General features: G+C 52.3%; 47 protein-coding genes, 6 long non-coding RNA genes, 18 other non-coding genes and 2 pseudogenes across 194 annotated transcripts; 44 read left to right on the top strand and 29 right to left on the bottom strand.

Moving 5' to 3' along the window:
* Positions 1–4,835: 4,835 nt before the first annotated feature.
* LOC122234622 lies at positions 4,836–7,153 on the bottom strand. 2 transcript variants are annotated; one of them, XR_006212463.1, is made up of 2 exons: positions 7,094–7,153; positions 4,836–5,769 (listed from the first exon to the last, which is right to left on the bottom strand). It is a non-coding gene; the product is annotated as an uncharacterized LOC122234622 (long non-coding RNA). The 2 variants fall into 2 exon arrangements; XR_006212462.1 differs by lacking the exon at positions 7,094–7,153 and adding an exon at positions 6,197–6,479.
* An 86-nt stretch (positions 7,154–7,239) lies between these two features.
* Positions 7,240–31,173, top strand: LOC102961291 (brain-specific serine protease 4-like). 4 transcript variants are annotated; one of them, XM_042971409.1, is made up of 9 exons: positions 7,240–7,385; positions 9,168–9,269; positions 10,301–10,502; positions 26,921–27,165; positions 27,710–27,736; positions 28,076–28,247; positions 28,487–28,764; positions 29,907–30,064; positions 30,723–31,173. In XM_042971409.1, the coding sequence occupies exons 4-9, from the start codon at positions 27,084–27,086 to the stop codon at positions 30,951–30,953; spliced, it is 948 nt and encodes a 315-aa protein (XP_042827343.1). In that variant the 5' UTR covers positions 7,240–7,385; positions 9,168–9,269; positions 10,301–10,502; positions 26,921–27,083; the 3' UTR covers positions 30,954–31,173. The 4 variants fall into 4 exon arrangements, with proteins under 4 accessions (XP_042827343.1, XP_042827342.1, XP_042827344.1 ...); XM_042971408.1 differs by lacking the exon at positions 9,168–9,269; XM_042971407.1 differs by lacking the exon at positions 7,240–7,385 and having other exon boundaries at positions 8,772–9,269.
* A 14,431-nt stretch (positions 31,174–45,604) lies between these two features.
* ZG16B (zymogen granule protein 16B) lies at positions 45,605–47,550 on the bottom strand. Its single transcript, XM_042971951.1, has 4 exons — positions 47,181–47,550; positions 47,021–47,100; positions 46,697–46,802; positions 45,605–46,060 (listed from the first exon to the last, which is right to left on the bottom strand). Exons 2-4 carry the CDS (start codon positions 47,070–47,072, stop codon positions 45,709–45,711), a joined length of 510 nt encoding a protein of 169 aa, XP_042827885.1. The 5' UTR covers positions 47,073–47,100; positions 47,181–47,550; the 3' UTR covers positions 45,605–45,708.
* An 8,818-nt stretch (positions 47,551–56,368) lies between these two features.
* LOC107181234 (testisin-like) lies at positions 56,369–60,551 on the bottom strand. 6 transcript variants are annotated; one of them, XM_042972260.1, is made up of 7 exons: positions 60,449–60,530; positions 60,304–60,333; positions 60,190–60,216; positions 59,812–59,980; positions 59,018–59,301; positions 56,964–57,118; positions 56,369–56,696 (listed from the first exon to the last, which is right to left on the bottom strand). In XM_042972260.1, the coding sequence occupies exons 1-7, from the start codon at positions 60,513–60,515 to the stop codon at positions 56,463–56,465; spliced, it is 966 nt and encodes a 321-aa protein (XP_042828194.1). In that variant the 5' UTR covers positions 60,516–60,530; the 3' UTR covers positions 56,369–56,462. The 6 variants fall into 6 exon arrangements, with proteins under 6 accessions (XP_042828194.1, XP_042828193.1, XP_042828192.1 ...); XM_042972259.1 differs by lacking the exon at positions 60,304–60,333 and having other exon boundaries at positions 60,190–60,303; positions 60,449–60,551; XM_042972258.1 differs by having other exon boundaries at positions 60,190–60,333.
* A 3,560-nt stretch (positions 60,552–64,111) lies between these two features.
* On the bottom strand, positions 64,112–68,855 carry LOC102961850 (serine protease 27). Its single transcript, XM_015545031.2, has 5 exons — positions 68,735–68,855; positions 68,129–68,291; positions 67,290–67,567; positions 65,550–65,716; positions 64,112–64,381 (listed from the first exon to the last, which is right to left on the bottom strand). Exons 1-5 carry the CDS (start codon positions 68,853–68,855, stop codon positions 64,112–64,114), a joined length of 999 nt encoding a protein of 332 aa, XP_015400517.1.
* Positions 68,856–72,675: 3,820 nt separating this feature from the next.
* Positions 72,676–82,820, top strand: LOC102962134 (serine protease 41). Of its 10 annotated transcripts, XM_042972185.1 has the most exons (7): positions 72,701–72,782; positions 72,898–72,927; positions 73,015–73,041; positions 73,271–73,439; positions 74,334–74,617; positions 81,917–82,071; positions 82,418–82,820. In XM_042972185.1, the coding sequence occupies exons 1-7, from the start codon at positions 72,716–72,718 to the stop codon at positions 82,724–82,726; spliced, it is 1,041 nt and encodes a 346-aa protein (XP_042828119.1). In that variant the 5' UTR covers positions 72,701–72,715; the 3' UTR covers positions 82,727–82,820. The 10 variants fall into 10 exon arrangements, with proteins under 10 accessions (XP_042828117.1, XP_042828125.1, XP_042828123.1 ...); XM_042972183.1 differs by lacking the exon at positions 72,898–72,927 and having other exon boundaries at positions 72,676–72,782; positions 72,928–73,041; XM_042972188.1 differs by lacking the exon at positions 72,898–72,927.
* A 1,606-nt stretch (positions 82,821–84,426) lies between these two features.
* On the top strand, positions 84,427–88,777 carry LOC122234628 (serine protease 33-like). 4 transcript variants are annotated; one of them, XM_042971816.1, is made up of 8 exons: positions 84,427–84,462; positions 86,232–86,343; positions 86,728–86,754; positions 86,900–87,062; positions 87,174–87,445; positions 87,647–87,816; positions 87,971–88,030; positions 88,379–88,777. In XM_042971816.1, the coding sequence occupies exons 2-8, from the start codon at positions 86,295–86,297 to the stop codon at positions 88,502–88,504; spliced, it is 867 nt and encodes a 288-aa protein (XP_042827750.1). In that variant the 5' UTR covers positions 84,427–84,462; positions 86,232–86,294; the 3' UTR covers positions 88,505–88,777. The 4 variants fall into 4 exon arrangements, with proteins under 4 accessions (XP_042827750.1, XP_042827752.1, XP_042827753.1 ...); XM_042971818.1 differs by lacking the exon at positions 84,427–84,462 and having other exon boundaries at positions 86,113–86,343; positions 87,971–88,133; positions 88,379–88,436; XM_042971819.1 differs by lacking the exons at positions 84,427–84,462; positions 87,971–88,030 and having other exon boundaries at positions 86,113–86,343.
* Positions 88,778–93,762: 4,985 nt separating this feature from the next.
* Positions 93,763–97,921, top strand: ELOB (elongin B). The gene is made up of 4 exons (XM_042972481.1): positions 93,763–93,820; positions 93,969–94,103; positions 95,115–95,220; positions 97,774–97,921. Exons 1-4 carry the CDS (start codon positions 93,818–93,820, stop codon positions 97,884–97,886), a joined length of 357 nt encoding a protein of 118 aa, XP_042828415.1. The 5' UTR covers positions 93,763–93,817; the 3' UTR covers positions 97,887–97,921.
* Positions 97,922–98,449: 528 nt separating this feature from the next.
* Positions 98,450–113,166, bottom strand: SRRM2 (serine/arginine repetitive matrix 2). Of its 7 annotated transcripts, none has more exons than XM_042972474.1 (14): positions 112,895–113,166; positions 111,908–112,015; positions 111,563–111,727; positions 111,313–111,390; positions 110,818–110,880; positions 110,688–110,720; positions 110,451–110,501; positions 110,170–110,262; positions 109,321–109,516; positions 101,535–108,220; positions 100,513–100,800; positions 99,318–99,431; positions 99,088–99,198; positions 98,450–99,003 (listed from the first exon to the last, which is right to left on the bottom strand). In XM_042972474.1, exons 1-14 carry the CDS (start codon positions 113,134–113,136, stop codon positions 98,994–98,996), a joined length of 8,238 nt encoding a protein of 2,745 aa, XP_042828408.1. In that variant the 5' UTR covers positions 113,137–113,166; the 3' UTR covers positions 98,450–98,993. The 7 variants fall into 7 exon arrangements, with proteins under 7 accessions (XP_042828408.1, XP_042828409.1, XP_042828410.1 ...); XM_042972475.1 differs by having other exon boundaries at positions 99,088–99,195; XM_042972476.1 differs by having other exon boundaries at positions 110,818–110,877.
* A 3,615-nt stretch (positions 113,167–116,781) lies between these two features.
* On the top strand, positions 116,782–132,262 carry LOC122234764. Of its 14 annotated transcripts, none has more exons than XR_006212710.1 (9): positions 117,031–117,371; positions 117,986–118,137; positions 119,144–119,247; positions 122,767–122,911; positions 123,403–123,540; positions 129,493–129,618; positions 129,690–130,717; positions 131,171–131,879; positions 131,973–132,262. It is a non-coding gene; the product is annotated as an uncharacterized LOC122234764 (long non-coding RNA). The 14 variants fall into 14 exon arrangements; XR_006212713.1 differs by having other exon boundaries at positions 117,034–117,371; positions 129,690–129,950; positions 130,035–130,717; positions 131,171–132,262; XR_006212714.1 differs by having other exon boundaries at positions 117,034–117,371; positions 131,171–131,362; positions 132,001–132,262.
* Positions 132,263–143,442: 11,180 nt separating this feature from the next.
* On the top strand, positions 143,443–152,672 carry FLYWCH2 (FLYWCH family member 2). 3 transcript variants are annotated; one of them, XM_042972170.1, is made up of 4 exons: positions 143,443–144,002; positions 149,350–149,787; positions 151,444–151,577; positions 152,225–152,672. In XM_042972170.1, exons 2-3 carry the CDS (start codon positions 149,457–149,459, stop codon positions 151,545–151,547), a joined length of 435 nt encoding a protein of 144 aa, XP_042828104.1. In that variant the 5' UTR covers positions 143,443–144,002; positions 149,350–149,456; the 3' UTR covers positions 151,548–151,577; positions 152,225–152,672. The 3 variants fall into 3 exon arrangements, with proteins under 3 accessions (XP_042828104.1, XP_042828103.1, XP_007098752.1); XM_042972169.1 differs by having other exon boundaries at positions 151,444–152,672; XM_007098690.3 differs by lacking the exon at positions 143,443–144,002 and adding an exon at positions 147,968–148,631 and having other exon boundaries at positions 151,444–152,672.
* A 5,885-nt stretch (positions 152,673–158,557) lies between these two features.
* On the top strand, positions 158,558–184,514 carry FLYWCH1 (FLYWCH-type zinc finger 1). Of its 7 annotated transcripts, none has more exons than XM_042971699.1 (11): positions 158,564–158,795; positions 160,506–160,622; positions 167,447–167,598; positions 171,185–171,625; positions 171,896–172,357; positions 173,434–173,859; positions 173,991–174,254; positions 178,041–178,304; positions 179,290–179,562; positions 180,990–181,054; positions 183,470–184,514. In XM_042971699.1, the coding sequence occupies exons 3-11, from the start codon at positions 167,538–167,540 to the stop codon at positions 183,497–183,499; spliced, it is 2,286 nt and encodes a 761-aa protein (XP_042827633.1). In that variant the 5' UTR covers positions 158,564–158,795; positions 160,506–160,622; positions 167,447–167,537; the 3' UTR covers positions 183,500–184,514. The 7 variants fall into 7 exon arrangements, with proteins under 7 accessions (XP_042827629.1, XP_042827633.1, XP_042827632.1 ...); XM_042971698.1 differs by having other exon boundaries at positions 179,290–179,587; XM_042971697.1 differs by lacking the exon at positions 183,470–184,514 and having other exon boundaries at positions 179,290–179,587; positions 180,990–182,040.
* A 6,542-nt stretch (positions 184,515–191,056) lies between these two features.
* Positions 191,057–195,259, top strand: KREMEN2 (kringle containing transmembrane protein 2). Of its 4 annotated transcripts, none has more exons than XM_042971786.1 (9): positions 191,057–191,280; positions 191,521–191,695; positions 192,711–192,802; positions 192,903–193,027; positions 193,341–193,377; positions 193,740–194,072; positions 194,139–194,261; positions 194,338–194,416; positions 194,666–195,259. In XM_042971786.1, exons 1-9 carry the CDS (start codon positions 191,184–191,186, stop codon positions 194,874–194,876), a joined length of 1,272 nt encoding a protein of 423 aa, XP_042827720.1. In that variant the 5' UTR covers positions 191,057–191,183; the 3' UTR covers positions 194,877–195,259. The 4 variants fall into 4 exon arrangements, with proteins under 4 accessions (XP_042827720.1, XP_042827719.1, XP_042827723.1 ...); XM_042971785.1 differs by having other exon boundaries at positions 193,224–193,377; XM_042971789.1 differs by lacking the exon at positions 194,338–194,416 and having other exon boundaries at positions 194,666–194,874.
* Positions 195,260–196,495: 1,236 nt separating this feature from the next.
* On the top strand, positions 196,496–199,741 carry PAQR4 (progestin and adipoQ receptor family member 4). Of its 2 annotated transcripts, none has more exons than XM_042971877.1 (3): positions 196,496–196,726; positions 198,091–198,312; positions 198,468–199,741. In XM_042971877.1, exons 1-3 carry the CDS (start codon positions 196,561–196,563, stop codon positions 198,899–198,901), a joined length of 822 nt encoding a protein of 273 aa, XP_042827811.1. In that variant the 5' UTR covers positions 196,496–196,560; the 3' UTR covers positions 198,902–199,741. The 2 variants fall into 2 exon arrangements, with proteins under 2 accessions (XP_042827811.1, XP_042827812.1); XM_042971878.1 differs by having other exon boundaries at positions 196,657–196,726; positions 198,017–198,312.
* A 6-nt stretch (positions 199,742–199,747) lies between these two features.
* Positions 199,748–208,523, bottom strand: PKMYT1 (protein kinase, membrane associated tyrosine/threonine 1). 6 transcript variants are annotated; one of them, XM_042971876.1, is made up of 10 exons: positions 208,358–208,523; positions 207,913–208,060; positions 203,590–204,094; positions 202,298–202,791; positions 201,532–201,638; positions 201,245–201,417; positions 201,002–201,159; positions 200,677–200,792; positions 200,091–200,177; positions 199,748–199,995 (listed from the first exon to the last, which is right to left on the bottom strand). In XM_042971876.1, the coding sequence occupies exons 3-10, from the start codon at positions 203,938–203,940 to the stop codon at positions 199,979–199,981; spliced, it is 1,503 nt and encodes a 500-aa protein (XP_042827810.1). In that variant the 5' UTR covers positions 203,941–204,094; positions 207,913–208,060; positions 208,358–208,523; the 3' UTR covers positions 199,748–199,978. The 6 variants fall into 6 exon arrangements, with proteins under 6 accessions (XP_042827810.1, XP_042827805.1, XP_042827808.1 ...); XM_042971871.1 differs by lacking the exons at positions 207,913–208,060; positions 208,358–208,523 and adding an exon at positions 207,229–207,341; XM_042971872.1 differs by lacking the exons at positions 207,913–208,060; positions 208,358–208,523 and adding an exon at positions 207,229–207,339 and having other exon boundaries at positions 199,904–199,995; positions 200,079–200,177.
* Positions 208,524–208,740: 217 nt separating this feature from the next.
* On the top strand, positions 208,741–224,807 carry LOC102964125 (elastin-like). Of its 3 annotated transcripts, XM_042972228.1 has the most exons (39): positions 208,741–208,866; positions 210,504–210,680; positions 211,516–211,642; positions 213,958–213,990; positions 214,793–214,822; positions 214,944–214,973; positions 215,635–215,670; positions 216,000–216,032; positions 216,117–216,211; positions 216,528–216,560; positions 216,667–216,720; positions 217,150–217,170; positions 217,261–217,293; positions 217,378–217,419; positions 217,737–217,796; positions 218,510–218,539; positions 218,614–218,646; positions 218,734–218,769; positions 218,973–219,002; positions 219,085–219,117; positions 219,728–219,763; positions 220,116–220,145; positions 220,238–220,270; positions 221,059–221,094; positions 221,260–221,292; positions 221,377–221,412; positions 221,496–221,528; positions 221,640–221,675; positions 221,996–222,127; positions 222,401–222,445; positions 222,774–222,815; positions 222,931–222,963; positions 223,392–223,451; positions 223,531–223,560; positions 223,638–223,697; positions 223,831–223,944; positions 224,211–224,255; positions 224,355–224,408; positions 224,649–224,807. In XM_042972228.1, the coding sequence occupies exons 1-39, from the start codon at positions 208,761–208,763 to the stop codon at positions 224,672–224,674; spliced, it is 1,986 nt and encodes a 661-aa protein (XP_042828162.1). In that variant the 5' UTR covers positions 208,741–208,760; the 3' UTR covers positions 224,675–224,807. The 3 variants fall into 3 exon arrangements, with proteins under 3 accessions (XP_042828162.1, XP_042828163.1, XP_042828164.1); XM_042972229.1 differs by lacking the exon at positions 221,996–222,127 and having other exon boundaries at positions 217,261–217,419; XM_042972230.1 differs by lacking the exons at positions 221,640–221,675; positions 221,996–222,127 and having other exon boundaries at positions 217,261–217,419.
* Positions 224,808–235,260: 10,453 nt separating this feature from the next.
* On the top strand, positions 235,261–236,799 carry CLDN9 (claudin 9). The gene is made up of 2 exons (XM_042972168.1): positions 235,261–236,217; positions 236,510–236,799. Exons 1-2 carry the CDS (start codon positions 235,599–235,601, stop codon positions 236,629–236,631), a joined length of 741 nt encoding a protein of 246 aa, XP_042828102.1. The 5' UTR covers positions 235,261–235,598; the 3' UTR covers positions 236,632–236,799.
* A 256-nt stretch (positions 236,800–237,055) lies between these two features.
* On the bottom strand, positions 237,056–240,371 carry CLDN6 (claudin 6). Of its 4 annotated transcripts, none has more exons than XM_042970890.1 (3): positions 239,404–239,685; positions 238,173–238,327; positions 237,056–238,079 (listed from the first exon to the last, which is right to left on the bottom strand). In XM_042970890.1, the coding sequence occupies exons 2-3, from the start codon at positions 238,302–238,304 to the stop codon at positions 237,639–237,641; spliced, it is 573 nt and encodes a 190-aa protein (XP_042826824.1). In that variant the 5' UTR covers positions 238,305–238,327; positions 239,404–239,685; the 3' UTR covers positions 237,056–237,638. The 4 variants fall into 4 exon arrangements, with proteins under 4 accessions (XP_042826824.1, XP_042826825.1, XP_042826823.1 ...); XM_042970891.1 differs by having other exon boundaries at positions 238,212–238,327; XM_042970889.1 differs by lacking the exon at positions 239,404–239,685 and adding an exon at positions 240,300–240,371 and having other exon boundaries at positions 237,056–238,327.
* Positions 240,372–240,731: 360 nt separating this feature from the next.
* On the top strand, positions 240,732–242,865 carry TNFRSF12A (TNF receptor superfamily member 12A). The gene is made up of 4 exons (XM_042970893.1): positions 240,732–240,898; positions 241,675–241,779; positions 242,024–242,158; positions 242,244–242,865. Exons 1-4 carry the CDS (start codon positions 240,805–240,807, stop codon positions 242,297–242,299), a joined length of 390 nt encoding a protein of 129 aa, XP_042826827.1. The 5' UTR covers positions 240,732–240,804; the 3' UTR covers positions 242,300–242,865.
* A 270-nt stretch (positions 242,866–243,135) lies between these two features.
* HCFC1R1 (host cell factor C1 regulator 1) lies at positions 243,136–244,810 on the bottom strand. 3 transcript variants are annotated; one of them, XM_007098692.3, is made up of 4 exons: positions 244,340–244,809; positions 243,983–244,039; positions 243,744–243,869; positions 243,136–243,513 (listed from the first exon to the last, which is right to left on the bottom strand). In XM_007098692.3, exons 1-4 carry the CDS (start codon positions 244,432–244,434, stop codon positions 243,378–243,380), a joined length of 414 nt encoding a protein of 137 aa, XP_007098754.2. In that variant the 5' UTR covers positions 244,435–244,809; the 3' UTR covers positions 243,136–243,377. The 3 variants fall into 3 exon arrangements, with proteins under 3 accessions (XP_007098754.2, XP_007098753.2, XP_007098755.2); XM_007098691.3 differs by lacking the exon at positions 243,983–244,039 and having other exon boundaries at positions 243,744–243,932; positions 244,340–244,810; XM_007098693.3 differs by lacking the exon at positions 243,983–244,039.
* On the top strand, positions 244,796–247,838 carry THOC6 (THO complex 6). Of its 2 annotated transcripts, none has more exons than XM_042970877.1 (13): positions 244,796–244,876; positions 245,677–245,792; positions 245,898–245,962; positions 246,055–246,158; positions 246,239–246,276; positions 246,360–246,408; positions 246,532–246,603; positions 246,695–246,797; positions 246,892–246,941; positions 247,040–247,102; positions 247,203–247,313; positions 247,400–247,534; positions 247,640–247,838. In XM_042970877.1, the coding sequence occupies exons 1-13, from the start codon at positions 244,838–244,840 to the stop codon at positions 247,718–247,720; spliced, it is 1,026 nt and encodes a 341-aa protein (XP_042826811.1). In that variant the 5' UTR covers positions 244,796–244,837; the 3' UTR covers positions 247,721–247,838. The 2 variants fall into 2 exon arrangements, with proteins under 2 accessions (XP_042826811.1, XP_042826812.1); XM_042970878.1 differs by lacking the exon at positions 244,796–244,876 and adding an exon at positions 244,908–245,006.
* A 58-nt stretch (positions 247,839–247,896) lies between these two features.
* On the bottom strand, positions 247,897–255,278 carry BICDL2 (BICD family like cargo adaptor 2). Its single transcript, XM_042970876.1, has 10 exons — positions 255,204–255,278; positions 253,560–253,855; positions 251,107–251,322; positions 250,880–250,996; positions 250,657–250,803; positions 249,606–249,797; positions 249,353–249,502; positions 248,764–248,894; positions 248,416–248,536; positions 247,897–248,329 (listed from the first exon to the last, which is right to left on the bottom strand). Exons 2-10 carry the CDS (start codon positions 253,839–253,841, stop codon positions 248,168–248,170), a joined length of 1,518 nt encoding a protein of 505 aa, XP_042826810.1. The 5' UTR covers positions 253,842–253,855; positions 255,204–255,278; the 3' UTR covers positions 247,897–248,167.
* Positions 255,279–260,007: 4,729 nt separating this feature from the next.
* On the bottom strand, positions 260,008–261,021 carry LOC122234503. The gene is made up of 3 exons (XR_006212266.1): positions 260,938–261,021; positions 260,346–260,650; positions 260,008–260,105 (listed from the first exon to the last, which is right to left on the bottom strand). It is a non-coding gene; the product is annotated as an uncharacterized LOC122234503 (long non-coding RNA).
* Positions 261,022–269,100: 8,079 nt separating this feature from the next.
* MMP25 (matrix metallopeptidase 25) lies at positions 269,101–279,474 on the top strand. The gene is made up of 10 exons (XM_042970875.1): positions 269,101–269,351; positions 269,754–269,886; positions 271,344–271,488; positions 271,567–271,859; positions 277,060–277,236; positions 277,329–277,413; positions 277,564–277,646; positions 278,462–278,614; positions 278,703–278,960; positions 279,109–279,474. The coding sequence occupies exons 1-10, from the start codon at positions 269,262–269,264 to the stop codon at positions 279,378–279,380; spliced, it is 1,689 nt and encodes a 562-aa protein (XP_042826809.1). The 5' UTR covers positions 269,101–269,261; the 3' UTR covers positions 279,381–279,474.
* Positions 279,475–279,525: 51 nt separating this feature from the next.
* Positions 279,526–286,785, top strand: IL32 (interleukin 32). 8 transcript variants are annotated; one of them, XM_042970880.1, is made up of 9 exons: positions 279,526–280,845; positions 281,746–283,427; positions 283,837–283,879; positions 284,761–285,009; positions 285,180–285,218; positions 285,365–285,421; positions 285,822–285,851; positions 286,018–286,080; positions 286,312–286,785. In XM_042970880.1, the coding sequence occupies exons 2-9, from the start codon at positions 283,342–283,344 to the stop codon at positions 286,627–286,629; spliced, it is 885 nt and encodes a 294-aa protein (XP_042826814.1). In that variant the 5' UTR covers positions 279,526–280,845; positions 281,746–283,341; the 3' UTR covers positions 286,630–286,785. The 8 variants fall into 8 exon arrangements, with proteins under 8 accessions (XP_042826814.1, XP_042826815.1, XP_042826819.1 ...); XM_042970881.1 differs by lacking the exon at positions 281,746–283,427; XM_042970879.1 differs by lacking the exon at positions 279,526–280,845 and having other exon boundaries at positions 281,576–283,427.
* A 3,635-nt stretch (positions 286,786–290,420) lies between these two features.
* On the bottom strand, positions 290,421–294,415 carry ZSCAN10 (zinc finger and SCAN domain containing 10). The gene is made up of 5 exons (XM_015545023.2): positions 294,185–294,415; positions 293,696–293,963; positions 293,410–293,474; positions 293,177–293,234; positions 290,421–291,982 (listed from the first exon to the last, which is right to left on the bottom strand). Exons 1-5 carry the CDS (start codon positions 294,413–294,415, stop codon positions 290,421–290,423), a joined length of 2,184 nt encoding a protein of 727 aa, XP_015400509.2.
* TRNAR-UCG lies at positions 292,587–292,671 on the top strand. Its single transcript has one exon. It is a non-coding gene; the product is annotated as a tRNA-Arg (tRNA).
* A 7,841-nt stretch (positions 294,416–302,256) lies between the features above and the next one.
* Positions 302,257–302,766, bottom strand: LOC107181236 (cytochrome c oxidase subunit 6B1-like; the record flags this gene model as incomplete). The annotated part of the gene is made up of 1 exon (XM_015545024.2): positions 302,257–302,766. A coding segment is annotated over one exon (510 nt), but the record flags the coding sequence as incomplete, so codon positions are not given.
* Positions 302,767–309,269: 6,503 nt separating this feature from the next.
* On the top strand, positions 309,270–320,046 carry ZNF205 (zinc finger protein 205). 9 transcript variants are annotated; one of them, XM_042972101.1, is made up of 10 exons: positions 309,270–309,936; positions 312,274–312,328; positions 313,276–313,413; positions 314,289–314,600; positions 315,659–315,767; positions 316,023–316,236; positions 316,534–316,625; positions 316,995–317,115; positions 318,632–318,727; positions 318,980–320,046. In XM_042972101.1, exons 5-10 carry the CDS (start codon positions 315,735–315,737, stop codon positions 320,044–320,046), a joined length of 1,623 nt encoding a protein of 540 aa, XP_042828035.1. In that variant the 5' UTR covers positions 309,270–309,936; positions 312,274–312,328; positions 313,276–313,413; positions 314,289–314,600; positions 315,659–315,734. The 9 variants fall into 9 exon arrangements, with proteins under 9 accessions (XP_042828035.1, XP_042828036.1, XP_042828037.1 ...); XM_042972102.1 differs by lacking the exon at positions 314,289–314,600; XM_042972103.1 differs by lacking the exon at positions 315,659–315,767.
* Positions 320,047–327,813: 7,767 nt separating this feature from the next.
* On the top strand, positions 327,814–333,864 carry ZNF213 (zinc finger protein 213). Of its 2 annotated transcripts, none has more exons than XM_042972151.1 (6): positions 327,814–328,102; positions 329,219–329,725; positions 330,452–330,575; positions 330,771–330,841; positions 331,056–331,179; positions 332,192–333,864. In XM_042972151.1, the coding sequence occupies exons 2-6, from the start codon at positions 329,327–329,329 to the stop codon at positions 332,920–332,922; spliced, it is 1,449 nt and encodes a 482-aa protein (XP_042828085.1). In that variant the 5' UTR covers positions 327,814–328,102; positions 329,219–329,326; the 3' UTR covers positions 332,923–333,864. The 2 variants fall into 2 exon arrangements, with proteins under 2 accessions (XP_042828085.1, XP_042828084.1); XM_042972150.1 differs by having other exon boundaries at positions 327,814–328,340.
* A 1,653-nt stretch (positions 333,865–335,517) lies between these two features.
* On the top strand, positions 335,518–341,318 carry LOC102967249 (putative caspase-16). Its single transcript, XM_042971594.1, has 8 exons — positions 335,518–335,671; positions 335,783–335,871; positions 336,409–336,650; positions 336,787–337,714; positions 338,040–338,156; positions 338,589–338,660; positions 339,148–339,251; positions 339,883–341,318. The coding sequence occupies exons 4-8, from the start codon at positions 337,453–337,455 to the stop codon at positions 339,994–339,996; spliced, it is 669 nt and encodes a 222-aa protein (XP_042827528.1). The 5' UTR covers positions 335,518–335,671; positions 335,783–335,871; positions 336,409–336,650; positions 336,787–337,452; the 3' UTR covers positions 339,997–341,318.
* TRNAR-CCG lies at positions 340,784–340,856 on the top strand. The gene has a single exon. It is a non-coding gene; the product is annotated as a tRNA-Arg (tRNA).
* Positions 341,319–342,347: 1,029 nt separating the features above from the next.
* TRNAR-CCU lies at positions 342,348–342,420 on the top strand. Its single transcript has one exon. It is a non-coding gene; the product is annotated as a tRNA-Arg (tRNA).
* A 7,410-nt stretch (positions 342,421–349,830) lies between these two features.
* TRNAK-CUU lies at positions 349,831–349,903 on the bottom strand. The gene has a single exon. It is a non-coding gene; the product is annotated as a tRNA-Lys (tRNA).
* Positions 349,904–350,911: 1,008 nt separating this feature from the next.
* On the top strand, positions 350,912–350,983 carry TRNAP-UGG. Its single transcript has one exon. It is a non-coding gene; the product is annotated as a tRNA-Pro (tRNA).
* A 2,747-nt stretch (positions 350,984–353,730) lies between these two features.
* Positions 353,731–353,803, bottom strand: TRNAK-CUU. Its single transcript has one exon. It is a non-coding gene; the product is annotated as a tRNA-Lys (tRNA).
* A 3,023-nt stretch (positions 353,804–356,826) lies between these two features.
* On the bottom strand, positions 356,827–356,898 carry TRNAP-AGG. The gene has a single exon. It is a non-coding gene; the product is annotated as a tRNA-Pro (tRNA).
* A 195-nt stretch (positions 356,899–357,093) lies between these two features.
* Positions 357,094–357,166, top strand: TRNAK-CUU. Its single transcript has one exon. It is a non-coding gene; the product is annotated as a tRNA-Lys (tRNA).
* Positions 357,167–359,890: 2,724 nt separating this feature from the next.
* TRNAP-UGG lies at positions 359,891–359,962 on the bottom strand. Its single transcript has one exon. It is a non-coding gene; the product is annotated as a tRNA-Pro (tRNA).
* A 1,322-nt stretch (positions 359,963–361,284) lies between these two features.
* On the top strand, positions 361,285–361,357 carry TRNAK-CUU. The gene has a single exon. It is a non-coding gene; the product is annotated as a tRNA-Lys (tRNA).
* A 3,394-nt stretch (positions 361,358–364,751) lies between these two features.
* Positions 364,752–364,823, top strand: TRNAP-CGG. The gene has a single exon. It is a non-coding gene; the product is annotated as a tRNA-Pro (tRNA).
* Positions 364,824–368,865: 4,042 nt separating this feature from the next.
* TRNAR-CCU lies at positions 368,866–368,938 on the bottom strand. The gene has a single exon. It is a non-coding gene; the product is annotated as a tRNA-Arg (tRNA).
* A 1,161-nt stretch (positions 368,939–370,099) lies between these two features.
* On the top strand, positions 370,100–370,172 carry TRNAK-CUU. The gene has a single exon. It is a non-coding gene; the product is annotated as a tRNA-Lys (tRNA).
* A 2,467-nt stretch (positions 370,173–372,639) lies between these two features.
* On the top strand, positions 372,640–372,711 carry TRNAP-UGG. The gene has a single exon. It is a non-coding gene; the product is annotated as a tRNA-Pro (tRNA).
* LOC102951019 (olfactory receptor 1F1) lies at positions 372,641–390,439 on the top strand. The gene is made up of 2 exons (XM_042971438.1): positions 372,641–372,970; positions 389,494–390,439. Exon 2 carries the CDS (start codon positions 389,498–389,500, stop codon positions 390,437–390,439), a length of 942 nt encoding a protein of 313 aa, XP_042827372.1. The 5' UTR covers positions 372,641–372,970; positions 389,494–389,497.
* On the top strand, positions 373,871–373,942 carry TRNAP-AGG. The gene has a single exon. It is a non-coding gene; the product is annotated as a tRNA-Pro (tRNA).
* Positions 377,742–377,814, top strand: TRNAK-CUU. Its single transcript has one exon. It is a non-coding gene; the product is annotated as a tRNA-Lys (tRNA).
* On the top strand, positions 378,260–378,331 carry TRNAP-AGG. The gene has a single exon. It is a non-coding gene; the product is annotated as a tRNA-Pro (tRNA).
* Positions 380,614–380,686, top strand: TRNAR-CCU. The gene has a single exon. It is a non-coding gene; the product is annotated as a tRNA-Arg (tRNA).
* LOC122234781 lies at positions 386,067–386,165 on the top strand (annotated as a pseudogene).
* A 5,466-nt stretch (positions 390,440–395,905) lies between the features above and the next one.
* LOC107178956 (olfactory receptor 1F1-like) lies at positions 395,906–397,389 on the top strand. Its single transcript, XM_015535714.2, has one exon. The coding sequence runs from the start codon at positions 396,029–396,031 to the stop codon at positions 396,962–396,964; it is 936 nt and encodes a 311-aa protein (XP_015391200.2). The 5' UTR covers positions 395,906–396,028; the 3' UTR covers positions 396,965–397,389.
* A 4,585-nt stretch (positions 397,390–401,974) lies between these two features.
* Positions 401,975–409,705, top strand: LOC102951605 (olfactory receptor 1F1-like). Its single transcript, XM_042972244.1, has 3 exons — positions 401,975–402,051; positions 403,294–403,944; positions 407,692–409,705. The coding sequence occupies exon 3, from the start codon at positions 407,696–407,698 to the stop codon at positions 408,650–408,652; it is 957 nt and encodes a 318-aa protein (XP_042828178.1). The 5' UTR covers positions 401,975–402,051; positions 403,294–403,944; positions 407,692–407,695; the 3' UTR covers positions 408,653–409,705.
* Positions 409,706–413,963: 4,258 nt separating this feature from the next.
* ZNF200 (zinc finger protein 200) lies at positions 413,964–430,155 on the bottom strand. The gene is made up of 5 exons (XM_007073330.3): positions 429,992–430,155; positions 428,933–429,263; positions 428,238–428,329; positions 427,784–427,904; positions 413,964–416,231 (listed from the first exon to the last, which is right to left on the bottom strand). Exons 2-5 carry the CDS (start codon positions 429,177–429,179, stop codon positions 415,480–415,482), a joined length of 1,212 nt encoding a protein of 403 aa, XP_007073392.2. The 5' UTR covers positions 429,180–429,263; positions 429,992–430,155; the 3' UTR covers positions 413,964–415,479.
* A 108-nt stretch (positions 430,156–430,263) lies between these two features.
* ZNF263 (zinc finger protein 263) lies at positions 430,264–480,229 on the top strand. 4 transcript variants are annotated; one of them, XM_042972240.1, is made up of 12 exons: positions 430,264–430,659; positions 443,138–443,294; positions 448,323–448,419; positions 452,586–452,717; positions 452,992–453,049; positions 460,978–462,351; positions 472,896–473,677; positions 474,573–474,753; positions 475,215–475,288; positions 475,566–475,692; positions 477,560–477,676; positions 478,162–480,229. In XM_042972240.1, the coding sequence occupies exons 7-12, from the start codon at positions 473,291–473,293 to the stop codon at positions 479,328–479,330; spliced, it is 2,055 nt and encodes a 684-aa protein (XP_042828174.1). In that variant the 5' UTR covers positions 430,264–430,659; positions 443,138–443,294; positions 448,323–448,419; positions 452,586–452,717; positions 452,992–453,049; positions 460,978–462,351; positions 472,896–473,290; the 3' UTR covers positions 479,331–480,229. The 4 variants fall into 4 exon arrangements, with proteins under 4 accessions (XP_042828174.1, XP_042828175.1, XP_042828176.1 ...); XM_042972241.1 differs by lacking the exon at positions 452,586–452,717; XM_042972242.1 differs by lacking the exon at positions 430,264–430,659 and having other exon boundaries at positions 442,848–443,294.
* On the bottom strand, positions 434,402–448,137 carry MEFV (MEFV innate immuity regulator, pyrin). Its single transcript, XM_007073333.3, has 10 exons — positions 447,846–448,137; positions 444,390–445,226; positions 442,462–442,841; positions 441,940–442,035; positions 438,601–438,831; positions 438,211–438,233; positions 436,182–436,297; positions 435,970–436,002; positions 435,587–435,619; positions 434,402–435,421 (listed from the first exon to the last, which is right to left on the bottom strand). Exons 1-10 carry the CDS (start codon positions 448,120–448,122, stop codon positions 434,868–434,870), a joined length of 2,580 nt encoding a protein of 859 aa, XP_007073395.2. The 5' UTR covers positions 448,123–448,137; the 3' UTR covers positions 434,402–434,867.
* Positions 468,329–472,951, bottom strand: LOC122234726. Of its 2 annotated transcripts, none has more exons than XR_006212645.1 (3): positions 472,725–472,951; positions 468,985–469,102; positions 468,329–468,797 (listed from the first exon to the last, which is right to left on the bottom strand). It is a non-coding gene; the product is annotated as an uncharacterized LOC122234726 (long non-coding RNA). The 2 variants fall into 2 exon arrangements; XR_006212646.1 differs by having other exon boundaries at positions 472,736–472,951.
* A 2,833-nt stretch (positions 480,230–483,062) lies between the features above and the next one.
* Positions 483,063–488,571, top strand: LOC122234625. Of its 3 annotated transcripts, XR_006212468.1 has the most exons (5): positions 483,063–483,179; positions 483,389–483,540; positions 487,016–487,126; positions 487,215–487,709; positions 488,104–488,571. It is a non-coding gene; the product is annotated as an uncharacterized LOC122234625 (long non-coding RNA). The 3 variants fall into 3 exon arrangements; XR_006212467.1 differs by lacking the exon at positions 483,063–483,179 and having other exon boundaries at positions 483,195–483,540; positions 487,215–487,534; XR_006212466.1 differs by lacking the exon at positions 483,063–483,179 and having other exon boundaries at positions 483,195–483,540.
* Positions 488,572–490,461: 1,890 nt separating this feature from the next.
* Positions 490,462–546,826, top strand: ZNF75A (zinc finger protein 75a). Of its 11 annotated transcripts, XM_042972358.1 has the most exons (14): positions 490,463–490,577; positions 491,446–491,694; positions 492,168–492,686; positions 493,851–494,016; positions 494,630–494,721; positions 494,997–495,123; positions 496,190–496,281; positions 496,653–496,779; positions 532,864–532,955; positions 533,240–533,366; positions 534,800–534,891; positions 535,182–535,308; positions 537,221–537,331; positions 537,506–538,508. In XM_042972358.1, the coding sequence occupies exons 3-14, from the start codon at positions 492,279–492,281 to the stop codon at positions 538,099–538,101; spliced, it is 2,157 nt and encodes a 718-aa protein (XP_042828292.1). In that variant the 5' UTR covers positions 490,463–490,577; positions 491,446–491,694; positions 492,168–492,278; the 3' UTR covers positions 538,102–538,508. The 11 variants fall into 11 exon arrangements, with proteins under 11 accessions (XP_042828297.1, XP_042828299.1, XP_042828296.1 ...); XM_042972363.1 differs by lacking the exon at positions 491,446–491,694 and having other exon boundaries at positions 490,462–490,577; positions 537,456–537,540; XM_042972357.1 differs by lacking the exon at positions 491,446–491,694.
* On the top strand, positions 520,938–524,923 carry LOC122234750. Its single transcript, XR_006212684.1, has 3 exons — positions 520,938–522,734; positions 523,080–523,286; positions 524,482–524,923. It is a non-coding gene; the product is annotated as an uncharacterized LOC122234750 (long non-coding RNA).
* Positions 546,827–548,439: 1,613 nt separating the features above from the next.
* On the top strand, positions 548,440–569,542 carry LOC102955266 (olfactory receptor 2C1). 2 transcript variants are annotated; one of them, XM_042972373.1, is made up of 3 exons: positions 548,440–548,522; positions 552,179–552,296; positions 568,350–569,542. In XM_042972373.1, exon 3 carries the CDS (start codon positions 568,399–568,401, stop codon positions 569,335–569,337), a length of 939 nt encoding a protein of 312 aa, XP_042828307.1. In that variant the 5' UTR covers positions 548,440–548,522; positions 552,179–552,296; positions 568,350–568,398; the 3' UTR covers positions 569,338–569,542. The 2 variants fall into 2 exon arrangements, with proteins under 2 accessions (XP_042828307.1, XP_042828306.1); XM_042972372.1 differs by having other exon boundaries at positions 567,864–569,542.
* Positions 560,800–561,174, bottom strand: LOC102954968 (annotated as a pseudogene).
* A 7,566-nt stretch (positions 569,543–577,108) lies between the features above and the next one.
* Positions 577,109–588,216, bottom strand: ZSCAN32 (zinc finger and SCAN domain containing 32). Its single transcript, XM_042971200.1, is given in 9 exon segments — positions 577,109–577,304; positions 577,739–577,764; positions 579,004–579,116; positions 579,868–579,959; positions 579,961–580,504; positions 580,507–580,713; positions 584,975–585,098; positions 585,391–585,485; positions 587,918–588,216. Coding segments are annotated over 9 exon segments (1,635 nt in total). The 5' UTR covers positions 588,156–588,216.
* Positions 588,217–592,764: 4,548 nt separating this feature from the next.
* ZNF174 (zinc finger protein 174) lies at positions 592,765–599,562 on the top strand. 3 transcript variants are annotated; one of them, XM_042972371.1, is made up of 4 exons: positions 592,765–592,813; positions 593,167–593,895; positions 594,892–595,114; positions 598,367–599,562. In XM_042972371.1, the coding sequence occupies exons 2-4, from the start codon at positions 593,488–593,490 to the stop codon at positions 598,966–598,968; spliced, it is 1,233 nt and encodes a 410-aa protein (XP_042828305.1). In that variant the 5' UTR covers positions 592,765–592,813; positions 593,167–593,487; the 3' UTR covers positions 598,969–599,562. The 3 variants fall into 3 exon arrangements, with proteins under 3 accessions (XP_042828305.1, XP_007073405.2, XP_007073406.2); XM_007073343.3 differs by lacking the exon at positions 592,765–592,813 and having other exon boundaries at positions 592,826–593,895; XM_007073344.3 differs by lacking the exons at positions 592,765–592,813; positions 598,367–599,562 and adding an exon at positions 595,372–595,815 and having other exon boundaries at positions 592,826–593,895.
* Positions 599,563–613,172: 13,610 nt separating this feature from the next.
* ZNF597 (zinc finger protein 597) lies at positions 613,173–621,669 on the bottom strand. Of its 2 annotated transcripts, XM_042971478.1 has the most exons (4): positions 621,509–621,669; positions 621,225–621,321; positions 620,340–620,466; positions 613,173–618,269 (listed from the first exon to the last, which is right to left on the bottom strand). In XM_042971478.1, exons 1-4 carry the CDS (start codon positions 621,667–621,669, stop codon positions 617,188–617,190), a joined length of 1,467 nt encoding a protein of 488 aa, XP_042827412.1. In that variant the 3' UTR covers positions 613,173–617,187. The 2 variants fall into 2 exon arrangements, with proteins under 2 accessions (XP_042827412.1, XP_042827411.1); XM_042971477.1 differs by lacking the exon at positions 621,225–621,321 and having other exon boundaries at positions 621,509–621,552.
* Positions 621,670–624,264: 2,595 nt separating this feature from the next.
* Positions 624,265–635,060, bottom strand: LOC122234547 (translation initiation factor IF-2-like). The gene is made up of 3 exons (XM_042971199.1): positions 634,860–635,060; positions 628,670–629,126; positions 624,265–624,606 (listed from the first exon to the last, which is right to left on the bottom strand). The coding sequence occupies exons 1-3, from the start codon at positions 635,058–635,060 to the stop codon at positions 624,578–624,580; spliced, it is 687 nt and encodes a 228-aa protein (XP_042827133.1). The 3' UTR covers positions 624,265–624,577.
* On the top strand, positions 628,919–654,898 carry NAA60 (N-alpha-acetyltransferase 60, NatF catalytic subunit). 2 transcript variants are annotated; one of them, XM_042970791.1, is made up of 8 exons: positions 628,919–629,004; positions 646,507–646,622; positions 648,545–648,674; positions 650,019–650,115; positions 651,149–651,383; positions 652,450–652,799; positions 653,549–653,651; positions 653,739–654,898. In XM_042970791.1, the coding sequence occupies exons 2-6, from the start codon at positions 646,513–646,515 to the stop codon at positions 652,604–652,606; spliced, it is 729 nt and encodes a 242-aa protein (XP_042826725.1). In that variant the 5' UTR covers positions 628,919–629,004; positions 646,507–646,512; the 3' UTR covers positions 652,607–652,799; positions 653,549–653,651; positions 653,739–654,898. The 2 variants fall into 2 exon arrangements, with proteins under 2 accessions (XP_042826725.1, XP_042826724.1); XM_042970790.1 differs by having other exon boundaries at positions 653,549–654,898.
* Positions 654,899–655,000: 102 nt separating this feature from the next.
* Positions 655,001–672,467, bottom strand: CE3H16orf90 (chromosome E3 C16orf90 homolog). 4 transcript variants are annotated; one of them, XM_042970794.1, is made up of 4 exons: positions 672,245–672,467; positions 665,572–665,827; positions 658,836–659,186; positions 657,924–658,431 (listed from the first exon to the last, which is right to left on the bottom strand). In XM_042970794.1, exons 2-4 carry the CDS (start codon positions 665,594–665,596, stop codon positions 658,274–658,276), a joined length of 534 nt encoding a protein of 177 aa, XP_042826728.1. In that variant the 5' UTR covers positions 665,597–665,827; positions 672,245–672,467; the 3' UTR covers positions 657,924–658,273. The 4 variants fall into 4 exon arrangements, with proteins under 4 accessions (XP_042826730.1, XP_042826728.1, XP_042826727.1 ...); XM_042970796.1 differs by lacking the exons at positions 657,924–658,431; positions 665,572–665,827; positions 672,245–672,467 and adding exons at positions 655,001–655,207; positions 659,670–659,792; XM_042970793.1 differs by lacking the exons at positions 665,572–665,827; positions 672,245–672,467 and adding an exon at positions 659,670–659,792.
* Positions 663,490–698,825, top strand: CLUAP1 (clusterin associated protein 1). 6 transcript variants are annotated; one of them, XM_042970789.1, is made up of 13 exons: positions 663,985–664,088; positions 666,688–666,799; positions 668,111–668,195; positions 669,041–669,220; positions 671,752–671,847; positions 674,551–674,634; positions 679,058–679,191; positions 683,549–683,690; positions 685,640–685,712; positions 691,201–691,308; positions 694,200–694,255; positions 694,501–694,557; positions 697,807–698,825. In XM_042970789.1, exons 1-13 carry the CDS (start codon positions 664,067–664,069, stop codon positions 697,951–697,953), a joined length of 1,296 nt encoding a protein of 431 aa, XP_042826723.1. In that variant the 5' UTR covers positions 663,985–664,066; the 3' UTR covers positions 697,954–698,825. The 6 variants fall into 6 exon arrangements, with proteins under 6 accessions (XP_042826720.1, XP_042826723.1, XP_042826718.1 ...); XM_042970785.1 differs by lacking the exon at positions 694,501–694,557 and adding an exon at positions 664,478–664,671 and having other exon boundaries at positions 664,002–664,088; XM_042970786.1 differs by lacking the exons at positions 663,985–664,088; positions 694,501–694,557 and adding an exon at positions 663,490–663,761.
* A 6,593-nt stretch (positions 698,826–705,418) lies between these two features.
* NLRC3 (NLR family CARD domain containing 3) lies at positions 705,419–731,356 on the bottom strand. Of its 2 annotated transcripts, XM_042971676.1 has the most exons (20): positions 730,929–731,356; positions 722,598–722,690; positions 722,151–722,212; positions 721,699–721,900; positions 719,868–721,602; positions 718,789–718,875; positions 715,996–716,079; positions 715,460–715,543; positions 713,988–714,071; positions 712,712–712,795; positions 712,207–712,290; positions 711,465–711,548; positions 710,838–710,921; positions 710,267–710,350; positions 709,703–709,786; positions 707,558–707,641; positions 707,060–707,143; positions 706,296–706,379; positions 705,833–705,916; positions 705,419–705,509 (listed from the first exon to the last, which is right to left on the bottom strand). In XM_042971676.1, the coding sequence occupies exons 4-20, from the start codon at positions 721,874–721,876 to the stop codon at positions 705,419–705,421; spliced, it is 3,183 nt and encodes a 1,060-aa protein (XP_042827610.1). In that variant the 5' UTR covers positions 721,877–721,900; positions 722,151–722,212; positions 722,598–722,690; positions 730,929–731,356. The 2 variants fall into 2 exon arrangements, with proteins under 2 accessions (XP_042827610.1, XP_042827611.1); XM_042971677.1 differs by lacking the exons at positions 722,151–722,212; positions 722,598–722,690; positions 730,929–731,356 and having other exon boundaries at positions 721,699–722,121.
* Positions 731,357–734,238: 2,882 nt separating this feature from the next.
* On the bottom strand, positions 734,239–755,911 carry SLX4 (SLX4 structure-specific endonuclease subunit). 8 transcript variants are annotated; one of them, XM_042971422.1, is made up of 16 exons: positions 754,834–755,140; positions 754,029–754,111; positions 753,208–753,911; positions 751,339–751,563; positions 749,000–749,189; positions 747,903–748,115; positions 745,744–745,952; positions 745,333–745,649; positions 744,553–744,793; positions 744,010–744,098; positions 742,977–743,123; positions 741,990–742,159; positions 738,861–741,055; positions 736,613–736,712; positions 735,745–736,065; positions 734,239–735,265 (listed from the first exon to the last, which is right to left on the bottom strand). In XM_042971422.1, exons 3-16 carry the CDS (start codon positions 753,548–753,550, stop codon positions 734,797–734,799), a joined length of 5,229 nt encoding a protein of 1,742 aa, XP_042827356.1. In that variant the 5' UTR covers positions 753,551–753,911; positions 754,029–754,111; positions 754,834–755,140; the 3' UTR covers positions 734,239–734,796. The 8 variants fall into 8 exon arrangements, with proteins under 8 accessions (XP_042827356.1, XP_042827355.1, XP_042827362.1 ...); XM_042971421.1 differs by lacking the exons at positions 754,029–754,111; positions 754,834–755,140 and adding an exon at positions 755,831–755,911; XM_042971428.1 differs by lacking the exons at positions 754,029–754,111; positions 754,834–755,140 and adding an exon at positions 755,831–755,911 and having other exon boundaries at positions 736,658–736,712.
* A 41,753-nt stretch (positions 755,912–797,664) lies between these two features.
* DNASE1 (deoxyribonuclease 1) lies at positions 797,665–809,616 on the top strand. Of its 2 annotated transcripts, none has more exons than XM_015535768.2 (11): positions 797,665–797,755; positions 797,990–798,139; positions 806,798–806,876; positions 807,303–807,450; positions 807,759–807,847; positions 807,989–808,072; positions 808,270–808,385; positions 808,506–808,618; positions 808,693–808,847; positions 809,098–809,194; positions 809,306–809,616. In XM_015535768.2, the coding sequence occupies exons 3-11, from the start codon at positions 806,863–806,865 to the stop codon at positions 809,357–809,359; spliced, it is 870 nt and encodes a 289-aa protein (XP_015391254.1). In that variant the 5' UTR covers positions 797,665–797,755; positions 797,990–798,139; positions 806,798–806,862; the 3' UTR covers positions 809,360–809,616. The 2 variants fall into 2 exon arrangements, with proteins under 2 accessions (XP_015391254.1, XP_015391260.1); XM_015535774.2 differs by having other exon boundaries at positions 806,795–806,876.
* On the bottom strand, positions 809,565–854,976 carry TRAP1 (TNF receptor associated protein 1). 2 transcript variants are annotated; one of them, XM_042971355.1, is made up of 18 exons: positions 854,852–854,976; positions 834,816–834,980; positions 833,885–833,967; positions 832,766–832,906; positions 830,062–830,133; positions 828,228–828,388; positions 826,859–826,968; positions 826,239–826,312; positions 825,337–825,492; positions 824,007–824,127; positions 822,344–822,413; positions 819,760–819,907; positions 816,211–816,396; positions 815,690–815,828; positions 814,732–814,817; positions 812,685–812,830; positions 809,957–810,029; positions 809,565–809,823 (listed from the first exon to the last, which is right to left on the bottom strand). In XM_042971355.1, exons 1-18 carry the CDS (start codon positions 854,925–854,927, stop codon positions 809,722–809,724), a joined length of 2,109 nt encoding a protein of 702 aa, XP_042827289.1. In that variant the 5' UTR covers positions 854,928–854,976; the 3' UTR covers positions 809,565–809,721. The 2 variants fall into 2 exon arrangements, with proteins under 2 accessions (XP_042827289.1, XP_042827291.1); XM_042971357.1 differs by lacking the exon at positions 854,852–854,976 and adding an exon at positions 850,400–850,507.
* An 8,875-nt stretch (positions 854,977–863,851) lies between these two features.
* On the bottom strand, positions 863,852–989,204 carry LOC102968704 (CREB binding protein). 4 transcript variants are annotated; one of them, XM_042971431.1, is made up of 31 exons: positions 988,917–989,203; positions 965,232–965,944; positions 932,011–932,187; positions 916,001–916,241; positions 914,563–914,676; positions 906,969–907,211; positions 905,579–905,681; positions 905,224–905,370; positions 904,470–904,587; positions 903,612–903,783; positions 903,238–903,282; positions 901,007–901,131; positions 900,262–900,450; positions 898,238–898,654; positions 896,464–896,643; positions 895,308–895,497; positions 891,477–891,595; positions 890,149–890,388; positions 889,605–889,693; positions 884,053–884,133; positions 882,479–882,535; positions 879,206–879,283; positions 878,889–878,956; positions 874,955–875,105; positions 874,337–874,483; positions 873,525–873,638; positions 872,356–872,521; positions 871,674–871,841; positions 868,454–868,615; positions 867,938–868,219; positions 863,852–866,221 (listed from the first exon to the last, which is right to left on the bottom strand). In XM_042971431.1, the coding sequence occupies exons 1-31, from the start codon at positions 988,999–989,001 to the stop codon at positions 864,062–864,064; spliced, it is 7,341 nt and encodes a 2,446-aa protein (XP_042827365.1). In that variant the 5' UTR covers positions 989,002–989,203; the 3' UTR covers positions 863,852–864,061. The 4 variants fall into 4 exon arrangements, with proteins under 4 accessions (XP_042827365.1, XP_042827366.1, XP_042827367.1 ...); XM_042971432.1 differs by lacking the exon at positions 988,917–989,203 and adding an exon at positions 970,391–971,366; XM_042971433.1 differs by lacking the exon at positions 932,011–932,187 and having other exon boundaries at positions 988,917–989,204.
* Positions 989,205–1,013,447: the final 24,243 nt, after the last annotated feature.

Here is a 1,013,447-nt window from a genome sequence, read left to right as displayed (position 1 = left end):
TTTCCCCGCCTGCGCAGCGGGCACGTGCGTGGACTGGGAGCGAGCGGGGGCCGGGCTCGCCGGCTGGGGGCGCGCTGGGTGTGCGGCACCCCGGCGCCCCCGCGCCCCTGGCTCCCGCACCCCGGTCCCCGGCCCCGCCCGCCGGGCGCTGCCGGTTGGCGCGGGCCTGCCCCCTGGTGGCCGCGGGCTGCGGCGCGGGGCCCCGCCGCGAGTTCTCCGCTTCAGTACCCCCGCCGCCCTTGGGGGGCCGGGGGGGTGGGGGGGGGCGTCACCCCCAATTCGTTCATTCGTTGCGCAAGTATTTTCTGAGCGCACGCGGTGCCCGACACCGTTCCAGCTGTGGGGGACATCGAGGCAAACGACACACACTCAGCTCGGTGCGGAGGAGACGACGAGGCATAATGTAAAGGCAAAAATGCCTAATCGTAAGCGGTGGAAAGTGTTTCCAAACGGAGACCGATTTGACTAATAGGCTTTACTGAGAAAGGTCCGGGCTCGTTCGTCAGGTAAATGCAAATCAAAGCCACGGCCGACTTGGCGGGTGGTGGAGGAATGCTGTTGGTCAGGGCTGTGCGGAAGTGGGCCGCGGGTGGGCGCAGCTCGTTCGTGAGTCGGGGTGTCGGTCTGCGGTTTCGGCTTTTCAAAATAGTTATTCCCTTCGACTCGATGACTTCACTGCCGGCAGGCTATTCCAAGAAGAACAGCCTCAGTGTCTCAACAGAAAAAGCGGTCAAGTCGTGAGATCGGCTCAGGATCTCACGGTGCGGGGGTTCGAGCCCCGCGTCGGGCCCTGGGCTGACAGCTCGGAGCCTGGAGCCTGCTTCGGATTCCGTGGCTCCCTCTCCGTCTGCCCCTCCCCCCCTCACACTCTGTTTCTGTCTTTCAAAAATAAATAAACGTTAAAAAACTGTAATAAAAAATAATAAAAGGGCAGGCATAGAGATTTGTAGAAAGTATAATAATGATGAAAACATTTGAAGTTTTGGGGCGCCTGTGTGGCTCAGTGAGTTAAGTGACGGACTCTTGATTTTGGCTCAGGTCACGCTCTCACTGGTTTGTGAGTCCCAGCCCCAAGTCGGGCTCTGCACACTGACCACAGTGCTTGGCGTTCTCTCCCTGCCCCTCCGCCACTCGCGCTCTCTGTCTCTCTCACGATAAAGAAACTAAAAAAAAAAAAAAAAAAAAGGGAAAAAAATTTAAGTTTTGAGACAATAGCAACAACATCCAAAAGAAAAGGTGGCAGGAAGTTCAGCAGTGACTGGCTGGGAGCATATCTGTGGTCGTGTGGATTTCTTTCCAAAACAGGACACGGGAAGCCAGCTTAGATCCATGGGACACAGAGGATGTTGGTTCATGGGACCTTTGGTCCTGGTTGGTGGGACCCAGTTCATGGGAACTTTCTGCGATGCTCTGGGAGCCAGGCTGAGTGCCGACGCCCTCTCTTGTCACCCCTAGGATGCTCTGCTTCGCTCTAGAGGGCCCACTCCGCCCTCCAGTCCCCAGGCTGGTCACAGGGCCGCCATGTGGCCACAGGACAGAGTTTGTTAACAGAAAGGAACGAGAGAGAAAGATGCGGGTCGGTAAGAAGCAGAGGCCACCACACTGTCAGTAAGCGTGAGGGTCAAAAAAAGACATTTTCAGACCCAGGATGTCTCAGAAAATTCAGCCCCCATGCACTGTTCTTGGGCAGCCCCTGGAGGAAAGATGTTCTCTGACTGTAGAAGGAACGCACCAGGAAGTAAGGACACGCGGGCCGTGGACACAGACCTGAAACGCAGAAGAGCAGTGAGGGGAGACGTCACAGTGACAGCTGTGCCCCAAGTCCTGACACAAGCGACAGGAATGCCGACGTCGTCGCTTTACCGCCTCGCGGGCTTCTCAGTCTGCCGAAACTACGGAAGGACGTGGCCCAGCAAAACAAGATGGAAACTGAGGAAGAGGAAGACGGGGGACCCAGGACAGGGAGCACAAACCAGGAGAAAGGCAAACAGAATTCCGAGGATGACAGCTGAAAGGGATGTCCCAGAGAGGAGGACCACGGGCGTCTCAGGGAGGGACGCAGCGGAAAAGGAGAAGAGGAAACTGACCTAGTCCCTCGTGGGGTTAACCTCGTGGGGAGTTGGGGGGGTGCGGGTAGGCACAAAAGAAGTGAACACCACCAACGAAAGCAACCATTCACTTCAGGGGGGAAAGTTAAGAAAGGAAGCAAACGCTGTAAGCACACGGCAAGGCGTGCCTCTACCTCCGAAGCCTCATCCGGTGACGACATCAGCCAAACTTGAACTCCAGGATCTTGTCAACCAAATCGGATTCAAGTTGCTGTCGAGGCTGCACGGGCATGGTTGCTCTCGACCTGAGGAACTAGGGACTAGAGTTCACCCTGCCCACCCAACACACACGGCGACAGGAAGGGACAGGACACCTGTCATCAGTCACCCCACATAGCAGTCGCTGGTCTGTAGCAGTTCTGAAATCCAGCCGGGCACCTGCTACTCCTGTCTCAGACTCTGGGAGCAGGGAGCGTGGCTTGTCTAGCATCCCTGGAAGCGGTTCGTCATGACTCTCAGCCCCACCCTCCAAGCTCTGGGCTCCGGTCTCTGAATCACTCGTCCTTTTCCATCGGAAATGTCCACGTCTGTAGATGAATGGTTTTCTCTGCCAACCTGTTTCTTGTCTGTGGCAAGTTGGGAAGCCAAAGAACATTCAAGCTTCTACCGTGTGCCCACTTCTCCTGAGGAACAGTGGAGGCCAGAAGACAATGGAACATCCTCACAGGGGAGCGTCATCACGATGACGGTGGCGGTGATGGCGGTGATGCCTGTCAAGCCGTAATTCCACTGAACCCGTATCCGATGAAACTATTCTCCAAGAATGGGAGGAAAGACACAATTTCGGCGGAATACCAACTAAGAGAACGTGTTGCCAATAGGCTTGCCTACAAGAGAGGCTAAAGGAGGGCTTCAGGCTAAGGATAAATGACCCCCGATGAAATCACACATCTTCAGAAGGTGGTGAGGAACCATGGAAATGGAAATTATGTTGGTAAATATAAAATGCTGCGGGTTTTTTCCTCTTAATTTCTTTACAGTGCAGGAGCATTTATTTTATTTTATTTTTTTTAATTTTTTTTTAATGTTTATTTATTTTGAGACAGAGAGAGACAGAGCATGAACGGGGGAGGGGCAGAGAGAGAGGGAGACACAGAATCGGAAGCAGGCTCCAGGCTCCGAGCCGTCAGCCCAGAGCCCGACGCGGGGCTCGAACTCACGGACCGCGAGATCGTGACCTGAGCTGAAGTCGGACGCTTAACCGACTGAGCCACCCAGGCGCCCCTAAAGTGCAGGAGCATTTAAAGCCAAAATTATAAATATCTTTTTAATGTTTATTTGGGGGGGGAGGGAGAGAAAGAGAGAGAGAGGGGCAGAGAGAGGGGGGGAGAAAGAGAGAATCCCAAGCAGGCACCTCTCTGTCAGCATAGAGCCTGACACAGGGCTTGAACTCATGAACCGTGAAATCATGACTGGACCCCAAATCAAGAGTTGGACGCTCAACGGACTGAGCTCCCCAGGTACTCCCCAAAACTATTAGTAAAGTAATTAATTTTAAAAAGGGGCACCTGGGGGGCTCAGTTAACCCAAACTCCCAGTAACCGATACCTCGTTAGGAGCCTTAAGTGTTAAATTCTTAGAAGATACCCAACACTCTGGATTTCACTGGTTTGTACGAGAATGTTCACCCTGGCTAAAAATTATGTGAAACTTGGGTACCTGGAATTTCTCTCTGACTCTGACCCAAACGGGAGCTAAAACAGCCCATTCATTCTGAGAAGCCACTTGATAGAAGTTGACGGATCTGATCCTTGACATCTGTTCTCCTGGTTAGGCCTCGGCTGATTACAAAATTGAATGCAAAATACGTTCCGCTGTTTCTCACAACACTTGTGATTGTTTTCAGACCCTTCTGACCTCTGCACTGTTTGATATCAGGTGATTAAATATTGCCACAGAACCTTTATTCTGAACAGGCATCCAGCAGGTCACACAGGGTCATCGTAAGTCTCATGGGCAAAGGTGGTCTTTTCAGAGGTTGGTTTTTTTTAGGCGGGGGTGAGAAATTGTAATGAGGGAAACCGTGCACACCTGGGTGAACCGAGAAGGTGCTGACAGGTGACAGGGCGAGGGCAGGGATCACATGGCTCGACAAATAAAAATTGTATGTATCTAAGGTGTACAATGTGATTTCATATGCGTATATATTGTGAAATGATTATGAAAATCAAGCTAATTAACACATCCATCACCTCCCTTGGTTACCGTTTTGGGGTGTAATCTCTTAGCAAATTTCAAGCATAACAATACAGTATTATTAACTATACTTACCGTGCTGTGCATTAGATCCCTAGAACTTATTCATTTACAACCGGAGGTTTGTACCCTTTGGCCGATGTTTCCCCATTTGCCCCAGCCCCCAGCCCGGTAACCACCACTCTGCTCCTCTGAATGTGACCTTTCCAGATTTCACAGATAAGTGAGATCACACAGTCTTTCTGTGTTCCTGACACATTCTGTATATATTTGTGTATATTCTAACAGATACACACAAATGTAGCTTATTCTAATGTCACTTCAAATCGGTGGGGAATGAAAAGATTATTCAGTAGACATCACTGAAAGAAGTTAGCTAATATATTTGTACAGACATATCTCTGTACTATCATTCATAAAAATGTTTTTAAAACCCTAAACGATAAGCATATTGGAAGAAAATATAGAATGTGTTTACAACCTTGGAATACGGAAACAATGCAAATATCGTAAAGATTAAAAACATAAATGTAAAAGCTATTCAAGGGCAGTTTTATTGTTTTGAATTTGTCCTATAGTTTGCTTACAAAGAAGAATCTCGGGGGAACGATTCTGAGTCATACATTCAGCTAGATAATAACCCTGGGTAAGAGAGAGAGAGAAAGAGAGCCTATGTGTGTTTGAAGAGAGTTTCGGGCATGAGAGCAGCGGGGACCAGGTGTGGAGTCAGGAGCCGTCAGCCATACAGTGGAATCAGTCTTCCTTTCTGGCTGCATCCCGGGAGGAAGGTGGAGATACAGATGAAAAGCTGAGCGTCACGCGGACGCGGAGCTCGTGACCGGAGAATCATACAGAACACGCCCTGACCCCACCGCTGACCGTTCCTGTTCAGCCTTCCGAGCGACCTCCCTCGGCCGCCTCCTTAGCTTTCTGTTCTAGCCCGGTCTCCCGGGCCCTCTACCAACGCGGGCCTTTGCCTGGGCGGTTTGTCAGCCCGGGAGCCCCACCCTCTTCCTTCTTTTGACAACTTCCCTCTGCCTACGAGCCCCACTAGTCCTGGCTGGGTTACAGCTGCCTCGCCCCCTCCAGAAAGAATGACTCACCCTTTGGCCCTTGGACCTGCCCTTTTCAATGCACTTATCACACTCACAGTAATTGTCTGTTTACTATCTCTCGCCCCATTAGATTGAACTCCCTGGGGCCATGCGTTGTGGCTCACACGCATCTGCTACCCCATCCCTCTTCAGGTCGGACACCGTGGGTGCTGAACAAAGTCCTGAGTGAACAGGCTGGTCTCCTGGTTTCTGTTCATTCCTGTCCTCAAGTTGTCCTCCGTACGGGCCTGATTTTCATCTGAAAGCAAAATTTGGATTATGTCACCCCAATTCAAAATCCTTTCCTGGCTGACGTTCACCACGGAGGCTCGATTGTTGGCATTCAAGGCCTTGCACGCGGACCGCGGAGGCTGTTAGGACAATTAGAGAAAGGGGAGAGTCACAGTCAGGGTCAGGATTAGGCCAGCTGACCTTAAGGAAACGGAGAGCCCCGTGTAGCACATAATTTCCCACCTCCCTTCTCCAAACATGCATTCAGCACCATAGTCGGGACCTGCATGAGGCCTGAATAAGGACTTTGGCACTCTTTATTAAGTGGTTATGCCCCTGTGCTGGTCCAAAAAAGACCTGGGCCTTGTTTACTTGTCTGTCCATCCTGGCCATTGTCTGACTCAAGCGGTGTGCTGGTGAATGTTTAACCACCAGCTCTGGGGGAGTCAGCTGGGGGTGCAGTGAAAATTAATAAAAGGAAACCTCCTTTAAATGGAGCCGGGAGGCCAGCAGGGGGCAGTCTCAGCCCGGTCACGGGTGAATAGCGGACCCAAAAGGGAGACTCACACCTCGCAGGTGGATGCTAATTTACTCCCCTACCACGAAGGTTCTCTCCTCCCCTGGCAACAGCCCAGCCAATGAGAGCATGTCACAGCCCGGCCTTGGAGGGTCTGTCACAGCCTAGCCAATGAGAAGATTCCATAGTTAGAATGCTCCAAGGGCCTTTTAGTTTACAACAGCCCTCCCCACCTCCCCCTTTCTTCCTTTGTTCCCTGACTCGCCTGTGCCTTAACCTTCCGGGGCTGAGGTCGTTGAATGTGGAGTTGGGAGTAAATGTACCAAGCACATCGCCCCGACATGACAGACACAGAAATCTCAAGTATATGGATAATAGTAAAAAGTAACAAAATTATTAGTAAGGGATACATTTTTATTTGCTACCTTTGTTTTTAATGCGATCTATTTCGGGGCGCCTGAGCGACTCAGTGGGTTAAGCGCCTGCCTTCAGCTCAGGTCATGATCTCAGTTTGTGGGTTCGAGCCCCGCGTCGGGCTCTGCGCTGACAGCTCAGAGCCTGGAGCCTGCCTCGGATTCTGTGTCTCCCTCTCTCTCTCTGCCCCACTCCCGCTTGCGCTGTCTCAGAAATAAATGAACCTTAAAACTTTTTTTTTTTAATGTGATCTATTTAACGGTAAGTTTACAGAATTCAGTTTTTAAGAATGACTTTTGAAGATCGTGAACATCTGACGATCAGCTTGCAAAATTCTGAAAATGCAACCAGGGGCTCCAGCGACTCCGGACAAGCCGGTGCCAGCACACCATCGCCCCCCCCCCCCCCCCAATTTTTGATGGTTCGCATTCGGCCTCTTGCGCGGAGCATCTAAGAGCCGGGAGACTCCGGGCCGAGCGGAGGCACGGGGCTCGCCGGGGCGGCAGGCGCACCGCCGGGCTCCGCTCCCTCACCACGGCCGCGGGGCGGACGCCTCGGCTCCGAGCCCGGGGGGCGCTTTCCCTTCCGCTCAGCGCGGGTCCGGGTCCAGCCGCGCACCCGGCAGCCCCTGCGGCCGGAAGTCGGCCGGCTGCCTTCCCGGCTGCCCCCGCGCGGCGGCCGCACTTCCGCCGGCTGGGCGTCCCGCGCGCGCCTGGTTGGTTTGAAGGGAAGCGTTTATTAGTCACCGCACGGGGCTGCTTGTCTTTTCCCGGGTTCCGAGTCCGGCCGGATCAGTGCGGAGGGACGAGGGGCAGGAGCTTCCTCGTGAGTCACCCTGAGGCAGCAGCGCCCGGGAGATCGGGCGTCCGTACGGGGGCGGACCAGGGCCAAGCCCGGCCGGCGGGGAAGCTGGAGGCCTGGGGGCGGCAGCTTCTGCTCCCGGGGCGCAGGCCTGTGTGCGTGGCCTTGGGCAAGACATTTCGCCCTTCTGGTGCAGCACACTCTGCCGCACACGCTGCCCTTGCCCCCCCTGGCCCCGAACCCTTGCTCAGGGGCCCGCAGTGCCCCCCGCTCCGGCGACGTTTAGGGCAGCGCTGCCCGCCAGCCTGACCGGACGCGGCCCTCCCGAGTCAAACGCTGGCTCCCTGAAAATACCGTCGAAACAGCCTGTAGCTAAGACAAAACTGAGTCCGATGCTTCCTTCTCTTGTTCGGGGAGAGCACTGTCTGAAAGGGTAGTTAGTCGAGAGGAGGTGGAGGGGCAGAGTTGGGGTGTTGAGGTTTGGGGCCAGGCTGAAGGGGGGCTTTTTGATGCAAGATTTTTTAATTAGGGTTGGGTAAGGATCGGGTCACATAGCTCAGGATTTGTGGTCCCGGTGACGTGAGGATTTCATGGGCCTTGGAGCTTCAGCTGTGGCTTAATGCTACCTGTCGAAAGTTGGGGCGGTTTTCAGTTGATTTTTGTGAGGCCGGAGAGTAAGGTTATTGACACCTTTTGTTTTCCTGGGCAGGTGTTTCCTGACATCATACAATAATACAGTCAGGTTGTTTTGCCTCAGCCAGTATGAGTCACAGCCTTCTGTTGTTTGCACCCACAGAAACCCTGTATGTGGTTTGGTTGTGTGTAAAATGGGGATCATATGGCAGGGGGATGGGGAGGAGCTGGGCACGCCCTGAGAAAACCAGGGTCTCAGCCTCCGGTAGCCCAGCAGGGCTTATAAAAACGTCTGAGTCCTGAAAAACTCCTTATCTCAAATAGGAAAAGGGAGCTCCAAATTGAAACGAATAGGTGGTTATTTATATATATATCAATAAACAATAGACTAGATTTATTATTAATACCTTATTACTGTCCACCAGCCAACTGCTACTCAAAGCACATAGTTAGGGGTGGTTGCATTTACCCTGTAGAGAGATGTGCACGTTCATATGATTTGTGCCGTGTGGTCAGGGGTTCAAAGCTAAGAATGCTCCGGGCTTGGGGCGCCTGGGTGGCGCAGTCGGCTAAGCGTCCGACTTCAGCCAGGTCACGATCTCGCGGTTCGTGAGTTCGAGCCCCGCGTCAGGCTCTGGGCTGATGGCTCAGAGCCTGGAGCCTGTTTCCGATTCTGTGTCTCCCTCTCTCTGTGCCCCTCCCCCGTTCATGCTCTGTCTCTCTCTGTGCCAAAAATAAATAAAAAACGTTGAAAAAAAATTAAAAAAAAAAAAGAATGCTCCGGGCTTCTCAAGGTGTTAAAACATCCCCGGGGCATTTGGCTCCTGGTCTTGGTAAGTCCCTGCTCCGGTCTGTGAGCTGATTTCCTCATCTGTACGGTGGGGAAGACTGTGCTTTGGGCAGAATAAGGAGGAAGTGAGGCCATATGTTAGCCAGCAGTTGTCGGAACTGAAGTCCACAGGATTCTAGAGCAGTGTTCGCCCTCACCGGCATGGGCTGCCCTGCACTTTGTGGGTCTAGAACAGACTGAGGGCCCATAGTAAGCAAGCTGGGAAGGAATGGGAGTGTTAACCAGTTTGGAAGAAAGCAGGAGAATGGAGGTGATATTAACCATTCTCCCAGCTCAACCTGGTTCCATCCATTTCCTGCACTGCTCCCCACCCCACCCACCAGGACAGGTGCAGGGACGACATTAAACATGTTTAACAACCAGTTTGAAACCATGAAAACAGGCTTGCGGGAGAGGCTGGGAGCCCCCCACCCCCATCTCAACAGGTATTAATGTTTTTAATTGCTAGAGTTTGTGGGGGCGGGGGGGCTATGGGAGCAGGGTATTTAGGGAAGTCCCTGTTTAAACCTGTAGTTGACATTCAGTTCGGGCCCTATCAGGGCCTCCCGCCTAAAAATGTGCCTGCGTAGGGAAGTGGGGGTCCCAGGTGTGGGGCAGGCGGAGGTGGGGGCCTGGGTAGGGGGCAGATCCTGATCAGGTGAGCCTTCTGTGGTCACCAGAGCAGTGGGGTCTCCTGGTGAGAGCTGGGCTCTACCAGGGAAGCTTCGGCTTCCTGGGGCTCCTGGGCGTTTGAGGGGCGCCCTCGCTGAACTTTGCTAGGTTTGCATGTCACCCATCTTAGACTTGGGGAACTCTTTCCCCTTTCCTGTTCCTAGCTGACACATTTCCTGTCCTCTCTCCACACCGGTGCTCCGTCTTTCACAACACCTTGCTGGTGAACTCAGCTTTGACACCCGTCCTTAGCAGCTGGAGGATTAGTTCTGCCCTTAAGGGCAAGAAAGACTGGGCCTTCCAACCCTGCCGATTCGAGGGAAAATATTTGTGTTCTATTTCTTCATGATAAAGAACAGAAAAAAAAAATCACTACACAGCTCTAGAAAAGTCTTTAGAAAAGAGAGGAGTTCAACAGTGCATGTCAGATAAGTTTATAAGCTAGTGATTTTCCTACTAAGAATGTAACTTGAGTGAGAAGGAAAGCTGGTGAGAGCAGATAAAAAAGGGCCAGCCAGATGTCCAAGGCCAGATACTCCCCTTGCTTGCTTTTGGCTTCTGTAATCTTGCTTGCCCCCACATCAGCCAGCAGCCAGGAACCGGAAGACTGATTGTACTAGTCCCACCCAACCCGGAAACACTTAGTTGTATAAAGGGTCAGTAAAACCCGAGCTGGGTGCTCAGCTTTGGGAGGTGACTCCGCTGGAACGGCACCCGTGCGAAATAGTCTTTTTTAATTCCTTGAGTGTGTGTCGCTTGTCCTTTGCTGGACTATTTGCTGTAATATTTTTGGTGCGTTGGCCAGGAAGCCGACAGCCGTGCTGGCCCCTTGAGTCACCACTGTGGGAGGCCACGGAGAGCCCACTCATCGCGGGCCCTGTGACAAAGGAAGGTACGCCACCACCTTGACCGCGACCCTCACCAGGCCCGACAGTAGTCGGCCGCCGCTGTTTTCAGACGGACTCTAGGGAGTCAGAAAATTCTGCCAGGACGGGACATCGGATCGGGTGAGTGTCCCCGGGGACCCAGCACCGAGTTCAGGCCCGCCCTAGGACAGGGAAGTCCCAGGTGGAAGTCTGTAGTCTGTCTGAATGTGTGTGTGAGTGCTACACGGTCTCGGCCACGGAGCCTGAGTGGGTCCTACCCTGTGATTCCTTGACAGCCTCATACGGCTCAAGGCAGAATCAGGTCCGCCGAGGCCTGATCTGAGTCGGGTTTATACTGACCTGCCAACGTTAAGAGGCGTCTGAGTACCTGCGAGGAGAGCGGCCAGGTGGACGAAGCGACCTCTTCCCTCGTGTTTGTCCTGCGACACCGCACATTGGGAGGGACCCATCTGGGATACCAGGATGGGGGGGGGGGTCCTCAAAACCAACTGTTTTGGAATGTGTGATAAGAATTTTAAAAAGGGATTTTCAGGTGACTGTGGGGTCAAATTGACCCCCGGGAAATTACGAACCCTCTCTGAATTAGAATGGCCTGCATTTGGTGTAGGCTGGCCCCCTGAGGGCACCCTAGATGTCCCCCCAGTCTGAGCTGTTTATAAAGTAGTTTCTTGAGACCCCAGCCACCTGGATCAATTCCCATACATCCATCAGTGGCTGGAAATAGCCCAAGTCAAGCCTCCTTGGGTTCAGTAAAGGACAGCGTAGGGTCTTAGTGGCACGGGCTGAGAAGACCTCACGACAGAAAAAAACGCCCCCGTCCTTGAAGAAAATTTAGACATCCTTCCTTTTCTGCCACCATAGGCCCCCAGAGTCCCATCAGTCGAGGGAGGGGAACCTCGCCTGGCTGACAGTCCACTCCCTTCGGTCTCACCCCCGCCAGCAGTCAGTCCGCCCCCACCGGGGACACCTGAACCAGTAGGAGGGTGCCGTAGGTCCACGGCTCAAGGTCTAAGGCCCCAGTGGCAATGTAGATGCCATTGCAGGAGACGGGTCTACAGGGAATAGGCCCCGATGGGACCCTTTCTACTACCAATGGTTCTCCACTACTGACCTCCTCACCGGGAGACACCACACTCGCCCAACTCTGAGAGGCCGCAGGCGATGATCTTCTAGAGTCCATATTCCAGTCTCAGCGCCCTGCCTGGGTCAACTGTAAGCAGCTTCTGCGTCCCCTTTTCAACCAGAAGAGCACCAGCGAATTGTCACCAAAGCCAGAAGATGGCTCCCGACTCAAGCACCAGATGGACAACTAGACGTTGAGGCCTAGGCACGGGAGGCTGTGCCCGAAGAGGAACACAGAAGTGGGAAGGGCCAGACTAGAAAGATACCGACTAGCCTTCCTCCAAGGGGTAAAAGCAGGGGCCAAACAGCCTACCAACATGGCAAAAGTATCTGAGGTGTGTCAAAAGCCAGAAGAGGGTCCGGCTGACTTCTGTGAAAATTATGTGAAGCCTTCAGAGTTTATACTCCATCGACCCAGAAGCCCTCAAAAACCAGCACATGGTCACTCCTGCCTTTGTGGATAGCCCCATAGTGACATTAGACAGAAGCTCCAAAAATTGGAAGGATTTGGTGGAAAGAACACCACCGAACTATTGGAAATCGCCAACAAGGTTTTTGTAAATTGGGGCCAAGCTGCCAGAAAGGAGGCGGACAGCAGAGTGAAACAAAAGGCAGCTCTCCTGGCCGCGGCCTTGGGGCGACCACCCTCTGTGGAAGGGCACGGAAACCACAAGGGGCTCAAGAACAAAAAAGAAGGGCGCCACTGGGATGGGGTCAACGTGTCTACTGCAAGGAATGTGGACCCTGGAAAAATGAATGGCCTAGCCGCCAAAAAGGGAAACCAAAAGCTTCTACTCCACCGAGATGCTACCAACCAGAACCACCCGAGGCCGACCTGATCGGTATCCAGCTGGGCCCCCATGAGCCCATGGTCAAAATGAAGGTGGGGGGCCAGACAGTAGACTTCATGGTCGACACAGGGGCCGAACACTCTGCGGGGACACACAGGGTGGCACCTCTGTCGGGTCGAGAAGTCACCATCGTAGGAGCCACTGGGATGCAAACCTGAAGGCCATTTTACCGTCCCTGACAGTGACCTGGGAGGTCACCAAGCAGTTCACGAATTCCTGTATCTACCTGACTGCCCACTGTCACTGTTAGGTAGAGACCTCCTAGCCAAGATGGGCGCACAAATAGCTTTCACCTTGGATGCACGGACACAACAGCACCTAAATGAAAAGGCCCAACCCATGGTTTTTGTCCCTGATGATTCCACGGGAAGAGGAATGGAGATTATATACTTCCCCTCCCGGTGAGCCAAATGTGGCCCCCGAGCTAGAAGCTGAATTCCCTTCAGTTTGGGCAGAAGGAACCCCCCTCTCATCTGCAAAAAACCACCCTCCCCAATATTAATTGACCTAAAGCCTGGGGCCCAGCCTGTCAAAATATGCCCATACGTGATCTCATGGGAGGCACGCCTGGGGATCCAGACACTCTTGGACAGGCTACTCAAATGGGGACTGGTGAAACGATGCCAGTCCCCGTGGAATACGCCCCTGCTGCCCGTGAAAAAGCCTGGGACAGATGATCACCGCCCTGTGCAGGACCTAAGAGCCGTAAATGGAGCAGTCGTCAGGCTGCATTCAGCATTGCCCAACCCATATGCTCTGCTAGGACTCATACCCTCTGAGGCAGGGTGTTTCACGTGTCTAGATTTAAAGGACACCTTCTTCTGTCTCCAGCTAGCACCTAATAGCCAACCCCTATTTGCCTTTGGATGGGAAAACCCTACCACAGGAGCAAACGAACAATTCACTTGGACTAGACTGCTGCGGGGATTAAAAAACCCACCAGCCTTATTCAGTGGGGCACTGGCATCTGACTTAGCCAGGTTTCTGGGACGGGACCTAGGATGTGTCCTCCTCCAGTACGTGGACAATCTCCTGCCAGCCAGTCCCAGGCGGACCCAGTGCTGAGAGGGAACCAGGGCCCCACTCAGGCCGCTAGCAGAGGTGGGATACCGGGTGTCAAAGAAAAAGGCACAGATTTGCCCATAGGAAGTTAAATATTTGGGCTTCAGAATTACTCAAGGCAAATGGATGCTGCGAGCCGAAAGGAAACAGGCAGTCTGTGCCATTCTGGTTCCCACTCCTCGCTAGCAGGTCCAAGAGTTCCTGGGAGCAGTAAGATTCTGTCGGATATGGATCCCAGGGTTCTCGGAGTTGGCCGGACCTCTCTATGAGGCACCAAAGGGGGAAGAAAGGGCACCCCTTTTCTGGGGCCCTCATCAAGAAAAGGCATTTCAAAACCATAAAAACAAAACTCGCAGAGGCCCCGGCCCTGGGACTTCCAGATGTATCACGAGATTTCAGTCTGTTCGTACGTGAAAGCAGTGGGGTGGCCCTGGGCGTTCTCACCCAGAAATTTGGAGCTTGACCAAGACCAGTGGCATATCTCTCAAAGCAGATTAACTCAGCTGTGGGAGGACGGCCACCCTGTCTGAGGGCCCTGGCAGCCACCGTACTTGTGATCAAGGAAGCAGGCACACTCATGTTGGGGCAAGACCTAAGCTCTGAGGTTCCCCGTGCTGTTATTACCATGATAGATGCCGGAGGGCAAAACTGGCTAACACGTGCTCGGATGACAGTATCAGGGACTGCTCTGTGGTCCCACGAATCAGATCGGAAGCCGTAGAAACTAAACCCTGCCACTTTCTTGCCTGCAGCGGCAGGGCCCCCAGAGCATGATTGTCTAGGGTCCTTGATGGAGTCTTTTCCAGCCGACCTGACCTATCAGAGCCTTACAAAATCCTAATCTCACCCTGTACACCGACGGCAGCAGCTTCATGGACGCCGGTTACGCAGGAGTCTCTGATTTCGAGGTCACAGAAGCAGAGGCCCTTCCACAAGGACGACCAGCTCAAAGAGCAGAACCGTGGGCCCTAATGAGAGCACTAGAACGCAGGAAGGACAGACAGGCCAACAGACACGCTGACTTGTGCCATGCCCTTGCCACTCTACCTGCACGTGGGGCCCTACACAAGGAGAATGGACTTTTGACCACAGGAGGAAAAGAAAGAAAAAATTGGGAAGAAATCCTAAAACTACTGAGGGCAGTCTGGGAACCGAGGGAGGTAGCAGTCATCCACTGCAGGGGACACCAAAGGGGAAAGGACTCCGTGTCGGAAGGTAACTGACGGGCAGACGCCACAGCTAAACAAGCAGCGGGAGAATGAACGGCACCCTCGAAAATCACGCTGGCCCCGGAGCTGCCGGCTTCCCCAAGGTACACGATCCAAGAGACAGAATGGGCACAGCGGGAAACAGGAGGCCAGACGTAAGGGTGGTGGGTACTTGCGGACCAAAGAGTCTGTGTACGGAGCCGCTAGCCCGCCAGGTGGTTCCCCAGCAGCCTGAGCTCCCCCACCTGGGAAGAACCGTCTTTGAAACCTTATCGGGCTGTTACTATGTAATCGCTCGGCTCCCGTCCTTCTGTGCCTCGGTCTCTCAACGCTGCCTCCTCTGTGCTCAAAATAACACCAGACGGAGCCCCACTGGACCCGTGGGAATCCATTGCTGCGGTCAGGCACCCTTCAAAGATTTGGAGGTAGGCTTTACCGAAATGAGAACCGGCGGAGGATACGAATTTCTTCTATTCATCTGCACGTTTCTGGGCTGGGCGGAGGCCTACCCCACACGCACCGAAAAGGCAAGAGTAGTCACCAAGGCCTTGCTAAGGGATACCATCCCCAGACGTGGAATGCCGTGAACCATGGGCTCAGACAGCGGCCCGGCTTTTGTGGCCGAGGTGATGCCTAACGTATCCCTGGGCATCCGATAGAACTTACACGCAGCCTACCAGCCCGAGTTCAGAGAAAGCGGAACGTATGGAACCGGACCCTTAAATCAGCCATGGCGAAACTGCGTCAGGAAACTAATTTGCCAGACATACGACCTCTATCTAGCTCTTCTCCAAATACGCTGTACACCCCGGGCAAAAAATCGGATCCTCCCCATTCGATATCCTCTCTGGAAGATCCCCTCCACTAGTCAAATTCAAGGGGACCTGACAGAACTCGGGAAACAAGAATTAGGGAAAACTATTTGGGATACATACATGGTGACGGACAGGACACCTATTTCCCGTGGAATAGCTGTACATCCCGCAGACCTGGGGATCCGGTTTGGAGTAAAGATAAGAAAAGGAAACCACTCAAACCTACCTGGAAGGAACCCTATTTCGTTGTGCTAACCACGCCCGCGGCCCTCAAGGTCACAGGACTAACCGCCTGGATCCACCAGTCTCGAGTAAAGGCGGCCCGCCCGTCGCCTGACAACCACTTGGAATGGAAAGGAACTTCGGGAGCCAGAACAGTCCTCTACAGACCACCCTTAAGAGCACAGCGCCGATAAGCGGCCTGCAGCCAACCCCTGAGGGCTCTGGGTAAGCAGAAGCTTGAGGAAATCACCAAGCGACTTCAGTGACCTACAGCACGTCGTTCTCGAATTTACCTGTCATCCCCTGCCAGTTTCTTTTGCCATACGTGTCGCCATGCTCTCTGCTTAGGGCTGACCCAAGTTACTCCACAGACGGGCGCCTCGGTCACTGACTCCCGTTAGCCTCCCTCTGCTCACTAGTGTCAGGATGGCTCGTTCTCCTTAGGTGTGCACGATCTGAGTTGCGATTGATGTCCTCTGCACGTTGTTCTCTGCCTTTAGAACCGTCTCCCAGCCCAGGAAGGGCTGGCCCTGTCTCCCGTCCCCGTGGCGCATATCCCTGTTCCTAACCTGCTCAGAAAGCGTCTGCTCGCTCCCGCCATGCAGATGTGCGACCTGTCACTCCCCGCCTGTCCCCCAAGGCCCGAAGAGCCACTCTGTGCTCCCCACCACCGGACCCCATCTGTCGTTATGAGGGCCAAACTTCTGTAACAGACGCACGGGGTTGCACTGCCTGCTACCCCGCTCGGCCTCCTACAGAGGCCACTCCTCCCCCTGTGCCCTTCCCGACTCCTGCCCCAACGCTCCGGTCCACAGAGGTCAGACGACACTACCACGTGTCCCTGTGCCACCGTGTACCCCCACGTGCCGGACAGATGTTATACCAGGAGGGTCACTCCCTGTACCAGAAGCGGGAAAACTTACTGGACGGGAAGAATGAAAATGAAACGTTACTGGGGGCTGCCCGATCCGACCTGCCCTGATGTTCCCCGTGCCTGTCGGGTCGTCCTCCGCGGGGACGTGAATCAGGTAGACCGCTTGCCTTAGGTCCCCGTCTGGACCAGAGGTTAAACGCAGCTCATCGCCTCCTCGGTGCTACCAATCCTGCCGGCTCTGCTTGTCCGCGGGACCCACCCGTTAGGCAGCTAGTCCGATAACACAGGCCCCTGTAAATGTTACCCTGCTACCAAAAGACCCGGAGCCCTGCACGGGAGACCTGTACCAACTGGAGTCGAACTGCCCCCAGTGGCTCCCAGTTGCCTGACAGACAAGAGGGGAACAGAGCCATTTGGCATTCTGACCATCGGCCAGTGCAACCAAAGTCTTGACAGTCAGGAGCTCAGTCATCTTCCTACGAGCCAAGCCTGGTGTCGACCCCTCCCAGGGCTTCTCTTTATCTGTGGGACGGACGCCTCCCTATGTCTGCCGGCTGACTGGACGGGCACTGTACCCTGGCCTTCCTCCTCGTAAGATAAACGTTGTTCCCAACATCGGTCTCTTAGAGTACCCGTGGCAGCATATACTCGCTCAAAAAGAGCCACTCAAGTCATCCCCCTGCTGATTGCCTTAGGGATGCGGCAGGGGTGGGCACCGGAGTAGGAGGAACCGTGTCCTCACCCACTTACTGCCATGAATTGTCCAGGGACCCGACAGACGGCACAGAACGGGTTATCGAACCTCTGGCGGTGTCAAAAGCCCAAGTAGACTCCCTAGCAGCGGTAGTCTTACGGAACAGAAGAGGGCTGGGCCTCCCACTGCTGAAAGGGGAGGGCCGTGTCTCTTCCTGAACAAAGACTGCTGCTTCTGTGCCAGCCAGTCAGGGACAGTCGGAGGTATGGTCCACAGGTTAAGGGAGCGAATCGCCAAACGAGGCAGGAACGGTTCCTCCTGGAACGGTCGGAGGAACATGTAGAATTGGGCATCCTGGCTCCTCCCTTAGCTGGTCCTCTCCTGGTGCTTGTCACAGCCCTCCTGTTTGGTCCTTGTGTTCTGACTACGCTAACCAGGTTTGTTTCCTCCCGCCTGGAAGCTGTAACACTCCAGATGATGCTCCAGATGGAGCGTTCTAGTGTCGCTACTCCCCTTTGGATGGCGAAGAACCCTGGCGGTCACTTTCCTCCCCTCGACATCCGTGTCCAGCAGGAAGAAGCCAGAACGGCCTTTGCCCCTCCCCCCGTGGCAGCAAAGGGCCCCCTGGCCCCCCACAAACGGATTTTCTCTAAGTCTGCTACAGCAGCTTGAGAATCAAGAGCGGGGAATGAGAAGGAAAATGGGTGAGAGCAGATAAAAAAGGGCCAGCCAGGTGTCCGAGGCCGGATTCTCCCCCTGTATGCTTGTGGCTTCTGTAATCTTGCCCCTTATGGCAGCCAGCAGCCAGGAACCAGAAGCTTGACTGTCCTAGTCCCGCCCAACCCGGAAGCACATACGTTTAAAGGGTCAGTAAAACCCGAGTCCGGGTGCTCAGCCTTTGGAGGTGACTCCGCTGGGCCAGCACCAGTGCGAAATAAACAGTCCTTTCTGTCCCCGAGTGTGTATCGCTGGTCTCTTCCTGGGCGCCGAGTTCTTGCTGCAACGTGAGGAACAGATGAGAGATGTTTCTTAAGGATTTGTGAACAAGGTGGTTGACGGAAGCATCATACGCAACAGTAAAAAGAATGAATATCCGGTATCAGAGGACAGGCCTTGGGTCACTTACACAATGGACTGTTATATCGTATTAGTAATCATATTATGGATGAATAGTTTACGGACACGGGCGATACCAAAATGTGTTACATTTAATAAGCGGATTGGGGCACCTGGGTGGCTCAGTCGGTTGAGCATCCGACTCTTCATTTTGGCTCAGATCGTGATCCCAGGGTCGGGAGATCGAGCCCCACATCGGGCTCTGTGCTCAGTGTGGAGCCTGCTTGAGATTCTCTCTCTCTCCCCCCTCCCCCTCCCCCTCCCCCTCCCCTCTCCCCTCTCCCCTCTCCCCTCTCCCCCTCTCCCCTCTCCCCTCTCCCCTCTCCCCTCTCCCCTCTCCCTTCTCCCTTCTCCCTTCTCCCTTCTCCCTTCTCCCTTCTCCCTTCTCCCCTCTCCCCTCTCCCCTCTCCCTTCTCCCCTCTCCCTTCTCCCCTCTCCCTTCTCCCCTCTCCCTTCTCCCCTCTCCCTTCTCCCCTCTCTCTCCCTTCTCCCCTCTCCCTTCTCCCCTCTCCCTTCTCCCCTCTCCCTTCTCCCCTCTCCCTTCTCCTCCCCTCTCCCTTCTCCCCTCTCCCTTCTCCCCTCTCCCTTCTCCCCTCTCCCTTCTCCCCTCTCCCTTCTCCCCTCTCCCCTCTCCTGCCCCTACCCAGCTTGTGCTCACTGGTTTGAGCGCTCTCTCTCTAGATAAAAAAGGTAAAAAGCAGATTAAAATAATGTAGTAGTATGATAGAAATAATACAGAAAGGGAAAAACAGAATTTGTAGCCTGCTTCATTAAGTACAAATTTGTAAACTGTTTGATTTCATTAATTCATTCAACAAAATACACTGACGATGTAACAGTAACAGGTTAAAAATGTAATTTACAGCGCACCTGACTGGCCTGATGGAGGGTGCAACTCTTGATCTCAGGGTTGTGGGTTTGAGACCCACATTGGGTCTCTTTGTTTATTCATTTATGTATTTTGGTTTCAGGAGTAGAATTCAGTGATTCATCCCAACGGGTGCCCTCCATAATCCCCATCACCTGTTCAGCCCATCCCCTACCCACCTCCCTCCTTCAACCCTCAGTGTGTTCTCTCTTTAAGAGTCTCTAGTGGTTTGTTTCCCTCTCTTTTTTCTTGTTCTTTCCCCCAGCCACGTGTTCATCTGTTTTGTTTGTTAAATTTCACATACGAGTGAAATTATACGGTATTTGTCTTTCTCTGACTTACTTGCTTAGCGTAATACACTGTAGTCCCATCCACGTCATTGGGAATGGCAGGGTTTCATTTTTTTTTTTTTTTTTGTCAAAATAGTATTTATATGTAAATGTTTATTTTGAGAGAGAGGTAGAGGGAGTGCGAGGGCCTGAACAGGGAAGGGCAGAGAGAGAGGGAGAGAGAGAATCCCACACCGTCAGCACAGAGCTGCACGCAGGGCTTGGTCCCACGACCCTCGGATCGTGAGCTGAGCTGAAGTCAAGAGTTGGATGCTCAACCACCTGAGCCACCCAGGTGCCTCAAGGTGTCATTCTTGGGATGGCTGAGTAATATTCCATCGTGTATATATTACATCTTTATCCGTTTATCAGTCGATGGACACTTGGGCTCTTCTCATAGCTCAGCTGCTGTCGAACAGCCTCGCTCTCCATTGGCAAATTTAAAACGAGAGCGGGAATGAGGGCGCGGGAAGAGAGAAGTAGGGTCATTCAAGTGGTTGTCTAGCTCCCCCAGAGCTTTAGACAAGGGGAGCGGCCCGGCCCCTTGTCTAGCTGTTAACTAGTGGCTTTGTGTTGCGGCTGCTGGCGGTATGTTAGTTCCAGACGGATGTCTTTGAAATGGACGCTTCTGCGACCCAAAGCTTCGTGTCAGGGACTCGTGTTGCAAATACACATGCTGGCCTCTGCCCCCAGTGCCTGACCCTGGGCTCCTTAATCCCTTGGAATTTCCTGGGTGGCCGGAGTGTCTTCTAGTTTGAGGAGGCGGCTCTTGGTGGGCTCCGGATAGCTCCCGGGCGAAGGCTGGTCACTAGAAAGACCAAACCGCGATTAGAAGCTTGCAACCTCCAGCGCCATCCTCCAGGGGGCGCAGAGGGGCTGGAGATGGAGTTGAGCACCAGTCACGCCCACGTGATGGGTCTCCGTGAACATCCCTAAGGTGTGGGGATCCGAGGCCTTCCAGGTTGGCGAACACATCCACGTGCCGGGAGAGTGGCGCGCCCCCACGCCACGACACGGTGGCTCCCGCGTTCGGAATCCTTCCTGGCTTTGCCCCGTGCCCCCCTCATCTGGCTGTTCCCTGGATCCTTTCTTACATAATAAACTGGTAAACATAAGTGTTCCCTTGAGTTCTCTGAGCGATCCTAGCAAATTCTTGAACCCGAGGAGGGGATCCCGGAGTCCCGGCTTTGTAGCCAGGTCGGGCAGAAGTGTGGGTGATGAGGACCCACCGCCTGGGATTGGCATCTCTGAAGTGGGGGGATCTCATGGGGCCGAGCCCTGGCCCTGTGGGGTCTGTGCTAACTCCAGTTGGCGTCTGCATTGAGTGAATTTGGAGGACACCCAGCTGGTGTCCACAGAAAAGGAGAATTGCTTGATGAACAAAATCCTACATAGCCGGGACCTGACAGCACTTGGCGTCTACAGACAGCTGGTTTTTCCTCTCCAGTCGGATGTGGGTGAGAGGCACGGGGCGAGTCAGGGACGGTCCTAGCCATGCGGCTGGAGCGCCCAGGGGGACGGTGCCGTTCTCTAAGATGGGGACCCCGGGGTCGGGGTTCCAGGGAATCTCAAGGTCCCTTACTTGTCCTCAGCACCCAGACTTGGGCTGTGGCAGGCTGCCTCGTGTCTCACCAGGCGCGCTGGGCCTCCCTTCACCCCAACCCCCAACCCGGATGGGTGTCCCCATCCCAGCCACCGACCTAGGCCCTAGAGCTGTGTGTCCTCCTGGCTGGAGAAACCACACTGACTTACCCAGAAGCCATCAGTCAGCCGTAACCAGCAGCCACGCACTGCCCCCGGGGGGTGAGGGGGAGGCGGAACGTAGTCGGAGGTGGCTCTCCACCCCGCGGGGGAGGCCGGGGCTGGTTTTCCGTGCTTCCTCTCCGCAGGCATGACGTGGCTACGCGGGTCACCTGGGGGGCTAGTCACGGCTTGGTAGGAAACCCCCAGAGGAAGGGCTAGGAGCACCTGTTAGTCCCAGCTCTGTTACTGGCTCTTGTGCGGCATTCACTTCCTTTCCATGAGTCCTTGGCCATGACTTCTGACCTCGAGACTGAGGTCCTGCCCTCTCTTCTTGGGCCATGAGTCACTCCTACATCACCACGAGTACTGGAAGCTGCCCAGCCTGGCGATGGGCACCCAGCGAGTCAGCTCAGCCAGCTTGCCCGTTGCCCTCTGTCCTCCTTCCCAGCAGGCTCCTCTGGGCCCGGCCCTCCCCAGCCCAGAGCTCCCCTCTGCTTCCTGGTGGCGGAGAAGTGCCCAGCCCTTCTCGGCTGGTCTCGGTGTCGTGGTCAGAACAGGTTCCAGTGGGTCCCAGGTGGGAGGGGGAGGGATGCCGGAGTGCTGGGGAGTCCGGCTTTATTATGAGCTGGTCAGGTGGTGGATGACGCTCAGGGACATGCGGGGCAGAACTTCATAGTGGGGCGTCTGGGGTGGGGGGGGAGGAAGGCCTGTTTTGTGGCCTTTGCCGAGTTTGGTGGTATGTCCATTGTCCCGTCGTGCACGGCTGGTCTCAGGACCCTGCTGTGATGTCAGCTCTTGGAAACTTCCCACCAGCTTCACCATCAGCTCCTGCTAGCCAGTCGGAGCCCTTGTTAACACATCCCCGTGGTAAACGTGCAATTGTTTTTTTTAAATGGGCTCCGTGTTCAACGTGAGACTTGAACTCGGGGCCCTGAGATCAAGGGTCGCACGCTCTCCAGACTGAGCCAGCCAGGCGCCCCAAACATGCTATTTTAAAGGTAAACAGACAAAGCAGAGGGGGCTCCAAGTTTACCCGTGACCAACTCTTAGCCACTAGGCAAAGTTCTTGTGCGGGGAGAAGGGGGGCAGTAGAGGGGTTTTCCACCAACCAGAGAAGCCGTGTGTAGCCTGGGAAGCTGGGAGTGGAGGTGAGGGGTTCTGGCCCCCAGGGTGGGCCGTCCAGTGACGTTTCTGCAGGAGGACTGGCCACCTTCCTCCCCGGAGATTCCCACCCCGGGCCGACGGGTTATTTTTCCATGAGAACCGTAGGAGTCAATAGGGGAAAACGGGATCAGCTCTAAGAAATCCAGCGGACGGCCAGCTTTTCTGAAGGAGGGAAAGGCTGTGGATAAATCCGGACTGAGGAGGCTGTGAGGAAGATGCGGGGCCCGGGGTGTGGGAGCTGGGCTCAGGTGAGGTGGGGCTCCGAGTGGGACCTGGGACCTGGGACTGAGACGGGGTTGGAGCCACTTTGGACCCAAGTCTCCAAGAGGCAGGGAGCCCTGTGTGAGAGCTAGCAGAGTTCGGGAGTGTGATTAGACCAGGGAAGGGCATCCCCAGTGATGAAGCCGCGGTCAGTGAGCAGTGTCCTCGAGTGTCCCCAGGGCCTCGTTAGTGCCCGGAAGACCTCGCCCGCAGACCAGCACAGCCTGACGCTGCTCACGGGGCCCCGGGCCCCTCGCGACCACCAGCCCTTCAACCCGAGCAGCCCTTGCTCCCTCGGTCGGTGGTGGCAGGCAGGGTGGGGCCGACCAGTGCTCCTCCCAGATGGATAAACTGAGGCCGGGCTTGGAGGAAGGAGCCCGTGTTCGGCCGGCTCCTTGGGGCGCTCCGCTGGCTCGCGTGAGGGCGGCCAGCACAGCCAGCCCGCGACCGGGGAGACCGGGGCACCGGCGGTGTCGCAGGATGGGCTCGGGTGGGCGGAGCCACACGCAGCTGGGGGGGCCACTCCGACCCGGGGGGCCCACGGGTGCCGCCACTTCCGGCGTTCGCGAAAGAGGACATTCAGATTTTCTCCCCCGTTCTTTCACGTGGAGAACATGCCCGATTTGCCGTGGTGACCATCCCGAAGCGCCCGCGTGGGTCCGAGGCGTTGACCACCTGCTTCAGCTGCACAACTTTCCAGCTTCCCCGAGGACTCTGCCCCCGCCCCCGCCCCCACTTCCTGTCTCTGGGCTTGCACTTGAGGGACCTCGTGGAAGTGGAACCCTGCAGTATCCATCCCTTTGCGCCTGGCCCTTCACCGAGCGTGACGTCCGCCAGCTCAGCCGCGCCATAGCCGGTGTGGTAGCAGGTGTGCGGCAGTCCGTCCTTTCTGTGGCTGAGTGACGTGTCTCACTGGGTGGAGGGACCACGGCATGCTTATCCCTTCGCCCACTGATGGACATTTGGCTGTTTCCTCTCTGGGGCTCCCGTGCCTAGTGCTGCCGTGAACGTGCGTGCCGGTCCTGCTTGGGCGGGCACCGGGGGGCAGGCCAGGTGCCACCCAGCACCCGCCGTGAGAGCTGTCAGCCCCCTCCCCACACCCCCCGGGGCTCCTGGTGGTCCGGCGGCCTCTGCCCCTGTGCCCATGAGCTGGTTGATCCCTGGCCCCGGAACGGCCTCCCCGCTTCTCCTGTCCCCGTTTCGTCCCCTGCACAGGGAGGCCCACTGGGTGGGGTCGGGCCCCCTCGGTCCCCGTGCCTGTCCTCTGCCCCAGCTCGGATCTGCTGTCCCACCCGGCAGACCCTTTGCTCGCACCTTCCCCGGGGCCGGAATGACCTCTGACTACACCTGGAAGACTCAGCTGGAGAGATCGCCATCCTCCCTGCCCCCGTCCCCCTCCCGGTTTGGTTTCCCTGTGACTCTATCATCCGTCAGACTAAACGACTGATGGATGGTGTTTCTCCCTCTCCTCCAGCGTCCCCAGCGTGCGGGCAGGGGCGGTCTTCGGTCTGCTCGCCGCTGTGTCTCCAGCACGCCCGGGCGTGAAATGGCGTTGGTGTGCCACTTCTTCGGGCTGAGCCCCGCCAGCCCCAGCTGCCACTCCTGCGATGCGTCCGCAGCCCTCTCCGTCCTGCACAGCTCGCTGCAAATCATCGGTGGCCCTGCGATGGCGTGACAGGCGCCGGGTGGCAGGGTGGGTGGCAGGGTGGGCACCTGGGGCCCAGGCGAGGACATGCCCAGCCGGCACTGCCGGTGTGGCTGCAGCATCCAGTAGGCGCTCCGTAAATGTCTCCAGTGGATGTCAAGTCACGCCGGGGCCCCCACTCTCTGGGAACTGGGGAGCCGGTCTCTGGGGCCCTTGCTGAGCCCTGGTGCCCGACAGCCTTCACTGCCTTCTCAGGTCTTCCTGTGGCTCCTACCGGGTCCTTCTCCTGGAGGCCCTCTACCTGGCCACCCTTTTGGGGGGCCAGTGACATCTCAGGACACGTGTCTGTCCCTCGGGTGACCTCGGCAGCGGCCCAGTTCTCAGGAAACGTCGTAATAGGACACTGGGGAGGCTGCATTCTGGGACAGCTGGTCCCTGGCACAGTCCTCCCGACACCTCGCCACGCTTGTTTATTCATTCGGCAAACACCCACTGAGACCCGGAGTGCACCGGGCCGTCCTAGATCCCCAGGGTGTGCTGGGCCACCTGACACTGCCCCTCCCCTCGGGGCGGGGGGTCACAGCTCCCAGCACCCAGCCTCTCGTGGCCCTCCAGGGGCCCTGCCCGCCTCCGTGCTTCCCCACACCCCCCCTCCCCCGTGCTGAGACTCCTTCACCATCATCACTTGCTCACCTGCCTCCCACCCCCGGGGAGATGCCTGCTGCCCGAGGGTAGGACCTGTGTCTTACCCGTGGTGCCCCAGTGCCCGGCATGGGATCTGACATACAGCCGTGGCCCAGTAAATGCTTGTCGAGTGAGCCGGGGAGGCCCACCGCCTTAGTTTCGGGAAGGCAGCGGGTTGGGGGAGCCTGGGGCTAGCCGTGGAGTAGAGACGGCCCAGGGTGGTGAGCAGGCGGCGGGGTGGGGGGGCACCCACAGAGCCTGCCCTTCACCTTTGCTGCTTGGCATGGGTGGTCTCCGGCAGCTCCCTGCCTCCGGTCCTGGGACAGAATAATGCATCAACTGGGGGCTGTTCGGGGCTCCTGCACCCCCATCCTTGGCTTGTATTGGGGCGGGATGGGACAGGGGGCTCGCCCTGATGAGAGGGGGCGTCTGGCTGTAGTTTAGCCCCGAGTTGCCTCCTGCCCTTCCAGCCGAAGCCGGAAGGGGGCAGTAAAACACACCAGCGAGCCCTTGTGGCTCCGGGGAGGTGGTCGGCTGCAGGCTCCTGCCACCTCTCAAAGCCCCAGGGTCTGAGCGGGGACAGCACAGGGGTCACCCCTACCCCCAGGCTGTGGGGGAGGAGCATGTTGGCCAAGGCGGGGCTCTCCAGAAAGGCTGAGGCGGTCTGCCCAGCGGGGTGCGCCGAGCGTCCGCCTGGAGGGCCCCCAGCTCCTGCCAGCACCCTGTCCTGCGCCCCAGCCCGGCTTCCTCTCTTCTCTGAGCCCCCCTGCCCGCCCCTGCCCGCCTCTGCACGCCTCTCCACTGCTCCCACTTGCCCCCCGGGTCTCCGCTTTCTGGGCGGTCTTCACCTGCAGCCCCGCCAGGGTCAGGTGCCTCCCCGGACCCTTGAGGCCCCAGCCCACCCCACTCCGCTCCTAGGACCCTGGGTGAAAACCATCCATCCCCTGGATCAAGATCCCTCGGGATCTACCGGGTCCGGTCCAGTCTCCCGCCTCCAGATTGGGGTTCAAATCCGGCTCTACCTGTCACCACGAGCCTGCTCGCCCCCAGCCTCAGTTTCCTCAGCTTCAGAGCGGGGACAGTGAGGGAATTTGAGGAGGAGGGTGTGGCGATGCGGGGCTCCTGGTACACTCTCCTCCCGCTGTGTCTCCCACCCCTTCCCAGCGCGAGGTTTGTCGATCGTGTGAATGAGAGGACGAATACGCAGTGGGTCTAGGACTGGAATCCGTCTGCCCTCCTTCTGGGGTGGGGGACCCCGGGGTAGCACCCACCCGGGCTCCCTGCTCCTGCATAGCCCAGCTGCCCTCTGACCCTTAGGCGTGCAGGGGCCGGGCCGGGCTGTGGGAGACGGTACCCCCAGCCCTTCCCAGGCAGCCACGTCAGTCGGCCACCTGGGCACCTGCCTGGGTTTCCCCGAAGTCCAGGTGAGGGGTGAGTTGTTGGGCACCCGAGTGACAGGACCCACATGACAGGTGGCCACTGGGGGCCTGATTCATGGCTTTCTGGGAAGTGGGTTAACGGAATCCCAGGGCCCAGGGCCTGGTCAGGCCTCCTGGCTGAGTCACAGTGGCCCCTGGAGGGAGGAGCCGTTACTGAGCCTCTGGGCAGCCCCGTGTTCCCAAGGCCCCGGGACCTCCCCACGACCCCACACCCTAAGTCTTCCCTTCCCCACACAAACTGGGGACCATCCCAGTCAGTGTCAAGGCCACTGGCCTGCACCACTGGGCCTGGGTCCTGCTCCTCCAGAGGCCAGATTCTGGGCCCACAGCTGGAGCCCAGGTCCTGGGCCCCCAAACCAGTCCACTGCTGGTGGGGGGTGGTAGGGATCTCAGCCAGAGCCCCCACCTGGGCCCCCTTAACGGCCCATTTCCTCCCCACAGTCCCGCCCCACCTGTGACCTACAGCCTGGGGTGGCCAGACCGAGCCACTCACTCACTCGGGGGACTGGTCCAACGGCATTCCACCTCCCGGGATAAAACCTGGGGCGACCTGTGGGGAGCTCTGCACACAGCTCTCCCAGCCGCGCCTGCGCCCCCACCGGCCATGGTGGTTTCCAGAATTCCCCCGGCCCTGGGTGGAGGCTGTCTCAGGATCCTAACCCCCCTTCTGCTTCTGGCTTCTGCAGGTGAGTCCTGAGGCCCTTCTGCGCCTCCCTCCTCTGTCCCCCAGGGCCACCCCCTCCCCTCCCCCTACTCAGCACTGGCCCTCCGGGCCCTGCCGGGACCCAGTCTCCCCCCTCCCCCTCGTGCTCGCCTGCTCTCAGCCACGTCCGGTGGCTGCCAGCAGAGGACTGCAAGGAGGCTGCAGTCCACCGCCTCCTCTTCCCTCCCGGCTCTTGGGACCATGAGTGTCGTTACAGGCCTCAGGCTCGGGGGTTGAGAGGGTCTCGGGCCGGGGCAGGTGTGCGCTCCCCCGCTCTCACCCCCCCCCCCCCCCCCCCCCCCCCCCCCCCCCCCCCCCCCCCGTGAGAGGAGCCAGGCAGGTGGGATGGAGTCCTGGCTCAGGTTGCCCGACAGGAAGCTGGTGGGAGGTTAGGGCCCCGGCTTAGGGCCGAGCCTGAGGCTTCCGTCAGCCCTGCCCAGGCTCCGGGAAATGCCCCGCCCTGGAGAGACACCCCGGGCACCGGGGCTCCTCTCTGCTGGCCTGACCCTTCCTTCTCTTGCCCTCAGCCTCCCTCCGTGCCGCCAGGATACCTGGTGAGTTGGGGGGGCCCTGGGGGAGGGCTTGAGGGGAGGGGCTGCGTCTGGGTCTGTCTGTGGGGTAAGCAGATCAGAAGGGGGCGGTGGGGCCAGAGGGGAGTCAAGCGGGAGAGGAAGGCAGGCAGCAAAGAAGGCCCAGGAGGCAGAGCAGAGACTCTTACTCGGAGGGGAGGGGCCCAGGCAGCGGGGGGAGCACCAGCAGATGAGGGGAGACGGGTGGCCAGCTCGTGGGGAGGGAGAGGAAGAGAAGGGCCGGGGAACGAATGGCGTGGGGCGTGGGCAGGGTAGGATCGTTGTGCCCCTTGGATGACAGAAAATGTGACCCTCGTCCGCCAGCACCCCCAGCTTGTGGGAAGCCCCAGCGGCTGAACCGGATCGTGGGCGGCGAGGACAGCACTGATGCCGAGTGGCCTTGGGTCGTGAGCATCCAGAAGAACGGAACCCACCACTGTGCAGGCTCCCTGCTCACCAGCCGCTGGGTGGTCACTGCTGCCCACTGCTTCAAGGGGTGTGCACGACCGGTCCCCTCCACTTGATGCCCCAGGCTTCCTGCCCCGGACCTGGGCTCCCCACTCGGCACCAGCCCCCGGGTCTTTGTCCGGCCTTGGGGCCTCTCATAGAGGAGAGCGAGCCTGCTTCTGTTTCGGGGCCTTCAAACGCATGTGGTCCCCCAGACACTCCCTGCCTGACCCTTCCCCACCACCCCTGGTTCCTGGCTGACCCCACCCCCTTTCCTGTTTCCCCCAGCAACCTGAACAAGCCGTCCCAATTCTCTGTGCTGCTGGGGGCCTGGCAGCTGGAGAACCCTGGCTCCAGGTCCCAGCAGGTGGGTATCGCCTGGGTGCAGTCCCACCCCGTGTATTCCTGGAAAGAGGGCTCCCGTGCAGACATCGCCCTGGTGCGTCTGGAGCACACCATCCACTTCTCTGAGCGAATCCTGCCCATCTGCCTGCCTGACTCCTCCGTCCGTCTCCCTCCGAACACCCGCTGCTGGATTGCAGGCTGGGGGAGTATCCGTGATGGAGGTGCGGCTTTTCCCCTGCCACGTGGCCAGGGGGTGGATGGGGACAGAGGGTGGCAGACGCTCAGAGACACAGGTACAGTGGGCAGCAAAGGTTGGAGCCAGAGGCATAGCAGAAGGGAAAAGACAGACTCTTCTTGTGACGACAGAGACGGAAGAAAAAGTGAGCCGCGATCCAGAGGTGTGAAGTCCCAGAAACCTAGGTGGACAATTTTAGGTCCTTTCTAGTTAAAGAGTATCTTGGCTGTGTTCTAAGGGAACAACAGCCAGATCAACGAGGCTATTAAGTGATCTAGGAAAGGCTGGAAGGAGGCCTGTGTGGGGCTTGGCTGAGTACATGAATGTAAAACAGCCCTGAGATTCCAAAGTGGGAACAGGCACCCCCTGGTGGCAGCATGCCATAATTGCAGGCAAAATTCCCAGAAGGAAGTAGGCTCCAGAATTGGACAATACAATTGTCAGACCAAGTCTGGAGGTGTGGAAAACATCATCTAGAGACACAAGGCAGATAAAGTAAGAGGCAGAGAAGCAGAAAAAGGTAGGTGGGTAGATAGATAATGGGGGTGATAGAATAGAAAGATAATGAGTAAGCAAAAAGTGTCAGAAAAATGGGATTTTAACCAGATTCCAAAAGAAATCAAGGGAAATGACACCAAGTGTCTGGCGATCCCACTGAGTCTGAGGTTGCAGACAGCCTCCCCATCGTCATCCTGCAGGGCTCTTTTGAGAACTGGAGTTATGAGCTGGGGAGGGTCTACAGACCAACCTTAGGGCCTGCGGTCCCCCTAGAGTGTGGGGGATTCCTCGAGTTCCAGTAACGTTCAACATTAGGGGATCGTTTACTGCACACTTCCTCTGTGGCAGTCCACTTCCTCTGCTGGAGACAGTAGTGCTTGGGGCAGGACAAGCCGGGACCAGCAGTTCTAACCGTCTTGTGGGCATCAGGGGACGTCTCACACGGCTCATTCACGTTCGGACCCAGTAGGTCCAGAGGTGCGCAGTCTCGAAATTTGGGTTTTCCGCAGGCATTTGGGAGTCTGACTGACGGAGTTGATCCATTAACCTTTGAGACTTGCCTCTGAGGGAGAACGGAGGGGCAGCAAAGAGAGGGCTTTCCAAGCCTGACCCTGTCCTCCCTGCCCCCAGTGCCCCTGCCCCACCCCCAGACCCTGCAGAAACTGGAGGTTCCCATCATAGACTCGGAAGTCTGCAGCCGCCTCTACTGGCGGGGCGCTGGGCAGGGAGCCATCACCGAGGACATGCTGTGCGCTGGCTATCTGGAGGGGCGGCGGGACGCCTGTCTGGTGAGCACCTGAGTTTTCCCACTTTTGTCCCGCTGAGCTCCACCGCTGCCCCCCCCCCCCATCAGCTGAGACCTGTAAGTGCCCCTAGACACCTGCACAACCTGGCCTCTGCTTGGCTCAGTCATCCGTCTGTTCGGCCACGCGGCCACGCACCAAATGTGTACTGAGCGTCTTGGGCGGGCCAGACCCCACTCTCCGGGAGCCTGCCTCCTCCTCAGGGGGTTCCCATGCCCTGGTCCCCACCAGCTCCGTCACCACGGTGGAGGGCTGCAGGCTGGTAGCATGGTAGCACCCGGGCTTGGACGTTGGAGGGTCCCGGTTGCAATTCCTAGTCTGCCGCCCACGGATGCCAGTCTGGGCAAGCCGGGGCTTCCCTCTGAGCCTCGGTTTCCTCATCTGTAAGGCAAGCAACGGTACTCCCTGGCTTGGGGGCTGTGAGGGACAAGGTCTGGCACAAAGTGCTTCTCACCAGAAGCGAGCCCGAAGGCCTGTCCAGCTTAGCCCTCCCGGCCCTGGTGAGTCGCAGTACCATGGGGGGTGTGTGTGTGCCCCCTTGACCCTCACCCCAGGGAGCCGTCCGTCCCCCCCACTGTGTAGGGTCCTGGGCTCTGCCCAGCCCTGACCCGCGTGGGTCCCTAACTTTCCCCCCTCTCCGCAGGGTGACTCGGGGGGCCCCCTGATGTGCCAGGTCGAGGGCACCTGGCTGCTGGCGGGCATCATCAGCTGGGGCGAGGGCTGTGCCGAGCGCAACCGGCCCGGCGTCTACATCAGCCTGGCCGCCCACCGCTCCTGGGTGATGAGGATCGTGCAAGGGGCGCAGCTCCGCGGGCGCTCACAGGGGAGGGGGCCCGCAGGGGAAGGCGCGCCCTCCCCGAGGGGCCCGCGTTAGGGACCTGGGGAGACGCGGCGGCCACGCCGTTGTAAGTAAGCCATCTGCCTCCGGGGGGCGCCCGCGGGCCGGCACCGAGCGGCCTCGCAGCCCGCCCCGCCCGCGCGAGCGCCTCTGTGTGTATATATATATACATGTTAATAATTTTTACAGTTATTTGTACCCCGCCCTCATATCTTATTTATTCCTCTAATTTCAATAAATTATTTATTCCCCCGTTGCTGTTTTTCTAGGTATGACATTGGGAAGCAGGGTACGCTTGGGGTTAAAATGGGGGCAGGTCGGGATGAGTTTGGTCGCCTGGCCAGGGACCCAGGCGTCCTGTCCACCTGCGTTTCAGTGTTCTGACCCCTGGCCTTTGTACTTCCTTTCTGTGCCCCCCTCCCACCAGGAAGAAAGGAGGCGGGAGGCCAGTGGACCGGGAGACCGGCTCCGCCAGTGGAAAGGGGGAGTGCTGGCCGGGGTGGGGGGCGGTCCAGGCCCCCAACCTGCCGGTTGTGTTTCCAAAACTGGGCTAGCTGGGAGAAGCCCGCCCCTATGAGAGCGGGGTGTCCCCTCCCTCCCCTCAGAACCAGGCCTCCCGGATTTGGGGCCTCTACGCCCCCAGGAGCTGGCTCCGGAGTGACTCAATGCCCATCTGTGAGTCCTCCAACCAAGAAGGGAGCCAAACGATGAGACAGCAGGTCCCCAGGCCCTGCTACACCTCGGGCTTGAGTCACCTGGCCTGTGCCTACAGCAGGTGGGACCAAGTCCCAGGCTACAAAGGGATCTGCCCACTTCCCCGCTGGCAAACACCCCCTTCCTCCAGGACTGCCCTCCACCCCCCTTCTGCAGCCCAGGCCCTAGCCTCCTGGACCAGCCCCCCATCCCACCCCCAGCCCCACATCTGGAGCCTGACCCAGCCCACCTGGGATTCCCTGCAGTGAGTGAGATACGCGGACCCGGGCTCTGTGGTTGACCTGAGACTGTGAACTTCACATAGTTCACACAGAGAGATTCATTCTAGGGCGCCTGGGTGGCTCAGTCCGTCAAGCGTCGGAATTCGGCTCAGGTCATGATCTCACGGTTGATGAGTTCCGGCCCCGCATCAGGCTCTCTGCTGTCAGCACAGAGCCCCCTTCCTATCCTCTGCCCCTCCCCCGCCTCAAAAATAAACGTTAGAAGAAAAGAAGATTAATTCTAGAGCGAAGAGGTCCAGTCCTGCTATAGGAGAGATGATCGCACTCTGCTTTCACCGTGTCTCCAACGGGAAACGCGACGTGAGTCCTCGAGAAGGCAGCGGCGGGCAGCGCAGGGTTTTGGCTTGCCTGCTGTTTGTTTGGTACCCTCGCACCCTTTGCTGGGAGGACATCTGCTCCTGTAGTTTGGTCGCTCTTCTGTCATGACCAGATCGCAGCGGATGCTGGGGGATTGGTTTGATTAAAAACCAAACACTGAACGGGCCTCCTGCCCCCCTGGGAACCAGCCTTTTCCTTCTGCCGGTTCCCACATCACAGGAAGTGAGCGGGGACTCAGGTGAGCGCTGAATCCACATCCCGGCCCTCCGCCCATGTCGCCCTGTGCCTGCCCCTCCCCCTGCCCTCAGCTCTCGCCTTCTGCCCCCTCCCCACCCCCTCCCCCTCCCCCTCCCCCAATCCGCCCTCTGTTCCTCGCCCCCAGGTTCTGCCCCTGCTCCTTCCCCCATTCCTTCCCCTCCCTCCTCTGCCCCTTCCTGCCAATGGCTCTCTGCCCCCCAGTTTCTCCCCTGCCTGTGCATCTTTCACCCCGCCCTCTGCCCCCGTTCAGTGGTCAGAGGGTCCCCCTCACGTGTCATCCGATGGAAGCCCCACGGAGGAGATGCCTAGAAACACCTGCCGGGGTGGAGGAGCGGCCTCACAGGTGGCAGGACCCTAATCAGGATGGGGGGTCCCGGAGCTGCAAACGTAGTCAGCCCCGCGCCGGCACGGTCCACACCAGGATGGCAGCGAAGGCCCTCGGCCCAGAAACACACCCCAAATCTGCGCCACTCTGGGTGGGGGAGAACCCACTGCTTTGTCTCCACCGGCACCGCCTGCCTCTGGGGGCCACAGACCGAGACCCTTGCAGCTGTCCCCTGAAGGGGACGTCCCAGGGGCCGGTGGCAAGGGGCCGGCACACCCACGTGCCCAGTGGACAGGTGTCTCCACCAGCTTTACCTCCCTCGTGGAACAGACCTTTGCAGAGCTCCCTTACCTCCCCAAGGGCAGGGGCGGGGCTGTCTGGCCACTGTGACAAGGTGACAAATGTCATTCTAGCGGGAACGTCTTCCCTGCAGGCTGTGAGGTCCCGGCGCGGTCTGTTCCTCCACATGCTCTATCCTCAGACCTTTAACCCTTGAGGAGACGTCCACCCCCACCCCCACCCCCCCGGGACCTCACAGCTCTGCCCTGGCGTCCAGAACAAGCTGGCCAACACCCACCCCGCGACTTGCTGCCATGGCCAACGCCCCTCCCTGGTGACCCCCACCTTAGAGACCGGAAGAGTCAGGCACCTGCTCCCACAAGGTCACAAGAGCACGTGGGACTGAGTGTTGGCCCGGGAGAGGGAAGCAGATGTCCGATGTTTTCTTGGGGAGACTTGTCTTTTTCCCTATAAAAGGGACATACTCAGCTGGCATCCTTTTCCCCTCTTCTTTCTTCTTCTAGTCTTGGATGTGCATGTGATGCTTAAGAGCCAGCAGCCACTTCAGCACCACAAGGCTAAAAGCTGCTGTTATTTTTATAAAAAACGTAGGTGTGCATTCTATGTCTTCTCCTCCCTCCCATTTTTTTATTCATTTTTATTGTATTTTACAATTGTATTATTGCATCTTATTAACGTGTGGGTTCCGGTCTTTCTAAGGTTCCCAGACCCAATTCCAGCGTGGGAGGAGGGGTCCCCACACCGAACACTAGACGATCCCCGGATACCAGAGTGCCCCGGATTCTCCGTCCTGACACCGTCCACCCAGGGACAGCGACAGGGGCCACGGGTTGGGGGTTCAGCCCCACACGATCACCCCGCCCCCCAGTGCTCCCGACCACAGGCCACAGAGAGGAGGGTCCTCCTCCACGGGCTCTTCCAGTTGGTTAGGGCGGCTCCCAGAAGTCAGGGAAACGTGCACGTTTACCGCCTTTTGGATGGATACGACCATGTGCACACGCAGGGTGGAGGGGCCGCCTGAGAGCCACCGGGAGAGCAGCCAACCCCCCGTCATCTCCGACTCCCAGCAGCCAGAACTGAGACGACAGGAGTGTTCGTCACCCTGTCCGTGGGGCTTGTGACGGCAGCATCGGTGGGAGGCCACCGGAGGCTCTAAGACGCGCTGCCCTGAGCGGTTTGACCCGCATTTCTTCCCCACCTGCTCGCCGTGCTCGGGACGGTCTTGGGCGACGCCTGTCGTGATGTAATTATTGTTAAATAGAAAATCGCAGGCCCCACATGGCGTCACTTAGGTCAAGTCTGCCACCTGGAGTCTGAGCCCTGACCTGGGTGCACTTTCCAGCCTGTCCCGGAAACGAAACAAGGCCTGGTCGGCGCCAGTGAGGGCCTCTGCGCCCGGGCCTCGCCGCCCACCTCAGACCCCTGCCCTGCCCCTACCTAAGGGAAAGCGGCCTTGCCCGCCGCCATCTTTTCTTTTCTTTTGCCGTTAACTCCTTGCCCGCCCTCTCCTTCTTGGAAAAAAACCTCCATTTTGTGCCGCTCGGAGCTCCCCGCTGCCCGATCCTTGAATCGCTTAATAAAGCCCATCCGATCTTCAAATTTACTCGGTTGGATTTCGTTCCTTAACGTTATCGATACTCTCACAAGCGTCCCAAGAGTTGGGTGAGTGATGTAGCCCGCCCAACAGTGACTCCGTTAACCCAAGGGCCCCGGCCCCTCGAAGCCGCCTGATTTCTAATCTCTAGCTGCTCAGCCCGCGGTCGCCATGGACACTAACTGGCCATTTCGGACTGGATCTCCCAGCTCTGGCCAGCAGCACGCCGCCACCTGCCCTGCTCCCTGCCGACAACACAGGGACAGCCCACAGGAGCTGGCCGTGTCTCAGAAGCTGGCTCAGATTTGGGGCATGTGCGAACCCTCTGTGTCACAGTAAACTCCCTCGACCTTTTCGAGGCAAAGGGGACCTGCTTTCAGTCCACTTAGCCCACCGTGTCCCCCGGGCGCCTCCCCTCCTTAGAGGTGGCTGGAACATTCTATGGACAAAGGCCGAGAGGCCCGTCCAGGTTCAATGCCAAGAGCTCAGGGCTGACTGCAGCCGTCAGCCCTGGGCAGAGGGAGCGGACGGTGAGGGGCAGACCCCTCAATCCCGCGGCATCTGTCCTTTAGGGGACAGACCAGCCCCGGGCAGCCTCTAGTTAACGCCTCGGGCAAGCTGACAGCAGCCTGCCGTCCAGAAGGCTTCCCGCCTCAGTCACGCACACCCGGGATGCTCTGGAATGTCCCCTTGCCCTGTGGAGTGGCCCTCAGAGCCCCGCTGTCCCTCCCCGCCCCCACCCGTCTGCCTTCCCGGGGAAGGGGCTGCTGAGCCCTTCAGAGTCTGGCTCTCCTGGGGACTTCCTGTCTCACTAATCACCTCCCTGTGTTCTTGTGCTCAATTCTCCAGCTCCTCAGTCTCCACGAGAACCCTTCCAGAAGGCAGTGAGGAGGAGACACAAAGGATTCAAAGTAAACAAAATCCCTCAATTACCTCCTGCATTTGTGCTTAACATTTGACAATAGCCACGATTCCCCCGTGAGCCAACCACCTGGGAGCCTCAACTCCACCCACCAGGCCCGAGGTCTCACCTCCCCCCCCATGACCACCCCCCGGGGGTGCGGCGCGTGCGCACGTGTCCCTCACGTCCACCCGTGTCTGTGCGTGTGCACGCCTGCGTGTGTGCTCTGCTCTTCGGAGCCCATTCGACTCCTGCGTCCCCGCCCCTTAGAGGGAAGGAGCCTGAGCCAACAGCCAAGCGCGCAGGAAGGTTCTCCCAGCCGAACTTGACTGCAAGCACAGACACAGGCCCCTTTGTCTTCTCTTTCTCTGGCCCCCAGAGGCGGTGTGTGGAGAGCTGTAGAAGCCTGACCTTTCTGATTATACAACCCTACCCCTGCCCCCCACCGACTGCAGCAGACAAAGGAGGTTCTCATGTGCCTGGTGGGGGTGGGGGGGTCCTGGTGCCTGGGGGAGGGGGGGTCCTGGTGGCTGGGGTGGGGGTGGAGGGTCCTGGTGCCTGGGGGAGGGGGGGTCCTGGTGCCTGGGGGGACCAGGTGGGGGGGCACTGGTGCCTGGGGGGGGGGTGGGTCCCGGTGCCTGGGGGGGTAGGCAAGGAGGGGCACTCCATACCTCCTGAACACCTAGCCGCCCTGCCCATCCCGAGGCACAGCTGAATGTCTTTCCAGGGCACCTGCCAGCCACGCCTGGTCAGCCCGTGTACCTGGTGGGCCTCTGGCAGGCCCCGGGACTAGTGACGCCTCCCAGGGGAGAGTCAGGGCCAGGAGCTGCACAGCTCAGTGTCGTATAAGGAGGAACAATTCGGGGCCAACACACGTCTGTCCAGGGCTGAGCCGGTACACCGATGAGGAAGTGGTTACAATTTACTCAGATGTTCCTGAAGGCTGACAGCTGGACTTCTGCCCAAAGGCCCGAGTGCTTGGCGACGATGAGAAGCGGGCACCGAGCACAGGATAAACGGTCCCTTCTTCCACCTGGACCCCGGGCTCCGGTCCCGCGCGGCCTTCGTCTCTGGACTCGTCGGAGTCCCTGGGAAGGGACTCCCGGGGACAAGCGTCTCTCCCAGCCCGCAGGAGAACCCCGTGCCGCGTGGTGCTGAGGCGCCGGGCACTTGGGGCGCGGGGACACCCGGAAAATGGGAGAGCGACACCACCAGCAGGTGTGCGCGAGGGTGTGGAAAGGCGTCTGCCCTGCCCCTCCCCCCACGCTCTGCGTCCTCAGCTCAAGCAGGATCCTCTGCAAACACCTGCTTCTGTGTCCCCAAAGGCACCTTCTGCAGCTGGGTGTCCGCTTTATGAAGCGTAAACCCTTTTATACCCCTAAATGCATTTTATTTTTATTTTGTAAGGTTCATGATTTTTTTAGAAATCTCTACACCCGATGTGGGTCTCAAACCCATGACTCCAAGATTAAGAGTCACACGCTCCTTTGGTTGAGCCGGCCAGGCGCCCCTGCCTAAACGCATTTTAAAATGCTGCAAATAGAGGGGTGCTTGGGTGGCTCGTTCAGTGGAGCGTCCGACTTTGGCTCGGGTCATGATCTCGTGGTCTGTGTGTTCGAGCCCCGCGTCGGGCTGTGTGCCGACAGCTCAGAGCCTGGAACCTGCTTCGGATTCTGTGTCCCCCTCTGTCTCTGCCCCTCCCCGACTTGCACTCTATCTTCCTCTCTCCCTCTGAAAACTCAACGTTAAAAAATGTTTTAATTTCCTACAAACAAAATCCTCTATATGGACTCATTTGCGTCTGGCTTCTTCCATCCGGTGTTAGGATTTTGAGGTTCATCCGTGTTACTTGAACTTGACTAGTTTGTCCCTCTTTCATTGCCGAGCGGTATTTCATTTTATTTACACTTGGTGCTGTCTCTCCAGGTCCGAGCCGACGAACATTTTGGGGGCGGTGTCAGCGCTGCTGTGGACAAGTTGGACAATCGTGCACGAATCTTAGTGTACGTAGAAGTTTCCAGTCCCCTCGGTCACCATCTAGCGGCGGCATGGAGGACGCACGCGGGAGGCATGCATCCGAGTTCATGAGGGACAAGACGGCTTTCCCGAGTGGCCGCGCCGGCCTGCATTCCCGCCCGCAGCGCAGGAGCTCGTGTCGTGGTGTGTCAGGTGAGGAGGGGGTCCGGTGACTCGCGGACACCTCATTCCCGGGGCTCCAGCGACCCTGCCTGGGCTCACCCGCAGGCGCACAGAGACCACAGACGAGTGCAAACCGGTGTGAGGCTGGTCCCTGGTTCCGTAGGCGCTGGATTTCTCCGAGGCCTTCATTTTCTCGTTGGAGGTTTCGAATGTCCCTGCTGCTGTGACATAAAGGTCCTCGGACAAAGAGACAGAGACGAGAAACATATCAGGGGCGCCTGGGGGCTCAGTCGGTTAAGCGTCCTACTCTTGATGTCGGCTCAGGTCATGAGCTCAGGGTTTGTGGTTTCAAGCCCTGCGTGGTCCCACTCTGCCCTGGCAGTGTGGAGCCTACTTGGGATTCTCTCTCTGTCGCTCTCTGCCCCTCCTCCGCTCATGCTCGCTCGCTCTCTCACCCCCTCAAAATAAATAAATAACCTTAAAAAAGTTTTTTTTAACGTCGATTCATTTCCGAGAGCCGGAGCCGGAGCGGGGGAGGGGCAGAGAGAGAGGGAGACACAGAATCCCCAGCAGGTTCTAGGCCCTGAGCGGTCAGCACAGAGCCTGATGCGGGGCTCGAACTCACAAATTCTGAGATCAAGGCCTGAGGCAAGTCGGACACTCAACCCAACGAGCCACCCAGGCTCCACACTGAGCCTGCCTGGGGATTGTCTCTCTCTCCCCCTCTCTCTGCCCCCTCCCCCACTTGTGCACATGCGCGTGCTCTCTCTCTCTCTCTCTCTCTCGAACTTAGATATTCTTAAAAAGAAAAAATGATACAAAATAAACCGGCTTCAGTCGTAAATTTTATGTGTATTTCACCACAGTAAAAATACCTGCCAACCTCATACAGCATGTGAACTGATCGTGGACGACATCGCAGAACGCCTCCTCCGCTGGAAAGCCCCAGAGACCCGGGGGGCTGGGGGCAGAGAGCGGGAGCGCAGAGAAAATGCCCCTTGCCCAAAGGCGTGGCGGGGTCCGGGCACAGGCCTCCAGGGAGATGGACCCCACTCTCGACCCCCATCCGACTCCCGTGGGGTGAGAGGGAGACCCGAGGGCTACAGGGCACACCCAAGCAACTTGTCCGTGGTCCTCAACCTTGGCCTTCTGCAGTTTGGGGCCAGAGAGGTCTTTGTTCCTTGTGTGGATGGGAGGGCCGTGCTGCATTGTAGGATATTTAGCGAGTTCCCTGGCCTCCATCCCCTCGATGTCCGAAACGCTCACCCACTCGTGACAACCCCATGTCTCCCCACTCGCCAAAGGTCGCCTGGGGGCACCGCCAACCCCACTCGGGAACCACTGCTCTAAACCAAGGGGGTTGGTCCTACCCTGGAAAACCTGTGACCCCGTCAACAGCGCTGACAGAGAAATCCCTCCGGCCAGCTGGTTGTCTGGGGTGGGTCTCCGCAGGCTTTTGATGGACACGAGGCCCTGGAAACGCCGAGCGAGGCCCCTCGCTGAGGACTCTGACCTCCGGCCGGTGGGGACAGGCCGGCTGGGGGGTTTCTGGCTTCCTCGTTTGTGGACGCAGGCTCCGGGCTCTGTCTAGGCCGGGGCTTATGTTGGCCGACACGGACTCGCTCCACTGCGGGTAAGGCCCGCGCTATCCCTTCCCCTCCCTGGGTCCCGGCTTGCTCATCTGTAAAATGGGGCAGCCACCGCTTACTCTCAGCAGGACCAAAGGATGAAGGAAGTCGGGCCTCCTGCTCCCGCCCACCCCGCCCTGCAGTCCCTGCACTCAGCCAGACCTGCTCCTGGCCCTCCCTCCCTCCTTCCAGGAAGCCGGAAGGGCAGCCAAACCCACAGAGGAGTTCGCAGCCTCTGGCTCGGCTCGGCCCTGTGGAACCAACAGCCCTTTGTCTCCTCCTGGGGACCTTTCCAGAGAGGACTTAGCCCTCTGTCGGCCCCAAGGCCACCTCCGCCCCCTCCCCTGGCGTCACAACAGCCCTACGGGGAGTCTCTCGGGGCCTCTCCAGGCTGCCCCTCACCCCTGCAACCTCCCTCAGCGGGGGAGCGCCGGGGCCCTGCGGTGGGGAGGGGGCGTGGAGGGGACTTGTCGGATGGGGCTGGTTGGCTGTGCACGGGGCGCAGGCTGGGAGAACTGGGTCAGGGAAGGGGCAGAGGCTGGCTGGGGGAGATGGGAGCCAGGGCCGGGTATCCCTCCTCTGGCGTCTCCTCGGTGGGGGGAGAGGGGGAGGGGGGGGGTGGCGGCAAAGGGCAGAAGCGGCCGCGAGGGGCTGCTCAGGACTTGTCCCGGGATTGAGTTCGGCCTTGGCCACTAACTACCTGAGTGACCTCGCGCAAAACAGGTCCAAGCCTGTGTCTTCAGCTGTAAAATAAGAATAAAGCAGAGATTCGATGTCATGAGGCCTGCCCTCCGGGAAGGCTCCAACAGCAGGTGTTCGTAGGAGACCTCGGATGGGGCAGCGGGAGCGGAACTGTTTTGTTTTTTCTTTTTTAAGTAAGCTTCATGCCCAACGCGGGGCTTGAACTCACAACCGTGAAATCCAGACCTGAGCTGAGGTGGGTGGGTGGGTGGGCATCTCTCGCCACCCCTCGTTGGCTCTCCCCACGGCCCGCGGGCCTGGGCTGCGGGGCGCACCTGTCTGGGGGCTGCGGCCAGGAACTCGAAACCTGAGTGGCCTGTGCTCTTCCCAGGAGGCCCCGCTGTGGAGTCACTTTTAGAGACTGTACCGCAAGCCCTGGGGAAGACAGTGGGGTCATTGCTGACAGGTCGTCGAGGCTCTGAGCTGAAGGCTCAAGGCCACAGGACTACGGGAACAGAGCCCCACGGTCCCCCCGGGAGCCACTTAGGGAACAGACCCAGGGCAGTCGCCTCCAAGGCCCGAGACTGCACACCTTCCCTGCACGCGCTCCGGTAAACGCCGGATGCGCGTTCGGTCCGTGTCTGGAGGCTCCTTGTCTTTTCCTTCCGCGCTTCAACATTCTCTGGTGTTCCCCCGCCCCGGCGAACGCGAAATAAAGGCTACGAGCAGGTTGCTGCTGCCGCCGTTTCGCCGGCGGAGGCAGCCCTGCACGTCCGTCCGCTCGGCCTAAGTGTCTGAGAACTCTGTCTGCGGGGTGTGTCTACACCCCACGCGGAGAGTTGCCGGCTTCTTGCGAGAGCCCGTCCAGAGGCGGAGGCTTCGGGACCCCTTGCGGTGGACGCATATGGGCAGCGTCTGGGTCTGAGGGGGCGAGCTGGGGGCCCAGACCGGGCCGAGCGGGTACAGGAGGCGCTGGGGGCTGGCGGGACCCGGCTCGGCCTTGGGAGGCAGGGCCGGAGGGGAAGGGGGGCACGAATGACCCGCCTGGAGGCTGACCCGGAGCGGGGAAGAGAGGGGCCCCCAGGAAATGGAGTCTCTTCCAAGCGCTGCATCCCTTGGGTGCCCAGCGTACGAGAAAAGGCAGGGCCCCTCGATGAAAACTTCTAAGGGGCGCCTGGTGGCTCACTCGGTCGAGGGTCTGACTTGATTTCGGCTCGGGTCATGCTCCCAGGGTGGTGTGGGATCGAGCCCCGCGTTGGGCTCTGTGCTAAGCATGGAGACTGCTTGGGATTCTCCCTCTCTCCCTCTGCCTCTGCCCCTCACCCCTGCTCATGCTCTGTCTAAAAAAAAAAAAAAAATGTGTTAACAATTTCAGGATCCGCCCGTCAGAGCTCCCCGCCAGGCAGAGGCCCTTCTGTGTGGCCCTACAGGTGGCAAGCCCGTGACACGGTTCTGGTGCTGTCTTCTCGTGGAGTCCCTGAAGCCTGGAGGGAAAGGCTCCCCTCAGGCGCCCTTACCCAACCTCCAGGACCCCTCCCGCCTGACCTCTCCTCCCCAGAGCCTCCCTGAAACCACGCTGTCGTTCCCAGACTTCTCGAAGCTCCTCTCCGGTCCTGCCTGCAGCACCCGAAGCGTCTCGGGTTAGGGTTGCCACATCCAGCAAAAGACACCCAGTTACATTTTTTTATCTTTTTCTTTAATGTTTATTTATTTTTGAGAGAGAGGGAGAGGGCGAGCAGGGAAGGGGCAGAGAGAGAGGGAGACAGAGGGTCTGAAGCAGGCTCTCCTCTGATAGCACAGAGCCCGATGTGGGGCTCGAACTCACAAACGTTGAGATCGTGAGCTGAGCTGAAGTCAGATGCTTAGCCGACTGAGCCACCCAGGCGCCCCTAAACTTTTAAATGTATATTTTTGAGAGAGACTGTGAGTGGGGGAAGGGCGGGGGTGGGGGGGACACAGGATCCAAAGCAGGCTCTGCACTGACAGCAGAGAGCCTGACATGGGGCTCGAACTTAAGAACCGTGAGATCATGACCTGAGCCAAAGTTGGATGCTCAAACTGAGCCACCAGGTGGCCCCACCCAGTTAAATTTGAATTTGAGATGAACAATGAAAAAAATTTTTAGTATAAGTATACCCCGTGCAGTGTTTGGGATATACTTATACTTAAAAAAACAAAACAATATTTAGGACATAGTTATACGTTTATTTAAAAAAAATTTTTTTTTAATCTTTATTTTTGAGAGAGACAGAGAGAGCATGAGCAGGGGAGGGGGAGAAAGAGGGAGACACAGAATTGGAATCAGGCTCCAGGCTCCAAGCTGTTAGCATAGAGCCCCACATGGGGCTCAAACTCACAAACTGTGAGATCGTGACCTGAGTCAAAGTTGGACGCTTAACCGACTGAGCCGCCCAGGCGCCCCTGGGACATACTTATACTTTTAAAAACTCAATGTTTGATATATACTTTGGTAAAAAGTTATTTGTTGTTTATCTGAAATTCAGATTTAACTGAGTGGCCTGCATTTTATCTGGGAGCCCGCCCTGAGATGTGTCCTGGGATTCGAGAGCAGGAGTCAGCTGAGGTAAGGAACAGTCTAGAGCTTGGCCGGACGACCATCGGGCCATCCCTCTCGCCTCTTTTCTGCTGGTCACCGGTCTCCCTCTCCCACCCGAGAGGTTCAGACCCTCCGGGGACACGGCCGCCACATGCTCCCAGTCCTACTCATGATGACACCAGCCGCCTGCAGAGCCCGACTGGCCCATCTCTGGCCCTGAGAACGAGTGGCCCAGCTGGGGCCAGGGCGCACCTCTGGTCCATTGGGATAGGTGAGGGGGGACAGGTCAGAGGGTCCCAGTGGGGCTGCCTCGGCCTCAGTCCAGGTAGACTGGAGGAGGGGGCCCAGAGAGGGGTAGTAGTGAGCTGGGCAGACCTTGGAGAAGCTGCGGCCCCAGGAGGAGCTTCCCTCAACACTTAAAGGGTCTTTTTCCGCCAGGAGAGCAGAAGGTCATGGCCTAGAACATGCTGGGCCCTAAGTGGGCCTGCTGGGACCCACGGGAAGAGACTCAGAGGCGGCTGTGGGTCTCAGCCCCACATGAGCGGCCCCTGGGGCCCGAGCCTCTGGACACTGAAGGGGAGGGTATATCCCAAAGAGGCCTCTGCATCTTTTCGGAGGGAGCAGGCCTGAGCTGGGGTCTGAGGACAGGTGAACAGAGCACCTGTCCCGGGGACGGAAGTGCACGTGGGCAATCAGGCGAAGCCCCAGCAGCTGGAGGTTTGTTACACGGGGAAAGAACCGGCCCCTCCCGAGGGATGAAGCCGACTGCCCGTCCAACGCGGAAAGTGGGTAGACGGCGGGAAGGACTTCCTAGGCGAGGGCCCTTTGGAGCCGGGAGGGAGGGGTGCGCGGAGGCCGGGTGTGGGGAGAGGGCCAGGGAGCCAGCCTCCCTCCGGCCTCCAGCCGAGGCAGCCCGTGGTAAGGAGGAGCCGTCGAGGCCGCACGGGGTGGAGCCACCTGCCAGCCCACGCGGGGTCTGCTGCCTCGCGGAACCCGCCTCGAGTGGGGACCGGTCCAGGGGTCCCCCACCTTGAGCAGGCAGCCGACAACCCCGCCCAGGGGGAGACCCGCTCAGGGAGGCCGCCTGCTGGGTTCTGAGAGGGGCCTGGGTCCCCTGCGGCGGAGACCCGGTGACCCCAATGCTGGTGGCAAAAGGCGAGGCAGGAGCAACCTGGAGTGCACGTTAAATAAAGGTTCTCACACACACACACACACACACACACATACACACGAACCCGCTTAGGCCTTGTCACTAAGGGGAGGGGGCCTGGGGCGCGCGCAGCTCCCACGCCCCAGCTCTGGCCCCTCTGCGGTGTCTGTGCGAGGACCGGAGGACCGCACCGTGGTGACCCCGAGGTCCTGAGAACAGGTGCGGCATCGCCACAGCGCGGGTGTGCCGGCTGCCCAGGGCACGCGCGGTGTTCGCCACGAGAACCACGCAGGACTTCTGGCCAACTGCTCACGAATAAGGACCATCTGGGCCACGGACCGGGCTTTGCAATCAGTGGGCACACCTGCCCCTGAGCCGGGCCCTGCCCCCCCCCCCCCCGCCCCCTCCTGCTCCCTCGCTTCCCGAATCTAGTCACAAGGCGGTGACCGCCGTGGACCTGGGCGCTGCGTCTTCGAGCCAACACGGTCCCGTTTCTGACCGTCCTGGTTGCCATACCGGGAGCCCTGGGAGGTAAGGCGCCCCCTTGAAGCAGCCAGCCCCAAGAAAGGCCTCCGAGAAAGGGGTCAAGAGTCTCCTGCTGAAAACCGATTTCCCTTTTAGAAATCCACCGGCGAGCAATTAACTATGCAACGGGACCGCCCCTGGGCGGCATGGGGCAGGGGCCGGGGTGGGAAGGGAAGGCCCCCCGCCCCCACCGTGGCTTTTCCACGCAGCCGGAAGAGTGTCCTGCAGAGTCACCCCCGATGCTCGTCAAAATGTGTGCGTACCGTCAATGTGAGGGGGTCGGTCAATACCCGTGCTCTCACTGCCGACAGATTAAATGGCAAGACTGGAAACAGCCACAATTTTCAAGCGGTGAGGGGTGTCAGTTTCAAGATATCTGGACAACGGCGATCGATATAGCAAGGTCACGGGGAACACTGTCTTCAGCTGTCTCTGGCCCTGGCCCTTGCCCGTGCTGGTCCCTCAGCCTGGACCGCCTGCTCCCCTTGTCTCTACAGGGCCGGGCCTCACTCAGCCTCTGGGCTCAGATGTTGTCTCCTTCGGGAAGGCTTCCCGGAACCAGCACACCCCCATCGCTCAGCCTCTAGGCAGGTGCCTATGCACGAGGTTCTGCATGTGTCCCCACAAGCGCAGATGCCACAACCACTGCCACCACCTGTTTCTGCCTCTGTCCCCCCACAGGGGACCCTTCAGCTGGAGACACCGAGTCTCTCCTCTTTTTAAAAAAAAAAAAATGTTTATTTATTTTTGAGTGAGAGAGAGAGAGAGTAAGTGGGGGAGGGGAAGAGAGGGAGACACAGAATCTGAAGCAGCTCCGGGCTCTGAGCTATCAGCACAGAGCCCGATGAGGGACTTGAACTCACGAACCGTGAGATCATGACCTGAGCTGAAGTCTGTCGCTCAACTGACTAAGCCACCCAGGCGCCCCTCTCCTTCTCTTACCCCTGAGTGGCCGGGGGAGCCCAGCATGGATGAGGCCTTGGCCAATGTGTGCCGAATGAGTGAATGACTGACTTCCCTGAGGCCATCGGAGGCCAGCTGGATGGCCCTCGGGTAGGGACAGGGTGGGGGGCGTCCTTGGAGCCCAGACTCCTCCGAGACTGAGGATCTTTGAAGTCCAAGGGCTGCACAGGTAGGGCCTTCGTTCTCGGCAGAATCACCAGGGCCTGGGATGTCAGAACCACCTCTGTCCTCACCTCGCACCCCCGGCCCGGAGGCCTCATCCCCCCACCAGCTCGGAAAGGTTTGGTCACACCCCGGGACCCAAGGACCACACCTGGAGGCACCATTCTTGCAGAAGCTTTATTTATTCGTGGATTGAAATTTGGGGTCCAGACTCAGCTACCTCAGTGCCGTCAGCCCAGCACGAGCCACATTGACCCAGGTTGACCCAAGCCCCATCCCTGGGACCCAGGAACACTCATTTATATGATGAGGTACTGTTGTTTTGCTGGATCGTGTCCCAGAACTCTAGAGGATAATCCCACGCAAAGCAGAGGCCCGTGATGCCTAAAAGCTTGCACTGGCCACAGATTCCTGTGAGCACTTTCTCGAACTGGTCGGGGTAGGCGACAAAGTAGTTGCCATCGTCCTTCCCGAATGTGGCATGGCGCCCTATATCTGTGTATAGGTTCAGGGACCGGAAATACATTTTGTAGGAGCCAGTTATCCCTACGATGCGCTCTCCCGGGTAGAGGATGAATTCCTGTGGAGTTCCGGATGACGGACAACCAGACACGGTGGTCCAGGAGGGTCCATATCGCACCTGGATGCTGGGAGACAGGGAAGCGTTGGAGGGCCAGACCTAGGCTGAATCAGCACTCCCCAGGTGCTCTATCGCCTGGCAAGGACAGCAGCCCTGTCCCTATGGGTGCGTGTCCCCACGCACGTGGATTTGGGCTCCTGACACAGAGGTCCCGGTCTCAGACCCCTGCCCTGATGCTTTCGGGCTCTGTGATCTTGGGCTCATCACCCGGCCTCTCTGGGCCTGTGTCCTCACCTGCAAAGTGGGAGTGGTTCGGGGGGTGGGGGGGGGGAAGTCCCTGAGACCGTTGGTAAGGGGAGCTTGGAACACAGTGCCACTCGGGCGGTGCCCCCTGTTGTCACTGCTCACAGTGGGGAGCTGTCCCCGGGCCCAGCTTGCACCTTCTGAGCCCCAGATACTGAGCAGACCAGGTCACAGGTCAGAGAAGCAGGTGACTCCCTCACTCCCCTGGGAGAGTGAGTCCCTGACCCCCCACGCCTCCTCCCCCCTGCCCTGCCCACACTCTGTCCCCTACGGTGCTGGCCGCCCTCCCCAGGACTGTACGTGCAGACCCAGCGAAGGCACAAGGGGAAGAGGTGCTAAGCCCTCTCCCCAGGGTCCCGAGGCCGTGGTGATAGGGCTCCGTGGCCCTGCTCCTACTCACCTCTTCAGTATGCCCAAGGGACCTACGGCCACCCGGATTCCGGTGATTTCATATTCATGGTCTCTGGGTGTGCTGAAGTATTGGCCTCCTCCCCTCCCGTACATCTCTAGATGGATGAAGGGACGGGGTCAGGGAGAGGAAAAACCCAGACGCGAATATGTGGCTTATCCCTGCCCTGGACCGGGTGCCGCGGTGCAGGGATACGGCAGGGTCCTGAGACTAGAGTCAGTCTGCGGTCAGGGCCGGGCCCAGACCCGGGGCCTCCCGGAGCGCGCGGGCGAGGGTGGCCGCTGGGACCAGAGGGCGCACACCCGCCAGACTTACGCGTTGCCCAGCAGGTGCTCCACAGGAGGGCGAGTGTCAGCCTCAGCAGCATGGCTTCTGGAAGGCGAGTCCCAAGGCTCCTGGAGAGAAGAGAAGGACTCGGAGAGGGGCCCCGTCCGGCCCGGCCAGGCCCCGTCGTGGGGCGCAAACACAGCCTTACCTGGCGGGGAGAGTCCTGTGGCCCAGTCCCGGTCCTGCGGAGTCTTGCTCCTGGACACTCCGCCTGGCCCTATATACCCTCCCCGTCCCTGTGGGCCCCCGTCCAGAAGGAAGGAACAAGGGCCACCAGGGGGGAAGAAGGAGCTGGGCGGTGGGGGCTCTTCCTGGGGGAATCCCAGAGCCATTCTGCAGGAGCCTTCCGGACACGCTGTGTTTATTGTCTCGGCCCCGCGGCCTACACAAACAAGACGGGGCAGTGACAGGTTTTGTCTGTCGCTTCTGGGTCTCTCTCCCCAGCACGTAGACTAGAGCTGCACTTCAGACGTGGGGCGCTTTGCTGAGAGCCCTCCCCAGCTGGGCCAGAAAGGTGTCCACCCCATGGGGGAGCTGCCATCTGGAAGCCCACAGAAGCTCCCTGGGGCCCGGGGGTCCCTGCGTGGTGCACAACCCGGCTCAGGACCTTATCCAGGCCCGCGTGGAGCCTGCGGTCCCCTGGGCTTCCCCGAGCTCAGGCTGAGCTCCCTGTGACCCTCGGAGAGCTGGGCTGTGTGCCTGGTGCCAGGTGGGAGAGACCGCAGGGGCTGGCCCTCCACGGCCTGTCACCTGGCAAACAGCGCCGGTGTTGGCTTTGTGCAGGGAACGTGTGTGGCTGGGACGGGCTGGCCTCAAGGGGCCTCGGGCGGACCGGACGGCAGAGGTGACGGACTCAGGCACGGATCGGGGAGAGGGCGGTTCTCTAGGCCAGTGCCCCCGACGGCCGCTGGGGTCAGGCCGGGGTCAGGCTTAGCCGGGAAGTGACGGTACTTGTCCGGGGCTGGGGTTCTGAGGCCCCTGCTGCTGCCACCGGTCCAGGCTCCCTGTGACGGGTTGGAGCTGAGGCTGTCAGGGCCTCCACCCTTCGAGAAAAACCACCGGGTCGCGGTCATCAACTCGGGAGGGGGCACTGGAGCCACACGGCGTCCAAATCTCGGCTTCCCTGCTTCCCGGCATCCCGTCCGGGGACCTCCCGTCACCTGAGTGCCGCGATTGTGCCATCTGATGTCTGTGCAGGGGCCCAAAGACTCACGTGTACCGCCAGGCGTACGGGGTGGTTCTTGGCCGCCTCCTTTGAAATTGCAGAATATCAGGAAAAACACGCTGGTGCCTTTGGTGACGAATCACAGACGGGACGGTGTCGTCAGCGGTGGAATTCTCCACGGGCACGAAGAAGGAATGGGGCCGTTCCCGCGGCACTGCTCCTCGGCCCCAGGAACCAGGGTCAGTAGAAAGCAGGGTGTTGGGGAAGGCCCCAGTAGGTCACAAGAAAAGGGGTGCGAAGAATGGCCTCGCGTGTGCGCTGACCCGCTCTGGAAGGGCCGCTCACCTCACTGGGATCGCTGGGATGGCGGTGCTGGAGGGTGGGGGCGGGGCCCCATCTACCCGGCACCTCCCGCAAGTACAGCAGGTGTCTGGGCCAGGGGTTCGGGAACTGAGGCCCGCAGGCCCCATCCAGCACCCCCGCCCCGCCTGTTTTAGCGCGACCCATGAGCCAGAGCGCTTTCTACATTTTTAAATACTTAGAAAAGCATTGAAACGAAGAGTAGCATGCGAAAATTCTACGGCATTCCAGTGCCGTTGCCCGCAGATAACGTTAGGAGCACACAGCCAAGGCCATTCATTTGTGTATCGTCTGGGGCTGCTGTCACCCCACAGCAGCAGAGCCGAGCAGTTGCGACAGAGACTTTGTGACCCGGAAAACCTAACACGTGCTATCTCGGGCCCTTCACCCACCAAGTCAGCCGATCCCGGGTGGGTCCCCGTTGCCCGCCCTGGAGCAGAGGCAGCCTCGTCCACAGCCATTCACAACCCGCCTTCAGAGCCCCTCTCTGCTCTGGCCTTGGCCCTTCCTTGCGGCCCTGCACCCGTCTCCCTCGGGAGGCCCCTTGGGGCTCAGGCCCCTGCTGACTCAGGTTGGGAGGTAAGGGCTCCCCGACCCGTCCTCCCAATGCTCTCGCCGCTCCCAGGGGCAGTCAGGCCCACAGACGGGGCAGGCGTGGGGCGGAGGCCACGGGCAGCGAGCCCGTCCACAGGCCCCCAGAACCTGCCGGGGGGGCGGCCGGGGGCACAATAGGCCCGGGCGTCCGGCAGGCACAGCTCTGGAGGAAAGGCCTGGCGGCCACACAAAGGGGACTCTGTTCCAATCCTGCCACAGCCGCTGGGCGCTGTTGAAGGTTTTGCTGCCAGTTCACGTGCCAGGCTGGCTGGGCTTCGCTCCCAGAGGAGGCTCCGCGTGGACCGGAACTCCGGGAAGCACCACCTGGGGTGGGGGCTGGGAGAAGAGCCGGCCGCTGCCCAGACAACGGGGGTGACAGCACGGGCCCGAAAGCGCACGCGAGGTGCGTGTTCAGAGTGCGTGAACGTGCGCTCGCATACGGATGCGTCCTCCCCACGCACCGGGGTTTGCACACGGCCCGCACACACACACACACACACACACACACTCGTGCACACGTCTTTCAGAAGGTCAGCCCTGCCCCCTCAGCTACCTGCCCAGCGTGGCCCTGGGGAGACTGAACACACGCCCTCTGTCCCTGGGGGTGGAGGCATTTGCAAGGCAGTGACCTCAGCCTGCCAGGAGCGGGACACGGGGACTTCTTTCAGCAGGGGTGGGAGTGGGAGGTTGAGTCAGATCTCCCGGCCCTCTGGTGCGGGGCTGGGGGGCGCCGCTCTGTGCCCACAGCCTGAGGCACAGAGGACGAGAAGGCCCCAATGCCCGCTGATGCCACGCTCCGAGCTGAGCATTTTTTTCCACTCTGCCTGGAGAAGCTGAGCGGTTTTGGTGGAACGCCGGGACACCCGAGCGCACGTTTGTCTCATCTTTTATGGGATTAAAATCGCACTAGTGCGAGTGCAGAGAAAAAGACGGACCATCCCCAAGCGTCAACTCCAGGGGGGCAGGACATCCAGGTTCCGATCCCCCGAGGCCGTCCTGGCACACGTGTGCGTGACCCGGCGTATCGGTCGGCTGCGGCTGCTGTGACAAACAGCACGTCACCTCCCTCGGGCCTCGCCTCCAAGGGCCATCGCGCTGAGGGTGAAGGCTTCCGCACATGAATGGGGACACGCACACGCAGTCCACAGCCCTGGTCGGCCTCTACCTGGGGCTACCTGGGGCTGGCACCCCTCCCCCACTGCTCTCCTGACCTCCTTCCCGGGGCCCTTCCCGCTGATGGCACCGCTGACCTTGTGGGCTCGGCACGCTGCCGGCCCCGGGACGTCGCTGCTGCCCGAGCTTCCGACCCGCCCACGTTCTGAGCCTGCTCTCTGCTGCCTGTGTGCTACCACTCCGAGCCTCCGTCTCTTGCTCTGTGGACGGGCCCCTAACGGATGCCCCTGCATGAGGTCGTGAGGCAGAAGAGGACAGTGTGCAGGTCTCAGCAATCTGTGTTCCTGAGGACTGGGTCAGATGGCGCCCCCTGTCCCTTTCGGTATCAGGTGCCGGGGCCACATCAAACTGCTTTTTGAATCACGCGCTCGTCTCCTTCCCAAGGATGGTCAAGCCCTCCCTGTGTGGGCTGCCGAGGGCAGGAGCCCCGGGGGGCGTCTCTGGGCTGGGGGGCCACCTCCCGATAGCGAGCGGACGCCATCGACACCGCACCCACGGGAGGGCCGGGAGCTTCCCAAGACCATGGCTCTCCACCAAGGGCAGGGGGTCCGAGTGGACCCAGGCAAGCTAGAGTCTTCCAAGTATAAAGTCAGCAGACATTCTCCCCAACATTTTACTTCGCAAATATTGGAGCCTGTTACAAAGTTGAAAGAGTTTCACAGCCGACACCGGACGTACTCACACTCGGCCAATTACCATGTTATTGTTTTTGCACCGTCGTGTCAAAGTTACAAAAGTGAACAGCCTTTGGACTAACGAGGACGTGAGGAACAAAATTGGGAGGGACAACACCGGCTTCCCGAGTGTCCTAACAAATGACCACGTCTGGTGGCTCAAGACAACAGAAACGGATCCTGTCCCGGCGCCGGAGGCCGGGGTCCGGCATCCAGGCTTCTGCTGGCCGCCGCGCGCAGCCCGAAGTCTCTGCAGAACGTTCCCTGCTTCTCCCAGTTGGTGGCGGGCGCCTCTTGGCTCCTAGCTGCCCCCCCGGAGCTCATCTCTCCCCCCGCCCCACGGGTGCCGTTCCCCCGTGTGTGACTTCTCTTTTTCTCTCTCCTGGAAGGACAGCTCTTAAACTGCTTTCTACCCAAGATAATCCCAAGATCTCTACCTTGATCACGTCTGCAAAGAAAGGCCCCATTCCCGATACGGTCACATCAGTTGTCCTGAGCGGACATATCCTTTTGGGGGGCCACAATCTAACCCGTTACAGGGCATCAACCGGTCAGCCTGAGGCCTACCTGGGAGCCTCTCCTGAACCCCAGACCCACTGCCCCCCCGCGTGCAAGCGGCCAGAACCCCACCCCCAGGCCCCCTGAGACCCTGGCCCCCATCCACCCAACCCCACCTGCCTCTCTCCGGTGAGAGGCCCCTGCCATAGAGCTGGGGCGCAACCCTCTCAGAGAATTATTCTCTTTGTAAACATCTTGCCGTTCTCTGGAGTCTGGAGGTGTCTGGGGGGAGCAGGCACATGTGTGTGTCCAGGTCCCCGCCCGGCCCCACTCTACCTATGCTTCCTCCTGCCTGCCCTTGAACCTGCCTTTCCAAACAGACTTCTGGAACAGTGTTCAATCAGAAAAACGGCTATTTCCAGAGGATGGGGTTTAGGACCTTTTTCGATTTCTCCCCTGTCCTTTGTATGGTTTTGATTTCTTTGGGAAAGACTGGACCACTCCTACAAAAACAAAATGATAACATTTTTAAAAACTGGGATTTTTTTTTTTTAACCTATAAGCTTACCAAGGCCATAGAAGTGGAAGCCCTCAGTGTCAAAAACACTGTAGGAAATAGGCCCCTCTTACTGTGTTGGGAGTCTTTCTCGTGGTTTAGAAACCTTTGAAAACAGGAAGCCCGTGTGACCAAAGCACCCATGGAAAAGTTAGCCTAAGAAACGATTAGGAGGGTGCACCGAGATTTATAAAGATTTACATGGAGGTGCTGTTTTATTTTTTTTTAACCTCACGTATTTATTTCAGAGAGAGAGATAGCGGGGAAGGGGCAGAGAGAGGGAGAGAAAATCCCAGGCAGGCTCTGCCCGGACACGGCTGATGCAGGGCTCGAACTCAGCAACCATGAGGTCACGGCCGGAGCCGCAACCAAGAGTCGGACGCTCAACGGACTGAGCCACTCAAGCGCCCCAGAGCTCTTTTCACAAACAAGTCTGGTTCCGTAATCACAGAGCCACTTGGCCCGTGATGGTAAACGGCCGTCCCGGCAGCGGCGTTTGTCAGGCGGGAACCAGCAGCCGCGGGCAGCGTGTGACACATCTTCAATCTCCCGACCGACCGCGGCTCCTGCACAGGAAACCAGCCTGCTCTGTGGGCAGATGCCCTGCGTGCGAGGCTTTGCACCTGGCCTTCGGACGGGGCAGGGACAGACTTCCTGGGGACGGAGAGGAGGGGTCCGACACAGAGGCTGCTCAGGCTGGACACGGAATGGGGCGCACGGCAACGGGAGGCAGGGGGCCGGGGTCCTCCTCCCACGGAAACAAGTGTGTGCAAACTGTGTTTCAGGCACCTGAGGTCCCCTGCATTTCCGTGGGCCTGCTCGGTGAGCAAACATCCAATGAGGAAGCAGCACTCCCTCCCCTGCAGGGAGCGCCAGGCGGTGTGGACGGGGCAGCCGCAGCTCGCCAGGTGCCCCCTTGTGGCGGAGAGGGCACACGGCGGAGACAGGAGCTGAAAGACCAGAAGCCACCTGATCCGGGGATCCTACAGGAGGGGGCGGAGGGCGGGACTGCCCGGACCCAGCTGGGCCCAGAGACACGGGGCAGCTTCTCACACGTCTCTGGTGAATCTCCCCAGTCGAGGGTTCCACGGGAACCCTCAGTTCACTTCGGGAACACTGCCCACTGCATATCCTCGTGCAGGTTTCTTTCTTTCTTTAATGTTTATTTATTTACTTGGGGGGGGGGGGCGGCATCCAAGGGGGAGGAGCAGAAAGGGAGAGAGAATCCCAAGCAGGCTCCATGCTGTCAGTGCGGAGCTGGACCCGGGGTTCGAACCCACGCACCATGAGATCATGACCTGAGCCAAAATCAAGAGTCAGACGCTTCACCGGGTGAGCCTGTCAGGAGCCCCGCTCTGGCTGCAGGGAGTATGGCCGGAGTTGCAAAATATGAGTCCGCAAACAAAAATGCAGTTAGGCGAAGGTCCTCATACTCGAGCGGGAATGAGGCCCGGACTCCAGAACGAAGCTTCTTTTTATTAGGATAATTGCTAAAAACTGCGTGCGTCAAGTCAGCTCCGCTAGCGTGTGAATCAATCTAATGGTTTAGCTTTTCAAGGTTGGGTTCCGAGCTCACCGGTTTCTATAACACTAGGAAGGGTCAGGTGTGAAGGAGGGTCCGGCCCTGGACAACGTTAACGGCTCTAGGCGCTCCTTACCGGCCGCAGGGCGTTCAGCTGTGTAGACATGTCCTAAGGCCTTGCGCCTTCTCCAGCCCTTCCCTTCGGAAGTCTTTTCCTTTGATGCTTCTCTCCTGCCTCTCCCACACCCTCTTACAGATTTCTGATGCATTTGACCCCCACCAGAGTCCTAGAAAGGTCCTACGACAAGCGAAGTTCACTCTCCCAGAAGTCTGCGGGCACGAGATCGCTTTACAAGCAACGTCTATTAACAGCCTTTGGAAACAAGAGTCCGTGGAAAACGCGTGAGAAGCCACAGCTGCGGGGCACGTGGCGCGGAGGAGGCCCGTGGCCAGGGTCTCACGCCGGGGCCTCTCGGGCTGGGAGCTGGCGTCCTCGGGCCACCGGGTGCTGATGGGGAGGAGGCTGGTGGTGACAGGTGACGACGATGACAGCCGATGCCTGGCGTTGTCCTCACTGCTTCACTCACTAGCCCGGTTCGCTCCCCCGGCGGTGCCGTCCTCACCCCCGCCGCCGGGCACAGAGTGGCCGCGAGACAAACGCCGCCTCCGGCCGCCGCGCGGCTACGAGCTGGAGCACACACCGGCTGATTTGGGACCTTGGGTTTGCTGCCCTCACCCCTGGCGCTCCTGATTGTCCTTCGTCGCTTTCCAGGACGAAGACACGTGACTTCCACGCCCCATTTCCACTGCCTTCCACCTCTTAAGTCTTTCTCGCGTCCCTTCTGTCGCACAATCTCCTCACGTGGCCTCACTGCACTCTCTCTCCTGACCCCTTCCGGTTTAAGGACCTTGTGATGACACCGGTCCCACCTGGGCCATCCGGGATGACCTCCCCATGTCCCATCCTTGGCTCATCTGCAGTGTCTTTCACCACGAAAGTGACGTCCTCAGTTTCCAGAGACGGGGATGCAGACGAGCAGGGGCTCTGTGCTCTTGGCCACGACAGGTACGTTCCTCGGGGAGGAAGGCGGGCGACCACCGGGGAGCCTTCCTGTCCGAGAAGGACGTCGTGCTGCCCCTCCTCACTTGTTCGCTGGGTCTAGAGTTCAAAAACCTAAATAACTCTTCCTCAGATCTCGGAGACCCCGCGGCACCTCCTGCGAGCGCCGCGCTCCAGAATCCCGGCACCGTCGCACGGTCGCAAGCGGCGGCCCTGACGTTTGTCCTTAAAAAGCGGCGCAGGAACAGCGGTTCGGTTGGAAGCAGGTGGCCTGAGTCTGCATCTGTGGAGTCTCTTCCGTAAGCCTGAGGAAACGTCACTTGTCCACACACCATCTCAGGAGATTGAGGGCACTGGACTCTGTGGAGTGAACCGGGGACCCTGAGCTGCCCCGTGGTGACCCCGGGGCCCAGCGCGGACGGTCCCCCAGGGCTCACTCCCACCCCGGCCCGGACCCGTCCAGCATCACCTGCACCGCAGGACGGGGAGGCGGGCGGCCATGGCCAGACCTCCCGGAGCCTGTCACTGATTCCCGGAGGGGTCACGGAGTGTCTCCACCACGAAGGCGCGTGGCTGCACCGTCGTTGCTGGGCCACCACGGGCTTTAGGACCGCCCACCGAAGGACCGCAAAGCTCCTAGCGACACACTGAGAGGTGGCACGAAGGACCGTAAGGGGCGTGACGAGCAGGGTGACAGAGCGGAAGGGGCGACGTCGCAAGGGAGGTCCGGAGGAAGAGCAGGCGGCCACCAGGCAAAGGAGGGAACATTCTAGACAAAGGGAACAGCATCTGCAAGGATCCCAAGGCAGACAAGAGCTGGTCTCACGGGTGCCACTTAACAGTGTGAGTGGAGGGGTGAGGGGTGGCGGGAGACGGCCAGGTCCCTGCAGGGGTGGGGGGCCCAGCCTGGCCACGGGCCCAGGAGCAGCGGGGAGCCACAGTGAGTTTCCAGCGTCTGCTTGCCTTGCCGCCTGTGGACTCGAACCCCTCCCGCTGCGATGGAGGGAGGGAGGGAGGGAGGAAAAAGAAACAGGGAGACCCATCAGAGGCCGTGGTGGCCCCGAGTGAGTCGACAGGGAGGGGAGGGGGGCCTCTCCGCCTGGTGGGAAGACTTCGGTCTGGTGCGCCCACTCTCCCTATTGGGGGAACCAGGGCCCCCTTCCAGCCTTCCTCCCGGGATGTCGGGTGAGCAAGGGGGTTTGCTTTGAGGGGAGGCCGAGCCGTGTCCCTGCGGCTTCTCCGCTCCAGCAGGACTCTGCCTCCGCTGCCCTCGGCGGGAACCCCCTCGTTTGGGCAAACGTCATCGGGCTGCTTCCCTCCCTGCCTCGGTTTCCCTGCTCCTCACTGGGGCCTCCCGGCGTCACCTCCCAAGTAAACCTCCCACACCCCAGTCCTGGTCCCGGGTCGGCCTTTCGGGGACAGAGGTAGGGCCGGGAGCGTCTGGCGTCTGGGTGGAGGGTCGCACCGGCATGAGCACCGGGGGGCTCGGGATGCTCCCCCCGCTGCACCCCGCTCCGGTCTTCCTGGCCCCCAGCGACCCGGGGGTGACTAACGTCCTCCCGTAAACTATCTTTCCGATTGAACCAACCAGAGAGGGCTCCGTGGTTCGTCACCCAAACCCGAGTGGCGCAGACAGCTGGAGCGAGATTTAGGAGTGAAGGACTGGATCCCGGGGGGACCGTGAGGGTGTCCGGGGAGCCACCCGGGGCCACAGAATGCTCTGCGAGGCATCGGTTCCAACACGCTAAGGAGTTTATTAGAAAAGGGACGAGGTGGGGGACGGGGCCTGGCTCAGCAGATGGCCCCAGCTCTCAGGACTCCGCTGGGCTCAGGCCGGCTGCGGGAGCCCGGCCCAGAGCACGGCGAGGGGCAGGAGCAGCCGAGAGGGGACTGGCCTGGGGGCGCCGCGGGCCATCAGCGTCCGGATCCAGTTGAAGTGCCTACTGACGTTGGTGTAGACCCCGGGCCGGTTGGGTCTACCGCAGCCCGATCCCCAGCTCACGATGCCAACCTGAATCCACACACCTCTCTTTTCGCAGGCCAAGGGGCCACCGGAGTCACCCTGGGGAGCGGCGCGGGTGAGCCAGGCTTGGCGGGGAGTGGGGGGGGAGGGCTCCCGAGGGCCAGTGGAGACGGGAGGGACAGCAGGAGGGGCTGGGAGCCGGGCAGACCGGGTGCACATCCTCCCCCCCACCCCGGAAGTCAACAAGCCTCAGTTTCTGCCTCTGCGAAGTGGGGCACTGGTCTCTACCCTCTGGGGTTGACACACGGACCAAATGAGGCGCGGGCCGCCCTCGGGCTTGGGGCTGGGGTGGAGAGGGACACTCACGAAGCAGGAATCCTTGCCTCCTTGGGAATCGCCGGCGCACACCACGTCCCCCCAGATGTCGTAGCGGACCAGGGGCTGTGTGTACAGGTAGTTACACATGGTGGTGTTGATGATGCCGACCTGTACTTCCTGGAGGAGGTAGGGGGCTGGCAGCACTGCCCAGGGGTCGAGGGGACAAAGAAAGACGGCACCCTGAGCCTCTCTTCTGCCATCTGCTTGGGACAGATGGCACAGGCCACGGGGGAGGGGGGAGGGACGAGGGTCCCTGGGGCCAGCAGCACCCGGCACGTCGTGGGGGACGGACCCGCTGCCGCAGCTCATCGCCGAGGCCCGGCTTCCCTGCGGGCGCGTGCGGATGGCAAGCGGCCCCCGAGCCGGTGGGGAGGGGCCGACACAGGCGAGCAGGGTTACGGTCACTGTGCTCAGCTGCCCGTCAGGCCTTTCTTGGGGCCCCCGTGGCCCTCCTAGGGCGCAGCCTGATGGGGACCCACCCTCAGGGAAGGAAAGACTCGGCGGGGAGGGCTGCCCCTCCCACCCCCAGCAAAGCGCCGGGGAAGCGTCAGAGCCCGTCGTGAACCCAAATCTGTCCGATTCCTCAGCGTGGGCCCGAGCCACCGGCTGATCCGTCCGAGGACCTCACGAGGATACCACGGTTAACGTGTAGGTGGAGCCTCCGGTCCACCAGGCACTCTGCTGAGCCCTCAGGTAGGAACCTCTTTAAATTTCAGAACCACCCTCTGTGCTGGGAACCGTTTCGCCTTGTTCTGCAGATGAGGAGGCCCAGGCACAGGGGGAGGAGGTGCCTGGCCTGGGGTCTCCCAGCCTGAAGGAGGGAGAGCTAAGCCTCCCAGCAGGCAAGGGGGGTGGCGGCCAGAGTCCCCTCCTACCTTCTAGAAGGAGGCGGGAGCCTGGGGCCGGCCCTGACTACCCGTCAGCCTCGGGCCAGGGAGTCTGGTGGCCGAGCCCCTTGGTTCACACCCACTCAGCCCTTTGGGGCAGGAGAGATCTGCAGGGGGAGCAGAGGGGGCAGGGGGACACTCTCTCCAGTCCCTTGTAGGGAAGGGACAGGACCCCAACTCTAAAGGAAGGCAGGACTGGCGCGGGTTTCTCTCTCCGCCCTGCCGATCCCCGACGTGTGACCTCGAGGACACGTTGTTCTCTCGGCCAGTGAGCCCCGGCTTCTCCACTGACTCCTTCTGGGACCTTACGGCCACTTCTGTCCGTCTCTCCCTTTCCTCATCGATAAAGCAGGTATAAAAATGGCCCCGCCTCGTTCGCAGGTAAGGTCCAGAAGAGAGACCTCACCCTGCTCGGTCCTCAGGGTCCAGAGCCCAGAACAGTGCCGGCACGCGGCGCGCCCTCGAGGAGCCTTCTCTGCCATCGCTGCTGAGGGAGGGGTGCTGCCGGAAGGGGCCAGGCCAGGGACGAGCATAGGGGGCCGCCCAGGCATAGGAGCCAGGCCCTGTGTGTGGCGCTCAGGACCCAGGGCACCCCGGGGCAGAGGTGCACGGGTGACGCTTCATGCTGGCCCAAGGACCGCCCCCCACAGATTTAGTGGGGAGTCAGAGAAAGGAGACGCTTTGACGTTGAAAAGACGGACAACGGGCTCAGGACTCCAGGCAAGGAGACAGGGTGGCAAGGCAGGTAGGTGCAGAAGGTACGGAAGAGCCAAAGCGGGGAGGCGGGATGGCTGGGGGCTGGGTGGGCACCCGTGCTGAGCGGAAAGAACGCACACATAACCACTGAGGCCTTTCTAACGCGACCTCCGCCACCCCCGACGCCCTTGCAGGCTGGGTGCGGAGTGCGGGCCTGGGCCCAGCTGGCCTCCCTCTCACTGTGGCTTCGGGCTCACAGTCTCTGGAAGGCAGAGGGAACGGGGTGTGGGGACAGGAGGTCCTGCCCTGGCGGGGGGGGGGGGGGCAGGCACTGCTGGGCAGCCCCCAGGAGGGACCCAGCTGCACAGAGACCCAGGTGGGGGCTGCTGAAGCCGCTGTGGACAGAACAGAGGAGCCCGCAGCCCCCCTGCCCCACCCCCCCCCCGCCCCCAGCCTCACCTTGATCTTCTCCGATGTTCCCCCAGCCCGTCACCCAGCAGTCAGTCTGGTTCTGGAACTCAGAGGAAGAGGCCGCAACACAGACGGGGTGGATGTACTTATTGTAGGTGACGGAGGAGGACAGCTTCAGCAGGGCGATGTCAGAGGATGACGCCCCCAGATACATGGGGTTCAAAATGATCTCCTCCACCTGGTATCGGTTGTGGTAGGCCTCCAGGTTCCAGACGGACGGTGAGGCAGACAGCTCGCCAAACTGCACGGACCACTCAAAGGGATCAGTGTGCCTGGCAGGGGAGGAGCGGGCGGTCAGGGGTCTTTACAGGAGGGAGGGGCCCTGAGCCCACCTGAGGTCTTAGGGCCTGGGGGCAGCAGCCTGCCTCCGCCTGAGGTGTGGTCACCTCAGCCAGGGGGCCGCCTCCCACAGCCGCCCTAAAAAGGAATGAATCGATGCTCGGGACCAGACACTTCCCGTCACCACTGTTGCCGCAGGCCAGGCTCTGTGCCCAGAGCTCACCCACCCCGGTCCGCCCCGTGGTGCACCTGCACCGGGGGAGGTGGGATGAGGAGGGGGCGGCTGGTGCTGCCATTCGGGGAGAAGACAGAAAAGAACACGACACAAAAGGGCACGGGAATGCTGTAAAGAACGTTCTGGAAAAGACGGAACAGGGTTTTCTCACGTGGCTGCAGCGGGGCCCGGGGCTCGGGAGCATAAGAGAGCTGAATCCGCACGCGTCGGGCCCGGACGACGCGGCCCCCCAACCCCGGGTCGCAGGGCCGCCCGCCCCCCGACTCACTTTTCAAAGCAGTGCGCGGCCGACAGCACCCAGCGGCGGTTGAGCAGGCTGGCGCCGCAGTGGTGGGCGCCCCACAAGCGCAGACTGCCCTGCCACGGCCAGCGCCCCAGCTCCGAGTCCTTGCCGCCCACCACGCGCGTCGTCGAAACGGTTCGGCGGCCGCAGGGCCCTGGGACGGACGCACGGGCACGCGGCTGAGCCGCACGACCCCGGCCGCCCCACCGGCCCGCGCGAGCCAACGCGAGGGGCCCCTGGGAAAACGCGCGCGTCGGGGCCGCGCCGCCCAGGGACCGGGGGACCTCGCGCCCCTCCCCACGTGGCGCGCGGGCGCCGCCCCTCCCACCCCGCCCCCCCCCCTCCCCGGGGCCCGGCAGTTACACGTGAGCAACGACGAGTTCTCGAAACCTGGGCGGGGAGAGGACAAGATGAGGCGCCCCTTGCGCTCCGGCTCAGGTGCCCTGCGCGGGGAGGCGCGCGTCCCGGGCGCCTTACCTGGAAACGGCCGGTCCAGATCCTGAACGCCTGGGGGGCCCGGAGGGGGGATGGCGGGCGGCCAGGTGCGCTCCCCGCGGTCTCCACGCGCCCCGGCCGTCCCCCACCACCCCTGGGGCGGCCCGCAGCCCCCGCCTCAGCTCACCCTGTCCCCGGAGCCCCGCTCGCACCAACAGCTGCGCCAGCAGCAGCGCCCGGACGCGCGCGCCCATGGCCGCCTCTGCCGCCTCGCGGCGCCCCCTCTGCTTCCGCCCGCTCGGGGCGCCCCCGGGGGGGGGGGGGACAGGGAACGCCCGCGACGCTCCCCCCACCCCCCCGCCCCCAGCGGGACCGGTCCGGGTCCGAGGGCTTCGAGCTGGGTACCCCAACCACACCGTGCCCCCAAACGGTTCTTGTCTGCAGCCCTGGGATCCCGGCTGCCCTGCCCGTTGCCCCCTTTCCTCCACCCAGCGCTTCTTCGGGGAAGGGCCAAGGCCCGGTCCCCACCAGGACCCCCGTGAGAGCAAGTCCTCACCGAGCGCCCGCTGGGGGCCTGGCGGTATTGGGCAGAGCCAGGAAGAGAAGATTCGTGTTTTCCCTTCTTGGAGAAGACTCGGGGAAGTGATAGTCTCGGGTCTCTTCCCCACCTGAGCCCACAGGCAGGCTAGTCCCTGCCAAGCCTGGCTGCCCCCTGGTGGCAGGCTCCCGCCCCCCCCCCCCCTTCCTCTCCTCCTCCTCCCCACCTCCTTCTCTCCCCCCTTCCCCACCTCCTCCAATTTAAATCTTGGAAGTTGAAACCCCTTTCACAAACTTTCTTTCCTGCCCAGGTCCTTGGGGGAACAAAATGGCCCAAATGAGAGAGACACCCCTAGGCTATCTATCTCCCAGTGTCCCTATGACCAGTGACTCTCCTAAGCGAGGTTCTGGGAGGCTGTGCCTTCCTGGTGCCCCCGTCTGTGTCCTAAGCACTATCAGGGGTGTGGTGGGATTCACAAAATGATGAGTTTCCCAGCACTGGCTTCTGGGGTCCCTCCAGTCAGGGGAGCCAGCCTGGACTAGGTGTCCCCCCTGTGGGAGCCCCGCTCCGGGGCCTGACCCCACAACACGCTCAGCTGGGCCTGGGTGGTGAGCGCCCAAGGGATCAGGAGCAGGTGGCACAGGAGGGAGGGTTCCCCGCGGTGTCCTGGATCCAGGGCACCCTGAGAGAGACGCTGGTGACACCCGGGGTGCTGGGTGACACGAAACTTCCTCCAGAGGGTGAAGCTGGCCTGTCGGCACGCCTCCTTGACTTCATACACTGGGGTGTCTCCCGCAAGTCAGCTGCAGAGTGGGGCCTGCGGGCATGGGCTCCAGCAGATGGGCTCAGGGACAGAACGGGACCGGGTCCCTGGCACGGGGGCGGAGTTCCCTAAACGGTTCCCCTCTGTGGCCCTTGGCACCACAGCACTTGTAACTGGCCAATCTCCTGGGAGCTCCCTGCGGTTGGGGCCAAGTGTGCCACATGGCCCGAGTCACAGGGCCGGCGACTGCCTTCTGGCGCCTTACAGGGACCCCAGGCAGTCCCTTGTCCACTGCACCCCGAGGGAAGGCTGCGGCCCCAGGTCTTGCCAGAACCATCCCGGCTCTCCCAGTGCGCGACAGCCCCACCCCTTGCCGGTCCCCTCCCCTAGCGAACCCCGGGCTGGCTCCAGCCTGGGGTCGCCTCTCCCCGCAGACTCCTGTCCCAGGTCCCAGAGAGGTGCACGACAGGCTCCCTCACGGCCGGGCTCGGTGCTAACGTCACCCCTCAGCGAAGCTTTCTCTGCTGGCTTCCCGTCTACAGCGAGCTTGCTGCCTCCTCCCCCTTGGAGGGCTGTTTCACTACAAGCCGCGCTTCCTTCCCAGCCCTTTGAAGCGTCCACGGCCATCTGGTTTGTCGCGTGTGCATCTGCCCATTGGCTGCCTCCCGGGCCCATGAGGGGCAGGCTTGGTGTCTGTGGAACCTAAGGGGTGATGGAGCAGTAAAGGGAGGGGTGGAAGGAGACAAGGTAGACGGAGAAGAGGGGATGCAGGTTGGCGGAGCCTCTCCCAGGGTGGAGGGGGTCCCTGTTGTCGCCGTCCTGGAGGGACCTCCGGGTCTCCTGGCCCAGGAGGAGTGCTGTGGTGGGGGGGGGGGGAGCGCCAGGGGGAGGCCAGTGGCCCGGGAGTGGCCCCTCCACGCTCCGTGGGGGATGTCTGCCCTTTGGGATACAGAGGCAGGGTGTGCAAAGCCCAGGGGGGGTCCTGGAGGTCCCTGTCGTCCTCTCCTTCTCCCTATCCTTGCTGCCTCGCCTCCCCCCCACTCCCCCAGGCGCCGGCCCCAGAAGCAGCCTGGAGAAGGCGGGCGGCGGCAGCCAGAGTCCACGTCTGTGGTCACACGTGCAGGAGGGGCTCGCACTCGCCCCTGGCGGGCCACCCGGCACGCTGTTCCAGCTGGCACGCGGCCGTGGGTGCGTGGCGCGCACGGCGATGACCTCGGGGGTGAGCCCGTGGCTCTGGCGTGGATGCCGGATGCTACTGGGGTTCCAGCTCGGGCTCCGTTCCCCCAGGGCCGGCTGCCAGGCGGGAGGCCCACTCTTCTGCCTGGGGCTCGGGGCTCGGGGCCGTCCTTGGCCACAGCTCCCGCATCCCACCCAGCTGTGGCCATCCCGGCTGGGCCCCGGGGCTGGGGCCGGGAGTACCTCCCTGGCTCTCTGGCCATCGGGAGACAACCCTGACGGAGACATACAGGCCCTGTGCGTCCAGAGAAGGCTCCAGAGGGGGCTGCGGGGTTCGGAGGAGCGCGGCAGCAAGGACAGGGGATGCTGCGGAGGAAGCCCTGGAGGGGCGGGGTGGGGGGGCCAGAGGGGGAAGGGTTCTCAGCATGCTGCCTGTGGGGAGGGAGCCCCTGCCGGAGGTGACCCCTCGGCTGCCCGTGGGCCGGGGTGGGGACGCCCGGGACGGAGGCGGAGGGTCCCGCTGAAAGGGGGCCCAGCCTGCGCTCGTCTCCTCCCATCCCCTGCCCTGGTTGTAAACTGCGGGGGCGTCCGGTCACTCGCACCCCGGCCTCAGGTCCCAGCCCTGTGTCGCCTCCTCCAGCTGCCGGCTCACACGCGGCCCCTGGAGAGACAGGCTGGGGAAGGAGGGCGAGAGCCGGGCGGAGAGCTCAGCCTGGCTCTGATGTTCATACTTGGGGTGACGTGGATGCACCCCCAGCCCTGCCATGACCCCACTGAGCCTGGGGACGGGGCTGCGAGAGCGAGCGGGCTTGGGCAAGCCCTGGAGCTTGAAGTCCTCGGTTTCCCTGTCTGAGAAAAGTGGGGACATTAGTAACGCGGACCTCTGAGGGCTGCCGTGAGCTTGTGGTGACACCCTGGGGGTAAAGCTCCCACAAACAGGAAGTGCATTAAAAGACATCCTTCTGGGGCCTTGAGGCACGGGGCGGGTCACCCATCCTTCTGCCGGCTTGTCTTTATTGCCTCTCACATCGACAGGCCTGCAAAGCCACCAACCCAGCACGGGGAGGGGGGGGGGCGCTGCGAACCCCAGTTCCGAGAGCCCCAGAGACCCACCACAGGAGCCCCCGGGCGTGGGTGCACCCTGGGACTCAGATGTGACTGGTGGGTGAGGAGTGGGGAGACCGGGCTCTGTCCCCAGGGGCTCACAGGCTGGCAGGGCGGGCAAGGGAAGCTCGAAGCCCATGGGGGATGCTCGAAAGGTGGGGCCGGGCCACGGGCCACGGGGTCTGAAGTCGGGGAGATGTGGGTATGGGGTGGCTTCCTGAGGGACAGAGGCCAGAGAGGGTCCCTGAGGACAGAGGGTGGGCGGCCGGTCAGGCGAGGCCCAGGGAGACGAGCGTGTCCCCCAGCAGATACAGAACCAGCAACATGCCAGGGAAGAAGATCCCGGCAGGGATCGGAGAGAAGTTTCTGGCGTCCGGTGCTGAGCCCTGGATGGTGTTGACAATCCACGCGGTGTAGATGCTGACGTTGATGTACACCCCCGGCCTTTTCGGGAGGGCGCAGTCATGTCCCCAGCTCACTATGCCTGCCTGGGTCCAGACTCCACCAATGTCGCAGACCAGAGGCCCTCCGGAGTCACCCTAGAGAGGAGGAGGAGTCCAGAAGGGTAGGGCCAGAGGGGCTGGGCTGCTCACGGGAGGAAGTTCCCAGGGGCCTCGCCAGGCCCACCAACCTCCCTTCCACACTGCCGGCTAGGTCTAGTGCAGGGAGGGTCGGTGGGCTGGGTGTTTCTGGAAGGCGGCAGAGGTCTGGGAATTAGGGGTGAAACCCCTGGCGGATGGAACACCGTATTCTCTAAAGAAAACTGCATTTCAGAGAAGGGGCTCTGAGGAGCACTTCTGTGTCGCTAACAAAGTTGCTTGGTTTTTGACGAAAAAGTCTGTGATAATACTAAGGGGGCACGTGAGATAAAGTGTGTTTTGCTTATAAAAGCAGACAAGGAGGGGGCGCCCGGGTGGCTCAGTCGGTGAAGCGTCCGACTTTGGCTCAGGTCACGATCTGGCAGTTTGTGAGTTCCAGCCCCGCGTGGGGCTCTGTGCTGACAGCTCAGAGCCCGGATTCTGTGTCCCCCTCTCTCTCTGCCCTCCCCGACTTGTGCTCGTGCTCTCTCTCTCTCTCAAAATAAATAAACAGTAAAAAAAAAATTTTTTTTTAATAAAAAAAAAGCAGACAAGGAAAGACCAAAGCAACCCAGACCAGAAGCGATGTTGCCCCTGAGGACAAGTTGCTCAAAGGCCCCGAGTGTTATTTTTTTTGGAGAGAAAAAAGACATTTCTGGCCCAAAAAGAAAAAGCTTTAGGGAGAGAAAATACGGTCACGATTTGTTTAAGTGTGTTTGCAAGTATTTCACGTTCTGATAATATCGGTGGGATATTTAAAGCAAGACCGGGTCCAGGAACTTTTTTTTTTCCTTTTCAAATTGCCCTCGGTATGTATGTATTTGAGAGAGAGAGAACGAGCACGAGCAGGGGAGGAGTGGGGGGCGGGGGGGGAGGGAGAGAGAGAGAGAGGGAGAGGTAGAATCCCAAGCAGGTTCCATGATGTCAGCGCAGAGCCCGATGCGGGGCTCGATCCCACGACTGGGATCATGACCTGAGCCGAAATCAAGAGTCGGACACTCAATCCACTGAGCCCCCGGGGCGCCCGACCCTGGTATTTCAAACGACGTTGCCCTCCTCCGCCCTGGGAGTCCTCGGGGGTGATGGGGAGTGGGAGACCCCGGCCCCCGCAGGGGGGTGGCTTGCTCACCCCGCAGGCGTCCTTCTGGCCACTCTCGAAGCCGGCACAGAGCATGTCCTGGAGGATGACGGGCCCCGGGCTGACGGTGCCGGAATTCTCCAGATAGTAGTGGTTACAGGTCTGGGTGTCAATGAGGGGCAGGTACAGCTCCTGCAGGGTGAAGGGTGGAGGGAGCGCTGCGGGGCGGGGGGGGGGGGGAGCAGAGCAGAGCTCAGAAGGGAGGTGACCGCCTCCTGGCTCTCAGCCGCTGCTTGTCATTTCTGCCTGTCACTCTTCTGCTTCTCGAGGAGCGGGGACCTGCGTTTGTGTCCGGGAAAGCCTGGCAGGAAGAGCCGCTGTCCCCCTCCCTCTGGCAGCGCATGTCAGGGGTGGGGAGCCCTCCCCGGCGGCGTTGGCCTCCCTCCCCGGGCCCGGGCGGCGGGGTAAGCTGGACGCACCGTGGGGTGCGGGGCAAGAGCCGAGACCCTGGCCAGAGAGTGTGGTCAAGTCGCTTCCACCAAATGACCCTTCTCTTCTTGGCCCCCCAACGCTCAGGTCAAAAGCGGGTTGAGTGTGGCCTCTGAAAAATTCATGTCTGGGGCGCCTGGGTGGCTCAGCAGGTCGAGCGCCCGACTCGACCTCGGGTCAGGTCGCGATCTCGTGGGGACGGTGCGGAGCCTGCTTGGGATGCTCTCTCTCCCTCTCTCTCTCTCTCTCTCTCTGCCTCTCCCCCACTTAGGCACGCTCTTCTGCTCTGTCTCTCGATACATAAATAAACTTAAAATTCGTGTCCGCACAGCACCTCAGAAGGTGACCTTCTGTGGAAATAAGGGCTTTGCAGATCGATCAGTTGAGATGAAGTCATGCGGGATCAAGGTGAGACAGAAAAGGGGAGCACACAGAGCAGAGGCCGTGGGAAGGTGGAGGCGGGTCCCCGGGGGATGTGGCCATGAGCCAAGGAACTCCAAGCATGTCCCGGAACCACCAGAAGCTGGAAGGAGCCGGAAGGCTCCTTCCCTGGAGCCTTCAGAGGAAGCCCGGCCCTGCCAGCATCTTGACGTCAGACCGTGGCCTCCTGAACTGTGAGAGAACAACATTTCTGTTGTTTTAACCCCCCCCCCCCCCCCGGTTTGTGGTAGTCTGTTATGGCGGCCAAGGACAAGGTGACATTTCAGCATGGCGCTGACGGTGGTGATGGCTGCTGGCCCACCACGTATCGAGAATTCACTCTTGCCAGGCCCTGCCGGGAGCTCCCGAAATGCATCACTCCGTGTAACCCTCACGTTAACCCCGCGAGGTTAGCCCTGGAAGCTCTACTTGTCCAAGGGGGGGAAGCCACAGCCCAGCGGGGCTGGTGGAGGTCACCCAGCCAGGACTGAGGCCAGGAGAGCAGGCCCTGGGTCCCATGCCACCAGGGCAGGGGTCGTGTGTAAATTCTGCAGACATATAAGGGACATCGGCACTGGGCAGTCAGAATGTTCCGGGCCCCAGCCCGGGCCAGCATTCCAGAGCTCTGCCGGGGCCTGGCGTTAGTCCTTTGGTTACGGGGTGCTGGGAGGGCAGACCGGGGAGCCTGACGGAGGGTCTGGGGCGGCAGGCTGCTCATTCATGGCAGCATTTCAGTGGCTCCCCTCTGCCGTGTGCAGGCTCCACGTTCGTCCTGTATGAGTGTGGTGGCGGGTGCGGCCAGCCCTGGGGAGGGGGGAGGCCCTAGGCCCCGTCAGCATTGGTCCCCACCCAACACCTGCCACACGCTCAGGGTGTCCTTACGTAGATTTGTGGCGACGTTCCCCCAGCCGGTGACCCAACACCAGGTGCCGTGACCCAGAGAGTCTCCGGGTTTGGGGAGGCAGACTGGAAGGATGAGGTCAGTGAAGGTGACAGGTGCGGCCAGCCGCACCAGGGCGACGTCGGCTCTGTTGTTCTCCTCCCAGTACTCGGGGTGCTTGATGAACTGGGCCACCGCGCGGAGCTCCTGGGGCTCCCCGGCCTGGGGGTAGGAGGAGATGGAACCCAGCAGCACGAAGTAGGCGGACAGGGGCTGCTTCCTGGAGATGGGAGAGTCGGGGTGGGGGGGTGAGCGCTGTGCCAGGGTCCCATGGGCGGGGACCGGGGACGATCTTGAGTTGAGGGTCCTGATGCTACAGATAGACGGCTTTGCGAGCTGTGCGCATGCCAGAAATGAGAAGTGCCCCGCCCAATCCTGGGACCACCCCTGCCGGACACCCACGCCCCCCTCTGGCGACTGTACCCCAGGCCCAGGAGGTGGTCACCTGCCCAAATGCTGCCCAGCTAGTGAGCGGTGCACTTGAGGCCTTGGCCTCTCAAGGGATGTTTCCGTGTGGGGGCCTTTGGTTTCTGGGAAGCGAATCATTTCTCGGCGGGTGGACGATGGGAGGGCCGGACGGTCTGTCTCCTCCCTCCCTCCCCCCCCACCCCCCCGCCAGTGCCCAGCCTTGAGGACAGGGACCATCCTGGGTGGATAAGTGACGACCCTCCTCCGCCTGTCTCCAGATGGGCAGAAGGCTGTGGTTCACACGGAGAAGGGAGGGGGAAGGGCAGGTCCCGGCCACCCCGGCACACGCCTGTGCCCCCCCAAAGATACTCACTGATCGAAGCAGTGGGCTGCAGTCAGCACCCAGGCCTCGGTGATCAGGGAGCCCCCGCACACGTGCTGTCCGTGCTCCCTCAGGCTGACCTGCCACGGCCACTGGCCCGGCTGGGCATTCTGCCCCGACACGATGCGGCCTGACACGTGCGGGCGTCCGCACACTGCGGGGTGAGTCCATGGGCCACTTATGCGTGGTCCCCTCTGGGCTCCCCTGGCCCTGCAGACCCGCCCTCATGTATCCCTGCTGCTCAGGGGTTGGCACCCGGTCCCTTCTCCTCAGGCCACACGAGGTGCAGTTCTTTGTGACGTAGGACCCCGTGCTCCAGGGGAGGACTCGGGGCGGTGCCCCGCAGCTGAGCTGGGGGAAGCAGGAGCTGGGGCCCTAAAGGGCTTGGCCACGCTCGGCTCCTGGGACAGCCCGAACGCGGCTCAGTGCGGGCGGACGCTGAGGTCTGGGGTGGCTGAATGAGGGTCCCCTCCCCCTCCCCCTCCCCGCGTCTGGGCTCCTTGGAGGACCTGCCCCGCACAGGCTAGAAGGCGCGGGGCGGGGATCACACATCGGCTGCACCTGCCCCTCCTCTCGGCACCCCGATATTCGTCCTACCTGAATCCAGGCCTGTCACGCTGGCGTTCACCAGGGAGAAGTTGGGTGGGAGAGCAGGGGGGCTCCCCTGCAGAGCCACGGAGAGGAGGGAGAGCAGGCTGGCGGCGAGGGCCGGCGACATGGTATGTCCCAGCCACCACTTCCGCGGCTGGCTCTTGGGGTCAGAGTCCTCAGACACTCGGGGAGAGAAGATGGCCGCAGCCAAGCCCAGGTTCTGGGCTTGTCCTGGGGTGTGGCTGACTCCTCCACGCCTTGCCCTTGGGGCTCGGCTCCGCACTGCTCCTGGGCACAGGGTCCTTGGCCTCCGCCACGTCTTCGGCCAGACGCTCGGGACCTTCCCTCCCCCGCCCTGGCCGCACTGGCCTCGTGGCACCAACCACGCCACCACTTACGGGGCTGGCACCGCTTCCCGTGTTCTGGCCTGTGTCCCCCGTGTCACATCCCTCCCTATTGATTCGCCAGGCGCTTTTATCCCCCTATGCAGCAGAGGAAGGGGAACTCCCGTGGTGTAATGACTCACCGGAGGCCGTACAGGTGACAAAACCACATACCTCGGTGCTCTGTGCTAGGGCCTCTGGTGCCCTGAAAAGGGGAGGGGCGGGAGAGGAACCGCAGACCCGAGGTCACACCCCAGTCTGCTGCAGAGTGAGAGGGGCCCGTGATCCACGGGGGTAGAGCAGCGAGGAGGTGCCCCTGTTATCTCTCCCTGACCGCAAACAGCAAGCGCCTGGATGGCCGCTGCGCTCCCCTCGCCTCACCTCTGTAAAGCCCCGTGGGTGGCCGTGGCCGAGAAAGCAGAGCTGACCAGCCTAGGGCGCCGGGCGGGGAGGGATGCAGGACACTTGCCCTGGTGGCTAAGTTTTCTCCTTCTCTCCACAAGCAGCCGTCCTTTCTGAGGCCCCCGCGCCACCTGGCCTACGGGCACCTCCCTCTCCAGAGGGCTCATTCCCCCTGGGGGGCCATGGTGGGGCTCTGAGCAGCCCCAAACACCTGATTTAGGTCAAAATCATGTTCAGTGAACGCTTTGGCGTTACTGCCTTTTCCACCTACCTGATCTCTTGATTTCTGAGGGGAGAAATGTGAATTTCCTAGCATCTGGAGTATTAAGCACTTAAAAATTTTTTTTTTTTTTTTTTTTTTTTTTTTTTTTTTTTTTTTTTGCTTGATGTATTTCAAAGCTCTGTTATTGGGGGCATAAGGGCTCATGCCTCACGTCTTTTCAGTGGCTTGTGACGTGTCAATGTTTTCATTCCTTTTCCCCCCAAAGTTTATTTATGGGTTTATCAACCCCATGAACAGCGAGTGAGATCATGACCTGAGCGGAAACCAAGAGTTGGACGTTTAACCAGCTGAGCCACCCGGGTGCCCCCCGCCACCCCGTATTTCATTCTTAAATCTTGGGTTCATTTTCATCTCGTGGGCAATTTTGTCACCAATTTTGTCACAATAAATATATATATATTTTTATATTAAAAAATTGGAATTTACTTGCTAGAATACTCGTACAATAGGAAAGCACATGTTAACAGTATTATCGATTTTTGTGGTTGCAAAAGAAGCTTAATATGACTCCCCGATGCCTTACGAGGATCAAGGCACATCCTGCCTGCTTGAGATTGTTTTTTTTCTTTAGTTTGGCCCCAGAAATTCTGCTTGAGAACTCCTAGATTATCAGAAGTATGTAAGAGCCAGAGTAAAGCTGATTTAAGGACGTTACAAGGGGACTTATCATCATCACAGTGAGTGTTGCTTAAAACCCACACCCACTCAATAACCCTTTTTGTGTTCACAGGTCACCGGTCAACTGCTGAGTGTGAGACTGAGGAGGTAAAACACGCACAGCCTTGTGCTGGGGTTGGAATGTTTGTGTCCCCTCCCCCTCCCCCCAAGTTCATCTATCGGAATCCGTATGTTGAAGCCCCAGGTGATGTGTTTAGAGGTGGGACCTTTGCAAAGCAATTAGGTCCGAAGGGTGGAGCCCTCAGGAGGGGGATCATTGCCCTTATAAAAGAGACGCAGAGAACTCTTTCAACCCTTCTGCCCTGTGGCCACGTGAGGACACAGGGCAATGGCAGCAGCTATGAACCAGGAAGGAAGGGGGCCCTTACCAGACACCTTGACCTCAAACTTCCAGCCCAGGAACTGTGAGAAATAAATATTCGTTGTTTATGAGCCACCCACCCACTTTATGGTATTTTGTCAGCCAGCAAAGCGTTTGACTCAGAAATGATGTCACGTCCCTCCTCTTCTACGTGTCTGCCGAGCTCGTGGTGGGAACTCGGTCTCCCCGTGGACTTACATAAGCTAGGCCAGTTCACACTCCCGGACAGACGCCTGGGACATCTGGTGCCAACATCAGGACACCTGTCTGTCTGCCAGTCTGCTGCCGGGGAGTCTAGAACTTGGCCTTCTCTTTGTCGTTTCTCAACCCTTGATTTCATTTTACTTAACACACTTCTTGGTTTGTATTCATTTTTTTATGTTTTATTTATTTTTGAGAGAGACAGAGAGAGAGAGAGAGAGAGAGAGTGCGCGCGAGCAGGGGAGAGGCAGAGAGAGAAGGAGACCCGGAATCCGAAGCAGGCTCCAGGCTCCGAGCTGTCAGCACAGAGCCCGACGCGGGGCTCGAACTCATGAACCGTGAGCTGAAGTCCGACGCTCAACCGACTGAGCCACCCAGGCGCCCCTTTTCCTGCCTAACTCTTGTTTAGTGTTTGTAAACACTCTCGCAAGAGCTTTCGAAGCCTACCAGTTGGCATCCTCTAAGCTGTCCACTGCTCTGTGTGTTTCTTCTCCCCGTTTTCCTCGAAGCCGGTCCCTGTATTCAAACAGATCGTTCTGGCGCATGTGTGGATTTTCCTCCGATGTTGCTTTATCCCTAGTGGCCGTGCAGTGACAGCAGGTTAAGTGAACAGGCCTAGGATGAACCGACCCTCGACCAAGTCCTAGGAAATCACCTCTGAGCCTTCGCAAAGTCTGGCTTGAAAAGAGTGTCTTTGTAGACCGGGAGCCCTGGGCCACTCCAGATACTTGATGCTAATAGCACAGTTGATGGGACCGCCTCGGGCCACACTGCGTCACTTGGACCACAGGAGGTGCTTTAGTCAGGACTAGGGTTAGCCACGTGGGCTGTCCACCCTGCCTCTGTCACGGAACCCCAAGGATAAAAACTCCAGACCCCCAGGCTCACATGAGCTTCCCCGGCCACCACCCCTTCACGTCCGTTGTCACGCGTCATTGCCGGGAGAATTAAGCTCTGCCCGTCTGACTCCACTGCTAAGGGGAAGCTGGAAGCTTCCACCTGGTCTCTCCTAGACTCTGTCCTCCACGCCTTGTACCACTGCAGTGAACCATCACCACGGGGATGACAGCTTCTCTAGGTCCTGTGAGTCCTTGTAGCGGATCAGTACTCTGAGGCCGGTCCTGGGGGCCCCAGTTCAGTTGTTCACTCACATCTATAACTGAAGAGACAACTTGATGACTTTGGTGCCCTGCACCAGTGCCCAAGGACGAGGCAGACTGTCTGTGGGCTCTGTGGGGCTGGGTGGGGCCAGCTGGGAGCAGCAGGGAGGCTGGGAGCCCTCCAGGTGGCCCACATCAGGCCATTTCACTCGGGCTCCTGGAAAGGACCGTGGCTTTTAGCAGCAGCCCAATAGCGCCAGGCCCCCAGCGGGCGCTCGGTGAGGACTTGCTCCCACGGGGGTCCTGGTGGGGACCGGCCTTGGCCCTTCCCCGAAGAAGCGCTGGGTGGAGGAAGGGGGGCAACGAGCCGGGCAGCCGGGATCCCAGGGCTGCAGACAAGAACCGTTTGGGGGCACGGTGTGGTTGGGGTACCCAGCTCGAAGCCCTCGGACCCGGACCGGTCCCGCTGGAGGCGGGGGGGGGTGGGGGGAGCGTCGCGGGCGTTCCCTGTCCCCCCCCCCCGGGGGCGCCCCGAGCGGGCGGAAGCAGAGGGGGCGCCGCGAGGCGGCAGAGGCGGCCATGGGCGCGCGCGTCCGGGCGCTGCTGCTGGCGCAGCTGTTGGTGCGAGCGGGGCTCCGGGGACAGGGTGAGCTGAGGCGGGGGCTGCGGGCCGCCCCAGGGGTGGTGGGGGACGGCCGGGGCGCGTGCAGACCGCGGGGAGCGCACCTGGCCGCCCGCCATCCCCCCTCCGGGCCCCCCAGGCGTTCAGGATCTGGACCGGCCGTTTCCAGGTAAGGCGCCCGGGACGCGCGCCTCCCCGCGCAGGGCACCTGAGCCGGAGCGCAAGGGGCGCCTCATCTTGTCCTCTCCCCGCCCAGGTTTCGAGAACTCGTCGTTGCTCACGTGTAACTGCCGGGCCCCGGGGAGGGGGGGGGGAGGGGGGGGGGGGGGGGGGGGGGGGTGGGAGGGGCGGCGCCCGCGCGCCACGTGGGGAGGGGCGCGAGGTCCCCCGGTCCCTGGGCGGCGCGGCCCCGACGCGCGCGTTTTCCCAGGGGCCCCTCGCGTTGGCTCGCGCGGGCCGGTGGGGCGGCCGGGGTCGTGCGGCTCAGCCGCGTGCCCGTGCGTCCGTCCCAGGGCCCTGCGGCCGCCGAACCGTTTCGACGACGCGCGTGGTGGGCGGCAAGGACTCGGAGCTGGGGCGCTGGCCGTGGCAGGGCAGTCTGCGCTTGTGGGGCGCCCACCACTGCGGCGCCAGCCTGCTCAACCGCCGCTGGGTGCTGTCGGCCGCGCACTGCTTTGAAAAGTGAGTCGGGGGGCGGGCGGCCCTGCGACCCGGGGTTGGGGGGCCGCGTCGTCCGGGCCCGACGCGTGCGGATTCAGCTCTCTTATGCTCCCGAGCCCCGGGCCCCGCTGCAGCCACGTGAGAAAACCCTGTTCCGTCTTTTCCAGAACGTTCTTTACAGCATTCCCGTGCCCTTTTGTGTCGTGTTCTTTTCTGTCTTCTCCCCGAATGGCAGCACCAGCCGCCCCCTCCTCATCCCACCTCCCCCGGTGCAGGTGCACCACGGGGCGGACCGGGGTGGGTGAGCTCTGGGCACAGAGCCTGGCCTGCCAGGACCGTGGGCTCGGGGAAGCTATTTTGACCGCACCTGCCTAGTCCTGTGCATCTGTTCTTTTTTTTTTTTTTAAGTTTTAGAGAGAGCGAGAGCGCGCGGAAGCACACTGGGGGGAGGAACAGAGAGAGGGAGAGAGAGAATCCCAAGCAGGCTCCAAGTTGAGTCTGCCCAATGCGGGCCTCAAACCCACAAACCTTGAGATCGTGACCTGAGCCGGAATCAAGAGCTGGACACTCAGGCTGAGCCACCAGGGTGCCCTGTTCATTCTTTTTTAGGATTGCTGTGGGAGGTGACAGGCCGGTTGAGTGACCAGCCAGATCCGACCTCAGGGAAAGGCCCTTCCTGCCCATCCCCGCATCCCCCGGTCCCCGGGTTCTGGGATTTGGGCCCATCTCCTCTGGGCTGCCATCATTTCTACACTGGGCGCAGTGGCCCGTGAGAGGAAGTGCTAACCGCGTCCCGGATGAGCCCTGGCAGCACCCCTGCGGCCCCGCCTCGGGGAATGTCTCCCCTCCCCCATGTGTGCTCAGGGGGCCCTCCCTCCTCTGAGGACCCTTGACTGCTCTCTCCTCCCTCGCCAGACACAAAGATCCCTCGAAGTGGACGGCTCAGTTTGGTGAACTGTCCTCCAGGCCAACTTCCTGGAAATTGTGGACCTTCTACCATCGGTACAGGGTGAAGGATATCGTTGTGTATCCCCAGTTGAGTGGGACGTCACTCAAGGACATCGCCCTGCTGAAGCTGTCCTCCTCCGTCACCTACAATAAGTACATCCAGCCCATCTGTGTTGTGGCCTCTTCCTCTGAGTTCCAGAACAAGGCTGACTGCTGGGTGACGGGCTGGGGGCACATCGAAGAAGGTCAAGGTGAGGCTGGGGGCAGGGGGGGGTGGGGCAGGGGGGCTGCGGGCTCCTCTGTCTGTTCTGTCCTCAGCGGCTTCAGCAGCCCCCACCTGGGTCTCTGTGCAGCTGGGTCCCTCCTGGGGGCTGCCGAGCAGTGCCTGCCCCCGCCCACCCCGTGCCAGGGCAGGACCTCCTGTCCCTACACCCCGTTCCCTCTGCCTTCCAGAGACTGTGAGCCCGACGCCACAGTGAGAGGGAGGCCAGCTGGGCTCAGGCCCGCAGGGGTGTGGAAGTTTCTGGGGTGGGCTCCTCAGAAAGGCCTTGGGTATGTGGGGTTCTTTAAATTGAGATTTAACTCACAAAACCGAAAATTCACCGTTTTCAAGCATGCAGTTCAGTGGTGTTGAGTGTAATCACGGCTGTGCAACCATCATCATCGTCTAGCTCCAGAACATTTTTATCATCTCAGACTGAAACCTCGTACTTCCTGGCCTTTACTCCCAATACCCCGTTTTCCCCTGGCAATCACCCATCTGCTTTCTGTCTCGGGATTTCCGGACTGTGGACAGTTCATAGAAATAGAGTCCCACAACGTGTGGTTTTCTGTCCCTGACTCCTTCACTCAGCATATTCAAGGTTCATGTATGGTCTAGCACATACTTACTTGTACCCCATTCTTTGAGGTTTAGTTCACGTAATGTTAAATTAATCATTTTATTCCTTTTTTAAAAAAGTTTTTACAGTTTTATTTATTTTGAGCGAGAGCGAGCGAGTGAGAGCATGAGCGGGGGAGAGACAGAGAGAGGGAGAGAGACCCCCAAGAAGGCTCCACACCGTCAGTGCCGAGCCGAATGTGGGGCTCGAACCCATGACCTCGACGAGATCGTGACCCGAGCCAAAAATCAGGAGTTGGACACTTAACTGACTGAGCTGCCTAGGCGCCCCTAAATTAATCATTTTATTATTTTTTTAAATTAATCATTTTCAAGTATACAATCCCGTGAGATTTAATTTAGTATGTTCACGGTGTATAACCATGAACTCCATCAAGTTCCAAAACATTTTCATCCCTCCCAGAGGAAATCCGACAGTCACTGACCAGTCACTCCCCCTTACCCTCTCCTTCCGGCCCTTTGGCAGCCACTAACAAGCCTTTTGTGTTGATGGATATACCTATTCTGGATTTTTCATGTAAATGGATTCATACGTTATGTGACCTTCTGTGTTTGGCCTTTTTCATGTAGCGTGGTGCTTTAGAGATTCATGGGTGTTCTAGTATGTATCAGAGTTTTCTTTCTTTTTATGGATGAATAATAGTTCATCCTATGGATAGACCACAATGTATTCATCCATTCTTTCATTGATGGACTTTTGTGTTGTTTCTGCCTTTTGGATACTGTGAATAGAGCTGTTATGAACATTCATATTCAAATTTTTATTTGAACACCTCTTTTCAGTTCTTTTGTGTGTATATCTAGGAGTACAATTGCAGAATCACGTGGTAATTCTATGTTTAAGTTTTTTCAAATTTATTTATTTTCAGAGAGAAAGAGAGAGCAATCGGAAGGGGCAGAGAGGGAGAGAGAGAATCCTAAGCAGGCTCTGCACTGTTCGCACAGAGCCCGATGCGGGGCTCAATCTCATGAACCGTGAGGTCATGACCTGAGCCAAAATCAAAAGTCGCACACTTAACTGACTCAGCCCCTCAGGCGCCCCTGCCCGTTTTTAATTTGAGTTGTCTTTGTTGAGTTGTAATAGTTCTTTATGTATTCTAGATACTAAACCGTTCTCAGATACACGATTTGCAAATATCTTCTCCCATTGTGTAGCTCTCTTTGCTGCACTTTCTTGCTAGTATCTTTTGATGCACAAAATTTGCAAAATTTTGATCAACCCCAAATTATTTTTCTTTCGTTGCTTGTGCTTTTGATGTCAGGTCTAAGAAACCACTGTCAGATTCAAGATCATGAAGATTTACTTGCATGTTCTTGCAGAGTTTTATAGTTTTAGCTCTTATATTTATGTGTCTGATCCATTTCGAGTTGATTTTTGTACATGGTGTGAGGTAGGGGTCCAACTTCATTATTTTGCCTTTAGATTTCCAGTTGCTCCAGCACCGTTTGTCACAGAGACTCCTCTCCCCAATTGAATTGTCCCAGCATCCTTACTGATTGACTGTAGATGTGTGGGCTTATTTCTAGACTCTGAATGGTACTCCATTGGTGTGTATGTTCATCCTTGTGCCAGGACCGCATTGTTTGATACCTGTAACTTTATAATATATTGAAATCAGGAAGCGTGAGTCTTCTAACTTTATTCTACTTGTTCAGTAGTGTTTTAGTTATTTGGGCCTGTTGATACTCCATATAAATTTTAGGGCCATTTAGTCAATTTCTGCTAAAAAGAGCATTGGGGTTTGGAAAGGGATTGCATTGAATTTGTAGGTTGCTTTGGGGAAGCATTGCCACCTTCATTATATTATATTTCCAATCCATAAATAAGGGATATATTTCCATGTATTCAGGCCTTCCGTTTCTTTCAGCAGTGTTTTGTAGTTTTTGTTAATAAGTCTTTGATCGCCTCAATTAAATTTATTCCTAACTATTTTCTTATTTTTGATGCTTTGTAAATGAAACTTCTTTTTTTTTTAATGTTTATTTATTTTTAAGAGCGAGAGAGAGCACAAGCAGAGGGTGGGGAGAGAGAGAGGGGGAGACACAGAATCTGAAGCAGGTTCTGGGCTCTGAGCTGTCAGCATAGAGACCGACATGGGACTCGGACCCACGAACTGTGAGATCGTGACCTGAGCCAAAGGCCAAAGTCAGACGCTCAACCAGTGGAGCCACCCAAGTGCCCCAGTAGAATAACAGACTTTTGTGGTTTGATCTTGGGTCCTGCAATTTTGCTGACTTCATTTATTAACCCTAGCCTTCTTTAAACGTATTCATTATGATTTCATACACACACACACACACATATATATGTACTTATGTATATATGGATGATCATGTCATGTATGCATAGAGATAGTTTTACGTCTTCTTTTCCAATTTGGATGTGTTTTATTTTTCTTGCCTAATTGCCCTGGTGGGAACTTCCAGAAAAATGTTAAATAAAATGGCAAAAACTGGCATCATCATCTTGTCCCTAAATCTCGGGGAAAGCTTCCCGCCTGTCACCGTTCAGTGTGATGTCCGCTGTGGGTTTTTCACATCTAGCGTTTATCATGTTGAAAGAGTGCCTTCTATTCCTACCTAGCTTATTGAATGTTTCTCTAATGAAGGAATTTGGATTTTGCCAACTGCCTTACCTGCATCCGCTAAGATGAGCCTGTGGGTTTTTTTCCTTCATTCTATTAATGTCTGTAGTACATTATATTGATTGGTTTTTGTATGTTGAACCGCGCTTGCATTCATGGGATAAATCTCACTTGCTCGTGGTATACAGTTCTGTTGCTATGCTGCTAGGTTCTGTTTGCCAGCATTTTGTTGAGAATGTTTGCATATATGTATTTTTTGTATATATACCTTTTGCATATATATATATACATGTATTATTATTACTATTATTGCATTAAGGATATTGGTCTGTTGTTTCTTTTTCTTGTGATGTCCTTGTCCGGGATTTGGTGCCCCCATAATGCCGGTCCCAGGGAATGAGTTAGGAAGTATTCCTTCTTCTCCGATTTTTTGGAAGAGTTTAAGAAGGATTGGTGTTCATGTCTGCAGAGGTTTGGTAGAATTCACCATTGAAGCCATATGGCCTAAGGCTTTTCTTCATTGTGAGGTCCCTGACTACAGATTTCATCTCTTATTGGTGTGTTCAGACTTTCTGTTTCTTCTTGAGTGAGTTTTGGTAGTTTGTGTTATCTAAGATTTTGTCCATTTCATCCGTGTGATCTAATTTGGGGGATAGCTGTTTCCCTTACAGTCCTCATTATTGCTGTAAAGTCTGTAGTTAGGTCCCCACTTTCATGATCAGTTTTGTTGATGTTTCAAAGAACCCAGTTTTGGTTTAACTGTTGATTTTCTCTATTTTTCTATTCCCTACCTTGATTTTCTCTATTCTCTATTATTTCCCTCTTTCCTTCTACTTTTTTTTAAAATTTTTTTTAACGTTTTATTTATTTTTGAGACATGGAGAGATAGAGCATGAACAGGGGAGGGTCAGAGAAAGAGGGAGACACAGAATCTGAAACAGGCTCCAGGCTCCGAGCTGTCAGCACAGAGCCTGATGCGGGGCTTGAACTCACGGACTGTGAGATCATGACCTGAGCCGAAGTCAGCTGCTTAACCGACTGAGCCACCCAGGCACCCCTCCTTCTACTTTTGAACTCAGCTTGCTTCTAGTCCCTTAAGCCATAAATCAGGGTATTGGTTTGAGATTTTTCTCCTGTATTACTGTGGACATTTCCAGCAATACGTTTATTTCCTTCTGAGAACTGCCTGCACTGAATCCCGCAAGTTTTGCTGTGTCATGTGTTCATTTTCATTCATCTCAAAGTGTTTTTGAATTTTCCTTGTGATTTTTTTCTTTGATCCATTGGTAAAGAATATGTTGTTGAATTTCCACATACTTACAAATTTTTCAGTCTGTCTTCTTTTACTGGTTTCTAACCTCCGTCCACTGTGGTTGGAGAAAATGTTTTGTATGATTTCAGTCTTTTCTAGTTTATTGCAACTTACTGTGTGGCCTGACATATAGTCTATCCTGGAGAGTGTTCATGTGTACCTGAGACGGGTGTGGATTCTACTGTTGGGGCAGGTGGTTCTGTATACTTCTGTTAGGTCTAGTTAATTTATAGTGTTACTCAGGTCTTCTGTTTTCTTGTTGATCTTTCTGATTCTATTCATGATTTTTTTTTAATGTTTATTTTAGGGAGACAGAAGGCAAGCAGGGGAGGAGCAGAGAGAGAGGGAGACACAGAATCCAAAGTGGACTCCAGGCTCCAAGCTGTCAACACGGAGCCTAGTGTGGGGCTCGAACTCATGAAACCGTGAGATCATGACCTGAGCCGAAGTCGAACATTCAACCGACTGAGCCACCCAAGTGCCCTTGATACTATTCATTATTAAAAGTTGGGTATTGAGGGGCACCTGGGTGGCTCAGTCGGTTGAGCGTCCGACTTCGGCTCAGGTCATGACCTCACAGCTTGTGAGTTCGAGCCCCGCATCGGCCTCTGTGCTGACAGCTCGGAGCCTGGAGGCTGCTTCGGATTCTGTGTCTCCCTCTCTCTGCCCCTCCCCTGCTTGCTCTCTGTCTGTCTGTCTGCCTCTCTCTCTCTCTCAAAAGTAAATAATAAAACATTTAAAAAAATAATAAAATCTTTTTTTAAATTGTGTTTAGAGAAAAAGAGTGCGAGCAGGGAAAGAGGCAGAAGGAGAGAGAGGGAGAATCTTAAGCAGGCTCCACGTTCAGTGTGGAGCCCAAAGTGGGGCTTGATCCCACGATCATGGGATTGTGACCTGAGCCGAAATGAAATCTGACGCTCAACCACACAACCGACTGAACCACCCAGGGGACCCTGGATTCGCTATTTTTAATTCATGCTGCTAATTTCTGCCTTTTAATTGCAATTTAATCCATTTAACTCATTTCCATTAAAATTAACTACTGATAAGTAAGGATTTACTTCTACCATTATTCTATTTCTTCTCTATGTCTTGTCACATCTTTCAATATCTCTATCTGTACCTTATATCTTTTTTATTTCCTCTTTTTGTGTTTCATTGATTTTTATTAGTGGTCTGTGTTGATTACCTTCCCATTTCGCGTTCTGTGTATTTTCTTAGTGGTTGCCCTGGGGATTACAATTAACAACTTAAATTTATTGTTTAAAAATTTTTTTTAAACTTGATTTTTTTTTTAACTTGAGAGAGTGAATGCGAAAGTCGGGGAGAGGGGCAGAGGGGGAGAGAGAAAGAGAGAGAGAGAGAGAATATGTTAAGCAGGCTTCACGTTCAACACAGAGCCTGACGTGGGGCTCGATCCCACGACCCTGGGACCATGACCTGAGCCAAAATCAACAAACGCTTCACCAGCTGAGCCAGCCAGATGCCCCAACAAGTTTATAGCAATCTATGTCGGATTAATAGCAACTTAGCTTCAGTAGTACACAAAAATTCCGTTCCTTACGCAGCTCTTTCCTCAGAGATTTATAGTTGTTGTATGCACGTGTCTTAAATTATAAAGGAAGGGAAAGAAGTGATAAACCAAAGCCATAATAGGCCTGGCTCTCCTATTTACCCCTGTGGTCACCTTTACCAGCGCCCTCTCTTTCTTCTTATGAACGGACACTGGCCAGGGTCCTGAAGACCTCCCTTGCTCCCTTTTCTGTTTCTACTAAGGCAGGTCGCCGCCTCATTTTCTGAAGGATAGCCTGATACAGGATTCTGATACAGATACAGAATATTCTCAGTCGCCTGTTTGATTCTTTCGGCCCTTTGAATGTGTCATCCCGCAACCCACCCCCCCCCGCCTCCAGGGTATCTGAGAAGAATGTGGCTGTTAATCTTGGTGGGGATCTTTGATGTGACACGCATGCGGCTTCTCTCTTGCTGTTTACCGGAGTCTCCCCTTCGATACTTTGCTGAAAATGTATCTCCGGGTAGATCTCTTTGTGTTTATCCTGCTCGGGGGAATTGCTCGGCGTCCTCAAGACAGGGATTCATACCTTTTTTCAAATCTGGGGCATTTTCGGGGCGCCTGGGTGGCTCAGTCGGTGAAGCGTCCGACTTCGGCTCAGGTCACGATCTCGCGGCCCGTGGGGTCAGGCCCCGCGTGGGGCTCTGCACTGACAGCTCAGAGCCTGGAGCCTGCTTCGGATTCTGTGTGTGTGTGTGTGTGTGTGTGTGTGTCTGTCTCCCTCTGCGCCTCCCCTGCTTGCGCTCTCTCTCTCTCTGTCTCTGTCTCTGTCTCTAAAATAAATAAACATGAAGAAAAAATCTGGAGGGTTTTCAGCCTGGATGCTGCAGGTGAAGTATGTTAATCCTACACCGTGTCGGTGTCAGCCCCGCCCCCTGAGCCTGCTGTGGCCGAGGGACCTCCCCCGTGGCCCAGCTAGGGGCTGTCATCTTCCTTCTCCAGATGGGGCCACTGAGTTTCAGGGAGAAGCGGTGACCGCCCGCCCATCCCTTGGGTCCTTCTGTGACATCGTTCATTGCCCATAATGTGAACGGTGCTGGGCTGGGGGCAGAGGCGTCATCGAGAGCGATGTCCCGGACCCTGTGGAGCCCACCCCCCCTCCACCCTCCCCCTGCCCCAGATGGCAGGGGAGGGACCGAAGCTGTCCTCTTCCTCTCTCTCACCCTCAATCCCTGGCAGTTCTGCCGCCTCCTTACTGTCTCCAGGAAGCACAGGTGTCCATCATAAACAACTCCAGATGCGACTTCCTGTTCCGACGTCCCGGTGTCCTCAGTTATGACCCGGATGACATGATCTGTGCTGGCTCTGAGAATGGCCAACGTGACGCCTGCAAAGTGAGTACGCCTGCCCCCACCAGGGCCTTGCTGGACCCGGGCACCACCCCTCCCCACCTTGGGCCTGGGAGCAACCCCCTGGTGCCCACCAACCCACCCGAGTCTATTCGTGAGAAAACAACCACGGGCCTTATTTCTCCAGCTTGTACAACAAGCGTTAATTGTTTGGCCTTCGTTGTACCACCTTTGATTCTCACCTGACCCCTGGGGGGGGAGGGAAAGGGGCAGTTTGAGACCGATGCCCACTCTGCAGATGCAGAAGCTGAGGCTCGTTCCCTTCCGGGGTGGGGAGTAGGACGTGCACCCGGTCTGCTCGGCTCCACAGCCCCTCCTGCTGTCGCCACAGCTGTCCCTGCCTCTCCGCCAGCCCCTCACCTGCCCCCTGCCCCGCCAAGCCTGGCTCACCCGCGCCGCTCCCCAGGGTGACTCGGGTGGCCCCTTGGCCTGCGAAAAGAGAGGTGTGTGGATTCAGGTTGGCATCGTGAGCTGGGGATCGGGCTGCGGTAGACCCAACTGGCCCGGGGTCTACACCAACGTCAGTGCGTATTTCGACTGGATCCAGACGCTGATGGCCCGCGGCGCCCCCAGGCCAGTCCCCTCTCGGCTGCTCCTGCCCCTCGCCGTGCTCTGGGCCGGGCTCCCGCAGCCGGCCTGAGCCCAGCGGAGTCCTGAGAGCTGGGGCCATCTGCTGAGCCAGGCCCCGTCCCCCACCTCGTCCCTTTTCTAATAAACTCCTTAGCGTGTTGGAACCGATGCCTCGCAGAGCATTCTGTGGCCCCGGGTGGCTCCCCGGACACCCTCACGGTCCCCCCGGGATCCAGTCCTTCACTCCTAAATCTCGCTCCAGCTGTCTGCGCCACTCGGGTTTGGGTGACGAACCACGGAGCCCTCTCTGGTTGGTTCAATCAGAAAGATAGTTTATGGGAGGACGTTAGTCACCCCCGGGTCGCTGGGGGCCAGGAAGACCGGAGCGGGGTGCAGCGGGGGGAGCATCCCGAGCCCCCCGGTGCTCATGCCGGTGCGACCCTCCACCCAGACGCCAGACGCTCCCGGCCCTACCTCTGTCCCCGAAAGGCCGACCCGGGACCAGGACTGGGGTGTGGGAGGTTTACTTGGGAGGTGACGCCGGGAGGCCCCAGTGAGGAACAGGGAAACCGAGGCAGGGAGGGAAGCAGCCAGATGATGTTTGCCCAAATGAGGGGGTTCCCACCAAGGGCAGCGGAGGCAGAGTCCTGCTGGAGCGGAGAAGCCGCAGGGGCACGGCTCAGCATCGCCCCCTGGAGGACAAGGACACCGGGCGCGGGCTTCTCTCCAAGCTGGAGCACCCCTGGTGAGGCCGGGTGGAGGGGAGCAGCCTCGGCCTGGCCCAGGCCCGAGGCCAGCAGGGCAGCCTCCGGGGCACCTTGGAACTGCTGAGGCACATTCCTCCCCTCGGCTCCCCACCCCCTGCCCCCAGCTGTGGAGAGACAAGTAGAGGAGTGGGGGGGGGGGTGGCCCTCACCGCCTCTGCCCCACCTCCGACGGCCTCGAGGTTTATAGGGCGACACGTTCAGGCTTCATGCGCTGTGGCGGCCCTTGAGGCTGGAACTCCCCTTCTCCCTCTTCACAGTGAGGAAACTGAGGCCCCGGGAGGTGGCGGGACCGAGTCACCCCCCTCACCAGGGTTTTTGTCCGCCTCTCACTGCACACGGACCTGCCAGGCCCCACACGGAGGGGCCGGCAGATCCCTGGGTGGCGAGTCCCCAGCCGTCTCCCGGGCATGCCGTGGGGTCTCCTAAAGCATCCGTCCATTTCCGCTTCCACAACCCACCCTCCGAGGAGCTGGAACCTGAGGGCGCCTCCTGTCCCCTGCTCCGAGGCCCTCCAAGCTGGCCCCAAGAGGATCACCCATCACCCTTGGTGTCCCACCTGTCGCTGGAGGATGGCGCTATTCAGTGCCCCGCACCGGCTGCCGTGTAACACCGCTCCGCGGGACCCCCTGGCAGGGCCAGGACAGCCCCTCCAGCAGCAGGTAGACTCGCTTCCGCTTCCGGGGCCCGGGGCCTGCGTGAGCGGCTGTGTAGGACCACTGGCCCCCGCCTGAGCCGTGTCGCCCACAGGGTCGCGTTTGGAGCCACCTCCCCAGAGGCTCGGAAGGATCCCCGCAGTTGCCACAGCACGCCCCCTCCCCATGCCCGGCTCACCCCTACACCTCTGCCTCTCCCCAGGCTGATAAGGACAACCTCTGGTTGTTACATCAACGTGACGTGGGGACTCTGGCTGCGGCCACCCCAAAGGGCTTGGGATCTGCTGTGACATCAGCACGCACGCAAACCGGATCCTGAAGAGCCGGCCGCCGGCTGGTCTCCCCGGGGCCGCCCCCCGCCCCCCACCTCCTCCTCCTGCCGCCAGGTACAGAGGGTAGGGCTGGACATTTGTCACATGAGAGTCCTGTGCTGCAGGCGGTGGGCTGGGCACTGCCACCGTGACGTGCCCGCGCAGGGCGACAGGCTGTGAAACGTATCTTCTCTTCTCCCTTGATGGACTGTGCTCTTGGGCCATCAGGAGCTGTTTATAGAGTTGTGGTTTTTGGTTTCCATCCTTGGCATTTAGAGACCTTGTAAGCAACGGAATCCCCTAGAATTAGCATGAGTGCAGGAAAGTCATGTCAGAGGCAGAAAAGGCAGTCGGGGGAAGGGCAGGGACTCCCGGACTAGGAGCTCCAACACCGCAGGGCACTCTTTCTCAGTGTGGAAGGTTCCAGGCGCTCAGGCCAGCTGAGAGTCCTCGCCTGTGACCATGGCCATGGCTGCCCCACCCTCAGGCCTCCAATGGGTCCTCTCTCTTTCCAGGGTAAAAGTCCCAGGGAGAGATTCTGGTTGGGTCCGGGTCACGTGTCACCGGGACAGTGGCCCCAGATTGGGTCGTTCGTCCTCTCCTGAGACTGGGGGCAGGTCTGTGCCAGAGAAGGTAGCGTGGACTCAGCTGTGAGTCAGGTCCCCTCCCCGGGCAAGCACATGACATTTCCCCAGGGGCCATTTTTGCCATGGGACTGAAGGGTGAGGGCTGAAGGGGACGTGCGCCCAGCAGAGGTCTGTGCCTCAGTTTCTCAGTCTGACACAAGGGTTGGGTTTGGGGGCCCTTTCCAGGGGTCCTACTGGCTATTCAACCAGTTTTGGCCCCTCCCTGAACGAGCCGGCTTCTCAGAATATTGTCGTCTATGCCCTCCGCCCCGCGCCCCTAGTTTCCAACAGGCAGGGGCCCAGGTCCCCTGCGGGACAGGCTTCCAGCCTTTCGGCCACAGCTCCCCCATCAAGTTTGGCGACCGTCCCCAGACATGGCTGTGTGTCCCCGGGGTTCGCTCTCCCAGCAGCCTCACTGTCCTGGCCACACCAAATCCAAGAGTGGACTGTGTCCCAAGGTCAAGTCGGCTTCTGCTTCTGGTCAAGCAAGGAGTGCTGGCCAGCCCCGAGGCAGCCATTTCCCACTTTGAGTGCAGGGCAGGGTCTGGCTGGGGCTCCGCGTGGGCCGCTCCCGGATTTCTGGACAGAACAGTCGAGTCAGCTGCTCCCGTGACCGGCCCTGTAAGGAGCTGGGAGCTGGGATCAGGTTCACGGATGAGCGGGCAAGGATTCTCCAGAGCTTCCTGGCCTGACCGCAGCTCTCCGCCCCTGGCTTTGCCCGGCCCTCAGCAAGCTGTCGGCACCGCGGCCCAAGCCGGGCGTCCTTTGACAAACCCAGGTGTCCCTTTCCTGCCACCTCACAAGCGCTGCTCAAAGCATCTTTGTTCGAGGCGGGACTGGTGAAGCCGCAGCCCCGCCCTGGCCTCCTTAATCACCCCCTGGCCAGGCCCACACACCCCCAGTCCCTTTAAGCCCCCAGGTCCTGCCCCTGCCCAGTCAGCAGGGAGGGCACCGGCCATGCAGGTAAGAGCAGGGTTCAGGAGCAGCTGGCAGGCCATGGAAATAGGTCGGGGGGGCAGGGGCCAGGCTCCAGGGCTCCTGTGGAGGCCGGGGGTGCCCAAAGCTTGCAGGGGTTGGAGGACAGGCATGATCCCTGGGGTGCGGGGACAGGGAGGTGCATAGGACCTGTGCCCCTGGGATCCGTCCAGGGCCAACCAGGGGCTGAGGGAACACAGAGGGCCTCTGGGGCCTGGGGCTAGGACCCTCCTCTCCTTGCAGGCACCGCCCGGAGTCCAGACCCTGAGCGGTGTCACCCTTCCCTGGCCCAGCTCTGAAGACAGAATGAGGGGGGCCTCCCGCCTCCAGCTTTTGCCGCTGCTGTTGCTGCTAGGTGGGCGTGGGGCAGGGGCTGGGGGCTGTTCCCAGTGTCCCGTGTTACCCCTCCCCGGCCTGGTTCCCCTAGAGCACTTTGGGGTTCCTCATCTCGGCTTCAAAGGTCCAGGTTCTCTCCGTCACTGACCTTGGGCTCTCCGAGCTCACATGTGCCCATCTGCGTAAGGGGTACAAGTCCCCCCCCACCTCACAGTGCTCTGCGGAGGGTTAAGTCGGGTAACCCGTTGATTGCACAAAAGCCTGGCACCAGGTCGGTGCCACAAATGTGTTTCACCCTCCTTCCTAGTCTCTGACCTCCCTCCCTCTCCCTCTCCCTCTCCCTCTCCCCCTGTTATCTGACACCAAATTCATAATCCGGTCCCTTCCCTCCTTCCTCCCTCAGGAGCTCCTGGGACACCGGACTCTGCAGGTAAGGAAGCCTCCGAGCCCCTGGCGCCACCCCCTCCCTGACCTTGGCCCTGCGCCTCTCCGATCGATCGCACGATCCCACGCGCCTGCCAGCCCCCCCCCCCCCCGTCTTCCGCCCACCCTCGCACCCTCCTTGTCCCCTGCAGCCTGCGGGCAGCCCCAGGTGTCCAGTCGGATCGTGGGGGGCCGGGACGCCCGGGACGGACAGTGGCCGTGGCAGGCGAGCGTCCAGCACCGCGGGGCGCACGTGTGCGGGGGCTCGCTCATCGCCCCGCAGTGGGTGCTGACGGCGGCGCACTGCTTCCCGAGGTCAGCGGGGTGCGGGGGCGCCGCCAGGCCGGCTCCGGGGGATGCGGCGGCCCGGGGTGCCGCGGGGACCGGGGAGGGGCCGCCGTCCGCAGCGCCGCCCCTGTCCCGCAGGCGGGTGCTGCCGTCGGAGTACCGCGTGCGCCTCGGGGCGCTGCGCCTGGGTCCCGCCTCGCCCCGCGCGCTCTCGGCGCCCGTGCGCAGGGTGCTGCTCCCCCCGGACTACTCGGAGGGTGGCGGCCGCGGGGACCTGGCGCTGCTGCAGCTGAGCCTCCCGGTGCCCCTGAGCGCCCGCATCCAGCCCGTCTGTCTGCCCGAGCCCGGGGCCCGCCCACCGCTCCGAGCGCCCTGCTGGGTCACTGGCTGGGGCAGCCTCCGGCCCGGAGGTGAGGCAGCGGGGGTTGGGGGAGGGACAGGGGATCCTCCTCCACCTCCCTCTGACCGGGAGCCCCCCACTCTCCCAATCCGGGACCCAGCGAGACCTCCAGGGACCCAGACCTCCTCCCGGTCAGACAGGCGGGTCCCACCACTCCTGCTTCCTGCCTCGCCCTCTCCCGGCTCCTATAGTCCCCCTTCCTCCCCCCCAGTGCCACTCCCAGAGTGGCGACCTCTGCAGGGAGTAAGGGTGCCGCTGCTGGACGCGCGCACCTGTGACCGCCTCTATCACGTGGGCACCAGCGTGCCCAGAGCGGAGCACATAGTGCTGCCCGGGAACCTGTGTGCCGGCTACGTCGAGGGCCACAAAGATGCCTGCCAGGTGCGGGAAGCTGCCTGGAGCCCCTGGAACCCGGCTCCCGTCCCAGCTCCCTAGAACCCAAGACCCAGGGGCTGCACCTCCTGGCCCCCAACCCCCAGAAATGCCATCCCAGATCTTCAAAGGGCTGAGATCTAAGCCCGACTTTCTCCTGCAGGGTGACTCTGGGGGACCCCTGACCTGTGTGACGTCTGGGCGCTGGGTCCTGGTGGGTGTGGTGAGCTGGGGCAAGGGCTGTGCCCTGCCCAACCGTCCAGGTGTCTACACCAATGTGGCCACTTACAGCCCCTGGATTCGGGCTCGCCTCAGCCTCTAATGCAGTGAGCTGGAGCCAGAGGCTGGGGTCCCTCTGAGGACCTGCACGTTCCCTCCCACCTTGCCCCTTCCCACTTAAGGCTCAAAAGCCTTAGAAAGCTGCGGGGCCATCCGTCTCTCCATCCCCTGCCTCCTCCTTGGAGCTCACGAAACCCTAGCCGCCAGCCCTCCTCCTGGAGCCTCCCCTGCGTCCCTGGGTCTCACACTCCTCCTTCCCCGTCCTGCTCACTTTTACCCTTCTCTGCTCCAGCCAGGGGCCTGGGCACCCAGAGGCGGGCAAGCCAGCTGGTGCCCGGTCTGGCCCGTGTGCCTGCCTTTTTCTGGAGGAAGTCAGGGAAATTCGAAGTGTGAGAGGGATTCAGCCCCAGAGAGATGATTCTCCATTGCTGGCTTTGAACATGGAGGAGCTGCGGGCGAGGAGCCACGGGAGAGCGGCCTCCGGGAGCGGAGGGCAGCCCCCGGCGGCGGACAGCCAGCAGGGGGCACCTCCGTGCCCCGACTGCAAGGAAGGGAAGCTGGCCGACAACCTGAATGAGCCTGGGACCCAGTTCTCCCCACAGCCTCCAGAGGAGCGCCCCCCCCGCCCCGCCCACCCCGCATCAGCGTGCCCACCAGACCAAGCCCTTGAACCCAGCGGAGCCCACCCAGACCTCTGGCCTGCAGAGTTATGACTTAATAAATTTGTGTTGGTTCAGGCCGCCATGTTGCTGGTGTTTTACTACGCGGCAACAGAAAACGTACAGATCGTGCCCTGTTGCACTGGGGTCTGGGTGGGCGCGCCATGTGCTCTGAAAGGCTCAGGGGCCTCGGCACCTGGCATCATGCCCTCTGGGCCGGGAGCCCCCAGGCAGGCCTGGCCAGAACTCCTGCTGTGCCTGATTGGTTCCGTTGTTATAACCATACTTCCGGGGAGGGTCTGGGGCTGTGTCCTCCCCGTGGCAGGGGCCCACAGACCCAGGACCCCCCCCCCCTGCATCTGGCCCTTTGCAGCTCCCTGCCCACCCTTGTGTGCCTGGGACCTGGGTCCAGTCCCCTCCCTGCCATCTCCTCATTCCCAGGCCAAAGACCATCCATCCCAATAGATACAGCTCAGTTTCTAGAACTGCAGAAGGAACAAGAAATGGAACAAACCCTGGAAACCCCAGAGCCTAATCTTTGGAGCTACGAGGGCCAGTGGAGGAATGGGATGGGGGAGGCCATCATCAAAGGTGCAGCCTGGCGGGGCAGGCCTGAGCCATGCGGGGCAGGCCATCCATCTGGGGTAGAGCTTCACCGCCCTTGGGGGGTGGTTATCGGGGAGCAGGGCGTCCAGAATGGGGCTTGTCTGTGGACATGTCAGCAAGGGGACCCTGGTGACCGCTGCTGGGTGATGCCGGCCATCCTCGGTGGCTCCCTCAGTCTGGAGCCGGCTAAGGGGCCTTCCCCAGGACGCCTCCGAAGACACTGAGGTGGGAACAAGCCAGGGGCCGGGAGCCAGTCTGCTTCAGCCTGGGACTCGCTGTGACTCGAGTAAAGGGTCCGCATTCAGAGAGCCCTGTGTTTCTGAAGCACGAACTGGGGGCTAAACATGGGAGTCCGGAAGCCAGAGAAACAGGATCTGGGCATGGAAGGGAAGGTCAGGGAATGAGAAGAGGTCAGCTACTCCTCATCAAGCCCTTACGAGATGCCATGCAGAGAGCTTTGCTGCACCGTCTCATGGGATCCTCACCTGACACCCATTTGCCAGATGAGAAAGCTAAGGCCCAAAGGCACGTGGCTGCTAGATGGCAGACTGGGATTCCAACCCAGGTGGTCTGATCACGGAGGCAGCTGGAACGGCAGGGGCGGGGTCACAATTGCCTCTCCACGTGCTGCACCCTAGCACGGGCTCCGGCCCCTTCCGGCCCCTTCCGGCCGCACCAGCTCCATGAGGCGGGGCAGGCGGCAGGTCTTGGCCCAGCCGACTCAGGGGCACCGGGCCCTGTGCTGGAGCATCCCATCTGTCTGCAAGGTCAGTGGGGGCGTGGGGGTAACCTGGCCCTGCATCAGCCACAGCTGCCTGACCTACCAGGTGACAGGCTGGGAGGCTGTGCAGCCCGGAGGGGAGCACCCGGGGCGGCAAGGGTGGTCCTGGGAGGTCTCAAGCATGGGGGACGCTGCGCTCCTGTCTAAGGCAGGCGCTTCCTGGCTGTCCACCGACTCTAGTTGGGGATGCTGCCAAGCAGACGGCCCAGCCTCCCCCAAGAGTTCTGACTTGGACTCGGTTTCCCCTCTGTCCTCTGAATTGCTACCACCCACCATGTCGGGGCTGCCGGGAGGGCTAAGCGGACGGCTGAGGCCCCCGCCCTTCTGCCCACTGAGCCTACATGCTGTGCTTTGCACGAGCGCGCTCTCGCTCGCTCTCGGGACACCCGGGAGGTGACCTCGTTTTCAAGTTCACGCGTGGGGAGACAGGCCCAGAGAGGTTAAGCAGCGTGAGGCCCGTAGCCCGTAAGCGGTGAAGCTAGGTTGCAGCTGGGCAACTGACTCAGGCCCCACACCCAGTTGTGCGTCTTCTCTTGTGGCCACGACAGTAGTCGTGAAACACTCTACAAATGGGAGGCACGCTTCGTAACTACCGGTGATGACAATTACTAATCAACGTTTAACACAAAAAGGAGGGGAAGGCCCACTAGGTCGAGACCCCGCCAGCTTAGTCTGGAGGCCAGAGAAGGGTCCCTGTCATGAGCGTTGTTGGGTGGTTAAGGTGAGGGGGCAGAAAGGGCCCAGACAGCCTTCCTGTGCAGAAAACCAAGAGCAGTGGGCCGGCCAGCTCACCCACCATCTTGAGGTTCTGGTGCCGTCCGTCATGGCCCCAGTGAGGCCGCAGAGGGGGGGCTGGAGGTCAGCCCCCACTCCCCCTCAAGCCCCTCCTGAGCCCACTCCCACGGCAGGAGACATCCTTGCAAGGCCTACAGTCCACCCCCTACAACCGACCCACCAGGTCTGCAGCACCGTGGGGTTCACAGAGACACCCAGAGGGGTAGGACTCATGGCGGGCAAGGCCCCTGCCCTACTCGCCACCTCCCCTAGGCCGGGTGACCTCTGACAGCAGAGACCACCGGAACCAGACACCAGTCATTACCCAAACCCTTGCACTGTGCCGTGTGCGTTGGCTCATTAATGCTCCCCAATGCCTTATGGAATCCAGCTGTGTGTCCGTCCCCTTCGAGGATGGGACAACGGGTGGAGGCTCAGCGCCGTGCCAGAGATCACAGTTAACGAGCTGATATTTGACCCAGGTGGTCTGCCCGAGGGTGGGTGGAGACAGGCGTGAGTCTCGGAGGGATGGAGTGTGGGCCCACTCAGGGGGACTCCCGGTAGGCATCCTGAGCTGTGACACCAGCAGGGGTAAAGCCAACAAGGCAGGTGTGTATGTGGCAACAGGGCCCAGAGTCAGGACAATATGCCCAGGTGCAGCCGAGTCACAATATCCTAGGTGGAGAGGAGGCCCCTCCTTTCCCCGCACCCTGGGCTCTTTTTTTTTTTTAAACATTTATTTATTTTTGAGAGAGAGAGAGAGAGACAAAGAATCCCAAGCAGGCTCCAGACTCAGAGCTGTCAGCACGGAGCCCAACGTGAGGCTCGAACCCACAAACCACAAGATCATGACCTGAGCCAAAGTTGGACGCTTACCGCCTGAGCCACCCAGGCGCCCCTTTGGACTCCATCTTTAACTGGCACATTCTGGGAGGTCTGCTGGATGCCTCTGAGAGCGTGACTGGCCTCCCATGGTCCGTCCACATCCCTTCCCTGCCCCATGCTCTCCCTCTTCAGCAGTACAGGATCTAAAGCCTCCAAATCTCTGTGCACAAAGATGCCGAGGTTAAGATGGAAATCTCTGACCTGAGCCGAGGACCCGCCACGTCAGTTACTTGTCCACAGCCTCCTGACTCGGGTGATGAAGTCAAGGTCAGCCAGGGGCTGGGGAGCTAGCAGGGAGCAGGGGCTGCCTAGGCTCAGAGAGGGAAGAGTCACAGGAGGGGAAAGGACCTGAGGCGGCCCCAGAGAGCCAGGGGCTAGAACTCAAAAATGACAATAATTACGTTCACAGTGTTAGAAACCTCTGTTGAGTACCAATTCTTGATGAAAATGTACACACTTGACAAACAGCCAGTCCTCGCATCTTAAAGAAGAGGACATTAGACTTTCGCGAGTTTTATCACCCAAAGCTGCAGTCAGCGCCGAGAGCAAGGATTTGAATCCCTCGTGGCCTGAGGCCAGAGCCTGCGTGTGAAAAATTAGTAAACGGAAACCTCGTTCAGTCGGGAGGCCAGCAGAGGGAGTTCTCAGCATCGCAGCCCAAGCTGGGACCGCAGGTGGGTGCTCTTCACCAACCCGACGGGGAAGGTTTCCTCCTCCCTTGGCAACGGCTCCGCCAATGAGAGGCTCTCAGCCCAGCCAATGAAAAGCCAGTATACTTAGACCTCCCACTGTATGCCAATGAACTCTGCTTAGACAGCCCTGTTGCTCCTTGATGACAGTCTCCTTGGTCTCCGCGCTTGCCTATAGCCTTGCTGAAGCTTGCTTGTTGTGGATTGTAACTGGCTGGTATCCCCGGATAAGCCCAGTTTTGCTGGTGAAATAACTCATTTTTTCCTAAGGTTAACAGTTGTCAGTCACCAGCTTGATTCAGGGCCAAGGCAGCAGCACCTTCAGATTCTGCCCCCTCTCGAGAATTCTCGAATTGCAGCCCCGCAACTGCACAGCTGTTTGGCATCCGAGGCCTTCCACCTGCTCACGGGGCGCCCTGAGCCTGACACGTCCTCAGGGACCCAGCTGAGGCGCTCTCCCTCCAAGGGGCTGGTTACGCAAGAGAAAAAAGCCTCATTTTTTCTCGCTCTAGTGTAAATGCAATCTGGGGCAAGGCAGGACAGTGTCCCAACACCCGGGGAAGTAAGGTGTAGGCGGCGGTAGGGCAGCCCCGTAGAAGGGCAGCCGGCCAGGGAAATCGAGCCTACAGGCCCTCCCAGAGCCCAAGTGGACCTAGGTCCCTGGGTCGGGGGGTCTCCTCTTTCCTCCGTCCCTCGGGCGAACCATCTAGCACCGTGCCTTGCTTTTCCCCGGAAGTTCGCCGGGCCCCTCCCTAACCCAGGGAGCAGCTTCCTGGGGTCCTTCCAGGCCACAAAAGCCCGGCCCAGGCTGGGCGGGGAAAATGGGGACAGCCCACCCATGGAGGTAGCCGGAAGGTCCAGAATTATCACCCCCTCAGGATGGACGGCAGGGGGCGCTCGCCCTCACACGGCAGCCCAGGTCGCGCTGAGACGCAAAAGTCCTGCCGCCCCGATGACCAGGATGCACAACATTCACTGACTATTCCTGGGATGGGGGGATACGCTACGCTCGCCAAGTCATTCCCCAACGTCCCCCAAAGAGGGCTGAGCCTGCGCCCAGACTGCTCCCTGACTGCGACAGGAGCGCCTCGGCCTTGCCACTCCCAAGATGGCGCCACTACCTGCCGCTTCAGGTCTCTGCCCCACTCTCCACGCCACGGCGCCGAGATGGCGGCCGGACGCGCGGTCTGACCGAGCCGCCGGCGCATCACTTAAAATGGCGGCCGCTGGGCGGGGCGGCCGGGCGCGAGGCACGCTGGGGCGGGCGCGCGGGTTGCCGGGAACGGGGCGGAGCGCGGCCGCGCCGGCGCGTCGAGGGGGGACAGGCAGCCGCCGCGATGGTGAGCGGGCGCGGGGGGAGGGGCGCCGGGCCGGGGCCGCCGGGGGCGCTGGGGGCGCCGGGCCGGGGGCGGCGGGGGCGGCGGGCCGCATGGGGCGGGGGGTGGGGAGGACTGGGCTCTGCGTTCACGCCGGCCCTCCGCCCCCCAGGACGTGTTCCTCATGATCAGGCGCCACAAGACCACCATCTTCACGGACGCCAAGGAGTCGAGCACCGTGTTCGAGCTGAAGCGCATCGTCGAGGGCATCCTCAAGCGGCCGCCCGACGAGCAGCGGCTGTACAAGGTGCGGCCGCGGGCGGGCTTTGGGCGGGGGCCGGGCTGGCGCGGCGCGGCGGCCGCGTCGTTGTTGTCAACAGTGGCCGGAACTCCCCCGCGTGGAGGCGCGGCGGCCTCGGGGGCGCAGGGCGGCCTCGGGGGCGCGCGGGCTCCTGACAGCCCTGCTGTGCGTCCAGGAAACTGAGGCTGGGGAGGCGGCCACTGAGCCCAAGGTCGGATTTGAACTCCGTTGCCCTTAATCCTCCGCAGGCCCATCAGAATCGCACCCCTGCACCTCCTCTCCTTATTACAGACAGTTGGAGGGTGTCACGATGAGTAAAGTCCTCGCCCAACCGCTGTATTACTTCCCAGCTTTCTGCGGATGCTCTAACAGCCCCTCCTCCCCACCTCCCTTAGAAACCAACTGCAGAATTGTTCAGCTCCGGTGGCTTGGGGTTCTCGTTGGGGGAATGCGTTGTATTGGCCCCCGATTCGGGTGTCCCGCGGCATGGGGTCCCCCCACCTAAGTGCGCTGATGCGATTCTGGCTGGAAAGGAGGAAGCTGGCCTTTCACTCCAGACTTTTCTCCCTGCTGCCTGTGCTTCTTCACATACTGTGTTCCGTGCTTTCTGTGTGTCTTTCGCTCAGTGAAACCTCCTGGCTGCCCTACAAGGTGGGAATTTCAGTAATTCCCACCTTACAGCTAAACTTCACATCAAAAAGATGAAACGCTTTGTCCCAGGTGGCAGAGCTGGGATTCAAATCAAGCCTGCCTGTGGACAGACTGCGTCACTGACTCTTGAAATCAGATTTTCCTGCAGTTTGGGGTGAAAAAAAAAAAAAAGATTCCAGAGCCCTAATCCTGGGAGGTTCGGATTTGGAAAGTCTTGGGCGTAGCCCTGGAAACTGTGTTTGACACACTTGGGTGGTCCTGGCCCATATTTGGGTCTGTGTTCCCTGAATCCTGACATCCAGGGAAGTCTCCGGGACTTGCCCGTCCTGGGGCCTCTTGTAACACCTTGCCCACCTCTCTCCCCAGGATGACCAACTTCTGGATGATGGCAAGACACTGGGAGAGTGCGGCTTCACCAGTCAGACGGCACGGCCGCAGGCCCCAGCCACCGTGGGGCTGGCCTTCCGGGCAGGTGAGTGGGGCTGTCAGGCAGGGTGGAACAGACGAAGGGGTCGCCGGGGAGCCTGCTCTTGGCTCCTCCCCGCCTCCAGGGCATTGTGTTCCCCAGTCCACAAAGTGTAGGTGGTATCTTGTGATTGTGTGTTTCTCCACAAAGGAAAAAAAAAAGAAAACGAGACGCTTGTAGAAATTGAAATCTACTTCACGGGGGATTCTAATGTCTCTCCCTAGTCATGTTTACAGAGGTCTTAGTGAGTACTGGGTCGTCTGCTCTGCATTTTATCTCCGTTCCATTTAAAACACTCCTGAGCCTGCGAGGTAAGCACTGCTATCCTCACTTTGGAGATGTGGACACTGGGGCTTGCCGGCTGTCACGACTCAGATGCCGACTGCCACGACCTTTGTAGGACATCACTTAGACCCCCAGCATCTCTGTGCATGCCACACTTGTGCCCATTTTCAGGTTGAGTAACTGAGCCCAGGGAGGTTAGGTCGCTTGCTGGGACTGCCCGATCCAGAGTTCGTGTCTAGCCCCTGCCTGCCCCAGAGTGTGCTGTGTGATCGACCACATGCCCCCCTGCCTGCTGTTTAGAAATCTGAGGGAGTGGCTCACTCCCCTCCAGTATACCTCCTTGCCCCAAGAGAGGTTTGAATTTTATTCTTGGTCTCTGGAAACATGAACGAAAGTTCTACGTGGTATGTTTTCATGACTGTGTACCTGGGGCTGTGTGGATGGCTGGGTAAACTTTGTTGATAAGTATTTTTCTGGCTTCTTGTGAGAAAACTAGCAAGGGCTACAGAGGGAGTCCAGCGGTGTGCCACTTGCCAGTTTCGTAAGGATCCCTGTGCCAGGCCTCAGCAGCCATGTCCTTGGGTGGCTGCTTCACGCGCCCCGCCCTCCCGACTGGAGCTCCCGTCTCCATAGAGGGGTGCGACACATAGGCCAGTCTCACAGGCAGCCTGAGCCCCCATGCACCACAGGCCTTGGCCTGTGAGTGCTTAGCAGATGGAAGGCTTAGGGGCTTTTCTGTGGGTTCCCTCTGACCCTCACAGCGATGCTGAGGCAGGTACAGGGCTGGTCCAGACCTCTCCCATTCTGCTTCTGAAGCCAAGGCTGGACTGCGTTCTGGAAGTAGCAGCCCTGCTTTTACTGAACAAAGGCATTTTTGTGTAGGCTTGCAGACACCCTTGGAAGATGTCGATAGACCAATTTTTGGATGGAAAAATCACAACAGAGAGAGTGTCCCCCCGGCCCCGACTCTGGTTTATGGCATTGAATGTGGGGGTGCCTAGACCCTGGGTGGCACCCCCTCCTCAGGCAGGGGATCGTTGTCTTGACAGAGTAAACAGTATTGACTGAAGCGGCTGTTCTTTGCTTCTCCCACGGACTACTTTTGTTGCGGAAGTACACTTGTGGGTGCGTAATTGTGTCCTCGTTTAGTTCTTGTGATGACGATTCTATCCAACTGGCTACTCAGTGAGGGAAAGGAGTGTTGAATAGCATCATCCAGACCATTTCCAAAAAATGGGAGAGGTGACGAAAGCAAGAATGGTCACTGCAGACTTAACGGCTTGGGGGAGTTCGTTGCTATGCTGGGCCGGGTGTCTTCAGCGCTGCTGACGTTTGGGGCTGGAGAATTCGGAATGGTGCTGTGCACTCCAAGGTGTTGAGCATCTCTGGCCCCTACTAGAGATGGTCAGATACCCACTCTCCCAAGGTGTCCGTTGCTAGGCTTGGCCGGCTTTCCCCAGGGGCCTAACAGGTTAAGAACCCTGAGTCAGGTGGAGAGAATAGCGTCCCTGTTAGAAGAAAGTGCAGGAGAGAAGTTACAAAACGGGACTTGCTTGCTCTGCGCTGAGGTGACAGCAGAAACAAGACGGGAGCCCTTATGCAGCCGCTGTTCTCTAGTTGGGGGAAAGCATCTGGTCATGGTCAAAGGGAACAGGACTGTTTGTGGCTGGTGGTAGGTGAATGCTCCGGAAGCAATGCACAGGCATTGGGCTGCGGGGACTGTTTTTATAGAAGGGCTGGGGAAGGTTTCTCTGAGGTGACGTTGGGGTTGATCTGGATGGCAGGCTAGGGGCCAGCAAATGTGAAGCTCCTAAAACAGGAAGGAAGAGCTTGATACGGGAACACAAGAGACAGACAAACGTGACGACTTGAGATTTTATTCAGAGTATGACGGGATGCCGTTGGAAGGTTTGAGGCAGGGAAAGAACGGGTTGGCTTAAGCTTAAAAATCAGTGCTTGGTGTAGAGGAGGTGTGAATGGAACAGTGAGTTGGGGCTGATTGAGGGGAGACAAGTAGGTGGACACAGGCCAGCCCACAGGCTCACCCTTAGGGGCACAGGGTGAGGAGGACCCCAGGGATGGCTGGGCTAGATAGGAGGGGGTCAGGTTGCTGGTAGGGGTGGGAGGCATCCCAGTAGGATCGCAGAGTCCAGGCAGTTAGGCCGGCCAGGACGAGGGAGACTCACTTCGCAGAGGTGGGAATTGGTTCGGAGGTCGCCCAGAAGCCGGGTGGCTGCTCCCTCCAGCTCTCCCCACCACTCCCCTGTCCACCAGATGACGCTTTCGAGGCCCTGCGGATCGAGCCCTTCTCCAGTCCGCCCGAGCTGCCCGATGTGATGAAGCCACAGGACTCAGGAAGCAGCGCCAATGAACAAGCGGTGCAGTGAGAGGGCTCCTGGCCCGCCCCGGTGCCCGCCTTTCCCCCCCCCCCCCAATAAAAGAGATTTGGGCGTCTGCCTGTTTGCTGCCTTTTTCTGCACACCCTCTCCTGACTCAGGCATCACCTTCCCTGGGACGGGGTCTGCTCCCCTGCAAGGCTCCTCCTCAGCCCCCTGTACTTGCGAGGCTGGCCGTGGCTGTGGGACTGACCCCCAAGCTCCTTGGGTCCCTGCTGTCACACCCACTCGAGCCTGCCCCTCCGGCTGTGGGCAGAGAACCGGGAGGAACCCAGAGCCCCAGGCCAGCCTTCTGCTCAGCCTGGGGACAGAGGTTCCTTCTATGACTTCCAGCAAGCAGGCTCGTTCAGGCTCTGGCGCAGCCTCTGGGCTGAGGGGCAGAGGCCAAAATGTCAGCCAGAGCCAGTGTGGTTCCACGGGGAACCCACCGCCTACAGCCAGCCATCTTACCTGAGTCCTCTAAGGCTTGGGGGGGGGCGGGGGGGGAGGCATTCAAAGTGGAAAGACTGCTCACTCTCCACCCTCCACCCCTAATAAATAATCTACAGACCCAATTCCTGCATTTCTCATTTTTATTTGACAGAAAAAGTTGCTCTTGCTGTACAGATTTTAAAAAACCAAAATGCCTTTAAGAAACGTGAAGAAAAGTTGGGGGAGGGGCCACAACCTCACTTGGGGGACAGTAGGGGCCAACTAATTTCAACTCCTGCCCCTTCCTTCCAGGAACACCTCACACAAGTTCCCAAGTTCCAACTCCCCCCAGAACTTAGGGTTACAGGGGGGCACTGACGCCTCCCAGCCCTTTCTAACTCAAGACCAGGGTGTCCCCAACTGTATCCTCCCCTCCCACAACTCCCATTCTCATTCCCACCCACCCCAAAACTCCCAAAACGTGAACCAGGAAAAACTCACAGAGATTAACATTTCACAGGAACAAAGAAAAAGGGGGGGGCGGGAAGGAGGAAGAGTCCTCCCCCAGGAGTCTGCCAGGGTTCGGGGGTGGGGGGGCAGACAAGGACCCCTCCCCACGGCTGGGTAAAGGGGGCACTCCCTGCAGCTCCAGAACTTGGGGTGTGGTGGGATTCCCCCCACAGAGATTCAAGGAGACCTGAAACAGAGGAGACAGAGATCAGTGCCTAGGCCCCAGCCAGCCCCAGAGGTCCCCAGGCACAAGAGCTTGACAAGGACGCACCTGGACGAGCGGTGCCGCACGGGGCGGGGGCTGGGTGTCTCCCTCCTGCGCTTGTGGCCAGGGGAGCGGCTGTCCCCACGCTGGCCTCTGCGGGAACCCCGCTCGCTGCTACTGCAACAACAAGAGGACAGTCAGCCCGTGTGCAAGGCAACACCAACCTCTGGCAACTTCGAGCCCCAAAGCTGCTCAGAGTGGCGGTGACCAGGCTGGCCACTGACGGCAGGCCTTACCTCTGCTGGTCCCGTGGCGAGGGCTGAGGCGAAGGGCGGCGGCGCTCCGCAGGCGAGTAGCTGAGGGACCGAGAATCTCGGAGGGAATCTATTGGCTTCCGGGGACTACGGGACCTAGGGAGCAGAGGAAGTTGCCATGGCACCACGCTCTTCCAAACCCACCAGCCGGCACTCAGGACCACCCCCCCAGGTCCTGACCACCAGACCTCATACCACACAGGGCCAGCCTCAGACCCACCTTTGTCTGCTCACTCACCCATCCGCCCGCACACCATCCACCGAGTGCCCCACTGGGCAGGGCACGGGGTGCAGCGGGGGATGCAAAGAGAAAGACAGTCCCTGCCCTTGGAGGGGCTCAGTCTGGTGAAGGGAGGCCAAGGGAGGCCCGCTCGGCCCCGTGTATGGGAAGCAGCCCCACAAGGACCGATATACGTGGGTCTGGGGACCCGGGGGGGAAGGGACACAGGGCGGGGAAAGGGGGGGAGGGTAGTCTTCTCGAAGGTGCTGTTTGAGCGGAGTCTTGCAGAACGAGGAGTTCACCAGGCGGACAAGGGAATTCCAGGCAGAAGGAACAGCATGTCCAAAGGCATGGGGTTCTCCTTAGACTGCAAGGCGCTGGGTATGGCTGGAGCACAGGGCATGTGTGGGGGCGGGCAGGAGAGGAGAACACAGGGCAGGCAAGGCCAGTTGGTGAAGAGCCTCACACGCCATTCCCGCAGAGGTGGGGCTTTATCCTGCAGGCCACAGGGCGTCCCGGAAGGATTTGTGGAGTGGAGGGAAGTAACCAGATGTGCGTTTTAGAAAGATCCCTCTGGCTACGTGTGGAAGAGAATGGCGTGGAGGCAGGGAGACAGGGAAGAGGCTGTGGACAGAGTCGGGAGAAGATGACGGTGGCCAGACCAGAGCCCTGGCGGGAGCAACGGGGAGATTTAAAATCTAGAATCCCTGGGACGTGGGAGCAGGAAACAGGCTGCATGTCAGGGGAAGGGAGAGGAAGGAACCTAGGACTCCACAATTCTGACTGGAGCACCCACACTCGGACCCTTTGCCGGAACAGGGCACAGCACAGGTGGTAGGGAGAGAGCCCAACTCCTCCCACGCAACCAGACACCACAGTCCACCAGAGACTCCCGGCAGGGATCTCACGCCCAGGGTCACACCCCGCCCCTTCCGGCTCCGGCAAGGCCGCACTCACCTCCGCTCGCCGGGGGGTGGCTTCTTGGGGCTTGCAGGTTTGGGCAAGGCCTGAGGGCCAGGCTTAGCGGGGGAGGGGGACGAAGAAGTAGAGGAGGAAGAGGAGGAGGAGGAGGAGGAGGAGGAGGAGGAGGAAGAGGAGGAGGAGGAAGAGGAGGAGGAGGAGGAAGAGGAGGAGGAGGAGCTGGAACTGGAGCTACTGGAGCGCCTCTTCCGCTTGGCCGGGGTCGGCTCCGGAGGACGTCCCTCTCGAACAGCCTCCTTGGGGGCCGGGGTGGGGCTGGGGACCCTGTGGGAGAAGCAGAGCGTCAGGAGGAGACACGCCGCCCCAGCCCCGACCCTACCTTCCTTGGCCTGGAGGAACGGCAGTGGGGGAGGGGTGCCGGAGAAAGGCCCCAGGAGCCCTCGGAGCGGAGAGCCGGCGAGCACATTCTCTGGAGAGCAGTGGCCCGAGACGCCCCGACCTCTGCTAACACGAGCAACAGGCCGGGCCCGCAGCACAAGGGATCAAGGCTAAACCTCAAGAATGTCCCTGACGGAGGAGGACTAAGGCCCCTGGGCTCAGGTGTGGAAGCCGAGCTGGGCGGTCTCCTTCCCGGGAGAGCCGCGGCTTGGGGAGGCCCCTGCGAGCGGGTTGGCCGGGGGAGGGGCCGTCCTGCCTGGAGGCAGGGAGAAGGATGGGATGACCTCTGAAGATCCTTCCAGCCCAGGGAGTTCCTCTTGAGGTCTAACTGCCATCCCTCCTGCTGTAAAATTAAGTCCATTTCCTCTAGTTCTGTCCTCTGTAGAGACGGAAAACTTATCATTATCCTCTAGAGAATGAACCTTAGGAGACTTTTACCTGTCCCGTTCCTCCCCCCGGTGCCCCCACCCCAGCATTCTCTTCGACCCCAGCTTAGGGGTCAAGGTCCCATACCTCTTTCAAAGAGCCAAGAGCCTCTGGACAGAACTTCTCCCTCCCCACGCCCACCCCCCCCCCCAAACCGGCCCCATCCAACGGTTCTGCAAGTCAAGCCCCCTCACCTCTTCAGCGCTACCTCAGGTTGAGCAGGAAGGCTAGAGCCCTCCGAGTCGCTAGAACTGGAACCGGAGGAAGAGGAGGAGGAAGAGGACGATGACGAGGATGAAGAGGAGGAGCTGGATGAGGAGGAGGAGGAGGAACTCCGCCGCTCCTTTGCCGGCTGCAGGGTGGCCAATGCAGAAGGCTGCTGGGCCCCCGTGGAGGCCGGTGTTTCCCCACCCTCAGGGTGGGACACCCCAGGGACAGGACCAGAGAGCATGCCGTTGTGGTCACCAGCAGAGGACGTGGTCTTTGCCACCGTCCCAGAGGAGAGGGACTGAGACCCTGCTACAGGGGTGGTCTGGGCAAGCAAAGCTCGGGACTGGTCAGAAAAAGCAGATGGCACAGGGGACCTAGGTCGATCCTGAGCTGGAGGAAGAACACACTGGGAGGAAGCCTGGACCATTCTAGAAGGAGAGGGAGCCCGCTCAGAGGTCATTCTAGACTGGCTGAGGGCAGACGGTGGGGTTCTGGAGCCTGGGCCTCCTGGTGGGGTTCTGGATCTGGCTCGGTCAAGAAGTGGTGGTGAGGTTCTACCACTAACACGTTCGTAAGCAGTGAGGGGCACCCGGGGACTGGTAAGGTTTGCACCAGACAAGGCTGGAGCCATCCTAGCACTGGTGAGGCTTGCAGGTGCCATGGCTGGAGGGGTTCTGGAGCTGGCAATATTCACAGGAGCTGTAGCATGTGCAGATCTAGGACCCACCAGGTTTGCAGGGGCTGCAGCCTGGGCTGTTCTGGAGCTGGAGGGATAGTTTGCAGCGGTCGGGGGAGTGCCAGAGCCGGTGAGACTCAGAGCTGCCAAGGCAGCCGGGGTTCTGGCTCCTGCTAGATTCACAGCCGGGGCTGTAGGGGTGCGAGGGTCAGCGAGGTTCACAGCAGAAGGTGCCACTGCTGTTCTGGGGCTGGCCAAGTTCATGGCTGCTGCCGCAGCTGGCGTTCTGGAGTCAGCCAGGTTCACTGCTGTTGGTATGGCAGGTGTCCTGGCACCGGCCAGATTCATCGCTGCTGCAGAAGCTGCAGGAATCCTGCTGGCAAGACTGGCAGCTGGAGCCGTTCTGAGACTCATGAGAGGCACTGGAGCTGGGACCTGGGACATTCTTGCAGCAAGGCCAGCGGCAGACATGGATGGAGGCGGCCGAGCAGTGCCAAGACTGATGGCTGTCAGGGCAAGTGCGATTCTAGACTGTGCGTGATTTTCTGGCACAGATGTTCTCGGGTGATCAGGAATTCGGGGACCTGGACCATCCATCATGGAGCCACCAGCTTGCTGCAGGACAGACATAGGTGTTCTAGAGCTGCCAAGGGGTTCCAGCATTCCAGGTGATCGACAGCGGTCCAGAGGAGTTGGTGACATGCTAGGACGACTGAAACAGCTCATTCTGGAGCTATTGAGCGCTACTGGAGGGGTCCGAGAACCAGAATGATTTCTCGTTGCCGGAGGAGTAGCAGAACGTGAACGATCAGAACTACTTCCGGATGCAGAACGTCTTCGGATGGCGGGAGGAGATCTCGTTAAGGACCGTTTGCCCCGAGTTGTTCGTGGAGTACGGGATCTGGAACGGCGACGGATGGCAAGGGGAGAGCGACTTCGAGAACGCTTGCGTGGCAACAGTGGGGTCCGAGATCTAGAGCGACGCCGAATAGCAGGAGGTGTTCGGGACCGAGATCGGCGGCGTGTCACCGGAGAGGTTCGAGAGCGGGACCTCCTTCGAGTTACTGGAGATGTGCGAGATCGAGATCTCCTACGGGTGACTGGAGACGTTCTGGATCTCGATCTTCTGCGAGCGATAGGGGAAGTTCTGCTTCGAGATCGCCTCCTGGTCACTGGTGGAGTCCTAGATCTGGACCTTCTTCGAGTCACCGGTGGGGTTCTGGAACGGGAGCGCCGGCGTGTTGGGGTTCTGGATCTTGAACGACGGCGGGTTACTGGTGGGGTTCTAGACCTGGATCGCCTTCGACTCACTGGCGATGCTCTGGATCGAGATCTTCGTCGAGTCACTGATGTCCTGGACCTTGATCGTCTCCGACTGACTGGTGAAGTTCGAGACCTGGACCTACGGCGGCTGACCAAAGGTGTTCTGGACCTGGACCGCCGGTGAGTGGCTGGAGAGGCCCGAGACCGTGAGCGTTTCCACGGAGCTGGTGATGTACGAGAGCGGGACCGCTTCCGACTGGCTGGGGGTGTCCGAGAACGGCCTCTTCGGCGTCGGGAAGAAGTTCGGGAACTCTCCTGCCGGGCAGGTGACCTTGAGTGGTAACCAGAGCCTCCCCTCCGCCGCCGAGTGACCCGAGACCTCGACCGGCTCCGCTGTCTTCTCCGCGAAGTTGACTGAGAAGATCCAGACCTATCTCGACGTCGAGTTGTTCTGGTTTTCTCTCTCCTTGAGCGGGAACGGGATCTCTGAAGCCCACGAGGCTTTGGTGAAGGAGAACGGCCTCTCCTTGAAGTTGTCTTAGCACGTGGGGATGAAGCGGAGCGCCGCCGGCGTGAGGATCTTGACTTTTCAGCTGGCTCTGGGGAAGACACTGAAGGACTTCTTCGACGTCTCGGGGGGGTTCTAGAACGGGTCTCTGGTGAGGACGATGCAGAGCGGCTTCTACGAGACAGCCTGGCCTTCCTAGTCAGCTCAGGAGACGATCTAGAGCTGCGACGGCGAGGTGGAGTGCGGGACTTGGTCTTGGGCTCTGGTGATGACCTAGAGCTTCTTCTAGCAGTTCTGGATTTGGGTGGGTGTTCTGGAGAGGACTCTGAACTGCTGCTTCCATCAGGAGAAGGGCCTCTGCCTTTGCTCGATGAACCTGACCTGCTTCGTCTGGGAAGAGCTCGAAGGGCAGGAGCCTTGGGTTCAGGAGAAGAATCAGAACCGCTCTGTGCCCTGGGTGCCACTCTCAGCTTCTCTTTAACTTCAGGGGATGAGCCAGACCGACTACGGCGAGGAGAAGGTCGGGCTTTGCTATCAACCTCTGGAGACGACCCAGACCGACTCCTTTCTCTAACTGGTACTCGTGTCTTAGCTTTGGAATCTGGAGAAGAGTCTGATTCACTTCTTTCTTGAGGGGATGCACCGGGCTTCCCATCAAGTTCTTGAGAAGACCCAGATCGACTTCTCTGTCCAAGAGGAGTCCTAGCCATGGTCTTCTGTTCAACTGATGACTCTGACCCACTTCGTTCTCTCTGGGGGGTAAGACACTTGTTGTTGAGCTCTGGAGATGATGGAGAACGACTCCTTGGCCTAGGAGTCTGGGGCAAAGCTTTTGGTTCTGGAGAAGAATCACATTCACTTCTCCCCCTAGACGGTGTTCTAGGTAGATCTTTCATTCCAGGAGAGGACCCAGATAAACTGTGCCTCGAGGGAGTCCCAGACCCATCTCTAAGTCCTGGAGAAGACCCAGACCTGCTTCTCCTTGAGGGGGTTCTGGGTAAACCGTCTTTCAGTTCAGGAGATGCAGAGCTACTTCTTTCCCTCGATGGTGTTCTGGGTACAGCATCAAGCACTGGCGAAGAAACACTCTGATTTGAAGACATTCCTGCTTTTTCCACTGCATCTGGTGATAACTCAGAACTGCTGCGTCTGGAGGACCTGGTGGATTGTTCTTTCACGTCTACAAATGGATCTGTCTCCAGCTGATTAGGAAAAGATCCATTCAAATCTTCTTTAACCTCAGGAGAAAACCCAGCATTCATTTCTGCAACAGGGCCTGAGTTTCTAAATTCTAAAGGTGATCCAAAGCTATTCTCCCTCGGGGAGGAATTAGACAGCTCTTTATGCTCTGGAGAAAAATGTGGCCCACTCCAAGTTGAGGCCACTGCAGGGACTTCTGCTTCCAAAGAAGTCTGTGACTGGCTTTGGTCAAGAGTCAAAGACACAGGTCTTTCTTCTATTTCAGGTGAGGATTCAAAATTACCTCCAGCCATTTCTTTAAGTTCTGGAGACAAATGAGAGAGGACCTGGTTTGAGGATTCTTCAGATTTCTCGACGTCCATTAATTCCTCATCTTGGCTTGGCTTAGCTGACGTACTTTGGTCTTTTGTATCTGGGGATGACCCAACACCACCTCTTTCCCTTGATGGGGTTTTAGGTGTCTCTCTGAGTACTGGTGAGGACTCAGATTTATCCTGCACTGGGAAAGGACTAGATTTGTCTCTTGGTCCAGGAGATGACACAGTAATATCTTCCTGAAGGAGTAAGCCTGTTTTCTCTTTTGACTCAGAAGGCTCCAATCTACTCTGCCCCAAAAGAGATTTAGAGTCCATGGCAGGATATGGGAAAGAGTCAGACTGAGACTTGCTCTGCTCAGGAGACATTCCAGATTTTAGCCTAGGACTTGACAATTCACTTCTGTCTGGTCTTGGTGGAGATCTGGGTGTCAGCTCAGTGACTGGAGATGAAGACCTGGACCGGCCACCCTTAAGAGGTGTGTGAGATTTGCTCTGCAGAGACGGAGACTCAGAGTGACTCCGTTTCATGTCTGGACTTGAAGTATCAGATCTAGGGTCTGGTGAAGTCTGTGATTGTCCTTTCTGTTGCAGAGAAGAGGAGACAAAATACATTTCTCCTGGTGGTGTGGTAGACTTTACTCCTGGACAGAGAGAGAAGGATCCAGAACTTTGTGCTGGTAAGTCTTTAGACTTCTCTTGGGAACATGGGGACTTAGCTCCACAAAGACTGTGCCCTGATGGAGTTTGGGGCTTAACTTTAGGGCATGGTGAAGTAGACCCTGAGTGACTTTGTCTTGGTGGTGTTCCAGGTTTCACTTTGGTATCTGGTGAAGAGGACCTAGAACGGCTGTGTCTCTGCAACAATCTAGATTCCATCTTGGAGCAAGGAGACTCTGATCTGCTTTGCCTTGGCGGTGTTTTAGAGGTTACCCTACTAGGACTTGGAGAAGAGGAGCCAGAATGACTTTGGACTGGCGACATTACTGCCTTCACTTTGGGTTGTGGAGAGGACGATCCAGAGCGGCTCCCTCTTGGAGGGGTGCTAGATTTCACTCTAGGAGGAGAGGACCCAGAGCAGCTATGTCTTGAAGGGGTCATAGATTTCACCTCTGGGTCAGGTGATGATTCTGAACGGCTCTGTATTTGTGGTGTCGCAGATTGTTCATTTGCCTGGGGACTTGTTACAGACCCTTGCCTTGGTGGTGTTCCAGACTTCACTTTAGGTTGAGGAGATGAACTGGAACAACTCTGTCTTGAAGGTGTTTTAGATTTCTGGTTAGAAGGAGGAGAAGAACCAGAACGACTTCGCCTTGGTGGTGTTCTAGATTTAGCTTTCGGCTGGGATGACCCAGAGCGACTGCGCCTTGGTGGTGTCCGAGACTTTTGTTTGGGACACGGAGAGGATCCCGAAAGGCTTCGCCTCAAAGACAAGCGAGATTTTGCTTTGGACCGCGGTGAAGAGAGAGACCTGCTCCGTCTTGAAGAAACTCGAGATTTTTTCATTTCCGGGCTTGAGTTGGACCTGCTCCTCCTCTGTGATGCTCTGGATTTGTTCTTCCGCTCTGATGATGAACCAGACCTGCCTCTTCTTTGTGGTGTTCTAGAATGAGATCTTCCTCGTCTAACTAGACTTCTACTACGAGATCTTCGTCTTGCTGGTGTCCTAGACCGAGATCGTCCTCGTCTTACGGGTGTCCTAGACCGAGATCGTCCTCGTCTTGCCGGTGTCCTAGACCGAGACCTCCCTCTCCTGGCTGGTGTTCTAGAGCGTGACCGACGTCTGGCTGGAGTTCTAGAGCGTGACCTGCCACTTCTCCTGGCTGGTGATCTGCTACGAGACCTCCGTCGTACTGGCGATCGGGTCCTAGATCTGCGCCTAGCAGGTGTCCTAGAGCGAGACCTGCCTCTCCGGGCTGGTGTTCTAGAGCGGGACCTACGCCTGGCAGGTGTTCTGGATCGTGATCTCCGCCTGGCAGGCGTTCTAGAGCGAGATCTAGCCCGGCGGGCTGGCGTTCTAGAACGAGATCTGCCCCTAGCGGCTGGGGATCTAGAATGAGACCTGCCTCGCCTTGCTGATCTAGACCTGCCTCTTCTCTGGGTATTTCTGCTTCTAGACCAGCCTGGTCGCTGAGGAGACCTAGAGCGACCACGTCGCTGGGGGCTTCTGGACCGTCCCCACCTCTGTGCAGACCGGGACCTACGCCACTGAGGGGACCGGGACCTAGAATGACCTCTTTTGGTAGGGGTTCGAGACCGAGATCGCCCCCTCTTAGTGGTGGTAGGGCTACGGGACCTCCCCACTCTTCGAGAAGGGGTATGAGAATGTGACTTATCCCGCTTTGCTCGGCCATGTGAGCGACTCTTGGATGCGGGAGAAGAAGAAATCTCTCGGCGGGACCCAGGAGCTGGTGCAGGTTTAGGACTTTCAGGGGAAGAGCTGGCATGTCGAGAAACTTTGGTAGGTTGAGGGGATGGTGGGCAGCTCTCTGAAGACGACTGGGGAGGTTTCTCAGGAGACTTAGGTGGTGAACGGCCCCGGGTTGGGGAAGCCTCAGATGGGGGGTTCACTGGCTCCTGACTTAAGGTGGTTGTTGCAAGGGGTTGTGGGGAGCCGCCATGTTGCTCAGCAAGGAGCGGAGTGGGAGCAGGTGGTTCTGGGCCTGCGCTGCTCCTTTCCGGAGAGGGGCTAGGTCGAATTGCAGATTTCTAAGAGTGGAAAAGAAAGCACGGATAGGAACATAAGCACCAAAACTTCCCATCAACCTAAACACCAAAACTTCCTATTACCCATAAGAGCCTAACATCCTTGCCAATGAAATTTTTCCTCTACACACCCCATTACAACACCAACTGGTCCTTTACCTCACCACAGGTAGTCATTAACAAAAGATCACATAAAAAGACAATTGGGACAACATGAACAGGCTATCTTATCACTTTAAGTCTCATAACCTAAAAAAAACCACAACACAAACAACACACTGCGTTTTACAATAACCCTAACACAATACCACGGCAACAGAAAAAAAGTGCATACTTTTACTAAACGGAAAAACAAAGCAGTTTCCCCAAGCGTGAGGCATCTGACTTCACCCTTGAAAAACACTAAGATTATGGTGCAAAGACAAAGATTTGAGAATATGGTTTATGTAAACAGAACTACAGATAAGTACAGAAAAAGAAAACGAAACCAAGTTTGAAAAGCTTTAAATATAAGACAAGTAAATGAAATTAAAACAGAAATTAAGTTTTTGAGGTAATCCAACTTGTACTTTAGAAAAATAACTCTGGAGGACACAGAAAACGGGACTAAAAAGCTAAGCATTTAACGAAGAGCAATTACACTGTAATAGCTAAAGCAATAAAACATCACGATTAGGGCTTCGATCAGAATAGCAACCATACAATGACAAGTACTGAAAAGACCATTCCGGAGTAGTGTTTTCAAATTGCAGGCAGCAATCCAGTGGGTTGACAACTTTTAGTTAGCTACAACCAGCATTTAACAAAAATAAACTCTACAGACAAATCTCAAAATGCTAAAAATGATTTAAAAATACTTTTCTCAAAGTGAATGTAAAAGCACAAACAGCATAGTGACGTAAAACCTACAAATAACCGGCGAAGTTTGAAAATGTTAACTCTATAGAATTTGCACATGCAGAAAAGACCTTAATAAATTGAAAACTGCGTTACGAAAAGAACTGAATTCACTTCTTTAAACCAGTTTACTTCCCTCCTTCACTTCAAACACCCATCCTAACCCTCCAACCCAAAAACATGCATTAACTCAAGACGTAACCTACCTCCTTGTCTTTGTCTTTGTCCTCATGAGGACTGCTAGGCTGCTTTGTAGAGGGCTCTGGGCTGCTTGGCTGCCCTGTGTTGGTGGTACCTTGTTCCTTAGAAGGTGCATCTCCCTCCCCTCGACGCCCTGAAACAGGGGAAGGACTTCGCCCAGTCAAGGTAATTGTATGGGTCTTTGCTGCCGCACTTCGAGACCTGAGGAAGGTAATTGAGGGCAGGGGAGAGGAAAGAAATCAGCTCAGGGGAGAAGAGGGAACCCCCTCCCAGCTCCCATCCACCTTTCCTGACTATACAAACCCTCTTCCAAGAAGCCTTCTCTTACACACAAGACTCAAGTCACTCATGGAAATTCAAGTCCACTTCACTTTGGTCCTTTTCTTCCCAACAGTCCCCAAAAGTGTTCTCCCTCTACCCCTTTATCCACCTCCCCCATCCTCCCCAAACCCTCCACCCTGCCCATTCCCTACCCACTTCATTCACAACTCACCTCTGAGCCCACCTCCTTCAGGAAGCCTTCCCCGATTAAGGAAGCCAGGGTAAGGATTCCTTCCTCCCCCAGACACCACGAACAAACCACCACCCCCCCTATTCTGGCAGTCCATATACATCAGAACAAAACAAAAAATAACAAAATAAACAAAAACAAAAACAAAAACAAAAAAAAAAAGAGAAGGGGAAATGTATATGTCTGTCCATCCTGTTGCTTTAGCCTGTCAGCTCCTAGAGGGCAGGGACCGTGTCTTCCGAATGGTCTGTGCAGCGCCTAGCACACCGTGGGCGCTCAATAAATATTAAATTGATTAACCCACAAGTCCCTCTCCCTCCCTTCCTCCTGGACCACCCCTTACCGACTGCGGGAAGTATCGGAAGAGGAAGCAGAGTCAGCAGACGTTGAACGGTGGGCCCGGCGGCTCTTGGGGGCTGGTGTTGTACTACGAGACCTGAAGGAAGGCCACCACCACAGCTCAGGGTGCTATTACGCTTACACTGGATTTTCCTCGTCGGTCCCTCAACCTTCCACCATCAGTCAAGGACACAACTGATTCTCCCCTTTACCCCGCCAGGTAGACTTCACCTAACCTACTGCCTAATAAGCAAATTACCCTCCAATTCACACAAACTCACTCACCGCTTCCGCTTCTTGTCCTTAGATTTACGTTTGCTCTTTGGAGTGGGAGACCTGACAATGGAAATTCAAAATAATCATCTTAAAAAAAAATCCAAAATCAAACAAAAAAATGACAGAACTATTGACAGAAGATCAAGGAACTGAGCTTTACTCTAAGAAACCCCTACAGAACAGGCAAGGCCAGACGGGCTCACCGTTCCATGTCACTATGTCCCCAATGTCCCAAGGAGCTCTTACCTATGCTTCCGTTTTTTGGATTCAGATTCTGACCTGTTGGAGGGGAGGGGGGGAAAACAACGCATAAACCAATACCTATGCCTGGACTCCTCAAACCTCTCCAGTCACTTCATGTACTCCCACCTCGTACCTGTGCTTCTTCTTCTTAGAACTCTTCTTCCTCTCTCGTCGAGGAGAGCTGCTCTCTGACCTGCTAAAGATGGGTTCAGAAACAAAGTCATTCTACTGGGTTCCTTCTCTGACCCCCCCACTTACAATCCACCCCCAAAAAAGGCTTCTAAATCAACAAACACGAACATCACCAATGTCTCAGACCTAAGCCCAGGACTTATTACTCTCCAGGAAGCAGAAATACCTCTTCCATAAAGCAACAAACCTCAAAACGAAAAGCCCAGTAATTCAAGACGTGGCCTAGTTAGTTCTTAGTTGGCAAAGCTGCAGAATCAAACCTTCCCCAATGAATAAACTTAATACATTCCTTCCCGTGACTGAAATCTGAATGGTAACTCCCTCTTCCCTGATGTATCTCACAACTCTCTCCTGCTTCCCAAAAGAATTCTCTATTTCCGGGTGGGGGCACAAGACCGGTCCTCTGCTTATTAAAGTGACATCCCAACTAACTTACCGTCCTCTATCTTTCTTCTTTTTCTTCTTCTTTTGCTTTGGGGTTGGTGAGCGAGAACTGCTGGACTCCCGGACAAGGCTGGAGGAAGATGAAAAGAAGCAGGGTGAGTGCTAAGATGAATTTTCTCAGACATTTCAACTTCAAAACAACAAAATCTCAACAGTTTGGGAAGGAACAGTCCCCCTCATCCCTAAATAGAGCAGAGCGCTTAGAAGAAAAGAAGCGGACATGCTTTCTTGACCTTGAGTACCTGTAAGGTTTGGGAGGCTCTGGAGCTGGTTGTTTAGCTTCTCGAGCACGTCGCTGAGGATCAAAAGAGCTGCCATCTACATAGGAATCACTGATACCAAAGGCTGCACGGAGTCGCTCATTCTTTTTCTCATTCAGTTCTGCCAACTGGTGAGTCTCAGTTACCCTGGGGGGAAAAAGGCAATGGTCAGAAGGGAAGAGAAAAGATCAGGGTTGCTCACACCACCGGAGGCAGCCAAATGAGACTGGGAAGAAGTTGGGAGAAAGAACAGGGAGGAAGTTGAAGAAGAGAGAACAGCAGAAGCAGTGCAGTCCAGAGGAAATAAGAGACAGTGAAAACACTCACGCTGGCCTCTGCCCTGGGGTCTCTTCCTTTCCCCCAGGGTTCACATCCTTCTCCAGCAACATGAGTCGAAAGGTAGCCACTTTTTCCTGAATTTGCTGTTCCTCGTACCTGAAGAACAAATCCCTTCAAGGTTAAAGCCTGACTAGGCACTTAACCCAGTCCCAAGTTAAAGTTTCCTTATTCCCAGGAGGATCCCTTCCCTTTCCATGCACACATAAAACTTTTCACTCACTGTCACCCAAAGGGCCCTTCTCTTAAATCTTTCTGATCTTTCACTGTTCTTTCTTCCCTCCATTTACTATAGCCTCTAGAACAGTGGATTTTAAACAGGCTAAACTCCAGGGGCTAAAAGAGGAAAGCTAAGCAGGCAAAGTTCCAGGTGCTCCTCCTCGACTTCAACAACAGGTATTTCCTGAGATTCCAAAGTAAAGTGCATTGTATAAAAAGGGTGCCACTGCTGAAGTTTGAAAACCACTGCTCTAAAAGGTTTTCTCAATGTACTCCTTTTCCAAAATTTCACTTCCCTACCCAACCCGTGATCCCCTCTTATCCAGATTAGTATTTCAATTCCTGTTTTCTTGCCTTCACTACCTTCCAAGGCCTCAATCCTTAAATCCATTTACCTTCCTCTTCTCTACCAATGACAACACCTGTCAGCTTCTACTCCGGCTCTTTTCTTGTCTGGTACCTGCTTTCCCACCTCTCCCCTTAAAGCACCTTTTTGTTTTTCAATGGCTTCCCTCTTTCCCCAAGTGTCTTCATCCTAATAATTCAAATTCCCTCAGGCTCTCTCTTGGTACAGACTTTCCTCATCTCCCACCTTGAGCTGTCCCTTAACTCCTCTCAATCTGCTAGCTCCTTTACCTCCTCCCCTCCTGCAACTCCTCTCCAGGCCTCTTCAACGAGCCCTCAACTCCCTACATCCCACCTAATTCCCCCAGCTCTGCACTCACTCAGCGCTTGGCTCTCCCCCAGCCCTCCCCTCACCCCTGCTCTTCCATCATCTCCTCCAGCTCGAGGCATCGCAGCTCCACGCGCCGCTTGCGCTCGTGGTCCAGGATGTCAGGATTAGGCCGCTTCACCAGGGCAGCCTCCAGGCGCCGCAGTTCCTCCTCTCCCTTGTAGTCAGGCCGCTCACCCCGGCGGCCTCGCACCAGGGACAGGTTGCGCTGGACGTAGCCGTTGGTGCCGCTGCCCCGGGGCGTCGGCAGCCCGATCCCGTTGTACATGGCCCCGTGCCCGGGGGGGCACCACCGCTCCTGGGGGGGAGCGGGGAAACACGGGTCAGGGCCCTGACCCCAAACTAACCACTTGCCACCACCCAAATCCCTGTTCTTCACCCCTATTTCAACAGGAAGCTCCACACTAAACTCCTTTATCTGCAAAATCCTCCTGGTCTTCTAACAAAACCCCTTCCTTCCCTTCCCCTTCCCATACTTTCTTTCCACTCAATCCTACCCCAGCTCTTACAGCCTTTTCCCTCAAAGGCCAAGAGCCACTTCCATTTCTGTTTGCACCTACATGTTCTTGTTCCACCCTGAGAAAACAAGAAACCTATTTCTCTCGAATTTTTCCACACTCTTTATTCTCATTTGGCTCCCACAAGCACCAACGTCTCCACCTACTACTAATCTACTTTCCGACATCTGGCAACTGACTGACTGAGGCCCCCAAACAGGGCACGACCACCACTACCACAAATCTGCGGTACCTACGGGCCCACAGTCCAAATCCAAAGATTCTTTTCAGAACTGACCTAAGAATTTCAGACTACCACGTCACAAACGCAAAACAGACTAAACAACCCCTACATATCTTAACACGTGGACTGGTTGGTTTCTGACATAAACCAAGAGTCCCATGTAGCCTCACACTCAAGAATAAAAGCCAGCATGCATATCAGAAACACAAGAACCTTGGCTACATAATCTTCTTGTACTTTACCTCCCCGAGGAGAGGCCGTTTCCCTGATTTCAAATATTTATAAGCTATCGACTACCTTGCCTGATATCTTGCTCCTTTAATTTCCTTCCCAATAGGATTTCTCACGTATTCGGCAGCTCACCCCAGTCTCATTAGCTCCCCTTAAACATCACCTGTTTGCAGCTCAATGCTCTGATCAAACCTCTGCTCCAACTGTTCCCACTGCCCTCTTCTACGTTCCTTGCCCTAAACTTACCCAGAACCCCCCCCCCCCGTAGCCCTTCACTAAGGCGAAACTGTCAACTTTCCCTACCAATTCCCTGTTATCTCGCTTCCTAGTGTTTCTCTTCCAGACCTGCCTTCTCTCCCATGTTCTCTTTGTGCCTCCTACACCAAGGTTCTATCCTCTCAGCCTGTCCCAACCCCAGCATGGCTCTGAAAAGCCCTCAACCCCCTCGATTTTTCTGGTTAGATTTCTTAGCTACACGTTTCTTATTCTTTTCTCCTACTACATATACGTTATTTCTTCCTCCATCTCGTCCGCGACAGCTTCACAGAGCACAAATATGTGAGGGAAAACTACCCCCCTCAAAAACCCCAAGGAACAAGCGAAGAGATTAGTGAAAAATAAGCAAAGGTAGATAAACACGGATACAAAGAAAGCCTACGTTTTTAAAATTCCAGAAGAAACAGCCTATGAGTACCTGAAGGATATAGTAAAACAAAATTTTAAGTATGGGGAGATTGAGAATGGAAGAAAAACTGCCCAATTCCAGAACTGCTTGTACCTCTATCCCCCAACTCTAAAGGCTGGGCCCCTGCCCAACCCCAGGAGCAGACTCCAGAGGACTGAAAAATCAGAAAACCACACTAAGGTACAGGAGTGACAAATGAAGCTCAATCTAGGAAAAGCAAGTAGAAATGCACAAAAAAATGAAAATTTTCGCTACAGCACAAGAAATGAGTTTCTTTACCTTCCAACACTCACTTTCATTTTCTCAAATACCAATCCTCCCCACTCTAAACCTAGGTCCTTCTTTGCCTCTCTAAACCCCACCCTAGTTTCTGCCTTCCTCGCAGAATGCTTCCAGCGTGCAATTAATTCTTCAGCTTAACCATTCACCCACACTTCCATACCACCTCACACAAAAGTCCTCCCACTCCCTTAAGAGGGCAAACCAGCAGCTGCTAAAGAAAGGACATTAAGTCACAACTAATTGGAGAACTTTAAAAAACAAGTCCTCACCCTCCCCCTCCCCCAAAGCAGCCCACCGCACCCGAGGCAGTGCTCAGAACACTAAAAGGAAAAGGCGAAGGGGGAACATCAACACACACAGAAGTCACCCGAAACAGCTAACTTTGTAAAACAAACATTCTCAACTAGGGTCCACAGACTGTGAGAACACAAAAGTTGTCCAAGATAAAAAATCACAAAGCAAAAATCGACTGCAAGACAGAAAAATTTTTCCTTTTACTGGGAAACTTATCACGACGCCAGACAAAGAGAGACAAGACAATCCTCAATTCAAGACGGGAAACACTCAAGAAACGAAACGCACCAGGAGAGAGGCGGTGGGCGTGCAGGGAAACGGACACGAGCCAGCCCAGCAAGCTCAGTGATGAGCGGATTCGGGGGGCTGGGCCAGCGCTACCGAACCCAGAAAAATTTTACGTCCTGGCTCAAGACAAGACCGCAACTCACACACTTAAGAGAAAAGACAACGAAACGCTCGTCTGGAATTCTGGGGCCAGACGACATCTTAGCCCCGCGAGTGGCCACGAAGGCTCAGGAGAGACGGGGGCCAGATAAAGCCCGAAGCGGAGCCCGGCGTTTCCTTCCCCAGGCAGCGCCCCACCGGCCCCGCTAAGCTTGAACTTTCGAGAAGACAATGAAGGAGTGGGGGGCCGGGGGGGGGGGCGGAGGGGGGGGCACCTACACTCCCTCGCATACCTGGGCCGAGCACATCACCTTTACGTTAAAACAAAACAAGCCAAGCCGCAGAGCTTGCGTCTCCCTACCGCTTCAAGGCCGCCAGCAACGGGCGCGAACTACCCACGTCTCCAGGGCACCCGGTTCCAGGCCTCCCCTGCGCCGGCTGGGCGGCCAAGGCCTATTTTCGGCCTTGAGGTGTGGGGGAGGGGGCTGCGCGGCGCCCGGGAGTCTGGGAGGCTCCGCGCCGGCCCGCAGGCCCCCGGGAGGGACGGAGAAGCCGAAGGCCCGAGAGGCTCGGGGGGAGGGACCCGGGAACGCGCCACGGCCACGGCCGCCGCCTCCCCGCCGAGAAAATGTCGAAAGGGGTAGCTGCGGGAGGCCCTCCGCGGCCGCACGCGTGGGGGTGGCGAGAAGCCGAGGCGCGCGCTCCCCCCTCCTCGTCGCGAGCGCGCGCGAGCCCGCGAGCCCTCGGCGGCGCGGGCCGTTGCCATGGGGGAGGGGAAGGCAGGGAAAAGCCCGCGCGCGACGGGAACCGAAGGGAAGGGGGAGGGGAGGCGGGCGAGCGAGGGCGTCCGCGTGAGCTAGGGGCGGCGAGCGCGCGTGCGCGCGGCGGCCTGGACCGTTCTCCGCGCGCTTTGGCCTCGCGCCGGGGCCGCCGCCCCTCCCCCACCCGGCTCGCGCGCTCCCTCACCCTCTCACCCGCCGCCGCCGCCGCCGCCGCCTCCGCCCGCCGCCTCCGAGGGGGAGAGGTGCTGCCGCTGCTCACGCTCCCGAGTCCCTCGGGGCCAGGAGCTGCCGCCTCGCCTCGCCGGTCCGCCTGGCTCAGCCGACACAGACGCCTCGTCGCTTCCTCAGGGGCCGCAGCGGGCTCCGACTGCGCCACTCGCACCCCACCTGGGCCGCGCTGCACGTCAGCACGACCGACGAAGCGCGTCAGCACGCACCCGCGCGCGTCGCGGGGCCCGCCGGGAACCGTAGTACGTCCCGCGGCGCTTTGCGCAGGCGCCGAGGCCACTTCGGGAAGTGTAGTTTCTTAAGGCCCAAGGGAGGTTCAACGCAGCCGCCAAGGGAACTACGAATCCCTTCGGCCAGTGCGAGGAAGGGCGGGTGAGAGGCCCAGAGGGGGCCACGTATTCGGAGTATTTCCGCCGGGGGGGGAGGCGGGGCATGGGGGCCTAGCGCCACATCGAGGGACGCTGGCGCGCTCGTCGCCCTCCCACTTTCTAACCAGAGCATTCTGGGAGTTGCAGTTCGTGCGTGCCGCGGAACCCGTATGTGGCTTCGGCCCGAGGCACGGCCGCCATTTTGTCTCCCCATGTTTGGAGTTGATGGTCCGAGCCCAGCGACTTAACTGCTTCCCTGTGGCCACGGGCCTCGCGCGGCGAGCCCGCGGCAGCGTCGCACCCGGCCTGCCGCACCGGGGAGAAGCCCCCGCAGACCCTAGGCGGCGGGTACACTCCTAACTTCAGAGCCCGGCGTCAGGCCCAGGGCCTGAGGCAAAAGCCACGGCAGCTGGCCGAGGGGGTTGGCAGCTTCCACCGCCGCAGATAGTGCTGAACGGGGCCGGCCGGCTGCCTTGGGGGATACTTTTCGTACTAGTTCCTCCGGGTAAGGCGGCCGGGCACCGATGCCGTTTTCTACAGAACCTGGGACACGTTAAACGTGGCAGGGCAACAACGTTACAAACACCCTCAGATTCCTCACCCCTCTGCAGAGTGCCTCCTGGTACCTTTTTAAAGTCCGCGTTTGCAACCTGAGGAGGAGTCCCGCTCTCCCAGCACAGCTGAAAGCCGCTGAGCCTCTCAGACCGCCACCTGCTAGTCGCCCTTGGCCGCGCCCCTACCTCGGTTGGGGGGGGGGGGGGGCGTCTCGCACCCTCACGAGGTCCCGTAATCAACTGCCGCCCCTTTGACTTTGGGGCTTTGTATTTGATTTTACCAAATACCCGTCTCAGGAGCTGGACCAGGAAAGCCCCGGGTTTCGGGTGGGAGCGGTGGCCCCGGGTGGGAGCGGTGGCCCCGGGCGCTGTTCTAAACCCGCTGCCTGGAACCCGGCACCTATGGGTAATGCTCCCGTGAGCGGAAGCACCTCTGAGCAGCCTAGGGAACAGTCTTTCTGGGCCCGAGCTGGTGTTTCTGAAGTTGAGGGTGTAGGGTGGTGGTATCTTAAAACCCACCGCTTCCCCTGAGACTCGTTCCTACCACAATTATCCTTCCCTGTAGTTACCTGCTGTTTGGGGCCAAGTTCTGCGTTTGACGCTCATGACAACCCCATGGGTGAGGGTTCTTCTCCTTTTCCTGTGGGAAGAACGGTGAATTCCCTGACATCCACAGTACAGATTTCAAAATCGGGAAGATAAGATTGACACGCTACGGTAATTTACAGACCTTATTGCAACGTTGTCCATTGTTCCAACAAATCCTTGATAGCAACAGGAAATTCAAAACCATGTATCCATTGCATTCAGTTGTCGTGTCTTTTTTAGACGAATCTGGAACAGTTCCTAATTCTTCGTTTGTAACTCATGACATTGTCACTTTTGGAGAGTACAGGCCATTTATTTTGTAGAACGTGCCGCAAGTTGGGTCTGTCTGATGCTTCATCGTGTTTAGATTCAGGTTCCGCACTTTGGGTGGGAAAAACATGGAAATGAATGCTGTGTCCTCAGTACCCAATATGAAGAGGGACATTCTTCCCAAGAGTTCCACTACTGCCAACGCTGACTTTGATTCATGTGTTGAAGAAGTGGTCAGTGTGGTTTCTCTGCTGTAAAATTTCTAGTTTTCCCCTGGTAGTTTTCAAAACGGAAAAAGAAGAAGTATCTGGTGGAAATAGAGAAAAATGTGTCCACAAACCAAGATAAGGGTTGTAGGTGTACTTAGACTCCGTGTGGCATCATTACTTCTGGGCCTTCTTGGAAAACAAAGCTGGGAAATGGATAAGATGTGCACACCCCAGAGTTTACAACGTCTCTAATTCCAGCCTAATGCTGCAGGGTTTTTCTCTCCTCTCCTCCTCCTCCCCCGACCTCCCCCCCCACCCCCCCCACCCCCCCCACCGGTGTCTGTAACTGTATTCTCCAGCCCTGAGAACTTGGCTCCCGATTCACCCATCGATTGATTGATTTGTTCAATTTCCTAGAATTCCAAAAAGTAGCTTCAGATTTGTTCATCTATGTCTGGAGCGGTGGGGAGCCTACCGATTAGAGTTAAATATTTGTTTGGAGTTCTTTTTGTCTTTAGCTTGGGGGCATATGCTCTGAATTCTATATTCAAAAGTTGCTTATGTTATTGTTTTTCTCCTCACCCTTGAGTGTGTTTGTGTTATTCATTTGAAATAATGCTTTTGATTCATTTGTTTCTGTGTGTATTACATTTTAGGACTTTTCCTCCCTTGAAGATTCCTCTTCCTTGAAGGTTTGGTCTATTTTCTTTTTTTCGAGTACTCGAAGCGATAACTTGATTCCAAAAGGCAGTACCAAAAGGTACGTTCAGGGAAATGGCTTCTCTCTCATTCCCTCCCCACCCCGTGCAGTCAATCTCAGTCCTCTTAGGTTTTTCTTTCCTAGGTTACTCTTTGCTCAGGTGAGGAGGCAAATGTGTATTTTCTTAATTCCCCTTCTTTCCTACGCAAAGTTGCACGCTCTAGATACTTTTTCACGCTTCCTGTTGTTCACTTAGCAATACGGCCTGGAAATCAGTCCACGTCAATTTACGGAGATGGGTGGATGGACTTCGATTCAATCACTCATTTATGTATGAGCATCTAAATTGTTTCTAATATTTTATCGTTACACACCCAGCTGCCATGAGTAACCAAGTCAGAGGTATTTTGGTATTGTTGAGGGTGTACCTACAAGAGAAATTTCTAGAAGCCGGATTGCTAAGGCGAAACGTAAAGGCATGGAGTTTTGTTGGTAATGACAGATTCCTCCCACAAGCAAAATATGAGAAGGCCTGCTTTCCCACAGCCTCGCCAACAGAGTGGGTTGCTGTATTTCCCAATTTCTGCTAACCTGGTAAGTGAGAGGTGGAATTCAGTGTAGTGGCAAAACATACACACCCTGAAATGTACCGTTTTAACTATTCACAGGCCGTTCAGCAGCGTGAAGTATATTCACAGTGTTTTGCCACCATCACCACCGTCCCTTTCCAGACCCTTTTCATCACCCGAACTGTCCCCGTGAACGATAACTCCTTCTTCCTCCTTCTCCCAGCCCAGTAACCTTTACTCTGTTTTCTGTGTCTATAAATTTGCCTCTTCCAGGTCCCCTATGCGTGGAATCACACACTCTCTCTCCTTTTATGCCTGGCTTATTGCACTGAACGTAATGTTTTCGAGGTTTCTGTGTGTAGTAGCATGTGTCAGAGCTTCCTTCTCTGTCACGGTCGAATGTATTCCGTTGAATGTACATCCCACCTTTTGTTTGTCCGTTCGTTCACTGGTGGACGTTTGAGTTTCCACGTTTGGGCTGTTGTGAACGATGCTGCTGTGAATGTTGGCGTACAGCTTTCTGTGTACACGTCTGTTTTTATTTCTCAGGTGTGCACCCAGGATTAGAATTGCCGGGTCATCTGTAATTCCATGTTTAAGCTATTTGAGGAAGCGCCACACTGTGTTCCCCTGGGGCCACACCATTTTGCGTCCCCACCAGCGGTGCGCGAGCGTTCGTTTCTCCACGGCCTCGCCAGCACTTGTCTGTCCCTGTGACTTCAGCGATGCTAGCGGGTGTGAAGTGCAATCTCGTATCTTTTTTTTAAATTTAAGTTTATTCACTTATTTTGAGACACAGAGAGAGAGGCAAGTGGAGAGGGAAATAGAGACAATCCCAAGCAGGCTCCTCAGTGTCAGCAAAGAGCCCAACATGGGGCTCGAACCCACATACCGTGAGATCATGACCTGAGCTGAAAGCAAGAGTCAGATGGCCAACCGACTGAGCCACCCAGGCGCCCCTCGTCGTATCTTTGATTAGCCTTTCTCTGATGACATTGAGCCTCTTGTCACGTGTTTTTTGTTCATTTGAGGATCTTCCTTGGAGGATTGTCTATTTGGGTCCTTCGTCCATTCTTTTATTGGGTTGGTTTTCTTGTTCCTGATTTACAAGAGTTCTCTATATATTATTGGTATCGATTACTTATCAGATATCTGATTTGTGACTATATCCTCCCATTCTATGGGTTGTTTTTCGTGTTTTGATAGTGTCCTTTCCATGCATTAAGTTTTTAAAGTTTTTTTAACGTTTTATTTTTGAGAGACATAGCACGAGCGGGGGAGAGGTAGAGAGAGAGGGGGACACAGAATTCTAAGCAGGCTCCAGGCTCTGAGCTGTCAGCACAGAGTTCGACCAGGGGCTCGAACCCATGGACCGTGATATCGTGACCTGAGCCGTAGTCGGATGCTCAACCAACTGAGCCACCCAGGTGCCCCTGAAGGTTTTTAATCTTAATGAAATCCAGCTTATGCCAGTGTGGCTTTAGTTGGCATGTCACTCATCGTGAGTGAGCTTGAACATTGCAGTCTTCCTTTATGGAAATTTACAACGTGGCTAAACTAGCAGGACGCACAAAGCCATACATTCTGAAATGTGCGTGTTAGGTTTATGGTCCACCCTTTGCAAAGTGGCACAGTTAGGCATATGTGACAATTAGAAAACTGGACCGTAGCAGGAAGGCACAAACTCCTGTTCCACCGGTTCTTTAGTTTTAGGACTCCTTCAGAGAGGAGTCGCTCTTGGTCATGCTGGGAGGCAATTCCCGGCTCATGGAGGTTTTCTGATGGCTCTTCCTCCCGAAACTGCTTCTCTTGTCATTCCCATCTGGGTAAGTAGCACCTTCATCCAAGCCAGAAAGCCAGCAGCCCAGAGTCTTACTGACTTGGCTTGCACAGCTTTCCCAGCATGCTGCCCTCTGTCCTTCCCACCGCTGATGCCCACAGGCGGGCCTGGACTCCAGCAATGCCTCCTCTTTAGGCTCCCGGCCTCCAGGCTTCCCCTCCAGCTTTCAGGGGTCCTCCAGAGGGATTTTGAAATTTTCCTTTGAAATTTTGTGTCCCACGGTATAGTGGGTTGACTAGTGTCCCCCGCCCCAAACTTCATGTCCATTCAAAACCTCAGAATGTAACCTTATTTAGAATAAGGGACTTTGCAGATGTAGCTAAGGGTCTCCAGACAAAATTATCATGCATTTAGGGTAGACCCGAAATCCAGTGACCGGTGTCATCCTAAGTAGAAGAGACAGACGCTGGGAGAAGGCCATGAGAAGATGATGGCAGAGATTGGGGGGGTGGTCACAAGCTAAGGAGTGCTAGCAGCCGCCAAAAGCTGGGAAAGGCAGAGAAGCCGCCTCTGGAGGAGCAAAGCCCCGCAACACCTTGATTTAGGACTTGTGGCTTCTAGACTGGGCAAGAATGGATCCATGCTGCCGTAGGCCTCCCAGTGTGTGGCAGTGTGTTATGGCGGCTTCAGGACACTGATACATACCTGTCAGCCACTGTCACTGGAGGACACATGAGAAAACACAGATAAACAGAGAAATGAGCACAGGCAGTTCCATCCTCCAGAGACGGATACTGTTTAACACTTCAGCGTCTAGCTTGTTAGAGTAATAGTCCTTAAATGCAACCTTCTAAAATGCTTAAGGGGCACCTGGGGGCTCAGTCAGTTGAGTGTCCAACCCTCAGTTTCAGCTCAGGTCATGATCTCACGATTCAAGAGATCGAGCCCCACGTCGGGCTCTGCACAGACAGCACCTAACCTGATTGGGAGTCTCTCTTTCCCCCTCTCTCTGCCCTTCCCCTCCCTGTGCACTTTTTTCTCTCTCTCTCTCAAAATAAGTAAGTAAACATGGGGAAAAAATAAAATAAATAAAATGCTTAAAACTTTCCCAATGCTTTCAGGATAAAACCTGAAACTGCTTGCTAGAGCCTCCCAGACCAACCTTTTTTGTAGCTGCTTTTCCATCCACTCTAAGAATCAGCTTGCACCCTGCCTCTGCTTGTTCTCCAGGTGGACGGGCCTGGCCTGTGCCTTCAGCCTCCTGTTTCGTGGCCTTGTCGCAGCGCCATGGATGCACCCTTTCCTCTGGAGCTGAGGCCGCTGGGCCAGCGGAGCCTGAGAGGCAGAAACAATGTTCGTGGCCGCTGGGACAGGGGTGAGTGGGGCCACTCGCGTTTCCACCCCTTGAGTCCTGGACCTGGGGCCCTGGAGCTCCTGTTCCAGCCGTGCAAGACACAAACAAATAGGCACCTACCAATCAGAAGTGGCCAAGGGGGGATGTCTGGAAAAGAATCACACCCTGTCCTCCAGAGGGACACCAGACCCCAGCAGAAGACTGGCTCCCGGGGCTGATACAGTGCCCCCAACCACTTGGGAGGGTCTCCGGTGTCTCCTTTTGAGCTGGAGGCCTCAGCTGCAGCCCAGCTCGTCCCACAGGCCCGCAAGCACCTTCCTGGCCAGGCCTTGTAGCTTCCAGGCCCCAGGTGGGCTGTGTGGCCTGGCCAGCACTAGCAGCCTCAGCACAGGACGGGCAGGCCAGGCTCTCGGCAAGCAGAGTGTTTGCCTGAGCAGCCTCTCAGCGGCACGGGGGCCCCAAAGATGCCTCAGATCCAAGCCCCTGGACTGTGACTCTGTTCCTGTGCCCAGGACCGGGAGAAGTAAGACACTAGAAAGGAACCTGGTGAGGAAAAGCCACAGGGACCGTCCTGGTCTACAGCGTTTGGGAGCATTGCCTCCTTGGCCGCACACCACACAGCAGCCTTCGTACAGCACGTCCTGGCCCGGGTCAGTATGTTCCCCCACCCCCCACTCCTTCTTGGGGTGGATGCTCTCTATGATTCAGAAATTTCTACAGCTTTAAAAGCAGTAATTTTATTTTCTTAGGATTGTTTTATGAAAATTCGGATGAATTATGACTACCAGGCTTGGCATCTTTTTATTTAAAAACACTGGGGAAAACAAGAAAACCACTGAAAAGTAAAAGATCAACCAATGAAATCCCATCACTTAAAAATTACAAAATTAGGGGTGCCTGGGTGGCTTAGTCACTCACGCGTCCGACTCTTGATCTCTGCTCAGGTCGTGATCTCACAGATCATGAGCTCAAGCCCCACATCAGGCTCCATGCGATCAGCACAGAGCCTGCTTGGGATTCCCTCTCTCTCTGCCCCTTCCCCACTTGTTCTCTCTCTCTCTCTCAAAAGTAAATAAACTTATAAAAAATTATAAAATTAGGGGTGGCTCAGTCAGTTAAGTGTCCAACACTTGGTGTCACCTCAGGTCATGAGTTCAAGCCCCACGTTGGGCTCCACCCTAGGCCCGAACCCTACTTAAAAAAGAATTATAAAATTAGAGGGGTGCCTGGCTAGCTCAGTTAGTAGAGCATGTGACTCTTGATCTCAGGGTTGTGTGGGTAGAGATTACTTAAAAATAAAAGAAACCTTACAAAAGAGGCATGTATGTGTGTGTATATATGTGTATATCTGTCTAGTTAACTATAGTTTGTATATGTATATTATATAGTACTATATATATATCATATGTAGAACTATATATATCACATATATATATGTAGAACTATACATATAACTATAATATATAGAACTGTACATAGAACTATATATATAAATATGGATGATATGTAATATATATATACTATATAGCATATATATAGTATATTATATATATATAGTCATAGACTCTAAGTCTAAAGTTCTCTTTTGGCCAGCAAAAGAGCGGACACAGGATTCAAACGAGAGATGGCTAATGTCTGGGAAAAAGACAAGAGCCCCGAATAAAGGTCCTTGCCCCATATTTATTCAGATCAGAAGGCTTGCAAACGTGATGGGTGTGTACAGACAATGGGTGTGTTGACACATGGGTGTGAACGGTAACCTGTGGACATGAGCGAAAAGGGGGTTTTTAAAGATATACGGTGTTTGGGGTTTGGGTCAATATAAAACAAAATCCGGGCACCGGTCAGATGGGTAGATGGTTGTTAACAGCAGGCAGAAGGCTCTGTGCCTGTTTATCTTTGCCAGCCTAGGGGAGGTGACAGACAGGGGGAATAACCTCAGGGTTAATAAGGCACCTTTTCTTTGGTTAACCATCTCCACTCTGGGCTGCTTTGCCTGCAGCGCAGTGATCCAAAGTCCGATTCACCATTTACCTAACCTGGCCCTATTCTCCTATAAAAGCAGCTTTCTGTTATAGTAGTCAATTTGGGGTGCTTTCACCCTGAATATCTAATCTTGTTATTCCTGTGTATTGGGCACCTTTGTGCCATTTCTATTTCAGGCCTTTGCCTCTCTCTATTTTGGGGGCTCTGCACCCCCTCTCTATTTTGGGGTGCATTGCATCTCCCTAATCCTGGCACCTTTGTGCTTCCCTATTCTCGGAGTATCTTTGCACCCCGCTTGGAGTGCTAATCTGGTTTACCCAAACTCAGGTGTGAGCATTTTATGACTTTGTATTTCTTTATGCCTTGTTAACCCATTGGTTTAAGCCCGGGGGATTCCTAAGCTTATCTCCACAACGTAAGTATATAGATAGATATGGTTACAGATACTGATACGGATATGGATATAGTAAGAAAATGTAAAGTGGTCTCCCCCCACCTGGCATCACCTTAGCCCTGCACGGCAGAGCCCCAGAGCCACACGGGGAGCTGCTTGCTGGAGGGTCGCCTACAGGCTGAAGGTCCAGCAGAGACATTCTTACAAATACAGTGTTGGTGCAATTTCGTCATACAAAAAGATGGGGAAAACCTAAATGCTTCTGAAGTGTAGGCCCTGAACGTTGTATTTGGTTTGGTAATGCAGGTGCCTGACTTAAGCTTTGATTGGCCAAGCATCTGTTTCAAAGAGGTGTTTGCTGGAAAAAAAAAAAAAAAAAAAAAAAAAAAAAATATATATATATATATACATATATATATATATACGTATATATATCTGGCTTTCTCAAACACATTGCCAGCCACACTAAAGAGCCAGGCCACCTCCCCCAGCTGGGGCTCCTTTGTCTTACAGTGTTTGGTCGATTTCAGTAACTGACCACTTGGGCCCTTGTCCACCCCCACAGCTTTAAATTCCTACTCTTGGGGCGCCTGGGTGGCGCAGTCGGTTGAGCGTCCGACTTCGGCCGGGTCACGATCTCGCGGTCCGTGAGTTCGAGCCCCGTGTCAGGCTCTGGGCTGATGGCTCGGAGCCTGGAGCCTGTTTCCGATTCTGTGTCTCCCTCTCTCTCTGCCCCTCCCCCGTTCATGCTCTGTCTCTCTCTGTCCCAAAAAAAAAAAAAAAAAAAAAAAAAGTTGAAAAAAAAATTCCTACTCTTACTTTTTTTTTTTAAGTTTATTTATTTGAGAAAGAAAGAGTGTAAAAAAAAAAGAGAGAGAGAAAGAAAAAGCGTGATCAGGGGAGAGGCAGAGAGAGAGGGAGAGAGGAGAATCCCAGGCAGGCTCTGAGCTGTCAGCACAGAGCCTGATGCAGGGTTCGAACTCACGAACTGTGAGACCATGGCCTGAGCCAAACAGAGATGCTCAACCAACTGAGCCCCCCAGACGTCCCTCCTGCTCTTATGTTTTAAATTTAGCAATAAAGAGTGAGCTCATGAAACCCTAGGCCCCCACCCTGGACCCCAACCAGAGCAGAACCCTAGGCCTGTGAGCCTGCCCTCCCACGCTCGGGCTCTCTGTCCCTGCTTCCCAGAGACCTCACTGGCTGGCCCCAGGTATGTTGTATAATTTTCTGGTCCTGACGTAATAAACCTTTATTATTATTTTTTTTTCATAGTTTCCTGATGGTTATTGCCAAAGGGTGTCTTGCAGTCATAGTAAGAGCCACAGGGCTGGGCCAGTCGGGACACCGGTGACCGAGAGGCTCCAACCACACACAGGGCGGCCAGCGTCGCCGGCAGGGTTGCGTGACTGCCCTTGCGGTTAGCTGAGGGGAGCGCGGCTTGCTCACTCACCCCTACCTGACTCGGGAACACCGCCTGGGGAAGCAGCACTGCTCACGGGCAGCCTCGCACGCTGCTCTGTGCTTCTACGTGTCGCCTCTGTTGTGTGTTGCCTGCGGTATCTGACCCAAGAGGTCACAGCCGCCATAATTATCCGCGGGCCTCCCTGGAGCGGTGTGATCGAGGCCATGCGGTCTAATCATCTCGTTAGACCACTAATTATAAAGGCCTTAGTTGGCTATGAATGTGTGTGAGGGTTCTGCACCTCTCAAGGCCAAGGAGAATGGAGGCGGGCAGATTGGATCGCCAGGCTGGCGTCCCTGCCCGCGGAGAGGCTCTGGGCTGAAGGCCCAAGGAAAAGATGCCCGTGGGCGAGCGGGACAGGAGACATATTCCAGTGACCATTGAGTCAGCGGGTCGTGCCCTAACCGTGTGTCCTCACCCAGAGGAGTCAAATAGCCTTGTAACCAGAAACCTGTGGTGCCACAAGAGGGAAAATACAACGAAGGCCACGGTCTCTCTGTCACTGCTTCACTCACTGCTGTCACTGTTCATCCCCTGATGTGGGTCCTATTCCTGGTATGATACCACTACAAAAATTAATGGACAGATGTGAATGCTCTGAACCTCTGGTGCCAGCACATCCTAATATACCAGCTCCTCGATAGGTGCAAACCCCGCAGAAGCTTCCAGACATCGTTCAGTGCCGTGCATGCCAGCATGCCAAGCCTTGGTGTAGCAGCCCAGAGGCCTGGGGCTTTTCCCAAAGAGCCTGCACATAGCATGCCAGTGGAGGCAGACCCCGATCCCGGGGAGGTCTCTTGGGACGCCCTGGAAAGGAGAGTGGCCTACAAGGAGGTCTCACGGTGACACCATCCAAAATGTTGTGGCTTCCCTGCCACCAAGGGGAACACTGACAGGGTTATCAAGGCCTCTCAGGAGGAGACAGAGGGAAAGGGAAGGCAAAGGCCCCTGGAGCCACGGAGACTCCTACCTGGGCCTCCGCCTCTTCACCAGGATATTTATTGCCAGGCACCGTGCCCGTGCCGAGATCTCTGCCAAGGCCCACAAGCAACAGCAAACATCGAGATGAGGCCCGTCTCCTGTGCAAATTTGGCATGGTCCGATGGGTTTATAGTTTCTATGCCGTGGCGACCAAATGATCCCCTCTTTATTGCCAACCCGCAAGAGGCCCCATTTTTTTAATGCACTAGTTTTAATGTTCACTAGTAGTATTGACTAGTACTATTTTATTTTTAATTTTTATTTTAGAGAGAGAGTGCACAAGCAGGGGAGAGGGGCAGAGAGAGAGAGAGAGAGAGAGAGAGAGAGAGAGAGAGAGACCATCTTAAGCAGACTCCATGCTCAGCGCGGAGCCAGACACGGGGCTCGATCCCACACCCCTGGGATCGTGACCTGAGCCAAACTCGAGAGTCAGATGCTCAACCGACTGAGCCCCCCGGGTGCCCCTCAGGAGACCCCATTGGACCCTGAGTCCAAAGAATTACTCTTCACAGGGCACTCCCCGTAATTATGGGTTGATGCCTCTGCAGTTTAATTGGAAAAAATTGCATTATGAGGAAATGTTATGTTTTTAGGAATTAAGAAATATCATACATTTGACAACCCCTAACCCTAACCCAACTGCTGTGTAGCAGTTCACAATTGCTTCTTAGTTTTCACTAGAAAATAAGTTTTGTAAAGATTAATCGTTCTAATTAATATATATAATTTAAACTACTAGAAATAATAAGTAAAAAGAAAGTAATTTTGTCCCATTTTTAATAATCTCTACACCCAACATGGGGCTCGAACTTATGACCCCGAGACCGAGAGTCTCATGCTCCACTGACCAAGCCAGCCTGGCTTCCCCAAAGTAATTTTGTCCTGAAGTGAAGCTGATTATTTCAAAATGAAAAAGGGGAAAACCAGAATCACTGTTATAAGCGCTGTAAAAATAGGTTTGGAGGGGGCAGGGGCATCTGGGTGACTGAGATGATAAAGCGTCAGACTTGGGCTCAGGTCATGATCTCACAATTTATGGGTTCAAGCCCGGCATCGGACGCTGCGCTGACAGCTCAGAGCCCAGAGCCTGCTTTGCATTCTGTGTCTCCCTCTCTGCCCCTTCCCTGCTCATGCACGCTCTCTCTCTTTTTCTCAAAAATAAACATTCAAAAATTCTTTTAATTTTAACTAGTCTTACTTGATACGTTATATTACATGGGAAGCATTTTCAAATAAGAGATAATGCTGTAACTTCTTTCTTAACATCCTTGTGTGGATATACGTTATTAATATAAGTGTTCCAGAAATTATCTGAAGCTGCAAAAAATCTGATATGTAATATTATCAGTCATTATTCCAGTTATCACCTTAAAATGTTGTGTGTCCCAAAAATAACCAGATTTCCTTGTCAGCTGCGTTGTAATAAACTTCCATCAGCTCTCTAACCATGTCCATCTTCAAGTCTTTTGTCACTTACAGACAGTTACTGCTGTACTCTCATGCTTTTGGAAAACTGTTTCGTCTGCATAGACATTCATAGCAAGGACTGACAGGTGCTTTAGAATACAGGTTTCTGAGAACTCTCAGATTGCATCACTCAACTGCGAAAGAATTTACCGAACTCGAAAGCAAAACTAGATTTGTAAAACCTGCTGACAAAAGAGCAAGATCAACAAGGATTAATTTCAGGGGACTGACGGACCCGATGAGGATCCTTACACGTTTCTATGACTTTTGTTTGAAACGTTGCTGGTTCTTTACTCTCTTGTTCTCCAGATTCAAGGAAATTTTGTCTTAAACCAGCTATGACTCACGGCAGTCTGTGAAGTCTACCTTTGTAAACAAAGATAAAGGAACTACGTTTTCTCCCTACCTCATCCCTCCAGACTTTGGAAACTCCCAGTAAGTATGCTTATATTTTCATAGCAACGCATTTGTGGAAGTCCAATAAGAATCTGTTCTCCTTGCAACAGGACACTATTGGAAACACTGGTCATATTACCAAGGCTTTGGCTAGAATATCATATCTGAGAACGACGCGCATAGACTGAGATATGACCAGACAGCGCTAAGGAACAAAGAGTGACTGTGTGGAACCAACCCTTGGAAAAATCAGCCTGATAACCTTGCTGGGGTTCCCAACAGCCTTATCATGTGAGTCAGGAAGATTGCCTCCTGACAGGCCCAGGAACCTCACGAAGAGGGACTGCCCCCCAAATTTATGGGTATTCTAGGTAAGATCGGACAGGGAGGTGTCGGCTTGGCTTCTTAGCCTGGAGAGGCCTTTCAGAGTTCCATCTGAGATTCCTTATGAAAAGTTCCAGGAAAGCAGACTTGAAAGAGCCTGGATGGTCAGTCCCTATTCTTGCTGCACTCACGCAAACAAGAGAGCCGAGTTTATCGCAACTAGACTGAATTTGCAAACAAAATAGTCTTGCTACGGTTGTCCTTGCCACAGATCGGGGCGATTACAGAGAGAACAGGTCTGCTTCAGTGACACATCTTCACAGGTATATTCTGGCACCGCGGATTATCTTTGGTGTTTGTCTTCACCTAGGCTAGATCCTGAATTCTAGTTTCTTCCAGTAGTCGGCCACAACTCCAAACTTCCAGCATTTCTCCCGCCCTCTGACCTGGGATCCTTGAGACCTAAAACCGCCCATCCCACAACCGGGCAGGCCCAAGTGGGGCGACTCGATCCAAACTTCGGAGGGACCACCACAGCAGCTCGCGGGGGGACGGTCTTCGTGCCTGTTGCCGGTGGGCCCCTCAGGACGGTCACCAGAGACGTTCACGCCACAGACCAGGCACGTCTGCCAGGTTGCCGCTGCCCGCCCTCCCCTCACCTGAGGACATTTTGAGCCCTAGATGTGCACTAGTTATCCCCTCCACGTGGCGGCACTCAGGAACGGAACGGAACAGGAACGGAGCTCAGGAACGGCATTGTCGGCCCCAGTCTTTAACCTCTGTTGCGTCATGTGACGCCGTCACAAGACGTAGGGTGAGTATAGGCCAATGAGGTATTCTGAGAGAGAGGGGCCAGTTTCATACGGGCCTTGTTATGCTTTGAACTACTATCGTTCTATCGTGTGTACTGCAGATATTATAATGTTTTTTTATTTTAAGACCCTTGCTTATTTTTTAATATGCAATTTATTGTCAAATTATGTTATTACTGTCATTATAATTGTTTTATTCTATTACGGTTGTTTTATTATTAGTTATTGTTAATTTCTTACCGTGCCCGACTTATGAATTTTATCGGAAGCATCTATGCATGGGAAAAGCATGGTATACGTAGGGTTTGCTATTGTCTCCAGTTTCAGGCATCTACGGGGGGGTCTTGGAATGTACCCCCCTGGCTGGGGGGCGGGGGCTGGAGGCCGACCTTGGGAGTCCGCCTGCATCAGCACCTCCTGAAATGAGACACGACTCTGACCTGACCTGTCTGCAGGACGAGGACCGGTTGGATGAGATATGGAGCAACCTGCCGGCTCCGGACATGTTCAAACCCACTGACGCCAGGTACAGGCCACTTGCAGGCCACCAGCTTGAGCGAGGGAAGCCTGAGTGAGGAAGGAGGGCCCACAGTGACCCCCTGACTGAAGACAGACCGGCGCATTAGGCGATCCACCTCGAAATATCCGTAAGCCCTAGCTGACCAGTGGATTACTTACACCCAGATCCGGCTGCCAAAAGAGGAAAAGTCCGCACGTTCCTGTCCCTCCTCACCTTCCCCCTTTCCTGCAGCCCCCCCCCTCCCCCCGGCTGACGGCAGCGTCTCTGCAGCCTTCCCCACTGCTCCCCTGCAGTGCATGCAGGAAACTTCTATGTCCTTTTTTCCACCTCAGGTGAATTCTTTGACGGCCTCTTCTGCAGGCCCCCACTGGATCGGGTTGCCCCCGACACTAGATGGCCCAAGATGTTAAAATATTTCGTGGCGTTACCCAAATCCTTGAACAGATTCCCTGAGCTGGCCCCTGAGATGACCGACCTATTTTCCTAGCTGGACCCTTCAAGTCTGGGACGACGGCTACAAACTAGATTCCAGACTCTCCTCCCACCTCAATATTTATAGGATTTGTTACCGTAATCCTGTTGAGAAGTGTACTTTCTGGATGACAGTGTGCCCTGTCCCTGCTTGTGGCATATTAGCTCCCCAGGTAGTTCACATCCTCTGACAGAGGCATCACAGGGTGGGGGCGGCGTAAGCCCCCCCCCCCTCGGCGGTTTCCTTTCTCTTTTTTCTGACGCAGGTGCCCATCTTGAACTTTGATCGTCAAGGCGTCCGTTTCAAAGAAGGCTATCTCACATGAACACATTGCCAGCCACCCTGGGAAAAGGGCCAGGCCACCTTCCCACTCTGCTGTTTCAGAGAGTTCGGTGGACTTCTATAGCTGACCATTTGGGCCACTTTTTTTTTCTCTCTCTCTTCTGAAGCTTTAGATTCCTGTTCTTATGTTTTAAATTCAGCAATAAAGAATGAGCCTGCAAAACCCTGGGCCCGCATCCCTGATCCCAATAAAAGCAGAACCCCAGGCCTGTCCGTGAGTGGGCTCTTGTGCACTCTCTCTCTCCCTCTCTCTCCTCTCTCTTCCTCTCTCCCCACCCCCAACCCCAGCTACCTCACTGTGTGGCTCCAGGGTTGCTGTAGAACCTCCAGGTCTTGTAAATAACAAATGATGGTCGTGGCAAAAGGGCATTTCAGTCCCTGCCCTCCCAGGCACAGTGTCACCTCCTCCAGGAAGTCTCCCAGGACCAAAGGCTCCAGCTGCAAGCTCCCAAGGAAAGGGTCTTTGGCCAAAAACATTGGCTGCAGAGATTATAATGAGTACGGGGTGGGGGCTGCAGACTGTGGGGCAGGACTGGACACCGGCTGGACCTGAGGCTGTATTTACACAGTGAGCTCAGAACTGCCTTCAGCGCCACCCCTGCTCTCCCAGCTGCCCCGGGGCTAGCTCTCTGGCTCTCTCCCTCACCCTCGGATGGAATCCTTACTCGTCTCACAAACTAGGAACCTTTAAACTGCTTTTATTTCAGAGCAGGTGGAGAAATGAAACGAAACCGGGACCACGATGACCTCAGAAAAGTGTCACATGGGTTCAGCAAAACCATAGCTTTTCCAATAAGCCGCAGGAGGGAGGAGGGAGGAGGGAGGAAGGACCACTCGGGAGTGGGTCTGCTTCCAGGTCTGGTGCAGCCAGAGCCTGCGGGAGCCTGTGGGGTGAGGGCTGGACTTCCCTTCCAGGATGAGGGCACAGGGACTGGCAGGGACCCGGCTCCATTGAGATGTGGGGTCCCACAGCGCGTCTGTGGTCAGGACAGGACAGCCAGCTCAGCCAAGGGAGGCCGAGGTGGGATAGGGAAATGTTTCGCATGCAGACATCAGACCTTCCTTCTGGAGGGTCGACAGGGAACAAAAGGTGAGGACCAGGGGCATCTGGGGCGTCCAGGAATGCGTGCCTTTGAATTGGCTGGGGGTGGGGGGAGTTGGGCAGGGAATGGCAGCGGGTTGAGCTGCTCCTTTCTGCACCCAGCAGTCCTGGAGTGGCCCGGCCCCCCCCACCCCCCTTCAGCCTGCCCTCTGTGGGTCCTGTTGGGCGCCCCAAGGTGAGGGAGGGGTGTCAGAGTGATGAGAAACCAGATGAAACTGGTGAACAGGGAAGAGGGGTCAGGGGGCCACTGGTGGGTGTCCTCAGATGACCCAGGGACAGAGAAGAGGGGGCCATGGGCCAGGCCTCTGGCTGCACAGTGTGGGGTACAGAAGGCGGGGGGGCCAGGCTGGCAGCCACTGGAGGTTTTCGGAGGACAGTTTCCCCAGATTGGTCAGGGGGACAGGAAGCTGACCCCAGGAGAATGGTCTCCATCCCTGGGCAGGACGGCCACAGGGGGAGGCCAGGCCGGAAGGTGGCCCTCCACTCAGCTCCTGCCTGCTGCCGAGGCCCCGGCCCCAGCGGAGCAAAGATGTGGGCTGGATGGAGAGGAGCCTGTGGTGGTTCCTGGTGTATTTGGGCCCTGGGGGGCGGTGAGAGGCCCGCGGCTGGGGAGCCTAGGAGGCGGTGGGTCCCCCGCAAAGAGTCCTGTGGGGGGTGTGAACATCCCCAGGCCTGCAGAGGTAACTTGTAAGCCAGAGGCCAGGTGGGTCGTGGGACCTCCACAGACACCCCCCCACACACAGGGACCGGTCCGCGGCAGCCCGGTGGGCTCCTGGACAGTCAGCACCCTGGTCTCTTGTCCGGGTTACCCCTTCGGGGTGTAAGGTTGACCCATGGCCCTCGTGGGTCCCGGGGGTCTGGGAGAGTCGAGTGTGTAGGAAGAAAGATGACGTGGGGTGTCCCCACAGGGCTGAGCTCTGGTACCTTTGGGATAAGGTGATAGGAGAAGTGCCCCAAATGGTCGCCAGCGTGAGACCCAAGAGTTGCCCCTCACGCTCAGCCAGGCCTGGCCACATCCAGCCACCCGCTAGGGGACAGGAACCAGGACCCCGGTCATTTCCCCTGTTCACTCGGTGCACCCACGATGGCCAAAGGCTCCAGGAGCCTATGGGGAGGGCACTGCTTCCCCCTGGTCTGGGACCGAGGACACCTGGGAGGGGCATTGGCGGTCACAGACCAGGTGTTCTCAGGTGACCCGAGGGTCCCCTTGGCTTCTAACCCCTGCCGGGGGTCGCCTGGCCGGAGCCGTGCTGGGGGAGTCGGAGGGACCCTGTCCCTGGAGCCCCGAACCCCTCTGCAGCATGCCCAGCTTGCCCTCTGAGGACCTCCACTGTCCACCTGTTTCCTGCCATCCGCCTTAGGGATGGACGGTGCCGTCCCCATGGCCTGTGGGAGTCAGGGCTGAGAGGGCCCGAGTCACCACCGTGAGGCCACCAGCTGGTCCCTGCAGAGGGTGGCAGCCTCTGCCTTGGAGCCCACTCTTCCCGAAGAGCTCTGTGCGACAGGCTACCTCAAGCGTCCCTGACTTTTCTCTGGTTCCCGTCTGCGTCACCCTAGGACTCTGAGCCCCGCGGTCCCTCCCCGTCTCCATCCTGTAGGCTCGGCCTGGGCTCCCTGTGCCCCAGCCGCAGGGCCTGCGGTGCGTTTCCTGCCGTGGGTGCCGTCGTTTCACAGCTCACCACCGTCCCCTGGCACAGGGCAGGGCAGGCCTGGGATCAGTGCCCGGGGGGCCCCACGGGCCAGCTGGCGTAGGCTGGGGAGTACATGACCTGGCGGACTGGGGTAGCTTGGGGGAGGCACAGGTTAGGTCAGGAGAAGATGGGGCCGTCGTTGGCCTGAGGCTCGGCGGCCCCTCCCAACCGGCCACCCCACCCTCTCCCCGTGGGGGTCTGGGCCCTGCCTGACCCCCTTGCCTTGCAGACGAAACAAACAAGAGCCGTGAAAGGTGTTGACAGGAATGCTCTCTAAGCCACCCCCACCCCCAGCAGAAGGGGAGGGTCCCCTTCCTCAGGGCAGGAATGCTGTGAGGCAGCATGCTAGACATGTTTTTACGTCTTGGGTCTGAACAAAGTCAACTTTGGGGCGACACAAAAGCCACCGAACACACATTTATTGAGTGCTTACTAAGCGCCTAACCCCTTCCCACAGCTGGGCTCTGAGTCCCAGGAGACCCGCTGCTTCAGGGGACAATCTCCGACACCGGGGCCTCAGGTCACCCGCACACTTCCGTTCCACTTGGCCGCAGATCAGGGGATCCCACGGCCCCCCGCTTGGGTTCGTTAATTTGCCAGAAGGGCTCACAGAACCCAGGCAAACGGTTTACTTGCTAGATCTCCGGTTTATGGTCAAGGCTGTACCACAGGAAGACCGGCCGGGGAGACGCACAGGGAAAGGTGGGGGGGGGGGAGGAGCGAGACACCCCCCCCCCACTTCTGGGTGTGCCACGCTCGGCACAGCTCCCTGTGCGCACCTGCCCGAATCCTGTGGTCCAGGGACCGTCCCTGCACCACAGGGATGCATCCTTATCTCAGTCCCCAGCCCTTCCCACCTCCCCAGAGGAGGGCTGCGAGTTCCAAGTTGCTAATGAAGCCTTGGCCTTTCTATCTGGTGACCGGCCTTCATCCTGAAGCTCTCCAGGAGCCCACCCAGCGTCACCACGTTAGAACAAAAGACATGGGGCGCCCGGGTGGCTCAGTCGGTTAAGCGTCGGACTCCGGCTCAGGTCATGATCTCGAGGTTCGTGAGTCTGAGCGCCTCGGCGGCCTCTGTGCTGACAGCTCGGAGCCTGGAGCCGGCTTTGGATTCTGTGTCTCCCTCTCTCTCTGCCCCTCCCCTGCTCACGCTCTGTCTCTGTCTCAAAAATAAATACACATTAAAAAAAATAATAATAATAAAAGACACTTCTGCCACCCAGGAAATTCCAGGGGATTTGAGTCCTGTGTCAGGATCCAAGGTCAAAGACCAAATATTAGAGCGAGCACCCCTATCACTCAGGAAATCACAGAGGTTTGGGGAGCTCTGCCTTAGGAACCATGGGCAGAGACCAGATATGTATTTTTTACTGTGTCACAGGGTCTCACAGCCCCGGAACCCCTCAGCCTGGTGACTAAGTGAGGTCCTTGAGCGTCCCCCTTCCTGCTGCCCTTGACCTGAAAGGGACCCTCAGCATGGACAAGGCACCAAACCCGGTAACCTCGTTTCTAGCCTTCACCGCCTCCATCATTTTCAGTTTCTAAGCCCCCATCCCCACTTCACACACACCCACACACACACACACACACACACACACAGCACTACTAGCTTCGGGATGAAACCCAGCCCTCCAGACGCAGACCTGGCTGATCCAAGGACACCCTTGCTGAGCCCCCTGCACCTGCCAGGCGGGGTGACGTCCAGCCCTCGGTCTGTGGAGCCTGCCACTGCCCTGTCTCCTCTGCCGCGTCCGTGTATCTGATGGAGACTGGCAGGTGGACAGAGGCAGCGGAAAGCTTCACAGGGAAAGAGGCCGCTGGCTGGAGGCTGTGGACCCAGAGAAGCTGGGAGTGACTGACCGGAAGCGGTGCCCTGTGTGTCTGGACCGGACAGAGCGGGGTTTCCCTGTGGTCCTGAGTTAGACGCAGGAGCAGGAGATAGAGACGCTTCGGTCGCCGGCTGGGTCCTGACCATCCAGGCGGACAGCTGCACGTGGGTGCTTGGGCTTCCCAAGGGGACAGTGGCTGCAGGACAGTGGCCAGAGCCATCATGTGGGCCGGCCACTCTCCCTTCTGACTTTCCTCCTCTCCAAAGTGACATGCCCACCCCTGCCACCCGGTGCCCAGGACATGCCCAAGCACGTGGCAGGGACCCGCAGGGATGGGGGAGGTACACAAGGAATGAAAATGCCATACAGAGGGCCGCTAAGTCACCTCTGGGCTCTGGCCCCAGCAGCCGGCTGCATGGTTTTCTAGAACCTTGATTACGCCCCGCCCCAGAACAATCACCTATAAGCCTGAGAAAGAGAAGAACGGCACTCAAAGTCCAGGGCAAAAATATGCAAACTGCCTCAGGTCAGGCCAGGGGCAGCCGAGGAAAGGGCTATGAGGTGGAGTGGACAACGGTCCCTGCGGGCAGGGTGGGAGCGGGAGGAGGGACAGAAGGTGGAGGCAGGGGCCAGGCTGGGGGCAAGAGCAGACCTGGGTGTGTCCGGGGAGACAGATGTGGGCATCCAGCTGTGCCTGGGGGGGGGGGGGCAGGTCTCCTCTTTCCAGTGCTGTTTTGTGAAGATGCTCCTCTGGGGACCCGAGGAAGCAGAGGGGCGTGTGCTGGCTTTGGCCTGGGTCACCTCCCTCTCAGGCCCGCTCTCTCTCATCGCCCCCCTGCCCACCCTCCTGCCCCCCAGGGACCCTGCTGCCTGCCTCCCCAGTGCCCCTCTGCACCACTCCCCAGAGACGAATCCGTAATAAATTATCAGCCATGACTGCTATGAGGGTGCTGGGCACCCCAAGGGCCACACGGGAGTCTCCACCTGCAGCCATGGGACCAAAGGGCATGCGCTGGGCTCCCCCGGAGCACTAGTTCCAATCCCAGTTCCGCGACTTACCATGTGACCTCGGGCAAGTTACTTAACCTCTCTGGGCCTGTCTGTACAATAGGAATCAGAACACAGCTCCCTCAAGGGCTGGCAGAAAGGTGAAATGAGTTACCAGAGGGGCTCCTGGGTGGCTCCATCCATTAAGCGTCCGACTCTTGATTTCAACTCAGGTCATGATCTCACTGTTCGTGAGATTGAGCCCAGCTTGGGGCACTGTGCTGTCAGTGCAGAGCTTGCTTGGGATTCTCTATCTGTCTGCCCCTCCCCTACTCGCTCTCTGTCTCTTTCTCTCTCTCTCAAAAATAACTAAACATTAAAAAAAAAAAAAAAGATGAAATAAGGGGCACCTGGGTGGCTCAGTCCATTAAGTAACCCACTGTTTTTTTTTTTTTTCTGCTCAGGTCTGATCTCACAGTTTGTGGGTTCAAGCCCCACATCAGCCTCGGTGCTGGGACATGAGATCTCTCTCTCCCTCTCTCTGTGACCCTCTGCCGCTCTCTCTCTATCTTTTTCTCTCAAAATAAATAAACATTAAATAGAAAACGAAAAGAGGTACTAGATCTTAACATAAAATAAGAAATCAGCAGAAACCAAGCAGTGCCTGGCGCCTTCCCTGTCTCCCCTCATGACTTGGTCCACCCACCCCATCACCTGATCCGCCCACCCCATCCCCACCGAGCTACAATGGCATCGTCTCCTTCCGTCCCACAACATAGGCTCCAGAAGGGCAGAGATCTGTGTCTGTTTGGTTCCCTCTTCTTTCCTCGGTGCCCGGCCCAAGCAGGCGCTCCATAAATACAGTGAATGAGTAAATCAATGAATGAAGGAGGTTGGAGTAGTTACCTATTGCTACATAACAAATTACCACGAAATTAGAGGCGTAGCACAAGATAAATTTATTATCTTGCAATTCCGTGGCCCAGGTGGGCAGGAGGCATGGGGAACGGTTTTGTGTTCGGGTGGGAGGTTTGGGAAATAGGCTGCAGTGATGGCTGAACAGCATCGTGAACGTGAGCAGTGCCCCTGAAACATACACTGAAATACTGCTGAAATGCTCCAAAGGATTCTCCTTAATTTTGTGTGTGTAGGTCTCAGCAGTTTAACAGACAGATGAAATCATCATCTGGTAAACGTTTCACATAGAAGAGAAATTTACAAAGCAAACTGTAAAGTAAAAGCCATCTTTCTCTCCTGCTGGCCCCAATTATATTTCTCATTTCCGGTGGCTTGGACCTTGTTCCTCCAACGTTTACAGACTATGGACAATCCAATGTGGGCGTATTAGTCCCCTGGAGTCGCTGTCACGAAGGATCACAAACTGTGCGACTTAACAACATTTTATTCTCTCACAGTTCTCCAATTCAAAGTCCCTCCGCAGGCTCTAGGGGAGGTTCCCATCTGGCCTGGCCGCTTCCACACGCTGGAGGCTCCTGGCACGCGTTGGCTGGCGGGTGCATCAGGCCAGTCTCTGCCTGCATTGTCGCACAGCCCCACTGTGTGTCTGTGCCCCCATCTCCCTTTCTGGCCCCCCCAAGGCCCTGTGCTGTTGGTGCAGAGCCCACATCGGGGCTCGAACTCACAAACCACGAGATCACGACCCGAGCCGAAATCAAGAGTCAGACGCTTAAGCGACTGAATCGCCCAGGCGCGCCCTCAGCCCAGTTTTCCCTAATGTTACAGACTAACATAGTCAATATAATTAGCCATTGGAATGAACATTGATATAATCCCTTTAACTAAACTTCCAAACTCCCAGCTCTCAAACTTACTAGAACGTCACCAGATTTCCCACTGATGTCCTTCTCTGGTCCAGGATCTAGTGCATGTTACCAAGGTATTTATTTGTGCTGTCTCCTCAGCCTCCGCTAACCAGTGACAACCAACTAGACTATGTTCACAAGCATTGTCATTTCTTTTTTTTTTTTCTATTGTCGTTGAGAGAGAAAAACAGTGTGCGCAGCAAGGGACAGAGAGGGGCAGAGAGAGGGGGGCAGAGAGAGAGGGGCAGAAAGAGAGAGAGAGACACAGAATCAGAAGCAGGCTTCAGGATCTGAGTGGTCACCACAGAGCCCAATGCTGGGTTTGAACCTGTGAACCGTGAAATCATGACCTAACCCAAAGTCGGATGCTTAGCTCACTGAGCCACCCACGTGCTCCTCAAGCGTTGTAATTTAAGTCATCTGTGTATTAAATCTTACGACCCAGGGGAGCCTGGGGGGCTCAGTCGGTTAAGCATCCGACTTCAGCTCAGGTCATGATCTCATGGTTTGTGAGTTCGAGCCCCGCGTCGGGCTCTGTGCTGACAGCTCAGAGCCTGGAGCCTGCTTCGGATTCTGTGTCTTCCTCTCTCTCTGTCCTCTCCCGCTCACTCTCTCTCTCTCTCTCAAAATAAATAAGACAACATTAAAAAAATATATATGAACCAGGAAATTGAATGATGTGTGGCCTCGTCTGCCAGCTTGTACATCAACAATAGCTTGGCTTGAATTCCAAGCTACTACTAAAAAAAAAAAAAAAAAAAAAGGATCCAAGCTATATTTAAGCCAAGACTGAAACTGAATACTTTGGGAATGAGAACCAGCTCGTGGGAATACGTGTGCCTGAGCTCAAGGCACATTTGTAATTTGATTTTCTACAGCCGCTGGGGTGCACATACCTTCCTGCCTATGTAAAGACAGTGACTTTTTCAGCACTTGTAACATCCGATCGAAAATTGTACATACAGTGGGGCCAGTACCCCTGAGTTCAATGAGTTCAAAGAGGATCATACAAAATATACCAGTGACCTGTTTAAACTGATTTTAGTGTGAAATAGGTAATGAAAATATGCACAAAATGCATGTCTAAAGTCAAGGAACAAAAAATATTCAGGGACACCTGAGTGGCTCAGTCAGTTAAGCTCAGGTCATGATCTCACAGTTGGTGGGTTCGAGCCCTGCATCAGGCTCTGTGCTGACAGCTCAGAGCCTGAAGCCTGCTTCCGATTCTGTGTCTCTTCACTCTCTGCCTCCCCGCCCCCTCACACTCTGTCTCTCTCAAAAATAAACATTAAAAAAAATTTTTTTTAAATATTCCCTATGTTAGACTTTTCATCTTCACGGCTTGTAACTGGGAGTTTGTACCTCTTAATCTCCTTTATTTCATCCATTTCCCCACCCACCTCCCCAGTACAAACCATGTTTGAGGCAGCAATTTTATTTTACTTTATTTTTTTTTTTTACTGTTTATTTTTGAGACAGAGAGAGAGAGAGAGAGAGAGAGAGAGTGTGTGTGAGCGGGGGAGGGGAGAGAGAGAGGGAGAGGGAGACACATAATCAGAAACCTGTTGCAGGCTCTGAGCTGTCAGCACACAATCAGATGCCGGGCTCCAACTCACTAAATGTGACATCATGACCTGAGCGGAAGTTGCAGGCTTAACCCACTGAACCCCCCAGGCGCCTGTAGAGGGAGTAATTTTAATAAAGCTGCCACTTTCTTGATTGTTCATTTCTTCTTTTAGTTTCCTTTTTATTTGAGAGAGGGAGGGGAGAGGGGTAGAGCGTGGGAGAGAGAGAGACAGAGACAGAGACAGAGACAGAGACAGAGAGAGAATGTTAAGCAGGCTCCACACTCAGCAGGAGCCAGACTCAGGCTCCATCCCGCCAGGACCCTGGGCTCATGACCTCAGCAGAAATCAACAGTTGGATGCTTAACCGACTGAACCACGCACAGGCTTTCATTTCATGTTAAATTGACATTTAAATCGCATGCCATAAAATGCACCACTTTTTAATTTGGGGATGTTTATTCTTGAGAGAGAGAGAGAGAGAGGGAGTGCGTGCAAGCAGGGACGGGCGGAGCCAGAGGGGGGACAGAGGATTCAAAATGGGCTCCATGCTGCCAGCAGAGGGCCCCACGCCTGGCTGGAACTCACCAACCCAGAGATCATGACCTGAGCTGACGTCGGAAGCTTAACCAACTGAACCACCAGGGGCCCCCAAATGCACCATTTTAGAGTGGACAATTCTGTGCGCTTTGGTATATTTACAACCATCACTACTTTACAAATGTAGTATATTTACAACCATTTGCAACCATCACCACTCCTTAATTCCAGAACATTTGCATCACACCAGAAAGATACTCCACACCCATTAAAAGTCCACATCTCCTTTCAAGCCTCCCCTAACCCCTCCTGGCACCCACTAATCTCCTTTCTGTCTGGATGGGTTTGCCTATTGTGGACATTTCCTGCGAACGGAACCATACAATGTTTGTCCTTTTGTGTCTGGCAGCTTCTGGGGCCGAATGATGCGGCATCGTGGGCATAGAGGACACTGGCCTATCCGCTCATCCCCTGACGAAGACTTGCGTCACTTCACATTCGTTTCACTGTTATAAATAATTCAAAAAGCCTTGTGGCTAAACCCGTGTCACCTCAGGGTAGGCCAAGGAGTGACAGTGCGATGAAACAACGACAACTAACTCAGACGCCTAAAGAGAAAGCGGGGTAGGATGAAGACCAAACGAAACAGGCCCCGCGCCCTCGCGCACGCGACTCTGTGACCCGGGGCTGAGGCGGCCGGCGGCCGGGAGGGGGCGCGCGCGGCTCGGCGGCTCGGGGCCCGGCGCCTCCCCCGCGTGGGGGGGACACAGCACCCGCTCTCACCCGCCTTCTGCAGGGGTGGGCGCCGGCGATCCCGCGGGGAGGGTTCCCCTGGAGGCACCTGCAGCGCCCCCCATCCCGTTGCATTTCCCCATGACAAGCACCGCCCGGAACCGCCCACGCAACTCCTTGTTCGTACCCCCCGCTTCTCGGCAGGTCCCCCAGACACCCGAGCGCGGGTCTCTGTGGATTCGGGTCCCGGAGACGTCCGGGGTGGAGAACAGGGAGGGGAGCGCGCGGAGAGGGGCAGGGAGGCGGACGACGGGCGGGCCCCACGCGACCTGCACCTGCACCTGCCGGGAGCCGGGAGTGGGGGGAGGGGACCACTTCCAGCAGCAGCTTTAGAGCAACGGGAGGGAGGCGCAGGGGAGCGGGTGTCAGCGCCGCGTGGGGTTTTCTAGAGAGGAGCAGCGTCTTCCCTCTGCAAAGGCTGAGGCCGCGCGGCCGGAAGACGGGGGCTGCGGCCCGGCGAAGGAGAGCGGGCGGACGGAGGGGTCTCCGCGGGGCTGGGGAGGGTCGCGGTGAGCCGAGGGCCCGGGGCGCCGTGCGGGAGTGGAGGCGGGGGCGTCCCCGCGCTGGGCCAGGTGAGGGGACTGGGGCCGCTCCGGCCGTCACTCGCCAAGTGTCTTGGAAAGCAGCGCCCCGGCCCGCAGCTCCCCGCTGTGATCCGGGACCCCACCGCACAGGGTGCTCGGAGAAGGACAAGCGTCCAGGGGCTGTGGGCTGGGTCGGGCGGCTGGACCCAAAGGTAAGGGGGAGACCAGTGGGCGAAGCAGTGACGGAGGGGCGAGGGAGGAGGGGCGAGGGAGGAGGGGCGGGAGAGGCAGGGAGGAGAGGCTGGTGGGCGAGGGAGGAGGAGTCGGTGAGCGAGGGAGGGGCGGGTGCGGGGGGGAGGGATTGAGGGGCGAGGGAGGAGGGGCCGGCGGGCGAGGTAAGGGCGGGTGCGGGAGGGGGCGACGGAGGGACGGAGGGGCGAGGGAGGAGGGGTCCGTGGGTCCGGGAGAGCGGCCCGTGCAGGAGGGAGGGGTCAAGGGGAGAGGGAGGAGGGGCCGGTGGGCGGGGGAGGAGGGGCCGGCGGTGAGGATGCTGCCTCGTCGAGGAAGCAGGGTTGAGCTGAGCCAGCGGTTTCAGTGAGCGTAGAGAACAGCCTCGGGTCGCTCAGGCAAGTGTCAGGCGCGAACGAGGCCTTTAAACGAAAGCTCTGGTTTCTTCCGCCGCTAGCGGGCTTCAGACCCCGGGGGATGTCCTGGGGTCTCAGCTAAACCCACACTCTGGTGCTGGGAGAGCCCCGCCCAGAGCTTGATTCTAGGCCTTAGGACCGCCGGCGCTCCGCCCCCGGGCGCTGTCGCCCAATCCCGGGCTGGCCCCGTCCCCTTCGCGAATCGTAGCCCCGCCCCTCCCCGCGCCGATTGGTCAGGCCTCCAGTTCGGCTCCGCGAGGCAAAGACCCGGAGCAGTGAAATTCGCCCAAGGATTGCCCCCGCCCGGCCCTGCTGCGCATGCTCGCTCCGTGACCCCAGCTTGAGGTGACGGTCCGAACCGAGGCGGGGGCCCCAAGCAGGAGGCTGCAGGACCTGCCGCGGCTCCTTCGTCGGAGAGGGAGGTCTCCGCTGCCGCCGCCGCCCGACCGGTGCCCGGTGAGGACGGGCCCCAGTGGGCTGGGGAGGGTCCCGGGTCCCACGCGTGGCCGGGCCCCTCCCGGGGGTCCCCAGGGCTGCTGCTGCTGGGAGCGGGGATCCCCTGGTTCTGCGTCCCGGTGCTCAGGCCGCCTCCTGTCCTTCACCCCAGACTCGCCTCTTTTTTCCTGGTCCTCCTTCCCCCCCAACCCACCCGACCCCGGAATGAGCCCTGACACCCCAAGTCAAGGATCCTCACGTTGGTCTGCTTTTCCTTGACCACACCCAGTACTGCCCACCCCCCGCCCCCGCAGCCATCCTCAGTCTTGTCCCACTCTATTGGAGTTGGAGTTGTGACATATTGAGGGGGGGTAGACACCCCGCGGGGCTCAGAGAGGGGGTAGTTGTAATAATGGGAGGGGAGGGGAGGAGGGGCTATTTGGGTGCAGCAGAGACAGGTCTGACGACAAATTACAGTGTGTATGTAAGGAGAAGTAAAAGTAAGATTCCGAGCCATGGCGATTAGGGGGAGGAGGCGTCATTGCCTGAAATTGCCACCATGGGGAAGCCCTTCCCTGTGTATCCACGGTAGCAGTCCTCGGTCTTTTTGGATCGCTGCTGCCTTGGAAATCTCCCTGTCAGGATGTGTACTTGCACACCCATGTGGGCCCTTCATGCTACCAGCACCTAATCGCAGTCCCCCATGAGCCCCAGGGTGCAAGCGGTCAGCATCACCCGGACTTTTGAAAACAGCTTAGCCTTGCCTACCTGCTCTTTAGAACCTCTGCTAAATTTGCCACTATTCCCAGAGCACAGGTGAAAGCAGCCCGGAGCGGGAAGGGATTTGTCCGAGGTTGATGGTATTTTTCTCCCACACGCGTGGAGGTAATTCTATTGAGCCCTGGTTGAACCCCCATCAGTTGCTGGGCAGTGTTCGAATGGTGCCTTTCAGAACCTCGGGAACAAGGGATTGGACCTTGTATTGGTTACCTATTGCTTTCGTAACAAATTACAACAGATCTAGTGGCTTTAAACAACACAGCTTTGTAACAGTCTTACTGTTCGGAGGTCAGAAGTCTGACATGGGTTCTGGGTCTCCTCCGTGCAGACCAATGTCATGACAGCGGGTTAGGATGAGCGAGTGACTGGAGGCCAATGACAATATCAAACCACCAGATTTCAGACTTAGACGGAGGGTGTAAAGTGAGTGAACTATTAAGTCCTTTGCTCTTTTTTAACTCATTTCTGCTTCACTTTTAAAAATGCTGTTGCTTCAGTGAACTTTCATGGAGTGAAATTTAACTTTCAAAAAATATATGTTAGGCTTAAAATAGCTGCCGCTCTAGTCTTCCCTCCACATCGAGAAAAGAAATTGCTAGAAGGTTAAGGATGACTCCAGAAAAGAGGCCGATCCAGCTGGCAGGACATGACCACCCCTGTTCACGGAGACACTGAACACCAGTTCAACCTATGAACTAGAAATTACAGACTTCTGAAGTGAAAGGCCCGTGGCACCTTTGTGGTCCATGTCTCTCCAAGTATGAAAGACAAATGGGGTACTGGTAAAAAGTGTAGATTCTCGGGCCCCCCTCCAGCCCCCTTGAGTGGGGGTTGGGATCCAGGACTGTGGGTTTGTCACAAGAACCCCAGGCGCTTCTTAGGTATAGTGAAGCTGGGGCACTGCTGGTTGTAGACTTAATTTCCCTTTTTCCTAACAGATAACATTTTTAGGAGATCGTTCATATACGATGCAGTTCACTCGCTCATAGTGTACAATTCAGTGGCTTTTAGTGTATTCAGAAAGTTGTTTAACCATGGCCACAGTCCATTTTAGAACATTTCCATCGCCCCAGAGACCATCCCCACCAGCAAACAACGCCTCCTCATTCTCTCACCGTCCTCCTTCCCACCCCTAGCCCACCACACATCTGTGTCCGTGGATGGATTTTTCTACTCTATAGATTTTCTAGTCGCGAGGTCATTTTATTTTATTTTATTTTTTAATTTAAATTCATTTAAAATTTTTTACTTAGGCTCCCCACATGGAGCCCAATGCAGGGCTTGAACTCATGACCTTGAGATCAAGACCTGAGCTGGGGGGCACCTGGGTGGCTCAGTCGGTTGAGCGACCGACTTTGACTCAGGTCATGATCTCACAGTTTGTGACGTTGAGCCCCGCACTGGGCTCTCTGCTGGCAGTGTGGAACCTGCTTCAGATTCTCTGTTTCCCTCTCTCGCTGCCCCTACCCTGCTCACAGCCTGTCTCTCTAAAAAATAAATAAACATTGGGGCGCCTGGGTGGCTCGGTCGGTTGAGCGTCCGACTTCGGCTCAGGTCATGATCTCGCGGTCCGTGGGTTCGTGCCCCGCATCCGGCTCTGTGCTGACAGCTCAGAGCCTGGAGCCTGTTTCAGTTTCTGTGTCTCCCTCTTTCTCTGACCCTCCCCTGTTCATGCTCTCTCTCTGTCTCAGAAATAAATAAATGTTAAAAATAAATAAATAAATAAATAAATAAATAAATAAATAAATAAAACAGAAGACCTGCGCTGAGATCAAGAGTCAGATGCTTGGGGCGCCCGGATGGCTCAGTCTGTTAAGCATCCCACTGTTTTTTTTTTTTTTTTTTTTTTACATTTTTTAAAATTCATTTTTGATAGAGACAGAGCACAAGTGGGGTAGGGGCAGGTAGCTGTCAGCACAGAGCCCGACACGGGGCTCGAACCCACGTACCGCGAGATCATGACCTGAGCCGAAGTCGGCCGCTTAACCGACTGAGCCACCCAGGCACCCCCGTAACACGTTTTGTAAATTGACAAATAATATCCATTGTATGCAGATGCCATGTTTTATTTCTCCATTCATCTGTTGATGGGTGTTTGTTTCCACTTCTTGATGCGTATGAATAACACTGCTGCCTCGGGCACGTACTTCCTTCTCGTGGAGTTGCCAGGTCACGTGGGAACTCTGTGCTTAACCTTTGGAGGAGGTGCCAGAATGCCCACCTGGCTCTGCTGGTGGCCTCCCCGCCAATGGTGGAAGGGGCTCCCGGTTTCTCCCCCTGCTCACCCACACGTGTCATGGCCTGCTTTGTGTGTGTGCCTTCTATTTTTTCCATCCTAGTGGTGGAAAGGAGTATCCCGTGGTGGATTCGTTCCGTGTTTCCCTCCTGACCAGTGACGCCGAGCCTCTCACAGGCTTACTCGCCATTTGCCTCTCTTCTTTGGAGAAAGGCTTATTCAGAGCCTGTGCCCATCTTTAAATTGGGTTATTTGCCTTTTTGCTACTGAGTTGTAAGAGTTCTTTGTAAATTCTGGATACAGTTCCTTCAGCAGAGATGTGATTTGCAACAATTCTTTCCCCCTCTCTGGGTGGTCGTCCAACTTCCTTGATGGCGTCCTGTAAGGCACGAAAGTTTTACATTTTGATGAAGTCCATTTTATCTGTTTGTTGTATTTTTTTTTAAGTTTATTTGTTTATTTTGAGAGAGAGAGAGAGAGCAAGGGAGGGACAGAGAGAGGGAGAGAGAGGATCCCATGCAGACAGCACAGAGCCTGACGCGGGGCTCAATCCCATGAACTGTGAGATCATGACCTGAGAAATCAAGAAATCAAGAAGTCAGATGCTCAACGTACTGAGCCACCCAGGTGCCCCTTCTATCCTTTTTTTTTTTTTTTTTAAGAGTATTTTAGGGTTAATTTTTGTATATGCTGTGAGGAAGGGGTCCACCCCTGTGGGGTTTCACCCGCACACCAGGGAGAGCCGGCGAACCACAGAGGTGGGCTGGCTCCAGAGGGACGCGCCCTGAAACCAATCAGTGTATGGGGACAGGAGCTCCTGTGGCGGGGCTTCCCCCGCGACCTTTCTCTGCCAGAGCTGCCCTCCCAGGGGAGGCGTTGGTGGTGTCCTTTCTGAAGCCGGTCCCCACGTTCCTCCAGGACTGCCGTGTCACCCTGTGGGACAGCACGGGCAGGGCAGGGGCAAGACTGCACTGGAGGAGCGGAGGCTGGCACGTCCCAGGGCTGAACCGGGGGCAGGAGGGAGAAGCAGACACTGATCCCAGGGGTGCCTGTGGTCAGGTGACCCGTTACCAGGCAGATTGCCCTGAGGGACCGGGATGGAACTTGTAGGGAGCAAGGCACCCCAACCCCTCTTTGGCATCACACCTCTGACTCCTCTCATGGATGGGGTCTTGGGACACTTTGGAATACTGGCCCTGGCGCCGTCGGGTCATATGTATTGGGAGGGGTCCCAGGAAACAGAACTGCAACCCTGGTGGGATAAACAGGGCGGGCCAGGGGCGTGGGCAGGGAGCTGTCTGTGATCCTTGCCATCGCCTGGGTCCTGAGATGGGGAGGTGAGATGTCTGCTAAGGATGCGGTCTTCTTTCTGTGCTAACACTGTAAACGGAGAAAGACCCCGCCATCTGCCCACGCGGTCGCCCCATCAGACAAGACGGCCACTGCACCTGAGCTGATGCCCCGGGGCCCTGTTTCCAGGCCAGCCCTGCCCTGCCGTCGGCCCCTGTGATACGTCTTTTCTGCTTCTCCAGCCGGAGTCTGGGGAGCCCTCAGTGACTGTGGATTCCGCAGACGCCTCTGCAGCCCTGTCCCCCCCACAACTGAGGCAGCACCACCACCGGCTCAGGCGCAAGGTCGCTGCCCTCCTGGGGCCCTGGCATCTCCTGAGTGCCGGGTGGTCCAGGGCCTCCCGCCCGGGATGGGGGACGGATTCCTGGGACACAGTGTCAGGATGAGGGCCACCGGGCATTCTGAGAGGGTCTGTGACCCGAGCCCATGTCCCAAGTGCTGGCCTCCGATGCTTGGTGCTCAGGAAGGCCGGGATGTTACCCTGACTGAGGCACACCAGGTACTGTGTGGGGACGGGCTCCGGATCCGCCTCGACCAGACTCCCGGCTCTGCACGTCATGGCCGTGTTGGCCGTCCTGGAATGCCTCAGTGTCCTCATCTGTAAATCGGGTCAATAAGAATGATCGACTTTCATAACACGGGGCCAAGTGAAATGGGGACACCCGTGAAACCACATCACAGCCTGCTCAGCACCCACGGGCCTCTGTTCGTACGAGCTCACGGTACTCTGTGCCTCAGGGGTCCCGACAGGCCCCGAGAGCCCTGCATTTGGCACATTTTTCAGATGGGAAAGTGGAGTTTGGGTAGGCGAGGTGACAGACCCAAGGCTGCCCAAGAGAGGAAGAGGCCCAGGTTCTCCAGCTCCGTGCGGGCCCCTCCCCAGCTCTTCAGCCCCGGGGGTCCCGAGGCAGCGCCGTCTGCCTCGACCTCCACCCCAGATCCATTTTCCTGAGCCCCCGGCCCAGGGGTGCCTCCACTGATGGATTTTGCCTCCTTCCTTAGGACGGAGCCCCTGGACTGCCAGGTTCCCTACCCGGGAGGAGGAGGAAGAGGAGAAATCCGTCTGCTGGGGCCTGAGCGTGGCCTGGGGGACCGACCATCGTCCCAGGATGCCCCTTCCCGAGCCCAGCGAGCAGGAGGGTGAGAGTGTGAAGGCTGGCCAGGAGCCGTCCCCGGAGTCCCCTGAGCCAGGGACCGATGTCGTCCCCGCGGCCCCCAGGAAGCCCAGGAAGTTCTCCAAACTGGTCCTGCTGACAGCCTCTAAGGACAGTGCCAAGGTGGCAGGGGCCAAGCGCAAAGGAGTCCACTGCATCATGTCCCTGGGGGTGCCGGGCCCCGCCACCCTCGCTAAAGCCCTCCTCAAGATCCATCCTGAGGCTCAGAGGGCCATTGAGGCGCCCCCCCAGGAGCCTGAGCAGAAACGCAGCAAGCTGGACACAGGTGAGGCCCTGGTCCCGAGCTCAGAGTGAGCAAGACCTCCCCGGGGCCGGAAGTCCCCTGACCACCTGGGAGCCTAGGGGACAGCTGGGCATGGCTGGCTCTGGAGAGCGTGCACGTTTCTGTGCATCTGTGTGTGTCCTGTCCATGTCTCTGTGTGAATCTTGCATGTATGTGGACGTCCATGCACGTTGTGCTTGTGTAAGGTTCTGCGTATGTGTGGATTTGCCTGGGAGGGTAAATTTGTGTGTCCCTCCGGGTATGTTTGTGTGCGTCCTTGTGTGTCTGTGTCGTGGGCCTATTTCTGTCCATATCTGCTCTTAGGTGTTTGTGTCTGGGGGGCTGGGGGCACACGTTTCTGTGCCAGAGTCTATTTGAGGCCCCGGGCAGAACCCCCACCGCCCACCCAGCTTAGTACAGGTGACCCTGGAACGTGGGTGCCTTCTCTGAGCGTGGAATCCTGAGAGACGCTCAAGGGAAGGGTTGCCCAGTGGCTGGGGAAGAGATGAGCCGGGGCCAACTGGAGGGTGGTCTGCTGTGTCCGGAGAAGACGGGGATGAGCCACAGTGGCTGGCCTCCACTTGCTGTCTATGAACAGGTGCCACCCCCTGCCCCGGAGCACACCCAGGTCTTTGGCCTGTCAGCCAGTCCTGGGAAGGGGAGGAGGCTCCTGGTTAGCTGGGCAGTGCAGGGAACCACACTCACTGATGGAAATTTAGGAATGAGTGGCCCGAATGCATAGGGGAGGGACCCCACTGCTTCCCCTGGAGCTGAGATGCCAGTGCACCTGTGACAGGGACATCCCCTGCAACAGGCCTGGAGTTTCAGGGGACCCAAGGGACACCTCAGCTCGCATCGCCTGCTGGACGGAAGCTGAACTCAGGAGTTAGGGGACCCCACCCCCCGGGGCTTGGAGGCCCCTCTGTGGCGTGTCCAGCTCACCCTTGCGTGTTTCCACCAGCCAGTCCTGCCCCAAGGGCCCCCCCATGTCTATCTGCTCTCCAGGGGGTGGAGAGTGCCATCCCCATGACCTGTGAAGAGGCAGGGCTTAGGGAGCTAAATCTTGAGGCCACAAGCTGGTCACTGCAGAGGATGAGCAGGGAGAATCTGGCTCAGAGCCTGTCACTGAGCTGGGTGGTCCCTTACACCCATATGAGACCCCTGCCCACTCCTCAGATCTGCCTGGGCTCTGGGACCATGTGGTCCCCAGCCCACACGGCCCCTTGGTGACAGTTAGAACAAAGCCACCCTTCCTCAGATGGAGGGCTGGATAGCAGAGCAAGGGCTATGTCTCAGGCTCCCCTAGGCAGGCACTCTTGGGCAGTGAACAACCCCCTCAACCTGCCACCCTGTGTTTTCTACACCTGGGCCACAGACTTCTCCAGCTCTTAGCCCATCCCAGGCTGGGCGGTGGGGACAGTAGGGGGTTCCTGGAGCTCAGCCCTGATTTGGCCCGAAGTTCCCTGGAAATGACTCTAAGGGCCTTTGTGGCCCTGGGCTGGTGGCCTTGGGGAGCATGTCTCTGGAATCAGCAATGATTTCTGTAAGTCAGCCAGTGGCACCTCCAGAACATCCCCTGGCTGGGCTGAGAGATTCAGGCTCTGGGTTGTCCCCTCCCTTATCCTGTGACACCAGCCTGACTCACTCTATGTCTTCTAGATGGAAAAGAAGCTGGAAGGTTGGCAGGGCAACCTGCCCCCAGCACGGAGGTGGTCGGGGAGGAGTCCACCGCAGACGCCATCGTGCCCGGCACGGTCCTGTAACCCTGACAAGCGTGGGTGCGCCCTTACTGGGTCAGTGAACTTGGCTGTGACCTCTGCCTGGGACCCAGTTGCCAACTGATTTTCATTCTCAAACACCATGTAATTTTTTTCAAATCAAGCATACATTACTTTTGTAAGCAGAAAGAAACCCAAAAAGAATAAAAGAAGCTATAAGCCAGGTCCCATTATGGACAGGTTTAAAAACCTTCCATGATTTCGGGTCCTTTGAGACCCAACTGGGACCCCACCAGCCCTCACCTGGTCTTTCCTCAGGGGCTGCCTGGCCTGGGCAGTCTCCCAGACCCCCTGGCCCCTCAGCCTGGGGAACCACCAATGACTAGGTGGGGTCTTTGAGCGTTCTCCTTCCTGCTGCTCTTGGCCTGAAAGGGAGCAGTGGGACCCCCTGCTCTGAGCCCCAGGGAAGCCCATCCAGCCCCTTCCTGACCATCCCTCCAGGACTTGTTCCCAGAAGGCCTCAGCCTGCTCCTGGACCATCAGGAGGCTAGCCTCTTCCAGGGAGCCACACAGACTGACAGCTTTCCTCCACCCCGCATGGGGGACCTGTGTTCATGGCTACCCACAGTTCTGCTGAGGAAGGGGTGGGCCTGCGGGATGGTGGGGGGGGACCCCGACAGAAGAGTATGACAGCCGCATTGTGTTCCTTCTTGGTGTTTCAGAGCTCAGATTCCCGGGGACCTCAGCCCCTCCCCCGGCACCTTGGGTGCCGCACCCCCTGGAGGAGGAAGTGAAGGAACGCACGGGAACCCCCCTGCAAGCAGAAGTCAGGGTTCCCCGGAGGCCCCCCCGACAGGAAAGGCTTCGGCCTCGCGTTGCTTCCCCACACGTGGTCATTTTTTTGAAAACTGCCATTGGGAAAAGGACACAGAGCATTTCTAAAGAGTTGAGTCTAGAGGCCTTATGTTTTTAAACCTCATTTTCCCAAACGTAACCTGGGTCTGCAGACCCCTCCGAGGAAAAGTGAGTTACTCCGCGAGTCCCCTTGCGCACCTCCATTTCGCTCCCCTCCTTTTACAGCTGGTTGTTTGTAACATTCATGTTCTGGAAGCGTCGTTTTTAAAGTTCCTTTGTCTTGGCTCTGTGTCTAAATAGATCTCCGTTCCTCACCACGGTTTTTCTTTTCTGAGGTTACGCGTCATCCCCTGGGTGTGTGAGGTCACAAGGACACCAGAGGCGTTGGGGTGGGGGGGGGGGGGGAGTAGCACCTGGGAAGCAGGGCGGGCAGGGGGCGTGAGGAGAGGGGGCAGGCAAGGTGTGGCTTAGTCTGCTCCGCCGCTGTACCCACCGGGACGACAGAGAGGACGGACCCGGCCCTGCACCGGGCAGGGTTGCCGGTAGGCGTCCACTCCCTGGGCGCTGGTGTGTCCCCATCAGCCCTCCTGCCACTGCCTTGGACGTCGCGGGCGGGGCCAGGTGCTAAGGGGTCCCCCGTGAGTGGGGCCTGTTGGACTCCTGAGTGCGCCTCCCCCTTGTGGCCCGTCGTGCTGGGTGCCGGTCATCTGTGGGCAGGGTAGTTGGTCCCACGGGTGGGAAGCCACCACCCAGCCCAGCCGGGAGCCCACACACCCGGTCCAGCCCTGTCAAGGTCGTCTTCGAGTATTTACTTTGAAACCTTTCAAATTCGCACAGGAGCAGCATGGGCAACACCAGCTTCACCCTCTCCCTGTCCTGTTCCCGCCCCCTGACCTTCTCCCCTTGCTTCTCCCTCCTGCCACTTTCTTGACCTTTCACTTCTTGAGGACCTTAATGTCCGACCCTGGGATCCAGCAGTGAACGGGTCACACTCTGGGCCTCCCTGAGTTTGACGGGAAACTCAGAACTCCCTGACAATGAGTCCGTGAAAACTGGGGCTGAGGCCGGACCAGGAGTAGGCCCGGTGCCCCTCGGATGTGACGGGGGGCGGGGGGGGGGGGGGATATGACAGGGGCGCGAGCCCACACTGCTCAGGGAGGGAAGCCTGAGGAAGCCCCATGGAGGGAGCCAGCGGGCCAGGACGGAGCAGGGCAAGAAGGCCAGCCAGGTGGGAATGGTGGGCAGTGGCTCAGGATCTGGGGACCCGAAGGCCACAGGGAGGATTCCAGGCTCCTCATCGGGAGCCGGGGGCAGGGGAAGGATTTATGCAGAGGAGGGACACGGCCAGCAGGCCAGCATCGTCGTACAAAGCCCACAGGCACCATGAGGGGAACGGGCTGGAAGTGTCCAAACTGTGCACTGTCCCAGCGCTCTCCACCACCGCCTGGGGGAGAGGAGACACAGGGGAAATGGGGAGTGCCGGCAGGAGGCTGAGACTGGCTCAGTGACAGGCTGTCCCACCTGGGAAGGACAGCGCCACCTACCAGGAGGGGAATCCTTGCGTTGCTGTGAAAAGAGTCGTTCCCTCGAGTGTTAGACCGGGAAATCCTCAGGGGTCACACACCGATACCAACTCTCCGTCTCTGCGCTCCGGACGGGTGGGCATTAATTATAATGAGGATCGAGACTGAAGAATATGACTATACACTTCCTTAAAAAAATAAGTGGGGGGGGGGGCGCCAAGCGGGGAAAAAAAAAGATAATTCATGGTGATTAAATACATACTGATTATGAGGAAATATTACAAATATCTTCAGTAATTCCACCATCGAGAGATATGTCTAATATTTTTTGTATTCAGAAAATTGGGATGATGCAGTTCACATTTTTTCTTGATATATTGCAAACTCTCCCACACCGGCTTACCGGCTGCAGCACGCCACCGCAAGCGACGGGACGTCCTTTATCCCACCGGGCCGGTGCCGCCCAGTCGCGTCCAGCCTGTCGGCAATCCTTAAGTAGCCCCGGGTTTTCCCGGGACGAAGCTCTAAAAGGGAGATTGCTGCTCCCGGGGAGGACCGGCAGCTATCGTCCTCCCCACGGCCTGTTTGGGCCCCCGCTCAGAGGCGTCCGGGCCGACCGACACCGGGGCTGTCACCGAGAAAATGGTAATAGTAATAGCGACAGCAGCAGCGGCACCGTCCGCTTCTCTCCTGTGAGCGCAGCCTCTGCGCGCTCGGGCGGGCGGAGGGCAGGTTCCAGCCCGCCCACACCCGAGGCTGAGGCGGCCGGCGGCCGGGAGGGGGCGCGCGCGGCTCGGCGGCTCGGGGCCCGGCGCCTCCCCCGCGTGGGGGGGACACAGCACCCGCTCTCACCCGCCTTCTGCAGGGGTGGGCGCCGGCGATCCCGCGGGGAGGGTTCCCCTGGGGGCACCTGCAGCGCCCCCATCCCGTTGCATTTCCCCATGACAAGCACCGCCCGGAACCGCCCACGCAACTCCTTGTTCGTACCCCCCGCTTCTCGGCAGGTCCCCCAGACACCCGAGCGCGGGTCTCTGTGGATTCGGGTCCCGGAGACGTCCGGGGTGGAGAACAGGGAGGGGAGCGCGCGGAGAGGGGCAGGGAGGCGGACGACGGGCGGGTCCCACGCGACCTGCACCTGCACCTGCACCTGCCGGGAGCCGGGAGTGGGGGGAGGGGACCACTTCCAGCAGCAGCTTTAGAGCAACGGGAGGGAGGCGCAGGGGAGCGGGTGTCAGCGCCGCGTGGGGTTTTCTAGAGAGGAGCAGCGTCTTCCCTCTGCAAAGGCTGAGGCCGCGCGGCCGGAAGACGGGGGCTGCGGCCCGGCGAAGGAGAGCGGGCGGACGGAGGGGTCCCCGCGGGGCTGGGGAGGGTCGCGGTGAGCCGAGGGCCCGGGGCGCCGTGCGGGAGTGGAGGCGGGGGCGTCCCCGCGCTGGGCCAGGTGAGGGGCCTGGAGCCGTTCCGGGCGTCACTCGCCAAGTGTCTCGGAAAGCAGCGCCCGGCCGTGATCCGGGACCCGACCGCACAGGGTGCTCGGAGAAGGACAAGCGTCCAGGGGCCGTGGGCTGGGTCGGGCGGCTGGACCGAAAGGTAAGGGGGGCACCAGTGGGCGAAGCAGGGACGGAGGGGCGAGGGAGGAGGGGCGGGCGAGGCGGGGAGGAGGGGCTGGTGGGCGAGGAGGAGTCGGTGAGCGAGGGAGGGGCGGGTGCGGGGCGGAGGGATTGAGGGGCGAGGGAGGCCAGAATGAATGCCAAAGGGTGAATGAATTTTTCCGTTTGTCATTTTATGTTGCCATAATTTCACACCGACAGGAAAGCTGCAAGAGTGCAAAAGCATTCCTATATGCTCTTCACCCAGATTTCCCAAAAGTTAGGAATGAAACCAGCCACAGCGGCAGTGTTTATAATAGCGAAATTTAGAAATTCAGTGTCCACCAAGAAAAAAACTAAATTGTGTAGCTAATCATATGTAAAATAAGCCTACGATATAGGCGGTGGTTACACTACAGAGTTAAGTGGAAAGGCAGCGACATGAAAATAATTGCTATGGAGTGTTTTCTCACGGATGCAAAATTTAAAACATTCATTTTCAAAAGATTGGAAGGAGAGATAACAACTGAAAACTCAAGGGACCCAGAACCGCCAAACTCATCCTGAAAAAAGAACAAAGCTGGAGAACTCAGTCTCTGGTTTCAAGACTTACTAGAAAAGAGCAATAATCAAGACAATATGGTACTCGTGTAAGCAGAGCCATAAACCAGTGAAGTAAAATTGAGAGTCCAGAAATAAACCCTCAAATTTATGGTCAACTAATTTTCACCAAGGGTGCCAAAATAATTAAGTGGGGGGAACAATAGTCTTTTTTTCCACAAATGGTACCCGGGCAGGGGAAGGGGGGGGGGTGCTGGGTGGCTCAGTCTGTTGGGCATCCGATTCTTGGTTTCAGCTCAGGTCATGATTTCTGGGGCACGGGTTCGAGCCCTGCATTGCGGGCTCTGCGCTGACAGTGTGGAGCCTGCTTGGGATTCTCTCCCTCTCCCTCTGCCCCACTCCCACTTTCTCTCTCTCTCAAATTAAAAGAAAAAAAGAGCCTTTAATGCTTCAAAGCACATCATCTCTCAACTGTGGGCAGTCAAGTGAGGACAACCTACAAAACAGGACAAAGTTTTTGCAAATCATATATGTGAATGGCACCTGTATACCTAGACTATATAAAGAATTCTTAGGCTCAATAATAAAATGACAACCCAACTTTAAGTTGGCAAAGATCTGATAGACATTTCTCCAAAGAAGCTATGCAAATGACAAGCATGTGAGAAAAGGCTCCACATCGTCCATCATCAGGAACATGCAAATCAAAACCATGAGATACATTTCATTTCTACTTGCATGGCTCTGCTCAGAAAGACAGATCGATAACAAGCATTGCCGAGGATGGACAGAAATTGAAATCCTCGTCCACTGCTGGTGGGAATGTGAAACGGGGCAGCCACTGTGGAAAACGGTCTGGCAGTTCCTCAAATGGTTAAACAAAGAGTTACCACATGACCCAGCCATTCCATTCCTAGGTGGACACCCCAAAGAACTGAAGGCGTATGTCCACACAGAAACTTGTACATAAATGCTCATGGCGGCGGTAGGCATAGGAGCCCAGAAGTGGAAACTACCCAAATGGCCATCAACGGATTAATGGATAAAAACAAAAACAACCCCCCAACACAGATGAATGGATATACAAATTGTAATCTGCGTACGCGGTACAATATTATTTGCCCATGAAAAAAAGCAAAACACTTCCACAAGCTGCAAGGAGGAGGAACTTTGAAAACACTATACTAACTGAAAGAAGCCAGACCAAAAAACACCACATATCGGATGATTCCATTTATATGAATGTCCAAAATAGGCAAACTACAGACAGAAAGCAGATGAATAGTTACCGAGGTGCAGGGGCGGGGAGCGGGGCAGAGAATGGGGGATTTCACAGCGATTGCTACAGGTTTCTTTCTGGAATAAATGTTCTAAAATTGATTGTGGTGATGTGTGCACATCTTTGTGAATATACTAAAAACCACTGGAATTGTACATTTTAAATGGGTGAACTGCATTGTATGAGAATCATATCTCAATAAAGCCATTATCAAAAATGAAACAATAGTAAACCATTTATGTGTTAACTTTTTTTATGAGAAATTACTGTATTTACCAAAACAAAGAAATACAGTGAGAGGAGTGGAATTGTTTTTGCAGTTTTGCAAATCTCTTTAAAGTAAGCCTAAGGTAAGACTAGAGATTCTCACATGTGCTTTGGCAATCAACCTGTTACATCAGTCACGTCGCCTTCTTTGCAATATTCCACAGGGACCTCCAGGAACGCCCAGACTACACTTTGAGAACCATTTCTCTACTGTAAAATTTCTATTTCCCCGTTTGTAATTAATAACTACCTTTGGGGTTATGTAAATACTCTTTCCTGGTTAAACGTTCACTCTCCAGTTTTAGCGGCCATTGAGGATTTTTGCTCAAATCGGGTATTAGTTAGGATGGCTGCCAAATGCTGATTTTCTGCATCATCCCTTCTGCATTTTTTACTTGGCCTTCTACTCTAAGAACGAGCTTTTCCTTCTCCCCATTTACTTATCTACATCAGTATCGACTCGTGGATTCTTATTTTATTCAAAGTCATAATCCGTTATTATCATTATTTACTACTGTGGTTTGAATCTCAAACTGCCCCAGCTTTGGGGTGGGGTCTTGGAGGGTTTCAACGAGGTGCGTAAAAAATGTCCTTCTGCTGACTAGAGAAAGTGACAGGTCTAATACAATATGTAAACAAATGCTCCCGCTTAGCGAGCACGGAGGCAAACCTTGGTGGAGGCCCCGGGGGTCTCAAGAAAGCCCTCCAACTCACTCACGTGTCCGAGAGCCCCCGCGCAGAATCTCTAGTCCAAGCAGCGGGTCCGACCGACGCCCCGCCCCCGGGCGCCGCCGCCCAATCCTAGGGTTGCCCCGCCCCTTTCGCAAAACCTCGCCCTGTATCCCGGCGCCGATTGGTCAGGCCGCCAGCTCGGCGCGGCTCACGGAAGAGCCGGAGAAGCGGAATTTGTCCACGGAATGGGGCCCCCCCGCCAGCGGCCCTGCGGCGCATGCGCGCTGGGAGCCCGTTTGGGCGTTCCAAGAGGTCGGCTCTCCTGCGGGGAGACGCGCGCTCCTGGCCAGCGGGGCGGCGCGCCGGCACGAGGCTCGCTCCCGAGAGGGCAGGTGGGGGCGGGGAGCGGGCGCTCGGGTTGTGGTGGCCGGAGGGGCCTGGGCCGCGAGGTCGACGCCTGTGGTTCCGGCGGTCGAGGCCAAAGGACCCACCGCGGCTTGGTCGCCGGAGAGGGAGGGGTGCGCTGCCGCCGCCGCCCGGCCGGTGCCCGGTGAGCACGGGCCCCAGCGGGCCGGGAGGGTCGCGGGTCCCACGGCGTGGCCGCGCCCCCAGCCAGGCCTCCCCGGGTGTCCCTCGGCTTCTGATACTGGGAGGGGGTGGTCACCCGGCTCTGCGTCCCGGCGCTCAGGCCGCCTCCTTGTCCTTCACCCGAGACTCAGCTCCTTTCTCCAGGCTCCTCCTTTCCCCCAACCCACCCGGCCCGGGGACTGTGCCCTGAAACCCCCAGTCACCCCACGTCCGCCCGCCCCCCCCCCCGGCGGTGTCCGCCCCACCGGTGCTGACCCGTGCTGGCACCCCAGCCCTGTCTCTTCTGTGGTGTTCTGTAGGTCCCCGTGACCTTGCACTTTTTGCTATTAACATCCCAGCTTCCCCTCTGCTTATGTAGATTACCTGTGGTGACTTTCAAACTTTTTTTTGACTCACCCTACAGTAAGAAATCTGTTTTACATGCGAAACTTGTGCTGTAGATGTAGATTACTGAAAGATAAATTTGAAGGGAGAAATTACCCTAACCTCTCCCGATTCATCCGGATCTACTCTACCTTTGTTCTAATTCTATTCTGTTCTTCCCATTCCAAAAGGCTATTGTTAACCCATTACATTGATTTTAGGACCTACTGGTTCTGACCAGTTTTAAACCCTTGCTGTAAGCCATCAGTCTTTGGTTTCCTTCACTTCTTCCCTTTGGGGGATGCTGACTGAGTTCCAATAATCAGATAATCACGAGTAACCTTCAATCCTAAAGAAAGGGTATATTTTTAATATTTTGACATTTCTGCTTCTCGGGGCCAAAATCACTTCAAGGACTTGACTTGAATTATCTAGTTGGATGCCATCAGGCTTATCTTGTTCTTCCAAAAGCTCTGTGGGACTTGGGGAAGAGATAGTGTTTATCTGGACTGTGGGGTGTTTATACGGAGAGGGAGACGATTTTTTACTGGACAGAGAAATAATTAAAGTTCAGCTTTAGGAAGATTAACTGGTTGGTACTTCGTAGGGAGAATGGGACTGGCTGGATGCCGGATGAGAGGGCTGTTAAGGAGTGGGTGGGGATCAAAGCCGGGAGGTGATGTTCAGTGGGAGGGGCGATAGAAGGTGTCATGACCAGGTATACATGACATGTGAGGATACATCAGTTCCGATAGGGAAGGAGTAAAAATAGCTAAGATTCTGGGATGCCTGGCTCAGTCGGTGGAGCGTGTGACTCTTGATCTCCAGGTTGTGAGTTCCAGCCCCACGCTGGCCATAGAGATTACTTAAATAAACAAACGAACAAAAAGCTAAGATTCTGATCTGGTGACTGAAGGACTTGGGCTGAGAGGACCAGGAGCTAGAATCTTTCCAGTGCCCTCTGCCTCTCTAAGGTGGTCTGAAGCAGTGGCTCCCCTAGGCCATTCAGCAATCTTAATCGCTAGGGGCAGGGCCACTGGCACCCTCATCGCCTTCTGGAAAGGACACCTGTATGCACACACAGAGACCATGCATATTTCATAGGAAGGTCTCGAGTCAGTCAATGAACACCTCTAACCCTCCCTAGTGTATGTGGGAGGGGAGCGGCAGTTGGAGTCACCCAGGAGCTTTTTCAAACATCAGGGCCCCTGAGCCTGACAAAGAACTCTTTGTTCTTGTGAGATGACTTTACGGTTTATAGAAGAATTTCACATACAGTATCTGATTTGCCACTTTTCCTGTTTCACAGGGAAAATCAGCCCAGAGAATTGATGGGATTTGCCCCAGGTCTCCCACCCGGCAAGCCAGCCCTAAGGACCCGGGTACTGGCGCATGGGGACGGTGGCTCTCCCTCTCGTGTGTAAAGGTAATTCTGTTGATCCACTGTCAGCTGCCTCGTGAGGGTCAGCCTTTCGGGACCTTACCGCTTAGGGCTTGCCTCAGAGGCACGTCGCAGCCTGTAATACCGTGTGTCTCTTGGGTGCTAGGTTTACACTGACCCCCAGTGCGCAGCAATATCAAAGCAGGCAGCTTGAGTATTGCATTCGAATTGCCCTGTACCTTGCTTCTGGTGGGTGTCGGGGGAGAGGAAATAGGAGAGCGACGAATCCTAAACCATGAAGCTTTCCAACTTTCCATTTACATCTGCCCGATTTAAAAACACTCCAGTCATTCAATAAATCTTCAGTGAGTAAAAATTGAATATGACAACACGAACGCGTTAGGGGCTCAAGTATTTACCTCAAAGCAATAGCCATCCCGAATTAAAAAAATATATTTAAATCCACCCGGAATAAATATACACACGTATAATAAAAGTTTCCTAAAATAATACCCAGTTATACTGCATGCAGTGCAGATTGATATTTCACATGTAATTTTAAAAACTGACCGGAACAAACAAAAATAATAATAAAATAAATAAATAATAATAAGTTAATTGATTAAAAACTGACCGGAACCAGAGGTTAAGGGACCAATGACCTGAGCAATTAGAAAGCAGAGTCTTGGGGATGCCTGGGTGGCTCAGTCAGTTGAGCGTCCGTCTTCAGCTCAGGTCATGATCTCATAGCTTATGGGTTCGAGTCCTGCATCGGGCTGTCTGCTAACAGCTCAAAGCCTGGAGCCTGCTTTGGATTCTGTGTCTCCCTCTGTTTCTGCCCTTCCCCTGCTCACTTTCTCTCTCTTTCTCAAAAATAAATAAACATTAAAAAAAATTTTTAGCAGTCTTAAACCAAAACAAAGGAAATAAAGCTGTTTGACACAGATGTAAAGTGAACACATAAGGAAACTTATACTTAGCTCATTAACCAACAAACCAGAAAGATCTAAAAACCGGTGTGCAAGAGATTCCAAAGAAAATTCTAGAAGACTATAGATACTGAAACAAATGTTCACATGGAGGCAAAACTGGCATCTTCTGCAGTGGGAAGAATAATTTGCATGTCTATACGCATTTGCACGGGGAGAGTTTGTTGCCTATAGACGAGAATAATTTTGCATTGCTCTCGGTTATCTACACTGCAGAGTTGTAAAAATAGTTCAAAGGCTAGAATCCTATAACCTGGAAGGCGTGTTCTAGACAGCCGCATCGTCTTCCACTGAAGCACAAAGCTTCTTTGCAGTCTCATAACCTCGATGAAAGATACTTCTAATCTTAAAATAAGGCCGGTCTCCTTAGATTTGGCCTGATTGTTCGCGCAGGTACAGTGTGTTAATTCACCATAAAGGCCTTCTTGAGTTTGCCTTGTTGGCAACCTTCATAAGGAGTCTCAGATGGGATTTGTAAAAATCTGGTATTTGCTATCTCATGATATAAAAGCTATGCTCAAGAAGCTGTCTCCGTCAGATTTCATTCATACTGCTTGTAAGTTTGAGCAAAGTCCTGTCTGTATTCTTGAGGTCCCCCAAATCCCCTAAGGTATCTGACACTTGTTAAATTGTTGAAGGATCATTTCAGGAAAGATAAAATCATGACTCTCCCACTGCTATAAAATAAACAAATATTAGTGATTTTATTTAATGCATTAATGAAGGAACATGCACAACGTGACGGATTAAATGAGATAATGTATATAAAATGCTTAATAAGGAGCCCGGCACAAAAACAAAATAAAACAACAAAACAAAAAAATCTTCAAATCCTTCTTAGGTTGGCCACCTGTTTCTCAAGGGCATGTGTTCAAGTGTTTCTCAAAAGCAGGAGTCCATGGTCCACCAGTGCTGGAGCCTCATGGGGTACTAGTTAAAAATCCAGATTCTAGAATCGCTTTCCAGACCCTCCGTCAGCATTTTGGATGGAAATCCCAGCATTCGCATTTTAATCAGGTGCCCTGGGGAATTCTTATGAAGACCAGAATTACACATACAAATAATTGTAATAAAACGTGCGTGAAGGGGCACCTGACTGGCTCATTCGGAAAAGCATGCAACTCTTGATCTCAAGGTTGTGAGTTCAAGCCCCACGTTGGGTGTAGAGATTACTTAAGAATAAATACTAAAAAAAAAAAAAATGCATGAAAACTATACTTAGACTTATATCGATGGACTCTTTCTTTTGTATTTCATTTTTTATACATTGATCTTAAGGAGGGTTTCTCGTCCTTGGCTCTGTTGGCATTTTAGACCAGATGCCTTTTATTTTTAATTTTTTTTTTTTTTTTTGCTTTATTTATTTTTGAGAGAGAGACAGAGTGTGAGCAGGCGAGGGGCAGAGAGGGAGGGAGACACAGAATCTGAAGCAGGCTCCAGGCTCCGAGCTGTCAGCACAGAGCCAGATGCAGGACTGGAACCCATGAACCACGAGATCATGACCTGAGCCGAAGTTGGACGCTTAACCCACTGAGTCACCCCGGTGCCCCGTAGACCAGATGCTTCTTTAAGCGGGTGTTGGAGAGGCTACTCTGAGCCCTGGTGGATGTTGAACAGCATCGTTCGCCCCTACCCGCTAGTTGCTAGTAGCGTGCCCTGCCTCCCAGTCGTGACGACCAAAAGTGTCCCTGGACATTGCCAAGCGTTGCCTGGGAATCACATCACCCTGATTGACAGCCACCAATCCTAACCCACTATATTGATCCTTATGGTCAGAATCCTCCACTTGCAAAAGGCTATTTTCACTTATTTTAAGAGGTTCGGCCCTGAGGGCAGACACAGCAGTCTCGAGCGGTGACTCTGTCTTTGTTGGCCTTGCTCTTGGCCACCGGGACCGAAGACGAACGAACCCTTAATTCCTCCTCCGAGATAGGGAAGAGTAGCACACTCTGGAAGAGGAAACCGTGCGTGCAGAGCCCTTCAGGGAGTGCCAGGCACACAGCTGTGTTTGGTAAATATTAAATGGTGAAATCACAGTCCTTTAGACTCTCGGAGGATGTGTCAGTCAGAATGCAGACGGGAGAACAGAAGCCACCGTAAGATTTCAGCTGGGAATTTCCGTGCGGTCCCTGGTGGTGGAGGAGATGAGGGGCCGAACCGGAAACTGAGCAGCCCAGACGCTAGCAGTGGCTGGATGCTGCCGACACAGCAGGCTGAGCGCCCAGGGCCCCCAGGGAGACCCTGCGAAACCGAAGCCGGAGCAGACAGCACCGGTGGAGCCCCGCCCGGCAGGTGGTTTCGGGAACACCCTCCGGTGTCCCGCAGTGCCTCCCACTGGCCAGATCAGCGGGAGGGCACCGTGACAAACCATGAAAGAGCTGGTTTGTAGGGACACATCAGTGCCTCGGACGACTTACTCTGAAGGCCTGACCGCAGCTCTGAGCCTCAGCTTCCTCTGTAACAAGCGCTTCTTACCTCAAGCCTCAGCCGCTCAGGGCAGGGAGAGGCACCCCATTAGCGCGGCACCAGCTGGGCCTGGGTTTGAGTCTCGGCCGAGCCGTGTCGTCCTGGGCCGCTCGCTGAAGGCCCCAGAAGCAGAGCGGGGAAGAGTGATGGTGACCCTCGGCAGGGAGATTGCTGGGTTACTGTACTGAACACGTGGGCCGATGCCAGAGTTCTGTTCCCGGCTCAGGTCCCAGGTCCCAAGTCCCAGGACCAACAACAAGGCTCTGGGCGGAAGGGTGTCTCCCCTGTCTCTTCTACCCTCTGACCCTCATCCTCTCTCATCCTTCCACCTGGAGGTTTCCATCACTTGTTTTCTCTGTCATCTCCCATGTCGTCTATAAGTTGAAACTTGGGTTTTCAAGAATGTTTTAAATTTAGGCTTTTAAAAGATTGCAAAGGGGCACCTGGGTGGCTCAGTCGGCTAAGCGTCCGACTTCGGCTCAGGTCACGATCTCGCGGTCCGTGAGTTCGAGCCCCGCGTCGGGCTCTGTGCTGACGGCTCAGAGCCTGGAGCCTGTTTCAGATTCTGCGTCTCCCTCTCTCTCTGACCCTCCCCCGTTCATGCTCTGTCTCTCTCTGTCTCAAAAGTAAATAAACGTTAAAAAAAAATTAAAAAAAAAAAAGATTGCAAAGATAGTACGATGAATTCCTATGTACCCGTCACCCAGTCTCTCTGATTGTCAGCATCTTACCTGATGCCGCTCTGTTAACCTGACTCTGATTTCTCCAGCTTGTTCCCAGCATCCTTTTCCTGTTCCGGCATCCCGTGATGCATTTAGCCATGATCTCCTCAGTCCCCTCCAGTCTGTGACAGGTCCTCAGCCTGCCCCCGTCCTTGATGACCTCAGCCGTTTTCAAGTGTCCTGTTAAGTTGTTTTGTAGACCGTCCCTCCATGTGGCTTGTCCGATTAAAGCGGGGGTGTGTGTTTGGGGCAGAAATATCACAGAGACGATGTTGTGTCAAGGAGGTCATGGTGTTGATGTGTCTTTTGGACGGTGAAGTTGACCTCGATCGCTTAGGGGGGTGTGTTACCATCATCCAGTTACCATCTTACCCTTTGTAGTTAATAAACATCTTGGAGGGAATGTCTGAGCCTATGTAGGTCCCACAGGGATTTTACTCTCCTTGATTTTTATTCATTTCTCCATTCTGTCGTTTTTGTTAACTCTTTAATTTCTTGTGTGACATGTCACGGGAGAGTTACGGAGTTGAAGAAAAAATTACCAAGCGAGATGTCTCCCGTTTCCCCACGGTACAAAGCATTCATGCACATTGTACACAATTTAGGAAAACGAAAGAAATGTAAGGAGAAAATAAATCACTATACTTACTACTTTTAACATTTTGAGATATCTCTTCCTGGTTATTTAAGGTTTTTTTTTTTTTTTTTTAAGTCATGAATACATAAAGTTAGTCTGTAATTGGTGGCTGGGAGCAGAGCTGGGAAGAGGCAAGAGAGGAGGTGTGGGGGCCAAGAGACAGAGGCCACAGCAGTGTCCCAGTCATACTTTGGCTTGTTTTTTGGAAAAAGCTCAGAAAAGATAGTATTTTCAGAATTTGTTAACCACATCTGCTTTCTCACTAAAGTTTTGTAAATACAAACATTTTTGGAAAGCTTGACTTATTTTTGCTACAGGGAAAAACTCCCAGATACTGCTTTGGAAACATTTGGGTCAGACATTTAATTTTTACCGGTAACTTCGTTTTAAGGAGCAACATCGCCATCTTGTGGCCTTTCGGAGCATTGCCGCTGAGGGTTTAGATTTGTGTTCACGCCTGCTCTGGGCCTACATTACATGGCGATTTCAGCCTTTGCAACGGCTCTATCAGATCTGCAGGTAGGGCTCCGCCCGCCCCCCCCCCCCACTGTAAAGTGGGGTGAAATAGCAAACAACATGTTGAACGCAATTGTATGCCACTGAGAACAAAATGTCTGTTAAGAGCACTAATCCAAGAATGAAGATAACTGTGCATTTGAGGGCAGGATTATGGGTGATTTACTAGTTATGTACTAGTTATGAACTAGTTATGTTCTTAATATTTAAAAAATATTTTTACATAGTTTTACAATCGAATATTAGCAACTTACAAAATATCCCAAATATAATCCATGCTGGGGCACCGGCATGGCTCGGTCGATTGAGCATCCGACTTTGGCTCAGGTCATGGTCTCATGGTTCGAGCCCCACATCGGGTTCACTGCTGTCCATGTGGAGTCTGCTTCAGATCCTCTGTCCCTCTCTGTCTCTCCCCCTCCCCTGCTTGTGCTTCCTCTCTCAAAAATACATAAAAGCATTAAAATACAATATACGTGTGTGTGTGTGAGTGTATGTGTGTGTGTGTGTGTGTGTGTAGTCCATGCCACCCCTCTTCTTTGATGAGGAAACCGAGCCCTGGAGTGAAAAGCCTGCTAATGGTGTAGAAAACTGTTTTGGGGGCACCTGACTGGCTCAGTCAGAAGAACGTGAGACTCGACCTCTGGGTAGTGAGTTTCAGCCCCGCTACTAAAAAGTAGAGATTACTTTTTAAAAAAAAATAAACTATTTTTCATCCAAGTGGTCCTGGAGACCTGAGTCCCTATAAGGATTTTTAAAAATAGTTTTACTGAGCTGTGAATTACATACCATACAATTCCCCTACCCAAACTGTATAATTCACTATTTCCACGGCATTCACAGAGTTGTATGACCGTCACCACAATCAATTTGACATTTTCAGTACCCTGATAAGAAGCTCCACACCCCTAGCATCACTTCCTAATCTCCCCTTCCCTTCCCCCAGTCCTATGCAACCACTTGTCTGCCTTCTGTCTCAGTGGCTTTGCCCGATCTGAACATTTCATATAAATGGAATCCTACACTGTGCTTTCTTTTGTGTCTGGCTTCTCTCCCTGAGCGTGATGTTCTCAAGGTTCATCCACACGGCAACAGGTGTCAGTGCCTCCTTCCTTTTTATTGCTGAATAAATTCTATTGTGTGGATGGACCACATATAGGCCAGGGCAGGTGGTTTGTTGGGAGAACGCGGTTAATGGGCTGACCAAGCCGGCACTGATCCTGCACGATGGCCAAAGAGGAGGAGAGTGGTGTCTGAATGTGTCAGCCTCCCGACAGCCAGGCTGAGAAGGGTCGAGTGTGGGCCGTTCTTACAAAGTTGAACTGTTGACGGAACGAGGGCTTAAGGACACAGGAGACCACAGAATCTCGGTGGTCCCCCATGGGAAGAAGAACCACGGTGGGGGCGGGGTGGCAAGAGGCTTGGCAACTAGACACAGCAGGATGTAAGAAGTGGGGAAAGGGCCCCAGGAGCGTGGGGGGTGTGCCAAGGGAACCGGGTGGGGAATCCGGATAACGTATGTATGCCCTCTTTATCCAGTTAGTGAGGAGTGACAAGAGCTTACGAAGATACCCATCCTCAGTGGATAAACTGAAACAGATATAATCGTAAAATTCTGGATGGTGGAGAAATGACTTTAGTTAGTCTGAAATCTGCCTGTTTGGGAGAACCGCATTCACCAGGGATGTTAGGTAAATGCAGCATCACTACCTGTACTTTGTTACGCGCGTGCGTGTGTGTGTGTGTGTGTGTGTGTGTGTGTGTGTATGTGTTTGGTAAAATATATATAACAAAAATTTACAATTTGAGTCATTCTAAGTGCACAGCTGGGTGCCATTAAACACTTTCACATTGTCTGCCACCAGCACCACCCACCCCCAGAACTTTGCCCCCAGTCTCCCTCTCCCTCCCCCCCAGCCCCTGGCAACCACCACCTGACTCTGTCTTTGGATTTGGCAACAGCAGCTACATCCTAGAAGTGGGATCCTACGGCATTTGTGTTTTTTTGTGATGGTCTTATTTTATGTTATGTACTTTTAATTTTTTTAATCATTTTAAGGTTTATTTATTTTTGAGAGAGAGAGACAGACGCACACACACAGAATCCAAAACAGGCTCCGGGCTCTGAGCTGTCAACACAGAGCCTGATGCAGGGCTCAAACGCACCAACTGGGAGATCATGACCTGAGCCGAAGTCGGCTGCTTAACTGACTGAGCCACCCAGGCGCCCCTGCGTACTTTTTAAATACGTAACTCTCATTGCCGTCCTTTGTACTTAATATTTCTGTTCTTTTCACTGAATTACCAGCCCTGAGGGATTTAAAATCTGTGTAGCATGGCACCTGAACTTCAAAAGCACTTTGTTGTGTATTGCACAACCTTTAATATTCCAACCATCAAAAAGCCAAACCCGCTATGTTCAGTCACTTGCCAAGAATATCAGTTACTGCTGAGTAACAAATGACCCCGATCTCACTGGCTTAAAATAGCAGTTTATTACCGATCGATGTTCCCTCAGCTGGCTGGGCCGTTCCTCTCTTGGCTTCTTCTGGCTCCTTCATGTGGCTAAACACAGCTGCGGGGTTTGCTGGACTGGACCGTGCAAGATGGTTTCCTCTGTGCCTGGCAGTGCTTCCAACCCCCCAGCGTCTGGCCTCTCACACCACTTCCTAGCCTGGCAGTCTCAGGGCCATGTCTTATGAGGGTGAGGACTTCCATACCCCTACCGCAGGCTTCTGCCACACTCAGCAAGTGGCCAATCTGGGCTGGAGCCCGTCCAGATGAGCGACCACCTTGCAGAGGGACCTGCATACTTTATAGGAGGATTTGTGGTCACTATAAACGATGGGTGTTCCAAGGCCCTCTAGTGGTTGAGATTGGTAAGTGTCAGTCCAATCTAAATTCTAGGGCATTGCCAAATTCATGCTTTTCTGCAGGGGATAGTCAACCATAGTGTATGGAACTTTTTCCATATCCTTTGAGGGATCTTGGAAGTCTTTTTTAAATTTCTAAAAAAATGTTTATTTATTTTTGAGAGAGAGTACGAGCAGGGGGAGGGGCAGAGAGAGAAGGAGACAGCAGGATCCTGCTGTCAGCGTAAAGCCTGATGAGCTCGAACGCAGGAACCCTGAGATCATGACCTCAGCCAAAGTCGGAGGCTTAATTGAGTGAGCCACCCAGGCGTCCCTTGGAAGCCTTTTAAGCAGAACTTTTAGTTAAGGGGATCGCACTGGGCGTACCCGTGACTCTAGTAAGCTCCGGGGAATGTAGGGGCTCTTAGTCACGACAACGCCCTCTGGTCCGGAGGAGGCGGGCTTTGGCGCCTGGTGGTCTGACACTGAGGCCGCTGGAGTCCCCTCCTGCCCCGCGCGTGGTGGGGGATCGATGGCTGGTCCTGTAGGAAGGAGTGTGCGTGCTGTGTGGACAGTGGCCACGCCGCTTGGGGGAGGGGGCCCGAGTTGTCTGAGGCCTCCCGTGGAGGGGAAGGCCGCCCCCCACCCCCCGCCCGGCGCCGTGGCTCCTCCAGGTGGAGGTCACGGGCACTGCCAGAGTGTGCCCGCAGGCAGGCGGGGTGCAGGGACCCCGAGCGCGAGCCAGGGGTGGGCTGTCCGCGGAGGGACCGGCGCCGGGGCCAATCCGCGAGGGGGGCGGGGCGGCCCCGGGGGCGGGGCCTCCCGCCATCCCTTTTTCCGGCTCAGAGCACATCTGCATGGAGGCGCTGACCGCGTCTCACTGCTGCTCGTCCCAAGGCCCCTCCGGATCCCTGGCCCACCACGTCGCCGTGTGGGGCGGGATGGGCAGGGCAGGACCACACGGGAGGAGCGGGGGTTGGCTCGTCCGGGAGAAAGACTTGGGAGGGCAGGGCAGCCGGGACTCCCAATCAGGTGTCCCGTTACCTGGAAGATTTCCTTGAGTCTCGAGCCACCCCCCACCCCCCACCCCACCCCCGCCAACCTGGGATGGGCTTCCCTTCTTCCTTGGGATGGACAGCCGGTGTGTGCGGAGAGTTTACGGGGGGGGGGGGGCGGGCAGGGGGTTCGGCACGCTGCTCCCCTCTGCACCTTAAGCCTTGGCTGTGTCTCAGCGGGGACACTGGGGCCCTGCCCTTGGGAAGCTGAATGTGGGCCCCAAACCAGGGAAATTCAGAGCAGGAATGGGGGACCAGAGGGAATTCGAACTGGCAGAACTTGGACATGAGGATGACAGCTCACAGATGGGGAGCTGAAATGTGCAGGAATGCTGCAGTCTTGAATGTGGGTGATTGAGGGGTGGGAGAGACCCGCCACTCACCCACCACCCAGTCCCCCCAGAAAGCAAAAAATTCCACCCTACGCAGGTACCCCAGGGCCCCAGCTCCAGGCTAGCTCTACCCCCATAATACATTTTTTTTTCTGCTTCTCCAGAATCTCCACTATCCGTGGAGCCCTCTGCGACTGTGGATTCCGTAGACGCCTCTGCAGCCCTGTCCCCCCCCCCCCCCCCCCCCCCCAGCTGAGGCAGCACCACCACCGGCTCAGGCGCAAGGTCGCTGCCCTCCTGGGGCCCTGGCATCTCCTGAGTGCCGGGTGGTCCAGGGCCTCCCGCCCGGGATGGGGGACGGATCCAGTTGGGAGTCCAGAGAGCCCTGGCCCCCGTCTCCCTGGGACACAGTGGCGGGATGAGGGCCACCGGGTATTCTGAGAGGGTCTGTGACCCGAGCCCATGTCCCAAGTGCTGGCCTCCGATGCTTGGTGCTCAGGAAGGCCGGGATGTTACCCTGACTGAGGCACACCAGGTACTGTGTGGGGACGGGCTCCGGATCCGCCTCGACCAGACTCCCGGCTCTGCACGTCATGGCCGTGTTGGCCGTCCTGGAATGCCTCAGTGTCCTCATCTGTAAATCGGGTCAATAAGAATGATCGACTTTCATAACACGGGGCCAAGTGAAATGGGGACACCCGTGAAACCACATCACAGCCTGCTCAGCACCCACGGGCCTCTGTTCGTACGAGCTCACGGTACTCTGTGCCTCAGGGGTCCCGACAGGCCCCGAGAGCCCTGCATTTGGCACATTTTTCAGATGGGAAAGTGGAGTTTGGGTAGGCGAGGTGACAGACCCAAGGCTGCCCAAGAGAGGAAGAGGCCCAGGTTCTCCAGCTCCGTGCGGGCCCCTCCCCAGCTCTTCAGCCCCGGGGGTCCCGAGGCAGCGCCGTCTGCCTCGACCTCCACCCCAGATCCATTTTCCTGAGCCCCCGGCCCAGGGGTGCCTCCACTGATGGATTTTGCCTCCTTCCTTAGGACGGAGCCCCTGGACTGCCAGGTTCCCTACCCGGGAGGAGGAGGAAGAGGAGAAATCCGTCTGCTGGGGCCTGAGCGTGGCCTGGGGGACCGACCATCGTCCCAGGATGCCCCTTCCCGAGCCCAGCGAGCAGGAGGGTGAGAGTGTGAAGGCTGGCCAGGAGCCGTCCCCGGAGTCCCCTGAGCCAGGGACCGATGTCGTCCCCGCCGCCCCCACGAAGCCCAAAGAGTTCTCCAAACTGGTCCTGCTGGCAGCCTCCACAGAGAATGTGGACGAGGTGGACTCCCAGCCCAAAGGAGGGCACTGTGTCATGTCCCTGGAGTTGTCTCGCCCTGACACACTAGCCAGGACCCCCCAGATCCTGCCAGTGGAGGAGCAAGCGGGCACAGTCCAGCCAACCCCCCAGGTCCCTGAGCATAAACGCAGCAAGCCAGACACAGGTGAGTTCCAGGCCTGCTGCCCCCGGCCCAGCCACCTTTGTGGCCCTGCATGCTCAGACACAGGCCCTGTGTACCCCCTTTCCGGGGGGCGGCCTTGGGGTCCCATGCCTCCTCTGAGCTAAGCATCCTCGTGTCTCATCGTGACTGTCTCAAGCTGGTGTGACGATCTCAGGGGGCCGTCCCTGTGCATCCCCCATCGCTCCCATCCATGCCCTCGGCCTCGAGCCTTGCTCTGCACCAGCTAACCCAGCCCCCCTCCCCTGCCCTCAGCAGCCCTCACGCCCCTGGAGTTCCTGAGGACCCCTTTCGGGGGCCGCCTCCTGGTGCTCGAGTGCTTCCTGTACAAGCAGGAGAAGGCCGTGGGGGACAAGGTGTACTGGAAGTGCCGCGAGCACTCTGAGCTGGGCTGCCGGGGCCGGGCCATCACCCGGGGCCCGCGGGCCACAGCGATGCGCGGCCACTGCCACCCGCCTGATGAGGAGGGCCTGGAGGCCCGGCGCCGGAGACAGAAGCTGCCCAGCCCAGCCCTGCCTGAAGGCCCGGGGGGTCCGGAGGGCCCCGGAGGCCAAGTGGAAGAGCCACTGGAAGGGGTGGGCCCGTGGCTGTGCCCTGAGGAGCCGGAGCCCGCCCCTGGCTTGGTGCTGAGCAAGCCGGCCACAGAGGAGGATGAGGGCCTACGAGCCCTGTCGCTGCTGAGCTTGCCCCCCAAGAAACGGCCGACGCTGGGGACCGGTGAGTGCCTCACAGCTGGGCTCCCCTCTGGGGCGGGCGGGAACCCCCAGGCCCTTCCCTGTGCCCAGATGGAGGTGTGGGGTCCCTCTTGGTTTTCTAACGTGCTCAAAGTCAAGATGAGTAAAAATTATAAACATGTCCCCCAAATCATTAAGCCCGTGGGATGGAACTAGTGCTCCAGAACCAGGGGTCCCAGGGCCTTCTGGAACTTTCTGCTGCAGCAGGGTCTGGTGTGAGGCCAGAAGCCTGAGTTTTAACAGGCCCAGGTGGTGCTGGTAACCCATGAGTTTAGGGAAGGTCGGCCTAGGGGAGAATGTTGAACTTTGGGCCGGGTTCAAGTCCCAGCCCCCACCTCGTGTAGCTTGGTGACTTCCGAACACGTTCTGAACTTCTGGAGTTTCAGGAGCTTCATCAGGGCTGGGTGACGGCTCAGGTTAGGGGCGATTAGGTGTGCGATGTGTGGGAAGTGCTCGGCACCGGTCCGCGTGTGCTGGTCGGGCCCTGAGGCCTTCTGCGTGGTTTTTACCACCAGTAAGTGGGAGGTGGGCTCCATCCCAAACGCTGGCTCCCTCCTGACCCAGATTCAAGGATGCAAGGAGGTAGGGCAGCTGCTGTGCTGGTACCGGGGGCCGGCAGGGGCCAGGCGGGGCAGGGAAGACGCGTTTCTCACTGTGTGTCTTTTGCCACCATTTGTATTTTATGGCACGTGCATGTGTTATTTGAAAATTAGATAAAGATTTCAAACAAACCCTAAAGAAAGGTATGGCCGTGAGTGACTGAGTGCCTAGGCTAGGAAGTCAAAGCCGGCTCACTCCTTCCCGGGTGCGCGACCTTGGACGTGACGTGTAGACACCGAGAGCCGTGGCCACCGCGCTGACCTCCAGGAGAGGAACTCAGTCTCTTCCCCGGGTCACTGGGTGGGGGGTCAGCGGGAGTACACCCGCGGCCCACGCATGCCCGGCTCAGGGGAAGCTGCGATAAAGGTCAGCATCGAGGAGAAGGCGCTGGCACCCCCCGCCCCGCACCTCCTGGGCCTGCGCTCCTCGGCGCCCTGACTGCCCAGACTCCTCCTCTAGGAGAACCCCGGCCCCTGGAGTTCCTGAGGACTTGCTACGGGGGCCAGTTCCTGGTGCACCAGTGCTTCCTGTACAAGCGAGAGAAGGCCGTGGGCGACAAGGTGTACTGGACGTGCCGGGACCACGCTCTGCACGGCTGCCGCAGCCGGGCCATCACCCAGGGCCAGCGGGTGACCGTGATGCGCGGCCACTGCCACCCGCCGGACGTGGAGGGCCTGGAGGCCCGGCGGCAGCAAGAGAAGGCCATGGAGACGCTGCAGGCCCGGCCGGGCGGGCCCGGGGGCCAAGTGGACGAGCTGCTGTCCCGCAGCGGGCCCGGGCCCCTGACTCTCGGCAGAGCCCGGCCTAGAAAGCGCGCAAAGGTCCTTCCGGCCCAGCCCCCGGCCCTGCAGGGCGCCTCCGCCGGGGACCAGGAGGATGACCTGGGTGAGTCTTTCACACCTGGCCCACAGCTGGGCCCCCTCCAGCCGTGCTTCCTCGGGTCTGGGGAAGTAGGAGGGACCCCAAGACCCTGAACTCCCACCTCCCTCCCCCACCCTCCTCCCGTGTCTCCCCAGGAGGCCCCGAGTTCCTGAGGACCCCTCTGGGGGGCAGCTTCCTGGTGTACGAGTCCTTCCTGTACAGGCGGGAGAAGGCGGCCGGGGAGAAGGTGTACTGGACGTGCCGGGACCAGGCCCGCATGGGCTGCCGCAGCCGCGCCATCACCCAGGGCCGGCGGGTGACTGTGATGCGCGGCCACTGCCACCCTCCTGACCTTGGGGGCCTGGAGGCCCTGAGGCAGCGGGAGAAGCGCCCTGGTGCGGCCCAGCGGGGGAGCCCAGGTAGGACAGACTGCGGCCAGTGGGCCTTGGGGACAGGCAAGGGACCCAGCCAGCCAGTCTTTCCCTCTGACCCCCCCTCCCCCCGCCCCCCGCCGCCGTGTCCCCCAGCGAGCACCCTCCTGTTCTCACTGGGACACTCTGGAAGTAGTTACAGCCAGTTCCTGCCCCTCTGCGGCCTGCTGGGTCCAGCGCCAAAATCTCTGCAGCGCCTGATAAACCCCGGCTCCCCTCCTCTTCCTCCGCCTCCTCCTCCTCCTTTTTTTAAAAAATGTGCAAGATTTACAGAGAAGCTAACCACAAGCTGGCTGCTCGTTTTCACAGTGTGAGTGGCTGACACCGTGCCTGCACTGAGCACGTCCTACAGACCAGGTGGTTTACGGGTAGGAGGTGACATTTCTTCCCTCCTCCTGTGGTTCTCCAGAAACATCATGGTCCCTAAGGGACCCGTGACAAGGGTCAGAGCCCTGCTCTTTTCATCTTTGTCCACCTGGGGTTCTGTCCCTCTGGTCGGAATTCCTCTCGTCCTCTTGCTAAGAAGAGCACTGTGGCCCAGTCTGGTCCACCCAGTGGCTCCCGGTCTGTGTCCCGGGGTCGCCTGCCTGTCCTTCAAGGGCCCCCGGTCCTATGGTTTTCTGAGTCATCAGAGTTGCCTTTAGAGTCTTCCTGGCACCAGGGCACCTGGGTGGCTCAGTCGCTTAAGTGTCGAACTTCGGCTTGAATCATGATCTCAGGGTCTGTAGGTTCGAGCCCCACGTCAGGCTTTGTGCTGACAGCTCAGAACCGGAGCCTGCTTCAGATTCTGTGTCTCCCTCTCTCTCTGCTCCTCTCCCGCTCATGCTCTGTCTGTCTCCCTCTCTCAAAAATAAATAATAAGCATTAAAAAAAATAGAGTCTTCTTGGCCCCAAAGTTCTCTCAAACTAGAAATCTCTGATTTTATTTTGTTTTTAGAAAGTTTTTTTTTTTTTTAACATTTATTTATTATTGAGAGATGGAGAGACACAGAGCATGAGCAGGGGAGGGGCTGAGAGGTGGAGAGACACAGAATCTGAAGCAGGCTCCAGATTCTGAGCTGTCAGCACAGAGCCCGACACGGGGCTTGAACTCACAAACCATGAGATCCTAACCTTAGCTGGAATCCAGGGTCGGACACTTAACGACTAAGCCACCCAGGTGTCCCTGATTTTGTTTCCTTCGGATTCTCCCTTTGTATTCTATTTCCGTGTGACTGGGTACAGGGGGAAGACGTTCCAAGTCACAGGGCAGCCCCCGCCCCGTCCTCACCCCCTACTCCCGCCCCAAATAACCAGCCCCTCATAGAGTGTCTGCTGCCCAATATCTAGTCTGTGCCTCTGCTGCTATCAGCTGGGTTTTTCTGTTTTGTTTGTATTTTTTTTTTTCATTTTTTTAATGCTTATTTATTTCTGAGAGAGAGACAGAGAGAGAGCAGGGGAGGGGCAGAGAGAGGGAGACACGGATTCGGGAGCAGGCTCCAGGCTCCCGGCTGTCAGCACAGAGCCCACCGCGGGGCTCGAACCCACGGACTGTGAGATCATGATCTGAGCCGAAGTCAGATGCTTAACTGAGCCACTCAGGCGCCCCACGCGGTTTTTAAGTCTCTTGGCCTGCTGACCAGGGACGAAAGGAGGGACCCCGCGCGCTGCCCCACCCTCCCAGTGCCTCTGCGGTGGCTTGTCTGCAGTTCAGTAGGAGGTCGGTCACCGGCTGCAGGGTGTCCGGTCCTTCTTCCGAGGCCGTTTTCTCCGCCGTCCGGCAGCCGCTCTACTTGTTGGCCTCGTCTTCTGTGTCCTCACACACGCGGTGGCCAGGCAGCGGGCGGCTCCAGGCTGGGCTCCGGTCCTCCCGGGGACCCCTCCTGCTCTTGCTTGCCCGACCCCCTCGTCTCGCTGCGGAGTCCCTCCTAGTCGCTCCCCGAGCCACAGCGGGAGGGGCCGGGGGCCACGCTCACAGACCGCGCGCTCCTGGTGACGCCTGATGGGGGCTGGTGGAGCTCCTGGTTCAAAGTCACTTTCTGTGGCTGTCTGGCCCCCGTCCTCGAACCCGTCCTATGCATGTGCTGTGTCTTTGCTGACGTTTTGGGGTCGCGTCTCCATCCCTGGGGTATCTGGCTGCACTGAGGGCCTTGGGGGCCGGAAACTCAGTTCCCTCCCTCAGAGTGACTTTGTCTTGCTCTCGTGACTTTCTGCTCCCTGCCCGTTTCCCTCCGTTGTGCCTGTTGGTCAGCTGTCCATCGTCCCGGCCTGACTGCCTGGAACATTCCCTCCATTTTGTCTCCCAGCCTTTCCATCTCATGTCTGCATTTCTGCTGTCGTGCCTGGACATCTCTGCACCCCATCCTCTCGGGACGACAGGCCTGTCTCCTGCCTCTGGCGACGGCCTTGTTTTCCCCGAGCGCCTTTTCTCTGTGTCTGCTTCGGCCTCTTCCTTCTGGGTAAAGCTTCTCTCCAGTGTCTGGTGATCCTTGCCCCGCTGCTCACGTTCAAGGCGAGGCTGCGAGCTCTGTACGTGGTGCTGACGGGGGGCCTGCGGTCAGGCAGCTGCGGCCGTGAGTGGCCACTCTGGCCCGAGAGCCCAGGCCTCGCCTCTGTGGGGCTGCAGGTTAGGTTTGCCGGTGCCCATGGCAGGGGCCGCCCCCTGGGCGGGGTTCTGGGAGCTGGCAGGGACAGCTGGGCGGGAAGTGCCAGCCTGCAGGACAGACTTCCCCCACCTCCGCCCCGGGCCCGGCTCCCTGGGCTCTCTGCTCCCCACACAACTAACCCCTCTTCGGAGGGACTCCGCATCCCCCGCACCTTGAGCTTGGCCCCCGGGCTCTCGGGTCCTCAGTGGCTGGCTTCCCCTCCGGGCTCTGTGACCACTCGCCCGCTCTCCCCACCTCTAACGTTCTGGGTGCATCTCTGCCCTGCCACCCCCGCTGCTCCAGACCTGGAGCAAAAGACTCTGTCTTTGTCACTTCGGTGCACGTTGTCACAGGCCGTGTCATATGCCCATTCCACTGCCCGCCGCGGTCTCCGGAACGCATTCACCCCCCATGGCTTCGGCAGCCACGACAGACTCCCCAGTGTGTCTCCAGCTCCACTGTGGTCCCCACGTGCCCAGAGGAAGTTCTCAGGGTGGAAGGCACAGCCACCCTCGGTCCTCGCCCTCGACACTCCAAGACGGTGCCTCTGAATACGTGGCCTGGGTCAGCTAGTCCTTGCTTTCTCCCACCGCCCCCAGGTCACATCCCCGCCCAGCTCGGGGAGTTGCTGCTGCTTCAGCCCCCGAGCCTCCCCGCTGCACACAGATTCACCCTGACTGCCATTTCACTCCCGAGCCGCTTGTCCACACAGGGCCCGTGCCTGTTCCTCCCACTCCGCGAGGACCGCACTGCCGTGCACCCTACCCCCCCTCGCCTGCCCACGGGAACCGAGGATAAGTAGTGGTTGCAGAGAGTGGCCTCCTTCCTGCAGGCCCCCCCCCCCACCGAGGTGGGGAGACAGTTTCTGCCTTCAGGGCCTTTGCCTCACCCATCTCCTGCCTCCCTTCACGCCCCCCGCCCCCAGACCGGGACTAGGCTGGGTCTGGGGGAGGGGGCTGCCTCCTGGGCTCCAGGGCTGGCTCCTCTCCCTGGCGGATGTGGGTGCTGAGCGGAGGGGCGCTGGCGGGTCTCACTCCAGGAGCCCTGCTGCTCCGGCTTTGAGCACAGGGGCCCCGTCACCTCGCTGCTGGACCCCAGGACCTGGCTCCAGGCTCTCCCTCCCCCCACCACCTCTCTGGTCTCTCCCCAGGAGGCCCCGAGTTCCTGAGGACCCCTCTGGGGGGCAGCTTCCTGGTGTACGAGTCCTTCCTGTACAGGCGGGAGAAGGCGGCCGGGGAGAAGGTGTACTGGACGTGCCGGGACCAGGCCCGCATGGGCTGCCGCAGCCGCGCCATCACCCAGGGCCAGCGGGTGATGGTGATGCGCAGACACTGTCACCCGCCCGACCTGGGGGGCCTGGAGGCCCTGAGGCAGCGGGAGCAGATCCCCAGCCCAGCCCAGAGGGAAGGCTCAGGTGCGGGTGCGAGGGTGTGGGGGGTGAACGGGCTCTGGGCCCCGGTCTCCCTGCTGCCAGCGCCCCCCGCCCACCCCCCTCCCCCCGCCGCAGCGCCAGTGCCAGACTAGAGGTTGTCTGGGATGTTCTGTCCACCGCCCGTGCCTGGCGGGGCCTAGCTGACCACGGTGCGGGCTCCCTAAGGGCCGGCGGGCTGCATCTGGGCTCCTCGCTCATGGCCGGGCTGGTCTGGGGTTGGCTGCTGGCGAGAGAACCCACTCAGGCTGCCGAGGGAGGGGTGAGGCCGGCGCTACCAGCTCCAGGAAGCGCTTAGCTCCATTTGGGGGGAGGTGCGCCTGGACGTGGGACCCTCCGACTCCCCTCCCTGGGTCTCCCGTGTCTGTTTCCTACCTCCTCTTTCACTCCTCACCCTGCCCACCCACCCCCCCAGTTCTCTCTGGCTACCCAAACCCTAACATCGCATGACTTTTCAATCCGGGCTTCAAAAGCCTCTAGAGAGAGTTGATTGGTTGCCAGCTGGCCGAGGGAGGGTGCACAGGGAGCCAGGAGGCTCCTGGTGAGTGGCCCAAACCAGCCGTGGGCCTCACTCCATGTCCCAGCCTAGCCTCCGCCCTGGTGTGTGTGCCAGCAAGTGTGGAGTCCGGGCCGGGTCAGGAGAGGCCTCAGGAAAGCTCTGGGTTTGGGTGGCTGCGGGACCAGCACCAACACCTCCCTCCCCGCCCCCGGGAAGCAGCAAGGCCCTGGGAAGGAGACTGCCAGTCCGAGCTCGAGGGTGTCAAGCCGGGGGCCCTGGGCTAGCAGCCCGAACTTCGGTCCTGGGGCCCCATGGCACAAGCAGGTGTGGAGGCGGAGAGCAGAGTGGGTCGTGCGGCAGGATTGCGGTGGGGCGGGCCGGTGGGACACAGGAAAGAGCCTCTGTCCTTGGCACGCAGGCTCTCTACCCTGCTTCCGAAGTGCCCCGCTCACGCTGTCCCCTTCCTTCCAGGAACGCTGCAGCCTCTGGAGTTCCTGCGGACTTCGCTCGGGGGCCGGTTCCTGGTGTACGAGTCCTTCCTCTACCGGAAGGAGAAGGCGGCCGGGGACAAGGTGTACTGGATGTGCCGGGACCAGGCCCGGCTGGGCTGCCGCAGCCGCGCCATCACCCAGGGCCAGCTGGTGACGGTGATGCGTAGCCACTGCCACCTGCCTGACCTGGCGGGCCTGGAGGCCCTGAGGCAGCGGGAGCGGCGCCCCGGCGCGGCCCAGCAGGAGGACCCAGGTGGAGACAGGGCTGGGGGTCAGAGGTGGGAGTACCAACGAGCCGTGGGCATCTCGTGGCTGCCAGCCCAAGGTTCAGACACCTCAGGGCATTGGCGCCATCTGGACCTTCGCGCCCTGGCCTTTCTACCTTTCCAGAATCTTCTACCTCTCCTGTCCACTGGCTCCTTCTCCTGAACCTGAAAACACCCCCAGATCTGTCCCATCCTCAAGAACAACTCCCCTTCTCATTCATTCTGTCTCCTTTCTTTTATTCTAAGAGGTCTTCACTTGTTACAGGGCAGTGTTTTTTGTGAAAATCTGATGAAAAAATAGAAAGCACTCCAGAAGAATGTACTAATGTCTGTGTGCACGCGCACACACACACACGTGTGCACACACACGTTCATAAGGCTTGCCGATAATTAATTTTATTGAACTGAAAATGGGTCCCCTTCACGTAAACAGAATATAAAACCAGTCTTTAAGAGGCATTTTTGTGTTTTATGTTAATTCACGTAACTAATAAGGGCCACAGGAAGCCTCGGGGGCCCAGCCAGTTAAGCGTCCGGCTCTTGATTTTGGCTCAGGTCATGATCTCAAGTTGGTGGGATTGGGCCCCAAGTCGGGTTTGGGCTCTGCGATGACTGCACGGAGCCTGCTTGGGACCCTCTGTCTTTCTCTCTCTCTCTCTCTCTCTCTCTCTCTCTCTCTCTCCGCCCCTCCCCCACTCGCACTCGCTCTCTCCCTCTCGAAATAAATAAACTTAAAAAAAATGATAAGGGCCACATTTTATCAAATGCAAAAATGATTCCAGGTTGTATAAAACAGCCCAAAGAAATTTGATTTCTGTTCAAAGACAAAACAAAAACAGAAGGAGACTTCTGAGAGAAAGCCGCCAGTTGGCAACAGGAAGTAGAATTCGTGGCGCCGCAGAGGGCACCTCACTTTGTTTTGCACGTTTTTATTTGTTTCTTTATTTTGAGAGAGAGCGCGAGCCCGTGTGGGCAGGGGAGGGGCAGAGAGAGAGAGGGAAGGAGAGGAGCCCACGCAGGCTGCACGCGGTCCGCGCAGGGCCCGATGCAGGGCTCAGAGGCACGAACCCCGAGATCCTGACCGGGGCCGAAACCAAGAGTCGGCCGCTCGACCGCCTGAGCCCCCCCCGGGCGGAGGGCCCCTCGCTTTTGACGCCCGGTTCAGTCCCGATCTGCTCGATGGAGGGGCTGCCCGCTGACCCTCAGGATCCCGACCGGCTCCCTTCACCAGGCGCGGGAGTTTGGGGCGTCAGGAAACCAGAATTCCCCGCGACGGCCCGCATCAGGGTCTCTCCTCCCGGATTCCTTTATCCTCGAGGCCTCGAGGTCATCAACGCAAAGTGCGCGCCTCGGGCTCTCGCCGCCTCAAGGAGAGAAGAATTACTGACCCGTGTTTTCCATTCTCTTCCCTCAGAAAACACGAAACTTCTGCCAGAAGTGCAGCCGCGTGTCCAGAGCGTCCCTCCGGAAACCCAGCAGGTGTGCGGGTAACGGTGTCCGTTGTCTGACGTCGCACCACAGATCGCCCGAAACGTGGTGGCTTCCGGCGACGGAGAGTCACCGTCTCCCACAGCTTCTGTGGGCAGGATTTCCGGAGTGGTTGGGCCGGTGGTTCTGGCCCGGGGTCCCTTGTGAGGTTGGAGAAGGTGTCAGCCGGGGCCGCGGTGACGCGAAGGCCGGCGGGGGCTGGAGAGCCGCTTCCAGAGCGACTCATTCAGTCGGCATGTGGGCTGCTGGCCTCGGCCTCGGCTCCTCCCCGCACGGACCGCTCCTCAGGGCGGCTCCGGTGTCCTCACACCCGACGGCCGTCCCATCTCCCCACGAGCGCCCCGAGGGAGGGAGCCGAGCGAGAAGGCCCGCAGCCCTCCCCCGCGCACGCGGGGCCCGGCCGGACGGACCGCGTCTCGGCCCCGACCCAAGGCCCCGGGATTCTACGAGGACTGGGTTCACACCAGCTGTGTTATCGGTCACAGCGCGACGAAGCCCGAAGTCGGGACACGGAGAAAGTTGGGGACCTCATAAATGTGACAGACAACACGCTCCTGAACAACCGATGACTCGGGGGGAGAAATCCCGAGGACAGTGGAAAATAGCCCGAAATGAACAAAATGGGGCACCGCCGGCCGCGCGGCCGCAGCAGAGCCCTGCTGACGGGGAGCCTGCGGCTGTGAGTTCCTGGATTAAGAAACTGAGATGTCAACTCGTTAACTTAAACTTCCACGCGAAGACCCCGGCGAAACGCGAACGAGGCAGTCCTGCGGCGAGAGGGGGAGACGATAGGCAATGGAAATTCACGACAGAGAGAAAAGTCGGTTCTTTGGAAGGATCGTCAAAACTGATAAACCTGTAGCTCCCTCACCCCCAAAATTGGTTTTTAAGGATAGGGAAGACTCGGGGGCACCCGGCTGGCTCAGAGGAGTGTGGGACTCTTGTTCTCAGGGTCATGAGTTCGAGCCCCGCATTGTGCGTAGATCTTACTTTAAAAAAAAGAAACAACTTTAGGGGCTCAGTTAAATGTCTGGCTTCGGCTCAGGTCACAATCTCGAGGTTCATGGGTTCGAGCCCTCCGTCGTGCTCGACGGCTGTCCTGCTGACAGCTCGGAGCCTGGAGCCTGCCTCGGATTCCGTGTCTCCCTCTCTCTCTGCCCCTCCCCCTCCTCATGCTTTGTCTCTCTGTCTCTCTCAAAAATAAACATTAAAAAATAAAATCTTTAAAAATCAAATAAGGATAGGGAAGATTCAAATTACTAAAATCAAGAATGGGAGGAGAGACACTACTACCTACATCACAGGGAAACACACACGCACACACACACACACACACACAGAAGGATCGTAAGGGAAGCTATGAGGCCAGCCCATCCAGTAACTCAGATGAAGTGAATGCATTTCTAGAGAGGCAAGTGCCAAGTCTGGCTCATGAAGAACTACGAAAATCCGAACAGGCCTGTAACAGGTAAAGAGGCTGAATTCGAAGTTCTAAAACTGCCCGTCAAGGAAAGCGCAGGCCCGGAGGTCACTGGTGGCCTCTACCAAACACTAAACGAAGAATTAGCACCCGTCCTTCACAGACCCTTCCTCAAGGTGGAAAAGGAGGGACGGGACTTTTAGGGAGAGTGGGGGTGCCCTCGAAGTGGCCGTGGTCCTGGGCGCACGGCTGTGGGGACACTGTGCCTGTCGTGCTCCACGCCCAGGGCGGACACGGTGGAGTGAGAACGGCGGCTCAAAACTCGCTGAAAAAAACCAGGAAGGAAGCCACGGTGACTTTCTGACCGACATCACACCCTGTCCCTCTTGCTTCACTCTGTTCCTCCACCGCAGGGAGCCCACGCTCGAGGGGAGGGCGTCGGGCTCCCGCACCCAAACCCTTCACGGTGATACAAGAGAACTTCCTGTTTCTTGACAAAGAGTCTTGCAAAGGCCACATGCAGAGCCCCGGGGACTCTGGAGGCGGGGGTGGGCCTTCTCAGGAGCGTTGGTGGTTCCTCCCGGGACACGCTGGCCTGGCGTAGAAAGCCGAGAATTCCCAAATTGTAGGTTAAAGGAAACGGTACAGGGCACCTGGGTGGCTCAGCCGGTTAAGTGTCTGGGTTCGGCCCAGGTCGTGATCTCACAGTTGGTGAGTTCGAGCCCCACGTCGGGCTCTGCGCTGACAGCTCGGCGCCTGGAGCTGCTTCGGCTTCTGTGTCCCCCTCTCTGCCCCTCCCCCACTCACGCTCTCACTCTGCCTCTCTCAAAAATAAACAGTAACAAATTAAAGGAAACGGCACAATGCGTGTACGTGTACGTGTGTAACAAGGTCTAGTCGGTGGCGATCTCTAGGGAAAAGGAAACTAGGGTCTGCTTCTGCCGTGTTTGGATGTTTGTAACGAACGTGTGTTTCTTTGTAATCAGGAAGGTGAACTGTGCGAAACCGCCCAGTGAGGAGCAGTGTGGCCCATCCCCTCCCGACGGGAGCACGGGACCTCGTGCTGCCAGCGTCACGGATGCTCCGAGCCCACCCAGGACCCTGGCGTTTCCCACCCGGTTAGATTTTGCTTCACAAAGGCTCTCTTCCACTCCTCCACAGCACGGTGGCCTTCTCACTTCTTCAAGGGGCCTCCCAAGAGGAAAACTGACGGTGTCTTCGAGCGGGCACACGGGAGCTGGCGGCCCGCACACATGGGTGACTCGGGGAGAGGCCCCCCCCCCCCCACGGAAGACCTGGAGAAGCATCTTTTCACGGAGACACCTCTCCCCCGCTCCGCCGCCCCGAGCCGCGAACACCCGTCCACTTTCAGAGCACGTGACTTTGCCAAGGCCTTTCCAGTCGGGTGCGGCCCTGCTTGGCCAGGGCGCGTTTGGAGAAGTTCCTGCTGCTTCGGGCTCAGCTGTCCCGCGTAGCTCCGGCCTCCCCGGGTGTTCTCTGGGCAGGGGCCACGTGGGCCTTTGTGCCCCTCGGCCACCTGCCACTGGGCCGCAGCCCCCCCCCCGCCTGGTAACAGCAGCCCCACCGCACTCCCCCTGCACGCGCCGTCGACTTTCTCTCCCTCGCTGTCTTCCCAGGGTCCGTGATCCCCGTGGCGGGCGTCCCTGCCGGCGGTGGGAGCCAGCCCGGATGTCCACGGGAAGGCGGCCCCGGACAGCCACGACCGGGCCCGCGGTGTGTGGGTTGCCCACGTCCGTGTGATGCAGGAGACGCAGACTCGATCTGTCCCCCGGTGCAGGAGAGCCGGCCTGGCAGGTCCGAGAAGCAGGCGGCGGCGGCCGGGAGCCCCCGAGACACCTGCCGGGCCGTCCGGACAGCGAGGTTCCTTGTCTCCACGCTGTGACTGCAGAGCGAGCACGGGGCCACAGACTCCCTCTCTCCCGCCAAGCCGGCCGTGCAGCCTGCTGTCCGGCTACAGGACAGCGACAGCTTGGGACCCCACTGTCCCTCTGCTTACAGATTTCCCGCCAATAAACCCTATTTTCTATCTCACCTGGTGGAACTGGTATGTGCGTCCCCATCCCCTCGGCGACAACAGCTGGCCACCAGGAAGCCGCACACTCTGTGTCTCAGCGCCACCTGGTCGGGAGTGATGGAGTTAGGTTGGCACCCCAGAAGAGACCCCCGCGTAGGTCACCTGGCCCACGTGTCAGCTGGACCCAGAGCGGGGGGGTGGGGTCCTCTGGAGCAGCGGCTGAGGGGTCTGCTCCAAGCCTGCAGGGAAGAGAGGCCTTGATTCCCTGCCGCAGCCTCTCACCGCGGCCCTGCCTCGTTCCCGTAAACTGAGACAAGCTTAAAATGGAAATGGCTTCCCCGAGGACAGAGTGACTTAGACCCCCAATTTAGACCCTGGCTACCTTCCCAGGCGAGTAAGTGGCCTATCAACTGACCCAGCTACCAGCTCCGTGGGGCCCTGGCCTGCCAGCCTGCCAGCGGTCAAGCGGTCCAGGGACGTAACAGTCCACCTCCCAGGCCGGGGGCAGGTGTCCTCCGCGCTTGACGGCCCTCAGCACTGCCCAGGGGCTGTGTTCTGGGCGGGCCTCTTGGCCGTGAAACACGGGGCCCTGAGACAATGAACTGCCCACGGCCAAGGCCAAAGACAGCCCCGCGGGAACAGACACGACACCCCAAACCCAGATCCACCTTTGGGTCACAAATATGCACGCCCACGGGAGGTGGCCACACCTGGCGGGAGGCACCGGGTCGCGTTTGTGCCGCCGTCAGTCCCTGCCCAGCCCCGCCGTGGACGGGGAGCCTCACACAGGCGCCAGGGGCTCCCCGAGAAGTGCTGAGTCGCGGCAGCCACTGCCACCCGCAGTGGCCAGGATCTCCTGGCTCCCCAGCCTCCACCACCGGCCGCGTCTCTGCAGGACGGTGGCTTCCTCAGTCCCCATCCCATGGCCCTCAGCGTGGCAGGGCTCCAGGGTGCAGCGCACGGAGGCGCCGGGAGGGACTTCGCTCCTCTCCGGACGCTCACGCCGACGGGGGCTCGTGGGCACCTCCTCTCTGCACCTGCTCGGACTGCGCGGGTCGGATGGAAGTTCCGTGTCGCTCGGACTGGGGTCTCCCAGAGGCACAGGAATTCTGACACTGCCGTCACTTTGGGCAGCCCCATAGCTGCTCAGAGCCCCAGAGGCCTCCCCCCCATGAGTCCACTCCCTCCGCAGTTCCGGAGCCACAGGGCGTCACCTGCCCTGTCCCGTCACATGGTCCCAGGGCAGAAGGCACAGGGCCAGGCCGGTCCGTGGATGGAGACGGGTCCACAGGGCGGGGCCCCCTCCTGCCCCGCTCCTGCTCGTGTCCCCCAGGAGACCCTATTTTACGACGTGCACACCACACGGAGCGGGCGACGGTGTGCTTCTGTGCCCCTTTGCGTGACAGAGGGCAGCAATCGTGAAATTACGTTTCAATGATGATTTTTTTTTAAGTTCACTAGGAAGAACAAAAGTATCAACAAGGAACACAAATTTGTAAAAGGGGGAGCAGTGGCCGGCCATAGGTGCTCCGGCCCCCCGTTCCTGTCCCCCAGGGCTGTAAGGTGAGCGTCACCGAAATGCTTCTCATGGGTCCACTCCCCTTGGCCCCAGCCCAGCCTCTGGTCCCCATGTCCTTCCTGCAGGACGGTGGCTCCAAGGACTTCCTTGTGCCTAAAAGCCGGGAGATGCTTCTCAGAGCTCACCCTCGGGCACTGACCGCCCCCTCCCGCCCCTCCCCGGGACACCTCCCCTCAGTCCTCTGCCTACCTCCCTGCAGCCGGTCCCAGCCTCCCTGGAGGGTCCCTCTGCCCCCACCCGACCTATAAGCTGGGTGGTTGGTGTTTCTGGCGACCGGACCTCGGCCCTTTTTCTGCCCAGTCGCTTTGAGGGTCCACAATTGGTCCCCCCGCAGCACCAGCTGGCCCTTTTTCTGGGACCTGCGTGTCCCGCTGCCTCCGTGGCCATGGCCCCGGGTAACCCGTGAGCGCCAGGCACAGGCAGCAGAGGGAAGCTGTCGTCATCCTCGTCGGATGGTTCCACCGCACAAGGAGAAACCCAGAGCTGTCCTCGATGTCCCCGTCCCTATGTCCTGCCCGCCAGTGGCACCCTGCCCACGCACCCTGCAATTCACCCCCTCAACGTGTATGACTCAGCGGCTCCTAGTATATTCACCAGTCTAATTCCAGAGTATTCGTCCCCCTGAACGGAAACCCCAGATCCCTTAGCATCATTCACTCTTCTTGTTTCTGTCGCTACGCGCTAAGCCCCATGCGGTTCCTCTCTCTGGCGCTGGGAGGTTCTGAGGAATCCAGGCGACTGGGCCACGCAGGCCGCCATAACAAATACCGAGCAATCAACATTTATTCCTCGAGGTTCTGGAGGCGAGAGGCCGGAGATCAGAGTGTGACCTTGCTGTGTCGTCACACGGGCCGGGGTGGGGACTGACTAGCTAACCCGCCGGCCTCAGAGGGCGCCAGTCCGTCGTGAGGCTACACTCCCCCTCCTCTTACCATCGCCGGTCATTGGGTTTCAGCATGTGAACGTTGGAGGGACGCGTTCACCCCTCAGCCCCAGGTAAGGCGCTCGTAGAGTCCAGACGCCTCTCTAGCTGGTCCTCGCGTTGACGGACAGCCTCGTTCCAAGCCCGCTGAGTCACCGAGAGCCCCGGCCGCCTGCCTGCAGGACCACGGCAGCCTCCGGCGTCGCCTGTCTGCAACCCATCCCCGTGACAGCCGGGGGCTTTCCTAGAATGCAATCCCACCGTGCAACACCTGCCTCAGGTGTTTGCTCCCTGGTGTCCACATCGAGTATGACTGCCTGGTTCAAGGACCAAAAGCCAGAGGTACCAGTGGTGGCGATGGGGGGGGGGGGGCGGGGGGTCCTCTGGAGGCCAACCAACAACAGGGCGGCCCGTGGCCTTAGGCTGCACCCTCAGCACAGCTCTGCAGAGCCCAGAGCCTCCTGGCTGCCGACCCCACTGTCCCCCTGAGGGCTCTGAGGGCACTAGAAGGGCCCCTCCGCTTTGGAAATAAGGCCCTGGCTTGAGCCTTGGGCTCTAGTGTCTCACCTCCGACGCTTTGGAGAAAGGAGTATTTGCCTAGCACATAGCAAGTGCACAGAAAATACTTATTAAAGATGTGACTGAAGGCACCTGGGTGGCTCAGTCGGTTGAGCGTCCGACTTCGGCTCAGGTGACGATCTCACGGCTCGGTTTGCGAGTTTGAGCCCCGCCTCGGGCTCTCTGCTGTCAGCGTGGAGCCATCTTCAGATCCTATGTCCCCCGCCCCGTCCCTCCCCCGCTTGCGCTCTCTCTCCCCAAAATAAAAATAAACATTAACAAAAGAAGAAGAAGAACGAGCACATGCCAAGAGCCAGAAGGTGCTCGCCGTAAATGCTCCCCACCAAAGACTCCGGCTGCCAGAGGGGTGTGGAGGGTAAGCGTGGGGGGCCGGTCGTCAGGCTGGAGTGTGATTTGACGGCAGTGGCCCAGACTCTGGCGGAGGCCGCACGGATGGGAAAGGGACGAGAGATAATCAAGAGACGCCAGAGCCAGAAGTGCACTTGTGCTCTCCCTGCCCCCCCCGGTTCACGGCTCGGATCCAACCCCCAGCACCACAGAACGTGATCCCATGAGCGAACAGGTCACTGCGGAGGTGATCAGTCAAGGTGCGGTCACACTGGCAGGGGCCGGGCACAGACATCTGGACCCAGACCCCCCACACGCGGGGAGAGCGCCGGGCAAAGATGGAGGCCGAGGTGGACGTGATGATTCTAGAAGCCGAGGAACACCGAGGATGACAACTGACATCCAGCATCCAGTCGAGAGGCATCGGACAAACGCCCACTCACGGCTCCCAGAAGGAACGGGCTCTGCTGATGGCTGAGTCCCAGGGTCCCAGCCTGCAGACCTCGAGGCAACACATCTCTGCTGTTAAAGCCCCCAGTCTGTGGGCCTTTGTCCGGACGCCCCAGGAACCGGCTGGGGGCAGGAGGGTGTATCGGTGGAGGGGAGGTTGTGCGGGTCCCTATAACCGGCAAACTTCCGATCTCAGCGGCTACACAGCTGATGTTTGTTTACCTCTCCCGCCTCCTGACGCTTCCGGTTAGTGGGCACCTTCCACAGGGTCGCTCAGGAATCCAGCTCCTTCCACCCTGCCCCAGGCCCCTGGCATCTCCCGTGTCTGGTTGCTGAAGGGAGGAGAGACAGCCCCGGCAGGGGCCTGCGCGTGCGCTTTCCAAACCTGGAGATCTTGTTAAATACAGGTTCTGATGAAGGAGGCCGGGGGTGGAGCCTGAGAATCTGCATTTCTAACGAGCTGCTCCGTGGTGCTAATGCTGCTGGCCCCGGGCCCCCCACTTTGCCTTATGAGAGGCACCACTCCTGCCCACGCCCCATCGGCCTGAACTCACCCCCATAGTCAAATGCAGGGGACACAGGGAAATTCATTTCAGCTGTTTGCTGAAATTCAGTTCAGCTGTTTGCACAGGAGCTGGAGGAACCAGGATCAGTAAACACAGGTGGAGGGCCTGAGTAGGCAGGAGGTGGCCCAGCCCTCCCACAGCAGAAGCGCTGTTGGTTTTGGACGGACTAAGTCCTGACCGAGACTCTGGGAGCCTTCAGCCTCTCTGAGATCCTTGCAAGTGACAGGGTGAAGGTCAAGGTCTTCTTCAGTCTGGGGTTCTGTGAGCCACCCGGGACTGGAGCTGGCAATGAGGACACTGCCCCTCATCTCAGGGCCGGCGGGCCTGGAACCGAGCCCCCCTCATCGTCATCCAGGATCCCCTGTGCGGGAGACAGGGGCCCCCTCAGGAGGCGAGAGTCCCTAGGACAGTAGACTGGACGGACAGCTTGGCCGGCCCTGCCAGGGAAGATCCCACCTCCTACTCTACTCCCCCTACTGTCCCCTCCCTGACCCCACCTAGGCCTTTCCTGGGCGGCCTGTGGCCCTGAAGGTGAGGCTCCCCACGCACCTCCATGGCCCAGGCCGTGGCCCAGGCCTGCAGAGTTGGGAGGACCCCAACAGATCCCAGCAGCACTGCCCCTCTCCCTACCCCGCTTGGAGGAGAAGGGGGCCAGGCCAAAGGGTGGCGACCCTCCGCTCCCTGGTTGGGGGGCGGGGGGGGAGCTTAGATTCTCTGTGCGCAGCTAGCACACGCGGGTGAGACTCCCATCCCGGTGCTCCACGGGGCCTGGAAAGTGGGAGGCGAGCCTTGGCCAGCCTGGCTGCCGAGAGGGCTTCCCTCAGGAGGCGAACCCCGCGAGTCTCAGCAAGCCCACCTCCTTCCAACGTTCACTCCACTCCGTGGGCTGCCCGCCCTAGGATCCCAGAGCCTCATCGTGGGGCGCTAACCGCTAGGTCTCCGCCGGTCGCGTCACCGCCTCCCGCACCTTGGCCTTGCTAGAATCCGCCCTGAGCCACCCTGTCTGCGGGGCGGGGACTGGTCCGTCCCAGCTGAACGGCCTGGTGAGGGCCCGGGGAGAGGTGGGGAGGCTGGGTTGAGGGGCGAGGGAGGTGGGCGGGGCGGGGCCGCTCGGGCCCGGCCACCACCCCCCTCCGCCCCGGCCCCCGCCCCCGCCCTCCCACGCACCTGCGCTGGCCTCCCCCCAAGCCCTGGGGGCAGCCGGCGGGCGGCGCTGGGAGATCAGAGGATTCGCAGGAGTCGGGCCCGGGGAGGGGGCGGGGAATTTCCCCCCACGCCTGCCCGGGCCTGCTCCCCTCCCCCTCCCCCGCCAGGTTGGGGTTGCGGGGGGGCTCCGCTGGGGGAATTCCGCCGCGCTGCGAGGGCTCCGGCGAGCCTGGGCTGGGGGTCCTACGGAAAGAAGGGGGAAGAGAGGAGGGGACAGGCTGGGACCGGGGGGCGCAGCTGCCTTCCTCCCCAGACACCAGCTGCCCCTGCCTGTCCGGGATTGAGCGTCCACCATCCCCGCGGGTGCGGGCGCCGGGAGTGGCGCTTCCTCCGTCCGGCCGGAGCCATTCGGTACTTGGGAGAGGGGCGTGTTTCACCGCCACCGGGGTCCCTCTGTCCACCAGCCTGGCCTTTCCTCCTCCACACACCCCTAGAACCTGCACGGACTTTGAGAGGGGGAGGGGAGAGGAGAAGCGTGCTGGGACACCGAGGGTCCCGGGGCAGTGTGTTGGGGGGGGGGGTGGTTGGCGTGGGAGGCGTCTGGACCTGCTGCCTCCGCTCCAGTCTCGGGCGGGGCTTCCCGGCCTCGGGGGGATGGGGTGGGGAGGGAGGGACCCAAGGGGGAGGGACCCACAGAGGGACGCGAGGGGGCAGGAGCCAGTGCGTTAGAGACCTGAGCGAGGGAGAGCAGGGCGCCGCGGGAGAGGGCGGGTGTGGACGCGAGGGCAAGTCCCCCCCCCCCCAACCGCCGCCCCAGCACTAAGAGGCAGTGACGGAGACCGCCCCTGGCCAGAGAACCCCGGGGACAGCCGGAGGGGACACGGGGGCAAAGAGACGCCTCCTGGGGCAGAAACCCTGGAGGCAGATACTCGCGGGAGAGAGTTCACCGCTCCAGACGGAGAGCGCCGCCCAGAGCGGGGCGCGAACAGGCTGTCAGAGGACAACGCCCCCCAGGTCGCCTGGAAGACCCCGGAGCGACCCCGGGGGTGGCGTGGGCCGTGTGCGGGCCAGGGCAACCTCTCTTGGACTGGGGGCGATGGAGACACGGGCCCCGCAGGGCCTCCTGCTTCTCCTGCTCTTCCTCCCGCCGCTGCCGCCCCGCGGGGCCTCCGCGGGGAGCTTGCACAGCCCAGGTGAGTCCCGCCCCCGCGACTGGACCGTGGTCACCGCTCTCTCCTCTGCCTGCCTGCCTAGGAGCCGGTCCCGAAGCGGAGGAGGGGGCAGAGCAGGTGGCGGGAGGAGCTGAGCCCCGGGGCCCCGCAGGCGCCGGGGGCGCGGACCGGGGAGCCGGGCGGGAGTTAGAGTGGGGGGGGGGGGCGGTGAAAACGCGGGAGAAGGTCGGGACCTCCCCAGCCCCCGCGGTCGCCTCGCAGGCCTGTCCGAGTGCTTCCAGGTGAATGGCGCCGACTACCGCGGCCACCAGAACCGCACGGGTCCGCGCGGGGCCGGCCGCCCGTGCCTCTTCTGGGACCAGACGCAGCAGCACAGCTACAGCAGCGCCAGCGACCCCCAGGGCCGGTGGGGGCTGGGCCCGCACAACTTCTGCCGGTGAGGGGCGGGGCCTGCGCTGGGCCCGGGACTGGGCGCACTATTGCAGGCCTCCGCCCGGGGCCGGGCCTCGGTGTGGGTGGGACGGAGGTCTTGGCTGGGCGGCTGCGAGGGCCACCCCGAGGGTCTGGGAGCAGAGCCTAGGCGAGGGACCGGGCCTAGCCCGTTCTGGGGGCGGGGCTGGCCGCTCAGGACATTTTCGGGACGTTTAGGTGCCCAAACGCTGCAGAGCCTAGGGTCAGGCCTGGGCATTCAAGGAGCCTGTGTAGGCGGAACCCAGTCAGAGGGCGAGCCCCGGGGTGGAGGGTCCAGCCCCTGCGGTACGACTTCTACTCTCGGTGACAGAGGGATTGGGTGGGGGGACGTTCAGAGCCACAACTGCTGTCTGGACCCGCAGGGACCCAGCGGAGCGAGAGGACACCACAAAGCTCGGGGCTCACCACTTTTGCTTTAAAGCCGGGTTGCAAGCCAAGGGAGGTGGCCGAGGCCCAAGGCAGGGTTGGGGACGAACACTGCAGGTGGCTTCAAAGTCCTCATGTATAAGGTCACGTCCTAGCAACATCTGAAGCCCAAAATATGCCCTCAATGCCCCTCCTTTAAAAAAATAGTTTATTAGTTAATTTATTTGTTTGAGAGAGAGAGAGCGAGCAGGGGAAGGGAAGAGCGAGAGGGAGCCAGAATCCTAAGCAGGCTGCACGCTGTCAGCACAGAGCCTCACTTGGGGTTCGGACTCAAAAACTGTAAGATCATGACCTGAGCTGAAACCAAAGATCGGTCCCTTAACCGACTGAGCCACCCCACTCAGGTGACCCTTAAGGACTTCCCACCATCCCCTCCGGAGTCGACAGCCACAAACAGGTGGGACAAACCAGAATCTGTGTGACAGTGACAAAGGAGAGGAACACACAAACCAGATCTAACACACACGATGGCCATTCCGCAGAAAGTCTGTGGGGTGGGGCCTGGGGCTTGCAGCCCTTGGGGTGGATCCAGACGACTTCTCCCCCACCGGCAGGAACCCCGACGGTGACGTGCAGCCGTGGTGCTACGTAGCCGAGACAGAGGAGGGCATCTATTGGCGCTACTGCGACATCCCCACGTGTCACAGTGAGTGGGCCGGGCTGGACAAGGGTAGGAAGGCTGGGCTGCCTGGGTAGAGTTCTCTTTTGGAGGCACCGGACAAAGCCGGACTCTGCTGCCCCCTCAGTGCCCGGGTACCTGGGCTGCTTCGTGGATTCGGGGGCACCCCCGGCCCTCAGCGGCCCCAGCGGGACCTCAACGAAGCTCACGGTCCAGGTGTGCCTTCGCTTCTGCCGCATGAAGGGCTACCAGGTACTGCCCCTCCCCCCTCCGGCTCAGAACAGTGACCCCTGACCTAGACCTCAGGACCCAAATCAACTCCCACTCTGACGTCAAACCCTGACGCTGATTTTGGACTCTCCTGCCCGATTCCCACTTATGACCCTGACCCTAGAACCCACCCCTACCCCAACGCCTGCCTCTTGGGTCACCCAGTCTGTGCCCCCAGCTGGCGGGCGTGGAGGCTGGCTATGCCTGCTTCTGTGGCTCTGAGAGCGACCTGGACCGGGGACGCCCGGCCCCAGCTACCGACTGCGACCAGATTTGCTTCGGCCACCCGGGCCAGCTGTGCGGCGGCGATGGGCGTCTGGGCATCTACGAAGGTGAGGAGTGGGCGGGGAAGGGGGGCCTGGGCGGTGAGGGGAGAGGGTCTGGGTGGGTCCCGGGGTGCCACGCCCCGGTAGAGGGCGGAATCTGGGAGGGGGAAGCCGTACGCTGGGGGCGGGGCCCGAGAAGGGGCGTGGGGTGGAGGGCAGGCTCCGCACCTGGGGGGTCAGGGGCGGGGCGTGGAGTTGGGGGCGGGACGCGAGGAGGGGATTCGCGGTTCGCGGAGGGAGTAGGACCCGGCTCGAGGGGGCGGTGGGGCAGGTCTGGGGTCGCGGCCCAGCGGGGAGGGGCAGGCGGCCCGCCCCGTGAAGGAAGAGCCCGCGGGCCTCGGGGTCCTGACCACCGGCCCCGCCCACAGTGTCCGTGGGCTCCTGCCAGGGGAACTGGACGGCTCCGCAGGGCGTCATCTACTCCCCGGACTTCCCGGACGAGTACGGGCCGGACCGGAACTGCAGCTGGGCGCTGAGCCCGCCGGGCGCCGCGCTGGAGCTCACCTTCCGCCTCTTCGAGCTGGCCGACCCGCGCGACCGGCTGGAGCTGCGGGACGCCGCCTCGGGCAGCCTGCTCCGCGCCTTCGACGGCGCCCGCCCGCCGCCGCCCGGGCCCCTGCGCCTGCGCGCCGCCGCGCTGCTGCTCTCCTTCCGCAGCGACGCGCGCGGCCACGCGCAGGGCTTCGCGCTCACCTACCGCGGTGAGAGCCCGCCTCGTCGCCCTGCGCCCGCTGCCCCGCCACCCTGCCTCACACTTCTCTCCGCAGGGCTGCCGGACGCTGCCGACGACCGCGCGCCCCAGGGCTCGGCCCAGACCCCCGCAGCGTCCCCTGACTGGGCCAACGTGAGCTGCAGCCCCCGGCCTGGGGCTCCGGAGGCCGCGACGGGGGGTGAGGCGGGCACGCGTGGCGGGAGGCAGTTTGGGGAGCAGCCCCTCCCCTGCCTCACGGCACCGTGTGCCCGCAGCCCGGGTCTTCTCGACAGTGACGGCCGTCTCAGTGCTGCTGCTGCTGCTGCTGTCGCTGCTGCGCCTGCTGCGCCGACGGTGCGCCCGCTGGGGCAGGGCCTGAGGGCGGACGCAGCTGGGCGCCTGACGCCTCGGTGCCCGGGGGGAGGGGGGGGCCCTGGTGGGAAGCTGGGGCTTTCAAGGGGAACGCGGCTGGGAGGCAATCCCGGGTTCTTGAGGGACAAGGGCTTGCGTCCACACAGGGAATCGCGCGCGGGATCGCAGGCGGAGCAGGACGCTGGAGGTAAGATTGGTTGGGGGTTCAGCTGACATCTGCTCCCTCTCTAGGAGCTGTCTGCTGGCTCCGGGAAAAGGGCCCCCGGCGTTGGGGCCTTCCCGGGGCCCCGGGAGAAGCTGGGCTGTGTGGTACCGCCGGCCTCGAGGGGTGGCCCTGCCCTGTCCCCCTGGGGACCCTCAGGCTGAGGTTCTAGCCGCGAGTTACCGGCCCCTGAGCGCCTCCAGCCAGAGTTCCCTGCGTTCTCTCATCTCTGCTCTCTGACTCGGGATCCCTAGGGTCCACTGGACCCTCTGCCAGTGGAATGGACATCTCAGACTCCATGCCGCACTCTACGTTGACCTTCCGCCCCTGTAAGGACAGCTCGGTCTCTGATCATCTCCTGGAGGCCAGACATTGGACAAGAAGCCTCTGGTGCTATTACTGAGAACTTGGTCTGAGCCTCGAAGGTCCAGATGGTTGAGGCCAAAGGGCAAGAGGAATCTGGCTCCCCTCCCTCATAAACCTTAATACCGGGGTCTCTGACTTCAGGTTGCTTTTAGAACTTCTTGGGGTGGTTCTGGACTGCTGCCCTAAGTGAAATGTGAGAGGTCAAGAAAAGTAGTCAAAAGGCCAGCCATAGATTCTGAATAAAGGACCTATTTTGGTACAGGGCTCTCTGCAAGTTCTTGCGTGACAAGAAGAGTTATGTTAATGAGCCAAAGTTGGGTGTATCCATACAAAGTAAGGTCGGTCCAAGCCTAGAGTGCTTTGGAGCTGCCGGGAAAGTTTAGGACCGAGGAACGGCGGAGGCGGAAGGATGAGTGGACGGGGTCCTGGAGAAGGGGAGGAGGGGAGGAGGAGGAAGAGGAGGAGGAGGGGGAAGCGGTTGTGGGCGGGGTTAAGCCGGAAAAGGGATGCATTCCTGGACCCGCCTTAGAATGAACTCGGGCAGGGACGGACCTTTCTCCCGTGACCTCCTGCCCTAGCTTCCCCTACGTTTCTGTCTTTTCTGGGTGGAACCGAAGGTGCCTCGCAGTGGGCGATAACAGGGAGAGAGTTTGACCGAGCTCAGGCTACAAGAAGCCCGGCCTGAAGGGCAGGGCATCGCCCGAGGGCGCTGGGCGCGTCAGACACACGTGTGAGGCCTGGCCACTCAGCGTGGCTTGCTGCGCTCTGGCCGAGTCGGGCCGGCGGAGATCACCCCCCTGGCTGGAGTGGGGACGCGCAGGCTCTAGACCTGACTGGTCCGAAGGTCCGGGACCGCCAGCACCTTGGACAGAGCCCGGGTGAGGGGTGGGGCTTGGTGGCGACGAGGGTGAGTGCCCAAGGGTGCGTCGACCTAGGGGGTCGCGCGGAAAGCCCGGGCACGTACGGCAGACTCTAGGCGCCGGGGTCACTCCAGCAGAGCCACTGGGACCCAGAACGTCGGATCCCAAGCCCAAAGCTACCCCATGCAAATGAGGCTGGGAGCGCATATATTATGGTAATCACGCTAAAGTCTGGGCGGGCGTGGGTGGGGCTTCCCCGCCGGCCTCGCCCATTGGCCCTCGCAGCGTCGACGTCACGAGTACCGCGCGCGAAACGCCGGCGGGATGGCGGGGGCGAGCTGCTGGGGCGGAGCCTGGCGTCCCCACCAGCGTCCGGCCGCGCCCGTCCTCCCGGCCGCGAAGGGACGACTGACCGCTGCCGCCTCCGCGAGCTGTCCCTGCGGCGCGCCTTCCCCAGCGGGACCGGTCTCACTGCGCCCGGGCGCCCCGCGCGTCCCCAGCCTCCGCCCCAGCGTGGGGGGCGCCGGGCCCGCGCGTGCGCAGCGCGGGAGGGGCGCGGGCCGGGACCCCCGCCCGGCGCGTGCGCGGACGCAGCGCTGGGCGGCGGGCGGGCACCGGGATGAGTCTCGGCGCGTTGTGGCAGCACTGAGAAAGCCGGGGGCCGAGAGGAGCGCGGGCCGCCCGCGCCGGGCCGGGCCATGGCGTTCCTGGCCGGGCCGCGCCTGCTGGACTGGGCCAGCTCGCCACCGCACCTGCAGTTCAACAAGTTCGTGCTGACGGGCTACCGGCCGGCCAGCAGCGGCTCGGGCTGTCTACGCAGCCTCTTCTACTTGCACAACGAGCTGGGCAACATCTACACGCACGGTGAGCCGCGCCCCGCATCCCACACCCGCGGTAGCCCTGCCCGCGCCGGGCCGGGGCCGGAAGGCCGAGGAGCGCCCCAGTGCTCAGGTCCCGGTCTGCCTGGGCCCTGGCACGGCCAGGAGCCGTGGTGACAAAGCTGCCATTGTCCCAGACGGAACTGTCCTTCCGCTCCCCGGGCGGGGGCCCCCCGGGCAGGCGAAGGAAGCAGCATAAGGGACCAAGTCCGCTTAATCCCTCTGAGCCCCGGGGAGGAGTCTGGTGTCCGACCCCCTTCATAATCCCTGTGTCTGGGGCACCTCCCCCGCCAGCACTGGTCCAGGAGATGGGGTGTGGACTTCGATTAGGAGAGGAAAAGAAACCAGGCCCCAGCCCCTCCCCACGCAATTGCCCTGCCACCCTCGGCCCGGAGCAGCCCAGCCACACGGGGCTCCGCCTGGTGGCGGCTCCTTCCTTCCTCCACCCCCCCCCCCCTCCGCCCCAGGCTCGGGGCCCCTCCTCCGCGGCCCTGCTCTGCTGACACAGCCCTGCCCGTCCTTGGGCTGCCCCGGCCAGGAGAGGGGCCCCGAACAGGCTGGGCCCAACCTGGGTGCCTGCCTTACGGGGGGACTGTGGCCTGGCCAGACCTTGCCGAGTGTGCAGCCACAGCCCCAGTCCGCTGTGCCAGTCTTTGACCCTGTGAGGGCGATGCCAGAGTGCCTAGGGAAGGGTGTAGGAATCACCCTGGTTGGGACTGAGAGAAATGGGAGTGCAGGCAGCGCTGCCTGGGGAGCTGGAACAAGCTCCTCTCAGCCCCTCTCCCCTGCCTGGCTTTGCTTCTTTCCGGAAGACAGAAAGGCCCAAAGCCTCCTCGTTTGGTCACTTACAGAGAAGACACAGGGGTTGAAAGAAGCAAGCTAAGTGGCCCTGGGATCTGGTACCACTGCCCACATGTTCTATTCAGAATTCCGCTTGAGGCCATGCCTCCTGGGTTCTGCCAACACAACAGAGTTTAGGGGATTGGGGCTCCTGCTCTCTGGGGAGGTAATGTGGCCTAGGGGTGAGGGCAGCTTGGAGTTAAGAGTGCCTAGGTTCTGTTCTGCTCCCACCCCTTCCTTGCCGGGGTCACCTGGGGCAGTTACTCGGTTTCTTCACCTGGAAGTGTGGACTGGATAATGGTGTCTACTCCCCCGGCGTCTTGAGAGCTCTGCCAAGTCACTGAAGTCACTGAAGGCGCGGGGCCTGCCTCTGTCAGATAGTGTGCTAACGGCATTGTCAAGATCTGTCTTGCCTCATCCCTTGTGTTATCTCTAGACCGCAGACTCCCTGAGGACAGGACCTGTCCTCTGGCTGAAGCTGTGTGATGGATCATTGTCTCCCTCTCCCAGGGCTGGCCCTCCTAGGCTTCCTGGTACTGCTGCCGATGACCATGCCTTGGGGGCAGCTGGGCAAGGATGGCTGGCTGTGGGGCACACACTGTGTGGCCTGCCTGGCCCCGCCCACAGGCTCTGTGCTCTATCATCTCTTCATGTGCCACCAAGGGGGCAGCCCTGTGTATACTCGGCTCCTTGCCCTGGATATGTGTGGGGTCTGCCTTGTCAACACCCTCGGTGAGCTAAAGGACGGGGCGGGTAGGCTTGAAGGATGGGCGCTGGGGGGGCGGGGGGGTGGGAAGAGGCAGGGGACACTCACGGGAGCCCTGGGTGGAAAGGGCAGGCAGTCCCCCGGACTGACATGCCTTCTCCTGTATCTCTCCTCCGTGCAGGGGCTCTGCCCATCATCCACTGCACCCTGGCCTGTAGGCCCTGGCTGCGCCCAGCCGCCCTGGTGGGCTACACCGTGCTGTCGGGCGTGGCTGGCTGGCGGGCCCTCACCGCTCCCTCCACCGGCGCCCGGCTCCGCGCCTTTGGTTGGCAGGCTGCCGCCCGCCTCCTGGTGTTCGGGGCCCGAGGAGTGGGCCTGGGCTCTGGGGCTCCGGGCTCCCTGCCCTGCTACCTGCGTATGGACGCACTGGCACTGCTCGGGGGGCTGGTGAACGTGGCCCGCCTGCCGGAGCGCTGGGGACCCGGCCGCTTTGATTACTGGGGCAACTCGCACCAGATCATGCACCTGCTCAGCGTGGGCTCCATCCTCCAGCTGCACGCGGGCGTCGTGCCCGACCTGCTCTGGGCCGCCCGGCACGCCTGCCCCCCGGACTGAGCCACCTGGCGCCCACTACGCCGGCCTCTCCACGGTCTTCTAGGACCAAGAGTATCATGCTTCGCTCCTTCTGCTGGTGTGCAAGGGGCTGACTCCCCGGATGCCTCCAGCAAACGGGACTTGCCAGCTGGGAGCCTCATCTGTTTGTCCGTTCTTCCCTGTGGACGAGGACCAGCCTCTTCTACCCACACCTCGGAGCTCAGCTTCCCCTCCTTGCCTTCTTTCAGGGTACTGTGGAGGCTAGAAGGAAACCTTTCCTTCCTGGACCTCAGTTTATCTTCTGTGACCTATGAGGGTATGGCGGACTCTGGAGTCACGTCTTGCTGTGACAGAATTCTACCGGCCCAGAGCTGTCATTCCACCCTGCCCCACACATAAGGTACCTCACGGGTGCCTTGCCCGGCCCTCAGCCCTATTTCCTGACCTGTGTCTGCTCTGCGTGCCAGCCCTCCCAGCAGCCTGAGGCTCACCTTCGCCTTCTCCTTCCTGTCCAGAGACTGTGGAGTGAGGGGTTTGGACCACAAGAGCAGCCCCTTATCCCAGGACCAAGGGGTAGGAGGGGGGCTGCAGCTGCTGCATCCGAGCACAGAGACATGATGACCTGAGTGGGCTGAGGGCCCGCCCTCCACCCTGACTGCCATACTCTGATGGCTCGATCAACACGCCGGGGACGTGCCTGCTCAGGCAGTCTCTGGTCCACACAGCGCATGCTCCTAGCTCCAGTGTGCTGGCCTGGGGCCCTGCATCAGGGCTCAGCCACGGCCCATCCCAGGGTCGCAGATCCCGGGCAGCATCAATAAGTGGGGCAGGAAGAGCCGTTGCCACACAAGCAAGCTTGGGTGCTCCCAAGATTCAAATACCTTTTATTAGACACGGCAGGCAGAAGGAACCCCTGGAGTTGCCAGAGGGACCCCAGCCTCCAGGAGGAATGGGGAGGGGGTGGTGGCTAAAAGGTTAAAAACACCAAGGCTGGCCTGTGGACTCACGCTGGGCCCAGTGAGTCCTCAAACAGGCTGAGGAGGTTCCGAGGTTCAAAGGAGGGGAAGGAGCCCCGAGGGGGCTCAGAGTCAATGTCACTTAGGTCCAGGGCCTCCCTGGGGTGGGGGGAAGAGAGACAAATGACACTCAGGATCTGAAAGCCACCACCTCCCACCCGCTGGACTCTGGGCCTGCTCACCTCAGTGTGTACCTGCTCCGGGGGGCAGGGGAGCCACTGCGGGGGGTGGAGGTGTTCCCGACAGCCCTGGCCAGGACAGCCTCTGGAGAGAGGGAGAGCCTGCACAGGTGGGCCAGACAAGTAAGGTGTCAGGGGTGGGGAGTGCATGGGGAGGGGGCCACAGCAAGGTCAACCCTTGCCCTGTGCAGACCCCAGGCTCCTGACATGGGCAGGGGCCCCAGTCGGGAGCAGTGAGAGCATGGTGCCCTTTGAAAAAAGCACTTTCACAACTTTTAAAGGCCATCTGACCACTCAAAGGCCACCTCTGTTCCTTTTTTTAGAACATGTGGGTTTTGACAGCTGGCTGACAAATGAACTTCTGACAAAGGAAGCCTATCTGGTACCTCCTGTCTGCTATAAAGCGTCCCCATGGCGATGGGTGACATTTCCTTAAAAAGGGGTTAATGGCGTGATTCCTCCTGAGGACTGTGCCCCAAGCGGTTTCTTAATTACAGCCTCTCACTTGGCCGCCAGGTACCTAGGAGCAAGGAATTTCCCGGGGCTCGGGCTCCCCAGGCTCTGGGGACTGTGTTCCCGGAGAGGACGGACAGCACCTCACCTGTGGGCACCGCAGCCCTACCGTGGCGGCGGCCGTGGCCCTCGCGCTGCTCCCTCGTGAGGCAGCGCCCCAGGCGTGAGGTTGCCGGTTCTGCTCTGCGTGGTCCCTGCACTGAGCTTGGAGGAGACCGCCGCATTCAAGCTGGGCCAGGCCGCACCCCCACTGGCCTTGGCTCCCTTCCCAGGGTATGATGGCGGGGGGGTGGGGGGGGCGGGGGGCAGGCTTGGGGGAGGGTTCCTGTTCCCCACGAATCCTCACGGGGCTGCGGCCTGGCCGTGCTGACTGCCCCTTTCCCCCACCCCCGGCGTCCTCAGCTCTCACCCACCCTATGCTGTCGTCATCCCAGTTGCTGGAGAGGCTGCTGTCCAGGAGGAGGCTGCAGGGTGGCGAGCCGGGCGGGGTGGCCGGTGGGCTCTGGGGCTGCAGCCATCTGGCGGGGTGAGCCAGCCCGTGCCAGAGCCAGCACAGCAGGGCAAGCAGGGCCTGAGGGGACAGGGACAAGGGAGGCAGGGCAGGCCCTGGGGCCGGGGAGCGCGGCTGGGCACCCTGTCACGGTCACCCACCTTACCTGCCACAGTGCCCACCCTCGACTGAGGGCCTCGGCGGCCATATACCACAGAACGTTCCAAGGCTGAGGCTGCCTGAGCATGGGCAGGGCCAGCAGGGACTCAGCTGTGGCCCGCAGCTTGGGGTCAGGCTCCAGCATCATGGTGAGGACAGAACGCAGCTCAGAAGACAGGCCTGTGCACAGGGCGGGGCCGTGTCAGGGGTGACGGCTCTGAGCCCAGGGGCCCCAGACGTGAGCCCGGCCTCCCTGGGGCCGCACGTTCCTTCCCGTCCTTGCCCTCCACTTACCGGCAGTGAACTCCGGGGGCAGATAGCCCTGGCGCAGCTGCTGCCAGCCCTCCCCGCCATGGGGCAGCTCCATATTGCATGCCACTTCCAGGATGGTGAGGCCCAGACTGGGAAGGGTGGGGGCGGTGACAGAAGAGGGGCAGGGTTGGCCCTGGGGCCCAGACCCCAGAGCTCCAGGCTGCCCAAGAAGAGGGTGGAGAAGGGCTGCTGTCTTCCACCACGAGCCAGGGAAGTGGGGAGGGAGGGGCTGGGGGTCCCGAAAAGGCCCATATCACAGAGCCCCCTCACCACCTGGTGAGTCAGGTCCTGGCACCCGTCACTGCACAGGCAATGTGGGTGCTGACGTCACCACCATCGTTCTGCCGCCAAGGCTGGATACGGCCGTTAGAGGCAGAGCGGCGGTCACCCGCCCGGACGACGGAACCCACTGCCCGGGCCAGCCCTAGCTTCCCCGCTTGCTAAGTGGACTCTGTGCAAGTCCTTCGGCCCCACTGTGTCCGTCCCCTGTAAGTGGAGCAATTGTCCCTGCTGTGGGGGCGAGGTGAGGAAACGGGGGATCCGTGTAGAGGGGCCAGAGGGTCCGCTGCCCAGAGTCGGTCTCTGCAGAGACGCCTCCAGTGCAGGACGGGCCTCCACCCCCTCCGGGCGGGACGTCCCGGCCCGAGGCTTCCTGACTTGGGGCTAGGGTGGCACTTCCCTCCCCCGGCTGGCTGCACGTCCCCCGCCCTCCAAGCCCGCCGAGGGCCTCCCGCCTCCCGGCCCTCACCTGAACACGTCGGCCGCCGTCCCGTAGGAGCCCCGGAGCAGCTCAGGGGCCATGTAGCGGGGGTCTCCCTCCTGGGCCTCACCGGTTCCAGATGCGCCCAGCTCCACCAGCAGCCCAAAGTCACCCAGCTTGCAGCGGCCCCGGGGCCCCAGGAAGATGTTGGCGGGCTTGACGTCAAGGTGGACCAGGCCTCGGCCGTGCAGGTGAGCCAGGGCAAGCAGGGTGTCCCGCAGGTAGCCCCAGACCTGGGCCTCGGGCAGGCCGGCGCCCCGGGCCTCGCAGTGCTGTTGCAGGCTGGGCCCACACAGCTCCGTCTGCAGGTACAGGATGCCGCCCTCCTCCCAGGCTCGCTCCAGCCGCACACAGCGCGGGTGCTGCCCCGCCCTCTCGTGGCCACCGACCTCGGCCAGCTTGCGGGCCCGGTCCTTAGGGCCCCGGAAGGGCGACATAGAGCGCTTCACTGCATAGAGCCGGCCGTCTTCCTTAGAGCGCACCTGGAAGGGAGGTGGCACCCGCGAGTGGGACAGGAGGCCGGTCTGGCGGCCCCTGTTAGGACTTCACACGTGTGGAAGGCGGAGCACGGCATCCGCCTCGGAGCCCACGTGCGCGGCAGCAGAGCTGGACGGGCCACTCTGAGAGCTCTACGTATCGCCCCAAGAGGGCCTCGGGGCACGAGGCCACGTGGAAAAATCTGGCTACACGAACACGTGGCCAGCACGACCCACTGTGCGGGAGACAAAAAGAGTCTGTCCGTATCTGGTCAACCCTGTGGAGACGTAGAGAAAAAGATCCGGAAGGAAGGACACCCACCCGAGAGGCACAGCGGTTTCCTCCAGGAAGAACCAGCCTAGGGGCCGCGTTATTTGTGCTTCTTAACAACAAAATTGTCTCCAGGTAGTACTTACGTAAGGAAGACTACCGTTGTAGAGGAAATATAAAGGGGAAATATATTTTAAGGAGAAATAAAAAGCTGACATGAAGGGTGTAGCGGGAGCACCTGCTGGCCTGAGAGGTGATGGGGCGTGGGGTGTGCGCCACGCAGAGGAGGCTGCTCTGGGGCGGGAGAAAGAGGCAGCCAGGAGCCACTGTGAGGCGTGCCAGGCCCTGCACAAGGGGGGAGTGTGTACTGAGGGGCGCGGAGGGCCTAAGTAGGGGGAAGGAGAAAGCAGCCAAATCAGCCAAGGAGAAGCAGGCTCTCAGGGGAGGAAAGGGGAGTGGGCTGCCCAGGACACCGTCCCCTCCAGGCGGGGGTGGTGGCAGTAGCAGGCCCGAGGAATTGTCACCCCACTCACCTTGAAGACCTCTCCATAGGAGCCGTGGCCCAAGCGGCCAAGCCTCTGGAAACTCTGTTGGAAGAAGGACTCTGGCCGGCTCGGGTCATACGAGGGGCTCTGAAGGGTCTCAGAGGCTTTGCCTTGGAATGTCACCCTCCGGGGCTGGGGCTGGTGCCAGCCCGGGGTCCGAGGAGGGAAGAGGCGGCTGATGGGGACGCTGCCCTTGGCAGGGGGCCGGGGCGGGAGGCTCCGACTGAGCCCTCCAGGCCTCTTGAGGGAGAAGCCAGGTTCCGCGTGGCGGAAGTAGGCTGGGACTGGAACGGGGGTGCCACTCAGGGGCGGAGGGGTGCCCTCTGTGGGCACAGGCATGGCCAGCACAGGAGGCCCTGAGGTGCACAGGACAGAGCAGTGTGTCCGCTCAAACAGTGCCTGGTCTTGTGGCCCCGAAGAGGCTTCGGAAGAGAGGTGCGTCCACTCTGCACACACGTTCCGCTTTAAACATGGAGGCCACAGGGACGCGCACCTGCAGGGAGAGGCAGAGGACAAGTATACATAGGCCTGCATGCAGACATCTGTACCTTGGAGGCCAGAGAAGCATAAACCACAAACCCCAAGGCCATGTCCTGGAGACTGCGCAGTCCAGCACAGGTTGGCTGAGAAGGGCTCTGGAGCCGGGGACCCCACAAGTATATCCCTGCCCCATCACAGCCAGCTGTTTGGCCTTAGGATACGCACCCTCTTCCAAAATCGTAAGGGGGAAATATTGATGCAGGCCCACCATCCCTTATCTCTAATTCGAACGTGAAAACAAAGATCTGAAATCCCAGTTTCTCTCCTGTCTTCGTTCTCACAGCTGTGGGGCCAGCACTCACTCAGCAGACCACCGCCTCCGGCCACGGAGGGAGGCCCAAGTTCCAGGTGAGTGCAGCGGGGCGAAAGCCCTATCTGGCAGGAGGGCTAGGGACACTGGGGCCCAGCCACTCCGACCCCAGCAGGAGGTCCCCCACCGGGAAAGGCCAGCCGAGAAGGCCAGAGGCTACTGTTCCCACCCTGAGGCAGCAGTGTCACCCAGACAGACACCTGTGTCGCTGCCCTTAGCTCCAGAGCTCTGGCCCAGGGATTCAGTCTACAGACAAGCAGGCAATCGAAGAGAAATTCTGAAGCTCTCCCTAAAAAATACACACACACACACACACACACACACACACACACACGCTATTTGAAACGATGTGTGGGAAGTTCAAGCCTAAAGACATTCTCAAAGACTCTGGAGGTTTTGATGGTAAGCAAATAGGAGGAAGCTTGGTACCTCCATGAGTGCAACAAGTGCCCCACAGCCCGGCTACTTTCCCAGACAGAACTGGGGACAAGAGCCTTACTGGGGTCAAAACAAACCTCAAACACTGAATTCAAAAGCTACCTTGTCAAAGGAGCCCCAAATTAATTAGATCAGTCTGCGGAGCAATCCATGCCCTAGGCACTGAGAAAAACAACAGAACGATCAGCCCACAATGGGTGGAGCCCAACAGCTAAGGACGGGGATGGACAAAGAGAGGCCCGTACAACCACTGTCACTCAAAGGTGACCGTGCACATGCCCAAGGCTGGGCCCTCTGAGGAGCGGCATCCCAGGCTTCACGCTGCAGGGGAAAGACACATCGCGACAATGGCCCAGCCAGTCGCTAAAAAATAAACAAGCAAACGAGTCATAATCCTCCAGGCGGGGAAGAAGCCAGTAAGGCCAGTTGCTATAACATTGTCTAAAATGTCCAGTTTAAAAAAAAAAAAAAATTACAAGATATCCACAGCCATAGGAAAATGTGACCCCCACACAGGAGAAAACCAGACAAAAGAAAGTACCTGAGAGGGACCGGATGTGAAATTTAACAAAGACGTCACAGTACTCACTATAAATATGTTCAAAGGACTAAAGGAAGCCACGCTGAAAAGAGTAAGTGAAGCGTGATGACCACATTTCAGCAAATAAAGAACATTGATACTGAGATAGAAATTATAGAAAGAACCAAAGGGAAGTTGTGGAGTTGAAAGGTGCAAGAACTAAAATGAAAAGATTCATCAGAGGGGTTCAACAGTACATTTGAAATGGCAGAATGATTCGTGAACCTGGAGATAGATCAAGAGAGATTATGCAGTCTGAAGAACAGAGAGGAAAAAGAACGAAGAAAAGGGAACCGAGCCTCGGAGAAACGCAGGACACCACTGGGTGCACCAACGTGTGTACAAGGTGCAGCAGAGGAAAGAAGGGGAGGAGCAAGAAAAATATGCTAAGACATCATAGATGAAAACTGCCCCAATGTGATTCACAAAAAAAACCTCCCCGTCCTAAGAAAAACACATGAACACTGCCAAGGAGCTCAAGGAGCATCAGGGAAGACGAATGGAGAGACCCACACACAGACACACCGTTTTAAAATGCTGAAAACCAAAACCAAGGACGCAGTCTTGAAAGCGGTAAGAGAAAAAGGCCTCATCGCTTACAACCTCCCCTAAGATTAACTGCTGACTTCTCAGCAGAAACAAGGAAGGCCAGGAGGTAGCGGGTAGCCTATTCAAAGTGTTGGGGGAAACATCTGTCAACCAAGAATCCCATATCCAACAAAACTATCTTCCAAAACTAAAGGCAAAATAAAGACATTTCCCAGGTAAAAACAGAAAGAATCCACTGCTAGCAGACCTGCTTTGTAAGAAAAACTAAAGGAAGTTCTCAAGACCAAAAGCACGTGATCCCTGACAGTAATCTGAATCGACACGAAGAAGCAAAGCACTGGTATGTCATACAAAAGACGGTTAAATACATATCTCCTCTCTTAGCCGGTATAAAAAGTAAGTGGACGATAGCATGCAATTGTATACGGGGCACTGAACATATAGACCTAACACACTTACAAATAAGAGCCCAAAAGAGGTGGGTGGGAACAAAATTACATTGGACTGGAAAATGACACCAGATGGTAACTCGAGTCGCAGGGACAAACGAAGAGAACCAGAAGTGACAAATAAGAGGGTCGCTGTAGCCAACATTATGCATATACACTTGCTTTCCATCCACTCTTCCTTCAGCCGCTTAAATTAAAGGTGACCTAAATAGGGTGCCTGGGTGGCTCAGTCGCTTAAGCCTCTGACTCTTGGTGTCAGCTCAGGTCATGATCTTATGGTTTGTGGGTTTGAGCTGAGCCCTGCATTGGACTTGGCACTGACCGTGCAGAGCTTGCTTGGGATTCTCTCTCTCTCCCTCTCTCTGCCCACCCCCATTCGAACATGCTCTCTCTCAAAATAAACTTTTCAAGAAATTTTGAGAAAACCAAAATAAATGCTGTTACATGATAAGTAAAATATAATAATGCTCTGAGCAGTAATTGAAAGAACACACCCAAAGTGTGGTGGTCCTGAGGGTGTGTGTTGGGAGAGAGAGGGCTGTGTGTTGCCATAATGTTATTATAGAAACAAAAACAAGAAAACAAGAGAGGAGGAGTCCAATTTTGAGAGGAAGCCACAGTGTATCAAAAGAAGCAGGGAGTGAATGGGGAACAGACACCTGAGGGAGCAGTCCTCTGGAGTCTGTCGCTGGGGCAGTGAGGGGTAGGGGAGGGACCCCCATCCGACATCCCCTGGGGACCCTTCCTCCGCCAGTATTCACCTCAGGATTCCCATCTCAGGGTTTCTCAAAGTGCAGAACCAGGGTGTCAGAACCCCCTGCTGGTTACAAGTACAGCCTCCAGGCCCAGTCCTAGCATATTTGGAGACACCAGGCATCTGCATTTTTAAAATTTTATTTAAAAACAAAAATTTAATGGAGGGGCACTTGGGTGGCTCAGCCCGTTAAGGGTCTGACTTCAGTTCGGGTCATGACCTCATGGTTCACGAGTTCAAGCCCCCACGTAGGCTCTGTGCTGTCAGCGCAGAGCCGGCTTCAGATCTTCTGTCCCCGAAATAAACATTAAAAAATATGCTTATTATTTGGAGAAAGAGAGACAGAGCAGCACGAACAGGGCAGGAGCAGAGAGGGAGACACACAATCCGAAGCAGCTCCAGGTTCCCAGCTGGCAACACACAGCCTGACAGGTGCCTCGAACCCACGAACTGTGAGATCGTGACCTGAGTTGAGTCAAAGGCACACACTTAACTGACTGAGACACCCAGGCGCCACTCCAGATACCTGGAGCATCTTAAACCAGTTCTCGGGCGACCCCAGTGTCATTTTATTCTAGCACCACCGCCCTGGCCACACAGCTTTGGGGATGATGGGACAGGGGAGGGAGAATCCTGGGTGGCCCTGACCAGGCCAGGCCTGGGTGGCCTCTGGACCTTTCGGGGGCCTCACCCGCTCACTGGGCCGGACACATCGCTGACCACCGTCTGCCGCGCTAGACTGTGAGTTCCTCCGGGACAGGGCCACAGCCGATTCACCTCCGTGGCCGTGGGCGAAGCCTGGCGAACAGCTGAATAGGCCGGCTGCCTCGGGGGAGGGGCTGCAGATGAAAGGTGGGTAGGGCTTTTCCCGGGGAGGGACCCGTATGGGGGGGAGGGCGTAGTCACCGAGGAAGGCCGGGAGGGCGGTGGCAGTCACCAGGAACCGCGGGGGCAGTGGGCGGGGCCGCCGCGGGCAGGGCCCGACCCGGGGGACGGGGCGGGGCCGTCGGTGGGGTTGGGGCTGGGGGCTGGGACCGGGAGCGGGTGAGGCTGACCGCGGCAGGGGCTGTCAGGGGGGCAGGGGCTGCCGGGAGGAAGTGCCGGCCGACGGCCCTCAGGACCCAGTCTGGGCTCACCTTGACGGGTGGGCGGGGCGCGGCCCAGAGAGGTCCCAGATTCCGGATCGGCAGAGGCCGCGGAAGCCCCCGGCGCAGTCAGGCGGTCGGGGGTCTGCAGTCGACGGCTCCCCACGCCCGGCGGGAGGACTCTCGGAGGGGAACGGCCCGTGAACGCGCGCAGAGCCGGCTCGCGCCAAAAATTCCAAACCGGCCTCGAGGCCCCGCCCAGGAACGCCTCTTACCCCGCCCCTCCCCGATGCAGCCCATCAGAGGCTCCCAGGCTCAGAGGCTCCGCCCCCGACGTCCCGGCGTGCGCGTCCCCGCGCCCTCTCCGGCACCTCAGGTCGTGCCGTCTCATTGCGCAGGCGCGACGTCTCGGCGCTAACAAGGGCGGAGGCTGCGTCGCCGTGCAATCTGGCTGATGCGGCGTGGCGCGTGGTGGGAGCTGGGGCGTGGAGTTGTCCCGTTCGGGTCCCGGGCCGGGGACGCAGCTCCAGACCCCAGTCCTGCACCCACGGCCGTCGCTGGTCTGGCTTAGTTTTCTATATTCTAAAAGAGGCGGTCTTTGCAGTTGGCCTCAGAGGCGCCTCAGGAGGGGGTCGCTCCGGACGGGACGGGAAGTGCCTGCGCTCTGCGGGTCCCAGCCGGGTGGGGTGCCCTGGGCTCGCTGGCTCCTTCCTGCGTGTCGTGCACCGCACCGGGAGGCCGGACATCGTCCCCACCCCCCGGGAAGCCCACCAGGCCGGCCTCGGCCACCTCCGAGGCAGCCCGAAGTATTCTTTGGATTTGAGATTTGAGCTCAACTCCACCCTACCTCCGCCCCTCCCTGGCCGAACGACCTTGGGGACCCACGGGGCCTTTCTGAGCTTCGGATCAGCCACCTGCAAAAACTGAGCTGGTGAAGCTTCCCGCACCGAGCTAGAGGTTCACATGGGAGGGATCCCCTTGGAGTTCTTAGCAGGGAGCCCCGGCGGAGCAAGCGCTGGTCCCTAACACTGGCGCGGCTCGCGGGTGCGCCTTCACGGAGGGGACCTTTTATCCGTTTAACAGTGGGGACGGGGGGGGAGTCACACTTCCGGGCCACCCTCTCAAGAACGCTCCCCAGCGCGTCGCATCTCCTTTCCCACCTGGTTTCCTTATTATTACACTTTACTTCTATCTGAAATTCTCTCCTCTAGTTATTGGTTTACTTGTTGACCACCCGTCCCCCAGTTTTCTAACAGGTTAGAGTTCCCAGCCCGTTGTGGTGCCTTCAGCGAACGCTCCAGTGTGTGGCCCAGCAAAGGAGGGCCTGGTCCCCCGGATTAGGTCCTTGGACCTAGAGCGTCTCTAGGGGCCGCATCCCCACCCACCTCCGCCCACCCTCCCCTTGAATTTGCATCTCTGGCAGCCACAGCCCCAGTGACTCAGTCTGGATCCTTGTTAAAGGCCCCAAGCTTGTCCCCAGGAGGCCTGGGGAAGCAGGCAGGCCCCTCTCCAGCTGCCAGCCCCTCCTGCAGGAGTCTGGGTCCCAGGGCCTCTTCCAGCTGCCCAGTCTTGAAAGCCTAATATGCAATGACCTAAAAATAAATATTTCTTTAAATTCGAAAATATACTTCCGATGGATATTTCACTGTGTGGAAGGACTATAATATGAAGTTAAGTACAGATAGTCGCTAAGAGCGTGGGCGGTGAAGTGAGGAAAACGAGGGCTCTACCCTGCTCTGCCACTCAAAAGCTGTGCTATCATAAGCAAGTTGCTTTATGTCTCTGGATGTTTCCCTGCGGAGAGATTAGTTCCTACCTCCTAGGGCAAGAGCACTAAATAAGAAAACGAATGTGAGGGGCACCTGGGTGGCTCAATCAGTTCAGAGTGGATCCTGGCTCAGGTCATGATCTCACGGTTGGTGAGTTTGAGCCCTGTATCTGGCTCCTTGTTGATGGTATGGAGCTTGCTTGGGATTCTGTCTCTCTGCCCCTTCTCTGCTCACTCTCTCTCAAAAATAAACTTAAAAAAAAAAGAAAATGAATGTGAACTGCCTTGAGTTACAAGGCTGAGCAAGCATACAGTAGGAGCTTACTGTTTCATAATAACAGTATATATATATATATATATATATATATATATATATATATATATATATATATAACAGTAATATTTTGCTAACTGTATAGTATTTTACAGGCTTCACAGCAGCTGGCTGGGCCACAAGGAAGTTCCTGGTAGAGAGGGATCGGGCCCCCACACCCGGCCGGGGACCACAAGTTCCCAGACCAAAGAAACTGGCTGGGGCTCCGTTAGAAGGAAGCCCCCCCACCTGCTTCCCAGGCTCTGGATTCCCCGCGTCCCACCCACACACAGGTAAGAGCCGGCTTGAACCCTGCGCCCCCGTGTGTCCCATCGCTGCAACAGCACCGTCACCCAGACTTGCAGGGAAGAGTCACCCCTCACCTAGGAAGCCCCCGCAGGGATGGGGCCACAGAACAGGAATACCGTGACTTAAGAGAAGCAGGGAAATGACGGCCCCAAGTGCAAATGTGGCTACCCTAACGGAGAAGAGATTGTGAGGGGTGCTTCTGGGGAGCTGGCTACGTTCTGTTTCTTCATCTTTGTGCCAGCAGCACTAGCTGAATTTTGTTTAAGTTTATTTATTTATTTCGAGAGAGAGAGCATTAGCAGGGGAAAAGAGAGAATCCCAAGCAGGGTCCACACTGTCACCGCAGACCCCGACGCAGGGGCTCCTTCCCACAAGCCGGGAGATCATGAGCCAAAATCGAGATTCCGACACGCGACCCACTAAGCCACTTAAGCGCCCCAGTAGCTGTTTGTTTTGTGGGTATTTGTTATATCATACATTTCTGTCCTCTGCACGCTTCTGTGTGTTTGCCCGACTTCATGCTGGCATAGGCTTTAATAAACTGGCAGGTGAGTGGAGAGGGAGTTCACAGAGGTCAGCTTTGCACCGGGCAAGTGCCTAGAGGTGCCGGGCAGTGCCCTAGAGGCAGCCAGCACAGGGATCCAGGCTAAAGGGCTGTCAGGTGCACGGCCAAGAGAGTGACCTGAGGGGACTTCAGCACAGGTGCAGGTTCAGAAGGCGCCCGCCCTCCCCTCCAGCTGTCCTCCACAAATTCCTACCCCGGCAGGTGCCGCTTTGAGCAGCTGGCTGCGAGTCTATCGACAGGCTTTACCATTTTAGGCGACACACTTCCTGGACCTCTGCCTTGCACTCTCAACACCCAGCTGTCACCTTGCCCTGGCCCCTGGAAGTCGCTCCTCTGCTTGGAAGCTGGACCACCATGTCCCCTCACACTTAGGAGCGAAGGGTACCCGAGGCCCGGGCTCCATCAGGGGCTCTCTCGGTCCCCAAGTGGTCCTTGTGCTCTCAGGCCAGCCTGGCCCGACCTGAGGGAACTGGATGTGCTGGGGTGGGGGTGGCAGCACTGCAGGGGCCAGGGGATGCCCCACTGGGTTCAGCCCTGGCTCTGAGCAGCCTCCAGCTGGCCCAAGGCCCCAGGCTGCCTGGCATTTTCCACCGGCCCATGCCAGCACCAAGGCAGCCTGGCAGTGGCCATGGGTACCCGCATTCCCTTTGGCAGTAGCCTGTACCTCCTGCACGGCCCCTCCTGGTCTGTGCCTACCTCATCCCGGGCCAAGCTTCCCTGGCACACTATGGGGAGAGCCTTGTGTCTGGGTCTGTGTAGGGGGCCCTTAGCTATATGGGCTCTGAAGCAGACACCCTGGGCCTAGACTGGCATAGGACAGAGAGCGGTGCAGTGTCTGGGGTGACCTGGCCTGCTGCCCGCCCAGCAGTGTGTGGCGTAGCAGAATAGGGGACTGGACCCGAGGAGCCCTGCAGACTCTCCGGCAGCCAGTAAAAGGTCCAGCCCCCAGGACTCTGGGTCACGGCTCTATGCCTCTGTACCGGGCAGGGAGAGTGGGGGCGTGTGGGGTGCTGCGCCGGGGTACTGGGCTGCAGGCACCCAGTGGGAACATAGGGGCCCTATGTGTGTGTGTGTGGGAAAGTGGGTGCCGGGGCATGGCCATGTGCAGGTGGGAGAACAAAGAGGGAGGTGAGGTACAGGCACATCTCAGTGCAGGGGGCGGTGGGGGGTACTCCAAGTGAGGGTGTATCTCGTAAAAGCCCTGCTGTCCACTATGGCTGGAGCTGGCCCCTGTGTGTGTTGCGATCTCAGAAGCCTTACAGCAAGAAGACCCGTGTCGCCCACTCCCCGCGGTAGCCCCTCTCTAGGTCCCCGCCCTGGCTGGCTGTATCCTTAGACAGAGGTGCCAGGAGGTGCGGGCTGGGCAGGGGCCAGACCATCAGACAGGGTGTGGGGCCTTCTGGACTAGGGCCCAGGGGGCCTGAGTCACTGTCGTCCCCAGCCAGCTCAGTGGGGTTCACTCCTGGCACTTCCCGGGGCTGCCTCTCCCGTCTTCCCCTATTTGGGTCCTCACCAAGTCCTCACGCAGGCCTGGGCTCCAGGCTCATCGGCCCACCCCCGAGAAACAGAGCGCTAACTGGCTTCTGGCACCCTTCTTGCGGTCCTGTCCCCATTCCACCTTAAACAGTGCCCTCCCACCCCCGCCAGCACCCCCCCAGGGGTAGAGCCATTGCTGCTGGAGCTGGCCAGGAGAAAGGGGTGAAGCTGAGAGGGCCTCCTACAGCGGGTGGGCCCCCACCAGGCTTTCAAGGAACAGTGAGGATCCCTGGACAGGCTCCCTGGGTGTCACCACCTCCTGTAGAAGGGAGGCCGGGCCCGCTCTTGTACGTGCAGCCTCTGTTGGGAGACCATGGGCCACCTCCTGGTATGGTCCCCGAGCCTCCAGGGCTAGACAAGCTCTTCCTGTGGACACGCGGCCTGTTGTCGTCCCCTGTCTGTTGGCGTTTCCACACGCCTCTGGAACACTCTGGTCTCTGCCCCCCGCCCCCGCCCCGCTCTCTGTGTATCACAGTAACTCATCAGAGTCTCCCCTGCCTGCCCCCCCCCCCCACATTTCTGGGCCTGGCTTTCCCTCCTCTCTCCGGCTCTATATGGGCTGGGCCTGGGGTGCCTGCCTGCCCCTTGCCAGCTGCTGGGAGGGAATCTGAGCCCCCGAGGTCTGGCGCCGGGGCCCCAACCCTGACGGGTGGAGGAGCCCCAGGGGCCAGGTGGGGGCCTGTCCCGGCTGTCAGCACCCATGATGGATGAGGGGTGGGGCGGGGAGAAGTCGAGGGGTTGGAGTCATGCCACAGAGAGAGGTGGGGGCTGGCCCCCTGGGTTCCGCCAGCAGAGCCTCTGCCACACACAGCTGGGGGGCCCGGGCGAGACCCCACCCAGCAGGGGTGTTTAAAGGCCCGAAGGGTGGGTGCCATCCTGTCCCACTCGGCATCATGGGCACCTGGGCCTTCCCCGCGGCCCTTTTCCTGCTCTGCCTGACTTCTGAAAGCCTGCAAGGCGGTGAGGGCAGAAGGCGGGCAGCTGAGGTTGCTGAGGTTGGGTTTGGGGGGCCTAGGTACAGCCCTGGGCCAATGCTGGGGCTCCGGAGAGACGGAGGTCCGGGTGTGAAGCCCGTCCTGGGCAGGGGATGGATGCCTGGGTCCTGCTCCCTCTCCACCTCTGGGGTCCCCACCCGGAGTCAGCACCTCCTTTCTCCCCAGGGCTACCTCCATTGTCTCCAGGCCTAGGGAAAGGTAAGCAGTCCCTCCTGGCACTGGGGTCAAGGAAGAGGGCCTGGTCTCTCCCGCAGGGGTCTGGGAGCCCTCTGGGGGGGAGAGCCCCAGATGTTCCCTACCTAGTTCTAAGATCCAGATGTGGGCCCCAAGAGAGCACAGGGTCCCTCCCTGACTTCATAGCAGACAGTCTCGTCCATGGTCAGCTCAAGTGTGTGGAGCAAAGACACCCCACACCTTTGGAACAGGAATGGGATGGGGCATGAGAACATCCCAGAGGAGGGGTTTGAACTAGGTTTTCAAAGGGGGCAAGCTGTGACAGGGAAGGGGAAGCACATCCAGGCAGTAAGACAGGGCAAAGGCCTGGAGGCAGGGCAGGGGGGAGAAGACAAAGGGGCCCAGGGACGGGGGGAGGGGGGCCAGAGTGTCACAGAAGGGTCTTCACTCCAGGAACCTGTGGGGTCTTAAGGGTGGGAGAAGGGGATCCCTGCTGAGACCAGAGGCACCTGAACTGCAGGAGGGAAAGATTAGGAGGTGGGGCGTCAGGAGGATGAGATTTCCGGGAAGGGAGGCATCCCAGAGACACTCCAGAGTCGGAATGGAGGGTAGAGGCAGACACACCCCTGTGGGAGGCGCAGGGGATCTGCCCCCTCCCTCCATGACCCTGCTGCTGGCTACTCACCTGGCTCTGTCCTTGCCCCTCCTGTGACCAGAGGGGAAACTGAGGCCCAGAGGGGGTTCCGCTCTTGCAGAGTGGGAGGGCAGCATTCAGGTTCAGACCTTTGCCCCCTCCCAAGTTCGCCTCCTTCTCCTCAACCCACAGGCTTAGGGACCCCCAATGGCTACAGATCAGGTAAAGCTGGCTGAGAGGGTGGGCAGGGCGGGAGAAGCTGTGTCCTCTGAACGAGGGTGAGGCACCCCAGCCCTTGGCCCCTCCTGGCCCCCAGGCTCAACTTCTTGTTTCCTCCACTCAGGCTACGGCCCCCCCAGTGGCCTGGGAGCAGGTGAGAGATGGGCAAATGGGATTTGGGGGTTGGGAGAAGCAGCTGCCTCAGAATATGTGGGGACAGTGCTGACCCTCTCCCCGCCCCCCCCCCACATACACATCCCCCACCCACCCCTACCCCCAGGTAGAGAAGCAAACCAGCGATCCCTTGTGGCAGGCGTAGGTCTCTCCTTTTCCTGCTGCACACATTCCCCTCCCCCCTCGGAACCCACCAAGATGGCTCTGGTGTCATCTCACCCGTGGACCTGCCCTGGGCATCCCCAGTCTTTCCTCTCCCTGCTTCTTCCCTGTGCTGCCCCTGCTGAGCCCCACTCTGGGGCGAGCAAGCATGGCTCACTGCATGTCCTCTGGGCCTGCGGGAGCGGAAAGAGGGGAGTGGGCTCCAAGGCCCCCTTTCTGTGCACCAGCAGTCCTGTCCACCCTCTTTGGGATGGACCGACCGGAGCTGAGTTCCCATAGGCCTGCTCAGAATGACCGGCAGGGGGGAGCAGGGGTCCTGGGCGACCTGAGGAAGGGGATCCGGGGTCCCTCACCTGTGCCCTGGGTCTCCCCTGGCTTCAGTGGGGATGTTCAACCTCAGAAGCCAGGTGGGCCCTGCCCAGCCCCAGCTCTGTCTCCCCGCCTTTCTCTCACACTCCTGTCTCCATTTGTCCCTCCAGGATTTGGGAACGGGAATGGCCTGGGAGCCCAGCCAGGTGAGACTGGTGGGCTCTGGGGTTGGTTTTCTCTGTCTCCCTCCTAGACCTTGGAGGGGAGGGTCAGGTTTTTTTAAGGATTGAGGGGGCAGATCGGGAGCCTTCTGACTTGCTGTTTCCGGCTGGGTCTAAGGGCCTCGTACCCCTACGCCGGGTAGACCCCCAAACCTCCCCAGTTCATCCCTCCCTCTCCCGATGGGCCCCCAGCTCAGAATGGCTACAGAACAGGTAGAGGTGGGCCCAGGGTGATGGGGAGCTGGGGCCAGGATTCTAGAGGTGCTCCTGAAATGGGATCCGAGACCCTCACTTGATTCCCATCTCCCTCCCAGGCATTGGAGGGGGTGTGAAACCCCAGAAGCCAGGTGAGCCCCCCACCCTGTCTCCCCATCTCTGCCCCCTATTATTCCCTTATTCCTCCCTGACCCCATCCTGCCCTTTCTCCCCAGGGTTTGGGAACGGAAATGGGCTAGCAGCAGGGCCTTCCCAGGTGCGGTCGCCCAGCCAGGTGTGGTCGCCCAGCCAGGTGCGGTGGCCCAGCCAGGTGCGGTGGCCCAGCCAGGTGCGGTGGGAGAAGAGGGATGGGTCTGACATGGGGCCGATGAGGCTGGGTCAGCATCAGGAGTGTCTTCTCCCCGGCTCCCCCAGGGCAGAACTGGTGACTTACTGGAGGTGGAAGGGGACCATAAGAGTTCCTCATGTCTGGCTGGGGGAGGGGAGAAGGGCACCCTTGCTTCACCCCCACCTCAGCTGGGACCCCAAAAGCCCCCTGCCTCACCCCACAGCTCAGCACAGCTATGGAACCCCAGGAGGAGGCTGGGTCGCTGGGATCCCCTCACCTGCCACATCTTTCTCCCCAGGTTTTGGAGGTGGTGTGAAACCCCAGAAGCCAGGTGAGACACCCCCCGTCCATGCCCACCCTTCTGTCCACCTTGTTCTCTGTCTGGCTCCCTTTGGAGCCCAGTCCCCTCCTTATGCCGTCTGGCTCTGCCTCCCCAGCATATGGAAATGGACTGGTTGCTGGTGCCTTCCCGGGGCTTGGAGCCCAGCCAGGTGAGGACACCCGGAGACGGGGCCCCGGGAGGGAAAGGAGATGCGGGTAGAACTGGAACCAGGGAACCAGAAGGGGAGAAAGTTGTGGGGAGCGGCTCAGCCTCGGTCTCTCCCCAGGCCTGGTAGGGGGATGCAACCTCAGCAACCAGGGGAGGGGAGAGTAGCCCTCTCTGCATGTCCCCAGCTCGGGCACCGTGTCTCCCTCTCAGGAGCTGTTCCCCTCATTGGGCTGCTGCTGCCACTCCTGTGGCAAGAGCCATGGTCTCGGGGAGGGCCTTCCCAAATCCCAGGCCCTTCTCAGGGCATGCTTCCTGCAAAGAACAGTTGAGGGACACAGAGGTCCTGGGTGAGGGCAGCATAGGAGGCGGTGAGCCCACCCTCAGCAGCCACACTGGCCCAGCTCCAGCCCTGCCTTCCCTCTCTCCACAGGCCCTGCGGCTCAGGGACCAGGTAGGGGTGGGGGCCAGGAGGATATGGGGGGGGGGGGGAAGGTTCAAGGGAGCTCCAGGCTTCTTCACCTGGTCCCTGACCCTTTCTCAGGAGTTGGAGGGGGCGTGAAACCACAAAAGCCAGGTGAGCCGCACCCTGTCCCTATGTCCCAATCTCCTTTCGCCGGGTCTCCCGGCCTCCCCTTACTCCCTCTCTCTTTCTCCCTAGGATTTGGCAATGGGAATGGGATGGGAGTTGGAGCGCAGCCAGGTGAGGGCGCCTGGTCCAAGCTGGGGCACGTCAGGGACTAGAGGGGGCAGAAAATTTATTGCTGGCGGGAGATTGCTGGGGTGATGTCCCCATGTGGCTCCAAATAGATCTTGCAGCTCAGAATGGCTTTGGACGAGGGGTGGCGAGGGGGTGGGGTTGAAGCTGGGAGCCTGGCTGGGCTTCTGGGTCCCTCATTGGCTAGTCTCTTCCCCAGGTTTGGTGGGAGTAGAAAAGCACACGAGCCAAGTGAGCCCCACTGCTTGTCTCCCTGTCAGTCGTCCACATCCTTCTTACTCCCTCTTGCTCTGTCTCTCCAGGATTCGGGAACGGGAATGGGCCGGGAGGCGGCGCCTTCCCAGGAGCAGGAGTACAACCAGGTGAGGGCCCGGAGCTCTGGGAGAGCGGGGGTCCCTCAGGTGGCCAGGTGTAGTTATGATTCGGGGGCCTGACCCTAGTTCGGAGGGACGACGAGGGGCCGGGCAGCGCCCCCCAAGTCTTCCCCATGCCCTGGGGGATGTGGGGGAGTAAAGCCACAGAAGCCACATGAGACCCCCAGGCCACCGCCTTCCCCAGCCGGTGTGGCAGACAGCCGGGGTGAGCAGGTGGGGGACAGGCCCCTCCGGAGCCTGGGTCGCTCTGGGGGAGGACAGGAAAGGAGCATGAAGGCAACAGACAGGCCAAGGCGCCCGCCGGGTTTGGCAGGGAGAAGACCGCTGGCTGGGGCCCGCTGAAACACCTGTGGGTGCTTGAGCTGGGGCCTCCAAGAGGGGACCAGAGAGGGTACAGGCTGTGGAAACAGCTCAGCGGCTGAGGCGGCAGGAGCTGGCACTGAGCCTGCGGTTGGTGACAGGAAGCAGTGTCCGAGTCTGCCTTCCTGGCTGGTTGACGCACATGGTGGCAGTGATAACCCAACCAGGTGGCACCCAGGCAGCGGGGGGTGGCGTTCAGGCTCCCCAGGGGGCTGGGCCCCAAGGGCAGGTCAGTGACTCAACGGGGTGGGTATGGTGGTGAATTCAGAGCCACAGGGGCCAGGCTTCAGGGGGAGCCTCAGAAGAGAGGCTATACCCAGAGCCCTCTTGTTTTCCACCAGGCCCTGCAACTCAAAACGGCTATGGACCAGGTAGGGGCGTCCCAGGGCTCTGGGGACACCCAGAGACGGGGACTGGACCCTCACCTGCTCCCTGTCTCCACCAGGCTTTGGAGGGGGTGTGGAGCCCCAGAAGCCGGGTGAGCCTCGCCCCTGCCTGTCTCTCGCCACCTCCCCCAAACCTAAGCTCTCCTCCCCCATTCACACAGCCCCTATCTGCCCCCCAGGATTCGGGAACGGCAACGGGCTGGCAGCCCAGCCAGGTGAGACTGGTGGGGTCTGGGTGCCCGCATCTAGGCGTCCTCTCCCCTCCAGGCCTTGCGGAGGCCGGACTGGTAAATAATTGAGGGAGGGCTGAGAGAAAGCCTCCAGGATTCTAGCTTTCTGGCTTGTCTGTGAAGGGGGCACCTTCACCTGTACCTCAGCTGGCCCCAGATCCCCCCAACTCACCCTTCCTCTCCCACAGGCCCAGCGACCCAGAACGGATATGGAGCAGGTAGGAGCGGGGTGGGGAGGACCGTGGGGAGGCCTTGAGATGGGGGCTCCCCGTCCCTCACCTGCTCCTGTGTCTTCTCCAGGCTTTGGTGGGGGCAGGAAGCCTCAGAAGCCAGGTGATTCCTGCCCTGGTCTTATCTGTATCCATGAACCCCCTGAAGCCAGAGCACCCCCTACTCCCTAAGGATCCTCTCTAGGATCTGGGAATGGCTGGGAGGCAGGGCTTCCCAGGGGACAGGGGCCAGGCTTTATAAGGGGGGGGGGGGGCTGGGTTCCAAGTGCTGGGGAGATGGAGAGGTGAACTGTGGCCTGGGAGGGGCATGAAACCTCAGAGGCCCCTGTGAGGGGAGAGGTGGCCTCCCAGCCCTAGCCAGCTCTGTCCTGCCTCCTCCTGAGCTCCTCCAAGCACGGTCCCTCATCCCCATCCAGCTTTCCTTTCCCCCCACTCCCCCCCCGTCCCCCCACTTATGACAACAGGAACCCATGGAAGGCAGCCAGGTCTGGGTCCTGAGGGTTGGGAGAAAAGCAGGAGCTGGGGGTGCGTGGGGACCAAGAGGAGAGGTGTGGTGGGGTCCACATCAGCCTCTGCCTCCCCGGGCCTAAGTGAGGGGGGGCAGTAAGATCCAGAAGCCAGGTGAGCCTCACCCCTCCCTGTCTCTCTCCACCTCCCCCAAACCCTGAGCTCCCCTGCCCCCATTCACACCCCGTGTCCTTCTGTCCCCCCAGGATTCAGGAACGGCAACGGGCTGGGAGGCCAGCCAGGTGAGACTGGTGAGGTCTGGGGGGTGCAATTCTGGGTGTCCTCTCCCACCTCCCTCCGGGCCTTGCAGGGGCAGGGCTGGTGACCATTTCAGAACAGCTGGGGGGACCTCCACCTTAGCCAGCCCAACCCCCACCCTCCCCTCACCCCTCTAACTCACAAAGACTACAGAGCAGGTGAGGAGAGGAGGGCTTGGGGGGCAGCGCGTCTCTTCACCCAAGCCCCGTTCTGGGGGTCCTGCCAGACTCAGAGGGTGGAGCAGACGATCGCATGGAGGTAGCAGAGGAGGAGGCCCCAGGTTTCTGGCTCGTCCCCTGTCCTCCTTCCATACCTGAGCCTCTCCCGTCCACACAGGCCCCGTGGTTCCCATCAGCTACGGACCAGGTAGGGAAGCGCGCGCTGGGGCCGCCAGGGTTGTGGAGGAGAGGCCCAGAGATGGGGAGTCGGCAGCTCACCTGGTCCCATCTCTTCTTCAGGCGTCGGTGAAGGCGGGAAGCCCCAGAAGCCAGGTAAAGCCTTTCTCGGTCCCGGCCCCGTGATACTGTGACTTGTAAGAAGAAATAAGTATTCGATCTCCAGTTCTGGCACAGAGCTCCTAAAAGCGTAGTAATTTCCTAAAGGCCGCAGGAGGTGTTCTTTTGTTATGTTAACGAGCCGCCTAGGGTTGGGGAGCTGGTTGCCAGGAGATCCCACTCCGTGATTGGGTCCCACCTTCGGTCCCATCCTTTGAGCTCTGGGGAGGAGGCCGGGCTGGGGAATGAGAGGCTCTTCCGGTGTTGGTGACTTAGTCTGCCGGGCCGCGTAACAAAGCCTCCATGAAAACCCAAAAGGCTGGGAGGGGGCGGAAGCCCCTCGGGCGCTCCCGCAGGCCCTGGGCATTTCTTCCCTGCACTGGTCCTGAGTTCTAGCCTTTCTAATAAGCCTGCACTCTGAGAAGTCAAATGTTTTTCTGAGTTCTGTGAGCGGCTCTAGCAAATTAGCCAGACCCAGAGAGCTCGATTTCTAGCCAGTGGGTCAGAGGCACAGGTGACCCCTGGACTGGGGATGGTTCCTGAAGTGGGGGGTGGGCACTGAGCCCTTAATCTGTGGGCTCTGACGCCAGCGTCTGCTGGCATCTGGGCTGAGAGACACCATCAGACACCCAGCTGGTGTTGGGAGAGTTGCCTGGCGCCGGAGGTGGGGGGGATCCCAGAAAGAATTGGGACTGCGGTCAGGCCCCCACCCCTCTCTACCCCCAGAAACTGTCTACTCCCCCCACCGCCCCATTCCCCCTCATGACCCACACCCTGTCTCCCAGTTTACAGGAATGGGCTGGGAGCCGGAGTCTTCCCAGGTGAGGGGGCCCAGCCAGGTGAGGGAGGTAGGGGCAGGCCCTGGAGTGCTGGGGGGTGGGGTGGAGACAGGGGAGGACGGGGCACGGGGTGGGGCCAAGAGTTGGGTCCTGGAGAAGAGAAGGAGCAGGGTGGGGTCCCCTCATCCTGCTTCTGTCTCTTCCCAGGCCTGGGAAGGGGCATGAGCCCTCTGAAGCCAGGTGAGCCCACCCCTACCCCTCTTGGGCCTTGCCCTGAAGTCTGTGCACCCCAGCCCCTGTCCTCAAGCCTGCTTCTCTTCCCAGGATATGCCCCAGGGCCTGGGCTGCAGCTCCCAGCAGGTGAGTGCAGTAGGGGCCTCAAGAGGGGAGACAGAGCTCCTTCTTAGGAACTTGAGGTCTCAAGGCTCCTGTCTCTCCTGCAGCTCTTGGAGGGGGTGTGAAACCTCAGAAGCCAGGCAAGTGAGAGACCCCCCCCCATGTCTATCCTGCACCTCCTCCTGCCTCCTTCCAGAACCCTCCCCCACCCTACCATTACTGCCCCTCACATCCCTGCTTTTTCTCTCCAGGATATGGCAATGGGATTGGGGTGGGGGCCCAGCCAGGTGAGGCTCCTGGGGCGGGGCTGGGGGTTAAGGGATGTGCACCAGGAGGGAGGTGGGAGGGATGTTGCTGGAAGGCAGAGGGTCTGGGTGGGCCAACAGCAGGTGCCATGTTAGATGTGGGTCACCTTGCCCCCTAGCACTGCAGGAACAGGGCTTTTTCTGGCCTAGCCAGTGCCCCGCCCCATCCCCCTCCCCCCACCCAAGCTGTGTCTGTCCTGGAAGCCACTGAGGGCTGGTGGTTTGGCCAGGCTGAGGCCAGGAGAGCAGCCTGGGGTAGGCGCCAACTTGGGCTCACTGCCCTCCCCCCCCCCCCCATCTAGGTCCCTGCAATGGGAGGGTCCCTCCACTGCTGCTCCCCAGGCCTCCCACTTCGGGGGTCCCTTCTGACAAAGGGGGCGGCTGGGGCCCCAAATCTCAGCCCCCTCCCTCAGTGCAGAATGGCAAGTTCCCAGGTCAGTGTGGAGTGGGATCTGGGGGGCAGCAGGGGATACCTGGTCCCAGGAGGGCCTGGGTCTAGCTGGGCTGCCACAAGCCCCTGCCCATTCTCCAGCTGAGCCTGAGGCTATCACAGAGAGCCACCTGAGGGAAAGCCTAAACTGGCCCTGAGACCCCACGGGACCCCCAGTGTGGCAGCCCCGCCCCCAGCCCTTGCACCAAGGGCAGCCTGCAGCACTCCTGACCCTCCCTGCCCTAAGCTCACTCCTGTCACTTGGCTTTCTTCCTAGCACCGACTCCGGCCATCCAGTGGGGAATGAAACCTCAGAAAGCAGGTGCGAGTCTGTCACTCCTCCATCATCCTTGTGCCCCCCCCCGTCCCCCCCCCCCCCCCCCCGTCCCCATGCCACACCAGGGTCACTCCTCCATCATCCTTGTGCCCCAGTCTGCCTCAGCTGTTCAGGCTCCTTAGGGAAAGGAAGTTCCTCCCAGAGTTTACCCTCAGTTTCTCTTGCTGCTTTCTAAGCCCATTTCTTCTGATTCCATTTCCTGTCGATAGGGAGGATCCCTTCCTCCTCTTGAGAACCCATAAGGTCCGTCCTTGACCCCCAGGGCGTTAGGGAAAATCTGGGTACTCTCCGCTGATCTCTGTTCTCCCCACAGGATACCGGCCCCCCAACGGCTATGGAGCAGGAACAGAACTGGGTGAGAAGGCCCTTCCCTTTCCTGCCTCTCCTGTCCCCAGCTAGAGAGGAGTGGAGTCAAGAGACTTTGGCTGACCACCTCCCCCCAGTCTCCATCCCCATTTCCTCTCCCCCAGGCTTTGGTGGTGGCCTCAAGCCTCAGAAAGTCGGTGAGCGCCTGGTCCCCTGGGTGCAGGCTGCCACTGTCCTTATGGCAAGCCCTCCTTGCTCCCGTCTGTTGCCGCATCTGGCTCTTTCCCGATGTAGCCGGCACACGTTTACCGTGCACTGGGCCGTAATTATGGCCAGAACCAGGTGCCACCCTGTCTCCGGTGAGGGCAGAGTGGCAGACTGAGGCACGGTCCTGAGGTGGAAAGGGAAGCTGCCCAGAGGGAGGTCAGGAGAAGCTTCTGGAAGGTGGGACACCAGGGGTGGCACAGGGTTAGCCTACTGAGGGTGGGGAGAATGTGTGAGGCCCTCTCTGGGTTGCTTCCGAGTCAGTCTGTGTGTCTGCTGCCTCCTGTCTGTCCATGAGCTGGTCACCCTGGGCCCCTACCCCCACCACTCACCCAGTCTTTCTCCAACTTCTGTCTTGCAGGGTTTGGCTACGGGAATGGTCTGGGAGCCGGGGTCTTCCCTGAGGCCCACCTGCAGCCAGGTGCCCGGGGGCGCTGGGGTGGGGTGGGGAGCACTAGACGCAGGGGCTACTCCTGTCTCTGACCTTCTCCTTCCTCCAGAGTTCCCTGGGGCCAATGGCTTTAGGAATGGTGAGTCTGGGGGAGAGTGCAGGCGATGGGGAGAGGGGCATCCAGGGGCTGGGAGGAATCACTTGGTTCTCTTGCAGGGTTCGGGGAAGAAGCGCCAGTCTACCCCAAGGCAGCAGCTCCAGGCCCTGAAGGAAATGGTAGGAAATGAGTGTTTTGGGGGTGAGCGCTGGCAAGGGCCATGGGGACCACGCCAAGCGGGCGGGGGCTTTTGAGGCCCTGGATGTCCTGCTCTGGTGGGGACAGGTACCCACAGCAGCTCTCCTTCTGCAGGTCAGGCTGGGACCCTAAGGGGCTCCTCTTGGCCCTCCGTCCAGCCCTGGGTGCTTGCCCTGAAGCCTGGATATGGGGCTGGAGGTGCATATCCAGGGGTCAGGAGCCAGCCAGGTAATGGGCTATGTGGAAAAGCATTGTGGGGTTGTCCCGGTGGCTGTAGGGAGCTGCGCCCTGGGCCCAGGCCCACCCACAGCCCTGGAGAGAGGGAACAGGACAGGAACAGGGTGGGTAGGCAGGAACGGATGGGGTTGGAGGAGAGGCGAGGGGCAAGGGACCCTGAGCATGAACCTGGATGCTAGAACAAGAAGGGGAAGTGACAGACCCCAAGTGAAAGCCACTGGGGACTCAGTGCTCCCACCTTCTGTCCTTCCCCCCAGGCACATATGGACAGCTGAGGCCAGAGCTGGGCCCTGGACCCTTCGGTGAGTGGCAGTATCCCAGGGCCTGGGGTGAAGCCGGGAAGGGCAGGAGGACTTTGAAGTCCTCCGGTGACCTGGTGCCCTGGCTTGTCTGTGCCTTAGGCAGCCCTGAGGTGAAGAGAGGTGGCGGTGGCCTGCTGGGAAATGGCTATGGAGGTGAGAGGCATCACAGTGGCCCTGTCCCCCACTCACCCTGCGCCACCGTTGTGGCCCCTCCAGGCTGCCCTGGGGCTGGCCCTGGGGCTGTCCCAGCCCTTGGGAGGGATGGCAGGCTCTCAGGTCACCTGTAGGTATGTGCTGAGTGACTGATCTTAGACACCAGAGGAGGGAGAGGGCTCCAGTCGCCTGGGAGGTGAGGAGGGGTCCAGACTTCACCGGGGCCCTGCCTCCTCCCAGGCCACTGTTCTCTTGGAAAATGCTGAGCGCCGAGGCCCTTCCATCACCACCCATCCTGAGTGCCTCAGAACCACAGTCCGGTGTGGGTGAGGACGACCAGACCCTGGGGCTTGGCTTCTGGCCTGGGGTCTCCTGCGGGCTGAAAGTATTAATAAAGACCACGTGCTTCCCTGTTTGCCTCTTTGTGCTGTGGTAGGGGGATCGCTGGCTGGGGTGGGGCAGCCCCGGCCGGCACCTCATTCATCCATCCCACGTCCATCCATCCATCCATCACTTTGCCCCGCTTGAGTCGGGGGGAGCCACAATCAAATTAGGGGACGTGTGCATTATTTCTGTGTGAATTTATAGTCTATTTATCAGTTATTCCACTAAAAATCTTTTTCTTTTTGATTTTTTAAAATGTTTTTATTTTTCATTTTTTGAGAGAGAGAAGGATAGAGTGTGGCCAGGGGAGGGGCAGAGAGAGAGGGAGACAGAATCCAAAGCAGGCTCCAGGCCCTGAGCTGTCAGCCCAGAGCCCGACGCGGGGCTCGAACTCACAAATGGTGAGATCATAACCTGAGCGGAAGTCGGACCCTTACCAACTGTGCCCCCCCCCACCCCGGTGCCCCTCGAAATCTTTTTCTTAAGCCTTTCACTTGCTTTCCAATGGTATTGTGCTAATTAACTTTACAATTTGGATGTAAAACTCACTCCCACATTCTTGGATGAATGATGCAATAATTATATTATTATATATCTAAATAAATTAGAATTTGCCAGATCTGACCTCTCCCTGAAGATTTAGCATGCCTTCCAAACCTGATGACCTCAATTCCCTTATACACTTCAGTTACACACATAAGCTCCTTGATCTACAAAATCCAACCACTAAGTTCTTTCTGAGTACTTAAAGGGCTCTTGGAAACGAAGAAATCAGACATTTACCATCTCCGATTCCCGAACGCTTTCAAACATCTTAAAAAGCCAGTTACTGACCCAGTATCAGTATTATACTGGGTTAAACAGGATTGCCTGTTTTTCTTACCCCACGAGTACAGATCTTCTTGCACAGAAATGTGGACACCCAGTAGTCTTTTGCCCGGCTCCAGCATGGAGGTGGCACAAGTGGGGACTGACCCGCTGTTCTGAGCTCCTACTCAGAGGCAGGCCCGTGCCAGAACCATCTCTCTGAGCCTCTGGCTTATGGCCTTTTGCCCTTCCAAGCCCACGCCTCTGGCGACCCTCACAGTAATCCAAATAAGGCTTAAGGTTGATCAGCTTTTAGGAAATTCTGTGAACATCAGAATTGCGGCCTGATTTTTCTTAGCCAACCTCATTTGATTTGCTCTCTTTGGGAGTCCTAGATTTTTCCTTTTTCACAGAACTACTCATTTAAAAAAAAAATATCCAACTAGGTGTCTCAGTGGGTTAAGCGTCCGACTTCAGGTCATAACCCCACAGCTGGTGAGTTCGAGCCCTACGTCGGGCTCCAAGCTGACAGCATAGAGACTGCCTAGGGTTCTCTCTCTCCCCTCTCCCTCTCTCTCTGCCCTTCCCCCGCTCATGCTTTCTCTCTCAAACGCTAAAATAAAATATCCAAATAGTCTCATCTTTCTCTGCCCCAAGGTATACACTAAATCACATCTTTTTACTGATGTTAGGAAAGCACAAGCTAAAGATGGAGCCACTTAGGCCAAGTCCCCAAAGGGGAGCTTAGTACCTTACCTACCTTACTAACTTTCCAACCTTCCTCCGGGAAACGTAGTCTTAACCGGTCAGGGATTTTCTAGTCCGCACTACTGGGGTAATGTCACATGGGCCTCACCATCCCCCCCACCGAAGGAATATGAGGTAATCTACCTAAATTCTCCTCTGCCCCCCTCCTCCCCTTTCCCCTCTAAGAGAAGGTGACCTTGCTGTCACAATCTTTTCTTTAGCTAAACTTTCTTGCCTCACCCTCCTTCCTGTAAAAACCTTCCATTCTGCCCAACTCCTTGCAGCTCCCTTCTACTTGGTGGATGGGATGCTATCCAATCCATGAATCGCTTAAAGCCAGTTAGAGCTTCAAAATGACTCAGTTGATTTTTTGTTAACAGTAACAAAGGATTAGAAGCTAACATCTGGGCACAGGGCCCGCCCAGCACACTGTCCTTGAGTGATATCCTGCCTAACTCACCTAGAAATTTTAAAAAAAAAAATTTTTTTAATGTTTATTTTTTAGAGACAAAGAGAGGGAGAACACAAGTGGGGGAAGGACAGAGAGAGAGGGAGACACAATCCCAAGCAGGCTCCTGGCTCTGAGCCAGCAGCACAGAGCCCGAGGCGGGGCTCAAACCCACCAACCATGAGATCATGACCTGAGCTGAAGTCGGATGCTTACCTGACTGAGCCACCCAGGCACCCCAAAATGTTTTTTTCTATATGATTTGCTTTTATTTTTTCATTTTGAGAGAGTGAGCTCGAGCAACCGAGGGACAGAGGAAGGGAGAGAGGGAAGGGGGGGGAGGGAGAGGGAGAGGGAGGGAGAGAGAGAGAGAGAGAGAGGGGGGAGAGAGAGAGAGAGAGAGAGAGAGAGAGAGAGAGAATCTCAAGCAGGCTCCATGCTCAGTGAAGACCCATGATGCCGAGATCATGACCTGAGCCGAAATGAAGAGTCAGTCACTCAACTGAACCACCCAGGCACCTCTCACCTAGAAATGATCTAATATTTTAATAAAGGTTTCTATATTCCAGTTTTAAAGAGAGTTACCATCCCTTCATTTCTGATTGTCACCCACCCGTCATTCATATCTTAACAATAACGCAAATGCTACATGTCATCAAATTTCGGGTTTTTAAGTTTTTAAGCATATTAAATATATTTATTTTGACAGAGAGAGAGAATCCCAAGCAGGCTACTTTGTTCAGCACAAAGTTCCGCTCAGAACTCCGTCTCATCACTGGGGGATATCATGACCTGAGCCAAAATCAAGAGTGAGCCGCTTAAACAACCGAGTCACTAGGCCACCCCTAAATTTTGGTTTTGAATTCTCTTTTCTTTAAGATAATTGAGATCTGCACTGGTCTTGACCCACGTCCAGGCGCGCCTCGTTCCGGGACTGCTAAGTGCAACCCCGGAACAAGAGGGCCGCCCTATCGCCTCGTTGGCCGCCACGGGAATGCAGCGACTCAGCCGACGCTAAGGCCAGGTGGGGGCGCCAACTGCGCGTGTGCAGCGCCTGGTCTCGGGGCTAGTAGGGGGTGGGGCCAAGGGCACCGCGGGACACCGTGATTGGTTGAGACCGTGGGAGGGCTGAAAGGAGACGCTGACAGGGAGCGCTGCCGCCTCTGATTGGCCGCCACAGCAGCTCGTTCTACCTGGCGGGACGCACGCGAAGGCCGCCAGCGCACTGACCCGTGATTGGCCGGGTCGGCCCCCGCGCGGTGCGTGGCCGCCGTAGGGGAGGGAGGAGGTCGCTGCGCCGCCGCGACGGCCAAGCTGGCGGCGCGGCTCCCCCGCTCCCGCTCGAACCCGCGGCTCGTGCGTGCCCGCGCCCACTCGCGGCTGGGCCGGTCCCGCACGTCGCTGTCGCTGACCCCGCCGCCCGTGCCGTCCCTGCCGCACCCGCCGCTGCCGGGCCTGCCGCCCGGCCTGAGCCCCACGCCGCCGCCGCCGCCGCCCTCGGCGCTCGCCCTGGCGGAGCTGCCGCCTCTGCCCGCGCTTCCGCTGCGGCCCGAGCCGCTGGCACCCTGGGGCCCCGGCGCCCACCTGGCGCTGCCGGAGCTGCCTCCCGAGGCCTGCGTGCCCGCGCCGCCCGCCGCCGCGCTCGCGCTGCAGGACCTGCCGCGCCTACCGGCGCCCGCGCCGCCGCCCGCGCACCTGCCGCTGCCGCCGCTGCCCGAGGCCGCCGTCGCCGCCACGCCCGGGCCTGTAGGCGCGCGCGGCCGCCCGCCCCTGGTCGCCGAGCCGCCCCCGCAACCGCTGCCGCCGCTGCCCGCGAGGCCTTCGCCCTCCAACCTGCTGGCGCCGCCCGCGCCCCGCGCTCCCTGGCTGCTGCCCGCCGTCCCTCCGCCGCTGCCGCCGCCGCCGCCGCCGCCGCGGACGCCGCCGCCGTACCTCTTCCTGTCGCCTCCCTGCTGATGGCCTGGCCCTTGCGAGGCCGTGGACCCCGAGGGGCTGCGGGCGGGTGAGTAGGCCGTCCTGCCTGGACACCGGGGCTGGGCGCCCTCACCGCCTTCGCATCTGGCAGATTGAGAAAGCGCCGGTGAGAGCCTAGACTGGGGAAGCGCCAGGCAGTGTCAGAGGAGAGGCCCAGCTTTGGGGTGGAAGGGGCAAGTCTAAAAATAAATTCGTTTTAAGAATAGGGTCTTTATTCCGTTTTGCCCTACTGCCCTACAGCCAGCCTCTTGCCTGGTTATTTGAGAATGTAACTCATCCCTTGTGCAGATAAGTTGGCTGCTTATCCGGGGCGGTGGGGACAGGGGGCACGCGGCGCTTGGCTTGAGGAAATGAAAACAAGACTTCAAAATGTTCTGACTGGGTATGCGAGGTGTGTCATTTTCCCTTATAAAGTGAAGGGTTCGGATGTCGTCACTAAGGTCCTGTTCCTTTGCATGTGTATGGCTTCTGGGAAACTTGCTGCCTTGCAAGCCTTGAGTCCAACTTTCTTTTCTTGTTTTTAATGTTTATTTATGTTTGAGAGACAGAGCATGAGCAGGGGAGGAGCGGAGAGGGGGAAACAAAGAAGCCGAAGCAGGCTCCAGGCTCTGAGCTGTCAGCCCAGAGCCCGACGCGGGGCTCAAGCTCACCAAACACGGGATCGTGACCTGAGCTGAAGTCTGACGCTTAACCCACTGAGCCCCCCAGGCGCCCTTTGAGTCAGACTTTGGACTGAAAGAGATCCAAGGATTGTGCAGGTCTGGATGCACCAGAATAGCAGCGGTGCTGATGGACAAGTGATACTGGGCCCTGGAGGAGCAGCCTCACATGCAAGGCCTGGGTCATCCCCAGGGACGGGAAGGCTCCCAAGGTGAGTCATGAAAGGAAGCCCCTATTCTGTCCCCGTTTTACTTGCCCTCCCCTCCACCCCCCCCCCCCCGCCAGGTTCTCCCCAGCCTGTACAACTCAGAATAAAGTTCCCTTTGTTACTCAGGTGGCTTGGGCTCAGGTAACAGGCAGATGTCCTATCTCATTGGGCTCTTCTACAGCAACTCGAGCGTGGTATCAGGAAGCCAACTTGACCTTGGGCGACCTCTGAGAGCCTGGAACCCACTAGCAAAAAAGGCAGTATATGAATTGCTTGTGACTGCTTCAGCAAGCCACCACAAATTGGATGGCTTAAAATAAAATGACTTTACCAGAAACCCCAAATCAGGGTATTGCAGGGCTGTGCTGCTTCCTCCCAAGGCTCTAGGGGAGGATCCTTCCTTGCCTCTCCAAGCTCCTGGCGGCCCCTGGCGTTCCTTAGCTTGTGGCCACATCCCTCCAGCCTCAGCCTCCGTCTTCACATGGCCTTACCCTGTGTCTGTGTCTCACATCTTCCTCTTTTTCCTCTTTTGACACCTGTCGTTGGATGTAGGCCCCATCCTGAATACAGAATGGTCTCATCTTGAAGTTTTTAATTTATTTTAATTTAATTACAGCTGCAAAGGCCTTTTCTTTTCTTTCCTTTCCTTTTGTCTTTTTCTTTTTTTCTTTTCTCGTTTATTTATTTAGAGAGAGAGAGAATCCCAAGCAGGCTCCGTGCAGTCAGCACAGAGCATGACACAGGGCTCAGTCTCAGGACTGTGAGATCAGATCATGACCAGAACCAAAATCAAGAGTTGGACACTTAACTGACTAAGCCACCCAGTCCCTTTTTCCAGTTAAGGCCAAATTCAGAGGTTCCAGGGCTTAAGACCTGGACATGGTGTGGGGGCCACCATGCATTCTATACCAGTAGTGTCCTGTTGCTGGGGGCTCTGGCCACCTTCAGAGCCGTCTTCCCAGCTTTCCTTATCACTCTATTTAATCCCTTATCACTCTATTTAAAACCCTATTTCTTGCTTGAACCTTGCTGTCCCTTGGAGTCCTTGGGCAGGAGCCAAAGTCACTGGTACCTTCATGATGACTCCCCTGCCCTTGTCTTGAATTCTGGCCGTGTTCCCATTCCTGCTGGTTTGCTCTCTTCACCCTCTTCACATCCTGGAGCTCTCTTCTCCTCTCCACTGAGAATCAGACCAAATGGGAGGGACAAGACTGAATGTCCACTCTTTGTAAGAACACAGCAGTGAGGTGAGGGGCAACCCCCTCACCTCTAAACTCCAGACGGATAAAGACTGCTATTTGAAGGCTGACGGTTACGACAGAAATAAAGTTAATTGCTACCCAATCCATGGCGTCTGACCAGGTTTACGAGGGAAACCGCCATGATGCTGTGAACAAAATACTCTAGTCCCAAGTCGGTACCTACAGTGGTCCCCAAGGTGTGTGGGGTGCTCGCTGCCTGGGCAAATTCTTGTAGTGACCCTGGGGGCGGGCAAGGCAGGCGTCTCCCTTCGTTTTACAGCCGGGAGGCCCCCCGGAGATCGCTGCAGTTGTGACTTGCCCATCGAGGTCTGCCCTGGCTCCGTTAAGCTGCCCACAGCAGGTGGTGAACAACTGGTGCCTTCTGTGGCGGGGACAGACACGGTGAAGGTGCCGCCCAGGGTGGACGGTGGCTCCCGGTGTAACCAGATCCAGGTGCGGTTCTCTGCGGAGACTTCCCGGCGCAGGGTGCCTGCAGGAGCGGGGAGAGGGAGGGGAGGCAGGGGAGGACCTCGGCAGGGTGTGGGTGGGGTGGTGCATGCGGGTTGCTGTGCTGCGACTGGGAGGCCTGGCTCAGCGCCGCCCCCCCCCCCCCCATACCCACACTGTGCTCTGGGACAGGGTCTGGACGCCTTCAGGCTTGTCCTGTTTCTCACGAGTACATGTGGCCAAGTTCTCATTGCCCCCCCATTCCCCCACCTTGTTTCTGGGTCTGTAAAATGGGGGTAGTAACCCAGCAAGAACGGATATGCGACCTCGGGCTTCATCTGCCCGTTTTTGGTTCAGTGGCCAGCAGATCTGGCCTTTCTCTTAACAAAGTCTGGGGCCTTGGGCACCTCCGAACCAGAGGCTGATGCTGCCCTTGGGCCGTACAGCCCCCGTGCCCACCCCCATGCTCTCCTTGGCCCCATGATGGCCCCCTGACCTTTCGTTCCCGTCTTTGTCTTTGGGCCACACTTTCCTCCAAAAGCCTGGTGGAGGTGAGGATTGAAGGTAGCCCGCCCCCGCCCTTCCCCCCTCTAAGCCGGCCGTGTCTTCCGCCCACCTGAGCGGCCCTGCCCGCTGCCCTCTGGAGAACACAGATAGGGTCCAGTTCTACCACCCACCGAAGCAGCAACTGGGGCAGGCCACACCCCCCCGTGCCTCAGTTTCCCTCCACAGTAGTATATTGGGGCAGTTTTCCCTCCCCCACCTCTTTCCCCGGCGGAGGCAGTGGGGGTGGAGATTCCAGTGGATGTGATGAAGTGCCTTTGAGACGGTAACCGCACAGAGGGAGTCCCCACCTCTCCATATCAATGACATTCCGGCCCCAGCTACAGTCCCCGCTGGGCCCCAACTTTAACCCTTTGGTTCTCGGATCCAACCAAGTCCGGGTGGACCTGGGGACCCAAGACCCGGCCTGAGTGAGGGCTGAGGGTGGAAAGCGCCTTCCGGGGTCTCCCCGGCATCGTCCTTGCTGCCCACCCCTCCTGCGGGCGGTTCCCCTGACCACCTCCGGCGTCCTCTCGGCCCCTCCCTGCTCTCGGACAGATCGTCCCACTTTTAACCTCCCCGAAGGCCTTGAGGGGGAGGTGCGTTGTCTTCTCAAAGGGGGGAAAGAGTAGACTTAGGTGGGAGGAAGCTGAAGCTTCCCCGGGCCCCCCACCACGGGTCTGGTTCCGATTGGTCTGGGGGTGTCTTCAGCCTCTGAGCACTCACCTCTCGTGTGTGTGGGTCTTTGTGCTTGAGTGTTGACGTGTCGAGCCCAAGAAGAATTGGGATCTAAAACAATTAGGGTCGTCAGTGCCACCTCTGGGCACGATGTGTGTGCAGCGCTCCCCCCTCCCCCCCCCCCCCCCCCCCGCACTGGCCCTGTGACGACATCAGGGGTTTAAAGCTGCCTGTGAAACTGGGGGGTCCTTGCGGCCGGGCCCAACTGCAGGCTCTCGGGCAAACCGGGCTGGGTGGGTCCCACTGTGCCGAGGCTGTCTCTGCGCCCAGGGACGGGAAAGACCCCCGGCCAGGCTGCCCAGGACGCAGGCGCTGCGGGAGGGTTGCCGGGCCCCTCCGATACCTAGGCTTGCTGCTGCCTCCTGACACCTGCTGGAACCTGTGTGGCTGGATTCCTTGGGCCCTGAATGCCTGCCTCTATTTGTCCTTCTCAGCCACCCCTCCCCTCCCCTTCTTACCAGTCACCCCTCCCCACCCACCCTGTAAAATCTAGAGCCCCAGGGCTGGATTAGCTGGACAAACCCCACGATTCCCCAGGCCCATCACAGCCTGCAGGGGGCTCTGACCACTTGCCCCCCCCCCCACTGCCCACCATGTCCACCCGGCCACCAAGTCGGCCCCTCACAAGGGAGGAGCACCCCTCCCCCCCGCCCCCAGCCAGCTGAAAAGCTGAACCTGTGGGGAGGCAAGGGTGTGGAGGAAACTCTAGCCACCAGCGTCTACCTTTCAGACCCATTCATCGGCCCACTTATCGGCGCTGGTCTCAGTCTCCATTTTATTAATGTTTATTTATTTTTGACGGAGAGACAGAGCATGAGTGGGGGAGGGGCAGAGAGAGGGGGAGACAGAATCCGAAGCAGGCTCCAGGCTCTGAGCTGTCAGCACAGAGCCCGACCCTGGGCTTGAACCCACAAACCTCAAGATCATGACCTGAGCCGAAGTCAGATGCTTAAGTGACTGAGCCACCCAGGTGCCCCTTTCAGTCTCTGTTTTAGAGGGAGGGGCTCTCAAGCTTTTTTTCGTCACTGAGCCTTTTGCAGATCTGATGAAAGTATAAACTTCTAAAAAATGCTAAAACCCATCCCCAGAAGCAGTGCACCCGCTCGAAGTTAAAATCCTTTGTAAACGAAGTCCCACTGAACAGGTGAAGAGGCACCCAGTGCGTGCCACCCCCAGGTGTATGTGGGGGCCTCGCAGGCCTGCCCCCCCCCCCCCGTTGGCCCTGCTAGATCCGGCCTGGTCCCAGCACCCCCCTCCCGGCCTCCGCGGGCAGTCAACGGGTGCCTCCCCGTGGGGCAGACGGGCCAAGGCCCTCAGGAGGAGGTGTGGAGGCGAGAGGCCCTCCCAGGTGAGGGCCCAGCTCTGCCTTGGAGAGTCCTCCCAGCCCCCCAGGAAACGGTATGAAGGAAGGCTCCCCACCCCTGTTCCTCTTCCCTCAGTTCCTAGCAGCCAGGAAGAGGCTTGAGGGAGTTCATGACCACCCCCCCAAAACGAGGGGCTCATGTTTGTGGGTCCCACGAGGTTTCTCACAGGGGTCTTTGTCCTAAGGAGGTTAAGGACCTTGGCCTTCCATAATCTATCCCTAGTTGGGGGCAGGATTTGAGCTGTAGTCTGACTCCCAGGCTGCCCCCCACGGGAGGAGTCACAGGCACCGAGGAGGTCTTCAGGACGGGTCGTTGTTCCTGGAGACGGTGAGCAGGCTCACCCCTCGCCCTCCTCCGTGGTGTCTCTGACAGAGTGATCACTTGCTCCTCACAGGAAAGAGTGGGGTCCTGGGGCTTCACCCCCATCCTGGGCTCCTGTCTCCACTACTCATCCCCCTTCACCCCACAGACCCCTGCATGCCCCTCCCCAACTTCCACAACAGCGCCTTCATCCTTTGCCACTAGAGACCTTCAGCAGCTCGGCCGAGCCCTCAGTTTCAGTGTGGGGGGCGGGAAGGGCACACCTGAGCTGAGGTTGAAGTGGGGGGGGGTTTCTAGGCCGTTGCCTGGGCGATGCCACCTGAGCTGGGCACCGGCACCTGTTGCCGGGGGAACAGTGCGGGCGGGGCCCCTCCCTTGGGAGCAGCCAGGGCCACAGGGCTGAGACTGGAGACGGATCGGATTCCTGAGAGTCCCCGGCGGGCAGGGGGACAGGGGCGGGGGTGTGCGATACTGGGGGATCTGGGCGTGTTTGCCACGTAGAGTGAAACGGGGTCGCAGGGAGCAAAGACGACAAGAAGGGGTGGCTGGGGGAGGAGTAGGAGGCGGCTCAGGAAGGCCGCCGAGCCTCCGCTTCTCAGTGCAGAGCCTGTTACTTTTATGACCCCCCCCCCCCCCCCCCCCCGCCAATCCTTACTCCCCAGCTGGTCCTCAGTCTCCCCTTTCCTTTGTCCCTGTGTTCCCACCGGCCCGGATGTTCTTTCCTCCCCGGCTCCCGGTCTCCGTCCCGCCTCCCAGGCTCCCCACCCCACCCCCGCCGCCTTCTCCCTGTAGCTCAGGCTTCACCGCTCTCAGCTTTGCTGCCCCTCCCCTGCCTCGGCCTCAAAACCCCGCCTGCGTCTGGGAGCCGGCCCGAGTCCCCAGGTGACACCCACAGCGGGTGTGCTGCTCGGCGTGAACCTGTGCCTGCCGGAGGGACAAGGCTCTCTGCAGCCCGAAGGTGGGTCAGGAGGGTCTGTGCAAGCTGGGTCAGACGGGCGGCAGCTGGGACGCCAGGACGTGAGTGCCTGCAGGGTGGCAGGAGCAGCGTCCACCGGGCATCTGATGGGCAACGGGCCCCTCGAAGGGACACCGCTACTCCGCTGAGCGGGACTGTGAGACTGTGAGATCCACTTGTGCGTGTGGGGGTCAGAGAGGTGCTTTGCAAGAGGCCCACAGATGTGAGGACGGTCCTGGCCGAGGACACAGACTTCCCCACGTTCTGGGCACCGAGACCCCCACCCGGCGGCCCCTGACGTACCCCTGTGAGTCAAGCGGGCCGTCTAGGGTTAAGAAGACCTGAGGGGACAGATGGCGTCAGCCGGCCTTGAACTCCTGGGCATGACCCTGTCCGTGCTGGGCTGGCTGGGCACCCTGGTGTCCTGTGCCCTGCCCCTGTGGAAGGTGACCGCCTTCATCGGCAACAGCATCGTGGTGGCCCAGGTGGTGTGGGAGGGGCTGTGGATGTCCTGCGTGGTGCAGAGCACGGGCCAGATGCAGTGCAAGGTGTATGACTCCCTGCTGGCGCTGCCCCAGGACCTGCAGGCCGCCCGCGCCCTCTGCGTCATCGCCCTCCTGTTGGCTCTGCTCGGGCTGCTGGTGGCCATCACGGGGGCCCAGTGCACCACCTGCGTGGAGGACGAAGGTGCCAAGGCCCGCATCGTGCTCACCGCAGGGGTCCTCCTCCTCCTCTCGGGCATCCTGGTGCTCATCCCGGTCTGCTGGACCGCGCACGCCATCATCCAGGACTTCTACAACCCCCTGGTGGCCGAGGCCCTCAAGCGGGAGCTGGGGGCCTCCCTCTACGTGGGCTGGGCCGCCGCCGCTCTGCTCATGCTGGGCGGGGGGCTCCTCTGCTGCACGTGCCCCCCACCCCAGATCGACCGGCCCCGAGGACCCAGGCTGGGCTACTCCATCCCCTCCCGCTCAGGTGCGTCCGGGCTGGACAAGAGGGACTACGTATGAGGCGGAGAGCGTCCCCGGAAGCCCGCTGCTCAGAGCCCTGACCTGGTGCCGGACGCCCTGTGGCAACCCTTGCCCTCCCCCCCCCCCCCCCCCCCCCCCCGCGCCGCGACGTCAACCCCTTCCCTTGGCGAAACCCGCTTTCCAGAAGCTCCAGTCAGGTCTGGCTCCGGAGGTGTGGCCAGCTGGCCCGGAAGAGTCCAGACCCTTCTGCGGGGGCCGGGGGTGGGGGCCCACACCTTCTTGTTTCCTCCACCCAGGCAGAGCGACGCTGGCCTGCCCCCACCTCCCACCACAATCTGCCTTCTTCTGGTCCAGGACTCCGGCTAGCACTCCTCTTCCTGAGGCCACCCCTGCCCCTAGGAGCCTGCCCCTCACCTGAAGGGCAGCAGCTCCTTGGTTCCAAAATGAGGAGGGGATCCCTGCCCTGGAGCGGGTCCCCGCCAGCTGGCCACCACCTGTACCCAGAAGTTCAGGCCCGGAGGCCCAGCCCCTCACCCCACCCTCTACTCCCCCCTGCCAGTAGGGAATAAACAGCATTTGTACCTTGGATTCTTCTGATCTGTGGTCAGGCGGGGAAGACCGGGTGGCCTTTCCTGGGACTGTCAGTCCAAGGCCCGCCCCAGGACGTGTCCCGTGGGCACCTTCACTCACCACTCGAGGTGTGAGGGTGAGAAAGATGAGCCACTTGCACCCACCTTCTCCCCCTGCCGGGCTGGCTCTCAACAGCCCCCCAGCAACACCCAAGGCAAGCGACAAAATAAGACGAGCTTTATTTAACAAAAACTGGGGGGGGCGGGGGGGGCGTGACAGAAGCGTGCAGGGGCTGAAGGTGAGCCAGAGGGGGGCGGGGGAGGTGGTCTAGGGCACAGCTGGGGCAGGACTCAGGGTAGAGGAGCCAGAGGTCAGAGGTCGGAACACTTGGAGGTGGGTGGTTCTTTGGTAACTTAAACCGCCCGCTCTTCTAAGGGCGGGCCACCTGAGGCTCAGGAGCCCCTGGGGGTTCAGAGGACCCACCACTAAGGAGGGACTCTTGGGGACAGGCTGCAAGCATCTGAACAGCAGGCAGCCTTCACGCTGGCCCGCGGCTGCGGGTTGGCCTCCGAGATGGGGATGTCCGGGGTGGAGAAAGATCCAGAAACTGTGAAGCATCACCTCCTTGGCTCCATCATCCAAAGGTGAGACGCACCAGCAGCAGAGCCCAAGAGAGATGCTGAGTTTCTTGGGTTACCAACTGAATTTTAAAAATGCCACTCCCCCCGCTCCTCCCGCCCCTCCCCCCCAAAAAAGATAAAAAACCACCCAAAGCTGCCTGGATCACCATCTCCACGTCTCCGGCTCAGGAAGTTAGACTCCGCTGTCAAGGGAGTCCCCGCTCCCCTACCGGAATTAGACATAATTCTTAGCGGGGTATTCGGAGGGACCCTGAGAGGTGCCATGTGCGGCAGAGGCGGAGTATCGGGCCATGTAATGGTTTGAGCCCCGGGCCCCCCCCGAGGGGCATGTGCAGCACAGCAGCCCCCCCCCCAGCAATAAAAGACCGGAGGCTGCCCAGCCCAGGTAGAGGGAGGCCCCCAGCTCCCGCTTTTGGGCCTCGGCCACCAAAGGGTTGTAGAAGTCCCGGATGATGGTGTGGGCGGTCCAGCAGACAGGGATGAGGGTCAGGACACCCGAGATGACAAAGATGATCCCAGAGACAAGCACCAGACGGGCCTTGGAGTCCTTGTCCTCCACGCAGGTGGTACACTTGGCTCCCGCGAGGTAGACCAGCAGCCCGAGCAGAGCCAACAGGAGGGCGACGACGCAGAGGGCGCGGGCGGCCTGCAGGTCCTGGGGCAGCGCCAGCAGGGAGTCATACACCTTGCACTGCATCTGGCCCGTGCTCTGCACCACGCAGGACATCCACAGCCCCTCCCACACCACCTGGGCCACCACGATGCTGTTGCCGATGAAGGCGGTCACCTTCCACAGGGGCAGGGCACAGGACACCAGGGCGTTCACCCAGCCGAGCAGCGTCAGGATGATCCCCAGGATTTGCAGGCCAGCGGAAGCCATGGCGAGGTTGAGGCTGAGAGGAGCTACGTTGGGGGACGCGAGGAGACTGCTGTTAAGACAGGCAGGTCGGTCCAGACCCTTTGTTCCCGTGCTAACTCTTCATGCCACATGCCGTGGCCTCCGGGAACACAAACGCTGGGAATCAGTACACCAGGGGCAAAGCACACTCTCTGAGCCTCATTTTCTCGTGGCCGAAACGAACACTTAATGCTTTAGCATCAGTTCCCCCCACCCCCGCCCCCCCACCTCCCGCCGGCTTTGGGATTGCCCTTGACTTACAAGAGCGAAAAAGTAAGCAACCCAGTCCTGGCTGTCTCGAGGGCAAATGAGACACAAAGCCCATACCAATGCTAGTCCATGGCCCCAGCCACTTTTCCTACATTTTATCAGATAGCAATTTCCAGGCGTTTCCTTAGGGCACACAGATGGTCGGTTGGTGCTAGCCATGAGTTGCAGGCTCAAAACCTGTCAGTTTCAACATCACGATTAGAGATCCAAGCTGCCTCCCAACCACCCAGTAGCAGTGTACAAACTCCTCACCCCAGCCCGGTTCCATCCCCCCAGGCAGGTGGTCATGTTTGTGTCTCAGGTGACCCACCTTCCCCGGCCTTGCCTGGCCCTGTTGGCCCAGTCCAGCCTCAGTCAAACCCCAGAGGGGCAGGAGCAGTGAAAACCACAAATACCACCCTCTCACCCAAAAGCGCTTCTTCCCCAGGGCTACCGGCTGCGCCCTGGGCCCGGCTCTTCCGCCCTCCCCTAGGGGTTCCGTGCGCATACCTCCAAGGTGGGGGACATTCTGTTGTGCGTTCTTGCCCCAAATGCCATCCTCTAAGGACTCAACTTCCCTAAAACGACCCGAAACCCTTGGAGTCTGCCCAGTGAACCAGCTCCTCCGCCGCAGCCCTGGCCCCCCCTCGCATCCCACTTGGTGTTGTGGCTGGCTGGGGGAGCAGTTCTGTTCAGGGTCCTGTTCTGGCTCTCCCTTCCCCAAAGTTCCCGCGCACGGTTTGGAGCTGAACTGAGCACCGGCCCCAGCAGTGTGGCCAAAGGACAGACAGACCGTCCACTCCTCATTTGCATCGCCCACGCCCAGCCATACCTGGCCGCGCTCTTCCCAAACCGGCTGTCAGTCCTCCAGGCCTCTGGCCCGGTTAGCGCAGGGGCCACGCCGGCCCAGGCACCCGGCATCTCTCCCCTCCGAGACCCTACCTCTGCCCTCGACCCCTTCTCTTTCCGCACACTGCGGGCTCGGCTTGGTCCGAGGGCGCCCACTCCCGCTCTCGACCCCTAGTTCCCTCCTGAGTCCTGCCCGAGGAAGGGTCGCCAGGTCCCAGCCCGGGAGGCGCTCTGCGGGGAGGGTTTAATGGCGGCGGGAGCAGCAGGGTCGGTTCCGGTAGGTGAGGGGGAGGGGAGCCCCGCCCCAGGGAGCAGAGCAGGTGGGGGAGGGGCGCCCGGGTTTCGGTGCCTTTGTCCCGGGGGAGGGGGAGGGGCGTTTAACCCTCCCGCGGCTGCAGAGGGACCTGATCTCTGCGGCTTCGGTGCAGATCCCCGGCCAGGAGCTGTGCCCCGGTGGCCGCAGCCAGATCAGCCCAGGTTCTCTACACGCACCCCCACCCACGCCGTCTGCACCCCACTCCTCGAGGAGTCTGCCTCTTCCCCTCCAACGCGCGCACGTTCCCCCAGGTTCACCTGCGAAGAAGCCCACTGGGATTCGTAGGAACCGCCGAGTGTGCGGATGGGGGCGGAGGCGGGGGGTCTTAAAGAGGCAGTGACGTCACCGGACCACCGCCCCGGGGAGGGGCAGAGACCCCATTCCGGACCTCCGCGGGCGCGCGAATCCCAGCTTCGTCAGTTGGGGTCGCTCGAGCCGGGGGCCGCTGCGCCCGCATCTGGCCCGGGGTGCGGGGGCCTCAGCTGGCGAACGTCGGGCCCGCAGCGGGTCGGGGCACAGGGCGTGGGGCCAAACGGAGCGTGGCTCTTGGCTCCGCTACTTACTAGCGCTGTGACCTCGGCAACTCGCCTAACCTTCCCACGCTCCAGGTTCCTACTCGGCCAAAAGGAGGCAAGAAGCCCACGTTTTATTGTGTAACTATGTCCTAAGGTAGAAACTAAAGACATATTATTATCATTATTTTGTTGTTGTTATTGTTCTGTTGTTATTATACCCTGGGGACCTTAGGAAAGCCGCAGGTGTCTCTGCGGTGGGCTGTTCCGTGTCCGATTCCGCCAGCACACGTCTCCCGGACTCCAGCTTCCAGAGGGCAGGGCCAGGGCTGCGTCCCTGCGGGGGTCCCAGCCGCTCGCGCCAGGAGGCGGTGTTTGTTGAGCGAATGACTGACCTCAGCGGGCCGGGCGGGGCGGGGCGTCCAGGAGCCGACCGCGCGGGGCGGGCCGAGCCGAGGGGACCGCCCCGGAAGGCGGGGGTGGAGGCGGAGTGGCTGCTGTCCGCCCCGGCCCGCGCGCGGCGGGCACACACGGCCGCGGCCGCCGGACCCGCACCATGGTTTCCGGCCCGCTGCGTCCGCTGCCGCGGCTCCTCGCGCTGGGGCTCGGGCTGGCCCTGCTGGGCGCCGTGGCCGGGGAGCGAGTGCCAGGTACGCCGGGCGCGGGGCCCGGGCTGCGCGGGAGGCCGGGGGGAGCCTCCCGCCGGGGATCGCGGAGCCGGCACTGGGGACCCAGAGAACGGGGCCGATCTGGGCGGTACTAGGCGGACGTGGGGATCCCGGTCAGGTGGTCTCCGGACACCGGGCTTCTGGCCAGGAGAGGTTCATCCCGCTCCGAACTTCATCCTCAGGCCAGGCCTCAGTTTCCCCCCCGTTCAACTGGGGGGGGGGGGGCGGTGAGGTGGGGTGGGGTGCTTCTGTCCTAAAAAGTCCAGACTCAGAAGTGGAGGGAGAAAGAAAGTTTGAGGGCGGGTTGTCTGGTTCGGTGGGAAGGCACGCCCCCAGCCTGTTCAATACGTGTTCTGTCTAGCCCCAGTGACCGAAGAGTCGGGGTGGGGGGGGGGTGGTGGTGCCGAGGGCACGGGGGTCTGTACCCCCTATACCATGTGGGGTACCTCCTTCCATCCGGTGACTTCAGTGCCCAGCTATGTGGGGGGAGGGACCGGGGTTCGGCCCCGTGCCCAGGAGTGAGTCACCCGCCGGCTGCGGGGGGGTTGTGTGGGGGGACCTGACCCCCCCCCACAAGCGTCCCGCGCTATGCCCCCCTTTCCCCCGCGCTGCCGAGTCCCGGTCGGGTCGTGCGGTCACCTGTGAGGAATGCGAGGGGAGGGCGCCGGTGACTCACGTTATTCGAGCCGACAGACCCTGACCTCAGCCCCCAGAATAGCCGTGCCCCGCCCCAGCCTGACCCGCGGCCCCCTCCCCAGGCACCACCCCCTGCTCTCGCGGCAGCTCCTGGAGCGCGGACCTCGACAAGTGCATGGACTGCGCGTCGTGCCCGGCGCGACCGCACAGCGACTTCTGCCTGGGCTGTGAGTGGGGGGCGGGGCCCGGAGGCGAGCGGACCCCAGACTGGGAGAGAGGATTGCCCGGGCGGAGAGGGGTGCAGTGCTTCAGATCTGAGGAATTAATCGGGAAGGGGGGTGGGTGGGAGGTGGGTGGGAAAATGGTGGGTTCAGGGCAGGGGCCAAGGTGGGGTAAAGGCTTGGGGCTCGGACCTAGGGGGCGGGGCTAGTACCGAGAGGGGCGAGGTCTGACTTGGAGTTCCGCCCCCAGGCGCTGCTTCCCCTCCAGCCTCCTTCCCACTACTGTGGCCCATCTTGGGGGGCGCTCTGAGCCTAGCCCTCGTGCTGGGACTGCTTTCTGGCTTCTTGGTCTGGAGACGGTGCCGCAGGAGAGAGAAGTTTACTAGTAAGTGTGCCAGGCCCGCCCGCACACTCCCCATCACTCCTCGACGTCTCCCCTGCCCTTGACCACCCCTCTTCTTATTTTGCAGCCCCCATTGAGGAGACCGGCGGGGAGGGCTGTCCTGGCGTGGCACTGATCCAGTGACAGTGAGAGCCCCTGCCAAGCAGGAGGCCCCACCCACTCATCATTCATCCATCCATCCATCCATCCATGCATCCATTCATTCATTCATTCTGGAGCCGGCCCCTCACCCGACACACAGCCAGAGCCAGACTCTTCCAACCGCAGGGGTGTGGAGGGATGGGGCACTGGTGAATCACCTCCCCGAGGCCTGGGCCCAGGCTTCCGAGGAGGCTTCCAAGGTGTCTGACTGCCCTGGCTCTGGCTCCAGGACAGGAAAGGAGACCCATGCTGGGTCACACCAGACAGCTGACACTGAGGAACCGCAGCATTTGCACAAAGGGTCCCTCCCTCCACCCCCAGGGCCTGAGGGCCAGGCTGACCCGAGGGCCAGACACCACGAGGCCCCACCAACTTAGATGTACTGAAATTCCACCACAGGGTCTCTGCCTGGGGGGTCAGGGACCTGTTGCTAACACTAGGGGGCTGGCCCTCTAGGGGGGCTGGCCCTAAGACACTGTCCCCCCCACCCCCAAAGAGGGGGGGAGTATTTATTTTGGGGAGAGCGTTTGGCGGGGAGGGAGAATTTATTAATAAAAGAATCTATAACTTTAAATGGTTTGGAGAGTGGCACGATCCCCAGCCCGACTTCCCAGAGCCGGAGGGAGGAGTGAGTCAGCCGCGGGGGCGGGGGTGAGGCTCTGACTCACACATTCTCAATGCCTGAGCCCAGCCTGCCAGGACCTGGCCTGGCCCTGACCGTTTTCCAGGGAAGATTTTTGAGAAACCCTAAGCATCCAGCACCCCAGTCTTCCCACCTTCCTTCCCGAAGGCCCCAGGGTTCCAGACTGACGCCTTCAGTTGCTCAGCAATCTTTATTTGGTTCTCCGGAGGGGAATGCCTCCCTTCCCATGCTCCTGTTCCTCCTGCCCCTCCTGGCCCAGGGCTCCGTGGGGTTCAGTGTCCTCCTCTGTTGGGGGTAGGTCCTGTGGCCCAGAAGCCTGGTCCGGAGAATAAGCAGGACAGCTGGTGCCTTAGTGGGGATGCTGGTCTTCTCGGTTTTGGGAAGACGGAAGACAGGCAGGGATCTTCCCACCAGCACTCAGAGCTCCATTATCTCTCCAGCTTGGGTCACAGGGTAGTGGGAGGTGGGGGCGTCCCCTAGCCTCAGCAGCCGGAGTGCCTCGGGGATCAGGTTCCCAGGGTAGCGCCAGAGAAGCAGCTCAGAGCAAGGGCTCCTGGAAAAGCAAATAGCAGCATGGGGCTGAGGCTGGTCTGGAAGAGCCACCTCCCACCGGGTCCAGGTCCCCAGGAGCTCGTGGGCTGCCAGCACCTTCCAAGGAGCCAAGATGGGAAACAACAGAGGTTGGCCAGAAGCTAAAAATAGCAGGATGAGGCAGGGCCTAGAGACTGGCTCCAAAGATCGGGTGTGATCCTCCAGAAGGCCCAGACGGTGGATGGTGCCTACCTTAGTGGGGGCAGAGATGGGAAAGCCATGCGGGGGCTGCAGTAAGGGTGGTCATTGTGTAGGCTGAGTCGAGAGAAGTGGGTGGCCATGTTCTCTTCAGAAAGGAACTGTTTGCGCAGGGGCTCCCTGGGGGGAGACGGGGAGACAGGCAGGCTAGGATATTCACACGAGCAGCAGTCTGATGGGGACCTAAGGCGACAGAGGTCTTGTTGGGAGTCCCTCCCTGTCCCCAAACTCACTGCTCCTCCTCCAGGCGCCGCTTGGTGCTCATGGGCACAGCTCCTTGGAGAGGGGAGCTGGGAAGAAAAGAAAACCAGGTGCACCCCACCCTCTTCGCCCCATCCCCAGGATCTGCTCTCCTGTGCCTGCGGTGTAAGCCAGGAGCCCCCAGCCCACCTCTGTCTCAGCTGACACCTAAGTCACCCCCCTCTCCCAGGCCATCCAGCAGCCTGCTTCAGACCTCTCAGCCCAGTCTCAGCCTATGCCCAAGCCCTGACGACTCGCCCCACCGCTGGTCATCCTGCAGACCAGTCCAGAGCCTCCAGCCAAAGGTCCTGAGCCCCTGGGCCTGGCCCACCCAGTGCCCCTACACACACCTCAAGTCCTGGCCTCGGGGCGTCCCCGACGCGGCCCGTGGGTCGCGCTGGGCCCGACCTGGGGGGCCTCGCTCCAGGGGCTGCTGTAGGATCATTTGGGTTCGGGGTCCTGCGGGCAGAGGGTGGGATCCGGGCGACAGGGCGGAGCCTCAGAGGGCGTGGTCCAGCACGGGGGGCGTGGCTTTAGGCGCGCGCAGCGGCGAGGTTCTACGCAGGCGCGGAGGACGAGCGACGCGCGGCTGGAAGGCGGGTCTGCTCCGCGGGGTGGGGGAGGGGAGCTGGCGTAGCGGAGCTGCGGTGGTCGCCACTTAGTGTTGGCGATCTTCGCGGCGGTCTCTGGGCTCCTGGGGCTCGGGGTAACACGCGGCGGCCGCCCTCGCGCCGGTCCGACGAACCGTGTTGAGGCTGTGCGGCTCCGCGAGGGGGAACCGCTCGCGGGCACGTCCAGACTCGTGAAGCTGCGTCGCGCGGAGAACTCTGGCATTTGTAGTTCTCGCGATGGAGCGAGCTGTGCCACACGCAGTACCTCTGGGTCAGGTGAGGCGGGCGTGATGCGCGGTGCCTTCTGGGGTTTGTAGTCCATGCCCGGCTCGGAAGGGGCAGGCAAGGAGTCGTGCTCTCAGCCCTGTTTTGCGCGGGACTCGGACTCAGACCCGCGGGCGGGAAGGTAACCGGGCAACACTTTAGGCGCCTAACATGAAAGTTCTGGTGGTGGGGGGGGGGGGGGGGGGCGCCTGGGTGGTGTAGTCGGTTAAACATCCCACTTCAGCTCAGGTCATGATCTCACGGTTGGTGAGTTCGAGCCCCTCTTGGGGCTCGGCGCTGATAGCTCAGAGCCTGAAGCCTGCTGCGGATTCTGTGTCTCCCTCTGTGCCCTTCCCCTGCTCTCATTCTGTCTGTCTCTCTCTTTCAAAAATAAACAAACATTTAAAAAAAAAAAAAAAGCCAGAGAGTAGGGATCAGAAGTCTGTATGTTTTTCTGTCTTGGGACAATGGAGCCACTTTGTAAGCGCTTTTAATGAGGCAGCGCTATGCGAAGTTATAGATACGGTAGCTCAGACAGTTGTGACAAAGTGTCCTTGAGCTCCATTTGACAGTTGAGGAACCTTGGAAGCCAAGCTGGGTGCTTGCTCAAGGTACTGGTAGACGTCCCACCTCAGCTGCCCACTTCGTCACCCTGTTGAAGCAACCCCTGGGACCCACTTGGTGGGTTGCCTCAAAGGAGGCCTCAGATCCCTGGGCAGTGGGGGGCCGGACAGGCGGCAGGGGCAGCAGGAAGGAGTTGGAGTCCCCGGCCCAGATGTCCCAGGCAGCCTTCATGCAGCCTCTCTCCACAGATCGAAGTGTTTCAGGCCCTGCAGCGGCTGCACATGACCATTTTCTCCCAGAGTGTCTCACCCTGCGGCAAGTTCCTGGCAGCTGGCAACAATTACGGGCAGATAGCCGTCTTCAGGTACTCACCCCTGCTTCCCCCGCCCAGTAGCTCTAGCGCTCGTTCCCCCCTGAGACTGGTGCCCCTGCTTCTGACTCTCAGGCCCCCCCTCCCCTCTCCCTTCAGTCTGTCTGCCGCTTTGAGCTCCGAGGCCAAAGAGGAAAGTAAGAAGCCCGTGGTGACATTCCAAGGTGGGTGCAGCCATTGAGTGTGGCTTAGGGAACCCCCCGGAATGGAGGAGGGAAACAGGACAGCGTCACTCAAGTTCTGCATTTCCATCTAGCCCATGACGGGCCCGTCTACTGCATGGTCTCCACGGATCGACATCTGCTCAGTGCCGGGGATGGGGAGGTGAAAGCCTGGCTCTGGGCAGAGATCCTCAAGAAGGTAAGGAGCGTGGAGCTGGGGAAAGGCTGGGTTGCCCAGGCCCGGAGAGCCTTTGACATACGGTGTTTCCCTCCATGAAGGGCTGTAAGGAGCTCTGGCGACGTCAGCCCCCGTACAGGTGAGCTAGGGCTACGTGGGCAGAAGGCACTTGGGGGTGAAGGTACTGGCTCACCAGAGCTGACCTCGCTTTCTCTCTTGCAGGACCAGCCTAGAAGTGCCTGAGATCAATGCTTTGCTTCTGGTCCCCAAGGTCTGAGCCCTTTGTGACTGGAGCTCTACCCCACGCTGTTCTTGGCCCAGACTTTAAGCCTTTTCCCTCTCCCTGTCCCGAGTCTACGTTGAACTTGCAATTCCACCCTGCCTTCTTCCGCAGGAGAATTCTCTCATTCTGGCAGGGGGAGACTGTCAGCTGCACACCATGGACCTTGAGACGGGGACCTTCACAGTGAGCGGGGCCCTGGAGCTGGGGTGGTCAGGGCTGGGTGCCAGCAGGGGCAGCCTTCCTGGATCTCCTGACGCTGGCCCTCTTCCTGCAGCGGGCCCTCCGGGGCCACACAGACTATATCCACTGCCTGGCGCTGCGGGAGCGGAGCCCCGAGGTCCTGTCGGGCGGTGAAGATGGAACCGTGCGACTTTGGGGTGAGTGTCAGGTTGGAGGGCAAGGTGGCGGTGAGGGAGGTGGGGGAGGGCAGGGTGTTTCTCAGAGTCCTCCCCCACCCCCCACCCCCCACAGACCTGCGCTCAGCCCAGGAAGTCCAGACCATCGAGGTTTATAAGCACGAGGTGAGGCGCGCCCCATGCCCTGTCCTCCCCTCCGCTTCCTGGGCATCCCACGTGTCTTCATCTCCTTCTCCCTCCTCCTCCCTCCTCCTCCCTCCTAGGAGTGCTCCAGGCCCCACAATGGGCGTTGGATCGGCTGTTTGGCTACTGACTCAGACTGGATGGTGAGCAGGGCAAAGTCCAGAATGGGGTGACAGTTCCGGGCCCTGCCAGCAGAGGGCCTGTGGCTCGCGGCGGCTGGGGACACCTCGCCTTTCTGCTCAGGTCTGCGGAGGAGGCCCAGCACTCACCCTCTGGCACCTCCGATCCTCCACACCCACCACCGTTTTCCCCATGCGGGCGCCACAGAAACACGTCACCTTCTACCAGGACCTGGTGAGGCCCTCTGTCTTGCTTCTGCCACCTGTGCCCGGTTCCCCTCTCCGGTCCTGACCCCCGACTCCCCTCTCCGCCCTCCACAGATTCTGTCCGCGGGCCAGGGCCGCTGTGTCAACCAGTGGCAGCTGAGTGGGGAACTCAAGGCCCAGGTGCCTGGCTCCTCCCCGGGGCTGCTCAGCCTCAGTCTCAACCAGCAGCCAGCAGCACCCGAGTGCAAGGTGGGTCCTGCAGGGGGCTATGCGGGCCCTTGCGGGGGCGGGGGGGGGGGGGGGAGAGGCATGTGTGTGGACAGGCCAGTCACCCCCCCCCCCCCTTGCTTCCAGGTCCTGACAGCCGCAGGTAACAGCTGCCGGGTGGATGTCTTCACCAATCTGGGCTACCGTGCCTTCTCTCTGTCTTTCTGATCTCTGGTAACGCCCCCTGTGTCCCAGGGATCTGGAGTGCTGTGTTTTCTTTTTTTTTTTACCAAATAAAATTTCAGGCTATTCTTGCATGCATTTTCATCCCAAGAATAGAGGCCAAGTCAGTGTAATGATTTTTATATATTACTCTGTTTGATCTTGATACATAAATACCCACCCCCATATCTGCCCTGGAACATGCCAGGCCCAGAGTGTTTAGAAAATATAGACCTGTATAGATACGAGACTCAGCCCTGCCCCACCTGCGCCGCCACCCACCTGGGGCCCCTGGCCCCCAAAGCTGGCCCCTGCTCCCAGTGTGACTTTGCCCAGCCTCCCTGAGTAGGGAGGCTACCAGCCCCGTCTGGAAGACGATCGGGGCCCTGTTGCTACATTGGCCAGAAGAGGAAAGCGAGCCAGCGGGCACGCGCTGCCCCCTGGGCCCGGCCGTCAGGTCCTTCGGAAGAGGCTGCTCAGGAAGCCGCCGGCCGGCCCAGGGCCCAGGCGCAGGGAGAAGCGCGGCGCGGCGCGGCGCGGGCCACATTCGGCGGCGCTCAGCTCTTTCTGGCGTTGCGAGCGCAGCTGCTGGCCGATCACCACCTGCATGTCGTCCTGCGGGTAGGGAGGCCGGGTGGGAGGAGCCCGTCAGCGAGCCGGCCCCGCCCCGGGCCCCGCCCCTCCCATGCCCCGCCCCTCACCTGCCAGGCCTCCAGCTCTTGCGTCAGCGCCACCTTCTGGCGGATAGTGCGAAACAGCTCCCGGGAGAGCGAGTCCCGCTCCAGAGAGACGCGGCTGAGCTCTAGGGACAGTTCCAGGGCCCTGCAGGCAAGAGAGGCAGTGAGCGGACCCGAGGGTACTGGGGCCTCAGCGAGCAGGGGTGGTGGGGCGCTGCTGGACCCGCACTGGGGTGGGGCCGCCAACACCGAAAACAAAGTCGGAGGGCCCCCGGTGGGTGTAGGAATAATTCTATCACGCGTGGGGGTATCGAAGGCCCAGGGTGCCCTGTAGCCCCACTGGGGCTGTGGTGGATGGTGGCAGAGGCTCACTTGTTCACGGCTTCATCTCGATCCGAGAGGGCGCCCCTAAGGGCCTCCTCGGGGTCCTCGTGTGCCCGCAACTCCTTCTGCCTTTGCAGCTCCTCCCGAAGGGATTGCAACTCGGCCCGCTGCAGCGCCATCTGCGGGCAGGGAAAGGTGAAGAGAGACAGGTAGGCCCCTGACCTCCCAGGTCCCGCTCTTCAGCAGCCAGGGGTTCAGGTCTCTGCGCCCTCCCCTGCCTGCTCCCCAAACACTCCGGGCAGCGGTGGGCCGTGCTGGAGATGAATCTTCTGAGCCCCCAGGCTGGTGCGGGATGGGGCGGAGCGGGGCCGGTTGGGTGGTGTAAGCCCGCAGGAAGGATGCTGAGAGAAGCGCTGGGAGGTGGGACTAAGCGGGGGATGCGGTCCAAGAAGTCTTCCTGGAGGGGGTGGCTTACAGGCTGGCTCTTGAAGCCTGAGTGCAAGTTTGTTGGGATGCAGATCAATCCAGGTAGAGGGGGATTCGTGGGTAAAGGCCCAGAGGTGTAGATGGGCAACGGAAAGTGGCCTTGGGAGGGACTCTATATCTAGCACCATGCTCCCTCCGCCCCCCAACACACCTCATCCTGCAAGCGGGCCATTTCGGCCTCCTTCTCCTCTAGTATCTCCCCTGGGCTCAGGGATGCTCGCTTCTTGGGAGGCTCCAAGCTCTCCTCCTGGGGCGAAGACTGGTGGCTGAGCGCCTCTTGGATCTCAGGGCACAGGGTGTCCTGTTTGCCAAAGGAATCGGTCGGGGAGGTGTCAGACCTCCTGGAAAAAGGAGGAGGGGCAGAGTCTGCACGGAGCGTGGGGGCTAGCCGACCGCGCGCTCACCCGGGCGTCTCGGTGTCCGTCTGCCTTCCGGTCCTGGTCGCTGTCGAGGCTATGGGCAAGTTCCGACTGCAGCGAGGCTCCCGACACGTCGGCGTCCTGCAGACGCGACTCCTCCTCCAGCTCGGACACGCGCCTCTGCAGCCTCCGCAGCGCGCTCAGTGCCTCCCCGGCCTCGGAGCGCGCGCGTTCCAGCTGAGCAGGGACAGAAAGAAGGCGGTCACCGAGGCGCGCCCGGAGCCCTCTTCCCGCAGCCGGCCCACAGGGGGCGCCGGTGCGCCACCGAAAGCCAGGCAGCCCCGCGCGTCGGCGCGCTCCAGCTGCTGGATCCGGATCCCACGCCCGGATCGCCGGGCGGCCTTGGGCCGCTCAGTTCCCCTCGGCAGGTACCAATTTCCTCGTCTATAAAGCAGGGCGGGGACGGGCGCCCCGGCTTTAAAGTTTCTCATCACCCTCCCTCCAGCCCCACCTCATCAGGTCACCTCGTAGAGCCCCGCCCCCTCCCCCGACCGGTCTATCTTCTAACTCGTCAGCGCCGTCAACCAACAAAGTTTATTGATCTTTCTCAGCCGCTGCGGTGCTGAGCGCCTCACCCTCAGGGCGGCTCTCTACCGTAACCATCCCATCTTACAGACAAGCAAACTGAGGCTGGGCGTCCCACAGTAGGAAAAAGGGACCTGGGGCTAAGAGCCTACATTTTTGGGCCACAAAGTGTAAACTCCTGAGATTCCCAAATAGCAGGCCACGCTGCCTGTTTTCATTTCCTTTCATCCCTCTCCACTGCCCCAGACCCAGGCCGAGTGAGTCCCCATCATCTCTGGCCTCAGTCCCTGCCCTGGCCTCCCAGCTGCCAGGCTCTCCTGCCTTCTAAAAGCGTACCACCCCTGCTCAATACTCTTCCAAGGCTCCCACTTGCCTAGTCTAACGCCCACGCAGTCACGGCCCAGCTTCTGGAGCTCCGCGGATCCAGCTCTGGGCTCATCTCCCGGGAAGCCCCGGGCGGTGGCCAGTGCCCCAGCAGGATGGACCCACCCACCCCAGCCCCACTGGTCACCTCCAGGCTATGCTCCCGCCTCTCACGCCGCAGTATCAGCAGCTCCTCGTGGGTTGCCTGTAGCCTGCCCTGGCCCTTGTCCACCTCCTCACGCAGGCCTCGGATCTGGGCCTCCAGGTCCTGCCGGCGGCTCTGCAGCATCTGGTTCTGGGGGAAGACCTCAGCGCTGGAGGGGAGGTGCCCGGCCAGCCCCAGGGAGCCCCCAGCCCCAGCTGGCACTCACCTCCCCCTGCAGACTCTCTAGCCGCGTCCTCAGCTCTGCTCCCGCCAGGACCTGAGACTGGCACTGACCCCGAAGGCCATCCAGTTCTCTCTGAAGCTCCTGCTCAGCCTGGGAGGCCTGGGGGCAGAAGGGGGGGGGGGGCTCAGCTGGCCCAGGCCTTAGCCCCAAGCCCAGCGCCCCTCCCCCACCCTCCCCCACCTGGGTCCGTGGGCCGGGGGTCCTCCCACCTGGGCCAGCTGCTGGCTCAGCCGGAGGTTCTGCTCCCCGAGTTCGCGGAGGGCCCGCGCGCGCTCGCGCCCGCTGTCCTGCTGCTCTGAGCGCTGCTCCCCCAGCTGGGCCCGCAGGGCCTCCACGTCCCCCTCCAGCTCCACCGCCCTGGCTTCCCATTCGGCTCCCCGGGCTGCCAGGCCCCGGCGGAGCTCGTGATTCTCCTGCTGCAGCCGCTGTGGGGGCCGGACAGAGAGTCGGGTGAGGCCCGAGTGGACACGGAGCCAGGGGCGCATCGGAGCGGGGCTGAGCTGAGACAGGTATGGAGGCAAGAGGTTGAGGCAGGCAGGGTGACAACCAGAGCCTGGGCGGGGAGGGGAGGTGGAGAGGTTCCCAGGCCAGGCTGGAGGAGCCGAGCCGGGCCGGGCCTGGAGTGCAGTGGGGGTCCCCGGTGCCCACTCACCTCTGGCTGCTGCCCGGGCTTCTGGACCCGAGGCCGCAGGCGCCGTTTCTGGCGCCGGAGTCTGGCAGAATTTAAGCCCCGGCCCATGGCCTCGCGAACCAATGTCCCAGGGGCCGTGGAGGTTCGGCCTCTGCTCGGACTCCGCTCAGCCCCTCTCCTCCAGCTCCCTCTAATTAACCCTGGCCGGCCCCGCCTGGGCCCCGTGCCTCTGTGTGCCCTTCCCCAAACCTGTCCAACCAGCAGGGGGACGCTGTTGGCACACCTGGGTGCCCAGCTTGGGGAGGCAGGCAAACTGGGCGGCCGGCCTCTGGTCCCTACTCTCTATAAACTCTCAAAGCAGGAAGGTGATGCTAACCGTACAGCTGCTACAATTATTAGCAGGTGTCCTGCCTGCCAGGTCCTGTGCGAGCACGTTCCTGGCGCTTCTCATTTAACCAACTAGAGGCAGAATTGTTAATGTGCTGATTTTGTCTTTGAGGAACCTGGGGCTCAGAGAGGTGAAACGCCTTGCCCAAGGACACCCAGCAAATTAGTGAGGCAGGGATTCCAACCCAGGCAGCCAAGCTCTTAGCCAAATGGCACGGGGGCAACATGGCTCTAGGATCGAGTCCCCAGCTTCGGGGTCCGGTTGTCCTGGCTGGTGCCCGGCTCTGCTGCTGCTTTGTGGTCAGACAGGTTCCTTCACCTCCCCAAGTTCCGGTCAAGCAGCCATCCGTCCAATATTTGCTGAGCTCCTCCTGTCGTGGGGTCTGGCTGTCTGCGGGGAGTGAGACCACCCAGTTCCCCACCTCCAGCAGCTGGGGAACCCTGGAGAGGAAGAGTGGGGTAGCCTGGGGGTACAAGTGATGTTTGAACTGAGGCCTAAGGGCCAAGGGGGAAGAGGGCGGCTCCAGGAGCAGCAGGTGCAAAGGCCCCGAGGGAACACGCGCGGGTTACTCAAGAAACCGAAAAGGGGCCCTACGGCAGGAGGGCGGTGCGCCCAGCCAGCTGAGGTCCGGCAGGCCTGCACGTGGGGACTCTCGGGCCCGGGTGAGGACTTTCCGCGTCATCCCAAGGGCGACGGGGAGCTGTCGGGAGATTTGGGGTAAGGACCGAAACGACCCGGTTTGCAACTTGAAGACCCCTCTGGCTGCCCCGGAGTGGAGCATGGAGAATGGGCTCCAGGGGGCAAGAGCGGAAGCTGGGGACGCGTGAGGGGGCGGCCGCGGGTCTGGGGCAGAGCGGATGTTGGCCGCGACCAGCTTGGAGGCTGCAGAGACGTCGGGAGGTGGGCGGATTCAGAATCTAGTTGAGAGGAAAGGCCACCAGGGCGTGCACACGCAGGAGGAGAGGGGTCGTGCGCGGCTCACGCTCTGGTCCTGACACGGGACGCTGGGGTGAAGAGCGCAGGGGTCAAGAGTGCCACTTACGTCGAGATGCCCGTGAGGTGGCCCGGCCCGGGGAAGAGGGGAGGGGCAGAAGCGCCCCCAGGCCTGTCTCGGGGCACCGGTTGGGGCTTTGTGGATGCCGGGGTCAGTGGCGTCCAGGGCGCTCAGTGGGCCCGGTGTGACCCCCCCCCCCCCCCCCCCCCCCCCCCCCGCAAAATGAGAGAGTGGCTGAGGACAGCCTGGGCAGAGGGAGGAACTGTCCTGCCTCACAGCGTTAGGTGAGAATTGACCAAGACGACGTATGGAAGGTGCTTAGCCCAGAGCCAGGCCCGGAGGGGCTGCCCCTGAGCTGCTGGAGGGGTCGTGCCGTCCCGCTGAGAAGCCGGACCCCAGATTCAGAGACGGCCAGTGGCTCGCCCGGGATCACACAGCCAAGCAGAGGTCTGAACCCAGATCTTGACGTGTTCAGAGCCCACGTCCCTCACCACTGGAGAGCCGGGCCAGGAGCACGGGGCTCAGCACTGAACCGCTGTCCCGGAGACAGACCCTTGCCGGGCTTTCCTCCCCCTGCCCGCCTGTCTGCCACCTGCCCACCTGCCTGGAAGCTCCTGCCGTCCACCCCTGCCCCCTGCCGCCGGCTCACTTCCTCACGCTCCGAGTGCTGGGCGCTCAGTGTCTCCAGCTGCCGCTGTAGCTCCTCGTTGCGTTCCAGAAGCATCTTGCCGAGCTCCGCGGCCAGCAGCAAGTCCTTCTCCTTCTGCTGCAGCTGCAAAGCCAGGTCCTCGGGCTCCTCGGGCCCCGGGCCCCCTCCCAGGAATGAGTCCCGCCGCTCCAGCACAAAGGGGAAGAAGCCTTCGTCGCCACTGGGGGAGGCGCCCCCCGAGAGCAGCCCCGACGGGAAGCTTGGCCCTTCCGGGGAGCTCATGGTGCCTTCGGCATCTGTGGGCACAGGTCAGTGGGCACAGGTGGCTCAGTGGGCACAGGTGGCTGCAGGATGCTCTACTCTGCAGCCCGATGGCGCCTGCCCCCTGCTGGTCAAGATCTGGCCTCTCAATCCTGCGGCCGGGGCCTCCCTGGGCCATGAAGGGTTAATGATCTGTGTCTTGGCCACCCAGCTCCGTTACTGTCCCCAGGGTAAACTGAGGCAGGGAGCACAAGGAAGTGAACTGCAGACATCCTCTGCCCCCAGGTGGCCGTGCCCCCGTGCTCCGGGACCGCAGGTCACCCGGAGTTACTGCCCCCCTCTTCCCAGACCTTAGCTGTTCTGTCTCCCGGCCCCTCACCCGCAGGGAACCTCCTCCCAGAAACCAAGTTCTCAGAGACTCAGGACTCAAGGCTGAGTTCAGCCCCTTCCCCTCCCAAGAATACAGGGCCCTTGGGAATTTACGTCTCCTGACCACTTTGCCCCAAGAAATCCAGCCTCCTCCTCTTCTAGAAGCCCCAGGTCCTCAGCAGCTTGGGGCTCAGATGCCCTCCCCAGCCCCCAGCCCTCCCACGAGGTAGCCCAGGCCTCGCTTTCCTATCTTCTCGAGATCCACGGTGTCTCGAGTCCCCATGCCCAGACCCGGTGCCCATTCTAGAGTGTTGGCGCGGCTTCCCAGGGCGCGGGGGTCAGGCCGGGGGCAGGGCAAGGTAACAGGTTGTGCCGGCGGACGGAGGCCCTGCCGCTCCAGGTTTCTGTTTACTTCCCGGCCCGCCCCTGGGGATGGGAGCCTGGTGGCGCTCTCCTAGGGCGGCCCAGGGCCGGCGGTTCAGGGCCTCCACGCGAAGGCACACCAGGCTTGCCTGGCACCCTCCCCACCTCCAGCCCTCTGGGGGCCCCACTCCCTACACACACACACACACACACACACACACACACACGCACACACGCACGCACCCCGCCCCTTCCTCTTCTCTCCTCTCCAGGTGTCCAAGCCCAGCCCTACCGCGGGACCCAGTAGTCGCCGTCGTCCCAGCGCAGCGACGACCGGGGACCGGGAGTCTCCGTGACGAGGCCCCTGTGGGCGCGACCCCGCTCTGGAGACCCGGGAGCGTCCCTCTTCCTCCCGCCTCCGCGCATCGAGCTGCTGTCTAGCACGTCGGCCCGGGCGTGTGGGCCCCCCTCCCCGCCCCCGGCTCCTCGACCCCCCGGCCCGAGGCGGCCACCTTCCCCCCCTTGCCGGCGCCCCCCCCCCCCTTGCCGACCCCAGGACTCGGCACCCGCCACCCCCGGCGCCCGCTCGTCCTGGCCCTGTCCTGCCCGAAACTCGAAGGGCGCCCGCGTCCGGCGCCCCTACGCTCCTACCCGCCGACTCCGGGCTCCCTCCGAGGTCCCCGCGGTCCCCGATCCCCTCTTCCGGAGGCGGCGCCAGGTGCCAGGCCCGCACAGGTGAGGGGGCGGTGCCGCGGGCGGGCCTGGGGCGCCCCCTGGTGGCGGGAATGGCCGGGCGGCGCTGAAGGGGAGTCCGCTCCTTTCCCCTGACAACCGCCCTGTGGGATAGGGAATCGCTAAGAATGACAACAGCAAGGACACATCTGACCTACCGAGCACTCTGCTAAGTAAGCTCTTTTATAGGCACAGCTTGCTTACTTTTATGACACCCTAACGAGGCACGAACTCCCATTAGCCCTCTTTTACAGACGAGGAAACTGAGGCTGAGGGAGGCTGTAGCTCGCTTGGGTTCACACCGGCAGAACTTGAATGTGAACCACAGAAGTGTGACTTCAGGGCGCGTGCTCCTGCCCTGGTTCCCGTGGGGCCGGGAACCTGGGGTCTCCCTTTGGAGGTTGCACAAGACTCGACCCCACGCTCCAGGCCAGGGCCAGAGGCCTCGGTATGGACACCAGGAGGAGTGCGGCCCGGACATGTGGGGGACGCCCCGGCCATGGCCTCGTGTCCGGTCACGAGCCTCCTCAGGTGTCCGGGGCTCCCTGCGCCGCTGTGGCGGAGGCTCCTGGCCTGGGGAGCGGGGACACGCCGGGCGCTGGAAGGGCAGTGGGCTGGGAACTGCTCAACAGCGGGCTTTCTGGGGAAACAGAAAGCCCCAGATGGTTGCACGTGGCACTTTCTGGGGTAGAAGCGCTCCCTCCGTGGCTGATGTCCAGCTACCGACGTGACATTGTTGAATGTGAAGTTGGGCCGAGATGTGCATTATTGGCGTTTATCGGCTGGTCCCAGCTGCGTCGCACGCCCCTCTGGCTGGCGGCCAGGACTCCTGGGTCCTGGGGACGGGATCCTAAAGAAATCAGAGGAAGGTGGCTTCTGGGAAAACGGGGGCAAGGACTCATGGGAGGCGTGGTCTAGAGGCTGGGACTCCCGAGTCCCAGATTTGGCTTCAGGCCAAATCCCAGATTGGCCACATTTTAGCTGTGCGCACCTGTGTCGTTTAGCTGATGGACCTCTGCTGCCCTCGCCTTTCCCATCTGTAAAACGCGGGAGATAAGAGTTCCTAGCTTATAGGGAGGCTTAAATAAGGGTCAAGCGCCAGCACTTCATCCTGCTAGGGGCCCTCTGAGTGGCCGTAGCCGGGCCATAGAAGTGACTCACCACACACGTTCCAGTGTTTTCCTCCTCACGGCCACCCTGACGTCATATCCTTCGCAGACCAGAAGCCAGCTCAGGGAGGCCCAGTGATCTGCCCGTGCAACTTGACATCATCAGACTTTTAAATTTCTGCCAGTCGGGGGGCACCTGGTCACTCTTTGGACGTTTGCAGGAGCCCCCTGCTTCCTCTGGACCCAGGAACTCTGGCCTCCAGCTGTCCTGATGGACCGGAGGGCTGACTTCACGGGCCCCCCGCTGCCCTCCCCCAGCCTCCCTGCTGATTCCAGCAGGAAAATGGATAGCAGGGACAGAGGGGCCCCAGGGACGCCCTAGCCGGGCTGGGATATAACCAGTTAAGGGAGGGAAAGACAACCCAGCCCTCAAACAAGCCAGTTTCCTGGAGCCTCCGGGCTCACTCTCACCCTAGAACTTTCTCCCCACCTTCCCAACAGCAGGTGGGCCCCTACAGTGCCCAATCTTGGCTGCAGGGTCCCCTCGCAGAGCTGTGGGCGGTCCACGCTGGCGTCCAGAGGCCCGAAGAATGCCCCCTGCCATAGAGGTAACCCCGTGGGAACGGCGCGGGTCCAGACCAAGGTGCCTCCAGGCTTTTACGACATATACAAAGTCTGTGAACAGTAAGCGGTATTGTTTGGAGCATTTTAAACCTCTGTATAAAATACTGCACACTCAATACGTTCTTCCACTGCTTGCTTTCTCCGTTTAACCCAATGTTCCCAAGTTTCTTCCCCTCTTAAAAAACAAAAACAAAAAACTCAGCTTCCTCGAAGTAGGTATTTGTTTCCAAAAGCTGCTGTAACAAATTACTGCCAACTGCGTGGTTTAACCAACAAAATTTAGCGTCTCCTAGTTCTGGGGGCCAGAAGTCCCAAATCAAAGTGCGGAAAGGGTTGGTTCCCTGCGGGGGCTCTGAGGCCTAAATCTATTCCGGGCCTGTCTATTTGGAAACTCTGTTTCCAAATAGTGGCACATTCCCAGGGGTCTGGAAATTAGGACCTGGACACCTGTTGTCTGGTGACACAAGCCTCTGCAAGGAATAATGAAACTCCCCCAGGTTAAGTGTTTCATTCGATGAGCCTAAGACATTTTTTTTCTGAATGTTTGTTTTGAGAGAGAGAGTGACAGAGCGTGAGTGGGGAAGGGGCAGAGAGCGAGAGGGAGACAGGGTCCCTAGGGGGCTCCAGGCTGACAGCAGAGAGCCCAACGCGGGCTGAATGAAACTCACAAACCGGGAGATCACGACCTGACCTGCAATCAGATGCTCAACCGACCGAACCACCCAGGCGTCCCTCATTTGATGAGTTTTTAACAAGCATATGTGGTGCTGTAACTTCTGCCACAGTCCTGGGACGGAGCACTGGCTGAATCCCCAAGGCGCCCCAAGCCCTCGTGCAGTCCCTCTCCCACACCCGGCCCCCGGCGGCCACGGACGCCCTTTGTGTCACTATCATCTTGTCTTTTCCAGAATGCTCTCCACGTGGAATCACGTACAGAGCGTGGTCTCTCGCGCCTGGCTTCTCTGACCTCGCACCATGCTTCTGAGACTCATCCGGGCTGTATGCATCCGTAGAATCGACTGACAATTTTCAAACCGAAGCCAAGTTGCAGGGAGAACGCAACGAACGCGCTCCTCGTAGGCTCACAATTGTGAACATTTGCCACGTACGCTTCCTCTCTCTCTTACACAAGGCTTGCCCGGCACACATTTTGCTGAACCACTGGCGACCTCGGTTTGGTCTGCATCTCCTGAGGACGCAGACATTCGCCTCCGTAACACGGACCATTATCACCAGTGACGAACTGAACAGTGATAAAACAGATGAAGGAATCTTGCCCAATATACAGCTCATGTTCGAATAATTCCCAGTAATGCCCCGGTTAGATGATGTTTTCTTTGATCCAGGATGAAATCAAGGATCACATAGGGCATTTAGCTGTCTTTTCTCAGGTGTCCTTTAATCTAAAGTAGCCCGCTTGTTGGGGGCGCCTGGCTAGCCCAGTGAGTACAGCCTGTGACTTTTTTTTTTCCTCCAAAAAATTTAAATTCTAGTTAGTTAACGTATAGTGTATGACAAGTGCCCTCCTTAATCCCCCTCCCCCAGTGAGCCCATCCCCCTGAGCACGCGATTCTTGATCTTGGAATTGTGAGTTTGAGCCCCACGATGACAGTAGAGATTAGTTACAAATAAAAAAAAAAATCTAAAAAAAAAAAAAAACCCCACAGAACTCCAGGCAGCTGTTTTCCAGAATGTTTATGAGATGTATCCCTGATGTTGCGTTTGGATTTAGTTTGTTAACAGCCGTATGGTATTTCATCCAATGTTTATGTCCCGATTTATTTCTCTCCCATCAGTGAAGGACTTCGTCTCTTGGCGCTTTTTCCGTGTTATAAACAACCTGCTAATGCACATCCTTGTACACAGACCTCCGTGGACACGTGGGTGGGGGTCTCCTGAGTACATAGTGGCCGGGGCTGGGGTCATCAGAAGGCTTCTTCGTTCCCACATCTGGCGCCCGGGCCGGATGGCTGGACCCCCGGATCCACCGGGGCCGGACAGCGTTTCTGTCACCCTCTGCCTGTGTTTCAGCCGCCCTGTGCCTGCGGCCTGCGTGGATGTCCTCACAGTATGGCTCTCTCAGACTTCGACACGGCAGCTGGCTTCCCCGACACCAGGTTCCCAGAGGCCTGGGCGGAAGCTGCAAGCCTTCTTAAGACTCAGCCTTGAAGGTTGGTGGAGGACCATTGCGTCTACCGTAGAGTTTTTTTATGTGAAGATTGGATCCCGTGATGAATTTCACCTGGCTCACACCTGGCTGCAACTTGACATCATCAGACTTTTAAATTTCTGCCGGTCGGGGGGGCCCCTGGGGGGCTCAGTCAGTTGGGCGTCCCCCTTCGGCTGGGGTTGTGATCTCGCGGGTTCGTGAGTTCGAGCCCCGCGTCGAGGGGGGGCCTGGAGCCTGCTTCGGATTCTGTGTCTCCTCTCTCTGCTCCTCCCCCACTCGCACTCTGTCTCTCAAAAACGAATAAACGTTACAAAAAATTAAATTTCTGCCAGTCTGATGGCAAAGACGGTGTGAACTATATATACCCCCAGTTGCTGGCACAAAACTCCTAAAACCCTTGTTTTATTTTATTTATTTAAAAATTTTAATGCTTATTTACTTTTGAGAGAGACAGAGAGAGATAGAGACAGAGTGTGAGCAGGGGAGGGGCAGAGAGAGAGAGAGAGACACAGACTCCGAAGCAGGCTCCTGGCTCTGAGCTTTCAGCACAGAGGCCCACACGGGGCTTGAACTCACGGACCGCGAGATCACGACCGGAGCAGAAGTCGGACGCCTAACTGACTGAGCCCCCCAGGCGCCCCCTAAAACTGTTGTAAATAAAGGCGTTAGGGCTTGCGGTTTTCATGACAGCTGGTGTGGGTGAAGTGGGATTTGCCAGAACAGCCCTGAGTCAGAAACGTGGTTTGGGAAGAGCCAGGGAGAACGGGTGGGGGCGAGAAGCCTCTGATTCCGGGGGGGGGGGGGCAGGAGCTCCCTCGAGGTGTGGAGCTGGGCGCCCTCAGTTCCTCGAGGTAACAGTTACCGATGGGAGTTAGAGACTCCGAGAGCGGCTTCACTGGCTGCGGAAGGAAATGCGACCTAGTGCGAAAAAGGCAAAATATTCAATCCCTTGATTATCTGTAACAGTTAAAACGCAGGGGGCGCCGGGGTGGCTCAGTCGGTTGAGTGACTTGAAAAGAGAATGCTGGGTCACACCTTGCTGCTAGACCAGGCTTGGATTTGGATGAGTCCAAGCTTTGGCCACCAGCCTAAAAGCCCCCTCCCCAAGGGAGAAGTTATAAGGCGACCACAGACGGTACCTCTCAGACCTCTGCTCACCGAGGAGGCCGGTCATCAACGTTGGGGACAGACAAAACCAAGAAGCCACTGAAATCCGGGACCACAGGGTGAAGGCGTTGTTTCAGTTTTTAGATCACTATCGTCAGCTTCCTGGGGAGCCTCGCCGACACGGATTGTGCGAGTGACTAATGTGGGGGCTGGGGCTGGGGCCAGGGCGCGGAGGAGCACGTTTGGGTGGAGTCGGGACCCACGGCTCACAGGTGGCCGCACACGATCCCTCAGGAGTAACCCACGGGAGGTTACCCCTGCGGGAAGAGCCGGCCTGGCACACGGGATGGGAGCCCCTGTGAGCAAGGAAAAAGCCCCTGTAGGGTCCAGGTGCCCCAAGAAGGAGGGCCGTCTGTTGCCCCTATAAATGCCAAGCACAGCATCCCAGGTGAAGCAGCCTGTGTGCGTGTGTGTGTGTGTGTGTGTGACCCATGGCACCCGCGCCAAGACGCCTGGACGTTCACCGGCTGATACGCTCGTGCCCCAGGTCACAGTAAATGCTGTGGGTAAAGGACGCCCTTTTGCGTGGGGACCCCCATGTAGCCTCCTGCTGCGAAACCGAGGGCAGTTTGGGAAGTCTTACTGCGTTCGCTGTCCCGGCTTCCTCTCGGTGTTGACCATTCTTCAGTGGCATTAACGGCCAGCCCCAACACCATCCTCCCCAGAACCTTCTCATCTCAAACCGAGCCTCTGTGCCCGTTACACATTGACTCCGCACTTCCTGTGCCTCGGCCCCTGGCATCCACCACCTGCTTTCTGTCTCTGTGGTTTCGACGACACCGAGCGCCTCCCAGAAGTAGAATCTGAGAGCGTTTCTCTGCCATTCGGTCCTTTTCGGGCACACTTTCTGTTGATTTATATCTTTTTTCCTTTGAGTGGGCCATACCTCCCTTTGCCTTGTATGCCTTGTGACTCATTTATTTATTTTTTAGGCAATCTCTATGCCCGGTGCCCAGCATGGGGCTTGGCCTCACGACCCTGAGATCAAGCGTGTCGCGTTCTACCGACTGAGCCAGCCGGCCGGCCTTGGGATCTTTCATGGGACACTAGACATTTGAGTCCAATAATGGCCTAGCTCTGGAAACCAGATTCTCCCTTCCGATTTATTATTGTGTTTGTTGATTGTACTTTTGTTTTTGTGAATGCTGTGGCCGGTCTCTGTGGGTCTCTGTGCGGGAGCAGCTTTTGGGGGGGGGGTAAACTTCCTGTCTCCCCAGGTCTTGTCTGACCCCTTTCTTGGACATGGGCACTGACTTTCTCACTTGCCCTGTGTATATAATTGTTTTGTTGTATTGCGATTTTTGGGGTGTGGGGGTTCTGTTGGTTTGTTTAAACTTTTTTAGAGAGACAGAGCCCACAAGTGGGTAGAGGGGCGGAGGGAGAGGGAGAGAGAGAGACAATCTTAATCAGGCTCCACGCTCAGCATGGAGTCCAATGCAGGGCTCGATCCTACAACCCTGTGATCACGACCTGAGCCAAAGGGTCAGACGCTCAACCAACTGAGCCACCAGGCGCCTCTAGTTTTTTTTTTTTTTTTAATGTTTCTTTATTTTTGAGACTAATTTTTTAAATTAATTAGTTAATTTTTAAAGTTTTACATCCAAGTTACTTAGCATATAGTGCAACGGTGATTTCAGATTCCTTGATGCCCCTTCCCCATTTAGCCCATCCCCCCCTCCCACACCCCCTCCAGCAACCCTCTGTTTGTTCTCCATATTTAAGAGTCTCTTCTGTTTTGTCTCCCTCCCTGTTTTGATATTCTTTTTGTTTCCCTTCCCCTATGTTCATCTGTTTTGTCTCTTAAAGTCCTCATAGGAGTGAAGTCCTATGATATTTGTCTTTCTCTGACTAATTTCACTTCGCATAATACCCTCCAGTTCCGTCCACGTAGTTGCAAATGGCAAGATTTCATTCTTTTTGATCGCCGAGTAATGCTCCATTGTATATATAGACCCCATCTTCTTTATCCATTCATCCATCGATGGACGTTTGGGCTCTTTCCAGACTTTGGCCGTTGTTGATAGTGCTCCTATAAATATTGGGGTGCGTGTGCCCCTTCGAAACAGCACACCTGTATCCCTTGGATGAATTACCTAGTAGTGCAATTGCTGGGTCGAAGGGTAGTTCTATTTTTTTCGAGGAACCTCCATCCTGTTTTCCAGAGCGGCTGCACCAGCTTGCGTTCCCTCCAACAATGCAAAAGAGATCCTCTCTCTCCGCATCCTCGCCAACGTCTCTTGTTGCCTGAGTCGTTCACGTGAGCCATTCTGACAGGTGTGAGGCGCTATCTCATGGTGGTTTTGATTTGTCTTTCCCTGATGATGAGTGATGTCGAGCATTTTTTCATGTGTCGGTTGGCCAGCTGGCTGTCTTCTTTGGAGAAGTGTCTGTTCATGCTTTTTTCCCCCCATCTCTTCACTGGATTATCTGGTTTTTGGGTCTCTCTCTGGTTTGATAGAGACTAATTTTTTTTTTTTAATTTTGAAGTTTATAATACAGGATTGTTGACTATATTCCTGCCCTGGGCTTTAGAACTTCGGGACTTATGTATGTACTACTTACAAATTTGTGGCCTTAAAAAACATCTCCCCCGTTCCTTTGCAGCCCAGCCCCTGGTAACCAACATTCTACTCTATTCTCGGTTTCTATTATATGCAATTGTTTTCTAGTCTTTAGTGTCTGGCTCCTGCAAAAACGGGAAAGTGGAAAATGAAGAGGGGATAGGAGAACCCGCCCTTCGAATCCCCTGGAAGTCACCTCAGCCAGAGAGACGGGGAGATGTGCCACAGTGGGGGGGGGGGGGCGGGGCCAGCAGTGGCCGCCCACTTCTTTGCGCCCCTGTGATGAGATTCCTGATTCTTGGAGGGCAGGGTCATTACCGCCCCCACCTGGTTCGGGCAAGCTGCTGCGAGGCTTGCGACTGTGCTAGGAGCTGAACTTGGTGGTGGTTTACTTTCCAGAACCTCTCCTGCAAGCCCTAAGTCTCCAACAGGATTTTGGAATTCCAAAACAGTTCCTTTGGACGGATTCTATCAGCGTCCTTGTGGGGAGACCATTCCCAGTGCTGCCTACTCCACCGTCTTTCCAGAATCTTACCTGATCCAAGGCCTTTGGCATGAATGATCAGGGCTGGAGAAGACAAGTTCCCCGGACTCCTTGACCTAGGAGCCCCACGCACCGCGGGACCAAAGCCCATCGGTGAAGCCCTGAGTTGGGCCACAGTCAGGCGGAAGGTAGAAATGTAAGCGTGGGCCAGATTGCGGACGCTGGGACATGTGGGCAGGCGTGATGGAAAGAGGCTGTGTCTCCTTTACCTAATGTTTCATGCAAATGGGTATTACGTCACACTGGGAAACGTTCCCCCTGCTTAGTGTTGCGAGACCAAAACCTGTGGATGAAGTCGTGAATGGAGGTTGACGGGAACGTAAGGGTGGACGGAACGAGGGCCAAAGCAGGAGAATGGGCCTGTTGGGAAGGGCGTCGTGGGAGGTGGTTGATCTCTTCTACCAGATCGTATTCTGGGGACGGGGACGGACACTGTGTCTGACTAGGGGATGTTTCCTCTACCTAATAATGCAAAGCAGAAGCCATCGAGGCGTGTGGGAACGCAGAACCAGCGCAGTGTGGAGGGGACGCGGGAGCGCGGGTGGGGACAAATTCTAGGCGCTACGCAAAAGCCTGTGAGCGCCTCCCCCACCCCAGCGACGACCCCTGGGGCTTTGGCCTGGAGAACTTCCATACGAGGGGCGCCTACTACCTTGCTCCCCGACATCAGTCGAAGCCACCCCGGGGAGGGAAGGACTCACAACGATCTGTTACGCCCGTGTTGTCCTGGCGAACGTCCGGAAAACACTCGAATGGGGATGAAGTGCCCAGAAGGGTGCCAGGGTTAGACAAGAGTGGGTTACACAGACCCCCAGCTGCCTGGGAAACGCGAGGGGACAGCTCTGAGCACGGAGCCTCTTTCCCGAGGCTGACTCCCGAAGAGCCTCGGGAGATGCTGGGTGCTGCTGTCTCTTGATCTGTCCCCGTCGACCGCTCTCCACTGGCCAACAAGGGCCGCTTGCTCCGCGGATGGCACTTCCAAAGCGAACGGACGACATCCTGTTTGGAAGGCCGCCGCTCCGATCAAAGAAGGTCCAAACAAATCAGTTCCGTGGGCTGAACTGCGAGCCGTTTCTCCAGCTGTGAAGGAAGCCTTGAACAGTGGTAAAGGCCCTTCTGTTTTGGTTTCTACTGACGCATAGGCAGGAGGGCAGCGGAAGCCCGACCCACGCGGGGGCTCAGTCCTGGGGAAACCCCTGCGGGAGTCGAGGGGCGCATTAAACAAAATGGGACATGCTGGTGCCCGTCAGAAGAGCCGCCTTCCAGGTGGGGAAGGTGACCGCGGTCAACAAGCAGTTACCCCCGTGCGCTGGAAGGGGCCACCTGGGGCCACGAAACGGGCCGAGTCCGCACACCGTCCTCTCGTGGCCTCGAAGGCCCCAAATGCCGGTGGGAGCCGTTCTGTCTGGCAGCAAGAGGCCGAGGGTACGGATGGCCGGGTAGCAGACTCCCGGTGGGAAGGTCCCCTGCATGCCTGCCAGAGTCACACCGATGCTGGGAATCCTGGAGGCTACAGATGGGTCCTGCCGGGAAGGCACCGTGACTCTGGACCGGGCTCTGCTGACCCAGTGCCGGATGCAAACGCTCAGAGGGCTCAGGAGAGAGAAGGGTGCACAGCCAAGCGTCATTTCTGCGGACCAAGGACCGCCGTTTACAGCCCATGATGTCCAACAAGGGGCAGAGAGCTATCCTCCTCCGAGACTAGTCTGATAGAGACTTGGAACGGGCGATGAAAACGTTGGTTGTCTAAAACAGGGGGCCCTAGGGGCACCCGGGCAGCTCAGCCCGTTAACGCGTCCGACTCCGGCTCAGGCCGTGATCTCACAGTTCGGGAGTTCGAGGCCCGCCTCGGGCTCTGCTGTTGGCACAGAGCCCCCTTCGGATCCTCTGTCCCCCTCTCTCTGTCCTCTCTGCCCCTCCCCCGCTTGTGATGTCTCTCTCAAAAATAAATAAACATTAAAGAAATAAAACAAAAGGGGGGGATATAAAGGCTGGAAGGGCCGGCTCACACACACCATGGGTAAAGGAGTGTCCTCTCTGGGTAGATTTCTCTGGTTTTCTCCTGGGCCTGGGGAAGGGGGTGGGGAAGGTGCTAGTGTCCCCACAACATGTCACCTGCTGTTTTGTTTCTCCCTGGTGCAGCCGTCATAAGACCAGGTGCCTAAAACAGCAAGGGCTCCTAAACAAGAAACTGCAATTATGTTTTACATTCGGTGTCAGAATTCCGAGGGGCCTGACGGCAGGATGCGCCTGTACCCCATCTGACGACAGTAAAGGCAGGCGCACTGCCTGTGCTAACACGAGCCCCCCGGTTCTGCACCTGTGTCACCTTGCTCACCCTACGGGGATGGCGGTGGACCCAGGGGAAGCACTTGCCAGGCCAGTACTGCTGCCTGCAGTGTAGACCAGCCTAACGTTCCTTCCAAAGGCAGAAGCGATTGGGTCTAAATGGAGAAAAGGAACACTGGCAGCCACGGGCAAAGTCATGAACACAGGAGTTAGGTCCTAAGGGAAACCTAGGATCACATGAAGGCCTCAAAAGAGCTTCAGAGCAAGATGATGTTGTCTCTTGGCTCGATCCCGCCAGACGCCAAGTGTTTGCTGAGATCACCCCAGCTTTTGCGCCCTGACAAGTGACAAGATCGAATGGAAGGCCTGCAAACCTCAGCGGCCTCAGCATGAGACGTTTTCATGCGATACAATGATCGACCGGGATGATTATTAATGACTTCCTGGGACATTAGTAATGTGCCAGTTCCTGGGCTGTATTATCATTTTGCTGCAAGGGACCCCGTGGCCAGAGACCAGGGGGTGGGGTGTGAAATAATAGAAGAAAATCACATATTTTGGAGGCGGGCCCTGGGTCCTGGCACAGAGCTCCTAAATCCCTTGGAATTTCCTGGGTGATAGGAGTGTCTTTTGTTCCTCATTTAAAAAAAAAAAAATCAATGTTTATTTATTTACTTTTGATAGAGCACAGGTGGGAGAAGGACAGAGAGAGAGAGAGAGAGAGAGAGAGAGAGACCGAATCCAAAGCAGGCTCCAGGCTCTGAGATGTCAGTGCAGAGCCTGATGCGGGGCTCAAAGTCACAAACGGAGAGATCGTGACCTGAGCGGAAGTCAGACAGTTAACCTACTGAGCCACCCACACACCCCAGGAATGCCTTTCATTCTAATAAGGAGACTCTTGGTGAGCCCCCTTGGTAGCTCCTAGACAGGCTAAAAGACCAGCCCATGATTAGAAGCTTGGAAATTTCAACCCCATCCCCCATCATCCAGGAGCGGGAGAGGGACCGGAGACTGAGTTATAAATTGATCGTGCCCGTGTGAAAAGTCTCCATGAAACTCCCCAAAGTATGGGGTTTGGAGCACTTCCGGGTTGGTAACGTCTCCAGGCTGGGAGGGTGGGACCCCCCAGCTCCAGAGAGCCAGAAGCTCCAGCGCTCAGGACCCTCCCACACCTCACCTGATGTATGTATCACTTTATGGCTCTTTATCTGTCTCCTTTGTCATAGCTTTTACTATGTAATAAACTGGTAAGCTTGTTTCTCTGAGTTCTGTGAGCTGTTCTAGCAAATAGTTGAATTGGGGTGGAGAGGGGCTCATGGGAACCTACAATTTGTGGCCAAGGTGGCAGAAATTGTGGGTAACCTGGGGACCTGCTATTTATGGCTGGCAACCGAAGTGGGGTGGGGGGAGTCTAGAGGGACTGAGCCCTTCCCCTGTGGGGTCCGTGATAACTCCAGGGAGTGCCAGAATTGAACTGAGGGGCGTCTGGGTGGCCCAGTCGGTTACGCGTCTGACTCTTAGTATCAGCTCAGGTCATGATCTCAGGCTTCGGTTCAGCTGCTGATTTGCGGCCGGATTTGAGTCGGGCTCTGTGATGACAGTGGGGAGCCTGCTTGGGATTCCCTCTCTCCTTCTCTCTCTGCTCCTCCCCCGCTCACATGTCTTGTCTCTCTCTTTCAAAGTAAATAAATAAACTTTAAAAAATTGAGTTGAAAGGCAGTACACTCAGCTCGTGTGCCAAATAACTGCTTGATGTGGGGAAAGACCCCACACACATCTGGTGTCAGAATTGTTGCTGGGGCGCCTGGGGGGCTCTGTGGGTTGAGCATCCAAATTCAGCTCAGGTCGTAATCTCATGGTTTGTGGGTTCGAGCCCCACATCGGGCTCTGTGCTGACAGCTCAGAGCCTGGAGCCTGCTTCGGGATTCTGTTTCTCCCCCTCTCTCTGCCCCTCCCCCACTCGCACTCTGTCTCTCTTTGTCTCTCGAAAATAAATAAACATTAAAAAGAGAATTGTTGTGAGTGCCGCAGTTTGAGAGTAAAGGAGAATCTCGGGAGGAGGAGTGCAGGGTTTTGTGGGATTTGCCACGGACTGCATGCGTTGTGTGGGTCCCCCCTCCCCAAGGGCTGTGTCCAGTCCTAATCCCCAGGACCTCAGACGGTGACAGTTTTTAGAGGCAGGGACTTTACCCAGGCGATGACGGTAAACGGAGGCCGCCAGGGTGGCCTGTGTCCTCACAGAGGAGATGTGGGCACACAGCGGCAGCGGGGCTGCGCGGACACAGAGGACGCGCCAGGGCCACCCGCAAGCCCAGGAGAGGGACGGAAACGCCAGGAGGAAGCCACCTGGCCGCCACCTGGGTCTCGGCCCTCCAGCCTCCGGAACTGTGTGGACAAATACATGTCCGCTGTCTCCGGCACCCGGTGTGTGGTGTTTGATGAGCGCAGCCGGGATCTCACTGTTGGAGTTTGCGTCTCCAGCTCGCTAATCCTGCTCATTATTTATTTTGTCTAAAACACGTGGGGCCCGGTCGCTGCACGGCTCCAGAGACAGAGCCTTGGTCCTCGCGCGCCCCTTGCCCCTCTCGGGGAGCCCCCTCCCCCCCGCCCATTTCTCCCTGGGCTTCCCCGGGAAGGGCTGAGGCGTGGCCCTGAGGGTCCCCGAGCCTCTGCGGGATCCGCCCCTCCCCCCCGCCCCCTCCCGGGTCCTAGGCGCCCGAGCCTCCGCCCGGGCCCCCGGATCCTAAACGTCTGGCACCTGCGGCGAGGGGGGCGCGGGCCGCGGACGCCGAGACCCCCGCAGACCGCGTGGCGGGGGGACCAGCGCCCCCGGGCGCCCGCGGAGCAGGGGCGCGTCCCAGCCCCCCGCCGCGGGGGGGGCTCCGGCAGGGCGGGAGGGGGAGGGGCGCCGCGGAGCCGCCCCTCCCCCCCCCACCCCCTCGGGCCCGGCCGCGGCGTGCGGAGAAAGGAGAAACGAGCCGTGCCCGGGAGAGTCCCAGCGGAGCCGGCTTCTGGGAAGAGAAACTTGCGGCCGGGGGAGGCACGGGAGGCGCTCGGTACGGGCTCCTCGCCGCCACCCCCCACCCGCGCCGCCCGCGCTCTCGGAAGCGCCCGGAGGAGGGTCTCGGGGTCCGGCTGGTCGCTGCCCGCGGGCCGTCCGAAGACTGGGCTCATCCGGTGCGACAGCCCTGCCCCGCCCGGGGGGAGGGGCCGGGCCGGCCCGGGACCCAGAGGCCGCCGCCGCGCACCCGGAGAGGCTGCGCCGCCGCCCCTCCCGTCCCCTCTCCGGCCTCCCGGGACCCGCAGCGACCCCAACCCCCCCCCCCTCCACCCCCGGGCCCTCCTCTGGACGCCTCCGTGTCCCCCGCGTCGGGCCCCCCTGGGTCCCGGCGCCCCGTCCTCCTGCCCACGGCTCCCACCTCGCGCAGGGCTCCCCGGGCCTCTCCCGGCCCCCGACCCCCTGCCCCGGGTCCCCGGAGCCGCCGCGGTCGGGCCCCCCCGAGCCCCGCGGACATGCTCGGGCTGCTCGCGCTGCTGCTCCCGCTGCTGCCGCCGCCCGCGCGCGCCCAGGAGCCCTCCGCGCAGGACGTGAGCCTGGGAGTGGTGAGCGCGGGGTCTGCGCGCCCCTGGGGAGTGCGGGGGGCGGGGGAGGGGGGGGAGGGCGCCTGGGTCCGGAGGAGGAGGCTGGGGGCTGATTCCAAGTCAGAGCGCCGGGGGATGGGGTCTGGGGACCCAGATTCTCGGACCCATGAGGTTTGGGGCTGGGATTTGAAGATCTATAAAGGGCTCGGGGCGGGGAGGTGGAGACCAGGGCCGATGGATCTAGGCAGAGCCCAGGGCTGGAGCGACCGGACTCTGAGAGGGACAGCAGGCAGTCGCCGGGGCTGGGACCCCCGGGCTCCGGATGCCTGGGTGGCTGGCGAGGGGTGGGGCTCCCAGGATGGAGACGGGAAGGGGGAGTCTCTCGCACTCTTCCCCCTTCACCTGTTCCTTCCTGCCGCCTAGGACTGGCTGACCCGCTACGGCTACCTGCCACCACCCCACCCTGCCCAAGCACAGCTGCAGAGCCCTGCCAAGCTGAGGGATGCTATCAAGGTCATGCAGAGGTTTGCGGGGCTGCCTGAGACAGGCCTCCTGGGTAGGTAGACGCCGCCCCGCCCGCCCCCGCCCTGCCCCTGCACCCAGCGGTTTCTAAACCTCCCCACACACCTGAATCCCAGGAGCTATGAAAACGCTGATCCCCGGGACCAACCCAGGAGGTTCTCAGGCGTTTCTTTTTAGTAAATAGTTACTAAGAGTCTCTAATGGGTAAGGCCGTTTCTGGCTCTACTGGTACAGTGATGGACAAAGCAGAAAAGGTCCCTGCTCTCATCCCTCTAGAGAGAGAGAGACAGGCGGATCAAGACTCGAAATATGCCAGGTCATTTCAGATGGTGATTCGTGTTTTGAAGAGAATAAAATGCTGGTCAGGGAAGATCCCTCTGAAAGGGGTCATGGGTTGAAGGGAGCTCGTATGAGACAAAGAACCCATGGGACACAAATAAGAGGCGTCAGCCATGGGGAGATGGAGAAGAGTCCCAGGCAAGTGCAAAGGTCCTGTGGTAGGCATGGGATGCAAATAAGAGGAGCCAGCCATGGGAAGATGGAGAGAGTCCCAGGCAAGTGCAAAGGCCCTGTGGTAGCCACAAGGTGGTGTGCCTGTAATGAGAGGAGGATTGAAAAGCTAAGCAAGAGCCTGACTGGGGGGTGGGGGGGGGGTGTGATGCTTGAAAGACGTTTGGGTTTGATTACAAGCATGATAAGCAACCACCAGAGGATTTGAAGGAGGGAGACAACTGGACTGAATTTACAGTTGTAAGCTTCCTCTGGTTGCTGATGGAGAATGGAGACCAGGAAGGAGGGAGCTGAATTCAAGGTGCATGTTTTGGAGGTAGAGCTGAGAGGCTCGTCTCTTGGGTAAAATGGGGAAGAAGGGAACCGAGGGCGCGCTGGCCGGCCACAGGAGGAGACAGGACCTCTGTGTGCCCTGTTCCCCGCCGAGTAGTGTTTGCATCTGTACGTGCTCGATTGCCCTTTGTCACCTGACCAGTGGTCAGCTTTGACCTTCACTTGAAGACGAGGGGACAGCTGGGAAGGGAGCCGAGCTAGGACAGGGGATTCCAGGCAGGTCTAACCTGGGAGACCAGAGACCCAGCCCGCCTGGTGAGGACTGGGGACCTATGGTGTCAGGTGTGGCCTAGGGGGCTCCAGCCTCAGACGAGTCCACACGGCACCCCATGGCTCCTTTCCGCCGGGTCCCATCGCCAGGGCTCAGGGAAGCAGGACCCCAGACCCCAGATCCCAGCACCGCGTGGAGGCAGCAGTCCGTCCAGGGCCCGGTGAAGGCTGGGGCGCTGTCCTGAAGAGCTGTGTTGTCCTTTGGGATGAGCTGGCTTCCGGAACTGGGCAGCCTGTGTGCAAATCCAAGCGGCGGGGCCCTCTTGCGCCCGCGGTTCAGCCTCCCTGAGCCTGTTGGTCCGTGGAGAAGCGGCTGGGTCCGTGACTAGAGCCGGTTGTCCTCCTGCTGATCCCCTTGCCCCGCAACCCCTCCCACAGACCCGGTGACCATGGCCACCATGCACAGGCCCCGCTGCTCCCTGCCTGATGTGCTGGGGGCGGCAGAGCTGGTGAGACGTCGTCGCCGGCGCCGGCGCTACGCCCTGAGCGGCAGCGTGTGGAAGAAGCGAACGCTGACGTGGAGGTAGGAGACGGTGTCCTCCCCACCCTGGCCCGCCGCCTGCCGGGCCCAGCCTCCAACGGCTGCCTTCTGTCTCCCCAGGGTGCACTCCTTCCCCCAGAGCTCGGCACTGAGCCAGGAGATGGTGAGGACCCTCATGCACCACGCCTTGGCCACCTGGGGCGTCGAGTCAGGCCTCAAATTCCAGGAGGTGGGCTTTCAGAGCCCGACGGAGCCCGACATCGTCATTGACTTTGCCCGGGCGTACCACCAGGACAGTTACCCCTTCGACGGGCAGGGAGGGACCCTAGCCCACGCCTTCTTCCCCGGGGAACACGCCATCTCTGGGGACACGCACTTCGACGACGAGGAGATCTGGACTTATGGGTCAAAAGGTACGACCTTCCGAGACGTCCCCTCCCCGAGTCTGTCTGTCCCTATGAAATCACACGTATCGACGGACGCTGTGTCCGTTGGGTTTCTCTAGAGCGACAGAACCAGTAAGTAGGATGCTCGTGTGTGGGCGCGCGTGTGTGTAAGTGATTTATTTTAAACAACTGGCTCGTAGGATGGTGGAGGCTGGCGAGCCTAAATCTGTAGGGCAGTCCTGCAGGCTGGAAATTCAAGTGCGAGTTGATGTTGCAGTCCTGAGTCCGATGTCTGCAGGCCAGGCCGGCTCGCCTGAAACCCAGGCAGGATTTCTGTGTTGCGGTCTGGAGGCAGAATTCCCTTCTCCCCCTGGGAAGCCTCAGGTTTGCTCTTAAGGCCTTCAACTGATGAGACCAGGCCCGCCCACCGTGGAACACGATCTACGTTACTTGCAGTCAACTGATCGTAGATGCAGAGCCCATCTACGCGATAACCCAAACAGCCACACCTGGCCTGGTGCTCGGCTAAACAACTGGGCGCCACAGGCTGGCTCAGCGGACACACAGAATCGCCTATCACAGAGGCCTCTCGGGGGTCCAGCTCCAAGCTGGAGCTGAGGACCGAGAGATGTGAAAGCAGCCGTGCGCAGCAGCTGAGTCAGAAGGGTAACCGGCAGTTGCTACACACGGTGATGCGGCTGCGGAAAATCATAGCAGAGGAAGTCCCGGAGAACCACGGCCTCGAGCGGAGGCCCGCCCAGAACCTTTGACGGACGGGGCTTCCTAGAAGTGGTGACTTTGTTCATTCCACACATGTGTACCGCGTGCCGACTAGCCCACCAGGTCCCGCTGTCCCCGAGTGCGTGGGGGTGCGGGGAGGGCGCAGAGGACAACGCGCAAGCCAGTCAGCTGGCTGACACAGGGTAGTCAGGGCTAGTGGCACAGGGGTGAGGGTGGGGGGGGGGGACATCTGGGGCAGGAAGGCAGAAGGATGGTGTGAGGAGGGAGACTGAAGAGGACTGCAGAGGCTGGTATGCCCCATGACCCAGAGGGCCTTGGAAGCAGGGGGAGGGAATGGGAGGGATGGAGGGTTCCACATTCTGGAACTACCACTGGCTGTGCTGGGGGGCGAGGTAAGAGGCAGGGAGGCAGGAAGCTGTGGCAGGGTCCGGGGAAGAGGTGGATGAAGGTGAGGGGGCGGAGGGCTGTTTAGTCGGATGGGCAGGGACTGGGATCCGACTGGATCCTGGCGGCAGAGGGGACGGACGGGAAGGGGTCTTGTTCATGGCCGTGGGAGGTGCCGCAGGAGGAGGAGCCGGCCCTTGGAGGGCAGGGTGACTTCACGTTGGCCTCGGGTTTGCACTGCTTGCGGGCCCTTCCGTGCAGGCGGTGCATTAGCGGTTGAGTGTCTTGCTTTAGAACTTGGACTTCTCTGGCTTAGGTCAGGTTCCCCAGAAGTGGAGCTCGCGTTGAAAAGTCTTGTGCAAGCAGTTTCGCAGGGTATGTTCTCAGGGGAAAGGGAAGCAAGAGAGGGCTGGGGAAGGAGGCTTAGCCAGGACAGTGGTCTCAGCTGAGAGGAGCCCGAGCTCAGGAGCATGAATAGCTCACAGGGTCGGTCCTGCCTGGGGGCTAGGGTTCCAGCTCTTCCAGTCTTAGCAATCCGCCGTCGGCTGCGAGCTTCCCGTGGCCTGGAGGCTGGCCAGAAGGGAGAGCCATCTTCTGGGGAGGGGGGCAGCCAGAGGATGGGCGCACAGGCTCTGTAGGGTTTGGGCGGGGTGCCCACGGCATGCACAGACCTGAGGCCGCGTCACGCAGCATTTAAGCATGCCGGCTTGAAGCGGAACTCGGGTTAGGGCTCCTCTGCTTGCCACGCATGTAAGTTTCTTGACCTCGATGTGCTCAGTTTCCTCGTCTGAGAAATGGGAGTTACAACAGTACCTGCTGGCAGGGTGGGCTTGCGGATTTAATGAGTAATTGACCTACGGCTGTCAGCACAGGGCCGGCCTGAAGTAGCGCTCTGTTCATTGCCAGCTGCTATGAGCGGGGCCTCGTGGCAGATTAGAGTCAGTGGTACTCGGGGGGTGGCTAAGGCTCCAGGAGGAAAGTGTAGAACGTGAGGGTCAAGTATGGAGCTGTGGAGAGCCCCACAGTTAAGGGGAGGGTAGCGGGGGGGAGGGATCAAAGGAAATGGAGAAAGAACGGGCCCACAGGTGACCAAGAACTAGAGCAAAGAAGGAAGTGGTCAGCAGTGGGCAGGGCAGCAGGCCAGTCCAGTAAGTTACATGGGCCTAGGTCTGATCATCTGGGGACAAAGTGACCTCGGTTGCCTGCAGCCTTGGCAGGTGGGGGAGGAGTCCCGACCACAGTGAAGTCAGATATGAGAGGGGTTGAGGAAGTGAACTCTGAGTTTAGACCACTGACCACAGAACTTGCTAGGGAAGGAGAGGGGTGTGGATGGGGGCAGATACAGATACGGAGAGGTACTGAGGTGATTTAGGATGAGGGTCTTGAGCACTTAGTGATGCTGGATGAGCCAACAGAAAGAAAGAGGTGTGGGATGGATGGATACATGGATGGATGGAAGGAAGGATGGATGGATAGACAGATGGATGGACACATGGATGGATGGATGGATGGACAGATGGATGGATGCATGCATGCATGGACGGATGGATGGATGAATGGACAGCCGGACGGATGGATGGATGGATGGATGGATAGATGGATGGGATGGATGGATGGATGGGATGGATGGATGGATGGATGGATGGATGGACGGACGGATGGACAGATGGATGGATGGACAGATGGACGGATGGATGGATGGATGGATGGACAGATGGGTGGGATGGATGGATGGATGGATGGATGGATGGATGGATGAATGGACAGATGGATGGATGCATGCATGCATGGACGGATGGATGGATGAATGGACAGCCGGACGGATGGATGGATGGATGGATGGATAGATGGATGGGATGGATGGATGGATGGATGGATGGACGGATGGACAGATGGATGGATGGACAGATGGATGGATGGATGGACAGATGGATGGGATGGATGGGATGGATGGATGGATGGATGGATGGATGGATGAATGGACAGATGGATGGATGCATGCATGCATGGACGGATGGATGGATGAATGGACAGCCGGACGGATGGATGGATGGATGGATGGATGAATGGATGGATAGATGAACGGATAGATGAATGGATGGATGGATAGATGGATGGGATGGATGGATGGGATGGATGGATGGATGGATGGATGGATAGGTGAATGGATAGATGAATGGATGGATGGATAGATGGATGGGATGGATGGATGGATGGGATGGATGGATGGATGGACGGATGGACAGATGGATGGATGGACAGATGGATGGATGCATGCATGCATGGACGGATGGATGGATGAATGGACAGCCGGACGGATGGATGGATGGATGGATGGAAGGATGGATGAATGGACAGACATACACAGGGATGCAGGGATGGATGGATGGGTTCTTGTCCTACAGGAGGTGAGCGAAGCCGGGGCCTCACATAGGGCAGGGCAGGAGATAGGAGGTGAGCACGGGGGAGATACAGCTGTCTGCCCGGGTGCACAGGAAGTTACAGATTACATCGGCCGGCCTGTGTTGATGAAATAGGAAACACATCTGACCTACTTGTCCTCTTAAGAGTTAGGACTGGAGCTGGGGAGCAGCTTGAGGGGCTGTGGGCTTGGAATTGAGGCTAGTGGGCAGCTCAGAGGAACTGCCTGGTGAGGTCTAGAGCAGGACTGGGAGGAGGTATCGATGACCCTCGGAGAGCGGCCACCGGGAGTCTTGTGGACTGGGGCTGAGGCTGCGGTTGTGCAATTCCCCCAGCTACATGGTGGGGGGGGGGGGTAAAGGGTGCAATGACGGGTGTGGCCAAAGGGGGAGGAGAAGAGGGAAGGAGGAGGAAAGAGATCCACTTGTCATAAACACCCAACTTCCTCCAGTTTCTCAGAAAAGGGACTCAGTGCAGTAAGAAAACCCACAGTCCACACGGAGACCTGTCAGTACGGATGCGTTTGGACCAAGGTCAGGTGAAGTCGCTGCTGAAAGGCACTAATTGGCCATACTGTCATTTAACCTGACCGCCCTGTGCCTCAGTTTCCCACCCGTAAGATGAGGCTGGAAGGAAGAGGTTTACGAGACGTAAATGACGGCCCGTGGCACCCCTCGCTCACCCCTTCACGCTCACATTCTCGTCCAGCAGCCTTGAGGGGCTGAGAGAAATTTGCTTTCCGACTCACCGGGTCACTTCCGCCTTCAACACTGCTGACCCTGGTTAGAGATTTCCACGCGGCACGTCCACATCTGGGCAGCTGCTCGCCTCTCTTGCTGTCTCGCTCCCTCGGCCTCTCGGGGCCGGAGGAGCCGACGGGCAGCCGCTGGGTCGGCGAGGAGCTGGGGTTCGGCCGGCAGCTGGCGGTGGACACAGGCTCCCTCCTGGCGCCCAGGCTGGGTCCCCGAGGACGAGGCTGTGGTCAGAGAGGGTGGGAATGAGGCCGGCCTCCAGGGCCGAGAGAGCCTGCCTGAGGAGCCGTCTGAAGCTGGGGAGGGGGGAGGCTCCCGGAAAGGTGGATGGGGGTGTGGGCGCTAGAGGGGCGTGCGTGGGAGGAGGGAGTGGAGCACCATGAGCGCGGGAGAGGGGCGAACGTCTTGGGAACCCCGGGCCAAGGAGACTGAGCGACATTCCTTGTGGGTGGGGGCATCTGGCCCCAGACGGCATCCCGAAAGAGGGAGGCTCCAAGGCTGGGGCTTCCTCCGGAGACCCGCGTGCACCCCCAGGTTCCCGCTTTCCCCAGAGTGTCTCCGAGTGCACGGGCTTCCTTTCCTGGGGACCAGGACTACGGCAGGAAGGCCACCCCTTCCTCTGTCCGGGCCATCTCCTTCTGCCCCTTCCCTGACCCGTTCTGCGGGTCTCCGGTCCTGTCCCCAAGTGTCCAGAACTGCCAGACCAGGCTACTAGAAAAAAACCTCCCGAGTAAGTGAAAGCACCCAGGAAGGACGGTGACTCGGGGAGGGGTCTGGGTGTGGACCCTGGGGTGGGGCCGTGTCTGGAGGGTCTCCCGCCGTCCAGCTGTCCCTCTGCCCGCAGGCCCCCCTCCGGGGGCTTCCTGGCCGCCTTCTTCTCTGGCGTGGGGGAAGGGTAGAGCTCGAGCCCAGTCTTCCTCCTTCCCCAGATGGTGAGGGGACGGACCTGTTTGCTGTGGCTGTTCATGAGTTTGGCCACGCCTTGGGCCTGGGCCACTCCTCGGCACCCGACTCAATCATGAGGCCCTTTTACCAGGGCCCGGTGGGCGACCCCCACAAGTACCGCCTGTCCCAGGACGACCGGGAAGGCCTACAGCAGCTCTATGGTACAGGGGCTGGGGACCGGGGACGGTGGCTTGCCCTGTGGCCTCATCAGCAGAGTCGGGGGACTCACGCCTCTCCGGCTCTCTCTCCACAGGGAAGGTGCCCCAGATCCCGGACGATAAGCCCACGAGGAAACCCTTGGCTCCTCCTCCCCCACCCCCTACCCCGCCCCCAGACAGGTGAGTGAGGGGGGTGACCTCCCTACCTCGGCGTGGTTCTTGGTGAGGTGGGCTTGGTAAGAGTCCCTACCTCACGGGGCTCTTCTCAAGGGTAAGTGAAGACACTAGGAGCCCCGACCCCTCTCTGCTCACCTCTCCTTTCCATTGTAGCCCCTCTCTCCCCACCCCTGACCGATGTGAAGGCAATTTTGATGCTATCGCTAATATCCGTGGTGAAACCTTTTTCTTCAAAGGTGAGTCATCTTAGATCTCCCCTGACGACATGTAGTTGGCGTCCTACCCCTTTAGGATGACCCACCAGTCCTGTGGGGTTTCCCAGGATTCGGGACTCTCAGTGCTGACAAAAAAAAAAAAAAAAAAAAAAAAAGGAAAGCCCTAGGGGTGCCTGGGTGGCTCAGCCTGTTCCTTTAAGTGTCTGACTCTCGGTTTGGGCTCAGGCCACGATCTCATGGTTGGTGAGTTCAAGCCCCACATGGGGCTCTGTGCCGCTGGTTGGGAGCCTGGAGCCAACCTGCTTAGGATCCTCTCGCTGTCTCCTCTCTTCTTCCCTCCCCAGCTTGCTCTCTCTCTCTCTCTCTCTCTCTGTCTGTCTCTCTGTCTCTCTCTCTCTCTAAAATAAATAAATAAACTTAAAAAAAAAAAAAAGAACTTAAAAAAAAAAAAAAAGGAAAGTCCTAGGAGAGCTGGTCACTCCAGAGCCCCTGCGCCCGTGAAATCCCGATGGACTTCCTCGCCCAGCCGCCAGAGGGAGTCCCAGCACCCACTCTGAGCGAGAAGACTTTTTTTTTTTTTAATAAAGGAGCGCTTTTTTTTTTTTTTTTTTTTAATGTTTATTTATTTTTGAGAGAGCGAGGGATCCAGCAGGGGAGGGGCAGAGAGAGGGGGAGACACAGAATCCGAAGCAGGCGCCTCGGTGAGAGCGTAGAGCCCGCCTCCATCCCGCGAGCCCTGAGATCATGACCTGAGTCCCCCAGGCACCCCCTGGAGGGAGAAGACTCTGGTCATCTCGGGCCCCCGTGGCCACCCCTCCCGCCCCCCCCCCCCCCAGGCCCCTGGTTCTGGCGCGTTCAACCCTCGGGACAGCTGGTGTCGCCCCGGCCCGCCAGGCTCCACCGCTTCTGGGAGGGGCTGCCCGCCGGGGTGAAGGTCATCCAGGCCGCCTACGCCCGGCCCCGGGACCGCGGCATCCTCCTCTTCAGCGGTGAGCGGGCGCCGGGGCGCGGGCGGGGTGGCGCCGGGGGCGGGGTGGGGGGCGCCCCTGCTCACCTGCCGCCCCCCGCGCCCCGCAGGCCCCCAGTTCTGGGTGTTCCAGGAGCGGCAGCTAGAGGGCGCCCCGCGGCCGCTCACGGAGCTGGGGCTGCCGGCCGGAGAGCAGGTGGACGCCGTGTTCTCGTGGCCGCTCAACGGGAAGACCTATCTGATCCGGGGCGGGCGCTACTGGCGGTACGACGAGGCGGCCGCGCGCCCGGACCCCGGCTACCCCCGCGACCTGAGCCTTTGGGAAGGGGCGCCTGACGCCCCCGACGATGTCACCGTCAGCAACGCAGGTGGGAGAGGGCGCGGGGAGGGGCTGGGGGCCCCGGGGACGGGGAGAGGGGCCCTCCTGGGGGTTTCGGGGAGCCCTCAGGAGGGACGCGGCGCGGCGGGAGGGGCAGCCTGGACCGGCCCCTGACGTGTCTCCTCCCTGCCCCGCAGGTGACACCTACTTCTTCAAGGGCGCCCACTACTGGCGCTTTCCCAAGGGCAGCGTCAAGGCGGAGTCCGACTCCCCCCAACCCATGGGCCCCAAGTGGCTGGACTGCCCGGCCCCCAGCGCCGGCCCACGCTCCCCCAGGCCCCCCAAAGCCACCCGGGAGCCCGGAGCCTGCAATTGTCAGTGCGAGATCAACCAGGCCTCAGGGCGGCCGTCGCTGTCCTTCCTGCTGTCCCTTCTACCCCCACTGGTGGGGGGCGTCGCCTTCAGCTGAGGGGGACGGTCCCGGGGCGGGGTTCATGCGGGTGGAGCTTCGCCCTGGGGACGCGGACAAATGGCTAGCCCTTAGACTGGACGGGCCATGTGCTCACCCTCGCCCTCGCCGTTCCAGCACCCCCCCTCTCCCCCTCCCCCCCCAGCCCCACCCCCACCCCCACCTTTGTCCTGGCTGCGCCACGCGCTGCCCCTACAGGAAGCTCTTTTTCCCGGAAGAGCTGGTGCTTCTCAGCAGCCTATGACTATAGCCCTGGCCCCACCTGGCAACAGCGGCTCCTCATAGCGGCTCCCTGGCTGTTTGGGGCTTTAGAGGACTGGACAGATTGGGGCCACTGAACCCCAGCCCCTCTCTCCACCCGCTGCTCCGAATTTCCCAGAAGTGTCCCACTGTCCTGCTTCTGCAACGTCCCAGGCAATGCCACGTGGATGGGGACCCCAGACCCAGCCCTCAAGTTACCCCTGAGCGCGAGTGTCCCATATCCTGGGTGACATCAGTGCCCCGCGTCCTGGGTGACATCAGTGGCCACCCAGACGACCCTCCACAACCGAGGCCCCTGTGGACCTCCTTTCTGGTCACCATCTTGGACCCACAACAGTCCCGGTTCAACAGAACACCCTCCAATCCCTAAAAATCCGCTCAGTCCCTCCACACTGGAGTGTGTACCGCTTCCCGCAGGGAGAACTCTTGGGTTCTCCGCGGCTCAGTGCTGTGAAGACAGTGGACTGAGTTCCCTCTCCACCCAGGGGTCACTGCTTCCTCAGCACCCCTGGGTGATGAGTGGGAGGGCCACCTCATTCACCTCCCACTCCTCCCCGAATTCAGGACCTACATCAGTGCCTCTGGAACTGCACTTCTGGAATCTTCCACATCAGAATCCCCTAGGGAACTTAAAAATGCGGATCCCATGCCCTCACCCTGAATCACTTGGGGGTCGGGGCCAGGAGTCTGCGCTCGAGTAAGCTTGGGGGGGCAGCCCTGATGGGCGAGGGGGCCGGGACGACAGCTGTCATCTCTGTCTTGTGGTTTTTCTGTGTCTCTGAAGTGTTCTCCCTCCCAGGGACCAACCTGAGCACATTCTCTGCAGAATCAGGTCGATGGCCTTGCTCGAGTAGGATCTATCCCCTTTGGGTGGAGCCGCTTAGGGGCCACTTCCTGGGTTGCCGTCCGCCCACAGTGCTGCCTGGGGCTGAGGCTGCGGGCCACTGTCCCAGCGTGCAGGGCCCTCCCTCGGTCAGGACAAGCTGACCAGTCGGAGGGCAACAGCCAGGTGTCTTCAGCCAACCCGTGACCTGAGAATTCCAAGCCACCAGAAAACCCGAAACCCGGGCCTCTGTCAGGATCCTTTCAAAACACATGGAGGAGGAAACTTATATTTTAAAAGCTTATGAGCCCCACACAGGAGGACAATGCAGGTGACCCGAGAGAAAGCCCTTTGTTTCTCCTGAGCACAGATGGCTCCGGGGTGAGTTCGGTGGCAGGAGCTTGACAGACCTGAATTGCTCTGTCTTGTAGAAGAACTTGGGATTCAGAGTTGACGGGCAGTGGGGTGACAGACGGAAAGAGAATGAGTGGGAGGAGGGAACAGAGAGAAACTCAAAAGTCGGCTAGGGGACCTCAGAGGAGGGCCATCCGATGTGAAATCTGGGGCTTCATTTAGTGCTACACGGAGACTTCTTCTCCAGCCTTTAAAAATATATTAAGGGTGCCTGGCTGGCTCCGTCAGAACAGCATGTGACTCTTGATCTCAGGGTTGTGGGTTTGGGTTTGAGCCCCACCTTGGGCACGGAGCCTACTTTGGAACAAAACACTTTGTCTGCGGCACCTGGCTGGTTCCGTTGGTGGAGCCTGAGGGTCTTGATCTCAGGGTTGTGAGTTCCAGCCCCACGATGAGTGTAGATATTACTTAGAAGTAAATCTTAGGGGGAAAAAAAAATATATACACACACACACACTTAAGTATACTACAGAAAAATGCCAGGTCAAATTGATTATTTTTATCGTTAAAATGGTCCCATAATCAACATGTAAAATATTTGTGCTTCAAAGGACACCATTAAAAAATGAAAAGACCACCCACAAAACGGGAGAAAATATTTGCAAAGGACATATCTTTTTATTTATTTATTTTTAATTTTTATTTTTTAAAAATTTTTTAACGTTTATTTTTGAGACAGAGAGAGACAGAGCATGAACAGGGGAGGGGCAGAGAAAGAGGGAGACACAGAATCTGAAACAGGGTCCAGGCTCTGAGCTGCTGCTGGGGATAGAAAAGGGCGCAGTAACTTTGGAAAATCGTCTGGTGGTTCCTCAAAAAGTGGAAAACATAGTCAGTTACCATAGGAGCCAACAATTCCCCTCCTAGGTGTGAACCCAAGAGACCTAAAAACAGACATCCGCACAGAAACTTGTCCACGGGCGTCCACAGCAGCGTGATTCGTAATAGCCAAAAGGTGGAAACAACCCGAGTGTCCATGGACAGACGAGTGGATTGGGGAAGTGGCACGTTCATACAGCGGAGCGTTCTTTAGCCCTCGAAAGGACTGAAGCGCGGGTTCGTGCTACAACCCCGAGGAATTGAAAGCCCCGTGCTAAGTGCAAAAGGTGGCCACATAAGGTCACACGGCGTGACCATCTCTATGTGATTCCATGTATGTGAAACATCCAGACCAGGGAACTCCAGAGACAGATAGTAGATGCGTGGGTGTCTGGGCGGGGCTTTGGGATCGTTGGGGGGGGGGTAGGTGCTGGCTCGCCTTTCTGAGGCGACGAAAATGTTCTGAAATTGGCCTTGACGGGTGCACGTTTCCGTGCGTTGAATTATACGCTTCAGTGGGGGAGTTGCGTGTGAATTGTTTCTCGCCAAAGCTGTATAGAAAATGGTGCAGCCTGCCGTGACGCAAAATGCTTGCAGACGGTGGTCTGCGAGACTGTCACGGGGGGGCCAAGCGTCTCGTGGGGTCAGGGGGCCGTGCTTCCCGAGAAAGAAGCAAGCCCAGGACTGTTACCTGCAGCCGCAACCTTTTCTCTCCCCACCTGGAATTTAAAGATGGCTCAGGGAGGGATCTGGACTCCGAGGTTTGCACAGGGCGTTTCAGACCGTTGATGGGCTCCTAAGGGGCCAGGAGACACCTGCTGGGGTCTAGTCAATGCAAGTGAGACTTGCGCCAAGGAAATATGCTTTACAGTTCTGTCCTTCTGGGGGCCCCTCAGGAGCCCAGGTCCTCGTGTTCGAGTCCTAATCCCCGGGACCTCAGACGGTGACCTTATTTGGAGATAGGATCTTTGCAGAGGGAATCAAGGTAATGAGGTCATTGGATGGGCCCTAATCCGGTGAGACCGGTGTCCCTATAAAAATGGGAAGTTAGCGGACAGACGCGCATGCTAGGAGAATGACATGAGCACGAAGAGGCCATCCGCAGGCCTGGGAGAGAGGCTGAAACAGACCCTTCCCCCACGGCCCTCGAAGCCACCACCCTGACCACCCTGCCGAGGCCTTGATCGGTTTCGCGGCCCCAGGCACCGGGCAGCCCCAGTGTTGAGGTTAGACACGGCTGTGGTGAAGCGGGGGGACTCTGGGCCAGAGTAGGGCGAGCCGAACTGGGGGTGACCCCAGAACGGCACAGGGCTGGCCGGGACATGGTGCCCCTCGGCCCCAGGAGGGCTCGGGATAGTCTGGCCAGCTGCCCCTAGGCCCTCAGCTCCTCCTGAGGGCTTCACCCTGTCCCGTGGCAGACAGGCATCACCTCCAGCCACCCCTGCAGGGGCCCCTGGGGCAGTCTGCTCAGCTCCCCTCCCCTCCCCACCCCTCCCGGTGGGGCCACCTTAGGCATCTTGCCAGCCCTGCTCTGCCCTGGGCCTGGAGGTGCTTAGAACATTCTCTGGACTTTGGAGCTGGGGTATGCTCCGTTTCAAGTGAGCTAGTCAGCATTCCCCGGCACCTTACTTGACCCTCAACAGGATGACTTCATTTTCCAGAGCCTGGGAGTGCTCCGATCTGCTTTCACCAGTCTGGACTTTCCCTCTGTCTTTCCCTGTCTCGGGCCGGTAAGGTTGAGAAAGAGGCTTGTTCCTGGGCTCTGAAGTTCCCCACCTCAGCTCAGAGAGCGGAGGGGGCACAGCCAGAGGGCCCTGCCCACCCCCTCCCAGGCGGTCTCCCTGTCCTTGCTTCTGTCTCCGTGTGCCACACACGTGCGTACACACACACACACACACACACAGCCTCACATCCTGCCTCCAAGCCAGGCTCCACCCTCCCCCAGCCTCTCCCTCCTCCCTCCTCCCTCTTAAATCAGAAGCTCTCTCTGGAGCAGAAGCATAGGCTGGGAGAATCTGTGTGAGGTGACCTGGCAGCCGGGGGAGGAGGCTGCAGCCAAAGCGACGTCCAGTGGGGGGTGGGCTGGCGGGGAGGCCGCTTCCCTGAACCCTCTAGCTCACACCTGTTCCTCCCCGCCAGGCCACAGCCCCCAGAGCCCTGCGCCACCATGTGGTCCTCCAAGGTGAGTGAGAGCAATTGGAGGGGTGGGGGGGCCCCCAGATTCCACTTCCCCGCTGTGTGTCCCCGTCTCCCGCTCGCGCTGGCCGCCAGACCCCCTGATCTCTCCGCGTGCACCTGGCTCTGTCCCATTCTCCTAGGCCAATGGGGGAGTCCACTGGGGAAGCAGGGGGCCAGAGGCATGTGACCCGTGCACTCAACAGGGCCCCAGGCTCATAACCACCCCCGGCTTACTTTGTTGAATGCTCTCTCACTGCCTGAAATTCTGAATAATTATTGACAGCCTCACCGTTTCATTTTGCTGTGAGTCATTCACTTTAGAGAGTGGGTCCCGATTGTGGGGCCAGATTTCTGGTCTGGGGGCAAACAACGGGGAAAGGGTCTGCGTGTGTGTCTGCTAAGGATACTGAGGAATGCTATGTATGAGGGCAAGGGGGTGACTCCAGGAGCTGGACCCGATGCGTTGGTGGCGCAGCTGGGGCATGGAGGGTCTATAGGGCCAGAGGCGCTGATCCCGGGTAGACCCTGTCCCGATACCCTGAAAACCTGGGGGCAGGGAGGTCGTGCTTTCCTGCCAAGTTTACAAATTCCTCCCTGCCTGGGCCTGCCGCCCAGGACCTTGGTGTCTGTTCCTCCCTTTTGGGGTGCCCGGTCACCTCTCCCACCCGCGTTGTGAGGTTGGCCACAGGCTCCGGGGCCCTGCGGGATTTGTCACAGTGGACTCTGGAATGACCCCAGGCTCGGTGGCCACGCCCAGTTTGGGAGCCCGAGTCGGAGAGCAAATTGTTCCCTGCGGCCAGCGCCCCCCGATTGGGGTGGCAGGCTGGTGCCATCAGGGACTCAAGAAGCGTGGAGACGGGTGCCTCACAACAGATATTTGCCCAGAGCCGTGGACGTTCCGCGTGTGGCAGGGACTGCCCCGTGACCAGGGAGCCGGCACCAGGTTTGGTGGAGACCCGTGATGCCGTGTCCGGGCCACCCTGCGCTTCTGTGGGGCAAGCCGAGGGTCCGGGCAGGGGAGGTGGGTCTGCAGAGCCAGCTGTCAAGAGCTGCGTACCTGTCACCGCCTTCGGGAGCGCCGCCCCCGCCAGCCCGTCCCTTGGCCAGCCCGTCAGCCGGGACAGAGAGGGACAGGTATTTGGTAACACAGTGGATCCTGAGCACTCTGGGGCAATGCTCACCCATGCGTGTGCACATGCATGGTGAGGGTGTGTGCGTGTGTGTGTGTGTGTGTGTGTGTGTGTACAGCGAGTGTGGGGGGTGGCAAGGTCCCACGTGTCTGAGTATCACTGTCACCCCCACAGGTGGGCAGAAATCCTATTGAATTTATGAGGCACCAAATGGTAAGAAGCTCTTCCTAGTGTGTGTCTGGGGGAGAGAGGGGGACCTGGGTCCTGCTGTGTGGAGCTGAGAATGTTCTGGGCCACCCAGGGCCCCCTCCGGGGGAACGATGAGGCCTCTCTCACTTCCGCCTCTCCTCTCTGCGCAGCACCAGCTGGTGGACATCTTCTGTGACAGGACCCAACACCAATCCCGAGGAGCACAGGTGGGTCGCCGTGGCCCCCACTCCCATGCACTCTGCAGCTGGGGTCGGGTGGGTGGTTTCACAATGACCACGATGACGGTGAGGGTGATGGAGATGCTACCTCGGGTCTGCTCACTCCTTACACCTGGGCACCTCCTGGCACACTCTCCTCGTTCACACCCGCGTGCAGGTGAGGGCACAGGTGAGAAATGCAGAGGCCCAGGGAGGCTTAGGAAGGTGATCAAGTCACTGCGCATATTGATGACAGAGCGGGGATGCCAGATACCTGGTCCCCAGGCCCCTGGGCTGGACCCAGTGATGGGGGCCTGGGGAGCAGAGAACAGGTGGGGACTTGGGGGAGAAGACTGCGGGCGGGAGAGGCTGGGAGGATTTTAAACCAAGTGATTTCCCCCCCCCCCAGCAACAGAGGCTCAGTCTGGGAGAGGTGGAGGTGAGTCCCCCCCCGCCCCGCCGCCCCCACCAAAGCTCGGTCCCCAGGGCTACAGCCAGGTTATCGTTATTGGGTCTGGGCTCCTGGCTCCCTTGACACTCCCCTGGACGCTTGGAGGCCACAGACAGGAGCCGATCTGGAGCTCCAAACCGTCCCCTCTCCCCAGGATGGCTTCAACGAGATCATGCTGGAAGCCGTGGACCTTCACCATGATCAGAACAACGACGAGGTGAGTGTGAGAGGCCCATCGCAGCCCTGTGAGTGTGAGACGCCCATCGCAGCCCTGCCGGTGGGGAGGCAAGGAGGGGCTGAGCCCCTGGGTGGAGTCTTCTCGAGTGTGGAGAGCCGGGCTTCTGGCTCCCAGACTCTCACACAGGCGGGGAGGCCTCAGCCGGGGCCAGGACCCGGGCCGCGTCTTCCAGGTGGGACCCCGCACCGAACGGCACCCCCGCCCCTGCAGGAATCCAGTCCGTTACTTCCCGAAGTGCGGCAGGAGCTGCGTTCCAGAGTCTTGAGGTCCTCCGTCCTTGACCTGGAAGAGAAGGAGCACCCCGAGGTCCAGAAGACTGAGGAGAGCTTTTGTGACAGAGCCCTGAGGTTGTTCCGAAGGCTACTCTACCAACTGCAGCTGAAGTGGCAGGCCGCGCTGGCGTGGGTGAGGGAGAAGGTGGCCGCCGGCCTTCAGGCCTTCTGCGACGCGGTGGAGGCCGTCTGGAGCGCCTTTAACAGCTTCTGCACCTCAGCGGCTCTGGTGTTCAGGAGCGCCGTCCAGGCCTAGCCCGGCCCTCCCCGGCCGCTTTCCTTGTCCGGGTCCGGCCCGTCGCCCTGGCTGTGGCGTCCTAATAAGAGTTGGCTGCGGGCGCCCCGGGGGGGCTCAGTCGGTTAAGCGTCCGCCTTCGGCTCAGGTCATGATCTCATGGTTCATGGGCATGAGCCCCGAGCCCCGCGTCGGGCTCTGTGCTGACAGCTCGGAGCCTGGAGCCTGCTTCGCAATCTGTGACTCCCCGCCTCTCTCTGTCCCCTCCCCAGCTCCTGCTCTGTCTCTGTCTCTCAAAAAATAAATAAGCGTTAAAAAAAAAAAAAGTTGGTTGAATCAAACTGAGTGCCTGTTTGTTGGACGGGAGGCAGGAGCCCCCGGTGGCTGGGGAGGGGGCAGGACCCCAGGGAGGGGGGGGTCCACCTGACCTCTATAATCTGTACATGGACACGGGTGACAACTGGCCTGTGGAAAGGGCTGGAAGTTTTCTGGCCTGCGCGTTGCCTGACGCTGGGGCAGCAGGGAGCTCAGGCCTGAGGCACATCTGCCCCTTGGCTTGTTCTTCTGACCTGGCTCTTCATCCTTCACCAGGCCATGGAAACTCCTTGGCTTTGAGGTTGGGGCAGAGGCGGGGGAGGGAGGAGTAGGGAGGGGGAGGAGGGTTCACCCCTACCTGGACCAGAGAGAAGGGCAGCCTAGGGCGGGACAGGACTCAGATCTCTGGCTCAGGCCTCCTGGGGGCCTGCAAATGCAGAAACTGGGGAGGGGGTGGGGGGAGGGGAGCCAGGAGCAAGGCCAGGGCAGGGAGGGGGTCGGCCCAGCTCACCATTTTTGAGGCCGCTTCCCTGAAGCTCCCCCCTCCCCCACTGACTTCCTGCTTCCTGCAGCTGCACACAGATTTTTGCATTGGGGTGTCTAGCGGTGAACAGCAGCTGCTGAGATAGAGCTGGGGGGGGGGTGCGGTTTCCGGGGCCCTGACCTGAGGACAGAGCAGGAAAGGGGACAGGTGGGGTGGGGTGAGGGTGGGGTGCGGGGAAAACACGCCAGCAAAGGAAAGGCTCCAGACCAGGGAGGTGTGCCTAGGGGTGAGAGGTATGTGGGGAGGTGACTGGGAGCCCGGAGGCCTCACAGCTGGGGGCATTTCTATCACTCACTCCTGTGGCGTTTTCTTTGTTTTTTCTTTTTTCTTTTTTTAATGTTTATTTAGAGAGAGAGAGAGAGAGAGAGAGAGAGAGCGCGCACGCGCTCGCACGCGCGAGCAGGGGAGGGGAGAGAGAGGGAGACACAGAATGCGCAGCAGGCGCCAGGCTCCGAGCCATCAGCACAGAGCCCGACATTGGACTCAGGGTTCCATCCCACGAACTGGCACAGCATGACCTGAGCCAAAGTCGGTTGCCCAACTGACTGAGCCACCCAGGTGCACCCCCCCCCCCCCCCCGCCATCTGCCAGTTTCTTAAAGACCCTTTTGGATCATACTAATGAACTCTCAATTCTTAGAAAAATCACCTCCCTGGGGAACAGCTGGGAGTCCACCAGGAGTGGGCAAGGGCGAAGCCAGACCCTGATGGTGGCCCTGGTCATCCTGAGGGGCCCTGCTTGCTCATTGCCCCTGCCCTGTGAGGGAGTGGACTTTGGGGAGCCCTGTGCTGGCCCACATCCTGTTTCATTCCCAGGGGATCCCTCTGAGAGCCTTTTACACTGGAAGGCCCATCTCAGGCCTGAGTCCCCAGCTCCAAGGGGCCGTCCCCCGCCAGGGCCTGACCTAGCTCTCGCTTCCCCCTGGACGTCGTGTCCTCTCCTCCCATGGCCAGTCAACATTCAGTTTCTTTTAGACCCCTGACCCGCATTTTCACATGACCCCGTGGTCAGACTGTCTCTTACTTCTCCTTGTGCCTTTGCGCTTGACTCCGGTGAGAAGCTGAGAAAACCTGCCTACCGTGTTGAAGCCGTCAGGGGCTTTCATGACCCCACGGCCCCATCAAGGTCACCGTCATCCCAAACCCAGTTGGTCGCCTTGGTCTTGCCTCTTTCAAGCCAAATCTTTCCAGTGCCGAGGCCAAATCAATGTCATGGCAAAATGAAGTAACTGCCTGATTGACACCCTCCCATCTTCCCATCGTAAATACACTCTGACCTGGGCCTCTGAGGCTGTGTCTGTGTCATCAGATTCCTACAGATCTCCCTCAGGGACAGTATTCTCTGCTCAGGGACTTTGCACCTGCTGTTCCCTCCGATGAGGGTGCCCTCCCTCCGGTTCTTCTGAGGTGGTCTCCCTCTTCTATTTCAGGCCTTGTTCTCCTCAATAGCCCAGCACGTTCCCCGGTACATAGTAGGTGCTCAAGAAATAAAGCCTTCAAATGCCATGGGTTCTCCCAACTTCCTTACTCATTTAGTTGATCAAGAAAGCTTCCTTCTTGAAAATTTCTTCTCGGGAGGTCTTCCAAGGCTCTAATTTGTTCTGGGACATCTGGTGACTCTCTGTATCCCACCTCATCTTCCTCCCAATCCCTCAAAACACGGACCTCCTCTAGATCTGGGGACAGATCTTTCCCAAGTCTCTTGGCCGCTGGCTGACAAGTTCACTGTATGTCCACAAGCATTTGCCAAAGAGCAGTCGTGTGTCAGGCTGGTGGAGGGACAAAGACAACCCGAAAGGTTGTAGGTAACAAGCCACCGACTAGAGCAGGAAGTGTGTGTGCACACGCCCTACAGCTGGGGTGGGCTGTTTTCTTTTTTGCAGTATTACAAGTCACATGATTTTAAAAATCTGTCCACTAGACTGGGAGAAAACGAAATCTGTCCACCGGATTGCCAAGATTGCCTGAGAGGTCGGAGAAGGTAGGCACTCTGCCAAACCACCTTCGGGTTTACAGGATTATGGGTCGTTAGGGGTCCCCAGCCTGCAACCTGTCTTGGCCATCGGGCAGGTTTCGTTTCATCTGCTGGCAGCTTCGATTTGAATCAGTTACCTACATGCCAAAAGCAAGGTTTCCTGGAATGACCCAGAATCTGGGATTTTAAAATTATATTCCATCATTAAAGTAATTATTTTTTTCAGGTTTTTATTTATTTTGAGAGACAGAATTCAGGGGAGGGACAGAGAGAGGAGAATCCCAGGCAGGCTTTGGGCTGTCAGCGCAGAGCGTGACGCAGGGCTGGATTCACCAACCTGTAAATCATGACCTGAGCTGAAGTCCGACGCCCAAATGACTGAGCCGCCCACGCGTCCCACCATTTTAATTAATTTAAACGGCCACATACAGCTAGAGGGTACTGGACTGGACAGCACAGGTTGGGGGCAGACTTCAGAGAAGGAAGAATTCCGGGTGAGATTCCCGGGCCTTCCTCACAGCTGACTGGGACAGACGGCACCCCTCTGTCGCCCCCCCAACCCTGGCCCTTTCGGGGTGTGTGTGTTGCGGGTGGGGCAGGAGGCCCGTCCTTGGGCCTGCTCCCCTCTAGCCTGCTATGGAAGGTGCTGGGGCGGGGAAGGGAAAAAGGCGTCACTGTCACAGTAGGAGGGTAACAGCGTTTTGGTGGACCTCACAAAAAAAATAAAGCAGAGTCACTTTCAGGAAAGCTGTTTTACTTTAGGATTTTGAAATACAACCCTGAAGCCAGGGAGACCTGCCTCCGGGGTAGGGGAAAACTAACACACAGGTCTGGCGGAGCCAGAGGGAGGCCGGGGCGGGGCGGGGCGGGGCGGGGCGGGGCCAGGGACGCCCACCGGGCCTCTGTTGCCCAGGACACGGGGGACGCGGAGGCGCGCGCGCGCGCGTGCGGGGCGGGGCCCGGCGGAACCCGCGCGAGGCTAGTACAGGGTCTCGCGGGCGTGGGTTCGCAGGTGGCGCAGCAGGTGCGAGTTGCGGCTGAAGCTGCGGCCGCACTGCGCGCACGAGAAGGGCCTGGCCCCCGTGTGCACCAGCATGTGGCGCAGCAGATTACAGCTGCGGCTGAAGCTCTTGCCGCACTCCCGGCACTCCTGCGGGGGCTCGGCCGGCCTGGACGCCGCCTCGGTCCCCGCGCCCGCGTGGGTGGCCAGGTGCCGCTGCAGGTGGGCGTTGCGCCGGAAGCTCCGGCCGCAGGTTTGGCAGCCGTAGGGCCGCTCGCCCGTGTGGCTGCGGCGGTGGCGGGCCAGGTTGGAGCTGTTGCGGAAGCGGTAGCCGCAGGTGTCGCAGGCGTGGGGCTTCTCCCCGGTGTGGATGCGCTGGTGGCGCGCCAGGTGGGCGCTCTGGCTGAAGCCCTCGCCGCACTCGCTGCAGCGGCACGGCTTCTCGCCCGTGTGGCTGCGCCGGTGGCGGGCGAGGTCCTGCGTCTGGCTGAAGGTCTTGCCGCACTGGGTGCAGTGGTGGGGCCTCGGGCCGCCGTGCGTCAGGAGGTGGCGGGCGAGCCCCGCCCGCCGCACGAAGCGCTTCCCGCAGTGCGGGCAGCTGTAGGGCTTCTCGCCCGTGTGCACCCGCTGGTGGCACACCAGCTGGGAGCTCTGGCTGAAGCTGCGGCCGCACACCTGGCACGAGAAGGGCCGCTCACCCGTGTGCACGCGCCGGTGGGCCCCCAGGTGCTCGCTGCGCCGGAACGCCTTGCCACAGTCGTTGCACACGTACGGCCTGCGCTCCGGGCCCGAGCGCAGGCTGCCCGAGCACTCCGAGCACTGGTGGCCCTTGTCCTTGGCGTGGATCCGCAGGTGGCGCTTGAGGCTGGAGCGGCGCTGGAAGGTCTGGCCGCAGTGAGAGCACAGGACGACGGCCAGCTCGCGCGCTTCGGGCTTGGCCTCGGGGGCGCGCGGCGACCGCCGGCCCTCGGCGTGCGCCAGCAGGTGCTGCATGAGGCTGGCGCGCCGCTGGAAGCCCTGGCCGCACTCGGCGCACAGGAAGGCGGGCTCGGAGGAGTGCGTCTGAAGGTGCTTGTTCAGGTGGGAGCTCTGGCGGAAGCGGTGGCCGCACAGGTGGCAGGCGTGTGGCCGCTCGTCCGTGTGCGTGCGCATGTGCAGCTTCAGGATGGAACTGCGGCCGAAGCTCTTCCCGCAGCGCTCGCACGGAAAGGACCGGGCGCCCGGGTGACTCCGCAGCTGGTGCGCCTCCAGGCGGGCCAGCTGTCGGAAAGTCACCCCGCAGTCGGTGCAGATGAATTCCATCTCTGCCTCCGACCTGGGAGGCCCGTCGGCCACTTTGACCTCCAGAATGTCACTCCTGCCGGGAGGGGACCCTCCTCCGCCGGTGCCACTCACTTCGGGGCCAGGCCCCAGCACCTGGACATGGGGCTCTTCCGCCGCCGGAGGACCGTCTGCCTGAGGCTCTGTTGAGAGGGCCGCAGGCCAGGCGACCGCCTTGGGCTCCTCTTTGAACTCCTCATCTGGGGTTCTGCTTCCAGGTCCTGAGAAAGAAGCAGGAAAAGGGGGGGGGGCATGTGGGCAGGCCTATTCTTAGAGGCCCCCAGGAATTGCCAGGGCCTCATTGCCTCAAAGCAGAAAGAAACCCAGGGTCCCAAAATCCGGGAGGGGGTGGCAGAAGGTGACGGTAAAAAACATAGAATTTACCGTAGTAACCATTTTAAAGTGCACAGTTCAGGTCCATCAGGTACATTCCCAGTGTTGTACAACTGTCACCACTGTCTATCTAGTGTCAGAACTCTGTCCTTCCCCTGGATGGAAACCCCAAACCCCTTAGCAAGCACTCCCATGACCACCCACTTTAAAAGCTCAAAGTTAACCGGGTTGATGATTACATCAAACACAGTAAGCCTCTAAAATAAGTAAAAGAGGGGCGCCTGGGTGGCTCAGTCAGTTAAGCGACTGACTTCGGCTCAGGGCAAGATCTCACGATTCGTGGGTTTGAGCCCTGGGTCTGGCTCTGTGCTGCCAGCTCAGAGCCAGGAGCCTGCTTCGGAATCCGTGTCTCCCTCTCTTCCTGCCCCTTCCTGCATTCACGCTCTCTCTCTCTCAAAAATAAATAAACATTAAAAAAAAAATTTTAGGGGCGCCTGGGTGGCTCAGTCGGTTGAGCGTCTGACTTCGGCTCAGGTCACGATCTCGCGGTCCGTGGGTTCGAGCCCCGCGTCGGGCTCTGTGCTGACAGCTCAGAGCCTGGAGCCTGTTTCAGATTCTGTGTCTCCCTCTTTCTCTGACCCTCGCCTGTTCATGCTCTCGCTCTCTCTCTCAAAAATAAGTAAATGTTAAAAAAAATTAAAAAAATTTTTTTTTTAATAAAATAAGTAAGTAAGGGGCACCTGGGTGGCTCAGTTGGTTGAGCGTCGGACTTCAGCTCGGGTCATGACGTCATATTTGTGAGTTCCAGCCCCATGTCCGGATCCTCTGTCCCCTTCTCTCTGCCCCTCCCCCGCTCCTGCTTTTTCTCTCTCTCTCAGAAGTAAACGAACATTTTTTAAAAAGTATAAAATAAGTAAATGAATGGAGGAAGGAAGAAAGGAAAGAAGGAAAGAATTCGTGTTAACATAGCCCATTTTTAGCCAAAGAGGCTAAAAAGTCAGGTAGGGTCTGGAGCTTTAGAGACCACTCTGGAAACACAAGGAGAGAGCCTTCAGTGGTCCCCAGCTGGAAGGGCCGCTTACCCAGAGGGTGAACAGGCCACGCCTTCTTTGCTGGGACATCCTCGAAGGTCAGGGACTCCTGTAACAAAAGGATGAGCCAGATCCTTGGTGAGAGAGGAATGGGGCTGTGAGCTGAGGGGGATGGAAAACTCTGAGGGTTTAAATTAAGGAAGACACGGATTTGCCACAACAGCAGGGGCAGCGAGCGTCCGGGGGCCGAGGACAGTCTGGAGGGAGGGGCCGGGCCAGCTCACCAGCACAGCTGCAAGCTCCTGATCTCGGGCGTTTTCCTCCAGCCACAGGACAGGGCCCTGGGGGGCTGGCAGCATGGGGGGGGGGGGGGAGAAAGAGAGAGCTGTTAGGGGGCCGACTTACCCTCCCCCGGCCGTACGGGGGGGGGGGCGCACCCGTGGTCAGGGCCCTGGGAGAGACATCTCGGCGCTCTCCCCTCCCTGTCAAAGAGGGGGGTGCCTTCATCTCACCCCGTCCTCACGTACCAGGCCTCCTGGCTCCCACCTGCCCGGGGCACCAGCTGCTCACCACACTCTTGCAGGGCTTGGAATGTCCTCTTGGGGCCTGGGCTCAGTGGCTGCTTTGAACTTGGGGGATGTCTCCAGGTCCCCAGCTCAGCAGGCTTGGAGGGCCCTGGCTGGGATGCTGGGGGCTCCATGGCTGGCTCCGGGGCCGGGGGTCCTTCTGAGGGCGCTTCCTTTTTGGGGCTGTGGCTGGAGACCTGGGAAGAGCCCCCCTGGTCCTCCGCAGTGACGTCTGCGCGGGGACAATTCTTGCCAGCATTAAAACTAAAATCCTGTGCAAAATGCATCCGTGTCGGGTGGCGAACAGGGCAGAGGGACGATGCGCGTCCTTCTCACTCCCGAGGGAAAGGGGGCCACGGAAAGGTGAGGGTCACAGGACTTAGGAGGTTAAGGAGCAATTGTCAGAGGGAGGAGGACGGAGTGTCGGGTGATTTCCTCGCGGGGCACCCGAGTCCCTGTCTTGCCGCCTGGCCGCCCCCCCCCTCCCCCTTACCAGTGGCCCCGCGGCGCTGGACTCCCTCCGGACACCCTCCAGCAGCAGCACAACCTCCTCGCCGTCCCTGAGCTGCTGGCCCTGGAGCCGGGCCAGCAGGTGCGGGGGCAGCACGCTCAGGAACTGCTCCAGCACCAGCAGCTCCAGGATCTGCTCCTTGGTGTGCAGAGCGGGCCGCAGCCAGCGGCAGCACAGCTCCCGGAGCCGGCTCAGGGACGCCCTTGGCCCCATGTCCTCCTGATACTGGAAGCATCTGAAGAGCTGGTGAGCCACCTCGGGCCGGGGCCTGGCCTCAGTGTGCCTGAGGTCCTCCTGACCGACGGCCTCCTCTTCCTCCAGTTTGACGGCCCCGAGCTGCTCGGGCTCTCGGGCGGCCGGGACGGGTTCTTCGAGCATCCTTCAGCCGGGGTGGGGGGGCAGGGCGGGGCACGGCGCACGGCAGCTGGTCCCACCGTCAGGTCTCTCCCTCTCTGCTCCCACACCTGCGGTGTTAAGAAATGCCTAAAGATGTGGCCCCCGGAGGAATCATTTTTCTCTCGCCGGTCCTAGGCAGCGGCTCGGCCGGCAGGACAGCCCCAAACACGAAAAGGCAGAGAAAACCGATAGTGCCGTGTCTCCACTCCCTCCTGCAGCATTTCGAATTTCACATCACTTCACCCCCAGTGATCAAAAGTGGCATCTCTGAGACAGGACCGCCTGGTTTCCCCGCCTCCTGAGGCCACAGGGAGGACACGGCACCGCCAAAGAGGGGTTCTTGGCAGAAACGTCCCATCGCAACGCGATCCAGCCTTTAGACCCCACTTTGCACTGCAGAAATGAGAATGGGTGGGAGGCCGGGGGGGGGGGTGCAGTGGATGAGAGCGATGGTGTTTAAGGGGACAAACTTGTCACTCATAGTGAATAACCCATAGAGATCTAATGCACAGTATAATGGATATAGACAATACTATTGCGGGGTAATTATGTAATTCGATAAATATAAATATCACTGCATCAGCAGTCGTGTTACAATATACAAACGTATCAAAGTAACACTGACACGCCTTTCACTGACACAATGTCACACGTCAGATTTATTCAATTAAAAGAAAAAAAGAACAAGCGAAATGATCCCTCGAGGAAACAATGGAACGAATTACAAATGCAGAATATTTCTCGCCAACTGGCCCCCGTCCTTCAGCATTATTTTTAAAAGCACCTGTAGGGGGCGCATCGCTCTAGAGGAAACTAACAGCCACATGGCCGAATGAAGGAACCTTGACCGGAGCCCGATGTTTTTAAAGAGGGGAGGGGATGGGTGGAGGGGGAAGCAGGGATGCTCTAAAAGATATTCTGGAGTCAGCTGGGGAAATTGGAAGATGGATGGGACACTAGATTGCAATGGAGCTGACCATTAATTTCTGAGAAAGGATTCCAGTCTTGTGGTTTGTGGGAAATGCCTCTATTTTGGGGACATGTTGAAGGGTTTGGAAGGAAGGGGGCCCGAGGGTTCAGCCATACTTAGGGATAGTAAAGGCAAATGGGGAAAGTAAAAGGACTACCGAATCTGGGAGATGGATGTGTTGATGTCCACTGCGTTGCTCTCTCAAAGTCTCCGGAAGTTTGGCAGTTTTAAAGACAAAAGGTGGGGGCTGGTGCGGAGTGGGGATTCATGCATGGGATTTCTCCTTGACCAGACATCTTGACTCTCACTTGACGGCTCTGGGGGTGGCTCTCAGCAGTCAAGGCCAGGACCACCCGGCTGATCAGGGCAGGGCTGAGCCCCCACTTGGTGTACCAATCTCCTCCCCTCCCAGGTTCCACCAGAGACTGAGGGCAGGATGAGCCAGAGAGGTGAGATGGGCGCGTGGGTCTCCAGATGAGAGACTAAGGCTTGCAGAGATCTGCAGAGAACTTGCAGAGATCGGTGACAGATAGGTCTGCAAGGCCAATCAAAGCTGCCCTGTCCACCTCCGAGACCTCTAGTGGATACACCCTTGGGAGCTGGGTGAGGGGCAGGAGAGGCAATCATTTCTTTCATTCCTTTTTTTTTTTTTTTTTTTTTTAATTCTGGATTCTTCCTTGGTCTACCCTTCTGGAAGGTATCCATCCCCAACTAGCAATAAAAAGTGGCTCTAACTGGCCACCAGGGGGCACTGGGTCCACAGGACTGACCACAGGCCCATCTCTCCTCAGACCAGAGGGCTCTGTAGGGCCACCCACTCTTTCCTTTTGGGGTCACCCAGATCTACGAACAGGGAGATGCCTCAAGTTCAGCCTCACCCCCAGGGGACTCAGTTCGGTCATTCAGCACAACCCTGAAGGCTTACGTCGTTCTGCACAGGCCAGCACCTCGGCTCCAGAGTTTTGAAGCACTTTTCCTCTCTTAATTTGGGCTGCAATTATTTTACGGATACAAAAACCCAAGTTCCAGCATCCGCCTGCCCTCCCTGCTCTCTGGCCTCAGGGCTACCGATGATGAGCTTCTCCCAAACCTGTTCCCCGAGCCCCACGCCAGGGACATCCCAGGCAGAGGGACATCACTCCCCACCACCCAGAGACAGCAGAGAGGTGCCCGCCACCTACAGACTAGCAACTGCTGTTCTCATTACTGCTGGGCAAAACCACAAGTGAGCACAGCTAACAGTCATTCCCGTCACGGGCCCGCCTTGGCAATGCGGCCGGGGGGAAGTCAGCCTCGTCAAGAGCTTTGGACAGTTTGCGGAGGAGCCTCCTTGTTGCAGGGCTGAGGGCGGAAGGAATCTCCTGTTCTGGTGGGGGGAGTGAGGCGTGGTGTGACAGAACAGAGGAAGAGCGGGTTTTATACCTGGCTCGCGCTTCCACCTCAGAGAGGGAGAGCCCGGGGATGCTGAAACAAAGGCCCAGGGTTACATCCTGGCCACCTGCCCCCTGGCAGCCATGGTGGCTCCAGCCTCTCTCCGGCCCCCCTCCCCGTCCCTCCTTCGCTCGACCCCACGGGGCGCCTCTCACCCCCTGACGTCTCTCTTCAGGGACCCCCGACACACCAGCAACCTGCATCTACCCGTCCGTGGTCACGCTGGGCCACGATCACGGCTGAGGGTCTCTCTCCCCTCCGCCTGCGAGTAGGAGCTGCGTCTCGAGCACAACCGTTCGCCTCGTGCTTGAAGCGGCTTCCGTGTGTGTTAGTAGAAGTAACACAACGAGGATGGCCGCCTGGCAGCTGTACTTACTGAGGAAAGCACTCGAAGCTGGTGCAGAAAAAGTCTCTGATAGGTGTGGAAGAGAATGGGCTTTTGTCTCACTCTTTGGGCAGCAGGAGCGAAAGGATAGAACCGATCGCGTGTGACCAGCAGCCTCGTGATAATAGCTGGCAGGTACTGAGTGCTGATCTGGAGGGGCTCTCAACTCAGGCTTGCTTCGCCCACCCCCAGCCCACGGGGTGGGTTATAATTTCTCCCTGTGACAAGCGCAGAGGCCACACTGGGAGCCGACGGGTGCCTTGCTCAAGGTCACAGCAGGGGGAGCCAAGATTTTCTTTAAGGTGAGAACACTGATCTTGACCAGGGTGCAAAAGCTCGGAAACAGAAAAGGACCCAGTTCCCCTCCCTCCCGGTGCGATTGGCCTAGTTTTAGCCAGAATATCACGGCGCGATTCAGAAAAAATAAGGAGATTCCGAGTTCCAGCCCTCAGGCCTAGACACAGGCAGGGGTGCCCGGAAACTTCAGGTGAGGTGGTAAGGCTTGAAAGAGGAGGAATTTAAGGGAATTTGGCTGCAGAGCCTCTCCTTCCCACCCCCCAGTCTCCAGGACAAAAGCTCTGTTCATATGCACATCCGTGGGGGGTGAGAGCTCTTCAGCTACCCTCCAATATTCGACCAGCTTAATCTGGAGCCCAGCGAGGTGGGAGGCAAGGGCTGGACCAGCCCGGGGTGGCAGTGCGGCCGCAGGACCCACCCAGACAACGGGAGAGCCCCGAGCCCGGATCCTTGGCCGGGGACCTTCCCTTTCTCCCTGGACACAGCTGGCAGGAGAGTCACAGGCCACTTTTTGTTGGCCAGGCTCCCCTCCGGGTGGTGAGCTGAGTCCAGGAGGCCGGCCGTCCACCTGGGGGCACATGGAGCCTGCCTGCCTTCCCCTCCCCAGTGGGTACAGCAAGCCCATGTTACAGGAAGTCCCGCCACCCTCCTCGATGGCCCCAGAGCTGGCTGGCACTGGGCTCCCAGCATAGACCACCCACATCCTTCCAAGACTTTTTTCTTTTCCAGTTTCCTAATCCCCCATCCCTTCGCTGAGGCCCAGGTCCCTCTTTTCCCTCCAAGCTGCTAGGAACCCCTTGTGTCTGTCCTGGCAGCCTTTACCCCAGGCTTCCTTGCAACTCACCGCTCGGGGTCCCCACTCCAGAGGGGGTGGTTGCTAAGGGTTCTTTGAGGGCCCCAGGGCCAGAGTCAGCCTCAGCCAGACTGGGAAAGGGCTCCCGGAAAATTGAACAGGAAGTTCCCAGCTCTGGTCCCATCCAGGTAATGAGGGGGCTTCCTAGAGTTAACCCTTAACCTCCCAGTTTGGGAGTGGGGTGGGGAGAGGGAGGGGCCAGAGAAATGAGGATTTAGCGGCTAATCCAGAGTCCAACCTGGGACTGAGTAGGAGAGTCTAACTCCCCCTCCAGGTAAGAACTCACCCCCCCTCATCAGGACTTGTCCTGTTCTTCTTGGGGGCGTCTGTCACCCTGTACTTTCTGAGGGGACCAGAGCTGCCGTTTTATTTTATTAAAAAAATTTTTTAATGTTTATTTATTTTTGAGACAGAGAGAAAGAGAGCACGAGCGGGGGAGGGGCAGAAGTGGTGGGGGGGAGAACAGAGGATCCGAAGAGGGCTCTGCACTGACAGCAGAGAGCTGGACGCTGGGCTGGAACTCACCAACCGTGAGATCATGACCTGAGCCTAACAGACTGAGCCACTCAGGCGTCCCCAGAGCTGCCATTTTAAAATGCCTATTGTGTCGTGGGGCTCTTTGCTGGGCATTTCATTCACGCCACAAATCTTTGCCAAGGGCCAGTTTTGTGCCAGGCACAGTTGCAGGGGCTGGGGTAAGCAGGAGGAACCGGCCCTGACTTCAGAGGGCTTACACACCCGTGTGCCGAGCAGTCCCGGGCTAAGAATAACACAACAGGATCACGTGATGGGGGAAGAAAGGGCGCCATCGACACCAACAAAGATCTTCCCAAGAATCCTGCCGGGTGGCTTTTATCCCAGGTTTCCCAAACTCGAAGCAGGGGCTTCCGGGAAGGGAAGTGACCTCACCACTGGCCTTGAGCCCAACTCGACCTCCAAAGTCAAGACTGCATTTGCTCTAAGGTGTCTTTTTGGGTCGTGCTCTTGGGCGGCCGCAGCCCGGAGGGCGTTTTCCTCGTAGGAACCTGCGGTTCAGAGCCCGCGGGCACTCTCGCGGTGCCCTGTTTTGGGGACCCGGGGACACCTGAGCTCGCTCTGGCTCCTCAGCCAGGTGGTTGTCTTCCTGCACTTAGCACCTGGGATTAATCTTGTTCCTTTATTTTCACTGTCTAGCGTAGGCCTCACTGGACTACAAGCTCCCTCTGGACAAGTGGTGTTTCCCTTATCTGCTCCGCGTCCTCCACACCTGGCCCAGAGCTGGCATGTGTCCAAACAGACGAAATGGCTTAGGAGGCGGCCCGCGAGACCCACAGCACGCAGAGTGTGCAGGCGCCCAGCCCCGGTAGCCCCACCGCAGCCCACCTCCAGAGCAAGGTCGGTAAACCCCACCCCAGGGAGGAGCCTAGAAACTCCACCTCCTGGGCGGGGCCGGGAGCTCCACTGCCGCCCACCTCCTGGGAGAGGTCGGGAAACCCCACCCCAGGGAGGAGCCCAGAAACTCCACCTCCTGGGCGGGGCCGGGAGCTCCACCACCGCCCACCTCCTGGGAGAGGTCGGGAAACCCCACCCCAGGGAGGAGCCTAGAAACTCCACCTCCTGGGCGGGGCCGGGAGCTCCACGACCGCCCACCTCCTGGGAGAGGTCGGGAAACCCCACCCCAGGGAGGAGCCTAGAAACTCCACCTCCTGGGCGGGGCCGGGAGCTCCACCGCCGCCCACCTCCTGGGAGAGGTCGGGAAACCCCACCCCAGGGAGGAGCCTAGAAACTCCACCTCCTGGGCAGGGGCCGCAAAAGCCAACTCCCGGGCGGAGGCGCCTCCCACACCCAGATCTGGACCCCTCCCGGCCGTCCCTGACTTGCCCCTTCCCCCAAGACTGACCTGCTTCCCCGTGGCTGTGGCTTTCGAGGACGTGGCCTTGTCTGAGCCCTGGGTGTGGGGACAACCGGGCCTGTATGGATATGATTGGGAAGAACTGCTAGAACGTGGCCTCCACGGGTAAGGATCGGGGCGCGCAGGGAGGGCCTGGGGAACTGGCTCAGCCGGAAGGCTCGGGTTTCGCTGTTAGCACTGACTTTCAGGCCTCCGACTCAGACATGCTACCTCTCCTGGAAATATGTCAGAGAGGTGGAGACCAGCTCCATTTCTAAACCTGTGGCCGAGCATGCGCTTGGCTAACAATCCTGTTTGTTGCTGGCCCATTGCGGTTGTGCACCATTTCATTAATTAATTAATTAATTAATTCATTCATTCATTCCTGCGGGAAATGTTTGCTTCCCTCCTGTGTGTCTGGTACTGTCCTTGACCCCAGGGACCCAGTGCCGAGTGAGACAGACAAGTGCTGCCCCCATGAGGCTTACAGTCTGGGCAGCCAGGTCACCAAAGCTGGGATTCCTTGGACTCCTCTCATTAAAGTTACTTTGCAGAAAAAAAAGGGCTTATTGAACTTTGAAGTCCCTTACACTCCCCTCTCCCAGCATTACTCAGTAATAGACGAAAATTCTTGTGAAATTGCTTGGGTTTTTATTTATTTCCACTTAGTGAGTGATAAATCTCCAAAGGAGAGATTTTTAATGAAAATCTACCTATTTGGGGTATATTTCAATATCTCCTAAAATTATCTTGAAAATGCACACTTAAACTATTTTAGTTGTTACCTTGGAATTTTTTTAAAGTTCACACCAAATTACATTTTGAAAAAAATATTTATTTTTTGGAGAGGGGAGAGCACAAGTTAGAGAGGGGCAGGGATGGGGGAGGGGTGTCAGAGGATCCCAGGAAAGCTCTTCACTGACAAGCTGACAGCAGCAAGCCTGATGTGGGGCTCAAACTCACGAATGGGGAGATCATGACCTGAGCTGAAGTCAGAGGCTCAACCGACTGAGCATGCCGCTAATAATTATTTTTTAACTACGTTTTTAAATTTTAATTCCAACATAGTTAACACACAGTGTTATAATCAGTTTCAGGTGTACAACTTTTCTTATTAAATGTGAAAAAGACTTCAGGTCTAGTATCCGCCAGGCCAGTAAGAGCGCCTGACTGATGGAACCTTCCTCTCTCATCTTTTAAGAGATTTCAGGGGCGCCTGGGTGTCTCAGTTGGTTGAGCGTCTGACTCTTGCTTTTGGCTCAGGTCATGATCTCATGGTTTGTGGGTTCGAGCCCCATGTCGGGCTCTGCGCTGACCGCACAGAACCTGCTTAGGATCCTATTTCCCGCTCTCTCTCTCTGCCCTTCCCCCACTCGCTTGCTCTCTCTCAAAACTAAATAAATAACCATTAAAAAGAGAGAGAGAGAGAGAGAGAGCTTGCAGGAGAAAGACACGTTTTCCTGTATTTTCTATTTCTGTAGGATTCCTCCAGTGAGAATAATTCAGGGCAAAGGGGAGAAACCCTTCTCCAGCTCTGGGAAAGATGACTGTTAAAACCTCTTCTTACCATGGTCACATCCTCTGCCCTCTTTTCCTTTGCCTTTCTGTTTCTGGACACACCAGCTCGATCCCACTCGCCATGCTGGCCTGGAAAGGAGGCTCTCACCCTCGCCCTTTGTCCGCTTCTCTTCAATCTTTTTCTTTTTTCTTTTTTTTAACTTTTCCAACGAGTATCTATGATTAGTTAAGCCATGCTTCAGGATCCCAGGGTGGGGATCACCATGTACCCAGGTCCCCCCTTCACTGCCCTAGAAGAAGGATGGAATACAGACGAGAGCTGCAGGGAGCCAGTTCAGATCTTCCCGGGAAACGTGCCTTCCGCCCGGCGGTTGTCCCAGGCTGCCACCCAGGATATGGGGCAGAGGGACTTGTACACACGCCGGTACCATTCGCACACGGAGACCTCACCCCCTTTAGCAGTCATCGCCTTCTCACAGCGGTGGAAGTCTAGGTAGTTTTGCCAGGAGTTCCGGGTCTGGTTCTGGTTGGGGAAGTGGCTGTCAAAAGGGGCGGTCTGGTCGTTCTTGATTTTGGTCTTGATGTCTCCTGCCGTGGTGCTGAGTCCTAAAGACACCCCCGAAGCACCTCGCAGCTCAGTGTGACCCTCAGCAAAGACCTCCTCTTCAATCTTAAACGGCTGTCTCCTCGTGGAAACCACCCTTCTTAAAGTGTCCCCTCCCAGCGCGCTCTGTTCCCGTCCCAGCACCTGCCACAGACTGTGATTCACTTGCTGCTTTCCTCTCTGCTTGGCTCTTGTCTGTCCCCGCACGGGACTGTCAGCCAGAGAGCGTGTCTCAGCGGGTCATGGTTCCCAGTTGACCGCTCAGTGGATTTGATCTTCTGTCTTCCTTCCTTTTTTACCTATCCTCTATCTTCTGTTTTCCCTGTTTCTCCCGTTGTCTCCTCTCAGCCTTCTTCACCAGCTTCGCTTTCTTTGCCTGAGCATTAAACATTGGCACTCTGCACGGCTCCGGCCTGGGGGGGCCTCCGGTGACCTTGGGTCTGCTCTGACCCACCCTTGTGTAATCCACTGCCTGTGTGTGTGGGCGGGGGGCGGGCTGGATTTAGTGATTCACTTCTAAGAAACCGAATCCAGCAGGAGGGAGGGGTGTCGCTTCTGAGATTCTGTTGTAAACCGACTGTGGCTTCGTCTTGGGGGCCCTCAGATGCGCGCTGTCTCAATCTCTTGCTTGCTTACCCTGGGGGAGCCACGTCTGAGGAGAGGCGCTTGTGGTGAGGGACCAAGGCCAGTCACCTTGGACCCTCTCCCCGCAGTCAAGCAGACAAGTTGACCACAGCTATTGACCTGGAGCCAGAGGCACCTAAGTATTTATTTTAAGATACCATGTTTGGGGATCATTTGTTACGCAGCAGTAAATAACTAATACACCTCCCTTCTTGGTTTCGTAGCCACTGTGGCCTCAATAACCTTTCCCAATGCCAATATCCTTGTACTTATGTTTTATTTCTCAACTCTTTGGGTGTCTCATAAATGCCCCCAAAGTCTTCATTTTCAAAGCCAAACTCACACGGCCACTTAAACGCAAGCTCCACGACAGTGGTTTTGTTGTCATGCTCTGCTGTGTCCTCACTAAATGTGGATCCAATGAGTCTTTCACATCAGATCTCTGCTTCTGGTATTCTCTGTTTCGGTAAACGTAGTACGGTCCATTCGGTCATGCAAGCCAAGAATTGGGATTTATCCCGGATCCCCTTGAGTTCCCTCATCCTGACATCTCATCAGTCGCCACGTTCCGTGCGTTTTCCAAGTCTGCCTGTTTCTTTACTTCTGCTGCTGTCATCTGAGTCCAAGCCTCCATTGTCACTTGCCTGGACCATAGCAATGGCGTAACTGGTTTCACTTCCTTTACTTTTTTTTTTTTGTTTAACATATATTTATTTTTTACAGAGAGAGACAGAGCATGAGTGGAGGAAGGGGCAGAGAGAGGGAGGGAGACACAGAATCCAAAGCAGGCTCCAGGCTCCGAGCTGTCAACACAGAGCCTGACATGGGGCTCGAACTCACAAACTGGGTCGGGAGCAGGGTCGGTGGCGGGGGGGGGGCAGGGAGATCATGACCTGAGCTGAAGTCAGATGCTTAACTGACTGAGCCACCCAGGCACCCCTCATTTACATTTTTTTTTAGGTTCATTTATTTATTTTGATAGCTGACTCGAGCAGGGGAGGGGCAGAGAGAGAGGGAGAGAGAGCATCCCAAGAAGGCTTTGCACTGTCAGCACAGAGCCCAGTGTGGTCTCGAACCCGGGAACTGCGAGATCATGACCTGAGTGGAAATCAAGAGACAGATGCTCAACCGACTGAGCCACCCAGGTGGCTCAGGGCACCCAGGTGCCCTGATTTTATTTTTTAATTTTTTAATGCTTATTTATATTGAGTCGGGGAGGGGCAGAAAGGGAGGAGGACAGAGGCTCTGAAGCAGGCTGCGTGCTGACAGGAGTGAGCCCAATGTGGGGCTTGAACTCATGAACCATGAGATCACGACCTGAGCCGAAGTTGGATATTCAGCCAACTGAGCCACCCAGGTGCCCCTATTTATAATTTTGTTTTTAAGTAATCTCCACACCCACCCTGGGGCTTGAACTCACAACCTCAAGATCAAGAGCTGCATGTTCCTCTGACTGAGCCAGCCAGGCACCCATTTTCCCATTTTTTGTTTTTTGTTTTTTTTATTTTAAAGAAAAATTTTAGGTGTAACATACAGAAATGTACCCAAACCAAAAATGTAGAGTGTCATGAGTTTGCATCAGATGAAAACAGCCCTCGCATTCCAGCCCTCCTGGCCACTTCCCTCCCCCATAATCATCATCTTGACTTCCCACCACAGCAGGTTTGTCTGGTCTGGTTTTGAACTTCATGTAAATGAAGTCACGCAATAAGAAGTTTTTTCTTTTAAGATTTTATTTGTCAGCAATTTCTACACCCAACACGTGGCTCGAACTCACAACCTTCAGATCAAGAGTCGCATTGACCCTACAACATTGTCTCTACCAACTGAGCCAGCCAGGTGCCCCAAGGAATTCTTCATCTGGCCTTACTCCACAGTGGGAGACTCAATCCATGTTTTTGCTTTTTCCCTGAACGGTATTTCCTGGTGCATTATTTGTTCATCCTACTGTGGCTAGACACTTGGTGGGTTTTGGTTTGGAGTTACATGTAGTAATTCTTACATGTCTCTGGTGACCATAAATGTGAGTTACTGCTGGGTTCTACCCAGGAGTGAATCGCTATGTCACAGCATATGTCGATTTCAGCTTTAGAATATTCTGCCACTTCTAGAGAGCCTGTATGGTTTTCCCTCCCACCATCTATAGATTCGTCTTGTGTATTTCTTGCTCTGGTGCTAGGACCAGCCATTTTTCCAAGGGCCCTGATTCTTAGCATTAGCTGATTTTTTCCCCCTACATTATAAGGCATTCACAAGCAATCCCTATCAAAATAACACCAGCATGCTTCACAGAGCTAGAACAAATAATCCTAAAATTTTATGGAACCAGAGAAGACCCCAAATAGCCAAAGCAATCCTGAAAAGGAAAACCAAAGCTGGAGGCTTCACAATTCCGGACTTCAAACTGTATGACAAAACTGTAATCATCAAGACAGTATAGTAGTGGCACAAACACAGACACACAGATCAGTGGAACAGAATAGAGAACCCAGAAATGGACCCACAAACGTATAGCCAACTCGTCTTTGACAAAGCAGACAGAATATGCAATGGAATAAAGAAAGTCTCTTCAGCAAGTGGTGCTGGGAAAACTGGACAGCGACATGCAGAAGAATGAACCTGGACCACTTCCTTACACCGTACACAAAAATAAACTCAAAATGGATGAAAGACCTAAACATAAGACAGGAAGCCATCAAAATCTTAGAGGAGAAAACAGGCAACAATCTCTTTGACCTCGGCCGCAGCAACTTCTTACTCAACACGTCTCCGGAGGCAAGGGAAACAAAAGCAAAAGTGAACCATTGGGACCTCATCAAGATAAAAAAGCTTCTGCACAGTGAAGGAAACAATCAGCAAAGCTCAAAGGCAACCGACAGAATGGGAGACGATACTTGCCAACGACATATCAGATAAAGGGTTAGTATCCAAAGTCTGTAAAGAAATTATCCAACTCAATACCCCAAAAAACAAATAATCCAGTGAAGAAATGGGCAAAAGACATGAATAGACACTTTTCCAAAGAAGACATCCAGATGGCCAAGAGACACGAAAAAATGCTCAACACCGCTCATCATCTGGGAAATACAAATCAAACCCATAATGAGGTTCCACGTCACACCTGTCAGATGGCTAAAATGAATAACTTAGGCAACAACAGACGTTGGCAAGGATGTGGAGAAAGGGGACCCGTTTTGCACTGCTGGTGGGAATGCAAACTGGTGCAGCCACTCTGAAAAACAGTATGGAGGCTCCTCAAAAAATGAAAAATAGAACTACCCTATGACCCAGCAATTGTACTACTAGGTGTTTATCCAAAGGATACAGGAGTGCTTATTCGCAGGAGTACATGGACCCCAATGTTTATAGCAGCACTATCGACAACAGCCAAAGTATGGAAAGAGCCCAAATGTCCATGGACTGATGAATGGATAAAGAAGATGTGGTGTATACGTCCAAAGGAATATTACTCGGCAGTCAAAAAGAATGAAATCTTGCCATTTGCAACAATATGGATGGAGCTAGAGTGTCTTATGCTAAGCGAAATGAGTCAGAGAAAGACAAATACGTGATTTCACTCATAGGTGGAATTTAAGATACAAAACAGAAGAACATAAGGGAAGGGAAGCACAAATAAGATAAAAACAGAGGGACATAAAGCATAAGAGGCTCTTAAATACAGAGAACAAACTGAGGGTTGCTGGCGGGGTGTTGGGTGGGGTGATGGGCTGGACGGGTGGGGGGCATTGAGGAGGACACGTGTTGGGATAAGAACTGGGTGTTACATGTAAGTGATGAATCACTGAAGTCTGTTCCTGAAATCATTATTACACTATATGTTCACTAAGTTGGATTTGAAATTTAAATAAATAAAGCATTCACAAAAATTGAATTTTTAAAAGGATGAGATAAAGTAAAAACAAATGGAAGCTCTACATTTTATTCGTACAAAGTGAAGTAAAAAGAAAGTAAAAGATTCTGAGCAGGGACCACGTGGCACGCAGAGGAGGGAGTCTGAGGGCTGGGAAGTGAGGGAGGGAGACTGCCATAGGACGAAGGGCTGTAAATACCAGCAGAAAAGGCCATCGAGGGTGGGTGCTTGGGTGCCATTGTCATTTGCTCCTGTGAGGGACCTCCGCTAAGGGTCCTGTGATGCTGAGCTGGGCAGAATGCCTCCTGAGTGCCCCTGTCCCTACCTGCTTCAGTGTCCTAGGGTTGCATGAGTGAATGTAACCTGAAGACCTTGGGGGTGGGGGGACACTTTAGGTATAAGATGACAGAAGGTAGCAGCTGCAGCAGCAAAGGGTGTTTTAGGATGATGACACGCCCTGGCTTCCTAAAAACACACCAATCTCTAATGAAAAAGTAACTTAATTTACTCTAATTTCCACCCCAAAGGGCCAGCTGGAGTAAGTCTTGAGCTATTGATTGAGCCTAGTTTCACGAGAGTGTCCCCTCCCTGCGTGTAGTGTGAGCTGTCTTTAGCTTCTAGGTAGAGAATGTTCTGGAAGTTGGGATGTGGGTGCTTGGGGAATATATCCAGCTTATCCTTTTTCTTTTCTTTTCTTTTTTTTTTTTTTTTTGAGAGACAGAGTGCAAATAGGGGAGGGACACAGAGAGAGGGAGACACAGAATCCTAAGCAGGCTCCAGGCTGTGAGCTGTCCGCACAGAGACCACCGCGGGGCTTGAACCCACAAATGGTGAGATCATGACCTGAGCCAAAGTCAGATGCTTAACCCACTGAGCCACCTAGATGCCCCCACAGCCTAGCTTATTAAGTTTCGTGGTGGTCGGAGGGAGGTTCTGGCCTGGAGTCCACAGCTTGCCAGGCTGAGGCTGAAGGTGCTCGTCTTGACAATCATAAAAAGAAGGTCTTGGTCATGTTGCCCAGTAAGGAGTCTTTTTGCCTTTTCTGGGGTTTGCCCAGGGCAGGAAAAGGCCGTTTCTGCTGCCTCTGATGGGCAGGCTGTTGGGTCAGCCATACAACGGAATATGCCATAGCTACAGTCCAGCACGGCATTGCTTGAGATTTCCAGAACTCAGCACATAGCCCCTCCCTTTAAACCGGCTCTGAGAGACTTGACCAAACTCTAGAATGGCTTCTAGCAGCACACGGCAAGCATGACCCCAGTCCGTGAAAACAGCTGCCTGAGAAAGCTCAGTGCTGCGGGGAGAATTCAGTGCTTGTTCCAGCCAACACCTGATGAGAGGCCCCTGACCTCCCTTTCTTAAGAGCATTTCCTAAAAAGGGCTTCAGACTCGGAGCTACGTGTCTCTTACAACCCAGAAGCATCTGTCCTGGGCCTGAGAGCCTTTCCTTTGGAATGTTCTCGTCAGGAAGGACATGGCCTCTGTCTCCCTTCTTCCAGGGAGGATAGACTCCAGACTTCCATACCTGCCAGCGGACACGCCTGGCCTAGTCACACCCACGCTGGCCTGCTCTTTGTGATCGTTCACTTCTCTGACTCTAGTGAGCCCTGTTCTCCCCCTCCCTCGGTCTCCCTTGGAAACCCCGGTCACCTCTGCACAAGTCGGAGGGAGCTCAGCTCTTTCCCTGCTGTCAGCAGTTACCGAATGAAATCTGCTTCCCCTGCTTTGATGAATGGTTGTTTGGTGCTAATGCGCTGCATGTTTTCTTTGTGTTTTTATATTTAATGAGCTATGTGTCACACAGAGGGAGCGGGTCAGCAGCAAGGGCCTGCGCGCAGACAGCCTCAGTTTCCCCACAGGGGACGCCGTATGTGTCCCGCCCCGCAGTGTGTGTCCACCCTGCGGTCCTCACCCGCGCCGGCTGTCCCCACGCACGGTGCCCAGAGGCGGGCGCCGCCAGAGAGCCGGGAAACCGGAAGTTGGGATGGGGCAGCCGGACGGGAAATGCGGGCACACCGGCCAGGGGCAGGCGGCACCCGGGTGACCCTCCCCCCATCGGCAGGCCTGTCCCTCGGGGGCGCGGACGGGAGCGCGCGGGTAAGGCGACGGGGCGGAGCCCTGGGGAGCCGGATGGGCGGAGCCACCGGGAACCAGCCAATCAAAGGTGTGTCCCGTGGGCGCGTGGGCGGGGCGGCGTCGTTGCCTCGGCGACGGGCTCCCGGCGTCAGTGTTCCGCAGACTGCGGGGCTCCTGGGCCTCCAGCTGGTTGGGACTTGTGCCTGTGAGGCCGCCTCGCGTCCAGGGACGGGGTCACGGGCGTGTCGCCGCCCCTCCGGGGGTGAGAGGGCCGCTGGCCGCGTGAGCGCCCACGCCCTGCTCTTAGTGGCCCTGGAGGTTCTTCGTTATTTTCTTTTTTAAAATATTTTTACTCCTGGGGCCCCACCTATCTGCTTTCCTTTTCTTCTTATACAATGGTTAACATTTGCTGTGTTGTTTACTCGATGATTCCTGTTTTTCTTGGCCTTTCTCACGTTCCTTTATCCCCCCCCCCCTCCCCCATCTTCTCTCCTTCCTAAGGCTTGATCTCGCCATTACCCTGTCTCCAGCCTGGCTTATCAGCCTTAATTAGTACAAGCTTTTTTTTTTTTTTTTTTCCTTTAACGAAACGTTTTTCTTCTTACTTCAGATGATTTCTTTTTCTAGTTTTTATTATTCTGAGTGCTTTTGTAAGACCTGAGTCAGTTCTCAGGCCAATCTCTGAAGGTCGATCACGATTTATTGGCTGAAGGTGACCTCTTCATAAGCTCAGTGAAGCCGCCAGACATTGGAGTTGGCCTTCCTTGAGTGTTCTCCCTGTCTGAAGCTCAGATAAGCACTTCCATCCATGGTAGTTATCCTTGTGACAGGCTTCTGAGGTGAGTACATCTCTAGACTGGTGCCCTGTGAGCTGGACAGCAGGTGTTTTCTGCTGGGGTTGTACAGAGTTCTTAAATTTTTTATTTTAATCATGAACATTTAAAAGTTGGGACATTTTGGGGCGCCTGGGTGGCTCAGTCGGTTAGGCGTCTGACTTCGGCTCAGGTCACGATCTCGCGGTCCGTGAGTTCGAGCCCCGCGTCGGGCTCTGTGCTGACTGCTCAGAGCCTGGAGCCTGTTTCAGATTCTGTGTCTCCCTCTCTCTCTGACCCTCCCCCGTTCATGCTCTGTCTCTCTCTGTCTCAAAAATAAATAAATGTTAAAAAAAATTTTTAAAAAAAGTTGGGACATTTCACACAGAAATCTAATTCTTTTTCGGCTTCTCTTAAAAAGTCTTTAAGCTTTGGCAATACTGAGCCCCCAACTGCCCCCTTTGAATACACATGACTTCTTGAGGCTCTGAGTGCCATCTTACATCCAAGCCACTCGTCATATGCTGTGCTGCCTGCTTGCTGGAGGCGTTTAGAGTGTTGATCTCTGCTTTGCTTACTGACTCACCTTTCCGTGGTGCTTTTCTGAAGTCTTTTAGGGACTTCAATTCCCACACAGCAAATATGACATTTGCTTCCCCCTAGACCTGCTCAGTCCTAGAGCCTAGACTGTGGAAGCGTTTCCTCCCCCGTTCAAGAAGGGGCTAATGTCTGTCATATAGTAGGTGCTCAATAAATATTTTCCGAACCGTTAAATAAATGTTGAGACTTCATTTGGTCCGGTTTAGGTGATCCCGTGCTAGGATCCAAACCGCTCAGCTTCCCCAGAGTCCTTGAAGTGGCCCCTTTTGTCTGGTAGAGAAACATTTGCCCAACAGTCAAGACGTGTCCACATTTTTGGGACTCAGTACACTCTTGGAACTGCCACTGACATGGCCTCAGGAGTGACTTCCCTTACTCCGGATGCTTGTCATGCTCCTTGTTGATGGAGAAACACTCACAGAATGAATAGTTCATCTTTTCCACAGCCCCCTGTCACTTTCCAGTTTATAGCTCGCTGGCTTGAAAATAGTAATTTTTTTAAGTTCATTTATTTTTGAGAGAGCGAGAATGCATGTTTGTGCGAGAAGGGGAGGGTCAGAAAGAGAGGGAGAGGGAATCCCAACCAGGCTCCGCTCTGACAGCAGATAGCCCAGCGCGGGGCTCTATCTCACAAACTAAACTGCGAGATCATGACCTGAGCCGAAGCTGGACGCTTAGCCGACTGGGGCACCCAGGTGCCCCTGGCTTGAAAATACTCCTGACTTTTGCTACAACTGCGTACATCCCTCTTTACCTTGAAGATTAAGATGCCTGGAAATAATGACCAGAGACAAACCCCAGGGGTAACATTTTTTGTTCATCAGAGTGACAGTAGAATAGATCAGAGTCCTAAAACACATTTAACTCCAAAAGCAGGGTTGCAAATTCAAAATGCTGCGGAGGCAAATGTAGTTGAAATGCAGCCACATGAGAGCAGGCCCTGAAGGTGGGAAATATGAGTCCAGGGTTGCCCAATGATCTGCTTGTTTTCAAGAAAATCGATTTTATGAGAACTCTACTCATTTTTAAATGTCAGAAACAAAGTTTTAAGGAAATTAAACCCCTGTGAGCCCACAGCACGCCCATAGGCTGGTACAGGGGCCAGTTGTGCCTGGTACTGGATGAAAGGATGCGTCTCAGAGGACTCTGATGGCCGCAGGCCAAGGGCATGGAAATGTTTCCTGGAATCTGACCCCAGAGCTGGCCCCACTCCTTTCCTCTGACCCATGTGCCCTGCTCAGAGGAGAGATGGGTTCTTCACCCTAGAAAGCGAAGCACAGTCTCTGTCCTCCATTTTGGGAGCCTTAGTTCTCAGGTCCAAATGGAAAACAAAGACTAAGTGGTGGGGTAGGCAGTCCGGGCCCCTGTCGATATAGCTGGGTCAGACCCTTTTACCCCTGCTCTCCCTGGCCTTGAGAGGGAGCTGGGGGAGAGCAGATCTAGAAAAATCAGATTGGTCCCACATCTTTTCAAGCTGTGGGGCATGGGGTGGGGGGTGGTGGAGAGGAGAGTTCCTGGGCCTATTTCCTAAGTTTGCTCTGAGGGAGAGAGAACTCCCTGCCAGTCTTGGGGAGAGCCCAGACGACCTGCTCACCAGCCTGGGCGCCTTACGTGAAATCCAGGACCGTGAGAGACCATAAGACCTTCAGAGGCCCTGTGTGTTGTGAAGGACCATCGTGCCCCTCTGCCAGAAAAGTGCACTCACTCCTGTGAGGACAGCCGCAGTGCCTTCTTTGAAACGTCAAATATCTGGTCCTTCCACAGAATTTGTTTTCCCATCTCCGCATCCTGCTCTACTGGTAGCACAAGAACGTACCAGGTAAAGCGATCGTCAGCTGGCAGTGCAGATCTAGGACTCAGGTCCCTGCCTAGAGCAGGTGCAGCCCAGCTCCGGACCCCAGCCCCGGAACGCTCGAAGCTGGGAACCCTGTAGGGCTGCAGCTGCGTGGGGAACGGGATATGGGAGGGACTTCCTGTTGTCCCTAATCCCAGTCTCCACCCGGCTCCCCGGCCCGGTGTAGGCTGTGGAGTCTCCCTTCCCGGGGGAGGGGGCCCCCAGCGCCCGAGGTGCCCCCTCCGCCTCCACTTCGGTGAGAGGGGTGCTGGGGAGGGCGCCTGGATCCCGAGATCCACACGGGTGGCCAGCTGGCGGGAGGGGACGGGGTCAAAGGTGGAAGGCTTCAGGCTGGTGGGGAGAGAAGGGGGCCCGGACCCAGGTTCGGGAAGGGGAAGGACGTGGGCCATCCAGGCCTGTGAACAGGATGGACTCTTGTCCCCGTCGGGTGGTTACCGCTGCAGGGAGGGCTGCTGAGACCGGGCAGCGCAATTTCTGGATCCCAGGCGGCGGAGTCAGGCTGAGCACAGGCTGTGTGTGCCCTGCGTCTGGGAGACAGTGGGGCCCAGATTCCTCAGCTGAGCCGGCTGTGATGGATGGGGTCACACCCAGCACCTGTTTTGTACGGTCTCTGCAGACCTTTCGGCTCCTGATGACAAGAGATCCAGATGCCGAGTCAGCTCTGGCTTTCCCTAACTGGTTTGCTCTGAGATGCAGAGTTCTGGCTTCAGCGACAAAGGGGATGATACAAAACAGCATTCTGTCAAGTGAGGGACCAAACAACACCAGAGAGAATGAGGTCACCGGAGGGCATCTGGGGAGGCTTTATTTCTGATTGGGACCAAGCGTGGGTCTGGGCTTGCGTGGGGATTTCCAGGGTGCTTTGGAGGTGTCCGGGAGACGATGGCTGACTTACATTTCTGCTCTGGTAGGCTCCTGGCCAGAAGCTGGAGGGGGCTTGGCCAATAAGAAGGAGAAACGACGGGGCTGTGCTTTCTACCTCTGAGATAGAAATGTCTGCAGACGGCAGAGCCGCCCAGGCTACCCAGGACAAGGAGAGAGCCCGAGAGGTATGGACCGGGCGCTGGGCGAGGGATGCATGCCTTGGAAGGGATTGGAGCGGGAGGGGGTTTTCAAGGTAGGGTGTCTACGCCAGTGGAAGACTTAGACTCACTGGGGCGGATGGGGGTGATGGGAGGAGTTGGTGCTATGACCGGAAAGTTCTTGCACTGGGAATTGACAGCCAGAGAGCTGCTCGGCTCTGCCTGCTGAGTTCAGGAGTCTGTCGGCCACAGGCTACGTGAAATAGCGGGGAGCCTGCGTGGGGGCCTACTGGTGAGGTTGTGCCCAGCGCACGTGGGGGAGCCTCAGTTTACCCTCCGCTCCCTCCTGCCTAGCACCCCATCTCCTCTCTCCCTGGGTCTGAGCTCCTTGTCTCCTTCCTGTACCTGATGCCCATGTATGTAATTACACCCTGCGGGAGGACCTGGGCCCCTGAGCTTGGAATCAAAGGAATATGAGTCAGCTGCAGCCAGGTGTGTGACCTTGGGCAAGTCCCCTGGCTTCTGGGAACCAGGTGTGTCGTCTATAAAATGTATACCCTGTGCCTGCCTGCTGCTGCCACCTGTCTCATCCAGATCGTTATTGTCACATATGCAATAACAACACCCACAGCAACCAGAACCTAGATCAGAGAAACAGATCGCCTCAACGAGCAGGTGTAAGGACAAGCACAAATCAAGAGCAGATCTCCCTCAGCTCACCATGGGTTTACATCCTGATAAACCCGCTGGAAGCTGAAAATATTATTAAGTGGAAAATGCATTTAATACATGCTCTACTGAGCATCAGAGCCTAATCTCACCTACCTTAAACGTGCTCAGAACACTCAGAGCAGCCTACCTTGGGTAAAACCACCTAACACAAAGCCGATCTCGTAATTTAGTGCTGAGTATCTCACGTGATGTACCGAACACCGTGCTGAAGGAGGAAGACAGAATGGCCACCAGTTTGTGGTCATTTACGCTCGTGACCACGCGGCTGACCGGAAGCCATGTCTCCTGCCGCCTGGCGTCCTGAGCGAGGACTGTGATACACATCGCTAGCCCAGGGAAAGGGGCAAATTCAGACTTCGAAGTGTGGTTTCTACCCAACGTGTGCCGCTTCTGTACCATCATAAAGTCGAAAGCTCGTTAAGTTGAGCCGTTGAGAGTCAGGGACCATCGGCGTTACGTCTCGCACTTTCGTACAGTAGAAGGTACAAAGACGTGTCAACACTGCGTGCTTTCGCTTCCACGATGCCTTTGTAACACCCAGTGGGCTTCGCACGCCCCTGACATTCTCTCCTGCTGGATTCTGTCAACTCGCACAGTACAGTTATAGTAATTATTTCTGGCACCGCTCTGTGTTTATCCAGAATGTTCTAGAGCAGGCAGCTCTTTCTCACAGGGGATCTGTGCGTGAGGCAGAGTAGCTGACTTTTGGAGGCTGCCCGGCTCGTGTGGCTCCCAGGCCCTCCAACTCCTGACCTGAGGGTCTTCCCTTTGGGGCTCTGACATACACAGACGTGGGGGCGGTGTGGAGAGAGAAGTCTGAGTTCTCAGCAGAAGCCTGGCCAGTCCCTGTGCTGTGGGTGATGATGAGGCCTCACGAGAAGCCTCCCAATGCAAAGGAAGTGACTTTCCCAAAGCTCTTGAGGTTTGTGGGAAGGCGGTGCCCACTCAGGGTTGAACGGCGAGCGAGGGGCTGGTCTGGATCAAGCCCCGGTTGCCTGACCTTCCCACCCGAGGTTGATGTGAAGAAGGGACGAGTTAGGAGGACCCTGGAGAACCCTGGACGAGTTGCGGTGGGTGGTGCTGCAGGGGTGAGCCGGGAGGAGGTCTCCTTCTGTCAGATGAAGGTGGGCACAGGCCTCGGCACAGTTAGAGGTACCCTTGGACTTGTTTCTCCAAACTAAAAAAACTCCAACTTCCGTGACCGAATTGAGTCAGGCTGGAAATGGCCCAGGGCTACATGATACCTCCCTGTCATATTCAGGAAATGGTGGCCCTGGGGCTGACTTGTGAATCAGATACACCTGGAGTTCAAGTGCTGGCTGAGAATTCACAGGCTCTGTAATCTTGGGTCATGGTCGATCTCTGAGCCTGGGTGTGTTCGTTTCCTATGTCTGTGTAACAAACTGGGTGGCATAAAACAACTAGAATTCATTCTAAGGACACTGGTCGTTGGATCTAGGGCCCAGTCTAACTGCAGAATGATTTCATCTCAAGATCCTTTACTGATTACATCAGCAGAGACCTTTTTTTTCCAAATAAGGTCACATTGTGAGGTTCCAAGCAGACGGGAAATTTGGGGGACACCATTCAGCCCACCACACTTGGTGTCCTCTAACATGAAAGAGGAACCGTCCACACTGCTGTGGGAGGTACGAGGCTGGAACGGGGAGGAGACACCTGCTCTGTGGGCACCTGGCCAGCCCGCCCCTGGCCCGGCCTCGAGCCTCCCTTCCTTCCCGTGCTGTCCCGGCCTTGTGGGGGCGAACCAGGCACCCGCGGGGCCCCAGGGCCGGGAGAAGGAAGCAAGGCCAGCAGTGAGTTGCATTCGGGTGTGTTTGGCCACCTGCGTGTCGGCCGCGTCTCCCATTCTCTGCCCAGGTGCTGATGGGGGCTGTCATTCCTAGGTTCCAGGTCATGGGCATCCTCGTCAAGGAATGCTCTCTGAGTCAGAGGAGACAGTGCCTTTGGGAGCTGCTCAGGAGTCTCCCCACATCAAGACGGAGCCGGAAGAGCCACAGCCTGAGGGGGCATCGCAGGGGGCCGGGGCCCGAGGAGAGCAGGGCTGGGTGTCCCTAAGCCAGGGCTCTAAGGACAAAGCTCTTTTCCTGCCCGGAGGAGGTGAGGAAAGGGATGGAGAGGGGCGCGGAGAGGGGCCCCTTCTCGGTGGCAGCTGTGGGGAGAGGTGGCGTCTGGTGCAGAGGCGGGGAGGGCACGAGCTCTCCTGCCACGGAGAGGCCTGCGTGTGTGCGCACCTGCCCCCGACACGCCTCTCCCGCACAGCCTCGGAGCCTCTGACTGCACAGAGGCTACTGACCCTCTTCCTGGGTCAGGTCGGGGTGCAGTTTGAGGCAGCGGGGGCGTGTCCCTGGTAAGCGGGGCGAGGCGGCCGCCCTGAGCACCTCTGTCCTCTCTCAGCCCTCCCCTCCCCCCAGATCCCTGCGCTCTCTCGTGAGGGGAGGACCAGAGACCGGCAGATGGCTGCGGCGCTCCTCACCGCCTGGTCCCAGGTGAGTGTCCCCGTCCAAGTCCAGGGCTGGAGGAACAGCAGAGGGATGTGGAGGAACCACATCGTCCTCTGGATGCGAGTGCCAGCCCGGGGGGTGGGGGCTGCAGGGGAGCGTGCGTGGAGACCCCGAGCTTCGGCTGCGGCGCCCGAAAGGGACGCTTGTTTCTGTCTCCCGGGTTGTACACAGCCGCCTCGTTCTTGCCCCCGCGAAGCCACCCTCGGGCGGCCGTCCTGCTTCACCAGCAGACGCGAGGGCGGGGCTCACTCGGGGCAGCGGGTCGGGAGCCGGGTCGCCTTCCTCTTGGAGCCATGGTGCCCCTCCGGGGGGTCCTGGCGTGTCCTGGAGAGTGGGCGTCTTGTGTTGTTGCAGATGCCGGTGACCTTCGAGGACGTGGCCCTGTACCTCTCCCGGGAGGAGTGGGGGCGGCTGGACCACGCGCAGCAGAACTTCTACAGGGACGTCCTGCAGAAGAGGAACGGGCTGTCCTTGGGTAAGGGCCGGGTCGTGCCCGAGGTGGGGCCCTCCCACCCTTACCTCCTCCTCCCCTTCCAGGGCGCGAAGTCCTTCTCGCCGCTCCTCTGGACCACGCCGTTCCACGGCACCTTCCTGGTGAAGGACATGCGCTCCAGCTGTGCTGACTGACGTGGTAGCCACGAGCCCCCGGGCCAGATGTGGCCGCTCAGCACGAGAAATGTGGCTGGAGCTACTTTTCATTTATTTATTAATTTCACTTTAATCAGCACAAACTTGAATTGAGGTAGCCCCATCTGGCTAGCGGCTCCGGGGGGGCGGGCAGGACTGACCTGGGGGTTCTGCTCCTGGCTCTTCGGAAGTGCTCGCTCCGCTCCAGCTTCCTGCCCCTCCGAGCCCCGTGTGAGAGGTGTCTGCGCGGACACCGGTGTCTGGGCTCCGCATCGGGAGCTGCCGGCCGGGGGGTGGGGCGGGCCACGGTCAGCTCCTCTCTCCAGGCCCCCAGGCCCCTTGCTGTCTCACATCCACCCGAGGGGCCTGTCCTCTTGGAGAGGACATTTTTCTCACGGTAAGTAAAGTCCCAGCACTTTTTTCAGACTCTGGTTTTCTTGGCAGAATTCTACGAGGTCGGATGGAAAACTCAGAGCACCCGTTCATTGACTGTCATTCATTCATTCATCCAGTCTGTCTGTCTGTCGGTACACGTCAGTTGCACGCTGGCTGGTCCAGTGGAGCTGGGGGCTTGGGAATCCCCCCTTGACTCTGATGGTGGGCCTCCGGGTCTGGGCAGCTCAGTCCTTTAATTATCTCAGGCTTGCTCTCCACCCACTGTTAACCATGCCCGGGGCACAGACCGGCAGGTCCAGGCAAGTCCTGGGAGATCACAGGGAACCCGGCACCCATTTGCAGCCCATGGCAAGCCTCACGGATGCCCTACCCACTGGTTGGTCCATCGCATTCCTTCCCCGGTGCAGGGCTGGGGTCGGGGCGTGGAGGCTGGGCTCCTTCGCTCTCTTACTGACTTGACCAGAATCCCCAGGCTCACGCCCCAGGAGACTTGGCCAGTTCGCCTTTGGTCCCTGACTTCTGGGTGGTCACCACAGCCGGCCTCCTCGCCCAGGCCCTCCCACTTGGCTTCCTGTCCCCCACCGCCCCTCCCCCGGGAGCCCTTTCTGCTCACGGTCTGGGAAGGTGCAGGAGCGGGAGACATTGCTGGGCCGCTGCTGGGGGCCTGTGTGCCATAAGGGGGTCATGGGCAGCTGGCCTCACGCACCCCCTCTCCCGTTACTCCTGGCGCTCGTTCAGGGATACTAGATGGGGCCCAGCTCAGCCCTGAGAGGAGCGTGTCTGGCAGTTACCCCAGAACCTGCTTCCTAGAGACGCGTGGACACCTGACCCCAAGTGATGTTTGAACTCGCTTAGTTTTACCCCACGTGTGCAGAGCTGTGTCCTTGGCAGGTGGGGGTGGGGAGGGGGTGTCCCCTGCTGTGCCGCCTGGTGACTGAGCGCAGCATCTCTTGTCTCTTTTTGGCCAGGGTTTCCCTTCAGCAGACCTTTCTGGGCCTCCCAAGGACAGGGCAAGGGTGAGGCCTCGGGCTCCTGCCGGCAGATGGGAGATGAGGAGAAGACAGGTGCGTGCAGGGGTGGCAGGTGGGCGGGGCGGTGGGGTCACTGCTGTCACTCCCAGGCGCCCCTCGTCAGCCTGGACTCTCCGTTTCCCCTGGGGTTCAGGCACACGGCCCTTCCAGGGGAGGGCCTTCAGCTCCCCGTCTTCTCCAGGGGGTGGCTTTTACTTCCAGGATCCCTGCTCTTACCTCCATCTCCAGAGTCTCCCTGGGTCCCTCACCAAAGTCTCTCTCTTGCCGGAAACCCTCTTTCTCCAGGAGCCATTGAGGTGGGGAAGGAGGAGCCGGCCCCATCCCTGGCAGCCCTCCGGGACGCGAAGTCCTTCCGAAGCAGGGTGGGGAGAGCGCAGGGGAACGGCCTGCCGCGCGGGCAGCAGGTGGCCAGCGGCCAGAGCTCAGGGGCAGCCAGAGACGATGCGCAGCCGGGCCCCCCGGACGAGAGGCCGGCGAAACCGGCCCCGCCGGATGCCAGCCTGGCGAAAGCCCCGGAGGGCGGCCTCCCAGAGAAACCCAGAGAGGGGCGGACGGCCACCCCCGAGGGCAGCGAGGAGGGCCTGGCCCCCGACGGGGACGCGGGCAAGAAGACGTACACGTGCGAGCAGTGCGGCAAGGGCTTCAGCTGGCACTCGCACCTGGTGACACACCGGCGCACGCACACGGGCGAGAAGCCCTACGCCTGCACGGACTGCGGCAAGCGCTTCGGCCGCAGCTCGCACCTCATCCAGCACCAGATCATCCACACGGGCGAGAAGCCCTACACCTGCCCGTCCTGCTGGAAGAGCTTCAGCCACCACTCGACGCTCATCCAGCACCAGCGCATCCACACAGGCGAGAAGCCCTACGTGTGCGACCGCTGCGCCAAGCGCTTCACCCGCCGCTCGGACCTGGTCACCCACCAGGGCACGCACACGGGCGCCAAGCCCCACAAGTGCCCCATCTGCGGCAAGTGCTTCACGCAGAGCTCGGCCCTGGTCACCCACCAGCGCACGCACACCGGCGTCAAGCCCTACCCGTGCCCCGAGTGCGGCAAGTGCTTCAGCCAGCGCTCCAACCTCATCGCGCACAACCGCACGCACACGGGCGAGAAGCCCTACCACTGCCTCGACTGCGGCAAGAGCTTCAGCCACAGCTCGCACCTCACCGCCCACCAGCGCACCCACCGCGGCGTCCGGCCCTACTCCTGCCCGCTCTGTGGCAAGAGCTTCAGCCGCCGCTCCAACCTGCACCGGCACGAGAAGATCCACACCGCGGGGCCCAAGGCCCTGGCCGTGCTGATGCTGGGGGCGGCGGGGGCCCTGGCGGCACCCCCGCAGGCTCCCACTTAGGAGGCGGGGGGTGGGGGGGGTGGCCGTGGGGGAGACGCGGGGGCTGCGTGAGAGGGGGTGTGGGCAGGGAGAGGGAGGTGCTGGCATGGGGGCGGGGCATGACCGTGGGGAGGAGCTGGGGCGAGGCGCAGGCACGCTAGCTGCAAATTAAAGGCCTTGGAGTTCCAGCCACCGCCTGTGCTCTGTCTCGTGGGGGCCCCGGTGGTGACGCCGACTCCCGGGGCTCCCGGGTCAGCCACGTTGGCGCCAACGTGGCTGAGGCGTCCCTGAAATCCTGGTTGTGGGGCTTGGGTACTCCCGTCCCCAGCCTTGACCTGGCTTGGGGCCATTCCAAAGCATCAGGACCCTAAGTCTACAAGCAAAGGCTTCTGGGCACAGAAACCTGAAGCCCACCAGCCACTTCTGAGACCGTGGGTCCCCCTGCCAGGGCGGTCTGCTCCTGCTGCCATCACTCTTGTCCCAGGCACATCGACTGCCGAGCCCTGGACCCTCCCCGGGCTCTTCTCTTTGGGAGCTGGAGCAGGGCTGAGCCACCATGGAAACTCCTGTTCCTTGTCTGGTGCTCTGTCTCCTGTCTCAGGCACCGGAAGCCTGTTTTGTGACTGAACATTTTCCATCTGCTTCCACTGGGGCCCAGCCGCAATCCAGTGAGGATTCCTCCCTTAACAGGGACCACTGGCCTTCCTGGTGCCTTCAAAGGCTGCCGCCAGCTCCCTCTGCTACTTTTCACCTCCTTGGCCTCTTCGTACATGTCTTTTATAATTTGCCCTATCTGCCTCTGCCTGGGTCTTCTACTCTTGGCCTTCTGGTTTTTGACCTCTGTAGCTTCTATTTCCCATTCTTTATTTTTTTTTTCCCCCTCTGGGGAGGAATGGGCTCAGCCGCTTATTATCCAAGATTTGCAGCTCGGCTCCCAAGATAACATTCACTTCTGTCATCAACTGACCTTGAGGACATCTGCTTGAGGGAGGCTGTCGAGGCTCCACCTGCTTCCATGGATCAAGCTCTAGGGGAGCTTGGACAGGAGACTGGACTGAGAATAGTAATAGCTGCCAGTTAAGCGGCTGCCTGCCAGGTGTGAGACCAAGTGCCGTGTATATGTCGCTTCTATGCTCCATAACTCTGAGCAGTGGATTCCATCCCAGTTCTGTAGATGAGGAAACTGAGGCTGAGAGAGAAATCCAGTAACTTAACCAACAACCAGTGAGCTGGGAGCTGGGGTTCAGGTCCAGGAATTTTGTTGTGTAAAGAATACTCCTCTTTCCATGCACCCTGACAACTACTGACTGTCTAATGCGTGTTATGAGGTAGGGCTGTCTAAAAAGAGTAAGACAAGACTGTAAACTTGACCTTCAGGGGTGCTGAACCCAGCTGGAGATGGCAAGTGGGGTGGGGGGTGGGTAATCAGCGGCATGCCAGAAAGCTGCTGACTAGCGGAGGCCCGGGCACGATACCAAGGGCTCCGTGGGTCTCAGTCCACTTCTCCCTAGAGACCCATCCAGAGGCCCACCATTCTGGGACAAAGCTGCCGGGAACATTTTAAGAGTGGAACTTGGCAATTTAGATATTTGACAAGAGCAACTAAGACGGCAGAGGTAGCTGAGGTACCTTGGAAGGGCCTAGAATGTCAGGCCGAAGGGTGTTCGTGATTTGGTGGGGGGGAGGCAGCTGGCCAGGCGGGGGCGGGACGCCAGGGAAGGGCCTTCGTGTCTCTGGGTATCCGCTCGGATGTGGCCCGTTTCCTTCTGGCTTCTGCTCACACCTGACCGCCCAGCTGCTCGGTTCGGCTCGGGAGAGCCCCACCTGGGTGCTCACCGTTTACCTGCGCCTGCGCGGTCAAAAGAAGGGCGAGGGCGGAGGCGGGGAATATTCCGTGTGGGCTCCCCACCCGCTTCCTGTGCGGCCCGAAGGCAAGGCCCAGTCCGGTCGAAGGGGCTCAGGGCCCAGCTCGGTCTGGGGTCATTTCTTCCCTTGCTGGGGTGACTCCGCGGGGTAGGGAGGCGGGACGCGTGCGAAGGTCTCGTAAGCGGGACAAGCTCACTGGGCGCCCTCACAGCAAGGAGGATGGGTTCCGGAATGTCCCGCCCCCACCCTTGCCCTTAGCCAATCAGACGTCTGGACGGGGCAAGAGGCGGGCACCGGTGGACCCGGCCAATCACGGCCGTCTCTCTCACCCTTCCGCTCCCCGGGCCACAAGATTGCCCCGTAATGGCCGGAAATCTCCGCTTTGACAATTTCCCTTTTCTTCTCTGCCACGCGTCGGGCTCGGAAGGGTCCAGCGACCGGGTGCTGGATTACTGGCTTCGCCAACCCGCGAGACTTCACAGCCGGCTTGGGCTTACCGAGATGCAAAGCCTCCTGCGGTCTTAGACTGGACGTGGGCAGAGGGCTGAGGGCCTGGGCCAGAGCCACTTCCGGCTTGGCGCCCTCAGTCCTCTCGTCTCGTTGCTGGCTGGAGACTCCGGGACCCCGAACCCAGCAGGCACCTACGACCCCTGCACTGGAGCTCGGTGGCCGCCTGCGCTCCTCCCGCCGGCCGGCGCTCTAGCACCTTCCAAGCCTTGGAGCAGGGCCTGACGGTGCTGCCAGGGAGAGCCGGGCGCGGGGGCGGGACGGCCTGGAAGGAGAGCTCAGGCCTCTTCCGGGGGGAGTCGGGGAGACTGAGGTGGCTAGTGCGAGGGGTGTGGGGGTGGCTCTGGGTGCTGTGTGGAGGGAGGTAAAGGGCGGGGAAACGTTAAATAGGGGCTTTGCTGCATTCACTCATTCATTTTGCAGATACGGAATGAATGCGAGTGTTCCACGTTCTTTGCTAAACGTTGAGGAATAAGCGGTGAAAAGGCCAGAAAAGATCTTTGCCCTCTCGGGTTCCGGTCTAGTGAGGGAGACCGACATGCAGATAAGTGACACAGACATTAATTTCAAGTAGTGACAAATATCAGAAAGGAACGGGTGAAACAATGTTAGGAACGGATTGTCAGAAAGGGCCTCTTCAAGGAGGGAAGTTTTAAACTGAGACTTGGAAAAGACAAGAAGCCATTTTACTAGGATTTGGGGGTAGAACTTCATGCACAGGAAACGGAATGAATAAAGGCCCGGCCACCAGGAAGAGACTGAAATGACACCTCTCTTGGGAGGGAAGGTAGGAGATGACTGCAGGAGGGGAGGCTAGAAGGTGACAGTGCCCAGGACTGTGGTCTGAAGTTTCTCCTTGGCGTGTGGCAGAGGGTGGAGAAAGGAGGTTATGAGGATGGTCCACCCTTCCTCCTCGGGCTGTCCTGTGGCATGTGGTCAGACACGATCCCTTGCCTGGGTTGTAAAGACAGCACTCTGTGGCCTGCACCTCTGTCACCTCCTAGAGCACCTGTTTTTCTCTTCTCAACTAACAAAGTTATGGACTAGTCTTGAAGATTAGTACTACAATCCCCACAGGCCACTGACCAGAACAAGTTTGGCTCAAATCTTAAGGAGAAAATGGAAAAAAGGCCTGGAGGGCCTAAATCCTGCACCCTCTTAAGTACCCCACACTCCTGTGGGCATGCCCAGGTGACAGGTTCCTGGCGATGCTGAACTCCCTGGGACTAAACCACTCTTTACTGAGCACTTCTTGTGTGTTAAAAGTTAGTGCTGGGCTAAGTGGACTTACATATATATTCTCTTATTTATTTAATCCTTTCAGAATCTTAGGAGGTAGTGAATCAGTTAGGATTCAGTTCAACTACAAATAACAGATCCAAAAGAGCAGGATCTTAACCAAGATGTAAGTGTATTTCTCACGATAACGTGCGCAGGTGGGCTGGAGGTAGGCAGCCTCCGTCAGGACAAGTGTGGCGGCCCTAGCCTGCTGAGCCAGCATGGACCCAGGCCCTCATCTCACCATCCCAAAACCAGGAGTCTCATCTCACCGCCAGTAAAGTCTCCTCTCACCATCCCAAAACCAGGAGTAGCATTCAACCGTACATGCTCATGTTTAAATGTTTTTATGTATGTTTTTGAAAGGCAGCACGCAAGTGGGGGTGGGGCAGGGAGGGAGGGAGACAGGATCCCAAGTGGGCTGTGCACTGATAGCAGAGAACCTGATGCCAGGCTCGAAACCACCAGCCGTGAGATCGTGACCTGAACTGGAGGCAGACACTTAGCCGTCTGAGCCACCCAGGCGCCCCAATACATGCTAATTTAAACATTTTTTATCAAATGGGAATACCATGTACAAATTGCAGATGAAAGGAATGATTTCCTAGAGAAATTTTAAAAACTGTCAAAATTGAGGCAGGAAGACATGGAAATTCTGAATAGCCAGTATCCTATAGGGGAAATAATAAAAATAAATATTTTTATTTCTATCTCTTTAACATTTTTTTTGGTGTGTGTTTATTTTTGAGAGAGGTGTTTGTGTGTGCGCACATGCATGTGAGTGGGGGGGCAGAAAGAGAGGGAGACACACAATCTGAAGCAGGCTCTAGGCTCCGAGCTGTCAGCATAGGGCCCGTCGCAGGGCTTCAACTTGAGAGATCAAGACTTTAGCCGAAGTCAGACACTCAGCTGACTGAGCCACCCAGGTGCTCCTTTATCATCTATTTTTAATGAAAAACAAAAACCTCTTAGTAGGCAATAATGGTAGTCAGGGTATACGTTCTGGTTGTAACAGAGGTCCGAAATAATAGTGGCTTAAACGCCATATCTATTTCTTTCTCACATCACTGCTTGGGTATAAATCTAGGGCTAGTTTGGTGCGTTCCACAATCGTCGGGAATCCAGACGCTTTCCATCTTATTGCTTTGATACCTCTGGGGGTTACTTTCATTGGCATGGCCCGTGCCCTTAGGTCCAAATTTCTGCTAGCAGCTGGGGAAAAGAAAATAGGAAGACATGACCCATCCCTTTCGAACAAGATACATGAAAAATCATGTCTTCTCACATCTCCTTGCCTTCAGTTTAAGTACATGGCCATACTCAGCTGCAGGGGAGGCTGGGAAGGTATACTCCTCATTCTGAACGGCCATGTGCCCATTGAAAAATTGTTTAATTTTTTTCTAACGTTCATTTTTGAGACCGCAACAAGAGCGTGAGCGGGGGAAGGACAGAGAGAGAGAGGGAGAGAGGTAGAATCTGAGGCAGGCTCAGCTCAGAGCCTGACACGGGCTTGAACTCAACAAACCGTGAGATCATGACCTGAACCGAAGCCAGAGGCTTAACCGAGCCCTCCAGGTGCCCCCCCAAATTCTTACTATAGAGGGAGAAAACAGATATTGGGGAACAGCTAGTAGCTTTTCTGCTGCAAATGAGAATAGATGCTCCTTAGTATGAGCATGAATATATATCAGAGACAAACAATGGACAGTTATAAATCACAAAACTGTTTATTAACCAAGACAATGATGCCTACTGTCCTCAATTTTTTTTTAATTTTTTAAACGTTTATTTATTTTTGAGACAGAGAGAGACAGAGCATGAACGGGGGAGGGTCAGAGAGAGAGGGAGACACCGAATCCGAAACAGGCTCCAGGCTCCGAGCTGTCAGCACAGAGCCCCACGCGGGGCTCGAACTCATGGATCGCGAGATCGTGACCTGAGCCGAAGCCGGCCGCTCAACCGACTGAGCCACCCAGGCGCCCCTGTCCTCAATTTTTGACACTGTTTCGAGGGTGCTGGACTAAGACTGAGAAAATGATGAGTATAAATTCCGGAAATGAATATAAATTTTCTGGAAAGAGAATGTTGACTTTTTCATTATTTATAGATTATACTTCCTAGCTAGAAAAATAAACTAAAATTAGAAAGAAAAAGAAGTGCTACTGGGTGATTAATTTCAATGTAATCGTATACAAATGACTTGTCATCTGCCAGCAATGCCCGATAATATACACGGTAAATGTGCCAGTTTTTTGTTTCTCAGCCCCCAACACATACATTTTGTCACCCTGTGCGATACTACAGCCTGTAGACCTTTCTACTTCGCTAGTCGACTTGATGCTAGTCCTTGCCAATAGAGGGCGATGGAAGAACACTGTAAATCCCAAATCCACACCTAGAAAAGGGGACTCTCAAGTTTTTTTTCCCCTGGGCAGTTTTCCACGGGGCCAGTAGAGGGAGGGAAGAAAGCAGCAGCAGCAGCAGCCACTTTAGCAGCCTTCACAGAGCAGGCCTGGCATTTGCTCTCCAGCAAATGGTTCAAGCAAATAGTGGAAGGTGGGTGTTTGCATAAACGATCTGCACATACGGAAAAATGGAAAAATTCTAATTGTCCAAGAGGAAGCGATTTAAAATAAAATATGGAACTTGCATGCTATGGAATACTATGCAGTCTGCAAAAGAGATGCATTTTATTTACATAGGGTGACCTGCAAAGATATCCTTGATGGACTTTTGAGTCAACCTACAATATTTACATAGAATGATTCCAGATCTACAGTACAGGTATCCATAGATGTATAAGAACAGGCTAAAATATTAATGATACTCACTTCTGAATGGCCTTATTGGGAATATTTTTTCACCTTCAATTATTTTTGCCCTCAGTTATTCAACAAATATTGTGCCAGACACAAATCCAGGTGCTGGGAGTAGGGCAGTGAAAACTCTGACCTCACGGAGCTTAAACTCGAGTACCGGGAGACAAATATTACACAAGTCTGTCAGGCAGCGATAAAAGAAAAATAAGGCAGGGCAGAAGCATGGCGGGGGTGCTGTTTACATAGGATTAGGGGAAGTCACTTGGAGGGAGTGACATTTGAGCAGATTGAGGGAGCTAGCCCTGTGGATATAAATAACTTTATAATTTTTCATACTTTATTTTCTTTTCTACACTAAGCATGCAACACTTGCATAATCAAAACAAATCAAAGCAAGAGAGCTTTTTATATTTCAGGAAAAGATCCGGAGCCTCAGATCTCCAGGTAGAGAAGTAGAGTGTAGGAGCAGGTACAAATACATGGAAAGAAGAACCCAGCGCTCCCCTCCCCGAGGACCCCGCTGCCCCGCAGACGAAGCTGCCGGTGGGAAAGCGAGGCGGGGCTCCGCGGGGTCAGCGTCTCCGCCTGCCGCGTCCCGCTGCACAACCCAGGCTGAAGCTCGGGAGGGGGAGGGGGTGGGGGGTGGGGGGTGGGGGGAGGGGGTGGGGGGATGGGGGGAGGGCGGGGGGGGGGGGGGGGGGGGAGGGCGGGGGGGGGGGGGGGGAGAGAAACGCCGCAGGAGGCTCCGCGTCCCTCACTGGACTGCATTTCCCAGGAAGCTCCACGCCTCTCTAGGGGCGGTAAAGACTGAGGCGAGGGCGGGACCCAAGGGGCTGGAAATGAGTCTCCCGGGGCCGAGCTCCAGTTCCCGGGTCGCGCGCGGGCCTTCAGCCTTCCGCCCTCGTCTGACTCAAGGAGGGCGGAAGGAAGAGTTCGTCCTCAGGGGATCCCTTCCGGCGGATCAGGAGCTCTACTCGTGGCTGGGCCAGACGCCGGCTCGGCCCACCAGACCGGGCTTGTCTTTCCCTTCTCGCCCTTAACTGGCCTTTTAGATTTTCAGAGAAATCTGAAAGCACGAATCTAGACACAGACCTGAGTATGGGGGCATTGGTGGTGAGGCGCAGGGCGCCACCGCCTCCTGATTGGCCAACTTTGGAAATTCTCCCCGTTCATTGGCTATCTATCGGGGAGAAGGCGGACTCAATTGGGCGAACGGCCTCCTGGGGCGTGTAGTTCGAGGGCTTGTTGCGGCGCATGCGCCTTGTTGTTTCCCGGCGAGCCCCGCGCGAACTTCCGGCGCAGGGATCTGGCGGCGGAACTAGGAACCCTGGGCGGTTGTGGGCGGTGTGTATCCCGGGGGCGGGACCCGCGACGCGGGCCGCCGAACTCCGAGATCGACGTCGGGGCTCCGGGCGGCCGGGGTCGGCGTCCGGAGACGGAGGCCGAAGGGGTCGCGTGCCTCTGGGAAGTGCCGGGGGTGGGGACGCGCCCGTGTCCACTACCCGCCCGCTCCCTCTCAGCTGCGCGCAGGCGAGGCCGCCGGGGTCGGAGCGCAGGGCTCCGACCGGGTCCGCCTTCTCGCCCGCCGCGTCCTGCGAGCGACCCTGGTGAGTCCCTGGCCCTCTCCGAGCGCAGCCTTCTCCATGGTCACTGGAGGATGAGGATGGAGCGCGTACCTTTCAGGGGCGTTGCGAGGAGTGTAAGAACAAAGTAAATAAAGTGCTTAGTGTGTAGTAGAGGACTGGAAACGACGTGAATCTCTTACTGGAGCGCATTCGTACCGTGGAATCTCGCAGAGCGGCTAACGAAGAAGCATTGTTAGGTGGAAAAGCAAGTTGCAAAATAGTATGTGCAGTAAGACCTCATTTATGTAAACACCCCCCCCCACACACACACACACTTGGTTTTCCCCGTTTCTATAGATACCTTTTCAGTAGATGGACAGGGGAAAGTCTGGGAGGTCATATGTTATGCTGTTGATGGGAGGGTGCAACTGAATTGCGGGAGTTTCTCTTTTATGTGTTTCTGTATCGTTTACATCTCCCTCCCCCCTTTATTTCGATGGTCTGCGTCACATTTTTTTTGTTAAGAGAGCAATTAAGGAAATTTTCAAAATCCAGACTTTTCAGGAGTACTGGAAGAGTAGTGATGTAAGGGATAAATTTGTGTCATTCATTCATACGTACCTGTGGATAAATGGCTTAGACAGGTGTCTCTGTGAGCTCTTCGCTGGCACCCAAAGTCCGGGATGTGTTTTGGAATTCGGAAGTTTTCAAATTTGAGAACCGTAATACAGTACACATGGTATATCAAGTGACCCCACCAACAAAATTTGCAGCAATAGATAATAATCAAACGTATTAATTACATTTTTTCTCACAGTGTAGGACACCTACAGAAATACACATGGTTCGTACAGCTTGATGAATATTTCCAAACTGAATACATACAAAAATGTTTTTGCTGTAAAACATGTGAACATCTCCATTTAGTGAGATACACGGAGATTATAAATACGCTCATATCAGTAGGCCAGGGAGTAAAAGCCTGGGAGCTTGGGATTTCAGAGCTGAGGATAAGGAGCTATGGACCTGTTTGGGCAGAAAAAAGAGAGTCACAGAAGCAAGGACAGCCTAAAAAAGATGTCAAGGCCAGGAAAGGCCAGGAGCAGGCTGGTGTTTGCTCATGTACTGCCTCCCTCCTCCTTTTTGCTCTTTCCCCAGGAGTCCTCGTCCAGATGCCCACCCGGCTGCCACAGGAGATTCCTCTGGGAGACTGAGGGGCAGGCTCGCAGGCCCAGATTGAGGCCAACCAGTCCTTAGGCCAGGGGAATGGCAGCACCCCCAGAGCCTCAGGATGAGGCTCCTGGGGAGGGAGAAGGGCTGCTGATCGTAAAGGTAGAAGATTCCTCGTGGGAGCAGGACTCCGCCCCGCAAGAAGACAGCAGGGATTCTGAGGCCTGCCGACAGCGCTTTCGGCATTTTTGCTACAGGGACGTGGGCGGGCCCCACGAGGCCTTCAGCCAGCTCTGGGAGCTCTGCTGCCGCTGGCTGCGGCCCGAGCTGCACACCAAGGAGCAGATCCTGGAGCTGCTGGTGCTGGAGCAGTTCCTGAGCGTGCTGCCCGGAGGCGTCCAGGACTGGGTGCGCGAGCGGTGTCCCGGCAGTGGTGAGGAGGCCGTCGCCTTGGTGGAGGTCCTGCAGAGGCAGCCGGCGAAAGCGTGGCCACAGGTGAGGGGCCCCTCCCGCACCCAGGGCCCCTGGATGGCTCCTGGCTGAAGGGAGGTGGCCGTCTCCTCTCTTAGAGGAAGTCCTCCCTGGAAACGAGTCCTCCAGGGGTGGTAGGGATGCGGGGCCAGAGGGAGCATCCGCAGGAGTACATCATAGCAGGTGTTGCGGTTCTGAAAGACACTGTCCAAATGAGTCGTTTAGTTTTGGTGGCTTTGGAGGGCAGCAGCAGGATCAAAATGGGCGTGTTCCAGGAAGGCAGATGTTAGCTCCACACAGGTTCTGCAAATGTTCATCCGTGTTCTGCTGTCGGCCGGGCCCTGGGGGTACAGTGATATGTGTCATGACAGCACCAGAGTGGGTGTGAGAAGCTAGCTGTCTGTGTGAACCCTGCTGTCTGGGGGGTGTTCGATTTTGACCCTTGGGGAGGTGCTAATGAGTGGCTGGGGTGTGGGGCTCACCCTTGGCCTGGAGATCTGCCCCCACATCCCCTTAGTAAGTGGCTCTGTGATTTTGGCTTTTGGGGGCTGTTCTTGCCTCATGCTTGATCGGGGAGTGCCCTCGGGCACACAGAACATTCTCCTCTGGATTTTCCCGGGACCCATATTGATCTCCTTCCCCACGCCCCTTCCTCCTGAGGGACGTGTCCTGTGTCTCCTTCCCAGGGATTAAGCTCTGTCTCCCCCGTCCGATCTCGGTGCTGATGAGCATGTTGTGGTTCCTGCACAGGAAGTGCCCTCAGAGGAGGTGGAACCTGAGGCCACAGTCCAGGGACCCCCAGCCAAGGGGCTTCCCGTGAAAGTGGGGGCACGAAGCTGGCCACCTGTACTCTGGGAGCAGCACAGCCATGGCGGTGAGTAAGCTTGTGGGCCACAGGTGGCTGGGCAGGGGCCTGGCTCCTTCCCGCTTGTTGCCTTGAGGGTAGCGGGAAGGTTATTTCTGTTCTAAGGAGCCTAGGAAAGTGTGCTTGTGTGTGTGTGTGTGTACATGTGCGAGATCTGGCCCCTGACCTGGGCTGGCCTCTCTGAGGGTCTCTTCTTTTCTTCAGCCCAGCTGCCTGCTCTTAAAGAGGGCAGTAGCGGAGAGAACACCGGTACCAGCTTTGCCTCTGACGTCCACGTGAGTTTCTAGTCCCTGTGTCCCCTCTGAGGCCCTCTGTGCTGTCAAGTCCCTAAAATGAGCCTCGCCTTCTCATCAAGACCTCTTCTATCCATCTTGGTCCTGCCTGGACCTGTCCTGTTCCCCATCCCAGCCCCCATCTTGTCCCCACCCACGGCTTGCCTGGGGAGCCCTGAGTGGCAGTGCCGAGCCAGGTTTTCTCCCCTCACTCCAGGGACCTGTGACGTTTGGAGACGTTCCCTTCTATTTCTCCCGGGAAGAATGGGGGTCCTTGGACCCTGCTCAGAGGGATCTCTTCTGGGACATAAAGCGGGAAAACTCCCGGAATGTTGCCCTAGGTAAGCAGCGGGTGCAGCCAGGATCCCTGGGGTCCTTGGCTCTTCTGAACTGGAGGCAGCACCCTTCCTGGGGGGTCCAGCGCTGGATGGTTGGCCCAAGCAGGCCACACACTCCTCTGCGTCCCACTGGAATCCTCAGTTTTCCCACACCAGTCTTCGAGCTGGCTCGAAAGTGGGCTTTTCCTGGGCCTTTTCAAGAGCACTGGCTGGTTTCTTATTTGTGTTAATGTTCGTTTTTGTTTGCCTGTGAGGGTGTGTTACCATGTGAGGGGTGCTTTTAGCGTGCCCACACTGTGCTGAGCTCTCAGACGGGCATTTTCCTGTGATTCTCACAGCCTGGTGCGTAGAAGTGTTGTCCCGGCTCCCACACAAGGGATCTGAGACTCAGAGAGGCCAAGGGACTCTGAAGTAGTTGTGAGGTCCCCTCGCCTGCCCCACGAAGAGGTGCTGACAGTGAGAGCAGCTGCCGGACCTGTGCCAACGCCTGGGCCCCGCCCTTCAGGGGCCACCCTCCTGGGGCCCCTCTCCAAGCTAGAGGCTGTCTGAGCACTGTCTGGGGATCATCTCATTTAATCCACATGACCCCATGGGAAGACGAGGATCACTCCCTATTGAATTCTGTTCTTGAGTCAAGGGACAAAAGCTGGTGGGGTGAGAGCAGCCACATAGGCCGAACCCGTGTGGTTCCTCAGTTTCTGGTAAGAAGCACTGAGAGCTTGGATAATCTGCAAACTACCTAAATCGATTCAGTTCTAGAGTTTGCAAAGCCAGGGTTCAGACCGTGGGGCGCCGGGCCCCAGTGCGGACACGGGGGTGGAAAAGTCAGGGGTGTGATCAGGAAGTGTCTCTGCAGGCAGATCAGCCCAGCTGGACTCCTTCCTTGCCTCTGCCTCCGAAGTGTTTCTCTGCGGGCATTTTATCAGGCCCCTATTTTACGGACGAGGAAGCTGAGGCTTGGGTCTCTGTAGCCCAGGGCTTTCTGATCCTGAGTCCCGTTTCTGCCTCGCCCCAGCTCTGGTCCCAGAACCCAGTGGAACCGAAGAGGCCGCCCCCTCTCGGCTTGCAGGCTTGGGGTCCGAGAGCCAAAGCGAGCAGTCCCGGCTGGAGGAGGCCGCCACGGCGCTCCAGGGCCAGGCCGGCGGTGGCGGGGGTCGTGGCGGCGACGTGACTGTGTCCTGGAGCCCCGAGGAGGCCGAGACGTGGCGGGGCGAGGCCCGGCCGGGGGCGCCCCTGGCGCGGGCCGCGGGGGCGCGGAGGGGGCGGCCGCCCACGCGCCGGAGGCAGTTCCGGGACCTGGCGGCCGAGAAGCCGCACAGCTGCGGCCAGTGCGGCAAGCGCTTCCGCTGGGGCTCGGACCTGGCGCGCCACCAGCGCACGCACACGGGCGAGAAGCCGCACAAGTGCCAGGAGTGCGAGAAGAGCTTCCGCAGCTCCTCGGACCTGGTGCGCCACCAGGGCGTGCACACGGGCCAGAAGCCCTTCTCCTGCGCCCAGTGCGGCAAGAGCTTCAGCCGCAGCGCCTACCTGGCCGACCACCAGCGCATCCACACCGGCGAGAAGCCCTTCGGCTGCAGTGACTGCGGCAAGAGCTTCTCGCTGCGCTCCTACCTGCTGGACCACCGGCGCGTGCACACGGGCGAGCGGCCCTTCGGCTGCGGCGAGTGCGACAAGAGCTTCAAGCAGCGCGCCCACCTCATCGCCCACCAGAGCCTGCACGCCAAGATGGCCCAGCCTGTGGGCTGAGGGCTGGCGGGGGCCGCGTGGCCCAGCCGGGGACGGGGCGGTGTCTCCCCCCACTCCGGGCTTCTCCACCCGTGGGCGTGGGCGGCCACCATCCCTGCGCCCCTGCTCGGCTCGGCCCCTGGGCCTGGCCGACACTCCCGGGGAATGGAAATCCCCTGTCTGTCACCTCCTGGCCATTCCCTGTCTTGCCCCTGGGGTTTCTCTTGTCCCTCTGGCTTCCCGAAGCCCCAGCACATCCCGGCCCCTGGCCTGGTGGGGGGCGGGGGCGGAAGGCCAGGGTGTCAGGGATGTGTGAGGACGTCATCGGCAGGGCTCTGGGTCCCCGCCCCCCAGCCTCGCTTGCCCTGTGGCTCATGTTCCCTGCACCCTGCTGGGGCCCTGGGCCTGGCCCTCTGCCCTGCCAAGCTGTGCCTTCCGGTGGGTGCAGAGGACAAGCCTTGACCCACAGGGTGCTGCCAGGCTCTGGGAGGGACAGCCCAGACCTGTGAGGATCTGGGTCCCGGGCATGGCCGCAGGGGCTTTTGGCCCTACACCCCCTCCCGTGGCCAGGCCCTGACCACTGCCTGTCCGGAGGTGGGGACCTGCCCGCCTCTGCACTTGGCTGACTTGCCCCCAGTGAGTCCCTGAGGGCCACCCCCTGCCAATCTAGTGAGGGTGGTGGTGGCTTCAGGGACAGGAGGCTGACCGTATAGACAAGGACGGGGCCTGTGGAGGCTGGCTGCTCCCCGCTGCTCCCCTCTCCAGAGGTGTGGGCTTTGTAATACTTAACACTAGCACTCTGTCAGCACTTGTCGCTGACTCCTTAAGCACTGCATTCCACAGCGCCACCTGCGTTGTCTGCAGATTGGCATTCCCAGGGACAGACCACAGGCTCTCTAAAGGAGCTGGGCCCTGCTGTTCTCAAAAGGGCAGCAGAGGGCTTTGAATAAACGTGGAAACTTCCTCCAGACTGTTCTGTTGTTTATGTGGCTGCTAGGGGTGGGGGGGACCCGGAACTCCTACTTCTGGGGCTCCTGGCTCGGTTGTCCTGGTGGTACTGGTACTGGGTGGTCACCAGGTGGGGCCACATTCTTGGCTTCCGGGATGGCTGGGTCCCAAATGACAGCCACAAGTGTCCGAACTCTCATCCCTCGTCAGCCAGCGCCTGCCCTGGACCGGGGACAGATGAGGATGGGATAACTGGGGGCACCTGCACCCCCCACTACCCCAGCAGGACAGTGGGGGAGCTGAGTGGGTCTTCGCCAGGCCTCACGGGCGAAATGAGGAAAGGGGCTTGGGCGTGGGGTGTGTGGGGAAGCAGGACTCAAGCCGTCTCAGTGTTCAGATCCCTTAGTGGGAGGGGCCTGCTGCCTGCTGGGTCAGAATGGGCCCTGCCTGTTCCCCACCCAGCCCTTGACATCTGACCCTTCCCCTCCCTGGCCTGGAGCCCGCACAGAAGTGGGGGGTGCACAGTCAGAGGTCATCCTACCCCAGCAGAGCCCTCACGAAAGGGGGTGGGGGTGGGCGGAGACAGAATGTTCTGTCCCTTACTCTGTGTGCCAGCCCCTCTGGCCCGAGAGCACTTCCTCAGCCAGCCGCCCGTGTAACACTTGCTTCCTCCTGAAGTCACTGCGATGGACCCCTTTTCCCAGATGAAGCGACTGGAGTCTCACGGGGGACACGTGACTCCGGTCAGAGTTTTCTCCCTGTGGGACGGCGCCCTTCACCCCTCCTCCCACCCTTGTGCTCAAGGCTGCGGTGTGCACGTGGGTGGGTGCTGTGCACGGGAGAGTGGGGGCTGGCGGAAGCCGGGCATGGACGTTTTTGGTGCTGGTGGCTGGCTCCGAAGGGAGACGCTCCCGTGTAACGAGATCAGATAGGAGGTGGGCCAGGAGCTAAGAATAGGATTGGGCATATGCTCCCGGCTCAGGTGAGGGTGTGCCAATGCCAGCCAGAGAGGAGCCCGCTGGGGCCAGGGGACAGAGCAGGCCCTGGGGCGGTGGAGCCCGAGACCCAGGGTTCCAGGGAAAGGGGCAGAGTCCTGCTTAGCTCATAAACAGAACTGATAGGACAGGGCTGGAGGGGGGAGGGCAAGGACTGGGAGCCAGGGCGTTGGCATGGGGGTCAGGGGGTAAGCTCTGTGCTCAGAGGAAGCCCCCACCCGGCCCCCATGGCTTTCCTGGTGGCTGGGACCCTGCAGGTGGCCTCACAGATCGCAGATGCTCGAGAGAGCCTGGGAAGAAAGGTAGCCGGGGCACTGCCTGGCCTAGCCTGTTCCCGGCTCTCAGCGGAGCCCCACCCCGGTGCAACTCTGGCCTTGCCTCCCCAGGGGAAGTACAGCATGCGGGGCCCAAGGGTGGCCCTGACCCTCAGCAGCCCTGAGGTGTCAGCCTCTATAGTCGCTGTCCTGGAGGGCGTGTTCCGGACCCTGGGCTTTGAGAGCTGCCAGAGGAGGGAGGCCTCTGTCCAGGTGAGTCCTCACCTGCCTCCCGCCTCCACGCCCACCCCAACGCCACCACCACCCCTGCTGCTGGGCCTCCCTGGACTCAGGCCCGGCCTTTGCTCTTGCCCTAGGGCTTCCTTGGGGAGCTGGCCGCTTTCCGGGAGCAGCTGGATGCCCTCGGGGGCCCTGTGGGCTGTGCCTTAGTGGCCTTGGTGGCCCCCAGGGGGCAGCTGAAGCAGCCCCAGCAGCTGGTCCGGGAGCTGAGCCGCTGTGGGGCCCTCTGGGGCCGCCCCAAAGTTTTCCTTCTGCTCTCAAGTGCTCCTGGGGGTGAGTGGGCTGGGCAGGGACCCTGGCAGCGGGACAGTGCAAAGCAGAGGTGGGGGAGGGCAGGGGGGCCGAGACCCACCTTTCTGGCCAATGTGCTGTTCCTCCACCCAGCTGCCCCCGAGCCCGGAGCCTTCCTCACTGGCTTGAGCGAGCTGTGTGGCCGCTTTCCTCACTGGTCTCTGCTGCAGCTGCTGACCGAGGTCAGGGGCCCAGGTCTGGAGGGGAGTTCCTGGGAGGGGGGCTGTGCCAGTCACTTCCCCTGGCTCTGCTGTCCTGTCCTGAGCCTGTTAGACAGATCAGTTGGCTTGCACTTCTGCCCACCCCTGTTCACACTTGCGCAGCGACTGTCCTGTCAGACTGGGGGTCCCTGGAGGCCAGAGTTGGGAATGATCCAGGTCTGGTCTGGGCTCAAGGCCCAAAGGTCTCCCTGGGCAGTTGGGTAGCCGCTGGGTGACCCTGGAGGTGAGGGGTGGCCCCTGGCTCTGCCCCACAGCTTTCCCCTGCCTGGCACCCTCGCCACGTGGCACCCCCCCACGGTGAGCCTTCCCAGACAGGCTCCAACCTGCTCTAGGGAGCACCCAGCCCTGTGCACACTGGTCCCTGGGGCGGGGAGTGGTGCCGTGGATGGCACAGCCGCTCTCCACTTGAGGACGCCCCCGATGTTGAACCTCAACTAGGACCTCCCCTTTGTGCCCTCCCCTTCTTTCGTCTGTCTTTTCCTCCCTTAATTCTGGTAGGGGACCCCAAAGAGACTGCAGGAGCCGCGAGCCGGCCAAGCTGTTCCCTGAAGCCAGCGTCCTGTTCCCTCCCGGAACCGTGCCTCCGTGGAGCAGCCCCCTGAGGCGTTCTCTGGCCTCACCCCCGCCCCCAGGTCTTCTGCAGGACAGCTGAAGAGTCTGAGGCCACCTCCTGTCCAGTCCTTCGGAGCTCCTTGCGGGGCGCACTGTGCCCGGGCGACGTGGAGCCCTGGGGGCCCGAGGTGAGGGGGACGGCGTGGGGTGAACCAGGTGGCAGCAGTTGCGAGTGGGAGAGAGGCTCCGGGAGACTTGAGGTGGGGGAGGTGAGGAGCTGGGAAGCTCGCAGACCACGCCGAACGCTCCTGTGCTTGTCCGTAGCCAGAACCCAGCCCCACCGCTCGGTATGACCTGTCCGGGACCAGGGCCGCCCTCCTCCTGTCCGTGATCCACGGCCGGCCCGGGGCCCAGCACGATGTGGAGGCGCTGGGGGCCCTGTGCCAGGCCCTGAGCTTCAAGACCACGCTAAGGACAGACCCCACGGCCCAGGTGAGGTGTGGTGGTGCCCTAAAGGAAGGGCGCCCCCAACCCCAGGACTCCAGCGACTCTCTCTCGGGCCCCCCGCCCCTTGTCTGCCTTCAGTCCTTCCTGCTGCGTGCGTGGGGAGCTCACTCCCCTGCCTCTGGGCGCCCAGTCTCCAGGGCTCCTGCAGCCTCCCACACTGGCTGACCCTCTACTCCTCTGCTCCAGGCCCCAGCTGCACCCTCGAGCTTTTCCTGGGAGGGTCTCGGGTTCCTTCCCTGACACCCGTCAGCTCATTGCCCCTCACGCGTCTTAACTTTCTGGAGCAGCTTCCCCGTTGGGGCCAAAGGCCCAGCTGTAAGAGGCTAGAGACACACGTCACCTCCAGTTGGGCCATGCCTTGGGTTGCAGTGGGGGGTTAGAAAGAGAACTTCCGCCGTGGCCTGAGGTGGGCAGGAGGTGGTAAGTAGGGTGGGCGGGGGCTGGAGAAGCCTCCCCGGAGGGCCACCAGGTATTGGGGAGGCAATGGCCCTGGCCCAGGCCTCAATCTCGTCCCCACCCCAGGCCTTCCAGGAGGAGCTGGCCCAGTTCCGGGAGTGCCTAGACGCCCACAGGGCCCCAGTGAGCTGTGCCCTTGTGGCCCTGATGGCCCACGGGGGGCCACAGGGACAGCTGCTGGGGGCCGACGGGCGGGAGGTACGGCCAGAGGCCCTGGTGCAGGAGCTGAGCCGCTGCAGGGCCCTGTGCGGCTGCCCCAAGATCTTTCTGCTTCAGGCTTGCCGTGGGGGTGAGTGGGGTCCTACCCCCCACCTGCCTCCTCCCGTCCTAGCTTCCCACACCCAGCCCTCGGCGACCCAGAACTTGCTGTCCACCTTCTTCAGGAAGCCTGAGCGCTGGTGCTTTACCTGTCCCATCTCCGGGTCTCTCCGGGCCTCTCCTAGAAGTCAAGTCTACCAACTTGAGCACTTCACCCTCAGCTCTCGTTGTTCACTGCCCTGGATTTTCTAGTCTCATGGGGCTGCCCTGGAGTTCTGGGGGGTGGGCTATGGGCCCCTGGAGACCCCCCAGGTGTCTGCTCAGTGAAAGGGCCTGTGTGTCCCCTCCTCTTCCAGGGCATAGGGACGCCGGTGTGGGCCCCGCAGGTCTCTCTTGGTTCCGGCGCTGGCTGCGGGCATCACCCACCACCCCCTCGCATGCCGATGTCCTCCAGATCTATGCTGATGCCCAAGGTGGGCGTGCCTTCCTTCTGGAGGCTGGGCTTGGCCGGGGGCTACTGGGTGGCCTCTCTGGCCTGCATTTCCAGGGCTCTGAGCTGGGGGCCTGCCGCCCCCAGCATCCTCTTGGCTTTGCCAAGAGGTTGGGAAGGAAAACCTTCCTAAACTGCAAGGGCCTTTGAAAATCGAGGGCTTCTTCCCCTGCTTGAGCCTCGAAACAACCTCGGAGTCAGGAAGGTGAAATAGCTCTTCTAAGGTCACAGAGCCGATACGTGATGGGGCTGAGCTTTGAGGTTTTGTTTGGTTGTTTTTAGACTGCAGTTCTGATTTGCCTTTTCCGCCCTGTGTTCATTCCACTGCCCTGGGTGTCCTTGAGCCGGACTGAGGGGGCAGCCCCGGGGCTGGTAGAGTCCCAGGGTGCTGGGTAAATGCTGGTCTTTCTTGCAGGCAGCTCTCCCTTCCCCACTGCAGGGAGCTCTGACCAAGCAGACATCCTGACGGTCTACGCAGCTGCCGAGGGTAAGGGGACGGGTCATCAAGAAGCCCTGTTACACGGGGCCCTGCATCCTGGCTGGACATCTGGAGTGGTTTGAGGGACAGCCAGGGCGTGGCAGTTGGGGCACAGGGGCACTAGCCCCTTTTCAGTTAGGCCATCTTCCTCCCATGTCTATTATTTATAAGAATAGTAATGATGGTGAGCGTATATTGAGAGCTGACTGTATGGAGGGTTGCAGGTTCCGTGAGGCCTCTGCCCAGTGCCCAGAAGGTGGTAGGTTCACAGTGAATATGTGTTCCACGTTCAATGCAATTGTGTATTCAGTCCACAAATATCAAGCGACAAGTTGTTCCAGAAGCAAGAAGTTCCTGCTCTTTGCACCATCCCCTTGCCAGACCCCTGGGGTCCTGTCTCTTTGCCACCCCCCCCCTTTTCCCCCAACAAAGAGCCCCTGGGGATTGGAAGGCCGCGGTCCTGTCCTGACACTCTGACCCTGGTCTTCTGGCCTAGGCTGTGTAGCCTATCGGGATGAGACAGGCTCAGACTTTATCCAGACGCTGGTGGAGGTCTTCAGAGCTGACCCTGGGAGAGAAGTTCTGGAGCTGCTGACTGAGGTGTGTCGGGGGAGAGGCAGAGCCCTGGGGAGGGGGGCTGGGTTCATCCTTCTCGCCATCTCTTAACTCTGTCCGTGAGCCACACTCGCCCCTCGGTGCTGGGCGCTGGCGGGGCGAGATGGACGGCAGTTATTAGCCACATACACTCCCTTTCCGCCGCGGAGGAGACGGGCGGAGAGAACCCGCCTGTCACGCGGGGCCCCTGGGAGTTGCAGTCAGGCGCAGAGTGAACCTGCAGGGGCTGTGGGCCGCAGGCTTTATGGGGGGGGGGGTGCCCCCTGCTTCCTGCAGGAGGAGCTGATTGGCTTGTTTGAATAATTTCACTACCTGCAGGGAACTGAAGCCCCTCAGGTTAAAAAAAAAGAAAATGTTCATGTTTATGTAATTATTTTGAGAGAGAGAGTAGCGAGCGGGGGAGGGGCAGAGAGAGAGGGAGAGAGAATCCCAAGCAGGGTCCGAGCTGTGAGCGCAGAGCCCCACGCAGGGTCCATCTCAGGACCCGTGAGATCACGACCAGAGGGGAAACCAGAGTCAGACGCTCAACCGGCTGAACCCCCCGGGCGCCCCCGGAAGCCCCTCAGATTGAGGCCAAGTGGAGCGTGGCTGGGTCTGACTGGCGTGGGCCTCGCAGGTCAACCGGCGGGTGTGTCAACTGGAGGTGCTGGGTCCCGACTGCCCGGAGCGCCGCAAGGCCTGCCTGGAGATCCGCAGCTCGTTGAGGCGCCGGCTCTGCCTGCAGGCCTGACCGCGCGCCGCTGCCCCGGGGGTGCGGCCGGTGGGAGCCACAGCCCGGCGCCGCCGCGGACTCCACCCGCGGCCCCCCGTTCCTCATCTGTCAGTGGGGGCGACAGCCCGGGCGGGGGCTCGGCCGGCGTCTCTGTGCATGACCGAGAATGCGTCCGCTCGCAGGGAGGCGGGGCAGCGGGAGACTGCAGGCAGGGTGCTCGGCACCCAGTAAGGGTGCATCTGTGCTCCCGGGAGCCAGGCTGGGCCCTCCTTCCTGCGGGCGGAGGGCCTGAGGAGCCCAGCACGGGCCAGGCTGGGCTGGATGTTCCGAGCAGGGGCAGCCGGGGCCCACGTCGCGGTCTCAGCTCCCGCACCCTGGCGGCGCCCCGCGCCGGGGCCGCGGAAATGCGGGAGACGCGGTCAGAGTCTAGTCTGGAGCCATGACACTCTGGACCGAGCCCTGCAGGTGGATCGGTACTGTGAATGAGGGGAAACAGGGCCTGGGGAGCGCTGGGCAGCTCCCGACTCAACGCGCTCCGGGGCCACGCGGGGGAAGAGCTCCAAAGGCGCCTGTTAGGGCAGGAAGGGCCTGCGCGGCCTCACCGGGGCTCGAACTCGTAAGCACAAGTCAGGGAGGGCGGTTCTCGCGGAGCCGCCTGGGCTCCTCTCGGCGCCGGGCCCCGGCTCCGCCCACATAGAGCCCGAGGGGGCGGAGCTCTTTGCCAGTAGGAGCATGCGTATTGCGGTACAACACGCAGGCGCCTGAATCAGCTTTATGAGAAACGCGGTGGGAGCGCCACCGGCGGGGCCGCGTGGCCTAATGGATAAGGCGTCTGATTCCGGATCAGAAGATTGAGGGTTCGAGTCCCTTCGTGGTCGCTGCGCAGTTTGTTTTTCTCCCTCCGCTTTGCCTTTTCCCTCGGTCGGGACTGCGCCCTCCGCGAAACCCTAGGTCGCCTGGGCGGTGCCCCGCCCGCTGCCCCGCCCTCGGGCACCTCGGCGGCCGCCGCGCGCCTGCAAGGGCGGAGCTCAGGAGGCAGCGCCTGGTCCGCACGCCCGCGCCGCCGAGGAGCTGCGAGGCCCACCGGTGGCCGGAACCTGAAGCCACCGGCCGCGAGTCCCGGGGCCCACTAGGGACTGGCTGCACGAATACAGTCCTGAGGACCAGAGCTGTAACAGATGAGAGGTTGGACCTTTGGGCGCGGGGGGCGCGGGAATTGTTCCAAGGGCTCAGGAGACAAGTGCGTTCCAAACTATAATAGATTATCGTGATTAAAAAAAAGTTTTGGAAATTCTGGTGACGGTTGGATGATATTGTGCATGTAACTGATGCCACTGAATTCATTTGTACGCTTAAAAATGGCTAAATTGGCTATAGCGTTATATACACATTTTTAACAGAATAAAATGTTTTAAAAATCTAATAGATTATTTGGATTTCTTGCAATGATAGTGTACCCTTAAATGACTAGTGTGGATGTATATTTAAACGTTTAAATATAAACAATATGCCCAGGGTTGGGTTATCATTTTACCTGGGGAAAAAATGTCTCCACTTGAGGAACCGTGTTCTTGCCAAAGGATTCTGGCTAAGCCAGCTCACCTAGGTGACTTGACCTCCTCCCACCTGGTGACCCCTGGGGCAGTGGCAGCCGGAGCCCACATTCCGGAAGGTGCGCGAAGGTACCCTGGGGTCATGTGGGGTGTTACCGTGTTTGTGGTGCTTCGGTGGTTTGAAGCTTCGTTAGGACCAACATTTTGGAGGTGAGAAAGAACACCCATCCTCTGGTGGGAAAGCTAACGCTGGGCTCTCATCCTCACGGGCACAGCCAGCCGGTCAGATACGGGGCCACTAGGGAGGCCACCGAGCTCTGTTAAAACCGCGGAGACCTGAGTCCAGGTAATACCTCTTGTCTGCGGGCCAGTGTAGGGAGGAGGACAAGGACAGGGACGGCGCTTTTCCCACTCTCCCGGCTGGCACCCCCGTCCTCTCCTCTCCGACGTTTTGCATAGCCAGCTCCTTCTTGCTAATCGATAGTTACCAACGAGCCCGGATTCTCCCGCAAGGAGAAGGAAAGGGCTCGCACAGGCTTTGACGCCCAGGCTTCTCGCACCCTAAGCGGGGATCACACCGTAGGCCAAAGAGCTGAGCTGACAACCTGTGGCCCCGGTTCTTTAGGCTCCATCTGCGCGTGCGCGGTCCCTCCGGGGTCCCAGGACGCTCAGGAGCGGGTGAGCGCCGGGTGAATGCGGGTGCTGAGGGGCAGGACGGAGGCCGGGACGGAGCGGGGAGGCTGTGCGTCATTTGTGGGAACCACGGGGAGGTGACCGAGAGACTGGTCTAGGACCATTACGAGGTATTTGCCGCCGGCCCCGGTGGCCTAATGGATAAGGCATTGGCCTCCTAAGCCAGGGATTGTGGGTTCGAGTCCCACCCGGGGTACGAGGGGTTAAGTTTTAGACCTCTGCCAAAGAAAAAACCGAATCAATTCCCTAGTGGATGAAGCAAGTTCCTGGAGTTTTTCCAGACGCAGACCTAAGCTACTGACAATTCACTGCAACTCTATTTTCTAATAAGGGGTGCGCGTTTCCAGCTTTCACAAAAGAATACTTGCGTCGTTCAAATGTTTCAAATAACCATCCATTCTAGCATCCTTTTCTCGTAATATAAAGGAATAATTGTTCGTTTTCCCAGGTGTATTAATTTTATTGTGGTTTCATATATTTTTAAGAGTTCTTATCTTTTATAAACAGATCCAATCATTTAGAGATTAAATTATATGACAACTGTTGTGCTTTAAAACAGCGGACCGAGTGCTGATTATGGTTAATAATATGTTCCGCATACCTGAAAGTTGCTGTGAGAGGAGATCTAGAGCCTTGTCACCACGCACACAGAAAAAGTAACTGTGAACGGATGGATGTGTTGACTTCACAGTGGTAAATATTTCACAAATGTATTGGTAAATAATTGGTAAATATTTCACAATCACATTGTACACCTTCAATATATTTCATTGTTATTTGTCAATTATATCTCAATAAAGCTAGGGGAAAATAATGAGTTGGATGGAGGTGTAGACGAAACAAGCCTATCTGTGAATTGATAATGGCTTAAACTGAGGGGCAGGACACATTATACTATTTCTCTGCTTTAGTGCATGTTTGAAATAGACCATAATAAAGCTTTCTCTCTCAGGGCCCCTGGGTGGCTCAGTCAGTTAAGTGTTGGACGTTGGCTCAGGTCATGATCTCACGGTTCATGAGTTCAAGCCCCGCATTGAGCTTTGTGGTGACAGCTCGGAGCTTGGAACCTGCTTCGGATCCTGTGTCTCCCTCTCTCTGCCCCTCCCTTGCTCATGCTCTGTCTCTATCTCCAAAAATAAGCAAACATTTAAAAAAAAGATAAAAATGAAGTTTTCTCTCCTTTTAATCCATGCAATCTCTGTCTTCATCCCGAGGTAAGAATCTCCCAAACTTCGCGACAGGAAGCAGAGTAAAATCAGCCTCCTACTCCACGTGCCCGTAGAAAGGATGACCACTGGAGCTTTATAAACACACAAAAAATACAGTTCTCTTTTGCCTTTAGAAACCACGAACGAGACTCTTCTGTTCATCCAGCTTCGGCCTTGCTTCTTCCACTTTCCCAAACATCCGGGGCCCCGTTGTCCCCACTGGAGTCAAGAACCTCATCTCAGTGCCGTGTCTCCCATCATCGTGGGCGACCTGAAGAGAATGGGGACCACAGAGCTATCCAAGGGTGCTGCTGCTTCCCGCTTCCCTCGCTGACATCTCTCAATGCCTCACTGAGAGGAATGTTCTCTGGGCGCTCGGGGGCGGGGGACGGCTGTGCCCGTCGTGTGTGACACATCCCCGCCAGCACTGCCGTCTCCCTGTCTTTGGCTTCCTTTCTCTGCTTGATGAAGTTCTCACACGTGTCTCCTTAAACATAGGCTACCACGCAGCTCAACGCTGAGCCAACCAACCAAGAAACCTAAGAGAGCCACAGTCAGCCGCACAGGGTAACGTGTTAAATACAGGCTTTCTGGGAAGTGCCCCCCCCCCAGGTCAATAAATTCACCAGCCGCAAAGCCAAGTCGGATCTCATCCTGCTCGCTCCAACACCCTTAGCTTCATTCCCACACAGATCCCCTGGGTTTCTGCTGGCATACAGGAACACCACTGCCAATTCTTTTGGTGTCTAAGGGATTTCCTCCCGGGTCAGCTCTTGTCCTCACCGCCCACAGCGTGCTGGTCTGACTTCGGTTATGGGGCACGGCTCGCAAGGGTGGTGGGCGTGGGCTTGGCGGAGGCGTGGCCTCCCCTTGCGAGACCGCCGCTCCAGCTGAGATGATGACAGCACGTTCAAGGGCAGGAAGGCTACTCTCCGCAGATTCCAGGCTGATTTTGCTGGCAAGGAAGCTCCAAGTGGCTGGGGGCATTCGAGACCCCCCCCCCCCCCCAGAGGTCTCCATGCCTTGGGCTCCACTTCTGCATCACCGTCGCCATTTCTTTCACACAATAGACGTCCGGAGGCTGGGAACCCAACTTCCATTGTCATTCTACAACATGCACCGTTTACCTATGTGTTTGATCTTTAGCCGTATCAGCCCTGCAGCTGTGAGAGACGATTTGGGCTGAAGGTTGAAAGGTCTGGTTTTGTCATTTTCTTTCAGTGAGCCAACCAGCGCCCCCAGAAGAACCCCTTTCATGCCACTATCCTCAGAATCACCTTTACTGCCACGACAGTATAGGACGGCAGCCGCAGGGTCCTTCAGGGCGATGCTTTGGTCAGCACGCCATCACAACCGACCAGGTGGCGTGCGGCTCGATCTCGATGCCACCACGTGCCGTGGATTACCAGCAACCCCTTTCCCGTTGGCAAGGAGCTCAGTGGCATTTGAGCCCAAATTCATTACCCAATCAGGGTCCAGGCAGCAGTCAGAAAACCCATCCGTGGGTGTTGGGGAGAAAGAGGGAAGGTTGGTAAAAGGGCACAAACTTCCCATTGTAAGACCAATAGGGTGAGGGGATCTCATATACAGCATGGCGATGATAGTTAATACTGTATCGTATGCTTGAAATTTGCTAAGGGAGTGGATCTTCAGTGTTCTGACCACACACACACACACACACGTTGACCTTGTGAGATGATGCATGTGTTCATTCACGATTACCCTGTGTTGATTATGGTAATCATTTCACAATGTATACATATATCAAACTATCACATCAAACACCTTCAGTATACACGGTTTTTGTCAATGATATCTCAACGAACCTGGGGGAGAAAAGAAAAGCCATCTGTTATTTTAATGAACCATGATTGAATGAATGATGATTCACTAGATACAAAGAGTTGCTAATGGGGCAGTAAAGAAGGCCGAAAGCAGTTACCACCTATAGGGCTGGGGGGGGGGGGGGCAAGGGAAGAGGTTGGGATTATTAAAAATCGAAGCTTGGAGAGGGCCTTAAGGAGCTGAAAAGCAGATGTTGGAGAAAGAGTGCGTCTCAGCTGGGATGGGTGTCTCTGAGTTCAGAGGAGGGTCCCGTGGACCTCAGGCAGCTTGTGCCGGAGTCTCTAATGAGCCGTGACGAGGCTGATTCTGTGAGTGTGCGGAAATGTCAAACTCGATTCAGTTGTTATTCCTGGGATGAACCGTTGCTGCCTGGATAGAACGGGTGGTGGTGGCGGGAACAGAAAACAGGAAGCAGGGACTCCTTCCTCCTCCTCCAGCCTTTCAGTCTATGCCTCCTGTGGGCCAAAGCTAACAGGGATCGGCTGGTAAAGCGATCACCAGGTAGGGTCTGGAAGGGTGAGTTGGAAGCCGGAGATAGCAGCGTTCTAATCGGCACACCTGCTCTGTCCTGCTTCCTGAACGTGTTCAGGAATGAACCCATTACTCAGAAATCCCTGCCTCGGGCTTGCTTCCGGGAAACTTGTCCTTCAACGGTTGGAGCCAGACTCTAAGAATGAGATTCTAAAGTGGAACCACCCGCTGGCCGCCTGGCCCGGAGGACACAGCACCCGTGGTGGGAGGGTTTTGAGAAATGCAGAGCAGGTGTCGAGACTTCCGGCCTGTGCTGACCGGGGAGAGACCAGAGGAGCTGGGAAGTGAACTGCCCTTGTCCCATGTCTCCGGGTGCCTCACAGACACGGCGGGAAAGAGCTGGTCAAGACCGTGGGATTATGCGGCTGTTGTTGTCTTTTTTTGGTAAGTTTCCATTTTTAATTCCACTTAGTTAACATTCAACGTAATATTAGTTTCAGGTGTACGATATCATGATTCAACACTTCCATACATCGCCCTGCGCTCATCAGGCCAAGTGCGCGCCATAATCCCCATCACCTATCCCTCCCCCCCCCCCCCCCCCCCGTGCCCCCACCCTCTCCCCTCCGGTAGCCATCAGTTTGTCCCCTATAATTAAGAGTTTGTTTTTTGATTTCTCTCTTATCCTTTTCCCTTTGCTTGTTTTGTTTCTTAAATTCCACATGTGAATGGACTCATATGGTATTTGTCTGTCTCTGACTGATTTGGCTCAGCGTAAGACATTCGAGCTCCATCCGGGTCATTGCAACGGCCAGATTCCATTCTTTTTGATGGCCGAGTAATATTCCACGGTGCATCTACGCCACATCTTCTTTATCCATTCATCAATCAATGGACACTTGGGCTGCTTCCATAGTTTGGCTGTTGTAGATAACGTCGCTATAAACATCAGGGTGCATGTATGCCTTTGAATTAGCGTTCCTGTATTCCTGGGTAACTACTCAGTAGTGCAATCGCTGGGTCATAGGGTAGTTCTCTTTGTAGCTTTTTGAGGAGCCTCCATACTGTGTTCCAGAGCGGCTGCACCGGTTTGCATTCCCACCAACAGTGCAGGAGGGTTCCTTTTTCTCTACATTCTTGCCACCACCTGGTGTTCCTGGTGTTGTTGAGTCTAGCCCTTCCGACAGGTGTGAGGCGATAGCTCATTGCAGTTCTGATTTGCATTTCCCGGTGATGAGTCATGTTGAACATCTTATCAGGTCTCTGTTGGCCATCTCTTTGTCTTCTTTGGAAAAATGTTCATGTCTTCTGCCCATTTTTTATTTAAAAATAAATAAAATAAATTTATTAATTTATTAATTATTAATAAATAAATAAAATCTTTTTTTAAAGATTTTGTTTTTTAAGTAATCTCTACCCCCAACATGGGGCTAGAACTCGTAACCCTGAGATCAAGAGTCGCAAGCTCCCCTGACTGAGCCAGCCAGCTGCCCTGTGCCTATTTTTTAATTGGATTATTTGGTTTTGGGGTGTTGACTTGTATAAGTTCTTTATGTATTTTGGGTACTAACCCTTTATCAAATATGTCATTTGCAAATACCTTCTCCCATTCCATAGGATGCCTTTTAGTTTTGTTGATTGTTACCTTTGCTATGCATAAGTTTTTATTTTTATGATGTCCCAAGAATTTATTTTTGCTTTTGTTCCCTTTGCTCAGGAGATGTATCTAGAAAGAAATTGCTACGGCTGATGTCAAAAGCGTCACTGCCTGTGTTCTCAGGGTTTTTATGGTTTCAGGTCTCACATTTAGGTCTTTAATCCATTTTGAATTTATTTTTGTGTATACTGTAAGAGAGTGGTCCAGTTTTGCCAAGACCATTTGTTGAAGAGACAGTCTTTTTCTTGTTGGATATCCACTCCTGCTTTGTCGAAGATTAACTGACCATAGAATCGTGGGTTTATTTCTGGGTTTTCTATTCTGTTTGATTGATCTCTGACTACTTTCATGCCAGTACCATATGATCACTACAGCTTTGTGTTATAAGTTGAAGTCCAGAATTGTGATGCCTCCAACTTGGTTTTTCTTTTTCAAGATTGCTTTGGCTATTCAGAGCCTTTTAGGATTTTTAGGATTCTTTGTTCTAGTTCTATGAAAAATACTGTTGGTATTTTGATAGGGATTGCATTAAATGTGTAAATTGCCTTGGGCTGTATAGACGTTTAAACAATATTTGTTCTTCCTACCCGGGAGCATGGAATTTCTTTCCATTTCTTTGTGTTATCTTGAATGTCTTTCATCGGTGTTCTGTACTTTTCAGACTCCAGGTCTTTCGCCTCTTCGGTTAGGTTGTTGTTGAGTAGCTTTGCCGCATGGACACAAAAGAACGACAGACGCATGTCAACTAATCACCCGTTCAAAGCACTTTGGCAGAACCCAAAGCAACCCACGTGCCCTTCGGCCAACAAAGCCCAAGAGCAGGCTGGGGGCCTCAGTGTGAAAGTAGCAGATCTTGAGGAAAAGGTGACCCTCCTAGGCCAATGTCAGAGTGCTGGGAGGGAAGACGTGAGACCCAGAGACTTGGAGTGGGGGTAGCTGAGGGCGGGTGCGTGGACAACCTGGAAGTCTCTGGGCCCAGGCTTCCACCCGCCCCCACTCTGTTCTGTTTCCCCGGAGAACTCTGATACATACAGTCTGTTTGGGACGTGTAGGGAGCCCCAGCCCGGCGCCAAGTGGTACCCGGCAGGTGCCTCCTCACTCCCCAGCCCACTCCCCACCCCCCACGGCAGCCTCGGTTTCCTGAGCCAGGACCTGGGGTGGCTGGATGCCAGAGCAGCATAGGCACCCGGAGGAACGGACCCCCGGAAACCCCAGATACCCAGACGACCCAACGTGGTGATCAGGACTGGCATCGTCAATCCTTTGGGCTCTCCTACCCTTTCACGGAAGGGAAGCCATACTTCTTCCCTGGCTGCTTGCTCTGGTGGGAGCCGGACCCCGACATGTACTCGGAGTATCCCGCGATTTCCAATTTTCTTTCTACCTTAGAAAGGGGAGAGGAGCTGGGACAGGGCTGGACAGACGGTCTCTTCCCTGTCACTTCCCTGCCGCACCAGGAGGGAAAGCCTCAGATGGCAGGGGGCACAGTATTGGAGAAAGGGAGGGTCCGCGAGGGGATACAGAATGGGGGCCCCATGCAGGCCTCCATTCAGGGCCAGAGTCAGTGAGCTTCCACCTTTAGCTGGAAATCCACTCCAAGTACTCTTTCGTAGCCCTCCTTCAGCCTTTAGAGCTGAGACTTAAACTCCTAAGCAGTGGGTTCGAGTCCTAGGTTGGGAGCTATTTTATTTTGGCCTGGTTAGCCCTTGCCCAGATCTTTCCAAACTTCAAGGAGGTTCCTAGCAGGGAAACTACTGAGAGAGGCTCTCTCCGCTGTGTGTGCTGTATATGGAACTTTTGTGTAAATGGCAACTTTTTAAAATTACTATATATATATATATATATACACACTATATATATTTATACTATTTATATTTATACTATATATATTATTTATACTATATATTATATATACTATATATACTATATATAGTATATATAGTATATATATTTATACTATATATAGTATATATATGTATACTATATATTTATTACTATATATATACTATATATATTTATACTATTACTATATATACACACACATATATATAGTAATAGTATAAATATATAGTATATATATAGTAATAAATATATAGTATACATATATATACTATATATACTATATATGTAGTATATATAGTATATATAATATATAGTATAAGTAGTATAGTATAGTATAAATATATAGTATACACACACACACACACACACACACACACACACACATATATATATATATATATATATATATATGAATGACATAAAACACGAATGCATCTTGCCTTTGTGAGGTTCCTCCGTGGTCCCTCTGCTGTGCTAGCCTCCCCGGACCATCCTCATGTTCCACTTTGGAAGAGTTTTAGTTTCTATTATACAGACCAGACCCGGTCACCTGTTTCCTTGTGTCAAGCTGGCTCAAAAGTTACGCCCAACGTGGGGCTCGAACCCACGACCCTGAGATTAAGAGTCTCATGCTCTACCGACTGAGCTAGCCGGGCAGCTGTAAGGGACTGCTATTCCACAGGCTAATTGAGGTACCCCAGAACTTTCCTGTTCTAAAATTGGTAAGGACAGGTTCTGGATCCTGTGCGCGCTGCACCCCGGGCAGTGGAACGCAGAAGTGGCGGATTGTTTTCAGCCAGGAGCGAGGGCGCGGCCGGGTCACCGTGTGCCGTCCTGTCCTGTCAGTGGGTCTGTGTGGCCCAGTAGCTCAGGGGAGCCGGCAAGTCTGGAGCAAGAGCATGGGACGAGTGTCACTGCCCGCTGTGATCCTCGCTTAGGGTGGAGAGCTGCCAGGTTCCAATCACGGAGGCTCCCTCGTTTTGAAACCCTCGGCCCTTTTTAGGGCTGGCGGCAAGGAGCAATCGGGAAGACTGCGGGGCCTCGCCGAGGGGACAAGCCGGGGAAACCCTCCTTCCCAGGTGGGTGCTGGACCCCGTGTTAGAGCAAGAGGAAAGAAAAGTTGGGAGCGTTCGCGCACCTGCAGATGGGAAGAAGTGAGCGGCGACCCCGGTTCTGACCCCCGCTTCGGGGTTCCCCAGTTGCGAGGGGCCGAGCCCGGGTCCAGAGGGGGCTCGGCGGAGCACAGGAGCCCCGGGGTCCTTTCCCGAGCGGCTGGAGGCCTGGCGGGGCTGGCCGGCCGAGCCTCATTCTCAGGGTCCCGGACTTGGGTCCCGCGTTGGGGGAAATTTCTGGGCTGGGGCCCACGTGAGACATCGCCGTGCTCACCCGGGCCCCGCAGACTCGCTTCTCTGGTGGCTCCGGGCGGGGGGCCCTGGCAGGGGCGGGGCCGTCGTGCTCGGGAGGGGAGGCGGGGAGAGGGTCCGGGGGCCGGCGGGTCCCCCCGCTCCCTCCTCGCCCCACCGTCTCCCCTTCCGGAATCGAAACCGAAACCTCGCCCCGCGCACCTTTCCGAGGGACCAAGAAGCCGAGACTTGGTGGGACGGGAGCTCGGAGCCGAGGACACAGGCCTCCAGGGAGAGACCTCACGACTTGCTTCGTGGGACGGCTCGTTGGTCTAGGGGTATGATTCTCGCTTTGGGTGCGAGAGGTCCCGGGTTCAAATCCCGGACGAGCCCGTCTTTGTCTTTTCGGAGGGTCACGATGCCTGAAGCCTCAGGAGGTCCGGGATCAGAGAAACTGGTCGCCCTCTCACTTCCCCCCAGGCCAGTCTCACCTGTCATTGAGCAGGAGACCTGGTCTGCCAGGTAGTCCCAGGATGGGGGGCGAGGACCCGACTGAGTCTGGACCCCTTCTTCCCTTTTGCCTTGGTGTGTGAAAGGTCATGTTTACAGACATCTTTTTCTTTCTTGAAGGGCTACCAGAAGGCCCTTCCACAGACAAGGGAAGGAAGGAAACCATAGTGGAAATTGGGCCTGGGGAGGGGCTGGGCCTTAGTGGTGGGGCCATGCGGGTCACATGGCGCCTCGGATCCCCATGCGGGTCCCCACAGGCTCTTCGGGTCCCCATGCGGGTCCCCACAGGCGCTTCCGCCACGTTGGAAGAACCGCAGGGTTTCAATAGGTTTTATTACCATTCAGGTATGGTGGGACCGGCGCATGCAGCCATTGAAAAGTCGTGTTATTCCCCACAGCTCCTGAGAAGGGCACGCCTGGCCCCTGGGCCAGCACAGGACAGCACAGTGGAGGCACTGGGTAGTCAGGAAGCACAGGAAGTGAGGAGAAAGCGTGGGCAAGAGCCTTTCTCTTGGTTTCGGTGAAGCTGGTTTGAATTAACTTCAGCTGCCTCTGGGACATAGGCGCTGTCCCTAGTAGTCTGTTTCCTGGCCTTGGGGTGATTCTGGAAGGTGCATAGTAACCCCCAGTCTGAGAGCCCCATGCAAAAGGCGACGGGGGTGGGGGGGTGGGGGGGGGTGGGGGGTGGGGCGGGCGCTGTGGTCTCCAGTTGGCTTGCGTCGGAAATGCACCCTTTAAGAGTCGTTTGCTAATCTCTAGGAATTGGCTGACCTTGGGAGGGAAAAATCCCGCCAGGGTCAACAAGGCCCCGGACGTCAAAGTTTCAGAATATAGAAAAGAAAAGACCTGGTTAATAAAGGCAGGGCGGGGGGCTTTGGTGGACATTTCAGCGGCCCCCCAATCTGGGAAGAGCTTCCCGATCTCAGTCAAGTCCGGCCTGGGGATTGTGGCCCGGAGCCCTCACCAGGCGGGCGGCAGCAGGGCCAGGGCCCTCTGCACGTGCAGACCGGTGGGCCTCCCCTTGACCCAGGCAGCCTCTGCTTTCTTCACGCAAGCCCCAGGGCGGTGCGTGCTGGCTGCCCCTTTTATGCCCCCTGTTGCTGGAGTCCCTGAGGGGAGCAGGCCCAGAACCCTTGAAGACTCCCGTCGCTTATGGGGAAACCACTACCACCCCCAGCGGCCCAGTAGCTCCTCCCCCAAATTCTTTCCGGAACCAGCAGCATCCCTCCCTCCAGCCTGCCTTAACCCCTCCCGACTCCAGTGCTCAGGGTCTGCCCCGCACCTTCACACCCAGGCCTGGAGGGAGCTTTGGCCGGGGCTCCGCGGGGAAGGTCCCTGGGGAGGAGGGCACATTCTCTCTTCTGCTTCACGTCCCTGAGGAGCCCACACTTTCCTCCTCGCAGTCTTTTCAGGGCATGAACGGAGGCCCCAGCAGATCCCTGTAGGGACGGACCAGAGACGGTGGCCGGATCAGGTCTGGGCCCCAAGGCCGGTGTCCAGGTGTGCTCAGTGGACAAGGGGACGCCTGGACCCTGGTTCCGGGCAGCGGTTTCCCCTGAGGGCTCCCCAAATTTCTTAACGTCCTTCCTCATCCTTTCTCCACCTGTAGACACTCAGCTTCCATCTGGGTCCGAGCGGGGTGCAGATGCACGTCTTGGAGCCTGGGGGCAGAAGGTGACACTTGGGTGAGAGCGGTGGGTCCCTCCAGTGGCTTGGGAGGGGTGGGGTCCCATGGGAGAGAGAACGGTCCCGCTCCAAGGGTGCGGGGTCCAAAACCTGTTCTCAGCTCCACTCCACAGCCCGGCCCTGCGCGTGGTGACAGAAGGAGGGTCTGGGGAGCTTTCCCAAGCCGATAGCCTCAGTTTCCCATTGGCAGGAAGAGCGGCCACCCCAAAACCCAGACTGGGACTTGCTGCCTTGGAGTCTTAGCGTGTGGCAGTGCTGCCCCCCACCCCTGCCATTCTCCTGTCCATAGAGAGCTGAATCAAACCCTTCTCTGACACCCACAGGAAGTGGGGACAGTTCCTGACCAACGAGCCAGAGCCGGAGGGGTGGCTCCTTGGTCTAGGGCTTTGATTCTCCGTTAGGGTGCGCGAGGTCCCAGGCCCAAATCCTAGTCGAGCCCTGCTTTTGGGGGTGTTTGGCAGTGGGCGCGCTGCAATCACCAGGACGCGTGGACATGACCCCCCAGGCTGTCACCCTCCCCTACTCATAGTGGTCCGGGGCCCTCTGCCCTGAGCGCCTCCCCGCTGAGTGATGATCGTGCCCTGGAGTCCCACGTACACCCTGAGCCCCAAAGGGACAACTTAGCAAAAACTTGAGCTTGTCACCACCGCGCACGTGGCATCCTGCCGTGGCGTCCCTCGGTCGTGCAGGTGATGGCTGTGGCTCCTTCCCTTGAGTAAACCCAAGAGAAAACTGTGACCGTGGTGGCTTTTCTCCTGTAGCCAGGTCCAAATCTCTGAAGAACCGCTTTCTAAGATTGCTTTGCTCAAAGAGGAAGTTGAGGAATAAAGCGGCTGTGTAAGGAGTGGGTGTCCTTCATCACCTCCGATGGCTTTGGTGCGCCCAAGAGGTTTTACCTAAACCGAATATGCCAGGAACTGCTCAGCGGTCTCTTTCTAAAAGGACGCCCAGCGTGGGGCTCGAACCCACGACCCTGAGATTAAGAGTCTCATGCTCTACCGACTGAGCTAGCCGGGCAGCCATAACCAAGGTGCTGCGACTGAGTTTCAGAATTTGTTGGGCTGCAGGCAAGTCAAAATGGCTAAGCAGTTCAGGTCTTGGGGACAACGGGGACGTGGCCACTTCTGGAGTCCCTCGGGGCACTCTGCGTGTGGGAACTGCTCAGAAAGGGCGGCGTCCCCAGCCCGGCGTGGGGAGCGGGGAGCCGAGTGGTGGAGGCTGAGGGGCCACCCTGACCCTCACACACACACACACACACACACACACACACACACACACACACACACAGATGGGCTCGGCGGGCAGCCGTAGGGAGCCCTGAGGCGTGGACGGGACTCAGCGGACCCGAGCCAGCTGACCCCGCCACACATGGACAGGCGGCAGGAAATGGGGAAGTGACAGCAGGCCCCGTCCTCCCTCACGTAATCAGACAAACCTGCGAACTTAAAATAATTAGACCCACCAGATTCCACTCGTTCGCGGGAAAATTCCCATCTATACTTCCTTTGAATTATCAAAAGTCAATTTATTTTTATTAAAAAATTAAAAAAATATATATATATATTTTTGCCCCCAAACCTTCTTGGTCTGCCCTTGGGCAACCCTGAGCTGCTGAATCTGCCCCCCACCATGGTCGGCTGCAGGGGGGGGGGCGGGTTGGGAGACCCCAGGGTGCCTGCCTCCCGCTCGCTGCCTCGGGATCCAGTCTCCAGGTTTCAGGGGCAAGAGCAAGGTGTCCCTGGACGCAGAGGTTCGGTCCTAGTGTGTCTGCATGTCTGAGCCCCAGGTGGGTTGGGGCTGGGACAGCCCCCACCGCACCCCCCTCTCCAGAGCAAGGAGGAATTTTAGGTAAACAGTAGGCTGGGAGTAGGACCCAGCAGTTCTCTGCTCGTCCCCCGCCCCAAACCCTGGAGTCTGGGTGGCTCAGTGACTCTGCTGAGGATCCACTGAGATTCCAGACTCCACACCGCAACTGCGTGTGCGGATCTGGCCCGCATCCTGAATACAGCTCACCAGTGTAGACAGGAGGAAGGAGGCAGCAGGGAGCCGGCACACAGACTGGGGAAGACAGAACACGGAGTGCATGGTGTAATGGTGTTGGGTGTGTGCAAGGCACTGAGGGTATTTGAAAACAAAAGGACTTTACTTGCAGAGGTATTTGCTCCCCACCCCAAAACGAAAAGCTTTTATGGTTGAGGCTATACGGTGTGTGCTTTAAAATTAAAAAGTGGAGGAGGACAGGTTTTAAAAATACACAAAAATGGGGGAGGCTGTGCGGGGCAGGGGGCAGAGAGGTTTGAGAATTCTGTGTTTCTGCTCAGTTTTGCTGCGGACCTAAAATTGCTCTAAAAAATAAAGTCCGTTCTTAAAAAAAGGCATAAACAGGGACACCTGGCTAAGTGAGTTGGTAAAGCACGTGGCTCTCGATCTTAGGGTTGTGAGTTCAAGTCCCATGTTGGGTGTGGAGCCTAGTTAGAAATAAGAATGAAAAATACACAGATAAATTTGAGCTGCTATTTCTTCTAATGCATTTAGCCCCATATTTCTTCTCTTTTGGGTCTCCAATGACTCCATTAGATATTTTGTTAAAATCCCAGCAAAACCTTAAGGCTCCTTCTTTTCTTTCTTTCCTTCCTTCCTTCCTTCCTCCCCTCCCTCCCTTCCTCCCTCCTTCCTTCCCTCTTTCCCTCCCTCCTTCCTCCCTCCCTCCCTCCCTTTCTATCTTCCTGTTCAGTGAGTCTCTCCTCCGTCTCGTTCCTTCGTTTGTCGCCCAACCATTACGCTATTTTCTTTCAGCTATTACATTTCTCAGCTCTAAGTTTTCCATGCGGTTATGCCTTATGTCTTCTATATCTTTGAGACTTCCAAGTTTTAATTTTGTTTCACGTGCGTTCTTTATAGCTCCTTCCAGCATTTTTAGGATGGCTGCCTTCTACCTCTCCTTTTCAGATGGTTCCAGAATCTGTGTCCCTGTCTTTCACTCATCTTTTCTCCTTCAAGTTGGGATTTTCCTGGTTCCTAGTAGGACCAGTGGTCTGCAGCTCCGTCGTGTTTGGACAAGTTTGGTGTTATGTTTTGAGACTCTAGATCTCATGTACATCTTCTGATTCAGCGGGCTCCTCTGACAACGCGCCCCCCCACCCCCCCCCCCCCCATGGGAAAAGAAGATTCTACCTTGTTGCTGCCTGGGGGGCCCAGTTCACGCAAGGTGGGGCGTCCTTATTGCGGGGCAGGAGCGAGAGTTTAGGCTCCCCACCAGGCCTCTGCTGTCACCCCCTGGCTGGGGGGAGGTGGGGCATCCCACCAGACAAAGAGAAGGCTGGAGCAACGTTAGAGGCTGTAGTAAAGCAAGGCTTCCGGGGCTGCTGCCGGGTCCTGGGCCCTGCAGGTTTTGTTCAAGTCCCAGGAAGGGAAAAGGGAGGTGAGGGGAACCCGGGGCTGAAGTCAAAGGGTCCATTTCGAGAGCTGCGCGCTCTGGGCAGGCCCTGCCCGCCACCAGACGCTCCCCTTCGGGCAGGGTGACCGCAGGGAGGCGGGGGAGGGGGTTGGAGGGGGAGGTGTCCCCGGAGGCTCCCCGGGCCCGCACTGGTAATTAACACAAGAAGCAATGCTGGCCGTCAGCCAGAGTCTGGCTCCTCGGGAACATAGTTGGGGGGCGGGTCTTCCCCGCCCGGTCTGGGTCCCCTTGCCACTCCCGCGGGCGCAGGACCCGGGCCACCCAGCCCAGCCGCCGTGCTGGCTCAGCGCTCCCCCTGGCGGCCGGGAAGAGAATCACCTGGGAGTGCAGGAGCGGCTGGAGGCCGGTGAAGGGCCGAGTCCCTGGCTGAAGCCGTGGCCTCTCACGTCTGTGTGGCGCGGCTGCTCCTGGACATCTCTCTCTGTAGGCCCCCAATTCGATGTCGAGCTCAAGTTCAGGACTCTCTGGCCGCGGGAGCGACGGTACATCAGGTGGCATTTGTTCCTGCAGGTGGCTCTGGGCTGGGGACCCAGAACTTCAACAGGGCCCTGGGGGGATTTGAGAAAGGAGAAGGAAAAGGATGGGGCTCGTCCGGGATTTGAACCCGGGACCTCTCGCACCCTAAGCGAGAATCATACCCCTAGACCAACGAGCCACCCCTGGTAGCCGCCTACTTCTCCTTATTTGTAGTATCCTCGCGCCCTAGGTGCCCACCTCCTTGCAGTCTCCTTCTCTGGGGGCAGCCATGCCCGCACCGCCTCTCCCGAAGCAAGATGCGCTTTTGCCTCGACTTGTAGCACCTGCCTTTAATACTTTGAGTAGCAGGGAGGTAGGACCAGTTTTTGTCCTTGCCCGGCTAGCTCAGTCGGTAGAGCATGAGACTCTTAATCTCAGGGTCGTGGGTTCGAGCCCCACGTCGGGCGTGCGGTTTTGCCTGATAAAGAGGCCAAAAGACAACTCAACGCAGGGAAGGTATTTCGCAGATCCGCCATTTAAAGAGGCTTTTCACGATCTCAGGTAGATGCTACCAGGGAGGTGGCTGCGTGGCTCTCCGAAGCCTTGCACGGTCTCTGTGCTCCTGGGAAGCAATGCAAATATTTGGGCCCACCAGCCAGCTTCTGGATGCTGGCCCAAGAAGACACATAGCTATATCTTTTCTTAGATTAGTAACCCGACAGTGACCTGCGCTATCACATTTGACCGGGGAACAGGATGCAAACCCAGAGCTCGGTGTCTGTGTGGGTTTGGGGGTGACTCTCTAGGTCCCGAGTGGGGCTCCCAGGAGGTGGCTCCTGATCGGGGCCACTCCAGTGCCTGAGGAGGGACTGCGCAGAATTTCCCTCCCCCACCCCCACCCCGAGGTTGGTGGCCTGTCAGCTTTCCTTCACTTCTCCCCAATGAAAGGGAAACAGACAGGGGGCATTTCGTTTTCTATTTTGGGGAAGAGGGAGAAGGAGGGTATGTGCTTCCCATCAGCTGACTTTCTTGTGTTCTCTTGCAACGGTTTAGGCTCGTGAAAAGACCCTGCTAAGTGTTTGACAGGACTGTGTTTTCTTTCTTTTGTGGTGGGGACCCAGGTTACGCTGGGAGACACCCCTCCTCTGGACCCTGGGATCTGCCAGAAGCCCCCTCTATTTCTCACTCAGGGCACTCTTAGTCTCAGTAATCTTTCCTGGTGTTCTTAGGGGAAAAGGAAACTCAGTTTATTAGGGACTTAGGTCCATACACCTTCGTCGCTTCTTGGAAAAAATTCTTACCAACTCAGTGTCTCTATTAGCTTCCCGTGGCCGCCGTAAGAAGTTACCACAACCTGAGCGATTTAAAGCAACAGAAATATATTTTCTCACGCTTCTGGAGACCAGAGTCTAAAGTCAGGGTGCCAGCTGGCCATTTTTCCCACTCTCTTTAAAGGCTCCAGGGAAGAACCCCTCCTCGCCTCTTCCAGCTTCTGGTGCTCTGGCCAACTTTGGCTTCTAGACTCATCACTGCGGTCTGTGCCTCCACTGTCACAGTGGCTTTCTTCCCTCCACGGGCCTCTGTGTCCTCATATAATCTTTTTATAAAGACACCTGTCGTTGGGTCAGGGCCCACCCTACTCCAGGATCTCACTGTATCTAATTATATGTGCAAAGACCCTACCTCCTGAGGTTCTGGGTGGCCACGGTAGTCGGGGGACACCATTCAACACTCTTTTTTTTTCCAAAAAATTTTATGTTCCTTTTAGTTTTCTAACTCACAACCCCAAGATCAGGAGTCAGATGCTCTACCCATTGAGCCAGCCCGATACCCCATTTTCTTTTTACTTTTTTTAATTTTATTTTTTATTTTTAAAAAATTTACATCCAAATTAGTTAGCATATAGTGCAACAGTGATTTCAGGAGTAGATTCCTCAGTGCCCCTCCCCCATTTAGCCCATCCCCCCTCCCACAGCCCCCCCACCCCCCCACCCCCCCCACCCCCATAACCCTCAGTTTGTTCTCCATATTTATGAGTCCCTTCTGTTTTGTCCCCCTCCCTGTTTGATATTATTTTAGTTTCCCTTCCCTTATGTTCATCCGCCCTATCTTCTTATTAAATAATAATTCTTTTTTACTGGGATATGTGCAGTGGGCGGGCCGTGTACGGCTTCTCCAACCTTGGGATGAGATTGCGTACTGCCTCGCACGGTTCCTGTTCCACACTGATTCTCTTGCCCTGATCGCGCGGATACTGTGGGAAATCCAACGTTTCAAAAATATAGCATCGTCAAAAGTTCAAAGTCAGTGTTCAGAGAGTGCGGTGTCTGATGGATGTTGAGGATTGATGTTTCCCTCAAAAGTTTTAAATATCCCTGGGCATTTTTACATACTCTAAAGGTGCCTCCGCACATCGCAGACTCAAGCCCGAAGCACCACCTTTGGGTGCTTTAGGGGCAGAAGTCGCTGGCGTCACAGGGAACTCATGCTGGTGGCTCCTCGGGGCGGAGGTTTGGGGGTGATTGTTTTGGAAGTGGCTGTACCCTGAGCCCAGTCCCACTTGAGGGTCCTGTCTATGACTGAGTGGTGCCTTGACCCAGCCCAGCCTTTCAACCATCCACAACACCGAGGGCTCAAGACCCCAGGTCGGCCGGGGGTATCCCTCCCTCTTGGTCTGAAAAGACAGCACAGCCAGGCCCCACACTGCCTACCTCAGAAAGGCCTCCTGGATTGAATCTGAGACCTCACATCTAAAGCAAGACAAACATCCTTAGGCCAAAAAAAGTCCCTTTGGTTGGTGATCCTTGGTGGCTCTAACTTCTCTCCCTCGCTTTCCTGACGCACTGACTCGGTTTCCCTTGGCCAGGGAGGAGTATGCCCTCATACCTGGAGTCTGGGATGCTAACTCTGGACCTTGTTTTCAGACGGGTCCCCCCAAGGGGCCCCCAGTGCTGGGCACAGCAGAGGACACAAGGACAGCCTAAGCAGAGAGTGAGTGGAGGTCCAGGCCAGCTCTGAAGGCTGGAAGGTCTTTTAGTCACTGTCAGGTGGAGTGATGGGTCTCTGGGTCCCTGCTCCTTCCTGGCCCTGAGTGGACTTTGGTCCCTTTGTCAGCAACAACCTGACCATCTGGAGAAGGAAAAAAAAAAAAAAAAAAAAAAAAAAAAAAAAAAAAAAAACAGCAGAGACACGGGCTCGTCCGGGATTTGAACCCGGGACCTCTCGCACCCAAAGCGAGAATCATACCCCTAGACCAACGAGCCGAATTGGCCCTGCCCTGTCTTGTTAATTCTGTCCCCTGGCTTCCCCCTCCTTCGGATGCGGTAGTGTCCCAGATGCCTACCGCAAGGAAAGAGGATTGGGTCACCGTCCAGAGAGCCGTGAGGTTCGACACTACGGGTCCTAGAGGTTCAGGGGTCAATTCCCCCTCCCCCCCAAGAGCCTCTGTCACCAGGACCTCCCTCCCGCCTTGGACTGTGGCCAGCTCCAGGACCGCGTGGGGGGTTCCCGGGGGAACTCAAACCCGAGACTAGGGCCTTCCGCCTTGAACCCCCCAGCCCGGGCTGTGGGCCTCTGGCCAAAGCCGGGTCTTCTCTGTTTGCGGAAAGGGGAACTAGGGTCCGGGGCAGACCCAGAGGCTCTTGTCCTCGGCCAAGCCCGCCCTCTTCTGGGCTCAACCCCCAAAGCCCCCGCGGGACTCTGGGTCTCACGAAGCTCCCCTTTGCCCCGGCGCCGGGCACCGTCCCGCGGACGCATCCCTAGGCTGGGCGGACGCGCGGGGCCTCGAGGCGCCGCGCTCATCTTCCCTTCTGGATGGGCGACGATTCTAGAAACCGACCGGAAAGGAAGAAGGTGGCCCGACCCGACCTTGCGCGGGGCCCCCGGGGCGCTGGGGGTCCCCCTCCAGTCCTGCGGCGGGTTCTCTGGGTCTCCCCGTCCACGCCGCGCCGCCAGCCCTAAAGCGAGTGCGGGACGCGGTGGAGGGGACGCGGCGTGGGGGCAGGGGGAGACGTTGAGAATTTGAAAGAGACCGGTCGGGGATTTGGACCCCGAGCGCTCGCAGGCGCAGCGGACTCATCCTCCAGGGCCATCTTTTCCCACTTAACACCAGTGACCTTGACCTCCACGATCCCGTGCTCCCTGTCTGCAAAAGGGTCCCGAGGGACGGAGGGCGGGAGGGCTGGGGGGAGCCTCGGTTCCCATCCCGGAGCTGGGAGGGAAGGAGGCGGGTTGGCACTGCTGAGGCCTGCGTGCTGCCTCCCGGGGCCGAGCGACCGTGGGGTTTCAGGGACTCGGTGCCTGCGTGGCACCGGCTTCCCAGCGCTGCCGGGCCCCCTGGGCCTCCTTCTGTTTGTCCTTTTGGGTCAGAGTGTCCCCGATCCCTGCCCGCCGCCTTGAATTTCGGGTTCCACCCCCCTTCCTCCCTTGCTGCTTTCAATTCTGAGGTTCTCGGTCAGTTTCCGGCTGGAACAGAGGAATCGTGTGGGAGGCAGCACTGGTCACAGGGGTGGGGCTGCGGTGAGGGGGAGGCCGTCTTGCCCCAGCGCTGCCTCCCTTTTCCTTTGAAGGAGCCGGCAGGTGCCATGCCCGGCTAGCTCAGTCGGTAGAGCATGAGACTCTTAATCTCAGGGTCGTGGGTTCGAGCCCCACGTTGGGCGCGCGTTTTACAAGCCTGGGCGAAGAAAATGAATGCTTCCCCGCCCTTAAGAGTAAGCAGTTACCACAACTCAGGGTTTCAGGGTCTGACTCTCAGGGGGACCCAAAGACCACATCCTTGTGCTGGATTTGGAGCTGCGGGAAGACTGGACGGGAGAAGGGGACGCCTTAGAGTTGCTCAGGTCTCTGCCTCTAGGTCTAGTCTCTTCTAACAGAGATTGTGGACTGAGTTGCTTTTGCATTTTGGGATTTAAATGTGTATCTAGTCCATGGAGACGTGGCAGGAGTAGCATAGCTCAGGGGAGTCATTCCTGCAGTTACGTGATCTCACACAGCACACTCTGAGCATGTTTCCTAACTCTTTTGAGGACACCAGGACTGCCCAGTTGTCTGGACCCCTGGGGTGGATGTGGTCCTCGCATCTGACGCCCTGGACTTTCCCAGAGTGGGTGCTGATGTGAATTCAAGATAAAGGAGTGAGGTCCCTCGCCTCCTGACCCCGGGCGTCTGAGTTCATGAGAGATCCACGGGCTACAGTTCTCTCCTCCCCCCGATTCCCTTACAAGAGCCAGGAATTCAATCCTGTGAAAATTGCCTTGAGTTTCACTCATAGACCGAGGGGAGTCCTTCCCAGCTGGGACCAAGGATAAGCGCCTGGCTTTTCCAGGACACTGGGTGGTGGGGATGGGATGGAGAGACGGGGGAGGGGCTGGGGCTATGGAGGTGAGAGTGCCACACCAGCCCTCAGGCTCAGGGTCATAGAACAGAGTCCACAGGGCGGGGGGGGGGGGGGGGGGTGGGGGGGGGGCGGAAGGAGGAAACAGGAGTTTTTGCACCCAGGAGGGTCTGTCTGCTTATCCCTAGACTGGGAGAAGAAACCCTGAGCCCTTCCTTTAGCGCAAGTCTTGGAACTTCCTCCTCCACCCCAGGAGACCCAGTCCTAGGGTAGCTGGTGTCCAAGGTGGCCGCGCAGCTGGGATGTTCAGAGAGGGGAGAGGGGCTTCGCTCGGCAGAAGCTGGATCAGCGCGGACAGAACACCTCCGCTCTGCTCCACAGTCCCCGGCGAACTCAGGGGACAGAGCACCGAACTCTTGATCCACTGCCTTTGAAAGAAAGATCAGGGCTCTAGAAGCCAAGTTTGGCTCAGTCCTAACCTCCTTGCCGTTCGGGCGGTGGTCCTTGCCGTGGCACCCTGGGCTGTGGACAGCCGGGCGTGTCCATGTGTGCGAGTGTAGCTGATTACCGGCAGGTGGACCCAGAGGGGTCCCACAGGACCAGCCAGCCAAGAGGGTCCTGGGCCTCATGCAGCAGAGAAATCAGGCGCGAGTGGAGAGGAAGTGGGCGCAGTTTGTTGAAGACGTACAGACGCGGACAACGTCTAGGAGGCCTGGAAAGGAAACAAGAGTCTCGTGTCTGCTTGGGGCCTGGGGTTTTTGCTGAGGGTGGCGGTTCGGTGCACGTGTCTTCCGAGGCATCCAGGAACAGAGAGGGGTTAGCTGTTCGCCGTAAGTCCCTGCTCTGAGCCAGGGGTCTTGATGAGTCGGTGGTCTTGGAAAACGTTCAGGACGACTCCCGCCCCATCACTCCTTAGATGTCATCCGTTTTGCTGGAAGACTCCAAGGGAACCATTAATCCCTTGACCTTTACCAGGAGGACATACATCATCTGTCCCTGTAAGGTGTGTGTGAGGCAGGGGTGTGGGACGTAGCGGGAACGGAAGCGGAAAAAGGAGCAACAAAAAAAGGCAGTTCTTCACGGGGTCCCTTTAGGTTCTCTGTCTCACACTACCCAGGCGGCATGCGCAGTCCCTCTAAAATACCCAACGGAGCCGTCCCCAGCCAAGGTATGACCTGTGCAGGTGGACCCTGGCGGCCAGGCTAGACCAGTTTGAGCTTCACTGCCTCCCACTATGCAGATGGACCCTGGCGACACTGGCACGCATATTTTCTGGGTACTCCTACACAAACTTACGCCCCCCCCCACCCGCCTCTACTTTCGAGGACAAAACTCCCATTCTGAGTAGTCATCCGAACCCTAAACAAAAGAAAGCCCGCTCACCCCCACTTGGGGAGTCAACAGCTTTGGAAAGTATTCCCCACGATCTCCTTATTTGCTGCACATCAAGTTCCCTTTGTGTGACCGCCTGCCCCCAGCACAGTCTCTACCTGGAACTCACCAAGGAGGAAACTTGCGTGACCCTGTGTCACAGGAGCACATGGGGAATGGAACTCGGGGCTCACTTGTGTCCTTGGCCTCTGAGACTTGCAGAGCTAGAGGTCAGTGCCGCCGCCCCCTCCCCGTCTCAAATTAGCCAGCCTGGGTATCTGGGCATGTCCTGGGAAGAAAGGACCATCATTTCCTTACCTCTTTTAAAAAGACTGGAGCGGTGAAATGAGGGCTGGGCTAGATTTATTCCAGGAATGCAGGGTTGGTTTTATGTTCAAGATCGATCGAAGTAGTTAATCATGTTGAGGGAATGCCCAAGAACAGTCACGTGGTCTTCAGAAATGTTGGTAAAAACGCCCGGATTCAATTCACGCCTGTATTAATCAGGGTTTCTGGTTTCTGTATTTTATGACGGTTTGACCTCTTGGGGGCCCTGCCGGCTGAGGCGAAACCCCTCCACCCAGGGCTAATTCCCAGAGAGAGGAAACAATTTGCCTGCCAACAGGCCTTTCGTAGGCAAACCAGCCACCGGTGCGTCCAAACTCCTACCCACCTCCTCACCTGACTCTGGCACCACCCCTGCCCTAAGTCACCAGGCGGCAGATACCAGACAACGAGGGACAGCCCCTGCGTCCCGCATCTCGCTGAATTAGTCAAGCTAGCCGATCCGAAACTCTTCACCCTGCCTTGGTTTGCCTTTGCCACCGAAACGATTCGCCCTGAACTGCGGGAAGTTCCCAAAGGGGGCCGTCGTCCACCCCGCGGGGCTTAAGGATCAGCAGCGAGAAGCGGGGTCCGCTGCGGGCACTCCCTTCTCCCGAGCCCAGACTGGCTTCCCTGGCGCTGAGCGCATAAAATGGACCGGTCACCTCCTCCTTCGCCTCTTCCTCCTCCTCGACCCCGTCTTACTTGGTGCCGGTCCCCTTCCTCTTGTCTGCCCCCCAGCCAGCCTCCATAGCCCCCACCGCCGTGGCCGCCTGAAGCCTCGGGGTCCCCTGCAGAGCGAGTGCTCTGGCCGCACGGGCCCTCCGGCTCACCCGAGCCCCTCATCCTCCCCTCCCCCACAGTATGCTCCCCACTCCCCTGGGGACGGGAATCGGCCCCCTTCCGGGGGATCAGCCGAGCCGTCCTCCTGGGACGGCGCCGCTCAGCCAGCCTGGGATTGAGCCGGGGTCACGCGCGACGCGAACAGTTGTGTGCGAAGCTCAAGCAACCTCCCGTGCGTGCGAGGCTCGTTGGTCTAGGGGTATGATTCTCGCTTCGGGTGCGAGAGGTCCCGGGTTCAAATCCCGGACGAGCCCAGGGCGCGTGCCTCTGCTTTCTACCCTTTTACAAGGGGAATATGGAGCTCAGGAAGCGTGTTGCGCTCCGCTCAGGCCCTTCCCGGGGACCTGACGGGGCCTGGCCACTCGTGCTCTTGGGGGTTGTGGGGGAGAGCGGCGGGGCTTCGGGCTACAGGCTGGGGCGGGGAGGGGGGCGCGGTCGGCCAGTCCACTTGGTGGCCAGCCCAGCTGCTCTCCTCTCTGCCACCCCCGCGGGACACCTGTTTCCTCCAGCTGGCCCGCTTGAGATGCGCTGACTTGTCTCAAGGAAAGTAAGCGATCTTCTGAGTGTTGCAGTGACATTTTGGATATATTAGGTTATGTAAAATATATTATCGCCATCAATTTTGCCTATTTCTTTTTACTTACTGTTGTGCGTTTTCGTGTGCCACTAGAACATTTTAAGTGGCAGGCGTGGCTCATATTTGTGGCCGGCAATAACGCACCACGCTGGGCCAGAGGCCTGACTCTCGTTGTGGGACGCAGAGGTCCTAGCTCCAAAAGCGGATCGACCTCTCGATGGTAAAAAACGTTCCCCTCCGGTTTCGACACCGTAGCCGGGGGTGGCCCTCCCTCCCCACCTGGGTTCTGGGCCCTGGACGAGACACTCGGCCATGCAGACGCTGTTTTCCCCATCTGTGAAATGGGAACAGTTCTGATTCACAACGATTTATTTAAATGACCGTCCTTTCCGCCCCTGGTTCGTGGCGCCCACTTTTTCACAAATCAAGAGTCTGAGTGTATGTGGTTCTAAGACTTCGCTGCTTCCTACCTCGGTCTGTTTACTCTCGTGCCCAAACCAGTTTAGCTTTTATGGGTAAGTCTTGATATCCAGGCGTGTGACTCTCTCAAATATGTTTTGGTGACCACTGGCCCTGATATGTCCCCTCACTTATTAAGGTCTTCTTTAACTTCTCACAGTAGCGTTTTATATTTTTCTGAGATACGTCTTGCCTATCTTTCATTAGAAGTTTTGCTGCGTATTTGATGTTGTTGAAACTATCGTAAATTGCATCCCTTTGGATAGAATGTGTGATTTTTTGCAGATATGTATGAAATACAACCAATTTTTACATATCAGTCTTGGATCCAGTAACATTGTGAAACTCGTGTCATTTCTAATTTACAGAATTTTCTGCATATCCAGGCACATCATCTGTGAATAATGGCAGTATCACTTAATTACTTCTGATCTTTATTTATACCTTTAAAAAAGTTTTTTTTAATGTTTATTTCCGAGGCAGAGAGAGACAGAGCATGAGTGGGGGAGGGGCAGAGAGACAGAGAGACACAGAATGCTAAGCTGTCAGCACAGAGCCCAATACGGTGGCTTGAACTCACAAACCCTGAGACCATGACCTGAGCCGAAGCCGGTCGCTGAACCGACTGAGCCACCCAGGCGCCCCAGATTTTATTTTTTTTAAGCACACCACACCCAACATGGAGTTTGAACTCATGACCCCGAGATCAAGAGTCCCATGCTCCATGGACTGAGCCAGCCAAGCACCCCTGGGGTCTTGCTTTTACAGTTAGGTAGGTGGAATCTGACTTGGCCTACAGTCAAGGGTTTTTCTTTACAGCTAGTATCATGGTACTTCATAGTCCCTCCAGGGATGAAAACCACAGCAAGCAGGGGTCCAGACACTCAGCGTTGGGGTCCACAGAAGGCAGGTGTCCTCAACACCCATAAACACAATTGGTCCCCTGGTTAGGCTTTGCTAAGGGCTAAGTTTTGGGTTTGAGTCTGACTCCGGGACTTTGCTTTCGCGGAGGGCTTGAGGTTCCTCCTGGACCTGGAGAACCACGGAAAGTTCCCAGTGTTGGCTAGCTTACTTGGCAAAGCACAGAGCCCTCTCCCAGTCTGGGTTGGGAGCTCCACTCTGGCCTTGGTCCTGGGCTCATTAGCCACAGCCCGTTCCATTTCCCCCAACTCAGAAAGGTCCCCCCGTCTCAGAAAGGGTTCTCAGTTCCAGGCAGGCGCACAAAGATCCGCAGTGTCAACGCTGGGCCCATTTATTGCCGGGAATGCTAGGGAATCGCCGAGAAAATCAGCCAATGGCAGAAGCCACACACACCGCGCCCCCGCCCCCCAGCTCCTCTCCGGATTTATTTGACGTGAGGACCTAATTGACGGCCAGCAAGAGCGGTGCTCCCTATCTTCAGGGAGGATGCAAAATCCTGCCAGCTTTCGTGGCACTGCCGGGCCGGTGCGGTCCCCCTCGTGCACCCTCTCCCGGGTCAGATTTCTCAAAATGTAGGCTTTGTTCAGGATAAAATGAACCAAGGGCAGAGGCCCACGTGAACGTTTCTGGCCTCAGCCAGCTGTGAGGGTCTCGGCGGTGTGGAGGGGAAAGCAGAAGGCCCTCTCTAGCCCGGGGCACGCACAGGAGGGGGATCCAATCGATCACAGAAGCACCAAATGTAAGGTGTCAGCATCCGCAGTGGGGGGAGGGGGGCTGATCAACTTTAACGTCGGCTGATCAGCAGCATCGTCCCTGCAAATCTGACGTCCAAGGTGGGGCTCAGTTCTACAGTCTTGAAACTAAGGGTTTTACTGAGCCTAGCCAGGAAACTTCAGCAGCCTCCCCCCACCCCCAGCCCCAGTCCATCAGAGGACTTCGGGAGGCGCCAAAATGTCCGGGTTGAGTCAGGCCCTGAGTGGGGCGTGGCCCGTCCTGGGATCGACCCCTCCAGGCACAGAGCGCACTCTGTGCAGCCTTAAAGGTCTGGGTTTACGGACAGGTGGCTCTAGGACCTCCTATCCGGCACCTCCCCCACGCCCATCATCGCCGACAAGGGATAAGGAAATCAGCCACCCGCGGCTGGTGTGGACAGAGATGCGCGGAGCCTGGCCTGGAGCTGCCGGGGGGGGGGGGGGGGGGGGGCGGGTCCGGTGAGGGGGGCGAACAGGGTTGGAGCACGTGCTGACATTCAGGCTGTGGACTCGGATCCACTTCATGGATGGGCTCTGTGGCTGGTTTGTGGCCACCTCGGTCCCCAGGCCCGAGGTGAAGAAAAGACAAAGGCTCTCCCACTCTCCCACTTGATTTAAATAAGTCATATTAACTGGACGATAAGTGTGAGTTCCAGCCCTGATTTCTCTCAGGATGACTCACTCCAGGCTTCTTTTGAAATATCAAAATATCAAATATCAAATATCATTTTCCCCTCTTGCTCCTTGCCACCGTCGGGGTCCTGCCCTGCAGTGGACATCTGCATCTTCAGGACTTGGGCATCCATGGCCCCACCCCACCCCATCGGTGAGATTTAGGGACACAGCTCCGCTAGGGGACACTAGAGCCTGGTCCTGGTCCAACAGGCAAGGCCGTTGGAGGAAGGAACCCCCCCCCCCCCACACACACACCACCCGGGGCAGGTTGTCATGTTTCTCCAGGAAGAGAGCCCCCCCCCGGGGTGGATCCCCCTCCTCCAGGAATTGTGGGGTTTGGGGGAAGGGAGACTAGGATTCTGCTCTTGGGATTGTTATTCCCGGACCCCGGAGGGTTCAGTATTTGAAGGTATGTGTGATCGTTCTCTTCTAGATGTTTCTGTCTTTTTTTGCATGTGGGTCCAGATTGGGACCATCTGCCAGGTATGGTCCATGGGACTTTCTCAGCTCTCCATTTAATCTGTTCCTTCCCCCCAAACCCCGCCAAATGCTAAGAAGAGCCACCCCGCACACAGGTTCCAGGGATCAGGACCACCCTCACCCCCTTACCAGGAAAGCTAGAGGAATTTAACCAAAGGGCTAATGGGTGGTGGCCCAGAAAAAGTTCTGCCCTCAGCCCCACCCATCAGCACCCAAACCAGCTGAGCGCAGGTGTGCTTTCCGCTCTGTGAGACACCCCTCACTGGCCCCCCAGCTAGTTCCAGTCCCTTCTTTCCTCACCTTCACGGGTATTAAAGAAAACACCCGTGCCCCGACCTCGGGGTCCTAGGAGGTGCCGCTCCCAGGGGTGGCTGACAACAGTCTGGCCACAGAAACCACCCCAGCGCAGGAATGTCAAAAACACGACCACCCTACCCCGGGTGGGACTCGAACCCACAATCCCTGGCTTAGGAGGCCAGTGCCTTCTCCATTAGGCCACCGGGGCGTGCCCCTGGGGTGCAGGCTCCCTGGCCAGCACCGCCCCCTTCCTCGCGCGGGCACCTCCACGGGTCTCTGAACGCCGGGCTTCGGGCAGCATAGGCGCGAGAGACCCGTGGAGGTGCCCGCGCGCCGATGCTGCCGGAGGCCCCGCGTTCAGGGCGACGTCTGTCCCCTGCATGTTGCTGCGCGGCTTCTTAGTTTCCGGCCGCGAGCGGGCGGGGAGTCCTGGCACCACCCCCACCCCCGTGCCCCGTCCCGTCGGGTCCCGGTGCCGCCCCAGCTCCGCAGCCGCCCGAGTCCCCGCCGCGCCTCGCGGGGGCGAAGGTGGGGGCCGGGCGGCCGAGGGAAGCGTCCCCGCGCGTGCGTCTCGGGAATGGACCGCAGAGGCCCGAGCCGAATCCCTCCTCCCCTTTGTGGTATCGGGGGACACTTGGGGGGACCATCCCTCGGGTCCCTTCCCCTGCGGCGAGGTGGGCGATCAGAGTCCCTAAGGGCCCGACCCGTCGTCTTCGTTCTTTGGTTTGAGGTACGGTGCTTGTTTGGGGGACGAGCGGCCCTGCGCCGGAGCCTTGGGCGTCCCCGAGTGTCCAGATTCTGCTGGTTCCGGGGGGTGGGGGGGGGGGGTCGAGAGCAAGAAGCCGGGAAGGTGTCTCGCCTTTATAGTGCGAGCACAGATAGGACAGGTGGTGGCTGCGGTTTTCTCCTGCTGGGGAGAAGTGTCCCTCACTCCGCGTCGTGCAGAGGGACCCCGCTGGGAAGGACCCCGGGACCTGAGGACAAGGAACGAGGTGGGGCGAGAGCCGGGACCCTCCGCACTCGCACTCGGACCCGCGCAGGCCCCTGTCCTCCGACAACGCCCTCGGGACTCGGACCCAAGACCCTGCTGCCGGAGAGGCGGCCGCAGCTCCCCCGGATTCTGGGCGCCGGGCCTGCGGACTCCGCGAGCCCAGATCCCAAGCCTTGCCACCTGAGGTCGCAGGAGGTGGCTCGTTTCCTTCACCGCGGGGGCGTCAGCGGGTCGTTTCACGTTCAAAGATTGGGACCTCGTCCCCAGGCCTGGAGGGGCGGCTCCTCCGTTTCCCCCCGCCGCACCCCCAGAACCTCTGCAGCCAAGTCACCGGAGGCTTCAATACAAAGGACAGAGCACCCAGGGGAGGTTCCTGTCGCCCGGCTAGCTCAGTCGGTAGAGCATGAGACTCTTAATCTCAGGGTCGTGGGTTCGAGCCCCACGTTGGGCGGGTGTACCTTTTGGGCTTCAGCAGGCTTTTCAACAACTCCTAATCCCCACCCTGAGATCTTCCTGAGAAAACAAACCTCTGGTTGCTCATTCTATGACAAGAGAACACGGTTCGTGGGTGTAACCTTTACCCTCAAGGGAGACATTCTGAGGCTCTTTATCTTTAGAGTTTTATTTTTTAGGGGCGGTGGTGGCTTAAGCCTAGAAAGGCAGAGCCAAGCCTACAGGGGCAGGTCCCTATAGGTGGGGTCTAGGTCCTTTCCCCTACGGACTGGGTCCCCCTGCGTCACTCACAGGCGTGAGTCGGCTTTGGGTCAGTCAGGATCAGTCCGTGGGGCCTTCTCCACCCCTCATCCCAGATGACTCTCACATCCTCCACCTTCTCCAGGGGTGGGTGATGAGGTTGTCAGACCGCAGGGTAGGCCCAGATGGGGGTAGTGGAGGGGGAAGCATCAGATCTGTACACCTGGGAACCCAGAACAAGAGATGATCCGTCTCTAGAGAAGGGGAGTGGGCACGGGGTCAGGCAGGAAGGGGACACCGATCCCGGAGGCCTCCACAGTGTGGGAACTAGGTGAAGGGGCCGAGGATCCTCCCTGGTCCCCCTGCTTATGGTTCTCCTTCCTTTCAGACTCAACTCTTCTCCCCACTCAGTCTGCTGTCCTTGAGGAGGATGAGCTGAGGCTCTTATCCCAGGGACATGGCCTGAAGTCCACCTTGGGTCCACCTTTTATAGCCCTGGACCTGTGGGTGTAAGTGAGGCCTTCACCTAGACATTGTGGGCTCCCAGCTTGAACAGATCTTACCATCTATCTGTTGTGAGGCCCAGACCAACCTGGAACCCATAAAAGAGAATAACCCAGATGATACGCCAAGATGTGGACTCCTGGCACTTTCCAGACACATTCGATTCAGACCCCCAGGAGTGAGATGCCTCCCCTGCCCTCAGTAGCCCTTTGGGACACCCTGGCCCTGCAGGGATGGGCAGAGAAAGCCAGGAGCCCAGGTGATGGTGAAGACAGCAGAGGGAATAAGGAATGGACACGTTTAGAATTAAACCTGACCCCAGTGACAGGGGCCAATTTCTGGGGCTTTCTGCTCTCCCCACCCAATTGCAGGTGGCTCTACTCCCTCTGTGCCTGCCTTCCTTACTCCAGCCTGGCAGTGCTTCCCTGCAGGGACCCCTCCCAGTGTCTAGGAGACCCTGTTCACAGCCCTCCTGTCGCTGGGAAACTGTCACCAAGTTGGTACTCACTGTACCCCCAGCCTCAGCCTCAGGGGAACTCTGTGCTTTCTGGAGAGATCCTGGGGGGGGGGGGATTTTCCTTGGCTTGTGGGCTGGGGCCTTGAGCCTTCCCCTAGATGTGAAACGTGCAGAACACACATTCTGGGCAGTTCTTTTAGGGCTGCAGGAGAGCTACAGGACTAGGCTCCACTATTTTCCATCTGGGCCCCACAGATCTGGGCCCCCGAAAACCCAGCGTCTCAAGGACCTCAGTTTATCCAGCTGTGAAGTGGGGATAATCCCAGCTCGTGACTCAAAGATTTGTTTGGGATATTAACTTACTTAACTTTTTTTTGTTTTTGTTAAGTATTTAGAACACTGCCCTGAGACATTAACTCCTGTCCCAGCTTCAAGTTTGCTTGCCGGCCCCAGTCCTCCTTCCTGACTGAACCGGGCAACTCCCGGCTGGTGGAAGCCCAGGTTTTCTTTCTGAGGCCCCTCTTAGTTCTCTCTTTTCCGGCCTCTTCTGCTTTCCCATTTCACACTCCTCCTGACCCCTTTGGGCAGGAACCTGAACAGTCTCTTGTCCCAAATTGGCAGACCCTGGCTCTGCCCCACTCCCTGCGAAGGAGCTGGATCCCAAGGCCCGAACTCAGTGTCAGAGTTCAGCCAAGTATTTCAAGGGAATGAGGAATCGAGGGGTCAGGCCTGTTTTCCCGCCCCTGAGAAGGGGCCCCAATGATCAGTAGTTTGTGAGTTCCAGAGTCTGTTGCGTCTTTCCCCGCCCACTCCCGTCCGCGGCCAATGTAGAGCGCTCCAGCCCAGGAAGACAGGCGCCGCTGATTGGAGGCAGAGCATCGGTCCCGGTTTGCGACCAACTGCGGGTGAGCTGTGTCCCTCGCAGTCCACCCTGGGCACAGCTGCAGTTCTCTTTCCTTCGCTGGATGCAAGCCTGGGCCGGAGACGAGCCCTGCCCTGCGCGCTGCCGCGATCAGCTGCGTAGCTGGGAAGCGGTGGGTTGGGGAGAGGCCGCGCGGTTCGGTCTTCCTTCCGCTGGGGCCGCTCGTGGACCGTTGATGAGCCTAGAACTAACCCTCGGTCCGAAATCTGACAGAGGCTGCGAACCCGCGAACCCACAGGGCCGGCTTCACAGGTGCACGCGCTGACAACTGAGCTATCGGGGTGATTTCAGCGCTTCCGCGTGCGTCAGCGGCAGAACAAGGAGGGAGAGACGTGTCGTGGTGGCTCGTTGGTCTAGGGGTATGATTCTCGCTTTGGGTGCGAGAGGTCCCGGGTTCAAATCCCGGACGAGCCCCCCTCCGTTTTCCCGTCCGCGTTTTCAGCGGAGACGGCACCCACCAGGCGGAGGCTCCTGATGGCACAGCCCGCGTGGGACCTAGGGCACCGTGAGCCGTGAGACGCACATGGTCTGTATCTCCCGTGGCTGGGAATCCGCGGCACCGAGGTTAAAGGAGACCACTCCGGGAAGTAAGAGGAGGTTATCTAAAGTAAGGCAAAGTGCATCGTTGGTTCTTCTGGGAGTACAGATGATCCCAGGTCACCTGGAGTCTCAGGTGAGTCCTACCCTTAACTTGATTTTTTTTTTGGGGGGGGGAGGGAGGAGGGGAGAGAGGGAGCGACACCCTGGATTCCGTGGGCAGAATTTCATTCCCCCGGGCTTGCCCAGATGACAGCTCAAGGAAATGCGCGCCATGGATGGGGAGGGGTGGTGGTTAGGTGGTCAGACAGCACAAAGCGAACCCGCTAGCCCAGATCTGCCGGGTCCTCGGGGGATGGGTCGCGCCTGGACACGGGGAGGGACACAGAGACAGCAGAGTGCTGGGAACCCGACCCCCGATCCCTGGACGCAGTCCTTTTGCCCCGAGGGCGGTGTCCTCATCCTCCCCACCACCTGAGGACCTGAAGACCCTCCTCCCGCCCCTGCTGAGCCGGGGAGGGCATCCCTGAGCCGCCCCGGTGCGGGGTCTGGTTGATGGTCTGATCCACCCCCCTCCAGGGGCCAGCCCTTCCGGGCCGAGGTCACCCTAGGGCAGGAAGGTCGCTGGCCACCTGGTTTAGTCAGCTTCGTGGCTTATAGGCTCCACGTCGGAAACTCGATGTCTTGGTTTGATCTTGCCAGGGGCGGGAGAGGGGAGAGCAGCCGGGAGGAGCTCCTGCAGAGTGACCACAGGGCGGCGCGGGGACGCACGGACCCCCTGCCCGGCTGGCCGCCCTTGCGCGCCAGGGGCGGAGCGCGAGCGGAATCGGCGGAGGCCACCTTGTTGCGGGCACGCAGGAACCGCTCCCCACTTTATGGGCGCAGGGAGTGTTAGGTTCCCTCCACGGCCGTGGATCCCAACCTCTAGCCCTTCTCCACGGATCTGAAACCGATTCCCCTCCCCGCGCTGCTCCGCCGTTCCGGCCCTGGACGCCCTATCGGTCACAAAGAGGAGATTGGACACGAGCTGCAGCAGGGCTCGTTGGTCTAGGGGTATGATTCTCGCTTAGGGTGCGAGAGGTCCCGGGTTCAAATCCCGGACGAGCCCTTCTTTTTGTCTCCCCGTGGATCGGAGAGCTGGCCCGAGACCCCCACCCCCAATCCCGCGCCAGGCTCCACCGGGGGAGGGAAGCTTAAAAAGGCCTCAAGCTGGCTCAGTGCCGCCCACCGCTGCCTTTAAAATTTAATTGGGGCCCAGTCGCCAAAGCGTTGATAGAGCCACGTCTCTAAATGCTGCTTTGTCGGTCGGAGTTGGAGGCACCGGGGTGGGAGAAAGATGTCCTTCCTTCCTGTGCATCAGGACGCCTTTGGCGCGGCCAGGCGGGGCCCCAGCGCGGTCCCGGGCTCAGGAGTGCGGGAGCTTGAGGACTGGCCATGGACTTCTGGTATTTGCAGCGTGGCCGGAGGGACCCCCAGACGCCGAGCCCTTCCCCCCACACGTGGGTGTGGCCTCCTGGGGCTCTCCCCGCAGCCCCTGCCCGCCCTGGTCCCTGCCTTGGTCCCTGCCCCAGCCGGGTCCCCTCCCCACTTTTCTGCAGCTCCGGCTGTGTGTGGATGGGGGTCGCCTTCGCCGCGTGAGAAACGGACCGGGTCCTGCCAACACGACGAAGCTTGAAAACCTAAGCATTTGAAGAATAGTGGGCGTATTGGTCTGAGACCGTGAACTCACTCGTTGCCCCATCAGCTAAAAGGTCAGATGTTAACACTTTAAAACTGTATTAGAGAATAATATGTTGCACGTGTGACTAAGCCCGACCGACCACGTTCAAGAGCTCTGCAAGGGTGGACGCTGTTCTGCAGAACCTTGAGGCGGGGATGCTTCAGGTGCCAAATTCCTATAAAACACTCCCTCAGCGGGGAAGGCACCTTTCCTCCCAGTACCGGACCCGAAAGGAAAGTGGGACTCAGGGGACAGGGATGAACTCCTCCAGCCTTTCCCTGCCCGTCGTCGGGCTCCGGGGCCCAGGGAAAGCACTTCTGTGGAGTTGCAAGTTCCCAGCAGATGCCTTCAGCATGTGTGGAAACAAGAGTGCCATGGTGTGCCAGGACCTTCTGCCTCTTAGAGGATCTGAAGGAGGTTACACCGGAGAGAAGGAAGCAAAAGAACGTGGTGGTGGAGAGGCCCGTGGTGTTGGACAACTGTTAGTGGCACGGTCTTCCTTTTTGTTGAGGATGGTGAGTTTGAGAGCGCACTATGACCCAAGGATCATGAACAATCCAGTTCTGTGTACTTGAGGACCGATTGGGGGAAAAAACCCAAAACCCTCAAGTAGAAGATTTAATTTAAAGTGACCCATGAATGGTACGTCCTTGAGCCGCTGGCAGAAGTCAACAACAATTTTCTGTGCAGACACACTTTTATTCTAGGTCTCACAGAATTCCATACATCAAGAAATTTAGAAGGGAAATGGGCAACTCACAAAACAAACAAGAACAACAAGGAAATAAGGCACCATGAGCAACAACCAGTGAACAACAAGCAATGGAAATAAAATTGCCAAGATTTCAGATGCTAAGATTGGAAGACACAGATCATAATACAACTAATCTTACTATGCATAAACTGATGGAAGACTAATTAAAATATCTTTGAGAACAGAAGCTATGTAAAATGCTCTAGAAGATTGAAAAAGATGTAAATTCCTCTAAAAATAAAAATACACAAAAAGTGAAACAAAATTCAATAGATGTATCTAACAGCTTAAAAAGGTGCAGAAATAGTAAATGAAAAATAGGTCGAAATATATACCACAAAACCCGAAAAAATCCCAATATGATTACAGATTAAGCAACACACCTTAGAAGTTCCATGATTAAAGAACAAATTACAAAGAAAGTTCGAAGAAATACATACTTTAAAATAAATGATGGTGAAAATACTGTATACCAAAACCTGTAAGACCTAGCTAAAGCAGTAGTTGATAGTCTTAGATGCATATAATAGAAAAGAAAGGTTGAATACTAATGTCAAGAAGTTAGAAAAAGAAGAGCAAAAATAAACCCAAAGAAGTTAGAACAAGGGAAAAAATAATAAGATAGGAAATCAGTGAACTAGAAAACAAGCATACTATAGAGATTAATGACAAATCCTGAAGCAGATCTTGAAAAAAAAACAGTTATTGATAAAACTTTGCAAAAACTGATTACAAAATAAAGGAAGAAGACATACAACCCATATCAGGGATAAGAATGACTTCACAGTCATTACATAACTTAAAAGCATATGCTAAACAGCTTTGTGAAAATTTAGAAAAATACATAATTCTTTGAATTAAAAAGCATGCCTTGTGCCTGAGTGGCTCAGTCAATTAAAGCATCTGACTCTTGATTCAGCTGAGGTCTTGATCTCAGGGTTGTGAGTTCAAGCCCCGTGTTGGGCTCTGTGCTGGGCAGAAAGTCTTCTTAAAAAACAAACAAACAACAACAACAAACATGCCTTAATGGGATCAAAATGGAATAAAAACGTAAATGGCCTTTAAATTAATAGAGAAAATGAATCAATGGTCAAAAATTATCCTCCAAAGAAAATTATTGACTCAGATGGCTTCAGTGGGGACATGCTACCAAACATTCAAGAAACTAAATTTTAATCTCACACAAAATCTTTCACAGAATAGAAGACGGAATCCCACAACACATTTTACGAGGCCAGCACAACTCTGATATGAAAACTAAACAGCACGAGAAAGAATTTTAAAAGCACATAATCTATAATCTCATGGAAATGGATGTAAATTCTGAAACAAAATACTAGCAAGCCAAATCTTATGACATATAAGAAGGATAATATTCCATGGCCAAGTTGAGTTTATCCTAGGGAACGCGAAGTTTATTTGACATTAGACAAATCTGATGTATGCAACAAATTCAAGGAAAAGTATTCAATATAATCTAACTTCCATTTATGACTTTTAAAATTTTTAGGAGGGGCGGCTCAGTGGGTTAGGTGTATCACTCTTGATTTTGGCTCAGGTCAAGATCTCCTGGTTGGTGGGTTTAAATGTTGCTTGGGGCTCTACCCTGACAGTGCAGAGCCTGCTTGGGATTCTCTCTCCCCCTCTTTCTACCCTCTCCTGCTCATCCCTCCCCCCCCAATAAATAAATATTTAAACAAATTCTTAGCAAACTAGCAAGAGGAGATAACACCCATAATCACCAAAATTATCTACAAAATACTACGGCAAACTTCATACTTGATAGTGAATCCCTGGCAATATTGTCTTTGAGATTGGACATACAAGGATGCTGCCACTCTTTCTATTGAACATTTTGTTGGAGAAACTGGGCCACTCATACACCGCTGATGGGGAAGGAAAACGGCCCGGCCACGCTAGGAAACAATGTGGCAGTGTCTTTAAAAGGGAAACAGATAACTACCATATGACCTCGATTGCACCTTTGGGTATTTTTTGGGTGTTACATGTTTGTAACAGCCCCCCCCCCCAAAAAAAAAAAAAACCAAAAAAACAAAAAACCACAACCCAAGAAACCCTGGAAATAATCAGATGTCTGTCAAGGTCAGTGTTTAACTGTGGTACATCCTGGCTTAGGCTTTCTCTCCGCCGCTGGCTCCGGCCCCCTCACCCAGCTGCGGGGGCTACTCCTCCTGCGCCTGACGCCAGGTCGGCCTCGGCGGGCACAGGGCCCAGGCGGGTTCCCCAGCTAGAGGCCCCGAGGACGGGAGGGAAGTCCTGGGCTGGCAGCACCCTTGCTGCAGTGGGGAATTTCTGTGGGGCCCGGGGGTTTTGGCTACTGAACCGTCTCTGGTGCTCAGGTCCAATTCATTGCTTTACCTGGTTCCCATGAACTTCAGATCACTTTAGCATCTAGAGTCGCGACCGATGGGCGCCCGGCTAGCTCAGTCGGTAGAGCATGAGACTCTTAATCTCAGGGTCGTGGGTTCGAGCCCCACGTTGGGCGGCTTGTTTTCTTGGTTTGGGCCATAAAACTCTGCAGGAGGAGTTTAGGAAGTCGTACGGACACCGGGGGCTGCGCCTCCCCGCAACGTGTCCCACTGACCTAGAATCGAAAGACACGCAAAGCTGCCCCTCCTACCGGGAGCCCCGCGCTGGCTTTTGCCCCAAGGTGTCGCCAGGGTGCTCCTGGCCACGAGGAATGTCTGCAAAGTGACTTCAGGGAGGCGCCGGGACGCACGGACCGTCTACGTGGCCTCGGGCTCCTTACTGCGTCAGAGCTGAGGCGGATTGGGGGGGCGTGAGGGGCCCGCCCACCCGCTTCTGAACTCAGCCCTTCCCCGCGGGTGTGAAATCCGAAGCTCCTTCTCGCGTCACTTCCCTGGTCCCGCCTGTCCCAACCCCCGGGTCGCCACGAAGTCATAAACAGAGCCGGAGGCACGCGTCCCTGTGGCTCGTTGGTCTAGGGGTATGATTCTCGCTTAGGGTGCGAGAGGTCCCGGGTTCAAATCCCGGACGAGCCCTGGTTTTTTTTTTTTTTTTTGTGCAAAACCCTCTCAGAGATTGAGGAATTGTCCCGGGATCTCAGCCACTGGGCGTGGAAACAGGACACTGCAAGAGAGAATTAAAAGAGAATCTTTGAAAGCCTACGGTCGACCCCGGGTGCTTTTTAAAAGTTTTTAGATTGGAATCCTGGGGCTCCAGACGTGCAGGCCTCCCCGGGGAGGGCGCTCCTCCCGCGGCTGCGTCAGGTTTAGTGCAAGGCCAGTAGTTGGGGGAGGGGAATCCGTGAGAGGCAACGCTCCCCACAGTCACAACTTTGAGGTTCAAGTCCAGCAATGCCCGGGTGGCATTCAGAGGCCCGCTGCTGAGCATCCAGGATTTCATACGCCGGCACGACTGCGGGGGCAGAGTGGGGTGCGCACTTGGGGAGGCGCTCGGGCCCTTCTCCCTTCTCCTTTCTTCCCCCACCTCCTCCCTCCATTTCCTTGTCCCCCCCCCTCCCCCCCCCCCCCGCCTTGGTCCCAGAGCCCGCCAGGGGACTGAGTGCAGTCACGACTAGGGTCCTGTGCTACTCTCTGAACGTCAGGCTGTGAGGTCCAGGCTATTGGAGACCCAGGTGGGGTTTGACTTTGACCCCTAAGGAGTTCCAATCCCTGAGAGCTGCTTTCCACCACGGGTGAAGGGTCCCGCTTTCTGGGCAACTGTGGGCAAATCTCAGGCCAAATCTCTTTCTTCCAGAGCCCATGCAAGCCCCCGCGGCTGTCCGTCGAATCAGATTTCCTGGGGGGAGTCATCCCTGTCCCAAAGTTTTTTTGTTGGTTTGTTTTTAACCTTTATTTATTGTTTCTAAAAAATTGTTAGTAGTTTTGAGGAAATTGCTACAAAGAAAACCACCAGGAGAGACTTACAGTTTCCAGTAACACAAATGGGCGGGGTTTGGGGGGGGGGAACCAACCCACTGGCTAAAAACAACGGGAAATGATGGATATTCAAAACAAACACACATAAAAGCGATGAAGAGCTTTCGAGAGAGTTAAAAAAAAAAATTCCTGGCCGCATTTACACGGATGTGGAAAACCACGGGGGTGCGTGGATCCCCAAACCTGCGGGACGCACCGAGGGCACTTGCCAATTCTCCGCAAACAGGCGAGGCGAAGGCAGAGAGCAGAACTTGCTCCTGAGTTCCGCCTTGAACCTGTGGCCCCGCGAGAGGAGGATGCATGGATGACCCCTGTCCCGCCCCCCGGGCCGCCAGCTGCGGCTGGACAGCGCGTTTCAGGGGGCCTCCGCCTCCTCCCGCTAAAATGCCGATGATTTTAAATAAAAGGCGAGCGAGTGCGGAGACCTCTCTCACCGGAAGGGCGAGGTCCCCCTTTCCCCCGAATTTTGTTGCACAAATGATAAAGGATAAATTTGGAGGTATGGCGAGGGAGGCTCCGAGGTCCCGGAGATCTTAGGGCGATGGGGAGAGAGAATCATGAGCGGCTCCAGATTCTGCTGATTTTTTTTTTTTTAATCGTTGGCTATATTACAAGCCTCAGTGAATAACTGGGGGGAGTGTTGCGAGGAAAATTGCAGGGTGTGTGTGCACGATACCCGGACCTTCGGCTCCAGGCAGCCCTAAGCGGAGGGGTTTGGTCTGGCGCTCGGTGCCAGTTCTCGCGCGCGAGCCTGGAAAGGTGAGGCCCAGGGTAGAATCTTCCGGGATGTCTCCATCCCCTGGATGTCAGCCAAGCCCGGAGTTGCGGCGCCCAGCGCGGGACCGCGGCGCAGGAGGCTCTGACTTCGGCCCGCGGGGGAGCCTCGGAGAGCCCGGAGGGTCGCCTCCTCCCTGCACGCTGTAACGGCCCCGCACCGTCTACCTCCCAGCCCTGCGCTCTGCGGGGTCATTGGTCACGCTGGGCCCGGAGAGGACCGAACACTTGTGAACGACACAGCCCGGTGGCCAGGCCCAACGCTCCACCGTCTGACCCAGCCGGAGCCCCCTGCTGCACTCTGAATCCATTCATCCGAAGGAGAATCCAGTGCGTTTCTGAGCGTGGGACCCCTTCTGGAGCAAACAGAAGAGCCAGACTCCGCGAGGCCTGTGGAGGAGCTGCAGGAACGCAGGCAGAGGAGGGCGCTGCGGGTGGCGACTGCGCCCCCTTGCGCGGGACCTCCGCGGAGAGGGGGCGCTTGTTTCCAGGAGGGCGGCTCTTCCCGGAGGCTGGAATACACACTGCGGACTCGGCCTGGTTTTGAATAAAAACCCAAAGCAATCTCTGGATCACTTTCTAGCCACTAAGCAAGCATCTTGGCGGTTGCCCCAGTGGCCTAATGGATAAGGCACTGGCCTCCTAAGCCAGGGATTGTGGGTTCGAGTCCCACCTGGGGTAGTCGGGTGGGTCTAACCTTTACATGTTAGAGGGACGTTTTAGGTTCTAGGAACCGTATCCCGAACGAGGTGAGGGGGAATCGGGCAGTCACCTCATGCTTCCAATGTTCAAACTTACAGGAGCCCAAGTCCAGGGGCCTGAAAGATTCCGGTATGAGAGAGATTGGGATCCTATTTCCCTAAAATGGCAACTCCCAACCCTCAGCCCTTTTTGCAGGACTGCCCAAGAAAGAAACGGTGTACAAAGCTGTGAACACGCAGAAACACACAGGGGAGGGGAGAGAAAAGAGACTCTAGCAAAATGCAGAGTATGGAACTCGACAGGTACACAGAAAATGTGGAGAACAGACGTTGCACCTGTGATATAAATGTCAGAATTGAATGGGCGCTTGGCGAGAATTGAGGTGATGCCCGCCAGCAATGACATTGTCTTGATCTGGGTTAAGATTATGGGTGATTTTCTGCTTGGGCTTCTGTTGTTTCAATATAATTACTTCTGTGACTCTTTATAGTTCCTCCAGGGCCTCACTGTTAGAATCTCAGTGTCAGCCCAGGATTTGGTGTCTAGCAAACGATGTCTTTGATTGACATGTGACTCAGCATACTGGTGACTGAAAGGTCCCGTGTCCCCGGAAATACCACGCCCGGCTTTTGAGCTTGCTAAGGTGCCCCATCCAGAATTGAATCTCAGACTACCCACCTCTAGTGCTTTTTTTCCCCCCTCATTTTCCTTTTCCTCTTTTTTTTTTTTTAATTTTATTTTAGAGGGAGAGAGAGTGTGCCAGTGGGGCAGAGAGAGAGAGAGAGAGAGAGAGAGAGAATCTTAAGCAGGCTCCATGCTCAGCGTGGTGCCCTACAAGGGGCTCAATCCCACGATCCTGGGATCAATGACCCCAGCGGAAATCCGGAGTTGGGAACTCAAAGACTGAGCCACCCAGGCACCACCCCCTTATCCCCCTTTAAATAATGAAAGTGAGCAGGGCTAGTATCCTAACGGGTGAGAGAGAATCAATGGCCCCTGAGAAGATGACTAGTGTGTTTTGTGTTCAGGTTAAATGTGGGTGTGCTCTTTTAAGCTGCAGACCTGGAGCCTGGTGAGGAAGAAAACAAAAATGAAAAGCAGCAACTTCCTCTGATCTGGAATCCGACTCCCTTTTTTCTTCTGTCTTAAAAATTAATTTTGGGGGCTCCTGGGTGGCTCAGTCAGTTAAGCTACCAACTCTTGATCTCAGCTCAGGTCTCGATCTCAGGGTCATGAGTTCAAGCCCTGCATTGGGCTCCACACCAGGTGTGCAGCCTACTTCAACAACAACAACAAAACATTTTGCTAACTGCGGTATTACCAGTAGGGGCTTATAGTAGGTGCTCAATAAACACTTGAGCGGGGCTCCTGGGTGGCTCAGTCGGTTAAGCATCCGACTTCGGCTCAGGTCATGATCTCGCGGTCCGTGAGTTCGAGCCCCACGTCAGGCTCTGTGCTGACTGCTCGGAGCCTGGAGCCTGTTTCGGATTCTGTGTCTCCCTCTCTCTCTGACCCTCCCCCATTCATGCTCTGTGTCTCTCTGTCTCAAAAATAAATAAACGCTTCAAAAAAAAAATAAACACTTGAGTGAATGAAGACTCTCTTAGGTGAGTGGCTTTGGGTATGTTTGGGCCCCTTTGGGACCTACAGCTTATGGAAGACACAAGCTCTCAGCGTGGAGACGTATTCCTGCTGGGTGGGTTTTGTTGTTGAGCCCCTGCCTCAGGATCCTGGGCCTTGGAGTCCCTGAGCCACCTGCTGACCAGGAGACCTGGGTCGAATCCTGCTGGGCTGTGTGCACATCCACGTCCCTAGGCTTGCACACTAGGCAGCAGAGGAGGGCGAGAAAGCTGACTTGCCTCAAATACATGCCCAGTAGATGTCCTCGAATGAAACTTCTTAAGTTGGCAAGACTCAGATCTTTTGATGTGCCTAGTCCTATATCATTTAAATTAGATTTTTATATTCTCAACCTTAGCATTTTTGACACCGTGAGCCAGATCATTCTCTGTGGTAGGGGGCTCTCCTGTGCAGTGTGGAATGTTTAACAGCATTGTTGCACTTTATTTTCTAGATGCTGGTAGCACCCATAGTTATGATGACTAAAAATACCCCCCTATGTCCAGTGTCTTATGGTTGTGGGCCACTTGTCTAGAGAATCAAGCCCATAAACGTTGGTGCAAACAGTTCTCATTTGAGATCAGACAGGAGGGCTAGTTTGGCACAGGGCCAGGTACAGGGCTGGCCGGAAATCAGCCTGCTGTGGCCAACCTAGAAGGCAGCTTGGTGGGGTCAGGAAATGGGCTATGTACAGGGAGCTAAACAAATAAGTTAATATATTGAGGTTAATATATTGAGGTTAATCAATGAGGTTAATAGGAACCAGATTTCTCAGTGATGGAAATGGGAAAAGAGAAGTCTTCCATTAATCCTATGGTGTTGTATTGGAATTGGAGGTATTAGTGATTTTATCTGAGAGCTTGGTAAAGGTTGCGTCACTGGGAAAGATGGTCGTGGTAGTGAGTTTGTAAAAACAATTTTTTAAGTTTATTTTGAGAGCGAGAGAGAGCACGCGCACAAGTGGACGAGGGGCAGAAAGAGAGAGAGAATCCCAAGCAGGCTCCACGCTGTCAGAGCAGAGTCTGACATGGGGCTGGACCTCATGAACTGTGAGATCATGACCTGAGCTGAAATCCAGAGTCGGAGGCTCAAGTGACTGAGCCACCCAAATGCCTCTATGACATATTGCTTTCAACATTCCTTCATAATCATTGTATCAATCACTTATTTCACTGGGAATTAAAGAATGAAGGTTTCTTAGTTCTATCATTTTTCTATATTTCTTTTTTTATTTTTATGTGAATGTAAAATTAGACAACATAAGATAGATCATTTTTTTTTTACATGGAATGTTTCATTTCATTTCATTTCATTTTTTTTTTTTTTTACATCCAAGTTAGTTAGCATATAGTGCAACAGTGATTTCAGGAGTAGATTCCTTAGTGCCCCTTACCCATTTAGCCCATCACCCCTCCACAACCCCTCCAGTAACCCTCTGTTTGTTCTCCATATTTATGAGTCTCTTCTGTTTTGTCCTCCTCCCTGTTTTTTATATTATTTTTGCTTCTCTTCCCTTGTGTTCATCTGTATCTTAAAGTCCTCATGTGAGTGAAGTCATATGATATTTGTCTTTCTCTGACTAATTTCGCTTAGCATACTACCCTCCATTTCCATCCACGTAGTTGCAAATGGCAAGGTTTCATTCTTTTTGATTACCGAGTAATACTCCATTGTGTATATATAACCCATCTTCTTTATCCATTCATCCATCGATGGGCATTGGGCTCTTTCCATACTTTGGCTGTTGTTGATAGTGCTGCTGTAAACATCGGGGTGCATGTGTCCCTTTGAGACATGCACCCTTGGATAAATACCTAGTAGTGCAATTGCTGGGTTGAAGGTTAGTTCTATTTTTAAGTTTTTGAGGAACCTTCATACTGTTCTCGGAGTGGCTGCTCCAGTTTGCATTCCCACCAGAAGCGCAAAAGAGATCCTATCTCTCCGCATCCTCACCAACATCTGTTGTCGCCTGAATTGTTATTGTGAACCATTCTGACAGGTGTGAGGTGGTATCTCATTGCGGTTTTGATTTGTGTTTCCCTGATGATGAGCGATGTTGAGCATTTTTTCATGTGTCGGTTGGCCAGCTGGATGTCTTCTTTGGAGAAGTGTCTGTTCATGTCTTTTGCCCATTTCTTCACTGGATTGTTTGTTTTTTGGGTGTTGAGTTTGAGAAGTTCTTTATAGATTTTTGGATACTAACCCTTTATCTGATACGTCGTTTGCAAATATCTTCTCCCATTCTGTTGGTTGCCTTTGAGTTTTTCTGATTGTTTCCTTTGCTGTGCAGAAGCTTTTTTATCTTGATGAGGTCCCAGTAGTTCATTTTTGCTTTTGTTTCCCTTGCCTCCGGAGATGTGTTGAGTAAGAAGTTGCTGCGGCCAAGATCAAAGAGGTTTTTGCTTGCTTTCTCCTTCAGGATTTTGATGGCTTCCTGTCTTACATTTAGGTCTTTCATCCATTTTGAGGTTATTTTTGTGTCTGGTGTAAGAAAGTGGTCCAGGTTCATTCTTCTGCATGTCGCTGTCCAGTTTTCCCAGCACCACTTGCTGCAAAGACTGTCTTTATTCCGTTGGATACTCTTTCCTGCTTTGTCAAAGATTAGTTGGCCATATGTTTGTGGGTTCATTTTTCTATATTTCTTAATTGGCATTGTTCTGTAAAGAAGAGCTTTCCCCCCAAAATGAACCCAAGATGAACTTCAGATCATTTTTAAAAGACAGAGTACATGCTAAATTCTTTCCCTTTAATTATTGATTTTCACCTCCAGTTAGAACAAATTACCTTATATTTTTCTCTTTTTATACTATTATTACTGATTCCTAGATTTTAATATTTTAAAGTGTTGTAATTACTTATAGTTATTATTTATTTATTTGACGCCCAAATTGTTTCAAATTTGGCCAGTGGGGGGGAGTCTTTTCAATATCACATCTTTATTCCTTTTTAAAGATCTCTATTTATTCACATATCTTTACTTTGAAAAATTTCAAGCCTAAAGAAAAAGAAAAATGTGTGGATATAGTGGTTCATTTGAATGTCATTTGCAGTTTAGAAATGTTCTCATTGAACTTTGAGTATTTGCTTATTTACTTACATACATATAATGTGCTAGACCCACCTTATCTTATTCCTGCCCAGACTTGCAATCAGCCCTTTCTCTATGGAATCCTAATTCTTTTTAATAGGAAATGGTGTTTAGAAGCCAAGATCTAGGTGCTAGGAGTGCTCACTGATACTGGGTTATCATTAATTGCAGATTTTGTTTTTTGTTTAGTTCACCTTTTAGAACAGCTTACTAATTTATCTTTTTGTCTTACGTGTTCCTTCTCCAATCCTTTGTACAACTCAGCTGTTGGAGCAAAGAGTGGATCTTAGTAACTAGATTTTTTGTTCAAGGACACTCCTTCCCATTCCCATTCTTTGTATCTGTTTGGGAAACTCCTCCCTGCCTACATTTAGTCATGATGATAATGTACATCACTGGATTCCCACATGGAATGCATTGGGCTTGAGACCCAAGACTACCAAAACATCCTACTGTCCCATCCAGAATGATTGGTTCGGATTTGGGCATATGACCCAAGAAGAAATTATCATGGTCTCACGTGAAGTTAATAAATAAACACTGGTAGGGGCACCTGACTGGCTTAGTCGATAAAGCAGGCAACTCTTGATCTTGGGTCCTTCAGTTTGAGTCCTATTTTGGGGGTAGAGTTTACTAAACAAAATCACATGTTTGCTTTGGCAGCACATATACTAAAATTGGAACGATACAGAGATTAGCATGGCCCTTGCGCAAGGGTGACACGCAAATTCGTGAAGGTTCCATATTTAAAAAAAATTGCGAAGCCTCATTCCAAACCTCTGAACCACTCCACGGTGCCTACACTGGAAAGGGAATAAATCTTTAAAAATAATTTTAGGGGTGCTTGGGTGGCCCAGTCAGTTGAGCACCGACTTTGACTCAGGTCATGATCTTGTGACTTCAAGACCCGTATCAGGCTTGCTGCTGTCAACACAGAGCCTGCTTTGGATCCTCTGTCCCCCTCTCTCTCTGCTCCCATGCTCTCTCTCAAAAATAAATAAAACATTAAAAAATAATTAAAAAATTTTTTGACATGCATTTATTATTGAGAGACAGACACAGAGCGTGAGCAGGTGAGGAGCAGAGACAGGGGGAGACACAGAATCCGAAGTAGGCTCCAGGCTCTGAGCTGTCAGCACAGAGCCCGATGCGGGGCTCGAACTCACAAACTGCGAGATCATGACCTGAGCCGAAGTTGGTCGCCCAACCAACTGAGCCACCCAGGTGCCCCAAAAAATAATTTTAAAAGGGGGCACCTGGGTGCCTCAGTTGGTTAAGTGTCTGACTCTTGATTTTGGCTCAGATCATGATCTCATGGCTCATGGGTTCGAGCCCCACACCAGGCTCTGGTGCTGGTGGTGCAGAGCCTGCTTGGGATTCTCTCTCTCCCTCTCTCTCAAGAATAAATAAGTAAACTTAAAATTTTTTTAAAGAATTAAAAAAAAAAAGAACATGGGTAGAGAGAAGTTCTATGTGCCCAGCGATTGCTAGTTTAGGAGGATGTGAGTTTGGAGGTACTGGTGGCCATCTTATCTGCCACATGGAGAGACACAGTCTGTAGAACGAAGTCAAACAGAAGCTAACAGAATAGAGAGATAAGAAATACATGTCCTGATGTCATTAGTTGGGTCCCTGAATCTAGCCCTGCCTGAAACCTGCAAGAAATTTGGACTTTGCAATTACATCAGCCAATAGATTCCACTTCTTAAACTGGTAGGAGTTGGTTTTCTGTCGCTTGCAAACAGTGTCTTTAGTAATCCAGTGACTACTTTCCCCTCCTCCACAGATTTTTGATAATTCACATGGTGAGGTGGTTTTAGGCCAATTTTTGGAGATAGAATGTACAGAACTTGATATCTGATAACATGTATCTTATGGAGACCTGGGGATTCCTATGGCCCTGAAGTTCTTACCTTGAGTTACTAGGAACAGGTGAATGATATTTATTAAGACATCATAATCAGCATGAAGAATACATTCTTTATAAATAACCTAAGTGTAAGATCAGTTAGAGTAACACTGGTCTCCAGAAGACTTTTTTTAGTGATTCAACTGGCACTTCTGATTGAGGTGGATGGTTTTTAAGAGTAACTCTTTAATATTATCAACTTAGGAAAGTAAATTTTTCAGTGCATAAGACCAAAAGCTTTATGGGCGCCTTAAAGCCAGATCTTGCCTTCAGTGCTATGTAGTGATACTTACTGGACTCAGAAATTCTATGTTCCTCATTGACACCCATGTTATACTAATTTATAAATGGACTCAATAATGGTTCATAGTCTACCTCAAATTAAATATATAATAAAAATATAGAATATAGGAGGATAAAAAACTTGTCAGCTGACCCTGTATAAAAATGACTACTGCTATCTGAAGAGAAACACAAGACACTGTTTACAAATGATATTTATCCAGAACGCAGATGACTGAGCAGAGGACGATAGATGTAAATATCACTTAACATCTTTAGCTTCTACGTACTGGACATGGTTCAAGCCCAGTGCATCGATGAGGTTAAGGGTCATGAGATGTTTAACTCAAATTACTTCATTTTCACAACTGTACAAGGTGAATATTATTTTGTGATTCTGTGAAGGTTGATAGATTTCTCAAGATTACACAACCGGTAATGGCAGATCTGGGAATTAAGGACACAGCTGTGTGAATTCAAAGTTTATTCTCTTAATATGTAGCATCATGTATATTTCCTAACAAGGACACTACCCCAGTGGGAGTGGAGTATAAAATATAGGACCGTAAGTTTTCTCTAGTAGAAAAGTTCTTGGTGATGATTTCCCCCAAGATTGTTGCCAAGCCCTAAAGCAGTAATTGCATAACTCCGACAATAGGTCTTTATTACCAGTGTTGGACCTAAAAGAGCCCGAGGAGGAAAAGGGACAATTACTTGCTCCTTTTCTCTAATGAGTCTCTTAGGGAATATGGCCCTAGTGGCCATGGTGGCTCTCGTAAAGAGCTGGCCCTCTGATTCTCTCAAACATCCTTCCTGCACCAAGGGTTGAGTCTCTGTGCTTTAGCCCTTGTTCATGCAGACTTAGCCTGAAAACCCCAGTGACAAGTCCATTCCCCTCAAACCAATAATCTCTGGCCAGGTCTGGAAAAGTGAAGCAAGCTTGGGACTCCTGGTGACTGTCATAACTGCCCTTCTTTCCGGGTAAGAGTCAGATCAGTGGGGCTTTACCAATCACTGATTGTTAAGGTGGAAGCCTTTGCAGGGGCACGCCTCGCTACATCTTTCTTTTAAGTGGAGCCAAGGAAACAGGTCTGAGATCATCAATCATCCCTTGCGGTCATATATGACCATCTATGCCTTGTCTGTTTATGAGACCTGAACTGTAAGGAAAAACAATTGGCCGAGTGTCTGCCCATATGTCTGGATTATTTCCATTTCCATTTTACAAGTTAGACTAGAGGGAGCTCCGTGGATATAACCAAGAAGGACTGGCTCAGAGCTCCATAAATTGCTCAGAAAATGTGAGCCCAGGAAGCAGCAGCAGCAATGTTACCATTCTGAGTGATTACTGATAACATCTACAGAGGAAACATCTTCACAATGTGTAGCATGTCCGGATTAGAGATGATGCAACTGAAAAATGTTCTCTAAGGCAACACCACTAATGACAACAAAGACATCAATATCCTCTATTAAGGCGTATGCTTACTATATTTCAGTCTCTGTGGTAACCACAGAGCGTGTGTTCTCCAGTACTATGAATATTAATGTCTCTATTAATATTTTTATATCTTTAGTGATTTATGACACTATTTAAAGATACGTGATCATGGTAGAAAACTCAAACATACAAAGAATTTCCAGACAAAACCACTGTCCCAATCTCTCAATGTCCTTCCAGAGGCATGGCCCTCATTTTGATATTGAAAGAATGCACGCACAAAAAGGCCATCAGTGGCCAAAACACACAGGGAGCAGGGTTCTAATGTCTCACCTGTGTCACTCAGTTTTTCTCCTAGGAGTCTTCTTAGTTGCACAACCTTGACCATCATTTTCAAGGCTTTTGAATTTTTCCTGCATTGTCTGCCTCTGGGCACCAGCTTCTAGCCCCATGAGAGGAGCAAACCAGTCGAGTGTCTCCGAGTTCCTCCTCCTCGGGCTCTCCAGGCAGCCCCAGCAGCAACAGGCCCTCTTTGCACTCTTCCTGAGCATGTACCTGGCCACGGTCCTGGGAAACCTGCTCATCCTCCTGGCCATCAGCGTGGACCCCCGCCTGCACATCCCCATGTACTTCCTCCTCAGCCACCTGTCCTTTGTGGACATCTGCTTCTCCACCACCACCGTCCCCAAGATGCTGGCCAACCACATCCTTGGGACTCAGGCCATCTCCTTCTCTGGGTGTCTCACACAGATGTATTTTGTGTTCATGTTCGTGGACATGGACAATTTCCTCCTGGCTGTGATGGCCTATGACCGCTTTGTTGCCATATGTCACCCCTTACACTACTCGACAAAGATGACCCAGCAGCTCTGTGCCCTGCTGGTTGCTGGGTCATGGGTCATTGCCAACCTGAATGTCCTACTGCATACCCTGCTGATGGCTCGACTCTCGTTCTGTGCAGACAATGCCATCCCCCACTTCTTCTGTGATGTGACTCCCCTCCTGAAACTGTCCTGCTCTGACACCCACCTCAATGAGGTGATGATTCTGACTGAGGGTTCTCTGATCATGATCTCTCCATTTATTTGCATCCTGGCTTCGTATGTGCATATTACCTGCGCTGTCCTGAGAGTCCCGTCCACGAAGGGAAGATGGAAAGCCTTCTCGACCTGTGGCTCGCACCTGGCCGTGGTTTCCCTCTTCTATGGCACCATCATTGCTGTGTATTTCAACCCTCTGTCCTCACACTCTTCTGAGAAGGACACAGCAGCTACTGTGATGTATACCGTGGTAACCCCCATGCTGAACCCCTTCATCTACAGCCTGAGGAACAGGGACTTGAAAAGGGCTCTTGGAAAAGTGGTTGGAAGAAAGACATTTTCTGTCCAATGAGAGAATCAAAGCTGAATCTTATTTTCATGAAAACTTTTTTTTTTAATCAACTGAGTATCAGAGAGCAGATGTTTTGTCAAAGGGAGTCTGGAAACAAACTTATTCATGTCTGTGCTAGGGGAATGTAGATGGCAATTGTTACTTACTTACTTACCTGTGGCCTGAATTCACCTGTACTCCTGCTGCATCTACCAGTAATGAGATTTCTTTTTTAATGACTAACTTTTGAATTATTTTACACCTAAGTCAAGTGTTTCCTTTTTAAATGGTCTGTCCGGAAGGATACAGGTGACACATATTTTTGAACACTAGAATTACCTGGAAGCTTTTATAGTCCACTGATGTCCAAGATCCAACACTGACCAAATAGGTCAGAATCTCTGGGGGTGGGGCCACAACACTGAGATTTAAAAAGCCTCAGATGATTCTAATGTGCAGTCAGAGTGGAGAATCTTTGGTCCTTGTTGTATTCCTTACATGTCCTCTGTCTTGGTCAGTCATAAAAATTGGGTCACAGGAATGATAACAGAAATTAGTTTTGAGGGATGCCTGGCTGGCTTATTCAGAAGAGCCCGCAACTCTTGATCTCAGGTCATGAGTTCAAGCCCCACGTGGGTGTAGAGATGACTCAAAAAAAAAAAAAAAAAAGATTTGGGACTCAGGCAAAAGAATAGAGTAAAATATGAGGACTAAAGTGGGTAATAAAATTTCAGGTGAGGCTCAGAGGCCCAGGTGGGCATGTGGCCCAGAGTTTCAAGAGGCAAAGCAGCACAGAACGGGGAAACATTTCGATGGCGAGGATCCTGGTTGGCTTTCATACCATGGAGCGTGGGGTCAGTAGGGCAGTCTTTGATTCCAGGGGAGCAAATGAACACTTCCTGTTCCCTCTGCCTGGACCAATTCCCCCTACTTTCTTCTCTGTGGCATGAAGGAACACACACCCCCTATCAACACCCTCCTGCACTTTCAAGAAGCAAGTCAAATGTCACCTTGTCATCCATGATGGCTCCTGATTCTCTCTTCTGATTATTGAGCTCTCTCTTTTTTCCTTTGGTTTATTCTTCCACTCCAACAAGTGCTTTCCACAGATTATGAACTCTTCCATACCCCAATTCACATAGTATTTGCCTTGTACCCCAGTGCCTGGCACTGCTCCCAGACCAAAGCCTAGCTGAAAGGAAAGAAATAAAAGGGTGAATGCATGCTGCCTTAGCTTTTAATTTGGACATTATTTCTTGAGTAGGAGTTTTAAAAATTGCTTCATTTTAAACCAATGTTAGGTAATACCTAACGTGCCCTGCACAATATGGAGCACCAGAAATCATAAAGAATAAAGCAAAAATAACCTGCAGTCTTGCTGCTCCAAGATGGCTGCTGTTATACACCTGTGGATATAATTTTAGAAAAGTTGCCTGAAATCTTGCCATATAATTTTGTGTTCCAATTTTCCACTTCCTTCTTACCATGTCAGTAGAAGTCTTAGAAATGTGATTTTAATGGCCACATAATATTTGATCCATTCACGAATGCATTCCCTGACTCTGAACAATTTCGAGTGTTTCGGTACTACAAGAAATGCTGCCACATACTTCCTGGTGCGTAATTCCCTGTTTGTGTCCCTTAATCCCACATGTAGCCTCCCTGACCAATTTCTTCAGCTTGCAATAGAAATTAAGGTCATCACTTCTTTATGTCTTCATTATTTCTGCCCCACCTTACCTGTCACTTATTATCAGGGGTATCCAGTCCTTCTTTCTTGGTGTCAAAGCACCCAGAAGCTCATTCAGAGGGATCAGCCAGTCCTCCTTTCCCCACCCAGGTGAAGAGAGAGAACCGGAAGTTGGACCCGTCCATTGGCATGATTGTGTGAATGACTAGCAAACAGTGCAGCTCCTGAATCTCAGTCTTGTGTGGTCTGCTGTAGACCTTTTTGCTGCAGCATTGATGATTGTGGCTCACATCCCTTTGGGGGCAACTCTTGCACCCTCCTATGGCCTCAGGTTGCAGCTATCCGAGCACAAATTTACTTTATTCTCCACTGAAGTCTGACTCTGGGCCATGGTGGCTACACCCACAGGGGCTTCCTGCTCCACTGTGTCAACCAAGAACACCAGCTCATCTTTACCCTTCTACCTTTGACACCCTCTCTGAATCCTTGGGGGGGGGTCTGTCTTTTTATATGACATGGACTTCAATCTGGTTTGTTTCTAAGATATAGCTATATCTGTAAGATAGAATTCAAATACGTGTATATGAAGATGATAATGTTCTGATACTTAGTGTTTTTATTGATTGATCTGTAAGGCTTTATAATGAACATTTCAACTATTTTTCTATCTATTAATAACTTTTACTTTTCTTATTTGATGTAAAGTTTTGGAGGCCATAGAGGTTCATGAAGGTTGTACCTTTATTATGGATTGTATCTTTTTGTAACAGAAAGATCTTTGTTCTCTTTAATCCTTTTAATATTAATGAAATACTCCTTACGGTTAATATGAAATCCCTATCTCTACTTTTTCTTGGACTGTGTTGGCTCGTTCTCTTGGACTTTCTGAAATAGTTGACTTGGATGAAGGATTCTTTCCCTGCTTGTCAGGTTGTTCTTTTTATTTATTTTTTCTTCTAGTACATGAGAAAAAATTGGAATACAATACTTCACCTGAAATTACTCAACTACGAAAGCCTCCGTCTCCTATTTACTGTTAAAAAACAAATAAAACTTTATGAGTATAAAATTAATACATGTTTGATGGGAGACAATATTCCATGGGTCTCTTGTTTTTCTGTACATTTTGTGAGCAGTGACAGTGAGTGCTTCTGTTCTATATAATCTCTTCAAGAATGTTTCTATAGTGAGTGGCCTTGGAAGATGAAAATGGTGCCTTTCCAGAGCAAATGGAGGGTTTTTCACTGTCCACTCTAATAAATATAATGTTTTCTTCTGGGGAAACATCAGGAAGGCTTTTTGCCAATTACAAAGGTTTGATTTTTTAAGGTTGGGCGTCCTCTCCTCTAAATCGCCCACTATGTACACAGGTGCTGCCTGGCCTTATTCATGTCATTCCGTGGGAACTGGGGCTTAGGGAACTGGTATAAATGCTGATACGCTGGGTCCTATTATTCGTGTGAGTAATAAAGTCCTTTGTCTCGGACCCAAGAGTTTTGTGTCTTCTGCCACTTGCCGTGAAATTTGCAGACTAGCTTGTTAACTTGTAAGCAGGGTAAAGTCTCAGACCCTTTATAGTTCTTGACACTGCTTATTGAAAAAAGTTTTTGGAAAATGCAGAAGATGATCAAGAAGAAAGAAAAAGTATCAGAAAAACCTGAATTCTGAATATTTTTGTTTCCTACTTCTTCATTTATCATTTTAATTATGATGATGCTCTGACAACAATAAGGAGGGCTGAGCCATGTTGGCTGACCAGAGCACATATGCTCAACCACAAGGCTGTATTGCATATTATATACTTTGAAAATGTCACTTAGGGGTGCCTGGGTGGCTCAGTTAGTTAAGCAGCCAAGTCTTGATTTCAGCTCAGGTCATATAGAGTACGAGTTGATTATCCACTCATTCACTGATGGAATCAATATTCTTTTTCTGCTAAAATTAACCACTATTGGTGTTTCTTGTTTGCAAGCAAGAACCCAGAGTGAAACATGCTGGAATGTAACCAATCGTCAGGAAAACACTCGATCCCAGAATTGGAACACCATGAAGATTTTCTCCAATGAATATCTTCTTTCTCTATATTTATTTCTTCAACCCTTCTCTGCCTCTCAGTCCGTCAGATGGCAGTGGGCAGGCAGAAGATGGTTGGATCTATACATTCCAGCCAAGCCACATAATGAGATGGACTGGCTCTCCTTCAATCCTAGTTCCAAATACCCTGGTCCAATCAGCTATGGTGAAGGAAAGGGCATATGGACCAAAAATGGCGTCTGGGGCCCCACAGTTACTACTATTTGGATTAGGAGCTTCTGTCCAGGAAAAAAGGTAAAACAATGTAAGTTGGATTGAAATCCCAAAGGTATCTGCCCCCGAGGCCTGGAGTTTGCAAATGACAGCATGCTGAGTTCTCCTGGAGACAACATCCCTTAGAATCAGGCTATCCTTTATCCATGATGCCATGATGGATTATGCTCAGCTCTGTATTGTGCTCTCAACATTCCCATCTGCAAAATGGAGAAGATCAGGCATCACTCATCTTCTCTGAAGATAAGTAGGCCTAAGAAAACCAGAGTTATATGGAAACGAAAGAATAGCCCAGGGTCTTAAAAGAGGAAGTAAGAAGGACAGGGATTTAATAACTGAATTTTCACACATAAATGTGCACAGGCCCAGATCACTCAGGTCCAGGAGAATTTTGTCTGGGACTTGTCTCCATCAAGCTGGCATCATTTCTAGTATCTTCCATGTTCTGTCTCAAGGGTTACCAATAAAACCTTAGATAGTATTCTTTGTCATTACTGTTTCGTCCAAAGGGCCAAAAGTTGGCAAGACAATCATTCTTTTCTCCTCTCTAATGAGGCTCTCAGGGAATCTGGTCCCAGTGGATGTGAAGCTCCTGTAAATGCTTGCTCTGTGATTGCCCCAAACATCTTTCCCAAACAGAGGACTAAGACCATGAACCCCCTGCTCTTCAGTCACTCAGTACCTACCTCTGTTTGCAAGACATTCCAATCCCTACAATGAAGAGAGGTGTTGACCAGTTATGCAGAGGTGAATAACACATGGTAGAAATAGCCCCAAACTCCCTCAGGTAAGATGACAGCAGTAGAGACATTGGTTTCTATCAAGATATATATATCTATATATATATCTATCTATATCTATCTATATATCTATATATCTATATATCTATATCTATATCTATATCTATATCTATATCTATATCTATATCTATATATTTTTAGAAACTTCCTCTGCTCTATCTTCCAAATAGAGGAAGTTAATGCCAGGAGTGGCATCGTATGTTACTTAGGAAAAACCCAGTAATAATCCGTTTTTTCTCTCATCTCTTTATGAACCATATAGGAGTTGAGTGGGTCAGGGGGAGAACTAGGAAATGTAAGCAGAGACACATAGAGTCAGGTATGTGGATATCTGTCTCTTTTTAAGTGTTAATGTTTCTGTTTCTTTTTATGTTTATTTATTTTTGAGAGAGAGAGAGAGAGAGAGAGAAAGAGAGAGAGACAGAGAGAATGCCCAAGACAGGGACAGACAGAGAGGGAGACACAGAATCCACAGCAGGCTCCAGGTTCTGAGCTCTCAGCACAGAGTCTAAGTCAGGACTCAAACTCAGGAGCTGTGAGATCATGACCTGACCCAGAGTGGGACGCTTAACTGACTGAGCCACCCAGGCACTCCTACTGTGTGTTTCTCAGTACAAAGTAAGGATTAGTGAATCCAGTAGGAAAAACATCAGAACTCTGTTCGGAAGTTGGGAGTATGGGTTGGACGGGCACATCCTCTTAGCGATTCTATGAACTGATTTGCAAATGTGATCGTGCCTGGAGTCTGATTTGTTAACGATCCCTGTATAGGTATCTGATTTCACTGCTGTCTATTTATCTGAGTCCAGCCCCATGAGAGGAGCAAACCAGTCGAGTGTCTCCGAGTTCCTCCTCCTCGGGCTCTCCAGGCAGCCCCAGCAGCAGCAGGCCCTCTTTGCGCTCTTCCTGAGCATGTACCTGGCCACGGTCCTGGGAAACCTGCTCATCCTCCTGGCCATCTGCGTGGACCCCCGCCTGCACATCCCCATGTACTTCCTCCTCAGCCACCTGTCCTTTGTGGACATCTGCTTCTCCACCACCACCGTCCCCAAGATGCTGGCCAACCACATCCTTGGGACTCAGGCCATCTCCTTCTCTGGGTGTCTCACACAGATGTATTTTCTCTTTGAGCTTGCCGACATGGACAATTTCCTCCTGGCTGTGATGGCCTATGACCGCTTTGTTGCCATATGTCACCCCTTACACTACTCGACAAAGATGACCCAGCAGCTCTGTGCCCTGCTGGTTGCTGGGTCATGGGTCATTGCCAACCTGAATGCTCTACTGCATACCCTGCTGATGGCTCGACTCTCGTTCTGTGCAGACAATGCCATCCCCCACTTCTTCTGTGATGTGACTCCCCTCCTGAAACTGTCCTGCTCTGACACCCACCTCAATGAGGTGATGATTCTGACTGAGGGTTCTCTGATCATGATCTCTCCATTTATTTGCATCCTGGCTTCGTATGTCCATATTACCTGCGCTGTCCTAAGAGTCCCATCCATGAAAGGAAGATGGAAAGCCTTCTCGACCTGTGGCTCGCACCTGGCCGTGGTTTCCCTCTTCTATGGCACCATCATTGCTGTGTATTTCAACCCTCTGTCCTCACACTCTTCTGAGAAGGACACAGCAGCTACTGTGATGTATACCGTGGTGACCCCCATGCTGAACCCCTTCATCTACAGCCTGAGGAACAGGGACTTGAAGGGGGCCCTACGAAAAATGGTGGACAGGAAGATATGCTCTTAGTGATGACAGTAGAATGGACCTATCATTCCCAACATTTTAATCTTTGCCAATTCACTGAATGTAGTAATCAAAGTGTTTGCAAGGAACTTAGAATACTCTCAGTACACAGTTATGAATGAACTCAGACTTAAGTACAACCCTGTTCCTTTAAATAGGTAATTTTATTTGTTTCTAATTATTGTATTTCATATTGCTTTGCCTAAGGACAAGTTTTTCATTTCTGGGTGATCACGCTAAAAAGTTACATGTAATAATTTTTTCCCCACTTCCTTTTTTGGAAATGCTCTCAGAATAAGGCAGTGTTTTTTCAATCTTGGATACATGATAGTATCACTTGGGGAGCTTTGACAGCGTATATACAGATGTTGGACCCAACTTTGACCAATTAAATCTTATTTTCTGGAGTGGGATCCAGGAATTGGTATTTTTTTCCCCTTTAATGTCTGCAGGAGGTTCTAGTGTAATTTTCTGAGTTGACCATCATGCTGCTTTGGAGTTACTGGATGATTGCTCATTATCAAGAGTGAGCCTTGGCGCATCTCAGTCGGTTCAGCATCCGACTTCAGCTGGGGTCATGATCTCCACAGTTCATGGGTTGGAGCCCCATTGTTGGGTTCTCTGCTGATGGCTCAGAACCTGAAGTCTGCTTGGGATTCTGTGTGCCCCTCTCTGTCTGCCCCTCCCCCTGCTTGTGCTTCCTCTCTCTCTCTCTCTGTCTCAAAAATAGAAATAAACATTTAAAAAAAAGAGTGAGCCTAGAAACCCCAAAAGGAAATCTGATGTCTACTGAGGGTAATAACAATAGAGGTGAAAACCACTCACTGAGGTTCTCTCTGGGCTCAAGTGTTCCTGTGCTGAGACAGCCCGTCCTTTGGCTCAAGGTACATTTCTTAGCGTCACATAGAATCCAAAGAACACTTCATAATTTTTAGTGCTCTCACTAGTCCGTTTAGTCTGCTCTAACAAAAATACCACACACTGGGGTAGCTTAAACGACAAACTTTTATTTCTTAAAGATCGAGGTGTCAGCAGATTTCGTGTCTGATGAAAGCCGGCTTCCTGGTGTTTCTTTCTATGTCCTCATGTGGTGGAAGGGGTGAGGGAGCTTTCTGGGGTCTGTTTTATGAAGGCACTCATCCCTTCATGAAGGCTCTGCAGCTCATGACCTAGTCAACTCCCAAAGGTCCCACCTCCAAATACTACACATTGGGGGGTTAGGTTTCAACATATTAATTTGGCGGGGAGGGGGGGGGCAGAAACAATCTGTGTCAGTGTCTCATCACCCAATTTGATTGCCTTGCCTTATGGGAGTATATTTAGCATAAGATGTTCCTTTGATTTTGGAGAAAGAGATTAACATTTGCTATGTCATCTGTTGAGGGCGCCTAGTCCTTCTATCCGAGGGCCAAACCTTCCCTGAACCTTCAAGATCCAAGTCGCTATTTCCCCTAGGAAGCCTTTGATGATTCCTCTAGGCTCAGATTCTCATTCTCTCTCCTGAGTTCCCACAGGAAACTCCTCTTTGACTTATTATGTACGTGATTCTGTGTCATCTGTTTATTGCTGCTTCCTCTCCGCTTTTCCTCTTTGCCCTTAGGGCCCTCTAAAAATTGTGGATGTTCAGGGATCACATACAGAAACTATTCACCTTGGGCACCATCAAAATCTTGGCTCCTGACCCATATTACACAAGCAAACCTTTAACATTGAATAGGTCAACAAAAAGCATGTGCCTTCTGAGAACCCAACCTGAGACATCTTTTAATAATTGTAGCAGAATGACAACAAAGGAAAAGAACAGATCTACCCTGTTGTGTAACAAAAGGTTAAGCACTAGGGTCTAGTCCATTTGCCACATTAGTAACCATTTATTGAAACATTCAGTATTTTTTAATTTGAAGATATAATTTTGCAAAATACAGTGTTGCTATTGAGTCATTTTGCTTGATTTTTCTGTGCATGTGGCCTTGTTTAGCATTTGTTTCTTTTTAAAACTCACTACCCCATTAGCTCCTTAAAACGCTTGTTTTTGTGTCTTTTTGCCCCCTTTGCTTTGCCACCTCCTCCTTTTCTACCATCTCATAAGCATTTGTTTTCCTCTTGGGTTTTATACTTGGATTTCTTTTCACTCTATACTCTGTCCCTGGGAAATTACATCTACTTTGTGTCTAACCACCTCTATGTTCTGGTGACTTCCGAACCCATATCGGTCTGACCTCCCCTTGACCTGTGTATCCAGTGTCCAACCTGGATGTCTTCACATCCCACATTTCCTAAGTGGAACCTGTCAAGTTTCCACTGCCACCATGGGGCACCACATGTGGTTTCCACACCATGATCCATCCCACCAAGCACAGACACATTTCTCTCCTGCCTGCACTGCCTATCTCACTGAATGGTTCCCAATTAATGTTGCAATCCTCCTATGCTTTCCATAATCCCACAGGTCCAATCAATCACTAAGTCCTCTGCATTCTACCTCCCTATCATTCCTCGATGTTATTTCCTACCATAGTGTCCCACAGTCGGCAAAAGAGATGTTCAGGCCCTAACTCCCAGTACCTATGAATATGACCTTATTTTGAAGTAGGGTATTGACAGATGTAATCAAGTTAAGATTTGTTCAGACAGAATTGGTGTAGGCCATGCGGCAATGACTTGGTGTCTTCCTAAGAAGAGAGAAAGTTGGACATAGCCACCCACAGAGAGAACACATGTGAAGACACTTAGACACAAAGACCCTCGGGGATGGGAAAAGTCTTCACCCTTTGCCACGTGAAGACTGGCAATCATTGGAGTGGTACATCTACAAGCATCACTAAGGATTGTTGACCCTAGGCAATCCTAAGTGATGGGACACTAAGGGTTGATGGCAGCCACTGAAGCTTGAAAAGGTGCATGGAACACGTTCTCTCTCAGAGTCTCCAGAACAAACCAGCCTTGCCAACACTTTAATTTTGGACATCTAGCCTCCAGAACTGTGAGAGAATAAATTTCTGTACTAATTAATGGTACTCTGCTATGGCAGGCCTAGAAAACCAATACACCACAATCGAACTGCTTGCCTTATTCTTCCTATAGGACCTGTACAACCTTCTACTGCAGATGTCTGCATTCTTCTGGGGTCTTCCACCATGAATATATATGGTCCTTGAATTAAGAAATGGTTCATTATTCACATTTATACACAGTGTTAGGTCCTGGGTCTGGTACATATAAAGTGCATGTTTCATGAATAATGAGTAGCAAAAGTCAGTACCCTCGGGGAATTACTTTGTGTTTTTCTTCCTATTCTCCCTGCCCTAATTAGGCTGTTGGCTGTGAGTGCAGGGACCAGGTTTTTCAAAGGTATCTGCAATGTGGGAGTTGCTCAGTAATTATTTACCCAAATAAATGATTATATGAATGAATTACTATGGGGAGGTTACTGTAGAGGATGATGAAAAAGTTTTCTAAAGGAGTTGATGGGCTTGGCTCAGCTCTCTGCCACATCACATCAGACCTTAATGAAGCCTGATATGCATGTTTTAATGTATTTCAATGGTTAATGGTTTAAAGGTGTTAATGGTTAATTGTTTACATTTAAAGTGGTTGAAAAAATATTGAAAAAGTTAAAAGTAGGTATATTAATTTTTTTAATATTTGAGAGAGAGAGAGAGAGAGAGAGTGTGTGTGCACACATGCACAAAAGTGGGGAAGGGGTGGGGAGAGAGAGAGGGAGACATAGGATGTGAAGTGGGCTCCATGTTGGGACACCTGGGTGGCTCAGTCAGTTAAGAGTGTGACTTGGCACAGGTCATGATCTCACAGTTTGTGAGTTCGAGCCCCACTTCAGGCTCTGAGCTGTCAGTACAGCTCAGAGCACAGCTCAGAGCCTGGAGCCTTCTTTGGATTCTGTCTCTCTCTCTCTCTCTCTCAAAAATAAATAGACATTAAAAAAAATTTTTTTTACTACTAACTGAGCCAGCCAGGTGCCCCTAAACTCACATTATTTTAACCACAATATTTTATTACACCCAAACCAATATCTTTTACAATTTTACTTGTGTAAGGACAGAGTCCTTTCTTGACCAAACTCTAGTCAGACTTCTCCCTCTCCTTGACTGTGCTCAACTTTGACCTAGAAGACTTGAACAAACACTAACACAGCATCTAACATCTCAAGGCCACATTCCTAGTATCACCCTAGGTACCCTTACTGCCTGCCTCAGAAAAACCAAGGCTGCCATAAGAATGAACTAGTTCCAGAAACACCTGAAGATAGCCGCTTGGATTTCACAAGGACCAACCCCGTTACCCAGCTTTTTGTAATTTTTCATTTCCTTGACTGCTCAAGCTCCCTCCATTCCCTCTCCCTACTTCCCCATTCTCCCTTTAAAATGTCCAATCACCTCTGCAGAGAATGGAATGGAGCTCAGCTCCTTCTCCTACCGTCAGTATTTACTGGATAAAATCGTTTTTCACAGCTTTAATGCCTGGCTGTGTTAATCTTTGACACTAACTTAGTAGAGGTAAACTCATCAGTAAAGCTTTCAAAACCTTTGCCTATCTCTGTTTCAACTGAGAGAAATGCCCTATTTGATAATTTCTCTTGACTAAGTGAAGGTCTTAGATTAACTGCCAGCTTACTGGCAGATACTGATCGTACCTTTAAAATTCTGATACTTTGCTAAACGATTAACTTTGCTTGGAAAAAAAAACAACAACACTGCATTGGTGAATTATTTACTTTGATTACTAAACTTTTTGGGTCCCTTTACATTTTGCACTTCCGCCTCCCAATCCTGGGTGTCTGGAGACTCAGGCGCGCCAAAAGCACCTCCCTAGGCCATGCGCAGGCGCAGCGCGGGAGAGGCGGACCAGGCGGTATCACTTCCCGGAAGCGCTGTACACGCCCTCAAACGGATGCGATCAGAGGATGCGTCGCTCCCGCCCCCCGGGCTCTTGCCCAATTAGACAGGAGGGGCGGAGCCTCCGCTCTGCGCAGCCTCCGCTCTGTGCAGTCTCCGAGGGGAGGTGCGGCGTAGTCTTTCTCCGAAGTGCAGCGGGCTGGCAAGTCCAGCGTGGAGTGGGGGCTGTGCGTTGCCGTAAGTGGCTCTGACCCTTTTACCCGGAAATGGCGTGAAGAGGCACTCTGCGGTTGGTGCCTACCAAACCTGGGCAACTGGCGGGTTCCATGAGCCTTCCTCAGCCCACCTGCGCCAGTCCTTTAGGGCTGTGCGGGATCGTCTGCCCTTCCCAGTTGGGATGGGCTACAGGTGTTCACGACTCCTGTCTCCTACTTCCACAGGCTGGGACTGTGGGAGGTCAAGGTCTGACTTCGATTTTGAATATCCTTTCAAAAGGCAAGGTTGGCTGAGGAGCCAGCGGCGCACGAACGGGTGCAGGTGGCTCGGGTCCTTCTCAGAGTAAGGGCACCTCTTTCTTCGAGGACCAGGCAGAGCCTGGGTGATGGCTAGAAATGCATAATCTCAGGCTGCATCCCATACTTCCTGAATCAGAATCTTCACGTTAACGACATGCCTAGGTGGTTTTTGTGCACGTTACTGTTTGAGAATTGCTGCTTTAAGCTTCGCGTGATTTCTGGTGTAGAAGGCAATGTTGATGAATGCGTTTGGTTCTGGAGACGGTGGCCTATACTGCAGACCTAAAGGAGAGGTTAAGGTGTGAGTCTTGTGCGTCAGACTTAGGATCTTTATGCATTCCAGGTCACTTGAGTCACCTTGTCACTTAAGGTGGTATAATGAAAGTGCTATGATACAAGTAGATAAGCTATGTGAGCATAGGTATCAGGGAGTGTACAGAAGCAATCAGGAAAGGGAAACTAATATACGCAATGAGGCATTAGTCAACCTGAGGTTTAAAGACGGATGGGATGTGTATTAGGAATGAATCTATTCCACCTGCTTAGCGTCCCACAAACATAGTTTCTAGGCAAGGAATTCACTTAATAATAAAAGGAATGTGGTCACCAGTTGCCAAGATGGCCCCCAGTGATCCTGGTGTGTAGTCCCTTCCCACATTGACTTAGGATGACTTTGTGTCCTTTTTTTTTTAACGTTTATTTATTTTTTAGTGGGAGCGGGGAAAGGGCAGAGAAGGAGGGAGACCAGAGAATCCGAAGCGGGCGGGTTCCGCGCTGACAGCGGTGAGCCCAAAGTGGGGCTCAAACTCAGGAACCGTGAGATCATGACCTGAGGCCAAGAAGGATGCTCAACCGACTGAGCCGCCCAGGTGCCCCTGACTTTGTGTCTTAACCCATTTTGGCTGCTATTACAAAGTACCCTAGACTGGGTAGTTTATAAACAACAGAAATGTTTTTTTCACAGTTCTGGAGGCTGGGAAATCCAGGATCCAGGTGATGGTGCATTGGTGTCTGATGAGAGCCCACTTCCTGTTTATAGATGGCTTTTCTTTTCAGTGTAACCTCACACAGTGGAAGGGACAAGGGAGCTTTCTCGGACCTACTTTTATAAGGGCACTAATACTCTTAGTGAGGGTTCTGCCCTCATGACTGGATCACCTCCCAAAGGCCCTGCCTCCTAAGGACCCTGCCATCACCTTGGGGCTAGGATTTCAGCCTATGAACTTGCTGGGGACATAACCATTCTCTCCTTAGCACCGTGCAAACAGCAGAATGTTGTGGAAATGATGATGTGTGATGGTAGGAGCTCCATCATAAAAGATACTGTGATTTCCATGTTGCTCTCTCGAATCTCTTGTTCTGTGGGAAGCCGATTAACTCTGTTGCAAGGACATATGAAGTTGTCTCTATGGAGAAGTTCATGTGAGGGACTGAGTTTCCTGCCAAAAGTAGCATGAGGGCACCGCCTTGGAGGACCATCCTGCGGCCACAGTCAAGCATTCAGATGACTGAGTCCCTACGGACAACTTAACTGCAGTCTCATGACAAGTCCTGGTCGAGAACAACCATTCATCTAAACCATTAACAGGTTCCTGACCCATAGGAATTGTGTAAGGTAAATGTTTACTGTTTTAAGTTGCTAAGTTGTTTCTTGACAATAGATAACTAATAGAAAGGATAAGGCTGGGGCCCATGTGATTCAATGGTATTTACTTGTGCACCATCACCAGGAGCAATTGACCTTATGGAATAGAGAAATGGTCTTTTAAAGACTCACTTTGGGCACCAGTTGAGGTTAGGGTGCTGTTTTTCAGTATACAGTGTAAGTTTCATACCAGTGGACAATATCTGCTGAACTTTCTACCAACCAGGAATTTATGGGGCAAGGAAACAAGAGGTAGGAGGAGTAGACTCGCACCTCTTGTCGTAATACCTGATGATCTCCTTGCACAATTTTGCTTCTTATCCCAGCAACACTGGGCTCTGAAGAGACTTCTTGCCGGCCAATTTGGACTCATTTTGCTGCTGGATAAACTGACCAAAAAAGAGATTCTAATATTGTTATGCATTTGACGATGACTAGAAAATAGTTTTGCTGCTACATGATGGTAGCAGAGAGGAATATGGATGGAAAGATCTCCTGGAGAGGATTCTGGAATTGCCATGACCTGTGATGGCAGCTAATGAAAGACTAAGATAATCTTATATGGGCAAGGTCATAAAGAGGTCAACTCTCTCTGACATCAAAGTTTGGGTGACTATATCAGATTTTATTTTATATTTATTTATTTTTATTTTTTAATATTATTTATTATTATAATTTTTTTTACTATATCAGATTTTCGAAACTTGAACAGCCAAGATGCTGGCTAAAGACAAAGGGAACGTGAATTAAATTGTGGATAAGGAAAATTACTAATATCAACTAAGGATTCATGGCTACCTGTGGAAATGAACACTACAACTTCCAGTCATATTTTCTTCCTTCCCGTGTTGTGTTTTCGTCTATGTATTTTCGCCAGCTAGCTTTCTTCTTCTTTTCTCTGCCTTCGTTCCTCTCTTTTACGTACACGTAGCATATGTAGTTACTGGTTGGCTTTCAAGTTTGATTCAGAAGTAATAGAATGTCACGCTGGGAACATGGTTGGAGTAGCAGAGATCCCGTTATGGGCCTGGATACAGTAACTGATGGGCTTGAGTTGTTTCCACACTGTGAGCAGTATAGTTGCATTATGTTTAGGCCAGATAGTTTCTCTTCTACTGAAGCATGAATTGGTAAGAGGGATATGTGTTAATGTTGTGTGCAACTGGAGGGGTGAATTCTAGAGGGCATTTATCCTGCTTTTTGGCTTCCCAGCTTCTGTGACATTTCTCAAGCTTAGGTAATTTCTCACTTCATAATTCTGCTTGAGAAAAAGCCAGCTTCTTCCTACGTAACAGGACACCCTGAATAACTCATTTCCCAGCTGCTCTTGCGGCTAAGACGTGGGCATATGACTGCCCATCAGGTATCCTGACCCTGCCTCTGACAGGAAGAAGGGGAGACCAGGAGGACCTCTTCCAGCAGTGGCAGTCGTTGCCGGAAGTGGATTCCCAAGTGCTGCTGGTGGCATCCCATGTCCAGTGATAGCGGTGTCAGAGCCGTGAACTGTAACATTCCGGCTTGGCGTCAGCAGAAACACCTGTGCTAATCAAACCAGTTCTGTGGTGTGATTTGGGCCATTATAGTTGGTGTGTGACCTTCTGGGCCCGGTTCTCCACCTGCTCAGTGTTTTTGAAGGATATCCATTCAAGAAATCCTTTTCTGATTACCTCAGTGAGACTTGATTTTTGTCATTCGCAACTAAGAACTGTGAGTGAGGCTACGATGTAGCCAATCATCAGAAAAGGTCTTGAACTCTGAGCTGGATAGCCATGTCTCCAGCTCATCTCTACTTTTCTCTGTGTTTGCATTCTTTGCCCTTCTCTATAGACTTTGCTTCTGCATCTGTGAGGCAGCCAGGAAAGAGTTGCAAGCTTCTAGATTTACATATTTAGGCCAAGTCCTCCCTCCCCTAGCTACTTCTGGAAGAAAGAAAGAGGGGGGGGGGGAGGAAAGAAGAAGGAAAGGGGGCAGAGAGAAAAAGTAAAGGAAGGGAAGAAAGGAGGAAGGGATGGAGGGAGGGACAGAGGGAAGGAAGGAGAGAAAAGAGAAAAGGAAAAAGAAGGAAACACTGAGAATTACCCACAGGTCCTCGGCCTCAGTTCCAGGTTCCCTAAGCCAGTCACGAATCATCACTGGACAGGACGTGTTGGAGTGTAAACCGGGCTGCCGGATTCCACACCCCTGTGATGCTCGGATTAGGGGACCGTTTTCAGAAAAGGGAGATCCGTTGTGAGCTGGGAAGACACTGTGAAAACATCTACTCCAGGAGCCTGGGGTTTCTCAGTCATGGTGTGCTCTGCCATCTCTGATTGATCTGTTACCCACCCCACCCCCCCCAGTTACAAACAGGTTATCCTTTACACCAAATGCTTTAAAGGACTTAGTACAACTCCGTAATGCCACCCTGAACCCCTTCCCAGCATCCCCATCTGTAAGTGACGAGACATGAAAGAAAAAAAGGGGTTCACTCAGGTAACACTGCAATAACCCTAGTTTCTGACCTAAGAAAATAAGAAAAATCTTTTAACCAATAAGATTTTCACATCCACAGGCATAATCCCAGATCAGCAAGGTGATGCAATTTGAGGTCTCAGGGAATTTTCTCTGAGACTTATCTCTGCCCAGATTGTTTTGTCTCCCAAGTTCTGACCCAGGGGTTAAATCCGTATACTTTGTCATCACTGTTGGGTCCACAGGGACCAGGAAATAGGTGGGACAATTAATTTCTGCTTGTCTCTAACGAGGCTCTCAGGGAATCTGGTCCCAATGGCCATGGAAGCCACTGTAAATACCTGTTTCTAGATCCTCCCCAACATCCTTCTCTACACAGAGGGCTCAGACCGTGAACCTCCGCTTCTCACTTGCTCGGGATCTACCAATATTTCCACTACTTTCCAATCCTTATATTAAAGAGGAGCATTGGTTGGTTCCTCAAAGGTAAAGAACCCTTGATAACAACAGTACAAACTTCTTCCAGGTAGGATTATAACAGATTATATATACATATACACATATACGTGTGTATGTGTGTGTGTATTTTTTCCACTAATGCGAAGAGCTTTCTTTATCACACCTTCCAGATCCAATGGGGTGCCTGGGTGACTTAGTAGGTTAAGCATCTGATTCTTGGTTTCAGCTCAGGTCATGATCTCACGTTTTGTGAGTTCTAGCCCTGCATCGGGCCCTGCACTGACAATGCAGAGCCTACTTGGGATTCTCTCACTCCCTCTCTCTCTCTGCTCCTTTCCCACTTGCTCTCTCTGTCTCTCTTGAAGTAGATAAACTTAAAAAAAAAAAAAAAAACAACCCAGATCCAAGGAGTAATAGAAAGAGTCCTGAATCCATCAGCTGGAGCTTGAGATAAACCCAGTAATGATCAACTGTTTCACTTATCTTTGTGAGCTGCTAAGAAGTGGGAGAAAGCCTGGCAATGTTAGAAGAAACATTACATAATGGCAGAGAAGGGCTGTGTTTGTGCCTGTTTGTTGTTTTTATATTTGATACAATTTTAAAGATTAGTGCAATGGGACCAGCATCATCTAGTACTGGGAGTTGGAAGCTCAGGGTGTAGAGACCAGGGGTGGATCCCGACTGAGCAATTCTAATGCAGGTTTCGTTAACGTGACCATGTGGCTGGATGGAGCTTAGATTGATGTTTCCAAACCCAGAACTTCTAGGTTTCTGAGCTCTGCCTCTCTTCTCTGCATCTGAGTCCAGCCCCATGAGAGGAGCAAACCAGTCGAGTGTCTCCGAGTTCCTCCTCCTCGGGCTCTCCAGGCAGCCCCAGCAGCAGCAGCAGGCCCTCTTTGCGCTCTTTCTGAGCATGTACCTGGCCACGGTCCTGGGAAACCTGCTCATCCTCCTGGCCATCAGCGTGGATCCCCACCTGCACATCCCCATGTACTTCCTCCTCAGCCACCTGTCCTTTGTGGACATCTGCTTCTCCACGACCACCGTCCCCAAGATGCTGGCCAACCACATCCTTGGGACTCAGACCATCTCTTTCTCTGGGTGTCTCACACAGATGTATTTTGTGTTCATGTTCATGGACATGGACAATTTCCTCCTGGCTGTGATGGCCTATGACCGCTTTGTTGCCATATGTCACCCCTTACACTACTCGACAAAGATGACCCACCAGCTCTGTGCCCTGCTGGTTGCTGGGTCATGGGTCATTGCCAACCTGGATGTCCTACTGCATACCCTGCTGATGGCTCGACTCTCGTTCTGTGCAGACAATGCCATCCCCCACTTCTTCTGTGATGTGACTCCCCTCCTGAAACTGTCCTGCTCTGACACCCGTCTCAATGAGATGATGGTTCTTATCGAAGCAGGGTTGATCATGATCTCTCCATTTATTTGCATCCTGGCTTCGTATGTGCATATTACCTGCGCTGTCCTGAGAGTCCCGTCCACGAAGGGAAGATGGAAAGCCTTCTCGACCTGTGGCTCGCACCTGGCCGTGGTTTCCCTCTTCTATGGCACCATCATTGCTGTGTATTTCAACCCTTTAGCCTCACACTCAGCTGAGGCAGATATAGCATCTGCTGTGATGTTCACGGTGGTGACTCCCATGCTGAACCCCTTCATCTACAGCCTGAGGAACAAGGACATAAAAGGGGCTCTTGGAAAAGTGGTTGCTCTGAATATTTTTCTACCTGGTAATCAAATGGGCTAAGAAAATCAGGCAGGGAACTAGTTTCTAAGAAGACCACATTTGCTTTTTCTATTGTGCAAAGCTCAGCATTTGTCAAGTGTGAGAGAATCATCTAGTGTCTGTCTTGGGAGACTAGATTTGATACAGCCTCTTCAGCTAAGGATGGAAAGCAAGATCCTTTTACCAAATAACTTACTGCACCTGTTAGTGCCCTGCAGCCCAAACCCACTAGCAACACATGTCTTGTTGAATGAGTGTGGTTTATTAGGCTCAGAGGGGAGAATGCATACCATCGGGAGTTGTGAGGCATCTTAGCAGGAAGGTGTTAGACAGGATTTACAAAAGGCTTGTTGTCTGAGGTGAATTTAGTGAGGATTTAAGGAAATGGGTCTGTGCTCTGGATTTCACACTGTCACATGGTAGGGATGATTCTGATGGAGTATCTTAAAATATTTTATCCAGGAGGGAAGACTAGACTAAGGCAAGACTGTGATTGGCAGAGAAGTAGCATTAATTCGTATCAGCCAACATAGGGGGAGTTTGGTCATTTTTGGGGCTTGGACAGTGTTCGGACATGATTACAGAGTGGTCTCTCTTTGTCTTGCTCCATGATGGTCAGTCACAGAGCGGCCCTGTGTGGTACTGTGGTTGTGTTCATCCTGAGAACATGGCATCGATCTGTGAGTGTCAGGCCATCTCCTGGGTGTCAGGACTGGTTTGTCTTTCTCACAACAGAGACGCAGAGATAAGAGTACATCTTACGGGAAGCTCAGACCGGTGGGGGTAGGAAAGGGAAGGGTTCATTTGGGGCTCCAAGAAGCCCTAATTCTGCCACGAATTCGAGCTAATTATTTGTTATTTTCTTATCTGAGCTTTCTGGGTCACACAGCATTACAGCAGGAATAAGTGTGAGATACACAAGAATATCTTCAAAAATCTCCACTGTGTCAATGAACTGCATCTTTTTTCCACACTGCCTTCAGTTTATGTCAATGCGCTGAGATATTTTACATAGTTACTAATTTGTATCCTGATTTCCCACTATAATTTTATAATAAAGCTTTTCAAAATTGCTGTATAGTCTCCACAATTTTATTTTGCTATACTGATATATTTCCATCAAGTTGTTCTAGCAAAATATGCTGACTAGTAATTCTGTTTCTAAAATAAAACGTAAGGGAAGTTTACTATAAAATTATAACTCAATTTATTTTGAAAGTGATTGCAGAACATAACCTGACCAATATTGAAACTGGTCAAAACATCACTGAAAAGGATGCTCTGGATTTTGAGGAATGAAGAGGAAAATAGGGTGTAGTTTCCTTTAATTTCAGAGAGAGAGGCAAAATGACATCTTGCATAAACACTGACAGAACTCAGAATCAGGGGGTATTTCTGAGTTTATCATGTAATTTTTTTTTTTTTTAATTTTTTTTTAAAGTTTATTTATTTTTGAGACAGAGAGAGACAGAGCATGAATGGGGGAGGGTCACAGAGAGAGGGAGACACAGAATCCGAAACAGGCTCCAGGCTCCGAGCTGTCTGCATAGAGCCCGACGCAGGGCTCGAACCCACGGACCGTGAGATCATGACCTGAGCCGAAGTCGGACGCTTAACCGACCGAGCCACCCAGGCGCCCCTATCATGTAATTTTTATATTGACATATTTGCGTCTCCATATGTTTGCCAAATGGAATATATGGTAACATTTTCAATTTTTAGTCTACATATCCAGGAATTCTTCATAATAAGATGGAAAGTACCTGTTCCTTGAAATTTTGAAGGAATCCCCCAGCTTTTGTTTCATGTATTTTGGTGGCCTGTAGTTAGATGCATATATGTTTATAATTTTTATTTATTCCTGTTTCATCCTTTTATCCTTTTTGTCCTTGCCTAGAAATAAAATTTACGGGCATAGAGTTGTTCATATGGTTGACTTTAAACATAAAACTGTCAGTTATCTTACCAGCAAAAATGGGTTTATCTGGAACTAGGAGAGAATTGCAATTAGTGACGAGCATGCAATGACGAAACCACAGGCATTCCCAGAAGACAAAGAGGACTGCTCTTGTATAGAGAAAGATGGGGAGTTGGGAGGGGCCGTCATAAGCAAAAAGTCCATTGGAGTAAATGGCGTTCTGAAGTGTCGTGCTTCCTTATTGGCTGAGTTGTGATTGTCACTGGCTTGGTTCTTTCTAGGCAAGGACAAAACCTTTCTTTCTCCTGCCGCGGTAGGCGGTAGTATCTACTCATGAGGCCTGTCTTCCTGTTGGGTCTACGGTTGATGGCCAACGGCAGCTTGTGAGAGCTTGTCATTCTCATACAGTGGGGAGGTTAAGCCTCCCTACTCCGTTCAGAGTGAAGTTTCCTTTTATCAATTTTCACAATGATATTCCTTTAGGGCCCTTTTCATGTCCAAAGGATCCACAGCGATGACCTCTTTCTCATTTCTCACAGTAGTATTTGTGCCTTCTCTCTTCTTTTGCTGGTTAGCTTGGCTAAGGGTTTATCAAATGCATGGATCTTTTCAAAGAACCAGCTTTTGATTTCGTTTGTTAGTTTTCTCTATTAGCTTCCTGTTTTTAATTTCGTTGATTTCTGTTCTGATTTTTATTTGGGTTTTCTTCTGTTCACTTTGGATTTAATTTTCTGTTGTTTTGTAGATGTCAGGGTAGAAACTTAGATGATTGATTTTAGGTCTTTCTTTCCTAATATATGCATCCAGGGCTATAAATCTTCCTCTAAGCGTTGCTTTCACTGCATCCCACAAGTTTTGGTAAGTTGTATGTCCGTTTTCATTTAGTTCAAAAATATTTTTACATTTCTTGAGATTTAAATAACCATTTGTTATTTACAAGGGTGTTGTTAAATTTCCACGTATATTTTGGTATTTTCCAGTTATCTTTTCTGTTATTAATTTCTAGTTTAGTTTCACTGTGATCGGAGAGCATACTCTGTATGATTTCTATTTTTTAAAATTTGCTAAGGTGTGTTTCATGGCCCATATGCAGTCCGTCTTGGTGATGTTTCTCGTGCACTTGAGAAGAATGTGTGTTCTTGCTGCTCTTGGATGAAATATTCTATAAATGTTCAGGGAAGTGTTGGAATTGAAGGTGAAACCGGTGTGGGCTTGAGAGAATGGAAAGAGAGGACGAGACCCACCCTACCAACAAAAATAAATGAAAAGCACTGGGGGCAGGGCACCTGGGTGGCTCAGTCGGTTAAGCGTCCAACTTCGGTTCAGGTCATGAGCTCACGGTTCTGGAGTTTGAGCCCTGCGTCAGGCTCTGTGCTGACAGCTTAGACCCTGGAGCCTGCTCCAAGTTCTGTGTCTCCCTTTCTGCCACTCTCCCATTCAGGGTCTGTCTCTCTCAAAAATAAATAAACATTACATTTTTTTTTTTTTTGATGAAAAGCATTCGTTTATTAGCTATCTAATATTCTACATATTTATTCATTTGGGCTGTTTTTAATTTTCAGTATTACAGTGTTGTATTTTTGCTTGTATTGAGAACGTAATTGATGGGACTAATAGTAACATATTTTTTTAAGATTGTCCCAGTAGATGGATACCATTATTCCTCTTTTGCCAAGCCAAACATTTACGTACTCACATACACACAGCCTGCTCATTTAATACACCTGACACCTTGTTCTTTCAATTTACCATTCTTAGATTACTAGTAAGCCTGAACATTCTTTCAGACTTCTTGTAGCCATTCAAGTTTACCTAACAGTTATCTGTTCATGTCTTACTGGAATGTTCCCTTGCTGCCCACTTCTTCCCCTTATCTCATCCTTCTGGTCTCGGTTTAAAGGCCACTTCCCCAGGGTCCTCCCTGGAAAATCCACTTATAACACCCTTCTAGAATTCTTCCCTTCCTAGCACTTGTCATTCTGGAGCTGTATATGTTTTTTTAGTTTTATTGAGTTTCTGACCCCCTCTCCCCATCCTCCATCCCAAGAAACTCCATGGGTGCGTTGCTTCCCTTTACAACCCCTGGTCCTTGTGTTGTGTCTTTAGGGGATGCATGCCTTCAATTTGAAGTTGGTATTCTAACTGGATATCTGGGCCTTCAGATTTTTTAAGTTTATTTATTTATTTAGAGAGAGAGAACGTGTGCACGTGAGGCAGCAAGGGGAGAGAGAGGGAGAGGGAGGGAGGGAGGGAATAAGAATATCCCAGGCAGGCTCTACACTGTCACTTCGAGGAGCCCGATTTCACAAACCCACTGAGCTGATACTGAGTCAGACACCCAACTGACTGAGCCACCCGGGTACCTTAGGCCTTCAGATGTGCTAACTGGCCCTTGCTGCTCTATTGGAAAACCATTCGTTGTTGAGTGTTTACTGATTTTCATGAACTAATTGTCAGCTCCTTTTCGAGCACTTAGTCGTCCAACGGCTTCCTAGTGCTCTCCTGTTCGGGGGTGTGGACCCTGGGCATCCTGCCTCTGAACTCCAGAGCAGGGGTGAGGAGCATTCTGCTCCAGACCCTCCAGGATCCAGGGAGTAGGTGTAGGGAAGTCAGGCGGCCCAGGCCCCATCCTCTGGGGACAGGTGACAAGGACTTTGACTGCTGGGCCCTCGCCTACACCACAGCCCACGGCAGAGAGCAGCTCCCGGGGGGAGGGGTTTGCGTCGTGGGAGTATCACATACCCACCGGCCTTGAGTACTGTGTGGTCTGACCCTTGCATCCTTGTGTCCCTATGGGGACAGTCTCGCCCCATAGACCCCACCCTCTCCAGTTACTGCCCAGCAGCCACTTAGGCTTTGTTTTCTAGGTGTGATAACCAGGAAGACCCCAGCCAGTCTTCCTGAGGAATAAGAGAAGAACGTTGCTGGCATCCAGTTTTGTCCCTGGTTTTTAAAGGGTACTGTAGGCTTGAAATACAAAATCAATAAAGGACAGTTTTTTGTGTGTGTGGCCTTTAAGTGTCTGAATTAGGACTCAGGACTGAATTGTATCATCAGATGTCTTTCATTTTTAGTATGCTTTGAACCAAAACAAAACTTAGAACTACAGGTTTAAAAAATAATTGGAAAAGGGGCACCTGGGCGGCTCAGCCAATTAAGTGTCCAACTTTGGCTCAGGTCATGATCTTGGGATTTGTGGGTTCAGGCCCTGCATCAGGCTCTGTGCTGACACCTGAGAACCTGGAGCCTGCTTTGGATTCTGTGTCTCCCTCTCTCTCTGCCCCTCCCCTACTTGGCTCACGCTGTCTCTCTCAGAAATAAACAAACATTAAAAAAAAAAGCAAAAAATAACAAACAAAAAAAGAGCAATAGGCAGAAAGAAACAAAACTATTATTTGAAGATGGTATAATTTTGAACCACAGATTGTAACAGAACTGAGAAATTACTGAAAATTAACATTCGATGAAGTGGCTAGTTTCACAAATATACAATTAAAAATAACTTTCCTATGTAAAAGCAAGAGCCAACTAGAAAAATACAATGGAAAAAAAACTATTTGCAATAACAAAGTCGTATACAACTTACGTTAAGAAAATTAGAAACATTTACTCAGGAATACAATACTTTAATAAAGGCATGGGAAACAAAATTTGTAAAGCTAACAAGTTTTCCCAAATAGTTTATAGGATTAACCTACTTCAATCAAAATACCAATGTAAACTTCCAGGAAACCTAAAATAAAGCAAAACTGATCGAGAATCTTTAAAATAACACACCACAGGATCGGTCCCGTGAAGGCACCGCTGGCCTGGCCTCTGGGTGGACACGTCAGGAAAGTCTGGGTATCAGGAGGCCAAAGAGAACAAACATCCACTACAATGAAGACTCTGGAATCCTGCCTCTCGAGGGGCAATGTGAACTAGCCACTGGAGACAACTGTTAAAAATAAAACACTTTGCTTGTGAGGTAGTGACCACCCATTGCCAAGGGTCTGAAGACAGCTTGGAGGCGAAGTGAGCACATGGTAAGGTTACTGGCCAGTCATGTGTCCAAGCCGACGTCTTCCTCTTCCAGCACCTGGATTTCCTTCCTAGCAGGCCTTCTTGGCTCAGCAGAGGGACAAGATCCTGAAGAGCTTTACCAGTAGTAGGGCTGGGTGGCTGGGCCTGAGTGATCCAAACTTCTTTTGGCAATGGAAAGGCATGAGTGCTATCTGAGCGGCGAAGAGCTGGACAAAAAATGCAGTAAGAACAACAGACACTTTAAAAGTATGTTGTGAAAAGTATTCCTGTAAAAGTCACTTTTCACTGCAAAATGCAAACGTTACTGACATCGATGGTTAGTTTAGATCACATACAAATGACAGAGTAAGTCTTTGACATTCACTTGCTGTTATTTTCCTATATTCCAAAGTAAACAATCCCTTTCAACACTCAAGCTTCAACAGGGTATTCTTAGAAGGTTATGTGAACTGCTAATAGAAGCTCTTGGCTTAATAAATCAGTAGTTTGGTTCTCGCAGGGGAACACAGTTCCAGGTAAGGACTTTTGCATTATTATATTATTATTTTTTTTTCACAAGTGTGAATTCCTATGTGGGGGGAAAATGGATACACTTTCCGTACACATGAGCCACTCTGTTCACCTTGCAGGTAAGTGGCCTCCAGACTCCTATTCAAAGCCTTTTTGGGAAAAGGGATCTGTGGCCTGTACATTGTTGTAGAAGTTCACAAAAGAGAGCTCCTTAATCCAGAAAATGTGGATGCTGACTGAGGTATAGCCCTTGAGAATGTCTTCTTCCCTGTGAAATTTTCTAAAACTTTGAGGTTTCAGCCAAGATGGGTATTTTCCCAATTTTGACTATAATGAGGTTTGCACATATCTGCGTCTTTTCAGAAGCCTGGGAATTTAGAATTCCCTATTAAAGATTTCAGGTCAAGGCAGGACCATCAGACCTTTCCTGATCCCATTTCTGCTTTCGTGTCTTACATGCTGAGTGGGTTTTTTCATGCCGGGTACAGTTGGAAAGCCGACCAAATCTTCTCCCACATTTTTTGCAACTATACGGCCTCTCAGCCTCATGGCTCTGCAGATGAAGCACAAAGTCTTTATTCTCTGGGAAGGTTTTCCCACATTCTGGACACTTAAATATTTTCTCCCTTATATGGATTCCTTCATGGCGACTCCGATGAGAGTTCTGACGAAAGTTTTTCCCACACTGAGAACATGAATAGGGTTTCTCTCCTGTATGGATTCGCTCATGTTTATTAAGGTTTGTTTTATGATTGAAGCTTTTCCCACAGTGACTACAGTCATAGGGTTTTTCACCAGTGTGAGTCCTCTGGTGGGATATAAGGTAAGAACTTTCATTAAACTGTTTCCCACACAATGGACAAGTGTACCATCTTCTCGTTCTCCGATTTCGGGTAAGTGCAATCACGTTGATATCCACATACTTTGAGAGTTCCTCTAGTGGAGTATCATTTTCAATAGTAACTAGAAGATTTCTCACTTTCCTTTGTTTTGGAGCGGATGTGCTTAGTCTGTCTTTATGGCAATATGGAGATTGCTCCGAGACCATAGAACAGTCCACTTCATCACAATCTGAAGTCTTTTCTCTATGATCTTCACTCTCTCCGGGTTCCTTCTGAAGATCGTCACTCTCAGGATTAATGTCATTGTCTGTGGAAACAAAGAGAATTGAATAACTTTTGCGGGATATGATACCGCAGGAAAAAAACAAATTGGATTTCTCATCAAACAATAATCTTGAGTATCAGAAGTCTGAGGACTAGCAGATAATTGTTACCAACACTCGTTTTCCACTCTGTGGATGGAATATATGACTGATAAATCTTTCTATGCAATGCATTGCAAGCACACAGTCCTTTTTCTTTCTTTCTTTCTTTTTTTTTTTTTGAGAGAGAGAGAGAGCGAGAGCACTCAAGTGGGGGAAGGACAAAGGGGGGGGGGAGAGAGAATCCCAAGTAGGCTCCATGCTCAGTACGCAGCTTGATGTAGGGCTCGATTCCGTGACCCTGGGATCATGACTTGAGCAGAAATCAAGAGTCGGACGCTCAACTGACTGAGCCACCCAGTTACCCTCTTCCTTTTTTTTTTTTAATGAAATGAGGGGGGACTACACTGAAAGATTTTATAGGTTTGCTTTCTGAGTAAGCACTAATTCCTCAAGAAGTTCATATTGATCTTATATTCTGTGTAGAACAGTGAGCTAAGGGCCAGGGGATGAAAGACATCAATACTCAAGGGTACACCATCCCTTTCTTTAGGAGGCTAGTAAGTGAAAGGTACAATGAGTTACTTCTAGGTTTTCACTACGGTAAGTATTACAATAGTATGGAATTAGATAATACTGTAATATCCTATATAATAGGGAAAAAGTGGGAATAATTCAAATGACCAAAAATAATGAAGGCCTATCATGTTCACTCCGTACATGATTATTTGGGCATTAGGGTGATTAAAAATGATTAAACTATGGTAGAAACCCATAGTGGTCTTTTTGGGGGAGAAAGGGGAGTAGTAACTGGGCAGTGGGCACAAAAGGGACTTCTTGGATGCCAGGAATGGTCTGAGTGATGGTCAGACAGACGTGTACATTTTGTGAAAACGTGAGGCGTACACTTTTGATCTGTAGGGTTTTCTGTATTTATTACCTCCGAAAGAAGTCTGTGTAAAATAACATACAAAGATTAAGTAACAAATTAAAAAAAGAAAAGTATGCTGTGAAAAGGTAGAGCAACAAGGGACCCCCTAAACTCTGGGCAACTTATGGATATTAAAGGGCTAAGTCAACCTCTTAGATAGACAGCTAACCACAGATCTGGGATATGAATCTTTGCTGGATTAGTAGTTTCACACTAACAGGCGTTTTCTTTTTCATTTATTCCCTTAGGTAATGAAAATGCTGAGTCAAAGCAAATGGCAATTTTTATCACAGTCCTTGACACTGACTGCCATATTTCTTTCAAAAGAGGCTGTACCGATTTCAGCACAAGCATCAAGATATGGGTATCAATTTTACCTAATCTTGTCAGCATTTAATAGGTATAAAATGGTTTCTCGTAGCTTTATTTTGTACTTTGTTACTACAAACCACTAATTTATTGGGCTGAGAGACTCATAAATTTAAATAAATTTTACATTTTGCAAATCTTAATCCCTGTGTAGGCAGTCACTACTAATGTAAATATTTAACTGAAGCCTACCTCTGTCACTCCACAACTTAAAACCATCAAAAAGTACCAGTCTTTCAAAATCAGATAAATGTTCTATTCTCTAGCCATTCCTTTATGACTTACTTTTACAGTTAACTCTTTTTTTTAAGTTTATTTATTAATTTTGAGAGAGAGGGCATGAGCAGGGGAGGGGCAGAGAGAGAGGGAGGGAGAAAGAATCCCAAGCATCGACAGTGTGGAGCCATATGCGGGGCTTGAAGTCACAAACTGTGAGATCATGACCTGAGTCAAAACCAAGAGCTGGACACTTATTCGACTGAGCCACCCAGGCGTCCCTACAGTTAATTTTTAATACATTTGGAGTTTAGTATCACACTGTATGTTATTGTTTGTAACATGTCTAATATTGGTAAAACCAGCCACAATATCCTTTTGAAAATTTTGACTCTGTTACCTACAGTGTAAATAAATTTGGAGGGCACCAATATCTTTACACGATTTGTTTTCCCATTTACATCCGTGTCTCTCCGATATTTAAGAATCTTTTATAGGGGCCCCTGGGTAGCTCAGTCGGTTAAGCATCCGACTTCGGCCCAGGTCATGATCTTGCACTCTGTCTCTGTCAAAAATAAAGAAACTTAAAAAAAAAAAAAGAATCTTTTATATTTACCAATGAAACATCTGTGGTTCACTCCTATTTTATAGCCATTCTGAACGACAGCTTCCATCATTTTGTTAATTTTTTAATAAAAATTTTTTTAATGTTTATTTTTGAGAGAGAGAGACAGAACATGAGTGGGGAGGGGCAGAGTGGGGGAGGATACAGAATACGAAGCAGGCTCCAGGCTTTGAGCCCGATGAGAGGCTCAAACCCACGAACTGTGAGATCATGACCTGAGATGAAGTTGGATGCTTAATTGACTGAGACACCCAGGTGTCCGTGTTAATTTTTTAAAAAATGTATTTATTTTGACAGAGCGAAAAAGCATGAGGGGCAGAGAGAATCCCAAGCAGGCTCTGCACTAATAGTGCAGAGCCTGATGAGGGGCTCGAACCCATGAACCATGAGATCATGACCTAAGCTGAAGTTGGACTCTTAACCGAGTCACCCAGGCGCCCCCATTTTGTTAATTTAAGAATGCTATTGTTGGGGCGCCTGGGTGGCTCAGTGGGTTAAGCAGCCGACTTCAGCTCAGGCCATGATCTTGCGGTCCGTGAGTTCGAGCCCTGCGTCGGGCTCTGTGCTGACAGCTCAGAGCCTGGAGCCTGTTTCAGATTCTGTGTCTCCCTCTCTCTGACCCTCCCCCATTCATGCTCTGTCTCTAAAATAAATAAACGTTAAAAAAATTTTTTTTTTAAAAAGAATGCTATTGTTATACATTCCCTATTTACCTACTTTAAAACTATTAAATATAGTGTTTTTGTTGGTCCTTTTAGATTTTCTAAATACAAACCATATTTTGGTTCCAATATTTATTCTTCTTAACCCCTTATCTTTTTGCCTTATCTAGTTAATAATAGTGATGGCAGGTTTCCTTATTTCATTTTCATAATTTTTAATGTTTGTTTATTTTTGAGAGAGCGAGCTGGGAAGGGACAGAGAGAGAGAGAGAGAGAGAGAGGATTTGAAGTGGGCTCTGGGCTGAGAGCAGAGAGCCTGATGTGGGGTTTGAACTCATGACCGTGAGATTGTGACCTGAGCTGAAGTCGGACTTGTAACTGACTAAGCCACGCAGGCACCCGTTATTCTCATTTTTAAAGAATTACCGTCAGTGTTTGATGAATGACCATAAATGTCATGTTATAGTAAAGGGCTATCTGTTTTGAAGACAATTCATCAAAACTCATAGGAATTTTTCTGATTTTCCTGAGAGTGTCAATGAATATATCTTATATTCCTTTAGTGTACTCTTTTTTATGATAAAAAAATTTAGTAGCTAATATAGTTACATGGTACAAAACTCAATGTGAAAAGGTGTACGCTAAGGAGCCTTCCTCCAGTCCCTATCCCCATCCATTCTACTTGCCCCCCAGACAGATACCAGTTTTATTAGTTTCTTTTTATTTTTTCATTGTTTATCTAGGTGACATATTTTCCTTTCTCCTCTTTTCTTATATAAAAGGTAGTACACTGTGTATATGTCTGGAACTTGCTTTATTTTGATCGTTATATTCCAGTGCATAGACATTACCTTGGTATGCTGTGTGGACACATCACATTCAACCAGAGACACCTGGATTGTTTTCAAAGGTGAATGCATCTGGTTTTGTTTTGTTTTTGAGACAGAGAGAAACAGAGCATGAGCAGGGGAGGGGCAGAGAGAGAGACACAGAATCCGAAGCAGGCTCCAGGCTCCGAGCCGTCAGCACAGAGCCCGCAAGGGGCTCGAACTCACAAACCGCTAGATCATCACCTGAGCCGAAGTCCGACACTTAGCCAACTGAGCCATCCGGGCGCCCCGGTGAATGCATCTTTAATACTGGTAATTAGACTGCCGTATATAGGGAGTCATTCTGCATGTCCGCCAGTATTATACTTATTTCTCAACACACTCACCACCAGTGTGTCGTTATTGGATTTCTAGAAATCTGATGGATGAAAAAAGATGGTAATTTGGCAAAGGTTTAATCTGCATTTCTAATTATGAGTTGGGCTGGACAGCTTTTCATGTGTTCATGGGTCATTTGTATTCCTAAGCGAATCTGTTGGTCTTTCTCTTGGGGTACAAAGTATGATGCACCAAATGGCTGGGTTGTCCCAACACCTTTTATGAGCTCCTCTGCTTCGCTGCTCTTTTCAATTTTCCTGGTCATTGTATTTTTTTATTTCCATTTGAATTAGAGATCAGATTGTGCGGTACCAGGGGGAAAAATCCTACTGGCATTATTAAAGGGATTACCTTCACTTCATGAATGAACCTGGGGAGAACTGACCTTTTAATGTTAAATCTTCCTGGCCAACATGGTATTTCTTCCCATTCATTCAGATCGACTTCTTTGTCCTTTAGAAATGTTTTGAAGTTTTCCTCATAATTTCTGCACGTTTCTTCAGTTTATTTCTAGGTGTTTAATCTTGTTTGTTCCTATTTTTATAATTTCCAAATGACTGCATATATGAAAGTTAATGATTTCCATATAATAATTTTTCATCCCACTGCCTTACTGAATGCTTTTATTATTTATAATTTTCAGACACTTCCTGGGTTTTCTAGTTACACAATTATATCATACGTAATAGATTCTTAAATTCTTAAACATTTAATTTCTTTGTCATTTAACTGCTCTGGCCAATACCTAAAACACAGTATTAGACAGTAGTAGTGATAATGGGCTTTGTTGTTGTCCTGATTTTGGTGGGAATGCCTTCCAGTGTTTCCAGTGTTTCGGTCCTTCCAGACCGAAAGGATGCATATCCCATAAGGGAGGTATCCATTAGTTGCTGTTTTGTTCAGTGTTTTTGCGAAGACGGCACAAGGCATTGGTATTCTGTCAAATATCTTTTCAGTAACTATGAAATTGATCATAGGATTTTTCTCCTTTACTATAAAATATAATAGGCTTTCTATTATTAAATCACTTTTGCATTCCTGGAATAAATCTTCCTTGGTCAGGACGGTTTTTTTTTATCAGATTGTAGTATCTTTGTCACACTAGTTTCATAAGAAGAATATGGAAGTTTTCCTTTTTTTTCACTCTGAAAATTTTCGTAGCATTTAAATTGTGCAATTGTTAAAGCTTTGTAAGAATTTCCTATGAAACTGAGGGTCCTTTCCCTGGGTTGGGGGCTAGTTTTTTTGACAATTCCAACTTCCTCTATGGAAACTGGTTTATCTACCTCTGTTTACATCTTTCTACGTATTAGTGCCTCTATTTCTAACTTACTGACTTCCAATTTTGTATTTACTAATACTTTCTTTCTGTTTTCCTTCATTGTACTGTTTTCCTAACTTTGAACCAGAGGCTTAATTTTCCTTTCTTTCTTTTTAATTTTTTTTACATTTATTTTTTTGAGAGAGTGAGACAGAGCATGAGTGGGGGAGGGGCAGAGAGAGAAGGATACACAGAATCTGAAGCAGGCTCCAGGCTCTGAGCAAGCGTTCAGCACAGAGCCCAATGCGGGGCTCGAACCCATGAACCATGAGATCATGACCTGAGCCGAAGTCGGATGCTCAACCCACTGATCTACCCAGGTGCCCCTACTTTCATTTTTCTAACTTAATGTGTGTGTTTATACAGGCATAAATTTTCTTCTGAGTACCACTTGAGGTTATACTGTAGATGCTGACACAGAGTATAGTCTCCAAACGTTATGTAACTTTAATTTGTACTTCCCCTCTAATCCAAGGTTACTTAATAGTTTTAAAATTTCTAGGTGAAGGGGACTTTTTCCCCCCAAGTTTCATTTTTACCTTCTAGTTGTATCACATTGTGATAGATCCTACTGTGTTATTTCTACTTTTTGGAATCTACTGAATCTTTCTTTCTTCCATAGTAAGTAAATAATCTTGAAAAGGTTTATATTCTCTTGCCACAGGAGACGTCAGATACAAACATGAGAACTGTCTCACTGAGAATGTGTTTAAGAATTTTTTTCTACATTTTTAGTTGTTTTATGTGGCTCACTTGAGTTGAGACACACATTCTGTCCTCCTCGGTCAAGGACACTCCTGTGATTCCTTTCCCCACAAGGTTCATTCCATTACACTTTTCCCTTTCCAAACTGACCAAATGTTACTGACTCCCAGATCTCTACATGTGACCTCCAATTTCTAATGTTCAAGTACCCAGAAAATAATCTCATTTTATTTCCTATCATGGATTCAATCTCATCTAAAATCAAATCCATCTTCTTCTAAACTCTATTCCTACTTCCAAATCTGGCCTTGACCTTCTCATAGCTCTTTATAGTTAAAATGGTTTCACACTGCTTATCTTTTTTTATTAAAAAAATTTTTTTAGGGGCACCTGGGTGGCTCAGTTGGTTAAGTGTTTGTTTGACTTTGGCTCAGGTCATGATCTCATGGTTTCTAAGTTCAAGCCCCATGTTGGGCTCTGTGCTGACAGCTCAGAGCCTGGAGCCCGCTTCAGATTCTATGTCTCCCTCTCTCTCTGCCCCTTTCCTGCTCGCACTCTATGTCTCTCTCAAAAAATAAACATTAAAAAAATTTTTTGAAATTTTTCAGAAACTTTATTTAGAGAGAGACAGAGACAGCATGAGGTGGGGAGGCGCAGAGAGAGAAGGAGAGAGAATCCCAAGCAGGCTCTGTGCTGCCAGTGCAGACAGAGCGCAACGCAAGGCTCAAACCCACGAAACTAAGATCATGTCTTGAGTCAAAATCAAGAATCAGACGCTTAACTGACTGAGACACTCAGATGCCCCCATACTGCTTATCTTTTTAGGTGAATGACTTATCTTTTAAGACTTTTAATAGACTTAAAAGATAAGTCTATTCTTTAACCGGAAGCTTTGGAGGGCAGGAATGGAGCACTATGTATCATTTTAACTCACTGATAACTCCAGAATTCAACCCTGCCTAAGGAAAAAGCAAGTAGCATTTATTAAATGTTAGTGAATGATTCTAAGTTTAAATCTTCAGCTTTGTGGCATAGGCAAGGGAGGGGAATGGAAAGGGTGAGAATTGGGCCTCAGGGCCTCAAGGTCTATGGCCAAAGTGTTCCTGGAATTGACAACCTACCCACCAACCAGTCACCTAAAATAAATGCTAGTTTTATCCAAGACTGAAGAAAAAGTCAGTGTAATAAATCCGATCTCTTTATGTTCTTCCCTACAATGAGAAAACATTAGCCTAATATCCTCAATGGGAAAAAACTGATAGCTTTTCCCTTAAGGTCAGGAACATGACGGCTATGTACAATCTCACCACTGCTGTTCAACATAGTACTGGAAATCCCAGCCTCAGCAATCAGACGATGACGACGACAACAACAAAAATAAAAGGCATACAAATTGGCAAGGAAGAAGTCAAATGTTCACTCTTCATAGACAACAAGATACTCTATGTGGAAACCCAAAAGATGCCAGCGAAAAAATTGTTAGAACAGACACATAAATTCAGCAAAGCTGCAGGATATAAATTCAATGTGGAGAAATCTATTGCACTTCTTTACACCAATAATGAAGCATCAGGAAGAGCAATCAAGAGTCGATCGCATTTACAATTGCACCAAAAACCTTAAGATACCTAGGAGTAAACCTAACCAAAGAGGTAATAGATCTCTACACTAAAAACTATAGAAAACTTATGAAAGAAATTGAAGACGACACAAAGAAACGGAAAAGCATTCCATGCTCATGGATTGGAAGGACAAATGTTGTTAAACTGTCGATACTACCCAAAGCAGTCTACACATTCAGTGCAATCCCTATCAACACCAGCATTCATCACAGAGCTAGAACAATCCTAAAATTTGTATGGAACCAGAAAATCCCCCGAATAGCCAAAGTAATGTTGAAAAAGAAAACCAAAGCTGGAGGCAACACAATTCCAGACTTCAAGTTGTATGACAAAGCTATACTCATCAAGACAGTATGGTACTGGCACAAAAACAGACACATATATCAACTGAACAGAATGGAGAACTCTGAAATAGACCCACAAACATAAAGCCAACTAATCTTTGACAAAATAGAAAAAAGTCTCTTTAGCAAATGGTGTTGGGAAAACTCGACCACTTTCTTACACCAAACACAAAAATAAATTCAAAATGGATGAAAGACCTAAAGGTAAGACAGGAAACCATCAAAATCCTACAGGAGAAAACAGGCAGCAACCTCTCTGACCTTGGCTGCATCAACTTTTTACTAGACATGTGTCCAGAGCCAAGGGAAACAAAAGCAAAAATGAACTTATTGGGACCTCATCAAGATAAAAACCTTCTGTACAGTGAAGGAAACAATCAATAAAACTAAAAGGCAACCGACAGAATGGGAGAAGATATTTGCAAATGACATATCCGATTAAGGGTTAGTAACCAAACTCTATAAAGAACTCATCAAACTCAAAACCCAAAAAACAAATAATCCAGTGAAGAAATGGGCAAAAGACTTGAATAGGCACTTTTCCAGAGACATCCAGATGGCTAACAGATACCTGAAAAAATGCTCAACATCACTCATCATCAGGGAAATACAAATCAAAACCACAATGAGATACCACCTCACACCTGTTAGAATGGCTAAAATGAACAACTCGGGCAACGACGGATGTTGGCAAGGATGTGGAGAAAGAGGGACCCTTTTACACTGCTGGTGGGAATGCAAACTGGGGCAGCCACTCTGGAAAACAGTATGGAGGGTCCTCAAAAAGTTAAAAATAGGGACGTGTGGGTTAAGCATCCGTCTCTTGATTATGGCTCAGGTCATGATCTTGCAGTGTGTGAGTTCAAGCCCTGCGTTGGGCTCTGCATTAACAGTGCGGGGCCTGCTTTGGATTCTCTCTCTGCCCCTCCTGTGTGTTCTTGCTCTCTCAAGATAGATAAGTAAACTTAGGAAAAAAAAAAAAAGTTAAAAAATAGAATTATCCTATAACCCAGCAGTGCACTACTAGGTATTTATCCAAAGGATACAAAAATGCTGATTTGGAGGGGCACATGCACCCCAATGTTTATAGCAGCATTATCAACAATAGCCAAATTATTGAAACAGCCTAAATGTCCATCTATTGATGAATGGATAAAGAAGATGTAGTATAATACATATATATTGGGATATTAAATATATATATAATGGAATATTACTCAGCAATCAAAAAGAATGAAATCTTGCCATTTGCAATAACGTGGATGAAACTAGAGTGTATTATGCTAAGCAACATAAGTCAGAGACAGAGATCATATGATTTCACTCGTGTGGAATTTAAGAAACAGATGAATACAGGAGAAGGAAAGGAAAAATAAGATAAAAACAGAGAGGGAGACATCCTAGGAGGCTCTTAAATACAGAGAACAAACAGGGCTGGTCAAGGGGAGGTGGGCTAAATGGGTGATGGGCATTTAAGCAGGGCTCTTGCTGGGATGAGCTCTGGTATTATGTCTAAGTGATGAATAACTAAATTCTACTTGTGAAACCAATACTACACTATATGTTAACTTGAATTAAAAAAAACAAGCAAAGAAAAACAGGGGCGCCTGGCTGGCTCAGTCTGTAGAGCATGCGATGTTTGATCTCAGGGTCGTAAGTTCAAGCCCCATTCTGGGCACAGAATTTACTTTAAAAAAACATGTGTGTGTGTCTGTGTCTGGGTGGCTCAGTTAGTTAAGTGTCTGACTCTTGATCTCAGCTCAGGTCATGATCCCAGTGTAATGGGATTGAACACCATGTCGGGCTCTGCCCTGAGCACGGAGACTGCTTAAGATTCTCTCTCCCCCTCTGAGCCTCTCCCCTCCTCGTGAGCTTTCTTTTCTCTCTAAATAATAATAATAATAATAATAATAATAATAATTATTATTATTATTATTATTATTATAAATATGTATATATATGCTTAACAAAAAATACTACATAGAATAAATAACTTGTGGAAAATGAAGCAGGCTCACTATGTACTACTACCCTGACCATACAGCATAAGACAACTAGAGTTCAACAGCCATGGATTTTTGTCACCCCAGGCAACTCACAAAATCCACTTTCTGCTCTGCTTCAGCCTCAGAAGCAAACAGCCCTGAAGGCAAAGTAAGAAGTATTAGGCGCTCAGCAAAGCGATTTTTGAAGGCTGGTCACTCTTGGGTAGCAGTGTATTTGTAGAGAAAGGTGAATCATCTCTCAACAGCTTCAGAGAACTGCTGCCACATGAGTGCGTGTGCGGTATTCTCATTTGCGAATGCTGCTTAACCATTACTGGGAAATAAGCAGAAGTGAAGAAGGATCCATTCACCAACCATACAGGAAACTCACTGAAACAATTGTGAGAAATGCATCAAGAAGGTGGTACAACTCTGGGCTAAGGCTGCAGGCTCTGGTGTTAGAATCCCGGAGTCCAGATCCCTGCTCTGCCAACCACTGCTGTGTGACCTTTAGCAATTGACATTTTTCTGCTATAGTTTCACCGTCTTAAAATAGTAATAATTCCTACGTCCTACAGTATTGTGAGAAATACATGAGGTAATAAATGCACGCAAAGCACTCAGACTAGTGCCTAGTACATAATAACACACAAGTACTAAGTGCTAGATATCATTTCTACCAATAGTGTGATATATTTTCATTCACACTAGTAGACTTCTTAGCCTTTGGACATCAAGGAAAAAAAGACTCATGCGCCCAATGAAAACACAATTTAAAATACACATGTTGGGAGATTAGCACTAGATCCAGAAAATGGATTGAGAAACAACCTGGCTGCATTTTTTATCTGTTTGAATATTTGATGTCAGTACATTAGCTCTAGGTCTTGCTTCCCAAGAGAAGTCCCCTCCACCATTGCTGCCCTAAAGATACACAAAAAATGGCCACCCACAGCTGGTGCAAGCTCTGCCACATGGAATAAAAATTAAACGAGTGTGAACATGTACGTTAGCTAGTGTGTTAATCAGGTCTTTAAAAAGTCTGATGAAGGGTGCCTAGGTGGCTCAGTCGGTTAAGCGTCCAATTTTTTTTTTATGTTTATTTTTCATAGACAGAGAGACAGACTGCAAAGCAGGCTCCAGGCTCTGAGCTGTCAGCACAGAGCCCAACGTGGGGCTCAAACCCACAAACTGCGAGATCATAACCTGAGCCGAAGTCAGACGCTTAACTGACTGAGCCACCCAGGCACCCCAAGCATGTAATTCTTGATTTCCGCTCAGATCATGGTCTCACAGTTCGTGAGTTTGAGCTCCACATCGGGCTCTGTGCTGGCAGCACGGAGCCTGCTTGGGATTCTTTCTCCCTCGCTCTCTGCCCTTCCCCTGCTCACTCACTCTCTCTCTCAAAATTAAAATAAACATTTAAAAAATAAATAAGTAAAAAGTCTGATGCAATAGAAGAACATGCTTTTTCCATAGCATTCAATATGAACACACAAGATTTCTTACCCAGTAACATCATCTCCCCAACACTGTCTTCCTTCTCTGAGGTGGGTTGTTGAGTAGCATCTAGGCTCACACATTCTTCTTGGGAGTGAAATACATTCAAATCCTCAAAGACCACCAGTTCCTGAAAGAGCAATAGACCCCATTCCTCTTAATAACAGAGGTTGTTTGACATCCTTGCTGGTAAAATAGGCTGGAACCCGAGGATCAGGGAAGGGAAGGTGAAAGGGACCTATAAATCCTACGCAGATGCAGCAGACAGGAAACCCAGGCTCAGACAGGAGCCAAAGGATAAGCAGAAGAGAAACATCCAAAGAGGCAATGAAAACAAGCCCACTCTCCTTCCAAGGGTATGTCTTTTTTTTAAATATATATATATGGGTTGACTGAGCGGGGAGGTCTGTAAGAGCAGAGAAGGTGATGTACTCAAAACAGTGAACGGGAAAACCGAACCCACCTCAGGCTCAGTTTTCAGATACAGAGACAATGTGTCCTGTTTCTGCTGGATTCCTTCTCTGGGTAGAAGCTTCACTATGGGATGAGGTTGCACTGGGGAAAGAGGAAGCTGTAGTTAATGGAAATGTCAGTGACACTAATATGGAAACCCTAACCACACCTTGAGGCCACACTGTCCTCACTCCCTCAGAAGGCAAGTCATGGTTTTTTTCAGCTTCTCTGAGCCCGGGGAAGAGCTCAAGCCATAAATCACAGGGTCTTGAACCTGTATTTAGGGTCTCCTCATTATGAAAAGAATGATTCCCTTAAGGGTTTTTTAAATTCTCTTCGCCAGTAAAGGGGAGGGTAAAGTCTGGAGATGCTCATAACAAGCACAAAATTTCCAAAATTCCACATAAACGGCAGTCAATTAAACAATTCATCCAAATTTCTTTATGGTAAAAAGATATACACTCCCCCTCCACTATGGAAAGTTACACACAGTTTATTCCATGGCTTTACACACACCCAGCAATCCACTCAAGCTCCAGCTTGAGAAAAACAATACTCCCTCTCCCCAGTATGTTGACTTATTAAAATCCACTCCTTTTTTTCAATACCCGCTATCCTAACCTGAATTCATTACTAACATGAACACCTATTTCGGACCCCAATACCATTCTCTTCTCTTCTAGTGAAACAGCATATGCTTCTTACATCTGTTCTGAAAGTTTGAGCTCACATCCTTCATAATAACCAAAGTCTCCTTGACTTTCTGATTGGGCTGCACCACGCTTGGCTTGGGCAAGAAGGTGAGGAAGTGCTCCAGAACTAGCTGGTGGATGGTCTTGGGCCCACTAGTAGCATCTCGAAGTAGGTCTTGGCCCAGCTTGGAGTCCGGAGGAACTCTCAGTATAAAGGACCGCTTTGGCTTTAGGGGCATTGGAACCACTTTTGCAGCCATCGCGCCTTGAAATCACACACCACACTCGTTTTGCAGAGCTTCAGGAGTCCCCTCTTACTGAAGGAAATCTGTCAGATAGCCAAGCTGCAGACAAGAGAAACCACGGGTTACCCACAAAACCAGGTAGGCATGCCTGCACCCCAGTACATGGCCTGGAGAGTGAGGCCACACGAAATGTAAAGCAGAAGGAAAGGTAAGCTGGGGTGGGGGGAACTCCTAACTGAAACGGAAGGTCCCTGAACTAGACACTCGTAACAAGCTTGGCCTGAAAGGAAGATCTGAGAATGAAAGCCGGACCATGTCCAAACCTCAAGGGTCATCCTCCCGAGAAATAGGAGATGCAAACTCCACTGGGAAGAGCGATGGGCTGGAAGACAGGACACCTGGGGTCCGACACCAAGGGCATCTGCTTATAAGTTGGCCTGGCCACTGAATCAAGCCGTACCGCACACCTAGGACCCCGGGTCCCTCAGATGCCCCTGGGGGGGGGGGGGAGGCGGGGGGGGGGCAGTTGATGGCTCAAGGAGCAATCGCAAGGCCGCAAGAGCTGTCCATACATGGCCTGCTGACTTTTCCGCCGTGAGAGCCCCGTGGAGAGCGGCAAGGGACATCCCAGTAGGGGCCAGCAGGCCAGGCCCACTCTGGAGCCTCTCCCACCGGCCAAGGGGCACCTTTACCACAACGACCAGCCAGCGGCATTGCCCGGGGTACGTTCCCGGCTCCCCAGGCGGTCAGGCACCCCCAGCAACGGACCAAGCTCTGCTCCCTAGAGGCCGCGTCAGCCTGGTTCCCGCCCTCGCGGAGCCCCTCACCTCTCGGGGGCTGTGCCGCCTCTGGGAGCTTGCAGGGGACGGTCCAGAGACCCAGGCGCAGAGACACGGGGAAACTGGGCGCGAGAGGCCAAGCCCTCCCCTCGCCCTTCGGAGTGCCCTCACGGGCCGCCGGCGACTATTGGCGAGCGCCGCCGTCAGTTCAGGAGCACGGCCGGGCGCGGTGCCTTCTGGGAGACCGGGTGCCCCCGCAGCTGCTACGTCACGACCGGTACTTCGTTTCCGGTGCGGAAGCCTGGTCTCCCCGCTCGGAGCGAGCAGTCTGCGCTTGTGAAGGCGAGGCTCGAGGCCGGCGACAGACCTCTCAGCGACAGAGGGAGGTTAGGCTGGCGGCAGCCGCTGTGTCTGGGGCTCTGTTTGGGAGACGAAAGGCAGAAAGCTGGCCCCAGTCCTCCATGACGGACTGGCACCTCTCCAGGTGCCGGCGGCGTAGCTCCATGGCCTGCTGGGAAATGTAGTTCGGCCCCAAATAGCCAACGGGAGACCGCCAGGCGCGGCGGTGGCAACGGGGCAGTCCCACTCCCATCCCACCCGCACCCCACCCCTGCGGCTCGGCCGGATGTGGGCTGCCTCTCGGACCGGAAGATCTGCGCGAGGCGGCGGCTGTTTCCGCCAGAGCGTCCGGTGTGGGTCAAAGGACTGCGGAGGCGGTGAGTGGGTGGAGGGTCGAGGTCTTTGCCGGGTTCTGGGTCCTGTCCCAGCTGTCCCTCCTGACGGGGGCGGCCCGTAGGTCAGAGCCGGGCGACCCTCCTTTTCCCTGCTTGCCAGCTTCTACCGTGCGTTCTGAACGGGTCATCTTGTTTTCAGAGAAATCCTAGTGGTCCTTCTCCAGTCGCCTTCGTTTCCGTCCTCAGCCTTTCACGGAGGCCTAAGCATCCTTTCTCCTTGCGTTGTTCCTGTACTCGGTTTATTCCCCAGTGAGGCACTGCTCAGGGTTGTGACAGCCTCGGGGCAGGGATTGCCTTATTCCTCTAAGCAACACCAGCCTCCGGCTGGATGACAAAATTAAAAATACAATTTTTTTTTTTTTTCTTAACCTTGCCTGTAGGTGACTCACTTAGCCATGGTTTAAAATATGTTACAGAAGGGGCGCCTGGGTAGCTCAGTCGATTAAGGTCGCGATCTCGCCGTTTGGGAGTTCAAGCCCCACATCAGGCTCACTGCTGTCAGCCTGTCAGTGCGGAGCCGGGAGCCTGCTTCAGATTCTCTGTCTCTTTCTCTGCTCCTCTACTACTCGTGCTCTGTCTCTCAAAAATAAATAAACGTTAAAAAAATTTTTTTTAATATGTTACAGAGTAGTGTCAAAACTGTGTTCTACCACAAGTGTTTGTAAAAATAAAGAATACTTGCCTTTCCAGGCATCAGAAACAAAACAAAGCAAACAGCAACAAAAATTCCTTCAAGCAAAGCAGTATGGTTTGGGGGCACCTGAGTGGCTTAGTCGGTTAATTCTTTATTTGGGCTCAGGTCATAATTTCACAGTTGGTGAGGCAGAGCTCTGTGTTGAACTATGTGCTGACATTATGGAGCCTGCTTGGGATTCTCTCTCCCTCTCTCTCTGCCCCTCCCTTGCTCAGGCGTGTGCTTTCTAATAAATAAACTAAAAAAAAAGGGTGCTGGTGGGGCCTGAGTGGCTCAGTGAGTTAAGTGGGGCTCTTGATTTCAGCTCAGGTCATGATCTTATGGTTCGTGGGTTCCATCCCTGCATCTAGCTCCTTGCTGACAGCTCGGAGCCTGCTTGGGATTCCCTCTCTGCCCCTCCTTTGTGCTTGCACTCTCTGTCACCTGCCCGCTCAAAAAAAAAAAAAAAAAAAAGTATGCAGGTCATGATCCCATGGTTAGTGAGTTTGAGTCCCACATCAGATTCCATGCTGACAGTGTGGAACTTGCTTGGGATTCTCTCTTTACCTGCCTCTCTGCCCCTCCTTCACGTTCCTCCTCTCGCTCTCTCTCTCTCTCTCTCTCTCAAAATAAATAAGATCAGTATGATTTGAACTAGGAGTAAATAAATAGAACAGTAGAAAAGAATAGTAAATGCCAAAATTGACCTGAATGTATGTGAACCTGTATGAAGGGTAGCATTTCAGCTTAGTGTAAAATAGATGATGCTGAGCAAAGATTGTCTCTTCTTCTGGAAAAAAAGTAAGGCTCGTTTCCTTATACTGTACACAAAAAAATGGAATTTAATAACCAGTAAAAGAACACAAAAGAACGTTAATGTAGACACAAAACAAGAAACTGAAATGCCTTAAAGTAAAATGTAATCCTGTGTAACTGTATTTTACAAAAACTTTTGGGGCGCCTGGGTGGCTCAGTCGGTTGAGCATCTGACTTCGGCTCAGGTCAGGATCTCGCAGTTTGTGACTTCTAGCCCCTCATCAGGCTCTGTGCTGACAGCTCAGAGCCTGGATCCTGTTTCAGACTCTATGTCTCCTTCTCTCTGCCCCTTCCCTGCTCATGCTCTGTCTCTGTCTGTCTCTCAAAAATGAATAAACATTAAAAAAAAAAAACTAAAAAACAGTATTAATAAAGTCAGATAATGAATAGACTGGAAAGCAATTGTAAAAGAAAGACCAGATAAAGAATTAGACATTGCCAACATACAAAGAACTCCTGCCAACTGATAAAAGACAAAAGGCAAAGGCTATGAAGTCACGAAAACTAAATGGCCATTAATATTTGAAAAGAAGCTTAGGCACTTTGGAAATAGTTTGTCAGTCTCTTAGAATGATGTCACAGAATTACCGTGGCCCAGCAATTCCATTCTTAGGTATAAGCTCAAGAGAAATGAAAACATATTTCCATACAAAAACTTGTATGGGAATAGCAGCATTATTCATAATGGCTGAAAAGAAACAATCCAGATGTCTATTAACTGATGAGTGGCTAAACAAGATGTAGTGTGTCCCTACAATGGATTATTTTTCAGCAATAAAAAGAGGAATGAAGTACTAACACATCATTTAACATGGATGGACCTAGAAAACATGCCAAGCGAAAGAACCCAGTCATAGAAGCCCGCGTATTGTACGATTCTACTGGCATGAAGTGTCCAGAACGGGCAAATCCACAGAGACAAAAAGTGGGTAGTGGTTGCCAGGGGCTGGGGATAGGACAGAATGGCAAGTGACTGCCAGTGGAGGTAGGGCTTGTTTTGAGGGCGATGAAAATATTCTGGATTTAGTGCTGATGTTTCTACATATTGTGAATATACTAAAACCCGCTTGATACATACTTTGATGCTTATTTTTAAGAGGGCTAGACAGAGCGCAAGCAGGGGAGGGGCAGAGAGAGGGAGACACAGAATCCGAAGCAGGCTCCAGGCTCCGAGCTGTCAGCACAGTCACAAGCCGTGAGATCTTGACCTGAGCCGAAGTTGCATGCCTAGGTGCCCCTTAATATACACTTTGAAAGGGTGGATTTTATGGTATGTGAATTCTATCTCAATGAAAAAAAAAAAAAAACGGAAATTTTCATCTTACAAATACAAATGTTTAGTATCTAAAATATTTATGTAGTTCCATAAAAATATTTATGGAACTACAGACAGCTGAGTTCCATATCTAGATTCTACATAGCAAGTAGTTAAAGGAACTGTGCTGTTCCTGTAGAATGAAGTGAAAAGTAGGAGTTCATATGGAAAATTCACAGCCTCACTAACAGGTGATGAAATAAATGAAATAAATAAATTAAAACATAGGTAAACCCCATGACATCTCTACTGAGTCCGCAAAAAAAAAAAATGTTTAAATGACAAACATTACTTTGGGCATGAAACATTATTTAATCTTTCTGAAGGGTCGTATGGCCAGCTGTAACAAGTGTCATCAAATAGTTCACATTCTGAAACCATTTTGTGAATAACAGGAGAAAATATATATGTACGGGGAGGTGGTGGAGAAAATACAGGAAGATGTTCATGGAAAGGTTTCATCGAGGGGAAATTGGGAACAGCTAAGCAAATAGAACACACGAACTGTGTTGGAGTATCAATTGTGTGCATAGAACCAAACTCCAGGAAGGAACCAAGGCCTTGTTTCACGTTCTGGCCACAACTGTGGAGAACTTGAGTCCAGTCTAGGTTCTAGCATGAAAGTAGAAAGATGAGTTGGAGTAGGAGAGGTTTAGAGTCTAATATTCTTTTGATTCTTTTCTCCCTCCCTCTTACATCCTTTCTCTTTGCATCTCTTTAAATGGGGGATGACAGAGGGAGTACCTGAACTAGAACACCCAATATTCCACAGATTCTCCATGGATCAGGACAGATTTTTTTAAAAAGCTGACACTTGAAATGTGTGTCTCTTTTCCCACTCGAGCAGCTCCATCTTTCTCGTGGTGTTCAGTAGGGAAGTGGGATCTCACAGTGATCGACTAAGTGACAACAAATTGAGTGCAAACCGAGTGCGATGACGACCAAATTTTCAAATCGGTTTATTTATGAGGCCCAGTCTGCTTGATTGATTTTTCAGCTTTCCAAGTCCTCAAGAAAAGAGGGGGATGGAATGAAGGGACACATCTTTGCCATAGAGTTCTGAGGGAACCTGAGGGTGAGGTCTCTGTCTCGGGGGCATCTTAGGGTGCTAATTCATACAAGGATTTATTAAGCAACAGCCATGTACTTCCTCCCTTGAGGTATCATCAGTACATGCGCTCTCTTCACTCTTGTTTTACCAATATTCGTGTACCTAGCTTATTTCTGCTACCATCCCATAGGCATTTTGGACACAGACGCTGTTCTCTTACTCAATATATTACCCACAGCAGCTGAAACCCAGTAAGTGTTCAATAATGACAGTTGAGTATACGGATTCAAGATACAAGGCTGGGAGCCAGAAGAGAGATGCAAAGTGTTGGGCATTCAGGGAGGCCCCTGGCCACCCACTGGACAGATGATCAGAGGATCCGTGTTCTTCCCTCCATCATGTGTTCCAGGGCTGAAGATAGGCTGAAGGGGCCCAGAGCAAGAGAAGCCGGTGAATGTGTAGATAACGGACTTGTTTGTTACATTGTAAAAGGAAATGTCTCCGGTGGTGTAATCAAGGAAGATGCCGACACGTCTGGGGGGTTCCGTCATCTGCAGGCGCGTTGGGGGAATGGTGGACACCTGGAATTCGCTTCGCTTTGTCATCATCACCACCCAATAGCCATTGTCAGGTGACAGAGTCATGTTCCCCTTCCTGCTCATGGATGCCTTGCAGATACCCAGGATCCACCCTGTCTTGTTTCCTACCTCCACTTCCCAATAATGGCGGCCAGAGAGGAAGCTTGGAAGGCCTAGGGCAATGATGCAACTATCGAATCTTTCTGGACTGTCAGGCAGACGATCCCACTTGTTTCCAAGTCTCACGCTTTTCAGGTCATTAGAGAAGATGAGATTGGGGTGGGCAGTTTCTGTGTCCAGAATCACATTAACTGCAGAGAGAATTAGAATACCTAGCTGGGGGTCCATGGGCAACATCCCCACAGGGTCCTCCCCACCTCCAGGAAACATGCAAAGGGACATTCTTCTAGAATTCATTGGAGGTCAGCACGGGGACCCAGCAGGTGAAGGCCACTTGCCTTGGTCTGGGCACTTACCGGCATGTGTCTGAGCGCAAATCAGTTCTGGAACTATAGAGAAAAACAAGATGGGAGAGGGGGGAACCCTGAGCATCCCAATTCAGAGAGGCTAAGTCTACTCTGGTCACTGCAACCAGGACAGACAAGGACCCCCATCCCAGCTCAGGACCTTGCTTCCTCTGCTTGGATTAACCCCATTCCTCCCAGACCCCAGGGTCTGCCTTGGAGACTCTGTGGTCTGATGAGACGACCCAACCAACAAGTCCAGTACAGAGCCTATGAGGGCTTTCTTCTGCCTTTGATACGCGTGTTTCTCTCTCTTCTAAATAATGCCCAGAAGTCCAGCACAGGGAATATCACAGTAACCCCTGGCAAGCACATTATACCACCACTATACTCACCGTTGATGGTGTCCATTTCTGAATGCAGAATTTCTAAAAGAAGAAAGGGAGGTTGAGTTAGGTTCCGTGGCTAGGGACAGATCAGGAAGAGGCTGAAGGTGGCGTCAGAATGGCCGTGGGAGATGGGGAAGAGATGCCAGGGGGTTCTGGGCTATGTGGATCTCAGGGAGGAAGTCAGCAGGTACCTCCCATTTTCTTCCTAGCCCACCTACCGGAGAAGTACTTCATGCTCTTCTCCACAAACTCCGATTTCTGGTAGAACAAGTGCATCTTTTTTTCCACCTCTGGAGGAGTGGCCCATGGCTTAGGGACAGTCACCATCTTGGCCCTAGAGACAAAAGATTGTTGGGGCGCCTGGGTGGCTCAGTCGGTTGAGCGTCTGGCTCTTGATTTTGACTCAGGTCATGATCTTGGGATCATGGTCCCAGGGTCATGGGATTGAGCCCCGAGTCAGGCTCTACAATGAGCTTGGAATTTGCTTAAGATTTCTCTCTCTCTCTCTCTCTCTCTCTCTCTCTCTCTCTCTCTCTCTGCCCCTCCCCCACGAGCACTCTCTCTTTCTCTGAAATTAAAAAAAGACTGTTGGCCAGAGAAGGCAGGAGCCTAGGGGTAGTTCCCATGAGCTGGAAGTAAGGTGCAACCTCCACAGGGCACACCCAGTCTGCCTGGGTTTTGCAAAGAAAGTCTTCTCTGGAGTTTGAGTTTTAAACACTGGTCCTCAACTTTGGCCCCAGATTGGCATGACCTAGGGGTTTTTAAAAAACACTGATATCAAAACCACAATCAGTTTTAATAGTGGCCTGAAAATGGTGCTGATATTGAAATGTTCAGCCCAGAATTAGCTAGGTCAAATTAATTACACTTCTTCGGTCTTTTGCTGTTGAAATAGAAATGACAATAAGAACAAAGAGCCACAATGAGATATGACTCATTAGAATGGCTATGATTATTTTGAAAAAAATCAAAATGACAAGTATTAGCAAGGACCTGGAAAAATTGGGACCCTTGTGCATTGGTGGTAGGAACGTAAAATGGTGCAGACACGGTGGGAAATAGTATAATGGTTCCTCAAAAAAACCAAACATAGAATTACTATATGACACATCAATTCTACTTTTGGGTATATACCCCAAAGAATTGAAAGCAGAGACTCAAACAGATGTGTTTGTAGCAGCATCATTCACAAAAGCTGTAAGGTGGGAGCAATCCAAGTGTCCACTGATGGATGAAAGGATAAACAATATTGGTGTCTACATACAATGGAGTATTTCTCAGCCTAAAAAAATGAACCAAATTCGGATACATCCTATAATGTGGATGGACCTTGAAGACATTACGCTGAGTGAGATAAGCCAGGCACAACAGCACACATACGGAATGATTCTACTTCTCTGAAGCGGTCCAAGTAGTCGAATTCACAAAGACACGAAGTAGATTGGTGGTTGCCAGGGGTTGGGTGAGGGGGCAGTGGGGAGTTAAGGTTTAATAGTATGAAGTTTCCATTTGGGAGGATGAAAAAGTTCTGGAGACGAGGGTGGTGTCGGTTGCACGATAATACGAATGTACTTAATGCCACTAAACTGTACATCTAAAAATGGTTAAAGTGGTAAATTTCATGTAAGATATGTTTTACCACCACCACCAAAAAAAAAAAACAAAAAACAAAAAACCAAAAAAAAAAAAAAAAACGGGGAAAGGACAAGAAAAATGATGCCAGGGTCAGACTCTTGGAGATTTGGGTTGAATTTGTGTGCCAGGGCCTGGATGTCAGGCTTTTGTAAAGCTCCCAGGATGACTGTAACATCCAGCCTCCTCTCTCCCTTTCTCTTCCCTCCCCTGTCGTCCTCTCTCCCTTTCTCTTCCCTCCCCTGTGGGCTGGGCGTAGCATCTCCGCCCTTAGCAGGCGTTTCCCTCCCCGTAAGCACTCGTGGGCTCAGGGAGGGAGGCGCTTCTGCAGGAACAGTTTTGGTGAGGCAATTCGCCTTTAGGGAGGTTTCTTAGGAACCACCGTTAGCACCACAGGCTGTGTTTGTTCTTTCCGGTCTTCAGCCCGTGCTCTCCCTCCTGATCACACTCCCATTTTCCCTACACAAATCCAAAAAGGCCTTTGCAAGCTGCAGGAGATGGGAGAAGCCCAGGAGGAGTCACAAACCCGGGGTTGGGAGCATCTCCCTCCTAGGAATGCCTCCCCTACTGCTTCCTGTAGCACACCCAAGGAAACAGGAGGGAACCTCTCGGTACCTGTGCAGGGTGACTCCGATGTCCTAGGAGAGAAAAGAGGGAAGCTCTCCATTACCAGTCTCCTAGGGGCTGTGCTGACTCCTGACCCTTCCTCCCGATCTCTCAGCCCCAGGGTATCCGTAAAAGTGGGCACCTCTCCCCGGTTCTAATTCTCATCGCCCAGTGGGGCTTGCAGCAGAACCACACCCAAGCCCTGCTTTTCTCTTCTCAGAGATGCCAGGGGATCCCTTGAATGCTGGGACACCCTGGGCTCTTGAGAGCTCGTCAAAGGGATCTGGGCGTAAGACTCTCGTCCTGTACTGGCTTGGGTAGAACTCTTGCAGTGCCGGGAGCCCATGTCGTCCTGCTGGGCACAGCGGGCAGGGGAAGGCCGGGTCCAACCACACTCACCTGCATGAGCTCCCATTCCGGCTGGCTCTGTTTGACCTCCATCTCCCCAATCAGCTCGTTGAGAAGGGCGATGTCTCTGGACGCTCGGGTGCTGTATGACTCCCTGACGTGGCCAATGGTCTGGCCCAGCTCCTCTAGGGAGGCCATGAAGAACTTCTCTTGCTCTTCCAGAAAATGGTACAGCTGCTTCAACTGGTGCCGGATTCTCTCCTTCCGGGTTTCGATTTGTTTCTGGGGAACAGAAAGGTGTAGGGGGTCTGTGCAGTGTGCTGGATGTGTGTGCCCAGAGAATCCCCAGAAGCCCACCTCCTGGCGATGGGTAAGAGGCAGGCTTCCTCAGCTTCTTGGAGGCCTGCGTTTCAGAGCAGGAGGCAAAATGGACAGAACCTTCCAGAACAGACTGAGAGTGGCAGGGGCTGGCTCTCGTAAAATGCCCTGAAACCTAGTATCATGGGTTGATTTGTATCCCCTCAAATACCTATGTTGAAATCCCAACCTCTACTACGTAAAGAATATGATCTTATGTGGAAACAGCGTCATTGCAGATGCAATTAGTTAAGATGAGGTCATCCTGGAGTGGGGAAGTTGGGACACAGACACACGGGGAGAACGCCATGTGAAGAAACGTAGGCAGAAGGCGAACAAGCTGAGGGGAGAATCCCGGGATGTGTCTTTCCCTCAAAACCTTCAGAAGGAACCAATCCTGCCAGCAACTTGATGCTGGACTTCTGGCCTCTAGAACTGTAGAGAATATATTTCTGTGGTTTAAGCCATTCTGTCCGTGGCACTTTGTTACGGCAGCCACAGGACACTAAGATACCCGGTGTCACCGTCTTTCTTCCTTGAAAGCCAGTGTGCGGATGGCCTCTACCTGGGGTCATAAATGGACGAGGTTATAACTACCAGATCGTCCAGGAGGGAGACCTCACTCCCTGTCAAAGTGTTGGCATGTAGAAGGTCTTCAGTGTGGCTCTGAATGGAGGCCGTCGTCCATTCATGTGAAGTGAACTTGACCTCCGCTACCATTGCACAGAGGTCAGCCCTTGGTCCATACTCTACCACCCTCTTTCTCCTCATCACTAGAGAGTTCCTGCAGAGAGGTGAAGTGGCTCTAGGGCACCTCCCCCTTCCTCCGTGGAGAGAGAAACCCCTTCGGATCCTCTAGGATCTGGACTTAAAAAAAAAGTCGTTTCATTTTTGGCTCAAAAGCATCGTCGGTCCTTTTGAACCAAAAATGTCTCCTTACCTTTGGTGGTGGTTGTTGATGGTAGCAACACTGGCTTTTTTCTTTCTTAAAGAGGACAGGCCAGTTGTCATGTTTACTGTTCTAAAATCGTTTGATAGTTTTGCCCATGATTAAATTCGGCTACATGTCGTGGACAAGAATACCATATACTTAGTGCTCTGGCTTCCCTAGCACATCGCACGGGGAGGCAGAGTGTCCACTTTGCCCCTCACTGTTATTGTGAGACTGAGATCGTCACTTGGTTGAGGAGGGGTCTATCACATCTCTCCACTGTAAATATACATTATTTTCTTTATAATTATCAAGTAATTGGAGGAGTCAGTATCCTGTTCTCTCACAATCTCCTGCTGAAACTTTTAGCATCTGTCGATGATCCCTGCTGATGTCAATTCTTATACTGGTGCTCGTATAATGGAAATGTTTTTTATTGTTTATTTTTGAGAGAGAGGGTGTGGGGGAGGGGAGAGAGAGACGGGGGCGGGGGGGACAGAGGATCTGAAGTGGGCTCTACGCTCATTGCAGCGAGCCTGACGTGGAGCTCGAACTCATGAACTGTGAGATCGTGACTTGAGCCGAAGTCAGACGCTCAACTGACTGAGCCACCCAGGTGTCCCTGGAAAATTTCTAATTCAATTATTCTTCTATATTTGTTTTAGCTGGCATTGCGCTTTAAAAAAGAGCTTCCCCTTCCCCCTACCATATGATTAAACAAAAAAAATTTTTTTGACTGTTGAAAGAAGGAGGAAGAACAGAAGGGGAAAACAACATCACCTTTCTACAGGGGCTCATGTCATTGTGAGTGTCTTAAGGGAAGGGCAGACCTTCCTGTCCACCTGAGTTTCCCTGCGACCCAGGCTCTGCCTCACCTTCATGACAGGGGCATCCCTGACCTCTCCTTCACCCACACGTTCCAAGCCACTTAGGATTATAGGGTTTTCTTTTATTACACTTCATGAGTTTCCCAAAAGTCAGACACCTGGGCCAATGCCATGCCTGTCCCCATTCCTGCCCTTTGTTATCTTTGCCTGTTCCCCATTGTGGTGTGGTAGGAGATGGTGTCCAGGCCACAGAAACGCATCAGGCAAATTAAGGCTCATTCGGGGAGGCGAATTCGCCTGCAGGGAAAAAGGAAGCAACTTATGTGTCCACGTTCCACAGAGGAAGGCCCACAAGTGTATTTATTGAAATACGTGGCACCACAGAGTGACAGTTTTAAAGGAAATGTCGACTTTAACCATTTGAATTTTAAAAATCAATATGGTGTTTGTAAAAAAAATAAAATGGACAACAATTATAAAAACGATACAGAGGACTATTTAAAATGGAAAAGTCTTGGGGCACCTGGGTGGCTCAGTTGGCTAGGCATCTGACTCTTGATTTTGGCTCAGGTCATGAATTCACGGTTCGTGAGATTGAGCCCTGAGTGGGGCCCCCCGCTGACAGGCTGGAGCCCGCTTGGGATTCTCTCTCTACCCCCTCTCTGCCCCTCCCCTCTGAAAATAAATAAATAAGATTTTAAAAAAATAAAACAAAATGGAAAAGTCTCACCTCCCATTTCCTCAATCCCATCCCTCAGCAACAGCCACTGGTGTTAGATTTGCTGAACCATTTTGCGGCGAGTAAGAGAAACACAGGGCCCTCGGAGATTCCCTTCCCTGCTGGAGGTGGGTCTCCCTCTCCAGGGGCAAGCTCATCCTTGGATTCCTGCCCCGTCAAGAACAGGCGATTCTATTTTTTTTTTAATGTTTATTTGTTTTTGAGAGAGAGAGAGTGCACACAAGCAGGGGAGGGGCAGAGAGAGAGGGAGACACAATCCGAAGCAGGCTCCAGGCTCTGAGCTGTCAGCACAGAGCCCGATGCAGGGCTCGAACCCATGAACCGTGAGATTATGACCTGAGCCAAAGTCAGATGCTTAACCGACTGAGCTACCCAGGAGCCCCAAAAGCAGGTGGTTCTAAATATGTGATCAGTTCTGTTTCCCTATGAACCAGAACATAATTTGGGCCCCCCCCCCCGCTCACACTTGGTCCCCTCCCTCCTTCTGTAGGGGTGAATCCAGGCGAGGACTGGCCACAGAACACCCCTGGCCTTACCAGGAAGTCCGCGGTCTTCTTATCCCCCTGAGATCTCTGCTCCTCCCCAGATTTTCTCAACTCCTTCAGATACTCCAGCTGCTTTTGAATTTGCTCCTGGAAAAGGGGCACTTTGTGAAGTTTAAACTTGGAGTTGGTGTCAACTCTAGAGGGAAAAATCTGCCGTAGGGAGTAAGGCGGATGGTGCTGCAGCCAAGAGCATAGGGAGGGTGCCCAGGAAAGAGGAAGAATGAATCCATCTCACAAGGGAAGCAGAGCCAAGAAGTGGTGAGAGATTCATAAAGACCTGTGAGCACCTGCATTCAGCGATGCCTGAAGCCAGTGCCCTCGGATCTCAGCTACATGAACCACTAAATTCCCTCCTTGCTGGTCTGGTTTGTGTTGTGTTTTGTCATTTACAACCCAAGAATGCTGGCTAATGCATCAACCCCCCAGGGTTGTTGGGAAAATAAAGCTGCCCTGGCATGTCCCAGTGACCGGCAGAGAAAGCCCCCCGCCCCCGGCCACAACAGGAAGCCCTACCTTATATTCCAGGGCAGCCTCCTCGATGGGGCGCACCCGGTGGCCTCGGTGCTCTTGACTCAGCCTGCAGATGAGGCAGATAGGCTCCCTGTGGTCCTCGCAGAAGAGCAACTGGGCCTGCCTCATATGTCGCTCACACTGTGGCAGGGCCTTGGGGCTCAAGCTGGTCATCTGCAGGCCCTCCTGCTGCTTGCAGTCTCCTGAGTTCTTTACCAAGAGTGGGGCCTGGCTCTGGAGCCAGCTAGTTGAGCAGCTGTCTGAGGTCTTGGGATCCCTAGAAGCCACGGAGCGTCTGCAGGAATCGCGCACATGCGTGCCACCAACCGGGTCTCCTTCCTGGGCACGGCCAAGGACATACACAGCCTCATCCCGTGGCTTCCCTGGAGACACGGCAGTGGAAAAAGTTCCTGAGTGACAAAGCCAAGGTGTGATGCAGGGGTGCTACCAAGCACAGCAGAGGGAGCGAGCCCACGCCTGGGACACACGAGTTCCTGGTTAGACTGTGGCCGCTTCTAGCTTGTCCTCCCCTGACTTCGCTCCAGCAAGGCAGTCAACCGCCCACTGGAACTGAGGGCTAAGGGCTAGATCTCAGGGCAGTCCTGAGACTTGCAATCCTTGGGTATTTATCCTAAAGAAGGGTCTTTTGTTATAAATTCTATGCCTTCTTCCCACACAGACGCGGATCTGGCAGGTGATATAAAGGCAGCGAGACATTCTGACCAGTGTTTGCTCTGCCGCTGAAAACCGCCCAGGCTGCTCAAGACGTGAGCGGGATCTCCCTGAGGACGTGGATTTACTCGCAGCCTGACCCCTAGGAGAGTCGATGGCACATGGTAAGGAGTTGAGAAGTGTGTGTGCAGTGAAAGACCTCTCCTCCCATCCAGTTCAGGAAGTCTTAAGCAGAAGTAAAGAAAGGGATTTGACTTTATAAGGCTGAAGGGCTTAACCCACCATGATGACAAACAGCTGCGACCAGCTGTGCCCCAGGACCACAGCACAACTTCACGAGGCAGAAATGACAGGAGGTACAAGAAACGGAAACACGATCTATCAGTCCCCTCCCACCCTCTCTCACAAGGTCCCAGGAATTCCTATCACAGAATTGATTGCTTCCCATCAACTGATGGCTGCCTCCCACCCCCAACCCCCCTCCAAACCCCTACATTTCTCAGCCTCCCTTGCTGTTAGGTGTGGCTATTTGACTGCTTTCTGGCCAAAGGGATATAAATGGAGGCATCACGAGCAGCTTCTAGAAACTTCTGGAAATCTTGCCTAAGTGATACTCTTCTCCTTTGTCCTTCCACCCTGCTGCTCGGAATGAGACCATGAGCTTGAGAGCCAACTTGGTGGAACAGAAAAGCAGGAGGAGCCTGGTTCCTTGTTATGAACCACCTGTGAGTCACGTATATGAAAGAGAATAAACTTCTAGCTTGTGTCAGTTTGCATTACGTTGGCATTTCTGTCACCCACAACCCAGCACAATCCTAATTTCTGCCTCCTAAGTGAAAGAGATTTAGGATTTTAGCCAGCAGCTCTCCTTGCTGCCCAGAGAGAGGGGTGAATGGCAGAATCTCGGCCCCGTGACATACTGCCATGGGGTCATTGTGAGAAGCGGGTATTTTTACCCAGTCTTTCCCAGATGCTCAAGCTGGAGTCCACGAATCCCTTGGAATTCTAAAGGACTTCAGGGTGTCTAAGAACTGACTTGCTGAACTTTGATGCAGCATTTTGTGAAGATGTGCATACGTGCATTTTCTCAGGATTCACATCCTACCTCAGATTCCCAAAGGGTCGGGGATGTCAGGGGAAACCCAGGCATCTGGTGACATAAATACAGTGGGGATAAAAGGAGGTTTGTGCGGGAACACCTGCACTGGTCACCATCTCTAAGGATGCCAGGTCTTGTGAGTTTTGGGGTCCTTTCTCACCTGAAGAAGGAGGAACTTCTGGATCTGAAGGCTCATGGAGCTCACCGCCTACCACCTCTGTCAAGGCCTCAGGGGGTTCTTGACCCCCAATTCCGTTTTTCTTAGAAGGTCCTGTAGATTCTGGATGCTCCCACGTCGTCTTTGCTCTAGTCAACGATACATTGGGAAGTGTATTCCTGAATGCTCCCCCTTTCAGGCTCATGGAATGTTCTGGATTCCTAACGCCTTTCTCTGGAGTCACAGTAGCCCCTACATTCAGAGTGGCCACTTCACTGAGGGTGGCTGCTGAGTCTGGATTGTCACTTCTCATTTTCTCTTGAGACAGAAGAGTTTCTGGATTGGGGACTTCTCTCTCTCCTGAAAAAATGGTAATTTCAAGACTTCTGGGGCGCTTCTGTGCAGAAGGTAAATGTGCTTCATTTATTTTGGATTTTGTCCTTCCTAGGGACCCAGGAAGCGACCCATAGTTCAGTCCTTGGAGCCTTCCTAAGCTGGCATTCCTGCGTAGACTGACGCTGGGATCGATCCCCCTTTCCCCCTGCAGCTTGCCAGAGAATGGGCATTTCCTGCAGGACAGAGTCACGTTCCTAGCCCCTGGCTTGCCCAGCATATCCAGGCCTTCAGAGGTCTTCTGATCTCTCCGTTTTCCCTGAGGCTTCTTCTGGGTCCCCCTTCCAGCCTCAGGCTGGCTGGATGGCAGACTGGGGGCCCCGTCACCACTTTGCCGCTGCCTGTCACCTTCCAGGACATCTGGTATCCTCAGGCCTTTGGGCTTATTCTCCCCGGAGGAACAAGACATTGCTGAACCATCTGCGCCACTTTCTTGTATCAGAGACTCTGCAAAGACAGCAAGATGCAAAGGCATGAAAATGTGTGGTGCTCGAGGCCAGGGGTTGGGAGAAGGGAGAGAAGGGGAATCCTCTTAATTACAGAGGTTTTGGGGCACCGGGGCGGCTCAGTCGGGTAAGCGTCCGACTTCGGCTCGGGTCGTGACCTCGTGGTTCACAGGTTCGAGCCCCGCATCGGGCTCTGCTGACAGCTCCGAGCCTGGAGCCTGCTTCCGAATATGTGTCTCCCTGTCTCTCTCTCTCTCTCTCTGCCCCTCCCCCATGTGCGTTCTATCTTTTTAAAAAACAAATAAATTTTGAAAAGATTTTCTCTCTCCCTCTCTCCCCCTCCTCCACTCGTGCTCTGTCTAAAAAAAAATTACAGAAGTTCAGAGCGTTCTAGGCAACAGCAGTCAATTACCATCAAATAAGAAAATGCTAATTAGTTGTTATATATTTCCCAAGTGGTGCTTTTCAAACGTCTTTGACAGGAGAACATCCAATATAAAGTCTTACACAGAATTCTTAATACATAAAATACATAAAAACCCTAGTTTACTTCTATAAGTGTGTGCATGATTATACATGTACAAAGCTCACTTATAAAATCCTTCAATAAAGAAGTATTAAGGTGTTTGGCACAAAAATTTGAAAACAGGTTTTGAAGGACTCTGTTAAAACTTCAGAAACTCACTTCTGTTTTATTCTTTGGTTTCACGATGTGAAGAAAATCCTAACACACAGATGAGTAAGTCTAAATGGTGACTTTTTTTTTTTTAACTATTTGCTTGGAAATTTGAGGATATAGTTTCACTACAGAAGTGACAGGAAAGCCTTAATTCCAAGGTCTACATAAAAAAAGAGTTCAAGTGCAGTACAAACTGTCACCCTGGTGGCCTCCAGAATTTCAAAATTCAGTTAATGACACATTTTATTTTATTTGTTTATTTTTAAAGTTTTTATTTATTTTTTTGAGAGAGACAGACACAGCATGAGCCGGGGGAGAGGCAGAGAGAGTGGGAGAGAGAGAATCCCAAGCAGGCTCCATGCTGCCAGCACAGGGCCTGATGCGGGGCTTGAACTCATGAACCGTGACATCATGACCTGAGCCGAAACCAAGAGTCAGACTAACTGACTGAGCCACCCAAGCGCCCCTAATGACACATGTTAATATGAAATTGTTGGTTTTGTGAGTTAGAAAAGTTAATAAAATTTTTTTTAATGTTTTTTTTTTTTTTTAACATTTATTTATTTTTGAGACAGAGAGAGACAGAGCATGAACGGGGGAGGGTCAGAGAGAGAGGGAGACACAGAATCTGAAACAGGCTCCAGGCTCTGAGCAGTCAGCACAGAGCCCGACGCGGGGCTCGAACTCATGGACCGCGAGATCGTGACCTGAGCCGAAGTCGAACGCTTAACCGACTGAGCCACCCAGGCGCCCCAAAAAGTTAATAAAATTTGAATTAAGTATTTGCTGACATTCCAAAGAATCCCTGAAATATCTTCCTGGGATGTAACTTGAAAACTGCTACTCTAGTAAAGAAATGAAGATTTTTTGTAATTAGCACCTTAATGTTTCGTTTGAAGAAGCTCTTATTGAAATGACCTCAGAGTGGTTTAAAACACTTGGCTGTTGTAAAAACATGTTGCTTCCTAGGAAAATGTTAAGTTCTTGGAACTGGCTCCAGAACTCGGGGGAAAGCCCTGAAGATGCTAATAACCAGGTTTTAAAACATAACAAAGTAACTTACAAATTCTCCTCATCCAAAAAAAAAAAAAAAAAAATTCTCATCAAATGACTCTAGACTCCGGTTACGGTTTAATCCATCACTCTTTCAAAGAGCAGGAAGTTCCATGTTATTTAAACATTTCTACTTCAAAAAACACACATGGAAAGCATTTCTAATGTGTCCTTGGAGTCTGGAGGTAGAAGAAATACTCAAACACTAAAGAGTATGTTTTTTCACACTTGATCTTAGCCAAAAGGCCGAGAAGTGAGAAAGAGTATTTTTTTAAGCCGACCACGTATTAGCTCTCCCCCCAAATCTCACACACAAAAAATCTTTAAAAGCAAACATCAAATAGGTCACATTCGTCGATCACAGTGTAATGAAATCAGAAACTTACAACCAAACAGGAGCAGAAGAACAAGAGGCAGAAGGGAGGAAAACAAGGGAAGAGAAAAGATGGAGGAAAGGAAGAAAAAGGATTGAGAATTTTAGAATACCGTTGTGAAATGGGTCAGAGAGCTCAAAAGAAATTAGGTGGGTCCTCTCCCCAAGATACTTGTCGGTCCACAAGCGTTAAGCACTTAGGAAGTACAGGATCCTGTAAGATCAGGCATCTAGCTCCTGCCTCTTCTGATTCTGTCCCACAGTCAGAATCTCAGTCTTTTTGTTTTTTTTTTAAGCCTTTCGGAGCTTTGGCTATACTCACCCAGCTCCAAAGACCTGAGCGGCAGAAAGGAATTGCTCGGCCAGTGTCACTGGGGTCATTGGGAAACCCGGGACTCCTAATCCTCAGGTCACAACACACTGGTCCAGAACCAAGTTCTTTCTTGCACCTCCGCCCCACCCCATGAACAGCCCGAAGTCGTGCTGCAGGATGCAAGGGCATGGGACCTGCTTACCTGGGTCAGTCGCCTTGTGGAGCTCCTCTGCCAGGAAGTTCTGGTTGATGGCCCTCAGGACCTGCAGGGTCAGCCGCACGGCACACTCTTCCCCATAGTGGGTGATCAGCAGGGTGGCCAGCTTCACTGGCCTGGCTTTCTGGAGCTGGCCCCGGGGGATCCGGGATTGATCCTTCTCCAGGCTGGTGTTCTGGAGCTTAAACTTGAACCTCTCAAAGTCATTGGGCACCAGCCCCTCCAGGGAGTGCAGCAGATGGTCACTAGGGGTCTTGATCATGGTGTTGACCAGGAGAGGCCGGAGCCAGATGTCTGAAACAGCTTCTGTCCTGAAGCCCAGAGGGTGAGTAAAAAGAGACAGGTTGTGAAATAACGGAAAAGGCACAGGAAACACTCTGCACTCTGGTGAAAATGGAGCTGTGAGTGTCATTGTTTGTTTGTTCCCAGTGTCATCACTGGCTCATGTTCTCTTTCTGACAGGTTTGGAGAGGGCTGGGAGGGCACAACGCCTTTCCCGACACATGGTCCTCCAGATGTCCCACCCCTCACTTCCACATACCGGCCTGCAGAGCATCGGGTAAATATGTGTGTGCGTGGAAGGGGGTCTGGGATCGGATTCCAGAGCCTTCATCCTGCGTAGGCACTCAGATGCTTCCCTCTCTCCTCCCAGGATATGGGGGCGGGCGTGGGGAATAGGAACAAAGCCCTGGTCCCACGCTGAAGAGGAAAAGGGTCAGTCCCCTTGGCCACTTGTTCTCCTGCAGACTCCTGGGATTTTATTGACTCTCCAGAGCAAATGTGGGGGGGGGGGATGGAATCAACAAATGCAGCCCCACAAGCTTTGCCCTTCCCTCACCAAGAAGGAGGCGAAGCCAGAAGGGCACTGCCAGGACACAAGCCCTGGTGTCACCCTTGCTGGTGTAGGTCCAGCTGTCTGGTACTTGCAGCATCGTGAAGGCCTCAAAACACCTTGCGTGGAAATGTCAAACTGATTTGTTTCCTACTCTGCCCTGGCTTCCTGAGGGCATACCTCCGAGGGAGGGTGCTGGTCCATGCACATTTGTGTAACAAGTTTTTTTTTTTGTTTTTTTTTTAAAGTAAGCTCTACATCCAACTTGAACTCAGTTGAACTCAGAATGCTTGAACCGGCGCTTGAACTCAGAACCCGGCGATCAAAAGTCACATGCTCTATGGACTGAGCCAGCCAGGTGCCCTAAACACATATTTTGGACACCATGCCAGGATGCTGGAGAAAGAAGGGTGAAAAAGGCATAGGTGTCCTTTGGAGCTCATGGCCCAGTGTGGGGTTCTGGAAGTCACTCCAGAGCTAACGCAAGTCGTATGTGTGGTGAGCTGACTTCTGCCACAGTTAACTGCTTCTGTCTTTCTGCATACCCTGATTTTTATCCCCAACTTTTTGTTTTGAAAAATTTCAAACCTACGGAAAAGTCGAGAAGAGTTACCTGGATTCACCAACTGTTCACATCTCCCAGTACTTGGTGATTCTCTTACATACACACATGCATGAAGTTTCTTTTCCATTTTTTCCCCCTCTGAACCATTCGGTAATGAATCTCAAACATTATCAGATATTACTCCAAATACCAGATACCCTAAGTACTAAGAACGAGGATATAAGGATACTATTTTATTTATTTTAATGTTTATTTATTTTTTGAGAGAGAGTGAGCAGGGGAGGGGCAGAGAGAGAGACGGGGAGACACGGAATCCGAAGCAGGCTCCAGGCTCTGAGCTGTCAGCACAGAGCCTGACATGGGACTCGAACCCACAAACTGCAAGATAGTGACCTGAGCTGAAGTCGGATGCTTAACTGACTGAGCCAGTCGCCCCTGACTGAGCCAGCCAGGCGCCCCAAGGATATTTTAAATACTCAGAATACAGTCATCACACTCTGCAAAATTAACATCATTATCATAGTCCATAATCAGATTTCTTCAGTTGCCGTGGTGATAATGTCCTTGACAGCTTTTCCCCCTTCCTGATCCGGGGCTGAGTCAGAGATCCTGCATCACTTTTAGTTGTCACATCTCTGTGGCCTGCTTGTATCTAGAACACTCTCACACTTACCCACCTCTTAAAGTTCTGTCAAGACAATGTTTTTGACAAGTGCGTTCCAAGCAGAATGTCCCTCAGTTTAGATCTGTCTGGGTGTCTCCTTGTTACTAGACTGAGGGTACATGCAGGCATTCCCTGGGATGTCTGTATTTTTTCTTTGTAATTAATAAGTAGCCCGAGTGTGTGGAAATGTCTTTCACCCCATGATTTTGGCATTTGGCGGCAGTCCTTTCCTAAATCATTTGCTACAATGGTATATGCAAAGTGGCGACTTTTCTGTCACTTAGTCGGTGTCATTTGCAAGTCCTGGTTTAAACTTTCTGTCTTTGTCATGAAATTTTCAGCTTACAGATGTTTGGTTGGTAACACAGCTCCCCTCCAACGGCGCGTGCTCTGTACCAGGCACGGCTTGCTTTCTACGCATGATCCCTGGAATCTCTGCAGCAGCCCTTAGGGCAGGATTCATCATCCTCATTTACAGCCAGGATTAGTGGTTTAGCGACTTGCCCAGTGACTCAGCCAGGATTCAAACTCCCTCTTTTAGCCACTTTGCAATATTGTCCATCTGCATGATATGTATGTATGTATGTATGTATGTATGTATTGCTTATTTTTTAGAGAGACGGAGACAGAATGCGAGTGGGTTAGGGGCAGAGAGAGAGGGAGACACAGAAGCAGAAGCACGCTCCAGGCTCTGTCAGCACAGAGCCCAACACAGGGCCCGAACCCGCGAGCTGTGACATCATGACCGGAGCCGAAGTCGGACGCTCAACCGACTGAGCCACCCAGGCGCCCCGTGCATGATAATAATTTATTATTTTACTATTCCTCACTAACCAGTAATGTCACTTTTTCCAGCTGACCAAGGAGGCTCAAAATGGTCATTCTGACCACAGGTCAGTTACAACATTCCGATGCCTGGCAGGACAAACAGCACCGTGTGTCACCTGCCAGTGTGTGACCAGCCTGGGATCGTTCTTAGATTGAGTTCTGCTTAGTTGAGTTTTTCTTACTGTCCAGTCAGTCCTCGTACTTCGTATTGTTACAGAGTATCCAGTGCTTTTGGTTCTCTGGATCCTCCTGAGAAAAATAACCCCAAACCCAACATATTCTCTAAAAAAATGGATGGATCCAAATGCATATGCGTGATGCACATGTTAGATGTGTGATATTCTCAGGTTGGGCAAGAAGGGTGTTGACTGTGCGTCTCTGGGACCAGGACCTGTACAAGCTTCCAGAAGGCAGTAGCACAGCTACCTCGCAGGCAGCCTCCCCCTGCCGAGACAGAAACCAAATAGTACAACAACATGCCCTGTCTTCCCTTGCCGGGAAACTCCTTTGAGCTGAGGCTCACGTACAAACGACAGGATTGGGTAGGAAGTTGGGCTTTCCAGTCCACAGCAGGATATTTTGCAATTGCAGTGATAATTTTGCAACACGGGCATTTCTGGATCATGGACTTATAAGGTAGTGTTTTGATGCCACTGAGGCCTCTAGGTCAAGAGAAGATCACTAAGCTTCCATTTTTTGAGGTTCCAGTAATTTTTTTTTTTTTTTTAATGAAAAAACATGCAAAGAAGATTATAGCCCGCCCACAGAGGGCCCAAACTCAGGAACCATGGGATCGTGACCTGAGCCAAAGTCAGATACTCAACCGACTGAGCCACCCAGGCGCCCCTCTTGGAATGTCTTTACGATGTTTAATTGAGGGGGGGCACCTGGGTGGCTCAGTCAGTTGAGCATCTGACTTCGGCTCAGGTCATGATCTCACAGTTTGCGGGTTCGAGAACCGCGTCAGGCTCTGTGCTGACCGCTTGCTCAGAGCCTGGAGCCTGCTTCAGATTCTGTGTCTCCTCTCTCTGCCCCTCCCCCACTCACACTTTGTCTCACTCTGTTTCTCAAAAATAAATAAATGTAAAAAAAAAATTAAAACAAAACAAAAAAACAATGTTTGATTGAGGGGCACCTGGGTGGCTCAGTCGGTTAAGCACCCATCTTCGGCTCAGGTTATGATTTCACAGTTGATGAGTTAGAGCCCCATATCGGGCTTTGCCCTGACAGCTTGGAACCTGTTTCCGATTCTGTGCCTCCCTCTCTCTCTGCCCTTCCCCCACTAGCACTTCATCTCTTTCTCTCTCTCAAAAATAAATAAACATTAAAAACATTTTTAAGGGGCGCCTGGGTGGCTCAGTCGGTTAAGGGTCCGACTTCGGCTCAGGTCATGATCTCGCGGTCCGTGAGTTCGAGCCCCGCGTCGGGCTCTGTGCTGACAGCTCAGAGCCTGGAGCCTGTTTCAGATTCTGTGTCTCCCTCTCTCTGACCCTCCCCCGTTCATGCTCTGTCTCTGTCTCAAAAATAAATAAACGTTAAAAAAAATAAAAAAAAAATTTTTTTTAAAGTATTTTATAATTAGCTTTGCCTTCAAGGGGTATCAGTCCTGCCCCCCCAACCATCATGATAAAGGTTTATGGTATTTAAATATAGTACATATCTGTTATTGAGAAAAAGAACGAACCATTGGCAAGATCATGGAAGAGTGAGTTCCTGTGTTAATACGATGCTGAAAATAATAGATCCCATTGTGACCCAACTCTCCCTACACTCCAGTCTATTAAATTTTAAGGGAGAAATCTGAGACTTTGAGAGGCTAACTTCTCAAGTTCAAAGTGAATTTCCAGGCAATGAACCTCCCATTGAGACACATATTTGTAACTGTGCTTTCTGAGAACAAACCGAGTTCTTTGGCCACCTACAACCTCCCGAGCAGGATGGAAACGGAGAGCAAGCCAGATCCCCAAGGTAGGCTACTGTGGGTGGCCTTGAACTGTGGATGTTGTGCAGTTGTGGTGTCGAATAGTTCCTTGGTTGGTTCACCAATGAGTTTCATTTGCAATATGTTAACTAACGCCCAGTAAGAAGCTTCATAAGGTACAAAGTGCTATACATCATTTATTCTGATTGTTAAATCTATATAGAGGGTAAGAGGGTATTCATTTTATTCTCTACAATTTTTTTTTGTAGACATTTTACAATTTAAAACATTGAAAAAAATTTGTTCTGACAATATTTTTAGGGACCCTACTAGGAGGCTGGCTGTGGGCGTACAGTCCCTGACCGTCAAAGGCTTACAGGTTAGTGAAGAGAAAAACCCAGTTGCCTAGAAGGCAACTGCTCTCCCTTCTTTGGCATCCTTTGAGGTTTGGTTTACATTATCCTGCCCTCACTCCCACCTCCCTGTCTCCTTACCGCCTCCCACCCCACCCCCCTCCCCGCGGCCAAGCTGCCCCGAGTGCTGCTTCGGTCATTCAGCACCTCGTATTGAAACTGTCGTTGAGTCTCCAATGTGCACAAAGTAGTGGGGGGAAAAACGGGACTCCAAGATCTAGGACCCGTGTGACCGGGGGCCGGTTATTCGACTTCTCTGAGCTGGTCTCCTCTAAGTCAAATGGGTGGTTTGGGAATTTCAGTGAGATAATGTATGCAAAAGAGCCTGGCACCGTGAGTCAGTATCACCTTCCTTCAGCGCCGGGCTTGTCGTGGTTGGCGTCCGAGGGGCGGACGGAAGATCCCCGTCCGCGAACAGCCATCACCTCCGAGACGCCCTCCGCCCACGGCGCGCGGTTCCCGCGGCCGCACTCACTTCGGCGCGTGGGGGCAGGAAGACCCCGCTCCGCGGGTCTCCCGCCCGGCAGCAACCCCGTGGGAGAATCGCTCCCAGGGGAGGCTGCTCGGGCAGCACGGGGTGTGTGTACGGGAAGAGCAGCCCGAGGACAAAAGGGAAGTGTCGGCTCCAGGCGCTGGGAGCGACAACCACACCGCACGCGGTCTCCGCCGTGGCCGCGAGCGCTCGACCCGAGGGAGGGAGAGCGGGAGCAGACGCGACCCGCCCAGGGGGCTGGCGCCCCACGGGCCGCGCGCTCACGGCCCGGGTCTCCCGCGCCGGGCCGGCGTGCCCTAAACTGCGTCTCCCGGGGGGCTCCGGGGGTACGCAAAGCCAATCGGAGGGCGGGCGGGCGGGCGGGCTCACGGGGCCTACGTCTCCCAGGGGGCTCTGGGGCACGGCGCCGTGGTCGGGATTGGCGGCCTCCGCAGCCTATACCTGCGTCTGCCCGTAGCGGCCCGCGCCGAGCGCCAAGGAGGCGCGGCGGTCGCCGCTGGTATCCCCTGCGCGACGCCGAGAAGTGGCAGTGGTCGCGGTCCACGGTGGCCCGAGGTTGGCGGACGTGGGTGCGCGGGGGCTGCGCCGCGGCCTTTGCTTCCCCCAGCCCTCCGCTCTGTACGAGCCTGTAGACCTCGTTCACTCGTGTTTACGGTAAGTATTTACCGAGTGCCCACTGCCGAGGACGGGCAGGTCGTGGGGCACCCTTGCCCCGGGCCCTTGTCTCCTGGCTTCCAGAGAGGGGAGAAAACCGTCGTTTTCTGGTCCTGAGGGGAGCATTGAAAGAAATGGGTCACTCAGCCCATCGCCAGCACTGCCGTTCTGTTGGTTTTCAAACAGCAAGACCCCTAGGGTAGAGGTTCTTAAACCCTTCTATATCATTCATTTTGAAAAATGTAGGGAAGTGCTGTGAGCCATAGAGATAATGGTTTTGTTCAGGAAAACACCAGCACCTGCAGTTTCGTGTGTCATTTCAGGGGGTTCATGGAGTTCCTGAAGTCCACCTGGGGGAACCTAGTAGGGACCTCTAGCCATAGATGCTCACGTCAGTCGAAGCGCCCGTACTTTTTCACTGTCTTACATATTTCACCTTCAAGAAAGATCTTTGGTCCGCGTATACTGCTGGAGAATCGAGGGAGGAACACTCCACTAGGTGTATCTGTATTGCTAGTTGCAACATTCTATTTGTTTAAGTCCTTCCCATCAAGACTACTTCCTAGTCTCAGGTTAAGCATAACCAGACTGTCACCTGCATGGTAGTGTTGTTACGGAAACTGGTCCGGAATACCCAGCAGAAGAACCAAGCGGCACTGGGAGATCTTGGAAGGCAGGAGGTTTATTTTACACTGGTGGGCTCAGAGGAGATCGTTCTCCAGAGGTCTGAGTCCTGAGCTTAAGCAGCAGGGACAACTTATAGTCTGTTTGAGCACCGCAAGCGGGGTGGGAAAAAAAACCCAGAACAGGAGTCTTGTGGCAGGGACTGGAATTCCCCTATCAGTCCTGTTGGCCGTCTTATAACAGATTTCCCCCTATCATTCTCCCCTTTGATGCCCCTTTAAACGGATATAGGCCGTATTAGAGGGTATTATCTTTATTTATTTCGGGCTGGTCCTTTCTCTCAGTTCCCTGACTTTGGTTGTGACTGTTCCTGACTGGTTTATAAAGTAACATCATTTTTCTCTGAGGAAGATGCAGGTGCCCTTTTCTTGGCAGTGAGGAGGTCAAGTGCCCGTCTGTTCTGGAGGGCAACTCCTGCCAGGGAACTTATTTGGCTCTGTAGGGACACTAGGGAGTTGGCCACTCGTTAGTCCCACACAAGAGCCTATGTCCCTATCCCCGTGGCTATCACTGCCCCTAGGAGGACGGGTAGTAACACTGCTCGTTTAGCCCAAGCCTTAAGACTGAAGGGTAATCTAAGCACCAACTTTTATCTTGAGAATCTTTTAATCTCTTTTTCCTGAAGCTTGAGGCATATACTTTAGTGCAAACACTTCCCCCAAATGGCACTGGCAACCTTACTCGCAGGGAAACCAGCAGACTGAAAGAGGTTACACCACATTTAAGCTTTTAAACCCCCCAGATTCTTCCGCAGTGGGGCCCAGATTAGAGGCAATCAAAACCAACAAAACATCCCATCCATAAGAGGAAGGTGATTGCGGACAGGAACCTCTCACTGTTTCCCCAGCTTTCTGGGGCAGCCTCTGCCAATCTGATGGCAAGGAGTAAGAACAGTCTATTTATTTTATAGGACTGGTGAGTCCTCAAGCTTCTGCCCTGCATAGACCAGCCAGCTTCCAGGGTGTGGCTGGAGCAGGGCTGAAGATCGGACTTGGGTCATTCTTCCAAGTCTGAGGCTCCTCGGGATTGGTCCTCTTGACTCCGGAGTGGTGGGCCCGTGGAGTGATACCTGTGACCCTGAGGGCAGTGGGGGTGGCCAGAATAACAGTATGAGGCCCAGTCCACTGTGGTTTGAGAGGATCTTTTTTCCAGTCTTTGACCTAGAGTGAGTCCCTCGGTGAGAAGTGATGTACAGGGGATCCTAAAGAGATTGGTGCTTTCTCTAGGGTATCGTTGAAACTCATTTAGGGTGGCCCCTAACGCTTGAAGTTGTTTTCTTATTTCCTTTCTGGGAGGCTCCCTAACACGGAGGGGGCCTTCCATATATTAGTTCAAAAGGGGAGAAACCTTGAGTTCCTGGTGTGCAATGGACATGCAGGAGGGCCAGGGGCAACAGGTCCGGCCATGGGAGGTCTGTTTCCTGGCAGAACTTGGCTAAGGTTCCCTTGAGGCTGGTCCTTTTCTTGAGCTTTCCCTGAGCTTCGCCCTACTTTCCCTGAGCTTTGAGGCCGGTAAGCATTGTAAAGCTTTGAGGGGGCTGGTTAAAGTTTGTATAATGTCCACAGATCCATTTCCACCGTGGATTGTGGCCGGCAGGCCGAACCGGGGGACAATTTCTTCTTTGAACTCCTGGTGGGGGTCGCGGCGCGGATAAGGGAGGGAGCTGTGTCTACCTCCTTATTAGCTGCCACCTTGGCTCCTTTGCTAGACGATTTCCTCGTGCTGTAGGGTCGTCTCCCTTCTGGTGTCCTTTGCAGTGTAGAACTGTAACTTCTTTTGGAAGCCAGACGGCCTCGAGGAGCTTTAGTGTTTCCTCCTTGTTTTTGATCGCCTTCTCCGCCGTGGTGAGGAGGCCCCTGTCTTTGTAGATTGCCCCATGTATGTGTACAGTAGCAAAGGTGTACCGGGAGTCCGTTGACTCGCTTGTCCTTGCTAATGGCAAGAGCTTGGATTAAGGCATGTCACCGCATACCCTGCCTTTCGAACGCCCTCTGTGATGAAACTGCCACCGTCCCTGAACAAGGGGAGGTCTGGGTTCTCTCGGGCCTGGTCACGCAGATACGGGCGGCTTGCGAAAACTTTCTTGGTCACCTCAGAGCAGTCACGATCTGGTTTCTCTTTCTCGGAAGGTAGGAAAGTTGTGCGGTTCAGCGTCCACACTGTTTTAAGAGTGACCCGTGGATTCTTGCAGAGGAGCCCCTCCTATTGTGCTAGCTGGGAGTTGGAGAGGCGTGAGAGATGTGACAGCATGGGGAACCTTAGTTCTTGTCCCAGGGTGAGTTTCTCTGCCTCCTTAATGAGCAGAACTGTGGCCGCTTGTGCCCTAAGGCATAGTGGCCATCCGCTGCCACTGGGTCCATCCTCTTCGACAGGGCCAACAGGTTCTCTGTGTGAGAACCCTGAGGATGACCTTTTCCTTCTCATGCACAAAGAGAATAAAGGCTCTTCTATATTCGGCAGGCCAAGGGCTGGTTCCTGCCCCAAGGCGGCCTTTATCTCTAGGAAGACAGCTTTGGCCTCCTCTGCCAGACAGGGCATTCTCGATCTGGCCCTAACAGGAGATCATAGAGAGATCTTGCTATTACTGAGAATCTGGGAATCTGGATTCGGCAGAATCCCGCAGCCCCCAGGAATTCTTGTAAGCCCCCTCTTAGTTTGTGTCTGGGGTAGGGAAGTGATGACCTTCTTTTTCTCCAGCTCTAGAGCTCTCTTTCCATGATACCTGATACCCTGAGGTCGACAGAAGTTGGAGGAGGGCCCTGTGCCCTCTGTACAATTCTCTTGGGTATTGCTGGCAAGGAGGAGCTCATCCGCATACTGGAGAAGGGTGCAGTGTGTGGCCTCCCTTTGAAAGCCAGCGAGGTCTCTGGCCAGTGCCTCCCCAAAGAGGGCAGGCGAGTTTTTTAAACCCTTGTGGGAGGCACCTCCAAGTCATTTGCATCTGACGCCCTGTGTCTGCTTCGGTCCGCTTGAAGGCAAACAAGCGTTGGCTTGGGAGGGGGGGGCAGGCGGAGGCAGAAGAAGACATCCTTTAAGTCTAGGCAGGTAAACCATCTGGCAGAGCCTGGAATCTGGCCGAAGAGGGTGTATGGCTTCGGGACCACTGCGTGCAAGGAGACGGTCACTTCTTGAACTGGGTGGATACCCTCCTCCCAGCTTCTCGACTGGCAAAAGTGGGGTGTTCCAGGTTGATTGGCATTCAGCCAGCATGCCTGCTTCTTTGAGTCTTGTCAGGTGTTCTTGGATGCCTGCCCTTGCCTCTTGTGGGAGGGGGTATTGCCACTGTCTCTGCGGTCGAGCCCCTGGGATTAGTTCTACAATGACAGGGGCCGGTGGTGGGCAAGTTGGTGGGGGGGGGGCGGGGGTTGTCCTAGGCCCATACAGTGGGGAGGGCAGTCCTGAATTCAGGTGGGCTGCTCGGTTGGGCCTGGGCACAGGAGAACCTCTATTTTTTAATTCAGTTGGAGGCTGGTGCGTCTTTTGGCCCAAAGGTTATTTGGGCCCCCAGCTTTGAGAGTATATCCTGGCCGAGAGGGATAGGGCACTCAGGTTGGTAGAGGAACTCGTGCCGTACCGTGTGGCCCCCGAGTTTACATAAAAGTCATAGTTTGGCCCCCTACTTTTATTTTGGCTGTGGGCTCATGGGGGCCGAGAAGAAGTGAGCCTGGTCCCCCTCAATCTGAATCTCTTCCTGCCAGGCCTATGAAGTCTTTTTTGCAGGGTTCTTGTGCATATCGGTTGGGTTTCAAGGGCCTTTACCTGGTTGGGACATTTATTCTTTTAATGTCCTTTTTCTTTGCAGTGGGCACATTGATCCCTTGCTAAGGAGGTTTTGGGCTTCCCCCTTTTGGCAGCTGGACCTTCCCTGTCCTTTTGTTGTGGCTCTTTTGTGCCTCGAGGTCAAATGGGTGTAAGCCTCGAGTAGGCTCTCACAATAATCCCCAGGGGATTCCCCTTGGGCTGGGCAGACTCACAGGCTTCTTAGCCCTTGCTCGGATCCCCCGGAGGAGAGCTTCTTGGTACCGGTGGCTGTGGACCGGCACCTGGAGAGTGCTGTGCCTGGCCGAGGGCGCAATCCGGCCACTGATCTAAGGGAGAGAAGATCTGCTGGGTCCAGAGGTGGTGGGGAGACCGAAGGCGGCGGAGTATCGGGAACCGGGAGGTTCATATGGTGGGGGCAAGATTGGTTCTTCCTCTGGATCGCCAGTGAGACCTTGTGGAGGTTGGGACTTCTGTTGACCTTCCTTGAGCTACTTTGTCGAGGTGACGAAGACCCTAGCCTGTCCCTGTTTGTTGCAGGTAGATCACACACAAGGGGGAAGGGTTTGGGCAGTCTCTAACGAGGAGTCGATATATGGGAGCTGATCAGGGTAACCTGGGTCTCTGGCGACAACATGCCAGATGTGGCGGACCGTTGGGACATCCAAGGTTCCCTCTGAGGGCCATCCTACACCAACTCACATGAGGTCCTTAACTTGCCGGTGGTTATATTAATTCCATAGTCTCCTGAAAACACCTTTTTTTCTCTGTCCCGACCCCATAATGTTCCCATGAGACAGAGGTGTAAGGGTGCCCCCTCTAATGAGGAGACCAGTCAGATGCCTGTCTGGCCGTGTCCCGAAGGAACCTGGGTGACACTTAGCTGTAGCAGTCTCAGCTTTGTGACTTACGATCGGAAAGTATTCCGATGCCGGCACACACTGTGTGCTGTTCACCATGGAATTGCAGATGGGTCCACTCAGACTCCGTGGGCTTTTGGGGACCTTACGGGTGCCCGCCAGTGGAGCCACAGAATCGAACTCAGCAGGCAAGCCAGACCGAGTCGCACATTCACACTCACGTACACACCAGAGGTTGCTACATTCCCTCCCACAGAATGTCTCCCTGTGAGACCCCTGAGGTCTCCGGGGAATGATCAGGTTCCCCTTCCACCACTACGGGTGGGCTGGACAGGACAGAATTGGGTCCCAGGCCTTCCGGTATTCGACCTTGGGTCCAGGGCCTCACCTGCTAAGTCTCCTCGAGTCCGGCAGGAATGGCAGAGCAGGCTGGCCCGAGGCTACCGAGCGGGAGACTGCCGAAATCCAGTGAGGGTGCGCCTTCTCCCTTGCGGCTCCTCGTTCCGTCACCGCCTCTCCATTTTCCCAAACCGGTGGCAACAGTGGGCCGGCGCGGTTGGGTTTCCCCGTCGGGGAACCAAATGTTACATAACCTGGTCTGGATCACCAGCGGAAGAACCAAGCGGCACTTGGAGATCTTGGAAGGCGGGAGGTTTATTTTACACCGGCAGGCTCAGAGGAGATCATTCTCCCGAGCATCAGCAGCGGGGACAATTTATAGTCTGTTGGAGCGGGGCAAGCGGGGTGGGAAGAAGAACCCAGAAGGAGAGTCTTCGGGCAAGGTCTGGAATTCCCCTGTGAGTCCTGTCGGCCGTCTAGTGACAGATTTTCCCCTATCAGTGTGAGGGACACCTTCTTACTCAAATCCTTGTCAACCTTGTGGAACATTCCCTTGCCTGCCACGCTTGGCAATTAGTTAGAAGCCATGAACAACCTGATGCCTATCACCAGACCACTGGCCGAGTAAATTTCGGTGAACCTGTTCCATGGACTGCGCTGCATCTGTTGGAAATGTGCCGTGGTTTTCCACGTGCTGATGTGCAGAGATGGTCACTACAGAACTTGAATAAAAGCGTGTTTATGGTACAATATGGCACTATAATCCCACGTTTGTAAAAAGTGTGAAAAGTGTTTTCAAAATTCCAGTATCTGAAGGGAGACAAGAGATAACACGGCACCTGTAGAAAGTAGAACTAGAGACAGGGGCTGTGGTTTTCACTCTGTGCTCCGTACATTTTTGTGGTTTTCAATGAACATTTAAACTTTTTGTGACGCTTGAAACATAGTCCGTAAATATATTCAACATGGGGCTTGAACTCATGACCCTGAGATTGAGAGTTGCATGCTCTTAGGACTGGGCCAGCCAGGTGCCCCTGCTCATTATTCTTCATAACAAAAACTTAAATAAAACCTCATTAACTGGAACGCTTTTTTTTCATTGCAGTGCAGAGGAGTAGGAAAAGGATTTTGAAAATGCAGACTGTGCCCACAGAGAAACACATATGTGAGATTTTCAAATAATATGTGAGGTTTGCCAATACTGGAGAAACAGAACAGACCTGCCTCTGAAGTTAAACACACAGCACAGACCTACCTCTAAACTTAAACACACACACACGCACACACATGCTGCAGGCATCAAGTTGACGCAGATGCAGACTTACGGCCTCAAGCCTTGACTCCCTTGATGTCACACAACAGAAGCCACAATTTAAAAAAATTTGAGCTGAAATGACGGTAAGGCCACTTGCCCAGGAAGGTCTTAGTATTTGCACAACAGCCTTCACACAGGGCGTGACCTAGCTGTGCATCCCCAAGCTCACGTGGCACTTCTGCTTCCTGGAGGGGGTGCCCTCGCACGTGGTCTCTGGGGCTGGCGGTAGAAGCACAGTGGACACTCCCCTCCCACCCCCCACCCCAGGACCATCTGCAGAAGACAGCAGTTAGAAACAGTTCTTAATGCTGCAGGCAGTAGTTAGGAGAAAACAACCTTGTAAGTCAAAGCTAAAATCAGACATCAAAGACCACACAGAACATTTTCCAAGATTGATCTAGTGGTGGCAGGAGGGTATCAAAACACCAAAAATCATAGCTTTGGAACTGCCACGGGTGACGCTTAACGTTGAAGCTAACGTATATCAGCACTAAATTTATGCATGATGTAAGAATCCTGTGAGTGCCTCATATGCCTTCGTAGCACAGGCTCCAGGGCCAGACTGCCTCAGTGAGAATACAGTGCCTACCGTTAACCAGCTGTGTGGCCCTGGCTGAGTGATGTACCTACCCACTTATTCAGCCTTGAAAAAGAAGGAAATTCTGATACATGCTATAGCATGGATAAATCTAGAAAGCATTATGCTAAATGAAGTAAGCCGGACACAAAAGAGCAAACGTATGATTGTACCTATATGATGTACCTAGAATATTCAAGTTCGTAGAGACAGAAGGTAGAGTGGTCATGATCAGGGCCTGGGAGGGGAGGGGAGTAGAGGGTTATTTAGTGCTTAGACTTTCCGTCCAGGATGATGAAAAAGTTCTGGAGATGAGTGCTGGTGATGGTTGTACAATAATGTGAACGTACTTCATGCCACTGAATTGTACACTTAACAGTAGTTAAAATGGTAAATTTGAGGTTACGTTCTACCACCCCAAAAGCCTAAAAAATGCGCATACCCGTTGATTCAGTTATTCTATGTCTAGGACTATCCTAAAGAAATTACTGGATGTATGCAAAGTCGCACTACAAGATGTCCCTCACAGAATTGTTCGTGAAACCAAGAATTGAAAACAACCTAAATGTCTACCAGTAGAAGAGAGAGTAAGTACAAGTGTCGTATGCCCATCCTGTGGCATACCGTGCATCTGATAAGAGTACGCAAGGCCTGTGCGTCTTGATTCACGCGCACTGTTATTTTAAAAAACTGGGAAAATGTGTATCGCATCATACGTACACATAACAAGTACATATACATGCGTAAACACGTCAGGAAATGGGTAGGATGTACAGCCAGCTGTTACCTATAAAAAGGAGAAAAAGCGACATGAGGGGGTGATGGAAAAGTTTCCCCATTTTCTTTGTATACATCTATATTCTTTGAATCTTGTACAGTGGCTGTTTATTTATGTACTACTGTGGTTCTGGTTATGTATTGTTGCATAACCAACACCCCAGAAGTTAGTGGTGTAAAAACAGCCTTTCTCCTCTCACAATTTTGTGGTCAGGGTTTTGAGCAGGGCACAACAGGGACAACTCATGTCTGCTCCATGACTGGAGCTTCAGCTGGGGTGGCTCCCATGTCCAGAGATTGCTGGAAAGGAATGGGACGCTTGACTGGGGTTATGTGTCTGTGGCTTCGGTACTGGCTGTCTGCTGGTGACTCCTTGGTGCTTGCCCCCCTTGTGTCTGCTGGGACTGGAATATCCAAGTGACTTCTTCACCTGCGTGTGGCGTGCCTGCGCTGGGCTGTCTGGAACAGGTAGATTGCTGCACGTCCGTCTCTGTCCGTGTGCATAGCTTGGGCTTCCTCATGGCGTGGCGGTCTCAAGATAATCAGCCTTCTTAAATGGCGGCTGGTGTTCTCAGAGGTAGCATTCCAGGAAGCCCCAGGTGGTGGCTTCAAGACTTCTCAGATAGGCCCAGAAGGTCATGTCCGCTTCGTTCTGTTGCCCAAGCTTGTCACCAAGGCCAGTCTAGGCACCCCTTGTCAATAAGTAATAAGGAATTTGCGGCCATTTTTAACCTACCACACTTAACGTGATGTTAAAAGACTTTCAACAGGAAATTCAACCTGACCCATGATTTATAGTGACCTTCATTAAAGCAGAGCACACCCGCCTCTTTCGTTTCTTTTACCAGTCACTGCAAACGGAGTCTTTTTGGAAATCTTCTACTGGGCCTGTTGCTTCCTTCCAAGTTTCTTATGCCATTCCTCAAATTAATGTCCAGGCCAGTGGTTTTCATCTCTGGCAGCACATTAGAGTCATCTGGAGAGCTTTAAAAAATCTTGATGTCCAGACCAAATACATCAGAATCTCCAGGGGCTGGCACCCAGGTGCTGTGGTCTGAAAGTTTGTGTCTTCTCAAAATTCCTGTGTTGAAATCCTAATGCCTGGTGTGATGGGATTAGATGGTGGGACCTTTGGAGTTTCTTGGGTCGTGAGGGTGGATCCCTCATTAATGGGATTAAGCCTCTTATAAGAGAGACCCCACAGAGCTCCCAAGCCCCCTCTACCCTGTGAGTACCAAAGGTCAGCAGTCTGCAACCCAGAAGAGGGCACTCCCCTGACCATACCGGCACCCTGATCTGCGGCTTCCAGCCTCCAGAACCATGGCAAATAAATTCTGGGGGGTGCCTGGCCGTCTCAGTCAGTGGAGCATGGAGACTCTTGATCTTGGGGTTATGAGTCTGAGCCCCACATTAGGCATCGAGATTATTTAAAATAAAATCTTTTTAAAAAAAGAAAGAAATTCCTGTTGTTTATAACCCACCCAGGCTGTAATATTTTGTTATAGCAGCCCAAATGGACTAAGACAGCGGGTCTCGGAAGTTTTTAATTTTTTTTAATGTCTATTTATTTTTGAGAGAGAGCGTGTGCGCACAAGCACCAGCGAGCAAGCGGGGGAGGGGCAGAGAGAGAGGGAGACACAGAATCCGAAGCAGGCTCCAGGCTCTGAGCTGTCAGCACAGAGCCCGACGTGGGGCTCGAACTCACGAACTGTGAGATCATGACCTGAACCGAAGTCGGACGCTTAACTGACTGATACCCAGGCGCCCCCTCGGGTGTTAGAAGTTTTTAAAGCTCTGCAGATGAATCCATTGTTTACAAGAATCGGAACCACTGGTCTAGACTGTGAGTAACTGACCCGGCACCAGCGGTTTCAGAAGCGGCTGCTTAGCACTTGTCAGCCAGCAGTCCTCGTCGGCAAAGCGGTGGGTTGGCTGTACCACCTGGTCATGGAATTGCGAGAAGCTTTGGCTGATAGTGAGCCTGCGTCCTCCCTTTCCAGGGCTGAGCGCTGTGCGCCACGGAGCCCGCTCGAGCTCTGCATCTTTCACCCTCTGGCCACAGCCAGCTCCGAGGATGAAACGTCTTGGTGAGCGGCTTCTGTCTGTGCTGGGTCTGATGCTTACTCTCTAAGTCCTCTGCCCAGGGACCTTGTTGAACAAAACGGTTGTAAGGACAGAAAGCACGGCACTTTCTGAAATAGCTTCAGTCCCACGGGCTGCCTGCTTGCTTCCCAGGGGAAGCTCTACGCTGTTGGAGCTGCCTGATGGAACTGCAGAGGGAACTTGCAGACCCTGAGTTCCCGGGAGGAGACAGAAGGGAGCCTTTGAGAAGTACAAGTCTCGTGTGAATGGCTCGTCTGTCTGCCAGGAGGGTCTTGAGGAAAAAAAATACAAAGGCCTGAGGGGTACTCCCAGCATCGCAGAGCAGGCGGGGTGGACAGGAAGCCGTGCCAGGGCCAGGACCCCGGGTCCCCACCTCTCGCGTTCCCTGCCGCCCTCCCCGCAGCAGAACCTGCAGCTTTCTTTCTTCCCTTTGTTGTTGGAAGAGACTTCTTCTTGTGGGGGGAGCACACACCCTGATTCAAACCAGCAGCCAGAGATTGGCTGGAATAACCTTGGGAGATAGATAGATTTTTAATAACACAGAACATGAATACCGACGTCACCATCCCCCATACTTAACAAACGTGATGTCTACTTGCTTGATTTTGTTACTTCTATTTTGTGAGAAGGCACCTCCGGACTGTTCACGTGTTGAGAGCCTACGTGTGGTGCCCTGAGGCAGCCAGACTACTTCCGTGGGCTTCTCGAGCTCATTCCTCTAGTCAACCAGGTTGGCTGGGGGCCCTCTAGCATTTGGACAACCCCGAGAGAAACCTTGAAGAGGAGGGACTCCATCCTGCCCAGGGGGAACTATATTGTCCCAGGAGATAAGGCAGTGGAAGCGTGCCCCATCCCCGAGCACACGGCGAGGGGCCACTAGTTCTTTCCTGCTGGCCTCCGCTCTCCCTGCCCCCCAGGAAAGGGCCCCCATTTGGGAGAGATGAAAGAGTTTGTACAGAGTGCAAAGTAGGCATGGACAGGCCTCTCGGGGGCCATTTGGTAAGGGCTCACCTTCATGAAAGGTCTCACCTTTTTAAGTTCTTCCCACCAAAACACCTAGTTGTGTTCTTGTGTTGGATGTTAAAGATGCTAGATGCAAGCACGTAAACTATACCACACTTTTTATAATATTTAATTTTCTAGGAGCCTTAAAAAATGTGGGGGGATAGGCTTTGCTAGTCCTCTAAGAAGTCCTGTCTGACCAACTGGAAAAGACAGGTTGGACCTGTCTCATTCTGGGGATAGAAAAATCCCCCATCTGTGTTGTTCAAACACCCAGCTTTGGGGGCTGGCGGAACTGATCCTAAGTGCTGAGGAGAGGCAAGAGCTGAGCTCCCCTTTCCACGTTGTTCTCCATCTTCAGCGGGCCCTCGGGGAGAGGAAGCACGGAGCTGGGCCTGGAAGCTTAAGTCTGAGCTGTGGGTGTTTCTGAGATTATTCTGCCCAGATAACTAGGCTAGGAGAGAGAGAGGATTTCAGGACAAGTACTCATTTCAGAATTAAAGATCACAGAGTTTCCAGGAGGGCCCTTTGGACCTTTCTTGAGGAACGTGAAGGTGACTGCAGGTGCGGGAGGGCCAGGTGTACTGTCTCTTGCCACTCCCCTCCCATGTTGTGAGCCCCTTGGCCTAGTCACCAGTCTCTTCCCTGATTCCCTTGATTTTAGCCTAGACAACACACTGTGAAAGAATCCCTGCAGGTTCTGGAAGGTCACAATCGAAAAAATCTTAACGTGGTCCCTGCAGGGTTTTTTCTGCTTTCTAGAAGATAAACAGCTATGGCATCTTTGGGAAGACAACTTGGCTGGAGTAAGGGATGAGGCCTCTCCAAGGCCCTTTGGCCTCCTGTTCTCACTGCCACCTTTAATACCTAGGGAGCTGTTAACAATTGCTATATAAAGTCCCTAGAATGTTCTTGTTTGCTTTTACAACCTCTTAACAAGGGAAGAGGAAGTTCAAAAAAAAAAAAAAAAACCACACACAGGGAGGCAGAATGGGAAGCCACCCAAACTCCTCCATCTCACTTCCCCTTCACATAAGCACAAGGGTGCTTCCAAAGATCCAAAAATACTTGAGAGGTCCAAGAGTACATTTATGTCCTACAAATAGAACCCTTCTTGTCTAGGGCTTTGGGGACACTTAACAAGCCTTTTCTATAGGAAAACCTATATGAACTTTTCAAAGCAGAGTAGAATGAACCTCATGTTCTAATCAATGCAGAAAAAAATCTGGGGGGGGCGGTGCTGAGAGAGCGCACACACGAGCAGAGGCAGGGCAGAGAGAGGGAGAGAGAGAGAGAGAGAGAGAGAGAGAGAGAGGGAATCCCAGGCAGGCTCCACACTGACAGTGCAGACCCTGACATGGGGCTAGATCTCACAAACCTTGAGATCATGACCTGAGCCAAAATCAAGACTCAGATGCTTCCCCAATTGAGCCGCCCAGGCGCCCCCTGAAATTTGTTTTAAGAGGAAAATTTTCTTGACCAGTTGACCAACTCTTGGCTTAAAGGGGAAGTAAAATAAAAACTGCAATGACAAGCTATTTTGAAATGTTCGATAGAGAATGTTGTATATAAAAATTATGGGAAATAAAGCTGTACTTTGAGGAAAACTCATAGCCTTAAATGCCTTTATCATTAAACAGAGATTAGAAATAAAATACACTGATATTTATTGTTCTCTACCCTGGAAGACCCAGTCATGTGTGTGATGTTGATGTAGGTATATCAGGAGAGCAGAAGAGGACACCGGTCAGAACAGGATTATAACTAAGCCTCCCAGCTAAGTCAACTGTGTTTGGTGCTAAAAAGAAGTTCTAAACAAAGTACCCTGGGAGCCCAGAAGAAAGTTATTCTCACTTGCGGTGAGAGCCAGAGTCAGCTGTTCAGGGCCTGTGTCACAAAGATCTTTAAAGCTTTGTTGAGGAGTCTGTGCTTTACTATCAGGACAGTGGGGAACCACTGGAGGAGGGGTGTGTGTGTACGTGTGTGTAAAGACTTTTATTTTTGTTGCTGCTCTTTTGTTTTGTTTTTCTCTTTCATAATAGTTTCCCAGATGTGGAACTGCTTGATTAAAGAAAAACAGGGGCACCTGGGGTGCTCATTTGGTTAGGGATCCGACTCTTGGTTTTGGCTCAGGTCATGATCAAACAGTGTGGGAGTTTGAGACCTGCATCTGGCTCTGTGCTGACGTAGCCAAGCCTGTGTGGGATTCTTTCTCTCTCCCTCCCTCTCTGCCTTTCCCCCACTCACAAGCTCTTGCTCTCTCTCTCTCAAAATAAATAAATAAATAATAAATAAAGAGAAAAAACAGGGCGCCTGGGTGACTCAGTCAGTTAAGTATCTGGCTTTGGCTCAGGTCATGATCTTGAAGTTCATGGCTTCAAGCCCTGCATCAGGCTCTACCCTGGCAGTGCGGAGCCTGCTTGGGACTCTCTCTCCCTCCCTCTCTCTGCCCCTCTCCACTCGCTCAGTCTCTCAAAAATAAATAAATAAACTTTAAAAAAAATGAAGAGGAGAAACATTTTAAGCTTCTTTTAAGTTTATTTATTTTGAGAGAGAAAGAGAGCACGAGTGGGGGAGGGGCAGGGAGACAGACAGGTAGTGGGAGGATCCCACGCAGGCTCCACGCTTAGCATGGAGCCTGACTCAGGGCTCCATATCACGACCGCAAGACCATGACCTGAGCTGATATCAGACACTTAACCGATGGAGCCACCCAGGCACCCCCAAATTTTAATTTTCTTAAAACACAGTCACACTGCTTTCCATAAGATGTAGTACATTCACAGGATCTCTCCTCTGATGGGAGATGTTAGCGTTTACAAAAGTCTGCACGAAGGGAGCTTTGCCCACAACCGAGGCACCGGTGAGGTTCTTTTCCTGAATGAGTCCCCTGGTGCTCAGAGAATCTAATGTTGAGAGGTTCTTCCTGGTTGGAGTTCTCAGGGCTTTCTTCCTATAGAGTGGTTGGATGCTCTGTAAGTTCTGCTAAGTCTTAGGATTTCCACATTGGTTTTCTAAAGGTTTTTAGTCTTTTTTGTAAAGTAGACCCTTGGAGAGCATTCCCCCCTAAAGTTACAGTGAGTGGATGCAGAGTTTCCAGGGTTTTTCTGCTTTGAAGAAGCTTCTTTATCTTCTCTCCTGATCTTAAAACCTGAGAGAAGAAATGAAAGTTGAAAATGTCACCCTGTCCCCAGGGGAAAGAAAGTGAGGGCGAGAAAAGGGGTTTATTAAACCAGTAATGGGATGACAGAAAGTCCTAAGTACGTCTCAACGCTTTTTACATCAATTGAGTCCGAAGTTTTCTTTTCTTTCTCCCCTTGTATGCAGTGAACACTCACCTCATCTTGAAGCCAAATCCTGGTCTCATTTCTTTGAAATTCTGCAGTCCCTTCACCCGTGGCTCTTCTCTGTGCTCCATGGGAAGCCCAGGCCAGGCTTTGGTACTGGATATCCTGGCTACAAAAAAGACAGGAAGCATGAGAGTTTGGCTCACGACTGATTGGGAGGGTGATTTCAGGACGATTTCTAGGGCAGATGGCCTCTCTGTATCCATTTCCTCTTAGGATCATTTCACCTGAAGCCTCTGTCAGCAGTATTTCAATATTAAAACAAAACCAAAACGAGGGAAACTCCTTTTGTGTTCAATTCAAGGCTGTTGTCCTCCAATCTGTGAACAAGGAGTGAATTAGTTCTGTGTTAAAATCAATGCACTAGGGTGCCTGGGTGGCTCGGCTGGTTAAGTGGCAGACTATTGATTTTGGCTCGGGATGTTATCTCATGATACGTGGGATCGAGCCCTGCGTCTGGCTCTGTGCTGACAGCGCAGGGCCTGCTTGGGATTCTCTCCCTCTGCCCCTCTCCTACTCTCTCTCTCTCTCTCTCTCTCTCTCAAAATAAATAAATTTAAAAAATTCAATGTACTAAATGTTTAGTTTTACGTTATCTTTTGAATATTTTGATAAGAGAATTATTGAAGTTAGGACTGAAGTGTGATGTCAGTCTTCCTAAAATTCTGACTGTGTCAAACCTGAGAAACATTTTCTTATTGAGTTCAAGAGAAGAGAGAAAAAGCGGTAAAAGCAGGAATTTGGGAACTGAGTCCTGGATTCATTTCAGTTCAGAGATTTTCAAATAAAAATCGATATGTGAGCTGGGTTGGCTGGTGACTGGCAAATGCCGTCTTTACACGTTTCTTTTAGCTGCAGCCTAGAAGTGGGTTATCTTGAAGTTCACTAAAACAACTCTCTAACTGTGTTTCTGGCAGTCCAGAGACAGCTGGTGAAATCGTGCCCAGCTCAGTTCCCTGCTCTATCCTAGCACTCTTTCCCTCGCTGAGAGCCGCCTCTTCTGTGCCCCCTCCTCCCCTCCCCACCTCCCCCCACCCCCGACAAAGTTTATTGCTCTGCAATAAAATGTGGGTTGGTAAGTAGTCATTTATGATCCACATGGAGGAAAATGTTTAAATATTAACGTTACCAAACAATATTAGCAAGTTAATGTTAATCTGAAGAAAAATGTAAATTCTAGAACACTTTACCAAAATATAGGAAGTGGAGCAAAATGCCTTATTTTATACTTCCATGAAGAGAAGCAACACATTTCAGATTAACAAAAAAAGAAAATGCTTTTCAAATGAAATGCCGTTTAAAGTCACCGTTTTGTTTATGATTGGACTGCAAAGCTAAGACTAAGATCAAAGCGTGATTTGGTATACGTAAAAGTACACCTGATCCATTGATCACAGAAAGCTGTGGTCTACTCAAGTGGGACGAAACCAAAGCCAGGGTGAGTGGCAGATAGCAAGCAAAGGCTTAGGGTGGCAGAGGCCTGGAGGCCAGGGCACCCTCAGGCCAGAGGCAGGGCAAGAAGCAGTTCAGACTGCTAAGAGCTGCTTGTCTGTCGGCTCCCTCGCCAACAAGCACGGACCGGAAGGTCTTAACACTGTGTGTTTCATCGGATACCGGTTTGCAGACCACACACAGAGACAGCTGCCCCACTTGAGTGCAAGGGAATCTAGAAGGCCTAGGGAAGGCCTGAAAGCAGCTCGAGAGACAGAATCTAGTGCCCATGAGAGCTAAGGCCGGGATTAGTAGGGGCTCTTTATCTGAGATTCAAATGTGTTTTCTCTGTGATAGTCAGGGAGCCACCTATCACTGAGGACAAGAAAATAGAAGCAAGTAAAATGGTTACTGGAGGGCATACTTACTTCCCTTAACTTACTTTTCACCGAAGACCTAAACTAGTGGTTCTTAATCTTTTTGGTGGTTTTGAGAACTTGACGGAAGCCATGGATTTGCTTCCTAGAACATACACATATACATGCAGTATTGTATAAAGTAACAGAAACTTCAGAAGATCTCCAGATCCATCAGTGTGACCCTCTAGAACTGTGGTGGCCAAAACAGTAGCCACTAGGTGGCACTTAGCAACCCGAGCTGCGTTTCAGCATCCCCGCAAGTTATACTGGACGGTGCCGCTCTATAATTTCATGGACTCTGGGTTAAGAACTCCTGCCCCAAATGACCCCCTGTAGATCTACTGGCCTGTAACCCCACTCCTAGTAACACACCAGCTATTTTCTATGTTTGAATATAGATAGGCCTCAAAAAACGGAGGAAGAATACTAACAGTAATTTTGAATAACAGTCCATCTTGCTTCAAGTCCCCATTAATAACCTAAACCTAGCAGATGATTCATTCTTCCCATCTCCAGGTATGTGTAGTTTCGCAAACATTCTCATGCCCCCACATCCTGCAATAAAAATCCAAGTGGCTTTTCTGTGACATAGGGTGAGACTTCAGGAGTTTACTGTGCATTACTAGCATTCACTGAGTTGGTACTAATTGCCAGGTACCGTTCTAAGCATCCTACACGTTAGCTCATTTAATCCTCACCAAATATAAAGTGAAGATAGGCTTATCCCCTCAAAACAGATGAGGGAACTGAAGTTTGGGGGTCAGTGAGATTGAGTAACTTGTCTGAGATGACGTAGTAAATGCCAGCGAAGTGACTTTTAGGTTAGAATCTGTAGTCTCCTGAAATATGTCGAAAACAGGAGGATGGCCTTAGAGGACTCTGAGGTCACATGTCTCAGCAAGGGTTTCTGAGATGGACCTATACCGGCCTGTGTGCTGAGGCTGCTGAGGTCACATTTGCCACCACAGCGGTGGAGCCCTTTCCCTCTAGTGGAACAAGAAAAAACCGAAATACTCAGGACTCTCTCCACCCAGTCGTCCAAAGCCGGCCTCTCTGTCCCCACTTCACCCTTTTTAATATTATGGCAGCCTGAACTTTAGCGACAGACTAGCTGCGTGACCCTGGACAAGGGTGTTCGCTGACACTCGGTGCCGTTGTTACAGGGGGATGATAACAGCATCTACGTCCTACAGTTTTGAGTGCTGTTAGGGTCCAGCTCTATTAGGCAAGCGCTCGATAAAAGGTTGTCACGATTCACTCCTGCGACACTCTCCGGAGCCCACGGGCCCGATTGTCGCTAGAGGGAAGGGAGGAGCTGAGCCCACTCTCCGGGTTTCCTTCCGTTCCCCGCTCGCAGTGAAGTTCACAACTTTCATCACAAGATCTAGGAGGGAGCTGAATAACGACCCCGCCCTCGCAGGGATGGACAATAAGCAGCACGTCCCGGGTCGCCAGGAGCTCTCGTGGACGCCCAGCCTGCAGGACCCTGACCGAGCAAGGGATGGCCAAGCGCGCCCAGCCCCAGGGCCCCAGCAGCGCGCCGGAAGCACTGCCGCGGCCCTCCGCTCTCCGCCCCTGCTCCCGGCACCTGCCTCGGGCGCAGGCGCGGGCCGTGCAACGGACTACATCTCCCGGCAAGCCCCGCAGCGACGCCGACCCGGGCCGGTCTACAGGCTTCCCGACCACCCGGCGCCGAGAGGCGGCGGAGAGAGCCCTGGCTTGCGTGCTTCTGAGGCCGCCGGGCTAGAGGGGCTCTCTCGTGCAGCCCCGAGTAACCAGAGCGGGTGGGGACTGCCTTTAAATCCGTTATGACCGGGCAGTGATTCTCAAGCTTGTCTGTGGGGGAAGAGCTTGTTAACAATTCGGGTCGTTTGGCCCCACCCGACACTGACGCGCTGGATTTCGCGTGGCTCGGGTTTTCACTTTAGTAAGCTTTCTGGGAATTCTGATCCGGTAGTCAGCCGGTCACGCCCGCCTCAGGCATGTTTTCCTCTAAACTTAGCTGCCCTGCCTCTCGTCTCCAATTGGCCGTCGCTCGCCCCGTCTCCGCAGGCAACTCTTCCCCTCTGGTTGGTCGGCGGTGAAGTCTGTGGCGAGACCTGACCCAATGGGCGCTAGAGTTCGCAGATCGTGACCCGGAAGTTGATCCTGAGCCTGCGCCGTTGGCTGTGGACGCCTAAGCGCGCCGGGACTTCCGGCGTGCAGCCGAGCGCCTAGGCTTGCGTGAGTCGGAGACGAGAGTCAAAGCGCGGTGTTCAGCTCCTGCTGCGGGGTGGTCTTGCCGGTTCCTGGGTAGGGGGCCGGCGCGACGGCGCCCGTGATCGGCTGAGGCCAAGGCACCGGAGCCGGCTGCGCCCGGGCCGAGGCTGGGCTCCGCGGGGCCCGGGAAGCCTTCTCGGGCGGGTGCAGCTGGTTTCGGGGCCGAGGTGCTCCGGAGGGGCCTGAGGATGGCGTCGGGCCCGGGCTCCCAAGACCGGGAAGGGCTCCTGATCGTGAAACTGGAGGAGGACTGCGCCTGGAGCCAGGAGCTGCCGCCGCCAGATCCGGGGCCGAGTCCCGAGGCCTCCCACTTACGCTTCAGAAGGTTCCGCTTCCAAGAGGCCGCCGGGCCCCGGGAAGCCCTCAGCCGGCTCCAGGAGCTTTGCCATGAGTGGCTCCGGCCGGAGCTGCGCACTAAGGAGCAAATCCTGGAGCTGCTGGTCCTGGAGCAGTTCCTGACCATCCTGCCCCAGGAGATCCAGAGCAGGGTGCAGGAGCTGCATCCGGAGAGCGGCGAGGAAGCGGTCACCCTTGTGGAGGGCATGCAGAGAGAGCTTGGGAGACTGAGACTTCAGGTGAGAGAAAGAGCTGTCTTCGGTTCGTTTGGCCCCGAGGACTAGGACATCGCGGCCGCCCTGTTCTCCATACCCATGTGCTTGGTGCCCTGAGTAGACTTTACACGGGCAAGAGGTCTTTTTATAGTTCAGTTAGGAAGATTCATTCTCCAGGTTTTCCCCGGCAGGACAGAACCAGCAGTGAAGAATGCCCTCTTTCCCCATGGAGGCAGGGGGTGTGCATTCGTGTGACCCCCCCCCCCCCCCCCCCGGAGTTAATTCGCAGGGTCCAAATCCTCACTCTGGTCTGTAGCAGTTTTGCGACTTTGGGCAAATTACTTAATTTCTTTAGGCTTCGGATTTGCCACGTAGTAAAGTGAGAATGACAAAACATCTTCCTAGGGTTGTTTTGAGGGTTACGGGGAGAGTATCACGTGGTTTTGACCCCACTGCTGGCTAATAGTGCTTCATGGCTGTTAGCTGTTGTCAGGTTGGGTTCAGTAGCCTGGTCCCCTCTGCGGAGCTCGGTCGGGTTAACGGTAGATTGCGAAACACGGTTTGGCACTGAGGCTCCGAGGGCACCGGTCCCCGGGGTCGGTCAAGTTTAACTTACCCTGAAGTGAGGAGTGGAAGCCTGTAGATACAATGGGGGGCGGGGGGAGGAGGCAAGAGGGAGTCAGGTGTGCCGGAGAGCTGTGTGGGGAAGGTGTGCCCCGGGGGCGGACGTCTTCCGCTCCGACGTTCTCCAGCACTCAGGGGATCAGAAAAGCGTTAAGTGGAAACCATGCTCCTCTCTTGCTGGACCCAAAGGGATCGCCGGTAGTTCTCCGTTGAAGGCTTGCCCCCAGAATTCTGTACTAATGTCCCTTCCTCTCGGGCCCTGTTATGATGATGAGTGATGTGGGTTGGTTCCCAGGTCACAAACCATAGGCGGGGAACAGAAGTGCTCTTGGAGGAGCCTTTGCCTCTGGAAACAGCACGAGAGTCACCGAGCTTCAAGCTGGAGCCAATGGAGACTGAGCGAAGCCCTGGCCCCAGGCTGCAGGAGCTGCTAGGCCCCAGCCCCAAAAGGGACCCCCAGGCTGTAAAGGAGAGGGGTGAGGAACAGTTACCTGGGCTGGGGGGAGGGAGGAGGGGCTTCCGGGTCGTTCCCTGACACCAGCAGGTGGCGGATCACCGCCTAGGTGAGGGAATTTCTGACCTCAGGGTTCCCGGCGTGGAGTCAAAGACCTAAACATGGTGGTCTGGGTTCTTTGGGGGATGGGAGCGGGGGCGGGGGGATCTTTAAGTAAGCCCCCGTGTATGCAGAACAGAGACGTTTAGAGCTTTGAACCATGGAGGGCTTGACTGCTGCAGGCCGGCGGGGAAGCCGCCTGGTGCTCTTTGCCCACCTCCGCCATTTTGGGTATCGCTTCGCGACGCCTCCGTTGCCGCCTTTTGCTCCTTGTTCGATCCTGAGCGGAGACTGGGTGTTGGGGAATGGATACCGTGTTGTAATAATCCTTGGGCTCCCGAGAATTGCAGATGCCTTTCTCATCATGATTTCTGTCACCTTCAGCATTGTCTGCTCCCTGGCTTTCTCTCTTTCCTGCTGAAGGAAACATGGAAGACAAGGAAATGACTGGGCCCCAGGTGATGTGGAAGTTCTCCTTGTCTCCCCCCGGCACCCCTCCCCCCAGTTGTTCTTGTGGGGACGGGGTCTTCTTTGCCTCTTGGAGAGGATCCTTTGTCCCGCACCACGCGCGCCTCCCCGCCTTCTTTATTTCCTCCACACCCCACTTGTGGGCCTGCACCCTCCTCCCCCATGAAGTGTGGCCTTGGCACCCTGGGTTTTGCCCCCGTAACTCATGACTCTGCTTGAATTGTTCCTGGCGCCTCGGGGGCTAAAGGAGATCTTGTGCTCTTTCAGTTGCCTGAGAGCTTAGAGGACGTGGCTATGTACATCTCCCAGGAGGAGTGGGGGCATCAGGATCCTAGTAAGAGGGCCCTCTCCAGGGACACGGTGCAGGAGAGTTATGAGAATGTGGACTCACTGGGTAAGGATTTTTTTTCCAGGCATGAAGACTCGGCCCTTTCTGACCAGGGGCCTGTCCCTTCGCCACTCACTTCCTGGACGGAAGTTCCGGGTTTTGCCGGAACACCTCCCTTTCTCTAAAGCACCCCGGATGAGGATCCGTTAAATATCTGGCGGTTGGCACAGTTGGCAGACTTATGGCCCCCAGCCGCCAGAGCCAGAGGCAGGGACTCTGAGTTTTAGTGGACTTCCCGGGGCAGAACAAATCAAATCCGCTGACAACCTCCCCCCGCCCCCCCGCCCCCCGCCACACACACTCTCCGTTCAGCCTCCCCCACCCCTCCATCGCACACACTCTCCGTTCAGCCTCCCCCACTCCACCCCCCCTCGCACACACACTCCGTTCTTGATGCCTTGCAATTTTGAGATGCTTATTCTTCTGGTCTCACTCATATTTTCTGTGCTTCGTTAGTATTCCTAGGCCCTTCTCCACCTTTCGGGGGGCACTGGCATCAACATTCCAGTTCAGCAGCTATCCCAGCCCTTAAAAATTCAGGAAGGAGGGGGGAGGCCTTTTGGGAATTTGAAAATTTTTATATATATATAAATATATACATGTATTATATATACACACACACACACACACACACACACACACACGTATATAATGGGATAAATAAGATGTATCTATGTGTTAAACTGTTATGCAGAGATTAAAAATGATGCCTATGAAATATGACAAATGACAGCTGGATCTAGGTAGAGTGTATACAGACACTGTGTAATTCCTTCAACGTTGGATGTATGAAAATTCTTACATTAAAACGTTGTGGGAAGTCTTTTTTTTTTTTATTCGTTTTAATGCTTTTATTTATTTTCGAGACAGAGAGAGACAGCATGAGCAGGAGAGGGGCAGAGAGAGAGGGAGACACAGAATCCGAAGCAGGCTCCAGGCTCTGAGCTGTCAGCAGAGTCTGACACGGGGCTCGAACTCACTATCTGTGAGATCATGACCTGAGCTGAAGTCGGCCGCTGAACCGACTGAGCCACCCAGGCGCCCCGCAAGTTGTGGGAAGTCTTAAATAACAGCGATTCTGTGTACGTTACGATTGTGGCCATACTGACACGTGGCAGAAAAGAGTCACACTTTGTTTTCATACATCTGGTCTTTGTAAAAAGAGGCACAGTTATCGGTTCACTTGCAGTAACTCTGCATAAGGGTCATCGCTGGGTTTGGTTCCCTTCACTGGGACCTTCTCCAGGCTGTCCATCACCAGGCCATGGTTTGGTGCCCTGAGCTGAGCCTAGCTCTCAGTGCTTCGTGGGAAGAGAAGTTGGGCTCACGAGTTCTTGGAACTAAACTGTTTAAGGTCCGGGTTTGTTGGGATTGGTGTGAGGTTTTAGTTTTAGCATCGCGCAGGAATGGCGCTCCTAGGCTTCAACCTCCGGGGCATCTCAGAGCCCCAGATTTCTTTCTGATGGTCCACCACGTTACGTTTTATCCTGGAGTTGTCTTGTGGAATGTAGTTCTAGTTTATATTTATCTGTGAGAGTTAGGGCTCTTTTATAATATTAAACTAATTCCGCAAGAACTGATCACTCGAATCACGTTTGGTTGTTTTAATGACAAAAGTGTACATTCTCACTGCAAAATATCCCAAGTACTACAAAAGCGTAACAAGAAAAAAAAGTCACAGTCCCCCTCCTCCAATTTCTTTCTCTGGAGATAACCACTGTGAACAGTTTAGTGTATTGTCAGACTTACTACTGTCGGACTCCGTGTGCCTTGTGTGGATATGTCCACTAAGCGCAGGGGCCAAGATCGTCTTTGTTTCTTCTGCCTGGTAGAGGGAGTGGTGACAGACATCTGTTTCTTTCGTTGTGAACAGAGGCTCAGGTTCCCATTCGGGAGGCCCTAAGTACCCAGGTGGAACAAGGAGGAAAGCCATGGGATCCCAGTGTTCAGACTTGCAAGGAAGGCCTGAGTCCCAGAGGCCCAGCTCCAGGTAAGAAGGAACGGAGGTGAGCAGCCTGCCCAGCTAGACTCCCACTGTCGGGAGGGAAGCCCTCAAGCACTGGGGCGGAGGGCTAGCCCATCACCGCTGCCAGGAAGATGCGTTGCTTCCCGTCGCCCCGCTGCCCATTTCCATCCCACGGTGCCCGGTGTAAGGGGGCACTCGCTCCTGGGGCCTGCCCCAATCCCAGCCTTGCTCCAACCCACCCATTTCCACAGGGCGGGAGCCAGAGGCTCAGTTGTAGAGCGAGTCGGGGGCCTGTACAAGCGAGGTCAGGACTGGTCTGAGCCCTGTTCCTTTGCGACGGCCCCACCTTTTATCCTCTCTAGGGTATTTTACCTACATGGGGAAAATGGGAGACTGAGATAGAACCAGCCTTTCTGGACGTCTGGCCTACAGGGAGGAGCAGGTCTGTGGGATTTCCTTTTGTCTCGTGTAGGAATAACGTAGGGGTTTGGTTTCTCTCGCTCTGCCAGGAGAAGAGAAGTTTGAGAACCAGGAAGAAAGTGCTCAGTCCCTTTCCCCCGAGAGCGCCCACCCGCAGGCGCTGCTGCCTGGCCAGGCCAGAGGGGAGGTGCCCTGGAGTCCTGAGCGGGGAAGGCCTCGGGACAGGGCAGAAGGGCACTGGGAGCCTCCCCCAGAGGAAGGGATGGAGCCGTCCTTAGTGGGGGCCACAAGTTGCAGAGAACGGGGGCGACCGAAGGAATCGCAGCCGAAGAAGCTCCACTTATGTCCCTTGTGCGGCAAAAATTTCTCTAACAACTCGAACCTAATTAGGCACCAGAGAATACATGCGGCAGAGAGACTGTGCGTGGGTGTGGAGTGTGGCGAAATCTTTGGTGGGAACCCGCACTTTCTGTCACTACACAGAGCACACTTGGGAGAGGAGGCGCATAAGTGCCTGGAATGTGGAAAGAGCTTCAGTCAGAACACCCACCTGACTCGCCATCAGCGCACCCACACGGGCGAGAAGCCCTACCAATGTAACGTCTGTGGAAAAAGCTTCTCTTGCAACTCAAACCTTCACAGGCACCAGAGGACGCACACCGGCGAGAAGCCCTACAAGTGCCCCGAGTGTGGGGAGATCTTTGCTCATAGTTCCAACCTCCTCAGGCACCAAAGGATCCACACGGGCGAGAGACCTTACAGGTGTGCCGAGTGTGGGAAAAGTTTCTCCCGCAGTTCGCACCTCGTCATACACGAAAGGACTCACGAGAAAGAGAGGCTTTACCCCTTCTCGGAGTGTGGGGAAGCAGTGAGTGGCAGCACCCTCTTTCTTAGCAACCACGGAACCCACAAGGCAGAGAAGAAACTCTTCGAATGTTCGACCTGTGGGAAAAGCTTCCGGCAGGGCATGCACCTCACCAGACATCAGAGGACACACACGGGGGAGAAGCCGTACAAGTGTAACCTTTGCGGGGAAAACTTCTCTCATAGATCCAACTTAATCAGGCACCAGAGAATTCACACGGGAGAGAAACCCTATACCTGTCATGAGTGCGGAGACAGTTTTTCTCACAGCTCCAATCGCATCCGTCACCTGAGAACCCATACGGGAGAGAGACCCTATAAATGTTCCGAGTGTGGAGAGAGCTTTTCTCGGAGTTCACGCCTTATGAGTCACCAGAGAACTCACACGGGATAGAAACAGCGGCATTTCTCTCTGGCCCAGAGAAGGCGGCCTACTCGGAGGGTCCCGTTAAGAGCTGATATTCTCTGGCCAGCCGACCAAATCATCTGTTTGTAAGGTAATTACTGTAAAGAGGATCAAGGTGGGGGTCGCTGTGAGGGAGGTGCAGGGGCAGCAAAGGCTTAGCCTAGAACTAGAATGCAATTCTGCCCGAACTCCTGAGGGTGTCAAGTCTTTGAGGTGACCTGCTCCGGACAGAGTCCTCCGTGAAGTCGCATGTCCCAGGGCACACTGACTGCCTTGGTATACTTAGGCAGGTTGTGACTCGGGTGCCTTACCGTGTCCACTGTCCGTCCCAGCGACTTTGGGGGACCCATGTGATTTTCCGATACTGCTTCCTCACTTGGAATGTTCGGCAGGGGCGTTTGGGCTCCTGAGGCCCTTGGGACAAAAGAAGGGCGGCGCGTTCTGGAAACCAGCTCAAGGCCACAGAAGACTGGTTGGTGAGTTGCGGCTCCCTGAGAGCCCTGGCTGGGAAGCCGAGGGCAGTCCGGGGCCGTCACCACAGCGCCTCTCTGGCCGGAGTGCCCGCGCCCAGGCCAGGCACGTAAACGTCACCTCAGGCAAAAAGGAACCAGAGACCCGAGGGAGGTGGTGAGAAGGAGTTTGCAGTTCGGCACAGGTGTCGGCAGAGGAAGCCAGACTGTGGATTAGTTCACCCTTGCAGAGATTAAGACTCAATCCCCCCCTCTGTCCAAGAAGGAAACAGAGCTCTGGAGTCTTCAGAGGGTTCCACGAAAGAGGGGCTCCCTGGGAGGCTTTGCAAGTGTGGATCCTGGGGAGATTAGGGATCTTGCTTTTCCTTGTTGAAAATATGTTTGGACGGTAATAAATGTCTTCAGGAAATAAGAAAATGTTAAGTGTCCAACACTTGTGATTTCGGGGCAGGTCATGATCCCAGAGTCGTGGGTCAGGGAGCCTGCTTAAGATCCTCTCCCTGTCCCTCTGCGCCGCCCCCCCCCCCCCCTGCCCGACACACGTACCCACTGCACACTCTGTCAAAAGAAAAAAGCCGAGGTTGCCATTTATGTGGATTGTCAGTCTCACGAGAATGGAAAGCACCTCTCCCTTTCACCCCTCTCTCCCGTAATATCACCCATGCAGACCTTCCGACGTGGTCCACCTGCCGTTGCGCCTACTGGGAGCACTGAAGCGTCAGGCTAGAGCCGTGAGGGCCCCCAGGAGTTCACTCCTGGCACTAAAAAGATTTTCCAACAGGAAAAGTCGCAAGTCCCAGCCTCCGGGCTAGCTCCCCTTCCAACAAATTCACAAGCAGAGCTGTTGTCTGTTTTAATGAGATGATCTCACAGAATACGGCATGTAAAACATTGAGCTCCGCATCTGGCACATAGAAAGTGCTCGTTTATTCATGTCATCTGTGGGCAGATAATCCCGGCAAGACTCTTTCCTCTAAGCCCCCCGCCACTACGACCAACGCAAGACCTGCTGGCAGAAATTTCAGGGAGCAGTCTGTTAACTGCGAGGCGGGATTGATGATTTCTTTCCTTGTGGTTGTATCACAGCAGGTCAGAGGTCCTCCGCATAGGCTCCCGTGAGGTCACTGCAAGGGATGGCCAAGTGTGTGCTTTTCATATTCATATTTTTATGTTGCGCACACATATTTTACATTTATAGACTCTTACCCACTAGTCCTTGAAAAAGAAACCAGAACAGTCTCCAACCTGGTTCTTAGGATAATGGGAGACTGACACAGGGGCAATACTCTTGCTCCCTCAGCCCGTATGGGTACAAACTAGACCTGGGAGGTACCGTACTGACCCTGAGCACTAGCCACAGTCCTTGTAGCAAAGGTAGCACAGACCAGCAGAAGGGCTCCCGGGTGGAGGATCGGTACCACATTTAAGCACTGAAAAGGCCTGGCAGAAGCAGGTTAAGAGCAGCAGGCCAGGGGTGCCTGGGTGGTTCGGTCTCTCGATTTCAGCTCAGGTCGTGATCCCAGAGTTGTGGGATCCAGCTCCACGTCAGGCTCTGCTCTGAGCATGGAACCTGCTTAAGATTCTCTCCCCCTCTGCCCTGCTCACGCACACGCGCTCTCTTGCTTGCTCACGCTTTAAAGCAACAACAAAAGCAGCAGGCCACACGTCACTGAGGACGAAGCTTGTAAGGCCAGAGACTGGAAACAGTGAAACCCTAAACATTTTTTTTCCCCCAGAAAAACTCCTTGGAGATCACTAAGAATTTTTATTGCAGTAAAGAAATTTATGGGTCTCAATATCATAATCTGAACTTGCAGGTTTTGTACTCCCAGCCCTTTTAAGAAGAGTTTACTATGTGAATCATTACACTGTCAACCGACAGGATTTTGGAAAGTGCAAAATCCCCTCCACTGCTTTAAGACTTCTAATTTTTGTAACTATTTCACAAGCATTTGAAACAACTAAGGTAAAAAGTTCTTAAGGTGTGTTTCAAGAAACAAAGTAGCACATTTATTACTGCTAGTAGACTAATGTCTTTGGGTGTCAGGAGCTCAAAAATACCAAGATGAATTAAAGCAAACGTGCATTCATTACAAAAAATGTTAGTGCATTTATCCTTTTAGCCTTCGATCTAGCTTGCAGACACTTCTAGATTTAAGAATGGACTCCCATTCTTGAAAGGGAGACTGATAATTTTTTCTGATGTGTAATGTTTACCCAGAGGAGCTGTGTGCTGCCTGATGTATGCAGTTAGGAGGCAGTGGGAATGGTCGAGGTATATTCAACAATGACAAAATGGTTGATTGAAAAATCCCTCAGACCACCAAGAACTTCGGTCAGATCTTCCAGTTAACATCCTCAATTTAGCTGTCCCAGAAGCTATAGTCAGAAGTCAAAACTGGTAACACACCGGGATCCAAACCTGCTCCAGGTCTGATTTCCCCAGGCAAAAAGGGGAAGGGAAAGAAAATGAAATCCTGGAATGTTTTTGGACACAATGTGGAGTCGGGTTTGCCTCTCCATCCCCACCTGCCCTCAAGGCAGGAAAACGTGCTAGAACCGTCGTGTGAGTCCCTACCTCGAAGGTGAAGCTGCCCTTGAGCCCCCTCCCCCCCCCCCCCCCCCCCCCCGCCCCGGCTCTTCTGGGAGGCGGCCAGCTCAAGTTTAGGAAGACTGCCCCGGCCACCGGAACAGCGGTGAAGTGCCTGAGTTTCTCGGAGGAGCTCTAATCCCGAAAACGTTACTTCCAGAGGCAAAGACTTAAGTCCCTTCCTAGGCTTGGGCAAAGCCCAGCCCGTCGCGCCTCGGGGAAGGGACGCGGCGCCCCTAGAACCCCCCGCCGGAGTGGTCCCATCGAGCACCGCTCCCGCGCGGGGCCGGGGGGCGGGGTATCCAGTGCCGACCGGGCGGGCGCTCGGCGGCCGCGTCCCGACAGACCTTTCGTCGCCCCGCGCCCAAGCTCTGGGGCCGCTCGGCTCTCGCCCCGGGGCCCGTGACCGCGCCCCGGAGGCAGCGGGCGCGCGCGCCCCCCTAGCTCGCCGGCGGTCGCTCCGCGGCTGCGCCGGGCCGCGCCTCCGCTCGCGCCCACCCCCTTCGCCCCGGCCGCTCTGGCCCGCCGGCGGACGCTCTGTGGCGGCTCCCGGCTGCGCCCTTCCCCCGGGGGCGCTCTCCTCCCGCAGCCCGTCTCCGTCCCGGACGCTGTGGCCCGCAGGCGGGCGCTCTACCGCTGCGCCGCTCCCCCCCCCCCCCCCCGGGTCTCGCCTCCCAGGGCCGGGCCGGGTCCGGTGGCCGCAGGGTTTCTCTCTCCCTCCTCCCCAGCGGACACCGGCGGCGCTACCGCACTCCCGAAGCCTCCCCGTTCTCTCAGGTGTGCGTGCGCATCTCAGGAGTGCGGCGGGCGCGGCTCCCGCCGTCCGGCAGCGGGGCGACCGCAGACCTGGGTGGTGCGGCCGCGGGGAAAGGGGAGGTTCGGGCGCCGGGAAGGGCGGGCCTGCCGGCTGCCCTGAGGCGAGGCGTCGTTGCTCAAATGCGGTGGGAAGCCCGAGTAGGGAGGGCCTCAAGCCTCGCTGGTTTCAGTTCGCGCGCCCTGGCTACCGGCTGAGAAAGGATGGAGACGGGACAAGAAACGAGGGCAGAGAGACTAGAGACGGGTGCAGTTGTCCGGGCAGGGGGTGATGGCAGCCGGGGCCGGGACCCGAACAACGGAAAGGGACAAGCGGAGTCAAAAGGTAAGCCGTTTGGGACGCAGAACCGATTTCATGCGGGCCCAGAAGGAAGTCTAAAATCATAGGATGACCCCGAAGGGCATTGAAGATCTGCCCCGGACCTGTCTTTCCTGCTCTTCTCTGCCAGCTGCCCCTACGGCAATCATCCAGGGACCTTGCAGCTTCCCAGGGGGGCGCACTCACATCGAAGAGCCTGAGCTCATGCTACCCTTTGCCGGGACTGCCCTGCCACCGCCCTCACTGAACTTTATTTATTTTTAAATGTTTATTTATTTTTGAGAGAAAGAGAGTCGGTGCGAGTGGCAGGAGGGGCAGAGAGAGAGAGGGAGACCCAGAATCTGAAACAGGCTCCAGGCTCGGAGCTGTCAGCACAGAGCCCGACTTGGGGGGGGGGGGGGGAGGGGGGCGGGCGGGGGTAGAGAACTCACTAGCCGCGACATCAGGACCTGAATCGAAACCCGAAGCTTAACGGACTGAGCCACCCAGGCGCCCCTGCCCTCATTAAACTTTAAAGCCCAGCTCAGAAGTGACACTTTTGACCCTCTCAGATGCTTCCCCTTTTACCCAAGCACTCACAAAGCCCTCTTCATACTCCTCTTAGCTCTTACACATCGGACGCGGGTGTGCTCCTATTCTGTTTGTTTCTAATTCAGGTCTAAATGCCCAATACCAGGCTCGGTACATAGCATGCAAAGGCAACGTGAAGTTTCCAGAATTAGTGAATACTTTTCAAAAGGGTGTGACTGCCGGTCACTTATTCTGGAAATTTACCACCCACGGGGGAGGGGCGTTTGATGCCGTCACTTAAATTTAAAGGAACTAAAAAGCGGTACAGTAAGCTCACCGGACCTTCCAATCAACTTCCTCCACAATCCATTCTACCCCAAGCTTAGAACAAACACTAATGTATTATTAACGCATAGGCCTAAAGTATGTTCAGACAAAAAGATATAAAATTGCACATTACAATGTAATGTGCCTATTTTTTAAATACGTAAAATATACCAAAATGTTAAACTATCATTAGTTGATAGAAGTTGGGTGTTTTTCATCATATATATATATATATATATATATATATATATATATTTCCACAATAAGAGGACGGAAACACTAAATAGGTGGTACAGATTTAAGAAAGCAGAGCATGTCACACCATTAAACTAAAAACCAAATCTATTTTTATCTTTTTTAGTCTTTTTAAAAATAACTAGAAATAGCCTATACCTTCCTTGTTATATGTGCTGACTGAGACAGAATGTAATGCTTTCCCATCCGTTCCACCTTAGATAATCCGGGACCACTAAACTCCTTATTATGCAGATCTTTGTCTAAAATAGAAGCAAAAATGGATTAACGAATATTTTTATACTTTAAAGAAGCAAATTTATTTTTAAACTGTATGTTTTAGAAACAATATATAAATGGGCATTGCTGTGCAAAATGAGGTCAGCTGATCAACGCAATGACAATTCACAACAATTCTACATCATATAACATCATAGAACTACAGAAATCTGTAAACACAAAGCCTAATTACTAGAGGTTGAAGGCATATTGAAGGAATCCTTGATAATACGAGGTCTAGGTTTCCAAAAGCTACCAATTCTAGAATGGATTCTACTCTGGAACTGCTTTTTCACTATTTCTCGGTGCATCTCTTTCAGCGTGAAATGGAACCTTTGAAACTCAGGTGTGACATCAACAAAGTCAAGTAGGTGGTCCAAACTCTCTCTTACAGCAGATAACTTAAATCCAGAAGTCTGCTCTTTGCCTCCTCTTCCTTTCTGAGGAACTTCCTTTGTAATTTCACTTTTCGCTTTTGGGGGATGACCCTTTTCTTCATCATCCCCATTTAACCACACCCTCTCATCAGCCAGTGTGGCTTCCAGCTCCCCACATTTCTCAAGGATTTCTCCATCGTCTCCATCTTCTAAGCCTTGAAATTCATACTCGGGCTCCTTTTTGTAAAGGAGATTTTCCCACGCGTTCGCTATGGTGATCTGTTGTACTTCATCCCAACTCTTTGCCCAGTTAAAAACTGCACTTCTTACGTTGTAGATTTTAATCTTGGACACTCCTTTTTCTCCTTTCTCTTGCTCATCATCACTTTCTTCAAAAATCACAAGACTCTCTTCAAGCTGCTTCCACCTATAAAGCCTTTTGCAGCTCAAGATGACACCTTGATTCATTGGCTGAATCAAGGTTGAAGTGTTAGCGGGAAAGAACAGACACTTTATTCGGCCATCCTCACTGGTTAGTGATTCGGTGGAAGGGTGAACTGGAGAGCTGTCCAGAAGTAACAAGGCCCTGACGTCCTCTTCATGGAATCTTAAAACGTTAAGTTGAAAATGCCTGACCTCAGGAACAAAGTTTTGAAAGAACCAGTCTGAGAACAATTCTCTGGTAAACCAGACATCTTTACTAGGTTTATATATCACAGGTAATGTACTCGCGTCCTCTTTCACGCTTTTGGGCAGCTTTGACTTGCCAATAATGATGGACTTTAACTTATGAGTTCCATCCGCATTTGCACATAAGAGAGCAGACAACCGTTCTTTGTTTATTTTCCGTCCAGGCAGGCAGATCTCTTTTCTGCATGCCGGAATGTTTTCTGGCATCGACTTCCAAAAGAGGTCAGTCTCACCCCCACTGTACAGCTGAGCCAAACTCAGTTTCTCCTCTTGCATAAGCGTGTAGAGGTTTTGTCGGAATGGCTCAACGTTTTCAGAAGCTGCATTTAGGACTTGTTCCCCGCATACTTTTCGATTCCCAATTGCGTGCCTGTTTCGAAACCTAAAAAGCCAACCGGTGCTAGCTTTAAAGTCCGTGCGCCCAAAACACTGTGCGAATCTCTCCGCGGCAGCCTGAAGCTCCACACCTCTAACAGGGACGCCAGCCGAGCGTTTCTGTTGGTACCACATGTACACTGCGTCATCCACATCACCGTATTTGGCTCCTGTCGTCCTCTTTCTCTTCTCAGCCCCCACTAACGGCATGTCCTGCTTCAGTACAAAGTCCAAAATCAGTTTCTTATTCTTTTTAATGTCATAAAATGTTGATTTACTGATCCCAAATTCATCCATTACACTTTTTAGAGATCGTCCAGCTTCAATCCTACTGAGGACCTTCATTTTCTCCTCCAAATTCAATGTCGTATACTTCCCTCTTTTATTCATGCTGAATTTGACTTCAAACAACCCAACGGGAGGAAAGAAGGGGGAAAAAAAAAACCTTACAGCTGGAAAAAATTAAAGGCAAAACACTAGCTCAAAGCCCCCAAAGGCACAGGCATTTGTACGGAGGGGTAACGGGCTAAAAGGGATAAAGGCTCCTGACCGAAGTGCTGGTCTAGAGAGAAGGTCTTCGGAACTCAGAAAGCCACCACAGTCAAAGCCCTATCTAGCTGCCGCTCCTGCAACACGTTCTCAGAATGACCGTGATCAGTTCTCAGAACGCCACCCTCCTTTCCTGATAGACACAGCAGCACCGGTCAGGAATAACAGGAATACCGGAATACTCTCCCTGACTCGACACAGGAAGAGACACCAGGAGGAGAGGCGAGATGAGGCCGCAAGGACAGACCCAGGTGAGATAAGTCTACGTCAAAAGGGGTGGTGCTTGAGAAGGGTGTGGGAAAACCTCAGACGCAAAGACAGAGCGGTCTTGTGTTGCAGAGATGCAGCGCGGCTTCTCCCCTTCCAAGACGACCCGATTTTACCTCACTGCCAGAAAAAAAAGCGGCGCTCGTGTTGCTCTGGAAGTAGTGTTCACTGGACAGCAGCAGTCCGTCCTCCCGGATAAAGACTTCAAGCTGTCCTGACTTTGGGATGTCTGGAGAGCTGGTATTCTTGAACAGCCGTACAGTATCTTCGGGCGGACGAGAAGGTTAGGAGGTTCCGTCGTCCATGTGAAGAAATCCAACATTTATTACATTCCATATAGCATTCTCAGAGACTGAGTTTTAACTTCCTACGTTCACCAAGGCAATCTGCAAGTACGTAAAAACTGGCGAGTGGCACTTTTCCGCTCTCAGAGCTCCTTCCTTGTGTACATCTGGAATTACTCACAAGTTTTGTTTTTCAATGGCGCTTCTCCATGTTCAGAATTATCAAGTTTCAGAATCCTGGTGTTGCTTATAGATCAATCCAGAAGTTTTAAAAATATCATAGGTAAAATTTTTTAAAAAGATTCCACCTTTCCTTTCTTTTTCTAGATTTGTGTTAGGGTGCTCAGTAACAGATTTTTTATATTTGAGACTTCACTTGGTTTCTCTTTACTGTAGATTTTGCTTAATGTGAACGAATACTCACTTTTTCCCCTGCGTGGAGAAATTTAAAGGGTTTCTCTATGGTGTTTCTGATCAACTGTCTCCTATAAATCCTTCTGCTGGCAAAGTCTTTGGTAGCTCTGCGAACTCAAATATTCCTTGCAGGTCCAGATGGCGATGCCCAGTGCCATTCCATGTCCTTACAAATGTCCTACTCTAGGTTAATTTCATTGTTTTCATTCCAGATACACACACTCATGAGAAGTAACAAACACTGCCACTTTTATCCATTTCAGGTGCTATGAAGAAAGAAAAGCATGTCAGAGAAATGAGAAAAACGATTGGCATTTCAGTCATGTTTCCTCTCCTATACGGCACAGGCCGACTGGCTTTCGTTCATTCTTCAACCACAAAGAATTATCACAAGCTTCTCATCTAGAAACCCAGGAGAGTCCAGGCCGCTAGTTATCTGCTAACATTTGTTGCGAGAAATGACAACTGCTTTGTGGAGCACTGAGAGGATCGTGAGAGAATAGGACTGTTCTCAGTGTGGAGGCCGATGCAGACTAAGATCAAGCAGCTTTCTAAAAGGCAGCTATAAGTAAGGGAACTATTCATCCATAGCTATTACAAATTGAAAGAGAAAAAAGAATTTTTTAGCCAGTAGCAGCATGATTAACTCCAGCCAGTCACCCAGCAAAACCATTCAGCCCACTACGGCACTTGTGTGGTATCTCGGAATAAAGTGTATGTATTTGCAGTCATCGCTGCCCACTCATCATTTTTCAGGCGGTGCACTGACAGGGGAATGTGATTTCACAAGGAGAATCTCAGGGGACTTTGGTCTCATCCGCAGCAAGAGTGGGCAACGTTGGCCCCAGACTCCAAACTACAAAAATCATTACTGGTCCTCATTCACTATTCACCAGTTTGTGCCTTGTTTCCCCTTCCTGCTTCACAGGATCTCTTTCCCCACTTTTTCTCCCCAGCTTCCCCGACCAACTCCGTACCCATGATACGAATCACGCCTGCCAATACTGTGCAAGGGCACCGCCAGCACAACTTCACTTATTCACTTTAATAAGTTCCATTATATGCTCAGCCTTGGGCCTGATGGGCAGGATCTCAAAACTAAGAGCAGCGCTGTCCACGGGTTCTGGAAGCCTGGGAAGAATAATTGCTCTTGAAAAAATTAAGTCCCAACCTGACTCAGGTTCCAAGGAAATGAACCTGCTTTGAAACATTCCAGTGACTTAGATGCTTTTTCTTACCGCCTGTGTTTAATCCTCTTCTCTCACGCAAAAAGGACCAGAGAGCGGCTCCCGATTCCATCTGAAAGCACCACTAACATCATGGCCTGGACCTGATCTCCCATTTTCATTCCCACCTTAACCTTCCTTCCAGACGAACTGCCCTGGAAAGAAGCTCCCTCGGAAAGCCTGCGGGGATGCTCCGGGAGTTACTTTATTCAGTGCCATATCCTCACTCCCGTGCTAGGCACTCCGCGCAGGTCCCCCAGAACTTCTTTTCTAAGGCAAGTCTCCTCCAAATGTAGCCCAGTCACACTTAGTGAAAAGGTACCGCCGATCTTCTCACACCCCAATCTTTCCCAGCTTTCGAGGCTTTGCTCTTCCCTCTCCCTCTCTGTGTGGATGTGGCCCCACTCCCGGGGGCGGGCAGATCCCTCAAGCCTTTTCCCATTTCTTTTCCCATTTCCCCGACCACGGGTCAACTTTCACTTCTTGGAATCCCGCAGCGCTCAGCTCAGGGCTCCCTCTTCCTAGCTAGTGATGGTCGCGAAAGTGCCTCAGTCTTTCGGCCAGACTCCGTGCATCAGAGACCTGGTCCTGCGGACTCTACCACCGGCTGCACGTCGTGCGCCTAGTAAGTAACCCGCTGCCTGGTGAAGGCCGACACTACGAGAACCCCGATGACTAGGAGACAGCGACACCTCGAGATACTGCGGTCCTGAAAGGTGGGATTCACGAACTCCGAACTCTCCGTGGGACGAATGCCCATTTTACCCAGGCAACTCTGGCAGAGACTGCAGGGGAGGCCAGATGAAAAGGGGGTTCCCAGCCTCCAGGGAGCATGCCGTAGCGGACAGGCGGGCGCCAGGACCGCAGGGGCCCCAAATCCCAGCCTAGGGGCTCTGGTCGGTCACCTGTGGGGCCCAGGCCGAGCCGCGCCTCCATTTCCCGGTCAAGGACAACCACACACATGGATCCCGTTTCACAGGCTGAAACCTACCTCACGAGGAAAACGTAATCGTCGTGGGGGACGCGCGGCCCAGAAAAGGGACGAGCCCTCTGGGGGCCGCCGATCGTGACCGGGACGCAAGCCCCGGGAAGGCCGAGGGCCCCGCGCGCGCAGGGGCGGGCACCCTCGCCGGGAGGGCCTCCCGGACACCGGGCGCCGCCGGGTGCGCAGCGCCTCCCGGAGCGGCGACGCGAGGCGGCGACAGCCGCTCGCCGAGCCGCGCACAGGCCCCTCTAGGCCGCGGCGGGCCGGGACACTCGGTAGCATTAACTCTTTCCCGCCGCCAGGGCTGCACCGGGCGGAAGGCCGCCTCCTCCGCGCGAAGCCCGGGGCCGCGGCGCGGCTGCTCGGAGCCCCTCCCCCGGAAGCGCGTCACTCCGCTTCCGGCCGGAGCGCGGGGTCGAATGGGCGGCGGGCGGCGACGGGGACCTGAGGGCGTGTGCTGAGGTCTGGCCTGTGCCTCGCGGGGCCCGCCTCTGAGCGGCGCGGGGCGGAGGGCGGCGACCTGCAGGTGAGCCCGGGGCGGGGGCAGCGTCGGTCCCGGAGCTCCCGAGGGACACCGGTCGCTGCGCGCCGGGCGGGGGCGAGACAGCCATTGTCCGAGGGCGGCGGCACTTGGCGGGCCCGGCGGCGGGAGCCTGACAGCCGGACCGTCTTGGGGAACTCCGCCGTCGGGGAGTTCGGGCTCTAAAGGCCACGTCGCTGTCCCCCCTTGCGCAGACGGTGCCGGGGCCGCGCTGGGACCCCGTCGGTCACCGGGGCGGGCCTTGTGGTCGCGGGCTTTCCGGCCGGGCGTCCAGAAGCGGGGCGGGCGCGCAGCGGGCTTTCCCGCCTCGGGGGCCGGTGTCACCGGACGCCGGGCACCCGGGCGGTGCAGCCTCGGAGACGGCTGCTTCTGCGGGTGCCGAGCCTGGGCAGCGTGCCCGTGCCTGCTGAGCATGCTGGGCAGCCGGGAGCCGGCCACGGGGGAGTACCGTGGCTTCCGGGACGAATTTGGGCGCCGTTCCCGCGGGATCGCTCAGGGAAAGCGAGGCTCCCGAGACTGTCCTCAGCCTCGCCCCGAGGTCTCAGTGACCGTGGAAGAAAGGGCAGGTGGGCTGAAGGGTCACCCTCATCACCCCCGACTCCCCTCCTCTCCTCTTTTACGGCTTTGCCTTTGGATAAACATTTTGTAAGCAAAGGTCCGCCTTTACTGTTCTGGGTGAAGTAGGGAGAGATTTAAAAATGCAGGAACGAGTCGTGTGCACGGTGCCCTCTTACAGTTCTTGCAAAGAGGTGCCGAAGGAGAGTGTTGAGCATCTAGTTGCTTAATTGGGGGGATGCTAAGGCTCCTTTTTCCCTAATTACTTTCCTTCTCTGGTGTCGCTTCTCTGTCCCAGGTCTCCTGCCAGTAGGCATACCGTGGAATTGAGAAGGTGGAATGTTCCATGCACTGTGGGCTTCCATCTTCACGACGGCATGAAGGGTCAGAGAGGTTGTACCCCCTTACTATAGACAGGAGACCGGGATGACACGTTAAGATTGAAGAGAAACTCAGAATGTTGTCCGGATGGCCCCTTGGCATGGGGAAGGTGGGGTAGGAAGCACGAGAGTGAAATCTTTGGACAAGCTCCTTGCAGCCAGAAGCTGTAAGTGTTCTCACTGTCCAACCTTTCCTGAATTGTGACCATTTTTAGGAAGGCCAAGCCCTCAGTGGACGTTTGTCTCTCAACGAGCTGTGCCTTATTGCACCTGAATAATAGGAGACAAAGAGTCTGGCGGTGGATTTTTAAATTTTTTTAACATTTATTTATGTTTGAGAGAGAGAAACACATGCACAGAGTGAGAGCTGGAGACACAGAATCCAAAGCAAGCTCCAGGCTCTGAGCTGTCAGCACAGAGCCCTACAGGGGGGCCTGACCCAAGAACTTTGAGATCATGACCTGAGCTGAAGTTGGTGGCTTAACTGACTGAGCCACCCAGGTGCCCTTGGCAGTGGATTTTTTAAAGGGAAAGCAAGGCAGGATTTTTCTGTTCATTTGTCTGTTGTTATGAAGAGGAGATAACAAAGTTCTTGTGACACTCTCACTGACGTGCACTTTTTTTCTGTTCACTACTCTAGGACGAAGATCGTTTTATTGATTTTGCTCCAGAGCTGACTGGGCCTCGTTTGCCAAAGGTGGTGCTGGCGGGGTGTCCAACACAGGAGTAAAACTGTTCCTACAGCAGAGTAATGATGGTAGATATGAAGGTGGCTGACTGTTTGAGCCCTCAGATCAGGGCTCTGTGGGAGTGCCAGGGACCTGAGATAGAGAGTTCCAGTCACATTAAGAAGTATACCCCACAAACGGACAGGCTCAGTCCAGAAAGCTGTCGCGAGCACTTCCGGAACTTCCACTATCGTGACGCCCCCGGACCTCGTGAAGTTGTTGGCCGGCTTCAGGAATTTTGCCGTCAGTGGCTGAGGCCTGAGATCCACTCAAAAGAGCAGATCCTGGAACTGCTTGTGCTAGAACAGTTTGTGACCATTCTGCCCACGGACACCCAGAGCCGGATAAGGAAGGACCATCTACAAAGCATTGAGGAGGCCGTGACCCTGGTAGAACACTTGGAGAGGGAATCTGGTCAAACGAGGAACAGGGTGAGAAGAAAGATTCCTGATTCCCGTGATGAAATAGGGTGAAAGTGGATTGGGGGGGGGGGCACTTCATTGAGAAATAAGGTGAATTAGGTCACTGTTCCATTGTTCCTTTAGTACAACTGAGGCAAAGCCTGAAACCACAGACCCACAGCAGTAGTCTCAGGTTTCACAGATACTTTCCTGGCCTTCCAGAACGACTGCATTTGTGATCTATAGAGCCAGGGTGAATGGAGAGTCATAAGCCTAGTATGGCTTGCCCGAGGACTTGGGTTTTGAGTTACAAATGAGTAAAAGGAAATAAGGAGTTGGAGAGGAAGGGGAGGACCTGAAAAAGGGAGAACACTTAGAAACGAAAAGTTGAGTGGAGATAGTAAAGAGAAGGAAAACCCAAACAACGAAGGAAGAGTGCAAGGGGAGAGAAAAGGAGGCAGAAAAAAGGGAAACAGCTTTGGAAATCCTAGCAGAGTAGCCGAGAGGAGAGAGACATTGAGGGATATTGTCCTCTGATTCAAATGAGAGAGCCTCCACGGCGCCCTCCGCAGTTGGTCTTTGGCTCTGCTGGTTCGTGGGAATCCAGGGTGTGTTCTTAGCCACGTGGCAGAACACCAGCTGGCGTCAGGCCAACTGGGAAGAAGACACAGGCAGGCATATGTGTGGTGCCAGAAATCATCTGGAGGTAGGTTGGAGCCACACTCTCTTCCCCTCTCTTTTCCCATTTCGTCCCCCATTCTCTGAAAGCCTTTCCTGGCCATGGGGATAATCTGGTTGATGAGACAGTTTTCTTTGTTCTTTAATCTTTTGAGAGAATGAGAAGACACAAACACATTAAGCAGGGATCAAAGTCAAGAGAGAAGGTCTGTCAAAGTAGCATGATAACAGGTGGCCTATGTAGTCTGAGTTGCACTGTGTTTAGAGGGGTGGGGCCTGCTGTGGTGGAGGGCTAGCGTGAGCCACATTTCTTTTCCTTTTATCCCAATATTGCCACATTTTGTGGAGAATTCTTTTTGAAAAATTGGTCGCCCGTTGTTTCTTTAAGCCTTTTTGTCATTTCCTTTAGTGTTGTATATCTTCTACCATCTGGACTGTTCGCTTTTTCCTCCTTCTACAATCAACCCCAAAACCAAAAATAACTTTTGTGGTAACAAAGGTGGGGATTATTTCTAGGTTGCCATCCAAGAGCTGGGAAAGGAGTCAGTGCTCTTGAGAGAAACAGCAGAGTCCCAGCCAGTGGGCCTGGCCCAGGATGAAGAATTCTGGAATACATACCAAGGTTTGCAAGAACAGCTGAGCGGGAACACTCATAAAGAATCTGAGCCTGTATGTGAGAGGGGTAAGGCACATCATGATAATTCCCTCATTGGGATCTGTGATAAGAGCTTATTGAACCAGAACATGCCCAGCTATGTGGATGGGCGGATTCAGCCACGTAGCAATTACGATGTCCCCTAGATGGCAGTAGAGCACCAGCTGTGGGTGAATTTGGGGGTTGGCCCAGGATACAGAAACATCCAGACTACAGAACCCTGGTAATAACACCAAATATTCTGTTCTTTAGAAAGCGGTGGTAGAATATGAACACACTTTTGTACCAGGAGACAAATAAATGCTAAAAAAAAATAGATCTGTTGTACACCGGATATCTTGAGTACTTCATTTTCAAATTTGTTTAACTTTGCCTAAGTGAGAGCAATTTACACCATGAGAGGGGAAAAAAGGTTTTTCTTACATTTATTCATTCTCAAAGGCTGAGGAACCCATTCTAGTGGCCGGTAGATACTTAGCTCTTGTATATGATGATGAGACCACTCCAGGGCACCACGTATACTTGCAAGGGTGTCCTGTCTCTGCTGAAAGAATCGTGATCATCTGTATTTTAGAAATGAGCTGAGGATGTTTATGGACAGAAGCAAGAGAGATTTCCCCTGGCTCTTTTCCACCCACAGCTGTGCCTGTTCACCAGATCTTAGCCTTTTCTGAGAAGACAAACACCAAAGACTGGACAGTGGCACCTGAGCTCGTCTTGCCTGAGTCCCAGGTGAGCTGTGCAGTCCAGCCATTGAGGGCTGCCTTTCCCCGGGCCCGTGACCCACACTGCCCAGCTCACAGGCGTGTTAGCCCCAGTGTTCTCCCTGTGAAAATGAGCACCTCCGAGTCTGTTGCTGATCTATTGCCCTTTTTCTTTTCACCCTCTCACTTTAAAAAATATCCAATGCTGTTAATTCGCTGAGTGCCCGGGGTCTACCATGGGCCAGATGGTAGGGCTGCTTCTCTAGTGGCAAGTACTGAGCTGAAGCCCATTCTCTTCCTTAGAGCTTGTTGACATTTGAAGAAGTGGCCATGTATTTTTCCCAGGAAGAATGGGAGTTACTGGATCCCACTCAGAAGGCCCTCTACAATGATGTCATGCGGGAAAACTATGAGACTGTCATCTCGCTAGGTAAAGAATCTCCCTCTCCCGTCGGGTAGACGTTGAGTAGTCTGTCATGTTCCTGGCTTCCTAGGAACGGACTTCAGTGAGAGGCTGTGTTCCAGTAACCGGTTGTTTCTCACCTAGATGGTGTGAGCACGGAAAGGCATGTCCGGATCACCTGGAGAGCCTTTTGCAAATGCACACGCTCATTCCTTACCCTAAAATCCGTGATTGCTCCCTGCCGTCTCTCCTAAGCTGCTTTTCTTTTGTCTTTCCCATCTCCGTAAAGAGCAGCACTACTCACCCAACACTTGAGGCCAGAACACTTGTGTTCATCCTTGACTCTGATCTTGTGCTCTTGCCATGCTACTGATGTAACCATGTCCTCGGGCTCCGCACGCCAAGTACAGCCTGAGTCTGACTGTTAGCGTGTTGGTCGCATCCAGGGGAACGTGTAACCAGGCTCACCTCAGTACTTCCTAACTGGCTCCTTCTGCCACTGCTCTTAGCCTTCCACAATCTACTTTGCACGCAGCGGCCAGATTTTTAAAGAACTTGATCAGATCATGAGATTACCCTGTTTAAAATGTTGAGATGATTTCTCACACATTTAGGACCAAACCCAAGTTCTTTGCCAAGGTCCCAGGAGCCTCCAAGATCTAGCACCCTTTCATCCGCCACTCGAGCCCTTGCTCAGCCCTCTTTATCGACACTGATCTTGCTGTTTCTTGAACTCACCACGTTCTTTTTTACTTTCCCCTTTCCATTCCTTGGCACACTGGACTGAGTTCTGCAATTCTAAACCTCTAGTTTTGGCCCAATTTTGAACAATTTATGACATAAGGGAAAAAAACATTTCCTTTTATTGCTTTCACTCATCAAACCAAAGACCGTCAACTGGGGAACCTGGTGTAGAAGCCGGTAGGTGTTCAGTTCTTGCGTCCGGTCAGAAGGCCACTTCTAGGTAACAGGCAACAGTTTTAAAGGTATTACATCTCTGATGAAAGAATTGAGGATTGTCTGTCTTTTAGCAATAAGCTAAGGATGTTCATAGAAGTGAGAGACATTTCTTCTGGCTCTTTTCCACCCACAGCTGTGCCTGCTCACCAGATCCTAGCCTTTCCTGAGCAGACAATCACCAAAGACTGGACAGTGGCACCTGAGCTCGTCTTGCCTGAGTCCCAGGTGAGCTGTGCAGTCCAGCCATCGAGGGCTGCCTTTCCCCGGGCCCATGACCCACGCTGCCCTGCAGGTGCTCACAGGTGCCAGTGTTCTTCCTGGAAACCAGGTTCTTCCTACTCTCTTGCTGATCCTTTTGCCTCTTTCCTTTCTCCCCTTTGACTTAAAAAAAAAAAAAAAAAAAAATATATATATATATATATATATATATATGTATGTATGTGTGTGTGTGTACACACACATATATATATAGGTACGTATACTTATGTTGGCTCTTATTTCGTTCAGTGCCTGACCTAACATGTAGTTCATGGACTGGATGGAAGGGCTGCTTCTCTAGTGGCAAGTACTGAGCTGAAGCCCGTTGTCTTCCTTAGAGCTTGTTGACATTTGAAGAAGTGGCCATGTATTTTTCCCAGGAAGAATGGGAGTTCCTGGATCCCACTCAGGAGGCCCTCTACAATGATGTCATGCGGGAAAACTATGAGACTGTCATCTCGCTAGGTAAAGAATCTCCCTCTCCCGTTGGGTAGAAATTAAGTAAACTGTCATATCCGCTGCTTACTCGGAATGTCCTCCCGTGAGAGGCTCTGTTCTAGTAATTGGTTGTTTCTCAACTAGATGGTGTATGGGCAGGGGAAAGGTGCATCCAGATCACCTGGGAGCTTTGCCCAGGTGTTCGTACACTGTCTAGATTTCTTGACTGATTTTTTTTCTTTCTCCCCCAAATCTGTTCCTGTCCTATTTTTCTCAACTTAGTAAAGAGCGTTTACCCAGTTCCTCGGAGGTAGGAACATACAGTCATTCTTTACTGTGATCTTGCCACCATACCCCATTTTATCGCATCACTGTCTTGTGGCTCAACCTTCACAGTGTAGCCCGAGTACAGCCACGTCTCATTCCCTCCTGCTCTTAGCCTCCTGGTTTAAGCTAGGAGCATGTCTAACCAGACTGACCTTGGTACTTTCTGACTGGTACGCCGGCCACCATTCTTGCCCTCCCACTCTGTGTTTTCCACACAGCAGCCAGAATCTTTTAAACACTGATCCAATCGTGACGTTTCCCGTGTCAGCACCTTATAATGACTCATCACGTTCAGAGTAAAATCCAAACCTTACTGAAGTGCTTATTCGGATCCTCCAGGATCTGACCCTACTCACCTCCCTGCCCTCGTCTCCTGCCACTTGTGCCCTTGCTCAGGCCTCTTGATCCTCACTGATCTTTCTGTTTCTCGAACTTGCTACGCACATTTCTACCTTCCCCTTTTCTCTGCCTGGCACATCTTGTGCCACATACTAAATCTCTCCCTTTTACCTTTCTGGTCCAATATCACTTTCTCAAAGAGGCCTTCCATAGGACCTCATCTCAAGTAGCTTCAGAGAAGCAGAATGTTTTTTGTTTTTTTTTTAAAATAAACTTTATTTATTTTGAGAGAGAGCACACGCGTGAGTAGGAGAGGGGCAGAGAGAGAGGGAATCCCAAGCAGGCTCCACTGTGTAGCATAGAGCCTGATGCAGGGCTTGATCTCACAAACAGTGAGATCTTTTGATCTGAGCCAAAATCAAGAGATGGATGCTTAACCAACTGAGCCACCCAGGTGCCCCAGAGAAGAAGATTCTTAAATGCTGAGTTATTCTGCTTTAGTTTTGTTCAAAACATTTATTACATGCTGACCGCTTTGTTGATTGCTGTTTGCTTGTCTCGTTCTCCCAATAGAAGGTAAGCTCCATGAGACCGGGGTGCTTTGACTTACTCACCACTGTATCATCAGCCCAAGGAGAGTGCCTGGCACACGACAGGCAGTCAGTACACATTGCCTGAATGACCGAGTGATGCATACTTCCCGGTTTGGCAGTGTATAATTAGGAGAGTTTCACTGAGGGATTCTGGTCTGTTTCTTCCACCTGGACAAGAACCGGTGAACGCTAAGAGTGGGAAAAAGCTTCCCTCTCCGGTGCGTGGTGCTCAAGAGCTAAGTAAACACTTACTGTTCCCATGACAGGAATCACTGGCGCGTGTGATAACGCAGCCCACTGCCCTTCACCTGGCTCTGCCAGACTCGGGCGGATCCTAAAGAATTAGTAGAACGAATCTGTATTCCCTGCAGCCTCTCGGGCTGGGTGCCATCTTGTTTAATATGGGGCGGTCTCGGTGGCAGGAGAGGGGCGTTGTGGGTGGATTCCCATGCCCTTTCGCCTTTCCGTGGAGCCAGCTTAGGTTTATCTCTCCGTGTCCACTTGTGTACCACCCGCAGATGGAAGACCGTGTTAACCTGATAGCGGGTGTGACAGAGTCTACCCATGTGACCCTTGGGTTAAAGCGCTGTACACTGCCCTTTACTCTTCCTGGAGTCGTATGGAGTTGGTGGACCTTTGTCGAGTTGCCAGTCCTTGATCTCACTGTTTGCATTTCACAGCATTGTTTGTGCTCCCCAAACCTAAGGTGATCTCGTATCTAGAGCAAGGGGAAGAGCCATGGGTTCAAGGGTCCACGGAGCTCAAGGACAGTCCTGGAGAGCTGCCTACAGGTAAATACACCATGGGACACGATAAATGCCTTGATAGCAACCTTCGCAGGGCTTAACATTTTAAATTCTGTCTGTCTGTATTTTGTGGTCAATAATCATTGGATTTTCCTCTCCTTTCCTGTAGTTGTTTTGCTCTGCTGTGCGGTGGGCTGACTGTTCCGTTTATTCTGACAGGAATAAAGCACAAAAGTGACACTGAAAACCATCAGCCTATATGTGTTTCTGATTTAGAAATACAAGCACCAGGAGACATAGTATCAAAAAAGGCCCGAGCAAAAGTTCCCCAGAAAACAACAGGCAAAGAAAACCATGGCGATACACACAGGATAGGGAAGTGGCATCGAGATTTTCCTGTGAAGAAAAAAAAGAAACTTTCAAGCTGGAAACAAGAGTTGCTGAAACTTATGGATCTTCACAAGAAAGCCCGTGCTGGAGAGAAGCCATTTAAGTGCCAAGAATGTGGGAAAAGCTTCAGAGTTAGCTCTGACCTTATTAAGCACCAAAGAATTCACACTGAAGAGAAACCGTATAAATGTCAACAGTGTGATAAGAGGTTTAGATGGAGTTCAGATCTTAATAAGCACTTAACAACACATCAAGGAATAAAACCATACAAATGCTCCTGGTGTGGGAAAAGCTTCAGTCAAAATACAAATCTACACACGCACCAAAGAACTCACACTGGAGAGAAGCCCTTTACCTGTCACGAATGTGGAAAAAAATTCAGTCAGAACTCCCACCTTATCAAGCATCGGAGAACCCACACAGGTGAGCAGCCATATACTTGCAGCACCTGCCGGAGAAACTTCAGCAGGCGGTCAAGCCTCCTTAGACACCAGAAACTTCACCGCTAACCGGAAGTTCATCTTGTGTCCTCAGCATGAAGAAATTCACCAAGTAGAGGTTGACCTTGACATTTATGAAAAAATACAAAGTTGTGAAGCACGAGTAATTCTTCATCGGTGCAAAAATTGATAAAAACATATTTCACAGAAAGGAATCAAGGTTGACTCTGCAGGGATCTCTATAAGTAGTTTTGTACTACTTACATTTTTACACATGACCTTCTGGGAATTCCTTAGTAAGAAAGGTATTGAAAAAAACATTCTCAGTTAGGGAAACATTTTGCAATAGTATCTGGCAAAGTAACAAAGCCAGCTTTAATGAGCAGATGCGCCCATGACTCAGTCTTCTGTGATCGCAGAGGGTAAATTCTATTGGTTTTGCATTGAATTCCCAGTCACTTTTAAACACATATAACAGAAACGTTTATAGCACGGTCTCCCAAAAGAAAAAGCAATAACCTACTTATTTAATTGCCTTCAGTTGCCTTCAAGGTAGTTGACTTAACAATTTTAAGTCCCGTGTGGGAAAAAATGAGTTCTGTTGTCAAGTTTTCCAAGAGCTAAATTGGATTTTCTTCCTTTCCCTTGTCATTGGACACTGTTCCCAAAGTTGGACATCACTTGAGTTCCTTCCTGAACATTTTAGCAACTTTAGCTCTTGAATCCTTTTAGCGCCAGTTTTACTGTGATGAAATGCTATTTACTTCACCACTAGTGAATCTGCCAGGTAACTTAATAATGCACTATCTTATACCTCATTGGTGGTGTTTGAAAAAAAGATAAACATCTCTAATGAGATCGTATGAAAACGGGTTGGAATGTTTAGCCATGGATTGTGTATGACATGTAAAGATATTTCTGCAGTAAAATAAACTAGTCCTTTTCTTATAATCTCAGTATGATGAAGCATAAAAATTAGCACTTTCTTGAAGCCTAAAGAGAATTAATGAGAGTTCAGGATGAACTTCTCAGGTTTTTTTAATTTGCTCTGTAATTTGGCTTTGGTTTTTAAGAACAAACTAGAACCAGAATGTGTGCTGCAGGCAGGATGTGGTTCACTGGGAATGGCGGAAGATAGGGTTCCCAAGAGAAAACGTTTGGGAACTGATGCTGACTGGTGGGTAAGAATGGGTGACTCCACATCCACGTTGGATGGATGTCTTAAGCTGTAAACTGTTACTAAGCAGGTGGGGTATATATGTCTCTGTTTTGTGCACAGCATCTAACAACAGCCTTGGGTGAGACATGATAGACGGCTGAAAATCTCTGTAGGCTGTGGATCTTCTTAGAGCTCTTATCTACAACAACTCTCATGTATTCCCATTAGAGCTTTTAGGTGGTATCAGGAAAGAGGTTCAATGATTTCTTCTAAATACCTTATAAATAAGGAAGTTCAGGTTCGGATACCCTATGGCTAGTGGGTCTGTTGGTTGTCACTTGGTTGCATGAGTCAGACCTGGAGGTAGGATTTCCAGGATGGATGTGTGTGTTATGCCTCCAGGGCCAGACTGGATGATGTGTTGTGTCTGTTTCTAGCTTATAAGACATTCCTGTGGCTTGATTCGTTACTGAAATACTTAAGTCTCCATGTCCTCTGTGAAAGAGAGAAAACTGTGTTTCAACTCAGGGTTATTCTGGGGATTAGAGGGGCTGGTGAAGGAAAAGCACTCCACAGCCTGGCCAGTAGTAGATGCTCACCGTGCGTTTCTTTCCCTTTCCCCTGCTCCCCATGATACGCTGGGCAGACTGACTACACTTAGGAAGCAGGTGCATTTGTGGCTATTGGCGACTCCTTTCAGGAGTTGAGCGCTGCTGGTAGTGATAGTGCTTAGCTGATTTGGTCTGTGACTGCAGTGCTTTATGGTTTAAGTCTCATGGTGGTCTAGCGCCCTCAATGAGACTTTATTTTCTTCAAGATGATTCAAATATGATTTCGTAAGCACAGCCAGCTCTGAAGCTCCCGTCTGCATAGCTGTTACCCAACGCCCTCATCCTTCGACTACTGGTACTGCGTCATCCCGGGATACATGTGGACATCTTCCTGGTGCTACATTCATTCACTTTGATGGGGATCTCTCGTGGGCCCAGGCACCGTTCTAGACTGAGAAGATAGTAGTGAACAAAAGAGCTGGAAATCCACTCTCACGGGACTCGTATTCTAGTGAAGAGTAGAGAGAGTGGTTGTGGCTTTCTGCTACTTGAAGTCAGGGTCACGAGGTAGTTTTGGGTAATGGGTTATGAGCAGAGGCCTCGCTTCTGGGCTGAAGCCTTTCATTGTTGGTGCAAGACTCGGTAGTGCTCGTCTGCGTCAATCATGGAAGCCCACACAGGAAGGGGCCACAGGGTCAAAGTAGTCTGGAATGCTGAGCACCCCGCCCCCTGGCCCCTTGGTGAGGAGCTGTTGTGGAGAATGTCCCAGACCTGTGATGGGCTTTATGGGAATGAGAAATAAACTTTTGTTAAACCACTGAGGTGTTGGTGTCGTGTGTTTCTGCAGCATAACCTGGCTCATACAAATAGAGGCAGCTATCTACTAGAGCTGCGGAACCTTTTCTGTGTCGTTCCATGTGGACTTTGACCCTCAACAGAAACCTGCCTTCCTCTGAGCCAATGTAACACTGGTGGGCACACTGAGGAGCTTACATGATAGCAAAGGACTGATTTCTTACCTGAGACAATCCAGGTTGGTTATTTTTTCTTTTTAAAAAATTTTTTAAAAACGTTTATTTGTTTTTGAGAGAGAGAGAGAGAGAGTGCAAGCAGGGGAGGGGCAGAGAGAGAGGGAGACACAGAATCTGAAGCAGGCTCCAGGCTCTGAGCTGTCAGCACAGAGCCTGACGCGGAGCTTGAATCCACAAACCAGGAGATCATGACCTGAGCCAAAGTTGCACGCTTAACCAACTGAACCACCCAGGCACCCCTAGGTTGGTCATTTTTTCAAGTGGACAAGGCAGCCATCTCTCCCTGCCTCTCTGGCTTCTCCCTTATCCTTGCTCTCTGTTCCCCTGTGCTCCAGTGTTTATGTGCATAAGATACGTTTCTGTCGATCGATGGGCTACAGAGAGAGGATGGGTTGCCTTTCATTTCTCATGTGAGTGCAATATACATTAAGGAGTCGTTTGGTAACTACCCCTTGCATATCTTAGGTGAGTCTTGTGTCAAAAAACACGCAACCTAGGGCAGAAGCAAATTTGCCCTGATTGGTGTACAGAGGAAGGTGGCTGCCCTCTTGGACTAAGGTGATGGTTGGGAAGAAGCTTGTGCAGAAAAGCAGAAGCAGGACCTTCCATTTGAGGAGTGAGAAGCCTCTGTAGGGAATGTCTCCTTAGCCAATTACCAGCTGTACAATGTTCCAGAAGTCCTTAGGTGGGGTGAACAAAAGGACATTGGGAGAAGGAATTTCTATTCGTCACAGGGTTGAGCACCGATTACCAAAAATGCAACAGAAAATCAAAATTAGTTTGGGTTAAAGATGAAGTGGAACACACAACCTTAGATTTAGCCTCAAATGTTAGTATTACGGCTCTCAGAAATATAGCCAAATGATTTTAGGACAGTCCAGAAGTTGCTGTGTTTCAATTGGTTCAGGTCACAGCTTTATAATGGTTCCTTGCTTGGTTCTGAGAACTGGATCGTTGACCAGGAAATCCTCATTCCTCTCTGCACTGGTCTAAGCGGCCACAGTGTGGGGTCCATGGCAGATCCAGAGTGTTCCCCGCCATTTAGGAGACTCCATCTGGAACCTCAAGGTGGTCTTGCGAACCTCCGCTGTCTTCGCTGGAGGGGAAGGACAAGAGGAGAGCTTGGAATTGAACCAAGGTGCTAGGGTTGATCAGCTTTTACAGGAGCCGTGAGAAGAGTGTTTCATTCCCCCGGAGAATATGAGAGCAAGAATGCTGGGCAGCCCTTTCGATCAGATCGCCCTGGACAGTTGACATAACACGGGTGGTTTGAATTCCATAGAGTCCTTTCCAATCATCGAGTCACTGCACAGACCAGTGTTCACCGACCACCTTCTGCATTTCCTGGCCAGTTGCACTCGTGTCCTGGGTCAAGACTGCCTAGTGCTTTTCTCTCTGGGCTCTCCCCTCCGGTGTGCAGAGTGGATTATTTGCTGAAGGGCTCCCATTGTTTCTGTGGGTTCTCACCTGAATGGAGTCTCTGGAGTGTCCTCAAGTAGGAAAGGTTGAACTTTTTGTTCACACGTGGTGTTTCTAGGGTTGTTTCCAAAACCTATTTGGACAAAAGCATATTGTCACTAAATCTCTCTCACACTTGTCACCTTTATCATTTCTTGTGTGGTTCAGTAGGGAGCGAGGCTGGAGTGCTGTTGAAGCATCTGCCGGTGTCCCTTCTGTGCAGGAATTCCTCCGTGTATGAATCCCCCGTGGGCAGTGATAATCGGGCTGTTGTTGCAGAAGAGCTTTCTGCAGTCCAGCATGTGTGAGGCTCTCCTGTGTGACTCAGCGCATGTGAGAACACCCGCACTTTGCTTTAAAGCAGCCCTCCGTCTGTGTCTCCTGACGGGGGTTGAGCAGCTCCGAGTTTCAGGTTTAGGACTGTCAGAATCGCTTCTCCCTTCTCCCACGGTAGGATGATGACTGTGGAGTTGCACTGATCTTGCCACTAACACAATATATTAAGCTTTATAGTATTTGGGTACCCTGCACCTTTAAGGGAAAACTTAGTAAGAAAGCTTAAGGTTGAATTTTTTAAGCAAAGGATGGATTTCCAACATCATAATTGTCACACTAAGCATTTGTCCATGATGTGTATGAACAACGGAACAGTGTCAAAGCATTTGAAGAAAAACAAAAAGTGAAGGATCCCTAATATTTCATAAAGGTACAAGTAAAATATGTTTCACCTGAGAAATGTTTCTTTAAGTGAATAATGTTAGTAGCTTCATGAATACTAATTTACAGGGATGAATTCAGAAAAAGTCTTTAAACACTTCCTTCTTCCTTTACAATGGTGAGGGAGTATTAGCCAGCTTCATAGTTTTATATCCTCCCTAAAGGATAAGTTGGATTTCCGATCATATTTTTTGAGTTAAATGTTCCTTCATTTTCATTTTTACAGTCTCCTCATAGTTCTTGTTCAAAGATTCGGGGTAAAATTCCTGTTCACATGATCAAAGACCTTAATCTTTCTGATTGGAGAGAATTTGATTTTATTTTCCCTCCGATTTCATCCTCTACACAAAGCCTGTTTTGTGGCTCTTGCCTGTTACACCTGCCTCTATGTTTTCCTACACTGGAAACCCTATTTCCTGTTCTGAGCAAGTTATCAAGAAAGATTAACTTAGAACTTACAGGCAAGATTGGCACAAACTGAGCTCTCAAGAATATCATCGTCAGCCACCTTCCAAATAAACACTTAAAGCACATCTAAAAAGTCTTTACCAGGATCAGAAATTTAGGATTATGCTTATTTGTTTTTTAAATTTAATTTAATTTTCTTGCTCAGGCTAATAGTAAAGCCAGTCCGAATCCTGAGAACACACAGTCACAAATGAGGGGTGCTGGTGGCTCAGGAGCGATCTCCGTGAGGGACGTAGCCAACCCCAGCTGCCATAGCCAATCCACAAGTGACCCCTCGAGAACTGTTGTGACATCAGGGGAGGAGTCAGCAGAGAACTGGGTGACGGCAGGAAATTACAACACCTGTTTTTCTCTTTAAGAAGCTAGTTTTGGCTACTTATCTCAGTGTTCTGAATATTCAGGAGGGAGGGAAAAACCTGACCCATGACACGGGGGCACGAGCGCATCACCGGGATCACCTGTAACATCAGAAGACACGCATCTTCATGCTCCAGTCTCAGTGGTGAATCACTTCATTGGTGAAACGGTCAAAAAAGAAGCAATTAAATGTAAGGCGAGCTTTTTGCCATAAAAGACTCTGGAGTTCTTCTAAGGTTCCAGAAGAAAAAGTATGTTTGGTGTCTTAGAAATTCAAAAACTGAAAAGAGAACAAGATCTATGGACGATTCAGCAACCTAAGTAAAAGAAATATGCACAACATATAAATATGCTTGTCTGGTTAGTGGATTTATGTGAAGTTAACGGCACATCACCTAGACCCTTTTGTAAGGTCTGTCTAGAATCATACTGTACCTCTTAAGGTAGTGAACTCTGTATGAATACCTGAATCAAAGGACCAAAGTTTGGGATGCCTGGGTGGCTCAGTCAGTGAAAGCATCCAGCTCTTGATTTCGGCTCAGGTCCTAATGTCATGGTTGGTGAGATCAAGCCTTAGGTTCTGTGCTGACAGCTCTGAGACTGCTTGGTATTCTCATTCCCCTTCTTGCCCCTCCCCCACTCATGCACATCTGCATGCTCGCTCTCAAAATAAATAATCCTTGGAAAAATTGTTTTTGAACCTACCAATGCAGGGAGTCAACTGTTTTGCTGTCTTCATAGCCCTGAGGTTCTATTCCATTGCCTTGGTTAGGAGATATTGACATAAAGAAGTTGGTGAGAAATAGGAATTGCAAAGTGAATTTGGCTTGGCGAGCTTATGCTCTAGAATGTGGGCTCTAAAGTAAAGACTAATTTGGAGGCTCCATTAAGCATTTGGTAAAGAGGTCCGTTCATTTGACTACAACACCGATGGCTAACTTAGGACTTACCATGTGTTAGATAATGATCTAACCTGTTTAATGAGAATCAACTCATTTACTCCTCACAGCAACCTATAGTGTCCCTATTATAAGATGAGGACACTGGAACACAAGAGGAAACCTGAGGGCTAAAGATGACACAGTGGAGGGGTGGGAATCAAACACACATACTCTTGACTACAAGGGTTGTGCTATTTTAAACATTTTTTTTTTAAAACAAGTAGTCACAGGGGCGCCTGGATGGCGCAGTCGGTTAAGCGTCCGACTTCAGCCAGGTCACGATCTCGCGGTCCGTGAGTTCGAGCCCCGCGTCAGGCTCTGGGCTGATGGCTCGGAGCCTGGAGCCTGTTTCCGATTCTGTGTCTCCCTCTCTCTCTGCCCCTCCCCCGTTCATGGTCTGTCTCTCTCTGTCCCAAAAATAAATAAAAAACGTTGAAAAAAAAAATTAAAAAAATAAAATAAAATAAAACAAGTAGTCACAGAAAAGTTGAAAGCACAATACAAAGGAATCATTTGAGAGTGCACTGACAACTTGAAATTCTGTCCTCCCTGAATATCTTAATGTGTATCTCTAAGAAACAGGAACACAATCCTATGGGACCACACAAGAGCCATCAGAATTACTAAATGAAAATTAACACCTGACATCTAATCCTCAGACCATTCAGCTTTTGCCAGTTGGCCCAGTAAGGTCTATCATAGCAAGAAGATGTTGTTAACATTTATATATGCGTTTAGTTGTCACATCTCTATTTTTTTTTTTTTTTTTACCTCTCTCTTTTTAAAAATGTTTTATTTTGGGGACGCTTGGGTGGCTCAGTTGGTTAAGCGTCCGACTTCGGCTCAGGTCATGATTTCACAGTCTGTGAGTTCGAGCCCCGCGTCGGGCTCTGTGCTGACAGCTCAGAGCCTGGAGCCTGCTTCAGATTCTGTGTCTCCCTCTCTCTCTGCCCCTCTCCCACTCACACTCTGTATCTCTCTCTCAAGAATAAAATAAAATAAATATTTAAAACATTAAAAAAATATAGTTTATTTTTAAGTAATCTCTACACCCAACATGGGGCTTGAATTCAACCCTAAGATCAAGAGTCACATGCTCTTCTGACTGAGCCAGGCAGGAGCCCCATCACGTTTCTTTAGTCTTTGTCAGTCTGAAATGGTTCCTCAGTCTTTTATTGACATAAACAACGTTGACACTTTAAAGATCATTAGCCACTTATTTTATAAACATCCCTCAATTTGAGCTTCATGCTTCCTCATAATTAGATTCAAGTTTTGCCTCTCTGTCAGGAAACCACAGCAGTGATGTTGCCTTCTTTGTGTCCTATCAGGTGTTTCTATGGACTAAATTGGGTCCTTCCACCCCCAAATTCATACCTTGAAGCCCTGACCCCGATGTGACTGCCTTTGAAGATATGGCCTTTAGGAGTTAATTAGAGGTAGGTAATTAGGTGGGCGTCTAATCCGATAAAATTGGTGACTTTATTAAACGAGGAAGAAAAGAAGAGACCTTTATCCACACCCACTCAGAGAAAATACCACGCGTGAACAAAGTGTTCATCTGCAAGCCAGGAAAGAGCCTTCACCAGAAACCTAATCCTCCCAGAACCCTTATCTTGGACTTTCCAGCCTATAGAAACATGGGAAAGCAAATTCCTGTTTAAGTCACTGTTTATGGTATTTTGTTATGGCAGCCTGAGCCAACTAAGATCATGTATGTTTCAATGTGTCCCATTGCTAATGACATTACTGGAATCATCTTAAGTGAAAATGGTGTCTGCCAGGCTCTTCCTGTATTTTATCTATTCCTTTTATAATCAGTAACTTTAATGGTGAAGTAATTTGAAACCATGTAAATATCCTGTTACTAATGAAATTCAGTGTATTCATTTATTTACACGTTACAAAATCAAGGTTTCCTGTTTTATTCAGTAGTTTGTAATGTATTACTATTATTATATTGTCTGCTATCTGATTAGTGGAAGTCCATTCAAACTTTTGTTTTTCTGACTTTTCCCCAAATTATTTGAGCACTTTCTCCTTTCTGGAACCACAAGCTATTCGATGCTCATCTTGTATTATCCTTTCCCTAGCCCAGCTGTTTATCTCAAATGGTATTTAGAAGCCTATTTCTGGACCCTAAGGTGCAGTAATAAGGACTTATTACTATTGGTAAGGTAATACATATCTCAAAGAGAGTATATTAACTTCTTTTGTTTTTCTGGTGGGAGAATTAGGGGATTGAGACAAGGAGAGTGAAGATATTAAATTTAAAAAGAGAGGTTTTTAAAAACAGTTTTTACTTCAAAAAAATTTTTAATGATTATTTATTTATTTTGGGAGAGAGAGCCTGAGCAGGGGAAGGACAGAGAGAGAAGGAGACAGAATCTGAAGCAGGCTTCAGGCTCTCAGCTGTCAGCACACAGCCCGATGTGGGGCTCAAACCTATGAACCATGAGATCATGACCGGAGCTGAAGTCGGATGCTTAACCGACTGAGCCACCCAGGCACCCCTAAAAGTTTTTCTTTATTTACTATGAGAGTGTGAGCAAGGGAGGGGCAAGGAGAGAGACAGACAGAGAGAGAGAATCCCAAGCAAGCCCTGCTCTGTCAGGGCAGAGCCCAATGCCACCACCACAAGATCATGACCTGAGCTGGAATCACAAATCCCACACTTAATTGACTGAACCACCCAGATGCCTCGAAAGGGACGCTTCTCTTGCAGAAGATGCTTAGACCCCATTAACGTTGTGTCAGGCAAAAACCAAAAACATGATCAGTGGGGGGACCCCTGTAAAAGCAACGTCCAATAATGAGAAGGGAATGCTCTCCGATTTTGATTTCCGTTTTCTGTGCTGTAGTCTCATTATTCTCAGGCTCCAGCGAAGCCTCATACGAACCCTCTTTTGAAAAACAAACCAGGAGTGTTGGGCCCAAGCTTTGTGTGTAGGGAGAAGCAGACAAGAAAGAGGGGAAACAGTTGACAAAGGGCCAAATGTGAGGGGTAGATGACTCAGAGCTGTACAGAGAACGAAATGACAGATGGCAATCAGGACAGGGAAAGCATCCCTAGAGAATGGGAGCAATACTTGAGGTCTCAGTTCCTAATTGTCTGAAACATAACTTGTTGATCATATATGAAAACATAGCAAATTTCATTAGGAATCAGGGGATTCAAGTGACAGCCAAAATGAAATACTGTTTTATTAATTCTGGTTGGTAGACATTTAAAAGACTGAAAATGCCAAGAATTCATAATGATATGAAAACACCAGGAACTTTTTTTTTTTTTTTGAGGGGGGGGATGTGGAGAGAGAGAGAGGAAGTGCAAGCAGGCGAGAGGGACAGAGGGAGAGAGAGGAGCCCGACCCGGGGCTTGATTCCATCACTCTGGTATCATGACCTGAGCTGAAATCAAGAGTCAGATGGTCGTCTGACTGAGCCACCCAGGTGCTCCCACTAGGAGCGGTTTTTTTTAAAGTTTATTTATTTTGAGGGCGACAGAGACAGCGTGAGTGAAAGAGGGGCGGAGAGAAGGAGACAGAGAATCCCAAGCAGGCTCTGCACCGTCAGCGTGGGGCCTGATGTGGGACTCGAACTCACAAAACCATGAGATCATGACTTGAGCCAAGACCAAGAGTCAGATGCTTAACTGACTGAGCCACCCAGGCGCCCCTGAACTAGCACTTTTTAAATACTGCTGGAGGAGGGGGATACTAGTACAACCACTTTGGCATTATTTAGTAAAGTTGAGGATGTTACACACCAAAGACCTATTTCTCTGGGACACACCCTAGATAAAGTCTTAAAAAATACACCTGTTTACAGGTACAATAATGTTCACGGCAGCATTGTTTATAATAAAATCCTGAAACAGCCCAAATGTCCACTAACAGAATAGATGAATGAATGCGGCAGTCATTTAGCGGAATATTACCCAGCAATAAAAATAAAGGAGCCCTATATGCACCTACTTGAATGAATATCACAAGTGAGATGTGTAGTGAAAAGTTACAGAAAAATGTGAACCACAAAAACTTCTGCAGCCATGCAAGACGTTTTATGTCATTTGGATAATTACAAAAATGTTGATCCCAGAACACCAGAAAACTCGGAGACACACACGAATATACCGGAAGATTATAGGTGATTTTCTTTCTTTTTTTGTTCTGTCCCTCACCTCCTCTGAGAGCATCCTCTCGTCAGTGATAGCCACGGCCACGGATTGCCGTCTGTTGGTCCTCCGCTGTGTTGTGGTCAAGCAGTGGTGTGACTGCTTGAAGTTGGCAACTCTGGCCTTGCAAAATGTTGTGTTAGTTTTATAATTTTTAAAATTTTATTTGTATTTCTTCGGGAGAGAGGGGAGGAGCAGAGAGATAGGGAGGGAGGGAGGGAGGGAGGGAGGGAGAGAGAGAGAGAGAGAGAGAGAGAGAGAGAGAGAGAGAGAGAGAATCCCAAGCAGTCTTCACTCTCATCACAGAGTCCAATGCAGGGCTCGATCCCACAACTATGAGACCATGTCCTGGGCTGAAATCAAGACTCAGGCTCTTCACCCACTGGTTGACCAAGGTGCCCCATGGCCTTGCAGAATGTTTTTGGTGACTCCCTATTTCAGATGCCTGCCACGCTATAGCTGTTCCTCTGTGAGCAGCACCATGGTTGATCATTTCCTTTATGACATGCCTGCCTGGATGAAGTCATATGTGGCCATAAAGGTTTCAAACGTTTAAAGTCTTGGGGCGTCTGGGTGGCACAGTCATTTCAGTGTCTGAGTCTTGATTTTGGCTCAGGTTGTGACCCTAGGGTTGTGGGACTGAGCCCCACCTGGGGGCTCTGCGCTGAGGTGAGCCTGCTTGGGACTCTCTCCCTTGGCCTGCCCCTCTCCTCTGCTCATGTGCTCTCTCTTTCTCTCTCTAAAATAATATAAAATAAAATAAAATTTTTTAAAAGGTCAAAGTTTTTGTGACAACAATCATCATCCTACTGGTCTCCATATGACTGACCCTTGTCAACCATATCTACATTACAGAAGCTGGCCAAGATCTTCTAAGCCAGGGACTAGGGGAGCAAAGCTTTAGAAACCTGTAGATCCCACAAGTGGTACAGGAATTCTCTATGGGATAGTCATGTCTAATTAAATCTCTCCTAAGAACAGCTACTTCCTTGGTTGGACCAATTTCCTTATCTTTATCCTGTTCTTTTTAAAACATATTTTATTTATTTTTTTATTTTGTTAATGTTTATTTATTCTTGAGAGAGAGAGAGAGCATGAGCTGGGGAGGGGCAGAGAGAGAGAGAGAGAGAGACAGAGAATCAGAAGTAGGCTCCAAGCTCCAAGCTGTCAGCACAGAGCCTGATGCTTGAACTCATGAACCATGAGATCATGACCTGAGCTGCAGTCAGACTCTCAACCAACTGAACCACCCAGATGCCCCCCAAAATATTCTATCTTAAAGTAACCTCTACGCTAACATGGGGCCCGTACTCACAACCCTGAGACCAAGAGTCACATACGCTGCTGGCTGAGCCAGCCAAATGCCCCATTATCCTATTGTTGTTTTTTTTTTTAAGTTTATTTATTTTGAGAGAGAGAGAGAGAGAGAGAGAGAGAGAGAATCCCAAGCAGGCTCCGCACCCTCAGCACAGAACCTGGAGCAGGGTTCTAACTCACGAACCATGAGAACATGACCTGAACCGAAATCAAGAGCTGGACGTTCATCCGACTGAGCCACACAGCCGCCCCTCTCCTGTTCTTAACATACACTCATACTCTCTTATCTACAGCGTAAGGAACATGGACCTTAAGAGTGCACTAAAGAAATTTCTAGGTGGCTGAGGAGACATGTGACTAGAGCTACAGGGAAGCACTGCTCTGTCGTCGTTTTTTCCCAGATCAGACTCTGTTATCTCTCTCCTTTCTGTCATTGTAGTGCTCTAGTTACATTGCCCTCTGAATAGAGAGGCAGCAGCATACCTTAGAAAGTTCATGACGCTAGGAACCAAGACGCTTGGGCATTTTGCTGTACTGTGCAAATGAGATATGATAGTGGATCTGATCTCTCCAGCACTCAATTTCATCATCTACGAAATGAATAGAATAGCGGACAGGAACATTGTAAGGATCAAATAGATCATTTATGGGAGTGCTTAGTGAAAACTGCTCAGTGTTATATTTAAAAATTTTTCTATAATGTCTTATTTATGTTTGAGAGAGAAAGAGAGCACAAGTGGGTAGGGGCAGAGAGAAAGACAGAGACAGAGACAGAGACAGAGACAGAGAATCTGAAGCAGGCTCCAGGATCCAAGCCATGAGTGCAGAGCCCTAACCCAGGCTGGAATTCACGAACCCTGAGATCATGACCTGAAACAAAGCAGGAGGCTTAACCGATTGAGCAACCCAGGCACCCTTGCTGGGTGTTATTCTTTTTTTCTTTTTTCTTTTCTTTTCTTTTCTTTTTTTTTTATACAATAGTCCAGCCACAGGAACTGGAGGCTGCAATGCCACACTGGACACGTGGCAGATGGCAGGGTGTCACATCTCCCTAGGTGGCTATTGTTGGCTCTGGGCTGTCTGACTTAACACACGTGTTCTTTCTCACCAATTTAGATGGGGCATAATTTGTGTGACTGCAGTCACCTTCAAGTCTTCTCTGGGTGAGAAGAGCCTGGTCATTCAAGGGGCCACCAGGACTAGTCCTGTCAGCTTCATTTGTGGTGACCACAGTCAGCATCTCTCAAGGTAGCAGGAGGTCATGTGGGCCAGGACCTAGCTAGGACACCAGCTGTCCTTGCTCTCACACTCTTGGCCAGCTTCTACTTCTGCTCACCCTAATGGCAACAATGTAGCCGCTGGCTCAGCCCATCAGCTCAGGGCCTTGTCCTTGTTGTGGCCTATGAGAGAATTAATTAAAGGAGGGAAGATACCCGGGTCTCACCATGAAAGGATTAGGACCTTGGCCAGTGATTCTCACACATCACGGTAAAATAAAATTTATGACTCTTCTAGGTGTATGACAATTTTTACAACATAATTAATAGTGCCCCCTTTCCCTAAAAGGGTCACAGTTTGGGCAATGAATTATGTAATTGCCCTACTTAAAATTCATATTTCCAAGCTCCATTCGTAGAGTCTGGTTTACTATGTTTAGGGGTTCTTAGGAATCTGGATTTTATTTTTTAATATGAAATTTATTGTCAAATTGTTTTCATACAACACCCAGTGCTCATCCCAACAGGTGCCCTCCTCAATGCCCATCACCCACTTTCCCCTCCCTTCCACCCCCCATCAACCCTCAATTTATTTTCAGTTTTTAAGAGTCTCTTATGGTTTGGCTCCCTCCCTCTCTAACTTTTTTTTTCCTTCCCCTCCCCCATGGTCTTCTGTTAAGTTTCTCAAGATCCACATAAGAGTGAAAACATATGGTATCTGTCTTCCTCTGTATGACTTATTTCACTTAGCATAACGCTCCCCAGTTCCACCCACGTTGCTACAAAAGGCCATATTTCATTCTTTTTCATTGCCAAGTAGTATTCCATTGTGTATATAAACCACAATTTCTTTATCCATTCATCAGTTGATGGATATTTAGGCTCTTTCCATAATTTGGCTATTGTTGAAAGGTGCTGCTATAAACATTGGGGTACAAGTGCCCCTATGCATCAGCACTCCGGTATCCCTTGGGTAAATTCCTAGCAGTGCTATTGCTGGGTCATAGGGTAGATCTATTTTTAATTTTGTGAGGAACCTTCACCCTGTTTTCCAGAGTGGTTGCACCAGTATGCATTCCCGTGTGTGTTATTCTTAATCATAGTGGAATGCTTTCCCTAAGAAGGTTTATCAGTGTATATCATATAACACCTCCCTCCATTTATATCCTGATGGAGTGCTAATCCTTCAAGGTGCCTCCATAAATGATGGATGGATGAAAGGGCCAGAAAACACAGACAGACCATTGTTCTTTCCCACACACTCAGCATCTCAACCCATCAGCTCCCTCTTCAAAACATATTCGAAATATTCCGATCTAGAATAACACACACATGTGAAAATTAGGAAAGTGTTTCAATGTCTATCAAAGAAGTAATGATTAAGGATTGAATATATTATGGTATATAACTAACGCAACGGCCTAAAAATGAAAGATGAGTTCGATATATTGAAATAGAAAACCTTCAAGATAAAGTAAATGGGCAAAATTGCATATGAAGGTACAGGAAGATAAACACACAAGTAACAGTTATTTCCTCTGTAGAGAGAGAATGTTGCTTGGGAAATAAGGAATGGGGAGATTTCTTTTTAATACGACAATGATTGGTACTCGTGGAATATTAAGATATGAAACAGGGAAGATATCACTGGGTTGGAAGCAGGTTCTGGCCCTATTTCTGTCAGTAGACAGTCGCTTGAAAACTGTCTTTGGTTTCCCCTTCTAGAGGATGAAAATAGTAATACTATTGACTTCATAGTGTTACAGGAGGGTGGGAGAGACGCTGGTCCTTATCTCTCATGGAGTCGAAGAATGAATCTCGTGGACAAGGGAGTGAGCAAAGTGATAGAGTTTATTGAGGGCAAGTATAGAGCTCTCGAGAGTGAGAGGGGTCCTGACTGGGTCCCTGGCTTTTTATTGGAACATCAGAAAGTTTGTGGGACTCCACGCACGGCATCCAGCCCAGGCAGGTCCGGAATATGTTCACCTTATCCTCTTTTCTCAAACTCCGCTGCCCCTTCTTCGGGCTCCCACTTGTAGGTGCATCCTGCCTCCCTGAAGTTCCTTTATGTCTCCCTGCCTAATGTTAACAACCCTTTCCGAGAGAATAGGATGGTTGTTAGGATTACTTAGTATGAACGTGTTTACAACTGTGCCTTAGCATACCGCTAGCGTGACTTTTTTTTTTTTTTTTCTTACTACTGTCGCTGTCACATCTGTAAAACGCTCTGAGCAACACCAGTGTTGGAAGGAGAACCCATCCAAGTCAAAAAGCAGAAGCACCGGACCCACTTAACAGCAACCAATAGGAGAGCCTTAACAAGGGCCCGGTTCTCTCCAAAAGCGTGATTGGTCCCGGGGCTTGACGTCAAGAGGATCCTGTCCATTTACTGGTGAGGACTGCTGTCCATTAGCAGAAGGCGGAAACCAGAGAAATCGAACTGTCCTTTAGGCCGCGCTTGCGTGTTCTGTCCCGCTCTTTTCGGGTTGAGCCCCTGCGCCTGCGTCCCGGCTTCAGGAAGTCCCGGCATGCCCCGCGGCAGCTTCTGGGTCAGCGCGCGGGGAAAAGGTGGCGTGGCCGGTGAGTGGCTCCTGTGAAGCTGACTTTTCCTGTTCCTCTGGTCCCCGGCGCTGCTGCTCCTGCGTCTCCCCATAGCTGTCATCTCCCGACCCGGGTGTCGGGACGCGAAGACGCCGACTGGCCGTGTTCCGGGACCTCGCCCCTCTGGGGAGGCGTGGGGACGAGGTAGCCGGCGTGCCAGCGCGTCTCCCTTCGGGGTCCCCGTCCCTGCGTTTCCCAGGGGAGAGGCCTTTGAAAGGCCCTGAGCCTCTTGTCCTTGCGATTTACGCTGAGAAAACATTCGTTCCCCGAGGCCCTACTGCCTCAGAAGGCCACTCAGGCACACTCCTTGCCCTCAGCTCTCGAACTCGTGGAGAAGACAAACCCGCCAGAAACATCGTGGTATTAGGTGGAGTTAGATAAGGCGCCTGGAGAGAGAGAGTCGGAGACAGGGCCGAAGAGTTGAAAGCATGAGGAGGGTTCAAGAAGGTGGGGGTGGTGGTGCCGGTGCGGGTACTCATCCTGTGGACTTCCTGCCTTTTGGTGGTGCTCTCCTTGAGGGCATTTCTTTCTATGTTTCTAGGCTCAGCTACCCTTCCTCCCCTGGTTGGACCTTGAGAAAAGAGTGTTCTAGGCAGGAAGTGTTTAGCGGACCAAGGCACTATGGATAGAAAACCCAGAGTCTGTTTGTTCTAGGACCTGGGACTGGTTCACCTGTACTGATTGGAGAATGTATATAGGATAGTGGACAGTGAGGCTGGAGGGGTAGATTGGGCCTTGAATGTCGAGGAAAGCCTTGTAAACTCAGAGATCTTGGCTTATCCCAGTGTTGCGTCCACACGACTCCTGAAACAGAATGCTACGGGCACCAGTGACAGTCACAACAAAGTTTATTGCAATGAGAGGCAAGGCCGACCGATCGGGACCAACACTTTTGATCAGAGTGCGGCCTCGAACAGCTGGGGTATAGAGTTTTTATAGCCAACCACATCGTTTTATCATCACCTGGGAACAGAACAAAGAAGTAGTTCCCAGATGAGTTGGAAACAGTTCCGGGATGGGGTGATTATTTTAGACTCTCTGCTGTTAAGTCGCAACCAGTTGATCTCCTTGACCATGCCTCTGATGCTCTTTTCTTTGAACTTTTGTTCCCTTAATTGGTGAAGCCTAATTTACAAGAGTAGGAAGCCTATTTTACAAGCGTAAAGCAAGGCTGTTATCTCTTAACCTTCAGTGTCAAAACAAAGCTGTTATTTCTCAAGCTACAGTGTCAACACAAAGCTGCTGTCTCTCAAGCTACAGGTTAGCCCTACACTACAATTTAACCCTTATACCAGTGGCAACAGGAAGTCTCCAGGGCTTAGGGACAGAGTAGTTATATAATTGGGTTCGATTTGTAGAAAGTAAAGAAGTCCAGGGGCACTTGGGTGGCTCAGTCGCTTGACTGTCAGCCCCTTGATTTCCACTCAGGTGTTCATACCAGTTGGTAAGATCGAGGCCTGCATCAGGCTCTCCACACTGACAGCAATAAGCCTGCTTGGGATTCTCTTCCTCCCTCCCTCCCCCACCCCTCCTACCCGTCATGTGCTTTCTTCCCAAACAAATAAATATAAACTTAGAAAATAAAGTCCAGATCTGCTCTGTAGAAGACCAGGAGGCCAGATGAAGACTCTTACACCAGTCTGGTCTGATGATCTGTCCCTAGACAGAGGTTCCTAAGCAGGGTTGACTTTGCCTCAAAAAGGAATTTGGTAACAGTGGAGTCAATTTTGTTGTCAGAACTCGGCAGTACCTCTGACATACATCGGGTGGAGGCCATGGACACAGCTGTTCATCGTGTAATGCACAGGATACCCCTACCTACCCACTTACCCACAGTAAAGACCTGTGTAGCCCAAGACGTCAATAATGCTGAGGTTCAGAAATCCCGCTTAGAGCGTTAGTAGCGGAAAAGGAGGAGAGACAGATAACAGATATCTGAAACAAAGACCACTTTTCATATTTTATATTCATAATGCTTAAGCACTTGACACCTAGGCAGCTAATCCGTTCTTTTGACACCAGTCTTACTCACATTTTCTCAACCATTCATTCATTTGCAGAATAATTATACACTCCAAGCAATACTGGAGGTGCTGTGATTCAGCAATGACCAGACCCGTTCCCTGCTCTCCAAGGACCTTACATCTTACAGGAGAATGACGGACGTTAAATCTATAAATGCATGTCAGTTGGTGAGATAGGTCATAAAGAAATTCCTTTAACATTTTAAAAAAATTTTGATGTTTGGTTTTTTTTGAGAGAGACGGACATCGAGAGTGTAAGCAAGGGAGGGGCAGAAAGAGGGAGTCACAGAATCTGAAGCAGGCTCCAGGACTCTGAGCCGTCAGCAGACAGCCCGACACAGGGCTTGAATCCACAAACTGCAAGATCATGGCCTGAGCCAAAGTCAGATGCTTAACCGACTGAGCCACCCAGGCGCCCTGAAGAAATTCCTGTAAGACGGAGTTTCTCTCACTACCACCCCAGACCATTTACTCTGCACCTTCTCTGTGCTAAGCACAGAGCAAGATGCTTTACAAATAGCATTTCTAACCCTTTTCTCTTTCTTGCAACTTAGGTATTGTTATCCTCAGATGAGAAAAAGAGGCACAGAAAAGATGCATGATTTGCCTCAATCATCGTGGAGCGAAGCCGGGCTGGCAACCAGATCCGCCTGTGGTCAGAGGCAGTGCTGTTTCCATTAAGCATCACTCTGTCGTATGCCAGCGTGACTTGAACGGGAGAAGACATTTGTCCTGTTCTTGCTACACTAGGAGAATCAGGTAGAAATGAAGTCTCACATTCACCTCTTTCTCTTTCCAGACTGCACTTTGTTACAGAGAGGCCTCCCTGGAGGTGATTCTTCCAGGTTGTTGGAACTGTTCACCATCAGTTGGGGGTGAATTCCTCTGTATTGCTCACATTCTCTCAGATGGCCGATGGCAGATCTGACCCCTCCAAGGGGGTGGCGAGTTGGAGCTACCCCGCCAGCTCTTGAGACTGCAGTTACTAGCAAGAGCTCGGCCTCAGGAGGCTTTCATCCAGCTCTGGGAACCCAGCTATTCACGGCGGCAGCCCGGGGTGCGTTGAAGGAGAAGATTCTGGAGCTGAAGCGATTCCTGACCGTTCTGCACGGGGCATCCGAGCCTGGGTGAGGGTGTGTCATCCAGAAAGCCTAGAGAAGGCAGTGACCCGGGTGCAGGATTTGGACTGAGAAGCTGGGGGATCGCGGTGAGAAGGGGATTATGTAAAGAGAAAGTGAGATGAGGGACCTAGACTACCTAGGTGAGGGCACAGGCATCTGGGAGAAGCTGGAGAAACCTGATTATGCTGCTGCTTTTCTTTATTTTTATTTTTTTAATGTTTGTTTATTTTTGAGAGAGAAACAGAGTGTGAGCGGGGGAGGGGCAGAGAGACAGGGAGACACAGAATCTGAAGCGGGCTCCAGGCTCCGAGCTGGCAACACAGAGCCCAAGAACCCTCTGCCCTCGGATGCAGGGGCTGCATGCCCGGGAAGCTGTGAGAACTTGGGCTGCGTCCTCAGTGTCCTCCCCGAAGCAGACGGATGTGACTGGATTTCTGGTCGGGAGAGGGCCAGAGCGAGGCCAGCTGGGGGCTGAGGGCAGCACGGCCGGGTGTCAGCTGCGGGGCTCTGCGTGGGGCTGCCACCGACTTCCCTGCACCGCCCTGTGCAGATGGGCCTCTGAAGTGCTCTCTGCCACTGCCAGATGTGGCTCTGGGTTCCTGACCTTCTGTTCTACCCGGCCACCCAGACCGCCTTTAATTTAGCTCTGGCCGTCCAGGAATCTACACTACACCTTTCTTCCCTGGGCCCGTGGATGATCTCTCTCGGGACGGGAAGGTGGCAGTGATGGGGTTTTGTCCAGGTGATGGTGTGTGTGCTCCGAGAAGAGCCGGCAGCCCTGTGGTTGTGTGGGGAGTCGCAAAGCTTCTCCCATAAGGAGAGCCCGTGAAGCCCACGGCCAGGGGCTTTCCCAAGAGAAGAACCAGACACAACTCCTCTCAGACTGTGCGGGCCATGGGGCCTTCAAAGGGAGCCCAACTCTTTGAAGAAAATGGTGAGATACAGAGTCTCAGGCCGGAAGGGGAGAGGCAGGAAGGATCAGGGACGAGAGTTCATCAGTGCCTGTGACATCCTAGACATGACCCTGTAGTTGTGTCATGACCAGAATCGGGACCGGGAAACTGGCGGCTCGGGGTGCAGATGTCCGGTTGCGAATGTAGGCTTCACAGTTTCATGTGGTCTTCCCCTCACAAAGGCTCATTCCGTGATAGCTTCGGCAGGATCAGCCTGCAGAGACTCTCCCCTCCCTCTGCTCTTCCCCCATGGGCACATGCGAGCGAGCTCGCTCGCTCTCTCAAAAAAAAAAACAAAAAAAAAACCTTTGGACATGTCAGGTGGCTTGTCAGTTGAGAAGGAATGGAAATGCATGTGAAATGCTCCAGAGCCCAGCTTTGAGGCAGCAGCTAAGAAGCCAGAATGAGAGGGTGAGGGAGACCGGGTGCATGGGTGAGGCCCCATTGTGCCCAGCCCACCTCAGAAACCAGAGTTTAGCAACCGTATGTGGGATGTGTCAGCTTCTGCAACTGTGTCCTGTATCTGGGTCAAGGCTTGACTCCTAAAAACAATCCCGCCTGGGAATTCCGGTGGACAGTGCCCGATGCTACCCATGGATGGCCCCCAGTGGATAATACCTCGATGGTAGGGGGCGAGTGTGAGCATGCTCTCTTACGCATGAGGTCTCTGGTGGCTCTTTTTGCTTCAACCACCTTACCTTCTTCAGCTGTAAAAGCTTCTTAGGCACCGTATCTAACCTCTACCGGAATACCTAGCTCTTCCTCTGGTGCCAGTACGGGGACACATCTGGGAGCTTTGGCGGTAGTGGGTGTGAAATGAAGCCTCGGCTGTGCCTGCCCACTTGGGGGCCCAGGCCTCTGGCCCCTGGCACCTCAAGACAAGCATGCCAGTGCTAACGTGCAGTAGAAGGTCTGTGTCCTGAGGTTCCACACAAAGTGTTCACCAGAAAGATCGCTCAGAATGAAAGATGTGTGTAAGTAAAGGTTTTGGAATTGACTTGACCCCCATTCACAGTCCAGCCTTGTGATCTCAATTTCCATGCACATCTAACCTAGGATAGCGTGCATGGGGCCTCCCAGGAAACCCAGGCATTACTTGCGATATTCAGTAAATGTCAAACTACTGGAGAAACTCCAGAGGTGCCACTAGAACGGCCAGGTACATGGAACACGCCTGAGCCGCTTCAGGAGCACAACTTCCTCCTCTGCCAGAGCAGGGCGTCACAGAGTTCCTTCTCTGAGGCGCACTCCCCTACCACAGGGACAGGTGAGGCGACCTGCTAGAGTCCTGTGTTCTCCACGAGTAAAGAACGCTCGGTCCCCTCTGTCCACCAGGGAGCAGGGCCCGGGGTGAGCGGCAGGACTGTGAGGCAGGAGCTGACGATGGGCAAAGCCGAGGATTTGCGTGTGATGAGGTCAGCGGTGAAATGGGCACGCTCCAGCCCGGGGTCCCCGGAGTCCCCCGCTGTTCCCACACAGGCTGGAAAGGCACCGCCCTCACGGGAGAGGCCCAGAAGAGGTGGCAAGAGGAAAGGCAAGTGGGGCAAGGAGTCGGAGAGGCCCAGCTCAGCTTTGGCTCTGGCCACCCATCCGGCTCCTTAAGCTGAGGAACCACAGCAGGTGAGTGGGAAGCAGGGCATCTGTGGGCTTTGGCCTGCTTCTCTGGGTGTGAGAAGACTGGGTCCTCTGTATGGGAATGGTCAGCAGTCCTCGCAAAAAGAATCCTGTCCGTTAGGAAATGAGGTCAGTGGTTAAGATGTTTCAGTGAGGGATATAGGAACCATGCGGAGAGTCCCAGTATCTCCTACACAGGGGGGAACAGCGGCTTCTTCATGGTCTTAGGAGGGGCTGAGCCAAACCAGGAGGGTCATCTACACCTGAGAGCAGATCTGTAGCCTTGGAGGTGTTACCTCGTGTACACCTACTTCAAATCCATTCTCCTGTGGGAGTGCGGCGATCAGGCCGTGTTAGTCCGTGGAGGTGGGTAGTAAGGTGTGAGACGTAGGAAGTGAAAGGAAGGAAGGGAGGGAAACAGCCGCTCCACGTGGGGTTGGGGGAACATAGGGAGGAGGTTGGATTAATGACAACTCGGAAGACAGGCCCTGCCGAGCTGGGTCACATCGTGGGGGTGTTGGAGTTAGGTGGTGCTGCCCACGGGTGCTGGTACTTTGGAGGGATCTCATGAGGAGATTCTGGAAGAAACGGTGTCTGCTCCACTGACTGCTTTGTGTCTGGCTGCTACATACCCTGGTATGTTATAGGGAATCGGATGTTTCCCGAATGAATGAATAAATGAATGTACGGTCTCCTCCAGACTATGTGGGGTAGCTGACAGGCCAGGGTCTGGAACTCTCGCACAGTCTTCCTTCCTGTGCCCGGCGGACTGGAGCATGAGACCGTTGGAGGGAGGAGGTGACCTCTACCTCTGACAATTCAAGGAGTCAGCAGTTGCCCCCGATGCCTTGGCCCCAGCACACCCTGCAGTGGGAGGAGCCTGTGAGGCCTCGCTGGGCCCTCCACCATTGTTTCCACGGACCTTAACTACTTTCCTCCTTAACCAGACCCAAGTGGAGTGGGCCTCTAAAGCTCCTCTGTGAACGATCTGCCTCGGCCTGTCTCCCCCTCTCCACCATGCATCTCTGGTCAAGTCCAACGGGTCACACCGAAGCCCATCTCTTTGCCTTCACCCAGGCTCTCGGAAGACGTTTTTGGTTTTTTCCTTCCAGAGCGAAGCCTGTGACTCTGGAAACTGGCCTGCGTGGCCTGTCGCAAGGGCCATGCTCGAGGACAGTGTGTGCAGGACATGTGGTTAGCTGTTGTTGAAGCTCTTCCCACAGACGGTGCACCGGTAAGGCTTCTCCCCGGTGTGGGTCCTCCGGTGGACACTGAGGCCGGACCTCTGGTTGAAGCTTTTCCCACGCTGCCCACAGCGGTAGGGTCTCTCCCCCGTGTGCATCCTTAGGTGGGCAGTGAGGTCGGAGCGCTCGCTGAAGCCTTTCCCGCATTCGCCGCACTTGTCCGGCTTTTCTCCCGTGTGGATTCTCCGATCCCGAACAAGGTAAGGACCTCGGCTAAAGCTTTTCCCACATTCCTGACACTTAGGAGCTTTTTCCAGTTTGGCGCCTGGCTGGTGGCGACAGAGAGATCCCTGAGAGCAGGTTTCTCTGCTCAGATTTGCTCGGGCCTTCTCTCTAGCACAGAGTGTCTGCTGACCCCCCCGTCCTGGGACGGGGCCGTCCCCTCACGCTCATCTGGAGAACGTCTATGTGGCTCTCTCGGCATAGGCTCACCCTTCCTGTCTCTCTTGGTCTCAGGGTGGCAGAAAAGGCACTAGACTTTCTCCAAAGGGCCTTCTTCACTTCTGCCTCCTCTGGATCTTCCCATTTTCGATTCTCGTTTTTAGTTCCATTCGTGATCTTAAGACCTGAGAGAACAGAAACATGCTGGACTCTGGAAAATGACACACAGGAATGAGGAAAGTTACAATTAAAGCACCATCAAGAAAAATACCTAAATGGAAGGCGTCATAGGATTCAGTCTTCTACTAATTAATAGCCTAGTTTCATTTTCCAGTTGTAATATTTTCAAGCTCCAAACCCTGTGGTCACAGGTAAATATCCCCTAAATTCCACCTACTTTTCTCTTGTTCTGTCCCTTTTTGGATGTTTGGACACAGTGACAAAACTGAGGTAGGGAGGCCAGCTCTGTGTCATCTGCCAGTCTGTCTGCAGGTTTGATCTCAATTTTTGACAGCCTAACTAAAGGCCTTCCCGAGTTTGGCCCAAATGAGAAAAAAGCGTGTTGCGAGCACCTGGCCAGAATGTGATTTATCAGGAAAGGAGGATCATGCTGGAGAAAGACAGAAGAGGAGAGTCTGGGCTGGAGCCTGACTGGCCACCTGAGGAAGCCGATGAAAGAAGCTGCATAAGAAAAATGATACATACTCCATGAAAAAGACTGGCGGATGCGTATTTGGGCTCTGAAGGGCAAGGGAAAAAGCATCTGTGCTGAGACAGCCAGACTCCCTGGCCCGTGGAAGCCCATCCATTAAGGTTGTAATCGTGCCAGCAGGAGAGGCAGCTCGCTCTTGATTCCCAGGCCAAGGACTCTGGGTGGACCTCCCTTTGGGTGTCAGAGCCAGAAAACAATGCATGGAAGGCCAGTTGAAGGACCTCATGACCTCTCTGACATCTTCAGATGAAGGGGGTTGGGGGTAAGAGTGAGCAAAATGAGAACCTCTAAAGACAACAGGGGTCAAGCACAGCTCACCTGGGCCCTGGCTGTCCCCCACACAGAGCCTGTCTCCTGGTCTCAATGACCCCTCTCTGGGGAAGGTTCCTGGGAGGCTATTCGAGAAAACAGACTGTTGGAGGGCGGCTGCCACAGAGCAGCCAGAGCGGGGGCTTTGAGTGCTGCAGCAGCAGCAGCACTGGGAACCTGTCACAAATGCATATTCCTGGGGCCTGCCCCCATCCACTGCATCAGAATTCCTGGGGCTGAGCCTGGACACGGCCCCCGGGTGAGTCCGAGCACACTAGAGTTTGAGGACCACTGCCATCGCCAGTGGCCTCTGTGTGTGAGGCCTGTGTGTGTGAAGCTCCTTTCAGCAGATTCTTGGCATAACAGCTTTAATCAAGAAAGGGTTTCTTCATGCTAAAGCACTATGGGCACGTTACAGAAAAAAAAGGTTACTGGAGGGGGAAGCTCTGACCCTGCCACCTGCAGTTACCCTAGTAGTCCTAAAACTGTCACAGTATCTCATGCCTTTTATTTTTCTCAGACCAACATAATATATTCTTTTCCAGAAATCCACCTTCAAGAATTCTAAGGAAACAGTTTGTTTTGTTGACTTATTAATGGAACTTGGGAGAACACGCAGAGGTGCATGACCCTGAGGCAGTTACCAAACTAGGGATCAAAGCAGCCCGAAGATGGGGTGAGAAGGGGGAGCAGAACCTGGCACAGGGCGAGTTTTTACCCCCTTCACACTCAGACGCCACAGCCTCGGGAACCACACACTGGAGAGCAGTGACTTTCCAAAGGATTAAAAAGAAATAAACGGTAAGATTTATACTGATATTGATTGTGCACATGTACCTCTTAGACCATTTTCTGTTTAATCAATAAAAGCTAGCCAGTGTAAACAGTGTGAAGACGGAATGTTTCCCTCTAGGATTTGGGTTCAATAATGTGGTGGCTTTTAAAAATTATCAAGCAGGGGAGCCTGGCTTGCTCAGTTGAGGAGCATGTGACTCTTGATCTTGAGGTTGTGAATTTGAAACCTATTCTGGGTGCAGAGATTACTTAAATAAATAAAAATTTTTAGATAAAATATAATCGGGGCACCTGGGTGGCTCAGTCAGTTAAGCGTCCGACTTCAGCTCAGGTCATGATCTCACAGTTCGTGAGTTCGAGCCCCGCATCGGGCTCTGTGCTGACAGCTCGGAGCCTGGAGCCTGCTTCAGATTCTGTCTCCCTCTCTCTTTGCCCCTTCCCTGCTCATGCTCTGTCTTTGTCTCAAAAATAAATAAACATTAAAAAAATTTTTTTTAATAAAATATAATCACCAAGTACCCTATAATGGAAGTTTTCAATTAAACATAAAAGGCAGCAGTGGCCATGGACGGCCTCAAAACGTACACGGTGGTTCACTGTAAGACACATACACGGCCAGCCATGTCTGCTCATGTGCGGGAGTATGAGGCAAGAAAAGGATGGAAGTGGTGATACAGACTTAAACCTGCTAAATGAGAGGGGCAGTTGCGGAAGGTGATACCCTCTCTGTGAAATCTCCACCACAGGTAAATCCATAGAGAGAATGAGAAGTAACTTCCTAATGGACAGTTTCCTGTTGGGGGCTGAAATTGTTCTGGAACTGGAGAGAGCTGGTGATCGTACAATACGGTGAACATCCCCTCGGAGAGGCGGTGCCACTGCCCGGCTGCCCACAGTCATTCTCCACCACATCAGAGGGCTCGTTCCTGCAGAGCACTCATCTGGGAGTATCTATGTTTGTTTGTCGTCTCTTTGCCCATGGCGTGTAGGCTGCAGCAGGCCACGGACCACGCCTGTCCCGTTCACTGCACAATCCCCAGTGTCTGCCGTCTGGCAGGCACCTCAAAGCCACTTGTGTCTTTCAGAGCCACCTTCATTCGTTAAGTCCGCGTGTAGGACGTGTCCTGTCTGTCGAGTGAGTGAGGAGCGTGGCGCGGAGAGGCCGCTGCGTCCTGGCAAGTGCCATCAGCTTCCGCTGTCCCTCCCCTCTGCTCGCGGTGCCCTTCGCGCCCCAGACAGGCTTCACATGGCTGCGTTATCCCTCACGTTCCTGTCCCGTCCGCATTCCTGGGAAGAGCTTGGCTCTGAAACAGCAGGGGCTGCGGGAGAGAGAGAGAGAGAGAGAGAGAGAGAGAGAGAGAGACTGTCACCACAGGGAGAGGGCAAGGGGAACTGGAGCAGGATGACTCGTCACCCATAGGGGTTCCTGCCATTCACCTGTCCCAGCTCTGGCTCCACACCCGGGCTACTGCTCGCCCTTCTCCGTGCCATCCCAGGTGTTATTCATTGTCCCGACGCCACGGATCCTTCGTGAACTTCCTCAGCTTCGTCCCTGATGCGTCCCCACCACACTCTCTGCCCTCTGCACATTATGTCAACACCACTCAATCCTCGGTCCTGTGAAATGCTACGCCCCCTCGCCAATTCCCCTCCCACAGCCCAAGGACACGTCTGCCTCCTCACCGGGGACACCGGTACCTTCTGTTCTAGCCATGCCGTCTCCACACCCAGCCAGCTGCTTCCTGTTGAGCACAGAGGTGCTCAGGCTACGGCGTTCCTCTGACCCACACGCCTCCTTCAGGCTGTGCCTCTCCTGGACCTCTGGTTGTGATCTCAGTTGCCTTCTTCCCACAAGTCTCCCACAACCAAAGCCACGTTCCCGTTGTGCTGGGCCTTTCACGGCTCCCTTCTCCCAAAATGTACGAGATCGTGACACTGACCGGATCTCACACCTAGTCCTACCTGGACAAGCGCACACTGTGTGAAACTCATCGCTATCCCACACTGACCCCTTAATCCCGGCGGCAGCAGCTCTGATACAACTTTGTTTACTGCATAACCATAGCATCTGCACTCGAGGAACCTTTCGGCAAGAGAGACTGGATGTTAATTCACCAACTCTAATTTTCCTGATCCCCTGAGTGAGGGACAGTGTCCTTTCCCTGGCCTTTTGGAGAACTGTTCTGAGCTTTAACTTTTGTATTAGGGACCCTAAACATCCACTGACTGTATCAGTGTGTACATTATTTCACCAAATGACAAAATCCTCTCCATAGATGAAGGGCATGGGACCAACCCAAGATAGCTAAGAGTTTGCAGTGGGTGGCGGGGGGCTACTGTGCATTTCTCAACACGTCTCCAGCAATGGGATTGCTGTGCTTCTCACCCCGCTTCGTAACTAAACTCACCAGGTTCTGAGTTGCCTGTTCTCACCTGTTGCCCAGACACATTCTGTACATCGTCAACTAGACCCACAGCCTCCTCGCCATGTTTGGCACGCTGCTCACTCATGCGTGGCTGGGTCTCAAGAGATGATGAAGCACTAAGGTAATCATGAAGGAAAACGGTTCACGGTAGTGTGGGTAGCCAGAACAGGCAACGGATCAACAACATTTTAAAAGGCAGCCATAACTAAGGGAGTTAATCATTGATAACTAGTATAAATGGAGAAAGAAAAAGTGAATTTATTATCCAATAGCAGCATCATTATCTCCAGCCAGTCACCCAGCGAAACCATTCGTCCCCACTACAGCCCTTGTGTGGTATCTCAGAACAAACTGTACGTATTTGCTGTCATTGCTACCCAACTCTACTTTCATCGTTTTTCAAGCAGTGCCTATCTATGCAGGGGAGTGTGACTGCAAAAGGAAAGTCTTTGGGGACTTTGGTGAGCCGCACAGCAAGGTTGAGCAACTCTGGTACCAGATTTCAAACTACGAAAATCGTTACTGGCACTCATTCACTATTCACCAGTTTGTGCCTTGTTTCTTCTAGCTTCACAGGGTCTCTTTTCCCACTTGTCTCCCCATCTTCTGCTTCCAACTCCGTACCCATGGTATGAATCAGGCCTGTCAGTTTCATGCAGGGTGTTCTGAATAATAGTAATTCACGATAGTTTCGTTTGTGAAGGAAAGCTTTAATTAAAAGGGAGACTGAATATACATAATTAAACAAACCTACAAAGGGAGAGAGTGTAGAGCAGAACAGAGAAGTGTTCATACATCGAATCCGCTGCTCACAACATCCAACCTCCTGGCTGGGGGAGCCCTGTGCTGAACAGCCTGGTTGGGGTCCAAATGAGTGAGGGTTCTGGGCAGAGAGTCCTCCCCTCGGGTGAGACTTCAGCTAACTATTCCCACCAGGGAGATACATGCCCTACCTGTGTGTGATCTCTGGTGGGTCATAAAGTTGGCCTAAGTGCAGTCCTGAGCCAACTGGTTTTTTTTTTTGTTTTGTTTCTCATTCCCGTCTCACAATCTTGGGAGCCTGGACATCTGTATATTTCTTTCCCGTCCCTGATCCATTCCAGGGGGCCGGCCTGGTCTGCCTTGAGGAGTTGAGGCAAGTTAATCCCTCTTGGCATCAGGAACACAAAGGCCAATACTGATCCTGAGGCCAGATATGAAGCACAAGTCAACTAAGGCCCCCGTGACTGTGTATGTGCGGCCCTGGGTAGAAATGCACAAGTCACACAAGTTCTGTAGAGAACACAGGAGCACCGCCAGCAGATGCTGCCATTTATATGCTCAGCCTTGGGCCTGATGGCGAGGATCTCAAGCAGCGCTGTCCACGGGTTCTGAAAGCCTGGGAAGAATAATTGCTCTTGAAAAAATTAAGTCCCAACCTGACTCAGATTCCAAGGAAATGAACCTGCTTTGAAACATTCCAGTGACTTAGATGCTTTTTCTTACCGCCTGCGTTTAATCCTCTTCTCTCACGCAAAAAGGATCAGAGAGCGGCTCCCGATTCCATCTGAAAGCACCACTAACATCATGGCCTGGACCTGATCTCCCATTTTCATTCCCACCTTAACCTTCCTTCCAGACGAACTGCCCTGGAAAGAAGCTCCCTCGGAAAGCCTGCGGGGATGCTCCGGGAGTTACTTTATTCAGTGCCATCTCCTCACTCCCGTGCTAGGCACTCCGCGCAGGTCCCCCAGAACTTCTTTTCTAAGGCAAGTCTCCTCCAAATGTAGCCCAGTCACACTTAGTGAAAAGGTACCGCCGATCTTCTCACACCCCAATCTTTCCCAGCTTTCGAGGCTTTGCTCTTCCCTCTCCCTCTCTGTGTGGATGTGGCCCCACTCCCGGGGGCGGGCAGATCCCTCAAGCCTTTTCCCATTTCTTTTCCCATTTCCCCGACCACGCGTCAACTTTCACTTCTTGGAATCCCGCAGCGCTCAGCTCAGGGCTCCCTCTTCCTAGCTAGTGATGGTCGCGAAAGTGCCTCAGTCTTTCGGCCAGACTCCGTGCATCAGAGACCTGGTCCTGCGGACTCTACCACCGGCTGCACGTCGTGCGCCTAGTAAGTAACCCGCTGCCTGGTGAAGGCCGACACTACGAGAACCCCGATGACTAGGAGACAGCGACACCTCGAGATACTGCGGTCCTGAAAGGTGGGATTCACGAACTCCGAACTCTCCGTGGAACGAATGCCCATTTTACCCAGGCAACTCTGGCAGAGACTGCAGGGGAGGCCAGATGAAAAGGGGGTTCCCAGCCTCCAGGGAGCATGCCGTAGCGGACAGGCGGGCGCCAGGACCGCAGGGGCCCCAAATCCCAGCCTAGGGGCTCTGGTCGGTCACCTGTGGGGCCCAGGCCGAGCCGCGCCTCCATTTCCCGGTCAAGGACAACCACACACATGGATCCCGTTTCACAGGCTGAAACCTACCTCACGAGGAAAACGTAATCGTCGTGGGGGACGCGCGGCCCAGAAAAGGGACGAGCCCTCTGGGGGCCGCCGATCGTGACCGGGACGCAAGCCCCGGGAAGGCCGAGGGCCCCGCGCGCGCAGGGGCGGGCACCCTCGCCGGGAGGGCCTCCCGGACACCGGGCGCCGCCGGGTGCGCAGCGCCTCCCGGAGCGGCGACGCGAGGCGGCGACAGCCGCTCGCCGAGCCGCGCACAGGCCCCTCTAGGCCGCGGCGGGCCGGGACACTCGGTAGCATTAACTCTTTCCCGCCGCCAGGGCTGCACCGGGCGGAAGGCCGCCTCCTCCGCGCGAAGCCCGGGGCCGCGGCGCGGCTGCTCGGAGCCCCTCCCCCGGAAGCGCGTCACTCCGCTTCCGGCCGGAGCGCGGGGTCGAATGGGCGGCGGGCGGCGACGGGGACGTGAGGGCGTGTGCTGAGGTCTGGCCTGTGCCTCGCGGGGCCCGCCTCTGAGCGGCGCGGGGCGGAGGGCGGCGACCTGCAGGTGAGCCCGGGGCGGGGGGAGCGTCGGTCCCGGAGCTCCCGAGGGACACCGGTCGCTGCGCGCCGGGCGGGGGCGAGACAGCCATTGTCCGAGGGCGGCGGCACTTGGCGGGCCCGGCGGCGGGAGCCTGACAGCCGGACCGTCTTGGGGAACTCCGCCGTCGGGGAGTTCGGGCTCTAAAGGCCACGTCGCTGTCCCCCCTTGCGCAGACGGTGCCGGGGCCGCGCTGGGACCCCGTCGGTCACCGGGGCGGGCCTTGTGGTCGCGGGCTTTCCGGCCGGGCGTCCAGAAGCGGGGCGGGCGCGCAGCGGGCTTTCCCGCCTCGGGGGCCGGTGTCACCGGACGCCGGGCACCCGGGCGGTGCAGCCTCGGAGACGGCTGCTTCTGCGGGTGCCGAGCCTGGGCAGCGTGCCCGTGCCTGCTGAGCATGCTGGGCAGCCGGGAGCCGGCCACGGGGGAGTACCGTGGCTTCCGGGACGAATTTGGGCGCCGTTCCCGCGGGATCGCTCAGGGAAAGCGAGGCTCCCGAGACTGTCCTCAGCCTCGCCCCGAGGTCTCAGTGACCGTGGAAGAAAGGGCAGGTGGGCTGAAGGGTCACCCTCATCACCCCCGACTCCCCTCCTCTCCTCTTTTACGGCTTTGCCTTTGGATAAACATTTTGTAAGCAAAGGTCCGCCTTTACTGTTCTGGGTGAAGTAGGGAGAGATTTAAAAATGCAGGAACGAGTCGTGTGCACGGTGCCCTCTTACAGTTCTTGCAAAGAGGTGCCGAAGGAGAGTGTTGAGCATCTAGTTGCTTAATTGGGGGGATGCTAAGGCTCCTTTTTCCCTAATTACTTTCCTTCTCTGGTGTCGCTTCTCTGTCCCAGGTCTCCTGCCAGTAGGCATACCGTGGAATTGAGAAGGTGGAATGTTCCATGCACTGTGGGCTTCCATCTTCACGACGGCATGAAGGGTCAGAGAGGTTGTACCCCCTTACTATAGACAGGAGACCGGGATGACACGTTAAGATTGAAGAGAAACTCAGAATGTTGTCCGGATGGCCCCTTGGCATGGGGAAGGTGGGGTAGGAAGCACGAGAGTGAAATCTTTGGACAAGCTCCTTGCAGCCAGAAGCTGTAAGTGTTCTCACTGTCCAACCTTTCCTGAATTGTGACCATTTTTAGGAAGGCCAAGCCCTCAGTGGACGTTTGTCTCTCAATGAGCTGTGCCTTATTTCACCTGAATAATAGGAGACAAAGGGTCTGGCGGTGGATTTTTTAAGGGGAAGGTAAGGCAGGATTTTTCTGCTCATTTTTCTCTCATTATGAGTAGGAGATAGTAAATTTCATGTGACTTTCTTAATGACATGCACATTTTTTCTGCTCTCGGTGCTTTTGGACAAAGATCATCTTAGTGATTTTTAGTCCAGATCCCCCATGGCTTCAGTTACCGAAGATGGTGGAATTGGGATGAAAACTAGAAGGATACAGAACAGGAAACCCCTGAGGGCAGGGATCTAAGTCTAGGAGAAAGCTTGTCGAGATACCCTGAGAACATGGAGCTGTTCCCCTGAGCTGTGCTGCCTGCAGAAGGGTGGGAGCAACTCTGTTTGAGAGTTAACAGTTGCCACAACTTTTTTCTGTGTCTGTAATTTCCCAAGATTTCATAGTCAGTACCCTGTGGAAATTTGGTGGCCCAGTGTCTCCTTATGTGTGTCAGCTTCCATAGTATCTCATACTTCTCAACATCTCTACTGAGTTTTTTCTTTCTGCCATCAGCCCCCCCGCCCACCCCCAGCAGAAGTAAGTTCTCTGGTAACAGATGGACATTGTTTCTTTCTAGCTTGCAGTCCAAGAGCTCGAAAAAGGGGCAGGGAGTGAGTGCTCTTCAGACAAACTGTAGATGTCCTGGGCTTCAAGATGAAGGCAGCAGACTCACAACCCATAGGCATGTTCCACAATGAATTTTGGAATCCACACCATGAACTTCAAGAATGTCTGAACTGGAATTCTCATAAAGAAACTGATCCTGCATGTGAGACGGGTAAGGCAGGACGTGATAATTACTAATTCCTGGGAAATGTGATAGGAACTTGTGCAGTCAGGACGTTGTGAGTGTTTCCTGGGTGCTCAGCACTGTAGATCCATAAACAGACCCTTCAGCAATGACAAGTCCCACTTCCCTCCAGGTGTCAGTGGACCAGTGGTGGGTGAAGTTGGGCATAGGCCCAAGGTGCAGAAATGTCCACACCACTGAACTCTGGTGATAACACCGTGAATTCTGTTCTTTAGAAAGCTGGAGAAAATAGGAGCCGTCCCATCCTCATAAAATACAGAATGAATTGAGATCAGAAACAGGTTATCAATTGCCCAAATATAAACACAATTGTGTATCAGGAAAAAAATAGTGATAAAAAATGATATACTTTACACTGGATTCTCTGAGTACTTCATGTTCAAATATGTTTAACTTTCGCCTGATTGAGAACCATTTATTTCGTAAGAGGAGACTAAAAAGGGTTTTTCTTTCATTAACTCACTTGTTAAAACCAGGGAGCCTGTTCTAGGTGTCAGTAGATATTGGTTCTTGTTTGCAATGAGAAGGTCAATTTAAGACACCACACGTACTTGCAAAGGTGTCCTGTCTCTGATGAAAGGATTGGTATCTTCTGTATTTTAGAAATGTGGGCAGGATGTTCATAGAAGTGAGAGAAATTTTCTCTGCCTTCTTTCCACCCACAGCTGTGCCTGCTCACCAGATCCTAGCCTTTCCTGAGCAGACAATCACCAAAGACTGGACAGTGGCGCCTGAGCTCGTCTTGCCTGAGTCCCAGGTGAGCTGTGCAGTCCAGCCATCGAGGGCTGCCTTTCCCCGGGCCCATGACCCACGCTGCCCTGCAGGTGCTCACAGGCATGATAGCCCTGATGTTCTCCCTCGGAAACTGGGCACCTGTTAGACTGTTGATGATCCCTTGCTTTTTTCCTTTTTGCCTTCTTACTTTAAAACAAAGAAACATGTGCTGTCAATTCCCTGAGTGCCCAGGGTCTACCATGGGCCAGATGGAAGGGCTCCTTCTCTAGTGGCAAGTACTGAGCTGAAGCCCATTGTCTTCTTTAGATCTCGTTGACATTTGAAGAAGTGGCCATGTATTTTTCCCAGGAAGAATGGGAGTTCCTGGATCCCACTCAGAAGGCCCTCTACAATGATGTCATGCGGGAAAACTATGAGACTGTCATCTCTCTAGGTAAAGAATCTCCCTCTCCCGTTGGGTAGAAGTTGAGTCATCTATCACATTCTTTGCTTACTGGGAATGTACTCCTGTGAGAGGCTGTGTTCTAGTAACTGGTTGTTTCTCAACTAGATAATGTGTGGACAAGGGAGAGGTAAATCCAAATCACCCAGGGAGCTTTTTTCAAGTGCACGTGCTCATTCTTTATCCTAAAATAATTGATCCCTTTCTCCTTTCCAAATGTGCTCTTCTTTTACATTTCCCATCCCTGTACAAGGTACCATCATGCAATATGACAGGCCCGAAAAATGTGGTCATCCTTTACTGTGGTTTTGTTGTCATATGTCATATCCTACTACTAACGCAGCACTGTCCTTTGGGCTCCACCTTCGCAGTGTAGTCTGGGCGCAATCATGTTTCATCCTTGTATGACTTTAAAGTCCCGATCAATCCTGAAATTTCTCTGCTGTGAACTCGAGGATGTCTTCATAAACACTCAGAATAAAACCCAAATTCCTTACTGAGGTATCCATGAGCCTACAAGATGTGGCTGCTTCACCTCCCTACCCTAATGTCCTTCCATTGCTGTCCTGCTTAGTTATCTTGTCCGTACTGATTTTGCTGTGGCTTGAACTCATCAAGCTAATCTCTACCTTTGCATTTCTTCTTCTGGCACAATGGACTCTGAGTTCTACAGTTGGTTTTTTTTTTTCTTTTTTTTTTTTTATGTTTTTTTAGATTTATTTTTGAGAGTGAGAGAGAGAGTGTGAGTGGGGAGGGGCAGAGAGAGAGGGAGACACAGAATCTGAAGCAGGCTCCAGGCTCTGAGCTGTCAGCACCGAGGCCGTCGTGGGGCTCGAACCCACGGACTGTGCGATCATGACCTGTGCCGAAGTCTGACGCCCGGCCGACGAGCCACCTAGGCACCCCTGAGTTCTACAGATTTAAATACCTCTAATTTTTGCCCTACTCAGAATATATATCACATAAAAAAAAGTGAGATTTCCTGTTAATGACTTCGTGAATACTGAAGATAGCCTATTGGGGAACCAGATTCAGGGATTAGTAGATGCTTGATTCTTGTTTACTATGAGAAGGTCACTACTAGGTATCACTTAACTTTGTAAACGTATCCCATCTGTTCTAAAAGAAACAATCTTTTGTATTAAAAAAATTTTTTTTTTATTTATTTAGAGAGACAGAGACTGTGAGTAGGGAAGGGGCAGAGAGAGAGAGCGAGAATCACAAGCAGGCTCTGAACCATCAGCGCAGAGCCCAGTGCAGGGTTCGAACTCACCAAACCTTGAGATCGTGACCTGAGCTGAAACTGATAGTCGGGGGCTTAACTGACTGAGCCATCCAGGCGCCCGAGAATCTTTTGTCTTTTGGAAATGAGTTAGGATGTTCACAGTAGTGAGAAATTTTCTCTGCCTTTTTTCTACCCACAGCTGTGCCTGTTCATCAGATCTTAGCCTTTTCTGAGAAGACAAACGCCAAAGACTGGACAGTTGCACCTGAGCTCGTCTTGCCTAAATCCCAGGTGAGCTGTGCAGTCCAGCCATTGAGGGCTGCCTTTCCCTGCTGCCCATGACCCACACTGCCCTGCAGGTGCTCACAGGCGTGTTAGCCCTGATACTCTCCTTGGGGACCTGGGCACCTCCTAGTCTATTGATGGTCCCTTGTCTTTTTCCTTTCTGCCTTCTCAGTATACAAAAAAAAAAAAAAAAAAGTGCTATTGATTCCTTGAGTGCCCACGGTCTACCGTGGGCCAGATGGTAGGGCTGCTTCTCTAGTGGCAAGTACTGAGCTGAAGCCCGTTGTCTTCCTTAGAGCTTGTTGACATTTGAAGAAGTGGCCATGTATTTTTCCCAGGAAGAATGGGAGTTCCTGGATCCCACTCAGGAGGCCCTCTACAATGATGTCATGCGGGAAAACTATGAGACTGTCATCTCGCTAGGTAAAGAATCTCCCTCTCCCGTTGGGTAGAAGTTGAGTAACCTATCCTATTCTCTGCTTACTGGGAATGTCCTCCTGTGAGAGGCTGTGTTCTAGTAACTGGTTGTTTCTCAACTAGATAATGTGTGGACAAGGGAGAGGTAAATCCAAATCACTCGGAGGGCTTTTTGCAAGTACAAATTCCTTATCTTATGTAGATTTCCTGATTTATTTTTCTTCCTCCTACCCCGTATGTATTCTCATATTTTTCTCATCTCAGTAAAGAGCATTCACCCAGTTCCTAGAAGGAAAGAGCATACAGTCATTCTTTATGGTGATCTTATGTTGTACCCCATTTTAACGTATCCGTGTCCTTTCGACCTCACAGTGTAGCCCGAGTACAGCCATGTCTCATTCCCTCCTGCTCTTAGCCTCCTGGTTTAAGCTAGGAGCATGTCTAACCAGACTGACCTTGGTACTTTCTGACTGGTACGCCGGCCACCATTCTTGCCCTCCCACTCTGTGTTTTCCACACAGCAGCCAGAATCTTTTAAACACTGATCCAATCGTGATGTTTCCCGTGTCAGCACCTTATAATGACTTATCATCACGTTCAGAATAAAATCCAAACCTTACTGAAGTGCTTATTCGGATCCTCCAGGATCTGACCCTACTCACCTCCCTGCCCTCGTCTCCTGCCACTTGTGCCCTTGCTCAGGCCTCTTGATCCTCACTGATCTTTCTGTTTCTCGAACTTGCTACGCACATTTCTACCTTCCCCTTTTCTCTGCCTGGCACATCTTGTGCCACATACTAAATCTCTCCCTTTTACCTTTCTGGTCCAATATCACTTTCTCAAAGAGGCCTTCCATAGGACCTCATCTCAAGTAGCTTCAGAGAAGCAATATTTTTTTTTTTTTTTTTTTTTAAATAAAGTTTATTTATTTTGAGAGAGAGCACACGCGTGAGTGGGAGAGGGGCAGAGAGAGAGGGAATTCCAAGCAGGCTCCACTATGGTAGCATAGAGACTGATGTAGGGCTTGATCTCACAAACAATGAGATCATGATCTGAGCCAAAATCAAGAGACGGATGCCTAACCAACTGAGCCACCCAGGTGCCCCAGAGGAGCAGACTCTTAAATGCTGAGTTATTCTGCTTTAGTTTTGTTCAAAACATTTATCACGTGCTGACCGCTTTGTTGATTGCTGTTTGCTTGTCTCGTTCTCCCAGTAGAAGGTAAGCTCCATGAGACCGGGGTGCTTTGACTTACTCACCACTGTATCATCAGCCCAAGGAGAGTGCCTGGCACACGACAGGCAGTCAGTACACATTGCCTGAATGACCGAGTGATGCATACTTCCCGGTTTGGCAGTGTATAATTAGAAAAGTTTCACTGAGGGATTCTGGTCTGTTTCTTCCACCTGGACAAGAACCGGTGAACGCTAAGAGTGGGAAAAAGCTTCCCTCTCCGGTGCGTGGTGCTCAAGAGCTAAGTAAACACTTACTGTTCCCATGACAGGAATCACTGGTGCGTGTGATAACGCAGCCCACTGCCCTTCACCTGGCTCCGCCAGACTCGGGCCGATCCTAAAGAATTAATAGAACGAATCTGTATTCCCTACAGCCTCTCGGGCTGGGTGCCATCTTGTTTAATATGGGGCGGTCTCGGTGGCAGGAGAGGGGCGTTGTGGGTGGATTCCCATGCCCTTTCGCCTTTCCGTGGAGCCAGCTTAGGTTTATCTCTCCGTGTCCACTTGTGTACCACCCGCAGATGGAAGACCGTGTTAACCTGATAGCGGGTGTGACAGAGTCTACCCATGTGACCCTTGGGTTAAAGCGCTGTACACTGCCCTTTACTCTTCCTGGAGTCGTATGGAGTTGGTGGACCTTTGTCGAGTTGCCAGTCCTTGATCTCACTGTTTGCATTTCACAGCATTGTTTGTGCTCCCCAAACCTAAGGTGATCTCGTATCTAGAGCAAGGGGAAGAGCCATGGGTTCAAGGGTCCACGGAGCTCAAGGACAGTCCTGGAGAGCTGCCTACAGGTAAATACACCATGGGACACGATAAATGCCTTGATAGCAACCTTCGCAGGGCTTAACATTTTAAATTCTGTCTGTCTGTATTTTGTGGTCAATAATCATTGGATTTTCCTCTCCTTTCCTGTAGTTGTTTTGCTCTGCTGTGCGGTGGGCTGACTGTTCCGTTTATTCTGACAGGAATAAAGCACAAAAGTGACACTGAAAACCATCAGCCTATATGTGTTTCTGATTTAGAAATACAAGCACCAGGAGACATAGTATCAAAAAAGGCCCGAGCAAAAGTTCCCCAGAAAACAACAGGCAAAGAAAACCATGGCGATACACACAGGATGGGGAAGTGGCACCAAGAGTTTCCAGTGAACCAAACAAAGGAACTTTCAATCTGGGAAGATGAGCTGCAGAGACTTATGGATCTTCACAAGAAAGCCCGTGCAGTAGAGAAGCCTTTTACATGCCAGGAGTGTAGGAAAAACTTCAGACTTACCTCTGATCTTACTAAACACAAAAAAATTCACACTGAAGTGAAGCCGTATAAATGTCAGCATTGTGGTAAGAGCTTTAGAGGGAAATCAGATCTTAATAAGCACGTATCAATACACCAAGGAATAAAACCATACAAATGCTCCTGGTGTGGGAAAAGCTTCAGTCAAAATTCAAATCTCCGTACACACCAAAGAACTCACACTGGAGAGAAACCCTTTATGTGTTATGTATGTGGAAAGAAATTCAGTCAGAATTCTCACCTTACTAAACACCGGAGAACCCACATGTAGCATCAGCATGAGAAGCTAGCAGGCAGTCAAGCCTTATTACACACCAGAAACACCACCACTGAATGGACGCTTCTACTTCTTCCAAAAAGAGGAAATTCACCAAGTACAGCCGAGCCCTGATGTTTATGAAAAAAATACAAAATTATGAAGCATGAATAATTCTACATCAATGGAAAATTTGGTGATATAAACATGTTTCTCAGAAAAGAGTCAAGGTTGACTTTGCAGGGGATGCGTTAATTTTGTACCATTTAACGTTTTTACGTGTAAATCTTCAGGGAATTCCTTGCAAGAAAGATGTTCAAAGAACATTCTGCGTAAGGAATATAACTATTTTGTGATTGTACCTGGCAGCAAATTCACCTTCAAATAGCAAATACATCTCTGAATTAATCAGTCTTCTGTGATCATCTTGTTGGTTTTGCATTGATTTTCCAGCGACTTTGAAACACATATAAGAGAAACATCTGTAGCATGGTCTTCCAAAAGAAAAAGCAATAACCAGCCTGTTTAATTGTGTACCATTGCCTTCAAGGTAGTAGGCTTACCAATGTCAAGAGTCCCATGGGGCAAAAATGAGTTCTATTGTTGAATTATCCAAGAACTACACTGGATTTTCTTCCTCTCCCTTGTCATTGGACCCTGTTCCTAGAGTTGGACATCATTTGAGTTCCTTTTTTTTTTTTTAAAGTTTATTTATTTTGAGAGGGTGAGAGACCGTGTGAGTGGAGAGGGGCAGAGAGGGAGAGAGAGAGAATCCCAAGCAGGCTTTGCACTGTCAGTGCAGAGCCCGATGCGGGGCTTGAACTCACAAGCCGTGAGATCATGACCCGAGCTCAAGTCAAGAGTCGGATGCTTAACCCACTGAGCCAGCTGGGTGCCCCTGATTTCCTTCTTAAATATTTTAGCAACTTAGCTCTTAAATCCTTTTAGCCCCATTTTTACTGTGATGAAATGCTATTTATTTCACCAGTAGGGAATCTGTCAGAAGAAGGACCAGTGCACTAATTTATACCTCTCATTTGTAGTGGTTGATAAAGGACCCAATATCAATAAGATTGTATGGAAACGGGTTGGAATTTTTAGACATGTTATATATTCCATGTAAAGAAGAGTGGTCTGCAATAAAAGAAACTATAGACCTTTCCCTCTGATGATGTCAACCATGAATATTAAAACTTTCCTGGGGCTTAAAGGGAAATTTATGGGAGTTCAGGATCAACTCAGGTTTTTATTTACTTCTTAATTTGCCTTTTGGTTTTAAAGCAGAGGGTTAGGTTTAGGAAGGAGTGTGTGCTGCAGGCAGGAAGCGGTTCACTGGGTGTGGCTGAAGATTGGTTTCCCAAGAGGAAAGTTCGGGAACTGCTGAGTGGTGGGTAAGGTTGGCTGAATCTACATCCATGTTGATTGTCTTACACTGTAAACTATTATCAGTCAGACAGGGTATACAGGTCTCTGTTTTGCACACAGCATTTAACGACAGCCTTAGGTGATAAATGATAGATGACTGAAAATCTCTATACACTGTGGATCTTCCCGAAACTCTTATCTACAACAATGACTCACATGTATTCCTGTTAGAGCTTTTAGGTAGTATCAGGAAAGGGTTTAAATGATCTCTTCCAAATGGCTTATAAATGATGAAGTTAAGGCTTGTAAAGTTAAGGTCTGGTTACAGGGACGTGTTCGGGACCCTATAGTTGGTACGTCCGTTGGTTGTCACTTAGCTGAATGAGTCAGGCCTGAAGGTAGGATTTGCAGGATGGTTGTGTGTGTTATCCCTGCAGGGCCAGACTGGATGACGTTGTGTTGTGTCTGTTTCTAGCTTATAAGACATTCCTGTGGCTTGATTCGTTACTGAAACACTTAAGCCTCCACGTTCTCTGTGAAAGAAAACTGTGTTTCGTCTCAAGGTTATTCTGGGGACTAGAGGGGCTGGTGAAGGAAAAGCACCCCACAGCCTGGCCAGTAGTAGATGCTCACCGTGCGTTTCTTTCCCTTTCCCCTGCTCCCCATGATACGCTGGGCAGACTGACTACACTTAGGAAGCAGGTGCATTTGTGGCTATTGGCGACTCCTTTCAGGAATTGAGCGCTGCTGGTAGTGATAGCGCTTAGCTGATTTGGTCTGTGACTGCAGCGCTTTATGGTTTAAGTCTCATGATGGTCTAGCGCCCTCAATGAGACTTTATTTTCTTCAAGATGATTCAAATATGATTTCGTAAGCACAGCCAGCTCTGAAGCTCCCGTCTGCATAGCTGTTACCCAACGCCCTCATCCTTCGACTACTGGTACTGCGTCATCCCGGGATACATGTGGACATCTTCCTGGTGCTACATTCATTCACTTTGATGGGGATCTCTCGTGGGCCCAGGCACCGTTCTAGACTGAGAAGATAGTGAACAAAAGAGCTGGAAATCCACTCTCACGGGACTCGTATTCTAGTGAAGAGTAGAGAGAGTGGTTGTGGTTTTCTGCTACTTGAAGTCAGGGTCACGAGGTAGTTTTGGGTAATGGGTTATGAGCAGAGGCCTCACTTCTGGGCTGAAGCCTTTCATTGTTGGTGCAAGACTCGGTAGTGCTCGTCTGCGTCAATCATGGAAGCCCACACAGGAAGGGGCCACAGGGTCAAAGTAGTCTGGAATGCTGAGCACCCCGCCCCCTGGCCCCTTGGTGAGGAGCTGTTCTGGAGAATGTCCCAGACCTGTGATGGACTTTATGGGAATGAGAAATAAACTTTTGTTAAACCACCGAGGTGTTGGTGTCGTGTGTTTCTGCAGCATAACCTGGCTCATACAAATAGAGGCAGCTATCTACTAGAGCTGCGGAACCTTTTCTGTGTCGTTCCATGTGGACTTTGACCCTCAACAGAAATCTGCCTTCCTCTGAGCCAATGTAACACTGGTGGGCACACTGAGGAGCTTACATGATAGCAAAGGACTGATTTCTTACCTGAGACAATCCAGGTTGGTCATTTTTTCAAGTGGACAAGGCAACCATCTCTCCCTGCCTCTCTGGCTTCATTCCCCTATCCTTGCTCTCTGTTCCCCTGTGCTCCAGTGTTTATGTGCATAAGATAGGTTTCTATTGATCGATGGGCTACAGAGAGGGGATGGGTTGCCTTTCATTCCTCATGTGAGTGCAGTAGGCTTTAAGGAATCGTTTGGTAACTATCCCTCGCATATCGTATGTAAGTTTTGTCTCAAAAAAACCACGCGACCTAGGGCAGAAGCACATTTGCCCTGATTGGTGTACAGAGGAAGGTGGCTGCCCTCTTGGACTAAGTCCCTCTTGGACTAAGTCCCTCTTGGACTAAGGTGATGTTTGGGAGGAAGGTTGTGCAGGAAAGCAGAAGCAGGACATTTCAATCGAGAAGCCTCTGTCGGGAATGTCTGCTTAGCCAATTACCAGTAGTACAGTGTTCCACAAGTCCTTATGCTTATAACGTGGGGTGGACGTGTGGACGTTGGGAGAAGGAATTTCTATTGCTTCGTCACAGGGTTGAGCATTGATTACCAAAAATGCAACAGAAAATCAAAATTTAGGTTGGGTTCAAGATGAAGTGGAACACACAACCTTAGATTTAGCCTCAAATGTTAGTATTACGGCTCTCAGAAATATAACCAAATGATTTTAGGACAGTCCAGAAGTTGCTGTGTTTCAGTTGGTTCAGGTCACAGCTTTATAATGGTTCCTTGCTTGGTTCTGAGAACTGGATCGTTGACCAGTGTAACCCTGAAATCCTCATTCCTCTCTGCACTGGTCTAAGCGGCCACAGTGTGGGGTCCATGGCAGACCCAGAGTGTTCCCCGCCATTTAGGAGACTCCATCTGGAACCTCAAGGTGGTCTTGCGAACCTCCGCTGTCTTCGCTGGAGGGGAAGGACAAGAGGAGAGCTTGGAATTGAACCAAGGTGCTAGGGTTGATCAGCTTTTACAGGAGCCGTGAGAAGAGTGTTTCATTCCCCCGCAGAATATGAGAGCAAGAATGCTGGGCAGCCCTTTTGATCAGATCGCCCTGGACAGTTGACATAACACGGGTGGTTTGAATTCCATAGAGGCCTTTCCAATCATCGAGTCACTGCACAGACCAGTGTTCACCGACCACCTTCTGCATTTCCTGGCCAGTTGCACTCGTGTCATGGGTCAAGACTGCCTAGTGCTTTTCTCTCTGGGCTCTCCCCTCTGGTGTGCAGAGTGGATTATTTGCTGAAGGGCTCCCGTTGTTTCTGTGGGTTCTCACCTGAATGGAGTCTCTGGAGTGTCCTCAAGTAGGAAAGGTTGAACTTTTTGTTCACACATGGTGTTTCTAGGGTTGTTTCCAAAACCTATTTGGACAAAAGCATATTGTCACTAAATCTCTCTCACACTTGTCACCTTTATCATTTCTTGTGTGGTTCAGTAGGGAGCGAGGCTGGAGTGCTGTTGAAGCATCTGCCGGTGTCCCTTCTGTGCAGGAATTCCTCCGTGTATGAATCCCCCGTGGGCAGTGATAATCAGGCTGTTGTTGCAGAAGAGCTTTCTGCAGTCCAGCATGTGTGAGGCTCTCCTGTGTGACTCAGCGCATGTGAGAACACCCGCACTTTGCTTTAAAGCAGCCCTCCGTCTGTGTCTCCTGACGGGCATTGAGCAGCTCCAAGTTTCAGGTTTAGGAGAACTGTCAGAATCGCTTCTCCCTTCTCCCACGGTAGGATGATGACTGTGGAGTTGCACTGATCTTGCCACTAACACAATATATTAAGCTTTATAGTATTTGGGTACCCTGCACCTTTAAGGGAAAACTTAGTAAGAAAGCTTAAGGTTGAATTTTTTAAGCAAAGGATGGATTTCCAACATCATAATTGTCACACTAAGCATTTGTCCATGATGTGTATGAACAACGGAACAGTGTCAAAGCATTTGAAGAAAAACAAAAAGTGAAGGATCCCTAATATTTCATAAAGGTACAAGTAAAATATGTTTCACTTGAGAAAAGTTAAATTAAAAAAATATTAGTATCTTAAGGAGCAATAATTTACAGAGAAGAGTTAGGATAAAGGTTTGTTTAAAACATTTCTTTCATCCTTTATGGTGAGGGAGTGTTAGCCCTCATGATAGCTATTTATCCTTAAAAGAGAGGATGAATTTTGTATTTCCAAACTTATTTTTTCACTTCAGAGGAACTTCTACAGGGGCATCTGGGTGGCTCAGTCAGTTAAGCATTGGGCTCTTGATCTGGGCTCAGGTCTCAATATCATGGTTCGTGGGACTGAGCCCCAGGTCAGCCTCTGCGCTGAAGGCGTAGAGCCTGCTTGGGATTCTCACTCTCCCTCTCTGTCCCCATCCCCCCTTGTTTTCTCTCTGTCTCTCAAAATAAATACATTAAACATTTTTTTTAAAAAGAGGCACTTCTACAATATTCTCTTTTATGACCTCTCCAAACTCCCACATTTTCAAATCCACACTCACACAAGGCTCACTGTTCCTTTTACTCATGTACCAGTCCTATCTACTCTTACCACTCTGAGCGCTGTTTATTTCCATCATAGCATGTATCACCACTGAGAGTTATTTGGTTTGTTTACTTGTTTTTGTCTGTCTTCTCCCATAAAAATATAAGCATGGGGAGGGTAGGGGCTGTGTCTGTCTTCGGCAACCTTGAATCTTAAGTTCAAGCATAAGACTAACACAATCTCATATGTAACAAACACAAGAATGAAAGTATACCAAAGAGGAGAAACTGCCATGTCCACCTGCCCATTAGCTTTGGTTCCTCAGGGCATCCACTGGCTCAGTAATCTTTCTTCTTGAGGTATCGAGTGCTGCATTGATGTGTGATGGCCATGAGTCCTGGTCTTGCACGTGACCAGAAGAGGTGGAAGAAAGCCTGAAGTGCTCTGAAGGATCACACAGAGACTTATATGTTGGGGACCTATGAATATCCAAGGTTATCATTTTATCCTCGTGAATGCCCAAACCCAAAGCTCAGGGATCTTCACCCTGGAGTAGGCAGACCATATTCCATGTACACTGCAGGAAAATCACCTCCACTCAGGTTGCCTCCCCTCCTGGTCCAACCCCTGCAATGTCTGCTCTCCACCACTTGCCTTGCTGGTAACAAGGGCCCGAATGCTCACACAGACCTGGCAGTCTTGCAAGCCCTCGAGCTGTTCCTGCCATGGACAATGCATACAGAAGGATGTGGAAAGGCCCTTACAAATCTAGCTCCATCAGTGAACCTCAAACTTGTACTCAGAGAACACTTTGAGATGTGCAGAGATGTTCCATGACAAAAAGTATTATTCATCCAAGTAAATTTAGGGACAGTGGGTTAGAATAAAGTGAATGTTTTGTTATAGGAAGACTTCGAGCATTTACATTTAAGTGTAGTGTGAAACTAAGCCGGGAGGTGTTGGGGGGGGCGGAGGGTAGGTCAAAGGAAAGAAGCGTAAGCATGCAGTGAATACCAGCCCCGTTTGAGTTGGAGGCCCTTGTGGTGATGCTGTTGTGTATGGAAGTCCCACCTAACAACTCCCAAGCTTGTTTGGTGGAACACCAGTTTGGGGAACACAGATCTAGTTAATCCTTTCACCATTATAGGAACCTGGGAGGATAACTGGTTTAATAGGACAGAACTAGTTCCCGCAACACTTGACTCAACGATTTAATATCATTTTCCTCCATTCCACGTGGCTTCTTGGTTAGTGCGATAGGCATCATTATTACAATTATTACATTATTACAATCTTGGAAGCTGAAGCTTCAGGTCCAATGGCTACCTACTGCAGACAGTAGAACTAGGACCTGTGCATTCTCCTTTAAGAAGATGACTTAGAGAATATTCCTTTGCATGGGCCTGGCAGAAAAATTCACTTCTTCAGGGTCAAATGAGCAGTTGTGATTGGCATCTTCCATAGTTACTGAAGGATCCAAACGTTTTACCAAGAACAATCTCAATAGCTTCCAACATCTGCCATGGCGAAGAGTGCTTTACAAACGGGATCAGAGAAGGGCACTTCAGGTTTACAGAGGACAGTGATACCAGGCTCTAGTGAAGGGCCAACCTTGTATAACATCTTTCAACTTCAAAGCTCATCTTACAGGATTTCATCTACCCTACTTGCCAGGAGGGGTGAAGAACAGTGATTGATCATGGGTCCCATTTGAGAGCAGATATATAAAGCAAATGGCAGAAAGTGATTGTCTTAAGATATGTTGGAGAAGATGCATGAAGACAATGGAAGATTTCTGGTTCCTAGTTCAGATATGACAAGGTCCTTTGAATATGAGATGCCCAGGAAGAAATCAAATTCTTGTTCATGCAGTTAGGGAACAGAATTTATGAGTCAGGGCTCCTAAGTACTTCTTATGCATTCTTCCCCTTCAGCTCTCTGAGATACTCTGCTGGTGCTCCATTCCAACACTATCTTGACCACTCATGTCAGCCTCACCATCTTAGAAGGAAGAGAAAGAGAGAGTGGGGCAGTTACATCTCAGGAAGTGCTAGTTTCTTGACTAAATGTTGCTATCTCGCCTATCTCCCCAAGGGCCAGAAATCCCTTCTTAGGGATGGTGTCTTGTTTTCAGAAAGAAACCCAGTTTTTTTCTGTAGAGTTAACCAGGATGCTCTGCCCTCCAAAATCATTCTTGTTCCTGTACACAGTCTAGGACCTGAAAACAACCTCTCTTCTAACCATTCTCAGGCTCAAATGGGTCTGAGATTTTCAGGAGAGTAACAGGAAAGCTCTGCCATTTTGCATTCCCATCAGCAATGAATGAGACTTCCTGTTCCTCCACATCTTTGCCGACAGTTGTGTTCAGTGTTTTGGGGTTTTCACCATTTTGATGGTTGCATGGTGTTATTTTTTTTATTTTTTAATAAAGTTTATTTATTTCTGAGAGAGATAGTGCTCAAGTTGGATAGGAGGAGAGGGAGAGAGAGAGCTGGGGTGGGGTACAGAATCCTAAGCAGGCTCTGCACTGTCAGTGAACTCCTGATGCAGGGCTCGAACTCACGAACTGTGATATCATGACCTGAGCCTAAGTGAGACTCTTAACAACTGAGTCACACAGGCACCCCAGTGTTTTTGTTTTCATTTGCAATTCCCTAATGAATTGTAATGTGGAACATCTTTGTATCTGTGTACCTTGTCTGGTGAGGTGTCTGTTCAGATATTTGGCCCATTATTTTAATTGGGTTGTTCATTTTCTTATCTTTGAATTTTAACGGTTCTTCACCTAATTTGTGTAACATCCCATTATCGATTCTTCCTATCCATGAACATGGAATGTCTCTCCATTTATTTTTTTTTATCTCTTTAATCTTGTAGTTTTATTCATGTATACCTTGTACATGTTTTTGGTATTTAGATGTTCAGCCAGCTTATTATTTTACTAATGTAAATGGTATTTTGTTTTTAATTTCAAATTCCACTTGTTCCTTGTTGGTGTATAGGAAAGTGGTTAAATTTTATGTATTAACCTAATAACCTTCAACTTTTCTACAAGTGCTTTATAAGTTCCAGGAGTTTTGTTGTTGTTGTTGATTCTTTGGAGTTTTAACATACACGACCTTGTCCTCTGTAAACAAAGAACATTTTATTTCTTCTTTTTCAATCTGTATATCTCTTATTTTCTTATCGTTATTAAATTATATAGGGCTTCCAGTATGATGTTGAAGAGGAGTGGTGCAAGGGAAATTCTTACCTTGTTCCTGATCTTAATGGGAAAGCTTCTAGATTCTCACAAGTAAGTATAATATTAGCTGTAGGGTGTTTCGGCAGTTTTTAAAATCAGATTGAGGCGATTCCCCTCTGTTCCTAGTTTGCTGAGTTTTTATCATGTATGGGTGCTAGATTTTGTCAAATGCTTTTTCTACATCTACTGATATGATCATATGATTTTTATTCTTTAGCCTGTTGATGTGAGGAATGGCATTAATATATTTTTGAATATTGAGCCAGCCTTGCATACCTGGAATAAGTCCCACTGTATAATTCTTATTATACATTGTTAGATTTGATTTGGTAATATCTTGTTGAGTATTTTTGAATCCATATAATTGAGGGATGCTGACCTATAGGTATTTTTTTCTTGCAGGTTTTTTTTTTTTCCTAGTTTCTGGTATTATGGTAATGCTTACCTCCTAGAACGCCTCCCCAGTATTCCCATCCGCCTCAGATACTGTTTGTCCTTTCATTACGGTCATCTTTCATCTCTACAGCCTATCCAGGTCCCTGATATCTGACCATAGCTTTATACCTGTATTTCTGTGTTAGAAGATATCTGTCATTGCCCTCTCTTCTTTTGTATTGGAAGCTTTACCTGTGGAGAGTTTAGCAGAGATTTGTTGACTGTCTCTTAGCACCCATTTTCCCTTTCCTCTTTCCCAACAACACTGATTCCATTCGGAGGTCTGTGAGGTTCTTTACCCTCATTCCTCGAAATGAAGAATGTGACCTAACCTAAGTTAGTAAAGGAGGATTCTACCTCTGTGATTGGAAGATGGCTCAGTGTTAGGTATATGACCTTAAGTTGGTCCCATGGGGACTTCTGTTTGAAATGGTAGAACAAACCCAGCGTTTATTGGATGATACATGTTACCCACTGGTTGTTGACAGTCTTCCTGAAACTAGGAGAGGTGTGAATCTTAGAATGAAACCAACCACCATAGAAGGCAGAGCAGAGTGATAAATACTCAGTCTTGGTGACACATTGAGCTGTAGGATCAAGCGTCACCTGATACCTAGAACTGCCCTTGACTTTTTAGCTACATGAATCTATATGTTTCCTTTTATGTTTAAGCCAGTGTAAGTTGGAGTTTCTGTTCATTATAACTGAAAGAATCCTAATACATAGAGAAACAGCTAATATGTAGATGTAGGAGATGAAGCATCCTTTAACATACACCTATTGAAAGTTTCCATTATGGAAATCATTAAACGTACATAAAAGTCAAGTGATACGGTGAAGATTTGTGTAGGCTTTAACACTTTACCTCTCCTGTTTCACTTATCCTTTCCAGTTTTTTGTTTTTATTTTGTTTGTTTTGTTGGGGTTGTTTGTTTGGGAGTATTTTATTTTTTAATTATTATTTTTTAATTTTTTAAATTATTTTTTAAAGTAATCTCTGTGTCTAGTGTGGGGCTCAAGCTGATGACCCTGAGGTCAAGAGTCATATGCTCTACTGACTGAGCCAGCCAGGTGCCCCTTGGGGGTATTTTAAAGGAAATCTCAGACGTTATAACGTTTCACCCGTAAATAGTTTAGTTTGTAAGACATGAACAGTTCTTGAAAATCTCTATTCTGAACCATCTTTGAGAAAAAATTCCCACATGACAGAGACCCTCTCTCCCACAGGAGGGAAGTTTAACTGAGCACGTGGGAGCTGCTTTTCACTCTTTCTGAGGGCAGAACTTGACCAACAACTTTTCAAGATGGCTATGTAAGAGGACTCTCCCGGGTTCCTCTCTGTGGTGTCCAATTATGAGAACAAGAGGCAATCCAAATGCATCATAATGAGGGTGGTCCAGGAGGGACGCTAGATGCCTGTAATAATTAACAGAACAATATATTAATAAGATGAAACTACGCAATCAACTGTTGCACTTTTAACAAGCCCCAAAGTGATTCACTCATTAAGAGTTCGGTGGCAACAGTTAATTGATAGCTTCCTGGAAGCAACTAAAAAACAAAATAATACTAATTATCCTCTAGTGTATTTGTATAGAGCATTCCCCCAGGAGCTCAAAATGCCCTCATTTACCTACTTGCATTGGCTTTAAATTTTTGTTCTTGGAATAATGTGTAAAGTGTAAATGAATACTAAAAATCATTTGAATTTTGTGATAATTCACCCCCTCAGCATTCCTGCTTGATGATAATGATGATGTGTGTGTGTGTGTGTGTGTGTGTGTATTTTAATGTTTATTCATTTTTGAGAGACAGAGAGATGGAGTGTGATCAGGGGAGGGACAGAGAGAGTGAGACACAGAATCTGAAGCAGGCTGCAGGCTGTCAGTGCAGAGCCGGACATGGGGCTCGAACCCACGAACCGCGAGATCATGACCTGAGCCGAAGTCGGACACTTAACCGACTGAGCCACCCAGGCACCCTAGATAATGTATATTTTTTAATTAGCATTTGACCATCACATTTCAGTAACTGCTAGGATGCAAAGTGACCTGGAAATTTAATACTTCTATTCCATTTTCTTCTCCATTTATTATCATACTTATTCTAAATGAGGAGTTTTCTCTCCTTTTCTGTCATTCGTGTCCATTCCATCCCTTGATCCTCTTTCTGGATCTATTCTAAAGTAGCTGCTGTATATTCCAACACCCAGGGCCCTGGTAGTCAAAAAGTGTCCTATTCTCTTTTTGCACACTTCTCTTTTTTTAAGTTTATTTATTTTGAGAGAGGGAGAGAGAGAGAGGGAACGACCAAGCAGGGGAAGGGCAGAGATGGGGGTGGACAGAGGACGCAAAGTGGGCGCACAGCCGTGGCACCAATATAGGACTCGAACTCACGACCCATAAGATCATGACCTGAGCCAAAGTCAGACGCCTAACCAGTTGAGCCACCCAGGTACCCCTGAGCTATACATTTCTGTGAAAGTCATAGTTTATCATTTATAAAACCTACTTAACCAACCGTTATTGCTACTAGAATTCCTGGTACGTTAGCCTACTGTTTATCACCTGTAACTCCCATACTGACACTTAAATTGACCTGCTTCGAAAACTTGCTCTTTCCTTATTTCTGCGTGGGGTTGTTTGCCCCCTGAAGCTTCTAGAAAGATATGCACTGTGAATGTTCATTCATTCATTCAACGTTGGGCAAATATTTACTGAGCACTTTCTATATGTCATTGTTTTACATGTTGGGATTTTATATTCGCAAACTTTTTTTGGTTTTGTCTTTTCCTTCTAAAGAATGATGGATTGGGGATAAAGAGGGCAGTTCTACATTTCTTTACATTGTTTAGGTACATAATTTGTATACGTTTATGTCATTTTCATTTGGTTGGCTGATTGGTTTTCCAAGGCCAGTTTCCCACTCTGCCTTATCTTCAAGTCCAGCTTCAGCTCCTGTAAGACAGAATAGGAAAAACATACCTCGACTAACTTAATATTAAATTTTAAAAATAGATGTGAGCAGTGCCTGGGTGGTTCAGTCGGTTAAGTGTCTACCTCTTGATTTTGGCTCAGGCCATGATCTCAGGGTTGTGAAATCGATCCCCGTGTTGTGCTCCAGGCTAACCGTGGAACCTGCCTAAGATTCTTTGTCTTCTTCTCTCTCTGCCCCTCCCCTGCTGGCTCTCTCTCTAAAAAAAAAAAAAAAAAAAAAAAAAAAAAAAAAAAAAATTAATGTGAATTGACTTAGGCATTCTACTAATTTGGGAGTGGACATTAACACCTACATTTGAAGGGCACATCCAGTATTTTTACTTATTAATTAATCTTAGGGATTTAGAAATGATTAGAATATTAAAGGCAGAGGAAAGAATTGTAGGTATACTCTTTTTTTTTTTTTAACATTTTTATTTTATTTTTGAGACAGGGAGAGACAGAGCATGAACAGGGGAGGGTCAGAGAGAGGGAGACACAGAATCTGAAACAGGCTCCAGGCTCTGAGCTGTCAGCACAGAGCCCGACACGGGGCTCAAACTCATGGACCGTGAGATCATGACCTGAGCCAAAGTCGGCCGCTTAACCGACTGAGCCACCCAGGCGCCCCTGTAGATATACTCTTAATAATACATTGAGACACAAAAGAAACTACTTTAAAAATTGTAAGCACTTTAGCATATAAGCAATTGTATTCTAGTTGCCACAAGATGAGAAGGGTTTTTTTTTTGCCTACATCTGAAATTTTCACAGCCATTAGCCCCAAAATTATCAGAAACTTAAGCAACATTATTTACCACTATCTGAAAGAAACTTTATAATGGAAAGACAACCCAGTTTTTCTAAAGGCAAAGAATCTGAATAGACATTTCTCAGAATAAGATATATAGATGGCCTATCAGCACACAAAAAGGCACTGAACATCATTAGACATCCGGGAAATGCAAATCAAATGCACAATGAGATACAATTCCTATCTATGAGCATGGCTATAATAAAGAAGTCAGATAATAACAAGTGTTATTGAGGATATGGAGAAATTGGAACTCTCATTTACTGCTGGTGAGAAGGTAAAATGTTTCAACCACTATAGAAAACACTGTGACCACCCTTCAAAAAGCTAATCATAGAATTACCATTTGACACAATCATTACACTCCTAAGTATCTACACAAGATAAATGGAAACCTGTGTCCACACGAAAACTTGTATACAAATATACATAGCAGCATTATTCACAGTAGTCCCAAACTAGAAGCAACCCAAAATGTCCATCATTGGGTAAATGGATAAAGTGGTGTGTGTGTGTGTGTGTGTGTGTGTAATGGAACATTATTTATCAATAAAAAGAAATGAAGTTCTGATGCATCATACAACATAGAGACCTTGAAACCGCACTAAGTGAAGGGATCCAGGTACAAAAGATCCCATGTCTTATGAAATATCCAGTATAGGCAAAACCTTGGAGACAGAAGACAGACGAGTTGTTGATAGGGGCTGGGAACTGGAAGAGAATGTAGGGTGATGGCTAACGGATACAGCGTTTCTTTTTGAGGTGAAGCAAATGTTCTGGAATTAAATAGTGGGGACGAATTGTGAATATGCTAATAAAACCACTGAGTTACAGCCTTTACAATGGTGAGTTTTATAGTAAGTCACTTATAGCTCAATTTAAAACTTGACTAAGAAGGGGAGTAAAGTGGAGAGTGATAAGTAGGCTTCTAGGTAACTAACAGATGCAACAGGGCAGAGTGTAGACAGAAAGAAAGATGAAGTAAAGGCTTTGAAAAGAAACTAATTTAGGAAGTCTGTGGAGGCAGGGACTAGGGAGAACCAATCTGAAGGGAGAACCAATAATAGAGAAAAGAAGCAAAATGTTAAGGATTAGAAAGGCAGAAACAGCACTATCGGTATTGGGGTTCAAGTTCTAGGTAAGATGGAGTGAGCATGTCTCTTCTTTTCTCTCACGTAGAAACAACTATAAAACTTGGATAAAATGCTTGAAGACGCTGTTTTAGGACTACAAAGAGCCAACAGCAGGAGGTGATTTGGCTAAAAGCACCGGAATTCAAAGTATCACTGGATTGATTGTGAGTTTACAATTTATTTTCTCTCATATCCCTTGATCTCAACACAACTAGAAATCCGAAAGTGAACACTGTAGTAAAGATAGAGACAAACATAAAACATTTATTTATGATAAAAACTATCAGCAAATTAGGAATGGAATGGAACTTCTTCAACGTGTAAAAAAGCATCTATTTTAAAAAAACAATGCCTAATCATGCTGAATTGCCAGAAATTAAATGCTTTCTCCCTGAGATCAGGACTAAGACAAGAATCCCCACTCCTGCTATTCCTATGCAGCGTCCTACCAGAAATCTTAGCCAGTCCAATAATGAAAGAAAAGAAAATATAAAGGGTAATATGGGGGGCTCAGTCAGTTAAGTGTCTGACTCTTGATTTTGGCTCGGGTCATGATATCACAGTTCGTCACTTTGAGCCCCACATCAGGCTTTGTGCTAACAGCACAGAGCTTGCTTGGGATTCTCTCTCTCCCTCTCTCTGCCTCTTCTCTCTCTCTCCCTGCCCCCTCTCAAAAATAAATAAACACTAACAAAATCTATTTGGAAAAAGGAAAGGAAATATAAAACATCCAGATTGGAAAGGAAAAATCAATACACTGTCTATTCAGAAAAGATGTGATTGTCAATGTAGAAAATCCTAAGACCTTACAAAAATTTCTAGAATAATTAAAGTCAGTGAGATCACAGGATGCAAAGTTAATGAAAAAATCCTATTTCTATGCGCTGGGAACAGTATCATTTACAATAGCTTCAAAGAATGAAATATTTATGTATAACTCTTAAAAACCATATATGTATGCTGAGAACTTCAAACCATTGGTGAAATAAATCAAAGAAGTCCTAAATAAATAGAGAGACATACTATGTTCATGAATTGGGAAGACTCAACATAGTAAAGATGTCAGTTCTCCCCTGACTGATCAATGGATTTAACGTAAGATGGAAAGGTAAAGGAACTAGAGTAGCCTAAAGAGTTGTGAAAAATAATAAAGATTTGAAGGAATCACATCACTTGATTATAAGACTTTTTCTAAAGCCCCATTAATCAAAACACTGTGGTATTGTCAAGGGATAGACACATAGATCAATGGAATAGAATAAAGAGTCTAGCAATAAACCCATATAAACATGACAAGTTTTTTTATAGGCAACTTTTTCCTCTTTTTTTTTTTTTTTTTAATTTTTTTTTCAACGTTTTTTATTTATTTTTGGGACAGAGAGAGACAGAGCATGAACGGGGGAGGGACAGAGAGAGAGAGAGGGAGACACAGAATCGGAAACAGGCTCCAGGCTCCGAGCCATCAGCCCAGAGCCTGACGCGGGGCTCGAACTCACGGACCGCGAGATCGTGACCTGGCTGAAGTCGGACGCTCAACCGACTGCGCCACCCAGGCGCCCCTATAGGCAACTTTTTAGTAGGTGACATTCACATTAAACAAAAGTAACTATTTTAAACTGAACATCCGAGTCGCATTTAAAACATTCTCGGGGCGCCTGGGTGGCTCGGTTAAGTGTCTGACTTCACTCAGGTCATGATCTCACGGTCTGTGAGTTCAAGCCCTGCATCGGGCTCTGTGCTGTCAGTTCAGAGCCTGGAGCCTGCTGCAGATTCTGTCTCCTCCGCTCTCTGCCCCTCCCCCACTTATGCTCTGTCTCTCTCTATCAAAAAATGAATAAACGTTAAAATTTTTTTTAAACATTCACAATGTTGTGCACCTACCACCTCTATCTAGCTCCTAAGCATTTTAATCATCCCCAAAGAAAACCCTGTATCCATTAGGTAGTTACTCCCCATTCTTCCCTTCTCACAGTCCCTGGAAACCATAAGCTTGCTTTTTGCCTTAGTGGATTTATCTATCCTGACTATTTAATGTAAATGGAGTCATACGATATGTGACCTTTGGGGTCTGGCCTTTTTCCCTTTAGCATAATGTTTCTGTAGTTCATCCATATTGTAGCGCATATCAGCACTTCCTTGCTTTTTCGGCTGAATAATATTTCATAGTATTTATATACCACAATTTATCTCTTCAGCTGCTGATGAACACTTGAGTTTTTCTACTTCTTGGTTAATGTGAATAGTGCTCCTATAAACATGCATGTGTGAACATTTGTTTGAATGTTTTAGTTGAGGGGGGGGGGCTTATACACCTAGGAGTGGAACTATCAGATCATTTGGTAATTCAATGTTTTATTATTGGGAACAAACTTTTCTATAGCGGCTGAACTATTCTACATTCTCACCAGCCATATACAGCCATATACAAGTCCAATTTCTCTACATCCTTACCAACATTTACTATTTACCTAGTTTATATTATTATTATTAATTATTATTATTATTATTACTATTGTCATCTGAATGAATGTGAAGTGATATTTCACTGTAGTTTGATTTGCATTTTCCCGATGACTAATGATGTTGAGCATCTTGTCATGTGCTTGTTAGCCATTTCTCTTCTTTGGAGACATGTCTATTCAAGTCCTTGGGCCATTTAAAACTTGGGTTTTTAGGGCACCAGTGTGGTTCAGTTGTTTAAGCATCTGGCTCTTATTTTTGGCTCAGGTCATGATTTCACGATTTGTGGGTTTGAACCCCACATGAGGCTCTACACTAACATTGCAGAGCTTGCTTGGAATTCTCACTGTCTCCCTCTCTGTCTCTTAAATAAACTTTTAAAAAAAAACTTGGGTTGTCTTTTTGTTTTTGAGTTGTGGAAGTTCCTTATATATTCTGGATATTAAACCCATACCCTATATATGATTTACAAGTATCTTCTTTCCTTATGTAGGTTTTCTTCTCACTTTCATGATGAAGTCCTTTGATACACAAATTTTAAGAATTTTTATAAGTTCCAATTTATCTATTTTTTCTTTTGTTGCTTTTGCTTCTGGTATCATGTCTAAAAACCCATTGACAAATCCAAGGTCACAAAGATTTACCCGTATATTTTCTTCTAAACGTTTTATACTGTTAGCTCTTATATTTAGGTCATGGATCCATTTTCATTAATTTTTGTGTATGATGTGAAGTAGGGGTTTTTGTTTTTGTTTGGCATGTGGCTATCCAGTTGTCCCAGCACCATTTGTTGAAGAAACCGTTCTTTCCCCCATTGAATGGTCTTGTGGTCTTTATTGAAAATCAGTTGACCATAGATAAAGGGGTGTATTTCTGGAGTCTCGATGCTATTCTAGCAGTCTACATGTCTATGCTTATGTCAGTACCACATCATTTTGAATTATAGTATGTTTTGAAATTGGGAAGTGTGAATCCTCCAACTTTTTTTTTTTAGGCTGTTTTGGCTAATCAGGATCCCTTGCAATTCCATATGAATTTGAGGATTGGCTTCTCCATTTCTGCAAAAAGACCATTGAAATTTTGACAGGGATTGCACTGAATCTGTAGATAGCTTTGGGGTGTACTGCCATATTAACAGTGTAAAGTTTTCTAATCCATGAACACAGGGTGTCTTCTGTTTCATTTATATCTTCTTTAACTTATTTTATTAATTAAATTCTATTTAATTTATATATATACCTTATAGTTTTTAGCATAGAAGTCTTTCATCTCTTTTGTTAAATTTATACCTAGGTATTTTATTCTTTAGGATGTTATTGTAAATTGAATTGTTTTCTTAATTTCTTTTTTATATTATTCATTGCTGGTATATACAAACACAACTAATTTTTCTATGTTGATCTCATATCCTGAAACTTTGCTGGATTGTTTATTATTTATAGTGATTTCTATGTGGATTCTTTGGGATTTTCTATATATAGGATCCTATCATCTATGAATAGAGAAAGATTTATTTCTTCCTTTCCAATATGAATGCTTTTTATTTCTTTTTCGTGCCTCTTGATTTACCATAGAACTTTCAGTGAAATGCTAAATATCAGTGATGAAACTGTGCATCTTTACTTTGATTCTTATTTTTGGCAGAAAGCTTTTAGTCTTTTACCATTGAGCATGATGTTGGCTGTGGGATATTATTATTATTATTATTATTATCATCATCATCATCATCATCATCATTATTACCCCTTTATCATGTTGAGGAAGTTCCCTTCCATTCCTAGTCTGTTAAGTGTTTTTATCATGAAAGGGTATTGGGTTTTATCTAATGGTTTTACTGCATCATTCATTTCTTCCCTTTACTTTATAATGTAGTGAATTACATTATATGTAATTCAACATTATGTTGAATCACCCTTGCATTCAGGGAATAAGTTCTACTTAGTTATGCTATATAATCTTGTTAATATGCTGTCGGACACAGTTTGTTAGTATTTTTTTTAATGTTTAATGTTTTTATTTATTTTTGAGACAGAGAGAGAGCATGAGCAGGGGAGGGGCAGAAAGAAGGGGAGACACAGAATCCGAAGCAGGCTCCAGGCTCTGAGATGTCAGCACAGAGCCTGACTCAGGGCTCAAACTCACGGACTGTGAGATCATGATCTGAGCTGAAGTCTGAGCTGATCTGAGCTCAACCAGCTGAGCCACCCAGGCGCCCCAGTTTGTTAGTATTTTGTTGAGGATTTTTTGCATCTATATGCATAAGGAACATTAGTGGGTAGTTTTCTTTTCCTGGAATCTCTATGTCTGTGGCCAAATTATATTTGACAAAGGTGCAAAAACAATTTAGTAGATAAAGGACAGTCTTTTCAATGAATGATTTTGGAAGAATTGGACATCCTTATGGAAAAAAAGAACCTCCATGTAAACCTTATAGCTTATATAAAAGTTAACCCCAAATTGGTTACAGTCCTAACTGTAAAATCTAAAACTCTACAACTTCTAGAAGAAAATAGGAGGAAATCTTGTGACCTTGGAATTAAGCAAAGAATTCTTAGACATGATGTTAGAACACAGTCCATAAAATAAAAAAACAAATATATTGGATTCTGTTAAAATTTTTAAATTTCACATGAAAGTCACTGTTAAAATAATGAGAAGACTGCTTTGGAAAAGAAACTGGTAGTTCCTCAAAAGGTTAAACATCTGTCTGACCCAATAATTCCAAAACTAGGTATGTATCCAAAAGAAGTGAAAACATGTCCACATAAGAACCTATTCACAAATGTTCATAGCAGTATTATTCACAACAGCCAGAAGTGGAAACAATGTAAATGTTAATCAGAAATAAAAGGAATGGAGGACGGGGGTGCCTGGGTGGCTCAGTCAGTTGAACGTCCAACTCTTGATTTTGGCTCAGGTCAGGATGCCAGGGTCGTGGGATTGAGCCCTGCGTCAAGCTGTGCTCTGGGCGTGGAGCCTGCTCTTTCCCACTTCCCCTCCCCCTACTTTTGCATGAACATGCTCTCTCTTTCTAAAATAAAAAAAAAAAAAACAGGAATGAAATACTGATTTATGTCATAACATGGGTAAACCTTGAAAACATTATGCCAATTGAAAGAAACCGGTCACAAAGGACCACATATTATACGAATCCTTTTACATGAAACGTTCAAAATAAGTAGATCTGTACAGAAAGTAGACTGGTTGTTGCCTAGAGCTTGGGTGTGGGTGGGAAGGTTGGGTCAAAATGGCAATAGGTATGAAGTTTCTTTCCGTGATTATGAAAATGTGCTAAAATTGATTATGAAGATGGTTTGTACAGCTCTGTGAATATACCAAAATCTATCAATCTCACACTTTAAATAGGTAAATTGCATCATGTGTGAATTATATTGATAAAGGTGTTATAAAAAATAAGAATAAGGGACGCCTGGGTGGCTCCGTCGATTGAGCATCCGACTCTTGATTTCAGCTCTGGTCGTGATCCCAGGGTCATGGGATCGAGTCCTATATTGGGCTCTGTGCTGAACATGGAGCCCGTTTGGGATTTTTCTCTCTCTCTTTCAGCCCCCCTCCTCCACTCACAAACTCTCTCTCTCTAATAATAATAATAATAGTAATAACAATAATAACAATTTTTAAATAATAAAAATAAGAATAAAAGACAAGCTATTGACAGGAGAAAATATTTGCAGACCACCTATCTGACAGAGGGCTTGTATCTAGAATATATGAGGAAATCTCAAAACTGAACAATAAGCGAACAGTCCAATTTTAAAGTGGGCAAAAGACATAGACAACAGGATATGCAGATGGAAAGTTAGCAGCTGAAAGAGGTTCACCATTGTTAGTCATCAGGGAAATGAAATTAGAACCACAGTGTGGTATCACCGCACACATGTCAGAATGCCCAGAATAAGAAGTTGTGACAACATCAAATGCTGGCGATAATATGGAGGAACTGGATCGCATATGTTGGTGAAGGTAATACAAAATGATACAGCCACTCTGGAAAACATCTTGATAGTTGCCTATGAAACTAAACATGCAACTACCGTAAGAACCAGCAATTAAAGTCTTGGGCATTCATCCCGAAAAATAAAACCTTAATGGCTTGAGGTGATCTCTGAAAATGTCTCGCTATTCACTTGACCCAGAAAACCCTACAAGATCATGCAAATCAGGAGATTCAGATCTTTGTTCACTTTAAGAACACGTGTGAAACTGCTTAGGCTACCAAAGGCATACATCCCCGAAAAGCCACCAAGTGTCTGAAAGATGCCACTTTGCAGAAACGATGCGTGCCATTCCATCACTACAGTGGTGGAATTGGTAGGTGTAGCCAGGCCAAACTCTGGGGCTGGACACAGGGTCAGTGGCCCAAAAAGAGTGCTGAATTTTTACTGCACATGCGTACAAATTCATAGAGTGATGCTGAACTTAAGTGTTTAGATGTAGATTCTCTGGTCATTGAGCACATCCTAGTGAACAAAGCCCCCAAGATACAGTATAGAACTTACAGGGCTGATGGTCAGATTAACCCATACATAAACTCTCCCTGGCATATTGAGATGATCCTTACTGAAAAAGAGCAGATTTTTGGAAACCAGGAAAGGAGGTTACTGAGAAGTAAAAGATACCCTAGAAGAAACCGAAGAAACAAAAACTTACAGCCCAGGAGTAAATTCTGCATAAAATGAATGTAAATAAAAGTAAACACAACACAAAACCCTTATATTTAGACAAAAAACATATGCAAATACTAGTAACATCTATATTCATATAGCCAAAAACTGGAAACAGTCCACATGTCTTTCAACAGGTGAATAGTTAAATCATGGTTTAACTATTTAAATACTACGGACTACTATTCAGCAGTGAAAAGGAATGAGCCACCAATGCATGCAAACCTGCAAAGAGTTGGATGAATCCCCAATAAATTATGCTGAGTGGTGAAAGCCAATCCCAAAAGGTCCTATACTATATGTCTCCATTTATATTAAGTTTTTGAAGTGGCAAAATTTTACAGATGCTGAACAGATTGATGGTTACAAGGGGTTAAGGGAACAGGAGGTAGGTGGGTATGGTTATCAAAAGGCAACCTCTGGAGTCCTTATGTTAATGGAACTGTTCTTTATCTTGACTGTAGTGGAGGACATACTAACCTACACATGTGATGTAATTGTAGAGAACTAAATATACATACACACATGCGTACACACCACACACATAATTGCAAGTAAAATGGGGGAACTGTGAATAAGATTGGTGGGTTGTACCGCAACTTCTGACTTGTGAGAATGTACTATATATATATAGTTCTGCATCCTGTTATGACTAAAAGAAACTAGGTAAGAATACATGAGTCTCTCTATATGATTTCTTATAACTGTGTGTGAATCTGCAATTATCTTACCAGAAATTTAATTTAAAAATGGGCAAAAGTCATGAACAGACACTTCACCAAAGAGGATATAAGAACAGCAAATGATACAAAAAAGGATGTTCGACATCATTAGCTATCAGGGAAATGCAAATGAAAACTAGGATAAGCTATCACTACACACCTATGAGAATGGCTAAAATAAAAATAAAATACCAAGCAGTAGCAAACGTGTGGAGCAACTGGAGAGGTCATACATCACTGCTAGGAATGCAAAATGATACAACCATTCTGGAAAATCATTTGGCAATTTACTATAAAGTTAAACATACACTTACAGTGTGACCCAGAAATCCCACTCCTGTGTACCTACCCTAGGGGAATAAAAACATGCTCCCACAAAAACCGGAACACAAATACGTATAGAACTTCCCTTCATCATCACCATAAACTGAAAACAACCACAACAGATGAATGGACAAACTGTGGTACATTTGTACAGTAGAATGTTAGTCAGGAATAAAAAGGAACAAACTTTTGGTACACATGACAACTTGGATGAATCTCAAGAGCATTGTACTAGTTCAAACGGTTACATACAGTAAAATTCCACTTAGGTGATATTATTAAAAAAGACAATTTATATGATATTTTCATCTCTGTAGGGTTGGAGAGCAGATCAGTGGCTGCCAGCGTCATTGGGTTGTGGGGGGTGACTCCAAAGGGATAGCAGGAGGGAGTTTTGGGGGGTGACTGAACGATTCTGTGTCCTGAGTATGGTGATTATTACCCAAATCTATACATGTGTTAAATCTTTTTTTTTTGAAGTGAACATAACCTCAAGATTTTATTATCTTCATAATGTAACAAAATATGAAGCTTAGAACTGGATCAGTTGGGACTTTGTCTTCTTATCTCCTCCCAGTGCAAAATGCTTGCATCTCTTAATAGCCAGCATTCTCTTAGATCTGCAGTTGGGTTCAACACATTCAAGCCTCAGCACATTCTTCTTTGTAGTTTTAGCCTTTTTCCAGAAAATCAGCTAAGTTTGCCCACCATGGCCACTCTGTTTCCTGTCACAACGCCGCTTTCCCTGGGCATAAAGAGAATCTGCCTTTCTTGTACTGTGTCACTTTGTGGGGTTGGTGCTTGCCACGTTTCTTTCAGAAAGTCCGGCAGGTTTTAGGAACGTTCACCATGGTTGTGAGAGCACTATCAGCACAGAAAGACTATACATGTGTTAAAAATTTTAAAAGAAAAAAATCACTCTCACTGAAAGTAAAAATAAATAAAGCTATTTTTATTAGCAGATTATGTAACTGCCTACAGTTATATGGAATCCAAGAGAATAAACAGCTAAAGTTAGTATCTTGCTGGATAGAGGATCAGTGTATAAATCAATTACTTTCCTATATACCAGCAAAGTTAGAACGTTTATACAATTATTGCAAAAAAGATATTATTCAGTGACTAATCTAACAAAAGATGTGCAAGACCTTTATGGAAAAAAAGATGTCATAATTAAAGCACATTAAAGACTTATAAAAACTCTCATCACAGATGGGATGACTCAGACTCGCAGAGTTGATTCTTCTCAGTTAATTTACAAATTTAATACAATTCTATTCACAATACCAACAGGGCTTATTTTGAAATCTGAAAAGGCTGATTTAAAAATGTATGTGAGGGGCCCCTGGATGGCTCAGTTAGTTGAGCAACTGACTCTTGATCTCAGCTCAGGTCTTGACCTAGGGGTCCTGAGTTCAAGCCCTGCATTGGACTCTATGCTGGGTGTAAAGCCTACTTAAAAAAAAAAAATTGGAGGCCCCTGGGTGGCTCAGTCCATTAAGCATCTGACTCTTGACCTGGCTCAGGTCATGATCTTAACAGTTTCATGAGTCTAAGCCCTGCAAGGGTCTCTGTGCTGTCAGTGCAGAGCCTGCTTGGGATTCTGTCTCTCCCTCCCTCTCCCCTCCCCTGCTCGTGTTCTCATTCTCTCAAAATTAATAAACAAACTTTAAAAAATTCAAAATGTATGTGAAAGAGCAAAAGGTCAAGAATGCTCAAGACAGTTTTGAAGACCAGCAAATGCGGGAATTCAAAGCCTAGAGTTCTTTTGGTAGGACGTTACTGTTTACTCTTTCAACTTCTTCAATGATTAAATTCTATTTTCTGTCATGTGCCAATTTCAGCATTTCATCTTCCTCCACAATTTAGTAATTTCATCTAGATTTTCAGATTTACTGCTATAGAGTTGTTTTATATTAGTTCTACTATGTCTCTTTTATTTTCCTTCTTAAAATTTGTATTTTATATTTTTTATGTTCTACTGTTTCATATGAGCCACACCAGTAATTGGATTCTCTCTTGTATCTCTTTTCCAACTGGTTGCAGTAAATGCTTAATATTTTCTCAAAAATTTAAATTATGGGGGCGCCTGGGTGGCTCAGTCGGTTGAGCGTCCGACTTCAGCTCAGGTCACGATCTCGCGGTCCGTGAGTTCGAGCCCCGTGTCAGGCTCTGGGCTGATGGCTCAGAGCCTGGAGCCTGCTTCTGATTCTGTGTCTTCCTCTCTCTCTGCCCCTCCCCCACTCATGCTCTGTCTCTCTCTGTCTCAAAAATAAATAAATGTTAAAATTTTTTTTTAATTTAAATTATGAAAATAACAAAATATACATAGAAAAAAATCTATGTAGAATAATATAATGAACACCTTTGCACCTACTACCCAATTAAATAAAATCTAACAAGTATAATTGAAGATCATGTGTACCACTTCCCATTCTTATTCCATTCCTTCTCTCTCCAAATTTAACCACTATCATGAGTTTGGTGTTCATTGTGGGATTTTTTGGTAGTCAGAGCAGTGACTCGGGAATTTGATTACCTGGGTTCATACACCAGTTCCACTTCGTATTAGCTGTGTGGTCAGAGCCTGGAGCCTGCTTCCGATTCTGTGTCTCCCTCTCTCTCTGCCCCTCCCCCGTTCATGCTCTGTCTCTCTCTGTCTCAAAAATAAATAAATGTTAAAAAAAATTTAAAAAAAAGTGGATAAACACTAAAAAAAAGAAAAAAAAAAGGAAAGCATTTTAACAACTGAGCTAGATCATATGAAAGTACCTTAAAAGGGACAAAATTATATCCTTAGTAACCATTTAAGGAGTGTGGTAATTCTTATTACTCATTAATTAGTAATGTGTGTTTGGGACGGGCCTGAGGTGAAAGATGGAGAGGGTTCTTCAGGGACAGCTCCCCCCTGCCCCCACCGCCCCGTTTGCTGGCCATGCCGGTGCTTAGTGCTAATTGCCTTTGGGGGATGGTTGTGCCCCCCGGGCTCTGCAGAAGGAGCCAGAACCAGCCAGGCTTCCAGGCAGCAGGGCCTGTGCTTCTCAGATGGCCAAGGCCGGCCCCAGGGTTAAAAGCCTGCGCTCCCAACTCGTGGGCAAGGAGCAGCCACATGGCACATCGTCCTCTCTGATCATCACTCTCTCATTTGATCCACCAAGGACAGCGTGATGGGATTTGGGAGAGCCCTGAAGCCAAAGGTATATTTCCATGAAAATCTGCAGGCTTTTATGAATAGAGACTTCAGAGTATATGGAAGAGAGGTGAAAAGGGAAAAACGATGGGGAAAGGAAGGAGAAAAGAGAGAGTATGGAACGAATCGCTTTTTAAAGGCACAGGTCTTGGAATCTTCCCACAGGAGAAAGGTTGGAAGTAACATGGTAATAGAGCCCCGAGCCCGTTTGTGACCTTGTCCATCAGCTGAGAGAAGAGATGGGAGGGGGAAATATTCGAGCTGTGAAGGGAAGTTTTGAAACTACACGTGAGGACCTCTTTGACAGAGTCATTTCTTTTCCTTCTTTTTTTTTTAAATGTTTATTTATTTTTGAGAGAGAGACAGAGACAGAGCGTGAGCAAGGGAGGGAGGTCAGAGAGAGGGAGGCACAGAATCCGAAGCAGGCTCCAGGCTCTGAGCTATCAGCACGGATCCCGACGCAGGGCTTGAACTCACAAACCGTGAGATCATGACCTGAGCCGAAGTCAGACACTTAACCGACTGAGCCACCCAGGTGCCCCTAACAAAGTCATTTCTAAAATGGTCCAGGAGAGGACCTGGGAAATTCTCAACTATGAGGATTAAAAAAACAAAACGAAACACTTTAGCATACATACCCGTGTCCTAAGAACAGCATCCTCAGCAGAAGAAGGTCATGGAAGGCTTCGGTACAGTCCTGGGCCCTCAGGCAGGCAAATCTCTAAGCCCATCTTTTTCTCCCATGTGTTATCGCGCTGAAATCTAAAAATGTCCAGTCATAATATCTCTTGCTTTTAATTTAAGCCTGGTTTGCTTTTCACACATAAGGAGAGCACCTGCTCTCACACATCTTTAAAATCCCCTCACTATCGTGAAGACACTAACTGGAAGGGAAAACCAAAGCAAACCTCCCTTCACCCACTTCTCAAACGAGTTAGCCTCTTAGCCGTTCTCCATAGGATCTAGTTCCTTCTGCCGCCTCCTCTGTAGAACTCTGCACATGTTCCGTGTCTTTTAAACCGTCAGGCAAATCAGGTAAGAACTTCCCCTAAGGAACTGCCCAGGCAGCACAAGGCAGAGCACTCTCCCCCTGGCCCTCGCATCAAACATTCTGGGTTTCCTTTGACGACACCCGTTGCAAGGAACTGTCACCAGCTTGCAGAGACGCGTAACCTAGAGAGCTATTCCCGGAACCCCCTGCTTATCCCGCCGGTTCCATTCTCAGTCTGAGGTGTTCAGTTTGTATACCTGGGTGATATGTGGCCATGCGTTTAGCCCTTGTTCTATTTGGTGAGATCCTATGCTCATTAGAACTGCCACCCGAGCCAGGCTCATGGTCCCTGCAGCCACGATTGTTCTAACAGGAGCATCAGAAACCAATTTTAAGGAAACTTGGTTGTCTTCCCTGATGTGAACGTCAAAAGTTAAAGTCCCCTTCAGACGGCATTTTCCCCCTTCACTCCTCTTTATAACTGATTTCTTAGATTTCAGTATTTTTAAACTGCGGTGCCCCTTAGGCATTACACGTCCCACAAGTTTAGTTTTGAACTGTCACCTTTCTCACTTATTGGTCCTATCTTACCTCTTTTAAGATTCCAACTCCCTCATCTCTAATTCTCGGATTCTAAGATTTGGGGATAAAATTCCTGTTAATCTGATCAAATACCTTAGACCTTCTGACCGGAGAGATTTTGATTGTATTTCACCTTAGACTTCGCCCTTCTACACAAAGTGTGTTTTGTCTTGGGTTCTTGCGGGCCATTCTGCCGCAGTGTCATTCTCCACAGAAAACCCTATTTCCCGTTCTGAGCAGGTCGTCGAGAAAGATTCACTTAGAACTTCCATGCAAGATAGTCAGGCACAAACCGGGCTCTCCAGAGTAGCACTGCCAACGACCTCCCAAATAAATGAAATACCGAAAACACGTCTAAAAACCTCTCTACCAGGATTGGGAATTTACAATTGGGTTTGTTTGTTGATGATGACTCACTTTCACTTTATTGCTCGGGCTCACATTAAAGCAAGGCTTGGAGTCTCAGAACACACAGTCACCAATGGGGAGTGCCAGCAGCTCGGGAGCAAGTTTCCATGACAGGAGGCAGCCAACCCCAATCCCAGATGCGGCACCTAATCCACAAGTGGTCAGTGAAGAGTTGTGGGATTTAGAGCAGGCAGAAAACTGGGTAAAGGTGGGAAATTACAATATCCAGCATTCTTTTTGAGACACAGATCTTGGCTCCTTTTCTCAATATCCTGAACATTCAGTCCAAATCCACAGGCAGGCCAGGATGGTAACCATCTATGTATCATAGGAGCCATTCTTGGAAATCATTCCGTACGCAAGCAACCTCCATCTGGGTGCCCCCCACCCCCCGCCTAAATTGCCCCATAAATGGTGTACCCTTTGCGTTCAATATTGTCCTCTCTGGGCTTCTCTTAAAATGCCAGTAGTTCTGGATCAGTTTAACGTTCCCAAATTATGACAGAAATAGGAACAAGGGAAGAGACCTTCGAGGGAGGAAAGTACCCTGAAGAGCAGTTGAGTTGCTGAATTCAGACTGGAAGTTACAGTCACGTTGGCTTGGGGAGTCTGTCAAGCTCAGGCCAAGAGTCTAGCTGGTCTTGCATTTCCTTCTGCACTTTCTGGGGGCTGAGGCTGATAGCTTCCCACTCTCGGTACAGCTTTTTCTTTTCTGTTTTGGCTGATTTCTTCTTGGGATAAAAACTCCATAGGCACAGAGCACAGTCTGGAAGAAATTTTGGCATCTCTGAGCTTCCACAAAGCACCAGACACCCAAAGACCGGACAGTTTGTGGAAGGAGATGAACAGTGTCTGTCTGTTTCTTTCCCCTAGAGGGATACAAGAGGGAGGCACTTCTATCCAGAGGTAGTGAGATGGGCTTCAGGAAGAACTTACAAAGAGAAAGATGAGCTGGCCCTCAGATGGTCGCTCAGTTCCTCAGCTACCTTAAATTCTTCTTTTTTTAAATGTTTATTTATTTTGGGGAGGGTGAGAGTGGGCGGGGGAGGGGTACAGAAAGATTGGGAGAGGGGGTCTGGAGCAGACTCTGCGGGGACAGCAGTGTGCCCGATGCGGGGCTTGACCTCACCAACCGCGAGATCATGACCTGAGCCAAAGTTGGACCCTCAACTGACTGAGCCACCCAGGCGCCCCAGCTACCTTAAGCCTTAAATGAAAAAGATAAGTAGTCACCTCCACTTGAGGTATAACATAGAGGCATGGAGGTGGGTTGAAAAGTCCTCCGAAATGCTTACCATCCCTGACTCACTAGAGGGATGCTATTGCTGACTTAAACCTACAATTAGAAGCCATGTCCCTTCTGACTTCTAGGCGGAAGCTATCATCCGGATTGCCAGTATTTTGGCAACTAATTGACGGAAAGGACAGTTATCGGGGTCTTTAGCCAAGAGATGTGGCCGACTGGCCACCACCTGGTGCACCGGAAGTAGCAAACACACCAGCACACTTCCCTTGAGTAGCGTCTCCCAGCAAGCTTGCTCTTTGGGTGTGGCAACCAGGGTTCCTGTGGAACACATCGTGGTCCAGAGAAAGAGGAAGAGAATTTGCTCCCAGTCTTCAGTGTCCAGATGAGGACAGCTGCCTCAAAGACTGCTTTCTTCTCGAGTTTGTTTTATTTAGTTTTTAAAAATCTTTAAATGTTTATTCTATTTTTGAGAGAGAGAGAGAGAGAGAGAGAGAGAGAGAGAGAGAGAGAGAGCAAGCAGGGAAGGGGCAGGGAGAGAGGGAGACACAGGATCCGAAGCAGGCTCCTGGCTCTGAGCTGTTAGCCCAGAGCCCGACGTGAGGTTCGAACCCACGAACCGTGTGATCATGACCGGAGCCAAAGTCGGCGCTTAACCGACTGAGCCACCCAGGCACCCCAGGTTTGCTTTATTTACTAAAGAAGGTAAAAGGGCTTTTGGCTTATGATTTTCAACAAAGCCTAGGTCGTACCCAATGAAAGGAGATGCTAATGGGCCCATTGTTAACAAGAGCTATTTTTTGTGCGTGAGGTGGTAAGACTTACTCCATAGTTTAGACATGGGCATGGGGTCCTATACCTCAAAGGGTCAAGGATATCCTCTGAGATCTTCTAGTTTCCTTTACTAATAATGGGTTCCGATTAGCCGAAATAACCCCATTTTGGATAAGTGCTGTTTATTTCTTCAGTCTGTTCCACCTAAACTTACTTAGGCTTATGTGAAGCTTTGTTTATTTGAAGTCCTACTTTTAGCTCCTCTTAACTTACATGTTTGTATCTTCTGTGTTTGGTGAATAAGTCTGTATTCACTCTTCCACCTTTTTTTTTTTTTTCCATGATTTTATAGACTCATCATGTTCTTCTTCACACTTCATCTTTCTGGATCGGGAGTTTTCACCATGGAGGGGGGGAGATGTAGGAGAGGGAGAAACGTTCATCAGAAACTTCTGGAGGGCTTTTCCGAAGACAGCGGGTCTGCTTCCCCCTCCCCTGAGCATATCAAAACCTTGGCTAGGGAAATGTGTATTTAAAGAATTTCTACATGTAATTCTGAGGTCAGTTCCCTCCATCCTTGTAACCACTGTGCTGAACTGAAGATCCCTAATGCCCTGCTTCTTCATAAGGCACGGCTTTCATTACAGCAATAGCTCGTGTTCGCCATCTGGGTGACACAACATTTCCATTCATGTGATACCGATAGAGGGTGGGGGTTGCACGAACGTTTGCGGTCATAAAAATTAAATTGGTACTTAAATCTGATGCCCAGAAAACTATTGGACCCTCTCTCATGCAGAGCAGCCTTATCCTTCTTGTTCACTTGCTTTTCTCTCAGCAAGTGGCCGTCTCCCCGGACAGACTCTTCAAGTGACTGGACAAGCAGAATGGCAGAGGCCAACAACAGCTTTTCAGAGGGCTTCGTCCTGATGGGTATATCTGACCATCCCCAGCTGGAGATCGTCTTTTTCGTAGTCATTCTCTTCTCTTACTCACTGACCCTAGTTGGGAATTCGACCATCATCCTGCTCTCCCGCCTGGATGCCCGGCTCCACACCCCCATGTACTTCTTCCTCAGCAACCTCTCCTCCCTGGACCTCGCTTTTGCTACCAGCTCGGTCCCCCAAATGCTGACCAACTTACGGGGACCAGGTAAGACCATAAGCTACGCTGGCTGTGTGATCCAGCTCTATGTTTTCCTCTGGCTAGGGGCCACCGAGTGCATCCTGCTCGTGGTGATGGCATTCGACCGCCACGTGGCAGTTTGCCAGCCCCTGCGCTACACCGTCATCGTGAGCCCTCGGCTCTGCTGGCCGCTGGCTGCCATTGCATGGCTGGGCGGCTTGAGCAACTCCGTGATCCGGTCAACGTTCACGCTGCAGCTCCCACTGTGTGGGCACCGGAGGGTGGACAACTTCCTGTGTGAGGTGCCTGCCATGATCAAACTGGCCTGTGGAGACACAAGTCTCAACGAGGCCGTGCTCAATGGCGTCTGCGCCTTCTTCACTGCCGTCCCGCTGAGCATCATCCCGATCTCCTACTGCTCCATAGCTCGGGCAGTGCTGAAGATCCGCTCAGCTGAGGGACAGAGAAAGGCCTTTAATACTTGCCTTTCCCTTCTGGTGGTGGTGCTCCTCTTCTATGGGTCAGCTATCTACGGGTACCTCCTTCCGGCTAAGACCAGCCACCAGGGCCGGGGCAAATTCATTTCCCTCTTCTACTCTGTGGTCACGCCAATGGTGAACCCTCTCATCTACACTCTGAGAAACAAGGAGGTAAAGGCGGCACTGAGGAGGCTGCTGGGAAAGGGAAGAGAACTCGGCTGAGAGGAGGGAAAGCTCCATCATGCATCCCCTCTTCTTCTCTACACACTTTTTCTCATTCTCGCTCTGGCCAGATGAACATGAGGAGGACTAACCCTACTACGGCCAAGACGTGTTCCCAGTAGCCCTAAGCTGTTAAGGCATGGCTAGTGTTGTTTCTAATGCTCTACACTTGGTCACGAAAAATCCCGTGGACTACAGGTAACGGAGTAGATGTGTCCCATCAACAGCTCACGGGTTGTTGATTTAGTACAGATCTGGCTCACTGTCTCTATGGTCCACGTACTATTTGTTACATGTAATAAAATATTACATATTTTTATATTTCTAGAGATTTCTGTGCTTTATTTAAAAAATTTTAATGTTTATCTAATTTTGAGAGAGAGAAAGGGAGAGAGAACGAGCAGGGGAGGGGCAGAGAGAGAGGGAGACACAGAATCCGAAGCAGGCTCCAGGCTCCGAGCTGTCAGCACAGAACCCGACGCGGGGCTCGAACTCACAGACCGCGAGAACGTGACCTGAACCAAAATCAGATGCTTAACTACCTGAGCCTGAGTCACCCAGGCGCCCCACTGTACTTTTCTTTAAAAAGCACTGCCACTTGCAATATCTATATATCATGATGCTATACTTCGATAAAATCAAGCCAGATATGATTCACCCCAAGTGAAAGTTCAAACAATTCGTCTTTGTACCATAGCCATTCATCACTTTTCTCATCTCTCCTTCTCTCTTCCCAGTATGCCTGTCTGTCTACCCATACTTCCTACCTATATGTTCCTTTGTCATCCTACTTACCCTGTCCTTTATGTCTACCTCCCACCTTCTGCTTCATCTAATATTTAATGTGAATAAAGAAAGACTATTTTTCTCTCAAATAAACCTATTTGTTTAAATTGCCTCCTCCTAAGACCCAACCCTGAGACTTGCTACCAGCATTTGGATACATTAGTATGGTTGCTGGATTATGAGAGGCTCTGAGATTCCTTAAGCAAGTTTGAGCACCAAAAAAATAAATAAATAAAAAATCATCTATCTATAAAGCATGTCCTCCGCCTCCAGATCTAGTTTTGCAGCCTTAAAATTCCTGGAACTCAGCAGTCAGTCCAGCACACCACCACTCATCTCGAGGAGCTCAGGTATTGGAATTAGAAAGCCAGTATGTGCAACGGCACATCACTAGAATTGCCATAGGCACGCACACCTGCCACCACAGCCCATGTACTCTTTCCATAGACACAGGAACTGGGTTCATATGAGAAAGTTGCCTAGCAACTACATTTCCAGAGAAAAGGAAATTAATAGATCTTAAGGCTGTTTTTCAACGTTTTTTTTTTTTTAATTTATTTTTGGGACAGAGAGAGACAGAGCATGAACGGGGGAGGGGCAGAGAGAGAGGGAGACACAGAATCGGAAGCAGGCTCCAGGCTCCGAGCCATCAGCCCAGAGCCTGACGCGGGGCTCGAACTCACGGACCGCGAGATCGTGACCTGGCTGAAGTCGGACGCTTAACCGACTGCGCCACCCAGGCGCCCCAAGGCTGTTTTTAAAAGAGTCTTGGGGAACCTGGGTGGCTCAGTCGATTAAGCAACCGGCTTAGGTCGTGATTTCACCGTTCCCGAGTTCGAGCCCCACGTTGGGCCCTGTGCTGACAGCTCAGAGCCTGGAGCCGGCTTCAGATTCTGGGTCTCCCTCTCTCTCTGCCCCTCCCCCACTCGTGCTCTGTGTGTCTCTCTCAAAAATAAATAAACATTAAAACATAATTAAGAGTCTTGGACTTTGTGTCCCCCACAGCACCTGAACATATGCCTCATACATGGTAGATGCTCAATAAACATTTAGTGAAATGAATTAATTAACAAGTTTCACAAGTATCCCGTTTTCACACTACAAGTTAAACTTGTGAAATGAACCACTTTTAGGTTTACCACTTTGGAGTTATCCTGTCCCTTGGACAATGCCAAATAAATAATGACAAATGTCCCCCTTTCCACATATCTAAAATGCCTGCCCTCAAAGACCTCTAGTTATATTATCCCATCGTGAATTGGTTTTTCCAGTTGTAGACGGGAGCCATGACCTATATTCTCAATTTTCCACTCAGTAATATTTGAAGTGTGTCTCTACTGGCATTATCCTGGTCATTTATCAGAGTCTTGAGACTGGCAAGTTCACAGTTTTTATTTATCAGCACACTTAGAGTAGATGAAGTTCTCAGAAGATACAATCACAATAACTAAGCTCCTAAGGTAATTTATAAACTAGAATGCCAGTGGATTCATTTATGAGAACTTCAACCGCCAAGTAGACTGTGCAGTCATATTCTTAATTACTAAAAAACTTGGGAGAAAACAAGAGGAAAATAGGGATTCCTTAAACACTTTGGAGCAATTCAGGTATCCCTATCAAAAATACAGAATATTTTGAATCTAACTTGATGTTAGGCTAATAAAACACAGGGGATTGGAGGAGAAAAAGCTAACTGCCATGCTGGGTTTCTTCCCACAATCACTCTGTGCATGCGCTCTCTCACTCATAACAATGTAGGTGTCTAGTTACTCTGCCCTTGGAATAGGAGGCAGCAGATAACCTAGAAAATTCATAATAATAGGAGCTAAGAGGCATTTTGGTGTACTCTGAAATTGATGAGCTATGGTAGCTAGTGGATATGATGTCTCCAGCCCTCCCTTTCATCATCTATAAAATGAATACAATAGCCAGGAGCAACATTGTAAGGACCGAACAGATAATATATGTGGGAGAACGTTTAGTGAAAAGTGCTCAGCGTCATATTTAATCAAAGTGTAATTGTTTCCTAGGGAGGTTTATCAGTCTATTTCACAACCCACCTCTTTTCCTTTATATCCTGATCCGGAAAACTCCTTCAGTGAGCTACCAGTGTCTTCATAAATGATGGAAGGATGGAGAGGCCAGAGTAAAGGCAGAGACCGTAGAGAAGACTCCACCGTCACTTCCCTCAAACTCCACATCCCAATCTATCAGCTCCCTCTTCAAAATATATCCAGAATAGGAAAGTTGGGCCCCTGGGTGGCTCAGTCAGTTAAGCCTCCCACCGCAGCTCAGGTCATGATTCCATGGTTGTGAGTTCGAGCCCTGCATCTGGCTGGCTGCGCTCAGCACAGAGCCGGCTTCAGATCCTCTGCCTCCCTCTCTCTCTGCCCCCCACCCCACTCGCACACTCTCTCTCTCTCTCAAAAATAAATAAACATTTTTTTAAATCAAGAAAGTATTTCAATGTCCACCAAAATGGAAATGATTGAAGATTGATTATATTATGGTACATGACTAAACACAGCAGCCTAAAAATGAAAATGCGGTGGATATATTGAAATAGGAAAACTTCAAGATAAAGTAAATGGGCAAAGTTGTGTATGCAGGTACAGGAAGATAAACACACAAGTAACAGTTATTTCCTCTATATATAGAGAGAGTGTTGCTTGGGAAAAAAGGAACAGAGAGATTTCCTTTTAATATGACAATGATTTGGTACTCATGGAATCTTAAAAAATGAAACAGGGAAGAAAACACTGGGTTGGAAGAGAGTTCTAGCCCTACTTCTGTCTTTAGGCAGTCACTTGAAAACTGTCTTGGTTTCCCCTTCTAGAGAATGAAAATAGTAATACTATTGACTTCATAGTGTTACAGGAGGGTGGGAGAGACGATGGTCCTTGTCTCCTAGAGTCGAAGAATGAATCTCGTGGACAACAGAGTGGGCAAAGACACAGAGTGATAGAGTTTCTTGAAGGAAAGTATGAAGCTCTCGAGAGTGAGAGGGGTCCCGACTAGGTAGCCGCTGAGGACTTTTGTCCCTGGCTTTTTATTGAGACCTTATCAGAAAGTTTGTGAGACTGCACGCATGGCATCTAGGCCAGCAGGTCCAGAATACATTTATCTCATCCTTTCCCACCCACCCCCCAAATTCCGCTGCTGCTGCTTCTTCAGCCTCCCACTTGTAGGTGCATCCTGCCTCCCTGAAGGTCCTTTAGGTCTCCCTGCCCAAAGTTAACATTTCCGACTCAATAGGTTGGTTGTTAGGATGACTTAGCATGAACGTGTTTACAACGGGGCTTAGCATACCGCTAGCGTGACGGTTTTTGATCACTGTCGCTGTCACATGTGAAAAACCCAGTGAGCAACACCAAGGTTAGAAAGAGAACCCGTCAAAGTCAACAAGCAGAACCACCTGGCCAACGTAACAGCAGTAACCAATAGGAGAGCGTTAACAAGCGCCCAAATCCCGCCCCCACCGCTCGTCCTCTCCAACATCGTGAATGGTCCCAGGGCGTGACGTCAAGAGGATCCTGTCCATTCACTGGTGAAGACTGCTGTCGATTAGCGGGAGGCGGAACCAGAGAAACGGAAATGTCCTTTAGGCCGCGCTTGCGTGTTCTGTCCCGCTCTTTTCGGGTTGAGCCCCTGCGCCTGCGTCCGGGCTTCAGGAAGTCCCGGCATGCCCCGCGGCAGCTTCTGGGTCAGCGCGCGGGGAAAAGGTGGCGTGGCCGGTGAGTGGCTCCTGTGAAGCTGACTTTTCCTGTTCCTCTTGTCCCCGGCGCTGCTGCTCCTGCGTCTCCCCATAGCTGTCATCTCCCGACCCGGGTGTCGGGACGCGAAGACGCCGACTGGCCGTGTTCCGGGACCTCGCCCCTCTGGGGAGGCGTGGGGACGAGGTAGCCGGCGTGCCAGCGCGTCTCCCTTCGGGGTCCGCGTCCCTACGTTTCCCAGGGGAGAGGCCTTTGAAAGGCCCTGAGCCTCTTGTCCTTGCGATTTACGCTGAGAAAACATTCGTTCCCCGAGGCCCTACTGCCTCAGAAGGCCACTCAGGCACACTCCTTGCCCTCAGCTCTCGAACTCGTGGAGAAGACAAACCCGCCAGAAACATCGTGGTATTAGGTGGAGTTAGATAAGGCGCCTGGAGAGAGAGAGTCGGAGACAGGGCCGAAGAGTTGAAAGCATGAGGAGGGTTCAAGAAGGTGGGGGTGGTGGTGCCGGTGCGGGTACTCATCTTGTGGACTTCCTGCCTTTTGGCGGTGCTCTCCTTGAGGGCATTTCTTTCTATGTTTCTAGGCTCAGCTACCCTTCTTTCCCCGGTTGGGACGGCTGGAGACCTGCAACCCCTTGTGTTCAGTTGCTGTGGAAGGAGTGCATTGGAACTTGCGAAAAGTGTTCTAGGCAGAAGTTTCGCAGGCCAAGGCACTACGGCCAGAAAGCCCAGAGCCAGTTTGTTTTAGGACCGAGAGTGGTTCACCTGTGCTGGTTGGAAAATGTATATAGCAGAGTGGACAGTGAGGCTGGAGGGGTAGACTGGGCCTTGAGTCCCGAGGACAGCCTTGCAAGCTTGTATCTCTTGGCCTATGTCAGCGGCAACAGGAAGTCTCCAGGGCTTTGGGACAGAGTAGTTATACAATTGGACTCACTTTGTAGAAAGGAGAGAAGTTCAGATCTGCTTTGTAGAAAGACCAGGTGGACAGATAAAGACTCTTACACCAGTGTGGTTTAATGATCGTCCCTACAGGGGTTCCTAACCAGAGACGATTTGCCCCAAAACGGCATTTGGTAGCAATGAGGTCGATTTGTCGAGTTACAGCTCAGGGGGACCTCCGTGTCCTCTAGTTGGTGAAGGCTAGGGATGCAGCTACCCATCCTCTAGTGCACAGGACGCTCCCACCCACTCACCCACAGTAAAGACCTGTGTGGCCCAAGATGTCTGTAGTGCTGAGGTACAGAAATCCTGCTTCCAGCGTTAGTACTGGAAGTGCGGGAGAGTCAGATGTCAGAGACATCTCTGCCCAGTTTTCATCTCCTTTTATATTCTTCATGAATGCTTAAGTACTTGACACCTAGGCAGTTAATCAAGACTGACTGACCCCAGTCTTGTATTTCTCACCCATTCATTCATTACACACCAAGCAAAATACCGGGGGTGATGTGATTCAGCAATGACCAGACCGATTCCCTGCTCTCTAAGAACCTTACATTCTTGCAAGAGAATGACAGAATTCAAATCTAAATACGTGTCAGTTGGTGAATGTGATGAAGAAACTCCTGTAAGATGGAGATTCTCTAACCACCACAGACCATTTACTCTGCACCTTTTATGTGCCAAGTATGGAGTTAGATGCTTTACAAATAGCATTTCTAATTCTTCTTTTTTTATGTTGTTTATTTTTGAGAGAGAGAGAGAGAGCATGAGCGGGTGATGGGCAGAGAGAGAGGGAGACAGAGAATCTGAAGCAAATCCAAGCTCCAAGCTGGCAGCACAGAGCCCAACTTGGGGCCTTAACTCACAAACCGCAAGATCATGACCTGAGTCAAAGTCGGACGCTTAACCAACTGAGCCACTCGGTCTCCCCTTTGCTGCTTACATGCTTGTTTATTTCCTGATTGGCATTGGTGCTAGTTTTCCCAAGAGCTCAGGCTGTCTTTCCCCTTTGCGGGCAGGGTGGTGGGTGGACAGCCAGGTTGGACCTTCACAGTCGCTGAGCTTTCAGTAGGTCTCTGTTCCCAAGGATGAAGGATGGGAGGTAGTTGTCCCCTGTAAATGGAACCGGTTCTGCCCTGCAGGTTATGTTGACTGAGCAGGCTCTGTGAATGAGAACCCTCTGCCCTCAGATGCAGGGACTGCATGCCCAGGAGGCTGTGAGAACTTGGGCTGCGTCCTCAGTGTCCTCCCCGAAGCAGACGGATGTGACTGGATTTCTGGTCGGGAGAGGGCCAGAGCGAGGCCAGCTGGGGGCTGAGGGCAGCACGGCCGGGTGTCAGCTGCGGGGCTCTGCGTGGGGCTGCCACCGACTTCCCTGCACCGCCCTGAGCAGATGGGCCTCTGAAGTGCTCTCTGCCACTGCCAGATGTGGCTCTGGGTTCCTGACCTTCTGTTCTACCCGGCCACCCAGACCGCCTTTAATTTAGCTCTGGCCGTCCAGGAATCTACACTACACCTTTCTTCCCTGGGCCCGTGGATGATCTCTCTCGGGACGGGAAGGTGGCAGTGATGGGGTTTTGTCCAGGTGATGGTGTGTGTGCTCCGAGAAGAGCCGGCAGCCCTGTGGTTGTGTGGGGAGTCGCAAACCTTCTCCCATAAGGAGAGCCCCTGAAGCCCACGCCCAGGGGCTTTCCCAAGAGAAGAACCAGACACAACTCCTCTCAGACTGCGCGGGCCATGGGGCCTTCAAAGGGAGCCCAACTCTTTGAAGAAAATGGTGAGATACAGAGTCTCAGGCCGGAAGGGGAGAGGCAGGAAGGATCAGGGACGAGAGTTTATCAGTGCCTGTGACATCCTAGACATGACCCTGTAGTTGTGTCATGACCAGAATCGGGACCGGGAAACTGGCGGCTCGGGGTGCAGATGTCCGGTTGTGAATGTAGGCTTCACAGTTTCATGTGGTCTTCCCCTCACAAAGGCTCATTCCGTGGCAGCTTCGGCAGGATCAGCCTGCAGAGACTCTCCCCTCCCTCTGCTCTTCCCCATGGGCACATGCGAGCGAGCTCGCTCTCTCAAAAAAAAAAAAAAAATCCCATTTGGACATGTCAGGTGGCTTGTCAGTTGAGAAGGAATGGAAATGCATGTGAAATGCTCCAGAGCCCAGCTTTGAGGCAGCAGCTAAGAAGTCAGAATGAGAGGGTGAGGGAGACCGGGTGCATGGGTGAGGCCCCATTGTGCCTGGCCCACCTCAAAAACCAGAGTTTAGCAACCGTATGTGGGATGTGTCAGCTTCTGCAACTATGTCCTGTATCTGGGTCAAGGTGAGGTGACCTGCTAGAGTCCTTTGTTCTCCACGAGTAAAGAACGCTCGGTCCCCTCTGTCCACCAGGGAGCAGGGCCCGGGGTGAGCGGCAGGACTGTGAGGCAGGAGCTGACGATGGGCAAAGCCGAGGATTTGCGTGTGATGAGGTCAGCGGTGAAATGGGCACCCTCCAACCCGGGGTCCCCGGAGTCCCCGGCTGTTCCCACACTGGCTGGAAAGGCACCCCCCTCACGGGAGAGGCCCAGAAGAGGTGGCAAGAGGAAAGGCAAGTGGGGCAAGGAGGCGGAGAGGCCCAGCTCAGCTTTGGCTCTGGCCACCCATCCGGCTCCTTAAGCTGAGGAACCACAGCAGGTGAGTGGGAAGCAGGGCATCTGTGGGCTTTGGCCTGCTTCTCTGGGTGTGAGAAGACTGGGTCCTCTGTATGGGAATGGTCAGCAGTCCTCGCAAAAAGAATCCTGTCCGTTAGGAAATGAGGTCAGTGGTTAAGATGTTTCAGTGAGGGATATAGGAACCATGCGGAGAGTCCCAGTATTTCCTATACAGGGGGGAACAGCGGCTTCTTCATGGTCTTAGGAAGGGCTGAGCCAAACCAGGAGGGTCATCTACACCTGAGAGCAGATCTGTGGCCTTGGAGGTGTTACCTTGTGTACACTTCAAATTCATTCTCCTGTGGGAGTGCAGCGATCAGGCCGTGTTAGTCCGTGGAGGTGGGTAGTAAGGTGTGAGACGTAGGAAGTGAAAGGAAGGAAGGGAGGGAAACAGCCGCTCCACGTGGGGTTGGGGGAACATAGGGAGGAGGTTGGATTAATGACAACTCGGAAGACAGGCCCTGCCGAGCTGGGTCACATCGTGGGGGTGTTGGAGTTAGGTGGTGCTGCCCACGGGTGCTGGTACTTTGGAGGGATCTCATGAGGAGATTCTGGAAGAAACGGTGTCTGCTCCACTGACTGCTTTGTGTCTGGCTGCTACATACCCTGGTATGTTATAGGGAATCGGATGTTTCCCGAATGAATGAATAAATGAATGTACGGTCTCCTCCAGACTATGTGGGGTAGCTGACAGGCCAGGGTCTGGAACTCTCGCACAGTCTTCCTTCCTGTGCCCGGCGGACTGGAGCATGAGACCGTTGGAGGGAGGAGGTGACCTCTACCTCTGACAATTCAAGGAGTCAGCAGTTGCCCCCGATGCCTTGGCCCCAGCACACCCTGCAGTGGGAGGAGCCTGTGAGGCCTCGCTGGGCCCTCCACCATTGTTTCCACGGACCTTAACTACTTTCCTCCTTAACCAGACCCAAGTGGAGTGGGCCTCTAAAGCTCCTCTGTGAACGATCTGCCTCGGCCTGTCTCCCCCTCTCCACCATGCATCTCTGGTCAAGTCCAACGGGTCACACCGAAGCCCATCTCTTTGCCTTCACCCAGGCTCTCGGAAGACGTTTTTGGTTTTTTCCTTCCAGAGCGAAGCCTGTGACTCTGGAAACTGTCCTGCGTGGCCTGTCGCAAGGGCCATGCTCGAGGACAGTGTGTGCAGGACATGTGGGGTGCCCAGGCCAGGCTCAACTGGAGGGAGCATGACGTACATTTTTACGCGTTGCTTTCCTCATCCTTGTTCACTAAAATTAAAAAAACATGTCAGCTTTTTGGCTTTGACAGAATATTCCTTCTTTCTCATGTTCAATGCCCCAGAGTCTGAATCCGTGACCGGGACCCTAGTCACCGTAATTAGACAAGGTCTTAACGCCTCATGTGCACAGGCAAGAAGCAGGACAACGTGCCCGTCTTTTCCCGTGTTTTATCCATGAAATTTGACAGAAGCTTCATGATCTAGGCCTGTTCAGAAGTAGTGTTTTAGGTTGGTTCCTAGTGCTCCTCACACCCCACGTTCCTTCTCCTGTGCCCGTTTTCCGTACTGCTCTGCTGTCCGTCTCGGTGACCGTGCAAACCCTCCCAACCCAGTTCCGCTGCTTCTCTGCACGTCCAACTGCATCAAAGCGGGCGCCGCCCTTGGATCCCCCTGTGGGATCTGCAGGAGGATGAAGTTTCTGATGGCGAAAATTCAGACCAAAGGCCAACAGCGGAGAAACACCTTTATTTTCTTCAGAAACAGTGACGCGTATGAACCTGCGGTAACCGTTAACTGTACCAGACCAGAAAGCAGGAACCTGGGTCGGGGCCATACATGGGAGAAATCTTAGAGGAACCCAGATGTCACACTTGCTCTGAGATTAAGTCACTTAGAGTAGTAGTACCTGGTGGCCTGAGCCATCCCTCCAGCTCTGCCGTCTTCTCTGGGTGACTGGGATACACAGCAGTGATCGACTCGGAGGTAGACGTTCCTGCAGGCAGATGCCTACAGGTCATTATTGGGTTAGGAAACATCTAGGCGGTTAACTTCGAGATGTGCTTCCCATGAGGGAAAATTTCTCCCCCGACCTGCCCCAGGAATACTTCCCAGGCCCCTAGCCACCTATCCTCTGTTCGGAACACGGTTACCCTCGATTTCTGGCAGGACTTTGGACCCCGCAGCCCCCTTTCTTGAGAGCAGATGGAGTCCACGGTGACACGGGACTGTGGGTCACAGGCAGACCAGGAAAGCAAGCTCAGCGTTCTCACGCCGATTGCTACTCCTGCCCGAGGTTCTCGAGGTCCACATGTGAGTCTCTTGCTGCGCCTGGGAGCCTGGGACTGGCTAGCAGAAGCCTCCGCGAGCAGACAGAACCTCCAGGAGACCCGTCAACGTCCGGAATTGGCCTGTTGGCTCTCCAGCCCCGTACCGTGTGTCCCTTCCTGGCGATGTGAGGTGTCGTCCTCGTGTGCCCCCTGATGGCAGATGGGGGCACGGAGCTTAGCGAAGCTTCTCTCACACAGAGCAGTTGTGAGGCTTCTCCCCGGTGTGCGTTTTCTGGTGGCCACTGGAGTGGGAGCCGCTGCCGAAGCTTCTCCCACGCTGCGCACACGGGTGGGGGCTCCGCCGGGCGTGGGCTCGCCCGTGAGCGCTGAGCCGGGAGCTGTTGTTGAAGCTCTTCCCACAGACGGTGCACCGGTAAGGCTTCTCCCCGGTGTGGGTCCTCCGGTGGACACCGAGGCCGGACCTCTGGTTGAAGCTTTTCCCACGCTGCCCACAGCGGTCGGGTCTCTCCCCCGTGTGCATCCTTAGGTGGGCAGTGAGGTTGGAGTGCTCGCTGAAGCCTTTCCCGCATTCGCCGCACTTGTCCGGCTTTTCTCCCGTGTGGATTCTCCGATCCCGAACAAGGTAAGGACCTCGGCTAAAGCTTTTCCCACATTCCTGACACTTAGGAGCTTTTTCCAGTTTGGCGCCTGGCTGGTGGCGACAGAGAGATCCCTGAGAGCAGGTTTCTCTGCTCAGATTTGCTCGGGCCTTCTCTCCAGCACAGAGTGTCTGCTGACCCCCCCGTCCTGGGACGGGGCCGTCCCCTCACGCTCATCTGGAGAACGTCTATGTGGCTCTCTCGGCATAGGCTCACCCTTCCTGTCTCTCTTGGTCTCAGGGTGGCAGAAAAGGCCACTAGACTTTCTCCAAAGGGCCTTCTTCACTTCTGCCTGCTCTGGATCTTCCCATTTTCGATTCTCGTTTTTAGTTCCATTCGTGATCTCAAGACCTGAGAGAACAGAAACATGCTGGACTCTGGAAAGTGACATGCAGGAATGAGGAAAGTTACAATTAAAGCACCATCAAGAAAAATACCTAAATGGAAGGCGTCATAGGATTCAGTCTTCTACTAATTAATAGTCTAATTTCATTTTCCAGTTGGAATATTTTCAAGCTCCAAACCCTGGGTTCACAGGTAAATAAATACCCCTAAATTCCACCTACTTTTCTCTTGTTCTGTCCCTTTTTGGATGTTTGGACACAGTGACAAAACTGTGGCAGGGAGGCCAGCTCTATGTCACCTGCCAGTCTGTCTGCAGGTTTGATCTGAATTCTTGACAGCCTAACCAAAGGCCTTCCCGAGTTTGGCCCAAATGAGAAGAAAGTGTGTTGCGAGCACCTGACCAGCAGACACTTTGTCAGGAAAGGAGGATCATGCTAGAGGAGGAGGGAAGAGGAAAGTCTGGGCTGGAGGCCTGACTGGCCACCTGAGGAAGCCGACGCAAGGAGTTGTACAGGAAAAATGACACGTGCTCTGTGAAAGAGGCTGGCAGATACAGACTTGGGCCCTGAAGGGCAGAGGAAACAGCCTCAATACTGAGAGAGCCAGACTCCCTGGACCGTGGAAAGTCATCCATCAAGGCAGTAACCACACCAGTAGCAGGGGCAGCTCCCACTTGAATGGTAGGCTAAGGCCTTCTGGGTGGACCTGTGTCCTTTGTGCATCAGAGCCAAGACTCCTACCAGCACTGTGTGGGAACAGAACTGGCAGGTCATGTCTCCTACCTCCCTGGCCAGGATTCCCGAAGTCCTTTTCATCTCTGGCTGCACCATCCACATAGCCCCTTCTCTGACCTCTGTGGGCTCCCCGTTCTGCTGACTTATCCCCACAAACTCCGTAACCCTTCCCTCTTGGCCAAGAATAGCACTGCTTGCCACCGTGGGTGCAGAGGCCCAGGAGCTTGACAGGGTATCCATTTCCTCATCAAGGACATATGGCTCAGCAACAGTCTCCCCTCACTTTATGGTATCTCAACTATAGGCAGTTGAACTTGGTGCGACACTGTTCTGGGGTCCACAGAAAGCCCTGTTCCCAGAGTCCTTTTGCCACCGCCCTGTGGGTCTGGCTGTTCTGATGAGTCTGGAATTTCTCATGAAGTTGAGTTTTACAGAGAATGGCCAGGGGAGTCTCTGTCTCTCCACCCCAGCACACACCTGCTGCCAGGGGACAAGGGACACACGATGAGATCACGGAGGCCTGGACCCCACAGGGCAAGGGTAACTTCCCCACAAGTTCCACACTGGTTTGTCCAGTTCTGCCACCGTCTGCTGTCATCCCCGGGAACCACCTCACTATGTGCGTCTTTCCTAAAACAGACACGTTCAGCATACTGGAAAGGGCATCCTCTCTAACGGAGAAGGGGTTGTGGAGTATTTACCAAAGCTGCACTCTTGTTCTTTATCCTGAATGCCACTCATTTCTCCTGAGTGATGTCACTGTAAGTGTAATGCCTGTCTCCGTGGTTGGGAGAATCTGTGAGCGCTTGTGGCTCGTGAGAGGATGTGGCCACTTGGAGACCACTTCTGTTGACTTCCGCCTCTGATGTTGAGTAGCCCTGACTGGCCCGTCCCTGTCTCGAGGATCTCCTGTCATCCCTGTAGGTGCGAGAAACTAAACCACAGCACGTCCCATCCCAAGGTGGGAAGAAGCAGTGCTCTGCTGAGAAGGGCATGAGGCCGGCCAGTTCCTCGGGAGCTCCCAGCACATGCTGCTCACTGTAGTGGCCACGGGCTGGTTCCGTGAGGGCTCCTGTGTGTGTCTCAAGCTGCCCCAGCAAGTGCGTTCTAACCTCTGGTCTGGTGCTCTGAGGGGCACGCCCTTCTCTTCACCCCTACTACTCCTCCTTGAGCCAAAAAAATGGAAAGAGTCAACATGATCCATTTAAAAATGAGTCCCTGTGTGCTTAGAGCCCTGCAAGGCCACCCCGTTTCACTGAGAAAACATCAAGTGCTTACGAAGTCCTTTACGTAGGGTCCCAGCTCCTACATTAGAGCTTGTCAATTATCTGTGAAAAGCCAGGTGGTTTGTTGTTAATGATACAGAAGTGCACTTGGACACAGCAGCGATGTGAGCTTGGCGGGTCTGTAAATGCCCTGTCTCAGTTCAGGTCATTTTCAGTAGCACTGCCCCACGTGATCTGGCGCCGGATACCATTTATCAGGCTCACCCTCTCTTGGTCTGTGCTGGTCACAATGGCCGCCTCCCCAGACTCACTGCAGCCTCGGCCTGTGTGCTGGCCTGTTCCCTCGGTTACACTCTCCCCCCAGAACAGCCACATGGCTCGTGGCTTCTCCTCACGTCTTTGTTCAAATGTCGTCTTCTCAGTGAAACCCAAAGCCACTGTCTAACCCACTGCGTCCCCACACCTTTGAGCACCCTTCTTCTCCACTGTCCTGCAGCTGCAATGGAACCTCATTCCTAGCCACTATGACCAACTTCTGGACTCCTCCACCAGCCACACCTGCTAGGACCTCACCCCCTTTCACAGAGAATACAGCACTCATTCCCAGGCTCCTACTGTCTTAGCATTGTATAGACGAAGTCCACAGATAACAGCTAGGCAGAAAATTCACTACCTCAGTGACAGAGACACACCTGGCTTTGGCTTCCCAAGTTCACAACTCCAAAGAAAATGCCCTGGGCTACCCAGCCATCAGCATAAAGGTTCAGGTGCTCCTTTCCTTGTGCGTAAGCTGCACGCGGTCCAACGAATGGCATTAATGGTTAGCCAATAAGGTGTTTACTCCGACTGCCCCCACCTGGGCGGGAATAGGAACCATCTTCAGTTTATAGCCAGAAGACAAGGCCCAGAGTGGGGGACTTCTCTCCTACAGGTGATCAGTACTGGGAGCAGTGCAGACAGGTCCTCAGCAAGGGGCTCTGGAAGAGGCTGTGGGTGTCCTGGGCTGGCTGCTTGCGGTCAGATGTGTAGCTGCCTGCATTCTCCACTGTGTCTTTGCACTTCACGAGTCTTGGCTTGGTCCCTGGGCCTCACCCGCCCTACGTGCCCTACTCCTGGGAGAACCACGGGAGCCACGTGAGGCCAGCAAAGCTTTCATCTCCTGAAAGGCACAGGTTCTGGGCTGCGGCCTTGCACAGCCCCGAGGCTTTGGAACTTCCTTCCACGTTGATCCAGAGGCCGTGGGGACCACGTTCACACAACAGCTGGGCAACTTCCCCACACAGCCGGCTGCTTGGCTGGTGCGCGTGGAGTTTCCAATAACATTCAGGTTCATTGAGAATGGACAGGAACGTCCTGGTTTCCTCAGCAGCCCCGGGCCGTGCCTGTCTTTCCTCTGGCTGCTGGGCGTCACCCCGCCCTTATCCTTCCCCTTTCGGCGGTGTCTCACGGGCTTCCAAGCCATCGTCACTTGTGGAACTCTTAGAATTGTTCCTTGCTCAGCGGTGAGTGTCTAGGGTCCCTGCGTGTTCTCCGTGATCCGGAGCATGCAGGGCGGAGACATCGTGGCCGAGCCGGCCGCAGAGCATCTGTCCCTTCCCTGACTCTGATGCTCTGAGGAGCAGCCCGGAAGGGGCAGAGCTGATTTACTGTTTTTAATGTTGTATTTATTTTTGAGAGACAGAGGGACTGAGTGTGAGCGGGGGGGGAGGGGCAGAGAGAGACACAGAATCCGCAGCAGGCCCTAGGACCTGAGCTGTCGGCACAGAGCCCGGCACGGGGGGCGCGGGCAGAGCCGATTTGAGAACAGCAACCGATGGTCCTGAGACTCTCCGAAGGGCCCGGCTGCCTCCTGAAGGCCCAGGCGCAGAAGCACGCGGTCAGACGTGGGCGCTCTTGAGTTTCCCCTCAGCCGCTCAGGACAGCCCTCGGGTGTGTGTGTGAGCACACGTGCACTCAGGTCGGCCTGCTGCTCCCACAGGCGGTGACTCCTCGCTGCTGGCTGTCCCCTGCTGTGTCTCACTCCCCCAGCCCCTTGCTCTACCTCCCACTTCCACCCCCACTGCTCTCACGTCCCGCCCTCCCTCGTTCCCACTTGCATGCTGTCCACCCTGTCGTCAGCCCTCTGGCCTGTCCTTCCCTTTCTTCCAGTCTCTGTGTCTCATACCTGCTCTCAGGCTCTTCCTGTTTATTTCCTTCTTGCCTCGACCCAGTGGTCTGCCTCTGTCTCCTTTCTCCGGTCTCCCAGTCTCTCTCTCTCTGAACAAATGAACACCTCCGCTCTGGGCCTGAGGGAACAGGCATCCTTACCCAGAGAGTCGTTTTTGTCATTCCTCTGTGAAATGTCCCTGTGGAGGGCCCTCTGTGCCGGGCCGAGGTGCATCCGTCCTTCCTGACCGAGGAGTGCAGCTCTGTCCTCACACGTGGCTGCTCCCTGTAACGACACCGGGGGCTGCTGCTACCGTTAAGTAGCACCGCTCTAGCCTGGTGCGGGGCAGAGACGTGGCCACAGGCCTCACAAAGCGAGGCAAGGGACGTCAGGCCTCTGAGGGAAGCATCAGGGTGAGGAAAGAGCTTTGTGAAGACGACAGGTGGACAGAAAACAACGCAAGGAAGGCCAGTGGAAGGACCTCGTGATCTCTCTGACATCTCGACGTGAAAGGGCGTGGGGTAAGAGTGAGCGAAATGGGAACCTCAAGAGACAACGGGGGTCAAGCACAGCTCACCTGGGCCCCAGCTGTCCCATGCGCAGCGCCTGTCTCCTGGTCTCCAAGACCCCTCTCCTGGGGAAGGTTCCTGGGAGGCTGTGCTGTCAGCCAGGCTGGCAAGAAAACAGCCTCAGTTGGAGGGTGGCTGCCACAGAGCAGCCAGAGCCGGGGCTTGAGTGGGGTTCCCGGGTCAGCAGCAGCAGCACTGGGAACCCGTCACAAATGCCTATTCCTGGGGCCCGCCCCCAATCACTGTGCCTGGACACGGCCCCCGGGTGAGTCTGAGCACACTAGAGTTTGAGGGCCACTGCCATTGCCAGTGGCCTCTGTGTGTCGAGAAGCTCCTTTCAGCAGATTCTTGGCATAACGGCTTTTATCAAAAAGGTTTTCTTCATTCTAAAGCGCTGTGGGGGCGCCTGGGTTGCTCAGTTGGTTGAGCATCTGACTCTTGATTTCATCTAAGGTTATGATCCCAGGGTCGTGGGATCTAGCCCCACATCAGGCTCTGTGCTGAGCTTGGAGCCTGCTTGATATTCCCCCCGCCCCTCCCCCACTCTCTTGGGCACACACTCAGTCTCAAAAATAAAAATCAATAAATTTTAAAGCGCTGTGTGCATGTTATGCCAAAAAAATGTTTAGGGGCACCTGGGTGGCTAAGTCGGTTAAGTGGACGACTCTTGATTTTGGCTCAGGTCATGCTCTCACGGTGTGAAATTGAGCCCCATGTCAGGCTCTGCACTGAAAGGTGGAGCCTGCTTGGGATTCTCTCTCAAAATAAATAAAAAACATTAAAAAAAAAAAGTTTAATGGAGGGGGGAAGCTCTGAGCCCCACCATCAAGAGATGACCCTAGAACTCCTAAAAATACCATGGCAATTGAAGCCTTTTACTTTTTTCAGGCCAACATAATATATTTCTCAGAAATCCACCTTTAAGAATTCTACTTCCTCTGGGCTGATGGCTCGGAGCCTGGAGCCTGTTTCCGATTCTGTGTCTCCCTCTCTCTCTGCCCCTCCCCCGTTCATGCTCTGTCTCTCTCTGTCCGAAAAATAAAAAATAAAAAACGTTGAAAAAAAAAATTAAAAAAAAAAAAAAAGAATTCTACTTCAGGGACGCCTGGGTGGCTCAGTTAAGCGGCTGACTTTGGCCTAAGTCCTTATCTCTCCGTTCATGGGTTCCAGCCCCATGTTGGGCTCTGTGCTGACAGGTCAGAGCCTGCAGCCTGCTTTGTATTCTGTGCTTCCCTCCCTCTCTCTGCCCCTATCAAAAATAAATGTTAAAGAAAAAAAGAATTCTATTAAACAAATGGTTTATTTTCACTTTAGAACAGAACTTCAGAGGAGACGCAGAGGCTTGTGGCCCCGAGGAAGTCACCGAACTAGAGATAGGAACAGCATGAAGACGGGTGAACAGGGGGAGTGGAACCTGGCACAGGGTGAGTTTTTACCCTCTTCACACTCAGAACCCCCAGCCTCGGGAACCACACCCTAGAGAGCAGTGATGTTCCCAAGGATTAAAAAGAAATCACTGCTAAATGGTAGAGTTTACAAAGATACTGAGTGTTCCATTTGCTTAAAAAACACAAAAGCAAATACTCCTCTTAAGACAATTTTCTGTTTCAACAGAAAGTAGCCAGTGGAAAGTGGGTCAAGATGTAATGTTTTCTTCTAGGGTGTGGGTTAAATAAAGAGCTGGCTTTTACAAATTACTGAGCACGCTACAATGGCAGCTTTCAATTAAGCAGAGAGGCAGCAGTGGCCGTGGACTGTCTCAGTGTATGCAGCCACAGTGGTTCACTCCAAGAGATACAGAAAGACAGAGCCCTGGTCTGTCCATGCACTGGAGTATTATTTAGCCACGAAAAGGATGGAACTAGTGAGACAGGCTTAAACCTGCTAGATGAGAGGGGCAGGCACGGAGGGTCATACCCTTTCTATGAAATCTCCAGAACAGGCAGATCTGTAGAGAGAAAGAGGAGTAACTCCCAAATGGGTAGATGGTTTCCTTGTAGGGGGTGAAAATGTTTGGAACTGGATAGACGTGATGATTGTATAATTGAATGTGTGTGCTAAATACACCTGGATTGTTCACTTGAACATGGCTAATTTTGTTACATGAATTTCACTTCACCTTAACAGTTTTTTGATTAAAAAGTTTAAGAGAAGTAGAAACCAAAATAGAGCTTTGGAAGAAAGGCAAAAATAATCAGGGGAAATGTGTTTTGGATGAAATTAAGCTGGATGAGAAAAGGGCTTTTGTTTTCAAATATACAAAGAGCTGCTATGCAGGTGAAGGCACATGTGCAGATTTTAATCTTCCTGGTTCAGAAGCAGCAGAATCAGTTGTAATAAGGGAGAATTAGGGTGACACATAAAAATTCTCCACTCCTCAGTGCTATTACCATCAGCTAACATTTGAAATCTTGTGTTGTGGGTACATTTCAAAGGTATTTAATCTAGAACACTGGGGCAGACTCCAGCTCAGACCTGCTCATTCTAAAAAATGAGTTCTTCCGCAGCCCCAGGTGAGGGCAGAGTTCTGCTTACCTTCTGGCTGTTTCCCTGATCTTTGTTGTGAGCTCCGTGACCCCGTCAAAGTGCTTCTCTCTGGATGAACCCGCCGTTTCAGGTGGGACCTCTGTGACTCTCTGGCTGGTCCCCAAGGGTCTGTCTCCTCATTGAGCACTTTCCAGTCCTTCCCTGAATCTGGGACCTGAGAACAGACCCCATCATCTGTCACTACAAATTCCTGCCTAAGAGACTTTAAAAGCCCTAACAGGGACATTAGGAAACAATGTGAGACCCGAGGAGGCAGAAGAAAAATACTCTCAGGGCCCTGTAATTAAAAGAAAAAAAAAAAAAAAAAAAAGAATACAAGTTGGTCTCAATCCCCTGGTCTCTAGCGATTCAGAGTTAATGGAAGCGCCTAGCACAGAGGTGACGTGGCCGATGTGCTAACCATGGTGCACACCTGTGCGAAGTGAGGTCAGCCTGCAGCGTAGGAAGCCGTGGCCTCAGCACTCCTGCCCTCTCCCCACCCCCCATCCAGCGGAGCACCAAGTCCGGTCATTTCTGCCAGCCGCAAAGTCCCTCGCCCCAGCCCTTTCCGGCTGCACCCATGAGCCTGCTTCGGGCCACGTTCCTCTGCTGCCGGCCCTCCATCCACTCTCTGCCTACACGGAATCCAGCAGGTCTTGGAAAGCACGTGCTCACGTGCTCTGTCCACACTCTGCAGAGTCCCCCCACTTCTTGCCTAGCCCCTTTCTCCCACCCTCCCTTCTCTGCCAAACATGCCACACCCTCTGCCACCTGAGGCTCCTGACAGCCACTCCTCTGTCACGGCCCGGAGAGGCGGTGCCCACTCTCCGTCTGCCCCACAGTCATTCTCTATCACATCAGCCGGCTTGTTCCTGGCTCTTTCTTCCTTTGCTTGTGGTCTGTGTCCCTCCTGGAGTGTAGCCTGCAGCAGGCCACGGACCACGCCTGTCCCGTTCACTGCACAATCCCCAGTGTCTGCCGTCTGGCAGGCACCTCAAAGCCACTTGTGTCTTTCAGAGCCACCTTCATTCATTAAGTCCGCCGTGTATGACGTGTCCTGTCCGTTGAGTGAGTGAGGAGCGTGGCGCGGAGAGGCCTCTGCACCCTGGCAAGTGCCGTCAGCTTCCGCTCTCCCTCCCCTCCACTCACGGTGCCCTTCGCGCCCCAGACAGGCTTCACATGGCTGTGTTATCCCTCACGTTCCTGTCCTGTCTGCATTCCTGTGCAGAGCTTGGCTCTGAAACACCAGGGGCTGCGGGAGAGAGAGAGAGAGAGACAGAGACTGTCACCACAGGGAGAGGGCAAGGGGAACTGGAGCAGGATGACTTCTCACCTGTAGGGTTTCCTGCCATTGACCTGTCCCAGCTCTGACTCCACACACGTGCTACTGCTCGCCCTTCTCCGTGCCGTCCCAGGTGTTACTGTCCCGACGCCATGGATCCTTCATGAACTTCCTCAGCTTTGTCCCTGATGCGTCCCCACCAAGCTCTCTGCCCTCCGCACATTATGTCAACACCACTCAATCCTCAGTCCTGTGAAATGCTGCGCCCCTCGCCGGTCCCCCTCCCACAGCCCAAGGACATGTCTGTCTCCTCACTGGGGACACTGGTACCTCCCGTTCCAGCCATGCCGTCTCCGTATCCAGCCAGCTGGTTCCTGTTGAGCAGAGGTGCTCAGGCTATGGCATTCCTCTGACTCACACGCCTCCTTCAGGCTGTGCCTCTCCTGGACCTCTGGTTGCGATCTCAGTTGCCTTCTTCCCACAAGTCTCCCACAACCAAAGCCACGTTCCCGTTGTGCTGGGCCTTTCACAGCTCCCTTCTCCCGAAATGTACGAGATCGTGACACTGACCGGATCTCACACCTAGTCCTACCTGGACAAGCGCACACTGTGTGAAACTCATCTTTATCCTGCACTGATGGCTTAATCTTGGCGGCAGCAGCTCTGATACAACTTTGTTTACTGCATAACCATAGCATCTGCACTCAAGGAACCTTTCGGCAAGAGAGACTGGATGTTAATTCACCAACTCTAATTTTCCTGATCTCCTGAGTGAGGGACAGTGTCCTTTCCCTGGCCTTTTGGAGAACTGTTCTGAGCTTTAACTTTTGTATTAGGGACCCTAAACATCCACTGACTGTATCAGTGTGTACATTATTTCAGCAAATGAGAAATCCTCTCCATAGACGAAGGGCATGGGACCAACCCAAGATAGCTAAGAGTTTGTGGTGAGTGGCGGGGGGCTACTGTGCATTTCTCAACACGTCTCCAGCAATGGGATTGCTGTGCTTCTCACCCTACTTCATAATTAAACTCACCAGGTTCTGAGTTGCCTGTTCTCACCTGTTGCCCAGACGCACTCTGTACATCCTCAACTAGAGCCACAGCTTCCTCACCATTTTCTGGATGTTGCTCCCTCACCCAGGTCTGGATCTCCTGTGGCAAGATGGTGAGAAACTGCTCCAAAACCAGCAGCTCCAGTATTTGCTCTTTTGAGTGTGTCTTAGGCTTTGCCACTGACAGCAGAGTTCCCAGAGCTTGCTAAATCCTTCATGGGGGCCAGCTACCTCCTGGGAGCATTAGTGCCTGAAGCGTTGGCGGGAAGTTTCAGAGTCAGAGCCATTGCTGGGAAGGGCTGACTTCTGTCCCTCTGTGGAGTCCTCACTTGGGGATGGGTATGCCTGGGGACTCATTGTTGCAGCCATGATTGGCTTCAGCAAACTGGCTCACTAGTAGCCGCTTCTACTCTAGAGAGCAGATTCCGTTTCTTCTCAGATCACTAGGAAGCCATTCTCCTGGAGACCAGTGAAAGAAGAGACACATGAGAATACCAGAGTGGTGCAGATGCACAGTTGAGAAAGACTAGGCTTTGAAGGGAGGCTGCAGAAAAGGGAAAAGACAGGGTAAATTTATCTCCTATTCCTTTCCTCTGCCTCTTGTGATGCATTTTATGTCCTTTCCCTTTGCTTCCTCCACAATCCAAGCCAAGGATCTAAAGCACTGGAAATACCAAAATAGTTTTCATTACATTCAGATGGTGTTTGCTAATGAATTCTCCAAACTACTTTCTTTTGTTTCCCATACATCGGGATCTTGTTCCTGTCCTCCCTCCCCTCCGGAAGCCAGGAGCCACCTTCCCAATTGCCACCTTCTCTTAAGGTGTCTCTAGATTAACTTCTTCATCACTTTCACCCTCCCCCCTGCCACCACCACACACACATGCACACACACGGTGTGGATGAGAAATGACTGGTTTGCTGTATGCTCTTATTCTCCAGTATTCCTTTCTATTTTTGAATGCAGTCTCTTCTTCCTTTGTAAAAGAGTCCCTCTCTAGCCCAGTGGATCTCGTGGTGCTATTCGTTACAGTACCCCACACCACCCGCCTTGGGGAGCAGGCATGTGACATAAACAGATCCTGTCGGGGCACCTGGGTGGCTCAGTCGGTTAAGTGTCCGACTTCCGCTCAGGTCATGATCTCACAGCTTGTGGGTTCAAGCCCCACGTCGGGCTCTGTGCTGACTGCTCAGAGCCTGGAGCCTGTTTCAGATTCTGTCTCCCTCTCTCTCTGACCCTCCCCTGTTCATGCTCTGTCTCTCTCTGTCTCAAAAATAAAATAAACGTTAAAAAATAAATAAATAAATAAATAAATAAATAAATAAATAAATAAATAAAACAGAGCCTGTCAAAATTCTCTTGAGATTTTAGGTGGGGTAGAAGTTCCAAATTTCCTAGGAATTGCTGAATTGGGTGGGTGTAAGACTTGAGCATGGGACTTTGGCTGGAGTCATGATCTCACGGTTCATGAGTTTGAGCTGCTCGACCAGCTCTGTGCTGACAGCTCAGAGCCTGGAGCCTACTTTAGATTCTGTCTCCCTCTCTCTCTCTGCCCCTCCCCCACTTGCACTCTGTCTCTCTCTCCCCAAAATAAATAAACATTAAAAAATATTAAAAAGAAAATAAAAACCGGACTCAAGTTACTCTTCTTCCAAAGAAGTTAAACTGCCTTCACTTATAATCACTTTACATGTAATGCGGCCCAAGATGCTAGAAGGAGAGAAATGGAAGGCATTATAGATCTTTTTAACAAACACAGGAGCATCACATGGCATAGCTCCTCAGCACAAGGTCACGGACTCGAAGAAGTATCCCATGCCTCACAGATTTTCTACTTCCTGCACCTTCTCTGGATGAGGAATAATTTAATAAATGCTATCCTAGTTTCATGCGGAAGACGGAGCCGGTGCTCTTCATGACCCCTGCCATCCCCCCCATAGTTTGTTGTAAAACGCCGGTATCGGAAATGTGTTTCACTCCGACGAAGACGCTGGCGCTTGGCGGGAAGCAGGACGAAGACGGGAGCAGGGCTGATTCACTTCGCGCTCGGCAGGGACGCTCTGAGGACTCCCGCTGCGCCCGGTGCGAGGTGTGGGGAAACATCCGCACGGGCAAGGCCCGGAAGGAGGACCGCGCCTGTCCCCACCGTCTTGAAAAGATTCCCAGCGGCAAAGGGGCTCACAGGCGAGCGTCGGACCCCGCCGCGAGCCCGCGGCCGCGAGGAAAGGGAACACTCACCGGACTCGCTCAGCCGCCGGGCCGGAAGTGTGCGCTAGGAGCCCCGGCGCTAGTCCGCCGGCTACGCATGCTCGCGAGCAGCGCCTTTGGACTACAACTCCCGGCGTGCACTGCGAAGGCCGGGCGTCGTCCCTCGCCAGCACCGACAGACTCAGCAGCAAATAGACACGAGAGAACGCCTTCTGGGAGCCAATCCTCCAGGGGAGGGGGCGGGCCCTCCTGCGGCGCAGTTCGCGCGTCATACCTTCTCAGCCAGTGGAAGTGTCCGCGACGAGCGGCCCCGCCCCCGTCCCTGGCTCCCAGGTTCTGGGTCCCAGGTTCCCAAAGAGGTGAGTCCGCGGCCGGTGGGCGCGGGTTGCGGGGCCGTCGGCGGAGCTGCCGCCTCAGGCGCCAGCCCCGGCCCGCACGCAGCCACGAAGCTGAGCCGCGCGCCGGAGAGCCCGCAGCTCCGCCTCGCCAGGGGCAGCCGGGGCGCCCTCAGAGGCCGGAGCGAGTGGGCCTGCCGGGCGTCGGGAGCAAGCCGCCGCCGTGCTCAGCCTGCCTTGCTGCGCGTGGGGGTTCCGATCCCTCCCCTCCGGCACGCGCAGCCCCGCGGCTCCGGGCGACGTGCTCGAGGTCGGTGCAGCCCGGGTGCCGCGGAGCTGGCGCAGGCCACCTGTGTGACAACTTGAACTTTTCCTAGGATTTCCCGACCGCCAGATGGATCACCTTGCGCAGTTCCTCTGAGACCTCGCGCGTTTATCGATGAAATAAAAAGTAAGATTTTCCCCAGTTCCTTTTAGAACGTTATGACTTTTCTCCATTTGGAGACAGCTCAAGAAACTGCCAGAGGGACAGACAGCTCCTCTCCGTCGGGCCCTGCGTTGTCTTCGGGAGCTTGGGGCCTGTATGTGCCCCGCCCTCGCTGACATCTTTCCAGCGCTTAGAGACACTTGTCCAGAGTCATGATCTTGAAGGCTTGAGCCGCTTGCCGGGAGAGAGAGGCTGTCTCCTGAGCCCCAAGATGGCGGCTAAGATGGAGATAACTCTGAGCTCGCAGTCCCACATTCAGGCCTCCTCCAAGCCAGAGAGACACATAATAACAAAGCTGGAAGAGAAACGGGGACCCACTCTGCAAAAGGACCGCCCCGATCCCGAGCTCTCCCGCCAGAGCTTCCGACGGTTTTGTTATCAAGAGGTGACTGGACCCCAAGAGGCACTCGCCCGGCTGCAGCAGCTCTGCCGTCAGTGGCTGCAGCCCGAGCTGCACACCAAAGAGCAGATATTGGAGCTGCTGGTGCTGGAGCAGTTCCTGAACATCCTGCCCTCGGAGATTCAGGCTCGCGTCAGGCATCGATGTCCAATGAGCTGCAGGGAGATTGTGACCCTGGTGGAAGATTTTCAAAGAGCAGCCAAGAGACCAAAGCAGTGGGTAAGGAGGGCCCTCTCTCGTGGTCCCCAGAATTTCGTTTTCATCTGGATAGTTTCTGGTCTTTGGCTCCCTCCCTAGTTAGTCCAGAAATGGATCGGATGGCTTCAAAGGGTGCTTCTGGCTTCTGTTTGGGAACACCCCCTGAGAGAGATAACTGGTTGTCAGAAAACTCAGGCACTGGCACTCCAGTGAGGAAGTAGAGGATCAAGTAAGGTTCTTGCTTTTTGGCTGCCAGATCTCCCCACACCCATTCCTCCTGAAGGTTTCCTACAATCAGGACTCTTAGTAGAAAGGATCATGTTGTCGTGTAGGAACTTGATTTGGGGGGGAATTTCCTGGTGGACCTTGTTTTGGTGAAGTGTCTTGCTTTTGGATCAGGAAGTTGCAGCTCAGTTGGCCAGTGTTTCTTCCAGCCCCCACCCCCAAGTCAGACTCCAGTCAGAGGCGAGGCAGGAAGCAAACAACCATGTGTTTTGGGGAATGGAGGCAGTCAGAGAGCAGGGTGAGCAGTGCACTCAGAGCCCTGTTACTACTGGGATCTCCTTCCCAGGGAAGCCTGGGGCAGAACAATTGATTAGGTTTTTTGTTTTGTTTTGTTTTGTTTTGTTTTTAATGTCCTCACCATCCTGCATCCCCATCCAGCAGGACCTGTTTCCAGTAGAAGTAGGGAGGCACATGGACATAGGGTGACCATCTGCTGGGCCAGTGTCATGACTAACCCTGATATTTGTGCCTTCTCTGTGTTGACTCTGAAAGACTCATGCTTTAGGGGCACCCACTCGAGAAATACTGGCTGATGTGAAGCAGCCTCTCTAATCATTCTGCATGTCCTTCCCTTTGCTTCCTTTGAGAGTCTCCGAAGTCTTTCCAAGTTGACCTCCAGGCTGTTATCAGGAATTCCCGGGGTAAAGGGGTCATCACAGAGCAGTGAGAGGTGTCATGCTCCTCTCTACTGAGTCCTCTGGCTGCACTCTAATGCATAGGGCTTGTTCCTAGGTGGCCGTGTGTATGCAGGGGCAGAAAGTGCTCTTGGAGAAAACTGGATCTCAGCTTGGAGAACAGGAACTACCAGACTTTCAACTGCAAACTCCTAGGAGGTTTCCCCGGGAGAGTGCTCTGGAGGAGCCTTCCCAGGCGGGATCTCCGGACCAGCTGAGCTCTCATCATTGGGAAAAATCCACACTCCTCCAGGAACCAAGCCCCAGATTGGCTGGTACAGGTAAACACTTGATGCCTCTTCTCTCCCTAAGTCCTTTACCTCCAGCAGATTATCTCGTTCTGAAAAGCCATAGACCTTGCGTTGAGTTTGTTTAATGTTTTATATAACAGGAGAGCTTTATTCCCTAACAAATTTCACAGATTAGAATGGTAGCAATACTGTACACAAGAAGTACGTTTCTTTCAGTGTCTCTTAATGACTCTAACACTGCAGTACACAATAGGATTATCTAGGTCCTACTTTTCTGTTCCTTTCAGAGCTTCTCACAGTGAAGACAGATCCACATATGGCCACTGATGAACATCCATGCAAACCTTGGCTGAGTTTCATCACTTAAGATGGTCCCATGTTTAGAAAGCGCCTAAAGAATGTTAGGCTCATTAAAGGAAATGTCCCGCTCCATAATATCTTCAGCCTCTTCCTCTCCCTGTGATGTCTTATGTCTATTTCCCCACCTGTCTCTGGTACAATGCCAGGAATTGTTAGCCCTGCTGTACTCGAAGACCAAATGACAGTGACACTTTGGCCAACCTTAGTGATGTGAATACAGAGGCTGGTCAGCAAGTTAGAGCAAAAAGTTACCAGAAGGCTAGAACGCGTTGATTTTTTAAGATTTGCTACATTCGGTGAAATACTTGAATTTGGTTATTCTTGGAACTTAAGAATGGAGAAGACCAAGGTGCTGGGTGGGGGCGGGGGGGGTGTGCAGGGTGCTCAGTCAGTTGAGCGTCAACTCTTGATTTCTACTCAGGTCATGATCTCACTGTTCATGGGGTCGAGCCCTGCGCTGGGCTCTATGCTGACAGTGCAGAGCCTGCTTGGGATTCTCTCTCTTCCTGTCTCTGTGTCTCTCCCCTGCTCACGTTCTCTCTCAAAATAAATAACCATAAAAAATAAATAATAATGGAGAAGACCTGGGGCATCCAGTGGAAAAGTACTGTGATCCTGGCTGAGGTCCTGACCCATAACCTATGGACTTCGTGCTCCTGGGCCTGCACACTCCCTTCTCCTGCCTCATCACAGGCAGCTCCGTGTGCATTCGGGCTCCATCTTCTTTTATTTGATCGCTGTAGGTACATTCTCACATTCTTCACCCCGAACATCAGCAGTGCCTTCCGTCAGAGCTGCCCTGCTCAGTGTAGTTGCTGCTGGCCACAGGTGGCTATTTAAATTTTATTTATGGAGATAGAATTCACATGCTCTAAAATTCACCCCTTCAAAGTATACAGTTCAGTGGTTTTTAGTGTATTTGTGCACTTGTGCGACCATCCCCTCTAATTCTTGGATATTTTTGTAGCTTCAAAAAGAAACCCAGACCCATTGGCAGTCACTCTCCATTGCCCCTTCTTCCAGCCCCTGGCAACCACTGTGTACTTTCTGTCTCTGGATTTGCCTGTTCTGGATATTTCAGAATCACATTTGTTGTGCTGTTTTGTGACTGGCTTCTTTCCCTGAGCGTAATGTTTTCACGGTTCATCCATGTTGTAATACGTATCATTCACTACTTTGTTCCTTTTATGGTGGATTTTCCATTATACAGACACGGTGTTTATGCGTCAGTTGATGGGCATTTGGGGTATTTCCATTTTTTGGCTATTATAAATCATGCTGCTGTGAACATTTGTGTACACGTTTTTGTGTGGTCATGTTGTCATTTCTGTTGGCCGTATACCTCGGAGTGGCATAGCTGGGTCATACGGTAACTATGCTTAACCTTTCGAGGAAATGCCAGACTGTTTTCCAGAACGGCTGCGCCATTTTACGTTCCCGCCAGCAGTCCCTGGGAGGATTCTGATTTCCCCACGTCCTTGTCGGCACTTGTCACTCCCATTAGGGGTGAAGTGGTATCTCATGGAGATTTTATTTCCCTGATGGCCAATGACGTTGAGCATTTTTCCATGTGCTTACTGATCAGTCGTGTATCTTCTTTGGAGAAGTATCCATTCAGATCCTTTGCCCATCTCTCATTTGCATTAGTCTTTTTGTTTTAAGAGTTCTCTGTATATCTTGGATACTAGAGTCTTATATATATAATTTACAAGTATTTTTTCCCACTTCGGGTTGTCCTTTCACTTCCTGAATAGTATACTTTGAAGCACAAATGTTTCTAATTTTGATCAAGTCCAATTTATTTTTTTGTTAGCTTGCTCGTGTTCTTGGTGACATATCTAAAATACCATTGTCTAATCCAGAGTCACAGAGATTTACGCCAGTGTTTTGTTCAAAGGGACATTGGTTTAGCTCTCATATTTAGGCCTTTGATCCATTTGGGGTTGTTGTTTGTTGTGTTACGAGGCAAGGGTCCACCCTCATTCTTTTCCAAGTGGATATCCAGTTGTCCCAGCCGCTTTTATTGAAAGAAGTACTCTCTCCCCATTGAATTGTGTCGACAACCTTGTTGAAAAGCAGTTGACCATAATTGTATAGGCTGCTCATTTAAATCTGGACTTAAATTAATGAAAATTAAATGAAATGTAAAATGGGGTTTCTCAGTCACACTAGCCACATTTCAGGGACTCAGTAGCTCTAGGTGGCTAGTGGCTACCCTGTTGAATAGCACGTGCACAGGTACCCATACACGTGTATCCTTCCCACCTGGCAGGAATCCTACAGGGTAGCACAACTCCAGATCCTTCTACCTGCCCACAGACATTCCAGCTCGTTTCCATCCCAATCCTCAATCGTGATGGTCACAAACTGTGGAGTTTCTGAAGTCAGGATACATACCTAGCCTGTGTTACGGTTTTTAACCCTAATGCCGTCACGTTTCTAATGAACGAACATGCCACGTTTGCTGCATTTCCCATTATTTAAAGAAACCGTGGCGATCGCTCAGTGTCCATGTGAGTGAGTGTGTTGCAGTGTTGAAATTCCAACTCTCTCCCTTATTTCCATTTGTTAATTAATGCTAGGGCTGATGGGTTTGCTTTTCCATATTTTTTCTTTCCCTAACCTTTCCCTAAAGGTCGGAAGAAGACATGGGGTTGGGGAACTTGGTTCCTAACTCTAATACGAATTAGAATCACCCCAGGAACCTGTTAACCATGCAGATTTCCAGGTCCCACCCCCCCCAGAGATCCTGACTCCATAGCTGTGGGGATGCAGGGACAGCCTGCTTGCGTAACAGGTGGCCCAGATGAGTCGAATGCAAGTTGCCAGGAGAGGACCACACTTCGAGAATGTTTCTTAGCTCTTTTGCTGAGGTCCTTTCTTCAGAGCCCAGGAAATGAAACCTATTCTTTCTAATTGTAGAGGCCCCCAGAATGAAAAGTGACAACAAGGAAAATCCGCAGCCAGAGGGGGCTAAAGGAGGGAAGCCATGTGCCCTGTCCCCTGGCAGACCCAAAGGTAACGGTCTGCAGAGTCCCGAACCGAGAGGGGCGAATAGGAATGAACCCCGGTTGTCACGGAGGCAGGTCAGCCCCCCGAATGCTCAGAAGCCATTCGCTCACTACCAGAGACATTGCAGGGAACCGGAGTACATCAGCAGCCCCCTGAAAAGCCACCCGCTGAGAGAGCTGAAGAAAAGCAAAGGGGGCAGAAGGAGCCTGAGCAGTCGCCTGCAGCGCCTTGGTCACCAGGCGGCCCGCTCGGCAAAGAAGCCTTACAAATGTGATGACTGTGGGAAAAGCTTCACGTGGAATTCGGAGCTGAAAAGACACAAGCGGGTGCACACAGGGGAGAGGCCCTACACGTGCGGAGAGTGTGGGAACTGCTTTGGGCGCCAGTCAACGCTGAAACTGCACCAGAGGATCCACACCGGGGAGAAGCCCTACCAGTGCGGCCAGTGTGGGAAAAGCTTTCGCCAGAGCTCAAACCTCCACCAGCACCACAGACTCCACCACGGGGACTGAAAGCGGGGCTTCGGTCTCTCCGTTCAGAAGGAAGGCATCCGAATTTCGCCTTCCCTTACTTGCATGTAAATCCCAGGGTGTCTGTGTCACTTACAAGGAAAGCAAGAAGTCCCTGAGGGATGCAGTGCACGTTTGGCCCGTGAGGAGTTCCAGAAGATGCCGAGGGGGACGGGACCGTGTCGGTGACAGGGTGAAGAAGTGGCAGGTCTGGGCGTTGGGTCAGAGAGAACCGGGGTCTCTGCTGGAGAGCAGGGAGTGACCGCTGAGAGAACCCGGCCCGTCCCGCAGGTGCCCCTCCCCCCCCCTTGGTGTGCAGTCTTCCCCCTGCCGCTTTATTTATTCTCTAAATACGTCCAAGGGGAAATTCCATATGTATGTACCTGATGTGCTTGCTGTCATGCCCGACAGTCTTTACCGCACACGCACTTCGGTATAACGATCAGTGATTCCAAGGCAAAAGCTCATTGGAATATAAATCCCCTAATACTCTTTCTGTCATTGCTGGCTGTTCATAATAAAGGACACATGAAGCGAGAGCGTCAACGTGTTTGTGTGAGGACAGGATTCCCAAGTAAGTAGTTCTCCACACGCGTGCGCACACACAGTGAGGGGAGCCCTCACTGCTCTCCTTCCTCAGGCCGGTGATGAAATGTTAGAAAACTGGATTCTTTCAGACATTTACTAAGAACCACTGAAATGGGTTAATTTTAGGATGTGTAAATTCTCTCTCAGTGAAGTTTCTAAAAAAGAAAACACAAAAGATATCTGCACGAAGTGTTCAGGTCCTGGAACGAGGCCAGAGTTGATCTCGGTCCGTCCCCATATTCTTTCGGAGTAAGAATCCGAACCCGGTCGGTGTGGTCCTTAGTCGCCCGCAGCAAACGAGTGGATCTCGGACTTCCGAGAAGACCGCTGGTGGATGGGTGCCTCCGGCGGGAAGCGGCCGTGTGGCGTTCCTCCTAAAGCGAGGATACCCGAATATCCGCAGGTCCCTGCCGGCCTCCTCCAGGCCCTCTACCGTGCTGCACCCTCCACCCCCAGGGGGCTCTGCGCCCACTGTTCCCTTTGACCTTACGACCTGCCGCCCCCACCGCTTCCTCCCTCTCCCGCCTCACAGGAGTGGCCTGCCCAGCAAAGCCTTCTCTGGGCACTTTTGTTGTGTCACTCCCTGCCTCACACCACACGCCGGTGCTGGGAGCACCCTGGGAGCAGATTTGCCCCCCAGAGGACGTTTGGCAGTGTCTGGAAATGCTTTTGGTGCTTATGACTGGGGGGCAGGGAGCGGAGCTCCTGACCTCTAGTGGGTGGAGACCAGGGTGCAGCCGAGCGCGCCGCAGTGCACAGGACAGCCCCACCACGGGGTCACCTGGCCCAGAGTGGCAGTAGTGCCGAGGTCGGGAGCTGTACTGTTCACGGTAAAGGCTCTTTAGGGACAGGAACCCTATTTTCCCATCATGTTAGCTTTTGGACTGAGCCCACGCCCCGCCAAGAGAAATCGGTGTTGTTCTGTCAGGGCCAAGTCCTGAGTCAGAGATCCTGGTGACGATGTGTTGAATGCAGTGGACAAAGCCTCTTGTCTTCTGGGCAGAGAGAGACTTAATGGAAGCTCATTGGCCTTTCTCGTCGTTTTTAGCGGACCTTTAGACTGATTCACAGCCCCCTTCCCGGCAACCACGTTAGATTTGAGAGGAGTTTGGGGTGCCTGGGTGGCTCTGTCACTTAAGCATCTGACTTCGGCTCAGGTCATGATCTCACCGTCCGTGAGTTCGAGCCCCGCCTCAGGCGCTGTGCCGACAGCTCAGTCTGGAGCCTGCTTCGGATTCTGTGTCTCCCTCACTTTGCTCCTTCCCCACTCGCACTGTCTCTCTCTCTCTCAAAAATAAAATAAAAACTTAAAAAAAAAAAAAAAGGTTTTAGAGGAGTTTGCCCTCGTTACTCCTGCTCCTTACATCACCCCTGTCTGTTGCCTCTCACCGGTCAGGACCTCTTGATTCCTCCTTTGTCCCCACCTCATCCATCTCCTTTTCCCAGGCCAATTTTGCTGTCGTAAGACCCCCTTAATCATAGTTATGTCTGTATCAGTTTCCCATCGGCACCGTAACAGATAGATGATCACAGACTTAGTGGCTTAAAACAACACAGTCTCTTAGAGTTCCAAGGGTGAGAAGCCCAACGTCAGGTTCACAGAGCCAAAATTAGGGTGTCCGAATGGGTGAATCTGTTTCCCTGCCTTTCTGAGCTTCTAGTGGCCGTTGTGTTCTGTGGCTTGTGGCCCCCTCCTCCATCTTCAAAGTGCATGTCTCCGTTCTCTGACATCACATCCCCTTGTCCTCTGACTCTTACCCTCCGGCCTCCCTCTTGAAACTGCTGTAATGTTTATATTTGGGCTCACCCAGATAATCCAAGATAATCTCCCCGTCTCAAGATTCTTAATCATATCTGCAAAAATCCCTTTTGCCCTATAAGGTAACATTCACGGCTCCAGGGATTAGGATGTGGGCATCTTCGGGGGGGGGGGGCGGATTTGGCCCAACCATACCCATGTGTTGAATCAACTTGGTTAGCCAAAGATCTCTCCTGAAAGCTAATGAGCTAGATTTCCAGTCTTCTTATTTATTAAGAGTTGGAACAGGAAGACTTCTTTAAATAAGAGCTTTGTTTGTTTGGTATGTTTTGGAGAACTTTGTGTATGTGCTCTCTCTCTTCTGCGCACAATCAGTGATTACTGAATCTTAGGAGTGCCTGGATGGCTCAGTCAGTTAAGCGTCTGACTCTTGGTTTCGGCTCAGGTTGTGATCTTCTGGTTCGCGGGTTCGAGCCCCGTGTCGGGCTCTGTGCTGACAACGTGGAGCCTGCTTGGGATTCTCTGTCTCTGCCCCTCGCTCACGCTCTCCCTGTCTCTCTCAAAAATAAGTAAACATTTAAAAAAATAATTGCTGAATCGTAAAGTCAAATGCGGTCCTTGGATAAATGTGGCACAATTGCCAATCTGAATCTCACTGCTTCCCAGAAGGTTTTCAAACCTGTGATGCTCCCTTGTCTCTCCCAGCCCAGTTTTCCTCCGGCAGGTAAGGCTCAACTCCAGTGAGGAGAGTCCGAAGGGTGGAAGAAGACGCACAGCCACATTTGCAGGTGTGCTCAGTTCTGCAGATGTGGGGTTCTCCCCACCCCCCTGCCCTTGTGCGGATGCACTGGAGGCCTCCGCACGGACCACCCACCTGCTGGCTCGCAGTTAGTGACCCCATTTAAGTGATAATATTCCTCCTCTTGTGTGCATCCCTCACCCATGAGCAACCTGAACGGTTTACTATTTTCTGTGGGTTTGGCTTGTACTTAGCCATGGGTGGGGGTGACTCCTCCTCGAGGTATTCTGTTCCCCGGTTGCCCCCAGGGAGTCAGAGAAGGAAGCATTCGTGCACAGGTTGGGGATCTGGACCTCGCGGATTTCCCTGAAAAAGCATTTTCCATCTACAGCAGATGAGGACTTGTAAAACTCTTCCCTTCATACCATTACCGTTCCCGACAGAGTCAACAACTCCCAAATACCATCCAGTACACAGTGTTGACGTTTCCCCTAACGTTTCTAAAAGAAAAATGCTTTTTTTTTTTTTTTAGAGCTCTTTTGAGATCTACTTCAATATAACATTCGTCCCTTTAAAGTATATAGTTCAATAATTACGGGATCTTCATGGAGGTGTGCAACCCTCGCCACAATCTAATTGAGAATATTTCCAGCAGCTAAGAAGGAACCCCATCATGTTGAGCGGTCGCTCCCCATCCCTGTGTCCCCCGTGAACAGTGCCTTCCAGGTCCATTCACGTCCTAGCAGGCATCAGAACTTTATCCTTTTCGTGACCGAGTAATATTCCTCCGTGTGCGTGGACCGCTTTTGTTTTTCCGTCCATCCAGTGCGGGACGTTTGGGTTGTTTCCACTGTGGGGCTCTTGTGAGTAGTGCCGCTGTGAACGCGCGCCTGAGGCTTTCTGTGCGCATGTGTTTTTGTTTCTTGTGCGTATATACCTACGAGCGGAATTGCCAGGTCGAATGCTGACTTGACACCGAAGTGTTTCTGAGGAGCTGCCAGACTTTTTCACACCGCACCTCACGTCCCCCCCTGCGGTGGGTGAGGGTCTCGGCTCCTCCACATATTTGCCAACACCTGTCACCGCCTCTCCGAGTGTGGCCGTGTAGTGGACGTGAAGTGCCGTGTCGCTTGTGGTTTGGGTTGGCATTTCCCTCATGCTGCGCGTCTTCTCAGATGTTTACTGCCCACTTGTGTATCTTCGTTGGAGAGACGGCTATTCACAACCTCTGCTCTTTTCAAATCGGGTTGTCGTTCTCATCGTTGAGTTGTAAGAGTCCTTTATGGGTCCTGGAGTCAAGTCCTTCGCAGGTACGTGACTCGCAAGTATCTTCTCCCGTTCTTTTGTAATATACTTTTGCACAATTGCGATGTATCTTTTTTCAAATATTTTTTTAAAGTTTGCTTATTTTGAGAGAGAGAGAGCAAGCGGCGGAGGGGCAGAGACAGAGAGGGAGACAGTCCCTAGGAGGCCCTGAGCTGTCAGCCCAGAGCCTGATGCGGGGCTCGAACTCACGAACTGTGACATCATGACCTGAGCCACAATCAAGAGTTGGACACTTAACTAAGCCACCTACGTGCCCCTGCAGTATATCTTTTAACGCAGCTGTCACAAGCTGAAATACTGGTGACCAGTATGGTCCCAATTCCTGAATTACTGGTGAAACAAATGGAGACAAACCACTCCAAATGTCACTCCTGGCTCTAGAAACTCCTCTGGGGCCAGATAAGGGCAGAGCCCACTAGGCAAACCCAGAAGAACCTTCCTTGTCTTGGGAGTGATTTGGCCGTAGTCGGACCTGAGGCAGCTTAGTAAACAAGCCAGAGGAGTGGCCTTAGTGCCAGGTTGAGACCGAGGAACAGCCTTGCACCCAGCTCTGTCATTCTCCCACTTGGTGGCCTGGATACGTCATTTAAAACATCCACACTGGGGCTCCTGGGTGGCTCAGCTCCGTCAGGTGTCCGGCTTCAGCTCAGGTCACGATCTCGTGGTTCATGAGTTCGAGCCCCGTGTCAGGCTCTGTGCTGACAGCTCGGAGCCTGGAGCCTGCTTCGGATTCTGTGTCTCCCTCTCTCTCTGCCCCTCCCCTGCTTGCACTCTGTCTCTGTCTCTGTCTCTCTCTTGCTCAAAAATAAACAAACATTAAAATTTTTAAAAAAACAATTTAAGGGGCGCCTGGGTGGCTCAGCCGGTTAAGCATCTGGGTCCAGCCCAGGTCATGATCTCATGGTTTGTGAGTTTGAGCCCGAGGTCAGGCTCTCTGCTGTCAGCACAGAGCCTACTTCGATGCTGTATCCCTCTCTGCCCCTTCCCCGCTCATGCACTCTCTCTCTCTCTCTTAAAAACAAACAAAAAAAACAAAACTAAAAAGTATTTAAAACATCCAGACCTGGGCCACCTGGGTGACTCAGCTGGTTAAGCGTCGACTCTAGATCTCAGGTCAGGTCTTGATCTCAGGGTCATGAGTTTAAGCCCCCACGCTGGGCTCCTCACTGGGTGTGTAGCCTACTTAGAAATTCAAAAAATAAACATAAAACATCCCACCCTCTTTTCTCCACTGGTAATGGGAAGGCCTGCCCTGATAACCTCACATGATCGGTGAAGTGAACATGTGTCAGTGAAAGCATTTTGTCTGCTGGCCAGCATCCTATGAAAGGAAGACGAACTAGGTGTCCAGTAAAATGTATTTTTTTAAATTCTCCTCCCATCAGCCCCTCAGATCCTAGAAAGGGCAGACAGGCCGTAGCAATTCGAGGGAGGAGAGGTCCTATTTCCTGGACTCAGCATTTGTTAAGATTTTTATGTATTTTTAATTTTTTTAAACGTTTATTACTGAGAGAGCGAGAGACAGAGCATGAGCATGTTGGCGGGGGGGGGGGGGGTGGTGGTGGCAGAAAGAGAGAGAGACACAGAATCCGAAGCAGGCTCCAGGCTCCGAGCTGTCAGCGCAGAGCCCAACACGGGGCTCGAACTCACAAATCGTGAGATCATGACCTGAGCTGAAGTGGGACGCTTAACCAACCGAGCCACCCGGGTGCCCCTGAATTGAGCATTTTTTAATCCACAGTCACAGATCACGTCCTGAAAGAAGAGTTTCTCCAAAGGGCTGTTTATGAATAAAAATGGGTGTGTCCCGGAGAGAGGGGCCCCAAAAGCTGAGGCACCCCGTTCTACCGTGGCCCTTCATGCTGCTCTTTGTCTTTTAAATTTATTTCATTATGGTGAAATGTACAGAAAATTTACACAGGTTTACCATTTGCGATGGTACAGTCCTGTGGCATTTAGCGCGTTCACGCTGTCCTGCAGCCCTTACCGCCACCCCTCCCCAGAACTACTTCGTCTTCCCACACCCGATACTCTGTCCCCATTAAACACCCACTCGCCTTTCCCCCTCCCTCCGCACCCGCCCTCCTGCTTTGTGCCTCTGGGAATTTGTCTGTTCCGGGGACCTAATGTAAGTGAACTCACACAGTATTTGTCCTTTCGTGACCGGCTTCTTTCACTGAGTGCAGTGTCCTCAGAGGTCATCCATGTCACGGCAGCTGTCAGAATGTCCTTCCTTTTAAAGGCTGAGTGATATTCCACCGTATGGAGAGACCACACTTTGCGTATCCACTCACCTGTCAGTGGACACTGGGGTTGTTTCCACCTTTTGGCTGTCGTGAATAATGTGTTCCTGATTTTTTGTAAATACGTCATTCTCAGAAATCCGATGAAAAGTTTGCCACTGGGCCACGGAGCCTCGTGCGGGAGGCCACCCGCAGTAGTGTTCCCGGAGTGCCCGCACGCAGGAATGGGGCCGAGGTCTAGGGAAGGGCTTGCTCTGAAGGTGGAGCCCAGGGTTAGGGGCAAGGAGAGAGACTGGGGTGGCAGAGAGAGGGTGTCCCCAACAGGAGCGGCTTTAAGCACCTTTCGAACATCCGAAACGAATGTTGAAAATTTGGGGCTACTCGTGTCCCACTGGGAGGAGTGATGTCATGTCTGGGGGTGGTGTGTATTGGGGAGGACACCTGTACTGGGACTCAGCTTTGTCTGGGACAGGACAGGAGCCATGTGTTCACCAGTGGGGGGCGGGGGAGGGCTGAGTTGATGGACTCAGAGAGTGACACGGTCTCAGGAAATGGCAGAGCCCAGGAAGGGACGCTGGAGAGAAGCGTGGTTCATGGGGCACGTGGATGTTCAGGCCAAAGACAGTGCTCGCAGGAGGAGTTTTAAAGCACTTGCCTTGCCTTTTGGAAAACTTTAAGAAAGGCGTGACGGGAGACCCTTGGGTGTAGCCGTGTTTTGGTCTGTTCAGGATGCTGCAACCAAGTACCAGACCCCGTGGCTTACACACAACAGACATTACCTCTCACTGTCCTGGAGGCTGGAGGATGGAGATGTGGGTGCCCTCGCCTGCAGGTCGTGTTCCAGTGATCGCCCTCTTCCTGGTTCGCAGTTGGCCCTCCCCTCACTGTGTCCTCACGTGGTGGAAGGGGCCAGGGAGCTCTCTGGGGATTCTTTTAGGACAATTATCCTGTTCATGAGGCTCCGCCCTCATGAACCTCGAACCTCCCGAAGGCCCCACGTCCTAATACCGTTGTATTTGGGGGTTCAGATTTCAACATACAAACTTTGGGAGGGCCTCAGGCATTCAGACCACAGCACCAAGTGTGCATAAACTTTGGCTTTGGACACACCTACATCCAGTCGTGGCTCTGGGTCCGCTTTGAAATGTGTTTCTTTGGCTCGGTAAGGTTTAAACGACAGGACCCAAGTTGTATGCCTCCAGTGCTCTTCGGTTCTAAGATGCTGGGTTTCGCGCCATGCGGGTCTTCGCCCCTGGAGTCCTGGTTGCTTCCGCGAATACCCTGGAGAGGGATGGGCCGATGAGGGGGACCAGGGATGAGGGATCATGCCGTCGCCTCTCAAGTGCCCCACACGAAGGCTTGGTAACCATCTGTTCATCTGAACTCTTCTAATGCGGGGAAGGAGCCCACCGGGGATGGTGTTTTCAGGGTGAAGGCGAGAGACACCTCTGGAGAGCACGCCCCTGTATGCTCACTTCCGAGGCATATACGGCACCAGGCAGATACTTCCCTGGGAAAGGGGTTCTGTTCTAGAAGAGGGCACAAGAGTGCTGTCCGATCCAGGATGTGGAGGAATCAGAGGTCACGATGACAGCGGAATGAGATACCTGCCCTCAGGAAGAAATCGGAGCTGAGAAGGAAGTTCTCTGACAGAGAAGTTTGCTCCTCCAGTAAGGGACCTCGTGAGGCAGGCGGAGGGGACGGGGTGTCTAGTTCTGTCCCAGAGGACTACTCACCCTGAGTGGGCTGAGGTGCTGAGTGGGAAGTGCCCCTCCCGAGGCCGATGTGCACCTGCTCCCCTTTTCATCTGGATTTTCCACTCAGGGCCAGACTCTACCCCCACGCCCCAGCGAGAACCCTCCCACGCTGTTCTGTGAAACTGTGGGACCTCTGTTCCCTTTGCAACAGGTGAGTTCTGTGGAAAGAAATAGCCCCTAAACCAGGACACCCATCTTTCTATGGTTTATTTATCTTCTTGGGAACTGCATTCTTATATTAACATCCAGCTTATTTGGTTTTCACTTTGATTTACAGTGTTGAGCAAATTCTAACCCACACAGATTATTGCAAATGCTAAGAGTTTTAACAGTTCATCTTACAAGATACTCTACTATTTTGCACAGAAAAGACAAAAGCAGCTTTGCCATCCGGTCTGCACATAAATAAGCTGGTCACATAAATCATTTTCATGTCTCTGATATGTTATTTTCTGTACTACATTTAAACATCTATTACAGCTTTAAAATACATATTTCAACTTTTTTACTACGAAGGTTATTTTTTACATTGCGATACAATTCAAATACTATAAAATTCATCCTTTTAAAGTATATACAGCTCAGTGGTTTTTAGGGCATTCACCACGTTGCGACATCCTTTTAAAGTAGATACAGTTCCATTGGTTTTTAGTGTGTTCACAAATACCTTTCTGAGAGACACACAAGTTCCTTTTTCACGAGGAGTTAGCTGATCACACAGCTAGCAACGCTGCTGCAGCACAACTCGACCAGGAGACGGCTCGGGACCACGGAAAAGGCACTGAGCCAAGAGCCTGAAGACCCTGGTTCCGTTTCCAGTGTTCAGCTAGCCAGTTACTGAGCTCTAACAGGCCTACACCTCAGTTTCCTTGTGAGAAAATCAGGTGCTTAGACAAAATGCTCTCTAGTTTTCAGTTCTCCTCCGAGCTGTCCTTGTATACCTGGAAAGTGTGGTTCTGGCAAAGTAAAGGTGACCCCCCCAGAACTCAATGTTGCAGATTCTTGTTGGAAGCCTTGGACAGGACCTCCGGGGGGAAGAGGAAGCAGAGGGGTAACATCTGTTCAGGGTACCCCCCGCCCCCACCAAGGAGAGGAGCTTATCAGCCATCACACGAGAGACTCTCTAGGCTTCTTCTGGCCCTTCCCACCCAGCATCCTGGCTTCCTAGGCTCTCTCTGCAAATCCTCCGTCAGGATTGCCACCCCTTGTCACCCTCTGGGTGCTCATGCTGAACCTAACGTGGGTCTCTTGGACAGGACGGTTACGAGCACTCCAGTAGCTTAAGGATCCCCTCCTTGGGAGGCATCTCTGGCCTTAGCGACTGATGGCACAATCCCCAACGATGACCAAGAGCCTCCCTGGCCCAGCCACCTCCTCGGGGCAGAGTTTCAGGACCAACAGTGACAACAGTGTTTGTCCAACAGACCAAGATCATGGGTCTGCAGGTGAGATTCCCACCCCCATGTGGCATCTTTTATCAGGAGGCTTTCTAGTTCTAGGGGACGGGGAGGTCCAGGGCACTCAAGTTTGCAGCCATCTCATGGCTCCAGGGACAGTCTCATACCAGGTGGGACTGGACCTGGAAACGTCACACCTTGTCTCTCTGCAGGGTGTGGTCAGGCATCTGGGTTCTCCAGTTTCTGGCTGTGTTTCTCTGGAGCAGGAAAAGCTTGCTATACAGGGAGTCAGCCGACCTATCAGAGGCCTGCCTGAGGTTCTCATTAGAGACAGCAGCCCACCGCCCTATGCCCTTTCCAGAGGTTTCCAACCACTAAACTCCCACGTCACTGTTGAGCTCTCAGAAGTGTCCTCCCTCAGCTTCCTGGCCTGGTGAAATCCCTCTCGTAGCTTGACACACCTCTTCTCTGAAGCGTTTACCACAGCTGCGCTGTCACACTTGTGATTAACCTATCTCCCTAGAAAGTTTAGAAAAACTGTAGATTCGAGAAGAGGCAAGACATCTTCTCTCCACAAAGCTGCTGGCCACCCAGTCTCCCAACCCAGAAACTTCCAAGTCCTCTCTGCCTCTCTGCTCTCACCCCACGAAATCGTTACTTTTGCCTCCTGAATCTGTCTGGAGGCCACCCCGTCTTCCTCGTTTCCAGGACCCCTGCCTACTCCAGGCCCTGCCCTCTCACACCACTGCACCCCCCTGTCCTAATCTGCACCCACGAAGCAGGTCACGCCGAGCCCCGCCCCGTCCCTCCGTCCTCACCACTGCACCGGGGGCCCTTCGCCGCGGTGGCGCAGAAGACGGAGCGGGGAGCCGGGAGCGGTGTCTTCTCTGCGGGGCCAGGGGTTTGCCTGGCGTAAGGGGTGTTTCCCCAGCGCCCCCTAGGACGCCCGGGCAGGCTCCTTTCGCCGAGCGACCCCGGTCGACACTTCCCAGCCGGACCCAGCTGCCACTGGCAACCTCGGCATAAGTAGGCGAGAATGGGGGGCGGGGGGGGGCACCCCGACAGGACGTACGTCGTCCGTTCCCGGGCCGGCCGCCGCGGAGCCCTCTGGGAAATGTAGTTCCAGACGGCTCCGCCTCTAGCGCACGACGGGAGGCATAACGCGCGTGCTTGCGTGGGACCGTTAGCCTCAAACTAAAGGACTGTCCTGGAGGCTCCTTCACTCTTGTGACAAATCCTTATTGAATGCCTTCTACACGCCAGGCATCACGAGGTGCTGGAAGTACTGTTGTGAACCCAGACCATCTGCGGTCTTAGAAAGCCCAGTGTATTGGTGGAAACGGACATGAATCAAGTAATTGCACCAACAAATGTAAAACTGCAACTATAACTACTTAGAAGAAAAAACAAAACAAAACAAAACAAAAACAACTGAGCAGGAATCACGTGATGGGAAGTGACTGGGGAAGGCTCTACCTGAGAGAGGAAGGTCAGGTTCTCCCAGCTTTCTCCTGCTGTCATTTGATGGCAGTGATTCCTTAGATACCTCAAACATCTCCCTTAACCGTTACACACGTTTAAGTGTACTTTAAGGTAGACTTCATGATTATTCTCTGGCCCTTCGAGGAGATTGAGAATCTTTTTCTGAATTTTGCACCAATCATAGGTAGCTGGGCTTTAACAGCACACCTTCCAACCTTCCACAACGAGCCTGAGAATTCCTTCCTGTCTCCTCCTACTTCATAACACACCCTACAATCCGGCCCTGTTTCCTGCATGCGGAAAATGTACATAACAATGGTGAAATAATCTAGGAAAAGTGCTTAGCATCGGAGGACCAGGCACAGAACGAGTCTTTGGTTAGTGTTGGCCGTTTTCATCACTACTCCAATTGCCTGTCTACTCTGACTTGCCTGTTATTTTTGACCCCAGCCCGCAGCCTCTCTTCTTCCTACAGTATCCTGGTATCCTTTGGAGTCATCTCTTCTCTCCCACTTTGGACACGGGATACTGGTGGGGCTGACCCCAACCACAGCTCCAGGAGAGTGCATGAGAAGCAGGCCTGGCCAGTGTGCTCCATCCTCCCAGCCACAGTGGTTGGTCCAGGGATGGGCTCATGAGCCAGTTCAGTCAAGTGAAACTTAACTTCTAAGAGGAATGTGGAACTGCTGGCCAAGTTCCTTTTTGTTCCAGGGTTGTCAGGGTGACAGCAGTTCCCCTTCTGGTAATTTCCTGGGCAGCCTAGCCTGCAAGTGTAGGACCATTCTGCCTGCCAACTTGGGTGCTTACTCCTCCCCAACTCAGGGGCTCTTCCAGGATGGGAACGGTACAGGAAATGAAATGTTATCGGCCGGATCCCTCTGTGCCTGTGATCTGAGCTATTTTAATCACTAATGCTTTAGTCCCGAAAGGTTCAAGGCGGTAGGACACAGACCCAGCTCTTTCGTGTCTCCCTCTCTGTTTGTGCCGAACACAATTCTATTTGAAATTCAAACCACATTTGCCTCACTTCCTTCAAATGTGGCTCGTAGCAGTTGTGCATCTTTGCTGAATTATTCTTGCCAGGCAATAGAACATCTTTAACATTTTATCCTGAGAACTAGCTTAGTCAAGCTTTTTGCTAAATTCCTTACAGCTTTTCTCGGCCACTGTTAAACCTCCTGCCTACTTGAACTGACACCACCACTGCCTATTCCCTTTCTTCCAGTCAGTCTTGTAGCTGTATCCAACAGTGTAAAAGTAACAGGGCCACAGAAATGTCCTTCTTTATGCACAGTTTTAAGCACTTGCCACGTGTCTGGTCCCTGCGCCCACAGACATTAAAACATCCGTTTTATAATTACTATTCAATTTGGTAATGGTAGGTAGGGATGGGGGGGTGGTTACTGCTAAAAGAAAAAGTGTGTTAACAATTCTTAAGTAAAGAGCTTGGTGTATTTGAACTGAAAGTGCAGTTGGAGGGAGAGAGAGAGAATAAAGAAAGTGGCTGGAGTCGGCAGGGCAGTAATGGTTAGGAAGGTTGCATTGACTATTTTGGATGTTACCCTAAGGACGACGAGAAGCCAGTGGAAGATGTCAAGTTGGATGGTGACATGATCGGAGGTGTTGGCTGTGCTGGCAGAGACCGAGTGATGTGAGAGGTCGGAGGGCTGTTTCCGTCGACCTCAGCCAGTAGTTAAAGGTGGAGCCAGTGGAAACACAGAGAATCAGTCAGGTCTGAGAAACATTTCTGAGGTAGAATCCCCAGAACTTGATGATGGAATGCGCGAGTGGAGAAAGGGAGTGTGTTGGTAGCGTGAGCAATTGTGTGTGTGTGGCGCCACATACTGGAGGCAAACAGAGCAAGGACTAAAAAGCGTGAGTTCGGGGTAGGGCATGTGCTTTGATGTGTCGGGGACATCCAAAGGAAGATGTCTCACAGCCACTTGAATATAGGGATCTGGAGCGCAGGGAGAGAAGAAATCTGGGCTACACATAAAGCGACGTCTTCGCAGTCATAGGAGTGGCGAAGCTCGCTTGGCGGCGGGGGGACCCTGCAGTCAGGTGAGCCCAGGATACTCTAAAGAAGCACGTTAGAATTCGGCTGCGGGACACACAGAAAGCAGACGGAGACTGGCGCCGGGTCTAGCGAGAAGCACAAAGCGTCCCTTTCCACAAGCCAAAGGCACGCGAGCAAGGCGTGCCCGCAGTTTCGCGCTGTCAAAGCAGGGCTCGGGCCGGGGAGGTAGCGCGGGCTCCTCCCGCCCTCGGGGCGGTCGGTGCCTAGAGTCGCGGGGCAGAGAATCGTTCGGTCCCAGTCACACCCGTGGCGCGGAGGGCAAGACCTGAGGGACCCGTAGCAAACTCTCCCGGGCCGCGGCCCAATTTCTGCGAAGACCACCCCGCGGTGAGTCCCGGGGGTGGGTCAGGGGCCCCGCCAGGACAGCCGCCGCATGACCGCCACAATTCGCGCCACGGCCGCCCCGGGAGCGCGCAGCCGCGCCACCCGAAGAGGGCACCGGAAGTGAGCGCGCGACTTCCTGTTCCCAGCCCGGCGGGCCGCTCTAGCGCGTCTCATCTCGCTGCCATTCCCGCCGGCCTGCGCTCCTTGACCGCGCAGAGGCCCTGGGAGCCGAACCGCGGGAGGGCGGCTCGTACCCCCGGCGCTGGGCGGGCAGCACGAGGGCACTCCCCTGGATGCGCGGTCGGAGGTGCGGGACTCCGGACCGCCGCGGCGGGAGGGGACATCGAAGTCCTGGGCGGTCCCACGGTTCGCGCTGGAATTTTCCTTTGCGATTTTTACCTCCATTATTACGTGGCTCGAAGTCACTCGTTCACACTGCAAACCACAATCCCGCCAGTTTTCAAAACTCGCTGCCATGTAAAACCACTGCAGTGTAAAAGAAAAAGTTCACTTCATTGCATCATCAAGAACAGCATTTATTAGATGCCAAATCGCGTGTCAGATAGACAATCACAGCCTAGTGACAGCGTGCATTCTGGAGCTAAGAGTGATGAGAATATACCAAAATCTGTAAAATCAAAACATTAGACAGTACAAGTGCATACAACAAACATACTTCTGAGGTATTCAGAGGAACTAGAGATTGCAGCATTTTCTCAGGGTTATACAAATGTACATATATGTTATAGTACCTCCACCCCCCCACTCCCCCCACCCCCACCCCCGAGAGTGTTCATGAAGGAGGGATGTTGAAAACTAAAAGACAAAAAACCTGTAGTCAGATGGGCGGTGAAAAGATGGGTAGTGATCATCCTGATATTAGTTCTCTCAGTCTACAAAACGAAAACAGATGAGTAGGCATACTTCAAATAAGACCATTTAGTTACTTTTACTTTTTAAACAGATGGCCAAAGCAAAAACACTTTACTACTGAAATCCTATAAAGACAACAAGCTTAATGAACAATTCAAAATAGACTATTTAGATAAACTATAATCTACTTTGTACACATGTGCAGTACTGGCAGATTAAGCAAAATCTGGGGTATTAGACCGTATAACACGCTGCAGTCATCAGAACAATGCCACGTAATTACATGGAATCTCAGAAGTCAAAGACTCAAAACACCATTTACTGTGAAATGTAACTTGTTTTTAGTTGTAACTCCCTTTATACTGGGTTAGTCATTTTCTGTGTTAAATGGGGAGATGTGAATAGCCTATCAACTACTGTAACGAAGCTCTAAACAGAACTATTTTGAGTCCAACTCCTTTGGGATTAACAACTAAATTCCACCACTTCTTTAGTTATAAAATATAAACTGGACCTCTGAATTCTACTGGAATAATGCTGTCTGTAGCAATGATGGTTGTTAATGTGCCATGATATTCAGGCGATCACGTTAAAGACATGTTTGATAGACATTTTTTTAATCCATCAACAGAAATCAAATTTGTTCAAAAGTCAATTTCTTCGTACAAAGTTCTCACCCTGCATAGTATGTCAACATCCATGCCGCAAAAGGTAATGAACCAACCACTCCTAACGATAAACTCCTGCATATATTGTTTTATCCAGTATTTGTTAATACTAACATAGTTGGCTAATATCTCTGACTTAATGACAAACTGCGAAATCTATCTCCATCAGTTGACACTGTAAACAGAAGGGTAAAAAAGCCATCATCGTAAAAACAGCATGGATTTCATTGGTGAACTCACCCTTTCTTCCAACTCCTTGGGCTCAGAGCAGCTTGAATTACATCCAGCAAGTGTGTTTACGTGCAAATGCACAATAAGGCAACAATTGAAAATATGCCTCTTTCACAGTAACTGACACTCAAACTGGTTTTTCTTTTCTTTTTTTTTTTTTTTTTCCTACATACTGGTCGTTAGCAATGGTTACTACACCACAAAGGCATTTTAATTACACTTCTGTGTATGTTAATGTCTTTATAAAAATGCTATTTTTCTTATCAATTATGGAGGCTTGACATAATCTTACAAAGTCTAGAGAATAAACAAAAATGTAAAACCTGAAATTAATTGTGAAGGAAGCCTCATCTGGAAAGGTGACTTCCCACAGTGAGGTGCAGAACAGCACTTACAGCATAAAGGCTCACCCTCCCCCATACTGTCTTAGGAGCAAAGGAAAGGACGACAGCTTCCATGTCTTATGTCAGCCCCATTCTGCACAAGCGCCTTCTAAGATAGCCTTCCCTACTTCTTTCTGCAGCAACTCTGCAAGCAGGGGCTTCTTTCCCAGTTTCATTCCCCACCCCGCAACCCTGTTCATTCGGCTGAAACAGGAGAGCCCCTAATACGTGATAATGCTCCCACCAAAGGCGGAAGCAGGGGAGCTGGCAGATATTACTTTCTGGTGTTTAGCAAAGTACATCCCAAAGTTGGCTGATAAGAAATCCAACTAGAGACCATCTTTCTACACAATTCTAAGCTCCCCAGAGACTTGCTGAAGAAAAACCTGCAGATAACTTCACTTTTTAATTTAAGATCCGAAAGCCCCAGCGGACTGGTGTCTCGTATTGAGTGGAGACATCCAAAACAGAGAGTCAAACGTGACCCTGACATTCAGATCACAGGGTCTCAACTGTGGAGCTGCAAACAAGAAACAAGACCGACAAAAAGGGAGTTAGGAGTGAGCTGGGTTGGGGTCTCCATTTCCCTTACTCCCCAGGAATACTTTCTTGCCTCTGCACAGTGTTAAGAGCTTAGAGCAGCAGCCTCCATCATTTTGTATATTCAGTTCTCAACCTGCTGTCCTGTAGAAAAACCACATCTTCCAAGTACTACTTGCCTAAAGAGGCGTACTATTGCTCACGCGGTTTCCCAGTGACAACCCCATTTTAGTCAATGCCATACTTCTATAGTGTTTAAGTAGAGTAAGACCATTCTCACATCCTGATCAAAAGGCCATTTAAAAACAGCTTTGCTGATAGGTACACAGTTTTTCTTTAAAGCGAAATCGTGTATGAATGTATCTTTACAAGATTCCCTGATTCTTGAACATGAATGACCAACCCATTTAAGAATATCTTGCTCCAATATTTATATGTTAACGGCAGTATCTAAAGACTTACGTGGTGTCAGGTAGTTTGGTGAAACTCTTAAGCGTTCTCTGTACGTATTTTTCTTTGGAGATGAAGAGGACATTTTGTTTTTTAAACCAAAACCCAACTAAAACCATAAGGACTGTACTCTGTAGAGTCTGCAGTCTCTGATCTGATCACAGGGATGGGAATTTGAACCGGAAGTCTTGGGGAATCTTTCTTTTGCTTTATAAGCATACATGTAAGTCAGGCTTGGGATAAAGCACAGGGCAGTGGAGGGGTTCTAGGATGCATGTGCACAGGGTAGCCTCCATGATGACCGCCCTCATCCACCCAGCTCAGCCTCCCCGGTGGCTTGCGGCCCCAACACAAAGCCAACACACAACGATACTGAAGAATGCACAACCTTTACCGTCAGAGGGACCCAAGGTTAAGTGCCGGCTTCAGTACATTGCTATTTTCGTCTTGGGCAACGTACTGACTTTGACTTTACCCTCTGTGGGCTTCAGTTTCCTCATTTATGAAACAAGGATAACCCTTTCTCTGTCAGATTTATCCTGAAGATTAAATTAGATCATATACCAGGTTCACTAAACACCAGCTACTATTACTCATAGAAAGGCAGGTAATGTGCTTTGGTAGAGACTTAGAGGTAAATCCTTTCAGAGAGAAGCAAGTAACTTTCACTCAAGGCCAGGCACCAGAAGGGGCTACAGTCAGACTGTCAAAACTCCTTGCAAGTGAGTCAGAAAGGCCAGTGGCATCAGATCTCAGAATGGGAACTCCAAAGATACTAATCGGCATCATAACACCAACCTGTCCACCTATTTGGGAACTTTCCACACCAGAAATACAAGCTTCCAAACCACTTCAGAAACTAGCACGTGAAATATCAGCTCTCAGAACAAATGTTACATTCAGAGAGTTATAGTCAAAAAAAGCGTAACACAGAGATGCATTACTTTCCTAGACACGAGATCTGCAGAACTGGCAAAAAAATAAAACAAAATTCTTCTCCTTCCAGAAGTGAACTTACAAACCATGTAACAAAATTAAAACAACTCCAGCAAAACTTTCAGTTTAATGAAAACTGAATTAAAAAAAAGTTCTGTATCATTATCTGGCTCATCCAAATGGTATCTGAACAGCGAGTGAGTTACTGAATCCTGGCTTCATTCACTGGCTGTGACAATGATTATGCTTCCTCGGTTATAAAGTAGAAATCACAGTGCCCAAAGCAAGGTTGGGGTGCAGGGCACGGAATGCGTGTCACGCGTCTGGCATATAAAGGACAACTCCTCCCTGGTTTTCAGTACAGATACGGAAAAAGCAGAGTAGGAATGCAAACTGGCTATATTTACATGGTGGTTTTCTTATGGGTTTGCTGATGAATAACGAGATGTCTATTCAACCTGAAACTTTTTCCCACACGTGGTACGTTTAAAAGGCTCCTCTCCTGTGTGGCTCTTCTGGTGGCATGCGAGCTCTGAGTCCAAAATAGAGCTCTTTGTACATGTTTTACATTTATGGGGCTTTTCCCCTCTGTGAATGCTCTGATGGGAAATAAGCTCAGAGACACGGAGGAAGGTCACTGCGCACTCGGGACATTTTAAGGGTTTGAATTTTGAGAACAAAAGCAAATTTTCTCTGCAGTCACCGCAGTGTTCAGCGTCGTCCTCACAGTCGTCCTCGTGGCCCTGCTCGGGGAGGACAGAGTGTGAGGGCTGTCCAAAGCACTTCACACACCGAGTGCACGGGTACCGGGTGGCTGACGTGTGCGTTTCCTCACGCGAAGCAAGATTTGTCTTCTGACCGAAACCTTTACGACAGTCGGTACATTCATAGGCTTTTTTGGCAGCGTGGGTTTTCTGATGCTGTGCCAACCCTGGGGGCCACAAAGAACCTCTCCCACAGATGCCACATGTGTGGGGCGTCTCCTTTATGTGGCTATTCATGTGCCGAGACAGATGTGAGTGCTGGCGGAAGCTGCTGCCGCACTCAGCACACTTACAAGGCTTCTCGCCAGCGTGGCTTCTCCTGTGTGTCCTCAGGTCAGCTCTGTGATTGAAAATCTTCCCACAGTCACCACGTTTATACTTCTTCTCTCCTGAATGAGTTCTCTGATGCAAAACAAGGTATGAATTATCACTGAAGCTTTGGTCACATTCAGGACACTTATACAAATTTTTGGCTTCTTCCCCAGAAAATTCAAGAATTTCAGAAAGTGCTGTAGTTTCTAGACATTGAGGTGGGTCTATTAATGGAGTATGGTTTTTGATGGTAACTAATAGGCTTTTGAACCTTTTCTTGCAAGCAGGAGTTCCACCTGATACTTTCCTTTCAGGGTCTCCACCTCCGGTCTCAGAAGATTTTTCTGGGTAATAGACAAGGGGCACAGCAATGGAGGAGTTTTCTGGGGCCAGTTCCTCAACTCCCATAGAGTCTAGATTTAACTGCTGAGTAATCTCAGTCTTGCCTTTCCCTCCTGCAGATAAAAACAAAAGAAAGCAAAACATAGACAGCACCCTCAGGTGGTACTGGGAAAGAAGCTAGTTACACAGAGGACCGAGAAACTGTGGACGGCTTATCCTAGAACCCAGACACTGATGCACTGTACAAAATCAGGCCAGCAGGCTCTACTGGCTTCCCCACGGATCCGGTGGTAGGTGAGCCTGTGAGGGGTGGAAGGAGAAAAGAGCTGTAACTAAGTCAGGGTCCAGTGGGATAGGAACTAAGGGCACTCTTGGTACACACTGCCTACAGGGGGTTTCCAGTTAGTCTCCTATGTCTCCAGAACTTTTCATCATTTATGCGATCTCAAGTGACAGCTGAGCAACCACAACTGGAAGAGAGACTGGGGTTCATATTGAAGAGAGAAAAAGAGAGAGCAAGTAAGGATTGTTCTATCTAGCAGAGAAACACTGTGCTTATTACAAATAGTTTTATTGTCACTAGGAGAGTTCTTCAAAATTTCTTTACCTCTCCCCGAGGAAAGATCAATGTAGAGTGCCGTGCATGCAGCAGCCAAATAAGAACCAGTCTCGCTCCTAGGATGGCTAACAGACCTTGGGCCTGCCAAAAAGCATTCCTTTTTAACATCTGTCCAAATATTCTTAATTTATAAAGCCAACATGTCAATGCAAAAAGAGTCTGTCCTTCTGGAGAAACAGCCCTATGATTGCCCCAGTGCACTGCCCAGAAAGGGTTTCTGGGTTGCAGTGCAGTGTAGGAATTCAAATGATACCCAATGGTTTTACTGACTCGAGGAGACCAAATTCAGGGATGCCGAGACGGCTAGGATTTGACAGCAAAATACTGGGGACGAGACAGGTGCCCAGGCAGAGCTCTGGGCATCTAGCTAGGGTCCCCTTAAGACTTTGGCTGAGTATTAGTCTTTAAGCGCATGTGAGAAAACTACCCCAGACTGGAAAAAGAATCATCAAAAAGGGATAGAACAAGCTTCAGAGTTCACACAATAGTTCAATAGTTCGTGTTCCCCACCAGCCAAAGTGGAACACACAAGGCATCGGGCAGTATCCTCAGAAAGACTGCGTGAGCAGCAGGTCAGATCAGCCCTAGACTAAAGGCTGCTCTGAATACACCCCAACAAAGCAAAGAGCAAGCCCTGAAAGGATCACACTGATCCCAAATAACTTAAATGCAAAGTCCAAAAATATTTTAAAAAGTACAACAAAAGCCAACATCCAACAACGTGAAACTGACAATGTCCAGCATCCAATCAAAAATTATTAGACAGGTAAAGAAGCAGAAAACTATGACCCATAAGTAGGAGCACAATCAATTAACAGAAACAGATCTAGAAATGACACAGATGGTAAAAATAGAAAGAATGTTAGAATACCTGTAACTCTGATATGATATAGTTCCAAAAGTCAATCCTAGTCAGAGACAAACACCACTCCGGCATGGGAACATTTCTGCATACAGCTCCCCTTAGGTGAAAAAGGCATAGCACCCCTTTAAGAGTAAATTAATTTTGGGGCGCCTGGGTGGCTCAGTCGGTTGGGCAGCCGACTTCGGCTCAGGTCATGATCTCGCGGTCCGTGGGTTAGAGCCCCGCATCAGGCTCTGTGCTGACCGCTCGGAGCCTGGAGCCTGTTTTGGATTCTGTGTCTCCCTCTCTCTCTGACCCTCCCCCGTTCATGCTCTGTCTCTCTCTGTCTCAAAAATAAATACACGTTAAAAAAAAAAAGAGTAAATTAATTTTGAATCTTTAACAAAGGACAGTAACTTACACTCATGAGGTTTTGCAAGTAAAACTGTAAACTGACTATAACAAATATTTGGGAAGATTAGTAGGTACTGCCAGGTTTCGTGCAAAACCATAGTCACTGTATTAGATTGGATTTTTTGTCTTAAGAAATCATCTCATCCTTTGAAAACCGCAAAGTTCTGTCATGCAAGTTCTTATCGTATCCACATAGATCACCCAGAGATAGGTCCCACTGCCCCATACCAACATGTCAACGAGACATGAGATCCTGCTCCTAGAACTGACCAAAGTTCCAAAATGCAGGAAAAATAACTGCCTTACCCATCAAGGCCATCTCCTCGAAACCCTCCTGTGTAGTGTCTCTGCTGAGGGACCTCTGGACAGAGTGCAGACACACACACTCCTCTTGAGAAAAAAACACAGCCAGATCCTCAAACAGCATCGGTCCCTGAAACAACATTAGAGCCCATCTCAGGACAAAAGGCCCTAAGGCCACCCCCTCACTCGGTGTAGGCGGGGAAGAGCTAGAAACATCAGACCAAGGAAGAAATGGGCTTGGTGTCAAAGGTTCCTGAGTGCTGAGGATGATGTATAAATGGGTTTTGGGGGGGGGGGGGGAGGGGAAGAGTGGTGTAAATCGCAAAGGAGTGAAAATAGACATAATTTTTGAGGCAGTGGTATAAGGACCAAGACGGTGAACTGTGAGAAGTTCTAGAAGAGACTTCTCCTTGCTAGTCTCTCTCCTTCCACATGACACTCACTGCTAAGCTCTCTTTAGAATCACATCCGGGCCTTGCCCTCCTTCGTTCAGTTTACCAGTGTTCTAAACCAATAGAGCCTCGATGTGATTAAGAATCACCTGGGGTTTTGTTTGTTGTGTTTGTTTGTTTGTTTTTGTATTTATTCAAAAGGTGTGGGGTGACCCTAGAAATCTTCAGTTGGAGCAACATTCCAGAAAGACACTTTGAGATACTCATAGCCTTCACCAATGGGCCCTGCTCCCAGTTGGTGGTTCAGAAAGGTTTTGAGGAGCCATTTCTCCCAAGCGCCTGGTCTAGGAACAAAGACAGCTTGGTCAAAGGGCTTTTGGGGGATGAGGAGCCCTCCCACAGAAAGGGGCGTTCCTAACCCTCTTCCAAAGAAGGACAGGTAGAGGCTGGAAAATATCGAGAGGAACGGGGACCCCGAGAAGGGACCTAGTCTTACCTGGGCCCCGGTTGTCGGGAGCGTGGACTCCATCTCGGGGTGGGGGTGGGGGAGGGGAATGCCTTCCTCAAGTCGACACACTGACTTCGGGACAGATCTGGGAGGAGAGAGAATAACCCCCCGAGGGGCCAACTGGCTGCACTCCCAGGGCTCCCTCGCTTTTCCAACCCCTTTAAAACCTGAGCCGACCGCTCTTCGTGGCTCAGCCTCGGAGGGGCCGATCCCGGGCCGGCCAGGTGCCACCTACCGCTGTGAGACTAACGATCCTAGAAAATCTCCCGTACCCGGAGAGAAGGAGCAGAGGCCGACGCCCCACTGACTCTCCAGACCTAGAGCCCGAGGCACTGCTAGATTCCCACGCTCCTTTACGTGGGAGCTGCCGGGAAAGCCTCCGGAAACGGCACGCCCCCTTGCGTTTTCGAAACCCTGCCCTGTGATTGGCCATCGCTGCCTCCGAAGGGGCAGTCCTTCTCGTGTGTTGACCAATCGAGCCCGCTAAGGGAGGACGGCTCTCTCACGGAGCGTGCTGGGAAATGTGGTTTTTCATCCATCTCTCGAAGAAAGTATTTCCGGATCCGCTTCCTGAGTCTCCGGGGTGAGCTCCTGCCCGCTTACCTGCAGGCAGGTAAGTGAATAGGTAGGGTGTGAAGAGATAGGGTGATCCCAGAGCGACGTAACGTTTCAGGGAATAAAGAAAGCAAGACCGGGAGACTCCAGAACCCGAAAGACTGTCGGCCCTGAAATGTGGGTTCGAGCGGCAAGTGTCCCCTGTGGATCCGAAACGTCGGTGCGGACGGGGTGAGGTGAGGGAGTGGCCAGGAGTGCACGTCCTAGTCTCGGCCTGTGCAATAAAGTCCGCTGTATCTGGGACGGACTGTGGGGCGGTGGAATGAAAAGGGGTGTCTTCTGCGTGGACAAAGTTCAGATCAGCTTCGGCCGGTTACTAGTCTCGCATGCGATGTTTTCTCGTGACCTGTGGCTGCAGCCCAGCTGAGCCAGATCAAGCGGGAATAGAGCAATAGGCTTGTTTCGTGAGACACGTATACCTCCGAATACCTCACATTCGTCCGGCCCCATCGCCACATAGTTTACACTTGACGGACTGGGTGCCGTGGTGTAGGGATTTGGAATTTAAAATTGAGCTCCTTCCCACGCTTTGCCACTAATTGCTTGGGTTACCTTGGTTAATATACAACTTTGCTTTTCTCAGCTTCAAAGAGCTCCGGATGCTTCTCCTCAGAGAGTGGTTTCAAGTAAGTTGTCCGTTTACAAAGGTGTCGATATACAAAGGTGAAAAAACAATTGAGATAATAAGTAATAGAAAATTCTGGGTAAGTCTCAGTATGTTTTCTTATTCTGGTGCCAAGCATGTGCGTGTAGCTAAAGGGTTCCTCAAGAAATGGTTGCATGGTTACCGCAACAGTGTCATTGGAATTGACAAAATAAGTAGTGGGAATGGGAGGAATATCAGCTAGTATGGTTTCAGTTGCAAGTAGCAGAAAACCCAAGAAAACTATGTTCAAGAGTAGGGCAGGTAAAGGTTGGTTAATCCAGTTTCTCGGTGACACCAAGGTCCCAATGTTTCCATGTTTCTCCTCTGCCATTCTTAGCATGTTGGCGGAGGTGACAATGGAATCCACATAATACATGCAGATGTGCAGTGTACCAGGTACCTACCCATCCCAAACCAGTCATTCTCAAGAGCAAAAAGACTATAGCTACCGTAATTGATTTTGATCAACCGTGGCTCACCGCCTAGCACTGGTGGAAGGACTCACCTTCCCCTGGCCTTTGACCCTCACAAAATCATGGCTCCGTCGGAAAAGAAAGAGAAAGCAGTAGAACAGATGTCGAATAGATAACTAAGAGCGTCCGCCACAAATGACATCTGTGGACAGCAAAGAGCTAGGCCTTCTGGGAATGGGTTACAAAAGAGGTATCTGGGGATCCCGGGAGGAAGGAGAAAGGTTGCGAAAGCAGAGGTGGAAGAATGAGAAGGACAAACTCAGCGACTCGCCAGACGGAGTCAAGGCAGAGATGTGCAAGAACAGCTGACAGCCTGGTACGCGGAGGTCTAGACTCAAAGCACATTCATCATAGAATCATGGTAGTGCTCGAGCAGTCGTCTTTCCCCCTCTTCCTTTGGGCTTTTATTTAACGCTATTCTTATATCAGGGATATCTCATTCGGGGCTCACATTCTCTTGATTTTGATTTCTGGCCCTTTCACCAAGAATAAGAGGCTCTCCTGGCCCTTTCCTTTGAACTTTGGTCTCATTACAAAGATATAAGCACAGTTTCCAATGACCAGAAGTGAAACTGTGGAATTAACTCAATGAATAACCAGAGAGAGAGGGCTACCTCTGAAGTGGGAGAGGAAACAAAATCTTCCCTAGACCTTCTAACTACCAGAACTATGCAAGTAGATCAAGAAGGGAGCTTGAAAGTTTGCGGGGCAGCTCTGTGGCTCAGTGAGTTAAGTGTCAGACTCTTGATTTCAGCTCAGGTCATGATGTCACGGTTCATGGATTGAGCCCCGTGTTTGGCTCTGCACTGACAGTGCAGAGCCTGCTTGGGATTCTCTCTCTCCCTTTCTTTCTCTGCCCCTCCCTCGCTCATGAGCCTCCCACCCCCCATTAAATAAATAAACATAAAAAAATTTTTTTTTTGGTAGAGCACAAGCAGGGTAGGGGCAGAGAGAGGGGGACAGAGGATCCGAAGCAGACTCTAAGCTGATGGCAGCAAGACCAATGTGGGGCTTAAACTCACGAACCATGAGATTATGACCTGAGCCGAAGTCAAAATGCTCAACCAACTGAGCCACCCAGGTGTCCCAATAAATAAACATTTTTTTGAAAATAGGGATACAGGGGCGCCTGGGTGGCTCAGGCGGTTGAGTGTCCAATTTCAGCTCAGGTCATGATCTCACCATCTGTGAGTTCGAGTCCTGCGTCAGGCTTTGTGCCAATAGTGCAGAGCCTGGAGCCTGCTTCAGATTCTGTGTCTCCCTCTCTCTCTGCCCCTTTCCCGCTCGTGCTCTCTCTCTCCCAAAAATAAAATAAAAATAACAAATAAAATGAAAACAGGATACAAAACTATATGTAAGACAATGTCATTATTAAAAACATACCGAAGAGAGCAATAAGGACACGTGCACATTTTGAGTGTTCATCTTGGGTTGGTGAGCCAAGGGTAATTTTTTCCTCTTTATGCTCTTCTATATTTTTCTTATTCCAGTGGGTGTGCATTTCTTCCAAAATTAGCACGGCAGTTAAGGCAGGAGTGTGGAGTTGGGCGGTGTGGGCTGAAATTGCTCCCAACACCTTAACAGCCCTAACATCTTGGATTCCTTATTTAACCTCTCAAGGCCTCAGTTTCCATTGCTGCAAAATAGGAACAATGAGCATAACTACCTCATGTCATTATTAGGACGATTAAATGAGATACTATGTCATACAACACCTGAGCATAATAGAAGTGCTCAGAAAGTATGCGCTTCATAATTGAAAAGGTTTTTTTTTTAAGTTTATGTATCTATTTTGAGAGAGACAGAGACCGCGCAAGTGGCGAGGGGCAGGGAGAGAGAGAATCCCAAGCGGGCTCCGTGCTGCCAGCACAGAGCACAACATGGGGCCCAAACTCATAAAACCACGAGATCATGACCTGAACTGAAACCAAGAGTAGGACGCTTGACCAACTGAGCCACCCAGGCGCCCCTGAAAAGGTTTTTAAATAAGATGACGATACATTGGTTCTTTAGCAATTAGATACGTTGTTGTAATCCACACAGAGCTTCCTGTAGTGATGTGTTTCCCGGGAGCTTGGAAGAAGGAGAATTAAGGCTGAACTTTGAGAATTACACTGAGAAAATGGAAATGAAATCACATTTCTGTACAAAAAAAAAAAAAGTAACCTCAAGCAAAGCCTGGAAAGTTAATCAAGTTCTGATTTAAGGGTCTGAAAAGGGATGTATTTACAGAGGGGTCTAGTCAGAGTGGAACCAAGTGGAAGAAGAGTCAGCAAGAGTCCGGCACCCTCTGGCATTGCTCAGACAAAGGAACGTTGAACGTGTGGGGCAAACATTCCTACACTAGACAAGGTCTCCCTTAAGACTCTGTTTCCGTTCCTTGCATACCCTGTTTACCAAGAACGTTCTGATTCGCAACGTAGCTTCCCAGGAATACTAGAGAGGAATTGGTGTCTGGAGTGGGGATAGGAGTACTCCAGTGACCCTTAACCATAAACAGGGGGACCAGCATTTGGCTTCAGCCTCAGTCTTTGTGAATCCGAGCCGTAATCCCAGTCTTAGGGTACACCGATGATATAAATGGAGAACGAGACCCTGGCACTCAGAGTCGGAGAGAGGGAAACCTGCTTGTCACCATATCTCCTTCGGTCTGTGCTTCTGAGAATGTACCATGGGCATGGCACGCATACTTCTCAAACAAATGTTTTATGTCAGAAGATCGCCCATCCGCCTGTTAAACGAAAACCAAAACCACATGCTGGACACATTAGTGAAAATCAGATAAAGAGATATAAATGGTTAATAAAAATAGGAGAAAGTGATCACACTTACTAAGAAATACACATTAAAATGAGATCTTATCACTTAGATGCAGAGAGGTAAGGAATGATAATACCCCATGTTGGTGATGCTGTGTGGGACAGGAGCGTTCTCAGGCTTGGTGTCAGAATAAACCACTAAAACTGTTCTGGCAGGAGTTTGTTTCCAAATTGAAATGTGGCCAATTAAAAATAAGTTTGGGGGGCGCCTGGGTGGCGCAGTCGGTTAAGCGTCCGACTTCAGCCAGGTCACGATCTCACGGTCCGTGAGTTCGAGCCCCGCGTCAGGCTCTGGGCTGATGGCTCGGAGCCTGGAGCCTGTTTCCGATTCTGTGTCTCCCTCTCTCTCTGCCCCTCCCCCGTTCATGCTATGTCTCTCTCTGTCCCAAAAATAAATTAAAAAACGTTGAAAAAAAAAATTAAAAAAAAAAAATAAGTTTGGGGTGCCTGGGTGGCTCAATCAGTTAAGCGTCTGACTCTTGGTTTCAGCTCAGGTCACGATCTCAACAGTTTTGTGGGTTCAAGCGCCACTGTGAATGTGAAGCCTGCTTGGGATTCTCTGTCTCCTTCTTTCTCTCTGCCCCTTCCCCACTTGCACTGTCTCTGTCTCTCTCAAAATAAATACATAAACTTAAAAAAAAATAATTTTAACCAATGTTCTAGGAATTTTTCCTAAAGAAATAAAATGGGGCACCTGGGTGGCTCAGTTAGTTGAGCATTTGATTCTTGATTTTGGCTCTGGTCATGATCCTAGGGTCACGGGATGGAGCCACATGTCGAGTTCTGCACTGAGCATGGAGTGGGTTTGGGATTCACTCTCTCTCTCTCTCTCTCTCTCTCTCTGCCCCTCTCTCTGGCTCATTCTCTCTCTCTCTCTCTAAACAAAAAAAAAAATAAAAGGAATAATCTGCAGTGTGTGCATGTTTCTGTACAAAGTTGTTAGTTGCAGTAGTAATATTGTTTATAACCTGAATGTGTGTGTATTGCTGGGGAAACCTGATTGCCGGCCTCTGCTATCCCCCTCCCCAACCCTAGTCCATTTGAGTAGCGAATAGGGCCCTATGTAGGTAGTATCACTCAGGATTGGTGTAAGAGAGTAGTACCCAACTTTGTTCCTCTATGGGCCAGATGACAGCCTGGGGACCAGAGGGGAGAGGTGAAAATTTAAATGCCTTGATTTCTGGAGAGACCTTGACCTTGGAGATTCATAGAACAATAAGTATGTATTACTTCCAAAATTAGCAGAGTGATGAAGCCAGGGCTCGGGGAGGGCAGAGCCAGCCCATGTAGATGGTACTTTGCTGCTCACTCTGGCCCAGAGAAGCCTGATTACCTCCTATCTCCAAGGCTGGAAAAGAGTTCTGGAGCAGAGGAAGCAGGAATTGAGGGTTTCCCTTCATGTACTCCCTGGAGTACTGCCTGTGCTTGGCAGCTTGGAATGTGGCTAATCTACAGGAGTAGCTGGCTCTCCTCAAGGGTAGTGCCTCTAGAAATCTCTCTGCTTGATCCATGGCCAGGGGGTGAAAAGAGCCACGCGGAGGCAAGAGAAAACAGTACACCCGAAGAGGCCTTGCAGCCCAAGGGAGAACAGACTGGATTCTCAGACAGATAACTGCTCCTGGTGAAACAGAACTACAGGAGACAGATAACCACACTACCCAAATCACTGAGCCAGGAGAGAAGGGGCCGAGCTTAAGTCATTACACCAATTAGGGTCCGACTGGAGGGTGGAATGTTTTTGTTCAGAGGACAACTACCTTGCATAACCCTTGTAGCAATAGGTGGTATCCTTGTCCTGAGAATAAAAGAGATCCTGTGTTAGAAGCTTAGCACAGTGTTTGGCAAATAGTAAGCCTTAGGAAAATAGTTACTTTCTCATTTGTGTTTAGAGAGTGTTTTTAGGGGCGCCTGGGTTAAGCATCCAACTTTGGCACAGGTCGAGATCTCATGATCTCGTGGCTTGTGAGTTTGAGCCTGGCCTCAGGCTCTGTGCTGTCACCTCAGAGCCTGGAGCCTCCTTCAGATTCTGTGTCTCTCTTTCTGCCTCTCCCCTGCTCGCGCTTTGTCTCAAAAATAACTAAACGTTAAAAAAAGGAAATATAAATAAGGTTGCTTTACATAAGTCAAGATTCTACCAGACACTACGCATATTATGTCGACAACGGATTATTCCTTGTTGTTTTACATTGCATTGTTCTACTCTTGATCTATTTATACCAATTACCTTTAAAACTTTAGATACCTTTTGCTTTTCAAAATGTTAAAAGAATATGCTTTTAACTTTTTTCTAAGATAGTGTTACTTTTATTTAGACTTTTAATCTGTCATAACGTTTATTCATTTGGATATAAATTAAATTCTTTTAGGATGAATCATTTTAGCCTTTGGCTTTAAGCACATTCTTCTTATTTCATCCTTTGGCTCTATGGACCATTTTTACTTGAAGGCAAGAATAAATACCTGACTTAAAATTACTGTAAGATTTTGCTCGGCACGGGTTCCCTAGGAACAGAACTTGAGTTCGATCTTGTGATACAGAGCCTCCAGTCCCTTGAGTGCGACCGACCCCTGCCCATTGGCACGGCGACAGTTCTCAACGACAGCCTTTGTGAAGAGACGGACTGGCTGCAGGCCGTGTCGCCCGGCAGGAAGCTGCTGCCCGCCGGCCGGGTCGTCACCCACGCTTCCCCGGCTCGACGCGGAAAAGCCCGAGCCCCAAGCCCAGCCGAGGGGAGCGTTAGCCCAGGACTGAAGGGCAGAGGGCAATCCTGGTCTCCGGAGCCCGGGTATGTGCGCGCGGGGTGCTCAGTCGGCCCTAAAAGGTCCGAGCCGGTGGGCTCCCACCCGCGTTCCACCATTCCAGCCAACTCAGAGGCGCACCGGTCGGAATCCGGCTCGTCTGCGCCTGCGCCGGCCGCCGGGCCTCACGGGAAGGCTGCCAGCTCCTAAGATGACGGCGGCGGCTTCGGGCAGCTGCAGCGCCGGGCGGAGGCGCCCCCACGTGGGGGCCGGTGGCCAATGGGCTTCCGGCCTGCGTCGCCGGCCGGGCGCGGGAGGCGGAAGTGCCGCGGGCCGCCGCCTCCGTCCGGGCTTGCGGCCCCTGCCGGTTACATAACTCGTTGCGGGCTTCGCGCGGCCTCACTTTTCGGCTGCCTGTGACCCCAGGATGCGCTGAGCCCCACGACGGCGTCCGCTGCCGCCGGCTCCTGCCAGAGGTGAGGTCCCCCGGCTCGGGTCTGCGGTGGGAGCGCTGGGCCCGGCCGGGGGTTGGGGTCGTGAGGGAGGAAGGGGCAGCGCGCACCGGGCGGGCGGGCGGGCGGGGGAGTTGGGGAGCCGGCTGGGGGAGGTGGGGACGCGAGTCGGCTGTGGCGGGGCGTGGGACGGCCGGGGCGCGCGCGGCCCACACCGCTGGGTGCCCAGGCGTGTCCGCGGGGTGCCGAGGGGCCCGCGGGGCTCGCGCCGGCCCGGGGTAAAGAGGGCCTGTAGAGTGCCCGGCGCGCTTCCCCGCGCGCCCCCAGCACCCCTTCCCGGGGCGCCTCCGGGCCAGGGCCCTGGACGAGTTCGTGGGGGAAATTTGGGACCAGAGGGCAGACCCGCCGGGTCTTCCTCCTGGTGAAGGGCCTGGCCTTTTCACAGTTCGGCGGTTTGCCGCCGCCTGGCCTGCCCTACCTTCGCTTTGGTACTTGTTGCACGGATTGTAGTTTTTTGCTGACTTGTTTGCCCTCCTGTGAACTCTTGAAAGCCTGGGGCTCTGTCTTCCTCATCTCCCGACTCTTTCGTCCTCAGCTGTACCTTTTGTTTTTAAGACAAATCAATTTCTTTCGTTTCTGGTAGTTTACAGACCGGCACGCAGATCGTAGGACAGCCCCGACCTTCCCCGCCAGATCGGGCACTTCTCAAGGAAGGGTGGGGGTCTGTAGCCCCTGTGATGTGGCCCGGTGGGAAAATTGTGAGGGAGGCTGTGAGCCTTCTCTGGACCACTGACAGCACACACGTATCTGTGTGCCCCGCGGGTGACAGAGCCCAGGACCCGGAGTTACTCTGCAGTAAACGTGGGCATTGGCGGCTTCATCGATCTGTTGAATTCTGCCAAGTCCTGAGCCATAAGATTTTGTTAGTCAGTGGTCCTGATGGAAGGATAGCAGCCCCACACAGTAGCTCCCTGTGTCCCCAGGTGGTGGTTATTTGGAGCCTCAGAACTGGAGAGAACATTGCTGGTTGCAGAAGTCTCGCCAGAGGGCTGAAGGCAGAAAACTTCTAGTTAATGATTAACTGACCCAGGAAAGTTCTGTGACTCCGGGTCATCTACAGAAATACCACAATCCCTGTGGCATCTTGTGATGTAGAGATAAGTGTGAGAAGTTATTTGTTTGCCCCGTGAGGCACGAAGAAGGGGAGTTCTGAGCAACATTGAACTAAAAGGGGCTGGAGCGAAAACATATTCTCTCATGAAAGTCTCTGAATTGCTTTAAGTTTAGAAGAGAAGGGACTACACACTAGACGAAATTCACAGGTGGCGAAACTCAAGGGTCATCTTTCCAGATGGACAGATCAGTCATGGCAGTGCACATAGGTCTTCACTCACCTTGTTTAGGGATTTTGTTTAGAATCAGTGTGCAGATCGGCCCTTGTAAATGCAGCGTGCCTGAGCGGCCTCCTCACCGGGCCATAGTTTGCTACAACTCCATCCCCCTGAGCTTCGAGACACCCTGGGATTCTATGTAGACTGTTAAAACTTGTACAAAACTAAGTCTAGGCGTGGTGTAGTGTTAACAGGCCAGAATAAAAAGTGTAGACATGTTTTGTTTTAAGTCTGTTTATTTTTGAGAGAGAGCACATGAGCGGGGAGAGGGGCAGAAGGACAGAGGGACAGACAGAGAGAAAATCCCAAGCGGGCTTCACACTCAGTACGGAGCCTGACACAGAGTCTGATCCCACAACCCTGGGATCCTGACCTGAGCCGAAATCAAGAGTCGGATGTTCAACTGACTGAGCCACCCAGGCACTGCTAAAAAGTACTGACGCGTTTTTAAAAGGTTTTTTTGTAGCTTTTACCTCTTCTGGTTATAAGTTGCGGTGACTTTGTCACCTGTTTACGTCAACCAGACCCACTCGCAAACTTCAGATCTGACCTGAAGTTACTTAGCGACAGCGTGCCTTCGGCTGGGATGTAAAAAAATTCCTGGATGCTAGGAGATTTGAGAGATAAAAGATACCTACGAGGTGATGCTCTCACTGCTCCCTGGGGACTCGGCCCTGAGACTGCCTGAGCCTCAGCGTACCATTAGCAGCATTTTGGTTTCTGGCACCCTGAGGTGTGTTTAGAGGGACCCAGAACGCTGACGGTGCAGCCGCTGCTGGTGACACAGCTCAGAGTCCTCAGAGCTCTGCATTTAGGGTGGCACGTGCCTTTGCAGTGCTGAGATAGCCCAGAGGTCTCAGCTCTTGGTGACAGTTCTCCTACCTGGATAGAAAGCTGGCTGCGTCCGAGGCAGCGTCTTCTCTGAAGTGGTGGCTCCATGTTTACATTTTACCTCCGCTATCTTCCCTCGACATCTGTTTCTAGAAGGAATCCACAAAGCCCTCGAGATTTTTTGATGTCCATCCCTTGTTTGCAGAAAGTGAGCTTGGACGATCGACTCTGTGTCGAGGCTGGTCTTGCTTACGTCCGTGCGCGTTGCTTTCAATCTGCAAAGTGATGCTGGACTTCTTTCTGGCTAAGCTTAAATGCTGATTTTTTTCCCCCCCAGCAAATGTCTGTAAGTGTCTTTGATAATGCCAGGATCGGGCCTCCTTCCCTAAATCTCATCCTTTATTAGCGTGACTTTTTTTTTTTTTTTTAATTTTTTTTTTCAACGTTTTTTATTTATTTTTGGGACAGAGAGAGACAGAGCATGAACGGGGGAGGGGCAGAGAGAGAGGGAGACACAGAATCGGAAACAGGCTCCAGGCTCCGAGCCATCAGCCCAGAGCCTGACGCGGGGCTCGAACTCACGGACCGCGAGATCGTGACCTGGCTGAAGTCGGATGCTTAACCGACTGCGCCACCCAGGCGCCCCTATTAGCGTGACTTTTGATAGGAGCTGGCTGGCAGGCCAGTTCAGGATTAGCTGAAGCCCAGCTATCTCACACTGCTGATTAAAGAGAGACCCATGCATTGGGAACCCCAGCGAGCATACGGTAGTTAGCATTCTGGTATGGACCTTAAGGCGTCTGCTGAGTGCTTGTGGAATGATAGGAAGGAAGCGTGAACACGGAGGCAGGGCTTTCTGCATGAAGTGGTTTGGGGTCCAAGTCAACCATCGAACCGGTGCCCGATGGAGCCTGCGTGCCGAAAAGGCTGGCCGGCACGCACAGTCACCCGAGGTGGCCACAGCACTGAGCTGAGATAGATGGTCAGGTAGAGAAGGAGTAACAGCGAGTGGGGGCCAGTTCCCTGGTTGCATCCTGTCAGCATCTCAGATTCCTCATGTCTTCACCTGAGACTGACTTCCAGCTCCGGCAGGGCCCATGTGGCCGGTGGGGGGGGGGGGGGGGGGAAGCCACCTGTGAATGCGGCAGCGCAGAGACTTTTAAATGTCTCTTCAACTTGTAAGAATGATTACCCATTTTGCCCCAAAATGGACTCTTAGTGCCAGCTTTTAGCCCCGTGGCCTCAGAATAGTGTGGCATTTTGTGTACTGATGCGAGAAATGAACCTTGTAAACACAGATTCACAGTTGTAGAGAAGCAGAGGAGGTGGTTGTGGAAGGGGACACAGTACAACGGTCTGAGGAAGTCTTTGTTCCCTCTGCTTCCACAGGAAGACCAGAGAAAAGTATTTTGTCATCTGCGACAAACCACGTTACACCGGTTCTATTTCTTGTCGAATAGTTACTGTTGTTAAAAATCAAATCCTGTCCCTCTTTTTTATTTCCTGAATTCCTGAAACGTGATCGATTTAGGCAGCAGCATATTGAAATTTGAGCCCATCTTGAAAAGAACCAAAAAGAAAGCAGTTTCATTATATAAAATAGCCTGTGGGTAATTGTCCTTTAGGTACTCGAAAGAAAGCTGGAAAATGTTAATGCGGCAGTATTTACATCTTTTCTGTTGTGTTCATGGGAGGGCTGTTGGATACTTCTTTCAGACTTGTTTCTTTTTGGAGCCACTCCTGACTTTCTTTGAACTCTTCCGCAGGGCTTGCTGGTCAGAGAGCCCCTGCCGGTTCTATTCTTAGTTTCACATTACAGTGCTTGGTTTCTCCTCTGGCCTCCCATTTTTAACACCTTCGTTGATGTGTGTCTGCAGAAAAGCACACTGCTTGATAAATGGTCACGGCATAAATGTACCTGTGTACATAGGGCCCCAAAAGGCCCCTTGGTCCCTTATCAGCCAAGCCCTTTCCGTTGGGGGGAGGGGGAGAATCATTATCTTGTAGGAAACACCAGAAACCATGGGGTATATAGGGGATTCTTAGTTGTGCTTTACATGGCACGTGAATTTCTTTACTGTGAACGTGTGTTCTTAGTAAAACAAAAAGGTTTATAAGAGCATTTCCTTCCCTCAAGAAAAGGGGAATGTTTTTATTTTTTTATTTTCATTTTATTTTAAGTAAGCTCCATGCCCAACGTGGGATTCGAACTCATGACCCTGAGATCAAGAGCTGCACACTCTACTGACTGAGCCAGCCAGTCAGTGCTCGGGGAATGTTTTTTTTTTTTTTTCTTTTTTTAACCTTTTTAAAAAATGGTCATCTAAAACTTATAATTTTTTTATTTGGATTTTATATAGCCACTAAAATTGTTTTTTAATAATTACAGGTGTACTTTTAAAAATATGTTTATAATTCTGTTTGGCATCCTCATCCACAACTACCTTCTCTGCTCCATTACAGCTTTGAGTGTGTGTTTAGAACATTTGTTCTTGGTATCGGTGCACAAAATGCCCTGCTATTTCGAGGGTCTAGGGTTTAAAAGTTGGCACTAAGAGATAGTATTTTGGAGCAAAATGGGTAACCATTCGCCTTATAATTTGAAGAGACACTGTAAAACTTCCCAGTTGTTGCTAATTAAAAAAAAGCCCATGAGATAATTTTAATAAAAGCATATTCATGATTTTCACATACCATCTGACAGTTGTTTTTTTTCTGAAAATAATAATAGTTCAAGCTCATTAAAAAAAAAAAAAAGCTCAAGTAATGCAGAAATGAGTGATGTGGAACACAGACGTCTGCTATAATTCCAGAGGCAAATGCTGACAGGAGGTCGAATTACTTTTAAAAAATAATAAGTTAACCTCATGATCAAGTGTTAACTTATACCAAATTTGACCCACTTTCATAATTAACGTCTCTTTGATTCTGGAGGATCCTAGACTCAAAGCCAGAGAAGCGGAGATTAAAAACCCCCATGCACAACAAAACCCAGCAGAGGTGGAAATGCTGAAGGAAGGCAGGGAGGCCTGGCTTGCTGGGGGCAGTGGGGAGGGGGGTGGGCAGGGTTACGGATACCTGACTCCCCCATTGGAGTACTTTTTCCTTTCAGAGTGAATAGCTACCACCTGGGTCTGTGTCACCACTGCCCCTGGCAGTGCCGAGAATTGAGAATTGGCTGGTGGCCTGCGGGAGAACAAACACTCTTGGTTGGGTTTGAGCCCTAGACAGGGTCCAGTCTTGGGTGATAGTCAAGAATGCAGATTAGGGGGCGTCTGGGTGGCTCAGTCCATTAAGCATCTGACTCTTGATTTTGGCTCAGGTTACGATCTCAGTTTTGTGAGTTCAAGCCCCGTGTCAGGCTCTGCGCAGACAGCACTGAGCCTGCTTGCGATTCTTTTTCCCCTGTCTCTCTCTCTGCCCCCGCTCTCCCCCGCCCCCCGCTCATGCTCTGTCTCTCTCAAAATCAGTGAACTTAAAAAAAAAAAAAAGAACGTAGATTAAATACATTCTTAAATACGTTACCCTTTGATTTCCCCTCTCCCCCCAAATGTGGTATTTACAGGTGTTTTTGTTGTTAAACCAAACTAGTTGACCACTCACTGGATCAGAACTGGGAATTACACTCTGGGTGCACCTTGTCAAGCGGCCTCTTACCGTGATCCCAGCTGAAAAAGCCTCGGGGCAAAAGCGCTTCTTTACCAGGCCATCCTTTGGGCCTGCTGTCTCCAGCCTTGAGCTCGGTCTTGGAGAACGTACGAGCTGGCAGCAGAGGCTCATCTCCCCGCTCATTTTCTGTTCTGGGAAGATGAAACACATCTGGAGCTTTCCCGTGAGGCGACCATGGGGTCTGCTCATGGCTCCACATCTCTGGCCCCCTGTTCCAGTGTCCCCTTTTCTCCCAGCTCGTAGTCTTGTCTCATCTTCCTCTTCATCATTGTCTCACCCTAGATCTGGGCTTTTGTTCTCCGGATTTGACACCGACCAAGTAGGGACACAAAAGGCAAATAGTCCTTTGGCTGCCTGTCTGCCACCTTTGTGGAAGTTCGCTGGCCCGACTGCTGTGATGCAGGCCCTTGGAACAGCCAGAGGGTTCCCTCCGACTGTCTTGAGCAACGTAGCCTTCCCAAGGGGCTCGGGTGGTCTGAGCGTATGCCCTCCACATCTGGACATGAGGGAAAACAAAATGGAAAAATAAATTTAAGACAAAATAAGATCTATGTCGTCTTGAGGCACAAAGTAAAACTAAAGAGCAAAGCTCCAAAATGCAAGAGGTCCTCTGAACTTGACAGAGGCTTTTGTCTTTGCTTTCTCATCCTTGAGAATCTGGAGGAGGTCCCAGCTGTCAAGTGCCTGTACCCCAAGTTCTCTGGCCCCTGGCTGAGAACTTGGCACCTGACTGTAATGTTTACCACTAGCTTATAATTAATGTGTAGCCCCCCGCCCAGATCTTTTTTTTTTTTTTAATGTTTATTTTTGAGAGACAGCGTGCACATGCAAGCAGGGGAGGGGCAGAGAGAGAGGGAGACGCAGAATCCAAGGCAGGCTCTAGGCTCCCAGCTGTCAGCACACAGCCCGATTTGGGGCTCGAACTCAGGAACCGTGAGATTGTGACCTGAGCCGAAGTCGGATGCTTAACCGACTGAGCCACCCACGCGCCCCACCCCCTGCCCAGATCTTAAGCAGAGCCATGTGTTTGACGTAGTGGAAGGAGGCACAGAACATCACCATCCCCCCAGCTAGTTGCCTTCTGCCCCGTCTCAGTTCCCCCATCCCATCCACTTTCTGATTTCTGTCACCATCGATCCCTTTAGCTGGTTTTAGAATGTTCTACAAGTGGAATCCTCCAGTATCGTGACTTTGCGTTTGGAGAAAATTGTGAGTGAGAGTTGTGGGCTCCCCTCAGCGTGAGGAGGTGGGTTCTCAGAGGGCGGCTGTTTGGAACCGGAACGCCAGCTGCCTGTTTGCGTCCCCTTGTAAATTATTCACGTTGCTCCTGCACTGAGGTTTTGGGAGGAGCCCAGCCTGCCGGAGCAGCTGCCCGTGCGAACAGCTGGGCTGTGAAGCGTGCTCCCTTTGCCCCTTGGGGCTCCTTTGAACCCTGTAGCCCATTTTACTGCTGTGCTGCAAGGCAGGGTCCTGAATCCATCCCTGCCTTAGTTTCCGTCCCCCTACCCATCCTAAAGGCGAGAGGTTAGCTCATTACTGTTGGGTTTTTCAAGCCTATAACCCTGGCGTCTGCAGAATTTCACATTCCTGAGGGCCCTGTGTCTAACGCTCGCACTGTGGGCGAGCTTGTGCTAATCTTCATTCGAGCCTCACTTGAGAAGACGCCTGGAGTTCCAGGAAAGGCCATGGTGGTACTTCGCCGTGGGTGACGGACTGAGGGTTCAGAAGAGGGATGGACCAAGTCGTGAGCTTTAGAGGGTTTAGAGAGGAGATTCTCGAGGAGGCTGCTGGCTTCCAGAGAGGGGGAGCTGCCGGTGCCCTGTGCGCGTGTGCTGGGGTAGAAGCCGGCCTGAGACGGTCAGGAATAAAGCAGGAAGGTGGCGGCGCGGGTTATGTTGAAGGGAAGCTGGTGGCGGGAAGGCCTGTCCAAGAGCAGGTACACACAGTCCCCAGAGTAGGGGGTGGGTGGGCGGGGCAGGAGGGGATGTGGAGCTGGGCCAGGGACGGGAATGTGGGGTGGCCCTTGGGAAGGGGCCGTCTCATTTCATCTTCGCAGCTGCAGGTAAGAAAGCAGAGGCACATACAGGACAGCTGTCTTGGGGTCACAGTGACCCCAGCCTCCTTGCGGGGTCTGAGAGCACAGGGCATAGCATCCAGAGCATAAGTGGAGGGTGGTCTAGCCTCGGCAAGGAGGAAGGACCCTTTTGAACCAGTGGGAGTAAAAGAAGAGAAGGAAGGGAAGGTTCTAGGAGTGCTAATGGGTGCAGTGTGGTCATGGCTGGCCCGAATATCCAGCTAAGGGCAAGGGGAGAGGCCAGAGTACCTGCCAAGGCATTAAGAGAATGGGGTGGTTTTTACAAGTTGAATGTGGCTTGTGTGAGACCGAGAGGCAGTGCCTCTGAAGAAGGCAGAAGCCCTGTGGACCTGGGGCATTGGGGCACGAGACAAGGGGCATCCAGGAACAGGGTTGTCCCGGCCTCCTTGCCTGGAGCGGGAGTGGAGTGCCCTGTGGACCTCGTGATGGCCTGGAACCCCTCTGGGAAGTGGAACAGTTCGTTCTCAGCCCGCAGGTTCTGAGTTCCCAGCACTTGGCAGTGGAAGGGAGATGGAAAGTGCCCCGGCGGACGTTGGGGACATCTTGGTGGCCTTTCCTCCACTTTCACTCTGTCCCTCTGGCTGAGGACTCAGAGGCGGTGCCCAGGTGTCCAGACACCACCCTCTCCTACAACCTGGGAGTCCTCAGGGAAAAGTGGCCTTTCGTACAGGGACCAGGGAGGTCATTTCAGCAGAGAAGGAGGACAGGGTTTGCAGACAGCCTCCTGAGGATGTGGTCGGGGACGGAGAAAGGACAGAGCAGGTGAGCAGGCAGGCCCTTCATTTGCATCTTGGAGAATCTGGTTTCTGTCCCTCCTTGAGTTGCTTCACTCAGCCACCCTGCCCCGCAGAGGTCAGGGGCAGAATGCAGACCCCGGAAACCTGGGCAAGAATCGTCACACAAGCCTGGACCTTCGCAGCTTCATGTTTTAGCTTCACGATCCAAGTGAACTTTGGGTTCCTTGCATAAGAGGTCCCTGCTGTTGTAGTGTAGATGTGCCTATGTCTTGTAGGGAGGCGTGCTGAAATGTGGCCTTTGTGTCTGCGGCTTCAGTGTCACATCCACCAGCATCCCAGGGCTTAGATGGAGGCCCGATTCGGGGGCCTCTGCTCTGGCTTCACCCGTGGGCCCCTGTTCTCTAGTGAATCACCAGGATCCTTGCTCCATAAGCCCCAAGAGGAGCCCATAGCAATAGGAGACTGGCGCATGGTGGAAGGTTCTGGAAGAATAAGTGGGGGTTCCTTCAGGTGCCAGAGGTGGGTTCCCTGTCCTGCTCTCTGTCTGTGAATCACCCACTTGCCACCCCGGCATCTCGCATGCACCGCTGCCATCTCTACGCTCGTCCTCCGACTCCCTTCCTTCCTGTCCGACAACCTCAGTGAGCCACGTTCTCCCTTTCGCTGCCTTCCTGTCCTTTTCTCCACCTGCTGTCCGTTGGGCTGGGACACACTAGGCACTATAAATGCTGCATTTTCCCCTAGTTGAAAGTGACTTTCTATTTTTAGATGAAGGTTTATGAAAACATGGAAGTACTTTTAACAGGGACATGAGAATCCACAAATCGGTGTGTATCTTGGAGCCCAGTGGTTTTCTTGAAAGTCAGACTGGGAACAAATCCTGCCACTTTGGTCAAGAGCCTTGTCCCAAGGGTACTAGGGAAAGATTGACAAATCCCAGGATATGAGAGATGCTCGTGTATTGTGGATGTCATCCTTTGCTATCAGGCCTCATGGTAGGGGGTTTTTAAAAAATCTTTTAAAATCAGTTCTATCGGGGGCGCCTGGGTGGCTCGGTCGGTTAAGCGTCCGACTTCGGACGTCATGATCTCATGGTTCGCAAGTTCGAGCCTCGCGTCGGGCTCTGTGCTGACAGCTCAGAGCTTGGAGCCTGCTTCACATTCTGTGTCTCCCTCTCTCTCTGCCCCTTCCCTGCTCATGCTCTGTCTCTGTCTCAAAAATAAATAAACATTAAAAAAATTTTTTTAAAATAAATAAATAAAATAAAACCAGTTCTATCGAAGTTCAGTACACACACGACAGAATGCACCTGATGAGTTTCAGCGTGTGTGTATGTACGCGCATCTGTGTGTGTAACCACCACCGCCACCTAGAAAGACCACATCCTGTCCCCTCAGGAAGTGCCCCGCCCCCAGCCTCCCAGGTCCCCAGCCTCAGGCAACCTGACAAGTCGAGGCCTGGCTTCCTGGCTGTGGCCATCCGGACCCCGATCGCCAGCTGCTGGCTGCCCTTGCTCCGCTCATTCCGTTCGCTGTGCTGGAGGGTCTGGTGGGAGCGTGCCGACTGCGTCCTGTCCCGCACCTCCTTTCCGTGGGAGCTCAGAGCACATTTGCCGGGGACCAAGAGCACAGTGGGGCACGGCCAGTGAGATCCCTGGGGCTCTGCCAAGGGCAGTGAGGGCAGGCAGTCACGGCACCCCGTTTCGGGCTGGCTCGAGCCCATCCAGCACCAGATGAACTGTCTAGAGAGCTGTTCCTGGAAAGAGGAGGACGTGAACTTTCCTGGCACAGGCCAAACGTTGGAGCTGAGGGTTGATTTTTAGATTCATCTGGTGATTTGTGGTTTGTGTTGATTTCTCACTGGGGGGTGGGATGGGGTGTGCGTGTGATGTTTCCTTTCTCAAAAGCATTTAAGCTGCTACCCTGTGAAAACTCCCAGACAGCACAGATATTCTTGGCTGAGACTCAGTAGCTTCCTGTGATCGCTTCTTGCACAATGACCGACTTTTTTTCCTTCCAGTGTGAACTAATTAGGATCGGCCCAAATCAGGGGTAAGCTACCAGGTTGGCCTTGGCGCACTGGCAGTTCTTCCCCGTCTCTAAGTCTGTATCTCCTGCCGGGCTCCCTGGTCTTCAGCTTTGTCTTCCCAGGGGTCCCCACCCTACCGGGCTGGCACAGACGGTGGCAAGGTCTGGGTCCCCCCTCGCCCCCTCCAGTGGGCACTGGTGTGGGTCCCTGCAGTTTGACTTGCAGGCTGGAAAGCTTCTGATGGTCTCCAGAATCTACTGTGACTGCCTTCAGAAAGACTCTAGCATTCCCTGTCAGGATTAGTTCGGTTTTGTTTTGAACAGCTTGATGGAGATCTCCTCCACATGCTGTCCACTCCACCTGCTGAGAGAGTGCCGTTCAGTGTCTACAGTGCGCTCACAGAGCTGTGTATCCGTCACCACGTTCGGCTTCAGGACATTTTCACCGCTCCCGAAAGAAATCGCATCCCTGTAGCCGCCACCCTCCAGTGCTGCCAGCCTCTGCAACCACACTTCTACTTCCTGTCTCTCTGGATTTGCCTGTTCTAGGCATTTCTTGTAACTAGAATCCTAAGATAGGTGGCCTTTTGTGTCTGGCTTCTGCTCAGCATCGGGTCTTCAGTGTTCATCCCTGTCGTAGCCGGGGTCAGTATAAATGTCCAGTGTGTGGACAGACCACATTTTATTGGTGTGGTCATCCATTGACAGATGTTTGGGTTGCTTCCACTTCAGGGCTGTTTTCGGTGAGTCCGTACTGGACTCCCACTCACCCTCCCTCCTTTGCTCAATTTAAGGGAGGAGTTGTGTCCTTGTTGGGGTGTTGATATTTATAGATCATCCTGTTTGGCCACTTGGATTGGCAGCTGGTGACGTGTTGGGGTTTGTCCACCGGGATTTTCCCCTGAGATTGTTGCAGCAGGGAGAGGGGGGTGCCCCTCGTCTCAGGAGCCTTCTCTGGAAAGACTGCACTGAGGGACAGGGCTTGTCGTTGGCCTTGGATGATGTGGGGCTGTTGACCTGTGACTCAGAGGCTCCGGGTTTGGGCCGGGGCTTCCTGCACTTCCCAGTTCTCTTGGCCGGAAGGGGAAGGAGTTGCCCTGAACTGACCCTGTGGCACATGCATAGCATCTTGGGCAGCTTCAAGCCAGCTCCTAAAACAGTGCCCTGTGTCCTAGGACTACATGGTGAGTGTCCTGTCGCTCTTTAAAACATCAGAGGAGTTTGAGGGCTGCTTAACTCGGGTCCTCGGCAGTATTCACTGAGCCCATAACCCCCTGGACCGGCCGCCACACCCACCTGGGATCCAGAGTGTGGGTCAGTGAACCAGCCCTGGTTTGAGAGAACTCGCTCTTCGGGGGAGGAGGTGCACAGAGGCGGCGGGCGTCCCTGCGGGGTGTGGTGCTGCTTTTCCAGGTGCCAGAGGCGTTTAAATCCGTCGCCTGGCACACCTGCCATCTATATCTGACACTCTGCCTCTGTGGGAAAGTCGTTTACTCGATTAGGAACATTTTCAAACAGTCCCTTCGTGTACTCTCATCCAATTGGACGGTTACTAACATTTAGCCCTAACCCTAACTTTGCTCCAACTAAATTAAGTTACAGGATAGTCTGTCGTTTTGCCTCTGCATATCCAGTATGCATCTCTTAAAGAATATGGACATTCTCGGGAGGCCTTAAAGAATATGGACATTCTCGGGAGGTCATGATCTCACAATCCGTGAGTTCGAGCCCCGTGTCGGGCTCTGTGCTGACAGCTCAGAGCCTAGAGCCTGCTTTGGATTCTGTGTGTGTGTGTCTCTCTCTGCCCCTCCCCCACTGTACTCTGTCTCTTTCTTTCTCAAAAATAAATAAGTATTTAAAAAATATAAAACATGAATATAGACATTTTCTGTACAACACTATTTTTATACCTTACAAGGTTAATGGCACCTTCAGTTGTTGTTTTAGAGACTTTGTGTGTGTGTGTGTGTGTTGTGTGTTGTGCCGGAGAATTTTTTTTTTTTAAAGTGTCAGAGGTAGGGGCACCTGGGTGGCTCAGTTGGTTAAGTGTCCAACTTTGGCTCAGGTCGTGATCTCACGGTTTGTGGTTTAGAGCCCTGTGTCAGGCTCTGTGCTGACAGCTCGGAACCTGGAGCCTGCTTAAATTTCTGCGTCTCTCTCTCTCTCTCTCTCTCTGCCCCTCCCCCCTTCTCTCTCTCAAAAATAAACAAACATAAAACATTAAAAAAAATTAAGTGTCACGGGTATACTGCGTGGATTCAGAATCCAGCTAAGGGGAATGGGGGGTCAGCAGGTGAAAGCCTCTTTCCAGTTCAGGTGAGCCTGAACTGGTGTGGTGCCTCCAGCCCTGAACCAGGATCGATGTTCAATAAAGTTCAAGGGAACGTCTCTGGACCGGCCAGACAGTGCTAGTTAGCGGCTGGTGGTCACCAGCAGCCCACGTTAATGGGCTCTTCCTCTTCAGCTCCCAGCCCGTTGGCGTCAGCGGCTCGTTCCAGCGTCAGCCCTGCCCTCTGGGGCCTCACCCTTTCTATTTTAGAGGCAACTCAGACTGGCTGGCTAAGGCCAAGCCAGAGACAAGTCCAGGCTCAATGTCCGAATCCATCCTTTTGTGGGACAAGGGAGAGTTACCCTTGCTTTGTGGGTTGTACAGAAACCTGCAGGGGAGTGGCAGTTTGTACCCGACTGTGACTGTGGGGGTCCATCCTGCCGTTGGTGGGCGGACCCCTCAAGCCCGTACACTCAGGTTCTTTGGGACAAAACGGCCCTTTGCTTGGGATGACTGGGGAACCACAGCCTATCCAGTGACCGCTAGTCTATATTTTGGACGGGGATGACTCATAAAACTCAGGATTTGACACTTTCGGTTGACCGGTCCATTTCCCAAGAGGTAGCTGGCCAGTTGAGAGGCATGAGGTTCCTGGTGTCACACTGGAACGTTCTGGGCCACAGGCCGCATCCTGGATACCATTGAGGACGGGTTGGAGCGGACGGCCACGGACGAGCGGAGCACTGGAACAGCCCCACTGTTTAGGAACCAAACAAACAGTGGATCTGTTGTTGACCCCGAGATCGGGCTGGACAGAGTTTTGTTTCTGAAGGCGCATTCCAAGAAAGGAAAAAAAAGCAAGCAGTGTGGGAAGGTCAGATTTGCTTAGTCTGGTGATATTTTTTGTTGCTTGGTTGCTGTATTGGTTTGTGTTTTTTTTGTTTGTTTTGTTTTAAGTAGGCTCCATGCCCAGTGTGGGGCTTGAACTCACAACCCTGAGATCAAGGGTAGTGTGCTTTACCGGCTGAACCAGCCAGGCGTCCGGGTGCCCCGTGCTTGGGTTTCGTTTTGTGTTTGGTTCTGAGAACTCAGATACATGCCGACCCACAGATGGGGCTGCCTCGTCCCAGCAGGCCTCCCAAGTTAACTGTGGTGACGGTTCGTGTCCCTTGTTATGTCAGCACAAATGGCTGTCCGTGCCCTGCCCGGAAGGAGGGTTTTTTCTGGGTCAGCTTAGCTCTTGGGGGCTCCGTCAAGCTCTTGTATCCAGGGACCAGCTCTGTCCCCTTCTGAGTGACAGGTCTCCAGCAGGGCTCCTGCCGTAGACGCCAGTTTCTAAGGTGCAGGTGCTACCTTGACTGCCGCCTGACCCACGACCTATCGGGGTCCACCAGGCCTCAAGCAGGGACAAACCCGTTCCTTGTCCCAGGGGGTGTCCCATTCTGTCCCCCTCAGATCCCTGCGTCAGGGCACCCGGTGCTGCCGGGAGGGCCACAGGAGGGGTCCCCACCCTGCAGACCCCACACGGGCAGTGTGCAGGCACTGGTTGAAGACACGGAGGGAGGAGGAGAGAGCAAGTCCCCTCTCATTTCAACTCGAGCCAGTGCTCCGAGAGGGACACGTCGGGTGGCGTGGTCGCCACCCCTGGCAGTTTGGCGTGTGCTGGAAAGTTGGAACCCAGTGTGGCCACAGTACCCCTGCCTCCTGCAGCCCTGCAGACCACCCCACAGCCCCTGCCGTTCCCAGCCGGAGGGGCTCCTGCCCTCAACCAGCCCTTGGCTGGCGCTTGGCCTATTTAGCAGCACCTGGTCCCATGGCCGGCCTTCAGAGGGGCCCGTGTTGCTGAGCAGAGCGTGCTGGGGTTATGTGTCCGGGGCTTAGAGGGTGAGCGGTGCCCCCACCGTCCCAGTGGTCAAGCCTGGCAGTGGAAATCGGCCCTGGCAGCTGGCACATTAGGACATGTCCTTCCCGGAGACCCACACAGGAACGCCTGAAGTCTCATGGGAACCGGGCCCTAACAATGTCAGGGCAACAGGAGCAGGTGACCTTGAAACATTGTCACAGGCCCTCACTTGGGCTGGCAGAGTGGCGAGGGCTGAACTTCCGGGTCCCCGAGACCTTTGAGCATCACCAGGACTGTCTGGGTGCACACTCACAGAACGGTTGCTAGAGTCAGTTGGGGCCGGTAGGGAATGACAGTCCTCTCCGGGGTCCCGTCCCCCAACATTTATTATGAAAAAGTTGGAACACGTCGAGAAACGGAATGTGTGGGCGGTAAGTTCCCACACTGTCTCTTATCTGCCGCCCGGGTCCCGTGGTTCCTAGCACCGTGTCCATGTTTGCCTCCTGAGTAGTGAAGTCTCTCGAACCACTTAAAGTTCGTTTCACACCCCACGATGCCTCCGTCCAGCGTATTTCGGTGCGCATCTCCCAAGACTTCCTACGTAGTTACGCCCTTTCACGTCCGGGACAGCCAGTAGCAGCTTCGCAATACCGTCTGCTCTCCAGCCCCTGTTTATATTTCCCCAGGTTACTTTTGATTTGTTCTCTTTTCCCAGTGGGGGTTTACACGTTGCATTTGGTAGTGGGTCTCCTTGTCTTTTTTAGTCTACTTTCGTTCCTTCCCTTTCTTTCTTTCTCTTTCTTTCTTTCTTTCTTTCTCTTTCTTTCTTTCTTTCTCTTTCTTTCTTTCTTTCTTTCTCTCTCTCTCTCTCTTTCTTTCTTTCTTTCTCTTTCTTTCTTTCTTTCTTTCTTTCTTTCTTTCTTTCTTTCTTTCTTTCTTTCTTTCTCTTCCTCCCTCCCTCCCTCTCCCTCCCTCTCTCTCTCTCTCTCTCTCACACACACACACACACTCTCTCTTTCCACAACACTGATCTCTGGAAGAGACCGGGCCAGTTGTCTTGTAAGATGCCCCGCATTCCGTGTTTGTTGGCTGTCGTGGTGCCGTTAAACTGAAGCCTGTGTGCTGAGTTCAGGCCCAGCGTTTTGGGCAGAACCCTGAGTGGTCAGTGTATTCTACCTCGTGGTTACAGGGCGGGCTCTGTCACTTGGGGCACGTGGGGCTGCTGGACCTGGGTTGGCAGGTTAGGCTTTTTCCGGGGGTCAGCAAATCCTGGAGATGCAGGCGCTTTGTCAGAATCCAGCCTTCCTGCCTCCCTTCCGTTAATTGACACAAAGAGGCCGCTCCATCAGCAGCCTGGACTGAACGTACTTTCCTGACTTAAGAAAAATTTTTTTACTGTTTTATTTATTTTTGAGAGAGAGAGAGAGAGAGACAGAGTGAGACAGAGTATGAGCGGAGGAGGGGCAGAGAGAGGGAGACACACAATCCGAAGCAGGCTCCAGGCTCCGAGCTGTGAGCACAGAGCCCGACGCAGGCCTCGAACTCAGGGACCGTAAGATCATGACCTGAGCCGAAGTCAGACACTCAACTGACTGAGCCACCCAGGTGCCCCTTTCCTGGTCTTTTAAAAGGGTTGTTCGCAAGGCGCCAGGCTGGCTCAGTCCGTGGAGCACATGTGACTCTTCATCTCGGGATTGTGAGTTCAAGGGCCATGTTGGGTGTGGAGATTACTTAAAAAAAAATTTTTTTTTAAAGGCGCCTGGGTAGCTCAGTCAGTTAAGCATCTGACTTTTGATCTCAGCTCAGGTCTTAATCACAGGGTGGTGAGTTCAGGCGTCACATTGGGTGTGGAGGTTACTTACAAAACAATTTTTTTTTTAATAGGAATGGAAGATCCTTTGTAAAATAAATAGGGGCACCTGGGTGACCTCGATGGCTCAGTCGGTTAAGTGTCTGACTCTTGATTTCGGCTCAGGTCATGATCTCACAGGTCCTGAGATGGATCCCTGCGTCGGGCTCTGTGCTGATAGTGTGGAGCCTACTCGGGATTCTCTTTCTCCCTTTCTCTCTGTCCCTCCACTGCTCGGGAACATGAGCTGTCCCTCAAAATAAACTTAAAACTTTCTTAAATAAAACACTTACAAAAATAAAAAGAGTTGTTAGCAATTCATGACCCCTGATCTGAACTTCAGCCTGTCTCACGGGCTCTCTTCCTGCCCAGTCTTTGTCTGCAGGGGCGGGGGTGGGGGGGGTGGGGAACAGCTCAGCCAGCAAGCGCCACTTCCCCTGGAAACCTAGCCATGCAGCCCCAGAGGGGGCCAGGGGCAGGAGAAGTCGGGTGTGAGCCCCTGAGCTCTCCGTGGTAGAGACTCAGCAACGGCTGGCTGGGGTTGGGGTTGGGGGGGGTGGGGGGGCGACAGGCAAGAGGAACCAGGGAGAAGCAGGCAGGTGTGGGCGCTCCGGGTCCTGGTCTGCAACCTGGGGGCAACTGGCACCTGTGCTGGGACTGTCGTGAGGGACAGAAACGCTCGGTGCGGTTACGAGAAGACGTCCGCCCACGGGGGATGAGACTAGTTTTCCCGTCTTGCTGCCTCACAGGTGACAGGTGGGGCCGGCCGGTGAAGGGGTGCGGCCACCCTCCTGACGCTGCCTCCCGCCCTGCAGGTGTGAATGACAGAGGTGGTGCCGTCCAGCGCCCTCAGCGAGGTCAGCCTGCGCCTCCTCTGCCACGATGACATAGACACCGTGAAGCATCTGTGCGGCGACTGGTTCCCCATTGAGTAAGTCGAGCGGCGCCGGCCGCCCCCCGCTGCAGAGGGTCGGGGTGGGGAGCGGGCAGGGGGACGCGCACGAAGATTTGCTGCGAAGGCCAGGACGGCCTGGCAGCGCCGTGGCGGCCCGGGGTCACGTTGCCTGTCGCTAGGCCTCGGGCCCTGCCTGCCATCGGGCTCCCTCCACCTCACCGTGTCCCTTGTGCGGAGAGTTCCGCCCTGGGCTTTACGGAGAATCTTTAGCCGAAAAGCTGCCGAGCGCAGTGCCGGTGACGATTCAGAAAACGGAGAAGCAGCTTAAGTGTAACGTGAGGCCTCGGTTGCACACGTCGGGCTCTGGGCCTGCAAGTACTGTAGTATTCAGCCGGGGAAAACCCTGTGGAAGAGAAGAGGTATGTTGGTCGATGAGGGGTTTTTTTGTGTTTGTTTTTCAAATGAGCCGGCAGATGAGAAAAGTAGAGTAGGAGACAGCCCTGTGCCCATCGTGCTGCTGTTTAAAGACCTGTACACGATAAAAGCCTGCAAGGTCATACAGCACGTCACGGGGTGTTGTCAGTGGTTTGTGGGGAGGTGGTTGCAGCTGCAGCTTCGTCTGTCCGTCAGTCTGTCCTCCTCTAACTGCTCGTGCAGCGGTTGCGGTGGGAGAGATAGGTGCAACTTCGTATTTTACAGGCTCCCGGCTGGGAGCTGGGTAAGTGCCAGGGGTGAACTCGCAGCGAGCACTGTGCGGGGAGCTGTGCCGACAGTAAATCCTCGGTTCTCATCGCAAGGATTTATCATTTAAAAAAAAAACTTTTAAAAATTAAAAACGAACTAGATCTTGCATTTCCATGAGTCCCGCCCTCTGATGGGTTGTGTCACCGGCCGCGCGCGCGGGGAGGGAGGGGAAGGGCGAGCGTCAGCCTTCTCGGGGTGTGGGCGCAGCGGCTTCAGGGGTCACCGGGGGTGCCGTCCTTTCACCCCGCGGTCCCCTGCGTGGGTCAGACCCTGCACCAGGTGGAGCCGTGCTGGGCTGGAGCCTCTGCCTCTCCTCACAGCTTCCTGCGCCCTAGGCCTCAGGTTCCAATGACGGTGAAGCGAGCTTCAGTCCCATGGGCTGTGTGGTGTGGCAGCGTGTCCCAGCTGCCACACCAGCCGAGGGTTCTGTCTGGGGTCAGAAGATGACGTTGCGGGGAGGACCAGGGGAGGGGTGTGGGCGATGCTCAGGTCTCATCGAACGTTCCAGTGGGTGGTCAGTGGCCTCTCTGCTATGTCACCGCGAGGGTAGGGCACCCTTTTCCAGCTCTGGGTCTCAAGAAAGGCGTCTCAGGGTTACTTGTTGTCTGTCCCAAGTTAAAAAACGAATGTACACCCCCATCAGCCCTCCCGACTGTGTCTCCTGGCTGTGGCTGAGTCTGCCTTTTCATTACTGCTCCCAGGGCCTTTGCACAAAATGTTCTCTTTCCTGCTCCCCCGGGCGGGGAGTCTTGTGAACAGCCCCCGGCAACCCTGGCCACACTCTGCCCTTGAGGGCTCGTCCCCATCGCTACCTGGGAGGTGCAGTGAACCCAGATGCACTTGGCTGTGAACTTGGCCCACACCCCCAGTCTTGAAGGGGTCTCGTAGAATTCTTGGAAATGACCCAAGTGTCTGAGGGTCATCTCTTCCAGCTGCCCCTGCACGTCATGCTCTCGTGGAGAGAACGTCATTGGGAGTTTTTTTCCTCTCCTCTCTTACGTGAGGATAGAAAAATCATTTTTCCCGTCAGAAATCCCCAGTGCCATCTAGACAGATTCCTGCTTTACGAAGACCATTTGGTGTAGACGGAGTGGTGGACAGACAGACTCCTTCTCAGTCATGGAGCAGTGGGCAGAGCGGCCCCGGGTCCCCCGTGGTTCCGCAGCCAGAAGCCCAGCATCAGCGTGTTCACCTGACCTTGTCCTCCCCCTCAGGTACCCAGACTCATGGTATCGTGATATCACCTCCAATAAGAAGTTCTTTTCCCTCGCCGCCACCTACCGGGGCGCCATCGTGGGAATGATAGTAGCTGAAATAAAAAGTAGGACCAAGATACACAAGGAGGTGAGTATGTGTGGTGAGGAGCTGGTGGTCCCCGTCGCCGGCCGGGCCTGCTGGGGGTGGTGACCGAAGCACGCGCCCTGCTCTGTGGCTCTTTCTCCCGGGAGCCCAGACCGAGTATGAGCCTCGGGGGTGTACGTGGCACCGTCACCCACGCGTTAAATGAAGGACCTACCGCAGGCCTCCTAACAGCTGTCATTTCAAAGTGGGGGCGGGTGTAAGCGATGCCCTGAGAATCCCCGGAGTTGTCAGGGGCTCTGGAAAGATCTGTGACTTGTACTGGCAGCAGTGTCATGGAACTGCCACCTCTGCTGTGGTTGGTTGAAGGACACGGTCAGTTCCAGTAAGAGGTTAGGGAACATGGAGAATTTCCTTTCATCCGGATTCACAGACCCCTCCCCGATCTGAGAACTGGAGGGTCTGTGGGCCCCGTGTCCACAAGCTCTGCTCTGAACGCACAGTGCGAGGCCACAGCCACAAATACGTTGTTGCACGTCGTCACGTTGGATCAAGATTGTGCCTAATGATTTTGGTCATCTTAGCGACTGAGCTGTGTTTCCCACATGGGTATTTACTCCAAGGACAGGAAGGAACCCGCTGACAACCTGCATTGGTTCTGTCTGTTCAGCTTCGGTTACTTCTTTAAAAGTAGAAGAGGGACAGCTCCCTTTTACAGACCCGACCCACTCGAGCGGACCCCATCTTGCTTGTGACTAGATTGTGGCAAAGATAGTTTCTGTTAGGAGTGACTTTCTATCCCAGCTTCCTCCTGGGCTTTTTGCTTCCAGTTCGTCTTGCACGGTGGCCGGATTCATGACTCTCCTGGCTCCAAATGCCATCCCCGGAACCAAGGAGCACGCATGGGTTGGCCTGCCATGTCACTCTGCCCGGTGTGGGCCGCACGGGGTGCTGGGGGGGGGGGCACTCGAGCCCCCACCGCCTTTACTCAGAGACCACCTGGGGGCAGTGTAAGGTCCTTGAGACAAACCTTTTCAGACCTCATCCAGCTGTCTTGTCCCAAGTGCCCAGTACGTGCCCACACCGCGCAGTTGTTCCCTTGTTACCGCTGTAACCTCACACCCTATGGTCCTGCCACCCCCACACGTCCCCGAGAGGAGCGGCTTTTTGTGTGTGTCCTCAGTTTAGCCATTTGCGCCGCAAAGCCTCGCACCCTCTTGTCTCTGTTTGTGTGTGTGGGGGGGAGCCTGTCCATCATCTTTGCTCTGTCCCCTCCTACCCCAGCACCCCACAGGGGTTGTGGCGGGAGAGTCGGCCTGTGGGATGTGCCAGCACCAGGACCAGGCCCCTCAGCCGTTAACCTGATTTTCTTTCTGACTTTTTCTTCAGGATGGAGATATTCTAGCCTCCAACTTCTCTGTTGACACACAGGTCGCATACATTCTGAGTCTGGGAGTGGTCAAGGAGTTCAGGAAGCACGGCATCGGTAAGGCACAGCCGTGCTCACGGTTTTTGGCGTGTGCTCCAGCCACCGTGTCCAGTCACGTCCCATGCGCTGGTGACGTGCCTGTAAATGTCCCTCGTCCCGCTCTTCCCCCTGTCCTGCGTGGACTTCCGGCCTCCCACCCCTCCCAGCAGGTCCCCGGCCCCACCTCCCTCCACCCCATTGGCCTTCGACCCCTGCTTCTAGCACCCACTTGCCAGGTGCAGACAGCAAAGGCCGTCCGGGTGATGGCTTCATTCCCAAATATGACCTTTTTTTAAAAGTTTATTTATTTTGAGAGAGGGACAGAGCGTGCGGGGGTGGGGGGTGGCAGCAGAGAGAGGGAGAGAGAATCCCAAGCAAGCTGTGCGATGTCAGCGCAGAGCCTGATGCGGGGCTCAAACTCAGGAACCGCGAGATCATGACCTGAGCCCAAGTCAGAAGCTCAACCGACTGAGCCATCAGGCGCCCCCCAAACGATCAGATTCACAACACTCCCAGATGTCCTCGTCGGGGAATGGGTCACCACACACACAGTTTATGTCAGGTCATGAGGTGTTGCTGATTAAGAGTAGAAAACGATTGACAGCCAGTCCTAGCTGCCCTGTGCCAGATGCCCGTCACGTGCAGGGGGCTGTGCCCCAGGTGCCGCTCCAGGCCCCTGCTCTGCCCCAAGCCCGCAGGCAGCAGTCTCCCTTTGTGACTCAGGCCTGTCCGTTCTACCTTTTCCCTCCACTCAGGTTCGCACTTGGTGATGTCTGGAAGCTTAGTGAGTCTCTGCCATGGGCCCAGCCCCACTGAGGGAACTGCCTGACCCCCATCTGCAGTTCGGGATGCCTGATGGTCTGCCCCTAACGAGCCCCATCTGGCCGTGGCATTCTAGGGGCTTTGACAGAGCGGTTGCGGGAGTTCCATCTGTGATACCGTGGCAGAGATCTCTGTAGATCTGTAGAGATCTCTGGCAGTCTCGCTTCCTCATCTGCCTCCTGCTCCCTGCCTGCCCTGCCGTGCGTGACTGTCGTCCCTTCTCCTGCAGGTTCCCTCTTACTCGAGAGCTTAAAGGATCACATATCAACCACCGCCCAGGACCACTGCAAAGCCATCTACCTGCACGTCCTCACCACCAACAACACAGCAATAAACTTCTACGAAAACAGAGACTTTAAGCAGCATCACTATCTCCCCTATTACTACTCCATCCGAGGGGTCCTCAAAGATGGCTTCACCTACGTCCTCTACATCAATGGTGGCCACCCTCCCTGGACAATCCTATATCCTTTACTTCTCAGGGGTGAGGGATATGGCTTCCTAGCCACAAGGGTGGCTCGCAGGGCCAGGGCCCGTGCACCAGATGGAGCCGCCGTTGCCTTCCCATGCATGACTCAGGAGGCCAAGCTCACGGGACGTGCTGTGGCTAGATCTGGTTGTACTCAAGTGTTTCTCAGACTTCACCCGTCACGAGGTGTGGGTTTTAACCCCCTTGGCCAACGATCCATGCTTCCAACAGATACCGATTAGGAGCCTCCTTTTCCAGGTGCACAGGAGATGCACACAGCTGTCAACACAACAGCGGGTCCCCTGCCGTCAGGGGGCCCGGCCCGTGTGCCGTCAGTCAGGGGAGGAAACAAACAAGGTGAAAAGAATTGCTGGCTGTTTGCAGCCCTGGGGTTCGGACCTCCCTTTCCTGAGGCGTGTCACCCAGAGCTGTGTCCCCCCTCACCCCCACACGCCGCTCCCTCCTCTTTCGCCCTCTCTGGGCAGAATGGGCAGTTGGGAGGCCAGGAGGCTTCCTAATAGTTCAGGATGTGGCTCCAGAATGCTCTGTGTGGGGGTGAGCCAGCAAGAAGCTGATGAGGCGAGCGAGGCTAGGGTTTATCCGTTTTACGGGGACGTAAACAGGAGGGAGAAGCCTGGCCTGCAGGCTCCCCGTGCATGTGCACGTGGGCCTCTTGCAGCTGTCCGGGAGGTCGGCACCGTGACCCCCTCCTTGTCCCAGGGCCCTGCCGTTCCGATGCCTGAGTACGGGGTCAAGTTGGGACACTCACTCTCCTGCCGGACCTCTCCCCCTGGCGCCCCGTCCCTTTCCACGTGCCTGAGCTCTGCTCACCCAGGAGGTGCTCTCCGACCCAGTGCCACCCTTTATTTCTTTGCACGGTGGAGCCGCTCCGGCTCACGAGGCTTTCCAGCACCCTACAGAGGCTTAGCGGGCTTTTGGCCTCCTTCCTGAATGGCGGCGTCTGCATGCAGGCCTGCGGCTTACCGCGTGGGCCTGCTGACCGTGCCGCCAGGGGTGCGTGGGCACACAGGGCGAGTCGATCTTCCTTAACAGAGCCGCACGGACTACATTCAGCACCTGGGCTCCGCTCTAGCGAACCTCAGCCCCTGCTCCATCCCGCACAGGCTCTACCGCCAGGCCCACAGCCTGCTCTGCAGCTTCCTGCCGTGGTCCAGCATCTCCACCAAGGGTGGCCTCGAGTATAGCCGGACCATGTGACGCCGGCTGGGCGGCCTCCGCCAGGCCCCACCCTTCGGCACCCCGCAGAACCCGCCTTCCTGGCCGTCCGACTTCCGTCCTCTGCAACAGAGCTGGTGGCCGCTCGCCGGGCCCGTCGGCCTGCCCCAGCTGCAGGCCCGGTGCTACGCGGGCTCGGAGCAGAGCGTCGTGGGGCATGCCTGGTCTCGGACAGGTATGCTGGAGCACGTGGGGGGGGCGGGGGGGGGGACAGGGGAGCCGAACCCGGTGGGATGGGGGGATGGCGGTGCCAGGACATTAAGCCCGTGGCTCTTTCCGCAACAAAAACAGAAGGGCCTGAGTGGGCGCCTGCTGCACAGGGATGTTGGGGAGTAGTGGCAAGAGCTGAAGTAGTCTGACTGACTTTCAGAAACTTCAGGAAGGAAAGCAGGGTCCTTGAGCCCTTGGCCAGGACTTCTGTCTTTTCACTTCTGAGCTCCGATTACAAAAAGAGAACGTGTTCATGTGGTTCCAATAATTAAAAAGGTACCAGATCAGGCCCCTCCTACCCCTCCCCCAACCACTCAGCTCCCCTTCTGAGGAGCATCCAGTGTTTCAGTGTCATGGCCGTGCTTCCAGGCCCGTGCTAACAGGACCTGGTGGCGGGGCGTCGTGACCAGGGCTCTGCTCATACACGGCCACTCCTGAGTGCCATGTGTGCTAAGGAGAGCTGGCCTCTCCGACCACAGAGCCAGGAGTCATGGGGACTCCCAAGACCCACCCCTTTCCACAGACACAGCCCAGGGCAGTTGGGTGGTTTGGGCCAATTCACATGGGCCGTGGCCACCTAGGCTGAATCCTCATCGGTGCCCTGATCTGTGCAGGGACCAAGGGCAGCTGGGAGCCCCAGGCCGGGGCAGTGCAGGCTTGAGCAGGCCCTCTCCCTGGAGGCCTTCACCCCAGCTCCCCTCTTCTTTTCCACAGGCTTTTCCAGTCCTCCTTTCTTTTCTGGTAACCTGTGGAAACCGCCGCCTCTGCCTCTGTCCTGGTCCTGCCCCCATGAGCGTGCACCGGCCCCGCTGGCCAGGTGAGGTGCGGCAGCATCCACTGTGGTCTGTTCCTTCCACTGCTCCCTTCCCCTCCGATGCCCATTCCTTCCAGTTCCTTCCTCCAGAGCCGGAATGAACTAATGGACGGCAGGAACCCAAGTGTTGTGGACAGACTTGACCCTGAAGACAGAGGAGCCTCAGAACAACGAGGGCGTGAGATAAAGGGAGTGCCAGACCCTTGTCCAACACCGGCTCCCAGAAGCCCGGGGTACGGGGAGCAGCCCCTGCCTGTCCATGGAGGGCTGGCTCACGGTGGGCGGGGCCAGGGAGGCTTTTCCCCCAGGCACAGAGCTCTGGGGCTCAGACCCTGACAGGAGAGGTCAGATAACGCAACAATTCCCCACTGCTCAGCTGGGAGGTCGGGCCCTCTGGCAGCATCCTGCGGGGGGCTTCATACTGTCGCGGACGGCACAGGGCTGCCCCAGGGAGCTGGGCTGAGGACAGGTGCCAGGGAGGTTCCTGGGGGTCTTCTCCCCAGTCCCCCAAGTCCACCAGCTGCAGCTCCGAAAGGATGTCTGTCGAAAGGGACCTGGCCTTCGGGGCTGGGGGTTGTCGTGTGCCTTGTGGTCCCTCAGCCCCTGGGGGCAGCGACAGGAGAGGCTATCAGCGCCAGGAGGTGCGCGCAAACATCACTTGCTTCTGGCGTCACTCTCACCCCAATTCCCCAAAGCTGCTTGCTCCCCAAAGCTCCTCTCCAGAGGAGAGGGGGTAGCAGGGCCAGGCCCGGCGTGGCCACAGCGCGCCGGCCTGAGAGGAGAAGGAGGAACAGCCAGACCGGGGGGGCCTCCGGGGCAGTCACGCTTCCTTCCCTCAGAACTGCACAGTCTGGGGCCACCTCCACTCATGAGGTAGGAGAGAGGGATCCTCGAGACGAGGAGAAGCCGTGGGCAGGAGACACGCTCTCCCCCCTCCCCACCTCGTGACTGGTGGTGCCTCTCGGGGTGAGATCCCCGCCTGTGCACTGACCTTGGCTTCATGCTGAGGCCCAGTTTAGTGTCCTCTCTAATCTGAACCAACGGTGATTGTATGATTTTTATTTCTGCCCCGAGGGGTAAGGGCAGAGTCTTCTGGAAGGTTTTGCCTTGGACTTTCATAATTGAGCTCAGAGGCCTTGCCCTGCCCCCTCCCTCCCTGCCCCCAATCACTGCAGTGTCCAGCCCAGTGTTGAACAGATTGTAGTGTTTTGTCTCATTACAAACAAATAAACAGACTTTAATTGGTCACATCCTGTTTCTCCAGTGCCAGCCTGCTGCACTTTTGGCCCTACCTCTGTGGTCTCAGCTCCCGTGGCTGAGCACAGCTCAGAGACTGCGTGTGCACTGCCCTGTCCCAAGGATGGCTCCCAGCTGAAAGGGCCACTTGTTTTGTGTAATCTGCCAGAGAATGCGGTCCTGAGGCAGAGGTTCTAGAGCTGAGGGGCACAGCCGGCTTCAGCACAATCAGAAGGTCCTCAGCAGCTGCCTGTTGTTCTGGGGTCTCTGAGCGGCTCTTGGCCTTGAGCTGGGCCCGGTCCTCTCGGGAGGCACTGTCCTGGCTGAGAGAAGGTTCCGCAGGTGACTCAACACGGTTGTCAGGTGGGGACTCTGGGCCGGTGCCCCCGCCACAGGAGCCTCGTGGGAGCCTTGGGCCGGGACACCCCACCGTGGCAGCCTGCGGCAGGGTGCCAGCGTGTCCCCGTCCCTAATGGGCCAAGCCCAGGACCAGGTGCTTCCACCAGCCTCTCCTTGGGGCTTCTGGCCACCCCGGGGTAGGGGGTCATGTTTGTCACTCCACTAGACAGATGAGGAAGAGTGGTTCAGGGCCTGGGAAGTACCCCGGGGCTGCACAGCAAGTGAACTGTGGCCCTGGAGCCCAGCCCAGGTGTGGACTCTCCAGAGCACATGTGCACTGCTCCCCAAGGGGTGGGCATCATCCAGACGGCCGTCCCTGGGGGCCAGGGCCTGCGGCGCCTGCAGAGCTGGGTGGGTGGGAGCCTCTGGGATGGGGACGGGGGTCGATGCTCCCACGGGGAGCTCTGAGCAGCACCTGCTGCTGGTAGGTCACATCCGGGTCATTTGTGCCAGCGGGTCCGGCTGCTTTCCTCTGATGGGTCAGCTTCAGCAGTAGGGAGGCGACTCCCTGGGGTCCCTGCCCAGTTGTGTGGCTGAGTATCACTGTTCCTTGTGGGGTGGGGGTTCTGGTCGAGCCTTTCCCTAAGAACAGCTGTGCCTTCCCAGGCTGGCCTTCCCACATCAGGTGTCGAGGACACCGCGTGTCCAAAGGGCCGGAAGGGACTCCTGGCGGCCAAGTTGGGTGCCTCCTAGCTGTTCAGGGAATGGGGTGGGGGCGCCCGAGGGCACTCAGTGCACGTTTCCACGAGTGTCGACTTGTTTGGGATGTGCCTTCACATCAACTCTGAGTCCCCAGGACGCTAGGACTGTGGCTTCGCTGTTTTTGGCCTATTCCGTGTGTTTTTCAAGAAAACCTCGGGAGGTTTAGGCAAGAGCCGTTTAGAGGTGAGCTAAGCGACTTTTCTTTGGAGCCAGCTTGTCATTGCAGCAAATGTCTCTCCCAGGGAAGAGCTGGGACTGCAGGTTGTCTGGTCTCCGTGACCTCAAGTGGGGCGGCTCGACTGGGGCCAAGGGACCCGCTCCAGGAGGCCCAGAGCTTGGCCGTGCCTGTGGCCGCGGTTCCCTCCACGTGGCCTCCCCCGGGCCGACTTCGTTACCCATCATATGGGGAGCTCCTCCGGGGCACACACCAGAAGCTGCCAGGCCTCCTTCAGGCCACAAGTGACACCACGTCCCTTCTGCCACATTCTGCTGGTGAAGCAAGACCCAGAGCCAGTCCCAATTCCAGGTGGGGACTACACGAGCGAGAATACCAGGACACGTGCATCAGAGGCCACGGTGGCCACTGACCACATCCCAAGAGTTGGACCCCGGGGCAGCCTGTGCTCCTCCCTGAGCCCAACAGCTTCATCCAAAAGTGCAGGGATTGGGGCCCTGCCTCCAAGGACCATATACCGTGGATTCTGGCAAGGTCTCACTTCTGCCCAGTGCTCAGGACAGTCTCCCTAACATCTGTCTTCAGCAGTCCACCTGGCCTTGGCCTTCTGGGGCAGCAGGGAGCCGCCCTTTTTGCCACTGCCCAGTGGCTCATCTGGTAGGTCCGCCAGGCGGCCGTGTCCCTGTCGCAGTCCGGCTGGAGGATTCAAACACCTACTCTCTTCAGTCCTCCTGGGGCTGCTGTCTGGCTGCTGCCACCTCAGGCTCCCACTGCCCAAGTGCACATCCACCCAGGGACCTGAGTCTCCAGAATCTGCTGACCAGGGGCCTACAAAATGTCCAAGGGTGGGACCGGGGTACAGGGGCAGGGAGGGGCTCTGAGGGATTATTTCCCTGCATCTGGAAGGAACCCAGGTATCCATAGTGTCCTTGACATCATCACATGTGGTCTGGTCCTGGGTCATCACCCAGGAGCCCATGGTGGGACGAGCTCAGCCCTAGCCCGAGCAGGGTTGCCAGGACTGGAAGTCAGCCACACGGGGGGCATTGAGACGAACCCAGGTCCTCCCATCCTGTCCCTGCTGGGCTGAGTTCTAGTGATGTAGAGCAGAGGGTCTCAACCAGAGTGATTCTGTCTCCCCCAGGGGACACTGGACCCTGGAGACACTTGGTTGACACATTGGGAGGAGAGTCCTATGGGAATCCAGTGGGTGGAGGCTGCTAGACATCCTACGATGCAGGGATGGCTGCTGTGACAAAGATCCGGCCCCAATGTCAACGGGGCTGATGCTGACACACGTTGGTACAGAGGTCCAAGCCGAGGTGCCTGGAGTCCAGCCCAGCAGGGAGAAGGGCTGTGCCCATCCTGCCTGGAGGGACAGGACGGCCGGGGTTCCCCACGGAGAAGTGAACTCAACCAAGGCCTAGGTGAGCGGCGGCGTGGGGTTCAGACCAGCATCTCTGCCCAGGTTGGGAGCTTGCTCTCTTCCTGGCACGCTCCCTACACATGGCCTGCTTTCGTTTGTACTCTGCTGCCTCGGCCAGAATCCCACGCCTCGCATTTAGGTCTGTCAAGACCTTGCCCGTCCGGGAAGCCTTCTGGGAGTCTCACCCAGAAGAAGGTGTTCACTCCTCAACCAAGGGTGGGAGCACCTTGGATCCTCCCTGGCATCAACCCAGAACTTTGCTCTCAGTGCAGCTGGCAACTTCTCTGAGAGACTCTGTGCATTGACCTCCCCACAGACCGACCCAGGGACAAGAAGGTGCAGGCCTTGGCTTTTATTAAAATTAGACCTGTGGGCTTCTCAGCCTCTTGGGAGCCCAAGTCTCCGATCAGCCTGGCCTCCCAGGTACAGGTGGCTGACCTGAGTTGGAGCAGGCTGCAAGGGCTTCTATTTTTTTTCTGCTCCTCCCTCGGGACCTCCTCCTCCCTCCCCCCCCCCCCTTGAGTTTTCCTGAGGCCCAGGCTCTGGTGCTGGGCAGCTGCTGGGGTGTCTCTGTGGGGTGACTCCTGGTGGGGGCTGAGCCCTTCCTCTCTGGACCTGCCTCCCTCTCCTGAGCCATCCTTTCCTTTCCCGTCCCGAGCTGGGACAGCCAGTCCTGCCATCAGATCCCTATGGTCTCTCCAGAGCCCCAGAGCGGGTTCTCTTGCACAAGGGACATGTGGACTCCTCTGAGGCCCCCCAGGACCTCTTCGGCCTGAGCCCCGAGCCTTCTGGCGGCCCAGGCTGGGAGGGGGCACCCTTGGCCGGGTCCACGCTGGAACTGGAAGCTGAAGAAAGTGGACAGAGAGGCATCACTCGGAGGGACTGAAGGGAGGCTGCTAGCCCATCCTATGACCAGCGCACCCCCCACCCCGAACCTGGCATTCTTCAGAATAGGAAAGGAGGAGCAGTTCTCCATAAAGAGAGCCCTAAGGAAGGGAGGAGAAAGAAGGAAATGGATGGTTCAAGCCAGAAGGACCCTTGTCTAACTCAGCCCCCTCGTTTTACAAACAGGCAAACTGAAGTTGGGGGTGGGGTGGTGGGGACGAAGTTGTCCAAGGTCCCTCATTGAAGGCAGAGCTGGGATAGGAACCCAGGAACCTCGGGAGTGAAGAAGGGCCCATCTGGGTCCATCTGAGTCCCCAACAAACCCTTCTCTGGGTCTTACCCTCCTGTCCCAGCCCTGCCTCACCTGGATTTTCCAGGCTGTCCCCGGGCACTTGAGTTTCCAGAAGAACTGAGCGGTGGCTGTCCCCTGGGCCCAGAGTCCCGTGTGGCAGGTCTAGGGGCCAAGCCATACCCTCGGGCGGTGGGAGGCAGCCCCTGGCCATGAGCTGGCCCAGCCAGTGGCTCTCACCCTGGCCGGCGGGCTGCATGTGGCTCAGCAGGTAGAGACCCAGGCCCCGGAGGTGGCGCAGCCGGAAGTTCTTGGGCTTGCTTCCCTGGGCACCAGGGCACTGCTGCTGGGCCCCCAGGCCCCCCTCGTAGATGTTGGGTGGCGTGTCGGGGTGGCTGGGATGTCCTCGGGCCCAGCTCACTGCATCTGCAGAGGGAAGAGCAAGAGGGTGGTGGCTGGCAGGCCACGGCAGCCACGAGGGGAGAACATAGTCACGTGCTTTAAGGCCAGCTCGAGTAATGGACACCACCCGTGGCTTGCCGAGCTTCGACCTGCCTGTCCGCCAAACAGGCTCAGTCCCCTGCCTCCTGCCAACCGTCACCCAATATGTTACTCCTCTTCCCTTTCCCATCCGACAGGGAGGTCTGAGAAACCCGAGACCGTGGCACAAAGATTTTTTTCAGGATTTTCAAGCCCTTTCTACCACCCATTTTTGCCCCCCTAGCCTAGAAAGAGCATTCCGGTGTCAGTATAGAAATTGCACAGTGGGTCCAGGATCACACAGCCTAGACCCTTGGCCATTCCCCTCTCCCAAGCATGCATGTCCCTGAGGCCACTCCGGTGGCTTTGGGCCCAGGTCGGGACAGGAGGGCATCTCTCCTCCTGCCACTCCTCCCTGCAGCCCGGCACCTTCTCTTATGCGCAGCTCAGAGAACGCACAGACCAAGGCTTCCATGGAGGGCCAGCGTGGTGGGGGAGGAGCTGCTGGGCCTCCTGTGCAGCAGGGCTCTGCTCTCCCCTGCCTGGGTCTGCACGTCTCCCGTGGCAACCGGCTCTGTGATGTCAAACGGAACACTCCCAGCCTTCCTGGACCCCCAAGTTTGGGAGAGCGTGATGCCCCGGGGTAGGGGAAGGGTGGGTGGAGGGCAAGGGAAGGGGGTGGAATCCTAGAGGAGGTCCCTGATCTGGTTTGGGACAGGCCACACAAAACAGACTCAGGTCTTGAAGGCCAGAGAGTCGCTCCCTCAGTGACCTCTTGGGGTGTCAGTTTGCTCATCCGTGGGTGGGAAATGAGGCTCTAAGGGCACAGACTTGGTGAGATCTGAGCCAGTGCTTTGAGCCTGCTGAGAAGGTGGTTTGGGGTGGCTGCGAAAGTCACTTAATTTTTCTAACCGTCCGTTGCCCTGTAAGTTGATGATGGGGTATCATGTGGGCCGTACCAAGTGTAAGGACGGATGTGGAGGAACTGGGGCTCTGTGCACTGCTGGGGGGCATGTAAAGTGATATGACTGCTTTGGGAGACAGTTTCTTCAAAAGTTAAACTCATACACAGATACCTGTTCTCATATAGGGAAAACATGAAGTCACATGTAAAAACAAAACCTATTTGGATAAAACCATTAGAGATAAAAAGTTCAGCTCATTAGTTACAGGACTCCAGATCAACACACAAAAATTAATTGTATTTTTACATAGTAGCAAAGAAAAAGAATAAAACAGGAATAAATTTAACCAAGGAGGTGGAAGACATACTGAAAACTACAAAAGTGCTAGAAAAAAAGGGAAACACACACACACACACACACACACACACACACACACACACACACGTGTGTGTGTGTGTATGGATATATGTGTGTATATATATATGTATATATATATCCTTGTTCATGGACTGAAGGTTTAACCTGGTTGAGACAGCAACACAATCCAAAAAAGAAAAAGTTTGAAGATTCCTTACCGCTGTTTGCAACACTTACGATAATCCTACAGTAATCCAGAGTGTGGAACTGGCATAAGGATAGATGTCCCAACCAATAGAATAGAAAAGAGAGCCCAGAAATAAACCTATGCATCTCTGGTCAATTGATTTTCAACAAGGGTGCCAAGATTATTCAATAGGAGAAAAATAGTCTCTTCAACAATGGTGCTGGGACAACTGGACAGCCAGATGCCAAAGAATGGACTTGGACCCCTACCTCACATCATTTACAAACATTACCTCAAAATACAACAAAGACCTACCTGTAGGAGCTAAAACTGTAAAACTATTTAAAGAAAACACAGGGGTAAACCTTCACGACCTTGGATTTGGCAGTGGTTTCTTAGATATAATAACAAAAGCACAAGCAACAAAAGAAAAAATAGATAAATTGGACCTCATCAAAATTGAAAATTTGTGTGCTACAAAAGACACTATCAAGAAGTGAAAAGACTACAGAATGGGATAACCTTATGAATTATATCTCTGATAAGCACAGTATCCAGAATATATAAAGAGCTCTTAAAAACTCAACAAAAACCCAATCTGAAAATGGATGAAGAACTTAAATGGACATTTTTCCCGAAGAAGATACACAAATGGTTAGTAAGCACATGAAAAGATGTTGAACATCATTAGTCATTAGGGAATTACAAATTTAAATGATTGTGAGATACCACTTTATACCCATGAGGATGGCTATAAGAAAAAAAAAATGACAATATTAATGAAAATGTGGGAGAAGGTGGGGCGCCTGGGTGGCTCAGTGGGTTAAGCGTCCAACTCCAGCTCAGGTCATGATCTCACGGTCCGTGAGTTCGAGCCCCGCGTCGGGCTCTGTGCTGACAGCTCAGAGCCTGGAGCCCGTTTCGGATTCTGTGTCTCCCTCTCTCTCTGCCCCTCCCCTGTTCATGTTCTGTCTCTCTCTGTCTCAAAAATAAATAAACGTTAAAAAAATAAAAAAAAAAAAAAGAATATGTGGGAGAAGTTAGAACCTTCTTACACTGCTGGTGGGGATGTAAAATGGTGCAACCACTGTGGGAAAACAGTTTAGCAGTTCCTTTACAAGTTAAACATAGAATTGCCATACAACCCAGTAATTCCGCTCCTAGGTATATACCCCAAAGAATTGACAATAGGTTATTTCTTTATTTCGAGAGTGGGGGAGGGGCAGAGAGAGAAGGAGAGAGAGAATCCCAAGCAGGTTCTTACAAATCGTGAGATCATGACCTGAGCTGAAATCGAGTCGGACACTTAACTAACTGGGCCACTCAGGCACCTCTAGTTTTGCTTTTTTAAAGCTTTTTTGATTTTAGTCATGCTTACTGAGACACAATTTTAGATATGGTAAAACTGACCTTTTTTTGTGCAAAGTTCTGTAAGTTTTTATAAACACCTACTGTCATATAGTTAGCACCACGATCAAGATATAGAACAGTTCCATCACCCTCCGAATATTCTTTTGTACCTACCTTCTCCTGGCAACTATTGATGTCTTCTTATCCAGACTGTCATGTAAATGGAATCATACAGTATGTAGCCTTTTGATTCCGGCTTCTTCCAGTTAGCATAAGGCATTGGAGTTTCAGCATTGTCCTCCTATATATATCAGCAGTTCGTTTCTTTTTTTACTTCTGACTGGTAATCCGTTATATGGATATATCACAGTTTATCCATTCATAAATTGAGGGATGTCCGTTTGAATGCTTTCAAGTTTTGGGATCAATGTTTGTGTACAGGTTTTTGTGTGAACCTAAGTTTTTGTTTGTTTCTCTTGGGCAAATACTTGGGAGTAGAATTGCTCAGCCATATGTTTGTTTGTTTGTTAATATTTATCTTTGAGACAGAGACAGAGCATGAGCAGGGGAGGGGCAGAGAGAGGGAGACACAGAACTGGAAGCCGGCTCCAGGCTCTGCGCTGTCAGCACAGAGTCCATCGCGGGGCTCAAACTCACAGACCGTGAGATCACGACCCGAGCCTAAATCGGAGGCTCAACAGACTGAGCCACCCAGGCGCCCCCTTTTTGTCTGCTTTCTAACTGATTTGCTTTTTTACTGATTTGGAGAGTTCATTATGTATTCTGGATACAAATCTTCCTATCACGTGTGTTTCGTGGATATTTTTTTCTAGACTGTGGGCTATCTTTTCATTTTCTTAAAAGTGTCTTGAAGAGCAGTTTTAAATTCTGCTGCAGTCCAATGTATTTTTTTTTAAACTTTTTTTTTTTAAAGGGCTCATACTTCTGGTGTATCTAAGAGATCTTGCTCAACACAGTCACAACCCGTTTCCCCTAAGTTTTCTTCTAGAAAACTATAGATTTTAAGCTTTACGTTTAGGGAAAAACAAAACTCTCCACGGAAGCGCGACGAGGTGTGTGGGCTCTATTTCGGGACTCTCTTTAAGGGCCGAGCCTTTGTGCGTCGGTTCCTTCGCCCACACCAACAGGGAGGAGGGTGGCCAGAGGGTGGCACTACTTCCTCTTGGCCCGCCCTTCCGGACTCGGCACACTTCATTCACGCCCCCAGCCCCTCTCGGTCGCCTGCCTCCCACCTTGGCAGCCAGGCAGGGAGGACTCCCACGGGATCTCCCGGCGGCCAGGCCACGTGTCACGCGCATCCCTCACCTAGCAGCCCCACACTCCCTCCACGGGCTCACGCCCACACCCACGCCCCAAAAGCCACGGTTGCCAGGACAATCCCCGGCCTGCAAGGACCGGGGCCGATTTCCGGCCTGTTGTGAAGCCCGAGCCAGCTGCGCAGGCGCGGTCGCGCCAGAGCCGCCTGTCGCCGCCTGGTGGTCAGCCTGGGTTTTCGCTCAGCTACATCCCGGGCCTCGCCCCTTCATGCTGTTGCCGCTTCTCTGGGCCTTCGGTCGCCGGTGAAGCCAGCAAGTTTACCCATGGCAGAGAGAAATGTGCTGGGCACGGGAGACCCGGCTTCGTAACATTACCGTACATTCTGTCTAGGGGAGTTGAGGAAGAAATGTGAAGCAGGACGTAGAGCGCCTAGCACAGTGTCAGGCACGTAGTAGGTGATCAGAATGCGTCCGCCAGGGCCACGTGTGTGTTTGCAACGTGTGTGAAGGGTACGCAAATGCTGCGCACTCGCAGCCCCTAGCCGCGACCGGAATCCCTCAGCGTCGCCGGGCGCACCCGGCCCAGCGCCCTCTCGCTTGCGCATGCGCACGCGCGCGACCGGGCCCCTTCCGGCCCAGTCTTGTTTGGCCCCGGCCGCGCGCCGTTGAGGGCTGGGTGTGTTGCCATAGAAACCCGTGAGCGCTGAGGGCGAGCGACCCAGACTCCAGGCTGCTGGGGACCAGAGCGCCATGTCTTTCCGCGACCTCCGCAGTAAGGCATACCTGCCCGCTGTCACCTGCGGGTCCTCGGTCCGAGGCGTGCACGGCCAGAACCCCCTCTCGAGCCTGTGCGGCTCAGGGGTGTCCCTGCCCGCTGCCGCCCCCCCCACCCCTTCCAGGCTGGGCGCCCCAGCCTTGTCTCTGCGATGGCGGGGGGTTGTGTGTGTGCCCGCGGCCGCGTGTGGCTAGTGCGGCTGAGGAGCCGGGGTTAATCGTATCTAATGTCATAGGACTTGTGTTGCCACACGGGGCTGCTCGCTGCCCTATTGGAAGACGATGAGACGTTTTTGAGTGGGGTTAGCTTAAGAGCTCAGAAAACCGAGGAGGGGACTGGTGATTGATAATACTTGCAGCTGATACCGAATTTTTACGATCTGCCAGGTAGTTCCTGTTCTGTGCGTGTGCATCGTTTCATTTACTCCTCGGAGCTACTCTGTGCTCCTGTATTTAGAGAGGAGGAAACGGGCAGCCAGGTCAGGTAACTCGGTCGGAGGACACAGGCGGTGAGAGCCGGCGCTGGAGTTTGAATTCAGGTTGTCTAACTTCCAAAGCCTGCGTGCTTCCTAACAGAGCTGGTGAGGAGAAGGGAGCCCAGACACCTTTGCTGGAAGGGTGGGGAAGTGGAATCCGGATAAGAGAATTCGTTACTAATTCTTTGGAGCACCTGTTACACACCAGGCGTTTTACATTCAATACGGTATTTTAGTCCTCGCTTTGGCAGTGAGGTAGGTAGTGTAATCGGGATGAAATACTTCGAGCCACGGAGAGGTAAAGTTGCTTGCTTTAGGTCACGCAGCTAGAACTGGGTGGAACCAAGGATCCGGACTTGGCCCTGTGTGAATCGAATTCTCTTGCCTTTTAGGCACCATCATTTTCTGAATCTGAAGCGGTTGAGCAGACGGGCTCCACCTGCGTGGGTGGAGCCGGTGATTGCCAATGTGGTGTGGTCGGGGGTGCGTCTTCACTGCCAGTTTTCCAACCGAATTGCTGGAAATGTCACCATTAACGATTACTGCTTTCAGTTGTGATTGGAGGCCTCGCGTTTTATTGACACCCCTGGTAGTACCACGGTGTGAATTACGACCTCTGGGATTTGCGGGGTCTGGGGGGACTGCGGTGTAGAGACCAGTTTCTGCCCACCCCCACCCCCCCCCACCCCACCCCCCCACTGTTAGAGGCCGAGGCCATCGTTCTGCTAGGGGACGCTCAATGGAGTTGTGTTGGGGGGGAAGGTGTAAGAAGGGAATTTCTGAACATTTTGCCCTTAATGAATGCCAAACGTGTGTGCAATTTATGGTAAGAGTCTCAGTCAGATTGTCCCCATTTTGCGGAATTAACCGAACCTGACTACTCAATAGGAGGACGGATTTAGGCAGGTCCTGGCTGTGTGGTGGGAAGACTGCCACATTATTTACCACCACTGTTCACATTTCCCAGAAAACAGTGACAGAGGCCCTCTGTGCCTTTGCTCTTACCTTCTCTTCTGTTGCCTGCTGACATCCAACCTAACCTCCGGTGCCCAGGAAGTTTATTTGTGAATGTCGCTGAGATATTTTGAACCTTCAGGAAGGGCGAGGACAGGCATTCTGTAGCCCGAAGCGCACCGAATATAGACCTTGGCACGTTGTGGAAACGCAAAAAACGTTTGTTGTGTTCATTTGCTCATTCTGCTCAAAGCTTAGTGACCACCACCTCCGGTTTCGACAAGTATCAGTAGTGTTGTTTCTTGTTCTGGTGTATAAAAAAAAAAAAATCTAAGTATTGCTGTATAGTTCCACCAGTCTCTTTAAGATTTCTTTAAATATGCAATTAACCTTTAAAATTTGGGTTATATAGGACCTTATGCTCACTAAACAAAGATAAAAAAGACAACTCCAAAATAACTCAGGTGAACTTCTCCCTGACCACCATCACCTCTAAACGTAACCACTGTTCACATGTAATGTATTTTTTCCTTATGACCTTGTATAAAGCCAGGTGTAGCGGGATCCTCGGGCAGAGTCGTGACACTGAGGCTTTTGTTTCCGGGAAGCAACTTTATTCTTGCCGGCACCGCTCAGTTGGGTTCGTACCCGAAGAACTGAGCCCCCAGTGCCTCGTGGTGTAGTTTTTTAAATCTATTTTTTACTTCTTTGTCTCCCATATATGGTAAGACACAAACACGTAGTCTGAACTAGTGATCTCCTGTTACAAGGTCGTGACGGATGTTGTCACGTACGTGTGGTACGTGTATAGCCAGGTTGCCTTGAGGTTTTGGTTTTTTTTTTTCTCTCCTTAGGGAGGGAACCCTGCCCCACAAGTAATTCTCATTTTGAATAGTATAGAGAAAGATATCCAAGAGAAATGACCTATCAAAGACAGATTCACAGCCGGTCCCTAAACCCTGTTATAACGTAAAGCTTTTACTTTGCCCTCCCGTTGAACTTAAATGTTTTTCATCTCCTTTTCGCTTTCCCTCTTAGAGAGTTGATAAATAGTCCCCCAAACTGTCAATATGTTGGGAATAACCAGGGAAAGCAAGGGAAATGTCGAAGTTAATAAGTGGTTGGTCTTTGATGGGGAACTGACTGAATTGTTTTACCTTTGGACAGATTTCACAGAGATGATGAGAGCCTTGGGATACCCTCGACATATCTCTATGGAAAATTTCCGCACACCAAATTTTGGACTTGTGTCTGAAGTGCTTCTTTGGCTGGTGAAACGGTTAGAACTTTTATTGAGGTCTAAGAATGAATACCATATTCCATAGCTACCAAGAATAGGATACCGTTGTGAAGCAAAAGGAAGAATTCAATAAATTAAAAATTTTTTTTAACGTTTATTTATTTTCGAGAGAGAAAGAGAGGGAGAGAGACAGGCAGAATACAAAGCAGGCTCCAGGCTGCGAGCTGTCTGCGTGGAGCCCGACGCGGGGCTCGAACCCACGAACTGTGAGATCATGACCTGAGCCGAGGTTGGACACTTAACCAACTGAGCCACCCGGGCACCCCAAGAATTCAATAAATTGTGAGTTTGACAGACTCCTTTGTAACCTGTTTAAAATCAGTGGAGTATAGGGGCGCCTGGGTGGCTCCGTCGTTTAAGCGTCTGACTTCAGCTCAGGTCATGATCTCATGGTTCGTGGGTTCAGGCCCCACATAGGGCTCTGTGCTGAGACCTCAGAGCCTGGAACCTGCTTCCAATTCTGTGTCTACCTCTCTCTACCCCTCCCCTGCTCATTGTCTGTCTCTCAAAAATAAATAAATGTTAAAAAAAAAAAAAATCAGTGGAGTACCAAGAACGCCGTGGGAGAAGGGAATATACCAGGCAGTGGTAAAAGGAGATTTCTTAGTCGGAAGCATGCACTGCGCTCAGGTCCAAGCGCCTCTTCATGCTCTCACTTCCACAGGGAGTGATGGTCTCCCCACACACTCTGATGAGCACTGGAGTAGAAATTACCAAGTTTTAAATTTCATTTTGGGTGAGAAATCTACCACGGTTCAGGGTTGGCAGACTTTTCTAAGGGGATTGCGACTATTTTAGCTGTCACAGGCTACATAAGATCTTTGTTGCAAATTCTTACACGTGTTTTGTTTGTGATAGGTAATCCTTGAAAAGTGTAAAAACCCTTCTTAGCGTGCAGGCTGCCTAGGAAGAGACTGCTGACTTCTGACCCCTGGCGGGTCGTCAGTGGCACCTGTAACTCCGCGCTTCCCAACCTCACGCCCTTGTGTCAAGGGCTGTCGGCTAGAGTAATAGTTCTGATTATGTTAATTACACTTTCAGGTCTGAGACAGATTTAAGTTTGTGTGCTGAGCCGCAGACTTGATTTCTGGAATCCCATAAATCTGTTCTTAGGTGAGGACTCAGCATTCCCTTGAGTGTTTAGCATTTTATGCTACTTTTGAGGTCTCTTAACCTTGCCCCCTTAGCTGGGGACTCCAAGAGCTAATTGTCACAGATCCCCTCAGCTGCCTGCTTTCTCTTGTGTTAACTTTCCACTTAATTAACTTGTGTCTTTTCTTTCTGTGAAAGGTATGAACCTCACACTGACATCCCTTCAGATGTGGAGACTGAACAAGACCGAGTGTTCTTCATTAAGGCAATTGCCCAGTTCATGGTTAGTTCCCAGCTTTGTGATAGAGTGATAACACGAACCCCACTGGAGAGGAGTCCTCGTCAGGGCCGCTTGCGGGTTTCTGACCGCCTCCCGTTAGCAGGTTTCTGGTAGCCGTTTCACCAGCACAGAGTTTTGGGGTTCTGTTTTGAATTCATTGTTTGTTAAGAATTCTATCTCGTTAGTTTTGAATGGGTAATAGATGTCGCGGTTCAACATTTTTTAAAAATGTGAAACAGTAGAATGGCTTTTTATCCTGCCTGCCCGTTGACCCAGTTCCGTCCCCAGTCGCATCTTCCAGAGTTTTCTTTATGCGTAGGTAAGCAAATACAATATACATTCTTTGCCCTTCCTTTACACACATGGTGTTTGGGATCTTGCTTTCTTAATGGTACATTTTGGAGAACTTTCCAAATACAAATACAGCTTCCTCATTCTTTCTTATAGCTGAGTAGTAGTGCTTGTTTGGGTATACCATGATTTATGTAGTTTATATACAGATAGGCATTTAGACGTTTGTAACTTTGTGTCTCTGCAGCAGCGCTGTCGTGAATAACCTGTACATATCCTTTTCTTCATGACTGCGTCTCTAGCATGAGTCCTTAGGATTGGAATTGTTGGGGCGAAGATAATGTGCATTTGTAATTTTCTTGTCCCTTACCAAACTGCTCTCCATCCAGATGGCGTCCGTTTACACACCCGCTTGCGGTGCCTGAGCCACTTGAAAGTTTGACTGTTAATACAGTCAGGTTACTGAAGAGAGATTTTCCAATTACCTACATAGGATTTGATTTAGATTTTTCGTGGAAAGGGCCTTAAACTGTTACTCTTCTTTTGTCTGCAAATAGGCCACCAAGGCACATATAAAACTCAATACCAAGAAGCTTTATCAGGCAGATGGGTATGCAGTGAAAGAACTTCTCAAGATCACCTCTGTCCTTTATAACGCCATGAAGACCAAAGGGCTGGAGGGCTCGAAGATAGGAGAAGAGGACGTCAGCAAATTCAAGTTTGATCTTGGCTCAAAGGTGAGGCCCATGAAAGGCTCCTGGTGAGGGACGGAATATTTATTTCTTAGGGTCTGAAATGGACCCTGTCAGATGCTCCCGGCGCCACTTCTTTCCTGACGCCTTAACTGAGAGCAGTTTTTCAGTTTTGCACTCGTCAGCACTTGGATACAAACAGAAGCCACGGTAAATTAATCCAGCTCCTTATCGAAAGCCCGCTATATGCCAGGCACAGTTCAGGCGCAGGGGATGCGGGCATGAACACCGAGGACGGAAACCCGCTTTTCCTGTGGCTCAGTTAGGGGCGTCAGACTAAACCACACAGCAGAAGGAATGTCAGGTCACAGGTGGCCGACGTGTGGGGAACTGTAAAGCAGGGCAGGGGCGGGGAGGGCCGGGGCAGGTGTCCTCAGTAGGGAGACGGGAGAGGTGCCATCTTCAGCAGGAGGACGGGAAGGGATTTGAAATTCTGTGTTAAGAGCATCACTCTGGCTGCTGGGGTGAGATCAGACTGAGGGGGGAGGTGAGGGTGGAGGTGGACCTGTTACAAAGCAAGAGATGACAGTGACTTTGAACCAAGTGGGTGACGTCAGGAGCTCAGCTGAGGTAGGAGGGAGCTGAGTTGCCAGGCATCGGAGTCCTGGTTCAAGCAGCAAGTCAGAAGTGGGAGTTAAGTCCTGAGTCACTTACTGTCGTGGTTTGGGCAAGGGGCTAAAAGCAGAGGAAGTGTCCCCCCAGCCCCCACCCCGACGCCATTCCTTTTTCTCCCAGGAGAGGGCGCACCAGTCAAGGGTTGTGTCCTGAGGGAGCTCTGAACAAAAGGCCCCAGCAGTTTTCACCCTGAGGTGAGGGAGGACCAGGAGTGGCAGAGTGGTGGGTGCTGGGTCTTTGGGGAGACTGTCCTCGGGTTTTCTCCTCAGCTCCCTAACAGGGAAGCCTGGGAGGCACCAGAGAGGACCTCAGCCCGAGGCCGAGGATGGGAGACCTGGGAGGGGAGGCCCTGGGGCTAGGAAGGCGGATATTTTGTAGGAACCGGTGGGTCAGGGGGCCGGAGTCCTTGACTGCCACTCCCTTCAGAGCCTGCAGCGAGGAGTCTCTTCTGGTGCTCGGTGGGCGCAGCTCTCCCCGTGGGGCCCGCCAGGGAAAACCTTGGCGGTCGCCCGTGGTCAGGCCAGAGAAACCACACCTAGGTTTTTAACCAGGAGTGAGACGCCTCCATGGAAAGAAGTGACCGGAAGTTAGAACCTTCTTTGAACGTAGATCTTGGGGGCTTGGATGTGAGTTGAGAGAAAACAGACAGTGCAAGGAAGATCCTACAGCCACGCTGTCCGGTAGAACTTTCTGTGATGATGGATGGGTTCTTTATCCGCACCGCACAGTACGGCAGGCACTAGCCACGTGTAGCTAGCACAGCCGGGTGGGTTCTAAATTTTTTTACTTCCTTCTTCATCTTCTTCTTTTCTAAATCTTATTTAATTTTAAACAATTTAACATTGAAAATGGACACATGTGGCAAGTCCGTGCAGTATCAGACATCCTAGCTCTAAAGTCTTTGGTCTGAGCACCGGAACCGACCAAGTTGCCCGTTTCCCAAACGGAGGGGAGCATGGAAGGAGCGGGCTTGGTGGGAAGGGTGGGGCATTTGGTCTGGAACACGTTCAGTGTGAGGTGTCGGGCCTCAGGTCATAGACGGCGTTAGGGCTAGAACTCAGGAGGGAGTGTGACTAGGAAGACTTCGGGGGACCAGACTCTGATGTACTCCAGGCCTGGAAGCGGGGGAGGTGAGACTCCCGCGGAGAAAACCAGATCTTTCCTGCCGTGAGGCAGGTGCAGCTGGGGCTGGAGGAAGCAGAAGCGGGAAGAGAGTCCTCAGCTGTGAATGAAGAGGGAGCCTTGTTGCTGGTGGTCTGGGAATAAGAGGGGGTGACATGTAATTGCAAGAGAGCGAGAGGGAGCAGAGCAAGGAAACATTGGGGCTCTTTGGAAAACGTAGCAGATGCAAGGAAGAGGGGGTGACCTGTGAACCCTAAGAAAGAAGCTTGTGCTCAGACCACGGGCCGTCATCTTCACGGCAGCAGCTGCCACCCTTGAGGGAGCCGGGCGCTGCTGCAGGGCTGTGGGCGCGTTACGTTACGTGGGCCTTAGCGGCCCTGTGCGGCCCGTCCGGAGGCGGGGGCTCGGGGGGTGGGAGCGATGAACGCGGGGCACCAGGGTTCTGCGGTAGGACGTGTGCCTCTCCGGTTGTCCCTCCTGTGGTCACCCTGCTACCTTCGGGGTCCCCTGTTGGGACCGAGTCGGAATAGGAAGCATGTCCCTTTCACCCTCCTACACTTCCTGGTTGAGGAATACATTTGACTTGGCATTTGGATTTTCGGAGAGCCCCACGTGTCCCGGGAGTGCGCCTCCGCAGGATGTAACATGTGTCCCGTGCAAAACATGTTCAGTAGTCAGGTATCCTGACGGGAGACAGGAATCGATGTTAACAAACTGGTTATTCTGAATGTCTGTTAACCTATCACCGAGGTTTCCGTTTTTGATATTTTTCCTTCCAGATTGCAGACTTGAAAGCAGCCAGGCAGCTTGCTTCTGAGATCACATCCAGAGGGGCCTCTCTCTATGACCTGCTGGGCAAGGAGGTGGAGCTGAGGGTAAGCAGTATTCAGATGTTTGAATACTTCCTCAACGAAGCATTTTTCAGCGTTTCCTTTCCAGTTCTGCTTTTCCCGGTCCTTCTGATTTCATTAAACCATACCTGACTGGGGCTCCTGGGTGGCTCAGTCGGTTGAGTGTCCGACTTTGGCTCGGGTCATGATCTCACGGTTCATGAGTTTGAGCCCCGCGTCAGGCTGTGTGCTGACAGCTCAGAGCCTGGAGTCTGCTTCGGATTCTGTGTCTCCCTCTCTCTCTGCCCCACCCTTGCTTGCACTCTCTCTCTCTCTGTCTCTCAAAAATGAGTAAACGTTAAGTGTGTATATATACATATATATCTATACACACACACACACACACACACACACACACATATATACATACATGTAAATGTACCTGATTAAATGAGATCCCGTGCTGGGAAGTAATACACAGCGTTAGCTGCCATTCTTGCTTCTAGGGCCACTGGTCTGTTTTTAATAGCTGTGGCTTCTAGTCCACAAATAGCAGTTATGTAGCATGTTGCTGGAACTTTCCTCCTTGTGCCCATAGCAGACTTTGCTGATCATGGTGCTTTTTCCTGGGGAACTCAGCATTCTTGTCTACATAGTGCTCTTCTGAGCCCATGGTTCCCAAACCTTGCTTTCTGGTAGAATCACGTGTGCGTGGATACCAGCTTCTGTTCTGATGTCATTGGTTTGGAGTATGACGTAGGCATTGGAAGTTAGAAGTCTCCGGATGATTCTGACGTGCAGCAGGTTTGGGGAGCCCGTGACCTAGGCAGTCCCAACCACTCAGCGGAAGTGGATGCTATAGTTAAAATTCATTTGCAATGCTTGTTTCAGCCAGTGCCCATCAAGGAGAATGCTTCCTCCACTACATGCAAGGAGCTGTTTAAGAGCGTGCTTCCTAAAACCCTTCCAGAGCTCCTATAGTCCTTTGAAATCACCTGATGTCCACATTGTCCCCCAAACCAGTGAGTCAGAATGTCTGGGGCTAAGAGCCAGGCATCCAGCTTTTAAAGATCTCCGGTGATTCCAATGTGCGGCAGAGTTTGGGAGCCGCTGGTTGAAGAAGAAATGGATGCTGTTTAACTCTTACGTGTAAAGATGTATGTCATTGGAAGCACACGTGCTCACATCTCACGTTTTCAAGTTCAGTGCGGTTAATTCATCTCGTTCTGGTCAGGTATGTCAGCCGTGGCCTCTCGCTCTTCCTGGTCTATGTTCTGGCATCACTGATGAAGTATGATAGTGTTTTTTCTCTTGCTTTTCATTTCTGCACCAGGAGTGGTCTGGAAGCAGGGGACTTGGGTACCAGCTCACCGTCCCTGCTCTCGATACGGTAACCTGGTGGTGGCCGCCCGGTGAAGGGCGGTTGGCAGAACACAACGGCCGCTCCCGTCTAATAGCTCATTCAGTTAACAAGGCAGCTCTAGGCTTTCTGGGTTCTTTGTTTTCTATTTTTTATTTCTTTTATTTTATTTATTTACTTTTTAATTTTTAACATCTACCCTTGAGAGAATGAGAGAGACAGAGACAGCGTGAGTGGGGGAGGGGCAGAGAGAGCCGGAGACACAGGATCCGAAGCGGGCTCCAGGCTCCGAGCCATCAGCACAGAGCCCGATGCGGGGCTCGAACTCACGGACCGTGAGATCATGACCCGAGCTGAAGTCAGATAGATGCTTAACCGACCGAGCCCCTCAGGTGCCTGTGTTTTCTCTTTATAGTGCAGGAGGGCACGTGTGTCTACACATGATTCTAAGAGACCTAGAGACGAGAGCTGGTCACTTGCTAATTGCCACAGAGCTGTGGCTTCATTGTGAGACTTGAACCGGGATTCCACTGGGGACTCTTTCAGCACCGTCCTCTAATGAATTGAAATAATCAGTGGCCGGACTGTTGCCATGGGAGCCATGAATATGGAACTTCTCAAATTCTGTATACAGTCGTGGTCTGAGGAAGATCCCCTGTCCAGTATTTGTTTTTCATGTACTCACCGAGGACTAGTATCAGTCACGGGCAAGGCACCATGCTCTGTGTCCTTGAATAGGTCATGGTCCCTGCCGTGTGTAGTTTTCCACAGTGGGGGAGACGAGAGGCGCTGTGGAATGAAGGAAGCCCAAGACAGTTTGGGAACGTGCTGCAAAAACCTCAGAACTGCATCCACGTTCAAATCCCACGGCTCAGAGAAGTTCCCGGTGCTGGTATGATAGGCACAGATGCCTCCCGTGATTGTTTAGTGCTTAATGCTAGGGGGCAGGACCAAGGTGACTCCTCTCGTTAGCTGCAGATGTCGGTGACGGGCAACTTAGAGGGAATTAATCATAGGAAAGATCCTAGAGGCTGGCAGGGGGTTCAGACAGCAGGTTGAGCTGCTCTTGTTTGGGGTTCCCATGAATGAATATAGGTAAAGAAGCAAACTTGGGAGTAAAGGCGATAGAGGTGGGCTCCGTTTTGTCTGTGGCGTTGTGGGGACGTGGGGCCTGTAACTGAGGAAGGCCCAGGGAGCTGGAGGGAGGCCAGGTTGGCATTAGGGTTAGAAGAACGTTTGGAGGAATTGCTAGAAGAAGGGGTTTTGCCTCAGAGGTCCACAATGTAATGGGACTTTAGAGCACTAGTCCATAAGCTGTATCTACATCTAGGAATTGGTTTTGAGAATTCCTCTTCTAAAAAGGAACTTCATTTCATTCTTTCTCACAGGAACTGAGAACAGAAGCAATTGCCAGACCTCTAGAAATAAATGAGACTGAAAAAGTGATGAGAATTGCAATAAAAGACATTCTGGTAAGCTTGTTTGCTTTTATTTAAAGTTTTTGTGCCTGGGACTTGAAAATAATTGATTTAGTCCCTGCTTCCTTAAGACAGAGCAACCCTAGGCCTGTTGACAGAGAAGGGATATGAGAGTGGGGAAATGAAAAATGCAGAGGACATTCTAGGATACGTAGGTTGCTTACTTTTATTATTTTCCCCCTTGTTATAAATATGAAAAATTTCTCCTTCAAAATTTGTCAGTTTTCATAATTTCATAATTCACTTACATTCTTCAATACTTTTCATAAGTGATGCTCTCTTTTATGGACTCTTCACACTTTATTTAATCATTTAATTCATCACAGATGGGCATTTAAATGATTTTTAGATTTTCCTTTTTTTTTTTTTTTTGGTGTGGAAACCTAGGCACGGAGATTTTTAAATGGCGCCGTAACGAATAGAGTGGCCGCCACCGTTAACTGCTCACCCGCCGTCAATTATGTGCTCATCTCATCTCAAGCGTTCATTTGGAGGGTAGTAGTGAGGGAGACTCTCGACTCCGACGGCTTTGGGTTTGAATCCCACTTTGTGATCTTAGGCAAGTTGCTTAACCTCCTTGTGTTTCACTCTCCTCGTCTGTAAAACAGGGAGAAAGGCAGTGTCTGCCACATGGGGTCCTTCTGTGTATTCGTTGTAACAGTGTGTCAGACGCAGTCTGGCCCATAGTAGGTATTCCTGTGTTATCAGTGATGCATTTTATTATTCAGTACACACAGGCAGGGGAGGCTTATGTAAAGCCGGAGTAGCAGAAAACAAGAATTTGCTGAGATTTGCTGTAAATTCTAAGATTGATAGGTTTTTATAATATCCTTGTCCTAAAACAGTAATACTCCCTGAACCCAGCACCAGGGTGCAGCCTCAGCAGGTAAGAAGGGCAGAGCAGCCGAGATGGGAGGTTGAGGGCATATAGACAGATGGAGAAGTAGGTAACTATATTAAAGATGATGAATGCCTAGGTTCTCACTCTTGGAAAAGAGAGTTAGTGGAGGAGAAAGAGAAGAAAATGAGAATGAACCCTGAAGTTGGAGCTCTTGGTTAAATGCATGGTTTTCACTGGTTAGTTAGGTAGGTAGCCAGCTCCCTGCGTGTATGTCTGTGCACGTAAGTTTATGTCATATTTATATACGTACACATGCACACCCACGTCCACATTCCTATCTTTCTTACCTCTGAGCACACTTGGCACCCACATCTAGGCTTCTAAATGCCATTCTCCACTAAAAGGAACCAGGCTCTTGAGGAGAAATGTCTGAGTCCAGAGCTGGGACAGGAAAGTACAAGATCCTTTTGGGCCAGCAAGGAAGGAAGTGCCCAAAGAATGAAAGGGGTCTGTCGGGGGGACACAGGAGCAGCTTGAGTGGGCTTCCCCTGGTTAAACTAGGGACAGTTTAAGCGTCAGAATAAATTATAGTAATGGCTTATAGAGCATTGAATGAAATGGGAGACCATGAGTTCTCACTGATATAAAAAATATTGAAAGCTGACGAAGAGAAAGTATCTCACATAGTTTCAAAGTAGCTCCCCACAGGGGCTCCTGGCTGGTTCAGTCCGAAGAGGGAGTGATTCTTCATCTTGGGATTGTGAGTTCGAGCTCCACACTGGGTGTAGAGATTACTTAAAAAAGAAAAAAAAAAAAGCTCCCCACAAAAGTACTTACTAATTACAGAGGACAAAAGAGTAACTTCCCATGAGAATCCTGGCAGACACCCCCTTAATCCAGTGGTCAAAGTGAACATCACAGGTAATGGAACAAATCAGAATTCTGCACCCGGAAATATGCACCAGATACGGTCGTATCTGTGCTTTCCTGCTGAAGTTGCATGTTCGGAAGCTAATCAGACAAAGGCACATTGAAGGGCATTCTGCAGGTTACCTGGCTCGTACTCTTCACCAGCGGAAAGTATGCGAAAGTCCAGGAAAGCCCGAGGAGATGTGCTGACGGAATGCCAAGGGTGACTTTCGCCTGGTGTTAAGGACTTCATGGGGACAAGTGGGGAAACCTGAGAGGGTCTGAGGACTAGATGGTGGTAGTGCATCCGTGTCCATTTCATGAGCCAGTGATTGAGGAGGAGAGAACCCCATTCATGCAAAATACAGAGTCAAGTATTTAGCGGTGATAGGGCCTCAAGTCGGCATCCCTGTCTGACCTAGGCCAGGAGAAAATGCTTCGTGTTCTACCCCAGCTGTTGGTAAGTTGTGATGGTTTCTCAGTTGAAAAGTTAACTGCTTGTCTGTGTTCTGGCTGGATGGAGTTAACATGGCATGAATGTGCCTTTAGCACTAAGTATGTATTAGGAGTACAGTAGCCAAATGAGGGCCCAGTTCATTTCCCGGAGAACCCTCTATGCATGCTTGCATGCATGTATGTGTTATTTATTATTTCCTTTCTTTAATTGAAGTGTGGTTGGCACACGGTGCTACATTAGCTTCAAGTATGCGACATAGTTGGTGAACACCTTTTCAGGTGTCTGTTAAGTGTTGCAAAGTATCCATGATATTTGATAATTCTAAAAGCAAAATCAAAACAACAGCGTGGATACTTAAAAGGGGTTATTACTTATTTATACGCCATTTATTTCAGGCTAGGGGAAATTGTATTTATCACACTGGTGTTTCTTATTTGAGGAGTGCATACCTTTAAAAAATTGTTTTATTTTTTTTAATGTTTATTTATTTTTGAGAGAGAGAGAGAGAGAGAGAGAGAGAGAGAGAGAGAGAGAGAGAGAGACAGCACGAGTAGGGGAGGAGCAGAGAGAGAGGGAGACACAGAATCAGAAGCAGGCTCCAGGCTCTGAGCTGTCAGCACGGAGCCTGATGTGGGGCTCGAACTCACAAACCGTGAGATCATGACCTGAGCCGAAGCCGGATGCGGAACTGACTGAGCCACCCAGGCGCCCCTAAAAAAATTGTTTTTATTCTTTTTTTAAGTTTATTTATTTTTGAGAGATACACACACAGAATGCAAGTGGGGGAGGGGCAGAGAGAGAGGGAGACACAGACTCTGAAGCAGGCTCCAGGCTCTGAGCTGTCAGCACAGAGCCCGACGTGGGGCTGGAACTCATGAACTGCGAAATCGTGACCTCAGCTGAAGTTGGATGCTCAACCGCTGAGCCACCCAGGGGCCCCAAGTTGTTTTTATTCTTGAAGTCAGATAAATGCACTAGGTTTAGTCTGACTTTGAGTCAGAGAAATAGTTGCCATCAACTTGAGGTTTTTGTTTAGAAACTCCCCTTGTCTTCTTGTGAGTGAGCTTAGATCTCTTTTAGGATTTTTAAAGCACTTGCAGCAAACGGATAGTGATATGATTATTTTCATGAAAGCACCTTGGAAATGATGAGTATAGTTAGTAGAAAAAAATGAAACCATAAATAAACAATAGAGGTGGTTGCTTCCAAAGATATATAGTCTCTGACAGTCACGGAGTGTCCATGCTCCTTAGAGGGTTTCTTTGTGGACCCCACAGCATGTCATAGACTTGCAGGTGAGCAGACACGAGGCCTTCGTGGGTGAGGACACATGTGTGGGGTCCTGGTGGGCAGAAGCCCGCCTCGGGCGTCAGGGACGTGAGGCAGAGTTGGGACGTCAGAACTTGGGAGGCAGCCCCACGCTCCCGGACACCATTCCTGCTGCGGCCGATGGCAGCTTGGAGCCCAGGCCCGGCCCGGCCGGCTTCCCAGACCGGCGTGAGACAACAGGGAGGCCTGCGGTTTGTCCGTGATCTCTCTCTTTCCCTTCGCCTTCTTTCCCAGGCCCTGCTACCCACGCTCCGGCCCGAAGGCCAGGTCCGCTGAGGGGGCCGCTTTCGCACTGCCTTCACACGGTAGTTTCTCTGTTTTAGTCTGTAGTCGAGGTTTACTTGCCGGGGAGAGAAGAGGTGCCTTCTGTCTCAGTCCCAGCAGGCAGGATTAGGGCTGGGACCCCCTAAGGTTTCTTTCTGTCGCCTTCTAAATAAAGCCATGCTTGCGTGTGCACACATTTTGTGAGTCAGATGTTTGTGAGCAGGGGAGTAACCTGACCGGTGTAAACAGAGGCAGACTACCAACTCAGAGCAGTAGCTGGGTGACCAGTCTAAACAAGTGAGCTGCGCAGGAGGCCTTGGGAGCCTCTCCCCTCTGCCCAGGACACTGTTTTTTCCGTCTTCATTTGTTTCCCTGGCAAGAAACCACCTCTTCTCGTGGAAAAAGGACGGTCATTTTTTTCTGGGCCTGTGTGACGTTCCCTCTGCAACGAGTTGGTTAACTGAGTGATGGCCAGGGGAGGCTTTGCCCTGTTCGCTGACTCTGCTTTCCCGTAGCCTGTGTCGCGGTGCCTGCTGAGTCACGAAGTCCCTCTCTGCCGAGAGTCGGGTTGGTGTTCCTTGTTGGCACCTGCCTCATTCACTTCCTGTTCACTGTAGGCACAGGTTCAGAAGACTAAAGACCTGCTCAATAACGTGGCCTCTGACGAAGCTAATTTAGAAGCCAAAATCGAGAAGAGGAAATTAGAACTGGAAAGAAATCGGAAGCGACTCCAGACTCTGCAGAGTGTCAGGTAGATACGAACACCTGAAGGATGAGTAGACTGTCGTCTTTGAAAGTTCCAGCAGAGTGAGTGGCACACGGGCAGCGGGGACGGCCTCCTGTGGGACTGTCTCGGCCTCCCGGTGTACGGGCAACGCTCACGGTAACGAGCGCTCTGTGCAGCTCGTGCTCCCCCTGCTTTCACTGTACCTGGAGCCTCCCCTCAGGCTTCCACAGCTTCTCGGAATGCAGGGCCGAGTGAGTGAGTCCACATGGTGAATGTTGTGCGAGGCTCGTCTCCTGAGATCTGGGCCTTGCTGTGAATGAGGGGGAAACAGAAGCACACTCCCCTTTCTCAGTGTGAGTAGATTTTAGACCTTTATCATTCTTCACCGGTAATTCGTCTTTCTCTTGGCTTTCCATCACCGAAAACCTCTTTTCCAGGGAATATGGATGATGATGGGGGCGCCAAATGCCTTCGAGGTCGTTGGAGCCTTCCAAGTGTGTCTCTCGCGTTTTCTTGGAGCCTGCGGGCTCGCTCTCTCTCTCTCTCTCTCTCTCTCTCTCTGTCTCTCATTTTGTGCCCTCCTTTTCTTGCTGTGTCTGTATGTCATTTTCTCTCCCGTGCCACTACTTTTTCTCCCTTTCCGTCGTCCCTTCACTTTTCTCCCTTCGCTTCTTCCTCCGTGTAGCTCCTGCACCTGTTTGAATGTCTTGCTGTTTTGAGATACTGGTGACCGGGCCACAGTCCGGCTGCTGTCCTGAGACCTGAGGGAAGGCAGCGCCTGGGGTAACCCAGGGAGCACCACAGGCTTCCTCCCAGCCACGGACAAGACCACGTCCTTCCACCTTTGGAATGTGGCCCACCTGATATGTTTGTCTCGTTAAAAAATTCTGCCTTTCAAGCATAAATTCATTTTTGTTAAGTCTCGTACCCTTTTTTTCCTACATAGATTTTTAATTTTCTTAATTTTGTTTAATTTACATCCAAATTACTTAGCATATAGCGCAACAGTGATTTCAGGAGTAGATTCCTTAGTGCCCCTTACCCATTTAGCCCATCCCCCCTCCCACACCCCCTCTAGTAACCCTCTGTTTGTTCTCCATATTTAAGTCTCTTATATTTTGTCCCCCTCCCTGTTTTTATATTATTTTTGCTTTCCTTCTCTTATGTTCATCTGTTTTGTATCTTAATATCCTCATATGAGTGAAGTCGTATGATATTTTTCTTTCTCTGACTAATTTCACTTAGCATAATACCCTCTAGTTCCATCCATGTAGTTGCAAATGGCAAGATTTTATTTTTTTTTATTTTTTTTACATTTATTTATATATTTTTGAGAGAGACAGAGCACAAGTGGGGGAGGGGCAGAGAGAGGGGGACACAGAATCCGAAGCAGCCTCCAGGCTGTGAGCTGTCAGCACAGAGCCCGATGTGGGACTCGAATTCACAGACCACAAGATCACGACCTAAGCCAAAGTCAGACGCTCAGCTGACTGAGCCACCCAGGCACCCCAAGATTTCATTCTTTTTGATTGCTGAGTAATACTCCAGTGTGTGTGTGTGTGTGTGTGTGTGTGTGTGTGTGTGTGTATGTGTATATACATACACACCACATCTTCTTTATCCATTCATCCATCAATGGACATTTGGGCTCTTTCCATACTTTGGCTGTTGTCAACATTGCTGCCATAAACATTGGGGTGCATGTGCCCTTTCGAAACAGCACACCTGTAGCCCTTGGATAAATACCTAGTAGTGCAATTGCTGGGTCATAGGGTGGTTCTATTTTTAATTTTTTGAGGAACCTCCATACTGCTTTCCAGAGTGGCTACACCAACTTGCATTCCCACCAACAATGCAGAAGAGATCCTCTTTCTCTGCATCCTCGCCAACATCTGTTGTTGCCTGAGTTGTTAATGTTAATTCTGACAGGTGTGAGGTGGTATCTCACTGTGGTTTTGATTTATATTTCCCTGATGATAAGTGATGTTGAGCATTTTTTCATGTGTCGGCCATCTGGATGTTTTCTTTGGAGAAGTGTCTGTTCATGTCTTTTGCCCATTTCTTCACTGGATTATTTGTTTTTTGGGTGTTGAGTTTGATAAGTTCTTTATAGATTTTGCATATAACCCTTCATCTGATATAGCGTTTGCAAATATCTTCTCCCATTCTGTTGGTTGCCTTTTAGTTTTGCTGATTGTTTCCTTCGCTGTGCAGAAGCTTTTTATTTTGATGAGGTCCCAGTAGTTTATTTTTGCTTTTGTTTCCCTTGCCTCTGGACACACGTTGAGTGAGAAGTTGCTACAGCCAAGGTCAAAGAGGTTTTTACCTGCTTTCTCCTCGAGGATTTTGGTGGCTTCCTGTCTTACATTGAGGTCTTTCATCCATTTTGAGGTTATTTTTGTGTCAGGTGTAAGAAAGTGGTCCAGGTTCATTCTTCTGCATGTCGCTGTCCAGTTTTCCCAGCACCACTTGCTGAAGAGACTGTCTGTTCCATTGGATATTCTTTCCTTCTTTGTCAAAGATTAGTTGGCCATATGTTTGTGGGTCCATTTCTGGGTTCTCTGTTCTGTTCCATTGATCTGAGTGTCTGTTCTTGTGCCAGTACCATACTGTCTTGATGATGACAGCTTTGTTATACAGTTTGAAGTCCGGGATTGTGTCCTGCTTTGGTTTTCTTTTTCAAGATTGCTTTGGCTATTTGGGGTCTTTTCTGGTTCCATACATATTTTAGGATTTTTTGTTCTAGCTCTGTGAAGAATGCTGGTGGTATTTTGATAGGGATTGCATTGAATATGTAGATTGCTTTTGGATACTGTTGACATTTTAACAATATTTGTTCTTCCTGTCCAGGAGCATGGAATCTTTTTCCTTTTTTTGTGTGTGCCTTCTTCAATTTCTTTCATAAGCTTTGGATAGTTTTCAATGTATAGATTTTTCACCTCTTTGGTTAGATTTCTCATATCCTTTTAATAGAAAAGTTTGTTTTTGCTCTAGTCCCAAAGATAATCTCTTACTTTTTAATTTATGTTTTTGTTTTGTTTTGTTTTTTGAGAGAGAGTGTGAGCAGGTCAGGGGCAGAGAGAGAGGAGAGAACCAGAATCCAAAGCAGGCTCCGCACTGCCAGCAAGGATCCTGATGCGGGGCTTGAACTCAAGAGCCACGAGATCATGACCTGAGCTGAAGTCGAAAGCTTAACTGACTGGGCTACCCAGGCACCCCTATCTGTATATTTTTAAAACAAGAGAGTTTCCCTTTAAGATCGAAAATAAGAGAAAAAAATATAAACTCATCAAATCAGTCAAAACAAGCTTTTGTGTTATTGCTTTGTTTTTAGATTTTATATTGTTTAAAAACTTAGCTTTAAATTGTAGCAACCTATGTTTCCCTTTTTTAGGGGATGGAGTACTTTTTGGAGCATCCAGACAGCGAAATACTTTGCTCAACTAAGTTAATGTATATATTTAGGTTACTAATTTTGTGAGAAGTGTATGACACGTGATTACTTTTTAAGTCTGTATTAAAATCTATGGCAGAGTGAGTAAGAAAAAAGATTGCAAAGCTTCATTTAAGGTAATGTACTTAAAGGTGTTTAAAAATGCATTCCTGGGGCACCTGGGTGGCTCAGTTGGTTGAGCGTCCGACTTCGGCTCAGGTCATGATCTCACGGCTCGTGAGTTTGAGCCCCGCATCGGGCTCTGTGCTGACAGCTCAGAGCCTGGAGGCTGTTTCAGATTCTCTCTCCCTTTCTCTCTGCCCCTCCCCTGCTCATGCTCTGTCTCTGTCTCTCTCTCTCTCTCAAAAATAAATAAACATTAAAAAAAATTTTTTTTAAATAAAAAATAAAAATGCATTTCTGCGACGCCTGAGTGGCTTAGTTGGTTAAGTGTCCGACTCTTGATTTCTGCTCAGGTCATGATCCCAGGGTTGTGGGAATGAGCCCCGTCTCAGGCTCTGCGCTGAGCATGGAGCCTGCTGGCTGCCCCTCTCCCACCTTTCTCTCTTTCTCTCGCAAAACAAAGAAAAAATACATTTCTCTCTCTGTATATATATCTATGCACAGAAAAGTCTGGAAGGATGTTTATCAAATATTCAGTGCTTGTACCTGGTGATAGGATTATGAGTAATCTTCACCTTATTCTTCATACTTTAAAGATTATTTTCAAGTTTTTACAAAGAGCTTTTGATCAACAAACAAACTAAGCGTGTTGCTTTTGAGGGGAGGGAGGAGGAAAGGGAAATGAGCTTTAAGCAGCTTCCAGCTGAAGGCACTTCTCCATGAAGGCTTTCCACAGCAGACGGTGGTGGGGCCTGGGGCTCAGCATACTAATCTCAACTGTCTGTTGATGAATCTTTCACTTTTTATTTCACTTGGTCGTTGTAGGCCGGCCTTTATGGATGAATATGAGAAGATCGAGGAGGAGTTGCAGAAGCAGTATGACATTTATCTGGAGAAATTTCGAAATCTGGCTTACCTGGAACAGCAGCTTGAAGACCATCATAGGATGGAGCAAGAGAGGTTTGAGGTGAGCGCTTAGCCCGCTCCTCTCCACAGACCGTTCCTTCTGGCGTGGGATTCTGTACTTGGTGACGTGTCAGTTTGTAAATGTTGTCGTGGGGGAGCATTCCCTGGATGTTGCTCCTCCCTGATCAGGTCTGCGGATCGCTCACGCAGCTCTTCTCTTTTGCTGGTGGTGTGGCCTGGACTCCAGGCTGGTCGGATCTCTGATGGGTTTGGTCCGTTAGGGCGGCAGACGGGGCTGCCACGTGACCTGCGCAATCGCACAAGACTTAGCTTAGGAGGGCCTGTGCTTGCTTTGATGCTGCGCCGTCACTGGTTTGGAACTCTTAATAATTTTTTATTTATTTATTTTTAATGTTTATTATTGAGAGAGACAGAGCATGAGCATGGGAGGGTCAGAGAGAGGAGGAGACACAATTCAAATGAGGCTCCAGGCTCTGAGCTGTCAGCACAGAGCCCGACGTGGGGCTCGAACTCACAAACCGCGAGATCGTGACCTGAGCCGAAGTCGGGTGCCCAACCGACTGAGCCACCCAGGCGCCCCTGAATTCTTAATAATTCTTAAGTGCATTTTCATTTGCACTGAGTTCCGTGGAGTAGGTGATTGGCCTTGGGTAGATTCCTAAAATTTTGCTTGGTCAGGTCACTGAAAGATTTTCAGGCCCTGCTTAATTGAAAGTAGTTTATCAGATACTGCTTTATAAAGAGGAAACGCAGTTTACTGATTATTGTGGGAAGTGTGTGGGACCCAGAGCAAGCGGTCGTCCGGGTTCCTCTCATCCCATTGTTCCAGGCCATTTAGGAAAGAGTGTTTCAGGTCCCAGCATGAGCTGGTAAATACGGATTTCAGAACAAAGGAAAATGGGCCAGGTTACTCTCGTTTTTTGAATTGCTACTATCCCTTGGGGATACTTCTGCTTAACCCAAGAATGGTCCCTTGGAATCCGTGTTCATGCTGAAACTGGTCTGTAACCTCCCTCTCTCACGCCGTCCTTGGCAGCTTTCGGCGTAAAGGTTATGCTTCCCTTCTTAAAAGCTGGGTGTTTGAATGAGGTGGGGCTGTTTGGTTGTACAGGACGGCCGGCGGGGGGTGGCTGATGCTTTCCTGGGGACACCTTTATCTTGACACGGAGCCGCAAGGGTGCAGGACAGGCCCGTGGTGAGGACAGTGTCTGGGGAAGAGCAGAAAAGGGCCGTGAAAGTAAAGTGAGCATTCTGTGGTGTCACGCGGGGCCGCCCCCGGGTGTGGAGGTCGTGCCGAAGACGTGGCCCGGGGACGAGCATTCCTTCCTCTGCTCACACCTGCTCCGTGTGCTCATAACACCTGCTCCCTGAAGGTAGCTCGTGCCTCAAACAGTGCTTGTTTCTTGATGTGTAGAATGACACCAAACTTTTAAAAGCCACTGTCCTCTCCCGTTCTCTCTCTTGACCGTAATCAGGGCCACATTTTGTCACCTAGCTGAGGTATTAGCTTTTGTCCCCCTAGGAATTAGACTAGTTTTTATTTCTTTTCTCTTTTCACCCAGATCAGTTTCACCATTTAGCATCTTCTGGGGCTGGAATAGCACAGAGCAGAAAAACAATAAAATTCATGCCTTATTTTCTGAGAGCAGGAGGCCCGTACTATCCCATTCTCAATGCGTCTGCCCCATGTCGACGTCCCACACAGACACACGGGCATTTCCCTGTCCGGTTCGGTGTTTTTCAGGGCTTCGAGGGCCCGCGGTGCCACTTCAGGCGGCCTCCCCTGGCTGGGCTGCTGGCTGATCCTGGAGAGAGGGGGCCTTGGGACCACGGCCCTGGTTCTCAGGCAGCGTTCGCTGTCTCCATGTGCTTTACATCTTTGCTGCTTTTGCGTCACAGACTCGGCCCTGCTTATCCACGTGGTAGAGAATGATAGAACAGTCCACCAAAGGGTGATCTCTTCTGAATCTTGTTCTTGCTGTTCCATAGGAAGCTGAGAACACTCTGCGTCTGATGCAGAACAAGCTGAAGGAAGAAGAAAAGCGTCTGCTCAAGACGGAAGGTAAGACCACATGGGTAGACCGGGCTGTTTCTTCTGGACCAGCGTTTTTAGCCTCGACAAATGTATGCGTGTATTTAATTTATTTTCAAAAGGCGATTTTCTCAAAACTTCTATATCAAGTACCATTTTAATTCACTCGAGCTCAAGAGACTGGTTCAAATTACACAGCATTCAAAGCACGTTTGATTTTCTTATCAACTAAAATACTGTTTTTCCCTGTTTAAATGATACAGTTTGAGTTACGTATAATATGTAACTATAAAAGAAAATGTGGTCTCGGAGGTCTTTAGGTTCCTTATTTTAGGACCGATAGAAAGCAGGTGTCATTAATGCAGTGCATGTTAGTGGGGCACTTGATTAGAGTTAGTCCCCTCCCACACACACCCGTCCTGTGTCCCCAGTAATCCAGGATTGTGCAGTGAGGCCGTCACCTGGGGGCAAGTGGGGGCTACCCGTATGTGAGAGCTGCGTGCTGGGGAGGAGTGTTCTCCGTGACTGGTTAGCACGTTTCCTCCACGAACTTCACCGAGGTGTCTGGGCGGCCTCAGCGCATGGTCTTAATGCCGAATCAATGGCTTTGTCTCGGTTCCTCCTCCTCTTGCTAATTGCTCTCTTTTTTATGATGAAGTATTTTGTTCTCTCATGCTTGAGGATGCCGTGTGTGGGACTTGGGACACGTTCCCTCCCTCTCTGTCTCTGGGCCTCTCTCCTTTTGTACTTGTTTTCTGCCTCTCTCTCCTAAATTTCAGGAAACTCTGGAAGGAGAATAGGGAGTGCTGGGAAATCCTTTAGAGGCAAGTTTAGGAAATTCCAGGGGCCTCTCTAGCCAGAGCAGCCCCCCTCACCTTTGTGGTTCCAGGTCAGGCCAGAGAGCCCGAGGCAGCCCTAAGTGATAAGCCTGCATGGAGTTTATCCCCTCCCAGGAGGCCCAGCACAAGTAAGAGCCCTGGTTGGTTGGCTGCACCCTGCCGTGTGCCTGGGCCAACCGTAAGACCTTTGTCATTGGTCTTTATTCTTCTGAACTCACGCTTTAATTTTGTGATCCACAGGTGTGGGATCTCTTGAAGGACAAATATTCTTAGGAGCATCTGTGACTTTGCTTTTTTTGGAAAAATAATGTCCCGTTTAAACCAAATTAATGAAGGAAAGCACTTAATTAGCTTGAGGGCAAAGAAGTGAGGAAAATTAGAAGAACCGTCCTAAAGTTGTTAAGATGTTCTTTCTTTGCTTTTCTGTGTATGCGGGAACATTGGCCAGAGAGTTGGGATCAACGGGGAGTTAGATAAAAGGACACTTTCTGAAAGACTTCTCTGAACAGAAAAGGCAAATAGGACACGGACGCAAATTAGGGGTAAGAATGAGCAAAATCCGGGAGCTGAAAGAGCTCATCTTGTTTACGCCATCGTGTAGACAGCTGATTCGGTGCAGTAAACCATTGTTGAGTAACTATTCTGGGTGCGAAGAAGGGTTCCTTAGTGGACAAGAGACAGGGATTCTGGGGACCTCGGTGGCTTAGTCGGTTAAGCGTCCGACTTCGGCTCAGGGCATGATGTCCCAGTTCAGGAGTTGAAGCCCTGTGTCAGGCTCTGGGCTGACAGCTCGGAGCCTGCTTCTGATTCTGTCTCCCTGTCTCTCTGCCCCTCTCCCGCTTGTGCACACTCTCTCTCGTTCTCAAAAATAAATAAAAACATTAAAAAAAATTTAGAAAAACAAAAGCAATCATTGCTTTAACCAAGCTGGTTGCCAGTGAGAGGAGACAAACAATGAGCAAACTGTGCATGGAAAGTGAAAAATGCCTTTCGGGGTAAAGTAGCGCAGAGAGGGAGATGGTGAGGGTGTGTGGAATTGTGTTTACCTTTTTTTTTTTAATTTTTAAATATTTATTTATATTTGAGAGAGAAGGGGGCAGTGTGCGAGTGGGGGATGGGCAGAGAGCGGGAGACACAGAATCTGAAGCAGGCTCTAGGCTCTGAGCTGTCAGCACAGAGCCCGATGTGGGGCTTGAACTCATGAGCCGTGAGCCAAAGTGACCTGAGCCAAAGTCGGACACTTTGACCCAGCTATCCGGGCAGCCTGCGTTTACTCTTTTTAAGTTCTTTTTTTTTTTTTGAGAGAGAGAGCATGAGTGGGGTGGGGGCAGAGAGAGAGAGGGAGAGAGAGAATCCCAAGCAGACTATCCACTATTAGCACAGAGCCCGATGCGGGGCTCAAACTCACAAACCGTGAGATCATGACCTGAGCCGAAATCAAGAGTTGCACGCTCAACTGACTGAGCCCCCCAGATGCCCTGGAATTGTGTTTTAAATTGGGGGTCAACGTAGGCCTCCTTGGGAGATGCTATTTACGCAAAGGCTGAGAAGTGTAACTTGGAGAGGAAGGAGGTACCGGATGAGGAAAGTCCTGGGAGTCTGTAAGAAAGGGTGAGAACCAGAGCTTAGTGAGGGGATGAGTTTTGCCCAGTGAGGAAACGTGTGGGCGTGCAGGACTCGAGCTCAGGCTGGAAGATGGGTCGTGTGCTGAAGGGCTCCCATCTGATGGCTCCTGTCTTCTCTGTTAAGCAGGAGGTGATGTCACCAAATTGGCTTTGTGGGTTTGGAGTAAGGGCCTGGAGTAAGAGAGAGCAAGTCTGAGTGATCAGAGACAGGTCCTTGCCCTGGGGACCTCAGAGACGAAAAAGGCCAGGTACTTTGTTCACATGCCCTGTGGTCACAGTAAGGACAGCCCTCATCTTCCCACCGTCCTTTTAAACCTCACTGTTCGTGGTAAATTTATAACTGTGCCCTCTACAGGATTCAGCACTGGAGTGTAAGGAATATAGAGTCCTCTGATTTCATAAAATGACCCACAAATTGCTAGAAAGCACTTTAGTAACCTTGCTGGGATTTAGTTTTTATGATATAGTGGAGAGCAAATGTTCTTGCGTTCAACACTTACTTGCTGCATGCCTACTGTGTGTCAGGCCTTGTACCAGCACTGGGGGCACGGTGACAGATAAGGCGCTCAGGGAGCCGAGGCCAGAATGGTGACATCCAGTTCGTAGCCACAAGCCATGTGTGACTCTTGAGCACTTCGAGTGTGGCTCATCCAAATTGAGGAGTGCCGTTGGTGGAAAATATTTTGAAGACTTAGTATGAATGAAAAGTTAAATTACTCATTACTAATACTTTACGTTGTTTACCTGTTGAAATGGTATTTTGGATACAATGGGTTAAGTAAGACATTACTGGAATTAATTGACTTGTTTCTACTTTAATGTAGTCACTAGACCATTTTAAATTAGATCTGTCAGCTGGCATTGTGTTTCTGTTGGACTGTGCTGATGTAGAAGGAGAAACTTGGGGGCGCCTGGGGGGCTCGGCTGGTTGAACATCCATCTTCTGCTCGGGTCGTGATCTTGCAGTTCATGAGTTCAAGCCCCACGTCGGGCTTGATGCTGTCAGCACGGAGCCTGCTTCACCTCCTGGCTCCCTCTCTCTCCCCCTCCCGCACTTGCGTGCGCCCCCTTTCTCTCTCTCTCAAAAATAAACAAACATCTAAAAGATAATAATAAATAAAAAGAGAAACCTGAAAAGAAACTGCCTGTAGCTTACGTGGGTATGAAGTAGTGTCTCGCTGTGCTTTGATGTGAGTTTCTGTGATGGCTAATGGAGTGCAGCATCTTTTCCTGGCTCGTTGGCCATTCGTACAGATCTTTGGAGAGATGTCTGTTCAAGTCCTTTGGACGTTTTTAAATTGGGTTTTTTTTTATTATTGGATTGTAAGAGTTATTTGTATATTCTGGATACCAGATCCTTATGCAAATTGTGATTTGCAGATATTTTTCTCTCATTCTCTGGGCCGTCTTTTCACTTCATTAGTGCTGGCTTTTGCTGCACAAACTTTTAATGAAGTCCACACTGTTAATTTTTCTTCTGTTGTTTGCATTTTTGTGTCATATCTCAGAAACCACTGCCTAATTTAAGGTCACCAGGATTTATCCCTATATTTTCTTGGAAGACTTTTACAGTTTTAACTGTTATCCATTTTGAATTAGTCTTTGCATATGGTGTGAGGTAGGAGTCCAACTCATTGTTGTGCGTGTGGCTCTCTGGTTGTCCCAGCACCATTTGTTGGAAAGACTGTTCTTTCCTCTTTGAATTTTATGGGCACTCTTGTCTTCTATCCTTAACTTGAACGTGTCACTGATAACTCGGTGATTTCCATGTCCGCATGCGTTAGTGTATTGGCTTGAGCTTGTCAGAAGAAATCCTATTGAGCCTGAGAAACATGTATTATTATTATTTTAAAATTCATGATATCATTTGATTTATATCGCAAGGGGTAATGATACAATGTCATAATAAAATGTCCATAAAAAGTGAACTCAGATGAATAGTAATTGCGTTTTGTAGTGATTCATTTGTGTTAGTATTTAATTATATTCTCTGTATAGGCTTTTTGTACGGTGGCGGTTTTCAGACAGATTGTGTTGAAGTCCTTGCAGGATGCTATCTATTACTAACACATCCCTGGTTCCCAGCTTACCCCTCCATGCTGGAGAGCACAGCTCTTCTCTCCACGGCGAAGAAAGCAGAGAACTTTCCCTTGGTGCCCAGGCAGATGCAGCCACCTACTCACCCACTTAGAGCAGGGGCTGAGCAAAGCCTTTTCGTAGACGAACAATTACTGTACTTCCAGACTGACCTCTGACTCACTGGTCAGCACAGCGACTGCAAACTCCTCCTGCTCTGTCCTTCCAAAACCAGTGTCTCTCCCCGGTCACAGGGAGTCAGCTGGGCAGTGAAAGCTTTTTCTCTCCACTGTGGAAACTCTCCTCCTGTAAGTTCCCATTAGGAAATGTCTCACCCACACAAGACTCTGGAAGAGTATTTAAGAAATTAACGTGTAAGGCTGTCGCACATCTCACAATGTGAGAACGCCCTCTCTTTGTGTATCTCTGTAAGGGAATTTTCTCCAGGAAAGGAGATCGTGAGCACGAGTTCTTACAGCCACTCACTAGGTCACCGTCTTTCTCAGGCCAGCCTTTCCTGGCCAGCTCTCCTCGTCGCTTGCAGGCCTGTTTTGGTGCAATCCCTCACCTTTTCAGTGGGCTCTGTCTCCTCATCTCTGTTACCCACAAAGAGCTCGAGTCGTGGTAACGCCACCTAATCCTGAACAGAGAATGGACTTTGCCCCCAATTAACCAAGAACTTCCAGCTATACCTTGACAGCTGATGATTCAAATTGTAGTTCACCTACCAGAATAGTATTCTGACCCAGTTTTGTCTTGCTTTGGAAAATTGTTTAAAAAACTAACCCAGTATATCCTTGTTTGCATTAACCCTTCTAAGTATCTACAGGCCAATCCTAAGAGTCTCATAAAATCTAATGCAGCAGAAGGAAGGCTGAGAAGTGCAAATGGTTTTGCACAAGAGCCTTTTGGATACAAGCTGTTTCAGAGGTAGTGATGGAGCCGCCCTTTTGTTTTGCCTACTTGTGTTGCTCCCAGGTAATGACGACTCGGACATTGACATCCAGGAGGAAGACGAATCTGACAGTGAATTGGAGGAGAGACGGCTGTCCAAGCCGCGGACGGCCATGGAGGTGCTCATGCAAGGTAGCACGACTTCTTTCTCTTGTCCTCCCTCCCGTGCCCTGTCATAGTACACTCTGGGTGGCCCCTGCTCCAGGGTTTATCCTGCTCTGTTGTTTATCAGGATTCAGCTCTTAAAGTCCTCTGTGTGGTCACCTTTGCTGCTAATACTCTTACCTGTGGTCTCAAGAATAGCTGATTGTTCTTTGTGTCCTGGTCACAGAGGCCATGGGAACACACTGCTTCTGCCACTGAGCTGTGTTCTGTCCTTTTTTGGGTCCAAACTGTTCTCAGTGCACTTGCATCCCATGTAATCAGAGAATTATGCACAGAGAAGGGACTCACACAACCATCTCTGCCTGTAAAAAACCTAGTCGTTTCTGCTTTCTCACTGGTAAAGAGCAATAAAATATCTGGACAAGTGTGGGTGCTCCCCTGGGATCTTCTTGAGGTCCCACTTTCCATCCTAGAGGGGTCCCGGTCAGTGGCTTGGGGGGGTGGTCCTTCCACATTGCCTTTTCACACAGAGGCAAGCACACACATACAGTGAAACTTAGACACAAAGATCACCTGAGACATTTTTTAACCTAAATGGGACCAGACTCTGTGCATAGTTTTGCCGCTTGCTTTTTGTTTTTTAATGTTTACTTGGGGGTGGGGGGAGGGGCAGAGAGCTAGGGAGACCGAGAGTCTGAAATAGGCTCCAGGCTCCAAGCTGTCAGCACAGAGCCCGCCGCGCGTCCCGGACTCGTGAATGGTGAAATCCTGACCTGAGCCAAAGTTGGACGCCCAACTGACTGAGCCACTCAGGCACCTCCTGCAACTTGCTTTTTAAAAACATTATGATGAAATATATTAGAACTCCTCCCGTGTCAGGAAAATACAATTCTGCTTCGTTCTTTTTGACAGCTGCATAGTATTCCACAGTGTGATCATACCTGGGGTTTATTCAGGCATTCCCATATTGAAAGATATTTATTTTATTTTTCTTTTCCTCGTAGATACATCCTTCTGTTTATCTTCAGTGTTTGTACCATTCAAGGGGGAATTCTTAGGTCAAAGGTTATGTAAATTTTTATTTTGATAGATATTACTACATTGCCCTATACTTGCCTTTAAAATTTTTTTTTTAATGTTTATTTATTTTTGAGACAGAGAGAGAGCATGAATGGGGGAGGGTCAGAGAGAGAGGGAGACACAGAATCCGAAGCAGGCTCCAGGCTCTGAGCTGTCAGCACAGAGCCCGACGCAGGGCTCGAACTCACGGACAGCGAGATCATGACCTGAGCCGAAGTCGGACACTCAACCGACCGAGCCGCCCAGGTGCCCCATACTTGCCTTTAAAAACATTTATCTACCATTTGTTAATTTTGGGAGCAGTTTGCATTTTTTTTTTAATTTTTTTAAAATGTTTTTATTTATTTTTGAGACAGAGAGAGACAGAACATGAGCAGGGGAGGGGCAGAGAGAGAGGGAGACACAGAATCTGAAACAGGCTCCAGGCTCCGAGCTGTCAGCACAGAGCCTGACGTGGGGCTCGAACTCACGGACTGTAAGATCATGACCTGAGCCGAAGTCGGAAGCCCAACCGACCGAGCCACCCAGGCGCCCCAGTTTGCATTTTTATATACACAACATATTTAAGAGGTGAATTATCTTCATTTGATACTAACTCTTCCTGCTAACTGCCCTTATTCTAGGTTCGGCTGTTCTTTATTACATTTTCCTTTTTACATAAGTTACTTAGATGCTCTGATGTCTTTTTCTTTTATATTTAACAGCTTCATGATACAAATAGAGGTTAGAGGTTATGACTCCCATTCTGTAGATGGGAGCTGAGGCTCTGGAAAGGTAGATGTTTGGCTCAGGAGAATCTCATAGAGGCACTGGGGCTCCTGAATTCTGCTGACCATTCAGCCTGCAGGAGTCAAGTCACAAAGTCCATTTCTAAAAATTATAAATAAGGGCTTTGGACAACACAAGACTTGCATTTGATCTGAGTGAGGGAAAGTTTCCTTAAATAGCTCTTGGTGGTCACCCCAGGCCTGTCCCGAGTGAGCTCCTCTCTGGGCTGCCCTCGCTGCCCTTGCCCCGAGGCCTTGACCTGGGGTCACGGCTATTCCTTTGTCAGCCTCCGGGTGTGATGCAGCTGTCCACTTCTGCCCCGTGCAGGACGGCTCCTGAGCGTTGGCAGAAGTCCCCTGTCAGCAACCCTGACTTCCAGAGGAGAGAGGAGAATCCCTGAGATAATGGAGTTGGGGGGGGGGGGTGCAGGTTTGAAAGATGAACTAAGTGTGATACTTAGTTTTTTCTCTTTGAAGCTCATAGATTCAAATACATTGGTCCCTGGAGGAAGACTTTGTTTTTCCAACGGATAGCACAGCTATCTGTTACTCATAGTGGGATTCACTGATTTTTCTTACAACATTTACAGGATGCATATATATTTTTCTGACTTCCGAGTTAATGATTATATTTTATTGCCCTTTTCCTTTTTTTCAAAGTGGAAATCTAGAAAATCTATTGTGGTTTATTATAGTTTTGATTATTTGGATGCTACCTAAGTAAATTTTTTAGCGTGATTCTTGTTTTCCCCAATTTTCTAAAGGAAAGCAAATCTTGAATACCATTCCTTGCCTTTTTTTTTTTAAACATTTATTTATTTTTGAGACAGAGAGAGATAGAGCATGAGCAGGCAAGGGTCAAAGAGAGAGGGAGACACAGAATTCGAAACAGACTCCAGGCTCTGAGCTGTCAGCCCAGAGCCCGATGCGGGGCTCGAACTCACGGACTGCGAGATCATGACCTGAGCCGAAGTCGGATGCCCAACCGACTGAGCCACCTAGGCGCCTTGCCTTTTTTTTTTTTTTTTTAATGAGGTTTTCCTAATTTCTTCATGCTTTGGTTCTCCTCAGGAAGACCTAGCAAACTCATCGTGGGCACAATGCAGGGTGGAGACTCCGATGACGATGTGAGTCCCGACGAGCTCCCCTTAGCTGTTCCGTTCTTCCTGCTCCGGGGCTGGCTTTGTAGATGAGCTGTGTGCCTCAGCCTAGCCCGCTGCTGGGCGTACGGCAGAGCTGGGCCCCCCAGGAGCTGGACTCTCCTCTGCTTGTTGATGTGTTGATGGCTCTTTTCTTTTCCAATGAATGTGCTTTCCCTCCCACCCCCGCTTTTTTTCCTTCTCCCTGTTCTTTCCATTCTCGCTTTCCAAAGACGGAAGCAGCACCAGCTCTCTTAGGTCAGTGCAGGACTTCCAGCTCCAAGAAGCAGGTTGGTTTTCTTTTCACCTCATCTGTGTGTGTGTGTGTGTGTGTGTGTGTGTGTGTGTGTGTGTGTGTGTGTGTGTGTGTGTTGGCCTGTTCAGGGCCAGCAGAGCCTTCCCTCCCAGTGATGGCTCTGTCTCCTGGGTGAGAGCCACGCCAACCGGGTCCCACAGAGATCGGAGAACTTCCCTATGCTGAGGAGGAGGGGTGAGTGTGAGCCACGAGACAAGAAAGGTCGTTAGGCCCTTGAACTGTAACCTAGAAAAGAATGGAACCTGCTGAGGTCCTGGGGTCAAGACCAGCCCTCTCTTCGGTTCCATTCTGGGGAGGGAACGGAAAAGGAGGCTGTCCTGAGACCAGGGCCTCAGAGAGGCTGGGCAAGAGGCTGGGACATCAGGCTGCCGGTGCCTTGAGTGTCACTGACTTAATACTGACGGGGAAACGAACCGGGATGGGGAACCCGGTCCTTGCCAGGGCCCCACAGGTGGGGCTGCACCGTCCATTGCCCCGGGCCTGCCTTCTTGGTGGCAGTCCCTGGCAAGCCTGTGAGGCCCCAGAAACAAGGGGTGACTGGGCTGACAGAGCACAGACCTCCTTATCAGGTCGTGTGCCACCTGTGTCTGGAGTGTGGCTCTAGTGGCTGCACAGGGACAGAGCAGGAGTTGACATTCTTGTACAAAAGATCCCTCTATCTAGTGCCAACATTGTGTATTGTTACCGAAATCCACAGAGGGAGAGGGTTTGCTGAGCAAGATGCGCAGAGAAGGTGGGGCCTTGGAATCGCAGAAGGTAGTCTTCGAGAAGCAGAGAAACCACCTCAAACATGTTTAACAGAGTCGGGCTGGATGCTCAAATAGCTTCTGCCCACCCGTCTTACCCATTCGAGGCACGAATAGGAAGTCTGGCGTGGGGGCTGGGGATGCCCGGAAGGCACCGTCGGCTCCCTTGTCTTACGATCTGCTTGCTCGGGCGCGTAGCTCTCTCGTCTCAGAACAAATGCCCGAGTGACAGCTCACACGTCCTCTGCGCCTGTTGTCGCTTGTTGGTTTTAGGGAGGCCGCCTCCGCACCTGGCCCAGGCGTACGGGCTCGTCCTTTGTGTGCGCACTCGTCCGCACGACAGACACTTGCTGAGTGCCTGTTACGTGCAGGTGTTACAGATGATGGGGAATGCGTCCCCGCCTCTAGGAAGCTCACGTTCCGGCAGTAACCAAGGCAATACGTCGGGTCATAGTGGCCAGAAGAAAAGAAAGCAGTTCAGGGAACGGAATGACAGGGTCGAGGGAGGAGGTTGGTGTCTTTTGATCGGTCAGGGGATGTCTCTGTGATCGGGTGACATTTGGCAGAGGCCTGAACGGAAGGAGGGATGTGGTGCAGGGAAGGGCATCCAGAACACAGGGAATATGGCTCCTGCTTTGGAGGTGTAGAGACGGTGGTGCGACTGGGATGGAGTGGATGGCAGACAGGAGCGGCAGGACGGGGAGCGGGGAGCGGGGGCGCCAGAGCTTGGCAGGACCTGATGAGGACCCGGGGTTTTCTCTGAGTGCTGTGGGAAGGGGCCGAGGACCGCGAGCCCGGCTGTGCCAGAGCCGACCGGCATTGAAGAGAGCCTAGTCAGGAGGCACTTGTGGGAGCCGGAGGGGCTGGCGGCTCAGCCTAGGGTGGTAGCAGCGAAGGTGTTAAGAAGTCGTCGGATTCTGGATGTTTCCATGGTCTGAACCATGAAGTTGTGTTAACTAGACATGGGGCGTGAGAGGACGAGAAATGAAGGACGCCCCAGCTTGTGGCGTACTGGCTGACGGCACAGGTAGCCTTGGCATGTCCCGAGGTGGGTGGGGCTTGGGGAGCGGCGCAGGAGTTGGGGTTGGGACATGCTACGCATGCAGTGCCTGCCAGCCATCCACGTGCTGGGGTTGAACGGCCAGTTGGAATTCAAGTCTGGAGTTCAGGGGTCAGGCCTGGGCTGGAGTTGAGTCTGCAGCCGCGTTCGAGCTGCAAGGATACATGTGATTGTGTGAGGGGAGAGAGTAGAAAGAGGAGAGGAGGGAGCCTCAGGGCTCTGAGCTGAGCCGCATCGTAGAGTCAGAGAGACGGAGGGTGTAGGGGCGCGTGAGATTGGAAGATGCAGGAGTGCAGTGGGGCGAGCACCTGAGAGAAGGGCGCCCTGCAGCACAGGGTGGCTTTCAAGCAAGAAGGCGCAGGCTGGAGGTCACGCCAGATGCCGGAGCTGCGCCCATTGGATTTGAATTCCTCTGTTTCAAGAGCAGTCGTGGGATTGGCAGGTGAAGCCTGCTGAGTATGTTGAGGACACAGCGAGAGGAGAGCCAATGGGGGGGGGGGGTTCAGCGCTCCTTCAAGGAGTTTCACTGTTGCCAGGGGAGGGGGGTGCAGAGGAACAGGGCAGAGTAACTGGCAAGGAAGATGGGATTAAGTTGAGGGTTGTTGTTTTGTGTTTTTAAGAAGGAAATTGTAGCATGTATGTATGCTGGTGGGAGTGGTCTGGCTCGAGCCATCTTGGTTTACCTGAGACGCATGACTTATAGTTTTGGGTTTTAAGTTTATTTATTTGTTTTGAGAGAGAGAGAGAAAGCGCATGTGAGAGCGCTAGTGAGGGAAGGGCAGAGAGAAAGAGAAAGGGAGAATCCCAAGCAGGTTCTGTGCTGTGAGCGCAGAGCCCGATGGCAGGCTCAAACATTCGAACCGTGGGATCGTGACCTGAACTGAAGTCCAGAGGCAGAAGCTTAACTAAACGAGCCCCCCAGGTGCCCCAGCACTTGCAGCTCTAAAGCCCGGCTGAGCTGGTCACCCCAGATCTAGGCGAGGGACACAGTGTTCCTTTTATTTTGCCCAATTCCCGGGTGGCTTTCCACCCCCAGTCTGGTAAAAGCCAAAATAAACCCCCTTCCTAATCTCCAAGCCCCTCGGTCCTTGTTATCCACTGGTGGGTCTCTGGGCCCCCGGAGCAGAGCGGCATCCCGTGGTGTTTCTGAGACCTCAGTGGGAAAGCCGGCCCCTGCAGCACCGGGTGTAGACTGCACGCTCGTATCTGAGGATCACTGCTTAGATGATCCGTTTATGTTTGTCTTTGAGCCAACAAAGGTCCCCTTCTCACGCCCCACGCCCCACTGCTTCTCTGCCGAGCTCTTCCTTCACGTGTGGGTGTTGCTAGTTAACTGAGCTACTGGTGGAAAGGGGCCTCTGCTGACAAGCTGTCAGAAAGAGACGGGCCGTCAGCTGTGTTTGCCGTCTTCCTGTAGGAGGACTCGGAGGACAGTGAGATTGACATGGAGGGCGATGAAGAAGACGACGATTTGGAAGACGAGAGCGTTGCTGTCACGCCAGCGAAGCCCAGTCGAAGGATCCGGAAACCCGAGCCCCTGGATGAGAGCGACAATGACTTCTGAGCTTTGTGCCAAGAGACCGGACAGATTAAATCCCTCAGATCTGTAGGTAAACGGGAAGTTAGAAGGTTAGGAGGGAAACCGATTTCACGCACTAAACCAGCTGGACTTGTTAATGAAGCAACACCTCGGTCTGTAGCCTCCTCCAGGTTACTCCACGGAGCTTCAGCGAACTTGGGAAACGCCTGTGTTCTAAGAGATGCACCTCCACAGGACGAAAACCCGAGGAGAAATAAGGGCCAACGCTGTTCATCTTGGCAGTTGTTGTCAAGCGTTTCCGCCAAGAGTCGGGGGTGGGGGGGATAGACCCGGGCTGGGCACAGGACTCAGTTTAGGAATTGGCTGGGGGCGGGGAGGCACCTGACTCCTCTTGACCTGTACAATTTAGAACATTTACTGTACTTCGGCTTTTAATTCTAGCTTTTATTTCGTTGTATGGTCCTATTTTCTGCACGTTTGCGATACCAAGCTTTAAATGTATTTTACTAAAATTTCCTGAATGAAAGTTAGCTAAGTTAGATGAAAACCCACTTTCTTTCAAATCCAGGCAACAGAGAGACGCTCCGGAATAAAAGCACTTCATTTTCTCTCAGAAGGTTGACATCCCTTCCTAGGAAAGCTAGTTAAAGGAAAGCTGTTTCTGACTAAAAAACTTAACCGGGATTGCATTAGGTTGAGTAGCACTAGGATAATAATGTCGCTGATGTGAAATGAGAAATGACAGGTGGAGTTGTGTCGTGTTTCTGATACGGAAGCGCAGAGCAGCTCTCACAGATTTTTCAGTTATGAACGCAGAAGTCTTCTGAAGTTACTTAACTCTTAACAAATGTATTTAGGACCGTATTTTTATATTATTAAATAAGTTTTACTTGAAACTATAATTACGTTGTTTATATTCACCTATAACGTAAAATATTTAAGAAAAGTTCACAGGTTACTGTGTACATGTCAATTTTTAGGAGATAATGTGATGATTGTTTCTATCATGTTTGCTGTTTCCTCTATCTTTTCCCAACTCCTGTGCCGGAGATTACTCCTTTTTTTTTTTTTAATTTTTATTTTTTAAATTTACATCCACATTAGCATCTAGTGCAACAATGATTTCACGAGTAGATTCCTTGATGCCCCTTCCCCATTTAGCCCATCCCCCCTCCCACAGCCCCTCCAGCAACCCTCCGTTTGTTCTCCATATTTATGAGTCTCTTCTGTTTTGTCCCCATCCCTGTTTTGATATTCTTTTTGTTTCCCTTCCCTTATGTTCATCTGTTTGGTGTCTTAAAGTCCTCATATGCGTGAAGTCCTCTGATATCTGTCTTTCTCTAATTTCACTTAGCATAATACCCTCCAGTTCCATCCACATAGTTGCAAATGGCAAGATTTCATTCTTTTTGATTGCCCAGTAATACTCCATTGTATATATAGACCACATCTTCTTTATCCATTCATCCATCGATGGACATTGGGCTCTTTCCATCATTTGGCTGTTGTTGATAGTGCTGCTGTAAACATTGGGGTGCGTATGCCCCTTCGAAACAGCATATCTGTATCCCTTGCGTAAATACCTAGTAGTGCCACTGCTGGGTCGTAGGGTAGTTCTATTTGTAGTTTTTTGAGGAACCTCCATACTGTTTTCCACAGTGGCTGCACCAGCTTGCATTCCCAAGAGATTACTCCTGTTTTAAAACGGCATTCGGTTAATTTGGGAGTGATGGAAATGTGCCCTCTTTGAAATGACGCACTCACAGGGAATGGGGTGTGTGGGCGCTGTGCTCACCCCCACAGAGCCCTGCCTTCCACGGCATTGTCCTGGATGTTATCATTTTGGTTTCCCTGACTCTGACCTGACTTATCTTTTGAAAAAAAAAAAAAAAAAACAAACAAAAAACCAAAAAATTTATTTCTCTTTTCCTTTTGTGATGCTCTCTTCTTTTTTTAAAAAATGTTTATGTATTTATTTTTGAGAGAGAAAGAACAAGCCGGGGAGGGGCAGAGAGAGAAGGGGAGGGAGAGAATCCCAAGCAGTCTCTGCGCTGTCACCTCAGGGCCCAGCACAGGGCTAGAACTCATGAAGCGTGAGATCACGACCGGAGCCAAAATCAAGAGACAGACGCTTAACCGACTGAGCCCCCAGGCGCCCCTTCCTTATGTGATTTTTTCTTCTCATGGGCATTAACAGGGGAGCCTGACCCAAGCTGCAGGTAACCCCTCCTCCAGTAGAGGCTCCAGTGCCGTGTGCGGTTTATGATTTCACCTCTTCCTTCGTGGTCCCTCATCCCTTGGTTAACTACTGCACAGTCTCCCCATGGAGTGGCACTTCCTTCCTCGGGCAGCTTCTGTCAGCAAAGGAGCTTCAAGTACCTGATCGTAGTTACCAGTGTGTGTCTGTCACTGTAACAGATCCAGGAGTCAGATATGTACGAGAGCTTGATGACCTCGTGTCTTTTGTTTTGGGCCAAGCGTCAGAACAGACTCGGGCCCCAAAGAAGATTGTCTGATTAGGTCAATGAAAAACCCTCGTTTAGATCATTGCCAATAGTTCTTTGTTTTTAGCCGTGTAACTAAAGGACCTCTTAAAATGCTTTCCAGATGTGTATTGACTGAAAATGTCAAGGAAGTTTTTAAGTCATTAATTTTTTTTGGTGGTAGCCATCAAGAACCAAGTCCAAGGACTTCTCGCACCGAGAGGTCTGAAGAACTTGCTGTTTCGGCTGGGCCGGGCAGAATACCTGCGAGCGCTCTTTCGTTCGCGTTTTAAACCGTAACATCGTGTCGTGCCGAACGTCTGAAAGGAAGTGGGTTTGGCTGAAGTTAGCAACACGCCACATAAATATCACAGTGGCTAGACTGGCCCGGGAGACTCCGAGGTGCTGGAATCCGGGACTGGTTGAATTGCAAGAGAACTCAAACTGCCCGGAGCAAAAGTCCTTGCAATGAGGATGTGAGTGGAAGAGGAGGGACGAGAGCGCCAGCAGGGATGTCGTGAGGGGAAAACGTAACCGATGGAAAAACCAGTGTGTCTGTGAAACGGTATTCTGGTTGTACACTTCTCTTGGGCGACTCGGAAAGAATTAAGCCATAGTGACACAGAAAATGGAGTTTTTAAAAAAGGTGCACTGTTCATTCTAAGAACGATAAAGCCCTTACGAGAAAATGGCGCAGGAGTGCTCAGTGGTAATAAAGTTAAAAGACGGACACTGACGACGTCAACAAAAACCATGCTCTAACTCCGTCAGAAAGAAGGAGAAACAGAGTGGGAATATAAGCTGACGTACATCCAAGTGCCATTTGCCATGTAGAGGTCACTAGATAACCTCGAAGATGATAAAGCAAGAAACAGTGTATGTAGGGTATGTAGTTTTGGGAGTGGGAATGTACAGGAAGGGGAGGAACAAGACAGAAGGCTGCTGTTTTCCGTTATAAGCCTGGTCACTTTTGGCTTTTTAAACTACGTGTATTGTGTTGTTTTGACGAAATGAATTTCGGAAAAGGTAAATCTACAGACAGGAAAAGGGTAAGGGCTGGAGACTGAGGTCTGAAGATCATTTTCCTCAGATTGCTCGGGGGAGAACACGTGGGGTGGGAAGAGAGCCAAGGTCGGAAGCCTGAGAAATGCCGTGTCTCGGAGGCAAAAGCCACAAGGAGCCAGGAAGAGAGACTGGGAAAGTATCTGCTAAATGTTCTAAAGTGACTGTATTTTGCTTTAATAATTCGGGGAAAATATGTTTTATTTTCCAAAGACCGTTGAAGAAGAGTGACGAGAGGGTAGGAGGGCTGGAAGGTTGTGTGAGGGAAGCCAAGGCAGGGAGAATTTCCACAGAAGGGAGGGGTGAGCGAGCTAAATCCTCCTCCTCAACGGGCCGGAGTCACAACGGGCCACATTGGCACTTAGGAAATCTGTGGCGACCTCAGCCGGGAGCAGTCGGCACGCGATGGGCCGAAGAGAGGTCAGAATGCGAAGCCAACACGGTGAACGTTGATGAGTGTTCCGCAAGGGGGGTGGTCCCAAGTGAAAAGAGAGGGCCCAGCCAGGGGAGAAGAGCGTGGCCAAGAACATTTTGGAGGGGCAGAGGAAGCTTTGTTTTGTGTTTTGAGAGGAAAACGAGGGTTGGTTTTTTTTTTTTTTAGCTGGAGGGAACTGGTTTGTGGAATGGGAAGGGTTGACTCTATAAGAGGGAGTGTTCATAACTGATGAAGCAAAGTCTTCGTTAGGAGTCCTGCTTAAATCCATATGGTGTATTGGAAACATCAGGCGCACACCACAGGACCACTTGGGCTGATGCTACCGTTAGGAGTGCGAAGGCTAAGATTGATTTCACCATCTTTTACACCTGGATGTCTATCGCATCTGTTGTAGATAAGGCTCCAAAACAGTTTTGTGACTTGGGCATCAGGTAGAGCGCCCAGAATACTGAGACATTGCCTCACAAGTTGGGCCACAGTGGCCCTGAACTTAAGGGTGGCCGGTCCTGGCCAACAAAGCTGAAAACAGTAAGCTTTGAAAGGATCCAGCTGTTTCTTTCTTTCTTTTTTTTTTTTTATGTTTGTTTGTTTGTTTGTTTGTTTATTTATTTATTTATTTATTTTTTCAATATATGAAGCTTATTGTCAAATTGGTTTCCATTGTTTATTTATTTATTTATTTTGAGAGAGAGTGTGAGGAGGGGAGGAGCAGGGAGGGAGGGAGGGAGGGAGAGAGAGAGAGAGAGAGAGAGAGAGAGAATCCCAAGCAGGCTCCCTGCCATCAGCACAGAGCCTGACCCAGGGCTCCATCCCACCAACCGTGAGATCACGACCTGAGCCGAAATCAAGAGTTGGACACTTAACTGACTGAGTCACCCAGGCGCCCCGGGATGCAGCTGTTTCTAAGTAATGTGTTCCAGAATTAAGCTCAAGAATTTGAAGGCGTATAAAAATAGTCTGTACGAAACAAGATAAAATTCCCCGTGTCTGGTGTCCAATCAAAACTTACCAGGCATAACGAGAAGAATCAAGAAAGAGACCAAGGAATGAGCACCCCCCCCCCAATACTCAAATGACAGATGACAGAATTAGTAGGAAAGGACATTCAGACATTTAACTGTACTCCCTATATTGAGATGGCAGAGGGAGGCAGGAGCATATTAAGAAGAGATAAGGCCTAAAGAAAATCTCAAAACTTGGGGAGATTAAAGAAACAAAAACAAAAACTGGGATTGAGAGCAGATGAGGCGCCACAGAAGAGAACATACTGACCCTGAAGACACAGCAGTAGAAACTGTTCAAAATGAAAAAGAAAAAGACAAGTCCCACCGTGCTGTTTATGGGTTTATTGCCTCGCTCCAGTTCACCGCTTGGTCTGCTCTGTGATAACAGAGCTATTCCTTGTATATCTCTCGCCTTTGCTGGCTGGCGACATAGAGAGCCTTGTCAGTAGGCTGCTAGGGAGGCGGCTTGCTCCCGGAGTCCCTGGAGAGCACGATTTTTCTCCACTGCTTTGGCCCCTGAGGTTTCTTTGGTGGCTAGGTTCCTGCAGGGCATGGCTTTGTCCGGCATTTGGCTACCACATCTTTTTTTCTGTCGAGTTCTCCACTCAGCCAGAAACTGTGCAAACCAGAAGACAGCATGGCCACACCTTGAGAGTACTAGGAGCCAAAAACCATTCTGAAGTTCTATATGTAGCAAAAATAACTTTCAAAACCCAGTAATCCAAATAAATACTACCCAAGACCCATATTCAAATGTCTCCCATTTCCAAATACTTTTCTTTATAGCTGATTGTTTCTCTGCAGTCGAGGATCCAATCAGAGATCCTGCGTTAAATTGTCATGTCTGTTTAACCTACAATTTAAGACAGTCCCCGGCCTTTTGTATTTTTCATGACATTGATCTTTTTGAAGAGGTCAGGCTATTGTTTTTTGCAGAATGCCTCTCGATTTGGATTTTGTCTGACTGCTCCTTCCCGATTAGAGTCAAATCAATAGTTTTGGTGAGAATACTGCATCGGCGACGTGTCGTCAGCGCCTCCCATCAGGAGCACGTGATGGCAATTTCTCCCATTCGTGCTGATGGTAAGTTTGACCACGTTGTTAAGAAAGCATTTGCCCAATTTTCCATCTTTAAAGATATCTTTTTCCCCTTTGTAAATGCCCCATGTGGGGTGATATTTTGATAATTCCCCTTTGTAAGTATCCCTTTGGGGTGGATAGCTTCTTCCTCGATAGGCTGTCACCCATGGTTTTAACGTACATTGATTCTTGCCCGAATACTCATTTTTTTTTAATTTTTTTTTAACATTTATTTATTTTTGAGACAGAGAGAGACAGAGCATGAACGGGGGAGGGGCAGAGAGAGGGAGACACAGAATCGGAAACAGGCTCCAGGCTCTGAGCCGTCAGCCCAGAGCCCGACGCGGGGCTCGAACTCACAGACCATGAGATCGTGACCTGAGCTGAAGTCGGACGCTTAACCGACTGAGCCACCCAGGCGCCCCCCGAATACTCATTTTTAAGGGAACATTGGGAACAACATCGATTCGTGTTCAAACTGTAAAATCTTGATAAGCATTTTCCTTGGTTTTTTAGTTGGTGAGAACTGTGATGTCCACTTGGGAACTTTTTCCTTTCATCACAGACCAACCCCTGAGGGAATTTGTGCCACATGGAGCTCAGCTTGCTCGCCTGCATGGGGACACGACAGGCGCAGCGGGGGTCTGGGAAGCCTGATGTCGCCTTCATGGGGACGCTGCAGGCACAGCAGCGGTCTGGGAAGCCGGCTGTAGAATAACATTGAGGCGTCAACATGTAACACGCTATTGACGACCAGCGTGCCAGACCCCACATAACGTGTGTCGGACGTAGTCCTTGCCTTTGAGAGATTTGGTAACGGATCAAAGACGGCAAAGACCTTGGAGAGCTTAGTCTCTGTGTCCGGAATTTTATAACTCAAAGCCTTAATTTCTCTTCAAACCAATTCTCACAGTTTTTCCGTGTATCTCTGAGGATCATACTCCTAAAACCTTCTGTTCTTCTTGAGAAAAGGAAGGTCCCTTCTGTCACCCGTGCCAAACGGATACTCTGCATAGGCTTGAAGGTGACAGCTCACTTTAGAGTGAGGGGATGATTTTAACCAGTGGAAAAGGACAATGAGAACAAAAGGGGCGCGTGAAGACCTCGGGGTATGAAGAAGCTCACGCCCGCTTCTCATCGGCTGGGCTTTAAGGCCTATGTCCCTGAGTCCCATGGCAGACACCTTCCCTCCTCTGTGCCACAGCAGGGAATCTGCGTCACCCCTGCCTGGTCGGAACCCGGGGCGGGAGAGGTGCTCCCAACCCCTTTGGCAGCATCCCTCCTGCCTCTTGCAGGAGACCAGCTTTTGTGCAGGTCAGCATCGTTCCCAGACCACAGGGACGGGCCCTGGACAGGGAGTTTTTGTTCACAAGCTTCCAGTTGCTTCTATGTTCTCTCGCCTGACCCACCAGGCACTTTTGCGCTCACATTTCAACAGTGCACGAAGGAGCGTTGGTCTTGATAGCCTCCGAGATCATCCTGGCGCCAGACTCCCCAATGTGATTTCCCTGGAGGCTGGAAGAGAAGGATTCGGACCCGGCTTGAGAGAGGGGCTCAAGGGCCAGAGGCCTGCAAGTCCCTTTAGTAAAGAGCAGACAGTCACTACACGAAATGCAGAACTCCAGGCAAGACCGTGGTTCCAGGATCCGTCCTATGGGGAAGGCCCAGAACGGCTCCCTCTTATACCGGGCTGCCCCGCAGAGCCGCTGAGAGACCTGGGAGTCTGCCAGCTCCAGGAATTGGGCGGAAGGCAGGGCCTGACCTGGGAGCCGTGAGCCTGCGGGGTTGGGGGGGGTGGGTTGGACCAGAATGACCGGGAAGGGCCGAGCCCCACTCACTTGATGTGCTGGAGGCCGTGGTTCCCAGAGAGTGCCGTGGCCACGCATATCGCCCCGTCCATCCCCAAGGAATTCTCTTGAAGACTAGGCAGAGAAAAGATGCAGACACCATCGTGAGCCATTCGGGACAGAACACGTGCCGGGAAGCAGCACTGCATTGATCACAGGTGTCCCAGCAACAGCAAGGTGGCCTTTACCCCTGAGACCAGTGTCTACCGGTAGCCAGGTGGTCCCGTCCGAGCGCCATGGAGGATGGAAGACCAAAACCGCAGGCATTCAATGGCTTACCTCTGACATAAGCTAGATAGAATGAACAAACTCATCTGCAACGTGGACTCTAGTGCTATTTCTAGCCAGAGGGAAGCGGCTTACAGAGGAAGTCAAGAACGTCTCATTACGTGGGGAGGTTCCAGCAGAGAAGTCTGCCGTGCCAGGGCGGAGGTAGGTCTCTACAACCACTCACTTGAGTCTTCGGAGACTTGAGTTGACCTTCAGAGCATTTGCCAGGGCTTTGGCTCCGGCCACCCCGATGGCGTTTCCTCTTAAGCTGTCAGGAAAGATATGAAGCCTAAAGCACAGCGATAGCTGTGGGGTGTGAACAGTACCTCCTCAGACGAGCACGGGCCGCTGGGTAGAGGCAGCAGGGACGTAGCAACCACGGGGGGCGGTTCCTCCTTCCTGACTCCCCGGCCCAGAACAGAGATCGGCTCTGGGGAGCAGGACGCACCAGGAGGGGTGAAGCTGGCCCGACCTGGGTGGTTTGTTGGAGCCCTCGCCCTCCATCCCAAAGGAAGGAGAGTGGGGCTGAGGTGAGAGAGGAGACACTTCCTCCAGCGGTCCCCACATGCTCAGCGTCACAGGACCACAAGAGCAGGAATGACTGGGACATGCCTGAGACCCCCACTGAGCTTAAGTCGCCCCTGCCCCCGCCCGGGGTTTGGATCTACTCCTAGACCAAGATCAGTGGCCAAGGACCCCTACAGAGGACCTCGGGATGTGCGCAGCCTGGGCAAGACCCAGGAGAGCAGGAGCCACAGCGGTGACTCCCAGGGAAGAGGTGTGAGGTGGCAGCGGGGAAGCTGGGGAAAGCTTCATCTCAGTGACGATATTTAAGTGCTTTGTGACTTTCCATGTAAATTGACATTTTTTCCCTTCTGTATCTTCATTTTGAATCAACAGCTTGGTTCGTTTGGGTAAGAGACAGCAACCAGAGACTGGAATACTCACTCGAGAATCTCCAAGGTCCTGTTCACAGCCAGGGCATCCCCTAGCGCCTGGGCCCCCCGGGCACCAATGGAGGCCACCTGCAGACTATGCAGAAGAGATGGGGTCAGTGCGGACAGGCTGAGGCGCTCCGGCCTGCACCCCGCCTGGCCCAGCTTCCATGCATCCTTGTCCTTCCTTCTCCACCCCTGGACTGAGGGCTGCAAGTGACAACATAGCGCTGAAAACTGTTGGCCTGTGATCCGTCCAGAGAACGCCGCGCCTCCGGCCTCCCCTGATGCCGAGGACAGAGATCGGGATGCTACGGATACGGGAAGGAGAGGTGGTTCCCTGGAGGGTTTGAGGAAAAACACTCCCTGAACCCCTACTTCTTACTTTGTCCCAATTGCTAACATTAGGAAAATTTAACACACCTTCTCGGCTGGGAAGCAAAACTGATGTTTGGTATGAAAGCAGGGCTCAGGGCCGGCTGCCTGGGCGGCCGTGCACGTCAACACTTACTAGAGAGCGGTGAGGGCCGTGTTGGCCTTTAGTGCGCTGGCCAGTGCGGAGGCACCCTCGTCCCCGATGGCGTTCTCCTGCAAACTGAACACAGAGCGTGACCCCCGGGCTCACAGGGCACGGGGCCAGCGGCACTCCAGCATGACGTCCTGAGCTTGGACCTTCTAGTTTTCATTCAGACCGCGCACACCGCAGACTAGACTCCCAGGGTTGCCGAGGGGATAACCGCCCCCGCGGCCTCCTAATTAACATGCAGAGGGCTCTGGGGTCTCTATGAACCTGGATCATCAGAAGCAAACAAGAAAAGGGACACGTGGAAATACTCTTAAGGGTGAGGACAAAAAAATGGGCGTGCCAGCCAGAGAATTCAGTCGAAGCCGTTAGTCCCTGGCCATTCTTGCTCGTCAGGGTTTTACATCTATTTTTTTTTTTTTCCTTCCCTTCCACATTGGAGTAAAGTCAGTTCCTAGCGCGGTAAATGATGGAGAGTTTAACTCGGGTGGCATTGGGGTGTTGAAGGGAGCAGTTTGCATTCGCGATTTTAGCAGACGTGTTAGCGCGTGTGGTGCCCTGGCCTGATCCTGTCTCGGGTGGGCGGGTGTGACCGAACGAGCCGGCACCGTGGGCCACGTGCTGGGGGGACGGAGGAGCCCACGGGGTCTCCTGCCCCCGTGTGGTCACGGAGGCCACCGGGAGAAATAGGTCTGAACTGAAACCTGCAGGATGAGAGTTGGGGGAGGGGGCCTGGCACATCCACAGAACCCGAAGAAATGGCACCAAGTGGCTGGCGTGTGAAATGACGGAAGCAGGCCTTTGGGGCCTTTGTTAGAAGCCACACCGAGGGGTGGGTTTCACTCTGCAGGCACTGGGCAGCCATTGAAGCATCTCAGGACGGGGACAGATACACATTTTGGAAAGATGTTTGGCCAGCAGTGTGAGCGGATGGACTGGATGTGGAGGCTGCTACGGGGACGCAGGGTGAGTGGAGCTGGTGGCCGGACAGTGGCCGAGAGGGTAGAGGGAGACGGTGGGGCCTTGGGAGGAGAGTCGCAAGTGGGAAGCGAGAACAGAGACGATGTTTCTAGCTCGCGGGCCGGGTTGGCCGGGCCCGTTCGTGAGGTGGAGCTGAGAAACAGACTCGTGGGGAGGTGGCGTGGGCAGTGATTACGTGGGTCTGGGGCTCAGGAGAGAGGGGTCTAGACGCGGGGGCACCGGGACTTTGAAGTCCGGGAGTGTGCGAGAGGACAGCTTCTGGAATAGAGAGCTCGTTGGAGACAAGATGGCCTAGAACACATCCCTGAGGAGCCCCAGGATGTCATTGAGACAAAAGAACCAGGCAGAAATAGGCTATCCTGGATGCCAAGGGAGAAGCCATGGGCGCGGTCCAAAGCAGGTGAGACTCAGAGGGTCAGAGACAGGGTTCCCATTCAACTCCGCGGCTCCACTCGCTCATGTGCCCAAGAGAAATGAAAGCGTATGTCCAGGCAGAAGCTTGTACATGAACGTTCACAGCAGCGTTATGAGAACCAAACAGTCCAAACCACCCAGATGTTCCTCGACAGATGAGGGGATAAATGGCATGTCAATCTGCACAGCGGAATAGGATTCAGCCACAGAAAGGAATGAAGCCCTGATTCACGCTGCAACCTGGGTGAACCTTGGAAACCTGATACCGAACGAAAGACCTTGGTGGCAAGAGGTCACACGCTGTTCAGTCCCACGTACGTGAAGTGTCCAGTACAGGTAACTCCGTAGAGACAGAAAGCAGACGTGTGGTTTCCAGGGGCTGGGGCACGGGGGCAATGGGGAGTGACCGCTGATGAGAGTGGGGGTTTGTTTAAGGTTTAAGGGAAATGGTCTACAATTGTGGGGATGGTCGCACAACTCTGTGAGTATACTAGAAGCCAGCGAATTGTATGCTTTATCTGGGTAGATTTTTGTGGTAGGGGGATTACGTATCAACAAAGCTGTTTAAAAAACAACAAAACAGATAAGAACAGAAATATGCCCGCTGGCCTTAGGGCAGAGGAGGCTGTGTGCTGAGGGCCTTTGGCACGAGCCGAGCCGTGTGCCTGGTGGACCCCGAGGTTTCAGATTTCCTTGCCGCCCTGCCCTTCCCGCCGCCCCTGCCGAGGCCCCACTCACTCGAGGCTGGTCAGGCTCTGGTTGAATTGTAGTGCTTGTCCCAGGGCCTTGGCCGCACCGGCCTGGATGAAGTTCCACTGCAGGCTGGACAGACACAGACACGTGTGACCACGTGGGCCAGAGCAGAGCCCGGGAGGCTCTGGAAGGTGCAGAAAGAGGGGACTCCTCCCAGGAGAGTCTGATGGCAGGGAAGGAGTACTTGTAGGACGGGGTCCTGGCCACTGGTGGACACAACTCCTGCACCCCGCCTCGGGTCTAGTCCCAAGGGGTCAGCACTCTCTGGTTAGGGGTGGGCACAGGGACGGGCTCAAATGAAGACTCCAAATGGCCCCTGCATGAGGCTTGTGGCATTTGCAGGTGTGAGGTGGGTGCCCACCTCCCACCTTTGGCCTCTCAGTGGATCAGCCCCAGGAAGCGGGCGGGGGCGGGGGCTGGAGGGGGACAGGGCGCGGCCTACTGGAAGCCCCTGAGGCCGTGTTGTGGGGGAGCCCGATGCCAGCGGGTATGATGGCCCCGCAGTGTTGCAGAGGGGACAGGGAGGGGTGGGGGGCACCGTAGACTCACTGGAGGGATGTGAGGGCCCGGTTTTCTCTCACTGCCAGCGCGATGGCCTGGGCGCCCTGGTCGTGGAGGAGGTTGGCTGTCAGGCTGGGAGGAAGGGATCAGGGGCGAGTAAGCAGGAGCCTGCCGGCGTGGAGCCCCCGTCCTTGCTCACCTGGGAATCCAGGCCCCCTCCTCCCCGAGGACCCACCTAGCTCGTGTTGATTGAGCGCTGGTGTGTGCCAAGCACGTGCCTTCCTGACAGCCACAGGGACAGGGTCCCGGGACAGATCATCCCCCCTGGAGGACTCACTCCTGATCCCTGTGCTGCGCTGCCCTGAAGATCTGGCCCCCCTCACATCACCATGGGGACTGGGGCACGGGGGCAGGCAGCGTCCCCACGAACCTCATCTGTAGGTTACTTATCACATGAGAGTGGAGGGGCTGCCCCCAGAGGCCAGGTCTCCTGGTTCCCCCTCCCCAACCGGGTCCCCCTCCAGCCTGTAAAATGACAAGGTGACGAGGGTCTGCAGCCCCCTGTCACCCTGGGCCTGAAGGGGCCGTAGGAAGCACACCCCGCCCCCGACTCACGTACTCCAGATTTTTCAGGGTGCTGTTGCTGCAGAGAGCTTGAGCCAGGTCCCGGGCTCCCTCTGAGCTGATGGAGTTTTCTCGCAGGCTGGGGAGAGAGAAGACCCTGAACTGCTGACCAGATACGTGGGGACTTGGGGGACACGAGCCCTGGCACTCAGGCTTCTCAAACCCAAGGAACCTCAGGGGTGACCTGGGCGTCCTGAGCGATCGGGTGTGAAGGGCCTCCGACAGGCAGGGCTCCCCGGCCGGCCAAGCATCTCCCTGTGGGACTGCCAACAGTGGGGCCACCCAGGAGGGAGCGGATCGGTTGACGGGCCCTCAGAGGTGAGGGGACGGGGGCAGGCGAGCATGCTTGGCTGCCTCACAAGCTCGTGTAGCAGAGGGAGCAGCAGAACCAGCCAGCTGAGGACCCCGGCTGTCCCCTGCCCTCCAGAGCGGGTGGGATGCCACAGGCTCCGGGACCCAGGATGCTCCAGGACCCAGCTGCCCAACCACAGATGTCTTCCTAATGGACCCACAGAGGGAGGTGTGGCCTTCCCGGCCCCAGCCTTTCCTCCCAAGTCCCAAAGGCCCTTCAGACCCCTTGACCAAAGGGACACCCCGGCCGGAGAGGGAAGGCGGGACTTACTTGAGGCTGATGAGGGTCTGGTTGGTGCAGAGGGCCCCCATCAGCGCCGCCACACCTGCGTCACTGATGGAATTGCTCTGCAGGCTGCAAACAGGACGGGGCAGCGCTTGGGACGCTTGTCCCGGACCCCCCGGGAGCCACTGTTCCAGCTTGGGGACTGAAGGTGTAGGGCTCAACAGAGTTGGGGGACCCTGGGTGTTCTTCTCATCATCCCTCCTTCCCGTCCCCATCCCCCACCTGTTCCAGACCCTGCTAGGTCAGGGCAGGTGGCTCTAGCGTGACCAGCCCCCAAAGTTTAGACTCTGCCTTGATTTGCGTGGCTCTAAATGGCCCGGAGAAGGGGTTTGCGTTGTGTCTGCAGCCAGGGTGGGGGCAGCGCTGAGCTCCCCCAGCCCCCACCAAGGCTGCTGCAGCTGCAACCCTCTTTAGTCGCCAGTGCCAGCCTAGGGGGACTTGGTGCTTGTGACTCTGGAAACTCCAGAACCAACACCAACCTCTGCTGTCCAGGGAAATGGAGCTGGTGGTGGGACGGAACAGCGAGGTAGGCGCGGAGAGAGACCGAGATCCCAGTGTGCCCAGGGTTGGCGGCTGGCTGGATCCCGGCAGGGTGGTGGCCCTGACTGACAGCCCTCTTCCGGGACCCGCCCACCTTCTAGATGGGACGTCTAGACCCATGTGTCACCCACCCAGGGATGTCACCCACTGCCCACGGCCACTCCTGAGTGTGGTCAGGCAGACTCACTCCAGGCTCTCCAGACCCTGGTTCACCTTCAGGGCCTTAGCCAGGGCCTCGGCACCTTTATCGCCAATGCTGTTACTGGAGAATCTGCAAGAGAGAAGACAAGGGTGCGCTGGTTTTCTGGAGCAGCCTGGCGGGTGGGGCCCGGGGATCAGGGTCCAGGGAAGCCCTCCAGGGCAGTGCTCTCTCTGTTGTCTTAAGGGTGCCCAGGGCACAGTCTGTTCTTGAGTCTGGTTGGTGGCCCCTGCAGGTGACTCCCAACTGCCTGTGAGAGAGGAACCTAGCAAAGTACGTCTGGACTCCCTAGCAGGGGCAGGGCCAACTCTTTGGTGAGAGGTTTTGTGATACTTCATGTGAAGTACCCACACGTCTATCCATCCATCCGTTCATCCATCATCCATCCATCCATCCATCCATCCATCCATCCCCATGCTCACAAATATTTGTGATGGGCTGGGCTCTGTGCCGGTCACTGAGGATACAAATGTAGCCCTTCCGCATTTCTCACATGAGCTCCTTCAGACTCCTGTTCTGCTTCAGGGCATCTGCCGTCTGCTGGGCTCCCAGAGGCCCGATGGTATTCTTCTGCAGGCTGTGGGAGAGGGGAGGGGTCCCTCAGCAAAGCTGGCCGCAGCCATTCCCCCTCTCGGGACAGTCTGGGGGAAGGGCGAGAGCTCAGAGACGACTCAGGTGCTCTCCCCACCGCGTGGGCAGAGGGGGCTCTAGCAACAGTCTGTGCATCATTGCCGAAACGATGCCAGCAGATCGACACTGGTATGTGGGGGGTCAGAGGCAAGGACGGCTGGGCTCCTTGCCCAGGCAACCCTCCCAACACTCAACAGTCGTCCTCCCTCTCGACCAGCCCGCAGCCTACCTCCCACCCCTGCAGTCCTGCCTAGGGCAGACCCTCCGTTTCCGCTCTTCTCCGAAAGCTACTTCCCTTCATACTAAATCTGGAGGAGGGAGATGCTTACAAGAGAACCCCCGTGCGCATCCCAGAAGGGCAGGCAGGGCAGGACCTGTCCTGTGTAAGGCCAGATACAATCTCAACCAAAGGGAATTTTCGCTGGTTCCAAAAGGGATCCTTTCCCTCAGAGCTTTCTTTGAGAAAACTTGGGATTGTAAATCTGTCCCTTTGAGAAGCGTATGAATCCTTTTAAAAGCTAAATAAGCCTTTTGCCGGAGTGATGGCCCCCAAGGGACCTCAGAACCACGTCTCTGAAAGGAGCGCATCGAGGAAGGTAGCACCACTCCAAGTTGTAATTGTCTGCTTGTCATAACGGCACGAGGAGCCTGGCTTTTCCTTTGGGTAAAGGCAATCATTGAACGGCTCACGACCTTAACCACCAGGCAAACTGAGGAAACACTGTGGGTGACAGACGGTGCTGTCCAGTCCTCTTACTTGAGGACAAGTTATCTTGAGAACACGCGTGCCGTGGGTTGTATCTGCTTGGCTGTAGAAAGGGGTGAGATTTCTTTCTGTCCTGGCCAGCTCTGGGTTGCCAGTGATGTGCAGTGCAATCTGGTTGATTCTTCAAATAATGCAACTGTTTCCTTCTTTTCTACCTTTGCGGAGAGGATTTTCTGCATTGGCAGGAGGCTTTATTTTTAATTATTTCCCCAATACCTGTTCTGTGGAAGAGTGGACATCAAGATTTCCAGGGGTCATCTAGATGGGCCCGAAAGTCTCAGGCCGTCTCCCCAATCATCCTTCCTTGCAGGAAACAGGCCCTTGGAGGAGGGGAGAAGGGGGGGTATCTCTGCTGGCCAGCACGTCCACTTACTGTAGCACAGAGAGGGTCCGGTTGGCGGCCAAGGCCTCAGCCACAAACCTGGCACCGTTATCCCTGATGGCATTGTTCTGGAGGCTGTGGAGGCAAGGAAGAGGTACATCACCAATGGCACAAGAGAGGGCCCAATGGTGGCCTTGACCCCTACCACAGTGTTACCAAGGCCCAGGGGGTGGGGGGAGCAGCTGACCAGTGCGTGCCCTTGCTGCCCACCACACAGGATTTGGGAACAGTTGGTTCCTCCCAGGGAATCATAAGGATTCCCTCTGAGTCTCTAAGCATTTGTCTGCTGACTGGGAACGGGGTGTGCATATTATCTGGATGACGATAGCTAGGTTGTCCGTAGTCTTAATTACAGCTAAAAGCCACAGCCTCCAAATGTTAACAAGGATGTGGAAATTTCAGAACCCTCACCCATTGCTGGTGGGGATGTAAAATGGTGCGGACCTTGTGGAAAACAGTCCGGCGCTTCCTCAAAAGGTCCAACGTAGAGTTACTGAGCAGTTTCACTGGTAGGTATTTACCCAAAAGAATGGAGAACAGGTACTCAAATGTGTGCACATGAATGTGCACAGCAGCATTATCCACAAGAGCCAAAAGGTGGAAACAACCCAAAAATCCGTGAGCTGACAAATGGGTACGTTGGGGTCTGTTCATAAAGCGGAATGTTATTTAACCAGAAAAAGGAATGAAGTACTGACACGGGCTACAATGTGGATGAACCTTCAAAACATTATGCTAAGTGAAAGGAGCCAGACACAAGAGGTCTTATCGTATGATTCCATGGCAAACATAGAGACAGAAAGCAGATTGGTGGTTTCCAGGGACTGGGGGGAGGGGAGAATGGGAGGCGGTCGATAAAGAATACAGTCTTCTTTTCGGGTGATGAAAATATTGTGGAACTACATAGAAGTGATGAAGGAACAACTGTGAACGTACTAAGTGACACTGAAATGTATACTTTAAAGTGGTGAATTTCACCCCAATAAAAATACATAAATGAAAAAACAAATGACAGTACACACTCAACTAAGGATGGGTACAACCACATATGCCAACTCCTAAAAGGAGCACAGCAAACCATAGGAACATTCTAGAGAATGGCACTTTCAGCGTCCTGGAAAACACCTCAGGGGAACATCCTGACACCATGGCCTTGGGGATTTCCCATTCGATGGAAGACAAGAGGTTTTCCTCATAGATTATTTTGCTTTTCCACCTGTATACAACCGCATCCTCCTTTTCCTCTATCCCTGGATTAGGCTGTACACACAAGGACAATGAGCACAGAAGAACTGAAACCTGAAACTTGTATAGATATGAGATCATGTGGCATCCACCTAGACAGGAGCCAGTATAGCATGCCTGCCATTTTGAATCATCTCCCACTCCATGGTTGGCACCTGGGAGAGGGTTTTGTGCGCCCTCTGCTGGTTATATCGGGATGTGGAGCAGATGGCGCGTACCTCAGAAAGGCCAGAGTGCGGTTAATCTTCAGAGCATCTGCCAGAGCCTTGGCCCCTTGAGGTCCGATGGAGTTACTGCGGAGGCTGGCGGGAAGAAGAGAAAGAACTGTTTTCTTTTATCCAATTCCCAGGGAGGAAAGAAAGAAGTTACACTGACCTTTAAATCTATGCTCTTTGACAATAACGGGGTTTAAGATTTCATGTTTTGTGGAGATCCTTATTCAGGTGAACAAGTAAGGAATTTCCCAGTATGGCCCCATGTGATGGGGGGTCGGCGGGGGGTGGGGGGTGGGGAGCAGGATCTGATGTACGTGGCTTGGGCCAAGTATGGAGAGGAGAATCATACCAGCTTCAGGGCCAAAATTCTGGTGCCTCCCTGGGCTGATCCCCACAACTGACGAGGAGCCAGGAATTTGCTCACTCTGCTGTCCTTCCAACTGACCGAGGGGACAGTGTGGTCTGGGGGACTTCACAAGATGGCTGACAAGCTTTCCCTGTCACAGTGGTAGAACGTTGGCCTCTGGTGTCCTACTTACTCCAGAGCTGTCAGACTTCTGTTGACCAGGAGGGATCTGGCCAGAGCTTTGGCCCCTTTGTTACTGATCTGGTTCTCAGCCAAGCTGCCCAAGGAGAAGGAGAAGAGTGGTTATTGCTGGTCTATGACTGTCATGGCCTCTTCCTCAACACCAGGCTTGTGACCCAAACCTCCCGGTTTCACCAGCATCATGAGGGCCTGGACGCAGGTGGAGATGACGTGAGCCCTGGAGCAGAATCGCCCAGGCCAGGAAAGCCTCTGAGCCAAGTAAGGTAAGGCCAGAGTGCAGGGGACAGACCCTCACACTGGCAAAGATTCCCAAGGCAGAGTCTGGCCAGAATCCAGTACGACGGCTTCTATGCGAACAGGGCAGCAAAGAGCATGGGCAGTTACAGAAGTTTCCCACAAAGATCCCCGGCAGCAGTGTGCCGGAAAAGTACAACAATACTGATTTGTAGCATTGGCCGATTTCCATGGTGTAAATACTCTCACCACGGCCAATTTCAAGCCGTCCCAGCTTGCAAAAATTCCTAAAACTTTAAAAACCTGCTCTCATGAACTGTGGCCAGCTCACCACTGGCCCCTGTCCTTTTCTAGCACAGGGAAGGAAAACGGTACTAACTAGAATTAACTTCAAAGTAAAACAGAAACAGGGCGCCTGGGTGGCTCAGTCGGTTAAGTGTCTGACTTTGGCTCAAGTCATGATCTCACGGTTCATGAGTTTGAGCCCCGCATCAGGCTCTGTGCTGACAGCTCAGAGCCTGGCACCTGCTCCGGATTCTGGGTCTCCCTCTCTCTCCGCCCTCCCCCACTTGCAATCTGTCTGTCTCTCGGAAAAATAAACATTAAAAGCAAACAAACAAAAAGAGCAAAAACCCGTGTTCCTCAGAACAGCTTTAGGAGTCCCAGAGGCTGAGGGGCACCACGTGCCTGGGTTCTGGGCCTCCACGTCTCCTCTTTCTGTCCAGAAGCTCCCGGGTGCCCGTCTTTTGTGGGCATTCTGGCTGATAGGCCACTTTTAAAAGGGATTCTGTTGCATAGAATTTGAAGATCATTCATCCAGACCGCCCTCTACATAACCGTCCTCGAGTCCTAGAACCTCTGTCCCCTCTCTGCCCAGGACTTTTGTAACAGTTTTTAATATCTCATGAGCCACGTGTGTTTTCTGAAGGGTGCCTTTTCAAACGGGATGTGGCCCCTGAGGACCACCTACAGAGAGGGGGAGAAGAGCACGTGGCCTTAGAAGAAATTTTGGCTTTTGTGCAGAATATTTTCTGAGCGTTATCCAGACTCCTTTATGCAAAACTCTGGAAGTTGACTATTTTGCTGAAGGCTCCCGTGAAGGAAGAATATTAATGAGATTAATTAATGTTATTGTGTTTCTTTCAGAGGGATTGCATTTCTATCTCTGGCTGCTAGCCCAAGGGGATCCCGCTAATAGCCGGCCCTCATCCAGTGCTTCCTCTGTGCCTGGCCCGTCCTCACCACTTGCCTTGAGTTAACCCACTGAAGCTGCTTCAACAACCGGAAGGGGGAATGTGCAGGAAAGGGTTAACCTTGCCCCAGTTCCGGAGAGGTGACCTCTGAACGCTTGTAAGGTCCTGCCTGATAAGTCTTGTCTGTGTTTACCTGGGGCCCTTGGGCCGTGCAGTAGCAGCCTGACGTCCCTACCTCCGGAGGGGCTTCCCATGACCCACCTCCAGTAAAATGTCTGGACCCAAGCCCGGGTGCGCCTCCCTGGTTAGAACGCTTCATGTGTGCTGTTGCGCGTGGTGGCTGGGGAGGCGGGCCCCGTCTGCACCACCACAGCGGAAGGACAACTGAAAGCTTGCCCCTGTCTCTCTGGGGCCCGCCTCGTGCACCCTTCCCTCTGCGCATTTAAATCCGTATCCTTTTGACGTCCTGAACCACAAGTGCAGGTACAACAGCTCTTCTGGGTTCTGTGAGTCCTTCTAGTGAATCATTAAACCTTTGGGGGGTCCCGGAGACCCCAGACTCACAGATACCGTTTTAACCCCATTTTTACACTCCTTTGGCGCAGAGTTGACTGTACAGGGTCACACAGAGCCCACCGCTCACCACTGTCTTCCGTGACTTCTTTTGGCTCCTGACTCACTCCGTTTTTGTTTTCTCAGAGATTATTCCTGAACCCAGAGGAAGGCTTAAGTGAGGATGAAGAATTCCTCTCGGGATCCTGTTCTCCAGACTCCTCTCCCTAGTTCTAACCACCCCCAGGTCACAAGCCCACTCCTCAGCGTTACTGAGACTTGGAAATGTGATCACAGGAGATTTCACAAGCACGAAACTCTGTTTTGCCGTCAGCACACAGACTTGTGTCTCATCACACCATTAAAGATTCAATGTTTAAATTTTTTTTTCTTGTACTCGTTTAAATAAAAGTTCAAATTTAAATCCAAATTTTAAATTAAAAAATTTCTAATTTAATTTCCAGAGCCAATCCTGTGCCTGTAATACTGTTTTGAGGGCAAACATCGAGAGGAGCTTAGAGAACATTGTGCCTCGCAGCACTTCTGAACGTTGAGTATCTGCGGAAATGCTCCCATGTCCACCAGAGCACCTGACCCTCACCACATCCCTTCCCTCTTCTTACAGGTGAGGGACCTGAGCCTCCGGAACTTTCCGGAAGGGGCAGCAACAAGCAGCCACGTGTTTCCAAGGCACCTCTCCTTGCAGGCGCCTCTGGCCGGTTGAGCAGAGAGGAGGACGGGAAAATAGCCCTGGACCCCGTGCGACAGGTAGGCACCCCGGGTGGGGTCTCCCGGGTCAGCGTTACCTGATCCTCTGGATGCGACAGTCCTTCCCGCTCAGCACGCTGCCCAGCAGCTCCATCACGGGGTCCTGGAACTGGTTGTTGTCCAGCCTGCAGGCGGCAGAGCGATAATGAGTGGTACCACCGCCCGCGGGCGGGTGGAACGAGGCCCCGGCAAAGGGCCGCCCTCAGGGCAGCAGACACACCCAGGCTGGCATCCCTTCCCTGGCCCACGTTTCCATCGCCACGCAGCCCCCACCACGAGGTGGCCCGGGGACCCGTGCTGGCACGCCCGCCAGGCTCGAGGTTTTCCCGGGAGGGTACGCCGGGAGCCACAGTGTGGTGAGCCCCAGGATTCCTGCGCAGAGGGTGTCTCCCCGGCAGCCCCGTGCATCATGTGTCCGCGGGACACGGGCTGCTAGCTCTGCTTCTAAGGGTGTGGCAGCTGCTCTCAGGTCCTGACGGCCCTGGTCTTAGAGACACTGAGGTCCAGAGCAGGATGGGTGATGCGCGGGAGGGGTGGTGGTGGAGTAAGTGGGCGCGGCCTCTGTCGGCAGAGGGGTGGCTCACAGAGTGCCGTAGGTTGAATCGTGTTCCCCAGAAAGATATGTTGGTGTTCTGACCTACCGCCGCCACCCCAGCGCCTCAAGCTCATGACCTCATCCGGAACCAGGGTGATCGTGGATGTCATGAGTCCAGATGAGGTCATTCTGAGGGGGGCGGGCCCGTAAGCCAGTACGACTGGCGTCCTTGTCAGAACACCACGTGGAGACAGTGACACGGAGGAGGCGCCCGTGGGACCACCCGGATCGGAGTGATGCGTCTACGAGCTGAGGACTGCCAGTGAACAGCACGAGCTAGCGAGGCAGGAAGGCTTCAGAGGGAGCTCAGGCCTGCCGACCCCTTGAGTCTGGACCGTGCCCCCCAGAGCTGTGACAGAACAAGTTTCTGCTGCCTTAAGCCGTTCGTGCTGTGGCCCTGCAGACGGCCCCCAGGATGCTGGCACGGGGGGGGGGGGGGGGGCGTGGTGGAGGGGAACGGCCTTCCAGGCCCCCGCTGTCTCCTCCGACCCGCACCGCGCACACCCCCACCCCAGCACCCACCTCAGGCTCCGGCAGTAGAGCAGCTGGGGCAGCAGGCTCTGGAGGACGCCCTTGCTGAGGCACAGGGACAGGTTGGCCTCCTGGACGCAGGCGTCTGACACCTGCAGGAGGTAGGCCAGGGCCGCGTGGTGCCGGGGGCCGGTCAGCCCCGCCAGGCTGCCGCTCTGCATGGCCTCCTCCACGCCGCGGGCCAGCTCCGTGTGCCGCAGCTCGTGCAGGCAGTGCAGGACGTTGACGGCCCGGGCGCACACCGCCACGTCGGGGCGCAGGCAGCCCTGCAGGAGCTCGGCCGCCTGGGCCCCGTAGCCCTGGTGCTCCCCCTGCACCAGCAGGGAGCCTGCCAGCAGGGCGTTGACCCCGGGGGAGAGGAGTCCTGAGAGGAAGCGCAGGAACACGTCCAGCCGCCCGTCCTCGGCCTGCATGGCCCGCTGGGCCGCGCTCCTGAAGTGTGTGAGGAAGCCGAGGCGGGGCCAGGACACGCCACCCTCGGCGAAGAGGTCGAAGATAGCCCGCCTGGAGGCGGCGTAGTAATACGCGGCCGCCACAAACTCCTGCAGGGACAGGTGCGTGAAGCAGTAGGCCGTCGACGCGGCCAGCGTCTCTTCCCGCTGCAGGAAGCGGCTGCACAGGCCGCTCTGCAGCAGAGCGAGATCCACGCCAAACGCCTTCAGGTCCTGCTCGTAGAACACGTACTTCTTCCTGACCAGCCCGTGGAAGGCCAGCCGCCCCAGAGTGCCCACCATCTTGCGGCAGCTGTGGGCCACCTGCTCGATGCGAGGGCTCACCTTGCCCTTCTCCTGCCCGTCCCCGCCGAGGGCCATCCTGAAGTACCAAGAGTAGAGCTCGCACAGGGTCCTCGGAGTCTGCTGCCCGGCGTCCTGGGGCCCCGGCCCGCTGTGGCGCAGGTGACCCAGGGCCGACCCCGCAATCCGGCAGAAGGCTGGGACCGTGCACATCAGGTACAGGGCCCTGTCTGCCCGCACCTGCCTCAGGACCCAGTCGGAGAGGGTGTGGTCCTCGGGGAACATCTCCTCCAAACACGCCTTGATCTCCTCCTCGTCAAAGCCCCGGATCTCTGTCATCCGGTCTACCAGGCCCCCCGGGATCTGGCCGGCCACGCTGGGGCGGGAAGTGACCCAGACAGAGACTTCTGGGAATAGGTTGCCCCGGATGATGTTGGTGATCAGATGGTCCACCTGGATCTCCTTCTTGGGGTCCGTGCAGGCCACGGTGTTTGAGAAGTCCAGAGGCGTCTTGCACTCGTCCAGGCCATCCAGGATCAGGAGGGTTTTGGGCGGGGCCGGCGCCGCCAGGCCGGACTCCCCGATGTGCGAGAAGACGGAGCGGACGAGTCTGTCCGCAGACAGCTTCTCGTGGGTGTTGAGATCTCGGAAGGTCAAGGGGAGCACCAGGGAGAAGTCCTTGGCGACCTGTCCCCGGGCCCAGAGCTGGACAAAGTTCCTCACCAGGGTGGTCTTGCCCACGCCGGCTACCCCGATGGTGATGGAGATGCGGGGGGGGATAGACACCCGAGACAGAGGCAGGAAGAGTCTGTCCAGGGTGAGGCTCCTGGCCGGGCGCCAGGCCCCACGCGTGGTCTCCACCTGTGTGAAGTCGTGTTCCCTCAGCTGTAGGTCCGTCAGCCCCTCCAGCAGCAGGAGGCTGGTCAGCCTGGGCGGGGGGCCGCCTCTCGCCCCGTTCAGCAGAGCCTCCCGGCACTTCTGTATCCTCGAGTCTGCGGGACAGAGGCCGAAGGGGAGGGCTGGGGAGGGTGGGGGAGGGGAGGGCAGCGGGGAGCGGGAGGGCCCGGGGACACCCTCCTTCCGCCTACCGTCACCGTGAGGCCCTAGGGGGGCCTGCGGCACCCTGTCCAGGGGCTCTGGGGCCTGGGAGCCCTGACTGCTCTTCCCGGCCAGCAGGTCCACGAGGGCTTTCACTTGCCCAGCCGGGGAGCCGGGGCCTCGGCCCTGGCCTGCCTCCCCGCCGGTCCGCACCTCCTGCTTCCTCATGGGGTCCGCGATGGCCGCCAGCAGCTGCGAAGAGAGGGCCTGAGGTGCCGTGTGCCGCGTCACCACCCTGGCCTGGGACAGGTGAGTGAGCCTCCAGGGATGGGGAGGGACCCACTCCCTGTCCTTCCCCAGGCTGCCGGTGGCCCCCGCCGTCCGGCCTCCGGGAAGGCCCGGGAAGGGCCGTTCGTTCCTGGGTGGCGAGCGTCGTCCCTGACGCCAGGAGCACGGTGGATAAGAACCGGGCCCAGGCTGGAACCTGAGCTCCGCCACTTACTGGCTGTGTGGCACCGGGCAGGCCGCCTGAGCTCCTCGTGCTGTGCTGTCCTCATTTGTGACCTGGAAGTGGAGATGGGGTTAAGAGCAGGTCTGCTCCCGAGCAGGGGAGAATGAAGGAGGTCGATCTGGAAAGGCCGCGTGCTCTGTGAGCCCAGCTCTGTGACCCCCCTGGAAAAGGCAAAACTGTGGAGAGAGGGAAAAGATCGTCCGTGGTTGCCAGGAGGGGAGGGGTGAGTGAGTCAGGAGGGAGCCCCTGGGGACTCCTGACCCCAGCAGCGCCCTTCTCTGCGGGGCGCTGCAGTGTGGGGCCACCGAGAGGCGGAGCCGTGCGGGGCCCCACCTGCTCCCGTCGCTTTCCCTGAGGCTCCGAGTGGATCCCGTGTGTCCCTCCCTCAGCTGCGGTGGGCGCTCCAGGACCCCCGGCGCGCCCCTGCCCCCTCCTCACCTGCAGCGGGCGGGGTGTCCGGCCCACGGCAGCTCCTCCGGCAGGGCCCCACGAACTCAGGGGGTGGGGGTCAGCCATCCCTCGCCCAGGGGTCTAGGAGAGAAGACAGGACAGGGCTGAGCGGAGGCCACACCTGCCACTCCGGATACCAGCCGCTCAGTGAAATGGGTCTGGCCCGTGTCTTCTAGCTTGGCGGTTCTCTGGGTCTCAACGATCGTCACTTAGGAGGGGTCACCTGACTCCAGCCCCAAGGATCCGACATGTTCCCTGACCTTGTGCTTGCACTGGGCTTTCCTGGCACTCTAACCCGGGATGAACCTTTTTACCTAGAAGATGCTAAAAGGGGCTTGACAACGAGTAGAATAGCGTTTTCCAGCCGTTCCGTCCGGAGCACTGTTGAAGTGTTAAAGTACAATGAATTCAGGGCAGGCCGTGTCCAGCCCAGCTGAGGGAGTCCGGCGGCGTTTGTAAGAGGCCAGGGGGAGGCCTCGCTCATTCTTCTTCTTCGGACCCCTTGGCTGTTCCCCCTCTTTTGTTCTTCTTGGCGTCAAATCCGAGGGGAAAATAAACCAGATGGGGTTCTGACTGAAGTCTCACTAATGTGGATAGATCGGTGTGGGTGTCACTGAGGAAGACAGTCTTGGTGCATTGTATCTCCTTTCCCATCAAATATTAAGTATTCGTGTTATTTCCCATCATTTCTCAGTGAATTCTTACTGCAGTATGAACAACTTCATCTCTTTCCTAAAATCGCAACACTTATCCTGAACAAGTTTTCCCACGTGGGTCAGACCCTCCACCTCCCCCACGCAGTGGTGAGTGACGGGAATCACACTGGGCATCCTCGTCTGACTCCCAGGCGTGGTTCGAGCCCAAGCCGTCAGGCCTCATGTTTGTGATCGTGTCTAAGTTGTTCTCTCCTCTTGGAAAAGATTCTTTCGCTTCCTTGTGTCCTAGCACCATTCAGATAACACCACATGATTGCTCCTGAAGGCTTCCTGTGCTCCAGACGACGATCTGTTAAACATTGTACTTACGTCATTTAGCTTCTTGTAACAACCCTTATTAAATTGTCACCGCTCCCGTTTTATGGATGAGGACATTGAGGCTCAGGGAGGTTAAGTGACTGGCTCGAGGCGACACAGCTGGGGAGCAGCTGAGTTGAGAGAGAAACCAAGGCTTCGCTGACAGCAGCCTTTGTGCTGGACAATCTCCTGCCTCTTATAGTACGTCCCCACGTTTTTCTTCATTAAAAAAATTTTTTTAATGTTTATTTTTAAGAGAAAGAGACAGAGCATGAGCAGGAGAGGGGCAGAGAGAGAGAGGGAGACACAGAATCCAAAGCACGCTCCAGGATCTGAGCTGTCAGCACAGAGCCCGACCTGGGGCTCGAATTCACGAGCCGTGAAATCATGACCTGAGCCGAAGTCGGATGCTCAACCAACTGAGCCACTGAGGTTCCCCTTGTACGTCCCCACATTTAAAAAATTAGGCATGTCTGTTAAATTAGCAAATACCTTTTTAGCAGTATTGACACAACCACATGATTTATTTCCCTTCAGTCATTGAATCAGGAGGTATTTATTGAGGGCCTTTTGTGGCCTGTGGGCACTGGGGGATCTGAAGGGAATAAGTTAGACAAGGTCCTGACCCTGTGAGTGTGATCCGGGTGGGGCACATGACAGTAAAGAAACCCAGTGAATGAGCGAGGCCATCTGACAAGATTAACGCTGTGAATGAAACACCCAGTGTGCATGGCGGAGTGGGTCGGCTGTCACGGTGGCCAGGGAAGGCCTCTGTGAGAAGGCCACTTAGGAGCGGAGATCTGAAGAGTGAGAAAGCGTTAATTACACACAGAGCTAGGGAGACAGCAAGGACACATGCCCTGTGCATTACTGGGGCAGAAAAAGCCAGTTGCTGGAGCACAGTGAATGGGGGTAGGGGTGGGGCTCACAGGATAAGAGGACGTTTGAGACCCACCCACCGTCATAATGGCCATAATGCGTTTGGGTTTGTACTAAGTGTGGTGGGAAGTCACTAGAGAGTGACATGCTGGGTTCATATCCAGTCTCTCCTTTAATCTGTGAGCTACACTACAGATTTTCTAACATTGAACCAACCTTAGGTTCTTGAATACTATCTTCCACGTGTATTAAGCTGTGTAAAACAGGGTGGGCTAGCACAAGAATAGATACAGAAGTCATCAGAACATAATATAGAGCTTAGGAACACATATTTATATTACTTGCATATGAAGGAGTTTGGTAATGTAAAAAAAATAACATTAAATTAAAAAAAATTTTTTTTTAATTTAGAGATCAGTGGGGGAGAGGGACGGAGAAAGAGGGGCAGAGGGAAGTCAAGACAGAATCTTAAGCAGGCTCCATGCTCAGCATGGAGCCCAGCAGGAGGCTGGATCTCACAACCCTGGGGTCACGACCTGAGCCAAAATTAAGAGTCGGAGGCTCAACTAACTGAGCTACCTAGGTGCCCTGGTTGTTCTTCTTTAAAATTTTTTTGAAGTTTATTCATTTTTGAGAGAGAGAGAGAGACAGAGTATGAGCAGGGGTAGGGCAGAGAGAGAGAGGGAGACACAGAATCCGAAGCAGGCTCCAGGCTCCGAGCTGTCAGCACAGAGCCCGACGCGGGGCTCGGACTCACAAACCACGAGATCATGACCTGAGCTGAAGTCGGACGCTCAACCGACTCAGCCACCCCAGGGCCCCCCCTGGTGGTTTTTCAATTAGGTGCTAGTGCAATAGGGAAAATGAAAGAATAAAAGATTTCAGGATTGGAAAAGGAAAAAAAAAAACTTTCACTGTTCACAGTTGACAAGGTTATATACATTGAAAATCCAAAACAGTCTACAATTGATTAGAACTAATACATGAACTTGGCAAGGTTTCTGAACACAAGGTCGGTTTAAAAAAGTCATATCTATTTCTGCTTATCAGCAACAATGAAATTGAAAGTAAAAGTTTGAAATATTTAAAAAGCAAATATCTAGGGGCGCCTGGGTAGCTCATTCAGTTGGACGTCTGACTTCAGCTCAGGTCATGATCCCACGGTCCATCAGTTCGAGCCCTGTGTTGGGCTCTGTGCTGACAGCTCAGAGCCTGGAGCTGCTTCGGATTCTGTGTCTCCCTCTCTCTCTGCCCCTCCCCTGCTCATGCTCTGTCTCTATCTCAGAAATAAATAAGCATTAAAAAAAAAAAATAGGAATAAATTCAGCAAAAAATTTGCAAGACCTCTACACAGAAAACTAAAAACAATACTAAGAGAAATGAAAGAAGACCTAAAAGAGGGATTTACCATGTTCATGGATTGGAAGACTTACTATTATTAAAATATCATTTCTTCCCAAATTGATCGATAAATTGAACGACATCCTAATCAAAATTCCAGCAAGCTTTTTTGGTGAGGAAGGGTGGGTAGAAACTGGCAAGCTGATTCTAAAACATATATGTAAAGCAAAAGACCCTAGACTAGCCAAAATTATTTTGAGAAAGAAGAACAAAGCTAGACGACTTCTACTACCCAACATCAAGGCTTAGTATAGAGCTGTAGGTTTTGGCACAGGGCCGGCAGATAGCCCAGTGCAATATGACAGAGGGTCCCGAAACAGACCCACACGTCATGTGTGGTCACCACATTTACAACAGGGGCTCCACTGCAAGTCAGGGGAGAAAAGATGGTCTTTGAATTACATTGTGTTGCTCCAATGGGATATTCCTACCAGAAAATGGACCTTGACCCCCGTCCTCCCACCACACACAAAGATTAATTCAAGCTGGATCATAGATCTAAATGTGAATGCTAGCCCCACCAAGTGTTTAGGAACAGTTACAGAATACTTTCAGGAACCTGAGCTAGGTAAAGACTTAAGTGGAGCACAAAAAAAGCACTAACCGTGAAAGAAATGAGTGCCATGTTTGGATTCATTAAAATTAGGGATATCTGTTCGACAGAAGCCAGTTTTAAAAGGGTGAGACAGCAAACTACTGACTAGGAGATGTCTCCAGTACATTTAAAAATCCGGTAAGAAACAGGGGCGCCAGGGTGGCTCAGTCAGTTGAGCGTCCGACTTCGGCTCAGGTCATGATCTCACCTTTCGTGAGTTTGAGCCCCACGTCAGACTCTGCGCCGACAGCTCAGAGCCTGGAGCCTGCTTCGTATTCTGTGTCCTCCTCTCTCTCTCTGTCTCGCCCCTGCTCACGCTCTGTTTCTCTCTCATAAATAAAAAAAAATAAACATTAAGAAACAGCTCAGTTAAAAGTGAGCCAAAAAATTGAAGATCCGTCACAAAAGATAATATCCTTAGTCATCAAAGAAATGCAAAGTGAGGGGCGCCTGGGTGGCTCAGTCGGTTAAGCGTCCAACTTCAGCTCAGGTCACGATCTCGTGGTTCGTGAGTTCGAGCCCCGCGTCGGGCTCTGGGCTGATGGCTCAGAGCCTGGAGCTTGCCTCCGATTCTGTGTCTCCCTCTCTCTGCCCCTCCCCCATTCATGCTGTGTCTCTCTCTGTCTCAAAAATAAATAAACGTTAAAAAAATTAAAAAAAAAATTCTAAGAAATGCAAAGTGAAATCACTTCAGAGAAGTGTTTGGTAGTGATAAGGCCAAATAGGCATGTTTTTGTGACACAGCAATTCTCTGCCTGGCTATGTATATCTAACAGAAACAAGTGTTTATATCCATCAAGACACAGTATTGGAATGTTCTAGCAGCTTTATTCATAGTGTCCAAAAAAAAAAAAAGGAGAAACTGCCAATATCCATCAACAATAGAACGGGATATGTGTGTGTGTGTGTGTGTGTGTGTGTGTATGTATGTATTTTTTGTAAAGTTGAAACAATCAGGTCCCGGGTAGTAATGACAGCGAAGGGACTGCTGACAAACTCAAGTGGCTGACTCTTGCAGACACACAGTGAACAAAATGTCACCCCGGAGAGAACATACTCTGTGAATCTGCTTATGGGGAGTTTAATGTCAGGCCCAACCTATCTGACATGAGAGAAGTCAAAATAGCAGTAGTCACCTCCTTGTATACGTTGATCTGGGCGATCGATATGATCACCGCTGGGTGCAGATACACAGGCGCCTACAGATGTAAAAACCCGCTGGGCTCACTTTGCTCTCTGTAAGCTGGACCTCCGCAGCCATCCAGATCTCCCCATGTGCGTAAACCAAGGCCGAGCAGTGTTAGTGCAGCCTCTTAGCACGTGAGGCCAGGACAGCAGGCCCTGTGTCCTGCTGTTGGCCTGGGTGATGTCAGGGCGTGGCCCGGCGGCAGACATGGCTTCCCGTCATTGGTTGTCCAGGTACACCCACAGGTGACACCCTGCCCCTGCTGCTACTGGGGGTGAGGTGGTGGCTAGGGGAATGAGGGGTCCATGTGGAAGAAGGGCCGGGCCCAGGGCTCCTCGGCTCTGGCAGGACAGTGTCTAGAGCACTATGTGTGTGTGGGTGTGGGTGTGGTAAAATATACACAGCATGAAATTTACCGTTGTAACCGTTTTTAAAGCGTACGACTCGGTCGCATTAAGTACATTGACAATGCTGTGAAACCGTCACCGCCATCTACCTCTGGAATGTTTCATCCCCGCGATGGGAAGCCTGCCCCTATTAAGCACTAACTCCCCTTGCCCCTCCTCCCAGCCCCTGGAACCCAGCCTTCTCCTTTCTGTCACTACGGATCTGACTCCTCTAGGGACCTCATGCAGTATTTGTCCTTTTGTGTCTGCTTTCCAGGTTCATCCTTGTTGTAACGCGTCTAAAAATTTCACTCTAAGTCATGTTCCGTCTTTATCGTTAGATCACATTTTGTTTATTCATTCGTCCATCGATGGACACTTGGGTTGTCTCTGCCTTTTTCCTCTTGTGAATAAATGCTGCTGCGAACAAATACCTGTTCAAATACCAGGTGTACAAATACCTGTTCAAGTCCCTGCTTTCGATTCCTTTGGGTTTATATACTCAGCAGTGGAATTGCTGAATCTTATGGTCGTTCTAGGAAGAACTATTTTTAAAAAGCCACTGCTTAGCTCAACCGCCTAGAGGTTTATTTGGTGTGAGGTAGGGCCTCGACACGTATGTATTTTTTTAATAAAAATTTTTAAGTTTATTTATTTAGGGTGAGAGCGAATGTGAATGGGGTAGGGGCAGAGAGAGAGGATCCCAAGCAGGCTTCACTGTCAGCGCGAAGCTTGACGTGGGGCTCAAACTTAGAAACCTCGAAATCATGACCTGAGCCGAAACCGAGAGTCGGCCGCTTAACCGACTCAGCCACCCGTGCGCCCAGTCAGCGCGTGTGTGTTATGGAGCTCCCCTGGTGATTGTAAGGAGCAGCCGGCATTGGGAACCGCTAGGCCAGAAAGGCCGGGCAAGTGGCAGCGGAGGGACAACAGCAGGGGAGAAGAGGCAGGGCAGAGTAGTGTCTGGGAAGGTGGCAGGGGGGAGCTCCCCCTGCCCCCACCTCCAGTCCCGTGTGCCTCTCGGCGTTGGGAGCCAACACTTCCTCCGGGTCAGACACTCCTCTTTCTTGCCCTGCTGGCCGTAGGGCTAGGGTTCCCGGGGTTAGCAAATTAAGATACAGGACACCTACTAGAATCTGAATTTCGCATAAACAGCCGTTCTTTCAGTGTAAGTATATCCCAAGTATTACGTGGGATGTGCTTATACTTTAAAACCCAGGGCCAACCTCAGAGGCCAGTGAGGGCGCTCCCCCCACGGGACAGCGACCCGGCCGCGTGTGCGCACAGGCCCTGTGTGCAGCCCAGAATCCGCCCCTGCAGGGTGGAGCTTGCCACGGCCCGAGTGCCACACACGCCGCCAGGACGGTCAGGCCGTGTCCAGTGCGGACAGCCTTCAGTGAGAGCGGAAGGAGGCCCTGCGACCAGCTTAAAGAGGGGAAGACGGGCGGGTGGTCTGGGCTGCCCTGGGCCATCTGAAGGCCAGAGTCGTTCTGAGCTGTGGTGGGCAGGGCCAGCCAGCCAGACAGCTGCAGACCACGGCCACCCCCTGGAGCGGGCTTCCCCACACCCCCACATCCTCCAGAGCCTCACCCGTGGGGTGCGACGCAGCCGAGGACCTGTGCTCACTGGCGTTGGTGTCGCTCAGTCCCCGTCCCTCAGGACGGACAGCGGAGCTCACGTCTCATCCCAGAGAAGACACAGGTCCCGATCTACTCATTTGCTCTGCCGGCAAGTCCCGTCTTGTCCCGTGCTGCCCTCCCAGGGGCCTGCAAGACAGCCAGCCTCTCTCTGCCCGCCCGCCCTTGGGGACTGTACGTTCGGACCCTGCAGCGCCGACCTGCCTGGGCCGCCCTCACCTCAGGCCACAGCCTCTCGGATGCTCCTGTCTCCAGAGACTCCCTGCCCCCGCCCCGCCTCTCAGGGCCCAAGAGTTCAGTTCTCAGCCCCTTGAGGTGGCTCAGCACCGTGGCCGTGGACCTCTCGAGACCAAGCAGCCTTTCCTAGAGGTGGGAGGAAGCGGTGGCTTTGCCGCAGGACACAGCCCTTCTCATACTGCACTGCCCGTGGGACAGAGGAGGTGCTGCCGGCCTACATCCCTACTCGGGAGCCAGCCACAGGGTGGCCTGTGATGGCCACAGTGAGGCCCCGGCCTGGGGAAAGCGTGTGTCCCCGTGGAAGAGACCCAGAGGCGCCCCAGGAACCCAGGAGCCCGACCGTGGGGAGGACCCCATGGCCAGCAGCCACCGCAGGCACAGCTCGGTGACACCTCTTCTGAGAAGGCCTCTCTGGTTACCGGCCCTCTCAGAATGATGAGCCTCGCGTCCACCCAAAGGTGTGGCTAGAAGAGACCCCTGGGGGCTGCTCACCCAACAAGAGGGTGGTGTCTGTGGGGCAGGCACTGAATGCCAGAGCCCAGCCTGCTTGCGTCGTCTCCCTGGGCCCTCAGGACCCCGGGGCAGGTCTGGTATTGTCACTGCTATCCTACAGGTGGAAGGTGAGGCCAGGGATGGAGCCCGGGTCTGCCGATGCCAAGTTTAACCCCTTGGCTGCTCAACCTCACTCTGCCTGCCTGCAGCGGTTTCTGGTTACTTCCTGCTCCTCCCAGCCCATCACTGGTACCTGGGGAGCTGGGCTTTGTCCCCTTGGCCCATCGTGGGCTGCCCTTGGGCACATGTTTCTTTATTCCGTACGGTGAACTAGTCCTGCTCAGCAGCTCCCGGCCCCCACGGGGACACCTTCCCGGTGCCACCCAGCCACCGCTCCCTAGAGCAACTCAGGCCTTAAAAGTCACGGTCCTTCCTGCCGGCGGTCTCTTCCTCCTCCCCCATCCTGCACTGAGGCAGCCTGGACTCGACTTACCTCCCAGACCTCATTTCCCTAGGGATGCCGAGCCTGAGGGGCCGAGGGTTCTCCATCCTGGTGCTCCCGGGCTCAGCCCTGCTCCAGGGGACAGAGGCAGCTGCGTGGTGGCGAGGATGTCCTGAGGTTCTCTGTGGCCGGTCAGCTGGGCCCCGAGCCCTCGGGATCTGTGCGGGGCGGGAGCAAAGCCCTGTCGGAAGGGATGGGGAGGCACTGGCTGCACAGGGCAGGGGGGCTCCGGCCCGTCGGCTCCCGCAGTCCCCCAAGCCCACCGGCTGTCACGGCAGCTGGGCTCCTCACCTCTTCCTGTGCAGGGCTCCGCCTCAACCCTCCTTCCTGTCTCATTTCAAAAGCCAACAGCTTCTCAGACAAATCAATGAGCCGCGGCTGCCCCGGCTCGGCTTTGTCACCACCCTGTAATTCAGAGAGGCAGGGGTCCCGCCGGGACCTGCAGGTCTGTCTGCTGTTCAGGAGAGATGTCCAGCCAAGGCCACAGGGAAGGGACTCACCACGAGCGGGCCTCTGCTTTTTGCGGGGTGGGAGGGAAACCGGGCTAGCTGTGGGGACATTCGGTGACTTGCCCAAGGCCACACAGCAGGGAGCTGGCTTCTCCGTCTGGAACGGAGTCCTCTCGCTCGGGCTGGCACGCTCTGATCCGGCTGTGGCCCTCGTTGGCCTGTTTGGCCCCCCTTGCTTCCTTCTAACGCCCAGCAGGCCTCTGCAACCCAGCTGTACCCCGTGATGTGGTCCCAAAGGAGGTGAGCCGCGCCCTGAGACAGCAGAGTGTGGCAGTTCACCGGGGCGCCTGCAGGTGGGCTGCAGTGACCAAGAAGGGACGAGGGGGCAGGACGTGCCCAGAGTGAACAACAGGAGAAACGCTACGGCAGGGGACAAGTGCAGGACAGCCTCCAGTGTCAGGGAGCAGGTCACTGTGGGGCCGTGGAGAGAAGCAGGTGGCCAGGTGGGAGCCGAGTGACCTGCGCCTCAGGTTTCCTAAGCACGCCAACCAGGAGCCATGAGTGGTTGTAGAGCAGGAGGGCGGCGGGTTTAGATGGCGCGACTTGAGGGTGAGGGGAGGCGGGAGGGGATGTGTGCTCACAGCAGCCTGTTCTCGAGAGCTGTGTGGGGGTGGGGAGGGGAAGAGAGGGGACTGAGGTGGCAGGACAGAAGTGCTCCGTGCGGTGACATCTTTCTGTGCCCCTCCCGCCCTCCCCTGCGCCAGTGCCTTCGGGGCCCCCGGCAACTTGCCAGGCGCTGGGGGAGACGCACAGGTTTTCCCTCGAGAAGCCTGCTGAGGCTCCAGGCCCGCAGAGCGCAGACCGGAGGCTGTAGGCCGGCCACAAGGTGCAGTGGAGGCGTCTGAAACCAGGCCGCCCACAGGATGCTGGAAGCCACAGGGGCTTGGTGGGTATCCGTCATGTGAAAGACACCAAGAGGCCTGCTCTGCTCCCCCCTCCACAGCTCAGGGAAGGTGGTTCCCGAGCACAGGAGGAAATACCCTCCTCCCTGGGGGTCTCGGGGCACTGTCCCCCCGGGACTCTCCCCCACCTCCAACGGACCGCCCGTGACACGCAGGCGGCCTTCCTCTCGACTCTCCCGGGCGTTTGTATGTTTGCGGCGGGGTCTCACTCTGGCGCTTGCTGTCCACCCGGAACTGGGAAAGCCAGACGGGCAGCGGCCTCGGTCCTTCCCACCTCAGACAGCCCGAGGCTTCCTGCCGGCGGGAGCAGGGGCCTCTGGCGGGGGTGGGGTGGGGGTGGGGTGTTGTACAGGCCCCTGGGGGCCTCGTGGCTCCCCTTTGATTGCCTGCAGTGACCATGCCCAGGCCAGGCCCGCCACAGGACACGGGACAGGCCTGGGAGGTCTCGACACAGCACAAACAAAGTGGGGGTGTCGCCTGGTTTTCCACTGCTCCGGGGCTCGGCGCGCTCTCACCTGTGCTAACTGTCCGTCACGAGGCAGGGCAGAGCTTCTGGAACATCTGCCTGCTGTGCAGCAGGAGGCCCACTGCCGGCCCTGCTCTGCCAGCCCCGCCACGGGTGCTGGGATAAGGCAGCTCCTCCACACCGTTTTCCTTCTCAACCAGTTAGCCGGGCCTGATTGTCCCGTTCCCCAGCCAGGTGTGACCCGTCCGGAAAGCTCAGGGCTCTCCTCCCGGAGGCTGCCAGTCCTCTGCTTGTGGCTGGTCCCTCGCTGCCACGAGAGTGCACGGGCTCAGGCTCGGGGCTCGAGCCCTTGCTGGGCCCACTGCCGACCCCTGGGGCCCCCCGGGGCCCGCGGTGAAGACCTGACCTGGCCAGGGCCTCCTACCACCGGCGCTCCCTTCCCCCCATCCCTCTCCTGGCCCAAGCCTTTTTCCGTTTCAACCCCTCCTGCAGCTGGTGACGTCCTGGGCTGCGTTCTGAGGACTGAGGGCTCCCAGGCCTGTCCCGGGGCAGCGCATCCGAAGCTGCTCATCCCAGTCCAGGGTCTCCAGCAGGAGCCGGTGAAGCCGGGTGAGGGCTCTGAGTCGCCCCCCGCTTCCCAAACTCCACCTCCCCTCCCTCACACAGTCCCTACTAGGGCAGGAGAGCAAGCCTTTGGTGTAAGAAACACATGGTACCTTCGAAACCAGGCCGGACTCGTCTCCAGTCTCAACTGCCGTCAGCCGTGATCTGAGCCCTGGCAGCCTGCTCTGCCCTCTAACCCCTGCCCGGCCCTCTTCCCCAGGGCACAAACCAGGACACACAGTACGTGTTCAGGAAGCCCCTCTGACCTCCCTGAATGCTGCATGCACCTGAGGCCCAGCTCACAATGCCCCTCTTCCAGGAGGCTATCGCTTGGGGCCACCTGAGCACTGACCGAGCTCAGGACAGGCCAGGGTCTGGCTGATGACTAGACCTGGTCTGACGACTGACGGCTTGTTTCTGACCTCTCTCCACAGGGCCCAGCGCAGAGGCCAGGGCGGGCTTTGCAAACTCATCGTAGTAAAACGCAGATTCTGACTCGGTGGGTCTGGATAGGCCCAAGCCTGCATCTGTAACAACCCCCCCCACCCCGGGGTGACACTGCTGGGCCCCGGGCCTCACTTTGAGCATCGAGGGCTGGAGCTCATTGCTCGGTAGGGGCTTGGTGTGGGTCTACGGACTCACAGTCACGGATGAACGAATGCACACACCTCTTACCTAAGAACCAAAGAGCAATGAGCCAGCAGGCCTGGGTCACCCCTCGCAATGAAGGACCGTCACAGAGACCTGCAGACGTGGGTGTAGGGGCAGCTGCCAGCCAGCTTCCCTCATCCTTCTAGAGTGTAGTATCTGGAAACTTTTTATACAGCCTTTTTGTTTTTATTGCACATCATATAAAATGGACTGCACCGTATTTAAAACAGACAAGGCATTCACACGGATGTAGAGACCCAGACCTTTCCTCTTTTCTGGCCCTCGCCCATACTCCACACCGCTCCTGAGGCTGGAGATAGCTTCCCCCACATACCCGGCAAAGCCGAGCCCGCCCGCACTGCCCAGTTTGGAGACTGCTGGTGACGATGACAGGTATCTAGGCGGGATGGGTGGGCCAGCAGAGCACCTAACATGTGGCAGTGACAGGCTTGTGGGCACCTGGTCTGCTGGTGGAGGCTGGGATTATGGCCAAGTGTCAAGAAGGAAGGCAGGGCAAGGGCAAGCTGGCCCTGGATGTCCACCTCAGGACGAGGACACCCTGTACCCAGAAGACCTCGTCCTGGCTAGCTGGCGGCCACCCACGGCGGGGTCACAGGGAGACAAAGGGAGACAAACCATGGGCACTGACAAGAGGAAGGGACTGGGGCCCTGAGGCCCGTGGAAACGGAGTTGGGAAAAGCCGACCCAACTCGGTGCCATCGTCACTTTCACGGGGGGTTGATGTGGTCCCCAGGCCCCGAAACGCCCGTGGAGGCCTGGCTCGCCGAGGGGGGCTGCAGACGCTCACAGGCTGCGGACGGCCGCGGGTGGGGAGGGGCGGACCGGCCCGCGGCCCTGTCCCGCTTCTTCTTGCCCACGGGCTGCCGCCTCTTCCTCTGGAGCTTCTCCTTCCGGGCCGCAGAGGTGGTGAAGGTGATACAGTGGGCATCCAGGAAATCCAGCAGCTTCCCCAGGGCCATGCGGATGCCATGCTGCTTCAGCTCGGCCTGCAGCTCGGCCAACTCAAAGGGCTGATAGAGCAGGACCTTGCGGTAGAGGGCCGGCCGGGAGCGGATGTAGCGCCTCACCGCCTCCTCCGTGGCTGCCGCCTGGACGGCCGTCTGTGATGCACTTATCTCCTCTTGACCCTCTTCATCCCCCACAGACTCAAAGGCCACTCCAAACTCACAGGAAGAACTGCAAAGAACCAGACAAAAAACGTTTTGTGACCCTCCTCTCCAGCACCCCGAGACCAGGAGTCTCTTTGAGGGAAAGAGCGTTCCTGTGTCCCCTGCAGAGCCCAACACGTGGCACGGATGACCTCCCAGGGTGGCAGGAAGCTCCAGGCCGCTGCAATCCTGTCATTCTTGCTGCGGCGGGGGCAGGATCCTACCCTCTGCCAGAATCTACCGCCGGCAGCAACAGGTGCTACCGGGAAGGCCAGCCCCGCCCCCTCACGAGAGTATCCTGAGGGCAAGGATACGGGAGCCCCAGAGGTCTGCTCAGGAGGCTCACAGGGGACTGCCCGTAACCCCAGCTGGGTTTCCTACAGTTCAAATGCAGAAGGCAGCTGGGCTTTCTCAACATCGGCATTAGGCCTTGCTTCCGCCAACTCACGGACCCACTGGCTGTGGAGGACTTATGAAGCCACTCGCCCTGTCCTTCGGTCCCGTTACCTTTGTGAGTTAAAGGAGCCGTCACTGCTGTCCACGGAGGAGGCCACTGATTCCTGGGAGGCTGGGAGCTGGGCGTCACCATCAGGGCCTGGAGGCTCCTCCCTGCTCGTTGGAGGGAGGCTTCCACCAGGAGGATTCTCTTGATGGGAGGAGCCCTTGGACGTCTTGCTGGCTTGGGTCTGGCTGTGAGGCGCCTCCAGGAGCACCCGTGAGGACTGGCTCTCGTTCTCGGAGTCTGACTCCAGAGTCTGGTGAGTGTACTGGAATATCTCCTTCAGTTTCAGGACCATCTGGCGTTTGGGTAGAGGGCGGACGCCAAACCTGAATGGGGAAACAGGTGAACTTCAGCAAAGAGCAAACAGTTATCAACAAATTAAATTAATGGCTTCGTGTAACTGAAATCTTAAATGCCTGACTTTTGTGAGCATTCAGAGATGTCTACTCTGCAGGCCAACTGAGCTTACATTGAAGAATATTCCAGAAGGACCACTCCCAGGTTCTGAGCGATGGTGGTAGTGGGAACACCTTCTGTGCCCAAGGTGAGGAGCAGCATTGATGGGGATGTGATAGTTTTGATGTTCTTTTAAAAAATCAGATCTCCTTATTCAGACTGTTAAGGCGAGTGTCCCATTTCCATCCACATGGCTCATGGAGACCTGTCACCCGATGGGTCACCTGACGGAGTCTCCTCTCTTAGCTTCTCCGGGAACAGTGTGCGGAGAGCCAGACGTCACACACTCTCCCACCCCCAGCGGCTCCTGCTACCAGAGCCCCACAGCAGGACCTTCATCTCCGGCCTCACTAAAGCCTGGACGCTCACAGGAGGGAGCGGACCACTCAGGAGCAAGTTTTCAAGAACAACACCAACCTATCCAGTTCTTTCTTCAGTACCGGGGTCTCCATGATGGAATACCTTGGCATTGGGGTTATGGGCACTTTCGGGGGCAAGTTCTTCCAATGAGCACCTTCTAGGTAGAACAAAAGAAACACGTATCAGCACAAGGGACCTGGATTTACCTCTTTTGAGCTCAGTAGGATCACCGATAGAAATCCTGCCTTCGAAGGAAGCCTAGCCACCGTTGTGCATGAGAGCAGTATGTTCACCCCTTCATCGTTTGAGTCTAGAATCGTGTCTTTTCGGAAAGCATCGCACGGCACGTGATGAGGGCCACAGCCCTTGTGCGATGCCGATGCTGCGGGAACAGGGAGGAAGGCAGATTCATGGCTGCCAGGGGGTGGGGTGAAGGGGCAGCGGGAGTGGCTGCTGACGGGATGACGAAAATGTTCTGGGATTCGTGGTGATGCTTGCGGAACACTGTTAATGTACTGAAACCACCGAGGGGTATGGTTTCATTTTTGTTTCGTAGCTACTGTCTATCACCGTGCGCTGTTAGACCACTGACTGTTCCCTGTGCTGTTTTATTCCCAGGACTTACTCATTTGTCCTGGGAATAAGGCCTGCACCTCCCACTCTCCCTCCCGTTTTACCCAGCCCCTCACAGTTGCAGAACATTGTTAATGTCCTAAAAACCACTGGATTGTACATCGTAAAGGGTAAACTTTACGGGGTGTAAATAACAGCTCAATAAAGCTGTTATTTTAGAAGAGAAATCAGTATTTTAAAGACAAACGGGACAACTTAGGAATATATTTGGTTCTTATCCTTTTTATGAGCTTGGAGTCCTTTGAGACTCCAATGAAAACAGGCCGTCTCCTGAAAAAAAGCACAAAAGTCTTTGTATGATTTGAGAAAGCCTGTCACTTCGTGGAAGCCCACCTCAAGTTCAGACTGAGGTCCCCCCGCCCCGGTCTTCTGATGTCTCCTGCAGTGGTTCTCACGGCACCACCTGGGAACTGGCTGGTTAGAGATGCAAATTCTTGGCCGAGCCCCAGACCTGTGGGGTGGGGCCTGGCCGTGTATGTGTTAAGATGTTCTCCAGGCACTTCTCAAGTCCATTCAATGCTGGGAGTGCTGGTCAAGGCCCAGATGGTCTCGGGTTTTAGGAGGAAATGAAACACCGGGTCGCACACAGACGCTCTGTCCGCAGGCTGCTTCCATGCTACCAGCCACCGCTTGGTGCGACCCTGCCCTTCCCGGCTCTCCCAGGATCCGCCCGGCAGGGGACAGGGTGGGCGGCAACACCTCAGGGACTGGCACGGGGGACTCTGACTGAAATGAGCTGGGAAACGGCATCCCCCCACGGGGCTGGGGGCTGGTGGATGAGGAAGGACCTCCCCCGCTTGCCCACCTCTTGTTTTTTTCAATGAGATGCAAATTCACATGTAATTTTAAAGTGAACGATCCAGAGGCACTTTGGACATTCCCAGTGCGGCGCCACCCCCACCTCTATCTAGCTCCAAAGCATCTTTGTCACCCCGAAAAGGCAATTCCGTACCCAGCACGCTGCCCATTCTCTCTGCGCCCCCGCTCCCGGCAACTGCTCGTCTGCTCCTGTCCTAACAGAGGTGTCTCCTCTGGACGTGTCACGGAAATGGAATTACACAGCACGTGGTCTCCCGTGACTCCGGTCTCTCACCGAGCATCGTGTGTTCAAGCTTCATCCATGACGTCCCAGGTCAGTACTTCTGTCCTTTCTGTGGCTGATAATACCCCACTGCGTGGATGGGACCGCACTGCCTTTACCCCTGCACATCAGCTAAGGGACGCCTGGGTTATTTCCCCGCTTTGGCCGCCGTGAGCACTCGGGTACGAGGATCTGTTGCGGTCCTGACTGCGCTTCCACTGAGCGTGCTCACAGGAGTGGAGCTGCGGGCTCGGCACGGCAGCTCTGTCTCACCTCGGGAGGAACCACGCTTGGGCGATTCTGAGGTGCACCTGAGGTGTTCGTGTCGGCCTTCAGAAGTGCTGGCTCAGCAGTCCCGAGCAGGGTCCAAAGACAGCAATTTTCACCCGAGCCCAGGGGAGCCACCGGACCCAGGCAAGGATACGAACTGGCTAAGGGGTACTCTGGAAGCAAGCCCGCTGTCCCTGAGCCGGGAGGCGGAAGGGAGGGCTCAGACGGCCCTGCGCTGTCTTCACCGTCCCCTCCAGCCCCTTAGTGTAAAACAGTGTAAGAGACAACTACCCCCACCCCCCAGCCCGCCCCGCTACTCACTTGGCGTCTCTAACCCTTCTGATTTCTGAGCTTCATCAGCACTCGGCGTCTGGGCCGCAGGAAGCAGCTCTGGAGACGTCTGTTCTTTTTCATCCCAGTGGTCCCACAGAGCGGAGTTCAGAAAGCTCTGCCTGCTGCTCCCAGGCGAGCCGGCGCAAGGGGACTTCTCTGGAGCCTTTCTTTGGCCGGCAAGGCTTCCTCGGATGGGGGTGGTGCCCGAGAGGGCCGGGGAGCGGCCGTAACCGCTGGGACTACTGGTGCTCAGGGGCCCCGTCAGCTCGAGATTCAAGCGGTCGATCGGAATCGGAGAGAGGGGCTCCATGTGCCAGTGGCAGTCGTCAAGAGGGATCGGAGGGTCGTTGTCCGGCAGGGGGCTGCTGTTGGCCACCTCCCGCTCGTCTTCGCTGTCCTCCACCTCCACCACCTCACTCGCGGTGGCCTGATTCGGCAGGCTGGGCCCGAGGGGCGAGCGCTTCCGGAGCCGCCCCGTGGAATCGGCGAGGCCCCCTGAGATGGGACAGGCCGCCAGAAGAGCAAGGTGCTGGGGGTGCCCGGGGTGGGGACTGCATGGGCCCCTGCTGTCGGGGCTTCCCGCAACGATGGGGCCCAAGCGCGGTGGCGACATCTGGGGCCTGGCTATCGAACACGTATTTGCAGCTTCGGGTCTATCCCTGTTTTCTAGGGAGGCCCAGGGTTTGAACTGGGCCATGTGATCCACTAAAGCCCTGGACCTGAGGCCTGTTATTTGGGTCTGGGATGAAGAGTCACGGCTTCTGCTGGCCAGGGGGGTGGCGGGCACCAGCCATGAGGCGTCTGTGGTGCTGTCCTCCTCAGGGCCGCTCTCGGGGTCACAGAACAGCTGAGGGGTCCCTCTGCCCTCCCCTGAGCCCTGGCTCCCTGGCGGCCTCTCCTCCCCACACAGCAGTTCCGCCTCTCTTCGTGGTGGGCTTTGGAAAGAATCCTGATCTGCATCAACGTCGATGACGGAAAACAGCTCAGAAGACCTGGTGCTAACTTCTAGCACTTTCCTTTCTTCCAGGGGACCATTAAGAACTGACTTTGTTTTGGTTTGTTCCAGCTCCAGCTCTTCATCTGAGTCCAGTAAAAGGATAATCTCATCTTCTCTGTTCTTGCTGGCTGGAGTATTCTGAGATCGGGAGCTCAAATGACCAGGTTTTGATTGGGTGAGGTCAATGGATGGAGATTTTTCTGGGGAGGCCAGAGCCCCTTTATTTCTGCATTCCAACAAGGAACCACATTCTTTGTCTTTCTGAAGGCCTGGATCTTTGAGTAGCTTGCAGAGGCTCCTGCCCCTCCTCTGCTTGGATGGTGAGTCCTGGGAGGCCGCCCTAGAAGCTCCGCTGGGCGACTGGCCGGTGTGATGAGGGCGAGGGCAAGGGCGTGGCCGGCCAGGACTCCTGCCTTGAAGGAGCTTCGACAGGCACGGGCGCAACGGGGGTGCCTGCCGGTGGGCAGGGGTACAAGGACTCTCCGCCCCCTTTCTCGCGGCAGTGCCATTGTCTTCCTGGAGCTCACTTGTCGTCTGCGACGGTTCAGGGCATCTTCTGGGAGTCGATGAAAAGGGCTGTTCAGCGGCAGCAGCAGCCGAGCACCAAAACGCATCTTCCTTTCTCCCTGTCCGGCCGCCCCGAGAAGGGCGAGAGGAGCCGGGACGCCCCAGTGCTTCCTCTGGGGACCCTGCTGTGTCTACATCTGCACCAGGGCCCTTGAGTCGCAGGGGCGTGGACGGTCCCACGCTCTTCCATTTGACTGGGGCCTCATCTCTTCTCTGGCCACACAGTTCCATCTCTTCTGCATTTTCCGGCTGTTCGTGAACCTGAACACTTAATGAGATTTGTGCAGACAAGGGACCATCCTCCCCGAACCGGTCCGTTTCTTCCTTGACCTCTGGAGTGCTTTCCCCCCGGAGCAGCTTGCGCTGAGTGGCTGCAAATTCATAAATCTCTTCCATTTCTGCCTCATCCACTTTTTCTCTGTCTTCTTCACAGCCCTCGGATTTCAATGAAGCCTCTGCTTCTTCCTCTTCCTTTATCCACATGGACCTCAAGAGTTCTTGGAAGTTCTCCGCCCGGCTTTCACAGTCCTCGTCTTCCTTCTCCTTCCGTGGCCTGTCCTCTGAACCCATCACATCGGGCTCTTGTTCGCACAGAAGAACAAGCTCGCTAACGCCGAACCTGCAACGGGAAACGCCACGCATCACTACCCCACAGAGGCAGCAGCCGGTGCCCCGGCGCAGGTGAGGGTCATGGGGAGGACAGCCGTTGACTCAGTCCTGGCCTCTTCCCTGCTCTCTTCCAGACGGCGCCCATGCTCACACCCAGCAGCCCCCACCCCACACACACCAGTCAGCTCTAGAAGGAACTCGGGGACTTTAAGGAAGGGATCTTGGACTCCGCTGCGCAAACAGGAAGGTGCATCGGGCCGAGCTGGAGGACAGCAGCTGGTGGTGCGGCCCGGCTGGAGCTGCCCTGAGAGGCACCCGGAGCTCTGGACCGATGCAAACCAAAGACAGCGAACCCGTCACAGGTCAGCCGGGGCGAGGGGGGCACCACCTGCCGTGTCCCTGAACACTCTGTGGTCTGACTGGCACACTCAGAACCCCAGGGGCAGGCTGGTCCTCTCCCAAGGACGCACCCGAGGGCTGACACGGCCTCGGATGGACACGGTTCCCCTCGTTTTGTGGAGCTGCACGCCGCCCCTCCCGGCTGCCGCGTGGACTAGGTGCGAGCCCGCGGGAGTTAAACTACGCATCCTAGCTGCTTCTGTTTTCTGGGACCTGGGAAAGGACGGCCACCCCTAGGCTTTCGTGGTGGAATGGCCAAGGAGTAGCAGGGCTTTGGGGCAGCTGAGGACCACCCCCATCACACCCAGGGAGCTCCAAGCCACGTGACTCGGCAGAGGCCGTCCACCACCAGCGCTGGGCTCTCCCGCGAGCGCCCGCTCTGGCCAGACTTCCGGTCAGTACATCCCAGGTGAGGACACCACTGAGCATAGACCTGGGGTTAACACGGAGAGGGCGCAGCCCTGGCCCTCCTGCGAGCCGTCAACCTGCTACTCCTTGGCAGTGAGCGTCAGACGCCGTGAGGTAAACGGGAAGAACGATCGGACCTGCGGGCCAGAGCGCTCAGGCCGGGCGCCAGCCGGGGAGGCACGCCGGGGTCCGCGGTGTAGAGATAGTGCAGGAGCGCACGGGCAGCCTCGGCGCTCACGCCACCCAGCAGCGCGCGCTGGCTCTTCACGCCGCCGTCCTCCACGGCGAAGAAGCCTTCGCTGTTCACCTGAAAACGAAGGGGAATACAGGAGGTTTACCGACCTCACGAGTCTGACTCGGGGGCCACACAGAGGGGGCCCCTCCTCCACACAGCCTTTCCCCGGCGCCAGCGTCAGCCAGTGTCGCGCCGGTCTGCCCCGCAGGCTCTGCGGTCAGGCCATAGGACTTCGCCGTTGATAAAAGCAGACCATGATGGGTGTTTAAGCGCCCGGTCGCTTCCCTCTCGACAGACACATCGGAGGCACTAGAACCTTCTGGGAGAGGCCGACAGTAGCTTCCTGGATCCTGCGACACAACGTTGAAGTCAAATGCGTGTCGGTGCGGGTCGGTGCAGAAACGTCTGTCAGCAGCTAGGTCGAGGATGACTTTATAATTACAGACACAGAGGAAAAGGAAAAAATTCTGGGGAAAAGTGGATTTTTATTCAGTGAATCAAGAAATCTGATGTTTCCCAATCCTCCGTTCATTTCCTCATACTGCTTCCTAACCTCAAAAAGGTCTCCTCCGTGAAGTGTAACTGAGAGGACGGAGAGACGGGTGAGAGCGTGGGCAGGGAGGGGGGGTGCGGAGGGGAGGAAGGGGGTGGGAAGACAGAGGGAGAGCCTGGACAGAGTGGAAGGGAGCATAAGAGAGCACCCAGAATGGGAGGGGTGGGGGAGAGGAGGGAGGAGGGGGCGGGGGGAGGAGGCGGAGGGGTGCTGGGAAGAGGGGAGGGGGAGGAGTGGAGAAGGAGAGAAAGGAAGGAGGGGAGGGGGGGAGGGAGGAGGGGAGGGGCAGGAGAGGAAGGGGGGGAAGGGAGAAGGGGGGAGAGGGGACGTACTCACATACTGCATGAGAAGGGGGCAGCGGGCGTAAAGCACGAACTTGTGGGCGTAAAGCACCTCCCCGCTGTCTGTCTGAAGCTGGATGTCGCTCAGCTGTGGGTTATTGACCATGGCTCTGAAGTCAGCCAGCAGCAAACTGAGGGTGAGCTGGAAGGAGGGGGAGCAGACCGGGCTAACAGCAAGTTCCCCAACTTTAGGGGTGCCTTGAGCTCCTGTCCACAAGGCTCGCACGCCGGGTTCCACCTGTTATCACCCTGAGGCTCTCAACAATATGGGACAGCACGCTAGCTCCTTGCTCAAGTTCTCCATTACCCGGAATCCCCTGGCCCACAATGCGGGGGACGAGCGAGTGGAGGCATGACGGCTGCAAGAGAGCTGCAGATGAGGCATTAGCCGCGGCCGAGCAGGGTGCACGTTGGGCTAAGTGCTTCATAAACACCGTGTGCGGCCCGCTGTGACAGGCAAGGATCCTGAGCCCTCGCCATTCAGGTACCGGGCTGACGGGAGCTCCGAGTCCCTTCTCCGACCCCGTGCCACGGTCTTCAGGTAGACCGTGGTGTGAAGGGTTTGGCTGATACCAATATACTAACAGGATGACATCCTCTCTAAGGAAAACCCAACTTCCAACCCAGCGTCACCAACAGGGAACGTGAACCATTATCCGGAGGCCAGCCTGGAACCTGATGTCAGAGGGGCACAGTAGATGCTGAACAAATGAATGAAAGTTCAGGGAACAAAGCCCCTCACAGAGCAGCGGTGATCCTTGTGGGCTCTCAGGACAGAGCAGGCTCCTGGGGCTTGGCTACTGTGGTACCCTAGAGTGCAGTGACGATAGGGACAGAAGCCTCATGGCAGAACCCTAGAGGGGACAGGAGACTCCTGTGGTCTCTTGCCTGGCTTAGCTCAAAGGCCAATGAGGGTCTAGTGCACTTGTGGAAGGGTCTGGAGACAGTGAGCTGACTCAGTGGCCAGGACCACAGGGTTGGGAGCAGGGCCAGGCTGCCCGGCCCACAGGGAGAAGCCCGGTCCTTACCGAAGTTTGGCGGCCCCTCTCCAGCTGCTCTTCCTGGGGTGGCGGGATAAACCCAGTCAGTGGAAGGCCAGTGGGTGACAAATCCATCCCTGAGAGAAGAATTCACAGGTTAAAAGAACATCACGTCCGGCAACGTCAATCTCCAGGCATCACCTGTCAGCCGGCTGACCCCAGAGGCACCCTGCAGGTACTTGTCACCCGAGGGCTTCTTCACTGAAGTGAACCACCTACTGATAGGTTTTACCCCCTCACCCAGAGACACAAGCAGCCTGCAGGTCTCTTGCTCTGGGAAAAGGGCTGTGTTCTGGGTTAAAGTTTAAGGTAATTGTGACAGACTCACCAACACGACATTCATCTGAGAAAAAAGGAAAGCACTTACAGAGACCGCATTCTCGCCATCTTATGGGGACAAGCCAGAGACCCCCAGGTCTGAGCGGCTGTCACCATGTCACAAGGACTAGCCAGTGACGCTGCAGCCATGGCCGGGGCGGGGGGGAGGTGGGGAGGGCGGGTCTGGCCCCGGTGTCCCATCCGGTGTCTCACCTGCAACCCCTCCCGGGCTGGCTGGTCCCCCACTGCAGGGCCATGGGCTGGCATTCATCCCCTCTCCCGCCAGGTCCACAAGGTCCTGCAGGGCCTGGTGCTCCCTCTGGCTGGCGGAGGGGCCCGGGCTCCTGGGGCCGTGGCCTGCAGGGTGGGCACTGGGGACAGCAGGTGGCATCTGCACTCCCAGCTCTGGCTGGTCAGGCAGCCCTGGGAGGAGCATGGGCTCCTGTGTAAGAGCCTGAAAGAAGTCAGAAAGCCGAGTGACCAAATGGCTACTGCAGAAGCCGCCACGCAAAGGATCCCTGAGAGTGCCAGCCACAGCCCAGAGCAACCCTGTGAAGCTTTTCTCTCTCACCATCTATCAACGGACTTCTCTCAGTGAAGGCCATGCCTGCTGCATCTATGTCTGCGGAAGGTTCCTGAAGGCCCTGTCCTCCTAACGTCATCTAAATGGCCTCAAGCTTAGTGACTCTAGGCACACCTGCATCAGGCTGGTTCCTGGGCCCCACCATACGTGGGTTATACCAGCCCCCCCGGGGGTGGGGTCCTGGACTGCATTTCAGTCACACTCTCCAGGGACAGGGTACATGTGGGAAACTGGCCCGTTCTTCCCAGGAGAGCCATCAGTTCCTACACACAGAAACATGCTACAGTCAACGCCTCTCAACTTCCTACCCTTCCTTCCTTTTCAGACTTTCTGTTGATGACCAGTGCCGCATTCCTGGAGCTGCTGGCCTCTCCCCGGAGCCCCCCGTATGCCCAGAGGGGAGGGCGCACCTTTGCAGGCCGCTGGGGCACCATGGGAGGGACCAGGCTTGCCGTGTAGAAGGCTTCCAGGGCCCAGGCTCCAGTCAGGGCGCTGCCTTCCCACAGAAAGTTCTGCTTCCCTCCAGGTGGCCGCAGACACCGACCGGCCTTTCCCAGCTCTTCCTTTAGAATCCTGCTCGTGGGAAGCGGCGGCGTGCTGGACAGCTCCACCTCCTCGGCAAAGAGCTGGGCCACCCGATCCGCCGTCAGCCTCCCCGTGGTCTCCGGGTCCTGGACTAACAACGGGGGAGGGGAAATAGGCGCCTTCCTCTTGCGGCTCTTCTTTTCTGGAGGTAAACAGAAGCAAAGGGTCACGAGGCCCAGCCGCAGTCACCTCCGGCCAGCAGCGTGGAGAGCCTCCCCCCGCAGGGGTGCGCCTACCTGCTCCCAGTCTTATCCTCTCAGAAAAGGCATTTCCCAGGCTGAGCGCCGCTGGCACAGCCTCCCGCTCCATCTCAGACCGGGACAAGGCCATGGCCACCAGCAAGTCCTCGGACGGCGCCTCGGGCTTGGTGACCCTCCGCTTCCTCTGCAGCTCCTTCTGGTTGGTGGCTCCCCTCCGCTTCAGACCTCCAGCGTGATGGCTGAAGCTTAAAAGACAGCCAAACAGGTTAGTGAGGCCGGAAGTGTGAGCGCTTCCTCTTCTGAGGCGGTCCCCGCTGGACCAGAGAGGCCCGGACCCCTTCTACTCTCTGGTCAGGAGAGAAAAGGGATAAATGTGAACTCATCAGACAGAGGCGTCAATTGCTCTGGGCATTCGCTGTATTCATCCCGTTGCCTTGTGTAAGCTCAAGTGATTCTGGGCCACGTGTGCTGCGGCCCGGAGAGCAGAGGCTCTGGGACCTTCCACGTGATGCTACCCAGCTGAGTTCTTGGCAGACGTACAAAGCTGTAAATGGTACCCGCACATGCTCCGTGTGGCCAGACCCTGCCAATGGAGCCCACATTCGACGGCTCTGAGTCAGCTTCCTGGATTCCACCAACTTCTGCCCAACCATACCTCAGATGCCCCTCAGGCAGTCCCTTGGCCACGCTGGCCACGAAAGGATCCCTTCCCCTCCTGCAGGGGCCCGTGGGCGGAGCCTCTGTCCGAGGTCTGAAGGAAAGGACTCCCAGCTTAGACCACCAACATGGTCAGCCAGCTTGGAGGAGATTGACTTAAAGGACTTTCTGGCTGGAGAACGCAGACTGCCTGGTGAATCCCAACAGGCCGAGTGAGAAATAGGAGGGCAACGGTGAGAGAGAGACCGGGAGCGCAAACCCAGCTGTGGGGCTGCTCTGGAAGGTACCTCTCGTCTTTCCAGAGAAGCTCATGCTCTCCCCTGGGCCAGGGATGGCTCAAGAATCTCAGATATCACTTTGGAAGATCTACACAAGCCCTAATTTGGTTCAACTTCCTGGGAACCCCACATGATAACCACAGCCCCCCAGAGAGAAAGGGGCCATCCCAGTATCCACTACCCAGAGTTCCACAGACACCAGGCTTGGCCTTAGGGCAGGTGAGTCTCAAAGCCTCAGTGAGGGTGTCCATCGGCTGTCGTTTTCTACTTTAACAACCTTCTAGAAGGACCCACACACATCTTGTGTCTCTTCTTGGAAGTATTTAAAAAGCAGATATATTTCATCTGAGTAAGTAGTTGTCATCCAGTCCTATTGAAAGACAACAATGGCTTAGATAATATCTATGCTAGATCCTTAAAGCTTCCAATTCTGAGATGCTGCTGTTGATGTGCTACAATATAGACAGGCTCACCAGCTAAGAACTGACTTTTGCCAACCCCAGTCCCACCACTGGCCCAGCTCAGATGCCCATAACCTGTGTGCAAGACATCGGCCAGGACAAACAGAGCCATGCCCTTGGCCTTCCCTTTGCTCTTGACAGCTGTCAAAGGAAAGAAGTCCCAAACCTGCAGAAGTCCAGGGCCGGCACTAGATTGTTCCCTGTAATGCCGGCGTCCACCGTGGCAGGGGCAAGGTGCAGGGGAGCTGAGCTGCCCGCCTACCTGTGGTTTGCACACCAAGGACTTGTTTCTAGCTACGTGCAGGCCTCTTATTGTGACACTTATGCATTTAATTCATGCACATTAACAAAAAGGCCTGCGCTTCTGTCTTGCCAACTCTTTGAACGATGCCGAGTCCTTTAACGTTAATGGTGTGAGAATCGGACCGCGTGGAGGTGGAAGCTGTGCCACAGCACACGGGACACAGACACGGGACAGCGGGCTACCGAATTCCTCAGTGGCCCAGAGGGCACCGACCACAGGATGCCGAGAATGGAAAAAGCTCAGAAAGGCCCTCCAGGAAACCAGTCCAGCCAGTCCTTTGCGTAGACACACCCGTGAGGACCATCTCAAAGCCTTCGAGGACGCAGCATCTGTCTCCTCTCCATGCTAGTGGGCACTGTGCCTGATTTCCTCCTCAAATGTTTCATTTCCAGAATCTAGGGAGGGGTCTAGGGTTCCGTTGTTCTCTAACACTACAAAAGGCTTTAAAAAGAAAAAAAGCGTTTCTGTGGTGTTCCTCCTTTTCATGTGACTCACCTTGATGCCAGTGTGCCACAGGCCCCCTCCGGCGGAACCGTCTGCAGCCGCACGGCCTGGAGCAGGAGCTGGGGGCCCACGTCCATGTTCACCGCGCACTGTTTCAGGTGACTGATCCTGCTCTTCGGGGTGAGAAACGGCCTCCCGCAAATCGGGCATTCGGGGATCCGTGGTGTGGTGGGTGCCAGTGCCTTTTCAGCCTCATCCAAGCACCTGGAGGAAGACGGTGAACACAGAACGCTCTCCCTGGTAACGTGGATTGTAGCAGGCCTGCGTCCACGTCAGCACGGACATGCTGCGGGCCACAGCCAGCTCCCCCACGCGGCCTTCGCTCAGCCTCCGAACCCCTACGTTTAGGGATCTGTTAGCAAAGCCGGCTGAAGAAGGCAAGGACAGGTTACACGGAGGCAATCCCGCTCCTAAGTATATACCCCGAAGAACTGAAAGCAAACATTCAAGCTAATACCCGAAACACACGCTCACAGCAGCTCTATTCGCAATATTCAAAAGGTAGAAACAACACATTCACCCGCCAGCGGAAGAATGGATGAGACATGGTCTATGCATACAATGGGGCATTCTTCAACCATAAAAAGGAACAGAATTCTGATCCGTGCTACAACCTGAATGAACCACAAAAACAATATGTTGAGTGAAGGAAGCCAGACACAAAAGGCTCCATCTTGTGTGATTCCCCTTACGTCCAGAACAGACAAATCCACAGAGACAGAAAGCGCATGAGCGGCTGCCAGGGGCTTGGGGTGGGCGTTGGTGGGGGTGGGGAGGGAGAGTGAGTGCTAAGGGGTACAGGGTTTCTTTTTGGAGGAGTAAAAATCCTCTAAAATTGTGGTAATGGTTGCACAACTGTGGACATAATAAATAAAAGCCACTGAACAGTTCGTTTTAAAAGGATCAACTGTATAATACGGGAAAGGCATCTCGATAAAGCTATGTAAAAAAACAGCAAGGACAGGTTGATGCCAACACTGAGGTGCTATGGTCACGGTCAGGTGTCTCCGGATTCCCACCACAGATTCTGCTGGACCTGTCACACCCATGGGAGAGGTGACCACTGAGAGGCGACAGGCCATTCCTACCGGTTCACATGCTGCTCCCTCCGTGTCACGTTCATGGCTGAGAGGTTCTTTTGACAGATCTGGCAGAAGAACAACCCTGTCTCCTCCAGGTTCTCATCAGGTAACGATGCTTGTTCCTGCCCAAACTCCTGCTGCAGGGCCAAGGCCACCGCCGCGTCACTCTCTGTGGCAGGGAGCCAGGGCCCCGACCCTGTGAAGAGGCATGAAGAGCCGTGAGGACGAGCTCACCTGCATACCCCTGCACCGCCTGCCAGGCCTCACGGAGCACCCACAGCGGGTGGAGTGTGGAGAAAGCAGACCCGGCCCCGCCCTGTCCGTTGAGTGTGGATGTAAGCAGGGCCCCTGGAGCAGGAACTCCCCCAAGCGTGCAGAAGAACCCTGGGAAGCCTGTTAAAGCGCAGGTCTGCATCCCGCAGGTCTAGGGGAGGCCTGAGATTCTGCATTTCTGACGGGTCAGGGCCACCGTCTGAGCAGCAGCGTCCTGGAGAACGAACGCGCCTTCTGTCTTCCCCATTTCTGCAAAAGTCTGCCTCGGGCGTTCCAGGCTTGCAAGGCTCCTATTCCAATAAATCTAGGTTTTCTCTTCAAAGTGCAGCCTTTCCTACTGCTAGGACCTTTTGTTTCCCATCCTAGAAAAAACAGGTCAAAGTGAAATAAATGCCTTTCTGTCTTCAAAGGTGAGTGTCCTTCTCAGCATCAGACCAAAGGACGGACTGACTGGTTCTGGGTCTGGAGATGGTGCCCTCGGTGGCTGGGCCACAGCCGCGGCCCTCTGTCACATCTGAATTTGTTGGAGCAGACCGTTGGCACTCACAGGGAGGTGCTCGGAGAACTTCACAAATCCTCAGTCCTTGAATATTCCTACAGTCTATCGCTCTTTCCACTAAAGCCAGAAACACATCACCCTTCATTTTGGTGCCCTATTTTTTTTTTTTTTAAACAAAGAAATGGTTTCTGTCTCCTGAATACTGAGCATGACTGGCTTTGCTGTGAAGATCGATGGAAACACCGAGTCCCACGGAGGGCGGGTGCCGAGCTCGTGTTCTAGCTGAGCAACTCCCGTGCGCCCTGTTGGTGCTGCGGGGACTGATGGCGCAGCAGCTGCCACATCGCTACCTGCGTGGACCTCAGAGGTAGCCTGAGAATCCTCAGTGCTCCCAAGGGGAAATCTGCACGTCGGTACCAAGAGACTCCATATTTATTAGCTGTAGGACCATCTATGCAGTCTCTTCCTATTTTTTTCCCTCATGTGTCTTTTCACCAGGGAGGAGGGCTCCTGTTGTTTGCGGGATAAAGAATGGGACTGCCTCCTGGGGCACACCACCTGTAATGTTGTTGCCAAGCTATTTTAACCCTGAGCCACTCAGACCTCTAGTCTACTCACGTGTGATGCAACACAGGGCTTACAGGAAATGGTTAAATGACACCGTGAGCAAATAAATCTAGAAAAGTGGGAAATTTTAAAACACAGTTGTCCTGCACTAATGAAAAAATCGTGAAAAAGACAAGAGGGCTATTCTAGAGTCTAGACTTTAAGACACTACTAAACTGTCACAGATGCAGTTTGTAGACATCTAGTTCTGACGGATCCTTATTCAGAAAAAAAAAGAAACCAGCTATAAAACTGTCCCTGGGACAAGTGAGGACATTTTAATATGAAGCGGACACCAGGCAGAATTATGGAATTAGGTGTGGCAGCAACACTTTGATCACGTAGGAGATCGAGGGGTGAAACATCATGATGTCTGGAACTTCCTTTCTAATGGTATAGAAGAAACATGTACGCTTAGAGACATACAAATAGATGGCAAAATGTTAATTGTTAAATACAGGTTGAGGGTATGGAGGTTCATTGTAATATATATTTACTTTTGTGCGTGGGAAAAATCTTGTAATAAAAAGGCAAAATAGGGACATCTGGGTGGCTTAGTCAGTTGAGCATCTGACTCTTGATTTTGGCTCAGGTCATGATCCCAGGGTCATGGGATCGAGCCCGGCATCAAGCTCTGTGCTGAGCATATAGCCTGTTTAAGATTCTCTCTCCCTCTCTCTCTGACCCTCTCCCCACTCACACTCTCTTTCTCTAAAAAATAACAAATAAAAATAAATAAAAAGAGGGAGAGGTATCTTGTCAAAGAAGGTGGGTGAGAAATGACCCAAGGGACCCTTCATTCTCTGGCTAGCAACAATGAATGGCCAAGGTACAATCCCGGGCAGAGAGCCCACCCCCACCAGAAACTCCTGGAATGCCAGCTCCTTCCCGCTCTGCCCTCCACCCCCCCCCCCCCCCCCCAGTTAAAACTTATCCCTGCGGGGAAGATGTAAAACTCCCATCATACCGTCCCCTGCCGTCATCTCCTCTCGAGGGCCCTTCGGGAGGTTTTCTTCAACTGCAGACTCCAGGGAGCACCGTTCGGAAGCATGCTGCAGGCGCTCAGGATCTGCTCTCTTGAACTGCTGCATCCGCTGCAGGACGAGCTCGGCCGTCCGGGGTTTGGAGGGACTGGGCCCCATCGCAGTCAGATGGGAAGGAGGGGGCTGGGAGTCGCTGTCCCGAGCGTCCTCTGGCAAGGAGGAAAACATTCACAGGCATGTGTTCTAGCTGGAGAAACAAAGCCTTCCACCAGACCCAGGTTAGACCCAAGTCTCAAGGGGCCTCTACCAACTGGTTGAGTTTAACCCTCAAGTGTGAATAGGAGTGATTATTGGTGTCTTCCCGTTGGGGGGAATATAAATAGACCTGTCATAAATATCTTTGATGGGAGGGGGAACAGGGAGTGACTGCTAATGAGCACAGGGTTTATTTCTGGACTGATGGAAATGTTCAAAAACTGTGGAGTTGTAATGACTACACAGCTCTGTGAGTATGCTAAAACCACTGGACTGTATGCTTGAAGAGTGTGCATTTTATAGAATGTGAATTCTTTCTCTAAAGCTGTTATTAAAGAAATATTAGGGGTGCCTGGGTGGCTTGGTCGGTTAAGCGTCCGACTTCGGCTCAGGTCATGATCTCACGGTCCGTGAGTTCGAGCCCCGCGTCGGGCTCTGTGCTGACAGCTCAGAGCCTGGAGCCTGTTTCAGATTCTGTGTCTCCCTCTCTCTCTGCCGCTCCCCTGTTCATGCTCTGTCTCTCTCTGTCTCAAAAATAAATAAACATTAAAAAAAAAAAAAGTATTAAAGACAAACATTTTGATCTTCCTAGGTCATAAGTTCAGTAACCTGGCGTCCACAGATGGCCTCTGGTGGGGATCCATGAAGCCCTGCAGTTTTATGCCAGTTTCACAGGTGTGCACGGGGGTGCGGTTTTCTGGGGGAGTCATGCGTGGCTTTCGCTAGACTCCCGAAGGGTGCATGAGGGACCAACGACCAATGTTTGGGTAACATCACTGATGCCTTACAACGGTCTCTGCCAGCTAAGTGTTTACCACCACTCCATTGACAGATCATGCTGACCACACTAGGTAAAAAATATCACTTAAGATCAGGAAGTAAAGGTGAGAAATATTTAGAAACAGCACCCAGGAGCCCAAATATCTTATGCAAGGCTGGTTCTCAGCTCTGCTTGAAGAAGGCATGTGTAGCATGCCTTCTCCATGGTTCAGTACACCAAGGACAGCAGGGTAAGAAACCTGCTTCAAACAGACAAAGGAAAAAAAAAGAACAAAGGTGTTGGAGGAGAAAGGAAGGACCTGAAGATTCTCTTGGGGGTTTAAACCCATCTGGCAGCTTCCTACTGCCTTCTGAGCCGCCTAAACGAACTGGCTGGCCCCATTGCAACTTACCCACTCTGGAATAAATTCAAGAAAATGAGAAGCAGCATTATTTTCCTGTTCATGTAACTTGTGTCAACTACATAATGTAAAGATTAATAGGAAACTCTGAAAGAGCAGAGGGCCACAAATATAATCATGTAGAAAGTTCACGAAGGGGTTATATTTGACCACTGTTTAAAACAGGAGTCAGCAAACTATGGTCCTCAGGCTGGCTGCCTGTTTTCGTTAATGACGTTTTGTTGGAACACAGCCCATTCATTTGCTTACACATTGTCTAGGGAGTTGAGAAGTTGCAACAGAGACCATGGCTGCAGAGCCAAAGTAATTTACTATCCGGCCCTTTGCAGGAAGTTTTCTGACTCCTGGTGTAAAACAGTGCCGTCATCTCTGGTTTCCTCTCTGGAAACGTACGGCCCGTGGCTCTGGCCCAGTTACCTGTCTGGGTGTTCTGCACATTCTCCTGGAGCACAGCAGAGGCAGGCACACCTCCCCCTCCATTCTCCGGGGGAGCTGCTTTGCTCTCCTGCCACTTGGGTGCCCCTTGCCTTCTAGTCCTCGGGGCCTGGCTGCCAGACCGAGTTTTCTTCTCCCTGGGGCCTTGAAGGGTTTTGCTCTTGGTAGCAGTTGGTTTGGTCCTTTTCGGTTTACTTGTCTCAGTGCTGTTTGAGGCCTTTTGTGTCTTCCTTTCCCCCGACACTTCCTTGGTGCCATTCTTTTTCACCCTTTGGAGAAAGGTGGCGCAGAGCTCCTTAAACTCATCGTCTGACTCATCCATCATCTGACCAACTTTAAGGCTCTCAAGTATTCTTCAGAGATCTGAGGTCTATCTGGGGACCCAAGAACAAGCCTAGCAGGGCCTCCTTCAGACTTGTAGCTCCATCACGGCTGCTCTCTGCTTCTCACTAGGACAGCTGGAGAGTTTGCACAATTGAGCAAAAAGTCGTGCTTTCCCCCGCATAAGAATTTAAATGCCTTTCTTCACACAGAGTCTGCGTTAAGCAGCACATTTAAAGTTCACATCTGAGAGCTTTTGCTGTCCAACAGATGCCTCCAAGGTAGGATACATATGAACTTCATGCTCAGGCAATTCTCCAAGATCTCCATAGTGATAAAGCACATTGGTTCATTCAATGTCACATCTGTGGAAAACCAAAAGCATCTGAATGTAATTAGACAGACATTGCATTTTATGCCCTTCCTGCCAGGAAGGTACAAGAGGATGCAGAGTATGGACAAAGTCCTCAGAGTAACAGTACCTGTGTCAAATACTCAAGTACAGCCTGGTGAACACAAACTCATGGTCTTACAGGATATCACAGCACAACACAGGGGGAGGGATCTAGAAACCCATCAAAGAAAGACCATGAGCATCTTGAAAGAGTGTTGTTTTCACTGAAATCTGGGGAATGAATGAATCCCATGAAGGGCAGTTACCGCAGAAACAAGATGATCGTCAAATGCAGAAAAACTATCCCTCAGGCCCTCTCGACAGACAACTTAATGTGCAGGGGCGGGACAAGAGGAATGAAGAAAATATGAGCTTCAACACTCAGGAAGAAACAAAAGACAAGAGTACAGGAGGCTCATTCATCACTGACATGAGCAATGTTTCCAAATCAAAAGAAGGCCACTTTTTTTCCACCCTCCCTCACCCAAGCAAGAGCTCCCCAAACTTAACTCGAACGGTGACCACTGCAAAGGCTGAGCCTTATGGGTGTGATTATTTACACTGGCACAGTTTAGTGGGATTCAGAAGTCAAAACTGAATGACCCAGTAACAAAGTTTATTTCAAATACCATATTGCAACCTCCACTGTCCGAGTAATCCAATTAATCACCTATTTTTCTGGAGGTGAGCAGACATGGACACCTGTAATCTACTTTGCATGGCTGGCCCATTCTCATCTTCTGTGTCACCTCTTTAAAGAAGCTTCCCTTCACCCTTTATCCAAGTGGACCCTCTCCACTGCCACCATTTTCTGTCACCACACACTGTTTTCACAATCGCATTTATCACAAGTTACCATCGTTTGTAACAGGTAACATTTATTGAATGCTTACTGTATGCCAGGCACAGGTCTAATTGCTTTATGAGTCTAGCTCGTGTCATCCTTACAACAATCCTGTTGGGTAGACTGTATTGTCATCCCTTTACAGCAAGAGTCGGGCACAAGACTAAGGGACTGGCTTAAGTTCACACAGCCTTTGAAGTGGCAGGGCCGGGATCAACTCCAAGCAGCGTGGTTCCAGGGCATCAACTCCTACATTTTCATTCATTTACTTAGTATCTGTCCCCTACTCAGCTCAAATTTCAAGAGGGCACAGCCTCATCTATTTCATTTCGTATTCGCTTGGGCTGGTGAAGTACCTGAATTGTAAAAAAAAAAAAAAAAAAAAAAAAAATGCTCGACAATTATTTGCTGCATTAATTAAGTGCAAAGAGTTTGGTATCATGGGGGCGAAGAGAACGTGGTGGGAGAGAAGGCTGCAGGGAGAAGCCCCTGAACTGAGCCTGTCGGACGCGGACGCGGGGAGCTAGAGCAAATCCCACCCTCCACACCCCGCTGAGTCTCCACATTGCCTTGGATACTAGCCCTAAGACGGCCCACCTCCTATACGTGCTCACTCAGTACTTGCTGAAGGAAGCGGCAAGTTTCCAGAGGGTCGGGACTTGGGTCTACTCCGCTTTGTACTCGCCGCTGCAGGAATGAATGGGCAGTGCGGGGCGGACCCTCCCGCTGCCCCCGACCCGGTGACACCAGGGAAGCGGGCGGGGGACCCGGCCTGGAGAAGGGCTGTCAAGGGCTCGGGCTGCTGTTAAGCCAGACGGCGAATTCCGATCGTCCGACTGACGCCCGGGCCGCGACCCCGGGGTATCCGATCAGCCCACCCGTCCTCCCTTCAGGCTGCCCCAGGCCCTCCAACCAAGTGCGGCTCCTGCCTCTACACCGCGGGCGAGAAAGAGTCTTCTCTCCCACCGAGAACGGCAAGGGCCCAAGGTGGCTGGACCTTCTCTCCCAACTGCAGACTCCCGGCCCTAGAGCCCGACTCCTCCTACCTCCGGCGCCGCCGAGGCACCTTCTCAACGGAGAATCTCGCGCCTACGCATGCGCCAAACGGCGCCCCCGGCGGAGGACTGCGTCTGCGCAGGCGCGGAAAGGCCCGGGACGCGCTCTTCCCGTCGTCCTCCGCGGCCCGGGCGCGCAGCTGCGATAGTTTCCGGACGCCGCGAGGCGGTGCGCTGCTGAGGGTGGCTCTCGAGGCTCGCGTGGTCGCCTGCGTGCGTGGCACCTCGCAAAGGTTCTTAAGTGTTGAGGAAGAGTCAGGGTGAGTTTAGGGCACCGCTGCAGTATTTAGTTGAAGTTGGGGGTCTACCACGGTTGACACAGGAAATGTCTTCGGATTCAGGGTCGCAGGGCGCGCCGGCCCGCTGGGGCGGGAGAGCCCCCTGCTCGAAGTAGCGAGCGGGCTGAGGCCGGGAGGTGGTGGCCGCGTGAGGGAGCGCCGCTCACCCCTGTGGCTGGTTGGTGCCAGAGATCGGGGGCCGGAAGATGTGCAGCCTGAAGATGTGAAGATGTTCAGCGCGTGCTGAAGTTGGAGGAGCGTGTGTTTCGTGTGTTTCGTGGTAGTGCTTGGAGCTCCAACCCGGCCTGGGTCCTCGGGAGACGGCCTCATGCACGTGAGGAAGGATGTGGAGAGGCAAGACTGGAGGCAGTGAGACCAATTAGGAGAATGTAATGTAGATGAGAAATGAGGGCGCCCGCATTGGGAGTTGGAGTGGAAAGAATGGAGAAATACTCAGAAGTTGGACTCGTTAAGATTTGTAGATTTCTAGCCTGAGCGTCTGAGTGGAATGTGGTTCCGTTTACCGAGGTTATGAACACGGGGGAAGGAGTAGCTTTGAAGGGAAGAGAATATTTAGTTGGGGTTTAGAGATAGAACGTACATACCGTAAAAATCACCCTTTTATTTACTTTTTTGAAAGTTTATTTATTTGAGAGAGCGCGAGCGAGGGGGGAGGGGCAGACAGGAGAGAGAATCCCAAGCAGGCTGCGCTCTGTCTGGGGAGCCCCACACCGGGCTGTGTCTCAGAAGCCGCGAGATTATGACCTGAACTAAAATCAAGAGTCAGACGCTTAACTGAGCCATACAGTTGTCCCCAAAATTCACCCTTTTAAATTGTACAATTCAGTGGTTTTTCACATAGTCACAAGGTTGTGTCAATCACCGCTAATTCCAGAACATTTTTTAACCCCAAATAGATATCTCTCTACCTATTAGCGGTTAGTCCCCATTCTCTCTTTCCCCAGCCCCACCAATCAGCCCCTTGACCCCGGGAAACCACTGTTGGTGTGGATTTGCCTATTCTTTTCATTTTATGTGAATGGTATTGTGCAGTATGTGGCCTTTTCTGTCTGGCTTTTACTTAACATATGTTTTTAAGGTCCATCCATGTCATAGCATGAATTGGTTCTTCATTTCTTTTAGTGGCTGAATAATATTCCCTTGTATGGATAGTCCCCATTTTGTGTATCCATGTATCAGTTAATGAACTTTTTGGCTGTTTCCACTTTTCAGCTATTATGAATAATGCTGCTGTGAACACTGTTGTACATGTTTTGTGTTTTTAGTTCTCTTGGGTATATACCTAAGATTATAATTGTTGGGCCATACTGCATTTCGTTCTGAGTATTGAGTTTCAAATGCTAAAAGGATTCCCAAGAGCTTTTTCTGTATGGTTTTTGGAAACCTCAGTTACTTTGTAATATGGTTTCCAGTTGGATCAGACAGGTAAATACCAAAGAGGAGTGGCAGCAAAGAGTCATGGTTAGGGTGGAATGTCTTATTTGTACTGGAGGGATTTTAATTTGTAGAGGTGACTGGGTGACAACACAGAGAGGCCAGTGCCATTGGAAGAATGTATTACCTTTCCAGAGAGAAGACAGTATGCCATGCCACATGGTGCCACAGTGAAGGTTTTGGTCAGGAGGCAGAGCAGGAGACAGAGGAGAGCTTACATCAGAGCCTTTATTCCTTGAGAAAGGCAGGGCAGAGTAAACAGTGTAGGAGTGGCCGGTGTGAATAATCCTGGTGGGCTTTGGACTATAGGGGTGGCCTCTAGTTGCCTGGTACCTGGCCCTGGCATGATTTAGGGCAGGGGACATACTGGCCACGTCTGTGAGCATTAAAGGAGTTGATTGGTCTGCATGTGAGAGGCAGCTCCCAAGTAATTTGATTATCATCTTTAGAAATTAGATAGCCCTGGGAAGGGCAGTGTCTCCCTACCAGCAAGGTTTTTAAGATGTCACAACATCGTAAAATACAGACAGTTTAAAAAAACGTGATTAATTCACATCGCTGGAATGGTATGAAGGGCAGGTGTAAACACGGTGCTTATTTTTCTTTAGTCAGACTGCAGGTGCAGGGCCTGAGTTGAGTTTAGGACGTAAATCTCTTAGAGGCCCCTGGGGAGGAAAACCCACCCCTGGCCTCCCCAAAATCTGGCCATATTTTCTTTTAAGCAAAATTGCCTAGTGTAGTTTAGAGAAAGAAGTGTTCTTGAAACCTTAGATTCTCAACTGAATTACCTGTGGAATATGTTAAGCTGGAAGTGGTTGGATGCCACCCTTCAATCTGCTGAATGAATGTCGGGCGGGATTTCCAACCTGTAGCTTTTGAAAGTGTCACAGGTGGTTTTGATGATCTCTAGATTAGAGACTGATGGTCACTGTATTTAATCACTACTTAATGTACCTACAGAGCAAATCCTGCAGGCTAAATATAGAAGAGATGCCAAAAGATGGGTGAAGGGTTATTGGGATTGAGAGTTAGGTAGAATTTCTCGTTGCAAGGAACAGAGTTCTGTGCCGCCTTTTTCCTTGGCTTAAGATAAACCATGGGAGCTCCCTTGACCAGGACCCTGATGTGATTTCTCTCCAGCAGAAGCTCTGAGGTTCACACTGTTCTACTGGAATTAAGCAGGAGTTGCCCAAGTGACTAAGCTGAGGGACAATGTCCAGAGACAGTGTTATTACATCCATGTTATTTCATTGGGAATACTACATGTTAATTGCCAGGATTGTGGCAGAACTGCACTACCAACACACTCAAGCCAGGGACCTGAAGGAATATTTAACATATTAAAAGGTTAGGGTTGTCCTTATGTATGATAAACCCTACAGAGTTTATCAGAAAGAGAAAATGGATGCAAAACTGTGTGGAAAATTTTAAACGCGGTGTAAGAAGTGTTATTCCAAGTAGAGACTCTGTTTTCAAAGCCTTTAGGAGTAGATCATTTTTGGGTCCAGGGGAAATAGGCAAAAGTTGAATATGCTGATTATCATTTCCTTACTCACCTGGAATATTTCCTTTTTGGAAACTTTGGGCATCTTCCGCTGAGTTAATGTTTGAAACAGTTCTGTGGAAGAAGTGAAGGGTCCTTGTCCCAGGTCTGTGGTTTGGTTATAAATCACAAAACCAAAACCTACCCAGCTCCCTGTCATTTATCTTGGCAGGAGTTGGGGAGAGAGCAGATTGAACAAGGGAAGAATTGTCTTCTCAGTTCTTTGGTCATATAAACTTTTATTTGTTGTATAATCCTGTTTCCTGCACTGCTGAAATTGTTGAAATCAAAGGGAATAACTGTTTCTCATTTCAGAGTGCACAGGTCATTCTGGGTTATGCTGTGCTTCTCCCTGTCTACCACTGCTACCTTTTGTGTGATGTAGCTCTATTAATTTTGTTAGATGTGTTTACGGGGAGATTTCACGTAGATGTTCTGGCCTCAACTGCAAGACAGCATTTTCCCTAATAAAGTGGTTAGTGGCATTTGTAATTTTGCTGTTAAAATGAAGTCGTTTTCCACTTATATTAAGATGGCAGTACTCCCCCAAGTGATCTGTAGATTCACTATAATCCTTGTTAAAATCCTAATAGCCCCCCCCCTTTTTTTTTTTTTTTGCAGAAATGGAAAAACTGATCTTAAAATTCATGTTTAATTGCAAGGAACCCTAAATAGTCAAAACAATGTTGAAAAAGAACGAAGTTGGAAGATGCACACTTGTGATTTCAGAACTTACTACAAAGCTACAATAATCAAGATGGCACTACTGGCATAAGACTACACTTTTAGTGCAGTGGAATAGAGTTGAGAGTCCAGATATAAACCCACGCATTCATGGGAAAATTTTTTTTTTTTTATGTTTGTGTATTTTGAGAGGGGGGGGAGATGGAGACAGAGAATCCCAAGCAGGCTCTGTGCTGATAGCACAGAGCCTGATGCGGGGCTCAATCTCATGAATTGTGAGATCATGACCTGAGCCAAAATCAAGAGTTGGATCCTGAACCAACTGAGCCACCCAGGTGCCCTTTGGGCAATTGGTTTTTGACAAGAATGCCAAGACCAGTCATGGTGGAAAGAATAATCTTTTGGGGGCGCCTGGGTGGCGCAGTCGGTTGAGCGTCCGACTTCAGCCAGGTCACGATCTCGCGGTCCGTGAGTTCGAGCCCCTCGTCAGGCTCTGGGCTGATGGCTCGGAGCCTGGAGCCTGTTTCCGATTCTGTGTCTCCCTCTCTCTCTGCCCCTCTCCCGTTCATGCTCTGTCTCTCTCTGTCCCAAAAATAAATAAAAAACGTTGAAAAAAAAAATAATCTTTTGAATGAATGGTGCTGGGACAACAGACTATCCATATGGAAAAAATGAAGCTGGACCCTTTATATCATATAAAAAAATTAATTCCAAATGGATTAAAGACCTAAATGTGAGAGCAAATCTAGGAAACTCTTAGAAGAAAACAAATAAATCTTCATGACCTGGATATGACAGTGGATTCTAGCTATGACAACAAAAGCACGAGCAAGGAACAAAAGAAAAGAATTGGACTTAATAAAAATTTAGTACGTTTGTGCATCAAAGGACACTATCAAGGGATGGGAAAGACAGCCCACAGAATGGGAGAAAATATTTTTAAGTTGTATCTGACAAGGGTGTGTAATCCACCATGTACAAAGAACTCTCACAACTCGGCAACAAAAAGACAAAACCCAATTTGAAAATGGGAAAAGACTTGGGGAGCCTGAGGGGCTCAGATGGTTGGGCGTCCGACTTCGGCCCAGGTCATGATTTCACTGCTCATGAGTTCAAGCCCCGTGTTAGGCTCTGCTGACAGCTCAGAGCCTGGAGCCTGCTTTGGATTCTCTGTGTGTGTTTCTCTCTCTTCCCCTTCCCTCCTGGCACTCTGTCTCTCTCTCTCTCTCGCTCTCAAAAATAAATATTAAAAATTTTTAAAAATGGGCAAAAGACTTGAGTAGACGTTTTTCCAAAGATGTACAAATGGCCAACAAGCACATGAAAAGATGCTCAACATTAGTCATTAAAGAAATGCATATCAAAAACTACAGTGATATACCACCTCACCTCCCTGCCAGGACAGCAAGAAAAAGAAAATTCCCAAACCCCCCAAAAAATCCAGAAGATAAGTATTGGTGGGGATGTGGAGAAATTGGTAATCTCATACATTGCTAGAGGTCCATAATGATGCATCTGCTGTGTTAAACAGTTTGGTGTTTCCTCAACAGGTTAAACCTAGAATTACTGTATGACTTAGTGATTCTGTTCTTAGGTATTTGTCATAAGAATTGAAAAAAAATTGTCGGAACAAAAACTTATGTTCATGATAGCCAAAAGACAGAAACAACCCAAATGCCCATTAGTGGATGAGTGGGTAAATAAAACACGGTATAGTTGTGTGATTCACACAGTGGAATACGTGTTACAATATATGTTTGCTTATTTATTTTTTCTATTTTAGAGCACGAGCTGGGGAGAGAGTCAGAGGAAGAGAGAAAATCTTAAGTGCAGAGCCTGAAGCAGGGCTCAATCCCACGACCCTGGGATCATGATCTGAGCCGAAATCAAGAGTCGGATGTTCAGTCGACTGAGCCACCCAGGTGCCCCAGTGTTTGCTTATTTAATGATTATACTAATGGATCTTTCATTTTTTTAAAGTTTGCCAGTTCTTTGATGCAACCAGAATCCGTTCTCCCTTCTTGGGAGAAAACTCATGACTGATGACTGGTTCTTCAATTTAAACAATTTATTGTGGAACATTGTATATCAAAGAACATTAGTATCAAGAGTATCAATAAACAGATTATCGATAAACGGAAGTGGACCCCTCATCCAGCCTAAGAAATAGAGCATTATCTTTAGTGTTTTTAAATTCTTACTTCCTTTTACTGCCCCACTTAGTATTTTATTGAGTCACCAGATTGATTCTAAATATAAGGATATTCATGAGGATAGCTTTCCCTTCAGCAAATTTACATGTCCTATTTATCATGTCATATTCATTTACTCATCATTTATCACATTATTTAGTTACATTCATTTAATGGGGTCAAAGCATTTCAGAGATTGAAAAGCTCCATATGGATAGTAAAAGAAGTTTTTAATTTGGAACCTGAACTTGGCCCCAAATAAATGCTGAACTTTACCTCTGGGAAGAAAAGAACATTTATGAGTTATGTCCTAGGCACCTTCTTTGGCCTTTTCCATCCATTATCTCCCTTAATCCTCTGAAAAACCCTATGAGATAAATATTATTGTAACAATTTATAAATGAGGAAATTGGCTCATGGTAAATAATTTGCCCAAGGTCACAAAACTAACAGAGCAGATCCAGGACTTAGCTCATATCTGTCTAAATGCAAATTGATTGGGGCTCTTGGGTGGCTCAGTCAGTTAAGCACCTGATTCTTGGTTTTGGCTCAGGTGATGATCTTGTAGTTCGTAGGATTGAGCCTGGCGGCAGAGCTTTATCAGGTTAGGATTCAATCCTTTGGCAAGACTCTAGATAGTGTTGTATCCGCTTATTGGGAGGCATACAGTGTCTGGTTTTTAGCCTTTAAAAAAATGTTTTGAATGCTTATTTATTTGTTTTGAGAGGGAGAGAGAATCCCAAGCAGGCTCCATGATTCACTCGACAGCCCAGAGCCTGCTTGGGATTCTCTCTCTCCCTCTCTGCCCCTCATCCGCTTGCATGTGTGCTTGGTCTCTCTCTCTGTCTCTTTTTTTTTTTTTTAATGTTTTAAAAATGTTTATTAATTTCTGAGAGAGAGAGAGAGCACACAAGCAGAGGAGGAGCAGAGACAGAGAGAGGGAGACATAGAATTCGAAGCAGGCTCCAGGCTCTGAGCTGTCAGCACATAACCAGACATGGGGCTCGAACTCACGAACCATGAGATTATGACCTGAGCCGAAGTCGGAAGCTTAACTGACTGAGCCACCCAGGCCCACCTCCCCTTTCTCTCTCAAACAAACTTAAAAAAAAAAAAAAAATGCAAACTGACCACCTTACCAAATTATCCTCCTTCCCCAAGTTCCTGGGAACCTGGAGTTTACATTTTGGTAATTGGCTTGATTACATCTTTTCTAACCTTAATAGGAACTTCTAGTCCATTGACCCCATTGCCTTCTCTTATCCACATATTTATGCAGCTTGTAGGCCATTACGCCTGGAATATTCTTAGCAGTATCCCATCTTAGCCCCCTTAGTTTATTCTTGTCCATTAAAAAAAATCATTGTGCCTTTTAAGTCTCTTAATCTACATGTTTCCCCTCTCAGTGCCTTTATTTTCCTTATAATATATTTGCTGAAGGACATCAGCAGGTTGATTTGTAGAGTTTTCCAGTTTTGATTGTGCTTATTTTTATATATATATTCGCAGTGCAGTTCAACATGTTTCTCTGTCCTTTATACTTCCTGTAAACGTATAGCTGGATCCAGAGGCTTTTTTTTAAAGCCATTTAAAAAAATGTTTTTAATGCTTATTTATTTGTTTTGAGAGGGAGAGAGAATCCCAAGCAGGCTCCATGTTCTGTACAGAACCCAGTTCAGGGCTCCATCTCACAAACTGTGAGATCATAACCTTACCTGAAGTCAAGAGTCGGATGCTTAACCAAATGAGCCATCCAGGCACCCCTCGTTTTTGGCCTTTTTATTTTTTTATTTCTATTTATTGATTTTTTTTTTAATGTTTATTTTTGAGAGAGAGACAGAGAGCGAGCAGGAGAGGAGCAGAAAGAGAGGGAGACATAGAATCCAAAGCAGGCTTCAGGCTCTGAGCTGTCAGCACAGAGCGTGATACGGGTCTCAGACTCATGAACTGTCATATCATGACCTCAGCCGAAGTCAGACACTTAATCAACTGAGCCACCTAGGCACCCCTGGCCTTTTTATTTTTTATTTTTATTTATTTTTATTTGTATTAAAAAAATTTTTTTTGACCTTTATTTACTTTTTTGAGAATGAGAGAGACAGAGCATGAACGGGGGAGGGTCAGAGAGAGAGAGGGAGACACAGAATCCAAAACGGGCTCCAGGCTCTGAGCTGTCGGCACAGAGGCCGACGCGGGGCTCAAACTCACAGACTGTGAGATCACGACCTGAGCCGAAGTCCGACGCTCAACCGACTGAACCACCCAGGTGCTCCACCCCTGGCCTTTTTAAAAAGAACAGCCATCGGTGCTCAGTGGCTACATCTGTCATTTCATTGGAGATTGCATGCTTAGTGATATTCTAATTACAATTTTGTTTTCATGTATTAGTTGGGATAATTTTATAAGGACAGACTTCCCCTTACCTACTGGTTGTTTTTTCCGAGGTGGAGTTCATATAGGAAGGGCTGAATAAACATTTGATTCCTTGCTTTATCTAGTTTTCAAAGTAATGAGTTGGCTCTCTTTCACCATCAGAGGATGGCCATTTAGTTTTCTTCTAAAACATTATCGACTCCTGGATTTATGTTATTTGATTGTCTTCAATTCATTGAAATGACTGTTCTTTTTTTATGTATAAAAAACATTTACGTATAAATGTTCATTTTTGAGAGAGAGAGAGAGAGAGAGAGAGAGCGAGCGCGCATAGCGGAGGAGGGACAGTAGTTGGGGGGAGGACAGAAGATCCCAGGCAGGCTCTGTGCTGACAACAACAAGCCTGTGCAGGGCTCAGACTCACCGTGAGATCCTGACCTTAGCTGAAGTCTGATACTCAACCAACTGAGCCACCCAGGCGCCCCTGAAATTACTCTTCTAAATGAAGTGCAATTTATCGTATCTTTGGCCAGTGAGAGCCTCTAACTTAGCTCCTGAGCTCTTTGACACAATCCTGGTGGTCACTGAGAGCTTCCTTGATATCTGGTGTGGGAGAAGCAAAATTTTACCTCTACCCTGGGCTGGAGAACTAAATTGATGTAAGACAGATCAGCAGGAGAAAATCGTACACGTTTTTATAAGTGTTACATGACACGAGAGCCTTCATCAGAAATGAAGACCTAAATAAATGATGAAACTTAACTTGCTTTTCTGTTAGGTTGAACAAAGAGGCTGTTATGAAAAAGTGACTGTGTGGTGAGGCTAAAGGGAGATGAGAATTGCTTTTAACAAGGTCTGTTTATAGAATGCTTGATGATAAGAATGTTACTCTCCTGGTAATGGGAGGACATCTCTCATATGGGAATTTCATCTGCTTTTAAGAAAAGGAAGGTTGGAGTGTTTTTCTTGTATTTGCCGTTTTCAGGTGACTTTAACTGAAAATAGTATGCCGAAGTGGCTTATTTTGGGGTGGCACGTTCTGAACTCCTCCACTGGTATGTCAAGATGTTTTGGGCTCATCTTCTACATTTCCTGCATCCGGACTTGGAATCAGCAATTTCTCCAGGAAACCTTAGTTTATTTTAGTGGAAAATGCTATTTCAGGATCACAATCTTGGTACTAAGGAATGCTTTTGGTACCAGGGTGGCCATTTTTTCTAGGCCTTTTCAGTGATCAGAGCTAGGAAGTATTTATGTTTCAGATAAAATATTGTGAGTTCATACTATTTCTATTTAAGTTCAGAACTGTGGGGTTTTTACTTAACAACTTCTATGCGGCATAGGCATCTCCTTTCTTCCATATTAAGATTCCTTTCTTCCCTATTAAGAATCCTGACTTCAAAGGATTTTTCCAGAATTACTTTTCTAGAAGTACTAATTTGTTTTATCCCATATTACACATACAGCAGTCACATATATATACATATATATGTGTATATGCATGTGTATATGTAAGTATGCTGCCACACCTGGTTATGATTATTGAAAACATTAAAATCTTTTGCACAAGCCATCTCCAGTCTCCTCTCACTTTTTTTTTTTTTTTTTACAATGTACTATATCTACATCGTCAGATCATGTATGTAGCCATTTCATACTATCGTCTCTTCCTTTTAGTCTTCATTTAATCTTCTATGAGGAACTACATTTAATTACAGATTCCTTAGGTCGCTGTCTTCTAGTTCCTCTAGCTCATTCTTTTTTTTTTTTTTTATTCATTCTTTTTTTGCAAAAAGCTTTTTTTTTTTTTTTTTTTTTTTTTTAGTTTATTTGTGGGGGAGAGGTGCAAAGAGGGAGAGAGAGAGATGTGGGGCTTGATCTCACGATCTATGAGATCATGACCTGAGCTGAAATCTGGGAAGCTAACTGACTAAGCCACTCAGGCACCCCACGAAAAGCTGTTTTTATTAAAGCACGGGGATGGGGCAGGGCCTGTGGGTGGAAACACCTACCCCTAGTACATCCTTTATTTAGGACTCCTGACAACAGTATTCCCTGAGTTCTTGCATGTGAACAGCACTGTCAGACACTATGTATTTGAAGGTCAGATTAGCTGGGCAGGAAATCTTGAATCACTTTTTTCCCCCTGCAGTGCTTAGTGCCTCTGTTTTCTTCTGGCACAAAGTGTTGCTGTCAAAAAGTCTGATGAGGGGTGCCTGGGTGGCTCAGTCAGTTGAGCGTCCGACTTCAGCTCAAGTCATGATCTCACGATTGACGAGTTCGAGCCCTGCGTCTGGCTCTGTGCTGACAGCTCAGAGCCTGGAGTTTGCTTCGGTTTCTGTGTTTCCCTCTCTCTCTGCTCCTCCCCTGCTCATGCTCTGCTTCTCTCTGTCTCAAAAATAAATATTTCAAAAAATATTTTTAGAAATCTGATGAAAATTATTTAAAAAATACATGTATAGGTAATTTTGCTGTTAAATCACATGCTCAGTTTTAGTGTTTATTATTTATTCTAGTTTTAGCTTTGTTTTTCGTGTCCAGAAACAGTTACTGGTATGCTGTGTCTTCGCCTGTCTTCAACACCTGTCACTGTCTCTCCGATTGTTTTCCTCTTCCATTTTCCCTGTGTCAAAGTCTTGCTTTTTTTGCTTACTGTTCCTCTTAGAGTCGCTTTTATTGTGTTTCCCCTTATATTCCTTCTACTTTAGTGTTTATTTCTGAAATGACTGCCTTTGATTTCTAATGCTTAAATTGTCTCCTCATTTCTGAATTTTTAAAGTTCTGAGTTGTGACGTCCTTTCATGTCTTGTATGATTTTAAACTTGTTTTGAAACAGTGCGTTACCACTTTGATCTGTTTTTGGAGCATTTCTTCCTGGAGGACTTTTATTATTTGTAGAGATATTTTCTTCTCTTCATTTTCTTTTTTCATACAGTAACGTAGGGTATTTCACGTCGTGAGACTTGCTTGTTTTTTGGTGAATTTCGTTTTCCTGAACTTGTAGAGGGAGGCTTGTTTCAGATTGCTCTTGGATCTTTTCGGAGCCCCTCTTCTGCTGTGTTTGTCCAGGTGTTAAATACAGTGACTTGCTTTCTGAGATTTCCTGGCTCTGTGTACTTGTCCCGCCTTTATCCTTCCCTTTCTTTTCTTCATTTTTGCAGTCTCTTTCCCGCACACGTTTACTCCCCTGCGAGCCGTCTCTTAGTGTGGGCCCTTCTTGGACAGAAGCCCTGGTCGGTCAGTTTTGAGGATTCAGAGGCTGGACCCCTTTAGGTCTTCCACTGGCCCCTTGCACTCCTTGTTATTGGAATAGGAAGAACCCTTCCCCCTTGTAGCACCATTCTCAAAAAATAGCTCACTGTGCTTTCAAATGGGTACCTGTTGTGTGGATTGTTCATTACTTCAGGTCTGTCTCCCCTGTTACTTGCCTCTACTCTCTCTCACGTAGGCACTATATACCTACCTGTACTGTACCTCCTGTGTTGTAGGTGTGCAAAATCAATTGCCTGCCTTTTAGGGCCTTGCGGATATTTTGTCACCTGGTTTTGCTGTAAATGTTACTTCAGGAGATGGGTCTTTGAGATCTGGTTGCTCTCTGTTACGTGGGGATTTGGGAAGATACAGAATTTATGCTGCCACCACCACGACAGCCATCTTCAGAGCACATGTATTGATCTTTTCATACATTCCTAGTTCAAGTTGCACATACAATTTTTGAAAGAATGTTTTGCGTCTGTGTTCACTTAGGTTGGCCTTTGGTTTTTATTTTGTGTCACCAGTAGTGTTTGTTTTGGGGTTATAATTACTTTGTAATGATTTGTATGGTTTTCTATTATTTCTACACTATGGGTCAGTTCATATAAAGTGAGAATAATCTGTTCCTTGACACTTTGATAGAACTTTCTCATTAAAACCTTCTGTTTTAGGGTAGATCTGCAGTAACTTTTTTGCTTTTGCTATATAATAATTGTCTGATGAGCCTTTCTGAACCTCATTGAAACAACTAACATTCACCTCCACCAGCCAGTAATTGGATTCGCTGTCTACATTCAGATCCTCTAACACTGCTCCTTCATCCTCCAGAGTGAAATCTGATTCTCTTTACACGGTCTGCTCACAGGATTCTTGTGGAATTTTTTTTCAGTTTTTTATTTTTGAATGTTTACTTACTTTTGAGAGACACAGAGACAGAATGCGAGTGGGTTAGGGGCAGAGAGGGAGGGAGACACAGATCTGAATCAAGATCCAGGCTCTGAGCTGTCAGCACAGAGCCCGACGCGGGGCTTGAACTCACGAGCTGTGGGATCATGACCTGAGCTGAAGTCGGACGCTCAACTGACTGAGCCACCCAGGCGCCCCTAGAATTTTTTTTAATTTGGGTTTATTTATTTTGAGAGAGAGAGAGGGCAAGCAGTGGAGGGGCAGAGAGATTGAGAGAGAGAGAGAGAATCCCAACAAGGCTCTGTGCTGTCAGCACAGAGCCCTACGTGGTACGTGATCCCTTGAACCGTGGGTATCATGACCTGAGCCAAAATGAGTAGTCGGATGCTTAACCAACCAACTGAGCCACCCAGGCGCCCCTGCTCACAAGATTCTTATCGGTACTTGATGTTCACCTCTGTCAAACACTGTTTTTGCCTTTTCCCCAAATACATTTAATTTTGATCGTACGTAACAGAAATGATTAATGGTTTTATTTTTCTAACTACATGTCTTAGGGGAGAGTAGAACTTTGTACAGAGCGTGGCATCTTCCACAGTTTATTGTTTCATAAATACTTGAGGTGGTGATATGAAGTGATGGGACGGGGGGTGGCAGCAGGACAGGGAATTGGTTACCCAGTGACCTCCTGCTTGGCGGTCCTCAAGCGGAGCCTCCCGCTGCTGCCCCTTTGTGAGTGTGCTGAGTGGCTGTGTACCTGGGCTGGCTGGGAGCGGGCCCAAGGTAGTTCCAGGCCTAATTCTACCCTCAGTCTGTGTAGGTGGCTCTTAGGTGTGGGTGTGTTCCTTTTGTGCTGTTACAAATAACACTGCAGTGAACTTGGTCCTGTCTGCCTCCTTGTTCACATGGGCCAGTGGAATTGTCACCTACTTGTGGTCTGTTGCCCACGTGCTCAGAGAGCGGAGCTGGAGGACCGGGAGGCTCTTCTGCTCCTAGCCTTGCTGCTTGAAAGGGACCTGGTGGGGAGTCATGATGGGGAGTGATGATACTCAAAAGTGGAAGGGTGTGAGCCTAGTCCTGCTGAGGATTTGGTATTTGTGACAAGCTTAACTCAACTAATTCAGGGCCTATTGATGCAGCTTGTTTGAATTTGGAGACACTTCAGTATTCTCAACTCCCCAGACGTTCTGATACCCAGAGGTAGAGATCAGGAATCTCCTCTGTAACTTCCCCACCCCAATACCCAGGGCAGTTGGACCCTCCTGAGAAGAAATGTCTCTGTATCCTGGTATCCTGAAGTACTGAAATGAATTTTCACCATTGATATCTTTTGTAAGATTCTCCACTTGTGCCCCCTGAGATGCCTAGAACTGTGGTCAAAAACCAGTCATCTGCCATTGAGGAGTATGGCTCGGTGTCCCTTATAAGATTATACAGTAGGTGGTTGCAACTATTTTTGTGACACTTGTTGGCCTAAGCAAGGTCCCTATTCAGTGTAACATAGAGGGATGCCTGGGTTGCCCAGTCGGTTAGGCATCCGACTTCACCTCAGGTCATGATGTCATGGTTTGTGAGTTCATGCCCTGTATCAGGCTCTGCTGACAGCTCAGAGCCTGGAGCCTGTTTCGGATTCTGTGTCTCCCTCTCTTTCTCTTTGCCTCTCCCCTTCTCGTGCTTAGTCTCTCTCTGTCTCTCAAAAATAAATAAAAGTTAAAAAAAATTTTTTTAAGTGTAACAGAAAAGGAAAGAATAGATGAGAAAGGAAACAAAGGAGCCCCCCAAAGAGGTGTGATTTGGGAGTAATCGAGTGCCATTGTCAGGGATGGCTTCGGCTGTTCCTCAGCGGTACCTGGGCCACAGGAAGCGATCCTAATCCTGGATGTCATACTCTTCACCTGAAAGTCCTGCTCTGAGCATTTGCTCCCTTAAATGACAACGAGGCTAAGCATGCCTGTTAATGGAATTTGCCAGGTGAGAAGTCATCAGGCTAATTACAGCGCCCTTTGATCAAAGAAGGCTCTTGTGCCAAAGCTGTTCCTTTGGTTTACCCACGTCTCCTGTTCGTGCTCAGAGAGTCTGTAGGTGTCCCTTAGGCACACAGAACAGGGTAGGGGGTAAATGAATAGTCAAAATGCTTTCGCTATTTGGATATTAAGTTCTTGGATTGAGAATATTTTTGGCAACAAATGGTTTAAGGAAAGGAGTGTGTTTCTGTGTGTGTGTGTTCTGGCCAGCATGTGTTCGTTGAACTCTTATATTTGTGAAAAGGTTGAGTGCTGTGGCTTATGGAACTAAAAACAAAGCAGGTTTTGTGTTGAATTTTTGCTGTTTTTACTTTATGATAAACTTGTGCAGAACTATTTAGCATAGAAATCAGCTGAAGGTCAGCTAGATCCAGGTCTTCCCCAGGCCAGCCATTTCCCACAGGTCCTAAGAAGGCTTTAACTTGGTCTCCCAGTAAACGTGATCTTTAGTATCAGTACTACCATAGGCCTACTTACATGAGGTAGTTGAATATTCCCAGCACCACAAGTCTTACACCATATTGTAGTGTGATCTTGTGTGCAGTTCGGTTTCATTACAGAAAAAATCAGTACAAATTACAGAGGTGTTGGCTTTGTCGTTCCGACAGAATTGACCCTTGCCTGTATACCAGGTCGTTTTATGGGCAGGCCATTATAATTGACCCTGACTTGGTTATTCTTTTTTTTTTTTTTTTAATTTTTTTTTTTTAACGTTTATTTATTTCTGAGACAGAGAGAGACAGAGCATGAACAGGGGAGGGGCAGAGAGAGAGGGAGACACAGAATCCGAAACAGGCTCCAGGCTCTGAGCTGTCAGCCCAGAGCCCGATGCGGGGCTCCAACTCACGGACCGTGAGATCATGACCTGAGCCGAAGTCGGACGCTCAACCGACCGAGCCACCCAGGCGCCCCGGTTATTCTCTCATCCAAGTTAATCGGGAACAAAACCAGCTACCCCATGTCAGCTTATAGGCTTGTAGTGAGACTGGTTGATACTGTGTGTTGTGTAACAGGGCTCACCTCCCTCTATAGGGAGCACACAAACGGTATGTACAATAGTTCTTGTACCTGCTAGCAGTGCTATGGGGTGTGGCTTATTCTGACCCATTCTGGGATGAAGGTGGCACAGTGCGTTGATACAAATTACAGGTGCCCCTGGAGAACTTCCGTGGGTTTGGAGGGTCACACAGTTCCCATAGGTGTGCCCCGGAGCCTCAGCAGCCAGGATGGAAAGCCATTGTTCTGTGGCCACTTAGCCTCCATCTGTATTAAGATAGTTGAGAGGCTCTGTTGGGTCAGAATGCCAGCCCTTTCCCAGTGCTGGTCCTTGCATTATTTCACATTATTTGCTGGGTTGGCCTGACCCATTTCAAATTTTTTTTTTTTTAACGTTTTTATTTTATTTTTGAGACAGAGAGAGACAGAGCATGAACGGGGGAGGGGCAGAGAGAGAGGGAGACACAGAATCGGAAGCAGGCTCCAGGCTCTGAGCCATCAGCCCAGAGCCCGACGCGGGGCTCGAACTCACGGACCGCGAGATTGTGACCTGAGGTGAAGTCGGACGCTTAACCGACTGAGCCACCCAGGCGCCCCTGGCCTGACCCATTTCAATAAAACCTCCTCTTTCCAGGCTGACTCTCCTCCTTTACTTGCCTCCTGCAGAAAACTTTCTCTCATCTGCTTACTGTAGTTAATTGTTTTTCTCTCATTGCTGCTCCTCACTGAAAGTGAGTTCAGCTTGTCCCATGATGCCTGGATGGGCACCTATCTCCTGTCAGGCCCATTTCTGTCTTGTAGGCCATTGTTGTTTAGGTCACCAGGCATGTTGTTGCCACTGTGTACCAGTGACATGAGCGCAGTTAGGATACATAAATTGTTCCATAAACTAATCCTATTAAATTCTGGCTCCATTGATGGGATAGTTTCTGAAGTCAGTGTTTCACATTTCTTCTGACCCCAGGACGGATCCTCCCCACTTGTGTTATTTCCTTGTTGTCTCTTATAAACTAGCTTGCCTGTGGTTTAGGCATTATCTTTTTTCTTTATATTTTTTTAAGTTTTATTTATTTTGAGTGTGTGTGAGAGAACACACGGGGGAAAGGCAGAGAGAGGGAGAGACGGAGAATCCCAAGCAGGCTCCACGCTGTCAGCACAGAGTCCAATGGGGGGCTCCATCTCACGAACCTCAAGATCACGACCTGAACTGAGATCAAGAGTCGGACGCTCAACTGACTGAGCCACCCAGGCGCCACCCGCACCGGCTGCCTTTCATCACAACCTCCACTGTTCTTGAGAGCCCCTTTGGGCTTGAACTTCTTCACCCACTGATGCCGATGATGTCAATTCCTGAGAAGGAATTTAGGAGCTGATGCTTTTTGGCCTGTTTGTACCCTAGGTAAAAATCTCTAAGCCAGGACTGTGGAGCTGGGTAGGCCACTGGTAAGCTGTTCTTTAAGTGACATCCCCCATCTCAGTGTAGGGCAGTGGGGGCAGGGATGCAGCAGCCGGAGGTCCCATCAGGGTCTCGTGGCATGGATCTCCTATATCACAGGCCAAGATGAGGATGATCAGGGCCCCAGAACTCTTAAAACATCCTGCCCAAGATAGAGTCTCCCTTCCATGAGTTGGGGGCTTGGCAGAAGGGAGCCCCTCTCTTAACTGCATTCATCTGAGACTTAGCCTCAGGACCAGGCTGCTGGGGCCTGAATGAGAAACTCTGAGGTCTTGTTCTGGGGCAGAAAGCCCTCTGGCTTGGTGCTTGATGAGAGTGGTCTGGACAGGGAGTGAGGTCTCCACTTGCTGAGCTGGGTTGGGGGAGGAAGGGAGCAGTCTTGGTTCCAACACCACAAACTGGTGGTATTTGAAACAAATGGATGTTTCTTAGCTGCTGTTCGCCCTCAGGACCATTTCCAGACACCTTAGAGGGTTGCTTTTATGGTTTTCTTCAGTTTTACTGGGGAGCAGGTCAGCATAAGTCTTCATGTTGTCAGGCCAGAAGTCAATCTTGCCTACTTTTAGTTTTGAAAAATTAATAAGCTATATTTTTTAGAGCAGATTTAGGTTTATAGAGAAATTGACCTGAAAGTAGAGTTTCCACATACCCGCTCATTCTCCCCTACCATGCTTTCCCCTAATTTTGACATCCCATGTTAGTGTCCTACTACTACGTTAGTTAGAGTGGATGAGCCGGTATTGGTGAATTGTTAATTAACTAAGTCCATGGTTTATGTTAGGGTTCACCCTGCTGTTACACATTCTCTGGGTTTTGACAAATATATAATGATAGGTGTCCATCATTACAGTATCCTCCAGAATACTTGACAATGCCCTAAAAAAACCCAGAGCCCTAAAAATCTCCTGTGCTCTACCTGTTCATCCTTCCCTCCTTCCTTGAGCCACTGGCAACCACCCATCTTTTTATTATTTCTATAGAACCCAGATACATAGTTGGGATCGTGTAGTGTGTAGCCATTTCCCATTAGCTTCTTTCACTTCGTCACGCACGTTTAAGTTTCCTGAATTCATCTGTTTCTGTCTCCAACATTGCTGGCAGCACTTTGCCCTGTGTCCTCCCCTCTCTTAAGGTTCCAAAAAGAATTGATTTTAAGTCAGCTTTTTACTGCTTGGTGGGATGGGGTGGGAACTTCCAAGCTCCTTAAATGTGGAACTGGAAACCAGAGATCCCATTGCCTAGTATACATTGGACCCCTTTATCTGTGGGGGATACATTTCAAGACCCCCAGTGGGTGTCTGAAACCACACATAGTACCGAACCCCTACATACGCTATGTTTTTTCCTATAGAGACATACCTATGATAAAGTTTAATTTATAAATTAGACAAGTAAGAGAATAACAGCAACAATACAAGTATAATAGTATACTGTAATAAAAGTTACTTGAATGTGATCTCTCTCAAAATATCTTATTGTACTGTTACCCTTCCTGTGATAACGTGAGGTGATAAAATGCCTGTGAGGTGACATGAAGTGAGGTGAGTCACATAGGCAGTGTAGCGTAGTGTTAGACCTCTGACACATTGTCAGAAGGAAGATCGTCTACTTCCAGGTGACAAGTAACTGAAACCTCAGAAAACGAAACCATGCATAAGGGGACTCCTGTTATCAGAAAACAGTTGACATGTGTATAGTCGCCTTGTATCCTCCAACCTTGCTATAGCCATTTGTTTATTCTAGGAGGGGTTTTTTGTTGTTGATTCTTTGGGAGTTTGTATATAGACAATTATGTAATATATATACAAAGACTGCTTTATTTCTTCCTTCTTAATCTGTATAACTTTTATCTCCTTTTTTTTTTTTTTTTTTTTTCCTTTTTTGGTCATGTTAGCTAGGACTTCAGTACATTGATGCATAGGAGTTGTGAGAGTAGACATCCTTGCCTTGTTCCTGATTTTAGTAGGAAAGCATCTAGTGTTGGTGTGCCTGGGTGGCTCACTTGGTTGAGCATTGGCTCTTGATTTCGGCTCAGGTCATGGTCTCACAGTTTGTGGGATCAAACCCCACTTCGGGCTCTTTGCTGGTGGCATGGAGCCTGCTTGGGATTCTCTCCCTGCCCCTCCCCTTCTCTTTCACGCATGCACATGCTCTTTCTCTTTCTCTCTCAGAGTGAATAAACATTAAAAGAAAAAGCATCTGGAGTCTTACCGTTAAGTGTGCTGTTCACTGTATTTTTTATTGTGATAAAATATACATAATATAAAAATGACCATTGTAACCATTTTTAAGGTGTATAATTCAGTAGTATTAAATGCATTTATACTGTTGTGTAACCATCACCACTATCCACACACTGCCCGTCTCTAGAAGTTTTTCATCATTCGCAGCTGAAAAACCATACCCTTTAAACAAGAACTCCCCATTTTCCCCTCCCCAGTTCCTGGCAACCACCATTCTACTTGCCGTCTCTGAATTTGACTGTTCTAGGTACCCTCTATACGTAGAGTCATGCAAATAGTTGTCCTTTTGTGTCAGGTTTTTTCGCTTAGCATCATGTCTGCAAAGCTCATCCATGTTGCAGTAGGTGTTAAAATTGCCTGCCCTTTTAAGGCAGAATAACACTCCGTTGTATGTATTTTGCATACCCATGCATCTGTCAGTGAAAATTTGGGTTGCTTTCACATTTTGGCTCTTGGGAATAATGCTTCTGCGAACAGGGGTGTACAACCATCTGAGTGCCTGCTTTCACTTCTTTTGAGTCCATACCTAGAAGTGCAGTGACTGGATCATATGCTAACTCTAGGTTTAATTTTGTGAGGAACCTCCATACTGTTTTCCACTTGTGGCTGCGCCATTTTGCATTCCTGTCAGCAGTGCACAGGGTTCCAGTTTCTCCACATACTCATAAACACTTACAGTTTTCTGTTTTTTTTTAAATAATACTCAGATTCTAACAGGTGCATAGTGGTAGCTCATAGTTTCTTTTTCTTTTTTGATTATATTAGTATTTTATCGCCATTGTTCTCAGAGCACAGAACAGAATGGACAGCAAAGTGTAAGACCTGAAACAGGAGACCAGTCAGGAGCTGAACGTCATGTTCCCAAGTTTTGTTTGTTTGTTTTACATCCAAGTCAGCATATAGTGCAACAGTGATTTCAGATTCTTTAATGCCCTTTACCCATTTAGCCCATCCCCCCCTCACAACCCCTCCAGTAACCCTCTGTTCTCCATGTTTAAGAGTCTCTTGTGTTTTGTCCCCCTCCCTGTTTTTATTTTATTTTTGCTTCCCTTCCCTTGTGTTCGTCTGTTTTGTCTCTTAAAGTCCTCATAGGAGTGAAGTCATATGATATCTGTCTTTCTCTGACTAATTTCACTTAGCATAATACCCTCTAGTTCCATCCATGTCGTTGCAAATGGCAAGATTTCATTCTTTTAAAAAAAATTTTTTTTTACATTTATTCATTTTCGAAAGAGACAGAGCACAAGTGGGGGAGGGGCAGAGAGAGAGGGAGACAGAATCCGAGGCAGGCTCCAGGCTCTGAGCTGTCAGCACAGAGCCCGACACGGGACCCAAATTCAAAAACTGCGAGATCATGACCTGAGCCAGAGTCGGACGTTTAACCGACTGAGCCATCCAGGCGCCCCGTGAGATTTCATTCTTTTGATTGCCGAGTAATGCTCCATTGTATATATATACCCCATCTTCTTTATCCATTCATCCATCGATGGACATTTGGGCTCTTTCCATAGTTTGGCTATTGTTGATAGTGCTGCTATAAATATTGGGGTGCATGTGCCCCTTCAAAACAGCACACCTGTATCCCATGGGTAAATGCCTAGTAGTGCCACTGCTGGGTCGTAGGGTAGTTCTGTTTTTAGTTTTTTGAGGAACCGCCATACTGTTTTCCCGAATGGCTACACCAGCTTGCATTCCCACCAACATTGCAAAAGAGATCCTCTTTCTCCGCATCCGTGCCAACATCTGTTGTTGCCTGAGTTGTTAATGTTAATTCTGACAGGTGTGAGGCGGTATCTCATTGTGGTTTTGATTTGTATTTCTCTGATGATGAGTGATGTTGAGCATTTTTTCATGTGTCAGTTGGCCATCTGGATGTCTTCTTTGGAGAAGTATCTATTCATGTCTTTTACCCATTTCTTCACTGGATTATTTGTTTTTTGGGTGTTGAGTTTGATAAGTGCTTTACAGATTTTGTATACTAACCCTTTATCTGATATGTCATTTGCAAATATCTTCTCCCATCCCATCAGTTGCCTTTTAGTTTTGCTGATTGTTTCCTTCACTGTGCAGAAGCTTTTTATTTTGATGAGGTCCCAGTAGTTCATTTTTGCTTTTGTTTCCCTTGCCCCTGGAGATGTGTTGAGTTAGAAGTTGCTGCAGCCAAGGTCAAAGAGGTTTTTGCCTGCTTTCTCCTCAAGGATTTTGATGGCTTCCTGTCTTACATTTAGGTCTTTCATCCATTTTGAGGTTACTTTTGTGTCTGGTGTAAGAAAGTGGTCCAGGTTCATTCTTCTGCCTGTCGCTGTCCAGTTTTCCCAGCACCACTTGCTGAAGAGACTGTTCCATTGGATATTCTTTCCTGCTTTGTCAAAGATTAGTTGGCCATATGTTTGTGGGTCCATTTCTGGGTTCTCTGTTCTGTTCCATTGATCTGAGTGTCTGTTCTTCTGCCAGTACCATACTGTCTTGATGATGACAGCTTTGTTATACAGTTTGAAGTCTGGGATTGTGTGCTGCTTTGGTTTTCTTTTTCAAGATTGCTTTGGCTATTTGGGGTCTTTTCTGGTTCCATACAAATTTTAGAATTGTTTGTTCTAGCTCTGTGAAGAATGCTGGTGGTATTTTGATAGGGAATGCATTGAATATATAGATTGCTTTGGGTAGTATTGACATTTTAACAATATTTGTTCTTCCTACCCAGGAGCATGGAATATTTTTCCACTTTTGTGTCTTCTTCAATGTCTTTCATAAGCTTTGGATAGTTTTCAGTGTATAGATTTTTCACCTCTTTGGTTAGATTTATTCCTGGGTATTTTATGTTTTTTGATGCATCATAATAGTTTTGATTTGCATTTCCTTACTGATTAATTATGGTGAGAATTTTTTATATGCTTATTGGCCATTTGCCTGCCTTTGTAGAAATGTCTATTCAAGTTCTTTCCCATTTTTTGATTGGGTTGTTTGCTTTTGTTGTTGAGTTGTAAGCGTTCTTTATGTATTCTGAATCCCAGATCCTAATTAGATAAATAATTTTCAAATATTTTCTCCCACTCTGTGGGTTGTCTTTTCATATTCTTGTTAGTGTCCTTTGGAGCACAAAAGTTGTTATGTCTGATTAAGTCCAGTTATCTCTATTTCCTTTCTTTGGTGATTTTGGTGTCGTAGGTAAGAAATCACTGGCAAATCCAGTGTGCATCTTTTTCCTTATGTTTACTTCTGAGAGTTTTAAGGTTCTGTCTCTCACATTTAGGTCTAGAGTTTTGACTTAATTTTTGTTACAGAATGAGACAGGGGTCTAGCTTCATTCTTTTATGTGTGGATATATAGTTTCCCCAGTACCATTTGTTGAAAAGACAGTCTTTTCTCCATTGATTGGTCTTGGCACTGTTATAGAAAACCATTTGACCTTGTACGTGGGGGTTTGTTTCTGGGCTATTCCATTCCATTGGTCTGTATGTCTGTCTTTAGGCTACTATTACACTGTTGTTGTTTTAAAGCTTTTTAATTTATTTTGATAGAGCACGAGCAGGGGAGGGGCAGAAAGAGAGGGAGAGAGAGAGAATCCCAAGCAGCATGATGTGGGTCTTGATCCCATAAACCTGTGAGATCATGACCTGAGCCGAAACCCAAGAGTCGGATGCTTAACCAACTGAGCTACTACAGTGTTTTGATTCCTTCAGCTTTGTACCAAGTTTCACAGTCAGGAAGTTTGAGACCTCCAACTTTATCCTTCTTTTTCAAGATTGTTTTTGACTATTTAGGAGTTCCTTGAGATTCCATACGAATTTTAAGATAGAGTTTTCTGTTTTTCTAAAAAGCATTATTGAGATTTTGGTAGGGATTGCGTGAATCTGTAGGTCACATCTTCGTGTTAAGTCTTCCAGTCCATGAAAACACAGTGTCTTTCCATTTATGTATGTATTCTCTAATTCCTTTCTGGATTGATTTGTACTCTTCGGTGCACATCTTTCACCTCCTTGGTTGTTTATTCTCAAGTATTTTAATTTTTTTGATTGTGAATGGAATTGTTTTCTTAATTTCCTTTTAGGATTGCTCATTGTTAATGTATAGAAATGTACTTGATCTCTATTGTTTTTCTGTTCTCTGTGGCTGCTGTACTCTATTTCCTTCTTCCTGCTAGCTTTGGATTTAGTTTGCTTTACTTCTTTTATTTCCTTAAGGTGGAAAGTTAGGCTACTGCTTTGAAATTTTTCTTCTTTTTTAAAAGTAAACCTTGGGGCCCCTGGGTGGCTCAGTCAGTTGAGCGTCTGACTTTGGCTCAGGTCATGATCTCACGGTTCATGAGTTCGAGCCCCACGTTGGGCTGACAGCTCAGAGCCTGGATCCTGCTTAGGATTCTGTGTCTCCCTCTCTCCCTGTCCCTCCCCTGCTTGTGCGCACGCACACTCTCTCTCTCTCTCTTGCAAAAATAAATAAATATATTGAAAAATAAATAAATAAATAAATAAATAAATAAATAAATAAATACAAGTAAACCTTTACAGCCATAAATTTCCCTCTAGCACTGCTTTTGCTGCACTGCCAAGTTTTGGTATGTTGTTCTCTCATTTTTATTTGTCTCAAGGTATTTTCTAATTTTCTTTGTGATTTCTTCTCTACTCAGTAGTTGTTTGAGGCCATGTTATTTAACTTCAAAACATTTGGAGATTTTCCAGTTTTCTTCTGCCTTTGTTTTCTAGTTTCATTCCATTGGAAAAGATACTTTCAGCTTTTTTATACTTTTTAAGACTTTTCTTGTGGTCTAACATGTGGGCTGTCCTGGAGAATGTCTCTGTGTGCACTTGAGAAAAATGTGTGTTTGACTGTTTAGGGGTGGAGTGGTTTGGTCTGTAGATCCCTCTTAGATCTAATTGGTCTGTAGTATTCTTCTCTTACTGTTTCCACAGTGAGCTTCTGTTTGGTCGTTCTGTCCATTATTGAAAGTGGGGGTATTGAAATCTCTGACTGTTATTCTCTAGAGCTATTTTTCTCTTGAATTCTCTCAATTTTGGCTTCATATATTTAGGGGCTCTCGTGTATGGTGCATGCCTGTTTAAAATTGTTACATCTTCTTGGGGAAGTGACTGTCATATAATGTCTTTTAATGTCTTTTTTTTTTTTAACGTTTACTTATTATTGAGAGACAGAGAGACACAGAGCATGAGCAGGGGAGAGGCCGAGAGATGGAGAGACACAGAATCTGAAGCAGGCTTCAGGCTCCGAGCTGTCAGCACAGAACCCGACGTGGGGCTCGAACTCACAAACTGCGAGATCATGACCTGAGCCAAAGTCGGATGCTTAACCCACTGAGCCACCCAGGCACCCCTTTGTTTCTTGTAATAGTTTTTTCTTGTAATAGTTTTTTTTTTTTTTTTATGGAATTTATTGTCAAATTGGTTTCCATTAACACCCAGTGCTCATCCCAACAGGTGCCCTCCTCAGTGCCCATCACCCACTTTCCCCTCCCTCCCACCCCCCCATCAGCCCTCAGTTTATTCTCAGTTTTTAAGAGTCTCTTATGATTTGGCTCCCTCCCTGTCTAACTTTTTTTTTTCCCCTTCCCCTCCCCCATGGTCTTCTGTTAAGTTTCTCAGGATCCACATAAGAGTGAAAACATATGGTATCTTTCTCTGTGTGACTTATTTCACTTAGCATAACACTCTCCAGTTCCATCCACATTGCTACAAAAGGCCATATTTCATTCTTTCTCATTGCCACGTAGTATTCCATTGTGTATATAAACCACAATTTCTTTATCCATTCATCACTTGATGGACATTTAGGCTCTTTCCATAATTTGGCTATTGTTGAAAGTGCTGCTATAAACACTGGGGTACAAGTGCCTCTATGCATCAGCACTCCTGTATCCCTTGGGTCAATTCCTAGCAGTGCTATCACTAGGTCATAGGGTAGATCTATTTTTAATTTTTTGAGGAACCTCCACCCTGTTTTCCAGAGCCGCTGCACCAGTTTGAATTCCCACCAACAGTGCAAGAGGGTTCCCATTTCTCCACATCCTCTCCAGCATCTGTAGTCTCCCTGTTTGTTCCTTTTAGCCACTCTGACTGGTGTGAGGTGATATCTCAGTGTGGTTTTGATTTGTATTTCCCTGATGAGGAGTGACATTGAGCATCTTTTCATGTGCCTGTTGGCCATCTGGATGTCTTCTTTAGGGAAGTAAGTGTCTATTCATATTTGCTGCCCATTTCTTCACTGGATTATTTGTTTTTCGGGTGTGGAGTTTGGTGAGCTCTTTATAGATTTTTGGATACTAGCCCTTTGTTTGATATGTCATTTGCAAATATCTTTTCCCATTCCGTCGGTTGCCTTTTAGTTTTGTTGATTGTTTCCTTTTGCAGTGCAGAAGCTTTTTATCTTCATGAGGTCCCAATAGTTCATTTTTGCTTTTAATTCCCTTGCCTTTGGAGATGTGTCAAGAAATTGCTGCGGCTGAGGTCAGAGAGGTTTTTTCCTGCTTTCTCCTCTAGGGTTTTGATAGTTTCCTGTCTCACATTCAGGTCCTTTATCCATTTTGAGTTTATTTTTGTGAGTGGTATAAGAAAGTGGTCTAGTTTCATCCTTCTGCATGTTGCTGTCCAGTTCTCCCAGCACCATTTGTTAAAGAGACTGTCTTTTTTCCATTGGATATTCTTTCCTGCTTTGTCAAAGATTAGTTGGCGATACTTTTGTGGGTCCAATTCTGGAGTCTCTATTCCATTGGTCTATGTGTCTGTTTTTGTGCCAATACCATGCTGTCTTGATGATTACAGCTTTGTAGTAGAGGCTAAAGTCTGGGATTGTGATGCCTCCTGCTTTGGTCTTCTTCAAAATTACTTTGGCTATTCAGGGTCTTTTGTGGTTCCATACAAATTTTAGGATTGCTTGTTCTAGCTTTGAGAAGAATGCTGGTGCAATTTTGATTGGGATTGCATTGAATGTGTAGATAGCTTTGGGTAGTATTGACATTTTAACAATATTTATTCTTCCAATCCATGAGCACAGAATGTTTTTCCATTTCTTTGTGTTCTTCAGTTTCCTTCATAAGCTTTCTATAGTTTTCAGCATACAGATCTTTTGCATCTTTGGTTAGGTTTATTCCTAGGTATTTATTATTCTTGGTACAATTGTGAATGGGATCAGTTTCTTTATTTGTCTTTCTTTTGCTTCATTATTAGTGTATAAGAATGCAACTGATTTCTGTACATTAATTTTGTATCCTGCGACTTTGCTGAATTCATGTATCAGTTCTAGCAGACTTTTGGTGGAGTCTGTTGGGTTTTCCATGTATAATATCATGTCATCTGCAAGAAGTGAAAGCTTGACTTCATCTTTGCCAATTTTGATGCCTTTGATTTCCTTTTGTTGTCTGATTGCTGATGCTAGAACTTCCAACACTATGTTAAACAACAGCAGTGAGAGTGGGCATCCCTGTCGTGTTCCTGATCTCAGGGGGAAAGCTCTCAGTTTTTCCCCATTGAGGATGATATTAGCTGTGGGCTTTTCATAAATGGCTTTTATGAGTTTAAGTACGTTCCTTCTGTCCCGACTTTCTCGAGGGTTTTTATTAAGAAAGCGTGCTGGATTTTGTCAAAGGCCTTTTCTGCATCGATTGACAGGATCATATGGTTCTTCTCTTTTTTTTTTTTTTTGATTTTTTTTTCTTTTCTTTTTTTTTTTATTAATGTGATGTATCACGTTGATTGATTTGCGAATGTTGAACCAGCCCTGCATCCCAGGAATGAATCCCACTTGATCATGGTGAATAATTCTTTTTATATGTTGTTGAATTCGATTTGCTAGTATCTTATTGAGAATTTTTGCATCCATATTCATCAGGGATATTGGCCTGTAGTTCTCTTTTTTTACTGGGTCTCTGTCTGGTTTACGAATCAAAGTAATACTGGCTTCATAGAATGAGTCTGGAAGTTTTCCTTCCCTTTCTATTTCTTGGAATAGCTTGAGAAAGATAGGTATTATCCCTCCTTTAAACGTCTGGTAGAACTCCCCTGGGAAGCCATCTGGTCCTGGACTCTTATTTGTTGGGAGAGTTTTGATAACCGATTCAATTTCTTCGCTGGTTATGGGTCTGTTCAAGCTTTCTCTTTTCTCCTGATTGAGTTTTGGAAGAGTGTGGGTGTTTAGGAATTTGTCCATTTCTTCCAGGTTGTCCAATTTGTTGGCATATAATTTTTCATAGTATTCCCTGATAATTGTTTGTATCTCTGAGGGATTGGTTGTAATAATTCCATTTTCATTCATGATTTTATCTATTTGGGTCATCTCCCTTTTCTTTTTGAGAAGCCTGGCTAGAGGTTTGTCAATTTTGTGTATTTTTTCAAAAAACCAACTCTTGGTTTCGTTGATCTGCTCTACTGTTTTTTTAGATTCTATATTGTTTATTTCTGCTCTGATCTTTACTATTTCTCTTCTTCTGCTGGGTTTAGGCTGCCTTTGCTGTTCTGCTTCTATTTCCTTTTAGGTGTGCTGTTAGATTTTGTATTTGGGATTTTTCTTGTTTCTTGAGATAGGCCTGGATTGCGATGTATTTTCCTCTCAGGACTGCCTTCGCAGCATCCCAAAGCGTCTGCATTGTTGTATTTTCATTTTCGTTTGTTTCCATATATTTTTTAATTTCTTCTCTAATTGCCTGGTTGACCCACTCATTCTTTAGTAGGGTGTTCTTTAACCTCCATGCTTTTGGAGGTTTTCCAGACTTTTTCCTGTGGTTGATTTCAAGCTTCATAGCATTGTGGTCTGAAAGTATGCATGGTATAATTTCAATACTTGGATACTTACGAAGGGCTGTTTTGTGACGCAGTATATGATCTATCTTGGAGAATGTTCCATGTGCACTTGAGAAGAAGGTATATTCTGTTGCTTTGGGATGCAGAGTTCTAAATATATCTGTCAAGTCCATCTGATCCAGTGTATCATTCAGGGCCCTTGTTTCTTTATTGACCATGTGTCTAGATGATCTATCCATTTCTGTAAGTGGAGTTTTAAAGTCCCCTGCAATTACCCCATTCTTATCAATAAGGTTGCTTATGTTTATGAGTAATTGTTTTATATATTTGGGGGCTCCGGTATTCGGCGCATAGACATTTATAATTGTTAGCTCTTCCTGATGTATAGACCCTGTAATTATATAATGCCCTTCTTCATCTCTTGTTACAGCCTTTAATTTAAAGTCTAGTTTGTCTGATATAAGTATGGCTACTCCGGCTTTCTTTTGACTTCCAGTAGCATGATAGATAGTTCTCCATCCCCTCACTTTCAATCTGAAGGTGTCCTCAGGTCTAAAATGAGTCCTTGTAGACAGCAAATAAATGGGTCTTGTTTTTTTATCCATTCTGATACCCTATGTCTTTTGGTTGGAGCATTTAGTCCATTTACATTCGGTGTTATTGTGGAAAGATGTGGGTTTAGAGTCATTGTGGTGTCTGTAGGTTTCATGCTTGTAGTGATGTCTCTGGTACTTTGTGTTCCTTGAACATTTCACTCACAGAGTCGTCCCCCTTAGGATCTCTTGTAGGGCTGGTTTAGTGGTGATGAATTCCTTCAGTTTTTGTTTCTTTGGGAAAACCTTTATGTCTCCTTATATTTTGAATGACAGACTTGCTGGATAAAAGATTCTCGTCTTGTAATAGTTTTTTTACTTGAAGTCTATCCTGTTTGGTGTTAGTATAGTCAACCCATCTCTTGTTCAGTTATTGCTTGTGGGAGATATCTTTTCCCATCATTTCATATTCAACCTGTTTGTGACTTTAGATCTCAAGTGCATTTCTTGTTGAAAGGATATACTTAGAACATTTTGTTTTGAAATCTTTATTTAGAGAGAGAGAGTGCAAATGAGGGAGGCCAGAGAAAGAAGGAGAGAAAGAATCCCAAGAAGGTTCCATGCTGCCAGCAAAGAGCCCGAACATGGGGCTCAATCTCCCAAACCGTGAGATCATGACCAGAGCCAGAATCAAGAGTCACAGGCTTAACCGACTGAGCCACCTACGTGCCCCTAGTTTTGTTTTTTTAAGCCGTTCTGCCAATCTGTGCCTTGTGATTAGGGAGATTAATCTGTAATTGCTGATAAAGAAGGGCTTACTTTTTTTTTTTAATGTTTATTTTTGAGAGAGAGACAGAGCATGAGTGGGGGAGGGACGGAGAGAGAGGGAGACACAGAATCTGAGGCAGGCTCCAGGCTCTGAGCTGTCAGAACAGAGCCCGATGTGGGGCTTGAACTCACAAACGGTGAGATCATGACCTGAGCCCAAGTCAGATGCCTAACCAACTGAGCCAGTCAGGTGGGGCTTACTTACTGTATATCTTACAACTTTTTTGTCCCTTAATTCTCCTTATTCCTTAATTATGGCCTTCCTTTGTGTTGGGTTGATTTTTTTTGTGGTGACATGTTTTGATTCCTTTCTTACTTTCTTTTGTGTATAGTCTCTGTGTTTTCTTTGTAGTTACCATGGAGATTACAGGTAACATCCTAAAGTTTAATGATCTAATTGTATTGATATCAACTTCAATTGCATACAAAAATTGTACTTCTATATATATCTGTCTCTTCATTTGTTATTGATGCCACAATTACACATGTACACACTAACACAGGTTTATAATTATTTTTATGTATGTCTTCTAAATCCTCTAGAATAGAAAAAGTGGGATTTTACAAACCAAACTTGGAATATTACTGATGTTTATATTTATGTATTTACCTTTACCTTCAGCTGTATCTTCATATAGCTGCAAGGTACTGTCTAGTGTACTTTGCTTTCAACTTGAAGGATTTCCTTTTGCATTTCTTTCAGGACAGATTTGGTGGTAACAGACTCCTTCAGCTTTTGTTTATTTGGGAATGTCTTAATTTCTCCCTTAGTTTTGAAGAACAATTTAGCCAGATATAGAATTCTTGGTTAATAGTTTTTTTTTTCTTTCAGCACTTTAAATATGTCATCACACTGCCTTCTGGCGCCAAGGTTTCTGTTGAGAAATTGACTGATAATCTTCTTGAGGATCTCTTGCACATGACAAGTCTCTTCTCTGTTGTTGTTTCCAAGATTCTCTGTTTTTGTCTTTTGACAACTTATTTGATTATACTGTATCTTATTGTAGATCTCTTGAGTTTATCCCACTCTTAATTCATTGAACTTCTTGGATTTATTGAGTCATGCCTTTCTGCATATTTGGGAAGAGTTCAGCCATTATTTCTTTAATCTTTCTGTCCCTTTCTTTCTCTCTTCCTTTTTGGGACTTCTTTGGCTCTTTGAGCATGTTTAAGACAACTGTTTTAAAGTCTTTGTCTAGTAAGTCTTACATTTGTCAATCTTCCGTAATGATTTTTGCCAATTTTATTTTTTAAAGTTTGAGAGAGATTGCTGGGGCGGGGAAGTGGTAGAGAAAGAGTGGGAGAGAATCCCAAGCAGGCTCCGTGCTGTCAACATGGAGCCCAGTGTGGCACTCTAACCCACCCACCATGAGATCATGATCCAAGCTGAAACCAAGAGTCAGATGCTTAACCGATGGAGCCACCCAGGTGCCCCTGTAATTGATTTTTTGAATAGACCATCTTCTCTTGTTTCTTTGTACACCTTTTGTTTTTGAAAATAAGGTATTTGAGACAACAGCCACCTTTCCCTGTCCTTGCAGACTGGCTCTGTGTCTGGGCAGTCCTTCACTGATTTTGGTGGACTTGATCTGAGCTTAGGGATCAGTCCAAGGTGAAAGTTTAAGGTCTTCTCTGAGGCTGGGTTTTGCCTGGGTCTCTGTGTGACTTTTTCAGTTTCTCCAGCTACACGGCTGTTTTTGAGTGTCTTATCTTCCTAAAGAGTCTTGTCTCCAGGTTCTCTTTTTGGCAGAGATTGTATATTACATGTCTCCACTTAGAAAAGTGAGTAATGTTGAAGAAGTTACTCACCGTTCCTAGTTTGCTGAGTATTTTTTAAATTGAGTGGGTGTTGAATTTTGTGAAATGCTTTCTTTTGCGCTATTAATATGATCAAATTTTTTCCTTGGGCCTGTTGATGTGATGATTTATCTTAATTGATTATTGAATGCTGAACAAGTCTTGTGATAACTGGAATAAATTCCACTGGGTCATGATGTATAATTCTTTTTAGACATTGTTTGGATTTGAATTGTAGAGGATTTTTATATCTGTGGTTTTCCTTTCTTGTAAAGACTTTGTCTGGTTTTGGCATTAACGTAATACTGACCTCACAGAATTACTTAGGAAGTATTCCCTCTGCTCCTATCGTCTGAAAGAGACTCTAGAGAACTGATATAATTTCTTCTTAAATGTCTGGTAGAATTCACCACTGACCCGAAATGGGCCTGATAACTTTGTTTTGGAAAGTTGTTGTTGATAGGATTTCTTTATTAGAGGCCTACTCAGGTTCTCTGTTTCTGCTTGTGTGAGTTTTAGCAGATTGTGCTTTCAAGAAATTGGTTAATTTCCTCTAAGTTACTAAATTTGTAGGCATAGAGTTATTTATAGTATTTTTTATTATCTTTTTAAAAATTTTTTGATGTGTTTTTTTTTTTTTTTTTTTTTGAGAGAGAGAGAGCATGAGCAGGGGAGGGGCAGAGAGAGAGGGAGACAAAGAATCTGAAGCAGGCTCCAGGCTTTGAGCTGTCAGCACAGAGCCCAATGTGGGGCTTGAACTCACGAATGGTGAGATCATGACCTGAGCCAAAGTCGGATGCTTAGCTGACTGAGCCACCCAGGAGCCCCATTTTTTTTATTATCTTTTTGATGTTCATGGTATCTGTAGCCATGTTTCCTCTTCCATTTTGCCTATTAGTAATATGCATCTTCTGGTTTCCTTACTTAGCCTGGCTTGAGGTTTATAATTCTTTTCATCTTTTCATAGAAGCAAGTTTTGGATTCTTGAATTTCTCTATTGATTTCTTATTTTCAGTTTCATTGATTTCTGCTCTAATTTTTATTATTTTTCTTCTGCTTGCTTTGGAATTAATTTGCTCTTCTTTTCTTAAACTGGAAGCCTAGATTACTGATTGTAGACGTTTTTGAATACATGAAGTCAATACAATAAGTTTCCCTCTAAGCACTGCTTTAACTGTATCTCACAAATTTTGATCAATTGTATTTTAATTTTCATTTAATTCAAAATATTTCTTTTTTTCCTTTTCCAAGGTATTTTATACTTACTGGCTTTCAAAATATTTCTTAATTTGTCTTGAAATTTCTTCTTTGTTCTATGTGTTACTTGGAAGTGTGTTGTTTAACATCCAAGTATTTGAGGATTTTCTAGCTATTTTTCTGTTACTGATTTCAAGTTGAATTCTCTTGTGAATTGAGAGCACACATTGCATGATTTTTATTCTTTTTTTCTTACACACACATGCACATATATATATATATATATATATATTTTTTTTTTTTTTTTGAGAGAGAGAGAGAGAGAGAGAGAGAGAGAGAGAGAGAGAAAGGGAAGGGCAGAGAGAGAGGGAGAGAGAGGATCCCAAGCAGGGTCCAAACTGACCACACAGAGCCCGACATGGGGCTTGAACTCATGAGCCGTGAGATCATGACCGGAGCCAAAAATCAAGAGTCAGACGCTTAACTGACTGAACCACCCAGGTGTGCCTTATCTGCCCTTCATTATTTTTATTCTTTTTTTAAAATTTTATTTATTTGTTTATTTTGAGATAGAATGCAAGAGGGGCAGAGAGAGGGAGAGAGAGAGAGAATTCTAAGCAAGTGCCACACTCTTTGTGCAGAGCCTGATGCGGAGCTCGAACCCATGAACCATGAGATCATGACCCCACCTGAAATCAAGAATGGGGCTCTTTAACCTGCTGAGCCACCACGGTGCCCCCACGATTTTTATTCTTTTAAGTTTCTTAAGATGTGTTTTGTGGCCCAAATGTGGTCTATGTTGGGGAATGTTCTGTGTAAGCTTGAGAAGAATGCACATTCAGTTGTTTGATAAAGTAGTCTATACATGTCTGTTGTATCCGGTTGAGTGATGATGTTGTTGAGTTCAGCTTATGTTGTCACCGGTTTTCTGCCTGTTGGATCTATCCATTTCTGATAGGTGCTGAAGTCTGCTCTAGTGGATTCATCCGTTTCTTGAAGTTCTGTCAGTTTTTCCCCTCATGTTTTGAAGCTCTGTTGTTAGATGCATACACATTAAGTATTATTATGTCTTCTTGAAGGATTGATCTCTTTATCATTATGTAATTCTCCTCTCTGTCTCTGATAATTTGTATTGCTCCGAAGTCTGTTCTGTCTGAAATTAATATAACTACTCCAGCTTTATTTTGATTAGTGTTAACATGGTATGTATTTGTCATTTTACTTTTAGTCTACGTGTATCTCTATATTTAAAGTGGGTTTCTCGAAGACATCACATAGTTGGCTATTGTTTTTTGATGTGCTCTGACCATTTTTGTCTTTATTTTTTTAAAGTTATTTATTTATTTACTTATGTATGTATGTGTGTACGTAAGTAAGTAAGTAATTTCTGCACCCAACGTGGGGTTCAAACTCATGACCCTGAGATGAAGAGGTACATGCTCTTCGAACTAAATCAGCCAGGTGCCCCTGACAATCTCTGCCTCTTAAGTACTAAGTTTAGACCGTTGACATTTAAAGTGATTATTGATACAGTTGGATTGGATTAATAACTGCTATAACTTTTATTGTTTTTTATTTGTGGCCTTTGGTTTCAGTTTTGTCTTCCACTCTTTTTCTGCTTTCTCTGGCTTTAATTGAACATCTTAAAGACTACATTTTCCCACTCTCTTAGCATATCATACTTAAAAAAAAACAAAAACAAAAACAGCCAAACCTCTTTTTAAGTGTTTGCCCTTGAATTCACAGTATGTATCTGCAGCCAGTCCAAGTTCACTTTCAAATCCACTTACAAATAGTGCTGTACCACTTTATGGGTAGTGCAGGTACCTTATAACAGAAGATTCCCAACTCCTTCCTCCTGCCCCTTATGACATTCTCATTCACTTGACGTGTGCAGAAGCTGAAATTACTGCATACATTGTTGATATTATTATTTTGAATTATTTATTTCCCACTCTCTTAGCATATCATACTTAAAAAAAAACAAAAACAAAAACAGCCAAACCTCTTTTTAAGTGTTTGCCCTTGAATTCACAGTATGTATCTGCAGCCAGTCCAAGTTCACTTTCAAATCCACTTACAAATAGTGCTGTACCACTTTATGGGTAGTGCAGGTACCTTATAACAGAAGATTCCCAACTCCTTCCTCCTGCCCCTTATGACATTCTCATTCACTTGACGTGTGCAGAAGCTGAAATTACTGCATACATTGTTGATATTATTATTTTGAACAAACATTAGGTCAGTTTAGAATAAGAAAAATAAAATATTTTACCACCATTTATTTCTTCTTTAACACTCTTCTTTGTGTAGATCTGTGTTTCTGACCTTTGTTTCCTTCTTTCTGAAGAATTTCTTTTAACATTTTTTGGTAGAATAAGTCTACCCTGTAACAAATACCCTTAATTTTTAAAAATTAAAAAAAAATTGTGTATATTCCCTTAATTTTTGTTTATCTGATAAAGTCTTGAAGAATTTCTCTTTATATATATTTTTTTCTTTCAACACCGTAAGTATTTCCTCCATTCTTAAATGGTTTCTGATGAGAAAGGCCAATGTGCTTCTTATTCTTGCTTCTCTGTCAGTAAGGTTTCTCCACCACTGCCTTCTTTTATGATTGTCTTTGATTTTCTGCAGTTTAAGTATGATATTCGTAGGTACAGATTTTTTATATTTATAATTTTTAAATATATATTTGGTGTCGTAAAAACATTAAAAAAATTTAAAAAAAATTTTTTAATGTTTTATTATTTATTTTTTGAGAGAGACACTGAGCATGAGCAGGGGAGGGGCAGAGAGAGAGAGAGGGAGATACAGAATCTGAAGCAGGCTCCAGGCTCTGAGCTGTCAGCACAGAGCCTGACACGGGGCTCAAATCCACAAACCACAAGATCATGACCTGGGCCGAAGTCGGACGCTTACCCGACTAAGCCACCCAGGTGCCCCTATATTTGATGTTCTGGGAGCTTCCTGGATCTACTATTAATTTTGGAAAAGTCTCAGTCATTGTTGGGTCACATATTTGTCTTGTTCCTTTCTCTCTTTCTTCTTTTTCCAATGCAGATAGATACACGTTCTGTAATTGTCCCACAGCTCTTAGGTTTTCTGTTCTGTCCTTTTCATTCTTTTTTCTGTTTGCATTTCAGTCTTGACAGTTGCACTGGCATTTCCTCAAGCTCATTGGTTCTTTTCTTGGCTGGGCCTAGTGTGTTGATGAGCCCATCAAAAGCGTTCTTTATTAAATAAAAAAAAAAAAAAAAAAAAAAGGGGGCGCCTGGGTGGCGCAGTCGGTTAAGCGTCCGACTTCAGCCAGGTCACGATCTCACGGTCCGTGAGTTCGAGCCCCGCGTCAGGCTCTGGGCTGATGGCTCGGAGCCTGGAGCCTGTTTCCGATTCTGTGGCTCCCTCTCTCTCTGCCCCTCCCCCGTTCATGCTCTGTCTCTCTCTGTCCCAAAAATAAATTAAAAAAAAAAAAAAAAAAAAGCGTTCTTTATGAAGATTTTTCTTGGTTGCTAGCGTTTCCTTTTGATTCTTCCTTAGAGTCTCTCTCTCTCTGCTTAGTTTGCGTGGGGTCCACTTTCTCCATTAGAGCTCTAACATCTTAATCAGAGTTGCTTTAAATTTCGTATCTGATAATTCCAACATTTCTGCCAGACCAGTCTGATTCTCTGCTTGCTCTGTCTCCTCAGAGTCTTGTGTTTTTTATGTTAATATGCTTTGGAATTTTTTGAAAGCCAGACATGCTGCGTTGGGTAAAGGGACCAAGATGAGTATGCCTGAGTGTGAGTTTGTGTGTTTACCTGGCGGGGGGTTTGGTTGCGTTTACTGTTTGCTCCAGCACGTCAGAGCTAAAATTTCCTCTGATGTCCTTGGTTTTGTCCCCTCTGTTGTCTTTGAGTTTCCCTAGCGATTTCTGAAGTAAGGTCTGAGAAGTGCAGCTTTTCAGTTGTCTGTCCGTTACTGTATGCGAGCCCTGTGATGTTGGCAGAAGTGATCTCTAGTTCTGTGATTAGGTCTCAGTCTTTTCGTGAACCCGTGGCCTTCACAAGTGCTATCTGGTTTTGGGTTTTGCCCCCCTCTTAAGTGAAACAAGAAGGTGGCAGAGGTCTGGGGTTGGCTATCTTCCTTCCCCAAAGTCGACAGGCTCTGGTGAAGTCTACGCTAGGCTCTGGTAAAACCATTTCCCTTGGGGACAGGCCTTGTTAAGAACAGGATGCTCTGGGCCTATCTCAAAATGGCTCCTTTACCCTCCCCGAGCATGAAGCCTGAGTTTTGTTCTCTGACCTTCATTGTGAGAACCTGGCAGGACTTCTGGAGGTAAAACTCACAGAAGTATGAGGGTCCCCCTAAGAATGGGCCCTTCCCTTCTTATTCTCAGTGCTTGGACAGTGTTGGATCCTGTGACTTCAGTTCTCTGATGGATCTAAAAAGAGTTATTTTTCAGTTTGTTTAGCTTTTTTCTTATCGTAGGGATGGTGGTGACAGCCCCCAAGCTCCTTACATGCCAGACTAGAAAGTGAAAGTTCCTTGCCTTCATTTTTAAAAGATATTTTTGATAAATAAAAAGAATTCCAGTTGACCTCTTTACCCCCTTTGAGTGTTTTAAAGATGTCATTCCATTATCCTCTGACTTACAGCAGAAGTTGCTTGTCATTCCTATCTTTATCTACACATAATGTGCTTTTTTTTTTTCATGTTTATGAGCAGTTTATTCAGTTCACTATAGCAGGCAAGTTCCCAGTAGAATGCACAGATACAAGCGAGGTGCCCTTGGGTTGATGCAGGAGCCAGGAGGTCACATGGGACTGGCTGGGCATCAGGCAAGGAGGGGGCACCAAGGTTTCAGAGTCAGACCCAGCCCTAGACCCTGAGCTGCAGGGTGGGCTAATGTCCTGAGGCTCACCTTGCTGCCTCACAGCCGCCCCGCCCCCCTTCCTTCTCACAGCGGGGTGCCATGCAGGGCGTGCCTTCAACACAATGTCGTTTCAGTGATGGCAGGGGAACAGATATTACAGAATATCTGGGTGGCTCAGTCAGTTGAGCATACGACTCTTGAGCTCAGCTCAGGTCGTGATCTTGCATTTGGTGGGATTGAGCCCCACATCGGACTCCGTGCTGACAGTATGGAGCCTGCTTGGGATTCTCTGTCTCTCACCTGCTCACACACTTTCTCTCTCAAAATAAATAAATAAACATTTAAAAAATATATACAGCACAGGAATCAGTAGTACTTATAAATAGTAGAGAGTTCTCTTACTGGGAATCAGAAAAATAACAAAATAAGGCACAACCTATTATCGGTACAGATTTATGTAAGGCAGTAGTGTTCTTTCTGGAGGGCACAAATTGGAAATCTGATTACCTAGAGGTTTAAAAGGTGGTTCTGAAGATGTCATATGACAGGGAGAGAGCTAACTGGGAGCAGATTTCCTTAACTGGAATTAATGGCAGTTAATAGGACAACGTGATTTCTGGGTTATGACACTCCGGAACTTAAGAAGTCCCATTCCTCAGCCACATAGCAGTCAGTGGAGGCGCGGGGCCAAGTGTGGGCCGGGTGGCCGCACTTTAAGTTTGGAGTACTTATGACAACAAAGGCATGTTTCCTAGAAATGAAACTTTACAGTAACAAAATAATCACTTTACATACAACAGTAAGTGAGCTCGAGAGTGTAACAGGTTCTAAGACACTTTGAAAGGGTTCTGGAACAGCAGGCCGGAGTTTCACTGGTCCTTCTCAGGGAAACGTTCCACAAGACGATGGCGATGATGGTGGCGGCCACAAGGACGGTGTCTTTCGCCCGTGTCTTTTGATTCTTCCACCAATATTGTCTCTTCAGCTCGGCAGCATTTGTTTCAAATCGGGACGCTCCCGCCTGCAGTGCGTCTCCTCGATCCTCTGGTTCTGAGAGTTTCTGATCTCTTTCCAGCCCCTTATCCACATCGACTCTGATCTACCCGGCTGTGTGTCTGCCCAGGTCTCCGGTTACGGGTTACGGCTGGAGGCAGCAGTTGACCCTGCAACTGTAGACATTTGGTGGCGGCAGTGATGGTCTGCAACGCTGGCAGTGGGACCGAGGCTGGGTCCACACCTAATGTGCTTTTTTAAAAACCTGGCTTCTTTAAGGTTTTTTTTTTTTTTCTTTAACACTGGTTTTCACCAGTTTGATTATGATGTCCCTTGGTGGTGGTCTCTTGAGATTTATTCCCCCGTGGGTTTTACTGAGCTTCTTGGATCTGTGAGTTTATAGTCTTGATCATATTTAGGAATTTTTGCTTTATCTCTTTAGCTATTGTTTCTCCTTTTGCTCTTTTTCTGAGTAGTGTCAGAGCTGCCCTTGGGCTGCAGTTAATTTAGCCCCGTCAGGGGTGACACCCTTCGGAGGAGTCCCCCAGCACCCTGTGGATTAGGAGGCCTTTCTCCCATGGCTTGTGGAAACACCAAGTAGTCTCATCCCTGTGTGAGCCCTGGGGGTTGTTGCATCCACTCCTTTCCAGGGAGTCTTGCCGTGGCCTCTGGGCATAGTTTGTCTCCCACGGGTGCAGGTTTGTCCTCTGCCGAAGACTCAAGGGGACCCTCCTCATATCCTGGAGCACCGTCCTCCATGCAGCCTTCCTTCCCACCACTCGCCCCGCACAGTCTTGCTGCTTCCTTGACCTCTCAACTCTGTCTCTTCCACTGAGGGAGACGCCTGGCTGTGTCTCCGCTTCCCCTCCCTGCACCAGGGCCCGGAAACCACGATGGCTGTGGCTGGTGCGGTCGCAGGGCTCAGGCTGGTGGTTTCCCTTCTCGCTGGGATCACCGTTGTCTAGTGACTGGAAACCATCACATCGTCTCTTGTCCGGTTTTCCTGTTGTTCAAGGGTCCCTGTTACTCTGTGTTGAATGAGCTTATCACCAAACAAACGAAACAGCCTGTCAGGAGCTTTATGAGGTTCAGAACAGGTGGGGCCTTCTGGCTAAGCCGACTGTTGGTTAACACTCCCTTGTTTCCTCTGTTAACCAGTCACACTGCGAATGGGAACCGGGAAGATGGTGCAGATTGGAAGACGGCGAGGTGGCAGCCCGGGGTCGGCCCCACATCGAGCTCATGCTTACCGGCCTCTCTGCTTGTGTCCTTGCTGGGCTGACGCACCTGCGAGGATCAACGCCTCCTGACAGGAGCTTGAGCAAAGAAGGGAGCTGAACACCCGTGTACTCGCACCCGCAGGGTCCCCACCCTGCGTCTGTGGCCTACCATGACTCCAGCAGTGTGCGGGCGACGGGGAGCCGGACCGGACAGGCCACCTACCTCCGGGCACTCTCGCCTTGGCCTGGACTCCCCCCTGGTCTCTTGGGGCCACCTCTACTTCTGCCTGAGGTGCCGGCCACAGCTGCAGCTGGGTGGAGATGGCCGGCGGGGCTGTACTGCCCTGGTACACTTGCCCTGGGAGGCGGGGCACTGATCCTGACCGCCAGCTGCGCTTCCTTGTGGGCAGCAAGAGGGGGAGTCTGGAAGGCCAGCCTTGCAAGGTGAGTGGACGTGTTTTCTGAACTGGTGTAGACGTGGGGTGAGAACCAGTGCTGCTCCCCAGAGCCCAGAGCCTGCACTTCCTGAGGAGGCAGAGGTCTCTGTTCTCCTCCTAGAGGCGCCTTCCTATTCCCACAGCCAGGACTCTCCTGGCCTCAGGCTCTGCTCTGGGGTGGTGCCGGGACCTCTGGGAAGAGTGGTGGCAGCACCCTGAGTCCTGTGGGGCCCCCACATTCGGGGTCCGGGACAGGCAGGTCCCCTGGGGAGCCCCATGCTCGTGGGGGTCTGGGGCGGGATGAGTGCATCATCCTTCACTCATGGCAGGTCTGAGGAGGCATCTGTCCTGGTGGCCAGTTAAGGGCGAGGGCTGAGGCGCTAAAGGGTGGGTGGTTTAATGGGAGCCTTTCTCACATGACTAAGCCCCATGGGCTCTCGCTGTATGCGTCCCTACACCTAAGGGAAGGGTTCACATATGGGAACATTCCAGATCGAAGCTTCCTGGGGGATGGGAAACGCCAAGGGGAGCTCGGGGATGGTGGTCTCCTTCACACTGGCAGAGCCACATTGCCTGAATGTCCTACCGTCTAAGGTCCAGAGATGCTCAGAGAACGGAAGGTGGACAGAGGCTGGGGACTAGTGGGCACAGACAGAGGAAAGACATGGGGTCAGCCCTCTCAACTGGCCCATCCGGGAAGGATTGGGCAGAGTTAGAAAAGACACACTGTTACTTCGGACTCAGACCTGAGGGTCTGTGGTGAGCCCTGCGCTGTGTTGTGGGGCCCCCTGGTTCTTGTGAGGGTCCTGCTGGGCTCAGGCACGGGCAGCCCCCTCCTCTCCACGGAGACAGGCCCACACCAGCTACTCTCTGGTCTGCTGTCTGAGAGTCCTGAGCCTTTGCCTGGGACTTCTGTGACAGGCTGGATTGGTTCTGGCCGTGCTTTACCCAAGTGTAATACTTGAGGTAATACTGATGGCTCCTGAGCCCACAGGAGCCTCCCTGCCCTCCCATTAGGAGCTGTAACTTTGGTGACAGCTCTTAACGCCCTTAATGCCCTTGATTAAATGTCTCCATCCCATAAGGGTTTGGGATGTGTAGGCCGAGGACCCCGGCCTAGTGGCAGAAGCCTGTCCCTTTACTCATGCGTCAGAGAGGACCAGGTCAGGCCCCTTTTGAGATGCTCACACTCGGCTGGGGACAGCCAGAGCAGCTGGAGAGGGTGGGAGCATCTAACACCATTGTTCTGTCGCGAAGGCCCCTCTGACGTTCATCTTTTCATTTAGCAAGTAGTTGGTGAGAGAGAACCTGCCGCAGGTCAGGCCTTGTTTACCTGATGCTGCTACATAAGCCCCAGCTCTCGGGGGACCACATCTTGGGAGACGGACAGTACATTGGATGTGATGGGTGGTAAGACAAAAATAAGCAGCGTAGAGGGACAAAACATGTTGACTTAAATAGGGTACTAGGTAAGGTGATATCTGGGCAGAGGCTTGAATGAAGAGAGGGGTGAGCTCTTTGGCCATCTGGAGGCAGAATGCTCAGGTGGAGGAACTGTGCAAAGGCCCTGAGGCAGGATCCCATTTGGGAAAGTTGAAACTGTCAACATGTGACAAACTATAATGTTAGTAGATAAGCCCCACGGCCAGCCCTAGGCAGGAGGCACAGCAGATAAGCTGTACGTCTTATCAGAAACCAGCACTGCCCATCTGGCCAAGAGGGCAGAGTCCCCAGGGAGGAGGCAGGCCTGGAGCTGGCAGTCGGCAGGCCTCATTGCTCCTTCTCTGAGTGAGGTGGTAGACCTTAGCTGAGGATACACACTCTTGTTCTCTGAGAAGCTACAGAGTGAGCTTCTAGAATGTAGAATTGCCATGTCCTGCTGCCATCTTCATTGTAGGACTGGGCTGGTAAGGACAGATACCCTAGGGTTCAGATAAGGATACAGAGGTTTCAGCCCCAGTGACTCTTGCTCGGGGAGAGGCGAATGGCCTGTGTTTGTCTCTCACTGGTTGGCATACCTCTGCACAGGGACACGTATGGCTCAGAGATGTCCATACTGCCTGTGCTGGCCAGACCAGCTTGCCTGGTTATCAACCCACATCCTGTCCTCACACTACTCTCCATTCCATGACTCATTCTAGGTAGCGAAAATAGACTGCTTCTGGCCATCGAGTAGTTCACAGCTGACCAGTGCCTGCTAAGGACTCAGGAACTGGCTATAATTCTGAGAGGAGCTGCTTCAGGAGCTGAAGAGCTTCCTTGGCAGCCACGACTCAGAGGAGTTCGGGGAGGTGAGCCTACTTCTTGCACTGGACTTTCTCCTTGGGGTTGGGCAGGGGGAGCTGCTGGGAGAAGCCCCGAGAGCCCCGTATATTCTCATGTGGCTGGAGAGACTGACCTGGGGCTCTGGGCCTGCTAAGGCAGCAGAGCCCCGAGAGGAAGGAGGCCAGAGACGCAAGGTTGATGCTCAGCAGTGGTTCCCTATTGAGGCATAACTCAAGGGAAGCAGAAAGTGGCTGGAAAGCAGAGCAGGATTGCTGGCAGTTTTGTAGTATTATAGGGCAGAGTTCAGAGCCTCTCGAGGAGAAACGACATGAGAAACACCAGGCTCTTGGCTGGGACCCTTTTGGGGGGCACCCTGGGTGTGGGGGAAATCCACAAGTCAGTGGGACTTTATAAGGATCGTGGATGAGCTAAGCCATCACTTGCTTGATTCCTTGACTGTCCTGGCTGACCCTCTGTCGTTCTGTCATACACCGTGCCTGATGCCGAGGGAGTTCGAGTCTGGTTACCACGCACCAGAGTCTGTTACCAGGGAGCTCGAGTCTGGTTACCAGGACCAGTGGGCGGGGTGACAGACCCCCCAGAGATTAAGATACTGGAGTTATCAGACACAGACCTTAACTGATTAACATATTGAAGAAAATAGATAAGATGCAGAGTATCACAGAATGAGAATTCATAAAAAATTAAATAAAAAATCAAAAATGGGAAAGTATGATAATGAGAATTTAAAATTCAGTAAGCGGATTTAACGGCAGATTAGAGATGGCTGAAGAAACCAGCAGTGAGCTGGAAGATAGATCAGTAGAAAATACCCATGCAAACATCCCCGCGGCCAGCTCACATAGTCCGGCGAGCTGCTTTCCTGGTTCCTCAGCGCCCTGTTGGTCTCTTCTGTAGACCCCCAGCCTTGAGAGAGGTGTGGGGTCCTGCCGAAGAAGGTTCTTGGTGCTTGGAGAAATCGAGGGGTCTTTGGAATTTGGGGAACATACTTCCATGCAGCTGTGTTGGAAATACTGCTAGCATGTTGAGTCTAATCAGTAGAGCTGTGAGGCTAGTGAAATCTTTAGGGGCCTCAGATTCATCATCAAGAAGAGGAGTGTGTATTTATGGGCTTGGGCTAAAGGTATGCTAATGTCTCCAACATGCGCCTTAGAAACTGCCTTTTAGTCAAGTCATCTATTCGTTTGTTTCTCCTGAACGTGGCGTGCAGAAGATCATTGAGGATTGGGGGCACTGGGGAAACTGAGGCTTGTCTGATCTCCCAGCGGGGGCACGCGTACACTGTTAAGGCCTCACGTCATGGAACTTGGGTGCCGCCTGTTCTGGTCATGTGATGGGCATGTCGTGGGCACGGCCAGGGGTGAGGACGCAGGGACCGGGCCACAGCTGAGCGTGACTGATGCTGTTTTGAATTGTGGCAGTTTAGATGGATGTTGTTCTGAGTTTTCCACCCTGGGTTAATGGCTTCTTTGTAATGAACAGAAATAAATTCAGGAGGGATGGTGAGGTAAGACAGGATCATGGGCCAAGGCCAGTGTGCTGAGCTGAGACCTGCTGCTGACCTACACAGGTTGTTTGACATGGATTAAAGCAGTGTCATGGCAAAGACACCAGCCCTTTATCTGAAGGAAGGGGTGGAAGCCCCTTCTAAAACGCTCAGTTTGTGGGGCAGTGAGCAAGTGTTCCAAGGGGAGAAGAGTAGACGTTGAGTCTAGCTAAGGGGAGGTATGCCCGCATGCCCACGACAGCCATGGCCTCCAGAAGCTTCTGGTCAGCTCAGACCAAGTGCCCAGAGGCCACTTGGATGCCCCTCCATGTACCTTGTGCTTCAAGACAGGAGACCATGCTGGGTTCTTTGTGGAGGGTCCATGAGGGAGGGACATTGTCTTACTCAGCTGGGAGGGTGATGAGGGAGGTGGGGAGCTCCCCGCCCCGCTGTGTGCAGCGTTTGTTAGTAGAGCCCCTTTTGTGTTCCAGGCGCTGGTTTAGGCACAGGGCAGATTGTGGGACGGGTTTGATGAGGCATCTACTCTCATTTGTGTCTGGGGTTTGTGTTCCAGACCAGAGGCTGGCCTTAAATGCTCTTGTTTAGAGCAGACATGTTAGAAACAAAGAAAAAACAAGTGATAACAACAAGTCGTGAAAAACAGTCATGAAAAAGATGTCATGAAAGAGAAGATACTGGGACCGCGTTGGTGCTAAGGATTTCTGGGGAGAGGATAGCCTCCCTCAAGAGGTGATGTTTGAGCTGAAGTCAGAACGACAAGGTGGCCCAGCTCTGCAGGCAGAGCAGAGGCCCTGGGCGAGAATCGTACAAGTCTTGGTAGGCGTCAGCTTTCACCTTAAGGACAGTGAGAAACTGATGACAGATTTCAAGCGGAGGAATAACATGATCTGATTACACATTCACAAGATGTGCCGAGTGCTGTGCGGAGACGCGGGCACGGGGTGGATTTCGGGAATCAGGGATCCCACTGGCAGGCTTTGCACGTGCTCGGGGAGCCTGGAGTGGTGGCTGCAGAGCCAGAGGGGAGTGTGTCCTCCGACTGCTTTTGGGGAGGCTCTGAGGGAAAGCAGGGGCCCAGCATCTACATGGAGGCGCAGCCGGGGCTGGGGGGCGTCCAGGGACACAGTCTGTGGTCTGCCTGTACCATAGCAAGTTTGCAGGGCCCACAGGGTGTCAGTGGACATGTCCCGGCCGCAGCCGGGATATGAGACAAAGCCCCATCTCAGAGGAAGGAGTCAGGCGTGTTTCTGAACAGGTGGAAAACCGCGTTCCTCTGAAGGCCTTGACAACTAACCATCGTCTGCCATCCCACGGTTTATGATAGTTTGAAATCCTTCTTCCTGGGGCACCTGGGTGGCTCAGTCGGTTAAGTGTCCACTCCTTGATTTCGGCTCAGGTCGTGGTCTCCTAGTTTGTGAGTTCAAGCCCCGTGTCGGGCTCTGTGCTGATGGTGTGGAGTCTGCTTGGGATTCTCTCTTTCTCTCTGCCCCTCCCCTACTTGCAATTTCTCTGTCTCTCTCTCAAAAATATTTAAAAAAAAAATTATTGCTGGGGCACCTGGGTGGTTCAGTCAGCTGAGTGTTCTACTCACGATCTTGGCTCAGGTCTTGATCTCAGGGTTGTTGAGTTCAAGCCTGGCGTTGGGCTCCGCACTGGGTGTGAAGCCTGCCTAGCAAAATTATGTTACAGCTAAAAAATGGTAACTGTCACTGACCTCTCAGTCGGACATAATCTTTGTGTTGGTAGAGGGTCTTCCCTTGATGCTGGCAGCTGCTGACACACGAGGGTCTTGGCTGCCAAAGGGTGGGGTGACTGTGGCAATTCCTTAAAGTAAGAAAACAGTTGAGTTTGCTCCATTGATGGGCTCTTTGCTTCGTGAACGATTTCTCCGTAGTATGTGACGCTGTTTGATAGCATTGGTTCCATGGTAGAAATTCTTTCAAAATTGGGAGTCTCCTCAAACCCTGTTGTTCTGTCAGCTAAGTTTATGAAATACTCTTGTTGTCCTTCTGTCAGTCGTCAGATTTTCACCAGGAGTAGAATTCCATCTCCATAAACCATGTTCTTTGCTCGTCATAAGAAGCAACTCCTTGGGGCGTCTGGTGGCTCAGTCAGTTACGTGTCCAAATTCGGCTCAGGCTATGATCTTACGGTTTGTGGGTTCAAGCCCCACATCAGGCTCTGTGCTGACAGCTCAGAGCCTGGAGTCTGCTTCGGATTCTGTGTCTCCGTCTCTCTCTGTTACTCCCCTGCTTGCACTCTTTCTCTCAAAAATAAATAAACATTAAAAAAAAAAAGCAACTCCTCATCTGTACAGTGGGTTTATCGGGATGTAACCCTTATTGTAAAGTGAGGAAGCTCTGTACAGGTAAATCCGAAGACAAATATGTTTTCATTAAGTCACCGACATTTCTTATGAATGGAATGTGTGAGCCTGCTGGGTACTTTTTAAATTTTATTTATTTTTTTTATTTTTTAATATGAAATTTATTGTCAAATTGGTCTCCATACAACACCCAGTGCTTATCCCAACAGGTGCCCTCCCCAACACCCATCACCACCCTCCCCTCCCTCCCACCCCCCATCTACCCTCAGTTTATTCTCAGTTTTTAAGAGTCCCTTATGCTTTGGCTCTCTCCCTCTCTAACCTCTGTTTTTTTTTCTTCCCCTCCCCCATGGACTTCTGTTAAGTTTCTCAGGATCCACATAAGAGTGAAAACATATGGTATCTGCCTTTCTCTGTATGACTTATTGCACTTAGCATAACACTCTCCAGTTCCATCCACGTTGCTACAAATGGCCAGATTTCATTCTTTCTCATTTTCACGTAGTACTCCATTGTGTATATAAACCACAATTTCTTTATCCATTCATCACTTGATGGACATTTAGGCTCTTTCCATAATTTGGCTATTGTTGAGAGTGCTGCTATAAACATGGGGTGCAAGTGCCCCTATGCATCAGTACTCCTGTATCCCTTGGGTCAATTCCTAGCAGTGCTACTGCTGGGTCATAGGGTAGGTCTATTTTTAATTTTTTGAGGAACCTCCACACTGTTTTCCAGAGCGGCTGCACCAGTTTGCATTCCCAAACAGTGCAAGAGGGTTCCCGTTTCTCCACATCCTCTCCAGCATCTATAGTCTCCTGATTTGTTCATTTTGGCCACTCTGACTGGCGTGAGGTGGTATCTGAGTGTGGTTTTGATTGGTATTTCCCTGATGAGGAGTGACGTTGAGCATCTTTTCATGTGCCTGTTGGCCATCTTCTTTAGAGAAGTGTCTATTCATGTTTTCTGCCCGTTTCTTCACTGGGTTATTTGTTTTTTTGGGTGTGGAGTTTGGTGAGCTCATTATAGATTTTGGATACTAGCCCTTTGTCCGATATGTCATTTGCAAAAGCTTTTCCCATTCTGTTGGTTGCCTTTTAGTTTTGGTGATTGTTTCCTTTGCTGTGCAGAAGCTTTTTATCTTGATGAGGTCCCAATAGTTCATTTTTGCTTTTAATTCCCTTGCCTTTGGGGATGTGTCAAGTAAGAAATTGCTGCGGCTGAGGTCAGAGAGGTTTTTTCCTGCTTTCTCCTCTAGGGTTTTGATGGTTTCCTGTCTCAAATTCAGGTCCTTTATCCATTTTGAGTTTGTTTTTGTGAATGGGGTAAGAAAGTGGTCTAGTTTCATCCTTCTGCACGTCGCTGTCCAGTTCTCCCAGCACCATTTGTTAAAGAGACTGCCTTTTTTCCATTGGATATTCTTTCCTGCTTTGTCAAAGACGAGTTACTTTTGTGGGTCTAGTTCCGGGGTTTCTTTTCAATTCCATTGGTCTCTGTGTCTGTTTTTGTCATGCTGGGCACTTTTTAAATCTTGGAATCAGATTGGATGCTGCCATCCTCAGTGCCTGTTCCACAGTGATTGTCACGCAGTAATTACATTTTCAGTAGCTGCCAGAAACCTAGCTTTGCAGAGTCCTGAGGCCACAGAAAGGAACGTAGCAGGATAAAATGCCGAAACCATGAGCTACCTTAACCACTGTGTCTGACCATGTTGAGTATCACTGTTCAGAAGTTAAAAGTATCCTACGCTGCCCTGGAAGTTCACTGTGGGGCCGGAGGTACCTCACTGCACGGTTTGGGAACCGTCGCTGTGTGTCCTTTCCTCTTCCCTTTGGATCTGGGGACCTCCTCTTCCCCGGGCTACATGTTGGGGGCAGTCACCCCAGCCCCCACAGCTTGTAGGAATGGGTCACGGGGTCTTAGGGCATTTACCGTCACGTGAAGGCCACCAGCCTGCAGAGGTGTGTGTTCCCAGCCTTGTGTTTAGAGGCTTGGTGCTTTTTTCTTTATCCTTTGATTTCGCCCACAGCAGAGCTCAAGATCTGGCTTTGGTTTCAGTAAACCATTGTGATGTGCTATTTCCCCTTCTTGTATCTGGAGCAGTTTCAGTTTAACCAAAGAGGGTAGTGTTTTTTCAGGGTTGATGGTGAGCGGCTGTCGGCACTCATTTCTCTGCTGACAAGACCAAAAAATGCCAGAATCACTGGGCCACCTGCCTTTCCCTGGCACCCGTTCTATGTTTCCACTGTGGGCTGGCTAGGCATGGGAGGAGTGGACTCCCCACTATTAGTGTTGAGCTTGGCTATTGCTGAGGCCAAGAGGATACGGACAGAAGTGGCAACATGCAAATTCTGAACCTGGGCCTCTGGAGGCATTGTGTATTTGTTTGCTCCTCTGGAAGTTTCCACCTTCTCCCATGTTAGAAGGGCTTGCCTTGGGTAGCTGCGGGCCTATGAGCATGAGGGAAAAATGCTTATCTTGTACACTGAGTTTTGGGGTTGCTTGTTACACAACAAGAGCTGACTGATACAAGCCGCAAAGTCCAGGAGTTAAAGGTGAAAAGAATGACAGCAGTAGAGCATTTGACAGGGTCACTGTTCTTCAGGAGAAGATGTATTTTTAAGGAGATGTGAATTTCTGTGGAATGTTATCCGTTGGTTCTTAAACCTAAGAGCAAGGCAGTGACAGTTTTATTCCTATTTTAGCGATGAAGACAGGCTCCAAATGGCTGCTGATGCAGTGGGAGAGCCTGGTGTGGGCCCCAGATGGCTGCCTCCTGGTCGCGGCTCCTACTCGGGCTGTGTTGCCTCTTCTGCAGGCCCAGCTCTGTGGGCGGCCGTGCACGCTGCTCTTTGTAGGAGGCACAGTCAGACTGGGGCGGGGGAGTGACCGCGGCTGGGAGCTCTGCGGGGCACAAGGGACAGCGTTTTCCCGGGAGGTAGGACAGGTGCCTGTGTCCCGCGTGCTGAGAGACGGAGAGACCAGGCTCCTGCAGTGTGAGCCACGCCTGTTGTGCTGCCTGTGGTCGGCGTCCCACGTTTGGGCAAAAGCGGGGCTGGTGGCCTCCCTCCGCCTTTGCTCCCAGGCTTCCCTCAAAAGGTCAGGCGGGGTGTGTCTAGGAAGGCTGAAGCGCATGGGCACAGGGGGCCGGCCACCTGCCCCGAATACACACGGTCTCCCCTGCTGCTTGCCGTCTGGATTTTGATGCTTAAAAACTCAGAGACTGAGAACAGAAGCAGCACTCAGACCTTTGCAAAGGCTGTGATGGGCCTCCTGGCCGCTTGAGGACCAGGCCACCTGATTTCCACCGCACGAGAGACGCACGGACTGACTGGCACGGTGCCGACAAGCACTGCCATCTGTCAGCATGTTTTCATTACTTCGGGCTCCTGGTCTTGTTGGTTTACCTTCTGACCGGTTTTTCGTCCCCTCTGAGACCTCCTGTTCTGTGACGAGCTGGTGCCGGATCTGCACTTCCCTGCCAGCTGCCCGGAGGCCGCCTCTGTTCCCTGCCCTCCAGCACCACCCCCCTCCCCCCCTCCGTCTTTACTGAGAGAACCTTCAGTCCCAGGAGGGGACCTGGCCCTCCCACTCCCAGGGCTGTCCTTGGAGACAACAGCCCACACCCCCCACAGTGGGTGGAGCCCCCGTAGATGGGGCAAACAATGGCTCTCAGAAGATCGCCATGTCCCAATCCCTGGGACCTGTGAATGTGAACTCCGGTGGCCAAAAATGACTCTGCAGCTGTGACCCAGTTAAGGCTCTTGAGATGGGGAGAAGATCCCGATTCCCCGGGAGGACCCTGAATTCCATCCCATCCTGAATGAGGGGCCAAGAAAATGGACTCAGGAGAGAGAACCGTGTGGGGCGGAGGCGGAGACTGGGTGATAAGGCCACACGGCCACCGGCCACCACCGCAGGCCTGGAGCCCTCAGGGCTGGGATGCAGGGGACTTTCCCCTCGCGTCCCCGGGGGAGCGCAGCCCCTGCCACATCTTGGGTTTCCATCTCTGGCCTCTACGACTATTAGAGAATAAACCTCTGTCAGTTTAAGCCACCAGCTTTTTGGTGACTTGTTTCAGGAGTCACAGAACATGAGTAAGTGGAGAGTTAAGGATTCCCAAAAAAGGACTGGAACGAGGCCTGGAGCCTCAGCTGCTTGACAGTGTCCTTGTCACCCAGGGTCACCTATCCCTGGAACACACACCTCTTCACCATAAGGGCCCTGTTGCCTTGCTGGCGACTGAGGTGGCCTTGTGTCATCACCCCTTCCTGGTGCCCATGGCCTTCTGGCCTCGCGTGCTCCTCGGAGAGCCCAACCTGTAGCCTGTCTGCCTGCAGCCGCGCCGCTGACCAATGAGGGGGCGGTGTTCGGGGTGCTGCGGGACTCGGGGCCACAGAGGGGATGGCTGGCTTTGACCTGTGGCTCCAAGGTCGTGTTCATGCTGGAACGCAGCTGGGCCGCCCTCCAGCGCACACCTGCTCCCTCCCCATACCTGGGAGAGCGGCATGTGTGAAGGACGAGGGCTCCTTTGGCCCTTTCATTAGACTTTTTAAGACCAAATGCAAATATTATCAGGTGCTCCTGTTACAGCAGCGAGAACCTGTGCCTGTTGAAGTAAACACACGGCAGCCATCCGTTACAGGCAGCACCATTGTTCTGTGTCCCCCAGGTGATGCCCTGGGAAAGGTCACGGCTGCCTAAACCTTTAAAACCCCCGGAGGGACACGTATTCCCTGTGTTGGGATTCAGAGCTACGACTCTGCATGGGCCTCTCAGCTGTTTTTGGATCCACTTCCCTTCGTAAATGATTTTTTTTTCCTAAAGCAGCAAAAGGACAAAGTTGATACTGACCAGAGGATCCCCGATTGTCAGGATTCCCATCGTCCTTATAGATGTTGACCTTCAGGTGAGTCCTGCCCCGAGGGCAGGGTGACTTGTGGCCCGTGGAAGGTGGGTGCCAGGCCCGGAGGTTGCCCTCAGGGTCCCTCTGGGTGACTGGCCAGTCCTGCCTAGGTGGGTGCCCTGAGCAGGGAGGGCAGTGAGCCAGCGTCCCACCAATAGAGGGCCAGGGGCCACCTCAGGCTGGCACCTCTTCTGACAAGACAGGCGCTTGTCTTCTGGCGGGTAGAGACCTCAGGCTCTGTCACTTAGGTGTCTTGCCTCTGGACACTGATGAGAAGGTTCTGAGACTCCTCCCAGCCTGCTCGGCACAGGCCACAAAGATGGGATTTACTCACCCTTGGGCCCCACGCAGCTAGATCCCGGGGGAGGACGGGCTACCGTCTGTCTCTGCTGTCCCCGGATTCTTGAGTAAACACGCGTCCTGCTCCAGGATGAGGGGTGCCAGGCTGATGGGGGCGCTGCTCGCCCTGGCTGGCCTACTGCATGTGGCCCTGTCCCTGAGAATAGCAGCCTTCAACATCCGCACTTTTGGGGAGACCAAGATGTCCAATGCCACTCTCTCCAACTACATTGTGAAGGTGGGTCCAGGCCGGCTTGTCTCTGAGGAGTCCTGGGGGTGGATGTGGGTTAACAGGCCCTGGGAACAGTGGGCCGGCAGGCAGTCTGGAGGGTGGCCACAGATGGGGAGCGTTGAGAGCCTCTGGTGACAGGAGGGCCCCCATCTGGCAGCAGAGTCACAGGTAAGAGTGTCAGACCAAACCATGCCACAAAAGTGCCCCAGGGAGTAGCGGCTGTGGCCCTACGGGGACCTGGAGGAAGCAGGGCCCAGCCACCCCCACATCTGCCCAGCCTGCCCTGCTGAGCACCATTGTGGTCCTGTCTGCAGATCCTGAGTCGCTACGATATTGCTGTCATCCAGGAGGTCAGAGACAGCCACCTGACAGCCGTGGGAAGGCTGCTGGACATACTCAATCAGTGGGTGATGGCGGCGGGGTCCTGGGGAGGCACAGGACGGTGACACCCCCCTCCAGGGCACGGCACCGTTTCCCGTTGTGGACAGGAGCCCTGCTATGGGCGGCAGAAGGGCTCCCTGGGACATTTGTCTTCTCAATCCAGGGATGACCCAAACGCCTTCCATTACGTGGTCAGCGAGCCGCTGGGACGCAACAGCTACAAGGAACGCTACCTCTACGTGTTCAGGTAAAGCCCCGGTGCCGAGACGCGGGCCACCCCCAGAGGGTGCTAACGGAAGCCCGAGGGTGGTCTAGAGGTCCACGGGCCCCTCTGCTCCGGGCGTGGGCCGCACCCCTGGGGCTCCCCCAACGTGTGCAGAGGCAGGACGGTGCAGGCGTGTGGCGGCACCCCCGGTCTCGGGCTAATGCCCCGGCCTCCCCCAGACCCGACCAGGTGTCCGTGCTGGACAGCTACCAGTATGACGACGGCTGCGAGCCCTGCGGGAACGACACCTTCAGCCGCGAGCCCGCCATCGTCAGGTTCTTCTCCCCACTCACTGGTGCGTAGCTCTTCCCGGGGCCCCGGCAGGCTCGCATCACATGACCCCCCAGCACTTCGCTCTTAGTTACTTCCACCCCCTGGCGACGGCCCTGAGCTTAGCACCACGCCGTCTCCGCAGAGGTCAGAGAGTTTGCCATCGTTCCCCTGCACGCGGCCCCCCTGGACGCGGTGGCCGAGATGGACTCTCTCTACGACGTCTACCTGGACGTGCGGCGGAAGTGGGACCTGGAGGTGAGTCCGCAGCCCGGGCCCTGGAGGCACCGCTCGTGCACCCAGGTGTCTGACCAACCGGTGTCTCCATGTAGGACGTCATGCTCATGGGCGACTTCAACGCCGGCTGCAGCTACGTGGTCCCCTCCCAGTGGTCATCCATCCGCCTGCGCACGAGCCCTGCCTTCCAGTGGCTGATCCCGGACACCGCAGACACCACGGCCACCTCTACGCGCTGCGCTTACGACAGGTAGGCGAGGACGAGGCCGCCTTCACTGCTCGGTCCAGGTTCCCAAGACCTGGGTCAGGCCGCGTCTGGGGCCCTAGTGCCAGGGGAGGTACTCCCGGTCCCTCGGCTCAGCTTGTGGAGCCAAGGCCGCCCGGGGGGCTGCCCGGCAGCACTGGGTCACGACCTTGACCAGACAGAGAGAGGCGCGAAGGGTGTGTGTGGGCAGCCAGCCTCGAGGCTGACGGGGAGCCTCTCGTGTGGGGTGCCGCAGGATCGTGGTGGCAGGCACCCTGCTCCAGCACGCCATCGTCCCGGACTCGGCCACCCCCTTTAACTTCCAAGCTGCATTTGGCCTGAGCAACCAGCTGGTACGTGTCTGCGGCTCTGATGGGGCTGGGACAGGGGTGTAGGTGACAGACACAGGGCAGGGGTCCGGTCAGGACGCAGTGTGCACAGAGTATGCCATTGTTTCCCCACAGGCCCAGGCCATCAGTGACCATTACCCAGTGGAGGTGACACTAAAGAGAGCCTGATGTGAGTGGGGCCCCAGCTTGTCTGTCGCTATGGTCAAGTGCTGGGCCTAAGGTTTCCCCTGAGCACCCTCTCCCCACGGCACCTGGAATCTGTGCAAGGACAGAAGTGGGCTTTTTGTCACTATTTCCAGTTCCACTGTGAGCAGGGGGTTGTGGAAACAGAGCCCCCTACCCACCTCCTCTGTCCGGACAAAAAACTTAATACTTAGATTAAGAAATACCTTTAATTTAAGTAAATAAAGCACAATCAAAGGGGATGTTCTCATTGGTGGCATCTAGTCCTTCGTCCCTGGCTGCCTCCTCCATCTGTCACCTCTGCTTGAGCCCTTTCACTGCAGGCAAGAGCAGGGCATCCCTGCCCCTCAGTGGCGTTCCAGGGCCTTGGCAAGTAAGTGGTTCAGGCGGCCCACCATGGATCGGGGGTCATCCACAAGGCCTGCAGCGATCATGGCGTTCTCGTAGATCTGAAAGGCAGGCAGGGGAACCGCATTAGTGAGACGGCAAGGCCCTGCAGACGAGGGAGGGAGAGCACTGTCATCGTCGTCTCCCCCCCCCCCCCCACCCGAGGCTCCAGAATTCTGGCTCCAGAAGACTCACCTGGTCAACCAGCAGCTGGGCCAGGTCAGGGTCACTCTCTCTCAGCTGACTCAGTTTCTTGATCAGTGTGTGTCTGCAGCACAGAAAACACCAGAAGTCAGGTCAGGGCTGGGTGCTGCACAACCAGCACAAGAGCCTCTATATTCTGATTACCGAAACAGTCAAAAAGACGCATGGTGGACGGTCCAGTCTAAGAAAAAAGGCACAAAATGACAGATTTCCGAGGACAGAAACACTACCAACAGGAATTTAAAATATGAAAAAGATTTTATTAGTTTAGGTATGAAAGCAGTCTTAGAAGCTCATAAGCATAGAAGAACAGCCAGGAGACGTGGCCCAGATGTGAAAGCACATTGTAAGGCTCCAGGACCTGGACCGCTGGCTCTAGAAAACGAAAGGGCAACCGTTCTACACAGCTTGATGCACACGTGGGGACGTGAGGGCAGCCAGTACTTGACAGAGACAGCGTTAAGAGGGCAATAGGTAGGGTCACTGGCCCGCCACCCGGAACACAACTGGATCTCTTACACCAATAAATACAAACACTGACAGGGAAAAGAGAAAGATTTCTGAAGCAAAATGTAAAACACACAAGTCAAAAAGAAAATGATCACTACAACTCCCTAGGAATTCTATTGTTTTCTACATAGAAAAAAAATGCCATAAACTTACACTATCTGATCTTTTTCCTAAGATACCGCCATCAAAATTGTAATTTTTCAAATGGCCAGAGTTGAGACCTTTGGTATGGGGCGCCTAAGCGACTGACTTCAACTCAGGTCATGATCTCACACAATGAGTTTGAGCTCTGTGTCAGGCTCTGTGTCTTGCCCTCTCAAATAAAACGTTCACATTTAAATTTTTTTTTTTTTTTACATTTTTTTATTTTTGAGAGACACAGAGAGAAGTGGGGAGGGGCAGAGACAAAAGGAGACCGAATGCAAAGCAGGCTCCAGGCTCTGAGCTGTCGGCACAGAGCCTGATGCAGGGCTCGAACCCACAAACAGTGAGATCATGACCCGAGCCAAAGTTGACGTTTAACCGACTGAGCTCAAACTGAAGGCATTGGGGAAAGATGTGTAACTGCTACGGGGTACAGGGCAGTCACAATCTAAAATTCACCTGGACATCGCTCCGAGACTTAGCAATCCTCAGCAATCCCCCTGCTCACGGCACCGGGTACGGTAGGAAACCCTTGTAAGAAAGCCACCAGCCAATCTGCATGCACGACAGGTGCAGGCCAACTCCGGGAAAACACGACCTAAGGGGGGCCGTGCTGGGTACTAGGGAAATTTCACTATGGATTCCTTTGGTTCTTTAGAATTCTGAACCCGGTGCACAGATGAACAATTTTCAAAGCAACTAAAATTTAAAAATCGCCTGGCAGTAAGAACGAGCCCTCCATACAGCTCTCCCACAGAACTACTTGTGTGCCAGCATTACGTAGAGCCTGGGGTCAGCCTCTCCGCCAGGCGCCCACAGCTGAAGCCTTGTGTGCCCCCGGGACAGAGGCCACACGCACACACTGGTGCGGCTCCCGTTGCCGCCTGACCGGCCGCGAGCCGAGTCAGCGCGCTCACCCGATTCCAGGTGTAGTCACTTGGCTCAGAAAGTACAATAGGAACCTCTGCCCTCTCCCCAGCAGTCTAGACAAAACGTATGTTTATAAAACATACATACATACATATAAAACAAGCATTAAAAAAGATACGATAAAGTGAGTCATAATGCAAAAAAGACAAAAGTACAAGGCCAGAGTCCAGAAGAAAATACGCCAAATGGGCTGTAGTAACTGTGGTTGGGGACAAGTCGAGGGATGCTTGCTTTTTGCTATTTTGTAACATATTTGATAACCTGTTGATAGAATTTCATTTAAAAGTTATTACTGTAGGGGCGCCTGGGTGGCTCAGTTGAGCGTCCAACACTGGATTTTGGCTCAGGTCACCATCCCCAGGGTCATGGGATTGAGCCCTGCGTCGGGCTCCAGGCTCGGCACAGAGATGGTCTCTCTGCCCCTCTCCCCTGCTGACACTCTCTCAAGAGAAAACAAAAAAGGACAGTCTTAGAAGGCATGTCACGAGAAAGCCAAGCCAAAGGATGGTCAATGCAGGGCCCTGGGGGCTCCCGTGCTATGCAAGCAGCGCGCACGTCCTCGTCCAGGTGAGGGTAGCCGGGCCGTGAGCCAGATGGGGACAAGGGGGACAAGAGTGTTCACAGCAACCTGCTGCCACCAGCCCCCGAACGGAAACTACCTCAAAACAGCCTAACGGTGCTAAGGCAGACCCCTATTTCTCAGCTACAAACGCAAACCCGAGCCACCCTCCACGCGGACTGTCTCGTGCCGAGTCGAGGAAGCACTTTAAAAACACACTCGAGGATTCCACACACGTCAAAGTTCCAAACTGACAACACAGAGCTTTTTCACGGATGCGTGAATAGACGGTAGAACCACGGCGAGGTGAGGAAATGACTACTCCTGCAGCGAGGGCTCTGGTGACCTCTGAGGACAGGGACAGACTCTAGCGGGAAACGGGGGCATCTGAATGAAGGCCAACAAGGTGGTTTTTGAGGACCTTGCGGGAGACAGTTTAATAGTCATCAAACCATGTAAGCCTTATGCCCTCCTGAGGTGCCGTAAACGAAGGCAGCACACAAACCCACTCACGCACACGGTGTGGCAGGTCGGAAACGCGTGCTCAGGGCCCGGGCCGGGAGCCGGCGGCCCTACCTGGGGTTGATCTCCAACGTGGGCTGCAGGACCTGAGCGCGCTCCTCCTGGGTCTTGGCCAGCTGCTGCATGCGCAGGAAGTGCCGGGCGGCCCCCATCTCCAGCACGGTGATCATGGCAGGGTGGGTGTCCAGTCGGAGAGTCACCTATGAGCCAGGCCAGGGACCAGAGGTGAGGGAGGGGCTGGAGGCGGGGGCCCCTGGGCTGCAGGGTCTGGGCCATTCATGAAGCTTCCCCGGTGACACACAGAATGCAGGTCTCCAGGGACACCCCTCCCTTGCAGTCACGAGAAGGGAGTCTGAGCTGCCACCACACGAAGTTCCTGGAACGCATCCCGATCGTGGACTCCCTCCTCTCTCCCCCACCCCCCAAAACTACTGGTCTCTAACGTGTCCATTGCTGTCCCAGGTCCATCTGGCCTGGGTTAACCAACCTCTGCTGCACGGGGGCCACGGCCGGGTCCCACAGCAGTCAAGGACCCCGCAAGCCGGCTGCTCCCCTGCCCGAGGCCCCAGCCTCTCCCGTACGTCCTCCCTTAATCCTGCCCATCCTCCCTCTGTCCTGCCTGTCCCAATGGCCTGAGCCCCCTTCCCACGGCTCCCACGGGCCTGGATTTCATCCACTACACCTGCCACCGAACGTTCGAGATCCTGCTCCCTGTGGGCCTCTCCCTTGCCACCCAGAGGCTCTGGGCCTGCAGACTCAGGCCAGACTTCTGGGCCTGCTGGACCCATGGCACGGTAATGGAGAACCTGCGCCGGGATTCAAATCCGGCTCCCGGACTCCGAGCTGTGATGTGGGGAAGCGTTCCATCTCGTCTCCTTCGTGGGTCAAATGCACTCGTTCTACTTAGCTCGGAGGTCACCCTGTGACCTCGGAGGTCATGCTGTGCATGACACAGCACATGTCACAAAGAGAAACCCCGGCTGTGCGCCTTGGCTCTCAATGCTCACTGCCCGGAAGCCACACAGGTCCCCAGATGCCACCTCTTACGGAGGTGCCTCCTCTGCTCTTGGCTGTTCCCGCCCTGCACACCTTTAGCGCCACGCCTGGAGGTGTCCCTGTGCCAGTGACTTCACGCTGAACACCTGTCCGGCTACCATGGCCTTCTCTTGTAGGTCCGAGCTGGACTGCTCGGTGGCCAGCTGCTCTGGACAGAACTTGTGACTTGTGCGTTTCTGCCCAGAGCCGCGCACACACAGTCCCAGAGGCCTGAGTTGGCTTGTGCTCCGTATCTGGCCTCAGCCTTTCTGTTCCTGACGCCAAGAGGGACTAACTTGCCTCGCCCTCTCGAGCCAGACCAGGCTGGCCCCCTGGAATGGATCAGGGAGTGAAGAGAAATACGCAGATGCCGAGCTCCCAAGACCGTGAGACGGTAAGAGAAACAAAGACTACGCTTAGGTAGACTCCATGACTCACCGGGATCACACACGCGTAGGGCACACACCGCCTTGGCGGGAACAGCTGGAAGCCTCACCTGAGAAGGATGCTCGGCCCAGGACCCTCAGTCGGGACCCCGACCAGGCTGTTCGCTGCGGGACTCCCCCAGCCACGAGGCTGGATGTCGTGAGCACCGATTTGACGTACGAACCCTTCCCTGTTCTTCTCTACACTCTCCCCCTCTTTATGTTACTCTAATGGTTTGATTCCGTATATTCCCTTTCCTTTATAATTAAAGCTCCTCCACGGAACGGAAGTACGGCTCCTGTGAATTACGATTCAGAACACCGGCTCGCTGAGACCCACCCAGACCCCTAAGAACCTGAGTTGGGTAGTCAGCTCCCCGTGTCCTCGGCCACCACAGCGCCTCGGGGACAGCCAGCTGGGGACCGGCCTCCCCCCCCCCCCCCCCCCCCCCGTTCTCTGCTTCCACCTGCTCTACAGAGTGGCACACATATGCCCCTGGGCACTGGCGCACGTGCACACACAGGCGTGGCAGCAACGCGCCGGTCTCCCCCTCAGATCACGGCCACGGGGAAGACACCCACAGGACCGGCAGCTGTGCGGTCCCGGAGGCCCATGGCAGCCCGTCTCCGGAAGGCCTCACCTTCACATTGGTGACACGTGACCCCAGTGCATTTCTCATCCAGGCCATCAGGTCCTCCGTCTCCTTCTCGGACAGGCGGTCACTGGCTACAGGAGGGTAGATGGGAGTGGGCTCAGAGCCGCCCACCCCAGGGCATCCCAGGGGGCCTAAAATGCTGATGCCTCAATACCGGGTTTCAAGAAGGCTCCCTCCGCCCCTGTCGGCCACTGCCGCAGAGACAGAGGCTTCCCAAAAGGACCTTCATCTAAAAGTAAGATTAAATTGGATCCCAAAAAGGACACTTTGGGGGCACCTGGCTGCCTGAGTCCGTGGAGCATTCAACTCTTAATCTCAGGATTATTCAACTCTTGATCTCAGGATCAGGAGTTCAAGCCCTATGCTGAGTGTGGAGCATAAATTAAATTAAATTAAATTAATAAATAAATAGACAGACAGACAGACATTGTTGGTTGCCTGAGGCCCATATAATTTTGTGAGAGTTTTAAAAAGAATCTCTAGGGGCGCCTGGGTGGCTCAGTCGGTTAAGCATCTGGACTCTCGATTTTGGCTCAGATCATGATCCCGCAGTTTGTGGGATCAAGCCCCACATCGGGCTCTATGCTGACAGCACAGAGCCTGCTTGGGATTCTCTCTCTCTACCCCTCCCCTGCTCACTCTCTCAAAATAAATAAAATAAACATTAAAAAAAAAAAAAAAAAGACCACTTCTGATTCTGTCGGAAGCCAAGCTGGAGGGAGCACTCAGACCCCCAGGATCTAAACAGAAATGTTTCCCATTCATCATGAAGATGGTCCCCAACAGCTTCCTCTGTGCAGGCTGGGGACCCCAGATACACATGAGAAGAGAAAAAACTGCATATGAACCCAGCACTACAAGACGGAAGAGGCCGTCTTAGCCTCCTCTGCACCTCCAGGCCACCACCCACCCCTGGGCCCAGAGAGAAGGGGAGCGAGCCTACCCGGGGACCCGTCCTCCAACTTCTCCTCCTTATAGTGATCAACAACGATGTCCGTCTCCACAGAGATCAGCTTCTTCTTGTCAAACTCACGAAGGTGTAGCAAAGTTAGTTCATCGAACTGCTCGTAGCAGAAGAGAACCTGCGAGAGCCCAAGAGCATTGGCGTCGGGCCTGGAGAAGTCTGCCCGCAACAGGACAGAGCGGAGCGTGAGGCCAGGGCCGGGTCCTATGTCTGGAAAGGCCATACTGGGGTCCGGGGGCTTCCTCAGCCTCATGGATACAGTGGTTCACCAGATGGTCCCGAGGGGGCCCTAGCAGTAGGAGTAGCAGTAGGAGCAGTGACTACGGAGGAGCCCCGCGTCACCTCCCAGAGACACAGAGACTAACGGCAGCCTGGCTGGGCCTCAGGACCCCTGGACGTCAGCTGCCTCATGCGGCTTGGCTCTCCCGAGCACGTTCGGCCACTGTCTGGGGCTCAGACCCTGTTTATCCCGTCTGGACCCCAAACCGTGACCCACTCACCTCCATGTTTTTCTGCTTCATGGCCTCGTAGTAGGGCGAATGCTCGGCCAGGTGCCGGCTGGGGGCGCACAGGTAGTAGATGGTGCGGGTGCCAGCCCGCATGCGGCCGGCATAGTCCGGGAGACTGGTCAGCTGTCCAGCAGGCAGTGCCGAGGACTCGTACCGTAGCAGCTTTGCGATGTCCTCCTGCAGACAAAGGCCAGGTCACTCTCGTTCTAGGTCCTTGTTCTGAAAGCCTCCCAGCCGCCTTCCACAGGCTTTGGAAGCCTATGGCTACGGGGAGGAAGGGCTCTGGCCGGCCTCACCCCTGGCTGCCGGACCCAAGGACGGCACTCGGCCCCTGGGGGGCTGAGGGGACTCCGATGGTATCCGTCGGGTCCCACATCAAACGTTCGGGGGACCCCGGAGAGAACCTTCACCCTAGCTGGTCCGGGGCCCCGTGGAGAAGGGCTTTCAGGTACACCTGTCCTACACCACTGGTATACTGCCACTGTCCGTGGCGGAGACCTTCCCAGACCCAGCATCCTCTGTCCATCCCCGCCTCCTGGGCGCGTGGATGAGATGCGGAGGCTGCATTCCTAGCCTTCCTCACGGCAAGGACTAGCGCCGGCCCGTGGGGCACAAATGACAGTGAGCACGTATTTAAGGGGGAGCCAGTCCTCCTCCATCCGGGCAGCTGAAAGTCAGCGTGCCCGCTGGTGTCATGTCCTTGATGTGGGAGCTGCCTGCCGATGGTGGAGCAGCGGCCCCAAGCTGGGGCCTGGGTCCCCAATGCCACCAGCCAGCATGTGACTTGAGACCTCGACTCTGCCTCGTCTATACCAGTGACTTCTCCCTGATCATCCGGCAGACGTGTGGGGCGGGGGGGGGGGGGCGTGCAGAGGAACACGGTGGAAGGGCAGACAGCCTGTGCCTAGAGCTGCTGGAGTCTGCCACCAGCAAGGAGGGCCGAGAAGAGGCTGTGGCGGCCTCAGCATGCCAGGGCCCTAGGTCCACCTCCCACGACCCGAAGAACCTCCTGGGGGACCCCAGATGCTCGGTCACCTCCTCCTTCCTCACTGCTAAAGATGAAATCTCGACCCTCGGAGTGACTGCTTAATGGGGCACACGTGTCTTTTTGGGGAGACGAGAATTTTCTGAAGCTAGATGGCTGTGGGTGCACAACTTGCGAATGTATGAAGGGCCACTGAATTGTTCACTTTGAAAGTGTGCATTTTACGGTATATGAATTATGTGGCAATTTAAAATTGGCCAAAAAATGTTTATGGAATGATTGTATTTTTTAGTATTTACTTATTTTTGGACGAAAGTCCCAAATGTAAGACAGTAAACCAACAAAATCCTAGAGGAGACAACAGGCAGCAACCTCTTTGCCCCCGGCCGCACCAAGTTCTTACTAGACCGGTCTCCGGAGGCAAGAGAAACAAAAGCAAAAATGAACTATTGGGACCTCATGAAGATAAAAATATTCCTCAAGCAAAAGAAACAATCAGCAAAACTAAAAGGCAACCTCCGTAATGGGAGAAGACATCTGCAAATGACATGCGGATAAAAAGCTATTATTCAAAATCTATAAAGAACTTATCGAACTCAACCGCCCCAAAACAAATAATCCAGTGAAGAAATGGACAGAAGACATGAACAGTTTCTCCAAAGAAGACATCCGAGATGGCCACCCGACACATGAAAAAGATACTCAACGCCACCCATCATCAGGGAAATATGAATCAAAACCACAAGGAGATACCACCTCACACCTGTCAGAACGGCTAACATTAACAACTCAGGCAACAAAACATGTCGGCCAGGATGCGGAGAAAGAGGATCTCTTTTGCATTGCTGGTGGGAGGGCAAACTGGGGCAGCCACTCTGGAAAACAGTACGGAGTTCCTCAAAAACTTAACAACAGAACTACCCTATGACCCAGCAGTTGCACTACTAGGTATTTATCCAAAGGATATAAAAATGCCGGTTCAAAGGGGCACACGCACCCCAATGTTTGTAGCAGCACTATCAACAATAGCCCAAGTATGGAAAGAGCCCAGATGTCCATCGAATGGCAAATGGACATAGAAGATGTAGTATATATATATATAATGGAATATCATTCAGCGATCAAAAAGAATGAAATATTTCCATTTGCAACAAACTGAATGGAACTAGAGAGTATTATGCTAAGTGAAATCAATCAGAGAAAGATAAAGATCATATGATTTCTCGGGGCGCCTGGATGGCTCAGTTGCTTGGGAGTCAGACTTCGGCTCAGGTCATGATCTCAAGGTTCGTGGGTTCGAGCCCCGCGTCGGGCTCTGTGCTGACAGCTCAGAGCCTGGAGCCTGCTTTGGATTCTGTGTCTCCCTCTCTCTCTGCCCCTCTCCCACTCATGCTCTGTCTCTGCCTCATAAAAAAAAAGATCATATGATTTCACTCACATGTGGAATTTAAGAAACAAAACAGATGAACATAGGAGAAGGCAAGGAAAAATAAGATAAAAACAGGGAGGCAAACCATAAAAGACTCTTATATACAGAAAACGAACTGGGGTTGCTGGAGGGAAGTGGGCGGGGGAGGGGCCAAATGGGTGATGGGCACTGAAGACGGCACTTGCCGGGATGGGCACTGGGTGTCGTATGCAAGCGATGAATCAGTAAACTACTCCTGAACTCATTACTACACTATGTTAACAGACCTGGATTTAAATTCTAAAAATATGTATATTTACTCATTTCTGAGAGAAAAAGAGACCACACGTGCCTGCACGACCAGGGTGCAGTGCAGAGCCTAATGCAGGGCTCAAACTCACGAATGGTGAGATCATGACCTGAGCCGAAGTCGGACAGTTAACCAGTTGAGCCACCCAGGTGCCTGATGATCGTATCATTTTTAAGTATTTGAACTCTGGCCCCAGAGGCACCACATTGAAGGATTTCCGCCAGGGGCACATGGGTGGCTCAGTCTGTTAAGCGTCTAATCCTTGACTTCAGCTCGGGTCATGGCCTCAAAGTTCATGGGTGGGAGCCCCGGGTCGGGCTCTGCACTGACAGCAACAGCACGGAGCCTGCTTGGGATTCTGTCACACTCTCTCTCACTCACTCACTCTCTCTCTCTCTCTGCCCCTCCCCTGCTTGCACATACACATGTGTGTGCTCTCTCTCAAAATAAACAAACATTAAAAAAAGAAAAGGATTTCCACTAGTCACCCAGAGAACATGCCTTTCCCACCCCAGGAACCGGGCACCTTGCCCCGTCCCCTGCCTTTAGTGATCTCCTGAGCACCCTGAGTGCTGCTGGGAGGAGGCAGCGCACACCCACCTCCTTCCGGCATCAGGCGGGGAAGAGCTCGGTGACGTGGTAAGGAGGCTCCAGGATGTGGCGCCAGGCCTGCTGCGTCCAACAGAGGCCTGGAGGCCAAACGCTGCCTTTACTGAGCCCCACAAAGCACCCGGCTATGCCACGGTCACGTCCCAGGAAGTTCGGATTTCTGGCCTCCACCAGATTCCTCCACAGCCCACGGCAGCCCAGAAAAAGGCCCAGAAACAAAGACCCTACCTTGACCTCTTGTTCAGCAGTGGTCACGATGCCCTCCCTCATGAATAAGCCATAATCTTCAAAAAACTTGGCATATTTTTCAGGGTCTTTTTTACTCTGGTCAACAAAGAATTTTATCAGCCTCTGCTGTAGAAGGTCCCGGAGTTTCCTACAGAACAGAAACGCGTCTACCATCAACAAACAACTTTCATGAAAGACGAAAGGCAGAAGCATATGAAAAACGTTCATCCCCACTAATGACCAAAGAAGTAGAAACGATACACTATTTTGGTGAAACTAAAAAACGTGAAGCAAAAAGAAAGGGGACCCCTGACAAAGCCCAGCTAGGGAGACACCCCTAGTAGCAGGAATGCGAACCGACCCCCCCACCCCCACCCCCCGCCACCCTTGTGGAGGACCACAGCCTGGGATCCAATCGCAGATTACACTTCAGGAAACCGGAGTCGGCAAGCTTTATGGACCAGGCATCACACCGTGGCGCACAGGACAGAAGGCAACTGTGAACAGCCCCCGGGCTGAACGCTAAAGAACAGGCTGAACATAAAACGCAGGAGGGCCATTAAACGTCACCTCCTCTAATGGTCCGTCATGACATCAAAAAATGGTCCGCTGAAATGACGCTGAAATGGAAAGAAACACCAGAAAAATCCCAACGTGGATAAATCACAGCAAACAGTGTGTACGTGTGTGCAAAGACCTACCGTTAGCTTTCTGTGCACTGGAACTCTGAGCTTAGGAGCAACGCGGTATACACAGCACGTGCACTGCCAACGTGGGTTTATACAGACACGCTATGCGCACACGCACACACCAGTTTTAGACAACTTGGATTTCTTGGGGAACAGGGTGTTTACTGCGGCATTTCACAGTGGCGTGAAATTACGAGCAACTTCATGAGTGAAATTAAGGGTATTCTTATTTTTGGGCACCCAGGCTAAGTCATTAAGCATCTGGCTTCAGCTCAGGTCATGATCTCACGGTCTGTGAGGTGGGAGTCCCATATCGGGTGAGCCCGTACCCCGCCTTAGGGTGAGTCCTGCTTCTCTCGCTCTCTGTCCCGCCTGGGACTGCGTCCTGTCCCAGCTTCTGTGGCTGCCCCAGCCCAGGTGCGGGTGCTGTCCCATCCTCCCCCGTGGTTGGAGGTCTGAGTTGTTCAGGATGGAGCAGAGAGGAAAGCTTAGATGAATAGGAAACTGTTGCTCTCCCGCCCTGGATTATTACAGAAATACACTGTAATTTCGCTGGTTTTTAAAGAAAGGCAAAATAATGAAATAATTACGCTCTTCTGTTATTGAGAGAGTGAGAGTGCGTGCAAGTGAGCGAGGGACAGGACGCACCAACGTGAGGGGGGGCAGTGGCCATAGCCGACCCATTCTGTGGCGGGGTCGGGAGCAGACATGGGCAGGGACAAGACCAGGACGTCCCAGAGGTGCCAGGTGGTATTTGGGAGGCTCAGCAGACATACGAACACGTACTGATACAGAAGTACAGACGCCCATCAACACACGCAGACCTCACACGTTCCTCGGCTCTGACTGCTAAGAGGGCCTGGGACGAGGGACACCCCAACAGCAGTGGCGTCCCCAGGGCCCAGACCCTGACTTCTCAGTACCATTCTCCGTTCACAGGAACCAGGGCTCCTCAAAGGAATAAGCAATTCCAGGGGGGTCGGGACAAGACGCAGGCAGAACACAAGGTGAGCCTGGACCATCCTGTGCCCAAAGCGAGGAGGCAGAAAGTAAGGTGGGGGCGGGTGACAGGCACAGGCGCGGGCTCCCTCCGCTGGCCCGACCCGGGACGGTCTTGGCATCAAGATCCATAATGAAAGTGACAGATCACAACCTGATGAGTAAAATGGGAAATCGGCTCCCGCACACGAACACACCCTACACTGAACACGCGGGCCGACGCCGCCCCCGCCAGTGACAGAGGGGGAAAGTAACTGCACACGGAGAGGCTGGCAGACGCCCCCTCAGCCGAGTGCTACGAGAACCTCGCCAGGAACGGACTAGTCACAAGTGAGGGCCCGCTTGCCAGGCTGCGGTCACTGCTCTTCCTGCACCCGATGCAGGTGTACCCGCTGGCCGGCATGACCTCTCTAACTCACGGTTTCTGCAACCGTGACCTGGGGCCCTAGTGGTGCCCCCGCAAAAGACTACACGGGCCACACAGGAAAGGCTCCGTACAGTCCCGGGGGAGAATCTGCACTCGGGAACAGGAGCCGCTGCTACAATCGGGACGGGAGCAGAGAAACGGAGCCACCTCGGCGCAGAGGGATTCCACAGCGACCTCTCCACAAGAGGGTCACCTGCACACCAGCACGTCAGATCTCTCCTGGCTCTGGGGTTGTTCTCCGCCTCCTCCAGCTCAGATGCAGCGCGCTTGGGGTCTCCCCTGTCACGGCCACCAAGGGAGGGCACGTCTCCCCCCAACACATGGCCCCCCGGGCCCGGTCCCGCGGCAGGGCCGCTCTCTGCTCTCCGCCCCTTTGAAGTCGCCGGGGCCCCTCGGGGGTCAAGGTGAGCGCGCAGAGGGGGCTGCGTCTCCCGCAGGCGCCCGCCCTGCCCCTTCCTCGGTGGCTTACCTGATGAGCGCGCTCTCTTGGAGGAGCTCCCGACTGAGGTTCAGGGGGACGTCCTCACTGTCCACCACGCCTGAGGGAGACACAGGCCCATCAGGACCGTCCCCGGGCCCGCGCTCCGCCCGGCCCTCACTGCACACTCCTCCGCCTCCCTGCCAGGCCTCCCCTTCCCCCTCCCAGCCTGACACCGAGTCCAACCATGCTCGTGTGACAACGAACTGGCGAAGGACAGCGTGGGGAGACTCACTGGGGCACCAAATGCCGGCCCCTCCGAGTCCTGCTGATGCCCCAGAGCTCGTGCACACAGCGCAAGTCGTGGCAACGTGACCAGAAGAAAGCTGGTGAGGCCAGGGGGCCTCTGCTGGGGGAACAGTTGCTGAGATTTCAGGATCTGTTTGACACTCTAAAGACCACTTCTGGATTTTGTGTTCACAGCCCTAAGTATACTGTGGACATCCTGCACGTCGTGTGCTAAGGTGATACGAAGGTTTAGGTGCTGAATTCTTTTTAAAACTATAATCTCGCTCGGGGAGCCTGGGTGGCTCAGTGAGTTAAGCGTCTGACTTCAGCTCAGGTCTCGACCTCACAGTTCATGAGTTCGAGCCCCACATCGGCTCTGTGCTGACAGCCCAGAGCCTGGAACCAGCTTCAGATTCTGTCTCCCTTTCTCTCTGCCCCTTGCCCATTCTCACTCCGTCTCTCTCTCTCTCTCTCAAAAATGAACATTAGGGGCGCCTGGGTGGCTCAGTCGGTTAAGCGTCCGACTTCAGCTCAGGTCATGATCTCGCGGTCCGTGAGTTCAAGCCCCACGTCGGGCTCTGGGCTGATGGCTCAGAGCCTGGAGCCTGCTTCCGATTCTGTGTCTCCCTCTCTCTCTGCCCCTCCCCTGTTCATGCTCTGTCTCTCTCTGTCTCAAAAATAAATAAACGTTAAAAAAAAAAAAATTTAAAGAAAAAAACAAAAATGAACATTAAACCTGAAACTCATGGGGTGCCTGGATGGCTCAGTCAGTTAAGTGTTCGACTCGTTTTCAGCTCTAGTCATGATCTCAAAGTTGTGAGATCCAGCCTCACATCGGGGTACACTGGGCATGGAGCCTTCTCGGGATTCTCTTTCTCTCTGCCCCTCCCCTGCTCATGCTGTCTCTCAAAATAAACTTTAAAGAAAAAGGGGAGGGGGTGCCCGGGTGGCTCAGGTCACGATCTCACAGTCTGTGACTTTGAGCCCCAGATGACTCTGTGCTGACAGCTTGGAGCCTGCTTTGGATTCTATGTCTGTCTGTCTCTCCCCCCCCCCCCCCCCCCCCCCCCGCCCCGCGCACTCTCCAAAAACTAAACATTAAAAAACAAAACAAAGCACAATAAAAAACACCTGAAACAAGAATTCAAATTAAACGTGTTCTGTCACTCTGCCCCACCTCAACCACAACGTGGTGGTTGCAGACGGGAAGAAGCTTCCTGGGTGGAGCTAAGCAGCTTCCCACGGCCGCCCTGGGTCTGCCCAGCTACCCCAGCCTGCCGCCGTGGCTGCCCCCCGCGACCCGGTGCTCAGGGCAGACGAGCGCTCTCTGCCGAGGTCGGCACCCCAGGCCACGCGCGGGGAGCCGCTCGGTCCCGGGGCTGCGGGGCCTCGACTCACACGACGGACACGGGCATCAGCGCTGTACCTCGAACGAAGCGCAGCCACTTGGGCAGGATGTCGGTGGCCTTGGTCTGGATGAGGACCTTGCGGCTGTACAGCGCAATGCTGGAGCCCATCTCCCGGCTCACGTCAAACATGGATGGTTTCTGGGGACAAGGAAACAGCAGTGTTAGGGACCCACGAGGAGGCAGAACCTACGATGTCATGTGGGAGCACGAAGGACAACTCAGAGCCACCCCTTCTTAAGGAGGCCTGTGCCAGGAGCTGTGGCGGGACACGTGGTGACTCAGAGGAAGAGCCTAGGGAGGACCTCGACGGGCCCTCGGCAGGGGGAGCAGGGCACGGGACTTCCGTGGGCAGCCGCTGCCCCCCACCCGTTCCCCCTGAAGGACATAAAAAGCAACAACCAGCATGTCCCTGTGAACAGAGCCAACGTGCTAGGGGTCAGGGGCCAGCAAACAATAGCCACAGACCAAACCCAGCTCAACACCTGGTTTGTGCAGCCCCAGAGCAGCTTTTCCGTTTTTAAATGGTTGAGAATGAAAGCAGAACGAGACTATCTCATGATGTGTGAAAAATACACGAAATCCGAACTGTAGGGTCCTATCAAGTTTCCTGGAACACAGCCGGGCTCGCGAGCGGTTCCTGGGGGCAGCGCTCCAGGCCACGCGGGGCCTGTGAAGCCCAAACTAGTCACAACCATCTGCCGACCTCTGCTCTAAAGCAGCATTTTGGGACCTGCATCCCACACGCACACCATGCTGGGATCCTGCTAATATGGAGGCTCCGTTCAGGAGGTGCTGGCGGGGCTGAGATCTACACTCCCCAAAACCCCAGGACACGCTGGGGCTGCTGGTCTGCGAAACTCAGCACCGAGTCTCACAGTGCTTTCCCGAGTGGGTAGCCCTGGGACCTTTGGGGGCTGCCATCAAAATCACCAGGAACTTCTTCCAACCCCCGAGCAGGTCTCCCTGTTTACAGGATTCATCAGAGCCTTCACCAGGCTACTGCGAGCCAGGGGGTTTAAGGGCCAAGCGCAAGCACAGAGTGCCCACCAAGTCATCAGAGCGCCATGGCGCCCCTGCCCTGCGGGCCTCCCCCGGGCCCCTCGCCCAACGGTTCTGTTCCACCAAGACAGCATGTGCAACACCCCTCCCCCGCGCTCATCCATCCGGAGGCGGGGGCTCTGCTTTTACTCTGATGCTGCCAAGTTAGTTTTTGTGATGCCTGTGATCTGTCCCCTTCAGGGAAAGTGCCAGCGCTGCTGAGAAATGAGGTCACCTTGGGCGGTGCCCCCCACCCCAGGGAGCAGCAGACAAGCACTCGCAGCGCTGCCCCGAACTCGCGGGCCTCACCATTTCCGGCACATAGAAGATGCTGCGGATGTTGAGAGGCGCATCCGTCCTGTAGTGCAGGGTGTAGCGGGGCCTGTCGTGGGCCTGAGCGACATAGCGGTAGAACTCCTCGTGCTGCCACTCGCCCACGTCCTTGGGGTCCATCATCCAGACCGCCTGGAAGTGGACAGTCACAGGGATGCGGCGTCTAAGATACAGCCTCCCAACGACCACACAGAGCTGGGCCGCTGGAGCCTGTGGGCCCAGGACGAGCCAAGAACCAGCCCCGTGGGACAGACAGTGTGGGGAGGGGGGCTGTCCCACAAAGACACACAAAAGGTTCTAGAACGAGTGTCCCCTCCCCGCTACAGGGTGTCAGGAAGGGCCAGCCCGGAGGACGTGCACGGGCCTGCAGGACGTCACAAACAGATTGAGTAAACGGACAAAGAAATGTGGCCTGGTCGTGGAACCAGAACTTGGCCGTAAAAAGGAAGGGAGCACCAACACAGGCTCACACAGATGAACCTGGAACCATCGTGATAAGGAGCCAGACACATAAGGCCACAGTGTTTGATTCCACACTGACGTGAAGTTTCCAGAACAGGCACACGAGTGGTTGTTGGGGGCTATGGGAGGGGAGATAGGGAGTCACTGCTAATGCAGGCAGGCTCCTTTTTGGGGCGAGAATGTTCTAAAACGGGACTGCGGCGATGGTGAGCGCACCAAGGACCAATGAACTGCACAGTGTGAGCTATACCCAGGGCACGAGGACGGGGCACAGAAGGGTGGGGATCTCGCCTTCCGCAAGGGACCCCACTGCTGGGACAAGGCCACCCAGTCCCACCTCGGTCCCTCTGGCCCTGAAATGTACCAACCTGTCCCCACAGCCTCCCCTGAGCCCTTCATGCAGCCCAGGGTCTCACCTGCAAGGTATTAATGCGCCTGCCGTTCAGGTACAAGGGGAAGCTGACAAAGTTACTGTATTTTGTCACTACATCTGGAAGAGACAAACACGTGAAACAACAATGAACATAGGGAGCTTCTGGACGCAAAAGCTATGGAAGTGGATGCAGGGGTGACAGCACGCCAGAGGACTCAGTGTGGCCGTCTCACAGGTGGAAAGCCAGGTCATGGCAGGGACACTGTCCTGCCTGCACAAAGTGAGCAGAACTGCAAGGAAGCAGATAGATGTCTTGAGGCCCAGGCCACTGTGAGACGCCCACACCTTCTTGGCGGCACGAACAGAGTTCACGGGAAGCGCTCGGCACCTCTGATGAGCCGTCAGTCACACACGACGACAAGACCACCGCACAGAAGCCCCCGCTCTGGGTTTCGGTGAGGGGTGAGGGACGCATCTTCCACACGGGCGGAGCACGACCACCGAGGGTGCAAGACGGAACAAAAGCTGACTGCGCCAGTGGGCCTGGCTTCTGGTTCCGCACGGAGCCACAGGGGCTCTGTCCCAGGCGGGCCTGGGCCGCCAACCCCGGAAGTGCCCTAAGCCCGCCGCGCATGCATCACGGTGGCCCAGACTCCCACTCACCTCGAACCCGGGCCTCGCTGGCGAACTCCGTGCTGTCTGACTTGAGGTGGATGATGATTTTGGTCCCAGTTCTCACTCCCGAGGCTTCAGCGATTTCAAACACCCCGGAGCTAGGACGTGGGAAAGGGAAAGCCAATAGCACAAAGCAAAGCTGACAAGTCCTCCACCTGGGACCGTCGTTGCCCAGAAAGACAAGCTTGGGTGTTACCGTTTCTGAGCCCATCGTGTCTCCTCCAGGGAGAGGGGCTGCCGGGGTGGGGTGTGGGATGTGGGGCTGGGGCGTGGGGCTCTCCCGATCACAGGCGCCCCCTCGTGGTGTTTAGGGTCACCTGAAGTGACCCCGCTGCTGCCATGCGACACTGGGTGGAAAGGGCGGATGCACGGAGACGCGTGTGAACTCCCGGTTTCTGAACCTCTGGCAGAGGCCAGGCGGAGAAACTGTTTCCCGAGTACAAAAGGAGGGGATGCGCCCCCAAAAGGTGCCCTGTCCCTATCCTGGCCCGCTTCCTCTGAACATCGCCTTGGTGGGAGGCACACAGGAGCCTCAGCTGTGACTCAGGGGGATGGGCTGGGCTCCCATCGGGAGAGCAGGATCCGGAAACAAAGATCTGGGGCTACTGAAGTACACGCTTCCGGGGGCACCTGGGTGGCTCAGTCGGTTAAGCCTCCAACTCGGGCTCAGGTCACGATCTCACGGTTCGTGAGTTCGAGCCCCACGTCAGGCTCTGTGCTGACAGCTCAGAGCCTGGAGCCTGCTTCGGATTCTGTGTCTCCCTCTCTGCCCTTCCCTAGCTTATATTCTCTCTCTGTGGCTCAAAAATCAATAAACATTTAAAAAAAAAAAAATGAAGTACACGCTTCCGTTTGGCCAAGATGCCGTTCTCCTCCAACAGTCTCGAGGTTCTCCTGGACCCTCCAGCTAACGGCCCCCCCGTGCGGGCCGGCGAGCAAGCAAGCATCTAAGAGGCAGCTCCTGGGGCCTGAGCGGCACAGGAGGGGTGGGCAGGCCCGGGAGCCAAACCCGGGAGTCCGAGGTGGGAAGCACTCAGGAACGGGCTCCTGCACGACCAAGTCCAGCAAGGCCGGCTGGTCCCGAGGCCAAGCTGGTGACAGGCCGCCCTCTGAAACCACACACCACAGGGGACACCCACATGCCACGGGCCATCTGCAAGGGAAGGAGGAACCAGCTCCCCAAAGCCTGAGGTTTGGGCTTCATAAAAAAGCCCACGAAGGCCCACTGGCATTTTGGTAAGAGACCCTAACTTCCCAAGTGAAGTGATAACACTTTAGCTGTGTGCATAAGTGTACCTCGGTGCACGCGCCTGGGGCGGCCCCGTGTGTGACGTGAGGCCTGCTCTCCCTTACTCACCCATCTGAGAGCCACTGGTAACCAGGGCTGCCCGGGTGCGCGGAGCGGGAATACACCTCCACTCTGTCAGCCACCATGAAAGCCGAGTAGAAACCCACTCCAAACTGGCCGATGATCTTGCTGCTGGCCTCCGCCTGGTTCTGCAGCGCCTCCAGAAAGGCCTGTGGTGGCGAAGGCTGGTCAGAGGGAGGGTGCCCCCTCCCCAGAGAGAACAGATGTTTGCGACACCCTGTGTCCTTTCCGGGCTGCAGGCAGAGGTCACACTTAATCCTCAACGCAATCACACCGAGTGGTTTTTCACCCCAGGTCACACACCGTGCGGAAGTGTGGGAAGTGACGGCTGAGGGACCCCAGATGGGCTGTGGGACGCTGAGTCCGTGTCTAACTCAGAACCACAGGCCTGCCTGTCGGCTGCGGGCCACACTCCTCGGGTGCAGGGGCGGCGGTGGTCTGAGCGAGTGCAGCACAGAGAGCAGTGGCCCCTGGAGTTCGGGACGTGGGGAGACGCCTAAACGTGCCTTCCGCGTGTCTCCCAGATTCTAAGCTTCATGCGGAAACAGTACACACCAAATACAGATTTTGATACAGTACCAGAAGGCACTAGATTTTTAGAGCTCATGTTATCAACGTTCCTAAGATTAAAAATAAAGTACAACCGGGGCGCCTAGGCGGCTCAGCCAGTTGAGCGTCTGCCTTCCACTTGGGTCATGATCTCACGGTCTGTGGGTTCGAGCCCCATGTCGGCCTCTGGGCTGACAGCTCAGAGCCGGGAGCCTGCTTCGGATTCTGTGTCTCCCTCTCTCTCTGCCCCGTCCCCGCTCACACTGTTTCTGTTTCTCTCTTTCAAAAATAAACACTAAAAATAAAGTAAAACGCACACATGCATCACCAGAATCACGTCTGTGGAGGAAGTGTTCCACGATGGCTGCGGACCACATTTGGCTGTCGAACACTTGAAATGGGGCTACTGCACCCGAGGAGTGAAGTTTTACATCACGTTTAACTGAAATCCAAACAACCATGTGTAGCCAGTGGCTGCCGTATGTGAGGGCACAGACTTTCCTTGACAGGGACGGACGTAACCAAAGATGTAATGCGGACCGGGGTGGGCGGGGGGGGGGGGGGTGGCGAGTAACGGTTATGGTAACGTTTCTTAAAAGTAGAATTTCTGCAAATCACCTTGGACCAACAATTAAACTATTTCAAGCAGTTTCGTAAAGGACTATTTTAGGCACCACTTAGGCCCACAAGACACACAAAAAGCATTTAGTCGCCAAGGAAAAGTACACGGGCAGCTGACGGCCACCTCACCCTGGTCACAGGCTGGCAGAGGCCCCGTGACCGCCCGCCCGCCCGCCTGTCCCCACAGAGGGGCCGTGAAGGGCCGCCTGCCCACAGACGGGACTACTGTGAACGGTGCTGACAGGCAGGAGAGGAAGGACGCCACCTCCGCCGGGCCTTCTGCCTCGAGCTGAGGGAGCTCAAGCAATCGCTGAGCAAGAATTTGGAGAAAAGCAGGAGGCACAACGGTGCTTTCCAAACTCCGACAGACAGGCTTTTGAGCCTGGGGTCGGCCGATTTCTAGCTACGGGCAAAGTACTTATTTTCCACCTCTTCATCTACAAAAAAGAGAAACCACCTCAAAGGTCCCCGTGATGGCAAGGCAATCACATCCTAGCGTTCCCACAGCGCCAGCACAGAGCTCGCACCCGAGAACATTCCTGCTGAAGCTGGCGTCCTACCCTCTCTGGTCGGAGCTGCCTGGAGGAAAGACCCTGGAGCCCTGAGCGGGGCAGCGGCCGCAGCACCCAAGGATGGGGCCATGGGGGCTTACCTTTGACCCCGACCTGGCAATCGTTCCCAGGTTGGACACCAGCTCCTCCTGTGTCATCCCGATGCCAGTGTCCTGAGGAGAGAGGCACGCTAAGCTCGGGGCTACCAGCACGTGGGGAGCTGGGACAGACACGGGCGGACAGCCCCAGGGGCAAGAAGCATCAATTATAGCTGCCAGTGAGGACCCAGAGAAGTCACACCCCACACGTCATCGGAGAGATTAATTCTAGTCACACGGGCCAGGCCACACTAGAACACTCCCCACTAGCAGACACACACAGACCAAAGAGACAGAGTCCAGAAACACAGCTGCACAGACTGTGGTACTTGATTTTTAACAAAGGTTCCAAGATAATTCGGTGGGGGAATGGAAAGCAGCCAGCGCTGAAACCAGGCAGCCACGTGCACTCGACCCTGGCCCTCCCCTTACACCACACCCCAAACAGACTGCAGACCCAGAGCAGGAGCGAAGACTGCAGAACTTCTAGAAAAAAACACAGGGAAAAAATCTCTGACTGTGGAAGAGGCAGAGATTTCGGAGGTTACCGAAAGGACAAAACAGGGAACGAAAAGGTGATAAACTGGACTTCATTACAATTTGCTTTACAAAAGTCACCTCTAAGAAAACAAAAAGGCAAGCCACAGAATGGGAAAAGGGTGTCCGCAAAGCGTGTATCTGATATGGAGCTTCTATCCAGAATATATGAAGAACTCTTACAACTCAACAGAAAAAAACAACTTGACTAAAATCGAACCAAAAATCTGGACACAGGAATATACAGAAATGGCAAAGAGACACGAGAAGATGCTCAGCATTAACCCTCAATCATCAGGGAAATGCAAATTAACCACAATGAGACTCACAGCTCATCCACTATGACGGCTAAAATTTAAAAGGCTGACAAGAGCAGGTGTCGGCAGGGATGTGTGGAAGCTAGACTTCCCCTGGACATACGCCCCTAATACAAACGCAAACCAGGAGACCACTTCGGGAAAGTCAAAGTTAAACACACACTCACCCAGCAGACCCACTCCGACACACTCACCCAGAGACATGAAAACATGTGTCCACAGCAGCTTTACCTCTAACACCCCCAAAATGGAAACGACCCAAGTGCCCATCGAGTGGTGAGTGGGGAATGAGCCGTCATATTGCGCGCACGACAAATCTCCATTTCTGGGCACGGAGCAGAATACTTCTCCGGGTAAAACCAAACAAGCTACTGCTACGTGCTGCACTATGGATGCATCTCAAAGCATCATGCTAAGTGAAAGAGGGGAGACTCAACCTCTGTTCATATGGAATTCTAGAAAACACAAAGCCACAGGGACAGAGAGCAGATCAGCGGTTGACAGGGACCACCGGGAAGGGAGAAGGAAATCTGGGGGGAGGAACTCATGACGGAACCGTGGTTCCATGAATGTGTACACTTGAACCTGGTGAACTTTACTGTATGTGAGCCTTTCCTCGAGAAAGCTTCTTTAAACAACAGCAGCAAAGTAGGCGCACACACGTGGAACGGAGGCAGTGAGTGAGCAAGAAAGCCCAAGACGCGTGCTCCAGCACAGTCCTGAGCGGCCACACCAAGCTCACTGGGTGGAGGCAGGAAGTCCCCGTCAGACACGTCCGCTCGGGCCCCATGGGAGCGCGTCCTTCGGCCTCGCAGACACACCTCCCGCACTTCCAGCCATCACCCCAGGACCCTGAAAGCAGCCGTCTCGGCAATATTACGTCCCTCACGCCCTCTGTCTGATAAGCCCCCCACTTTTGCTTTTCTTTCTGACCTGAACATATTCAAAAGGCCACAAGAACCAAAAGTATTACCTCATCGAAAGCAAGACTGTTAATCCAAATGGCAGGCTGCAATTAAAAATAGTACCACAGGGGGCGCCAGGGGGCTCACTCGGTTGGGCGTGGGGGCTTCTGATTTCAGCTCAGATCATGAGCTCAGGGTCGTCGTTGGGTTCTGGGCTGAGCATGGAGCCTGCCTGGGATTCTTTCTCTCCCTCTGCCCCTCTCTGTCTCACACACACGTGTTCTCTCTCTCTCTCTCTCTCTCTCTCTCTCTCTCTCTCAAAAGAAAAAAAAGTACCACAGAATACATAACAACACAGGGGAACTTGCATTACAAGAGAAAAAGCACAGTTAAAAATGTAAAAAGTACACGGGGCGCCTGGGTGGCTCAGTCGGCTGAGTGGCCGACTTCGGCTCAGGTCACGATCTCGCGGTCCAGGAGTTCGAGCCCCGCGTCGGGCTCTGTGCTGACAGCTCAGAGCCTGGAGCCCGTTTCAGATTCTGTGTCTCCCTCTCTCTGACCCTCCCCCGTTCATGCTCTGTCTCTCTCTGTCTCAAAAATAAACGTTAAAAAAAAAAAAAAATTAAAAATGTAAAAAGTACATAGAAAATACATGTATGGTTTAAAAATGTTTAGATATGTAAGTAAATGCAGACCCCAAAAACCTAAATTGATATACGCTAAAATGGTAACAGTGGTTAGCCTCGAATGATGGGGTGATTTGAAATTTGCTTCTGTTCGGCTTATCCGCGTTTCCCCCATTTTCTACACTGAATGAGCGTTATTTTTACACGACATGAAAATAAGAGTTAACGATGAAGACAGTCGGCGCATCACTTGGAGCCTAGGGGCGTGACAAAAAGGCAGGACCTGCGCGCACGACAAGCATCAGGACGCCTCGGAGGGTACCTGGATTGTGATGGTGCCTTTCTCAGCGTCCGTCTGTAAGTGAATCTCCATTTCTGGCAGCGTTTGGCCTTCAGACACCAGCTTGTGCCGCAGCTTTTCCAAGGCGTCACTCGCGTTGGAGATCAGCTCCCGTATAAACACCTGCGGACACGGAGGGACGATGCCAGCGCCGCAGAAGCGGTGCGGCGTGCGGACCCCCCAGTGTTCTCAGACACAACTCACTGTCCTCGGGGGCAGGTCACAAAATGATGTCAGGCCCTGACAGCCCTGAGGAGGAAACTCTGACCCTCAAAACCAAGCCCGAAGTCAAGCATCAATCTGTTTCGTCAGCTCAAATTTTAAGAGCCCCGGGTGAGCACTTCTCACTTGACTCCTGACCAGGGATGTCCAAATACCTATCCCCCACCCTGGGTTTCTTCTGACCCTTGAAGAAGGACCCATGGCTTTAAGGAGGGCCGAGCATGTGCGGGGAGGAAGGAGCCCCAGGGCCCAACCACCTGCGTCCAGAAAGCACCTTTACCTCAAACAGCACTTCCACCTACACAGACACACCTCTGGGTGCCGCGGGGCTACCTGAATACGGTGCGTGACAGAACAAGGCTTGAAAGTATTCCCTAAAAAGTCCCTTTTAACTTTGGAGCATCGTGCTCAAAGTTCCCCTTTGCATTGCAGCAATAACGAGCCAGCAGTGGACCGTTTCTCCTCTCCCACACTGCCTGTCACCCCTCACTCCGCTTCATCTCCCTGCCCCCCTCGCCAAAGGGCTGGGGTCTCCCTCCCGCGGCCTCACGACACGACTCCACCACCGCAGAAACGAATCCCAGCAGGGCCCCCGTGCCAGTATCTGGAAGGGATTCTAAACTATCAGCAAGATTAATTAACCCCCAGAGTCAATCTAGCAGGAAGAATCATCTGGGCCTATCTGTCCGTGAAACCCGAATAGATTTTAGTTAAAATCCTCTTGCCGGTAGCTCAGATCCGGACCTGTCGAGATTAAATGTGTTCTCACAGCTAAGAGACTATCTAGCATTTCCCCAGAAGAGCATAAAAATCGTGTGTCCCCCCTACCCCCAAAAATAAAAACCCCGCTGTGCTGGCAGTGATTAGCAGGTGCCACACCTCTTTCTCGGAGTACAAGGAACGGGCGACAATGTCCAGAAGCTTCTTTGTCTCAGCCTGGAACTCATGTTTGGAAATGGAACCTAGTAATGAATCACAGAAACAACCAATGAAGTTTAATTTCTATTTTCGTGGAAGAATATGCTACGTAACATCCAAACAACTGTTTCAGGTAATGAGCTTTAAACGTTTTTCACAAGAGTAAACAAAAAGGGAAGAAACCAAGCCATCGGGGCTCTCAGGCAGGAGGCCTCAGCAAGGAACGAGCCAGTGGGTCCGCTCCGTCCACAGAAAGGGGCAAAGGGAGCCTCCCCCGCCTCCTGCCACTCACCTGTCGCGCGGGACGGCCACCTCAAGGGAACATCGAGGCCGGCACTTCCCGAGGTGCCTGGACGTGAGAATCGTACTGCCTCTAACAACCAGACCCCGCATTCTATTCTTCAGAACTGTGGCTTCCAAATTAATCATTCAGAAGACTAACAAAACCTCACTTCTTAACCCAAATATCACAGTCGGTGTTGTCATCTGAAAGCCAGAAATGGCCCCGCTCCACAGACTGCTCTCCTGGGCCCGGGAGCGGACAGGACGGCGTCGGAGGCTGTCCTGCGCCGGCAGGGCCAGTACCGAGTTTCCATCCCGCCTCCAAGATCGTGAGCAGACGTGCCCCAAATCCCCATCTGGGGAAGGACCCCACTGCGGACTCCCAGGCAACCACCCGAGGGGGGGCAAGACGCCGGGACGGCGGTCAGGAGTCCCTGCGAAGACGGGAACAGACGATGCTTTGTTTTGGGGAACCCTCCCGCCCACGAAGACCTTCCATCCGAAGCAAGTGGGTGGCTTTACCAATCACTGCTTCTGCCTCAAAAACCTCCCCTCACAGGCCAGCCACGAGGCCACGGCTCCGCGGACCCCGACCGGCTGAACACAGTACCCTGCACGGTCTCCGTGCTGCGGATGATGGAGTGCAGGGGCTCCTCCGTCCGGTCCTCAGCAGCCTGCGAGCTGAAGAGCCGTGCGGCGTGGAAGCTCGAAGCCAGGTTTCTCCCGGGGTTCCCGGACGGGGCTGGGGTCCGCCAAGGACACAGAGTGGCTTTTCCTGAAAAGACAAACACGCGGAAAGAACAAGCGTGAAAAAGACATCGGAAACACAACACCCTGACGTGTTTCCATCTGGCCGCTGCTGCAGGTGCCCACATGGAATTGTCCGAGGCAAGCCGCTGCCCAGAAGACCCAGTGGCACCAGGAGAAATCACAAGTGACTGAACGCTGAGCAGCGTGGGTGTTTCAGCGAAGTGTTGGGAACACAGCCTCACACATATCAAATACCAAGAAAGAGTCCCAACGCAGGGCAGAGGCGCGCGAGGCAGGCAGAGGCCTAACCAGGCACAAACCCACAGACTCAGACACGCCTCGCGCTCACGGCCCCTCTAGGAGCCCGAAGTAACACAGGCCAGCCTTCCTCACCCTGTGACACCCAGGAAAAGGGGGAGGAAAAAATATACACCTAAGAGGGATCCAAATTTTTACATTAATGGTCTGAAACGGTCTCACCATGTTCTAAAGAATACTTCTTGACTGCTTCCCTTCTTGTCCAAACTCTTTTAAAATTAGTACATTTGGGGGTGCCTAGGTGGTTCAGTTGGCTAAGCCTCCAACTTCAGCTCAGGTCATGATCTCATGGTTCCTGCGCTGGGCTCTGTGCTGACAGCTCGGAGCCTGGAGTTTGCTTCGGATTCTGTGTCTCCCTCTCTCTCTGCCCCTCCCCAGCTTGTGCTGTCTCTCTAAACGTAAATAATAAACACTAAAAAATATACATGTAAATAATTTTAAATTAGTACATTTAAAAACCGGAAACCAGCAGATGATCCCCCCCCCACCTGGTAATCAGGAAGGGGACTCACACGGTCTCACATTAGTTTTCTGTAATTTCTCGCTCAGCATGGCCAACTGAGGGACCACTGTGAGGAAAGAAGGCGACCCCCCTATCTGACACTGAGGTCTGCAGTCTGGCGTGGGCAGCGCCGTCTGCCCTTGGGGACCACAGAGACGCAGACACCTCCAGGCTCCTGGGCAGAAAACTCACCTTACTAGCAGCCCCTCAGGACAGCATCGCTCACCTGACTCCAGGCCACCAAGCCGGAGCCTGGGGTCAGTTAGGAGGTGCTTAATGCCCGATGCTTTCAAGGACACACGTCAGACAACGCAAGACACCCCGTGTCAAAGTCTAGACCTACATGAGATGCACCGGGCCTGCTGGGTCCCACACACGTCAGAAAGGAATGAATTCGAATGTCCACAAAGGACCTGGAAGGTTCGAAGCCCAACATATCAACATCCACGTTCCTACAAGGTATAAAAACTTGCCTTTTCTTTAAGTTTACTCCTAGATTTACAAATAACATGACCTTAGCCTTTATCTCTATGCAGAACACCTTAAAAACGCCTACTCTGATTCAGAAAATATTCAATATCCAAGAAGTCTGAATGTGTAATTCTCTGGAAAGAAAAGAAAGAACAGAAAGCTGGGGCACTCCTAGAATGAAATACTACTCGGTTAGAGGGTTTGGTGAACAGTCTGCACCAAGCCAGGAGTGACAAAGCCCCCGTGACCCCAGGCAGCACCTCCCCACCCCATGACCCCAGTGAGTTGTCCTGCTGCCTCCTGCCAGGGACGGGTTCCCCACAAAAGCTGGGCCCCTGCTCCAAAGCAGGGCAGGACTTAGGGAGAAAATTGATGGGACTGGGATAAGGAGGAATGGGTGAGGGAGGAGACCCAGGGTCAGCCTCAGGAGGGGATGTGGGTTCAAGTTCCACAGGGGCCCTGCTGACTTATGAGCGTCTGGCCCCAAGGCGGGTCCCGCATCAGAGAGAGGAGCAGCCAGAGCCTCAGTGGAGCCAACAGCCCTTCAGAAGTCCTCCTCCCCTTCCTCCTCCTCCACCCTGGGCTGACTGGCACCCCATCCTACCGCCTGGCCACAGGAAGGGACAGAGGTGTGGTGTACAGGAGTCTTCTGCCAGTGGGAAGGTGGGAGCGCAGCACTCATCAGGGCTCCCCCTCCCCCCACCATCCCGCGAGGGCAACTCCCGCTCTCCCATCCAGCCCCTGGTGCCCGCATCTCGATGGGTTCAAAAGCCTTGGAGGGGGTCTCCCTGTCTGCAGTCCCATTTCTTCCAATCTGTCCCTTAAATTTCTATACGTTACTCTTCCAGCGACAATTCCAACGGTTATTTCCCCAATTCTGAAGACTCATTCCTGAACGCAACCCTGTCAACTCTAAATGCTTCCGGCTGGTATTCCCTGCCCTCCAGCAAGCAACATCCTCCGAATTTTCTGGAATCCTACCTCCTCCTGCCCCTCACACCCCCAACCTGCATGGTCACCAGCACTGGGGTACCTGTGCCCCTTTCCCCTACACCACCAAGCTCAGCACACAGAGATCATTTCCCACGTTCCAGTAGACGTACCCCGCAATCATCAGGTAACACAGACGGCCTCAAGAGAAGAAGCTGGTTTTCCAATGGTTAATTCTACTTGGAGTGAAGTACTCTTGACCAGTGCATTTGCAAGAACCTACTGAACTGACCATTCACCCCCACTTTCTGTCCCACCTTGTTCTGCTAACAGAGCCTTCTTCCTGCCATCCGTCTTCCGGTCCTCTCAGAAAACAGATCGCATTCCCTCAACGTCTCCCCAAATAAAAGCCATCCTTACCCCAAAGGAAACCAGAAAGCCCATGAAATCAAAAAAACTCAGAGGCGATGGGCTCTCAGTATTTTGAGACTCCTACAGACGGCCTGTTCCAAACTCCAGAGGAGGGAGGGGAGGTGTCGGATGCTGGCAGGCCTTTCTTCTTCCGGGTCATATTCTGTGTATTAAGTATTTTAATCTAGAACACCCCCCCCCCCCCGCCCTCAGAGCAGGGGGAGGGGTTGAACAGGTGATGAGCCCCGGGCAAAGTAGGAAGTGTTGAACCACTACATCGGAACGCCTGAAACTAATACAGCACCGTATTTTACGTTAACTGAAACTAAAACGAAAGCTGAACACATCTCACATACTCCATTTCGCCACCCAGAGCTCCTTATTCTTTTTAACGAACAAATAATACTCCACTGTAATGGGCAAGCAGTGCTCAGCCGATGGGTGTTTCAACTGTTCCTAGCCTCATGCTGTTAAAACCAATGCCCCGAAGTGCCACAGAACTGTGTGCTGTGTGTCACCTTTCATGGACGGAAGGAGAGGATACAGAAAGACTGAGCGTCTCCACTCCTCCGTGAGGAAGAAACACAGACAGGAGTAACCAGAAACCTGTGAGACTGTTTCACGGGGCTGCTGAACAGAGCACCACAGACAGAGCAGCTCAAACGACAGCAATCTCTCAGCTCACAGTTCAGGAGGCGCGAGGCCAAGAACAGAGCGCTGGCAGGGGTGGCTCCTTCTGAGGCTGCGCGAAGACTCTGTCCCAGGCCCCTCTCCTCGCTTCCGTAGCCTCAAGTGTCCCTTGGCTTGTTCCCTCTCTGCACGTGTGACTCCATATGCAAATTCCAGTGTTTATAAAGACACGGTCACAGTGGATGAGGGTCCACCCTAATGGCCTCATCTTAACTTGATCATCTGCGAGGACCCTGTTTCCAAAAAGGTCCCACTCATAGGTCACGGAGGTCAGGAATTCAGTATCTTTCAGGGAGGCAACAATTCAACCCATAATGGGCATGTGGGAACAAAACGGAAAGAGTGGAGGGCTGGGGACAGGGTAGCAGAGCTGAGGGGAACGTGACGTTTCTGAGCACACCCTTTCGTACCTGACTCTGAGAACCACAGGACCACAGAGTAAGTGAGAGCAACCCGGGCATGTGGGGAACATTCACCGAGAAAGAAACAGTAGCAAATGTGCGTAACTGTATCATAAACAGCATAAGCATCCTAACCTAAGTCGCTTTGGAAAATGGTACTGGCACCGTCTCCTGAAGTCAGCCTCAAAAAGGCCTGCGTACAATCACCGTAGCAAACCACGAGCCATCCTCAAACTGCCGGATCTGCCAAGGGAGTCCCGGTGGACCTTGAGTTAGGAGCAAGGAGTTACCAACAGGGTAAGGGCCAGCCGCCGGCGCGGGCTGGCATCGGAGCAGAAGCATGACTGTCCCGCTATGGACAGACTGGGTGCAGAAACAAACACCGAGGTGCGTGTGGGGGTCCACGTACACATACCTCCTAGCCGTCGGCTGACAGGCCTGGAGGCGGGAGCTCCGGCAGCGGCAGCGTCTGTCACCAGGTTGGGCGGCCGCCCCAGAACCGTTTCTCAGCCCACGCCTTGGTCAGGCCAGGGGTGGTGGCCGGCCGCCCTCCCCGGCACCAGACCTCGGTTCCCCAGGTCCCGCCAGGAAGGGATGAAGGGCTCACAAGGAGGGTGCTTCACAAGGGCACCGGCTCCACCTGGAGGGCACTCCCAGAGGCAAAGCCCGGGGCCATCTGAGCAACACAAGGAGGATGTAAGGCGACGAATAAAAGAAACATCCACGAGTCCACAAATGACTTATAAATGAATGGGGGAGGAAAGACCTCTTCCTCACAACTACAATTAATAAACGTGTAAGGAATGGTGGAAAGAGGCCACCTCCGTCGGGCAAGCGCGGCAGTCGACGCCGGTTACAGGGATAAACTGCTGTTTAAACGTCCTCAAGAAAGAGAACGTTTGCCAAATCTCCACGTGTCCACCACGAGACACCCACTGATTTCAAAGAAAAAGACCAGTGGTGGACCGTGAAGAAAATGGCAGGTATCTCCAAATGAAGTCACCCGGCACGAGACGGGTCAACGCGTGCAGTGCCCAGGCCGGCAGGGTGAGAGGGCGTGGCCTCCCCTCCGGCGTGTTCCTACCAAACATGCATCTCAACCTAACCGTAAAATCATCAGACTAACCCACATCTAGGGACACCCTGCGAAGCCCCGGGCAGTACTCTTCCCAAGTGTCGCGATCCAGAAGGACAGACAGACTGGGATGCACTGAGGTGGCATGACGACCACGCGGCCCTGGACAGAAGAGGACATCAATGGTGAAACAGGATCAGCGCCAGCACGACTGGCACGCTACTCACTAGCACGGGGCACCGCGACTTTAGCGTTCAGTCACTGCCGCAGGCTACGGGAGGTGTTAACATTAGGGGAAACCAAGAGGAGGGGATCCCAGGTGGTATTTCCGTGAGAGCCCTGTAAAGCACAGAATATTCCGAAATATGAAACAACACCGTGAGGGACATCCTTGCACGTGTCACTTCATTTACAGCCCAGCCTGCATCTGGGCGCACATCTAGAAAGTCACCAGGTCCCAGGTTGGGTCCAGTTTAAACCGTGGTTGATGCTGCCGGGTCACCCTCCAGAGACCATCGGTTCACACTCGGGCAGCACCACGGGAGTGTCACCTCACGTGGCTGCCAGGGTGGTGCTGGGAACATTTGGATCTCTGCCCATCAGTCGGGTGAGACTTTTGCTGTAGCTGTCATTTTCATTCCCCTTACTAGGAGCGAGACAGACCTACCCTTATTTATAAATATTTACTTTTTGGGGGCGCCTGGGTGCCTCAGTCGGTTGAGCCTCTGACTTCGGCTCAGGTCATGATCTCACAGACCATGGGTTCGAGCCCCACGTCGGGCTCTGTGCTGACGGTTCAGAGCCTGGAGCCTGCTTTGGATTCTGAATCTCCCTTGCCTTCTGCCTCTCCCCCACTCACGCTCTCAAAAATAAAATACACATTAACATTTTTTCTTTTTTAAAAATGTATTTTAAAAAACGTATTAAAAGTATTTTCTTTTTTTAAAAATGTGTTAGGTGTATTTCAATTTTTTTATTGAGAGAGAGAAAAGCCTAAGCAGGATCCTCACTGTCAGCACAGAGCCTGACTAGGGGCTTGAACTCTCGAACTGTGAGATCATGCCCTGAGCCAAAATCAAAAGTTGGATGCTTAACTGACTGAGCCACCCAGGTGCCCCTGTAAATATTTCCTATTTTCTTTTCTGATGACAGACTTTTGGTATCCTCTGACCATTCTTGCACTACAATCTTCTTCTTATTGACTTGTAAGAGCGCTTTATGTCTTAATGAAATTAGTCTTTCTTTCCCAGAACACTGTATCTAGTGTTCCAACAATCACGACCCCAGGGATCACAGGCATCCCCTCCCCAACAGAGAAGCAGCTTGGCGGTGGGCTGGGCCGGCTGCCTCAGTCTCCCGGCCACCCTCCCCCTCCCCCTCGTTGTCCTCCTTCCTGTTCTGGGGCCTGGGCGCCACGCAGGTAAGGTCCGGGCTTCCTGTCGCCACATCCAGGAGCATCTGGTCCTTCTGGATGCCCTCCGTGAGCTCCCCCAGGGACGGCTCTCCGACCCCGTTGACCTCAATCTTGGAGAACACCATATTGGTGACTCCACACTCACAGTCGAGTGGCCGCAGGGGTTAATGGCTCCGATGGCCTAGAGGACGGTGAGCAGCTCACTGCACTAGATGCATCCAGTGGCACAGATGTCACGGAGCTCCAAGTACCGGCACACCCGCTGATCCACCTTCCTCCTGAGGCCCAGGCTGAGTGTAGCCACGGATCCCATGAGGTCGATGCAGCTGTCCTGGGCGACACACGGCAGCCTCCCCAAAACAGCCTCGTTTGGAAAGGCCTTCCTCACTAAGATTCATGCAATTTTCCCACGGCCTCCTTTTCCTACGCCTGTTGGTTTTTTCTCCCACTTAACACAATATTTGTGAAATGATTTAATATGTTGTTCGTGATGGAGTAACAGAAGTCCTCACTGTCAGGAAAAAGGAAGAAATAACCAATCCGTATTTCCAACCAGGACTTTAAAACTTTCCAGTATAATTCCGAGATTACATCAATCAACAGCACTATTAAGAGCAAATCTGATTTGGGGTTAACTTTTCACAACGACTGTAAGAATAAACCAACAGAGCAGTAAATCTGCCCGAACCAGATACAGATATGTGACGTGCACATTGTCGGTCCTCACGCTTCCTCTATACCCTGAAGGAAAAACCACAAGCCTCAGGGCCAGGCTACAATGTCGGAGTATCCGGCTGTTTGGTGGTTTGGGGACACACAAAATGGCAACGACAGTTTGAGTCTGACACCCCCCCCACACGGGCCAGTGCTCATGCTGTTTCCTCTGCCAGCGACCACATTCCTCTCCACCCGAAGTGTTTCAGGACCTGGTGTGAGGCTCTCCCGTCCCCAGCGGCTCAACCCCCTCTCTCGACGGAATTCAGAGTACTTATTTTCTATGCTACTCACTTGAAACTGCTGTTATAAACCAGCTTGTGGCACTCCTACGATTAACTGTTTGCTCATGGAAAACATTTCACCAAATTACAACATTTCTTAGTATCAAGCTCAACCAAGGCAAGAAGAGCCACGTTTCTCCGAACACCACAGCCCCTGGCACAGAAGCAGCTCGTTACAAACAGGCAACTTACCAGCACGCGCATCGCTAGGTGCAAGCACAAGGACATCCGGTCAGCCACAAGTCGCTCAGTGCTCCTGCAGGGCCATCGGTGACTGGGAAGAGGGATTAAAAGTACAACGGCCCACAGGGGCCGTCAAGGAAGGCAAATGAGTCAAAACACACTGGGTACTTTTTTTTATTTTTTATCACTCTTCTCTACATCAGCCACTGTGCTTGCTTACTACGGTTTTGCTTCAAAATGGCATGTTAAGTAAGTACTGCACTTTAGACGCAGGCATACTTAGTATCTTAAGCTGTGAGCAACAGGCAGACTGTTTTCCTGGAATTACTTATCTGAAATGCACAATCTCCCACTCACCACATGTGATATGGACAAGAACAAGTTAACTTTTTGTCTTTACTGCAAAGAGCGCCACTTCCAGCCTCCAGCCAAACTGCCTGTGGAGGACACCCACGAACTTAGGAACCACACAAAAGGGTTCTGGAGAAGTCAGCCAGAGCAGGCAGACCCTCGGGGAGAGCGGACACGTGGAAGAAGAGAACAGCACGGGAGGAGGGCAGGCTCAACCCAGGGCGGCTGACACAGACACGGCCCCTGAGGAACCGGAGGCGGCGCTAGGGGAACCGTAAAAGGTGAAGAGTGGGGAGTTGGAGAGGGTCCCAGGAATGAGAGTCAGAGAGACGGAGTCCCCAGTTCTGGGAATAAATTCTTCTAAATATCCGGCTGACCCCCTGAACTGTGTGTGGGGGACAAACTGCAAATAGCCTGGTTAAGGCTAAAAGAATCCAACTGCTGTGTTTGCAGCTGGGGTCCAACCAGATTAATAATCCACTTTAAAACAGGAGCTGGGGCACCTGGGAGGCTCAGTCGATTAAGCATCCCACTCTTGATTTCGGCTCAGGTCATGATCCCAGGGTTGTGGGAGTGAGCCCTGGGTCGGGCTCTGTGCTGTGTGGAGCCTGCTTAGGATTCTCTCTCCCTCTGCCCCTCTCTCCTGCTTGTGTGCGCGCTCTCTAAAAAAAATAATAATAATAATATTGGGGCGCCTGGGTGGCTCAGTCGGTTAAGCGTCCGACTTTGGCTCAGGTCATGATCTCGCGGTCCATGAGTTCGAGCCCCGCGTCGGGCTCTGTGCTGACAGCTCAGAGCCTGGAGCCTGTTTCAGATTCTGTGTCTCCCTCTCTCTGACCCTCCCCTGTTCATGCTCTGTCTCTCCCTGTCTCAAAAATAAATAAAACGTTAAAAAAAAATTTTTTTTTAATTAAAAAAAAATAATAATAAAAAGAAGAAATACAAAAATACCTAAGTCAACCAATCTGGAAGAAAAGATGGGGTGGGGGCACCTGGGTGGTATATCAATACAATGGGATTAGCAGCCAAAACCAATGAGCTACACCTTTAGCATAAATAAAGCTAAGAAAAAAAAAAGCTGACCCAAGAAAGTCCCATCAGAACACACACTATGATTTAATAAACTGCATGTGCTTATACAAAATTAGATACATATATATCCATACAAAGCAAAAAGCAAAAGAGTAAAAACCACTCTCTCTCTCTCAAAAACAAACAAACATCAAAAAAGTGGGGGGTTGGGTGCCCTGGGTGGCTCAGTCAGTTAAGCCTCTGCCTCTTAATTTCGGCTCTGGTCATGGTCTCGAGGTTGGAGCCCTGCACTGGGCTGACAGTGCGGAGACTGCTTGGGATTCTTTCTCTGCCCCTCCCCCACTTGTGCTTTTTCTCTCTCAAAAATAAACAAACATGAAAAAAACAAAACAAAACAGAAAATTCAGGTCAGCAGTTCCCTCTAGGAAAGAGAGAAGAGGGTGCAGCAGGAGCACACAGGCCTTCGAGGGACCTGTAATCTCCATTCCTTCAGCTGGGTAATAAGTGTTCATTGATGCTTTTTTATAAAACTGCACACACATATTATACGCATTTCTTTTTATGGGATGTGTGAGGCGGGAAAGGGAGAGGATGAAAGGAAAGAAGCTTCAGCCTCTCGGGGTCACGGAGCTTGCAGACGCAGAAATACGCACGGCCCCTCGGAGCCCAGCCTGACCCCCATAGCGTCACCCATGGGACACAGCATGGCCGGGACGCTGCACCTCTGTGAAGCCACCCGGAGCAGGGAGCCCTCGCTGGAGGCCACCTGCAGGTATGAATGGAAGGTAAGTGCAGGAAAGGAGGGAGTCAGGCAGGGTCTGGCAGGCCCCACAACTCCATCCGTGTTCCCTGACCCAAGGCTCCCCCCCCACCGCTGGCGCTATGCTCTGCCTCCGACCAGCTCATTTTCACACGAAGGGGAAGATGCCAGCAGAGCCGCGCTCTGGGGCGACTTCCACGGTACTTCTGGCGACCCCGTGGGGGCACCGCTCCAGGCAGGAGCAATCGGCCTGACCCCGTGGAAGGAGATTTGGCCACGCTGGCCAGGACCACAAATACACATAGCCTCTCATCTGGCGATTTCGTCCGGGAACTCCCTCTGTGGGTACACCTGAACTTGTATGTGACGACAGAGCTGAAAGGCCACGCACCTTAACACTGTACGTAACAGCAAATGCCTGGAGACCACCTGAGTGCCCACGTGCCGAGGACCAGTAAATAAACCACGGCGCCTCTCAGCATGGAGGGTGGCTGCAAAGAGAGGAGGGAACAGCGCTGCTACGGGAAGTCTCCAACGGCTACTCAGCGACTAAAACTCAGATTACGTAGCGTCATAGAAGACACGTGTTTATCTGCACCTCTTGTATTGTACAGACCTTGGCAGACATGCAAGCAACTCCTAATGGAGACAACCTCGGAGGGAGAGGGGAAGTGGGTGGAGAAGGGGCCCATGCCGAGAGCAAGACTTCTCAATGCATACCTTCTGAATCAATCAAATACATATAATTCCTCAAAACAAACCCTTAAAGACATAAAGTGGCTGTCACAGAAGGGCCAGCCCCTTCCCACCGACTGTCAATGCTGGGGTCACGCAAAGGCCTGTACAGACACACCAGATGAGGATCCGGGGTAGAAATCCCCGCCCTCCCCCGGGGGTCAGGGGCCAATGACCAAGCTGAGAGTCAGCTGAAGATCAGTATACAAATATGTATATAATGGAATACTCTGAAGCAGAAAAACGAGGCAAGTCTCTGTAAAGTATCCTGATGTTCAATTATCTCTAAGACACATTAAGGAAATAACCTGGCCCAGAACAGTGGTTTGCATGCTCCCACATGTTTGAAAACATACATGCGTGAACACGTACACGGAAAACTACTCCCATAAGCCAAGCATATCTTTGTAAGGACACTCAAAAAACTGGCTTAAGGGGGCTGCCACCAGGAGGGGAACTGGTGTCTGAGGGCAGCAGTGACAGAGGTGTGTTTTCCACTGCACACACCTTTGTGTCTTTGGAATTTTGTGCTATGTACATCAGTAATCGATGCACAAAATAACCTATTTATAAAAATTACCCAGTTACAAAACACACCAAAAAATTTACTAGGGACATAAAAATATTTGCAAAGGGATAGAAAAAGCTTAGGGAAATGTCCCTGAAGACGAAGAGTAAATATTTAAAGACATCAATTCTCTGGGTGCCTGGCTGGCTCAGGCAGAGGAGCATACGACTCTTGATCTCAGGGTCAGGAGTTCGAGCCTCATGTTGGGCGTAAAGTTTACTTAAAACTGTTTTTTAAACTATGCAACCTAATTCTTAAATTCATATGGAAAACTAGATGTGCACAAATAGCCAAGAATTTTGAAAACCATGAGGAAATATGATTAACTGTGTTAAAGCACATTAATTTTTTTTTAACTTTTTAAAAAGTTTACTTATTTGTTTTGAGAGAGAGAGCAAATGGGGTAGGGGCAGAGAGCGGGGAGAGATGGAGATTCTCAAGCAGGCTCCACACTGCCAGCGCAGAGCCCAAAGCAGGGCTCGAACTCACGAAACGCAAACCATGACTTGAGCTGAGATCAAGAGTCAGATGCTTAACTGACTGAGCCGCCCAGGAGCCCCTAAAGCATATTAATTTAAAGCTACAGTATTAAAGTTAATTTCCTCTCTCACTTATTAAATAAAAAATTCCAGATGGACTATAAAAGTGCAAATAAAAGGGGCGCCTGGGTGGCGCAGTCGGTTAAGCGTCCGACTTCAGCCAGGTCACGATCTCGCGGTCCGTGAGTTCGAGCCCCGCGTCAGGCTCCGGGCTGATGGCTCGGAGCCTGGAGCCTGTTTCCGATTCTGTGTCTCCCTCTCTCTCTGCCCCTCCCCCGTTCATGCTCTGTCTCTCTCTGTCCCAAAAATAAAAAAAAAAAAAATTAAAAAAAAAAAAAAAAAAAAAGTGCAAATAAAAGCTGAAAGTACTAGAAGAAAACAGAAGAGGTTTTAAGAACACCTTTACGGAGGGGCGTCTGGGTGGCTCAGTTGGTTGGGCATCCGACTTCGGCTCAGGTCATGATCTTGTGGCTGGTGAGTTCGAGCCCCGTGTGGGGCTCTGAGCTGACAGTTGAGCCTGGAACCTGCTTCGGATTCTGTGTCTCCCTCTCTCTCTGCCCCTCCCCCCCACACTCTGTTTCTCAAAAATAAATAACCATTAAAAAACAAAACAAAACAGGTTTATGGATATAACTGACCCAAAGTGTACAAGCCACTGGGCTTTAGCACATTCAGAGTTGTCTGTCCGTCACCATCATCTAGTTCCAGAACATGTTATCACCTCAGAAAGAAACCAAATACTCATCAGCAATGACTCCCCCATTCCCCCATCGCCCAGCTCTGGCAATCACGCTGCGGCCCTAGAGATGTGCCGGTTTAGGACATTTCGCATAAATGGAATCATACTACACGTGGTCTTCCGGGCCTGGCCTCTTTCACTTAACGTTAAGGTTTTCAAGGTTCGTCCACGTTACGAGGTATCGCAGCTCACTCCTTTCTAAAGCGGACCAATATTCCGTCATATGGCCAGACCACACGTTTAGTCCAGGCAATGGACAACTGGGGTGTATCCACTTTTTGGCTGTGCTGTGAACACTGTTGTACGCGTTTCCGTGTGGATCCCTAGGAGTGGAACCGCTGGGTCGAATGCTAGCTGTTTAACCGTTTGAGGAGTGCAGACGGCTTTCCCAAGTGCCATACCACCTTACGTTCCCGCCCGCAGGGAGAGCTCTGATTTCTCCACCCCCTGACGGATGCTACGGTTGTCACCCACGGTTTTGATTCTCGCCGCCTGAGTGGGGGTGAAGGGCCACCTCACTGTGGTCTTGATTTGCCTTTGCCCGCCCTACTGATAGTGATCTCGGCATCTTTTCCTCTAATGATTTAAGAGCGAGGAAACTCTTCCTAAACAAGACACATAACCCTCGAACCATGAATTTATGGAGCACGTAAAAATTAAAACAAATAGGATAAATCTTAAAAGTTCTCATCGCGAGACAAAAATTGTTTATGTCAGGTGATGCATGTTCACTAGACTTACTGTGGTGATCATTTTGCGATTAATGAATATCAAATCACTATGTTGTATGCCTGAAACTAGTATGTCTGTTACATGTCAGTAAAAATAAAATTAGAAAAAATTACATATATGGGAGACACCTGGGTGACTCTGTCAGTTAAGCGTCCGATTCTCGATTTTGGCTCTGGTCAAGATCTCATGGTTCGTGAGTTCGAGCATCAGGCTCCACCCCACTCCCCCTCCACTTGTGTATGTGTGCGCGTGTGCTCTCTCTCTCTCTCTCAAAATAAATAAACTTAAAAATAAATACATACATACATACATACATGGGAGTGCCCGGCTGGCTCAGTCAGTAGAGCATGCAACTCTTGATCTCAGGGTGTGAGTTCGAGCCCCACATAGGGTATAAAGCTTACTTAAAAAAAAAACACACATATGAACAATTAAGAATAATCACACTACCAAAAAAAAAAAAAAAAAATTAAAGCTGACAGGCAAACGCACTATGAAAAAAACAACGGAAAACGTGGCAGAGGGCCAGCTTCCTTACGAGAAGGTCACTGACGGATCTGCAATAAAAACTCCCAAGAGCGTAAGAGAAAAACGGCAATTCCCAAAAAAGAGAAACATCAATGGCCCTGAATCAAAGACAAAGAGGCTTTACCACCCTCAGGACTAAAGAGATGCGTTTTAAAACACGACAGCATTTTCACTGCCAGACTGACAAACTGTTAAAACACGCTAGGCTCGCGCTGGCGAAGGTGTGAGAAGCGGCAGGCGGTCACTCCCCAGGCCCGTGACGGAAAGCAAACATGGCAACGACCCGGACGCCCGTCAGGAAAGGGCTGAGTGAGGGGGCCCCACACGGCGGGGGACAGCAGAGCTCTCGGCAGCGGCAGCGACGGGAAACGGACCCCGAGACACATCACAGGACAGGTCGGGAGGCCCGGGGCGCTGTGCCCAGGGCGGAGGCTTTTTCGGGCACCACCGCAGCACACTGGGGGCGGAAGATTTTTTTTTCCCGGTACCAACTAGGTCTGGAAAACAGCCTTTCTTCTCCTCGGCAACAAAAACTTAGGATTTTTCTCAGAAAACTCTCTGAACCCAACACCTCGTCTCCCCCATCGGCCAAATCTCAACCCGAGTCACACTGAGCCGGAAGAGACACACTTCTGACCTGATTGCTCTCCAGCGCGGCCGAGCACTGGCCCCGGCCTCCGTGCTGTCCCTGCAACGTGCCGGCCCCCTCCTGCCTCAGGACCCTGGCCCGGGCTGCTCCCGCGGCTCAAGCCACCCTTCCCAAGCCACCTTCACCTTCTTGCACGCTTTGTTTAGCAGGAGGCCTTCCCTGACCGCCCCGTTTCTGTCAGGCTCTCCTTCCCGCTTTGGTTTCTTCAGAGAGCTCAGCCCCTAACAGCCACGCTGCATTTACTTGTCTCCACCCCAGCACCTTCCTGGGCCAGGATTCTTGTCTGTTTTGTCCCCTGGGAGGCACCAGAGCGGTACCGGGCGGACAGGAGGCAGCTGAGATGTGTGTTAAAGGAAGTGATATTGCCACACCACGTGGGAGATGTTCTGGCGGACTAAACCTGACCGTCTCACGTCTGTTTTCCCCATGATGATGCTAGAGTCCAAGCAGGCCCTCGAAAAACACATCGTTGTTTTCTCAGGAGGCACAGCCACACAACCCAAAGAGCTTCACAAATCACAGGTCAAAACTGGTGATCCACCAAGTTTGGTGGCTGGTTCTGAAATCACTAAATGTGGGTTAAACCAGAAATTAAAAAGACACAAAACAAAGCAAAACGGAAAGCAAAAGAATATATCTCGTGATAAAGGTATTTACAAAAAACAAAACAAAAAAAGGTAAAGGCGTTTACAAACTCATCTAAGCAGGCACACATACTTGTATCACACACGTACCCTTGTATATATCACGTCATGATACGGACGCATTTCTTACAGGGAGCTTATGACAACAAAAGCCTCAAACTGACCCATCTCATTTCAGTCAACACATTTCTAAGTTTAAAGCTTTGGCTTCAGGGGTGCCTGGGTGGCTCAGTCGGTTTCTGCTCAAGTCACGATCTCACATTCGTTTGAGCCCCACGCTGGGCTCTGCAGTGACAGCAAGGAGCCTGCTTGGGACTCTCTCTCTCTGTCCTTCTCTCTGTTCCTCCCCTGCTCACGTGCAACGCTTTCTTAAATAAACTTAAAAAAAACAAATATTCTAGAGGACTACGCTGAAGCACCAAAAATGCAATTCAAGAACATCGTGCGGCTTTGAACCTAAAACATTTCACTCGAACATAAACCGGCGACACTTCATTGGTCCCAAGCCAGAATTTTGGTTTGAGACAGCAACCACCGCCCTGCCTCAGTGAGACTCTCCTTACAGAAATCGCCTTTCTTACCTGGTATCTGACTCTGGGGCAGAGGCGGGAAATGTCTGTTTTCTCACCAGCCTCACTGCATGTCCTCACCCCGCTTCCTTCAAGCAGCCATTTCCCTCACTGAGTCAAGGGGGGAGCAAAACGCTTGGGAGATTCCCCGCGCCCTTAATTCTGGCCACCTACTCGGCCAGCGACTAATACGGCCTTTGCTAACCTCTTACGTTTCGGTTGGTCTGATCTTCTGCAGATGCACTCAACCCCTCTGGTGGTCCTAACCCAGCGCCTCATGCCCAAGGCCCACCTGGTGCCTCTTGGGCAGTCGGTCACACACCCTTTGTGTATGTGCTTCGCCCGTGCTGGCCAAGGCCCCAGCACTGCGGTTTACAGAGGTGGCCCTGACATTCAGAGTCTAAAGGTTAAGGATCAAACCTATCTTTGTTATGTTATGGTGGCAGCACAAATAGCTGTTTCCCGGGGGGGATGAAACCTGAGCCACAAGAGCTGTCCGCTCACCCTGAAAAGAGCCTGGGAACACCTGAAATCTGCCTACTAAATTCTTGAGCCGGCTGCAGCACAAGAGGCGGGAGGTTATAAATTAGATAGCACGCCCCCCCCCCCCCAAACAAAGTAAGGGCACAGGAAGGAAGCAGAATAACACAACAAAAGAACAAAAGCAAGAAATGTGAGGCTGTGGGATTCATTTTGGGAAATAAAACCAACCTGCGTGAGCAACTACAACGACAACGGGAACCCTACTCTTCTGACGTTTCTGGCACTTGGGCAGACTCCTTGCCCCTTGGAAGTCTCGCCTCTAAGGCAGAAAATTCCAGGAGATGATCCCGCTTACAGAGATTGGAAAAGGCAGAAGACGGTAACTTGAGCACTACAGTGGCTGCCTCATGACGGGTCCTGGAAACGTCACGGGTGAGAACAAGAGCATCCTCGAGATTAGGACACAGGGCTGAGGGGCTGTGGTGTCACCAAAGTTACAAAGCCACGTGAAATGACCAACCTGCTACCCTCTCCACCACACAACACAATCATTTGCTTTTGGAGACCAAGTCTGTTTCTCGTTTTTTTTTAAAGTTTATTTATGGGGGGGGGGTGGCGAGTAGGGGAGGGGCATAGGAGGGAGAGAGACTCCCAAAGCAGGCTCTGCGCTGTCAGCACAGAGCCCGACGCGAGGCTTGATTCCACCACCACGAGATCATGACCTGAGCTGCAATCAAGACTCAGATGCTCAACCGAATGAGCCACCCAGGTGCTCCCTGTTGCTGATTTTTCAGGCTCATCATCTCTTGTTTGGGAGGCGGCATTCTTGTCTACCAGCTACTTCTGTTACTTGTTGGAACTGGTGAAAAAGTCTGATGGCAGTTTAGGTTTTTTACTACTAACGTTACATTTTCATGAATGCCCAGGTTCTGATAGCCCTAACTCCCTATAATAATGACATTTTACCAGGCGAAGGAAGTGTTGGTTCCCAACTACCAATCAACAGAAGATTCACCAGGGACGTTATCTGTAACCAGCCACCTGGTCCTGAGGGCGTGCAGAAAATCAGGTGTGTGGACCTCACGGTGCCTGCAGCTGGGCGCTTCCAGCACTGGCCCAGGTCTGGCACTGTGACTACCCTGACCATTACGGAAAATGATCCACAAGTTGACATCTAACAGAACAGAAAGGACATAATTTTCAACCTTACTCACACTCACTCCCCTATACTATTTCTCGTCAAACCCAATCATTCAGAATGGGGCCTTACCTTGCATCTGTGCTCTCAAGACACCGCCCATGACCCTCTCTTCTAGGAGACCCACACAAGCAACCATCCACGTGTTTCTGCACTCCCTGTCTGGCCAGAGGCCTCCAATATGCCCCGAACACTCGGCAGCCACATGCTCCTACTTAACCTGTGACCGCAACAGCACATCATCAGTCACATCACCTTTGAAGTCCCAGAGAGCATTCAAAATATTTTGAGGGGCGCCCGGGTAGCTCAACTGGTTAAGCGTCCTAACTCTTAATAGCAGCTCACGTCGTGATCTCGAGGTTCTTGAGTTTGAGCCCTGCAGTGGGCTATGCAAAACCTTTAAAAATTATTGCATAAAGGGGTGCCTGGGTGGCTCAGTTGGTTGAGCATCAGACTCTTGATGTCTGTCCAGGTCGTGACCTCGCATTCGTTAGATCAAGCCCCATGTCAAGGCTCCACACTCAGTGGAACCCACTGCTCTCCACTGAGTGTGGAGCCTGTTTGGGATTCTCTCCTTCTCTCTCTGCCCCTCCCCCACTTGTGCTCGCTTGCTCTCAAAATAAATACACATTTAAGAAATATGTAAATTTTTAATTTAAATAAAAAATATTTAAAAACACAGACACCGACATTTAAAGCTCAGGGAACAGAAAAAAAGTGTCAAAGATATGAAAAAGAAATTCATATGAGACACACAAATGGCCATTAAGCAAATGAACACAGTCTAACTACTAAGAAGAAAACACCTTGATATAAGGAGTCTCATTACCTGCTGATGGGAATATAAATTGCTTAAGCTTTTTTGGACAGTAATTTGGCAACATCAGCTAACATTTCAAATATGCACAGACTCTGAACCATCAATTCTAAAACTCGAATTCTAAAATTCTAAAGAAATACCATACATGTGCACAAAGATTTAAACACTCGTCCATTCTACCTGAAATCATGATTGTATTATATGCTAACTGGGATGTAAATCTTTAAAAATTTAAAAAGATAAATCCCAGCTGGGGGAAAAAAAAAGTCACCCATTCTACACAGTACTGTAACAACAAATACAAAACCACAGAAACAATCTTGATTATGTCCATTGGGAGCGGGTCACAGATGGACACGAGGGAACAAGTAAGACGCCCAGAGAAGGCACGCTGTAGACACACCCATGCGTAGACTACACACATCCCATTACCAGTCAGCCTCGGATCCCACAGCCTTCCTGCCTGCCAGGGACACCATGTAGCAGCTGATGACACTGTGAGTCGCTCAGATTTTCTCTTCTGTAAGATGAGAATTTGAGAAGATCTGCTTTCTCTGACAGATTGATTTGCTGAGAGTTGACAGGTAAATCCTATCTGCTGACGTCCAAGAAACCGTTCAGGATCTGGCTACTTCTCCCACCTCCCCCATGAGCATCCTGGCGAAGCCACAATCCCGCAGGCCTCCTCCCTACCTCGACCCCCCACTGCAACCACTGCCCCCTCCTCCAAACCTGTTCCTACATTTGTATCTCCTCCACAGTAGAGCAAAATCCTCACAATGGCCAGTGAGGGACTGCCCTCAGTCTCCTGTGGCTCACAGGACACTGCTAGTTAAATGCTAAGTCCATAACAAAGGATGCTATGCAGCCACTGGAAAGCCACAGACCGGGGGTATACTGAGCAAGATGTGGAAGCTTTGCAGGGAACGTTATAAACAACTCAGTAGCAGGGGTGCTGGCTTGGGCAGAAGAGCATGCGACTCTGAATCTTAGGGTTGGGGGTCTGAGCTGCACATTGGGTACACAGAGTACTTTAAATCTTAAAGTACAATTCAGGGGCGCCTGGTGGCTCAGGTCCTGATCTCAAGGTTGGAGCCCCGCATAAGGGCTCTCCGTCAGTGCAGAGCCCGTTTCGGATCCTCTGTCCCTCTCTTTCTCTCTGCCCCTCCCCTGCTCATGCTCTCTCAAAACTAAATAAACATTTTTGTAAAAACTCAGTAACAAACTGCAGATACAGTGTACGCCCTTTCAAATAAAGAGACACATCTTGGGGCCCTGGGTGGCTCAGTCGGTTAAGCGTCCGACTTCGGCTCAGGTGATGATCTCGCGGTTTGTGAGTTCGAGCCCCGCGCGGGCTCTGTGTTGACAGCTCGGAGCCTGAAGCCTGCTTCGGATTCTGTGTCTCCCTCTCTGCCCCGCCCTGCTCCGCTTGTGCTCTCTCAAAAATGAATGTGAAAAAAAAATTTTTTTTTAAAATAGACCCAGCTGTTCACGTGTGTGTGAACACCGTGCAAAGAACCTGGAAGGAACTCTAAGTCGTTCACCAATGGTTTCTTACCAGTGGGGAAGGAGAAAGATTATCATTATTCTTCCCCGTCCCCCACCCCCACCCCCCTCGCCAGTATTTCCTGGGAATACGGTGGTAAAGAACCATAGTCCGGGGGCTGCACCAGGGTAGAGCCTGTTCTGCACGGTTCGCAGCCCTGTGCTTTCCCAGGCAGAGCGGACACTCAGGATTGAAAGAAGCACAGCCAGTGGTTTCTGCATCACGCCCGTATAAAACAACTTGGGGGCGGGGAGGCATGAAATCGCCACGAAGGAGCTTAAATGATCTCCCAGGTGAAGTCCGTTTCTAACGCACACGAGCCCTCCCCTTCCACTCTCCGAAACTGCCCTCCGCTGCAGGAGCGAGGAGCGCCCGACCGCTCTGCTTGACCCGGGTCCGAGGGCTCGACGCGAAGAAGCACCTGCAGGAGTCCCGCGGGCCGGGGCGCATCCCCGCTACCTGAGGGCGGGGGAGAAACGCAGACGCACCGCGCGCTCTGCGTTCGCCGGGAGTGTGGCGCATAAATCTCACAGAACCTCCACGTGTCCCACGGAAGAGGAAGCCGGCTCGGGACCGAGGCGGGGCCCGCCTGCCACCCGGCCCCCCTCACCTCTCGGGACGGCCGCCAAAGCTGGCGCCCGCAGACTGCGCCCCCATAGCAGCAGCACTCTCAACTCGCGCGCCATGTCGGTCCTACCCAGCGCCTAGGACGCCACGCTCCGCGGGGGGCGGAACGGGGCGGGGCCTTCCTGGGGCGCGGCGCGGTGACGTCACGGAGAGCGCCGGGCTGCCCGGCCCGCTGCCTGCGCCGGCGGGTGGGCGGGGGCCTCCGTGGCGCGGGCGCCGGCTGCCCGCGCGGGGACAGTCGGGCCTGAGGGAGGGCCCTCCGTGACCTTGTGTCGCGTTGTCAAGGACGACGGGACCTGCGCGCGGGCCCTGGGCCCTGGCCCGCCAGCTGGGCCTCACTTCGTGCATCCCCTAAATGGGGCCGACGCCCGCACACACCCGGCTGTGAAAGGTGGCGCCGGGGCGGAAGCAGTGCACGTCCCCGGGGCTTGACGAGTTTGGGGCCGCCGGCTCTACCGAGGCGGGCGGAGGAAGAGATGGGGTGGGTTTCACTCCAAAACGTGAACTCAGGGGCCGCCCCACCGGCAGGACTGGGCATATTCATTCTTTGCCTCCCGCCTTGCTGGAGGTGAGGCTGAAGTTGAGACCGCAACTCCTCTTATTTTAATTAAGAAAAAAAAAATCCTTTTTTTTTAAATTGAAGTGTGGTTGACACGCAAAGTTCCAGGCATGGAACGTAGTGATTCAGCAGGGCCGCACCTCGTGCTGCGCTCACTCGCTGCGAGCTACCCTAGACACCCACGGCGCCACTCCTTCTCGGCCTGTGACTGTCGTCGCTGTGCCGTGCTTTTCCCGTCGCTGTGCGGTGCTTTTCCTGCCCATGTCAACGCCCCTTCTCGCCGAGTGCCATGGCTCAAAACGTGCCCGGGCGGCTCCCCAAGTGATTCGGAGGCTCACCGACACAATCCTGCGGAAACGGAGGTGCTCGAGGTTTGTCCGGCGCTGCAAAGTACGAGAGTCAGGAGAGCCTCACCCCACCACCCCCCCAGCGGGGACGTAGTTGGAGCGCCTCGGGGATTCTTCCAGGTGGAAGGTGTCAAGGTTGAGCTCCACGTGGCAGGCTTCAGCAACTCAGGGATGATGGGATTTTTCTTTAAAGTTTATTTATTTACTTTGAGGAAGAGGGGGAGAACGAGTAGGGGAGGGACAGAGAGGGAGAGAGAATCCCAAGCAGGTTCCACGCTGTCATTGCAGAGCCTGATGAGAGACTCAAACGCCTGAACCTTGAGATCATGACCTGAGCCGAAATCAAGAGTCATACGCTCAGCCGACTGAGCCACCCAGGTGCCCCGGGATGATGGGATTTTTTTTTTTTTTTAACCAATTTTATAAACCTTCTTACAAGGTACCTTAATTTTTGAAGCTCTAAAAATAGGAGTATTGAGGAGCCAGACAGTCCTGCAGATGCTGGGTGTTGTCTGAAAGCTATTACTGTTTTAGTGTTCAGGCCTCAGGAACAAGTGTGCCCACCCCCAGCAGGCACAGACCTGTACAGACCCCGTTTGGAACAAGGGCAGCTGCAGTGTGGAGACTCTGGCTGCAGCTTCAGAGGCAGTAACTCTCCCTGGCTTTTGGAGGCATCAAAATGTTCAAATTCAGAGAAACAACTAATGGCCTGGTAGGACCTGATCAGGGTTTTGCGCGTCTCTCTCTCTTTTTTAATGTTTATTTTTGAGAGAGAGAGAGAGGCGCGGAGTGCGAGTGGGGGAGGAGAAGAGAGGGAGACACAGAATCCAAAGTGGGCTCCAGGCTCTGAGCTGTCAGCACAGAGCCAGAGGCGGGGCTTGAACTCACAAACCATGAGATCATGACCTGGGCCGAGGTCGAACACTTAACCAACGGAGCCACCCAGGCACCCTGCACGTCTCCTAAAGTCCTTTGTAGGACTTGACACCAACTCGGCATGGTTCAGAACTCAGAAACATATCCTTTTGCTGATTCACTCGACAGGCGTCTCGGTGTGTTTAATGAACGTCAACCCTCTGCTAACTCTAGATACCTGCCCACCGCAGTGCAAGATCTGGTGAGAACCCAGGCCCCGACGCCCACTTGTACACCCGCTGACTGTGGGATCTGGTCGGAAGCAAGACCTGTGGCCCTTTGTGGAGGCAGGTATAGCCACTTAGGACCTGGCCTGGAACTAACTAGAACATTTCTGATTTCATTGGGTGACTCTGAGGCTTTTTCTCCAAATCATTTCTTCTGTTTGTCAGTGTCCACTTTTAATTCCACCATCAAAGACATTGGAAATGTCACAAGTTGATTCCACAGATCCCCCAAACTTTCAGGAGTGACTGGACCGAAGGCCTTTGTCCCTTTTCATGCCTTACGGCAATGGCATTTGGTCCAGGCCCCTGCCCTTGGCAATCCCGTGAACATGGTCTGTGCCCCACCTAGTGGCTCCCAGCCTCCCTGTCCAGCATTAACAGTGTAAGAAAGCTGAGTCCAAACAACCACAAAGTGTCACTGCCGGGGTCTTTTCTGAGCACGTCTGGCTCAGGGGAAGCCAGGGTGAAGGAGGCAGCCACCTCTCCCACTGCATGTATTCCTGGAAACTTCCACTGGGGGATACCACTTGGAGAACTAGCCTTGAGGGCATGTTTGGAAAGATGCCTTCTGTCCTGGCAAAGCACTCTGGTTACATTTTTCCCCCAATTTGTAGATGAGGTCATTGTAGGCACTGGAATAAAAAATGTCCACCCAAACTCAATCCGTGGCGTCCATGGCTTGCAAGTTAAAAATTAGTTTGGCGGGAGAGACCCTCGAGCGTGGAGAAGCCACTTTGTTCTGTGCACGGTTGGGTGCATGTGTGCATGCGGGCTCAGGTGATGGCCCTGTAGTTCCTCGAGCCACCATTATCACCTTGACCCGTGTAGCGAGCAGGAAGGCTGCCTGGGGAGGCCTTGCCTGCCTGCGGCCCCTTCCTCTGCTCAGCACGGCTTCCTGGTGGCTGCGGGGCCCCTCTCGATGTCTGCTCCGTGCCAGTGAGGCCCTGCCCCCTTCAGGACCCTTGGCCTGGCTGGGTGCCAGGGAGCCCCACTCCAGCCAGAGGCCCAGGCCCGGTGGGATCCTGAGCAGCACCTGGCATCAGGCCTGCGGAGCCCCTCACCAAGACCGCATCTCTGCAGGTATGAAGCGGGTCCCCGGGTCCGTCAGGATTCTCTGGTCCAGTGGGGTATGGGAGGGCAGGGTGGAAACGCCGCCAGGCACAGGTCAGAGGGGGCCACGGTCTCGGCGTCAGCCGGGTGTCTCCGGAGTGTTGGGTGTTTGGGAAGCGGGAAGGATGGGACTGACCCCAGCACTTGCTCCACGTGGCGCACAAGCGTTTTCCCGTGGCCTGGCAGTCGCCGGGGGACCAGGGCCCTCCTGCTTCTGGGGCAGAGCAAGAGGGATGGCGCCCCCTTAGGTGTCCTCGCAGTCTGCACTTTGTACGATGCACTTCACGGTCAGGACGTCTTCCTGTGCCTCTTTGCCCTGGGCTCCGCCTTAACTCCTGTCCTGTCCAGGGGACCTTGGGCTGCCAGTGGTCCCACCAGGTACTTATTCAGGGGGTTGAGGACAAAGGGGACAGAAGATGCCAGCTGGGAACAAATGCTTTTAAGGAGGCCGAAGAACCATTTGACCAAACCCCCTTTCCCTACACCCATATTTATCGTGAATATTGAAACTAAAGCAGTTGTGGGAGGCCTGGCTGGCTTGTCTGTAGACTATGCAGCTCTTGGGGCTGTGGGTTCGAGCCTCACATGGGGTGTAGAGATTACTTTAAAAAAATCTTTAAGAAGGGGCACCTGAGTGGCTCAGTCGGTTGGGTGGCCAACTTCGGCTCACATCATGATCTCACGGTCCGTCGGTTCGAGCCCCGCGTCGGGCTCTGTGCTGACAGCTCAGAGCCTGGAGCCTGCTTTAAATTGTGTCTCCTTCTCTCTCTGCCCCTCCCCCACTTGCACTCTCTCAAAAATAAACATTTTTTAAAAATCTTTAGGAAAAAAAAGACTAATGCAATTCCAAAGTCAAGGTGGTTGTTCTTGGATCCCCTTATGGCCTTGCTATTCAAAGTGAAGGCTTAGCAGGGCGCCTGAGTGGCTCAGTCGGCTGAGCATCCGACTTCGGCTCAGGTCACGATCTCGCAGTTCGTGGATTTGAGCCCCGCGTCGGGCTCTGGGCTGACAGCTCAGAGCCTGGAGCCCGCTTCAGATTCTGGGTCTCCCTCAGTCTGCCCCTCCGCTGCTTGCACTCTGTCTCTCTCATTGTCACAAAAATAAATAAACATTAAAAAAAAATTTAAATTCAAAGTGCCGACTGAGAGCCAGGACTCATCTGGGAGCTCATTAGAAACCCAGAAGCTGTGGTGCCTGAGCCCCGCCTCAGGCTCTATGCTGTCAGTGCAGAGCCTGCTTGGGATTCTCTCTCTCTCTGCCCCTCCCGTGTGTGATCTCTCTCAAAATAAAGAAACTAAAAAGAAAAAAAAAAAAAAACACCCTTAAAAAAAAAACAAAAAACACTCAGAAGCTCAGTTTGCCCACCCCCTGGGCCCAGACCTACCACGTCAGGAGGTCAGCGAGATCCCAGATGAGGCGTCTGTGTGTCAGAGCTGGAGAAGTGCTGTCCCAGAGCCCACGCCTGCTTACTTCACGGACAACCAGAAGCCACAGGTGTGCATCCCTAAAAATTGCCTGTTCTGGAGGGAAAGGGGCCTCGGCTCGGGACCCAATCTCGTCTTTCCCGCCCTCTCCCCGCGAGAACCCCCTTTTCTCGCCCAGGAAGCCGGAGCCGCCCAGAACTCAAGTGTCGAGAGGGATGGGAACAGTGAGAACCGGCCTCCCTGGAAGGTCGGTGCGTCCCCTGTGCTTTCGCCTGTGGAGGTCCAGCCCTCAGCGGGGACACTGGTTCTGGCTGAACACCAGGTGACTCTGAACGCCTCTTGCTGCGGCTCCTGGCCTCCCTCAAGTCTGCTGCCCCTTTCTCTGCACCTCCCAGCCTCAGGAGCGCGGCTGCGACGTGAGTGTCTGGTCCCCAAGACTCTCCTTCCCTGGAGCTGGCTCCAGACGCCTCCCTCGTGGCAGCACAAGAGACAACCCTCCCTCTTCTGAGGCCCCCAAACCTGTGTCACACATGAGGGGTCCTGGAGAGACACAGGGAGAGTCCTGGTGCAGGGGGCCATCCTCCTCTTGCCGTCCCTCCAAGGATGTCCTCTCTGGACATTTTCCTACGAGACCTGCAGACACAGGGTCCCCACCCTTACTCGCGACAGTCTCTAAACCCCACTACTACCCTTAAGGATCTTTTCGTCTGAACTTTGTTGATAGGCTGGTATAGAATCACTTGAAACATCCTTTAGAAGAGGCTTCCTTGTGGCTGGCCCAGAGAGTAAGGCCCACTTCAGCGGCAGCCCTCTTCAGGCACCGGGTTAAGGTCACTGACACTGTGGATAGTAGGCCGACGCCCAGTGAACCGGTGGGCACCAGACACCGGGCACCGGGCAGGGCAAGTCCACTTGGTCCCGTGTCAGGACTTGGTTACCACCTACTGTCTGTGACGTTTGAGGGCTTACGAGCTATTGTAATGCCCCCGCTTGCCTGAGGGCTCCCCAAAGTGAGTTCTAGGTGAGCCTGCGAAACAAGGAGTGGAGAAAAGCTCCTTTCAGGCGTGGCTCTGGCTGAGCGGCCCACACCTGCTCACTCGCAACCCGGGCCCCGGCTCCCGGCTGCCGCCACCCGGACGCGGCAGACCCGCACGTCCCGTGAGCTCGCTTCCCGCTCGCCTGTGGCCCCTCAAACGTGCCTGAATCACCGCAAGCCAGGTGTTCGGTCAGCGCCCGCGGATGCTCCGCTGGGTGAAGGCATCTCACGCTGGAGCCACAGTCGACGCAGCCTGGTAAACTCTCTGTGGGAAGGCACCTAAAACACCACGCTGCCCTCTTGACTCACCGGAGTTCCCGTCCTCCAGTTTGTCCTCTAGCCTGGAAGCTACGTTCAAATTTCCCGTTGCCTTACTCTTGACTTTACACGTCCAAATTACACCTGGGTAACCCAGTGGGACGAACAGGGCATCCGGGGAAGGTGTAGTGTGGCTTTCGGAGCCCGGAGCCCAAGTGGATTTTGTCCCCATCCCCACGCCCGCTTCCCAGCACTATCCTCGGCACTATCCTCGGGCGAGGGAGGGGCTTCCCGAAGGTGCCCTGGTGACCAACCAGCACTCAGCTCCTTCATCAAAGAACTTTGCTTTGTCTGAGCAGCTTCCTCCCCCCCCCCCCTCCCCGTGCTGTGCCTGGAGCACGTTCTGGCTTAAATAGAATCTTTGGTTCCATATAGTAAAAGTCAAAAAAAATTAAAATAAAAATAAAGAAAAAGAAAAAAGAGGAAGTTACATCTACAGCCTGAGATCTTATAAGCAGAACCTCTCTGACTCGTCTTCCAGAAATTACACCCTATTTCTGTTTCCAACATGCTAAGTTCTTAGGAACGTGATCAAACACACGTACCGGACGCACTCAGCTGAGACCCTTGGGCCTTACGAAGGCTAGCTCTAAGCCAATACTAAGGGTCAGAGCCAACTGGGACCATCGTTGAATCCAAGCAGTTTTACCAGCTTTTATTATAAACACCAGCACATTTCAAGTTTCCTCTTTTTGATCACAAATATAGGACTTTTTCTTCTCCTCTTTAGTATACAGCATGAGACACAGCGCCCGGGCCTGGCAGCTCTTACAGAAACCTCGTTACGCCCAGTGCAGGGTTAATCCGCAGACCGCACGCCCTCGGCCGCATCCTTTGGCGGGTCACACAGGACGTGGACTCCAAGAAGATGAGATGTGGCCACAAAGTTTTGGATTCTAGGAGGACCTGAAAAAGTTGCCCCCCCACCCCCCCACCACCTGACTGCACCGAATGGCCGTCCTGCTCCTCCAGGGCCCAGACAGGTCACCGCTTCTGCCGGAACACGGGCTCAGGGTTGGACCGTCAGCGCGGAGGGTGCTTTGGGAGACGGTCCCAGATCCGAGAAGCAAGCAGGCAGAGCAAGGATGGCCAGAGGGCCACTGGCGGGCCGTGGCCCTGCTTTCTCTTCGGGCATGTGGCGGAGGCGGGGGGTGGTTGGCAGTGCTGACGACGGTCTGTTGATCTGGCTTCACCTGCGGGGAAGCTCTGTGCTAGGGCGGATATTTCAGAAAATTTCCTCAAATTTAGATTCCCAAATCAAGTATTTTGAAATTACCTCTGTGAATACAGGGCCAAAAGGGAAACTATTTGAGTCAAGAGCTCTGACTTGGCCGCCACGACCCCCTAATCGGGGAGCCAGGGATACAAGGGCTGGGACTCGACTCACTTGTGCTCGGGCGGGGGTGGGTGGGGTTCTGGAGAACACACGTGCATGCTCCCAGAGACGTGTTGTCTACGGCATCCAGGGTCTCAACTCTCACCTTCTTGTTAAGGGCATCTGACACCGGACCCGGGGGTGAGGTGGGGGATCGTGTGGCCAAGGTGCCCATCCCCTTTCACCACAGCGCTGCCTCCGTGGCCTCAGGGCGGGGGCACCTCCCTGTCTCTAGAGGGTGGAGGAGGAAGGCCACAGCTCTTCTCCGCCCAGCCCAGCCCGGGCCGGGGCAGGACCCCCCCAGCGTGCGGCATCCTCCCTCTGCGGAGCACAGGATCTGGGGATCCCGGAGAGAAGCAGGTACCACCTCCAGTCACGTCAACTCTGGGGTTTGCATACAGGAAGGGGAAGGGGGTGCTGTTGCCAACAACAGGAACCGTCCCTGCTCTGGGTTTTCTCGAGTGTTCCGGGAAGAGGACAGGAGGCAAAGTGTTGTTCAGACCCATCTGCACCCCTAACCGTGGGTGACGTTCCCCGTGGGGCACTGAGTACATGAGGCCATCCCCGAGCTTTGCCTCCTCGGTCCCTGCAGAGAGAAGCCGCGGGCTCGGCTGGGCCTGGCTGCCACCCGCACGGCCCCCCGGGCCCGTGATCCCCACCTCTCCGCCATGAGCAATCCACCAGAATCGTGTCTTACAAAGAACAGACTCCAAAAATATATATAAATAAATAAAAACCTTAAACATTCTTACAGGGATCTTAAAGAACAGAATACATGTTAAAAACTTCAGTAATTTATATCAATTTTAAGCGGTACTTTATATACAATGGGGGGGAAAACACATGCATAGTCCAAATACAATGTTGAAAACAGCATTTTCATAACAAAACCCCGAACACTAAGTGTTAATACCATGTACATGAATTCAAGAAGGACCACCCTTTTTGTCTGTTGCACACAGTTTATTTAACAATATGATATAAGAAATGAGTTGGTACTTTACCATTCTATACAGTGATTGAATCTTCTTGAATTTTCTTATTTATAGTAATTATAGCGCTTGCATGATTTACACTAGAATTGCTTTTCCTCATTTCAAGTTTCACATAGAAGAAAGAAAAGAATGCTTCTTCTCTATTAACATTAGCATGGTCTAAGAGAGTGATCATCTCTATTTTTTGTCTAAAACCAGTTTTATCAGAGAAACAAAGCAACAATTTCTACATCTGCAAGACAAGAGTTTGGCGTAAGCCAGTATGTATAGATAGGTGTGTGTGGGTGTGTACGTGTGTGCGCGCAGGAGCCGACTCCTACCGTCCAGGGGTAATACTTGGAGAACGCCCACAGAGTTCACTATAGAAAAAATCTTCCCGCAACGTCAGAAAGTTATCGGGATACATTATAAGCTTGCATTATTTCAAGAATCAGTTTCTGAATATTATTTTTCTTCTCACTTTTAAACATAAATGTTTAAAGTCTTGAAAATACAAATAAAAAATATGAATATAATGAACTTGTTTTTCCCGTTAAAAAAAGGCATGAGTCACCAGCAATGACGACAAAAAGAATCCAAACAAAACCCCCCTCCCCCCAAAACAAAAAAACAAAAACAGAAAACAAAAAACAAAAAGAGAGAGAGAGAGAGAGAGAAAGAGAGAGAGAGAGAGAGAGAGAGAGAGAGAGAGACCAGATATTTAAATCAACTGGTTTTTAACAAAAAAATATATTCTTTGTATTGTTTCTTTAAACAGCAATCTACCCTTCCATGGCTCGGAAGTAGCAGTTCCATCTAGGGATAAAAAGAGCCCAGATGCCTGGATTTCAGTACAAAAGGTCCAAGAACATGAAAGGGGAAACAAAAAAAGCGATGCTCTCGCAATGCTACAAACCCTCCACAAACTTTTCTAGGGTGTCTCCTGTGGTGTCGCCGACCAGGGACAGCTCACTGGACAACGCACTCCTGTTGGGGGTGTTCAGCTGGGGGAGCATTGCACTCTGTTCGGGGTTCCCCAAGTGTCCCTGATCTATGGAGCTGGCCATGGTGACCGCGAGTCCTGGGTGGGGGGAACCGGTCTGGGGCGAGACGTGGTGCGGCGAAGGCTGGGGCTGGATCCGTGGCGACGGGCTGGAATGTGGAGGCTGGGACTGGGGCCGCGGAGACTGGACAGGGGCCGGGGACCGCACCTGGCTACTGAGGGACGTGGCCATCTGCTGGCCGGGGAGGTGCGAGGCCTGGGGCTGTCCTGAGAGCATGTGCTGCTGGGGGCTCATGGGGTTCGGCTGGCCCGGGGACCCGATCTGCTGCTTCATCTGCTGCTGCTGCAGAATCCGCTGCTGCAGGGCCTGCTGGATGTTGGGGGTGCCGTCCGCGCCCAGCCCGGGCTGCCCCATCTGGCCGAGCTGTCCCATCTGAGCCGCCATCTGGCCCATGGAGCTGCCCTGGATGGGGAGGTGCTGCTGCATCCGCTGCTGCTGCATGGCCGGCGGGTAGCCTCCGGGTCCCTGGGGCTGCTGGAACTGGCCGTGCCCGGCCATGCCCCCGGCCATGCCCGCGCCACCCTGTGGCGGCGGCGGCGGCGGCGGCGGCGGCGGCTGCTGCTGCTGCTGCTGCTGCTGCTGCAGCAGCTGCCGGCGCAGCATCTCTCTGTACTGCGGGTTCATGCTCGCCATGCTGGGGTTGTGCCCCGGGTTCATGATGTTCAGGGCCTGGCCCTGGGGGTTCAGGCCTCCCATCGCCTGCTGCTGCGGGGGCACGCCGGGCCGGGGCCCGCCGGCTTGCATGGCGTTCAGGTTCTGCAGGCCGGGCTGCTGGTGCAGGCCGGGCTGGGCCTGGAGGCCGGGCTGGGGCTGGAGGCCGGGCTGGGGCTGCAGGCCGGGCTGACTGGCCACGTACTTGGCCGTGCGCTGCTTGATGAAGGCCGCCATCAGCTGAGGGTTTGACTTGAGGATGTTGAGCACCTGCTGCTGCTGCTGCGGGGAGCTGGGCGACTTCAGGGTCCGCAACAGGTCCTGCAGGGCGCCGGGCGAGATGCTCCGGGGCGGCTGCACGCTGGGCATCCGAGGCCCTGCCACGGCCGGCTGGGCCTGCATGGACATCACGGGCCTGGGCATGCCCGGCATCGGCTGCTGCTGGGGGAGAGGCGCCTGCTGCCACTGCCCGGGCGGCAGGTTGGGCACGACGGGCCCGCTGACCGGGCCGGGCCGGGGCACGTTCAGGCCCGCGGGGGCCATCTGGCCCACCGGGGTCACCATGCCCGTGCGCCCCGGGGGCACGCCGTTGTTGATGTTCACGCGGTACAGGTGCTGCTGCTGCTGCGCCTCGCGCTCGATCTGCCGGGCCGCTTCCACCGCGGCCGGCGGGGGCTGGGCGGGGGGCGGCGGGGCCGGCACCTGGTTGGCGGGCTTCCCGGCAGACACCGTGGTGGGGGGCTGAGTCCGGGCCACGCCGGGGAAGCCGGCCGGTGACATGCTCACGGGCGAGGGCTGGGGCTGGGCGGGTGGCTGCGGCGTCTGGGGCGTGCTGGGCTGCTGCGTGGGGGTCCCGGGCGGTGCTGAGGTAGGGGAAGGCAGACTCTGCTGAGGCACGTTGCGGGTGTTCATGGTGGCCATCCGCCGGCGCATGAGCTGAGCCTGCTGCAGGCGGTGCTGGATCTGCTGCTGGCGGAGCTTGTGTTTGATGTTGAGGCAGAAGGGCACCGGGCATTTGTTCTCCTGGCAGTGTTTGGCGTGGTAGCAGCAGAGGGCGATGAGCTGCTTGCACACCGGGCAGCCCCCGTTGGTCTTGCGCTTGCAGCCCTTGGTGTGCTGCACCACCCGCTTCATCTTCTGGCAGGACGGCAGCGAGCAGTTGGCGTTGCGGCACTGGCAGGCGTGCACCAGGGACTGGATGCAGCGCTGGATGCTCAGGCGCCGCGACTCCTGGGGGCTCTTGGACTGCGGCTCGCCCTGGCTGCTGCCCTCGTCGTCCAGGCCCAGCCCCCACTTCACCATCTTGTGGGCGTGGCTCTTCGTGTTGTAGCAGTTGATGCACAGGTCGTAGTCCTGCGGACAGGGAGGGGGCGCGGGCGGGGGTCAGCGCGAAGCCGGCACGGCCCGGCGGCCCCCCGACACGCCCAGCCCCGGCCCCTCACCCGGCCCCGCAGTCTCACCCCGGCCCCTCTCTTGCCTCCCTCTGCCCCTGAGGAACGCTGCGCAGACCCGCCATGTCCTGCTCCCGTACCTGGCCGGGGAAGACTGACAGTTCCTCCCAAGCTCACCGAAGTGCCACCGATCTGGGTTTCTAGAGACCGGCCCTCACCCTCTGGGGTCGCTACTGGGCACCCCGGTGTGTCCCCAGAGCTCTGCAGGGCAGCCCAGAAGGGTCTGGGGGACAGAGAGGCCTTCGCCAGAAGACAGGCCCGGGGCTCAGACCACAGTGACAAAATGCGTACGCTCAGAGGTCTTATAAGTTGCACCTGGAGACGGGGGCAACCCAAAGCCAAGTCTAGAGAAGGAAGCCCTGTGACCAAAACCAATCCTTTGGTTTGTGTTTTCATATTTATTCACTTATTTATTTTGAGAGAGAGAGAGAGAGAGAGAGAGAGAGAGAGAGAGAGCGCAAGAGCGCGAGAGAGGAGAGAGAGCGAGAGAGCGCAAAAGCGTGCACGCACATGCCACAGAGACAGAGAGAGGAAAAGAGAGAATCCCAAGCAGGCTCCATGCTCAGCACAGAGCCCGATGTGGGGCTCGATCCCACAACCCTGGGATCGTGACCTGAACTGAAATCAAGAGTCGGATACTCAACCGACTGAGCCACCCAGGAGCCCCAGATCCGATCCTTTTTGAGAAAGGACACGAAGATCCCAACAGCGGGAAGTGACAAAGAACCAAAGAAAGCTAGACAAAGGCATTACAGAGGCCCCATGTGCCCCCTCAACCTGAGATCACAGAGCTGCTCCTATGGGCATGTGACTCTGGGGACCATTCTGAACAGTGACACTGGTGATGCAAGGAGTGGGTGGGGGGATGGAGTCTGTGACTATCTGTTGGGGGAGACAAAGGGCCCACGACAGCCCACACCCCTTCTCAGAGGGGAGCCAGTGTATGCAATCACGGGGTCCACCAGGACAAGGGAGGAGGGGTCCAGGACCCCTAACCAAAGGGGCCCAGCACGACACTAGGGCAGGGGAATCCCAGCCTCTCAGCAAGCCTAGAACTGGAGGCATGGAAAGGGGAAACCAGTCGGAATCCTGGCGGAAGGGAAGCACAGCCCGCCTCTCTCCTGCTCCTGCCCAGGCACGAGGTCCCTGCATGTGCCGGACACACGGCCGGCATAAGCGAAAAACCAGGGGTAAGACGAAAGTGCTCCGTGATCATCTTGTCCCGAACAAGTCAGCACAAACACCACCTCCCCCGGGAAGCGTGCCGGCTCCTGCCGGGGGCCAAGCATACCCCGGACACGCATCTGTGGCCTTGCGGTAATGCTCGATTGGGCCGGGACCGTACCAGGCTCCGTGAAAGGAGATGGGCTTCTTCCTTCCTATCCTGGATGCCCGTTGTTGAGCCTGGAGCTGTGTACCACACGCCCCTGACCCACACTGACCAGGACCCTGGTATTCGTGAGCTCAGAAACATCCACCTCGTAACCGACAGCACCCCAGAGGACCAGGAGGCAGATGAGCCTCTTTCGTTCGGTCACTCTGCTCCCCCAGGAAACGGCCACCATCTAGGAGCTCAGTGCAGGCTGCCGACGCGCAGAGGGCGGGGACGGGGGCCTACCTCGCACACGGTGCAGTGCCAGCGCGTCTCCACGTGGTGCTTGCACTCGTTGCAGGTGTAGACAAACCGGTCCTGGCCCTGTGTGTGCAGCTCCACCAGCATGCACAGCGTGGACCACTTGGACCGGCGCAGGGACGAGAACTCCCAGTGCTTGTCTCTGGCGAGGGTGAGGAAGGCGTCACGCCCGTCCATGAGGTCACAGCTGAGCAGGGGGTCGGGGTCGACGATGGGGGGCAGCGTGTTGATGACGGGCCCGGCGTGCAGGTGAATCACAAAGAAGACCTGTGGGCGAGAGTGGCGTGAGCCCCCCGCGGAGGGCAGGCGTGCTGGCGCCCAGGACCACCCAGGCTCCCTGGGGCCGCCCGGAGCCGGCGGCGCGCCGTGTGGGTCACGCGACCGGCAGCTCTACCTTCTCCGGGCTGGCCCTGCCCGACAGCCCCGGGCCCCCTCCTCTATCCTGCAGCCCAGGAAGGGCGCCAACACGGGCCCCCCAAGAGCCCACCCGTGCGTCTCTACCTCTTTGTGCTTCTCCATGGTGGCATAGAGCTTCTGGGACAAGTCGTTGGACACGTTGGGCATGCTGGGCTTCTTTTTGTTGGCTCGACTGATGCTGCTTTTATTCTTATTGGTTTTCTTGTTGTTCTTCTTCTTGGCATTCTTGCTGTCACCCTGGCTGCCCTAAAATGACAGGCAAAGCTGTCTGACAAGCCCAGCCTCCTCTTGCCCATGCCTGACCCTGCACCCGGGGCTGGGACACCCGGCTCGCAGGCCGTGGGGGCTTCCGGGAGGCCCAGCCGAGGGCAGGAGCCCGCACACGGCTGGAAACACACTGCTGCCTTCAGAGGGAGTCACGGAGGCAGAGTATGGGAGCCGGGCCTGGGGGGCGGGGGGGGGGGGGGGGCAGGGGGGGAGAGAGGGGGGGGCAGCAGTGACACACAGACATAAAAGCCATGCCGTGCTGGCCACAGCAGGTCTTTTCTCGAGGGAAAACGTGCCCAGGACGCTGGTTCGGACCCTAACAACTGAGGGGGACCGTTATTTTTCACGGCTTCACACGATGCCACTGGACCCCACCACTCCACGCCACGTCCTGCACACTCTAGCAGATTCTCTGCCTTGCAAAAGGTCCCAAACATCCATAGTGCACGAGACAGGGGTGAAGTGCCAAGAGAAGCCACTGCATGGGTAGGAGCTGGGGCTCCAAAACAGCCCCTCCACTTCAACGTCCCTGGCAAGGCTGCCCGAGGTAGGACGTCTCCCTGGCCCCGAGAGGGCCTGAAACCCACCAGGAGCGCCCCGCCTGGCTGAAGTCCAAGGGGGTCCCGCTCGTCAGTTAAAGCGCCCCTACTCTGGAAATGGCTCAGGCACCAGGGTGGAGACGTTTGCCGGGTCTGGTCCAAAGAACTTCACTCTCAACAAGAGGGAGGAGAGGGAGAGAGACAGAGATGGAGCAGGAGACAGACACCCCGGGTGCCTGAGAGGGGGTCACTGAGGAAGCCCCCAGGCAAGTCTGAGAGTACCAAGCTGCCCTGGGAGTGCAGACCCCTCATGGCATGTTGGCCGGGCCAGGGGAGGATGTTGGTGGAAAGTGAGAGCGCTGACTGAGCATGGACTGTGGTTAACAAAGTCGCATCAACGCTGGTTCAGCCACCATCACACATGTGGGATGGGAGTGCAAGATGGCAGGACAGACTGGTGGAGTGTGGGGGACCCCGGATACCTGCTCGAGTTTTCTGTAAGCCTTCAAACTGTTCTAAACATTAAGCTGACTTTTAGGGGCACCTGGGTGGCTCAGTCGGTTAAGTGTCCAGCTCTTGACTTCAGCTGAGGTCATGATCGCAAAGGATAGCATGGAGCCTGTTTGGGATTGACTCTCTCCCTCTCTGCCCCTCCCCTACTCGCATGCATGTGCTCTCACACTCTCTCTCAAAATAAACTTACTTTTAAGAACTTAAATAGATTCACCGCACAAAGTTCAGAAAATATGGCTAAATAATTTAAAAAATAAAAAGTTTTGTTTTGTTTTTTTTGCTACAGAGAGCAACAAAATTTTGGATTTTCTTCTTGGAGTTGTGCCTACGCACATATGCGGTGGGGGGGTCCCCACGTGTGACGCCGCACCGTCTCTTCCCCACTGCTGCAAGCATCTCCCCATTTCGCCCCAGAGCAGCCCCATGGCCGAGCGCCGTCCGGAACGGGAGCCAACGCCTACTGTGAGGGTGAGGTGTCCCCAGGGCAGGACCCGCCTGCCGCTTCCGAGAACTGGACGCAGAGAACACGGACTCTCTCCAGCACGGGCAAGTCCCTTGCTGGGAACCGCCACCAGGCCAGAGGCGGGCATGCTCTCCTCGGACAGGACACACAGCCGGGGCCTGTGTCCCCCTCAAGGAGCCCCTCTCTTCAGAAGCAGAAGCTGTGCTTGTGGCTGGTCCACCTTCCTCCCTGCTCCCTGAACCCTGGACTCGTGTTCTGACTCAGGCCACCTCCTCTCCGAGATGCAGGGCAGTGGCGGAGACAGAAGAGCCACCTCAGGCTCACAGCTCGGCTCTGCTCTCTGTCTTGCCGGAACTCCCAAGTTTCCACTAACATGTGGCACATCCTTCAAAGGTCTGCCCGCCAACAGGATCTCCTGCTATCCCCCCAGAGACCCTGGCGGGGCAGCGTGGTCATCAGAGGACAGATGACAGATCCCGCCTCCAGGGGGACCCCAACGAAAGGAAGTCGGGCCACCGTGCACCTGCGCCACAGACCCCAGCTGAGGGCACAGCCCCTCGCTCCTCGCGGGCGTTCACAGGCGTCTCAGTACAAAGCCAATTCCTGACTTCTTCCCCCAACGTGCTCTCCCCCCTCGCCCCCTCCCTCGTGCAGAGGCGCTGACGCAGCGGCTCAGGCCCCGGACACAGCAGGGCCCAGAGCCGGGACGCTCCTCACGGGCCAGAGAGCCGCTGCTCCTCCCCAAACACCCCATTAGCTCCTCACTGCCTCTACAGTCACGAACCAAATCGGAACTCCGGCCTCTCCTCACGCATCCCGAACGCAACACCCCGAACGCAACACGCTTGCTTCCAACTCCAGCCCTCACACGCCTCCTCCTGTGGCCGGCAGCTCCTTACCTGGGGCCGCCTGGGCTTCTTCCCAGCAGCTCGGCCTCGGCCACCGCTCCAGACAGACCCCGCGGGAACACCTGCACCAGCCCGGTGGCGGCGCTCCCTTCCTTCCTGCTCCTGCTGCTGTCCCGGCGCACCCCTCCCTCACTTGTTCTTCCTACTAGGACACGCCCCCCGCCCCCCCCCCCCCCCCCATCCGAGGGCAGGGATGGAGTCTTCTCGAGTCACCACCGCACTGCCAAGCACGGAGCCCGTGCACGAAGGCAGCGCCAAGGTGGAGGGCTGTCACGTAACAAAGCGGAAGAAAGAGGCCCACCAACCGAGGGTCTCGTTCTCAGGGCAGGTCCATCCGCCCGGCTCTGTCCGCCCGCCCCGCTCAGAGATGCCAGAGCAAGCATCTCCCGTGTGCCTTCTCCTATGTGATGCGTCCCCAGCACCCATGTCTCAGCTCACCCCGCACGTAGTGTGGGCTGTGCCCCCCGGGCTCCAGTCCTGACCTGCGGTGGCTGGTGAGAAGGGGAGGGGGCACACACGAAAACATCAGCACGAAGAAGGCCACGGCCCGTGGGCCCGACGGCACGAATCCACGCGGCCTTCAGCGTGCAGCTGGGCCCGCGGGGTCTCTTTACCTCCGTGGTCTCACTGGCTGCACTGCTCTCCTCCTTCTTCCTCTCTTCTTCTTCTTGCTCCAACTCCTTGATGCTCTCCTCCAGCACATTGGGCCAGAAGTCACCCTCAAAATAGGGCAGCTCCTTGGCACTGGTGAGCCTGTCTTCGGTCGCCTGTTTGAAAATGTCCTGGAAAGTGAAGGAAGCACGTCCGTGAGAAGAGGGAACTGACTGACGCTCCCGGGAGCAGGTGCAGGGGGCCACGCCACCGGGAGAGGACGGGGCTGTGTGTCGTGACACACGAACAGCTGAGATCAGATTTCAACAGGCACCGCGGCTTTCAGAACACCAGCTAAAGCTCCCGGTGGACTGCAAATAAAGGCTTCTGTGTCTTTTGTCTACGCTCTTCTTTTTTTGAGAGAAAGAGAACACAAGCAGGGGGCAGGGACAGACGGACAGAGAGAATCCCAAGTAGGCTCCACGCTCAGCTTGGAGGCCAACAAAGGGCTTCATCTCGCGACCCTGCGACCATGACCTGACTGGAAATCAAGATTCGGACGCTCGGCTGACTGAGCCACCCAGGCGCCCCGATGCTCTTACTTTCTCCTTCCTACTCCTCGTAGGTGAACACAGTTCTAACGTGCGTGAGCGCCAGAGGAAGACACGCCATCCCACCGCCACGCCCTGTTTCAGCACCGGGTACCTTGTAGTCGTGAATGATCCGTTCTGCAAATGCCTTGTCCAGCATCTTCTTGTACCACTCCTGCAGGCGCTTTGGTTTGGGGATTTTCTGATCAGGGGGGTGGCAATGGAAGATATAGTCATCTCCTTCACTCGGGGGGCAGGCCCAGATGTGTCCTGTTACGTACCTACGGGACACAGAGACACAATTCAGATCAAAGTGGTGACTGAAAGCCTCCCTGCCTCCAAGGAGTAACAGGTGAGAAGCAGGGACCAAAGCAAGGAGAGAAATAACTAGACAAAAAGAAAAAACAAAGAAATTACCACAACGCTTGTGGTAAAATGTAACAGGCTCAGAAAAGCTGCAGTGCAGGCCCAGTGCGCTGGGGGAGGAGTGTGCGGCCGGGCAAGGCTGATCTGCAGCACACGAGGGCACGCCTGGAAATCGGCTCTAAGATGTTCCCTCTCAGGTGTGCGTGGCGGGCGGGGGCCGAGGCTCCAAGGGCACACGGTCAGCACGGGACAGGGCCCCGGGAGACACGGCTCTCGGGTGTGTGGGAGGACTTACACCCAGGAACGCACTGCCTTTCCTAACCACTACTTCCTATGCACCGGAGAGGCTGGGTGTTTCTCTCTCAGGGGCGAAAGTCAGAATAAATTGGTCATTTGGTTAGGGACCTATCAATCAAATACCTCTAACTTTTTCAAATTTTGCAAAAGAAAGTGACAGGTCTAGAACAGAGAAACAGAGATGTCCAGAAAGGCAAACATAGAGAGACAGAAAGCAGACGAGGGGTCGCTGGGCGCAGGGGTGGAACAGGGTTAACAGTAAACGGGGGCAGGGATCCTACTGTGGGGAGGACAATGCTCAGAAACTGACTTATGGCCACAGCCACACCGCTCGGTGACATACCTAAAAATCACGGAAGTGTACGCCTAAAATAGGCAGCCTTTGTGATACATAAAATATGCCTCAATAAAATTAAGAAAATTAGAAAAAAGAGCAGGGCACAGAAGGCAGATCTGCATGGCCCCAAGGGAAGGGGGCCTTGGGAGACCATTGATCTAAGGACGTTAAAAGAAAAATACGTATGACTTAGGAAAAAAAATACTCATGTTATTTCGTAAAATACACAGTAAAAATTAAAGCTGGATTTTTTATTAGTTCTGAATAAAGTGGAGTAAACTCACCCCAATTTCTTCACGTATTCTAAATATCCAATAAGGATCTCATGGTAAACAGCGGTCCGGAGGCACCGGGGCCGGAAGAAATGAATACTGTCCAGATAAGAAATGTATACACGCCTAGGGTGGGGAGGGCAAGCGGGAAGAAATTAATTCAGAGTTCAGGATACACCCCAAACTTGAAAGCAAACACCAACATCCAAAAAGCTCCAGAGACAAATTCTGTTTTGTAGCAGTTACACTGGCCACAGACAAGATGTAAGAAAACTCCCATTACCAACCGCCACTGCCAATGAACGATCTCACTCATCGCTGAGCCGAGAAGCAGCAGGTTGCCCACCAGGACCGCCAGGGAGAGGCAGGGGCAAACTAAGAAACGCCACCTCCAAGTCCCTGTCAACTGGACTCCTGACTGAGCGTGAAAGAACTCTGGATAGAGGTTACAAGGCGGGGACCCGTGGAGGAATCCCCACCCCTTCTCTGTGGGCTCACCTGCCCCAGGTAAGACAGGGACAATGGCAAGACCAGGACCGGAACTCGTGAGTACTCACAACATAGAACAGGCTCTCATCCGTCATCAAAACCCTTCACTTCTCATTGGCTTAGGGTTAAACTACACTAACCAGCTTGGTCAGTTAAGTGTGGCTTATTTGATTTAAAGCCAGTTCTGAAGCACATGGCTTCTCTACAATATTTGGGGGCCTGGTCTGCTGAGCCGCACGGGCCCATTAACGCGCACCCGAGAGGAAGAGGAGGAGGAGGAGGAGGAGGAGGAGGAGGAGGAGGAGGAGGAGGAGGACGACGACGACGATGACTACCTTGTGTTTGGAGGGGGGCAATCGGAGCCGTACTCTTGCACGTGCATCCCAAAGAAGCACACATCCACTCCGTCAATTTCCTCAAAAGCAAAGAGTGCTTTGGTTCGATACGGGAAAGATTCAGACATTTCCCCGGAATCCACAAACCTGGAATAAAAGAGCCTGAGATTTGCATGTGTCATCACTTCCCGGATGCTTTACAAACAAGACCCTCGGCCCTGAGTCCGCTCCATGCACAGGAGCAGGAGGCCTGGTCACCTCCTCTGACTGCTGGCCCCAGTGCTCAGCCCAGGCAGACGAGCTGTGACCCTATTCTCTGTGACAGTCTCAGTCAGAAATTTTACGTCCGCTAATGAATGCGGAATACAGAGAGAAGGGCTCACTGTACATTATATGCTGAAAAACCTTTAAATTCTACAAACTCCCAGTTTAATCTTTTAGTAATCTCTTCACCCAATGTGGGGCTCTAAATCACAAGCCCGAGATTAAGAACTGCGTGGTCTTCAGACTGAGCCAGCCAGGCCCTGAAACCTTGCCAGAAAGCAGGGCTTTTGTTAACCAGGTACGGTGACCCCTCAAACAACACTTCAGAAAACAGCACAACATGTGCACACAAACCGTGACTTCATCCCAGGCTTGACCTCCACAGTCTTGTCTGAGCTGGCCACCACCCGGACAAAGACCTCCCCGGCTTCGGGATGATTCTGTCGCCGCAAAAACTTGTTGACTCGGTCTTCCAAGTGGTTGCCCAATCGCGTGGTCTGTAGTCCTGCAAAGTCCAGAGCAAGCAGATGAGGGGGCTTCGCATGAGCTGTGGAGAAGGTGGCTGAAGCCAGAGAACCCACCTTTCTCTTTCAGTGCAGTCTGATACTCTATGGATTAACGTTTTCCAAATCCAGAAGGGAACTAGCTTGTCCTATGTGGTAAGCATTTCATAAGGGAAAGGTGGACTTGGGACCTCAGGCACTCCGCACACTGACAAGTGCTATCATTTAAATGCCCACATATTTCCATCTTTTTCTAGACACTAGGGCGGAAGAGCCACAAAGGCAGACTAAAGGCTGTGGGGCAAAGCAGAGGGAGCACACACAGGGGCCCCACTGAGCCCACCTCCTGCCTCCCGTGCCCAGGCCCTGGTGAGAGTGCCCCCACATGTCTGCCCATGGCCAGAATCCACACTCTGCACGAACTCTGCCTTCCCTGAAGGGCAGGGCATACCTCTCCCCTTCCTGCCCAGCTCGAGGGAGTCCCGCATGCAGCCTCATACAGCCTTTGGAACGCGTACCAGATGGGAGCCCACAGAGCATCACTACCTACATCAGCCCTAGACCCCCTCCACACCCTCTCTCTCCCGGGGACGCCCCAGGCATGGCCACTGTGACAGGAACACTGGGCACAGCAGAAAAACTCTTTGCACAAGGGGAAAAGACTAGAAGAAAAAGCTACAGAAGGTTAACGCTGGTAATTTTCTTCTTTATATTCATTGATTTTTAAAATACTTACTACATAATAAGAAATATTTTTAAAAAGCTATCTGGGGGGCGCCTGGGTGGCGCAGTCGGTTGAGCGTCCGACTTCAGCCAGGTCACGATCTCGCGGTCCGTGAGTTCGAGCCCCGCGTCAGGCTCTGGGCTGATGGCTCGGAGCCTGGAGCCTGTTTCCGATTCTGTGTCTCCCTCTCTCTCTGCCCCTCCCCCGTTCATGCTCTGTCTCTCTCTGTCCCAAAAATAAATAAAAAATGTTGAAAAAAAAAAAAAATTAAAAAAAAAAAAAAAATAAAAAGCTATCTGGGATTTTATAAGATTCCTTACTAAGGGAGGTTAAGAAGTATCTGGAAAATTTAGATGGACTTTCTAAATTCCATTTTTGTGCAATAAACACAGCAATGGTGGAGTTTTTCTTGTATGTAAGTTGTACCTCCATAAAAGTGATTTAAAATGAAAAAACTACCATGACCAGAAAATAAAAACCCCACAGAAAACGAAGAACTTGACAAGTTCCACCAATGAGGGGAGAGCGGATTTATGATCTATCCCACACTCTGGCGAAGACACACGGCGTGCACAGCTGCCTCATTACTCTGTGAGTGGCGGGGGGGGGGGGGGGGGGGGGGGGGGGGGGGGGGGCGCGGACTCTCGTGTTTATGCCCCTGTGCTGCTACTGAGCACGGCCTGTCCCCTTACAAGGTGCTTTCCAATCCTAAAAGGCAGGACACAGCTACGAAGGGCCACCTGCCACGGTCCAGCGTCTGCCCTTCCCTTGTGACAACAGGACCTCACACTATGATTTTCAAATAGCAAACGGAAGAATAAACCTTCAAAGTTAGGTCTTTACTTTTTCCTTCAAATCACCTGAATGACCTGTACTAAAAAAAAAGTTTCAAATGAGACAACACAGGACCACCTTGTAATAAACGAGCGCCGGGAAGACGGAGAGGCGCTCTCTGAAGGGCCCCAGTGAACACAGGGGTCCCCTGGGCAGAAGAGGGGCTGCTCATGCAGAGGCGGTCCCCGCAGGAACGATTTCGGGGAGCGCCACGCCCTCCCTGTGTGTCATGCACAGTTCTGCCTCGTTCCGCTATGCTTCCCAGTTTCCCGCTCGTTTTCCCTTCCCGGGGGCCCGCCTTATGCCGCGGGGCCTGCCGCACACACGTCGTCACACATACGTGCAGACAACTTTGGGGGATACAGAGGTAACACTGTCAATGCAGAGTCTAGAAACCAATGTCCTGGGTTGTAGTTTCCCTTTCCCCCAGGCTTTCAATGTGCATTTTCACCCAAACCACGTGACGGGGACTTTTCTGTCCCTTTACGGGCTCAAATCCTTTGGCGTCTGCTTTCTGACGTCAGGGTCGTCCCATCTCCAGGGAGGCCTCTCACAACCCAGCACAGGGGCTCTGGCTCGGGGGCGTCTCCAGTGGTCCTTTCTCCCTCTACCTGGCTGGGCTGTGTGCGCAGTCCCAGGCAGGGAGGGGCCCGGGGGACAGTCGCTGACTCGACGGCAGTACAGGGCTGGCACAACTGCACACGCGGAAGCCTGTCCTTTGCAGCCTACAGACCCTCGCAAAGGCTGTGCTCACACGTCTGCGCCAAGGGGTGTAGGGGTGGCCAGACTTCCGAGGTCCTCTTCTGTCAGTCAGTCAGTGTTATGTGTCTCTGACGCTAAGGTTCACCTCGTAGGCCTGCTCTTGGGCTTTTCTGTCCCCCTCCGCCACTAGCCGCAACTGCTCTCCTACCCAGGACCAGCTCTCCTGGCAACTGTGCTTTGGTCATGAGGCTCTGGTCCAGCAAGGTGTTTCTAGGCTGCTGACTGCTTGAGCGATCTCACTCAGAACAGACCCTCTAAAGCAGGGGTTCTCACCTGAGGACAACTGGGCCCCCAGCCCCAGGGGAACATGTGGCATTTCTGAAGGCCATTTCTGATGGCCACCACTCAGGGGGGCGGGGGTAGTGTTACTGGCATTTAGTGGGTAGCAACCAGAGATGCTCCTAAATTCCTACAGAGCATAGGACAGCCCCCATAACAAAGAGTCATCAGGGCCCTGAATGTCAATGGTGGCTCAGCTGAGAAACCCTGAGCTAAAGAAAAGCATTACAACAGTTTGGGAGTTTATCGGCATTTCAATAGGTTTTACAAGAGCGAGGTTAAGTTATAGGATAATTGTGCATTTTGGTAACAACAGTCTTTACCTGCTATCACTGAGTTGGGAAGCCCCTGAAGTGGCTTCCTCCTGGCCTGCTTCCCCCCCACCCCCCGACAAGGGATCCCTCTCTCCATCTCATCTCTCTCCTGCTCCCTGCCCCTCAGAGGCCCTGGCTCTCACTGGGGATGCCTCGAGCAGTGTGCTAGCCGCCTGCCCTGCTGGGGAGCACCGGGCAAGTGGGCTGTCAAGGCGCTGCTGCAGGTGGCTTTTTTACTCGGGGTTGCTGTGAACTCGGCAAAGGACAGTTCGGGAACGACACGCTGCGCAAGGGGCTCCCGGCCCTCGAGAACCGGGTTGACAAAGATCACGATGGAAAAGGAGGCTATCTCCAAAAGAGTCAAGACTACCCATGAAGACTTAAACTTCAAGTCGCAACGGGCTGCTCTCTACTGTGGAAGGACACCAGCTGCCCCCTAAACACAGCAGTGAAACGCATAACCAGTCCTCAGGCAGACCAGGCTCTGCCAGTCTCAGCAGAGAGGGCCATGCAACTGCCCTGTGCGGCCCAGGGCTGAGCGTGCTGGTCACAACAGGATGCCAGAGTGGGGTATCTATGTGTGTGTTGGCGGGGGTCAGATTTCTGAGCTACCTGAAAAGGATCTGCTGACACATTTTCTCTCAGAGCTTTCTAAATTTTCACGTAGAGCACGAACGGACCGTAAATCTGGTTTTCGGGCAAAGATCAGGCCCAATGATTCCATTTAGCGGTGCTAGAAAGTGAACTTGGCACAGACCCCTGGACAAATGGACCCCACAGCCACGTACTGAGAGGGGCTGAAGGAAGACCAGGGAGCGGGAACAAGCACCTCACGCACAGATGGGGGAACAAAAAACCTTTCCACAACTTACTCTTCGCACTGAACTTGTTTTCTTTCCGAGTTCTGCCGGTTTTCTTCAGGCAGTTGTCACACACGAAGCTGTAAAAGAACGGGTGTGATCAGATTGCATAAAATAGTCTCGCCACCAAGACATGCGGCTTAAGTGCTTTGCTGGCAGCATCATTCACAAGTGAAGGGGCAGACTGCTTTGAGCCCACAGTCCCAGCAGGCAGACGCTGAGGACACAAACTGAGAAGGAGCTGCTGTCGGCTTCACTGCAGGCCCCTCCCTTCACTCCGCGCAAAGGCTTTTCCCAAGATCACAGGAAATCACCAGGAAATTACTCACCCCGAAGGCCAAATGATGTCATAGTGCAGAACACAAATCTGATGCATCTTCCGGCCACACTCCTTGCAATCGACAAAACTGGAAGACAAAGAGAGTGTGCTGTAATGCACATGGAAACATACAAGGGAGCTGTCCAAGGGAGCCATCGGCAGAAGCTTGTGTACCGCGTTCACACCTTGTCCTCTGATCACTTCCAGTGTCTGTGGCACTCATGAATGCCTCTGCTGATTGCTTCAGCTGTATTTTACTTTATTCTTTCCCTACGCCCAACATGGGGCTTGAACGCACGACTCCAAGATCAAGAGTCACGCACTGCACCGAATGAGCCAGCCAGGCATCTCTGATTCAGCCGTATTTTAAAAATGCACAGGCACAATATTTTCTGTGAGAAAGCTGGGCTCCTCCACTTCCCTGTACAAATGCCTATGCCTTGCTTCTCCCAATCTCCTTTGCAATCAGAAATGAAACTTCACTTTCAAAAATTGCTATGCAAGAGGTGCATTTTACAGGCCAGTATTTCTGATATTACTACGCATTTCCAAGACCAGTGCCTGCACATGTGTAAACGGACTCAAATAACCAAGAACAACACTTGCACGTTAGAAACACTTGCTCTTGGGGCGCCTGGGTGGCGCAGTCGGTTAAGCGTCCGACTTCAGCCAGGTCACGATCTCGCGGTCCGTGAGTTCGAGCCCCGCGTCAGGCTCTGGGCTGATGGCTCAGAGCCTGGAGCCTGTTTCCGATTCTGTGTCTCCCTCTCTCTCTGCCCCTCCCCCGTTCATGCTCTGTCTCTCTCTGTCCCAAAAATTAAAAAAAAAAAAAAAAAAAAAAAAAAAGAAACACTTGCTCTTAAGCCGAGGCACAGGAAGCATCTGCTCCGAGTCAATCACAAAGGTGGGAAGCGCTAAGCTGACCGGCAAGCAACGGCCTTTGTTCGAGTCAGCACTGGACAGCAGGGGTGAGGTGCTACTCACCCAGCCCCCACTGCGACTCACCTGGCTGTCACCTCAGCTGGGAATCTTAGTTGCCAACACGCGTGGATGCGCAAACCTGTTTCCTCAGCCACCTGCTTAACCACCACCACACCTTACGTCTGGAGGAATGCTGAGGACTAGAAGGCACCACACCTCCTCCAACTCTGCTAAGTTCCAGCTCTTCCTATCAGCCTTGGTGCTGAGCCTGGTAACCTGACGTACACTCTCGACACTGCCTTGAGTCCTGGGCCCCCATCTCTCCTCTGCCCCTGCTGAGCAAGCCTTCAGCCACAGATCCAGTCTAACTCTGCCTCTCTGTTCCTATTTGGTCGGGACGGGGAAAGGACACACATGTGCAAAACTGTGTACAACAGCAGCACCAGTGCCTAGTTCATGGCCTGCCAGCACTCTGTAGCATCCTGTGCTGTCGCGACCGCCACCACCACCCCCCGCCTCCCATGGCTGCTCCGTCTGGACCTTGCTCTCTTTGCCTCTAGTGCTGCCTTGCCCCCAACCAGCTCCTTCTCTGAAACCTCAGCAGTGGGGCTCATACTCTGTGTTAGGAATTTAAAGGGTCACCAGGTAACAGTTCCCTGTTTCTGTGCCCCCTCCAAAGATACTCCACTCTCAATGTTTTCCTATGTGACAGAAGAGGACTATCAAAAAAAAAAAAAAAAAAAAAAAAAAAAAGAAAGAAAAAAAGTATGTGCTAGGGGTGGCTGGGTGGCTCAGTCAGTTAAGTGTCCAGCTCTTCCGTTTGGCTCAGGCCATGATCTCATGGTTTGTGGGTTTGAGACCGTGTCGGGGCCACCGCTCTCAGAGCGGAGCCTCCTTGGGATCCTCTCTCTGCCCCTCTCCTACCTGTGCTCTTTCTCTCTCAAAATAAACAACAAAACTATGTTCTAGACCTTATTCTATCGATTTTCAATTTCACCCTCTCCCCACGAACCATTATTAACCACGTGGCTGGCTGCCGTTCCCATGTTTCCTGTTCATGCACAAGCATCTCAGCGGCCACCTAGATGGTCCCCTTCCTCACCTGCACAGTGTGGCTTCTCCTACCAAGAGGTGCTCCTTTATTTAGGTCAAGCTTCTACTTCCTGCCTGAGCTGTTGCTCTGAGTCTCCTAACTAGCTTCCTACTGGAAAGCAAAGTCATTTCCTGGCCTGGTGAATCCACCTCACAGATCCAGGATGATCTTTCCACAGCAGAAACCAATGAAGTCCTTCAAAACCTCCAGGGCACACAGGGGAGATCCGTATGTCAAAGAACAGTGTAAGTGGCCCTTCACCCAGTGCAGGGGAGGTTCACATAATGGGAACAACGGACACGGAACATCAGGACAGACGATCCACTGGTGATGAAAAATACGGGGCACAGCCTCCTCACGCACCAGGCACTATGCTGAGGCTGGAGCTCGAGTAGCTGCCGTGCCCTCCCCTACTGCCTGGGCACTGCTGCTGGGAAAGCCCGGGTGAGCTCCCAACAGGAAAGCCCTTCAAAATGAACCCCTGGTGCAAAGTCTGCATCTTCCACTGCAGCATTCGACACCCCCCCCCCCCCCCCCGAGCTGGGGCGTTGGGACCAAGGGAAGGAGGACCTATCTCTCGGCTCCCAAACATCCCATGGTGTTGGAGCCTGTGCTCACCGAAGCAACAGAACACGATGGGCACCTCCACACGCTGGGGTGCTCTGAGCACTTGGCTTTAGGGACCTGGAGACAATGCCACATGGAAGGAACTCTGAAGCCTCTTTAGGGGTTATCGCAAAGCAAACTTTGCAAAAGAAGCATCCTCACTGACCAGTGGAGACAACAAGAGGATTTGACAATGGCCTTTGGAAATACACCCAAGTGGCAAGAACATACGCCAGGCCTCCTGTTACTCGTTTTTAAACAGTCGTTTCTAAAAAGTTTCCCTTCTGAAATTTCCCTTTAAAAGGTGTTAGCGCTACCCCAGCAAATATTCGTATCTTTAGTCTCTAAAGAGTCACACTGAACGGCCTCTCAATAACCATGATGACGGAGTCAGCAGAAAGGTTCTGAGAGAACCAAAGCATCCATCTAATGTCATTGCTGTTAAAATTCAGGAACTGGACAGGATGCTGCAGAGACATACGTATTTTGTTTGAGGTAAAAAGAATGCATATCTGAAATAACTTCACACAGAGAATCCCACCCAGGGCAACCCACTCCCAACATTCCAAAGGGGCCTTCTCCTGCAGGCCTGTCACAAGGAGGGATTTTCCCCATCTGAAGCTTAAAATCCGAAAGTCAGAAAGAGATCGCTTATCTACTCACGGTTCAGGATCTAAGGTATCATTTTTCTTCTTTTCAAACTGATCCTTTGAAATTGTCCTTGTTTAAAAAAAAAAAAAAATAAAAAAAGGAAGAAAGAAAACTGTTAATTAACGAAATGTATTTCTTGAGCATGAACTACAGGGTCTGTGGGATATTATTTTATAACTACTTTTTCAAATAAAAAGTAAATAACGGTCAGCTGAAATCTCAAGTATAAAACTTATTTCCACAGAAAGTACTATCATATGTTTTTCTCTATCTGCCTTGGATATTTCCTCCCAACTATCACCAGGACTTATTATATGATTTAATTAAGACTAGTCAAAATATGATGCCAAAATCGTGTCGAGACCCAAAACTACAAACTGTCAATTCAATCTGTACGGTGAATGACTCCTGGATCTGACTGATAATTGGCATGATCAACTCTTGTGATGGTAACTGAATTAGATGACACAAGATCAGCATCTACTTGGGGATATTTGACTTATTTTAAAGAACTGAGTATTTGGTTTCTATACGGTCCTCTTGTTATGATCAGTGTATATGCGAATTATTTCTGATTCACAGAGTTATATAAGCCAATTATTAATCACGAAATTGGACCAAAGAGTTAGAATTACAAGGGACGTAAAAAAAAACTGAATACAGAGAAGGTCTGTCCCGTCAGTTTGTACGTCTCACTAGTGGCCACGATTTGTTCTGTGTCTGGATAAAGTAAAGCTGACGTGCAGAGTCCGTGGCCACTGCTCGGGCGAGAAGCCTTCCCACCGGTGGTGGACAGTCACACTAGCAGGGCAGGAGTCATGACAGAGTCAGGAGAAAAGAGAGAACCACAAGATGCTGGCAGCCCTCGGCAGACCCGGTGGCCGGCAGGCTTTCGGTATCTCAAGCACGTGCACGAGTTGACCATCCAACTGGTGGGTTCGCCTCTTCTGGCCACGTTCTATGTGACCGCTCAGAGGTGAACTCCATCAGGGGATAAGCTTTGGGGAGGAAAAGGTGAACTCAGTGCAGGAATGAATGGACCAACTCAGGCCTGTGCACGCTGCAGCAAGTGCCACACCTCCACCCGCAAGGAGGCAGTTTACCCTCCGGGGCCTCACCGCCTTCCGTCACAGGCTCTGCAGCTTAGAGGACAGAGAGTTCAGCAGAAGATCGAAAGAATGCTAAAGACGGGGTATGTACACAAGATTCGTTTTTCGTCACTGCCAGTTCTGTCAAAAGGGAACTGGTTCCTTAGGTCTAAGTGAAAATTTACGATTTCCCCAAAGGGAGGAGGACCACCACCAGGAAAAAGCAGGAGTTTTAAAGGAAGAGACACGGGGAGGTCAACGGAGACCAGTCCGCTGCCGCGGAGGCTACGGGTGTCTCGTGAGGAGGGAAGAATGTGGAGGTGGCAGCCGTGTCTAGCTGAAGAGCTACATTCTGACGCAGGAACGTGGGCGTGGCGAATATGAAAAAACACACCACCCGGAAGTCAAAATGGCAGAGGTGCTTCCCTTTTAATCGCGGACAAGAGGGACAAAACAATTACGAGTCAACCCCGAGAAAAATGACAGCATAGTACTTACGTCTGGGGTTGTGAAGGGTCGTCACCCAGGGTAACATTCTCCCCCTGGATCTCTGTGAAACACTTCTCACAGAAATGATACCTGTCAGCAAGAAGGCCATACTTGGGTGAACTGGTCCATCATAACACACAGCCACCCAAGCAACGAAGCCACCAATCAGAGCAGGGCAGATCACCACGACGAAGGGGGGGCGTTGTTGGTTGATTGATGGGTCAGTGAGGACAATGGAAGGAACAGGGGCAGGTGGGGAAGGGCAGGATTAGAGAACAGGGGAGGGAACAAATAGCACAGACATGAAGGTAAGACGCAAACACCGAGACAACACAGAGCAGAAAGCCAAGGCAAAGCTTGATTAGCATTCGGTCTCACTGCACACATCACAGGCCATCATCACTAACAACGGCTGGGCTCGGGCCAGCTCCGAGATGCAAACGTTTTCAAGGAGTTGTTAATACTAGAATTGCAAGGAGCCTCAATTTAGGAGTTCGAATTTTGTTATTACTTCAGAGAAAATCAAATATGACTCCAGGGTTTGCGATGGAGAAGTTTTACTTCGAACAAAACAGTCTGACAAAGGCCTTAAAAAAGCAATTATTTTTCAAAACGGAAAATTTATGCTTGACAGCAATTCACAGATTTTATTTCCGGTATTAAGCCAGATCTTTTAAAGGTATGAAAATGTTGGGCACGCAGAACCGGTTTTAATTTTTTTCCTGTTATTTTTCTCAGGTTAATCACTTCATTAAATGAGTTACAATACGAATGAAACCAAATCCATATTCTGGACAAACATTTAACAGAAATGCAGTCGGGGTCAAAGACTTTCCAGCCATTTATCAGTACGAATGTACAGAGAAAAAAAACTGTGATATATTGTATAAACAATACAATATATGTAAATCCATGAACAATCAATCTCAAAGACTTTGAAAATTCAGTTCTGAAGCTTTGGTTTAAACTGTTTGGTACTGGGACCAATCATTCACCAATCTGAGATCCTCAGTGATTGACTGCTCTGACTTGGTGACAATCCAAGTTAAGCAAATTTGGAAAGTTGATCTTTATAGCACAATCTGCATTTGAGAAATTATCCATCACCCCAATGTCTTGTAAGATAATACAAGCCTGGGCTCAAGCTATCCAAGAAGAACAATTAAAATAAAAGCTCTTAAATGTTTGGAAAGGAGACGAATGAGAAATCAACAGAAGTGCAGGCTGATGCTGCATCAAACAAGATGAGCACACAAGAATACTGTAAAAATAAACAAGCCGAATGGAGGTGAATTCACAAGCGAAAAGGATGAGTAGAAGGTAGTGGCAGCAGCACAACAAAATGCGGTTTTAGTGCTCAAAACTACGTCTACAAGATGCCAAGAGGATTAGTGTTAAAGACACTGTGACGAGACTCGGAGCGCCACACCGCACGGACACGCGCAGGGGACGCGGCAGCTCGCAGGGTCACTCACGCACGCGCACGCGCACACACGCCTTCAAGGACGGAGGCGCAGGCCCCCACCCGGCCGTCTGTCTCCATTCCTGCTCACATCAGTCCCCAGCGAGTTCTAATTCTAGTCTTAATTACACACACTAAGCATTCTGTCTGCTGGACTTCACCGACTAAACACACAGAGTCAATTAAAAGCACAAAACTTCAGAGTGCAGCATCTCAAAATGGTCCGATCTTTCCGTCTGTCGATGAGGGCATGACAGACTCACTGTGGGGAGGAACTGGATTAATGAAAGTTTCTTCCCGGGACCAGTTTAGTTTACTTGTGATGATCCAATCAATGAATTCTGCCAAGAGTAAAAACTCTGACCAAGAACAAAAAGATAAATATTGCTGTTTAAAAATATCTACATCTATGTTTTTGTTTTGTCTTGTTTTGTTTTGTTTTCTGAATCAACTATAACAAGATGCTGGCTATTCACTATTTTGGAAATGTTCTCACAGAGCCTTAAATCATGTGGTAAACAGGATTTCCATGTGCAGGAGGGCGTGATCGTCACTGGCAATTAAAGTGCAGAAACCATAAACCAATTCAGGGGCAAACAGAACAATATGCAAAAAAGATATCCCCCTCAACACGAACTATTTCTCTTTTAAAAATAAAACTTGTAGGGGCGCCTGGGTGGCTCAGTCGGTTGAGCGTCTGACTTCAGCTCAGGTCATGATCTCACACTCCATGAGCTCGAGTCCCGTGTCAGGCTCTGTGCTGACAGCTCAGAGCCTGGAGGCTGCTTCAGATTCTGTGTCTCCCTCTCTCTCTGCCCCTCCCCTGCTCATGCTCTGTCTCTCTCTGTCTCAAAAATAAATAAAAACATTTAAAAAAATAAAAATAAAACTTGGAATTGAGTGTTCCAATTCATTTTATGATCAAGCATACAGCCACCGCCGGCTAGCGAAAAGGTGAACTCGTCTGGAAGTGAAATCGCCACAATAATTACACGTGAGGCAAAACGGCTTTGAGATCCTGGACAGACTCTTAGCCCTTATTCAAGCAGGACATCAAGCCCAGCAACATCCAGGAAACAAGAACCATCAGCCCATCACTCTCCGGTGGAGGAAACTAGCCCGGGGCAAAGCCCTGATGCCTTAATGGCAGACCCCAGTGACGCTGGAAGCCTACACCCTCCACGGGCAACTAACCCGGATCTCCAAAGCACCTCCGGGATGGAAACTGGGAGGCACAGAAACAGTGTGTGTCCCAAAGCAAGTGGAGACATTGGAGAATTGAACGTGCTGGGTTTGAGAAGGGTCCTGAGAGGCGGCAACAGTCTGGAGAAGGGGCACAGCCACCCACTGGTCAAGTCTGCTGAAACTGCCCTGGCAATCGCTGGGGGACACACTGGAATGCCAGACTGTCCCCCCTTTATTACCTAGTCCAAACTTTATTCCCCCTAAAAATACAGAATGGTTCAGAAAGTCACTTTTCAATCTTAAGAGCCTCGCTGACACTCTGCCTTGTGTGAAGAAAGCAACCAGATGAACATGGAACTGCAAAGGAGAAATACTTCACGTAATCCAACAACGATGTGCATGTGGGTTCCTAAAATTAGCACAATATGATTGCGTAGTTTACCTGTAAGGGTAATTTAACGTATGGAGTAAATTTTCAAATGCAGATTGTTTTAAGTACCATAATAGTATACAAAAATAACTGGGATATCTAAAGACAGTATCTGAAAAATTTATACACAAGTTTTCCCAACATGAGTTTCAAATATTCAAAGCATGGAAACAAGTGAAGACGGGTTTACGTGCTAGTTTATATTAGTTTCACTTGTTCAAATGGTCTGTAGGACATCCTATTGCTCGAGGTGCCCAGTTTAGGACAAGGAGTGCCAAAACAATTATTTGTGAGAACACCACGGTGTTCACAAGTAGTCAGAGATGCAAATAAAAACTTAAGCAGTTAAGATGTTCATCGTGGAGTGAGGCCACTGCTTTCTTAGCATTACAGCACGTTAGTCTCTGCAAGCACAGTGTCCTAGGAAGCAGGCCTTGCGAGATTCAGTGAAGGAACGGGATGCCTACGCTTTAGGCCAGAACTTTATTTCTGTCTCTACTCGTAAGAAAAACACTTTTGTTCGGTAAAGATGAAATTCTACACAAAAATAAACCTGGACATTTCAGATCTTCCCAAACAACCCCATGGCTGTGCTCCCCGAGTAACCTCCTGCCAGAGAGAAGTGTGCCTTGATCCTATCAATTCTACTGAAATTAATTGCTCTCAAATGAGCAAATCAGTAAAGGCAGGGTCCCAAAGGACACAGGAACAGCGAAACAACAATGAAAAGGCCCCCAAATTTTAGAAATGGAAGCAAGCAACCTGCTGTCTGTTCTTCCTTCTAGACCCAAACCACGTTGGGCACTCAGCAGCGGGGGCATTTTTCTGGAAACAGGTAACTGAAATCTGTTCTCTTAAAATTTCCCAACTTTATTTTGCTTGGCACGTAAGTTTCCAAAGTGAATTCCTATTCACTGTTTCACAGAGACTGACAACCGAGGTTGTTAGGGACGGTGTTAATTGTGCTCGTATTATGAACAAGAAGGTAAAACTTCATACGTTATGGGGCACGCTAAAGGTCAGGGGGCTAGAACTGTAGCTGAAAGGGCCAGAACTCCCACAAGAGCACTTGTCAGTACAGGAGAGATTCCATCAAGAAGGAACTATGGTATTATTTCAAACTGTCTCTCACCGATAGAAAGGGAAGCTAGGACAGAAACTAAATTCCTGATGTTAACGTATTTTTAACGTTAAGGATGGGGTACAGGCCACACTCCAGCACCTCACTCTAACTGAACGGTGCCCGAACAAGCAGGCTGGGCAAGGCTTAGCAATCTTTCTTTTGAGACATGTTTATGTCAATAGTTTTTGCTTTTGTTTTAAAGTAGAATTTTGAAGGGATTTACTAATTATAAATATGATTAGATATTTTTAAAATTGGAAGTATTTTAAAATCATCAGAACACAGATAATTTCCAAACTAAATATTATTGAGGCCTGCGCGTGTACCTCTGAACAAACAACAAAAAGCCCTCTACTTCGAAATATAGGAACATATGCAATCACTAGAAGCAGACAAGAGCAAATCATCAGAACATCACACCCTAATACTGACATTTAATACATGAGCCTACAGACGAGGAACAGGCACAGAGCTGAACCTTGGCCACAGAAATTTGGTCGCCTATTCCTCAAATGGAGGCAAGGTAACTGAATGTGACCAAGATTTACAACCTGTGCCCCCAGGGAGGATGCCCTCGTGCTACGGCAACATGTGGCTGCCTGAAACAGGAGACACAGACAAGTTCAATTTTCAAAATGGCCCCAAAACTATGGAGGTTGTATTTGTGTGTGGCAAATTAACAACAAAAAAAAATACCATTTTCATTCTCTTTTACGTAAGACAGAAAACCCATTTAGCCATCCCCACATTTTAAGAGAATGGCAAATATTTCTCCAGGATAACTACCACTCACAAAACCCTGAAATGGCCATCCTATGACGGGGAGAACTCAACAAGAATGCAAGATCTCATTCGGTGTTGTGTTATTAATTTAAAAAAAAGTTTAAGTCTAAAGCTTTTATTCATTTTTATTTACTTTTCCTTTGATTATTTTTTTAATGAAATATCATCAATGTAAGTCTTTCCATCAGACTGTCCGGCCCAAATTATGTAGGCAAATATTTACACGTGAAATAATAAAATACAACGTTTCCACTTAAGATCTTCAAAAAGGTATGTCAACCGGTATTAGAGTTACTCTGGACTCCAGACTCTTCGGTGGTTACAGTTTGGAAAGACCACAGCTTAAGAACTAACCTTCCTGACTCAAGTAGTGCAGCAAGCAGGGGCTTATTTGCTACCGTGGAAGAGCATGCTTTCAAATTAAGAGATCATGGGCCTGAGTGACTAAGCAGCACGGAGAGTGGCCCATTTCATTGGAACTCCAGAAAAGAAATAACCCAGGCTATACTCAGACGGACCTGCTCGCCCTGAGACCTTCGTCCTGTGCCTATAAGCCAGGACGCTGGCTCGGTGCTCACCTGTTCTGATAGCTGTAGTAGGCAGCGTCGCGAGGAATTGTACACAGCTGCTTCCCGTAGCAGCACAAAGTCTGTGGGGAAAACTCATACTGCAAAAACAAAGGAGAAAATACTAAAAACGTATCCCAGTGACTGTCCTACAATGCTCCAGTTCACTAAGAAGAGCTGTCAGATTCAGCTAGTAAGATATTCCTATTGGTACATGGTACAGTTTTCTAACAATTTGCATAGCTGTTTAATAAAGACATTTTTGGATTCCATGTGACAGAATCAACGTCAAAAGACATTTGTTACACACTGATAAAGGTACAGAGGAGCAGCCAGAAAGGCATAACCCAAGGTCCTCCCCAATAAGCAACTCTAGCTTTGATCACCCATTACACGGCTTCAGGCAATCGATTGGTTTTACAAATGCCCAGACTCCATCCGGGTCCTTCCCAGAACACAGCTGGGATACAATGTGGAGTCTATCATGTTATCATAATACCTGCTCTGGCTAATTTAACCAGCAAAGTTCACTTTCCAAAAAAAGTCTAAACTGTACCTTGCGCCCACAACAATATCCAAGGGACTGCATGACGGGGTCAATTTCCTGCTCAAAGACCTCAGCAAGTTTGCTGCAGAACTTATAGACCCGGGACGTCTTCCGGTTATAGAGCCAGGCGTTGTTGAACATGAGCCAGACGTCATCCACATACTGCCAGGGTTCTTGGTACTGCCCCGTGTCCAGCTTCCGCTTGATGGTGGAAAGGTCCATAGGGTTCTTCACAATGTCAAAATAATCCTTAAAGACAAAAAAGTCTCAGTCTAGTGGATCCCCCCAATACTAAATGCCAGCCTTGCATAGCAGCTTTATCTTAAACAAAACAGAAACAGGAAGTACCAGAACAACTTCCATTTCTAATAGCAACAAATGGGAAATGAGAAGAAAATAACCTCTGACCTTCCTCTGGTTGAATTATCTAAAACTGTAATTAGTTTTGTCAGGTGTGACCGAATTATTTCAAAGGCAAAGAGAAAAATAATATTAACAAATTATTTAATAAAAGAATGGGTAAAAGATGTTAATAGAAACCTCCTTGGTTTTTACAATTTATTTTTAAAAAAGGTTTATTTATTTTTGAGACAGTATGGGCGGGGGAGGGGCAGAGAGAGAACAGGGCAGAGGATCCACAGCAGGAGCAGGCTCCACCGCTGTCAGCAGAGAGCCGGATGCAGGGTTCGAACTCACAAACCGTGAGCTGGTGACTTGAGCTGAAGTGAGTTGCTCAACCGACTGAGCCACACCCTGATGCCCCGAAAAATTTTGAAGTAAGGATTTTAAACCACGGAATTAAAATGGTAAGCACATTTATCAGACAATATGTTTTTCTAGAGATTTACTCTTGGTCCTGGCAAGCAAGATGAAATTCCAAGACAAAAAACACAAAAACAGAAACAAAAATAGTAACACTGCTTAAAAGAAATCTGTTGGGTCACTATGGCCTTTGCGAGACGACCCAGAGATACCAAAATGAGAGGCCCAGGTGTTTTCCAACTGATGATGACCAGTTCTTTAAAACCAGCCTTTGAGACGAAGGCTCACACACAGCCCCAAATCTAAGTGACGCTCCCGGGACCGTGTGTTTGCAGGCGGTGTGCCCCGGTGCGCTCCCCCACCTCGGACCCTGGGGCAGACAGAATAGGTGGGGAAACACACACCCCACCCAGTGAGTTAAAGGTGTATAAGAAAGGTGTGCTACTGATTCGACAGAGAAGTTTTTTTATAGGTGAAAAGTCTTCCAAACAAGGGTGTGCCACCCAATTTTGAGGTGAAACATGGACACGCGGGAACTACGCTGGCACGGTTACACTGTCACTACGTGAACTTACCGGGATCCCTAGCAGCTGGGGGTCCACAGGCTGCCGGAAAGGCAAGGACTCCGGGTCCTGGCGGTACAGCGCTTCCAGGGTTGGCATCAGAGCCTGGCGTAACTCTTCCGGCTTAAAGACTGCGGGTAGAAAAACCAGGGGATGACACCATTCACGAGGCACGCAGACGCCTCACCCGCCACATTCCGAATCGAAGCCCGGTCTGCCTCTCTAAGGGTCCAGCCATCTCCATCCCCACGGCCACCCGTGCCACGAGGCCTGCAAGGGCCCCCGTTCCCAGCAGGGGCCGTGGACACTCTAAAGCTACGGTGTGGGGCTTCTGCAAATACAGTAACGGGGTTTTAAAAGTGCACCTACGTCATGAGACCAAATACCACACTGACAAGTTCGCCTCTTCAGTAAAAGGGTTTCCAACATTAAGACTGTGTTGAACCGAAAATGAAGCTAACTCCCAAATCTGCTTGAGCCAATGGGTGGTAATAAAGCCATTTTATTGGAAGGGCCTTTCTTCCTCTGGTGACACTCTTTCTGTCCTTGGCTGAGGTAATCTCAGGCACCTGAGAAAAACGGTTTTGTATTCCAACCTAACAAACGTACACACTAAGAGAGCTACCAAATCAGATGTTTTCCCCCAAAGTTCTGTGCTGTTCTCTCCACCCCTCAGCCACTCCACTTCCTACTACGCTTTCCGTTGTCACCAATCAAGGATGAACACCAGCTGCCAAATACATTCAAGACGGTAGGTTCGCACAAAACCCAATGAGTATTCATGGCCAGGAAAATGTGCGTGACAACCCACGAAGGCAAGAGGCGGCTCAGGTGGCAGTGCTCAGGTCGTGCCGCGCCCCGCCCCGCCCCGCAGTGGGGACCACTGCCGGCCCAGCGCCACTCCCCTCTGCGCGCAGAGGCCGGGCCTGCGGAGCGGATGTGCCCGATGGGAGCCTCGAGAGAACACACATCCTGCCTTCGGCTAACCCCTTCTCTTCTATTCTGTTCTTCACAGAAATGGAGTAGCGTTTGGTTTTCTTTGAGTAATTCTTTATAAGAAAACAATTATTTAGTTAATCAACAGCTTTTGCATTCTTCTTAGGCCAGGGGTCAGCAAACTCTGACCCACCGGCCCACTCCAGCCAGCTGCCTGCCTACGTACAGCTGGGGAGCTAAGATTGGTTTTTATTCTTTTTAATGGTTAGGAACAAAAGAAAAGAGTAGTATTTCATGATACATGAAATCAAAGGTTAGTCTCCAGAAGTAAAGGTTTATTAGAATGCAGTTCTGCTCTGTCTGTGGCGGCTTTCAGGCCACGAAAGAGTGGCCGCAACAGAGACCGAACGGACAGACGCAAAGCCCACAGGGACTATCTGGCTCTTCCTGGGGAGCGCGCTGCCCCCTGCTGGAGGCTGCATCCCCTCCTGGTGGCAAGCTCACACGTGGGTCACTTGGGTCCATCGCTTATTTACTCGCTCACTACACATTTGTTTAAGACACCTATGCCGAGGGAAAAGCATTTTCAAACTCCTGTCTTCAGCCGCTAGCACTTCCTCAGTCACATTTCAAGTGCTCAGGAGCTACGTGTGGCTGGTGACAAGCACAAAGAGCACAGATAAGTAACGTTCCTGTCATCACAGAAAGTTCTAGCACTGCTCTAGGCCCTTTCCAAGGGTCTCCGAAATCGTTTACTTCTGTAACATACAATGATTTTCACAGTAACACTAGGCTGTCATCTTCCTGCCGCACCATGTGTGGACATTTGCACAAACAAGCAAAAGGAACCACGAGTAACATCACTCGTGCCGCAGCACCACGCAGGCAGCGGCACCAAACCCGACTCCGTCGTCACCGTGCTCTCTGCTGCTGTGCACACAGAGGAAAACGCGGCAGCCGCACTCAACACCATCCTCGGTCGAGGAGTAAACGTTATTACTGTCAAGGATCTCAACCCTTGGCTACACGTCTTGATCTCGCAGCACCGAACAGGAAGCGGGCGTCAAGCACTTCCCGGTGTGCGGCCAATGCCCCGGGAGGAGGCGCTCGTGCGTGCGAGGCCGACAGCGGAAGCGGCTGCTTTTCTCAGCTCCAAACAGTACGAGTGGGAAAAAGACCGCTAGACAAGCTCCGGGTATTCAGATCTGGGCATGTGGCGGATACTCTCCCAAAAAGGAACAAAATGGGCCAGTTACACCAAGGACAATACACAGTATTTGTTGCCAATGATAAAATTTGGACTTAGGTCCAAATCAGAATTTGGAGAAACTTCTACCTGCCATGTGAGCTTGATTTGACAGCCTCTCAAAACTCCCAAGACTTCTTTTGAAGAGATTCATAGTGATGTTAATAAATGTGATTTTAAACAAATAGTGTACAGTGAAGGGGCGCCTGAGTGGCTCAGTCAATTAAGCGTCTGACTTCGGCTCAGGTCGTGATCGCACAGTTTGTGGGTTCGAGCCCCAGGGTGGGATCTGGGCTGAGAGCTCAGAACCTGAAGCCTGCTTCAGATTCTGTGTCTCCCTCTCTCTGCCCCTCCCCCGCTGGCGCTCTATTTCCCTCTCTCTCAAAAATAAAATAAACACAATATATCGTACAGTGAAGTATGCTGACATTTGGAAAATCGGCGTAACTCAGCAAGCCGAATTCCAAGATGACCAAAGGATCGTGTTATTAAAAAATGAAACAACCCCACCCACCCCGCCACGGGTAAAGGATTCATTCACAGCACAAGGCAAACAGATGGACTGTAATGTCACCGGGCATGACACCTCCAGTGCTGCTGTGGACCCAGACTGCACACTGCAACTGAGCTCTGTGAAACTTCCCCTCACTGAGTTTTGGTGTAGTATCAAACAAGAATGCTCCCAATGAACTGAAACAAACGAGGCAGCACAAGAGAGCTGGTAGCAGCAGACAGGAGAGTCCAGCCAGACTGAGTCACAATGTTGTAAAGAAAACACTGTCACGACTCTAAGTATGTTTGCTCTGGGAAGCTTATTTTTCATAAAAATATGTTATTCATGGACACCATGGAACAGGCGTGTTAGAGAAATAAGTATTTTTAAATTTCCGACAGAATAAACAGCGACATAATCCACACAAACAAAACCTCTGGGGTCCTCAATTTTTAGGAGTATAAACGGGCCTGAGACCTGAAAGCTTCTGGTAGCCCATTATCTCCAGGGTCCCTCTCACTGGCAAAATTATAGAATGTCAGCCTCCGATACATCTCTGTCGTCTTTCCCAAATGTGTCACATGCAGTCCTTATCTTTCTGAGAGACATCCCATCTCCAAGAGTCACCTAACAATGTTCCAACACCCCGTTAACCTCCTTACTTGGGACCTCCGATGGGCAGAGAGCATCCTCACTCACGCGCCCCTCCCGCTGCACCAGGCCACTGGGGCCCACTGCGCCGCACACTGACTCTTGGCACCCCGCTTCCCATCCATATCAGCACACACATGTGCTGCCTCGGTGAGAATTTCCCTGGCATGGCTTTCGGGCGTCCTCCTGCTCGAATCTACCAGTGGCTGTACACGTCTCGCCAGGCAAAAGCCCGAGCTCCTCGGCGGGTGCAAGGACTCGGACGCACCCACCCCTCTGGCCTGTCCCTCAGAGCCGTGGCCCGTTTCTCATTCCTCCCATAAACCCCGTGGGCCCTTAAGCCAGAGTCCAGCTCGCTGTCGTCATTTCTGAAGAGGTAAGACTGGGGGAAGGGCAGGTAGGTAAGATACAAGGGGAGGGGCGGTTACTTTTCTGCTTTAGCTTCTAGCCCACGAGTGTGGAATCACAACACGGTGGAAAAGCAGCACAGTTCAAAAGTTCAGGAAACACAACCTACTTTTTTTGCGTGGCTGTGAAGGAGATGTTGACTGAGAGGCGGCCCCATTAGCGCTGCTCTCTTCTTCCTCTTTAGTTTCTACTTTGACTTCCGGTTTCTTCTCGTCCACTTCCATCGGTTCCGATTTCTGTTCTGTTGTGTCTGTTTCTTCTTTAACTTGAGAAGATCCTTGCAGATCCTCCTCCATCATCTTAAAAGAAACAAAATTACAGATAATGATGTTCGAATATCAAAAACCTTTATTCTAACTCCGCCTCATCGGAAAGCTCTTAACAGTCTATCCGGGCCTGTCAAAACCTTCCCCTGCTCAGCGCTGCATTTACCATGCGCTTCTCTCCTCAGGGGGGAGTGGAGCACCTGGGGCCGGGTGAGTTGCCTTAATACAGCACCATTGCAATTAGAGTGCTAATGTAACAATTTTACATGCCAGAGTGCGTAAAAGACGTGGCCCCCACGCACCCATGACCTGCTCAGTGCTTGTGCAGAGAGGAACTCCTACTTTGGAACAAGACTCTCTCCTTGAAAACTGGGGCCAAGTTTCAAACGCCACATCGCTCTGAAGGCCAGGGAGGTGAGAGAGACGGTGCAGCGGGAGGCGTGCAGGCCGGCAGAGGAGCAGAGACTCTGGCAAACTGGGGCGCCCGATCCCCATCTAAAGGCTGCGGCCGGGGCTCCCACCCAGACTGCCGCCACGGGAGTGCGAGCACAGTGCTGGGGGAGCTTGTCGTTTTCAAAGAAAAGCCAGAAATCCAGTATTATTTGTAATTCCTTGTTCCTAAAAACATTGCGTGGGCCAAACAAAACCTGTCCGTGGGGCTGGATCTAGTTTTCAACTTTTGGCACAGGCGAATTCGTGCGTGAGCACGCCCTTGTGCCTTCGGGACTCTGCAGAGCCGTGGTGACATGTCACTGGATGATCCCGTCATTTAAGATATAAACTGGAACTCTTCATTTCTGGCAAAATAAAATGAAGTCTATACCTAGTACCTAAAAATAACCAATCTGTTTTTAATCTGTACCTTCTCTGAACCCGTAATCAAGCAGGATATTAAAACAAAAAGCAGGGTTGTCCACGGAGGGCCTGTAGCATCTCCCCTTGGGACACTTTAGGGACACTTGTGCTGCACATTTGCTCACGCCCGGGAACGGCACCTACCGCAGACCCCGGCTCCCCCTTGGATTCACTGGCATCAGGCTCAGTGTCCTCAGTCTTGACCTCTGCTTTCATCTCCAGCATCGGTGCCTCGGGTCCTGGCTGCTGGGAGTTGGTTTCGGCGCTGGCCACCGAGGAAGGAGTGGGGACCCGGTTATCGATGCTGGCTGCTGCCTGGGAAAGCTGTGGAGAGACAAAGATCATCATCTTTGTTAACACCACAGCACAAACGACGTGAAACTCTGCGGCTGAACCAATACACACTTTTATGTTACCATTTCTCAACACTAACCTAAGAGACACAAAGAACTAAAGGACAGAGAAGTTAAAATAGGAATCCCAGAGGAAGTCAGCATTGAGCAGAAACACAAAGAACTTCCCACCAAGAATGCAGAGATGGGACAGCAGGGCTTTCTACATTTTGATATAAAACTAGTTTCCGGGAGTTTTCTACGAACTAAGTCACAGAACCTCCCATTTTAAAATTAACTGGGGCGCCTGGGTGGCTCAGTCAGTTGGGCGGCCGACTTCGGCTTAGGTCATGATCTCGCAGTCTGTGAGCTCGAGCCCCAAGTCCAGCTCTGTGCTGACAGCTTGGAGCCCGGAGCCTGCTTCGGATTCTGTGTCTCCCTCTCTCTCTGCCCCTTCCCCATTCGCAATCTGTCTCTCTGTCTCTCAACAATGAATAAATATTAAAAAAAAAATTCTTTAAAGTGAACTCCTTCCAATAAAGCCACTGGCGTTTATCGTAAAAGGCTGGAACTCAGATAAACACGTATACGAGTAGGAGTGCATGCCCGTATGGAACAAGAACATATAATTATCCTGTTAATTGCAGGAACAGAGGTGGTGGAGGTAGTGGAGGAATAAGCAAACATTAAGGGAAGGAACCACCACCAGAATTCTCAATTTTCAAAGTCTCACCTAATGGAGTTTTAATTTAATTAAATAAAAGAGAACATAAAATAACACAGGGATCTCATTTACAGATAAGCAACATAAAATAAGGCTAAATAAAAAGCACATTCCCTATGGAGAAATACAAACAGTAATGTTATACGGGGGTTGTTGTTGAGATTTTGACAGGTTTATAAATAAAACATCCTTAGTCCCCAAGAATGAAGTTCACGTATTTCAGGGGGAAGGGTGGTTTCTAAGTTAGGCTGATAAGACGACAGACAGGAAGATGTCAGCGGTCACCAGGGCAGGGGTGCAGAGGGTGGTGAGTGGGCCGCACCGGCTGCTGGCTGCCAGCAGGTCCGCGGAGCACGGGGCAGACCTGAGCCACAGGAAGTGCTAACCTGAGTCTGCCATTTTGTCATGGAAAGAAAAGGCTCCTGGTCTGAAAACAAGGCTAACGGGTGAAGGCAAAGCACACACAATTAGGTACGTGTCTTGTTCACCAAACACAGGAGTTTAAGAGAAAAACTGCTAAAACTCAGAGGATGTCAACCTGGGATGGATAATGGGGAACACACGGCTTCTAAGTATAGACAGTTTAAAAAATCTACAGAGGACCCATGTGGGATTTCTTTATAAGTGCCCATTTCTGAAAACTCATTTAATTAGGGAAGATAATCTTAAATCACATCCAGCCAAACACAAACACGGCCTATGGAGCCAATGTCGGAAATCAAACACAGCTCGTTATGGTTGGATTAGGGCACAGATACTTTCTGGGGCTGCACCGAAACGCTGTAGCAACTTCACGACAGCGTTTTTTATGGAGAAGTTCTCCATTATGAGTCTCCACCCAAAGACAGACCGCAAGGCTCACCGGTGTGCCGGGAGGCTGGGCATGCACAGGCGTCGGCTGCTGTTGTGATGACTGAGGGGTGGCCACAGACGGGGGCTGGACTGGGGTCTGAGGCTGTGGGGTCACCTGGGCCTGGGCTGCTGCCTGGACCGTCGGGGTGCTCTGGGTCTGGCTGGCACTGGGCACCGAGCCGGGAGTCGGGGTAGGGGTCTGCCCGGAAGACGACACGGGAGTCGATGGCTGGGTGGGAGCTGCTGGCTGGGGAGGAGTCATCCCAGGTGCCGACGGGTGCTGGAGAGACGGCATGCCCGCGGCCGTGGAAGCAGGGGGTGGCGTCTGGTGCAACGGTGACTGTGTCACTGGTGGACAAGGCAGCTGGCTGGCCTGAGGCCCAAGCATGTTCAGAGGGTTAGGAAGAGCAGCACCAGGCACCTGTCCCTAACGGAGGGAACAGAGTATGTTAAAATAATTTTCCCCATGTCAGAATGTGGCAATAGACTTGAAGAATTAAATGCATGAAAATCTAACCACGGTCTCCTGGTGAGGTCTGCCTGGTGAGGTCTGCCGGTTTCAAGAGAATGTTCCATTTGTAACAATTCACCCAGCTATACACTTACAACAACATGCACTTTCCAGCGAAGTTACTGCTACGAAATATCTCTCGTACCGTGACTTACAGACCCGCTGAAACGTCTGGCTCAAATGAGCACGTCCACTCAGCTTACTAGCATCATGCTCCAAAGCATCTACCCACAGCTCAGACCACTGGAAGAAGTATTTCTCTTTTGCAAAAAAGCTGAGTTACTGAAACACTGAAATGTTTCAGTACATTGATTTGCAACTGGGGACACGCTTCACATAATTATTTGCGGACTTTTAAAAAACAGATTCCAAATCACTGCTCTCGGGCAGGGGTCTGCAAACCAGCGACCGTGGCCAAATCCAGCTAGCTGCCTGTTCCTCTAATAAAGTCTTATTGAAACACAGCCACACCCCCTCATTTCATTTATGTGTGAATGAATATGCCTATGGCTGCTTTTGCACTACAGTGGAGCTGAGTCGTTAAAACAAAGACCCTTATGGCCCACAGAGTGAAAACTATTTACAGGACAAGTTTGCTGTTCTAGGGCAAGACGTACTACAGGCAGTAAGAATTAATTAACAAACATTTAGTGAGTAAATCTAGTGTAGCCAATGACCTCTTTTCAATATTACTTCATGCAAAAAATGAAAACATGAATATTATCTTCCGGGGGAAGATGTGGCCTGTTTTAAATACAGGTGTATCGGCACACGGCAGCAATCTGATGCCCAACAGTTAACAATGGTCACAAAGGGGAAAAAGTGAATAATGAATGGGAAATAGTTCTCTTCAGCCTTCAACAGAGTACTTACAAACACATTCAACAAGAAGGGCTCAATCAGTCTAGTTAGCCTGATTCACCTGGGATGGTCAGACAGACAGACAACAGGGTATTTCAACCCAATGGTCAGGAGTGGAGTCACAGGGCCTTTCCTCACCCTTTAACACTCAAGGTCTCTCAGGATCACATGTGAATTTAAAACACACCATTAAAGAGGTGCCTGGGTGGCTCAGTCAGTTAAGCATCCGACTTTGGCTCAGGTCACGATCTCACGGTCTGTGAAACTGAGCCCCACACTGGGCTCTCTGCCGACAGCTCAGAGCCTGGAGCCTGCTTCAGATCCTGTGTCTCCCTCTCTCTCTGCCAATCCCAGCCTGCACTCTGACTCTCTCTCTCTCTCTCTCTCTCTCTCTCGCTCTCTCAAAAACGAATAAACGCTAAAAAAACAAAAACCCAACCCCAAACCAGAACACAAAGACCAGGAACCAAAAGACGACGACCCATTCCACTTTTGTGGGAAGCTCACCCAGAGATGGTAAGAGTAATTCTGAAGAGAGTAAAAATGACGCAACAAAACGGGAGGTGGGGGGAAACGAGAGATGTGAGTCACATGCAAGTGTGTACTGTGGAACTTTAGCTCAGGTCAGGAGGAGGCTGGGGCTCCATCACCAGGCACGGTACCTGCGGCACGCCCGTCTGGGCCGCCGGCTGGCCCAGGCCCACACTGCTCACGCTCATCGCCCCGCCGGAGGACTGGAACTGGTTCTGAGGCAGGAACTGGTTCTGCGAAGGCGCCTGGGCCATGATGTTGTTGCTGTGAGCGCCCATCATGTTCGGAGGCTGCGGCATTCGGGAAGGAGAAATGGCCATCTAAAAGACAAGCATCGTCGCGAGTTCAGAGGACGAGGGCCAGAGTCTTCAAGATAAACTAGAAGAGACAGAACTCTGCGAATCTCCCCTCCCCCTGCCTTCTCACGCAAGGTCTCTGAGGAGCCAGCTGCAAATTTATCTCTGAAGGGAAATCAATAGCATGCCATAATTTAAAGTTCAAAATATGCCTTTTACGACTTCTCTGAAGCATTAAGAAGGCAGCCTCAGGAGAGTAAGCTCTAGGAGACCACAGATGCTGTCAAGCACCTCTCTGCAACTGTGGGAGGCTGCGAGCTCCAATCTCAGACATGTCTTCTCGCAAAGTCTCAAGTCCCTATTAATTCATCATCCCAACAAAAATAAATAACGGTCAAATAATTCTCGCTGTACTAAAGAAGACCAAAAAGAGGCAGAGAGATGTGAAGTAAATAAACCACAGCCAAAACCAAAGGAGTAAGCACCAGAGGATTCTTGACCTACAACTTCACTGTGCAGAGAACTTTCCTTACCCGAGCAAGGCCTCCTCGGCACAGCTGAGGCCAACAGAAGCACTTACCCCTGGAACGGAGCCCATGCTGTTCATCGGGACGGAGTGGTTCATGGGGGACGCTGCACGCGGTCCCATGGGAGCCTGCGGCAACTGTACGTTCCCCAAGGACATTGGGGTAAATGAATTCATCCCTGTAAACGTACCCACAACGGTTCATTAGGAAAAGTACCCACAGGAAAATAAGAGCTACAAACTTGCCAAATGCTAAGCGAAACAGAGTGGAACATGTATGCAATACACACAACAGAAAGAAAAATCACGCAGCGAATCAGAAAAGATGGTGCTGTACCACTTTTCAAATCCGGAAAAACGGCACCAGTGCAGTGGTGGTGGTGGTGGTGGTGGTGGTGGTGGTGAGAGAGGTTTGGGGAGGGTGGGGAGGGTAGCACGAGGAGACAAAGGGAGAAAGTCAGGTAAAGCACCCGTGAACGAGGCGGTGCCAGGAAGGTACACCTACATCCATAGGGGACGTGTGAGCCAGGGTCCGGGCACCCATCGGAGCCAATCTCCCTAACACCTTCTGGAACAGTGGCCCCCGTCTCCTCTCCTGCAGGAAGGCCATCCTCATCATCCCAGGCCTCCTGGCTCTTCAGCTGGGTTTACCCTTACTGTTAGAATCTGGGAGAAGACTCGAAATATGGTTTTAATCCTGCAAGTGTGCTAAGTGTTTAGAAAGTGCCCAAGGGCCAGCAATTCTCATTCCCCGCCTCCTCTCTACAGACTGGGAAGCTCTCACTTCCGTGGCTACTTCACCTTCCCAGGGGTGTTCACAGCCACAGGATTATCACACAATGAAAGACGCCTCACTGGCCACTAAGCATCTCCGGGCCACAGAGTCTCATTCTTCCTTATTTCTCACAATACTCTGGAAACTCTGAGCTCTACATAAAGGCTGGTTCAAGCAAGTCTTAGGGCTGACACTGGGGCTCAAGCAGAATCCTTGAGATGCTGCCTTAATACTGGTGTGGCCAGGACAACGTCTCAGAGAACATGTGCCTCGCTCAGCATTACCTTCGAGGACACCTAGAAATGTCACCCTAAAAACCACGTGCCAGCACGGGGCCAGGGGGGCTTTCTAGGAAGGCTGTAAGCTTCCCTCTCTCCTTGAGGATTTTATGAAGTGAGTAAGAGAAAAAGGCAGTACTGAGAAACAGTACCATGAAGGGCTCCCTCTTCACACAGACACAGGTGCTGGTAAGGAAGGTGTGAGTGCTGTGCTGTAAAACTCCTCCTTCCATATCCTGCTCAAAAGCCCTCATCAGATCCCAAACCAGCCAAACCTTCCATGTCACGTCCGACGCAGCACTCGGCTACACTCCCTCGCTCCATTTCCCTGGCTTCCCAGTTTCCTTCACTCCTAACTGGTCCATCAAAACAAGTCCCTCAAGTTTCTCCGGATCATCAGTGTATCTCCTGGGTCTCTCCACTATGCACGAAGATGGCCACAACTTTTTCAAGTTTACGATTATTATTTTTTAGTCATCTCTACACCCAACGTGGGGCTCACACTCATGATCCCAAGATCTAGAGTCTCATGTTCCTCCGACGGAGCTAGCCGGGCGCCCCGAGGTTGCCAACAACTTTTACAATGACCTCTTCTCCTGTCTCAGACTACCCTGCACACAGCTGCAAGGCCTTGCTGTGGAATCCCCTGGAAGTCGCCACCTCTTCTCAAAACCTGGAAAAATATCCTACCGCTCCAGTCCCAACTGGACAAGAGCTGTAAAAGCTGTGAAATGCCCCTCTCCATGAACTCCAAAGACCGCCTCCGCCACAAACACCACAGACCCTCAAGTCGAGTCCAGACTGGCTGCGGCGCCCCAGCCTCTCGAGGAGCACAGACACACGCTCTTCTGCCCACACCACCTTCCCGCTCCTGGCCGGCTCCATGCTCTCCTCTGCAACATTCACAAATGTTTCCTTCCCCCACCTGCAATGCTTCTTGAGGTGACTCTTCCTAAGAGAAATAGACCCTCCTGTCCATTTAAAAAAAAAAAAAAAAAAAAAAAGCCTGATCCCATTTCCTATCTCCCTGGAGAACTTTCCTACGGTCTTCTAGCTTCCAAACACCACAGATACTCATACTGCCTGTGGAACTGAATTCTGGTCATCAGCAAAAGGAACAGAGGAAATAACAAGGAGCTATAAAGAAATACAGAGGGGAAGAGGAGAAGCGAATGAACTCTGTGACTATTCAACGTTAAACCAAAATAGGATTCACAACAACAGTTCAATACCTTGAGAAACCTGCACGCGATTCACTGGCAGGGGCATGGGTCCATCTAGAATGGCAGAAAAAAATCACTCATTTAAAATAATCCCTCATTTGGGAATAAAGAATTTTATCTTCAGAACTTCAAACTTAAAGGGAAAACCAATCAACGGGTCTAAAAGCACTGTGCATTCTGAGGCCAGCACACCCTTAAAAGGGTCCCTCCACGAGAGACTCAACGTCCAAACACAGGCTAAGGCGGAAGGCCACGGCCACTACCACTGTTTCCAAAGCACGGGCTCCCTGAGAACATAATTCTACATGCTAGGAACTACACCCCAAACACAAAGGGAAGAACAAGCCAGCAGACTAAGGGCTGGCAGAAAGAAAAGTCCTTACTTGGAGGCCTCACAGGTTGTGCCTGCGGAATCCCAGGGGGCTGTGCCCCGGGGGCTGGTAGGGCGGGCTGGTTACCCAGGATGCCTTGTTTGTGTAAACGTGACCTCCGCTTTTCTTCTAGTTCTTTTTGTATCTTGTAAATTTTTTCTGCCAGTAAGTGATAGTATTCATCCTGGAGAGCAATGATAACATTCAATGTTAGACAGTGAAAGCTGTAAAAACCCCAATGATCTGTGTTAGATGTTCTAACAAACTAATGAACTTTTACATTAGGGACACTGGCAAAGGTAAGCATTCTGCACTTCTGGTCCATTTTGTAGTCCTGAGTAAGCTCTAGTCCTGACGGGGGCGGGGAGCTCCAACTCACGACCCCGAGATCAAGGGTCACGTGCCCTACCAGCTGAGCCAGCCAGGCGCCCCCAGTATCCAGCACTTCTAACCGATACAACTAAGGCCCAACTTCATGGCGAACACCTCGTGACATGACAGGACTTATCAGGCAGGGAGTCCTAACTGAACGCACGTCACATTTCATTCCACAGTCGAATCACTTCTTGGATATTCGACACCGGCAGTGACACAGTACGAGCGTTATAAAGAGTGCCCACTGTGGAGCACATCCAAGGATAAAACACAATTGTCCATGCCCCGGTCACCACTGTAGCGGTGACATCTGTAGTCAAACAAGAGAGCGGTACAGGGGTCTCAGGTCCTATCTGGGATGTCTCTCTGGTCAGCATCCCCGAGGTGATGAGTCGACCTGACTAGCAGATTCCCCTATTTCCAGACAATGAGCCGGACGGATGCAGTTCTATCTACTGCAGGTGCTGTGCGGCTGGAACACGTATGGCACCCTACCCTGCTGTTGGCGGACTCATACATGTCCCCCTCCACTTTCTTAGCATAGGCCACCAGGTTCTCCATGCGGCGATCCTTCAGGGCTGCCGGGTCAGGGGTTGGGAAGATGGCTTGGACCCTGGAAAGACAACACACTCCGTCAACAGACTTTCGGTATACCATCAGTACCTTGTTATTTTATACAACTGTTTCTCCAAACAATTTTCACTAAAAAGAGAAAGGCAAACAAAACCACTCCAAGGGAATCAGACTGACCCACTTCACCTCTGATTTAACTGAACTAGCCTGAGAAAGTGAACTGCTGACTTCCTCTCTGTTACCACACTGTATGGTGGCACTATCGTGTCCTCTGTATTCACCAGGCTCAAACTCCCCCGATTATCTGGGGCCTCCATGATTATAATCTTGAGCCCTAAAACAAGGCAAAGCTTCTGAACTAATCCCAGCTCCCCGTTGCATGCCAGAGCTCAGAGGACAGAAGGTCTGGCCACACTGGGAGTCCCGACCTCTGCGACGTGGGTCACAGCACAGGCCCTGCTGCAGGGGCTGCGATTCCGTGGCCTGCCGGCAGTGGCTGTGGATCCCTAAATAAGCATGCGACCCTCTTCAGCTGCTAGGGCACTGTCTGTCACCTGGGGCCCAGGGGACCACTCAGGAATTAAATCGGACATCAGTGAAACTGCACAGCTGTCGCACTGCTGTCAGCCATGACATGTTCCTGTCATATGTGAACACGGGTGAGGCGGGCACATACAGTTTATGCACTAGGTGGCTCCGCAGGTCCTGAGTGACATGTTCGTGCCAGCTTTTCCGCACGCCAGTGCTGGAAGGAGGTGCCGCTGTGGGTATAGTGCTGAGGGTCCCGAGGTTTGCAGAGCCTGAGCCGTCGTTCATCAGTGGGCTGGGGAAAAACAAGACACTCAGTCCACCTACGCCTCATTTACGTGAGGCTTTTCAACCACATGTGACTTTTAGCAATCCCCTGCCCCCTGCCATTTAAACTATCTTCACCGTCACCCATTTAGAAAGAACCCCAATTTTGTGATTCCCAACCCACTTGCGTGTGCGACCGTCGCTCAGAGATGAGCCGACTGAAACGGGGGTCTTACTTTGTGGCCCCGAGGGAAGTTGGAAGAGCTGATTCTGAAATCAAGTTTGGCGGCTGCTGATCTGTTGTTATTCCTCCTGCTGGAATGTTCATTGGGTTATTTCCTTTAAAGACAGAAAGAAATCCACCAAGTCGTAAATTATAATCCACCCCTCACAGTTCCGGTAACAGACAAATCACCGTGTAAGTAAGTCATTCTCCTGAGTTATGACAATAACCACTACGGCAGGAACTCTGGAAGCTGTTTCTCCGGTAACAGCCATCAACTTGAACCAGTTCCGCGGCAGTCTCCTCCTCACTGCATTTTAAGTAACCCAGATGAGGCGTGCATGGAGGCCGGCGGGCGCCCTAGGTGCGCTCTAGGGCTGTGACGCAAATTATAAGCGATCCCCTCCGAGCCTCAGACTTTTACGCCGGCTTCATTAACACCATGCCCCGAACAACTAAACTGACCTGTGTCACACAGATTTGGGTCAACTTTTCTTCTATCAGAAAATAAAATCAAAGAAGTAACGTGCACGTGAAAACACTTGTGTACAGGGTTCCCGTTAAAGTAAGAAAAAGTTGACAGAGAGACAGGTTACAGGTCTTGTCCCACATTATATCCTCAAGTAGGAGTGGAGTCACTTTAGAACTCAGGTCTGAGGGCTCCAACCCAGTCTCCCGGCCGGGAGAAGTTAGTGTGCATTAGGGCAGTTGGGTTCCCCCCCCCCCCAAAAGCAATAAATGAGTTGTTTTTAATCGTCATTCTTAAGGTTAAAAGACTTACTCTGTTAGGAAAACAATAAAACTAACACAACCATCTTGACCTGACGGACCTAACTGCTTGGCTTAAGCCTGACTTTAAGAGCAATGTGTCAATTTACAGAGAAATGCTAAGCAAACAGTATGCAAACATGGCAAAAACTGTGGGGATACCCCGGCCAATGAGCCGACATGACACCAGGAAACACCATTACGGGGAGAGAGGCCGGGACGGGAGGTGCTGGGGGACACTCCCGCCAACCTGCCCACATCTGGGCCGGTCACCTCGCGCTGTGGGTGGGGGGAGCCGGCAGACCAGCTACAGGCTCCCCCTCAGGAGGGCACTCTAACAGGTGGGACTCGGCACTGTGAGCCACTGAATGCCCTTCGTGAAAACCGTCCCGACAGGAGCGGCACGGCCATCAAATGTCGGCTCCTGTGCAAATGCTTTTCTTCTCACAAGCCTGTCACATCTTCCTAGCACTCATACTTCAGCCTTTCCCCAGAAGTTTTCTATTTCAAGGATTTAAAAGATATCATCATCATAATTTATACGTATATTAATTTGAATTTAAAGTAAAAACAGTAACTGAAAACAGCCGCGGGTTGTTCCGGACGAACGAGCTCTCGAGAGTCCCTTCACCTACCCAGGGGGTTGAGAGTCCTCATCTGCTGGTGACTTTGAGGCTGTGCTGGTTGCTGGCCGGGAACCTGAGGCTGCAGCTGCGTCTGGGGCTGGTTCAGGTAGGGGAGACCAAGGGCAGCATACGCGCGCTGCATGGAGCTGGGGTCTATGGGATTCGGGTTACTCAGCGAAGCGGCGTTCTGCTGGCCTGTGCCGACAGAACCGATCGTGTTCTGAATCCCACTAGCTGGAGACCCCAGGATGGCTAGAAGAACAAACAGACACACAAACAAGAAAGGTAAGTAAAAAGGAGAAGGCCACACGTGACTGAAAAACTACCGAGAAGCAAGTACAATTGTATGGAGAGACTATCCACCCGTGTCCCGAGGCAAGAGAACACGGCTACCGAGGAAGGAGCTGTGCAGACAAAGGGACCCTCATCTAGTCGTGTATTCTGCACAGCAGCAGCTGGGAAGCAACGAGATCCAGAAAAGCCAAGCTTCTTTCTATGTCAGAAGGCAACAGCCCACAGAATCAGAGCTCACTTAAGGACAATCACATATGAAATCTAGACGCTCAGAAGTCTGTGCCAGGGGGAGTAGCAAACGCGTTGTCGACAAGAGACAGTGTTCTGATTGGGGGCGGTGTGGGCAGCTCGTCTGCCACCACGGACATGACCTAAGGGGGGCCCCTGTGGCTGCCACTCTGCCTGGGGTCCTGCACTGCTCACCTGCACGGGTACAGAGGATGAAACAAGGAGCAGAGTGATACCCAGTTGGTCAGTTTTGTTACTCATTTTAATAACTCTATGACAAAATCTATCTCATGACAAAATCGCAATTCCTCACAACCTATGTGCACAGTGGCATTAACCCACACGTCTTTCCTACGGCTTCCCACGCAGGAAGGCCCCCTACTGAGCGGTCTGGTTATCTAAAGATGCTGAAGAAAAAACTGTATCGACTGACTGACGTAGCCAAAAAGAACGGGTGGAACGAGGCTTGGTGGATTTGCATTTCCCCAGGTGTCACCTCAGCACCACTGAGGACAGCACAGACTCAGCTTCCACCACCTGGCCTAGTGACGGCAGGGCATCCCCTCTGGGTACTCCATGTACCGGGCCGATCCCAAAAGGCCGAAGAAAAATCTGTGGCAACACAGAGAACCCCATTCCCAAGGACTTCAGAGTTAACAGAGATGACCCCAAATTTGCATCTCCTTGGCCCCTTGGAGTTCAATTCATCCCTCTGTCCGTCCACCCCAATCTCCACATTTGGTGGGCACTTGCCATAAGGCAGAAGTTTTACGTGCTACTATCTATTCTTATTCTTAAGATTTCCCTTCTTTCCAACTCCTCCCAACTTTGGTCACGTTATACACAGTAGCTTATAACTGATACTATAACATATGACCTTTGATACATTAAGCAATACCACAAAGGTCTCCTTTCATATTGAGACCATTACGTGTAACAATATTCTCACATTCAACCATCAGTGCAACCGATGTGTAACATAAGCACAGTGTAACATAACACTGTGTAACAGTGTAACACAGTGTAACATAAACAACTCACATTACTTATCAGAGTATTTTAATTAAACCTAAACGTGTAAGAAAAAAAGATCTTGGTAATTACATATTCCATACTATTAACTTTTCTAATAAAGACATTCGGATCTCAAACTCATTAACACTCATTAGACAAAATCACGCACACCAAGCACCTCATTATTGTAAGTGAAAAGTGATTCCCAAGATACATTTTATGACAAGCGTGCAGCTCAAGTCATGTATGATTTCTCCAGAAGTATTTTCTCTAATAGTTAATACTCCCCCAAACGTTCAACACGTGCCCACCATATTCCTAAAACTGACCACGCCAAATCTAAGACCTCTGATGTTACAAGGAAAGTAATCCTGGGAGGATGATGAACTGTTCTCTCACCCAGGGGTAAAGAACAGACCCAGACTGCATTTGCTGCACACAGGGATGAACTGCGGAGAGGAACTGAAAGAAAGACGCTATCCACGTGGCCTCCGTTTCAGGGTGAAAAACCAGCGACTTCTTCCTTCTCTTTTCCACTCTCATCCATCAGGCCCCAAATGCCATCCCTTCCCCCAAAATGCCTCCTCCCCCCAACCTTAGGGTGAATGCCACTCGTTAGGCAAAGGCCATTTATGGGGAAGCCAGAACCTCCCACGGAAGCTGCTGACATGGTCACTGTATTTTGTGTTTGTTAATAGCATTTATTTTCTACGTGTAAACACTATTGTATTTTCTTATTAAACAAAAATACAGTATCTGTCAGAAGACAAGTAAGCATCTGGTAGCTGACAATCCTAACAATCCAGAGGCATGGAAAAGAAAGCATAAAGAAGTTAAAAAAAAAAAAAAAAAAAAAAAAAAAAAAAGGTCTCCGACCTGTAAGCATGGTCCAATTTGAGTCCAAATGCCGTTACGGTGGGACACAGATACCTCAGGGTAACGGAACGCACACATTTACTAGAGGAGTCGTGCCTGGCTGAAAGAGGTGTCACCAGGTAAAAGTGACCATAAACCCCATTCTGTGAGCTCAAGGCACTACCACCCCTGCCAGAAGTTCTCCTCATCTGTCGGGCGGCAGCAAGGCCTCCTGGAACTTGCACAACGCCTCCCGGGTCTCTGCTTCTTTGTGGGCACTCGCTCACCACACAGAGGGTGCGTGTGGACTGTGTGGGGCGCCCTGCTAGGCTCCAGGACGCGAGCACCGAGTCTGCCCTCACACAGAGAGAACGGATTAACCTAATAATCCGCTAAGGAACGGGAAACGGCAGCTCTGGACCCTGGAGCGGAGAAACCACACGCGTCTTCCCCGAGCCCGTCCGCTCCCTGGAGGCACTGTGCTCACAAAGCCCGGCACAAAGCCCCGGAAAGGCCCTAGCGGAGTCCGGAGTTGGGGGCACGGCGGCAGGGTGGCGGGGCGACGGCCGTCCGAGGGCCCTGCCAGTGCCGCGGGCCTTGGGACTGAGCCAAAGTCAGGAGCGCCAAAAGCAGCGACGCCTCGTTTATCGGCACGAGGGAGAACGAGGCCTTCCACGTTGATCCCTGTCACACATTACTGACGGCTACCTCTTCAAACGTCCAAACCTCGTGCTCTTTTCCCCATTTGTACATCTTCCTTCCTTCCTCGGAGCCCAAGGCTGTATTTCACGCGCGATCCGCCACTTCACACGGTGTCTCAGCACCTGAGTGTGGCGCTCCTGCCGGCAGCACGTCTTCAAAACCCTCCCTCACCTCCACTGCCCCAGCTAACCTGGGCACCCACGACCTAGGAAATAAATGGCCACATTCTACAGTGGGCTCTTTTGAGGACCCGCCTGCCACTTCTTAAGTAGGTCCAAGGCAGTCCTCCCCCAGAGGGAACAGAAGACTGTTCCAATGACGGGTCCCACATAGGGCACGCGGCGGACATTCAAGTCCCCGGTCATTCTCAGCAAAACTCAACTCAATCTGAAAATCCAGGGAAAACTGACACAAATCAAACTCCAAAGCTTTGTCGGCGTGGTGGGAAATACACCACAAAGCACGCAAAGCAGCGACTGCCTCGTCACTGCTGAGATTTCTACGGAAAACGTCGTGCTGGAATTTACTCAGACCTGCAGACGTCTCCGCAGAGCGGTTCCTAGGCCACGGTGCCTTCCAGGTGTCGTGTGCACCGGAACGGCCTTCCTCTCACGCTTTTTTTTTTTTTTTTTTTTCAAGTAATCTCTACACCCAACGTGAGACTCGAACTCACAACCTCAAGAGTCACATGTTCTACAGACTGAGCCGGCCAGGCGCCCCTCGGGCATCCTCCCATGCGCGGTACAGGGCGGGACAACACAACACCAGAGCCCCAGGGCCAGACCTCTGGCACGGCCACCCGGCAACAACACAAAAGCCTCTGCAACACGTTTCCTTCGGAAGCCAAATGACTGAGAAGGGGCACACTGTGTTCAAAAGAGCAAGGAAAAAACTGCTCTGATGAAATACATCACCAGGCGGCTGGGTACTTCAATCAGGGGTGAGCAAGCCCACTGCTCTGCCCCTACAGCCACTCCGGTCCCACCGCCCCGCCTCTGTTCTCCAGCCCAACCGCCGTCTGTCAAAAGAGGTACCGGAGAATCTTGAAAGAGCTCTCAGGTGGAACAAGGGCCTGTTCAACCACCACTTACTGAGCCCCGAGCAGGCTGCTCCATGAGGAAAAGTTTTAAAGAGGCAGATCTGGACTCGATACCAGGAAGGAAGGCTTCTCATGATCAGAAGTGCTTCAAATGGGAACAAACAGCCAGACCAAGTAGTGAGTGTCAAGCCAGTGGAGGTATTCAAGGAACAGGCCAGAGGACTACGGACTCAGACACTCTCAGTCCTCACACTGCGGCTCGGCCCGCGTCTAAGGCAGCTGTGGGCGGTGAGCCAGTTTGGTTTGGCTCTGAGGCTGGTCCTGTCCCATCTCTTCTGACAGTCCCTGTGGGATTCTGAGTGGGGAACCCCATGATTTCCCCAGGGAAAGACTCGAAACTTCTCAACAGCTCCAGGACAGACAGACACCCAGCCCTTCAAGGCATGCAGGGCAGCACATCTCGGCTGTTAATGCAAATACTAATCATCTAGCAATTTGTTAAAATGCAGATTTTAATACGGGAGGTGTGGGATGGCCCGAGTTCCTGAAGTTCTAACTGGCCGGCCCGCAGTGCCTGTGCAGCCTGGTCGGAGAACTGTACTGCGTGGGGAGCAGGAACCGCAAGGATGAGGCGCCAGGAGTTTAAACAGGGAATTCGGTCGTGTGTCCACACAGCCCCAGTCCTCCGTGCAACCTGTGCACTGGAATTCACTGTAAGTCGGATGCCAGGACTGACATTAGATATACACCTGGAAAACTCCTAATTATTCCATAAAACCTGATTACCTCTATAAGGGAGGGATAACAGCTCAAGATCGGTGATGACACAACGTCTAGAAAACAACTCAAAGAAAAATCAAAACAAAATCTCGACAGAGGCCAAAAAGGCAACCGATGGTCCGGGACGGCTCCACAGAGGATGCCGGCAGATCCGGCCAACAGAGACGTCGATGGAAGAAGCGGGCAGCGGGCTGCGCGAGCGTCTGGGGGCAACCTGCCCGAAAGCGTGGCTGTGGCAGACGCGCCTGGGTCTCAGGCAGCGCCCGGGGGCCCTGACCTTTTGCCACAAACACCCCTCTCTCCCCGAATCACCTGGCCTGCGCAGGAAACTCGGGAGTCCACGCTGGTTGTGCTGATGCGACGTGTGCGGTCTAGAATGTCCTTCCACTGCTATTCTGCGGACAGTGGGCTCCACGAAGCCCCGCCTTCCACACGCGCTGACCCTCCCCTCCAGGACTGCCGGTACCACCGACCCCGCCCGACCTCGCTCCTTCCGGGGTGCGACTGTCATGTCATTTTAGCGGATATATTCCACCCTGGACCCTGACTTTGAGCTGTCGGGAGGGCTGGATCCGCATTTCCTCTCTACTGCCCGACGCCGATGTTCACGCGCCACGAGCACAACTTGCTTTAGGAGAGGAGAAACAACAAACGTTTATAGAAAACACACTGCTGACAATCTCTCACTCGCCACATCAACTCTTCCGCCCTCAGAAAACCACAGGGCTAGAGAGAGCCCAAAGAACACACTCAGGGCTGAAACCTGAAGTGAAGCACTTAAAAGATTCTTAAATGAGCGCTTTCGTTTCTTTTACAAAAAAAATCACCAGAACCTTGCATAAAGTTGATGTAAATACTCCCGGTGACTTTATGCTATAAAATCACCGAGGTGACACCTCACGTTATGACTGGTAGAAACGCTGTGGTTGACCACTTCAGAGCACGCGCTGAATCAATCGTCACAACATTCAGGCAGTTACAAGGATGTTGAAAAAAAAACCCACATACATTTCTTTAAAAAAAAAAAAAAAAACAAAAAACCACACAAGCGTTTCTTAAAAAGAGAAATCACAAAAGTTTAACATTGTCATGGCAACACATACTAAAAATAAAAGGTCCCAGAAAAGCCACACCCCCAAATCAGAAGTTCAGAATGAAGTCCTCACTTATTCGTGGAATAATTACCTCGGCACTTAAAAACCCTATTACTGAGACGTGTCCTAAAACACCAGAAAGTGTAACCACCACTATATACTAGTTAAAAAAAAACAGTTTTACGCTGACTTTGAGGAAAAAGCGGCCTATTCCAGTAGAACTCCTGTCCCAAGTACACACCTCTGAAAGCCCCAGATTGCGGGAACTTCGCTTCACGTAGGAGAGATCCCTGAAAACTGGGTGTGAATTCCCACTGTGGTCAATCAAAGACAAATTTAACTGACTCAGAAAAGTGTCTTTTAAAGGGAACTAAGCACGAGTCCTTGCGCAGGGAGGGAAGAGGACGGGCCCACAGGCGAAGCCCGTCCCACGCTGGGGCCGCCCTCTGGGGTGGGTGGGAGGGGGACGCGGGGGCCTCCCCGTGTGGCACCCACGGCACCCTTAGGGACGAAGCGCTGGCCAGCGCGCCCTATGCCCCAAGGAAACGACCAGAGACGCGGCAGCACAGGCTGCCCAGGCAGCAGCGGGGCGTCGAGGAAGACGATCAAGAAGAACGAGAGCGACGAACACGCAAGCGCAAACAAGATGGCGCAGACGAGATGGAGGAAGATGTGCGAGACTGGGCGGCGCCGCGGGTCCCCGGAGCGGCGCCGGCCCGAGGGGCGACCCGACACCGGAGGGCACGTCCTAGCTGTCCAAACTGAGGGACACACCCAAAGGCCACAAGGTTACCTCTGAAATGACAGGGAAGGGCTTAAAGTGGAGAAGAGATGCTCATCCTCTCGCCGCTCCGGTGCCCACGGACGGCAGGGGCCCGGGGGCCACGCTCAGGCCTCCTGAGCAGGGACCGGCGCTAGGCCGACCGGCTAAGGGCTACACAGAAGGCTCGAGAGACGACAGAACGATGGGGATGGTCAGGATGCGGCCAGTCCTGGGGCAGAGACTCAATCGGTGTCGAATAAGCTGTTAGTTACACAAACAGGTCTGGGCACTGCCTCTGCGCGGAGGAGGGAAAACCTCGCGGGTGCCTCCCTGACCCTGCCTCCCTGGCTCTTCTAGAACACAGCTCTCTCCAGACTCACTTCAGGACAAGGCGTTTCCAATTCCAAAGTAAGCGTCCCCTCTCTCTCCCCGCCCCCTGAAGTCACTGCCACTACAGTGACGCGACCTTCAAACGCTCAGAAACTGAGTGTCTGTCAAGACAGGGGAAGGCTGGTCAGGTCCTGTCTGCGATCACAGCGCCCCTCCTCCTGGCACTGCTCCGCTGCTGCCGACTCTAGTGCGGTGCTAGTGCGCGTGTGCCGGGGGCCGGGACGGAATTCCAAAATGGCCGTGCGCACCGTGCACACCGCGGGTCCGTCTCTCGCTAAGCTCAGCTTCCCCCTGGCGTCACTGTGCCGCTCCACGTCCATATCTCTGCTCGCCACTACCCTTGGCGCTAGTGATTTCTGCCCTGCTTCCTGCCTCCTCTCCCGCACTCTCTTTAGAAAGAGCTGTTCTCACCTCCGAGCTTCTCTATCCCCAATGCTCACTTACTTTGTTGGTTTCGCTTGTCACTGGCATTTTTCAAAGGGAGGCAAACAGGACAGTCATGTCGTGTGCAGTTCTTCCAATGAGAGATGATTTGTCGTGAAGATGCACAATGGGCAACTATGACCAGAAAAACAACGAGATGTTATTTTTCTATCCAGATCGTCACACTTTCAATTACACCTAAATTATAATGCCAGATTCCATAAGAAAATGGTAACATGTGTAACCATAACACAGTACAGGCAGTCCTCAACTTACAAACGGGATGTTTTCCAAAAGTTTGTAAGTCAACTGTTGAGAATTCTGAACAAAAGTTTCCCACAGAAGCAATGCCATGAATGATGGTGAGTAAGATTCAGCCCACAAAACAAAAACTATCCGACTTGAAATACCGAACGGTTGGAATGAAAGGTAGGACAAATAATAATTACGTCGTGTCACTACTGAAAATAAAATTTCTACGTTATGTTGAAGGATGAAACCATATAAATAAATACTGCAGTTCAAGAAATACATACAGAGAAGCACATGAGAAGCCTGTGGAGAGTCTAAAGTGGAAGCCGGTCACTTCTCTAAGTACTTGAGAGAGTGACGGAACCTAGTGGTTACTCTCAGTCTTGATTTTCACTCTGTACTAAGGCACTGTGATTTCTTTCTAAAGGCCCAGCATGGCCCGCCCCTACTTCTCCATCAGGATCAGGGTTATGCCGGGGGCTCACATATGTCACCAAGGGAGAGAGGGAGGTCAGGGAGAGATTCTCCCTAAGGTTTAGGAGCACAAGTAAGAAGACAGAGAGGAGGATAAAGACGAAAGAAAGCACAGTTGTTAGTAAGAAACACTTTCCTCTGCAGACTCAAGGCGTCCGCCACAGAAGAGGGGGAAGGGAGCACAGGACGCGCCTGAATCACCCCCTTCTCGAGGAGAAGGCAGGAGGGGGCAGGGATGATACGGTGCACACGGTTTCCCATGTCACGGATCGTCACCTAGGACGACTTCGCTGGTATCCTGACCGGCCTCAAGACGAAAGGGCAGAGGAGCGAGGCGGGGGCCCCACGGCCAGAACACACGAAACAGCTGCAAGACCGATGCTCGAGGTTCAGGGAAGGTGTGCGTGCGTGCCTGTGCCGCGCCGCCCGAAGAAAACCGGAGCTAGACACGTATGATGAAGACAGGGCTCAAGAAGTGACAAATGTCTTCCGTGACAGAGGAAGGAGAAAGAGAACAGAGGCAGGGCGCAGCCTGGCCCAGTAAAAGCGCACAGAATCTTAGGAAACCAAACCGCCGTCGTCCCAAGCAGGTAAGCGCCCCAGCGGCACGTGACGGGCTGGTGCGTGGGGACGTAGGTTCTAGGAACCTCATTCACGAGAGAGCTACTGAAGGACACTACAGACAAATTTCATCCTAAGCCATGCCACCGGGATTTCAGAAAACAGCACTTACCTTGACAGGCTTTCCCAGCCTGACAGTGTGTCATGTGATTCAAAACATTCTTCATGGTTCGGCAATGCGGGAGAGAGCAGGCCCGAACTTCTCCGTTCGCTTGTTCTCGTCTCTGACACTTGTGAGCATGAAGCAGTAGAACCAGCTGCTGCTGTATCAGTTTGCGCTTTTCAGGATCTGCAGTGGGGCCTGCTGTGATCGCTTGTGTGGGTACAATTCCCACCGAAGTTTGCATCTGAGACTAAAATAAAACAAATTAATAAAGATACTTTAATAAGCTTCCAGAGGCCTAACTCATGTTCACTGTTTTTCAAACTCATGTTAAAGCTGACGGACCACACTGGCCACAGAGAGAAGGGGGCTGGCGTGGTTTTCTTCAACTCATCAGCAATTTTAAGGAAGGTCCAGGAGCACAGAAATAAACCAAACCAACTCAGAGGGCTGATTACAGTTCACTCGTGGGGCACCAGGGGGGCTCAGTCGGTTAAGCAGCTGACTCTTGATTTCAGCTCTGGTCACAATCTCATGATTCCGGGGAGAGAGAGAGCCCCTTATCTGGCTCTGTGCTGACAGCACGGAGCCTGCTTGGGATCCGTTCTCCCCCTTTTTCTCTGCTCCTCCCTGCTTGCACACGTGTGTTCTCTTTCTCTCTTAAAATAAGTAAATAACATTTGAAAAAATACAAATAAAACTAAAGTTCACTCATGTGCGAGCACCTCGGAGCAAGAAAACGACACCCGTTCTTTAACTGCAGTAACCAAAGCCCAGCTTATTCTACGACCTAGTCAAGTGCAGGAGAAGCTGTGGACTGGCTTAGCTCGAACCATAGGAAACTGCTGTTTTCATAGGCCCAGGGGCCCAAGGCTGGCAATTTCAAATGGTTCAACCTAATTAAGGGGACTGTCAAGGCCTGACCAATCACAGCCCAATGCAAATATCCAATACACCAGAAGCACCGGAGCCAGTGTGGATTTCATTATCTTGTGACCAGGACACCCTCACTCGTTACCTCTCCTCAGAGAATAACAGGACACTTAACACGACCCTCTGGTACAAGTGGTAATGCTCGTGAATTGCTTTGCCTTCTATTAAAATTTCAATGGACAATTTTTCTGACAATTGTTTCAAAAAGTGTCTGATGATCTGTTAATGTACAGAAACAGAATTTAATTGCTTTCATCCTTGCAAACTAACAAGCCAGGGCGACCACGCCTCTTGACTGCTAAGCAAAGGGAAAAGGGGGCCCAAGGAGCCTTCTTACTCTTTGCAGATGGCCGATGCCCTTCAGACAAACTCCATGACACTCACGAGGCGAGAGGAATGGGACACTCCTAATATGCAACAAAAGAGTCCACAGTACAGGGGCTGCTCACCTTCTCTTGTGCAGGGACCCGGAAGGGCTCCCAGCTCCGTTTCCCAACACCCCCTGCCTCCCCTAAACCACACCACCTCTCGCACTTTTCAAATTAAGAGTCAAAACTATCTATCTGTTGGGGCGACTGGGTGACTCAGTCAGTTAAGTGTCTGACTCTTGATTTCAGCTCAGGTCAGGATCTCACAGTTCGTGGGATCAGCCCCACGGCGGGCTCTGCACTGACAGCAGAGAGTCGGCTTGGGATTCTCTCTCTCCCTCTCTCTCTGCCCCTCGCCCACTTGCACTCTCTCTCTCTCTCAAAATAAATACATAAACATTAAAAAAAGCTACTTGCAATTAGAAAAAAACTATACAAATATTTTTTAATGAACCAAAGCTCATTTTTAAAAACTTACAGGGTTTTCTGTTTGGGTTTTATAAGAACTCAGAAAATAAGTACGTAGAAAAGCCTCAGAAGCACAACTCCTGGAAGCCTAACTATGGTCTAAAGAAAAAGCAAAGTCCCAACTGAGAAGTTGAGTATCCTGACTGGAGAAGCACTTAACTTGTAAGAGAAAAGAACTTCTCTTCCTTATGTTTATTTTTTGCTGGTTACAAAAGTATTATACACGTGCTGCAGAAAATGTGAACAGCAACAGAGTTATGAAGGAAATAATTAACACTTGAAATCCCAATATCCAGGAGTCCACTACTTAAGAGTTGATAGGTTTTTCTTCTTCCAGTCTTTTCATTCATGTACACGCATATGTACGAACCATAATCGATAGTCTTGTCCCCTCCCCCGCCACACACAAACACACACACGACTTGGTGTCTACTCCAGGCTCTGTCCCATATCGTTGTTTCATACGATATGACAGCATGATTTGTAATGAGCATACGGCTATACATTTATCCAATCTCCCACTGCTCAACATAAACCGTACCCTCACCCTTTTCTTGCAACTTAAATACAGCTTTGATAAATAGCCTCTGACTATGCCCCCAGCAACATTCAGTACTGATGTGAAAACTCTCCTCCTCGATCAGCTTACTCCCCCAGAGAGAAAGCCCAACCAGAAATCAACAGGAGTGGACAAATGCAAGAGGACCCTTGTTTAGGCCTCTCTCGTGCATTTATTACCAAAATTTCAAATATACAGTGAAGTAGACCAGTAAGGATACCATTATACACCTAACAAAAGGAACGATGCTTTAATACCCGTTAATACTTAGTCCATGTGCAAATTTCTCCAGTTGTCCCCAAAACACCTTTTAGAGTTGGTTTGCACAGATCAGGACCCGATTAAGGCCCATGCCCCATATTTGGCGGTGGTTGTTAAGGTTCTTCATCTACTGCCTCCCTCCCCCTTTTATTTTTTTCATGATGCTGACTTGTTGAAGAGACCACGTCAGTTGTCCTATTTCCTAACATGAGGAGCGCCTGTACGGCTCAGTAGGTGGAGAGCCTGACTCTTGACTTCAGCTCGGGTCATATCTCACGCTTTGTGAGAATGAGCCCTACATCGAGCTTTGCACTGATGGTGCAGAGCCTGCTTGGAATTTTCCCTCTCACCCTCTCTCCAAATAAATAAACCAACTTAAAAAAAAAAAAGAAAAAGAAAAAAGAACTAAGATGTAGTGACATGTGATGCTCAACATCTTTAGAAAAAAATAATATAAAATACAGAAATACTACATACAAAGATATAAATCGTATAAAAGTCAGGTAAAACTCCTAACCTTATAATTAAATTATAAACAGACTGCTTTTGGGGCGCCTGGGGGGCTCAGTCAGTTAAGCATCCGACTTCGGCTCAGGTCATGATCTCGCAGTTTGTGAGTTCGAGCACCGCGTCGGGTTTTGCGCGGACAGCTTGGAGCCTGGAGCCTGCTTCGGATTCTGTGTCTCCCTCTCTCTCTCTGACCCTCCCCTGTTTGTGCTCTGTCTCCTTCTCTCAAAACTAAACGCTACAAATAAATAAATAAATAAATAAATAAACAAACAAACAAACAAACAAACAAACTGCTTTTAAAGTTACTAAAAATTAACGCACTGTGTCTCATTTGGGATGTTCTTCAGCATGTTTTGAACTATACTGACCATACTTTGAAAGCCCACCACGTCGAAAGAGCATGGATGCAAAGTACAAGGCGCACGTGTGTCAGCAGATGCCTAATGAGCTCTACACATCGCAGACAGGTCCCGGACAAAATGGAACGGAAGACCCGTCTCGGGTGCCTGTGCTGGCCGTCCCGAGGACTTCGGACACCTGCGCAGGGCTAGTCCGGGGAGCGAGGCGCGTGCAAACGCAGGACACACTTCAGCACCTCCATTCACAGACCGATGTCTGAAGAGGACGAAGGAGCTACACAAACTGCAAGTTTCCCGAAATCTGTCAGAAACGCCCGTCAGGGGCTACCGACGACTTCTCTGCTCGGTGCTCCCCGCCCAGGCGGGCCGGGAAGTGAAGGAAAAGTGCTCAGGCGAGAACCTCCCTTTAAACAAAAAACGCTGCCATGTTGTAAGTTCGCTCAGAAGAAGCGAATACGTTTTCTGTACTTTTGCTTCTGTAACAGCCAAGAAAATTCTGAAAAACAGTGAAAATAAAGGGAGAACCTATCTTGCCAGACACCAGAGGTACAGAGCTACAAAAGACACGTGTACACATGAAATGAGCAGACAGATCATCAGGTGTTGTCTCAAACCGGACAGCGATGGCAGCAATCTGGGACCCCTGCACCAACCTACATATAAAAATCAGCTCCAGGTGGATTACAGTGAACACAGATTAAAGGTGATAAAAGTACTAGAAAAAAATAAAGAATATTTTTAGAATGATGGGAAGAAAAAGTGAACACAAACAATAAAGTTTAAGTGAAAAAACTGAGGAGAAAAAAATAGTTTTTTTTAGAAGCAGAAATAGTCAAAAGACAGGACCACTGCCAAAACTGATGACATGGTGTCAAACTGTTGTCCAGAAAGGCTGTGGCATTTGTTATCCTAGAAAGAGCTCTGAGGAGGAAACAATTTAAAAATGTAACTTTTCCGCTAAAAAGTTTGGGGGAAAAATGTACCGGCACCTTAACCGAGGACACACGAGTAAACGGCAAACGTAAAACATGTCCTGTGCCTCAGTGCCAGGACCCCTGGACAGAGTCAAGAGTCTGCCCAACCACTAGTGTGAAGAGGGCAGGCCTGGACACTCACACGCAGAAGCGCCAAGGTGGGCCTTCCTCACGTCATACTCAAATATTAACTCGAAATGAACCGAAGTCCTAACAGCACTGAAACCACAAAACTCTTAGAGAAATTGTAAGAGATTTTCATGACCTTGGATTAGGCAGTGAGTTCTTAGATATGCCACCAAAAGCACAAACAATAGCCAACAACAAAGATAAACTGAATGTCATTAAAATTAAATACGGTTCTGCTTCAAAGGCCACCCATGAGAAAGTCAAAGGACAGCCCAAAGGATGGGAGAAAATCATAGATGTGATGGGGACTTGCATCTAAAACACACCAAGAACGTTCACAACTCCATGATAAAAAGACAAATAATCTAATTTAAAGATGGGCATAGGACCTGGTGCTTCTCCAAAGAAGATATACAGGGGCGCCTGGGTGGCTCAGTCGGTTGAGCGTCCGACTTCGGCTCGGGTCATGATCTCACGGTATGTGAGTTCGAGCCCCGCATCGGGCTCTGTGCTGACTGCTCAGAGCCTGGAGCCTGTTTCAGATTCTGTGTCTCCCTCTCTCTCTGACCCTCCCCCGTTCATGCTCTGTCTCTCTCTGTCTCAAAAATAAATAAACGTTAAAAAAAAAAATTAAAAAAAAAAAAAGAAGATATACAAATGATCAATAAACACATGAATAGATGCTCAACATCATCAGTCATCAGCGCCATTAGCCACCAGGGAAACAGAAATCAGAACCACAATGAAATACAACTTCACAACCCCAGCAGGATGGCTACAATCAATGATGACAGACAGATAGACAGAAGGAGACAGAACACGTGTCGGTGAGCCTGTGGAAAACTGCACCGTGGAGCCACTGTGGAGAACAGTCTGGCAGCTCGTCGTAAAGTTAACCTAGGGTCACCATGAGACTCAGCAATCCCCGCCCCCCCCACCAAGTATCTACTCAAGAGAACCGAGAAATACGACCACACAAAAATGTGCACACAAATGTGTGTAGCAGCTTTATTCCTAACAGCCAAAAAACCAGAAACAACTCAAATGCTCATTAACTGATGAATGAAAAAACAAAACGTGAAATATCCAAAATGGAGTATTATTCAGCCATGAAAAGGTACTGACACGTGCTACAGTATGAACTCTGAAAACATCATGCTCTGTGAAAACAGCCAGTCACAAAAGAGCACACACTGTATAATACCATTTCTTTGAAATATCTAGAATAGGTAACTCTACGGGGGCAGAAAATACATTACTGGTTGCTTCTGGCCGGGGGGGGGGGGGGGGGTGGTCACGGAAAATGAGGAGTGAGTGCAAATGGTACAGGGTTTCTCTTCAGGATGACAGAACTAAAATTAATTGTGGTGATGGTTACAGAATGCACTAAACACCACTGAATTACACACTTTCAAGGCAGGAACTGTATGGTGTGAGTTATATCTCAATAAAATGGTTTTTAGAAAAGCTCTCTCTCACCATCAAAAAAAAATGAAATTAAGATAAAAAGGCATTTTTCACCTACCAATCTGACCAAAATAAAAATATAACTGGTATTGATTAAGGCATACAGGAAAAAAAAAAAATCTCAGGTGCTGTGGTGATGATGCAACTGAGGGCGAACTCTGGAAAGCAACCAGCACCCAAAAGGAAAGTTGCACTGTTTTGAACCAGCAGTTTCACTTCCTGTAACTTACTATCAGGGAGGTAAGAAACTGGACTAGCACGTGCACATGTCTGCGCAAAGACAGGCTTCGTATCTTGATTAAATTATTGAAGTGGGAACACTTCTAAATCCTGTAGGTAGACTAGTTCAATTATGACTATAGACCTATTGAAATAATATGCAGCCATGAAAAATAAGGCAGACCTTAAGCGACCCCAGTCAAATCCATGGGAAGAAAGGCCCAGCCAAACTCCGTCCAAATCCTTGACCCCAACCCCCGCAAAGATTGTGAGACGTAGTGAAAGGATTGTTACATGAGGATAATAAAAATGGAGACCTTTATGTTCTCATGAAAAGCTGTCTATGTTAAACATATTAAACTAAAAAAAGGAAGTTCTAAAATAAAACCATAAAATCATTGTTTTTCCTTATTAACTTTTTATGTTTGTATCTGTTCTTTAAAAAAAACCTTGTTACAGGGGTACCTGGGTGGCTCAAGTTGGTTAAGTGTCCAACTCTTGATTTCAGCTCAGGTCATGATCTCACGGATTGTGAGTTTGAGCTCCGTATCTCCTCTACCCCTGCAGAGCCGGCTTGGGATTCTCTCTCTCTCTCTCTCTCTCTCTCTCTCTCTCTCTCTGCCCCTCCCCCACTTGTGCTTTCTCTCATTCTCATTCTCTCTAAAAAGTAAGTAAATAAACAACAGCAACAAAAAATAACTTAAAAACTTTCTTATGATTATCTGGTGGTCATCCCTTCACAGGGGTGAGATCATGTTTATAATTATGTATGTGTCTACCTTTTTTTTTTTTTTTTTTTTTTTTGGTTAAAGACAATCTCCCACTGGTTTTCTTGTTTTCTTTCTTTTTTTTTTTTTTAGGTTTATTTATTTATTTTGAGAAAGAGAGAGGGAGAGGGAGAGGGAGGGAGAGACAGCATGTACATGCGCACAGGGCAAAGAGAGAGGGAGAGAGAGAATCCCATGCAGGCTCCAAGATGTCACGCAAAGCCCGATGCAGGGCCCGAACTCATGAAATGGGAGATGGTGTTCTAGGCCGAAACCAAGAGTTGGATGCTCAACTGACTGAGTCACTTATGCGCCCCGCGTCTACCATTTTTATAACCAGAAAACATTCTACATTGGAGAAAAAAGAAAGCAGAGGAATCAGTAGAAAACACTGAAGATTTTAATTTTAATATAAAATTTAAAACCGTCAAGGTCCCAGGTCCCAGAAGGTGATTAAGAGGAGTATTTTGTAATGCAAAGGTGGTAAAGGCCTTTGTCAAAAGAAAATATAAAGCAGTGCTCCCTAACTAATCCCCAGTAAAACCTCTTGAAACACAAATTCCCCATTCCTCCCTCCCAAAGACTATGATTCACAAAGCTGATGTGGAGCCAGAAGCATTTCTATTTGTTAAAGTTCCACAGGGGAGTGCTTTATCGTTTTAAGCTTTATACTTTTCCAGATTTTCCAAAATGAACATGCATGTACTTTTACAGTGAGAAGAAAACAAAACATTTAAAAGAAAAAAAGCACACGGTGAGTCTGAAGCAGTGGCAGACGGTTCCATAAAGGCAAAGTGCCAGAGGCCAGACTACCAAAGAATTGACAATTTCTCCACGACCAAATCTGCTGGGAACAAATGCAAAGGCAATCAACAAACTAGGAAACAATAAGTGAAACACACAAGACAAAGCCAATGATCACCAGGTATTCTGTCTCTTCCTCTTGGCCGGTCTTTACTTCTCAAGTTCTCTGTGCCAGGCTCTGTGTTCAGCGCCCAACAAGCAGCAGCTCATTTAATACTCAATTGCCAAGGGAGGAACTAACTCGGGGCCAACCCCAAGTTACAGGAGAAGTTAACTGGGGCCCAGAAGGGGGTACCATATCCAGGCGGCATGCCTGGCGGTAGGAGCACAGTGGGTGATGGAGCGATTGAGTCCCCCCAGCTCTTAACCTCTCTGGAGCTTACCTTGACAGAGGGCTAACCACCTTGCTTTTCTGTCAAGTGTTCTAAGAGAATCTAACAGAAAAACCGGAGAAAGACAGGAGCTAAGCCACTCAAGGAAGAAGTGCAAGTCTCTAAACCGAAGTACTTTAATTCTCACTAGTAATCAAAGAAATGCAAATCAAAATAAGGAAATACCATTTTCTCCTATCAAAGGACAGAGTGACAACCCCAGCCTCAGGAGAACTGTTTTATACTGGAGCCGGGCACGCAGCTTTTGCTGCAAGGCAAAATAACAGTATCCAGCAAAAGCCTTAAAATACAAGCAGTACGCATTTCTGGAACTTGAACGAGTTCGCATGCAATTCCTCATCATGGAAGGAGGAGGTGAGTGTGCTGGAGAAGTCACAACGGTTCAATCACGATTCTACCCTGCACGTGAACACTGTAAGCCAGGAGTCCCCGCAGGTCAACACAAAGCGCACTGGCCCACAGCTGCGGGGTGTAGAGCATGCTCGCCCCCTCCAGGTTGTGCTAGATCTGGCCACATGCTCTTTGCATGTCACCATAACTCAGTCACCGTTCACACCTCTGTCCATCAAACAAACTCGAAAAGCAAACCTTTTATATTTTGGTATTCCTTAATATTTCAAGGAATCTAACAAGTACTTTTATCAGGATTGTTATGGTTACATAGTTGAGGAAGAGGCACCAAACCCTTTTTTCTATACGCCCTGTATCCTAGCCTAAGGATACAACCACAGATGTGCATAAGCAGTACATAGAATAAATTTTATCCTGGCGTTCCTCCTAGAAAAAAGTTCTTGTACATTACGTGTCCAAGAATAGGCTGTCACGTCTGCAAAGACTAATGCAAACAGTACACAGTAGGAACTGACCAAGACAGGACGGCGTGAAAGAGCGTCCTCTCTCGCGCCCATGTCCACGTGAGGCTGGGATTCCCGGAGATGGCCCAAATCTTCCACATCTCCACTGGGGTCCAGACCCACGCTCCTCTGACATCCTTCCTTTGGCCCATCTGGAAGCTTTACTTCTCCCCAATCTCCACTTAAAGTCAGAAAATGACACCAAAGCAAACACCAGGTGGGACACACAATTGCTCTGCAAGATTTGCCTGTTCTGATTCCCCCAGAAGGACCCTAGAACAGCTGGGTCCGCAAAGCTTTGGAGTCATAAAATAAAGAAAACGCTCATTAAATGCACACAGCTATCAAACTGGGGAGAGGTGATAATCACCTTTGAGATGGTAAAGATCAACTAGCAAGAAAAAGAACATAGCTGTTCAGATAGACAGACTTGTTCTCTTCGTTTGCTTAGTGCTTACAGATTTTAAAAAATAAGAATACTTTACAGTTTAAGATTTATTTGTATTTTTTTTAAAGACTTTATTTTTAAGCAATGTCTTCACTCAACGTGGAGCTCGAACTTACAACCCTGAGATCAAGAGTCACATGCTCTACCGACTGAGCCAGCCAAGCACCCCTACAATATAAGATTTAAATCCCAAAGGACAATAACTTAAAACGAACAAGTTGGACAAGAATGATTTTTAAGTAATCTTCCAAATAAGAAATACTGTGATTTTAGAACCGAGAACAAATGGTTACAACGAGAAAGAAAACATGATGGATGAGCTGGGGACAGGGGAGGCCACAGGCAAGGGACTGACCACTGGCCACCCCCATGACTCCCTCCCCCAGCCTCAAGGTCACTCGTTCTGAACCGAAGTCAGTCTGCCCAGGAGGGACAAGGAGGGGCAGAAAGAGAGAGAAAGGGAGACACAGAATCTGAAGCCGGTTCCAAGCTCCAAGCTGTCAGCACAGAGCCCAATGCAGGGCTTGATCTCACAGTCTGCGAGATCATGACCTGAACCAAAGTCGGACGCTTAACCGAATGAGCCACCCAGGCGTCCCAGAAATATTCTTCTTGAAGACTTATTACAGTAAGTTTTTGATAATTTAGCAAATTCCTCATGTGACAAATCTGTGTCCGCCAGAACGACATAGCTGGGATGGGGCCGTTAGCTGCTTGTGGGTGGCGAGCATTCTGCCGTGGCCCTTGTGGGGCTGTCTGTGTGTCTCGGAGTTGTGTCTCTGTTTCTTAAGGTGTGTCCGTGGACCCTCTGCGACAGAGTGCCGGGCTTCCTGGTCAGAATCTTTTAGAGAAAGGGCGGGAAATCCCTGCTTTTGTGGTCACTGTTCAGTTTCTCCTTTCTCGGTTTCCCAGTTCTCTGACCCTCCCCTGCAGGCACACGCCTCCACTGGCCACGTTTGCCTTCCATGGACAAATCTGGATCAGCAGCCACCTGGGGGCCTCGCCCAAAGCTTCCACTTCAAACTCCTGTGACACGTGAACAAAGTGCCCCCTAACACATTCTTGCGAGCAAATTTACAAGTTAGTAGCACTCCTGATTCCCTGCATTACAACTTTAAGAACGGGAAGGCTCCATAATGGAGTTCTGAGTTTTTGTCAAGAAGCAAAGAAAACAAACGAACAAACAAAACCCCCAGACCAAACAAGACCACCACCCTGCCCATGAACTTCCTATCAGTACCCTCGCAGAAGCCCGCATCCGGGAGCCCCAAAGGAAATCCTGCGGCAGAAGCTGGTGAGGAGGCCCTTCGGTCACTCAACTTTCTCAGATTAGACACACCCAAGATGTGCCCCACTTCTAAACAACACTCCATTAAAAACAACCCGGGACCTGTCCTGAAGGTCAGCCATGACCTAATTGACAAATCCAGTCCCAAATGAGGCCTGAGTCTCCCTCCTTCCTGCAAATGCTCCCTAGTTCTCTTGTGTTAGGACTTCTTCAGGTGAAAATGGCAGAAAGGACAACGTCACCAAGAACGAGGGGCCTCCCCTTCCAGAGCATTGCCCTGGAACTTCTCCCCCTCTGCCTCCTCACACATCGTCGTGCACACTCCTCCTTCCAGATGACCCACAGGGACCTCAATCCCAGGCCACACAAAGACGACCTAACCTCTACCTGTAGCCAAATCTTCTCCTGTTCTTTTGTCAGTACAATTTAAATAATGAAAAAATCCTTAGAGCCATGAAAGCTCTCCTGGAAAACTATACACTGAATATGTATGTTAACAGTTATGTCACTCTTATTAATTTAGATGATGAACAAGTAAAATAACATACATAGTGTTTTTTATTAGATCTAAATCTTGATGCTTTCTAAAACACATCCTGATTTCAAAGACACTACAATCCGGAAAAAAAGTGCATCTCAGAATCATGAAATACAGTAACACTGTGATAAAATTTCTAACTAACTTAAATAATCTGTAAGAAGTTAAGAAATTACAAACACAATAGCCAAAGTTAGAACCGTGATGAGACACATGCCAATTTGCTTTTGAATATTATGCCGAGAATCTATACACCCTCAACCACGGCCCTCGCTGCACCAGGGACTCTAGGCCACAGCACATCCCAGCACACGTCCCGGAGGGTCAGAACAGCTGGGAACCCTGTGGGTGACAACAGAGCACCCAAGGGTTCCCATGACCGCTGACTTCAAAGAAAAAAGACCATCCCGTAAACTGACCCGCACATCCCGGGGACACTCTCCTGCCCTCATCTGACTCACCATCTCGGCAGCCACCGGTGCCTCCTGTTCAAGTGCTCTCCTCTCTCGGCTGCAGGGAGAGCAGCCCGTTACCCTGCTTCTCCTCCACCGGTCTCGCTCCCAGGGATCTCCCGCTCCCTGTGGAGTGGGACCGCGGCTGCCCTACTTGGACGCTCACCCGTTTGCCTGATGCCTCCGCCTGGACATCCCACAGGCATCTCAAGAGGAACACAGGTGAAGTACAGTTACAAACGCCCTCCCCTCCGTCACCTCCTCCTCACCCATCTCCAATCTGTTTCTCTCCCAGCCCAGTAAATGGTCCCACCACCCACCAAGCCACCTTACGTGGTGGCCCCACACTTCCATTCCAATGGCAAACCGTGTGTGGTCTCCTGGACCCTCCCCTCTGTGATCAAGTGTGTCCTCTGGCGTAGACCACGCAGCGATCCCTGCCACCCAAGGCCCTCCCTGAGCTGGTCCCCGCTTGGCCCCCGACATACATGCACAGCGCTCTGCCCTCACTTGAGAGCTGCTGTGCCCGCTGGCTGCCTGCTGGCTCCTACACAGCCAGTGCTCTCCCAGTGCCCCGGGGTCTCTGTGGCTTCTGCCACAGGTCCTTCTGACCTCGCCCTTAAATGTCCCTGCTGGGTCTGGCCTTCTCTCCAATGGCTCATCTAAGGAGGTCCCCACATCAACCTCAACCACTGCCTGCTACTCAGAGCTGCTGGGGCAGTTTGTGTTTGTGATTATTTGTTTTCAATCACCTCACCACCTCCCAAGTTTCCTGAAAGAGGGGGTGAGCTCTACATCACCCACCCACACCTGCATCCTGGCGTGCGGGCCGAGAGGAGGTTTTCAACAAACGGGGTGAATTAAAGGGATGGCTACATCCTCAGCCTTTCTCAACAACTACCCAGGATGCTGGAATCCTCCAGAAACTAGGAGAGGAGAGAAGCCAGAGCCCCAAAGCCAACGACTAAGTGGTTTAAAATCACTCCATGAAGAGCTCCAACCGGGGCACCAGGGCTCTGATGGGACTTGTCTGCCGCACCAAATCTAGCTGCGCTTTAAAAGCCGATTCCCCAAAGCATGACAAAACACACAAATGAGATCAAAGCCTCCCATTCTTTTTCATTAAAGACACCCAGTTTTTGCTACCTTCTTTCCCTCACTGTGCAAAACAACAAATAAATTAAAAAAAAAAAAAAATCAATGGATTCCAAGGGGCAGATACAACTTGGAAAATCCAAGGAAGAGCACAAGACATGCTGAAGGAAGCAACGGAGACAGACTAGAGAGGGGTTCCTGGTGACTTGGGGCTACAAAAACCACACCAGGCATTATTCAAAAGAGCTTTGGGCTTTGCAGACAGGAGCTACGTAGCCTTGAACAAATCAAAGCTCCTCAGACCCTCAACTTCCCCATCTGTAAAATGGGACATGTCATAATGTCTTTTAAGAGGCTGGTGCTGGGGCGCCTGGGTGGCGCAGTCGGTTAAGCGTCCGACTTCAGCCAGGTCACGATCTCGCGGTCCGTGAGTTCGAGCCCCGCGTCGGGCTCTGGGCTGATGGCTCGGAGCCTGGAGCCTGTTTCCGATTCTGTGTCTCCCTCTCTCTCTGCCCCTCCCCCATTCATGCTCTGTCTCTCTCTGTCCCAAAAATAAATAAAAAATGTTGAAAAAAAAAAAAAAAAAAAAGAGGCTGGTGCAGAAATAAGGTCAAGCGCAGGGCATGAGGACGCTCAGAAAGATGGCAGGCCAACTACGCGCACTTGCTGTCTCACGTCTCTGTCCCCTCTGGTCCCCATCCCAACAGCACCGAGGCTGTGACTGGCTCACGCTCCTTCACAGACACACGCTGGTCAAGTACGCCCCGTGCCCTCCAGGTCAATGTCTGAGGACAGCATTCAAAGCCTGCCCTCCAAAGGCACCTGCTCACCTGCTGGAGATCTCCACGAAGTCCACACGTGCCCCTGTGGGAAAGTGGAGCTAGGCAAACAGTGCAGCTCCACAGACAATACTTCCTCAGTTTACCCTGACATTCTGATAAGGCTGAGGGGGTAGGGGTGAGAAAGAGTGTGTGGTCGCGACGGAGGGGGAGAGGGAGAGAAAAGGGCGGATGGGGAAAACTGGTTTTATGTGTCAGGTGTCACAGACACAGAGGAAAGCTGGAGCGCTATTGCTACAGGCCCCCGACCACGTCCCGGAGCAGGTGCTCTCAACTGGGGCGATGGTGCGAGGGACAAAGGGCTGTGAGCAGACGCCGGGTGAGGGGCACAGTACACAGGATAGACCTCCCAACAGGGAAGGTCCAGCCCCAAACGTCCCCGGGGCCAAGGGGGAGAGAAGCGCTGTCCCAGACCAAAGGGCTATCGCCATGAGCCCCGGCCCAGGTGAAGGGAACCAGAAGCCTCTTTACGCTCCAGAACGAACCTGCCCCTGAGGTGCACACCACAACCAGGAATTCGGTCACTGGAAGCAGGGGGCAGGCAGGCAGGCAGGCAGCACGAGGCAAGAGGACTCTGCCACCAAGCTGGAGGCGAAGGAGACGCTGGGGAAGGTTTGGAAAGAGAAGAAAGGACGTTAGCCGGGGTTTCCCAGACCACAAACGGGGAACGCCTATACAAAAGCACACACTCTCACTCCACGGCCAGGCGTAGGCGACAGTCGCCAGCACCGGCGGCCACACAAGGAGTCTGGAAAAGGAAGAGCAGGAAAGACCAGGGAGAGTGTGGGGGCCGGGTCCCGGCTCGCTGCCCCGGAGCTTGGAGGGGTCGACCCAGGGAGCAGCAGGGGTAGTTTCGGGTCCTGGATATGCACAGCTGAGAACAGCACGGTCCTGGCAACAAAATGTCACTGCAAGGAGAGCAGCAGATCCAGGGAGATTACAGGGAGATGATCAGAAGAAATAAAGTAGTATAAACTTTAAATAGTTTGAGAACAGATTTTATTACTTGTAGCCTCCTTTTCTTAAATTTTTTTTTTTTAATGTTGTTTATTTTTGAGAGACCGAGTGTGAGTGGGGGTGCGGCAGAGAGAGAGGGAGACACAGAACCCAAAGCAGGCTCCAGGCTCTGTCAGCACAGAACCCATCGCGGGGCTCCAACTCACAGACTGCGAGATCATGATCTGAGCCGAAGTGGGACGCCCAACAGACTGAGCCACCCAGGCGCCCCCCGCCTTTTTTTTTTTTTTAAGAACAAAGAATGTAACAGAGGTAACACTTGATCAGGACACCTCGCTCTTACCACTCCGCCCCTGTTTCCGACAGCCTCACAACTTTCAGGACTCTAAGCAATGTCCACTTCTTAGTTTTGACAACTGCACCAAGGTTACAGAAGATGCTAACTAACATCAGGAGAAGCCAGGCAACAGATATACAGGAGTTCTCTGTGGTATCTTCACGGCAGACATTTAAGTAAAAAGTTTTTAAAAATCGAAAGACAAACCAAACATTTTACTTTTCTGAATGTAATCTGCTGGCTCTCCTCTGAGCCTTTCTAAACCACCATGGCACAACTGCACGGAAGGCAAGCTGGGAAGGGCGGGTTCCCAGCAACAAGCCTGGGGAAGGAGACAGCGGGCTGTTCCCGGCCTTGACTGACCACCAGACGCACACCAGATTCTCAGCCACTAAGTGTGCACTGCACGGTGAAGTCTGACGAAAGAACACACTTCCCCCTTAGCGTTTGGAATTTTAAAGCATTCTATTTTGTGGTGCAAAAGGAGCTATTCTCCCATTTCTATCTTGGTGAGTCAGGCTGAGAGGCTCCAAGGCTAGTTCCTATCTCATAGGTGGGCAATGTCAAGAAGGAACACGTGTGAAACCACCTATCAAGTTGGACACGATACCCTTCTCGCACAAACACCACATAGTCCTCTGGACATAAATGCCCTTCGTCTGTAACACAAATCGATGGGCTTCTCTGACAGCCTCGACCACCAAGAGGAAGCGTGAGAAAATCCCAGCTCTCCTGCTCCACTACCTGTCATCCGCAGGTGCGAGCCTCCTCCTTGCACCCCGGGAGCCGAGGAGGACTGGCTAAACCATCTCTACCTGGCCTCTGCTCGCCAGCTCATCGAAGAAGACATAAGCTCACTGAGAGGGTGCTCCTCATGAGAACTACATTTTCCTATCACCCATGACACGTGTCCGGTTGCAGACCTTCACTGTCAGCATGACACACCCCACACACCAGAGCACCCACTGGAGACCACGGCCAGAGAGCCAAGGGCAACTTACCATGTTTGGCACGTTGGTGACGGAAGGATTCTTGATGTCTGTAGGGAAGGGAGGCAAACTATTGACCATGCTCTGTTTGCTGGATAACTGGGGGTTCACTCCAGGGGCTCCCATTTGCTGCCCTCCAGTTTGACTAAAGGGTTGTCCAAATGGACTTGTGTTACCAGCCATTCCCATCTGAAACAAAAAGAGGCAACATCAGCCGTCACGACACGGTCACGTACACAAGGAAGGGCCTCAGAAATGCTCCCTTTGACCCAAGAAAGCAAAAATCACTACTTCTCGTGAAACCCTCATTTCGATTATAAATTAAAGGCTCATTCTCAAGGTTCATTCTGCATGACGAACAGCGTGACTTGCTCAAGCGGCTGCACACCGAAGGCGGAAGGCGCAGGAGCTGCCGGCAACAGCTCTCTGCCATCCTCTCCGGCATCAAAACGAGAACTGCTGTTTCCACCCTCCCCCACGCCCCGCACCCCGACAGGGGCAGCAACACAGTGAGAAAATCATCCGGAAGACAAAAGCTTCCGGAATCTCTGACAAAGGGGAGCTCCTTGTGTTTAATGCTAGCCCACTTCTTTCAGGTTTCCCCCATCAGTTTTAAACTCCATTTCCATTCATTCAAAACACACACGAGACACGCTGACAAAGGAACAATGTAATGTCTGGGATTCACTTTAGTACTCCCATGAGGCAAGGGTTAGAGGCAAGAAGGGGGCCTAGATGAGGAACGACTGGCCACATGTTGCTTCCTCCTAGCCAGGTGACACGCGTGTGTGTGTGTGTGGAGGGGTGGAGGTTGTCACATTACCTTCTCTAAGATCACACGTCCGAATGTTCCATAAAGAAATTCTTCTTTTAAATTAGTGAAACAAAGTAAAACATACAGTAGCTGAAGGCGAGAACAGGAAGGAAGAGCCCCCACCTACGCCCCCCTCCAGCTCCAGCCGATACAGGAGTGAGCTCGGGAACCCCACCTGCCCTCCGGAGGAACAGAGACTGGCTTTTCTCGCCTGCCTTGCTTTTGCGCAAAGTTCTAGCATTCTACCTATTGCCTAGTGCTCGCTCTACTTTTCTGGTATCTTGGTGCGTTTGATGTTTGGGAACTGGGAGGAAGGGGTCCCAAGGGAAGACCTCCTAGGGATCAATCAAGAAACTGAATCGGTTCTCCCCAGCAGCCCCACACCGGGATGGCTGCCTCTGTCGGGGTAACTTACACTCGTTCCTCCTACGGACCCCGATCTCACTCGTAAGGTGAGTGTCCTGAACAAGAAGAATTACATGAGATCTTTCAGCTCTAAGATTTTAGGTTGCAGACAAATCAATGCTTAACACAGCTGACCCTTTCAGCTGAAATGTCCACATAAAAACACAAATAAAGACAAACCAGCAGAACCAAGAAGATCTCGCTCCTGAGCACTTACTTTCAAGTGCCTTTTTCAAAGTGAACATATTCCAGTTGCCACTTTTGCACTATTTGCTTTCCTTGAATAAATGGAAACAAATTTAAACTCAACTGAACTTCAAATTTAACTTGAGTAACTGGAAAACAAATTCTTCACAAAGCCCAGTAACGAGGCTCAACATTGAGTTCAGAGGATTTAAGCAAAGAAAGCACATGGTAGCTCAGGAAACTTAATATGTTCTGAACCAGGTTCCTTCAGTTGTTATCTGAAACTCTGAAGAACTGAAACAAGAATTTGGATTTTCAGAAAGTTTTACACAAAATTAACTCATGTAGTAATTATTGCTTAGAATTTGTTTTACCGCATAAAAATCTACTGTGAACTCGTCCTCACGGTCAGCAGTACTTCCTGACCGCCTACTGCGAGCCAGGCCCGGTTCACAGCACACGCAGAGACACCATTTTCCCACCAGTTACGGAGTGCACTCCTTAAACCCACCAATGTGACAAACGAGAAAATCAATGCTGTCGTGGAAGCTTCTAGCATCAACAAACCGAAGTGGGCAGCAGTGAGAGGGTGGGAAGGAGAAGTAGCTGTCCTCCTACTCGCACCAACCGTCCAAGGTCAGAGCGAAGTAAACACCAAGAGGCCGCTGAGCTCCCAAAGGGCTTCTGTGAGTCTCAAAGTTCACCCCACCTGGTTTGAAAAACCTATTTCTATGATCATCTTGCCAGGGCGAAAGGGCAGTGAGTAGGTGGTCTGCTTGTTTGGGTACTAGCTCTGGGCAGAGCACTTTCTAACTGGCTGAACCAAGAGTTGCAGAGTGTGTAACACATTCTGACAGATTTTACCAGGGAATTCTTGTTAATTTTTCTTCTTAACCATCCAATAATGAAGGAAACTGTCTCAATGTGGTTTTGATCCTCACGGGGCAAGAAGCAAGGTAAAGTCAAAGTCAAAGTCAAAGATCACAGACAGCAGGTAAGGAATGTCCAGTTCACCGGGGACCATCCTTAGCCTGTGACAACAAACACAGCTCCAGAGATCAAGCACAGTGAGCCCAGGCTCTAAGGCAGAGCTCCACCCCCTCGGTCCAGAGCCAGCCCCGGGCTGACCCTCCCCAGTCAGAGCTAACAGGGGGACCAAAGGACAGTCTTACAAAGGGCCGTGCCTCCCATCTCCCCCGTCCTGGACCGTCTCAACATAACCTGGTAGAACTAACAGCTGCTCTCCAGTCCTAGCCTACAGCTTGGGGTCAAAACTATTTGCTTCTAGAGACTTGCAGATTTCTGAATTTCTGTTCCATACTTACTCTCCTTTGACCAGACTGAATATATGTGGTCCCGAATCTAGGTTTACACACATTTTTAGCATCAAGGCATAAAACAAAGTACTAAAATCAAAAGGTCTAATTCCAATTAATAAACATCTTCATGTTTGTTCTAATTTCCCAACAGTTTTTTGACAACAACTTAGTAAACCGGGCTCTATTTGCAACTGAAGTTTATCCAGATCTGGTTTAAGGCTGCTAGAGAACTAGCATGTAATCTTTTCAATAAAATTCAGAAGGCAGAACGGCAGCACTAGGAAACTGTTCAATTGATGGTGAACGAATGAATAAATTAAAGCCTGTGGAATTGATGTCTACGCTCTGCCTCAATCAGCAACAGCTCACACGTGGTGTTAACTCGACTCTTTTGGAGCACCTTAAGCACCGAGTTCAATCTCAGAAAACACAAAAAATTGACAAGGAAGTATGGGAAGCTCTCCCATAAAGAAATCTCAATTAAATAGTGAAGGTCTACCACGTCTTCCCGTGAAAAACCACTCTTGTGACCAGGAGTGTCACTCATGTGAAAACCTGCTCCCTCCGTTGTCTGAGGCTCTCACCTCACGAGAGAAGGGGACAGGAGAACGGCAGTCCCTGTACTCAGAAAAGCGCAAACAAGATTAGAAGGAGGAAACGTCACTGGTGCCAGACCCTGAGGCTTACCCACACCCCACCGCACGGGGATGCGGATTATGTATTAGCTGAACCAGGGCTTTACAGCATGACATCCAAAGAGGAAATCTCTCTTCAGAGTTTAGCTCAAGGAACCTGAACAATACCTACACATGCCTTTACTACGGAAACAGTGTCTGAAGCAAACTGTGGTCACCCTGCCTGGCCCATCAATCAGAAACTGCTGAAGCCCTGAGCCGTCTGGCAAGCAGGTGAGTGACAGCCATCTACAGGAGATGGGCAGGTAGACGACGCTTCTCTTTGCACTCTGACAGCCGCGTACTATAGATACAGCGTGGAAAGTACAAAACGCTACGCGACTCTATGGCATTCTTTGCCAAAAATCTGTCTTTGGCACAAAACCAGGATAAAACTTGCCTTCCTGGAACACATCTCCTCTGTGTGCTTGGGCCCTGGCACATAGTGAGTGTTTAACCAGCACCTGGGGGAAGGAACCAAATAAACGAACACTCTAGGAGATCACTGCAACACATGGCTCAGAACGAAATCCCAACGTCAGCCCTGAGGGCAGATGCGATCACAGAACAGCGGACCAGCCACCGTAGCCAGGCCCAAATGATGTCACCACTGGCTGGAAGGGTACTTCCCTTCCAGAAGACAGCCCCTTCTATCTTCTAACACTCATCATGAGGACCTGAGCTCCTGGCTGGAGCAGACAGGCAGCCTGCCGGCCATGCGAGGAGACTATGCCCCCAGGAGCCGGTTTCACGGGAGGATGATATAGCTCTGTGTCGCAGCACAGCATCCACAGGAGCCAGGCCTGCTGTAAAACGGGTCCTCTACGCTACATCCACTGGGCCAGCAAACCCTTGGCTTTGGTCAGGGCTCCAGGCATGCGCCTCCCAAGGGCCTCCCAGTGATGCAAAGAAATACTGATCTATCAGCCTAAGAGGTCACCACTGGCTGCAAACAGCCTCCTCTGCTGACCTCTGCATGTGGGACAAATATTTTCACTTTCTACTTGTGTCATGATATGAAAACTATCAACATATATTAATTAAAAAACAAGCTCTGGCGGGGGGGCGGGGCACCTCGGTGGCCCAGTCAGTTAAGTGTCTGACTCTTGATTTCGGCTCAGGTCATGATCTCACAGTTTGCAGGATGGAACCCTGTGACAACAGAGCCTGCTTTAGGTTCTCTCAGTTCCTCTCTCTCTCTGTCCCTCCCCCAGAGGTGCTCGCTCTCTCTCAAAATAAGTAAACATTAAAAAAAAAAAACAAAAAACAAGCTCTGGGCTCCCCAAAAAACAGCAAGACTCCACTCCACTAACCCTGGGAACATCTTTACTACTCATGCAACTCACCTAATCAAATAAGGCAGTACACTGAAAACCAAAGAACTAACTAGGCGAGTTTAAATAAAAAAAACTCCTAACTGTAGAAATTTCTTCCCCAAATAGGTTTCTACAATAGTAGTGACTTCTTGCTCCTTGATAGGAAAGAGGGACAGAGAAGCACTTTCCACTTAGGGCCCCCCCCCCCCAGGCTGCAGCTCCTCCCCCAACAGCAGCAGCCCAACCCCCAGGTGACAGGGTGGTGGGAACAGGGGCTAACCTCAGTAGTCCATGGCAAGGAGGGGGGCTGGGGCAGTCATGCCCTTAGAAATTTTGTGTGATATGCATTTTGGGGAGAAAAGGTCCATTATAAGATTCCCAAAGGAGGGGGGTGTCTTAAGATCCCCTATAGGTTAAGGATGCCTGCCCTAGGGAAGCCAACTCCCCACTGCCTGTCCCTCTCAAGTCTCAGGGGAGGGCAAGCTCTCCCCACATCTCACACACCCCTGCTATGTATGGGCCTTCTCCAGCAGACAGTCTCTGGTCCAAAGACATCAACCACTCAAGTAAACCACCACCCTCACAAATGAACTCTCCCCAGTTTTCACCTCCAAGCATGCTCTTTTAACACACACTCACGGGAAGGATCAGATCATATCCATTTAGGAGCTAAAAGCCTGATGGGGACAACGCTGTGTGACCAGCTAAGAATATGTGGAAGAGGACAGAGGCAGAGGAGGAACAGCACCGGAGGGAAGATGCTTCCACCGCACGATCTTACTTCGCGTCAGCCAGGCCTTTAGAAATGCATTAAGTGGCGACAGACGCTACGTTTGATGTGGTTTCAATGAGACCACTGAACACGTTCTTTTTTCAAAAGCTGAACTCTGTATCCTCGTACCTTGATATACACTTAAAACCACACTACACGGCAGAGCTGGCAGAGGAATTCCTGCTCTGGGGGGCGCTACTGATGCCGGCCAGGAGACAGATAGGAAACAGAACGTGACCGTCAGCAATAAGCTTCGTAGGGACAGATGGACAGGTTATCGTTTTCAGGCCGAAGGGCCTCAGAGAATATCTGGTTAAAACTTATCCCTGTGTGGATGAGGCCAGGGTGGTCCAGAAAGGACACAGCGATCAGCTGGAGAACTGACCAGGACGCTCTCCCCTCCTTGCTGAGCACAACCCGTCTCCTCCGGGTACATCCGGATTGCACACGCATGGCACTGGACACTGCTCGACAAGGAGGCTCACTCCACAAAGACCAGGCGTCATGGGCCAAAGCCAGCCCAATGCCTGTTTTTGAAAAAACAAAACAAACTAAAGTTTTATTGAAACACAGCCACAAGTTAAGATTTCATTCCGTTAGGCAGCGAGCTGTAGTTAAGTGTATGGACTCTGGGGACAGTTACCCGGTCTCAGGGTGGCTCTGCTAAGTGACAGCTGTGTGGTCCTGATCATCCTACTTAAACGTCTCTGTGCCCTGGTTCTGCCACCTCTAAAATAGAGAAAATAGCACCTCCTCTTAGACTGAGTGAAGGTAAAACAAACCCACAAACGTTAAGACCTTAGGACGAGTAACTGACATATAGTAAGCGCTACAGGTGTTGGCTAGGACTCTGCTAACACTGTTTGGGGAGAAATCGTTTTATGTTACATACGATTTCTTTCAAAAGTATGCTTAGGGTCATAACAAAATAAATGAATCTTTTTCAGAGAACATATGATGGTGGGAAGTTACTCGAACAGGTAGGTTCAGAGGCAGAGGCCAGCTGGAGTTACTGGCAATGGATTATGAGACACTTTCAGAGAAACATGAGATGAACCTGTGCCAAGCCCCATCCTGTGCCCTTAGTAGTCGTAGCAACACTTGTGATGGGAAACTGTGTTCAAGCTGCACTTCCAGTTCTCACTTTAGACTGTTTTCTCGCCTTAAAACCACCACTCGGAAAGTTCACTTCAGTCTTAGGACGTATCAGAGGTAATAACAATACAACGCCAGCATACCCTAGGCCTAACCTTCCTGGGTTGGAATTTAAACCAAAACACGGAAGAAGTGGACAAGAAAGAATACGTCCACCAAGAAGAGAGAACGATGGAGCTCCCGCTTGTAAGCCGGCTGGGACACAGCAACAAGGGCTCCATCCTGAGGTGGCTTCGACCCAGTCCAGGAGGGTCACTAGCCTCTTCCTTCACAGGCTGGCATACACGTGAAGCCACAGACTCAGAGAGGGTGTGCAAAGACAATACAATCTCAAACGCTGTGAGCAAACATTTGCCAAATAATTTAAGAGCCAGAAGTATTCATTCTTTTCGAAAATGAACCAGAACTAACCCAGAGTACGGCCATATCATTTGTAAAGCCAAAAGCATTTTCTCTTGGCAACCTACCATTGTTGGGACAAAGCCAAGAAAAGCAGTTTTCATGGAAAGACATGGCTGCATTCAGTTGTCTGCTATCACCCGCTTGCTCTTGGAATCCTTCCAGTACCTCAACTTGCCAAGTCAAGAGTAAGGAGAAATACGCAAGAGACTGCAATGCCAAGGCCGTCACCTGGCTTGTGCAGCGTCACCTGGAGCAAGAGAACCGGGCTGGGGGCCTCGGGCACGTGAGCGGCTTGGCCCACCTCACTGGACTCGTCTCTTACAATGCTGCCAACCTGGAAATTATTCAGGGAGATACACAGCCCCCGAGTCTGGACACTTCCCTTAGACCAATAAATCACAACTGCGAGATCAGTGAGAGTATTTAGCGACTCTCATGGTATTTCACTCGGGTGATATATGACCAGAACGTGACTTAGAAACAATGGAAACTGCTAAAAGGAAGGTGACGGGGCAGCAAATCACTGCCAAGGCCCCAGGCCTAGGGTTCCATCTGTATTCACCCAACTACTCTAAAGCTGCTAGCAACAAAACCAAGGGCCTTAACACAGTCGGCCTACCTGGGCATGGCCCAACATTCAGACACACAGCTCCCGACAGCTCGCTGGCAAAAGCCCTGGGCCAAGGGCAGTGGGAGACTGTAATCCCGGTGTTGTGCTCATCAGCCTCAAGGCTAGGACAAACCTCTCGGCTCTCTAAGTCTCAGTTCTCCTCGGCTATAAAACATGAAACATTCAGGTGACCATTAGGTGACCTTTGAAGTTCCTTCAGAGCCTAAATCCGAGGACTGCTTTGGTTTTAAACAACCAGTTCTTGATTCACATAAGGTCCACACTCCTGGAAGGCCCAGTTACTCGCAGTGGATGACAACTGGGGACTTGGGAGTTGGCAGAGCCCAGGGCTGGGCCCTGGGGCAGGAGGACCTCCCAGGACAGTGCCCCCATGAGGACCCTGTGGGGTGGCCAGCAGCCTGTCCGGAACACTGGGGGTCTCCCTGCCACCCACACTGCTCAGGGCCCACAGCCTTTCTGCACCCTCCATACCATCTCAGAGTGTGTCACACACAAAGTAACCCCAGGTAAGGGCAACAGAACGGCAAGCGATTCCTTCCCCCAATGCTTCCAGGTCCAAATACCTTCTTGGGGAGAAAAGCAGCCTCTGTAGGATGGAGTATTCCTTGAGAGCAAAGGCCCAGCCCAGCGCACCCCACAGCGGCCATGGAGAAAGGAGGGGGGAAGAGGTGATAAAAGAAAGGAAAGAAAAGGCAAAAAGAGAAAAGCATTTTATTTTACAAAGAGCAAATCTTTTTTTTTTTTTTTTAATGTTTATGTATTTGTTTTGTGAGAGAGAGCATACGTGCGCAAGAAGGGCAGAGAGGGAAAGAGAATCCCAAGCAGGCTCCGCACTGTCGGCACAGAGCCCAAGGTAGGGCTCGAGCTCACAGACCTGAGCCGAAATCCAGAGTCAGACACTTAACCAACTGAGCCACCCAGGCACCCTACAAAGAGCCAATCTTGATGATGAATTTTAATTTACACTGCAGCAAACAGAACAGAGGTCTGGGCTTCCAGTAATCCACTCGGTGACCCGAGCCTTTCCCCCAAGCCCTCTGCAGAGCCCTCCAGTGAGGCCGAGGAGGACTCTCCTGCAGGTGTTCACAATCCCCTGGAAGAGTAAGGCACCAGAGCACAGAGGGAGCAGCAGGGAAGGCAGGGAAGGCAGGGATGCAGGGAGGAGAGGGAAGACGGGACTGAGCACATAAAGAAGGCTTCCGGGAGGCCGGCCCAGGATCATTTCTGGTCAAATTCAAAGCAGAAAGAAAGATAAGAAGGAAAGCTGACTTTTCAGAAGATCATGTTCCTCTTCTACCGTCGGGCAGGAAAACGGAACTAGCTCTTGAAACAGCCAGGGTGGAGGACCAGCCCCACGAGGCAGTGAGGACACAAACCCGAGGCTTCCTGTGGCTGCCCGCCGTCCAGCGCCACGGGCCTCGGCTGCAGGAAGACATGGGGGGATAAAGTCCTGCCCAGCTTATGGAAACGCCATAAATCTCAAACCATGAAACACACTCGAAGACACAGCACTGCTTCACACACACGTGGCTCTACTTCTAACCAAACACTGAGCTGTGAAGAGTCCTAATGAAATACACTCTGTAGAGTAAAATGTTTCCAGTCATCCCGCGTACTGGAGAGGAGATGGAGCAAGGAGGACCTGTGAGGACGCCCAGTTAACCCCATGCTCTACACACTCTGCACCATGTTCATAAAGGAGGTATGTGAAAGCACTTGGAAAAGTGTGGAGTCGACCTAAGGCAGTGCTAACATTAAAAGTCAAACTCTTATTATAAAAACTCACTCATTACAGACAAGAGGAAAATCTTGTACATTAATTTTTAACAATAGGATACAAAACATAGAATCCCTATAATTAACAGGTGTGTATGTATGTGTGTGCATGCATACACATACACACACAGCTAGGAGAACATGAAAAAAAATTTTTTAAGTAATCTTTACACCCAATGTGGGTCTCAAACTCACGACCCCGAGATCAAGAGGTGCATGCTCTTCTGACTGAGCCAGCCCTGAACACCAAACTATCTAACAGTGATAACTCTAGAGGGTCTATGGGTGATTTAAAAAAATTTTTAAACTATTTTCTGTATTATTCAAATTCTCTACACAAAGCATTATTTTATCTTAAGGGGAAAAGTTGTTTTTTAAGGCTATTCTGGACTTAAACATTCTAACTACCCATAATGATAAGATGACCCACCGTTTGGCCATACACCTGGACCTAAAATATTAACGTAAGCTGTCATCAGTCACGGAATACAACTAGGTAGATCAAACGGATTATGACTGCCAGAGATTACTCTTGGGTGGTAATGTAATCAAATCCAGCCTGGTTATAACATGGTTCTAGGTTGTCACCCTTTGCTCTAATGGATTATACATGTGGCCAGAAAAAACCTGAACAAGGGTTAGCCACTCAGACATGTACCAACACTATCTGCAAAGAAGGCTGGAAGAAGGGAAAAGAGAAGCAAATACACAACAGCCAATTAGGATATAAAAAGCTGCACACTGCTCGAATGGCTTATGTTTATCAACTTGGAAACCGCAGAGTTGACTCCTGGTACAACAAAGGCACACTTATCCTGTTGTCTAAACTCTGGTTCATAATTCCGGCAGTCAGGGACACCGTTCCATTCGAGCTTTGGAGAGCAACAGTCAGGAGACTGGATGGTGAGGGATTTACCAAAATGTGTATGGCTCCCAGGTTTAGATAGCAAGATGCATGTGTAAGGAGAAAGTACCTGTTTGAGGAGGAGACCATCAAGTCTGCCCACCTCTCACTAAATCCCACCTGCCTCCTAGCTCTGAGCTCTTAGCAGTGACACTCTGATCTTTGGGGACAGTGGAAGCTGAAAAGGCCACAGCAATACACAGAGTTATCAGCACTGAGGGGGATGTTTATCAAGCACCCTCCAGTAGGGAGACACCGTGGGGCAGTGGAGGTGCACAGCAGCGGAGCCATGTCTTCCCGAGCCCAAGGAGAAACACAGCTACAAGGACACCAGACGTGGGCGGGAAGCAGCGGGCACGGACAAGGAGTGCCAAACGCAATCAGAAGAGGGAAAAGGGGTCCTGGCCCGGGGGGGACGGATGAATGGCTCGAGAGGTCAGAGCTGAGTCTTGAGAGGCGGGCTAAATAGTAACAGTAATATTCAACTGTGGCAGAGACTGTTCTCGATGATCACCATCAGCGAGAACACAGACCTGCCGGGAAGAAGTCTGAGTATCCACCAGGCCTAGAGAAGTCGTTGGTGCAGTTTCAAAGTCTGTCTCTACTCGAATATCCACAACAATAGGACTAGGTGACCAGCCATCTGGCAGGGAGTTAATTGATAGATCTTAGGTATTAATTAAAACGAGCACGGAGACTGGGAAAAGCAAGAGTAAGCTGGTTATTAATCGTGATGATTACTCGTCAAAGGTAAGCACTGTCTCAGAAGAACATCATTCGCAAAATCGACACACGGCGAAGAAAGCTGCTGTGATCTCTCCAATCAGATCCTGACAGACTCACCGGAGAGTCACAGCTCCCCTCTTCAGGACGCTCCCACCTGCACACACCGTTCCTTCAACCCAACGGAGCAGCACACCTGGGTGTAGCCACACCCTGACAACCTTTGGCACAAAGGCCAAGCAGGCCAGCACCTCCCGTTCCACAGTCAATCTCCAAACAGAATGTGCCAGATTTTCAGGGGAGAAAGCATGCCCCGTAACCTCCCTCGTCTGTCCCTTATCCCTACACCCCATCAGTCGGCTGCTCCCCGCTGAGACCACACACCCTTGCGAGCCAAGCACACGCCAATGCTCGGACTTCCTGTTGCCGACTTACATGGGATAGCACACAGGAGGATGATGTGGAAACCGCAGAGCACGGTGCCATCTGGAGGTGGCTTTAAGATCTCTTTCCAAACTAGAGCACAGAAAATCTCTAACATCAGAAAGGCTTCTCTGCAGTGAATACATTTTCTACCATACTGAAAACAGACAGGCACGTACCCTAACTGTAACAATTTACAAAGTCAATAATTCCAAGACCATGTTTGAAATTGGCATTTCCTGGTATTATCTATCTCCTGTCTTGTTCTAGGATTTAAGATGGCTGGTTTTCCAGTTCATTCATCATATACTTGGCAGAAAGACATGAAATGAATAATATGGCTCATTACTGAGGGCACGAAGTTTCCACTTAGTAGATAACAAAGCAACCGGTGCTATGAGGTTACATCAGAGTATGTGCCACTTTTCAAAAGCCACAAGCCAAAGTGACACAGTGTTATTCTAAAATATACAATAATACGCACAGATATGTATATACAGAGCTATGGCCTTCGAATTACAATCCAATGATAATTATTTGCATCTCCTGAATAGAAAATGTCATCAACATTAAATTCAGAGCTCTGGAGGTGCTGTTTAGAGTACTCTGGACACTCAATTCATTAGAACATTCAGGAAAGGTGCTCACTCCTCAGCAGATACCCACCCCCACAAAAGGGAATTTTTGAACACAGAGAATGCATTTTATTAAGCAAATCAAAGACAATCAAAAATGCCTGGGGGAAAACTCCATTAATAATTGAGTACATCCTTTCCCCTCCCTTGCACACCAATTTTGTAATCTGCCTTTAGTTATTTTTTATTATTGGAAGTACAATTAACATATGTTACATTAGTTTCAAGTGTACAACATATTGATTCAACAATTCTGTATGACTCTGTGCTCACTGTGGTTAAGTGCAGTCAACACCATCTGTGTCTACACAACGTTATCACAGGATTATCGACCATATTCCCTGTGCTGCACTTTTCATCTCTGTGACTTATTCATCTTGTATTTGGAACTCTGTACCTCTTAATCCCCTTTCTCTATCTCATCCACTCCCCTACTAACCTTCCCTCTGGCAACCACCAGTTTATCCTTTGTATTTAAAAGTCTGTTTTTGTTAATTTGTTTTTCAGGTTCTACAAATAAGTGAAATCATATGGTATTTGTCTTACTCTTAGTATCACTAAGTATCACTTAGCAGTAACACTCTATAGGTCCATCCATGTTGTTGCAAATGGCAAGATCTCATTCTTTTTTACGGCTGAGTAATACTCCCGTGGGTGTACATCATATTTTTTTACCCATTCATCTAATGATGTACACTTGGGTTACTTCTGAGTGTATCTTTATTTTAAAAACGACTAAAACAAAACCTCTGGTTTCTTAGATCCAGCCACACCCACTATTTGAACCTCTCATAAGGAGTTTTCTGATTGCATGTACCTTCAGAAGTGTGCATAAACAATAATAGAAAAATTGCAATAGAAAAAATACAAGGTGGAATTTAAAGTCATATGAATAGAAGTTTGTAATAAATGAATCAAATCTGTATGGTTTTTTTTTTTTTTTGAGGGGGGAGGAGTGGGGAGAGAGAGAGGGAGAGAGATAAAGAGAGAAAACACAAGTGGGGGAGGGGGAAAGGGAGGGGGAGAGAGAAAATCTTAAGCAGGCTCCCCACTCAGCATGGAGCCTGACTGAAGGCTTGACCCCATGACTGTGAGATCATGATCTAAGCTGAAATCAAGAGTCAGACACTCAACCACCTGAGCCACCCAGGTGCCCCTATGTGTATTCACTTAAAAAAATTTTTTTTTTTTTTTTTTACATTTATTTATTTTTGAGAGACAGAGTGAGACAGGGCACAAGCAGGGGAGGGGCAGAAAGAGAAGGAGACACAGAATCTGAAGCAGCCTCCAGGCTCTGAGCAAGCAGTCAGCACAGAGCCTGGTGCAGGGCTCAAACTCACGAACCGTGAGACCATGACCTGAGCCAAAGTTGGACACTCAACCAACTGAGCCACCCAGGCGCCCCTGTGTATTCTTTTTTAATAATACCAAGGTTTTTTTTTTAATTTTCTTTTTCTTTAATTTTCAAAATGTTTATTTATCTTTAAGAGAGAGAGAGAGAGAGAGGGAGGGAGGGAGAGAGGAAGGGAGGGAGGGAGAGAGAGTGGGAACGCAAGTGGGAGAGGGGCAGAGTGGGAGACACAGAATCCGAAGCAGGTCTGGGCTCTGAGCTGTCAATACAGCTCAAGTCACAAACTGTGAGATCAAGACCTGAGCCAAAGTCAGACACTTAACCAAATGAACCACCCAGGCACCCCTAAAATTTTATTTTTAAGTAATCTCTACACGCAACTGGGGGCTTGAACCCACAACCCCAAGATCAAGAGTTGCCAGATCCACCGACTGAGCCAGCCAGGTGCCTCTAGACATGTAGACTGCTTGCTAATCAAGCAATTTGATTTCATTTATTTCAAAAACTATGAAGAAGAGACAAACCTTCCATTCAGAAGCATTCCAAAAACATTACATAGACACTCCAGCACAAGGCAGGTAGAGCACAACCCCCAACCCTTAGCGACTTCCCTCAAAAGAGGGCAGGATGGACGAGGGAAGAAAGAAGAACGCTACAGCAGAGACACCGGACAGGACCTCAGCCAGGTGACCAAGGGCAACATCAGCCATAATGGTAACCCATGCCGACAGTATGAACTCTTGATGAGAGGTGATAAAAATGGCACTCTATCTCTGTACCGCTCTGATCTTCCTTCCATAACCCCATCAGCCTGTAACCTCAGTCTTATGGGAAAACATCAGAAAAATCCCAGCAAAGGGTCACCCTAAGTATACTCGACCGGTCCTCCTCGAAACCGTCAAGGTCACTAAAAACAAGGAAAGTCGGAGAAAATGTCACAGGCAAGAGGGGCAAGCCTAAGACATGACAAGTGTAATGTGGTATCCTGGATGGGATCCTACAACAGAAGGGGAAAATTGAGGAAACCGGGGTAGATTTCAGTTAATAATAAATAATCCTGTGTCGATACCGGTTCACTAATTGTGACAAACACCATACTCACAGAGATGTCAGTACTGGGGAAACTATGCAACTGGTAGGCAAGGAAGAAGATGCAAGGTCTTCTGTCCTACCTTCTAAGTTTTCTGTAGATATAAAACTGCTTTAAAAATGAAAGGATACTTTAAAAATGGGGGAAAAAACCTATGGAGATTATCTGATAAACACCAACAAGTGTTAATTCTGACGAACGGAAAAATAGGTATTGATTGTAATATTCTTTGTTCTTTGGTGTGTTTTGAAAATTAAAAAAAAAAAAAACCTTGAAAGTCACAATTCAAACCTTTGCTACAGTAGTATTTTAACAACAACAACAAAATGTAAGAGGCAAATCACTTTTAAAAATCACATTTAGGGACGCCTAGTGGCTCAGTCAGTTAAGTGTCCTACTCTTGACTTCGGCTCAGGTCACGACCTCACGGTTCCTGGCTTCGAGTTGCATGTGGGGCTCTACATTGAGAATCCTTTTGGGATTCTCTCTCTCTCTCTACCCCCTCCACCATCTCTCAAAAAAAAAAAAAAAAAAAAAAAACTTAAAAATAAAAATAAAAATCATGTTTAAAGACATTATAATTGTGTTGGCCTCTTGCTCATGAGGTAAACACACATTTGCACCAGCCAGAAAAGTTGACTTCTTCATGGGTCTTGCAAAACCTGCTTGGCTGAGTTAATATTTCAGACTGAGATCTACAGCCCAATCAGAACACAGGCAAGGCTCAATACATATGGGTGTGCTTTCTAGAAAGGTATAAGCAGAACACCCTTTCATAGGATGAAAAATGCTTCTGGGAAATTAAGACGTGCTCTTTGAGTTACCTGTTCTATAAATTTTACAGATGCAGATAACCTGATCCATACACAGAAAATTAGGTATTACGCACTTCCCCGCTGTATTTTGAATCCTGCCATCTCACATACAAAATGGTGTGATATAACCAATACAAACTTCAGAGTCAGTCACGGACAGGTTGTGAATCAAAGTCAGCTACTTTCCAACACGTGTCATTTTTTGTTTTTGTCTTTTACTTGGGAGAGTGAGCACGCACACACGCAAGTCGGGTAGGGACAGAGAGAGAGGGAAGAGAGAATCTCAAGCAGGCTCCACACTCAGTAGGGAGCCCAATGTGGGGCTCGATCCCTGGGATCATGACCTGAGCTGAAATCAAGAGTTGGAAGTTGTCTGAGCCACCCGGACACCCCTAACACATATCATCTTGGAAAATCTCCTAGGAGGCAAGAAGAGTGGCCCAGGATATCTTATTCCTTGTGGAAAACAGATATGGCACCCGCCTCACAGGATTATTAAACATGAGATGAAGTGAGATGCTGCTGCAAACTACCCAGCACGGTACCCAGGACACTGGCCACCCAGGAAAGGTCACCCCTCACCTGTTCTCTTACCGTAACTCAGGAAGAGTAAGTACAATTAATTGTTATCCTTGTTCATAATAGGATTCTACTGAAATGTTATGTTATAGCCACTATATAATTCTGAAAAATGCCAGAAGTATTACACAGTAATCAACATAAAAACCCTAAATGTTTTAACTTGGTGACAGATGGACAGCAAATTACTGTCTACAGTAGACGTGCTTCTTTCCAAAATACTGCAGAAACATTTTGGAGAAGTGGATCCTTGAAGTCATGCTGTGGACCCATTTACATAAAGAATGTTAGGTTTAGCACATCCCAACTTTCTACACCTAACAAGGAAGGAAATGAGAGATACCTTTTGAAGTGGCAATGTGTCCTGTAACCAATGATGGGCAAACATTCCATATTCCAATGTATGTTCACATCATCAAGGTGGAGAGGTGTCCCGATGCCACAGCTGGTGACGGAAGCAGACTCATGGTGCTCCACCCCCTGGACCTCCAAATTAGAACCTGCATCTTAACAAGTTCATCCCTAAGTCCTTAAAAGTTTAGGAAGAACTGCCCATATCTATGCTCAAGTCTGACAGGCGCACGGCCAGTTCTGAGAACGGCTCCTAAAATGTTTGTACTGATGGAAACACACCTGAGAGGAATACAAAGAAGAGAGGCGACACACAGACCCCAGGTTTGAACACTGCACCCCCACCTCCCAACCAGGACCCTAAGTAAAACATCTGATTTTGAGTTCCAAATTTGTCATCTACTGAGTAGTTACAAGGTGACATTAAAGCTCAGGTACAATCATGTTTCCGAACTTCCCGGTAACCCGCTGCTGTCTCCTGCCGCGCCAGGGAAAGCCTGTCCCCACCAGAGGCTGTCGCGCTTGCCCCAGCAGGGGCTGGTCTGAGGGTCAGCCTCACCGCTTCAGGCCCTCCGGCTCCTGGAGTTCCACATGTTCATTCACCTCAGGCAAGTTTCCCAACCAAGAAACCCCAGGCAGCCAACAACAAAATGCAGAGCTCCACGGGCAACAGAGAGAGAGCAGGCCCAGGGAAGAGCTCGAGCACAGGCTTGCAAGAACCCGCGGTCAGTACAGGAGCTCGGCAGAGCTGAACATGAGGACCGCGCAAGGGCGCTGGACGCCTCAGTGAGTGAGTGTGGGTTTTGAAGGCGAATGCCCAAGTGTGCGGGACCACTCGGAAACTGTGCCCCGAACAGATACCAGGGGCAGCACAGTGCTGGAGACACGGACATTCTGACTGGCCAGAAGTTCAACACTTCACACAACATCCCAGATGTTGAGCTGAGATCACCCCAAAAAGGCCAAGCCTAAGGAGCAGGGCTCCTCAAGACCTGCCTTAAAAAAGCTTAAAAACAAATCCCGAAAGGATCAAACTCATCTGTGAGTCAAACGCTTTCTAGAACAAACCCAACCCTCTCCAAAGGAAGACAACAAAACTCATATCCGACAACAGTCACAATGTCTACTACATAGTCAAAAATTACTGAACATACAAAGAGGTAGGAAAACGTGACCCATAATCAGAAATTATATTTATATAGGGGCACCTGGGCGGCTCCGTCGGTTAAGCACCCGACTGCAGCTCAGATCATGATCTCAACGGTTGGTGAGTTTGAGTCCCACGCCGGGCTCTCTGCTGTCAACACAGAGCCTGCTCCAAATCCTCTGCCTCCCACCCCCTGCCCTCCTTTCATGTGCATGCTCTCGCTCTCCAAAATAAACATCAAAAACAATTAAAGAAAAAAAGAAATTATACATATAAAGAAACCAAAGACCACAAATGAAAACTCGGCCTTCAAAAGAAGAGTAGGAAAGGAACAAAGAGAAAAAAGGAACAAAATACAGAGGGCAAATAGTAAACAAATAGCAAGATGGGGCCCTAAATCCAACCATATCAATATTCAATGTAAATAAGGTAAACACTCCAAGACTAAGATCATCAGAATAAATTGAAAATAGGTCCCAACCATATGCTCTTTACAAGAGATGGATTTATTAGTATGTCTTTTTATTTTAAAGATTTTATCTTTAAGTAATCTGTACACCCAACATGGGGCCCTAAGTCACAATCCCGAGATCAAGAGGCCCATGCTTGCTCCACCTACCCAGCCAGCCTGGTGCCCCATGGACTGTAGATATGAAGACACAAGAGGGTTAAAAAAAGACATACTTTGCAAGTATTAATCATAAAAAAGTAGGAATGGCTACGGTAATGAGACAAGTAGATTTCAAGACAAAGAATGTTAACAGAGATCAAGAGGAACGTTTACAATGATAAAAGGCTCAATTCATCAGCTAGAAAGAATAATCCAAAATGTGTATTTGTCTAATGAAAGGCCCTCAAAACACAGGAAATAAGCAGTCAGATTTCATACTGACTAAAGAACAAAAAAGCTACAATTTCAGTTGGGTATTTTAATACTCTCTCAGTAACTGACAGAAAAGACCAAAAAAGGTCAGTTAGAGCACAGCTGATTTGAGCGCAAGCCACCAACTTGCTCTGACATTTACAAGACACCTCACCCTCCAGCGGCAGGATGCTCACTCCTTCAGAGCACATGTAGAACATTCACCAAGAAAAACGATATCCTCAACCATCACACGGGTCTCAGGAAACTTCAAAGGACAAAAATCATAGAGTATATTTTCTGGCCACAAAGGAATTAGAAATCAGTAACAAAATAATATCTGCAAAATTCCCACATATTTGAAAACTAAGCAACATACGTCTACATAAAAGCACAAATTAAATCACAGGTAAAATATAAAAATTCCTTGAACTAAATGATAATAAAAACAAAATATCACAATTTATGGGATGCAGTACAGAGCAATATTTTGGATGAAATTTACTGCTCAAATGTTAATATTGGAAAAGTCTAAGTGATCTAAGTACCTATCCCAGAAAGCCAGAAAGAGCAAAATAAACCCAAATTAAGTGGAAAGAAAGTAACAAAAACAGAATTAATAAGAAACGAAAAAGGTAAAACAAAACCTGACTGTTTGAAAAAATAAAATTGACAAATCCCTTCCCAGCCTGATGAGGGAAAAACAAGAGGGAGAAACAAAAATTATAAATATCAATGTGTGTGTGTGGGGGGGGGGGGGGGGGTGTGAATGAGCATTATCACAGATTCTACAAGCATTAGAAGGAAATTAGGGAATATTATTAGCAGATTTATGCCAAAAAATTTAAGAACTTAGATTAAATGGATAAACCCCTTGAAAAACAAATTATCAATACAAAAGGCAGGAAGAAGTGAAAAATTTGCATAGCCTGTACCTATGAAATTAATTCAATAATAATTAAAAACCTTTCATCAGAAAAACTCCAGACCCAGATGGTTTCACTGGTGAATTTTATCAAACATTTAAGGAGTAAACAATACTAATCTTAGACAAACTCTTTCAGAAAATAAGGGAAGAGGTAACAATTCCAAAGTAATTTCATGAAGCCGGTAGAGTCTTGACAGCAAAAACAAGGACATGGCAAGGATATCCCTCACGAATACAGATGCATAAACCCTGGACAATGTTTTAATAAATCAGGTCCAGTAATATAAAGAGAGAATAATACATCATGATCAAGGGAAATTAGCCCAGGAATATAAGGTTGGTTCAACACTCAAAAAGATGTACTTGCTCACATTAATAGAATAAAGAACATTTTTATGGTCATCTCAACAGATGCAGGAAAAGTATCTGATGAAATTCAGCCATCAGCAAAGTAGGAACAGTGGGGGCTTTTCTCAATCAAGGAGCCTACAACTAATACCATACTTAAAGACAGCAATGGAACGCTTGCTTTCCTCCATGGTCAAGAACACCAGAAGGGGCGTGTATGCTCTCACCGCTTTCATGAAATACTGTACTGGAGATCTCAGAACAGTAAAGTCAGAAAAATAAAGTCGAAGAAGTAGACTGCGTTTATTTAAAGACAACATGACTCAAAATGTTAAGGCATGTATCAAATAAAGAACAGAACCAATAATGGAGTTTAGCAACGTTACAGGATATAATGTTAATCCAGACAAGTCAAGTTGTATTTCTCCATATTAGCAACAAACAAGTCAAACTGATAAAAAACCTAGAAATTAAACAGAAACGAAAATAAGAAACTAAACAACCTGATTTTAACACTTATAATAAAGCTAAAGAAATGGACAGACAGCTCAATGGAACAGACCAGAACAAGGGTGGCAGACTTCTTCGGAAAAGCAGCAGTTACTAAAGATTTGTCTTAGCAGGCAACCTATGGTTTCCATGCCTCATTCTTTTATTTGTTTTTTAGTTTATTTTGTAACCAACCCTTTAAAAATATAAAAGCCATTCTTAGGTTGTGGGCCATATAAAAACAGTCCACAGGCCAAATCTGGCCCATGGGTTATAGCTTGCTGACTCCTGAATTAGTCTAGAAAACAGACCCCTCCTTAATCCAGCCAATTCCATTCCTACTTATTTATCCAAGAGAAATGAAAATTTCTATGTCCACACAAAGACTTACACAAAAATATTCACACAAGCTTTACTCTTAACTATTCCGAACAGGAAAGCACCACGACCTCCGTGGAGAGGAGACCAGATAGCAAGTCACGGTGTGTTCATACAATGGAGTGCTATTTGGCAATAAAAAGAGCAACTAAACTTGGGCAACAGTATGGATGAATCTCACTCCGCAAGCAAAGGAAGCCTTGCAAAAAAAGTCCACGTCCGTACGATTCTGTTCACACGGAGTTTACCTGAGAACAGGTAAAACTCATCCATGGTGAAAGAAATCAGTAGTGATCGTAGGGTTGGAACGGGAGAACAGGAAAAGGGAGGAATACAAAGGAACTTTCTGGGGTAATGAAAATGCCCTAGACCTTGAAAGGGGTGTGGCCTATCCTCCATGAGTTTTGACAAATGCATCAAATGAACACTTGTGCATTACACACCATGCAAAGATCTGTGCATTACACACCATGCAAATTATATTTCCAAAAATAATAAAACAATAAGATATTTAAAAAGTTAAATACATGCAAAAAATAATTCGTTAACTCTAGATCCTAATAGTTGACCTTTAGTTGAAAAGTAACAAGGTTGACTGGGTTTCCTTACAAGTATTACCCTTCAAAATAGTCACTTGGGAGACTTATCTAATGAAAGGATTCAATGTTGCTGTTTGCAGAACATTCATTCACTTTGTTTTACAGAAAATAATGTTACAAAGTTAACTGTAAAAAAGAAATAGGACTCTAACTCTGACTTTAAAAAAGAGGTATGTGGGAAGCCTGGGTGGCTCCATGGGTTAAGCGTCAGACTTCGGCTCAGGTCATGATCTCACGGTGCGTAAGTTCGAGCCCCGCCATCAGGCTCTGTGCTGACAGCTCGGCGCCTGGAGCCAGCTTCGGATTCTATGTCTCCCTCTCTCTCTGCCCCTCTGCTGTTCATGCTCTATCTCCGTCTCTCTTTCTCTCTCAAAAATAAACATTAAAAAAATTTTTTTAATTAAAAAAAGAGATACATAATTATAGATAAAAGACTGGTAAGAAAGACATCAAAAAGTTAACACTAATTATGAAGTAGGTGATAGCATTATGGACAATGTTTTCTCCTCTAGACTTTCAAAATTTTGTACAATAAACACTATATTTACTGGAAAATATTACCTGAAAACATTAAAAAGGCAGTCTGATTATCATTTCGAATGTTCTGTGGTTATCTCAAAGCCTTTCTGTAAGACAGCGTGAGCCACGAGTCAATCTCTGAAAGTGTTTCAGCATCCAGGCACTGTGCGAAGAACTATACATACACCGCATTATTCCATTAGTACAATTCTCCGAGACAGATACTATCATCACCCCCTCTTTCATCTACACACTTCTCAAAGGCAGGTGCTATCATTGTCCTCATTTAAAACACAAAAAAACTAAGACCCAGAGTCATTACATAATTTTCCCACAGCTGATAATTACTGGAGCTGGGATTTGAACTGAGACAACTTTCTCCAGAGCCCGGGCTCTGCTCTTAAGCACACAGCCGGACCGTATTTGGGGGATGGCAGCTGCTACCACTACAATGACTACTGCTCCAATTACTGCTACTACTACCAGAAAGAGGAAGATAAAGGAAAGGAGGAGAAAGAAGAAAAACAGGAAGAAGAAAGAGGAAGCAGATCAAGTACTATCTGCGGTCAAGCCATTTAATGTACATACACAATCTGTTAACTCAAAAGCTTTTAATGTTTATTTTGAGACAGAGAGAGTGTGCGCACATGCCTGAGCACCAAGTGGCAGAGAGAGAGAGAGAGAGAGAGAGAGAGAGAGAGAGAGAGAGAGAGAGAGAGAGAGAGAATATGAATGAATCCTGAGCAGGTGTGCACAGGGCTCAATCTCACAAACCATGAAATCACGACCTGAGCCGAAATCAAGAATTGGATGCTCAACCGAGCCACTCAGGTGCCCCTAAAAAGTTTTAAAAAGAAATAAATTCATGGGTAATTATCATAGGAAGTTAGGCACAGTTATGATCACCTTCCATTAAGACCATGGATAGGATTACTGAGCTGGCTTTGTATTCCCCCCCCCCAAAACTTCTGCCTACAGGAGCAGTGTGCACCCCATGGCACAATGCATCCAATCAAAGCTTCCAGTCTCCTCAACCCATACAGTGACCACTGATTTCCATGGCAGTCTTTTAAAAAAAGGATTTACGGGGCGCCTGGGTGGCTCAGTCGGTTAAGCGTCCGACTTCGGCTCAGGTCATGATCTCGCGGTCCATGAGTTTGAGCCCCGCGTAGGGCTCTGTGCTGACCGCTCAGAGCCTGGAGCCTGTTCCGGATTCTGTGTCTCCCTCTCTCTCTGACCCTCCCCTGTTCATGCTCTCTCTGTCTCAAAAATAAATAAACATGGAAAAAAAAAAAAGGATTTACTTAAAATCCCCTTGTTTGCATTATTTCAAGGATCAGATGACAGTACATGAAAATAAGAAAAGCATCAGACAAATGTGCAGTATTATTTCTCCCGGTATTAAAGGTAAGAAATGTCCTATTATCATTAAAAAATAGAGAAGGTGGGTGAGTCGTTCATTCCTATAATAGCCAGGTTGGCTGTATTAATTCCTTACTCACCATAATCTGCTAATTTATTCCTTCAGCACACAGGTGCTCCGAGTGTGGTCCCTGACCAGAACAACCAGGGTTACATGGGACCCGGCAAAAAATGCAAATTCTTAGGCCCCACCCCAAACCCAATGAATCAGGAACTCAGGGGATGGGCCTAAGATTCTGGGTTAATGAGCCTCCACTGATTCTTCTGGAGGCTCAAGCCTGAGAATCACTGCTTCATCCCATTTGACCAAAATGCTGGCTGCCTGGGTCCGTGGGGGTCTTCATACACTCAAAGCCTTTACCCCTTCGGGAGAGCTTCAGGCAAGAGCGAGTTCTATGTTTCCTGACCACTTTCCAAAAGAGAATTATACTCCAAAAATCTTATTTAAAATTAAGCCCTCGGGGCACCTGGGTGGCTCAATCGGTTGCAAGCCAGACTTCGGCTCAGGTCATGGTCTCGTAGTTCATGAGTTTGAGCCCCACATCAGGCTCTATGCTGACAGCTCAGAGCCTGGAGCCTACTTCAGATTCTTTGTCTCACTCTCTCTGCCTCTGCCCTGCTCCTGTTCTGTCTCTCTCTTTCTCTCAAAATAAACATTAAATTTAAAAAATTAAGGGGGAAAAAAAGCCCTCACCTAACCCCTTGTAAACATGGTTTACCATGTAAACTATTTTGGGCCCTTTCAGATCTGTTACTTCCAAGAAAGGACTAATAGGATTTCTAGGGTCACCAAAGCACATTTTTATCAACCTTAGAATTAGATTCTGGACTCTTGGCCAGACACATCATGACACCATCCTCTATCAGCTTCTGGCTTCCCTCTGCCACCTCTGTGCCGAGCAACAACTCTTGGTACCTGTAGCCGGGAGAATAATTTCAATGCACAGCTTCCAATTTCCACTTGTGTTTATCTTTTTGGCTTTCCTTCTAAAAGACAAGCATTTGGGTTATTTTCAGTGGAAAACTACAACATGCTACCAAAAAGATAACATATCAGGTTTTGCCACTGTTGAAGTTGAGAAACTGTTTCATTTTTTTAAAGTCCTATCATGTTAACATTATTGCCATGTTGTTGAAATAGCTGTTTACCATTAAAAAAAAAATTTTTTTATGTTTACTTATTTTTTGAGAGAGAGACAAAGACAAAGCATGACCACAGGAGGGGCAGAAAGAGAGGGAGACACAGAATCCGAAGCAGGCTTCAGGCTCTGAGCATGACCTGAGCCGAAGTCAGATGCTTGACCGACTGAGGCACCCAGGTGCCCCAAGGTGCCCCTAATTTTAGAACAGAAAACAAATGGTTACATCAAGAAAGAAAACATGATGGACGAGCTGGGGGCAGGGGAGGACACAGGCAAGGGACTGACCACTGGCCACTCGCACGACTCCCTCCCCCAGCCTCAAGGTCACTCCTTCCGAACTGAAGTCAGTCTGCCCAGGAGGGACGAGGGGTTACCTGCTACTGCACAAAGACACCCTAAAAGGTAGAAAGTGCTGGATCTATTCTGATGGCCAAGTTGACAGGCCGACCACACAGAGGGTCTCAACGGCATCAGGCCATTCACCAAATGACCAGTTCACGAGAAATTACCAATCTACCAAAACCTTTTAAGAAATATTCTTCTTCTTTTTTAATGTTTATTCTTGAGGAAGAGAAAGAGAAAGAGAGAGAGAGAGAGAGAGAGAGAGAACACAAACACGTGAGAGCAGAAGGGCAGAGAGAGAGGGGAGACACAGAATCTGAGGCAGGTTCCAAGCTCCGAGGTGTCAGCACAGAGCCTGAAGTGGGGCTCGAACTCAGAGACTGCCAGATCACGACCTGAGCTGAAGTCAGACACTTAACCTACTGAGCCACCCAGGCGCCCCTATATTTTCTATTTTGAATATTTTCTTGAAGAGTCACAAAATTGGGAATAAGAAAGTGGGAATAATCACAAACATCAAGAAAGTCTAAAATTATTAAAGCCTGAAATGGAAAGAATTTCTATTAAGATACAAATTGTACAACGGACCCAGGAACAGAGGCACAGGTTAGTGACACAGAGACCTTTAGCCAAACTGTGGGACCTAGTTCTGGCTATGCCACTCACTGACTATACGACTTGTGCTAAACTATTCAACTTTCCTTGCTTCTCTCCACTCCGTGCTCCTCCACTTTGTAAAAAAATTTTATTATTACTTTTATTTTAGAGAGAGTAAGTGTGGGGGAGGAGCAGAGGAAGAGAGATAAAGAGAACCCCAAGCAGGCTCCACACTCAGCATGGGCCTGATGCAGGACACGACCCCATGACCCCAGGATCATGACCTGAGCTGAAATCAATAGTCAGATGCTCAACTGACTTAGCCACCCAGGCACCCCAAAGATTTTTTTTTTTTTTTTTTTTAAATAGGCTCCATGCCCAGTGCAGAGCCCAGTTCAGGGCTTGAACTCGCAACCCTGAGATCAAGACCTAAGGTGACAGGAAGAGTTGGACACTTGGCCAACTGAGCCACCCAGGCACTCGTGTGTTCCTCTATTTCTTAATGTGTGACATGGAAATACTACATACTACCCACTTTATATATTTTTATGAGAATAAAAGTAAATATTTTGAGTTCTTCTCAAAATTGAGTAAATTTAGACCTTTCTTAAAGAAAAATATATTGATCAAAGAGACCAACAGTCTAAAAAGTCCAGATCTATAGAAGATAGCAAGAGTGTTGTCAAAGATCTTCGGTCAGCCCCAGGAAAAAAAGTTTTAGACCTATAGAGCTGTACAGGTGAAGTCTCTCAAATCCTCAAGAAACAGATTATTCAAATGCCAAACCATTTAGAGAAGACATGTGAAAGGCTTCCAAATTCACTTTGACCAAGTGAACAGGACATGGGTATCAAAACCTGACAAAACACAAAAAAGAACGTGGATCAATGTCACTAGTGATTAATGAGAAGTAAAAATTCTAAATGAAAGACTAGCAAATAAAATTTAGCAATATATCAGCTTTTAATTTCACAATTACAAAGATGGCTCAATTTGATGTTAGGAAACCTACTGAGATCATCTGTCACATACATAAAACAGAAGAGAAAAAAATCACAGGATAATCATCACAGATGTTAAAAAGGAATTTGATAAAATCCAAAAACTAATAAATGAAGATTCAGTTATACTTCAATTTAAAATGACTCCAAACCAAAACTCACATTATACTTAATAATAAAATACTAGACACACCTCTAATCAGATCCAAGACAGAGAGGTCTAAGGACATAAACACTGGTAGAAATACTGGCAAGATGATGAAAGTATCAACAATGCAAAAGATGACTGTCCACTGGGAAAACCCACGAGAAACATCTGAAAAAGCATTAGAATAAATAAGAGAATTCCACAAAGTGGCCAGATTACCAAAGCGACACGTGTCTATCAATATCTCTCCTGTACTAAAACAGTAGCCGGTTAGGTAATGAAAGAGAATAACTCATCGAAAGCAACAGTAAACCCATCAATCCGTGCAGAAATAAACTTAATAAAAAAGGCATATTACCTATATAAAGAAAACCATACAATGCTTCTGAGCAACGGAAGACTGCATGAAACGCAGCCTGTTATCCATACAAGTTATAGTATGGATAGGGTAAGAGGACTCAGGAAGCCACAAAACTTAAAACTTAACATGTCAAATTCCTTCTTAAATGATTCACAAAGTTCAATACAATCCCCATCAAATTCCACAGTTTTGCTTGTTTGTTTTTAGGAATTTGAAAAACAGCGTTGATCTGAAGCAGCACTTCTCAACCCTGACTGCTCTCTGAAGAACCGGAAACCGAATCAACGCTCATGCCTCACCCCAGAGAATCTAACTTAACTGGTCTGCAGCGGGGTTCAGACATCATATTTTTACAAATCTCCCCATGTAATTCTGACGTGCACACAGGGCTGAGAATGACACATCTAGAAGAGTGTAAGAATGGCAAAGCCAATTTTGGATGCTTAAAAAAGAAGGAAGAGCAACCACCTCCGTCATGGATTAAAGTTCATTATACAGGTAGGATGCTATGCTTCCGGCACAGGAGAGGCAAAGATCAATGAAACAAGCAAACAAAAGTCCAGAATGGGACCCAAGCCCTGTATACTTGAAAATGAGTAAAAAGTAATAAAAATGGTATATCACATCACTGGGAAGAAAGCTGGACCAGCGATATCTAAGTAAATGGCACTGGGATGACAACTGTAATGGGAAAAAACATACAGCTAGATCTCTACATCTCACTCAAGCCAAAAGCAATTCTGAGTTAAAGATCCAAGATTTAAGGGAAAAGAATACAGGAGAATATTTCATAATTTTGTAACAGGGAAAGCATTCCTAAACGTGATATAAAACCCAAAAGCCACAGAGGAAAAAAATGGATAAATCTGTTTCCATAAAAACCGGTAACATCCATTTATTTGGTGAAAAACATAGAACTATCAAACTGTAAAACCTAAGTACCCATACGTCTGGTAAAACAGACTTCAGCAAATAGAAGAGAGGAAAAAACTTACATTTATTAAAAGGTTTTAATTTTTAATATACAAAGAATATTAAGAATATAAACCAACAAGAAAAAAAGGAAACACAACAGAAAAACTAACAGAGAATATGGGCACAATATAAATGCCCAGGAACTCAGGAAAAGACATTTCTGCCTAAGAGAAGGGCAAATCAGTAAAAGGATGTTTACTGTCAGTTTTGGAGAGGATACGGGGGACAGACTCATCTGCTTTTAGTGAGGGCATAATGTGTACAATGTTTATGGAGCGTATCTGATAATATGCTTATTAAAAATGTATCCTGGGGCGCCTAGGTGGCTCAGTCAGTTAAGCATCCAACTCTTGATTTCTGCTCAGTTCATGATCTCGCGGTTCATGAGAACAAGCCCTGTGTTGAGCTCAATGCTGGTGGCATGGAGCCTGCTCGGAATTCTCTCTCCCTCTCTCTCTGCCCCTCCCCCTCTCTCACTCTCTCAAAATAAATAAAGTTAAAAAACAAAGTAAGTATCCTTTAATCAAGAAGTTTCACTACTAAGGATTTATCTGGCAGATACCCTCAGCTGTACAAAGATGTATGTATAAATCAAAATTGTTATTATCAGCAAAACACTGTAAACAACCTAAACGCACAGCCATTAGGGCATTAGTCAAATAAATTAAGATATACCTGAATCAGGGACTTTTTAAAATTTTTATTATTATTTTTAATGTTTATTTACTTGAGAGAGAGAGAGAGAGAGAGAGAGAGAGAGAGAGAAGAAGAAGAAGGAGGAGGAGGAGGAGGAGGAGGAGGAGGAGGAGGAGGAGAAAAAGAGGAGGAAGAAGAGGAAGAGGAGGGGGCGGGGCAGAGAGCAAGAGGGAAACAGAATCTGAAGCAAGCTCCGGCTGAGTGTCAGTGCAGAGCCCAACGTGGGACTTGAACCCACAAACTGCAAGATCATGACCTGAGCCAAAGTGAGACACTTAACCAACTGAGCCATTCAGGCATCCCTCCAAATCAGGGTTAATACCGTACCCAGTGAGCTCGATCCAACATGGAACTTACAACTTCCATTATTAAGTGGCAGGAAATAGGTACATGTATTTATACACACACACATACATACATACATACATACATACATACATACATACATATAGGGAGGGAGAGAGAGATGTTATACTATATTACTCTTTTTTTTTTTTTTTAATGTTATTTATTTGAGGCAGGGGGCAGGAGAGCTTGAGCAGGGGAGGGGCAGAGAGAGAGTAGACAGAGAATCCCAAGCAGGCTCTGTGCTATGATGCAGGGGCTCGATCCCACGACCCGGGAGATCATGACCTGAGCCAAAGTCAAGAGTCAGATGCTCAACCAACTGAGCCACTCAGGCACTGCTGTACTATACTAGTCTTTATGTTTAGGGGAGATATCTACACACACACACACACACACACACACACACACACACACGCCTCTCTCTGCACAAATCATACCCAACAGGATAGTTAAGAAATAGTTGTCTTTGGTGAGAAACTTTGGGAGAACCAAAGGTCAAAATTTAAGGGAGATCAACTTTTCAGTTCTTACTCTAGCACTAGCCTTTTTTTTTTCTTTTTTGGTGGTTTGTTGTTAAACCACATACCTGATTACTTTCTAGAAATGAAATTTTTAATACAGCCTTTGACCCAGTAACCTCACTTTTCGAATCTATCCCACAATGTATGCAGATATACCTACACAAAGATACGTTCATTGCAGCTGTGTTTATACTAATGAAAAACCACAATCCAAATGTTCACCATGCGAGGAGTAGATCAATAAATTACGGTGCATCAAATAATGGAATACTTTGCTATCAGTAGGAAAACGAAAAATCTGTGCGCGCTGACAAGGAAAGGTAAGCAGGGTATGTACTGTTACGTAAAACAGCAAAGTGCTTATGTAGCTTGGTTCCATTTCTAATGAACAAACAGTATGTGCTAAACATAACTGTATAGAAGTGACTGTAAGAAACGAGGCTGACCTCTTCTATTATTTGAATTATTTTATAGGAAAAAAATTTTTAAGTGTTTATTTTTGAGAGAGAGAATGGGGGAGGGGCAGAGAGGGAGACAGAGGATCCCAAGTGGGCTCCATGCTGACAGCGCAGAGCCCAATGTGGGCTTGAACTCATGAACTCTGAGATCATGACCTGAGCCCAAGTCAGATGCTTAACCAAATGAGCCACGTAGGAAATTTGTGTTTCCTTTGTAATGATCATTTTTATTTTTTTATTTTTATTATTTTTTTAATGTTTATTTATTTTTGACAGAGAGAGACAGACCATGAGTGGGGGAGGGGCAGGGAGACAGGGAGACACAGAATCTGAAGCAGGCTCCAGGCTCTGAGCTGTCAGCACAGGGCCCGACACGGGACTTGAACTCAAGAACCACGAGATCATGACCCGAGCCGAAGTCGGATGCTCAACCAACTGAGCCACCCAGGTGCCCCTGTAATGATCATTTTTAAAACAACACTATTTTTTAAAAAATTTCTTTTTCCCCGTGTGCATTTTAAAATCTTATTTGGGGGGGGGGGGGCGCCTGGGTGGCTCAGTTGGTTAAGCATCCCAACTTCGGCTCAGGTCATGATCTTGTGGTTCATGGGTTCCAGTCCCACCGGCCTGGAGCCTGTGTCTCCCTCTCTCTCTGTCCCTCCTTCCACCACGCACTTGGTCTCTCTCTCTCAAAAATAATAAAAACATGTAAAAATTTTTTGTTAAGTCCTATTTGGCTTAAAACGCGCTCGTCTCTTGCTCTTCCTATTTGTCCATCACTATTCTTTTGTTTCCACCCAAAGGCCATGACAACCTTCCAAAAAACACCAGTCCCAGTCCTTCCTTTGCTGTCAGCCTCTTTGGGAGGCTGTTCCTGCAGGGCACAGAGGGGGCAGTCTCCACAACACCAATGCGGCTTCCTCTCCACACTGTGAACACTCGAGAAGGGCTGTCTGAAAGATCACTCTGCACAAAGGAATGAAAACTCGGGGCAGCCAGAGGAGCATAGGATGACAGAGATGGACCGACCAAGCCCAGACTACAGGAAACCTACCAGAACGAATAAACGAAACCACCGGATTCTTCAACAAATGAACTGTAAGGATCCCAGAGATAACAGATTCTTAAGAGCCGTATCAACTGAATGTTAAGTTGTCCAGATTTTACGAGAAAAAAAAAACCCTATAAAAACAAATTATGACACACGAGACCACTGGAAATCTGACTTATCCAGGAGACCTCGAAGACGTGAAGAAATCATCCATGTATTTTCACATGAGAACGGCGCGTGTTGGTATATCAAGCCCAACTTTTAGGAATAAGCATGATCAGCGGCTCGCCGAGTATGATCAAAGAGCCCAGAGGCCTTCTGTGGGGGAGGGGGTCTTGACGTCAAAACTACTTCATAAAGTACGAAGACATTATTGCCTTTTTTAAATCTCATTCTCTCACAGAAACATAGAGGCATTTTCCAGAAGCTCTGGGATACCATGTGATACCACTGTGCTTAATGGCTAATGGAACGTGTGGTTGGTATTCAAAATTCTGTTCCAGTATTTAATGTGGCGAATATTGACAGATATAGTGCACATTTGAAAGAAATCTCTCAACAGTGGTTAAGATTATCCAAGACTTCTACGACCAAAAAGTTTGAGAACCCATGCATTAAACCCTCTGCATTCTCAAAAAAAAAAAAAAAAAAAAAAAAGTAACTGTTTTCTAAGTCCATGGTGCAGCATGGAGTGATGAGTGAACTGGGACAGAGCAAACATCAAGCGGACCATGAGCCCTAACCCACAGAAATCTCTTCTCAACCGACCTCTAGAATGCAGGTGTCCTCTGCAAATGCCAGGGACAAGTAAAAGTGAACTTCACATTCCCCTTTAACAACATTCCAAGAGAGAGAAATGCAATTTTAATGTCTGGAATTATAGGTGACTGCTGAACAATGCAGGGGTCTGAGGCTCTGACCCCCACCCAGTTGAAAATTGGCATAGAACTTTGGATTTCCTGAAAACTTAACCACTAATAGCCTACTACTGATCGGAAGCCTTGCCAATAACATAAACAGTAGTTTAACACTTATTTTGTATGTTACATATATGTATTATATACTGTTTTCTTACAATAAAGCCAGCTAGAGAAAAGAAAATGTTATAACAAAATCATAAGGAAAATGCATTTACAGTACTGTGCTTATGGAAAAAAAAACCACCCACGTATAAACAGACTCACATAGTTCAAACCTGTGTTGTTCAATGGTCAACTCTATCTCATTTTTATTTCCCAAGTTAAAAAAAAAATGGTCTCCTTACCTAAGACAGTCCTCGGGTTTCCCGTGCCTCTCCCAATGCCCCCATGAGCCTTGTGGGGAGACTGCGTGCTACTCTTACTTCTCCTTTTCCTTTATTTGGACGGCTCAAATCCAAGCAACAGCCAAACGATTCTACTGTTCTAGAATTTGCTGTTCCAAATGCTGCCTGAAACAGGTGCTCCAGTGGCCGCCGCTGAGTAGCCTTCGTCTGGGAGCCTCTGCGGGGCCTGCTCCCTCACTGAGAATCAGCCTGCCCCCTTCCTGTCCCGTCTCCCATCTCCCCAGCTTCTCCCCTCCCTGCTCTCCGAGTTCAGCCGCCACTCTGCATGCCCGCTGCCCACTGCAGGCCGGTGGCTACAAGCCAGAGCCCAGCCTGCACAGGCCCCCCGGAGAGCGCAGGGCGCCGGGCCCCACCCTACGTTCCGAGTCGGGAGCTCTGCGCTTCTAACAAGCTCCTTGCAGACGCTGCCCCTGCCGGCCCACGGACCCCACTCTGGGGACCACAGCTCCCAAGTCTCTCCTGTGACCCGAAGGCCCAAGCTGCCCAGGCTCCGCCGCCTCCTCACGGCAGGCAGCTGAGCAGCCCGGAATGCAGCTTCTTTGCTGGTAAAATGGGGACTGGGACAAGAGACACTTGGCCGGCCGGGCGAATGTCAAAAGGAAAGGGTCTACCGGGCGACAACTCCGTCAGCTGGGTAAAAGCGGGATAGAGCAGCCTCCACGAGAGTCAGGGATGCGACACAAAGCTGATTCCCAGCAGAAGGTGCCTCTTTCAACCATGCGGTCCTATGTGCACACATCTTCCTCAGGGGCTGAAAACTGGCAATTAGTCCAGATACCTTCCCAACGTTCTCAACTGCCTCGCGTGCAGGTTACTCTACTGCGGGCTTCTTTAACAATTCCCACCTTACTGTACTGCATTTTAGAGAGAGAGCGTGCACGAGTGGGGGAGGGGGAAGAGGTAAAGACAGAATCACAAGCAGGCCCCACACTAAATGCAGAGCCCGACACAGGGCTCGATCCCACGACCCTGGGACCACGACCTGAGCCGAAATCAAGAGTCGGACGTTCAACCGACTGAGCCACCCAGGCGCCCCAAGAATTCCCACTTTAAGGACAGGGGCAGAGATCTTTCTCTCTGGGTTCCAGGTACCAACTCTCCCTCCTCCAAATCTGAGGTGCAGAGGGAAAGACTGAAGGAGGCAGGAACATGCCGCATTCCACCAGCCCCCACCCCCGTTACCGCGTTACCTGCTAGGAAGGAGAAGCTCCCGCCCCCAGGAGTAGGAAGCATTCAGAGCACTTCAGCTCACTTACCTTGGTCATGCCTCCTGCCTGCGCCGTGTTCAGTCCCGCGTGACTGGCCATTTGCGGCGAGACCTGCGTCAACGTCTCGGCCAACACGCTGCTCGAGGCCCCCTGCATGGCGGGCGCGGGGTACGGCATCCCAGCTCCCCTTCCTCTGCCGGCCGCCCCAAGAGAGCCATTCATGACTTGCGCCTGTCCTTGCTGGGCCTGGTTCATTAAACTATGGCCAGAGTTACTATTGAGGAGGGCAGGGTGGGTCTGGTTAAAGTTAGCATTCATGCAGATCCCAGGTCCCGTCTGCGACGTGGCAGGGCTGCTGGTCACCAGCCCCACTTGCTTTTGTGCTTGCGGATTCAGTGCTTGGGAAGCAGGGGGAGTGGGCCCAGAGGTGCTGGCTGCCTGTTTGGGCAGGCTGGGGGCTGAAGAATCTCCCTGGTTCAGAGGGCTCTTGCCCATGGCACCCAGGCTGGCCATGTTTGCACTGTTCGGCTGCCCTTGAGCCTGCCCACCGAGGCCTTGCTGCACGGGGCTGCTGGCGCTAACATTTCCTATTCCTGGGTTGATACTAGAGCCGCTGCCTCCGCGCAGAAGCTCCGACAGTTGTTTATGTTTGGAAGCAGCATCTGGAACAAGGTTCCCACTGTTTATAAGGCCTAATTCTCCTCCATTGGGGATCAGCTCATCAGGAAGATCATTTTCCAAGTCAAACAATGATCCAAAATCTAGAAATTAAACAGAAATGGAAATGAGAAACTAAGCAACCGTAAGAGCTTTCCAAATGTCATTATGTCACTATGACCTTAACCCAAAGGAGCACCGCCCGAGAACACTGGCACGTCTTAAGAGTAACGTTAAAATGACTGGAAACTTCACTTGGGAAAATAAAACAGGGAAGGCTAATCTTCAAACGCCAAAGGAGGAGAAGTTAAACAGAGATGAGAGGAGGGTCGGCCCTACAGATTTTATCATATATTCTAAAACAATAATCAAATCATGTGGTGTGAGGAGAAACGTAGATATACAAATTAAAGGAAATTAATGGAATTAGAGGAAATTAATCAATTAAACCTTCACCAAATTATGTTAAAATGCTCTGGAGAATGTATGTGTGCCCTGATAAATGGGCATCAGGTGAGATGAAAAGCAATTTGGGGAAATTAAACTCTAACCTTAAGTGATCACAGAGTTAAACGGTAAATTATTAAAGAAAAACAAACAAAAAAAAAAAAAAAAACCCGAGCCTAAACAGAATATGAGAGTTCTCACAGTGTTGAAGCTACAGAAATTAAAGACATGTAAAGGAACTAAGAACAGTTAAAAGGAAAAGAAAACAACCTGACAACTACTTGTCTGACGTGAGAGGGGTTACGGGCAGCACGGAGACCTCCAAGCATGAGCACACAGGATTTCCCAGTCCCTCTCAAAGTACCATTTCTCTCTCGTGTGGCCTCTGTGTCATCTCCGTCCCTCAGTCCCTCACCGACCACACCTCCTTCACCCCGAAGCCACCTGGCCACGTGCACAAAGGACAAGATGTGTAGGAAACAACACAAGTGGCCGCGTGTGTGGCATCGACATGGTACAGACAAGGTCCGGAGGCGGCCCAGCCCAATGGGTAGACCGAGGACCCGACTGCCTGTGAGCCCAGCTCTGCTTCTAGTCCCTCATGTACTAGCTCTGAGCTCCCTCGACTTTCTACACCTTGGTTTCCTCTGTCTGGAAACGGGGTGGGGGGGAGAGGGGCAGTGATAATGGCCACCAGATCTCACAGGTTTCGTGGGGACTACGTGAATTAATAAACGTAAAGCATTCCAACCAACAGTGCCTGTGGGGCTAAGTGTTCCATCGTATTAGCCGTTATTACTGTTCCACAATAACAGAAGGTTTAATAAATTACTGTATAATATTACAAAACGTTACTTATCTCTTAAAATAATGTCGAGCTAAAAAGGTAGGAAAATATGCATGTTATGCAAAAACATGCAAATGACATCGTATGTAAAATGGCACATCAAGTAAGATTAGAACTCAAGTACGTGCACGTGGGCAGTGGCTGGACAGCAACGGGCCAAAAATAAAGAGTGGTACTGGTCAAAGTGGTGGGGTGATGAGTGCATGCGTCTGTTTCCGTTGTTTAAATACAGCCACTCCCGCTCCCACTCCTCACTCTGAAAAACTGAAGGGTCTTCTCCACGGCGGCAGGACCGATAGACTGCTGACCCAGCAAGCCCCTCGCGTGACCGCTCCAAGGTTCCTCTAAGGAAGGGCAACACCGTCCCAGCTGCAGGAGCAAGAGTGACTCAAGAGCCACCCACCACAAGTACCTTCTTGCAGGGATGCAATCCCAGCAAAGAGAATTGAAGGCAAGTTGGCCAAGACTGTTCTGGACAAGGTTCTCCTTCCTTACAGTAAGGCATGCTCAGGAAGAAATCTCCCTTTCCCTCCCCAGCCAGGAGAGGAGACACCACTCACACACTAAGTAAGGACGGGCTACAGCAAAACTAGACACTGGGTTCATGAAGCCATCTCTAAGCTGAATTATCCAACTCTGGACCCTCCCTGCCTTCAGATTTCCTGTGATGTGAGAAAATACACTTCCTATCATTTAAGCCATTCTAGCTGAAGTTTAATGAAACGTGTAGCCGAAGGCATCTTGGTATCGCCATCATGTCTATGGATGAAGTTCACACTCCTTCATAAGGCATACCAGGCCATCAGGAGTGGCCCCTGAGCAACCCCTGGCACCTTCTGATGTGCCCTACCTTCCAGCCACAACACGGTGGGCTGTCATACGCAGAAATCCTTCTTCTGGATGCTCTCTCTCTTGGGCACAACACCCCTCCCTCTCACTCAGGTTCAACACAGTGACTCTGAAGACTTTCTTCAGGCTGCCCCTGCAGAGCGGACCCGTCCCTCTTTTCAGCTTCCAAAGTTCTCTGTACATACGTGTTATGTACAGACCACCTCTAATACATATCAAACTCATCCTACCCAACTAGAAGGAATTGGAAATTACTTGCAACTGTACACACACACACAGAGTTTTTGTAGAACGTGTGAGAGCAAGTTGCAGACAGTATGAGCCCTTCTTCCCAAGTGTTTGACCACGCATCTCCTAAGAACACCATTTTACAAAAACACAGCACATTTATGAAATTTAGTAAATTTAACTCTGACCCAATACTTAATGTACTGACTGCCCTTACTCAAATGTGACCAGTTGTCTCATGAACACCCTTCATCACATTCCCTCTCCTGGTCTAAAGCCCAATTCCGGGCCCCAGTGCACCTCGCTGTCACGTCTTTGTCTTTTCGTCTGGGAAGGTCCCTTAGGCTTGTTCTTTCATAACTCTGACATTTTTGAAGAGGACAGGCCAGTTGGTTTTGTAGAACGTCCCTCAATTTGGGGTTGCTTCCTCCAGATTACAGGACATGTAATTAGGAAGAGACACAGGAGCTGACTCCTGGATACAACAGACAGCTGAGACACAATCACTGATCAGGGCTTTTTGCATCTCGATGTGGTTTGGTGGGTTCCATTCCATAGCTCTTATGGCATTATGTTGTCCTGAATTTGGAGATTCACTAAGGTCTCCAGATACAAAGAACACATTAAATAAAATTTTTTTAAAAAAACACATGAAATCAAGGAAAAAGAAAACAACTCTCCAAGGTAACTCAAGTTTTGTTGCCTTCCAGACTCTAGCCACACGCACACGTTTTTATTCCGTATTCTTTTAAGATTTTATTTTTAAGTAATCTCTATGTAGACCCAACGTGGGGCTCCAAGTCACAACCCCAAGATCAAGAGTCACAGTCGCTACCAACTGAGCAAGGAAGGCGCCCGTACTCCACATTCTTAAAAAACAAATAAAAAAACCCAAGAAACCAACAAACCAGTGTGTGTGTGTGTGTGTGTGTGTGTGTGTGTGTGTGTGTGTGTGTTTTAATGCAATGCTTCTCAACGTATGAACATGAAAATGAAACTACATCTAAACCAGCAAGTAGGAACCATGATGACAGAGATCGAGTTTCCTTTCTATTTCCCAGGGAGGGGATTAAGAGACGGTGTCAAACACTGTAAATCCTTAGAAGGAAATGAACTCCAAATATTTAATATCTAAAGTTTCGAACAACCTGCGGAAGCTCCCTGACTGGCTCTTCCAAGCGTCTGGAAGCACTTTTCCTAGGAGAGGGCAGCGAGGCCAGGACCAGAGCAGACAAACCTGAACGCATAAACACGGCAGTGTCAGAGCGAGGGTCCCCACTCCGGTGTGAGAATGGGCAACGAGGAAGGAAAAGGAACACCCGTGTCCAAATCCTGGCTGAATCGACCAGCCCCATGTCCCTGAGCAAGCTGCTCCACGTGTGCATCTCACTTCCCTCGAGTGTGAAACAGGGCCGACATCCCAGGGTTACACGAAGAAAGCTGGAACAGGGCACATGCTGGTTTTCGTATTCCATATTGCACAAAAACTTTTAAATATCTCACCTTTAAGGAATCACCCACCATCCTGTCACTCTCAAGTTTACCAGTTTGGGGTTGTTGTTTTTTTTAATGGTTTACCATACCTCTACTCCAAATGCACACGCAACTTTGACAAGTGTCACAAGGCAGCATGTCTTGGGCTCACTTTTGGTTTGTACTGGTTTGACACATTTTGTCCACCTTGACCACTTTTCTCATCTTATTTCAGCCCAAACGCCTCTCCCAGCCATTCAGCTGTACAAAGAATTGACTAACTCTACTCACGTCCTCACCTACCAGTCCCAACACTTATGAACGTGTATACACCCAAATAGACAACAGTCTATAAAATAAAGACGGCTTGCGGAGGGCCATCCGTACTCACAATACCACCCTTCTCACCATTACTGTCACCGTGTTCCCTATTCTCCAGTTCAAAAAATTGACAACGGAGAGTGAAGAAGGAAAGCCAGGATATTGCAACATACACAGTTATGCTTTCTACACACCACAGTGTCCCAACACAATGGTTGGGCAATACCAATCTGAATCACCGGAAGTTCCTAAAATTCAAGATTGAGTGTTATAACTTCCAGTCCCAGGTAAGTTCCCTTCTCTCTACCAAGTTACCGGGGGACCCAGGAGAGAACAGAGCTGAGGCTGAATGAGACTTATGGGACCATGCTTTCTAGGGGCTCACCTCTCGCAGGAGACTTCTCTGTCACACGGCAAACCCCGCCTGTCATGCCTCTATAGCCAACCGGAATTTTCTCTCTTGGGGCTCTTCGGATGCCACCCTAGGGTCCGTCCCTTTCATTAAGCTGATGTGAGAAAAAGGTAGCTATAGGCTTCCCGGTCTCTGTCACACTCCTACAAAGTTAGGACATCCACAGCATGGAAGGTCTTCATCCAGCATGGTCGCAAGGGATGTTTCACTTCTAGACTGCTCAGAGAAACCCTGCTCCAGGAAACAAGCCCCTCTCAACACTGAAAGACAAGGCATCCTACACATGTTCTAAGATCCATTCTTATCCACCATTATCAGAAGTCAGTATTTCATCTTAAACAAGTAAAGAACTACTATCAGGTACCCTGAAAAAAAGCTCTTCATTTTACAAATCAAATACCAGGTAAGTAGCTGAATCCATCCATCCAGCCTGTAACATCTGAAAACAGTTTTGTTTGAAGAGTCTGATGCAGCTGAGCCAATCATCCACAAAACACATCCTTCCTCAGGTTTTCGAACTCTCCTCTTTCTGTCGGAACACCTTATTTTTTTCCCTTCAATGGCAATCGGGGCCCCAAATTCTCCGACTGGCAGAACTGATTTTTCTTTCGAATGTACACAATCGAGTTGATCAAATCTTGTACTGGCCAGAGGTAGTAACTCTTCTATAGTCGGCAGACATGACTGAGTCTTAAAAGCATACTATCAACTCCCAGTTAAAATTCACAAGGCTTTAAGGACCATGACCGAGGGATCGTGTCTACTCAGTGCCTTGCATAAAATGCTTCTGTGAATCGGCCTCTCTACAAACCCCTTCACGCTGAGGGAATGAGTGAATTACATAGAAGAGTGCCCAAGTTACAGGATACACAGTATCAATTTTAACACTTGCCTTGTGTAGCCAAAGATATAAAATAGTCATCTTAACATTTATGACTACTTTCATAAAAGAGAAACAAAGAGAACAAAATTCAATAATGAATTCTCCCCCGCCCTGCTTCCCCTTCCCGCAGCCTCATCCTGCAGGGGACCAATCAGGTTACTTCTCCCTCCAGCTCCCCCTCGGCATCCATGGCCCTCCATCCCATGGCTGATGTAAAGATTAAACGGCATTAACACAGAATAAGAGATGTTAGCTTGAGGAAAAACCTAAGAGTGAGAGTTTAGACGCTGTTTCATGTTCATGTTTCTCTACTCTCAAGCATGAAACTCCCCTCCCACAGATACCCTGCCTTCCCCACCCACGCCCACGGCTCTCTGCAGCCCTTACTCTCAGTGAAAAAGGTCTGCTTTTGTTTTTCTTTCCGTAATTTCTTTACGTCTCTTTCGGCATTACTCGTACTAGAACTATTCAAATGTTTCTCTTAAATCTTAAGAACGCTCAGCACTTTTATACATCAGCCCTGGAAACTTTTACAAAAAGAATTTTTAATTCCCGAGACAAAACTGGATACAAAAATTAATCCAAACGGGCAAGGCATTCTGAAAAGGCTCATATCTAAAGAGGAGGCAATGACAGAAGGGTAAACACTTTCACAGGGTTCTAATTCTTAGATGATCTGGAGACCATTCGAGACCCCCGTGGCACAGTCATTAATACATTAGTCAGACACTCGCGACGCAGGAGCCACAGCCGGTGTGGTGAGAAAAGTACCTCGAGGTCTTGATTCAGGCCCATATCTGTCACTTCCTCCTCCTACACCTCCTTACTATTTCCTTAGCTCTAAAATGGAAAAGAAAACGGCACTTCCCTCTAGGATCATTGATGAAAGGATTAAATCGTACAACGTGGATACAGCCCTTAGCCTGACAGGCAATAAGGGTCCCATCAATATTAGTCACTGTCTGTCAGGGCACCATCTTCTGAGGTCGCTGTGAGGACTAAAAGACACATGCACATCAAGGACCTGACACCCCATGTCCGGCACAGGGTTCGTGCTCAACAACAGTCCCCTCTCTATGGTAAAGCCCTAACAATGTGTGACAATTCTAGGAGAATTAAAGCTTACTCTGCTTTGAAAATTCATGGGATTGCGTGGATAATGGGACAACTCTTCAACGACGCAGAATTAAAACATTTTTAAAGGAAAAAGAAAGAACACCGTTTTATTAGCATTTAGACCATTACAAATAATTTTTATCTAGGCATTTAAAGACATTCCCGAAAGACTTTTTTTTTTTTTTTTTGGTACAATGACTATTAGGAAATAATTAAAGTAAATTCCTTCTAAAATCTTCAGTGATTCAAGCTTTTCATGCAGATACACCACCCACTAATTAGCACAGAATAATGAGGTTTTTACTTCATTCTCAACAGTGATCTTGTATTGAACAAAAAAGTGCTTCCCCTCCTCGGAATCACTATCTGCTCATGAGCCAGAGCAGACTTGGCTGGGGAATCTGCCTCCTCCCGGCCTCCCTATGGTGCGGCTGTGTCCTCGCTCTCGAGACTTCGCTCCATTCAGGGCTAACGGGGCTTATTTGAGACTCGAATAAAAGTCAGCCCCCCAAGGATTATAATGTAACTGAGGGAGACAGGCCATGGACACCAAGTTACAAAGGCAAACTGTTAACACACAAATATCGGATATTACAAGCAAGTGGAGTAAGGGAATGAACGGAAGCAAGAAAGTCTTCAAACGAGAGGCCAACTCTGAGCAGATCTTTAGAAGGAGAAGACGTTGAAACAGGGACACTGGAAATGGGGAGGGGTGGAAGCAGGGAGCTGAGCAGACAGAACAAGCTAGCCACTCTGCTTGCGGTTGAGTTTCAACTCCAGCATGGCAGGAGTCCCTCTGCAGGTGTGTGCAGTGATGCAGGAGGGAGGGACCCACTAGAAGGCTCTAATGAAGAATGTCTTTCTGGGGACGATCCACCAGTAATGTGCATTTAAATAATTGCTCATCAGGGACACCTGGGTAGCTCAGTCGGTTTAGCAACTGACCTTGGCTCAGGTCATGATCTCACAGTTTGTGAGTTGAAGCCTGGCATTGAGCTCTGTGCTGACGGCTCAGAGCCTGGAGCCTGCTTCGGATTGTGTGTCTCCCTCTCTCTCTGCCCCTCTCTTGCTCATACTCTGTGTCTCTCAAAAATAAATAAACGATAAAAAAATAATAATCGCTCATCAGACAGAGCAGAGCATAGGACAAAAAATAAAACCCAAATTCTATTCTCTAGTATAAGTAAGTCTCATGTTAGGAGTTACAATACAATTTAATTTATTAAACCCAAATTTATAGCTAATTTATGGGACAAATATTCATGTTACCGAAGGATCCGCCCAGGGAGACTCTTTTACATGGAAACCTACCCAGGAAGTACTTTTAAATATTTAAATACCATGAACTATACCATCTGAAGCAAGGGGAGGGAAACCAGGGTACAGTAGTAGATAAAACTAACGGAAATAAAACTACAGCACCTTACAAACTACGGTGTAAATCAGAGGGGACATACCTGCTTTATTCATATACTTTTTCAAGAGTAAGTCTACCCAAGAAAGGTAGAGTCTGATGTACATAATTTACCATTAATATCTGAGCATTTTCTTTTTTCATTCACAAATGCATTTCATGGTTACTTTGCTTCAAGTATCAAGAAATCTTGTTTCAGGGAGCCTGGGTAGCTCAGTAGGTTGAGCATCCAACTTCGGCTCAGGTCTTGACCTCACGGTTCTTGAGTTCAGCCCCGCGTTGGGCTCTGTGCTGACAGCTCGGAGCCTGGAGCCTGCTTCCCATTCTGTGTCTCCCTCTCTCTCTGCTCCTCCCCCGCTCACGCTCTCTTTCAAAAATAAACATTAAAAAAAAAAATCTTGTTTCACCAAATGTTTGCTGTTTACCTTCCCCTTAAAGAACCCAAGACAGTCCTGACTGAAAGTCCTGTCATGCTGGACCTCAATCACCAGAGTCCTGGAATGGCAGCCGGCCTCCTGGCCTCGCTCGATGAGCTTTACAAGCTTACAAGCTCCAAGTGCTGTGCCCAGAGGGCTAGGACAATTTAAGTTTCCTAAACGTGGTTTACGTGCTGACCCCCTGAAGGGAAGAGATTTTAAGCCTTCCTAAGACAAAGGCGGGACAGAAGATGCTGTCACAGCAGCGAACCACCACTGGACCAACCGTAATTCACTCAGCAGATTCTCAACTGTAACCAGATGGTCTGGAGCAGAGGGAGCAGAAAGAGGTTCACTGTTCTCCACCACCACGGCTGAGGAGCACCCAGAGCCAGGGGGGCAGGGGGGCTTAGCCAGCTGCCTATCCGCTCTGCAACTCAATTAATAATCTGGGGGAGGGGGGGAGCCGCCTGGGTGGCTCGTGTGAATGTCTGACTCAATTTCAGCTCAGGTCATGATCACAGGGGCATGGGATCGAGCCCCGCGTCAGGCTCCGTGCTGAGCATGGAGCCTGCTTAAGATATTCTCCCTCTCTCCCTCTCTCTCTCCCTCCCTCCCTCCCCCCCCCTTTCTACCCCCACCCCCCGCCCCTCTCCCCAACTCACGCTGTTTCTAAAAAAGAGAAAAAAAGAAAAGTCCTGGAAGAGGAGGAATATAGGGTGCTGTGCTAGCATCCAACGTCTGCAGAAGCAAGCCTAGACTGCAGGTGCCAAGCTGCCTCAGACTATCTGGCTACAGCGTGAGTAACAAGCAAGGGACATCGGAGACCAGTCCTCTGGCCCAAATGCTGGGAGATATAGCTGGCAGGCAGCAACACCAAGACAGGAGAAAGGGGGAAAGACCGCTGTCTGGACTTGAGAGGTGTCAGCGTACAGGATATAAAAGTGTGTGGGCCTAGGAGAGCCCGTAACAGGAAATGAATACACGAAGTCCAAAAAGTACACCAACATCCAGACAAATGAATATCATTCAGCACCACAAGACAAGACACAGAGGAACCTTAAATGTGTATTACTAAGTAGAAGGAGCCAATCTGAAAAGGCAACATACTACATGGTTCCAACTGTAGGTCATTCTGGAAAAGGCAAAACTATGGAGACAATAAAAAGGTCAGTAGTTGGGGGGGGGGGGGCGGTGAACACGTGGAGCCGGCAGGGGATGGGGGCGGTTTAGGGCAGTGAAAATACTCTGTATGATATTATAACGATGGAAACATGTCAATTAAGCATCCAACTTTGGCTCAGGTCATGATCCCCCGATTCACAGGTTCAAGCCCAGCGTGGGCTGTGCTGACAGCTCAGATTCCATGTCTCCTTCTCTCTCTGCCCTTCCCCTAGTCACACTCTCAAAAATAAATAAACGTTAAAAAAAATTAATACAAGTTAAAAAAAATAAAAAATAAAAAAAAAAAGAATGCACAACACCAAGAGTGAACCCTTGAGTAAAGTGAGTATGAGCGTCCGAGTAGGTTTATCGACTGTAACAAACACGCGCTAAGGGGGGTGCCGTGCGTGTGGGGGCAGGGCGTATATGGGAAATCTTTGTACCCTCTCCTCAATGTGGCTGTGAACCTGAAACTGCTCTAAAAAAAAGTCTTAAAGGGAAAAAACACACACACGATAAAATTATAGCTAAATCCCAAGTGACTGAGAAATACAGAATCATGGAGAATCACAAGCTAAAGAATTACCCGAGTGTCCATCAACTAGACAAAATTAATAAGTAACAGAGACAAAATATCCAGTGATGTCTACGATGGATCTGAGTGTGCTGCTTTTCAAGCTTTAAGAATCCACCAACATACAAGCCCTTGAAGGACAATTTGATGATACGATCAAAATTACAATGCATATTCCTTTTAACCATTAATTCCTTTTTAGGAATCTGTTCCATAGACATACACATAACCGCAGGGCTGTTCATTAAAGCACCGTTTGAGAGGAAACAAGACTGGAAATAACCTAAGTGTCCATCCGGGGGGAGCAGATGAGATCAGTTATGGCCCCTCTCATATAATGGATACTATGGAAAGGGATAAGGAAGCTCTTCAGGGGCTGCTATCTGCAGGTCTGCAACAATGTGAACAGTTTGTTTCCTTACTGTAAGGTAAGGTAAGAAGGAAAGGCAGAAAGGGGGCAAAGGAACTAAGAACAGCGTCTGCCTGAAGAGAGAAACCGTGGAGGAGAGCACAAGCTACTCGCAGCCGTTACCTGCGGCACTAGGTAGAGGGAGGGAGGCTTTCACTCTACAGCTGCGTGTCCTCTCATTTTTGAACCATGCGAAGGAACTATTCGTTTAAGTAATTAAAGAAATTGATTTTTTTTTTTTGTCGGGCAGCCCCTGGGGTGTCCAGGCCCCGGTGATTAGCTCGAGCCCAGATGATAACGCCTGGAACACTTCCCGTTGGAGCGTCTGCAGTTTGAAGATGAAACCTGAAATGGGTTCAATATTAGTGTAAAATAGTTTTAGTGTTCACATGAGCTTAAAAGACAAAAGAAAAAGCACTTTAAAGAGGGACTTTCCAAAAACTACTATTTTTTTTCCTAAAGGAACGTGACGATCTACATATAACATTTTGTAGCCAACGTAATGGTAAGATAGATGTTGCTCACGCTGGGAAAGCTGACATTATTTTAAAATAGTCAAAGAAACATCAGGTGGCTGTCAGGTCCTGCAGCTTCTAGCACATCTGTGAAGAAACCTCTACTTGAAAGATTCTCTTAAAATCAGAGCTTGTGACAAAGCAAGTGATGACCGGACATCACTCTAAACACGATCACATTTTCCTGTCTCTGGATGGCGCCTCTAAGTTAGTCTGCACTTGCTCAAGTCATTTGTGCTACAGGTCCAAAGATCTGTAACAGAATTAGCCAAATCTCCACTTCTCACCATTTGATAGATTCTCCTAACCACAAATACTAAAGATGTTTTGCTTTGGATGTGATTTACTCTTTCACTAGTTTTGTGATGCAAGTATGATATTTCTGGATTTTTTTTTTTCAGCATCAAGAAGACTATGAAGTGCAAAGCAGAGACCCCCCCCACCCCCCGAACTATCTTCAGTCCCCCATCCCCAAGAAAAACAATTTCTAGAGATTTCCTTCTGGAAGTTTAAGTACACACACTTTTTACTCCTAAAAAGGATCTAATTATTATGTATGTTTTCCATCCTTTCTTATTTAATAACTCTCAGACTTCTCTTCCTTTTGAAGGGAAGATCACTTTCCCTTCCCCAAACCAGCAACAGCAGGCAACTCAGCCGCTCTCCTCCTGAAGGACCTTTCGGCCACCGTAGTGTTTTGCGATCTCTAGGTTGATTAAACTAATGAAGAGACCTGGAGTGAACGTGAATATTCTTAGAAGTCCTACCAAACAAGAGACTGATTTTTTACTGTATCCTCTTGTGTACAAACAGGTTGTTAAGCTAGAGACACATGTATATCATCAACTAATAAGGCAGGTAATCAAAACCACAGGTTTTAGGAATCCTTTCCAGAAACTGGGTAACTATAAACCAGGTGTGAGCTGGCTGCATGACGGGATGTGCAACATGACAACAGTAACAGAATCTCCGACAGTCTTCAGGTGACATGAAATTCATTTTTACTAACGTTTTTACTAAACCTTAGTTAAACTAAAGTTTTTACTTTAACTGAAGTTTAAACTTCAATTCTCAGTTATGGTATATAAACTCTAAAATCGTTTTATGTTAAGTACAGCACCAAAATATTTTACCATAAAAAAAAAAAAAGGATTTTTAGAATGAAGCCTGCTCTTCAAATATCAGTATTGCCAAGAGCTCTGAGACATTGATCAGTCTGGGGCCACCTACAGTGGAGCAACACGTGAGCTGTGCCACATACAGGAACAAGCAAGAGAGAGCACGGGCTCCCACCTGTACAGTATGCTCTAGAATGGCCCAGAAGGTTGGGGATTCCGAAGGCAGGAGAGGGAGGCCTTCCCCAAACCTTCTTCTGTGCCATTTCCAAGTTTGGGCTCTATGAATATGTTACCCACACTCTCAAAAACAGTTTTTTAAAAAACTTTTGCAAGAAAATTATGTTTGTGCAAAAATCTCCTAACAAATTAAGTACACGAATTGTGATTCGTGGGGCTTCTCCTCTCACAAACCCGGCTTGTGGGGAGGGAAGGCAGCTGTCAGCTCTCCTGCAGACAGGAACCTGGATGAAAAAATACACCCTGGGAAAAGCTGATCTAGATTTCTGAGAACCAATCACAGTAGCTTCCTCCAACTACCCTGGATGCAACGGGTTGCTAAAAGTTTGTATTGTTTTCAAACCCTAAAAGGATGATCTGGACTCCCTGGTCTGGCACCAGGAGCTGTCTACACCCTTACCTTGCCTTCAGGTGCCCAGACCGACGCCCCCACCCCCAAGGTGGTCCTTCCTCTGAGCAGTTTCCCTGACCGCCCGTCCCCGGGGCCCCGCATCCTCCCAGCACTGATCAGACTGTGTGATCAGACAGGCACCCATGGGCCGCTGGACCACCTGCCCGCACCACCACTCCTCTGGCCCAGGGGACGGAACCACCGTTCTGCGGGAGCACCACAGACGAGCGGTATCCCACACATAATAAGCACGTATCTCTGATCCGAATTACCTAAGCATTTAAATCTCTGAGTAAAAGGATGAGGTGGGACAGCAGAGCCTGGCCCAGGCCCACCCAACACCCGGCGCAGGGCCACCCTAGCAGTCTCCGCCTCTCAGAAGCAAGACCGCGTGGCCTCTACACGGTAGCCCAGTGAGTATACACTAAAGATAAAACCGGCTTTTGCAAAAACTGTTGTTACACACTCAGGGGTTTGGAACATGCTTCCAGACCTTCACAATGGCTACTTATGCTGTTCCCTACACCCGGAACGGTACGCCCCACCCCCATCTCCTACTCATCTTCAGGTCTCCATGCTAACGTCACTTCCCCCAGAAGGCCTTCCAAGACCTTTCGGAAGAGACCGTCCTGTGCCTGCATCGTGCAAGGGACCATCACCTCCCCTCCTAGGTACTCAGTCACACCTGACCACAGTGGCCTCCCACGAAGGCAGACACTGGACTTGGACTCGTGTCACATTTCTCCAGGACCAACGCCACAGTGCAATAAGTATTTTCTAAAGGAGAAAAAAATCCTAAATCTAAAACAACAAATATTTTTCCAAGCGTCTTTAAAAACTGGTCCCTTTGAAGGGCGGTCATAAATACCTTCAAGAAAACCATGAACAAACGAGAGAAGTATGTGTCCTCAGGGCTGTGCTGTACAACACAGCAGCCAGGAGCCACAGGCGGCTGTGTACATTTACATTAATTAAAATTAAATTTGAGATTTAGCTCCTGAATCACATTAGTAACAATTTACTCAACAGCCACAAGCTGCCAGGGACTCCGGCACTGGGCCGTGTGGCTACAGAACGTGTGTGTCATCATCACAGATAAAGTTCTACTGGACGGTGCGTAGAGGCTATCATGAGAACACTGGCATTTCAAACAGAGGGAATGGCCAAATCTACTCTCTTACTGTTGGGAAGAGATCAGTTTTTCCTTACACTTTCAAAGACTGAGAAAGTCACCAGTGCAAGCGGAAATAGCCAACTATCTCCCAATAATTCAAATGACTCTCTCACAGACTTTTAAAGAGAAGTTCAACCCTGGGCAGACTGTGCTCTTCAAAAAAACCCAATCCCACTATGAGTAAGAGGCATAACGACAACAGCACAGAAAATCTATCAGCACTTCATTACTTTGTGTCATTTTCAATGAAAGTTATTTAGTAAATAAAAGGTAAGTAAGATTTAACGTAAAGGCACAAATTCAGAGGAAAAGCTCTTTGTCCACCATGGGGCAATTTTTAGTGGCCAAACCCACAAATCACCACACCCAAAATACCTAGGAGAATGGCAAACAGTACACTCCACTGAAACAATTTCCTATGATAGAATCTGTAGAAGAGAAAATCCCCACAATTCAGCAAAAAGCTGAATCTGTTCCTTTCCAGACCAGAGGGAGCCGACCCAGTGGGGAGATTAAACTTCACCGACATCCTTCCCACCAATCAACCTGACTAAACTGCATAGTGATCCCAAGGCCATTTTCTCCCCTAACTCTGTTTTCTGAAAAAGAAAGATTGTTTTTACGATTCCTCCATACTTGCTTTTCCTTTTTCGCTAAGTCCTAACCTAAATCAAGTCCTTGTTCTGAAACAATACTAGAAAAACAATTCCGTTTCCACTTCAATTTTCCAATACAGAATAGTCTTTAACTTCAAACACAGACTGAGCAAAGTGTGTCAAACTATCACCTCGTCTGTAGGATTCCCAAACCCCAGCCTCTAATTCATTCTTTTGCAAGACTGCCAGACCCCACTCATACCAGCCCTGGTGGGGGAGAGAAATGGGGGGGGAGGGTGGCACTTTCCCATTTATTCGGCAAGAAATTTCATGGATCCAGTTCTGGGTCAGGCTGCTCACCTGTATCATCCCAATGCCCACCGGCTCAAGGAGAAGGGTATGTCTAACGGTTTCCCACACAGTTAAACACCAGTAACAGCTGCGGCAACCTGCTAGACACCAGGAACCATAGTTGCCCAGTATGCAAAACCGATCAAAGTGAAAAAGGAAAACTCTAGGGGGAAAAAAGTCCCTCTTACAGGCGAGACCCCCAACCCACCCCCCCACCCCCCCCCCCTCCGAGCTCAAATGTAAAGTCACAAGCCCAAGTTGCAGAGCTGATAAGCCGGGAGCTGAGACTCTGTCCACACTGAGCGAGGCCCGGGTGCCTTCCTTACTACCATGCTGCCCGCCTCCCAGTATAAAAAGCTCTGACATTTCCTTCAACTCTGAGTCATGGTTAGAAGGTTCTACTTTTAATCAGGTGACAAATACTCAAAATATTTTAATCCAAAGGAACTGGGTCAAGCTTTTATAGCCCATAATTGTCAAAGCAAACCCTAATTATTTAACAGATTTCTAGAGTTCCGAATGTCATCATTCAGTTTGTAATCAAATATCAGATACTCCTTTATTGAAATATTGCACAAGTCTCTCATAACATATAGTTTTTTTTCTGGTTATTTCATCGGTTATTCGAACCACAAAGTGAAAATATGTCTAAGTGGTACCGCTTTGATTTTAAAAAATCCAAAATATTTGGGGGGTAGTGCAGAGGGAAGCCTTTGAATTATAAAAAGAATCTGCTTTACAAGAGAATCGTGCAATGCCACTGAACAGCTTACAACTATTAAGGACCTACTACTGTACCCAATGTGGCACAGGTGTATCAGAAAGACTGGCAAGTTAAGAGATTTTCAAACAGCAGCAGATGGGACACCTAAGAACAGGAAAGTCAGATAAAATCAGGTGAAATTTTTTCACCATTAGATTTTACTACTGTTAGCGACAGTTCCAGTAAACATTCCCGTGATTGATTAATGGAAACGAAACACGGGGGAAACTGTAACACGGGATGAAATTCCTGTCTGTCCAATGGGAAGGTTTAAAAAGAAAGGAATCCAACTTTTAGACACAGAGCTCAGAGACAGCCCTGCTTCCCCAATTTAGAACCGGACACACCCTGAAGGCAGTTCTTCAGAGGCAGCAACAGTCACCCCTTCTACTGTCTAAAATCCCGGGGGAAAAGGAGCCGCCTCCGCTTCGGTGCGTGCCTTCTGTGCGCCCGCTCCCGTGTCTGAAGAGACTCATGGCTGGTCAAGTCCAAGCCGAGCTGGGCAACCTCTGCTCCGCTCCCACGGGCCCGCACGCCAGCACGGTCAGGCGCTCCCGACAGCGGACCCCAGCCCCCACGGCAAGTCGACGGCAAAAGCCCCTCAAAGGGCACTGACCGCCCCAAGGGCTTAGATTTCCCTGTCAGTGATGTGCTGCGATATGAGAATATTCCCAAAAGCCAAGTTTAAGACCGAGCTGGGCAAGTGTGGCGTCCCTTCCCCAGTCAAGGCAGGCCGCAGATGACCACGCCAACCCTGAGGAGCCCACCCGGCAAGCGTGGGATGGCATTTCTAAGGAGGGATGCGCCCCCAGGCAAAGGCCTGAGTGTGGGCTGGGGAACAGCAGCCACACATGCTGAAAACCAGAGCGCGTGGCCCAGAGTTTGAGAGCTTACAAGAGGCCGTCTGGGACAACCAGAGGACTTCAGTAAGCGCCACGGGCCGCGGATCATACCCAGAGGCCATGCACGATGACACTCACGGAGACAAAACTGCTCCGAGTGGCCAAAGAGCTTTTCCCAACATGACGGAAGGCAAGGACACCGGCGGGCTTCCCCAGCGGCCCGGTTCTCCGCTCTGGCTCCGTAGGGGAGGCCCGGGAGGCACCAGACTATGCGAGCGGAGGGCCCACCAGGCTACTCCTGGTGTGTGCTTCCCTCGGCCACGCTCCTTACCGGTCCCCAGGATGCGGCTCAGGTGCCCCCCCATCTAGACATCCAGCCGTGGGCTTCTGCACACGGTGGCGTTCAGCGAAGAACAGATGAACACATAAAGCCCTCTTCAGATTGCCCGGACTCATGTATTTTGGCAGTTGATAGCATTTTGTATTCTTTTCTCGAGTTTTGCCTCCAAGTCTTATTTTGCTGACAGTTCTAAGCTACTCAGAGCCATCGATCAGAATCCTCTGTATACTGCTACTACCTAGTGGTACTGCCAACTCAACTGTTGTTACATACACAGTAAAGAAACACAATCACGTATTCATTTGCTGCTCAAAAGCGTCCACAAAACAGGCTTCAAACGAGTTAAGAATTTTCAAAACACACCACACCGCCTAAGTTTTTGCAATTTTAAAATTTCATGGTCCTCCTGTTTCTATTAAAAATATATATATAATTGGGGGCTCCTGGGTGGCTCAGTGGGTTGAGCATCCAACTTTGTCTCAGGTCATGATCTCACGGTTCATGAGTTTAAGCCCCTCGTCGGGTTTGCTGTCAGCCTTCAGCACAGAGCCTGCTTTGCATCCTCTGTCCCCCCCACCCCCCACCTCTCCCCGACCTCATGCTCTCTCAAAAACTAAATAAAACATTTTAAAAAGTTATATATATATATATATATACATATATATGTACATATATACACATATACATCCGCACACGCACACACAAACAGGCGCCTGGGTGGCTCAGTCGGTCAAGTGTCCGACTTCAGCTGAGGTCATGATCAAGTGGTCCATGGGTTCAAGCCCCTGCATCAGGCTCTGTGCTGACAGCTAAGAGACTGGAGTCTGCTTCAGATTCTGTACCTCCCTCTCTCTCTCTGCCCCTCCCCTGCTTGCACTCTCTCTGAAAAATAAATGTTAAAAAACTAAAAAATATATATACACACATATATATGTATATATCATATACATGTATATATACGTATATACATATCATGTACATCATATACATGTATATATATGTATATATATGTATATATATGTGTGTGTGTGTGTATATATAAATAAAGATGGAAACAAAAAACAACAGTCTTGACTACAGAATTCTCTCCTATATCCTGAGCGTGTTACACAACAGATCTGCCTGCTCGTGAGCCTGCAAGGATGCATGCATGTGGCTACTGTGACTTCCAGGTCCGTCGACAAACAGACTGCTGGTCCAATGACAGGAGCACTTTCAGTTAGCCAGGACTACGGGGCACACCCACTTTTCAGAAGAGAAAATCGAGGATCTTCAGAGCATTAATCCCGCATTCCATCAGTGTCCCACACTGTGACCCCAAGAGCCAAATCCCTGGCACTAACAAAAGTTACTAGTTTTACTGGCACAAAGCCACACCCACACGTGTACGTACTGTCCGGGGCGGTTTTCATGCTGAAATGGCAGTGTTGAGTAGTTATCACAGAGACCATATGTCATGCAAAGCCAAAAATATGACCTGTGGCCCTTTACAGAGTGTCTGTCGATCCCTGTATTCCATAAGAACGGCTTCGGAACCGTGCAAACTACAGACCCGCTCTCCAAGACTCAGAGCCCGGCAGCAGCTAAGGCTCTGGAAAGGTCTGCAGTAAAGCTCCTCAGCTATTCCGGGTCTCTTATGAGCACAAAACCTTTTTAGAGAAACACTTCTCTGCATGCCTTCTAGTTTCTTGGAATATACTCGAAACGCTGGCTTCGACGCAAGATCGAAGAGGTGGTGTCCCCACTGTCATCCAAGAACCAAAGTGGCTTAAAGCAAGTTCTGCTAATCTTGAACAGCTCACAATAAGGTACATTTCATCCTAACCAGGAAAGGCATACTTTGGCAAAATCGTTTTTAACTCTTTAGTTCTCAAACACACAAAGTAAAAATACAAAGTCAGCACTTACACAGCCCCCAGTGATCACATACTGTCACACGGCCACAGTGGCTACAAGTTAGAAGTCGTAAAACTAGCCTCCAACGGAGCCTCCGTCCCTGTACAAGTCTCTGTCCCTTGTTTCCATGAGGTTTAAGAGGTGGAGGCTCACGCTCAAGTGTCAAGCAGGAGTGATTCTCCGCTGTCCCAGTGGGCTGTACTGGGAGGCACCCCTGTCATCGTGCTTATGATGTACTTACCCATCATCATCCCTGAGCAACTCCGACGGTGCACCGTTCTGGCCCCTCGGTTATCCAAAAGCCCCTACTTTTCTAACATGTGTACAACTAAGCAAAGTCGAAGCCTCCACAAAAGCTTACGCTTCCTATTTAGCCAGAACTCAACCAGAGGGGAGAGGGAGCACCTGCCCTGCTACCCTGGTGGGAAGAACACACCCTGCGCCACCTCCTCCTCCAAGAGCTGGTGACGGCCTTCCCCCAAAGATTCACCGCATCTGCTGGAGTTGCGCTGCTCAATCCTGCCACGTACCGCAAACTCCTGAATCCACGATCGAGCGAATGTCATGTTTATGGATGCAGACGTACAAAATGAATGGACACAACTGTGCACTTGAATCAGCCAGGTTTGGTCCTGGTTTCGCCCTTTGTGCTGTTGCCTGGGCAGATCACCTCGCTCGGGTCTGGTTCCTTACCCAGAAGCGGCAGGAAGAGCATCTTCCCGTCCTGCCTCACGGGATGCGGCGAGGACCATGGTGAGGTGGGGGAAGAAGGACACTGGAAGCAAAGCACTACACATACATGAAAGACCATCATTTTGTTGTACAAGGTACTTTGGTTGGTGACTGTATTTACCCCAAACTTTTTTTTTTTTTTTTTTAATTTTTTTTTTTTTTTTTTTTTTTTTTATTTTTGGGACAGAGAGAGACAGAGCATGAACGGGGGAGGGACAGAGAAAGAGGGAGACACAGAATCGGAAACAGGCTCCAGGCTCTGAGCCGTCAGCCCAGAGCCCGACGCGGGGCTCGAACTCACAGACCGTGAGATCGTGACCTGGCTGAAGTCGGACGCTCAACCGACTGCGCCACCCAGGCGCCCCCAAACTTTTTTTTAATACGATTTCCTGTTGCATTTAAAGGGATTCACATCATAAAGTGTAATACAACTCCTTAGGAACACTTCAACAGCACAGGAGGAAACAGATCTGTGTTCAACTTTCCGAAGACAGACTTAAAAAACTTTCAACCTACTGGTCTATTTGTCGTGTGTAAATCTGGCTTCAATAAAGCTGACCAACAAAAAAAAAAAAAAAAGTCTACTGCTTGCCTGGATATCTATTTCCCCTTCACTGTTAAATCACGAATCCCTGCTGTTGAAACACACTAATATGCTGTTCTAATCAGGACGTATTAAATAAAGACGTTTCCAAAACACCCAGCTAACTACACACTGGAAACACACAGACCTACCTCTTAACGATGGGCACCAAGTAAAGGAAGACTACATTTGGCGAAAGCGTTGAAGGCATCAGCGTAAAACAGGAAAATGCTACATCTCGTAACATTAAACCCAGTGCTGCTCCAGCGCTGAGGTTTGGGGGAGACCAGCAGCACTATTTTTCCTTCTTCCACTTGCTACCTTCCTTTGGGGCACCGTCTCCAGTCCCATATCTCCTCGGCATACCCTCCGCAGGAGCCTTCCCTGACCTCCTCAGCCTTCAGAGACCCCTCCTACCTGTCATCAGAGGCAACGACATTGAACAGAGATGCCACCTTACCTCACTGGCATGTTTTACGCACCCCCACGTCCTCCCCGCTAGACTGCGAGCGCCCTGCAGGGAGCACCTGGCTGGTAAGTTCCCCAGGCCGGACCCCACAGACACATACCGCATCGTGGCAGTCCAAATCACTGTCATGCCACCGAGGCCTCCTCCTGCTGCTGCTCCTAACCCCTCAGTGCCCCCCAAGCACAGAGCTCCCCTCACTCACATTTTATGCAGACACAGGAAACACACCTTGCTCCGCCTGGCCCAACTTTCTCCTGGGAACCTCAAAAACACATCCCATCACTAAGACGAGGCTGAGTCTCTTCCTACTGTCCCATCTAACCCAATGCCTTTACTCCTTTGATGGTACATAATGAAATTCCTTTGGTCCTTTATTTGCTTAATATATATCCTTAAGATGTCTGTCTCAGACTAGTAGTTATGGGAGACAAGGCTGTACCTCGTTTAATGTACTCGGTGATGATCCCTTCCTTGGCCCCACGCTAACAGACTCTTGCACGATAACGTGACGTGATGAATGTATAACCAAGGGGACTTGACATCAAGTATGATCATGAACTTTATCCTTAAATGATTTACATTAGAGCTATCAAAAACTTTTTTTGTTCCACATTTGGAAAACAGCAAGCCCTCATGCCTTAGGAGGATCAAAACTGGAAAGGAAGGGGGGGCGGGGAAGCGGCCTAGAGGGAAAAATCCTTCCCGATAAACTTTGTGATTAGCAACACATCAAGCAAGTAGGTGACCATCCAAGAGCAGACCTAGCCAAAAAGGCCATTCTTTGGGTTCCATCTTGGAAACCGCTAAATGCATACAGTTGGACAAGCCTTTCTGTGAGTCTTGTTAGTAATTTATCCCTCCATAAAAAACAAAATCTGCAATAACCTCATTCAACAATAGGAAAACTGCAAAGCCATTCAAAAAGTTACCAGTCTCAGAAGGCAAGCTTCAAAGCTGAACTTGCCTGGCATAATCTATCTTTCATACAGTTAAAGACTTTTCACTAAAACATAGCAAGATTAAAAAAGCAAAATCTGTTCTGCAGTAAAAGGTTGTTTCCACATTTCTTACTTCAGAGGAGTTGATGTGACAAAGTAACTCTTTGTCAACTCTTTACCAATTAATAAAGTATTATTAGTGACTTCCCGGTCCCAAGAAACTTATCTACTCCCCCTGCCAGCTCCATCATTTAAGAAATTTCATTTAAACTAGGCAAGAATCTCCTTACGGCAGATTTTTTTTTTTTTATCATTTCTCTCACTCCTACAGTAATATTCTAGGAACTGTGCTAAAACTGAAGCCACAAAATTCAAGTTTTGTTTCAACAGAAGAGACTTTTTAGACCATTACTAGAAATATGCCGGTGGCCACAGAAATGTTTGCACAAGTGGATCAGCTGTGTCTACGGCAAAACCGAAGGCATTGCTGCAGCAATATAATTCAATTTGGATCCATTCATTATAAACTGATTTTCAGATGCTGCTACTGCGAGACCCTACTGGAGAAATGCAGGCTGCGCTGGAGACAGAATTGTTCGCAGCAGCGCACAAGTTTTTACTACAAAGGAGAGGCTCTGAAAGAGGAAATCCAACTCGATCATAACGCTCCCGTGAACCATCCCAGAAGAGCCCAGAATTGTTAAATGAAGAGAAATTAAAATACTTCTCTTGGGCAACGGATGGGATTACCTCAGAAAGTTTTCAGGGATGCTGTTGCAAGGAATGTTTTATTGAACCTCCTGCCAAAAAAATTTTTTTCTGGAAAAACTGCAATTCCGACATTCCTTAACAGAATTTTTTATACATCTACACTGTAAAAGCCACAAGGGCTCAAGTGGAGATTGCAGCCCAAGACGATCTGCTATTTAACTTTCTTTTCACGCTATACCTCTGAAACTAAACACACCCCAGCAACTTTGAGGACGTCCCGCTACCGATGTTCGGGGTGGGGAAAACGTTACGACTTACACGATCAAACAACGAGAGTTTTCAAGGTAACTGCTAAACAATGTCTTCCCAAGGAGCACATTCCAAGAAACTTCTAAGTCGTAACTCCCGGGCTGGCTGCTGCTACGACAGCGCTGCGCACTGTGCTACTAGCTCAGAAAACACTTTGGGTGCCCCCCCTGCGTTGCACTTTTTCCTTCCCTAACCAAGAAACGTACCCTCTTGCTGTCATCCCTCCAGGCAGCCCAGCGGGAGCCGACGCACGGAGGCACGGGGAGGCGCGTGGAATCCCCGCGAAGACCACCGGCACGCTCCACTTTACTTTTCCTCCGCCCAAGTACCGCTCGCTTTCGGCGCGCGGGGGGCCTCCCCAACTCCGGGCCGGCCGGGAGCGCCGGGACAGGGCCGGCCCGCTCGGGCCCCGGCGCAGTCCGGCGACAAACTTCCCCCTCGGCCGGCCCGCCGGGGTCCCGGGAGGCGGCCGCGCCGGCCTGCGCCTCCGGGAGGGTCTCCCGGCCGCTCACCTGCGGGTGGGGTCCCCGCCCCCCGTCCGCCCCCCCCCCCCCTCACCTGTGCTGTCATTCGCCGAGAAGCCGGGCGAGCTGAGTTTGGCTCGTTTGGGGTTGGGCGGTCCGTCCAGCAAGTTCTCGGCCATTTTCACCTGCTCGCGGAAACAGCCCCGAGCGCGGGCGGCCGGGCCGGCAAGGGCTCCCGGGCAGGGGGGTGGGCGCCGGCCCCGGCCGGCTGCGAGGGGAGAGGAGCGAGCGCGAGCCGCGAGCCGCGAGCGAGCGCCGAGGGAGAGGGAGGGCGCAGGCCGGGTGGGGGAGGCGGCGGCCAAATCTCAGCCACAGCAACAGCGCCCCGCAGCGCTCACCGCCCGCCCCCGGCCGCCGCCGCCGCCGCCGCCGCCGCCGGCCGCGGCCCCCTCATCCCCTGCCCGCCTCCCGAGCGCGACACTCCGCGGCGGGGGCGCCCCGGCGGCCCGGCCGCCCCCCCGGGCCCGGCTGGCAGCGACGGCGCCCGGCCGGGCGGCTCAGGCAGTCCCCGGGAACATGGTGCCGCCGCCGCCGCCGCGCCGCCGCCTCGCTCCCCCCCCCCCCCGCGCCCCACTTAATTAATTCGCTCGCGGCCCGACGACCGGGGGGCTCCGGGCTCCGCTCCCCGCCCGCGGCCCGCCGCCGCCGCCGCCGCCGTGAGGAAAAACAATGCGCGAAGCGGGGCCGCCGCCGCCGCCGCCGCCGCCGCGGCCCCCCCACCCCCCGTTCCGCCGCCGCCGCCGCCGCTGCCGCCGCCGCCGCCGCCGCCGCCGCGGCTCCGGGAGGCCGAGCCGAGAGGCGAGCGGGGCCGCCGGAGCGGGCGCCGAGGGCCGGGCGGAGCGGGCCGGCCGGGCGGAGCGGGGTGTGCGGGCGGTTGTGGGGCCCGGGACCGGCGGGGCCGAGTAGATCGCGCTCGAAGCCCCGGTCGGGTCCGCGACAAGATGGCGGCTGTTGATTCCTCAATTAAAAAAAAAAGAAAGTTTTTTTTCTTCTCTTTCCAGAGCCTGAACGGGGAGGGGGAGGGGGCGGGGCACGCCGGTGCGTCACCCCCCCGCGGCGTCACCACGCACGGCCCCCGCCCCGCCCCCTCCACCTGCGCCGTCCGCGGCGGAAAGAGCCGAGCGCGCTCGGGCGGAAGGGGCCGAAGGCGCGGCCGGCGTGCGTGGGGCTGCGAGGCTGCCCGGGCGGCGGAGCTGCAGCGCCTGTGGGACTCCCCGCGCCCGGCGCGGCCGCCACTTTTGTTCTCTTTGACACTGGGCGGCGAGGGCCCGGGCTGCGGCCTGGCCGCGAGCCGGGATCCCGGGTGTGGAGTCGGCGCCGGGCCGGGCCCGCCCGTCCCGCCGGTCGACTCTGCCCGGTCCCGGCTCCTGCCCGCGACTCTCCCCCGGTGACCAGGCCTGAATACTTCCCCTCGCCGGATGCCAGCGATGCGTCGGAGTCCCTGCAGGTTACAGACCGCCCGCGAGTGTGTGCAGATGGGGAAACTGAGGCAGGAAGTGGCAGGGTCGGGACTCGAACCCTCTCCCGCCAAGTGAAGTGAGGGGGACGCGAGACTCCCTGATGCGACGGGGCTCCCAGGTGCGACACCCTCATCTGCCCCGGAGGCAGTGAGCGCTGCCTCCCGGGCTGGGGCGCGCTCCGCCTGCTCTCAGGCCTGGAAGGCCTCTTGCATCAGGGCTTGGGGCCTCGGCGTCTGGGGAGCGCCCCCGCCCCGCCCACCACCTGGCACCCCGCAGGGGCTCGGGAAAGGTGTGCGGTCCCGGGGACACCGGCCCGGGGGGCCACTCCCTGCCGGACGGTTCCACAGAACGCTGAGGTGATCACATCGGAGCCTTATCTGCTCCTCAAAACTTGCCCGAGCTTTATCCCCAAGTCCTTATCTGAAAGGGATCACCAGCAGCCCGGGTTCCTAACCAGGAAACCTGTGAGTCAGCGCAGACTCCTCCCTCCCTCTCCACGCAGCCGTCCTTTACCTGCTCCTCCCCATCCCGCTGCCCCAGAATCGTCCTGCATCGCACCTAAGTGTCCCTTGCGCTCCACATTTCAACCCACGCAGCACCAGAGCTAACTTCGGGGAAAAGGGGGGAAAGAACTCTGTTTAAAGCAAATAGCTCCTACACACAGAGCCGAAAAGAAAGACTGTACCTATGTGGTCTGTAAAGCAGACCAAAGCATGCATAGTTGTTTGGAATACGGTATATATACATGTGTATATACCAAAAGGATTGTTCTCGAGTGTCAAGACTGAGTGATCTTTCTTCTTTTCTTTGCTTGTATTGGTCAAAATTTTGAGCTACCCTCACCTTTCCCCCGCGCATCTGTCCGTTCCACTTTCCATCCCTTGCCCCCATCACCCACTCCCTCGTACCCACTCGTCCACTAGGAAGTTCCCATAACTCAGGCCTTTTCATACTCTTGCAAACGCCGTTCCCTGTGCTGAGAATATGTATGCTGGCAAACTCCAACTCATCCTCCAGGACCCTCTTCAAATGTCACCTCCCTTAGGAAGCCCTCCTAGCCCACTTGAGGGCTCCCATGGCATTTCTGGGCATACTTCTTTTTTTTCATCCATTCATGTTTTTATTTCCATCAAATATCCCTTGGGAGTCTCCTCAGGGCATTGCCACTGTGCTAATCTCTTGGGTAAAGAATAAAGAAGTTCCTATATATTCAAGGAGACCAAATAGCAAGCCCTGAAAATCATAAGCAAGTATTCAAGAAGTCAGTTTGCACAGTAAGGCAGGAAATGTATCAAGTAAGAAGGTAACACAGGGCTGCAGCATCCTGTATCTGAATGTGCCATGAGCGTCCCTCTTCCCACAAGTCTGTGGGTCCCCTGAGGGCAAGGGCCATGTGTTAGTCATAGTACAGTGCCCTGCAAGAAGGAGGTTTGTAAAATTGGATGAACGAATGAACAAATGAATGAATGAGTGCTGTCAGGTTCCTCTGAGTCCTAGAGGCCTCCAGGCCACTAAAAAGGATGGGCTCGACCTGAGGCAGTCCGGGCCACTCCATGGAGGGCATAATGTGTCAGGTCACCACGAGGCTTCAGCCAGGGCCTGCCTTGGGTCAGTCGGGACACCACCCAGCCCTCTGAATCCCTCGGTAAATGGTTTACATGATAGTGGGCACGTGAGCTTGTGCGGTCGCCCCACCAGTGGGCAGCCATGGCATGGGTCATGCCCTATTTTACAGAGAGGGAAATTGAGGGCACCCAGTCCTGACGACCCAGGGGTAAGTGACCACGACATGTCAGGGCCAGGCCTGAAACATAAGTCTTCAAACTGCACACCCTCCTCTCTTTTTGCCTCACCCTGCTCAACCCTAAAACGTACCTGTTCTGCTGCCCGTTTTTCTAGTTCACTTGTATAATTTTGATCAGTTCCTCTGGTATTTCCTGATACCTGTTTTTTTCTTCCCTTTCTATTTCTTCTCCCCTTGGTCTGACTCTGGTCCAAGAACACTGTGCTCAGACATCGATGGGGGAATAGCAAGGAAGGAAGTATGGTTCCTGCCTGCACACTCTTAGCTGGGATCAAGGTCAATGCAGATGAAAGGGACGCAACGCTGTTAAGTGCCTTCTGTATGCCAGCCACTCGGCCCCACACCGCACTCAGGTCGGCACTTCCCACAATCCTGGAAGGGTCTATACCATGTCCTCGTTTTAGAGGCGAAGAAATAAGGCCCAGCGGAGGGCCGGTCACCCAGCCACAAAGGGGCTCAACTGGTTTGCAAACCGAAAGCTGCCTGCTCTTTCCACCAAACTCACCCTCTCCGGTTTGAGGCCAAACGACCATGGAATCCCTGTTTCCAGAGTGCTTAAGGGCTGAAAGAACAAGGTGGGGAGGGGCCAAAACTAGAACGAGGGAAGATTTCTGGAGAAGAGTTCCTTTGAATCCACCAACTGATGAGTGGGTCAACATAACGCGTTAGTCCACACAGTGGCATATTATTCAGTCATGAAAGGAAGGAGGCACAGATACATACCACGGCACGGATGTCCCTGGAAAATATTACGCTCGGTGAAAGAAGACAGTCATCAAAGACCACGTATTGTCTGATTCCGTTTGTGTAAAACATCCAGGACAAGGCAAACGCAGAGACGGAAAGTGCATCGGCGGCTGCTGGGAAGAGGAGGAGGTGGTGAATGGCAGCCAGAGGTCATGGGGTTTCTGTTTGGTGTGATGAAAATGTTTTAAACTTGATGGTGCTGATGGTCGCCCCACTCTGAACATACTAAGAACCATGGAAACCTGCGCTCAGAATGGGCGAACTGTATGGCCTGGGAATTGTATGTCAGTCCGGCTGGATTTTAACATGTTGATTTGGAAGGAAGGCAGATGGACCAGGAACGATGGAGGGAGGGAGGCACCCCCAGCAGAAGGAAAGAAGGCAGGGGTCCAGTTGGGAGAACACAAAGGGATCTGCTTTGTGGTGCCAAGAGGAAGGGTCAGGGATGGGGGGCGGGGAGGGCAGTGATGTGACTGGGATTTCCTACCTGGGGGCTGAGGGCTGAACCGGCAGGCAGAAAACAGGGACCGACATCCACAGATGGAACGGAAAAGAGGAAATTGAGGAGGGAGAGACCTCCCCGCTGGCTCAAGCTGCCTCCTGCCTCAGACCCCGGTGGACACCTCACATTCGGTGGGCACAACCTTCTCCCCACACCAGCTGGTCCTCACGGGCTCCCAATCCTGGGAACAGCCCTGCCTGTTTTCTGTGGGATTTCACACAGCTTCCTGGCTCTCCTGTTCTGAACCTTTGATCTCCGCTCCCCTGTCCCCCTCCCCACTACAGGGACTCCCTATCTCTTCCATTCCCAGCCAAGCTGCTTGACCCAGTTGTCTACACTGACCTGACTTGCTGCTGCTTCCATTCACTGCTTTTATTTTTACTCATAAAAAAATTTCAAACAAGTTATAGAAAATAATAAATAAATGCTTATATCTACATGATTGAGGTCGGCAATGCTAACATTTTGCCACGTTGGCTTCAGATCTTTATTTATTCATTTTAAAAATAACATGTGAGGGGCGCCTGGGTGGCTCAGTCGGTTAAGCGTCCGACTTCAGCTCAGGTCACGATCTCGCGGTCCGCGAGTTCAAGCCCCGCGTCGGGCTCGGGGCTGATGGCTCAGAGCCTGGAGCCTGCTTCCGATTCTGTGTCTCCCTCTCTCTCTGCCCCTCCCCGTTCATGCTCTGTCTCTCTCTGTCCCCAAAATAAAAATAAACGTTAAAAAAAATTTTTTTAATTAAAAAAAATAAAAATAACATGTCAGACAGAGAGCTAAAGCCACCCTCCCCTGGCCGTCTCCCAAAGCTACCCCTCTCCTGGGGTTACCATGCAAGATGTGTATTTTTATTAGGTGTGAACTCTCTGAAATTGCCATACTTGACCGTTTTCACTCCTCCCGTGACAAATTTGTATGGTTCATTTAATAGGACCTGTGCACACAACCATCAGTAAAATTTGTTTTGAATATTGAGATATTTTACATAAATGGCATATTGTAGGGAAATCTCATTTGGATTTTTGGAAATCTCATCTTTGCACTCAACATTTGGTTTTTGAACAATTGTGGTAAAATACATATAACATAAAATTGACCATTTTTTAAATTCATTTATTTTGAGAGACTGGGGGAGGGGCAGAGAGAGGGGGAAATAGAGGACCCAAAGCGGGCTCTGTGCTGACAGCAGAGAGCCTGATGCGGGGCTCGAACTCATGAACTGTGAGATCCTGACCTGAGCTGAAATTGGACACTCAACGTACTGAGCCACCCAAGCTCCCCTAAGATTGTCCATCTTAACCATTTTTAAGCATACAGTTAGTTCTTAAGCATCAGGAACATTCATGTGGTACAACCATCATCACCATCTAGCTCCAGAACTTTCTCATCCCCCCCACCCCCCCGCCAAACTGAAACTACTCATTACACAGTCACTCCCCATTCCCTGGATGGAGAGAGGAAGAGAGAGATTCCCAAGCAGGCTCCGATGTGGGGCTCGATCCCACGACCATGGGATCGCAACCTGAGCCAAAATTAAGAGTCGGATGCCGACTGAGCCACCCAGGCGCCCCCAGAGTTTCCTTCCCTTTTAAGGCTGAATAATATTCCATTGTACGCCCACACCACCGTTCGCCCATCGGTGGACACTGGGGTTGCTTCACCTTTTGCCTGTTGTGAATCATGCCGCTGTGAGTGTGGGTGTGCAAATATGTCGTAGAGGCCCTGCTCTATCTCAGTCCGTTCGGGCTGGTCTAACAAAATACCACAGACTAGGTGACTTGTGAGCAACAGAAACTTATTTCTCACAGTTCTGGAGGCTGAAGTCCAAGAGCGAGGTGCCAGCAAACTTAATGTCTTGTGAGGACGCCCTCCTTGGCTCCTGGATGATGCCTTCTCAGCGTGCACCTGGTGGAAGGGGTCAGGGAGCTCTCTGGGTCTTTTTTTTTTTTTAGTATTTTTTAAAAGTGTATTTATTTATTTTGAGAGAGAGAGTGCAGGCAGGGAAGGGGCAGAGAGAGAGGGAGAGAGAATCCCAAGCAGGCTCCACGCCGTCAGCACAGAGCCCGACATTGGGCTCAGTCTCCCAGACCGTGAGATCGCGACCTGAGCCAAAATCGAGAGTCTGATGCTTAAGCGACTGAGCCAACCAGGCGCCCCAACTCTCTGGGTCTTTCGTGAGGGCACTGATCCCACTCATGAGGGCTCCACCCTCGCTGTCTAATCACTTCTTACGTCCCCACCTCCTAATACCATCACCCTGGGGATCGGGTTTCCCTGATAGGAAATTCCCCGTAGGAATTTTGAGGGGACCCAAACATTCACTCCATAGCAACGGGTGTACAAATATCTCTCTGAGATTCTGCTGTCAACTCTTTTGCATATACACCCAGAGGTGGAATTGCTGGACCATATGATAATTCTGTTTTTAATTTTTTAAAGAACCGTTAGACTGTTTTTTCCGTAGTGGCTGCACCATTTTGCGTTCCCAGCAACAGTGCACAGGGGTTCCAGTTTTCTCACAGCCTTGTCAACACCTGCCATTTTCCGTTGGTTTTTATTTTTGTTTTGTCGATAGTAGCCATCCTAACGGACGTGAGGTGGGACCTTCTGGTTCATTCCTTTTAACTTCTACATTGCGTTCTATTCCAGGAAGAAACCACATCATGTTTATCTGTTCTCCTCCTCAAGGACAGTTAGATCGCTTCTACTCTTCCCTATCACAGACAGGGCTGCAATTCATATTCTTGTACATCATCCCAACCTGAAACCGCACCTAAGAGTGTCTCCAGGGAGAACACCAAGAAGCAGATTTCCTGGGTTTAAGGATTGTTTCAGGCAGAACTCTGGTAGAAGTAGATGGCACCTGTAGAAGAGACCATCTCGGGGAGGGTTTCATAGAGGAAAGACAGGTCACAAGGAAATCATAAGGGACGGGGCAGCAACTCGGGGGCTGAGAGCAGATCGGCTGTTACCACCCTGAGGACAAAGGAATGTGGAAAGGAAGGCTTGCTAGAATCAGGAAAGAAAGAAATTGCGTGGAGATGGCCATCTTCAGAGGATGCGGCGGGCTGGAGCTGTCCCTGACCACTCTCTCCTTCTTTCTCTCTCTCTCTCTCTTTTTGAAGATTTTATTTTTAAATGATCTCTATACCCACCGTGGGGCTCGAACTCACAATCCCAAGATCAAGAGGTGCACGCTCCTCTGACTGATCCAGCCGGCCGCCCCTCTCTCCTTCTTTCTGACCTCCTGCCAGGCTGCCCGCTGGTGAACCCAAGCCCAAGGGCATCGCAGCCTGTTAAGCTCAGCCCCCGGGGAGGCATAGGGCTGGGTAGAGAATGCTGAAGCGTGGCAGCTGGAGGGGCATGTGACAGGTGTATGGCGCATAAGGAATACCTGTCTTCAACTCTGGTGGGAATTTGCAATTTGCTTTCCAAAAATGATTTCATCAATTTACATGCCCTGTGCGTGGTGCTGTGATCTGTACTCCCACAGCTTTGTCCACGTTGACTATTTACCAGACTTAAGCATTTCGCCCCTGGTCTTCAGGGATGAAATGGGGTCTCATTATAATTTTCATATGCAGTTCCTTAGTTGCCGATGAGGGTGAGCATTTTTATACACTTATTAGTTGTCTGGAGTTTAATATGCTGTGAACTGCCTTATATGTGCTTTGCTTGTTCACTATTTGGTTGCTCATCTTTCCCTTATTCGTTAATAGGAGTTTCTTTGTTTTTAAATTTTGAATGCTAATCCTCCAAAAAAACAAAGTAAATTGAAGATGTTTTCTCTCGTCTGTGGCTTATCTTTGCACGTTTAGTGTCTTTTACAGTCCCCTATGTTTTTCTCCTAATAGTTTTATAGCTTTGCCTTTTCACATCTAGGTTTGTATATGGTTTGAGGTAAGGATCAACTTCTTTTTCCTTGCACAACAACAGTTTTATTTATTGAACGCTCCACCCTTTCTCTTTGATTTGTAATGTCAACTTTTGTCTTATTCGAATTCCCTCTTTATTCTATTCAGTTGGTCTAGCTGGATTCCCCTGAACCACTATGACAATGTTTCAAATGTTTCAAATTTAGAGTAACTACTGATATCTGTTAAGGAGAGTGTCCCTATCCCTTCTACCTTTTCAAAGTTGTCTTGACTCTTTCTGGCCAATTATTCTTCACTATAAATTTTAGGGTCAGTTTTTCCACAACTGGAAAGAAAGAAAGAAAGAAAGAAAGAAAGAAAGAAAGAAAGAAAGAAAGAAAGAAAGAAAAGAAAGAAATCAGAATTTTTATTGGAATGTCATCGAATACGTACATTAATTTGAACAGAATCACCATTTTAAAAATAGTAGTGAGTCTTGGGGGCGCCTGGGTGGCTTAGTCAGTTGAGTGTCCAACTCTTGATTTTGGCTCGGGTCATGATTCCAGGATCACGGTATCGGGCCCATGTTGCGCTCCACGCTGAGCATGGAGACTGCTTAAGATTCTCTCTCTCTCCTTCTGCCCTTTCTGTGTTAGAGCACATGCACGTTCTCTCTCTCAAATAAGTTAAAAAAAAAAAAGTGAGCAAGCAAAATGAAGGACAGAGGAACATGTCACACAACACTATGGGATGTAATTTGCAAAATCCAAATTCTGGTAAGATTTGTAGGAAACACAACTTGGTTTTCCTTAACAAATAAATTTCGAAGAGAAAAAGGATAAAGTAGATGAAAAGAGACCCTACAGATTAAGAAACTTATGCAGTATAACAAGCAATTGCATGTTGTATGGGCCCTGATTCCAACAAATCAAAATGATGAAACAACTGGAAATTAAAATACTGACTGGTATGGAATGATATTAAGAAATTGATGCTGGGGCACCTGGCTTGCTTAGTCAGAGAAGCATGTGACTCTTGCTCTTGAGGGGTCATGAGTTTGAGCCCCATGTTGGGTGTAGAGATTACTTACTTGTAAATAAATAAATTTTATTTTATTTTTAAAGTTTATTTACTTATTTTGAGAGAGAGAGGGAGAGACAGAATCTCAAGCAGACTCTGTCCTGTCAGCATAGAGCCCAGCGTGAGGCTTGAGCTCACAAACCGTGAGATGATGATCTGAGCTGAAACCAAGAGTTGATGCTTAATAGACTGACCCACTCAGGTGTCCCCAAATAAGCAAATTAAAAAAAAAAAAAGAAGTTAATGGTAATTGTTAATGTGTGGCAATGATATTGTGATTATATATTTTCAAAACAGTCCTTATATTTACAGGCATAGGCTGAAAAGTTTGTAGATGGGATAATATGATATCTGGGAGGATATTGACAGTTACAGATGCTGAGTGATGGGCACAAAAAGATTCATCATACGATTCTGTATATTTTTGTGTATTCTGAAATTTCCATAATAAAACGTTTCTAAAATTTTTAATGTTTATTCATTTTTGAGAGGCATAGAGAGAGAAAGCACTCAAGCAGGAAAGGAGCAGAGAGAGGGGCAGACACAGAATCTGAAGCAGGCTCCAGGCTCGGAGCTGTCAGCGCAGGGTCCTATGCGGGGCTTGAACTCACGGACCTTGTGATCATGACCTGAGCTAAAGATGGAAACTTAACCGACTGAGCCACCCAGGCACCCTGCACACCCCCCCCCAACCGCCCAAAGTTTTTAAAATATTGAAATATCGAATCTTTCCATCCGCAAACATGATATAACAGTTCATCTATTTAAATTTTCTTCTGTCTTGGATCAGAGTTTTATAATTTTTTCTATAAGGTCCTGCAAATCTTTGGCTGATACAACAAAATTGGCAAACTCTCTCATTTGTTCTAACAGCGCTGGTAATTTTTCTCTAGAATCTCTTGGATTTTCTATGTAAGTCATTAGCTGACAGATTAAAAAAGAAAAGAAAACAATGGGGTTTTGTTTCTTTTATCCAGTACTCTTAACTTCCATTTCTTTGTCTTGTTATATACATGGCTGGCTAGAACCTCCAGAATAATGCTGAATACAAATGATAGATACATGTATGTCTTGTCAGTGACTTGAGTAAGAATCATGTTTTCAGGGGGCACCCAGGTCCCCAGAACGGTGTTTTCTGTAGACATGTTCATTGCATAAATATTTGGTGAGCCAGGCAGATTGTGTTTGGGATGCAAAAGCAAAGAAAACAAAGGTCCCTGCCCTCACAGACCTCACATTCCAGTAGGCAGAGAGAAGACGAACGTTATTAATGAGTACATTCTACAGGGCATGTGAGAAGGTGCCCAGTACTATGCAGAATAGAAGTGGAGTACGTTAAAGAATATCCGTGGGTGCCTGGGTGGCTCAGTGGATCGAGCGACCGACTTCAGCTCAGGTCGTGATCTCATGGTTTGTCGGTTCGAGCCTCACTTCGGGTTCTGTGCGGAGCCCGGGAGCCTGGAGCCTGCTTTGGATTCTGTGTCTCCTCCGCTCTCTGACCCTCCCTTGCTCGTGCGCTCTCTCTCTCTCTCTCTCTCAATAATAAATAAACGTTAAAATTTTTTCAATAAACAAACAAACAAACAAACAAACGTTAAAAAAATAAAAAATAAATAAAAAGAATATCCAGAGTGTCAATATGGGTGGTGTGGGCAGGGCTTGGGGGGTGGGGGAGAGGAGAGGGTACTTTTTTTTTTTTTGGAAACAAAAATACTCTTTTTTATTAACCCTTCTAAGTTATTAGGATACATGTGGAAAGATGTTACGCTCTTTCATAAAATTCCCATTATTTCTCTTGCACTGGAAGTGTCTGCCCCACCACTGTCTGTGAATTTCCATAGTCCTTTCTGTATTCTCTCTCTCTCTCTCTCTCTCTCTCTCTCTTTAAATTTAAATCCAAGTTAGTTAACATATAGTGTAATAATAGTTTCAGGAATAGAATTTAGTGATTCATCACTTGCATACGACACCCAGTGCTCATCCCAACAAGTGTCCTCCTTAATGCCCATCACCCATCTAGCCCATCACCCACCCAACACCCCGCCAGCAACCCTCAGTTTGCTCTCTGTATTTAAGAGTCTCTCATGGTTTGTCTTCCTCTCTGTTTTTATATCACTGCACTGCTAGGTGTCCAAAGGATGCAGGAGTGCTGATTCGAAGGGGCACGTGCACCCTAATGTTTATAGCAGCACTATCAACAATAGCCAAAGTGTGGAAAGAGCCCAAACGTCCATCGATGGATGAATGGATGAAGAAGATGTGGTATTTATATGCACATATATACACAATGGAATACTACACAGCAATCAAAAAGAATGACATATTGCCATTTGCAACATGTATTATATATTATATGATATTATTATATACAGTATATTATGCTAAGTGAAATAAGTCAGTCAGAGAAACAAATATCACATGATTTCACTCATACGTGGAATTTAAGATACAAAACAGATGAACGTAAGGGAAGGGAAGGAGAAATAATAAAAAAAAAAAAAGAGAGAGGGAGACAAACCATAAGAGACTTTTAAATACAGAGAGCAATTTTAAATAAGATGATGAAGTCTGGCCTTGCTGAGAAAACGATACTGGAGCAGAGACCTGCAGAAGGAAAAGAAGTGAGTGTGAGAACTTGCAGGGCTTGGGACACCGTCCGCTTGCAGCCCGGTGGCATGGATGCCCTCGGCCCTTCGCAGAGGAGAAAGGGGGAGGTGAGGCCGGAGTGGCTGGGACAGGCTGAGGTGGAAGGAAATGAGATGACGGAGGAAACGGACAGGTGGGAGCCCACTGTGGAGGTGCTGACTGCGTTCCGGGACCCCCTCCTTTTTGTTTAAGCTCATCCTCTCTGCATAGCATCCTGACGTCAACAACTTAGGTCCTCTGGGGACCTTCAGCCGTGAATACTGTCTGTCCTCATTGCCCCTCACCCCTGCAGGCTCTTCCTTCCCCCTCTTACCCACCTTAAGTTACGTGGTCACTACGTGGACACCACGCTGCACACAGGCTCCCTTTTTCTCGTTGGCAGCATTGTCACCCTTGCTGGGCAAGGCCACCACGGGGTTCACTCAACCCCCTGCCCGCTCTTCTTCCGCACGCGGGAATTGCAGAGGCTGGGAAGAAAGCAGGTGACCACACGGACTGCTGTCCCTTGGTGACCACAGACCTCGAATGGGTGCTCACTGCTGCTGGGCAATCATGCAGTTCCACAGTGGCTGTCACGGTCCCCAAGACCCCGGTACAGCCTAGCCGGTCCCCACCCTCCCTCCCAGCTGAAGGCGTCGTCCCGCTCTGCTGAGCAATCGAACCCACCAAACCCACCATAAGAGAACCTCCACATGTCCCAGTCCCCAAAGCACACCCTCCCAAGGATTTGCCTTCCTGCTGGGACAGCCCCCCCACCCCCAGCAGACCCCAAGCACTCACCTCCCAGAAATCTCTCCAGGCGATCACCTTCCCCCTCTCCGGTGAATCATTCCCTTCAGCACACAAATGTGTTCTTACTTCTCCCCTCTTAAAAGAAAAAAAAAAGGCGCCTCATGGCTCAGTCAGTCAAGCGTCCAGCCAACTCTTGATTTTGGCTCAGGTCATGATCTCACAGTTCATGAGACCAAGAACCACGTCAGGCTCTGCGCTGACAGCACAGAGCCTGCTTGGGATTCTCTCTCCCTTTCTCTCCGTCCCTCCCCTGCTTGTATTCTCCCCCTCATTAAATAAATAAATAAATAAATAAATAAATAAATAAATAAATAAAAAGAAGCAACAACAAAAACCCCACCTCTCTCCTGATCCCAAATCCTGTCTGTTACCTCCTCCCATCCCAGCTCCATTTCGCGGCAAAACACCTTTTAAGAGTAGTCCGTACATGTGGTCTCCTATTTCTTTCCTCCAACTTAAAAAGAATTCCATTTACCCATCGCCCTTCCCATTTGATTGTCATATTTTTACTTCAACATGCATTAATAGTCCTTCTCTAACATTGTTATTATTACCTTAAATAGTCAATACTGTTTAAGTAAGTTCTAAGAAGAAAACAAAATCTTATTTGCTGTTTCCAGTGCTCTTTATTTCTTCCTGTGGACCCAAGTTCCCATCAAGGATCATTTTTCTCCAGCCCAAAGGATGTCCTTGAGCATCTCAGCATGGCAGGATGGCTGGCAACAAATTCTCCCGGCTTTTGTTTGCCTGAAAATGAAATATATTCCACCCTGATTTTGAAGGATATTTTTATGGATATAAAATCGGGGCTGATGGGTTTTTTTCTTTCAACACCTTAAAGATGTCTTCGCACAGCCTTGCATAGCACGCTGGCCGTCATTATTGCTAATAAACCATTCGGCCTGCGTTTGGGGTGCTGTTTCCAAATACGTTACGTGTCTTTGTGCTCTGGACACTTTCAAGATGTTTTTTTTCTTGATCTCTGGTGTTCACAGCACGACCGTGATGAGCTAGATGGGTTTTTTCTTCCGCTTACGCCTGCTTGGGGTAAATGTAAGTTTATCCCTGTAAGTTGGTGTTTTTCATCAAACCTGGGAAATTTTCAGCAGTAATTTTCTTAAATTTTTTCTGCCTCAATATGACCTTCTTCTCTTTCCAGGATTCCAATTATAGGGATGTCCAATTGCCTGATATTGTCCCTGAAGCTTTGTTCATTTTTCTTTCATACTTTTCTCTCTTCTTCGCAGTGAATAATTTCTATTGACGTGTCTTCACGTTTACGGACTCTCCTGCCATCTCCAACCTGTTGTTAAGGCCATCGGGTGATTTCTTTTTTCTTTCTTCTCTTTTTTATTTGGCCTCGGTTCCTAGACTTCCATTTAGTTTCCTTTCACATTTTTTAATATCTCTGCTGAAATTTTCTATTTCGTTTTCTTTATTGAGCATATTTCCCTTTAAAATATATTTGTAATAGCCGCTTTAAAATATTTATCTGCTAAGCCCAACATTTGGGCCATCTTTTGTTCAGTTTTTATTGACTGTTTTCTTTCTTTCTTTCCTCTTTTTCTTTCTTTCTTTCTTTTTCTTTTTTTTTTCTTCACTCTGGATCATGGTTTCCTGTTTGTTTGTTTGTTTGTTTGTTTACTGACTTTTTAAAATTTTTTACATGTTTATTCATTTTTTAAATTCATTTTGAATTCATTCATTTTTTGAGAGAGAGACAGAGACAGAGCACAAGCAGGGAAAGGGCAGAGAGACAGCAGGACACAGAATCTGAAGCAGGGTCCAGGCTCTGAGCTGTCAGCACAGAGCCCAATGCGTGGCTTGAATCTCACATCAATGATATGACCTGCTGAAGTCAGACGCCCAACTGACTGAGCCACTCAGGTGCCCCATTGTTTGTTTAGTGATTAAAAAAAATTTTTTTTTTAATGTTCACTCATTTTTGAGAGACAGAGTGTGAGCAGAGGTGGGCCAGAGAGAGAGGGAGACACAGAATCCAAAGCAGGCTCCAGGCTTTGAGCTGTCAGCACAGAGCCCGACGTGGGGCTTGAACTCATGAGCCACATGTGAGTTGTGACCTGAGCCAAAGTCGGACGCTTAATCAACTGAGCCACCCAGGCGCCTCTGCTTAGTGATTTTTTGACCGAATGACAGATATTGTGGTCAACACAATAGAGAGGTAGATTGTGTTATCTTCCCCTGAAAAGTATTGATTTTTACTCTAGCAAACAGTTCTAGCCCTGACTGATGAGCTTGAACTTCTGTAGGCTTGTTTTCTTACTTGTTAGTGTAGACCTGTAGGAACCCAGGGTTTTCTCCAGCCCCTCTGACGTGACAGGATTCAACCTTTAAACCCTGCTCCAGGTATGGATCTTTTCATGGTTTAGCGTTAGACCTCGTTAGAATGAATCTAGAACACACCTTATTCTGGAGCAGGGTTTGGAACACTGCAATCCCTGGGCCACACCATCCCATCACGTGTCCTGTTTTATTAGAACACAACCCCATCTGTTCACTGTGTATGTCTGTGGCTGCTCTCACACTGTAACAGCAGAGTTGAAGAGTTGCAGCAGAGATCAGAGAGACCACAAAACTTAAAATGTGTGATACCCGACCGACCTTTTTCAGAAAAAGTGCGCTGGCCCCTGCTCCAGCGCATGGTCCTTACTCCTAAGGCCGGGGTCTCAGCTAGCCACCAGGAGTCCTCAAGAGATGTCACTGCCGTCGCTGTACTCCAGCAGGGCCAGGACTCCGATACAGCTCACACTCCTCTTCCTTCGGCTCCACTTGGCCCTCATGTTTAGAGCAGCTGCCCTCTGGTAAGCCTGGGCACCCTGCACATGTACAGCCTGACTCCCATGGGCTGACTCACGGGGGGCCTTCCCCCAAACACTTACAGGCCCCCCTCTCTTCAGAGCTTCCTCCTCTCCAATGCCTCACCCCAGGGATCTCCGCTACTTGAGGTGTGCTGAACCCAAATTTCTGCCTCCTTGTCTTAGTCTGGCCGCTCTGCCCTTTCAGCGTCCAACTCTGTGACTGGCTGGCTCGAGACACGGTCCTGAGGCAGAGAGCTGGGCAGCTGGGCAGCAGCAGGGCTCGTTCATGGATTCCCCTTCGCTTGGGCATCACAGCCTTGCTGCATCCGATGCCCAATGCCTGACAACAGTTGCCTCGTATATTTCTCTAGTTTTATCATCAGTTATGTTTGCAGGGCTGGTCCAGCAAACACTGCTTTCTTCATGGTGGGAAGCGGAAGCTCTCCATGTGTTCCTAAACACCATTCCACTGGAAACTACACTTGTCCAGGACATCAGTGACGTCAAAGTGGCTGAATGCAACTGTCAGTCCTCAACTCTCACCTTTCCTGACCTATCAGTAGCATCAGACACAGCCAATGACTCCCTCTTTTGTGATCAACTTTCTTTACTTAGCCCCCAGGACAATGCATCGTCCCAGTTTTCTGCCCAGCTCTCCTCGCTCTCCCTTGTTGGTTCCTCCTCTTCTGAGTTCTTGATGCTGGAATCACACAGAGCTCAGCACTTTTCCTTTGCCTCCTCTGTCTTCACTCATTCTGTTGGTGGTTTTATTTTGTCTCATGGCCTTAAATACCACCCAGTTGCCCATGACTTCCCAACTGACACCTCTATCCCAGACCTCTCTCCTGAGCTCCAGATGCAGGTCCAACATGTATCTCAAAATGAACGTATTTTCAAAATTCCAAAACTGACCTCCTGATACTCCTTCCATAATACCTGTTCCACCAGTGACTTCTCCTTGGTTGACCGCAACTCGGTTTTTCCAGTTACATCAAAAAACTCGTAGTCATTCCTGATTCTTCTATTTCTCTTGCCCCACACCCAACTCATTAAAAACCAAAAACCAAAACCAATCAACCAACAAAAACCCTCTAAGCTCTACCTCAGAAATATATCAAGAATCCAACCCCTTTCGTCACTTCACTGCTACCTCACCACCATCTCTCCACCTCACCCCACTACAGACTATAATCAACTCAATATTCACAACGATATTTTGAAAATCTAAGTCAAACCATGATGGGGCACCTGGGGGCTCAGTAGGATAAGAGTCCAACTTTGGCTCAGGTCATGATCTCACGGTTCACGACTTCAAGCCCCGTGTTGGGGTCTGTGCTGACAGCTCAGAGCCTGAAGCCTGCTTCGGATTCTGTGTCTTCCTCTCTCTCTGCCCCTCTCCCATTCACTCTCTCTCTCTCTCTCTCTCTCTCTCTCGCTGTCTGTCTCTCTCTCAAAAATAAACATAAAAACATTAAATCAAACCATGACACTCCACTGCTAAAAACTGTCCATGGCCTACCCCCTCCCACTTTCACTCATTCACTCATTCATTTAAATCATTCATTCACATATTTAAATAATATTTATTGTGGGGGTGCCTGGGTGTCTCAATCAGTTAAGTGTCTGACTCTTTTTAAAACATTTTTTTGAGTTTATTTATTTTGAGAGAGACAGAGACAGCATGAGTGGGAGAGGGGCAGAGAGAGAGGGAGACAGAGAATCCCAAGCAGACTCTGCACTACCAGCATGGAGGCCAATGTGGGGCTCGAACCCATAAAACCATGAGATCATGACTGAGCTGAAACCAAGAGTCGGACACTTAACCAACTGAGCCACCAACTGTCCAACTCTTGATCTCAGGTCTCAGCCATGTTAGGCTCCATGTTGGGTGTGAAGTCTACTTAAAACACACACACACAGTGAGCTTTGTATGGGCCAAGCACTGTTCTAGGAACTTGTAATACATCAGTGAACAAATCAGTAAAAAGTCTCTACTCTTATAGGGAGAGTCTAGCATTGGGAGACTGATAAATAATGAACATAACAAATAAATTCTACAGTGAATTAGAAGAGGATGAAAATAGCCACTGAGGAAAGAAATAGATCAGCGTAAAACAAGATTGGGAATGTGGAGGCCGGGTAAAAGAAATTTTCAATATTCATTTATTTTATTCAAGCATTTATTATTAATTAAAATTATTAATTTTATTCAATTAAAATTAAATTAAAATTAAAATGATTAATATTATTCCATTATTTATTTATTTATTTATTTATTTATTTTAAAATAGGGTCTGGGCCCAATATGGGGCTTGAACTCACAACCCCAAGATCAAGAATGTCACGCTCCATGACTGAGCCAGCCAGGTGTCCCAGACAGGGTAAATTTTAAATGAGATTGTCAAGGTAGACTTGACGGAGAAAGTGATATTTGAGGAGAGCTGAAGAAGAGGTCAGCTGTCAGGGGTCCTGGAGGGATGGACCCCCAGACAGTGGGAATACACAGAACAAAGGTCAAAGGCAGCGGCAGGTAAGACGCGTTCTAGCAAGAGCAAGTGTCTGGGAAGGAGCGAGAGGATGATGGAGAGGAGGTAGCAGACATAATGGTGGACTCTAAAGGCTGTGCAGGGTAGTCTAAGGACTCTGGCTTTTACTCTGAGTGAGATGGGAACCACCAGAAGATTCCAAAGCAAGGAATGAGGTGATTGGAATTGTTTCAAAAGGATCTTTTAGGTGCAAACTGTATATCAGGTAAGTGACTTGTAACTGGAGTATATGACAATTATGACAGATCCATATTTTTTTTAATTTTTTTTACATTTATTTATTTATTTTTGAGAGACAGAGCACAAGCGGGGGATGGGCAGAGAGAGAAGGAGACACAGAATCCGAAGCAGGCTCCAGGCTCCAAGCTGTCAGCACACAGCCTGATGCGGGGCTCCAACCCATGAACCGCGAGATCATGACCTGAGCTGAAGTCGGACGCTCAACCGACTGAGCCACCCAGCCGCCCCCGGACAGCTCCATATTAAAGGATAAATATGGGCAAAGGGTCTGAACAGTGCTTCACAGAGCACATGCAAATGGCCAATCAACACGTGAAAAGTGCTCAGCATCACTAGTCATCAGGGACATACAAATCCAACCGCGATGAGATACCCCTCCATACCCACCAGAACAGCTATGATCAAAAAGACAGAAGAAACCAGTGTTGGTAAGGGTGTGGGGAAACTTGAACGCCCAGACATTGCTGGTGGAGATGCGAAATCATGCAACCACCTTAGAGCAGCTTGGCAGTTTGTGAAAATGTTAAACGTACGGTTACCATTTGAGCCCCCAATGTCACTCTTAGATATGTCCCCAAGAGAAACGAAAACGTAGGTCTACACAAACACTTGGACATGAATGCTCACAGAAACATTATTCATAATAGCCCCAAAGTGGAAACAACCCAAATCTCCACCAACTGATGCACGTATAAATAAAATATGGTGTACCCAGTAATATGATTCAGAAGTAAAAGGAATGAAGCACTGATACGGGCTACAACGTGGAAACGACGTGCTAAGTGAAAGAAGCCAGTCACATGGGACCACATATTCCATGATTCTATTTACACGAAATGTCCAGGCAAATCTATAGAGACAGAAAGTAGATTAGCTCCTAGGGTTGTGGGGGATGGGGGAATTGGTGGTCACTGAGCGCAGGTATCTTTTTGAGTAATTAAAATGTTCTAAAATTGATTGTGGCAGGGGCGCCTGGGTGGCTCAGTCATTTGAGCGTCTGACTCTTGGTTTCGGCTCAGGTCATGATCTCACGGTTCGTGGGTTTGAGCTCTGCATCGAGCTCTGTGCTGGCAGCGCAGAGCCTGCTTGGGATTCTCTCTCTCCCTCTCTCGCTGCTCCTCCATCCCTCCCTTCCTCTCTCTCTCTCTCTAAGTAAAAAAATCAACTTTTAAAAAAAGTTTAAAATTGATTATGGCAACAGAAGCCCAGTTCTGTGAATACCCTAGAGGCCACTGAATTGTATACTTTAAATGTTGCAACTTGTATTGTAAGTGAGTTATATCTCAACAAAGCTGTTTTTTATTTTTCAAAAATTTTTAATGTTTATTTATTTTTGAGAGAGAGGGAGAGCTCAGAGTGAGTATGCACGAGTAGGGGAGGGTCAGAGAGAGAGAATCTTAAGCAGGTTCCATGGATATGTGGAGCCCCATGTGGGGCTCAATCTCATGACGATGAGATCATGACCTGAGCTCATATCAAGAGTCAGGTGCTTAACTGACTGAGCCACCCAGGCACCCCAACAAAGCTGTTTTTTAAAAAGGATGTCTTTGATAAAAGAAAAAAAACAAAGGAAAGAAGAGAGAGAAAGACAAACCAAGAAACAGACTGAACCATAGAGAAGAAACTGATGGTTACCAGAGGGGACATGAGTGAGATAGGTGATGGGGATTAAGAGTACACTCATCATGGGCCTCCTGACTGGCTCAGTCGGAAGAGCGTGTGACTCTTGATCTTGGGGTTGTGAGTTCGAGCCCCACGTTGGGTGTAGAGATTACTTTTAAAAAAATCTTAAAAAAAAAAAAAGAGTACACTTATGTTGAACACAGAACAATGTATAGAACTGCTAAATCACTATAGTGTACCCCTGAAACTAACATAACACCGTATGTCAACTCTCCTAGAATTAAAATTAAAAACTTAATACAAGAATAAAAATAAAAATAAAACAGGATGTCTTTGCTGCAGTGAGAATAGATATGGGGTGGGGTCCAAAGTTGGAGACAAGAATTCCAGGACTAACATGTTGGGTTAGGTGGTAGAGACTTGGACTAGTCCTGACGGCGAAAAGTGATCAGATTCCAGATGTATTTAGAAGGTGGGACCGACCAGATTTCCTGACGAAGTGGAGACGGGGTGAGGGGAAAAGAGGGGCGTCAGGCGTGACTCCAAGTTTCGGTCTGAGCGTCTGGACGACCTGTTGCTCTGACCAGCCTCTGGTGGATACACGTCTTCGGGTTAAGGAGGCCACCTGTGTCACCTTTGTGTACCGAGTTATCAAAAAGAATGTTGAATTTCATCAGTTTTTCTGAATTTGAGGTGAACCTATATACGTTTTCCTTTAATCTGTGAATGCTGTGAAATACACTAGTGGATTTTCTCATGTTAAACCTTCATTCTGCTCTGGAGACAAACCTTACACGATCATAATGTGATTTAATTTATTTGTTTTCCCAACTGTTACCATTTTTAATACATTGCTAGACTTCATCTGCTAGCATTTATCTAGGACTTTTGCATTGAGTTTTAAAAATCAGATTGGCTTGTCATTTTCTCTATTCAAGTTGTCCTTGTCTCACAGAATTAGGTGAGTTGCTTTCCTTCTTTCTTCTTTTGTTTTCTTTTCTGGAATAATCTGTATGAGATACAATATAATCATTCCTTGAATGGTCAGTAAAACTCACCTGTAAGACAAAGTGTGTGTGTGTGTGTGTATGTGTGTGTGTGTGTTGTTGTTGTTGCTGTTGTTGTATTTGTTGTGTTTCTCTTATGAATAGAATATTAACTACTGAAGCCATAATCTTTACGGGTAGGGGCGCCTGGGTGGCTCAGTGAGTTGAGCGTCTGACTCCTGATTTGGAATCAGTTCATGACCTTGCCGTTTGTGAGATCAAGCCCCGGGACAGGCTCTGTGCTGTCAGCATGGAGCCTGCTCAGTATTCTCTCTCTTCCTCTCTCTCTGCCCCTCCCCCAATCACATAAGCATGCACATACACTCTCTCTCCCTCCCTCTCAAAAAAAAAAAAATCACTAAACTTTAAAAAAAGAATTTTTATGGTTATAAGTTAATGCATGTATTAAGAAGTAATTTTTCAAAACTGTCCATTTTATCTCTTTTTAAAAGTATGGGTATAAAGTTGTCCACAAAACTCTGATTTTTAAAGAAACTGCTGAGCCTGTAGTGATGCTGTTTATATGCATTTCTCTATTTTTTTTTCAGTGTCCATCAGTCTCATTAGAGTTTTCTCTATTTTATTTTTCTTTTTTTAAACTTTATTTATTTATTTAGAGAGTGGAGGAGAGGCAGAGAGGGAAGAGAGAGAATCCCAAGCAGGCTTTGTGCTGTCAGTGTAGAGCCCAATGCTGGGCTTGAACTCACGAACCGTGAGATCATGACCTGAAACCAAGAGTCAGATGCTTAACTGACGGAGCCTCCCAGGCACCCCTTTATTTTTCTTTTTATAAAACCAATTTTTGCTTTTCTTGATCCACTTTATTGGTTTTTTGTTTTCTATTTCATTAATCTCTGCTGCATATTAATATCAACGTAAATGGCCTGAATGCCCCAATAAAGGAGGAAATTGTCAAAGTGGGTGAAAAAGCAAAATACAACTTTACACTATCTATAAGAAAATTTAAATTGCTAATTTCTAATTACACTTAAGTTATAAAAACAAAGATAACTACAAACTAAAGGATGGGAAAAGATCAGGAAACACTAATGAAAAGGAGGCCGACGTGGCTATCTCCATTTCAGACAAAGGAAGTCTCCAGCACCAGGATTATTACCAGGAAAAAAGAGGAACCTTTTATACTGATGAAGACACTGATTAACTCAAAGTACATAATAAAACCAAAAGTATATGCGCCTGATAGCATAGCTTCAAAACAAATGAAGCAAAAAACAGAACTGCAAGAATAAATAGAAAAATGGGGGTTCCTGGATGGCTTAGTCGGTTAAACTTCCGACTCTTGATTTCGGCTCAGGTCATGATCTCATGGTTCAGAAGATCGAATCCCATGCCCAGCTCTGTGCTGGGATTCTGTCTCTCCCTGTCTCTGCCCCTCCCCTGCTCATACTCTCTCCCTCTCAAAATAAATAAATATTTAAAAAGAAAAGAATCCTATGAACAACTTTCTGCCAAAAATTCCAAAACCTAGGATGAAATGGACAAGTTCCCTGACACAGTCTACCAAAGCTCACTCCAAAGGAGATAGATTTCATGTCTATGTCTGTTGAAGACATTATGTTTGCTGTTAACCTTCCAACAAAGACTAGTCCAGGCTCAGGTGGCCTTATTCATGAATTTGAGCAAGCATTTAATGGAAAAAATAAAACTACTTCCACACAAGGTTTTCCAGAAAACACAAGAGGATGGGCCACTTATTATTTCATTTCATGAGGCCTGTATTCCTCTCCACCAATATCAGACAAAGATTACCCCAAAACCCTGCAGAGTCATATTCCTAGTGAACGTGGACACAGAAGGCAAATTTAATACATCACGACCAAGTGGGGTTGATTCCAGGAATGTCAGGCTTGTTTAGCATCGGAAAACCAATGGTTACAATGAACCATAGGAGCTGAGGGTGGTAAGCCTCCAAATGGCTCCCCAAAGGATACCCATGTCAAATCCCTGGGAGTTGTAAAGGTGACCTGATTTGGAAAGAGTCTTTGAAGATATAATTAAATGAAGATATAATTAAAAGATATAATTAAACTTGAGGTGAGGAGATGGTCCTGGGTCACCCTACATCCAATGATGACGGTGTCCCTCTACAAGGCACAGGGATATTTGAGACAGAGACACAAGGGAAGGCAACGTAAAGACTGTGAAGACAGAAGCAGAGATTTGATTGATGTGGCTACAAGCCAAGGGACACCTGGGGTCACTAGGAGCTGGAAGAAGCAAGGAATGGATCCTCACCGAGAGCCTTGAGGGGGAGAATAGTCTCACTGAAACCTTGATTTCAGATTCTGGCCTCCAGAACTATAGAGGAGGTTAACTTTCTGTTCTTTGAAAATGACCAATTTTGTGGGCATTTGTTATGGCAGCCTCAGGAAACTAATACACTGACTCGAAAAGAAAAATCTTATGATCATCTCTTGATTAGAAAACATTGACCAAATCCAACAAAAATTCATGGAAAAAAAAAAAGAGAGAGAGAGAAAACAGGGTATGTATGACCAAGTTCTGCAGGAAAACTCTGGTGGCTACCGGTCAAACCTCACTTAGGTAAAGAAGGAACACAAAACAACTACTATAGGAATAAAAGCTGTGCATTTATGGCAGTTGTAGAACAGGGGGTTTGTCTAGCATACCCAGTATGATTGGTGAATGGGAAATAGCATTGATCCTGACCACTCTCGGTCAGTTTCTTTCTTTTCTTTTCTTTTCTTTTCTTTTCTTTTCTTTTCTTTTCTTTTCTTTTTTCTTTCCTTTTCCTTTTCTTTCTTCCCTTCCCTTTCTTTTTCCTTATTTCTTTTCTTTCTTTCTTTCTTTTGTTCTGTCCTTCCTTCTCCCCTACTTCCCTCTTTCCTTTTCTTTTCTTCCCTTCTTATCTTTTTCTTTCCTTTCCTTTCTTTCCTTATTTCTTCTTTCTTTCTTTCTACCCTTCCTTCCTTCTCCCCTCCTTCCCTCCTTCCTTTCCTTTCTTCCTTCCTTATCTTTCTTTCTTTCCTTTCTTCCCTTATTTCCCTTTCTTTTCTTACTCTCTTTCTTTCCTTCTGTTCTTTCTTTCTTTCTTTCTTTCTTTCTTTCTTTCTTTCTTTCCACAAAAATTAGGGGCACTTTGGGGCACCTGGGTACCTCAGTCAGTTGAGCATCCAGTTAAGATCAGGTCATGATCTTGTGGTTTGAGGGTTTGAGCGTTGCATCGGGCTCTGTGCTGACGGCTCGGAGCCTGGAGCCTCCTTCCGATTCTGTGTCTCCCTCTCTCTCCGCTCCTCCCCCACTCACATTCTCTCTCTCTCTCTCTCTCTCTCTCTCTCAAATGAATAAACATTAAAAACAAACTCTTTTTTTTTTTTTTTAAATTAGGGGCACCTGGGTAGCTCAGTTGGTTTAGTCTCTGACTCTT

The sequence above is a fragment of the Panthera tigris genome, chromosome E3 (genome assembly GCF_018350195.1).
Source record: "Panthera tigris isolate Pti1 chromosome E3, P.tigris_Pti1_mat1.1, whole genome shotgun sequence".
NCBI lineage: Eukaryota > Metazoa > Chordata > Mammalia > Carnivora > Felidae > Panthera > Panthera tigris.
This window is presented reverse-complemented; position numbering and strand designations above follow the sequence as displayed.

Coding starts and splice junctions, on each gene's coding strand:
- LOC102961291 (XM_042971410.1), top strand. CDS start 27,084: ATGGTGGTTTCCAGAATTCCCCCGGCCCTGGGTGGAGGCTGTCTCAGG. Junction 27,737..28,075: donor CCGTGCCGCCAGGATACCTG/GTGAGTTGGGGG, acceptor CTCGTCCGCCAG/CACCCCCAGCTTGTGGGAAG. Junction 30,065..30,722: donor GGCGGCGGGACGCCTGTCTG/GTGAGCACCTGA, acceptor CCCTCTCCGCAG/GGTGACTCGGGGGGCCCCCT.
- ZG16B (XM_042971951.1), bottom strand. CDS start 47,072: ATGCTGCTGAGGCTGACACTCGCCCTCCTGTGGAGCACCTGCTGGGCA. Junction 46,803..47,020: donor GAGCACCTGCTGGGCAACGC/GTAAGTCTGGCG, acceptor TCATCCATCTAG/AGATGTACGGGAGGGGAGGA. Junction 46,061..46,696: donor CCCTTGGGCATACTGAAGAG/GTGAGTAGGAGC, acceptor CCTGTCTCCCAG/CATCCAGGTGCGATATGGAC.
- LOC107181234 (XM_042972258.1), bottom strand. CDS start 60,515: ATGGGCGCGCGCGTCCGGGCGCTGCTGCTGGCGCAGCTGTTGGTGCGA. Junction 60,334..60,448: donor AGCGGGGCTCCGGGGACAGG/GTGAGCTGAGGC, acceptor CGGGCCCCCCAG/GCGTTCAGGATCTGGACCGG. Junction 59,981..60,189: donor GAACTCGTCGTTGCTCACGT/GTAACTGCCGGG, acceptor CGTCCGTCCCAG/GGCCCTGCGGCCGCCGAACC.
- LOC102961850 (XM_015545031.2), bottom strand. CDS start 68,855: ATGTCGCCGGCCCTCGCCGCCAGCCTGCTCTCCCTCCTCTCCGTGGCT. Junction 68,292..68,734: donor CGTGACAGGCCTGGATTCAG/GTAGGACGAATA, acceptor CTCACCCCGCAG/TGTGCGGACGCCCGCACGTG. Junction 67,568..68,128: donor GCAGCCCACTGCTTCGATCA/GTGAGTATCTTT, acceptor TCCCATCTCCAG/GAAGCAGCCCCTGTCCGCCT.
- LOC102962134 (XM_042972181.1), top strand. CDS start 72,716: ATGGGCGCGCGCGTCCGGGCGCTGCTGCTGGCGCAGCTGTTGGTGCGA. Junction 73,042..73,270: donor GAACTCGTCGTTGCTCACGT/GTAACTGCCGGG, acceptor CGTCCGTCCCAG/GGCCCTGCGGCCGCCGAACC. Junction 74,618..81,916: donor GCACATCGAAGAAGGTCAAG/GTGAGGCTGGGG, acceptor AATCCCTGGCAG/TTCTGCCGCCTCCTTACTGT.
- LOC122234628 (XM_042971816.1), top strand. CDS start 86,295: ATGAGGGGGGCCTCCCGCCTCCAGCTTTTGCCGCTGCTGTTGCTGCTA. Junction 86,755..86,899: donor TGGGACACCGGACTCTGCAG/GTAAGGAAGCCT, acceptor TGTCCCCTGCAG/CCTGCGGGCAGCCCCAGGTG. Junction 87,063..87,173: donor GCGGCGCACTGCTTCCCGAG/GTCAGCGGGGTG, acceptor CCTGTCCCGCAG/GCGGGTGCTGCCGTCGGAGT.
- ELOB (XM_042972481.1), top strand. Junction 94,104..95,114: donor ACGAGCAGCGGCTGTACAAG/GTGCGGCCGCGG, acceptor CTCTCTCCCCAG/GATGACCAACTTCTGGATGA. Junction 95,221..97,773: donor GGGGCTGGCCTTCCGGGCAG/GTGAGTGGGGCT, acceptor CCTGTCCACCAG/ATGACGCTTTCGAGGCCCTG.
- SRRM2 (XM_042972474.1), bottom strand. CDS start 113,136: ATGTACAACGGGATCGGGCTGCCGACGCCCCGGGGCAGCGGCACCAAC. Junction 111,728..111,907: donor ACCCCAGGGCAGAGGCCAGC/GTGAGTGTTTTC, acceptor TTTTCCCCCCAG/GGTAACTGAGACTCACCAGT. Junction 110,881..111,312: donor AAGAAGAAAGATAGAGGACG/GTAAGTTAGTTG, acceptor ACCCATCTTTAG/CAGGTCAGAGAGCAGCTCTC.
- FLYWCH2 (XM_042972170.1), top strand. CDS start 149,457: ATGCCCCTTCCCGAGCCCAGCGAGCAGGAGGGTGAGAGTGTGAAGGCT. Junction 149,788..151,443: donor ACGCAGCAAGCTGGACACAG/GTGAGGCCCTGG, acceptor TATGTCTTCTAG/ATGGAAAAGAAGCTGGAAGG.
- FLYWCH1 (XM_042971695.1), top strand. CDS start 167,538: ATGACTTTAGTTAGTCTGAAATCTGCCTGTTTGGGAGAACCGCATTCA. Junction 172,358..173,433: donor ACGGCCGACGCTGGGGACCG/GTGAGTGCCTCA, acceptor CTCCTCCTCTAG/GAGAACCCCGGCCCCTGGAG. Junction 178,305..179,289: donor AGCCCAGAGGGAAGGCTCAG/GTGCGGGTGCGA, acceptor CCTTCCTTCCAG/GAACGCTGCAGCCTCTGGAG.
- KREMEN2 (XM_042971785.1), top strand. CDS start 191,184: ATGGAGACACGGGCCCCGCAGGGCCTCCTGCTTCTCCTGCTCTTCCTC. Junction 192,803..192,902: donor CGACATCCCCACGTGTCACA/GTGAGTGGGCCG, acceptor CTGCCCCCTCAG/TGCCCGGGTACCTGGGCTGC. Junction 194,073..194,138: donor CTTCGCGCTCACCTACCGCG/GTGAGAGCCCGC, acceptor TTCTCTCCGCAG/GGCTGCCGGACGCTGCCGAC.
- PAQR4 (XM_042971877.1), top strand. CDS start 196,561: ATGGCGTTCCTGGCCGGGCCGCGCCTGCTGGACTGGGCCAGCTCGCCA. Junction 196,727..198,090: donor GGGCAACATCTACACGCACG/GTGAGCCGCGCC, acceptor TCCCTCTCCCAG/GGCTGGCCCTCCTAGGCTTC. Junction 198,313..198,467: donor CTGCCTTGTCAACACCCTCG/GTGAGCTAAAGG, acceptor TCCTCCGTGCAG/GGGCTCTGCCCATCATCCAC.
- PKMYT1 (XM_042971871.1), bottom strand. Junction 202,792..203,589: donor CCTATGGAGAGGTCTTCAAG/GTGAGTGGGGTG, acceptor CCTCCCTTCCAG/GTGCGCTCTAAGGAAGACGG. Junction 200,178..200,676: donor TAGGGCTGCGGTGCCCACAG/GTGAGGTGCTGT, acceptor CCACCTGTGCAG/GCTCTCCCTCTCTCCAGAGG.
- LOC102964125 (XM_042972228.1), top strand. CDS start 208,761: ATGCGGCGTGGCGCGTGGTGGGAGCTGGGGCGTGGAGTTGTCCCGTTC. Junction 220,271..221,058: donor CGGGAAGCCCCAGAAGCCAG/GTAAAGCCTTTC, acceptor CCTGTCTCCCAG/TTTACAGGAATGGGCTGGGA. Junction 222,816..222,930: donor TGGAGCAGGAACAGAACTGG/GTGAGAAGGCCC, acceptor CCTCTCCCCCAG/GCTTTGGTGGTGGCCTCAAG.
- CLDN9 (XM_042972168.1), top strand. CDS start 235,599: ATGGCGTCAGCCGGCCTTGAACTCCTGGGCATGACCCTGTCCGTGCTG. Junction 236,218..236,509: donor CTCCATCCCCTCCCGCTCAG/GTGCGTCCGGGC, acceptor TCCTCCACCCAG/GCAGAGCGACGCTGGCCTGC.
- CLDN6 (XM_042970889.1), bottom strand. CDS start 238,304: ATGGCTTCCGCTGGCCTGCAAATCCTGGGGATCATCCTGACGCTGCTC.
- TNFRSF12A (XM_042970893.1), top strand. CDS start 240,805: ATGGTTTCCGGCCCGCTGCGTCCGCTGCCGCGGCTCCTCGCGCTGGGG. Junction 240,899..241,674: donor GGCCGGGGAGCGAGTGCCAG/GTACGCCGGGCG, acceptor CCCCCTCCCCAG/GCACCACCCCCTGCTCTCGC. Junction 241,780..242,023: donor CAGCGACTTCTGCCTGGGCT/GTGAGTGGGGGG, acceptor TTCCGCCCCCAG/GCGCTGCTTCCCCTCCAGCC.
- HCFC1R1 (XM_007098691.3), bottom strand. CDS start 244,434: ATGATCCTACAGCAGCCCCTGGAGCGAGGCCCCCCAGGTCGGGCCCAG. Junction 243,933..244,339: donor CCCCGAGGCCAGGACTTGAG/GTGTGTGTAGGG, acceptor CTGTCGCCTTAG/GTCCCCATCAGACTGCTGCT. Junction 243,514..243,743: donor CCATCTCTGCCCCCACTAAG/GTAGGCACCATC, acceptor TTGCTTTTCCAG/GAGCCCTTGCTCTGAGCTGC.
- THOC6 (XM_042970877.1), top strand. CDS start 244,838: ATGGAGCGAGCTGTGCCACACGCAGTACCTCTGGGTCAG. Junction 246,604..246,694: donor TTGAGACGGGGACCTTCACA/GTGAGCGGGGCC, acceptor CTCTTCCTGCAG/CGGGCCCTCCGGGGCCACAC. Junction 246,798..246,891: donor TGGAACCGTGCGACTTTGGG/GTGAGTGTCAGG, acceptor CACCCCCCACAG/ACCTGCGCTCAGCCCAGGAA.
- BICDL2 (XM_042970876.1), bottom strand. CDS start 253,841: ATGAGCTCCCCGGAAGGGCCAAGCTTCCCGTCGGGGCTGCTCTCGGGG. Junction 250,804..250,879: donor TAGAGAGTCTGCAGGGGGAG/GTGAGTGCCAGC, acceptor GTCTTCCCCCAG/AACCAGATGCTGCAGAGCCG. Junction 248,330..248,415: donor AAGAGCTGGAGGCCTGGCAG/GTGAGGGGCGGG, acceptor CCCTACCCGCAG/GACGACATGCAGGTGGTGAT.
- MMP25 (XM_042970875.1), top strand. CDS start 269,262: ATGCTCGGGCTGCTCGCGCTGCTGCTCCCGCTGCTGCCGCCGCCCGCG. Junction 269,352..269,753: donor AGGACGTGAGCCTGGGAGTG/GTGAGCGCGGGG, acceptor CCTGCCGCCTAG/GACTGGCTGACCCGCTACGG. Junction 277,237..277,328: donor AGGCCTACAGCAGCTCTATG/GTACAGGGGCTG, acceptor CTCTCTCCACAG/GGAAGGTGCCCCAGATCCCG.
- IL32 (XM_042970880.1), top strand. CDS start 283,342: ATGACTTCATTTTCCAGAGCCTGGGAGTGCTCCGATCTGCTTTCACCA. Junction 285,010..285,179: donor GCCGGGACAGAGAGGGACAG/GTATTTGGTAAC, acceptor TCACCCCCACAG/GTGGGCAGAAATCCTATTGA. Junction 286,081..286,311: donor ATGATCAGAACAACGACGAG/GTGAGTGTGAGA, acceptor CCGCCCCTGCAG/GAATCCAGTCCGTTACTTCC.
- ZSCAN10 (XM_015545023.2), bottom strand. CDS start 294,415: ATGGGGCCAAGGGCGTCCCTGAGCCGGCTCCGGGAGCTGTGCTGCCGC. Junction 293,964..294,184: donor CCAGCGCCGCGGGGCCACTG/GTAAGGGGGAGG, acceptor CATTTTGCACAG/GATTTTAGTTTTAATGCTGG. Junction 291,983..293,176: donor GTGGCCTGTTCACCCTCTGG/GTAAGCGGCCCT, acceptor CTTCTTTCTCAG/GACCTGGAAGCAGAACCCCA.
- ZNF205 (XM_042972095.1), top strand. CDS start 312,996: ATGACAAGAGATCCAGATGCCGAGTCAGCTCTGGCTTTCCCTAACTGG. Junction 316,237..316,533: donor TCTTTTCCTGCCCGGAGGAG/GTGAGGAAAGGG, acceptor GTCCTCTCTCAG/CCCTCCCCTCCCCCCAGATC. Junction 317,116..318,631: donor GAGGAACGGGCTGTCCTTGG/GTAAGGGCCGGG, acceptor CTTTTTGGCCAG/GGTTTCCCTTCAGCAGACCT.
- ZNF213 (XM_042972151.1), top strand. CDS start 329,327: ATGGCAGCACCCCCAGAGCCTCAGGATGAGGCTCCTGGGGAGGGAGAA. Junction 329,726..330,451: donor CGGCGAAAGCGTGGCCACAG/GTGAGGGGCCCC, acceptor GTTCCTGCACAG/GAAGTGCCCTCAGAGGAGGT. Junction 331,180..332,191: donor CTCCCGGAATGTTGCCCTAG/GTAAGCAGCGGG, acceptor GCCTCGCCCCAG/CTCTGGTCCCAGAACCCAGT.
- LOC102967249 (XM_042971594.1), top strand. CDS start 337,453: ATGGCCCTGGCCCAGGCCTCAATCTCGTCCCCACCCCAGGCCTTCCAG. Junction 338,157..338,588: donor GATCTATGCTGATGCCCAAG/GTGGGCGTGCCT, acceptor TCTTTCTTGCAG/GCAGCTCTCCCTTCCCCACT. Junction 339,252..339,882: donor TTCTGGAGCTGCTGACTGAG/GTGTGTCGGGGG, acceptor TGGGCCTCGCAG/GTCAACCGGCGGGTGTGTCA.
- LOC102951019 (XM_042971438.1), top strand. CDS start 389,498: ATGAGAGGAGCAAACCAGTCGAGTGTCTCCGAGTTCCTCCTCCTCGGG.
- LOC107178956 (XM_015535714.2), top strand. CDS start 396,029: ATGAGAGGAGCAAACCAGTCGAGTGTCTCCGAGTTCCTCCTCCTCGGG.
- LOC102951605 (XM_042972244.1), top strand. CDS start 407,696: ATGAGAGGAGCAAACCAGTCGAGTGTCTCCGAGTTCCTCCTCCTCGGG.
- ZNF200 (XM_007073330.3), bottom strand. CDS start 429,179: ATGGCTGCAAAAGTGGTTCCAATGCCCCTAAAGCCAAAGCGGTCCTTT. Junction 428,330..428,932: donor CTCAAACTTTCAGAACAGAT/GTAAGAAGCATA, acceptor CTCTTTCCCCAG/TGCAACCTCATCCCATAGTG. Junction 416,232..427,783: donor TGGGGAGATGATGTTACTGG/GTAAGAAATCTT, acceptor TTGTTTCCACAG/ACAATGACATTAATCCTGAG.
- MEFV (XM_007073333.3), bottom strand. CDS start 448,122: ATGATCAAGACCCCTAGTGACCATCTGCTGCACTCCCTGGAGGGGCTG. Junction 445,227..447,845: donor CCACAAGGCGACTGACCCAG/GTAAGCAGGTCC, acceptor CTGTCTTTGCAG/AGTCTCTGATACAAGAAAGT. Junction 436,003..436,181: donor GAGCATGAAGTACTTCTCCG/GTAGGTGGGCTA, acceptor TTCTTCTTTTAG/AAATTCTGCATTCAGAAATG.
- ZNF263 (XM_042972241.1), top strand. CDS start 473,291: ATGGCGTCGGGCCCGGGCTCCCAAGACCGGGAAGGGCTCCTGATCGTG. Junction 474,754..475,214: donor CCAGGCTGTAAAGGAGAGGG/GTGAGGAACAGT, acceptor TGTCACCTTCAG/CATTGTCTGCTCCCTGGCTT. Junction 477,677..478,161: donor TCCCAGAGGCCCAGCTCCAG/GTAAGAAGGAAC, acceptor TCGCTCTGCCAG/GAGAAGAGAAGTTTGAGAAC.
- ZNF75A (XM_042972357.1), top strand. CDS start 492,279: ATGATGGTAGATATGAAGGTGGCTGACTGTTTGAGCCCTCAGATCAGG. Junction 492,687..493,850: donor CTGGTCAAACGAGGAACAGG/GTGAGAAGAAAG, acceptor GATTATTTCTAG/GTTGCCATCCAAGAGCTGGG. Junction 534,892..535,181: donor TCGTCTTGCCTAAATCCCAG/GTGAGCTGTGCA, acceptor TGTCTTCCTTAG/AGCTTGTTGACATTTGAAGA.
- LOC102955266 (XM_042972372.1), top strand. CDS start 568,276: ATGCCCAGAAAACTATTGGACCCTCTCTCATGCAGAGCAGCCTTATCC.
- ZNF174 (XM_042972371.1), top strand. CDS start 593,488: ATGGCGGCTAAGATGGAGATAACTCTGAGCTCGCAGTCCCACATTCAG. Junction 593,896..594,891: donor CCAAGAGACCAAAGCAGTGG/GTAAGGAGGGCC, acceptor GCTTGTTCCTAG/GTGGCCGTGTGTATGCAGGG. Junction 595,115..598,366: donor CCCCAGATTGGCTGGTACAG/GTAAACACTTGA, acceptor TTCTAATTGTAG/AGGCCCCCAGAATGAAAAGT.
- ZNF597 (XM_042971478.1), bottom strand. CDS start 621,669: ATGGCCAATCACAGGGCAGGGTTTCGAAAACGCAAGGGGGCGTGCCGT. Junction 621,322..621,508: donor CCTCTGCTCCTTCTCTCCGG/GTACGGGAGATT, acceptor CTCTCCTCCCAG/ATCTGTCCCGAAGTCAGTGT. Junction 618,270..620,339: donor CGAGGAGATGGCCTTGATGG/GTAAGGCAGTTA, acceptor TTTTATCTGCAG/GAGGGAAAGGCAAGACTGAG.
- LOC122234547 (XM_042971199.1), bottom strand. CDS start 635,060: ATGAGCAGACCCCATGGTCGCCTCACGGGAAAGCTCCAGATGTGTTTC. Junction 629,127..634,859: donor CTTTTTCAGCTGGGATCACG/GTAAGAGGCCGC, acceptor CACCTCCCCCAG/CCGGCTCCCCAACTCCCCCG. Junction 624,607..628,669: donor GACGAGCCGGATTCCGACCG/GTGCGCCTCTGA, acceptor CCTATTTTGCAG/CAATGGAAACTGAGGCCTTG.
- NAA60 (XM_042970791.1), top strand. CDS start 646,513: ATGACAGAGGTGGTGCCGTCCAGCGCCCTCAGCGAGGTCAGCCTGCGC. Junction 646,623..648,544: donor GGCGACTGGTTCCCCATTGA/GTAAGTCGAGCG, acceptor CCTCCCCCTCAG/GTACCCAGACTCATGGTATC. Junction 648,675..650,018: donor GGACCAAGATACACAAGGAG/GTGAGTATGTGT, acceptor CTTTTTCTTCAG/GATGGAGATATTCTAGCCTC.
- CE3H16orf90 (XM_042970793.1), bottom strand. CDS start 659,715: ATGGAAGCCTTGGTCTGTGCGTTCTCTGAGCTGCGCATAAGAGAAG. Junction 659,187..659,669: donor TGAGCTGCGCATAAGAGAAG/GTGCCGGGCTGC, acceptor TTCCCTCTGCAG/ATGCAGTGAGCTGGGCCCGA. Junction 658,432..658,835: donor GGACAGCCTGGAAAATCCAG/GTGAGGCAGGGC, acceptor CACTTTCTTCAG/CTTCCAGTTCCAGCGTGGAC.
- CLUAP1 (XM_042970789.1), top strand. CDS start 664,067: ATGTCTTTCCGCGACCTCCGCA. Junction 666,800..668,110: donor CTTCTTTGGCTGGTGAAACG/GTTAGAACTTTT, acceptor TTTCTGTGAAAG/GTATGAACCTCACACTGACA. Junction 671,848..674,550: donor GCAAGGAGGTGGAGCTGAGG/GTAAGCAGTATT, acceptor TCTTTCTCACAG/GAACTGAGAACAGAAGCAAT.
- NLRC3 (XM_042971676.1), bottom strand. CDS start 721,876: ATGAGGAAGCAGGAGGTGCGGACCGGCGGGGAGGCAGGCCAGGGCCGA. Junction 710,351..710,837: donor AGCACCCTGAAAAATCTGGA/GTACGTGAGTCG, acceptor CCTTCCTCCCAG/CCTGACAGCCAACCTCCTCC. Junction 707,144..707,557: donor ACGGCCCTCACCGCTCTCTA/GTAAGTGTTGAC, acceptor TCTTCTGCATAG/TCTGCAGGTGGCCTCCATTG.
- SLX4 (XM_042971421.1), bottom strand. CDS start 753,550: ATGATGGATGAGTCAGACGATGAGTTTAAGGAGCTCTGCGCCACCTTT. Junction 736,713..738,860: donor AGAAGGGTTAGAGACGCCAA/GTGAGTAGCGGG, acceptor TGTTCTACCTAG/AAGGTGCTCATTGGAAGAAC. Junction 735,266..735,744: donor GGCTCCTTTAACTCACAAAG/GTAACGGGACCG, acceptor GGTTCTTTGCAG/TTCTTCCTGTGAGTTTGGAG.
- DNASE1 (XM_015535768.2), top strand. Junction 807,848..807,988: donor CTGCTGGACATACTCAATCA/GTGGGTGATGGC, acceptor TTCTCAATCCAG/GGATGACCCAAACGCCTTCC. Junction 808,386..808,505: donor GTTCTTCTCCCCACTCACTG/GTGCGTAGCTCT, acceptor CCGTCTCCGCAG/AGGTCAGAGAGTTTGCCATC.
- TRAP1 (XM_042971355.1), bottom strand. CDS start 854,927: ATGGCGCGCGAGTTGAGAGTGCTGCTGCTATGGGGGCGCAGTCTGCGG. Junction 834,981..854,851: donor TTTGGCGGCCGTCCCGAGAG/GTGAGGGGGGCC, acceptor TTGTCTTTTCAG/GAAAAGCCACTCTGTGTCCT. Junction 824,128..825,336: donor TCTTCTATGTGCCGGAAATG/GTGAGGCCCGCG, acceptor CCTTGTCCCCAG/AAACCATCCATGTTTGACGT.
- LOC102968704 (XM_042971431.1), bottom strand. CDS start 989,001: ATGGCCGAGAACTTGCTGGACGGACCGCCCAACCCCAAACGAGCCAAA. Junction 878,957..879,205: donor GACATCATTTGGCCTTCGGG/GTGAGTAATTTC, acceptor GTTCTTTTACAG/CTTCGTGTGTGACAACTGCC. Junction 874,484..874,954: donor AAGCCTGGGATGAAGTCACG/GTTTGTGTGCAC, acceptor CTTTTATTCCAG/GTTTGTGGATTCCGGGGAAA.